This window comes from Carassius auratus, chromosome 10, assembly GCF_003368295.1.
Source record: "Carassius auratus strain Wakin chromosome 10, ASM336829v1, whole genome shotgun sequence".
NCBI lineage: Eukaryota > Metazoa > Chordata > Actinopteri > Cypriniformes > Cyprinidae > Carassius > Carassius auratus.
The window spans coordinates 13,209,852-14,276,807 of NC_039252.1; the positions used below are offsets into that span (position 1 = coordinate 13,209,852).

The 1,066,956-nt window shown below is 37.2% G+C and overlaps 41 protein-coding genes, 3 long non-coding RNA genes and 5 pseudogenes across 86 annotated transcripts; 25 read left to right on the forward strand and 24 right to left on the reverse strand.

The window, feature by feature from the left end:
* The first annotated feature begins 8,071 nt into the window (after window positions 1-8,071).
* LOC113109909 (endothelial cell-selective adhesion molecule-like) lies at window positions 8,072-14,300 on the forward strand. The gene is made up of 6 exons (XM_026273796.1): window positions 8,072-8,522; window positions 10,499-10,700; window positions 10,800-10,955; window positions 12,007-12,129; window positions 13,422-13,551; window positions 13,628-14,300. The coding sequence occupies exons 1-6, from the start codon at window positions 8,322-8,324 to the stop codon at window positions 14,076-14,078; spliced, it is 1,263 nt and encodes a 420-aa protein (XP_026129581.1). The 5' UTR covers window positions 8,072-8,321; the 3' UTR covers window positions 14,079-14,300.
* Window positions 14,301-16,460: 2,160 nt separating this feature from the next.
* Window positions 16,461-25,091, reverse strand: LOC113109910 (fasciculation and elongation protein zeta-1). Of its 3 annotated transcripts, XM_026273798.1 has the most exons (11): window positions 24,820-25,090; window positions 22,777-23,146; window positions 21,109-21,208; window positions 20,087-20,173; window positions 19,839-20,004; window positions 19,145-19,419; window positions 18,211-18,291; window positions 18,027-18,102; window positions 17,798-17,863; window positions 17,661-17,716; window positions 16,461-17,349 (listed from the first exon to the last, which is right to left on the reverse strand). In XM_026273798.1, exons 2-10 carry the CDS (start codon window positions 23,091-23,093, stop codon window positions 17,709-17,711), a joined length of 1,176 nt encoding a protein of 391 aa, XP_026129583.1. In that variant the 5' UTR covers window positions 23,094-23,146; window positions 24,820-25,090; the 3' UTR covers window positions 16,461-17,349; window positions 17,661-17,708. The 3 variants fall into 3 exon arrangements, with proteins under 3 accessions (XP_026129583.1, XP_026129584.1, XP_026129582.1); XM_026273799.1 differs by lacking the exon at window positions 17,661-17,716 and having other exon boundaries at window positions 21,109-21,160; window positions 24,820-25,091; XM_026273797.1 differs by lacking the exon at window positions 17,661-17,716.
* On the forward strand, window positions 21,677-28,421 carry LOC113109912 (uncharacterized). Its single transcript, XR_003293029.1, has 3 exons — window positions 21,677-21,791; window positions 27,153-27,326; window positions 27,907-28,421. It is a non-coding gene; the product is annotated as an uncharacterized LOC113109912 (long non-coding RNA).
* A 340-nt stretch (window positions 28,422-28,761) lies between these two features.
* Window positions 28,762-35,022, reverse strand: LOC113109911 (vacuolar protein sorting-associated protein 26B-like). The gene is made up of 6 exons (XM_026273800.1): window positions 34,547-35,022; window positions 33,263-33,419; window positions 32,969-33,133; window positions 31,458-31,633; window positions 31,189-31,331; window positions 28,762-31,063 (listed from the first exon to the last, which is right to left on the reverse strand). Exons 1-6 carry the CDS (start codon window positions 34,767-34,769, stop codon window positions 30,929-30,931), a joined length of 999 nt encoding a protein of 332 aa, XP_026129585.1. The 5' UTR covers window positions 34,770-35,022; the 3' UTR covers window positions 28,762-30,928.
* A 2,330-nt stretch (window positions 35,023-37,352) lies between these two features.
* On the forward strand, window positions 37,353-64,169 carry foxo1b (forkhead box O1 b). The gene is made up of 3 exons (XM_026273801.1): window positions 37,353-38,140; window positions 59,439-59,630; window positions 60,490-64,169. The coding sequence occupies exons 1-3, from the start codon at window positions 37,586-37,588 to the stop codon at window positions 61,642-61,644; spliced, it is 1,902 nt and encodes a 633-aa protein (XP_026129586.1). The 5' UTR covers window positions 37,353-37,585; the 3' UTR covers window positions 61,645-64,169.
* Window positions 64,170-100,655: 36,486 nt separating this feature from the next.
* Window positions 100,656-125,259, forward strand: lhfpl6 (LHFPL tetraspan subfamily member 6). Its single transcript, XM_026273802.1, has 4 exons — window positions 100,656-100,872; window positions 101,613-102,117; window positions 124,302-124,400; window positions 124,547-125,259. The coding sequence occupies exons 2-4, from the start codon at window positions 101,733-101,735 to the stop codon at window positions 124,663-124,665; spliced, it is 603 nt and encodes a 200-aa protein (XP_026129587.1). The 5' UTR covers window positions 100,656-100,872; window positions 101,613-101,732; the 3' UTR covers window positions 124,666-125,259.
* Window positions 125,260-127,666: 2,407 nt separating this feature from the next.
* On the forward strand, window positions 127,667-131,800 carry LOC113109915 (cytoskeleton-associated protein 2). The gene is made up of 7 exons (XM_026273803.1): window positions 127,667-127,841; window positions 128,212-128,275; window positions 128,414-129,228; window positions 129,850-130,189; window positions 130,293-130,353; window positions 130,472-130,781; window positions 130,868-131,800. Exons 2-7 carry the CDS (start codon window positions 128,255-128,257, stop codon window positions 131,154-131,156), a joined length of 1,836 nt encoding a protein of 611 aa, XP_026129588.1. The 5' UTR covers window positions 127,667-127,841; window positions 128,212-128,254; the 3' UTR covers window positions 131,157-131,800.
* Window positions 131,801-132,168: 368 nt separating this feature from the next.
* On the forward strand, window positions 132,169-136,052 carry thap12a (THAP domain containing 12a). The gene is made up of 5 exons (XM_026273804.1): window positions 132,169-132,448; window positions 132,981-133,101; window positions 133,453-133,533; window positions 133,675-133,714; window positions 133,958-136,052. The coding sequence occupies exons 1-5, from the start codon at window positions 132,360-132,362 to the stop codon at window positions 135,853-135,855; spliced, it is 2,229 nt and encodes a 742-aa protein (XP_026129589.1). The 5' UTR covers window positions 132,169-132,359; the 3' UTR covers window positions 135,856-136,052.
* Window positions 136,053-136,541: 489 nt separating this feature from the next.
* LOC113109917 (uncharacterized) lies at window positions 136,542-151,748 on the forward strand. The gene is made up of 14 exons (XM_026273805.1): window positions 136,542-137,014; window positions 137,601-137,721; window positions 138,429-138,536; window positions 139,108-139,144; window positions 139,267-141,119; window positions 141,251-141,278; window positions 141,379-143,147; window positions 143,238-143,286; window positions 143,596-143,639; window positions 143,774-143,822; window positions 143,941-145,805; window positions 145,930-145,966; window positions 146,050-146,133; window positions 146,212-151,748. Exons 1-14 carry the CDS (start codon window positions 136,914-136,916, stop codon window positions 151,029-151,031), a joined length of 10,965 nt encoding a protein of 3,654 aa, XP_026129590.1. The 5' UTR covers window positions 136,542-136,913; the 3' UTR covers window positions 151,032-151,748.
* Window positions 151,749-161,124: 9,376 nt separating this feature from the next.
* On the forward strand, window positions 161,125-171,753 carry wnt11 (wingless-type MMTV integration site family, member 11). 2 transcript variants are annotated; one of them, XM_026273807.1, is made up of 6 exons: window positions 161,125-161,362; window positions 162,796-163,009; window positions 164,108-164,334; window positions 165,524-165,801; window positions 166,072-166,364; window positions 170,475-171,753. In XM_026273807.1, exons 2-6 carry the CDS (start codon window positions 162,927-162,929, stop codon window positions 170,647-170,649), a joined length of 1,056 nt encoding a protein of 351 aa, XP_026129592.1. In that variant the 5' UTR covers window positions 161,125-161,362; window positions 162,796-162,926; the 3' UTR covers window positions 170,650-171,753. The 2 variants fall into 2 exon arrangements, with proteins under 2 accessions (XP_026129592.1, XP_026129591.1); XM_026273806.1 differs by having other exon boundaries at window positions 161,126-161,362; window positions 162,799-163,009.
* Window positions 171,754-231,661: 59,908 nt separating this feature from the next.
* Window positions 231,662-330,170, reverse strand: uvrag (UV radiation resistance associated gene). The gene is made up of 15 exons (XM_026273808.1): window positions 329,813-330,170; window positions 325,543-325,660; window positions 324,185-324,219; window positions 321,820-321,981; window positions 321,590-321,664; window positions 321,373-321,458; window positions 308,311-308,416; window positions 303,537-303,663; window positions 297,091-297,175; window positions 294,510-294,597; window positions 294,016-294,076; window positions 290,886-291,051; window positions 272,559-272,634; window positions 240,734-240,825; window positions 231,662-232,634 (listed from the first exon to the last, which is right to left on the reverse strand). The coding sequence occupies exons 1-15, from the start codon at window positions 329,918-329,920 to the stop codon at window positions 231,920-231,922; spliced, it is 2,100 nt and encodes a 699-aa protein (XP_026129593.1). The 5' UTR covers window positions 329,921-330,170; the 3' UTR covers window positions 231,662-231,919.
* Window positions 330,171-331,286: 1,116 nt separating this feature from the next.
* Window positions 331,287-340,560, reverse strand: dgat2 (diacylglycerol O-acyltransferase 2). Its single transcript, XM_026273809.1, has 8 exons — window positions 340,190-340,560; window positions 339,429-339,557; window positions 338,421-338,528; window positions 338,223-338,293; window positions 335,678-335,882; window positions 333,859-334,033; window positions 333,132-333,334; window positions 331,287-332,583 (listed from the first exon to the last, which is right to left on the reverse strand). The coding sequence occupies exons 1-8, from the start codon at window positions 340,227-340,229 to the stop codon at window positions 332,429-332,431; spliced, it is 1,086 nt and encodes a 361-aa protein (XP_026129594.1). The 5' UTR covers window positions 340,230-340,560; the 3' UTR covers window positions 331,287-332,428.
* A 2,323-nt stretch (window positions 340,561-342,883) lies between these two features.
* On the reverse strand, window positions 342,884-349,014 carry LOC113109921 (2-acylglycerol O-acyltransferase 2-A-like). The gene is made up of 6 exons (XM_026273810.1): window positions 348,622-349,014; window positions 347,912-348,090; window positions 344,950-345,154; window positions 344,499-344,673; window positions 343,840-344,039; window positions 342,884-343,403 (listed from the first exon to the last, which is right to left on the reverse strand). Exons 1-6 carry the CDS (start codon window positions 348,713-348,715, stop codon window positions 343,249-343,251), a joined length of 1,008 nt encoding a protein of 335 aa, XP_026129595.1. The 5' UTR covers window positions 348,716-349,014; the 3' UTR covers window positions 342,884-343,248.
* A 988-nt stretch (window positions 349,015-350,002) lies between these two features.
* On the forward strand, window positions 350,003-366,849 carry map6a (microtubule-associated protein 6a). 4 transcript variants are annotated; one of them, XM_026273811.1, is made up of 5 exons: window positions 350,003-351,189; window positions 357,636-357,849; window positions 359,918-360,126; window positions 364,530-364,640; window positions 366,323-366,849. In XM_026273811.1, the coding sequence occupies exons 1-5, from the start codon at window positions 350,495-350,497 to the stop codon at window positions 366,450-366,452; spliced, it is 1,359 nt and encodes a 452-aa protein (XP_026129596.1). In that variant the 5' UTR covers window positions 350,003-350,494; the 3' UTR covers window positions 366,453-366,849. The 4 variants fall into 4 exon arrangements, with proteins under 4 accessions (XP_026129596.1, XP_026129597.1, XP_026129598.1 ...); XM_026273812.1 differs by lacking the exon at window positions 364,530-364,640 and having other exon boundaries at window positions 350,006-351,189; XM_026273813.1 differs by lacking the exon at window positions 364,530-364,640 and having other exon boundaries at window positions 350,006-351,189; window positions 359,918-360,089.
* Window positions 366,850-369,671: 2,822 nt separating this feature from the next.
* umodl1 (uromodulin-like 1) lies at window positions 369,672-381,270 on the reverse strand. Its single transcript, XM_026273039.1, has 18 exons — window positions 381,068-381,270; window positions 379,933-380,175; window positions 379,630-379,824; window positions 379,436-379,542; window positions 379,111-379,294; window positions 378,748-378,878; window positions 377,530-378,674; window positions 377,327-377,346; window positions 376,675-376,935; window positions 376,351-376,463; window positions 374,695-374,914; window positions 374,410-374,547; window positions 372,150-372,625; window positions 371,929-372,062; window positions 370,652-370,891; window positions 370,338-370,497; window positions 370,074-370,155; window positions 369,672-369,951 (listed from the first exon to the last, which is right to left on the reverse strand). The coding sequence occupies exons 1-18, from the start codon at window positions 381,144-381,146 to the stop codon at window positions 369,770-369,772; spliced, it is 4,110 nt and encodes a 1,369-aa protein (XP_026128824.1). The 5' UTR covers window positions 381,147-381,270; the 3' UTR covers window positions 369,672-369,769.
* Window positions 381,271-383,743: 2,473 nt separating this feature from the next.
* zbtb21 (zinc finger and BTB domain containing 21) lies at window positions 383,744-390,375 on the forward strand. The gene is made up of 2 exons (XM_026273815.1): window positions 383,744-383,924; window positions 385,285-390,375. Exon 2 carries the CDS (start codon window positions 385,290-385,292, stop codon window positions 388,365-388,367), a length of 3,078 nt encoding a protein of 1,025 aa, XP_026129600.1. The 5' UTR covers window positions 383,744-383,924; window positions 385,285-385,289; the 3' UTR covers window positions 388,368-390,375.
* Window positions 390,376-390,744: 369 nt separating this feature from the next.
* Window positions 390,745-392,631, reverse strand: LOC113109924 (autophagy-related protein 101). 2 transcript variants are annotated; one of them, XM_026273817.1, is made up of 3 exons: window positions 392,296-392,631; window positions 391,808-392,078; window positions 390,745-391,365 (listed from the first exon to the last, which is right to left on the reverse strand). In XM_026273817.1, exons 2-3 carry the CDS (start codon window positions 392,057-392,059, stop codon window positions 390,961-390,963), a joined length of 657 nt encoding a protein of 218 aa, XP_026129602.1. In that variant the 5' UTR covers window positions 392,060-392,078; window positions 392,296-392,631; the 3' UTR covers window positions 390,745-390,960. The 2 variants fall into 2 exon arrangements, with proteins under 2 accessions (XP_026129602.1, XP_026129601.1); XM_026273816.1 differs by having other exon boundaries at window positions 391,808-392,625.
* Window positions 392,632-392,965: 334 nt separating this feature from the next.
* On the forward strand, window positions 392,966-396,720 carry rad51c (RAD51 paralog C). Its single transcript, XM_026273820.1, has 9 exons — window positions 392,966-393,466; window positions 393,588-393,831; window positions 393,970-394,127; window positions 394,313-394,446; window positions 394,558-394,689; window positions 395,292-395,358; window positions 395,440-395,500; window positions 396,076-396,136; window positions 396,229-396,720. The coding sequence occupies exons 1-9, from the start codon at window positions 393,349-393,351 to the stop codon at window positions 396,340-396,342; spliced, it is 1,089 nt and encodes a 362-aa protein (XP_026129605.1). The 5' UTR covers window positions 392,966-393,348; the 3' UTR covers window positions 396,343-396,720.
* Window positions 394,303-396,301, reverse strand: LOC113109927 (uncharacterized). Its single transcript, XR_003293030.1, has 4 exons — window positions 396,195-396,301; window positions 395,816-396,013; window positions 394,536-394,665; window positions 394,303-394,441 (listed from the first exon to the last, which is right to left on the reverse strand). It is a non-coding gene; the product is annotated as an uncharacterized LOC113109927 (long non-coding RNA).
* Window positions 396,721-399,639: 2,919 nt separating the features above from the next.
* On the forward strand, window positions 399,640-449,293 carry ppm1e (protein phosphatase, Mg2+/Mn2+ dependent, 1E). Of its 2 annotated transcripts, none has more exons than XM_026273818.1 (7): window positions 399,640-399,929; window positions 432,823-432,944; window positions 438,218-438,420; window positions 441,536-441,724; window positions 441,817-441,960; window positions 442,485-442,578; window positions 443,601-449,293. In XM_026273818.1, exons 1-7 carry the CDS (start codon window positions 399,748-399,750, stop codon window positions 444,536-444,538), a joined length of 1,872 nt encoding a protein of 623 aa, XP_026129603.1. In that variant the 5' UTR covers window positions 399,640-399,747; the 3' UTR covers window positions 444,539-449,293. The 2 variants fall into 2 exon arrangements, with proteins under 2 accessions (XP_026129603.1, XP_026129604.1); XM_026273819.1 differs by having other exon boundaries at window positions 438,221-438,420.
* A 5,770-nt stretch (window positions 449,294-455,063) lies between these two features.
* On the reverse strand, window positions 455,064-473,412 carry trim37 (tripartite motif containing 37). Its single transcript, XM_026273822.1, has 25 exons — window positions 473,250-473,412; window positions 472,507-472,589; window positions 471,344-471,445; window positions 470,849-470,889; window positions 470,389-470,505; window positions 469,797-469,884; window positions 469,475-469,597; window positions 468,768-468,891; window positions 468,622-468,689; window positions 468,129-468,253; window positions 467,779-467,829; window positions 467,616-467,697; window positions 467,464-467,540; window positions 467,200-467,379; window positions 464,238-464,352; window positions 463,772-463,969; window positions 463,293-463,429; window positions 461,232-461,314; window positions 460,460-460,636; window positions 460,071-460,361; window positions 459,471-459,635; window positions 458,952-459,144; window positions 458,131-458,246; window positions 457,672-457,812; window positions 455,064-456,394 (listed from the first exon to the last, which is right to left on the reverse strand). Exons 2-25 carry the CDS (start codon window positions 472,525-472,527, stop codon window positions 456,336-456,338), a joined length of 2,874 nt encoding a protein of 957 aa, XP_026129607.1. The 5' UTR covers window positions 472,528-472,589; window positions 473,250-473,412; the 3' UTR covers window positions 455,064-456,335.
* Window positions 473,413-474,403: 991 nt separating this feature from the next.
* On the reverse strand, window positions 474,404-482,079 carry LOC113109929 (rab5 GDP/GTP exchange factor-like). The gene is given in 11 exon segments (XM_026273823.1): window positions 474,404-475,781; window positions 476,081-476,337; window positions 476,442-476,533; window positions 476,778-476,887; window positions 476,889-476,911; window positions 478,185-478,266; window positions 478,354-478,520; window positions 479,513-479,641; window positions 480,789-480,982; window positions 481,106-481,298; window positions 482,050-482,079. Coding segments are annotated over 10 exon segments (1,635 nt in total). The 5' UTR covers window positions 481,285-481,298; window positions 482,050-482,079; the 3' UTR covers window positions 474,404-475,379.
* Window positions 482,080-482,279: 200 nt separating this feature from the next.
* kctd7 (potassium channel tetramerization domain containing 7) lies at window positions 482,280-486,020 on the reverse strand. Its single transcript, XM_026273824.1, has 4 exons — window positions 485,595-486,020; window positions 484,396-484,565; window positions 484,053-484,231; window positions 482,280-483,972 (listed from the first exon to the last, which is right to left on the reverse strand). Exons 1-4 carry the CDS (start codon window positions 485,871-485,873, stop codon window positions 483,596-483,598), a joined length of 1,005 nt encoding a protein of 334 aa, XP_026129609.1. The 5' UTR covers window positions 485,874-486,020; the 3' UTR covers window positions 482,280-483,595.
* Window positions 486,021-488,879: 2,859 nt separating this feature from the next.
* LOC113109931 (homeobox protein cut-like 1) lies at window positions 488,880-604,026 on the reverse strand. Of its 8 annotated transcripts, none has more exons than XM_026273825.1 (25): window positions 592,922-593,674; window positions 574,766-574,876; window positions 554,733-554,780; window positions 544,838-544,916; window positions 539,625-539,762; window positions 537,120-537,282; window positions 536,456-536,523; window positions 536,274-536,340; window positions 524,620-524,668; window positions 523,351-523,455; window positions 522,531-522,719; window positions 520,506-520,564; window positions 519,236-519,287; window positions 518,241-518,337; window positions 515,818-516,546; window positions 512,401-512,481; window positions 511,214-511,315; window positions 510,315-510,401; window positions 508,399-508,847; window positions 507,010-507,342; window positions 506,600-506,759; window positions 500,443-500,721; window positions 497,839-498,027; window positions 494,328-494,628; window positions 488,880-493,725 (listed from the first exon to the last, which is right to left on the reverse strand). In XM_026273825.1, exons 1-25 carry the CDS (start codon window positions 592,988-592,990, stop codon window positions 493,278-493,280), a joined length of 4,452 nt encoding a protein of 1,483 aa, XP_026129610.1. In that variant the 5' UTR covers window positions 592,991-593,674; the 3' UTR covers window positions 488,880-493,277. The 8 variants fall into 8 exon arrangements, with proteins under 8 accessions (XP_026129610.1, XP_026129617.1, XP_026129616.1 ...); XM_026273827.1 differs by lacking the exon at window positions 592,922-593,674 and adding an exon at window positions 603,875-604,026 and having other exon boundaries at window positions 493,278-493,725; XM_026273826.1 differs by having other exon boundaries at window positions 493,278-493,725; window positions 519,236-519,284.
* Window positions 604,027-609,279: 5,253 nt separating this feature from the next.
* On the forward strand, window positions 609,280-611,511 carry myl10 (myosin, light chain 10, regulatory). The gene is made up of 7 exons (XM_026273833.1): window positions 609,280-609,421; window positions 609,889-609,975; window positions 610,067-610,142; window positions 610,559-610,663; window positions 610,906-610,984; window positions 611,099-611,147; window positions 611,300-611,511. Exons 1-7 carry the CDS (start codon window positions 609,419-609,421, stop codon window positions 611,402-611,404), a joined length of 504 nt encoding a protein of 167 aa, XP_026129618.1. The 5' UTR covers window positions 609,280-609,418; the 3' UTR covers window positions 611,405-611,511.
* A 692-nt stretch (window positions 611,512-612,203) lies between these two features.
* Window positions 612,204-630,084, reverse strand: LOC113109934 (collagen alpha-1(XXVI) chain-like). Its single transcript, XM_026273834.1, has 14 exons — window positions 629,227-630,084; window positions 626,869-626,991; window positions 626,643-626,746; window positions 615,401-615,462; window positions 615,191-615,320; window positions 614,982-615,089; window positions 614,783-614,902; window positions 614,278-614,361; window positions 614,144-614,187; window positions 613,926-613,988; window positions 613,470-613,505; window positions 613,275-613,319; window positions 613,120-613,195; window positions 612,204-612,821 (listed from the first exon to the last, which is right to left on the reverse strand). Exons 1-14 carry the CDS (start codon window positions 629,367-629,369, stop codon window positions 612,703-612,705), a joined length of 1,257 nt encoding a protein of 418 aa, XP_026129619.1. The 5' UTR covers window positions 629,370-630,084; the 3' UTR covers window positions 612,204-612,702.
* Window positions 630,085-630,230: 146 nt separating this feature from the next.
* LOC113109935 (B-cell CLL/lymphoma 7 protein family member B-A-like) lies at window positions 630,231-633,622 on the reverse strand. The gene is made up of 6 exons (XM_026273835.1): window positions 633,454-633,622; window positions 632,732-632,807; window positions 632,493-632,595; window positions 632,206-632,379; window positions 631,617-631,696; window positions 630,231-631,278 (listed from the first exon to the last, which is right to left on the reverse strand). The coding sequence occupies exons 1-6, from the start codon at window positions 633,543-633,545 to the stop codon at window positions 631,192-631,194; spliced, it is 612 nt and encodes a 203-aa protein (XP_026129620.1). The 5' UTR covers window positions 633,546-633,622; the 3' UTR covers window positions 630,231-631,191.
* A 634-nt stretch (window positions 633,623-634,256) lies between these two features.
* Window positions 634,257-637,301, reverse strand: LOC113109936 (transducin beta-like protein 2). Of its 2 annotated transcripts, XM_026273837.1 has the most exons (7): window positions 636,811-637,301; window positions 636,548-636,658; window positions 635,929-636,113; window positions 635,679-635,830; window positions 635,447-635,573; window positions 635,035-635,187; window positions 634,257-634,814 (listed from the first exon to the last, which is right to left on the reverse strand). In XM_026273837.1, the coding sequence occupies exons 1-7, from the start codon at window positions 636,940-636,942 to the stop codon at window positions 634,355-634,357; spliced, it is 1,320 nt and encodes a 439-aa protein (XP_026129622.1). In that variant the 5' UTR covers window positions 636,943-637,301; the 3' UTR covers window positions 634,257-634,354. The 2 variants fall into 2 exon arrangements, with proteins under 2 accessions (XP_026129622.1, XP_026129621.1); XM_026273836.1 differs by lacking the exons at window positions 636,548-636,658; window positions 636,811-637,301 and adding an exon at window positions 636,232-636,247.
* A 940-nt stretch (window positions 637,302-638,241) lies between these two features.
* On the reverse strand, window positions 638,242-648,088 carry LOC113109937 (PR domain zinc finger protein 15-like; annotated as a pseudogene).
* Window positions 648,089-651,955: 3,867 nt separating this feature from the next.
* On the reverse strand, window positions 651,956-663,025 carry LOC113109939 (C2 domain-containing protein 2-like; annotated as a pseudogene).
* Window positions 663,026-663,997: 972 nt separating this feature from the next.
* On the forward strand, window positions 663,998-676,544 carry tex14 (testis expressed 14, intercellular bridge forming factor). Of its 3 annotated transcripts, none has more exons than XM_026273841.1 (30): window positions 663,998-664,226; window positions 664,484-664,633; window positions 664,799-664,913; window positions 665,005-665,170; window positions 665,743-665,882; window positions 666,283-666,367; window positions 666,631-666,764; window positions 666,888-667,004; window positions 667,917-668,040; window positions 668,125-668,303; window positions 668,992-669,140; window positions 669,242-669,432; window positions 669,661-669,769; window positions 669,905-670,446; window positions 670,997-671,073; window positions 671,221-671,312; window positions 671,404-671,598; window positions 671,821-671,918; window positions 672,174-672,287; window positions 672,405-672,504; window positions 672,602-672,677; window positions 672,908-673,059; window positions 673,155-673,306; window positions 674,555-674,735; window positions 674,830-674,994; window positions 675,079-675,160; window positions 675,356-675,442; window positions 675,580-675,659; window positions 676,158-676,218; window positions 676,345-676,544. In XM_026273841.1, exons 2-30 carry the CDS (start codon window positions 664,504-664,506, stop codon window positions 676,391-676,393), a joined length of 3,942 nt encoding a protein of 1,313 aa, XP_026129626.1. In that variant the 5' UTR covers window positions 663,998-664,226; window positions 664,484-664,503; the 3' UTR covers window positions 676,394-676,544. The 3 variants fall into 3 exon arrangements, with proteins under 3 accessions (XP_026129626.1, XP_026129623.1, XP_026129624.1); XM_026273838.1 differs by lacking the exon at window positions 663,998-664,226 and adding an exon at window positions 664,252-664,369 and having other exon boundaries at window positions 664,446-664,633; XM_026273839.1 differs by lacking the exon at window positions 663,998-664,226 and adding an exon at window positions 664,276-664,293.
* Window positions 676,545-676,679: 135 nt separating this feature from the next.
* Window positions 676,680-680,577, reverse strand: LOC113109941 (spindle and kinetochore-associated protein 2). Its single transcript, XM_026273842.1, has 7 exons — window positions 680,448-680,577; window positions 678,672-678,761; window positions 678,420-678,596; window positions 678,183-678,257; window positions 677,694-677,736; window positions 677,435-677,567; window positions 676,680-677,267 (listed from the first exon to the last, which is right to left on the reverse strand). Exons 1-7 carry the CDS (start codon window positions 680,475-680,477, stop codon window positions 677,126-677,128), a joined length of 690 nt encoding a protein of 229 aa, XP_026129627.1. The 5' UTR covers window positions 680,478-680,577; the 3' UTR covers window positions 676,680-677,125.
* A 2,578-nt stretch (window positions 680,578-683,155) lies between these two features.
* LOC113109942 (malate dehydrogenase, mitochondrial) lies at window positions 683,156-687,504 on the forward strand. The gene is made up of 9 exons (XM_026273843.1): window positions 683,156-683,370; window positions 684,832-685,000; window positions 685,370-685,453; window positions 685,694-685,803; window positions 685,959-686,084; window positions 686,208-686,285; window positions 686,551-686,650; window positions 686,838-686,989; window positions 687,144-687,504. The coding sequence occupies exons 1-9, from the start codon at window positions 683,308-683,310 to the stop codon at window positions 687,273-687,275; spliced, it is 1,014 nt and encodes a 337-aa protein (XP_026129628.1). The 5' UTR covers window positions 683,156-683,307; the 3' UTR covers window positions 687,276-687,504.
* Window positions 687,505-689,210: 1,706 nt separating this feature from the next.
* LOC113109943 (rho GTPase-activating protein gacJ-like) lies at window positions 689,211-694,897 on the forward strand. Of its 2 annotated transcripts, none has more exons than XM_026273844.1 (13): window positions 689,211-689,534; window positions 689,624-689,712; window positions 689,846-689,942; window positions 690,816-691,099; window positions 691,360-691,523; window positions 691,633-691,779; window positions 692,007-692,087; window positions 692,169-692,271; window positions 692,372-692,427; window positions 692,519-692,627; window positions 692,734-692,818; window positions 692,949-693,093; window positions 693,222-694,897. In XM_026273844.1, the coding sequence occupies exons 1-13, from the start codon at window positions 689,403-689,405 to the stop codon at window positions 694,724-694,726; spliced, it is 2,997 nt and encodes a 998-aa protein (XP_026129629.1). In that variant the 5' UTR covers window positions 689,211-689,402; the 3' UTR covers window positions 694,727-694,897. The 2 variants fall into 2 exon arrangements, with proteins under 2 accessions (XP_026129629.1, XP_026129630.1); XM_026273845.1 differs by having other exon boundaries at window positions 691,702-691,779.
* Window positions 694,898-695,265: 368 nt separating this feature from the next.
* LOC113109947 (ryanodine receptor 1-like) lies at window positions 695,266-747,238 on the forward strand. 2 transcript variants are annotated; one of them, XM_026273849.1, is made up of 107 exons: window positions 695,266-695,431; window positions 698,487-698,606; window positions 698,701-698,802; window positions 698,949-698,969; window positions 699,239-699,313; window positions 699,419-699,497; window positions 699,589-699,701; window positions 699,779-699,878; window positions 699,976-700,072; window positions 700,181-700,255; window positions 700,344-700,500; window positions 700,604-700,768; window positions 700,948-701,069; window positions 701,276-701,468; window positions 701,585-701,720; window positions 701,830-701,925; window positions 702,146-702,264; window positions 702,351-702,484; window positions 702,573-702,814; window positions 702,893-703,085; window positions 703,339-703,555; window positions 703,638-703,742; window positions 703,896-703,999; window positions 704,074-704,157; window positions 704,730-704,889; window positions 705,213-705,360; window positions 705,463-705,668; window positions 705,857-706,031; window positions 706,112-706,320; window positions 706,753-707,111; window positions 707,191-707,320; window positions 707,450-707,610; window positions 707,729-707,891; window positions 708,312-708,398; window positions 708,506-708,732; window positions 708,857-709,301; window positions 709,400-710,002; window positions 710,090-710,290; window positions 710,466-710,577; window positions 711,473-711,613; window positions 711,700-711,973; window positions 712,117-712,231; window positions 712,307-712,439; window positions 712,622-712,716; window positions 712,802-712,937; window positions 713,211-713,397; window positions 713,530-713,641; window positions 713,726-713,846; window positions 713,929-714,098; window positions 714,292-714,512; window positions 714,636-714,726; window positions 714,815-714,955; window positions 715,090-715,253; window positions 715,327-715,405; window positions 715,598-715,687; window positions 716,089-716,229; window positions 716,399-716,476; window positions 716,573-716,648; window positions 716,781-716,904; window positions 716,989-717,104; window positions 717,186-717,253; window positions 717,352-717,473; window positions 717,648-717,697; window positions 717,894-717,954; window positions 718,057-718,183; window positions 718,281-718,392; window positions 718,490-718,571; window positions 718,661-718,791; window positions 719,260-719,577; window positions 719,664-719,904; window positions 719,988-720,075; window positions 720,219-720,311; window positions 720,967-720,981; window positions 724,161-724,331; window positions 724,445-724,504; window positions 724,580-724,714; window positions 726,542-726,654; window positions 726,786-726,882; window positions 727,000-727,106; window positions 727,532-727,583; window positions 727,811-727,903; window positions 730,905-731,004; window positions 731,091-731,170; window positions 731,265-731,341; window positions 731,427-731,500; window positions 732,010-732,027; window positions 736,835-736,915; window positions 737,171-737,259; window positions 737,362-737,490; window positions 737,601-737,705; window positions 738,797-738,878; window positions 738,968-740,250; window positions 740,350-740,420; window positions 740,535-740,703; window positions 740,817-740,903; window positions 741,044-741,319; window positions 741,432-741,562; window positions 741,742-741,784; window positions 741,873-742,009; window positions 742,115-742,175; window positions 742,284-742,430; window positions 742,509-742,643; window positions 742,770-742,926; window positions 743,068-743,132; window positions 746,110-746,210; window positions 746,289-746,340; window positions 746,419-747,238. In XM_026273849.1, exons 1-107 carry the CDS (start codon window positions 695,384-695,386, stop codon window positions 746,512-746,514), a joined length of 15,270 nt encoding a protein of 5,089 aa, XP_026129634.1. In that variant the 5' UTR covers window positions 695,266-695,383; the 3' UTR covers window positions 746,515-747,238. The 2 variants fall into 2 exon arrangements, with proteins under 2 accessions (XP_026129634.1, XP_026129635.1); XM_026273850.1 differs by lacking the exon at window positions 732,010-732,027 and adding an exon at window positions 738,041-738,046 and having other exon boundaries at window positions 727,811-727,885.
* On the reverse strand, window positions 746,981-752,406 carry LOC113109945 (cytokine receptor common subunit gamma-like). Its single transcript, XM_026273847.1, has 8 exons — window positions 752,187-752,406; window positions 751,367-751,448; window positions 751,111-751,283; window positions 750,887-751,023; window positions 749,788-749,956; window positions 748,415-748,511; window positions 748,199-748,295; window positions 746,981-748,092 (listed from the first exon to the last, which is right to left on the reverse strand). Exons 1-8 carry the CDS (start codon window positions 752,257-752,259, stop codon window positions 747,844-747,846), a joined length of 1,077 nt encoding a protein of 358 aa, XP_026129632.1. The 5' UTR covers window positions 752,260-752,406; the 3' UTR covers window positions 746,981-747,843.
* A 1,306-nt stretch (window positions 752,407-753,712) lies between these two features.
* LOC113109944 (heat shock factor protein 1) lies at window positions 753,713-759,388 on the reverse strand. Its single transcript, XM_026273846.1, has 12 exons — window positions 759,175-759,388; window positions 757,929-758,037; window positions 757,713-757,843; window positions 757,469-757,584; window positions 756,671-756,746; window positions 756,518-756,579; window positions 756,289-756,403; window positions 756,065-756,153; window positions 755,737-755,877; window positions 754,910-755,006; window positions 754,687-754,795; window positions 753,713-754,559 (listed from the first exon to the last, which is right to left on the reverse strand). The coding sequence occupies exons 1-12, from the start codon at window positions 759,265-759,267 to the stop codon at window positions 754,393-754,395; spliced, it is 1,305 nt and encodes a 434-aa protein (XP_026129631.1). The 5' UTR covers window positions 759,268-759,388; the 3' UTR covers window positions 753,713-754,392.
* Window positions 759,389-759,877: 489 nt separating this feature from the next.
* Window positions 759,878-762,542, forward strand: LOC113109946 (cilia- and flagella-associated protein 298-like; annotated as a pseudogene).
* Window positions 762,543-762,638: 96 nt separating this feature from the next.
* Window positions 762,639-765,810, reverse strand: LOC113109482 (protein eva-1 homolog C-like; annotated as a pseudogene).
* An 804-nt stretch (window positions 765,811-766,614) lies between these two features.
* LOC113110469 (uncharacterized) lies at window positions 766,615-770,115 on the forward strand. 2 transcript variants are annotated; one of them, XR_003293152.1, is made up of 5 exons: window positions 766,615-766,887; window positions 767,647-767,713; window positions 767,802-767,871; window positions 767,985-768,088; window positions 769,366-770,115. It is a non-coding gene; the product is annotated as an uncharacterized LOC113110469 (long non-coding RNA). The 2 variants fall into 2 exon arrangements; XR_003293151.1 differs by lacking the exon at window positions 769,366-770,115 and having other exon boundaries at window positions 767,985-768,268.
* A 5,121-nt stretch (window positions 770,116-775,236) lies between these two features.
* On the reverse strand, window positions 775,237-783,833 carry LOC113109948 (hormonally up-regulated neu tumor-associated kinase homolog A). Its single transcript, XM_026273851.1, has 9 exons — window positions 783,244-783,833; window positions 780,879-781,171; window positions 780,631-780,686; window positions 780,161-780,296; window positions 779,944-780,071; window positions 778,644-778,770; window positions 778,383-778,551; window positions 778,143-778,296; window positions 775,237-777,251 (listed from the first exon to the last, which is right to left on the reverse strand). The coding sequence occupies exons 1-9, from the start codon at window positions 783,484-783,486 to the stop codon at window positions 776,464-776,466; spliced, it is 2,094 nt and encodes a 697-aa protein (XP_026129636.1). The 5' UTR covers window positions 783,487-783,833; the 3' UTR covers window positions 775,237-776,463.
* A 3,710-nt stretch (window positions 783,834-787,543) lies between these two features.
* LOC113109483 (beta-1,3-glucosyltransferase-like) lies at window positions 787,544-797,325 on the forward strand (annotated as a pseudogene).
* Window positions 797,326-825,253: 27,928 nt separating this feature from the next.
* LOC113109949 (relaxin receptor 2-like) lies at window positions 825,254-877,405 on the forward strand. 2 transcript variants are annotated; one of them, XM_026273852.1, is made up of 18 exons: window positions 825,254-825,564; window positions 833,944-834,090; window positions 834,638-834,715; window positions 836,189-836,294; window positions 837,198-837,269; window positions 852,476-852,547; window positions 858,068-858,139; window positions 862,261-862,332; window positions 864,142-864,216; window positions 866,982-867,053; window positions 870,865-870,936; window positions 871,110-871,181; window positions 871,649-871,720; window positions 871,821-871,892; window positions 872,006-872,235; window positions 874,512-874,922; window positions 875,503-875,721; window positions 876,190-877,405. In XM_026273852.1, the coding sequence occupies exons 1-18, from the start codon at window positions 825,477-825,479 to the stop codon at window positions 876,453-876,455; spliced, it is 2,268 nt and encodes a 755-aa protein (XP_026129637.1). In that variant the 5' UTR covers window positions 825,254-825,476; the 3' UTR covers window positions 876,456-877,405. The 2 variants fall into 2 exon arrangements, with proteins under 2 accessions (XP_026129637.1, XP_026129638.1); XM_026273853.1 differs by having other exon boundaries at window positions 833,947-834,090.
* A 917-nt stretch (window positions 877,406-878,322) lies between these two features.
* On the forward strand, window positions 878,323-934,133 carry LOC113109950 (protein furry homolog). 11 transcript variants are annotated; one of them, XM_026273864.1, is made up of 63 exons: window positions 878,323-878,453; window positions 895,236-895,426; window positions 897,336-897,389; window positions 898,429-898,568; window positions 899,385-899,475; window positions 899,620-899,699; window positions 899,890-899,970; window positions 901,547-901,715; window positions 901,817-901,909; window positions 902,097-902,195; window positions 902,879-902,980; window positions 904,213-904,316; window positions 904,484-904,592; window positions 904,725-904,811; window positions 904,917-905,088; window positions 905,190-905,322; window positions 905,529-905,636; window positions 905,726-905,960; window positions 906,097-906,282; window positions 906,981-907,067; window positions 907,277-907,536; window positions 907,686-907,875; window positions 907,961-908,085; window positions 909,003-909,060; window positions 909,194-909,285; window positions 909,457-909,629; window positions 910,364-910,524; window positions 911,078-911,188; window positions 911,554-911,708; window positions 911,794-911,893; window positions 912,077-912,248; window positions 912,495-912,751; window positions 913,009-913,155; window positions 913,239-913,407; window positions 913,650-913,740; window positions 913,957-914,039; window positions 915,123-915,273; window positions 916,062-916,165; window positions 919,560-919,745; window positions 920,714-920,915; window positions 921,325-921,476; window positions 921,597-921,784; window positions 921,940-922,034; window positions 922,338-922,951; window positions 923,459-923,556; window positions 923,975-924,151; window positions 924,262-924,402; window positions 924,502-924,684; window positions 925,946-926,110; window positions 926,260-926,334; window positions 926,587-926,754; window positions 927,199-927,207; window positions 927,747-927,944; window positions 928,060-928,206; window positions 928,705-928,865; window positions 928,953-929,163; window positions 929,277-929,426; window positions 929,547-929,645; window positions 929,805-929,888; window positions 930,782-930,799; window positions 931,146-931,256; window positions 932,144-932,346; window positions 932,716-934,133. In XM_026273864.1, exons 2-63 carry the CDS (start codon window positions 895,310-895,312, stop codon window positions 932,972-932,974), a joined length of 8,940 nt encoding a protein of 2,979 aa, XP_026129649.1. In that variant the 5' UTR covers window positions 878,323-878,453; window positions 895,236-895,309; the 3' UTR covers window positions 932,975-934,133. The 11 variants fall into 11 exon arrangements, with proteins under 11 accessions (XP_026129649.1, XP_026129639.1, XP_026129643.1 ...); XM_026273854.1 differs by lacking the exon at window positions 878,323-878,453 and adding an exon at window positions 883,192-883,604; XM_026273858.1 differs by lacking the exon at window positions 878,323-878,453 and adding an exon at window positions 883,192-883,604 and having other exon boundaries at window positions 921,355-921,476.
* Window positions 934,134-934,426: 293 nt separating this feature from the next.
* LOC113109952 (zygote arrest protein 1) lies at window positions 934,427-936,102 on the reverse strand. The gene is made up of 4 exons (XM_026273866.1): window positions 935,406-936,102; window positions 934,889-934,981; window positions 934,746-934,820; window positions 934,427-934,683 (listed from the first exon to the last, which is right to left on the reverse strand). The coding sequence occupies exons 1-4, from the start codon at window positions 936,024-936,026 to the stop codon at window positions 934,540-934,542; spliced, it is 933 nt and encodes a 310-aa protein (XP_026129651.1). The 5' UTR covers window positions 936,027-936,102; the 3' UTR covers window positions 934,427-934,539.
* A 3,363-nt stretch (window positions 936,103-939,465) lies between these two features.
* On the forward strand, window positions 939,466-945,814 carry LOC113109953 (klotho-like). Of its 3 annotated transcripts, XM_026273868.1 has the most exons (7): window positions 939,466-940,317; window positions 940,416-941,100; window positions 941,229-941,739; window positions 941,957-942,225; window positions 942,665-943,790; window positions 945,206-945,447; window positions 945,626-945,814. In XM_026273868.1, exons 1-7 carry the CDS (start codon window positions 940,271-940,273, stop codon window positions 945,680-945,682), a joined length of 2,937 nt encoding a protein of 978 aa, XP_026129653.1. In that variant the 5' UTR covers window positions 939,466-940,270; the 3' UTR covers window positions 945,683-945,814. The 3 variants fall into 3 exon arrangements, with proteins under 3 accessions (XP_026129653.1, XP_026129652.1, XP_026129654.1); XM_026273867.1 differs by having other exon boundaries at window positions 945,206-945,814; XM_026273869.1 differs by lacking the exon at window positions 945,626-945,814 and having other exon boundaries at window positions 944,904-945,303.
* A 331-nt stretch (window positions 945,815-946,145) lies between these two features.
* Window positions 946,146-948,725, reverse strand: LOC113109955 (replication factor C subunit 3). The gene is made up of 9 exons (XM_026273879.1): window positions 948,508-948,725; window positions 948,088-948,225; window positions 947,936-948,003; window positions 947,758-947,855; window positions 947,422-947,603; window positions 946,998-947,134; window positions 946,749-946,847; window positions 946,531-946,600; window positions 946,146-946,411 (listed from the first exon to the last, which is right to left on the reverse strand). Exons 1-9 carry the CDS (start codon window positions 948,592-948,594, stop codon window positions 946,220-946,222), a joined length of 1,071 nt encoding a protein of 356 aa, XP_026129664.1. The 5' UTR covers window positions 948,595-948,725; the 3' UTR covers window positions 946,146-946,219.
* A 261-nt stretch (window positions 948,726-948,986) lies between these two features.
* LOC113109954 (stAR-related lipid transfer protein 13-like) lies at window positions 948,987-997,830 on the forward strand. 9 transcript variants are annotated; one of them, XM_026273874.1, is made up of 15 exons: window positions 948,987-949,007; window positions 960,849-960,879; window positions 984,544-984,615; window positions 985,817-985,898; window positions 988,281-988,344; window positions 989,905-991,235; window positions 991,401-991,571; window positions 991,960-992,119; window positions 992,791-992,989; window positions 993,075-993,288; window positions 993,944-994,058; window positions 994,248-994,508; window positions 994,921-995,138; window positions 995,736-995,912; window positions 996,354-997,830. In XM_026273874.1, exons 1-15 carry the CDS (start codon window positions 949,002-949,004, stop codon window positions 996,469-996,471), a joined length of 3,219 nt encoding a protein of 1,072 aa, XP_026129659.1. In that variant the 5' UTR covers window positions 948,987-949,001; the 3' UTR covers window positions 996,472-997,830. The 9 variants fall into 9 exon arrangements, 8 of the variants coding, with proteins under 8 accessions (XP_026129659.1, XP_026129660.1, XP_026129657.1 ...); XM_026273875.1 differs by lacking the exon at window positions 948,987-949,007 and adding an exon at window positions 954,359-954,494; XM_026273872.1 differs by lacking the exons at window positions 948,987-949,007; window positions 960,849-960,879 and adding an exon at window positions 971,062-971,530.
* A 13,573-nt stretch (window positions 997,831-1,011,403) lies between these two features.
* Window positions 1,011,404-1,065,501, forward strand: LOC113109484 (neurobeachin-like). Its single transcript, XM_026273041.1, has 2 exons — window positions 1,011,404-1,012,021; window positions 1,065,259-1,065,501. The coding sequence occupies exons 1-2, from the start codon at window positions 1,011,863-1,011,865 to the stop codon at window positions 1,065,499-1,065,501; spliced, it is 402 nt and encodes a 133-aa protein (XP_026128826.1). The 5' UTR covers window positions 1,011,404-1,011,862.
* The last annotated feature ends 1,455 nt before the right edge of the window (window positions 1,065,502-1,066,956 follow it).

The following is a 1,066,956-nucleotide window of genomic DNA, read 5'->3' on the forward strand; positions in this document are numbered from 1 at the left end:
AATTTACAAAATATATTCTATGGAATAAGATCTTTACTTTAATTTGCTAATGATTTTTGGCATAAAAGAAAAATCGATAAAAATCGATTGACCCATAGCCTATAAATGTTTTTTTTTATGGCTATTGCTAAAAATATACATCAGAGACTTAAGACTGGTTTTGTGGTCCAGAGTCACATATTTAAAACCATTATTTTAAAAACAAATATTTAGTAATCCATAAACAGTTGAAATCAGATAAAATAACCTGGAATTTTCCTTTTGATAAAGAAAAACAGTGTTATCTCTTGTGATTGTCTTGTGGCTGAAATAGATCCCTGCTGGAGTTTGTCAAGGGTGGTGACATTCTATAAATTGTTTTTTATATCCCATAAACCGGTCGTCACTGTTTTCTCAGGGACTGTGTTTTCATAACCCATTGTTTTCAGATGAAATAGTTTTGCTGTGTTCTTGTTGTCTGTTTTTTTTCTCTGTATTCAAGCAGGCGCCAGCATTCACGCTGGGAATATGCTGTTTTAGATACAGCTTGAGAGTTTGATCACAACAGAAGGAAAACATGATCGTGACTTGACAGACATGACTGTGTCTGTGTGTCGAGACGTGCCACAGGATCCACTTCCTCTCTGCTTCTGTTTGTTTTCTGTTGATCCTCGGGTTAATCAGAGCTCCTCAGAATCAAAAATGCAAAACAGAGATGATTAATGACGGCCAAACACAACATCACGACCTGCTGTTTCTGCTTCCAGCTTCCCCTATCATGAGCTTTACTCATCTGTTGTGGCCTTGTGTGTTTTTAAGACTGGTTTAACTATGGAATTGGAGTAGCAGATCAGGGCTATGTGTATTTTTGTGACAGCGTTGCTAAACTGAACTGACACTGTGTGGGAACTCTAAGTCTTCTAAGAGTGTAATGTAATCCATCCTATGATACTCAGCCTTTCTGATAGTGTTGCTAGTGATGCATTTTTGGCTTGAAACTGACTTTTTCCACTACAAAATACTAAATATTTTTATAGTAGCACTGTTGCAACTATGTTTTCACGGTACATGATGATAAAAGACTGTCTGTTTTTTCTTCTGGTGGTATTCAGGCTAATAGATTCTTTATTCAGCTCAACAAACATTTGTTTTATCGGTTCTCACGTCAATTTAAGATTAATGCCTCACTCAGCTACCAGAGAAGCTTTATCTGACTGTTGTGGTCAAGCGTCTGACGTATATAAGAACCTCGTTGAAATGCAAGTCTTAATCGAAAAGTCCACACTGCTCCTCAACTCAGTCTGATAAACCACATCCATCCTAGACTGAGGCGTATCTCTTTCCTGATACACTAGCTCTGCAGAGTGTAGAGATAAAGCTGGTCTCATTGATTTTATCTGCACTCTTTTCCATAAGATTTAGAGGGCCGGAGCGCTATGGTAATTACGTTGTCTTCATAGATGAGTAATTCGTTTTTGGACGTTTCATTCCTCAGCAATGTGGCTTGATTATAAAATGTGTCATTTTTCTTAATTTTACTTATGCAAGATGGGTATAGTTTGGCATACTCTGCTTGTAGCTGTATTTGAGGAGATGTACAGGTTTGGTAAAAAAAAATTATAAATAAACTCTCTTATGCTCACCAAGGCATTTTTTTTATTTACACATATTTTAAAATATAATACATTCAATACAATATAAAACTATTTTGCTGTTTAATATTTTTGTGAAAACCGTGATACATTGAACTGGATTGGAAATTTTAAAGAACTGTATATATTTAAAAATATTTAATTTAATGCTTCAAACACCACTTGTTCACGTCTTACAGTTCTTAGTTTGTTCAATTCACTGCATTTAAAGTGCCCCTATTATGGGTAATGAAAGGTTCATATTTTGGTTTTGTGAGTCCCCAACAACAGGCTGACATGCGTACAATAAAAAAAAACATACATTTGTCTTATAATATGCATTTATTTGTACCTTATTTGCTCAACAGCTCCCAAACGATTCGTTAATTCATTTTTCCAAAACCCCTCCTTTGGCTTTGGCGTGACGCTAATCTGTGGCGGTTGGTCCAATTGGATCTTGCCTGATAAAGCAGCATTTGTGAGGGCAGCGCTGCTTTTGTGTAACCGCTATTTTACTGCTCCAAAAAGCGGCAACAAGTGGCAAAGAATGAAATTAAATTTGAATTCAGACCAAACAGAAAAAAGACCAACAAATGGGCTAGCAATATGCTAATGTTTAATGTTGACGTCAACAAGAAACGTCTTGGATTAGTTTTAAAAAACGACTCGTTTCAATGATTTAGAGTTGACTCTTTCTTTTGAGAGACAATGTCTTTATACACAGTGCACTTTTAGATTTAAAACTCTTCAGGATGTTTTCATTCACTGCTGTGTTACACACTGCATGAAAAGGTAATTTTCAAAAAGCCCTTATAGGGTCACTTTAACATGGGAGTTTTCTTTTCAGCTGTCACTAACAGGTTTGTGTCACTTATGACAGCAGTGGTGTGAGGTTTGATTAATTCAACCTTAAACTCAGATGATGGATGGGGTCTCTGAATCAGATTAAATGTATGAGGTTTGTGTGTCACAGATGATCTCATTTTGCGGCTCCTGTAAAACACAGAGTAATCCCAGCACAGTTCATCATGTTGATCCGATGTCTTCTGGACAGATTGCATCACCGGCCACCTCTTAGTATTCTACAGATTCGACTCCCAGCTGTCAGTCACCGTGTTGATTTGAAGCGATCAGATCTGGGCCAGAGGAGCATCCTGAGCGAAGCGATTGATGCAGCAGCAACACGGGCTCATATTGAAGTTATTTCAGGGTCTTAGATGGGGATGCAGGTGTGTGGTGTGTGTGTGTGTGTGTGTGTGTGTGTCCTTTATGTGCTGTTGGAGTGTGTCCCAGTCTTCGTCTTATCTGGCCCAGCTCTCTTTCTTTTATCCATGTTTTAACACGATGCATGGGAAAGAAGGAAACACTGGACTTGGACTCTGACTGTGTCTCAAATGACATACTCAATGAGTAGGTACTTAATTTCAATAAGTACTTATTTAATGAGCACTAAAAGAGTAAATACTCTACAGCCAAATCTCATTAAGAATGAATGTGATCCAGACATCATCCGCCATGTTGACGTTATCATGTGACCAATGACGTTGTAAAAAGCGCAACAGCTTAAAAGATATGAGAAAAGATTAACTCACTTTTTATCCAACATAAATGTTCTTCGATTTATCAGTTGTACTAATGGACAAATGAAAATACAACTTCTGTTTAGTTACTCGGTGTAGATTTGTTTATTTGCATTAATCTAAAGCCGTGTTGACAACAGTGAATTCTATATAACAGCACACATGCATCACTCACTCAGATGTCTGTTCATGATGTGATGTGGTCATCTGCGATTCGTTTAGAACATTTATATATATAATATTTTCATTTATTTATTTATTCATTTATTTTTTTGGTTGACTTGAGGTGGAGTCATATTTTCTGTAGTCTTTGCCTGTCCATTTTTCACCATCCACATGAATCAGATTTGTCTCTGCACACTCATTACTGCTTCAATTAACCTTGAGCTGCACTAAAGTCGATTGCAGAGACTTATGATTCCTTTTCATCATCACATTCACCCGCACTGCCCTCTCTTACGCCACAGATATTGTGGATAACATGCAATCTTACTTCTGCAATTAAACTAATGACTTATAAATATTTCTCAAATGAACCAAACAGAGTCACAGTTTGATAGAAGCATTGTCTGTAATTACGGAGAGATAATAGAGAGAGGAAGATGAGATTGGAAAGAAAAATGCCAGTAGAGGGAGAGAGACTTCAAAATGAGAAAAGGGAATAAGAGTTTTCTTGTCAGATGAGTATTTTAAAAGAGGTGATGGAGGGTAACCTGAACGTCTTTCTCTATACACTGTTCAATGTTCAAGCTTCTAGAAGAAGAAATCATTTACATCTATACATTTATGTACTACACATAGGTTCTTAAAAACAAACTTTTTATTATTATTTTTTTTAAAACAGAAATTGGTGTACCGAAGTAAAAGGCATAATGGTTTTCTTCTCATATGACAACAAAAGGGCATTCTATGTGAAAAAAATAGCCAAACCATAGAAATACTTGCAAAACCTCCACTGCAGTGTTTTAGTGGATATCATTTAGTCGGCATATTAAAATGATGTCCCTCAGATAGTAATTCTTTCCTGAAGGTACACAAATAAGACCCCCCCACCACATCCAGTGTTCATTACGAAACCACTTCATAAAGGTTTTATCAGTGATATGAAGAAAACATCTGTCAATCTCTCAGATCTGCAGTGTACTTGTATATGTCTCCACCCTGGCCATCAGTTCTCCGGTTGATCTGATCATGGCTTTATAGTCGAGATTAGATTTGTCATTTTCATTTGACTAATTTTGCCAGAGCATCTGTAATCATTTTGGGTGTTAACTCATCTTAAAAAGACCTTCGGCCTCAGATCTGACTGAACACCCAGGGTAGGAATGCTTTAACGGTAACTGTGCAGTGTAGATAGAGTTAGTGACCTACACCCAATGCTTGGCATCCACGCAAACTGTCAGATGCACCAAAGGCCTTCCCAAAATCTTCATCGGAGCCTAGTGCCAGCTTCTAAAATAAACAGTGATCTTCCTGTAATTAAAAGCATCAACATCTCTATTTACGTCATGCACATGAGAATTCGTATGGGAGCAACCTCACACTGTGTTCTACTTGCCATGTTCTTGTCTTCGTGAATCACGTTATCCACGATTCCCTCAAGAAAGTTACATTAAAGTCAACATGATTTTAATATCGTTCATAATGTGACATATTTTATAGTGAAATTTGATGTTCAGTGAGATGATAATGTAGGGCGGGACTTAACTGAATTGTGAAAAGTGTCTCTACATGAGTAACATGGTTGTTGGAGGGGTGGGATTTAAAATTAAGAGGTTTTGGTCTTGTCACCCAAAAAGAAAAGTAAGTTTGCATTCATTCTTACAATTGGTTTCTCAGTGAATCTTCTTGTTCACTGTAAGGTTAGTATCTGAGACCATGAAGGACATTTAAAGCCATTGTTTTTCTTAAGCTATATGCACAGCATAATTACTAAGAGTCTTGATTATGTTAGCGCAGCACTTTAGAATAATGGGTTTATCACAGAAATTAGATGGTTTTCAGCAAAATGTTCCACACAGAAACTTTAGGCTCAGCTGATGTTAAACAGGTGCGGTGCATAAATGCAAATATGAATTAATAACCTGATCTTATATCAGGGATAAATTACATGCAGTCCCATTATATGTTTGAGTGTCGCTGAGTAGAAGTATAATTATAATTGTGAGGATTTATATAACCAAAGTAAGATGTTAGATTAGAAATACATTTTATTTTTATTTATTTGTTGATTTATGTTATGTTCTGATTCGGTGCAATTTTAAAAAATATTTTTGAAGTCTTTTATGCCTATCACGACTGCATTTATTTAATGCAAAATGCAGTAAAAGCAGAGTGTTTTGAAATATTATTACAATTGAAAATATTTTTTTCTATATTATTGTAATTTAAATGATAATTTATTTCTGTGATGGCAAATTTTGATTTTCAGCAGCCATTACTCCAGTCTACAGTGTCACATGATCCTTTAGAAATCATTATAATATGCAGATTTAGTGCTCAAGAACGATTTGTATTATTATTAATGTTAAAAACTGTTGTTTTTTTAAGCATTCAAATAGAAGGTACAAAAGAACAGCATTTATTTAAAATCATATGATCACTTTTGATCAATTAAATTCGTCCTTGCTGAATAAAACTATCAATTCTAACTGACCTTAATCTTATGAATGTTAGTCTGCAGGTGTAAGTTTTATTGACACTATACTTTGTGCATCTTTGTTGTATAGCTGATGACACCTCTCAAGCATTAGTCTTAAATATAAAAGTCTGTGTTCATTATTTGACTTGACATGAGCTGCTTTCTATTTTTACATATTCTCCTCATTGCCCATACCTGTCCTCAGAACTTTCTGGGGTTCACAACGGAACAAACAAAAACACATTTGCATCAGCGAAAACATTTGTGTGCACAAATGTGCGATTTGGAGGACTATAATGCCAGAAATCATTTGTGGGCTCATTAGGCTGATGGGATTGGGACAGTACTGGAATGTCTTGTCATTAGGAGCTATATCAGAATTCTGTGATGGTATTACGCTTGAAGACTCAGGAAATGGTCTCTCTGCTTTGTTCCCTCTGTCATTCTCACAGTAAATCAGAAAAAATCCCTTAACACATTTCCCAGAGGAATCATATATCATCCTTAAACGACCAGTGGACATTCACTTGAACTGGTCTCTTGTTAGCACACACTAATCTTAAAGTCACATCCGCAGCAAGGATGCTTTCCTCCTATGGCTTTGTTAAAGAGCTTCATGTTTGTTTGAGGTTGCTCTTTCGATAAGAAAGTTTAATAGGACAATTTAGAAGATTCTTATGTGGATCTGAGAGACTCTGTGTTCACAAGAGAGAAAATACTCTCAAAAGTGCTCTTATTAATGAGAGAGGCTGATGCTAACACATTCCCTACTGAGCGTCAGCTACTAGTTAAATCTCTTATTGAGGCTTTAGTACAGCGTTCTAGAGATGAGGAGAATGCTGGGCAATGCACCTAATGATTCAGAAGCTCTGAAGTCCTGAATGAAGAACAAAACACCATATTCTTGGTGTCCATGTTCTTATTTACTGTATAATGAGTTCATTGCATACCATTTGCTGCCCTCTAATGGTATGCAGGCAGTCATGCATTTCATTGCATTCACTTTATTTATAGCACTTTATAACTGCACCTGCAGACCAAAGTGCTGTACAATCAAAAAAGAAGGTCGAACTCTTGTTCTAAAAGTTCATGGAAAATAATATATATATATATATATATATATATATATATATTTCTTTCTCTGTCTTTAAGCATTACTTCTAAGCTGCTTAGGGCTTAACATGCTTTGTATGGTATCCTAGCATGCAGATTATGGGAAATATTCTAGAAGTTTGTGTTATTGTGAATGAACATTTGTATATTATTGATTTAAAGTGCTAGTGTTCCTGCTAGAAAGCCGGTTAATCTTATGTTTTAATTATAAACTAAATTAATTTAATCTGAGTTTGAAAGACATAAATACTTATCAAGACCATTTAATATTTGCTGTTGTTCAAATGTTTAGGGTCAGTAAGGTTTTTGTTGTTGTTGTTGTTGTTGTTGTTTTTGGAAAGAAATCAATAATTTTACCTACCAAGGACTTTAGTTTTCAATTAGTTAACAACAGATAGACTAGAAGCAATAAAAATGATCCTAAAATAAAAATAATATATATTATGCACACGCATACACAAAGCCTACATCACGTGTCATTATACTGTATCATGTTGCCGGTCCTCTCTGTATGTTTGTTTATAAATCTTTCACCCTGAGAAGTGTTTCACAGTCCAGTTGGAACAGTTCAGGGAATGGCTTTTGGATGACCGCCATGACCTCTGTTCCTCGACAATGCCCTCTAATGACAGATGGGGGCAGACTGGAAAACTGGATTAAGAGATATTTTTCTTCTTTTGGTAAACAATAGAACTGACACTGATTGCAAGATACTGTACATCTGGAAGAGACACAACCAGACAACCAGCTTAATTCCTTTATACATTCATAATGCAATTCAGCATATGATCCAGTCCCACATATGGGTTAAATTTCTGAATTGAGCCATGGCATTATTTGGTGAGTCAATGGAAGCAAACTGACTATCAATGCTAGTTTGTAATCAGGTTAAATACCAGCCCGCAAACATATAGCAGAAGAAAATGTCCGAAAGATGAGTACAAACAGGATTCTAGTTGAGGATTAGTGGGTTTACACTTAAGCGAGGGGAATTCAATATACATTGAGGCTCATTGCAGTGGCCCTGTGAATGTCCCTCTCCCTCCCACGTACCTTCTGCTAAGCCTAAAACAAGATGCTCGGCAGTTGCATCACCCAGTTTTTCTCCCTGTGGACTTTCATCTGAAATCATAAGTGACAAGAGGATTTTAGAAGCAGATTCTCTCTTATGAGTCTCTGTGTGGTGCGTATTTGTTTCACTGGGAGCTGAGCCGAAGCATCCCAGCCAAGCTGGCGGATCAAACGGACAACCAGGACAGCTGGATTCAGCTTGTTTACCTCCACTTGGGGGAGTGTATGTCACTCCTGAATGTTTCGGAGATTCTATTGGGGTTTCAAATGAGTGCACCTGGACTTGTAGGCTGTCAGCCGGGTTGAATGGAAATATTTAGTGTTTTTGAGTGTTTTTTTATGCTTTCTCTCTTTATCTTTCCAGGTGACCTTGCCCAACTTCAGCTGCCTCAGAAAAATGTAGAAGTGATCAAAGGGAAGATGGTAGTGCTGCAGGCTTCTTACACTGGTGTGGAGATTGAGAAAAATACTGTGGTTTGGAACTACATGTCCAGCAGCACAGAAATGGTGACTCTCTTTCTTATTTGTTCTTCTTCTTCTTTGTTTGTGTTGACAGACTTGTATAATTTGTATTATTATTAATTTGTATTGCAATTTATATATTCTTATTCTTATTAATTGAGAGACAGCATTAAATAAATATACTTTTTTTGTTTTGTTTTTTTTTTACAAATTTTTACAAATGTTATATATACCTATAACACCCTAAAATCTTGGTCTTAAAAACATGAACATGTTATTTGTTGCTTTTATTTATTTAAAGTATACCTAGTCAGCTACTTTGACGACTGTGGATTAAATAAATAGCTAAAAATGGTAAAATAAGATGAACATAAGAAATAATGATGAAAAATAATTAATAAAAACAAACAAAATAACAACAAGCGAAGTAGGATTAAAATAAAAACCCAAGGTAGTGTAAGTATTGTGTACAGTAGACTGAAACAATGAATATTCAGTAGAATTTAGTATAATAATAATAATAATAATAATAATAAAAGCAGAATTTATGCTTGTCATATTAAAATATACTATATTTAATTCCCATATAAAGTGTTTATAGCTATTAATAAACAAGTAATAATTGAGTTAATAAATAATTGCAATAATCCCTTAATAATAATAATAATTATTATTATTATTATTATTATTTAGGGATATATCAAGCTCTTTTTGATGGAATAAATGAGAGACAAAGAATTGTTGTAAAAGTTAATAGTCTATGACTATGAAATATACATTCTAATAATCATAAGTAATAAGTAACATAGTTAATTAACTAGGTTGCTGAGAAATTTAAGCAGTGCAGTATTTTGGGTCTTGTGCATATATTGGCTGTTTTCAAACTGATATCATAGTTCCATAAAAAAAAAAAAAAAAAATATATATATATATATATATATATATATATATATATATATATATATATACATATATATATCATGGTGGTTCAGAAGGTAACATGACATGCAGCTGATGTAATGGTCACTCAGGCTCTTGAGTTCCAGAGGTTAAGAGTGCACACTGATAAAATCCCACTCCTCATTATCACCCATACTCGAATACGCCGAATGGATTCAGCAGAGATTTATAATATATTCTGATAATGTTATGTCAGTCCAAATTAGATTTGGAAATGGTGTGGTATTATGGGTGGGATTATATTCATTCGTTAGTTTTTGTGCAGATGCCAGAAAGTTTAGCACCATCTGTGCATGTAATGATTTTGGATTATGAATGGCAGAGACAGAAATAATATTCTGGACCGATTAAAAAAAAGTGTCTTTAAAAATGATCACTTTTTGAATATGGAAATTTTGTTTTGTTTTTCATTCAGTTACATAATGTCGACAAATGTCTTTATCACAGAATCACTTGTTTTTTTGTATTAACCATATTAAAAATACAAAGTCATGTGAATCATCATAGCAGACTGCTATCTCATATTACCTGCAAGCTCAGACCATCTTACCTTAGAAGCTAGTGTAAAAACTGTAATTGAAATGTCTACTCTTGGCAGCAATTGTCTTTCATTTTGCATTACACAGCACCTCATTATCTGCAGATTATAAAATCCTCTATCCTGCATTTTCTTCAGTTGAGATTAAATCTGCACACTGAGGAATCAGCTGATATGAATCCTTTAGACCTGTCCGCTGAGAAATTCTGTCCCAGCCTCTAACAGATTGATGATCTTACATCATTCCATTTTTTTATTGTATTTTTACACAAGTGGTTTAGAAATTTCAAGCTGCTTGCCTAAACAGTTTTTCAGTATATTTAATTAGTATTAGAAATGTATTTAATTATTTAATTTATGTTTTCAATAATTAATTTATAATTGTGTGTGTGTTAATAAAATGTAATGAATAAATATAACAGTACATTGTGAAAAGTATTTCACCTTAAACCTCCTTTTATTATCTATTCATACCTCATTTGCAATTTTAATGCCTCCCACCCTCTTCTCTGTCTTTCTCTAGATTATCTCATATGTTGGTGGAAAATTAAGTTATAGCACTTCCCAGTTTGCAGGGCGAGTTGGTTTTATGCATAATATGCCCAACACCAACCTGTCCCTGTACATTAACAACACCAAAGCATCAGACTCAGGGAAGTACATGTGCCAGGTTATTATACCAGGCATCACAGGACATACTGGAGAGCTCACCCTTGATGTTAAAGGTGTGTACTTACTGCCATACTGTTGTGCACACATCATAAAACACACATGACAGATGCTTGTCCTGGATTTAACATCATAACCCATCCTGTCTCTTTTAGTCCCTCCTTCGGTTCCAGTTTGTCAAGTTAAAGGAAGGCCTGTTCTTAAAGGGAACATCACTCTGGCTTGTAACTCTGATGATGGGAAACCTGCACCACAATACAAGTGGACCAAGACCAGCCCCACTTCAGAAGTCTTCTTCCCTCCCGCACAAAGTGAGTCTGTCTGTGTGTCCAAGTAAGACACAAGAATAGATTTCATTAAGGTATTCATTCTTCATTCTATTAGCATGCATTAGCATTAACATGTTTTTCCAAAAATGAAAATGTACTCACCCTAATGTTGTTTCAAATTCTTAACACTTTATTCCTTTTGTGGAAAGAGGTGAAATTTGTAAGAATGCCAACTGATAAAGAAAGTAGCATAACACTATACTTTATTAAGTCATCTACTTGACTCTGGATACAGTCGCAACAGGTAACAGCTCACTACAAGGGAGGAATATTAGTAAATTTTAACTTTATTTCGGTTGGTTTTTCATATTTAGATGTCGTATTACTTCAAAAGAGTGCATACAGTCGATGATCAGTTGTATTTCTTTCTTTTTTTTTCTTATGTGTTCAATTGAGGACGGTAAGTATGTACAGTCAAACCAAAATTTATTCAGACACCTTCAACATTTCTCACATTATCACAGTTTAGAAAATGGTAATAAAATATGACAAGAGTTAAGAGTTAAACTGTCAAAACCAATTCATTAACTTTGATAGAAAGGTATGTAAAGACCCAGGTTAGTTGTCAGCTGTTAAATTTACGTACACAGATGATACCCAATTTAGGTCAACCAACCGTCATGCACCCACTAGTAAAAATCAATCAATTATCAAAATCAAAATAATATCTGGTGTCTGAATCATTTTTGTTTTAAGTGTATTTTTGAAACACCATGAAAGGTGAATAAATCATTTCAGAATTTTCTTTTGTGGTTGAACTAATCCTTTAAGCATGACGAGGAAACCGTTTGGCCTGAGATTAAACCTTAAAACCATATATTTGTTGACCTTTGTTATGTAATTCTTGAGTCACTGGAATCAAATCCTTGGATATACTAGATAAACATTGCTGGCATTCATCTAGCAATATTTTATCAGTTACTGTGACACTCTGTGATCTCGCTTTCAAATATTTGAATTTTTCTAATCTCTGGCTGAATTATTTTTGTGATCATGTAAGTCTAACTTTACCCTCATACTGTTGTTGTTGTAGATGAAACAGCAGGAACATTAAAGCTGAACAATCTGAGCAGTAATATGTCAGGGAAATACATGTGCACTGCATCTAACTCTGCAGGAGCGGAGACGTGCTACATCAACCTGGAGGTCATCACATGTACGTACTGTTGTTTGCTCATTACATACTGTACATAAGCTCTCAAAAGTATTAAATTAATACTTTTATTCAGCAGGGATGTATTAAATTGATCAAAAGTGACAGTAAAGACATTTATGTTAACATCACACTAATCAGCACAACTAATGAATCCTAAAAAAAGTTTTACAGTTTCCACAAAATAATTAAGCATCACAATTGGTTTCATCATTGATTTTTAGAAATGTTTCATGAGCAGAAAATCAGCATATGTGACCCTGGACCACAAAACCAGTCATAAGGGCCAATTTTATGAAGTTGGGATTTATACATCATCTGAAAGCTGAATAAATATGCTGCCCAGTGATAAGTTAGGAAAACATTTGGCCGAGATACAACTATTTGAAAATCTGGAATCTGAGTGTGCAAAAAATCTAGATATAAATAAAAATATAAAATATAAATAAAAGGTGATAAAATCACATTTAAAGTTGTCCAAATTAAGTCCTTAGCTATGCAAATTATATATTTATATAGATATATTTATGGGAGGAAATTTACAATATATCTTCATGGAACATGATTATTATAATATAATGATATTATTATTATCAAATTTGCTTATATACTTTTACTAATGATTTTTGGCATAAAAGAAAAATTGACAGATTTGACCCATACAATGTTTTGTTGTCTATTGCAACTTAAGAATGGTTTTCTGGTCCAGGGTCACACATTAGAAGGACTTCTGAAGGATCATGTTACACTGAACACTGGAATAATAGATGCTGGAAATTCAAGAATAAATTTATAAAATAAAAAATAAAATAAAAAATGCAGTCCCACTTTATGTTAGGTGGCCTTAACTACTACTACTATGTACATAAATGTAAATAAATAATTTGATACAATGGTACATACATGATTTTACATTGCACTTATATTTAAAAAAAAACTGCATATAATTAATTTCTGTAATTACATTTATAATTACACTGTTGACTCATCTCTTACACCTTAACCCACCCTTAAACATGTCCCTAACCTTACCTGTATCCCACCTCAGTACGAGCAAAGCTGTTTTGCAATACAATATGAACACAATACGTAGACTGTAATTTTTTTTTTTTATTTGATCTAAGTACATAGTAGTTACCTAATATAAAGTGGGACCAAAAATTAAATCTTACTGTTTTTTAAAAGGTTGTATTCATTCTCTTTTTCATACTTGATGTTTAGTCATTTAAGTTGTATGATGATAAAAAGTGTACTGTACATTAAGTACATTAAGCATACATTCACTTTTCATACAGCGACTAATGCTGGGATGATCGCTGGTGTCACAGTTGGTTGTATTGTGGCTCTCATCCTCATCATTCTCTTCCTCGTCTTCATGTGGACAAGACGGAAGGACACTGAGGAGGATTTAGCTAATGAAATCAAGTAAGATCATTATGATTTATTGATTGATTTAGTAATTTCTAACTTGTTTCGACACTAATGTTTTTGTGTGTTACAGAGAGGATGCTCAGGCTCCCAAACGCGTCTCATGGGCCAAGAGTGGCACTGGATCTGACATCATCTCTAAAAACGGCACCCTGTCCTCCATTCACACCAGCTCTTACCCGCGAGACACCAAGAACCACCACCATTACCCTCACTCCGACACCGCGTCCATCCTCACAGCCACGGGCAGCACAGCAGGCTACCGCTCACAGCCTCCAGCAGACGCCACCCTGGAGCGCACATTGCCAGGCTACAACCCCACCCCACCCCGTGGACCCTCGGGACCCCCCAGCACCAATGGGGGCACACCTCATTACACCTCAGTGACCCGGCCAGCCTCTGCTCAGCCTCAGATTCCTCGTCAGCCCGTGCTGCCCACCACTGTAACTGCTGCCAACATCTCCCGCATGGGAGGGGTACCCATTATGGTGCCAGCGCAAAACCAGGCTGGCTCTCTGGTGTAGGACCAAACATTTAATGTCTGCAGTGACACAAACTAAAGCACATTGGAAAGGATGAATTGGAACTGATAAGCTTAATGCCTCTGTATGGAAACTGTATGATGTCATTTTCTTTATTTTGTTTAAATGTAAGCAAAAATATGTAAAGATGCTCATTTTAATGTTTTAAACGTTTTTTTACTGTTCAAAGTAATACAGAAAATCCTCTACCTTCTATAAAGTGGAGCTTGTTTAACTATAAACGAAAAGACACTGACCAAAAAACAGATGTTGGAACATTAGTTCATTTTTTAAATGATTAATCGCATCCAAAATATAAGTTTTTGTTTACACAGTATGTGTGTGTACTTTGTATTTTTATTATGTATGTATACTGTATATACACTCACATGCATGTATATATTTAATAAAAATATGTTGTTTATATATTAAATAAATTATGAATATAAATATACACATGTAAATATTTTTTTATATATACAGTATGTGTGTGTATTAATAAATATACACAGTACACACTATACACACACACATATTATGTAAACAAAAATATTTATTTTGAATGCGATTAATCGTTTGACAGCACAATTGGAATTATTCACTTTTTCACTTCATTGTATTGATTATTTTTGTTGTTTCTGCTTTGATTGTTATTTTGCTAACTAAAGATGCTATTTTGCCTTGATGAAAACAAATGAAAGGTCTATTCCATATTATTTACAGACACTCCTCATGAATATTTACGTTTAATACATATGTGGAAGTAAGCTGTTTTAGTTTGAATTGCAGCACCCACTCTTATGTTTCATAGCCGCATATGTTAAGGGACATCACCTAAAATGTGACATATTAAGTTGCTATATTTGCCTTTAAATGTTTTTGGCCAAGTATTTAGAAATAAACTCATGTTGTTATCTCAGAGATGTGTGGTAGCTTTTTTCAATTTAGAAGTGTGGAATTTGCTATATTGTGTTTTTGTACCCCATGATGATATTTTAAAACTAATGTATTAAATTGAATATGTAAACTGTATTTATAAACATTCATTTACCTTACTGTAAATAAGGTATTTATTTCTCATTCTAGATCTGTGGTCATTTCATAATTTCGTAGCAAAGAAGTTCATGATTTTTCTGGTTCACTGGATACTAAAACATCCAGTTTCCAGGAAATAAATGCACCAGTGAAACAAACTCAAAAGTGGCTGTATTTATTTACTTAACGTACATCACTGAACAACCCAGTTTTACTCAGAAAGAAGTCATATTATGGAAGTAAAATGGGTTGCGAATGGCAGTTCATGGTCACTTTAAGCAGGCTATAGCTAACCATATAATAAATCAAAATAGCGCATCTACTGTATGCCAAAAATCATGTTGTTTTTTATTTTATTTTACCACATATTTCATAAATGCAATTTAAAATGCTGTAATTTTTTTAAGTATGTTGTATACTCAACAGTACGACTGATTGTTTATCAAGCACATATTTTACTATATTTTATCAGAATTGTTTTATAGTCCGTACCCATGTCTGGACTGGACAACCTCAAACTGTTCTGTATATATGACTATTTACTGTCAGCAGACATGAAAACACTTTGTATTCATATTTTTGATTAAAAGAAACTGGCTGTAAACATGCAGTCTGTTCATTTAAAAGGACATATAGTAGTAATGTTCTGTAGAGTCTGAAATGTTGCATTTATTTTGTATGATATCAGTAACATATCACCTAACGTTAGTAGGCTATGTATTTGTTGTCATCCAGTCCTGGAAAATTGACCTACAGTGACCTAGATTCATGTTAATGCTTACTAATAAGTATTTTTTATTATTTTTTTTTTTTTTTTGATGGCGGAAAAAAAAGAACCTCATAAAGCTTAAAAATTCACAATAAAATCATTCGTGGGTGCGCATCATTTTTCGCGCGCTTTTTGTTGGAAAGTGCCCAAGTGAACGGTTATGAAGACTTGCTTTTAAACGAAGAGGGCAGAAGGTAAGATAGTCTTTTAAGACCTTTAGTCACCCATTATTAATAATATGTAGGAAAGATAACCTAACGCGTTACGTAATATAAATAAGCCGCAAGCTGTGCAACATTTAGACAGAGTGTGTCTAAAATAAGCTAATTTGACTGTGCTGCATTTAAAAATGAGCAAAAATGAATTCCTCTGTTTTCATCTGTTATCTAACATTTCCTATAATTCTAATATTGTGTTAGGACACTGTATTAATTATTTCAATTAACAATTCATTAAATTCCAACAGAAAAAAGTAGGCTAGACATGGACAGCATATCAGAAATCCTCGACAAGCTTGCATGTGACCTGTATATGACTGTCCTCTAGTGGAATGCTGCGGTATTACAATTGAATCACAGTCATTCAGGCTTTTACAGGGTTTGACGTTTATTGGAATTACAACTCAGCAATACTTCACATTCCTCCATGTCCCTTACTAAATAAGAAATATATACATTAAAGATGTAAGCACAAGGCATGGATGACAGTTAATGTTAAAAGTAAAAAAAAAAAAGAACATGTTTTTATTAGACAAATGGATCGTCAAAAGAAACTATGTAGAACTGTGTATTTCATACACAAGATGAAAAAAAAATGTCAGGTTACCCAAAATAAGAAAAGTTACAAGATTTCTCCCTATAACTTGGCATTAATGTTGAACACTAAAACATGCTGTATTTTCAACCAACCTTGGCTGAAATGAAGCCGCAATACTAAAACGGCTAAAGCAGAAAGTATGGATGGATTATTTTCAAATGTGCTCTCGAATCACTGCATCTACACCTTAGGAAGATTGTGAATAATGCCCTTCTCATCGCCACCTGTGATCAGAATGGATGTGAATGATTGAGTGGTATCTAAAATACCTTATGTTAGGCGTATATTTAAAAATAAAAATATTACCTGATCGTAGAGTTAAACTGATTAAATTCCACCTGTTACCCTTACACGTTCCATATGGCTTTTGGCCCGTATTAACACACGTAGTAGAAAACATGTAAAGCACCAGGTGCTGTAGTGTGAACCTTATGGATATGTGAATACAGGAAGGGCAGTGAGATGAGCAAGGTCAAAGGTCGTTAGACAAGCAAGAGAAGGATGGTTAGATGTTCAGGGTCCCTCGCTGATACTGGATAAGGGAGCTCATGCAGCTGGGCTTTGAGAACCGAGAGAGGACGAACGAAGACACCCGACCTCTCCAGAGTCTCACCATCAGCACGTCACGCTCAGGACTTTAGGTAGGACACAGAACTACAGGATGGAGACGTGATAATGTGTTAATGGTCTCAATGCAGTGTATGTCGTTCATATACATTTATATACTGTACTATATAACAATATTATACTAAAACCATAAAAACAATTTAAAATAAACTTTATCTGAAATAAAATTAAATAAAAATAAATAGATACTATATTGACATATAAAAAGCAAAATAAAAATCACAAAAACACACCAAAACTACTAACACTTTAAAAAATGAAAGCAATAAAAATGAAAACAAATTCAAAATATCAATAAAAACTCAATGATATTAAAATAATGCTGGTGCGTTATTTACGGGAATATTTAGAGCTGGTGAACAGTGATCTTCTGTGAATCCAGTTATTTAATTAGCTAAATTGAGAAAATATATTTATACCAAATATTTTTTTTGTAACTTTATTTTGATTATGGTGAAAAGAGTTTTGGATTTACCTTTTAGTATGTAGTCAGTCAAGAGGGTCGGGACCTTCTCACTGTCTTCTTTCATGGCATAAAGAACTGAAAAACAATATCAGTTGAAATAATGGTCATTATTTGTTTTCCTTCTAAATTTGTTATTGTTTGTAATATTGTCCAATATTACCAGTATTAGCTTTTTACAGAAAAGTCGGTTTCACTTTGACTCAGTTTTAATGCCATTAGTGCAGATCAGTACTCTTACTTTTTGTGAGCATTTGCAAGTCATCCACAGATGGAGGAGTGGCTTTTTTCTCATACGGAATGACTGTGTTTAGGTACTGTTGAGCACACATATGAAAAACAGTCGGACAGAGTTTACGATCAGATCCTATTCCTGCATATATATGCATGTTTAGTTCAAAACATTTATGGAAATGCTCCTCCACCTGTCTTTCTGTCCCTGAGGTCCCAAAGGTCTGCCTGATGCCTGTCTGCAGGATGTTGGAAAGACCCTCCATACTGAAGCGCTGAAAAACATTAAAACATAAAATATTAAGAACTAGAAGCTCACATTTTGTACAGCACTGCATTCATTGTGTGCACATCTTACGCCAAACTACTGCAAGGAGCTGGAAGAATTTAACTGAGGATCTAGAAATGATGGAAAAAGTTCTGACATTACATGATAGAAAATCACATGCATTATACATATTTTACATAATAATGTTGTGATGCAATTTATTTAAGCACTTGAAAGTATTGATTTTATTTCTTATGTTTTATTTAATTTTTTTTGAGAATTCATAAAAATGAAAAAGTGAGAAAAATGTATATATAATATAATATTATTTAAAATAAATAAAAAATAATAAATGCATTATTCATAAAATAAAAATTATTAAAAATTAGAAAAATAAATAGAATTAATAAAATAATAATAATAATAATAATAATTAGCCATTTATCAATTATCAATCATGATGGTATGGATATATATATAAATAATTTATCATTTATTGGCTAAAATCCTAAGCTTCTGAGTTTAGGAAAGGTGTTTAAACATAATATATTACATTTGAGCTTCACAATTTGCCACATTTACCAAATCTAATCACTGTGTACAAAATAACTCAAATGATCAACTCATCCCTGTGAGAACATGGAGGATGAGGACGCAGAGATGCAGTTCTTGCATGATGTAATCAAATCACAGTGGCATTACTGCAAGAGGAAGCTGCTATTGCCTCCACAGCTCATACTGCAGGGGAATGCTTCCTCTACTCTTCCAGTAAGTTCTAAGTGCAGCTGTAGAGTAATGGGGCAAGATCCATTAACCGCAGATGGAGGCAAACATCACGCAGCTCATTTCAACACACTTACTTTTGCAGGCATGCTCCCGGTCTTCTCGGAGCGCGTCGGTCCTTGTAAACTCATGGCCTTGTCCTTACGCCTGCGCTTGCTCAGCTCCCTTTGCTCCTTCTGTCTGTTCTGGACCTCCATCAGAGCTGTGATGAAGGTGTTCTTCACCTCCTTCTCAAACTCCAGCTCGTCCCTCCGGGCCAGCTGGGTCACCAGTTCCTCCGAATACTCTCGTATCGCCGCCTCCATCCGACACAAGATGTCAAGCAGTGCCGAGCTTGGCATCAGCCTCAGACCTGCATGACAAGCACTGGGTTTAATAAGACTTGATCAACGCGAGCAACTCTTGGCTTTCACACTGTGACTAATGTTGCATTGTTTCTTTAGTGTCGTTCCCACTTAATTTGGGCTATTTTCCTTCGCTTTTTCTCCACTGCGTCTTTGGTTTCAAAAACATGATCTGGGATAAAGAAATGCTGAAACAACAGATTCAAATAGAAACCTTCTCTACTTTATAGGCACATGTTTCTAGAGCATGTTTACACTTACCTTGATCTGGTTTTACTTTCGCTGACAGACATCATGCTTGTATTTTACTCATAAAGATCATCTGTACTGTATATATCAACTACATTTTCATCTTGACATCTAGTTTCATCTAAAGGTTCACCCTGAGGTTCACATATATTTATTAATTACAGGTTTGAAGGAGCACCTTCATAGGAGCAGTTGTTGTTGGAGGCCTGAGAAAGCATGCGGATCTCCTCCAACAGAGAGGGGCTACTTTTAGAGGAAGACACAGCGATATCATCTTCCTCCTCTTCCTCTGTCTCTCCAGGATCTGGTGAGTTTTCCATCATCTCCACGATCTCCTCAATCACCTGATGAGAGAATAAATGACAGATTTTAGTGGGCGTTTAAACCAGGATTTTTTAAAAGGCGGCTGTAAATGTTTAGACTTACCTGATCAGCGCTAATAAGAGGTTCTTCACTCAAACAATTGGCATTTTCATTCTTCTCGTTCATCTCATCCTCCTCTTTTTCATGTATCTTTAAAACCAAGACATGAAAAAATCCACAGCCGTGTCAATAAGACATGATGGTAGAGAGTAATGGCTCCATATAGTTCCATTACACTCACTGCTAATGTGCTGAAGAGAGTGCTTTCAAATGTTAGCTTGACAGCTCTTCTGGCCTGCAATGATGTACAGCAGAGTCTTGACTAAACTAGTCAAAAGCTAGCATTAGATTACCTCATTTCACCTCTGACCAGTTGCATTAGTTGATTATCTGTATAACAGTATAAAAGACTGTAACTCTGTTCATCTCACACAATGAAGAAATATACAAATCTTTGCCAGTTAGTCACGGACATTATTCAGAGATCTTTTTGTGGTGTCTAAACTATTTATTGCAAAGCTTTTGACAGGCTGATTGCCAGAGAAAGTAGATCAGGCTGGGTTTTTGGCAGCGAGTGACTATCTCCGCCGTCCATTTGGCATAAATATACACACCACACCCTGAATCAAGAGTGCAAAGCTGTACTCTATGCAGTGCTGCAGTCATTTACTCAGAGGAAATAAAATTGCTTTTCAATTATAAGGAGAAAGATATTTCAAGTTGTTTCAATAAAATATATCTCAAGAGATTTCTTGATGGCCAATGCATCAGTGATAACTTCTTTGCAACTTAAATCAGCTCCATTAATATAATATAATTAATATAATAATCATACATTTCCTTTAACAATAAATCATATTTAGTGATATCAGCAGAGTAATAATATTAATATCAGAAGTAATCTAAATAGTATTATCATTGTATGATAAAATGCACATGATGATATTAAATTACTATAAATAATGTAATATAAATATCAATGCATTGGTAAAAATAATTTTGTCCCTAACATTGTACTTTTAAAGCCCTGCAGTATATTATCATGGCAACAACATGAACGTTATCAGAGCAGAGCAGATGTTTACCTCTTGATCTGAGAGGTTGCCATTCAGCGTTTCTGAGGTGGGCTCGTCCCAGCTGGACACAGAGGAGGGGACGTAGTTGTCAGTCAGAGCATCCCACACGCTACAAAAACACATGCATGGACATTTATATACACAGTGTTCCAACTGACACACAGTGAAAATGGAACAAATGAGACATTCAGACTCAACAACATCTTTAATAGCTATAATAACTGTGATCTAAAATGGTAATTGTGTATTAACAGCTGTCGACCATGTCGGTATGCAAATGCACTGTCAGAACATATTTATATAGCTCATTTTTTATTGGTCATGCATTGGACCTGCAGACCACTTATGTGCACCCCTGCTAATTACTCAATTAATTTACTGAGAAATTTCATTTATATGTATCGATTACGATTTGTTAGCAACAAGAAATTTAGAGCTTTCGCTTTTTTATTATTATTTTAAGAAGTTCTTTAAGTAGCTGGTTTGCATGTTTATATAACAGGGCTAGTGACAATGCTTTCTTTCTCTTTCTATTTATTTATCTAGATACTAAAATTACTCTCCACACTTTCTTTGTGCCTCTGTCTAGTCATTCAGGGAACAAGTGGCCATTCAAAGTGTGCTGATCCTCTGTTGACACACAGACACAAGCCTACCAGCCTCCATTCCAGCCCTGCAACAACACCAAACTGGTACAGACTCATCGTCTACCCATATGTCACTGTCAGAAAGAGTTTCATTTCGGTTTGCTGTCTAGAGATTTCCAAAAGCAACATCTTATCTAGAATATTTAGCAACCACAGGTAAAAATGTATTAATAAATATATATACTTAGAATTGAGCAGGCTGGTTTCTGTAATTCATCAGATGCACAGCCACGGGCTGAATTCTAGCGCAGGGACAGATTTGTGTCTGAATACCAGCCAAGAACAAAAGCCACGGGCAATGTGAACACATCACAGCGGGAAACGCAGGAAATAACATGCTAACAAATCATAAATCAACGACATATTTACAGCAAAAACTATGAGAGTAATGAGCAAGATGCTCAAATTCTGGAAAACCCAGCAACATGTTCAATTTGATCTCTTACAAGATTACAAAACACATTGATTTGAATCTAATTTTCTCACATTTTTATGCTCTTTTTATATTTACTTGCTAATATTAGTGTATATATTTGCCTTCACCGTCTCAATCATTGATGATGTTTTGACTGTTTTAAATCAACAATAATGCCTACTATGTTTAGACCAAGGGATTTTTTTTTGTCCTATTTTGCGAGAGGCAGATTTGATGGCAGAGAGAGGATGGTGATAGACTGCCAGCACAGACAAGTCAGGACAAACAAAAGCACTGAGGCGTATAAAAATGTGCTGAATAATTCACAGCCGAACCATGGACATGCACACAGACAGGCGCTGGTGATGGACAAAGGGTGTTTTTATACAATTTGATTGGCAGGCCAGTTGGCAAGGATGTCAGACATGTCCTCACTTTTGATTGGCAGAGAGACAGCCAGCTGGATAGGTATATTCATCAGCGCAGTCATAACAGTATGCATACTATTTTTGGTGGTGTAAAAACGTGAGGCTAATTACATAAATCTTCATTTAAAATGAATGAATTCCTGTACCTTACATGTATTTACTAGAAGTGGAACAGAAAAGATCTTACTCTTCATCTTGAAGCCTCTCTTCATCCTCCTCGGTGTGCGACTGGTTGCGAACAGGTGCCAGGCCTTCTGTCTTCGTGTTGTAATTGTGGAAGCACACATTTAGCTTCTCATCAAATTCATTGACGAGGTCCTCCATGGACTTGAAGCTCATCATCTCGGAGAAGTTCTCCAGCTCTGAGAACTCTTCGCGGCACAGTGGGGCCAGAGGAATGGTTTTGTGAGGACGACAGGCAGGCTGCTCGGATTGGATCTCCTCCATCTTACAGGGTCGCAGATCCTCAAATTCCTCATCCAGGCACACCAGAGGGGCCTCCATCCTGATGCCCTCTCGATCGCACAGTCACGTGGAGGATGTCACTGTAACAGTCCCTAATTAAAAATATGATAATTGTAAATCTGTCATTTTAACATCTCAGATTATCATCTTAAACATAAAATGCTAATTGAAAATGTTAAGTAATTCAGATAGATTTTTCACTTCTCTGAAAATGATGTTATATAATAGTAATGGCTTCTTCAGAGTCAAGAACATTTTGTGAGACTTGATATGAAAATATGAAATACAGCAGGGAACACGAATGACTGCATTTCGCTCAAGCAGAGTGAAAGTAATTGTGTTTAATTTGCATGATGGTTGATTCGGCAGAACCTCTGGGACTTTTCCCAATGAATTCTGGGACTGTAAGGCCACCAAAGTCAACCAGCGATTATAGCTCATGCTAATTCAAATTCACTTTCCCAAACATGAAAAAAATAATAAATGTAGAAATACGTACATTAGCTTTTTTCTGCAATCATTACTGCCTTATAATCCACTCTATATCAATAACATTTATTTTTAGCAAATTAAATGATACAATATGAGCGTTTCTAGGTAAAAATGCATCTTGTTATATTCTGATTCACCCAAAACGTGGTTTTTACATTCTATTCAGGTAAAGATGACTCGAAATGAAATGAACAAGTTCAGTTTGAGAGTTATTATACAGTAACATCCACTCTTTATTTCCTGCATTTTCGACCTGTGATCTGACAGTTCCCATGAATGAGCTCGATAGGCTTTATCAGGCTTAAAGTCAAGCTAAAAGACAGCAGGATAAAAATCTATTTAAAATTGTCTTGCATAAACTTTTACCCCAACATTAGATTAGTCAGCAAAATTCCATTCCACTAATACACTCTATTACCCTAGTGTGTATGTGTCTGTCTGTAGTGCACTGTGTCAGAATTAAGGGAATGACCTTGTGTCACTTCCTGGTTTTTGGCTACCGATTGATTTGTTTGTCCGCCTCCCATAATTCTGTGCCTATGGCCAAAACCCATTCACAAGAAAAAACTTCAAATGACCAAAGCAAACAGGCAATCCAATGTTACATTGATAAACTGCTGCTTATTCACACCTCCTGAGGAAGGGGGTGGAATTGAGCAAGAGTAAAAATAGCATATTGACCTTAAATAAATCGATGGAACAAACTGTGGCAATGGAATAAAACACTTTTGACATGGGACCTCCGCTGAGAGTGACATAATCTAAATGTGTATTACGTTCATATTTATCCCAGTGATAAAAAATGCAAGAGATATTTCTCAAATGCACTGCTAAATCTGGATCACAGCATTAATTTGTGGATGCCAGTTAAAGGTGCTTTCAGCAGGCATGAACACAACCATGTCACAAGATAAGATGAATTGATGAGCCATGATGGGGAGAAATATGGCAGATCACATCATAAAGCATGGGAGAGATAAAATACAACATCACTGTTTTGGTTTGGATGAAGACATTTTTTGGTGTTTCTTTAGGTCACACCACATGGATTTGAAAATATTACTTTTGATTATCCAAATGGAAAGATATTTAAATTGTGCTATCCCCAAAAAAAATATGTCTAGATATATGTACCGAATTAAATGAAAAAAGAAAGGGATGGATGCAGAACGGACGGAGATCAAGGTTACCCCATTTCCCAGTGGGAATGATGTGAAAACAATGGCGGGACGGAGACGGAGTGATGGAGGAGAGAGAGGGAGGAACAGATTACCTGCAGAAGAATCTCCCCGTGTGTATCTGGGTAGAAACAGCCCCTCCTATTCCAGTACAGTCAGAGAGAAACCACCATCAGCAAATCTTGGTCAGGATGAAACGACAGCAGACACAATCATTCCCATCACACACTCAGAAGCTCCGTGTCCTGATGGCTGCTATTCTTATCTAAGCCAGTCAAGGCTCAGAGTGTTGTTTTCTGAGAATTAAGCAGCAGCCGTCCTCTCCTGTTCCACTGAGCCTGCGCATTGGTACGGCAGCTGACGGCATCATCCTCCTCGCCGACCCTCCCCCTTCTGCTCCTCTCCTCATGCACCTCACTCTCTCCGCCCCCTACCCCTCCTGCTCCCTTTCTCTCAGTCTGCCATAAGCCAAATCCCTCCATATTCATGAGGAAGGACAAAAAAAAACCCTGAGAGGTAATGGGGAGAAGCTGTATTGGGGCTTTATTCACACCTTGACCTCGCTTGTCATCGGCCACATCAGGAGTCTCTTGGCAAGATCCCTTCTCATTACCCCTCAAAGCACGCTCGAGGGATTTCAATGGAGGAAGCCGTGCTAACAACATGTACGCTGCTTACTGTCAGTCATTACTATTGAAATGAAAGCTATAAATCTGGCTAAATTACAGTGTTTTAATAATGTTGCAGGGTCATATAGAGTAATACTAAGTCTGAGACCACTAGTGGAAATGCTTCTATATTGTATTTTTGTAATAATTTAATAAAACAATTACAAATTGTATTATTAGTATATCAATTTAATGAAAACATTGTTAAATTTCACAAATTTGGTTATTTGATTAGTGACCTATAGAACACGAGGAACTGTAAATGTTTTATTTCTTTGTAATAATAACATATGTTATATGATTTCATTTATTTTTAGGGAACATTAACAAAGATGAATAAAATCTATAATGTTGTTCATTGGTAGTTAATACACTAATGCACTAACAAATGAGATCTTATTGTTAAGTGTTACTAAAAAATGTATTATAATTGATGTATCTCCTAGATTATAAATGTTCAACATCCTAAAGTAATTACATATGATTTATATAGCACAATTATTTATATAGCACAATTGAAAACCAAACCCAAAATAATAAAAAATAAAATTCCTTCCTTTAAAACATTCAATTTCCAGGTTTATATTAGATAATTAATCACAGATTAAACAACAGATGTCAATGGTGTCTCAGATTGAACCCCTACAGACAAAATACACAGTTTCCAGCTCAATTTGTCTGACTCTGCAGGCCATCATGCAAGTCAGAAAGACAGAGAAACACAGCAAAGACAAAGACTGTGGATTATAGGAACTGATTGGGCATAAAGAACCTTTTGTTTGGTCGTAGTATTGCACAGTTGCCCTTTACGTCACACATATCCACACCTCCCATATGTAACGCCACTCTCCCTGCTGCCCTTAATCTTTCACGGCTTTTAATCTGTGTCTCAGCCTGTAAAAAGACCCATACAGTTAGAGACGCTCTCCAGCATGCATGTGTCTGCATTCACACAAGCTGCTCAAAATTGGCTTGCCATATTCCAGGAATTAGCATCTGATTGTATGGATTACAAACAATGCTTTCACAGTTTTGAGCAGATGACTGTGGGAAACAAAAGCATGGCACACGTTGCACAGGCCATCTAGACATCATATAATAAAGCATCCTTCCTGCTTCCTGGCTAGATTTACTCAGAAATGCATTTCGGTGTTGGAAGCATGCGGCGTGACTGAAATACAAATGCAGGTGTATTACTACTGGCTAGCATGCTTTAATGTATTTGGTAGTTGTTGGCTGTATGCATGTGGCACATCTTTGTCTAACAGGCTTTAAACCATGTGAGTCCATTAATGGTTAATAAGAAGGAGGAGAGTGCAGAAAGTAACAGTAGTGGGTCTTTGAAGGGGGGGGGGGGGTATTCTGCAAAGCTCAAACACAAATATGACATCATCTTCTATGAGAGTGTTAATCACTGTCTAATGTATACAACTACAAAATTGTTAGATGATAAGTCAGCCTATTTTTATTCACTGTTTTGATGCAAAGGCCACTTCAAACCATCTTTCAAAACCCTTTACACTTGCCCAAATGAAAAAGAATATATATATATATATATATATATATATATATATATATATATATATATATATATATATATATATTACTTTATTTAAAAATGCAAACCACAGCTCATCTCATACCGCGTTTGCTTTCCATCTTTATTACATTAGAAGCAATAAAACTGATGAGATAATACAAAAATTGGGAATACACACAATGACCTGATTTCCTGTGCAACACTCCCCCTTCTCACACAGATGCAAGGCTCCTCCACAATGCAGTCAAAAGACTCGGAATGACGGAGGCCCCATCGCCATGGTAACCGGGTTTGTGCAGCTGAGCATTGCGCTCGGAGCAGTGGCTGTGGTTATTGGTGAAGGATTGGAACTGGCCCATTAGCTCCACGCCTCCAAACATCGAAGGCCTAATAGGTTTGTACAATGTGGCCGCTGGATTTATCGAGCGAAGGTGTTGTTTTAGCTGACATTGAATATTTATGAAGTGATGTGATGACTGTATGTACTGTATGAACCTCCAGTTCTTTTTTCAGGGCAAGATGGTAGGTTGCGCCTGCCGTTGACACTTTTAACAGAAAATCAGTACACTATACTACATTGCCACTGATTTAAAATATAATAATAATAATAGAAAATAAGGTTTTAATTTTCTAGATTGTGATGATAGTTTAGAGTTGATAGGAAGTGAATAGTAACGGTGCTATAAGTCTGCACACAAGGTTATCAGTAATGCACTTTAATTATTTAAATATTTTTGCAGCAGTAATAACATATAGTAATTGTTATGTTTTTTTTTTTTTTTTTTTTTTTTTTAGAAATCGGAATAAATTTTCCAAAATGAGAAGTGATTTTATTACTCTTAGCCTCCCTGAGGAAAACATCTGCTGTACGATTCATCTGTATATTGTGTGACAGACTCGGTTCGGGATTTGAACACAAAGGCTTGTGATCTCTCCTCAGTCCTCATTAGTGTCTATGGGCTTGAATTTTGCAGATGCAGGGAAAGAGGACTTCAGCTATGATCAATACTCATCCAGGTTCAGAATTCACTTGGAAAATACAGCTGTCAGCAGCAGGCCAGCCGATCAATAACAACATCTAAACACTAGAAGATTGCACATACTATTGAAAACTCATCAGCTAAAGTATCTGCCTTTATACTTGCCCATCTGGAACGTTTTACAGTAAGTGAGTAATAAAGCATCTTATACATAAATGCCTCTACTATTCAAAAGTTTGGAGTCGGTAAGATCTTTATGTAACAATGCAAATATTGAAAAGAAGAAGAAAAAAAAAATTTGGTGCTCAAGAAACAATTCTTTTTTTTTTTTTAAACAATTGTGCAGATTAATACACTGTGAAAACTGTGATCAATTCATTAATATACAGGGTAGCCAATAATATATGAAAATTAATACATTTTAATCCTTCTATTATCAATTTGGCAGTAGAGTGCATTGCTGATTGGGCAAATGAGGTGCGAGTCTGCCCTCTAGGGGTTATCAAGAGATACAGCAAGCTGATTTCAAGCATTTAGAAACCCAATTATCTCAAAAAGTTTAATTTAAACATGCAAATCAAATTGTGTTGGAGAAAGATATAAAATGTTACTCGAGTTTATGAATTAAAGGTAAAAGATACTCTAGGGACAACCCTGGTCTTATTTTTAAGACCAGTTCAAACTCATTTAGTTCTTTTAAGAAAAAAATTAAATTCAAATATAAAACAGACCTTGTGAATTTGTTTCTAATAAAAAAAGGATGGCAACACTTTAAGACCATAAAACACCTTATTTTTACAAACTGAGTTCATTACAGGTGAAAAGACTACACATGACACTGGAAGTTTCTACAAGGGAAAAGATGAACATGTTTTTTTTTCTTCTTTTTTTAATCTGAGGAATCAGAGTAAAAACAAATGTCATATACAGCACAAGTACTGAAAGAGCTGTTAGATTGTGTGTGTTCTGCACTCGTATTTTACATTAGCACAGTTCTAGAATCTTCTAGAATCCATTTTGTAAACTGCTAGTACCTTAGAACGATTTCTAAACCATTTCTAAATCATATACTTACAATTCTGTAAATATATACTGTACATACATAATATTAATATAGAAATATGGTTATCTAATGCTGTTTTAAGCAGCACTTTTTTACACAATGTTAAATGTCGAGAAAGTTAGGAAACAACCAATTCTTATTCCTTCTTTGTTTTGAAAGGATACACAGTGCTAATTTGTAAAATCGTATCGGTGAAGTCAGTAAACACAGTGTGGCACACAGAGCCATGAATATTCTGCAAAGAGATGCTTTAGATTTGTGAAACAGACAGCAGAGAGTTCACTTACACTAAGTTCTCTGTGACCGGCCTTGCCATCATCTTTTACTAGTTTGACACCAAAAGCAAGAGCTTCTTTAAAAGGCATGTAAAAAAAAGTGAGGGGGGGGGGGGGCGATTTTATCGAACATTATGCACTATCTTTCTTAGTTAATGTTCACTGCCGGACACAAGGATCATTTTCTACTTAAGTGAAAGGAAGTGCTAAAAAAAGACTGATATTGTGAAACTGCAGTCTCACAAAAGGCAGCTTATCTTGAGATGATTCATCCTGGTTTTTCAGACAGATAAACACCCCTACGGCCCCAACATGACCAGAAATAATCACGACAATAAGAGACACTAACAAGGCAGCATTCATTAACCCGCAATCTCAAATTATGTGCGCAATTACTTCCAGGATATGCATCCCTTATACTGCGCACGTTAATTTATCTGCTTTTCATCCTGATCACACACACTTTATCAGCATTTATAATAAGTACTGGTCTGTGGTCAAAGATTTCTAAGGTTTTAAATACATACTACTAGACATGTAATATGAAGCTGATCTCCAGTGTTGGTAAAAATGAGAACTAAAATAAGATATTGATGCCATCCAAATTGTAGAATTGACAGGCATTAAAGAACATTAAACATTACAATGCCAATGACCAATCACATTAAACATCCAATGACCTAGGAACACTTTAAAATAAGGTCGTTCTGTAGTAACCCTGAACTAACTAACAATAAACAATCCTTTTACAAACATTAATTAATCTTGATCAACGTCATCTTTTAGATAAAAATAGTACATTTTTACAATATACACGTTAACATTAATAAACGTTGAATCAGCCAACACAAACTAACAAATAAGTTGAATGATAATTCATTTATAAATAAACATTATCTAAGATTAATTTTTAGTTCTTGAAAGCTTATAATAAAGTGTTACCCGACAACATACAGTCTTGAAAAGCTTGTTAAAGTATCCTTATATCAATACAGTCTGACAGACAAAATAAAAATACAATTCAGGTGCATTTTAGTTTAGCTACTGTACATGCCTGTAGGGAAATTCATTTGGTTTGTTAAATCTAAGCAAAAATGCTTATGTAATTTTGGGTTGATATAAAGTTAAGGGTCCCACTGGAGACAGTGAAAACACATTGGCAAAAACTCTGAAGTGCTTACAATTTATCTTACGGAATGGCAACAAAAGTAAAAAGGCTTGAATTGGTAAGAATACTGTCAGAAACACTGTTATGTTATGAAAGAACAAAATCTACAATAACAAAACATTCAATACAGAAGTGAAAAAAGGCTGTAAATAGAATATAGAGAGTGGAATGTGTTTGTTTTGTCTAGATGAACTGCTGAAATGTTTCAAATAAATATACAGTCAATTAATTCCAGGGTGGAGGACAAAAAGTAAACAATCTCAGGAACCGCCAAGAAGAATTCGTAAATATCAAATTGTGGTTTTTGGAATCAGCGTTTTTGCTTTTCATACATTAATCCCTTTTTAAAAGCTACTTAGGAACTTGTTGATCATAAACTGGTGTGTTTAGGAACGTGAAATATCATGTTTACGTTGCCATCTATTTTGGGAGCACAAGGCTTCTTTAAATCCATACACACAATCTCTTTGACTCATACACACATGAGAAGATGAGAAGACATGGTTGGGGTTAGTTGTCGTCCTCTTTAGCTTGAGAAAGTGCTTTCTCTGCACTCGCCGAACCCTCGAAGCGCTGAGAGGCGATGGCAGCTTGATGGGACATGCTTTTTCTCACAATGTCTCCCTTCCTCCATAGTGTAATCTCCTAAAAATCCACAAAAAATGTCAATTCATGTATAAAATAGATCATATCCTGAACATTTAATGGTTAAAATATCACTACTAACTTTTTATTTATTCATTTGTTAATTTAGTAAAGTAAAGACCAACCTGTTGTTTGAAGTAACGTCTCTCTTCTTCATCAATGAGTACGAGATTTAGGTAATAACGAACAGAGAATTTCTTATTAACATCCCTCATGGTGGGCGTCATCTCGTACCCAGCCAGAAAAAGACGGATGGGGATGGATTCACCTAAAGCCAAGTAAAGACCGAGTTCAAATTCAGTACAATTCATTTGAGTCAGCTGTGAATATGTTTCAAATGAATCCATCAAAATCTTCATGCTCATAAATGGTCGTGTTAAGAATTGTTTTATACCTCGCACAGGTGCTCCATCCATAATCTCGTATTTTGCAATGGTGTCATTTTCGTGGTACACATTTGTCCCTGTCCCTGTTGTCTCCCGTTTAATAATATCAATCTCCATGTGTTTGATCTTGATTCGCACCAACAGGAAATAGATCTTCCCTACAATCACATCTTTCAGGTGATACCTGCCATTTTTTGGGGGGAAAAAATGCACACAGGATATCAGTGAATGCCAAATTGAAATGTTGAACTATTTTAAAGAGGTCATATGATGTTGCTAAAAATAACATTATTTGGTGTATTTGGTGTAATGCAATGTGTTAATGTGGTTTTAGGTTCAAAAAGCACATTATTTTCACATACTGTACATTACTGTTTCTCCTCCAATTCTGCCTTTCTGAAACACGTTTTTAAGGCCCAATCGGTCCAAAAAGCAAGGTGTGCTTTGATTGGCCAGCTATCCAGTGTTTTGTGATTGGCCAAATACCTCAAGTGTGTGACAGAAATGTTACGCCCCTTAAAATACTGTGCTGCCGTGTTCCGGGGTCGACAAGACAAAAACAATAAAACCCATTACAAACTAGGCATTTGTTGCATCCAGTGGGAACATAATTACTAATTATAATGACTTATACTGTGTTTTTACATGTTGCGTTGCGTATCGCGTGTTAACATGAAACCATGTCTGCATTTGTGATCTGAGAAATGACGAAACTCACATTTGAATCTTCAGTGGCAAATTATTTCAATATGAAGATGTACTTACAGGCTTTAAGTCAGAAGCGCCAGATTGTCCTTGCAAAGTTTGAATTGCCTTTTGTGACACTGACGGATTGTAGGCTACTCTCCCAGGAACAGGAAACAGTCCTCAATAAAATGCGCTGCATTGATGCAGAATTTTTTCGTGAAATGATTCTTAGATTTTCAGAATGCATCACGATTCCTCTGGAATCTATTCTGAGCTTAGATTTTAACAGCAGATGGTGATCTAATCTAGTTTTTATCTGGACACTCAAATGTTCATGAAGAAGAGTGCTAAAGACTGCTTGTGCATTCAGTCATGTAATTTCACCTCAGCTTAGAATGCTTTTATGACGCAAGATTAATGTAAACACAGCCCACTGTGAACACCTTTTGTTATTCGCTTCAACCTTTTCAAATTTTATGGATTATTATTTTAGGTTAAGTGTGTGTAAGGAATTTGGAAACAAGCAGAGTATGGTTGTTTCTAAAGCATGCAGTGCTATCTGCTGTTTAAAACTAAGCTCAGAATCGATTCAAGAAAAATAATTGCGATGCATTCTGAAAAATCTCAGAATCTATGCGGAATCATTTCTCGATTCGCGATACATCGATTTATTTTCCCAGCCCTGCTGCGTACATCTGAATAATTGGGTTGAACTCTTCTGGAACTGATTTCTAGTCATGTCCGCTTTTGGAAGGCCAAGCAAAGTAGTTTCGCTTTCACAATGAAACACAGCGTCTCCACAACATGGCGGCGGCGGTAACACTTGACTTACTTGGACTTGTTGTACTCGAACTCAATGTGTAGACAGTCCTCAATTCCCACCTCCATCTTTATGGAGGAGTTGAGTTCTGGATATGTGCTGAGTGTGTGCACTACAATGTCCATCTCTTTGGAAATGTCATTCAGTCTCCTGCTGATGGTCGCCCGCAGGAAATAGCTGAAGGAAAATTAGAGTTTAGAATAAAACCATCCAAGCAACATCTAAGACTAAGTGTCAGCTAAGTGTACAATCTATTGTGGGAGGTCGTATAAACAATCTTTCCTGAGCTACACAACTAGAACATACCGTAGTTTAACATTCTGGCCTGTGTAGGACTCGTACGGTTTCTCCACGTGTGTGAACTCAAAATCAAAGGTCTGAGATTGAGCCATTTCTCCAGGCCGAGCTAAATCCTTAACCAGAGAGACAAACTCATGATGGTTTCCTCTGTCATAGTACAATTCTAGGAGAAAAAGGGAGAAAAATATTACCATAGATGCTCAATTTTGACATGGCTGCTTAATAAAACATTCAATTTGGTTGGTATATTATGTTTCATTATTTAAAGTAAGAAAAATTATTTAAGGCTTTGTTAGGTTTGCCAAGTATTGAACAACATGACATTATTAAAGGTAAACTATGTCTTTATAATAAATAAATAATACATAAGGTTGAATTACATGCCTCAGGAGGGGAAACTACATTTTCTTTACATACATCAAGTTCTGAGAAATGCCCTTGCTTATAACAAGGATAAACAAGTATCTTTTAAGGAAACTGTTCATTACTGAAAAAAAATTATGACATCAAGAGGTGTGGTTCCTATTATACCGCCTTTTTTACTTGAGATGGGGAAGTCGATTCATTTTAGAGAATCGGTTCTTTTGAACAATGCATTTAAAAGAACAGGAGAAAATCGACTCAATGATTATTTGACATGTAGCACATTGTGTGTGATGTGATTCAACTAACATGGTGACACTTATTTAGATTCTAAATATCATTTTTATTTACATTAAAAGATACTAAATGTAATTTACCCTTATTTACCCAAATTATTTTACGGCTATTTTACGTCCTAGCTGTTTTTTGGTTGATAAACCATCACCAGTACAGGTTTTACAAGATGTAAAATGATTTTTATTATTATTATTTTTTTTAATCAACCTATTTTCCCCACAAGTCGGTGAGTTGTTGGCTGAATTTCGAACATCATACGAATATACTTCTTGCTAATTCCGAAATATAAAGATACGCTCAGAGGAGCGAATCCTCAATGATTTTTAGCGAACCGGTTCGTTCGATTCACTGAAAATATCCAACAAGAAAGAACGATTCGTTCACGAATCAAACAACGCCAATGTGTCATATGTCACGAGACCAGTGTTTGCAATTTGACACTTCGTATTAACATGTTATTACTTAAGTCTGCATCACCCTTAATAAAACGTGCTTTACAAAACAAATGTGCTCGCGACACCTCTAAACAAACGAAACAACCGTAAATGTTGAATTGTGTTTAACTTAGCAGTCACATCGCAGCACATACGTTGCGTCATCAAGCATTGCTCGTTCAAACGTTGTACTAACCGATTTGCCCGATAAACTCTATTTTGATCCCTTGATGCTCGAGCCTCTTGCCTGGGTTCTTCAGGGTTACGTTGACTTTCCCAGAGACTGTCTCCCCATCGTAAAACAGAAAATATTTGTCCTTTTTCCCGTCTTCTGTTTTGTGCTCGGCCTTTTTTCTCGTCTCGGCATCATTTAGAACTACGTCAATTTCAGCACTTTGTCCGAAACTGAAGAAGCTCATCCCGAAACCCTTGTGCTGGACTGGAATCCTTTTGTATTCTAACACCTGGTCCTATTCCACATCAATACAATTCCGTCCTGTTCACAAGCGAGCGGCTCTATCTTTTGTATCTCTATCTCATGTACTTATATAATAGGTTGTTCAAAATAAATTGTAGCTAATTCTTCATATGGCTACTGTATTAATACATGCAGAAGATTTTTCAGCAATGCACAAACAGACACAAGCATCAGAAATGAATTTACTACCGGGATAGTCCACGTAAATATTGTTTCAAAATAAAAGTCTTACAGAGACGACTGAAATTTATCAAGAGTCAAATGTACATTAGAGAAATTATATTTAGGGGTTTTAATTGTTTTAATTTCGAATCATTTAATGCACACAAAATCTTATTTATAACATACTTATGTAATATTGGATACGGTTTCTGCAGGTCTTAAAATAAAGTTTTTTTTTTTTTTTAATGGAGGCCTGAAAGTCACAAAGTCTTAAAAAAACAAAAAACAAACTTGCATTAAATGTTGAATACACTGAAAAAAACGAAAACAAATTTAATTTAATTTAACAAGAGAGTCAAATGTGCATAGAAGGAACTGTATTTAGGAGTTTTGATTGTTTTATTTTTTTTAATTGATGCACACAAACTGTTGTAAAATATTTAATATTTTTTAATTGAATTTATCAAGAGTCAAATTTATATGAGAGGAATTGTATTTAGGGGTTTTAACTGTTTACATTTTTTAATAATTTGATTTACACAAAATGTTAGTAAGTAATATTGAAAGTGGTTTCTGCAGGTTTTAAAAAGTTCACTTCTTTTTAAAGGCCTTAAGTCATTAAGTCTTAAGTTCATAAAACTGGCATTAAATGTTGCATGCACTGAAAAAATAGTAGTATGTTTTATTTTGTTTTTGAATATAAATATCTAAATATCTTTAATTCAAAATGCATTTACTTGAGATTCAAAATGAAGCCCTGTTTTTGAGAAATAACTTAATGCTTGAAAAAAGAACTCATATGAAAACATGTTTTCCCTTGAATTATTTAGATTTTCAATTAAAAACCATAAACACTTAATTTACACACACACACACACACACACACACACACACACACACACACACACACACACACACACACACACACACTAATATATATATAAACCTTAAAAATGTTTTAAAAGTCTTAACTTCATAAAAGCTGCAGAAACCCTTTAGTTAGGGTAGCCCTGTATTTTTTTTTTTTTTTTTTTTTTTAATGCACCCTGGTCAAGACTGGTTGTCACTGCATGTATGCTAGTTAATGTCTCCCTCTAGTGAGCTAATGATATTACAGCTCTGCATGAACACCGACTAAACATTCACGTCGTTACCACACGCGCGTTTTGTTGAAAACATAAAGGATTTAGTGCAAATTTAGGAAGCCAAGTTCAGCAAGACATATAGACTATTTGACAGGCGGATGGGTGCCAAATGCTTTCTAAGTCTCAGTGTACTCAGCTTCATAAATCTTGATGAAAGGACCACTTTTGAAGCCTATTAACAAAATATATTAAACTGGTAATTACTTGATATTACACGACTAAAAAGGTGAATGGAAAGCTACACTGTGTGGTCAAATTCTTTCATAATCCTCTGTAAATCCTGTTTAACTAAAAATATAAGGCAAGCCATATTAACATTTATTTCTATCAAACTAATACCAATTTTATATATATATATATATATATATATATATATATATATATATATATATATATATATATATATATATATATATATATATATATATATTAGAAGCAAACAATCAAACAATGAGTGGCATCAATTTCAAAATTAATAACATGTAGATATTAATAATTATCTCACTACAGCTGAAAATATCTATTCAGTTAGTTACTAGTACATCAGACTGGTTAGTCTTATTCCTTTACCGATAATGAAGATTCCACTGTTACTGGTAATGAATTACACATTTTTGCTATTGAATCATATGGAGATATGTTGCTCGGATATTTACTATTCTCTTCTTAACTAAACTAGTGATACAAGAGATTTTTCTAGTGTTTCATACTGTAAATACTAGTGACTAACTAAAAGTTGACTAATTGTGTACTAGGAATTAGTAATATGCAGGCTATAATTAGCCTATTAGTGAAACTGAAAATAGATAGTCACACAAAGACCTGTAAAGTATGGATTTCTCAGATATTAACTATGCACTTCCAGTGACATTGGAAAATGTTTCTAGTAATGACAGTGATAGATGATTTTGTTAAGTAATGGTAACTAACTGAAATGTGACTAGTCACCTGGAATAATTTCTATAGCACAGGCTATAATTACCCTACTAGTGAACTTAAAAATAGGTACTAGTCACATAAAGTGACGTAAACTAACATTACATAGATACTACTTAGTTTTCAGCGGGGAAAAAATGTTAAATGAGCTTGCCATAAAAATTACAAACTGGAGTAGCGTGGATTATGCAAACGCTATCTCTGTTTACCTTTTGAATACGCGCTTGTGATTGGCTGTCTAGGCTGTCACTTCAGCTGTGGGCGTGGCCAGCTCACTCTACTCTAATACACGCTGCACCCTGAGAGCGCTTCATAACAGTCATTTCATTTAAAACCGCGTTAGGCATGGTACGAGCCACACATCGCTGAGTTTCACTGCGCGAACAGACCCAAGGCTTTACTGTCAGTCAGCTCCGATCATGTGCGATTGTTAGAGAGAGCAAACTAGACAAAATCTCAACTGCACTTATCCTCTGTTTAAGGACAGCCGGCTGACTTCGGCTTTGATTTTGTGATGGCAGAACCGCAGCAACAGCTGGTTGACATCGACCCGGATTTTGAGCCTCTCTCCCGGCCGCGCTCATGCACCTGGCCGCTGCACCGACCGGAGTTCAGCGAGCCGGGGAGCTCCAACACCTCCTCCCCGGCACCGTCCGTCAAGCCGGAGCAAGGTATAGTGGACTTTATCAGCAGCCTAAGTTTACTAGAAGAAACCGAGGACTACCAGGAGGAGAAACCCGTCCTTTTGAACGACTTCCACTGCCAGGACAACTGCGTTCATCCACAGCAACAGCATCCCCAGCAGCCGAATCCCCAGCTGACGCACCTGCAACAGGTGCCGCCGCTCCCAGCCCCTGCCAGCAGCTCCAGCCCTGCAGCGGCCCAGAGGAAGAGCAGCTCGTCTCGCAGGAACGCGTGGGGGAATATGTCATACGCTGACCTCATCACCAAGGCGATCGAGAGCTCCCCTGAGAAGCGGCTCACCCTGTCTCAGATCTACGAGTGGATGGTGAAGAGCGTGCCTTACTTCAAAGATAAGGGCGACAGCAACAGCTCAGCCGGCTGGAAGGTAATGGCTCTCCAAGGCCAAGCACAAGTGTCATTAAAAGTAGCATTAGAGGTCATCCTATTGTTTTATTCAAACACGTTAACATGCAGAAGTATTTCTGCACACTGAAAGCATCCTTTAATCTGTCCATCAGTGTATTTAAATTTGATTACAGGTCTACTCAAAAAAAAAAAAAAAAAAAAGACAATTTGAAAAAATAAGACTTGTGATTCTAAATAAGTGGAAGTTAAAAGTTAAGTGTATGTAGTTAAAAGAGCAATTCATACTGTATCTGAACATCTACAAACAAAAATTTTTCTTAATCAATATTTTCATCTGTATTTCCAGTAAAAATATCTAAACTTCCTTAAAAGAAGATACATTTTTCTTTCTTTTCTTTGAGAATAGGTCTTAAATTAAATGTTTATCATTTCAAATATAATTCTAAAAAAGTCAAGAAAGTAGATTTATTTATTTATAAATGTATTTCCTCCTAAATGAACTTTCTATCTGACCTACAGTAGTTACCTCTACCTGACTGGTAATATTTCTTGGTAACCTAATGTAGGCAAGCTTTACAGAGGATCCTGGGTGGTTCCGGCCCGACCAACCATGTTCCCATCCTAGCAACCACAACTATCTATCCCACATTATATCTTAGAGCTACTGGATTTAATTCACTTAAATACTTTTGAGATGACTGCTGATTTTGATCTAATTATGGTTTTCCCACAGGAACATAATTATTTTTCTTTACCAATGTGGGCCCCTGAAAAAGGTGTAGCGTAATATATGACAGTAACAATTATCCTTCAAAAGCGCAGTTGTGGATTCCCTCTGAGCACAAATGAATGACATGCGGTTTGTCATGGAATTCAAAGCTCGAAAGAGGAGGGACCCGAGCTCACAGTGTTCAGAAGAATGCATAACAACCCAGTATCAGCTGCGCATTTGCTGATGCCAGTTCAGTTTAATCTTTGTTTAATATCCTTGTCAGAACAACTTGTGGTTTGGCTTTCTGTCATCAGCATGATGTAGAGAGGGGGTTATATAAGGCTAAATAGCATTTATTTTTATTTTTATGTTTTATATGTATACTCGCCCTCATGTCATTCCAAACTTGTATGACTTTTTTTTTTTTCTACTGAAGATTTCAAGCTTAAAATAGGAAGCCAAACCGTCATTGAAAAGTGGTCAATACATCTTTTGCACTATTCCAAGACTGAACTTGCGGCAAAAAATAGCTTTGTGTGAAATATAATGAAAAGAGCATTTTATTTAAAGACTTGTAAAGAAAAGTCTTTAAATTTTCGACTTTTTATGAGTGAACTACTGTTGTTCATCTAGCAGTCTGAGTGAACTGTGGTCATTTTCATTGGTTTTAGTCATGTGACCTATTTTTTCCAGCACTCGTGCAGAGGTATGTAGTAAGTCTTGTGATTTGAGGGCACATTTCTAAAGCTCCTGAGGTGCTTTGAGGTGCTTTGAGGTGCATGATGACTAAAACCAACTATCAGGGCTGGCATGAGTGAGGTGGAGAAAACAGAGTGTGTTTTCAGCATTGAAAGGGTCTTTGTTAACCTGTCATTTGTCTCTAGAACACTTCTTCCTGTCTCTGTTTTTTTTGTTTCTTTGCTTGCTCAGTGCGTAAATGGAAATACAAATCCTTACCATCACCCATGTCAGGGCCTCCTCCCAACACTGAGCTAAAAATACCGGCAAGATTACCTGTCATTACGGGGAGACACATTTACCTGAAAGGTGTGGTCCGCCCCCTCCTCACCGCCATCTACACGCCACGACAAAACATGGTCTGGACTCCTCCACCTGTGACATCATAGTTTCAGCAATCCAGTCTAGGTGTTGGACTGTTCTTTATCATCATACTGTCTACATACCTGAGACTACAATAGTATTCTGCTTCCTGTCCCGGTAGATTCCAGTCTGTGACTGTCACGTTAACGTAAGTAAAACCTGAGCACAAAGAAAAGGGTTTTGTCATGGTGCAGCTGAGTCAGTGTCAAATGATTCTGAGTGTAATACATTGCTCTGAAATAAAAAAAAAAAAAAAAAAAAAAAAAAAAAAATAAAATATATATATATATATATATATATATATATATATATATATATATATATATATAATATATATATTAATTATAGTTTAGATAGTAACAAGCTGCAACACATAATTTATTAGGTTTTAAATTTGCGAAAGTAGCTGGAAATTATACATCTATGATGTAACTTCATTACAGCAATACATTTATAAACCCACTTTTGCTGGAAAATGATGTCATAATGCGATTTCTTTATGATTTTCAACCCTTTATAACTGATACTTCCAAGACGCCACAAATTAGTCAATTACAACTGTGACAAAACCTCAGCTGTGTAAGCCAGCTGGATACATTTAACATGCAGACATATTTAAAGCAGAATAATTTCCACCAAGAAAACCAAATGTTTAAGTTTAAAAGACATTAAAAAAAAAACTGTATGCAAATGAATGCATTCCATCGTTGCACCACTGGTAAGACAGGGCAAGTGTCATGGCCAATTGACCATTCTTGTTGTTGAAATATGTTAACATACCGGTATGTTGCTTTTGTTCTGATATGTACACCATGTGCTATAGAGTTTTTGTCCCATGATAACCAGATATTTTATTGATTGGTTGGCAGTGGTTTCTGTAGTGTATTGCTAAATCATTTCCTTCCACTTTGGAATATCATTGTTGCAATTACTGTTCCACATCAAATGTGCAGCCTACTAATTGGCTGTTATCTTGCCTTTTGGTCCATTTTAGTTTCATTGTGGACAGATTGCTTGTCGCTGGAATCATGTTTGTTTTAGATTCACATCAAATTGAGAGTTGGGTGCAAACTAATCACTTTTGTTTAGTTCACTTCTGATGCGCTAGTTTTATTTTAGTTTCAAGCCTAGATGTAACTGCTCAAAAGAATTCAAGGCGGTTGAAATGAAAATGTTATCCTGTGGTTTAAAAACCTCTGGGGTTCAGAGGTCAACTTTTTAAGGTCGTGCCAACAAGTTTGTAGAGCATGCAATGGGAGTCCATGTTCATTCCCTTAAAGTCAAAGTTAAATAATAAGAATAGTGTTCTCATTTTATGAGGTTTTGGCACCCAGCATGTTGTTTCATAGCTCTCTTGTGTTTTTAAATATGCACACCATTGCTCTATGCACCTTAAGTAGTCAAACACAAACACGCATACAGGTAGAATTCAGTGTGGGGCAGTTTTGTAATTCCCATGTGTCCTTCTGTAAAAATGGCATGTAATTTCTGTTTTGGAGCCTTGGCAGTTTGCACCCAAAGCTAGAGTTGTGTTACTATGTTTGTGGTATAGTGATACAATCTTGTGTGGAGCCGTACTGTAGCTCATCTTGTGTAATTCAACACACCTTTGTCATTCATATCATTTTATTTACTATTTGAACTCCATTCATAATGTCTTTAACGGCACTAAGAGTTACTCACCCAAATTAATAAATGAACCCATATGGTTTTCATTAAGCTATTTTTTTAAACAAGCTTTCTCACTTCCCCCTCTTCCTCATGCTTTTGAAAAATGTTTAACTCTGAGCCCTACTTATAGCACATGAACCCTGTTACCTCTACATGCTTTGAAGTTCACATAGGCTTTCACCTCACCTACTAACATGCGCGCGCACACACACACACACACATGCACAAACCTGCAAGCCATACATTTGTATGTAAGAGTTTTCAAGCTTTTTCAAGGCACACTCAATATTTGTTTAAGCTTATCTTGAACAGATACCAATTTGTATCCTTTGTCATTCAGCAAGTTTCGAGTGTAGGCGTTCTGGCCACTGATTCTCCAAAACTAGTCACTTTTGACGTGTTTGTAGATTCAAAGTGTGCATCAGGTAGATTTAAAATCTATATTCTAGAATTTTACATTTATCTCATTCGGTTTGTGAGTTCTTTTGAATTTGGTAGATAAATGCCAGAGCATGCAGGTGAAGTGTGCACAGAGGCTGAAGTTTGTGGTTGATACCTGCTCTGAATAACACGTAATTAGCATTGTGCAAGGTGCAGCAAAATTGAGGGACATTTTGCTTTTACACACACTCAAAGCGAAAGAGAGAAAGGAAAGGGAGGAAAGGGTTGAAAATGAAATGAAAGCACATGCAGCGCTGCTCCACCATACCACAGACAGATGAAAGACTTCATCACTGTGGCTCAGTGAGTTGGTGCAGACTTTGGCTCTGTGGGTACCTGTGGCTTTTAATCTAGAGCTACATCAGTGTGCATGCATGGGACAGTAGCGTGACAAAAAGATACATGTGAAAACCCTCTGAATTCATCAGATATCAGGAAAAAAGTCCCCTAACTGAAATGTCAAATGACGACAAACGGATGTCAGCGCCATAGGTGAAATGCAGAAAAAGAATATAATATACCGTAGTCAATAATGATTACAATTCATGTGAAAAGTTATTTTATTATGAACCTATGGAAAGGTTTTTCATTTTCCTAAAAAAAAAAAAAAAGGTAGTTTATGTTATTGCATTGGACTAAAACTTACTGACTTTGCTCACACAGGCTATAACAGCTTCCCAAAAATGATCATTTTGTGGGATTATTTTCCCCATTTTGTTGTGGTGTTCATGATCAAAAATGACTGGCCTACAATAAAACTGCTGATCAATTTCTCATAATGCTATATTATTACCAAATATTGGAATCATCCTTTTTACATTTGGGAAAATTGCTAAAACATGGTAAAAATTATCCACTAATAACTTTTTTGTTCACTCAGAAATTGAGGTGCATAAGTGAGGCCAGTCAGTTCCAAAAAGAAATACAAAATCTGTTCTTATTAAAAGAAAACAAGATGACAAAAAGATTTAATCTGAGATTTGGTCATGATATAACATAGTGAGATATGAAAAAAAAAAAGGTCATAATTTTTCTTTGACAGATTTATTGTGGGTACAAAAATTGATTGGTAATGAATTAATGGATTTGGAATAAATTAGGTTGGCTTCAGGTGATTTGAAATTAGTTTTGAAGCTGATTTATTTGAATGGGTGTCCAAAGGCCAGAACACGTCTGTTGCAGAAAACTGAATTTGAATTGAACTGATTTTCTTTGAATTGCACTGAGGTGTAGCACTCATGCAGATAAGAATGAACCATGGAAGCCTTGACTGGCCTTCATGATGAAGACACAGAAATAGGTATAAGATAGGCAGGAATTTACCCTTGAGCTTGCCAGAGACATTCCTAAAAAACTTGTTTGCTCTTGTTATGGAAAGACATATGCATTTTAGCTGGAAAAATTCCCTGGACTCATCAGAGCTGAAGTCGTGCCAACTTTAGCTAATAATTCCAGAAAGCATGACAATAAGACATTTTGTTTTATCTGACAAAGCCACACCACAAAAAAATCTGACCTCTTACTGTACCTTTACTTACCACAAAAGACCAAACATCTCTTGACTTCTCTTGTTTGCCCATTTTTCTTTTGCCCAAATATTGCGGTCATCTGTATATATTTTTTATTTTTAGGATCCAATAGATTTATTCAAAGAGTGAGTTCAGTGAGTTTGTATATATTTTCTTTTTACATTTTGTTTTAAAGACATTATACTTTCAAAAGTTGGACTTTATTGAAAGAAGAGTCTCACCAAGTCTACATTTATTTAAACAAAAACACAATAAAAACAGTAATAATGTGAAATATTTTTGCAAGGAGTCAGCATACTGTAACAGGTTTAGGCTGTTTAGGACCGTATCATCTTTCAGAGTGTTCCTTCAGAAGGTCAACTACATCCTTGTTGTCAGATCTTGTATGTCATGTAGAGGAACGCACCTCGTTGACGCCATGTCTGTAGTGCTGGAGGTATCATGGGAGGTCTGCATTGTTGTTAAAGCGTGGCTAAACCCTCCAAAGCATATATATGACCTGTGTTCCCATTTCTGTCTAAAAATTCTCGCTCATGGGATTCCTCTCTCTAAATCCCAGAGAGTTCAGAGGCATCTGGGGTCACTAAAAGGCAGAAGAGAGGGTATTTTGTAGGCCTCACTGTACTCTAGTCCTACTGCACAATCACAGGAGGTGACAACAACTCCTCCAGCATTGTGGAGAGAGGGAGAGGAGAGAAGGAGGAGGAGGAATGGAAGGGAAAGGGGGTTACTGGGGAAAAGCGTCAAACATCCTCCATTCCTGAGCACTACGCTCATTTCCATCTGCGCGTTCCTTAAAGCATTTCCTCCGCCTTCCGTCAGAAAACACAGCGGCTTGTGTTTACAAAAGGACATCAGTGAAGTTGGCTTGAACCACTTACATCAACATCGTGCAGTGGTTCCAATACTGTCATGCTTAACAGTAATTCCTGAAAATTTCTTCCCCTGTCCTTATGTCTTTCACTATTTGGGAACTAAGATGACATCAGAAAGAATTTGAGATTGTCAGTTCAGCATTGATTGCTGTCATTGAAACAGCATTGAATCAGTGTTGTATCAATGTTGCAGCTGGACTTTATTAATCAAGTTTTGATTGGATCGGGTTCGTGATTCATCGAAGAAATCAAGTCACAGATTTGAAATGACTTGATGGAGAGTTAACGATGAACAGTTCCTTTTAACCTAAATGTGTTAAAGCATCGTTTTGTGCAACTCTAAGCTTCCCTGTCCTTCTGACGTCCTGCTCCTCTTTACAAGGGCCTCTGACCTACGAATGTCTTCGTTGTCCTTTGCTGCTGCATCTGTGTCTCTCTGTTACAGAGATGCAGTATCTTGAAAGCAGCTCTCTCTGAGAAAACACTGATGAATGACTTCCCCTGTTTTATTTTCTACCACTAATCATTCTCAGCATTGATTACTTCTGAGTCCATGTCCTTCCTGTGTGTGTAAATCATGCTCAGAGAATGCCTGTACTCGCTCTTCTCATTCACAGAGTTGTCTATAAGCCACTCTTGCTGTGTGTCTAGGGTCATTGTCCTGTTGGAAGGTCAACCCTTTGCCCAATATGAGGTTCTGAATGCTCTGGACTAGGTTTTCATTAAGGCTATCTATATATTTTGCTTCATTGAGCGTTCCTTTTACTCTGACGAGTCTCTCAGTCCCTGGCACTGAAAAACAGCCCCACTGCATGAGGCTGCTACCAGCACACTTTACTTTTGGGATGGTACTCTGCAGGCGATGAGCAAAGCTGGTTACCTTCAAACATTATGCTTGGATTTGAGGTTCATCAGACTGGAGAATATTATTTCTCACAGTCTGAGGGTCCGTTATGTGCTTTTTTGTAAAATCCTTAAATATATAATATTATTTATTTAATTATTTATTTATGACATTAATAATTTTATTATTATATTAATGCTGGTACATTTGCTTAATTCAGTTGTGATTGACAAAAAAACTATTATTGTTGTTCCCCCCTTCGCCTGCTATCAAAACCATATCTGTTGCCCCAAAGGGATCTCATTAAAACTACGGCTAAATCAAACATGACCCCTTTCTCTAAACTTCATCCGCCACTGAACTTTTGTCATGTTGAGTCCAGTGGCTCTGGTGGAACCTTTGGCTTGAGGTTATTTTTGCACTTTCCTGTAAAAACAGTGCACATGTCTTCCACAATGAGTGATGATGCGTTTCCTGCTGAGTGGCTGGAAAATAGCAACATTCCCTCCCCTGAAAAAGACACACACACTCTCTCTGCCTGGCCGGGAGACGGGGGGGCACCAGAGTTTCACAACAAAACTCATCGTCAGCCTGGCTGGTTCATTCCAGAATACAGTGTTGACTCCTCTGTGCAATATGAAGCAGTTTTGCCATCCTATTAAAAGCACATGGAAATTAATGATGATGCTAACTCCCACTAAATCGATTTTTATAAAACTCAAATATAAGTCTGGAAAAAAAGGAGACAGAGCCCTTTGCTCAGCATTAAAAACAAGACGTACATGCGTAGGCCCGCACGTATTTGTGATCTTTTTTCATGTTTTTTTTCGTTGATTGTTTGGGGAAAGTCTGTGCAATTATGTGGAATGGATGTGCATATGCGAGTCCTACACACAAATAAACCAACAGATTTGCTAAATGAAGCCAGAAAAGGATTTTTTGACTGACTCTGTCCTTTGAGTCTCATTTAGCAAAATGAACAAATCTTTTTTCCAGTCATTTCGTTCATTTAGCAAGATGTTATTCAAATGTTACGTGTTACTTGCCTAACACATCTAGTACATACGCAAACGTTGATCACACTACAAACAATACAACTATAATGCTATCAGAAACAGAAAAGATTAATTCATTACTTACCTGGGTCTTTAGCCTATGATTAGCTCACCTCGTCTCTTATCTGAAAAGTCTTTGGGTTTGAGTTGTTCGTTCATCACGTGACATTCCCATAAACTTAACTAATGCAGGTCTCAAATTTGAGCGTTTTATCTCTCACAGTATGTAAATGTGTGAATTTGATGATGATTCTTTTCCATAACACTGAGTGTGGTGACAAAGGTAATAAAGAGATGGTTGTTATTATTATTATTATTAAGTCTCAAACTGCATTGGTTAAGTAAAGGGCTTTCACGTGATGAACAAACGACTTGGAAAGCCTGAAGACTCGATAGAGGTGAACTAATTTCAGTACAGAACCCATAGAATGTTGCGCATGGGCAACTGAACGAATCACTCCCCGAGATGACTCGTTTTGTTCCGAGTCATATTAAAGATTCATCCCATCTCTAGAGGGAAATAACAGGGGAGGGACAGGAGGTGTGTTATTCTTTACACCGTCTCACAATAACACACACGCCCCTCCAGGCCTCTGGGGGCTGGTTGAGGGGTGGGGGCTCCGCATCCTGTAACACACACATACACGTGCAAACACTCACTCACAACAAATGTTAAATACACACCCACAAAGGCACGTTTGCTCCGCTACATGCTCACAAAGGCCAGGTGCTTGTGTTCCCTCAGAAGGGGGTCCCTCCGTTCCGTTTCTTGCCTTCTTTCTCTCTCAGGGGAGGCTGCTGCTCACTGGATACCGGTGGGCAGAAAGACCTCAGATGCTTGGCGCCTCACTGGAAGTCTGTATTTTTCTCAGTGGCCTGTGACATGAACCGTTACTACACGTGCAGTATTTCAACTGGCACCGGTGCAACTTAAAAACAATACATCTGTCTTTTCTGAAGATAGATGTAAGAGTGGCATGAAAAAACCTACCTAATAATTTTTCAGAAGTATTTTTCATTCACTGTGAGGGTTAAAGGAAGTGAGTGGACATTTGTTTATGTGGGAAAGCCACGATAAAGAGATGCATGTGTATGTGTGTTTGTTTGTTTGTGTGTGTGTGTGTGTGTGTGAGAGAGAGAGAGAGAGAGAGAGATAGAGAGAGAAAGAGAGGGAGAGAGAGAGTGTTTGCACACGCTTTTTCTGTTTGCGGGAAAAAGCCAGCTATGAAAAGAAAATAGATAAGGCTTGCTCACATGACCTTGGCCTGGTTTTGTGTGTCCATTCTTCCTCTGCAAAGATGTGATGTCACTTCCTGTTAGTATCCTTTGTTTATCGATTTTTCATTGAGCTGTTGCATTCACTACATTTTAAAACTTTATTTAAAAAGGACTGATTAAATTGAGCACAAGAAAAAGAATAGAAAGTATATTTACATTTGATTAAAAAAACTATATTTTAAATAGATGCTTTCTATTTATCTTCTATTTTATAAGAATCCTGAATAAAAAATAAAAAAATTAGTTTCCATAAAAAAAAAAATGAAATAGCACAGTTTGGGGTGGGGGTGATTACATTAAAAAAATGAAAAAAATAAAAGCAATCAAATTTGTGAAGACTGGAGTGATGGTGCTGACAATTCTGCTTTGCAAACACAGTAATAAATTACATTTTAAAATATATTAAAACAGTATATTACTGTTTTTACTGTATTTTTGATCAAATAAATGCAGCCTAGAGGCTTCTTGTTAAAAAAAAAACTTTTAAACAGTTGCATTTGAAAGAAATTCTGTCATAAACAAGCAAACAAACAGGCAAACAAAAACTGTTAAACATACTTAAAAATTTTATGTTTTACAAAAGACATGAGGATGAGTAAATAATGAGAATCAGCTGACTGACTAAAGTAATGAAGCATTGTGTGGTTTGGTACTGTGCAGGTGGTCTGTGTGTGTGTGTGTGACACTGGTATGTGATTTAAGTGGTCAACCGTAATCACTCCTCCATGGGCACCAATATACATATACAAGACTGCAAGCTAGATTACCGCTATAGCAATTCTAACATTTTCTAACAAATCTTTGAGAGAGGTTGTGTAACCCAAATAGAAATGAATTCCCTTACTCTCATACTGTTATATATCCAAATATTTTTCTTCAATGGAGCACAAAAATAATTATTTTCCAAAATGTCCCATGAGCTCTTTTCCTTACTGTTAATATAAATAGTTCAGCTGCAAAAATGACAGAAAAGATGCTTAAAAGTAGCGCGTTTTGCGTTGTTGAAATAAGAGCGCATGCAACCATATTCAAATTTTGGATGCCTCATACCAGTTTTTACGATGTTGACACTGGACAATGGTGGTAGAATATAAAAAAAAAAAGTGAATGCAGGGAACATTACCAGTGAACAATAGTTTCAGTTTTGTTCAGTTCCTCACACATTTAGCTATTTTGAGAATTGGAATATATCACATACAGTAACGCCATATTTTATTGTGCTTTTTGTCCATTTAGCTTGACGTCCCCTTGTCAATGTGTTTTGGTGTGCAGAAAAGAGATGCAATTACAGTTTATTCTAAAAAAAAGTCTTACCAGTTCAAAATGACATAAAGCTGAATATGATGAGGTCAACTGTCTCTTCAGTCGAACAACAAGTACTTGATGTCAGACATTCAGTACCAGTACTAGTGCAAACCTCTTCTCTATGTTTTAAGGACAGTGTGCCAAACCTCTTTGTAGTCTCAGTCTTTCCATTTGACCCTGAGCCAGATGTGAGAGAATGTAAAAAGAATTGACAAGACTTAAGACCTAAAATGGCAAAATGAACAGTCAGACTCATTTAGTGAGTGACAAAGTTCATGTCGGGTCATCCTGTTATTAAAGCGAGAGAAAAAAAAAACAGGCTGCAGCAGGTTGCTTTTGTTTCACAGCCCCAAACACACACACACATTCTTTCACAGGCTCACATAATTCATTTGAAATGTCACATCGTGATCTTTAATAGAAAATCAAAAATGCTTTTTGTAAACCAATCTGCCAATCATTAATACTCAGCAGAAGAGCTGAATCACCTTTGAAGAGTGTGTATGTGTGTGCGTGTGAGAGAGAAAGAGAGAGAGAGTGTGTGTGTTTAATTTCACACTGTTCCCTTACAGTACACGCTTTTTAGTTGTCTTTGCCTTTCCTGCCCCTCCCTGGAGCAACCGCATGATATGATAATAAATGACAGATCTGAGTACAGCCCAGGTGTTTGCTCGTGCGAATGAAAGTTAGTTTGTAAAGGTGGGACTGGATTGATTGGGTGGGTGTGGAAAGCAGTTAGAAAAGCATGATAAACCTCAGTGGGTGTCGAGATGACTGTGACCTCCTGCCCTCTTTGTCCCTGTGCACATGTGTGTCAACATGTTTGAGTGAAATAGATGTGTGTAACCACACAAAATACCTCACAGGCAAGAAAAATCACGAATGAGATCTCTAACACTGCAGGTGTTTCTCCCAGGCAGAAATTAGATTAAATGGAGAGTAAAGAGAGACTTTTGACACTTCAGATTTTAGAAATCTGATGTTACTTTAGAAACTTCATACATCTGCAGTCAAAGTTCAGAGATTCGAACACTGCTAATCAAGTACATCTAGATTTGCTGGTGAGGCTGGTGGTTCACCTTGAAAGTCTTGCTAGTTATGCTAGTTAAGAAGACTTGTTGGAAGACCAGCATCAAAAAAATCATGAGTATTAGTGTTCAAAACTCTTAATATTTTATATGATTGTTAAAAAATTTGGGGCCAGTAATTTTTTTTTAAAGAACTTAATACTTTCAGCAAAGATGCGTTAACGTTTGAATTTATGCATTTAGCAAACACTTTTATCAAAAGCAACTTACAGTGCATTCAGGTTATAACATTTTTCTTACCTAATATGTGTTCCCTGGGAATCAAACCCACAACCTTTTGCGCTGCTAATGCAATGCTCTACCACTGAGCCACAGGAACAAAACTGATCAAAAGCGGCCTGTGAGACTTACACTTGGACCATAGTGCGGCCCAGTGGAAAAAAAAGCCTAAGAACCACTGGTTTAGATAAATAGCTGTATTGTGTACATTTGACTCGTGTATGATAATTTTCTTCCAAAAACAATAATTTAGAGCTTCTGGTGCAAGACATGGACATTTCCAACTTGGTGACACTGGCAGCCAATGAGCTTGCTGCTTTACATTTAAATGGTTGGTTAGTATTCACTAGAGCAGCTCGCAGTGCTTTTAGAGTGCCTTTGAAATCCTCCACCTCCCCATCTTCACCTGTATAGATCTGCTATGGGTTATTATATATGCTATTTGTTAGGGCTGGACGATTAATAAATCGAACACAATTAATTGCGATTGTCATGCACATTTTTTCAGTAAAGACGGTTCTGTGATTCACAGTTAAACTCCATCATCTACTTTCAGGTGGAGCAGCATTTATTACACATGTTGATTAGCATTTCATTATAGATATACTTTATTATGATGAAAATTATAATAATAAGTACCCAGATAAACCATATATTGCCACAGTCGTGTTTATTAGTCACGTTGAATCAATTAAAGTAGTTAAATCTTCTGTTTATTCAGCGGCATTTCCTAGATTTCTTCTTTGGGGGATATTTGGATTTACAGCGCCAGGGCGCCCTCTGGCCTTCGGATGAATATTTACTGCTGATCACAGAACTGTGCTTCACTGAAAGATATGCATGACAATCGCAGCCTCTGCCTAATCGTTATTTATTGCCTTTGTGATTTAATTTTGATTAATAGTGCAGCCCTACTATTTGTGCAGCAGCAGTATGTCTTAAATACTCCTGTATTGGCAGTAGCAAGTTTCTGTACTTGCTTACAGCAGCAGCAATAATCTACAACAACAGCAAAAACCAACAGCAGCAGCAGCATAGTAGATTCCGCCGAGACCAAGCACATTAACATTGCCACATCCATTACCATGATAAATTTTCATAGAGTTGTCATGATAGAACTGATAACTCCAAAAAGTTAGAAAAAGAGCAACTTCTGATCAATAAAAAGTTGTTTTTAAAGGGGGGGTGAAATGCTCATTTTCACTCAATATCCTGTTAATCTTGAGTACCTATAGAGTAGTACTCCATCCTTCATAACTCCAAAAAGTCTTTAGTTTTATTATATTTATAAGAGAAAGATAGTCTGTACCGTTTTTTCCCGGAAAAAAAACGAGCGGCTGGAGGCGTGATGTGTGGGCGGAGCTAAAGAATCACGAGCGCGAGTAGGCTTTTGCGTTGAGAGCTGGAAGCTATGACATTACCGTGAGGAAAAAAACATCATCCAAAACAAACCATGGCTAACAGTCAGATTCAGCCGTATATTTATGATCCAGAATCAGATCCAGAGGCTGAAATTTAACAAGAGCTGCAGCAGCAACGACTACAGCAGGACGTCTCTATGTAGTATGTATTGAAACTGTATATATTTGCTTAGCGGTTTTGGAAAATGACTAAGTTCCACTTTATGTCATCTTTTTTTCTTCTTCTTCTTCTTTAAAGGTGTACATGTGGAAAGTGCAGTTTGATGCCAGCATCGCATGTTGTTTACTTGATGTGCTTACACGCCGATAGCTAAGTTAACAATTCAATTCAAGTTTATTTATTTGTATAGCGCTTTTTACAAAACAAATCGTTACAAAGCAACTTTACAGAAAATTATGTTTCTACAATATTTAGTAGTAGCTAGTAGTTTGTGCACATTTGACAGGATTTTAGAAAAAAAAAAAATAATAATAATAATACAAGACGTAGTCAGCTAGACGATGAACTATCAATATTATTAATTAAGTTATTATATGATTCAGTCACACATTTAGCAATAATTGTTAGTTCTGTTTGTTGATTCAGGGTTAGCATCATCTGAGGTCCTCTGAGGGTCAGCATAATCTCTCTTCTTCTTCTGGATCCAGACTGGAGCTTGTGTAAATCCTAGTTACCACGGGATGTGAACAACACAGAGATATTTGAAGCAGTTTTACTCACCGCATGCGGTTCCAACACATGATCGTGACCCTTTTTCATTGGGACTGCATTATCCTTAAGAAATAAACGATATGCAAATCCGGCGTCAAACTGGGCCTTGTTTGTAAAACAAGCATCTTCGAAATGCAGGGAACAAACAAAAACACTTGCACAACTCCATTGATGCTCTGTAAAAATAAACTCCATCCACTGGTCTGTGCAGGGTTGTCTTGCCCTGGCAACCAAAAACACACTTCTTTTGTGAGATTTCGCGATGCTCTTGCTCTGATCAGTGAATGCCGGTTGTGCTCTCAGTGCTCTGCTATACGGGAGCGCGTGCTCTTCCGGCAGACGTGCCCTAGGACCCATATAAGGAAATTCCGCTCCATCTAACGTCACACAGAGCCATACTCGGAAAAAAAACTTTCCGAAGCTTGTGACAAACCTGAAGCAACTTCAAACGTACAACTTAATTTTTGAAACTTTGTCCATCCAACTCTTTAACAGTGTAAAAAACTCAGTATGCATGAAATAGCATTTCACCCCCCCCCCCCCCCTTAAGCAAGATTAAATGGTTCAAAGTGCTAAACTGTTTAGTTTTATTTGAAACTACAGTTAATCAGTCATTTTTCGTAGTCGGGCTTATTAGTATTGTTGCTTATATCTCAGAAAATGTAATTTACTCGTTAGAGTGACTGAATGATAAATAATTCTGCAATCAGGGACTTTAATGTCGGATTACACAAAGAAGCGGTTCCTCTTATCAAAGATAATTTTTTGTTTCGCACTGAAGTTCTTTGTATCATTTATTAGGGCATTTTACTCCCCAAAGGTCCCGTTGGTGGCCCCTGTGTGGGTCTGGTCTGTGCCCGCGCGGAGCCCTGTGGTCTGTTAGAGTGAGAGGGCAGACAGGGCTCATATCAGTTTTACGCAGCTTTTCCTGAACGGATGGGCCAAGGAGGGTGACGGGCCCTCTCTCTAACTGCACTTGTGGGACGTCAAGTTTTTCTCTTTGTCCTTTTCACTTTGTCCCTCTGTCTCCATCTCTGTTTCACTCTCTCAAAATAACCCAGCCGCCAGTATGTACACTAATACACACATTTACACTCACTTCTCCATATGTTTTACTTACCAACTACTAACCAAAAGAAAAAGAAAAGAAAACAGACTTTGAACAAGCAAGATTAGGGTTCTTTGCAGTGTATGTGTTTTATCCCTAACAGTAGGCATGAGCAAGATAGTGTTATTCTTTAGAGTATCAGGTATAATAACAGTTCTTAGCATGCAAAGAAACCATGTGTATGTTTATACATATATAATTGTGTTCGTCATCTTTTCCTGTCCCTCCTCTCTGCAACCACATGAAATGAAGGTAAAGTGCAGCCTGTGTGTTTAGCTAAAGATTTCTCTAGAAGTGCAGGTGCTTTTGTCACTCTGGTGAGAATCTCCTGTAGATAACTGTGCTACTGTTTTCCTGTAGACGTCACTGGAAGATCTGAAATCTGTGTTTGAGAACTAATATGTAATTCAGGTTATATTTATAATGAATACATTTTTAAATGAATTATCACTTTTAAAAGATCACAATGATTAGAATTAGAACTATTTTGTATTCTTAATTATAATTAATGAATTTGTTATCTATCTATCTATCTATCTATCTATCTATCTATCTATCTATCTATCTATCTATCTATCTATCTATCTATCTATCTATCTATCTATCTATCTATCTATCTCTATCTATACATACAGTATACAGTATACCTTAGGTATGGTGAGTGGTTGCCTACGGTATGTGGTTGTTAAGGTGTTCTAATTGGTTTTTAATACTTTTTCATGTGGTTTCTAGAGTTTTCTGGGTAGTTTTTGGTCAAAGAGATCACCTCACCCCACCACAAAAATGAACGTATCAATTAAAACTGGGCATGTTAAACACCATACTTTGTTACTGAACAGATTTCTGAAAAAGTCATTTAAACGTTTCGCAAGATAATTGTATTCTTATTCCGCTGAATAAAAAGGAAAAAATATGAACTAATGCACTATGTACTACTATGTATTTACATATAAATAGAAAACTAAAAGAACTACTAACCTTGAGTTTTTCATTCATAACTGGTTCCCTGACACACAAATGTATTTATTTTCTTCTTTTTCACTTCAGTGCTAAATATTTACAATGAAGGAAAGAGAGATAAAGCGGATGTGCGCAGGAGGAAGTGGTTAGCCCATTGAAGTCTCTTGTCACAGCTTATCTCTGAGGACCTCTTGCCGTTCTCTGTTGAACTTGTACATTCCACTTGTGTTTATCTCCTCTCACTGAAATCTCACCCACTGACACTTTCGTCTCAATCAGAACCTGGGAAAGCACTTCTGACACACATTTTAATCATAATGCATAATTACCAGACATATTGAGCCTTGGTGCACACATTGAGCTTGGCAGGTTTGAGTCCAGCTTGCATCATGTCATGATCCCATTCCTCATCTCTTTCTCCGATTTCCTATCTCAAATGAATCTTTGCGATCCCTTTCAAACTGTAGGTTTACTTTGTGTGCATATGGAAGGGAGGGAGGGGTGGCATTATGTTTGTGTGTGAACATCAGGCACTTGTCTGTCAGTTCGCACCTGGTCTTTGGAAGCGCTGCTTGTTTACTTGGACTGGTGTTCGTTGTCAAGACGTCACGGCTGACTGGCTGCAGTCAAACAGCTGTGCAGGAGTTATCCAATCCACTGGCGCCAATGTTTGATTGTGTTCTCAGTAGAGCATTTTACACTGTGTCTACGCTTCAGGCCTTCCCGTTATTACTGTAACAAAGCAAGGGAATAATGTGTTGTGAGTGATTTGATCTCTTTCAGTGCAAACGCTTTCTTCAAACCCAAATACTGATAAAAAGTAGTCCTATAAAAAGTGTCTTTATCTATACCTCAAAATCAAGGAAGTCTTCATATCTCACACTTGCAACTTCATATCTTAATTGTCACTATATTTCATAATTAAGACTTTCATGTCCCACAGTGTTATTTAATATCTCACAATGTTACTTGCACGTTTATATCTCATTATTGCTACTTAAGGTCTTACAATGTGATCATACATCTCATAGTTAATGACTTTATATCTCATAATTGCAATGTCTCAAAAATATCTCACGGTTTGGACTATACGGGTATTTCATAATTGTGACAGTGTTTCAAAATGGGATATAGTTTTATAGTTTCAACAGTATCTCACAAATGTGACTACATCTCATAATAGTTGCTTAATGTTGTACAGCTGTGGCTGTATCTCATAATTGTGACGGTGTCTCAAAATGGCACTTAATGTCTCACTCAATATCCTACAATTTCAAAAGTATCTCACAAATGTGACTATATCATAATTTTGACTATGTCTCATGGTTATGACTAAACCGGTATCTCATAATTGTGACAGTGTTTCAAAATGTGACTTAACGTCTCACAGTTATGATTAACTTGTAACTGTGACAGAGTCTGAAAATGAGACTTAATGTCACAGTTGTGACTTCATATCTCATAATTTTATGTCTCTCAAATTGATGCTTATTGTAAGCTTGATCTCTCAATTACCTGTTTTATATTTTACTTTAATTTGGAAACTGACTTGTATAGTTTTTTATTTAAGATGATCAGTTTAAAATCATTGTTCTCTTTGTTCACATAACTTGAGTGTGAGTTGGTTTGGTTATGATGAGTTGTAAGTTGTGAAGGTGATGGCTGATTAATAATGCCTGCTTATTATTGAGTGGCAGTCAGTGTGTGTGTGGTGTCTGGGGTGTCAGACAGGATGCAGATGGGGTTTCTCGGACTTGTTTATAAATCCCTCAGGAGATCTGATGCGCACACGTGCACACACACACACACACACACACACTCAAATACATAGTGACCCCTTCAGCGTGGCCTATTGGCACCTACCACTGCAGAAATAGCTTTGAGGATTATAATAGAAATGTGTTTTTCACACATGCACACACACCGTTACAGCATCACACACTTATTTGCCACTGCACCTGGTACTACAAGCAAATTCGCTTCTGTTTACCAATTTGTCATACATGACCTGCAAAGAAATTTTATAATCTGGGTGTGCTAGAACTTCATATGTATAATTTCGTAGATTCATTAATTATAAATAATTTATTAAGTACATTTTTGTTTTGTTTAGTTGATAAAAAATTATTCTAAATAATTATAACGAATGATTTAGGATAATCAGTATTTCCATTCTCAATTATATTTGATTAATGTTTGGTAGTTTATTTGGTGTGTGTGTGTGTGTGTGTGTGTGTGTGTGTGTGTGTGTCATGATGGCTACTTATGGAACTGATTCTGTCTGACTGACAAACCTTTATGTAAGAGCCTGAAATTAGAGGAGTTTCAATTTGCACAAACTTTTAGCACACTTCCCACCCATCTGTGTAGAAATTGGTGCATGGGTCCACAGTTTTTCCATCTCACACTTCAGCTGACTCAAATCTTACCCAAAGGGGATTTTAATGCACATTTTTCTTTAGTGTCGCAGATCAGTTGGGGATATCCCAGATCTGAGACCAAAGGTCATCATGTAACCTTGAAATACCTTGAATACCTGTGATAAGACAAGGATAGAGAGAGGTGAAGGCCCCACACCGTGTATAGATGTCCCATGTGCTGATCTCAGACCAGAATTACTAGGTTAATTCACTCAACTCTGACAACTTTCTTAATTTGTTCACATCATTCAAAAATAATACTAATCCATGTAATTTAAGGGCTGTTTTTCAAATCTTTGAAGCCATAGAGTAGCATATTGTGTTAGCAACAAAATGAAATTTAATTTGTTATTGAAAATCAACCTTCAAATCTAATTTGCATTTGTGTGCATTCAAACATCATCCAGAATTAAAAAACTGAATTGAAAGACACAGTTGAATTGATGCAGTGATGTGTCTGTTAATGAGTATTTGTAGAAATCTAAATAGCCTTTTTCTGTTTCTGGGGGAGCAGATTTCATGCAGCCCTGGCTATTACTCACTTCCTGTACTGTACCTTATAAAGCTGCTCAGATCAGTAGTGAAAGACTAACTGCAAGCGTCAGTCTATTTTAAGGGTATTGAGTAAAGAAATACCTGACTGTGAAACTATTCAGGCATTAATGTAAATTCGTTCTTTTGTTCAATTTGATTAGAAAACTTTGACACCTTCTCCGTCGCATTCCTGTAGTGACTCACATCCTGCCGCCTGGCCTGGTGTGCATGTGCAAAGCATGTTCACTTGAGCTCTGAATGTGTGATTAGCGATCTGCTAATATGACTAGATGAATTTATGTATGAGTACACTGGAACACTCACAACATCATCCTTTCTTTCTTTCTTTCTTTCTGCCTTTCTTTTCTTCTGCCCGTTTTGTGTCTGTCTGTCTGTCTGTCTTATACTTTTAAAAAGGAGTAAAGTATAATGATTTTCAACTATTAACATTGCACAGAATTCTTTATTTCTGTCTTTCTTTGTGTCTGTGTCTTTCTCTCGCTCTCTCTCTGAGTGTCAGGGTGGAGCGAGGCTGTGCTGTGGGGGTTCTGTTACAGTGCAGACAGACGCCAGACAGCCCCATACGTTATTACTCTCTCTGTGTCTGTTTGCAAGGGTCTGTCAGCAGTACTGGAGAGGCTGTCCTCCTCTACACACACGCACAGACACACACAGCGAACTCATCGACCCCGTCCCTCTCAGCAGGAAAACATTCCCGCTGCCCCGCCTCTACCTCAACACACCCTCCTTCTCCTCCTCCTTCGTGACTCAATGCCTACTACCTCCCTCTGTCTCCACCACTTCACTTTCCATACTGGTACCCCTCTTTCTCATTTTATCTCTATTCCTCCAGTTCTTCCTTTTCCTCTCACTCAGCATTCTTTCCTCAATTCTGTTTTCCCTCATTATTCTTATCCTAGCAGTGCCAGTTAAATGGGTCAGACAGATCTAGAATATGTGGTTCTGTTTCCAGACCCCGTGCACACTTACTCATTCGCTCTGTTCAAATCTATGCAGTCACTTTATTCGCTGATTCTGTGATGTAGAAGCCGCAATTCCCTTGACTTGACCTCTAAGGTCACCTTCAGCATCAAAGATTGGAGGTAAACTCCTGCTGACCTTCTTCTGGGGCTTGAGCCTCTTCCTACCACTTGACTTCCTACTACACAGGAAACAGACTTTTTGTAGGACATTGTTTATTTAAAATGTAATAATGCATAAATACTTAATTTGCTTCGACCAATACAGTCAAACTGCTTCAACTGCTAAGTGTTGCTTTAGTAATTCTTCCCACAAAGATTCCCACATTAACTCTTATTTTTACCATCTTGAAATAACCTGGCTATGACCTTTGGTTAGACTGTTAATTTAACTTTTTTCTTCTCAATGACAGTCCAGGCTTAAATTATGTCACTTATTTACTCCAAAGGAATCAAATAAGAGTTAAGCTAGAAAAGTGTTTGAGACTTTTAAATTGTTCTGTGGTAGTCTCGCTTCTCTTTCTTGGTAAATGAAGGTCTGGTCTGGGTGTGAATGGAAAAACCGAAGCAGACAAAATATCATTAGCGCAGGATGTGTGTGTGTGTGTGTGTGTGTATGTTGAGTTCAGAGTGTGCCTCCGAAAAGGACATGACTAATACAGTTCTTCCTCTGCCAGCTAACTGGCTATTCCTCTACTTCATATTGTCACTAGGCTCTGAAAAGCCTGTTGTATCTGCAGTTGTGTGCATATGATTTGGTAACATACGTTAAAGTGATATCGGTCATTCTTCAAACACACAAACACCCTCACAGCAACTTGTCTGGCAAAATATTGTCTGTTTTGTCAATCAAAATGGTTTATCTCATGTTTCAATATTACTGCATGTATTACAGTACAAAAACAAGATATTATGTGTTAAAATCTTTTTTATTGGTTAAAAGCAAGATATCATGATACTGATTGGATGATTGCAGGTCATTTCCACTTCTTGTGAATAGTTTCCAGTGAGACATCTATACTCAGATTTCCATGTCCTCACCCTGTTCTCTTTCTCTCTGCCAGAACTCAATCAGACACAACCTGTCCTTGCACAGTCGTTTCGTGCGCGTCCAGAATGAAGGAACGGGGAAGAGCTCGTGGTGGATGCTGAACCCTGAGGGGGGAAAGAGTGGCAAGTCTCCACGCCGGAGAGCCACTTCCATGGACAACAACAGCAAGTTCACGAAGAGCCGCGGACGAGCAGCCAAGAAAAAGGTCAGTTGAGGAGAAAACAGTCTCTGCTCGCCCACTAGGTGCTCGCTCACTAGATTCACTGCGTGCCAAATATGGATGAGTTGGTTGGAACTGCTGCAAAAAGGCTATTGCAATCAGTAACACAGTTTATATAAACACACACCAAAAATATTTTCTTTGATCATTTATTTTCTTAAGTGGCATATTGTAATGCCTTATCTAAATTATTCACATTTTAATTAATAAAGTTGTCAACACAGAAAAACGTAAATTATGGTACATTATGACATGCTTTTAGTCAATGAGCTCCTCTTTTCTATTTTTGATGCACTTCAAGCTACTTTATTTTGCCTGACTAACTGAAACTGAATTTGTTTTTACAAATATAATGATGTGAAATTCATTTATTTATTTATTTTATATTTTTTACTTTTTTTTTTAATTGTTTGTCTTTTTTTTCATTTTTTGTTTATATTTGCATTCAATTGATTCTGGTCTCTGGACTATTAAATAAAATAAATGTATAAAAATAATTAAATGACTGAATAAATAAATAGACAGTTGAATTTAAATGTTACAAAATATTATATACAACTACTAATTAAAACCTATTTATACACAATTGTATTGGTGCAAAATTAATGTGTACAATTATTTCTCTATTCCAAAACGACCAAGAATTTAAAATCAGTTTAAAAATAATTCATGGCCTCAAACCCCTGGTCTTCTGAAAATCTAAATGGTTTTGGATTAATTTAATCAGATTATCCATAGTTGTGCCACTCCCAGTGTAGACATTGTGGAAGAATAACTTACAGCAATATATCTGAACAGTGATGTGTTACAGTTGGTTTTCATGGCTCTTCTTTTGCATCTATAGATGTCGATGCAGGGTGGACTGGATGGTGGTTCTAACAGTCCTGGTTCTCAGTACCCAAAATGGCTTGGCAGCCCCAACTCTCACAGCAATGAAGACTTTGAACCCTGGACCACCTTTCGAACCCGTGCCAGCTCTGATGCCAGTACGCTCAGCGGCCGTCGCTCACCCTTCCTGCCTGAGGAGGATGAGGCTGGTGAGGTTCCCATCGGGTACCCAGGCACCAAACTGGGTGGCCCCCTTCCCAGCCTGTCCGAAGTGGCGGGTCACCACGGTTCTGAGAACGTGTTGATGGACAATCTCTTAGACAACCTCAACCTCATCTCAACCAAAAATAACACCCAGGCAAGCCAAGAGACCCAAACTGCGTTGTCTTCTCCCATGATGCAAGGTAGCCCTGGGTACCCATCTTACAACTCTCCCAGTATGGGTCCTCAGCCCCAAGTCCAACAGGACTACCGGAGGTGCCTGTATGGACAGGCCAGGATGGGTGGACAGAATCCCATCGCCATACCTACTTTATCAGACAGTCAACCAGGAGGCTACGGACCCTTCGTGGGTCAGTACAACTGTGCCGCAGGGCTGCTCAAAGAGCTGCTGACCGCAGAAGCCGATCCGAGAAGGGACATGATGCAGCCTTTAGAGTCAGTGGGGTCTGGAGAAGGGAGACGGGTGCTACCTAGCTATGCTGGTCAGGGACAAATGGCACAGGGGGGCAAAATGATCACGCATCCTCACCTACATGGGCACCCGCGCTCACTTCATCAGTTGCCATCACCGGCAATGGGCATGAACGGCTGTGCCCTGTTGCCCCACGGGCATCCTGTTCGCCTCGGTAACATGAAGCTACAGCCACACCTGCCTCATCATGCTCAACTGGGTAGAGGCGGAGGTGAAGCCAGGATGCCAAATTACACCAATGGCAACGGTTTCCACAGGCACGGACCGGGTCCTCACCACCATCACAGCCACCCGGAGCGGCTGCCCAGTGACTTAGATGACATGTCGATCGAGCAGCTGGAGTGTGACGTAGAAACCGTCCTTCACGACACACTCATGGACGGTGATGCTCTGGATTTCAACTTCGACCCCATGAGCAGTCAACAGAGTTTCCCACATGGAGTCAAGACCAACACGCATAGCTGGGTATCGGGATAAACACATTATTTACTCAAACACATACACGTTGGTGAGGCAGGCTGTTTTTGATTTATAATATGAATTAATCATAACAAGTGTGTGTGAATATATATGTAAATATGTCATAGACATAAAGCAGGTCAATCAACAGTTGACTAAAGCGACTGAATGCTGTAGGTCATACCAAAAGGCTACACATACAAGAGAGATCCCGAGCTTACATTTCCTTCCCATCTCCAAGGACTCAATTATTAAAAGTCTAAAATAAAACAACTATGAGTGAAAATAAAACAGAAGTAAAATAAATAAATAGATTTTTGGCATCACTGAAGCCCATCAAATTTAGTTGACGTAATTGTGTCGGTCTTTTAATTCTTTGTTTATTTCTCACAGTTTTGAATTTATTTCTCACAATTGCAACTTTATTTCTCCTGTTGTGACTATACAGTATATCGGGCATTTACAATTTTATTTCTCTGAATTCTGACTTTGTAAATCTCATATAAAATAGAAAAATTCCTGACATGTCAGATGTTATTTTAATTCACTATTGTAGCTTTCTCTGTCCTCTCTCTCTCTCTCTCTCTCAAGTATGTGCATGCACCTCATGAACTGTTTACCTCAGTCAGAACTTCTGCAACCAATCAGCAGAGGCCAGTGAATGGTCATTATTTACTGATTTACAGTACATTGTTCCAGTAGACTCCATGATTGTCGGGAATCATCATAATCTGCTTTTTGCTTGCGGTTAGTCAGAGTGTAAATATTGAAGCTGGCTAATCAAAAATAGTCACTTCAAACACTCACAGACATTTGAGATTGTTTTGTATAGTTTTGCCTATTTGGCCTTTCAACTTGGCACTGTAAGTCACTAAAATGAATTCAGGGCAGATGCTTGTGTCATATAAACTGGAGTGCTGTATAATGTCTGTTGTAGTGTACATTACAGTTATCTTTGTCATTTCAGGGTGCTGAATGAATGTGTTTTGTACAGAGATGTATATTTTTGTTGTACTGATGGGATGGTTAATGAAGTGTTTATATTTGTACATTTGTAAGCTCCTTACAGGTCATTTTAAATGCTCTTCAATAACCCCTCCCAACTTATAAATGTCAAAAAAGTCCTTTATTGTGGCCTTGTTTGCTGTATATATAACATAGATTTTCTCAAACTATATAATGTTATGTATTTTGTGCCTTCCCCTCTTTCAACCTGGCATTGGATGATGTGATGATTTCTCATCAGTTTCTGATTTTAAATTCACCATTTTTTAATGTCAGATTGGTATAACCGTCCTGAGATAATGCAAAAAGTCTTCATATTAAAACCCCATTGACTTTTTTGAATTACATGAGAATGTAAGTTCAAATATTACCCCCAAAAAACCGCATGATATTCATGATTCAAACATTCATATTTGAATAATGATAATAACAATAATCATTTTTACCTCAGACAATGTATTTGAAAACATTTTATACTATTTTTCTTTCTTTTCCCACAAATTCTTGTATTTTAAAATGGAACTCTAAAATCCATATATCTTGACTCAAGATATTTTTTGTCATTGACTAGTTAAACTTAATGGCAAGATGAAACTAATTTAAAATGAGCTATGCTGGGATTCTAGAATCCTCAGAAAAGGTCACTGGAAGCCACATTCACTTAAGACTAATTTTGCATCTGTCTGAGGGCATCAGGCTGAAGGCCTCTTAAAATGTTTTTACATTTATGTTTTTGACAGAAATTATATGATAATTTTGTGTAATTTAAGATTTTTCTCTGTGTTCTTGTCTTAATGTTGTACATGCGTGCACACACACACACACACACACACTCACACGTTCATTGTAACTGCACATCTACAAAATATTTAATGCATTGTGATTTCAAACCTGTGGGATTTTCTATCCAAGCAGTGAGGTGTACCAAGAAGGTTTGTAAATGATAAAGAATATTTGAAACATATTCATATATTTTTAACCGATATAAAACAACAATATATGCTTTTCAGACTGATTTCAGACTGCCTATGATTATTCAAAAGTATGCTTTTGTTTGTTTGTGTCTGTTATCTAATATCTGTATATAATAATTATTATGTATCATTGACTTTGTGAGTTTTTTTCTGCTCTAGATTCTTTGGATCTTTAGACATGTAAATAGCGTTGATTTTGTCTTGTTGAATAATCAGATATGTCATTTGTTTTGACTCTAATTTCTTAATGGACGAATTTGTCTCAAATGCGTAGTGAAGTTGTATTTTTTTTTTTTTTTTTTTGCTGATTTTAATGTTGTCTGACGTGACCTAATTGAGATGGGAGATGTTTTCCCACTGTAGCCAATTGTACATTAGAAGCATACACTTATCGTACAGTCTTTGTCAGAACCACATGCTTTTTTTAGACTAGTTCTACTTGGAGGAAGTGCCTATTAATATTGTAATGTAAACAGCGATGAAGAATTGATTTTAATTTAACAAAAAGAAAACTGCAGCTGTTATATGAAGCCATAATTGTATATAAAGGTATGAATATATGAACTAAGAATCTGTCTCTCTTTTTTTTAATCCAGAGTGCAGTGTGTTTGAATGTGTGTATTGTCTATCACATGTGTTATGTGTTTATGGGTGAGAGTGTGTACAAGTGAGTGAGATTAAATTACAGAACAGTGTCCTCACAGGAAATTTGCTCAAAATGGCTAATTGGCGTCTGATGTTGTTAGGGGTACAGAAGAACATATATGAATCTAGAATTGCATATCAAGAAAAACAAGTGCTTTCAGAGGCATGTTTTGCTTCATTTCTGTTCGTCACACAAGAATCAACAGTCACTGTGCAGTTACTTTTATGTAAGGAAGACTAGACCAATCACAATTAAGTATGCAAATGAATGCACAAAAACATGAATGAACTGACCTTCGATAAATCGGTTGAAAGTTGAATGATTTGTTCACAAATCGGATTGATCCATTTATAAGGTCCAAACTAAATTAGATTATCATTGGGAAACCAACAGTTACTTTTTTGACTTTTCGTTACAAAAAGCTATCAAATAGCTTCAGAAGATTTAAAATAAATTTGTGGTGCATTTTCATCAATTTTAATTGCAAAATCTCTGGTCCCCATTAGTTGTAATGGGCTGTTTTTTCCATTTGTGTTAAAAGAAAGAAATAATCTCATACAGACTGGATCTGCAAACTGTAAACAACGACAGAATTTTCTCTTTTTTTTATCAACTAAAAGACAGAAGTATGTTTATATATAATGAATGGAGTCGTAATGTTAAAACGTTTCCTGGCTGAACTAACAGCAAGACAATAGGGCTCTGCTGTTCTTCCATATATGCTTTATTCCGGTTGTACTGAAAGTGAACAGGGTGAGACGGAGTACAGAGGATCTTTTTGGTATCGAGTTGAATCATTGGCTGACTACTCTAGTTAAGTGAAAGGGCAGCACGTTGTCCCCTCTCTTGCTGGGTCTGGGTCTCTGTGGTGGGTCAGGTCTGCTGAAGAATGTGACTAGACACATATGCTCCCCATATGTTCCTCTTGATGGATCTGCAGAGAGGGATTAGGAAGAAAGAGAAGAAGAGAGGCCACATTAGGACACTAGAACACTCCAGGAGTTCACTTTGCGGGACACACCAAGCAATGAACTCATAGACCTCTTTCTCACTGTCAGATAGGAATCTCTGTAACTTCTTCTAAGCTGTAGGGGTTTATTGTTAGTGAAGCTGTGCACGCGAAACACATTTTTGTCGTGTTCTTGTCAATGTGTGTGTTCTTCTGATTTAGAGAGAGTTTCTGTTCAAAAGCACCACTGTATTTGAAGTTTTCTCGTGCCAACAATCAGGTTTCTTCATTTGTTTTTTGGATGTAAACCACACTGACCTCTTTTAGGCCTTTGAAGACGCATCTAAATGGTCACATGGCCATTTTATGAGAATTCCACTGGGATTAGTTAATTCAATATATTCTTTATTTTGCATTTAAAGATAAATGCATGCTTTATGTGTCTGTTTGTAATGTTTAAAAAACATAAAATGAAAAAATATATATTTTTAATAAATATTAATAAGTCATATTGTGTAAAATGTTTAAGTGAGTTGCATCGTTTCTTTTACAAGTAAACGTCTGTTTGTGGCACAGGCTGTATTCAGTTTAAATGCATCCACCTGCATACACACACCTGCAATTTCTACATAAGCGCATGGACAATTTCTTTAAGACATGGAGGCTTTTCATGCAAACATTTCTTGTTCCCCCTTCTTCCCCTGTTTTTAAGTGTCCATGGTTAGGCTCAGGCCACGGTTTGTTCAAGAAGGAAGTGAGACTGCGTGTCTCTCCTCAGCCAGAAACCACCAGGCAAACTTTCAGCTGCCAAAATAGAACCCCATTGAGACTTCAGCTGGAGTTCATCAAGTTCAGCAAAAGTGTGTCAGCATGCTACACTCTCACTCTGGGTCAGGTAGACCTACGCTATAGAAAGATCTATTAAGCTGTCATTCATTCATTCATTCATTCATTTATTCATTCAAAAAAAAAAAGAATGAAAGTCTGTTATTAGAATCTTAAAACCATAATTTAAAAAGTTATTTTAGTGCTTGTAGAAAAACGTATTCTTCTTTTGGAAGGTTTTCTTTTTTGTTTAGTTTTTTAATGGTGCAGTATAAAAATTCTCTTCCTGTGTCATGGTTAAAAGCAAAAGCTGAAATAATGACTTCTTTCAAAAAAGCACCATGAAAGTGGTCAATGTGACCTCTGCACTACATTTTTACCATGATTTACATTAGACATGTAAAAGTAGTAATATACAACCCCCCCCCCCCCTCCAAAAAAAAAAAAAAAAAAAAACTTCACTGTTAGAACCAGAATAATTTGATGTAATTAAAGGAGTCATATGATGCGATTAGAATTTTTCCTTTCTCTTTGGAGTGTTATAAGCTTGTTGCATAAAGAAGATCTGTAAAGTTGCAAAGACTAAAGTCTCAAATCCAAAGAGATATTCTTTATCAAAGTTAAGACTCTGCTACGCCCCCTAAAACGGCTCATTCAAACATGCCCCCACATGTCTATGTCACGATGTGGAAATATCCTCATAATGCCGCCCAGATGTTCACGCAAAGAAAGAAGGCGTGGTTTCAGTAACAGCAGTTAGTGTTGAAGCAGTCATGTCAGGGAGATGCTGTTTGTATCTAGGCGAAAGCAAAAGCACTTTATTTGGCCTTCTGAAAGTAAATGCATTTAGGAATCTTTAAGATTACTTACAACAGAACAGCAACGCATTTTATGGATGACCTAGGAGAGGAACCTAGGAGAGGAGGTAATTCTGACTTTGCTATGACAATCTGGCACTCCTGAGTCAGCTACTGTAACTATGTTTTGTTATTAGTTAAGTATTTTCTGTTGAATGTTCAAATGCAGAGTTTTGCATGGAGAGAGAGAGAGAGAGAGAGAGAGAGAGAGAGAGAGAGAGAGAGAGAGGCAGGGTCACACAGTGGAGTCAGCTGTCTTAACTGACCGTGGTTTGTATACTGCAAACACATACGAGATTCATCACTGTGTCTGTCACGTGACTTTGTGACTCTTTCAGGCTTGAACTGAGGGTAAAACTAAGGACATTATTAACTGTTTTTACGTTTGTTTCGAAAGATAAAGCTCACGATTATGGATGGGGCATTACATTTCCGACGAGTGCTTGCGGTGTTCAGCCAATCACAATGCACTGGGTCACGTTTTTGAACATTAAAGCATGTCAACATATTCTGTTACACCAATGCACAAAATAATGATGTTTAAAAAAGCATCATATGACCCCTTTAAATGACTTTTTAAAGATCACAGTGCAGCCCTCAAAAACAGATGAACTGTAATGCTAAATATTTACCAATATTTGCAAGTATCCTTCAAATCACTAGGTTTTACCCATTTGTCAGTAAGTAGTTCTTTGTCTTTTAAAAATAACAACATTTTGTATGATCTCTTTTTCTGCTATATATTTTATTAAAGGGGTCATCAGATGCTACATGCACTTTTACAAGTTGTTTGAACTGAAATGTGTGTTGGCAGTGTGTGTACACAACTACCCTTTAATGATAAAATGCACCCAGTATTTTTTTTTTTTTTATCTCATTAATTCATTTGCCTCTTCTCAAATTGAGCCAATCTTGACGTCACACAATCAGGCCCCTCCCACGATAGTTTGATTGACAGTAATGTTTCAGCACAGACTGGACTGGCATCTTCCCTTAGACCCGCCCTGAGTGAACTGTCGTCTGTCCGCCATTGTTTCACCGCCGGAGCAGATGTAGGCAAGATTGTCTCCTAAGCGATTGATGTTCTGTTGTTGGATGTAATAATGAACATAGCTAAAAAGCAAGTTTCACGATGAATGCACCTAAAGTAAACATTCCAGGGGTCAACAGAGCTCATGTACATTTTCAGGGTAAAAAGGGTGTTTTTTTACACAACCATTGAGAAATTTTATTTAAACTACTGTGTGTTACTCTCTTTTCATTAAAACCCTAAAGAATCATATCCACTTGTGGAATATGGGCATCCGATGACCCCTTTAAGTACAGGTCAATATATGTTGTTTTTATCTGAATGATGAAGAAACATTATTAAAAATTATTTTAAACATTAAAGTAGACATTTTAATGTCATTTCTTTCTTCGATGTATATCAAAATCACTTTTGTAAATTTAATTTGAAACGAACATCAAAACAGGATGCCTTGTCTTTGAACCGTATAAATATACAGTATTTGTGTATAAATATTCTACCACTTGCTTAGTGGATGAATGAGAGATAACGACTAATTTACATTTTTTTCATGAACCATTCCTTTAATGTATATTATATGAATAATATCATTTTACAAAAAAAATATCAATTTTTTAAATATAGATTGCTTTTTTCTGACTATTACTAACAGGATCGTTCTAAGGAAATGTCATTTTTTCTGTCCCTGGCCTTTACAGAAATATTACACTTGAAAACACTTTAGGGTTACAGTTTCTTTATATTTTAAAGTGCAACTATTATGCCATTTCCAATATTGTTTTTCATGCAGTGTGAAATGTAGCTGTATGTGAAGGTAAATGATCAGCAATGTTGTAAAGCAGAAAGTGCACGATAGTGTCTCCCAAAATAAAGAATTGACTCTCTACAGCCAAAACGAGTCGTTCTGAATCCCATTTTTGTGATGGCTACATGTCTCGGGCCCCATGACATGTAGCCATCACAAATGATTTGCATAATTTTTGCGTTTTTGACATACTGTGTGTGGTAGAGCAGTCACAACAGACTAGGCATTCTGACCAATCAGAGTAGAGCAGGGTCATGGAAAGGAGGGGTCAAGAGAGACTGTATCTTTGAACTGCTTCGAACGAATCGTTTGAGAATCTCTGGAAAATGAGGTGATATTAAATGCATATTTTGATAAAATGAAAGCATTTTCTGGCCTTGCATGTGTGTAATCCTATCATAGGAGACTCCCAAAAAAAAGTGAAATTTGCCAATTATGGTAACCCAGAATTTGAGAATACTCAGAATTGGTGCTCTGCAGTTAACCCATCCATGTGCACACACACAGAAGTGAGAAGTGAACACACACCCAGAGCAGTGGGCAGCTATAGATCCAGCATCATGAGAACAACTAGGGGTTCAAGGGCACTTCAGCCATGGGTATTGAGGGTGGAAGAGAGTGCTGTTCATTCACTCCCTCCCACCTACAACTTCTGCCAGCACTGAGACTCGAACCTGCAACCTTCTGGTAACTAGTCCAACTCTCTAACCATCAGGCCAGAGCTGTCCCAAACAATATTTGGAATTGGCATAATAGGGGCAGTTTAAAATGAAACAATATGTTATTTGAACAATTACACCACCCTGAACAATTAATGCGGCAATATTTGTTTTTAATTAAATTAATTAATTTAAGAATTCCAAGCACTACAAAACTGCTTGTCCCCACAGCCATGTCCAGAGGGAACCTGCTTCATTTTAAGATCAAAAACAGGGTTTTCTACCATTTAAAATACAATAATGTATTCATAACTATCAAATATATGATGTATATGGTATAAAAAACTAAATGCAGAATAAATACTATAAAATAAATAATAAATGTAGAGGTCCCCAGGAGTTGTGTCACTGGTGTTACCGTTTAACACAATTTCTTTTTAATTTTGAAAACACTGATGACATCAGTAGACTTCCTTCTTCCTATTTCCTAAAGATCTATGAAAGAGGCCCATGATAAGTCCACTGTCTCTTTTCAGTTATCAGAAATGTTCTCATTTATCTCATGATTTCATATGAAGCTTTTAGTTGAAGTCACTGGTATGACCTAATTTATTGTCAGGGAATTGTAAAAAACTAGAATACAAATGAATTAACTACTTATTTTAGTGAATATACCATGTGGTTTGAAACCTTCCAGCAGGCTTTTTTTTTTAATGCACTTTCATTAAAATTGTCACTGGTGTTACTGTCACTGGTGTCACCTTCCTTACGGATAACAACAGTAAAAATCAGTATATCAGGTATTGTATGTCACTGGTGATTCATCGTGTCACTGGTTTTACTGTGTTTTTTTTTTCTTTCTTTCACAACCTAATCTCATTTCTTGCATTTTCCTTATTTTTCTGTAACTCTGACGACATGTTCTGGAAAACAAATCAAGAAATAATATTGAATAAAAACCTTTAATATTGTCAAAGTGTTACATGTGTTCTTTAAATAGTTGCACAAAAAAGAAAAAGGAAAATTAAGCTCTCATTTATATAGGCTATATTCATAAAGTCAAGAGGTAATCTATGTGGTCTAAGATTAAATGTTGGAAAAACAAATACATTTTAAGACATCTTGCCTTGCCAAACATGGACATTTCTGTAGAATGAGCTTACAGAATATGACTAACTCCCTATATTTAGTAAAGCATGCCTGCATACAGTATGTCTCTAATCATCTGTTTATTGCAACCATGTGACACAGAAACTTTAAGTCTGGAGTCTCGTTGTTGTTCTGAGCTGAAATTTAAACAAACCAAAAATCGAAACGTTCTACAGAAACGCGAAATATCAGAAAAGCACATTAAATCTCACAGTTCTGGCTTTCATTAGCGCTGCCTCTCTCATTTTACTGTTTGTCTTTCACTTTTTCTCCTTTGCACACACTCATTCACACTCTCTCTTTTCTCAGTTTGGGTTTTACTTTTACTGATGAGCGATCCAATCTGTTTTGGGGTCTGGTTCTCCTCAGAGCAACTGCTTGAGGCCCTCTGGCGCTGCTAGAAAGTCTTGTTAAACTGTGAAAGTGGAAGAAAACTCGCAGGGAGTGCTGACAGCTTTGATACATGGAAAACATAAAGAGAGCTGAGAGCAGTTAGTTGTGAGAGGCGCAAATATGATTATTACCCTGTATCTTAGATCCATCTCTGCTGTGAGTTCATTATGGTTGCTTGGCTGTGCAGTGGATATGATGGTAATATTGCGACTGAGGTTGCCCTTCATGCCCTTTTGGTTAATTTGTTATGAGACACAAGTAGTCAATCCATTAATTTGTTTAATTGGCAGCTTTTGCAACTTGTATTACGCCAATTTAGGGACTGTCTGCCCAAAGGATGATGTCTTCTGTTATATTTGAAGCATATCCGTTACATATACTGTTAAAAAAATAAGCATACATCATATTTATTTGGCTGTGGATATACTGCTGCCAGTTATTTTGAGTTTAAAGATGCTTACTTGTAGACCACAGCACCACTTGCTAACTTCGTTTGTTTTGCAGACATTTGGCCTTTGCTGATGATGTCATGGAAAGTACATGTACAATGACTAAAGGCTAAAGTCTGCTTTTAAATGTGAGGAGTAACCATGGCGATTGGAGATCGCTTGGAGGTTGATAGCAGAGGATGATTAGATGAAGGAAACAGCTGACATCCTGTCTTTTGGAGCATACAGATACTGTTTGAAAAGAATAATTCAGCACTGGTGTCAACAATTTTTGTACAATATGTCAATTACAGCTGATTTGAGTCATTTTATTTCATGGTCACTATATATATATATATCACCATATTGTTATTTTTGCTTTAAGGAAGGTCTTTATAATATAAAAATTTTGATACCATAGAAATGTCAGATTTCTTGTCACCAGTGTCAATATCACACAAAAAAACTAGTACTAGCCAATTAAAATAAAAACAAAACTAGTCAGCGAGTCAGCAAAACTAATTACAAGTAATAGGACAGAAAACTACTGTAAGCAATTGAAAAATCAAGAAATGCTACATACATAGTATAAAGTAATCAAATATATAAAAACTGCATATTCTTCACCGTGTAAATTAAGCATATTAAAGTTACAAAGTGATTTAGTCAAGAGCAGTGAGAGATTTTCTCTTTTGTTCTTTTATTAACATGAATTACAGACAGCAGGAATATTAGACTGCTGTCACTTTAAGAGCTGCCTAGATCCAATATACTATTACACATATGCTTTCTTTCTCAGCTGTTTACTTTCACGTAAGATGTACGTTTACCAGGATACTTGCAAAGATGGGCATTTTGACACATACAAGTCTGTGTATTTTTCGTTTAAGGCCTACAAAGCATTTCATCCTGCACTCTATGAACATCGTTTTCACGTGTGCTCTTCTCTGACAGTGCTCAGAAACAGTCTCTTAGACAGCGCATGTACAGTATATAGCAAAATGAGTTATCGTTCACTGCTGATTGCATTTCAACATCTTAAAATAACTAGTTTTTAAACTGAAATGCTTAATAACGAGTGCAAATTATATGTTTTCATGACCACATAGCACAGCAATGCCACATGAGCGCATAACCATGATAGAGATGATAGTCCAAAATCTCTACCAGTTGATACATTTCTAGTGGTTAATCATTTCTACAGGTATATCACACAAACCTAATCTATATTGTTTTGATTTTAATGAAACATTTGATCAGTGAAAGTAATTACTTGATATGCATTCCGTAACTAATCAATAAAAAATTGATGAAGGGTCATTTGTTGAAGCAATGTTGAATGTGTGCACTCTGCGAGGAGAACTGTTTTAGATTTATTATTATTATTATTATTTTTTGCCATACAGGTCATCTTTATCCTATAGCATTCAATATTGACTAACAATCCAGGTAAAATATGATTGCATGAGGCTATCTATGTTTCATTTCGGAGGCTCCATCCTCCTCTGGAGGTCCATTTTTTTTTTTTTTTTTTTTGTGAACGTCATTGTGGTGATCTCATTAAAGAAGAAGAAGAAAAAAAAAAAAACACCAGGGTTTTATATCTCACAAGGAATAACAGTCAAAGTCTCCTGGAAACAAGAGGCATGTTTCTGCATGAGTTTGTTGTGTTTGGACACATGACTTGAAAGTTCTTTAGTGGCCAGTTTTTTCAGTAACTATTTACAAAGACTGCAAATGTATGATGCCTAGTGCTTTAAAATCTGTCCAGACTTTAAAGGGCATGCAGTGTATTCCAACCTTAAGATTAACAAATGTTCTGGCTAGTCAGCCACATGAACACAGAGCCGTTTAACACAGCAGACAGTAGGGTATTACACAATAAATTCACTTAATTAGTTGCTGTTCCCTATAGGTTGCAGCACACAGAAGGGACCTTGCAGTTTATTGTTCAGTGGCCTGGTTGAACAAGAGTTCAGTGTGCATGAGGGGAGGGCGCTTGACAGGAGCCGAAGTCAGTGCAGATCATGACATGATGCTCTTGTCATGTATGCCGTGTTGTTTTAAGGACACCCATGCATTTAAATGGTGCATTGCAATCTTGGAGTTTTAGCTAATTTTATGCATGTTACTTGAGTGAATGCTGAAGAAAAAAAAAATTTGTTACTGACTTTTGACCCTCAAACACAGTACATTCCTCATTCTAAATTATCTTTGAGATGTAATGTTTGTCAAATGTCATTTAACTGAGTCATTTTTTAGTGCTGGAAATGTCTGATTGAACTTGTAATTTTCTAAATGTCATGTTTTTTTTCAGTACTCGGTTTTATTCTGCTTTAATTTTCCTACCTGTTATCAAACGATCACAAATACCAATTTTCCTGTCTGTTTATGATAATTTGATCTCACCATACAAACACAGAATTGTGCAATAAGTGATTTACTGTACATCCTTTTAGTCATCATTTTAAATGCTTAAAGAAATAGTTTACCCCTAACTGAAATCTGAATTGCTCTGCCTGTCTGCGTGTGATGGAATTGCTGTCTTTTAAAAGGGCCAACAAAGCTTTTCTTGTATTCCAGGAAAAAATCTAGTCCTACAGGTCTGACGTGGTTAGGTAAATAATGACAGAATTTTCATTTTTGGATGAACTATTTATTTAAACAAACTTTGATTTTGATCCACGGCTCTTTTAATGCTGATGAGAGACAGCAAATTTATGCCGCTGGGGTTTAGTGACAGACAGAGCAATTCACAGCTGAAATAACACTGAACAGGCCAAAAATGACAGGACCCTGCACTGCACTAAAAGGGTGCAAACAGCATAAGCACAAAACAAGAGTCCCAGTCGTGCTATTCCACCACATAAATCCAGAGAAAATTGCTTAGCAATATTCGGTTCATTAGCTGTCGTTGTTATTGGAGCACTGAAGAGAATGAAGTCCCTTATTGGTTAAATATGCATAAAATCTTTCTTTATTGTAGGTGGTCTGAGAACAGTTACACAATCTTTTTTTTCTAATTATAATTTTTTGGGGGGCAATGCTTTCAGTAGTACTGAAACTGCAATGATTTTTATTTTATTTTTTTGTCAAGAAAAATGTAAACTTCCCTGACACAATATATAATTTTTTGAAAATAAATCACAATTTAGTGAATTTTTCATATCTGTATTTTGCTAGATTTATGCTCAAGAAAATCTGAGCTAAGAAAAATGAACAACATTTTTTTTTGTCTTTTATGCAAATTGTTGTCTGTTTTTTTTTTTTTTTTTGGATTATTGGAAATTAAGACAAAAATACTGATTATACTCACATATACAGGCACACACACATTTATTTATTCTTTATTTCTTTTTTTCAGTTATTCTTTTTGTGTTAACATGGACTCCCCTAGGGATGAGAGAGCATTGCGTTGTTTGTTGATCTGGTATTATCTCCATTGTAGGTGGTTAGGGAGAGTATTACTAATATTGGCCACCTCCTGTGCTTCAGTCCAGCTTGCTGTCACCACCCTCTCATCACTTCCTGTGCTTTAATCACATGATAAGAGCCAGTGACGCCTCCTGGACTGGTATCATGCAGTGTGTGTTTGTGTGTGTGTGTGAGTGTGTATGTATGCATATGACCCACTGCTGATGTCAGTCACCCCAGGTGAGAGCCAGGCCTCTACCCTGCGTCTCTCCGCCACCCGCTGTCTCTCCGTGATCGTGCTGCATGGCCTGACTGTGCAACGTGGTGAGAGAGAAGCCCGAGAGAAATGTTGGCGCCCGCCTGTGGCACAGCTTATGGGAATTAATCAGGTTTTCCTGATGGCCCCTCTCTAATGGAGAAAGCAGTGTGTGCGGACATGAATGTCCACTTTCAGACACAGACTCTGCTGACGGAAGCAAGAAATGATGATGTTTTGAAAGAAATATGTCTGTCTATTTATATCTTTGAAATGTGAAAGATGTAGGTAACCATTACTGGTTATTGCAGATAGATAGATGGATGGATTGAAGGACGCATGCACACATAGAGGACTGGATGAATGGATTAATGGGGAGATGGATGGCTGTATGGATGGATGGATGCATAGATAGATTGATGATTGATGAATGCATGGATGGATGGATGGATGGGTGGATGGATGCATAGATAGTTTGATGATGGATGAATGGATGGATAGGGAGATGGATGGATGGATAAATGGGGAGATAACTGGATGGATGGATGGATGGATGGATGGATAAGGAGATAAATGGTGGATGCATAGGAGGATGGATGAATGGTTGGATGGATGGATTTACTGACAGACAGTTAGATAGATAGATAGATAGATAGATAGATAGATAGATAGATAGATAGATAGATAGATAGATAGATAGATAGATAGATAGATAGATAGATAGATAGATAGATAGATAGATAGATAGATAGATAGATAGATAGATAGATAGATAAGAAACAGAATGACTTTGCTAACATGCCTTGAATTTTTAATTGGAAGCAAAGTGGTGAACTAAGAGAGAGAGAGAGTGTGTGTCTGTGTGTGTGTCTGTGTGGGCATGTTTTTGTGACATATCAGGACACAACTTTGTATAATGACATGGGTATGACACAGGCATTACAAGGAGAGGGTGACTTATGAAGACATAACCCATGTCCCCATTTTTCAAAACACTTATAAATCATACAGAATGATGTTTTTTTGAGAAAGTAAAAATGCACAAAGTTTCCTGTGAGGGTTAGGGTTAGGGGTAGGGTTGGTGAAGGGCGATAGAATATACAGTTTCTACATTATAAAAACCATTACGCCTATGGGATGTCCCCACTTTTCACAAAAACAAACATCTCTGTGTGTGTGTGTGTGTGTGTGTGTGTGTGTTTGACCCACACTGCAGTTTAGCCAAAATCCACTAGTGAATGAGTCCAGAGAGCCTCATTCCTCAGCTCTGCCAGAGGAATGTTTCAGCAGTGATCTAACTGGAATGTCTGTGCTGTTGTCGCCGCGGCCCAGCAATGACAAAAAGAAGTTGATTTAGGACGAGCTCATCAGGGAAATGTGGCAAGATGATACAATGAGATTATTGGGCCAGAAATGAAAGCTTTGGCTTTAGACAAGGGTTTAATTTGATTTGAGCGTACATTTTTTGCAAATTAAAAATGCAATTAAAATACTCACATGATGATTCAACAGTATGTGTTTTATTAGTTATTACTATTTTGTTTAACTCTTCATGAAGACTCCTTATAATATAGTAATCCTTCACAATGCCAAATTATGTAATATATATAATATCAGACTGTCTTCAATGATAAGTGGCTTGTCATAACATGTTGCCATCATGTCGCACACCGGGATCGTCTTTAGTCAATGTTGAGTGTTTGGCACATTAATGTTTTTTTGAAGATGTGTATTAATTTACAGCATATTCTGAGACAGACTTACAGTCATTATACAGACATGCATTACCTGTAATGTCCTCTGTCCATTAAGCTTACCATTTTCTCCATCTCCTCCATTCACAGACTTAATTATAGTCCTGTTAAAAGGTTTTTCATTTTCTTCTCCATCTCATTTGCTCTCATTTCATTCTCACATGTACTATTGCACACAGTTTCATGTGCTGACCTGCGTCTGATCTCCTGTGTGTTTCAGATAATGTTATTATGAGCTTGGCTCTAGTTCATGGACATTCTGGCAGAAATCTCACCCCGCCAAGCAGCCAAGTTTGTTTGTTTGCTCTCAACATGCAAACGGGTTACTTTATTATCGAAAACATGCAGTTAGCATTGCTAATTATGCCAAGAATATACCTCAGTTATAAAACAAATGCAGAAGAATTTTAGCTTTTAATTTAAGAATGAAAGGGTTCATGAATGATTTTAAGGTTATTTATTAAAGTATTAAAGTAGCCTATTATAGTAAGTATTAATATTTTGATTTTAGTTTCAGTATAATATTTTCATCTTTTGTTTTTTTTATCTCTATTATATTTCTACAATTAAATTTCTGTTTAGCTTTAATTTATTTTCGAGTTTTAGTTGTACGGTACCTGTATTTGCACCGAAAATGTCACATATGGGTCTTTCTATTCAGTATGCATGCAGTACAATTTTTCTCAGGCAGTTTTAATGATAAATGCTATTTTAACAGTCTTTGATGTGATGTGACAGATCAAAGTATAAACGCCTCAGTTCAAACACCAGGATCCCTTTCTCTCAGTTTTAACGCAAAATAAACATGAATGAACATATAATGCCTCACATACAGTAAACGCTCAGTTAGTGGTTCAACCGTCTAGAGAAGACAATTCTCATTCATATTTTACTTTACCTGTTAGTGATACCTTAATTATTTAATGTATGTTTAAATAAATCTATTATGAAACAAGTTAAGTCAGCCACTGTCTAAATTAATATATTTCAACAACAAATACTGTATACATTTTATCATTAAGAAGTTAATTTAAAAATGACATTATGTGAAAATTAAATGTTTGTATACAATTTTTCTTAGTTAATTATTATATTTAAAAAATAAATAGTTATTAAATTTAAGTTTGGGCTCTGTTAAAGGGATAGTTCACCCAAAAATGAAAATTCTGTCATTAATTACTCACGCTCAAGTCGTTCCAAACCTGTAAGACATTCATTTATCTCCAGAACACAAATGAAGATATTTTTTGATGCATTCCAAGAGCTCTTTGACTCTCCCATAGACAGCAAGGGTACTACCACCATCAATGTCCAGAAACGTAGTAAGGACATCAGTAAAATAGTCCATGTGACATCAGGAGTTCAACTGAAAACAAAAATAACAACTTTGTTTAACAATTCTTCTCCTCCTCATCCAGTCTGCTGTGGCTTTCCTCTATTTTGGGGAGAATCACGACGCATGCGCACACTTCCGCTTCATGTAAACAGCGAACAAATCAACTTTATATACACTTTAATCAAGTTTATACAAAAAATTGAATAGTTTAATAGCAACAAAATGAGTGCAATTCATTTTTTATCATTATCAGCCTCTATAATATATTTATTTAATAAATTTCTTTGTCAATATTCAGTCGTACCTCTGGGAGGGTACGTTTCTCAGATAAAGTGGACAAAGCGCGGTTTCCCACACTTTCTAGAGTAAACTATGCTGACAGGTTGAACAAATACGCCATGGGCTTTTCTGATTGCTTCACTGTCTTGGCTGATGGGTTTCTGCTGTCTGTCCCATAGGAGCTCTCATGTAGAACTTTTAATCATCATATATTACCATGGTAACAACATAACACACAAGCACTCCCACACCCTGCAGCTCCAGCGCGGGTTAAGAAACATGAAAACCTGTAGGGTGGAATCACTGAGAGAAACTAGATGATATACAAAAAAACTCATTAATCTTTCATAGATGTACTGTAAGTAAAGCCCGACTAAATTCAAATACAATCAGCAGCTGAATGCATGCTAGAACATTTACTGTTTGTTCTGCTAAGGGGTTACAAAAGAAAAGCTTCTGTTGTGATTGATGATAATGGGATTAATGATGATCTGTGATGCTTGCTAAGGCACTAATGCTGTTGCTCATACTTAGGGATAGGGAGCAAACCACTAACCGTAAGTATAAAAATGTGATGCATAACTCATAAAATACAAAAGAGTGACTCCTCAGATATTACGAATTGTTTTGTTTTCTATCTATCTATCTATCTATCTATCTATCTATCTATCTATCTATCTATCTATCTATCTATCTATCTATCTATCTATCTATCTATCTATCTATCTATCTATCTATCTATCTATCTATCCGTCTATCTGTCTGTCTGTCTCTCTGTCTTTATCTATTTTTTATTTTAATTTTAATTTAATTGTATTGTATTTCATTTTTAAATAGATGTTCTTTTAAATGTTCTCTTCATCAAAGAATCCTGAAACAAATATATCACAGTATAACAAAAATATTTAACTTTGTTAAATGTTGTGGAACACTGTTTATTAATAACAATAACAACAACAACAACAACAATAATAATAATAATAATAATAATGTAATTGTTATTATTGTTATAATCATGGCTGCTTTGATGGCTGCTGAAAATTCAGCTTTGTTATAACAGGAATAATTACATTTTAAAATATACTGAAATAGAAAATAATTATTTGTAAATGTAATCATATTTCACAATATTACAGTTTTACTGTATTTCTGATCAAATAAATGCAGCATGGGTATAAGCATAAGAGTCAAAAATGTTTAGACAAAACGAAATCAAACTTTTCAACAATGTTGAATATATTCTCAACTCTCTACCGTTACTGTGTGTGTGTGTGTGTGTGTGTGCGTGCATACACGCTCAAGTGAACTGATTGAGTCATAAACCATCAGACAAATTAAATGCAACACTTTAAACATGCATAGTTTCTCAGTGAATCAGGGAATCACAGCCATGCAAAACCTCACACAGCAACCATTTCAAATGCACAAAGAATGAGTAACCCACAGAGAAGTGAGAATTATTAAATAAGAACAACAAGGTATAATTAGGGGTGTGGAGCTGCTGGCTGTAATGCTGAAAAGATGCAACTCACACACATAGATGGAGCGTGTACATTGTATCTTCTCCTCTACAGAGGGATTAGGCACCAGCTGTGAGACACCACCTAATTACCTTACTTGAGCTGTGGATTACACCCAGATGACAAGGTACTAGCAGTGGTAAGAGATCTCGGCCCTCGCAGGCAGGCCTGGACAGGCCCGCTTCAGACCTGGGACAAAGTAACGAGTATCATACGTCCATCTCATGGGATTTGTAAGGTGTTTGGTGTTGACAAGCAAAGTGAATGGGTGGGGGGAGGTGGTGGTGCTGGTTCTTAAAATATATGCAGTGGGTCTATTGCCAAAGGTTTACATTAATATTACATGCGAGACATTTACATTGCATCAAGTATCATTAAACAATACTTTCACAACATTATTATTATTATATTCTTATTATACTTATTTATTATGAACACCAAACCAATAATGAAAATATAGCCTATAATGTAATATTGTATATAAATGCTCTAAGTAAAAAAAATTAACATTAACTAATGATAAATATGTTAACCTAATTGTAAACTATTGTACATGTACCTTATACATTATTATTAATTAAAAGGAATATTTTTGTATATTACAGTTTTTCACAGTCGCTTTGGTGAATTACTTGAATCATCCTTAACAATTGCAAAGAAGCACGTGCATTTCTCAAAACAATTCATACAAACAGCACAACACAATGGATTACCTGCAAAAGCCTGTAACTATCTCAAAATGTTCAGATCTTTACATCTCTCAAAAGTATTTATGTCAGTCAACATATCAGTGCCTTCAGAATGAAAAGTACTTGAGTCATTGTTCACAAACAAGATAGTCAAAATGCTTAGTCATGTTGTTAATATAACAGTGCATTTGTGTTACCTGATGTAATTTGGATGAAAGTTTCTGTATTGAAATGCAGAAACCTGCACTTCTAACGTATGCCATATATCCTTTTCAAAAGTTACACATAACTGTATGTGAGATATTGATTGAAAGAGACTGGATTGGATTTACAGTTAAAATTGAAGTGGTCTGACAAAAAAAAAAAAAAAAGCTTCATTGTGTTACAGTTTTTCTCAGTTGCTTTGGTACATTTCTCAATCATCCTTGAGATTTGCAAAACAGTAAGTGCATTTCTCAAAACAACTCGTACAAAGAGCAAAACACCATGGATTACCTGCAAAAGCCAGTCTCTTGCTCAAAATCCTTAGTTCATCTCTCAAAAATAAATATATGTGTCAATGAACATGTCAGTGCCATCAGAATGACAAGTCCTTGTGTCATTGTGTATGGATAAGACAGTCAAATTGCTTAGTCATGTTGTCAATATAACAGTGTTCTCTGGAGGGATGTTCTGATGTAAACTATGGCAACTGTTTTGGATGACAGTTACTGTATTGAACAGTATGCCATATGCTTATGTATGCCATATATCCATTTCAGAAGTAACAATGTACACGTTACTGTATGTGGGATACTGATTGAGACTGGATAGAATTCCCAGTTACACTTTTATTGGTGGTCTGACCCCCCAAAAGTAAAAAAAATAAATCCGTTTTTGTGATATAGAAAAGGAAAAGGAAATATTGGCACAAAGACGAAAATAAGTAAATTTTCAGAATTTGTAACTCTTGTGTTGTCCTCTGTCTATTCAGTATATGCTTTCCAAGTGAAGACTCATGAGATGAACCTTTGAGCTATTTCAGAGAAATGGTTTATCATTGGTTTATCATCTACATTCTCTTCATTAGTGAAATTCATTAGTCAAGATTCACCTCCACAATTCATGGCAAATTTATAAAAACTCTAATAGTGTAGATAATGTGCTTGACTGTTTATGACAACTAGATCAACCATTTTGCATATAATCAACCATTTTAATAATGTTAATTTAATTTCAAAATATAACCTTTGTTAATGTTAATTTCTATGTAATAACTACTAATTAACTAATTATGAATTAATTATGCATATTCATCATGAAAAAATCATAAATGGAAATAAATAATATAATAATGCAAAATGCATTTTAATTTGATACCTAAAGCATTAATTAATGTTAAAAAAAAAATTCTATTTAGCATTTTAAAACCATTACCTACTTCAAAATGTCCCAAAAACATAAAATAATAATAATAATTATAATAATATATTTTTATGTTTACACTCATCCTCAAACTATGTCTCTCAAGGTGTACTGTAAAAATATATGAGATTTATAAAGAAATTTACATTTAATAATTAAGAAATAATTTAATAGTAACTTTTCACCCAAATTATTATGCTGATAATTAAATTTGTAATGGAAACTGTATTGAAATAGATTTATAAATGCAAAATAGCAGTATAATCACTAATGGTTCTCAGCACGTTGGACCTCATCATTAGACTAGCGGTTGTATATTATAAGACCATGAGAAGAAAATTCACCACTAAAAGGTTTCTATGTATGAGTACTTGTTGCATTCACTTGGAAAGCAGATGGGTGGATGTAGCACTTCAGATGCTGTGATATAATGATTTCTCGTGTCTGTCTGTCTCCGGCACTCCACTTTTTTTCTTCCTGAGAACAAAACGTATCTGTATAAAAGCACTGCTGGATGGAGAGTGAATTAAGCTGAGCCTGCTCTCCGAAGCCTAATGGAAAGGCCAATAATTGCTCTGTCTGTTAAAAGATACAAAGTGGGAAACACGGGGATAAGAGTGTGCCATTGAAAGTGTGAACTGGAATAAAAGGACTAATCATGAGGGTTTTTTCACAGCCCTAAAATGCTGCGCAAGTTAAAGGTCAATCTTTATTAGTGGGCTAGTTTTAGCTCATGCAGACCCAGAGCCCGGTCCCCTCTCTTCAGATTGTAATTGGGTCTTTATGAAAAGCAAGAGATATTATTTGAATCAAGGGCTATCTGAAAAAAAAGTGGACAGCCGATGTGATAAAGCTGTTGCACAATGGTTAATATTCCTGTGTGGAAGATAATGCCATCATGCGGTGTCGTAATAGTTAAAGTTACTCAGAGAAATTACCGAAATGGCTTTGATGTGATGTTCAGACTCGATGGAAGATGGACATCATGAAGGTTATTTTCAGATGTCTTTCTCTCCTCCGCTCAAAGTATTTTTTGAAAGTTATGACTCAAAAAGCGAACACACGACTGCAAACTTTTAGGCCTTGTGTTCTCAGGAAAGAGAGTTGACATTTGCGTAGACGAGGACATGCGTGTTCCTCCGCCGTGTCTCTCTTGCCTGTCTGTTGTGGTGCGTTTTGTCTGATCATATTCCGTTGACTGCTGTCTATCCCTTCACTCTTCAGGAAATTGTGTTGAATCTGTGACGCAAGGCCAACTCTCACAAGCTCATTTTGATTTGATTATGGCTCACCTAATCAAATTTAGGCTTTAATGCTTTTCTCAATTTAATCTTGGCTATTAAAGATGCTCCTCAATTCCTCACTGCTGCTACCAGGTTGTGAAACCATGGGCAACGTGCCTTCAAGATGCCCGAGGAAAGAGGTCAAAGCACCAAATCAGATTCTTATTGTCACCTAATTGATAAGAGGAATCCTGTATTTTAGAAGATGTGTGTGTAACAGTGAATGGGAAGCTTTCTGTGTTATGCAATTATGACGTCGCATTGAACTGAATGCTTTTCTCATGTTGACCTGTGTCTTCAATTAAACACTCTTTATCCTCAAGAGTTGTGTGGTCATTTTGTGTTGATCTATTCTCGATAAAATATGTGTGTGTGTATATATATTTATGCAAATGCATAAAAATGTTCACGTTATGAAGTATGTTCTTGACAAGAATAGTGATGGTGCAAAGCACAAATCAACTGCACAAGAAATAAAGACATTTGGATCAGCGAAGCGTGGTTAGTTCTTTGGAAATTCAAGATTTCCGAAACATGTTAGGTTCATAGAATATTAAGATCATGGAATTTATTGATTTTTGGGGCTGAATTCATGTTCAAAGGGTTTCATCACCATCATCAAGGCTAAATTTTATAATATTGTATTAAAACTGATATCTCTGTCAAACTCCTATCTACATTTTCATAACTAAATTCAATAGATAGTTAGATAAAGACAGAAAGGCATACAGACAGACAGACAGACAGACAGACAGATAGATAGATAGATAGATAGATAGATAGATAGATAGATAGATAGATAGATAGATAGATAGATAGATAGATAGATAGATAGATAGATAGATAGATAGATAGATAGATAGATAGATAGATAGATAGATAGATATCGCTTGCATTTGGTCATCACAAAGACATTAATGATGTCAACAATCCAATTTTGTTTTGGAGATCCAAATATGGCTGGGGTACGATTAGTAGGCTATACTCAAAAAGGCTGAGATTCACTGTTGTAGAGAACATGGGCATAAAAAGTTATCTGTATAATTTAAAAAAGTTTTTCTATGTCATCAGGCTGCAAAAAACCTTTTTTGCTTCTAACTGGGTCCTTTAATTTAGTAGCCGCAGCCACATTCACCTAATCACTGCGTGATGTTCAGCGGCCTAATTGCCCATAATAATACAGTGACTCGAGTCGTGAGTTGTTGACTCAGTTTATTTCACTGGGGATGATGGGAGACACTGCAGACAGACCCACAGCATGAAGCAGGCATGCGGTGTTTGGTAATGGAGCAGAACGAAGCTGTGTAAAACAGAAAGCTCCCTTATAAACTTTCTGGAGAGACGCTTTTAGCCAAAGCGCCACAACTTAAATGCGATTAAGGCAGAAGAAAATATGATTTCAGGCAGGGGTCTCGCCACTGAAGAGTGTCTCTTTCAGCTGCTGAAAATAAACTGACCCATAATCAGATTTCAGCTGTAATTAACATTATGCAGCGGTTGAAACCACCGAATCTTATTTTGTACAACTGATTTTAAAATGCACCATTTTCTTATACAGGAGAAATATCAGAGGGTTTCTGTTCACCTAAACTGACTTATTGAACCAGCCTAAAAGAATACATTATTAAAAGAGCAAACCACCAGCTTTCTTTGGCTTTTCGGTTTATTTTACTTGGTGTGGGTCTGGGTGTGTAAGAGAATACCTGAAACACATCATGTGCACTAACTGCGTCACATAAATAGGGAAGATTGACGGCTATAACGGGCCAAACTAAAGAGCCAGTCTCTCTAAATCTTTTCAAATTTTCAGGAAAATAGGCCTACGTGATTCTTTGATTTTTGTGCATTGCTAATGTAGTACAGTAAGAGGGTCATCATTACAAATAAATAAATAAATAAAAAGCAGACGAAGTTTGTGCAACCTGCAACCTGCAACCTAATTCAACTATTATACTATCCAGCCTGCAACCTACTATTCAAACAATTAAAATATATGTGGACATGAAATAATAATTTGAGTTTGCATGTTTATTATATTTGCGCTTCAACTAAAGTAACCTAGTCCATTACAATATAGTTAGGCCTACAAACAGGTCTATTACCACAAAATGATTGAGATAGCTAATCAAATCAAAGTTCGCGAGGTTTACTGATCACGGAAGCAGAGCAAGCTAATTTTAGCGCGACGCGATTTTAACGTTAATAGAAAGCGAGGTAAGAAAACATTTAACAGCTGTTTATAGAATAGAAATGCTAAACGACTGACCATTGTTACGAATTACTTGACTTTTTTCTCAGAGATTTAATATGAAGGCATGGTATCCTATCATGTATGCCAAGGATAGGCAACTCCGGTCCTGGAGGGCCACTATCCTGCAGAGTTTAGCTTCAGCCCTCATAAAAACTCACCTGCCTGTATCTATCTAGTAATCCCGAAAACACTGATTGCCTTGTTCAGGTGTGTTTAATTATGGTTGGAGCTAAACTCTGCAGGATAGTGGCCCTCCAGGACCGGAGTTGTCTATCCCTGATGTATGCTAGGGTTCATGTAGCCACTAAACTAAATGTGAGAAGAGTCAAACGCAAAGCGTCTTGTCACAATTTATATTGGACATACAAGTAAGATGGAAGTAAGTAAGTGGATGTGCGCATATTTGAAAATATGATTTGCAAGTAATTCAAAATATTAACCCCCAACAAGAATTAGACCTAGAATTTCCTTTACCTTCACATTCTGTTGATGAGGCGTTCCTAAGGGCTACACCTCAAGAATGAAGTCTTAATTCAGTTCAGTACAACTGATTACAGAGATGCAAGATGCATCAGTTGCTTGAAACAATCTGACTGTTAAATTATACAGAGCATGTTATAAAATATGACAATGATGTGGGAAAAAAAATAAAAATCTAAAATGGGTAACAACAGACTGTCTCACAGAGATTTCATGGCGACATTGTCTTGTAAATGTCATTTTCCTAAACCCAAAGGGAACATATTGTAGCTTAGCTGATAATAAAAAAGTAGGGACAATTTACTGACAACTTATAAAAGCTACTCATTATTTTGGCAAAGCTTGTTTCCATCTTGATATTTTAAGCTAAATCCATCTTAAGGTCTAACAAATATTTAAATAGATAAGTGGGCAGCTGAATTCCAACCAAAGCCTAAAGCTTTTTCTGTAAATTGGCAATTAATTGAGAAACAAATTTTGAACACATGCCACCTGTTTTTTCCACCTAAGAAATGCAGACTGTGCATAATATTTACAGACATTTTATTGTAAGAACTTTACGTCAAAAAAGAAAAAAAAAGTTTACATTTTGGTTAGGTTGGTTGGAGCGTCTCGGTTTGAAATGTGTGAAGTGGCTTTATAACTGCACAAATTGTGTAATTAACATAGCTGTTAAAAAGTCCAATGTGGGCAACAGGCACATGTCTGACATATTCTTTTCAGCTTGTCAGCATGTTTCAGAAGAGATGAAACAAAGGGAGGTTCCCTTTGACTATGTGAATTCCCCTTTATAATTCTCAAGCTGGTTTGACAGACCATGGGCCATCTGAAGAACAGGTTCCAGAGTGGTTTTCTCTGATCTTAGGCCTTGCTTTTTAGGGAACCCAAAATACAGTCAATTTGCATTACATTTTATGGCTAATTGAACAAACCCCACTAATAAAACTCACTAAAGAAACTGGCTGCTACCTAGTCAGAATAAGTCATATGGCTCTCGTTTGTCATCAGATATACCACAAGTGCACTAGATCAGCAGTATCCCATCCATCTCAGGGTGAGATCTACAGCACAAAATGCAAAACCAAATACTGTGAGCTGAAGCATAATTTTTGAAGCTCAGCAAGCGAGTTGTCTGTCCTACTTTCTAGCTTTTCCATGTAAATAGCAGGCAAATTAAGTCTGGCAGGCTTTTTCAGGCCAATTAAAGAGTGTAGCTTGAGCTGACAGAGATGAAAGCGCTCTTGTCTACTTTCAGCATTTGCAGCACTGTCCATTGCCAAACATGGAACATTTAAAAGAGCCCATGAATTCAAAATTGGACTTCTGTTGATTTTAGTCCATATGTTAAAACCATCTACACAAGGTTAAAAAATTTAAACATGTGGGAAAAAAGTAACCTTTATCATGAGTGCAAAATTCTGATGACACAGATTTTTGTCCAATCAAACGCACTCTAGAGTGATAATGTCGCTAATTTTTGGAACCAACTAACAAGTAGCAAATGACATTGCATGACTGGCGTAAAGGAAGATGACTGACTCTCTTAGATAACACATGAAAGACATTGGCACCTGATTTACAGTGTTTTGAAGAAAGGAACAGAAAATATTTAAGAAAGTAAAGGTCAGGTTGTTTAAATGGGGTAACGCATTTCAAGTAACATGAGTTACGTAATCAGATTACTTTTCCCAAACAACTAATAAAGTAACATTGCTTTTTAATTTAAAAGAAAATATCTGAGCTACTTTTTCATATAAGTTACCCCAGTTACTTTGTTTTCCCATTTATTGACTGACAGCTCTTCTGTCTGCATATTGAGAGAAATCGGGAGCGAAGTCTCTCGGCGGCCATCTTTGAAACACCTCTCAGGCATGCAAGTGCAGCTTCTATCTGTTTGAATGGAGAAACATCAAATTCTCCAAAACTATTCATGAAGTTTAGGACTAAATTTCATATATGAAATTACCAATGAAATCTGACAACAACTGTATCATAAATGTTGTATATTTTGCCCAAACAGCATTTTAAAAAAGCTTATTTGTCAGGCTAGACCTGCCAGTGAGCATGCACATTGCACTCTGACTTTACCGATTAGGGATTGGCTCTTCTGCTCAGAAGGCGGGGCTTTGTTTGATAGATCTGCCATATTGAGTTTTGCATTTTTCCCCATTCATCATCCATCCATCCATGAGTGACACGTCTTGGGTATTCTATGGTCTTTGATCAGGAGTAAGTGCAGAGGCCATTGAATGCACTGTGTAAACATGATTACTGTAGTTCTAGACTAAATGTGAAAATGCATCTCACTTGCATAAAGACAGATTCGGTATTCATTAAAATGAATAAAAAGCAGATAAATAAAATGCAAACCTGTAATAATTAAGTTAAACAACACAAACATCCTTTATATATTTACAGTTTTTCTCAGTCACTTTGGTACATTTCTCAGATCAGAATTGAAATTCTCAAAACTACCTGTTCAATTCTCACATCATTGTGTCACTTGTGCACATCAAAAAGCAGTTTCTCATTTCTTTGAACAAGTTGCAAATGCTTTGGTACATCCATGCAAATGATTATGTACAATTCTCTGTTGTTTCCTACATTATCAGTTGCTAATGTCATGTTGCTCAAAGTGTATTATATAGTTTTCTGTGCAATAGTCTCACCCCTCAAAACATCTAGTCTTTAGTTCATCGTATAAGTCATTAAATGCAAAATGGTTAATCTAGTTGTCATAAACTGCAAAGCACACTTTTTATTTTAATTTTTTTTACACATTATTACAGTTTTTCTCAGTCACTTTGGTGCATTTTTCAAAACAGAAATGCAATTTTCAAAACTACTTGTACAACCTCCACATCATCTAGTCATTAATACACATCATAAAACCAGTTTCTCATTCTTTTGAACAAGTTGCGATTGCTATTGTACATTCATGCAATTGATTACGCACATTTATCTGCGGTTTCCTACATTATCAGTTGCTAATGTCATGTTGCTCAAAATGTATTATACAGTTTTCTGTGCAATAGTCTTACCCCCCAAAACATCTAGTCTTTAGTTCATAGTATAAGTCATTAAATGCACAATGGTTAATCTAGTTGTCATAAACTGCCAAGCACACTTTTTATTTGTATTTTTACACACTATTATTAGATGTTTTGTCAATTTGGCATGAATTGTGCAAGTGAATCTTTACTAATGAAGAGAATGTAGATGATAAACCAATGATAAACCATTTCTCTGAAATAGCTCAAAGGTTCATCTCATGAATCTTCAGTAGGAAAGCTTATACTGTATAGACAAAGGACAACACAAGAGTTACAAATTCTGAAAATGGAATTATTTTCATCTTTGTTCCCATATTTCCTTTTCTATATCACAATGGCATTGTAAAAGTATTTTTTATTTTTTTGGTCAGACCACTAGTAAAAGTGTAACTGGGAATTCTATCCAGTCTCTTTCAATCAACATCCCACAAACAGTAATGTGTAAATGTGTAGTTTTGAAATGGATATATGGCATACATAAGCATATGGCATACTGTTCAATACAGTAGTTTACATCAGAACATCCCTCCACTGTTAAATTGACAACATGACTAAGCAATTTGACTGTCTTATCCGTAAACTATGACACAAGGACTTGTCATTCTGATGGCACTGACATGTTCATTGACACAGATATTTATTTTTGAGAGATGAACTAAGGATTTTGAGCAAGAGACTGGCTTTTGCAGGTCATTCATTGTGTTTTGATATTTGTACGAGTTGTTTTGAGAAATGCACTTACTGTTTTGCAAATCTCAAGGATGATTAGAGAAATGTACCAAAGCGACTGAGAAAAACTGTATTAGACTTTTTGTCAATTTGGCATGAATTGTGCAAATGAATATTTACTAATGAAGAGAATGTAGATGATAAACCAATGATAAACCATTTCTCTGAAATAGCTCAAAGGTTCATCTCATGAGTCTTCAGTTGGAAAGCGTATACTGTATAGACAGAGGACAACACGAGTTGCACATTCTTACAATTGTCTTATTTTCATCTTTGTGCCCATATTCCTTTATCCTTTTCTTTATCACAATGACATTGTAAAGGCTTTTTTTTTTTTTTGGCCAGACCACTAGTAAAAGTGTAACTGGGAATTCAATCCAGTCTCTTTCAGTCAATATCCCACATACAGTAATGTGTAAATGTGTACTTTTGAAATGATATGGCATACATAAGCATATGGCATACTATTCAATACAGTAACTGTCATCCAAAACAGTTGCCATAGTTTACATCAGAACATCCCTCCAGAGTACACTGTTATATTGACAACATGACTAAGCAATTTGACTGTCTTATCCATACACAATGACACAAGGACTTGTCATTCTGATGGCACTGACATGTTCATTGACACAGATATTTACTTTTGAGAGATTAACTAAGGATTTTGAGTAAGAGACTGGCTTTTGCATGTTATCCATGGTGTTTTGATATTTGTACAAATTGTTTTGAGAAATGCACTTACTGTTTTGCAAATTGTGAGTTTGATTCGAGAAATGTACCAAAGTGACTGAGAAAAACTGTAATTCCCCTTTTATTAACCAATGTCTTTGCTGCTGACCTTCAATCATAGCAATCAAGGCAACCATTAATACATTAATAAACAAAAATTACTTTAGATAAACATTTTTTGTTTTGTTCTAAAGAGAGAAACAGAAAAAGTAAGGCAAAAGTAACATAAGGCATTACTTTCCATAAAACGTAAATTTTGTTACTTTTTTTTTAGAATGATGCATTACTTTTAAAAGGAACTTTTTATTCCGACACTGTTTAAATGCATTTCTATCATCCTAAACTCAATTGTCTCAGTGACACTGTTAAGAGTCAGGTGTAATCAGAGTAAAGACATTGAAAAGCATAGAGTTGACTCTGAAATGATGTAATACATTGTAAATGGTTAGTTCACAAGTGTTTTGCTAACAGTTTATGTTGTAAGAGACCCTTAGCGCCCCTCAGCTTCAGCTGCATTTCCACAAATGATGATGGCTGTATACTATATTTAATATTATATATATATATATATATATATATATATATATATATATATATATATATAGTATATATTGAGTGAGTCATGATTAGAGAGTCAGATTTGTAGCCAAAAGATTGCGGGATCGAGTCTTGGTACCGTCAGGGATTGTAGGTGGGGGAATGGCTGCCCACTGCTCAAGGTGTGTGTTCATAGTGTGTGTGTGTGTGTGTGTGTGTGTGTGTGTGTTTACTACTGTGTGTGTACAATTGGATGAGTGAAATGCAGAGCACAAATTCCACCATACTTTGCCACACGTCATGTCCTTTCCTTTCCTTTCCTATAATCATTTTTGGCAGTCTGATCAAATAAATAGTCAAGGAGGATAAGTTAGAACTTGCAGCTGAAATTAAAGGTCAAGTTGAGCACATTGCATTCTTTGCATTCTGATGTGGCTTACAGTATCTCAGGTTTAATGCTGAAAGACTAAAAAGATATGCACTTCCAAAACGAACAGCTTCAATTGTATAGTCTAACACAACAAACTATTTTTTTATTCTTTAACACAGGTTGTACACTGGAAATTGTTAGCATACTGTGAAAAGTATAATAATATGTACAGTGGAAATAGTATATGTTAATATACGGTATATGAAAGTCCGTGACAGTCAGGCACTATAACAAATCCCAAAGCGCCACCTATTGGTTTTCAAGAGAAAGTCATGCCTCAATTTGTGTTAAATTAATGCTAAAGTGCTCTCTCTAGTGGACTGAGTCTGCATACACTGTTTGGCTGCTATTTAGCAGATGTTTTTTAGACATAAACATAAAGGGTTTTTGGTCAACATGCACCCAGCATTTTTTTTTTCGTGAGTAATAGACCACGACTGAGACCATCTCTGTTTTTAGAATAGCCTCATCCCACACAGGGTGACTTTTTTATGTAAACACCAGGTTAGGACCCAGCTGGAGAGCGGTGTATTTAATGAGCTGGATTTGATGCATCTGAGGTTTTATTACTGCTTGTGGCTGTTGACTCGACAGAGAAGTAAAGTGCCAAGAGCAAGGAGATAATGGCTGGTTGACTTTAAACTAAATCACAAAATCATGATGAATCATGTCAAAGCAAACACATTTTGATCCTTTTGCTGCTACCTTTATCAGTGTGTCACGCTTTAGCTGAAAAAAACTTGTTTATGCCAGGATCTTGTTTTTAAATATCGATGGAAAAGGCAACAGCATCACATAGATGACACAGAAACCAGTTAAACTAACACCGGCATGAGCACAAGTTAAAGATGGACCTGGATGTGTACAAGACTCATGAATTGTACTGAGCCATTTCCTGAGATGGAAAATACTTCAAGCAATAAAACTGTCCGTCAAGCTGCATGTTTACCTCCCTAAAAGGCTTAATGTTTTCAAATGAAAGTTTTTATTTATCCTTGTGATACCTGTACAGACGGGGAGGATGAAGAATGAGTCTCTCATACGCCCGTCTTCTTTGAAGTGGTGGGCTTAAATTGAATAAGACATGCTGATATTTCAACGCTGGAATTTATAAATATAATACAATATTTTACATGATATAATTCAACTTTATCCTCTAAGGGCATTTATGCATCCAAGGCTAAAGATTTTGTAGAGAATCTTTCAATTCTTGGTGTGCTGTTTAAATGATTTTGGGCTGTAATGTTTTGATCTTTCCAGTCTTTTAGTAGATATGAAGTAGGCCTATTATTATATTATTCACTGTAAATAAAAATATATATTTTCAAAGATTGTAAATAAATATTACTGGAGGATGTTTTACAAGTCTTTCAAATTTAAAGTAATTCAATGTGTTACTTGCTGTTTCGTTGTTACAATGTTTGAAATTTACTAGCAATTTCTGAGTGAAAATTGTTTCTAGGCCATTTTTTTCAGTGTATATATAATACAGTAAATAGTCATTTATATGTTGAGAGGGGTATTATATTTTGTTATATAAAAATATAGAATAAATATCCCATACTCTAGATTACAGTTTCTCAAATTCTGGGTTTCCCAAATCAACCCAGAAATGACTGTTCTGAAAAACACTGGGAAAATCAATTAACTATTAGGATTAAATAGGAAAAAAAAAAAAATTATTGCTGGCATCAATTGTGTGTTCAGTCAAACTCTTTTTTACTTTTTCAGCAAGAGTATTTTTGTGCAATAAAGAATTTTGAGTTGACTAACCATTTTATATGAACTGTAAAATCTGGAGCCTGAAGCAGAACCAAATCTAAACCACTGGCTACCATTCTTTTCAGCAGTGGCTCACTAGGGGGCCTCAGTAAGTTTTTAAATGCATGTAAATTACAAAAAGTAATAAACCACTGAAGTGCAACATATAATGCAACATCTAAAATGACATCAAATTACTTTGGAAAAAAAAAAAAACAGGAGCTTCACAAGCAAGAGCACAATGACTGATTTATTTAATCTAATAAAAGACGGCATAATGACAAGGTTGCCATCTCCTAATTATACAGGTCTCTGTTCATGGCCAAGCCAAACAAGTCACTACCTTGATGTTTGTCATCAGGTGGTGTTTTTTTCTCTTTCTTTGTAATTACATGCTTTGATCTGAAGACAAGTAGAACAACAATTGAACAAACCCTCTAAAGTGCAAGAACATCTAGAACTAACATATATATACAATTTAAAGTTCTGCATTGTTTTCTTTCCAGACATGACAGCCATAATCCAAACTGCACTATAGAGGATCAGATGGCGTAACAGGCTCCTGCTGGCACAGCCATTATCTGGATGTCGCTGACTGTCTGGGTCACGCTGTTTGAAAAAGAACACAGCGAGAAAAGCAGCAGGGCAATACACACAGAAAAAGTGTCTGTCACTGCAGTTTACAACCTCAACACATTACGATGTCTTAATAATGAACCCCAGTTCTCATGTTAACTTACATCTGAGCTGAAGTGTGTCATTCCTTTCTTATATTCCATAATTTAAAAAGAAAAACATAAGGCATTTGTAGTTTTATTTGTATTTTATTTTTAAAGTGTAAACCATTTTTCCGTGGCACTATCAAAACTTTTCTGTTTGCTTGCGCAGCCAGGCAACAGTGATCGATCATTTGCGAATGGTTTATTTTGCATTTGTCACTTTGACAAATGAATGAAAGACTCTAAAACTTATCATAATTTATCTTGGCTGCATTTGAATGATTTACAAAGATTGTTTATGTCGATGTGTTTGTGGGTTGTGACTATTGAAAAAAGAATTTAATTTAATGAATGAGTTAAAGATTTGTTTATCCTGATGCACGAAATTCAAAGATTAAGCGTTTCAACCAATAGCAATAGCAGAGTTTAGGAGTGGGGCTGTTCGTTTTGGCCAACTAAAAGGGTTTGAGGAAACCCGTCTGAAAATAGTCATTATTTTTACAATAGACATTGCACACTTCATTGAAAAATCAAAAGAGACTACAGGAGAAAAACTAAAGGAGTGTTAAAGTGTGAAAGTCCATTTGAGCAATATATGTTATGGGGTTTTTGTCCCTTTCTCCTTTAGAGAGTGCTGTGTTAGCATTTGTAATTTGTTCATGGCTTAGACTACAGGAGGGTGAATAACAGCCAGCTGTCGTCCTCTTTCTGTGGCTCATTCTCTCACTCTATGTTGCCCTACCCACATTTCCAGCTTTTGATCATGCTCAAACAAGGAATCTTCTCTTTGTTCTTCACGATTCCTCCTTTTGGAATATAGCCTATGTGTCATTTGATTAACCGCATTGTTATCCAATTGGGTGTGTACATTGCGTTTACACTTGCCCGAATAAATGTGTTTCGACATTTTAGCCCATACAAACTAAAAACATTAGAAGGGCACAATTGCTTTGATATAAAATGCAATAGCTGTTATGTACCATGTTTTATTTGTTGCTCCCAAACATGCTTCCATATGTTGAGGCTGTTCCATTGCGTATATAGCCTCCTGAGGTGGTTTGAATGATCACATTGCTAGCAAATGCGACTTGCAAGGGCTTTTACACTTGTTTTTTCATTATCGGTTAGCTAGCTGATCAGTAAAATGCATGTAGTTATAAATACCTTCTTGTCTCAATTCAGTGAAGAAGGGAATGACAATGACAATAACTGTGAAGTGACTTTGGTTGTCAGCCTCAGTGATGAATTTCTCATAGGGAGACTGTTCTGTCATCAAGTATTCACAGTAATGAGGTAAATGTGTGGGTGATATCTCATTAACTTCTTTTGTGAGATTCTTCATCATTAGCAGGTAACAGTTCTGGTGTCTCGGTGGACCACATTTGTCAGTTTAAGCAACATTGTGCAACTACACCACACAAAGTGAGACTATTTAACATGATTCTTATGAAGTTTTGATAGCTCATAACCATCTTGTGCATTGCTTGGGAGGGAGAGCGAATGTATAATTATGATCGTCGGGTTTTGAACAGCGTCTTTGTTCCCTCAGGTCACAAACTGCCATCGTATTAAGGAGCTCAAATGGCAACACATCAGTGAGATCTCAGTTCACACCAACAATATCCATATGATGTCATTTACGAGGATAGTAAATGTCAGCCTGGCACTAAATTACTGTCATATACATCTGTGACGTACAGGTGAATTCCAATGAGCTAAACACATGTCTGGCACCTACCTCCTCACACTTGTTATAGACATCTGGCTTACTGGGTTCACTGAATATTGAGCTAAAATCAGATCAGTCAGGCGCAAAGCAATATGGCTTCTGCAAATTGATTTGGTGCTTAATTAATCATAAGAGCTAATGGAGCCATAACTCTGTCAGGACACAAATATCATGAATTAAAGTCATATCTTTATATGCAGTAGCTGGTAAATGCATTTTATTGACTGTTTCCTACACAACAACCTGTGACTAATAGCTAAACCCAGTCATGTGATGGATTGGGTTAATATAATTAACCTTTATTTTACTAGTATTGTCGTTTTAATGTTAATTGTATTAATTATAATTAAGAAATTACAGTGAATTTATTAATAATAATTAATAAAAACATTAATACCTTAAAAAGGACAGCTGTTACAAAAAGTGAGATTTTAGTAGGCAAACGAGTAAAGTTAAACACGTTTTAAAGATGGCAAATTGAAAATAGGCACATTAAGTAGTGTCAAAATCAAATACAGATTTTTTTTTGGAAACAGATTTTTAAGGGTTATTTCACCCAAAAATTAAATTTAGCCCATGTCTTACTCACCCTCAAAGCATCCTAGGTGTATATGACTTTCTTCTTTCAGACGAATCCAATCTGAGTTATATTTAAAATTATCATGTTGCTTCCAAGCATTAGAATGGGAATAGGTTAGTGTTTTTGTTCAACAGTCCAAAAGTAGTCAAATAAAGTGCATTCATCCGTAATATGAAAGGCCTTTATTCACCCCCCAGAACTGTGTGAGGCACGTTTTATTATGGATGCGCACACTTTATTTTCATCCGTAATATGAAATGCCTTTATTCACCCCCCAGAACTGTGTGAGGCACGTTTTATTATGGATGCGCACACTTTATTTGACTACTTTTAGACAAATGAACAAAAACACTAACCTACTCCCATTCTAAGGCTTGGAAGAGCCAGGATAATTTTTTTATATAACTCTGATTGGATTCTTCTGAAAGAAGAAAGTCATAGACAGGATGCTTTGAGGGTGCATAAAACATGGAATAATTTTCATTTTTAGGTGAACTAACCCTTTAAAATCTGTTTCCAGATTTTTAAGTGAGAGAAGAAATTGTAGAATAAAGTCTTTTTTTTTTCATTGCACACAAAAAGTATTCTCATAGCTCCATAAAAGTTTGGTTGAAGCACTGATGTCACATGCACTATTTTAATGATGTCAATACCTTTCTGGGCATTGAACATAGTTGTGTTGCTGTCTATGCAGGTTCAGAAAGCTCTCTGATTTAATCAAAAACATCTAAATTTGTGTTCCAAAGATGAAGGTTTAGAAAGACATGAGGGTGAGTTATTAATGACAGAATTTTCATTTTTGGGAAAACTATCCCTTTAAGATTACCAATGAGAACAGTTTCACAAATGTGTTTGTGACTAAATTAATTTTGTAATATCGGGAATACATCAAGTATACCAACATATGGTAACAATACTTTAATAAACTCAAGATGCAAAAGAGATTTACTTTCTAAAGGTTTTTTTTTTTTTTTTTTTTTGTATGCCCATGGTCCACTGAGAAGCTAAATGATCCGTCTTTCAAACAGGCTTTATGCAGACCTGGTTTGAACAAACAGTTAGAACAGAGATCAGAGGATTGTCTAGACTGTTCAAATTGTGCTCTCTCTAATGTTTGATTGAGAGATTTCAGCTCAGATGCAAGTTCTGGCTCAACTTTGTAGTCTTTGATAGAAGAAATACTTCCCGCTGTAGAAGAAGTTGTAAGTAACCCACCAGGTACTGTAGCTAAATATGTAATCACTAGACAGGTAATCATTGGATATACACTTGCTTCCCAGATCTTAACCACAAAGAGTATACATATCAAAGATCAAGGTCTTTTAATCTGGTTATTTTATGTGTAAGAGGCGCTTCCCATGAATTCTGCATGACTGCTTATGGCTACATCACTTTACACAAGGGAAAGAAGAAGAGATGGGCTCCCTCCATTTGCATTTCTCATCAGGGTCAGGACCGCTTTAACATGCAGCGAATCTCTGATGTTGCTTTTGGTTTATAATAAAATGCATGAAACAGCAGTGAAGATATTGAATACTAAAACATTATTACAGCCACATTAGCCAATGCCACAAGAGACTCACTGCTGACGAGAAATAACACTGCAGGATGGAAATTATAATAATGGATCAAGAAGAGCTGCTGACAGTGTACCCTTTCCTCTGTTTGATCATGAAGGTCGTAGTTGCCTTCAGACCCGTTTTGATATGCATCATCAGTTTTTATGTGCCGTTTAGTCCAGGCTACCTTTTAAACCTTCGGTTTAAACTACCTTTCAGCTGTTTGCAAAAATGTCTCTTAGACTAAAGCATTTTCTTTTGTCTGATGCATAAACTGCAAATAAAAATTAAAATTAAAAAATAAAGCCGTCTCAATTATTTTTAAGTAGCTAATTAGTTCCACAAAAATTATACCTTCAGTAAATTTCTGAAGGCTAAACACTCTAAACAAAATGTCTGCAAACAAACATTTACGAATATTACTACTGTTCACAATCTTTAAAAAGATGCAAAAGTAAAAAATAAAATAAAAATCAACCAGGTGTACATTATATAAAATTAAGTCAAGTCTTTATTTATATAGTGATTTATGCAATACTAATTGTGTCAAAGCAGCTTAGCTTTACAGGGTCAAAAAGGAAAATAGTTTGTCAATAATGCAAGGGGACAATAACAAGTCAGATAAAGTCAATTCATTGGTAATTCAGTGATGACATCATCCAGTTCAGCACTTCTCCTCTGGTCAGATGAAAACAGAATGGCCTGGTTGAATTCTATGCTGCAACACAGGGCAGATTGAGCAGAGGACTTGTCTGATTCTCGTGGTCTTGTTCTGATGGCCAATGATGTCTTTGGAGGGGATATGTCTCTGGAGCTCATCTAGCTGACATTCAGGGCTGTAGAGGTCATGCTGATCTACCATCTGGTCTGGATACGGACTGGATCTGGGTGGCTATGGTGACCTCAGAATAAAAAAGGAACAGACTATTAGGGTAGATACCACTGAGAACAATAAAGCACATTAGTAAAAACTCTAAACATTTACACATATTACCTGGAATGAAAACAATAAACTCAGAGTCTTGAAAGTACTCACAGTATTTAGTTCCAGTGGAGCGGTCTGGTCATGTGTCAGTGTTTGGTGCCTTGGCATCTGACATCTTGCAATGATGACAAAACACCAATGAAATCTTTGGCCACACCACCTGATGGAGAAAGAAAAGTAGGCTATATTTTAAGTTAAAAAAATGAAATGATGCTTTTTAAATAATCTAAAATTTAATTATATCAGTTAATTAAATTTGTGATGAAAGAAGTTGCAAACTTTTTTTCTTTTTTTTTTTGGCACAAATCCATTCCACAAGCATTGCACAACAGTAAATAGAACATTTACATTTCATTTTATGGGGCTACCTTAAATAGCTAAAATATAATATTAAAATATAACGGTCCTGCCTGTTGTTGATAAATAGCAATGGTGACGCTATACAAATTGATTTATCAACTGTCCCACTGTTTACTGAGCCACAGTCTTCCCCAGTGTAGGAACTAGTGTGCATGATCTACCGATTCACTAGGGAACTGATTGAAAAGCTTTGAACTACTTCGTGAAACGATTCAATTGATCATTTTTGTTCGGAACGACGAACTCCTCTTCCGAAGTCCCTTTACGAGACAAAAACGCTGTTTGAAATTCGACCCATTTGAAATGTAATTTACATTAAGTTAGCTAAACGTTTCACAGATTTTGGTTAATGTTAAGTTAGTTGTATTAAGCATAAAGTCGTATAAAAGACAAGACCGCTCTATCTCTTCGTATCTTTTAATGTCACGGAAACACAAAAATAGCCTATAATAGGACACGCCAAAATTAGTTAATATTTATTATAGTAACACAGCTTTTGACATTAAGTATTTTATGGACAAGGGTTGTGAGAGAATCGTTCAGTTTTGTGCAATGCGATTAAAGGTACAATTTGTAAGATATTTGCAGTAAAATATCCAAAAACCGCTAGTGTTATATATTTTGTCCAGATTACAGATATTTGTTGAACAAGTGGTAATTGTTTTCATATCGTCTGATTGATGGCCGTCAGCGGTTGGGTAGAAGACAACAAATCCCATCATTCCACGCTCCTTCTTAGCGGCATCAAACCACGCGATTGTTATTGTTTTGATAGTGCACCCTCTAGTGGCAAGTCCTACAACCTGTCTGTTAAATGTTAAATATTATAGATGTCTGTTACATATCTGCTGTCTACAAACATCTTTCAGAGGTCAGGTTTACCTAGACCTACATTCTAAAGCATAAACATCTTAAAGACATCTATAATAGACGTCTATTTGACATTTAAAATAAAACGTCCCATTGCAGATGAACAAACACTCTAAAAAATAGGCAAAGTCTTGCAGATATCAAATAGACGTTTCCGAGATGTAGTGTGCTATCAGGGCTTAAATGCCGCTGAAATAATTAAATTACATACTTAATATAATTATTATGCGTTTTATTTAAACTATCAATTGTATTGTCAAGGTTTCATTATGTTTCAAAATCGACATATCGTCAATTAAAATGTCAGAAATCGTTAATTTGTGAAATTACTGTCACTATCTAGTTATGCTGCTCATGCTATAGGCAGGCTGTAACAAAGTATTTGTCTTAAAAAAGATTATATGTTCTTTACTATGCCTGCTGGATACGCCGTTTTCCGTTTCTATAAATATTTTCCTTTCTCCCACGTAGGACAGAAATGAAATTACTTTGGCTTTGACGAGGGACTTTGAGAGCGCTCGCGGCAGCCAGGCGGAGTCTTGCGTCGTCTTGGGAAACGCAGTATATTATCAGACCAGCCCCTGGGCGGAGGATCTGGAGATTGGTGCTTGCTCTTTCCCACTCGGTTTTAACACGCCTGGTTTAGTCCCGGGCAGAGACGTGCAGTAAGTGGACTCTAGACGGCGGAGTTAAAGACTTCAGAGACGCGCAAACCAGGACCGAATAGAAGCGAACAGACAGCATACACGACATTTTGTCGTCATATATGTTCTCTAGTTTTTGACATCAAGTGGAATCGACACAGTGAACGACACAGTAAGATCTCTATCGCATGCTTCAATCAGTTTCTGACTCACTTTTGGACTTTCAACATGACAGTGCGCCATACATGTTTCCTTTTGTTTACATTCCATATGATTATTTATAGATGACTGACAAAGTGTCCGCTAACTTTTCCATTTGAACAACATGAAGATATTAGATACAAATGTTTATGAATGCATGTGGGAAAATGTGTAAAATGTGCATTATCATTTTATCTTCTTTTACCTCCGTTTTTAAGGTCTTGTCACACAGCCAAATATAGAAATCTTTCTTTATTAAATAATTTTTGAGATCATAGTAGTAGCCTGGAAAAGTCATGGAAGATCTGTTGTTGATCAGAATATGTGAGAACTATGTATAACATCCTCAAAGCTAATTGACAAAGTTACTATGCATTTAATGTAAAATCTTATGTAGATTATATTTTTGCTTTTTTAGTATGTATAATAAAAATTGACATAATGTCAATTTTTTTGTCATTTTTTATTGTAATTATTCCCCTATACACAAGTTTCTCTCTCTCTCTGACTCTCTCTCTCTGTCTCTCTCTCTCTCTCTCTCTCACACACTCTCTAATTGTTCACCTATGTTTCTTCAAATAGAAAATTTCATGAGAAAGTGAACACCTTTCAGTTTATGCAACTTGAAGAGCTTGTCACTTCAGATTTATGGCTGAAAACTGATGTTCCACGGTTTTACTAACACTCCCACACTTTTTACTGTTTCCTCAGGTGTCAGGTGATCAGGAAGATGCTGGGAGTATCTAGGCCGGTGGGCTTTGGAGCTCTGCATGCGTGCTCAACCTGAAATCAGTGTCTTTTGCATCTATATGAAAGTTTGAGCTGAGCGTGATGGCATCTAGTCTTACATGTGCAGGTGTGGTATGGGCCCTGTTGTCCTTCCTTTGTGCAGCCACATCTTGCATAGGCTTTTTCATGCCATACTGGCTGCTTGGGTCACAGATGGGTAAGCCGGTGTCGTTTGGAACGTTCCGCCGCTGTTCCTACCCCATAAGGGATGAGGCCCGTGGTGGTACGGTTATGTTGGAGCAGTGTGGGCGCTATGCCTCCTTTCAGGGCATCCCGAGTCTGGAGTGGAGGATCTGCACGGTGGTGACGGGGACAGGCTGTGGACTGCTGCTCCTGGTGGCTCTCACGGCAATCATGGGATGCTGTGTTACCGATCTAATCTCTCGCACCATCGGAAGAGTGGCAGGAGGGATACAGTTTGTGGGAGGTGAGTTCAATTACAAGGAGCTTGACTGGAGACTCAGTGGATGGGTAAATGGTTGGATGAATGGATGTATGGATGGCAGAATGAGTGGATAGATGGATCGAGAGATGAAAAGTGTGACAGCTAGATGAATGATTGAATGGGCAATTGTTATAGTTTTAAGTAGTGATAGATTGATACTGGCTATGCTGATAAGTCTGCTGGTATTAATTTTGAGTTTTGAGCATTACCATCCAATAATTTATTTTTTATTAAATAATATTAAATTAAACACATTATGTTATAAAATAATCTAATATTGCCTTATATGATATAAATAATTTTGTTTAATATTCGTAGAATAACGTTATATAAGCCCCACTCTTTACAGTAATTAGTTGGTATTGACATTGGTCAGCTACTAATTTTTGTTGCATTTATTGGTTGGATGAGCAGGTGGGTTGTCAGAAGGATGGATGAATGTGCTTGTAAATGCATAGTCAAGTGAAAGACTGCAACTTCTCAAGCACTCTTTCGTTCTGCGTCTTTCCCAGATGCAAGTACTTAGCAGCTCCTAAGCGGGAACACATGATGACAACCGCATCGTCTTAGTGAAACCTGGTGTGCTTGTTTTGACATTCTGTTGCTACGATTCATGTCATCCTGTGACAATAGGAGCCTGTTGATTTGGGCCAACACACCAAACTTACAACCTGGTGAAAATCAGTTTGAGTTTGCTCGGCAACTAAACAAATTGTAAAAAGCAAACAAGAGTTTCCTTTTATGTCCTTAGTACTGGTCAGATGGGATTGGTTTTTCAACTAGTGATTGAGCTGCAGTTTTTAACACAGAAGGTCTATGATTTCATCATGTACCGATTTTGGATGGGAAGTGGACGTATTTTGGAAAATTTGCTTATATTACATACTAAACTAATTTAATTCAAAGGATAGTTCACTCCAAAATTAAACTTCTCATCATTTTTTCACTCTCTTGTCGCTCCAACATTATTTCAACAAAACACTGGAGCCCATTGACCTAGACGTGAGGTTGAGTAAAAAATTACAAAATCATACCTGATGCTCCTACCACTGGGATCTTTCTGATTAGTTTGCGATTGTACTTTCTATTATTTCTACACATTCTTTTTTACATCAGATGCAATACCAGCAGTACTTTAACCACTGACTGTTATTTTACCCAGATGGCAAACTGAAGTCAGCTGAAAGGTCTAAATTCATCATGAAGGCACACCAGGCAGTGAAACGAGAAATTTAAGCTTTAGTTACGGCATTCACCAAAGGTCAAAGTAAATGAGGAGAAGCATTGTGAAAAATAATATAGCATAATCAGGCACATTCTTCTCCAGACAGCATTCAATTTCTCCCAGGACCCCCCCCAAAATTTAAATTGCTCAGTAATTTATACAGAAGAACGAGGGAAAAGCGGGATTGTTCAAACGTCTGCGAAGCACAAATTTACCTGACCTCCTCCGGGAAAACTAGCCCTGGCCAAATAAGCTTTTAATGGTCAAGAACGAGGACCTGCATTGCAAATCCAGGCTTGTTCTCTCTCTCTCTCTCTCTCACAAACACACACACACACACACACATAAATAAATTATCCCTTGTTTCTTTTTCTTTTTCGAGATCTTTATATTTGTGAGGCAGTAGCAGAGCTGCTTATGAAGCGATTGGCTTTGTAATGAGCTGTATATGAAGGTAGGAGGGCCCCTCACGGGCCCTTATGACTTACATCACCCTCTCTTCTTTTGTCCTGCCTCAGAGCAGTGACTTTGCTTCATTTCAGAGAGATGGGAAATAATAGAGGTTGATTATATGTGACCTCTCTGAGGGACCGTAGGCAACACTTCTCTTTTACATATCTCTTTCATATTCCCTCCTCCTTTGCCCTCTCTTTACTTTTCCACACACACTTGGATATGCACACCTGCTTTCTTTGTGATGTTTTATTCAAGGGCAACTGAATATTTCCTGTTTGCAGTTTTTCCTTGTCCTAGAAGGCTGTCACTTTGCTTTGTTTTTATCACTTGATACAGTAAAGGCAATAGAGACTCGCTTACGGACTTACTAATTCTGGGATGGATGCCAGATGCCACATTGGTGTATCACTTCTTCAGTTTGCCCTTTTCAGGTGGGAATATTATTTGATAATAGGTCAGACTTGGGAAGTATATTGTTGTCGGTGCGTTCTGAATGAATGTTATGGTTCCTGCAGCCTATTGGATTTCTTCTCACACCCACGTCTTGCTTCACAGCACCCGTTGCATGTTTGCATACGTCACACACGCTCCCCTGAAAGGCAGTTGGCTCAGTCATGTGTTTCATACAGTGAATTTACCGTAGGATTTATGGGATCCATCTGGCTACTGTCAGAATTCCGGCCAATGAGAATCCAAGACCTTGAAATGAGTCTTTTTCGCTTGAGAGATCTGCCGATATGATTCAGTGGGATCTGGGTGTTTTCTCACTTACTCTTTAATGTATTCTTATCACATTAGTAAAATACAGAGGACATCCTTTCAGAACAACCTTAGCTCCTGGGAGATATTTCTTACTTTGCTGTAATGACATTGCCTGATGAGTTTGTTACAGTTTGCGAATGCAAAAATCAACTGTTTGGATTCCTCCCAAGCTTTCCGTCCCTTATGTATTGCCTTATGCCCCTATCAAAAGTCTGTTCTCTGATACTCTTTTTTTTATCTTACTCCTTTTTCTCTTTACTTTTGAGTATTCGCTGCCCTGTATGAATTTTGCAGTTGAAGATGAAAAAGAATGCATTCATTGAACCATAACTATGCCCACTAGACTCTGTATCACTTTTTTTTGCAAATTCTGCAGTGGTTGCAGGCAAGAATCTTGTTATTCTGTGTAAAGGATTTCTATAATAAAAAGAGATGAAAGAATACTTTTACACTATTAGTAGCTCTTAGCATTATCAGATTTAACAAAATATTCTAAAATGTAAATATAACTGATGTGAGCTCAAATGTATATGTCTTATAGGACTTCCTGTGGAATCCTAGAAGCCTTGTATGATTAGGCTGGTTTTGGGCTCTCTTTTTGTCTCTTAGGGAACTCTTAATAGTAAAATAAATGAGCTGGTGATTGAAGAACCATTATAAACCATCACTGCTGCATACATGTCGACTACAGTTCAAAAGTTTTTCATTAGTAAATTAATATCATAGTTTACACAAAAGCTGTTTTCAACTTTAATTATAAAAATATTTTTATACTTGATCACCAAATCAGAATATATTACATTGAATGATTTCTGAAGAATCACGTGACACTGAATGAGTAATGACACAGGAAATTCAAGTTTGGCCTCCCAAAGCCAAATTACATTTTTAGTTTTATTGAACTAGAAAACAGTTCATTTAAATAGTGATAATATTTCACAGTGTAACTGTTTTGTCTTGTATCTTTGTTGAATACTTACAGTCTTGGTGAGCATAAGACTTCAAATAAATCTGACAGATCTCAAAGTTTTGTGTATTCACATGTATATGTGTACACTCACTTGTGAATTCCTTGTCTTCAGTTGTTCAAGTGACAGAAATAAGGCCAGTTCACGTTCAGTCAGTGCTCAGAATATCACAATTGTTCTGTGTTTTTGTGAGCCCTTCATTCCAGAGATCACGTTGTCATACTTACAGTGGGGAAATCTTATACAACCTTCCCCTGAGGAGAACACAAATAAGTCAGGTGGCAACAACTGTGTGTATGCGTGTGCTTGAGTAAGCTTTGAGACGTGACGGTTCAGTAATCCATCCAGCAGCAGTTGTCTTACTGTAAGCTTTCGCTTCTTGAGCTGTAAACTTTCAACGAATACCAACAGAGGGTCAATGCAGCTTGGAACAAATGTGTATGTTGTCTGTCAAAGTTTGAATTCAGAAACTGCAACAGTTTGGCACTTTACTTTTATCTTTAAGTCCTTAGGCCGCCTATGTGTCACAATAATGATTAGCTTTTCTAAAGTTGTCCTTGACTTAATGCCTGGTCACAGTGGACTGCACAACGTGCATAACTGTTGAGCTGTGAAAGTTTCCCTCTGTTAGCTCAGATGTCAAACAGGTCAGGTTTGCATGCTGTGTAAATCACTCTCATTTAAATCTAAATTGACAATATTGAATTAGTCACGCTGAAAAGTTTCTAATTGCAGAAACAGACGGGTTTTGAGAACTGCTCATTTGTGTATATTTGTGTGGTGAACGGAAGCGTATGTGCGCTTGAGCAACATGTATTTGTGGTCGTGTGGGAACAGACATAGCTGAAGGTGTGTACTCTGGTTTTAGCTGACCCGTGCCGACCCCTGGGCGCTTGGAAAGAGTCGGATGGAGAAATGAGAGGGCGTACGGTGGTGTGAATGAGAAAGACAGGCAGGATCCAGCTGATGGAGACAGCTGCAGCAGCAGGAAGAGACTTACTGGCTCCAGTACTGGAGCAAATCTCTCACTATGTCTCACTCTCAGTTTTTTTTACTGTCTGCCCGTCTGTCTGAGAAATTCTGTTGACTCCTTGGAATGCTTGGAATGTTGCTGGAAAATAGGAGAAAAAGAGTCTGAGAGTGACACACAGTGAACAGAATAGGCCAGTTCCTGTCCTTCACAGAAATCAATGACTGTGTCTATCAGATAATGTCTTGTAAATTTGACACCATTGGGTGTAGCCCATTATGATTGAATTTCTATCCACATTTTATCCTTCCTAAATTATATGCAAGATTAGAAATCTCACTAGGCCAGTTATATTACAGCACAATACAATTATATTTTACATAAAGGCATTAAAGCTATTACATTTTTTTGCATTGTGATATTTTCATGACTATTAAGCATATGTAACCCCAAATTTTCTTTGCTGTAATGAATGTATGTAATTTAAATGATCTATCTCTTAGTGTATGTAACAGATTTATCAAATAATTCTATCATTTATTCATTTATATGATGCCTCTGTATTTCTGTAATTCTATAATTGTGATATATGATAAATATTATTTTACAAATAATCATAAACTAAACGATTATATTATATAATTATAAATAGTAAATTAAATTCCAGCATATTCTTGAAAGATGTACTAGTGTGCATCCATGCATGTTGAAATAACAAGCTATCTTATGAAAGATGAGATCTTGTGATTTATTACCTTTCAGCTAAAAAAATGGCGGAATGAAAGACAGAAACTCCCACAACAGTTTTTTAAATGTATTAAATTAAACATTAAGCTAAATGTGTTGTAAAGTAATGAATGTACCTACTGGCATAACAAATTGATATCGAGGTACAGTTTCATGACATGAAATGTCTCAATACTGGTATGTGTTTTCTCATCACAGAGTGCAGATTTTTAATGCATATTTTACACTTTGGGAAATAAAGTGGGTCATTAAACAAGATGTGCAATAACAGCTCTATTTAGGAGACTTGCCATTTTCTATTCTCTCTTGTTATTTGACCCACACACATAATTTAAGGCATATTTAGGCGAGATTGTATCCTCAAAGCAGATTTTTAAATTCCAGGGAAAGCAACGTGAGAGCAGGAAAGGCACTATCAGCTGGCCAATCTTAACTTTTATAAAGAAACACTCACGGTTTACAAGAAATGATTCCTACGTGACTTCATAAGGAAATGACTCAAAACCTTTCGAACAGGTTGCAGTATCGGCACCCTTTAACAAATCTTCATAACAGCCATAAGGATATTTAGATCATGGCTACGACTGGTGCTTGCATATGTTTACATTTTTGTAAGAATAGCGGCGTGCACCATGACTTCATTTTCAACTCAACAAAATTTTTGCCTTTGCTTAGCTCTAGTCTGGAACAATTTGCTCCCTTATTGTAGGTGAAGGAAAAAGTTAAATGCAAAGGATTTTTGAGTCGGGATAAAATAAATTGTGACACTAAAATGTCGGTTTCAAAAACAATTTTTTTTTAAATATGAACACAAATTTTGAGTAGTATTAATATTCAGTAATTTAGTCATAAAGTGTACATCATAAAATATATACTGTGTCACGAATGAGACTGTGCTCTAGTCTTTGGTTGGGATAAGTGGGATAGGTTGGTGTGTCGAATATAAAGAGATTTGCGTTCCCATTGTTTTGAATGTCGTTGTGGGTGTGCGTGGCCTGATAAACCAGAGAGAGTCAGGCGAACACGTGCTGGAAGGAGATCCTTCATTCATGAATTATTCATTAAAACTTAACTGGCTAAAAAAAAAAACAGTCTTCAAATCCAGTATGATATTTTGGCTTTGAGGCACATATCTTGAAACCAGCTCACATAATTGAGAAAGGCAGTGATTCACAAGAGAGCGTGGATGTTCAAATCCTCAGATGCTCAGAATAGCATATGTGAGCTTGTGGGTGTGTGCAGCGCATGAAAGAGCGTCCGGATACTTTTTCCTATTTGCCCGTATACCATGTCCTCTCAAACAGCATCTAGCACTTCTTTCTCTGTCATCATCCAACAAAACTATCAGCAAATTGAGACATTGGCCTTTTACTGTTGTTATAGGGGTGGCTGACCCAATGTTTACACTTCTTCATGTTGGTTCAAAGCCCCATGACTTTCTGTCTTCCACAGAACACAAAAGAAGTCATTTTGAAGGATTTTTATTTTCCAGTCCATTTCATTCAATGGGAACTGTGGGTTTCATGCTTCAAAATGGTTTAAAGTTGTTTAAGTAGTAGTACACTCCACTTGAAAACAAATATTGACTGAAATCTTAGTCATTATTCACTCATAATCATTACTTCCAGTGAGCTGTTAACTTTGCACTTTGACTAGATCAGTGAGTTTACTCCGATCAGTCTGATTCATGAACAGATGGTTCTGTTTTATACAATGGATAAACAAATCCATCAAAAATAAACTGGAAAGAGTCAATGTGGGTGAAATTTTAAATCATTACAAAAAAATACCTACCCCAATCTTACATGCATGTTTTTTGTGAGACCCCACTGACACTTCATGTTCCACAGATGAAAGAATACAGGTTGTACCGGTGTTAAATTACCTAAGAGAAACTATATGATGACAGAATATTTGTTTTGGGGGAACTATCGCTTTAATTTCTTATCGCAATGGTTTTTCTTATCCAGAAGGGCATGAGCTAGATGTTATTAACTTTTGGCAATGCACGCGCACGCTTGAACAAAGCCAACTTTCTATGGATAAGTGAACAAAGGAGCCTCTGTGTTCAAGAACTTTGAGAGGTTCCATTGCGAACTTGGCTCAGTCCACTTCCAGCGCTGCGTGGTCCCTCTCCGGCTCCCTCCCTCAGATTGGAATGCAGGTCTGCATTCTCCTCGGGGCAATCATGCTGGAATGTTCCAGGCTTCCAGATGGTCCTCTAAGGTCCACGACTGTGGCAGCAGAGACATTCTTTGGCTACAGTAAAAGAGGAAATATGGTTTTCTCTCCTAGCTCAGAGACCGATCCAACAGTGTGGCAGAGGGAGATTTTTTGAGGATAAAGCAGAAGAGAAGAAAGGTTTGGATTCACACAGATGGCACAGGCACATTTGAAAGAAGCTCAGTAGAGAAGAGTTTTCATCTCTTCAAGTCTCTTGCAACCAGAAGGTGGTATCTCAGAGGCACCATTAGAGCTTTGAGGATTTTTTTCAGTCTGTTTACTGCTTTCTTGAGTTTGAATATGTATTATTTTTTTCTGCAGCAGCCTGTTTCTTTTTTAGCCTGCTTCGTTTGCTGTGAAAACCAATGTAAGGAAAATTATGTTGCTTACCTTCATGACTTACTTTCTTCTATAGAACAAGAAGAGAGATCGAAGAATGTGCTGCTCTGGAAAAAATGGACACCGAAGCACCAAAACATATCATAAATCTTATCACTTGTTCACCATATATTGCAAGTCCTCCAAAGCCATATGCTTCATGTGATGAACAAAAGAAAAAAAAATAAGACTTGATCTCCTACCTTAGAGGCATGTTAATCTTGAGAAAGTTGTCAAACCATGCAAAATTTTGCCAAAGAACAATATGTTGGATTTGTAGGAAATGTAGGACGTTACAAACTTGACTAATGTAATCTTAAATAGCAAAATATTGTGTTCTTCTAAACAGCATTACTAATTAATTTGAGTCACTCACTTACATTGTAAAGTTTTCTGCAGTCTCATTTTATAAGGAACAGGCTTTTGGAATAATAATGCATTTATGTTCATAAAAACATTCCCAGCTGTTGTTGGCTGTTATGACGCTAAATTAATTCATGAGTTTAGTTTTGGACACAGCAGTGGCCTTTTTTCCTCCGTGTCCTTTTCTCTCGCAATTTCATTCGTTCCTCACTCTCTGGCTGATTGAAATAAGAATTATGGTCCGTGTAAGTCTGTGGTGGTCTGTAACGGCGTGTGGCTTTACATCATGTGCACGAGGCTGATAGCAGCGGCTGGCCTGCAGCTTGAGCTGAGCTCAGGACTGTCAATCACGTCTAGGGATTGAATGCCAAGGTTTATGATGGAGCTCAGTGCGGACACTTCGGTCTGCACACATTGGCAATATAATTGCCATTGGCTAGTAACATTTTTAGTTTACTCGCCAGACTGATATGCTATTTTACACACACACACACACACACACAGCTTATCTTTGTAAAATGGCACAGCTTCTTAAATCTTAGCTTCCTAATCAGTCAGTCAAGCATTATATTATGTTATTAAACTCTATTTAATGATAGAAGTTTAGTGATTAGAACCTAAACTTGATAACCATGTATGAATGCATATTTGTCATATTGGGTTTCTGTATAAAAAAAAAAAAAAAAAAAAGGTAATAGATCATATTATTAAAAGATAATACTACTAATATTTCTACTACCATACTAACAATATACAATGCACTATGGATTGATGAGCAGCTGGGTTCATGAATATTAATCACGTTGTCTGCGTTCGGTAGAACTGATTTGCTGAAATCAAAGCAGGGATGGTAATAGATCAGCACCAGTCAATGAAATTGCCATTTGTGCTTTAGCTCCGCCCACTACCGGAGAAACCGACATATCTTCTGCTTGTTCGAAAAAGTTTTATAATTTAAATGAACTCCATTATTTTGACAAGAAAATACAACAAATAATATAGTTTACATATAGCGTGTCAGTTTAGCATGGTAAGACACTCGCCTTCTCTCTTTGCATGTGCGAGAAACAGCACTATCAGCAAAGCAGATCGCTTGATGGAGAGAGAACTCTGAAGCGCTCAGTCAGTGTTCAGCGAGTGAAAATGTGCTAATCATATAATAGCCTTGAACTCACACACTAACGAGTAAAATCAAAGAATTTATTAGCCAATGGCTAACAATAGACACAACTTAGTCACCCAGAGTAAAATTTAGAGTGATTTACTCGCAAGGTAGAGGGTTGTTTTGCCGGGTTGTCGTGAATATGAGCAGAATATGCAGGATTCATATTTCAACCAACTTTTGCGGCTTAACATCTACAGATACTGGTCCATAAGGAGATTTGATTTGATTAATTTATGCTAACTTTGACAAACTCCAAGACTGTCCATATTACAATGTACATTTCTTCATCATTACTGGATTTTGAGATTCCGTACGCAATTTCTGCTTTGCGGAAATCATAGCCTTGTACCGTGACATTTTAATTTTTTTAGTACCGACTTGGTACCGAAGTACCGGGTCTTTTGACAACACTAGCTTCAAGAATACTTTTTGTGTGCAAACTGTTGTACCTTCGTAAAATTAAGGTTGAACCACTGTTGCTGTCTATGCAGGGTTAGCAAGCTCTTGTATTTCATAAACAAATATCTTAATTTGTGTTCCTGAAGCAAGATGAACAATGGTCTTATGTTTTTGGAACAACATGAGGGTGAATAATTAATGACAGAATTTTTATTTTTGTGTAAATATCCCTTTAATGTTCCTTGTTGGCCTATTTCAGAGGTTAAACCTAAAGACGTTCCCTGGCTGGGGTCAATATGAACAAAAGGGTCATCTGGAGACCATTAACCCTTTATTGCTTTCTCACACGTCACTGTAATGGAATTTTAGTCAGGCGCTCTCTGTGTTTTGGTCAAAAAAATTTGAGAAGAGCAAGTCAGAAGATGTTTTTCAGAGGGACACATGCCTCTGTGTTCAAACAAAAACCAAGTTAGGTTAGCTTTGTTTTTTTAGTGGTGCAAGGACCCTCTAAATTAGCACTCTAGGTTTTTCTTCAAATTTACTCTACCATTTTATTTTACAGGTCCCTTTTGTGTCCACGCTTTGCTGGCATCTTTTCATTTCGACTTTAACAAACAGCAGCCGATTCATCACAAAAGCTGCCAAAAAAAGCCAGTCATCCATGGAAAATTCCATCTGTAACAGCAGGTCCGAGTCTGTGCAGGTCTATCTCTGTTTTCACACTGTTGGGTTTTGATAAGACAGGACAGCACTTCCTGGCAATGAGCCTTGATCGGACTGCACATAAACATCCACCTGCCCACCCACATATAGACACAACAGGATGTCAGAATTTTTAGAAATGGACATAATTGCTATGAAGAGTTCCAGATTGTAAGTATGTGAGTTTTGGAACATTCTGTCTTTGTTCTGACCATTTGACTTGGCAGCCCAGAAGTCAACAATGACATGACGGGCTTTGGCAGGACTAACCCTTCATCCCTGGCAGGCCACTTCACAGATAGCGCTCTGGTAATTGAGATGTAATTTGCCCAGTGCAATTATATATAGATTGAAAAGTGCTTGGTGGAGAAAGTCAGATGAGGAGAAGACAAGCTTCTTTATGTGCTAGAACTTCCTCCTTTAGTGGTTTACAAACATTTTATGCCTAAAGCACTTATTTTCTTTACTATGGACAAATGGATAGATTTGTCATGCGTTACAGTGATTTTACTCCCTTAACTGGGGTTAAATCTATGGATGCCTCAATTGGAAGATGCCACACTGATAAATTATTTGCAATATTAATACAAAATGAATAGACAACATAATTGTGTTCTAACACGCTAATGCAGTCTATGCACTTGTTTTTCTTTTTTTTTGGCAAGGTTTATGACAGAAGGCTTCATGTTGTTGCAGGCTGCAGACCTCCTGTGCATGATTTAAAAGCTACTGATTTTCCATTTTGTAAGTGTGCTTAAATTATATTGTTAGAAAGTAAATGCAAAAAACATCTCACTTCAGTTTTCCTTCAACCTCAGGAATTGATATTGGATTTGAATCACTGCGAAAGACAGACTGCTTTAGTAATGCAATACTTACATTGATTTCTTTAGGCAAGAAGTAGGAGACAGAGAGGAGTCAGAGGTGTGGAGAATAATCAGAAAAACAATGTTCTTCAGTGTGAAACCAGGCGGTTTTACGTGATATTCTTAGATGTTCTTTTTTGTACCTTGTGATTGACTTATGTCTGGCTTTTGGTTTATGAGTCAACCCACTGAAACTGTAACAAATTTAGATGCATTTTTATGGAAGCTGGACAGTCCTAGTAATATTGTTTTCCATTGTGATTTATTATATGTTATTAAATGTAATCTGATGTCAGAGCTAGATTTTTCGACAATTACTACTATTCTTCAGTGTCACATGCTCTTTCAGAAATCATTCTTATATGCCATTTTGATTCTGAAGAAACATTTCTTTTTATCAGTGTTGAAAACTTTTTTAGGATTCTTTGACGAAAGTTCAACAGAACTGCAGTTATTTGAAATGGAAATATTTTGTAACAATATGAATATCTTTATTGTCACTTTTAATCAATTTAGCATATCCTTGCTGAATAAAAATATTACTGCCACAAGATTTTTCTTTACGATAATTTTATTCTTCCAAAATGGAGCTCAAATGTACTTTTTGGTCTATTTGTCAGGTGTAGTAAATGCATGCACTAAATGAAAAGTTTTGAACAACTTGCATCACAAGCAGTATTTAACTTTCCCTCTTTGCCAGTTGTTTGAGAGTCTATTTTACTGCAGCTTTACAGCCCGTTGTAACTCACTAGGAAATAAAAAGAGTCGCGGTCACCTTCGCGAGCTGAATAAAAGGACACAGTATTGATCGTGACGGGATGCAGATCAATAGAAAGATAATCACTCTTGACCCCAGTGCCCTTGTGACCTGTAAGAGGGCATGCATTCTTCTTTGTGCTGATAAAATGCTTAGAGATGTAGTAAAAAGCGATTTTGTTTGTTTGATTTATTTTTGTGTGTTCTTGAGAAGGGAAGGCAGCATAGTCTCGGGGGACGACAAGAAGTCATAGTCTGTTCTTTGAACTCCTAGTACAGCTGTCACAGCATAATGTGACAGCATAGTATGGCAGCGTAGGACGACCTGTGATGGACGATTTTACTTGCGCACACACGCGCCCACACCAATTCTTCACATGAGCAGTGGACTATAAACCAGAGATTTAATTTCCTAGTTGGCAGTCCTTCCATGATTTGCAACCAAGGTTTTCTGACAGGATAAGCGTGTGCATTTCACATCTTTAGTGGTGCTAACTAATCCCTACTTTGTGCTTAAGAATGTTACTTTAAATATAGCTGCTTAAAAGTATGTATATATATATAGTAAATAATTATTCTATTCATAAATTAATTTTATTTCATTTTGTTTTACCAATAAGTAACCAGCCAGAACACCCTGCAAAGTTCTGAAAACCAACCAGATCACCTAAGAATAGTGGCCTCAGATAAAAATCTAGTTAATTATTTATTATGAAGATCATTATCCTTCAGAATAACTTGTGACACTCCTTGTTGAACTCCCCTACCACCAGATACCTCATTTTAATATTGTCTGTTTCCTTTAAATATTCATTTTCTTTTCCCCTTTCATTCCGTTTGTCTCACCAACCTTTGCTGTATTTTTGAAGCCCATGTTCTCATCTTCTTTAATGTTTCTGAGTCTGTTTATTTTACTGTAGCTATGCATGTTGTCATTTTCTGCAAAAAAAAAAAGAAAAAAAGTCACTGTTTTATATCACTGTTTTATAAGCTAGAGGCCAAAATGCACCCAATGTAGCCTTTATTGCTATGTACTTTTTCTACTTCTCTTATTATTATTATTATTATGGCAGAATATCAAGCCTTGAATGTTAGTATCAAACCTTGAATATTCTCTTTCTCACAGGAGAAAGAGAAAGCGAAATTGTATTGGGGTATCTTGATATCCATCCCACTGTAATCCATTTCCTATGAGCTTAACTGGGATTTTCTTTCTCACGTCCGAGCTGATGATGACTCTACTTGTGATGCATGTCTCTTAGGCAGTGACCTTGAATTCTCTTTTTCTCTCCTTTTAGAAGGTAACCGATTCTGATGAAGTGTAAATTATTCTTCCCCTTTCTAATGTGGGACCTCACTTCACACTGGCATTTTTCATTGGAATGATGCTGGGAGTGATATTTCACATCTTTACATGTTTTCCATAATTTCTTTGATGCCATTCGTTCCCGTCTGCTTGTTACCCTTCAGATTCCCGCTCAACTGCTCTTCCATGATCAAAGTGCATTTTCTCTTTTAAATCACATCTTGAAAGGGAGAAAAATATTAAAATGATACAGACTTCTTATACATGGCAGAAACCTTACATGTGAGCTATTAAAATTCAATTTTAACAAAGTAAAAGGTGGGGAAGATTTAAAGTAGTGCTTTTAAAATTAGCTTGTTAACTCAAGTGATTAATTTTTTCAGTTTAATGCGTTCAAATTATTTAAGGCATGGGCGGAGCCTATAGGGTTGGCCACCCTACTCCTAACTGCTACATCTGTCTCTTTTTTTTTCTTGATCAGAAGTACATTTATTCAGTCTCAGAAAGACTGAGAATGGGAGACGTTTCAGATACGCACTCCCACTTCACTTCAGCACCAGGCGTAAGCCAAACGAGTGTGAATACAGTATTGCACACTGTAGCTTGTACCAGTTCATATCAAATTGCGAAAGAAACTAAATGTATGCAATGTCATGGTCAGTTAAGCCATACAGCTGCTGTAAAACTAATGCACCCGATTCAACTTGTCAGATCATTAGTAGAGACTTCAAGACCTGAAGGGTCAGAAAAAGTAAAGAGAGTTGAGAGAAAATACAATGTGTTAGATTCGCATCACATTCAGCAGAGGCAGCTCTTAAAGAAATAGCAGCCAGAACAACCTAATAACCAGCTGCTGTGATGTCTGTTCATCAAGAATTAAAGAAAAAAGAGGAAATCAATAAGGATTAATCTGTATTTAGTTTAGATTTTAGTGTTTCTCAATTCAATTGCTGTATATTTCTGCTGAGGGGCACATGTAGCCTAGCTCAATATGACATTTATTTCAATGGGTTTATGTGAAGATTGCTTTAAGTTCGCTTAAATTAGAAGTTATTTTTTAAAGTCTAATAAATGTTAAAATTGATAGCTCTGAATTATAATGTTGAATGGCTATAGTCAATGGCTAAATATTTGGGGGAATTTTTTAAAATCAGTATTAGTGGGTATCATTGAAAATATGCAATTAAACAAATATTAAAAATGTACTCTCTTAATTTTTTTTTTTACATTAATTTGAAGGTTGAATGTGAAATTATTGCAATATAAAAGTATATTTAAAAACTGTAATGTTATATAGGATAAATCACAATTAATCATGATTATTTTTTTGAAAAAAATGTGTGATTAATTAGTCATTTTTTTAATTGATTGACAGCACTCATTTAATGTATACTGAAGTTGATTTGAATTAAATGTTGAATATTTTTTTTTTAAGGGATAGTTCACCCAAAAATAAAGATTCTGTCATTAATCACTCCTCCTCAGTCATGTTGTTCGAAACCCTTAAGACCTTTGTTCATCTTCGGAACACATATTAAGCTATATTAAAATTTCTTTATTTGCGTTCTGAAAATGAATGAAGGTCTTACAGGTTTGGAACGATATGATAAGTAAAAGAATTTTTGGGTGAACTGTCCCTTTAAAATCCCATCTTGATATAGAGATAGCTATAAGTAAGCAATTTGTTGGTGGATTTCCCACCAAAAAGTGTCAACTATGTGTCAAATTCAAAACAATTATTTGTTTGAGCAGCACAACCTTCCCAACAACAGCAACATTGGCTCAACCAATGACATGAGTTTTGGGCGGAGCTATATGTTTGGCAAACCAGCAGATGAAACCTGTTTGGAAACAGTACAGCTATTTTTTTTATTTTTATATTTTTGTTTGCTGTTAGATAATTGACGCCTGTTAAAATTAGTTTATTAGTTCATCAACTCATTTTTTCAACTCATTCCGTAAAATCCAAGGGGTTTAAAATATCTTTTATATTTCACAGACGAACAATACAGGTTTTTAGCGACATGAAGGTGAAATCATGCCAGAATTTATTTTTGGGTGAACTACACCTTAAACATACAAACTTTAAGGAAGTTATTAACAGCTCTTACTTGAAATATGTCTCACATATGCTCTCAGTCACTTGATATTTGATGAGACACTTTTAGAGCTACTTCTAGGACAATGGAACACTGTTCCTTTTCCCAGAACCTTTCGAGTGTTATTTTAGCATCTGGTATGGATAGAAACCGTGGGTCTTTTGGGAAGGTTCCTCCCATCGCTTCTTTTTCTCCGTTTTCTCCTGCTGATTCCTGGATGACATCGTCTCCTCTATGTGGGAAAGTACTGTGTTGTAACTGCATCCAGATGTTTCCATTGTTGACTTCAACCAAACTCAATAAACCTCTCCTTCTCTCTAGGGTTAAAAAGAAAAGCAAAACTCAACATCTGCTGGAACGTTATGTTGAAACTAGTGAAATCATTAGGGTGTTGAAAGAAAGGCTCTAGAAGTACTTCGGATCATAACCTGTTTTTGAAATACTTTTTTTTTTATCTCAAAATTAGTACAACAATGCCTTCGTTTTCCCTATTTAATCCTCTATCCCATTCAAGAGCTTGTAGGTGGTCTGGGAAAGTCCTTCAGAAAGTTCTCGGTCAATGGTGTGGAATAGACATGTTGCATCGTTCTCAAGGGGCCTTAATTTCAGATTCAAGTTGGCTTTGATGGTCTGTGTGGCTATGCCCTTCTACCATATGCTGCCGTAATGGAGCCATCTGCGATCAGATCTTCCAACCAAGATGTCACACACTGATGTTAATGAGAGGGAGAATGCATGAACATAGAGACCAATGTTGGTCATATGAACCCTTCAGGGCACCATTTTCATAAGTGTCTCATTTAGATGAGGCTCCCACTTTATATTAAGTGGCCTTAACTACAATGTACTTGCATCAAAAACCAAGTACACTGTACTTATTTTGTTCATATTGTATTGCAAAACACTTCTGCTGCTATTGAGGTGGGATATAGGTAAGGTTGGGGACAGGTTTAGTGGTATGGGAAGGTTAGAGGTTAGATTATGGTGTAAGGGACAGGTCTCTATGTTTTTTTCCATGCAATGAACATTGTACTCAAGGCAAAATTTAAAAACAGTTGTGTTCCTCAGTAGGCTCTGCTGATTGACATGGCACCCAGTCTGGAGCCTCATCATCACCCCTCAGAAGTGCTTGCTCATGAGAACATAATTAGACATTGTCTAAACTCACAGACCTCACATTACACATTGGTCAAGGCCTTACATCTTTGACCTGACGCTTCCTACTGAGAGAGACAACAGTAGCACTGGTAATTGTCATGCTGTTTTTGCAGCTGATTAGTTGGAAAACTTAAGCAGTCATTAAAGTCTTCTGAAATAACTTTTATAAACAGACTAAATAAATATCCATTAATATCAACAAGATTGGAGTTTATCATCAATTAATGGTATTAAAACTATTTAATGGTAAGATTAGCAAAATCGCTAAACCTTAAACTGAAAAGATAAAATTAAGGGCAAATTCATAATAATACTAAAATAACACTGGTTGAGGCCCTAAACCCAAAGTATGAGCAATGATAAATGTGATGCTTGCGTTAGCTAGTAAATATATATTGCTGTATCACCAATTCAGCTGAGATATTTATCAGTACGGAAGTGGGCTGTCTATTCCAGTATATGGTCCAGAGTATCTGAGCACTTAACAAATGATCAGGCTGAGAGGCTCATTTTTAAACCAGCGTAACACGATTCTTCATCCTCCCCAACCTTGGAGATGGGTATTTTTCAGAGGAGCATAGAGTGAATGTAAGTGGGTGGGCAGAAGAGAGCAGAAATGCAGGCATGGAGCCAGACATCTAGGTCATGAAAGAGCTCTATGATAGAAAATGCCAAAGCCTGTAAGACCCACAAGAACCATATGAATGCCTCCATTCGATGAAAATGATGGTTATGTCAGGACAGCACACTCCAATTCTGAGCAATGACTGCTTTCAGAGATAGAATAAGAACCAGCTGAGTTTTGTTCTCAATCAGAAGCCATCGCAGCCTACCAGGGCTTTTTAATAAAGAGGGGCAGATTTATGCAGACATCAAAGGGAGATGCTAGATGTCTGACATGTGCGCCTACCCGGTGCCAAACTGTATGCAAGGGCAGAACATGATCGATGATAGCGGTATTATCAAACATTTGAAGACTGTATGCTTCTGAAGAAATTTCACACAGACTTCAGAAGTCCAATTTTCAAGATCATAATTGGCATAATTGGACAAAATCTGTATTTTTGTTTGAGAAATATTGGATAGATAGATAGATAGATCTAGATAGTGAAATGGACTTTTGAAATAGAATTGTAACAATTTTGCACAAAAGGGTTGAATTGATTAACTGGGGAAAAATAATTTATATATATATATATATATATATATATATATATATATATATATATATATATATATATATATATATATAATTATGTAATGGACTTTAAAATGGGATTTTCTGTGTTTTCTCCAGGTTCTGTTAATGCCTATGGCCCAGTCTTAAAGGGTCATGGAAAATGAATGTGGTGATAGAAATGGCAAGTGACTACAAATCTGCAGACCCTAATTTCCATATTTCTTTGATGTGATATCCTCTCTTCTCAGTTTAGACAGAGAGAATAAGATGACTGATTGCAGTGGAGCTGAAAGTGGAATTTTTTAGACCGTTGTCGGCTTTAAGGCTAAGAGATACATCTTATCGGTGTGTGCTGGAGTGTTTACTGAATCCATACGTGACTGGTCCCCACGCGTTCCAGACAGCAGATCTTTTGGATTGTAAGTGAAATGTGAAGTTTAAGTCATTCCTTTCAGATTATGCAAGCTCTTGGAGGCTGCAACTGCACTGCTGTCCCTTCCTCCACAGTGTGGTTTCTGTTTTTTTTTTTCTGGTGAAAAACACTTCAGATACTGTATGAAGGCGTTATCTGTGCACTCACTGAAGAGAGCTTGCGTAAGTAGCAATCAGAGGTGTTGCTCTTTGTGATAAGACAGTCGTCTCAGCTGTCCTGTCTCCACTGAAGACTGTGTCTTGGCGCTCTCATTTCCTGCAGTGTTGTCAGGCTGTGTGAGCCCTGCACTGTGTTGACAGTAGACCATCTGCTGCATTACACTACAGTTCTCTGTATCATCTCTAGAAAACAACCATTCCATTGTTCCATTGTCCCCTCATCTTTTTTAACAGTACTGTTATACTGTCAGTTATCTGTGTATATTTTATGCTTACTGTTTTTATTTTGTTTTTTGAATAATTTTTTTATTCTTTATCAGTTACTAAATAAAGTTAGGGTTTTCCAAACAAAATATGGATCCATGGTGAGATATTTAGAAATGCAGAAGTTTAGAAATTCATGAAAAATATTATTATTATTATTATTATTAATATTAGTCTTATTATTCAATATCTTCCTATTTTTTATTTTATTTATTGTTTTATAAAACTTTTACAATTATACATCAGTTATTAAATTAAAACATTTTTTTTATAAAAATGCACTAAATGTTTAGAATGTTGAGGATTTTATTAGAAATTATAAATGTATTGTAAAAAAACAAAAAAAAAAAACAAAAAAAAAATAAAACATTATTTTTATTATTTCTAATAAATGTACCAATTCTTCATCATATACTACATTCAAATCTGTATTTTCTTCAAATAGAAAAACTAATGCTAATCCACTTGATATAAACCTTCTCATTCCATTGCAAGGTTCTGGAATCGTAAGTATTGGCAAAGCATGTGACACTAGAGTGAGAAGATTGAAGTTGATTGAGTTGTTTTTGTGGCCTGATTGAAAATTCAGACCCTGCCATTTTTCATGCAGGGAGAGAATTGTGTTTAGATGAGGGTTTAAAACAGGATTATGGGTTTCAGGTTAGAGCTTGATCTCTATGTGAGCAACATGAGAATCGTTAGAGACTAAATGCTTATAAGTAACGCCTCTTATGCTAGATTGTGTCCTCCTATGCCTCTCTCTCAAACATACTTTTCTGTTTCACATTGATGCTGCACACAAATATGTAGCAGCTGCACACAATGCCCTTTTCGTCCTGTTACTGAAACTCATATGGAGTAAACACACACATCTCATGAGATCATTATCTAATGAGTCAAACTTTCCGCTGTTTTCTTCACTTTGTTCCTTAGATTCATTTTTCCAAGTCAAAGCAAAATTCCTTTTGGGTTCCTTACATTCTGAGCTCTAGTGCAGCTCAGTCTGTTTCCACATGACCACCATTTATTTCAGTTCCCGTTATATAAATTACTCATATGCACAACTCCTAGCAGTCAGCTTTTATAGTGCATGCAATTTCATGCACAGTGCATATTCGGTTTTTATTTCTCATCTATATTTATTTTGTAGTGTACACCACCTAGTGCTTTTTTCACGCATATTTATTTTTTAGTGTAGGCCTTCAAGTGCAAATTAGTTTTGTTGTGCATTCTATGTAGAATATACTACATTAGTGAATATTTTGTATGATTTAGTGTATAGTTGTGTAGTAAGTATACTACTACCTAGTGCATACTAGTGTTGTTGTACACTCTACCTAGTAAATGCAACATTTTAGTGCCTACTTGTTTTGTAATACATATTTTATAGTTCAGCCTTGAATGCTACCCAGTGCATACTAGTTTTATTGTGCACTGTACCAAGTATTTGCTGTTTAGTCCATACGTGTTATAATGTCTAGTTCTGAAGTACATTTTTGTTGTGAATGCTACCTAGTGCATACTAATTTTGATGTGCAATCTACCTACTATATGCTACATTAGTGTGTATGTGGTTTGCAAGGCATTGTCTAGTTAAGTCTATGTGTATTTAATTTTTTGTAGTGAATGCTACCTAGTGCATGCTAATTTTGATCTAGTATATTCTACATTTAGTGCATACGTGTTGTTTTGCATAGTGTTTTTCATTATACAGTAGTTGCTTGGTACATTTTCTGTTGTGAATGCTCACTATTGCACACTAGTTTTGTTGTGCAATCTACAGTACACACACTTTGACTAGCATGCAATTTAGTTAGTATATGCTGACTATACACTATGCGCTACATACAGTTTAAGAACTTTCCCTATGCTGGTGGTATTATGACTTTGAAAACGCAGTGCTGCATTCTACCAGAATCACACTGCAAGCCACGGAGATACTTTTGTCAGAGGGAGTGTGCAGCACTTCGTCCTTCATGTTCACTTTATCACTGTCAATTTTTTCATACCTTTTCAGTGACGAAAGGGCCACCTCATTTCACAGTACTGCAATGGTCCATTTTTGTCTCGGTCAAGCAGAACTGCTGTACTCGCAACTTTACAAACCTCGCCATATGGGCTCAACCACGCGCCAGGGTGAAAGTAGTATGGCTGCAATCTGCAGAAGTTAATTTCTGCACAAGTCTGCATTCTTTTCACATTCTCAAATACACATAATAACTAGCCCAATATCAACTTATCGATTACTCATAACTTCTCTGATTGCTTCTGAGAAACAAAAGTAGAAATACTAAAAGCTTATTTCCTTTCCCTCTGTATTCCTTTGCAATTTTGAACTCTGAAGTAGAATGTCATTTTTGCAAGTGCCTGATGCAATGTAATGGATTTTCAGACCTGCTTAAATGGATAGTAACAGGAGGCAGTTGAAGAATTTTAAAGTCAAAGACAAGTTTTGAAAGTTCTGACAAGGAGCAAGTCCTACAGAACTGGGATACTAATGCTGGAATCTAGGCTTTTTTATATTAAAGAACGTCTGAGGCATCAAAGTCTAAGTACAAATGAAAGCAAATCATTCCAAAAATAGTGGGCAGCAGTGTAGGAGTGTTCTTTGTGTTCAGTTCTCTGTCCTTTCATTATCTCAGACAACAACTAGTCGGCACAGACAACTTGAGAAGATCACACACCCATCATTTGTAACCAGACACAAAGAGAGCCAAACATTACATGACATGCATAGGTATGCACACATCTTTTGTGACATTATAAATGTTTTTACTGTCAATTTAATGTATCAATTAAATTTTTTTAGCACTTATTTCATTATATCGAATGGTAGTGGGGGAAAAAAACTTGAAAACATTTAAATAAAAACTGTTATTTTCACAATATTACTGTTTTCACAGTATTTGTGTGTGTGTATGTGTGTGTATGTGTGTGTTTGTGTGTTTGTGTGTGTGTGTGTGTGTGTGTGTGTGTGTGTATACAGACACATTGACACTTGCAACCATAATGCAAAGCATCAGGGTTGATGAAGGCACATGCAGGTCGTTTTTTATTAGGAAATATTCTGGTCAGAATATGGAGAGGAGGAGCCATGATTGAAACTGGTATATGTTTCTGGTGGGAATTGCATGCCTGTTTATTTTTGCTGAATTGCTAAGAACTTAAAAGGGGAAATATGAAAGAATTCTCTAGAAGCTTGTTTATAAATAAGCTGCTTGCTGCATTTATTATCATATTTTCATAGCTGTTTGGATCTTGAGCCCAGATGAAAACAAGATTTGTATTTTATCGTCTCTGTGGAGGTGTGTGTTTGTGTTTGCGTGTGATAAAGTATCTGTGTCAAATAGAAAAAAAAATGAGCTAATGATCCTGCATTGTTTGCAGTAAAACAAATAATAGCTTTTCAGACCAATGACAAAATGCATGAAGCACTGTTTTTCATGGCTATCACCTATTTTTCAAGAGATATCATGCTCTCCTCCTCACACAGCGGGAAACTATGTGAGCTCTTAGTCATGTTATAAAGTTCTTCTTCTTGTTTACTTTTAAGTCTGTTTGTATTGACAGCGTTTTGTCTCTCTGCAGGGCTGTTGATTGGATCGGGATGTGCACTGTACCCTTTAGGGTGGGATAGTGAAGAGGTCAGACAGACTTGCGGCAACAGCTCTGACCAGTTCAATCTTGGTACGTTAAGATATAGACAAGTTCACCATTTAAATATACAATATTATTAAAAATTCCTATTTAATGATATATTGTGGCTCTCATTATATATTGTGTGAGCAGAACCAATTTTGAGTATTACATGTTGAGGTTGATGTTTCTTTCAGGTTCTTGTGAGATCGGATGGGCTTATTACTGCACCGGGGCTGGAGCTGTGGTGGCCATGCTGTTGTGCACATGGATGGCATGTTTCGCAGGGAAGAAACAGAAACACTACCCTTACTAAAAATGTAGAAGAAAAACAACAGTAGAGGAAATCAAAAACACACATATATGGGCATGACTTTCATTCTTCAGTTCAGAGAGCTTCTACATCCAGTGCACTTCCCATACGCATTTCATAAATCAAGGAGACATGACTGAATGATGACCTTTCGGTCGCAGTTCCCACTTGAGATTTTTCCTACGACTGATCTTTGACCTGTATTGGGATCTTCTGCATTTAAAGTGGTGCCAGTATCATTAAAAAGGAATATATGTTAGACGACCTATTGACTTTTGAGTTTTTGTGTTCAGAAGAAACCTACTGTGTTACTATCACTTATATGTTGCTTTTTTTATTGTGTTTGTGTAAGTGCAGTATTCTGTAGTTTAAGTTGTTGTGTTTTGGTATATTGTGTTATTATAATAGTCTATTCTATGTTATGCATTTCATTAATGTCCTGTTATTGCATTACATATATCCGCTGCAATAATATAGATCACAATATATTGTGTCTGATATGGTCTTTGTTTGCCATTTACAATTTTTATATAACATGCGTAAATGTCCATTATATTTCACTGCATTTGTAAATAAATACTGTCATTTAAAAATTCATATTTGTTGACGATATAATATATGAACATTTATATTTAAAGGATTGCATTTAAAAAAAGTTCATTTTGAGGGGGGGTTATTAGTGCATTTGTTTTTCGTAATGCCTTTTATTGAAATGCTCTTAACAGAAACTCCATAAACTTCATTTGTGATCTGCATGATCTGTGTATTTTTAACCTGCGTGTATCTTTCTCTTTTGGAATGATGGATTGCCCGGTGTTAATTTCTGACAGGGTGATGCAGTGCTGAAGTATCCGCCACTGGAATGTGAAACTGCAGGGATCCACACTGTGGGAAAATGTAAAGGCTGATCAGAAGTTATTGACGATCTGCTGTTCCCATTTAGCTCTATCAGCAAACCTTGCATTTGTTCTAGAAATGCAAATGTCTGCCTGAGAATGAACTGTTACTGATAATCACACCATTTCATCAAACCTCAGCCTGGTTTAACACTTGACTGAGTGGAGCAGAGTTCATACAGTTTCCCGTTAATTACGCTAAACCTGTCAAACTGAGAAAGACAGGCCAATTAAAGAAAACTGCAAGGCAACAGAAAATCAATGTTACACATGGTGGAGTTTTTACAAATTTATTGCTTTGGCAGGTTTTTAGCGAAGACAAGACGAATCTGTCAGACTTCAGGGAAAACAAGCTGTCTGTAGGTGTTAAGATCATCTCACTTTTGCTCTGTGATTCTTCTAACTTCAACAATTTTGATGGACTATTTACAAATGGACAAATTCTGTTACAAATGAAAGTGAAAGCTGAGTAGATGGTTAGTTTATATATTCTGGTTATTCATATCATAAAGGATTCTGCTTGTTGCATTAGATTAAATGCTATGTAGTTATTTGCAGAGTAAACCTTAGGGAGAAGCAGGGGAAGTCACCATCTCATGAGTCTTATCTTGACACCACACCAGCAATAATATTTTCCATCAAAGAAATTGTCTGTTAGTATGCAACTAGCATTAGTGTATATACAGGTGCATCTAAATAAAATTAGAATATCGTGAATTTTTTTTTTATTTTTTACATATTTCAAAAAGTGAAACTTTCATATATTCTAGATTTATTGCATGCAAAGTGAAACATTTAAAAAATATATATATTTTTGATGATCGGAACTTGCAGCTTTAAAGCAAAATTAAATAAAAAAAACCTTTTGATTGGACAGCGGACAGCGATTGGTTGATTTTGTTTGTGGCTTGATGTTTTGATAGCGACATATGGTTGCCATCAGTGCCATATGTGAAGTCTACTTCACACGAGAAACTGTAAGTCACATTTAACTGTTTCTGATCTATATATATATCCATGTTCATTTTGAGTCTTACTGTAAACCAATAAGAAAACAATGCTTTTCAGCTACATTAAATGGAATAACAAAGAAGTTAGTCATGCTTGATCATCCAATCAGTTTAATTTGTTCCCTCTTACCTCTGGTTTATAGGAAATGAGTCCAGACACATAGGTGAAATTAGTTGCCCTTCTTTATTTAAATAAATGTCATATTTAACTGGCTGAAATGACTACACATGATGCAGTCAGCAGAATATCTCATGAATTAAATATTGTATTAATTTAAGGGAAGCAATTTGAGATCACAGTTGGAGTCCTAGCCTAACAGCTATAAGCTCCTTATTTACTCATTATCACACATTGAAATGCAGGCACATTTCATATTCATACTGTTCAAATGGGTTTCTAATATAAGCTGGTTTAGAGCATTAAGACGGTGGAATCTTCTGCCATCTAGTGGCTGAATGTAATTTGCTATGCACTTGCCGCATGTGAGGCCTTTTGAGAGAACAAATGAACAGGAAATGGTCCAAATTTCTGAACTGCGTGCATTGTGTAGGTATGCTGGAGGAGTTTAGAATATTTTCAATGACATGCTTATCGTTGACTTGAATCCTGTGGCACAAAAAAAAAATAAAAAATAAAAAAATATATATATATCTATATATCTATATATATATATATATATATATATATATATATATATACCTTTTTTACCAATCTACTTTTATTTTCATCACAGTAAATTAATATGTTTTAGATAAATTCAAACATTTCGTACAGACAAAATCAAATATATATCTATGCTGTTCATATACACTGTTTTCTCAAATAAACTCACAATTTAAATTTTCTTACCGTGACTAGAGTTATCAAAAAAAATTATATAAAATGTTCTTACAAAGACTAGGCTTATCTAAAATTAAATCAAACATTATATCATTAAACTGGAATTTAGGGTGCCTGGGTTCGTCAACCGTAAAGTGAGCAGTTATGAGAGGAATTTTATTTTGGTTCAAAACAGGCTGCTCCCAGCGTTCTGTAAAAGGGGAGAGGCCAACTCAATTTTAATCACGTGATTAGAAACAGCCAATACGATTCGTAGGCTAGAGCGCCTTACAAACGGTCTTCGCCAATCCTACAGCTCGCCGCGCTGAACTCAAATTTGTTTGAAAAAGCGTGTGCTGTGCTTGAATGTGAGGACAATTATTCTTCAAATTCAGTTATTGAACACATATTTGTACTTGTTTTACCAGACTGGTTGAAGAAGCAGTAGCTAACGTAAGTAGATGCTGGTTTGGCAAATTTGATCAATTCGTTGTGAGGATTGTCATGGTTCGGATAGTTTTGAAGCGTGTTAATCTAATGGGAACTCCTCACGGATTCGTTTACTAACGTTACTGATATAAAAGCAAGTGGATGTGAATTATCTTGTTCGACATGAGGTCTTTTTGTATGTCTGGCTGCAACCCCGGTTTCTATTTAATATATTTAAAAAAATGTGTTTGCTGTTACATGAAATTAAGATAAAGGTCCCCCAAAAATCACATCCAGCTTGTGCAAAATAAAGCAAAGTTTGCTCATTTGTGAGACATTTTTTCTTTTTCTTTTTTTGCTTGTTTGAATGTTATAACAATGTGATGTTCTGCAGGACAAAATCATCTTTGAAGAGGTGTCCTTTAGAGATACACAGAATGGAGTCAGTGATGAGAAAGGTGATCATTGCATTTTGTAAAGCAGACCAGACTTTTATAGATTTCAGACATTTATTTCTCACATTTAGATGTGTACAAGGTGTCTGTGAGCTTGAAATGTAGTTTGCTTAATTCTGCTCCTTTATTATTTCTATTCAGAGCAACAAGGAAAACACTAAACCAGTATATGGCCCAAAAAAACAAGTTACCAGCAGTATTATATCAAAACAAAAGGTGAATTGTAGATCTGCACCCCTTCAGTCAAAGAATAAGGAGGATGACTCTGGAACAAGAGATCTGGAAAAGGATATTAGACCGAAGACCAAAACTAATGCTGATCCTACTAAACGTAAAACACTAAGCCAGGCCTTCCGTACAGAGCAAACTGTAAGACACAGGAAGCTTGTGGAAGAAGTTCAAAAACCACCCTCTACTGTCTCTGCCATCCAGAAATCCAAACCTGGTACGTATAAGGGTCGTGTAATACAGTCTAAAATCGACTGTTTCAGAAAACCCAGTGCTGATGTGAAGAAGACAGAAAAGAAGGTCATTTCAAAGCCGGTTGTGACCAGACCAAAACCTGAACTGCCAAAAGTTCGGTCCAAGTCTGTTACTTCCCTGCCAGCATCCACTAAACCCAGAGTAAACTCTGCTTTGTCATCTAGACCGAAATCTGTCTCTGATATCCAGCTTAATGCCACTGAAAAACCAGTCCAGAAGTCTGTTTCCCATAAGCGCATTCCTCAGAAGGTACAAGGCACTGTCTCCCAAGCAGGTGCTTGTGCTCTTACCAGGTCAGCCCCACTAGCTACAGGAAGATTGGCCATCAGCAAACCCATCGCTTCGAAGAAGAAAGAGATGACGGTGAAGGAGGAGAAACCTAAAACAGCCACCACTGAACAGAAAGTCTGCAGGCCTGTCACAAGTACAGTCAGCCAGTACAAAATACAAATAGAGACGGCTGAAGAGAGAAGGTTAGTTGAATACATTATCATCAAATAGTTTGGGGTCAATAAGATTATTATAATTATTTGATTAATACGTTTATATTTATTATCCAGCCAGGGTCAAAGACATTTACTATGTTACAAAAAATTATTCTTCAAAGAATACTGTTAAAAAAAAGTATCACACTTTCCACAAAAATAATATTATTCACAACTGTTTTAAACCATGTTATAATTAATGAAAATGTGTCCAAGAAATATTTTCTTGAGCATCCATCCAGCATATTAGAATACTTTCTGAAGTTAAATCATGTGACACTGAAGACTTGAGTAATGCTACTGAAAAATCAGCTTTGACAACACAAGAATAAATTACGTCTTAGACTAAAATAGAAAAGTTGTTTTAGATTGTAGTATTTTGAAAAAATAATGTTTTATTGCAATTTTCGTTAAATAAATGCAGTCTTGAGACTTTTCCAAAAGACTAAATCTTACAGACACCAGACTTTTCAACATTGGTTTATGTATTTTAGAAACTTGAGTCAAACATAACCTGACTGATTTGAACTGGACAAGTGTGACAATGTGCTGATAGAAGGGAATATATTGATATGATTGTCTAATGTTTCATTTGTACTCCTCTTTCAGAGCAAAGCTTGCAGAGTGGCTGGCATCTAAGGGAAAGAATCTGAAAAGGCCTCCGATCTCTGAAAAGTCGGCAACCTTTTCAAGAAAACCAAAACCAGCTCCGCAGCCTAAAACTGGACCCAAAGCCACAACTGGTGCCCAGTCTGAGCCTGTCGTCCAGAATGAGGCCGTAAAACCAACCGCTGCATTAAAGACTGACAACCAAACTAATGATACCGAAGTCCCTGACAATAAAACAGTGTTTTCTAGGAGATCAAGTAATATTATGAATACCACACTAGACTTGCTGGACAACAGTGATATGGATTTGCCAGTCGACCCAGAGATAAAAATGGAGTCGGTAAGAACCATAAGAGAGTCTTAATTGTGAAACTGATAGATAGACTGACAGAGATATTTGCTTATTAATCGGAATTTCTGTTTTGTTTATATGTAATATGCAGTTGGTGTTGAACTTGTGTGATAAATTGGAGGCGATGGAGACGCCCTCATCATGTGAAGATGGTGAGTCCCATCATATTCTTTATTCAGGAATTGCTAATTAACACCAATTCATTCTTTCTTTTTTAGTCGTTATGTGATTTTTATAAATTGCTCGTATATTTTTGCCCATTCTTGACAGATGTAAATGCTGACAAATCTGACATGGTGGCAGAGAAGAGAATGGAAGTGGAGGAGCAGGAAACGGATGAGGTGTTTGAAATTCTGAAAGAGGAGGAACTGGGAGATGAGGAAGACTCGGAAAGTGACCTTACAGAAGACACTAAGAAACCTATTATAAAGAATGAGAAGGATGATCAGGAACCCAAGGAGAAGAAGCCATTTGTGAGTGAAGATGATGAAAGTGATGAGGAGATGAAGAGCACCACTCCAGAGATGGCAGGGGCATCCATTGTGAAATACAATGTGAAAACGACTCCATATCTGCAAAGGTGAGTTTGGAGTAATTTAACGGTATGTAGAAAAGACACACATTTCTAAGAAGTTTGAGTGTTCATCTGGTTTTCTCATCCTATAGTGTAAAAAAGATAATCGATTGCGGAACAGCACCAGGCAGTGGCTCGCGAAGCAAAAGCACCATCAAAGACCTAAAGTTTCTGACTCCTGTTAGACGATCGACACGAATCCAGCGTAAGTCCTCTCGTCTGCCAAATATGCTGAATGACCACGATACTTGCGTCTCCTCATTGGCTGAACTGGTGCAGATGGAAGATGCAGATGCAAATGCTTACATCTACAGAAAAAACCCAGCACTACTGGAAGACCTGCCTGATCAGTCTGAAGACTTGGCAAAAGTATGCAGTTAAGCAGTATAAGTTGATGTCACTTTCAAATTGGACATTTATGAGCATTTGTAACGCCTAGATTATAAGTATTCCAAGTAACACTATTAAAAATAGCTTATTTTGCATTTGGACTGCTAAATAATCTCTTAACTGCAATGGTTTAACATCTTAAGGACAATAATTTGATTAATAGGCACTATTATAAAAAGTTCTCTTCTATGCTAACAAGGCTCATGCAGCGTGTGTGTTTATATATATTTAAGAGCTCCGTGGGTTTTTTTTTCCTAATATTTTAACAACACTGTTTTGTTCATTTTGTGAACCTTGAAGTTGAAGTGAAAAAAATTGACATTGATGTAAAAAGGATTTTGGTTGTTCATTTGTTTTGAAAAATGACCTAAGAATGTGTGTTGCTTTTCTCTCACTGTAATTTTCTGTTGCTACTGTTCAGCTGTTCAGTGTTTCTTTTAAATGTGTCATTTTCTGAACCTCCAGTAAATTCCTTTAATTAACTAGACTTGTTTTCTTCAAAGGATTTAAACATCCCTTACTAGTGACCATGTCTTTTTAATGGCAAGATGAACTTTGCATTTTAAACATAATTGTGATCACTGAGCAAGTGACTGTATTACATCTTAATAAAGAATCTATCAGTGCAATATAAATATCAGTTTGATTGTGTCAGTGTAACATAAAATTGGTTTTACTGTCTGATGCATCTAGTTAAGGATTAATGAAAACATGTCTGTATATGGGAAAGAAATGCAATGAAAGGGTGACTGAGACAGTCTAACCTTTTTGGTGTGTGTGTGTGTATATGTGTGTATATATATATATATATATATATAGTAAATCTTTAAATAATGTGAGTAAATGACATCTATCATTCTTAGCCGAACTACTACTTTAATAAATATTGCTTACACAATTGTTTTTCTAATATATCCACGGTTCCTCCCTAACTGCCGCCAATTTCTTCCAGTAAGCGCATGCTGATTGGCTGGGAATTTGAACTCGCTCTGGGCGAGCAAAGCATTGTGGGACGGAGACAAACTCCAACGCGCTTCTCCTCCAGGCCACACAAAGCACTAGAGTGCCGATCAATTTCCCGCTTTATTAGTCTTTAAAACTATATATTTTTAAAACTTTCTTAACGGAATAGCATCGCGGTGAGTCCAATGAACTTGATTCGCTCTTAAAGATTCGACTCGGAGTGAACGCACGATGCCTAATTTCTGCGCGGCGCTAAACTGCTCCAGGAACAGCACTCATTCGGTGCTGGCGTTCTTCAGGTTTCCACGGGACCCAGAGAGGTAAATTATACACGTTTCCCCACCTAACTTACCCTTTGTCATCAAGACGATAGACGAATTCGTGTTTAACCTGCATTTATTTTACAGTACGTTACAGACATTGTGTGCAGAGCTGTATTGAGCCAGTTAGCTTGCTCGGCAGATCAAATGTGAAGTTGAAAATCTCCATATGTAATGTTTACATGCTGCACAAAGTATTGTTTTATAACCGTGAGTTGTTTACCAGGCACCACAGTTTTATTTTGCAATCGTATTGTGAAAGTGTTTTTATTAGGCCAACTGTCTGATAAAACGCAGTTCTGGTTAAATGTATGTCAGACATATGAACTAACGTACATTGATCCCATTATGGATGTTGTGTATTAGCAGCTAGACTTAATAACATTGTATATTACATTAAAAAAAAAAAAAAAAAAAACAATAAAGAGAATATGCACTGTTACAGTATTATAATCCTATATCCACATAACAATACTTAATGTGCCATGGCAGATGCTAACAGCCTTCCATTCATGAGATATTTGTTCCCTAGGTGTAAGAAATGGGTGGAAAACTGCAGTCGCTCAGACCTTAGAGACAAAACACCAGACCATCTGAACAAATACCACAGACTGTGTGCCAGACACTTTGAACCTAACTTGATAACCAAAACCGTAAGTTGTTATTAATCTTTTTGTGTAGTTCATATGTAATTATTCTATTTTTAAATGTACTTTTCCTTCATATGAATTATACTTTAAATTATAAGAAACTGGCTATGCATCAGGGAAAGGGTTCATTTTAAGTGCTGTTTGTGCTCATTTAGTCCTTCAGTGTGATATATATTTCAGTGAAAATATGAATATTAAAAAACAGCAAAACTACAATAACTATACACGATTTTAAAATTGTTGTTGAAGAGATTTAAATATAGCATTGTAAAACAACTGACATTATTGCTTCTCATAAATAAATAACATGATCTCTAACATACTGCATTGCATGTTATTCTGATTATTATCCAGAGCCCTTTCAGGACTGTACTGAAGGATAATGCGATACCAACCATATTTGACAATCCTTCCCTCAAACGGTCGAATAATGAGGTAAGAGTTGCTCCGTATTAATCGATGAGTTGTTACTGAAGTGTATTAAAACTGTCTCTTAACATTTTTAAGGTAAATGTCAATTATGTGTAAATACTGAATGTGAATGTTTTCGTAATGAATTTGGTGTGTTTCTAACAGACAGAAAACAAGGATGCCCCTGAAGCGAAGAAGAGTAAAGGTGAGTTGTTTTTGTGTGTTTTTTTTTTTGTTCATTTGTTTTATGATTCAGAAATATTTAGATATCATGATATAATTGTCTCACATATTATTTACATACCCGGCTTGCTGAATCTGTAATCTTTATGCATTTTTATTTAGTAGCTTTAATAAAGCTCTTTGACACATTCTATTTATTTACATGAATTCCACTATACAAAACAATTACTGAATTTACACAAATATTTTTTTTTTGTATTTTCAGCTGACTCCCAAAGTGAGCCAACGAAAGAAAATAATGAGGCAACAACCAAAGAGATCAGTGAGAGCAAAAATGGCGATGGGGTTGAGAGCAGCCCTCAGGTCATTGATGAGGAAATGCTGAATAAAGAGTATCTTAAGTCTTTGTTTGATGTTGTCGTGATGATGGGAATGCAGAACATCCCTCTGCATGGGCACTCTGACAAAGAACCCAGAAGCAAAAGCTTCACTCCCAGCAACTTCCAGGCACTGTTGGAGTACCGCATCAATGCAGGTGATGAATTCCTCAGAAAGAAATTCGAGGGGTCACCCGTAAACCTTGAGTATTGCTCCTCTACTCAATTGCAGCAGATGCTGGAAGTGATCGAAAACTGCGTTCGTGAAGAGTTGTTGGCTGAAGTTAAAGAAGGACGCTTCTTCTCATTGGTTGTAGACAGCCTGGTTGAGATAGGAGGAGAGAGCCGCCTCCCATTGTTCATACGCTTTGTGGACAAGACCAACTGCCTCCGGGAAGAATTTGTCGGGTTTCTGCCTTTTGAAGGTGATGTGGAGGCTATCACCAAGAGGCTTATTAGTGAAGTGACTGAGAAATGTGGCCTGGACATGCAGTTCTGCAGAGGACAGGCATATTTGTGTTCTGGTGTGTCCGCTATGAAGGTCAAAGCAGTGGTGGCCAGAATAGCTGAGTTACACCCACTAGCAGTTCTCACCCCTTGCTCCAGTTGCTCTCTAAACATCTGCCTGGCAAACACAATGACCTTCACAGGAGTGCATCTCGTCATGTCTACCCTGAAAAAGCTGGATGCATTTTTCAGTAAGTCACCATTGTTACAAAATCAGCTGGAAAGTGCTATTTCGATCTACTACCAGGGAAACGAAGAAAAGGCCAATGTCCTCAAAGCAGCCTGTTGCTCGAAATGGACCGAGCAGCATGATACATTCGAAGTAGCTGTCGACCTCCTGGAGTCTCTCCTGCTTTGCATGGATAGCATCCATGATAATGAAGATCACAAATGGAGCGATGAAGTGGCACACAATGCCTTTATCATATCCGAGGCATTGGCCGATTTTGAATTTGTCATGACGTTAGTGGTGCTGAAGAACACTCTTTCCTTCTCCAGAGCCTTTGGTAAAAATCTGCAAGGCCAAACGAACGAGGTCTTCTTCGCATCTAGCAGTCTAACTGCAGTTCTGCATTCGCTGAATGAAGTTTACGAGAATATCGAGGTCTACCATGAGTTCTGGTTTGAGGAGGCGGTTAACCTGGCTGCAGCTCTTGAAATCCCAGTGAAAGTACCCAGGCTGTACTTCAGAAAGCGACCGACGTCTGGTGAGGAAATCCAACCTGAGATCTACTATAAAGAGCAAGTCACCCTTCCAGTGGTCAGCCATGCGATTAAGGAGGTGTCTGATCTTTTCTCTGAAAATCATCTTAAGGCCCTCAAGTCCTTGTCACTTGTCCCTGCCATCATGGGACAGTTGAAGTTCAACACTGCAGAGGAGACCAGTGTTGACATTTATAAAGATGACTTGCTGAACCCAGACACCTTCCCTGCCGAGTTGCACTGCTGGAAGATCAAATGGAAGCATGGCACTAAAGACGCAGTACTGCCATCAACCATCTACGACACGCTTCAGCTGTCCGATGTGAAGTTCTTCCCCAATGTGTGTGCTCTCCTGAAAGTCCTGTACCATCTGCCAGTCTTTGCTCTGACAAATGACAAATGCATCACTGCGAAACAACGACTGGCAGCGTACCTGGAAGATACACCTGTGCATCACAGAAACAAGAGCATGGCTCTGTTCTATATTAACTGTGCTATTAAGCATGATTTGGACAGCATGGTGGAGAAATACTTGAAAATGTATCCAGATAGTGAGCCGTCAGAGAATCGTGATTGATTACAGGCAGCAGCACAGTCTTACATATTGCAGTATGATGACTCTTGTCAATCAGCAGTTTGTTACTTTTGCAGCTATTATTTTGTTACTTTTGCTTTTTATGTTCATTCATACAAGATTAACAGCACTTGAGGACATGGTGTATATAAAAGTTTGAATTTAAAACAATTAAAAAGATCTTTTGCTGACTAACTCCATGAATGTGTCTTGAAACTGTTAAATTCATTTTTTCACAATTAAATGCATATTCTGCAAAAAAAAAAAAAAAAAAAGTCGGAGAATTTTTTTTTCTGTTCTTAATATTTTAATATAATGTGATATTAAATATTTTATTTTGTTAAATAGTGTATCATAACTATTATCATTAGCATATAGAAATAGTCTTCACTTATTTGTGATTTATGATATATTTCATAGGAGCAAAATCAAATTATACAGCTGTATGACTATATGAAATATTAACATCAAATCAACACAAGCTGAATTTGTAATTTATCGTTGCAAAGTACATCAACAAAACATTGTATCTTTCAAAGTAAGGTGTTAGTATGTGGGACTAAATGGGTTAAACTCCTATGAAAAATCAGGACTTTAAAAATGATCAACAAATTGTTATTAAAAGGGTGTGACCTCGAATGTTCACGTGGGTTACACAAAAAAAAACATTAGTGCCTCGTAGAGAAGGGGAACAAATTTGTATTTGAGTTATCATTTTGTGATCATACTTTTAAAAAAAATCAGCTGTGCCATATTTTTGACTTAATCTGGAAATTTCCCTGAGAAGGGGAACGAATGACGGTGATAAGAGTTATTTTGGAGGGGATGGGGGATCCGTTTTCAGCTTAGACCATTTCCGCTCTATATAGGTGTTCTTCCTGGTTGTTGATTCCTCTGTGAAAGTAGCAACATTTCGGCCATGAGCAATTTTCAGTAGAATGCACGCGACGATTGGAAATAACGCCCAATAGCGTGAATTCTATGTAGATGCGCGCGCGCTTTTTGCTTCCAAAGCGTGTCCTTTTGCGCTGAAGGATTCGTGCAATGCAGTGTTCATTTTGATGAAGTCCAAAATGCCCGACTGCTGTGCCGCAGCAAACTGCAAGCAGATTACGGACCAATCCAACGTTGCCTTCTTTAGGTTTCCGTTGGATCCAGTTCGGTGAGTGCATACTTTGGGCATAAATGCAAACGCAGTTTAATCGATGCTATTTTTTTTCTATTTAGATTTGTATTTATTTAAGTTAAGAATGAGCAAATTAGCATCGTTTGTTAGCTGGTTAGCTTCTGCCCCATTTTACAATGATTCATTGAATGCATGGCACCCTTGTTGTGGGCTTATGCTTCCCCTGCTGCTTCCATTAATCTGGTTTCGCAAAGATTTTTTGGTTTGCGAGGACCTATTTTTTTTAATTGGCAATCATGAAATTAGTTATCTATCGCATTTTTGTCAACGTGATTGCTGCAACTTTTAAGGGGTTACTGTAAGCATTTGACTCCTGTACACGTTCGCCATCATCAGGCCCTTCCCAAAATGGCAGGAATTGAATTCCCTCAGAATACGTTATTCAGTTAGTGGGCTTGATTTGTACTTTTGCTTTCTTGTGGGATTTGGATGTCAGACTTATTGTGGTGTTTATTAAACGCGTGCTTTGTTTTAGACCTGTAATTTTAGATTTTTGAGGTTTGTAATAATTGTAAAATATCACTTTTGTACTACTGCAGTAACATTACCTTCATGTTTTTAGATGTAAACAATGGGTGGTTAAGTGCCACAGACCAGATCTGGAGACCAAAACTCCTGAAGATTTACACAGCAACTACAGATTGTGCTCAAAACACTTTGAGACCTCCATGATATGTCAGCAAGTAAGTTTGCATGGTTTTGGTGAGCATCTTCTTTTATAAAGGAAAAAAAGTGAGATTTTTATTATTATTTTATCATGATGCGAGTAAACAAAATCATGAAATTATACTTTTTTACTAAGATTGATGTGTAGTGTTTACCATTAGGCTGGCATGTGCACTATGTCCCCAAGCACCCCCCCTCCCAGAAAACTGCACCATTTTTGACACTGGTGAATTACCAATGTTTGAACACCCCCCCCCCCCCCCTCTTCGGTTTATTTGTTTGTTTGCTTTGCTAAAGATTAGCTATGCATTAATAAATTAATCATATTTATTAAAATAAGTGTATGCTGTTCCAGTTGCTCAACTGGATGGTTATGTTAAACTTTAGATGTAAATGAAATGCAATAAGATTGGTCTTATGCAATAAGAGGTTTTGTGAATAGCCATTTGCTTTTCTTAAAAAAAAATCTTTGGTCAAAATGTAAAGAGAAAATTAAGTACTTTCACAGTATTACATTCATTTATGGGATTAAAAATCAAGCCATTTCCAGCAACATAAGCCTCTAGCATATAATGTCATTAAATTCTATTTTGTGTAAATGGCTAATTTATGTTTATTTTATTTGAATTATAAAGCATTCACACATTCCCTATTATTTCAGCCTACCCCCTTCCCCGACTTGACACAGTGTAAAACTAATGTGTAAAACTCCTTTTTATTTAAGAGTTCTCAGAAATCTGTTCTGAAGGATGATGCCGTTCCTACTATATTTGATTTTGCAACCAACCAGGACAATGCACAAACTAGCAGCAGAAAAAGGACACGGGAGAAAGTGAGTATCTAATGTACACGTCAAGATTAAAAAACGCTCTTGCTTTGTCAGTAGACGGAGACATTTTTTTTTTCAACAATATCAAAAAAATATATATTTGAATTGATCGCAAAATAAGACAAAACGCAAGAAAATTTTAATATTGAGTGGTCTCTAGCCAATTATTTAAAGAATGGTCTTCCAAATTCTTGTAGATAGCCTAATGAAGACAATTAACTGTTCTGTACTGAATTGGTTTTAAAGCGTTCCTTTGTAAAGGGTGGCACAGTTAGCCCAGGACACACAAGTAGCATCAAGTAGATATTCAATGCAAAGTGTTTTATCAGTATGTTCAGTACAAATACTTATTTATCAATACATTTTTATGGAATACAAGCTTTTATCAACTTATAATGGAGCAAACTACTTGCCTTTTTTTTAAGTTGATGCAGTTAAATACAAAGTTACAAGGTAAACAAATACTTTGGGGATTGAGTTCTGTGTTGATTACTTATCATTTGAATGCAAATGTGATTCCACCATCTCATTGACTACAAATAATAGATTTTTTGTTTTGTTTTCATTTTTTCAGACAGGAGAGGAGCCTGTTGCCACAAAGAAAACTAAAGGTAGGTAATGCATTTCCATGTCAGCATTTTTAAATTCTGTTTTCTCTTTGTAATGACATAAACTAATTGCAGCAGATTCTCTGCATTTTTTTTTAAGTGTGTTTGTGTTCTGCTTTTTTAAGGTAACACCAATAACTCAAACCCCTCTGTGCCAGAGGCAGAAGATAAAGTTGAGAGTGATTCAGCTGAGAACAGCGAAACACAAAATCCTCATGCACATGATGAATCAGAGAACGAGGATCCTGCTATTTCCAAAGCGAAGGAAATTTTGAAAGACTACTTCAAGGAGACTTTAGCCTTCACTGGTTTTAGCATCACCAGCAGTGCATCTCTTAACGCTGTTAAACCACTGGGGAATGACCCAGCTAGGCCACTCTCTGTCAACACAATATGTTCAGAGAAGATTGACCAAAAAGAAGTGCTCACCTTAGGTGAGGATGTGATGCGTGAGGAGATCCGCAATAGCTTGCGCCTTGCACGCTTCTTTTCCATACTTCTCCAAGATAGAGTAAGCATTGAGGGCAAGGAACAGATTCCTGTGTTTATCCGCTCAGTCACTGGTGAAGGCTTTCCACAGAAATACCTCATGGGATTCCTTCCTTGCGATGTTGACTCAGACACTCTGTTTCTTATGCTTATATCTGAGATCCGGAACAAGTGGGGCCTGCGGATGGAGCACTGCCGTGGCTTCACTTACCTGTCATCAGGTGCCATGTGTCAGAAACTGAAGGATCTTTCCTGCAGGATGCTGCGGGATTTTCCACAGGTAGTTTTGTCACCCAGTGAGCCTTACGCCTTCAATGTGTGGTTGATTCGCTCCATGCCCATCCTTCCAATTCAGGATGTTGTTGATACTGTAGAGCAGGTTGCTGCCGTTATTAGGCAATCAGAAACTCTGGCGAAGAAACTGGATGCCAAGATCACTGCATCGTACAGCCATATCAAAGGCGAAGTGGACAGAGTGAAGGAGTCTTGTCAGAACCATTGGGAATATGCCACCGATGCTTTCCAGACAATGCTTGATATCTTGGAGCCGCTTTTGAGCAGCATTGGAGAGATGTGCACCAGTGCCCTTTCAGATGTAGACACAGACACCATCGTAGTGCTTCTTATGTTGAAAGAGAAGCTGAAGAACTTTAATTTCATCATTACACTTGTGGTCTTGAAGAACACACTGTGTTGTGTAAGCATCCTGAACCCCAGCCTTAGGGGAATAATCAGCATCAGCAGCACATTACAATACACCATCTCTAATGCCTTGAAGCTTCTAACCAAACATATGCAGGAGATCGCCATTTTTCACAGAAAGTGGTTCTCTGATGCAGTGGGCAGAGCCAAGAAGTTGGGGGTGCCAGTCAGTCTGCCAGTGGAGATGGGGACAAATGGTGATGACGCAGAGAAACCACAAGCCTCTTTGGAGGATTACTACAGGGAAGCACTGAGCAAGAAGGTTTTACAATACCTTGTTGATGAAGTCAAAAGAGTCCTAGGCACTGAAATGGCAAGAATCCTCAGATGGTTGTCATTAGTGCCCTCATACATGGCGGACCACAATTTTAGCATCCGCAAAGACAAAGTTGCTGATGCTAACCTGAATAACTTGGCTCGTCCTGACTCCTTTTATGATGAGCTGGGCTGTTGGGAAGTGAAATGGCGACATGCTAGCAAGCGAAGGATTCTTCCCACCAGTGTGTTTGCTACCCTCAAGATCCCAGATATAGGCTTTTACCCAAATGTGCAGAGCCTGTTGAGAGTGTTGGGCACCATCCCTTGTGTCCGTGCAGAATCTGATGTGTATGGGCATTATGACATGGTGTTGGGCCGCTATCAGTCCTACATGAAAGAAGTACAAGTGGAAAAGAGACTGAGCAATATGGCCTTTGTTTATGTCAATCAAGATGTCCACTTCAACATTGAGGAAATGGTGGAGGCGTATGTAAAGAAATATCCAGAAATCCTACAGCTATTACATGAAGTATGTTTTTGGTTACTAATTAAATTTGACTTGTATTTAATTATATTTAGTTTCTGGAGATGAATAATGACAAAAACTCAAACATGTTTTAAACAAGATGTTGAACTTTTTATCCACTCATTTGTTTTTAGGATGATGTAATGGAAGTGCAACCATCAGGTAAAGTTTCTAACTTTTCTGGGTTTTAAATTTAACTGAGCTGAACTTTATGTTAAATACAGTTGTTGATTTTATGTATTTTACTCCAACCCCATAACAGTTCCTGAAACCAGTGCAAATGACGCCTCTAAAGAAGATACAGAAGAACCAAGAGAGATGACATTAAATATGGACATTGAGAGACAGAAACTGCCTGAGTGTGCAGAAACTGATAAAGAGGCATTAAAATCTGCATTACAGGCCGCTGTCACAGCAGCATATGGCAGGCAAAGCAGACACACTCAGGGTGATCAAGATCAGGAAGTAGAATATGTGACCAAATCCGAGATGAATGAAGTCCTTAAAGTGTGTGAGGATGTTGTAAGAGATAGGATTCTTTCAGAGCTTGGAAATTCATTCTTTTCCCTGTTTATCGACCGAGTTGTCAGATTGGGAGAGACCGACTACTTACCCATGTTCATCAGATTTGTTGACAGTTTTGATGTCATGCGCCTTGAGCTTCTGGGTTTTATTGAGGTTACTCATGACACTGAGGCCATGTGCGAACGACTTTTTGATGTTGTCATCAAAGAGTGGCGTCTCGATTTGAGCTACTGCAGAGGTCAAGCTTACCTTGGCTCTGGGGAAGTGTCCTATAAGCTCAAGGCCTTTGCATGTAAAATACAGGAGCAGTATCCTCTTGCTATATGCACACACTGCTCATGTTACTCTTTCAATACCTGGTGGTCAAGGTCAGTTCCAGTAGCAGCCGTCATCAGAGCCATAGATACGTTAGAGGAGATAGTGTCATTCTTCCACAGCATTCCTGCTCTCGAGAAACAGTTAGATCAAGTCTTAGCCATAGGCCTAAGAGAGAGCTATGAGAAAATCCATGAGCTTCAAGGAAAGTTCTGCTCCTCTTGGCTTGAGAAACACGACTCTTATGAAGTCTTCGCTCAGATTCTGGAGCCTCTGGTAGATTGGCTTGAAAATATTGATAACTGCCAACCACAAAGATGGAGTTTGGCAGTATCCAACCGAGCCAAGAGACTACTTCAGTTAATAAGGGACTTTGATTTCATTGTGGCAATTGTTGCGCTAAAAAATGCCTCATCCTTCACCAGGGAACTGAGTGCAGCATTACAGAAAGACCATTTCAGTGCTGCCTCACAGCTCAGCCAGATCAGTGGTATTGTGGCCACACTTAACAGAGTGAAAACCAACATCAAGGTTTTCCATCAGAATTGGTTTGATGAAGCTTCTTGTTTTGCTCAGAGCCTGGGTGTGCAGGTTAAAGTGCCTGACAGCGTGATTGTTCCAAGGGACAGTCTCTTGAAGCCAGGTTCATACTATAAAGACACAATGAGTGTGCCATTAGTTGACCACCTTATAAACATGGTGAAAGACTATTTCTCTGATGACCACAAGGAGGCTCTCAACTTATTGTCCTTGGTCCCGTGCTCTGTGACAATGAGCTATGTTTTTGAAACGCTCAAGTCAAAACCTCCATTGTATATTGGTGACCTTCCTGATCCTGACAACTTCTTCACGGAGCTAAGCTGCTGGAAAGTGAAGTGGAAAACAAAAGTGGTTAGTTTAACCATACCAGAGACCATTTTTCAGACTCTGCGTCTACCCCTCATGCAGTACTTCGTAAACATCAACACATTGCTGAAGATAATGTGTGTGTTGCCAAGCACAGCTTTAGAATATTGTGGTGAGGTGAAGCGGCACAAAATGTATCAAGACTACTTGAGCAACACCCCACTTATGGACAGATCACCTTGTTTAGCTGTTCTTCAGGTGGGCACTGACTTTAACAGAGACCTAGACCGAATGGTTGCTCAGTGCTTAAAGCTCACACCTAAGACACTGGAGGGTATTTGCTTGGTAAGGATCAGATTTTAAGTAATTTGTTGCTTGTTTAAAATGTTTAATTTGCTTTCCAGATGTGTTTCTAAAGTCTGTTTTATTTCACAGGACAAAGAATCCAAAACCTTAGGACGGACTGTTGAAATAAAAACAGAAGGTATGTAATATTTTTATTGCTGGCTTTTTTTATTTTTTAAAGAATCAATGTCTGTATGCTTTCTTTCTTCTTGTCTTTTGGAAGAGGAAAAAGTGGAAGCAGTATTTAAGCACACCAAGTAAAGAAGTCAGTACTCAAAGAGAAGTGTGTTATTTAACTAGTAGATTGAACTGTATTTCAATTAAACATTTAGGTTAAATAAAAAAATAAAAACATGCATGCATGTTGTTCACAATTAGATCAGTAACATGCATTAGGAAAATAGGTAGGGTAAAAGTTGACTTAATGCTCACTTTTCCAACATTGCAGATGACACCCACATGGATGAAGTAGAGGACAGGGAAGCACAGCAGGTTTGTAAAGTTGTGATGATAATTGTTATAATTGTTATTAATAATTTTTATAGTATAATTTTGATAATTCATATTAGCTTGTGATAGTTGATTACTTTTTCAGTTTTGTTCACGAGTAGTATTTCTATTCACAGGACAAAGACTCCAAAATACTTGTGGTGAATTCTGAGATAACAGGCAGTGGTATGTCATTTTAGGAATGGTCTGCATAGGAGTTCAGAATGTTTGAGTCTTTAATGAAATATGTTTTATAAAAAATTCTGTATTTGTTGTCTAAAATAATGTTTATCCTGACTTTTAGAAGCAGAAATCTACAAAGAGGGAGCAGAGAGCATAGAGACTCAGCAGCAGTCTGAAAACATAGAAGTGGTTGCTGGTTGCACGGAAGTGGCTGTTGAGGGGCAGCGTGAAAATGTTGAAGATGCGGAGCAGGTTCCTGATGAGAATGGCCATTCTGATAAACCAGCTGACAACATAAAAAACTGCAAAGAAGTCTTTAAACAGGCAGCTATGCTTGCAAGGAGAAACTGCTCATTGATCGACCTTGATAAACCTGAACAAGATGCTGTTGTTCAGAAACTTGCCTTATGTCATTGGGTGAAGGAGGAAGGGACAATGTTTTCAGAGGGAGAAATGTTGCAAAGTATTGTGAAGGTCATACGAGAAACAATCCTCACTGAAGTTCAGGACTCCCCTTTCTTTTCCATCATCACTGATAGAGCCATTTCAGTGGGTGAGGCGAAGTTCCTACCAGTATTTGTTAGATATGTGAATGACTGCATTCCTAAAGTGGAGATTATAGGATTTCTGCCCTTTGATGAAAGCTCTGATGTTGATTTGCAAGCTAAGGCTCTTTCAGCAACACTTGAAGATGAGTGGGGACTTCAGATGGGTTGCTGCCGTGGCCAGTCCATCATGTGCTTTGGTACGGGGAGCAAAAGTCTCAGGAAGATGGCTTTGGGTTTTTTAGAGAGGTATCCATCAGCTGTGAACACTCCCAGTGAGTCTTGTGGACTTGCCTATTGGCTGGCTTTAAGCCTACAAAATGCATCCATTACAAAGGTTCTAGAGACAACTGAGGATCTATTACAGTTTTTTGACCAGTCACCCAAATTAGAGAGTGAGCTTGCCAAGACCATGGATGGGCTGCTGAGTACCCCACGGGAAGCACTTGCAGAGGTCCCAGAGACCTGCCTGTCCAGATGGAAGAAGAGAGAAGACTTCTTTGATATTTTGGTGGACATGCTGGAGGGAGTCCTGAACTGCTTAGATTCTGTGAGCACCAACTCCAGTGGATCATGGAGCGATAGCATGTCACTGCATTCCCAGACCCTGTCCACAGCTCTTAGACAGGTTGATTTTATCATCCCCCTAGTGATCTTGAAGAATGCCTGTGCACCCTTAAGGAATTGCAGCACTGTGTTTCGCTGTGGAAACCCTGCTGACATCATTTGTGAGCTTGAGAAAATTATGCCAATTATAGATACTTTTAGAAAGATGTTGGACAATTTAAATGCAGTGCATTCTGTCTGGTTTGAGGAGGCAGTGGAGCTTGCAACTAAAGTCATGGGATTGCTGTCATATGCAGAATCTGTCAGTGGCTATGATTCACCAGAAACATCTTACATGGAAGCAGTTAGCTTACCAGTTCTAAATGGTTTGATTGAAGAAATGAAGTTTAACTTCTCAGAGAGTCACCTAAAAGCCCTGAAAGTTTTGTCCCTTTTGCCAACATGCAACCCTCTGCCTATTCTCCCAGAATCCACAGATAAACTGCACACTTTCTACCTGAGTGATCTCCCTGAGCCAGAAACAGCGGAGGATGACATTAACACCTGGGCCATGGTATGGAGGGAGAAGTATCAAGATGTTTGTCCTCCCACCTCCATCTCTGAGACATTGCTCCATAATGAAGCCAAAATTCTTCCAAATGTTGCAACCCTTCTTAAGCTTGTGGCCGTGCTGCCCAGCATTAGCATGGAGTGCGATCTAATGAAGACAACGCTAAACTCTTTGAGGACCTTACTCCGAGATGGTATCTTTAACAGGGGCAGTAAGACTGATGCAGTGATGCTTCTTATGCATCGCCAGACACTACAAAGCCTGGAAGAGGTGATCGAGAAATGCATGGCGGTTGATCCAGAAAGTAATCAATTTCTTGCTCAGGTGTGGTACATTTCTTAGTGTTTACACAATGTTAATAATTCTCATTGTCCAAAAATATCAAATTAACACAACACATATCAACTAATAAAACAAAGGTGTTACCTTTTTTTTTTCATAAATGTAGGTAAAGTCAAGAGTTAATCACCTGAGAATGGAAGGTGGTAAGTAAGCTCAAATGGGCTTTCAAAGTAATGAAATTGCTGTTGTGTTTTATTCTGACACAATCTTTCTTGTCCCTTTTCAGAGGTGATTGCCATGGCTCCACAGGAGATGGTTGTAGATACAAATGGTTCGGATAATCCACAAGAGGCAAATGTTGCTGGAATTGGTCAGTAATGTTAAATGAAAAATAAAAGTAATAAGTAATTCTCTCTTTTTATTAAACATTGTCTTATCCTTTGTTTAGATGTCAAAACTGCTGCTCCAGAGGAAATTCTAGTGGAAACCAATGACTCTAGTGAAATAGCTGAAGAAAATACTCCTGACCAGCCATCATCTTTAACAGTTAGCAGCTCAGACAAGGCCACAACTGCAGCTCAAGTCATCGCTTCTTGCAGCTCTCTGACAACCAGCACACCTGACCAGCCAACAGAATCTGTCCAAGATGCTGCTATGCAGTCTACAGCAGAAGAACATGATAGAAGTGATCAACTAATCGCACTTGTTCAAGATCTAAATGATCGGTCTGAAGTACTTGATCAGTGTGGAATTGGTCTACCAGTAACAGGGGATCAAATAGTTACTAATCAAATTGGAACTGGGCAGCCCAATGAAGAAGAGCTAGTTAGCACTGTTCAGTCAGCATCATCTAATCAAAGTGAAACTGATCAACCTATGGAAGTTGATCAGTTTGTTGCCACAGAAGCAGGTGAAACTGAGCAGACAGCAACAGAGGAACAAAGTGTACCTGATGAGTTCATGGCAGTTGCTCAAGTTGATACTGATTCCTCCATCGTTGCTCAAGGTGAATGTTGTCATACAGTAACAGGCTTGGCAGATTGTCAGTTTGTGTCAGAGGATCCAAGTGAATCTGTTCAGCTTATGTCAGTTGATCAAAATGTAAATGGTAAGTTAGAGTCAGTCCTTCAAAGCGAAACGAATCAACCCATGGAAATTGATGTGAGTGGAAATGATCCATATGTAGTTGAAGATCAGGGTGGAAATGGCCAACCAGCAATGGGAAAACAGTGTGAAGTTGAGCAGTTGGAAGTTAGTCCAGTTGAGACTGATCAGTCTATTGTAAAAGTTCAGGATAAAGCTTGTCAGTTATTAAAAGTTATAGCAGATGACAGAGAAACTGGTCAGTTAGTATCTGTGGAACAAATTGGATCTCATGATCTTGAGGCTGTTGATAACTCTGGAAATTCTGTAGCAGCGGGTCAGAATAAAACCAGTCAATCAGTAACTGAAGATCAGTTTGTGGCAGATGATCAATTTGAAACTCTAAATTTAGTAGTGAAAAGTCAAGATTCTATTCAGACAGAACATGGGTTAGCAAATGAAGGGGAGTTAATATCAGAAGATCAAAGTGAATCTCATGAACTCATGGTAGTTGACTCTGGAAAAGACCAGTGTCTAATGTCAGATCAAAGTGTAACTGGTCAGTCAGAAATAGGAGACCCAAGTGTAACAGAACAATTCGTAGTAGTTGGTCAAGTTGAAAAAGATAATTCCATAGTAGAAGGTCAAGATGAAACTGGGTTCCCAAGTGAAGGTGAAACTAGTCAGTTAATATCTGGAGATCAAAATCTATCTGATCACCCTATGGTAGATGATGCTGGAAATGATCAGTCTGTAACACCAGATCAAAGTGTAACTGGTCACTCAGAAATAGGAGACCCAAGTGTAACAGAACAATTCATAGTAGTTGGTCAAGTTGAAAATTATAATTCCGTAGTAGATGATCAAGATAAAACTGGTCAGACAAAAACTGGGTTCTCAAGTGAAGGTGAAACTAGTCAGTTAATATCTGGAGATCAAAATGTATCTGATCACCCTATGGTAGATGACTCTGGAATTGAACAGTCTGTAACAGCAGATCAAAGTGTAACTGGTCAGTCAGAAATAGGAGACCCAAGTGTAATGGAACAATTCATAGTAGTTGGTCAAGTGGAAAATTTTCATTCCGTAGTAGATGATCAAGATAAAACTGGTCAGACAAAAACTGGGTTCTCAAGTGAAGGTGAAACTAGTCAGTTAATATCTGGAGATCAAAATGTATCTAATCACCCTATGGTAGATTACTCTGGAAATGATCAGTCTTTAACAGCAGATCAAAGTGTAACTGGTCAGTCAGAAATAGGAGACCCAAGTGTAACAGAACAATTCATAGTAGTTGATCAATTTGAAAATGATCATTCTTTAGTAGAAGATCAAGATAAAACTGGTCAGACAGAAACTGGGTTCCCAAGTGAAGGTGGAACTAGTACGTCAGCATCCGGAGATCAAAATGTATCTGATCACCCCATGATAGATGACACTGGAAATGATCAGTCAGTAACAGCATATCAAAGTATAACTGGTCAATCAGCAATAGGAGATCCAAGTGTAACAGAACAGTTTATAGTAGTTGGTCAAGTTGAAAATGATCATTCTGTAGTAGAAGATCAAGATAAAACTGGTCAGACAGAAACTGGGTTCCCAAGTGAAGGTGAAACTAGTACGTTAGAATCTGGAGATCAAAATGTATCTGATCACCCCATGATTGATGACACTGGAAATAATCAGTCAGTAACAGCAGATCAAAGTGTAACTGGTCAGACAGAAATTGGGTTCCCAAGTGAAGGTGAAACTAGTCGGTTAGTATTAGGAGATCAAAATGTATCTGATCAGCTCATGGTTGATGATGACTCTGGAAATGATCAGTCTGTAACAGCAGATCAAGATGTAACCTGTCAGTCAGTTACAGAAGATCAAAGTGTACCTGATCAGTTTATAGCAGTTGGTCAAGTTGAGTCAGATCAATCTGTAGTTGAGGGTAGAAATGAAACCGCTCAGACAGAAACTGTATTACCAAACAAAGTTGGAACAAGTCAGTTAATATTTGGGGATCAATGTGGAGCTGATCAGCTCATGGTAGTTGACTCCGGAAATGAAAGTTCTGTAACAGTTGATCATAGTGGTACTGGTCAGTCTGTCTTATCAAGTGAAGCTGGAACTAATCAGTTAGTTTTGGGAGACTGTGGATCTGATGAGCTCATGGTTGTTGAGTCTGGAAATGATCATTTTGTAACAGCAGAGCAAGGTGGAACTGATCAGTCCTCACCAGACCAAACTGTTACTGATACATTTGTGGAAGTTGCAGCTCACCAGCCTATAGTAGAACATCAGAGTGGATTTGGGTTAGAAGATGGAAGTGGAACTTGTCAGATAGTATCAGGGGATCAAAGTGGAAATGATCAGCTTGTGGCAGATGAACCTTGTGGAAATGATCAGGCTGTAGTAGAATCTCAAGGTGAACTTATTCTTGCAGTTGCATTGAATCAAAGTGTACCTGATCAGTCTGTGGCACTCAGTCAAGGTGGAAATGATCAGATAGTACCAGGGAATCAAAATGAGATTGATCAGTCCAACATAGATCAGGTTGGCCTTGAGCAGCCCAAAGAAGCTGCAGATTGTGGCTCAGATCAGTTCAGTTCAGTGGCTCCAGATTGCTCAGACCAAGAAAATGCAGCAGTGCACATTTGCCTTGATCAGTCCTCTGCTGTAACTCCAAGTGTTACTGACCATTGCACACCTGCTTCACCTAAAGATATTACTGATCACACCATGGCAGCAGAATCTGAAGGCACAGTCCAGTATGGAGTAAAGGCTGAAGATAGTGCAAACCAAGTAGCTACCCTGGATGGCACTGGACTACAAAAAATAGTTTTTACCCCCCACGATGCTGTTGCTCGAGAGGAATTGCTCAAGGAACTGTGCAACATAAAGTTCTTTTCCATAGTCACTGAGGAAGAGTTTGCAATCGATGGCCAACCATACATCTCTGTAGGAATACACTACCTTAACAAACAAGACATCAAGTGTGAAAATATGCTGGCCTTTATCCCGCTTTCCACAAACATTACTTCATTTGTTGATAAGCTTACCATTGCTCTTTCTGAGAAGTGGGGTTTGAACTTGGCCCTCTGTAGAAGTCAAACCTTGGCAAGAACAGGTGCCTCAGTCTCTCAGATGACACAGGCTTCAGCTTTGCTTTCCCAGAGACTCCCTCATGCTTTCAGTTTCCCAAACCTTGTAACTCCAAAATCTTTGCTAGCCAGTTTGTCCTCCCAGAGAGAGATAACACACTGTTTTGAGTGCTTGGAGCAGCTCTTCATATGGTTCTCTGAGGATATTCAACGACGTGTAAGACTAGAGGATGCTGTTGTACATTTGTTCCAGGAGGACAAAAGGAAGGCCAGTGAGCTGAAAGCCAAGATCAGCAGCAATCAATTGGCAATGAGCCATGAAGTTCTGGAACTCACTACAGAAATTCTAGAGGCCATCGTCTTTTGCTTGAATGAGATGAAACAGAACCAAGATAATGAGGCAAACACAGAACAGGCTCAGAGCTTCCTATCTGCTATCCAAAACTTTGATTTCATATTGACAGTTGTGATTATGAAAAACATCTTGAGCCTCACCAAAAGCATAAAGCTGAGTCTTCAGGGAAATTCCTATGATGTGTATCAAGCTGTAAACAGAGCGTCTGATCTGCTGCCATCTTTCAGTGAAATGAAGAACAGTATTGACTCACATCATCAAACCTGGTTTCAAGAGGCTGTTGCTTTGGCTTCTAAGCAGGTACCTTCACTACAACCACCCTTAAATGTGCACTACAGAGAGGACATCAGTAAAGGGGCCATTGAGCACTGTATTGCTGAGATGGAAGGACTCTCCAAGGATGTTCTGTCTGCTGTTCGCTGCTTGCAGGTTGTGCCTTATGTCATGTCCAAAGTGGAGGGATGCTGCAACGACACAGAGTTTGTCAAGGTGTTCCAAGATGTTTTACCTGACCCAAACTCCTTCCAGGATGAGCTGCAGAGATGGATGGACAGGTGGCAAGACTGTATTGCCAGTCATCAGCACCTACCCGACACTGTTCTCAGCACTCTCAAAATTTCTGACATTGAGTCTTTTCCCAACATTTCAACTATCCTTAGGCTCCTGGCAGTCTTGCCCATCTCCAGCACGCAGAGTAGCTTCACACAGAGAAAGATGAAATCTGAGATGTACCCTCTGTAGTAGGCTTGGCTTAGCTAGCTGCCCCCGAACAAGCTTTCTAATAGGATGTCATACACTGCTGAAACTTCAGAATGTCCCACTGTATTCTCTAAACTGTAGATCACATCTGACTGTAGGTTTCAGTATGCTTATTTTATTAGTTGAATTAGACCTGTACACTCTTAAGTATAATCAACAATGGTTTTATTGATGTTTTGTCTTTTTTTTTGTATTGTTTGTTTTCCTTTTATGTAAATGGCATGGAAAGAGGACTGCCAATTGGGACCAATGTCTTGCCAAAAAAAAGAAAGAATAGGATGCCCTTGGGGGGCCTTACTGTTTCGTGCCTTTATGCAAAAACCCTACATAACACTTCAAATCATTTGACACAAAAAGTCTGGATGGACACTTTCACATCACACTTTTGGGGAATTTCCTAATATCTTCAGGAACTTTTAAAGACTTAAAATCATATAAATATTCTGAAATGCATTCTGAGGTAAAGAGAATTGTGTTTTATCACAATGAATTATAACTGTGTTATATTGTCAATGTCATCCCATGGCACAAGCTAAAATCATTCTGTCCCTGTATCATTATGCGTGTTTCAATGTTTAATTTGTTTGCAGTTTTATTTAGATGGATCTTTCTGTAAACGTTTCTCCCTGAAGCCCTCCTCACAAAGGAAGCATTCATATATATTTGACTAAAATAAACAAATAAAATAATTGAAAAGAAGCAGCGTTTTACATTTCAATCTCTTCTCAACTCAAAGCCATAATATTTAAGGATGCCCACAAGATGGCAGTCTACACCTATTATGGTTAGGCAAGTACCTGTGGGTAATCACTGATTCATCCTTGTTTTATTTTTTTAAAGCTTTTTTTATTATATACGTTTTACCTAGACGATTTGTTATGTATAATAGAAGATAATTTAATCCCCCCCCCCCCTCCAAAAAAAATATAAGAATCCCACTTCTGTTCACCACTTCCTGCCAGTGTTCCACTAAGTTAAAGGTAGGTAACTATTAATGTCTTCACATTTAATGCCTTTTTTAAGAGTTCAGGCCTTTCACAAGATAGCATTGGCCCCCTGTAGCCTGTCGATGATTTGCAGCCATTGTTTAACCCTTGGTTCATAGACTCCTGATCCATCAGAGAATATTGTTTTCAGGAGTAGATTTCAAGATGTGTTGAGAAGCAATCAGTCTCCCATTTCTATGTAACCTTGGACCTATGATTCACCCTTGGGGGCTAGAGCCTTTGACCTTTTAGGGTCGTTTTTTGTGAGAGCGGCAGTAGATGTCTTTGGAAAAGCAGGAAAATAAACCTATTAACAAGAAAATGCCACAATTACTACTAATCAATTAAGGCCTGCTTTATTACTTTGTGGCAGAATGAATCTATGACTTGCAGTCAAGAGAAAGCAGTTCAGAATTCATGAAGTTTTTTCCAAAGAATTTATGTATTTTTCTTTCTTGGCTCCCTAGGGTAGCATTTCCAAGTTTTTGCCAACAGCTTAAGTGACTGTATGTTGTTTTTGTTGTTGTTTTTTAAGTATCAACAATCTCATCGAGTCACTTTGTGCAGATACAGTTGTTCTGTAATCTTGCTCTGCTGTTAAATGGTAAATTGTGGTTAGACAATATTGTTCAACATCTATCCTCAAAACAATTGTTTGTTTGGTCAGTTCCCAAAGGATTTTTTTTATGTGGAGTTCGATAGTGTGCTAACAAGCCAAGTCCTTGTCCATCTTTCATCAACCAATGCGTTTCGCATACCACAGTGGTTTTGATTTTCTCCCCATTTTCCACAAGCCATAAATTATTATTTGTGAGATCTGCTAGCCAGATTTTTATAAATTCCTAGTGATATTAATTGTTGTCAAAAAAGTTTCAAGTCCGACATTTTACCTTCACATTTAATCCTTATCTTTAGAAACCCTTAAATTTTCATTAAGTACAGGAGTTACAACTCGAGTTTGTGTATTATCATTCCAGGCACAAAATATACATCTTATTGTCAGCAATACTGCAGATTCGTGGACACCGTTGCTCAGGTAATGTTTTTTTATTTTATTTTATTTTATTTTAAACTTTCAACTATGAAGATCTAGCCCATCTTTAAGGACTGAATTCTTGTTCTTTTGGCAACCTTTTCCAGGCTTATAACATGAGCCTTAAAACCCCAGGAGCCATTAACGGCAGCTGAAATGCCAAGATATGCTTTCTCTTGTGACCTGCTATCTGGGATTAGTACATTTCCTCTCTCTTTCCTCCAAAAGCACTCAGTCTGACATTGTTTCACTCTGTGTGTTCATCTGGACCATCCTCTGCTCTGATCACACTGTAGAGGGCTCATGTATTCTCTGTCTGTAGGCAGAAACAGATCTGCCCTCTCCCTCTTCTCAGAACAAGGGTCTGATTGTGTCTGCTCAGACCGGTGTGAAAGAACTATCTCTTCGTGTTACCCCTGCTCATCCACAGAGCAAACATATCCATCTCCTCTGATGGTTGGGCAGCCCGGCAGTGCTGCTTGCAGACAGGATTGTCAGAGTCCTCCGGTCTTCTCTAACCTTCAGAGACTCTCCCACCACAAGCTTTTGTCATAAGCATTTTCTAAATTCTAAATTGCCAGTAATCTTATAATCTGTTGTAAAATCAGATGTACTCTTTCAAATGCATGATTAAAAAGTATGTAATATATTTTATCACTCTCTGTTTGATTGTATTATATCGCCTGCTAATCTCCTGGCCAAACTGAGAATTGCCCTAATTGAACTTCTGAGCTTGTTTCCTGCTGGAAGTCAAGGCTGGGCCATGCCGTAGGATCTGTGGCAGTGCATAATCACGTCCATGCACAGCATGGTTTTAACTATACTCCTGAGAGAAAGGCAGGGGGCTTAACAGGATTTTATTTCAAGGTTTCCGTGCCGGCAATCCCTAGCCAAAATCTAAGAACCACCTACAAATAACGCATTTGGTTTGAGTTATTCCAATGTCAAATATGTTGGTCAGAACCGGAAACACTTAAAAATATATATATTGTTATTTTTTTGTCCATGTACTCTGCATGTAAATTTAGACCTTTACATCAGCTCTCATGTATTTAAATGCCATGGATTAACCTGTAGTGGTTTTAGTGTTTCGACTATCTCCCCTACACTTATAACTGAACCTGAGTGCACTGGAAATGAAATGGGCATATCTTTGACAGATTAATATGGCTATTAGAATTCTTGAAATAACTTTGTGCTTTATGGCTTTCTATTTCAAAAGTATTAGGAATGTGTCTCACTGATTAATTTGCTTATGAGAGTTTGAGGTCTGAGTGCCTGCCGATATGAATAATGCCCTGCTGTAAGAGTGGAGGGCAAGTAGGATTATCTTGTGATTTGGAGTGATTAGGTTACCACTCTGGCAGCCTTTTCTCCCGACTACTTTGCTTTTAGATCGGAGCGTCTGTAGTTTTTATAACCGACCCTGGTACTCTGGTTTCTTTTTGCTTTAATCCTACAGAAGGCTATTGATCAAAAACAGATGTGTCTGTACAGTTTATCTATTGTTCTACTTGTTACCTCTTTCTGCCCTGTTAATCTCCACCGCCTTAGTAGATCAGTGTTCATCTAGACACAAAACCTTTGCCAAGTCTGTGCTCTTACCACCCAGAAAACTTACTCTATTCTCTCATTGGTTCAAATTCTCTTAATCTTCAGAAACTGATATACATAATCTGCAAGTCAGGTGAAAGTCTATTATAATAGGCCATGTTCACACAGCAGCAGACTGCGGTAAGTTATGTATTTAAGTGCCTAATATGGTTACATTTACTCACGGATTTACAAGAGTGACAACCTCTTTCTATCCATCTTATTTCTCTTAAGTAAAGTGCAAGCTGTTTCCTGTCAATGTGCAAGACTTCAGATTCATTAGCCACTATCTGCTAGATGCATTTTAAACCCCTGATGTGTGAACTGGACCCTACTGAATAATAACTAGTTGTCACATCATAAAATGCAATAGCCACTTTCTGCATGTATGCATGTAATGCCTTTTTTTTGGCCAACTTACACAGACTGAGATGTGTGTGTGTGTGTGTGTGTGTGTGTTATCTAGGTTTTAAATAGTCAGATAGATCAGAGGTACGCAACTCAAATGCGCTTCACTCAGGTATAAAAATAGCTATGGGTTGATTAAGATTTCACTGATAAACAATTGCTATCACAAAGGTTACAGGTGACAACCCATGTGTGTAGCTTCAAGAGAACAGCCACACATCCTTGTTGTTTGATTTTCTTCATTTTGGTTTATCGTTTATAATATTTGTCATTACAAATAAAAGGGAATATCTCACTTTTTATGGGAAGTTGTTGTGAAGCAGTTTGATATAACAACAACAACAGACAACATCGATATCTTCTACCAGGATCTTACAACGAGACTGGATCCAAAATTCCTGGCAATAACAAGAGTCTACCCTGTTGTTATCTAGTTGTCAAACACTGACTGTGTGAACAGCTAAAATAGATACTCCTGACTATTTTATTCTGAAATAGTAGTGATACATTAGACATACATGATGTCCTGTGTATTCGTTGTGTATTCCTCTGGCTCTTATGTTGCACAGGGGCTTTTTATCTTGCTGCTCTGTCAGTCGTCTCATTTCCAATGACAGTGGTTATATCTCATCTGTGTAAACCTCTATAACCCGCCCACTTTTGTTGATGAGCAGCTTCTTTTGATCTTGTTTTCAGTAGAAAACTCTCTTACCACAAGTGCATCTCTTCTGACCGATAAAATCGCTGTGATACTGATTTTATCTCATCTGTATCGCCTGTCCCAGCATTCTCCTTGGCAGATGGGTAAAGGCTTTGATCTTGTACTGAGGGGAAAATAATGCTCTTTCAAATGCGGACCGGACAACATGGACACACAAGGCGATGTCTGTCAGGCCATGTCTGTAAGTTTCACACTGACTTGTGAACAAGCGTTCATTGTTCCTCCCCTTCGCTTTGTCTTTCCCACCTATTTTATCATTTACAAATGGAGGGATCAAACCCCACACAGCTACAACACTGCAGTGACAAGCTGCAGAGCATTAAGTTCCTTGCATGTTTGTTAATGATTATAGAATTTGCTCTCATGAAAGGTCTACTTCTGCTTGTAGCAAGTTTTGTCATTTTCCAAATCAGTTTGCATATAACCATATCTGAGGGACTTCTTTGAAGTAGCAAATGTTACCAGACACCAATAGCAGAAAACAAACGGGTGCATGTTCCCATACAGTGAGACAAGTCACTTGTGTTTTTGAAAGTACCTCCCATCTGGTACATGAAAGGCACCATCGCCTTCAAAGAGCAGAGAGAGGGCCAGTCCTAAACAAATGGCCCCTTTCTGAAGTACAGGTCCAAACTCTCTAAACAGTCTGAATTGGACGCTGAGCGTTTTCTCTCCGAGTTCTCCTGCTGAGTGTGACTGTCCTAGTGTTTTCACAGCAAAAAGCACCTGAGAACACACAAACCCAGACGCAAAAGCATGTTCTGTTATTTTTTTGTGCACTGAAAACATTAAATTAGTTTCGGCATATAGTAAGAATCTTAATTGTGGGGGGAAAGGGGGGAGCGGTTCTCATTCTTTATGTTTAGTGTATGTAAACTTCCTAAAATGTTCTTCTAAACAGTAATTTGTTTACATTTAAGCCATTTGAACATTAGCACCACCGTGCTTGCAATAGAAACAAAACCTCAGGATACTGGCATGCCGACATAAGCTGTTTGTCAGGTCTTTCTTTGTTCAGCCTATTAAATCATGATTTGTTTTTATGAGATTGCCTAATTAAAACAGGTTTCAAAAGAACAGCCAAAACAAAGCTTCTCCCACCTTAGCTTAAATAAACTGGCTGGACACAGTGCTGCAGCCAAAATGATGCATTTCCTTCTAGTTTAAACAGCCAGTCAACGACAGACTCTCCATCACGGCGTAGCAGACACCACCAAACAGACGCTGCCGCCTTTCTTGTGTCTCAAACAAATGGATTCTGTATTTGTCGGAGACACAGAGCTGCTGAACAATGTTTCAAATCAACATTGTTGCTGTGTTCTGTTTGGACGGTGTAGATGTTTTTCCTCAAATGGGTAATGATTCCAACCATTCGTTGCTGGAGACTTGCATTCACACTGAGCAACGTTTTTCACTTTTTCTATTTCAAGTTAGACCTGTCTGAAATTCAATATATATTGCTTACTGGAACAAAAGTTTTTTGTTATTTTATTGTTTGAGTGGTGTAGTAGATTATTTACATGTAGATATTATGTGCATGAATGTAGACACACAGACACAATTTTTACAAGTTTTATTATATAATATGTCACAAGACATTACATCTTTGCTGCTGATGACAATATTAAGGCATTTTTTTTAAACCTAAGAGGCATTAGGACAGATTTATTTTGTCTTTGGTTGAAGTTTGTTTGTTTTTGTAACTTTGCATTCTTAGTGATTACATATCAGGAGTGTGATGTGCAGCTCAGATGCAGCCGTGCAGTTCTAGCTCTGCGCCACTGACAGTCGCTGAGACACGAGACAGCTGTGAGCAGGGCAGAGACCTGAGACGTCAGGGGACGGGGGGCACTGTGTCTCTGCACTCATTCAACAAGCTCAGAATGAACGATCTGAATATGTGTCAGGGTAAATGGTGCTATATGTCTGATGATGTCTCAGATAGAAGACAAATAGTGCTGAGCAGTTGGCACAGCTGCCGCAAATGATTCATTGTGCAAACGTTAAATCATTAATCTCAGTAACTGCATTAAACTTCACACATGGACAGCCACCAAAAAATGTCTAAAATTGCTAAATCAAGTTAACGTTTCAAATGCGAAATGTAAAAAAAAAAAAAAAGACATTTTCTCATTCAGAGCACATGTATTTTTTCTGCTCCATGCATTATTTCAGTTATATAAACCGAAGTAGCCTTTGTGCCCTCTATGGACCAGCCTAAGGCTATGTAGGACTCTCAATGCTGGTAGAAGAAGGCTGGAAGATCAAAGTGGCTGTGGTGTTGATCCTGGTACATTAAGGAATTGAGAGCCTGCGTGTTAAAACCTCTAACACAGACACACTAGAGAGGTCACGGCTCTTTTGGTCAGTCTTCAGTCCCGTTTGACCTGATATTAAGAGTTCATGCCCATTCACATCTCACTGCTACTAGATGCTTTTCACATCCCTCATAAAATGGCTGTAGGACTTAGTTTTTCCATAAACATGCTGCTATTATGGCTTTACACATCATCAAAATTAGCTTTCTGAAAGATATGAATGTGTATTTTTGTTTACCTCACATAACAGATCATAAATAAGTTTGTTTCAACATTAAAACAAGTCCCATTTATTGATACTTCCATCTGTCCACAATGTTCAGAATGCATTGAATCTCTGGAAAAAAGGCCTGTGGTTTTTATTCATGTCCAAAGTCTATTATCTCCAGCACATCCCCCTCAGTTTGGCTAATTCCCATTCCCGCATATTTAAATCATTTGCTGTGGGCAGATGTGTTTAGTGAAACAATGCATATATTTGCTTTCCCATCGCTTTGGTTCGAGATTAGAGCTCCATGGGCATTTCACGTTATATTGAGCTGAAACGGTGCAGCTTGGCGGCAAAGGAAATGTCATGCTTCGGCAATTCTCGGTTTGTACCTCTTAAAAGTATCAAATTTCGCTCTAAATATACATGCTGCCCTCTTTTATCTTCTTTTTTTTTGTTTGCTGCTTTAGTTTCAGCTGTGAGAGAAGGATTAGTTTATTAGATTATTTCTTAAATCAATTAAACTAAAATAGTAATGCTTACAGTTTCCAATATCATGCCTCTCTCGCAGGCCTCATTAGAGTGAATGATTTAAGTCTATGTGACATTTTGTCTTCCAGACATCCTTCACTATGCTTTATTATGCGACAGGACGTGAAAAGAAAGGCATTCGGTCGGTCAATCAAGGTTACACTGTGTGATTTACTGCACATAAGTAAAAACAGTTCAAGATTATAAGTAGCGCCTGGCGTTCATACACACGCAAGACCTTGAACAAATGGGATCTGTGCAGTTCGATTCAACTAAATAGCGAGAAACATCCATGGGGCGTCTTTTGATATTGAGGAGCGTCAGAGTATAACCTTGATCAAACATTTGCAATTGTTATGAAAGAAATATGTAAATGGTAGGAAAAATGGATAGAATAAAAAAAAAGACTTTCATTGCTTATTTACTGGAAAGTATCTGCTTTAACCTTACTATTGTAACACTGTTTTGAACTTTACAAGCAATTTGCCACAAATTTAATGTAATTATTAATTATTTTTTTTATTTTTTTTGCACTTTAGCTTTGATTTTTTTTTTTTTGTTGTTGTTGTTGTTTTTGTTTTTTTTAGTTTTTTTGTTTGCTCTTTTGTTTCAGACTTCATACTCACACACCTATTGTTAAACACTTAACCACAAAATCAGTGGAATTGCCCACTTTATATAAAACAGTAGATACCGTTAACAGTGGAAAAAGTCTTAATGATTGTATTTTAATTGCGTCGTTATTTGAAAATTGGGTTGTGTGGTGTGTTTTACAGGGGAAACTTGTGTGAGTGTTACGGAATTCACTGCAGGAGGCGTTTTTTGGACCAGAGAGCCAGGTTAATAAGAGAAACACATGGCCAGAGAACATCTTGACTTTTATTATACCATAGACAGTATTAAAATGACAGTTACGCTAGATGGTTAAGATATTAAATTAGCCATTGTGTGTGGTGTGATCTGTAATAAATAGACACAGATACTGGCCTATATTTTATTCTATAACAATATTTTCTCAACACATTTATATTTATTATTAGCAATCCATAATGATAATGAATCCTTTAATGGACTCTTTTATACTTCTTGATAGACCAAAAACAACAAAAGAATTTAATAGCTCATTTTTATAAATTAGGAAATATCTTTGCTCAGATGTGGACTTCAATAGGCTACTGGGAGTATTTCTCGAGGTTAAACATTTATCGTGTGAAATGATGAAGAACCTTTGTCATATAGTGGCTAATGTGAAACGTGAATCAGGAAGTATTCATCACGCTGAAATCATTATTAGCGTCCTTGGAAAATTGCTTTGTTTTTGGAGTGGCCAGTATGGGCCGTGTACAGGACTGTAAACGGCATGAATGTGGAAACTCTGGCATACAGCTGCATAGCCTACTTAATTTTATGGACCATGCAAACACTAGAATTGCAATATTTCCAGCATTGTAGCAAATTCAGTGATTTTATTTCCTGAAATGGATGCTCCCTCGATTTTTCACTAATTTAACCTCTTGAGGATTACAGTGCAGGGAATTAGTAATAGGGTGTCCATTCCATTTAATGTTTTTAAAATATAATACTAGCTGTTGGCATGATATTATGAGTAGTTCATTAAAAAGGAAATTTAATGCTTATATTTGAACAAGTATCTACTCCAAAAATCACTACTGTACAAAATAATGGCGACAGGGTGAACTATTTAAAATCATGCCCTACTGACAAAATCTATGATGAAGTGCTAATATCACACCTTTGTCCTTGAGTTCACATCCTGAAAGGATGATGATGTCATTATGCATTTATGGAATTGTAAATTATTTTAATAGAGCATAGTTATACACAAACAACAGTTTTTTTTTATTCTAACCAAATCTAAAGTTATTTATAGAATAAATACAAATATATTTTTCCACTGAAATGTGTGTGTTGGAATAAGTTGGAAACAGAAGAGGTAATACTAAAAAAAATAAAAAAATAATAATTGCCTACAATATAACAGTAACAGAGTTTGTGTTGATTTTTCAAACTCATCTTGTACACACATAGGCTATTCATGAGGGACACAAACCGCACCTTTTCGACTACTAACCCAGAATGAAAATAGCCTTTAAAAAAAAAGTTGAAATTCCTTTTCAAAAGTAGAGAGATGTCGGACTGTCACTGATCATATTTTCAACGTTTTTTTTTTGGCTTGGAAACCTTAACCACTTTGTTATGCTAATGGCCCCTGACATCAGCGCGAGATCAAAGTGGCGCGCGGGCTCATATACTCTCGAGCTCCGTCTGCAGCGTCAGTCCAGCAGATTCCAGCGCGCGACCAACACCGCACTGCAAAATCAACACACATCTCTTTATCAGTGGACTGTTGCACGATGCTTTTTCAGTTGGACTTTACAAAAACGGATTAACCCACATTTAGACCTTTGGCTAGAGAATTTTGGCTGGATTTAAATAAAACACACTTTTGGATTACTTTGGACATTTTTTTGGCTTCAGTCTCCGTTTGATAAAGGTAAGGATGACAGTGCTTTACCATTTATTGTGCGCAAAGTTTCTTAACTTACCCTTTCTTAACTTGGAGATTGCGTATCTCAATTTACTTATAAAGATGTTTTAGCTTTTAAATATCATCCCTATTGCAGTTTAAAGTCAATTGACAGGGAAATAATCTGCATAGTAGACCAGCTAATTATATCGAGTGAAATAGTTACATTTTAATCACCTCGTTTCCTCCCAAGGTAAAAAAGAAAAAGAAAAAGAAACACAATAGATAAAAGATAAAGTGCAATATTAGAGAAATCGCAGCCTGCAAGAGTGAAACAGCTGTTTTATTGCTTTTGCATCTACACACAATAAAAGTTAATCGCTCATATCTCTAAATATATATCTGTTATTTATATATCATATGGAGATTTGTTTAATTATACATAGGCTGTATAAGAGGGCTGAAGAAATATTAAAATATTTGGATTGCGTATGGCTGGCCATACGATGGTATCTAAATTAGGGTATAGATAATGCATAGGATATAAACTACACTGTATTTGTTTATATTTAGTTCACTTAAAAAGAGCGCATTACAACTGAAAATAAGAAACATTTAGTTGCTGCTTAAATTTTGTTAGTAAAATCAATGTAGTGTAAAAGTTACAATCTGCACATTAAATTTTGTTATTGATGAAAACGACTGAAAATAGAATTATAGAAATTATTACAGTTGAAATTATAGTGGTTAGTTCAACAGCAGAAAACATTTTAAATGTAATAAGTACAATAAGTATTGTCATTTGCGTTTGTAATAGTAATTGCACTTTTAATGTATAGTTTTCTGGGTGTAGGTCTATAGCCAGAAGGAAAAGAAGAAGAAAAAAATGCTAGCTCTCTGCAATCTGGACAATCACTGTCTGTATGTGAAAGCATCATGCCAGAGGCCAGACAGTCTGTCCACTGGGAGCTAGTAACTGTTTATTGCCCTCCTAGAATAATCGGAGAACATTTGATAACATTCAAAATACTGCCACACCTATATTTCAGAAATTTGCATGCAGAGTACTAAAACACTGATATTTTTTAATAAAACATTGTGCTTTTCTAATCACTTTTAAATTAGCAGTTTTTTCAGTGTTTTCTTGTCACAAGGAGATACAAAACCAAAAATAATAATAATACAAATAAATAAATACAATTTTTTATTTAAGTGATATTAAATCCTTAATAACGAAAGTGATACAGTAATGCAATAGAATAACATAATAACAATACAGAACTTAAATATACTGAAGCAATAGTAAATATATTTTTTAAATACTTTTTTATATTTAAAAATATATATTTTTTTTTTCAAAGTATGTCTGGTGCACATTAGTAATCATCAGAGTATAACATGAACATAGGGTCTGCTGCATGTGATCTATTTAATCTAAATCTGATTTAATTTTTTCCAAGCAGGAGAGGGACGGAAATAAGGAATAAGTGCCATGGATTTTGGCTGTTAATTATAAGTGTGTCAAGAAGCAGTGGGGTCAGCGAGCACCTGCATCAGTGTCTTCTGATTGAGCTTGATCTTATTGTAAAGCATGAAGCGAACCTTCCCTTCACTCCCGCTCTGTCTCCTTACATTCCTGCTCCTGTCCCAGCAGTGCACAGGAATCAGATGGCTGTGAGTTGCTCTTTATTCTTTATTTATACCAAAACTGTTTAAAATGCATTCAAGAAGTTTTTCAAGCTGACTGATTTTTCACATCATCTACAATTTAAAAAAAAAATTAACCTGGGAAAAGATGTTTGCTTGGTAAAAAAAAAAATGGATCTACAATTTGATATCCACAGTCTTGATATTGAATGGCAAGAAATGCAAAACAGATGCCGCCATAAACACCTGTGTTCCCTGGATAACAAAGACGGAGAGTGTATACGTGTGTGTGTGTGTGCGGAGGTTAAGACAGGGGTCTGTCAGTCACAGCATATCATGGAACATAAAGTGGCGGCCCCTAATCTGAAACAGGCAAAGGTAGAGCGGGCATTAGTTGGTTCTCACGAATAGTGAGACGTGTGCATTGTAGGAAAAGAGAAGTAATCATAAAAAGCAATGTTTCAATTCGGAAAGGTTTCACTACAAAGTCTTACTGAAATTAATATTTTCTTTTCATCTCTAAAGATGATTTCTAAGATAAAGTGTATGATTTGCATTTTCTTCTATGAGTTAAGCTTGCAAAAATTCCTCTGGCATTGTCCGACAGCAACATGGAACATTCTCTAAACGTTTAGCTATAACCAAAGCATTTTTCAGATAAACAACATTTTTTCCATTGGCAATTGCTTTTTGGTGCCTTTTCTTGCTTCCAAGCGATGCAGAAATACTCTTCTTCCATTTTGGTCTAATCTTGATTGATTATCTCTGGGAATGGGTTGTTGTTTGCATGCCTTTGTGTGAGACACTGAACGATTTTAGCCCGCAGCCTAAATGCGTGCGAGAACGCTTTCGCAAACGTATTTAAACCGTTGATGTTACTCCTAATATTTTAGAGTTGGCTTTAACCATGTTTATTTGACTATGCTTCATTTAGTCACTTTAAATTCAAGACTTGCCACAAATATTTTGATCACTTTTCACACCACCAAACATTTTAATGAGTATTTCAAGTGTCTGTTTAACTAAAAGTTGATTAAATTTCTACAACTCAAAAGACATTTATATCAATGCACACAGTTCACAGACATCCAGTGTTCATTGAAACATATGCGTTTCCTCATCTAGGTCGCTATCTCAGACCACACAGCACATCAACAAGACCCAGCACTGCAAGATGTTGCCTGGCCTCATCTCCTCTCAGGCTCAGCTCTGTAGGAGTAACCTGGAACTCATGCAAACCATCATCCAAGCAGCACGGGAGGTTAAAAAGGTCTGCCAAAAGACCTTCACAGACATGCGCTGGAACTGTTCCTCCATTGACGCTCCAAAATTCCTCCCGGACCTGGAACGAGGTGAGATACAGAGGAAAATCATGTCCAAAGAGGATTTATTTCCAGTTGAAGTTTCTGAAATCTATCCACAGATGTTCTGTTTAGGCACAGCAAGTCCTAAATTCACGAAAGGGCCGCTGTCCGTCCATTGCCAGCCCCTTCAAGGCAACCGCACACCTCTCTTTATACCCAAGTGTGGTTTCCATTCAGGCCTTAATAGGTCTGAGGAACCCATCTAACTCTTTATGAGGGAAATGGTTTAAAAAGCAGCCTACAGTGATCTCTAAACACTCTAATGCAGACTATGCCAGGTAAATGCTACAATTCAGCAATTTAAGTGCCTCGCTGCATGATAAAAGCAATCTTAGCCCTAACCACCCGGAAACCTCCGGCCAGCAAAATTCTTGCGCGTCACTCTTCCTTCTCATGGTCCGTTTGATGAGAGGCTTCACGGAGGAGCAGCGTTTACTGTGAGGACACACAATAGGATCCATTCTATTCATTGAGAGATGCTATTGAGCGAGTTAGTCAGTAATGGACAGAGAATTGCCTTTTTTCCTGGTTTCACAGTCATTTGAAGCCTACGGTTTTACCCTGCGTCCGACCCCTGCAGCACAGATGTGATTTTCAGCTGTGAACCAATTAAAGAAATATGAAATCAATTAAATAAAATAGTCCCAAAAAAGATAGTTTTTTTCCCCATGGATTAACGATGCGGCGTCACGTCTTGAATTTCCACACAGCGGTGAGACTTGCATGCTACACTTTGACGGGTGGCTTAATCATCCACCCTATTTTTTTTATTACTAGCTTTTAGTTCGATCCAAATGCCAGAGATGGTCAAACTAAATCTTGTTGAAGTTTTAGAGAACTGTATGACGTCCTTCCCTGCAGACCGTTCGCATTTGTCAGGAGTTAAAACACTCCTGCCTCTCGTAAGTGCACCGCTAAGGAGACGGCCTTTGATGTACCTTGTACAGGGTCAAGTTGAGCCTCTCTTGTTTCTACACCTATTATCTTGTCATGACATATGTGCACTGTGAGAACAGTTCGATAATCTCCGCCATTATCCTTTCATACTGTGTACTGACGGGTTTCTCATGTTGCTTTGCTTTTTTGTAGGGGTAAAAAGTCAGTTAAAGTATTCAGAATTCACATTATCTTTTTATATAAGCAACTATAAATTTAATCTTTTTTTTTTGTCTTTTAGGAACGAGGGAATCTGCATTTGTATATGCGCTCTCCGCAGCTGCTATAAGTCACACTATAGCACGGGCATGCACATCCGGAGACCTGAGGCTGTGCTCATGCGGTCCGATTCCAGGAGAAATACCAGAGCCTGGGTACAGATGGGGCGGCTGTGCTGATAACCTGCATTATGGTCTCCTCATGGGCTCCAAGTTTTCTGATGCCCCCATGAAGATGAAGAAGTCAGGCTCAAATGCCAACAAGCTGATGCATCTTCACAATAGTGAAGTGGGCAGACAGGTAAGCGGTGCCTCACAGAAACCATGTGGCATCAATTCAATACAAAACCAAAATCACATGAGTCTGACTCAAACCACATTTATAATTAAAATGGGCTATTGCATTTGAGTTTGATTGGATTTCAAAGTTTTTTTCTTCATTTGATACATGATGTGTAATGAGCAAAAGCTGTTCAAATTCACTTATGTTGCATTCCCTGCATAGACTGTCAAAATGGTATTATTTTAATTGTCTTCATCTGAATCCATTCCACTTTTCCCCCCTGCGCAGGCTTTGCGAGATTCTCTGGTTATGAAGTGCAAATGCCATGGTGTTTCTGGTTCTTGCTCCATTCGGACCTGTTGGAGAGGCCTGCAGGACCTGAAGGACATCGCCATGGACCTAAAGACCAAGTATTTGTCAGCCACTAAAGTGGTTCATCGGCCCATGGGCACACGCAAACAACTCGTCCCCAAAGATATCGACATCCGGCCAGTCCGAGAGAATGAGCTGGTTTATCTGCAGAGTTCACCGGATTATTGCATGAGGAATGACAAGTTGGGCTCTTTTGGTACTCAGGACAGGTAAGACTAACTAATTAACATATTACATACTTAAATGCTCAACAATAAGGACTTCTTTTTTTTTTGCTAGCCCAGACAGGCTAGGTTTAAAAATTCCCTGACGATATTTTCACAGGCCCTAATGCAAAAAAAAAAAAAAAAAAAATTACAAATATTTATTTTATTTCATTAATTATTATTTTTTCTTTTTTATTAAATATTCCATTTATGTGAATGAACACAAATCATTTGTAGTAGGAACAAACACAGTAATTGATGGCGATGATTGAAAATGAAAACATTTGTAAACATTTACACCAACCTCAATCAAATTTAACTTGCTTTAAAAGCCTTGTTTTCAACTTTGATTGGTCACTGACCAGAATAACAAACTGTTCCACATATTAAAAACTATTTTAACATGGCAGGTTGTCTCTAAACATAATGATCATGTCATGAGATGTTTTTAATTGGCACTATGAGATGCCTCCTGTTGTGGCACTATTTTGCCTTAAAAAAAAAGCTTGTTAAAGCCAGACTGTGTGTGTGTGTACACGCGTGTCTCTGACATGTCCAGAGTGACTGTGTCGTCTTTACTCTTATCACAGTCTGTCTGGGAGCAATGCTGCCGTTCACAGAGCTAAGAGCTCTCAGTTGATAGCAGCTCTGCACACACAGATTAGCCAACAATGAATTCTCCCTGCTTATTTCCTATTGCTTTATCAGTGAAGACACAGGTGTAGATTTAGGTATGAATGGAATAACCTCAGCTTCCTCACTTTTGTTATGTTTGACTTTAAATGTGGCCTGTGTTGCTTTTTTTGGCTAAGCTTTGAGGAACTATTGGTTCATATGACATGAATTTTCAGCAATACACAGTCCTAACTATAGCTTCAAAAACAATAAAATACATTAATGTCTATGACTTTTTCAGTTGAACATCATAAGCGTTTAGGTTTTTATAGGTATTATAGGTTAGTGCGCTGATAACCTAGAGACATGCGATATGTCAGGTGCACTCAACATATAGGATGCATCCTCAGCCTTAGTGTGTTTTTAGTGTGTTTTGTAATCAATAGAGAACGTCAATGTGTGTCGCACATGTTAGTGGTGGTCTCTGGTATGTAAGGGGTTCAGCACCTCTGTTTATCCCATCACCTCATACCTGTCTTTAAAACACCTGCTGTCTTCAGATGAAAATTGTGTTATGTTTTGATGTCAATTATTATAATTATACCATACAACGAGGGGGAATCTATTTCATGAACCCTGTGAAGAAATCAAGGTCATATTTTACCCCAAAATCAGCAGAAAGTATGAAGTAAATATGTTTTGCCTGAAGAAAATGTTTGCACTGTGACATTATTTTTGTGACAACTTAGCACACTCCCCATTGGGGGAAAATCGTTCTTATTGCTGTAATGCTTATAATAATGTGAGTGCATGTGTGTTTGTGTGTTTATATATATATAGCAAAAGAGAGAAAGCATTGGATTTTTTTTTTTTATTAAAATAAAAAAGCTGCTGTAGTAAAAATATAGGTAATGGGAAATATAAAATTATTATATGTTAATTACGAGTCAAATATCCAAACAAATTATGGCAATGCAATTTTCATGAAAATATATTATTGCATATTATTTACTAATATATTTTATCAAAACATTTTAATTATTTAAAATATAGAAAACATATTTCCACAGATTTTCTGCAAGAAATTTCCGGACCACCAAAATATATTTCTTCAATATGCAAAGTGCTGATAAAATATAATGGCAAATATTTAACTTAAATTTAAGATAAATTACAGATTTTTTTTCTATAAAATTGTGTTTTACCTGAATACACCTGAAGACACAATTTTTTTCTTTTATTTTATTTTTTGCACATCCTAAGTTTTTATAATTTTTCTATAATGAGAATGTGCTTAATTTTTTATAATTGTTGTTCTGATAATAATTAAGCACATTAAGAAAATAGAACTACATAATTTGATATTGAAATGTCAACATTTCTTTCAGTTTTTCTTTTTTATTTAATGTTGTGATGAAACGTGACCCGTTTTTTTTTTTTTTTTTTTTTTTGAAATACACCCATGAAGTCAGGAAGCTGCAATTATTGCACATCCTCTCTTTGTGATTTAAAGAGTCTTAAGATAATGAGCCGTGAGTGTTACCCTAACTAGACCTGCAGAGATGGCTTCTCTAATCTGATTTGGCGATGAGAGATGGGGAGAGACCAAATGACATGCTCAGTGCAGCCCTGAACACATCTTATCTGAAGTTACATGCTTTGTGAGCCGCAAGACTGCTATTAATGAAATTGGCGCATTAGAAGTTCAGACAGAACAACATCCCCGAGGCTTAGAGATGATCGGTATCGCTAAAGAAACAAGAAACAATCTTGAAGTGAGTGAGCGCTGTTTAAAAGATGTTTTAAAATGTGTTTTCACTTTGGAATGAAACGTAAAGTTCTGCTCACAGCTGCTAAATTGTTAAACTGATGGTAAAACCTGATCATTTTAGAGACATCAGGAGTTTGGAAGCAAAATGTACTAAATTTGGACTTTTTTCTTATTTAATTTAAGGTGTATTAATGAATTATAAACCTTTTTACTACATATCTCTACATTGGTGCAGGTCAGCCGAACATATGATACTCATTGAGTCTTAAAGCATATTTACCTTACTTCCTGCCCTTTCAGCATTGACCTGGGAGAGACTTTTACTTTAGTTTTAAATAACAGCATTCTTCTCCTCTCTCTCTCTCTCTCTCTCTCTCGTTCTGTAGTAGCCATCCCCTCTTGTCTGTCTCTCAGCACCCTGAGCATTAACACCACACAATTATAAAACAATGCACTTACACTGAGAGGGCTACACACAGGCCGACCCCTAGTGTATGGAGCGTGATTTATGACAGAGATGTTCAATGCTCAAGATGCCTCAGGCTTCAGTACATGAGGGTGTCTGCAGGATCCACTTAAATGCAAGAGAAAATGTTCCCGGGGTACGAATCATCTGGGTCTTAAAACGAGTTATAAGAAGGTTTAGTGCTGTTGGTTTAATATGTGTTTGGGCTAAATGTTTACCTTGGTTTGAAAAGATGCTTGTGTTTAGTAATTTCTCTTATGGTCACACAGAAATGCTTGGTCATCTATTTGTGTGAATGTATTTTTAAAGACATGTTTTTGAAATTCCATATACAAAACAGTTTAGATTAGGTACTTTAGATTAGGACTAGTCAATTATTATGTGTGTGTGTGTGTGTGTGTGTGTGTGTACATATTTAGTACTTAAATATTTTTTTTCCCGCTCAATATTGAATTTTAAATATATATATATATATATATATATATATATATATATATATATATATATATATATATATATATATATATATATATATATATATATATAATATTAAAAATTCTAATTTTTTGAATGTTAGAAAATTGTCTGTTTCATATTTTTAAAATAAAAAAATTATAATAGATACATGTAGAAAAGATTTATTCAGATATTTCTATAAAAACTGATCAGTCACTCATTATAGAAAGGTGTTAAAAGTGTACTATTTGATCAAAAATATGAAGAAAAAACAAACAAAATAAAAATGTAAAGAAAATATTTTCACAGATTTTTCTATAAAAAATATACATCTTCATTATTGAAAAGTGTTGATGTCAAATAAATTTAAATGGACTTTTTAGAACTTTTTATTTATTGTAAAATATATTTATATATTTTATCATTTTACAATACAAATATACTATTTTATCAAAACCATAAAATCATAGAAACCGTATTCCTCGATATGAATTGCTGATTAAAAATGTTTTATTAAATGTTTTATCTTTAAAATAATAATAATAATAATGGAAAATTTATTTCTATAAACTTATTTTTTACACATATTTGCATGTGTTTTATTATTGTTTTTAAGACAGCCTGTAAAAAAAGAAATGTCAGTCATTATGAATATGTCCCTTAAATAATATGTAAAAGTCCCCTAAAAATGCCTTCCTTATGAGTGATTTTTGTTGCCAAACCAATAACAGCAATAATGTTTTTATTATGTTTGTTGGTGATACAGCATGTACTATAAAGATATTTTTGTCTCTTTCTTCTGCAGGCAGTGCAATAAAACCTCCAGCGGAAGTGACAGCTGTGATCTGATGTGCTGCGGCAGAGGCTACAACCCATACTCAGAGAGAGTGGTGGAGCGGTGCCACTGCAAATACCACTGGTGCTGCTACGTCACGTGCAAGAAGTGTGAGAGGACAGTGGAGAAATACGTGTGCAAATGAGTCGGCTCTCCATCTCTGCGGTCACCGCTGACAATTGTCCTGATCCCCTTCACATGTACCTATTCTCAGCTAAACTAATATAAAGGAGATCTGGAATGCGCTCTACTCATTGCAACAGAACTGGACAGAATTCTCATTCGAAATTCCCAGACTTTGTGGTTGAACGAGCTGAAAATTTCAAGACTTGGTTCCGTTCTAGATATATTCAGCCTGGGTGTGGATCATAACCTTTGTCTACATGACTTAGTTGGCCACAAATAACCAAAGCATGTTACCAATGAGGCTTTCTTTTGTCTTACGCGTTTCCATCTTATATGCTTTTGAGAAGACATGGTTTATTTTTGGCTTTATGAACTTTTATAAACTCAGAAGATGGACTTTATTTTTTTAGTGCACAAATGAACATGGTTTTTGTCAAAAGCACCCAGCTCACCGTCCTCAAGAGGATTATTATTCCTCATCTTTTTTTTTAAACATAAAAACATATGCTCCTTTATCCAGATCTTAAAAGTCTATTTTGTTACACAATTCTTGGGTTCGTTTATTTGAATTTTTTTTAAAAGGTACATTTTCCCAGTTTTTGGCATTGATTTTCATGACTCTTCATAGAACCTTCGGAATCGCATGACGTTCCAGAGGATTCCACATTCCAAGTTGTAAGGGATTCAGACCTCAATGCTCAGATGGTACTTGATTTTCACCAGTTAAGACTGTTTAATAGACTGACGAGATAAAGAAAGTGCTGATTACGCAAAGGGAATTTCAAATGTGGCTTTTCAATGAGGAACTTACAATGGCTTCCATCTGTTGGTTGGTTACTTCTACTCTAGGGGGAGAATATCTGTATTTATTCCACCTATATCAACAAGGACATTGGACTGGACTGTATGTGTTGTGCCTTGTTACAATTTTACCCAACGTAAAAAAAATGCAGACTTTCAAATGCCAAACCTCTCCGAGCATGTGAACAGAATATGTGGGTCACCTATTATGGCCGTAAAGAGTCGTGAACCACTTATCTGTGGATGTACATACTATCATTTTTGTATGCTGAATTAAAAAAAGAAATATTTATGAACTAATTAAAAATCTTTACCATTTAAACTCGTAAGACTTCCTTTTTTCTTTTAATTCAAATGGACTTTCACGAGATGTTGAGCAAGACTGATTGCAAAAACATAGTTGTCATTAATTTAAGTTCCACGTCTTGAGCAAATAACAATTTAGCACAATTACACATGACACTTCTATAAATCATCCCACACTTGTTATTGTTCCGACTAAAAGCACACAAGAACCGGTCTCTCGAACTCAAAAACCCTGAGAAAGTGTTTGTTTGGACACCATAGGCTAATAAATAACAACGTGCTAGCACTAGCAAAACCTCGTGCTTGGCACAATGAACTCAACTCTTTCCAGTGTTTAATTGTCCATTACTCCGGGACCTGCAAGTACGACTGTTTTTTTTATTCAGGTTTACAACAACAGAGATGACGTAGATAGAGTGAAACGCTACATGAAAACAATTCAGACTCAGTTCCCTATTACGTTCAAATTTCTTCGTAATTGCTTCTTATGGTACGACCAGAGCGGAAAGATTGTCAAGAGGTTAGCATTAAGACAAGCCTCTTGGCTTTAGCTCTGTTTTAACACTTTGAGGTCATGAACACCACCAGGCAAGCACATGTTCTCCATGTTGACTGAGATTATAAGAGTGCAATCTCGGCCAGAAAAGCAGACTGGTTAAACTTGGGAGGTTTTACAGTGTTTCGTTTGTTTGCGGTAGTCAAGAAATCAGTGTGGGGGTGATTAGCACATATTCTGAAAGGATTTTAATGATGAAAGTGCACAGTTCGTATACAGAACAGTTTCGCCTTGTTAGCTAGCCAAGCTGTTGTCATGGACTCATAAGGGTTTTTCATGCTGAGACTGCTCTCGGGCCAAGAACAACGCTGGTGTTTTCACACATGCCGAGGAAAATCCTGTAACTGAAAATCATTTGTAAAGAGGGACCGCTGAGAAGGAAGCGACGTGCTTGTACATCACATTTCAAGTCATTCATAACCCAAATACAATTGCAGATAGTAAGCAAGCTCATTACATCCTGTTCTCCATATCGGTGTTGAACCAGACTTTCAATGCAGATTAGGGTTATTATCCTAATAACATGGGTTCAGGCTAAAGATCTAGAGGCTCCAAAAACATAGGCGTATCCTGTCTGTTCACTCTTGTAATGCGTAACTTCGAAACCATTTACAAAATTTGATGTAGAAACTATTTTCTAGTACCTTCTTAAAATAGTATTTTTCGTCAAATGTAATCTTTGTTTCACTTAGAAAAATATTGATTTTAGTGTACAAGCATTTGTGAGAAAGAAACGTGGCTTCAACATCTTGACCCAACCCATTCCTCGTACTGTCCAAAAGCCCCCCATAATTCAACATCATTGTAAACCTCCAACTCATATGACAAAATGTCTTTACAAACCCCCCATAACATAGCATAATACATCAACATGCTAAATTATTTATACTGTGCATTGTAAATTATTTATACTGTGCATTGTATACACTACATTTAACTGCACAAATATATTAAATTGCACCTGAATGCAAAGCATAATGAGAATTGAGAATCTCCCTGCAAAGATTCAATATTTCTGTGTCACAGTATTAATTCAAGATGAACATCAAATTTTATTAAACCCTACATTCATTTCATTTGATTTCTTCAATGTTTGTACTAGACTGCAGCCCTGTATTTTGTCTTTATTTATTTATTTATTCATAAATAAAGAAAAAATTCCCAGATCCTGTATATGGTCTCTTCCTGAATAAGTTGGCAGTTCTTGTCCAGAATAAGCTGGAAACTGACCCAGACTTTAAAGGATTAGTTTACCCAAAAATGAATATATTTTAATCATATACTAACCCTCATGTCATTCCAAACCTGTAGAAGTTTCTTTCTTATGTTGAACACAAAAGAAGATATTGTAAAGAACCAAACAGTTGTTAGTCCCCATTGACTACCATAGTAGGGAAAGAAATACTACATAAGTCAATAGGGACCATCAACTGTTTGATTACCAGGATTCTTCAACATGATAAAGAAACTCATAAGGGTTTGTAATGACATGAGGTGATGACAAAAATGTTGATGATTTTTTGGTGAACTATCCCTTTAAGTCCAATATAAGTCCACATGCTCAATCAAAGAACTTAGCATGGATGAAGTCAGTCGTGGTATTGAATGGCAATGCATATCTATGTGCATCTAAGTTTGGGCCTGTTCGTGGGGGCAAAGAGGAAATAACCATCTTGTGCAGATGGGAGGGGTACCCTGCACCCACAGCTAGTTCTGTTGACAGACTCAAGGACGCCTCTGTCAGTTGTGTGCCCTGTCCTGGCAGCTGGAGGTGGGGGTTTGGGTTGTTAGTCGCTTCTATCCTCTCTCTGTCAAAGAGGCCTGATCTATCACCAACACTAGTGACTCTCAACTGATGAGTGAGAAGACACATGATGGGGTACCCCGGTAAAAGAGCATAGCAAACATGGAGGCGACGCTGCAGAGAACGTGGAGGTCCCACATTCTTTCTCTCACACTTACTTGTTTAGCCAGTATCCGTACCTGTCACACACACCATTAAAGGAGTGTGAAGGTCTTCCTGTCATGATGTGGAAGTGTGGGATACTAATCATAGACTAACACAAGTAAGTAACTAATGGAAACAAACGGAAATAGAAATTTTGGCAGATACTGATAGCCAGTAATTATTTTTCAGGCTGTTGTCAATAACATTGTTGCTTTAGCAAACACTGCTAACAAGATTTATAGTATCAGACAGTCACTTTTATTATTGCTCATACTTCATACTTTTTAAAGTATTAAACTTTGTTTAGTTAATATGTCAAAACATACTCAAACAATCTAGCAACACTCCAAGAACCACATAACAACATAATACACTAACAACCAATACCGGTTAATAGAATGCAAAAAAAAAAATAAAATAAAATGTTATTGGATATCGTAAAAGGAAATTTCAGTCTTTCTATTTCAAAAAGTAATGTGCAATTTTTATTTATTAATTTTTTTTATTTTTATTTTGCTATTTCTTTGTAATTATTTGCAAAATGTACTTTAAATTTCTGAGTAAATTTTCTAAGTAATTTTTTTTCTGTGTAGATCTCTTTTTGTTCAGTTGTTTAAAAAAACTTTTCAAAATAAAGCATAAATCTACACAGAATTTTCCTTGCATCAAAATATCATAATGTAAGTAGACAAGTACATGGTTTAAAAAGTTTCCAAAAAAAATAAAAAAATGATTTTATTTGTGATGCTAGTATAAGCTAATTCAACAATAATAAAATTGGCTAATATTGATATTGTCATTTATATTATTATCGTGTATCCCAGTCTATAACATTTTTAATTTATGAAAGTTTGTATTTGGCTAAAAACACAATTTTATCTAATTTATATCATAATTTATTTCTTATTAAGCAAGAGAATGTACACTGTGTATGCCTAAATATGCAGGCACTGATAACGTACCTTCTTATAAAAATATCATAAATCACCAAAAATAAATATATTTGATTTGGCTTGAATAGCATGGCTTTATTGCGGCAGATTAGGTTTAATTCAATTCAGAAGTTTAGGAATGTTATTTCTCCAGTCTTGGCCTGATCACTTTGGAAAGGGGACAGCCAAGCCACACACACACACACACACACACACACACACACACACACACACACACACACACACACATATATATATATATATATATATATATATATATATATATATATATATATATATATATATATATATATATATATCATCCATTGTTTAATAATTATATATATATATATATATATATATATATATATATGCATTCATTGTTTAATTTAATTGGTTTCCTCTGCCAAAATTTGCCCTGCCATGCACAAGCTGAAATTTAAGACTATTTGGACTTTATGAATAATTTGTAACTCAATTTATATTAGTTCCTCATGGCAAAACTCAGAAACAGAATGATGCAGAAACAGTTAATACTTTTAAGATATTCAAGCTGACTGGAAGAAATAACAATTTCTGTCAGCTCTTCAAGTTTCTCTTTGAAACTAAACCCCTCAATGTGTGAGATTTGCATCTTTAGATGTGTGCACAAACCCCAGCATCATGTCCTGTGTGGATGCTCTGAGGATTGACCTTATTTTGACCCCTGTAAAGCAGGATTAGACTGGGATGGGAGCATAATGCGTGCAGCTCAAACTCACAGGGAGATTTCTCCCATTGCTGTGTCCTGACTTAAAGCCAGGCTGAATCGGAAGCAGGACGATGAGCTAATGCGAGGCGAACGGCTCCAAAGGCCGGGACCCCCTTTGTTATGGCAGCTAATGTCTTCTTAACAGCAAAATCCTTTTGGTGCTTGGGAAAAGGCCGATTGTTCCGCCATACAGAGGAACTAATTTATTGCTAAAGGCAAGTTGCCGTATTTCTCGCTCTCTGATTGCTTCACACTCGAAATGACCCGCATGACGGAGGAAGAAAGGGAGAAGTTTACTGGCAAGATAGATAATAGAAAGAGCAGTTTAATGGAGAGGAGCCGAAATCTGTTGGGTTAATGTCAATGGAGACCATAAACCGCTGGCCGCCCTTTTGTGTGTGGTGTAGGCTAGATACTTGTTGTCAGTGAGGGGGGGGGGGCACAAAGAATTTGACTGGAATTGTAAAGGTATTGAGATGTACTGACCCGTACTGTAAATGGACTTTTGTGAAGCTGCTCTCTCCCCTCCCTCCAACCCTTTTGTAAATAGCCGGAGCAATGTGCTTGGTTAAATACTGTTTTGTCATCATTGTGACCCCCAGGCATTTCAGGACAGGCTTCAGGCATGTTGCCATGGAGAAGGTTGATGCAAGCATTCTCGTGCTTCCCCATGGTCTCTGCTAGAGGGTCTGGGCCTTTAAAAGTAGCCATGGATTTGCAAGGAAGGAGCAACCAGGCTAATGGATCCTAGATCACGGATCAAGTCTGACAATGTATAAAGTTCTAGAAGATCTGCTGTAAGTCTGCACCACTCAAATGAGTCTGTTGAAAGAAGTGGTTTGATTGTTTATTGAATGTAGTTATACTATACATTTACAAGGCTTTCTCATAAAGACATTTTGTTGGAACTGGTTTGTTTGAGTTATTCACATGAGTTTACTATGCAAAGAATTTTAATGTTCCAATGTGACAATAAATATATCCCCTTTAAAAACGTAATGTGATTTTCTAAATCATAATATATATATATATATATATATATATATATATATATATATATATATATATATATATATATATATATATATATATATATATATATATATATATAATTGTTATTTGAAATTAAATGAATGTGTAAAAGTGTATACAGGTGCTGGTTATATAATTAGAATATCATCAATTTTTTTTTTATTTATTTCACTAATTCCATTCAATGTATATTCAATGTATCAATGTACATTCAATGTATATATTATATTCATTCATTACACACGGACTGATATATTTCAAATGTTTATTTATTTTAATTTTGATGATTATAACTGACAACTAAGGAAAATCCCAAATTCAATATCTCAGAAAATTAGAATATTGTGAAAAGGTTCAATATTGATTGAACCTGGTGCCACACTCTAATCAGCTAATTAACTCAAAACACTTGCAAATGCCTTTAAATGGTCTCTCAGTCTATAGACTATAATGAACTATAGTTCTGTAGGCTACACAATCATGGGGAAGACTGCTGACTTGACAGTTGTCCAAAAGATGACCATTGACACCTTGCACAAGGAAGGCAAGACACAAAAGCTCATTGCAAAAGAGGCTGGCTGTTCACAGAGCTCTGTGTACAAGCACATTAATAGAGAGGCGAAGGGAAGGAAAAGATGTGGTAGAAAAAGTGTACAAGCAATATGAATAACCGCACACTGGAGAGGATTGTGAAACAAAACCCATTCAAAAATGTGGGGAAGATTCACAAAAAGTGGACTGCAGCTGGAGTCAGTGCTTCAAGAACCACTACGCAGAGACGTATGCAAGACATGGGTTTCAGCTGTCGCATTCCTTGTATCAATTAACTCTTGAACAACAGACAGCGTCAGAAGCATCATGCCTGGGCTAAAGACAAAAAGGACTGAACTGCTGCTGAGTGGTCCAAAGTTATGTTCTCTGATGAAAGTAAATTTTGCATTTCCTTTGGAAATCAGGGTCCCAGCGTCTGTATGAAGAGAGGAGAGGCACACAATCCACGCTGCTTGAGGTCTAGTGTAAAGTTTCCACAGTCAGTGGTGATTTGGGGTGCCATGTCATTTGTTGGTGTTGGTCCACTGTGTTTTCTGAGGTCCAAGGTCAACGCAGCCGTATACCAGTTTTAGATCACTTCATACAGCCTGCTTCTGACCAACTTTATGGAAATGCAGATTTCATTTTCCAACAGGACTTGGCACCTGCACACAGTGCCAAAGCTTCCAGTACCTGTTATAAGGACCATGTTATCCCTGTTCTTAATTGGCCAGCAAACTTGCCTGACCTTAACCCCATAGAAAATCTGTGGGGTATTGTGAAGAGGAAGATGCAATATGGCAGACCCAAGAATGCAGAAGAGCTGAAGGCCACTATCAGAGCAACCTGGGCTCTCAAAACACCTGAGCAGTGCCACAGACTCCATGCCACACCGCATTGCTGCAGTAATTCAGGCAAAAGGAGCCCTAACTAAGTATTGAGTGCTGTACATGCTCATACTTTTCATGCTCATACTTCACTTTCACACCAAGATTTCTTAAAATCCTTTCTTTGTATAGGTTTAAGTAATATTCTATATAATTTTTCAATCAAATTTGAAAGAAATTTCAATAATCAAAAGTTACACACACACACACCCACACACACACATACACGAAAATATATAAAATATGTATTAAAACTTTCAGTTAAATAAAACAGGTATATATCTGCAAGTACAACCAAAGCAAAATTATATACTTTTTTCATTAAAACAGTAAGATACCCATTACACTGATTTACAAACTAAATTAAATTAAAATACTGTATGATATATTATTTTTTAAATCAATAAAAAATACTTGAAATATTTCAATATTAATAATTATATGTATCGATGAAAACATCATAAAGCTGACATACAGACAATATTAATAAAAAACAAAACATTGCTTTGATAAATTCAGCCCAGTTACAAATATCACAGTTTCAAGTAATGAACTATTGGCACTTTGGCAGTGATACATCCCAGCCAAAAATAGCCCCTAAATGGGGAAACACTGAAATGAGGAGACTAAGGTATACTTTAAAAACAGGAGTTAAGCACTTTGGGAAAAGTCAACAAAAGTTTATGTAACTGCTGCAAATCTGAACGGCTGAGGTGAGAACGAGAGGTTTTTACTCTAAATAATGGAGTCAACAAATACCAGCACAATCACTGTGAGGGGTATTAGTGTCTGAGGCTGGTGAAAGGGAGGTGATCCTGGGAGCGTTTTAAATGGGCACTGTTTGACTGGGGCCTCTGCCAACCCCAGCTAGGGTTCCATATGTGTGCCTTTATTAGAATGGGATTGAACTTAATCACGCTTGGCTTATGTTGCACCCTGTGATTGCCGAGAGTAATTTTCAGGGCCAGCTGCTCTTAGAGACTCCCCACATTTCCCTACATCCTCTGCTTTTAAATAGTTTTGATTATTTTGCTTATCACGTTATGGCCACTGTCTACTAGACAAACACACATGCTTAACACAGCCAATGTAAAAAAGTATGGTCAACCACTCCGGAGCAAATGCAGTTGCAACGGTTTGGTCCAGCCAGAAATCAGTGCCGATAATCCGACAAGAGAGGATGAACTGGAGTTTGAATCTGACCTCAGTTAAAAGGGATTGCAGTCAGCTGTGCATCTTCTCATGTCAACACAGCATGTGATGGACTTGTGCTGTTGTCTGTAATCAAATATACAGCTGGGTGTGCTCTGATAATTTGGCAAAGGAGCGCTCTTGTAAATGTGCCATATTAAATTCCTCCGCCGTTCACTGTACTGTAGCATTTTGTTCCCATCTCCTAATTTCCAAAGGACCACTTTGGTTTCAAATAACATGGCTGGAGTGCAAAGTCCAGTTTGATTCATGTCACCTAGTAGATACTTAACTAGCAATTGCCTTTATTGAGTAATTCAGTCCGGCTTAGATTTGCAACAAATTTGCACAATCGTTCATTCACAATCCATTGGTTTTTCAGTATGAACAATACATTTGTAGCCAATTAAATTAAAGTAAAGCCTAGTCTCATGGGTCATTTAATTCACTCGTATTTCATTGTTCCATTACAATCTGACAGAAATACAAGTCTTTGGCTCGCAGACATTATATACCTTATAAACTTAATATGGTAAAATTACTGTAGAAGCGAAAAGCATTCAGCGATGCACCTGCAAATGGAGCAACCATAAAAATTAGATTTTAATTCAAGTACAGTAAGCTCGGCAGCCTCTGACATCCGAACGGCACTGTGAAGTAAATAAATCATACAGCCTTTTAATCTTGTTCCATTTTTAACGTTTTTGCAAGGCAAGGAAAACATCAGATTCCATTTGATTAGGGCAAAATTAAAAAGTACACACATGTATGTTCGCATCAATCTATCTTCAGCCTCCCAAAGCACAAATTTATTGTGAGAGGTAGCCGTTAATTGCTTCCATATATTTCTTCCCGGATGAAGTAATTCCATGTATTTAGAGTTGACTGAGAGCAAATGGCAGCAGTCAAACTCATTACAATTGATTATGAGTGCTTGCAGGAGAGTATTGGCCAAAGTGCTCAAGAACGGTCTGATTATGGCTCTCCATCGAAAATCAGGGTGGATTCTTCCCCGCTAGCAAAAAACATTTTGACATATTATTAAACAGCCATATACTTACCGTTTCATATTATAATTAAGGGACTCGCCAGCCCCCCACTCATCTATCAGGGTAAGTTATTATTGTAGGTCAAAGTTTCCTGCGTGTGATTTGATTTATACATTAGCGGATCCATCACTCTTCTGTTCATTTGAGTGGAGCTAGGTTTTGACAGCGAGAGCAGTCTATCACATCTCAGGCAGTTGACCCCATTCATAGCCAGCATATATCATACCCAGAACTGACAGAAACCTGATTTACAGTCTTTTATTATAGCACAGTAATATGTTAAACCTCCACCTGGGCTGCTAAAACAACTCTGTGGATAAATCTGGAGGGAGAACTAACTCTAGACTCAGAGTTGTGAACTTGCTCTTACTAAGCACAGATTGTAGCCCAGTAAACCCTTGAGAGGACTGAACTGTTTTAGCCGAATATGAGCAGGAAGTCCATCTAACGTTCTGAGAAAACCCTCAAAGTCCTTTGACTTCACCTCGATTTCACCCTACGGCTCAACTAAACATTCCTCTCTTCTGCTTGTACTGTAATAATCATTATTTGCATTCCAGTTCAGTACCCGTCTATATTTGGAGACAGTGTAAATGGGCGATGGTAAAGCAAGGACGCAGCTGAGTGTTTGGAAATGAAACCCAAACACACTTTTCAGCATGAAAGAAAGCACTTACTTTTGCTCTTCGACTTACACCACCAGTCAATTTGTATTATTGCAAAAAAATAATAATAATAAATACATTAAACCTCACACTCAAGCCCTTAAATGTATGAAGTAACACACACAGAAATATAGGATTTACAGTATGACATTACCAATAATAAAAAAAAAAACTCATATTTAAACTTTTTCACTTTTACAGCTCAACATATGCTTCAGAAATCCTGGGATATATCTTAAATGAGTCTTTAATGTTTGCTGTGTATATATTCGCTGCTTTCCCTTCATTATATGACCAAGTTCGTAAGAAATTCATAACCTAAATGCTAGCCTTACAAAAAACCAAAACAAATATCAGAACATCTTTATTTGCCTGGATGTGAATAAAGATGTAAGTGGTCGTGCTTTCAGAACAATGACAACATCTCAATTCATGACAGAAGATAAATGAAAACCGGTTGGGCTTTTGAGGTACCCAAGACGATGTATAATTTTGAAGTATTAATCTTTATTTTCACCGGGATGACACAGCTGTAACTGATGAGATATATAGTAATCCATCTTAATTTCACTCGGGACTGTGTGGCAGAGAAAAGGGGGGTTAGAGAATATCCATCTTGCTCTAGCTTGGCCATAGTGAAGAGATGAAAGAATGTCAGAGAAACAGAGCAGCTGTTCTGAAAGTTTCAGAAGAGAGAGGAATCAGATGTTTGTTGCAGGTTGAGAGCTTCATTGTCTACAGCTTTAAACCATGATTGAAGCCAGACTGAAGACATGAAGATCATCTCACCATTCAGGTCCAGCCTTTCATCATAACAACCTGGTCATTCTATAAAAAACAGGGTTCTTTTTCCATTCAATCAAGTCATTTTTTGTAGAATTGTAATCATTCTATTAGATGAAAAAGTATAAATAAATGTATTGAAATTGTTTACTGTACAAAATAATAATAATAATATAAGTGTTAATATAATTGTATTACACAATTTCACATTTTATTGGATTTTTGTGTGATTTTTGTATTTAGAAAAGCACGTATGAATATGAAGGACACAAATGTCACCTGCCAGCTGCCTTTTTCCATCATAATGATCTCCTTGACAGTCCACTAATCATCCGTGGATCTATTCACTGAAAAACCTCCTTCAATCAGCAGCCGCCTCAAGCTGAATGAACACACCTTGGTGTCAAGGTTCTCCTTCTTCCATACACCAGTACACACTACCGCAAAAATCCACATTCATGTACTTCTATACAGTCACAATGTTTCCTGCTCAGTTTGCATCGCGTGTCCTAATATTTACTCTCGGTTTCAAGCCCGGGCACAGTGTGTGCTTTTGCCATCAGCACTCCAACCGATACTGTCATTAATTTTAGGCTTCTCAGAGGACAGTAGGACAAAGATTTGCCTTTGCACTGTATTGCTATGCACTGCGTGGAGCTGTATAGACTGACAGCAGCTTTTATTGTACTTCAATGCATGCGATTAAGTAATCCAATCTCTGAATGGTTATATAGAACAAAAACAAGCAGTGAAAAAATAATAATCTCTCTAGTGTGACTATGCATTCAGTGAATATGGGCGGGTTGGAACTAGAGTGGGAATTCATATGCCTACACATGTACCTTTTGAGTCGTCATTGACCGAAAGTATGTGGATGCATATAAAACAGCAAATTGAAAAGGAACGCAAGGGAATGTTTCTGCAAACAAATGTAATAACATCATTCATCACAACGCTATCCGCGAATGATGAATAGATATTAGATAAACATGGAAACAACATCTGCGCAGATCAGAAGGGGTTAGACGAAAGAAAAGATGACTGCGTCTGTCTACACGGCCAACAGGAGTGTATACAGGTCTGACTGTCGTTACACTAAGTAGATTGATGTTGTCTAAACTCTGCCCTTTCTGGGGGTTCAAGAGTTCCATCCAAGTGCAATTACTCTCTGATGTAGAGCGAGACAAATGATGAATCGTTTTCATTCTCTCTCTCACTCTCTCTTTATTGCTCCTCTCATTAATCTATTTTTCAATAGTCCTTTTCATGTAATGTCCACCGGCTGCCTTGCCAAATAGAGATTAGCACTACAGGCAAATCCCCTGCCCAGCCGCCCTTAAAATGGCTCACTTCTGGCAGAAGCATTCCACAGCCGGTCACATGCTCCCCACCGGAGCAGGGTATTTCAGCTAAAGGGTTCAGAGAATGTCAAGTGCGAACATTCCTGCACTGCCTGCACGTTTTGTTGAAGGGATTTCTATTGCTTATCACTAGCAACTCTTTTTTCTCGTTTTCAGTAATCAAACATTGTGGATCAAAGTGTCAAAACTTGCTTTTTGGGATCAGAATACCTATGCCAGCAGGAAGCTAATGTTAGTTTATGTTAATCATACTAAAATAATTGCTTGTAACCTTACATGAGCACAACCCAATATGGAAGCTTTCTGTCATGGTATTAAAAAAAAAATAATATCTCAATATTCTCTTTTTTTTTAGTTAGAATTGTGAGATATAAACTCGCAATTGCAAGTTATAATGTCAGAATTCCAGGATATAAATTCATAATTGCCAGAGAAAAAAAAGTATATACTGCACTCTAAAAAATGCTGGGATACATCCACCCAGCACTGGGTAAATTATGGAAAAACCCAGCTATTGGGCCGTCAAAGTGCTTTTTTACAATTTGCCTCACATTCACACACTCATTCACACACCGACTGCGGTGTCAGCCATTCAAGGTGCCATCCAGCTCGTCGGGAGCAGCTGGGGTTAGGTGTCTTGCTCAAGGACACCTCGACACTTGGTCAGGTGGGGCCGGGGATTGAACAAACACTGAGCCACTGCCGCCCATAGGTTGGGTTTGTCCATATTTCACCCAGCGCTGGGTGAATGTAACCCGGCATTTTTTATAGTGTGTATATATATATATATATATATATATATATATATATATATATATATATATATATATATATATATATATATATATATATATATATATATATATATATATATAGTAAAATATGGAGTGCCACATGGATCCGTCCTAGGTCCCCTTCTATTTCTATTTTGCCCCTTGGTAATATTATTAGAAAATACGGGATTAGTTTCCACTGTTATGCTGATGATACTAACTATATATCTCAACGAGACCAGTTGAAACTTCTAAATTATCTAAGTTAAAAATTTTAAAGATTGGATGACCAATAATTTTCTCCTATTAAATTCAGATACGACAGAGATTTTCATTATTGGACCAAAAAACAGTACACAGAATCTTGTAGATTACAATTTGCAAATAGATGGATGTCCTGTTACTTCCTCTACAGTCAACAATCTTGTTGTTATATTAATCAGCACCTTGTCTTTTGAAAACCATATTTCCCATGTTACAAAAACAGCATTCTTCCATCTTAGAAACATTGCCATGCTACGAAACATGTTACTTGTTTCTGATGTAGAAAAGCTTGTTCATGCATTCATGAACTCTAGACTGGACTATTGTAATGCACTTCTTGGTGGTTTTTCCTGCATCTTCAATAATCAAGCTACAGGTAGTCTAAAATGCAGCGGTTAGAGTCCTTACCAGGTCAAGAAAATATGATAATATTTTCCCAATTTTACAGTCTCTGCACTTGTTACCTATTAAGTTCCGTATCAGTTACAAATTATCATTACTTACCTATAAGGCCCTAAATGGTTTAGCTCCTGCATGCCTAACTAGCCTTATACCACGCTACAATCCATCACGCTCACTAAGGTCTCAAAACGCTGGACTTTTGGTAGTTCCGATAATGTTCAGGGTTCAGACACTCTTTCTCTGTTTAAATCTAGATTAAAAACGCATCTCTTTCGCCAAGCATTTGAATAATGCATCTCTTAAATTGTGACTGCAGTTGCATCTGATCAAATACACATTCTTATTCTTTAGCTTGGGTTAAACTTATTAATTTTACTTTGTTGGAACAGCAGCTACGCTAATTATGTCTCTATTTGTCTTTCTGTTTTGCCACGGGATTTACATCCCATGGTAACTAGGATATACACAAGCTCCAGTCTGGATCCAGAAAACCTGAGATGAGATGATGCTGACCCTCAGAGGACCCCAGATGATGCTAACCCTGAATCAACAAACAGAACTAACAAATATTGCTAAAGTGTGATTGCATCATATAATAATTGCTATTTATAATGTTCATCATCTGATTGACTGATTGAACATTTTCAGAAAAATCATTTCATATGCACACAAACTGACAGTCATCATTTATAATCTACTACTAAATATTGTAGAAACTTAATTTTCTGTAAAGTTGCTTTGTAATGATTTGTATCGTAAAAAGCACTATACAAATAAACTTGAATTGAATTGAATATAGATATAGATCTATATTAGTGCTGTCAATGATTAATTGCATCCAAAATTGATTAATTTTGTTTACATAATATATGTGTGTGTACTGTGTATATTTATTATCTTTATATAAATACAGACACATGCATGTATACATTTTGATGTATATGTTTATATTCATATAATGTATATAACAGAAATATATTTAATATATAAACATAAAATATTTGTATTAAATATATACATGAATGTGTGTGTATTTATATAAAGATAATAAATATACACAGTACACACACATATATTATGTAAACAAAATTAATCGCTTAATTAATCATTTAAAAGTACATATATACATAATGTTTTAAATCTCAAAGAACATTTATTTAATTAAAACCTTCAAGTGCCGCAATATATTCTAAAATGGCTTTGAATTATATATATATGTCGGCAAAATATTTAAAGAAATCAAATTTTATATGAAGCTTTTTTTTTATAGCAATATATTTTTTTTACATTTTTGTATATTTTAAAATATGAAGAATGTATCTTAAAACATGTTTTTGACATACGGATGGAGCAGACCAGAAGTATAAGACTGCAAAGAGATTACAGAAACCTTGGCAGAAACTTCGAAACATGCATCACTGTCAAAAACAAACAGTGATTTTATTTAGCAGAGATTAAGAATCGCACGTTCGCAGCACAAGGTTCAACTGGAGACATTAGGTGATATGTAATGGACTTAAGCATAGCTGTGGGTTGACCGGACTGCGGCTTTACAACAAGGAAATGAGACCATGTTTGGAGAAGTCTACATCAACAGAATCAACCTAGACAATAAGTCAGTGGAGCTTGTCCAGCTTTACCTTGGCATGAAGTCAGAACCAATTATGCCTCTCACAGTAAGATTGAGTAATGATTGGTGCTCCGTGGCAGCTGTTTCTTCTCCATCTACACTAACAAGCCGAGAGAAGTTCTGGCGAAGCTGGAAGTCTCATTTATGAAAACATCAAGAGGAAAATTTATATTAATCACTTTGCTTTGGCTCTACATTGCTGGAATGAACATGAAATGAGTGATTATAAAACATGCTTAGTCCTGTAGCCTAGCGTGATAAGCAAATGTTGTTAGCGAACAATTTGAACAACTGAAAGATAGACCTGAACCCTTAGACCTAAGATAAAATAGAAACATATATTCCTTTCAGATTTCTCCAAGGAAATCAGAATCCTACGCAAAATAAGTTCCACACTGAGGATAATTCTTGGAATTCTGAGCTTGTGGAGCAAAACAGAGCATGCGAGTTATTAGCCGCTTGATAAATTCTGGGAATTCTAGAACCACAGCTTGGATGGATTTTAATAGTTCTTCCAATTATGTTGTTTAGCTACACAGGTTTTTTAGTCATGGAATCGTGTCGTGTTTTTGGTTGTAAACCCATGATATTATGTAACATTTGACCTTTGGGTATCATAAAAATACTGTGTTGTATGCATTTTTGCCATTTACAACACATTTAAGGTATACTGTTGTGACTACAGTTTATATTGTTGCAGATCAGTGAAGTCCAAGTGTATTTTGGTGCCTCGGAGAGCATCAACTGGTCCAAGAACACAGCTTCTAATTCCCTTCCGCACCACTGCAGAGAAAACAGGCTCAGGATGAGGAAATGAGGATGACACTGCTGGCAAACGACATAAGCCTGGCTGAGTCGGTGCCATCCTCAGCAGGAGCAAAGTATGTCTGAGAGCTGATGGGGGCCATGATAGCTCCCACATGGTGCTATCTACCGCAACAGGAATGCGCCTTCTGAAGTCCTGTCTGTGTTTATGTTTTGATAACACATGTTTGTTTGTGCCTTTTCGTTTGTTTTTATGCTGATTTTGATAGTTCTGTTTGCTTTCCCGTTCACTTCACTCTGATCCGTTTAGGATGTCTGTGTAGTGGATCGGTAAAGACATTTATTTAAGCCTTTTTCCGAGCACAACAGCATTGATTTCTATGTAAACAATGTGAGGAGTAATCAACAATCATAATTATCTCCTGTTGTGGTATGATAACAAACACTTCGCACTTTAAAAGAACTTATAATCCGACTTTGATCAAAATCAAAGGGATATTTCTTTCTAGACATTACTACAAATAACGTGCAGATTCCTTCGAACTGAGAGATATAGGGAATGATGTAAATAATGTCTAAACGCAGAAATAAATACTCTTAACATGACGTGCGAGAGTAAATCAGTGTTTAGCAATCCAAAGTTTGTGTGGTCACAAATGTAAGCAAGTCGTGAGAGATTTTTCTTTCGCATCTAAACTTAAACAACCAAACGATTCAGGCCGAGCACCATTAGTGGGCTGATTAATGCTATTGCTCCAACAGATGCTGACCTGGTGGGTTTTCTTAACATCGTTGTGGAGCAACGCTCTCCTAGGAGACAAAACTTGGCCAGGAACGCTATTTTACATTTGATAAGCTCAAATTTTTATTGCTTTTTGACAAGCACATAATGCTTGATGGGTTCAGTATTCCAAATATATAGGAAAAAAGGATGCAATCAATTTCTCTGCTTATTGTTTTTCCACAGTTCCTGTTTGTTTGAGTTAGATCTGCCATGTTTTTCACGAACACGCAGGCCTCCCTCTGGTTGGCTTTGTGTCAGTGTTCTCTTGCTCTACTGAGCTTGCATTTTCCAGCGCAGTGGCGCACTAGGTTGGTGTGTGCTGTCTTTTTATGCTTGAGGATCACTTCCTGTGCGCCCCTCTAACTTTTTCTCTGCCTGACCGTGGCTCTAATCCACAGCATATATAACAGCACAGGAAAGACGCAGAAAAAAAAAATCATGAGATAAAGCAACTAAAGTTGAAATGGTCACTAATAAGAAAAAAAGTTGACATTGACAAAAAAAAGTCCTAATTGTAATATAAAATGTCAAAAGGACACTAAATCATAATTATGACATAAAAAGTCACTAGATTAAGTCACGTTCAATGGCAAATGAGATAGAGAAAGTTGACATCAACATAAAAGGTCAGAATTATAAAATAAAACATCAAATTATGACAGGGTCATAAATATAATACATATAGCGTACAATCATGACACAAAAAGTTGAAATCATGAGATTAGGTCACTATGATACGGCAAAATTGACAAATAAGGTAAAAAGTTGACACAAGATAAAATGTCAAAATTATCATAAATTATAAGTCAAAATTAACACAAAAACTATTAATTGAAAAGTAATTGTTAATACATAATTCTACTTTTTAAATCATAATTATCACTTAGTATCTCATAATAGTGACTTTTTAAAAATCTTTTTTTATGACTTATCTTTTTATGTCATAATGACTTTTTATGATTTTCATAATGATTTAACAAAAAAAAATTTTTTATTGGCATACCTTCTATTCATTTTCACTAATGCCCAAAGTCCAAAATGAATACTTGCCTAGCACTACAGTAAATGCGAGTAAGAAAGTAGTTGTGGAAAAAGCACTTACATTTTCAATAATTTATAGAGTCTGCTGTTGCCTTTTTACGTTTTTTATTCACTTATAAAGTAAAGGAACATCAGTCATCCCGTTTAGAAAAAAAAAAGAAATCCCATTTTCTCACTGCTGCTTGACAGCAATGAAACAGTTTCATACGTCCCATTTCAGTGTGCCTTAAAGATTTAATTAATGCATAATCGCCATTATGCAGCATTAGGATTATTATTGTGTTTCAGTAATACATCACCATAGATGAAAAGTTTGGACATGCAGGTTTTTAAGGCTGTAATAGTCAGGAAGCCGAAACTAAACAGTTCAAATCAGTTTAATTCTGTGTGTAAACATGGGTCTGTATAGCTTTACCGCCCGTTTAACCACTATGTTAATATCTACAGGATAACATGTCCGTTTAAATCCAGTTCAGAAAAACCCTGCCCAGAATCAATTTAGTCAAGAGCTATGGCTTAAAAAATTCATGCATTTTAATGTACATCTATGCCTACAATTAGCAGTTTCTGAACACATCATCCTAAAAAAACAATTGCATACTTGATTTGTACAGTCTAACTGAGAACTGTTATGATTTGCATAATCTAATATGTAGTAATCAGACCCATGAGACACCTTCATATGAGGGCAGAAACTTCCATCTGACTTGTGAGGCGAAATGTAATCATGTCTGACATAGCAATGCCACATCCGTTGCCTCTGCCCTCCCTCCCTCCCAGTGTGCAGCCAGACAGCAGGAGTGAGTAACAGCTGATTTATCGATGGGTTAATGTGGAGCAGAACTCTGCAAGGGGCCCTGAGATGGAAAGCCATGCACAAATACACTCACAGGCACGCACATTTGAGAAGTCACACATATACTAATGCACATACACTACTGCTCAAATGTTTGGACACACTTGACTGATTTTATGCTTCTCATGATCTTTAAAATGTTATGATGTAATGGCTTGTACTCCAAATATGCAGAACTGGTAGTGTTACATACAGAGAAACCCAGCCAACCACGTAGTTCAGATCCAGTATTTTGTGAAAAATTGCATCTGTAACAGTTTACTGGCATATTAAATTTTTTTATGACATAATTGTTCAGCCCCTATTCAACACTGCTGTCTTTAAGTCACTAATTTGTATGGTGAGGTACAAAATTGTGTTAAAACACAATTAAGCCATTAGAAAAACAGAATTAAGCTGATGTACTTCAATTTAGCCCATACAGTTGAGTCAAAAGGGCTCTCACAAAAGCTATTAAGACGAGAATATAATGAATGGTTTTATTACATCAGAAAGTCTGAAGCTAAATAAAGATTTCCAAGACTCTAAAAGTTCCTACAGAAACAGCTGACGGACTTTTTCTTAAGTTTACTATATACTGCACCAGAAAACCTTTGAGGACATTGAAGAAAAAAGCACAATGTCATAAAATATTTGATCAGGGCAACTAAGAAAAACCCTGAATTTACAATGAAAGGAGGGAAAACATTTCAATGCAGAGTTTAAGAAGAGCTCTGGACAAGAATATGCAATAATGAATCTGGATAGGGCTGTGGAGTTCTGGAAGAATGTTTTCTGGAGTAATGAGACCAAACTGGAACATTTTTTGCACCCGAAGGTCAGCAGTATGTCTGTTGCAAAAACATGGTCGCTCATGGAGGTGGACCAGTCTCGTTATGAGGGTGCATAGGTGAAAATCTTAATTGTATGAAAAACATCATGGCTTCTTTGAAGTATCAGTCCATTTTAGCAAAGATTTTGATGATTTCCAATGATCATCATGCTTCAGTCTGTGTTCCGAAGGCATTGTAAAGGACACTTCCAAATCGTTTAATTTGGGGATCAATCTTACAATACTGCTACAGATTTAAATCTCAATTAAAATATTTACTGGAATTTAAAGAAAGTAGTGGCAACATGAAAACCAAAGACAGACTAAGATTCCAAAAGAGAGGTGACAGAAGTTTGAAACCACTTAGAGGCAACCTTTATTGGAGGCTTTAGAACACTTTAGAATAATGGTCCATTAGTTAATTCATTTATTAACATGAACAAACAGTAAACAATACATTTATTACTGTATTTATTTATCTTTGTTACTGTTAATTAATGAAAATAGTTATTCATTGTTAGTTCATGCTTATTCACAGTGCATTAACTAATGTTAACAAGCACAACTTTTGATTTGAATAATGAATTAGTAAATGTTGAAATTAACATCAATTAAGATTAATAAATGCTGTAGAAGGATTGTTCTCACTTAGATTACGTTAACTAAAGTAGTTAACTAACATTAACTAATGGACCATTATTATTTTTTATTTATTTTTTACTTTTCATTAACTTTACATCCATATAATCTAAATTTATATATATATATATATATATATATATATATATATATATATATATATATATATATATATTAGGGGTGTAACGGTTCACAAAATTCACGGTTCGGTTCGATACGATACACTGATGTCACGGTTCGGTTCGGTTCGGTTCGGTACGTTTTAGATACAGCAAAATGTAAAAACATCTCAACTTTTCAGAATGCTGCAAGCGCACCGCGGGTCATGTGACAAGAACTAACCAATCAGCTTCATCCTTTCCCGTAACAACGTTGAAAACTCAGCCAAGATGAAGGAACAGCTGTTCACAGTTGTATATGGATTGCAATTTTGAAATAAATTTAGTAGCAGAGCTACTGCAAGCGATTTTTAGAGCTTGCAAATCCATTTATCATTCGCTGAAATTTCCGCGTCTCATGGAGAGAGCACGTCATTGTTGCTTAGCAAAGACAGACGCCTCATGAGCGCTTCTGCCCGAGCGCTTTGGAAAGGAGGAGAAAGACGCGCTTAGCGTTTTCCACGCGTTTTTAGGCGCGATATGTGAACGGCCCCTAAGGCGCTCGCTCACTCAGCACGCGCTGAAGGCTCGTTGCAAAATGTCTAATGCATTTAACAGACCAGAAATATAAGATCCTAAAATAACCAACAGGTCTGGTGTGGGTGCACTTTGGATTCCCTGTAAGCTATAATACCGGTGTCTAAATGCTGCAGGGATAGTTTGTTGCGTGCTTGTTTCTCATTTTTTTCGTCTTTTCCCAGATACTGACACAATAAGGTGATGTCAGCGTAAATGAGTTGACATGTTTCAAGTATTCCCGCTGGTGTTTTTTTTTTTTTTTTTTTTTTTTTTGTATTCCCGCTGGTGTACCCTGTCATGTTGCAGATGCGACATACCGTTGTTTTTTTATCCACCACTCTCTTGCCATCACCATTATAGCTTAAAGGGAATCCAAAGTGCACCCAAACACCAGACCTGTTGGTTACTGGAGGATCTTCTTTTTTCTAGTCTGTTAAACACATTGGCCATTTTGCAACGAGCCTTCAGCGCGTACTGAGTGAGCGAGCGCCTGACTGAGTAGTACCCTAACATAAACATATAAGTTGGTGTTTTTTTCTTCTTTGGGAGTGTCAGGGGCGTTGCCTGTTACGTCGTTTGGGTTATTGGGCTACCTTGTTGAACGCATATCATTATATTTCTCTTTTTTTTTTTTTTTTTTTTTTTTTTTTTTTTAATATAATGAATTAGTCCAACGAACCGTTCGGTATACATAATGCGTACCGCGTACCGAACCGAAAGCGTCGTACCGAACGGTTCAATACGAATACGCGTATCGTTACACCCCTAATATATATATATAAGATGGATTATGGATACTTTGGTTTAAGATTAAATTATGAATTCTTATTCATACACCACGGTATTTACATGAAACTCCAAGTGTGAAACATCCAGAAATATATTGTCCAGAAATATATTGTATTAACTATTGTTTTATTAAGCAATGAATCCAATACCTGTGTTATTGTGTTACAGTACATAATTTTACTGGAAAAGCAACAAAGTCTGTAGCAATAGTATACATATGTTTAAAGCTACCTGCAATTAACCTCAAAATATTTAGTTAAATTAATTTCATGTCACAAATTGAATCACATAGTAAAACACCCTCGTCTGACGTCATCCATCTGCTCTGACAGGTGGAATTAACCACAAATATTTACATTCCTTCATTGTTCTTCAGATTCTCTTCCACGTCCCTCATCCCTCATTTTTTGCCTTCTTTTAACCCCATCTTCAAACACTCCTTTACCCAGGTCATCTGGCGTAACCGTCCTAACACACTCTCTCTGGTCTTCGTATGTGCGATTCCAACTTGAAAGTGTTTTATACTGTTACAAAACAAACGTGGCTTTTGATTAAACAGCTTTCATCACCTTAATGAGGTTAGTTAGATCTGCTTTCATCTCTCTCTCCAAAGTATACATAAAGATACACAATTTATTTATCTTTATTTGCAGGTGCAAGCCCATTCAGTTAATTAATTGTGTGGTCCTTCCTGACCCATTTTTCATACAATGATCTCCAAAAGTATTTGACTATTACAACACTTAAGAATGTCATTGCATTATACAACAAAATACCAAACAGCACAAGCACTTTCAAGTAATTCTTTCAACAAAAGACACATACAGTCAAAATATGACAAAAGTATTTAGATTGCTGATTAGTGAAGCATGTCCATAGTTAATGAACAACACCTGTAGGACACCTGTGTGAACTTGAGGAGAACTGAATTCAGATAGACACTACAAATCTCCTCGGGAATTGGCGGTTACAAAAATGTATCAGACAAGTGAAGCTAGTTCTGAGAAAAGTGCTAGCATCATTCGTTTGCGAATGCAGCTTGGTTTAATATTTTGCATGTAATGCAATGACAGATTTTTAAGTGTTACTAGTAAGGTAAGGTCAATACAGTAAGGTCACTGTATATGGACACAAAGTGAAGTTCGAGAAGGGTGAGTCTGTCTTTAAGGAGCCCGACCATCTGCCCGACATACCTTCTTGAATAAGAACTCAAGGGACACTCATTCCCCCTCCCTCTCTCCATTTCTCTCTTTCCTGGTCATACTATTGGAAGCACAACTATGCATAAACATCCATCTGTTTCTATAGCAACTGAAATCAATGCAGCTCTGGTGCTCACTTTTCATTATTTAGAGTTCTCCATGTGACATCATTACACAGAAAAAAGCCAAAGAGAAATAGAGATACGGACAGAGATAATGAGAGTTGCTTTCCTAGTCATAACAGATGTCCCTCTCTGCCTAATGGATCGCTTCTGTATTTTGTACTTTTACAAACCTCACAGGAAACTCACAAACTATTGCATTACAGACCCAAGCTGAATTAGGGTGATGTTTTCGACATTAAAAGAACAGTTAACCAAAAATGCAAGTCTGTCATATGTGTTCACCATCAAGTCGTTTTAAACGTGTGAGCGCGAAATGGAAAAGGCGAGTTGAAGATTACTGTAGTATGGAAACCCATGCAAGACATCTTGAAAAACAACGTTTTAATAAATCCCTTCGTCGATATAGTTCAATTGTGATTACGTTTACTCTTGTCAATAAAATAAAAAAGATGACTATCTGGGGCTACAAACAGATTCTTGTATATACTTCCCGATGATAACAGCTTCAATGATGATGATGAACATACCAAATCAAGTCGCTTTTTACTGATAAAAAGAGTTCAACGTTTTGATTTTGTTAATGAATCAGCTTTTTTGCTTGTGGTCAGATCATTTCAATTAATCAGTTTATTAAATTCATTAAAGCAGTCTAAATGATTCGTTGACCGATCCAGTTCTCAATGTCTGTTCATCACACATAGGTATGAAATTTAATGCATGAGTTGAATGGACTGACTTTTATGACACTTTATAGTGCTTTGGCTCCTGTTTTGCAGCTTGAACTCTCCAAATTCATTGTAAAAAGCCACCTGGATATTACCAAAAAAATCCTTTCTGTTCTACAGAAGAAAGTCATATGGAGTTTGAAATGACGTAAGGGTGAGTAAATCGCGGATATTCATTTTTGTTTAGACTATCCCTTTAATCACATTATGTGCCGCTGATACGGTAACCCTGGTGTATGAACAGCTATTCTTAACACAGCTTGCAAAGTGATGAGACAAGGGCAACTAGTAAGTACGCACAAGGGTATTGTATTCCATTTAGAAGCAGTTTTCTATACAGCGGTCACAGCAACAACAAAAGTTTATTAGTCTCTCCCTGTAGAACTGTCAACATTAGTTTTATTGCTATAGATGGATGTGAGAGAAATGGACACATATCCTGTTGTCCTCTAGAAAGGTTACAGGAATCATGTGAGCTGGGGAATAACAGCAAAAGGTCAAGCCCAGCAATGTAGCCCAGTAGGGGGAGACATATGGGGGATTATTGTCCCCAGGTTAGAAGGTAATAAGCTATATCTCATGCTCCAGATCAAAGTAAAGCCACATCATTGGAGCTGTCCGTGGTACACAGCAGGCCACGGGCAGGGTCACACCAATGTGGCCAAAATAAACATGAACCGAGCTTTTCGCTTTCACACCGCTGCAACATCTTCACTTAAAAGTAACAACATGTGTTTGCTTTTGACTCACTTTCTGTTGGAGTCTTTTTGGTTTCTCTGAACAAGGTTTTGACCATCGTGCCACAGGCAATGTGTCCATTAGTTTAGAGGATAGCCATGATCTGCAGAAATGTTTTACCAAAACTGTATATAAACATGAACAAACAAAAGATCTGCAGTGCACCTGTGCTTACATGCTTTCCTTTTGTTTTGTCATGCACTAAGTTCTAAACATACTGAGTACACAGCACTCTTTCTTGAGATAATTATTTGCTTTTTGAGGATCAATTATTTGTTGCGTATCAAGAATTTATCTATGCCTGGATGGGATTATTTATATCTGTAGTTTGTAAAAAAAAAAAAAAAAAAAAAAAAAAAAAAAATTAACTCAACATTTCTCATGCTTTTTATTAGTTCCTATCGGTTTTGCATCTACTGAAACAATATGAGTATTGTGGCAAAGGGAACATCTGTGCTGGACTTTCAAAATGTAATTTAGCTCTGCAAATAAACAACGTTTTAGGATTTTGATGAATTTAAGACAAACAAATGTTATGATGGAAAAAATGAATAAGAACTATTTTACATTTCTAGGTCCCTAATCAAATAAGATATTTTTTAAATAAGAGACCTCAGATTCTCTTCTGATCTTTTTCTGATCATGCTGGAGAACATGACCATCAGGTTTTGTGAGGTTCATGCAGATCTAGTGCTATTAACACTCAAGCAAAAGGAACAAAAAACCAAATGCAAAGAGTTTCTGAACTTGTAAATGTACTTTTTTTCAGTTCAGTTTAAATAAATCAAAACAAACTCATATGCTGATGATAAATGCCTTAGTGGAGAGTCTGGTGTATGTCTGTCAGATTAACATGTCTTAAATACACTGCAGACTGAAGCACATTAGGGTTTCATCTGCTATTGTTTGTGTGGCTATAATGAGACAAACTTCCACCTCATAAAAGAATGCATGACTACAGAGTCCACCAGTGGCCACTGCTTTCATGTTCAACACCAGCGTTGGCCTGAGACCATGAGCAACCATCTGTCAGACCTCAAACCTTAACCAACTACTAAACTATGTAATATTTCTCTTTATGAAGACAGTTTGAAGTAAAATTCTGTTTAACCAGTGTAGCTGTTAGCTAAAATTTGCAATGACACTATAAGGTATCATTGCAACCAAATCTATGGGTCCTGATAATATGGTAAAAATTATCCTGCGTAAATCACTGAGGTAAAAAAAAAAACTTTCCCCAGTATAACATGGCAAACGTACAGATTTTTCACAAGGTTTGGAAAGGAACTTTGGAACCACAACCTGAATGATATCATTTTACTGTTAACCGGTATGACGTTTGTTTGACCGAGTGCAATTCACGGGGAACCTTTTTTCAGAATGGGTTCGTTTTAAAAGGTGTTTGTGGGTGAGAGCTTCTTTTAGAATGACAGAAGGAAAAAACTGTTAGTAATAAAAACTGTTAGCAGAGAAGAGGAGTTTAAACAAGAGATGTTTAAACTCTATTTATGCTTTATTAAACAAATAGATAAAAAATAAATAAAGTAATACCAAATAGTAAAAGTTCATAAATGTAAAGCAACTATTTTAAGTCACAATCTAACAGAAGTACTGAAAGTTCTCCTGTATTAACATACATCTTAATAAAACAGATTATTAAAAAAATTAAAAATAGACTTAGTTTTAACCATTGGCTATTGATTGGAAAGAGGGAGATCTGAATGGAACTTGAGTCGCTTGTAATAATCGGATGGGATTTAAGTGGACTAAATGATTAAAGAAGTCTGGGATACATCAGGTTTTTTTCCACTGAAGAATGAATTAAAAAAATGGAGGAATTGTTCACAAAAAGAATAAAAAAAATAGATTTAGGCGAATTTCCATTACCTGCTGACGTAAATGAAAAAAAAAAAAAGTCCCACACAAACTTCCTGTTTCAATAATAAATACTGCACATGATAGAAAAAAGACTTTAATACCAACCAGTGATGATGTGAATGGATAAAACATATTGAAATCTTTCATATTGTTTCTCCATATGGGGCTGCGTGTCTTTAGGATATATATTTATGTACACTATGCTCCGCCTGGTTCCGTAGGCTTCAGTAACATGAGTCTCCACAAACACCGACAGATCTGAGAGTAGATGTACAGAAGTAGCAAAATAAAGCAGCTTAGGTCACGGCCACAACACAGATGTCATTTCTCAGAGACTTTGAGAGCCAACCAGGAGCCGCTGATGTGTGTGCTTCTATTTGCTCCAAGAGGAAATATTCTCACTCCATTTTTCAAAACACACCGCATGTGCTTCATGTCCTATTCATCTACTCTACATTTTCCAGAAACCCATTAAAGGTGTTGTGTTGATGCTGAATGGCTTTAATAATCCAGGGCAGGTGGTTACAGCTCTACCGAGGCCCTGAAGTGTCTAGTCAACTTCAGCATTTGAACCGTAGGCCCTAAGTCAAGCCTCTTTGCCATTCCCTGGCTTTTCTTTCAGGTCAGAATTTGGACATGCACCTAGGAGTTGAAACACAACCCCGCCCACCCTGAGAGCTTCAGGTCAAAGGTCACAGACATCAAGGCGAACATACGACCCAACCGTTGACCCCTGAGACAGCTTCACTCTACTTTGTACCTTTGTCACTGTGGCCAGTCTAGAAGAGCAGCATTGATTCGCTTCACTTCCATCTTTGTTGGTGAGGAAGGTACCGTCGCCTCTTCCCACCCAGGGACTTTATCTCACCAACTACTGCTGACCCTCAGCCTCTTGGGCCGATGGGAGCTTTGAAGCCCTTGGGGCTCGGCTCCTAAGCTTGCTTTTATTGCAGGGGAATGGGACAGGTCAGGTGCCCGCAGAGACCTGTTGAGTCGTTCTTATCTCCATGAGCGTAATCTATACAGCAGCTACTGTGGATTAAATCTCAAGTGCCACTCTTTGCTGCCGAGGTTCACATTTGACCGTTTCCTCTGACTGGAGTCTAAGAGGGGGGCAAGGCGAGTGTGTCGGGGAGGCCTGGAGATTGGATTGAATTACACAGAGTCCTGAGGCTGTTTGGCTGTGTTTTGTGCTTTCCTGCAATTCATAACACAATGTGTAAGTGATCATTTGAGGCAAAGTGGCCTTACAATTGCCATTTAGAAGCGATTGCTTTTAAACAATATGCCGGCACTTCGGGGAATTTCACTGGGAACATTTAAAACATATTTGGGTGGTTCTTATGGTAGAGGAGCAGAAAGATCACAGCTTGAGATGCCTTCTTGTTTAGCTACAGTTCAAAAGGTTTCCAATTAAAGTCAAATAAGACATTTGGTGTCCACCTTCTAAACTCAATTTACTCCAAAATCAATCTGAAATAAAAGAAAAGCTGTCTAGAAAAGAAACTGTGACTGCATATTATGAAACATCCAACGTGTCCCATGTTCTGCAGATAATTTTTTTGGTTTGTTTGTTTGTTTTTTTGCCTAAACAGCATTCATGCTTTTCTTTGACCTCAAGCTGCAACCTCTTTGTTCTCACTTAGCTTTACACAAATCTTCCTCATCATCGAGCTCCTTCAGCTCCCTTTCCCTCAGCCTGATAATGATTCACAGAGAGCTGAAATAAATCACCAAAGCAAGAATGTGCCGCTATGAAACCATAGAGCTCTTTGATGGGGTAGATAGGGGTATTCGAATTTCACAAACATGCCAGTTTTTAATTTCTATAGAAGTTTATTGAATTCATTTCTAAACTGTATTGGAAATTTTTGCAAGAGCATGCAACCATTCAGAGAACGCTTGAATGATGAAGGCCCACAGGAACAAAACAAAATAAAAACAATAAAAAACTGGAGGAAAAGGTTATACAACCAGAAAGAAGCGGTGTATTTTAGTTGTTACATTTTTTGTTTGTACTATTTTTTTTTATTGGCATCAAATTGCATCAGTCTTTTTTATTTATTCATTTTTAATTTCTTCTTTTTTTTCTTCCATTTTTTTTTTCAGTCAGGACATTCAGGCAGAAATTGTTGCACCAGAGCATTGATTTAATGCACAGAAACATATTATACCAGAACACACACACACTCAAACCTTATTTTATTTTTCCTGTGACTTACTCCAACCTGCCCATTTCCCTTATAAACTTCTCTTCTTATGGAAAACCTTCCAGCAGCACTTTTCACTGTGACTGCTTGCAATCAACATCTCCAGAGTGAAAGACCTGCTTCCTGACTCCATTTGCACGTGCACACATATTTTTCAAATATTTTATTTTAAATGCTCTGGATGTTACAATATGACACAAATCTCACTCTCAACTTGTTCCTAATCATTCAAAAACCACTTACTGACAAGAAAACCATCAGTCAGGAGAGCCTGTAAAATAATTTTTTCTGTCACAGCATATGAGAATGATGGCTTTCAATTCAGAAAATAAGTGTGTATCATAAAGTTGATACCATAAAGCTCAGGCTTGAACATCCAATTAGTTATTCTCGATGATGTAATGCATTTAGAGCTACTGTACTTCCTGTATGAAACACATGTCATAATTTCCTGATAAGCCCTGAAAGCTTTCACAGAGCAGCGGGGAATGGAATCTGACCCATTAGAGAGGCCATCAAAACAATGTTCATGTGAACACAAATTACAAACACTTAAACTTACTGGGCACAAGTGGTTCGAATTTGATTTAAATAAAAAATGTCTCTGCCTTTATCTAATTGCCCAGTATTGTCCTCATTTAATTTTCACTATGTGGTTGAACTCTTTGAACATTTATTTCATTTTTATGGAAATCTGTGGAATGAATTAAGCTTATGATGAACAGATTTTTCCGTATATTTCAGAACATGATTATGATTTGAGGTTAGGCCCTTTTGTTAGAAAAGCAGTTATAAAGTAAAATTATCTGGTAATTATTTGCAAAACAACTGATTTGAATGACACCACCATACAATTCACTCTTTTACAGTCACTTTTACAATGTAATTCAATGAGCCTTTTTATCTGTTTCTGCATGCTTTTTAGTGTGCTTCACTATAAGATTCATTTTGTAGACATAACACTTTCTTTCTTCTCTCTTTTTTCTTTTCTTTTTGCGCCACATAGAACATTTGTATTTCGTTAAAGCTATAAAACCACTCTCTTATCACTGTTTGACAGCTCAAATATATAAAAAGAATGCCTTTGTAATTAGATGGGGTTTTTTTCACATTTGTTGTTTGTTATATGTTTATTCTTTTAATCTAAAATACTGATCTCCCTCCATATTCGTTGAATAAACATAACAAATATGGTACACATAAAACAATATTTGATTAACTAACAAACAAATCAGTGTTTAATCCTTAATAAAAAGTCTCTGTTTAAGTTTGTATGATCATTCCCAAATCAGAAATATGCCAGCAAAAAATCTAATATGAAAGCAACATTTTTTGTGCGTAAGCTTTAACAAATAAAAACGAGTACGAAATATTTAATTTGATTTTGTCCCCCATATTTCTCAGTCTTTAAATGTTTATGCGGAATTAAACATAGACTTTTTCCACATTTGTTACTTGATGCTTACGTAACAAGAAATATAGTTTTCCCTCTTTTTTTTTCTGTACTAAATAACTCAAGCTAAAATATTTAAAGTTTTACGCCAATTAGCAATTAGCGACTAGAAATCATCATGACAATGGTAATTTAACACAGATGGCACCGCAAACATGCGCTCATCTTGTTTTTCTGCTGTCCAACCTCAGAGCAATCACACTTGCTGACATCAGTTCCTCATACTGTATCTCTCCTCTGATTGGCTGCACCTCACACCCAGTAACACGACAGTAATGCTATAGGTTTTAAAGAGCTGTCTGCTGTGATGGATTGCCAGACCTCCCTTTAATTCACAATAACCTGGGACCTGCCAGATCAGGCAATAAAGGCCGTGCTAGTACATTGTCTGTGTAGAGCTGAGGGAATGCGAGATGCTTGTCCCCCTCTGACCTCACAGTGTAGTTACTGTTTTACAGAGATAAGAACTAAAGCTTTGAGGAGACCAGATCCCCTTTTATGCGTCCAGTAAAGACCCACAGCGGCATCATTGTCCAGGTGGTTCAGACCCACTCACACACACACACACATACATACACAAACATAGAAAGTGCTCCACCTTTTGTCGATTGTCTGGACTGCTGAGAAAAGCCATCCCTATGGAGTTCACACGGATATGTTGGGCAGACTAACACAACAGATAAAGATACACTCAATGCTGTCTCCCCTGAGCTCTGCCTGTTTTTTCCTCGGAGCAGAATAAATGTTTAGATTCTACAGCTCTCGCCTTCTCATTGATATTGAAACGAACAGCCTTCGGTAAACAGGTCGGAATTTAAATAGGGAACAACCTCTGGCTTTCGACTGAAAAAAATGAGGAATGTTATTTGTTTGCCCAGGAACCAATGCAGAACATCACGGAGCCAAGCCTTATAACAGAATCAAATGGAGGTGGATGGTTTTAAATAAATCGACCTCATGTTTTGCTAGAAGGAGCCAAAAGTAGACGCAGAAAATTGCAGGAACATTTTCGTTAATGTGTCCGTGTTTATTTGCACACACAAGCTCTGTTCCAAAACCTAGTGCTGCTTCATTGCCAATAGACTCATTTCATAATATCAATGCATTTATCAATACATTTCAGCATCTAAGTACATTCATTATGTATGCTGAAGTATGTATAAATAACAGATAAAATGGAAATGAGAAAACTTTATGTTGGATCCTGTTGATCTATGACTAAACCAAGGATTACACTTTATTCTTTTTATTTTTTATGTTCGAAAAACTGTGATATTATTAATGGAAAAACATGAAGGAAAAACGGAAAACTAAACAGGATGATGAAAGCATGAAGCTGTTTGGTTATTTTGATTATTGCATGGAATATTTCCCTCTTTCTGTGCTGTAGGTGGTGGTCTGTTTCTTCTACATTATTTATGGATGGGATGGAGCTCTTGTAGGGTAATTAATAATGACTTAATTCATCCCATTCCAAGAGTTCTGGAGCCTGCGGGAGGGAAGCAGGGAGGCTTGACCTGATCCTCCAGGATGATTTAAATCCCAACTGCCCCTCTCCCTCCTGTGTCCTCTCAGAATCTCAGACGAGTGAATCGCCAGCCATATAGACTCATAAGATCCATACAAACATACACAGTAATTATGAATTTAATTTATTTCATGTGTGTGTGCAAGAAATTATATGACTTTATTGTAAACAACATGACGTCTTAATGGCTGACTTTGACTGAATAGTTTAATTTCATTATACCATTTTATCATTTTTAAAATGAAATTAAGGTAAGTGGTTATGTGAAATGTGTTCATTTTTACTTGAACATCAATATTCAAACCACACTTTTAGATTCAAGTTTTAATCATATACCTCCTAAAATTGATTTGTAACTTAATGAATGTATTTTAAGTGTTATTTTCACATTTAACTTACTTTCACATTTTGCAGTAGGATCCAGATGAAGAGAAACAGCTAAACTCAAAATAAAAAGACCTTCTTTTCAAGCATTGCTAAAGAACTTGCTCTTACGTTCTGCATATTTATTCAACAAAAGGTTTTGCCTTAGTTACAGTAGGCCTAAAAGAAAAAACTATCTCTATAATGATTACTTTAACAAAATACCATTTATTACGAAACAGCACAGATAACACAATATATATACAGAAACATGTTTAACTTGATATACTAAAATGATTCAAACTGAAACTGAAATAAAATTTACTTATAAGAATAAAATGTGTAATAATTATAGTAATAAAAATTACTGATATAATAACTTTAAAAAAACAATAACAGTATTTCAGTGACACTAAAATAACACTGGCCAAGACAAGACTGCAGCTAAATCTCGATTAATGTTGATTTGAAGAAAACTGAGAAAATTTTTAGAGAATGCATATCCACTTATTATTGTGTCAAATGGACAATACAATTAAAAGAAATCAGAATAACATACATATACTGAAAGGTACTGTTTTTCTGTGCAGACGGAAAGCATCATATAATTTTTTTTTTTTTTTGGTCTGTAAGAAAAGGAAATGATTTTCTCATTATTCATCCCTAACAGGTCTGGATTGTCTCAGTGTCTCTGTGAGGTCAGAATCTGATGAGCGTGTGACCTTCTCTCTTTCCTGCAGCAGTTTCTGCAAAGCCATTGGCAGGTGTTAGCTGATACCTCTTTCTGCAAAGGAGGAAAATAGGGATGTCAAAATTTGGGGGAAAGTTAAAAAAGAAGGCATTTTAACAAGCCATATTAAAAGCAGGGTTGCATTAGTGTGGAAAACAGTCGGTTCTGAGCATGGGTCAAAGGTCAGCCTCTAAGTGACGACAAAGAGTGCTGCATCTCTATCACTTTTTGTGTTTTTAAAGGAGTGTGTCGGGGTGGCTCGGGTAACAGCCCCAATAACATCACACCTTGTATAAATAACTCTCAGGAGAGAAGACAGACAGAGAGTGATGGTGTAAAAGAGGTTAGGAATGAAAGAGAGAGAGGAAGAGAAGTTGGGCGGGGGGTGACTTTTGGTACTTGCCTGTCTAATATGTTTTCTGTGTAGTGGGGCCTCTCGGCTCGCAAGCAGAAAAATACTCATGGGAGAGGTAGAGAAGGCCTCACCGCCACTCATACAAGCCACCTGAAAGACACATCCCAGCACGGTATGGCCATTTCCTCTGGAAGAAAAACCCAGAAACCCTTGCAAACCACTCAGTGCCTTCACATACCTCCAAAAAAACAGACTTTCCAGAGATGTGCTTTGAAGTCAGGCATCGTCGTCAGCTTTACCAACAAAACTCCCCAAAGTGTCCTGCAATACTAAGCAGAGATGTGAATTTGAATTCATTCATTTTTTTTTTCAATATAATATTTTTTTTAGATATAATACTACTGAATATTTTACAGATTACATACACTTATTTATTTTAAATAAATTAATTAATTAATTTATTGGTAACACTTAAAGCCTTTGTAATACACTATATATTTTCTTATAATTATAACCAAATTTAAAAAAAATAGTGTAACGATGAATTGATAAATGTTACAATGTATTAACTGTGGTTACAATTACTCATTCGATTGTACAATGCATTGTAAGGTGTATTACAAAGCATAATTAATGCATTATACATAAAGGCTGTAAGTAAAGAGTTACCCATTTAACTGATCGGTGATAGTAAAGACATTGTTACAATTTCTTTTGAACTTTCTATTAATCAAAGAATCCTTAAAAAAAATATATATATATCAGTTTCCACAAAACGTATTAATTAACACAAATGTTTTTGACATCAATGTTAACAAGAAGTTACTCTTGTGTCTAAAATCAGCATATTAGAATGATTTCTGAAGGATCATGTGACACTTAAGACTGAAGTAGTGGCTGCTCAAAAATTCAGCTTTGTCATTACAGAAATGAATGTCATTTTAAAATATATTTCAATAGACAACAATTATACAGTATGGGCTGTTTCCAATGTACTTGTAAAAGAAACATTTATATGAACCAAAAGCTATTACAATATTGAACTTTCTTGAACTACTCAAAACCAACAATCATCTACATAATACTTTGATTAAAGAATTCTAATTATTTCTATTCAAACATTCTTCAATTTTATTTCAGAATTGGCATTGCAACATCACAGCAGGACCAAATCTTGCATGTTAGCTCCCAGCCACAGCATCAGTCTTTTGTGTTAATACTGAACTAACAACCTACAGAGATAACAGATATCAGTTTAGATTCAAAGACATGAAACTTGAGACTAATTAGGTTACTTGTAGAGACTTTGGAGAGACAGCTATAAAGGAAACAGGTTTCCTGAATGATCATTGCCATGACCATAACTATGTATTACTTCCTCCATTATTCTCCAATACGTAAAACAGTCCAATTTCACAAACTGCAAACTAGAGATACCACAGCTCAAAGAAACTGGTGAGAGCGTGTTGTGCTGTAGCAGTTGAAATGGCTTGGCTGAGTCAGAACCTTGAGTTTGGTGGATCGGTTTACTGTCGCGTCCCTGACGCATGGTAAAATGTGAGATTCATGAACGAGGGCATGATGAAGAAGTGTCTGGCAACAGTTTGGGATCAAAGAGTTATTACTTTCCCTCAGTTTAATGGTCATGAGGGACTCAAGGAATTTGGTTAACGCCAGCTATGATTTAAACCAGCGACCGAGCATCTCCCTCTCTCCTCTGAAGCAATCGGAAGAGTTTTACCTATGCCTCGTCGTCTGTCGTCTTGCGGTTTTCTCATGTCATGTGAAAAGAAGAATTCGATGGTGCTGGAAACATTTTGGCTGGTATTATATTCCCATGACACCACACTGAGATTGTTTCCACTCGAGGACAATTGTGTTTATCCTCCGAGGAAGTTTATTCTGGGTAATGACGAGCATTTCTCATCTCACTGAGCCTGAGTCTGACAGGAACCAATAGCCAGTCTTCACTGCGCTCCAAAGGCCTCCACTGAATATCTCAGTTTCAAGGTGAGAACCAAACCTTGGGGGTTCAAAGATGGTACTGTTTGCTCTGAGGAAATATAAAAAATCCCGCACTCGTGGATTCCGCCGTCACTCTTTTCCTCAGCTGGCCGTGTTTGTCCGGGGAGCAGCCAGGCCTCTGATAAGCGTCTGTCCTGTGTTACAGTCTCCAGAGCTGACCGTGTAAACATGACCTTGAGGTATACGGACCCATGTGGTTACAGGTCACTAACACATGCAGTGTGTGTGTGGTGAGAGGCTGTGGGGTCATAACGTGTCAGCATGCGTCTCCAAGCACTCGTTGACTCCTTACCTGACCATGTAAACACCTCTGGACACACAGCCGAGTTTATGAGCGGGGCGCACCCACAGGGCTTTGGCTGAGATTTTGTATGCCGAACTATTCAAGCAAACGCCCTTGGCACGTAAAAACACAAGGCTATTTGTGTTTACCAGCAGTACAAGAGGAGTGAGGTTTGGATCGCAGCGCGTCGGTGGTTCTAAGGGATCGCTTTTCCCTAACCTCATCTGAGCTTGTGAAGTCAGTGTTCCAGTAAAACCCAGAACGTGCTGTCTACAACGCTCTGCTCAAGGGGTTTGCAAACAGACTTGTTTCAGTGTGATAGAGAGCAAAGGTAGGAACCAAACGTAGGTGTTATGATACACAGAATACAGACTTTCTGAGGGAAGGTGTTAGAAAACATTTGCTTTATATTTAGCACAGTACATAGTAAAGGAATAGCTCACACCCCAAAAAATTTACATTTTCCATAAAGTTGTTCTAAGCCTGTATGCTTGCTTTCTTCACAAAATCTGATCATTTGGACAATGTTTGTTATACCAAACAGTTTTGGTGACCTTTTTTATATCTTAAAAGCCACACAAGTGAAGTAAACAGTGAGAGAATTTAAAAATTTGGGGTTAATTATTCTTTTAAACATCATAAGAGAGCTGTGGCGTCCATGGGGATGATGCAAGTTTGAATATGACTTGCAACATTTCCCAGTCTTGTTCCCCCTCCTCTCATTTTTTATGCTCTCTGTGTACTCTAGAGGATTTTTATACTCCGTTATGTTGCCTTAATAAATGTTTCATCTCAAAATCCTTAGGAGAAATAAAAATTAGACAACTTAGACATACAGTAAGAAAATAGACATTGCAACATTGCAATAATTTGATGAGTGTATATTGAAAAACCCAGACTTTTTATTTAACCCAGACTGTGGTTTGAGACATCTTTGAGATCTCTATAGAAGTTCTAGAGAAAGACGTGTGAAATTACGGTTTATGCTATTTATGTGAAACGGTCTATTTATGAGAAAAGTTAGAGAAGCAGGAGATTTAAAGGGAAAAACTAAATCTTAATTAGTTTACTCACCTTCATTTCTGGTCAATGAAATTTTGAAGAACTGTGGACTTCAAGTTTCAAAAAGTACCAGAAAAGTGTCATAAAATGGTCAATGTAGCCACTTGTTAATGACAGAACAATTTTTGGGTGAATTCTTCATTTAAAAGGGGGCATTTGGATCAAAATACAGTATAAAACAACCAAAAATATTAACAAGATTATTTGTAACGGCAAAATGCTGAAAAGAGAAAGAGACGGCAACACTGTTCCAGAACAAAATAAGGCAAACAACAAAACCAAAAATGAACAAACAAATGAACAAAAACAAAACCACAAACCAGACAATAGTTTTATTAAAATGGTCAATATGCTGAGTCACTAAAGACAGAATACATTTTGGGTGAATAATTTTTTTTTTTTTAAATGGTGCATTTAGTTTAAAATTTATGGTCAAACTTTATTTTAAGGTCCATTTTTGCCATTAACAAAACAATTAACTATGTCTTCTTAAAGCAATAAGCCCTGTGAAGCCGTGGTTTACAGTGAATTTATAATAGCTAAGGGGTGTTGTTAGCCCTTAAAACCCCCTTAGCTGTTATAAATTCACTGTAAACCACGGCTTCACAGGGCTTATTGCTTTTATAAAACAGTTATTCCATAAACGTAGTAAAGTATCACAGAATAAAACCGAGCCAATGAAGTGTAATGATATAAATAAAAACAATATTCTTCCACCAAACAATGTAGTTCCTTAAAAACAGTTGTGGTTCCAACAAAGTGGTTGCCGAGCAACACACAGAAGTAAACAAAGGTTTGTTTAAGTGTAATTTACAACAGCTTTGAACGCGGCTCAACCAATCACAATCAAGGATCGGAAATATGTTTTCTTATTAATAATTAGGTAGTTGTTATGTAAAGGATAATGTACATCCATCCGACTGTTATCTCAGAATAAACTCAGAGTGATCAGGATCAGGGTCTTGTATCAGCCTGAAGGGGTTTATTCTGAGATAATAACTGGCTGGATGTACATTATAGCACTTATTACACAGCTACTTGCCACATAAGTAAATAATTAGACACAAAATATTGATTTGAGCTTAAATATTTGAACGCAAAGCCTCTGTGAACACAGCAGTTGCAAGCAAGTGGCAAGAATCAAACTAAACAGACATTTAAGGGAAACTGTGCAGTCCAACCACTTATTACACAACATTTTACCACATAAATAACTAAGGAAATAAAGCTTTTAAAATCTTACCAGTTCGTCATTTATCTTATAATCCATTACAATGTACAAAACAATCATAGCAAAATGTCAGCAGCTGCATTTGTATAAAATGAGAGAGTAAGTCCGCAATACCAGGATGACATGATTAAGTAACTGTACACCATTTTGAATCAAGTTTTAACATTTTATTAGCTACACATACGCAAAGCTTTCACCAAGAAAAACTGTTCCTAGCAAGATTACAGCACTGACTGCTGTTACCTGGATGAGCCTGTGTTATTAGCTTTTACCGGCTGTTATTGAGGGATAATTGAGGGAATGTCACAACTGACCAATCAGAATCAAGTATTCCACAGAGCCGTGTAATCATTTTTGATAAGTATTAGGGATGCACAAGAGCTTTTAGTTGTAATGGCAAAAAGTGAAGAAAAAAAAACAGCTCCACTGTTTCAAAACGAAACAAACAAATGCAAAAAAAAAAAAAGAAAGAATCTATCAGCTCAGCCGGGGCCTCTAGTTGACTCGGCTGTTGTAATCTAGCATGTCATTTCTAGATGGGCCCGTCAGTGTGCTTCCTTCCTAAAGCGCTGATGGATAATGCCCTTGATGGATAATCAGCTCCTCTGCGGAATGCCTGCTCTCACTCACGCTTACGATCTCACACGTACGACACGATCAGAGGGCTCTGCAGAGGTCAGTGAGAGCTGAGACAGGGCGGTGGGCTCCGTGTTTTGGGACAGCTTGGAACATTTATAAAAAGAACTACACCAATGACTACAGGAGAGGAAATACCAGGGAGGTAGAAACAGCCTCAATAGCCAAATTCTTCACAAGCGTCGCATGGGATCATTAATTCGCTGATTCTGGAGCAGATGACAGTGTTTTTATTTATAGAGGACGAGGGTAGAGAGACTCACTCAGCAGCTGCTCTCCACCTGGGACAAATGCTAAAATCTGTCTTAGGCCACATGGTCACCTTCAGAAGAAGAGAGTGTAATGAGAGAGGGAATCCATGAGCGTCTACCCATGATTCAGCAGGGCATGACGGGCACGCTCTCTTACACTCGTCACATTTACTGTGAAAGCAGACAGGAACCTTCAAAAGCTTTGAAGATGCAAACCGCTGCATTAAAGCCTGCTCTAGTCGAATTAATCATACAGCTCTAGATATTTCCCAGAGTTCTCACTCTACACACACATTCATAGCGTCTTTTCTCACACAACGTGTGGTTGGCTGTGACTGTACTACATGGGCAGGCTAAGACACACAACATTCCTCCCATTTTAGATAATATTATCAGATTTGTTCTGCATCCCCAGTCAAGACATTAAATTGCACTCAACACGTAAAGATGAACAGTGTAAAGATAACATGCTTCTGTAAATAATAATGATAACAGCTGTTCAGGGTATTTTGGAGACTAATTTTGAGTCATTCGATTCCTTACCATTTGATTATTATGCCTTTTACATAAAAGTGGTCATGTAAAATATACATAAAATATCTTAAATTCAAAATTCTGAAAATTAGTCATTTTTCTAAAAGATTTAATATATAAATAAATACACAAAAATATTTATTTTGTAAATATTTACATTAACGCTGTCAAACGATTCATTGCATCCAAAATAAAAAATCGTATTCACATAATATATATGTCTTTACTGGGTATATTTATAGACACACATGCATGTATATATTTAAGAAAAATTTTATGTATTTACATGTACATAATAAATATACACAGTACACATATTATGTAAACATAAACTTATTTTTATTAATCGCAATTAATCATTTGACAGCACTAATTTATATGTTAATAATATTTTATGTACATGTCGTTATTAACCAGTCATATATATTTAGAACAGTATACAAATAATACATAAAATATTACAATTTATTTATGAATTATGAAAAAAAAAATCTTTTTGACTTCTGAGCCTAATGTCAAAAAGCCGTCCTGGATAAGATGGAGAGCAGGATCCATTCATTTTCATCAAATCATTTTCTAGTAAATGAAGCAGATAACTCTTCCTAAACGGAATAAAATCAATTTTATAAATGGGATTCCCATCCCTCTCCGTCAGCAACATTATTAGTAGAGAACTGATTAGGAAACCGCACTTCTGCTTCAGCCATCTGAGAGTATTCAGTCTGAGTGAGGCGGTTAAATCAAAATGAGCAACAGGTCCCATAGCGACAGCCTTAGCAACACAACAATTCATCTGCCATAAACCTGAATTCAGACAGAGGGAGCAAGCGAGGCCCCCTTCCTAACGTTCCCATGATGACATCAGGTCTTCAGCAGAACAGAACAGACACTTTGTCGTAAACCTGTTGAATTGCAGGAGAATAATGTTCCTTCTGCTCTGCCGCTGTTAGATTACAATGCTGTAGAGGAAGCTATACGTAACATAAGATGCACCAGGTGAACAGGAACTTCCATGAAGCAGAAACATGAAAAAATTCACATCCATGATTGTAGGTTTGTAACATAAAAGGAGCTTAACCACGAAAACCAAACCTAGTAAGATGTTTTAGTGTTTTTAAAGAAGCATCCTTAAGGCTGCATTCATTTGATCTAAAATACAGCAACATTGTGAAGTATTTGTTAATATGTATCATTTATTCCTGTGATGACAAAGTTGAATTTCTTAAGCATCATAACTTATCATAACATACGTCTTCAGTGTCATAAGATCCTCAGAAATCATTCTAATATGCTGATTTGATGATCAATAAACATGTATTATTATCAGCAATGAAGAAAACAGTTGCACTGCTTAATATATTTTAGTTAGTGCTGTCAGATTGATTATTTGCAATAAATTATATGCATGTGTACAATGTATATTTATATGTATATATAATAAAAACACACACATACATGTATATATTAAATAAATATATATTATATATATATATATATATATATATATATATATATATATATATATATATAATTGATTATATGTATATGCATGTAAATATATATATATATATATATATATACACGGTATAATATATATTATACATATAAATATAAATATACACAGTACAGACACGTATATTATGTAAACACAAAATTTTATTGTGGATGCGATTCATTCTGATTAATCGATTTGACAGCACTAATATTTGTAGAAACCTTGATGCATTTTTTCAGGACAAATGTCTTTTTTGTAAATCTTAAAAAAAAAAAAAAAGATCAAACTTCTGATAGCTAGTGTATATGAAATATATGACAATGTTATGAGTACAATGAAGTAATAATAATTAAGAAAAACTATTTGGACACAATTAAAGTGTACAAATAAATGGCTTACAGAAATGTAACTATATTCTAAATATAAAACTATTTTGCTTTCTAATGAAAATACTTTCTGGAGTGTCATGAATACCTGACTGAAATCAGAAGCACACTACAGTAAGCTGATTTGCACACTGAATAATTTTTGACACACATCGAGTCAAAGAGGTTTGTGTGTGGTAGCGAGTTATTTAAAGTTTTGGAGCTCAGTTATGGCATAAACAGGGCTGTGTGTGGCCACATGCATATGCATGAGTGTTTTTAACTCCTTTTTGCTGGCATACTCTGCCACTGCTCATAGCATTCATTTCCTAAGCGTTCACCTTGTTGACAAGCCCCCACTCAAACTTTATTACAGCTAGCCCACTCTCTTTCTCGACACTTCCAAGTTGTCATTCCCAAACTCTCAAAAACCGGCTTCCTTTCACCCTCAGGACCGAGTGCTCCTGTGCAGGGGATATCCGTCGTCTCCATTTACCTGCCCTCCTCCATCCACTCAAACACAAAATGTACAAAAACACACACACGCTAGAGCTGATGTCCGTGTTCACTTACAATAGTTCCTGCAGGTGAATCATCAGCTTTGTGTCGCTTCATATCGTGACAGAGTGTGTTATGGGGAGGAAGACGCTATTGTCACCTTCATACAATGACATCACTGTAGTCAGTTTCAGAACAATCTAAAAATATCACTATGTACGTCAAACATGCTTTTATTAAGAATATCTTTTTTATATATACATTTATTTAATATAAAGGAAAAAAATCACCAATTTAAGAAATTAAAAGTAATTTATTTTTCATTCATTAAGAAATTACATGATTCATAATGTTTTATTATGAATAAGTGTGTTACTATGAATATATAATTTTATATATATATAACAGTACATTATACAATTATACTCACATGTATTAATATAAATATGTAATATAAATTAATAATTAAAAAGTAATTTATTTGACAATATGAGATTTATTATATTAAAAATTACGTTTAATCTATGATGTTATATATTGCTCATAGAGTTAGGTTATATTATTGTATAATATATACAATAATAATATTAAAAGTATTTTATCATTAACTAATAATATTGTATATATTCGGTACTATATTGTAATATATATTCTATACACACTCATTTACAATATATACTGTTTACTCATTATGAATAATTTAAATAAAATGTAGTACCCCCCACCCCCACAACTACCATTTGGCACAATCCTGCCGGTACGTAGTTTTGATGTCACAGATTTACGTTTCTTCACTGTTTTTATTCATGTCTGATGTCATGACAATATCTCAGCGTGTGCAAGGCATTGTGGGGTCAATGTGATGTCTGCTCATAAAGTGAGATTTATCCCTCAGGTTTAAATTGAAACACATGTCATTCCCTTCCTACTGAACAACGGCCCGAAATCACACTGGATTATTTTCACATCTGCACACAGACAGTGACGGCACCTCTTCACCTGCTGTGCCCTGATAAGGTTTACAGCCCTAACTCAGAACACCCTGACAGCTACAGTTAAACAGATATGACGGCATCGCTTTCACACGAGCTGCTTTTCCGATAACTCACCCTGCAAACGTAAACTGTATTATCCAGCATGTCACTGACTCCGAGGGCTATGCTAGTCTAAGGTTTCTCTTCGATAGTACGCTTCAAGTGCTCGTTGGGTGTTACACATGTATTTACGTGCCAAACAAAAGGACAGAGATCACAGTAAGGATGTACACGGGATTCCCACCTTTCCTGAAATAGCGTTTGCTCTGATTCAGCTGAGTATCAGATGTGGATTTTAGGTCATTCTAGGGGAGTTTTGATTGTCGTAAGGCCGTTTCTGCTTTCCTTGGCTGCGGGGTAGCAACGTCTAAAATGAACACCCCCCTGAGATGGATCAGCTTTTAGTACTCAACATCTCATCTACATATAAACAGTCACAAAAGAAGCAGCGAAGGGACATTTCTAGGGTCATATATTTGACTTTCCATACAAAAACTGAATGGAAACAGTGTGCAAAAATTCCACGTTATGCATGATAATCTCCGGACAGGATATGGAACTCCTTTAGAAGCGTGAAAGCGCCCACACTAAGCTGCAAAATTACATGCTATTACGAAAAAAGCCGTGCCCTACAGCGCTCCAGACGCTTTGTTCAATGGCCTTTGGGATCAGAGATGCAGCGATAAGGGAGACAGATGGATGTTGTGGCTAGACGGAACTAAAAGAGTTTAAAGTTCCTCCGAAATCACCCTGAACCAAACCCCCAAGTCTACTGTAATAGATGATGTCTTAAAGGGTTAGTCCACTCAAAAATACCCACCCTCATGTCGTTCCGAACCTGTAAGACCTTCATTCATCTTTGGGATATTTCTGATCAAATCTGAGAGCTCTCTGACCATCCGTTTTAGGGGTTTTGAATGACAGTTTTGGGTGAACTAACCCTTTAATAAAATAGCCATGCTAAACATACTGGATTATAAAAACGCTCACATGTGATTCCAATAAGATTGTATCCAAGATGAGCCGAGGAGAGTCAAAGCTCAAGCCTCTAAAACTAACAAGGATAGGTGGATAAATCAGGCCGAGGGTGATGCTCAAGCGATAAAAGGTGAACCAAACCTCTCAATCTGGCGCCTCTTACCGACATATCAGACTTTTATCCCATTTGTCTCTTTTAGCCCAATCCGGCTTCGCCTCTGATCTCATCCCAATAGTTTCCACAGGAATCCGCACACCTCCCGAAGCCAGCATCCCAGAATCACATCCCACATCCATCCGTCTCTCTGCAGCAGACAGTGAATCTCTTCCAACGAAACAAAACACAGTCAAACACATCTCAGTTCACGTTCAAATGTATATTACACAAACAGTCAATCAAAATATCGCCTTACTGAAAGCAGTGCAATGTGCTGGCGTGATATGTATTAGAAAATGACAGGCCCAATCCATTATTTTACGTCCCATGTGTTTTTATTTTTATCTTTCTGTTTTATGGCTAGGATTTAGGATTTGTTTTGAAAGGGAAAAGTCTTTATCTTCCAACGATGTGAAAACTCTATATATTCTGCATAGGGTCGAGCTGCTGGAGTTATAAAAATCTGATGACAAAAGGGAGAACGGAGATATAAATATTAAAGGACATCAAAAAGAGGACGAAATGTGAAATGTTTTGTGATGAATAAATCGTTGGGGTTTATGAACTGAAAGCCTCTGTAATTAATTCATTCCAGGCTGCAAATTAAAAGCCACTAAAGATCACAACAAGTCACTTTTAAGCATGAAGATCATAAAGAAGCCTGGATTACATTAGCTTTATCTGATTTGTATGAGTAGTTATGATGCTCTACAGGATCTTTTGCTCATGACAGAAAATGTATTCGCTAATAATGTGTAATACTACACATCCCTCATGGCCAGATGGAGTTGAAATAGGAGTTCAATCATATTCTGCCGATGATTTCCACAGCTAGTTATAGAAGTATAACTCTGCTTGACCGGCAAAACACAGAAATCTCCAAATTATTTGTCAAGATAATGCTTCAATAATCTAATCAAGCAGTAAAATCAGGAAAATTACAAAATTAAAAAGAGGTTATGAATGTTTGAAGACCAACAAATATAAATACAATACAATAAAATGAAATATATAAATAAATTAAATAAAATTACTGAAATTTAATATTCACTGCTGGTGATATTTTATGCTCACCAAGGCTGCACTGATCTGACTGAATAGAATAATTTAAATTTTGAAATTAATTTCAAATTTTAAAACTGTTTTATATATTTTAGCATATTTAAAATGTAAATGAATTCCTATTCAATGCAGATTTTTCTGATTTGGTAATTATAATAATAATTATTACTAATATTATCAATCCTGAAAACTGCTTCCTTTGCAATCCTTTGCTGCTTATATAATATTACTTTATATTTATTATTTTATAATATTTTTGGAAACCTTGTTCCTTTCTTTTAGGATTCTTTGATAAATAGGAAGCTCAAAATTTGTTAGTAATTTAGTAACATTATAAATGTATTTACTGCCACTTATGAACAAATTAATCTGTCCCTGCTAAATACAATTATTATTATTATTATTATTATTATTATTATTATTATTATTATTATTAATAAAAAAAATCTCACTTTTAGTAGAGCATTATGGTTTCCAAAGCAAAAAATAGCAAAAACATTATATTGATAATTATTGATAATAATAATAAATGTAACTTGAGCGCCAAATCAGCATATTAGAAAGATTTCTGAAGGATCATGTGACACTGATGACTGAAGTTGCCATCACAGGAATAAATTACATTTGAAAATAGAATACAATTTAATATCACTGTTTTTACAGTTTTTTTCTTCTTTTTTTTTAAAATATATGATCAAATACTGTAAATGCAAACTTGGTGAGCATATGACACTTCTCCAAAAACAAGAAAAAACCCAAATGATTTCAAATTTTTGACTGGTATTGTATAGGTTGAAAAAAGTTCAAACATTGTAACATATCTGCACCAAAGAAGGCTAATATCTCTCAAGATCCCCAAAGGAGATCAAGAAAAAAGGAAATATATGCCTCTGAGTCAGGTTGGAATCCATCAGGTAACTCATGGACATCTCTCACAAATGAAATATTATATCCTCTGTATTCAAGGCTCTCCAGAGCGATGCTTTGAAGTGAGTTTGAGAAGCATACAATATTAAAGACATCAGCCATGGGAGGGTTTGATTAAGTCCATCAATCACAACGTAGACGCCCGAGTGGCGGGTCGTGCTCCACAGAGTACACACAGTAAATAACATACAATTCCCCCCTACCGGGATTTAAGAGCTCATTTATCCAGCTTCTTCTAAAATGAATCCTGACGCAGTTCAGAAAAAAGGCACGGTTTGGATTTAGCACATGTTCCGTGCCAGCGGGGTTCCCGAATCTAGAGAGATGGCAACGTGGAGCGGATCTCTAAGAGCGTGCTGCGTCTTAACGCAGACCAGGCCATGGCCGAACAGGGCCCATCCATTTATTGCCCTATCTGTCTATTTAATTTCACATGGCTCCTGAAAAACAGAACAAAAAGGGCAGGTGTGGAGGCAAAGGAGGGAATCTTCTTTCACAAGGAAGGAAAAGACAGACAGCATTTTAAATTCGGTTAGCTGGGGGTGCCCATTGTTCAGTCTAAAGTGGAAAGGTGGAAGCACTTTGCGGTGACCTAGTCACAACTCACAGTTTCTGATGGGGCTCAGTTCACTGAGAGACCACCTGGGATGTTGTAAATAATTGTTCGACTCACACTCCACAGACAGATGTGCGCTTCTGTTCGCGTGAATGTGTAACCTGACAGTCTCTTTAGAGATTTACCATGATTCTTCATCCAGAGTGATGAAGGCGGATCGCACTGCTGCCCCTAATGGCCTGTCCTATGAAGAAAAACGCTCTTTACAGTTTTTTTCATTACAGTATTTATAATTAAAAATGTTCTAATACTTTTAAGTACTTACTATATGCTATACAGTACATCATGTAATAGCATAAGTAACACAACTAGAATGAAGTGAACTGTCTTTCATTTATATGTGTATATTCATTTGTACATATATATAGTTTGTACATATATTTGGTTTCTATTTAAATTGGTTCATTTAAACGTTTTACTCTCTATAGATATATTATATTATATTATATTATATTATGTCTGTAATGAGGCAAGAATACACCGAGTTTCAAAGTGCTCAAGTTCACAGAGTCCGAGATGGCAGAAAATGCATCATGTTTGCTTTAATTATTTTACAAAAGTGCAATGTTTCATTGTTAGTGCACACAAATAAACAGAGTCTTTACAGATACAAAGGATGCATTACTCTTATTTGTATGAACAAAAATTTGGAAGTATTTAAAAGCAAATGATCACACCGGCACTTAACGGACTAACGGTTAGTCGACTATTAGGGGCAGCCCTAATGGGTATATATATGGATTAGGGTCTGAATATAACTACTAACTAAATATACATAGCTGTCAACATTGAACATTGAAAATAAGGGAGATTTCCCGGAATCCATCCCCATTTTTTTTTTATTTTACACGATGCATATCCACAAAAAAAAAAAAAAACGCTAATCGTTTACAGTCTGAAGAGTTTATAACTACACAATATATATTAAAGGTAATATTAATAATAATTTTGTGCTGCGAAACGTCGTTTTTCCTGACAATGACAAATTTTGCAGTAGGCATAATTTGGACCTACATGGCTGCTTGTCAGGTAATGGAAGGTGGACTCCCATTTACTCAAATATCGGCATAATGTCCTCGGTTTTGGTTGGTGATTAATTCGTTGATTTTGGCATTCGGCATCCTGATCCATCATCGCACATCACACTCATCTACTCTACTCTCGAAGTTCACTTGCCCATACTTTTTCCCTCTTCCCCCTTCCCGATGGCGCCGCTGCAACTGTCTTCTTCTTCGATGGTAGCCTAAGCTACTGTATACTGCCACCTGCTTTACTGGAGGTCCACAAACCCAAGTGCAAGCCACTTCACAGACACAGATAGTTGCGTGTTCTGAGTTAACACAGATTGTAAAAATACGGGATATTTTACGGGAAAATACTAAAACGGGAAGACAGCGGGAAAAGAGCTAAAATACATGAGAAACCCGGAAAAAACGGGAGGGTTTACAGCTATGCCACACATACTGCTTAGAATTAAGGCCAAAAAGTTCTATCTTGGTCTCATCAGACCAGAGAATCCTTCTGTTGTTTTTTAAGCAAACTCCATGGGGGCGTTCATGTGTCTTGCACTGAGGAGAGGCTATACAGTCCCAACAGTGAAGCGTGGTGGTGGCAGCATCATGCTGTGGGGGTGTTTTTCAGCTGCAGGGACAGGACGACTTGTTGCAATCGAGGGAAAGATTAATGCGGCCAAGTACAGGGATATCCTGGACGAAAACCTTCTCCAGAGTGCTCAGGACCTCAGACTGGGCCGAAGGTTCACCTTTCAACAAGAAAATGACCCTAAGCACACAGCTAAAATAACGAAAGAGTGGCTTCACAACAACTCCGTGACTGTTCTTGAATGGCCCAGCCAGAGCCCTGACTTAAACCCAATTGAGCATCTCTGGAGAGACCTGAAAATGGCTGTCCACCAACGTTTACCATCCAACCTGACAGAACTGGAGAGGATCTGCAAGGAGGAATGGCAGAGGATCCCCAAATCCAGGTGTGAAAAACCTGTTGTATATTCCCAAAAAGACTCATGGCTGTATTCGATCAAAAAGGTGCTTCTACAAAATACTAAGCAAAGGGTCTGAATACTTATGTCTCTTCCAGGACATGGTGAAGGATTCTCGGAGTGAGGTGACAAGAGTTAAAAAGCCAGAAAGCAGAGATCAGGAGCATTGATTGTGTAAAGAAAAGCAGTGATAAACACAGCATGAAAGCCTTTCACGACCTTTACCTTTGACCCTTTAACCTCTATCTGTATGAAACAAGCTATTTACAGTGTCTGCGATGCATTTCCTCTGCACACACTCATCTGTGACAGTTTAAGAAAAGGTGACTAGACTAAAATGACTGATGGAAATCAAGCCCAGCGAATGACCTTGTGTACATACATCCACATACATACACTTTACATTGCACCAAAGGCTTTAATCATATTTCTGGCTCTTCCTCTGTATTTGCTGTAGTTAATCAGACTGTTGTGAGTGAGTCAACAAACAATTTGGTTTAACTGCTCAAATTCTTTCTGACAGCCTTCAGGAATCTGTTTATGGGAAACATGAGTGATAGATTGAAGAAGACTTGACCTGTCAGTTACAGACAGCAGTAATGGCTTTAGACACGACCATTTGCTGAAAGAATTTGTATTCGGTCCAGCTGCGGCTCAAGGTTTTTTGGGGGGCCAAAATATTCTTATTTAGAACGTTCTGGTTGGATATGGCTGTGATTACAACAGCAAATTATTATCAAAAGGTCCAAAACACAGTGAACTGCCCGCTGTTTCCGGTCTACAAAGTCAGTTGACTTGTAAGGCTGTATAGGTTGTTTTTTGTTTTACACGCATAGGATTTCATAGGTAGAACTTATAGTTGCAAAACTGGTGAAAATCTCTATTTAATTTAATAGACTCAGGTGTTGGCCACTAGGACTGATCATAACATTACACAAAACTTTTCATTATTATGAAATGTCTGTTTATTATGAAAACACAGCTAATGTTAATATAGGCAGAAGGATGGTGCATTAGGAGCCTTTGAAAGAGGATCTCTTATATCCCATTTCCCTTAAGTCTGGAATAGCCCCATTACACCATTAGGCTTACTGTTATTACCACTTTTACGGAGAAACTTGACACACTATGAAAGTGTGTGTGTGTGTTTGTGTGTATGTCCAAACCTTGTCATGAGGCTGGAGATGAGAGCTTCATTTCACTTTGGTTATTGTTGTCATTTTCAACGAAACTGGTAAAGCTCGCAACTTTCATCTGCAAAAATGCTAAAAATCCCTTATGATTAAGGTGTTTGTTCATAACGTGCTCGCTATTTATTTATTTTTTCAAATATAATAATCCTTATATATATCGGATATCACAGCAGAAGAAGCTTTTTCAAAGTCAGGCTTCAGTCCTCACATGATAATTATCTTCAAGAGCTCAAGATATCCTATTTCATATCTTGACTTTGGATTAAAAGGTCATGTCCAATGCGAGGTATGTATAATAAGCAAAAATAAGAACATCCCCAAATAAAGACACGGAGAAAAAGAAAAAAAAAAGCTTTTTTCTGCCTAACACACATTAAATATGAAAGCACTAATCCATTTTTAATAGAGCAAACTATTTATTTTAGTGTGTATTTTTGTTCTCACAAATTGTTTAAGATTAGAAAATAAATGAGAAAAAAACAGTAAATCTTTTACAGGAAATGTATTTTAATATATTTTAATTGTGTATATGTATTTTGGAACAGTATTTTATAGTATTTCAAATAGTTTGAAATTGAATAAATAAACATCTATTCTTGATTGCACACTTCAATAAAATATTTCTGTATTAACCATATAAAAAATAGAACAATCAATAGTAAAAAAAAAATATTTTAATATTTAAATAAATATTTAATTAAATATGCTATAAAAAATTAATATTAAATAAAACAATTATACATTGTCTCATTAAAAATGTATTTTTTTAATTTAATAACATTTATATTAACAAATAAACACACACACATGTAATTAAGTTTACACTTCAATATACAAATATTTTGTATGAACAATATGAAATCAAAGAATACAGATTCTTATTTAAAATATTAAATAGAATTACATAATACATTATTAAATAATATTTTTATATTATATATTATACAAATATATAAATAGATTTCACACTTTAAAGAACCCACCAAAATCATATACTACTAATTATGAAATAATATTATTCCATAAGCAGGATCAGTCATCCAGTCAAACCTTGACCCTTGGAAACTAGATTAAGATATTCTTAACTGGTCCCATATTAGGTGGCCTTGACTACTATATACTTACATTTAAATTAATAATTTGATACAATGCGCTCAGTGTGTACATACATGTTTTTACATTGTACTTATATATTTTTTTAAAAATCCCTGAATGTAAATAGATCTGTAATTAATTACATTTAGAATTGCAATACAATCTAAACACAATGAGTACATTTTACTTATTTTTTTCTATGTTAAGTACATAGCAGTTAAGGCCAATATAAAGTGTGGCCTTCTAAACTAATCACCTTGTACAATAGCTGCAAATGAACTCAAATGAAAAAAAAAGTTTTCCTCATTTTTCTTACCAGGACCAAAGAGAAAGCAGGACTGAAAATATTTCCAGGCCCCAGGGATGGAAAAAGCACAAACCAACCTTGATGGCATCAAGGTCATAGAGCTCTTTTCTCTTTTAAAACTGACACAGCAATGCAACCACAGCTGCAAACATTCACCGACCAAAGACATGTGTGTTTTTATAATGTGCGAGAGAAAGAAGAAAGAGAAAAGAAAGTGGCCGACAGAAATCATCAAGTATCTCACTAATGCAATGATGGATTTCATAAGAGCTTGAATAACTATAATTTGCTGAGCCGAGTCTGAGCAGGGACTTGGGCAGAGAAAAAAGGCCGTGCAGGAAGTGAAGAATGGGCTTTTCTTGCCAGGCCAGCCACAGTCCTGGATCCCTCAGCAGGGGTTCTGAAGAGAAGATCTGGCCTGGCATGATCTTCATCTCTCCAGTGAAAAAAAGAACACCATGTGGTCCTCAGAAGAATGCATTCACATCACCCGCTTTCACCACATGGAAATTCAACCGTAAACACACAACGTCTTTGACACAGATAACACGGACCATTGAATAGAAGTCTGTGTGTCCTCATGCCAAGAACGCAAACTTGGCGAGAAGCAATTAACAAAGCCGCTAGGTTGATCTTCCATATGTCTCTATATAAATCATATATTATGTGTCCCTCTGATGATGGAAATGAAGGGTAATATTTAATAATAGCTGGTTAATGCAACACATGGGAGAATGCAATCAAAAACAACGAGAGCATGGAGAAATAACGCTCATCGGCATCCAAAACTGCTAGAGAGCCAACACAATGGGTGAATCTGATGACTCCATTGGGAGCAGAGTGAGGGATGGAGGAAATGGCTTGCCATGTTATTCAAATGTGAAAATAAATGAATGTGGTGGGATCTAACTCCTAACATCCAATTTGTTACAAGCAAGTCAGCAACGCATTCCCTCACAAGCTATGATTCTCGATAATCCAACCGGCAGCTCCTCTTTGGCACCAGAGCATCATGGGAAGGATAACCCATTCTCACACACACAAAAAAAAACTAGAACTAAATTTTGATCGCTGATAGAAACTTGAGAATAAAAACATTTTATATATAAAAAATAATAAATCTAAATATCAAAAATGTTTAAAAAATATAAAATTATTAATATTTAAAATACTTTTAAAAATACGCAAAATGGATGCAAAATGTAATTTATTCAACATTTTTTTTATAATTAAAGAAAAAAGGTCATCTAAACTCAGCTACTAAATATACAAATATATATATTTAAAAATAAAACAAAATGTTTAAAAAAAATGCCTGAGCAAAATATTTTAAATAATTCAATGAAAGTCTATATTTTCATAATAAATTAAGAAATGTTCAGCTTATGAACAGCTAAGCTTATTAAAGAACATTTTAATAGTAAAATAAGAAAAAAATATTTTAATATTATAACATTGTTTTAGCTTATAGACAACTAAGCTAATAAAATATACAGGTTTTTATAATACAAAAAAAAAAAAAAACAGCTTATAGACAGCTAAGCTCAAATAAAAAAAAACTAAAATATAATTAAATTAATTAAAAATATAGTTTTTGAGAAAAACAATTTATTCAATATCACTTTGAATAATAAAATATGTATTTTAATATTATAAAATTTTATTTGCTCATGGAAAACTAAGCACAGCTTAGATGCTTTGGGAAAATGACAAAAATCTCTTGAGTAAAAGGTATATATATTTCATAAAAAGGTTTAATTTTTACTTTTATTTTTTTTTACTAAAAAACTAAAAAAACAAATAAACCAAAAAAATAAAAAATGAATTCATATCATCAAATCATATTATAGCCCACAGTATGTAAGGTGACATATCTATAAATGGCTGGCTTAATTTGATTTCCCAGACACACAAAACCAACCTTGGGTTTGGCAAGGAGAAAGCGGTCTAATGTTTGAGAAATATATGTATATAAATTGGTATTTTCAAGTTGAAACTGTCAAGACAGACCCATCAAATAAATTTAACATGGTCTGGCTGGAAGTCTCAAAGCTTTAGTCACAGGAGGTTAGAAAAGCCAAGCCCAATGTTTCCATAGTGTTCCTCCACAGATAGTGAAGTGTTTCAGCAGACTGGAAGGAATTCCACTCACTGTGTGTGTGTGTGGACAGAAAGAGTGAGAGAAAGAGACCACCACGGAAACCCCCCGAAGCACATACTGTAAAGCACTATCAGGTGAGAGCTATAGGTTTATGAGTGTCAGGCCAACCCAGATAACCCTCGGTGAGTCTGGTGCCGAAGCCTCATTTACCCCCTCTGACCTGAAACATAATATTCTTCTCCAATACTCCCGTCTTCTGAGCTTCATCTGTTCTCACCTCCGTTCTTCATTCCCATACGTTATCCCCATTTTTCCTGTCCTCCATCATTCAAGGCGTCCATCTTTTAACCCGCCTTCAGAGCTTCAGATGTATTAAAGATGATAAACTCAGAGGGCCTAATAGATCAGTTTCCAACACGACCAAACATCTCTTCATGATGTTTCCAATGAATTTAGGGAGGCCTTGGCTTCATAACAGTGCCTGTGAGTTAGAGAGGAAAGAACAATAGCAAATTAATTCAGTGTCTAATTCATTCCTCGAATGGATCATCAGATCAAGAAGGTTATATGGAAATTGTGTAGACAGCGTGATCATAATCTGGGCACATCAGATATTCTCAACAATAAATCAGAGAGGAATTCTGTTTTCACGGGATGAAAAACTACATTATATCATATTTTGAATGTCAAGTGGTCAGGTATAGAAACGACATGAAATGATGGGGAAAATCACTTACCTGCTATATACCGTAGATACTGTAGATATCTGGCCACGCTAAAGGTCAAATTTCATGTCAGTCTAAATTATTTTATGTTAGATGTAATTTAAAGGACATGAAACTGTTACTGCTACTATATATATATAAAAAAAGCTTTCCTGGGATAATGATCATATATACACAAGCTACACAATATTTCATAGACATTCATACACAATATTTGACCCCTCAAAATAAGGCATTCTCAAAGAGCATTTTGTTATAATTATTACTATTAACAATAACTTAGTAACTTAATCTTTAAGCAAAACAAAATAATAATAATAATATAATCATCATCATCATCATCATCATAATAACAATTTGCCTAATAAGATGAATCATTACATTGTAGATTTTAACTTTTTCTAATTTTGTGCCTATTTTTGCACCAAAAACGCAATTAAATCATTCTCAATCCGAACAAATGTAGTATGGCAGGTATAAAGTATATTTAAAAAAAAACAAAAAAAAAAAAACAGCTTGTCAACAAAACAATGATGTTATAGATTATTGCAATACATCAGTCTTTGTTTGAGATAAGTTTTTCGCCCATTGATTTTGATTAGTTTGCTGCTTCCTAATTTGCATACGATCCGTCCTAAATAGTATTTAAAATGATAATCCGTGTGCCAAAAATCTGACAATTGTTGAAACGAGAATCCCTCAGGTACCCGGATGGTTTACTATTTCCGTGGAAAATTTGAAGAGCAGATCCATGCACACTCTAATATTTCTAATTGGACAAGGATTCGAACAGAACTACAAACATGAATAAAACTTCATGGTGGATATTCGAGGTCGACAGACAAGTAGAGAAAGGGGTTTGAATGATTAATAATCAATATCAACCCTGATGAAAAAAATCATGTTATCCGTGTTATATTTCATCTGTAACAACATTGTGAAATTTTATAAAGGTATGTTTGATAATTTACTTTTAAATGTATCATTATGCAAACACATAAGAAGAGTTCCCAGATGGACAGATCAAGATGCCTCTTCATTTCTCTCTAATATGGTAGAAAATGAAATGAGACATAGATGATGTTAACTGTGACAAGATGATTGGCAGGGCAGTTTAAACGGTGACAGGACACTCATGACTAAGCAACAGAGCATCTGTTAAAGACATAATTATGACAAAGTAGTATGTCCCAAAGCTTCCATACTATTCTGCTACACACTTTATTCACAAAAAGAGTACATACATTTAGGGCATAGTATAAGTAGGCCAAATAAGATGCAATAATTTTTTTTTTTACTTTCTCCAAAGCTCCAAAACAGTATAACAGATGTTAAAACACATCATATTTGCTGTATGTTGAACAACACTCAAATCTCAGTGAAATCTTACTAGTCTACAGTTCACTATAGGGTCTGCAGAAACCCTAAACCCAAACCTACATAGACCAAAAATAAAATGTATACTGACTATATTCAACTTGCATTTAAAAAACACATTTTAATAGGACAGATTGCATGAATCAGTCTAATCTTGAGTTTTGTATACGCATGCAAATGTACTAAATAACCAGTTTATCTGCTCTACAGTATCCCTAATTCAGAAAGACTGACCTTCAGCCAGCTGGATTTAAATGTTAACATGCTAAGTGATGTTGGATTCGTTTAGGTCATCTGCTGAGCTGCACAGTCATTTTGTATCACACAAAAGCATTCTCACCTATAACAGCTCCCCCATGGCTAGAGGAGAAAGGAGAGAAGCAGTGAACTAAGAAGACAACCGGAGAAAAGAGATGACAGATGGAGTGGTAACACACAAATAATGCAGGAAACAGACAAAGAAACGTCCACACATAGTTCTAAGATAACATATACATCCAAATTTCAAACACAAAGGCATACGCTGCAAACCTGATCCGCCTTTGCCGTTATGAGAGGGATTACGGTGATTTTGTTACCTATTGTTAATCAAAGGTTAGTCTTTTGTAACTTAGGGAGTTTTCCATGTTGGCCACTCTTACGTCTGGTGTCAGTTACGTCATCGGCACCTGCTAAAGGTAATTATAGAAAACCGCACAGAGCAAAAGTCTTAATTTAACACAAAATGTGAACTCGAGCTCGTCGGGGTGTAGTGAGGTGACATCAGTCTCAGGCCATTGTGTCCAAAGCTCTGGTTCCCAGCAGAGGTCATTGAGCAACGGTCACCGTCAACTCTTTTTGGAGCTTACGTGCCCCAAATCGGTCCAAATTAAATACTGATATCGATCCAATAGTATCCGTTCCACTTAAATGCATTCCAAGAGGCCAAACACGAGACTGCGGAGAGACGGGGAGAACAAGCAAAGTTCACTCTCATTACGGCTTTTGAATAAAGACATGATGTGATTTTAAGCAATGAGGCTTAACTGAGCAACACGTCCAGAATGCCAAGAACTTTCGAGAAGTGATTTGTTCTGTTGGGAGCCGTGACGGCGGTGACAACTGATTGGACAGCGAGATGGATTGGCCTTAAATAAGACTCGGAGACTCTGAGGCACTTCGATACGAAGTCAAATATAATAATAGATTGCTGCATGCAGATGTGGAGTCATAAAACTAGCAGCTGCATCATGGATTAGAAAAATGTGGCTTGTATAAAAAGTTTTTTTTTTGTTTTTTTTTAATCATAATCCATAGCCGCTATAATTTCTCTGACTTTGTGTTCTTGGTTATTTGGCTCGGCTAATGGCACACACAGGAATGACCAATATCACAAGCCACACTGTTAAATGCCTTGTGAAGTGAAATGCTGTGTTTGTAAGAAACACATCCATCATTAAAATGCTAATAATGCTTCCTCCACTGAAAAAGTCCAACTCCTGTTGTCCTCTTGCACCAAAATCCACCAACATATTTGTTTAGAAGCGTTTTCACTTCTGTGCATATTTCTCTCCTGATTCAGACGAGATCACTTTTCACTGAAGAAAGCAATAATAGAGAACCTGCTTTTTAGCCGAAACCAACATTTAATTGAACATTTAATTGATAGATTTGTTTATTACAGCTGGAGTTGTTTGGATTATTTATAGATTATTGTGATATTTTAATAAGCTGTTTGGACTCTCATTCTGACGGCACCCATTCACTACAGACATTGATGAGCAAGTGATGTAATGCTATATTTCTCTAAATCTGTTCTGATTGAAGAAACAAACTCATCTGGGTGGCCTTAAAATGAGTACATTTTCAGCAAATTTTCATTTTTAGGTGTACTATTCCTTTCATCTACATCAAAACACAATAGTATCTGTTCAAATGTTGTCCCAAATAATCCTAAACTAAGAGCTAAACAAACTCATCTTCCAGCATGCATTGCAGCACGAAAAAAAAAATACAATACAATACCTTTCTCCAAAAAGCTAAATATATAAGATAAAATAATAAAATGTATAAAAATATTATGAAATAACACAAATATTTCATAGTGACATATTTCTAATTTTTAGACTTCACACCAAGTGTCATATAAAAACCATATACAAGATTACAATGATAATGAAAATGATTTACTGACTGAATTTTGCTGTTAGCGAACAAGCAATTTCAAATCAGTTAAACCAAGTAGCGGTACTGATGACAGTGTTTGAGAGAACTCAAAAAACAGTTTCTTTTTCACACCGCACTCACGTCATGTAGAGGTGTTGTGGGGAGTCTGAAGGGTTATTGTTAAGTTGTAATCCAAATATAAGCTTTTACAGTATCGCGCACAGGCTGAGCATGCGGTGTGATGTCTGAGGCCATCAGCGCTGGACTCTTTTGTGAGGTGCTGCTGAGGAAGAACAGAAAAACAGACGCACAAACAGACCGGACTGATTGAACTCCAGCACAGACTGAGCAGAATTAGCACACAGCAGATCTAGAAACACATGCAACACATGCTTTTGAATGTTGCACTCTTTAGTATTCAGATTTTGTGTGAAAAAGTTTATAAAATTTTAGTAGAGAGACCAGTTCTCACTATTTACTGGCTGCTTATTATTAACCTATTGGCTGTTTATTAGTAAGTGTATACGAAGCACATGTGCTGCATGGACATATTCTACATCTCTAATCCTACCCAATACCTAGACTTAACAACTACCTTGCTAACTATTATTAAGCAGCGAATTAGAAGTTTACTGAGGCAAAAGTCGCAGTTAACGGTTTGTTAATAGTAATAATTGGACCTTAAAAAATCTTATGTATTCAGCACTGATACAAAATACAAAAATATATCAATCTCAAGCATGACTGTGACTTCATTTATTTCATCCAAAACAGAACATATCATGGCTCAAATAAGAGTCAAACCAGAATCAAAAATTCAAGAAGATTTCTAATGCAACCTCCCCATCCCATAATAATACTTCATACGCATTCACACATTCCAGCAATTCTGTTGCCATAGCAGTGCCGTCACCTGCTTCTCCGATGTGTCTAAAACGGGGTGATGTGATTTTCCAGTTAAGCCAACTGCTGGATCTGCCTTCAATCCCAGAATTCTTCACACCTGCAGTGGATTAGCTGTCCAGAAAGACAGTGACGGCTCTCAGAGACTGAAAGAGTCTTCACTCCGCAGCTCCTCTGTCTTCGGAGACAGAGCGTTGTTTATCTGTGGTTATGAGGCGTCTCCAGAGGCAGAGCGTTTTGTTTAAGTGGAAGCACTCTGTGAGAACAACAGTACCAAACCATTATATCTGTCACAGAATAACACATAATATGTCATTTATAAAGCAAAATCAGAATGGGGAATCTTGACGGCCCTTTACATTCTAGAAGTAATTTAAATGTAATATAATAAAATCAATTAATAGTATTTACTGTATAGGGCTCTCAAAATATCAATATTAATTATTAAAACACAAGACAAGATTAAAAGACAACTGAACTGCTCATTTATATCATTAAACTGTGGTCTTTAATAATAAAACACCCTTCATACAAAAGTATATGTACAGTGTCACAGCAATCTATGGAAATGCATTTCTTTGTATTCTCTTAAATCGAACATGTATTAATATAACAGTCATTCAAGGAAACACAACAATAGACAGGAAAACAAACAAAAGTTTTAGATCAGGGTGAAATGATGAAGTCAACCGTTACTAGTCTTTTGTGATGACACTGTGGTCTTTTCTAAAGACTTATTAATACATTCATGTGATTCTTATGGAAGAGGATCTGATACTTGTGTACATCTGGAATAGAATAAGTGCTGAATACTGCTTGGGAAAAAAGCATATACAAATGGCTTCTGAAAGTGTTATTAGATGACATTACATTATAGAGCAGTTCCATGATGAAGAAGAAAACTGCAGAGGAACGGCCATCCTGCTCCTCTTCAACAGTATCCAGTGCTCATCATTTGCATTTTGATTTTTCTGCTATCTGAATAACTGTACACAGTGGGAAAGTACATTGACATTAAAGGAGCTTCAAGGAAAAAGTTGACTTTCCTTAAACCTTCTCAAGCCTGTTGTTCACACTGGAAGTGACTGATATTGCACGTTTTCACATTTGTATAAAATTTCATTTTGTATACCGTAAGTTATTTTACAAGATCTTAGTGTATTGGTAGAATTTATTTGAATGTCAATGTAAGTTCATTGCAATCAAATGATGATAAATTAAATAAAACTATTTTATACAAATGGGAAAAACAGAGCTGGAGTGGCTGTACAACACTCAAATAGTTTTATCAAGAGAACAAAAAAATTAAGAACTGGGTGCAAAAATAGAACCATGCCATTGACAATGTGAAGTAATGAACCCTTTAAGTGTAGACAGCTTTGTTGCATATAATAGGAGCTATTGAGTTTTGTTACGTGGTGACGTGCCGCTCGCATCCAGTGTTGACACAGCATCAAACTGTGAAGCACAGCTGTCAGGGTTTATAATTCTGGGTGAATAAATCAGAGAGAATACAAGATCTCAAGATGGTCAGGCTGGAAAAAAGGGGGGGTTGCAAAATGTGTACGTGCATGTTTTTCATCTTCTGAAAGCAGGACTCGGGTGTGCAGCATGAGAAAGGGTGTCATTGGTACAAGGACATTCCTCGCCCTTTCTGCCCACCCTGATCAACAGCCATTCCTGGCACAGAGCCTGGTATATATCGGGCTTTGCTCTCAGGTTGGTACTGGCACACCAGAGCTTCGCTGTAATACTGAGTGGCATTTAAAGGACAAGTTCACCCAGAAATGAAAATTGTGTAATTTCTCATCATCATTCCAAACCTGTTTTCTTCTGGAAAACACAAAATGGAAGTGGCATTTAAAAACTGTATATATACATACAATGTAAGACAGAAAGAAAAAAATAGCTTAAAACTTTTTATTGATTTAATTGATTGATTTTTTTAATGAAAAAAAAAAATCTGTTAGTTGTCTTAAGCCACATCATTCACATGGTTGTTTTTATCAAACCCATTCAACATTATTAACTAATTTAAATAATAATTAGCTCAACTATTACTGTTAATAACTGTATATATATATATATATATATATATATATATATATATATATATATATATACACATATATATATATATATATATATATATATTTTATTTTTATTTTTTTTTGTATATAATAATAATAATAAAAGTATTATTATTATTTTACTTCACAGATCATAGGTAAAATTATTATGGCTATCATAATTTCTTTGCTTTCAAATACCAAATGAATCACACAATTGCTGATTTTCACCGAACGTTGCATCCTCAAAACATCACTGGATGGATCATTTTATTGTATGGACCAAACCAGTTCTACTAAATATATTTTGTTTATATATTTCATGTTCCGCAACGACATGAGGGAGAGTAAATATAACACAATTTTCATTTTTAAGTGGAACATCCCATTAAGACTGCACATCCATACACTCAGAATGACGTCCAGCACGCATTTCAACCAAACATTCTCTTTATTTCACTTTAAAGGATTATAGAAATGCTTCGAGAAGTGCAAATCAGACAATATTCCAGATTTTTTCGGATAATATTAATAATTATTGTAACAATATTAATTATAATAGATTTCTTTATGTAATGTCAATACTTGTTGCAGTCAAGGTGAAATATTACGCAGGCTCAGCCTCATGTCACCGACCAACTTGGACGCCAGTCACCCTCTGTTTCTCCAGGCCCACGTCCAATATCCCAGTCATTTTTCAGAGTTCTTCCGAGGCCGTCGGAAGCTTGACATGTTTTCTAGTGCATAGATGCGCCGCGAAACCTCTTCGATCCCAGCGGCATCGAATTCTCCCAAAACCTGTTCGTCGCACTCGACCGCAATCGCGTGCTCCACGGGGATACATGGGTAATCGTCCAGTCTTGCGGCACCTCCCAATCCCAACCCTAATCCTAGTCCTAATCCCAGCCCTGTGGCTTCAGTGCCCATAATTTCCTCAGCCTGCTCAACCGAGCAGCAAAGTTCGGCTGTGCCTGCAACGACCAAACCTATACCCTCACTGACAGCTGAGCCGTTCATGGCTCCTGGGAGCTGAGGGACAGAGTCAGACGGTAATGTACTGGCTATGTCCGTAGGTATTTCCAGAGGCATCTCCGTATGTGCCTCGGACACAGTCTCTCCATCCCCAAGTGTATCCACAGTCTTACCTACTTCAGTGCTCACTATCTCTGTGGACGGTGCTGATGGGACTTCTGGAGTCTTCATGGGATCAGGTTGAGTCATGGCCGTGTTGTAACTAGGCGGAGGGGTTTGGCATTTCTGTTTATCCGCATCTGAGCCAGTCCGCTTCCGGCCGTCCCGTTCAGGGGAGCTGGAGAGGGTCGGAAAGCCCACCTCGGATGCGGTGGAAACGCTGAGATGAGACTTTAGAGGGACAGGGATGGACATGGAAACATGGTGCCTGTCACTGAAAGAGAAAAACAAAAAAATAGGCACATGGTTATGATTTCCAATCACCTCGCTTTAGAATCGGGAGAGCAAGAAGTCGAGGGATGGGAAAGAAATTCGAGAGTGTGAAGATGCTGATGTCAGTGGAGCTCTTTGTTGCTGATGGATCATCCCATAATTCATTTACACACAACGAGAGCCTGGGAGAGCTCAGCCAGAGTCTCTGATCCTCAACCTCACACACGCACTCAAAAAAATACACTCGCACCCCCCTAAAACACACACAGCTGTTGGACTACATACATCATCTGAAATATGACATCTAGAAAGTAAAACAATTGTATAGGATTCGTCATCCTTTACCAGGAGCTTTCACGGAAAGCTACAACAAGCTGCAAACTTATAAAAGTAGCACCATGCAAAAACAGTCAGGTTATCTTAGATAAAAAAATTAATTAAAAAAATAAATAAATAAAATACCCAGAAGTCACACTCATTTTAAGATATAAAATTTAGAAGATTTATTACGGTACTTAAATTGACCTGGATGCAATGAATATATCCAAATTGACATTAAAGACTTATAAATACCTATTAAATGCTGTTCTTTTGAACTTAAAAAAAGTCAAATTTTCCAAATACAATAAAAGTTTTATTAATCAGAAATGTTTCCTGAGCAAATCAGCATATTTGAATGATTTCTGAAGGATCATGTGACAAGGAAAACTGGACTAATGATGCTGAAAATTCAGTTTTGCATCACAGGAATGAATTACATTTGAAAAATATTAAGATAAAAAAGCACATTTTAAATTGGAATAATATTTCCCAATATACACTGCTTAAAAAAAAAAAAAATTCAATTAAAAATAAATTGTCATTTTAAAGATGTATTATTCACAGTATTTTTAATCCAACACTATATCCCACAATGCAATGTATTTTACTTGACTTTCCATTTCCACTTAAGAAATAAACTGGAATGAATGTAAGCCACAATTTTAAACATCTGTTTTTACTCATTATTTGATTGGACCGCAAAAATTCATGATTTTTGATTTTTTTTTTTTTTAACTGCTTTATTTCTGAGAAGTGAACTTGTAACATATTATAATAAGGTATTGCGCAAACAATATTGCATACTACTGCCTCAAATGTTTATGGTAGTGTTGTTATTGTTTTTTAATATTAAATGGTATACAGAGTACTGTACAACATATAAACTACAGTCCATATGTTTTTGTGCCTTCAACACAGCAGTGAGTATATCCACTCAAAGTCATATAGTATGTGCGGTAGAGAGATCTGGTTTAATTCCTGCGTCTGGACAGGCTGCATTGCAACATAGCAGCTTTAATGCTGTCCGACCGCAGCGATGAATTTCATTACCAAGAATAAGCAAAGAAACATGCTCCCAAATTCCTCATCAGTTCACTGAAAACAAACATCTAATGGTTGGCCATTGCGTGGCATGTCCTGTATATTCGATTTCCCAAATGATTCTTCTTGCGCTCAGACCGTTTGGCAAGTAATTAGATCCAGTTTTCAGATGTGAAATTGGGAGAGACGTTCCAAATGAAATGTTACTGTGAGCAAAACCATAGCATTTCAAAACAGCAGTCAGATGTATCTGCAAAGCATTAGGGTGGCGTTCAAAACCATGTCATCTACAGTTGACTAATGACGACCTCTGATTGTAGAAATGAGTCCTTGTACTCCCATCTCTCAGACTAATATTTTTTATTGTGCTGTATGATTACAGATTAAAAAAAAGTTATTTTAAAATGTGTTATCAGCCCTAAAATAGTCTAAAGCCACATACACCAACTTATGTACGTGTTATGTAGATATGTAAAACATATGGGTTCCATCTAGCCAAGTGTTTAGACGGCATACCCCTAGCAGGGAAAAATAAAGCATTTTTTGTTTGGAACAGGAGGCTATTTGTTACACTATGCTTCCCCTTATAAATGAGTTCCTCTAAACATGTGTCAAACCACAACCCTTAATCAAGAGCAAGGGGCCGGTGTGTGCTGGTAGATGGCGCAGGGTTTGAGCACGCCTGAGCAACGGAGTTGGGAGAGAAGAAGAGGGGGCTATTTGCGCTCAAGCATGCCAGACTGATCTCCCAGAACCATAATAATATTTTTCATGCAGCACAGTTTCTCTGCTGGACTTAAACTTGGCTTTTAAAATGGGCCAATTAGGCTGTGCCCACCCCTCCCTCCAAGAGCACAGCTTTGGCAGGGAGATGGAACGTATATCGGGACGTCCTGTGTGGGGATGGGTGGTGGTGGTCCAGGAGCGAACCGGAGAAGCTCCGGAAGAATAACGGCGGCAGAGGTGTGTATGCTTGTGAAACGGACTCTGGAACAAGAAACAGACTCAAACTACCCAGGAGGAATTCGGGAAACCACAAATTCACCGCGGTTGAGTGAAAAGCAAAAATAAATGCAGGATGACGTTAAAGATAGTTTGAATAATGTTTGCTTAAGACCTTACACCTCTCCTATGGACATGGATATACTTATATTAACAGCCCTGAAAATATGTTTGCATAATGGCATACTAACAAATACAAGCAGAAATATACATTTACAATAATTCAATATAAAAACAAATATAAAATGATTAAATGTATAAAAAATATAATGATAAAAATATGATATTATTATAGAATAATATATAATTGTATAATATACTTGGCAATTATGTAATCACAGTATAATAATACTATTTACATGTACTATAATTGACAATTAAGTACAATAGTATAATTGTCAATAGCCTTGTGGGCAGTGCGCCAACATACGCACCATTGCACTACAGGTGTCCCAAGTTCGGATTCCGACTTGAGGACCTTTTTCGATCCCGCCCCTATCTCTCTGCCACTTGACTTCCTGTCATTTCAGATCTGTCCCATAATAAAAATCGATAATCGATTAACAGAATTTACATTTTGCAAGTGACATTGCTGCAAGTTAGCTGAGCATGTGTTCCCTAGTTCGTTTGAGGTTAAGACAAGGACAATTAAATATGACATTTTCCGTTGTTGTTTTTGTATCCAAGAAACTGAGAGAAGCATCTTTTTCAGATTATCGAAGGGCTGGCCTGCATTCGCAAAAATACTTGTGTGCTAATTTACCTATTGACATAAAAATGCATTGTTTATGGGGATGACAAATTGTTTCCTGTATTCCCGTTCTGGATATGCACCAGTAATAATGCTTCAAAGCCTCAGATGTTTACATCCCACTGACAACCTTCATAAAAATGTACAATGATAGGAATGATCACAACATGTGGGACTGTTTCTGCCACTTAAGGGCAAGTGGCAAATAAGGTCAAAGTCGTCACTGTAACCAGGGTTCTGTAATCTGAATGTTTTTTTTTGGCGGGATGACTGCATTAAGAATAAAGGAACATTGGAGGAATGTTGATTGAATTTCAGAGGAACATTCCACCAGATGTGAGTACAAACACCTATCAGTATGTTATCCACAGAGACAGCCTCATCCCACTGTGCAAATCTATTCAGACAGTTCCAAGAATTCCGAGCTCTGATTTTGATGCATATAAAATATAGATTTCAGTGTGTACTTTGTATATAATTTATGCTGCATTTGGAACACCGGTGTTTCTCTCTGTTTACAGGTTTTTAAGAAACCAACCAAGAATGGATTACTTATAGTTGTCTTTGCACATTGAACTGGCATAAGAGAAGGTACTTCAACATCAAAAGGACCTTTATTTCTAAGTGTACCCAGGATTAAGGAATTACTTTATGGGTGGACATCCAAAAACATAGTTTGTTATTAATCAGGCCTTCCTTCAAGCTATTTGACAGCCATTTATATACTGGATTAGCAGAAGCTTGTTATGAAGTTGTATAATAAAATAGTTGCCTGATGAATCATGTTTCCAAAAAGAATCCACCTGAATCTTTCCAAATATGGTGCCAAGTTACAGAACTTATTGTAGATGGGTAAAGCTTGGGAATTTGTGCCAGCGCTATAGGCTAAACTTGGTGGGCGTGTTAAGGTTTAAACAAAATCAATGAAAAAACAAGACATTTTAAAATAAAAGATATAAAGATGAAGTTTATGGTTTGTTAGTGTTGCACTTTCACCAGGGTTCCAAGGGATTCTTGGATTCAGTCCCTTCTCTTCCACGTCTTTACCTGCTCTCAAGAGCTCCACAGTGGGGCTGCAGGACTTCTAAAACGCTGCCAGAGTCCTGTGCCATAAATTAGAGAATGTTTCGGTTTGAACTCGGCAGGACACATCATTAACACAGCGGCACCATGTCTTGCACCCCCTGTCTGCCTTTCACCATCTTCACTCTCTGTTTCTTCTTAGACTCTATCCACTGCTCTAAACTGAGACTTTTTCTCTCATCATTTTGCTCTTCTTCCACATTTGGCATCTCAGACTGTTCCCACTCCAACTGGACTGACGTGCAGAGGAAACCGCCAGAATGCATGAGAATGATTATGGCTCCAGCTGAAGGCAGCGAAGAATGAATCTAACTGCCAATCAGTGTTTGAATGGGAAAAAGCAACAGGATGGTGAAAGGCTCAGAGATGTGAGATAAGCTTGTTCCCTGTTGAGTCTGTTCGACAGGACTCTGCCATGTTAACATTTTTATAACAACACCCACTGAAAGCTTAACAGATCTGAAATGTCTGTTTTTTGCAAAGTTCTACATTTTTTCCTCAAGCTCAGTGGACAAAATGCCAGATCCATAGATTCTGCATGGGCTTTGTAACAAACAAAACCAAGATTCTGAGGGACAGAAGTTCAGATCGGTCAATATGTTGTACTGCTGCTTTCTTTCAAAGTTGTGCTTGGGATATTCTTGCTTTATTTTCAGATTTCTAACCATTATGGCTTGGAAGGTGGTGTAAAAGAAAGCAAATCAACTTTGTTGATGCATTTTATTTTATTTTGATTATTAACTCAAAATGTGTTTCCTAGTTGGAAAAATTCAGTCCAACCTCAAGTGGAATTTAACTACATTTTTGCAAATATGAAGTTGGAGATTTCAACTTTCTGATTTGGAAGGCAGCATTAAGGTCCTAGATAACATCTTAAAAGGCCAGTAGGCTACATGATTGACAACCAGATAGACAATTTGAACCTCGTTTTCTTTTCTTTTTTCTCTCTCACAACCCGATTTACTTACAATCAAAATAAATATACCAAAAATGGTTGGTAGTCTCTGTGCTAACAAATAATGATGTAATGGAAATTATGACTTCGTGACTCAATTTGTGTATTCCTGAAACCATTCTAAAAAACTTGGAACCAGGTAGTTTTCCCATGAAAAAAGTTCTTTACTTTATCGTCCAGTCAGTAAATCGAGCTGAAACACATGCTGAGTCCAGTGGTTTGAGCCAATGGTTCTGCTAAACGATCAAACATTAATAACCCCTGTTCAGAAATTTGGTCGTAAGACATGCAAAACTCCTGAACACCCAAAGCAGATGGCGAAACTGTGTGTGTTCAGACCCTGTCAACTCTTAAAACAAATTTGAACAGATCAAACCATTTCATTAAGCCGGTCCCGAAAACTCTACCATCTCCCTTTCCTATATAAACGTCCGCTGGGATTAAAGAAGAAGGGCAAAATAAATCTCTATATTTTCTGAACACGTTCTCCTCTGAATCTGCACAATGACAGCACTGGTTCCCATGGTACACCTGTGGAGTGTTCCCACTTCTTCATGTACTTTCTCTGGTATTCCCGTCCCCTTCTTTTCCCCTCTAAGGAACTCCTGCAGCTGCCCTAATGGAGATTTTTATGCGCCGATAATTCACATCGCTGGCCCCTGCCATGGAAACATTATCTAAACTGAGAGGGGAGGGAGTGTAGGAGAGGAAGTGAATGCAACAGTAATAAAAGCAGTCTGCAACAAACGGAAAATGAAAGAATCCATTTACTCTATATTTCACTTTTCAACTTCGGATCCAAAGAGTTGCTTCCTGTGCTGGAGAATGAGTCTAGACCTCCTGTTTGAGTCAAAGTTAACAGAGGCCCACTCTGTATAATGTAACTTGACTGTAGGAGGGTCTCAGAGTGCTGTAAGTTATCGTTTACGGCTGTGGGGCTATATGAGGAAGATGTCGAAAGGAATTTTCTGCAGTTTTGTGTTTGTGTATATGGTCTCTCTCTCCCCGGGGGAGGCAGAAAGTACTCTTTTACGGTTCTGAGCATACCGTCGAGTCAACACGACCACCCTCCGGGTCTGTTTAGCCATGCAGCGCAAACGCTAGTTCGCTGGACTTCCACTTCCTCCTCTACTTCCTGCCACTCTGTACGGTTCAAGAGGTCAAAAGGTCACACTTTCATCTGTTCCATCTTAAGCATTTCCACAATCCATTAAACATTACTGGGGGGACACTGAAGAGTTTTACTTACCCTGGCCTCCTTCATTTCAAAACACAGATTATTAAATTAAGATTCAGATAGATGCTTTGCCTATCGCTGAACCAAGAAAGAGCGGGAGAGATCAAAAGCAGGCTTTCTTTAACTATGTTTTTGAAAACCATGGGATACAACAGGGAATTTTAACCATACTAATGCTAATTTTATCGCTTTCAAAAGCTGGCTACAGTGATTTATCACGGCGACACTAGATTTAGAAAGCGAAGGTTTATGCTACAATGACTTAAGAGTGGAGTGAAGTGAAGTGAAGTGAAGTGACATTGAATTTGTGCTCTGCATTTAACCCATCCGAAATGCACACACACAGAGCAGTGAACACACACACACTGTGAGCACACACCCGGAGCAGTGGGCAGCCATTTATGCTGCGGCACCCGGGGAGCAGTTGGGGGTTCGATGCCTTGCTCAAGGGCACCTAAGTCGTGGTATTGAAGGTGGAGAGAGAGCTGTTCATGCACTACCCTCGCCCACAATTCCGTCCGGCCCGAGACTAGAACTCACAACCCTTCGATTGGGAGTCCAACTCTCTAACCATTAGGCCACGACTTCTCCCAGTGTGAATATAATCGTACTGTAAATATAATTATGCAATTGTTACATTTTCTGAAAATAAATGTGAATATAATTTTTCATTTTTAGGAAAATATGACCATACAAATGCAAAGAAAATATGAATATAAAAAAAATAAAATAAATAAAGAACATTTTCTTAAAGAACAGGTCATATGGATTTTTGAAAAATATCTCTTTTGCAGTTTATAAAGTAGGTATCCTTAAATGAAAACAATCTGCAAAGTTGTGCATGCAAAAAAGTGCATGATAAATAAATATATTGTCTCTCAAAAAAAGAGTCAATTCAGAGTCGCCTTAAGGAGTTGTCATTTTCGAATCTTTTGCCTGTTACCGATGTACGTCACTGGGTGACATATTTGCATAATCCTTTTTGTGTATGCCAATGGTAGCGCAGGCTAACTGGCTCAAGAACTCCTCTTTGTACCAATCACAAAAGGCTTGGCCAGCTGACCAATCAGAGCAGGGCAGCCTTATGGAAGGGAGGGGTTTGCTCCAAACTTGCTTGGAATAAATCATTTACTAATCATTGGCAAATGACTCTGAATATTAAATTTATATTTTGAGGAAATTATAATGTTTTCTGACCTAAGGATCCATTTAAACCTGAACTCCAACACAATATTAGGCCACTTTAAAAAATCATGTGACTTGTTCTTTAAAATATCTGAGTACAAATATTAAAATAATGAAATAATAAAATATGAATATATATATATATATATATATATATATATATATATATATATATATATATATATATATATATATATATATATATATGACATATATGACATTGTATATAGATATTTTATGAGGAAAATGAATCTTTAAATATGAAAAGGAACTGTGAAAATGAATATATATACCAAGCATTGTATATAGCAAAACAAAAAATACATCCTTTATCCATTCTGGTTCCTAGTTCCTGCTACTAATATATATAAACGTCTCAGGTCCCTAGTTCAGTCTAAGTCTATGAGATGTTTTTTTTTTCCCCGTTTCATCCTCCACCACAAAAAAACAATAAGTCTGATCCCAATCTGAGATAACATTCATGTCCATAACTTAGCAAACATCAATAGTAATGTTAAAACTCACCATCGTACAAGCAGCCCATGCTCTAGGAAGTGCTTCAGGTTGGGTAAAGTCTGACGCAGATCCGGGGTGGAGAGCCCATGCTGGTACCTCAACTGTAGAAAGAAAAAACACAGAGAAAATGTATTTGTTACAAACATCATCACCTGTCTGAACGATGAGTATACGATCACTATATGGCATCAGCTGGGCATCTTGCCATCAGCTATTGCAGCAGGTTAATTCATTACCCCACAGGTGCGCACACACATACACACAAAAGGTTTTACATCTGCAGATGTTTAAGTTATTTAGTCTGCTTTTTTTGCAGAACCATTGACAGAAGACATTTAGCAGCTCATGGTTGCCTTAAGTTTCAAATTAATACTTAATAAAGATGGGAACATATATAAAAAAAAAGGATTTTTAAAGAGTGAAAGCAGTCCTAAAACTGTTTAGAGACATTCACAGACTGCCCAGAACCATTTCATGTCAGAGTCATGACATTATGACGACAAGAAAAGTGATCAACTAATATATAATATAATATAATATAATATAATATAATATAATATAATATAATATAATATAATATAATATAATATAATATAATATAATGATGATTTCAGAATCAATTCTAACTGACAGCTGTTTTACGGTCTGGTTACATGATACTATGGTAGACCAGATAGATAGAGTTATCCTCACATGACAATCTCAAACATTTATAGCCTCATAAACCACTTGCCTGAGTAAAAAAAAAAAAAACCATACCACAACACTTATTTATGCTGCTTGAGACTCTTTTTAAAGGGGAAAACAATGGGGAGAGAGCTTCAGAAGAGACACATTGACAGAATGGGAAACCAAGTCAGACCAAGGGGAGGCTGTGTCAAAGAAAATACGAGGCTGATCTACGTGATCGAAGACCCAACAAGCTCAAACGTTTTATTTCCCCCTCTTGTACAATTGTTCAGTCTAATGCATTGGCCATCAATGCTCTCTGACATGTTAACACCAACACACACCTACAATAATACAGCATGTATGTATGTACAGATGGAGATGGGATGTGGGAGGGAAAAAAGACAAAGATAAGAAAAAGGAAGTGTGAGAAAAATGGCACACATCTGGAATTAATGAAAAACGGGAGGAAAAAAACACGCGCACACAACTCTTTCCAAAAAGCACGATTTTCTTTCTCAAGAAACATAATTTCTTTCTGAGTCATGTCAATGACAAAACTGTCTTCAGTTTACAATCAGAATGAGAATCAAACAAAGTATCAGTATTCTCAGAAAAAATCAGCGCCCCATTTAGGCTTGGAGGTGAAATGTAACAATAACAGTGATTTTATTTTCAAAGAACAGCAAGTGCATGAGGTCTCAAGGGGAACTAATGTATCAAGGACACTCCCTGACAAACATCTGGTTTATCTGGCTGTATGGCAGCACCCTCCGCATGTCTTCATAAGACCTGATCAATCATAATAACACCACAGTGACAGATGATCCGCATGTGATTTCAATTACTTTCAACTTTGGCACTCCTACAGGCCAAGAATTCAATAGGGATATGAGGGAAGAGAGAAAATGAGAGACGGAAATACACTGGAAAATAGAGTAGGTTATAATTAATGACAAAATGGAGCAAAAGCCATTTCCTTTAGGTGGTTCACTAGTGATCTGCTACAGAGAGAAAAAAAAAATCTGTTTATTTCATAATACTGTGGACTCAGATTATTTAGCTCACCTGTAAAACTATTGTATATATATATATATATATATATATTTTTTTTTTTTTTTTTTTTTTTTTTAACGGTACTGTTTATAAAGATAAGAACAAACAAAACCAAGCATATCAACTTCTTGGATCCCATTTCAATCCACCAAAAAAAAGTTTTAAAGTAGACAGATATGCGAGTCTGTTCACTTTCCTGGAGAAAAAAAAAAATATATGAGTTTGGATACACCTTCTGGTGCTACTTGGCCACGTCATCAGTGAAAAACGCGCAATCGTTAGTAAATCGCTTTGCATGACTCATTTTATATTCTTTTCCCATAAATTTTGCATCTGAAACAGAAACACCTTCAAATGCATATTCAATAATGTCAGGTGGAAAAATAACTGTCCACACCTTTTCAGCGTTAATTCTTCACTGCGTGTCTTTAGTAAACCTGATAGTACTATTTTAACGCCAAAAGACAGTTTGTAAATCTGGCCATTAATCTTTACCCTCATACATTTTTAAGATTAATGGATAAATAAAAAATAAATAAAAACAGTAAACTAAACTTTAAACTTTTTTATTTTTATTAAAAAAAATTTACAAAACAAAAAAAATCACATTCAACATTCAATGTACAATTGAATATAAAATATCAAAAGATACACATTTGGTATCAATCAATATGATTGAAAAAAAAAAACATCTAAATTTAGCCGATATGGTACCAACACAATGTTTATATAATGTAGTGTTTGCAGTATAACATCATTTCGATACCCAAATCTTTGTATTCACTGTGCTATTTCTGTTTGCCTCCCTGGAGCAGTTTGACATCACTGAGCATGTGTAGTTTCTTTTCAAAGGACCCCTGGGATCTACCTATTGTTTCTTTATAGAGGGCACTGCTCCAAATTTCCACTGGCGATGACATGGTCAATTCCACACAAAACTAACAGCCTTATTCATTCATGGATAAAAGTACACCACTGGCTTTGACCAGACGACCATGTGCTGGGATCTGCATGTGGACCAAAAGGAAAAAGGACTTTGGAAGTATGTGCCAACAGCAACAGCATTCCGTATTAGAATCAGAATGGGATGCATCACTTGTGCCTGGATGATTGCCTAAAACCATATTTGCTCAGTGTTTCTCTGACAAAGATACTGATTAGATTAAAAGCAAAAGTCAGTGAGAGTTTCCAGAAAAGTGAAACTGAAAATGATGTAGGACGGACATGGTTGAACAGCCAAACACACAATCCAATCCGACCCCCTCGTAAAGCGGTGACTCTGCCTGAATGTTTTTACAATCCGCCTCTAATGCTGGGAAACATGGCTTTTACTTTGTGGTGAAGACGATGATCATTATCAGTTTGTCTGATGAGATTCCCCGATGAGGAGCGTATCGGCCTGTTCCAAAACTGGAGAAATGCTAGCTTTGCAGGCAGAAGATACCATATTTTGGAGAAATTTTAACACAGCTAGTATTTCCAGATTTAAAAAAAAAAATTCCAGAAAGCAATGCACAAGCTCTGAGATGCTGAATGGAAACATTTGCTCAAAATAAAATAATAATTTTTACAGATTATTCTTCCCAATATTTATGAGTACTATGTTCTTTTATGCTTATTAGAGTATCACACCGCATAGCAAAATGCTAATATAAAACTACTGAATCAGTTGTGTTGAGTCTTCAATGAAAAGCACTATTTATGTGGCATGAGAATTATAATTCTCCCTTATTATGCAGCATAATGTGCCCTAGGTTTTTGGAACAGATCTACTGTACATTTTTTATCAGTACTTTTCAAAATGGAATTAAATTTACATTATTCAAAAGTTTGGGGGTCAAGATTTTTTTTCTTGCATTAAATTGCATTTTTTTCCTTGAACTGAATGATCAAAAGTCACAGCAAAGATGTTATGATGTTAATGAATTTCCATTTCAAAAATAAATGCTGCTCTTGTGAACTTTTGATTTTTAAAAATAATCTTGCAAAAAATACAGCAGCCAGTGTTTTCAACACTGATAAATAATAATAATAATAATAATTTTGAGCACCAAATCATGATATTTGAATGATTTCTGAAGGATCATGTGACACAGAAAACAGGAGTATAGTATTATATAATTTCAAATAAATTCACACAGAAAACAGTTATTTTAAATTATAATACTATTTCACAATATTACAGTTTTTACTCTATTTTTGATCAAATACATGAAAGCTCTGTGATAATAAACAAATTCCATCAAGAACATTTAAAAAAAATGTTGCCGACTCCAAACCTTTGAATGGTAGGGTACATTTATTGCATAAACAATACTTCTCTCACTTCATCTGCCATCTTGGATTTATTTCACAGAGCTTGTTGCAATCCATTATTGAATAAATTTTTCTGTAAAAGATATGTGTGGTGCTGCTTTAGTATTTAGCCAAAAATAAAAGAACAATTAGCTTGCCTGCACTTTGACTGACTTTGCATTGGGAACGGACTCACGATGCCTTAACATACTGTCTCTGTGGGTAGCACACTAGTTTTGGAACAGAGCATTTATTCATGTATTCATACAAGGATTGTAATTCTTCCAAAATTGTGAACTGAAATGTAGCCAAGGGTACTGATCCGAAACCCGATATGAAGCTCAAGGAAGAGTGGAATGATGACATCATTGGATTGAAAAGGGCACAATCGCAATTGTTTCGACTGTAGAGTTGCGTCAATGTGTGTGTTCTAGAGTACCATTGTGAGTGCCTCCTCCATCTGCACGCCAACCCTTCTCATATCACGTAAACAACAAAATCCCTTTTATTCATGCATATACGAGCATATAAACAGACAAAAGGCAAGATATGTCTTACACCGTAAAACCTCAAGTAGCATGTCAATAATTCAACTAGTAGTCATTAAAAATCACCCACCCACTCCTTGGGGCAGGTTGCCCCTACTAAGCAATGCATTATGGGAAGAAATCTGCTCCTGCAATCTTGCAAGTCAAAGGCATTTGGCATGCACATTTGATTTCATTACTGCCTTTGTCCATCCTTACAATTTTTGCTACATGTGTTCAAGAGTCGAGTACATCTGGCCTGCGAGCCCTCGCTGGCGTGCTGCGTGACGGAGGTATGCTCGCTCCTCTTTCCCTTGTGTGCTTTGCATTACGCCATAGCTTGAGTTGCAGCGTTTCTGAATTGCTTTTGGCAAAGAGTGCTGGGATAGATTATTGTATAAACCTGGACATATTAAGCAAACAACTGCCCTTTCTCCCTCCCTGAGCTCAAGGACAAACAAATAAACACCCAGCCCACTGAAAATGTGCCATCGGCGAAGACAGTAGGAGCATCTTGGGGAACTTGGAAGCGCGGATCGGCACGTCGGTCTTAATTAAAAGAGACAGCCTGACCTGCTGACAAGTTGAAGCAACAAACAGAGCAGCGGGTGGCACGGGGTTCTCGCAAACTGAGATTTGGAAATGTGCGAAAAAAGAGAGAGACCAACACGACAGTATATTCAGTTTCTTTTTCGCGCCGCAGACAGCTCTAAATCAAAACGGGTGTTGACAGATGCAGAGCAAAGAGAATTGCGGGTGAATAATGCACTGTTGGTGTTATGACGAAGGTATCTGCTGTGATTTAAAACCTTGGTGAGGATTTCGAATAACATTATAGCAGTGCAGGGATATGTGAACGTAAGTGAGAGCTAATAAACTAACTTTTGGAAAGTGAATGGTATACTGGCCGTTCTTCTAGTTTCATTTGAGGTTCTTTTGGTTGTTGCATGCTCTTCTGCTGGCTCTCGATGGTAGCATTGGACAAGAAAGTTGCGGCTGCATGCTATGTATGAATGAAAGCGATATAGGAACTCTTATCTGCGGTGTCTCCATCTTAACCCAGGTGCTCCAGACTCCTACCACACATTCTCCAGACTTGACTCAAGCAAGGTTCTTGAATTTCTTCAATGGATGAGAACAGCCACATAAATAAAATGTCCAGACTGGTTGTGGATAAAAGACAGGTGGTTTTCCAACTGCAGGTTTGAAAAGGTGTTTGGGATACCACAGCAAACGAACAGTTCTTGGTGTCCCAGAAACACAAGAAGCTCTGGAATGAGTTCAGTCATGACTTCAGCATTTCTATGCAAAACGAAATAATAACAATGTTTTAAAAATGTATTATATTACAAAATTAAAACAAAATAATATATAAAATATATTATAAATAAAACCATATATAAAAAAAACACAAAAGAAAAAAAAAGAAGTAAATAAAAGGTGTTCATATAATAACATATAATATAATAACATATAATATAATATAATATAATATAATAACATATAATATAATATAATATAATATAATATAATATAATATAATATAATATAATGTACAAACCTGATTCCCAAAAAGTTGGGACACTGTACAAATTGTTAATAAAAACAGAATACAATGATGTGGAAATTTCAAATTTCAATATTTTATTAAGAATACAACATAGATGACATCAATTTAAATTTTTAAACTGAGAAAATGTATCATTTTAAGGGAAAATTAATTGATTTTAAATTTCAAATTTCAAATTTCAAAAAAGTTGGGACAAGGCCATGTTTACCACTGTGAGCCCATGTTGTGATTTCCATTACAGCAGTATTCCTGTATGTGATGCAGCGTCGTCTAAGGGCCCAAAGATCACGGGCACCCAGTATGGTTTTCGGCCTTGACCCTTATGCACAGAGATTGTTCCAGATTCTCTGAATCTTTGGATGATATTATGCAATGGAGACAATGAGAACTTCAAACTATTTGCAATTTTTCACTGAGAAACTCCTTTCTGATATTGCTCCACTATTTTTCACCGCAGCATTGGGGGAATTGGTGATCCTCTGCCCATCTTGACTTCTGAGAGACAGTGCCACTATGAGAGGCTCTTTTTATACCCAATCATGTTGCCAACTGAACTAATAAGATGCAAATTATTCCTCCAGCTGTTCCTTATATGTACATTTAACTTTGCCGGCCTCTTTTTTTGGAATGTGTAGCTCTCATGAAATCACAAAATGGGCCAATATTTGGCATGACATTTAAAAATGTATCACTTTCAACATCTGATATTCTATCTATATTCTATTGTGAATAAAACAAAGTTTATTAGATTTGTAAATTATTCCATTCCTTTTTACTCAAAATTTGTACAGTGTCCCAACTTTTTGGAATCATGGTTTGTAATATAATATCATATAATACAATAAAAAAAAAAAAAGAGAGAAAAATTCTAAGATTTCTAAAAGTGGACTTTTACATTCCACTGTGTATAACTGATCCAAAATAGCAAAAACATTTAAAAGAAAGGAACTTCCACCTGGAATCTCAGCTGTATTTGTGTTCCATTATATGCATTAAAATTAAGAGGTTTTTTTCCTTTTCTTCCCTGTCATCCTGTTATTTTTTCCTCTCTTCTGCCATGGCCCATTTACTTACATACTAACGGTTTAAAGAAGGTCTCATTTCTTGAGGGAAATTAGAATTGACGCAGGGTATGAAAACTGCATCCCAAATGAAACCTCTTTGTTCCATCAGGGGTCATGTTGATGAGGGTTTTGTCATCAAAAAAGTCACAACAGTTCAATGCAAAGGGGCGTCTAGAATTTCTTGACAACACATTGAGGCAGATGCTTGGGAGGGTTGGAAATCTGCAAGGCCATAACTTTTCATCAGCGGAGTATTTTTACTAACATAAATGGTCGAGCAGCAACTCGGGACCCGAACTCTAGAGATTCCTGAGATTCAGACCAACGCAGTGAGCTATTGCAGTAAATTACAATATAAAACGAGTCCTTTATGTATAAATTAAGACACTGCCTTCTTGCCCAGTTTCGATTTTGCAGGTTGGCCGAGAGCTTGCCCCCCCACCACTCCCAAGGGATGGTAATCAGGGGCCCCGGATGCTCCTCTATTAGTCTGCTTATGAGGGGCCGGCACAGGTGCTATCCTTATGTTACTCACCCAGGTCAGAGATACAAAGAGGCCAGGACCAAAGTATAGGCGTAGACTCACATAAGGACACGCAAAATCACTCAAAGTCTGTGATAAATGAACAATTTTTGAATGTTATCAATTAGGTTTTTGCTCATGATCTAACTTCCTGTTCTCATATGATATGCAAGGTATAAAGTTCACTTTTGCTGTTTGAGAAACAAGGTAATGAGAAGTCCATAAAATGATGGTCTAGCTCTAACCTTGAAGAGAAAGCATTTCTGAAGAGATTTCTCCACAGATTTGACTACTTGAAAATTAATAGATCAGGGAGAACATTTTTGACAAGCCTTGGCTCTGACCACTCAGTATTTACTTATACCCACTCCAAACCTGAATTTTAGGAAGTTTGGAAAGAGACATGCCTTCTTTAGGTTGGCCCAATGCCAGTATAATTCTGTTTGCTGGCAGTTCCTTTAAAAGTTCAAATATGGTACTGGTCTACATGTTGTACTGATAAGCCTTAATATAACTCATCATTATCTGGGTTACTCTGGATTCTTACTCGCTTTGGCAAAGTCATTGTGGCTCCAAGGCCTACCCGGGATGGGGAACAACACAAAGGCACCATATTGTTCAGGTTATTCACAAGAAAGGTATGCATATTTTAGCTACTGGGGCTAATGCACACCCAAAGTATATGTTCCTAAGTTTTTGAAGGTAAATGCAACCTGGAGATGTTTGAGGTCTTGGCTTTGGTGGGGCAAGGTTATTGTTCTGAGACATCAAAAGAAACTCAAAGTGCACTCAAAACATTCCTGACTGCATCCGAGGCCAACATGGGAGTGTAAATATATGCAACAAAACACACAAGCCATCAGCAAACGTCTTAAGCAACAATTCTGAATGGACGGTCAGGCTTGGCCACTTGTTTAACACAAAGCTTTGGCCTCGCAGTGCAGCTGAAGTCTCCAATACAAAATGAAACGGGTTAATGTAAACCACAACGACTGCTTTAAAACACATGCTAGGCACTCTGGCTGCAACGCTAACAAAATTAGCCATGAAAACTCTCAATGGAGTGTGGCCATGAAGATGCCTCTGAGCTATTCTCCATCTAGATATCTCGCCAGTTTTTAAGCCAATGGAAATCTCATATAATCAGATTAACATGTGGATAATATTGCCATTGCAATACGATACATACACAGAAAAGTATAGAGATGTAATACAACTCAGAAAGAAAATGAGCTGTATACAAATTAACTGAAATTAATACATTCTAAACAACACTGTGTGTGTGTGTGTGTGTGTGTGTGTGTGTATGTGTATATATATATATATATATATATATATATATATATATATATATATATATATTAGGGATGCACCGAAATGAAAATTCTTGGCCGAAACCGAAAACCGATAAAGAGAAAACCAAGGCCGAAAACCGAAACCGAAACACCGAAATAAATTATGCCAATTATTAGTACCATTGCATTTATTGCTATGACCGTGTACTAACTTTACTAAAATTAAGACATTGCAATTGCATAAATTAATATTAAAGTTTCAAAGATAATTACAATTACATAACTTATTTAAAAAAAAAAAACATAAAAATACATAATTACAAATGATGTAAATATTTATTAAGCACATTGCAACAATGCACAGTATAAAATAAAATTCTAACTAAACATTTATCCCACTCATGTGTATATTTAATAATAATGTACAGGCCTACTGGCCTGCAGAAAGGTTTTAAAATGAACAGTTCTCTCATAAAAACAAAGTGCATTTAGGTGAAGTGCATTTGAAATTGTTCTCTGTAGGACTAGAAAGTGCATTACTTCTCCAGTTGGCAAGACTGTTATCACTTCTGGGATGGGGACTTCAGACAGATAACCATCTTGCTGTTGAGCAGTTGAGCTTGTCATCTGCCTGACATTTGAGAAATATTTGAGAGAGTGTATTTAAATAGGGCCAGGGCATAAATAAACATTTTTATCAAATTAAAGCAGAAATCTAGCAGAAAATCTAGCATAAATATGGCTACAATCTGATATTATGTATGTATATATGTTTGTGTGTGTGTATAAGAACAAAATAGCCAACGTATTATTATAATTTGAGGCACTTTCTTGCAGAATTCCACTGAACATATCAGACAACGAGGGTGCATGCCACTCATCTGGTGCAGAGACCAGTCTTTTTTTCTGCGCTCTGATCGCTGCTTCTCCGCATCCAGCGCGGCCTGGATCATTTCTCGTGCGTGCTGCCTTATTTCCGCATACAAGTAACGTTAATGTTCTTTATAACGCGGATCAAGCACATTCGCGATGAAGTGCAGAGGATCCGTAAAGATCTCAGTGAGACGTGTGCTAACAGACTCTATAAGACTGTACTTTTCTTTGTTTTTACTTCGTGATCCGTCTTAATCTCTTTGTTAGGAGACGCTTTAGTGCTGCGAATAAAGGAGTAAGAAGAGAGAGAATGTTTTCACTGGTGTTAAGTGAATGTCGCGGGGAGCTCGTGGTCTTTGCTATGCAGGTGCACGTGCAGGTCGCGGTTTCTGTTTGCGTCATCACAACATTTCGGCCGTGATGTTTCGGTGATAAAAGTCTATCGGCCGAAAATCGAAAAGGCCATTTTCGGCCGAAAATTTTCGGTGGCCGAAATTTCGGTGCATCCCTAATATATATATATATATATATATAAAATCCATTATCTGTAGACATACATATATATAAATATTTATATAAATAGTAAAGTTAAATACAGTTGGTCCATCAACACAATGTCCAAGTGTCTTAATTGCATGCTTTAACAAGTGTTGCAATCTTTAAGCCTTGTTTCCTCGACACTGCTGACAGCCGTTGAAAAGGTCTGCAAATATGCGAACAGAACATTTTAACAAGGACTTAATACTGGATTTAGAGCGATTAAACCAAAATGTGTTTTCTTGATTGACAAATAAGCTCATGCCAATTCACACTAATACTTTTGAGAGCAGAGGAAAAAAGATACGGTAAGAGGAAGGAGACACAAGCTTTTAATATCACTTCAGGCTTCACAGTCCTTGACCCTTATATCTCAAGCCCTCCGTAACACTTTCTACCACTTCTTTTCATCTCTACCTATACTTATTTTCCTCCCTCCGTTCTTCCTTTCTTTCTGTCCAATCCCATAATAATAAAACACAGGTGTGGTTATATGTACCGCTCGGATTTAGCCAGATGCCAAAAAGCTTAATTCAAAACATTTCCAGCTCTTGTGTTACTCAACCTTACACTTTATTGAGTATCACATGGACACGTTACAGAGACAACATATTTACATAATTACGGGAAAGGCTTACTGAGATGAATGGGAAATTAAATTTGGAGACCACCGGTAACAAGGGCCCGCTGTGTTTCCAGGCCCTCGTGAGACAGATACATACACACCAACGCCGCTGTATAACAGGACTATAATTAGACTGACATGCTTCAGATTCAGACATGCACATTCTTTTCATTCTTTCATATGATAATACAATAAAGGGTTGTCTGATAAAGGCTTTGCCAGGTGATCTCCTTACGTGGGTTTAAGGGTGTAGATGTCTGTGATGTCATAGAGTGGGCATCAACAACTACACCCAAACAGTGTAGAGCCTCAGCCACTGGTTCACAAGTTATACAAGTAGTAATGAAGAGTCTGACTGACAGGGAATTGTTGATTAATATGCAGGTTTTTTTTTCAATATATCAAAATCAAAACACTGACAGTGACATATTATTAAGACAAAAATATATATTAAAAAAACAATATTATTAAATGACAACAGATTTTGACAAAATGTTGACAGAATATTGAAAAATATATTGACAATTAAGAAAAAATATTGAAAATACACGGTTAGTGAAAAATGTCAAAATATATAAAAAAAAAAAATACTGACAATGAAAAGAAAATAAGATAAAACTATAGAAATATATATTGTCAATGACAACAAATTTAGAAAAAAATCTTTCAATCTCACATATTTAAACAAAATATTTCAAATCCATTGTAAATGAAAACGAGTATAATCCATTACAAGTTTTGTGCTCATAAGACAGAAACCAAAATAAATGTAAAAAAAATACAATAATAATAATAATAAATAAATACAATAAATCAGTACTGATAAATAGTCACAAATGCTAAAAATCTTTCAGCTTCTAGTGGTTAAGTGTTTTTTTTTTAAAGCATTTGTTTATGACTCAAGTCACAAGTTTTTTCACAAACAATGAAGCAATGAATTTTTTGGCTGGCAGAATCATTGAATATTATAGTGTTGATATCAAAAAACAGGGAGAGAGTGCCTATTCATTAGATGCCGTTGAAAAAGTAATGGTTTTTAATAATTGGCTTTATAACATTATTAGAGAATATTTGAGTGGTGAGTAACAAAACATAATGACAAAGCTATAATCTATGTGTTATAATACTATAGGCACATATGGTGCATATTAATCGCACATGTAGAGTAAATGACTGGACGTTATAAGGAACATTATACACAGTCAACATTATGATTTTTTTTCCTTTAAACTTTTAACTTGGAATAATAATGTATTATGCCAAATGATATGTTTTTAGGTTAGGTTTATATTTTGTTAGTTAAATGAACACAGCACTTGCAATAAATAAAGTTTCAAGTTATCTGTTTAACAATCTGTTGAGAATAATATCATAGATAGCTTATTTTCACTTCACTCATTGCATTTATGACACAAGTCCTGAAACCAGTCTGGTCAGGTCTTGAGTTTCTGTAGTGAATGTACAGTATATAAATCCTAATAGAGTGTAAACACTTCTGATGACCTCATTGGGTGCACTGACACCTGTCGGAGCAGTTGCCCTCTGAGGGGTCCCAAAGCCATCACTGGAGTCATAAACTAAAATGAATGGAGTAACGCCAGCCCATGTTAACCCAAGGTGTGGGTAACTCTAAACCAACACTGTACTCTAAGGAGTCAGAGTAACCTGTTAACACTGTAGTGACAAACAAAGACAGCCATTCATCCCATCAAGTGAGGATGGATGGGTCTACAACTTGAAGCATTCACAAAGTGTGTACAGAACACATTTCTTAAACGGTCTACAAGGCATTTCTTACTATATTACTGTATTTACAGTCTGGCCAAAAAGGGAATTAACAGGACATCGCCTCTGCCCTGCTGAGTTCAACTTTTATAACCCAATATGGAAAGATGGATTAATTCCGGAAACCCACACAGAACGAAAAACACTCATTTCGGTGTAACAGCCAAATAAACCCTTTAAAACATTTTCAATTCAGCCAAAAAGTCTGGCGTGCTCATAATCAGGCTTTGTAATTTGGAATAGAACTTGTTGAGGGTTTCTTTATTGGGCCTGTTATTCTAGGACAGAGGATTGGCTCCATAAAGGGCACGGGAAAAAAACCCGCTGTGAGATGCCCAACCTGCTCCAAGTCACTGCTTATTGCAATAAACCCTCCATTCTCCCATTCAATTGCTCTCTCCCTTCTTATTCTGCTTCAATTGAGGGACTTTATGACGGAGGATTGCATTAAAGCCTCTCAGCAAACGTCAAAGGTTAGTGTTCCAGCTCTGAATGGTGCACATTCCTGTCCATCTCTCTTGGTGACGACACCTCCTGTTTCTCTGGTGTAATAAGAGGTCAAATAAACATCTCTGGTGTAAATGAAAAGGTTCTTGAGTATTATTAAAGGGGCTGTAAGGATATACAAGACAAAAAAGCTTAGGATCAATTAATCTGAGGTTCAAATGAAGCCCCGCTGCAATATGACATAATTTATGGTGATGTTATGAGCGGTTGCCAGGACAAACAGTTAATAACCCTAAAAACAATAGACAAAGGATCCATCAAAGCCAAGAGACTCATGAAAAAGGCCATTCCAAAACCGAGATGAGGGGATTTCTGCAGTAAACACTTCAAACCGGAAATTTCAAGGCGTTTCATAGCAATGATAGTGGGATAGCAAGTTTTATAATTGTAATTGCAGTTCAGGGCTAAAGGGTGCTGACAACCTCCTATTTTGAGTTGATGAAAGAACCCTTTTTTGAAGTTGAACACCAGGCTGTGCGTTCCTGAACAGCATTTCTGGCGTGTGGCTAAGGGGCCATCTCTCAGCGCAGGTATGTCAGTCTGTGCCTCCTCACAGACAAAACAAACACAGATACTGTATGAAGCCCCATAAGGCCCTTTGTTATTGTTTTCTAATCTGTGTTTTTTCTAATGCTGGGTGGTCTTTGGTTATTATATCAAAGACACAAAAAAAGCAGTACTGTAGGTGAATCTGGGTTATGGGAGAGTTACAGTTAATTGCACACGATTTTGGGCTTGGTGTGTTCTATGAGTTTGTTTACTGTACACCGTGTTCAAATAGGAAAAAAATAATAATAATAAAACACAATAAAAGATATCTGTGAAAGCAAAGTCATTTAAAAAAATTCTGATAATATAACCTTTAATAACAAATAACTGTTATTAAATTAGATACATTTTGAGACTTTTGCACCTTTCTGTAGCTTACTGTGTGTGTCTAGATATATATAGTACTATAAGACATGGGCAATATTTTGCAAGCATTTTCAGACTTCCCAGAACTTTGAGATAAGCCAACAGTGATACCCTGAAGTATCTGAGGCAGGAGATTGTGGTCGGCTTCACAGCCGCAGCAGCACAAAGTCCACATTATGCCTCCTGAAAGAACAACACTCCATCAAGAGCTCCTGTATCACAGCTTGAAAAAAGATCTAAATAAAAAAATGGAACAAATATCAAGCCAAATGTTTTTACAAGGAAAACAGCAGCCAGTTCAGCATTTCTATGCAACTATTGAATATCCGTCCACATATACATACCCAAACAAACCCACAGCTACTAGAAGACTCCAGAAAGCTCCAGTGAGCGATGAAGACTTATCTCTTCCAAAGCCTTTTGTGTCAAGAATCTGTGATTTCAAAAAAGAAAACACTCCCAGGATATGTCCAGCTAAAGTATGGTGTAATCTTTGAAGATAAAACCATTTATTTTTCTTTTGCGAAACGAAAAGGGCAAAAACAAGAGCCAGTTCTACATGAACAAAAGCAGGAGCTTTAGATAAGCATCCACAATTCCCGTTTGCGCAATACCTCAGATGGAGATCACTGCCAAACACTACTATTGTACTTAATCGAAACATGTGGAAAATTTACAACTTTAGAGAACAAAAATAATGAAATATCTAGATAAGGTCTGCGTATTAAAGCCAGAGTTCAGGATCTCATGATCTCTTCATAGGCTCTAAATTGTAGAATTATGTGGATTTTTTAGGACTCTTCCTCTCAGTCCAGCTCATAACCACTCTTAAAAGATCAGTTAAAAGCCTGTACAGTTTAACATCAAATAGAAAGTAAATTATACCTACCTAAGACTCCATGATCTTTCCAATACACAGACTAATCCCTGAGAGACTGAGATAAATGGCAAGCCGATATCAGTTTCCTAATGCTACCGCTTTGACTACATCCTGCAAAAGTGGGCATTTTCATGGGCACACCTAGAGATGGCAGAAACCAAACACAAAGTTTCCATTCTCCCTTCCTGAAAAACAAGAAGAAAGGTACAGATACAGAGGGAAAAAAAGAGAGAGGATTGAGATTAAGAGCTAAACCTTCCGATCAACTCCATGTCTGTAACAGAGTCGGCCATTATTCTCGCCCCTGGCTGCAACTTCAGAGAGCAATTCGAAAGGAGCCCATGCGAAAATGGTTAGCAGCGAAAACTAAAACAGAGCCGACTACTATAAAGTCCCAAATTATGAATAACGTCCTGCATTTTTCCGCTTCTGACACCTACTTTTCCAGGCCAAATCCCACTCTGTGTCCTGTTAATGGTGATTTGGTTAATGGCCATTGGTGGAAACAGGACTTGGCCGGCAGCTCTGAGCAGGAACAGACTAATGAGGAGAATGTGAAGGAGCCAGTGCAAAATGACTACATATTCTTTGAGCCATTTAACACATTGCAGCTCTCACCATGTTCTTATACCTCTGCTCTATACGTCCAGCTGAGCTTTAACCAGGGATGAAGTGATATAGACATTTCTGCCACTATTAATTATTAATTAATTATTGACAGCCAATAACTATTTTGTTTTTGCATTATGATTGCATTATATATTAACTTCATAAATTATATAAACTTAAGTGTAACACTGCATGACATTGGTTAGTGTCCATTAAAACTTAATCTCAGGAAGTCATTCTTTTATTATTGCTGGAAAAACAAACAAATACATAAAAATAGATTTCATTTAAGTTTTAATAAAAAAATGTAATCTTAACTTTAAACTGCAGTCATTTTTGTAATTATTGTCTATTGTGAAAAAAAAAATTAGGCAAATTAGATCTAAAGCTATAAATGGAGACACATATTGATTAATGGTTGTAGGTCCGAATTGTCCCTCTGGCAGGAAGATGGAGAAGCTACTCACACAACACTTCAGAAGTCAATGGATAACTGGATAATGGATGTTCTTGGAAGAATGAATGAAGGATGTAAGAGGTCAACAACCCAAAGAGGAGAATAGCTGGGGGAGTCATACAGACAGTGTCTGAAAAACTATGTTGTAGAGACAATGAAGTGAAGGCTCACCCATGTTTAAACATCCAAATTTCAGGGTTTTCAAGTCTGTGGGAACTTGTCTCAGGCCTGAATAACTGAGCATTTGGCATGCTTATCCCATTGACAATGAACAGGCACGGTGCTAATTAGTGTCTGCCATTAAGATGCTAACCTTATTGTTATTTCAACTACTTGACACTCCAATTAGTGGTGATATATGATTCCCTGGGAGAAGAGGGAACCGGTAGGCCTCACCCCATCAGCAAACACTTCATTCCCTTCGCTAAGATCCACAGCCTTCCGTAAGCTCTGGGGGTGAAGTTCATGACTGATGGTTTTCAAAATCCTTGATAAATATCCATTCCCATTCTAGGCCCAGTAATACAGGCTGACAGGACGGGTGCATGGTGAGGCCTTAACTGAATGAGCATGCTTTATCACCATTGTACAATAGAACAAGGCACAGGGTAATTGGTGCTAAAGCCAATTAGTGTCTTTGTGCCATTAAGATGCCTAACAACTCTTATTTGTCTGAAAGAGATGTTTCAACTACTGAGTGACATCTAACACCAATTAGTGGTGATATAGAGGTGTCAGGAGTCATGTGGATTGTGTGTCTGCATGGGAGAGAGTCAAATTAAGCCATTCCAGACTGTTAAACTTCAGTGGTGTTTATTTAACAGCCACTTTCACTGGCCAGTTAACTCTTTTTCATCAGCTGTGAAACCATTACAGGGGCCCTGGGAGAAGAGGGAACCGGTAGGCCTCACCCCATCAGCAAACACTTCATTCCCTTCGCTAAGATCCACAGCCTTCCGTAAGCTCTGGGGGTGAAGTTCATGACTGATGGTTTTCAAAATCCTTGATAAATATCCATTCCCATTCTAGGCCCAGTAATACAGGCTGACAGGACGGGTGCATGGTGGAGATGATCCTTCTTAATGGAGTGATACTTTATGGGCCCCGAGAGAGTCCGGAAACACGTGACAATCGGGGTGTATGTGAACGGAAGGATGAGAGAGAGACAGACAGGGAATGCAAAAGAGAGAAAGGAATAAAGCAAAATGAAGGATAAATTATGATGGAAGAAGAACGCTAGATTATAACTGAACTCTCGTCTGTTTCTTCCAAAGATCTTCTTCAAAGTATAGCAGCTCATCCACTGTTCCCAAATGAGACTGAAAAGCTGGAGATCTTTAGTAATAAAACCCAGATGCTTCAGAAATGGCCAGCACAGACCTGAAAACTACCAGAACCCCCCACCCCTCCTCACTCTCATCATTTTCAAATCTCCACCAGATGGAACCAAGCTTTTTCTCCTGTCTGTTTTTCTGGGAGATGGTTTAACTTCATCAAGGGAGAATTACCCAGCAGATGTGTAGAGCAAGTTAAGCGTGACACGTTAAAACAGCCCACAAAGCTTTGGTGTGGATTAAGAAGAACAACAAGTCTTCCCGCCTTGAATGCATAAAACTTGCCCCGAATCTGGAGCTGGAACAGAGGAGAGCCGAGTGTAGTGGTTTCTGATCTCTAAACCAATTGACATCTCCTTTGTAAGGATGTGCTCTGTGACCACCGTGATGACAATCTAGACCACTTTAAAAATTCACTTTACTTCAAGGAGGACTCCAGCCATGATTTACCGAAATTCTGGTCAAAACATGCTCTATATACACGTTAATGCAATTCATGAAGTAAAAAAAAAAAAAGTCTACTGAAAACTTCTTGATTTTTCTATGGTCAATTTCAATCTTTCGGTTTTATCTGACAGTATTTTTTTACTTCTTTTACAGTGTTTAAAAATATCTGAGAATTCATAAATCAAGGTGAATTTACTTAACAAGCACATTAAGTTAAGGTCTTAAGTCTTGTGGGAAAAAAAATTCAAATAACAATTAAGTAAAAAAAACTTTATAGATTTGTATTTTTGTTACAGGTTGAACTAATAGTTTCAAGAGAATTGTGCTGAGCAAGTTAGTCTAAATTTAGCTACCTAAATAATAAAGCATTTGGTTCAATGGCACAGAATAATGCGGTGTTTCAAGCAGGTTTTTGAGTCCATAAATCACGACTTCAAACCACGACTTTGAACGCAACTTTGTAGCGTTCCAGGCAAGTCACGCCAAACTGCCTGCAAGTGCAAGGAATTGTAGCAAGATTATTAATTTTACTACACAGTTATATTGTCCAAAAGTCTATTTCTCACCATTTACCACTTGCATAATCACCGCATCCATAGACAATATTATCTGTAGGGGCTGTCATTGTTGTTTTGCGGGATACGTGACATCAGAGTGCGGAACTGGGAGTACATCAATCCAGTACAAGTTCAAGCCTGGTATTTCACGGGTTTGACTACGGTTCCAGTGCACTTTCAGGGCTAGAATGTTGGAAAAACACGGATTACAGGTTGTCTGGGACGTGACATAACTCTAAGTTAAAGTGACAGTCACCCCAATTTGTAATCATTTACTTAACATTCTTCTGTGGAACACAAAAGTTGTTTTGAAGCATTTTGTCCATACAAAACCAACAATAAACCTCATTGACTGGATGAACAAAACCACTCCGAGAAATCCTTCAAAAATATATTTTTTCCTGTTCCACAGAAAAATAATGTCATAGAGGTTTGGAACAAAATGAAGTTAAGTAAATGATGACAAAATGAGCAGGAACAGAATTTTCATTTTTGGGTGAACTCATTTATGTGCAATGGAACCACATGCTTGCAATACATGGGCCAAGCAAACAATTTTCAGTGCCAGGGCACAAGCTGACTATTTGTAAACTCAGTAGTATGTTTTTGGGTTGGTTGGACCACTGTGTGTGAATAAACAGGATTTTGTTATGTGAATAGGTAAACAGTACTTGAAAGTCAAGAAATAGATTTCATTGTAAAATTCTTTGGTTAAGCTGTGGAACAGAGCCCCAACTTCCACGCGGTCTCTTTGTTCCTGTAGTGCAAAAACTGACAGCTCTGAAAAATGGCAGCCATTTTTACGTCTCCCCAATATCTTGATAAGATGACAACTCAAAACACATTTGGAGAATAACAGGAACTTCTCCACATTTGCCTTGTTTTCTTTATCCTTATTCTTCAGTCAATGTAAAAACTGTATTTGAAAAGAAACTTACAAGGGGCTGCAGAGGTTATCGATTATAAGGAAAAAGAACATTTCATTGGAAAAGTGAAAAGGGAGCCAATAGAGACTTCACACCAAAGCAAACTACTCTAAATTTAAAAACAGCTGGAAACAGTAGCCCAGCTATTAAGTCATTGACGATGATTGTCCGCCAACACTTTCTTGGGTCTGTGAGAACATTTTTTTCATTTTTATTTGATAAAGAGTTCTTGTCAGCAGAGCTAAAGGCTTGGCAGACGTAGGCCTGATGGTTTCAAAAGAACATGTTCCTGAAAAACCTGGAATCTATTGTATGAACCTCAAAGTATGATTCGTATTCTCCTCAAGATCATATATTTGCAGACTTGGACATCTAGTTTTTCACCAAAATGATCATAAATTCAAGTTTAACTTGCAAAGAAGTGCATGGAATTCCAAATAAACAGTTGATATAGAATTGGCTCTTCTAGTATGGCTTTCAGCAATTTTCTGATTCTCAATCAGACTCAGGACTCAAGGGAAAATCTGTTGGGCATTTTTACTTTCCATAGAGAAGTAAACAAACAAACAAATATTTACAGTACCCTTGAGACATACCAGCATCGTTAGTGGGCCACTGGAGACTGGGGACTACCTTTTCTGGCACATATATATTAAGTGGCTCTCTCTCCTCTTTGCGGTGCAAGGCGAACCCCTGGCTGCCGACTTAAAACCATGGAAATTCAATTACAACCATTTAAGTGTTTCATAAAGCCATAGGAGGCTAGCCAGAGGTATGCTTATAAAACCAGGAGCAAGTGAAGGTGGCGAGTGCTAACGGTTCTGGGCTCTCCCTGTTGCTCTCTTTTTATTCTCCCTCTTTCCATCTGTCCCCCTCTCCTCGCTTAGAAATGCTGAATGGGTTACCAGGAGGACAATGACAGACAAAACAACAGCCCCAGATACACTCTTAAATCACAGCAAGTTGGCTGAAGTCCCAGACTAAGAGTAGGTCAATGTTTCTGAGCTTTACATACATCCAAAAGCTCGTAGAGAGACCCACACAGACAGTCAGGGTCACCAGCCAATGTAGAATCCACTAATAGATGAATGAGTAAGAAATGGAGAAAGGAAGAGGTGTTGAATTTGCTCTATAGCTGGATTAAAAGAAAACCAGGCAGAAAGTGTGGTGTGCCTCAGGTCTCTGTGTTAGGGCCAATATGTATTTTCTTTAAATCAAAGTTCTGTCATTGTTGACTCACGTGTTCTGAATTCTTTTTTTTTTTTTTTATCTTGAAGGCTTTCAAGCTTCAAAAATGTCACAAAAGCAAGCTATATTCCATGTCTTCTGAAGCCATACAATAGCTTTAACTGAGAAACAGACAACAATGTAAGTCATTATTCATAGAAAATCTAATAAATTTGCTCTCCTTGGTGTATTCATGAGAGTGATACTTTTTTTAATGACTCAATTAATCCGGTTTTTAAAATTTCCGGTCTGCTCCAAACAGTTATAATTTGGCTTCAAAAGTCATACAGTAGAATATAGTGTTTTCATGGTGCTTTTGCATGCTTTTAATCTTCAGTCCACATTCAGTGTAACTGTATGCAAACAAGTGAGCAGTGAATTGTTTTGTTAAAATTTACACTTTTGCATTTGACAGAAGAAAAACAAGTCATACAGATTTGTAAAGACGAGGGCGAGTAAGTGATAGCATAATTAGAAATGGAAAACCAGTCAAAAGAACACAGATTTGAGCTACAGTTGGCTGTTGGATGATACATTAATAGGCAAGAATTGGGCAACTCCTTGTGGTGACACGCTCAGTAATTTCTTGTGGTGTGATACAGCTTTTATGAGTCCTGGAAGGCATCCCCCAGAGGTTTCCAGCTTTCTCCGCAGGCTGCTGTAGGTGCTACAGCAACAAGAGGAAGCAAGACCACACAAAGCTAAAGCTAGTGGGAGTAGTAAAAGTAAAGGAGGAGTGTGTGCTAAAACACATAATGTTACCAGACAGACGAACAACCACAACTGCATGTGCTGTAACAGTTTAAAACCAGACCAATTGCAAGGTTTAAATTAAGATACAAGGGCCCACCTTTTAATGGCTCCAGCACTGGTGCCCAGTGACTTTAAATAACTAAAACGATGTAGAAGTTCTGACATGCATACATCATTTACGACCAGGGCATCATGCCTCTATTTTTGATGGGTCATCAGTGGCAGTCCTTTAGACTACTTAGACACAGATAAAGCATTTAGAGATAGCGTTACAAACATAAAATAAAATGAAATCTTCTATTCGCTTTTAAAACCCACTTGGCTCAAAAATATGAAGGGGCATATGATGCTTCTGAAGTGGATTCAACTCAAATCCTATAAAACAAAAAAAGACAAACATGAACTTATAAAATCCTTCCCAATAGGGAAAACCCCCATAGACATGTTGTGTGAGAGGGTTATATTTAAGAGTGAAATCTAGTAAAATAAGCTGTTCTGCCAAGAGATCAGCCAGGAGAAACTGGGATCATATATAAAGCTATGAGAAAGGAGAAAGTTGAGAATCTCCGAGGACATCTGAATCATGCGTCCCTGCATAGAACATCACTGTTAAGAGGAGCAAACACTTGCCAACAGACTCTGGACAAGAGCACAGGGCTTCCTCTGGTGACATGACACAGCAATAAAAAAAAAACGCAGAAATACTGGGCACAGTATCAGAGCTTATCTCAATGCTTCAACTAGTCATTGACTTCAGAGAAAGAACAAGGAAGAAAGAAAGAGGGAGAGCAGAGGAAAGGAGCAAATGATGATGAAAAACGTTAGAAAGAAGAGATGGAAAGATGACCTAAAGAAGGTTTAGGTAGGGTGAATGAAAGAATGGAAGATTGAAAAAAGTATCAATAAATCAATAGACAAATCAACAGAGATGAAAATTGAAAAATGTAAAGTTAATTTAAGCTTTTTTTTTATTAGCATTAAAGAGTTTGGGGTTGGTAAGATTTTTAAGTTTCTTATGCTCATTAACATTGCATTTATTTGATTAAAAATACAGTAAAAAGAGTAATATTTTGTAATATTAATATTTTAATTTCATATTTCTAATATTTTTTTTTTGTATTATAATTTTATTATATTATAAAATGTAATTTATTTCTGTTGTGGCGAATTTTATGAATTACATACCCTTCAGAAATCATTCTAATATGCCAGGCAATTAAAAATGTTTTTTCTTATTATCACAATTGAAAAAAAAAAAATTTAATTGAGTTTATTGAGTTTCAGTGCTATTGTTTCTATCAGATTCTTTGATGAATAAAACATAAAAAACTGACTTTTTTTTTTAAGAAAGAAAAAAAATACATTTACCATCACTGGCTGCGTTAATATCAGTAATTTCAGTTGGGTTTGAAATACAGCAGCCATCTGTTATCTTAGAATAATTGGTGAATGCTATATTACTGACTGGGTGGGCATTACAGTCCTAATGGATGAGGTGTAACACACTTCCCAGGCCTGAAGGAAACTCAGCTTATTAAGTCTGATGACTTATGGAAAACAAATCGCTCCCAAGATAACAGCGAAAATGTGCACCCGCGCTGCGATGCAATTACAAGGAGCACTATTACATAAAGCTGTTGAGACAAACCAAATAATCAGTCTTTTTCTCCGAAATTCCACACGTCAGGTGCAGCAGCAGGATGTAATGGGATGTAATCTCTTCATCTAGACTAGTCAAGTCCAGTAGTCCGTTAATCTGTTTTTCCCTCCCTCATCCATAAATCAATTCTGTATTCGGGTCTGCAGGCTTCGTTCCCATACCTCTGAGAGCATAGGGTGGTCCCCTTGCCAGAGCAGGCCGTTTATGCTTTGCCAAAAACAATTTTGCGGTTAAGATGTGAAAAATAAATCGGGTTAAAAAGTGGTATTTTTCATAGTTGAGACACAATGCATAAACCTAAAATGGCACCTAAATATATTTAAATATAAACCACATTTTTGACGATTATGCAGCCGCCTGCTTCGCATACAGAGTGGCACTTAGTACAGTAATAACCAACACATGTTTGCTAAAATTGCATTTTGACTTCCTTTATAGGAAAATGAAAATTACCAGTACAGTGAGTGAACTTTCATAGAGCTAAAAGACAGAAAACAAGATTCATTATGCAGTTCACTAAAGCAAACTTCCTTGAAATGGAAAGCGGATGCCGTCTGGCTTGGGAAAGATGGAGAGCTGGTTAAAGAGTTGATCAGTTCCAGGTCTTCTCTTGTCCCCAGTGATGTTGGTTTGGCGGTGAAACTAGGGGGACCAGGGTTCACGGCTAGGCAAACAAACACGGCGTAACGCTGGTTTGGATGGACTCACTGAGCCTGGTTTGTGAAGATGGGGCTTTTTATGGACGGCCGACAGGAGAAGGGCTCTCATTGTGCGAGGGACGGCGAGTATGCAATACATTGGCTTTTTCTGGAGGGTCCAGCCCACCACGCTGGGCTGACTCACTCACCGCAGGCAGGTCTGTCAGACAGGGAGGATGGATTCTGGGATAGCCTGGGAATAGTTTGAGCTATATATGCTGTTCTCTTGGGAGTTCTCTCTAACACTCATCAACTCCCACTTTTATTTACTCGTCTGATCTTAATTAAAAGGAGGGAGAGTAAATAAGTAAATATGAGCAGTCAGCCTTTTTGACTCAATGGGCTGCCTTCAATGGCAAACTGAGTTGGGATTTAGGTGGGTGTTTCTTCAACTAAAACCACCTTTGGCTTTGTGGACTAAAAACACTTTTCTTACTAAATAAGTAGCTTATTTAAATCATCTACTAATATTGTCTTTACATAAATTTCATAATTTATTCTTAAAGTTATAAACATGTATTATGTATGATCACATTTAGCAATAGAAATATATATTTTTTAACATTTTGGAATAAAATTTGTGATTCTTTTTTTCCCTCTTGCCACGGCTAATTTCACAACTAGCATTCTATGCATCCAAAACACGGACAATTCAATTACATTTTTACAAAACTTGTGTAATCCCATGTAGGCTATCTGTAATCAAATGCACATTTAAAACTGGAATATAATGTAATTTTCACTTACAGTACATGTAAAATTTAATATAATAAAATAAAGATTTATTTTGGATCATTTTTAATCCAAAAAGTTTACAGACTGCAGCTTTAATACGGTTTAGGGGAATATTTCAAGTGGAAGCTGTGGATTTTTTCCTCCAACTCTCTGTTTCTCTCAGTGTTTGGGCTCATCTTGAGGTGAGCAACCCATGGTGGCAATTACATTTAATGCTGTGTTGATCTTTCTTTCACAGTGCAAAGTAAATCGAGGAAGATAAAAGTGCAGTCATGGAAATTTGAATTCTAACAGGAAAACACTAAGTTAAGAACTGGAAAAAAAGAAAAAGGGGAAGAATCGTGAATGAAGGACATATGAAAAGGGAATTAGTGGGGTAGGAAAAAAAACAAGAAGTGACCAAATCACTCATAGATGAACACGTACAAGAAAATACCACCACATCTAACGGAGAGAGTCATTCCCAGCTCACACTCTGAGGTTAAGTACACAGTCTGATGGAGGTAAATGCTGAATGTGACATATGGAAATTCCTGCTTAATATACACAAATAAAGCCACTTAGCCTGAGCGATTAATCACACTGAAGCGATTTTGTTCACAAAGCGCTGTTGTGGACTTGCTAACGCTCGCATGAAGGAAAAACGTTCACACAGGAAGTTAGGTATGTAATGGTAGTAGTTAACTTCTCATACAGGAACCAGTGGCCTTTTACTACATGTGTGATACAGCGAATGAAAATGTGAGTGTTGGCATGCATATCTCCTCTCTCACCTAAAGTTCATATGGTTTCCATCTCAGAAAAGTCATGTTAGATAACAGTCATGACACTAATGGCAAGCAAGAATCTCTCACCTCTTTATAGCTACGGTTCACATGCACCTGAATGTCTTCAGGGAATAAAACATATTGTACACATAAAGCTGCACACGGGAGATTTGAAAACGCATTTGACTATTTGTAGCACAAGCACTAAAGGGGCGATAACATTAGCAAAACTGCAATAAAAATATGGTCTAGATGTACTGCAAGTGCAGAAATTTTAGAAACACAGCTCACAGAGAAGCCATTTTCATCCAATCAGCTTTCTCTGTATGACCTGATGTAAAATCTACACTGGTAAATCTTTGTAAATGTATGGGCCAATTCATTTTTGCCAAAATAAAAAAAAAGTGACATTAACCCTCCTGAACATTAGTAGAAAACCTCCAACTCAACTATCAATCATTGCATTAAAACACAATTTTTAAATTTTTTAACACTTTGTCAGTTGTGTGTGGCTGACTGTAAAGTGTTTCATTGCCAGATAACGTTTTATAACCAAGAACATCAAGCATTTGTTTGAGATATCACATTAATATCTTCAGTAAAGTGAAAAATGTAATAAATAAAATAAGTGTTTAAGAAGCATTATCATCATGAATGAAAAAAGCTAAACGAAAATATTTTTGTCAATTGAAATAAAACTAAAACTAACATAACTAGGAAAAACTACAACTAAATACACAAATTAATAAATATTTTAAAAAAGGGATTACAAATTAAAAAAATAAATTAACTCTAAATATGTTATTCATCATCATTTGGTTCTCTAAAATGAAATACAAAATAAAACAAACCACTGTAATTGTATTAATATTTTGAATCAATATGGATTTGTATATTTTAAAAAGTTTAAGTAATTTTGTTGTGTGTTTTTTTTATTTTGTAAATTTAGTAGTTTTGTTTTTTTTAAATACTCTATGTCCATATAGATTTTTTTTATCAATCTTTATTTTATGTTGAGTTATTTTCGTAAATCAAAATGAGAAATGTTGCCTTTTTATTTCATTTAATTTTTTTAATTTTTTTTACAAGTATCAAAATTGTTATTTTAAGTATGAGTTTTAATGAACTATTGTGGAATCAAAGGCTGACTATCAGTACCTCAACAAGTCCAAAAGCTTGGAATGAATAAGTGCAACCAATGCTTCCTAATCAAATGCTACAATCACAAGCAACCAAAATATGCGTATTCACATTAAAATCTGATTTAAGTCAAGTCATCCAGCAGTACTGATACTGCCAGGTTTCCTGGATTTGCAAAGAACAGGGCACAATGCTAGACCTTCATCATTCCCACCCCAAATTCCCCAATAATCTTCAACCCTCTCTGGGTTTAATTCCCAGCGCTGCCCTTCCTGCTGAGCTCCTTGCCAAATAAGATAGCTCACTAGCCTGGCAACTGAGTGCTAATTGTAATATTTCTTTCACCATTCTGTTTATGCAGCGTCTCAGGACGAGGTAATCTGTTCTTGGAGTGCTGCTGTGCTTCAGGAGACTTCTGTACTTCTGCCCTCTAGGGGAAGATGAGCCATTTAGACAACACACAAATTCACACATATACATGTTAAATACTTGAGTTCTTCAGTTCTGAAATCCCCAGTGATTGTGTCCAAATCTCCAAACCAGCATTCTGGATGATCCATATGAAAGATATTAAACAACAGCAGCACATGAGTGTTTGTTCTGCTGCCAACAAGAACAAAATCTAAAACATAATGATGTTTAAAAGCCAAATTCACAGCATTCCAGATGTTGTTGTGACAGTTGAAGGAAGTCTCAGCAGCGGCCTAATGAATTAAATACACTCGTTATTGAACATGAATGGAGAAGATGAAGTGAAAATGTCTTTTGTTTTTCTTTTCTGTTTTCTTTTTGGTACAGCATGTTTAACTTGTCCTCCTTGACTTGTAGTCTAAGCCAAAGGAAGTGAACTAGCCAGGCCTGACTACCTAAAAATGATAGCTTTTATCTCAGTTTGAAGAGCTTACTGGCAAACATGCTCAATAATGCAACAAACACAGACCAAACCGCACAAATCTCTTACACACACAGAAACTACCTTTCTCCATTACCTTCCTAACTCCGTTTCAAGAAGTCAGGTTTAGGGTCACGAGACACCAATGAGATGCATTTCTTAAAAGCCATTCACACAGAACACGTTTTTTATAGATCTGTTTGAGTTTGCATCTTTTTACAGTGACTCATGTAATAAATATGCGGCAATTTTTAACCCAACAAAGCCTAGTGAATCATATTTGATTCACAAGTGTATAAGATATATACAGTGCACAGTACAGAAATAAAAATACAAATACAATAAAAAATATTATGGAGATGTGTTTATAAAACTAAGCGTTAAAATATCATCTTACTAAGACATATTATTGGGAAATATAGAGTGGCAACTAGTGTTAATTCCGTTAACGCAAACTATGGCAAAAATTTTTGTTCAAGCCTTTTTCCCCATGACTAAAATGAAATCAACAAGGTCAATAAAGGATAATGGTGATTGTATCAAAATGCAATATCATTGACAACAAAAGTTGAGACTAAAATTCAGAAAAGAAAAACAATACCAAAATCTCTTTTTATTTTCATCGGGAAAAAAAAAAGAGACAAAATATTATCGCTAACTGATGTATGTAAGCTTTCATGATGATGTAAGCTTTCATGTATGTGGTTGCCAGATATCAAGAGTTCAAATCCTTAAATCAGAAGCCCCTTTCACACATTCAAACATTGCCGGGTTCAGTCCCGGAAAAAGCTCTGCGTGAACAAAAGCCAGAACTAATGCCGTAAAGGGTGTGTCGTAGTGATGACGCATGTTTTCGTGCGACTCTTTTACCAGGTGTTTTTAAGGCAGATCAACGTTTGCAACGAAAAAAATATGTGCAAACTGTAATTAAGCAGAGATCAGTTAGCTCCTCATTATCCACGCTGAAGCGGAGATCGTTCGCCAGATAAAGTGAAAGTTAATTTACCTAGCGTTTTCGACTCGTACATTAGGCGTCACATCTTGATGTCACGTGTCATTACGGGACCTTTACTCACATATTCGCATGCACATATTCCAGGTAATCACTGGGTGTGTGAAAGAGGCCAAATCTAGTGACCCGGGAACAACTACCGGTACACATTACCTGTGTATTTTCTGGAATCGCAGTGTGAAAGGAGCTAGAGTTTCTCTGTTAGAAGAATATGTTTTTGCCTGGTGTTTTGCTTAGTTTTTGCAATCTGGCAACCATGTGCATGCGCTTGCTCTTCATTACAGAAGTGTCGACGATGACCTGAAAACATAAACAAACAAGTAAGCTGGAGTTTAGCAATTTTCATGTGAGATGTTTGGCTTAAATGAATGTGTCTTTCAGTCTGTCTGTGTTCTGTCATGAAATCTATAGTTGGCAATTGTGGTTGCTAAATAGATGCACTTGCTCAACCACTGTTGTTTTAATATAGAAAATTGTTGCCATTTGGAATTGTGGCACTTGCTATGAAGAATTTCACAGTTAAGAGTATTTTTTGTTTGTTTTTTCCAGTTTTCATTAGTGCATATCTAAGTCTTTTATATTAATTTATGTATTGAATAGCCTATAAAAAATCAGTACAAGATGATGTAAAATATACCATGTGAGACCACATTCTATTAATTTGAGCTTTATTGGTGAAAGTGCAATACTTGAAATTGAAAAATTTATATTCTGATTAATGAAAAAAATAAATGCAATTGTAATTTTAAGCAAAAATATGTTTTTATAAAATTTAACCATTAAACAGGTTTTCATTGACTAAAGGACTAAAAATGCTCAACTAAAACTTGCCTAAAGAAAAACTGGCAACTGATGGATTTTATGCAAGTAGTCTACTATATGCAAACGTTTAAAAAATATTTTGCCTAAAAGATCAAAAACTGTTCTGTTTCGAAAACTCAGAAATGTAGTTTTTCCATCCCACTGCCTTGCGTCTCGTGTTTTTAAACATAAACATGTCCAGTGTGAATAGCCCTTTAAATTTTCATTCATAAAGTATGTATTCTAACATAAAAAATTGCTCCCAAAATCAGTTTATTCATTGAACCAGAATCTTTAAAATCCAATGCTGTTTCCCTGGCAATATATTACCATAAAGTAGTTCTTACAGAATGCAAAAATGCTTAAATAGTACAAAAGATATTGAACAAATCCAAAAATATTGCACAAAACTATCAACGCACCAAGAAAAAATGTATTGTTAAGATGCATTGTTGATGGCTGTGAATCTGTTATAAAAGCTCAGCTTTGATGACTACAGCAGCAGTGCTTTGAAGGGGATAGATTTAAAGACTAAACATCTCTGAAAAAGTTGAATGTGCTGACAATCTCACAGCACGCTAAACCACAGCACGTTGTCAGCACACTAAAACCATCTAAAAATGATTCCTTTTAAAGCAAAAATGAAAATAAAAATAAATAGTTGTCCATTTTGACTCATCCCTTGTTGCAATGGTGCAAACGGCAAAGATATAGATATAAAAAAATAGAAAATAAAAAAGCCCTTGAAAGCTTTTATCACTGTTCTCAACTCATCTATCAAAGACAAAAGTGCCCGGGCGAAACCCCGCTGGCCACCTGACATTCTTCTCCCTTCCTCCCATGACACAAGGACTGCATAAAAACAACATCCAGTCAGCGCGCTGCTTCAAAGCAACTAAAACACCCCTCCTTTAGTTCTCCCTCCTGCCTGCCTGGATCGTTTTCAAACACACACAATTTAATAAAAGATAGACGTTTAATCTCCTCCATTCCAGAACAAGAGCACCGCTGTGAAACCCGATCTCTGCTTAGTCTCAGCAGCCGGACACACAGAGCCACCGCGGCTACGACTAACGAACGGAACGTATTAAAGACGAGAGCGATGGAGGCACAGACCACAAAAACAAAATAACAAACAGGATTTCACTTGCTAGTTTTTCGCAAATCATATTAGGTAGGAAAAGCAAAGGTCAATTTTATAATCTTCAGGGGTCGGCGAAGCAGCTTAGTCCTATTTGGATAACCAAAGAGCGTGCCGGAGCGGAATACATACAGCGGGCCTTGCCATCGGGATTGAAATAGCTAAAAGAAGAGGAAATTACGAGTATAGCGTGACTCAAAGGCAAAGCGTCATGCATTCTCCGGACAGTTCCTCTCCCAAACTGGAACACATGTGCAAACGGACACAGAGGCCCAAACATGAAATGAGTTACAGCTCATCTGTTTTGCTACGTAGCCATGTTAACTAACATTAAAAGCCCAATCGGTAGAGTTCAACAGACTCAAATGTTTCAAAATGTTGAGTTCACTGAGCTCATATGGATCGTCTTGACTCAGGGTGAGAGGCTTCCTAAACAATGAGCTTAAAAACCGCTCGAACGCGGTCGACATACCGAGATAAGCTCTATTAACTTGCCCTACAGAGAAACACTGACAAGGTTAATGAAGATTTCTGGCAAAGGTGCAAAGCATTACATTCGTTCTGATCAAGCGGATGTGGAATGGATATGGTGGACGACAGGCAGTATGAAGAAAAAGCTGCGGAGGGCATCTTGCAGTCAGACTACAAATGGAGGCATAGATCAAACATGACAGATATATAAGTTTTCCCCTCAGAGTTGGCTGAGTTTACATATCACTTCATTCCATGCACACAGCTACATTTTTGTTCTTGCAACGTGCGTGCTGCTCGCGTGGGTCAGAGACGGAACGATTCGGTTGACCTCCTTGCAGTCTATTCTGTATTTTTCATCTCCTCTTTAATTTGGGGCAACAGCTGGAGCGCAGGAGGCTTGGATTCCATTCCCAGATTCACGGAGGCATGTTAATATTGCACTTAACCAGGCAAACTGATTATATTCAAGCTGTTTACTTGTGACCAAAGCTGAAAATTGGATTTGAGCTATGGCTCATGAGAGTCATTTTGTATGACGTTAATGCAAGTGGATTCCACAAAGTCCTGTCAACAGTCCTTGAACTTTAGCTGTGGAAAAACTTAGACCAAAATCTCATCATAGAAGTCTATTTCAGGGTTTTTTTTTTCTATCTTTTTAATAGTGCAACCAAACCAATGATGAGATAACCAACCCTTGTTCACAAATCTACTTTTTCAAAATCTAAAATTGTAAAAACTGTATTAAAAAAAAATAAAAATACTATGTATAAATCAAATTTAGACAGACAGACAGACAGATAGACAGATAGATTTGTATAGAAGCTACTTGAGGCCTCCTTGAAGTTCCAGTTTTGAGACCCCAGTCTACTTATTGGTCTGCGTTAACAAAAACACCAGGAAGTGCTTTTGTTGCGAGTTACAACATGAAAAATTTCTAAAATATGGAAGTATTTTTCTTAAAACACCACCTATTAAGTCACTGACTAATGGGGCAACATCCAAACCTTCTGTTTCGGACACACCCTGTGTAATGAGTTGGTGAGCCATCTAGATTTGTAGAATGGAGCATGGTGACATTCTTACCTGGGCGATGTTTTTGTTGAGCAAATAGACACCGTATTCGAACTGGAAACGCTCTCCTCTGGGGTAGAGAGGGAACCTGCAAACAAGAACAGCAGAGAGGCATCATGAGAAAGAGTCGCAGCACTCACCTTTGAACCGTTACACATGGTTCCCATATCAAACACAAAGCGAAGAACATTTTTTATGAGGTCGTAATCAGTTCATAACTTTGCACAGGACAACCTCGCACCAAACAACGAAAAACAGCAGGTCATCTGGATAAACAGCTAACCAAAAGACCAAAGCCTGAAACTAATAACTGTATTTACAATCCAACATTCAGAGTCAGGAATCTTTCAGTGTTTAAGGGTATTTATGTCCTGTGAAGTTAACCGAGCAATGATGATGCTCCAAACTCTTCACAAACTCCGCAAGGCAACAGGCTCTTTCTGACGTAAGCCATTTCAGCAGATGTTAAGAGACTGCCTGGAGCTCTGCAGGTCTGGTTCTGATCCGCTTCTCAAATGCATGTCTGAAACACAATCTATTATCCATTAAAATCATCAATCTGGCTTGTTTCTTTCGGTCCGTTCTCATTTAAACCACAAGCGTAATCATGATGCAGAGATGGCCGAGCGGCACACAATATCAATGTCTACATCAGAGCAACGTATAATGAATTAACCAGTCAAGATTCACAACAGATGAACACACTGGACTATTATTGTAATTCTGGAGGGTGCACACTGAAGCGTTTACTGAGAATTTAAGACTTCACAAAAAAGCTTTTATTATAAAAAGTTGTGCCAATATTGCCAATACAATAGGGTACACGTTCCAGATATCACTGGAAGTCTGTGGTGTGGATGACACTCATCTTTAGTTGATCCATTCATCATATTGAAGCAATACACCAATATAAACATTGACCATTAGCCAATAAAATATGAACAAGAACTAAATTTGCACTTCTAAAAAATAAATATAAGTGCTTGCAATGCACCAAAAGAGTCGTATTAAAGTTCAATAGTGTCAAAGTTATCATAGATTTAGGCTTCGGTTTAATGTCATTAAAATAAAATAAATAAATAAAATAACAATAAATAAGAATAATAAATAAAAAATGTAATTGACTGAAACAAGAACTAGATCCAAAAAGAAATATAAGTGACTGCAAGGCACCAGAATAATAGCATTAAAGTACGAGCAGGTATTAGGCTTTAGTTTTCATTTCATCCAAATAAAATAAATGAATAAAACCAAAATAAAATATCAGAACTATATTTACATTTTCATAAGAAAATATAAGTGTTTGACAGTTGCTAAAATAGGAAAAAAACAATTAAAAAAACAGTAATGTAACTGAAGTACCATGGATTTTAATGCTCACTGTTTTTTATTATTATTTTTTTTTTAAATGTTCTTTTATTTTATCGTATAGTCAAAGTGGGAATTTCAAGCTTTAATCTCATATTTTTTAAATGTCTAAAATGGATTTAAAAAAAATTATTACATTTTTATAGCCAATTGTGGTAAAGAACATTAAAAACAGAATATATAAAGAAGATCAACATCCAATTGTGTCTGCAGTTTGTAGCAATGGCCACATTTATTAAAAAAAAAAAAAAAAAAAAAAAAAAAAAAAAAAAAAACACAGGCAGACCTCCTGCACCCAACATCTTATTACTTTTACTGGAGAACATGGCCTGAAAAACCCAGTTGGAAAGTCCCTCTGAGAAAACTTCAGATGGGTTCAACACACAGACAAAAAGACAACTCGTGACTATTCTGCACCCTCCTCGAAGAAGCTCCAACTAACACCTGACATAACTGCAGCCCCGTAATACCAGACTACCACATAACTGCCCTGTTATTAAGAGCTTACACGGAGGGAGAGAAAGAGCGAGAGAGACACAGAACAAGAAGACGACAGAAAGCCTCCAGCTTAACCACCTGTGATCAACAAAAACATCACCACTTTAACCACAAAGCTCTCCTGACAGCGCTGTCAGGCTTGTTAAAACACCGCGTGTGTGTTTTCAAGACTCCATACCTGAGGAATGCAGTTAGAGTCACACGATTGTGAACGCGCGACGTAGAGTCATTCATCTTTTATTTTCACAAAACAGCTCAGAAGGAGAGGTCATGGACTGGAACCGGTCTGGGCTCACACACTGTAGCCTACGGGCACTAGGTACCTTCAACCCAGAGGTGTGAGTGATCTTCCGGAAGTTCCTCTGTAATCCGTGAGGCCTTTTTGTCAGTGGCACCTAAGACTTGGCTTTTAATCGCGGAAGAGTGGAGACAGACCCCCGCAATCACCTCTACTTCCTGTCTTAACAATTCTGTCTCTTATACACATACACTCTCACATTCGTCCTGTCCTGTAAGACACAGGGGGGCATAGCCATGATGCAGATGCACACTTAAACTTGCCCATTCACACACTTCAGCATGTCATTCATGTCACTTTGAGCGTCAAAGAACAGAACAAGTGCAGTGTTGCATTGAAATCCACGGAAAAACCCAGTGAGCTTCCTCGCTCCATTCAAAGATGACATCCTAACAACAATAGAAACTCACATGTCAAAACAGCAATACTGGCAACGTGACAAAATACCATAATAAATGTATATAAATATAAAAAAGTCAGTTTTAAAACTTTTTATATGACCTAATCACCAATAAATTATTTAAAAAATGTCAAACAATTTGCAATACCAAAATTTTTCGAAAAAATGACTCACACCAAGTCAAAAGCTGCACTGACTTTCAGAAAAATGTAAATAATGTAAACGTATAATAATATAACATTATTTACATATAAAAAATTATGTTGCATTTAGAAATATCAAATATGCAAAATACCAGTAGACAAAACAAAATGTTTATAATAAGTATGAACGCTAAAAATGTGTATTTTAATTTCCTCAGAACAGGAAAAAAACAATTAGTATTAAACTAACTAAATTTTTCATTATAAACATTCCTTACAAATGGCGAGCCTAAATAAAATTCACTTTAAGTGAAACTGAAATTACAGTACTAAATAAATTAAACAGACACTTTTAATCCATATTCTCTCTCTACATTAATTTGTTCAGCACTTTTTAAGTTTTTGGAAAATAAAAACCTGTTGCTGACACATAAATGTAATCCAATAACTTGCCAATAATTCTCAATAATTCAATAATTATTAAACTTTTAAATCTACATTTTTTTATAATACTTTTAAAAGCCTACCTGGGGGGGTGATTTAAGCCTCACAGTTGAAGTAGTTGTAACCAGTACTGTTTGAGGCACTAAAAAAACTTTTAATTTACAGTAGCGTCATTAATTGTGTAATTGGACTACACTGGTTGTGATTCATGTTTTTGGTTCATTGTAAACAGCCAGTTCATTGGAGTCATTCTTTTGTGAATCAGACTGCACTGGTATGGTAAGGTTCTTATTCACTAAAAACAACTGCCTGGCTCATAAAAGTAATTCATCTGTAAGTCAGATTAGACTGTACTGTATGTACACATAAGACAAATGTTTTCATGATTTGTTCACACTTCATTCATTCGTTCTGTAATGGGCCTACAATGGCTCATTAGAGTGATTCTTTCAAAAATCAGATTACACTGGTTATGCTGGTTGGTTTTTATTCACTAAATAGAATTGGCTCAGTCATTCATGAATCCAACTACATTGGAATCGACTCGGAGTCAATCGTTTGGGAATAAGACATTTCTCTCAGCGCTGTACATTTTTTATTCATTAAAAAGGACTGGCTTATTCGTGGGGGAAATGCTTTATGTTTCACGCTGTTCATTTAATAGCCGTGTTGCATCACAACACAAATGAGAAGTGCAAATTGAGCAAGAATCGGAATCGAACATCGCTTGGTTCCCGATCATATCCTTGCAAGCCACATCTTAAAAATATTCCATAGAAACAACCACAGTAAGCCAGCCAAAAATCACTCACACACACACACACACACAAATATACACCGTCACCTAACAGTGATTAATGAGCGCTCTCTGGTGTGTGTGTGTGTGTGTGTGTGTGTGTGTGTGTGTGTGTGTGTGTGGGTGAGATCATACTACTGTGACTCTGGTTCACAGAGCACCAGGAATTTCTCAAGGGAATGTCCAGTCAAATATATTATAACAGAGCAACAGGGGGCAGGAAGAGAGTATGCATGTGTGTGTGTAAGCATGTGTATGTACATATGAGAAAAAGTGTGTTCGGGTAACAGGACAGAAAGGGAGAAAAATGGAGAGGAAATGAGAATGGTTTTTATCACTATTGGAAATGTGAAGGATTACAGTGAGACCTGGAGAAATGTTCACTCTCACTCGGCGGAATAACACTTCCATTCACCCCACACCTCACAAAATGTCACACAAAACAAGGCACAACGCAAATGGATGAGTTTAGCTGGATATCAGTTTTACAGTGTCCCATGTTGCTTGTCTGAGTGCTAGTACTCCTTCTCAGAACTAGGCAGAAACATTATCTAGAAAAAATAATTTTAAACTGAATGTAAACTGAACTGCCCTTAAAACAATTATAGCACACGAGCAGATCGGTTCCTTCGCTTGAGAAGCGTTCAGCTTTTCCGCCAACAAATTCCGGCATGTAAGTAGCAATCCGCCATGGCGCGAGCGCATCTTGCTCTTAAAGGGAAAGGGAGATGACACTCTGATTGGTTTGTTGAATGTTATGTTATAAGAGGATAGGGACAACCCATTCCAAAAATGCACCCTGGCGCACAAACCGTTTTTCCGGCGTTAAAATAGCAAAAGTGGATTTGGACACGCCCTGAGTGCAGCTGCGCCTTGCGCTTTACACTTTGCATTTAGATCGTTAAAATAGGACCTACTGTCTTTGTTTACAAGTTTACAACTTGTTTTAAAAACATTATTTAAAAATCTTGAATGTTTTTAGGGGTATTTTATAAAAAAAAAAATAAAAATAAAAATAAAAATAATATATATATATATATATATATATATATATATATATATATATATATATATATATAAAGTAAAAGTAAAAATGCCATGCTTTCAAGTTGTGAAAAAAAAAGGATATGTTTGATAAATATCATTCAAGTTGTATAAAAAAATATAACCAAACCATTTAAAATCTTTAAAAAATTAATGATAGAATTTTAAATAATTGTTATTATAAAAAAAAATATGTAAAATTATAAAACTGAATAATTTCTATAAAAAATAAGCGACTGGAGCGGACATATCTCACCCCTCGCACTCTCACCAACAGGTTTTAGGGTGCTGTCAATCCAATTTTTCCCACCTTATGAATCTGATGAAAACCTCCAATATCCTTATACTAATATAGCAACTTTGCGTTCTTCATTGTCCCACCTCAAAGACAGGGGTTCATCAGTAGCAGAGCTGTACTTTTCCACTAAATGTTTGTGACGGGGCAAGACAACCGCAAGAACAAGCCTCCATGTTTCCACATTTGCTGAAACTTCCTTCTGAAGTATGATCTGGAATGTTACTCAATAAAACAAGGGTTTCGATAATTGAACATGACAGTGACAGATTCTCATTCGCTTTCCTTCCGACTGTTTCCGTCTTCTCTCCCTCACTCCACGGTAAAAAATGATTTTTCCAAGTTGCAAAGATTATTTAAGAATGTTATAAAAGAAAACACTATTTCAGTTTTTATACTGTTGAATTCAATGCATTACTTTCCCTTTCTTTGTAATTGTTTGTGCAGGTTTCCAGCTATTTTTACAAGTAATAAATCCTATACCAATTTATTTTTTCAGTGTTTATTACAAAAAAGGAGTGCGATATCATCAAGTAACTAAACAAGAGGAGAAGAGAGACACAAAACAGGCATGTACAATTACAAAAAGCTCTTTTATGAGACCGGATGTTTACATACACTTTGAGTGAGTGTATGTTTTGTGTGTGGCACCTCATAATCATTTCATGACCTTACATTAGCACACAAGCTCTATGCTCTGTTTAACCGCTCTATGACAAATTTAGGGTGTTCAGCCAAGACCTGACCCCTCTAAAGCAGACTCAGCAGACCAACTAATGCAATCACTTCTGCTTTATCACATACACAGGAAATCAGCTTCATTGAACAGTACAGCTGAAGTTTTTTTTGTTACAAAAAAGTAAATCCTGAAACAAAATGACCAGAGACCTTTAGAAGCGGCTAGTGGCTTGGAAAGAAGAGTGTCAAGTGGTTACTAGTAAGGGGGTGGTTATGAGCAAAATCTTACATCACAATATATAGAATTTCATTTTATGGTTACGCTAAATATCAATGTAGTTATTTTTGCTTTTAATAAGATCTTACTTAAAGGAACATTAATGGGTTAAATAGCCCTTTTAAGCAAACCAAATGCTTCGATTACCCAAGTTGCAAAAAGGTCTCTATTACCCTTATACAAGAGTCCCATTTGAAATCAGCGGATGTGCATCACTTCCAAAATAAATATGTTTAAGTGATCTTTTCCTCTACGGCTCTCAAACAAAACTAAACGGGTGCTGATAGTGTCTAAGCGGAATATTGTTTTTTCAATTATAAGATCCGTTAATGATACAGAAGGCGAATCACTTATGTTGTTTTTTCCCTAAATAATACTAAATATGCTGTATATGCACCCTCTGAGGGTGATTCATAATTTTTTTAGTTGTGAGTTTTGTGGTGTTAGGGAGCGATTTTAATGCTGTGTTGGATTTCCAGTTAGATGGATCTCATGCCTGTAAGTCTGATTCAATGATCTCTGGATGTTTTAATACATTTTTGCGGCGACTTTCCAATATATGCAATGTCTGGCGTTTACAAAATGACAGTGCTAGGAATTATATATTCTTTTCAGCTCATCACAGGTGTTATTTAAGGATTCTTTATCTACTTACTGTATGTCCCCTTCATGGAAGCATAGTCACTTTCAAGATGAATATAATTCCGAGGCTAAGCTTTTTATTTTTAGTGTTACCTCTGACACCCCCTACTGGCTATTTTAAAGAGATCAAAATTCTTGTGGAATAATAAAGGTCTAGAATTCACCTTAAAGGGACACTCCACCCCAAAATGAAACTTTTGTCATTAAATCACTTAAACCCATGTCGTTCCAAACCCATAAAAGTTTGGGTCGTCTTTGGAACACAAGATAAGATATTTTGAATGAAAACCGCGCCACAAGGATGCGTTGTTTTCTTTCAAATCAAAGCTAAATACACGTAGGAACAGCGCATCCTTGTGGCACGGCATACAATGATATGGAGAGTCACAGAGGAGACTGTTGACAAAGAAATTGTTGAATTTGTTGTTTTATTAGCTTACAAAAAGTATTCTCGTCACTTCATACTTAACGTTAAGATCTACGCTGAAAGCTTATTGAGTACCCTGGTCTTTTAAAATATTAAAATATCTCCTCATCCGGTGGTAAATTGGCTAGATTCTAGTGTGGCTTCTAGAGGTGTTGCGAGTATAATTTATAAATCACTTGTGGTACGACAGTATTCAAACATTCCGACTAAGGGTTTCTGGGAAAGAGAACTTAACACCATGATTGATTGGGACAATGTCTGGGAAAATTGTTTTGCTACATCTAAAAATCCAGCTCACCAAATTATTCATTATAAATTAATCTGTAAGGCATGTGCCACTCCCTGTTTATACTATAAAATGAAAAGTAAGTCTGACCCCTTATGTCACCTGTGTAATAGCTCAAGTCAAGGTACATATATACATATGTTCTGGGACTGAATTGGAGCCACTGCTTTTTCTTCTGCTGGATGATTCGTCGCTGTCATTGTCTGGCAATCAAAAAATATACTGTCTGCTGCCAAAAAGTAATTGTGGTTGGATCCCATCTACCCCAATTAGATTGATGTGGATGTCATACTTGCTGGACATTGCTCTATTGGAGTGTACCACAGCCAGAATACATGGTGCCACCAGAAGGAAAATACAATTTTGGTTGGACCTTTCTGATACTTTATTAGGCCTCTTGATATCATGAGATGTACTTGTTATCCTGCGAATATTGTTTTGTAATACTGCATTATTACTTTCATTAATGCCAACTTAAAAAAATGACGCTTGGTGAGCAATGTTATGTTATGTAATGAAAACGCATTCCTACATATTTAAGTGTGACATAAGTGTCCAAATACTTTCAGGGCCACTGTAATTTATACTACAGTTTGTTTAGTCCCGCTTTGATCATTTAAAATCATTTGCAAATGTTATTATGCAAACAAACATTCCGCATGCACCAGCAATAGAAATGTTTGACTTATTAAATGGTATATATGAGAAAGTTCCGATGGATAGCATAATAAATAACTATAACATACAGTAAAAATTGTTCCCTTCCTGTTCTCCGGCCACATTTCTGGTCTTAATTAAACAGCTGAGGAGGGAAAAATGCACCTTGTTCTCTTACACCAGCTCATAAAGAAACTAAGACGACAGAGTAAGTGGCCCACAAATTCCTTTTGGACCTTTTCAAGACACACGCATACTTTAAAAGCGAGGCGGAAAATCTCAGAATGGCTACAGCGAGGGCTATCGGCTGTGTCTGGACCATTAAAACAGCATTGCATGGCAGATGCTCAGTGTAATCGTTTCAATGATATTGGGAGTTACAGCTATGGTTGATTTATACGGCAAGTGCTGCCATTAGCTGTGACAGTTTGGAGGCAGGTGTTTGTTTAAAAGCAGCTGGGTTGATTTATGACTCCCCACGCCTAAAACTGCATTAAAAACACTGTAGTTATGGGGAATGTTCTCTGTTTCCCGGGCGAGCGAATGAACAATGTGCAGAGAGGGAACGCTGAAAGCTATGTTGCATATATGTGCGATCAAAGAAGGAGATAGAAGCAACAAGTGTGTGCGCCAGAAAGAACGAAGGATTTTGAGAAAACGTGCACGCAAGTGTGTTAATACATAAATATGGGTAGTTCACAAATAGAGTTAGAATATGCACTAGCACGAAACAGCATTAGGATGAAATGATTATGTACGTTTGGAGTATCAATTATTATATGTAAACAGGCAGGCGGAACACATGTGCCGAGGCCTGTGGAGAGTATACATTAGTGCAGGTCATTTGGAGTAGCTGGGAAGATTTTCAACAGTTCCTGGACTTATTCATGATCCGCTCCGACCACCCACCAAACGGCAGGCTGCTGCAGTATTCCCTTAACTCTCATCGAGGCCCAGTCGCACGCCAGACGGATGCAAACAGTGAAACTTCCTAATGAAGATCGGAGCTAGTCTGGAAAACTGCAGCAGGAGCATAAAAATTCTCAGTCAAATACCTGAAGACCAAAGGGAGACCTGAATAACAAATAAAAGTTGGATTTGAAAGTTGTGTTGGTCAGTTTTTTTTCACCTCTAATGAAAAAGCAATATATGAAGAACATACGGTCTAGAGATGCACCTATATCTATATTCTGGCCAATAAAAACAATAAAATATTCTATTCACATAAATGTAATTATTTTATACATAAAATAACAACCTAACCAGTCAATAACTGATACTGTATCAATATCCTGTGCAAGCACAAAACAGTAAGAAGATTGTATAATATTATATTAATATAATATTCATATAATTTCATGTGTACATAAAATTATAAATAACCTTTCCAGTCAATAGCTATTATTTCGATAATATTAAATAATAACCTAAGCAGTCAATAACTGATACTCTCAATATATTGTTTAGCCCTAATAAACATAATGAAGATTATATAATAATATTATAATATAATATTGGCATAATGTCATATTTATTTAAAATAATGTTACTAGTCAATAAATTATACTCTCTCAATATATTGTGTAGCCCTAATAAACACAACATAATGAAGATTGTACACTAGTATTGTATTAATAAAATATTCGTTTGCACTTTATCTTACAGTACGTGTACTAACATGTACTTATAGTGTACTTACAGTGTATTTATCTAAGAAAGTTCTGGTAATACAAGGTAACTACATGGGGTAGGGTTAGGTTTAGGGGTAGGTTCAGGGTTAGTACCTAGTTATTACATAGTTATTGTAATTACTATAATAAGTACATAGTATGTACATGAGGAACAGGACTGTAAAATAAAGTGCTACCAAATATTCATATAATTTCATGTGTATATAAAATTGTAAATAATAACCTAACCAGTCAATAACCAATATCATATTGATATATCGTGTAACCCTAACATACACAAAACAATGAAAATTGCATAATATTATGATAATATAATATTCATACAAATTTAATACATTAAATTAAAGAAAATCATAATATAATGAAGATCATACAATAATATAACTAGTGCTGTCAAAATTAGCACTTTGAAGGAGGCAATTCATTTTTCCAGTTAAAAATATTTAATGCAGGGGCTGAACTAGTACTAATCGCAATTAATATCAGAAGAAAATGTGCAATTAATTTTGATCAACTGACAGCACTAAATCCAACATTAAAATAATATTCAAATTATAAAACTATTTTATTAATGCACATAAAATTATAAATCAGCTAACAACTGATGTTCTATCAATATGTTGATGCTGCCCTATTAAGAACGAAACATAAAAGAGACGATAAACCTCTTCCAGACTGGAAAACTACTTAAGACCAACACCTAAGAACAAACTCATTCTTTTAACAAACAAGATTGTTGACAATTTTAAGGAAAATAAACAGCAATCAAAATAAGCCATTTCAAACTTGAGGGCTTTCCAAACATCATAAACGGGTATCCCAACAAAGTTTAATTCAAAACACAGCCTGGCTCTAGTCTTCGGTCTTCATGATGAGTGCTTTTATCACATTTCATCCCCTTCAAACTGATTCTGGCAGAGCCGGACTTTGTCCCTGAGGGCCACATAAAAGACTGAAGGGTCTTTCCACTGTCTTCAGATGATATTAGCCCTTCAAGAAGTCATTGTTATGAATCACACTGCTCACAAAATGCAATGGTTTAGTATTTCTCTAATTTCTTGACCTGTCTGCAATTAGGAGCTGCTCATGACATGCATCCAGACAAGGAGAAACTGATCTGCAAGCTCTTCAAAGATGAAAATAAAATACAACCAGACAACCCTAAAAAGGAAGTACAGGCCATCTTAGAAGACATCATCAAACGATCCTTTAATAATTTTCCTTTCCTTTGAGCTCACGGCCACCCTCTCTGGTCTGGAAGCCCAAGCTGGCAACTCATGGAGCGATGCGTCAATTCCTACTTCCATTTTTACGCTTGTCATAAAGTCCTTCTGAAAAAGTGGACAGCGCCATTATACAGTTCTCAATAAAAGCCGATATGAGAGGGAGACTTCGGTTTAACGGGACAATCTCTGGACTCCATCACCCAGAGTACATCTGGATCGCATCTCCAGGCCTCTGCGGAAATCAGCCGTGCAGCGATGGACTAGAAGTGAAGAAATGTGGGTGCAACATGTTGTTAGAGTCCACTGCATTTCAAGAATGCATCCAGGGGGTCAAAGACGCTTCCAAGATCGCAAAGAGCGTTACGCAAAAAGAATTGTGTGAATTTTTAGTGCTACATTAAGAAAAGAGGATAGTAGATCAAATTGGTATAGGACCGAAAAAACTCCAAACCGCATCATTTGGTAACAGATGAGGCATCCAAGGTGGAGAAGGAAGGAAGGAAACGCAGAACTGCACTCCAAGACAGTCTCACTGGGACACAATCGCTATAATACGCATGGTAAGAACAAGGAAAAGAAAGCAAAGGTATGGGGTGGTGGTAGCTTAATGGTCAGAGCAGCTAACTTCAAGTTTATGCATTGAAACCCATGTAGGGTTGATTTTGGATCTAGAATGTTATTGAGAGCCAATTCCTGTCCATCCAATTAGAGCATTTGAGGTCACTTTAGATCAATGGTTTGGCTAAAGGAGTGGATGGAAAGGGTTAATAAGAAGCAAAGAAGGTTGCACGTCGAAAATTATGGTTTTATGGTCAGAATGGGATTCGTCAGATTTCATTTACGAGACTGGTGGGTCGATATTACAGCGAATGTTCAGGTTTAATGGACGAGCCCTGCACAATTTAAGCAGCTGTTAAATCAAGTAAACACGGAAATGACTTATAATAAGACTTTGGAATGAGGCCTGATACTACAATTACAGCTAAGGTGATGTACATTCCTATATAACCATACAATGAAACATCGGCTCTGTTTCAACAACTAATGTAGGTTTTGTAAGCATCCTAACCAAAATGGAACCTCAAAAGGGACTAACTTGGATACATAAAGGAGGCATCAACAAAAAGTTTCCGCTAGGCTTGTTGCAAGGCATTAGTCAGGACCTCAAGCATCCTCAAATCAAATCTGAAGTGTCTATCTCACATCTTTTAATATCACCAACAGTTGAACAGTTTACTTGGCCTAGAAATAAACGTGTTCCTCTGATTTCTTGTGTCAAGACAACTACCCAGTGTTTTTAGGCATTCTACCTTGATTGCATTTTCCATAAAAATTAATTCGAAGCCGCCTTTGAATTTGTCTTAAATATGTTTAAAAGAATAGTAGCCTTGTTCCGCTTAAAATTTGGAACAATTTTTGCATTGAGAGTGCACATGATGCTTTAAAATGATTTCAAGGTACTGTAGTCAGTTCACTAGGGTTTGAAACATAGCCATTCTAATTAAAAAAATGACAATATAGAAAACAAGATCTCCGAATGCTTCATAGTTATGACACTGGGAAGGTGGCCTGACAATTCTAGATCTCAATTTATATACACAGTAGGCTGTTATCAACTGTCAAGCTCTGAAGATAACATTTTCTTTTCAGTAAGTGAGCGTATAGAAATTCAATCACATTCTTAATAACATCTCTCCAGCATCTCATTTAACATGGAATCAGTTAGTCCTACAGAACCAGGTCAAAAGTGACTAGATGTGGAAAATAATGGAATAATTCTTAATTTGAGTTCAGCTAACCAACTCTAAGTTCATCTAGTAAGACTCTCAAGGAATATTTCTGGCTCTACAATGGTACATCAGTAACAAATGACTAGTGATTATCACCACAATACTCACACTTCACTCATCTTTATTCACAATCACTGTCCTGACAGCTTTATCTTAAATCTTGGCCTGGGGCGGTCACATCAGTTCGATCTGTTTATACACACGCTGGGTGATCGAAAGAACCCCTAAACAATTTGAGGGAGGTGAGGTCAGAGGTTGTTCCAGCTTATGGGCCACCTCACTGACACCTAGGATGTTGGAAGGCATAGTGTTAAAAGTTCTGAGCTGGTAAAGCTGGTTGTAGGTTTGACCCTGGCATTGAGACAACTATGATTGTGTGGCTTTCAGAATTGGATTGGAAATCATCTCCTGGGTTTGAAATGAATCAGAATAGTGGTAACAAACAGGATAAAGAACTGCAATGTAAGGAAGTAGAATTAATTATTCAAATTAATTAATATACATCTAATTGTAATTTCTAACTAGAAGGGCTAAATTTGTCTTTTTCGAAAATTGCGGAAATTTAAAAGGCTTAAAGTTTGAAAGCTTATAGATATTATGGACAGAAATACAGATAGAAAGAAAGACAGTGACAGAATCACAGACTAAACTTCAGACAGAATGATAGCTAGAACAACAGACAGACAGACAGAATGATAGATAGATGTGATTCCCTTAGCCATCCATACAGACGTGGTCAATTCCATTCAAATTCAAACTCATAAACTGAAATCAATTCTTCAATTCTGAATTCTGCAAATCCCTTTCTTGAGCGAGCGCCTATAATAAGTGCACTTGAAGTCGCTTTGGATAAAAGCATCTGTTAAATGACTACTTGCTTACTAGAGCTCCAAAATGACAACTTGATTTGCTCTGTCTGGCTGCAGACCACAGGCTACAAAGAAAAGTCCTACAGTAAGTGCAGTTATGAAGACCTCCAGAGTATCTTCCCAAACTAAAGGAGATGAATGGACTGCCTAAACTGCAGCTCAGAGAACACCCACTACACAAACCCAAAACCCTGCTACGACAGATACAGACACATGAATGCCAGACCAGCAGGCCATGAGAGAGATAGAGAAGATGATTTAAACCGCATTTATCAAGTGCAAGGCTGACACAATGTTAAACAACGACACGTTGGGGCTGATTACAGCTCATATTGCTGTAAGTTATGGCGTGTGGAGGTCACAAGGTCACGGCAGAAGCGGGGATAATAGGATCTGGCTCGTGCTGAGTTAATTATGAGGGCCACATAGGTCCCTCTGTTCTCCTCCTTGTAACTCATACCTTAATGAGCTTTGGAGTCCGACTTCTGAAGGGTTAGACCTTTATCTTCTCAGCAGCACCTGATTCATCTCCAAACACACATACATGAGGCCTTCACCCCCTGCTCAGCTGCTGCTAATAGCTGCCCCTCACACAAACAAGCACACATTCACAAACACACAGGCTGGGGGTCACCAAGAGTGTGTCCTGACTGTTGTTTGACTTCCATAACAGCACTGTCTCCAGTGAGGAGCTGTGATTGGCAGAACGGGAGGTGGGCGGCCAAATGTACTGTCTGTGAACCTTGTAAAGGCTTGTCCTTCACTGGTGCTCCGCAGAAAGACGGCCTATTGAGTTACATTCACGTGGCTGAAAATTGCAGAACATCTAGAGATCTAGACATCAATGAGGAACGCAATAAATCGGGACACTTGGTGCGGGACGTCTGCACTAGACATAACTGAGAATTAGAAATGTTCAAGGCCTGATCTGAGCCAGCCGCAGCTAGGGATGTGATCATTTCTACTGCTGGAGGGCTCGACAGATAAATCACACACTATTATCTTTTTTACAAATATTTTGTCTATGTAAAAAAGCTGAGGAGTAGCTAAGCTAATAATTTAAAGGGATCGCTCAGCCAGGAATAAAATGTAGTAATCGTGTACTCACCCTCATGTTGTTCCAAGATACTTTGAAAACCTTCATAAAGGTTTTCAACAAAGTAAAGTGGGTCGCACACCGGACGAGAAGCGCAGCGCCGCATCTCGTCGCGCCACGTCTTTAAAATTCGAACACATTATTCTGTATGGGTGTACACACACCAGCGGCGCCATTCGGCGTCTGTCCGCGGCGCCCAGCTACGACTCAGAACGCTGTTCAAATTTCTGCCGCGCCACAGAGCGCCATCTGCATAGTTTTATATTAAAAAACCCAGATGTTATAAAATGAAACTGAAATTAAAAAACAGTACACTTGTTTCATGCAAATAAAACATTACAAAGTGTTTGTTTACTTTTTCAGCTGCACAGTTGCCTAGACAACAGATACAACAAAACAATAACAGACTTATTATAATAGCCTAACACAGATTATTTTCATTAATTAACGTTCAAAACTCAGCTTTTATCAATTAAAATCATATATTTAAAATAATAATAATAGATGAAGTTAAAACTCTTCCATCTTGCTGCGAAATTGAGCTCACGCATATAGAATGTGTGCGTCTGGTGTGCGATACCTGGAGTTGTCCTACATGTGGCGCGACGCGGCGCTTCTCGTCCGGTGTGCGACCGCCTTTAGGTTATGTGAATGATGACAGTATATTTGGACTGGAATACATTTGACAGTAGCTCAAGCTGCTTTCAAACTGATAGTTGTGTTTATTCATAAAATGAAGTGTAGTTTAATACAAACACGCCAAGCTAGATGGATTTAAATAAATGCTAAAATGCATAATCAAAAACAATAATCTAAAAGTTTAAGATATTATCCTCTTCAATGTACATTACAGTTCAAAATATAGTTTTTATGCTCACCAAGGCTGCATTAATTTGATCAAAAATCATATTGTGAAATATTATTAATATATTACAACATTTGCTTTCTATTTTAATATATTTTTAAATGTAATTTATTCCTGTGATGGCAAAGATGAATTTTCAGCCGAATAACTCTAGTGTCACATGATCCTTCATGAAATTATTCTAATATACTGATAAATTATTACCATTACCAATGTTGAAAACAGTTATGCTTAATATTTCGGTGGAAACCATGCTATTTTTTTTTCAGGTTCTTTGAAGAACAGAAAGATGAGCATTTAATTGAAACAAAAATATTTTGTAACATTATACATGTATTTAATGTAATTTTTTATTAATTTAATGAATCCATGCTGAATAAAAGTCTACATTTCTTTTTAAAAATCCTACAGACCAAAATGTTTAAACGGTAGTGAATATTAATCTGATTTAATACATTTCTTATTTCTATAATTATTAGATGGACATCTTTAGTGGAACATTGCATCTAATTCATCTCGTTTATTTCAGTGTGTCACACCACCTGTTTTTTAAGAGTGTCCCAATCTAACCACAAGTTTCCTGTTTATGCCCAATTTATGCAGATAAAAACTGTATATTGAATGCATGGATCAAAATATCTGCCAAATGCCATTATAAAAATAAAATATCACAATCAATCGATCATGCCATGCAAATATTGTGTTCTCCGAGTCATTTCCGAGCACTTGTGCCCATCCGTAGCTGCAGAGTGATCAAGTCATCACACAGCACGAGAGGAAGAGCTGGCACAATCCAGGATCTTTCTTTCTGCCCCCCTCTCTCTCACCTCCCCATCTTCATCCTCCTCATTTAAAAGCTGTTGAAATCAGCCATTAATCCTACATCAAAAGCGGAGAAAGGCATCTCGACCCCATCATTCAAAAGGAGGCCCATCCGATTATAACAATCCAATTTTACTGCAAGTTTCATTAAGGGGCTTTTCACCATGTGCGGAATGCAGGAATGTGATACCTCTCTGGGCATGTGCACCGCAGACATGTAATCAGCACACACCAGCAGCCTCGTTTCTTGGATCGCTCCTGCTTGGTTACGGCACCCAAACACAGAAAAACAATAATTTGAATGAAGTAGCCGGCACTGTAATTGCAGTGCCCACACATTCTGCCATTAAAATGCCAGGGTCTTCGGACCCCACAGGCCAAGCCCGAAGAGTGTGCATCCGCCTTCATGGCAACCATAGCATAGCATGCACACAAAAAGTCAAATTACAAGCATCTTAACACATGGTAGGGCAACATCACACCCTGAGGATGCAATTTAACATGAAACTATGAAGATAAGGGGAAAGAACTGCATTCGTGGCAGACCAGGCAAACGTGGTGGTTTCAAGAGTTGTGAAAGAATCCCATTAGATGATGAAATCATTACTCTAGATGCTACAGCTATAAACATAGACATAGAATGGATGTCAAAGGTCAAACTTGTTTACAAATAGATTTGGAGGAGCAGAATGAGTAGTAGTAGTACTGTAGTAGTGTACTTAATATTGCTGACACCAAATACCAACAATCCACCTGTAACTCAGAGGTTTACAAAAAAAAAAAAAAACTCTCTTTACCATTAACAAAAGAATGGAAGGCCATTTCTGCCACGGAATAAAAAATATATATAAAAAATGCGCTTGCGACTTTTTTCTCACAATTCTAGCTTCTTCTCTCGCAATTCTGAGCTCATATCTCACAATTCAGAAAGAATCTGCAATATATAAATGAAAAAGTCAGAATTGCAAGATTAAATCACAACTGCAAGATGATAACTGCCAATTCTGTGAAGAAAAGTCAACATACAAACTATTAAAAAAAAAAAAGTTTGAATTTTGAGACAAAAAGCTGCAATTACCTTTTTAATTTTGTGGCATGAAAAAATTCAAGATGTAAACTCAGAATTCTGGTGGAAAAAAAAGTCAGATTTGCAAAAAATATACTGTGAATTATGAGATAAAATTGTAGCGATTCTTTGATAAATGCAGCTTTGACAAAATGTCAATCAGTAAGTTTGCTCAAACATAAACTTAAGACCCCAATGAAACCCTATTTCTATATTTTAGTTATTTATCTCCCATGCTGCAGCAGACGTGGTAATCTACTGAGAGGGAGGATGAGATAAAAAGATGAAAGAAAAGAGAGTTAAAGAGGAATGGATGAAAGGGAGGCGAGGTGGGCACATGAAAGTCAGCACCCCGTGGCGTTTAAGTAGCGTTTAATCCAAAAAGGGCCTTAAACCAGCCCTGAACACGCAAACTGAACCAGACAGGTGGACCAATTACACACACATACACCACAGGTGCAAAAAGATGCATAAATATTCCTACATTAAAGGAAGAATGTTTTTAGAGCGTAATGCATAAGATAAATCAATTGGTTTGCTCTTCTACTGTCAACTATTAATAATAATTAAAAACATGATTTCTGTGATACAGAGCTGTGAAAAATGTAGTTGAATTAATTACTCAGCAATAAAACTTCAAGAATCTGAAAATCATTCTTACTCTCTCTCCTTCTCTGTGAGTTTGTCAGTGATGGTGTCTTTGATGGAGGAGCGGGAACCCTTGTGGATGACTGGATACCTGAGCGGAATCTGCAGGAAGTTCGATATCCTCAGCACCAGGTGAGCCGTATAACCCAGAGCCACCGCCAAACTCCCATCATCCTTTGCTGCAGCAAACAAAGGAAAACATAGGGGCAAAAAAGTGTAAATAAGAGAAAATTGCACAGAAAACAGAACTCAAATAAGACAGCTGAATCTCGAAGAAAGGCCTGGGACACATTTAACCACCAAAAATCAAAAAGGAAAGAAATACTGAATCCTATTCTTCAACTTTCAACTTTTTGTTTTGCATTGTGACATTGTTCACATTACTGTAACTTCTCTGCATTAACAGCTCATTCTCATTATAGAAACTGATATTCATAATAAAATACATAAAACACACTATTTAATCACAGCTTAAAAAGCATTTTAATAAAATATTACTCAAATAATATTAATAATAGTGTCTAATAATATATTATAAATTAATTCTCATTATAGATTTTTATGATAAAATACACAAAAACAAAACGCATCAATTCATGAAAAAAGAATTCAATGTTGAATTCTAAAATACTTAATTATATTTTAATAACATAATTATACATAATAATAATAATAATAATACAGTCTCTAATAAGTTATATATTTTTTACAAATTAATTCAGTATAGAATTTTATATAATAAAATACATAAAACAGAACACATAAACTTAAAGCAAATAATTGCAATGCTGAATATTACATAAATAATATTTAAATATAATTTTAAATGACATGTTAGAATAATTATAAATACTATTTAATATTATATATTAAAAATATATTTTTCTATAAATCAATACATTTTGTAATTTATTATTTGACAAACCTGTTTGTTAAGAGAACAATGCAAAAAATACATTATTTATACAAAATGGTTCTTCATTATTTATACAAGCCTACAACCTCAATTTTATCTGAGGTCAAGATTTGTACATTCTGTTTAAAAGGATGGATGAGTCACAACAATTGAAGTTAATTCACTCCAATCTGAGGTTATAAATCAAAGGCCATTTGATAAGTTGATGGAAGCTGATTGTTGAGTCTCCTTAGGGCCTTTGAGTTATGAGGAGCCATATAATAACCTAATACCATGCAAAACTTCAGTTCACCCCAGCGATGCCCTTTCCTGATGGGGTCAAAAGCATTACCAGAGGCAAAAAGCTACTCAAAAAAAAAAAAAAAACAAGGATCGGCTAATGCTAGTGTTCATTCTTAAAATATGTATACGTGTGCATTTCCTGAATAATTATATGCAATCTAAATCACTCTGATGGCTCCATCACTGTCTGAACAGCAACCTTTCAGGGCATTTCTAGCAAATTCAAACAAAAAACCCAAATGGCAAACAAAAAATATTTGGTTGCTGAGCAACTGAAAGAACAGGTTATTATGGGTTGTGAAAAAAATCATGCAAAAAGCTTTTTTTTCTCTTAAAAGTAGCCATAAAAACCACACTTTTCATAATCATGCATCCTAACTACATTTCCCAGACATCCCTGCAACTACACGTGCTTCATTGTAACTCACAACATTTCCGCTTACAGAAGGTTTCCAGGCTAGAACAGCCACATATTTCCAATATTTCATTTCCAAATTAAGAAAATAAGCTGCGGACACAGACCATATCACTTATGGAAAGCTGTGTGAGATGTATATAGTATAATACGTTGTATATGCATAAGAGTCGTAGTGCCAAACAATAGCCACATATGTGAAAGACTGCATATGCATGTATGTGAACATGTGTGTCGTTGAGTGCGCGGTTCAACCTGGCTTCCATTAACCTCTCTGTTCTTTTGAAGTCATGCCTCTCCAGCCTGAAAAAAGCCAAACCTGATTCCCTGCGACACATACAGTGCTGCCTAAAGGACTCATGGGAAATGAGATGAATAACTCTCCCCACAGCCTGCACAACAAAGAACATCACTTGTACCCATCACACACAATTCATTCTCCTTATTAAAAAGCCTAACTATAGCACTGGGAGATGAATCCCCTAATAAAATCCTTTACTCTTATATAATACGAGAAGTCAGAAGGTCCGACCACGGTTCTCGCTGTGTGAATAACTGACTAGAGTGATCTCACTCGTAACCACAAGCTGAAGGGTTCCATGGATACAGGGCTCCATTGATCAGAACAGAAAAGGAGGATTGATTGATGGCCTGGAGCCTGTGATCCACAGCCAGACTGAAGAAACCCAGAAATCAAGGGAACTACAGCCAGTGAAGCAGAACCGACTGGGGATTCAAGAGCTCCTCTCCAGATGAGTTCAGATTTGCTGTATCTCATTCTGATTTCATTCAGTTACCAATACAGGGAAATCTGAAATACGTTTTTTCCACTTTTTTTTATGCAGACATATACTGCGCGTATTGAATGCAATTTAATGATATCAAATGAGACCATTCAAAATGAACAGTTTCCTGAAATTTGACGAAAAATGTATGAAAATTCACAAAAAAAAAAAAAAAAAATACTAAAATGTAACAAATGTGCAATATTTTACTGATATGAGCAATATTTCGGAGCCAAGTGGGCATCATTTTAATTTTAAAATCGCCAGATGTCAACTGATTCGTCAGCTCAGGTTAACTGAAACCATGAAAAAAAATAAAAAAGAAAACACTATTAAAAAATATATATATATATATAATGCAAAAAATGACAACACATAATAAAAATGACAGAAACAACAAAATTACTAAACCTTTAAATTAAAAACTAAAAATGAAAAAAAAAAACAACGAATTAGAAATGTTAATAAAAAGTACTGGTTTAGATCCCTCCTTCTGCATAATATGCTTGAAAAAAAAAACATTCATATTTTGTATGATTTGCCACTTTATCCATGTCCAAAGAACAAACAGAGGTGGGTTTTTTTGTTTTTTGTTTTTTTTTTGTCAAACTGACTAGATTTTTGTACTGACTCAAGAGAAAGCAATTATTGGTCAATTAATTGGTTAATTAATACATCAGTCAGTCACAACTTGAACAACAAGAATGTTCATTGTGTAGATTAAATTCTCAAACTCCAAACTTACCTTGAAAGTCTTCAGAATTGGGCAGTTTGACACCACAAATCACATAATCATTCTGATTGTTCTGCAAAGAGAACAAGAAAACAACAGAAAGGCAGTCGTGAGCACAGCATTCTATAAACAGCTTGAACAGCCGATTAATCAAATCCTTTATGCAACAACATCGAAAGCTTGGCAGAGGATAGTTTGGTCTGATTGTGGTTTTCTGCTCATTTTCAGTGGCTTTATTCTGTAAACTGATTTGACTGGCAGCGGGACTCTGCGGGCACCAGTCAATGTACGCACTAAACAGTAGTTCTAGCTCATACTGAGATGGTGGGAAACCAAAACTTGTTAACAGCCAGTAACACCAGAGTCTGCAAAGACCCTGACCTCTAACATTCCCAGCAAGCCACACGCTCCAGTCATCAGCGAGACAGACAGGAAGCTGCACTACGAGTGTTTCTGTTGAGCATGTTTGAATGTGATATTGTTTGTGTGTGGAGTTAAACACTCACCACATCAATGGGATAAATGTAGGACAGCTCTGATATAAGCTGACGACAGCGGAAGGTGAGCTGGGCGTTGGATTTAAGAAAAAGCTCTCTGTTGAAGAACAAACACAGAAGAACCTCACCATGTATTCAAATTCATGAAATCATTCGTATCATTAAGATAAAAATAATAAACAAATCATTATTTTATATTCGTATTATTTAAGAATTGTACTGCTAAAATGTTAGACAAGTTCAATATTTTAACTTATTATTATCAATATTAAAGGTGCAATAGGAGATCTTGGAAAATGCTAACATCAGCCTGATAGCACTGAAAGCAAACGTCCCACTCTCCCTGCAATCACCGTCCAAAACCACGCCCCCTGAACGCATTTATGCTCACAGACCAGAATAACAGAGGCAACATTACTAAAATAGGCTACATCAGCGGTTCCCAATTCTTATTATTAGTGTTGTAGTATATTAATAATTAATTGTAATATTTAATTAAGAATTAAGAATAATAATACAAATATTTAATAATTACATTAAATTAAATGAATACTAAACTAATAAAAAATACTATTATTCTGTTATAATATAGTTATTATTATCATAATTTATCTTTGTTTATTTCTAGATTGACATGATTTCATATTTTACATTTAATGCAATAAATTAATATTAATAATAATAATAATAAATAACTTATTAATTATTAATGATAAAGGTTAAATTACAATAATAACTTATCATTATTATTATTATCATTATTAATAAGTTATTTATTGTTATTGTTATTATTATAACAACTGAAAACAAATTATGATAATGATAATTATTATTATTATTATTATTATTATTAGATACAATTAATGCACATGTAAATATATTATTCTAGAAACCCTGTGTTCATACATCCACTAAAACAATTTTACAACTGGTTAATAACAATAGCTCTTGAGAATATTCTAGCATCATTTGTGTGCAAATGTTATAATGATATTTATATTTCTCTAACAAAATTAAATTCACACGTTTTAGTGTCCAAATTTGGGGCTACTGTATAACTAGCAGATGCCAGTCACAACACAGGAAATAACAGGGAGTCCAAATGACATGGAGAAGAAAGAGGGAAAAAATAAAAGGGAAATAGAAGAGAAGTATTAATTGCAATGTTTATACTGGCTCTAGGAAGTTCACTTCGCTAATGATGCTTTGAATCATCTCTCTAGTAATGGTAAGAACTACTCAATTATCATAACTGCCAAATTACAATGAACTTCCTTCACTCTGACCCCATCCTCCAGTGGTACATCTGTCAAGAAGGGGACACAGCATTACCTCAGGACGGGGGGAGACTGGGGGACGAGCACAGCTAAAACCAAGACCTGTCTAGGTGAGGTGCAAAGGGTTGAAAAAATGTTTACTTTTCATGTTCGGCTACTGGGTCTGTGACTTGAGGAGAAAGATGAAGAGTAATGATAGAGGATAACGCGGTATTCATTTACAGCCATGAAAGAGAGGCAGGAAGAAAGTAATGATGAGGTATGAAGGATATACCTTCCTCACTGGACTATTGCTTACATGTGGGTCCACAAGGCCTGCTCTACACCTCCCAAAATCCAGTCAAAACATTTCTATCCAACCACTGTTAAACTGTGAACATAACTTGATCTGTCTTTACTGGAAGTGGGTCTCCAATGTGCCAAAAACAGCATGAGATGCAAATCAACGCCCAGACACATCTGTCTGAATGTGTGTGATGGTAGTGGAATTTAAAGTTGTATTCACGATTTTAAAATGTAATTTTTTTTTTTTTAGCAGCATTACTCCAGTCTTCAGCGTCACATGATCCTTCAGAAATCATTCTAATATGCTGATTTGCTGCTCAAGAAGCAAATCTCTGTTATTATTAATATTGAAAACAGCTGCTTCATATTTTTGTGGAAACCATGATACACTATCATTTAAAAGTTTGGGCTAATTAATATTTGTAATCAGCAAGAATGCAGATTTATTATTCCAAATTGTTGGCTAATACAAACAAATATATTACATAAACATAACAAATACATGAATAAATATAATAAATATTAAACATAGTTAAAGACTGGATTATATCATTTCCTGATCCCATTTCCCCCTTCAGATTGCTGACATGTAAATATAAAAAAACAAATTTTTTAAGGCAAAGTGGACAAAAATAACAAATGATACCAATGTTTATTGAGGCCTGACATCTGTGCTTCTAACAAGTCGTACAGAAGTATTATTTCAGAGGTCAGCTCACTGTGTGTGACCCTTTGGGTCGTGTCAAACCCTTCAGCACTGACACAACATAAGCTGCTTATTGTCACACGATGCAATTCAAGTGGATGGGAAAACACAAATATATCCAGCATGCCCTCAGTCTGCTTGAGTTGACCATCTAATCTCCCAAAGCACTCCCAAAAAAATGACAGAACGAAGGAGTACCAGATTCGGCAGCCCATCACGGTAATGTCAGACAGATGTGAGTCCACTCGAGTGGAGGGTGGAGAACGAGGGATGAAAAAGAGAAAAGAGAGGGACGGATAATTGCAGGTTGCCAATCACTCACCTTTTGGCAGTGCATTCCTTCTGTAACTCTGTCAAAGACTTTTGCTCAGACTCCAGACCCTGATGCTTGGTAGATGACGCCTCCTCTGAGGAGATGAACAGAGACAGGTGGAGAGAATAAAAGAGAGAGAAAAGACGGGAATGAGGTGAATGAACAGGTAGTCTCATGTGTGTTTGTACAAGTGGGTAGGTGCGTGTCATTTTGATGACAGTCTATTAAATTGTACCGTCATAAAACATAGTCTTTCATCATCATAAAAACATTTCCTCTACAGGCAACATAAAACTAATTGAGATTCAAAAAATGCTTGTAGGGGTTTTTTACATAAATATAACGGCTCAGCATTATAATAAAAAAGATGAGAGCATATAATCAAAACACTCCTGACTTGAAATTTGTATAATGGAGCAGGATAAGGCACGCTTAGATTACAAAAAGTCTGACAGAGTTTAATGATGAAATTGTGAAACTCTGCAATCTTAAATAGTCTGGTAAACTGTTATTGTACTCGAGTACATTTATGGGTGTTTCTTGACCTATGAACGTTTTTGAACTGCTCTGACCTTGTGAACTTTAAAAAAAAATACAATTAAAATAGTCTTATTTACAAGTAATATTCATAAATAAAATTGTATTTCATCACAATCATGGTACAATAATAGAGTAAAAAAAAAAAAGTACGCTATTGGGGCAAAATTGTTAGTTGTGTTGGAAATGATGCCACAACTGAATGTTGTAATCTTATAAAGACTGGTAAAATATTTTTTACAAACATTTTGAAATGGTTTGTGCTCATTTCATTTTTCAGATTTTCAGATTAAGGTTACATTTTTTTTTTTTTTTTTTTTTGATAATTGTGTAATAAAAATACACTTCCTGAAGTTGAACACTTTCCGCTACAAAGGAAATAATGCATATTGAAACCCCCAACTTACAAAGGTACAAAATAATATTGTCTCTAACTGCTGCTCTGTGCAGAAATCTAGTATGTTTGTGTACATTCAAGGAAAACAGAACAGTAAAGCTCCATCTGATTGCTGGAAAAAGATACACTCTGTCCAGATTAACAGGCTCTAAGGGTTTTTGCTGATGGTGTTCAAAAGACATTTTCCAACCTAGCCTGCATAGCCATATAACCCTCATGTGATCAAAGCATCAGGCAGGAGCGTGTATGTGTGTGTGAGAGAGTGAGCTGCTGTGGAATGCATGTGTCAGCCCCACTTCAATGCAATACTGTTGTGGTCCATTATTTCAGACATAATATCCACAGTAGAGGGAAAAGACAGAAAGAGACAGAAAGCAAGAGAGATGAATGAGTGAGAAATGAAGAGATGGTGAGGTTTGAAATTCCCTCTACACACAGATCAAAAGGAGGATAGGCTGAAATTGTGGTGTACCTCAGGTCTCTGTATTAGAACCAATAAATATACAGTGTATACAGTATATATATTCACACAAATACACATGTGATATTTTTTTTTTCCCCAAGGAAGAAAGTCATATGGGTACGGCATGTCATGAGGGAGCGTAAATGATGATAATAATCATTTTTGGGTTCCTTTAAAGAGTTTATTCTTGTCTGTTCTTTTCCACTTCACTTACATAAAATAAGAAGATGAGGGAAGATGAGTGTGGAAAGAGAGAAAATCAAAGCAGACTGTCTGTTATTTTTTTAAAAGGGGGCAAAATTGCTTTGTTCTGACCTGCACTTGTAAAAACAGAGAGCGTCTGCTTTATAATATGCCTCACATTCTCTTCTCTTTTACTGCTCTGTGGGATCTCTCTGTCCTAAAGCAAAGCTTGGCGGGACATCCTGGACCCTGGTGCTGTCTTTCTGAAGACATGGGAGGTGTGAATCAGGGAAATTGGAAGAGAGATCATTGTCGCTGGAGCAAAGCGATCCCATATGCAAAGCCTTGAACCTCTCATTAGGACGAGACAGCAAGAAAAAGAAAAAGGGCCAGAGGCAGAGAGTTTAAATGCTTTTGCTGTCTATTTGTTCTCTTTAAACGATCCCCTATGACAACTCTGCTTTAGTAATATTGTCTCTCTCGGCCATCAGAGTTGTCAGAACCAGGTTAAAGCCTCCTCTTCGCCGCCTACACCTTTCCTAAAAATTACTGGCAGGAAGTCATCTCCATTTGCTCTGGAGAAACAACAGCAGAGGTTAAAGGGATTGTTCACCCAATAATATGAATTCTGTCATCATTTACTCACCCTCTATCTTTTTTCAGTTGTGAAGCATTAAATGTTTTTTTTTAAGAAAGTTTCAGCTGTTTTTATCAATGCAATCAAGTTAAAGGGATAGTTCACCCAAATATGAAAATTTTATGTTTATCTGCTTACCCCCAGGGCATCCGAAATGTAGGTGACTTCGTTTCTTCAGTAGAACACAAACCAAGATTTTTATTCAAACCGTTTGCAGTCTATCAATCTTATAATTTTAGTGGATGGGAATCACGACTAAAACTAAATAAAACAAACACATACACAAACAAAACCGAATAAAACCCTGCGGCTCATGAAAATACATTGATGTGAAAGAAACAAAAGATCGGTCTGTGTAAGAAACTGAACAGTATTTCTATAAATTTTTAGTTCAAACTCTCCTAAGCATGTCCTCTTGAATGCATTCTAGCAGGCACATTAGGCGTCTTCTTCTTCTTGCTTTATGGCAGATTGAAGACTTATAAGTGCATTATCTCTCAAGTGGACCATTGACACGCTATCTACAATCTCAATTAGTAGTGTCAATGGTCCACTTGAGAGATAATGCACTTATAAGTCTTCAATCTGCCATAAAGCAAGAAGAAGACGCCTAATGTGCCTGCTGCTGAGAACGCCTTCAGGAGGACATGCTTGTGAATCAGAGGTAAAAAAATAAAAAAATAAATAAAAACCACATAGAAATATTGTTCAGTTGATTGCACAGACCGATCGTTTTGAGTCTTTAAACATCAATATATCGTCACGGTTTCGTTTGGTTTGTGTTCTACCAAAGAAACAAAAGTCACCTACATCTTGGATCCCCAGTGGGTAAGCAGATAAACATCAAATCTTCCTTTTTGGGTGAACTATCGCTTAAATGGGAACCAAAACAACACTGGACTACAGAGGTTTTCACTGTAAGGTCAAAAACAACCACTGAGACACTATTAAAAATACTTTTATCTTCCACAGAAACAACTGATCTCACTAACAAAAAAATTAAAGATGAAAATATTAATTGGCAAAGCTTTTTTTTATTTCCCCAATGACAATGAGAGTAAAAAGGCACATGAAAGCTAATCCACAGAAAACTGAAGAAAACAGGTGTTCTAATGACCAAAAGGACTAGTAAACGCCTGTCCCTTTGCTCTGTACTAATATATTTTTTTCAATTCTTCAAATTTTCCTCGTCATTTGTGGAGTGCCTCTACATCTGACGTTTACAGGCCCATGGTCCCAAGCACAACTACCGATCATAACAACGTCAAATCGTTTTTACGGGCATAATTTACAACATGTGCGTGGACGTGCCGAGAAATTAGAGAGAGGGAAACGGTGACAGAAGGCTTGACCCTGCAAAGCTTTATTCTGTGCTTCAATGGAAACGAGGAAGTGCTCAGTGACCAGAACCGGTGGGGGAGTGCGAGAGCGCATGACTGCAGATTTGTACATTAAACAGAGATGAGACGTGGTTACACTTAAATCATTTTGTGCAATTTCTGGCAATCTCCCTTTTTAAGTAGGATAAGTTAAGGTAGTTTTGGAAGGAGGCTTTCATGCTGTTTCCAGGAGTGCTGGTCCGGTTAGTATCACAGCAAATAAGTGTAGACTGACAATAGCTTAAAGAACCATTAGTGTTCAAATGAAATTTAGGTGTGGGGCATTTGTTAGTGGGAATGGGAAAGGCAGGCTACAAATAAGAGGGACATGACGGGAAAGAAAAAACATTGGAAACTTTAGTTTCTTTCATGTCACTCTCTGAAAAGAGTGCCTTTATCCCTTTTCTTTACTAATAAAAACCCATTGGATATCTTATATATAGTAGATGTTTGCAAAGAAGGGAAAGGGAAGACCAAATATAAATTTCTATACTTTATTTTTAACACTAAATAGATAAACCTAACACATCAACAACTGTTAAGTGCATACCTTATAATATTTACTAATTTTATGAACACAAAAGATAAATCCTGCACAGTAATATAGCAAAAATATTTAATATTTGATTTTTAATGCAACAAAGGCCATCCAATATTTGTAAGCCATTTTTGGGAAATATTAAATTAAACCAATGCATTAACTAAACTAAACTAAATCAAAGCATTAATATTGAATGTTTTTGATATTTCTGGTAATGCCATATAGTTTTAGTTATTACACAAATTTAAGTCACTGAATTTAAGCTGAAAAAAACATAAGCTGAAGTTCTGAAGTTACTAAAACCTTGGTTAATATTATTTAATATAATTTTTTTTTAAACTATGTACACATATATAAAAAAACCTGCTAAATGACAAAAGCAGTGAAATTACTAAAACTTTTGGTCTTTGTCAAACAGTGTGCCATCTTTTCTTCTTACTCTTAAAAAGTTTCTTCAGCTCTTAAAAAGTTGTTATCCTGTGTGTGATTGTATATGGGCCCGCTCCCTTCAGCTCTAGTCGGGACAGGCTTCTTTCGACAGAGGCTGTTGGGCAGGCGTCATCCATCTAGAACAGACCTTTCCCTGAACCCCAAATCCGTTCTGTTGTTTGTTTCTACACACTAGAAGGTCATGAACACAATGCATTGTGGGATGGCAAGTGCCAGGCCACTCCATCATTATGTTTGTGCAAGCGTGCGTATATGTATTCTTTATGAACCCACAGTATGCAGCCCAACCCTCTAGTTAAACACCAGCCACCACATCAATCAAACTCACCTCTTCTTACCTCCCGCACATGCACAACATTTGGCAAATAAAAAGAGCAGGATTCAGAAATCCAACATAAATGGCAGGACGTTGTGACGAATGGGGCGGTAAGGAACTTTAGCTTTGGATAAACTCTGTATGTTCAATGTCCACCTGCACAGTTTGAATCTTTGATGGAAGCAGTGTAGAGTAACCGAAGAGAATAATGAGACCACTTGAATCACAACAAACTTGGGAGGTGGTGGTCTGGATGGGCCAAAACTCCAGAAGTTTCATTTTGCTACAAAGAGGATTTGTCATTATAGAAAATGACGAAATATGACTAACAACATGGTTTAAAAAGGAATGTATATAATGTTTAACAAAACATTTGCCCGAATCAGTCATGACAAGCAATGTATACGTCATTTGATTGGGCAGCACCACACAAATTCTAATCTCTGAAAGAGAATACAAAGTGCTCTGAAAATGGAATGTCCAAATTCCTTCTCAAAGAAGGGTGGTGCTGTCAAAAGACGTGATTATTCACGTCCAAAATAAAAGTTTTTACTAACAATATGTGTGTACTGTGTATATTATGTATGCATATATAAAAACACAGACATACAGTATATATTTTGAAAGTATTTATATGTATATATTTATATTACTTCTTGCAAATGATGAATCGCTATTAATTGCCTCCAAAATGTGTTAAATATATTTTAATATGGATGCAATTCATTTTTTGACAGCACTAAAGAAGTGCAATGGAATGTCAGATTCCCAACATGATTCCAAAAAAAATGACACCACTTGAACACAACGAACTACACAATTAATGGTAAATAATAGCATTCAGGCTATTAATCACAGAGTCTAAATTCCTTACATTATTACAAGATCCTAAAATCTTTTTGGCAAACGCTTGCTGCGACAGCTGTGTGAAACATGGCAAATGATCTTTATGCTAATCACTCACCTGCTAAACAAATGCTTACAATGCTGTTTGTGTTTGTTGATGTTGTTGTTTTTTGGTTGTTAGATACAGATATGAGCTAGAATGAAATCATAAATGTTTGAATACATCACTAAACATCAAATATGTTCTGAATGGCTACAATTTTGTTGCTTCCTGCAACTTCTTCAGTTTAAGTGAGAACAGTAATAAAGAAATTTGATGCTGGACTCTACTTGAAGGCTGGTTAGATGTAAAACAACTGCCTTGCTCAATTTAAGGCATGGAAATACATTTACATGAGAATTTGGACAGCCGGCATTTTAAATCTGGAAATACATTTTAGCAGATGGAACTCTATACGGTCCTCCAAAGAACTGGAACACGCATGAAGTTACATCAGTGAAAAATAAGATGAAGAGTTTCACAACACATTCAGTCTGACACATAGTTTTGGAAGAGAATTTTGCCTGATTGCAGATGTGTGGGGATTTGAACCGCTGGTGTATAATAGTATAGAGGAAGAAAAGGCATTTGAATACATATGATGTTTTTATTTAACCAAGTAGAACAGATCTCTCATTACTTGGATGGTTTGAGGAATTTGGTTACCTTTCTTTACAAGCTGCACTCTCTCTTTCTGCATCATGTCCATTTCTCTTGCCAGCGCCTTCCTCTGTCTCTCCAACTCACACCTCAGAATCCCGATACGTAGCTGCATACACTCTCTCTCTTTTTTCTGGGGAAAGAGAAAACAATGGTGGACACTTTTGGTGGATTGTATTGTTTTGTGGAAGTATGTTACTATAGATGTTACTATGTGTGTGTTTGTGTGTGTGTGTGTGTGTGTGTGTATCAGACACACATATAATATATATATTTTTCCATTGCCCTCTAAAACACTTTGAAAAGAAAGCACATGCCAGAAACATTCACAATAATGTAATATAAAAGCAAGAGATTATTTTTTTAAGTAGATTACAGCAGACATCAGTGCCAGATCTCCCTCAGCTTCTCCAGCACCCAGCACAGATGAGTCCACAGCAGATCTATCTAATCAACATCTACAGCCCTGCGGCTTTCCAAGTGCACTAATGAGGACCAGTGATCTGACGAGGGTGAAAGTGAGATCAAGAGCAGATAGGAGAAGTAAGAAAGAGTGAGAGGAGAGATAACACGGAGAGAAAGTTCACTATGTCTTTAAACTCTATGATTGGTGGTGGTGATCCCTATCATAACCAGAACTGCAGAGTTTAATGCAGAGCAGCACGGAGGAGCATCTCCAAATGTTTGATCCTCATGGCCTCCAGGGTCCACTGGATACATATTTAGAATAAACGAACACTTAAACATTATGCAATTACAGAAATGCAAAGCAAGGAAATCAATTGAATGTCTTTATATACAGAGGCATAAGTGCAGGGAATTGGGAGTGGAAGTGATAGGAAGGAAATATCCAGGATCTACTGGATCTTGTATTCTTGCACTTGGCAGCTGAGGAAATGTCAATCAAAGAGATTGAGATATCACCTCTATCTTCAGATAGCTTGAGCCCTTATACGGTGGGAAAAGACCTAGATCTTGCGTGTTTACTATCAACGCCACTGGCACGACAGATGTATGACATTTAACACATAGCTAAACATTTCAAAAGCACACATGCACGCTACAAGATTTTTTACAGGGAAAAAAGTAGGGATTGATACATGTATACATGATACAATTGTATACTACTTTGTGCAAAAATAAAATAAAAAATACATTTAAAATGTAAAATGTATTATTATTATTATGAAAGTTTTTAATTTAGATATTCTTAAGATTACATTTAGTAGTTATTCAATCATTTTGTTTTTAAAAGACATGAGATTAAAGGTTATGGGGTCAACCGATTATCGGCGCCGATATGAAGCATTTTATGGTTATTGGTATCAGTCATTTTCAAAACCAATTAGCACATAAAATAATTTTTACAATTTTAAAAAGGTTTTTGTCAGAGCCCTTGTTATTCTTAATTTTGACATTATTTTTCATTTTTCACCAGACATATATATCGGTTATTGTTCTACTTGATGTGTAATAATTGGTATCGGCCCTAAAAAAACATATATCGGTCAACCCCTAGTAAAGGTAATCTACATGTAAAAATAGGCAGAAATTAACATGCCCAATTAAATATCCTATATATCCTATAATGGACAATATATCAATATCAGCTGTTAAAAAAATAAATAAATATCATAAATATAAAAACAAAAACATAAGTCAGGTGAAAAAATACAATTAAATAAACTTAGCATATAAATAAATACATACACACATAAATAGCTCTTCTAAAAAACAAAAAATTGTCTAATTGAATACAAAAATCAAAAGATGAGTTGCAAACTAGCATATAGTTGATCTTTAAAGCAAGCACACATGGACTAAAAGCCACAAACCTTTAAGGCATGAAACTCACATCCTCATCACATCGACAGTAATGAGAAAGTACAGAATAATTCAATTAGCACAGCAATAACCGGTACAGTGTAGTGAGCGTGCATGGGCTGATTGATTGCCTGAAGTGCCCTAATAGGCTCAAAACTGACCTGAGGCCAGGGAGAAGTGACAACATGACTGTTTCAGCGGTAAACGCTCTGATCTGTAATCAGCTTCGCATAACCTCAAGTCTGAGGGAAAACTCAAACCAGATTTTTGCTCATTAAGCGCAGTAACTGATACACTTTGCAGGAATTTCAGACCCTCGCTGACCTTTCGTGCGGTCCAGGTAGCGCTCATGTGATTGAGGGAGAGTGTCAGCTATTAGTGTAAACGTATCCTGAAATTTGACATGCAGAGAAGTCCAGAAACTTGCCAATTCCTTTTTGGAAAAGAGGAGACTTCACAGTCATTCACAGAGACTTGACGAACCACCTAAGAAAGACATGTGATAATATTCCCAGCATATGTAGGCTTCAGGAGGCTTTTAGTGTATTTGGATTGTTATTGTGTGTGATATTGTTACACAAATTAACTTAGAATTATTGTACGCCGTATTGTGTTTGTTCGTAGGATACACTTCTCCACAACTTCATTTCACGTCACAATCATTTGGGTTCGAGCAACAGTGACAGGAAAAAAGAGAGGTGACTCATTCTTTGCTTTGGCCATTTAAAAAATAAAAAAAAACAACCTGGAACCAAAAAGGCTCATATGGTAAACAAAGTTTGAAAACAGAACGGCAAAACTCCAAAGATAATGACAGACCACCAAGATACTAGGACAGCTGAGATCAATAGAAGGTCCTGTGGACATCTCACCCTCTGAGAAAACAGCATTTCAACAGGTGGAGAGGCTGCCACTATACAAACACTAAGCACTTAAACATCAAAGCCAGATGGAGTGTGTGTGTGTGTGGTACGGGCATCTCAAGTACTGGCGTCTTTATGACTCACAAGTGTGTGAAAAGGCAAATGTGAGTCAAGGAGTCTTTCATTCTCACTCATTCAAACTATTTCTGGTGTCATTCTAGGATGTGGTACATTTCAATCCTAAAACATGTTTCAGGTACATTTAAGGTTGTCTAGCTGGTCTCTTTGTGTTTAGCTGGTTAGTTGGTTTCCCAGCTGAAAAATGCCTAAGATCCAACTATCAATGCAAGCATCTAAACAGCCTTACCAACCAGCCAAGGATGGGAGACTGACTAACCGACTAAGGCTAGCTAAAGCCATTTTTAAAGAAGGAATATGATGTTCCTGCCATAAAGACTATAGTAAACAAACTACCACAAACTACCACTTCAAATGTTTGAGGTCAGTAATATGTAAGAACATTTGAATCCAATTCCAATCCTTCCTCATGCCATCTTTCCTCTTTGCAGTCTGATGCCTCATGAATAGAAGGCACACCGTTATAAAGACAATTATTCAAAAAAATAAATATATATAAAAAGTTATTACATTATCAAAATATTAAACCACGTGGCATCTACAAAACAACTGTTTCAAGAGCAATGGTCGCTGCCTGCACTACGCTTTGGATCAGAGTTCTGAAGAATTCGAGAGAAGGAGAAAAAAATATAATGTGTGTGTGATTATGGTTATTCTGAGTGGAAGATGTCTAAGCATTTGCAGCCTACTGGGAGAGGACAGACTTTTGAAGTGTTCATTAACTACAAACACAACTTGAAAACCGTTTTTGCAGCTGCTGACTGCCACCTCCAAAAATCCTAAATATGTTTTCCTTTTCCTTTTCATTCTTCTGCAGGATACAGTGAGTTTGGAAACACAAACAGAGGATTTTTTAGTGACAAGACCATGGTGATAAGTAGAGGAGGGATAACGCAGTGGGATTCGGGATCTCTAAATCCATCAAAACACAGGATACAAGAACCACCTGAGGACCTAATGGCATATTTATGAGGATCTGTGTAACACAAGATACACAACGCTAAGGCCATTTACTACACTGCTGCTTTTTGTGTTAAGTAACTAAGTACCCTGACGTCCTGTTTGAAACTGAGGGTACTTGCGCCAGCATACTGAACACTCATTCTCACCTGCAAAAACAACACTGCACTTTGCAACAGCTCAAAACACTGTTTGCAAGCTTAGCATTTTCAGAGAAATTATTTTAAAAAATTAAATGGGAATTTTGATTTTAGAGTATTTTTTTTTTACCCAATCACATTTCTTTGCAAAGAGAATATAAATAAATAAAATATACACAAATATAGTGGGTTACTTTTCATATGTTCATAAATTTCTTGGGTAAGTTCATTGAAGCCCAATCTGCGCAGATTTATCGCAAATACCAAACTTGTGAACAGTACACGCATATATATTACGTAAAAAAAAAAACGTATTTATTTTGGATGCAATTAATCACGAGGATTTGTTTGAAAGCACTAATATATACAGTATATACTTTTACGTTACAGCTAATAGTACATTAGTTTGTAATATTTTCCAATTGTCCTTTTAAAATACGTTCACTGATGTGAATTGATTGTCTGTTACACTTCTAAATTGCTTATCAAAATCACGTTTATACTGCCATCCCTCAAGAAAGAGGAATTCTGTGAATTTGGAGAGACAATATCCCCACTAGAGAGTGAAGTATTGAATTTAAAATTGTGTTTGACAATCTGCTATAAAATTCTGTCAAGCATACAGCAACTGTAAATTTAGCCTTTTATATTTGCAGAGGTGCTTTACAGAGTCTTACCACCAGTGGTATGTACCAGGTGTAAAGGAAAAGAAAACCCAACAGGCCGGAGAGGATTTATGAAGTTAGAGAACATAGAAAGCATACAGAATATAAACGTAGTCCAGAATGAATAAGAGCACACAAGCAGACCTAGACAACCCAAGCAATCCCACTAGGTTGATTTGTTGGGTCTCACCTTTTCTGTGCAGGACGCTGTTGTCCTCAGTTTCTCTTCAATTTCCTTCCCGATCTTCTGAACGGTCACCTGAGTCTGTTTAATGGCTCTCTGGGCCGTGCGCAGTCTGTGGAGGAAACACAAACATAGGATGCATTAATTTTAGGGTTGGGAATCTGAGGAAGAACTGGTTCCAAGTACTGGAACCAAATGTTTTCATGACATGAATGCAGACAGAACATTGTAATAAAATACTCAGACTGAGACTCCTTCACCACGGAAAACAGATGATGTTTTATCATAGCTGTAAGCCTAATAAAAATACTACAAAGTCAAAAAAGGCACCAAATCTTTTATTGATTTCTGACTGTTGCTCTCAACAAGCAACATAGAAATTGCCCTGTATAGTTCAAACTACAAAACAAGAGACTCTTATGAATCTTTTTGATGAAGCAGTGAAAAAAGACTAACTAATCGGAAATGACACTTATTTTAATCTAAAACATTTTGTCTAGTTCTTAATGTCACGATGTTTAGCTTCAAGAATTGTATTTATATTTAAATGAGAATGATTATGTTTATAATATGTAGATATATACATATATACACACACATTAAGATATTTAGATTGTACTGAGAGGCATGAATGTTCTTCAAAAGAAGTAATTTAAAACATGATACAAAATAATGAGTAAATGATGACAACATTTTCATTTCTAGGGGAATTATTTATTTGAATTTGAAAAGTTTTGAGCGATTGTATAACAAAACCAAAGTGAAACACAATCAGTGATAGGATCTTGACTTAAATCAATGGAATTAGGTCAATCAAATGAAGGATGACGGCGGACATATGTAAACACCCACACTCAGATGTAATGGAAACAGAACTGCCGCATGTGAAGGGGAGATGATCTCACATGGTGACCGATTTCAGATTTATATTTGCGGTAATTAGAGAACACATAAACTGAAACCTCATGACAGGACCGCTGGACCAAAGGGAGGTCAGGCGTTGTTTTTGTAATGTTTGTTTATTTCCCAAAGGCAATGGGCTTGTTAAGATAAACTTTTATAAAGAACAGGATTGTTAATAGATTAATAACACTGCAGATGGGTCGCCTCATTGTGCCTGTTTTTGTTTGCACCATGGTTCTCATTTGGCGCCTCATTTTCTGACTCATCTGGTTTTACAACCACACCAAATGGTTTCAATACCCATTGTTCAATCACAGTGGAATGGTGAATTTTTTTTTATTCACCTGAAAGGTGTCTTTCTAAGACAAGAGGGTACAAATATTCTGTCAAAGTGGATTAGATTGATTTTAATACAGTCCCGGAAATTTAAAAAAATTATCTGCTTGTCCAACCAGCTGCAGACATTAGACTGTAGAGTGTTAAGGAAACCTGTTAGAAAACAGTCACCAAATAAAGGCGATTCCTTTTTTTGACACTAGGGGCACAAAAAACACCTCACATTTAAACTCCACAAACAACTTTTTTTTAAGCATCTTTACATATTCTGGTATTCTCAGAAAAATAACAGCAGCATAAGACAACAATCTGTGAACTACAGGAGCTATCAATCAAGGCTCGATTAGACTCATATGAGCTTCCAGCACCACAAAGCCTCATGGGAAAAAGAATGAAAAGAAAAAAGAAAATATCCAGGCCTGTTAGAAGCCAGAAGAATGCACAGGAAAACGCACGTTCATTTTTAAACTACTTTTACATTACCATAGCTGCTGTTCTCTGATTGGCTGAGCAAAGATTTTAATGTCTAAATTTGGAGATCAAGCTGCCATTTGCTGTTTGCTAGTGTATTCCCAACTCAGGAGACTTACATGAACAGCGGCTGAGAGCTGGACCACACAATCTTTCATCGATGGTGTATGATTTACTTTGTTTCGCACTCTCCTCACTCACTCAACCTCCATTAATAGTTCTTTCTCTTTGTTTTTGAACAGTAGGATTAGCACATTCACACTGGAATCCCACAAGGAGGATCGTAAATGCACATGGCTGGGTTAAAAACAAGCTAGACACGAGGCAGAAGTTAATTAGCACACAAAATACAGCTGTTGTGCGGTTACAGTCCATTTATGTAGATGATTGAAGATTTCAACAAAGGAGTCAAGGCTAGTCTGTTTTGGCCATGATGAAAGGTGTCATAACTACACCATCTAGTTGTATCCAATGACAGTCACTCAAAATTTGCTTTGTATTCTAAAAAAAAATGCTTATGCTGCACCATTCAAAAGTTTGGGGTGAGAAATTAATCATTTTATTCAACAGGGACGCATTAAATTAGTAACAGCAGACTTTTACATTGTTAAAAATAATAATATTTAGATATTTTAAATGCAGCCTTGGTGAGCAGAAGAGACTTGGGATATATCGCTTACATTAAATATATATCACAGAAGCTGTTTTACCAGATGTTTGACTTCAAAAGTGAGAAATTGACTTTTATTTAGCACAGCTCAGGATAGTCGCTAGTAATGGGTTTCGATATGTCGTGTTCTCAGGTCTATGAACCTCCTTGGTTTTAACAGATTTTGGCATTTTGAGAAATCCTGGGAAAACTGCAAGCACCACATGGAGCGTAACAGGGAGATATTTTCTTTCACATGCTGACAAAAACCTTGCAATGTATCCTCCCATCTGTGGGGCATTTTGAATACATTGGGGTGGGGGGGCTGCAACGAGTCCTTTGATACACTGTTTTATGATTTTTCTAGCAATGCTTTCTTCCCAATGCTCTTAGGCTGATGACTTCATAAGCTCACACGTCATCCGTTAGCAATTATCGAATTGCAGCAATTCAATTAGAGGTCCAAGAAAGAACTGAGATACGGCCAGCTTCTGATCCAGACCATCAAGATTCTCCTATGGCTGGCTTTAGAGAATTCAAAGAGTTTGTTGACAAAGGTTAAGTGCCAATATCAACACAGTGGAACAATGCAGACTAATACTCCCTGAGCAATTCATCTGGGTTACATTTCAGCCCTCCTGTGACCACACGGGTCCAAAACTAGACCTTCAACCAAGCTAAAATACTCTACATCTGCTAAGAAGTACATTCCTTTAAAATCCAAAATGCTCTCGCTCTTATTTGGGGCCTCCTCTTTCCTCGTCTCTCACTTTTCCCAGCAGCACTCTGCATGAGCTGACCAGGTCATAAATCACCAGGCCTTTAAAATCTACCCTTTAACAAGTTCACACAGCGACGGGAAAAATGTTTTACGTGTCTCACTCTCTTGTCATATGCTGGGTGATATGGCATGTCGATAAGTCAATTCAAAGCTGATTTGACATCTTTATCGTCACCGTGATTGAGATGAAGAAATCGGATAGGGCACTTCCCCCAGGTGAGCGGCAGTTATCACCCAATCGGATTTCATGCATGTCTGCACTCTTATCAGCCCTCAACACATCAGCCAGTCAACACCTATCTCCCCCAGCCAATCAGAGAAGGGCACAGGAGGTTACCCAGCAACTGGCACGTCACCTCAGACATCAAACACACACAACTTTCAGCGAGTCAAGTGGTAAAAAACCTTTTGCAATTGTCATCACAATATTTAGAAAATCTTAACAACTGTCCCTATGGAACACCTTAGCAACTACATTACAATACTTTATTTTTTTTAATGCATTTAGCAGACGCTTTTATCCAAAGTGACTTACATTGCATTCAGGCTAACATTTTCCTGCTAAGATGTGTTCCCTGGGATTCGAACCCCCAAACTAGCGCTTGCTAAGCAATGCTCTACCACTTGAGATGCAGGAACACTAGTAACTTAAGTAACACCATAACTACCTAAAGTTATGCCCAACACCCTAGCAACACCCTGGCAACCACAATGAACAGAAGAGAGGCATTAAAACCAGAAGAAGAAGGACTGGATGGGGGAAAAAATTATAATAAACATAGAAAAGCATTAACTCCTTGACCTGAAACATGAATTAATTCATTCCAGAGTTGCTGGAACAAGAACAGAGATGCATTACAGTAAACAGTGTTCTCTCTTTCGTTTCAACTTTCAACATTTACCTCTTGGTGTGTTTATGTATTTACCGTTCAGTGATAACCAAATAAATCTCGACTAGTGTTTGTTTGCAGGACAGCAGCGCAGCATTGTAAAACCAGGCTGAAAATAAAACAGGAAATGAAAACAAAGACAGATGGTACATGAGAAGAACAAAGATGCGCTCTGAGAGGTTTTGACGGACCCCTTATGTCATATCCTGAAACGGCCCAGACAGAATGGAGCTGATCAAACACAATTACATTTTGCTGCCCAATCGTGACATTGTTTGCCGCTGGTAAAAATGAAGATCCTAAGCGGCCCACTGGAAGAAAAATACCCAAATTCAAGTTACTGTTCTTCATTTCTCACTCCCATTTGTCTTCTTTTCTAGCTGATATACAGAACCTCCTACTTTCTTACAGAAAGTGTAAAAAATTAACTTTTAAAGTAATATGTTCAGTTTTCTTTTTTATGTGCTTTATTTCAATCACAGTTTTACTAATTTTAGTACCCCAACTTAAACTTATTTCAGTGTTTTTTTTCTTTTCTTTTTTTTAGTTTCTGCAACAAACATTAATATTTAATTTTATTTCAGCTTTATTTCAATTTCCAAAAATTATTTTTAATAGTTAAAGCTAAAACACTAGACTTTATTGGTACAGGGACATATTAATAAAAAAAATAAAAATAAATAGAAATGAAAGCTCAATTTTTTTTATTTATTGATCTAATAAACAAACTTTACTGCTTTAGTAAATTTTACCCTTTCAAAAAAATATAATAATTCGTACTTTATTTTATTAATATTTAATTTTCCTCCGGAAAGTACAATGTACAGTAATTTACCTACATTTACACATTACCTGACAGAACTCCTTAAAAATGTACAATTATTAACTTATTTTTTTTTTAAATAACCTTTGCACCCATTTTATAGAATGGCTTCCATATAATTTCACCTTTCACTTTTTAATCAAATGCACCCATGGAACATTCCTCGGATCACTGTGTGTGTGTGTGTGTGTGTGTGTGTGTCTGTGTGTCTGTGGAAAAGACAAAGAAAGGAAATGAAATCCAGTCTGTCTCGTCTGTATCTACAAAATGAAGGGATGAAAAATGTTTTCTGTCTCTTTTTTTTGTTTTTATAAATGCTGATAAATGCCCTTATATCAGGTGACAGCCAGTGTTCTGCTGTTTTTGCCAGTGCTTTCTGTCCTCTTTCCATCCTGAAGATACGGGTCAAACACACACAGTCAAACACACTGCCAAAGCCACAGATCTGCCAACATATCACGCATAATTTACTTTAAAGAACACTTAGATCCAGTATAAACTAATGCTTCAACTCAACCTGCTTCTCCCAAAAAAAGCTTTTCACACATTGCACTGGTATGACTATACCCAAAGTGTCACTGATCAATACGGTTTTCATCATAGGCTAATGATTAAACTCACAGTATATAAATCAAAGATAACGTATGCAGCCTTCGCAATGGAATCAGACATTTTAGGTTGTGCTTATGAAAACATGTCACATCTGTTAACCTGCGTCCAAATATCCCATCCACAAAAAAAAAAAAAAAAAAGACACTTTCTCTGCACAGTGACACGACACAAAAAAATCAAGAGGGCAAACAACTCGAAGGGATGTGAGCCTGAACGGAAAAGAAAACAAACACGCAACTATCTCCAGTGGACCCCTACCTGCTGCTCAGACCAGGAGAATGTCAACACACGCCTCCATCTCCACACACCTCAGATCTCGCCATTGTCTCCAGTACTGCAGGGGCAGATAAGATTGTACCTCATGGAAAAATTTTAGGCTCTGGCCTTCCTGCCTTTTCATTGCAGAGAGACGACCAATCCTTTGACACTTCGCCATGACATCATCTGTGATCATTTTTGCACAATAACAGATTATTTTAAGGATATTTTGGCTCAGTCAGGGTAAATTTAAGCCTGTAGATGAGTAATCTTTGGTTTTGTCTGTTGGCACCTTGGAATTACAACCAAAAAGGATATAAATTGATGCCAATTACTTTTTTTTTTTTTTTTTTTTTACAGCTGGAAAGCTACAAATCCTACGTTGGTTAAGGGAAAACAGCCTTTTCAAAGGAATCATCCATACTGGGTCGTGCTTATCAAAATACACCACACATTTTAACCTGTGTTCAAATAGACTTCACAAAAAAACTCACAAGACCCCTTTTTTGTGCAGTGAAGAATTACTGTTTAATTAAATAAACAAGGCCATCTCCTTAGTGTGAGCCAAAAAGCTTTCCTTTATTTTCATAACTGGACCAAGAGGGAAAATTCCTTGACAAATCCAGCTGCAGGAGTTCGAGATCTGCAGCTTAGATCATGTAAGCTGCAGATTTGCTGTTTTCAGGTCCACAAATTACCAGACCCTCCAACTCACGGCAAGGAGACAATCAGGTTCGACTGACCCTTACATCAATGTCTCTCTGCACATTCAGCTCCAGTGCTGCACTCCGTCCCAAGTTAGATTATTATAGTTTTGGGACTGCGCTCCATTATGAGCGTTACATAAATTTGTATAAAAACATTACACAGTCATTTAACCCAACGGAAGGGGAAATAAAATTAAGCACACACATTGCAACTCTACAGCGCATGCCAAGGGATGGAGCAAACTGAACAAACGCAGTCTACATGAACCCAGAGTGACAAGACTTTACCCTGAAGGTCAAAAATTAAATATAGAAAGGGAGGCATTTCAAAACAAAGAGAGCTAACTTGTTGTGCTTCCTATGTGGGCAGCTGTCTACGTAATCAGCATTCAAAACCAATAAGAGCAAGTCATAACTTCAATAAAAGTATTCATTTTAAAAAAACAAAAATCTTACTGCCCCCAAACAGTGTGTGTCTGTATATATATATATATTCCATAGAAATACACTTACTTGTTGGTTTAACAATTTACATATGTCACATTTATTGTCCAAGTACAAATAATATTTCAGCGAAATGCAAATTTTATTTTTAATTATTTATTGCGCTCCTACTTCATTGCTCTCCTGTCTGTTTGGCACTCATGGGCATGGCGGAGCTCATTCTAAATGTAGTCTTTGAAGCTTAATGGAGAATAGCAAAGCAGAGGGATCCAAATTCCTTGACACCTCTAAATGCCTTGACCCAAGCCTCAGTCCATTCCTTGTGAAGTACACTCAAATTCTTGAATCGATTTTGCTTGACAATCCTCATAAGGCTACGGTTATCTCGGTTGGTTGTGCAACTTTTTCTTCAACACTCTTTCCTTCCACTCAACTTTTTGTTAACATGCTTGGATACAGCACTCTGTGAACAGCCAGCTTCTTTGGCAATGAACGGTTGTAGCTTACCCTCCTTGTGAAGGGTGTCAATGATTGTCTTCTGGACAACCTTCAGATCAGCAGTCTTCACCATGATTGTGTAGCCTAGTGAACCAAACTGAGAGACCATTTTGAAGGTTCGGGAAACCTTTGCAGGTGTTTTGAGTTGATTAGCTGATTGGCATGTCACCATATTCTAATTTGTTGAGATAGTGAATTGGTGGGGGTTTGTTAAAATCATCACAATTAAAAGAACCAAATGACTTAAACTACTTCAGTCTATGTGCATTTTTTTTTAACACACGTGGTTCACAATTTGAGTTAAATTACTGAAATAAATTAACTTTTCCATTACATTCTAATTTATTGAGATGCAACTGTAAACTATATGTAATGAAACTATATACTGTACTGTATCTCACAAGTTTTTAAAGCCCTTAATATAACGCTAGTCACGTTTAGACCAAATTGGATGATGCACTTTCTCAGCAGCAGAAAATATATATTGATATATCATATAAACTCGATATACTGCCCAGTCCTACGTCATATGATGCAATTTCATGCTTTCCCTTCTCTTTGTGTTACAAGCTGTTAGTGCATACATAAGATTCGTAAAGTTCCAAAGATGAAGGTCTAAAATCCAAAGACACCTTAAACACCTAAAATGCCTCATTCTCGCTGTAGTATTGTTGCCGCCACCACCATGGAAGCTGATATTCCAAATATGGTAAGGGACGTAACATTTTCGTCTCACCCTTGAGGTATTCGGTCAATAACAACACACTGGATAGATGGCCAATCAGAGCACACCACGCTTTTCACAATGAAGAGCTTTGTAAAAATTTACGGGTGTCAGAAAGAAGAGGCAGAGAGGAGCAACAATAATGTACGGTAGGTAGAAAATAATTAGTGCTGTAAAATGATTAATCGCAATTAATCACATCCAAACTCAAAGTTTTTGTTTATATAATATATATGCATGTAATGGTTATATTTATTATGTGTGTGTGTACATATATTTAAGAAAAATGTTGTTTATATATTAAATATATTTATAATTTAAATTTAATGAATATAAATATATACATATTGTTTTATTTATATATATATATATATATATATATATACATATATATACACACACACACACACACACACACACACACACGTATACTGTATGTGTGTATTTATATATACATAATAAATATATACAACACACATATATATAATTATGTAAACAAAAACATATTTTGTTTTGTTTTATTTTTAAAAGCACTAAAAATGTGTTTTTTGAACCTTAAACTGCGCAAACACATTGCATTACACCAAATATACATCTTTATAGTGTCATATGACCCCTTTAATGTGCACAGGCCTTGTAGAAAGTAATGGAGAGATGCTGATGCACTTGATCCCTTTATTAAAGCTTCTCTATAAGCGGTGCTCCAATATCCCCTTATGCCTTCTCTACACTATTATTAACACAACCTCCCACAAAGCCCTGAGAGACCAAAACACCAGCATCCATTTTCAGCCCGCCAATGCGGAGGTTAAGGCTGAGTTTGTTTTTCCATGAGGCATGGCAAGTGTTACTGGTCCTCAAGGTTGTTGCTTCGGGGTTTTAGAGGCTACCATGAACCCAGCTGTTAAAGTTGTACCCGATAATACGGTCCAGAACCATGCCCTTTGGCAGGGGTTGAAAGGCACTAAAAGCAGGAAAGGCTTATCGCCACACAAACCACGGGGTCACACTCTACTCCCTGAACTTTGCCTTACAACATCGCCTCTATTCTTCAATGGCTACTTTATTTATGAAAGTGAGGAAAATCAAACTGAAAACCTTCAAGAAGGAAAAAAAATAGTGCTGGGCAACAATTAATCGTGATTACATTCACATTTATGCATTCAGCAAACACTTTTATTTAAAGCGACTTACAGTGCATTCAGGCTATTCATTCTTTTACCAGAATGTGTGTTCCCTGGGAATTGAACCCATGACCTTGTGCACTGCTAACGCTATGCTCTACCACTGAGCCACAGGAACACTCCAATCCAAAATAAACTTTTTTGTGTATAGAGTCCTGCACAGGCATCAGAAAACACTAGTTTATTAGTAAATAATTCAAATATCTCCTTATTATTTCTTCCTGTCACATTTATGGTAATTACTTTTGCAGGTGCTTTGCGGCAAGCTTATGCATATTGTGTGCATTTGAACGCAGAACTGTTCAGCTGCGCCGATGGCATGCACCATACTGCTGCTGCTGGACACTAAACAACATCATTAATTGATGGATGTCAAAAAAAAGAAAAATAAGGAGTAGCCAAAATACAGGCCTGAGACCTGGTCTGAACTGTGACGTGAAAATTGGCCCAAAACCCAGCCCGAGGGTTAAAAAAAAGTCAGGCTGAAATGCAGGGCTCTATTTGTGTACATAATATACTTTATGCGTGTGTACTGTGTATATTTATTAGGTACATTTAAATACACACTTGCTTGTATATATTTAAGAAAAATATTTTGTTTATATACGAAATGTATATATAATATAAAATTATATGAATATAAATATATACATGTAAATACATTAAAATATTTGCAAAATGTATACTGTATGTGTATGTCTTTATATATATTTACATAATAAATATACACAGTACACACACATCTATTATGTACACAAAAACTTATTTTGGATGTGATTAATCGTTGCCCAGCACTAACAAAAAAAGCAATTTTGAGTGAACATCTAAAAGGAACATTCGTCCAAAATGTTCAAACAGTAAAGAAAAAGAAAAAATACAACCGCAGAAGGCAGAATCTGATGGAGAACATCCAAAAAATTTGGATGTAATACACTAGATTTAGTCATGTTACAACGAATACATGTCTAGATATGACAGCTCTTCAGACCCAGAAAGGATTTTTAAAGAAAGTGTTGATTATACCCAGTGTGAATCAGCTGTGAGGGGTGATGGGAGATAAAAAGTTGAATTCATACATGAGCAGGAATTTCCTTTGGTTTGCTTAAGCCTCGCTGAGATAATTTCCTTTATAAGAAAGTACAGGAAGGAACCAGGAACCAAAGAAAGCGTTGAGGCCTGCGAAACCCCTTTTCCAAAGACACAAAGCTGCTTTGGCCCACTAACACACAATCGTAAAACAAATGCAAAAGAAAACACTCCTTACAACAGTGCTTTGACAACTAAGACTGATTTAGAATGTCCACTTTATTCCCCACGAGCGGCCCGGTATACCATGACGGACGGGCTGCACGCCCTAGAGTAGCATAAATCGCACATGCAGAGGAAACATTTTTCTTTTGATTAATGATTCATTTTATTTGGAGACTAACTACTTTGATACTTTGTTTTTCCTCTTTTTCATAAAACTTTCTTTTATTGCTACTTGAAGATTGTCAGGTTGAGTTAATCGCTGACAACACGGCACTGTCAATCAAAAACAAATGTTTCCTCAATGCTAATAACAACTGCTAACCATCCGCCCATTCAACACGGAGCACGACAAGAGGCGATTTTATGCCAAATTGCTATTCAGACTTTACACACACGGTCTCTACTACGTGTATTTCTTACAAACAAACAGAATACCGCCAAAACATAATCACATGAAATCAATCTGCACTGATTACGAAACAGACAAGTTTAGTCCAATGACAAAATGAATGACTCTTATGAGTCAGTTGTTTTTACTGAATCAAAGACGTGTTGCACAACCAGTATAGTCTGATGCCCAAACGAATGATTGTTGAGTCTGTTCTCCTCAGTGAATCAAAAAAATAAAGCGCAGCCAGTGTAGTCTGACTCCCAAATGAATGACACTTATGAATCTGTTTTGTGAATAAAAAGCATATAGCACTGTCGGTGCAGTCTGATTCTTAAACGAATGACTCTTATGAGCCAGTTCTTTTAAGTCTATCAAAAACATACAAGGCCAACCACTGTAGTCAACTGATTACCAAACATATAACTCTTCTTAGTTGGAATGAAACATACAACACAGTGTAGTCTGACTGACAAATTAATGATTCATTGAGCTGGTTCTTTTTAGTGAATCAGAATAATATTGCACAACCAGTATAGTCAGATAATTGAACAAGTGGGAATTTTTTTTATAGTTACTGAAATTTCATTTGACAACAAATGATGAGTTTTTCAAGGGTATTTCATAGAAATAAATGAACATTACCAGATTTTTCTTTTTTTTCTTTTTTTTTTTCACTTGTTGTTTCAGATATATTACAGTGCAATGATTGGATTGCATTTATGCCACCACATCAAAGACTTGTCATTAAAAATCATTTGTACGCAAAATAAAAATTATAATATTTGAAATGTATTCATTAATAAAATCTCAGCTAGTAGTAGAATATTTATTCATCCATCTATCCTTAAATTACTAAAAGAATTGTTAAGAAACTGAAATCATGAAGAGGAACTGAAAACATTAAATTCTTTGCAATTTCCATCCAGGCACCAAACATTTTTTTTTTTCTCCTATTATTTCATTTTTAACACCGACGTCTTTCCAAAAACTAAACAAGTTTGTAAAAGTTAGAAAGAAAGCTGAAGTAATGCATCCCATGCATGTTTCTGTCAGTCGGCGTGTGCATACAAATATGCAACCTATGCGTGAGATTTCAGAATCTCGGTCAAGATATGGGCCCACCTCAGGCCAAAGCCAAGATATTGCACAGACTCCTAATCAAGACTACCAAGAGACTCACAAACACCATCACACATAGAGAGCAACAGCCTCCGGCAAGCTCTAGATCACCGTACTACAGCACAGCGCTGAGGGGCTGCCCTACATTCCACACCAGAAAATATGCACATGGCCGTTGAGGTGCGCATGAATGAAGGTCTGGGAAACTAAACAATAATGGAGCGTTTACAGCTTGTGTGCTTCTCAACAACATCTGTGGGATCAAAGAGGTTTCTTCAGATATATAATGTTGACACTGTAACACTGCAGAAGTGTGTTCACACAGATAAATCTGAATATGGGAAGTGTGTCATAGTTACTTAACACTCTCATCTTTCCAACACATATTTGGATTAGAAGAGAGCTGCTGCCATCTGGTGCTGCAGTCAAGCTACAGCAGAACATTAAGCCAACATCAACGCTATGACAAGGTGGACTTATTTTTCTTCCTTGATTTCCTGCGCTCCTCATCCATCAGGTCTTTTATCCAAGGATTACAGCTTTCCAAGACTGCAAAAACATCAGTCATCTTTGGCAGAAGAATGAGACGCCACCCTGCAGCAGGGGTCCAATTTGGGGGGAAAAAATGCACAGAGCGCTATCTGGCGGACGAGGAAGGGAACGTTTCTTGACTTTGATGAGGAAACTGCTTCTGGGTCTCAGATGGGAGGATAATAAAATTCTGGAAAGCAACTGAGGGAGTTTCATTGGAGCTGCACATGTGTTAAGAGCAAATGCTGTTCCCGTAGGAATGAAATTCCTATTTTTCACGCAAACAGCCAGCGCTGTGTTAATAAAATCAAAACACTGCAGATGCATTATTATTATGATTAGTCTTTAAACAACTACACTTTTGTAGAATTTTATCATATTGTTTCCCCTTAAGTACAAAATTTTGGAAGGAGCTTTGCACTGTGAATGTAAAAGTGAAATAAAACCAGAAAGTCCTGTTTTCTATCAGAATTTCCTTTTAAACTGAACGTCTCACCTCAGTAAAGAGAAAACACTGTAGGAGTTTCTGACAGAGCTCTGGTCCACCTGAAGCAAACTGTTCTTCTTCCTGTCAGAGTTTTCCTGTGGGAAAGAAAACAGCCCATGAGTTTTCACAAAGAGTCTCTTCTTACCATATGAAGAATGAAAAACCCAAGAGATATGAGTGAATTCGAGCTCTGATAGATGACAAGGTTTGAAGATGGCCTGGATACCTTCTGATCAAACTCAGCTGCATAGTAGCCATCGTTCAGTCCAAAGATGATCTCATTTGGACTTCTTGAGCGAATCTGATGCAAAATAAACAGAAAGAAATAACAGTTTTGTTTGGATGTGTATTTAAACCAAAATTGACAACCGAAATCAAAGACTCAAACTCTTTTTTATTAGGAAAAAAAGGGAAAGAAAGAGATGCAAGTGTGAATGTATACATTTGACTCCTCACCTGTTGTCCTGTGTATCTTAGCCCATCTAGGTTGACCTTCCACTCAATAAGCAGTTGGTACTGTTCCTCCCTCCCACCCCATATTCTCACCACAAAACACGACACAGATGTGTCCAAGAGATCTGGAAGCATTGCGAAATCTAAGCTCCTCCATGTTGGGTTCTGAAAAAACACAAACAAACTAAAATTATGAACACATGCAAGGTCAAATAACTTTGTCCTGCTACTACAGATACAGATTTTCCCTTACCGGGCATCAATAAACTGATAACGACAAACATTCAGCCACGATATATGATCAAAGACAACGGCAATTTAGACTGTGAAACATACTGATTTTGTTAATAATAATGCATGAGCGTGGCCTGTCATCACAGTCAATGATGCAGCAAAATGAAGCCAAGCTTTCAAAGACTGACAGCAGAAACAGATTTGTGAAAATGGAGGTTAAAAAGGGTCTTCCTCCAAAAGGATGTGCAGCTGACAAAACTAGCATCATAGTCACTAGGTCAGCAGAAATAAATACAAAACAGCCATCAACTTGACCACCCGAGTGTATAAAATGAAGGGATGAATATATGATTATTTCACAGGACAGGAAGCCAATAAGTAAGGGAAATTAAGAAACCAAAAAAGGGGAAGAGTGGTGCACGTTTTTGACCGTGTTGAACAAAACAGTATCGGATACAAAGGTTTATATTAGTCCTTTGAAATGATTTAAAACAGTCAAATATACAGTTGGTCTCTAAACAGACTGTGTGTGTGGTTATTTCAAAACGACCGCAATTCTGATCTGCTGTAATGAAGATTTTACATTTCCAATTTTTGCTCTAATAACCTTGAAGACGAGCAGGGAGATGCAATAGACAAAATTACAGACCACCAGCCATGATATAACACTTAACTGAATGAACATTGACTTGTAAAAGTAATAATAAACAACTACATTCAATAGAGCTCTGCCTACTTCATAAATAGAAAGAAAAGCACGCCCAGAATTAAAGAACAGGCCTCCAGCTATAAACTTGTCTTTATAGCTGTGTCATTTAATCTGAAAACACACTAATAAATACAGCATTCACAGCCTATAATACTTCAAATCATTACCATTATTATTAAAATGTTTCTTACAGTCTAGATAACAGACCAGAACACAATATTTAAATCATGTTTATATAAATCACATATGCTAAATATAATTGTATGCTTTTATGTATTGTGCGGTCATTTTCTTCACACTTCAGCGGTTGCTATGCGTCAATGTTTTTCAGCAGAATAACAGGCTTGGACAGAGTGACCACATGGTCATTAAACTGCTTTCCAGTCTCCAATGACGGGAGAAACATCCGTTCGAGAGGCTCAGAGCCCCACTTGGTGTATTAAAATAAAAAGATTGTTTCAAAAGTGAAAGGTTGCTGGTGCGACCCCGAAAAGCCCATTTAGCAAACCTGTTTTATATCGGAAAATGGAGCTGTATCAATGCCTTTTATGTGTAGGTGAGAGGGTAGACCTGCCATATGTGTAAAGATGAAGTCCTGATGCTTTGGGTTTTGAGGAGAACATTGAAACAGAATTGCCTTTTTATATACACTGCCAGGTCAGTTCTAGGTCAGTCTTTTTTTAACATGATTAAAACTCTTATTATTAAGGCTAAAAAGTATAATTATATGGTACCTACTGATGCTTTCAGCAAAAATTAAAGGTGAAGTGTGTCATTTCTAAACTGCTAGTCCTAGAAATTATGACTGTTTTCAAAAAGGTTTCCCTACACGCTTCCCCATCAGTCATTGGTTTGTCAAACAGATAGTTCCGCCCCCAAACTCACACCATTGGTTGAGCCGCTGCTTCTGTTGTAAGGAAGACTCTGCATGCAACCACAAAGCCACAGTCATCACAGTTTTAGCATAACAAAATTATACACCTCATCTTTAAGGGACAACATTTGAATCAACTTAAAAAACGACTGTGTAAAATATACTTTGGTAACCATAATTTCTGTCAATAACATCCACAAATATTAACAAATAAGACAAAAAGTGTCTTAAACTGTTCCAAGGTCCAATTTAATTTAAGTGGTTTCACAGTGATAAAAACTATGGAAACTGTGGTAAATCTTTCAGCAGTCCTGTAAGATTTAACTCAGATTAAGGACATTTGTGATTAAATTAAAAGAAATGTAATTTTTTCTTATCTGAAAGCAGAACATAAATCCAGATGGGACAACGCTGATATGCAGTGCTATATCATGTTACAATACACCACGCTCCTAAGCTATGATATGCTCTGCTCTGTCTTTTGTTTCACATTTTATAATAACAGACATTAAATCGCATGACCAAACACCAATGAAATCAAAAGCACTCACCAATGAGTCTCGGATGACTTCACTCTTATAAAAATCTGGAAAGGAAAAGAGAAGGTTAGAAGCCATTCAAAAGCTTTTAAATTCATTGTGACTTACAAGACACACTACCGTACAAAAGTTTAGGGTCAGTAAGTTTCTGTCTGTTAGGAAATTAATATGTTTATTCAGCAAGGATGCATTCATTTGATGAAAAGTAACAGCAAAGACATTTATAATGTTACAAAAGATTTCTGTTTCAAATCAGTGCTTTCGATAGTTAGTTACGATAGTGTATATATATATATATATATATATATATATATATATATGTGTGTATATCAAAGAGTTTCCACAAAAATATTAAGCAGCACAATTGTTTGCAACATCGATAAAAATAAGAAATGTTCCTTGAGCACCAAATCAGAATCGTGTGAAACTGAAGACTGGAGTAATGTCTGCTGAAATTTCAGTATGTATCAATTGTATCACAGAAGTAATTGCAATTAATACCAAAGTAAAAAACAGTCATTTTAATTTCTAATTAGTTCAGTCAGTGTACTGTTTGAGTACATGAATTACTCCGGGATATTGGTTTGTTTGAACTCAGAGGGAGTGTCAGCCACATTAAAAAAGTTAACAGCTTAAGTCATTTGTGGATTAATGCGTATTGGAGACGTGAACCGTTTAAAATGATTCAGTTCGATTTGGTGAACTGGTTCAAAACATCCGGTTACATCGAATGATTCATTCGCGAACCAGATATGACAAACTGCTTTGATTTGAACTGTCTTACAACAGACACAGAAGAGAAGACAATGCTGAATAAAGTCGTAGTTTTTGCTATTTTTGGACCAAAATGTATTTTCGATGCTTCAAAATATTCTAACTGACCCTCTGATGTCACATGGACTACTTTGAAGATGTTTTTCTTACCTTTCTGGACATGGACAGTATACAGTACACACAGCTTCAATGGAGGGACTAGGAGCTCTCGGACTAAATCTAAAATATCTTAAACTGTGTTCCAAAGATAAATGGAGGTCTTACAGGTTTGGAACGACATGAGGGTGAGTCATTAATGACATAATTTTCTTTTTTGGGGGAACTATCCCTTTAACACTATAGCACTATCAAAACATTGCAAGGTTTATTTGAGCATTAACCAGCCTGACAACAGCTCAACCAATAGTGTGAGTCTGGGGGTGTGGCCATCTCTTGAAAGGCAAGTTGAGTGTTTGGAAAAACTGAAAACAGTCAGTTATTTTGTTGTTTTTGTTTTTATGGTGTCACTGGTGACACAGAAATGACACACTGCAGTGTAATTAATAAATTAAGAGAACAATCAGAGAGAAACAGCCAGTTCAGCTGGCATCAGTCACCTCGTGATATCCGATCTTCCTGGCTGAGGTGAAGGGTGAAGTAAGTGTCAAGCAGAGGAGAGCCATTCTTGTTCACAATGTTACGTGCTGCTATGCTCCGCAAGTGACGTAAACGCCTCTGTCGGGACAAAGAAAGAAAGACAGTCCATGAGAGAAAAAAAAGAGCAATAGCCAAGATGTTATTAGCATTTTAAGGATGCCATTTAACATCATTAATACTTTATTTCAGAATCTGTACATTAATCTCTTTCAAGCAATCAAGCATAATAAGTAAATGTTTTCATAATTTTTTGTGAAAAAAGCATACAGTATGATCTTTAATTCACAAGCAATGAGTTTACGATGGCTTTTGTCAATGTGATTTGAGCAGTCAATGGGAATCATTGTGACATTTCTAAGAGTTCAAATCACTGATAACACAGTCACAAGCAAATGTGAACAGGAACAAACCAACACACACAGACACAAAACATCATTGTGCGTCTCACGTCACGTCACTACTAAGCCAAGTCCTCCACCCTGACCAAAACATGACATCACTGCCACACATCTGGCACAAATCCACCGCTTTGAAGGAGTCAAGGGAAAAGGGAATTGGAAGGCATGGAGGTTTACCTTAATTAGAGCATTTGTAGGTTAAAAAGAAGGAAAAAACAAGAAAGAGGCCCGTATTCATAAAGATTCTAAGAATCCTCTCAGAAAACTCTTAATTTAGCTTAAAAACTTTTACGTAGGAGTCTTTGCTTAAGAGCGAGTCGGGACCGATCTGAGAGCAACTCTGAGTAAGAAAAAGACAAAAACTTTAATCTTAGTGAGGAGGCAGGGTTGACCCCGTTGCTATGTATGACACAATCTTTTGAAGACTGTGATTGGTTGGTTGTCCAAGAAGAAGAAAAAAAAAAAAAAGAGTGATTTTAAGTATAGGGTCTATTCTAATTCTCACTTTGAATTTACATGCGTAACTTTTCTTATTTGACCGTTCTCTCTCTCTCTCACACACACACACACACACATTATATGTGTGTATATAAACCTTTTTTTTTTTTTTTTATTAACCTTGCTTTTTATGTCCTATAAGGTATTTGACTGGCTTAGAATGATAAAAATTGTTCCACTCTTTCCAATTACAGTGATTGCTGTCCTACTTAAGTGGCGGTTTGAATGTTGGTTTTAATGTATCAAACATGGAATCAAAACCAAGAAGGAGCAAGAAAGACAAACTGGACAGAGGAGCAGTGTTTACTGTTAGCCCAGTTAGTGGATGAACACAAGGCCATTCTTAAAGGAGAATTCAGGCCGGGTGTCACAGCAAGGGACAAGAAGCAGACATGGGAGCGTATAGCACAAAGTATTAACGGTTCATTCCCCCTGCTTGTGCGCACCTATAAGCCTGCTATATTCATAAATGCCGTTTTTTGAGCCTGCAAGGTGGGAATGTCCAGTTGAAACGAAATGAACTGCGACACAATAAGATGTTCTGAAAGTGCTGTAATTGTTTGTGTGATCACTCTGCTTACAGAAGGTTGTGACAGACCCAAATCATCACTATTGCATTGTTGCATTTTCCCAGTTGCCAAGTATCGTAATGAAGTGATTACTTTAAATTCTGGCGTTATGGCATTTCTGCGCTGTGTCGGAGATGTTAGCACGTCTAGAACATGATCCCTGCACGATCTAATCTATAGCGTCTTATTTACTCACTGTCATCCATTGTCTGCAACACATTTCTTCTGCCTCTTCGTCTTTCTGCCATTTTCTCCTCTGCTAAAGAAACTCTTAAGCCTCTTAAAAGTCCTCATCTGTGCTCCTAACAAGTTTGACCTTAAGACCTCTTTTAACGGTTTAGATGCTTTATGAATTACTTTTTTCTTTAATTTTAAGAGTAAACGCCCACATTTCTAAGAATTTTCTTAGAATTTTGTCACTAGGAGCTACTTTTTGCATTAAGATTCTTTATGAATACGGGCCCAGGTCTAGGATGGGACCCCAGAAAGGATGTTGCATGAGCTCAGCACATTAAAGTCTTCACCTGATCTGCTTTCATCATCACAACCAGAATTTCCAGCACCATCCATGAGGCATTAAACACTAAATCTAAGTCATGGGATGCCCCACAGGATTACTGAAGCTACAGAAACAACACCATGCTTTGTTCAGTTTTCCCCCATTTCTGTCTTGTTTCAGACAACAAAACACTGAGGAACATCCAGGGTCCCAGACTTGTCCCAGACTCTGACATGCAGAAGTTCAGTGGTACAGTTAAGTAGGTTAACAGACTACTTAACTAGCACAGGAACAAACAAGCTAGCGTATGATCAACTTTCCTTTATTAGGCAATTCACAGCTGTTTCAAACAGCTAAATGAAACCGAAACACCAAATCAAGCATGACTTAATGCTGAAGTTGATGAATTGCATCACATTGAATAGCATCGCTCTTCAGCTGCGCAAGAAATGACTGGAGTTCAATGGTGTGACAGAGGTCATTTGTAGTCCATAACAGTGGGCCTTTAGGACTTTGCCTCAAGAGTCACAAGTGACTGGTGTGAGTGTCAAAGCAATTGGTGTCATTACAACCATTTCCTGTAAAATACAATTCAGACAGGTGCGACAAGCTCTGACAACCCACTATCTTGTGACAGAGACTTCACATTTAGTTTCACATTTCAGTTTTTGAAAACAGTAAAAAAATTCTGATAAAAATTGCAATTGAAACTTAAAATGTGATTTAAAAAAGCTCCAGACTGGCACTGCTTGTTTGGCCAAAAGTTTTTAGATTATACCAATATAACTATAAAACAATTATTATTATTACAAATTATTATTATTAGAATTATTACAACACTACTACTAAATTGAATTATTAAAAAAAGAAATATTACTTTTTTTTTAATTTCACTGTAAAATAAAAAAGAGCATTTAAGGTAAAACTATATATTTTAAAAATATTATTATTATATTATTTCATTGTACAGTACATCTACAAAATTACAATAAAAATATTTATGACTGTCGTAATCTTTTTCGTTTTTAAACATGAAACCATAAAGCATTTTTAACGGAAAAATGCAGGAAGACCTTAAAGCTTCTCTTTTGTTGACAACAGCAGGTTTGTAAGTACTTTAAATTTACTTTAAACATACAGCCCTATAAATAAAACACTTGAAACATACAAGATATTACAATCACTGGTATAAACTGAAGCATTGGAATATATTACTGGCCACACTCCAAATGAATTTTTTTTTTTTTATTAACTTACATTTAAAATGATATTATATTATGAAAAAATCTGGTTTGGTTATACCTGCATGAAAGCACTCTTTACTTAAAGCCATGACACAACATGTTTGCAGCGTTAGGTAATGCAACATTCCCCCTCACAGAATGCCAAGTCATCAACAGACACTGCTTTACAGGAAAACCTGCGAAAAACGCTTCCCGGGAACCAGTAATGTGATTAAACAGTCGATCACATTCAGGGCATGTATAAGTGATGTGTGTATTGCAACACTGCAATTATTACATCACATACAATCAAAGCTACTCTCTAATGGCAATCTCAAGTATTACATCAACAATACACAATATGCAAATTGTCCCTGAAATAAATTTGAATATGTCTTTTTTTAATTCAATACATAATATATACACAAATATAACAACATTGTTTTCTGGATGAAAAACCATATAAATATCAACGACTAAACTCTAACAAGAAACCAAGTGAATCAAACATTAATAACCTAAGGTCTTTCTTTGTAGACCCCCCAAAACAATGTGTGCCAATCTTACAGTATGACATCATTTCAAGTCAGTTATGTCAGTGCTGTCAAAAAAATCTGCAGTTCACACAGCTCACTCTAGAAGACAGCAACACTACAGCCTTTCTAACCATTTCCAAGGTCTTTGAAGCATGGATAATACATATTAGGATGCTGTCTGCTAGGTCTATTTTTTATTTGTGTTGGAGTTTGGAGATCCATCGTGACAAGACAACCAGACACTCACAGTATAACCGGTCTAGTATATTTAATAAACAAGCCAGCGCTTTATTATTAACAACGTCTTAATTATTACTTCTCGTATTTATATTTCAAACTCCACTGCTGCATTCATAAACGCTGACCAGAGCTTAACTGGACATGGAGGCCCAGTGTTATGATCATCCGGTTATATGTGACACATGCACAAACAGATCCGCTAGACATTACTCACTATAACCAGGCACATATAGATCTCGTGGCTGGATGCTGCAGGTGTAACGTTACCTGTTGTGATGTGAGCTCCACATGCAGGACTCTGGAGGATGCTGCTCCGGGGGTGCTGCTGACAGCTCCAGCGGACACTGCGAGATCCCGACCGGCGATGGAGTTCATCCTTCTACGGAACCACAGGCGCTCGCCTCATTCAGCCACACAACTCAGCCCCATCGGCGAGAAACTCCCGCGCACGAAGGTGTCAGTTTCTGAACTTTCTTCGCAAACGTGCAGCTCTGTAATGTAACGTAACGGTACAGCGAGCACGCTTAACGCTGTTACTGGAGTCCCTACGGCGGCATAAACAAAGTAAGTCTTGCCTAGGAAGCCATTACCGCGACCTTGATCGGCAAACCCTCGCATGTTGCCTATTGGCTGAAGAAGCTGTCAGTAAAATAGATGTTTGGTGACGTAAATGGATATTCTGAGTTGATTGGTGAACAGCTTGTCAATCAAAAGAAAAAGGGCGGGAGGAGGCCTTTAGAAACTCATGGTGCGCTCAGTGTTCCTACAAATATGAGGAAGTGAGGAGCCGTGTTGAGTAACGTGATCTAAACGGGGCGGAGTACTGAATTAAAACCGTTTGTTCTCCCGTTAAACGCAATACCACACTGAGCATTGCACTGATACGAGCCTGAAATGTATAATGTGTAATATATTGACAAACTGTCAGGGTTCTTGTATACATAAAACGATAAAAGTACAGTTCGCTGAACAAAGAGTTTTTTGTAAATGATACCAAAATGTTGAATATGTACACTAACATAATCAATTATTAATATTATCATTATTATTTTTATTTTATATATATATATATATATACATGGAGCACAAGAGGGCGCCATTGCCCAACTTTATTAATAATAAGTCAATCGTCTTGAAAACCTTGTTTCTAATAAAAAAAATAATAAAATATACAAATAATATAAACAAGTTACAATGAATCACTGATCATATATAATTTAAATATTTAAAATTAAATATTTTGATTCTTAGATCAAATAAAAAAAAAAAAATTAAGGAAATTTGGAAAACAAGGAGTAACCTATTTATTTTTGGGCTATTAAAAATAGACGTTTATATAAATATTTCAGTATAGTTCAGCGTTTACTTGCTTTGTTTATGTCTATACGGTACGTGTTCCTGTGATAAATCATATGATGTATCTCAAAGATATACTGGATTTTTCTGTGAATGTGAATTACAAAGTGTTATTTGGTTTATCAAAGGCATATTTTAGTTTATCCAAAAATAAATCTTCAAGCTTATTATGTTTTATTTGTTCAGAGGATACAGATTTTTATATATTGATTAATTTCAAGAACTATATCACATGGCCTGTGGACATTGGACTAATAATCTGGAACTGTTGCATAAATCTCTAATAAAAAAAGAAAAGAAAAAAAAACCTAAGGCTGGGTTTAAAGATAGGAATAGGTGTTGTGTGTCAAGGACAGTGTTGTGGCTCAAAACAGGACAGACATAGTACTTTTCCATAAACGTTTATTCTGAAAATATATAAAAGTTTACTTTAAAGAATCAGGATTTCATAGACATCATTGACAACTGATATCAGAGATGGACACTGCAGCATTATTTGCATATTCGAACCTTAAAAGGCAGTTAGTCAAAACTGTGAATCTTTGGTTAAATGTCAGCATGTAAATGTTTATTATCCACCAGTGAAGTGCTGCAGGTCCCCTAAATCCATTAAATAATCAAACACAATAACAACTTTAATATCGCAGTTTAACATTTTAAGCATAAATACATTTCGGCACTTGAATTGAAGTTATTTGACATTCAAAAACAAATATTTGATTTGGCATGCAAACACATGTTTGAGGTCTCTCCAGTATGTAAATGAGATGAAATGTTGATGTCAAATAACATGCTGAAAACTGAACTATTAGTAGCATGTAAACTGAGCTCAACAAAGCATGTGCAACTTATATATGCAGAATTTATACTTCTGTGGTAAATTATCAATTGTCTTGCAAAATAAAATGACCATGCGCATTTATTAGCATTACGATAATACTATCACACATTTACGGGCATTCATTATAATCTTCACCTTCTGGATCTCACTTAATCTATGATCAAATAGGATCATTTTCTTAAAAGCAAAACACCCTGTCATATTTACTTTTGTTCCAACTTATTCCAACAGACGAATCACACTTTTGCTTCACCTCCTCTATTTGGTTACACAACCACCCTGTGATTTTCAGTGAGGCAAAACTCACAATAATTGCATTGCTTGTGCAGTAAAATAATATAATGGGGCAAACAAAATGTGCTTTTACATAGTACAGCATTTAAATTAAACCTTAAATAGATTACTTGTAAATGTATTGCCATATATTGAGGAATATCTACGTCCACCAGCTTTGAAATCTAGCATACTTCATGTAGCAATTGGTGTAGTATTTATTGCATAATGCCACCCAGTGGCAATAAGCAGAAGTGAATCAGGCTAGATTTACTTTACAGTTGTACACTAGTACTGTTTACTGTACTGAATGAGTAGAAACAGCATTGATTTCTTTCACCTTCTCTGAACAGGCACTTTAGTTGGGAGGCAGAGTGTTCTTTTATACAGTTATTATTCCTCAATGCTGCCTTTCATTGAATTTGAAGGGTGTCACTTTCATTTAGACCAAAACGGGTCTTGTAATTGTCAAAGAGAGACTTGAGGGACCTGATGTACATGGCATGGTACATGTCTATGACGTCCTGACTCGGCTCCTCGATTTTTGGAACTGTGATGGGTTCACCAACTGAAGAAAAAAGAAACATTAAAACAAATCATTCACAGACCCAAGTTAAACCAAGATCATGTCAACAAATGACTACATTTTAACCATTAATGTGGTTCTGATGTCAGCAAATATTGACTTCAATCTGAAAGAGCAGTTCTATCAACATGCAGACTGTCCTTGAACTGTATTTAACTATATTTAGGTTGTTTCATTATAACCCGTGTAAAACAGCTTTCTGTTTTGTGCCAATTTAAAGCTAGCAGGATTCAAAACACACATTTATAATGTTATAAACATGAAACCTGTAAATAAAACAATATAAAGTGTGAATATAGAGTATTTTAAATAAAATATTATATTTTTTATACATTTTTGATAACCTAAATACACTATAATAATTAAAAAAAAAAATATATATATATATATATATATATATATATATATATATATATATATATATATATATATATATATATATATATATATATATATATATATATATATATATATATATATATATAATTAGCAAAATATTTATGTATAATTTAGCAAAAGGCATTACTCACCAACAGTAGTGATGGGTTTGCAATATGGTACAATGCCCCAGGACTCAGGGTAGAACAGTCCACAGCCATGAAACAGGCATGGGGCAAAGCCTAACATTTTCTGAAGCCTCTTTTGAATCGTGCGCCACCAAGAATCATCGTCAAAAATCAGCTGTTTGTAAGCCTCATTCTCACCAAACGAGTAGACAGGCACCAGATCAGCCCTGAGAGAGGAACAGGAAGTTAAAAGTTATAAAAATGGCAAACACATCTTTTAAAACACAAAGAGAATCGGCAAGTTCACATAAAAAAAAAAAAAAAACAACTACTTCAGTGTAATTTTGTCATACAGTTTTGTGAGAAAAGAAAAGAATTTGAACTTTAGGAACTTGCTTATTAGGATAAATGCTTATTATATGAGATTTAATAGTTTAGGATTTTCTCATTACTATTGCTTTGTAATGATGTAGCTTAATTCAGCAAATATTCTCATTGTTTCTCCACATTTCCGATCACAAAATACTGCTTAATAGGCTTCACTCAAAACTGATTTGCTAACCCAGCAAGGGCTTATTTCTCAAGGGGCTTATTCTCATTCTGTCTTATTTATTGCTTGACAAGAGAACCTGAATCAGAGGAGACAGCATTTCAGGAAAATCTCAAGCTACTACCAGCTAACATAACCAGCACAGTGAACTTTTATTAAGTTTTGTGGAGTAAAGCAATAGCGCTGATTTGCAGTTCTCACCCTTGCTTGAGGGCCAGCTTCACAAAGCCTTTGCGTTTTTTCAGCGTGACAGAGTTCACTCCTGGGGCGCAGTCCAGAGACTCTGCAGCCCCTCCGATCACGATGACCACAGCGTTGCCCGTACCGTTCCTAGACAGGAGGTAGTCAATGGAGTTACGGTTTACTGGGCAGATACCTGAAAAACAGAAGAGTCCCAAACTGGGGGTTTGTGAAGGAACTACAGGGGGTTCTTGAGTTTATGAAAACTTAAACAAATCAAAGAAATGTAAAATTGAATTGACCTAAATGAATCATTTTCAAATAAAAACACGCTTAATAAAAAAGCTGAAATGTTTATTTCTTTACCTGTGTGTGTTTAATATTGCATTGAATCAACAACAGAGATACATAAACATGCAAATGTGTTGTTAACTTACTGAAACAATAACCTATAATATCAGCGGCTACTTCAAGGTTTTGGTCAAAATATTTAGATAAAAAAACTGTTGTTTGAATGACATTTTTAAATCCTTGGGGCCAGTTTTACTAAAAGCTTGCACTAGCGCAAACCGCCTTTGGCACTGAACAGGCATGGACAGTTATTTTTGCACCTAACCTTATGGAATATGAATTTGTAGGCATTTCCCTTTCAGATGCAAAATTTATGGGATATTCAAATGATTTACGCAATGCAATTTACTAGCGTTTGCACTTTAATAATATTAACATTATTTAATGCCCAAAAAAAGCATGTCTTAAACTATTTTGCACTTGAAATGGCTGCCGTTGTTGTTGTTAGGAAGAGGCACCACAAAGAACATGTGGTAGAAGGGAGAGGATTTTTTTCCACACATATTCATTTATTTGGAATGCCAGAAGAACACATTTTTGAAATTCAATTCAAGTTTATTTGTATAGCGTTTTTTACGATACAATTTGTTGCAGGCCAACTTTACAGAAAATTAAGTTTCTACTATTTTTACTAGTAGCTTATCAGTGGTGACTGTCAGTTATCTGAACAAATAATTTGACAAGCCATGTTATTTTTTATTTGTTTCAGGAGAAGCAAAGAAGACTTGGAACCCACAACTAGGAGTCACGCAATACTTGGTCTATCAAAATTCTGGAAACCCTAAATTTTGAAAACCTAACCCTAACCCTACCTTTTACCCTATCGCTACACATAACTCCACCCATTAGTTCCACATAGGTGGAGCTGGATATCCAAAGAGGGGGAGCTGAAGGCCATTTGGCTCTTCAGTGAGCATTACTTGAATTGTTTGGAATCCATTTCTTTTCAACGTACTGTGGCTAATTTATTTATTTATTTGCAACTACACTAATTTGCGCTGCACTTGATATATTGCGTTGTTCAATTTATAAATTAGTAGATGTTGCATCTGTGTTTCTTAATTTGTGCGTTGTTAGTAAATCACCCACACAAATTTCCACGTCGATTGGCGCTGTTTTGGAATCGCACTAACTAGCCTTGTTTAGTGTAACCAAAATAACCCAAGTTGGGTTGTTTTTATCCCAGCATTTTTCAGAGTGTATTGACGTTTGTTTCCTCTAAGAGAGTGGAAGAAAATTCTATCAATCTCAGGGAACATAGGGCAGGTTCCAACAGAAGTTCTTTAAAGATATTGACATCAGCACAAGTAGGGCAGTGCAAAAGGACAAAGTTTAGAGGTCCTTTATAGACTGTAGGGTTCTTATCTACAGCACAGTGAGAAAAAGAATGGCCCTCTTTTTAATTAAAATAAACTTAATGCATTGTTTCAGTTTGTTCTTCACTCACATGATGCAACTACAGGCAATGAATACATGAAACTATATTTACCTCCAGACATCAGGTACTCCCTTAACACTGGCAAGCGGAAGTTTCCTGCTAATGTGGCCAGAGACGGCTTGATTCCAGGGAATATCTTGGAGAATCCTGTGGCCTCCGTCCCAAAGTTACAAAAACCACCAAAACAGAAGATGCCATGAGGGTGATAGCCAAAAATGTAGTTTCGGCTGGGAAGCAGGTTATGTGTCTTGATGAGCTGAAAATAATCAATGAGAAAACTGTGATTAATTCAACTGCGAAGGCAAAATTCAACGTGGGAAATGATCAAATTCATTCATTTTAACAGCTGCTGAATATGTATTTTGCATTAAACGGACCTATTTTCCTAGATTTAGGACAAAGGTCAGTAATGACATACTTTATATAAAGGCAATAAACGCTCTTTACTCTGACACAGTTACAATTACTGTACTGTGTGTACATTATATTGTTCACGAACACATTTTCTTATCAAGAATTATCATTAAGCACTTATCTGCTGTCCTAATATATATTCTTTTCAGCAGATAATTAAGGACAGACATTGGCTTGCAGTAGATATTAGAATGGAGCAACAGTTACCATCTTAAAAGGAAGCGAATGCACTCAGTGTATGTACAGAGTGTAAAAGCTGCATAGCCTTTGTACATTAGAACAGTTAATCAAACAGGCATTGTTGCATAATGACATTAATGGAAGAAAAAAACAATGGTTTTAAGACGGGATGGTTTAACCGCCTGGAAGAGGCTTAGACAAAGTCTAGCCTATGGAATGTTTGCTGGTGCCCTTGTTTTTCAGATTAAGTCTCAAAACAATACCTCTTTGCTATAGATAACTTCATGTTATTTTTATCATTGTATGGTGTTTTGTGAGTGGTTAACATAACATTGCTATGCAGTTGCTAAGATTTTCCAAAGGTACGGTCACATTAGCGAAATTTTATGGATAAAACAGATTCAATGACAATAGTGATGTATGAAGTTACTTTCAAAGCAAGCAACTTTCCGTTGTTCAATTTGGCAAATTCGCATTTCAAACTAGAACCTGTTGCGAAATCTCGGGCGAAAGTCTTTCACCTTCATGAAAGAAGTTCCCAATTGTGTGGATTCCTGAAAATTTGCCAAACAATGGTAAATGTGACCACACCTGTAAGTGTTTTTACTGCATTGTTATGTGATTGCTAGGGTTGCCAGGTTTTTACTACATCGTTAGGTGAATACTGGGTTGCCAGGTGTTAGCTTTCTAGTCCAAGTCAAAACATTTTTTATCTATAATATTTTTTATATATATAAAATTTCCACTAACAATTGTATCTAGCGTGTGTGTGTGTGTGTGTGTGTGTGTGTGTTGACTGTGGTTTTGATTTAATATGAATACTTTAAATTAACATTTGCATTAAATTACTGTTTCTTAGGCCAGGATTTGTACTATAGAGAAAGTGTGTCAGAGAGATAAAAGTTTACGTTTATTCTCTTTCATTATGCTGATCTCTGTGTATGATAATAATGTGTTTGACTCATAATTTAGTGCTAGTAAATTTTCTGAAACACCTAGTTGTTCTACAGAGGCCTGTACTCTACCATGCATATAAGTAGGATACAAACAGAAAAACCAGTGCTCAGTGATTAAGCTTCGCTGAGCAGGACGAGCAAAGTCTAGCAGTGCACTTACAACTCATCAGATCCACCCAACCCAAGAGCAATGTCAAGCAGAGAAAAGAACAGGATAAAACTAATGGCTGATGAAAAGTATTTTTTATCTTTTCCCCTTTGCACTTAACAGAGTTATCAATGCATATTTAAACATTTTAGCTGACAGGAATATATAATATATAATTGTGGAATATACCACAATTCAAATGTCTGGGTCAGTAATTATTTTCTAAAACAAGTGAATGCTTTTATTCAGAAAGGATGCATTAAATTGTTCAAGTGTGACAGTAAAGACTTTCACATTATTACAGACTGTATTGTATTCTTTTGAACATTCCATTTAAGAATCCTAAAAAAAAAAAAATCTGAGTTTCCACAAAAACCATCAAGCAGAGCAATTTAAACTTAATAATAATGTTTCTTTAACACCAAAACAAGCATATTAGAATGATTTCTGAAGAATTATGTGACACTGATGATTGGAGTTATGATGCTGAAAATTCAGCTCTGCTATCACAGGAAATAAATGACATTTTAAAATACTCCAATAGGAAACAACTAAGCTGTAATAATATTTTACAATATCTCTGTTTATATAAATGTAATCTGGTTGAGGAACATAAAAAAAAAAATTACAGACCCCAAATTTTTGAACGTCAATGTATACCCAAAGTGAAATGTCAAGACATTGTATGAAAAAGAAAATAAATAGTAAATAATGAATCATTTTGCGTGAACTGTCCCTTTAAATCTATATATAAATGTTGGAGTATTTGTACTTTGACATTTGCAAAGTCCTTATATTTCCTAATTCCACTTTGAGGATCTTTATTTATGTAACTATTAGCTGTTCAGTTTTTATTTTCGTTAAACTGTAAAGTTGCATAAGATGTAAAATCACTCACTCTTATGGGAAAATAGTCTCTAAAGTATTTCCACACAGTCCAGTTCCTCACCCAGGACGATCTGCGGCCTCCTAAGATATTGGAACATTAAGAAAGAATACAAATGCAAACACAGTCACAACAAGCATCCTTCATTTCTAAACAGATTGAATCTTGAATGGCGTGTTTTATTTGGGGAGAGAAAAATGAAAAGGTTACCTTCATTAGGGGTATTCCAGTCATAGATCAGCCAGGCGATGTAAATGCTGGCAATTACCCAGCAGTCTGTGCAAAACATGTAAATCAGCAGCAAAGAGCAGCCAATGCCTAGGAAGAGCAAAAAGAGGATTTAGAGTTTAGAGTAACAGTTCACCTAAAAATACAAATTTACTGGAATTTACAAAACTTCAGTTCATCCAACATTTAGATAAGTTAGTTTTTTCATCATTACAGATTTGTAGAAAATTAAGCATTGCATTACTTGCTCACCAATGGATGCAATGAATGGGTGCTGTCAGAATGAGTGACCAAAAAGCTAATAAAAACATCACAATAATCCACAATTAATCCGCATAACTCCAGTCAATCAATTAACATCATGTGAAGCAAAAATATGTGTGTTTACCAAATCCATCACTTGAGCCATTTTAACTTTAAACAGTCACTTCTAGACAAAAAGAGTTACCATTGTTAATCCCTCACATCAAAATCCAACAACATACTGGTTTAGAATGGATTTGCACTGTTTTCACTTGTAAACAGTGCTTAATCTGTGCATATTTCTCTCCTTAATCAGACAAGACCACTGTTTCACTGGAGCAATATTATGGATAGCATATTTTAGCTGGAAGCAACATTTTGGAGTTTTTTCTTACAAACACAGCTCTTCACTTCACAAGATGTTAATTGATGGACAGCATTACTTGTGGATTATTGTGATGTTTTTGCCAGCTGTTTGGACTCTCATTCTGACGGCATCCATTCACAGCAGAGAATCCACTGGTGAGCAAATAATGTAATGTTAAATTCCTGCAAACTAATCTACATCTTGGATGACCTAAGGGTAATTAAACTAATTTTTCATAATTTTTTGGGTGGGAGGTGAACTATTCATTTCAACACTGAAATTATTTCATATGAAATCAGTATGGCAACACAATGTCCTACATTGTAAATTCTCTAAACTGTCGACTTTAGTCTCTTAATAAACTTAACTCTTCTACTCACCCATGGCAAGAAATGTAATGACAAACTGCAGGACAGAGATCATCTGCAGATGTTTCACGATCTTGGATTGTGTCAGCCAGGGGACGGAGGGCAGGTCGTGTAAGGCTGAGAGGATGCTGGAGCCTGAGCCTATATTATGGGGTTTAAAGGAGAGTTAGAATTAACCAGTTTAATGATGTGGGAATGTTTGTTCTCTATATTAAGTTTTGTCTGAAGCCTAGGAATAAATGCCGAGATGCACATCATGATTATGACGAATGGTGCCATTTGGGTTGTTTTTGGTGCAAACGACGTGATCTGATACCAAAATCTCAGAAATACTCTCTGAAGATGCATGAAATAACAAACTAGTGACCGTTTGCTATTAGAATGAGAGCACACAACCAACACTGTGATACTTCTAATTCATTATTCACAAAACTCAAGCAAATTTTACACAGTGCCAAAAAGATAAGATGCAGTGAAGCACACGTACACACACTTCTCTTACAATCACAAGACAACATAATCCCATATTAACTGAATCCTTCCTGACTGAAAATAACAAACATCAGTCACAGTGCAAAGTAAGACACTCTAACATTTCTCTCGATGATTAGAACAAGAATTAGCTGTCAGACACTGAATTAATCTCACTTAAGTGTCTTAACTAACTTAATGATTTTTTATGTGTTTGCATACATTTACATGTATACATTTAATTAAATGATAGCACTCAATTAAATTAGAACGTAATTATTTTTTTAAATACTTTTACATACCCTTTTTCACACCAAAATATGCAGCGAGTATGGTCTTCATGGTTGAGGTACGAATAATAAAAAATGAAACAGGATAAATCTCGCTGGTGGAAGTTGAGCTGCTCTACAGCATCCCTCTCTGCACTGGCGTCAGCCGCGAGATCACAGGCGCGCGCTTGTCATTTAAGCGCCTCGGAAGGAGGAGCATAAAAAGCGCTGTCAATCAAACTATAACAGCCTTCGCTGTCAGAAATATTTTAAGACGAAAAGTTTTCAAGTATTGAAATCCCCAGAAAACTGTTTCTGTCTGATTAATTTCCGTCTACAACAGCTGGTTAGAGAGTCAAACTTTCAAAGGTCCGTGCTGAGATGGTTTGCTCTTCTTCCTCTGATCTGGGGGTTTTAAAGGTCTGTGAAGGTAAACTAGACGGGGAAGGTCGCCCAGCCAATCAGATGGAGAAAACTTTAGCCCCGCCCTCAGACTTTATTGACCAGCACTGATTGTCCAGTCTTTATAAAAACAATCAGTTACTACTTTTTATTTTCTCATATATTTTAACTTAAAAATATTTAAATTACACCAAGGCTGAATTATTATATTAATGAAAATAACACTTTTTAGGTCATTATACTCAATAGGCCTCAGAATAGAGAAATTAAAGAATTTCCAATAGGACTGTTTCATAATTCACATTTTTTCGTTTTCACAACACCAAGTCCAGTGACCTTTATTGGCCTGTTCTTCTTACCAGGCTTGGCCAGCACTCAGATGGCAAAAAGACAACTCACCTTTATCTCTGTCTGATCTGCAGCTGCTCAAGTATATCTCAACTGCTTGAAATATAGCCTAAATATGTGTTATGTTTGATGTATTTTTATGTCTTCGTAGATAATGCAGAGTATTTTGCTGAGCAGTAGATATTTAGTATATATAGAATGCAATTTAGTGTACAATTTTGAGTTAATAAATTGAGCAATTTGGGTTTTTAAAGTATTAACGTTTATGACATAATGCTTAGCCTGCTAGTTCTGAATAATATTTTATGTTTATCTATTAACTTTAGGTCTTTTTATATCTGATATCACAGTAGGTATAACTGATATTTTAATCAGGGTGCCAATAATCAGCCAGTTTGATGAGGAAATATATTCAGTCTAGACAGTAAATTACACAAGCTCACTGTAATTTGTACTGTATCAATATCAAAGGTCCATTTGGCAGAGCTCATATATTTGGTCTTTGAACTTTTATCTCTATTAGACAAATACTCATTTGGCATTAATTGATGTACATTGGCATACTTATGTCTCATATAATCTGAAGGTAAACAGAGAAAATATATTTGCAGCAGCTTTATACAATATTCTTTTTCTTTCTTGTAACCTAATGTTTACTTCATCAGCAGACATGGAAAAACAGAACATTATTCTTACAAGTGTCTTTATTGTTTTGACCTGTGCAATAGCAGTCATCCACAATGCATGTTTTTACCGACTAGTGCAGGTGCAGATAAAGTGTTGCTGAAATGATAAAATGAGTAGCATCTGGTCTACTTGTACTTTGCTCTTTTGTTCTAAAAGAAATAACAATTAATGATAACATCAGTTTTTCACATCGAGATAGGAGACATCTCATTTAAAGATTTTGATTGGGCAGGAAAATCATAATTATTAGAATAGGGAAAATGGATTTAATTGAATTTTTTTTTTTTTGGTCCAGAGCAGTTCAACTGCCTACTGTCCTTCAGAAAAATCCTCCAGCTCCTGCACATTCTTTGGTTTCCAGCATCTTCTGCATATTTGATCATGCAGATAAAGGTGAGAATATTTATTGATGCTCAAGAAGGCAACACAATGCATTAAGAACTTGGATATATATATAGATAGATAGATAGATAGAGAGACAGACAGACAGACATATACTCATATTTGGCCCATTTGCCCTTGGTCATTTGAAGATAAGTGATGGCCTTGCTTGTACTTTTGGGCATCTTTAAATAGCCGCTCAAAATGTTATCACAGGACACAATTCAGTGCATGTCCAATTTGTCAGTGCAGGAGCTGAAGCTTCCAGGTTAGTGAAACATCCCTTTACCTCACCTCTAAACCCACCATTCCCATATGAGACCTTAACTTGCTGTAGTCATAACAAGGGTTTACCTCCGACCCAATATTTTCATGCATTTAATATTGCACTATATTTAAACCAATGACATAGCGACCGGTCAGTTTTGTGACTTCCATTCCTTAGGTCCAGTGCTGACCTTCGATTGTGATGTCTATCTCTGGCTCTGTCTAAGTGCAATGGTCAAAGCCTGATTTATCCGGTGTAGACATCTGGTCATCCTGTGGTCATTACGTGTGTAGTCAGCCTGGTTGTGAAGAAATGTGTCCTTTTTGGCAAGTCTTTTCTAGACCAGTGTGCATTGTGAAACAGGACTGATCATTGCATGGTGTCAGCATTGACCCAAATCATCCCCGAGGACAAAAATAGCCTCAAGGGGCAGGGATGCATTTGTCAATCTGTCTATCTATCTGACGTCAAGACTTTCATGTTTTACACCATCAGATGAAAAAGCTTAACTTTGTCTTATTACATGTTGCAATAGCTGAAGACCTGTACATTGCAATCCTCCTGAGAGATGCAACCGTCTTTTGGGAGTCAGTGAAGAAACTTTAGTGTCTCTGTGTCCCGAGTCATTCAAACAGACAGAGTAGTAAAACTGGTGCAGATTTATTCAGACATGCTGCATTAAAGTACATACAGTAGAAAATACACTGTAAAAGTTATAACTTTTGTTGGTGAAGTCAGGTTGCATCAACCATATTATATAATATTTCTGATTTGAATAAAACCAGTTAATTTAGAAGTTAAATGTAAAAAAAAAAAAAAAAAAAAAAAACTTTAATTTTCAACAACTAAATAAAATTTTAATTTTCAACAATTGGTAAACAAAACAGCAATGGTTTAAAAGCTGACAATATACAACTGAGACTAAACTAGATATACATAACTGTCTTTCTATCTCTTTCTTGTAAACACATACGTACACAATTTCAGAGTCACTTCTGAGATCCTCTCACTGGAACAGCAGGTGAGCATCTTCATCTACTCCATAGTTTCCTTTGTGTTCTTCAAACAGGCGGCTGAGTTCGTCCATGTAGCGCTGGTGAAACACGTCCAGTTCTTCTGCCGTTGGTTTCTCATTTTTCTCTACTGGGATTGGCCTACCCACTGGGAGAAGACAGAAAGGACTATTCAAATGTTTAATTCATTAATGAATACACATAGGTGAAGTGACTTTGAAACGGCTTGTTGCTACAGATGAAAGAATGGACAGACAGACAGACAGACAGATAGATAGATAGATCTCTAAAGCCTAGCAATCGATTCATCTCATGTTTGCTAATATGACTGTCAAAGCAAATACCATCACTTTCCAGGTTTTGCAATGGTTTGGACCTGCTTACAGTAGGCTAAAAGTGGTAACAGATAAGACTTGAGCATTGGTACAGTACAACAAATAAATGGCAAACACATGACAGATAGGTTATTGCTTCTGTTTAGCTTAGGTTACAAAAAGTTTGCACAGATTCAGAATATGGCTTTAATTAACACTTAACCTTGAACTGACATCAATGATATTTGACTAACATTAGATTGCGCTTACCAACAGTGTTGATGGGTTTTCTGTAGGGCATTAGGCCGAAGCTGTACTGGAAAACACCTCGTGCGTGGAAAAGAGGCAGAGAAATGCCCATAATGCGTTGCATGCGCTCTTGAATATATCGCAGCCAGGTGCCTTGAGGGTTCTCCACCTGATCAAATACCTCGTTTTCTCCAAATGAATATATAGGAACCAAATCTGCACTGGAGTAGAAAAACAAAGTATTTTTAACCCAAATTCTTTGCTGTCTTTGATAAAATAATATGCACAAAAAAGTGAGGAAATATGTATGCAAGCTATCATGTATACAATCATTAACACAAAATAAACCCTGACATGTAACAGATTAAACTGATATTAAATGCACATTTAAATATAAATAATATATTTCTGCAATTTTATTTTTATTTTATTTATTTATTTATTTATATATTTTTTTTACAATTGAATTTCTTAATCAAATGCTTTAGCTTGGGTAACAGAGCCTTTAATAAATTGGGTGCTATTGCTTGCAACAGCAAGTTGCCTAAGCTCATATTTCAGAATTGACTGATTGTGGCTCAACAGATCTATCTGTCGATGCACAACTGGCACAAATACAACAAGAGGCTAGCATAGCCTCGCTCTTATACTATTAACTGATCAGGGAAAGCTGCCCTTACCCATGCTCTATTGCAAGCTTAATGAAGCCCTTCTTATTGGCGAGGTGAACAGTGTGGTCGCCAGGATGGGCATCCAAAGCCTCAGGGGCACCGCCAACTGCAATGACCACAGCGTTCCCACCTCCCTTCTGCCGGAGCAGATAGCTGGCACTCTCCTTGTCCGATGGAACCAAGCCTGGAACACACATACAAACACACACACACATTTTTAAAAGTTAGAAACAGCTGCTGTAGCAGTCTGTGATAACAGTTCAGAAAAAAAGCTTTACATTGCCAAAATAAAATAATAAATGTGAATCATGCTATTTACACATTTTGCCTGGTGTAAATAGTAAAACAATATAAAGTAATATTTTGAAGCACTTTATATCTTCAATATATCTTATAAGGTTTGTCTAATAATGTTAATTAATGTACATTTTTACAGCATTCTATGATCAGGGCAGCTGACCTGCAGACAGAATGTAGTCTCTGAAGAAGGGGGCTCTGAACCAGAGAGGAAGCATGAGAAGGTTGCTTCTCAGCCCAGGGAAGAGTTTGCTAAAACCTGTCGCCTCCGTGCAGAAATTTGTAAATGCACCAGCCACAAGAATACCATGAGGATGGAAACCCAGCACATAGTTCTTCCTAGGATCCAGATCAGCTGTCTTCACCAGCTAGTAAAGAGACAAAGAAGTTAAATAATTTAACTTGAGAATTTTAACAAATGTGAACCCAGACAGCAAGCAGCTTCGGCCCAGATGTCGGCCGGAACTGCTTGCTGTCTGGAAACAAGTTTGATATGGTTTCTTTCATTTTTTACAAAAGGCCAGCTGTAAGGTCAGTGATCGTACTGTTTATGTACAGTACAGTGCTGTATAGGGCTTTAAAATGACCTTTCAGACTGATATAGGATCTGTTAATGCTTAACTATCAGTACCAATCACCAAACTAAAAGCATCAACAGAATACTAAAGCTAGTCTGTTTATCAGCAACACAGAACATCAACAGTCAAAGTCAAATCTGACTCAAACCAGACTGGTTTGTCTTTGAGGTCGGCTATGGTAGCTTTAGACATTAACAAAGGCAGGAATTTCCAAGCACGACAATTCCAATATAACAACAGTAAACCCTTGTTATGACTACAGCACTACAATGTTACAATTTTCAGAGAAAAACAGACGTTTTCTTAGAAATAAGAAGAACTGCACTGTCAGAGGAGTGTGAAACACGTTTTCATACATTCAGTGATCGTTTAATATCCATTCCGCAGTTTATAACCACCGAATTCATGGCAGTTCTTCAGAAATATGACAAATATCAGTTCAAATCAAAAGTCTTCGTATAGAATGCGATTTTGCTTTGATAAACACAAAACGCTATCACTTTAAAGAGAGAAATCTTAGGGGAAAATGTAAGGCCGATCTCAAGCATAACTTTTGCGCGAGATGCATTAAAAGATTTGCCTATGTCAAAAACAATATAACTTAATCTGCAACTTCTTTTATTGATAGCCTATTATTTTGACATAAATACTAGTGGTCTGTCTGTCCACTGGGTCATGCTGTTCTGTTAACTAGGATACTGTTTACTAACAGTGTGTCCTGTCTCTCACAGATATTTTTCTGACTGCTAACTGTGAAAAACTAACCAATTGATAACTTTAGTGATGGGAAATAAAGTAGAGTAAAGGTATAGGTCTCATTGCACAGCTGACATTTATGGTTTTATCAAGGTTAGGAGTGTAAATGATTGATGCCTCTTAATCCTGGTTTGATAATGTAATCACAGGCTGTTGTTTCACTAAAGGGTGTTATATGAGATAACATTTATTCTCGTTACAATATTATTGAGACAATCACCTTCTACAACACTGCGCTTGTGGAGGTAGGTTCTTGATAACTTTTAGGAAACAAAATTCCCACAGTGTCACCTTCAGTATTCATGTGCATAAGCAAAGGTTTCCTTGTTCCAAAATCCCGGATCTGCTTTCAGATTAGGAGGTTGTGTAAGGAGAAGAGAAAATTTGCACCGGTGGTTGAAGCAAGGTTTCATCTTAATCGATTATTCGCTTTGAATACAAATGCACTGTTTAGCTACAGCAGGGCCTCTTTAATACTAATGACGCATTTAGTCATATGTTGTGCTTCCTGCGAATTCTGGGACAAACCCAGATTTTACGGTGAATTGACAAAAGGGAAACTTTCTTAGAAAAAAAATGCAATTTTAAGTAAATGGTTGAGCTCATATGATTTATACATAACCACTAACTTAGATGGAAAAGAAACTACAAAGCCTTGAAACTAAATCAAAATAACATTTATAATTACTACACTGATTATTTAAGTTGTTTTGATAGAGATGGGTATTTTTGTCTCCCTTCAAGAGCATGGCCATGACCCTTGTATTGAACAGGGGTCTAAGCCCCCCGCAGTGTTTACAGTTACTCATTCACTCTGAACACAGTGTCTTCTGAATGAGGCCACATGCCATCTGGGTTGTTCAAAAGGTGGAAAGACTGTCATTATGGACAGATACAAACAGATAAGACACATTAGTGTATCAAGGGTTCAACTCCCAAAGCGATAACATTTCCCTGACACCCTAGTCAAATCAGTGTCGTTTAGATGTGGTACTAACTGTTGAGAAAAACAAAACCTTTCATGAAAAAGAGTACAAAGTTTAGCAAGTTTGGTCACTGAAATACTGTAGTACTTATCAGTTAAATTTTAACTTTCCAAATGCAAAACGTTTTCCAAAAAGTTTTTTGCATGTTATTTTAAAGACAAAATCTGGGGTATAAAATTCTCTACCGAATGTAATATCAGATGCATGAAAAATACACACTATTATATACTATTCAAAGTTTGGGTTGTTAGTACAAAGGATTCTTTTCAAGAATACGTGATGAATAGAAGAACAGCATTTGTTTGGAATTGAAATGTAAAAATGTAAAAGTTACTGTCACTTTTGATAAATTTAATGGGTCGTTGAATAAAAGTATTAATTTATTTAAAGAAAAGAAATGAATGAATAAATAAATAAATACAAATCTTACTGAATTAATGCTATGTTCACTTCAAAACATTTATCTTTCTCTAGAATAATGTGTTTTGTAAAAGGTACAGCAATTATTTTGAGATATTTAAAATACATTCCAACAAAGAACATATCTGAAACACCACAATTATATTTTTGTAATATGCAAATCAATACACTATATTAAATACTAACACGAGTTTCTTACAATTCTGCAGAAGGCTATGGATGCTAATGGGCTTTAGACAATGAATAGGCACTAGATGGCAGTGTTACATTCTTCTCTTATTATTTAGGTACTTCATACGACAGTTCAGTGACAAAATCCTATTTAAAAGGTCAAAACAGCCAAGAGACATTGTTTTACAATGCTTCACTAGATCCGCCCACTCACCTTTATAGGGAAATAATCTCTCATATACTCCCATATGCGCATTCGACACAGAAATGGCACTTTTCTACCTCCATGTGAAGGTGTGTCCCAATCGATGTACCACCAGATGGCATAAAGCACACTGATTAGCCAGAAACGAGTGAAGAGTAGCAAGAGAAAGAGTAATATACAGGTGGGGGCTGCAAAAATGATAATGAACACATAGATGCATTACACACAAATGAACTTAAAAATGACTGAAAGAAAACACATCAGCACAAATACATTTACAGTCATGATCTTTACTACTGAAGACTTTGACCTTGAGGTTTCAACCTATCTTGGTGCTTTGGTAAAGGCCTACATACAGTAGTAATAGAGGAAAACAAAATACATTTGCTAGAACATGTTGTCCTCTTTTTTTTAACATAGTGATGTGTTTTCTAAAAAGAGGCATTCTGTATGAGGTTTATTATTTTATGACCTTTAAATCATGAGTTTTAGCAAAGCTGCAATATCTTTCTTAAATTAAAAACACTTAATGCAAGACTCTAAAAGGTACTGCGGACCTCTTTAAGTTGTGTGAAGTTTGGCTTAAAGTATATGTAATTTGACTTAAAATGCAGTGACTATTGCAAGAGACCGAATACAGACTGTGATAGATCTCATTCAATTAAGGTCAACTCTTGATGGCTTTGCAAAGAGGATATAATAAAAGGACATTCACTTACCGAGCGCCAGGAAAGAGAACACCCACTGCAGTACGACAGCAGTCTGGATCCTCCTAGCCAGAGGCACATCGGCCGGCGCAAAACAAATCTTCATGTCTAAACCAGAAGAGTTCAGCACAGCGTTAGGATCTCCACTCTGGGGTCGAAGTCTGACACCATTTCTCGGTCTGCTCACCTCCTCCTTTCATCAGCTACCTTATCTGATAAATTCACTGCAAGTGACAGGATTATAGACCAAGAGTACCTTGATATTACACCAGTGAGACTTTTGACCCTGAAGACAAAGGGCTGTACAAAATTAGGCCTTACAATTCATAAAAATAAGGGATTTATGGAAAAAAGGAGCTAATATGCATATTATTTTAAATTAGATATTTGTATATGTATGTATTCATGAATATGTATGTGTGTGTGTGTCTGTGTGTTCGTTTAAAAATAATCTAAATTGAATTTGTTTAGCATGAGGATGATTTATGTTTTTTACATTTGTGAAATCCATTATTATTCAAATAAAATGAATTGTTAATATTATTAAATATTAATATTTGGTCATGTAAAAAACATGATAAAATGTCAAGAATGGTAATACATTTTCAAAGAGAATCTATCTATCTATCTATCTATCTATCTATCTATCTATCTATCTATCTATCTATCTATCTATCTATATAATGCTTTTGAACTTTCTATAGCAAATAATCCTTAAAGAAACTGTTTTCAAGATTCTTGAGCAACAAATCAACATATTAAATACATATAATGTAATTACTGCTGGAAATTCAGCCTTGCCATCATAGAAATAAATGAAAATTTTAAAATACTTTATTTTCACTGCAATAATAATACTTTCTAAAATTATTATTATTATTATTTTTTTTTTTTTAATAACCAGGATTCTCTTTAGACGTTGATATATGAGCAAGCCCCATTTAAAAAGTGTGCTGATCATGTATAGAAATTTTTATAATTAACATAATTTTCTTGTTATGCCAAGTTATAGAATATTCTGTCTGTCCGGAATTGCTGTTTTTAGAGGAAAAAAATACTATCATTCACTCTTACTGTTATTGTACTTGAAACATATGAAATAATACAATTTCAATGCCTATATTTATTTACATTTTCACATTTATATAATCATAAAAAAAGTAATATATTGAAACTGATTTAAACAGTTTTCACGTTTTTTTTTTTTTTGCCTTTGTGAGCATAAAATACTTTCGAAAACTTCAAAACTATAAAGCCTATATACAGAGAATAATTATACGATATGTATTTTTTTCAAGTGTTACTTGATCAAATATTCATATTTAATAATTAATTATATTTTTCACAATAATAATAAAAAACACTTTACAGTGGAAATCCTCGTGAGCACAAATGAACGAATTTTAAAATGGTTAATTCTGCAGTTCATTATCAGTAGGTATGTTTGAACTCTTTTGAGCATCCCTCCTGATTTGATATTCTCAGGACTCTACTTCAGTGGGCGGGGACTCGAACGCGACTCCGCCCACTGCAGACGCTACGTGATAATGACAGTGGCAGGTGATGCAGCTCTCGGTGGATGCTGAGCGCAGGAGGCTCGCGGGAGGGGCTGCTGAACACCTCCCCGTATTCTAACGAGCGCAAGGGGATCAGGACGAAGCTAAACCAGAATATATTTCACTTATAAAAAAACCGCAATGCCTCTTTTGCACTGGATTTGTTTCCTGACAGCATCGTTTTAGGGAAAAACATTTCGAATCGGACATTTTGTGTTCCCCCGGCCGCGAGGCACAAGAGCGCGTTTAGTTCCACAGACTAAATACAAAACAGCTTTGAGAAAAGGAAAAGATTGACATAACTCAAGGTAAGACGTTTGCAGACCATCATGGCATGGCCCTGTATCTCCAGAGCCTGCTGTATGGCTCGGTTCTGGAACCAGCTGGACGAGGCCGACATTGCGGTGCCGCTGGTTTTCACCAAGTTCTCAGACGTGTCCGAGATGCAGCATCTTCACCTGCAGCAGCCCGCGCCGAAGGAACCGCAGTCGCTTCCCAACGACCACGACGAGGTGACCAAAGGACCTGCAGCCCAGGAGGAGAACGTCTCAGGATCTGTGATGCGCCAGGACTATAAACACTGGAAAGTTCGCCCGGAGCCCAGCTGCAAGCCCAAGAACGAGTACCACGGCCCCGAGGTTCCTTTTAACAACGAGACCCAGTATCAGAAGGACTTCAAAGCCTGGCCTATCCAAAAGAGGGGAGATCATCCTTGGATCCCCAAACCCTCTCCGACCATCTCAGCAGGCAGTGACCGCATCCCTGACAGACCCAAACACTCCTCAGAGAATGGGGTGGAAAAGAGTGAGATTGCTGACAAGGTGCAAGAGAAGGAGATCCTGTCTAGTGCCAGGAAAAAGAGGCAAGCAAAGAAAGGGACCATGCTTCCTGAAACCAAAGCTGGCGTGAAGTTGGACCTGCAGAGTGTTGGGGATGCCCCCACTACAGAGGGTGAAGGGAGGGCAGCTGTGGATGCTCTCAACCAGCAGATCAAACAAGAAGTCACCTCTGGCAGCTCCTACAGGTATGAATGGCTGAATGATTATCAGTGAGTGATCGTACAGTAGTGGTTCTCAACTAGGGGTCCGGGACCCCCTCGGGGCCTCAGCAAACTTCCTAAGGGCCCTTAAGATGACTAAAATGATATAAAATGAGACAAAACAATTATTAAAATAAGCTAAAACGGCAAAAAAATTTAAATCTTATTTTAATTCACCCTATCAATAATGTAGTTTTTATAAAGGACCTGGATTCCCACTATATTGGAAAGTTTTGAGAAAGCCTAAATTTGAAAGTGTTTTAAAAGTCAAATTTGTAAATCCTGGAATGGTCATGAAACTGAATTAAATCGCAAAAAGTCAAGGAAATAAGTGGTTTTGTCACATTGAACATTGACATTGTTGTCATTGACAGAAACGAGTCAAAAAGGTTGAGATCCGCTATTGTACAGGGATTCAGATGAATATATACTTTATACAGCATACTTGACACGACAAGAAGACACTGTTATAGATCTGAGCATCAATAGATGTGGATAGACGAGACCAAATGCCCCCACAATTAAAGTAAAACACAAATTGAGCAATTGTGCTAGCGAAATAACAATAAATAATATTTCTAAAAAAGGAAAAATTATTTAAGTAAGGGTTCGTTTAAGGGGTTAAGAGATATCATTAGACCGGTATAAAAACAGATGGAAAGTGTATTGTGGAGTGAAAAAAAGCAGACAATGGAGGTCAGCTGTGGGTTAAATCTTGTGTATACTGCTCTACTAACACCTACAGATGGCAGGACGTGTAGGGGGCTGGAGCAGAAGCTGTTTCTGGAAAAGGCTTTCATTTTCTTCAGGGTTAATTTTAGGGCAAAGTGAGGTCAGCGAGTGCATTGTGGGATTCTCAGTTGTAAATAATCCATTTGTTGTGAAAGTGATGCAAAATTTTCAGGTTTGTCAAATTCAGAGAGCACTCTTTTTTTTCCAGCTCTAGCGTATTGCTTTTATCTGCCTGTCTTTGTTTAAAACAGATGGAGCTGAAGTTTATAGTGCTGTGCTGTTCCTGGTCCCACTTGGTATTCAGTTGGCTTTCAGTCACTTTTTTATTGCAAACAGTGAACAATAACTGTGAAAAGAAAGAACTTTCGTCCTCTTCTCAGCACAGCTTCCTCAATCACAATTCACAAGTCCGTCATTGTCATTGTGGAGTATTTGTGTTTAACAGACAGGTGGCAATTAGTCCATTATTCGCCCACTCATTCATGTGCGCTTACAAATTACTCATGCGCAGCTGAACAAAATTGAGCTTTTTGATACTGACAATTATGATAAAGTGCCTGTGGTGTTGCACATTTGCCGGTTGCTTTGGATAAATGTATTACATTTAGCCTAAATTGCATTTGAATGTTGCCTTCAGACTTGCATATATATGTGACCCTGGACCACAAAACTGATCTTAAGTCACTGGGGTATATTTTTAGCAATAGCCAAAAAAACTTTGTATGGGTCAAAATTATTGGTTTGTCTTTTATGCCAAAAATCATTTGAATATTGAGTAAAGATCATGTTCAATGAAGATATTTTGTAAATTTCCTACTGTAAATTTATCAAAACGTAACTTTTGATAAGTAATATGTATTGGGAGGAATTAATTTGGACAACTTTAAAGGCAATTTTCTCAGTATTTAGATTTTTTTGCACCCTGAGATTTCAGATTTTCAAATAGTTGTATCTCGGCCAAATATTGTCCAATCATAATAAACCATACACCAATGGAAAGCTTATTTGTTCAAATACTGTATAACTCTCAATTTCAAAAGATTTACACTTAAGACCAGGTCCAGGGTCACATATTAGGCTGATGTTATTTGTTGTGTGAGAAGTTTTATCTCAAAATGCCTCATGGTGCATCAGGGCACATTTCATATTTCCTGTGTGGAAGTTTTTTCTTCTTGACTAGGAGGAGAATAAACAAGAGGACAAAACACAGTGTCATCAGTTCAGTTTGCATGACAGTGCATGCATTGATTGTTACAGGGCGATTTTTTTAAACGGAAAAGCTCAGAATTAGTTTGACTTATTCTCATGATTAGTTTAATGCTGATTTTTGCTTTGTTGCTGTGTCATGCTAAAAAGCAGTGACAGGGCTTAAGCTTAATTATGACAACAGCTGATAAAATTGGATATATATCTTCTTACTGTAAGAAGCCTGTAAAAAGCATTCTGTGGTGCTTTGTTTTAAGCCAGAGAAATCACAGGTGTGTCTTTACAGGATGCGGTGGAGAGGAAGTTGCTTGTTTCACTTATCTGTGTCTCTCGCTCTCTCTCCCTGAAGATCAATATGCTTAGGTTTGCAGTTTATCTCAGATTTTTCTGCGCAGAATCTTGGAATAGCTTATTGATTTTTGCAGTTTAAGTGTTTAGCATTTATTTTATATTTATAAATTATTTTAGGTTTGTTACTTATGCAATGTCGACTTTAAAATATAACACCATACCTCTGATTCAGATTTGTTGTTTTTGCTAACTAAAACTGTTTATAATCAATGAATATTAGATTAAACTTAAAATTAAATGAGCATTAAAAAAAAAAGTGTTTAATTGTTTTAAAATGACCAAAGCAAAATATATATCAGAGGTAAATAGAAATGTAAGAAAATGGCAAAAGCACATAAAATGAATTTGTCTTAAAATATATTTAAAAAAAAAGCTAATTTAAATAATAATACTTACAGGGCAGGTATATAATATAATATAATATAATATAATATAATATAATATAATATAATATAATATAATATAATATAATATAATATAGCAAAGCTTTTTTAGTACTAGGGAAAATATATTGTACTATAAAAAAATACAATTTATATATAATATTATAATAGAATAAATAGCATCTTTTTTAATACTAATTTATAATAGAATATATTATTAAAAAAAATTAACACTTTTATGCCTTTCCTTCCTTTTCTTGTATAGTGTAGTACTTGAAGGCACTGTACCAATTCAAAGACTGCAATCGATAAGTATAACAGAGGAAGCAGCAAAGAGAGAGAGAGAAATAAGAGATAGTTTTGCCTTACAGGGCAGTATTACAGTCTCATTGGGATTCACTTGGAATCCAAAGTGAATGTTAGAAGGAATATGTCATGCTGGAGGTACAGCAGCAAGATGATGCCACAGGGGACAGGAAACCTATTGATCTGACAGCAAGGCTGTTACTAGAATAAAAATGACATTAAATAATCAACTAAGCAATTGCACATCTAATTAATTGCAGTGCTGGTGGATTAATAAAATGAATCGGTTTTACAGTATTCACTAATCCAAATACACTGTCTATTTTGGTGGCATCAAGTGCTGTGTTGTCATCTAACAGGTCTTGACTACGTCAAAATAATCAGGATGTTGTTTTTGGATCCAAGTAAAAAGCAAAACAGCTTTACATACTCCTGTGAAACACCACATTGCTCCAATGTGCCAAGTCTACCCATGATGCACTGCTCCGGCTCCCCACCACACAATTCTCTAGTGCCAGCATATCACCATAGAGACAAAGCTGTTCACAAAAGCTCAGTCTCTGGGGAGAGGAAGAGGTATAAACCTCACTGTATGCTCCAATCTACAGATGACTTTTGGTCACAGCATTAATTAAATGTGTGAGCCCATTTGAATATATACTGTGCTTTTACATTAAATTAATTCTCTAGTTTCTAAAATCTGGTGTAAAGTATTATTGTAGAACAGGGTTGATGCCGTTTATCAAATGAATGATTTGACAGCTGGTACCAAGCACTCATTCACAAAAAGCACACTAAGCTCATTGTTGGGAGTTTTGTTGTCTGTGTGTAACAGCCTTCTCTCTCTGTCTTTATGTCTTTCTCATTCTCTGTCTGTCTGTCTGTCTTTTTCAATGTGTGTGTGTTGCTGTATAAATCCTGGCTCCTCCCCCTTCTTTTATGTTTGTCCTGTGAGTATTTGGTGCCTGTGGCCTTGGACTTCCGTGAGCTTCTTTTGTGCTGCCGTTTCAAGCATTCTGACTGGACTTCATTAGTCTTATGTAACAACTTTCACTTCTTTCTCTCCGCTCCCTGTGCTCTCAACAGGGAGAGAAGAGGACCTCTCTTTAAATCAAAACACCAGCTGTATTGTCAGATTCATGTTCTCAAAGAACAGTTTATCAGGAATACATGATGTTTTAATGTATCCTTAACATACAATAAAAGAGATGAAATTCTGTCATTAATTACTCACCATCCTGTCATTCCAAACCAAACCTTAGTTCATCTTCGGAACACAAATTAAGTTTGATAAAATTTCGGTTTTTTAATAAAATCAGAGAGCTTTCTGAACCTGCATAGACAGCAACACAACTGACACGTTAAAGGCCCAGAAAGGTAGTAAAAAATCGTTAAAATAGTCCAGGTGACATCAGCGGTTAATATTATAAAACTACGAGAATACTTTTCTGTGAACGAACATCGTGGCCTGACAGGGAGGAGAAGAAATTGTTGAATAAAAAAGTTATTTTTTGTTTTCTTTGTGCACAAAAATGATTTTTGTAGCTTCATATCATTGTGGTTGAATCACTGATGTCACATGGACTATTTTAATGTTTTTTACTCCATTTCTGGGCCTTGAATGTGGTATTTACATAGCTGTCTATGCAGGGTGTAAGAAAGCTCTCGGATTTCATTAAAAATATCTTAATTTGTGTTCCAAAGATGAACGGAAAGGTCATGAGGGTGAGTAATTAATGACAGAATTGTAATTTTTGGGTGAACTATCCCTTTAAATAAATTTTTTGTAATATGTAATGTAACAACAATGTAATAATTCATATTTTTATACAGTATTTTTCATAGTTTAAGATTGAAAGTTTGGGTTTGGGTTTGGGACATGGGTCACCTCTAACAACAAAATCGACACAAAAAGGCATTATAAAAGCAAATCACAGTTTTTACAACCTGAGAATTTGAGAGTGAATTATTTTCTGTTATTTTTTGCCGTTGATAGATATTCACTTGTATTCAGCCCAAAATATTCATTGGCATGGGACATGGGGCATGATTTTCACATGCCCTGTTTTCTCTGAGGGGGTAATGTTCCCCCACATGCTGTCCCATTACTTGGTTCATCAGCTTGTTGGTCACATAATAACGGGCCCTTTCTGTTTAGAATCTTTCCTCATTCTCAGTGTACAGGAGTTTGATCTAGTAATGTTATCTAATCTTATTTCCAATAGAACAGTGTGTGATTTCAGATGTTCTCAGAGCTTTTTTAGGCCTTATAGTAAAATGTCAAAACGATTGATTCTGTTTCATACAGAGATGTATTAATTAGCTTCTTACTCACATCAGCTAAAGCAACTAATTGATCTAATGGGATGATAGTGGTACACTCTCCCTGACATCTCTTCCTTTCCTGTCAATCCTAATCAATGCTCCCTACCCCTCTGAGCTGTGATGTTACAGAATCAAAAAGAAAGAGAGAAGTCAAAAGGGAATTTTACAATTATGTTTTCAAGTCCTGAAAATGAATAGAATTCATGTAAATATTTACAGTCAATATCCATTATTCCATCTTTCCTCAGAAATCCTCAGCTACAGAAACATTGCTCACAAGACATCATGATTCGGTGCACAAACTTGTGTGAGTGACTCTTTAGTGCTGGTCTCAGGGAGAGCATTCTGTCTATATGTGTGCGTGTTAGATGCACTGCGGATAAGTTGCATGTTGGGTAATCTGCAATGCACATAAACCATGAAGTATATACCATTTGTCTGTGTCATCTCAGTGAATACAGACTCATTACTCATCTTAAAGGAGGGGCTGCTGCCTCAGGAAAAACTCTCTGTGATGCAGATAGGTGGGGGGCGGGGGGGGGGGGTGGATTCCCGGCTTTAGGGAGGGTGTATATCAATCTAGATCTATAATGCAGTGTCTATATATAACAGTACCAGGTAGTTATGTTATATGTAGTCTTTCTTGTATTGTATGTGTAGAGGCTTGATGTGATTTTTAAATAGTTTTATTGATGTGTTTGTTCTATCAGAACCTACGAATGACAAGGAAAGCAGCAATTGTTGACCAAGTAAAATTAAAAATCAAATTTTGTCTATGATATATGCTTTTTTATTCAGAAGAAAAATGGATCAGAAATATTGATGACTCATCTTAGACTTGGATGGTTTAGCCAATCAAATGCTCTCTAGAATGAGAATGTCCCGCCCCCACATGCCACAGACTAACAAATTACAAACTGTGAAACTAAAGCCTACTGGATTAAACAAAACAGGGGTCATGGTTTTCTTCCAATAATTTCCCCAACTCAGTTTTATTGGTGGACTTTAAGGATAATATTTCTGTCATACTCTGTACTGTGTGGTCTTGAAATTCAATATGTGTCGCTTGAATCCCCCACTACACTCAATCTTCCAATAATTGTGATGCTATCTGTTTCTGAATGTCAGGACTGAGTATAAAGCCTACACAGACGTGAAACCTGTGAAGCTCATCAGGGCCAAGTCTCAGTATCAGCCTCCCGATGAGAAGACGGATCTGGAGACCAGCTACAGCGCCACCTACAGGGCCTACCAGGCCACTCAGCAGCCAGATGACAACAAAGCCTTGGAGAGGAGGAGGATACGCACACTGTACCATGAGCCTTACAGAGAGAGCAGTAAGGTACGAGCTTCTGTGTGGAAGTTAAGTAAAATAATACAATATTTAGATTAGCAGTTGGATCTTTCAGTGTTAATGAACTTAATTCTTCCCTAATTTTTGAATGTGTGGTTACATTCTTGTTTGTAAGGGTGTTTGTGTTGCAGAAGGCTGGAAATCAATTATTGGGTTCAGTAACTTGATGTCAGCAATCTTTGTACTCAGTGGCTGGAAAATAACTCATATCTCAGCAGTACCTTTTTGAAATAACTTTGGCCTCAAGCTTTCAGTGTCTTAGTGAATCAGCATCAGCTCTTTATTTTATTTTACTGAGCTGACTAGCTTTACAATATCATCATAGTCACTCAGACACTATGGCTAATTATTATTTTTGCAATCAGTGCTTGTTTTGAGATCAGTGTACTATGTGACTTTATGAGCTATTTTTAAACAAAACGCAGTAAAATAGATTTTACTTTAAATTCAAAATGCATGTTATTGATCTGTTTGTGAATAATTCATCCATGCATGTTTCTTTTCTGACATTACAGAAAACTTTGACCTCATAATTCCTAAATCTAAAATTCCTTTGCGACAGTTTAGTCAGCTTATACTCGCATCCTTCTTACAGTTAAACTTCAAAATCAAATTCAGATCTGCCCTCATCCAAAAAAAAAGATGGATGGATTTTTTCCCTTTCTCTTCCCTTTTTTTTCCAGTTCGCTTAAATATACATCACAATACAAAAGAAAATAGCTACTTCTGTTTCATCGCATCTTCAATAAATGTGCCTTCTCTTTTTTTACGTTATTCCTTTAAAGAAAAATTGACATTTAAAGGTCCAATATGGCACACTTTTCTGGAGTTTTATTTTAGGTTTTGATGTCCTTAAGAATATATATTCCCGGTATAATTACCAAAAACCATCTCATCATAATTTTACAGCTTCTTTCTCAGGAGGTCTGCTAAGAACAGGTCTTTTTTAGCCTGTCTAATTAATATTCATGAACGTCTCTTCTGATTGGCCTGTTGTTTTCTGAGAGATGCACAGCCAGGCAAACCACAGGTAACTAGGGTCAGTCGACGTCGCAGCACTAGCTGGAGGCAGCAAAACAGCGAAACTGGAGGTGGCCCACTTAAAATATAATTTTGTTGTGATGGGTGACAGAATCGACGTAATACAGTCTCAAATTAGGAATTTGATCACATATCTGCTACCACTGCCAGACAAACCAAACTGATGACAGCTATGGTTAAACATGATAAAACGAGGAGACTGGAAAGAAACCATCGTCAAAATTGCTCGTGTTTGCAGCGCACACTGATTGAAAAGGTTCGATAAAGTATTGTCTATTGTTGTAATGGACGAGTCTACAGATTGCCGTATGTTTCTTGAAATGTATCGAAAATTGAAATGTATTTACATCTCCAACATGAAGTGCTAGATAGACATGATGAGTTTGTCTTTACTATACACGTTAGATGTGATCCACCTCATAGTAACAATCCTGTCAGATCGTCCATCCTTTGAGAGAGAGTGTAACGTTACAGGTCGGCCGATCTGGTTTCGTGATTAAAGTTAATCTTTTCGACATGTTTCAGTGCTGTTGTTGCTCAGTGCTCCGCAATGGCACGGACGCGATGTTGTCTGGGGGGCCTCGATACCATAGTGTATCGAAAAATGTCTTGTAAGTTGAGTCTTTAAGTCTGTAAAAACATCAAGTTGAAAAAATAAAACCAAAGTTTTTTGAGGGGATATGTAATGTTATCTTGTTTAAATGGATTTCATAAAATTGGTACTGAAAATAGTATCACTCGGGAACCGGTATTGAAGTCAAGGTATTGGTATTGATATCGATATGGAACATTTTTGAACGATACTCAGCCCTAGTTCAATTTAATTCAATTCAAGTTTTTTTTGGATAGAGCTTCTCACGATACAAATCGTTGCAAAGCAGATTTACAGAACATTTCAGTTTCTGTTTTAAATTTTCTACATTATATTTAGTAGCTTATCAGTGGTGACTACATAGCCCTATTCATGTAATGGTAGTAAAATACCATTTGTTGTATCATTTTATGTCTTAAACAGGTGGAGAAAACCAGTCTTCCTCGCTCCAAACCCAAGAAGAGCACATCCACCACAGCTGGCAAACCGTTGAAGAAGTCCAAGGAGAAGCAGGTGACGTTGGTGCGCGGATTGAAGAAGAAGAGCGCAGAGAACCAGCCGGAGAGCAGAGCGGCGCAGGGCGACAAGGAGAAAAGTAAAGAGATCAACAACAAACTGGCTGAGGCGAAAGAGTAAAAACCATTGCACTTCTTCTCTCATTTAATCTCTTCCTGAAAGGGTTAAAGCAGAACGAAGGCTGCAAAATTATTTTACAAGAGGTTCTCATTCCTTTACTGGTCTGTCCATTGCTGCCCCCTCCCTCTCTTTCTCTCTCTTTCTCTGATGCACCTCTCGTTTTATTCCTCTCTGTATATTTCCAATACCCCTCTATCTCTCACTCTCTCTTTTTCTCTAAGAGGTCAGTGGGCTGATTTGACACAATTTTCAGGGTTGGATTTGATGTTTTTCTCCTCTTTTGCCTCACAATCCCGCTCAGTGACATCAAAGCGTTTGCATTTACTATAGCTCCACCCACTCTCCTCATCTCAAGACGAGGTTTCCATGGCAACCCCTCTGCTGGTTGGCCAGTGGATGCTCTTATCTTGCATGGAGCCATTGGCTCTGTATGTATTTACCATCAGATGCACAGACTGGTGGGTTTCATTTATCAAGGGTTTTACAATGAAGCCAATTTATATCCAATCATGCTTTTGAATTTAGTTTTATGTAAATTGGGCGACACACAGAAACCACAAAGGCTAATTCCTCCATCAAAAATCTTTGATAAATGTGCATCTTTGGTTTTAAGACTGTTAATCTGCTTGCCTTGCCTGTTTTATGTTGTCAATTTAGTGAGCAAGCTCCTAAGTGATATGTTATGATCTCAGATCACTTTGGTGCTGTGATGATTTGAATTATTCTGTTTATTTTCTTGAAAACCATTCCATATTATGAAAATGTTTTTGAATCATTACAGGAACAGGATATCTCCAAATAGAACACAAGTATCCCCAAAAAGCATCTGTCAAGGTCATACAAAAATAAGGCCTTGTTTTGGCCCACTTTGTTGCTTACACAACCAACTGGATTATTACTGTAACATGAAATCGCATTATGGGATGTACTGTAAACTTGTCTTTGGATAGAATAGGATTTAGATGTTTTTGTTAGAAATTTAATTTATTATAAACTAAAATATGTGTATGCATTGTTTGGTTTTGAGAACTTCTGTTCCATTTTGCACCATAAATTATGTAAGGATCACAACACAACATTTAACATTATATCTTCCACTCTACCCAACTGTTTCTTTTTCTCTGACATGCACACTTCCCATCCCCCCTTAGGGAGCCCCCGAGGTAGACAGATGGGGGATCCCAAAAGTAGAGGGGGAACTAAAAAGATCAATGGATTAGCCAGCCTTAAAATCAAAGCCCTTCTTTATGTGGATGCAGATTCAACCTATGAATTATGAATCACTTTTCCCAGAGTGTCTCCTGCTTTGTTTTGCTCCTGCATCCCCCCGTTGTTCAATGACTGACATAACCTGTATTCTTGACTAATTGTTCTGTTTGTTATTACGTGTCTCTCGATGTAATGGTAAGTCAAATACAGTCTGTGAGGAATGCTGTCCGTTTACTCGCAACTGCATGATCATGACATCTTTGTTTGTTTTGTTGGCCCCAAAAAGGCCACTTCCCAAGATGCACATGTATGTAAGATGAAATGTCATGTGACATTTACTTGGTAACAAAATTGACATACAAGCCCTCATCACAATCTCTGAGTCACCTTAGAGGTTGTTAGTTTATAATGCAAATTTAAACCTAATTTAAAGGTAAAATAATCTGTCATAATTTACTCACCCAAACAAAGTCTTGTTTGGAATAAAGTCTTGATTGGAATGACTTTAGGGTGAGTAAATGATAGAATTTCATAGTTTTTGTAGGGATATCCCTTTTTTCTAAAGTTTAATGCTGATACATTCACAGAAATGATTTTATTTTGGCAGTGAATCTTTTAAGATATAATCTGATCAGGCCTTATGTAACAACATAATCATGGGTTTGTATGTGACATGAAACTGTCACGGATTCATGTCAGTTTGTGATGGAGAAAACAAAGATGTTGGTAGTTCATAGGACTGAATGGCATTCATTTCAGTTTCTAAGGGTGTATTCACACCAGAAAAGTCCTAGTTCACTTGCTTTGGTCTGGACCGAATACAATTTAGATTTTTTAGTTTTTGTTTGGTGCAGTTCGCTTTCACACTGCCCTTTTTGCAAGTGAACCAGAAACTGTAAAGAAAACCACACATGTGCTTAAGGTCATCTATTCATTGGTTGATCCATTCAACTGTACCAGAGTTCATTTGGAAGCGGACCGAGACCACCTCTTCAGTTGGGTCTCGGTATGGTTGTTTTGTCCGAACCAAATAAGACAGGTGTGAATATACCCTAAATGTCTTCATTTGCTGCATTATGGGAGTGCATTGTGTAAGTTCATGCTCTGCATTGTTTTTCTTTTTTAATCATGTACCTCCCCTCGGCAAATCCTCTCTCTGTCTCCAGTCTCATCCCTTGAGGTCTTCTTCATTTTCAGTTATGTCAAGTATGTGATCTCATTGTCCTGTTTGACCAATCGGTGCACAGTAGTTCTGTAATCTGTTGCCAGATTGAAGAAATTAAGCGATCTTATCCCCTTTAAATAATCAAAAACAAGTGGCAACAAACAACTATGGTCTAGTGCAAGTAACTAAAACATTCTGGATCTAACAAAATTAACTAAATCAAATTGCATGTGTTTATGAAGATTAGGAACATTTGCATCTATTATTTCTCAATCAATTGTGTTTTCATTACAAATGTAGAACATCTTTTTAAAAATGCAGTTTCACTGCTCATGATTAGAAGTAACCTCAGATTGGCAAAAAAAATCTTAGTCAGGTTAGATGCCACATTTAATTTTTTCGTCAACTGAACAACAGCATAGTCCATTCTATAGTCACAACCACACTTTAATTCCTGTCAGAAATTAAATATGGCTGGATTCAGAATAGTATACACCTCTCATACTATTTTATAGTTCTAAATATATTTAATTAGGACAGGGATAGTAAGAGTACCGCATGCTATTCAAGTTCAGCTGTAATGTTTTATCTTTTATGGTGTGCGCCATTAGCAGAATGAGCTTGACAAACACAGCCGTTCCTCCACGTCTTTACCACTGATATACCATACCATGTAAAATGCTGTTTAGATGTATTATAACTATGCTAATCATTATTTATGAAAATATAGAATCCATTACAATGCATTATGAACACCTTGAATGTATTATATACAGGCTTCAAGTCAGAGACTACACTGCAATTCTGTTGGACATCCAGAATGTTGAATTCCTAAAGCATGAAAGTATCTGTTTCTTCAGTCTGGCTGTAGAATACAGTCACATGGAGCTCATTTTCTTCTGCGCGATGCTCTGAAGCTGACTGCGCCGCAGAGTGAGGGCCTTTTCTTGTATTTTGCAGCCTTTGGCGACTCAATCACTGTTAATATAATGTGGGAATTAGGGGAAGGCATTGTGGGGAGACAGAGGAGGAGCAGCTATTGGGGTTGTACATGTCAGTGAGTGTGTGCGCGTGCATGTGTGTGTGTGTGTGCTTAGCACAGGTGCTATCTATAGTCCATGCATACTGAAAAAGGAGAGAAAAACTGTTATGTGAAGGCCTCAGATTTAACTGTGATAATGTGAATTGTGATTTCTCTCTTGCTTGCTCATATTTATTGAAATTAATAAATGCAAACGCAGAAACAGGTGTTGTGGTTCATTCTGTTTGAGATGTGGGAGGGTTTTGGGACTCAATGGTAGGTGCATCTGTATTGTTTCTGTCTGTCTCTCTGTCTGTCTCAGTCATAGACGTCGAATCCACATGGAAGAGAACTATTCCGATGTTTATGGTTTACGTTGGGTTTTGCGGTTCTCATATTTTGTGTGTGACAGGCTCTGGAATAGGTTCTGGCATCTTTTAGGTTGTGCATATTGCTGTCATCTGAGAGTTGAGAAATATATGTCTACATCTTGAGTGAATCAGATATATTGCCGCTTTCAGTGTCTCATATGTGCAAAGTAACAAAAGATGCAAAACTTCCTATTCCAGGACCGAAATATCAGAGATGTACGTAAAAACTACATTCTGAATAGACTGAAATAGTCCTTGAAAGATCAATATGTGTCAGTCACTTTGAGTCTATGATGATTGGCTTTAATGATGTGATTTATTGATTGATTGAAATTTGGTTGATTTGCATAATGATTTTGTGATTTGGAAGTTAAAGGAATAGTTTATCCTAAAACGAAATTTGTTATCATTTACTCACCCTTGTATCATTCTAAACTTGTATGACACTCTGTGTAACTGTTCTGTCATATATGGTGATAGTTATATGGAAAAAGCATCCTGCAAAGCATTTCCACATATCAGTTTGGATGACGTGGCTGAGTTAATGATGGCGTAATCTTCATTTTCGGGTGAACTAACCCTTTAATTACTTTTAATGTTCAGCTAACGAGTGATCTTGTCGTTCGTTTGAAGGGTTATGCTAAAACAGTACCACTACATTCAGCTCTTTCAGCCCATCCGTGATATTGGTTGGGTGCAGACACTAAAGCAACATCTGTGGCGCTGTGCGATGCCTGAGCCAAGGTAATTCTCGCCTGAGATTAGTTACACTTCTTCCGCCTTCATCCGTTCTTCAGCAGCACAATTATTACTCACTGAGAGAAAGTGTAGTGTTGCTAGGTGCTTTGTAGGCTACTCTCTAGTGTTTCCATTAAAGTACACCATAAGTGTTCAGTGTTCTTCATCTTTTGATTTGCTCCCATGCGTATTCTCTTCCATATGGAAAGTGTTGGGCCGAAGGAGGTTGAATAGGAGTTTGACTGCTCATTTATGTTGTTTTCCTGTTGTTAATGTTGTTTTTGGAAGATGTTGAGCACTTACTTTGTTACAGTGGGTTTTTTTATACGTGCATGTTTTGTTTTAATGTTGCTTACCATCACATACGAGCTTGTTACTGTGTTCTTGTAGAAAAATAGATCAAGGAAAAGCCGGTATTTTATCTTAATGTATTTATCTAAGGCATTACTCCCTATAGAGGAGTTTTAAAGTGTCTTTTTTTGTGGTACTTGTAATATGAGGTACCATCAATCTCTTCTCAAGCGTTCTCAAGAATAATCCATCTCCATTGAACTTTAAATGCCACTCATAGATGAGGAGGAGATTAATGAAATTGAACTTGATGATATTTAAATCGTTATTTTCAGGACAGCACGTTGCATTCTTGTTCAGTGGTGTCGGTCTTGTTGTTTTCATGCTGGTTTTATTTCTTTGAACAATCTGAGATCACATTTATAATTACTTGATTTTTTTGTAGGATATTGGGATCCAGATGTCTGAGACCATAAAAGAGTAAAAATACTAATTTTCACAAAAAACATTTTTTTGAGTTGCTCCTGAATACAGTCGTTAAATACGATTTTAACTAAAAATAAATATTATAAATATATAATGCTTATTTATTTAATCATATAAACACTTTTTGAGATTCATATGATAAAACTAATAAGTCAAAATGTACAGTACCCTGTGATTTCATCCAATACACATACAGGAAAAAAAGAATTCTGTAAATGCGGCCAATTTTTTGAAACTGAACTGAACTGAAACTTTGAAATCTGAAAGCTGAATAAATAAACTTTATGTTGATGCATGGTTTGTTAGGATGGGACAATATTTGGTTGAGATACTGTACAACTATGTGAATAGTTAGCTATCTGTAATCTGAGGGTGCAAAAAATAATAATATTGTGAAAATCGCCTTTAAAGTTGTCCAAATGAAGTCCTTAGCAATGCATCTTTACATAATATCCTAATGATTTTTGTCATAAAAGAAAAATCCATCATTTTGATCCAAACAATGTATTGTAGGCTAGGCCTACGTGCCCTATATCTTCTATAGCGGAAGTATTCCGTTTAAGGAATTTGTTTTATTCAGTAAGAAAAAAAGTAAAAAATAAAAATAATAAAAAAAAGCTCCCGCCACGAGTAGTATCTTTTGCGCATGTTACTGTAGCGTATTTCTCACCAGAATACTCATTCCAACGCTGCTTGATCAGTTACATTGGTCTCACTATAAATAGATTTTCTATAAACAGAAATGCTGAGTAAAACGTGATCTCAGAATGCTCAAAACCTCGTTTCTTCTAGTGCGCACTGCTATCTACTGGATAAAACACCTCATGTTGTGTCTCTGTGTCTCTCTTTTTCTCTCTCTCTCTGTCGCCCTTCCGCTTCTCCTTTGGCAATAACACTGTGCTGCTCCTCAGAGAATCTGAGTCTGGCCTCGGACGAGTCAGCGATTATTATTCCGCGGGTACCTCTGGAAGAGAACCACTGGTGGAACGACCAGAACCACGTCGGGGAGTAGTCCGGTTCGCTCCGGACGTCAAGTACTGATACAAAGCACACCAGAAAGAGGAAGGCAGCTATAGACTGAGCAATGGAATAATGAGAAATATTTTAGAAAATGTTTTTGCAGACAGAAAGAGAGATGTGTTCTATTAAAGTACTGTATGTATATAGGCTGTTGTTATGTAATAGGTTCAGATTAAACGATGAGCTTCCCAATAATACTAGTACTACTAATAAAAAACATGAACAAAAAGTACCTGAGCTCCCAGACTGTTTGCAACGAATGAAATGGTGCTATACATGTATTTTGTTTCATGCTCTTTCTCAAAACATACAGTGTTACCATGATGATCATTTAGAGTAACAAATATGTCATTAAGTGCTTCATTAAAGTATAACATACTGTTTAAAAGTCTAATAAATGTGAACTAATTAGTGTTTATCTGGTTGTTTTCGTGCCTTCATTGCAATTTTCATTAAAAAAATAATGATTATGATTAATTATGATTTAATTATTCCATGCTTTTGATGTAGCTATAGGTAAAAGTTTAATTTTTTACATTAACTAAAAACAGTGGATTTTGGAAGTATCATACTGTAGGCTTATGTATTTCATTTCAGTTACATGACAACAAAGGAATCAATGGAAAGTCCTCATCACGATGGACTACAGAGCTCTCATGACTCATTTCCCATTTTCCGAGTCAGCTGTCTACATACCAAATGTTTGATTAATTCAAAGTTTAGAGGGAACCTTGGACAGAGATCTAACGAAAAATGAATGGCTTAAGAGGCATTAGTACAAGGATCTTATTTACTCCTGTCTGCTGTGAACTGTGGGAATCTTTGTTGAACCTGAGAGTTACAGAGAGCGAGAAAGTCCTGAGGGATTTTTTTTTTCTTCTGGTTTCACAGTCAGATATTACACACAGACGAGAAGAATGTGAGAGGCCAAGACCAGACGTCTGTCAGAACACATTGTAGATGATAATCACAAGCTAACCAGAACCAAACCAACTAGCAAGCTGTAATTTTCCACAGGAATAACATGTAAGAACACTTGTGTTATTATGGAGACTCTTAAAAATCTAAATGAGATGAAGAGTTGATCTCATCTCCAAAAAAAGGAGGCTGATTAGATGGAACAGAACATGGCCTTTTATTTAAATTACAACAGTGATGCTCCAGCTGCATCCTTATAATTACATTTACTGGAATAAAATACATTAACTTTATGTCCTTCCTTTCAACAGGCCATTGCCCTCTCTAATAAAAATCAATGAGTACATCACGACCTGGATTTATTAAGTTACACATTCTCTTTCATAGATTAAATATATATATATATATATATATATATATATATATATATATATATATATATATATATATATATATATATATATATATATATTACCATGAAGGCACTTTTGTTTATTGTATTCATCTAAGCGAGCTCGTTTCTCTGATGACATTATTTAATATGCTTCCGTGACTTTAGATTAATTGCTGGAAGTGTTCTAGCACTAATTAACAGAAGCAGAGGGAAACAGTAATTAAGATAACAGGGATATTTTTGTATATTTCAAATCTGTTGGTTTCCATCTTGATCCTGACGCAACTTACAAATCAAGATTTCGATTTGCGTCTTTATACAGTAAAAATAAACCACAGTGTGTAAGATACGACCTGATTTTAATGTATGAATCCACATGGAAACATGAACATGCTGGTAGATCCACCCACACTCACATCCATGAAAACACACAAATACACACAGTTTTACATCTCAGAAGGCAAAACTGATGTTGCCACGGAGATGGCTTACTTTTAGCATGTAACTGGATAATAATTGGTGAATTGAAGATGTGTGTGACTCCCAATCTCTGACATACACTTGTTACACTTCTTGCCTTTGGAGAATTCACAAACCCCCTTCAGCCTACAAAAGATCAAGGAGCCCTTTTTTAACTAGTTCTCTCATATATATATATAAATTAAATTCAGAAATGAACAGCTTGAAACAGTAATTTAACAGACCATATAAGAGACAGGTGAAGATATTTAAAATTTGACTAATAAAACCAATCAGAATTTCATCTGCCTAAATGTAAATCGCATACAAACAGACCAAGCTGGTATCAAACTGTACAGCTAACAGCGTCCTCTAGTGCCGTGTCTTTACTGAAAAAGCTGTGTATTTGGTATAGAGCTTTGTCTGCGGTTTCTTAAATGACATAGCTAATAAATAACGTATTCGACCATTTTAAATATCTATACCAGGCTGTAACCAAAATAGACATTGAAGAGAACAAGCCCCACCAGAATTTACCATTGGACACATTTCTGTCCTACTATTTGATATTGTTGATGCATCTCTGTATGGAATTTGAATGGATTTTTTAGGTTCGTCTGCCTCGCCCTTTCATAAACGCTCGTCATTGTCAAAATGACTGCGATGACCAATCAGGTCATAGAAGGCGGGAAAATCCCGCGCAACTCTTCAGTTTTTAACCGATAAAGAAAGAATGCGAGGTAAGATGTAAGCAACTTAACGTAATATTTCATTACGGGTTTACTATAGAAGTGTTAAACGATCAACAGCAACATCTAGTGATGAAACTACTCAGGTTTTTTGTTGTTGTTGTTGAAAATGGCAGAATTATTCACATAATTTTATGAATGTGACTGACTTGCGTTTTCGACATATCAGGCATACGAATAAGAATGAATGTGTGCAAATTTTAAAACAAATGTATAATTTCTTTAAAAAATGACAGCCCCACCAATGTTAAAGTAAATGGTTAAGACCTTGATTTATAAGTAGACTAGATTTGTGTATGGTTTTTTAGGATATGACAATATTTGGCTGAGAAACATTTTTATCTGAGGGAGCAAAAAAATCTAAATAGCCCTATTGAGAAAATCGCCTTTAAAGTTGTCCAAGTTAATTTTTAGCTATGCATATTACTAATTTAAAAAAATAGTTTTGATATATTTATTAGAAAATGTATAAAATATCTTAATGGAACATGATCTTTACTTAATATCCTAATGATTTTTAGCAAAAAATAAAAATCAATCATTTTGACCCATACAATGTATTTTTGGCTATTGCTACAAATATACTAGTGTGACTTATGACTGGTTTTGTGGTCCAGGGTCACATATATGTTAAAGTGATGACAAAAAAAAAAAGAACAATGAAGATTAACTTTCATAGTAGATCGTTTTTCTACAAAAATAAATTAAAATCCTTGAATTTCTTTCATCTAAACCATTAAATGTTCTATATACTGTGCCTATTATTAATATCCAATAATAAAATGATCAGTTTACAACTTTTTTCTATTTGAGTGCAGTTACGTGTCAAAAACATGATAGGTGAAGTTCTCCTGCTGTGGTTTACAACGGAAGTTGTAGTTGCCGATTTTCCTTTTATGATACACCAATCCTGCAATGGCAGCCAGAGAAAACAGAAACACACCAACACCAAGCAGAATAAACCCAACAGACTGCAGAGTATTTGATGTTTCTGTTTGGACTGACGTTTTAAGAAAAAGAAAGAGAAAGAAAGATTTTGTCAGTTGATGTTATGTCCTAATATACAGGTTATATATACAGGGTAGATGTAAGCATTCTTTGCATTAAATAAGAAGTATTTACTTGGGCGTATTCTCTTTATGGGTCCAACGGAAGCCTTTGTCCCTTCACCTACGTTAGAAGACCTGTATGTCTTCGTACAAGCCTAATGATTTGCAAAAATAAAAAATGTATATATTAAACATTCTTGCATTTCTGTTCACATGCTGTCCATTTATTTTATGTGGAAAATGGAGAAAAACAACAAAATATTTAAAAGAATTAAAAATACATCATTTGTAAAAGCTATAAACCACAAACTACTTAAATATATATACATAAACTCACAGGTCTGCAGGCGCCGTCATGAATTTCAACACAGATCTGGATCTGGCAGTGCAGGTAGATGACGTAGAGATTTACAACTTTGAATATCTGCACTGATAGCAAAGCCACAGTGTCATTTCCGTTCTGAAGTACAGCTGTGTATGGGTTTGTCACCAGACACCTGAGGAACATCGAGAGATATGTGAACACATTACACAGTGGGTATCCAATACAGCACATTCAAATAGGGACACCTGTGTAAAATCTGCTCTAGTCAAATGAAAATAGCCAATGCAAAAATGATATTCCCAAAGATATTATTTAGCTGCACCCACCCACTATCCTGAAACAGATAGTAGGGAAGCTCTGAAGAGTCGCTGCTGGAAGTGGCCCAGCACTTTTCGATGACAACTTTGATTTGGGAGATAGTAGTGTTGACCCCAACCTCTACAATGATTTCATCATCAGGGGAGAGGGTGTAATCGTCGGGTAAAGGAATCGTCCCATTCAGCAGCCGCACAGTAACCTGGAAACTCCCCGATCCTGCCACTGGGTCATTGATCATGTCAAAAAACCTTCAAAAGACAAGGTTTGTTAGTTGTAATCAAGTCACCCTGAAATCAAAAGAAAGAATTAGAAAATTACTTAGGAAGTAAAGCTCAATTTTAGTGTTTTTATTTTTTTATAAAAATTTAGGTTCATTACCATATTATGAAACATAAGATGCTACTGTATGTTATTTAATTGTACGAATTTTTATATTTTAAATATAATATTTTTAAATGATTCAATTTATTCAAGTGTAAATAAATCTAAATAAAAAACTTTATTCATTAAAAAACTATTCATTATATATATTTTTTTCATTCTAATAATTTATAATCTAAATGCTAATGATTGTATATATATATATATATATATATATATATATATGTATATGTATATATATATATATATATATATATATATATATATATATATATATATATATATATATTTTTTTTTTTTTTCCTTTGTATTATTCATTTTTATATTTTAAAGGTTTACATTTATTATTATTATTATTTTATATTATTATTTGATTTAAGCTTATTTTTAAGAAAAATACTGACACTTGTATTCTAATAAAATAACCATTGAGGACAATTGCAATAACAATTAAACTAAAAAAAGAAATATATATATATATATATATATATATATATATATATATATATATATATATATATATATATATATATATATATATATAGAACTGGGTGGGAACTTATCATGAAAATGATTTTACACTGTAAATAACTTAATGGTTTTTATTTTTTATTATATATGCAATATATATATGCTTCATTTAATTTTGGTGAAAAATGTGACTGAGATTCATCCACTAAATGCAAAAGTAAATGACTGGAGTTTCCACTCCTAATTTAAATAATCTGGTCTCAGTTTGTTATCTGAGTTTAGGAAAGATGTGTTTGTTGTTTAATGCCCGCTGACATATTTAACACCTTAAATTGAGTCTAGATGTCCTTGACATGACAAGAGATGGTGTATTGAGTAGGAAACCAAGAGAAAAACAAGCTCCATGGAGACAGTTGCTATGGAAGCACAGTACCCTGAGGGGGCGTATCCCGTGGAGATGAGGATGCCTCTGGGGTAAGAGCAAATGACAGGAATTTCCAGACGCACAGAAGAAACATTGCTCATGCTGTTATATAGAGTCACATTAGCTAAATTATGGGTGCCGTTCTAAAAGACAAAAAACATTGGTTAGGTTATCATACAACACACTACACAGACATCATTTACAGAGTTTGAGGATAATGGCATACTTACATGCGTTACTTTAGTACCACACATCTCCCAAGATGTAGTGAGCCACACATGGGATGCATTTACCCCACTGAGACCACATTCTGGTTTACCGAGGTACAGGGAACTCTCTTGGATGTAATGGTTGTGCAAGACATCTTGCCTTATAACGACTGTTACATACCCCGGGATGCACTGAACAGTTACATTGGAGATCAAATGTGATGGATTGTTTGGTCTCTGATAACCTGAAGTTGTAGTTTTGACAGAGTTCTGTGTCATTGGTGCAAGTGTTGTTGCAGGAATGTTGGTCATCACTGTTGTTGGTCCGTTAGTAGCTGTGGAAGTTGAAGACATTGTTGTGTTGTGCTGAACATGAGTTGTGCTCACTGTACTGCTCATAGATGGGTTTCCAAACATGGTGGTGGAAGATGTTGTAGTGCCCGTAGAATCTCCAGGGTAGTTTGTGGTGGGATGAACAGTCACTGTTGTTGGTGAAGCTGTGGCCATAAACAGAAAAAAAAAAACAGAAGTATCCAAGTATATCCTATGAAGTACCGCAAATGACATGCAGGACAAAATATTAGGCTAAATCGTGTGCACGATTTATTAATTTGTTCCCTCAATGTACTAAAACGTGCACACAATTACTATTTTGTTCACTCGATTTATAAACTGTGCACATGATTTACTCGTTAGTTCCCTCGATTTGCTAAATCGTGCACACGGAATGCAATAGTAATCGTTTTAATACATTGAAGGAACGAACTAGTAAATCATGCGCACAATTTATTTATTTTTTCTTGCATGTCATGTTGTGGCGCTCTGTAATATCCTGCTTTACAAATGAAGAAAAAAATGTAAGCCAGGAATTGATTTAGTCCATTGAAAATCGATTGGATTGTTTTCGTTTAACGATTGAGCGTTCACAAAATGATAAATGGATAGATGATCTGACCAATCATAATACCAAATCTGCCATCTTACCTTACGAACAAATCAGACAGTAGAGTAAATCAACTTCAGTGGACTTAAAAATAAAAAAAATGAGTGTATTTATGTCTTTCCGTGGCTGAAATAGAATACTGATGTTCATTTATGTTTATTTTGTGCTTGAAGTAAATGTGAAATGGGATCAACTCACCAACCGCTTGAACTGAGGCAATACAGTGATCTATCAGGGCACATTAAAGAGCCACAAAACCATATTTATTGATTGAATTTCTTAAAAAATTCAAAACCAAATCAGAAGCAGAGAAGTAACCAGTAACCTTCTCTGTCTTGTCTGTTGCCGTGTTATCAGTTTCCTCTTTGCTCCACAAGGTATTTTTTACTGTGTGATAACATGGAGTGTAATGTTAAATACATACTATTTTGTGTCTATTTAATGTGTTGTTACAGATCACTGTATTTCCTCAGTTCATGTGTCACATTAACCATTCGTCTTTTCATATGTAGCCAACTTAAAGTATGAAATAAACAAGAATAAACATCACAAGATATTTAATTTCAACCTTGGAAAGACATGAGTAAACATCATTATTTATATTTAAGTTTGTACATTGAAGTATGTCTGAATGGTTTTGGTTTTTTGGTTTTTGGTTTTCGGCCAAGATTCTGTGTTATGATTGGTCAGATTACCTGTCAATCAAGCTCTTGAGAGTCATTGTGAGGGGGAGGGGACATTACTGCTTTTGATTAAACATTATGAGGGCACATTCTTTTTTGTTTTAATGTAAAAATATGAAATGTTTATTTTGATTTTATGGTGGCTTAATCATACTTAATATACTTAAAGAAATACTTTATGTTAAAGTATGATTTTTAAAAGGTTTCTTATATCTAAGTTTAACATTTAGAGATTTTAAGTAAGCCAGTGGATTTATTTCCCAAAAACTGTAACTGTGTCTCTGTGACAAAATCTAAATATTGCTTTTGTTCATTGAGCATCTTGAACTGCCCAACAACAGCAAGGTTGTCTCAACCAATGGCATGAGTTTAGGGCGGGGCTATCTGTTTTTTGGCAGAAATCAGTTTGAAAGTCATTACTTTTGAAATTTAGTTTGTTGCCATCAGTGGCACAGAAATTACACATCTAGAAAATACTTTTTAAATAGACATAAATACATAAAGCTGAGTAAACAATGTCCAAACAGTGATCTGTAGTCACTATATCTTTAAAAACAACTTATATGTATCTGTACGTTATCGGCTCCTGTTTGTTTCTTAAATATGTTTGACAGTCTAATGAGATCTCTACAGTAGAGTTCTCTACAGCATGTACCTTCACAGCTGCGCCCTGGTCTACTGGGATTCAAGTCTTTGTATCCAGACCAACAGCCACAGATGTATGAGCCAAAAGTGTTATTACAGTAAGCCCATGGAGAGCAGTCCGACTTATTCAGAAAACACTCATCTGGATCTATAAATGACAAGAGACCAATCACAGCTCAAGTCAACATGTCACATCATGTTGAAACAGTTCCAATATCAAACTTCAGATAATGTGTTTTCATTCATTAACTTCAGTTCATTATGTCAAAATAAGGGCTGAAAGAGTAACCAGTACCTGCTATGTATATACTGTTACTGTCTACTACATATATGGAGCTGTTCTGAAGAGACCCCATCAAAGCACTGGACACGCTGAATATGTTCAAGCTGCTGTCGGGTTGAAATATGATGGAAAAGTTCACGATTACACTGCCGGGTGAGAGGGATGTTATCTGGATGACGACCTGTCCAGAGATGACTAGTGCATGTATCCCTTGAGACAAGTACAAAAGAATCTGGAGACACATTTAAAAGAGAATCAACACATTTCTGAGAGTGATCGTGTTTAAGATAAATCATAGATTATTAAATAAAAACTACAGGTCCTTCTCAAAAAATTAGCATATTGTGATAAAAGTTCATTATTTTCCATAATGTAATGATAAAAATTAAACTTTCATATATTTTAGATTCATTGCACACCAACTGAAATATTTCAGGTCTTTTATTGTTTTAATACTGATGATTTTGGCATACAGCTCATGAAAACCCAAAATTCCTATCTCAAAAAAGTAGCATATTTCATCCGACCAATAAAAGAAAAGTGTTTTTAATACAAAAAAAGTCAACCTTCAAATAATTATGTTCAGTTAGTACTCAATACTTGGTTGGGAATCCTTTTGCAGAAATGACTGCTTCAATGCGGCAATCAGCCTGTGGCACTGCTGAGGTGTTATGGAGGCCCAGGATGCTTCGATAGTGGCCTTAAGCTCATCCAGAGTGTTGGGTCTTGCCTCTCTCAACTTTCTCTTCACAATATCCCACAGATTCTCTATGTGGTTCAGGTCAGGAGAGTTGGCAGGCCAATTGAGCACAGTAATACCATGGTCAGTAAACCATTTACCAGTGGTTTTGGCACTGTGAGCAGGTGCCAGGTCGTGCTGAAAAACAAAATCTTCATCTCCATAAAGCTTTTCAGCAGATGGAAGCATGAAGTGCTCCAAAATCTCCTGATAGCTAGCTGCATTGACCCTGCCCTTGATAAAACACAGTGGACCAACACCAGCAGCTGACATGGCACCCCAGACCATCACTGACTGTGGGTACTTGACACTGGACTTCAGGCATTTTGGCATTTCCTTCTCCCCAGGCTTCCTCCAGACTCTGGCACCTTGATTTCAGAATGACATGCAAAATTTGCTTTCATCCGAAAAAAAGTACTTTGGACCACTGAGCAACAGTCCAGTGCTGCTTCTCTGTAGCCCATTTCCACGCCTGTGCATGGTGGCTCTGGATGTTTCTACTCCAGACTCAGTCCACTGCTTCTGCAGGTCCCCCAAGGTCTGTAATCGGTCCTTCTCCACAATCTTCCTCAGGGTCCGGTCACCTCTTCTCGTTGTGCAGCGTTTTTTGCCACACTTTTTCCTTCCCACAGACTTCCCACTGAGGTGCCTTGATACAGCACTCTGGGAACAGCCTATTCGTTTTATGAAGAAAATGTAAAGCCTTGCCTTTGCAATACACTAGGGGGTTGTGAATGGTTTCTAGAGTGTTACTATGCATTTGCTAAGGCATTTAAATTTGTTCCTGATTGGTGTAAGTCATGATCTGAGTCTATGTCTATGAGCAGTAATTTGCTAGAAGATTGGAGATTGTAAAATACATCATACCAAAAGTATCATCTTGATACATTATTATTCGTGTGCTTTGATTAATATGGAATCCATCAAACCTCATTTATGACACTGTCACAGAACTCCTTATATTCATCACTGGTTGGGTCTTTCAAGGCCTCTGTATAATTCACACCTTTCAAGCGAGCTGTAGCTCCAAGAGACTGGCCATCTAAAAAAAGCACAGCATTTAGTTAGCTAAATATGATTAAACACATTTAATCATGCTTACACCGTAATATACTAAATAAACAATGGGAATCTATAGTCAGCAGTATTATTATAGACTGATTTTTTTTTTTTTTTTTTTTTTAATGGCCTAAAATTAAGCAATAATTGAGCTATATGTTTAGTAATACTAATTAACCTGCTGTTATACTTGCCTGTTCTCACTTTGATCTCTGCAGGGTTTCCCTGTTTACCACAGGCAACTGGAGTGACATGTACAGTATGAAGAACCACAGGACTCAGGTCTGTGAATGTCCAATTATAGCTTTCCACATGCCAGTTCTGTATCTCATTGCTCCCATTTAGGAGAACCAGGTGGAAGGTGACCCCGGTCTGGTTGTTGGTGGTCCATGCCACATGGAAGGATGATGCAGTGACATTATAAGAGAGGATGCTGATGATCTCAGGTGTGGAGTCTTAACATGGAAAAAAAAGAAAGAAGTTGGCGAGATATATCACAACACTATTTTCTATACCAAACTAGATGCTACACATACAGTGTATGAAAATGAGGGGTTCATAGAACAACAACAACAAAAATACAATTAAATAAATAAATAAAGACAAAAGTTCATACTATTTTTGGCCAATAAGTTATTAATAATTATGATTCAGACTGAAGTCATTTAAACAGAATTGTTTATAGTAAACTCATCACTAAATCAGTTTGACTAATTAATATCTAAGTATAAACCAAAGAATGATTGTCTCATAAATCATACATCATTGTGCTTTGACTGAACTTTGAAGACATTAAGACTTTGGATTAGTCAGTAAAGATACAAACTAAAAAGTAAAGAGACAAACCACATGTAGAAGATGTTTGGCTGAAGGAAGAGGCTTCAACAGTGGATGTTGAGAAGGCACTCGTTTGCCATCCATCAGTTTTATTATCTTAAAGGAAAGGAAAGAACAGGAGCACCAACAAAGTTCAAAGTGAGTTCTGATTAAAAAAGTGCATCATAACTGATCATTTTGAATGGGGATAATCAGAATTTATTCTTGTGTACCTGGTGAAGAGTGAGTAGTCCAGGATGGGGTGGTGGTGGTTGGTGGTGGTAGAGAGTGAGTAGTCCAGGATGGGGTGGTGGTGTTTGGTGGTGGTAGAGAGTGAGTAGTCCAGGATGGGGTGGTGGTGGTTGGTGGTGGTAGAGAGTGAGTAGTCCAGGATGGGGTGGTGGTGTTTGGTGGTGGTAGAGAGTGAGTAGTCCAGGATGGGGTGGTGGTGGTTGGTGGTGGTAGAGAGTGAGTAGTCCAGGATGGGGTGGTGGTGGTTGGTGGTGGTTGAGAGTGAGTAGTCCAGGATGGGGTGGTGGTGGTTGGTGGTGGTAGAGAGTGAGTAGTCCAGGATGGGGTGGTGGTGGTTGGTGGTGGTTGAGAGTGAGTAGTCCAGGATGGGGTGGTGGTGGTTGGTGGTGGTTGAGAGTGAGTAGTCCAGGATGGTGTGGAGGTGGTTGGTGGTGGTTGAGAGTGAGTAGTCCAGGATGGTGTGGAGGTGGTTGGTGGTGGTTGAGAGTGAGTAGTCCAGGATGGTGTGGAGGTGGTTGGTGGTGGTTGAGAGTGAGTAGTCCAGGATGGGGTGGTGGTGGTTGGTGGTGGTAGAGAGTGAGTAGTCCAGGATGGGGTGGTGGTGGTTGGTGGTGGTAGAGAGTGAGTAGTCCAGGATGGGGTGGTGGTGGTTGGTGGTGGTAGAGAGTGAGTAGTCCAGGATGGGGTGGTGGTGGTTGGTGGTGGTAGAGAGTGAGTAGTCCAGGATGGGGTGGTGGTGGTTGGTGGTGGTTGAGAGTGAGTAGTCCAGGATGGGGTGGTGGTGGTTGGTGGTGGTAGAGAGTGAGTAGTCCAGGATGGGGTGGTGGTGGTTGGTGGTGGTTGAGAGTGAGTAGTCCAGGATGGGGTGGCGGTGGTTGGTGGTGGTTGAGAGTGAGTAGTCCAGGATGGGGTGGTGGTGGTTGGTGGTGGTTGAGAGTGAGTAGTCCAGGATGGGGTGGTGGTGGTTGGTGGTGGTTGAGAGTGAGTAGTCCAGGATGGGGTGGCGGTGGTTGGTGGTGGTTGAGAGTGAGTAGTCCAGGATGGGGTGGTGGTGGTTGGTGGTGGAGGTTGTGTATTGACACTGGGGTCTGATTAGAAACAGAACACTTGACTGGATCTTGGTCCTCTCAAAATGAGGGGTTTCATGAGGTTAAGAGAGCATTCTTATGTCATTAACATTCTTTCTTACCCATGCAAACTGTTCCTGGCTGTGAAGGACTGAGGTCGTGATACCCAGGAGGGCAGGTGCATATATAAGACCCTACTGTATTCGTGCAGTTTGCATGTGGAAAACAACTGTTGAGCTGCGGAGCTGCACATTCATCCACATCTGTGTAGGAAATAATGATGTATGCAGGATGTGGATTTTTCAAGATAATGGACATGCTCAAATGACATTATTTCATAAAAGCTTCCAATCAGTTTAGCTTCAGGATCCAAACTGTACATTAGACATCAGAGTAATGTCAATAAAAATTGAATACTGATATATATAACATTGGTCTTGACAAACTGAATCATATGAAATGCTTAAGTTTCAAAATTACAGAAATCAGACTTACCTTGCACCACCAAATTAGTCACCTCCTCAATGATTCCCAGCAGATACAGTTTTGTAGAGATGTCTTGTAGTAAGATAACTTTAGAAGAACAAACCAGCAGTGAGGAAGAGGTTGTGAAGGGCCCTGCCGATTTTGACCAGACATGATGCACAGAAATTCGATCAATACCCAGAGCGCCAGTTACCTACAGAAAGAACCAACAGTTACATTACTGCAGATAAGGGCCATGTTTCACTTAGTGAGCTATATGGAAAGCATATCCAGCATCTTAAAGTTTATAAAGCACATAATGTCATAGGTGAATGATAAACCGATGATTACAAACCACAGAGTGCAGCAGTCTAGAGTGGTTGAAAAGTCCTTTGTTCATGGTAAGTAGCTCATAGGTTGTCTTAACTGTTATTGTCACATTGAAGCACCAGGTTCTGTTGACTTGGAGAAAAATTGGCTTTTTAAGCCCATTGTAAGTTATTTAACAATGTGCATGCCTATGAGAATGTTGTATGGGTTTGTTTATACCTGATGGCATGGGGTCTGCGCACTGAGAGATGGAGGAGGTGTTTTCGATCAGGCAGCATTTTTGCCACTGAGGACAATCAATGTCCCAGTTGCACACAGAGCCAGAGGAGTTTGAATTATTATACAGAGACCCTGTTGCTCTTGTTGGGGGACACCGTCCTGGCTTGGATGTGAATTCTGCACTTCTGTCCACGGCTGAGATAATGAAAATATCAATAAAAAAGATCAAAGATGTCTTCACAGTGGTCAACAATGATGTCAATTTTCATGTATATTAAGACAAATTTGTTTGGAAGTACTCACACAAGGCACAGTAAGTCCCAACTTGTTCATAGCCATGACAGCATTTCATGACCTGTTTGGACATGTCATACACCTGTGTTCGGTATTCTGTCTTATAAACTGTGACATCACACATTGTCCATGGCAGCCAGCCACCACACGGTTTCCTCTGGGTGTACGAGGTTGGATAGGAGATCAAATGGGTCTCTGACACAGACTCAGTCATATTACAAACATGATAACCTGACAGAGTCCGGTCATATCCTGAAAATTTAAGCAAATAAAAAATGTTCAGAAATAGACCAATAATCTTATAGTTTGCTCCACGACAAATTGTACCAACATATGCCATTCTAAAGTTCTAAAGTGTATGTTTTCAAAGAAGTCTGTTATAGTCACCAAGGCTAAATTTATTTAATCAAAGAGTAAAAACAGTAATATGGTGCAAATATTATTAGATTTATTATACATTTCTTATTTGAATATATTTTAAATGTAATTTATTCCTATGATGGCAAAGCTGAATTTTCAGCATCATTATTCCAGTGATCCTTCAGAAATCTCTCTAATATGCTGATTTGGTGCTCAAGAAGCATTTCGTAGTATTATCAATGTCGAAACAGTTGTACTGCTTAATATTTTTGGGAAATCATTATATGTTTTCAGTATTCCTTGAGTAACAAAAATGTATTTGAAATAGAAATCTTTTGAAACACTATAGATGTATTTTCTGTAATTTTATATATTCATTTCTGACCATTTTTACGAATCCTTGCTGAAAAATGATTTCTTTAAAAATAAGTAGTAAATAAAAAATTATATAACATTGAAAATAGATTTATATTTATAGACTGGAAAGAAAAACCACGAATGATCTCACAGAAAGTAACGAGATTAAACTGAATGGAAATTTCTTCAGACTTCAGAAATCTCATTAAGAGCTTCAAAGAAAAACCAATTGCCCAGGTTTGCCAAGACAAACTAAGTATGAAATATCAATATGAACTTGTATTTGTCATCAAACTTCTAACAAGTTATCCACATTCTTTTTTTATAGTCTTCCTATATGTCTCATTTTAATTGCAAGAGAACCATCTGAGATACATTTGATACTTAAGTGAAGCACAATTTGAAAACATAAGCAGATTTTGCCTACCTTCAAATAATGTGTTCCCCATTCCAAGGCCAAGAAGAGATGTGATTAACCAGGTACCAACAACCCAATGCATATTCATTTACCAAATACTTGCTTCTTGTTTTGAAAAATCATACTATGCCATTGTGAATGGAACAGGTTACTCTATGAGCGCCACATACACTGTTGGAAGCAAAACCTTCCTGACACCTGCTCCTGTCCCAACTTTCTCTCCAGATGCCATCCATTCCCTTGAGTCTGTTTTATCTGCTCAGGTGCTACTAAACCAAGACTCCTGTAACAACAGCGGAAAATCAATGGCATTTTAAAAAGCATTTCACTTTCAGCTACTGTATGATGTAATATGAGATTCTGACACTTTGCCCTTTAGTCGGTGTTAGACTGGTAGAGGTAAGAAAAGTTCATTTTGAGAGGGTTTTGAGAATAAAAGTTACAGTAAAATGCTGCTAATTATAAAAAATCTGAATGAAGAATTGTTTTTTAAAGTTTTATTTCAGATAACGATGAGAAAAGTCCTTAATTATGTTTTTAAGTGTCACCATGGTACCCTTCAGACGGCTTTGCAAACCTCTTAGCTCACAATAGGCAAAGTTTTTTTGCTTCGAGACATTTTCTTTCTGCTGAAAATTGCACTGTGACTGAACCAGCTTAGTTAACCAGCACGTAATGTTCAGTCTAAGAGAACATACTTCAAGCCATAAATACACATATACACAGACACGCACCCAGCTTATCAGCAACCAGCCTGGCATTTGGATAAATCTAGCAGCTAATTAATGTGGTGTGAAAAATAGCCTAATTAAAGAATGTCAGTGTTATGCGCTCACTGAGTGACTAATGTGTCCTCATGCGGAGAGCAGGGGAGCATAATGTACCGTGTGTTTGAAAAACCACAGAGAGAATCAGAGTTCAACCAGTTATTTGACAAAGAGTAGATTGAGGGAATGAAAAAACTGATAAAGGTCTTACAAACATTTTTAAGTTTTCCATTTTATTTCAATTTAATTTACAGAGAATTCTGGGCAGAATGTGCATTTCCATCTGTGTAAATTAAAGGTATAGTTCACCAAGAAATAAAAACATGCTTAAAATTTACTCAGCCTCAACCCTTCCATGTTTTTTTCTTCATCTGAACAGATTTGGATAAATTTAGCATACATCACTGCTCATCAATGTATCCTTGGCAGTGAATGGGTGCCTTCAAAATGAGAGTCCAAACAGCTGATAAAAACATAACAGTAATCCACAAATAATCCACATGACTTTAGTCCATCGACTGAAGTCTTGTGAAGTGAAAAGCTGCATGTTTGTAATAAATTCATCAAGACATTTTTTACTTTAAAAAGCCAACTATCCATAATATTGCTTATTCCAGTAGAAAAAGTCATCTTATGAATCAGGAGGGAAATCTGCACAGATCAAACATCATTTACAAAAAAAAAAAAAAAAAAAAAAAGATTTTATCAGCTGTTTGGACTTTCATTCTGATGGTACCCATTCACTGCAGAGGATACATTGGTAAGCAAGTGATGTAATGCAAAACTTCTTCAAATCTGTTCGGATTAAGACACAAAACATCTTGGATTGCATGAGGGTGAGTAGGCCTACATTTTCAGCAGATTTCATTTTTGGGTGAACTAATCCTATCCATTAGTTGTGGCCTAATTGAGAGTCATACTTAACCTGAAGGTTGCGGGTACGAGTCGCAGGTTCGGCAGGATTTGTAGGATTGTAGCATTGGCTGTCCAGTGCTACGGGTGTGTGTTCATGGTGTGGGTGTTTTCACTACTGTGTTTGTGCACGTGGATGGGTTAAATGCAGAGCACAAATCCCAAGTATGGGACAAGATATTCAAACTACCTCTACAAATCACAAAGTAAAAAATAAAAATAAATACTAATAAATACAAATCCTGATAGCCCCAGGTTTTTTCTTGACAATGGGATCCCTGGATACGGATATGAAAAAAGTGCTAATGTTGAAACTTGCCTCATGTAATTTCACTTTGATATGAGTTAACTTGGCTTTTATACAGGTAAACACAATATAGATATAATGAGTACAAAGTCTTGTGACCCGGTGACAGACCTTATTAAGCATGTCACTTTAATTAGTTTCAGAGGGGAAAGAACCCTGATCTTCTAGCGTTATGTGTAATTATTAGTTAATCAGCATGCATTACATACATAATTTGTATCCAACTTTTAGCATAATTAAAAAGAACGACGCAGTGTGATCATTTAGATATGCTGCAACTTAAAATTGCAAAATACAATTCTAAGTGCAGCAACAACTAGCCTAAACTATTTTGAAAATAAATAAATATGGTTATCGTTTCCATTATTCAAATGAAAATAATGTTATAAAATTAATACAATACAATACAATACAATACCAATATTATGTATTTTAAAAATCACATTGTTAATACACATAGTCTACACACTGCGTGCAAAAAAAACCTTTAACCCTATTATTAAATACATTTGATTAAATAATAAATACCTCCAACACAAATAAAATTGTGTTTAGAAGTACTGACTTATATAAGTAACGTTATACTTGATGGCAAAAAGCTTCCTATGTCTTCATCAAGTGTGTGCATACGTGCGAGCTCATCTCCACTGTTTATCAGTCCGTCATCCTCCGCTCATTTCCTCCGTGAACGCCCACAGCTTATACAGCAGCCAATCAGAGAGCAGCACACGTGACGAGCGTTCTTAGCGATGACCTCATCCCTAGAGTGGGATGACGTCAAATACAAAATGGATGGAATCACGACTGCTTCATGCTCAACGCAACTCTGAAACAAAGTCCAGTGTCGGAGCCCCGGGGCATCCACAGCCACCGAACTAGAGTGAGTTGAAATCCTGAACAACTTTATTTCGTCGTCAAATCGAAGTAGTTGAATGTTGTTTGGGGGAAATCAGCCTTTACTGACGTAACGCCGAGGAGATTTCTCGCGCTCTCTCTCTTTCCTGACAGAAGCGGCTGCTCTCGGTCTGTTGTGAGGATGCGACGTCTGCGCAGTCGGTGACAGGAGAGGCTGTGTGTGCGCAGACGCGTGTTCTAATCGGTTCATTTCCTATCTTCTGAATAGTAAGAGTGAAGAAACGCAACCGGTTGCCTATATTTTGGATTTGTTTGCTGATATGGTAACAGCTTGGCAACGGTGAACCAACAAATGGTTTTATTTGAAATGGAGCTCGAGATTAAGAGGAAGGAATATGCAGCGAAATCATTTCAGTTAAAATATAAACATAATCACGCCTTGTTTTCATGAGCGAGTAGTCTCTCTGGGCAGCGTAAAACCAACTGTAACTAACGTTAGACATGATGTAATCAGCGGTCGTTGAGCGCATGCGTAGACGCTGGGTAGGCCCGCTTACTGTATTTTATTATATTTATTTGCTTGATGTAATTCTACTGCGACATATTATTTAACAGCTTACTAAAAAACATAAATATTTACGCTTTTCTAATTTGAACATGTTAAATGTCTACTATTTTGTTTATAGATTTATAATTTATTGAAATCATGTGACAGTGTTTTATTTCAGAATGTATTCATATATGAATAGTGTTTGTAGTCAGGCATCTTCGTCAGACTGTTATGTTTTTTTTTTTTTACACTGTATTGCAGTGGTTGCCAATCAGTCCAGAGTGCCTCCTTATCATTTAAAGTCTAAATACTAAATATTAATTAGATTTCAGATGTTTCAATAACTGTAGCTATTTTACATTTGTTTTTAAAGAAAACAAATTTAATGGAAATGTGTATTGGTTTGCGACAAATTACAGCTTACATGTTGTGTGCCTAAGAAATTATTTTGTAAGATGATGGTAATAATTGTAATTAGATTTAATTTTAGCATTATTTAATGCATTGTGAATTTTTTTTATGTACGTTAATGTTCATTTCCACATATATGAATATATTTGTAATATTTCAAGTTGTTTTAAGTGAATGTAATATAAGCAAACATGAATTAGCAATGCGCAAACCGCATGTATACAATTAAATACAAATACATAAATAAATGATGTAAGAAACTGTTAATTTGTGGTTCATAATACCTTATACATTAAGTAATGTCAGGGTATTGATATTTATGTAAAATGTTACCAAGATAATTTGGTAGCTTTATTGAAATCACTGTTGTTATGACTTTTCAATGTCACTAAATTAGTATTTTTTCTTTTACTCCCCTTCAAAGCCAAAATGGAGAGCCTGGGGCACTACTGTAACCCTTCCCATGGTATTTCTCTGCTGGGTGTCCTCAACGAACAGCGGTTGAAGGGTCAGCTCTGTGATGTTGTGTTGTTAGTGGGTGATCAACAATACCAGGCCCATAAAAGCGTCCTTGCAGCATGCAGTGAATATTTCCAGTCTGTGTTCTCCAGAAGGGAAGCAGAGAACAGCTCCATTGTTCAGCTTGACTTCTGTGAGCCTGATGCGTTTGAGATTGTGCTCAACTACATCTACTCCTCATCTCTGTTTGTGGAGAAATGCAGCCTGGCAGCTATACAGGAACTGGGATATAGCCTCGGCATTCCCTTTCTAACCAACATCATGTCTGTAAGACCTCAGGCATCATACTCCGTGTCAAGGAAACGGTTGTCGCTCTTTGAGGAAGAGGATGGCGCTTCTCAAAAGAGAAGTGTTATTGTACATCAAGGTCAAGGTGAGCAGCCTGGCATGGATGTGTTTCAGAGGAAAAGTTTGACTCTTCAGGGAAAATCATTTAAACAGGCCACAGAGCCACCCTCGCTCACACACGATTTCAGCAATCAAAGCCAATCCTCAGGACACGTCAGACCAAATGAAAAAGAGTACAGTAGTACCTCCAAGAGCAGAAGTTCGTATAAAAACACAGACGATGGCGACTGCAGATCTATCATCTCCTCACCAACATCCATACTGAGACGTCGAACTGAATACAGATCGCAATCTATGAGGCCGCAACTAACATCCTCAGTGTCATTCAGCGAGTCTGTACAGCATGCAAGCCTACAATCAGATCAAACTGACGGCGCCATTGATGGAAGAATGGAAGCATCGCATGATTCCAGACCAGTGGGTGAACATCAAGGTCCACGCAACCAAACTGTAGACCGAAGTGGGCCACTTATTAAAAGTCTGCTGCGCAGATCATTGTCGATGGATAGTCCAGTTCCCGTTTTTTCTCCAGCTCTGGAGCTAAAGGACTCACAAAGTCGAGAACAGTCCGTGGTCAAGTTAATTTCCTCAGCAGCGAGGTCGCCATTCCCTGAAAATGAGGATCGGGTGTCAAAAGATATGCCGCTTCTTCTCAGGTCAAGACAGCGAAATCCATATCAGACAGAGGGCACTCAAACGACTCAACTCAGAATTAAAGCGGAGCCCAGCAGTCCTCTTGCTGACCCCTCTGAAATAGTACGCATTACAGTTGGAGACAACCTGCCGGTAAACTTCAAAGACTTTCAGGCAAACTATGATGAGGGTCCTAGAGGGTACTTTACTCCCTCAATGAAAAGGAAGAGTAAGATAGATGGTAGTTACATGCCCTTTAAGAGATCTAGGCCTGTTAATGAGCATCATCTGATGCATCAGGAAAGCACATTTGATGAGGTACCTTACAATTCCAACATGGACAATAATAATGAGGAACCTGGAGAACTTCGGCCAAACAAAATGTTTAAGTGCTGGAACTGCCTGAAGGTTTTCAGGTCCAATGCGGGTCTGTATCGCCATGTGAACATGTACCACAACCCAGAGAAGCCATATGCGTGCGACATCTGCCACAAACGCTTTCACACAAACTTCAAAGTCTGGACTCACTGCCAAACCCAACACGGCGTGGTGCAAAATCCCGCACCCTCTTCTAGTTCCTATTCTGTTCTGGACGAGAAGTTTCAGAGGAAGCTAATTGATATTGTACGAGAGCGGGAGATAAAGAAGGCCTTGATTATGAAGCTCCGGAGATCCAAGCAAGGCCTGCAGTCACAACCCTTCGGCAGGAAAAACAGGCGATCGAGGTCCTACGGATGCCCCTACTGTGGCAAAATGTTTTTCTTTCAGTCACACTTAAAATTACATATGAAAGGACACTCTGCTGAGCCGGCTAACCTTGACACGGATGCAGAGAGAGACCTTCAATACAAGCAGCAGCAGCTGACACATCTTAAAGAAAACCAAGATAAGGATGTCTTTTCTTGCCGACTCTGCAATGAGAAACTGCCCTCTTTGACTGAATTAGAAGACCATGAGAGAGCTTGCAGGTATGCTACCGTCTGCCCATACTGTGGACTTCGATTCTCCAACACAGTCGTCAAGAAAGACCACGAAGCTCACTGCAAGTACAAGAAGCTGACCTGTCTTGAGTGTATGCGCACGTTTAAGTCCTCTTTCAGCATATGGCGTCATCAGGTTGAAGTTCACAATCACAATATGATGAGTATGAAGGAGCAGTTGACTCTCGGTCTCCAAGAGAGCAATCATGACGAATCATCCAGCGTTCTCGGAGTTCCACCTTCTTCTCAGGAGTTGATACGTGACTCCAGAGAGGAAGGAGTGTACAGTGACTCATCGGTTCCACCCATGTATGATTCTGAAGACTCATCGTCTTATGTCCCAGAGGACTTGAGTGCTCACGGTCAAGGGGAGTTGCAGGTCAAAGAGGAACCTCAAGAGGAAGCAGTATCAGCCAAGGATGGCATGAGCACCGCTTCTGTTGGATCTGAGGAACCGGGCGTTTGGCCTTGTGAGAAGTGTGGGAAGCTTTTCAGTGCCCACAAAGACCTAGAACGACATCAGGAACTGCTTTGCCACATCAAACCCTTTATCTGTCACATATGTCACAAAGCATTCAGGACCAACTTCCGCCTCTGGAGCCACTACCAGTCCCACATGTCCACAACTGAAGAGCCAGAGATGAGAGACATGGACAGGCTTCAATCTTCTCCGTCTCCTTCTCCACCTCTCACAATTTCCATTCCAGAGCCCCCAACTTCTCCACTTAAAGCAACCTGTTCTGGGGCGGATGCCGCAGGAGAGGAACCCAGAGGCTCCACGTCACCGTCAACCAAACTCAAGAAGCCAGAGCAGGAGAAAACCAGCGACGATGAGCCTAAGGAACATTCTCAAACCAAGTCCGACAGCACAGAAAAAACGATCACCCCTGAGGAATCCGACACGCTATTTTACCATGCCCCCACTCTCTCTGCGCTCACTTTTAAACGGCAGTACATGTGCAAATTCTGTCACCGGACATTTAAGACCGCCTTCAGTCTGTGGAGTCACGAGCAGAGCCATACGTAAGAGCGCAGAGTTGCACATTTGTAGCCCTAACTATTGAAGTTGACTAACTTGGAGCTTGTCACATGATTTACTTTGGGGAAACACTTGCAGATAAAACCCAGGGATTTATTAATAGCATTTGATCATACTTATTACACCTTATTTCTATAAACAGTATTCAGACTGTCAGAGTTTCCTGAATGCACCTTGGATTGCATGCCAAGAGTTGCTTAAAACATACATTTGCTTTCAAAAGCATTTCCCTGTATTATTTCTAAGTTCATTTTTCAGTGATCAGGAAAGACTGTTATAAATGAAACCGATTGCTTTCACATTAGTACTTTCTTTGATTTACTGCAAACAAAAAATGAGTGATTACTTTTTTGGATTGTTACTTGCATACATCTGTTGTTTTAGTGGCCTTTATGCTGTTGAATGAGCACTTTGAAGCAATTCCAAAAAAACATTGCTTTCTATTAAAAGCACAGGCTGGTGTTGAAAGGGCATTAATATACATTAATTCCCTCTTTACTGGCCTAAAACAATAGCTTTAAGTTTATTTATGCCCCATGTAAGTTAAGGAAATATACGAAAAAGATGTTCAAATATTAGATTTTTTCAGCCCTGCTTAATAGTTAGAGCTATTCATCTTAAATTGTTGCTTTGCTCATTTGAGAGAATGAAGATTTAAATCTTGATTTAAGATGTGCTTGAACCATATAAAACCATACCTTAGGCAGAGAATAATAGTAGATATCGAACTATTCAATAAACTTTGTGAATGCTGATAGAGGAAAACCTTTGTAACTTAATTCCGATATTGCTAGTTAAGTTGTATTTTTCATTTTAAGAGTATTCTGTTAACGTGCTTTTGCCAGTTATGTAGACTTAGATGGTATTTTTGTTTAGAGGTTGTGGATAATATTCAGTGATTGTATTGAACAAATTAGAAGGCTTTATATGTACAAAATAGCAGGTTTGGAGTGATGTTCTTTAAGCAGTTTAGTGTGTGCCTGCAATGTGGATCTCCTAATACTTTTGTTGTACAGGACATGCAGTATATGTGGGAATTACTTCTCATAAATGTGTAGAGATGACGTTTTGAGTAGATTTTCACACTGTATCAGTACTGTATCAGTACATTGTGAGCTTTACAATAGTGTAAGCTCAATTTACCAGAACTCAGTACTCAGTGATTAATGAAGTCTTGATGCAATGACGTTGAATGGTTGGACATTCCCAATGTTCAGTTGACCTTTTCTGTGACAGTATGACCCAGAGAAGATCTTTATTCTAAAATATTAAAGCACAAAAACAGTTATCTTATTCCTTGATATTTCTTCCTCATATATTTAGAAAGTGTTTAAAATATTAAATCAATTAAGTAAAAAGTCTTCTTCCCTTACATTAGGGGATGTTTGGCTTCACAAGCTTGTGGCCTTTGTTGAGCACAAAATCTAAATATGTTGCTTGCTCTTTGCATTTTCAATCAGCTACTGTCATTTAGTCTATATTTTGATGGATAAAATGGTAACACATTCCTTTTCAACTTATTTCCCCCCCTTGCCTATTACTCAGGAGGATAGAAGTACCTGATTTAGTTTGCATTTACTTTTGACCCCAGTATTACACAACATAATATACTTCTTGTTTTGGGTTAAAAATTCAACTATATTACTAACAGATGTGTCCTGATGAAAAAATGATTATTTCAGGAATTGATGAAACTTCTTATTATGGTTCATTGAAAGATTGTATGGCATTGAATGAATAGTGATGACAGAGCAGAAGATTTAATCCTCAAAACACATTTTTATGGTCTTTGTTCATACAACACATACAACATTTTCTCTGTTTTATGAAAAGTATATCTTTTTTGGTATTCTTGTGGTATCACTGCAATAACTAATATTTGTAAGCACTTGAACTGTTCTAATGTGGCTTTAAAAACTGTATCAGTTTTTGTGTTAATGCATTTTCTACTGTTTTCTGTGCTTGCTTTCTAAAAATAAATATCAATACTGTGCAATGCTGTGTTTGTGTTCTGATTTGGAGACCACGTAAGTTACCGTATTTGCAGGCACTTGTATGCATTATACATTTTGCTTCTAAAATAAAAACACAAAAGTTGTTTAAAATAAGACTTCGAGAAGAAAAATTAAGAGTCCTCACAATTATGCATTACATATTTTTGTTTTTAATTTTATTTTTTTAAATTGAATACACACTATTGCTCATAATTAGCTTTTGAATTATTTCTTGAGAAAGAACACCTACTTGTCGTCTAATGCTGATATATTATTTATAAAATATTTTCATACTTTTCAAGAAAGGTAACTTTAAATTAATGTTTATCAGGCAAGCGTAAATTCAGACAAATTAATTCCGAACAATATAATTCAGGTAACATAATTAGATTTTATTTAAAAAACAAAAACAAAACAAGTAACAATAATATTCTTGCTTGAATTATTTGATATAAAGATAGTGGATACCATTATTATACAGGGAAAGTGTAAATCCCATTCAGGGACAATGTATGTGATTTTCTATTTTTACACGATCCTCATAAACATCCAAGAAGCATCTGGGATTCAGCAGTTTCACTGTCCCTTTACAATGCCAGCGTATCTTTGATCAGCCTCCTCATGGTCGTGCTCACTGACGTGCCCAGAGAATCAGTGATCTGGTACGTGATCTTGTACAGATACGGCTGAACGTCTTTCAAACTCGTATCGAACACATTGTCCACTTCCGACTGGGTGGGCATCTTGGGAAGGTAGTCGTGCCGGTTGATTACCTCCACGATGTTGATGACTTTCTCGCCGAGCTTCTCGCCAACCTTCTCCCTGCAGATCTGACGCTCCTGTTCGTTGGCCAGGTTCACCACGTTCACCTTGATGCTCCAGACCTCCCACGGGATGCATTCGTCTGAAAAGGGCCAGCGTGACTTCTTCTTCTGGTAGAACTCCAATGAGATCTGACCCATGCCATCACTCCCAGAGTTACCAAGAGCATCCTGGGTAGAAATAAGTTTGTGGTTACAGGTTAACATGTAAGAATGTTGCTACATTATTGAAAGGTCTGGGATATTAATTAATTAGGTGAAAAATTTTATTATTATTCAGTGTTTTATTTTTATATTATTATGGTTGTGTTTTATTGTTTGTTTTTTTGCTCTTAATCAAGTATAGTGTATTTTTTTATATAATAATTGTACTTTCTTTCCATATAGTGTACATATACTATGTATGTACATATTTGTTTTTCCAGTAATCTTCTGTTATACATAGTTTGCACAAAAAATATTTAAATTAAGTAACTGGTGTTGGGTGATGAGTTTTTGGCTCAATGTCTCTCTCTCTCTCTCTATTATGGTACTACCAAGGTACAATATCCAAACAGAGCCTAATAATCTATTCAAATATATCTCTTATATGAAATAATGGGATCAGAGGCACCTTAAACTCGGCTACCGCTTTCCTGATAACCCTGTCCAGCTCATCAGAAGACACTCGCACGAATGTGAAGTCGATGAAGTCGCAGTCCACGTCTTGAGTTCCCACCGTGCCGATGGAGTACGTGCCCTCTTTCTTATAGTGAAATTTCCCAGTGCTGCGTTGCAGGAGGATCGTGTGCAGGACGGCCAGCATGGCCTCGTCCACCTGCCTGCCCTCCACTGACACCTCCAGGACTTCTGACCGACAGTTCATGATGGTCTATAATAAGCTTCTACAGTTATTCAATCAAAAAGACGTAAGAATTATATGTTGAACTGAGCTCAGTTGTGTCGAAGAGGCACGTAACGTTATCCAAACACATTCGGCGACTTCTAAAAAGAGCTTTTGCTACGCCACTTCTGACTGACTGAAACAACTCACAATAAAATACCGACTTTACAATATAATTACGATTTAAACTGCTATATGGCGTTTATATATCATGTTACCTTACGTACGAAATGTCGAAGTACATTTTTTTCTTGCAATGGAGTGCTTCTGTTTTGTAAACACGCATCAGCTGTACAGGACGGGATAAGGGACAGTGCAGTTTGGCGTTGTAATATTCGCAGTGGTTGTTTCACATGACATCATGTTTTCGAGATAAAACAGCAGGCTCAGTAGTGGAACATTATTTAGTAAGAACTGGACTGAAAGTATCTTGCTAGCAAGATTCAATGGATAAGATTGAATTAGTAGCGATAAAATGTATTTGCTATGTACTTGTGAACTTTCGTTATTTTTATTATCATTGCATGCATAACATAAATAATACCAAGAGAAATGTATATAATCACCGGCATTTTACAAAGTGAGTTACATTACAATAAATGCAAACAACAATTAAAGCATACGTAGTAGTAGTGTATAGTAGTAGTGTAGTGTATATAAATAAGTAAAATAAAACAACGATTATTTATGACAATAGTAAATATTATATGTAATAAAATTATTCGTATTGTCTCTAAGTATATAATAGTAATACAATTTAATAATAATAATAAATAGAGAATGGCTCTATTTATTATTATTATTAAATTTTATTACTATTATATACTTAGAGACAATACGAATAATTTTATTACATATAATATTTACTATTGTAAATTACTCCCCAACAGTGGGAGTACTCCCCAACACTGCATCTTACATGCAATAAATAAACGGAATATAATCGTATACTAAAATGCGTCATTGACGTCGTCTTGGGACTTTTATTTTGAAGAGACTTTTCCACATTCCACATCGTTTCTTGTTTTGGAGGGAGTATCAAAGGGAAGGAAAATACATGAAGAAACAGAAGTCCTCATATGTTTATATTTTGATTTCATAAAAATATTCTTTCGATAGTAAATTCTTCAAAGAGTGATTTTAAGTGTGTCCTCCTAAAGGAAGATATTTTCGAATGGCTAGAATTTGTTGTCATTTGTCCTAAACTGGCATAGAACCGACAACCGTGTGTAAAACGTAATTTTAGCCGGGTGCTCGTCCGTGTCAGTAAGATGCAGAGGACTGTGCCCAGCCTCCCTCTGGCGCCCTCGGTGAAGGTGAAGCTCATCAACGCGGGTTTCCAAGTGGCGTCAGATTTGATTGACATGCGTCCTCTTCAGCTCTGCAAAGGTATTTATTTATGAAAATAGCACAAAAGTACTTTTTCGTACCGCCTCAAAATGATCACAGTTTACTAGAAAGGTTCAACTGAATCACATTTTTGTTATATCTGTGCTTGTTTCGCTCACAGAGGCAGGTATTTCACAGGAGGAGGCAGTGGAGGTGTTGCAGATGTTGAGGGATGATGGCCAGCCTCACCAGCAGAGAGCAGCAACAGAGAGCCTAACAGCTCTGGATCTCCTGCACCAGGAGCAGGCTCTGGGGAGCATTGTGACGTTCTGCTCAGCCCTGGATGATGCCCTAGGAGGGGGCGTGCCTGTGGGAAAGACCACTGAGATCTGCGGGGCCCCTGGTGTTGGAAAGACTCAACTTTGGTATGGAAGGAAATGGATTATAAAATGTATAGTGCATCTTAAATTCAAATGTCTTGCTAATATGTGGCACATATTTCAAAAAGTGCTATGTGCCTTAAAGCAGAATAGATGTTTTTTTTTCCTTTTTTTCTTTTAAAGCATGCAGCTTGCTGTGGACGTCCAGATTCCTGTGTGCTTTGGAGGTCTGGGAGGAAAGGCACTGTATATAGACACAGAAGGGAGTTTCTTAGTGCAGCGGGTTGTTGATATGGCAGAGGCAGTCGTGCAGCACTGCACCCTCCTGGCAGAGGATACAGGTCTGATTTGAGTATTTAAGCTAAGTTGGGATGTCTAAATGTACGTTTAGAAAAATAAAATGCTTTATGAGCGCTTCAGACCTAATATTTTTCAACTTTACCTGTAGTTTCATGCACATTTGAATTCATTTTTGAAACACAAAATGTATAATTGTCAAATAATCTGTCTTTGCTTTTCCTCTTAGAACAGAGACAGGCTTTAGAGGAACTTACTGTCGAGAAGATCCTCTCAAGTCTCTTCTTGGTCCGTTGCCATGACTATGTAGAGCTGTTAGCTGAGGTTTACCTCCTACCTGACTTCCTTTCTGAGCATCCTGAGGTGAAAATGAATAATCAGGACTGCTGCTAAGGACATCTCGTTCAGCAATGTGATATTACTGTACTGCTAATTACATCCTTATATATTACATGTTGTATCATCCAATCACAGGTGAGGTTGGTAGTGATTGACAGCATCGCCTTCCCATTCCGGCATGACTTTGAGGATCTTTCTCAGAGGACTCGTCTCCTAAATGGCCTTGCCCAGCAGCTCATCCAACTAGCAACACAACATAGTTTAGCGGTACTCAGTAAATCTTACTATTGTAACAAAGAATAATGAATAGCAGACAAATCAATTTAAAACAAATTTTTTTTTTGCAGAATATTTATATTTGGTTAAATAAAAATATCTAATATTTAATATTATATGTTTGTGTGACAGTGTGTGTGTCTGTCAGGATGTTTGATAAGGATATATTTAATTCATTATTTTTTTGTAGAATACTCACATTTGGGTAAATTAATAATAATTAAATAAAAAAAATATTTTTCATTTTCATTTAATTTACCTTGTAATTTATTTAAAGTACCAAATAACTCAAATTAAATAAAAAAATTATAAATTATAAAAATTATATAGGCATAAAAACATTTAATAAAAATATATACAAAATGCAAAAGAAACTTTAAAATTGAAGTAAAAACTGAAATTATATAATTAAAATCTAATTTAAAATATTTACAAGAACTGTAATAGCATATCAATAATACTAAAATAATGCTCGTCTATCTCTCTATCTATGTTCATAAATAAAGAAATATATATATATATATATATATATATATATATATATATATATATATTAATAAAAATAACTAAATTTGGTTTCCATGTGGTCTTAGGTTGTTTTGACCAATCAGATGACGACAAGAGTTTCAAATGGCCAATCTAAGCTGGTTCCTGCATTAGGTAAGACATAGCAGATATTCATTCAGTGTATTTTCTTTAACATATTCATCAACGTAATAACAATTAAAATTCACACTTCAGGTGAGAGTTGGGGTCATGCTGCGACGCAGAGGCTCATCCTGCACTGGGAGGGACTGCGAAGGTAAACACAAACACTTTTAATTTGCTAATTGTGTGGGAAGGTGTTTGTTTTTTTGTTGTTGCTGGATTAAGTCTTTTAAGTTCACTCAACCTGTCCTGACACAGCAAAAACTGGCTTTAGAAAATAGAAGCTAACATCTGTGAGGTTCTCAGCCAAATGTATTTTCTGGAGAGAGAGAGAGAGAGAGAGAGAGCGAGAGTATGTTGCATAAACTCTTTACCCTTCACCTCCGTGGGTGATGGAATGAATCACTTTAAACAAGTAGCTTGCTTTGCCTTTTGTAGCCAGACCTGATTCATAATGCATTCTGCATACCTGCCAGTCTATTACTCTGTAGCAGCAGGCAGTAGAGATGCACAGAGAGCATCTCCATCATGCTTTCTCGTCTCTTGCCATAAAGTTGAAGGTCTTCCCGCTGGCTGTACAGTTCAGCCTCCCTGCATTTGAATTGCCGCAGACCCTCTTGCTTTTTAAACCGAGCCGACAAGGTCAGAGAGGCAGAGAATGTGCACTCTGCAATGGAAAAAAAAAACAGGTCATTTTATGCATTTCTCCCCTGTTCACTCTGTGTTTAGGCTTGCCTCCCTGTACAAGTCTCCAAGTCAAATGGAAGCCACAATCCAATATCAAATCACAGTAAGTTTAACAGTGGGGAAGATATGAGGAAAATATACATGCATATATATTTCCTTACATTTCTCTCTATATATATTTGTGATCTCACACAGCTCCAGGGTTTTAGGGATGCCCCAGATGAACCCAGACCTACTCCTGCTTCGTCTGCAGTCTCATGTCCTTCAGGAAACCACAGCAAACGCCCTCGAATGGAGGATCTGTCTTGAGGATGTATTGCAGACCAGGTTGCTTTTAAAAGCTGTAGGACGCCACTTCAAAACTCAAAATGTGCTGAGAGAAAAAGAAAGCATCATAGCAGGAATGCACAAAAATGTATATATTATATAAAAGCACAACAAGGGAGGGTTAGTTCTTGGATTATTATTGAATAAATTACAGTATATTGATTGTTTTTGGTATTAGTGGATTAATAAGTGTATCCAATATTTCTCACCAGACAATCCGAGAATGTTACAATTCATGTGGAAACACAGAAAATGCACACCTATTCCAAAGTGACCAAAACTTTCCAACTTAAACTGGTTGATGGACCAGGTTAAAGATCATACATTTATACAAATATTAAAAGCTATTCTTGGTGTTCATTATTCTCCAACACTTTACTTGGATAATATTCTGTATATAATAAATGCAAAATTGTTTTTGTGCCGCTTCAAGTGCTAGTGATAAGTCAAACTAATGGACAATCGTCAGTCGTTAATCATGTCACCTAATTCACACAAACCCAGACTTTGTGCCATAATATGCAATTAACTCAATTTGTAATAGTGTATTGAATAATTTGGCCCTAATGAACCCAGTGAGAAGGTTTTGTTGTGTACATTGTGTTGCACAGGTCGCATCAGAATGACTTTCTGCCATGATTGATGCGTGAGTGACAGTATAGAGATAAAGAGTTTACCGCTCACATTCACCTCCAAGTAACATTAATAACTTAGCCGCAGATTGTGCGGGTTCAATATCAGTATATCATCCAGGTTCATTCACTCCCAGCGTATATGTGTGAGGTTCATCGCTCTAATTGAATTATACACTGGGAAGCCAGCATTACATCAGCACAAAGATAAAATATGAGCACTTCACCTCATATTTCCTTGGCTGGCAATGGATAGTTGAGACACCCGGCCGAAGAACAGACTTAAATGCTTTATGTTCATGTGGGAAGAAGGGGACATTGGGTACTTGATGTTTTTAACCTCTGTGTTAGACACATGAACAGATCATGATTGAAGAACTGCTTGTGACAGAGTGCTGGACTAATAGGATTACATCATTTGTCATGGCTGGTTTAAGATGGGTGACTGTCTGGATGTGTCCTAACAGGCTCTTGGCCTCAGGCTTTCTCAGGTGAGGAGGAAGGTACACTAGGTATTCCTACACTGCTGTGCAACTGTCATCCTGGGTCACTGCATCACACCTCGCTTAACCTTAAGACTTATAATTTTGAAGATGAATATGACAGGTTAGACTAGCTGACTATGAATACAGTTTCAGATTGCTCTATACAGGCAAGGCTACACTTTGTTGTTCTTTACAAATATGCACCATGGTAACCAGTTTAGAAATACCGTTGTCATTACTCACTTCAAAAGCTTTCATAATTTTTCTGTCATTTTCGTTACCTAGCAATAGCTGTGGTAACTATGATATTTTGCCAGGAACTGTGGTTACCCTACAATTTTGAAAGCATTAATACGGTGTTGGATATTATCAAAGACCCTCTGTCATTTTTATAATGAAAAATCTGAGCTCTATTTCTGTCATTTGAATTCCTCTGAAATAGCTGTAGTTGTCTAACCGTAATATGTTGTGTGAAAATACAACCGTACATTAATGAAAGGGTTAATTTTGCCTTTTAACGAACATGTTCTAAAACAAATAATCCTTCAAACTGTGTTAGAAGCTTTTAGATTTTTTCCTGTCATTTTAATGGTTAATGATAGTATCTGGCATCCCTCAGTATCAATAGTGTGAACTTATAGCAAATATGGGATCCCCAACCAGCAGTTAAATATATTTTCAGGTGTTTTTTTCTGTCATTTTTTGTCTCAGCAGTAGATGACTATATGTGCCTAACTATAGCTTCTATATTTTGTTAGAAAATTAATTAGGCTGATGCATTCTTGAAAGGGTTAATTTTGCTTTAATAGGATCTAGCAGCCCTGGCTGAACTAACAAGGCATGTCCTAAAACCACAGTAAATATAGGATATCTTTTAAGCCATGTAAGAAGCTTTTAGTTTTTTTTTCTGTCATTTTAATGTTAAGGGTTAAATTTCTGGCAACCCACCGCTGAACTAAGCCTGGGAGCGGAACAGTTAATTCCCAGCAATGATGTGAAATCTACAACACTTGTTATTTTTAGCTTAAGCTCTGATGTCCTATATACAGGCACACAGAACAACACTTACCGAGTTTTCTCACTCATAAACATTTTCTCTAAGAGCTCTGTCGAAGTAAACCGTGGCCGTTTCGATTAAACGATTAAATATAATTGTTTCATACGGCGTCTGAATCAGTCTCTCAATAGATTAGGCTACTAGTATAATTGCCTAATTAGATTTTAATAATACCCTAATGTGCATCAAATTTCTGAGGCCTAGCCACCATAGATTTCTAGTGACAGTTTTGAATACATTGATATTGGGGCCATTAAGAATATTCACTTGGCTAATCATTTTAGCATTGGCAGAAAAAGGTTATATGATCCGTTTAAACAGCTAGATAACGTCGAAACTTACTCGAAGTTGTGACAAATTAGGTCTTAAAAATGCCGACAAGTCCAAATCCAGCATTAAACACGAAGCATATTCTGGTTACGTCACATGGGTTTTGGGTTTTGCAGACGTCATACTTTCACGCAGCAACGACATTGATGTAGCGCGCATGACGGACCTGCGTCTACTGGAAAGTTATTTATACCAAAAATGTATATTCTCACACTATGACTGTTTTAAATATAGTCCGAAACGTGCCCGTAGCATACTTTTTCATGTTCTTTCCCCCAATATACAGATCCTTTTTTTGCGCATTAAAAATACAGACAACCCCCACGCAAAAATGACTAAATTGCATACGAAATGTAAAAAGGTAAAATGACTAAATGATAAAAATATGAATGGGAAAAAAAACCGAGGTTTTGGAATACCTATTGTTTGAATTATTTAAGCTTTAATTACGTTTTTAAAAATACAAAATGTATTAAAATAACTAGATAAGGTTAAGATACTTTATATAAAATAGTTTTGACATACAGGAATGAAGCCACTCGTGTCACGTGACTATTTACCCCATGTAAATTAAGCGTTCTGTGAAAAACAGGCTGCATCATCAGTTTAGACCCTTTAAAGTCAATAGTAGGATACATTTCCGTCACAAATATATGGAATCAAATGGGTTAATTGTAAGGTTAATTCGCCGCCCTCCTCTCCATGCCCCGCCCCCGTTTGACGTCACGCACGTCTGTTGCGCGAATCCCTCTCCGTTCACACGAGCGCGCGCCCTCCCCAACTCGCGCGACTACAGAGTCGCTGCCTCCAGCCTATGATTCAAAGTAGTGTAGACTTCTTGCCCGGCTCCAGCTGTCTCTAGTCTCTCCAGGAATGAGAAGCGATGGCCAGCTCTGCCAACGAGGAGAAAACATTCAAGAGGTTCTTGGAGCTCTTCTTGCGGGAGATGAGGCCACCTCTCCAGGAGGACGTACCTCTACCGATGCGCCCCTTGACGGACCTGATCTCGGAGGACGAGGTGGAGGGGGAATGTCTCGACCTGTGTCTCCAGCACCTGTGTAAATAGTTAAGTACCGGTGCACCTTCGCGTTTCATTTGTTTTACTCACTATGTGCGTGTAGCGGTTTTATACCGCGTGTTATATGGCATTAAGTTTGTAAACATTAAAGAGCTCAAGGGTAAAAACGTGAGGGACGAAGGACAAAAGGAAACTAATTCCTGCTCCGGTGTTCATGCAGCTGAATTAACCTGCAGTTATCTGCGTGTTTGTGCGTGAGAAGCACAATGTTTCATCATGTCGTTTAGGGAACTTAATTTAACAGCTCAAAAATGTATCGTACAATTTCAACGTGCGTAAAGTTTAGGTCTGGCCACTTAAAACAAAACAATATGAGCGTTTTCAGATTGGTAGTAGTTCATGTGCTCCGCCAGGATATCGTCCACAGGTGTGACACTAATTTTAATATTTGTATTATTACTATATTGTTTCATTATATTATTGATATTATTACAATGCTAGAAAAAAGAAAAGAAAAAAAAGACTACTATTACAGTCATTCTGATATGAAATACATTTTTCATATAGGCTATTTTAGTACAAATGCAAGCAGATTTTCCAGTCCATATTGTAGTCCATTTAATTTTTTTCTGAATAGGCTACACCCTCCGTTCTCCAATGACCCCTGTAGTCCTCTGATGGGGGACGAGCTCCTGTATTCCCCACATTTACGCAGCGCTTCATTATAATAATTCTGACGCTAACATTTCCTTTGTGATAAATTATCAATATTTTTTGATCTGACACGAGTGCATGCTTATCAGATCGTAATGTGAGCGAGCATACAGCATCCACGTCGTCTGTATCAAGACGATTATATAACAGAGCACGACTGCTTTTGATTCCATGCATGTTTCATGCACACCGTTACCTTTTTCTCTCAAGATGTCGGCAGCTGTGTGTGCCATCGCCATATGCTGCGACACACCTGTCTATACATTCATCGCGAACAGCCTTGTCCTAGTGTAGTGAAGAGAGCAGTGTGGTCTCGCGGTGTTTTGGATTCTGGGCGAGATCTGTGGGAAGGGGTTACGTTTGATAAACAACGTCATTGGGTTGCTATAAATAGCCCATTCAAACCATGCAGAATCTTTATGAGCATTAAATACTCATACATACAAATCTAATGGCTCAAGTGATAAATGGCTGCGCAAATAGCTGCACACTTCCAGAATCAGGATGTTTCTGCTGTGCTTTATTGATTTCTCACGTTTCATTTTTTTTTAAGTTTAAACCTCGTCTGTATCCATTTTGTGACTAATATATATTTTGCATATGTGGTTACTTTTTCCCTGCACGTGTTTTTCTAGAAGAGTAGAGAATATTCCGAGAATTGTTAGAAACTGAATATAATTTGAATATTCTGAATGTTGTCGGGCATTGATTATTAACAGAATATTTAGAATATTAATTTTTTTTACATATGAAGTAATTATTGATTGATTAGACATTGATTATAATCTCAGTATTGTGCATATTTTTAGAGTGATATGCATTTGAATATTGTTAGATATTAAATTTAAATATCCAAAATTTCATTCAACATTAATATGAATATTCTTAATTTTATTGGACATGATAATCTGTGTACTATTAAATGCTGTTTATAAGAATATTAAGATTCGTGCTCAATCAATAGCTCCTTATTCGCACATGATGAGTATAACCTTTTGACCTCTAGTCAATTGTAATAATTGTGACGCTTGTCTTAATCCTTATCTTAATCCTGTGTGAATCCCAAATTTGTGAAGTTAAAATTCCAAAAATTGCAAATTACCTAGAATATTTGGCTGAACTCGTCCTGTGATAATATTAGTCCTGTGCGAATCAGCATCTCTGTGATTTGGCAGGGTTGTGTATTATTTTTTCAAGCTTTATGTTTCCTGTGTGCATTTTTAGTGGGTTGCACGATAAATATCGGCCGATAATTAATGCGCATCTCGTCAGTAAAGCCTGCTCTCTAATCAGTGGTAAACTCCATCAGGTGCATGATTTCACATAGAGCTGCTGTTACTGCACAGAGCCGATGATAACTGACAAGTGCGCAGCTTGTCAGTTAACAACGGCTCTGTTTTGATAGTATTTTGGGTGCTGGGTTATATCCCTATACACCATACTACTACATCATTTGCCAAAGAGAAAGCTAAAAACAGTCAGTAGAGCAAAAACAAAAGAATGGTCAGATGGAGATGGATGACATGTATAGCAGGAAGATTCTTCTGTTTACTATATGTAATGTTACGCAAAGCCTACATAATATCCAGGAAACAAGTCAGTAAATTTGAGTAAAATCACAGGCTTTGCTTGTCCTGTGCAAATGCGCCATTCGAAATTCAGATGTGGTGGTGTGGGGGGGGGGGGGGGGGTTCTAAAGCACACGACGTCCTCAGATAATATTTGGATATGTCCTTTAATGCATTTGCTCAACCAGCTCATATTTGGACCAGCCTATACAGATCTACACTGTGTTTGTATCTGACACACTCTGACCACCTCACAAAGAGGTTATTGTTTTCTGTGTTTGAATTTCATTCAAATGTCAGCAACAGGCTGCCACGGCCTGCTGTGGAGAATCCCTTTTGCTCTGGCACAAACAAACGCACAAATACAGTCTTTATGGGGAATCACAGAGCTATTTCCCCATTCAGATTTTTGCAGTGCTCAATATACCAATTTCTGTGAAGACACTCCGATGTGAAGGTTTATTCTAGGCTACTGACGCTGACTAATATCTGATCCCCAGGAGAGTGTTATATGGTCATTTCGCCTGAGGTGGATGGATGTCAACCATTTGTCTGACAGTGACCTTAAAGTGAAAAAGATTGATTTAACCCTTTGGTGCTGGAATGCGCAATTATTTTATTGTCAAACCACAGTTAAAGTGGTTTATATGCCTTATTTCACACATTTATGTTCCAGAGTAATGTATCATCTAGCCACATCAGTTTATTTTTATTCTAAACGGAGGCTTGCTCACTTCGCATACTTCGGGACTGAAGCTTCCGCTGCCTGCGTGGTGATTCAGCTGAACGTGTGATTATTTTGTCGCTGGGTTGAAGATCTAATAATAGTCCTAGGAGAAAAGTGGAGATCCCCTTTGTTCTGCTCCCTCTAGAGTGGAGGAAAGGGTGGCTGCGTGTGTATGTGTGGAAAGGAGAAGAAGAAAAAGAGAAGTAAAAATTGATAGGGGAGGTTGGTGATTGCACGGTGAATAAGCTTAGTTACAAATCCAGAGCTCTGATGATGGTGGCAACCTACCAGTGGCGTGACATTTCTGACTTAGGAAGAATGCAGGGTGACATTTAAATTATGTTTTAGTAACAAGATTCGGGAGGAGCGCGTCAGATACTTAGCCTAATCAACACAGGTGGACCACAATCAATAAATACCATAGTATAAATATCAGTAACTTACCTTTATCTATTGACGGTTTATCAGCATCCTTTCTCCACCCCATCTCCTCACTTCGAGTTCACTTTATAAATAGACGGGGAATGGGGGGTACTCTAGGTTCAGGCCATTCACGAGCTCGGAGCCCTTCCCCGGACAGCACGCCAAATACGTATACCATACCTCAGCTAATTATATGTAAGCGTGAACTCATGAATAAGAGCCAATCGATAGAGAAATAGTGACTCGGAAAGACGTATAAACATGAGGTTCATCACTTAAACTTATTTCTTGAAGGTCTGTTTTCCAATATTGTTATATATTGTTCCTCAACAGTCTTTGCTTTGGCACCCAGATTTTTCATTGAGCGTATTTAAGCTGTGTATTTAATTTAATTTAATTTTATTTCCCTGTAGCCACTCAATGATGGAATTCTAAGTAACATCACAGTCTAAATTCTATTTTTTATTCATTTATTTGAATTATTTTACCATGCAACCGGTCAATGATGGAATCCAGAGTAACATCACAGTCTAAATCTTTTTATAAAATTTTTTACCTTGCAACCGTTCGATGGAATTCAAAGTAACATCACTGTCTAAATTTAATTTAATTTAATTGTTTAATTTAATCTTCACCATCAACAATTAATTTGAAAATATTCTGTCTTTTTTAATATATATTTAAAAATATATATGGTTAGTGCTTATTATTATTTACATTTAGCATTTCCCCCCTTCCTTTCAGTCACTCAGTACAATACGAAATGCATAACAGCAGCATTTTAAATATGACGCATTTCATTTGGCAGTATGTTAATTATCTCTCTCTTAATTCAAAATCAAGTTAAACAGGAATACCCATTCTATTTTAGTTGACATTAAACATGATGTTATCAGCAACGTTATCTAACAGCCTGGTTTAGTTGTTGTGCGCTGATAAATGGGGATGTGTAGCGAATGTGAGGCTAAAAATGGAGGTTGGGGAAGGGAGGTTGTTTCCTCCTCCTGTGGGGAGCAGGCCCTCCGAGCCCATGGGGAGTCCTGATAGACACTAATGGATAGAGGACCGCTCTCCTAAAGCTCATTAAACCCCCGTCTCTCACAGCTGTAAACCACACACATATGGGCGACGTACACAAAGCTACACAAAACAGACACATACATGCATACCCACGCACAAAAGACGTGCGACAGACACACACAGCCCAAGGGAGCGGCTATGGTAATGAAACAAACGGCACACTACACCACACAGCTGTGTCATGAACGATAGAATCAATGATGGAGGAAATATCGGTTGCAGAGGGAAGGATTTGCATGTTGTAGCATCATGTGCAGCATTCACTCATCTGTGATGGCAGGAGTTTCCCCTTTTTGTTTTTTTTTGTACTTTTTTATCATTAAGGGTTGAATGTTTTGAAGAATGTAAGCTTCTGAAAAGACATTTAAACACTGAATCACATTGTATGCATATTAAGTAATGCACAGAAATAGGATCATAAACACCTTTATAATATGGGATTTCACTGATAATCTTGCTTGTGTATATTTTTGGATTCAGAATGGATTCTTGACCTATTTATGATATTTCTGTAGTGCTTTTTGGAGCTTGAAATGCTTGAAATGCTTATTTTTTGTAAAAGCTTACAACATTTTGTTTGGTACAAATAATTTTTGCTTGAACTGTCTCTTTAACCGCCGTCCTCTCATAAATTCTTCATCATCAGTGTTTGATCAGCATCCGCATCGGATCGTTCTCTGATGTCTGGTCATGACAACATCGATCCAACAATTAAGGAAAACAAATAGATGTGTCAGTGTATTGTTTCCATGCGGAGCAGACAATGTATCTGTGGCCAGGTGTTGTCTAGATGAAGGGATGCTATTTTTCATCTGGGTCAGTGTGGCCATGGGCGCCCTTGGCATGGCATTAGAGTATGGTCCCTCTTCAGACAGGCACTGACAGCAGCTGCGCTTCAGATGATCGCTGTAGCCCGTTCACCCAGCCCCCTCCCGCTCCGATCACATCCAGACTTTCTTTTGTAGGGCTATAATCACATTTAGATTTATTTCAAGCTCCATAAAGCGTCTATTGTGTGCCATCAAAATATATATTTGTAACAATAATTGTATTTGTTTTTATTTACATTTATCAATATCAAGCTGTTTACAATTTTAATCAAACTAATTACATGATATGTTGCTTTATTAATCACGGATGTTACTGTAAGGTACTAGGTTGGTACCATATTGGTAATCATGAACTTTTTCTGGTAACACTTTACATTAAGGTCCCATTAGTTAATGTTAGTTAATGCATTATCTAATCTAAACTAACAATGAGTGATGCATTTGTTACAGTATTTAAAACATTTGTTGTTGTTTCTTAATAAAAATAAATGTTAGTTTATTTAATCCCAACTCAGGTCTATTAAATAATATTACCAGATGCAGCTTTTGATTTTAATAATAATTGTCTTCTCATGTTAAAATTGACATAAACTAATGCTTAAGCATTTTTCAATGTTAATTCATGTTAACTAATATAGTTAATTAATGAGTCGTAAATAGTCAAAATGTTTTTTTGTTTTGTTTTTTATTTTACATTTTGTTTTGGCTGATACTAAAAATGCAACTGTTCATTCTCCCAGTTTTTACATTGTTACATGTTTTTTTTTTTTTTTGGGTGTTTTTGAGATGCTCATAATTTAAAAACAGTATAAAATGTGACTTAAAATGTTGTCTTGCCTAAATACACTTGTAGCATTTAAAATAATTAGATTGTGTTTTGTTTTTATCTATCTATCTATTTGTCGCAATAATTTGTACTTATTGCTCTATGTCTACAGATGTTCATTTTTGTCTGTTTTGTCATTTTTAGGACTCCTTGAACATGTCAATGTCCTAAAGATTACAATTAGTTTTTGAAGAGTAGTAACCCAAGAACACACGTTATGAATGCATTCGACAAGCAAAGTATGTAGAGTACGTCACTTGTCCTTTGCACGCTCTGAAGTGCTCAGAATACCATCAGATCCTTGCAACATTTGAAACCCCTGCGGCTCGCCTATTGCCTGTAATAGAATTTCATTTCTGAGTAATAGCTTGCAGCTGAAGCCACAAAACACAGTGAGGAATATTTGATCAATAAATCAATCCAGCTCATTGCCTCCCCTAGGCCTCTAGGCCTGTGTGTTCATCTCCACTGTGATCAGACCTGACACTTAAGAGAAGCGAGTGTGGCTCCCCTCAGCTTGTTTTCATTTCAGCTGACGGCAGAATGAACTAGCCTCCGCTTCGACAGTCTATATGGACAAATTTAGAACTGCACTGGGACAAACAAGGCCGACAGCAGTGGCCAAGGAGAGAGAGTGAGTGAGAGAGATGCTCCTCAAGGATTCACAAATCATTACTTATAAACCATCATTGGCATCCGTAGCCGTTATTTGCACTTCTGAATGATGTTTTCTGGGCCAGATATTAATTAGGACTCGACTTAAGGTCTTCTCTCTTTTTCGTTTTTCCCTAAATGTGCCTCTTGGGAGGTCAGGAGTGGATAAGAGAGAGCTGAAGACCAGATTGTCTTGTCTTTTTTTTCACTGTTCAGAGATCTGGATGCTTCATCTCAAAGGGGACAGTGTGTTCAAATGCCAAAGCTGTCCGTAAAAATGTTGGCTTGAAGCATTTTGAGAGCAAAAGCTACCATTGTGCGTTTTGATTCCATTGTGCATGTTATTTCAGAGCTCTTCTCCAGATTGGGGTTAGTGTAATGTGCTTTAATACGTAGGATTTTCATTAAATCAACAAGCTTTTATCTGTCCATCACAAAAGGAAAAAAAAAAGCACCTGTGCCAGGTTATGTAAGCCTTGGACCACAAAAACCTGAGCATTTACAGCATTGTGCAACATTCTCCTGACCATAAAGCTGCCAGCAGCATCTCCCTCACAGGTCCTCCAAGGTTGTATCTTCCTGCCTGTTTTTCATTTGTTTAAAAGAGGTCTGTCACCTCCTCTCAAACTGCTGGCTGGCTAATTGAATGGAAATATGATTGATTCCCCGCTTCTCTGCAGTTGTTGCGCAATTAAGCTGAGTGGGTTGGACGGGGGCTCGTTTTCATTCTGTTTGGTGCTGGCATGCCCAGGTGCGTCGTGCAGTTCGCTGCACTTTCAAAAGGCAAAGTTCACCCTTTAAGAAGAGTAGTGGGTTTCAAATAGCAAAGCTTTGAAACCTTTAATCAGGTATGGCATTTGGTAGAATCACTGTGGTGTCATTATGTTCTTTTCAAGAATTTTGCATTCATAAGTCATTATATAGTACATTAGGGATGTAATGTCAACTAGTTGTCCAACAACTAACTCGTTTTTTTGTGACATTTAGATTTTTTCGTTTTGTTGTAAAGTATATTTATGTTTTGATTAGTGTCCTGACATTGAGAGAATGTCCTAGGAACTAAGTTAGTCTAGAGATGGACGATATATATCAGCAGCTTATATAGCTCTCTCTATTGTTATAGATTTAATTATTTTTGTAGTAGGTTGGTTGACCAATAATGGATATTTAATTGTTTCTGCAATCTTGCCTATATATAGCAGTAACTTAAAGGAATGGTGATAGTTTATGATAGGAAAGTTCTTCTCTAAAACTCTTCTCTAAAACTCTTTAAAAGCTTTTCAAGAGCACATATTGGCATTAGTTACTGGTTTAGTTACTATAGCAGATTTTTGAGTTTGTTCAAACAAACCAATATCCAAGAGTAATTAATTTACTCAAACAGTACACTGTGAAGAGAGAACTGAAGATGAACACAGAGACAAGCCAGATAATGAACGAACGATTGACTCTATTGACTCAAAGTATTTAGATATTTAAATTGTTATTTCTATTTAAAACAATTTTTTTTAAAGGATAGCTGTAAATTATGGCAAAAATGTAACCCTTTAGGAGCAACTATCTCTTAAATAGCTTTTTTTCATTTTAAAAGCATTTTAAAATCTTTAACTTTGTACATTATAGTGTTGCGATGCCTAAACTTTTTTTTTTTTATAAAATTTGTGTTTTGCATTCTACCATGAGCATCACAAAGGGGACTTTTAAAAAGACCTGAGACCTCTGAATTCGGTTTCATTTTGTTGCCCACTTTTTAAGTAAATGCCTTCTATAAACATAATGAAAGATCATGTGATCCTAATTTTTACAATGTTTCTTTAAAGGGATAATTCACCCCAAAAAATTCTGTTATTAATTACTCAGCCTCATGAGCTTCGTTAATCTTTGGAACACAAAGATATTTATGATGAAGTCTGAGAGCTTTCTGACCCTACATAGACCACAATGCAACTGACACTTTTAAGGCCCTGAAAGGTAGTAAGAACATCGTTAAAATAGTCCATGTGACATCAGTGGTTCAACCTTAATTTTATGCAGTACACAAATAAAACAAATTTTTTTTAAATTTTTCAACTTTTTCTGCTCTTCTGCACAAAAAGTATTCTCCTACAGTAGGTTGAACCATTAGCCGTGTTTCCACTGTCGAGCTTAAAGCGGGTGTGCTAGTGCTTACCAGGACCAGTCGCATTTCCACTGTCACTGCCGGGGCTTGATCGTACTTCACCAGGGCTTCTTCGGGGCCAACGGCCAGGGTTTTTTGGCCCAATGAAAACCTTGGGCCAAAGCGGGCCAGCTGGGACTAGAGGAGGGGTTATGAACAAAGACGAAGTTTCTCCGCGTCTGGAAAGCGTCTGCGCTGCAGATCATTCCAGAAAGATAACAGCTTTAACAGCAGCATTAAAGACTTTTAAAATAAGTTGAGCTCAAAACTCACTCTTAGTTAGCAGCAAGTGTTTGAAATAACTTGATCCGATGTGGATTATAATCACTAAACAAGGCAGAAATTTTTTCGAAGCGATGTAAAACACTATGCACGACAAACATTAATGTTACCATGGTAACCATGGTAAATGCAACCACTTGGAGAAATCAGATGTCAGCTTCTTATTTTCTATCACAATTGTGTATTTATTTAGTAACATGTTTTATGTCGTCTTTTCTTGAGAGTTTAGCTCCATGTAGCATAGCCTATCATCAAAATATTATAATGATTTTTGTTCTGGAGCTTTTATAAAAATAGAGAGTCAAGCGCTGCGGATCATTTCAGAAAGATAACAGCTATAACACCAGCAATAAACACTTTTTTTAAAATAAGTTGAGCTCAAAACTCACTTTCAGTCAGCAGGAGTGTTTGCAATAACTTGATCCGATGTGGATTACAATCACCATACAAGGCAGAAATATTTAGAAGCGATGCAAAGACTGTGCATGCTGGGCATTAACATTACCATAGTAAACATGGTAAATATGACCGCTGGAGAAATCACATTCCAGCTTCTTATTCTCTATCATAATCGTATAATTATTTAGTAACTTATATTATCTGTTTTAAGTCTCGTCGCGAGAGTTTAGCTCCACGTAGATTATCATAAAAATATAATAATTCTGTTCGGGAGCTTTTTTAAAAATAGAGATATTATCATTCATTTTAAATGTGACGTATAGGCCACTTTGGCTACAAATAAATAGAAACAGACTCGACTGAATAAGCAGGCTTAAAAATAAATAAATAAAATATAAATAAATGGTTTTCTGTGTGATTAATTTTGAGTCCTGATAAATTAATTCATTATGATCAATCACTTATTCTATAGTAAAACATCGATGTTTTTGAATTTGAATATTTAACAAAGCATGCAAACAAACGGCAGCTTTTATCATGTTCGTGTGTGATCGCGCATGTTCCAGTGATTGATTTTTTTTTAGTGTTCTGATAACTGCTCTTTGTCGGTGAAATGATGGGGTTGCGTTAACGTTGTTCCTGAGAGGCGTGTAAAGGGCTTGTTTTAGTGACGGGCAGTGGTGCTTCAGGCTCGAATATGGAAACCCTGCACTATTTTGGCATCGGTGCTACTGGCCTGAGGCTATTAGTCCTGCCTGGCCCGCTTTAAGCCCTGGCTCACACTGGCCCGACAGTGGAAATGCGGCTATTGATGTTACATGGACTATCAATATTCTTACTACCTTCCTGGGCCTTGAATGTGGTATAAATGTAATGAAGCATGGAAGGTCTTGTGGGCTTGGGATGAAATGAGGGTGAGTAATTAATGACAGAATTTTCATTTTTGGGTGAACTATCCCTTTAAGACTGATCAGTCATATAGACATTCAGGCAAGCACTGTTTCTTATGCCCAAAGCAAGATTTGTATCTTTACCCTTAAGTATGTTCCCCTCGCCCCTCTCTCTCTCTCTCTCTCTCTCTCTCTCTCTCTCTCTCTCTCTCTCTCTCTCTCTCTCTCATTCTTCGGCTCTGTATTGTGCTGACCAGTCCTCCGAGCAGGGCTCTCCTGGGATGGAAAACTACTTGCTGTGGTAATCCCTTAATCATCAGGCCTGCCCCAGTGCTGCACTTCTTGCCCTTCCTCCAGCGCCACCAGACTAGTGCCAGCGCCACATGGCTTGGCCTTCTCAATACCCTTTTTAGCACAGGATCCCCCCAGCACTGTCTTCCTTTAGCTCAGGTTCTGCAATAAAGGGCTTTGTTTATTTAGCCCTCCAGCGGAGACACCATTCATTTAACATTCTCAGAGATCTGCAGGATCTAAATTGTCCCATTGCAATATCGTTGAGGTCAGAAGTGATAGTCATGCACACAGTGTTCAGATTATCTTGATGTATGATAAAAGACACCAGTGTTCAATAAATAATGCAATCTATTAATAATAATAACAACAAACCAAGTACACCAATTAATATATGTGCTTTTAGGGGTCTTGATACAATATAGTTTGTAGTTCATTTTATGGTCACAGATGATAGCTAATTAATTTGAATATAAGAAAAAGTAGCATTGCACAAAAGCCCTAAATAATACAGTTCAACATATGCTAGATATTTGAGTAATGCCACTTCTTGAATAACAGAGATCTAAGAGAATTAGATTGAATTATTTTCAGTATTTTGAACAGTAAGTTTATTTAATTTTCTTTGTTGTCTCAAGCAAAGTTCCCGAAGGCTTCTTCTCAGAGTTTCTTGCTTATACGTGTACAAACGTGTTCGTATTCAGCATAGAAATCCAAATTAAGCACTTAGATTGTTGCGTTTCTTCTTGGAGTTCTTTCAAGGAAGATGCATCACATGCTTTTCAAGTTCTAGATTTTCTGTTAATGCTAATGAGACACTTAAATGAACTATAATCAGTCTTATTTTAGTATCATTATATACTATGGTGTTTATTAATATGTTGAATTAGCTTTTATTTTTATATTATTCTAATAAGTTTTTCCTTCTAAAATGTTTATTTTATTATATTTTTTGCTTTATTTTTGTTAGAAAAAAGGGTTTTAATAGTTTTAGTTCTAGTTAAAAGTTTTGCATACATTCTGTTGTTTTGCATTTGTAAAAATAAAGAATGTTGAAGGAGTTTGTTTTGTGCTGAGATGCAGTCTTTAAATTGCTTTTTAAATGCCATTTTTGTTAAGCAATATGCCAAAAACTGTAGGCACATTTAATCTCTCTTAATCCTGACACTTGATGTCTCCAATCTGGCTTTGAAAAATTAGTTTCCCTTTTCCTAGTTTTTGCCTTCTCTTCTCTGCTTTAATTGCATTTTCCTCTCCAACTGTTTTACTTTAGGTTCTGTCCAGACCTGCAAATGCTGTAGTTTTGGGGCAATATTTAATTGCAATGGCAAACATAATTTTTGGTGATTGTATCAAGAAACTTTTTGAACACGTTCACTCCAAATCTAAAAGTTATTTTTATTATGAAGCTAGCATTTGTGCTGTTGAGTTGAATTGTAGACTAAGGTTTTGCTGGATAACATATAGTCCCTGAAGTGTTTGACAGGTTATTTTCTCTATTATACAGACCCAACTGGGTATTTCTTCTGGTCTAGATCTAGATCAGATGCACCTGTTGTCCTGTAATGCTGTAATGTTTAACCATAAGTTAAACCTCATTTTCTTCAGTATGGATATGGATCACTGCCCTGAGAAAAGTGTGCTGGTTTCATTTAATAACCTCTGAAGGTGACCTTATAAAGGACAGGAAAAGTGGACTAGCTGGAGTGGATGACCCAATACAGCTTGCTGGTGTGTGTGTATATATGTGTATCCTCTCCCTTGATCATTACTCTCTACCTATAGTCCCTGGGCTGTAGAACTGGGGCTGTGTGGAGGCAGAGCAGTAATGTGACCTACATTACACTGCTTCCCTGGATCTGGAGCTCTTCAGCTCTTCACAGACATGCCATATTCATATTCATAATCCGTTGGAAGCCTAATGGTTAAACATGGGAATGATTCATTGGCATACAAAAGATTTAGACTGGTTTTTGTTTTTTTCTCCACAATAATTTTGGTTCACATCTCTTCAGTGTCATTTTGATACATGTATACCTTAAAGGGATAGTTCACCCAAAAATGAAAATTCTGTCATCATTTACTCTCCCACAAGTTGTCATCTGTCATCTGTCAGCATTTACTCTTTCTCCCAAACCTGTGTGACTTTCTTTCCTCTGTGAAAAATAAAAGATATTTAGAAGAATTTTGGTAATGAAGCAGTTTTGGTTACCATTTTATGGGCCAAACCACCAAAAAATAAGAAATAGTAATACAGTATTAATAATGCTCACCAAGCATAAAAATATAGTAAAAACACTAATATTTTGAGATATTATTACAATAAAAAATATTTATTTTAATATATTTTAAAGTGTTATTCAGTATCACATGATCCTTCAGAAATCATTCTGTACTAATTTGGTGCACAAAAAACATTTTCTATTAATATCAATGTTTGGAACTGATGTCCTGCTTAATATTTTTTGTATAAACTGTTTAAAAAAAATAATAATAAAAAAAAAATAATATATATATATATATATATATATATATATATATATATATATATATATATATATATATATATATATATATATATATATATATATATTTTTTTTTTTTTTTTTAAACAGTTTATACAAAAAATATTAAGCAGGACATCAGTTCCAAACATTGATATTAATAGAAAATGTTTTTTGTGCACCAAATTAGTACAGAATGATTTCTGAAGGATCATGTGATACTGAATAACACTTTAAAATATATTAAAATAATATATATATATCTTGAGAATTCTTTGCTGAATAGAATGTTTAGAAGAACAGCATTTATTTGAAATTGATTATATATATATATTTTTTGTACCTTAAAATTGCCTTTACTGCTATTTATTTTCCAGAAAAAAAAAATCTTACCAACCCAAAACTTTTGAAGAGTAGTGCATGTTTGCATTTTTGTTAGAACTTCTGAGGTGTATTTATTAAACCTTTTTGGGAGCACTTGCATATTACTCTTCCCTATATATATATAAACAGAAAAGTTGCAGGTTCCGTCTAAAGTATAGTTGACCTACTGTAGGACCTGAGTCCTAGTTACAGTCCAGTCTTTCAGCACTGTCTCTAGAGGCACTTAACCCAAACCCACTTCTCCATGCTGTGTCAGTGTGAAACAGCATCTCCTAAATGCAAGTCAAATTATTCCATTTGTAAGTGTCTTAAAGTGAGACTATGGCCCCCAGCCTCTGTTATGCGGTGGCATTGTCAGTGCAGTTTTGGGTCATGACATTGATTTCGTTTCAGGTGAAGGAAGGTCAAAAGACCCCTGAGTGACATATTTCAGCTTCCAAGTTGCAGCATGTTTGCAGCTTACATGTCCATGGCTCTACTTGTCTTTAGATAGCTAATCCAATCTACTGTCAGGTTATGTAACACTACCACATCATTATGTTACCATACTGTGTGTATATGAATACTCTATACTGTATTCAAATTGCTTTAAGGTGGTCTTTTTAGGTTTATTGCATCAGGATGATGTATGCAAATGCTCTAATAAGCAACTTGTTGATTAAAGGTTTAGGTCAAATCCTCCTTGGTGAGACAGGCTGTATTATTAGGACTGTTTTGACTACGTCCCTGATAGATGTTGCCACACTGAACATAAGCAACTTGACATATATTATGCTGTTTGTTTAGAAGAATTATCATCCGTGAAAGAATGCAAATGTTAAATGTCATGGACTTCGTTCCATGTTTATTGGATTATGGCAAAGTCCTTTAAAGTATAGACCCCCCCCCCCCCCCCCAGAAAATAATTCTGTAATAATTTACTCACCTTCATGTTGATACAAACTTGTGTGACTTTCTTCTGTGGAGAATTTCTTTTTTTTTCAGTGGTTTTTGTATTTATGAAAGTCAAAAGGGTGCAAAAACTGTCAAAACATTCCTCAGATTATCTTTGCTTGTGTTTCAGAGAAGAAAGAATGACCTGAGGGCAAGCAAATGATGACAGAGTTTTCATTTTGGGTAAACTATCACTTTAACTTTTAGGATGGCACCACCTCAGCCACCTAAAGCCAGGTAAACTCTGTATTATGTGTGATGGAAGAAATTCAATAAAGAAAAGTTTAACTTCACATCTGGGTCAGGACGTGATAGAAATTTTGTGGACATCATGATCCAGTTCTGGCCCATCAAACCCACTTTAGTCAAGCAGCTTAGTGTCTGGCGTTTGGTGTACTATGACAGTGGCTCCTGCCACCACTGAGAAAATCTGCATTATTGACGCCACTGGCATCTACATATTTAATACACTGGCCCCGCTGTTGACTTTCCAGGCTAACGCTCTGCTTGTACACAAAGCCTAGAGCCCCCGCCCCCCTGCCGAGAGACATTCTGCTGCCTACTTGCCACCCCCTCAGACTAAACGACCCCCTGCATCACTTCAAGACTTATTGCATTGGAACATTCATTTCAGTCCAGGCCCTTGTATTGCAGTGTGTGTGTGTGTGTGTGTGTGTTTCAGGGTCTCAGCTTGATACCATGAAGCCCATCGACAGATCGAATTTTTAGACGTTGGTCTTTCATCACTGTTCATGCATGGACAGTAAATCATAGCAATTTCACAGTGGATGTAGGCTGCCATTATTACTAATAAATGCATTTAAATTTCCTGGACTTCATGGTTTTACTACAAGAACGTAATTCCAATTACTAAACATTTGGGGTTGGTATAATTTATATATATATATATATATTTCTAATGCAAAGTGGCAAATTTGCTTACTAGTGTTGTAAGGATGCACACCGAGCTGGTTAAAAATCGATACAAATATATGTTAAACGAATTGCGATACATTTGGAGGTTGTAGTTTTTATGAATGTATGTCTGAGGGGAAAACATTTTTAGAATGTATTTTCTCTTCATCTTGCCTCTGAATAATGCATATTAAAATGTTCCTTAATGTTCCTAAGCGTAGCGCTGCTTTGCTTACATCAGTAACCAAGTAAAAACACTGAATTTCCACTGTTCCGTAAGTGCCACCTGCTGTCAGAGAGCGAATTAGCATTTTCATTCAGCCTGTCTGCTGTTTTTGTTTCTAGCTAAACAGCTCTCCCAGAACAGGTTTAAATAAAACTGCGATCCATGGTTACAAAAATCTAGATCTTTCAGAATCAGTTTTCAATGAGCAATCTTTACAATCTTTGAAGACATAAGTAAGTTACCGCATGTCTGTAATATTTGTCAATAACCAGTATGGTACCAATATATCTTGCATCCCTATAGCTGAATCAGCAGAGCTATGTTTTCATAACGACTTTCTGCTGAAAGATTTCGTAAGGTTGTTTTTCTTTTCTGTCATTTTGTTGTGTCTTCCATACTGTTTCACCAGCCTTTCCAACTCAGTTCTTGACGTCATCGTGACCTCCGCGACCCGGGCGAAACACAGAAGCGGAAAACCACATGAGTCCTATTTTGAATTGCACACCTGTGGTTCTTCTTTACCCTGCTTGTCGTGCATAGTGAGTAAGACGTTTTAGACACGGAAATAGAGATGAGGCACCATAGCTTTTCATACCGCATTTCACAACACTGACAAGAAAAAAGCACACGGTGACAGCGTGGCCCTCTCCGAGTCGCAGGGAACTATTAGCTGACTGAAGATGCTGCATCGGTCCGCCTCTGCAGTGGCCTTCAGTTGTCAGCGTTGGGAGAGTGTACCGCGTGAGAGCTGAGTCATAATAAGCAGTGTGCTGACGAGCAGAGCCACCCCAAAGATCCACGACTAGCCACTGTGTTGCAGGCAAATGCCTCGATGTTCCCCACTCTCTCTGCTAAAGCTCTGAGTCATCTGTGAATAATTTGGACCACCACGGGGCTTGGATTCTGACTCATCACTCTAAACCAGGGTTTTTGGGGGGCTTCTTAGAGTGGGATAACTATAGAGAAAAGTCTAGGCTTTGAAAGAGGAAATAGAAAGCAGCCTCTTGTCCATGTCGCATGCAATCTTGACCTTGTTTGGATCTGTGTTACGTATGAAGTTACGTGTGCTCAGTAGCCTTGAGAGGAAGAGGCTTTGTTGATGGATGCTTTATTATTTTGCCTGTAGATACGTTGTGACTGTGCAGGTTTTTCCTAAGACGATCTTACTGCTCAAAACAACAGATCTGGCAGCTGGTGGATTACATAATCCAGTCTTTGGTCTTAAGGCCACTTATGTCGCTCTCTCATGACTGTTAGTTTGGCTAATTTGACTTGCATCACAAAAATGAAAGCAATATATATATATATATATATATATATATATATATATACATATATATATATATATATATATATATATATATATATATATATATATATATATATATATATATACATATACATATACATATACATATACATATACATATATATATATATACATATATATACATATACATATACATATACATATATATATATATATATATATATATATATATATATATATATATATATATATTTGCTTTATATTACATTTGAAAGTTATATAAAACGTAACAATTTTTTTTTAATTTTTGAAGAAACATCTTTTGAAAATTAATGAGCACTTAGGCTGTCAAGCTTGAAAACAAAGAAGTATCTTGCATGAACTATTGTTGTGTTCATGGTTTTATTTGGCTTTTTTTCTTTTTTTTTTGTGAATTGATTTGTTCATGAATTGAATTAATTTGGTTCTCAAGTTCAACTCATGAATTTAAATCTGATTTAGGGATTCATTCATGCTGGGTTAACATTGGTTATCCAACTGGAGATGACGACTTTATAATGCCTAATAACTTTAAGTTTATTATATTTACACAAAACTGTCACATGGATTCTTTTAGAAGCTTATATAAACACTACTATTCAAAAGTTGTTGGTAAATTTTTTACTTTTTTTTTTAAAATAAGTTTCTCATGTTCGCAAAGGCATCAATCAAAAATACAGTAAAATGGTAATATTGTGAAATATTCTTAGAATTAAACATTTTAATTTAATTTTAAAATCAATTTATTCCTATGACATCAAAGCTGAATTTGCAGCAGCCATTACTCCAGTCTTCAGTGTCACATGATCCTTCAGAAATCATTCTCATATGCAGATTTTTGGTACTCAATGTTTTTTTTTTTTTTACACCTCAGCTTAAAGGGGTCATATGATGCAATTTCAATATTTTCTTTCTCTTAGTAGTGTTACAAGCTCTTGGTGCACAAAGAAGACCTCTAAAGTGGCAAAGACTAAAGTCTCAAATCCAAAAAGATATTCTATCAAAGTTCAAAGTTAAGACTCTGCCACGCCCCCCTGAAATGGCTCATTCAAGCACGCCCCCACATATCTACGTCACAATGTGGAAATATTTGCGTAATACCACCCAAATGTTCACGCAAAGAAAGAAGGCGTGGTTTCAGTAACCGCAGTTAGTGTTGAAGCAGCCATGTAAGGGAGATGCTGTGTGTATCTAGGCGAAACTAGCAATTTATTTGGCCTTCTGAAAGTATATGCATTTAGGAATCTTTAAGATTACTTACAACAGAACATCAACACTTTTTATGAACGACCATTTTGTGAACCTAGGAGAGGAGGTAATTCTGACTTTGCTAAGACAATCTGGTGCTTCTGAATCAGTTACTGTAAGTATGTTTTGTTATTGAATTATATTGTTTAAAGTATTTGCTATTGAATATTCAAAGTTTTTGCCTCGCTTGTGTGTGTGAGAGAGAGAGAGAGGCAGGCAGGGTCACACAGTGGAGTCGGCTGTCTTAACCATCTGTGGCTTGTGTACTGCAAACACATATGAGATTCATCACTGTGTCTGTCAGGTGACTCTTTTCCCCTTTCAGGCTTGAACTGAGGGTAAAACTAACAACATTATTAACAGTCTTAACATTTAATTTGAAAGATGAAGCTCGCGATTATGGAAAGGGGTGATCCATTACCGACGAAGGCTTGCAGCGTTCGGCAAATCACAATGCACTGGGTCAGTTGGCCAATCAGAGTATTGAGCGCTTGTCGGAAAGAGGGACTTTGTAGAAAACTACACATTTGAGAGAGGCGGGAAACCTATAATAATGTAAAGTATTTGAAAAATAATGTGTCTTTTGAACATTAAAGCATGTCAACGTATTCTGTTACACCAATACACAAAATAATGATCTTTAAAAAAGCATCAAATGACCTCTTTAATATTTTTCTGAAAACCGTGATATTTTTTATTAGGATACCTTGATGAATAGAGGGAAAAGAACAGCCATCATTTATTGGAAATATAAATATTTCTTAACATTATAAATGTCTGTACTGTGATTTAATACATCATTTAATACATCTTTGCTGAATAAAAATAAGCATTTCATTTTTTTTTTTTTTTATCATACTGACCTCACAATTTTGATCAGTACAGAGTAGTTCCCAGTGGACCACTTTTCATGATAATTGTATTTTGAGTTGTTTTTTAAAGCTTGAAAGCCCGTCTGTCTTCATTTTCATTTTATTGAAAAGATTGGTCAGGATTTACTGAAAAAACAAAAAGATCTTTTATGTTCCCCAGAAGAAAGACAGAAATTTGGAACAACATGAGGGTAAGTAAGTGATTCATTTTTGTGTGAACTGTTCCTTTAAACATGAGTGGCAGTTTGTCAGACTGCTTCTATCAGAGTAAAGCCAATTTGTCAATCTTCTCTGTTTACAAGGACAGGTATCAGTGCCCGAAACTCTGTCTGTGCGGTTCGATATGCATGCTGAACACACACACACAGACACACACACACACACACCGTGATTTGACTCTTCCTGTGGCATCAGCAGTGATGCTTTCGACCAGTCAGCTTCCTTCTTTTTCCACCTGGGAAGAAGGAATGCATCAGCGACATGAACCATGTGCTTTCCTCTCTGTTTGTGTGTTTAATTGAGGGAGAAGGGAGAAATAATAGGATAAATGGTTAACTCAGGACACCCCCACTCAAAAACAAACATCAAAACACTCAAACCCTAAATGTACAAAAAGAAATTCAGTTCATTTAGAAGCAGACTGTGGTATGGCCTAGTTCAGTGAACCAAATCCACAACGTTATCACTGATTTACCTGAAATTCAGAGTGAGGTCAAAATGCCCTGTATACTAAAAAGGAACTGCCTGTTCCAAAAAGATACATTTCATTATGCTAGTTTCTAAGAGTGAGCAAACTGCAGTCAACTCTGAACTGAGCAACTTCCACACAGTGCCTCTCAATAATTGTCTCCGGTGTGTAATTAGTCCTGAGGGTAGACTCTCACGAAAATAATTGCATACTTGATTTGGGCTAAAATATAACACACATGGTAATTGAACCTTGTAATATGGGTTTACAGCTCTTTAGATATATGCATTACTCTTGAAGTGCACATCTGATATTAAAACTATGGCTTTTTTTGGTATGCAAACATAACTTTTTTTTTTAATGAGTTTATCAAGTGAGATTCAAAACCTAGTGACTTGGCTTGATGTCTTCTTCCTAGTAGGCAGCTTCCCTCACAGGCATTCTCAATTAAATAAACGTTTCCACACAAATCAGTCACTTATAAGGAATAAGTGACTGATTTGAGTGGAAATATCATGTAACAAAAATAATGTGCGGGTGGCTCAATTCACATTTGATTCCATTAGAGTCTGAGAGAGCAAAATAACAAATATATAACAAATATTTTGTCAAATTCAATTTTCAGATGAGCACTCCACTAAACTGAAACAATCTGGTGAAATTTCACTTAGAAATTAGTCAATTTCACAAATAATTTTAAAGACTTGGCAAGCAACACATTGAATTCAAGTAAAATTTTGAAGTAGAAAAACTGAATTAGTTTGGATGGATGGATTGGAATTTACAACTTTTTAATTTAAAGCCATTTTTACAGTGTACCATTTTATTAATTTGCATTAGAACTTATATTTCTCTTGTCTCTTCCTTATATACAGAACAATTTGTCACTGCAGATGTAGATACAGTATTTACATAAACATTGCAAATACAAAAACAGATTAGAATTAAAATCATATCTACAGATTTAATCTAAGATTTAACGTTTCTTCTTGTACCGAAGTGCAGTTTTAATATACAGCGGGTAAAATAAGTATTGAACACATCACATTTTTCTCAGTAAATATATTTCTAAAGGCGCTGTTAACATTATTTTTTTAACAGATGTCAGTAACAACCCAAGTATTCCATACATACAAAGAAATCAAAACAAATAAGTTCAGAAATTAAGTTATGTGTAATAAAATGGAATCACCCAGTGAAAAAGAATTGAACAAGCTTAATTTTCACACTGAAATGTATTCAATACTTCGTACAAAAGCCTTTGTTGGTAATGACAGCTTTAAGACGCCTCCTGTATGGCAGTGGCGGTTCGTGGGTTTTAATAGAGGAGGCACACTAATTGTATTTGTCTTGGATCCCTGACAATTATTATTATTATTTGCCACTTTAAAATGAATTTTTGGTTACTTTTAGTCAGAAATGTTAAGAAAACAACACATAGAACAAGATAATATAATTTAATTCACCTGACCTATCACTTGAAGCAAACATCCATCCCTGCCTTTTGTGATATTTAATTAACCCGACTTCTGTAGCCTATATCCAGCTAAGGCGTGTTGTCCCTTTTTTTTGTTTGTATATTCGATTGGCGATCAAGTATTCATTATCACTACTCATCATCAGTACTTGGCACTTTATAGCGCAGCATGAGACGTTCAAACTAGTATCACGTAATTTACATCTCTATGATGACTGGTGGATACCAGGAGGGAGGATAGCCTCCCCTATGAGGTTTCTTTTCGCAACCCTCCTCAGCGCTGAAAGTGAACACTCAATGCGGATTGACTATTGCTGATTTTTTGACCAGACTACCTTCTCCAATTATTTCACAGGCTTGTCTAAATGTTGTGCAGCAAATTTTAAACGAGCTTCAACACCCTTCAGCAATAGAGCCCAGAGTGTGTAAAAAGGGTATGGTGGTTGAGTGCATTACTTATTGTTTTCTTTGAAACAATTGTATCTGCTAATTCCAGGTCTTTCTGAAGTTCTACAAGTGATCTAATATTAATTTCCACTGACAACGGCAGGATTGCTTTCTAATTACTGATAGATTTCTGCTGGTCAGTAATTTACTGAACCTACACATAGGCCTGAGAAAAATTTTTAGAAGAAAATTTCACTTGGTACTAAGAGGCTATCCATTGATGTATGGCTTGTTAGGATCAGAAAATATTTAGGCGAGATGCAACTATTTGAAAATCTGGAATCTGAGGGTGCAAAAAAAATCTAAATATTGAGAAAATCACCTTTAAAGGTGTCCAAATGAAGACCTTAGCAATGCATATTTCTAAACAGAAATTAAGTTTTGAAATATTTATGGTAGGAAATCAACTAAATATGTTCATGGAACATGATCTTCACTTAATATCCTAATGATTTTTGGCATGAAAGAAAGAATTATCATTTTGACCCATTCAGATAATTTTAGACTTGCTACAAATAAACTTGTTACTTAAGACTGGTTTTGTAGTCCAGGGTCACATATATGCATGATTAAACATGACTGTGTAAACGTATTTTTACAAGTTGAGCTGAATGAACTGTTTGGGTGTGTTCAGATCTCTGGAATGCAGTTAAAACAATGACATTATCTGGAACAAGAACTGTCTTGCAGATGGTCTTTGTGTAGATGTTTGTGTACTACTTATATAAACCATTTCTAGTTGATCGTGTCAAAGGTTGCTGTTTCTGATCAGGTCAGCATGACGACAAAGTGTTTGGTAATTATTTTTGCCGAGGCTATAGTGGAGCAGAATTTACATAGTTTATCTTAAGTACATTAGTGTGATTGCACTCTACTATACAGTCCAAATGCAGTGCCAACAGGGCTTGATGATATGATTTTTGCCCAGGCAATGCAGTCTCTGTGCTTTCATTTGTGGAAACTCTAATTTGATTGCTTTCTAGATCAGTGACGATGACCCAAAGGGCAGTTCTGAGCATCTCGCTTCCAAAGTCGTGGCCTTGCTCTCGCTCGTGATGTCTCCTTGCATAACTCTTAATCAGCAGAGGCGTATTGGGTAATAATCTCCCAGCCGCTGATTAATTCCTTTTCAGGGATGTCCGAAATTAACAATCGCGACGGAAGCGCCAGCTGCTTCCCGAGACATCCTGGGATGTGTTTGCCAGTCATCAGCCAAATAGAGCTGGAAAATAGTGCAAATGGTAATCTCTGGATTATAGTGTTAATCCTGGACTGGGAGACAATAGGGCGAGAGGTTCTGTTTGTGCCCTGAAATGAGGCTGGCTGGCTGTCCTGCAGGTGATTTGGAGCGAACCCAGTGTAATTTTGCATTTGCTTCGATCAGGGGTCTAATTTCATACGGTTCAGATTTTAAAGGCATAGTAGTATGTTTGATTTTGTAGATGGTTGTAAGGCAAGAATGTTAAATCATCTGATAGCAAGGATTAGACTCCTATTGGGAATTAAAAAGACCAAATAAACCAAGACATCATGCCTTGCTAATAAGATTTATTCATGAAGATGTCCTGGTATCTGGATTTAAGGTTAATTAACTGGCAGATTAATAACAGAGATGTTTGTGTTCTTTCAAGAGCCACTGGAAAATTCACATGGCTCACCTCAAGAACTGAGCATCTCTATAGTCATGGAGATGACCTTGGCACAAGCGGCGTGATTGGCTTGGGCGGAGTGTGTTCCATTGCACAGACGCCACTCTCCGTGCCCTGTAAGTGCACTTAAAGGTGTAGAGTCTCTCCAAGTGCCCTGGTTTCTCCTCAGAAATTGCTCTCTGCAACCTCTAAAGTTCTCCTGACAACATATTACAGGTGAAGGACACAGAAGCTCATGAGAGAGCCTCTCAACAGCAAGAAACCGAGTAACAGCTGCCTATAAAGGAAACTAGGCTTTTGTCTGGCTATTTAAAGCGAATGCCCTCTATGCTTATACATTGTTCATGTTTTTGACAGCCAGCCAATTTTTTAAAAGCTAAAAGAATATGCTAAGGATAAATAGCACAACTGTAGTTGACGTATATTTTTCAGTATCAGTTTTTTGATGACGTCTTTAGATGACCTTGTCTTATCAATGGAAGTGGCCCAAAATACAGTCTTCTAGGGGTGGGTGGAATCAATTTTCAGTGGATATGGAATACTGGATGCTGTGGAATATAAATTTGAGTGGCATTACAGAAGAAGAGAAAGTTTTGGTCAGAAGGTAGGCCTGTGCGTCAGTGTCACTACAGCCTAAATTACCGTCCTCCTTGGCTCAACTAGGTCATCTGCTCTCAAATAGACTTGCACATTTCATTTCGTAGCCCACATCGCTCACCTTATTTATCCTTCAGTTTTCAGGCATCCTCACACTGCCAGCTCGAGACCTCATTTGACTATTATACAAAAAAATAAACCATTTAGAATGATTAACCTCAACATGAATGCTTGACAAAATTGATTTTGTTTCTGGAAAATCTGGGAATGTTTCATAAATACATTCATTTAATACGTGTTTATATATATATATATATATTTTTTTTTTATTTTTTTTATCAATTATTAGTTTGGGTGTTTATAAATATATAAAAAAAATAATTTAAAAAAATCTGATTTCAGTTTATGTTTATATATTATAATATATTTTATGTATTTTTAAATTTCCTAATTTATGGTTGAAAATATTGAACATTGCTTTACATAAACGGCAATCTGTAATAAATGGAATACATTTTAATGACAAATCTACAAATATATCTTATATTTTCAGAATTAAAATTTCTTTTTTTTTAATAATTAATAGCCAACTCTCATCAACCAAATCAAACGGATATCAGTATGGAAAAAGGTGTATTACCAAGTGAAAGTTCATCCCAACTCAAACCCTGCTTTCCATAATCCAAACCGAGATTTGTTTGGCAAATGCATTGTAGGGAAAAGCAAATATTCCAGAGGGAATGTATGACTCAAAAAACATCCGGTAATATCCCACCTTGCAGGAAACTGCAAAATAGAACTGTGTGATTGAGAGCTGTGCGTTAAACGGTAGCTTCATTAGATGATCACACGTTGTCAAGTGTTTGATCAGGCCTCATTAATATCCTGGGAAGATAACACACATTCAAAGATCTTCAATGACCACATTACGCCCTCTGCCTAATAGCACCTAGCAACAGATTGTATACGGTATATGGTGCAATAACTCGAAATGGCATTTGGCTAACCTCTTTATGTTTTGTATTTGCTAGTTTATAGCTTTTTAGGTTGTGCTTTTATACGGACCGCAGTGTCATTTCATCTGCGTTATGGCATTGTACAATCAGCATAACGATTAAGAACAAGCATTTAGTTCGGAGCAGTGACCTAAACAGACCTAATGTGCTGCTGGATAGAATAGAATTAAACTAGATAAGATGAGATATTATTTATCTATATATATTTATATATATATATATATAGATCAATATCAATCACACAGTTATATGTTTGTTTATGTTTATGGTTTTATCATGATGCAGGTAAGATTATGCAACTTTATTTAGACATTGGGCTGCTTTCTTAGTGGATGCTTATTGGGAAATAAATACAGTTTTTGTAAAAAAAAAAAAAAATATATATATAATAAATTGTACAATCAGTGCCATGAAAATTATGAGATGCAAAACATATCATCTGTCCTAACATGCTTTTTAAGGTTTAAGGTTTATTTTTTTTGTATTTTTTTTTTTAGCCCTAACCTCCTGTTTGCTGTATTTTTCTCTCACTCATTTTTATCGTTTGTCTACTGTTTGATATATTTCTTTATCTAGAATCTCACTCAGTGATATTGACTTTAATTTTGTTTTTATACTTCACATGCTTCCAGGATTTTTGATTCTCCCTAGAGCGTTTGAGCCTCCCTGCTAGGTGTCGAAGTGAGGAAGGTGTGCGTTGTATTATTATGTCACAGCCTGGAGCCTCCACTGGCAACAGTCCAGCATGGGTTTCAGGCCACTGTGTTCTTGCCCCATTGGAGACTCGGACGTAGAGCTGCCTTGCCAGAGAGAGATGATGCCCAGATGGCATGGCGACCACGTCTGTGGACAGTTTGAAGGGCTGATGGCCTAGATTCCAACACAAGTGCGCTCAAGTCTTTTCAGTCCTGTGGTCCAGTTAACACTGGAGAGCGAGAACACTAGGGCAAGCGTCTTTAGTCAAACCCTTATCTACAATCTTTTCTCTGTACAAAATAATTATTGAATTTGTTCAAATTCATAACTCTTACTATTTAATGGGATAGTTCACCCAAAAATGAATATTCTGTCATTAATTACTCACCCTTCCAAAACCATAAGACCTTCGTTCCTCTTGGGCACACAAATTAAGAAATTTTCTATGAAATCCAAGAGTTTTCTGACCCTACATAAACAGCAATGCAACTATCAACTTCAAGGCTCAGAAAGGTAGTTTAAAATAGTCCAAGTGGCTCAACTGTAATTTTGTGTTGGAATCTATGCAGGTTGAGAAAGCTCTCGGATTTCATTAAAAATATCTTCATTTGTGTTCCAAAGATGAACAAAGGTCTTACGGGTTCGGAACGACATGAGGGTGAGTAATTAATGACAAAATTTTTATTTTATGGTGAACTATCCTTTTAAGAACTTTGGGAACATTCTAGAATCATTGTGATTCATTGGGTTTCTTCAAAGAATACTACAAGGAACAACACTTCTAGAACAAATTCCTTCAGAAACGAACGATAAAACCATTAACAGCCAACTGGAGTCCACCCCATTTTAAAGAGCTTCCACATTTAAAGAAGCAGATAAAAAACATGCAGCATGCATTTATAATAAACAGAATGTTATGGTGGATGCTAATATAGTTATTGTTACATTGATCGTTCTTGGTGTGAACAGGCAGTGAAAAGATCTAGCTCTCCTTCAGTAATTTATTCATTGCTGTAAATAATGGCATGGACATAGTTGTACTAATTTAAATTTTCTGTACACACCTCAGATCAAAGCCTCCAGAAATTATGATAGATGAAACAGTCTGTGACATTTACAACTGAACGCCGCTTGTCTGGGCCTTAGAAACTGCCGTAAAAAGATTTCATAGCGAGGATGCTCTCTGAGGTCCTGTAACGCTGTTACCTGAGATAACACGGACTTCCTGTGACATCACAAAGCAGCCTTTTTTGATAAAGCCCTCTTTCTCTCTTTATCTTCATGTCTCATTTTCTGTCCCTCTTTCTATTTAGCTCTTACTCACTTTGTTGGTAAAGGTATGCAAAGCTTTTCAACCTGTGCGACGTCAGCAGGCAGGTCAAAAGAAGAGAGTATGAAAAGTGTGGGTTAGCGCGATGCGTGGGCGCGATGACGCCATCGCTCTCTTTTCTCTCTCTCCCTCCCTTTCCAAAAGCGTGACGCTGAGGCGCTATACTGAGCAGGAAAGGAATGATGGGTAAAGTGGGGTTTTCATGAAGGTCCTTGACCCAGAACAAGCACTAGTCTTTATTTAGGCATGCTGTTGTGTGCGTTTGTGTGTGTGTGTGTGCAGGGGAGGATGGTGGGTGTAATAGAGAGATTGAGAGGGAGAGTGATGGACAGGAAGAGGATTTAGTTTGGTGTTAATCCTGCATGCTGCTATTAATAACCCTTGAGTCATCTACACACACACACTCCAACTTATCAACAAGCACCCACAAACTAATTTTCACCCACCAGCTCTTCTTATGAACTGGTGAACATGGTATATTGGGTTAAACATGGTATATTCCGCACTTCGTACTCATAAAAGAAGTAAAAGGTTTGTCATCATTTGCTCACCCTCACATTGTTCCAAACACATCTGACTTGCTTTCTTCAGTGGAATATAATGTATGGGGACTAGGACTGTCAGGCTCTAAAATGACAAAAAAGAAGAAGAAAAAAAACATAAATGTAGTTTATGTTTTGTGTGCTCTTCTGAAGTCATATGATAGCTTTGTGTGAGGAACAGACAATAAGCCTTATTGTTATGATTTATTTATGGTTATTTTTAGGTGCTTGAGTGCTTCAGTCCCCATTTACATTATTTATATATATATATATATATATATATATATATATATATATATATATATATATATATATATATATATATATATATATATAAAAGAGTGCCCTCAGAAACTTTCACACATATGAGTTTGAACAGCATGAAGATGAGTAGACATTGACATAATTTAGCATTTTATATCTCCTTAATATTCATTTTAGGCATTCTTAACACAATTTACTCTTAATGACAAATGATGCTTCATTATGGCAGTACAGCACCATCATGGATCACAATAGAACAGACACTTATGACTAAACTGAACTGTAGTCTCAGAGGAGAAGATGTGTGCGAAAAGGAAAATCCTCTCCTACAGACACACACACATACACAAGTGATGTTGAGTGTTTGGGGGATCTTACAAAGTCAAGGACAGTTGAAAGTTAATGTAAGAGTAGAAACCCCCTTGAGAGCCTTGTGTAAGTGTGTGTGTGTGTGTGTGTGTGTGTGGGTGACATGTTTTTGCAGTAGTAGGTTGGGTAGAACGTGCATGCTATGCCACACTTCAACAAAGGCTTTTCTAGAAACATACAATATTATTTCCATCTGCTAAAAATGCAGATCATCTAGATTTGCTGAAATAATGACTGTTTTCACACAAGTTTCCCTCTGTATGCCATTGGTTCAACAGGATGATAGCCCCGCCCCAAATGCTCACTATTGGTAGAGCCAGTATTGCCGTTTTTCAGGTTATTTCCATATATTAAAAACATTATTTTGTCTAGCTGAATCTCAAAGTCTTACAAAACAGATTTGCTAATGAAAGTTTCCCTCCCTATGCCATTGGTTGAACAGATAGCCCCGCCCCTAAAGTATGCCATGTGTTGAGCCCGTGTCATTCACAGCTTTCACACTTTTTTACAATATTTTGTAGTTGTCTTTATATATGTAGTTGGGATAAAAAGCATTTAAACACTTCAACTACACAATTAGCGTTTAAGTAATATTCATTTATATGTATATAACTAATATTTTTAGTACTTATTATTCATTTTAATTAAAGCAATAAGGCACTTGAGAGCTTACAAACAACCCCTTTAAAATATAACACCCTTTTGTACCTTGCTTAATTATTGTAATTATTGTATTATAAGAGGGAACTGATTCTGTATGTGTGTGGATTATTATGTCCCTTGTCATGATTACTGCATTTATATGCTATGCAAGTCCAGCAGCAGTGAGTAGCTTTGTGTGTGTGTGTGTGTGTGTGTGTGTGTTTTTTTGCGTGCGCAAAGCATAATTTCTCTCCTGACATGAAGTGTGACTATATAGTGTTAGCCACGCTGAGCCTTCATTTCTCTGAATGACGTCAAAGCAAGGCTCCCCGACACACATCCCTGCTTCTCTCACTTTCTTGCGCTCTTTTTTTATTTAATTTTTTATAACTACCCTTCTGTTGTATGGTCACATTTATGTTCTGTAACCAGGATAATCTGTTAAATACAAGCAATATGAGTGCAGAGCCACTTCTATTTATGCTTTAATTTCCGTTCACAGTCTCTTTGGCAACAAATAAGCCTGCTGTGAGATCTTCGTAGCCTACTACAGAGACGTCACTTTGTGCCGTGCTTTGAAGTCTGGGGATAAAGAAAGCAGCGTGTATGTATTTTTTGCAACTTGGTTGAGAGGACAAAAATGGCTCTTCTCTAATCCTCATTTCTTAGCATGTCTCTGACTCCTCTGAGCTGCAAAAGAAACGGGCGTCTCCCATTGGCTCACCTTAGCTGTGGCCGAGAGCCTCAGCCAATCAGAGCTCCCCACCTCGACACCCCCTCCCCCTCAGGTAGTGACGGCTATGTGCGTGTGTGCAGGAGAAAGAAGGAGACAGAGAGCTGGAGCATTTCTATGAATGGAAATGCGGAGGAGGATCCCAGAATGTAATGGCAATTGGCATGTCATTTCTCTCTCTTTCTGTCTTCATCCCTTCCTCAGGCCATCAGTTCCTCCTCCATCTCAATGACACTTTTCACTCCTATCTTCTCATCTTTCTGCCATTGTGAACACTGATGCACACTGCTGTCCCTGTGACACGGATGATGTCCAAGACTCCCAGTGTTAGGATCTGATTCATACATCAAAGTTAGTTAGACATCGTGAGTGGATGGATGAATTAACGGAAGGATGGACGGACGGACAGATAGATAGATTAACTAATATATAGATGGATATTGAACAGAATAATGGATGGATGGATAGATAGATGAACAGATATCTAGATGGATATCGATGAATATGGTCAGACAGATAGATAGAGAGAGAGAGAGAGAGATGGATGAATGGACGAATGGACAGATAGATAGATAGATGAACTGATGTCTAGATGGATATTGATGAATATGGTCAAACAGACAGATAGATCGATGGATGAACCGATATTTAGATGGATAATGAACAGAATAATAATAGATGGATGGATGCATGGAAAGACAGACAGACAGATAGATTGATAGATGAACAGATGTCTAGATGGATATTGAACAGAATAATGGATGGATGGATGAACATATCTAGATGGATCTTGATGAATATAGTCAGATAGATAGATAGATAGATTAACTAATATCTAGATGGATATTGAACAGAATAATGGATGGATAGATGAACAGATATCTAGATGGATATTGATGAAGATAGATGGATGGATGGATAGATAGATGAACAGATATCTAGATGGATCTTGATGAATATAGTCAGATGGATGGATGGATAGATCCAAACATTATACACAATGTAAAGTATAAATAATTATGTAATGGGTCAATGGATTATGAATAATGTGAACTCTCTTTCATCCCTTCTTCATGCTGAGTGAACTGACTATATGAGGTTTGGTAGAAGCTGTTAGCTGTTAGTTTGTAACCTCCTTCTCATCTCTCTGCTGGATCTTTCATTTGGAGCAGACCGTCATTGAGTCGTCCTTGAGAACGTTCCACTTTCCGCCCTCCCGTCTGCTGGGCTGGTATTCCAGCCTCTCGTGCTCACTGTGTGTGTGTGTGTGTGAAGCAGTTAGAGATTGCTCTGATTTCTAATATCTAACGTGTGTTCTGGCCCGAGGGCGGATAGTGGCTGTTTGCCTCACTACAACATCACTCACCACGGCAACCCATCGTCATGGGGCGTCCCACGTTGTGCAAGCAGCATGACACTGCTGTCAGGATTGTCATGGTTATACAGGCGAATCAGCTGTCTGTGTCAGCCTTACGTTCCTATCACCACCAGAGTGGAGGCATTTTAAATTATTGTAAAGATTTTCATTCATAATGCCTTATGTCATTTTTGGTCATGTTTTCTTGACTAATGCTTAGATAGTGCAGCCCTGGGGTGTTCATACTTTATATTCTACACTTTATAGGTTTAACCAGGAATATGTTAGTATTATAATTGTATAGTGGTTAAAATTTATAATAAATTATGAATATATTAATTTGACTAGAAACACCAGAAACTAAATGTAAAGCACCGTTCCAGTTGAGCAGGACTTCAACATTGAGGAAAAAAGTGTCACCCTAAAACCTTCAGAAAATAAAATATTTAGATTTAGAATTAAATCAAATCCATTGTCTTTATGATCTTCATCATTTCTTCTGGCTTCTCTTATGCAAAACTTTCATACGATTTTAATTCATTACAGACAGTCGGGTCATAATAAATGTTTTTGGGATTAGGACATCACATTATTGGATGGCTCTGTTATCCTCTCCCATCAGGCCACAGCTGAGGCTATTAATTCAACAGAATGTTGGCAAACGCCGCTGAAGCCCCTCACAGATAGAGGGAGATGGGAATGGCACATTGACACTATCCAAGACACACGTTTTGAAGATTTTGGAGGCATATTTATTCACTGAGATAAATTATTTCTGTGCCAGATAATTGTTCCTTTCCACAGTTGGAACACCAATTATGTGTTTACGTTTTTTATTTATTTAATGGACAAGCATTAATGAAGCCCCCTTTTTTTCTGGATTTGCTATACTTACAAACACCGTTGAAAAATCAGTGAGAATTTAAAAAAATGTATACTTTGTTTAGCAATGATGGATTAAATCTATAAATAGTGACATGAAAGACATTTATATTTCTTGAACACCAGATTAAAGAATAAATGAGATTATTAAAGGAAAAGGGTCATTTTAAATTGTGTTATTTCAGAATATTAGTGTTTCAAACTTTGTGTGGTTTGCAGTGATATTACAACTTCAAAAACCAGCTACACGAAGGTCTTAAAATGTGCAATTATTTATATATTCTTGTAATCTACCCAAACAATGAGCTGTATTCGTCATATCATAATGTCAAAATGCTGTATAGACATATAGGATTTCTGGTCCTTATCTTACAATTCATTGTCAGTCATTTAATGGGGCATCCCTGTTCTGTTCAGATGAGAATTCCACAATCTCTTATGAAATCCTCTTATGAGGATGACGGGGCTTGTCTTTAAGTGTCGGCTCTTGATTTCATAATGTGCAGTTGTGTTTATTTTCAGTGATCCAGCGGGGTCTCTGCTCTCAGAGCGGCAGAGTGCTGAAGTGGATTTGGGTCATGCTAGTTTTAGAGTGCCTCTCCTTGCTCACTCAATCTATCAGAGCGACAAGCCCTAAAAGGATATTCACATCAGTAGTTAAAAAGCCAGGCTTTAACACTTACAGTTCAGCTTTCTACCCTTGTTCCATACCATACGCCTTTTTAAAGGAATAGCTCACCCTTACAAGAAAAACAGTCTGTTGGCAAAGAGGTTTTTGATGCACAGCGATCATAAGAACATATTCAGCTGGAATATCTTTGGTCGTTTTCTCTGTTTTGACCTGTGCATATTGCTTTTACCTCCTACTCATCATCTTACAGTTAAACTAACGCTCGCTCTGGTGCTGAAAAAAGAAAAATCGAATCAAATACTGACAGCGCTCCTCTGCATAATGTTTCCGTGATCTACTCGGCAGATGTTTTAAAGCGTTCTCTCTCTCTTCATCTCTCTTTTACAGCAATTGCCCTTTTTCCTTGGCTGCAGGCCTGGCCCGTGGTACAGCAGACAGTATCCTGCAAAGCGATCTCTCCATGTACTATCTCAACAAGAGTGTGGAGGATGGCACAGACACGCTGCCTCGTAAGTGCCCTATAAAAACCACACAGCACAAACGTAACTTGCACTGTGAAGGCTTTATTTTTAAACGAGACATGCCTAGTGTAGATTCATTGTGGTATTCTTGACACCCGTGAGCCATCGGAAGTCACACAGTGCCAGTGAATGAGTTGCATCTTGCTATCGAGTAGAGATCTCATGATATTTGATCCAAATGTAGGCCATTCTGCACGGTTTTAAGCCTCCTATTCAACTGCAAATTTAGGTCACTTACCAACTTAACGTGGCCTGAATTGCTTTCTTATCTTTCTATATTCGAATTGAAATGGCAAAGGAATCTGAGGTGGGAACGGCTGCTAATGTGCCACAGTTTTGGCTGGTTTAGAAAGGAGCCGGTCTAAATGGAGCTCGAAAGATCAATTCATATGACACCTCTTTTTGTTATGATATCATGTCTGATCTGATGACTCTTACTGTAGCGATAACTGTAAACTGCCACATGAAAGTATATTACAATCTTTATGGAGAACAGATGTTGCCTGACATGAAAATTATGATGTGCATTATGTTAGTATCATATTGGTCTTTGGTCTATATTTAAGTTTTTTTTTTTATTCTGTAATGGTCAATATTGCATATTTAATTGTACATGAACATTTCCTTTATTTTTACATTACATTTGATGACATGTAATTTATATGTAATCTTTTAAAGTAATCTAGCATATATATATATATATATATATATATATTTATATTTTATACTCTGCATTATAACATGAATGGTTAAATTTACTTGTATTATATTTGTAAGTTTAGACAATATACTGTAAATTTTTAACGTCAACCATACACATGAAATTAATTATCACTATAATATAATTATGAAATACATCAATAAAATATATATAAAAATTCTATACTCTGTTGTCTAAAATCTATCTTCAGACAAAAATGTTTTTTATTAATCTTGTAAAAAATATACAAATGTTTATTATTCGTAATATATAATATTTAATTTTATTATTAAAATATATTAAAATTCATAACATTACATTTATTTACCAATTTATTTTAAAAGTATAAAAGTTTAACGTGTTATTTTTATATTGTAATATTTCATACCGCTGTATATATTTATATATTTTTGATTTATATTGACATTATAGTATAGAATTTTGATATATGTTATTAATGTCTTTTTAACATTCTAATCCTGCTACAGTGAATGGAAAAATTTAGTTTGGTTTGCCCGGCACCCAAACAGATTACAGTTCTGCTCCTGTTAGTAGGAAATTATTTAATTTTTAGTTGTGACCGACAGCAATTTGTTCCCGCTATAATTCTTTAATAGACATACGACAACTCTGGAAGAAAATTCAGTTTCTCTACTGGTAATTTCAACATTGCGGTGGTGTTTATGTGCACCTCAGATAATAATTCTCTGTGGTTCACATCCAACTATTGCCATCATGAGTTAGCACAGACATTCACATAGCACGCTGATCCCAGACACTTTCCTGAGTGGACGGTAGTTTTATAAAGCCAGATGGACTGCAATCTGTGTTGAGTTTAAGAACTGTTCAAAAATACGTCAGAGCATGAGAACTCTACTTGAGCTCAGTCTGGTTTTCCTCAGCTAGGACAGTTGATAAAGGGTTTCATGAGAAGTACAGTCCTTTAAACAGGCCTACATGACGTGACCCATTCCAGCAGCAAAGAGTATGTTTAATGTAAGTCGTAGCATTGGAAACGATTGACATCAGAACAATGGGCGGCAGACAGACGTCTGCTCAGGGCAAAGGCAGTACATACTGTTCACCGGCTCAGCCCTGAGATGGCAGATTAAATTTAGACTCTGTGCCCACGGAGACAAGACAGAGAGGGAGAGAGAGAGAGAGAGAGAGAGAGAGCATCTAAAAGACTAAGGGAAGAGAAAAGAGCATGTAATGTCTGCTTTTACAACCATCAAACAATGTGAAAGGCCTCTTCGTCCACACAATGGTAAAATACATCTGTCAAAAGCAGTACTGAGGTGGACTGATAGACAAAGACAAAAATGCAGCCTTTGAAAAATATGCCATAAATGGAGGAATAAAAAACAGACACTTCATTAGGCAAATCTGGGACTTTGCCATAGGTTTCGGCATGCAAACTCTTTCAGCAACATTTTACAAGCTTGAGAAACAAATATCTTGCTTGCTGATGATACCTTTAAAGGTTTTATACACCTAAGATTTTAGGTTTTTCAAACCTGTCTGAATTTCTATTAGGGGTGTGCACGGATAGTCGAACATTCGAATATACGTTCTGCTCTAATTATAAAATAAAATAAATTATATTCGAATTTCGCAAAAAGAAAAAAAAAAGTTCTAATTTGTTCACTTTCTGTGATTCTCCACAGCATATTTGAAGATGTATGCAAGCCAAACAATAATGAATGAATGAATAAGGGGCCGTTCACATATCGCGCTTAAAAACGCTAGGCGCTCCAATTTCTCCTTCTTTCCAAAACGCTCGGGCAGAAGCGCCCCTGAGGCATCTGCCGTTACTAAGCAACAATGACGTGCTCTCTCCATGAAGACGCGTACATTTCAGCAAAGGATAAATGGATTTGAAGCACAAAAAATCGCTTTCAGTAGCTCTGCTACTAAATTTATTTCAAAATGGCAATCCATATACAGCTATGATCAGCTGTTCCTTCATCTTGGCTGAGCTTTCAACGTTGTTACGGTAAAGGATGAAGCTGAATGTTTAGTTCTTGTCACATGACCCGCGGTGCGCTTGCGACATTCTGAAAAGTTGAGATGTTTTCAACTCAATGCCGTGTGGACGCGTCTGGAAAAAATGGGTGCGTCGCACTGCGTGCCCATCGTGACCGCGTCGCTTCCATTATGAGCGTTCATACCGCGCGCCTGCATTGGAAATAATGAACTTGAGCGCGCAAAAGACACGATATGTGAATGGCCCCTAAGAACTGCGGTCTTCTACAGTACTTCAAATATGCCGTGGAGAATAACAGAAAGTGACCGAATTCAAGAACATTGTTGTGGCATCTCAAGCAACGAATAAACACCACTAACTTGGAGAATGCAGTGAAAACCCCTCTTCTCGCGTCTGCCCTAGACCCTCGGCACAAACATCTCAGGTTTCTCGATGAAAACATGAGAAGAAAAAATTTTTTTTTTTGAACATTATCAGAACATTTTCCTAGATGTGAGTGGTGCGGATGCAGCCACCGCCACCAACCATGAAGAGGATGCAATGCTCACTCGTCATTAAACTTAATTTAAATAAACGAATACTTGAATATTTGTTTTTTGTGAGCTTAAAATATTCAAATGTGATATTTGCGGAAAATGCCCATCCCTAATTTCTATCCTTCTTTTTGCAATAGAACACAAAAAGATGTTTTGAAGAATGTAAATGCTGCATTAATACACGTTTTTAAATTATTGAAATTATTATTTCAGTAATTCTACTCAAATTGTGAAACTTGTGTATTAAATTAATTGCACACAAAGTAGTTTAAATCTTTGGTTCTTTTAATTGTGATGATTTAGGCTCACATTTAACAAAAACACACCAATTCCCTCTCTCAATAAATTAGAATATGGGGACATGCCAATCAGCTAATCAACTCAAAACACCTGCAAAGGTTTCCATAGCCTTCAAAATGGTTTCTCAGTTTGGTTCACTAGGCTACACAATTGATTGGAAGGAAAAAGTGTAGAAAAAAAATGATGCACAACCAACAGAGAGAACCACAGCCTTATGAGGATTGTCAAGCAAAATCGATTCAAGAATTTGAGTGAACTTAAATAATGGACTTAGACTGGGTTCAAGGCACACAGATGTGTCAAGGAACACCGACCTACCGATGTCGTATTCCTCTTGTTAAGCCACTCCTGAACCCTTTTAGATGAGAGCAAGTTTTGTATTTTGTATGAGAAAGGGTGGAGAAGCTTGAAGTCCAGAATTAAGTTTCCACAGTCTGTGATGTTTTGGGGTGCAATGTCATCTGCTGGTGTTGGGACATTGCGTTTTTAAAAAGTCACTCCACCCGTTTACCAAGACATTTTGGAGCACTTAAAGCTTCCTTCTGCTGACCAGCTTTTTGCAGATGCTGATTTCATTTTCCAGCAGGATTTCGCACCTGCCCACACTGCCAAAAACACCAAAAGCTGGTTAAATGACCATGATGTTGGTGTGCTTGACTGGCCAGCAAACTCACCAGACCTGAACCCCAGAGAGAATCTGTGAGGTATTGTCAAGAGGAAAATGAAAAAAAAAGGGACCGAAAATGCAGATGAGCTGAAGGCCACTGTCAAAGAAACCTGGGCTTTAAATACACCTCAGCAGGGCCACAAACTGATCACCTCCTTGCCACGCTGAATTGAGACAATAATTAAATCAAATGGAGCCCCTAACAAGTATTGAGTGGATGTACAGTAAATGAACATACTTTCCAGAAGGCCAACAATTCACTAAAAATGTTTATGAAGTAGTCTAATTTTTTTAGATGAATTGGTGGGTTTTTGTTAAATGTGAGCCAAAATCATCACAATTAAAAGAACCAAAGACTTAAACTACTTCAGTATGTGTGAATTTAATACATGAATTTCACAATTTGAGTTTATAACTTTCCACAACATTCTAATTTACTGAGATGCACCGGTATATTTGTTCCGACATGATGCGTTTTGATCTGCCAGAATGTGGGTTTGGTACAACATGAATGAATGATAACAAATTTATAATTTAAGTAAACTATCAATTTAATAGGCACCTTTCTGTAATTAAAACAACAAAACAGTTGGGTTAGTTGTCCATCAAATTCTTCATATAATTTTCTAAAAAGCTTTGAGGAGGTAAAGAGCAGCATATAGATCAAATGTGCTCCAGCGATATCGATGAGATGTTCACAGAATGAAGGAATGTCAGTTTTAGTCCATAGAGACCAGAGCTGGAACAATCCCATCATCATTAACCAGTCACCTCCTCTCTCTCTTTCTCAGTTAGCAGATGGCCTCGTTTGCCCACTGTCCTCAATTCCGCTTCCACTGTGCATTTAATCAGCAGCTCATGCACTCTTCTTTTCCAATATGATATTAAATTCAAATCTGTTTGTCTTGTGAGAAAAAAAAAACAGCACTGTCTGTTTGTGTATGGTGCATGTATGTGTTTTTTTTACACTGTTGTGACATATGAAAGAATGGCAGCTTAGTCATCCTGAATCAAAGCAGCTCAGAGTGTTTATGTTTGCCTGTGTAACATGTAACATGTTATTTGCTTCAGCAGAGATCGATTCGGTGAAGCTGGCCCGGCTGGTCTTTAATAAGCTGTGCGAGACGTGTTGTCATTGGCTAAAGGAGTTCCCGTATCGCCGCCGCCACTTGCCATACTACGAGACCTCCATCCACGCTATTAAAAACATGCGTCGAAAGATGGAAGACAAACACGTTGTCATTCCTGACTTCAACACACTTTTCAATCTACAGGTATGACCTTGAATGTGACTTGTTTTTAAGAAATTAGTATTTGTATTCAGCATGGATGCATAAAAGTTTTTGAAAGTAATAGTATTGATATTTTTAACATTACCAAAGATTTAAAATAAATGCTGTTCCTATTAACTTTCTATTATTGCTGTCAAAATTAGTGCATTAACTGCAGTCAGATGAGATGTTCCATATATCAGAAAAAACGATTTTTCCTTTCCTGTCAGCCGTTACACTGTGCTCATAGTGCATGCTCCAATTCCACGCACAAACACTGGCGCACTGTAGCCTGTATCATTTCATATTAAAGCGCTAATGAATCTACGAGTGTGCGCCTCAGATCTGCATCACATTCAGCAGCGGCAACTCATAAAGTAGTAGCAGCTAAATAAACTAACCAAGCTGCTGTGATGTCTGTTCATCAAAAAAAAAAAAAGAGCACATCAATAACTTTTGTAGCTTTAAGGATTCATCCATATTTAATTTATAATCAAATAAGTAAAATATACTGTCTTTATGTTGATTCTACATTAATTTGAAAATTGAATGTGAAATTAGTGAAATATAAAAGTATATTTCAAAACGTTAATGTTATGTGGGATTAATCGCGATTAATTTCAGAAAAAAGTGCAATACATTTTTGACAGCACTACTTTCTATTAATCAAAGAATCCAAAAAAAAAAAATCACGATTTCCACAAAAATATATTAAGCAGCACAACTGTTGCCAAGAAATGTATCTTGAGGAGCAAATCAGCATATTAGAATGATTTCTGAAGGATCATGTGACACTGAAGACTGGAGAAATGATTCAGAAAATTCAGCTTTGCTCCACAGGAATAATTTTTAAATATATTGCAATAGAATATATTACAATATAATAATTAATTTAAATTATAATAAGTATTTACAGTATTTCTGATCAAATTAATGCCTTGTTAAGCGTAAGAGATGCTTTTAAATGCAAGACAAAATGTTTAGTTTTAGGTAGTTTATAATAAACGCCAAACAATCCAATATTTCTCTGATTCACTATTTAATTATTATTTAAAAAAAATGTTTTTACTGTTTACAGTACCTAGAGCTGTCATAGTGACAAATATGATTTCTCAGGATACCTATTTAAGGAATATATTTGTCAGACAGTATCCCCCAAAAAATCTTACAACACTTTATAATTTTATGGCTGTTGACATAATTTCCATGGCACATTCTTCTCTAGAGTTTATTTATATCCCCTTTTTGATTGGCAAAAGATGAATATGATCAGGAATATGATCAGGATTTAAACCTGGAGCACCCATATGAGCACCAGGGCTCAATATGTCTGAGGATCTACACAAGCTGCTAAGACACAGCTCCGACCCACAGGCAAATTCCAAGACATCTAACATCCCATGAATACTAAGGCTGTCAGCAGCTCCTGATTGCTTTTCTGCAAAAACTCATTTTAAGGCCTCTGCTGAGCTTTCCGCACTTCAACAAATAGGTCAAACAAATGTGAGTGAAAGTAGATGCTAAAGCACCGATACACTTAACATCACTTTTCATCGTAATAGAGTTGTGTTGAACCTAACATCCCTGAAGAAACAGCATTATGTAATTTCTTTCCTGATTGCCAGTGTAATTTCCAGTCGAGCGAGAATGTGCTCCGTCACCAGAAAGCAATAAGTGCCGACAGATTTGCCATCTCACGTCCAGATCTACTTGATGTTTCAGATGAGATGTGTGGGCTATCCTTCCTCTAATAAGAGCAGACGCTGTGGCATTTCTGTCCACTGTAGCATGAAACAGACCCTCCCTAAAGCATGACTGTGGGGAATATTCTGCCTGTTTCATCAATACGCTCTTCCCTACCACACTTTACTCATAGACTCTGGGGGGCGGTTCTTTTTCTGTCACATCTGGTAGCCGCTTGATAAATGCTGGGCTTTTACTGGTATTATTGGCGAACACTAGCATCCCTTTGCCTTAGGCAGAAGCAGAACAGAGACCAGTCTCAGCCATAAATGGACATCATTCAATGCATTTACAGAGAGGGAGAGAAACATAAACATAGTAGTCACATCAGTGCTGTTCCAGATGAGCAACATGACAAAACTAGAATACTCCCGTTTATAATTAAATGATGCACACTACACTTTGGAGTAGATAAAAAAAATCTATAAAAAAATGTAAAGATCAATTACGTTTGTCTCATATGCATATAATGCAAACTATTGCCTATATTATCTAATTATCTAATACTATTCTAGTATTTCTAGTCTAGAATACATTTCAAAGTCACTGTGACTTAGGATCAAAATCTGTGATGATTATGCATTTCATTTTCTATAAACTGCAATAAAAATTTGCAGGACCCATTTTATTGTTTTTACCTTATGATTTTGCTGACCCGATTATCTTAACCTATACTGTTTGTTTGTTTATTTGTTTTTACGCATGTCCTCCATGTTTTGCCCCCTTTTTACAGTTGCTTTTCCAAATTATTGCATGCATTGGACTGGTGGTCTGTCTAACTTATCAATCCAAGAAAGAACATTCAAAATAGCTGTTGAATGCATCCACATGTCATAAAAACCTAAACTAAATGTGAGCATTTTCATGTTGTCTCGAGGCGCTCGGGTGCAGAGGCGACACATTGTCACAGTAATGGTTTCTCAGGGATTCTTCCATAATGAAATCCTTCTTTATACCAGTGAGAGCTTATCCCGTTTGACCAGCCCTGCTACGGAACTAAGCCTTTTAATAATTCGTAAGCTGCTGATAATTAAAACCAATCGACAAGAGGAAGCACCAACATTTAATTAGCATATATTTCTCATGTGTAATATTTCATTTAGCTATGTTGACTGCAGTTGATTTGCGAACAGCTTCTGATCTGGTGAATGCCAGAGGTTGACGTGTTTTCTGTTTCACACCGATTGAGACACATTTACAGGGATTTATTTCAATTAAGAATGGATTGTGAGGTCTTTTATGTGGCAATAAGCTCATTTCTGAACAACTGTAACAAAATACTTTGAATCATGATATAATCAATGAAATGAAAGGGTTTTATTATTGTCACAGTCATTTTACGAGGTAAAGCTAACCGAGAAGTATGTGTGTTTAGGATCAGGAAGAGCAAGCTTTTTACGCTGTGTTTGATGGTCATGGTGGGGTGGATGCTGCCATTTACGCGGCCAATCACCTGCATGTAAACCTGGTCAGACAAGAAATGTTCAGTCAAGATCTTGGAGAGGCTCTGTGTCACTGCTTCAAACTGACTGATGAGCGGTTCATACAGAAGGCAAAACGTGAGGTGAGGTCCTACCCCTCAAACAGACATCAAGATGCTCATATCAGCCCTTTTTGCATTGACAATGTCTGTATGCATCCATATCTCTGGAACAGAAGCTGCGCTGTGGCACTACAGGGGTCGTGACGTTTCTGAGGGGTCGCACACTGCACGTGGCTTGGCTGGGCGACTCACAGGTCATGATGGTGAAGAGAGGTCAACCAGTGGAGCTGATGAAACCACACAAACCAGAGAGAGAGGTGAGAGAGACTGGCCACTCAAAGCTATTTCTTATTATTAAAAAAATAATAATTCCATATTTTTAATTTAATTTGACATAGTTGGAAATCAGTATAAAATGGTCATATGACAATATTCACAGTTTTATTTTAATATGGTTTAATTGTATTTAATAATTTGAAATGGTGGGGACCAGTATAGAATGGTCAGCTGTTCCAAACCCTTATGCCAAAAAATGATATTAGATCAGTCTTAGATTGGTCCTAATTGGTGCATATGACCTTCGTTTTTATCTCAGTCGAGTTCTTTGTGTGGGATGTCCTTTAGCACAGTCCATTCAATTGACAGCAAAGCTGTGTTACACAACGCACTCCCAAGAGTGGATCTGTTGAGCTGGGTCTTTGGAGCTTTATCTATATAATGAAACTGTGTGTAAGTCACAGTTCAGCCGATTAGAGTTTCACTAATTGACAATGAACTGAACATGCCATAGCTGTCATGGTTAATGACTCCTCTTGACCATATTATTTGTTTGTTTGTATAGGATGAGAAAAAGAGGATTGAAGCTCTGGGTGGGTGTGTAATCTGGTTCGGCACATGGAGGGTGAATGGTAGCCTGTCCGTTTCCAGAGCCATCGGTATGAGACACTTGAAATTAAAATATACAATTTAAAATGTTACATTGACAGCCCATTTTGAGTGAAATGCTGTGAAAGCCTACATTAATCAGTTAAGTAACAGTGTTTTTCTCAATGCATATAGTGTTGTTCTAATTTAGTTTTACAGAGGAATATTGTTTCACAAATCCCAGTAATTGAGCCAAAGGCATGAGAAGAGAGGTGAAAACACATTAACATGGTTGTAAAAGCCTTTGCTTTTGTGCTCTTTCAAAATATTCACTTATTTAGGCACAATCTTTTGTAAGTTAAAGTGAACTAAAGGTCAGTGGGTGTATATTTTTAGAAGAGGATGTACAGGCCACAGTAGAAAACCCTTTATCATCACACCATAGATTTCAGTATGAAGGAGACAGTTTAAAAAAGAGAACCCTGGCACAGACTCAATTTAATCAATGTAACCAGATTGTGCAGCTTCCACTCGGTCTAAATCAGTAGCTGCGTCTGTGTACTTATGAAAAAACAATATTGATTATTGTCCAAACATAAACCACTGTACTGTTTCAAAATTTGTGTAACCAGACCAACTGTGTGGTTGGAGTTGAAAAGCATACAAATTTATTTTATCACTCCAATAAATTATAGATAATGTATCAATATAATTTATAGTATGTACATTAGCCAGTGTACGATTACGGCTTTCAGTCTAAGAAATGTTTCTGCAATAACAAAGGCTGACCTCCTACAAAATCCTAAGGCAGTGCTCCCACGACTTCCTGACCAAGAACCATTTCACTCCATAAATGCTGATGGCTAATCTGTCAGATAATCCTATCCGTCTAGCATTTAATTCCCCCAAAGCTCTTGATTCATAAATAGGACAAGTGAGGCTAATTCTAACTCAGCCTAGGCTACTTGCCTTTTACAAACACAAAACAAGTCCAGAACGTGGCGAATTGCCATTGACAAATTTCCTGAAATCTATATTTTTTTGTGATATTCACTCACAAAATTTACTTAGATTTTTCATTTTGTATGTACAGGTGATTCAGAACACAAGCCCTATATCTGTGGAGACGCTGACTACAGTGCCTTCAACCTGGACGGCAGTGAGGACTACTTGATCCTGGCCTGCGACGGCTTCTACGACACAGTGAATCCAGAGGAAGCTGTGCGAGTCGTCAGCGACCACTTGCAGGAGAACAACGGGGACACCGCCATGGTGGCCCACAAGCTAGTTGCCTCGGCCCGAGACGCGGGGTCCAGCGACAATATCACAGTCATTGTGGTGTTCCTCAGGGACCCCCGTTTGCCCCCACCCTCAGATGAACCGGAGGAGGAGCAGGAAGAGGAGCTGGTGGAGGACGCGGGAGAGGAGAAAGAGGAAGTGGAACCCTTGCAGAGTGAGCTGGTGTGTCAAGATGGAGGGGCAGAGAATGGAGGAAAGAACCGGGGCGGCTGGCCACTCCAGCAGTGCTCTGCTCCAGCCGACCTGGCCTATGAAGACCGCATGGATTCGTTTACGGACAGAACAAGTCTGAGCATCATGGGGCCGGACCTGCGTGCAGAGACTGGCTGCTTCAGGCTCCCAGATTCATCCAGTCTCCCCCCGATGAGAACCATCATGCCAGACCTCATACCCCCCTACAGGGGGGGCGGCGCAGCCTGGCGCCCCTACTCAGAGGATGGCCCCTCTGGGCACAGGCAAAAGCCCCAGCCTAAACCCAGAGTGCCCTCCTACACGCAGACCACCTCAGATGGACAATTGTTGGAGGTGGCTGCGCTCTTCCCTCAGGAGGGCCGGAGGAAGAGGCGGCTGGAGGTCATGCCGCTGAGGAGGGAATCACAGCGCCTGATCCGGAGGGCTAGAGAAAGTCACGGTCCTCTGAGCTGCTTCCCTAGTGTGCCCTACCCTCTCCGCTCTGCAGAGAGGAAGCCTGGGATAGCCTTTCCCCATGTAACCCACAGCAAAAGGGTCTAATCGATAACTTCCTTGCCCCATCATGCCGCCCTCCGTACCTGAAGCTAAAATGTGTTCATTTCACACAACACATGGCGTGGGCTTACACAAACATACATGCATACTCTGTTCCAAAACCTAGTGAGCAGCCTTCATAGGCAGCATTTTGAGGAAAATTTTAGTCACCTTGTATTGGACAAATTTTAATACAATCCCAAAATGAAGAGTGAACATCTTGATCAAAACAGTTTACTATAATTTAAACCTGTTTTACCCAATATTTGTGTATATTATATATAGTTATGGCTATCAGCATGGAAGCTTATTTCTGCCGTGGAATAAAAATATAATAATGTTACTTTTTTTGGTTCACAATTGTGAGTTTATGTCTCACAATTCAGACATTTTTCTTATGTTATAAACCTTTGCACTTTTTCTCAGAATTCTAAAAAAAAAAAAAAAAATAGATTTGACGAATGCAAACTTGGAATTCTGAGATTAAGAATTCAGATTTCTGAGGCCCTGTTACCCTAGTGCCTTTTAATTTTAAAATGATCCTCGTCTACACTGGCATTTTTACGGCATTTCAGAAATGATCTGTCAAAACGCACGTCACATGACCTTTTACAACAATGAGTATGATGCTATTGCTTTCATGGTCGCCAAGAATACACAGAATGAATGCGGGGAGCCAAGTTATCGTTTTCAAAAGTCTCCCCATTTTGGTCCATTTAACCTTAGCAAAAGTTATACTTTTCTAAAACACGCTAGTGTAAGGGAAAACATTGCGAGATGTAAACTCATAATTCAGAATAAAAAAAGAAATGTAAATTCAGAATTCTGAGAAAAAAGTAATAAATAAGCTCAACATGCTGACAGCAAACCCTAATGAAAATCCTTGTGTTAACTGTAATTTGTGTTGCTGCTTGTGTAGAGGATTCAAATGAGTCCATTGTGAGGTTCCACAGATGGATGTCTGTGTAGGGAGCAGGCAGCGAGGCAACTCACTGCGTTCTGGAACAGAAACACAAATCAAACATATGAGATCCTACACTGCTTTAACGCTTCTACTCTCGTCTTATATGAGCCAGCCTATCAGAATCCTTCACCACTCTCAGCCAGCTTCCTCCTCATCCTCATAACCCTCTCTCTGGTCCAGAATTATTTGTGTTTGTGTGGAAGGAGAAAAAGAGTGTTAACACTATCTTCTGGTCATATCCACACACACACACACTCACACACAGAAGAGGAGTCTCAAACAAACCCAGTGTAGAATCAATCAGTCAGGAGTCTTATATCTGGTGTTTGATGCGAGAGACATGATCCAGCTTGTGCTTATTGAAGCCATTTTAATGTTCAAACACTAGTCTTCAGAGGAGCTGACATTATAGACCTCGGAAATTATTTTTTTTTCCTTTTTATCTGAAGCGTTTACTTATTGTATGAACTGGTTACTCGAGGATGTAATGATGTCTATAAATTACAGCTTAGGATTTGTCTATAAATTGCAGCTCATGCATAATTATGAGTGGCATCATATGCATGTGTGTCTTCATGTTTTTAGCACACATGCGGTTTATGACCCCATGTTTTACCTTTTTCATTTTGTTAGACGTGTCCATTCATCTAAAAACCATGGATGGTGCTTTTCACAAATAAGATACAATTGTGTTTTTTTTTTAACTTACCGATTTATTTTAATTCAATAATAGTATGCCTTTCATTTGAATGTTTATTTTGTTTATTGCTAGGAAATAACCAAATTACTTGATAAGTGGGTTGCAAAAAAATGCAAACCTCATAAAATCAATGTAAAATAAACTCATATAATATTTAGTTTGACCTCGTTAGGTTGACGGTCATCATTTTCTGACCATTTGTTGAAAGAACTAAAAATCATTTGATTTTTAAGAGGCTCTGTTTTGTATTCTATTTGTGGAAAGTGCTGGGCTGGTTTTGGGCAGCTGCCACGTCGAAGCATTTGCACATTCCCCACATTTCCAGCCACCCTTTGATGACGCTAACTACAAATAACATAACCCACTGACAGACTACACCTGTTGCTTTTCCAATCACTGCCTTGGAGAGAAACATATCAGATCAAATTTAGATGCAGTATATATTCAATACACTTTCAGTTTCAAAACCAAAGATGAAAATGACTGAGTATTTATCAGGAGACACTACCTAAACAGTGCTTCATCTACAAGAGCTTGTTGTTAAGTACTGTAGAGAAATATTAGTCCAAGATATTCACTTCCTGTTCAAAACAAATATGTTTGGCCAAATATCTCTTATCAGTGATCTTTATATTGGCAAGCTGGATTAAGATTTGAATAATTGTCAGATTTAGGTTTGTATGGGATGTGTAAATGTAGCCAGAGAGGTTTGCTTGACAACAGAATAGGGCTGACAGGAGATGCTCGTAGTCTGAAGTGCCCCTCAGGTGTTGAGGACATGGATAGTTGAGTTTTAGTAGCACAATGCGTGCCTTTATTATCTTCAACATGGGTCTGTTTCTGACAGGCTTGAAAGTGGATGAAGAGTAAATCCGATTGCTCTACCACTTTTTTTCTATACACTACCAGTTTCTTTATTTAGAAATGGATACAACACTTAAGATCAGGAGAGAATTTGTTGCAATTTTTAAATGGTACATATACATATATCTTTTACACACCCTTAAATAGATATTTTGAAGAATGTTGGTAACGGTTACCATTGACTGTCATTGTATTTACAAAACAAACAAAGACATTTAAAAAATATATTTCATATTTTTGGAATGACTTGAGGGTGTGTAAATTATATTAGAATGTTTATTGTCATTTTTGTGTGATCTATCCATTTAAGATTACCACATAAAATAATTTTGCCTCATTTTTAAAAATGAATCAAATATATGCCCTGTAAGCAACGGTCACAATGTTTCCAAAGTATAAATTGAATAGGCTACATTATCTTAGACTGAGACTAGTGTGATCAAATCCCTTACCAACTTGTCTGTGCCATTATATTCAATCTTTAAGCTAATTCAAAGATCTTTGCAACTCAAATAACAACAATTTGAACTTGCTTTAATAACAAAATTCCAGTTTCCAGCCATTCCACCTGTTAACAGTCATATTTTGGAACTATTTAAAGTTATTTGCAATTTTAACCGTCACCATTTATCTGATTATTCATTCTTTAATCTTCTTACAGTACATATACGCGTTTTCATATTTGACACGTATGATGATGTCACGGCTATGATGACATTAGATGCTTCTGTTCAAGATACATGTGCTGGTCTTGTGCTAGAACTGCTGCAACCCTTACCTACTTCCCCCTTTACATCTAGAACTAGCGGAAACACTTGTGCCATCCCTACTGTGCCATTGCACTGATCGGTTTCCATTTCTTTATTTTATTTGTTGGCGGAGGGATGGATAATGGGCGGGGGCGGGGCATAAACGTCCATTACTTGTGTGTTGTCATTCAAGCTCCCTTCATCTGCCTCAAACCATGAAATTCACCCACACAAGCCAGAGCTTAACGCCATCAGAAAAGGGGGCTTGAATGAGAAGTTGATCTGTTATGGCGCATTTTAACTGGTCCTGAATGTACATCCAGATGTCGAATGTACTGTAAGAGGAGCCCTTCAAACAGAAACATGGAGCAGGATCAATGAAACTTTTACCCCGCATTAAAAGACGCCCAGACTGTCCCGAATGTATGTACGCAATCTACCGTCCATTATGACATTCGCCACAGGATTTTCAACCCTTTGTGGAAGTTTCTAAGCACGTCACAGGCTGCCCTGCCAGATACATCATGCCTCGTAAATCCTAGATGTGCACTAGAAGCGGAAAATGTTCCCTCGCGGCTTTCGAGATGGGATTGATGACCAGAGATTGATGAGTGCAGCTCACAGGACACGGACCTCGGGATGAAGCTGCGCTCGAGATGATATACACGGCGTAGATTCAGAGACAACCTTCCTCATTCGCCCTCACCATCATGTACAATCTCCCTCACGATCATTCCTCTAGCACCTCACACGGGGCACAAATTATATATCGGAAGTGTAGTAACTTACATATATTGTATACATGTATGTGTGTTTTGAGCGTGTGCGTGAGTGCGCGTAACATTTGGGATGTGTATGTGACGTCTGTCTTCTAAATGTGCTATTTTAATCACCACTGGTAACTCAGATGGATCAAAAGTCTGTAATGCTTTTCAGTAACCCTTGGCCCCGCCCCCTTCCCACTGAAGTTCGTACTTGAAACTTGGATGCGCGCGAAGTCTAACAGATGCAGCCGCGCTGGGAGTCTGTAATACATTCACATGCTCTCACTTATTCACCGAGTGGTAATGAGTCAAAGGACCAAAGTTTTCGGACGGTTCGTTTCAGTGAAGAACATCTCACTTCATCTTCACGTACTCTTGAGCCTTGGCCCCCCGTGGACTGACTGTTAGACTCAGCGTTACCCCTGTTAGCGATAGTTTCTGCGTCGAGGCCGCGCTCTCGATCTTTCATGACGGTTAGCCCTCCTCACTTGCTGTCACTGCTTTTGTCCATGTACTGCTCTTTTTCTGCTAGCAATAATGAACCTACGCAAGCCATGAGTGAAGAGAGCTCTTCAAAGGGCTCGTCTTCTCTAAAGCAAAGCTGAGGAAGGGTTTCCAGACAACTTAAAGGGGGAAAAAAACAAACGTATCTTTAAAAAGAAACCTATGTAACTGATGGTCATCACTGTATTCTATTAAACCTGTGTTGATGAGAAACCACTGCTGTACTCTAAGAGCTTTTGTTTATTCATGGGATGCATGATAGTTTTCATGGACTGTTCGGTGCTTGATAGGAGTTTCAACTGTGAGAAGATTTTTGATTAATTATAATTTTCAGATTGTTAATAACCAGGTGAGCTGGAAGTCAGTCAGGTTTGAAACATGAACAAGTGAAAACAGGGATAATGTAATCATCTTTTGTGCCAGTTTCTAAAACTTTGTGCATGTCTGTATGCGGTTTCATAGTAAATATATGTGAAATACATTTAATATTAATTAAACATGTTCAGTGTTTTCCCACATGCAATAACAACCACAGCAAATTCTCAAAAAGTTACACTTGTAGTTGGGTTAATCTTCTCTTGCAAAATCCCGTCATTTCAACAGGAATCCACACGATCACAAACTATGACTTAAAAAAAATAATCTCAGAATTCTGATGTTTCTTACAGAATTCTGAGGAGAGAATTCAGAATTGTGAAAAATTATATCTCGCTATTCAGTTTATTTATTTTTTTAGATGCAATTTCCTTTTTTAATTTTTTCATCCTATGATTGCCACTAAGATTTGCAATATTTCTACACTTGGACATTAAAGGGGTCATGAACTGAGAAATCAACATTCCCTTGAACATTTGCCATAAGTGGTCATTGTTATATAAAAACTAAGTTTCAGAACTCTCTTGTTAGTCTAAAACATCTTATATTGAAGCCAGTCTGCCAAAACTCCAAGATATGACACTCTATGATGTAATAGTTTGGCTAAACACATCTCTGCGGAAGATCAAATGCCTGCTTCTACATCGCTGCCTGTTTAGCCCTGCCCACCGATTCACGCATGTAGTGTACCCAAGAGACGAACACAGGTCTACACACAAACCCAAAGATAAAGATGGCTCAGAAGACAACAAAACGCTGTGAAGTGCCAACATGAGGAGGGTAAAAAAAACAGGACAGAAAATTGCCTATTACTTCTAAGTTATGTTGATAAAATTATAAGTGGACCTCAGAGAACAGTGCAAAATAATAAAAAAGCCAGATCATGACCCCTGTAATTGTAACATATGCACCCATTCTAGTATCACTCCCTGATGGTTTCTGTGAGCGAGTCCTTCCTGTGACCCCTGAAGGTGTTCTGAGCTGGGACGTGTAATTCTAGTCTCCGGCCTCCACCTGTCAGGCCCTGGCAATAACATGGGACAATTTAATTGAACAAGCTGCCTTTTAATCAAGCTGCTTGCACTTCCTGTGGTGACAAGAGCATGAGCCCGTGTCACACATACGCTGTTATGTAGCACCTAGTTGTAAAGCCCTTTTGTTACTTGACATTCTAAAAGAGACTATATAATAATAATAATAAAGTATATTATATATATCCTGTGGCACACATCATACAAACACCACATTACATGCAGAACTGCAACTAACATTTCACCATTAGGTTTGGATTATTTTGATATTCTTTATACATTTTTATTATCAAATATTATACATATAACATGAGTTCAGATGCAAACGTTTTGTGCTGTTTGTGCAGTGTGACGTGTGCCGCGGGAAGCATCTTCTGTTCTGTGTTGTGGCGTATATAAAACTTTAATCATTCCTAAGTTATTAATGGATATGTTTTTAAGGCCCTGCTGTAGTTCAGGAGAGCTTTTCCTGTTAAATGTAGTTTACGTAATTGTTGCGCAAAACAAAATACGAATGCAGTGTATTTTCATTTCACAAGATGTTTTTAAAAACCTGGTGGTAACCAAGCAGGTTTATCTTAGATTAGGTTACTAATATAACACCATACAGCACATTAATTTATTTTTATATAATTTACCCTCCATATATTTCAGTCAAGGAAAATAGTCACATCTGATAAAAAAAAATTCAGTTAGGAACATATTTTACAACGATAGAGAAGTAAATAAATAAAACCTCTGAAGATTACATAATATATAAACATTAAATCATAAATCTAGTTGTAAATTTAATTATAGTCATAAAGCTATTCCAGCTATTTGCATTTAGCCTAATTGTAGACTCTTTCAAGATTGTATATATAAGAATATATTTTCTTGCTCCTGAAATATATATATTCCCAGTTTTAAAAATTAGCTTCACTGTACAGCATATTTAGCATATATAATATTAATTTATTGTGCCCAGAAAAATATACATTTTGGCACATGGAGAAACAAAATCAAAGTGATATGATGAATGAAAACATTTGAAACCATTGAGACAACTGAGGAATTTTTACACATACATTCAGAGAAAGAAAAAAAAAGGTACAAAAGCGGTGTCTGTGGCAGTATCTTCAAGGCACTAATGCGCACCATTCAGGGGTAAATAAGGTACAAAAGTGAACTTTTTAAAAGGTAGCACACCAGTGACAAGTTTTGTACCTTTTTTCTGAGAGTGTTTTGCGAGTCAAAGCCAGCCGGTGCTGTTGTGTCTAAACAAATACCTGTAACTAAAAAAAAAAAGCTGTTTACTTAAGTCCAAAAGTAAGCTGGATTTTTCTGGTCGAGTAGTCCAGATTGAAGGCGATGATTTGCACTAAGAACAGGATTTAGTGTTCGGCTCTCTGGATGAGCAGTATATTAAAACTGTGTACTTAGCGTACAGCACTTTCCTACAAAAACAGATCCGCCGTGTTACATAAACCCCGTGAAGATCGGTCATCACAGCACTAATGGAAATGCTAGGTAAAGGTTTTACAGGCCCAGACCAGGTATGTTATTATGATGAAGACATGTTCTGATGGACGCGGTGTCAGTAATGACTACAGACTGAAATGGACACAATGGGAGGCTGTGAGTGTTGGCAGTCAGGTGCTGGAGGAGGACAGGATCTGAGCCAACACGCACTCATCCACATAAACACTGCTGGGCTTATTCTCACACAGCACCGACCTGGCACTGCACAGCCTACAGACCAGACACACAACACTGCCCTTGGTGGATGAATCCAGGTCACAGGCCACCCAAAAATATAAAGAAACAAATGCACTATATTTGAAGTTTCAGACGTTTACTTTTAACAATACAATTTTTAACAATTTGCACAAATTAACCATGGTTTTACTAAAAAAAAAAACAATTGTTTCTTTAGATAAACTGTGGTAAACATTTCATTTTGGTGTAACTTTGAAAGCAAATAACTTTCTGAAGCATTTAAAGACTCCATTTGTCTATTCATTATTTCTAAAGAAACAGGAAATTTTATAAAAGGCTCCATTACCTTGTATCTTACGTTGTGGTCCCATAGAAGCAGTTTTTGTAAAAAAAAATAATAATAGGCTAACGGTTGCGTCAGACCGCACATCGGACCCGGCATATTGCCAGAACGCCTTCTGTGTGAAAGCAAACACGTCCCGGGATTGATCCAGGGTCGGGGACCTAGTAACATTGCCGGGTTCAACACGGGACGAGCGCTGCGTGAACAAAAGCCAGATCTAATGCCGTGTCGAAGTTATCGTGCGACTCTTTTACCAGCTGTTTTGAAGGAAGATCAACGTTCGCGACAAAAAACAATATGTGCAAACTGTAATGAAGCAGAGATCAGTTAGTTCCTAACTTTCAGCGCTGACGCAGAGATCGTTTGCTTGCTTCAGTGAAAGCATAACGTGCCTAACGTTTTCGACTGGTACATTACACGTCACGCCCTGATGTCATGTGTCACTACGGGATCTTTAAGGGTTGTGTGTGAAAGCACGCACATATCCCTGGCAATCACTGGCAGTGTGAAAGTGCAAAATCTAGCGACCCGGGAACAATTGCCGGAACACTTTACCCGTGTATTTGCCGGAATGGCAGTGTGAAAGGGGTTTTACAGGTTACTCACGTGACATCTACGTCACCAAGTTCAGTTTGAGTCTGCACAGTACGCTCGACCCCCAGGAAGTGCGTGCTTCTAATTGAGTTCACTTGTCCCCGTTGAATCCAATGGGGCCACTGTGTCCATTTCTTTTATTGTCTCTTGGTGCGTTCAAGTCCTCCTGGAGGTGGGAAGTCGTGCTTACAAAACGGGCTGATGACCTCCTTGTTCTATAAAGTCCCTCCTTCAGAAATACATAATGAGTTCTGATTGTGCCAGCGGTTCCTGTGTTGTGATTTGACGGCACCTGAGCGCGCGCTGCCCTCCTGGAAACGCCATTGGGCTAGTTTTGGAGTAGTTTTGAGAAGCAAGTGAGAAGCGGGCAGGATTTGTTTTGAAAACCTGGCAATCCTGATCTGAACGCACGTGCTGGAGATGTACTTCTAATCACAGAACGCCTTTACTTACGAGAAGCGCATGAAAATCGCATTCGATTTTTTTGCACAGCCCTAACATCTCGTTAACGAAGCTAAACAGCGTTGCCCTTTGTGTAATAAGTAACAGAAAATGTTAAACGCACCAATTTAAATAATAAAATACACTTACCAGTTGTGGTCCATAAACAACGCCTTCTCCAGACAAAGAGGGAACTGCTCCATCTTTCAAGAATAATCTTTGTGCGAATCCGGCATTTAACTGATTGAGATTGAGGAAGCTCGCTGTCCTCAGCAAAATGTGCTGCACATAGTTTTACATGTGGATTATAATTTTCGGGAACAGAGTTAAACATAAATTGTAACCATTAATCTCCAAGTACAGCGTCCTTGGGAAGACCAAACAAAGGTGGTTGGACTCCGAGATGAAAATAACAGCGTTTCGACGACATGGAGACAAAAGCCCTCTTCAAACGCAACTCTTCCTCCTTCTACGTGCGAGCGCAACAAGACCACGCCCCCTTTTTGTGAATTCATGTGGGCGGAGGTTAGTCAAAAAATTTTTTAGTGACGTCATTTCTGCAGGAACTAGAGGGATGTAGTGCAAACTGGTCGTTCGTTGTAGGCGAATTGTGTTAAATAAATATATAAATATTATTTATACTCCAACAACAACATTACACAATAACTAAAGTTTATAACATGGGATCACTAAGAACGGAACCTTTAAATTAACATAAAATATAAGATTATTATTATTATATTTATTTTCCCAGTATTTTCTTATACATATAAGAATATTCTCACATATTTGCTGGTGAAATCTGGGTCATATTTCACTTTTTTTTTTTTTTTTTTAAAGGTAAAACTAAAAATGAAACTAAAACTATATATATCTATATATCTATCTATATATATATATATATATATATATATATATATATATATATATATTATGTGTGTGTGTGTGTGTGTGCACGCAAATGTATTGTTTGCTTTATATTATACATATATTAAACATGTATATACATACATATTTATATACTGTATACACTAGTCAGCATTTGAAGTGGATCAAAACCTTTTATCAAAGTAGTCCTAAAACCTAAACCAAAATGTGCTCCTGTCTTAAGACAACTTTGATTAACTTTTTTTAAACTTTGAATGCCTCTTCAAATGCTGACTACTAATATATAAATAATGCATCTTCAAAATCCTTTCAGAAAAATTGGAATGCCAAAACAAAAAACTTGATTAACTGTCATAAAAAGATAATACAAGCATTCAATTTAACACACACAAAAAAAAAAGATTATAATTTATACTTCTTATTAACATTTTTTGCAGACTTTATAACATTTCACTAGGGTAAATAATGTAATTCAAAGGAAAAAAGCATTATAATGATAGTATTACGTCATTTATTTGTTCAGTTTTTAATCCAGACAAATATACAGTACATACTGTGCATATACTCCAGTTTGTTTTGGGCCCCCAGATCTTTAAAAACATGCTAGAGAAGAAAACAGTAAACTAGAAATGTACACCGAGAGCAGACTGCTCCCTTACTCCTCACATGAAACAAACATCAAAAGAGGAACATTATTATTACAGCACAAAAAAAAAAAGAATTAGCTTTACATTGAATAGTCACAGGAACACTGTTATCATTGTTTTACACTTTGCAGAACATGCTGGAAGGGGAAGTGAAAAAAAAAAAGTATTTGCATAAAGCACTTCTTAAACCAATAATTAAACAGCACAAGCAATGCATTACTCGCTGTACACTTTTCAACAAAACATTCACAAATTCAACAGACTGCACTGAGCGAAAGCTGTGCATGCAAAGAGAAAGACCGTGACCTGAACTGAATATATGTGCATCACTCCCCAGCTGCTGCTGCTGATGACATCACATCTATTCACAACAGAACGGAGTGATTACCCAGCTGCTGCTGCCGTAAGAGCACGTCATCAATGCTTTCTGTCTAAACTCAACGCAAACCAACACAAACACACAGACTTGGACCCTCCTGAGACTTTGGTTTAAGTATGTAACTGCCTTTATTTGAGTTAACATGCTAAAAATAACTTAAGGAAACAACAAACAAGGGAATGTAGCATTAAGAAGTTCAAAAGTGCTTGAAATAAAGCTGTGCAATGCTAAATAAATGCATATTTGAAATATATTAAAAATTATAATTGTGGAAATTGTTTGAACGGCTCCATGTTCCCTTTTTGCAGACATTTAGTCAGTGTAAACGTTTTAGGTATAGGAATCTATGAACTGTGTTCTGGACAGCTTAATATATATACACACACAAGCTACATTAAACAAACAAACAAAAAATATATATATATATTTATTATAACTGCACAAAGAATAAGCCAGATAAAAAGTAAGAGAGCAGCACCTGTACTGACATTCTTTGACTCGATGTGCCAAACATTTGAAAACTCAAGTTATTGAGGTGTTTGGCAACTCCCTATGATTTTGACAATAAACAACATTGCAAAAATAAAGAAAATGTGTAATATGAATAGTTATGCACAAACAAGATATATACATCTAGTTTTATAACGGAATGTTATGCATTTCAAAATGCAAGGCAAAAAAACCTACAACTTGATCTTTACTATCCCAAAAGTAGTTTCTCTGAAATAACATACAGTAGCACACAGAAACATATAGTCCTGTTCTGAACAAAGTAAGTGCACAGACAAGTAAAGAGCACATTCAGTGGCAGACGACACAGGATTCGTGTGACTTGCAGACATTTTTGTAACCCAGTGGCGGATCATCTCTCTGTGGTGTCTCCAGTCACAAAGCTCAGATCATCAGGGATCAGCTGCTCGCCTGAGAACCAGACACAGACGCCACTTCATCAGACCACACACAGTCTGTACGGTCATATTATATACTGCAATACCCTAATATTATATTCCGCTGGTGTCTGGGAGATAATGACAGACTAAGCAGGTGGCTGACCAGTCTCACTCGGTTTTTAACTCAACAAAGCACTTATATTTATCTGTCATACAGACTGTGTGATTGGGTGTTTGCCTAATATAGAACTATTTATTTTATTTTTTTGCAAGAATCTGCATCTTCACCCACCAAAATTAAAAAGAAATAATAACCCCCCAAAATAATAAACATTACATTCATAATTAGTTTTTTTGAACTGACAATGACATGTTAAATAGACATTTCTGTGAGTCTGTATTACTTCTGTATGAAAGCGCATTTCCACTACGGGATACATTATTAAAAAAAATAAAAATTATGTATCTCTATCTATCCTTCTATATATATATATATATATATATATATATATATATATATATATATATATATATATATATATATATATAATAAATAAATAATTGCACATTTTCTATTCACTATTTAAGTTTTTCCCTCAGTTAACATCAACAATTATTGCAGTTTTTTATTACAGAATTGCTAAACATAAAAATACAAATTCTGATTTTATCTCTTGCAATTCTTTATTTTTTTTTGTCAGAATATGGAGAAAAATTTCCAAATTATGAGATAAAAAGTTGCAATTACCTTTTTTATTTGTTATTCCATGGTGGAAACTAGCTTCCATTGTTCTGTTATAATTAGTAGCTTTTTGCTTAATTTTTAGTAAGACTGATTCTAATTTACTCTGCCATTGAAAAGTTTGGGCTCAGTATGTTTAAAATGTTCATTTTTTAAATAAATTAATACTTTTATTCAGCCAGGATGTGTTAAAACAGATAAAAAAATCGATAGTAAAGAGATTTCTATTTTAAAAATGCTGTTCTTTTTAACTTTTTCTTCGTCAAACAATCCTGGAAAAGTATCACGGGCTCAAAAAATGTATATATAGTAAGCATCGCAAGCATCACAGGAATAAATTATACTTTCAAGTTTAAGAAAATAGAAAACTGTTGTTTTAAATTTCACAATATTATATTCATTGTTTTCTATTTTTGATCAAATAAATGCAGTCAGAATGAGCAAAAGACATTTCATAAAGTTTAAATTTGAACAGTAAAAGACAAGTTGAGTGCTACCAGCCAACAGTTTGCACATATTTCAGTGTATTAGCTAACAGCAGCAGTGAAGTGTGGTGGGATATGAACCTGTGCAGGGTAGAGATCTGCTGTCAAACGCACAGTCTCCAGCCTCCAGAGCCACCACTTCATCCTCGGTGTCACAGTCCAGCTCGCTGTCACTGCTCATGCTCGGCAGCACATGGTGGGGCTGCGTCTGGCTGAGCAGACCTATGGACAGAAAATCATACCTTTATATGAACTTACCTTCAGATGTCAGTACTGAGAAAATGTTTTTTTTTCTTATTTAGTATTAGTAGTGCTTTATTTCCTATTGCACAGTAAGAGAGTGTTACTCATGAAGCACCTGAATAAATGTAATTTCCTGAGAACTCCTCTAATTTGGTGTTCAGTTAAATGACAGTGGCGTTCCTTCACTGCGTGTGCAGTGACTCATCGATGCAACACAAGTGTAACTTGCTGCAGAATAATTATACCCAATGTTTTTTCCTGTTTTTGAGTTTTCAAGAACGGATCTCCATGTCTCACCTTCATCGGGGCATGAAGAGGAAGAGGATGCTTCAGCCAGAGACTGCAGTGACTGATGGATCTCGCCGGAACCCTCTCGGTCACAGTTAAGAGAGCTGTCTGTCAGCAGGCCAGACCTGAGGGATACAACCTTATTAAAAAAGCCATTGTGTATTATGCCATTTTATGTGAAAATAAAAAATAGCCCTGAATAAAAAAAACAAATAAAATAAAAAAAGTGTTTATAAATTAACAATAGCCAAAAAAAAAAAAAAAAACACCGTGCATTTTTGCTAAGTAATATGCATTGCTAAGAATTCATTTAGACAACTTTAAAGTTGCCCAGACCTGTCAGTATTTGGATTTTATGTATTTTTTTCTGATTCTAGTTGTATCTCGGACAAAAACTGTCCGATCCTAATAACAATACAGCAATGGAAAGCTTATTTATTCAGCTTTCAGATGTATAAATCTCAGTTTAAAAAAACTGACACTTGGTTTTGTGGTTCCATTTACATTCCATTTACATTTATTCATTTAGCAGACGCTTTTATCTAAAGCGACTTACAGATGAAGACAGTGGAAGCAATCAAAAACAACAAAAAGAGCAATGATATATAAGTGCTATAACAAGTCTCAGTTAGGTTAACACAGAACACGTAGCATGGGATTTTAGATTCCTTCATAAAAATGAATTTAATGACAAATTAAAACCAAGGGGCTGCGCGTTTTAACGTCTATTCTAGATCTGAAAACAGCAACCTTCATTCAAGCTCACTTACGGCATTTGTTTATGACTGGAAACACACACACAAACAATACACTGTGCTGTTGTATATTACCCGATGGCTGGAGTCCTGCGCTGTTTGGTGGCAGGAGCAGCTGCTCCATTGAGGCCTGTGACGCTGAACAGGTCTGAAGCTGAAGCTCCATACGGAAGTTCCTCGTGTTTGGAGCCAGAGGGCTTATCAGAGGAAGAGGAGCTGCTTCCCAGCGAGGGAGGAGAACTCTGCACACTGCGTGCTTTCAGCGAGCCTGCGAAACCCAGATAGTGTCACTTCTAAACGATTTGAATACATGCTGTAATATCAGGGTTGAGTTTTCCAGAAGTCTCTCAAAATTCAACTCTCAGATTATTCCTAGCATAATTGGAAGAATTTCACAGTGATTGTTGCACCTTGGGGTGAGCAAAACTGCATATTTTCATATTTTATCTGAACAACTAGTTAAGTAGTCACAGTAAGGCTGGTTAGGTTAGATTGACATGGCATCTTTAAAATGCAATGCTTATGCTAGTAATGCAATGCTAAAATGCAATGCTAGTAAAACATGTTGACTGATGTTAAGTGTAGTGTACTGACCATCCAAACAGGAAGCTCCCTCTCTGAGACAAGGAGCAGGTTCAGTAGGAGAGTCTCGTCCAGCTCCTCTCAGCTCTTTCTCCCCAGCATCCACAGCCCTGCGCAGCGACAGTCCACCCAAAGCTCCCGCGCTCTCCTGTTTAGGAGAACCAGCCTTCTTCACTCCTGAAACAAAGTCACACGATCCTTCAGCTTCACATGATCCTTCAGAAATCATTCTAATTTTCTGATTTGGTGTTCAAGAAGTTGTGCTGCTTAGTATTTTTTTTAAATGGAAAATGCAACTTTTTTCCAGGATTATCTGACTAACAGAAAGAACTATGAAATAAAAATGTTTTGTAACATTATAAATATCCTGACCTTTTGCTGCCTCATTTTGACGTTTTGTGCAGTGTGATATGCAATACTCATTGCATTTTGCTCATTATTTAAAAATCAATACAATTGTCAATCAGTTTTAGGAGCGCATGATAATTGTAAAGACTGCATTATTTGTACAAAAAAAACTTTTACAAAGCCATACAAATTTTAATCTAAACTTCATGTTACTAAAACTTCGTTTTAATGCGTCATATAAGGTAATCTAGATCAGTGTCATACCACTTCGAGAGTGTCGTGATGAGACGGGCGCTTTGAAGAGCAGATCGCTGGGTTTGCGACTGGGTCCCATCTCAGAGTCCATGGAGGGGCCCTGCTCGTGGTTTGCGGCTCCATGAGAGGGGATTCTACCGGGTCCACTGCGCGCTTCCAGCTGTCCTTTTACGTCTGACATCTTACTGCGAACTTCTGCCATCTGAGCCTTCAGTCTGATCAGGACCCCCGAGTCCGGGGCTGACCGACGCACCGCCTGAGGCCGACGCTCACGCTCTTTACGAGAAGGCACTGCAGCGGCTGTCAATCAAAAACGTTTAATGAGTCATGAATCACGTCAACTATACGGTCACTTCAGAGTGAGTTCATGTTCATAATTCTGATCACATCAATGCCACCTTGGCTCTGGAGGAGAGATGTAGGGGGACGGGGCTGCATCCCCCACAGTGACTCCATATGGCTGCGGTCCTTCAGGTCCAGTAGTTGGATGAGGATGACCGGGTCGATCTCCAGGAGGCTGGCTGAGCTTGCACCTGCCCCTCTCCTTGAACCCCGGGCACCTGCACCAGAACCTCCTGACCAGCAGTGGGAGACAGTTAGTACAGACGGTGTAAGATTAGCATATATATATATATATATATATTAAATAGGTTTAATTTTTCATATAATATTTATATTAAGATACAGATTTTTTTTTTTAAGTTTTAGTTTTAAATGAAGTCACAATGGAAATCAATCTTGAGTATCTTTGTAGTGAAATGTAATTGTTTATTATTAATGATTTATCTGGCACATCATTTTATGTTTTACTTTTTAACTTATTACATCAGTCATATAGTTACAAATGACTATACAACATTATAGTCCTAGGTATTTTTTGGATGAGAATTATTAAATGTAATTTCAATTTTGTGAGCACTAAGAGTCTTGCAGCAGAAGCTCTGACAGTGTTTTAAACTGCAGATTCTGCAGTCAATCTTCAAAGGCTGATATGGTAATTCAGCTCCGTTACATCACTACAAGTGATTAACAGGGTGTCACAGTCGATGACACTTCAAAGCCAAGTGTTTCAACACACCAGATTGCCATATGCATGACACTCGCTTTTCATTAGAGAAACAGCATTATTTGAATCAATGAGGCCGCTTGGACAGAGAAACTCTGGTTCACCTGTTGCTCCTGCAACATCATCGGGTAATTCACCTTCCTCCAGGTCTAGATTCCCACTGTACTCCACATCATTCTCACCAGACCTATAACAGATTTAAAAAAACTTGTGTTATTTCTCTAGTACTAGAAGAATGTCAGCAGCAAGTACACAAATCCACAATCCATAACCAAATCAGCTCTAGATTTTGAATGATTAATTGGATCCCAATGGAGCTAGATGAGGTGTGGCTGGTATTATGTCCCCAGTGTATCGCCGCATGCTTTAAATAGTTAGGATTCGTTTGCGTGGCTCCCCCTGTTAATAGTGAAAAGTGGTATAGTCTGAAATAAGCTGCTCCACAGGGGGTGATGATAGCATTCTCCTCCAAGCATCCTGCTGAATATGTATGTATATGTGTGTGTGTGTGTGTGTGTGTGTGTGTGTGTGTAAGGGTAACATGCACCATTGTCTCAGGCTCAACTGTATGATGACTCAGTCCTCTCCAGCGGTTCCACTACAGCATTTATAGAAGCTGAGAGCTTCGACTCCACAAAGATACATCAAACAAATGTTTGCTTACCCTGCTAGTATTTACACAGTAGATAATAATGAAATCAATCATATATAATTGGACATTATTGCATTTGTCCTGAAATTGCTAATCGGTCATGAAGCATCCTGGAAAAACATGACCAACCACCTACTCTCTGGTAAACCAACTGTGCTGAAACAAAGGTTTTGAACTTTTCCATTTTTTGCTGATTTAAATGGGGAAAATGTGATCATAAAACAAAAATCAAGTCCATATGCAATCTCAAGTGGTCACAGGAAACCCATTTGAGATGATAATACCAGTTGTAAACAGTGCCTAACACCCCATAATTCCCTCTTTCCCCTACTTTATCCTGAATAAGCGGCACATCTGACATTTGGGTAACGGTAAGTGCATGGGCACCTTTACAAAGCCAACATGAAGAGCTCACACAAAACACTCCAGCAAATAGAGTCAAAGGTGTGAGAGAATGTGCGTGGGCTTGAGAGCAAGAGAGCATGTGTGTGTGTGTGTGTGTGTGTGTGTGTGTGTGCACACTGGAAAATCCAGAGACTGTGAGAACGAGCATTTGTAAGCAGGAGGCAGAGGCTCTGATGACTCATTCGTCTCATCTGGTTGGAGCAGTGTGTGTGTTTGAGAGCAGTGTGAGCGGGCGGTAGCCTGGAGCATGAGCAAAAACATGTGAGGTTCTGACTCCAACACCTCACTACAGAAACACGAGCGCTCTCACAGAGCCTACACAAGTCAAAGCTGCCAATACTGCTCATTCTCTCAGATCGTGATAGGACAGGACAGAAAGAACAGCTCTCTGGTTAAACACAGAGTACGAGGGAATGCCTGTCACAAATGAGGAAGCAGCCCTAATTAAACTGTGCTTTCCAGCCGGGGGGAGGAAAAAGCTGTTACCCTATGGCACATAAAGCACCATCTCGTGTGAGAATCTTAGTACACTAGTATTTACCACACCATGAGAACGTGACCTAGCAAATGAGGAGTACTGCTTTAAGGAAAAAAATAGAAAATCACTATAAGAGCTGATCACGATTTTGCCAGAAATGCTTTCAAAAGACCTACATTATCTACATATAGCCCACAATGAAATGAATAATATTAATATTATTAATTTCTCTAATTATAGCTCATTCAGTAAGGTTTGCATAGGAACTGTTAGTCATTACTTTGATTCTGCCTGGGTTAAAAGAAATTAAAAAAAAAAAAAAAAAAAAATCTTGTCATTATTTATTCACCCTCATTTTGTTAGAAATTTGTTTTAGTTTCTTTCTTTCGAATAAAATTCTACAAACAGAATAAAACTCTAAGCTGCATTTTTCCAGATAAAGAAAGAAAATGAACAGAGACTATCAAGACTGTCATTCAAAATGAAATGGAAATCAAGACAAAAGCACAAAATTAAGGGAAATTATTACTTTTTTTTAACCATACTGGTGACTATAACAGTGGGCCTCAAATGGTTCAAAAAAACACATTCTGAAATTTTAGCAAAGAGGTTTTTAAATCTTGTACGCACATGGTCTCTTCGTCAATGTCATTCTCCTCTGTGTTACTGGTGGCTGTGGAGCTCCCAGAGGTGCTACTACCGTCCAGAGGATTGACATCTTCATCTCCAGTGAGACAGTCCACCTCCAGATCCCCGTCAGACAACTCCTAACATTGCATCAACACATCAGCAAACTGATCCTAATGTGCGCAATATAACATCCAATAGCTTCGAGCATAAAAATGATTCAAGTAACGTGGCTGTTAGGGCTTCAGGTTCACTATATTACATGTAGGCTTGTTTTCCTTCGAGATCACAATGAGTGTAATATGATTTGAATGTCACATGCCTAAAAGCAATTGATGATGTAAAATATGTTTTAGATGTGGCTATGATGAAATGATGGATAATATCTTGGGGGAGTTTTTAGTTTTCAAAAAGTTGATTTTATTGCTAAAAATAATATGAAATAATAATGAATTTCACTATGCTGTTCTGACAGGCCTTACATTAGAGTCATCATGCTGGGTCTTCTCCTCATCCTCATCTTCTTTAGTCTCTGCTGACGCTGCCTGACTCCCTTCTTCTAGTACAGAGCTCTTTCCCTGACGGGAGTCTCTTCCGGAGGAAGTCGTGGGGCAGAGACGCCGATCAAGTGGAGAAGAACTCCTGGACTTCTGCCGACGGAACAGTTCTATAGCTAACCTCTGAACAGAAATACGCCAAAATATAAAACGCATACATGAGACAACACAGTTTGGAAAACGTGTTTCTTCATTAAGTTTAAAAACATCAACAGGCATTACATGTTACAGCACAAATATTACACGTATACCTAATGCATTCATAAATAACACTCGCTACAGTCTGTATAGAAATAAGTGGCTATTTCAAATTTGGTTCCCATTTGAAATAACGCATTTTCTAAGTAGGATGTATTCAGGGTAACATAAAACTAGCATCTTTACCACTAACCTCTTTTAGGTTGTTGATCTGCTGAATGTAGCTGGACTGGGCTGACTCCAGCTGAGTTATGTACCAATACTGATCTCTACACTTCTGAAAAAACGTAGGTGATCGCACTTGATACCTGGGAGATTAATAGAAAATGCAGAGCATGAGAAATGAAGCATACACTGTATATATCCTTGGATAGTATATCATGCATTTCATGGTAATTCTAAAGGAGGAGGAAATTCCATTCCCATCCCATTAAACACAAATACTGTATGCTTCCTGTGTCAACAGGCTTTAAATGGGTCATGAATTATTTTTTTTGTACCGTTCTCTGCTGTCAAGCCATTATCAAGAATTTTGCATCAAAAACAGATGTAGTAGTAGCTCTTTAGTAGGCTCTTTTCTGTCCTGTTTATAACAACGCTCCGTTTGAATAGTCATGGTGGATTGTAGAAATGGAAGTAAATGCTCACTGCTATGATTGGCTTATAGTTGTGTATGTTTGACAAAGACAAAGAAATAGTGATCACGTAACAAAAACAGTTAGTCACAAAACTGTGTTGCAACATTACTGTCAGATCCAATATAGTCAGTACAGCATCCTTTTTTAAGTTTCAGTCTTTCTGAAAATCCCACTTGGAATTGTGCTTTGTAAACGAATCTGCAGTAAAATTAATTAAACAAAAGGACTGAAATGTTTTTAACTTCATTAAAAAATAAAGTTCATCCACTCTTTCCTAATGTTTGCACTGCACAGGGTTTTGTTTTCTTCTGAGCCATTTTTATCTTTGGGTTCCTGTGTAGACCTGCGTTCGTCTCTTATGTACACTTTAGCGTCAATCTCAGACTACTAATTGTCAGCTCCACAAACTGCCTACTCATTTAGTTAAAGCCCCTTTACCATCTTTGCCTTCATAAATTAGTAAAATGATTCACTATTCACTGGTTTCTGGTTCTGTATATTCTTCTCTTAAAACTACTATCATTACCCCTATACTAAATAAATCAGGGACTGATCTGTCAAATTTTTTAAATTATCAACCAATTTAGAGCTTTTTCGCATCTGGTTCCCAGACTCTGGAATAGCCTTCCTGATAATGTTTCGGGTTTCGGACACACTCTCTCGGTTTAAATTTAGATTAAAGACATCTCTTTAGCCAAGCGTTCACATAATGCATCTCATACAGTAATATTTGATCAAATGCACATTATTATTCTTTAGCTTGGTTGAACAAATCATTTTTTCTTTGTTGGAACAGCAGCTACGCTAATTATGTCTCTATTTGTTTCTCCGTTTCTGTCATGGGATTGACATCCCATGGTAACTAGCATTTACACAAGCTCCAGTCTGGATCCAGAACTCCTGAGAAGAGATGATGCCAAATGAGGACCTCAAATGATGCCAACCTTGAAACAACATACAGAACTACCAAATTTTCCCATAAGTTTGATTGCAACATATAATCATTGCTGTTAATAGTGTTCATAGTCTGTTTGATTATGTCATTAACTGATTTTTACCTTACATTTCTGCCATATGTACATCAACTTGACAGTCACCATTGACAAACTACTACTAAATACAGTATATTGGTGAAACTTAATTTTTATTTAAAGCTGCTTTGCAACAATTTTGTGGAAAAGTATTGTGAAAAGCACAATACAAATAACTTGAACTGGATTGAATTTCTAATTTGCCATTCATTTCTAAAATCTTGGAAAATGCGTTGCAGCTCAAGTTCACAATCATCTCTCCAAATAATAAATTATTTGAGCAATTCCAATCCGGTTTCCATCCCCACCATAGCACAGAGACTGCTCTTTTCAAAATAACTAATGATTTGTTATTGGCAGCTGATTCTGGTTTATTTACAATCCTTCTCCTACTTGACCTTAGTGTGGTCTTTGATATGAACTCACACAAGATACTCCTGGACAGAATTGTTTCAATCACTTAGGGATTACTGGCACTCCTCTGTCCTGGTTTAGGTCTTACCGATCACACTCATTCTGAATTTGAATCAAGACCATTTACAGTTACTACAGGTGCCCCTCAGGTTTCTGTTTTGGGCCCACTCTTATTCATCATCGATTTACTGCCTCTTGGCCATATTTTCAAGAAATATAGTATCCATTATCACTGCTATGCCGACGACACCCAGCTTTACCTCTACCAAACTCTCTAGCTCTTTTCCTCCACCTTCCTTGACCAGATGTGCAGCTGAAATTAAAGACTGGCTTTCAGCAAACTTTCTAGAACTCAGCAATGATAAAACTGAGGTTTTACTTATTGGTACAAAATCTACTTCGACTAAATCTGATTCTTTTACTGTGGACATCGATAATGATCTCCTTACTGGTCTTCCTTCTAAACTTCTCTACAGACTCCAACTGGTTCAGAACTCTCGTTCTGCTCGTGCTCTTTCTAGGACCGAGCACATTTCTCCAGTTCTCCAACATTTACCCTGGCTCCCAGTAAATTATTGCATTGATTTTAAAACTTTGCTTCCCACATTTAAGGCACTACACAGCCTTGCTCCACTGTGTCTTACCAACCTTCTCCGCATCTATACTCATTCTAGCACTCAGGTCTTTACACTCGATCTCTCTTGTGTCACCACGTATATGTTTAAGCACCATGGAAGAAAGAACTTTTAGTTTTGCGGCCCCTCGTCTATAGAACTCTCTTCCCCCTAATAATTGGAACGGTCACAGCCTTCACACTTTTAAATCTCATCTTAAGACTTATGTTTTTACCCAGGCTTTCTTATGACTTGCTCTTATTCAGCTTTTATTGCATTTATGACGTATGTATGCAGTTCAGCCGTTGAACTTTGTAATGCTCGCAGGACTTGTTTATTTAACTACTGTTTTTACCAATTTGCTTGCTGTAAGGTGACCATGGCATGAAAGGCACCATTTAAAGAAAATGAATTATTATTATTACATAATAGTCTAAAATTCAGCTGCAAGGTCGCACCTGAGCACAAGAGTGTCAGTCTGCATATTCAAGTAGCCCTCACTGGCGAGAAGGTCCAACCTGAAGAACCGGTTATACCCCCAGCACTCGCCCACCTCAAAGTCTGATGCAAATTCTCGAATGATGTTTTTGGTGGGGTCACTGGAGGCCTGATGAACCATCTCCACCCTGTATTCATACCTGGAAGAAATTCAACCAGTTAGCTTCTAAAACAATATTTGTGACACTGCACAGCAGGATGACAGGACAGCAAGTGCAGCCTACTTGGACGTCTCTGGGAGCCCAGCTGACAACTCTAGAAAAACAGAGAGATAGTTTCCTCGAACAACGCCATTGCCATCCTAAAACACAACAACAACATCTGTGAGAATAGGAAGAGTCTGTAAATTTGAATTTGTTACGGGTGACAAACTTACCGGATAAACCTTCAACCTCCAGCACAGGCCTGATATCTGGAGCGGGGGGCTGTAGACGGGGTCGGCTCTCTGCCGCAGAGTACTTAAGGCAATGAGACAACAACGATTCAAATGACGCAAGAAAAACAATTAATTAAAGGAAAGACAAAGGGAGTGTGATTACCTGAAGTTTGCCAAAACAAAAGTGCTCGAGTCATAGGCAGGGACCAGCTCACTGAGAAGAAATGAAATATGACTGTGAGCAATTTATCTCACAAATCGAAATAGGAATGTCTCTTCAAGTTTACCGCAAACTTTAAGTGTTCTTTTTTTTTTTTTATCTAACTGGAGAAATAGCATGCCACATTGGCCAACAAATTGACATTATGATTGAATGGCTTTATAAGCCTGGAGTTGTTTTTACAGGTGTGCATGTTTATTCATTATTCATAGACTGCCACAGAGAGCGCCAAAGTTCAAGCGTACAGATATCTCATCTCTGTGTGTGACGGTAAAGTGTCTATGTTTGTGTACCTGGTGAAGTCTGGTGGGACAGGGGTGGTCACAAAACTCTGCATTGGTTTCCTGTGAACCTGCTGGAACATGAGCAGGATCTCTGGACTCTTAGAGATCAGCTCACTCTTACTGCACGAACGCAGCTGTGAGGGAAAACACACTAGTCACAAATCAGAAAGTCTACAAACATCTGAGACAGTCATAAATTCTTCTAAAGTCTAATTTAAAGCTATATTTTAGTTATAAAATGATTGCAACTGCATAAATTAAGTGACAAGCCGAACTGAAAACTTCACATAAAATTCAGAATTAGCATTTGGTTAAATCACATTTTCTTATCTGACCCATTCTACTTTAAAACCTTTAATAAATAATAATAATAAAATAAAATAATAATTAAAAAAAGTTATATATACTTTTTTCAGGTCTTAATTGTAGTTGAATTGCACATTTCTTCTAACATGACTTGTAACTCCATTGCACATCTGCTTTATTTTACTGAGCCACACACCTGATGCTCCACTTCCTGCAGCAGAGACTCCAGCAGTTCTGTCTCCTGTGTCAGAGAGGTCTTCTGTCCTGTGGGTGCATCAACTTTACATTAGACCTCAAATGTCAGATAACATGAAAACTGTCAGAACAAAAGCATGTATGTACCCATGAGAGTGATGAGTTTGTTCTTGAGCTGATTATCGAGCCGAGCTATCATCATTTCCACAGCATTTCGGATTTCCCTCACCCTCTCATCCTTTGCCCCTCGCACTGCCTCAACATTCTTCTCCTGAAAAACATCAAATGCAAAAGTATAGCTCTCAGAGCTTTCACAATTTAGATCACAAGGCCAAAAGTATGTGGACACCCAAACATGCTCCCATAGAAATTCTTCAGCACCAAATTAAAATGATTTCTGAATCATGTGACACTGAAAAATGGAGCAATGATGCTGAAATCACTGACGTTTAAATTGTAGTAACATTTAAATTATTACTTTTTTTTTTTTTTTTACTGGATTTTGATCAAATGAAAAAATTCAAATCCGTTAGATGTATTTGTCCATGTAAGGTAAACGTGTTTAGTGCTGTGGCGCCCTCTATAGGACAATCCCCTGACGCAGGCGCTATAAACAGTAGCTGATGGACTTGTGTGGGCTTCTTGGCGTCCTGGAGTTTCTACATTATGTAAAACGCCTTCGAAAGCACTTATCAAACCAGGAATACATGTAATTAGATAACATTTGATTTGTCATTAGCAGCTCCATCTAAATGGGATTTGTGGCTGGTAAACTAGCATCCATTACAAACAGTCAACTCAAAACAGATCTAAATGGCTCCGTGTGGGCGGGAATGAGAAGCGAGGGGGCTTACCACTTCTTGAACCAGACTAATCAGCTCCATTAGCCGGCGCCGCAGCTTGGCCACCTCCTCGTTCACCTTTGTCACATGCTGCTCGTAGATCTCAGCCAGGGGTTTGAACGTATGACCTCCGTGCTGTGGAGAGGAGGGGGAGGAGGAGAAAAGCAAGTTCCTGTTTGAGACAACCTGACATACATTCACATTAGGCCCAGTATTATTCATTGATAATTTGCTCCAATGTGTGACCCGTCATGTTTTAGCACAACACAGTAGGATCCGAGGAAATGACAATTCACCAGCCTGACTAATACGTTTTGAATTCAGAATTGCGCACCATGCCTCCCCACAGAGCGCACTGGTGACAGATGCACTTCTTACAAGTCCAGCAGAACACACTCAACTTCTCATGATGGTTCTCACACCTGTTAGATGAGAAGAGAGAATCAGTGACAGTGAGTGTTAGCTCTACACTAAATGGTCACTTAGTCATCCCAGAACATGAAAACCAAACATGGCGCATGATTTTTTTCGATATGGAAACATTTGACCATGCCTATTTTTCCAAGGAAAATGTAAATACTGTCTGAAAAGCCATAATATAAATAAAGTTTTAAACATTTATGCTGTTGAAACTGTGGTACACTTTAAGAATGTGAAAAAAAAGATGAAAAAAAAACAAACTTGAATAGACATTTGTAACATTACAACATTACTTTTGATCAGTTTAATGCATCCTTGTGGAATAAAAGTAATCATTTCTTTCTTTAAAAAAAGAATAAAAAATTAAAAATAAAACACTTACTGACCCCAGACTTTTGAACTGTAGTGTATATATTGCACATTTAATATTATATATAGTTATTCCACAGGGCCAAAAACACTGTACTGCATCTGTCAAGACAGTATTAATATTCAGTATTACTCACTTGTCTTTGTCGTTCTCCTCGTGTTTAGTGAGGTTGCAGAGCTGCAGTGTGTCCAGTTGTTGAGTCACTTCCTCTGCCCAGCGACAGTTGACCAGTTCCCTCAGCTGAAGCGGAGCTCTGAATACAACACCAGCTTGATTAGCAAAAAGAACCATATACCGGTATGTTTGTTAAAAACACTTAACTATAAAGCTGTGGTTTGAACACACTTCAAACTGCTTTGGCAATTATGCAAGTGTGTTTTTATTGCCAAATATCAGGTGGCTCTGGTCCAGTTGTCTAAAGTTATTTTTTTTTTTTGGCTGCGGTTCCCTTAATGTAACTAATCAGTGCTTCCCTGAAATGATCTCATTCTGTAAACTCTAACAATAGAAAAATCAATACTTAATCCAGCAGATTTACTTCAAAGAGCGTCAGAGCTCAAAACATCATTTAAACTGAATAGAACCTCAGAACTTACCGACAGTGGGGACACTGAGCTCTCTGTTCAGTCAGCCAGCGCTGCCAGGAAGAAAACAGAAGAGGAAAATGTACTCTTTTATAAATGCTAACTTGGCTTAGCCTCCGAATCAATAAGAGGTCACTTATTAAAATACATGATGTGTTTTATTATTGGGATTCTTCCCAACATGGTGCACTTGGAAAGCATTAAATCTACACTGCTCATTACTTAAAGTGTTTTGGCAAAAACAACTGAAATATATCTGTCAGATCACAAGTGAAATGTGACATGTATAATATTTGTGTATGATAATAATAATAATAATAAACATGCTTAAGAAATCTTATTCAACCAAATCCTCAATGTATGATTTTAGTCATGTCCTGTCAAGCAGACACAATAAAGAGAGCAGAGAGATCGTTGATTAATTAGACAGACACTGCGAGCTTCTCTAGGCTGTGTGTAGTATGATCATTGTGCTGTTAATGAGTGTGTATGCATGTGTTTGCTCACCCGGATGCAGCTGAAACAGCACAGTTTGGAACAGTGAGGGCAGAGACGGGCATCACGCAGCTTTTCCATGCAAATGAAGCAGCGGAAGACTTCCGCTATGCTCTAAAGAGTTAGTTGATACATGAACACATTACTAAATTAACAGGAGACTAATAATATTCACTACAAAATAATCAAAGAGTTTATGTTCTTAAAGGAATAGTTCACCCCAAAATATAAATTTGCTGAAAATTGAGGGGTTTCTTCATCTGTACAGATTTGGAGAAGTATGAGCATTACATTACTTGCTCACCAATGGATCCTGTATAGTTAATGGGTGCCATCATAACAATCCACAAGTAAACTACACAATTCCAGTCAATCAGTTAATGGTCTTGAATTAATAATAAACTACTAATCTTGTAAAGTGAAAAGCTGCATGTTAGTAAGAAACAAATCCAACATTAAGACATTTTAACTTGCATCCATTACTTCTGGACAAAATAATCCATTAAACTATAGTGATCTTTGCACACAAGTATTTCACTCAAATGTCAAATGAAATGACTTTTTGCTGGAGAACTCATCATTATGGATAGAGGACTTTAGTCTGATGTCAACAGTCTGATGTTAAAAAAACATTTTCACTACACAATACATTAATTGATGGAATGGAATCGTTTGGATTAATGTGATGTTTTTATCAGCTGTTTGTACTCTCATGAACAAACCAACGGAACGCTAAATTTCTTTGAAGAAACAAACTCACCTACATCTTGGATGACCTGTAGGGATGTACATTTTCAGCAAATTTAAATTTTTGGGTGCATTATTCTACTATTTTTGTGCAATTCAAGCATGTAATATAGCACACAAATCTTATAGATCCCTAATAACTTTTAAAACATCTTCTTTTTTTTCCTTCTTCATCTGGGAGTCTTGAATCTCTATTATAATGACAAGAGTGTTCAGGACATTTCTTATAAATTTACCTTTTGTGTTCCATAGAAAAAGGAATAGATACTTGAACAACATGAGGGCAAGTAAATGATGACAGATTTTTGCTGTTTGGCTAAAGGTTGAAAGTAATGTTCTGTGTCTAAAGTTTTTTGTCTTTAAACGAAAGGCAACTTGATGCCAGCATAAATCATAAAACATACACAAACATCCTACTGTAAACATACCTCAACACTCTGCTCATCCATTTCAGCCAGTTTTACGTCTTACAGTCAAATATTCCTGACGGGAGAATCTTGGTTTGCTTTCACTGCAGTAAAAAAAAAAAGAGAGCAGAGACTATTCAGACGCTCACATCTTAGCAGTATAATGCACAGTCTGCCAGTCTATTGAAAAACAGTCTACAGTAGAGCTCTATGAATGCCTGGCAAATCAGAGCTGATGTGACAAGTGACAGAAGGCATTCATCTGTATGAGCTTATATGACTGCAGATGGCCAAAACACAGGATGAAATAAACAAGATTACATGAACTGCCTAAGTGCTGCAGGATACATCTGCCAACATCAAATGGAGGCCTTCATGGTTTTATAAGGCAAATAACGGTATCAGATACAAGATAGAAATAGTAAAAGATGATTGACTTTAACAACCAAGTAATCCATAAATGGGCAACATAGCGACCATTTCAATAACAAACACTGTAATTTATTTAAAATGCCTGCAGGGACAATATTTGAGCACATCCAACAAGAAACACCTTCACGTGCGAGCTTAAAAACTCGATGACAATACAGAGAGGATACGACACGACTGATAAACAGTAAAAAATTTAAATGCAAACTATAAATAAATGCACGGTGCATACACTAGCAGGTGATATAGCGCAGGTTAGCATTTAGCAAGTTAGCTATGAGGGTTTGCATAAAACTCACCATACAAAAAAACCTAGTATATATCAATGCATTTACCTTTAATTTTGCCCTCGAACCCGTCACTCCAACGGTCTACATCAAACGGTATTAATTTAGTGTTTTATGAACAAGTATTGTAACATCAGACTGCTTGTTTATTGACTAGCAGCAGCAAGCAGCGAATGTAGCGCCTATATGTCAATGTTAGTCACCATGGGAGACCGTGTCAGACATCATGGAAAACCGAATCCACCAATCGTATTTACTGTTGGTAGCTGAGTGGATTAGCATTAACCAATCACGATTGTGCATTACGAGTGGGCGGTTCATCTAGCGGTATGACACGCCTACTTAAAAGCGCCAACATTAAATATTTAAGCTTTTTGCTTTTATCGGTTTTAACGGATTTAACCGTTTTTTGTAACCAAATTCTTAGGAGTTTGTATCGGATTTACAATCTTTTGTCAAGATGACACAATGTAGTTGTTTTCTGGTGTAACAGGAAAAGTTGAAGTAGTTTAAACTAATGAAAAGTAGGTGATGTGCCATACATTTGGCATTTTTACCAAATTATTCTAATTCAAAGTCATACAGTACAAGCTTTATAAATGCCTTAAATAACCAAACAAACATTACTATCAGGTATTGACTGAGTTATGACTGCAAATGTAGAGTATTTGCATCGTAGATCAAGATCTCGGTATGTATCTTGTGGAGCGTCTTCACTCTCCTGAGAGACAGTGACCTGTATTCTATACTGAGAAGCTCTGGAGGACTGCAGGTACAGAGGAACCATCGTACCACACTCAGGTTTGGTGGGGCTACAAGATCTGCTCATTAAATGAACCAGTTTCAAACTCCCATATGAACGTGTTCAAATTAAACCGTTACATTCAGGTTATACCCGATGAGACGCAATTCAACTCATTTCAGAGATATTTGAGTTACCAGACTGACATCTGCACACCATATCCTCACCTGTCATCTGTAAGTAAACCGAGAACAAGCACTGATACAATAATGGACTTTGTTCATATTTTATGCTTCAAAACGAAAAGAGATAGCAATATTGTGTTGAAATGTTGTGGCCTTTGGGTTTAAAACATGTTAAAGAATGATTACATTTCTATGTTGGCCATCAGATGTCAGCATTGTGCTTTGCGGATTCATTTTGGTGCTACACAATGATAAATAATAATTCACACACAAAATAACACACCTCAAGTTATATTTACATCATAAATAAAACACTTCAGTTAAAATATCACACACAGTCATACATCAAAATCATTACTGTGAACGAAACCAATTATTTTCACATGAATATAGTGTTTTGCTAAGTACCTTTTACAGTTACAGCCGGGGGAGTATTACAATTAAACTAGATCACATTTAAATTAGGTTTATGTAATGCTGACAACATCAAATGCAAGAGATATTAATGTCATCCCCATCTTGGAGGGGAAGAACTTGTTCACTTTTTCTTACCTGCAGACACCATGACAGAATTGCATTCAAGTGAGCAAATACACAGCTTCATCCCAATATTTTCATTTGTAAATAAAAATCTAAATAGTGGTTACTGCTGAATAATATGCACAACAGTATATCCGATCAATTCCATGAATTACATCTGCATGGGGTTCAACTTTTAAGTTTCCTTAATATACAGTATGAACAGCAAAACATTTTATACATCCATAAAAAGACCTGAATCAAGGAAAAAAAAACACACTAAGGCATGAGGTTGAAACAACTTACAGGGAACATGACTTATCTACAAGAGAAACACTGATATGTGCTGTATGATCAATTAAAACTGCAGTCACATTTAGAGGAAGTATTAGCAGCTATTTGATTCAGTATTTTAAAACAACTCATACAGTATTAAGGTAGATCAAACTGTTAACAGAGCTTCTAAAGCCTGGTTAGAAAAGCTTATTTAGTTTCGCAAACTCTGCCTCGTCCTTTGTGAATCAGCTGCACAAATATAGTCAGACAAGAATATGTTTGCAGAAAAGATATGACGGGGGACTCGGTAAGCGCATTTAAATGACAAAACGAATGGTAACAGCCCAAATACAGGGAGAAAAGGAGTGGAAAACTTGGACAAGAGCAGCCATTGCTTTACCAGTCTTGGTACGACCTTGTCGCTGACTTATTCACTCCAGTGGACATTACACTACGCTAACCTGCAAACACTTGTGGCTGAAGGGGAGGTGGCAGCCTGTCGTTCTCCACATTCTCCGCATCGATCGCGGACGCTCGTGGTTTGATCTCCAGTGGGTATCGCTCCAGGATTTCCTGCACCTCGCGGGCCACGCTGTCTTGCCATTCTGCCAGTTCGGTCTGCAGGTTCTGCGCCCCCTCGATGACCTGCTGCTGTCTTTTCTCAAGGCTGGATAGGAGCTTGAGGTTGTTATGGATCTGGCTAAGTGCTGGGTTTACACAGGTACCACTCTGCGGCCAGACTGCAGTATCGTCTTGCCTTCGAGGGGAAGCCTGACCGGACATATAGCGCTCAAAGTCTTCAGGGCTGAGATTCAATGACTGGCCATCCAGCTTCTCTATGAAGGCAATGGCACAGCACTGAGGGGAACATGCAATGAAGAGGAAAACATTTTAAATACAGTGAAAAGGAAAAAAGAAAAGATTAGTGTGCTACCAACATTCTTCAAAATATCTTCTTTTGTGCTAGGAACAACATGAGGATAAATTATGACAGCACTGTTTTTCTAATGGGGGATAATACCTTTAAAAATGTATTCATGCCATTGCATTAGATAACAAAATATTAAACCAAGGGGCATTTGAAAGAAAAAGAAAAACACTTTTATTTGGACATTATAAATGATTTTTGAGCCACTCTTAATTATATGTGAACCTACCAGGTTGGTGAAGTAGTATCCGTCCTCTCCGGTCATGAGTCTTGATGGGTTGCAGAAGCGTGTGATGTACTGGATGTTGGACTGCAGCCGTGGTGGGTTGGCCTTCAACACAATATAGATGAGGGTGGGAAGGAAGTCATCTGCAGAAGCTGGCTCGTTCTTGGTGACCCTGATGGCATTGAATATATGCTTGCTGCAACTGGTGATGCAGGCCAGTTTATCCCTGGGCACACGCTTGGAGTCCATCTCAATGATATCTGAGGCAGACAAAATAAGAAGCAAAAAATCTTGGATCTTGATTGAAGAAAAAAAATGAATGCAGCAACTAAAAGAAAAAACAGACCCATCCTTGCAGACTCACCAGTGATGGCTTTGACTACACTATCAGAGACCTCAGGGATCTCTTCGTCCACAGGAACACACAACATCTGAATGGTGACCCAGTGTAACGCCCTGGAAAACCATTGTTTATTGAATACAAGTACAAGAATGCATATTTTAAAGGTGAATTGTGTAAAAAAATAATACCTATTTGAGGAATTTTCAGCAAAATATTATTTTGGTAACTAACCTAAAATAAGTATAGGCTAAAGTACTAAAACTAACACTGAAATCAAAATAATGCTAAAACCTAATTTAAATTATTTAATAAATACTCTAATAGCATATAAACAATACAGGAAAAAAAATGGCTGACCGAATCCTGTGCTGGGTAGCCAGGTCTTTTTTCTCATCATCCGAGGTCTCTGGACAGAAGACGCTCTTGTAGAGTCGAGTCATGATGTATTTTTCCACTTGGTCCATTATTCCTGTCCACTTTCTCAGAAGAGCCTGAGGAAAGAATAAATAAAAATAAAAAAATTAGTTTGGCTTCTGGCAAACAATTGTAAACCATAAAAAATTAAGTATACATGGACAAAAATGTAAATAATCATTATGGTCCAATCACAGCATTCTACAGAGGACATCTGCTTTTACTCATATACAACAAAAATCCTTTAGATACCGCACATACTTGTGTCTCACAAACAAACATGAAATCAGTTTATTACATAACCCCACTCCCACATCACCATGCTGGGACAACAATGAAGTTTCTTCAGTGGTTAGCAGACATGGAGGCTGAGTGTCCTGGATTTGCCCCAGGGTTGTTAACTAAAACTATTAGAAAATGTTCTTGTTAACTGAAAAAAACCTTAAATAAAGTCAAAATAAATATATATTAGATTTAAAAAAAAAAAAAAAAAAAATATATATATATATATATATATATATATATATATATATATATATATATATATATATATATATTATACACACACACACACACACACACACACACACACACACACACACATATATACACACACAGAGAGAGAGGGAGAGTTTTTTGTTTTGCAACTGAATTTAAAAAGTTTGTTTAAGTAAAATTACTTAAACTGAATTAAAAACAAATTCAAAATGAAACTAAAATAAATAATTACATAAAGCACAAAAGTTACTTAGTAAAAAAATTACTAATGCTTACTATTAAATCAGAACTGATGAGGCATGTACTACCTTTTTAAAATTCAGGTTCAGTCAAACATTTTTCAAACAAAAAATAATTAAACATTTTTATATATAATTTATAAATCGGTCTTGCTACAAAACAGAAGTGACCAAACTTTTAAGTACGAGGGACCAAAAATCTAATTTGATTGAGGGCTGTGGGCCAAAAGTACATGCATTATCAAAAGGTCAACACAGGCCCTGATTTGGACATCTCTTCTCTAAAAAAAATATTGTTTCATGATGCATAATGCTACATTGGACTGCAAATCTCACTCATTTTTATGTCCCAGTCTGACTATATTTAAGTATTTTTTTAATTACCAAGGAAGTTTCATTTTGTAGAATAAACCTACTTCCCTTAACAATCGAGCCCACCTGGATACAAAACTTTTCTAAAAATACCATTAGACAAAACAACCAGTCAGCAGATGAATCAGATTTAGTATACACTCCAATGGATTCAGTGAGAATTTCATTTAACCGATTCAAACCATTTGAAACTTTTTGACCAACTCAGTGCTACCAAGTTTCACTGAAGCATGAATTCTACCTTTATAATGATTCAGGAGTCGGTCAGACATGCCCTGATAGAAGTCCTGCACACACTCAGACAGCTCTTCAGCACCAAGATCCTTCAAGTAAGAACAAAAAGAATATTTTTATTTACTTAAATGACCAACATCCAAAAGCTGCTGTGGGCAGGTGACCCTGGTTCTCACCTTTTTATTTCCCATGCTCTCTATGAAACCACGGCTCTGCTTGTGGATCTCTCTGCCGGGCTTCTGTAAGGTCTTGAGAAACTCCACAAAGTCTTGTGACACGCGATCAGTCTCGATGCTGGACTGGCGGGTGATGGAGGGACTGGGCGTTTTTCCCTCGTGGCTTTCTGAGCAACACAAACAAGCACACTGAATGTTTACAAACAGGCTGCGTGAACATACTGTAAAGAGGATATTAGAATGGATCGCATGAAAATGGAAGTTCCGAAGTTAGTTTTCATCACAGAATGCCATGTGAAATAAAGTCATAATTTCCCATCATTCTTAAAACAACTGAAGCACCCAATCGTCTTCGAGAAACTGTTTCTCAGAGCTGAATTACACATGACATTCTGCACAGAATAATGAAAAACCCCACTGATTAAACAACACAAGATCTTAAATATCATATAAGTTTACTTGCATCCCATGAAGAGACAGAACAACCTTCTAAAAGTAGGCCATTCTACTGAAATATTGATCTGTTTCCATGCCAACACCTTTGACATCATATCAGAGTCAAAGATAGTAACAGAGTAGCTGAATGAATTAAGAGAGAATTCTGGTACTAGCATGCTTTGGCTAAACTCTACACAATCAGATGTTCTTAACGCTGTTGCACCTGTCTTTCTAAACGCCCCACTGAGAGTAATAGAGCATTAGAAGGGCTTCAGCCTGAATGCATGCAGCTCATGTATAACACTGATGCATTGGTTTGTTTTCTGTGATTTATGCTAGAGGGCTACAGTGATGTGGCACTAATACCCACCTCTCAGCCTTGATACCAGAGCTGCCACCAGATTGACAAGAAAAAAAAAGGACACCGCATGACAATGAGACAGTGAACATAAAAAAATGGTAGTGTGAATTCAATCATGTCTATTGATGCACACACAACAAATCCACACTACACTATGGTATGGACCAGGGCAGTATTTCACAAAGAACAGCTAAAGGGCAACATTGCTGTACTTTGTGAAATACTTTAAGCAAAGACACTCTTCAACACAGAACATCAAACACACATAAAACAGTGGTCCAGCTCAGAGAAGAAAAACACTGCAATCTCCACCCACGTTCCTTCTCCTAACCCCAGATTTTCCTTCGGGCTCTGTATTACCTTCAGTGGGAGAGGCCATCTCCCAGGGTTGGGTAAAAATGCCCTTCAGATCCCTCAGGAGGTTTTCTCCATGGCTCTCCCTCCTGCCCTGCAACTTCTCCTCTTTCTCTTTCTCTCGTTTCTCATTTTCTTTTTCAGGGGGGAGTAAAACACCCAGGGTAGGTACGGTAATAGAAATGGGTGAAAGGGGGAGAAATGGATGAAAAATGTGGCAACAGAGGAGTTCAGATGAGAATATAGAGTGAAAAAGAGAGAAAATTGTGGGAGAGGTGGGGCGGAGATCAGACAGAACGGCAGAACAGCAATGAGATGAAGGAAAAAAAACTGAGAGATGAAGGCTGGATCACTTGTTCAAATAAAATCATCTCATAAGAACATGATAGACAAATTATAAAATGCTATGACAGGAAATGAATACATAACTGTATGAAATCAAGCAAGGATGACTTAAATAACCGTTGAAAGGTTTAGGGTCAGTAAAAAAAAAAAAAAAAAAAAGCAAGCGAGGGTGCATTAAAATGATCTAAGTTGCCAGTGAAGTTATGTAAAAATTTCTAGAAGATTTCAAATAAATGTTGTTAGGTTAACTTTCTATTCATCATAGAATCCTAAAAAAAATATGTAAGAAAAATATGAACCGTTTTTTCAAAACTGATAATAATAAAAAATATTTAATGGGTGGATTAGCACATTAAAATTATTTCTGAAGGATCATGTGACACTGAAGGCTGCTGAAAATTCAACTTTGCCATGGAATAAGTTATATTTAAAAATATATTTAAAAAATAATACTTTTCACAAAATAATGTTTTTACTTTATCTTTGATCAAATAAAGCAACCTGATCCCACTGAACTTTTGAACGGTCTACACTTGATGTTTCAATGATAAAGCCTTTTAATTACCAACATTCAGGTCCATTAAAAGTAATAATAAACTAACATAACTGACAAATTGTTGTTTGGATTTTGCATGCAGACAGTTTAAGGCTTTATCAGAGAGATGCCATCCAATGGCAAAATCAAACTGGGAATATGGATGATGATGATGATGGGAACACAGGGAAAATCGACAGCCCTGACACAAGTCTCTGAAACTCCACGCTACAGTATTTTAAATCAGTTTTCACTTGTCCAACCAAATATTATATTCATAAAGCATATTGATGAAGGCAAATAATAATTTTGTCCATCCAGATCGAGGACATCAGCCGCCGAATCCTACTGCAAAACAGCACGAATCACACTCATATGACTCCAATCCCACCCTCCTTGTACCTTTTTTAGGGGCCGTGCGAGAGGAGGGGCTGAAGAACTTCTTCACGGTGGTGACCTTACGGGTCTTCTCATTGGTTTTCTTCTCCTCAAACTTAGAGAAGGTGGCGAGAGATTGCTGAGAGTGGGACTGAGGAGGCTGGGTCTGAGAGGGACCGTGACTGCTGACATAAGCCGCCTCCTCTTCTCGCTGAAGCCTGCGACAGGAAGCACATCATTACGGCAGGCTGTATGAACATCATTTCAGCTTTATGAATGTCTTGATGATGCTGAATGTTTCTTTTACTTTATGCGTGATCTAACTGCCATTTAAGACTCACTTCTCAGCCAGAGCCCAGTCCTCCTGGATCTGTCTTTGCCGAGCTTTCTGGTACTCCTCCCTCCAACACTTGGAGCATAGGCCCTGCCATGCAGCGTTGCCATAATAACCGCAGCCTTTCTTGCACAGCAGTTCTGATTGGTCCACATGGATCCCCCGTCTCTCTGATCGCTGACTCATAGTGTCCCTTTTATCTAGGTAAAGAAACATGTTTGACATTGTGATCTGAATTTGCATATCCACTCTGCAAATCATGCAGCATGACAACAGGAGTCAGGTTACATAATGTACCCTGCAAAGATATGCAACTTGCAACACTGCTATTTAAACGAGATAAGACGACTCATTTAAAGACCTGGAGCAGACCCGAAAATTAAACTGTGAATATCAGATATTCATACTTAGATTGATATTTTAGAGCTGAGGGTCAAGTAAAATATCGAAATGCATAGTTTTAATAACTATACGGAGGGAGGATGTCCCAGCTAATCTGAATTTACCTAACATTAAATCACTGATGTCTAAATTACACTGAGGATGATTAAACAACCAACGACGCACTAAATGTCGAAAAGAAAAAGTGAGCAGTTTAAACGTCTTTCAACATATTTTAACACTAATGACATGACATTCAATTCCGATTATTAGATATAGACTTCGTTCAGTGCAGGAATGTTGTAGCTTAAACATTAATTACTTGTCTAATATATGGTTAACTTTAAAAGTAACCCAGAAAATACATTATCGACTGAAAATGACAAATGTCATTCAATCCGCTGCAGGCAGACACGTCAAGCTAGCAAAAAGGCTAACGTTACGTGGCTAAAAACAAACGCAACAGCTCTTGTCATGAAGATATACGATAAACATGCATTACTAGTCTAAAGAAATATTGAACAAAACATTTAAAATAACGGCAAGCTTTGGTATTTGAAGTGAATCTACCGGACAATGACAGATACCTCGTCAACGGTCTCTTCTCCGGGTCACGATTACATCATATCCTCGCGACTGGTGGATCAGTTGTGTGGGCGGGGCCAATGATGGGCTGAGCTCGGAATGTCAACAACATTCCTTATGACAAATACTACGCTTTCATCATCTTCTGTACTTTTGTTTACTAAACTGATAAATGAAGCATTATTATCAACGTGACAAAAAGGATCTGCTTTTAATAAAGTTCAAAATATAGGGTTTATTATCAGCATAATAAGAGCCAGTGCAGTGATGCAATACAAACAACAGTATTCACCAAATGTACAACAGAGAACAAATATGCATCGGTTTAGACTTGAGCAACATAAAGTTAACTGGGCAAGACTGAAAATAAATCCCAGTTAGGATTATCAAAAGCATTTTAACTGGTTTTAGATATTCTGCTGCCAAAACACAGAGAGCTCATGCAACTTCATGTGGCTTTCACAGCTCTCACCAATGAGAGAGAGTTTTCAGATGACAAAAATAACAAATAATGCTATATTGTTTGCAATTGTTGAGGGATATGGCAAATAAAAGCATGGACAAATGTTTTAGGCAGCAGAAAATAACTTCATAAAGTGTCAAAGTAGCAAAATAGGCAATCTAACCTGCAATAAAGTGACTAACAGTCTTTTAGTATAATTTTAAATATACTCATTTTAATTCATATTCAGGACCTATTAAATCTAGCTCATAAACTTATTCTGAAAAAAAAAAACATTTTGTGCTCTCCTTTGAGAACAGTTAATTTTTTGACATATATCAAAACTTTTATGCTTGCCTAGTGATGTGTGGTTATTTTAGAAGGCTTTATGTGAAGCTTTGAGTGGCTGTAAATACCAGACAAGACCTTTGTATTCATGTTAAAGTCAGTATCTGCTGAGATTGCATGCTCTAAGGTGTTAATTAACTGGCAACATGACTCAGATCAGTTCCTACATATACAAGTCATGTAAAACAAATGGGGTAAAATCATTTTTAAATACTGTAGGGAAAAAAAAGAAGGTTCCTTCTTAAGAAATACCCAATATTTCCAAATATGGGTCCAGTTGACTGATTCTTCGATCAAACTGTTAATACATTCAATTCATCTAACACAGAAACATACCTAAGAGATGTCATATTTAGAACAAAAAACACTGTTTTACATAAATTCACTTCCTCTGAGGACGATTCCAGGAAAATCCCTTTAGAACTACAACTGGACAAAACAATTCCGGGTTTATTCCAAACAAACTAAGTTAAACAATTACTTACAAAAACTAAGGAATCAAAGGAGCTGCCCATAAAAGAAATCTGGGGTTGAAAACTGCAATTTCATGAAGAAACCAAAGAGCAAATGCCACAACAACAGCCATCCTATTCAAAAGCTTGATATTATTTCCGCTCACGTTGAGTAAGACCCTATGATCCTGCTGGTTTCATGTAACTGTAGACAGCAGCAAAAAGCATTTGCTCAGACTTGCATGTATTAGTTCTTGGCAAGAGAAACACCAGCTGAAACCCCTCACCTTCACCACCAGGTGATTTTAAACTCATAGATTGGCCTTTTGCAGTAGTAGTGGTTGATGAGGTGTTTGTCACACACGCCGATGCATTGCTGGTCAGCAGAGATGCCACGCTCTGCCAGGTCGCTTACTATGCAGTGAAGAAGGTCATAAACATCCGCCACTGCCTCCCATGGTCCGAAGGACACATCAACCTCACAATGGTGCTCAAACAGCTTGGCCTCACTCTCCGAGCGCTCAAATCGCAGTGAATTGAACAGCGGTCTTTCATAAGGGGTGATGGGCATCTCCTCCTTGTACACACAGATCTTCAGTTTTGCAAAACGAGCCTTCCGCTGCATGGCACGAAGTTTTGCAATCTCCACAATGCGCTCAAGATTTTCTGGAAGAAATGGGGACAATTGTTTAGTCAGCTGAAAACCACAGCTCGTTTGATTATTTTCATTTATAATTTTATACTACCTTTATAATAGGGCAAAAGATCAAGAAAAGCCTGTCGCACTTTCTCTCCGGTAAGTGGCTGAGTGTCTTCCAAGCTTTCCAAAAGAGGCCCAATAGCATAAAACTGAGCTTCCCTGTGCACCGCACGAACACGGTCCCTCTGAGGCAGCTCTCCCTCTCTCAAGAAATTCAGAATGTCCCTAATGCCAGACAAGTATGTATAAGTGTTTCTAGTTATTAAAATAATCCACTGATGAAATAATAAAGCAAATGCTAAATTCAGATAATCCAAGTGTTTGCTTTGTATTTTTGGGTACTACTAGGCACCAACCATTATCAGATCATCTCTATTCTAAACACTTACCCAAAATATGCTCCGTCTCGGTCGATGAAATACCGTCCCTCTGCATCCCTGGGAATGTGATGACGGCCACTAAACATGGCGGCCAGCATTGTGTCCTCATGGCGTCGCAGGGTGGACAGCCGAGTGGTGAAATACGTACCTCCTACATTCAGGGGGATGACCTCTGGAAACTATGAAGAGAGAGGAAAGACACAAATAGCCTTTAAATTTGTCTGAATGTACACTAACACTCAAAAGTTTGGTCGATAAGAATTGTTTATGTTTTAAGTCTCTTATGCTTACCTAGAATTCATATTTGATTTAAAATGTTAAAATATTATTACAATTGTAAATAACTGTTTTCTATTGGACATACATGAATTGTGGTACTGCTGTGAATACGCATCGAATGCTGACACAGAAGAGAAGAAACTATTGAATTAGTTGTTATTTTGCTTTCTTCGAGCAGAAGCAGTATCAGTCACATGATCCTACATAAATTATTCTAATGCTGATTTGGTGCACAAGAAACATGGAAGCATTTTTAAGATTCGTTGATGAATATGAAGTTCAAGGGAGCAGAATGTCTTAGAAATATAAATCTTTTGTAGCATTTTAAATGTCTTCATGAATGTCTTTACTGTTACTTTTGGCAATTTGTGCTTATTGATTCAAAACGTTTGAACAGTAATGTATATAAGACATATCGATATACTAAAAGTTGTAATTATGCAGAGTAATTTTTAACTATCTACTAGCAGTGCAGGATCAGTCCGCTCCCAAGTTCAGGGGTTAGACTAATCATAATAAACATATTGACAGGTCCCACTAGGTTTATCAGTAGAAGTCAGGGACACCTTTAACACGGACCTTGCAAAACACGATTAGTTTAAGCCAGTCGATATGATTTGATAGACGTGTGATGTAAACCAATCAGAAACGACGTCCACCCGCCCCCCTGGGATAATGCACCAATCCGCTTGCAGCAATCGGGAAACAAACACTCAATACATCTGTTGCCTATGGAAACGGTTATGATTAAGCTTGAGAAGATTGGGAACTTTGACACGGCTCCTCCAGGTGATGTTTTTATGGGATAAATAACATTAAGAGGAGGAAACAGATGAATGTGGACGTTTTAACCATTTAACTTCTATGCAGCACACTACAACTACTCTGTTATAAAAATAGCGCATCCTCTTTAAACCTCGGGGACTTACCTCCTCAGGTACGTCTAAAGTGCGAAGGGACCTCCCTAGATTAAGATTAGGGACAGGTTTGGGTGGTTTGCGATACTCCTCTTCCCCGGTGTCCGCGCCCGACATCGCATCTCCCTGATTTTCAGTGTCACTCGCAGCCGAAAACACCACCATCACTCTCGGTTGAGGAGGGACCGTCCTCCTCACTCGTGATGCTGCCATTTGGAGCGGAGCTGCTGCGCTAAAGGAAAGCGGAGGCGGCTCTCCGTTCGGGGTTTCGCCTGCTCCATTATGCTGCATGCACACACCCACAGCAGGTCTGACACGAGCGTCGATCGAGGCCCGCAAGCAGACTGTCAGCGAGCGACTAGTATGATGTCCAGGAGGGCGGCCGAGCGAGAGGTGTGGTCTGTGGGCTGGTCAGGGGGGTGTGTGAGCCTGCTCGTGTGCGCTGGAAATCACGTACGCAAGTTACGCAGGTGACAGCGTGCTGCTGGAATGTTTTATGCCGTGCGCTCCGCAGAGTTGAGATTAGTAACATATTTATAATTAATATTTAACTACTAATATGTGACCATAGATTACAAAACCAATCAAACTGATTTTTATATCACCTAAAAGAAGAATAAATAAGCTTTCCATTGATGTATGGTTTATTAGGATAGGACCGGTGTCCTGTCTACAACTATTTGAAAATCTGGAATCTGAAAAATAAATAAATAATAATAATAATGAATGAATAAATACAAATGTTGAAATCGCCTTTAAAGTTGTCCATATGAAGTCTTTTGCAATGCATATTGCTAATAAAAAATTACGTGTGTATATATATATATATATATATATATATATATATATATATATATATGTGTGTGTGTGTGTGTGTGTGTGTGTGTGTTCTTCATGGAACATGATCTGGAATATTTGCAATAACTAAACTACCCATATAAACATGCACTCACTGACTTTGAAGAGGAAAATTTTATAGCATACAATATTTTATTCAGTTATGAATTTAGTATTTCCAGAATAGTTTTTGACAAGCAGAATAATTAAGTGTTTATGTGTTGCCCCATAAATGTTATTACATTGATAATGTTAGTTTTAACTAAACATAATTTTAATAGAGCCTTTAATTTAAAACTTTACTTTTTTTTGAATACTGACATTTTCTTATGTCCACAGAACAGATGAAATAACTGAATTTGAATTAATGATCTGAATTCAATGTCTACATTTACACTATGTGCAAATATTGTGTGTCCATTGAGTTACTGTCCACTTTATGTCTTGATACGTGCGCCGCTACTAGTTCAAATAAAAAAATACATAAATGAAAATAGTGTTTTACAAAGATTTCAAACTAAAGAAGGAACTGAAACTGCACTACACTATCTGCACTGTTTATTATGAAATTATTATAATGTACCAACAACCTTAACGCCCCACCAATCTCGTGCCTGGAAATATTCTTCTCGCACGGCATTGGCCAAATTTCCAAATTTCACTCAACCTGCAAAGCAGCTCAATTCTGATTGGTCAATTTGCCATGAGCGGAAACAGATGATGCGTTCAGTTGATCTCTGGTCATTGGCTTAGGTTAGACAGCGGTTCAGGAGAAGGGCCAACAAGCTTTTAAAACCGAAAAATCTCCCCCTCTTGGATAAAGACGGTAAACCGGTTTCAACGGCAGCTTATGTTGCAGCTTTAATACATTCACCACAGCTCTGTGGGATTGGAAATGGCGTGGAAGCATCCAAAAGACCGGCAGCTCTGGAGACTCCAGAAGGGACTGTAAACTCACTCTGTATCTGTTCTTGAAGCGATGCGAACAGCGTGAAAGTGCCGCTTGAGCTAAATTCTGGAAATATTAAAAAACTTGAGTTACTTAATAATACAAATATAAATATATTTAATAACAATTTTTATTTTTTTTTGCAAAACCATTTCCTAATATCAAGTTATCCCTTATGTAAATCAGTTACATACACCCCAACACACAACATTGTAACCATAGTCTCTGCTAAAAAAACATTGGTACTAATAAAAACCATCATAAATCTATACTGGATTTTATTAGAATAGTCTAAATCAGTTTTGAAAATGTGAAAATTAAATAAAACATTACTCACATACCCCAGACTTTTTCAAATATACAATTATTTTATAAATTAAATTTTTAGAAAATAAAACCGGACATAGCTATTTGAATGAGATCCTGTAAAGATTCAATTGTGTGTGTGTAAAACAAGACAGATACAGAGTATTAGATCCTAAATGTTTTAATGTATTTTAAAGGTAATATGTTGTATGAAAATTGTTTATCTATCATAATGGATGCAATTGTAACTATATAATTATGTGCTCTACCTTATCGTAATACTGTATTCACAGTTATATGATTTGTGTTTGCATGGAGCATAAGCATTTAAACTGCTAGTAAAAACTGCTAGTATTTTTGTTGCACAAAGGGCCTTGGTAAAATCAGGCACTGGTTTATTATAAGTATTATTATTTGTCTGGCTTCACTTCACCTGAGGCCCTAATTTAAGTTTTAGAAAATGAAAAGACAAGTATTGTGTACAAAATGTCTGTCACTTGAAAGTAAATTAGTGTAATGTAGTAAACTGGAAGAATGGTGGAAATGTTCTGGAGCCGTGCTTGGTGAACTGTTGTTAAGGATGTAGGCTGTTAACACAAGCTGTGGGTTCAATCTGAAACTGGAATGGATATGGAGATATACTGAAATGACAATAATTCAATTTAAATGTGCCTTCTGGTTATTTCAACACATGGATGAATATGAATACAGTGGAAAGAAAATAAATTATTCAAAGTTTTTCAGTAACTGTCTTCTGTTTGTGTGGAAGTGTGGTGTTTCTAGCAGTACGTTTATTTTTTTAAACCTTTGTATTTTGTAGTTTAATTTAGCCCCTTAAAATGTCACCATAATGTCCATGTGTGTGCATATATAACTGTTGTAGTCATAAAAACATTTACACGTCATGCAAATGATGTAGTTTGCACATGCTTTGTGCTGCTTGAACACAGCTTCAAATTCCTGACATCAGAAATACTCAAATAAATGCAGAGTACAGTGGTAATGTGTTTGTACAAAAGATATTTACTTCAGTTAATACACCTATGGTGGTAATGAGGAATAATAATAATAATAATAATAATGATGATGAATTTCAAACAGTGATATTGCTTTTTTTCATTTTGGATTAGAACTGTAACAGCGCTGGGAACAGAATACCAGACTACATGATGATACACAAAGGAAAACCAACCGAACTAAATACATATCAAGAGAACAAAGTGGAAGAGTCTTTATTCGGGTAAAGTGGAGGATTCAGCTCCATCTTGTGGTTCAAAACCATGACACATAGAAAAATAAACCATACAACTGTCGTTAGCAGGTGTAAGAGGGAAAGTGTCACCAACAAACTGATGGACAAAAGGACTGTGCTAAACCGAGGTTCTACCTGAGCTTTGAGAGACCTAAGGAGAATCTATAGGATACCAGCTTGTGTTGGGAGCTGCCTGTCATATTTTATTACAAGGCTTCATATTACCCATATTACAGCATACAGCAACAACAGAGAGAGATAGAGATCTGAACGTCATGATCAAGACATCCCGTTTCCAAAGGTTGTTGGTCGAAAAGAATCGTGATAACTTGGTTAAAGTGTTGCTCTCGCTGAGACAGATGTATAATCGTCGTGCTCGCCTCACATGTAACACAATTACACAACTTAAAAGAGAGAGAGAGAGGGAGAAAATCTCCATCTGGGATACAATGAAACAAACTGTGGCTGTTCAGAACATACCGTCTCAGGTGAAGAAAGAACATACTGTCTCAGGAAGTGACGTAATGTGTGAGGGAATAAACGAGGTAACAATTATGACATCACTAGCCAACTAAGCTACGGACGAATATCTACATTAATGCTACTCGTGACTACCAATGCAATATCAATAATGATGTTCTTTTTTTTTTTTTTTTTTTGCTTCGTTTTACTTTTTTTCTTTTTTTGTCTTTTTCTTAAGAAATCATATAAACGTGCTCTCTGTGCAGTCGTATGTTGATGTGTTATTTAGTCATCTGCAATACTTTCCATAGAAAAATATTAGCAAAAAGCAGAGAAAAAGTGCTGGACGTCTGCATTGAGAATCCTTAAGTGTTCTTCTAAGTGTTTCATGCCATGATATCAACAGTACGGTTACAGTTCCAGTCAGTGAGAACGTGACAGACGTAAAAAAAGCGTCCTTAATATAGACCAGATTTAAATGTGCTCCTAAACGTGTGTTTTTCGTCGTCTGTGTTCAATTGAAATCACATGTTCATGATCAGAAAAGAGTCTTTACAAGTTGATTTGTCGGTTCTGACAATTTGGTCCACACTACAGTATAGTCTACAAATCTTTTCAAGAGTTTCCATATGCGAAATTCATCTGTGAACTTCCTCCAGCATGGGGGAATCCTATAACATGGTCAAAAACATCTAATGAATGCCTAGAAATGATTAAAACGACATTTGGGACAAAGAAATGTGAAGTTAACTGAAATTGCCATTGAAGAAAACGTTGTCTTTTTTATTAACCAAGCCTGAATCCTGGGACAGCTGTTTTTCTCTCAGATAAAACAATATAGACACCCTAAAAGTACAGAATAGTATGACCTGAGACTAGATGAGATCTTATTATTAAACTTTTAGCGAAAATGGCTAAAACGTGGTATGATCTGACACGCGATACTTCCAATCACTTATTTGGAATGAAGACGACGCGATTATAGTAGCGAACAGTTTTCAGTGAAGGCACTCCAATGTTAGACGTGGAGAGAAAGTTCGAGAAACAGTCACGGGCTTTCGACATATTATTAGTTTATTCCGATAAAAACATTGGTTCATGAAGTATTTCTGTGCTTTCGTTAGGTCTTAAAGAGACAAATTTGATTTGAATCATTTATTGGCACACATAAAAAAGGCCAAAGGTAGTTTTTAGCCGACGCTGTTCTTCAAGATTCGTCGGCGTATAAATTTTTACGCAACTGAAAGACATGAATTTCATTCCAACTAAAAAACAAAACAAAAAACAAAGTCCAATTCCTCAAGGTGCAGCTCAAAGCGACAGCTAATTTCAGTGACGTTAACTACCAGTTGTTCACTGGCTCATTATAGCAACTTATCTTGATTGCGATTTATAAACGTACGTAATCTCAGAACGTTCGCAGGTTAATTAACTGAAAACCCGATTCAGGAGCATCGATCGGTTTGCCTATGTAGAGTGAATACAACCAAATGCAATTCATCTTGAATCGTCATCTTTAAAAATTGTTAAAACATCTCAAATGCGTACTAATGAAAATCATTAATGCAATACATAAAATTCTGCTTCCTTTGTCAATGTAGTAACTGTTCATCCAGCTCACTAACAGAGTAAAATATATGAAAAAAAAGGAAATAAAAAAATGATAATCTTCAGAATTAATCAATAGACATGTATCAAAAGTACATCATTTTAAATGTAATCCAATACTGCCGGCAGTCTATTAGTCTAAAAATATGTAACCTGACCTTTTATAGTCCCTTCCATTACAAAAAAAAAAGAACACGTATAACAATATAAGACATCAATATGTAAAAGACAGCATCTATAAATAAGCAAACCACACCAACAAACAAAAAAAATTCTACCATTAGTTTATGCGTGTAAATAAAAAGAACTTAAATGTACTATGTGATATGCTGCAGGACTGCTAATTAGCTTAGGGACGTGAGGAGGTGTTTGCTTCCACTGCCTGTGGCGAGTAGTAGTAGTAATATACAAATATAAATCGCTCTAGTCAACAATCACACACACACACTCAAGGTTCGCACGCTGACGAGCGTGTGGCACCACTGATCTGCACTTTCGTTCACAAAATCAACTGCATACAATGACACAAGGGCCGGAGGTGAAAGGTGAGCAGGCTTCAAAAGGTGTTTCAGGAGAGAAAGAACGTTTCTACAGAGGTGCAGAGTCCTTGCCGCGTCCTCTGATGCGCGAGTGTAGAGATCCACCTCAGGTTGCTAATGTTAAAAGAGCTTTTCATTCACAATCTACATATTTCCTCTTTTTCTAAATGTGTTAAACAAGAAATGTAGATGAAAATGTGTCTGAGTCCTCAGTCATATACAGTATGAAGAAAAAACAAAACAAGTCCGTTTCGTAAGGAGTTTTTCCAGTCGTTTCGGAGGACAGATGCGTGTCGTGAACATGTTGCGGATGCCACGAAAAGCTTTTATACGGTTGGGTGAACAGTCAATGAAGAAGTTGGTGATAAACCTGAAGTTTCGAGTTTGCACGAGAACAAGCGGTTAGGTGGGTTTCCTCCCGCACTCAGCGTCCGGTACCCTGGTGCTGAGGACCAGCCCATACAGTGCAGTAGCCCACGGCAACACCATAGAATTAGAATTTATAACACCATAGATATTGGATTAGAATTGTAATTCTATGGGCATAGACTGCCCAACTTGGTTAGAGGTCTCTGATGTATGGTTCTATTATAAGAGGATAAAAATCAGACTTGTTCATTCTCTTTAAAAAATATCTTGTCAGGAATATTTACTCAAAGTACTGTACAAATCCTTTTTTTCTTCACTACCTGTCTTTGTTTTGGCCTAAAATGACATTTATTATTAAACAAGACCTCCGTGGCTTCAAAATTCAAGTCGCGGAGGCGATTAAAGCTATGGAAAAAATAAATGAGCGCTACCCTTACAAGAGACCTAAATAAAGTTAAAAATTGACACTTAGCTATCGAGTTACGAAATTACTCCAGTCTCCCATTTGTGTCGACCTTACAACAACCGTATGAATTTTTAGCGTGATCGTGGATTCTTGTTTACGATTAAAATTTTTCGTTCGCATTATTTTTTTTCTCTTTTAGGCCGTTGGCGTGTAAAATCGAAAGGAGTGCTGTTTAGAGTCAACTGACTGTGCAATCTCTCGGTGGCAACTTAATTGCTATAAAAAGGATTTTCTTCCCGCATCGGAGAAGCTTCCGAACTGTGAAAATAATGTGGGCTCCATTACGCTGGAATCCATTGTGTACTAGAGTTGCATAGCCATTGGATGGCCTCCTCTGGGGTAGGGAGGGAGAGGCAGGTGGGACGGTGCACCCGTGTTCCTTCAGCCAACACTTTGCTTTTAAATGCTTGACTTTTGGTTTGAAACCGGTTCGAACTAGTCTCTGCTGACGGCCGAAGCGTACGTGATACAAAAGAGGAAACTCCCAAGACTCTTGAGAACTGATAAATTATTGTAACAGTTATTCAGCTTGTTGGTGAGAACGTCTCTATTAGAAATAGAGACACTGTGATATCATAATGTGTATTTGTTTTTGTTTCTTTTTGTGACTGTTGCCAGTCTTGAGAATATTTTGTGGGAACGCTCCCTCTCCTGTGCTTTTCAGTTTAGTTTCTTCACCATTAGCCAATGGTGTCACAGCCCTGTGGCCAGCAGGGCCGTTAAGTGCTTCACAAAATAAACAGACTAAAAACATGTTTCCTTTTCTGGTTCTTGTCTCTGATAGCCCACTTCTAAACAGCGAATCGAAAACCCTTGGGTTAACCGGTGTTGTGTGTGCACCAGGCTTGGCTGGGTTAGCTCAGTGAGGGACAAAGTGAGAATAGAACGACAACATCATGGCGGCGCCTCAGAACTCCCATTCGTGAGGCTCGTCGCGGTTCGCCGCTTTCTCCAGCCTGTGGATGATGTTGTTGAGGTTGGCTGCTTTCTTCTTGCGCAGACTGCTGTCCTTTGGGTTTCGGCAGGGGGGCGTGGCGGCAGTGGTGGCAGCGGATATGGACTCTGGGATGCCGAATAGGCTGTCAATGATGCCTCCTCGTGGCCTGCTGGAGCCTGAGGCGCTGGGGAACTCGGCCTCGCCCTCTTCGTCTCTGTGGCTGAGGCTGGGACTCTCCAGGAGGCCCTTGCGCTCCTCGGTGCCGCTTGGTCGGCCCTCCGCGGTGCTGTCAGACTCGGTACCATCGCAGCTGTTGTCTCCCTCGCCCCCAGACTTCCCGGGCCTTGTTGAGGGAGACCCGCCTTCGCCGGCCGCTGCCTGGATCTCTTCAATAAAGAGCTCCCGCCGGATACGGGATCTGTGGGAAGAACAAACAAGACTTGTGAGAAAAGGAACAAAGGCAGCTGGATGTGTAAAAAAGATAGTTCAGGGGTTTGGAACGACATGAGAGTGAGTAGTTAATTGACAGAACTTTTGTTTTTCGTTGAACTTCCACTTAAGCTCAAGCCCAAAATATACTTGGGTTTTACGCGTACATTAGGGTAGAGCCAATTCTTCTAACACACAAAGACAAAGAAGCTGAGGGCGAGTTCCTCAGAACCTTATAATGTGGCTTTTGAATAAGTTTGTCCACAAGGTGGCAACACTGGCCTGGCTCATTGTTTCACAGTCAGAACCGTCATACTACCTCTGCAGATTATCACCTACTTCTACATCAAGCCCCACCCACCATTTTGCACATGTAATAAATAAAGTAAACAAAGTTCCAGACCATGTCAGTAAGACACTGTCTGTCTGTCTGTCAGCTCCATCACTGCAGATTAATTTTTAAACTAAACACAGTTTAAAGCAGGCTTTTCAAAGAGACTTATTAATTACAGTTCTAATTATATTGAATCCAGCATTAAAGTTGCAACACACCAGCGTGAGTAACTTTAAGGGGTTAAAGTGTCTCAGTACCTGTAGTTGTGGAACCAGTTGATGACTGTGCTGGTTTTAAGGTTGAGCTGGCTCGCTAACTCCTCGATGGTTTTAGGAGAGGGGTAAGGCTTCTGCTGGTAGGCTCTCTTCAGAGCTTCCTTCTCTTCTGGAGCCAGCACCACACGGGGTTTCTTCAGCTGGGGCTGCTGCTGCTGCGGCTGCTGTTGGTGCTGCTGGGAGAGGTTTTGGGGGCTGGCGCCCTGAGTGAGGTCACTTCCTGACAGAGCAGTCTCAAGTGAATGACTCTCACCGATGGAGCTGTGGCGCCTCTTCATATAGGCTGGAAAACACATATGGAGAACAGCTGTAAATACAATCAGTGAACATACAGTATATACAAATAAGCAAATTTGTTCAGGGAAATATGGTTCACATGATTTACTGAACAGGAAATCAGGCACAGCTACTGACCTGTATTGATTGGCCAATACTTTTAATATTGGGAGCAGTGTCTATGTTGGTTACCGTACTACTGAACAGCATGTGTAAGGTGCTGTAGATTCAATTACAGTTGATAAAATGCATGATTGCTGTATTTTTCTCTAGTCAGTAGGGGGCAGTCTTTGATTACAAATATTATTATTGCATCGAGGTTTTTATAAGTTTGACTGGTAGCTCAGTATTATAAAAGTATTAATAAATAAAAATCTACAAACAAAAGTAAGATTCAAGAGAGCTAAACTATAAAATGACCTGATTATTTGAGAGCGTTCAAAGTTTTTGTATTTGTTGTACATTCAGTTTCTGTTGGAGCAAACTATGCCAATTTAAAAAGTCATACTGCAGGTGTAAAAAGTCCAGATATTGTACTATTAAGAATTAGAAGAGACAATTACTTGTTTTTGTTTAAAAAGGGCATGTAAATTTGATCAGAAGTGACAGTAAAGACAAAAGAATCCTGAGATCAGTTTCCACAAAAATATTAAGCTGTATTCAGCATTGATAATAACAATATGGTTTCTTGAGCACCAAATGAGCATATTATAATAATTTCTCAAGGATCATGTGAGTAAATTCAGCTCTGCGTCAAAGGATTAAATGACCTTATTTTAAATTAGAATTATATTTAACAATATTACAAATAAAAGTATCAGTGCTAATAAAAAATACTGGCAATAAAAAGGGTAAATTCCTGGCCCAACTAGGCCCAAATATTCTCAAAACGCCAGGAATTCCTTCTCCTACGAACAATTTACAGTTTAATGAAAACAAATTCCAGTAACTATAACACTGAGTTATCAGGATAATGTCTTTCTATTTGTTCTTACATGAACACAAACAGAGAGCAAGCACATTAATATCCTTTTTCTGATTAAAAACTACACAGCTGCGTGTGAATGTTGTCATTTCCGCTGCGTTTCAGTGTCTGCTGAAGAGGAGCCTTTGGCAACAGCAACGGTAAAAGATTCCGCTGGTGGCCAAAACTCTCAGAACAAGGGCCAAGCAGGGCTAATTTGCTTTGTGCCTCTAGCCAGCGTCGAGGTCAAATTCATACTCTTTTCTGAAAAGCTCGAGCAAAAGACAGCGAGGTGGAGAGAGACAAAAACAGAGAGAGAGAGAACACGACAGCAAAGCTGTTGCTTTCCCTCTCTGGCAAGCGCACAGTGAGCTTTAGGGGTAAATGGTGGAGCCAGTTTCACTCTAATGAGGAGGTCCCCCCCGAGTTTCGCCACGAACCGCAAAGCCTGACTCACAACAAAACCATCATCGTCATCGTCACCAAGGGAGCACCAGTAATGTCACTTTTAGCCCGAGAGGAGTGTTAAACAGGCCTAATGACTCCAGGAATGTTCACTTGCCTGCTGCAAGCTCGCAGGCGCACGGGCCCAGCGCTGGGTGCAGTGGACTTTAAGTAAGCCAGCCCCACAGAGCCATCAGCCTGTCACAGCCGATCACAGAAATGACATCTCCCACCCTCATCAATTCAGACAGCGGAGCGATGAGCGGCCTACAGAGCATGTGTGGCCTATTCGGCAACCAGAGGACACATCTGGGCTATTAAAGATGGAAAAAAAGAGCAATCAAACAGCCCATCAGGCCTCCCTCCACGTGACCGCCTCGTCTCGGGCATCTCTTCGCATTAAAGAGAGGCACGCTGACGAGAGGCAGCTTAAAGATTGTTTTCCACAACTCCTGCGCCGACTGGAATCAATACTGGATAAGCACAATCGCACAGTTGGCAATAATTACCAGGTGCTGCATGTAAATATGGACACATGACCAATGTACTGATGATCTGCGATGGCTGTGCATGGAAATATAGAATTGTTTGGCTTTTTTCTGTTACTGGAAAAATGTAAGACAGATTAAGCTTTCGTTTACAAATTTTACTTGTAGCTTCGAAAATGTAACATGTAAACTCGTTTATATTTCAATTTAAATGATTACGTTGTTTATTCAGCTAGGATGCATTCATGGATCGAAAGTGACAGAAAATGTTTGATTTAAAGTATTTTTGTTCATTGAGATGTATATTTATTTTTAGAGTTTCAATGTACTTTTGAACTTTAATCATCAAGCAAATCTTGAAACGACAAATCACATTTTCCACAAAAAAACAATGGTTATAATGAAAAATGTTTCTTAAGCACAAAATCAGATTTCTGAAGAATCATGCGACACTGAAGACTGGAATAATTATAATGAAAATTCAGCTTTACCATCACAGGAATCGATTACATTTGGATATATTAAAAATGAAATCAGTTATTTTATATAACAATAATAATTCACAATATTACTGTAACCTTACTGTATTTTGGTCAAATAAAGGCAACCTTGGATGAATTAGACTTCTTTCAAAAACATTGCTAAATCTTACCAACCCCAACTTTTTAAGTGTAATTCAGTGTCTTTACGACTTTATGCCAGAAGCTGTTTGAATATAGTACATCAATCACTTTACAAAAAATATTTGGAAAAGAACACATTATAGAAGATTTTACGGTTGTTGAGATAGTTTTGCAAAATGACAAACTTAGTCAAAAATGCACCATCTAGTTTGTGTGAATGTGGCTGGACTGAGGTTTTGAAAACAAGATGTGGTGAGGACATAATCCTGCACCCTGGGTACTGACGTTAGCAGTTCCTGGTTTGAAACTAGCAGGTTTAAAGTGGCTAAAACCAATAAATCCGTCTATGAGCCGCTTTTTCTTTACATGGAACCAGCCCAGAATCAGCACCAGCATTTTTAGTCGAAAAGCAGTCGAAAGGAAACTGGAAACGCAACCCAGATGAACACAACGCTCCAGCAACACGGCTCCATCATCAAGTGAAAAAAAAACCCCCACCAAAAAGCTAATAAAATTCCACACCAGACAGCAGTCTTTTAAACGTCTTAAAAAGACCTGCCAAATAAGCCGACACTGAACAAACTGTGAAGCACTTTAATAAACACTGAAATAAAAACATTCTGAAACAATGCAGACAATTGCAAACAGGTGTTTGTTGGTGTGCAGCCAGACAGACGCCTTTAAAGTTAGGAGATTACCTTTCTTTTCCATCCGCTTCATGTCCATGAGCTTCTCCACGTTCCGCGGGTCGTTCAGCCACAGCTGCATGCGTACGAACGGCTCTCGACCCTTCAGACTGAGCTTGTGCCAGGGCTTGGGCCGGGCCAGCAGATCGGACACGGAGCCCTGCGTCAAACCCAGGATGCTCTCGCCAAACAGACGCTGACCTGTATATATCGCATATTGTTTTATTATTAACAAAATTTTTGCTAAATGTTTTACGTGCTATATAGGAACAGGCTTTTATTGTATTGTGGCATTAAGTTTGATCAAACAAGCTCTGATGATTTTGCTTTTAACCTCCACCTTTAAGAAAAGCTGCTTTCATGGTTTGAAAAGCAAACTCAAACAATCATTTTCCTTAAGAAACCTTCACATGAGAATGCTGCAGATAAGCCCTTCGGTTTTGTTATACAATAGAAAACATTCATTCATGTGTCTGAATTGTCCAAATATGTCTTGAGGCCAGATACATTTCAGTTATTTTGGGCCAATATTGTTATTAAAAAAACAAAGAGTTCCTAAGAACACGTTTTTATTGTGTGGTTGGCATCAAAGTTTGATCAAACAAGCTCTGCTGACTTCGCTTTTAACCTCCACCTTTAAGACGAGGTGCTTTCAAACAGTTTTCATCGGCCGCTTAAGCTTTCAACGATTTTTTTTTTCACTCCGAACAAAAGGCACCTGAATCCTCTTGACAATAAACGCGATCCGTCTATGTTCAAAAAGGAAATGCTCCCCAGAGTAAAACAAAAGCCTGCGATCCCAGAAGTTTACTTCTCTCTGTCCCCACAGACTCGTATCAACACAGCTGTCTTTACATTCTGCTCTTTATACAGGTCAATACCACTACAGAGCACAACTTATCTTTGTTGCTCCCGAGACAAAAATCGCGTCGGGAAATGAGAATCTGCGAGATGAAAGACACTGACTGTCACAGTATCATGCTGAGGTAGCGTCTGCGCGATATATCTGTTTTCTCCTTTGTTTTATTGTGTGTGATCACATGAGTTTAAAAGAAGAAAGTGTGAACAAAGTTCACAAAGACAAAGTGTTTTTGGCCAGTTCTCTTTTGAACATGAGGACAACGGATGTGAGTTAAAACAAATGGTGAAGGAGAAAGTAGTTGTGTCCAGTGTGACATTCTCGTTCGCCCTCTCATTAATTATGGCAGGGACATTGAGACAGTCGTAGTGGACGGCCATTAAGTGCTAAAGCAGGGCCAACCTGTCCTCCACCTGTCCTCTCATGTGGAGAGACATTATTATTATGTATTGTCTCCCTAGGACAAAATACAACATGTACTGTATCTAAAAATGAGGCAAATTTATGGAATCCTGGACAGTGGTATTCAGAAGTCTAATTCATATAGCAAATCAGTCCATTTAGACTCTTTTTTTCCTTTTTTTTTGACCAATGAATTTACATGACATTTCTAGTAGACTGCGGTTTACTAGATTAGGATTTTAATAAATCACTTTCAACAAATTGCTAATGAATTATTCAGACCACTTGGGAACCACTTTTGACTTGATTTAAAGGAATGGACTCCAAAAAAAAATTTGCTCAGAAATCAAGCATTACTATGGTTTCAAGGCAAGTGAAACAAGTATAAGTGTAAGCAAGTGTTAGCAAATATATATTTGTGCTGAAATAAGTATAAATTTTTATCCCTGACCACAAATACCACCCAATATATAATTCTTAAATATTTTTAAATTATAAAAAAATTCTTACAATTTATTTTTTCAATTTATTTAAATATATATAAAAATTATTTTATAATATTATTATAATATTTATAATGATATTTTATCATTTATATATAAAATGATCAAATTAACAAAACATTGCATCAAAAACATAAAAATAGTAAAAACTGCAGAATGCTCCACCAGTCAACCATGACCATTTCTATACTGTTCAAAAGTTTGGGATAAACAAGATTTGTAATGTTTTCTGAAGAGGAATTTTTTTGCACATCAAGGCACCATTTATTTGAACAAAAATAGAGGAGAAAAAAACAGTAATATTTTGAAATATTATTACGAAAGTTCTCTATTTTATTATACTTTAAAATATAATGTATTCTTGTGATGCAAAGCTGAATTTTTATCTACCATTACGCCAGTCTTCAGTCACATGATCCTTAAGAAATCATTGTGACTGTTTAATATACAGATTTATCAATGTTGGAAAATGTTATGCTGCTTAATATATATATATATATATATATATATATATATATATATATTTTTTTTTTTTTTTTCAGGATTCTTTGATCAATAAAAAGTATTGTAAATAGTATGTTCAAAAAAAATATATTTTCTACCAATGTCTTTACTATCACTTTTTATCCGTTTAACACATACTGAATAAAAGTATTAATTTCCTTTAATTAAATTACAAAAAATAAAAAAACACTGATCCCAAACTTTTGAACTGCAGTGTAGCTAACTTACTTTTCAGAACGGTAGCTTCACTTTAGCGAAACTACTTGAAATTATGGAGTCGACTGCAGCTAGTCCATATTTCGTTCACACTGAGGTACATAGGCCTTCACTGTTTTTGCACTCACTCACCGAGGTTGTTATCTGTTAGAACTTCTTTCACTTTCTTAGTGATGGCATAGGTGTCCAGCTCGGGCGACATCGCTACCATCTCTTGTATGCTGAGGCCCGAGTGTCCCGGCAGAGGTAACGGTAGAGGCGTGCCGGGCTGGGACTCGGAAGTTTCGCTGGGCTCCTGGATGGACGCTCGGCACATCTGCTCCTCCTGCTGGCTTTTGACAGACTCCTCAGCCGAACTCAGAGGGGATTCTGGGGCAGGACTGCAGCTGGCTGAGGTCTTCGGAGTAATCTCTATGGAAATGAGAGGAACAGAATTAAGACGTTGCGCCAATGCAGCACGTGAGCTTGTCCTTTGGCTGGGCATTTCTTATCGACAGAAGGCCCGAACGAAGTTCTGTCTAAATATGGAGCGAGTAGCCAATGAAACCGTAACCCCAACCAAGGTCTTCCTGCTCAGCAACAGGAAGTGATGGACAGTGACAGATGCATCGTGTCATGCCAAGTCACAGCTTCTCTTGAAGCATAATGAGACAAATAAATTAACGAGGAAGAGAGACAAATGCGTTTGGTGTTCTGAGAATTAATAATGGTATGTACCAATATAGCTCCTCCAATAACACACATTTCTGCATTTAAAGGGCCAGTTGTTGACCCCCCCAAAAAAATTCTGTCTTAATTTATTCACCCTTATGTTGTTCTAAACCTGTATGACTTTCTTCTATGAAACAGATTTTTAGTTTTTTTGTTTGGAAGAATGTCCAAGCTGCAAGACTGAAATTACACTATCGTTCAAAGCTGGAATCAGTTATATATAGAGAATAAATAGGCCTATACAAGAAATATATTTTTATTTGAATAATAAATTCTGAAAACGAATGAAAAACGCAGAGTTTTTTGAGCTGCGTGAAAGGAAACCAGATGGCAGAAAGAAGCATCCTATTTTTCTTTAGGCTTATTTTATGTACAAAGATTTGTTTTTATTGTGAATGTAAACAAATAAAAGCAAATTGTTTACAATTCCGATTATCTTTATGACTTAATGGAGAAGTTGCTTCCACTCTTAGAAGGAAAAGCTCAAGTGATTGCGCTGGCGCTGCATGCGTGCACAGTTCTGCTTTGCTACTTTGACAATGCGGCCTGTTCTTTATCATAATAAAATACAGTCAGTCAAACATATGAAGAAAAAAAAACCCCACACTGCTCAGTTTAAATATGTAGTAAAATATGTGCCGTTAAGTGTTATTACTGTACTGCTGTGATGTTATGCAAAACATTTTTATTTATGTGGATATTGGAACGAGAGAGAAGTAGGCTATAATAAATAATAATTTGGCATTCAAATACATCGCAAATAAAGAAACATTTTATTTTGTGTCGAATGAGAGACTCAACATTGGTTCCATGTTTAGTTTCTGTTGCTATAACGTCTTATAGGCCTATTTTTTATTTTTGTTCATTATAAAATAGGCTACTGTTAATTGAAAGGATTTGTTGCGGAGTGAGAGGAACTAAAATAGCATAGGTATGTGTTTAATAAAATGCAACTTATTAATTTGCTATGCAACGTATGTTTTTTTCTCTCTAAAAACTTTTCTTTATACGTGTAGCGTAGCCTATTTTAACAATGCAGCAAACATTTTTTTATATTTTGATAAACTATTCTTTCTATTCATCAAAGAACACACCAAAAAAAATTCCACAAAAATATTGAGCAGTACAACTGTTTTTATAATTATTGATAATGCGAAATGTTTCTTGACCGCAGAATCAGCATATTAGAATGGTTTCAGAAAGAAAAGGAATTAATCACAGAAATAATTACATTTTAAAATACATTAAAATTTTAAAACTGTTCTTTATAATTTAGAAATTTTTTATACATAAGCTTTGTACTATATTTTCACTGTATAAATGCAGCCTTAGAGAGCAGAAGAGTGCATGGTTTTAAAATCTTTCCCTCCGTCATAGTTTCATTTGCTCATTTTTTATATATTGTGTACATGTACAATCATGTATTTTGATGATGTCACCCTAAATGAGTTTCTCATTGTTTTTGCACAAGAAAAATGCATCTTTTATTTTTATATTTACATTTTTAATTAAAGTGTTTTCATTTACATTATTTAAATTTATATTATATTATTGTATCATCTTACAAGTACAACCCTGAGAAATATTTTTAAAAAGACGACGAAAAAAATCTAGAAATTTGAGATCTTAAATTGTAATCTCATCCACAAACTAACAAAAAAGGTAAGAAACTAAGTATACAATTTGTGTTCAAAGGAAAATAGAAAGCCATACATGTTTGCAGCGACATAAGGGCTATTAAATAATGACCGAATTTTCATTTGAAGTAAATTATTATTCCTTTAATATGCATACATCAAGCACCCAACACTCTCTCTAATATTGTTCCCTTTCGTTTCCCATCTTCCTCTACCCCTCTATTTCAGATTCGTTGGCTGTGGCAGCGCAGTGCAGTGCTGGTGGTGAAGAGAGCATCGGGAGGGAGCGTCAGTTTGGATTAGCTGCCTGCCGAGCTGGGGGACACGGCAAACAGAGAGCAGGGCGCTCAAGGCGGGGAGCAGGCAGTCATATCAGATCTGCAGCAAGACCACGCACAGCCTGGTGACAGTTTGACTGGCGGCATGGTCTGTGTGTGTGTGTGTGTGTGGGAGGGGAGCGAGGGAGGTAGGAGGTGTTTTAGGGACACGAGCGGGAATGACAGGATGTTCCTGCGTGACATGCTGCAAGTAACCAGTGAGTATGCGTGTGATAAAGAGGACGGGAGGGGCGGCCACATCTGGACACACAGCTGGTTAATGCAGCTACGCATGTGGCCGAGCACACACACAGAGCCGGAATAAGCGGCACAAACGTGAAAGCCTACATCTGTCCAGCCCTAATTTTGATGCACGATGGGATTGAGTCTCATACGAACAACAGTTTTAAATCGAACAGGTCTGAAAATATCCGATTGGGACGTGCTCGAACCTCAAACTACAGCATAGATTTGAAAGAAATCAATACTTTTATTCAGCAAGGACGCATTCAATTGATCAAAAGAGAACGTAAAGAGACCATAAAGTTATTTTTTAAAGTAATTATATTTTACAATATTACGGTTTTTAGTGAATTTTTGATCAAATAAATGCAGGTGAGATTTCTTTTAAAAACATGAAAAAATAAATATCTTTTCGGCCCTAATTTTGAATCGGGTTGGGATTGCGCCACATACATGCAACAACAGGTTTAAACTGAATGGGTCCTAAAACATCTGATCGAGGCTTTGCTAAACTATAGCACAGTCTAATCTTAACTGGCTTTTGATTGGACGATCGCAAGGACGGACTGACATTCAGAGGAGAGGATCTGCAGAGACTGATGAGGGGTCATGGATTGCTCTTCAACTCACACACACACACCTATGCATACACATACATACACACACACACCCTGGAGGAGAGCTTGTTTTAGCCTGGCTGAGTGTGTCGTCCTAATGAGGGTCAGTAAGGACAGGCAATAATACAGGACACTTGCTAGAGGACAACAGACAGCGAACAGGAAGAACCTTGTGTGGTGTTGTAACATCTATCTATTTAAGCTTTTAGGCTTTTTTAACCTTTAGAGTTGCTTTTTCCCTTTAATTTTCTTACATGGTTTTTCTGAAAGAGACTGTTCACTCAAAAACTGAAAAATGACCATTTCCTAAGCCTACTGTCATTGCATGACTGTATGACTTCTTTCTGCAATTCCTTGACAGTAAAATTTTGAAGAGCGTAATGATTTTCTGTGCAGTTACAGTGAATGTGGAGTGAAGACGAAAGAAAGTGTGTCATACTGGTTTGGACCAACATGAGGGTGACTAAATTACACATTTCATTACAGAGTGAAATATTCATTTTGTTTTTTAAGCAATAACTGGCTCCCTTCTTTCTATAAATCAGCATATATCAGAAGGTTGACCTAAATCAAAGTCATCAAAAACATTCGGTTTTACTGTAAATCCTGATCGGGCTCTTTCCTGTGCCCTGCCACCATTTGCAGTTTTTTTTTGTTGCTGAGGTGCATTAGCTCAGTGCTAAGTGCTCCATGCTGAAAGCTGTGAGGCACAGAACAGGGCAGCTGGAAGAAATAAACCCATTACAGACGTCTAAAGCTCGGGCCATTATGGTGCCTGCTGTTCAGATTATCTACCAAATCGGTCAAGCCTGGCCAGTTCATTTAAATACACTTTCTCCCCAACTATCCACACTGGCACGTCACTGCATGAATGTATGTGCAAACATATATCCCGATTCCCAGTTTAATATAGTTAATAAAAAAATACAAAATAAGTAGTAAAAAAAAAAAAAAAAAAAAAAAAAAATATATATATATATATATATATATATATATATATATATATATATATATATATATATATATATATATATATATACACACACACATAACATATCTACATAATAAAAATAAAAAACTGTTTTTTAATATAATATAATATAATATATAAAACATTATGGTTCAAAAATGTATATCAGTGATTTTTTGTAAATAATACTTTTATTCTAAAAGAACGCATTAAAATTATCAAAATGTTATAATTATAATTTTACAATATAATATAATTAAATATAAAAAACAAAAAAAATCACATTTGAAATCACTTGAAATGACAATAATCTTGCGTTTTTGTCTCTGTGTGTGTTTAAAAACCATCATAATATCACAAAGTCCATTTAAATTCTTCATGGTTTGGATTAAACAAGAAAATGGTGTGACATTTACATTTCTGTTTAAGCTAACAGCCTCGTTTCCAAAGTTGACTGTCTCCTATTTCTTTTTATAACCACCTATTGCTTCTCCAGTTGAACTCATTGCTATAATGTATATATTACTCGGCTTAATTTGTGGTAAAAATGACAGAGAAAGGCTTCTTTAAGTAGGACAGCGAGCAAGTGCTATTCATCATAATCGGCCTCGCACTCACACGCACAGCTTGACTCCCATTTATCATTCCATCGGCTGATTATTTGCATATTAATCAGCCACTGGAGCATGATGGTGCGCTCGGCAGCCAGTCACAGAGGTGGAGAGGCGGGTAATTATCATATATCCTGGCGCTGATGGGCTAATTGATTACAACAGCTCAAGGAGGCCCTTGAGAGAGCCCAGGGGGCCTTTTCTGGATGGCCCCTGTGAGACAAACCCCCCTCCCCATCCACGCTGCAACGATTTAACCCAACCCCCCGATGCCTTTCCTTGAAATCCAGGTCAATGGAAATATTAAAAAATTGATGACTGCTAATAAACGGCATAACGGGGTTTAAAAAGGCTTTGAACTGCAAAATAATAACTCGATTTTTACATCCATAACTCACAGTTTAAGATATTCACATCTCACAGTGCAAACTAAACAGTAGTTCATAGTGCTAATAATTATATGGCACTTTAATAAACATCTGAGATCGATCACCAGAACGCGTTGTTGTCCTAGGATAATGACTGCACATTAAAAGTGGGTCAATAGTATGATCCTGTATCCATTTAGTCATGAGTAATTTAAATTCTCCCACCACAAGGCCGAGTGAGGAACAGCTGGCTGAACTACTGAAGGTTTATCCTCGGTTTTTTTTTTTATTCAAGCCAGGCTAAAACCAGTATCAGTCAAATCATTAAAGGAATCCAGCCGTTAGCATTTTCAGGAAATGCTGTTTTTTTCTTTACTTTTTTAAAACTGCATCTCAGAGCGCACTATATTAATCAGACAAATATTATAAGCCATCCATTAAAGTCAGAATGAACAAGATATTCATCAAAAAAAAAAAAAATGTCAAAAATGGGTGATCTTGACATTAGAGACCAGGCAGCTTGCTTCATTCCTGTGATATTTTCAGGTTTAGATATTCTAGAGAAATCTAATTTTGGCGAGAAGCGGATGTGATCGGAGAGTTCTGCATTCTCAAACGCCCATGCCAAATGATAAGAAAGCCGAATGAATGGTGGCTTTGATGGCAGCTCAGGATGTGAGGAGTGAAACCGAGAAACCAAAGCCACATCAGAAATGAGAAGCTCTTTCACATCCGTTTTGAGCCACTGTGCACGTTTCTCTGTATAGATAAAACTACAGTGACGTCTGTGATGCTAAACACTATCAGACTGTTACCTTGTGTCTGTCCAGGCATTGGCAGCAGTGCCTGGCCCAGCTCTCCGTTCAGCCATAACTGCATGCGTATAAACGGCTCTCTTCCTTTCTGCGTGAGCTTGCTCCAGTGCTTTGGCCGAGAGAGCATGTCGCTCACGCTCCCCTGAGAGAGGCCCAGCACCTGCAATCCACGCACAAACACACACACACACACAGGAGATATGGTACATCAGTTTCAGAGAAAAACAGCCCTGAAACAAATATGAAGATATTTCATGATGCAATAAGAAGAAAGATGCAGCTGCTATTACAAACTCATACATTTGCATGGAGTATAAAAACGAAACCGACACACACTCGCTCAAATCGTTACTTAGGAGAACCACGGGTGGGTAATTGATGGAAGCGTATCTGATGGGGAAAGCACTGACCTTCTCGCCAAAGATCCGCTGGCAGATGCCATTCTTGGCTAGTTTGTCTTTGACCTGCTGTGTGAGATCGACAGTGTCCACTTCCTGGTACATGTAGTACTCGTACTGCTCGGGTGTGAGCGGGGGCACCACGGGTTTGGCGACTTTGGGGAGGGACAGTAAAGGCGAGGAGGAAGGCAGTGGGCTGCTCTGAGGCGTCTCGCTGCCGCTGGGCATCTGCAGACTCAGCTCTGAGCTCTGGGAGTAAGGGGACTCAGAGCTGGGCCAGTCTTTCCAGTAATCCAGAGAGGAAGCAGGAGCCACAGGCGCAGTGCTGCCCAGCCGAGGGAGCTTCTGGTGGGGGCAAATAGTAATAAAGTTGGGGTTAGCCGCATAAGGAAACTGCATGTGGCTTAAAGAGGAAGAAGTGGGCTATTCTAGGGTGTGACTTTTGAAGAAAAATCCAATATGTGATACCTTGTTCAATAATGCAATAATCGATATGCGATACGATATTGCTTTAAGTGTGTGAAATCAATTTAGATCACATATATGAAAAATTATATAGTCAATATATGTTTCGCATTATTTCTTGATGTGAAAATTCTTCTGAAAGTGAACAAACAATTGAACAAATCAATAACAAAATAACACAATAAACAGCACTTTGAGTCTTTCAGGTAGGCCTACATTAGATATAATTATTCACGTAAAAAACAATACAGAAACAGAATAATCAAATGTAAAGCTAAAACACTGCATGGTCTTCACATGAATTAAATATGCATAGATTCATTATTAAGCTACAAAGTTTATTCAGTCAAGTCTTTTTTTTGTTTAACAGACAGCTGCAGGTTTACTGTATTAGGTTGCTCGGATCCTGTTGCTTTGATTACGATTTCTTTCCCAACCATTCAAATTTTCTTAAGACGTAACCGACTGCGCTTAGGTATTTTGACATAACTCTGTGTGTATTTGACCATGTGAGTGCAATAAGGCCCAAAAGAAAACTGAAGGGGATCACACGCCGTCAGAAAGGACATATTTTCACAATGTTTTGAAGTAGTCTATTATTAAATTAATTCCGATATCACATGCCATTGTGATGTGCATATTGCAATATTTACATTTGCGATATTTCGCTAATTTCGAATTATCGTGCACCACTAGGTGAGACTATTCTGACTAATGTAAAGTAAATACAGAGCTTGTGAATGCAATGGTATTCTCTGTATGCAATATAGATGTTATGGTGGTTGCAAAGATATTGCTGTCCACAGAAAAATTATGTAAAAATAAATTAATAATTTGATAAATTAGTCAATTAAAAAAATAATAAAAAAACATCCAGAGTTCTACATTTATTTTCATTTAGATTTATCCTGCAGCACTATTAACAATGCACTATACCTCCTTGCTATCCTCTTGGCTGTGGGTGTCTTCACTAACAGAGGGCTGCCCGGTTCCACGACGCTCAGAGAGACCTGTGCTCCACCAGTGCTCCCTCCAAGAACCCCCACCTAAACCTCCTCCACTCTCAGAGAGACGTCCGAGCTTGTGCACTCCATCCACCCCCACATCTGAGACGGCCACCTCACCCATCTCCTTCTTCACCCCACTGTGGAAGTCCAAGAGAGGAGAGGTGGAGGGCTTCTTCAGAGACTGAGTAATAGGGGTGTAGGGGAGGGTGGAGAGCGAGGAGCCCAGGAGTGAGAGATCGGTCGGGGCCATAGAGCTGGCCTTCAGTACGGGCTCCAGAGCCACCTGCTGGGCCTCCATCTCCCTCCGAGCCTGCTCAAGGATGGAACGAATGTTCTCGTCGGAGTTGCTGGAGGAGGACGGAGGCTGAGAACTCTCAACTGCAGAACAGAAGAGAACAAGTAAGTGGTCACAATCTTTTTCACCAATACACCACCACATTATTACTCAAAAAAGAGGAACTTAAAGGAATAGCTTACAGAAAAATAAAAACTCTAGTATTATTTACTTAACCCTCATGTTTTCCAAACCCTTTACAAACTTTCTTAAGTGGAACATTGAAAAATGTTGTAACAGAAGTTATGAAAATAAAAAGATACAGTGACCAAAAGGACAAAAGAGTACAAGAAACACTCAATTTTGGTCTTTATGCAAGGGAAACTCCACCCCAAAATGAAAATGGCGTCATTAATCACTTAACTCCATGTTTTTCCAAACCCGTAAAAGCTTCGTTCGTCTTCGGAACACAATTTAAGATATTTTGGATGAAACCAGGAGGCTTGTGACTGTCCCAGACTGCCAAGTAATATGCTCAGTCAAGGTCCAGAACTGCAACGTTATGAAGCAACGACAATACTTTTTGTATGCGAATAAAACAAAAATAATGACTTTATTCAACAATTTGTCTCCTCTGTTTAACTCATCATCAGCGTGGTGCCATTTTGGTGAATCTGAGCTGCACGCAGGCAGCGTACGATCTTCTATGTCGGCTGCGACACAAGGATACGTTTTCTACGTATATTTACGCTTTGATTTGAAAGAAAGAAAGAGAAGACAAATTGTTGAATAAAGTCATTATTTTAGTTTTATTTGCGTGGTTGAACCACTGATGGCAGATGGACTATTCTGACGATGTCTTTCATACTTTTCTGGACCTTGACAGTGTTAGAGTACTTGGCAGTCTATGGGACAGTCACAAGCCTCCTGGTTTTCATCCAAAATATCTTCAATTCTGTTGAAGACAAAGCTTGAAGGGTTTGGAATGACATGGGATGTAAATGATTAATGACAAAATTTTCATTTTGGGTGTTTTTCATAATTTTTGGAGCTTGAGCTTGAGCTTTAGCCCCTAATTACTTCTATAGTATGGAGAAGAGCAGCTTGAACATTCTAAAAAACATAATCTCTTGTTTTCCCAAGAAGACTGAAAGTCATACAGGTTTGAAAAACTAAAACATGAATGTGAGTAAATGATGACAGAAGTTTTGATTTGGGTGAACTATTCCTTTAAAGGGTGCCAATAAGAGATTGCTGCCCTATGCTACACAATAACATTTCAGAATAAATTTGGAGTTTAACATGACATATGATATATCAATATTATATATTATGATTTCAAATTTTCAAGTTAAACAAAGATGTCTGTTTTCTGTGAGTGAGACCGTAAAAGACTTCTCAACACGTGTACACAGGGTTTTTTATTGATGTATATATATATATAAAACATACATCGGTCATAAATCCTGACTGATTTATGACAGTGAGAAGTTCATTGGAAGCAGTAGCGCTCTTGGCGTGGGGGGAAAATCTTGGGGGGAAAACTTTCAACAGACAGCACAAAACCTCACCAAGTCTTAGACTGTGTGCATATATTTGGAAATAGCTGCCCGACCCTCTGTGGTAACCTGATCGCCGTTGCCTCTCCCCCACACCGTCTGCAGTGGCAGGTGGGGAAGAGAGTTAGTTTAATTCCGTTACACAAGCTTGGACAGGAAAAGGTAAAGGAGGGAATTTCAACATTCAAAAACAGAGGGGATATAACTCAGTATGTTATTGACTGATATAATCATTTAGGACATACACCATCATTCAGAAGTTTGGGGTTAATAAGATTTTTGAATGTTTTTGAAGGAAATCTCTTATGCTCACCAATGCTGCATTTATTTGATCAAAAATATGGTAAAAACAGTAATACTGTGAAATATTATTGCAATTTTTGAAACAGGAGTTTTCTACTTGAATCTATTTTAAAATATCATTTATTCCTGTGAATTTTCAGTATCACTACTCCAGTGTTCAGTGTCACATGATCCATCAGAAATCATTTTAATATGCTGATTTGGTGCTCAAGAAACATTTCTTATTTCAATGTTGAAAGCAGTTGTGTGGCTTAATATTTTCGTTAAAAATGTGATACATTTTTTTCAAGTGTCTTTGGTAAATATAAAGTTAAAAGGAACAAATTATTTGAAATTGAAACGGAAGTCTTTACTGTCACTTTTGATCAATTTAATGCATTCTTGCTGAATAAAATATTAATTTCTTAAAAAAACTTGAACAGTAGTTTACTATGTTAGTATGATGACACCACAATCAATTCTACAATAGAAAACTTGACTCATTTAGAAGTGAATGAAAGAATGATTGAGTCCAATCCTACAGGAAGTGACATAACTGATTGTGGGAAGGTGGAAAACACATGTGCCTTGATCCTTCCTTGATTACCTGATGACAGAAAAAGACTCACCTGCTTTCTGCACTTGTAACTCTCTCTTGGCCTGCTCCAAGATGGACTTGATGGCTTCATCGGAGCCGGTCTCAGGTGCGCGGATCCGTGTGGTGATGTTACCTGGGAAGACACGAGAAGGACATGTAGCTGTGAGTGACACGTCATGTGTAACAATCTGGAGCACAATACACTTTCTTTTAGACTGATAATGGCAAAAATATGGCTATTTCTGCATGACAAAGCAAGAGTTCAAACAGATGCAAACGCAAGCTTATTCTAAACAACAAACTACCTGATATGCTAAAATAAGCCTGACATTTTTTTATTTCAGGGAATTGCAATCCTGCAACCAAACTCACTGGCACAAAACTAAAAAAACATTAGCAATCGTTTTCTTGTCTATAATATTGTGTGTATCAGCACCTGCCCGTGGCTACAGCTGCACTTCCTGTGCAACGACTGAAACCTTTTCCTGTCCTCCACAACAAAGATACGGTGCAATTTGGATACAATCCATGAGAAACAACAGAGCTTGTGTGGAAGTATCATCAGACGGGCTGGTGCAATAATAATAAATATGGAAAGAGAGAGAAAGAAAAAGTGGCGGAGGGGAAAGCACCCAGCGAGTAGTGGGCAGCAGGGCAAGGTCAGAGTCACTGGTGTGTGAGAAGAGCAGCTGGACGTGTGTGTGAGGTGGAAGTAATGCTCTCTCTCACACACACAGGGGTGGCTAGCCACCCACAGCGCCGCCCTGGGGGAGACTCAACCACCAGTTGTAATGTGGTGGCACTGCAGATCTGCCTGAAAGATTCTGCCACACACACACACACACACACACACACATAAACACACAAGCTGACCACGAAATAACACGACAGACTTCTCAAGGACCTCCGTGATGGAAAGTTACATAGGTTTAGGCTTGATAACCCTGACACAAGAGTTTTTTCCACAGTTTGAAACTAATCTATGCTGTCGAAGGTGTAGCAATTATTATAAACATCTGTCTTCCGACAGTCCGAACGAGATCTTTTTAAGTTCCAGTCACAGCTCTTCCAGCCCTGTCTGTCTCACTCACTTGTTATGCAACAGATTCCAGGCCAGAGATTGAGAAGAAACAGACCAGCACAACAAAAACATACAGACACACTGCGGATCTGACACTCCAGAAACCCGTAACACGAGAGGGAAGGCGTGAGACAGACCTGGCCGCGTGGAGCCTTCCGAGCCGGTCCTTCGCTTCGGAACATCCTGAAACACTCTGTTCAGGTTCTGGCCTGGGTTCTCTGTTGGAAAACAAGTGGCGGAAGATAGAAATAAAGTAAGACCAAGCCCTAAACTTCTGCTGTCAATTGTCCAATCATCTCCAGGGCTCAACAATAAGAATGACTTTTCTATACAAAACATTTCTTTTTTAGGTCAGAAATGTCACCTGTCTTACAGCCTCAGCGGCATCAGTGTATCTTGCATTCGCTGACGAGCAAACACCTTGGAATTTGAATTTTGCTGATTTAGATGTTAACGTTATTTAGCTAATAATAGCTAGCACAGATGATGTTTTGGTGTATTTGCGAGAGAATGACTAGCCTTTATCACAATCATTTTCCAAAAGTACTAATAAATCCATAGCTTTCAGAGTTACATTGTAACTGTACAATTTCCAGCAATTTCGCAAGTTAAAAAACGCCTGAAATCTTTACCAAAAGATATTTATATTTTTTTTAGGTTTTAATGATAAATAACTTGCATATTTTTCTGCTTTTCAGATTTTTTTTTTTTTATAGATCATTTTAATTTAAATTAAGGTAACACTTTTCTTATAGCCTTTATGTATAATGCTTTATAAAGGGTTTTTTAAGGGTATAATGCATTCTAATTAATCATTATGTGCGTTGTAATACATCTTGTCATCAAGAATTATAACTGAACTTAAAATCCATAGTGTAACAATGAATTTATGATTTTTGTGATTGTGCAATGCATTATAATGTGTGTTACAAGGCATAATTAATGCAGTAAAACTACTTTTATAATGCGTTATACATAAAGGCTTTAAGTAAAGTTTAACCCTTTTTAAAATATACATATAGTAGCATAAAATGTTATGTCCCCCATTGGGGAAACTTATTTGCAAAAACAAGAAAAATAGACATTACAGCCACAAACAATAAGAATATAATTTACAATATAATACAAATAAACATAAAATGTAAAAAAAAATATAGACTTTTTTCTGAAACGCAAAAAAAGAATCATTTTGGGGTAAATTATAAATTATATTTTTTAAATTAAAAAAACAAATGTATTCCTGTGAAAAGAAATGCATATATTCCTTTTCTAAAGCATATAATATGCATTGCTAAAGAAATCCTTATTGTTGAGCCCTGATCTTAAATGGTTGTCAGAATGTCTACACAGTCAATTCTGAGAGCACTTAGTAAAACTAATCCAAAGTAATTCCTTTACATGGACAGATACATGTAAATATCCTTTGAATGGTAGTTTGTTCAGCTTAAACACAAATCGACCTAGTCTGACCCCAAAGAAAGCCACCTGCACCGTGCAGAACTCACTCGAGCGATTATTTCAACGTTAATGTGCTCCTTTATCCCAGGTCTTTGATGTGAATGAATGGGTTTTAAGGTTTTTACAAAGTTCATACTCCCATGGGAGACCACAAGCCGACGCTATGGAGGCAGACAGCCAGACCAGACTCCCTTGAAGACGTTCCAAACCTGTGTGCAGACGCATGGGCAGCACAGTCAGCCTTTTTCAGCTCCGGCTCGGTTTCAAAACTACTGCCTCACAGCCAGACTGAACAAACTTAGACTCAGCTCAACACGGCTTCAAGGATTTGCAGCCAACTGCCCTCATATGCAAGTACTCTCGCTCACGCTGGGCTTGGCCTTGATTTGTTCGCTCTAGCTGTGAAGCACAGACTTGAGGCAAAACATTATGCTCGCAAACCGCTCTGAACTTCCTCTTTACCTGTAGGCTGAAACCGAAATGAAAGAAAGGGTAGACTGCTGAAGTTTAGCTCTAATCAACACGCCTCCTGTGCCTACTGAGTACTGACAGTGTTTCCGTCAGACTCTAGTCTCTAGTCTTTATGGGCTTCATGTAGTTATATGAAAACTCTTAATCTTAAAGGTTGTGTGTGCCATAGTGGATGAAAGGGTTAGTTCAGCCTAAAGCTTATCAGAAGGGAATCATGTAACCCTGTTTTTGCCTACGGTAAAAAATAAAATGAAATAATAATAAGGTAACAGCGACTTCATACCTGACTATTGTGACTTCTTACCTCACAAATTAGATTTTTTTTTACCTCAGAAATTCAACTATTTTTCTCTTAAATGAAACTCTATACCTCAGAAATGCAAATTTATAACAAAATTCCCCCTTTTTTTACCCCACAAATGTGAAATTATACCTCATAATTAATTTTTCATAATTAAGACATTTACTTGCCAGATTTTACCTCACAAACATGACTTGTCATGTTCATAACATCATCTTATCATATTAACTACTTCACAAAAATGAAGTACAAATTTTTATACCTCACAAATGTGACTTCATTTTACAACACTGCATTCAGTTATTTCATACCTTAGAAATGCTAGTTTTACCTCATAAATGTGACTTTTGCCTCAGAAATGTGACTACTTTTCTCATATTTGAAACTCTTTACCTCAAAAATGCAAATGTATACCATGTAATTGAAACTTTTTACCTCACAAATGCAACTCTTTTTACTCACAAATACAACTTTATAGCTCAAATGTAAAATTATTTCTCATAATTAAGACTGTTACTAGCCAGTTTTTACCTCACAAACGTGACTTCCTATCTCATAAATGCAACCACCACACAAAAAAATGCTTCTTTATCTCAATCACTTGACTTCATTTTACATTATCGTGACTTTATACCTCACTAATAAGATTTCATACCTTAGAAATGTGATTTTTACCTTACAAATGACTTCATAACTAACAAATGCAAGATTTTACCCGACAAATGTGACTTCATTTATTAAAATTTGCCACTTTATACTTCATAACTCAAAAACGTTACTTTATATCTCACAATTGTAACTTCCTAGCTCATAAACATGACTTTATACCTCACAAATGAAACTGTATACCTCACGATAATGACTTTATATTTCATGACTTTACAACTCACAAATGCGACTTTATACCTCAAAACTGTGAATTCTTACCTCAAAATCACGATTTAATATCTCACAATTGTAACTTTATATCTCAGAAATGTGACTTCATATCTCACAAATGCAACTTTAGTTCTTATTTAAACATTTAGATCACAATTACTCATTTAATTGTTTTTTTTTTTTACATTGAGGCAAAAAAAAAAAAAAGCTTCTATAAGAAGTACAGCTGGATCACAGCAATCGCAAATCACCTCTCTTGTTATTTCAAATATTTGACTATTAAAGAATCTGATTTGACTGCTCTAAAGAAATATGTACTCCAAATGTAATACTGCTAACGTCAGTGTGCCCATGTTTAAATTGCTTACATGTGAGAGAAAATAAACGTGCATTGGGAGATTTGCGATAACAAGGTTAAGTTGTTTCTTCAAGCTCTGTAACTGACCTCTCTGCCTGCCCTGGATGCTCCTCAGTGCCAGGATGTTCTGCTCATCAGACAGGAAGTGCTTCATCTTGTGAAAGGGCTCTTTGCCACGGATTGTTAACTTGCTCCAGGGTTTGGGCCGGGCCAGAATCTCACTGACCGAGCCTTGGGACAGACCCAACACATAATGGCCGAACACACGCTGGCCGATGTTGTGTTTGATCAGCTGCTCCTTGACCTGTCGCGCAATCTCAGCCGTGTCCATTTCCTCCCCTTCCGACGTGCTGCCCGCGCCCTCAGACTGGCTGGGAGAGGGTGCTAGGCCGTTAACCTCCGGACTGCCTGCTGACTGAGGGGGTAGGGGGCTGGAGAGAGAGTTGGTTGTAGCGTAATGGGGCGGCCCGAAGAGCACAGAACTTGGAGAAGGGTCCTGGAGGGCTTTGGTGTAGATGGTTTGCATGAGCTGCCTCTGAAGAAGTGAGTTGAGTGCCATTTTGCCAGCCAACGGGGGGAACGTGGCACCCACGCTTGCCATGCCGGGGGTAAAGAAGTCTGGCCCGATGCCTGTGGGGGAGAAAGGGTGGGTACCGTTGGCACTGGCAGCAGATTCGGAGGTAGCGGTGCCCGTCCTCATCAAAAGCTGAGGGGAGGGGGGAGGAGGGGACCCCTGGAGTGTGGTAGGGACTGGAGTGGCAGGAAGACGCTGAGGGTTTTCCACTGTGGTTTCTTTACTTTTCCGCCCCACAGATCCTGAAGAACAAACGAAGGGTGATGAGAAAAATCATGGGTACTGATTTAGACTGCTGCTAAAAATATTTAGGAGATAAATGTACAGTAAAATCCTGGCAAGGTGATTTTGTACCATCCTGAAGGTGGATCCTGGCCAATTTACTGTTCATTATGCCATGGCTACTTAATAAATAGACGTAATGCTGAAATCTGAGAACACAAAGTAATACTAAAGAAAGTATAACTATTGGTTTTAAAATTGGTTACCTGGAACAAAAGACAAAATTTATACAAAGAAATCATTCTACAAAAATACATGACCACAGAATGTCTTTTGACCAATTACAATCCAGAACTCCATATATATATATATATATATATATATATATATATATATATATATATATATATATATATATATATATATAATAATACACACATATATAGAGACTGTATTTCAAATTACATATATATATATATATATATATATATATATATATATATATATATATATATATATATATATAATATATATATATATATATATATAATATATATATATATATATATATATATATTTTTTTTTTTTTTGGTCATGTTTTGTTACTTGCTGTTTTACTATAATTATCTGTGAAATTTACTAGAAATTTCTGATTGAAAACAGGTTCTATACCCATTTTTATCTATTGCACAGCTATTTCTGTTTCCCTATTGTAAAAATGAAACTAAGACAAATTCAAAATGTCCATTTAAATGTTATTTTAAAAAAAACTAGGCAGCAAAGTGCCATAGACTTTCTTTCCACGCTTCAAGGAAATCTGTGGTGTGTGTGTGTGTGTGTGTGTGTGCCACAGGCTGACGTTTAACACTGATCTCCTCTGAGGTCTGTAGTCTAGCAGGCATGTCCAGAGATATCAGGCCAGGCAACTGTGCGTGGGCTACCTGCTCATGCTGTGGGGACTGTTCACTGCAAGGGCTTGTGGGTGTCAGTACGGTTATCCTTTTTGCCATGACAAAACACCTCTGCTGTGTGCGCTTCCATAACAATACCATCACTTTATACAATGGTGGCAAAATCAATATTTAGTGCAACAGAATTCTGTTGGCTGTCAGAGACAGATACAAGCTACGATCACACATGATTCTCCAACACTGCCATCAGCAGCGAATGCCAGGTTTAAAAATGCTAAATTTGTGATAGAAAGTCACATTTAAAACGCAAATGAAATGTATGATCTCCAAAGGGCTGTCCAGAGGTGTTCTGTAATGACATTTCCAACCTTACACACACAGAGCGTGGTCGAAAGAGCAGGTCTAATTATCACATTGGTCTCTGCTGGCCGTTCAGGATTTATGCAAGCCCCAGGTGACCTGATCTCCTACAAGCCAAAACGTAATATTCTGCTGCCTCTAGAAAAGGGTGAACTGACCTTAACAAAACAAATGCCTCCAAACCTAACTCGTCACTCTCAGGATGATCTGTTATGATATATATTAGTTTTTTCTTGAGGCAAAATAAAGTCATACAGCCATAAAGTTCTGAAAGTTTTATTAGGTCATGTTGCATGTCCAGCTGCATTTTAGGTGAAGTTAGGTTTGGAAAAAAGTAATCAATAAATGACGCCAGTTCCTGTGTATAAGCTGCAGCTTCGCATTTTCCCTGTGACTGGCTGGTTAATGTTCCTCGGAAGAGGATGGACAATGTGTAAACTCACCACTGAAGTCATTGTTGGCCAATCGTTTCAAAGCGCTCTCAGACAGCTGGCTATGGACTTTCCCCATCAGCAACATCTCCAACGGCTTAGATGAGTCCTAAAATGAAGGACGAATAAAGTTAAGAAAAAATATACACAAGGGTAGAAAATGATGGGAAGGGAACAGAAATGAGGGAGAAAAAGGAAGTGAGGAAGGAAGTAAAGCAGGAAGAAGAAAAATGTAGTTATGGAGAGGGAAGGAAGGAGAAACAAATGCAACGTTTTTAAAGGAAATCATTGAGAAAATAATAAAGAAAAAAGAAAAGAAAGGGGAAATTAAGGAAGAAAAAGGAATGAAAGAAGGAAGGAAGAAGGGATGAAGGAAGGAAAGAAGAAAGGAATGAAGGAAGGAAATGTAATGTTTTAAAAGGAGATAATTGAGAAAAGAAAGAAAATAAGAAATTAGGGAAAATAGGGAAATTAAGACAGAAAGGAAGGAAGGAAGGAGAAGGAAATGTAAGGTTTTTGAAGAAAAGAAGGAAAGAAAGAAAGATAAGAATTGAGAAGAAATGTTAAGAGAAATGGAACAGAAGGAAGTGAGGAAGGAAGTGAACAGACAGAAGAAAAAAAGGTAATGAAGGAGGCAAAGATGAACGGAAAAAAACAAAGGAAGTTATGGAAAGAAAAAGTGGGGATAGAGGGTTTTAGGAAGGAAAAAATTGAGAAAGGGAAAGAAAGGAAGGAACTGAGTAAGGAAGGGAACGGAAAGGGGAAAAATGAATTTAGGATTAAAGAATAGAAGAAAGAAGGAATGTAAAGGATGAAACAAACCAAAGAAAAAAAAATTCTCTCTCTTTCACATGAATTTATTAGTAAAAAATTTAAATTAATGTTTCAGAAATGAACGGGACAAATTTATGACATGATATTCAATATTTACAAAACATTAAAAGCGAGAAAACATGTTGCCTTTTACTATTACAAGAAGAAAAAAAACTAATAATGTGATGTGTTACCTGTACTGAAGAGTGATGATCTGACGAGTTGTGCTCCATTGATTTCATGCTGCTGTTGAGAGTGAAAAAAAGTGTTTACGTATGAAATAATATGAACAACAACTACAAAGACAAATGTTCATCCAGAAGCCTTCGCTTTCCAAAATTCAAGTCAAGAACTGAACCCCGCTTGGCTTAATAAGCATTGGCTCAGCGTTCAGTATCATAATTCGAAAATTCCTGTGACACCTACAATCACGTTACTCAAATTAACCTGTGTGCCTTGCCATGCTCCTCTCAGGACTGATCTGTTATCTATGGATTAAACGGGGCCATTTTCAAAAGCCTTTTGGGTGAAAACACTCATTATATTACGGTGGAATGTGCCTCGAGTAGACAACAAGCTATCAATATACATTCAGCAAAGCGGCTTTTTAGGCCGATCATCAGACCAGCGCAGATCTTAACAACACCCTCTATTCATGGATTACTTGCTTTAGAAGTCCCAATTGGGAATATTACGCCTAAAATCAAGTTATGCAACGGACAGCCAGACATCTCCTGAAGCCTCCCAACACACACGCCGACAGCACAGACGAGCGGCCGAGCCAAAAACACACATATCAGTCAATTAGGTTATCGCCGATGCAAACTACGTTAGCCTCCTGATTACAGCTGTGGCTGGAGATGAAACGCAGCAATCCCTCAGTCCTGAACAGAAACCACTCCGACAACAAAGCGTGCTTAATCCGCTTTTCTCAAAAATAAGACCCAATACTCCTTGCATACCGAAGGTTCTTTGAATTTATTAAACAGAACTGAGATTACCGCGGAGTAAAAATCCTTCTGGTAAAATATGGGAATAAAAGGTCCGTGCGCAGACGGGGTTTGGCGATCTCTGCCGTTCATATCTCAGCTGGCTGAACTACACGGTGTAAAGTTCAAGACCACCAGGTACTGAAAACTCACAATCCGAGGCCTGGAGCGAGAGAGGATGGTACATGCATAACGGAGCAGTGGGGAAAGGTTAAGGATGGTCTGAGGGTCTTAAATTATGTATGTGGATAAACAACACCAGGTCAGGTCACTCCAAACAAAACCTTTGCTTATGTAGGCCCACCTTAAAGCCTATTTGTGGTATTACACAATTGAATGTCATGTTAAGGTTGAAGCAACGTTCCCATCAGCGTTAAAATAATGTAATAATGCTAAAATATTCACCTAAATGTGAGGGAAAAGGCTGAAGCGGCAGGATTATTTGCGCTGACAGAATTAGTGCTTCAGAACTTACCAGAGTTCTCGTTTGATCTCCTCGTAGTCTGACTGCGCTTGAAGCTTTTCTTCAAGTTGCTGGGGAGGGGAAAAGGCAGATATGTGTATTTATAAGCAAATTTGTACTGTGAATCACTGATGTACTGTATTACACTGAAAACATCACAATATTCACACAGAGGGTTTAAATATTTCCCATAGAATAAAAATAGCATACTATTTTGGAATGGCATTAGATTGAAAAATGACAGATTTTTCTCTCTTTTTTTTTCTGGTGTCCTATACCTTTAAGGGACTCAAAATAAAATATACAAACAATGAAACATTTCTTTCATTTAGATTTTTTCAATCAAAATAATATATTTGGTAATATACATTACTACAATTACTGTTCAGAAGTTTGGGGTCAATAAGATCTTTTATAGGAAAATATATTTTTTTCAGCAAGGATGCATTAAACTGATCAAAAGTGACAGTATTGATATAGAAGTCTTACAATGTTAGAAAAGATTTCTACTTCAAATACATTTTTGAACAAGTTTTTAAACATCACAGGAATAAATCATTATTACTTAGTTTTTTTTATAATTATAATTTTAATAATATTTATTTTAAAATAATTATTTTAAAAACTATTTGTAAATACATATTACAAATATATTACAATTTAAAAAAAGTTACAGTTTGTAAATTGTAACAATATTTCATAATACATAATACTGCTGTTTTAATTGTAGTTCAAATGTTGATCAAATGAAGCCTTGATGAGCATAAAAAACATGTTTCAAAAACATCTCATATACTGCATTTATAAACACTGAGTAAATATTGTGAAATGAACAGTTCAAATTTAGCCATTATGTGTACTTTTACAGTTTATTTGCTATCATTCAATTGTTAGTAGTTCAAAAGTAATATATTTAAAATACATTATTTCATACTAAGTACAGTTCAAATTTATTAACAGATTTAATGATATATCATTCAAGACAAAAATGTTTATGAAACTTTTTGGAATACCACATGTGCACAAAGCAGATTTGCTAATATTAAGCCTAAAATGTGTTTTAAAGTCACTACTGATGAGGACTGTATGACCTCTGAATTACATCAGTCTTTAAAGTTATTTAAAGTGTAGCTGAAGTATAGTTTCATTTTAACACAATCACTTCAGTATATCTTAAGTTAGACCACATTAAGTACAAAATGTGTTGTTCCAATTCATCAGACTTTATACCAGTTTAGTATACCAAAAGAACAATTGAAGGATATTTTTATTAAGTACATAAATACGTGAATGTATTTGTAGAATGCTTAGCATGAAATAAATGTCTGTTCATATACATATCAGTATATTTCTTTTTCACTAGGGATATTATATACTTCAGCTTTTTATCAGTCATTCTACTTTCTAGATTTCAGCCATTAAAAAACCCATTTTGCAGAACGTGTACGTGCTCATGAATCTCCCGGCACACGCTCAGATTCTGCAGTAGAAGTTGAGTCTGCTACAGGCAGGCCAGATCAGAGCAGTCTCTCCGAGTGAGGCTCAGTGATGGCTTCGTCTCAGCTCAGTCTCCTGCCATCCAACCAGCTGTCATTCAAACTCTAAACATTCACTACATGGGTCACATGGCTCATGTAAGCCGCTGCAACATTTACAGGCCTGTCCTGCAGCCACAGAGCAGAGATCTGACTGCTGCCACGAGCAGGACCACTCGCTTCATCCAACATGAAATGTCGAGTTGAAACAGCTCGTGTCTGGAGTCCAGTGCTAATGCGACTTTAGATGGGCCGCTGCTTCATAATGACCCTCCAGGCTCTTTCACTTGTACTTGCTACAGCTGTTTAGCCAACTAAAGAGTGGCCCTTCTACATCAATGCTTATACATAATTAAAGAAGGCTGTATGGCACAGCAGTTTTACCACAGTAATGGAGTACAATGCAATGCAGGACTAACTAATTGCATACTACTAACCATCTAAACACATGATCAAAGCTACAGTTATGCTCTACATAATATATTACATATGTCTTACTGACCTTTAATAGGGCCTCTTTGGAGCTCAGTTGCTGTGCGAGCTGGCTGATCTGATTGGTGGAGGTCTCGCTGAGCTGGGCCAGACTGGCTTGAAGTCTCTGAACGTCCTCGGCCAGACGCTCTACCTCCCTTTCCTTCGCACCCAGCTCTGCCTCCAGACTGCTGCAAGATAGCGCCTCCAGAGGCTTGTCCTGCACACACAGATAAACACATTTTACAATGTTGTACAGACAATGTAAATGGTAACACTTCCTGTTAGCCAAGGCAAATCTCTGTGTTCTTGAGCAGTGTGATGCAGAGTACTGTGTTGTATCAAATTTGTATTTAAATGAACCTGCACTGTTAGCAGTATATATACTGTGCAAAGCACAATAAAAATATTTAAATGCATTATATTCATAAACCCTTGTAATGCGCTTTTTAACAATTTTACAAATAATTATAAATATATTTTGGTCATATTTTGGTCATACTCTAAGGCACAATTCTCAAATATTAACAAACTATTAACCACAAATTTTGCCTCAAACTTCTAATTTGCATCCTATACAGTATTACATTATTTGTTTAATTGTTCATATATTTAATGTTAACATTTCAGACATTCATGCTTCTAATGTATGCATTTTTTTTTTATAATTTACAAATCTGATATCAATCCTGATTAAGTATTTTTTGACAGCCCTAATAGATTAATCTCAATATTATAATATTAATATATTGCTTGTTTATGCATTACAATTTACAACGTCACTGTGAATGCATGTCTCCTATATCCTCCCTCTTTCATTACAATACAGGCATGTAGAGTTTCGTTCTTACCGCTTCCGGTGCTTTCTGGATCTGATTGGATGGTTGCAGGGTTTTGTCAGTTGAAGTGAGCTGCTCCCTCAGGCTCACGGCCTCCCTCTCTGCCGCCTCGGCCCTCTGTGGGCCACAGACAGAACAAATGGGTTAAAAATGGACTAAGTTGCAGATAAATAACCATAATATCAACCAACGCTGAGAAGACTTGGAGCTAAGAGATCACAGGCCTATTTTTTATGGCTGGGCTGAAAAATGTTAACTGAACTCACATGGGTCCTACTTGGCTGAGTGCTCTAGTATTCAAGCTAAAGTGTGTCAAGGTATGTATGGTTGGTTGATTCACAGAATATGCAAATCACGCAGAGTTCATTTTAAATAAAGATTGTGGTGTTAATTCATTTGTTGCCCTAGAATGGATGCCTGACCTAAAGACAAATGGCTAGATTCACGACGAGACTTCAAAAGTTAAATGTATTGTTAAAGCTGCTTAAAGCATTCAACCTTTAGATGCACTGAATCCAGCACCACCATCTTTATGCATGTATGGTAATGACGAGCTTAATTATGCTAATTTATTCCAAGCGTCTACGTAACAAGTCTTACCAAATGTTCTTTTTTTCTGTTGATTGGAATAATAATGCTAATGAAAACAATGATTATAGACTTTATACTCAAGTGTTTGTTTATTGCCTGCCCTACATTTTCAAAAACTTAGTTGATCATTTTTAGACAAGCAAGCTGATTTAACAGTGTTTTGCAAACAGAGACATTCAGAAAAAATGGCAGTTTTGAGTATGTTAGCAAGAAATAAGCCAGGAAGAGATAAATTAATAATATTATAATATAAAATAAAATATTCTACAGATCAGCTTTCTCATACACATAAGGTCAGTAAATGATAGACTGCTGATAAATAATAAAAATCCCAGAAATGCACAAAACCAATAAAAAGGCAAGAGATTCTTTATATTGCATCACATAAAAGATCTGATATCCATTTAGATTTAGCCGTTGGGGCTCAGAGCTCGAAAAAGTGCAAGGGAATGATGGATTTCTTCCAAAAGGAAAGCAGATGGAGGGAATTAGGATTTCTGGGACTTGTATATATGTGTCTCCAATAAAGTTGTGTGCTAATAAAAGAAATTTGCAATCTAGCACAGCAACTTCTGTAGAGTCCATTAGACCAGCGATATTAATAAAAGACCTAAACAAGCTGTTATTGTGTCTTAGATTTGCATACAATAGAAATACAAGTCACTTTTCCATGAGGAATATGGCCTTTACCTGATTGGCTCTCTCCAAATCTGTCGTCACCACTTCAATCTCATTGGCCCTGAAAAATGAAGGCGCACATTACTTACGCAGGCAGGAGGGAAACAATAGCGCAGGTTAGTTGCAATAAAACACAATGATGCAACATAACGCAATGCAATAAAATGGGTCACAGACGGAACAGACCAGGTGGAACAGAAGACCTCACATCAACATAAAACGGGTAATCAGCATCTTGCCTCACTTCTGGGCCGCTTGCATGTGTGCATATGCAATTACGAGCAGCTAGATGCGTTCTGAGAGCATTCATCATGAAAGCATCTGGGTATGTGTGTATTGTTGTGTAGAGATCAGCCGTTTCAGTTGGACTTCCATAACCCTGCCAAGCATGTGAACACTTGCACACTCACCCGTATGCACACTGGCAAACACACATACACACTATCGCACGCACGCGGGGCCATTAAGCCCTCTCGATTTCACAGTAATCCGATGGACTGTGAGCTGTGTAGCCCAGCAGTGGGTTCACGGCTCAGCCACATGGACAAGCCCAGGTTAAAACAGAGGGATTACACTAATATAGGCCTCAGACTCCTTTTAATGCACACTAATCTGATATAATATTCTCAATTCTGCTAGCACACAGCTCAGCCCAGCAAATGGCATGGCTTAGGTGTGTAAACACAACTGCTTTCAATAAAGGTTAACAGTACTGTATGTCCCCATTAAACATTCAACTCAAATGAGATGAGTTTGTTCACTTAAATACAGCTTTCAAACATTCTTTTAGTAAAAAAAAAAAAAAAAAAAAAAACTACAAAAAGTCATGCTACCCATTTGGGTTAAATTTACTTTTATTATTAGAATTAGGAAATGAGTTTATGAAAACATCATGATCCAAATCCAAAGTCAAGGCTGAGGAATTGTTTCACCATTTACTCTTCTTCAAGCTATTCCAAACATGCATGAACCTAAAAGAAGGTATTGTGAAGAATGTGAGTAACCAAACAGATTATGATCCCTACGGACTTCCATAACATTTTTATCCTTTCTATAGAAGCTATCAATTGTTTGGTTGCCAACATTCTTCAAAATACCTTTTATGTTCCACAAAAGAAAGAAACTCATCCATTTTTAGAACAGCTTGAGGGTGAGTAAATGGCTAAAGGATTTTCATTTCTGGGTGGACTATCCATTTAAGGTTTAGCCGGTTACTAAGCATTATGGTCACACATTTTTTTAAGGTCCAATTTCCGCTATTAACAAACCATTAACTGCAAACTTTTGCCTTCATAAACTCATAATTTGTCATTTATTAATAGTAGTTAAGTTTAGCTAATGGGTAGGATTAGGGATGTAGAATATGGTCATGCCGAATATTTGCTTTATAAGTGCTAATAAACAGACAATATGTTAATAAGCATGCAAGCAAGTAACTAGTTAAAAGTGAGAATAGGTCCTCAAGGTCCAGAAAAGTATGAAAGACATTGTCAGAATAGTCCATCTGCCATCAGTGGTTCAACCGTAATGTTGTGAAGCGACGAGAATACTTTTTGAAAATGAAGAAAACAAAAATAATGACTTCATTCAACAATTTGTCTCCTCATCGCTTCATAACGTTACGGTTGAACCACTGATGGCAGATGGACTATTTTCACGATGTCTTTCATACTTTTCTGGACTCTGAATTTACTTGGCAGTCAATGGGACAGTCACAAGCCTCCCGGTTTACATCCAAAATATCTTAAATTGTGTTTCAAAGATGAACAAACCTTTTACGGGTTTGGAACGACATGGGGGTAAGTGATTAATGACAAAATTTTCATTTTGGGGTGGAATAACCCTTTCAGTGTTACCGGCATCATTATATCAAAACATTCAATTGACAACCATTTTGCATATGACATAATTTAAAGTGTTTCATTTTCTTTTATTAGAGGTTTTGCCGCAACACACTTAGCATGTGGTTAAGTATACTAACTGCCAAGTTACACCACCGTTTTTGTTTTGATTTTGGCACATCTTAACCAAACTCAATGTGTTCTCATACTACAATGTGTTGTCTCTGGTGTGCAAACAACAAATGTTTCTGTACTACTTAGAGAATTTTTTAAACCACAGTCTAAACCAAATTAAAAGCATTCCCACAATAATGTGTAGCATGTGTGCTAACTGCTAGGCTAGTACTTTGTTCTGTAGCCATTTTTGTTTGATTCTGAACCACAATCTCCACAAACTCAAATAGATCACACATGATAATGTGTTGTAGCCTGTATTCCAACAACTAAGCTACAAATTCGACCAATCTGTTTATTTTTTGCTTGATTTTGTAAAACAGTCTTTACCAAACTCAGAACATTCACACATAATGTGTTACAGCATGTGTATTGCTAGGTTACTACTCACTACATTAGCTGTTTCTGTACCACTGCCTTTAACAAACTCATGTGTTCACACTTGAAGCAGCAAAGCTAATGCTTGTAGCTGGATTTGACACGACAAACATTTAACCAACACATAATCTTTAAGAGAGTAAAACTTGTTAGCCCACATACTGAGCCCTTAATCTGATAAAAGCACTTGCATTATTTCTGTCACCCACTGTATTCTCCTCTCGAACGGTTCTCCCATTGACATTTCTGACCATGTGACTGCAAACTGAGAGGAGTCAAGCACAGCTGAAATTAATTCAACAGCCAAGCTTAATTAGAGGCGATTTGGTTTAATGATTCAGATGAGCTTAACTCGGCTTTGTGCGCACTTTTAAGCACGTAACTCCGGCATCTCATGGTTGATATTGCGTTGGAGTTTCATTGTGGAAAAAAAAAAGTGAAGAGAATAATATGTAGTACTACTACAAATTATTATTGAAACTAAATTATTCACTCCAATTACATGACGGCTTTCTTACATCAATGTGAAACCCCATTTTTTAAAATGTGACATTTCAAAGTGAAACGGAACATTCAACAGTTGAACAGGACTTTTTTTTTTTTTTTTTACTCACTGGAAATTTATTGTATTATGAAAAATGGGCATTACACACCAGAATGGCACTAAAAACAATGTCTTAACATCTATTAAAATAGACTGCATTTTTGGGGGGGGGGGGGGGATATTATGTGCACAGATTAATTTCTCATAATAAGAACCAGCACATTTAACGAAACTAAATATAGCCAATTGCATTTTCACTTCACCTTTAAAAACTAAAATGTTTAATAATGTAGATATTTATTATTTAACATATTTAGCTAGCTTCTTTCCCTCTGAGCTTTACCAAACCCAAATAGTTAAATATAAATCATTAAATAATGCAAGATCATCACAGATTTGGGAATTATGGAATATAATACTCCTTTAAACCTAAAGACTGCAGATCAGAGGTTTATTTTATGCATTAACAGTGTCATGATCTCGTCATGGCACTGAATACAAAAATACAATCCCTCTTAAATACAGTGTAAAGAGGCACTCATTCTTTCTCTCTCGCTCTCACACACACACGCACACCACACGATTGTGAACCTGCATAACCTAATCTCCTCTCATTTCTGCTCTCGTCAGCTCATGTTCACTCCCTCCTTTATGGGCCCCACTGTAAAAACACATTAAATGACGACCTTAAAGGGGCCATATTCGACACTTTCATAGTATTTTCTGTCTTTCCTTGAATTCACTAACATTAGTCAAGGTTTCTTGCACTGAAAACAATCATAATATAGTGTAATGCTCTCTCTTTGACCCTTACATATAACCTGTTTTTGCTACTGTATCTTTGAGAATTCTATATGCAAATGTGCTCTGCTGTGATTGGCTGACCCTTTCGCGAACTGTTGGTAGAGATTTTTGTTATATTTATATATATGTTTCAAGTGGGAGGTTTGCGTGTTAGAGTTCATCAACGTTCTTCATAGAAATTTAATTTCAAAAGACCAAAAAATAAAATCCGTGATATGTCCACTTTAACGATGAAAAGATAACGACGAGAACTGCGTGAGACATACGTAACTCCCATTGGAGCTCAGCCTTCAAATCCAGCATGTTCTTCATCACCTCGAACCAGGAGGCCAGAGGTTATCTGCGAGATCATTCATTCTGATTATTTCATCATTTACATACGAAAACACTACAATGTGGGAAAGTCCAAAGAAATAAAAGTGTGAACGTAATCCAGGAACACATAAACACAACTTCTTTTGTTATTCTATCAGCTACCGCTGATGAATAGAGCGTATTAAACACTTACTGCATTTGATTATTGTATTTGGTCGGCTCTCGCCTGATAAATTATGAGAACCAGATGCTTTGATTTTGACCTTTTCCATCCAGCATGGCTGTCAGAAAGGGGAGGTTAACTCGGCGCTCGGGCGAAGCTAGCGAGAGAGAGGTCCAGGTTACATGCATCCTCTGGCTGTAATTCAACTCTTTCAGGCGATTCTCTCTCTCCCGTCTTGCTCGAACTCACTCTCGTTCGCTCTCTCCCCAGTGTCTTTGTTTCTGTTGCGGATCAAATCCCCCTGGGCTGGTACGACATTTCACAGATTTAGCCCATTAGATTTCCATTTTGCTCTCTTTCTCCATTTGGCCCCTATCTTATGGAGCCAGTGTAGGCTTTATCCTGGTGGGGTTTTTTGTCCTCCCATCCTCTCTTAACCTTCTGAAGGCTGGAGTGGTAAGAAAACCCTCGGGTTAGATTTTTTTCTCCTCTTGTTGAGTGTCTGACCTCCAGGAGATACGAAAAATCTCATTTTTAAGTGTCATTCCTCACTAACTCTCAAAACAAAAAAACATCATCGACCCAATTCTTTCTCGACAGCAATCACACAGGTGTATAATCATCTCCTAAGGAGTTTTCAAGAGTTTTGTTCAGGAGTAAATTAAATACTAAAGATGTTGATTTACCTGTTATTTCATTATGAAATACTCAACCTTACCAATAATAGTTTTTCCTTCAATTTCTGAAGGAAACACGAAGCGTAAGTGCTTTGTGGTTTAGAAAAAGTTCTTAACCATTAAGTTTAGTGTAAAAAATGTAACCATACATATAATACACTGATAAATATTAAACTTTTAAAAGTAAATCCAAACATTAAATAGTCTAAACAAAGTCCCAAAAATTAAGGAAAAATTTAATTATAAATATGAAAACACTGAATCGTTATATTAAATTAGAAGAAAACATATTTGACAGTTTTCCAAAACTTGCAAAGTATCAATACATGGTTGTTAAAGGTGGTTCTTACTGGCACCTTAAAGAAAAAAAGAAGAAAAAAAAACACCAAATCTCTATTGTTTTGATCCACAAATATTGGTCGGCGACTTCTGGTTATGGAATTTTTTTCACCGGTTTTATTGACAGCCAGATGAAAATTGCAAGGTTTACTGGTTGGAAAAGTAACTGTATATTGTTCCTCTACAAACCACACAATGTGAGGTATCACTTTTGTTTATACTACAAATAATACACAGTACAGGTCAAATGTCACAACAAAGTTAAACGCTCAAGGTTTATGGTTCAGAATCCCATAACCATTGGTATAAGCAATAGAGATGTTAGTTTAGCTATTCATTTTAGTTTAGTGTACTATAGTGTATCAAGCTATATTTGGAAAAATCTATATACCCGCATAATGCATCTGCACAATACTGTGGAAATATCAGCGAACAATGTAAGAGCTTCTGGGATGGTGAAATGTCTTGCTTGACACAGATGAAATGTTTTCTTTGCACTCAGCCGGCGAGCGTAGATCTGTGCAGATAAATCAGGTGGGTAGGATGAGGTCCTTTGTGTTCCCTGCAGTAATTCAAAACCTGCCAGACTGATGGGAGTACAGACAAATGGATCAGACAGAGCAAAAATCCACCCTCCGAAATGTCACACAACCAACAACGCAGCAGAGACCCTGTCAAGCAAAACACGCTGGATTCGGAGACGAAAAAAGGCTGAGAGGTGCGAACAGGCCTGACGTTGCTCTTCTGCCTGGATGTGGGGGGAATCAAACCATGCTGTTTATCCGAGTCAGTGCATGTAACATCACAGGACGCATAGACAAAAGGATCTGAAGGTATGTTCACAGCAAACACACAGTCGCCGCGAGCCCGTGGGGACTGTCATGTCACTGGGAGCCGATGAAATTCGTGTGCACAGCTCTCGCATGCCAGAACCCTGACTGCACCAGATCACTGGCTCAGTGCACTCCTCCACGGTTTACATCTCTCTCTCTCACACACACACACGCCAAGCCCACATAAACCACAAACAGAAATTCACTCCGTCTCTCTCCATTTCTCGCTCTTCATAACACATGCACACATCCCCACCTAGACGCACGCTCGCGATCCAACATCCGCACACAATTCCACAGGCCTCACACACGGCTGCTATTTCTGTAAGCTCCCCATCTACTGCCCATTTGTCTCGTAAAGGACACACTGCAAAACCCAACCTGCCACTTTCAGCGCAGGAGAAACAACTTTAATTGCATGTTGTTCCTTTCCAATTCAGTCAGGGAGAAACCAGAGAGAGTTTAACCACGCTGGGAACAAGCACAACAGGCCACACAGCATGACAAACTCAACCCTAAGCCCTAGGATTACTAAAACTGCCCGAGGTAATAAACTCAATGTATTTTTCTGCTTTGTTTCCTACAAAAAATAAAATAAAATAGGGTTAAGTGTCAGACTGTTAAGTATGTATATGACAATTGCTAAATATGAAAAAGTGAATGTTAAAGTGAATATCTTAATGTTGAGGCAAAACTAAATATCTTGTGCCACATACAAAAACATTAAGCCGAAATACATTCAATTATATTTACACAAAAATGTTGGCTTGTTAAACTTAATATGTAAAAATGGAAAAGGTAAATAAAAAACAAATAAGCTGACTAATTTACAGAAACTATTTGTTAAATACAAATGTGTTAAATATAAAAACATTAAGTAAAATTGGAAAGCTAATTTTAACATAAATTATTGTAATTCAATAAATAAACATTCAAATACGCTGAAAATGCAGAGTTCTTAAATTAAATATGAAAATGAATAAAATACAAAAACAATTTATTAAATACAAATGTTGAGTTAAATATGAAAACAATAGGTTAAATACACTGAGTTAAGTTGGAAACCTTAAATATATAGAAATAATAAAAATTCTAATATGATCATTAAGCATGACTATTGAAAATGCAATTTCTTATATCAAATATGAAAATGTTAAATGGAAAAATGGAAATGTTATATTACTAAGCTATTATAAACACTAAGAAAATAGTTAAATATGAATTATACTATAATAAATACAAATACAAGTTAAAAACATTAAATATAAATACATAAATTAAAAAAATTACAACAACGCCTTTTTAAAGGCAGTCTTTTGAACATATGAAAACATTAAGTTAAATAAAAATGAGTTGAGTTAAATATAAATGCCATAAGGTAAATATGAGCATCTAGATTAAATATGATCTCCAAATCCTAAGTTTATTATGCTATTTAAAAAGACTGTAATGAATGTGTATCAGCACTGGCGTGTGTTTGTGCAGGCATGCATGGGCCGATGCCCGTGTCTGTGCCAGCTGTAGTTACTGTAGCTGGCAGGACATTAATGAGGAGGTCCTGAGGAGGGATGAGAGCAGAGTCTGGGCTGGAAAAGAAAAAGAAGCGGATTAAAATTTCAGCACAACACAGAGCCCTAAGAGAGAGAGAGAACAAGATAGATGGCTGGGACGACAGACACCTCGCGGGCCTGTGAGAAAGGCGGACATTCCACCGTGAACACGTCTGGGAGGGGAGGGATAGTGGGGGAGGGGAAAAGAGAGAGGTCGCATACAAACAGCGAAGCGAATTGAAGCATTCCATTATTACGCTCGACTGAACCCTGCTCCTCTTTTCACCCTGAACCCAAGATACACACACACACACACCAAATACACACTCTTTGCAGCTGATACCATCCTTCCTTCAGACTGAACTAAAAAAGAGAAAGAGGAAGGGGAGGGTGAGACGACAGGAAGGGATATGAGAGACAAAAATAGGAATGATGTTACTGGACTGACTAGTTAAAGACAAACTGAATGTTAAGAGGGTGAAAACTGGATAAATAAAAAAGCAGGAACTCTCCTATCCATCAAAAATGCTTGTATTAGTTTTCTCCACCCACACGGCCTAGATTACATCAGCAGATAAAAAAAGTCACTTTAAAGACTGAAAAAGTTCAAGCTATGAAATCACTTTTTTTTTTTTACAATAGCATGCACTGAATTGTTATTCCATTTTATTTGATGCAGTCTTTCAACAAGCACGACCGCAAACATCTCCACAGTTCATATGGGTGATGATCGATCAATGTTATGGATTTTGTGTCCATACCTGCTGAACACCCAGAGCTAACAGGCCACATCAAAGGCAGAACAACTGCCCGCCGAGGGACTTCCTTTCTCATTCGCTTATTACTGGAGCACCGTGGAGCATGACACATTCTTATGTTTATTTAACTATGCAAAACTCATACAAGAATGTCTCAGCACCCTTCCCGTTGAGATCCACCTACTACCACTGTAGATGAGCTGAGTTAACAGAGCATGTAAAACCCTGAGGCCAGGAAAGGGCTCTTAGATGGGGGGCGGGATTCCTTTATCCCCTACCAAAGACACATGCACAGAATCACGTAACCTCATTAAGTCAGCAATCACGACAACAAGACAACGATGAAGCCTTGGATTATAGACTTTCCAAGCTTAAGCAAAATCAGATATGTAAAGCACAAAGCCAAATATGTATAGCATGTAGACCAACACTACTAGTAGCAAAACACTTAAAATATTGATGAAATGATGGGATTTAATACACACATTTTTTTTAGGAGGATTTCGATATAAGCCAAGAGGAGACTCTTTTGCTAAAGTAAGGAAACTTTGCTTCTTTTGCTCCTATAAACAAACTTGCAAGACTAGCATATCTCAGAGGCGCGGGCACTGCTGCGCATATTACGTGCTGCTTCATCCGCTGAAACAGATCCGCGTATGACAGATAACGGAAGTGAGAGAAGAGTATATATTACTTTTGAAAAAAACACACTTTTGATCTGGTGTAAGCGTACGGGCCAACCAAAGACCCGAGAAGAGTTTGGGATAAGAGGAGAGAAAGAGCGAGGACCAATATCGGTGTTGCATTTTCTAGATGGAGAGAGCTTCGTGACAAACTTCAACTAGAAAGAGATGCCGATCTCGCTTGTGTTTTACTCGACAGGTGAGTTGTTTTGATGCCTATCTTTACAGAAAATGTATGGTATTATAATGATCAACAAGATTAGTATTAGTATTATTACTATCCGTAGTCTGATCGCGTCTTTGCATTTACTTTGTATGTAATCTACTCGTGCAAATCGTTGAACTCGCGTTAAATCCATGATTTATCTTTAAGTCTGATTGATGGCTGTCAGCGATTGGGTAGAAGAAAACAAATCCCATCATTCCACACTCCTCCTAAGCGTCATCAAACCACGCGATTGATATCGTTTTGGTAGTGCGCCCTCTCGTGGCAGGTCCTACAACCTATACCTTTAAGTGATTCTTTTTATAACAATGCATAATTATGAAAATATTATGTACACACACACACACAAACATTAAATTACATATAAATATAAATTTGTTCTGAAATGACTTCTACAGATACACAAATATAATATGCAAAATAAATGGCACTTTTTGGATCGGGCACTTAAATACTGAATTTTATGTATTATAGTACGAAATCAATTATAATTTATCATATGGTATTTAATGTCCATGAAAATACTGTTTTTAAATGGATTTTTTATGCATTGTTATATAGAAAACCACTTAATTTATTTTCGTGTTCAAATATTCAATTGTATACACACACACACACACACACACACACAATAGACAATACAAATAACAATTTAATAATAAAAAATATAGAGAATATAAAATGTCAATAGACAGAATTGTGAATTTTTGTATGTGCTATTTACAGATGAAAGTTATTGAGTTATTTATAGTACAGTCCTGAGTAATTATGTGTTGTTCATATATATATGTGTGTGTGTGTGTGTGTGTGTGTGTGTATGTGTGTGTGTGTGTGTGAACAATGGTATGTATTGTTATGCAGGTACCTAAATTTCAATTTTACCCACATATTTCAAAAAAGAAAATTAGCATTTAACACACACACACACACACACACACACACATATATATATATATATATATATATATATGTGTGTGTGTGTGTGTGTGTGTGTGTGTCCGTAAACTTGCTAAAAAATACTGAGTATTTTTATAAATACATTTCTATATTTACACTCTCGTTCATGCCAATAAAGCTATGAGAATGTCTTCCAAACTGTCTTTAAAGTACAATAAACAGCCCATTAAATTCACTGTGACACCAACAATGTTCCTTCATTTTATATTGGCAGCAAAATCATATCCAATGATTTTGCAAATAATAAGTCATACTTACTTGACCAAAAATAAATGCCACTTAACATCTTACAAGTTATCAAGTTAATGCTAATAAAACTCCGGCACCAGGATGAGAAGCAGGTAAGAAATCGAATGGAGTGGAAACGTTTTATCTGCCACACTCTCTGTAAAAGTCCCCAGGAGAGACAGGGTGGATTGGAAACAGGCCAATGTTACTGAATGACACAATGCGTTTTCTTGTGTGTGCGTCTGTGTGTGTGTCTTACTTGTTTGTGTACACATACACACATACACAGTCACATTCAAATGTTGAGAGATTTATCTCTCGTTAGATCCGTGTCTGCAGTGTTCGTAGATTCAGAAGCGTGTCTTTTCCTCAAATAAACCTCGCATTGACCTTCTGGTTCGACCGCAGCTCCCCAAGGAGGGTTTCTGTGCTAGAAAAAGTGGATTTTGGACTTCAAAGGTACAGTGCTGGGGGTCTGGCATGGCAGGGTTTGGTTTGATCACAGGTAGTGTAATTATGCCACTCCCAGAGCAGAGAACGGCGTCGAAACAGCCTGCAGCGAGCACGCTCTGCAACAGGATGCATTCCTCAGTGACAGCAAGACAAGGAAATTGCCACCTAACCCCGACCACATGACAGGGAGAGAAGAACGCACATATGCAGGCGCACACAAACACACATGCATGACCCAGATCAAGGCAAACAGACACAATGCGCAAACAAAAAGCACGTATGCTTTTCGCCGCCCACAAAATGTCAGACGACAATACGAATCCCTTCATTACAGGATTCTCAGAGAATCACTCAGAGCATCTGTGCGAGTTATGAGGGATTGTGTCATCCATTATTCAGTCTTGTGTAGCCATAAAGGCATCATGGGCGGGACGTGAGGACTATTGAATATCAACTTGTCCGTGAATGAAGGTGTGATTTCACCACACTGTGTTTTCCCCCATAATCAAACCTGTCTACAGTAGGATTATGAGCTGTTTTGGTGCGAATCAAAGGGGTGTGTGTGTTTGTCTGTGTCTGTACCGACACGCAAATGTGGGTAAATGTGTGTGCAAAGGTGAGACAAAGACGCAGCACGCCTAGCAGACAGTCGAAGAAATACAGGAGGAGGAATCCGAGCCATTTTGGCACTAATCCACGCTGTCTCCTGCTGTGTCCCGTCAGAGTGAAAATGGGTTACTCACTTTGCTGTGGATTCTTCATCGTATTTCGTCTTCAGTTCATGGAGTTCTGCCTGAGTTGCTTCAAGTGCTGCGCAACAAATGAAATGCAAGTCAGTAAAACAGGCTTAAACAACTCAACTATGTCTAATGACATTTACGTAATTGTCAAAACACCCAACTTGACGGTGAATATATTAGCAAACCTGTTTGTAAGGACTGCGTTTTCATGTCCAAGTCTTCGGTCCTGCTGTCCTGGTTCTGCTGTGGCCGACTGCATAGACATACAGAGGACAATTAAAACAACTGTATGTTGACAATTAAAACAAATCTCCCAACATACATTAATGTACAGACAGGATAGTCACATTAACTCACATTTTATCTAAAGCGACTAATAAATGAGGACAATAGTGGCAATCAAATTAACAAAAGAGCAATAATATGCAATTGAAATACAATACCGAACGCTAGTGTTAGACGGTAATTTTTTTAAATAATTAAAAAGAAAAGTTGAAAGAATTGAAAAAGAATAGAGAACGCTAGTGTTAGAGCTTCCATTTTTAAATGAAAACTAAACAAAATGAAAATGGGAAATTATTATTATTTTTTTTATGTATTCAGAATTTAGTTACAAATGCACGTATGATTAATGAAAAATACAGTTTAAAAATTCATAAACATGAACTGAATGCTGAACAAATCGATGATGCCCAAAAATTTTGCTTAAGAACTGAAAAATTTATTTTCTAACTCGCTAAATTGCTATCTAGGAAGTCAGCTTGCTAGTTTTTGAAACACAGCCTATGAATTCATAACGCAATCATGAATATTAATGCCATATTGGATTTGTGCAATGGTCAGGCTAACCTCTCCTTGTCTGCATAGTTGTTAGGAAGGTTTTCCCCTTTGCTTTCCCTCTCTTCTCTTCTTGACGAGTCCTGGTTGTGATCGGGAGCTTCCTCTGTATTCTTGGCCTGCAGAGAACGCTCATACTGCTCCAACTTCTCTTTAAGTGCTTTAATAGTGACTTCTGTAGGAGAGAAACAGAGAGAAGCTTGAAAAGGAAAGACAGTGAAGACCTAAGGGTGTTTGGGGTTTAGGTTTTGTCTACACTGTGTCCCCCAAGGATAATAAACCCTGAAATGGGCCAAGAGGAAAACCACTTAATAAACATACTAAATTATATCTTTAAGGAACAATTCACCCAGAAATGACAAAACTGTCATCATTTACTTACCCTCAAGTCGTTCCAAAACCATATAGCTTTTTTTCTACCATAGAATACAAAAGGAAAAATGAAGACTGCGGTAGTTACAATGAATGGGCACTGAAGCTTCAAAAGGCACAAAAGCACCATAAAAGTATCATAAAAGAAGTTCATTTGACTATATTCCAATTCTTCTGAAAGCCATGTGACAGCTTTGTGTGAAAACAAACCGAAATTTAAGACATTTTTCACTAAAAATCAGACCCAATGAGCAATTCTCGAGGTAACAGCCTGCTTGAGGGAAGATTATCAGTGAATAATGTCAAAAATAGCAGTCTGTTTTTCACCCAAAGCTACTTTATGACTTTAAATCCAGCACACAAGTCATATGAACCACTTTTATCATACACTACTGGAGCTGTTTCATCATTTTTGAGGCTTGAAATCTTAAATAGCAATTCATTGTAATGGCAAGGAAAAGAGCAACCAGCGAATTCTTTGAAATTGCTTGCTTCCTATTCTACGTTAGGAAGTCATTTGAGTTTGAAACGGTTCCAGGTGAGTAAATTGTATTTTCATTTAATTGTAAATAAATGCTAAATCAAGAGGGTTACATTTATGATTATTTATAAATGAGGGCAAGAGGATGACAAAAATGTCATTAGCTCAGTTAAAAAACAACTGAAGTCAAGGGAAAGTCCCCCCATGATAGAAAATGTGTGTTTAGATGCCTACACACACACACACATCCACACAAAATATCCCTGATAGAGAGCTTTTTCCTCCTCTCTCCGTCTCCTGCACAGCCATCTGCGGTGATTTAAACTCCAGCACTTCAGCGCTGACACATAATCAATGAGCAGCAGTCCCACAAGAGCCCTTTTAGACCCTTAAATGCTAAACTGGACTTTAAACACTGGGAGACTGGAGGATCACTGACCTGAGAAAGATCAGTGAGTAGAATAGGAAGGATTACCTAGCGACCCGCTCAGACGGAAACACACCTGTGTGTGTACACGTACATGTGTGTCTGCGACAGAGAGGTCGCATGTGGCGGTACCTACAGCTCACGCGGGACAAATAAAATACTGCCGTTATTGAACTGCTTCGATTAGGGGAATTCCACAGATGGTGAGGGAGCAATCCCTCCCTCTTGTTTACGTTAAAAAAAGAAACATGTCTGGCTGAAACAGCAGTGGGACAGAAATAGAGCTCAGATGACTACAGCTCATTTGAACAAAAATAGGGCCCTGTCTATGTGGGTACACTTATGCGGCCTGCCAACATGACATATGCGCAACTCATTTCATTTTCTAGGTACAGATAAATCCTGCTTTTACAAAATAAAAATGTTACAAACAGCATTTAACTTCCATTATGTGTCAATCTTGAGTGCAACCAAATATTCATTAGGAAGTAATGTTTATTCATTAGGATTTGATGGTGAAAAGTAGGCAGAATTATAAAAAAATTTAAAATAAAGTAATACCGTAAAATGTTATTATAATTTAAATAAATGCTTCTATTTGAATCCATTTAAAAATCCAATTTATTCCTGTTATAGCAAAGCTGAACTGTAATATTTACTATTTATTATTATTCATTATTATTGTAATATTATTTAAAAAAAAAAATTTTTTTGGAATGTGATACACTATGATTCAAAAGTATGGGGTCAGTAAGGTATAAAAAAAGAAAAGAAATGAAATAAAATAAAATTGATTTAAAAAAGTGCAGTAAAGACATATACAGTGTTTCATTTATAATGTTTCAAATATTTAAAATAGAAGTTGTTCATTGAACTTTATTCATCGGTCAAAGAGTACTAAAAAACAATTCTCCATCAATTCTCACTGTTAACTAATTGCTTATTAGAATGTCTATTATTAACATATTAGCTGCTTATTAGTCCTTAAAAAGCACACAATCTGCATCCCTAAAGCTACTCAATACCAAAACTTAACAACCACTTTACTAACTATTAATAGACAGCAAATTAGGAGTTTATTGAGGCAAAAGTTGTAGTTAATGGTTTGTTAACAGCAAGAACTGGAGCTTAAAATAAAGTGTGACCAAAAAAAGATATGTTTCATAGGCAATGGAAGTTTTGCATGTTTCAGTCTGTGGAAAATGTGTCAAAACAGCATTAAGAAGCGTGTGTTTACCTTGGTTTTTAACCTCTGCAATTTCACGTTCATACTCTTGTAGTGTATCTTTGAGCCTCTGGTTTTCTGTCTCCAAGTCGTGCATCTTCCGAGCAGTCACCTGGAGTTGCTGAGCTGCCTCCAGAGCCGAGACAGGATCTGAAAACACACACGGGTCAGAATATCGCGTGTACTGCGTTCAGAGCAGGTGAAAGGTTCGATTCAGTGTGAGCCAGTCTTTGTGCAGCTCAACTAAATACCTAAAACTGTTTTTGCATTTTTTGCGGATTGCCAACCGCAGCTAAAAATGTTAACAAGAAAAACAAACCAAGCCAAAACACGCCAATAAATCCACACTGTGCTCCAGCACCCCGGTTAAGTTCTGCTCCGTTAAATCAAACTAACAAAAAAAGAACCAAAAAGAACCATGATGTTATCACGGTACCACGCAAGTATTGTTTTCTGGACATGTACTATAGTAATCACAATTTGCTGCCAAAGCAAGGCACTAACAATAGTAATTAAAAACAACAACACACTCAATTATTGCACTAAATAATAATTATAATAAAATTATGCACACTAAAATTAAATACACATTCATTTTACAAAATATTTACTGAATATTCACAAAAAAACAACTCTCCTTTAAAGGTAAAAAATTATGAAATCTGTGCAACAACCACAATAAACCTGCATTCAGTAAAATAAAGCATTATATATATATATATATATATATATATATATATATATATATATATATATATATATATATATATATATATATAGTAATTTCAAAAATAAATATATTAATGTTTATTTTAAAAAATAAATAGAAATTATAATTTATTATTTCTTAACAAATCATAAATAAATAAATAGATTGACAAATCTGTTGATTCATTCAAATGCCGGCAACAATCACCAGCTGCAGAAATTTCAGATTAGCAGGTTGTAAAAGAAGTTATACTAATTCATATTTGGCAGGGTGCTAATTTGTTGCTTTCATAAAGGGAAGGCGATGCTAAGTGAAAGGGGGGTCGAACGCAGCAGTGCTTTGGGACCAAGGCCAGCCCTCCGCACTGAAGGACTAAGACATTCTGACACACACACATACGCTTTTTTATCACAGTCTGTCCCCCTCAAATGCTAATTGCTATATGACTAATTATGGCCCTGTTCCCGTTGATTTTCCTTAATGAGACTGCCAAGTTAATTATGTAATCAAACTATTTTATTAGCCCCTGCAGAACATGAGAGCGAAAGAGTGTGAGAGTAAAATCAGAGAAGGAAAAGCTGACAGAGAGGAGTGTAAAATAAAACATATAATTCCTGTACATGTTCAATGTGAAGTTACAGTCGATATTGAAGTTTTCGGCGCACATCCCTCCCACTCTCTGTATTCTCATCTTAAGGTACAGGAAACGCTGATGGGGTGTGTTATGTGTGATGTGCATGTGTGGTGCGTGAGAGTGTGTCATATCTAAAAACTGCAAGAGGAAGTCTGAATGATATGCTGTCATAGTGTGTTCCCTTTTGTAGTCGTGGCAACTGCCATTTCAGCTCAACTCGGCTCGACGGGCGGCCATGAGTGTCACTCAATTCTGAACGTGACTGTCATGTGACTGAAATGACCAGCCAATTCAAATCTGATTTACACAGGCACATCAATTTGGATGCGTGTCATTTAATGTACAACACGTTACAACAAGCACAATCCTTTCGGTTAGGTTGTCGTCTGAAGCTAAGCTGAAGTCGCTGAAAGAAACTAAAGGACAAGTGGGAACATCCAGATGCTTTAAAATCTATCATAACATCTATGAGACACCTTCAGCCTCTAAAAGCAAAAAAAAAAAAGAATTCAATGAAAAATATTAAAATAATCCTGAGGTTGAACACTAAAGTGAAAGGAACAACTATGTTTAAAAGCAGAAGTGTATCCTCTAAATTATTGTTACAGTGTGAACAGAATACTCCCGAATCACTCCTGAATTCACAATGGCTGAGTTAGTGATTAACATGGCAATGTTTTGACATCTCGTGGGTGTAAACAGGAAACACAGATATATCTTCTCACACTTATTCACAGTATACTTTTCAGGAATGAATTCTGACTGCCATAAATACTAAAAGTGTGAACAGAATTAAAATTATAAATGTTATGCGCGCACACACACACACATACACTATACTGACAAAAGTATTCGGACAACCTATTCTAGTTCACGGGTTTGACTACTTTAGTCATTTCCATGAGTACAAATCTCAATGTTAAAGCATATATTTATATTCTAAGGAATTGTGTGCTTCTATAATTTTATAGCAATGGTTTGGACAGGACCCTGTTCAATTATAACATGTCAATGCCTCTTTGTATAATGCAAGGTCCAAAAATAAATGATTGATTTAGTCAGTGAGGAAGAACTTGACTGGTCTGCAGAAAGCAAAGCCCTAATCCCAGCAGAACACCTCTGGTGCAACTCTAAATGCTGACCTTGAACCAATAACATATTACCAAAACCAATGACTTGTATATGGGTACAGTCATTTTAGACTTGCAAAACTGCTGCAATAGATATTTCCATCTTTGTTGACAAAGTTTTGGAAGAGCCTTTTTCTGTTCTAAAGAAGGGGGTGTCACAATACTATTTACCATATGCTGTAGTATATGTACAAGTCATTGGTGTTTGGTGATGAGTTTTTGACAAAACGTCTGCATTTAAAGTCACACCAGAGGTGTTCAATTGTCAAGAAAAAAAAAGTAACCTCCTGTCTAGGTTATTTTACGGTTATTTTGAACGTCTCATGTCTTCAACGTGTCTAATCAGAGTTCATAAACTTAACATTTATAATGTATTGTATATACAGCATAGTCTTTTGAATAAGTTAAATGTTGGCATTAAGTTGCCTGAAACACTTCCGAACATTCCCCCTAACACACACCACAATGCTCACACACACGCAAGCCTACACCGTGTACCAGTGTAACTATCACAAGATAATTTGTCAAGCTGTGATCACATTCACAGACACATAGACAAGACTGGACAAGCTCCAGATTTCACAGATAGAAAAAGACATTCCCAGACTAGACCTCCCACTCCAACATCCTGCAACACACACACACACACACACACACATACAGCTCCCTCTCAAATACTTATATAAAAAATAGAGATGTTCATTTTGGTTATTTTTCCTAAACCAAACACCGATGCTCATTAACCAATTATTAACTGTTAACCGACAAGATTATTTTAAATTAGAATTGAATTAAATCAGAAATAAAAAAAAGTGTCTGTGGCCCGTTAAATATAATAACATTTGTTTCCCGTGGATTCATTTTGGATGCGCAAAACAACAACAGTACATGAGGATTCACATGGTCTTCATATCACATCACGCACCTACAGCTCTTCTGCGAGCGGAGAAAAACATAATAAAGCAAGGCTATATATATATATAGTATATATTCGGTTCAATTTTTGTGCCGTGTGAAAGGAAACTAGACTGCAGAAATGGCATCCTATTTTTCTTTAGGCTTATTTTACGCACAAACATATGTTTTTATTGTGAATGTACACAAATGAACGCAAACCTTTTACAATTCCGAATTATCTTTATGACTAAAAGGAGAGGTTGTTTACACTGTTACACTGAAGGAAAAAAAGTGATTGCGCTAGCGCAGCATGCACGCACACAGTTAAGCTTTGCTACCTTGACAATGTAGTTTGTTCATTATCATAATAAAATACAGTCAGTCAAACATAAGGGGGAGAAAAAATATACTGCTCAGTTTAAATATGTAATAAAATCTGTGCTGGTAATTGTTATCACCATTCCACCTTAATGTTATGCAAAACATTTTGTTTTACGGATATTGGAACGCGAGTGAAGTGCTGCTTGTTAAATAATAATTTGGCATTCAAATACATTGCGAATACGGAAACATTTCATTTTGTCGAATGAGACACTCAGCGTTGGTTTCAATTTCGTTTTAGACTAAATTAATTTCTTTTGGCTCGTCGTTTTTATTGCTATAACTTCTTAAAGGCATATTTTTAATTCTTGTTCTTATCTAAATAGGCCTACTGTTAACTGAAAGGATTTTTTTGTTGAGTGAGGGGAACTAAAGTAGCCTAACTATGTTTACAGTGTTTATTATAATGTTTGTAAACATTTTGCGTCAGCATAGTCATATTTCCGAATCAAAAAATAAAATGCAACTTGTAATACGTGACTTAGGCCTATGTTTTCTTTTCTCTAAAAAACATTTTATATGTGTGGCATATTTTAACCATGCGGCAAACGTTACTAAATATTTTGATAAATTACTGAAAATAAATAAATTACTTTTTAAATTGTTTTACTGATTGCATTAATCGGTCAAAATTCTTGATGGTTGAAAAAAAGTTAATCAAACGCACTTGCGCACATTTCCAAAAACACAGATACACTGTTGTGTTGGCCCGGGATCTCCAGACCGCAGCATTGTGGTAATTTAGGGATGTATTAAGTAGATGTGCAGGCAGACAATCTAACCTGCTCCAACAGGCCCAGGCGGCACTGTCTGTCTGTCTGCCTCCTTGTCGCTCAGCAGATGTGGGCGGAGCTACACAGCTAGATTTGTGTGTGTTTGTGTATCTGAGGGAGGTCTGAAGGTTTCCCAAGCTGAAGTTTAGTTCAGCCAGAAGTCGTCTCTCTCACCACACTCCACAGTCACACTTGCTTAACAGGGGTTTGATACATTATCCACACTCGCTTGTAGTGAACTTCGCTTAGTCTAAAGCACAACTCTATCGAGCGGCCGAGCTAAAGATGCTTTGGGATGTCACATGAACCTTTGCGGCACCATTAACTTATTATAGATCAGCGCGTCAGAACATTACCATATAAAAACTGAGGATCCAGAGGCCATTATCTTACCGTTAGAAAGCCAATTCAGAAGATTAAAAGGTGTTTGTGGGGCAATGAAAGCAGATTTTTTTTTTATAATCCAAGTTCCTCCGTGTATGGGGTTTGGAGCGGAGTGGGTCTCTAAAGCCGTAGAAGTCATTAAGACGGCCTGTGCGCATGCATGTGTGTGTGTTTTAGACACTAGAGACGGAGGTCTCATAAATATGACTGATGTGTTTACAGTATTCTCGCCTCAGTGAAACACTACAGCAGTGTGTGTGTGTGTGTGTGTGTGTGTGTGTGTGTGAGCAGCCAGCTCAGAGCGAGCCGAGACATACCTGGGACATCGATTAATCTCTTGTACACGCTGAGGAAAGCAGCCTCTGATTCTTTACTTCTTTTACTCAAGGCGTCAATCTGAAACAATGAGGAAAAAAAAACAGAATAACTGAATTGCATGTGTTTGGAACTGCAGGCATGGTAATTGCATTAGCAACCAGGTTGAAATTTGCATACATTAGCAGCAATGACGAGTCCATTAAAGATGGCCATATGGAAAACAGCCTAGAAAAATAGATTTTGAACTCATGCGCAAATTACGCGCATCACTTACCACCTATTCGACCTAAATAAAACAGCTAAGTGTACATAACCATGACCATTTTCATTCACACACGGTAAATCATTTATGTTTTGACACGTGCGATATTTTTCCAAGTGCTGGGTCGAGGCATTTTGGGGGCATGCTTCAGGTGTATACGCTGGGACCGTTTCTGGTTCGCTTTATATAGAAGGTAATTATCAGGTATAAATCCAAACCCCTGTGAGCATGAGATGACAGAAACAGGTAATGAGGGAATCTGATAATGAGAAGAACTTTTGTCCTTAATATAGAGTGCTGCAGACGCGTATGTATGGGCAAATTACATACTGTATCTGGGTTACGGCTCCCACTGCAAGGAGAGGCTTTTATCATTTCCTGAAGATAGATGATTTTCAGAATGGTGGCCACAGTCACTGAGGTGCCGCCCACTAACTTAATCTAACTGTCAATTTGGCAAAAGATGAACAATCACGGTCTTAACTGATGTAAATAGAAGGCAAAGCAGATTAAAAATACTCATCATATTTAACAAAAAAGGTTCCTACTTGAGCTTCAATGATATCATGCAACATGAAAAACGTGTTTACCTTTGATAAAGTCCCCTGTGGGATTATAGGAATTAATTACAGAAATAATATAAATATAAATAATAATAATAATAATAAATAATTAACTGGTTTAATAAAATAATTATTTCATTAAAAATAAAAAATAAAAATTGAATGGAGTGGGAAAAAATGCATTGCTTATTGGTACATTTTTAACTACCAGTATGCTCATAATGAAAATATACAATGTCGATAACCTAGAATTACTGTAGAATCACTGCAATAAGCCTCTGTAAGCCTGTCTTCCAGGGTTTCACTGGGACAGATGACCTTACTGACCTTTTGGCTGCAATGAATGACAGCTGGGACAAACCCAGTGCAAACCCAACGCCCTGACACACAACAACAGGGAAAGGAAGAGCGAGAAAGTATGAGAGAAGAGGGAAAGGTAGTCAATATAGGCTATTCAGTTTACACAGCTCTAATAAAGACACTGACCTCTCTTTATCTGAATACACACAGCTGTGGTGATTCTGGCCAGATTATGATACATCATCCAACTGCCTTCTGTTACGGTACAACCAAAAACTACCCTGTTGTCAACCATCTTGTCAACATAACGTTATTTTGCTATTGATTTGATACATGTGATGATAACAGGTTGCTAAGTTAAAAGGGTGATTTGCTAATAATCAAAAAGAATAAAACAGTGTACATATACACTGGGTGTGATTATTAATTTTAATTACATTGGAATTTTAAAACTGATATTGAGAAGAATTATGGTAACCAATAAATGGGCGATATCCAAGTTTTTTATTATTTTGTCTAAATAAATGTAAAATATAGCATTAAAATAAATAGTTTTAAATGCTATAAGAAAATTCAGGCATCACAATATCAAAATGCAAAGTATGAAAAATGATATTAAGTTAATATAGTTGATAAAATATCATACTGAGGCTTATCGCAATGCATTCTGGGACTGCTTTCTCCAAAATGGGTATGATTTTTGGCTAAAATGAGTATCCTGTGAGGCAGCATAATTAGGTTGCCTACCTTTTGGGACAGCTTTTGAGTTGGAACCAATACTGCTTCAGTAGGCAGTTCACTAGGTTTTGGAACAGTACAGAAACAGTATTTCCACCCAATATAACACTTCTTAAGCTGCTGAGAACTGCATTTATCAGTGTGACAACCAAAGGCAGTAGAAATGTCTTGGATCGACACATCAAAGTGATTGTCTTCAGTAGGGTGTGGTGAACCGCATATAGAAATTATAAAATGCCATGGCAGCACTTTCCCACTGTACTGTATGTCTCTGATAATGACAGCATACTGATGACAATGTGCTGTAGAACCAGCATGCAGTCTGGCCCAACTGGGCCAAATCTAACAAACTGGGTCAAACCTGACAGGAAACAAGGACCCAAATCAGTACAGCCTGTATACAGTAATTTAGGAGCTGCTAAAAACTGAACCAAATCTTCACCTAGCTTAACACAAGTTCTACATTTTAACATTAAAATTCCAGGACATAGAGATGAGTATGTTTTATGATTCACAAGTTCACGCTTACATATAATTAGCTGAGGTATGGTAAGCGTATTTGGCGTGCTGTCCGGGGAAGGGCCATCTTGTTACGAGAACATCATGTTATAATTCCGTAGGAAAACCCAAATTATATATTTGTTGTTGTTTACCACTATAAAAATAATATTAAATCTTAATAAAAATTATAAACTATTATAATAAAGAATATAAAATTAATATAAAGAATATACAATTACAAAAAAAATTATTAAAAAAATGAATAAAAAAAAAATTAAACTAAAATTTGTTTCCATGAAGTTAAACTATAAAAAATTTTTTTTTTTGCATATCATTACACCATAGATCAAATATGAAAAAAATACCATTATAATATTAAAAAATAATATAACAAGATAAAAATTTAAAAAGTAAAAATTACATATATTAACATTTTACAAGTTCCACTAGTATATCACTATACTATAGTAAACATTGTTAATTATAAAACTTCAAACATTACTACAGTAGAGAATAGTTATTACATTAACAATAAAAATAACTAAATTAAAATAAAAGCTCAAATTGAAAAATCTGAAAAACGAACAATAATGGAATAAAAACTATCGACAACTATAAGACAAATTAAAATAGAAATAAATATCAATTAAAATGCTCTGATATTCTAAATACATTATAAATCAAGGTTTTTCACCATTCTGGTACTCAGAACTTGAAAGAGTTCTTAAAACTCATGCTGCATTTATCAACATTTTGGTTGTTTTTGTCACATAAGAAAGTCAATAAAATGTAGTTTCTAAGTTGTAATTAAAAGTTTGGCGAAGAGGCGAGCGGTTTTTAAAAGATGGGAACTTGTAATTACGGTAATTCAGACATGACGTGATCCTCCAGGGTTCTCCAAAATACTACAGCTCAGTGACTTGAATAGCTCCTGCAAATGTCAATCTTTCTGAGCTTCACCAAAACGGCAGTACCCCACACCCAAAAACAATGTGGTCTGAATCAACAGAATTGCTTTTATCCATTAAGAAAATGTTGAACTCCTGTGCTGTTTACATGTTCACAAGTGTTGTGTGTTTGGTCTTCCAGCAGCGGAACATCAAATAAAAGCTGTAAATCTGCAGCCCTGAGACTGCCGGCCTTGATGGATGGAACAGGGCAGTTGCCACTGTAAATATCCAACATGTAACAGACTTTTCACTCCTATGGGAAAGAAATTAAACATTTTCAGATGTTTCTTGCCGGAAAACATCTGGATCGGCCCAGGCAGGGCCAAGTTCTGCAGTCCTCTTGCAGATGGAGCAATTAAACTTGCCTCTCTTTCTCTCTCTCGGCACGGGTCCACGTCTACCCCTGAAATCTAGCAGGAACCAATGTCAATTTTTAAACTCTCAGAGCTTTGAACCAGACAGAGCACAGCCAGAAGGTTAAGAGACTGTAAGGGCTGCCTAGAAGCGGCGTGTGTGACTTTGTGGATACCGTCACAGCTCAGCATAGATTGTCTACTCTTCTCTTACTCTGCTCCCAGCTCAATCTGATGGCCAGGGCATCTGGCATCATCATGCTGTGGGACATACACACAAAGTCATGCAAACAGTCTCACAGACATCATTCCCTTCAAATATATAAAACATACACCTGTCATGCATGAAAAGCTGTGACAAAAGTTACACTATCTTTTCTTTTTGTAAAGAAATGATTAATTTTATTCAGCAAAGATGCATTAAATGTATCAAAAGTGACAGTATAGAAAAATCGATCCTGAAAAAAGCATTTTTAGTTTCCAATAAAAATATTAAGCAATGCAACTGTTTTCAGTATTGAATAAGAAATGTGTCTTGAGCAGCAAATCAGCATATTAGAATGATTTGTGAAAATCATGTGATGATAAAGAATGAAGCTAACGGCTGATGAAAATGTAGCTTTGCCATCGCAGGAATAAATTACATTTTAAAACATATTCAAATAGAAAAGTCACTTTAAATTTTAATAATATTTCACAATGTTTAATGTATTATTGATCAAATGCAGCCTTGTTAAGCATAAGATACTTTTTTCGAAAACATAAAAAAAACTACTGAACTTCTTTTTTCTTTACTGCACACATCTATACAGAAAAGTGTGATAACTAGCCCCAGTTTCCCCTACATTTTACACTAAACACACATGTACACACACAAACACAGTCAGTTCCGCCCCTTTGAACCATACAACACACAGACTATCTGGTGGCATCAAAAGCATGCCGGTTTAAACAGCATTATTCCCTGACGGTCCAGCCGGAACAGGGATTGAGAAGGGTTGGGAAAGCACTTATAAATAACTCTTGCTTCTGTAGGGGAGCACAGACTTGGCACTGCTGGGAGCAGAGTCAGAAAACTCCATCAGTTCTAGTGACCTGCATCGCCCTCCAAACAGACGACCAGCCTTCAAACATATCTGACCCTCGAGTTTATTTTACTTCTGTTTTTGTTTCATTTTGCCTCTTTTGTTAGACTTAGAGTGGCAGGAAATTATTAAGGAGGGAAAGGATTGACGCTCGCTGTAGATTCAAACCTAAATCATCCACATGAACCAAAGCTAAATGTGCCAGAAAAACATGCATCCAAAAAGAGACTGCTAGGTGATTTCCTACATAAACAGATTCACAACCTACATGCCTGCATATATAGACAGTTTAATGATCTCAGATTCATCCACCAGTGGATCCAAACTCATTAATCTGAGCTGCCACTAACCTTCTCTCTTCTCAGCACTTGGCCACATTGAGCCTCTGCAGAATCCGGCCCGCTAAAATTAGTGCACAATTACGTCAAATCAATACTGACTTCCAAATTTGTCGAACTTCCACGGGACTCCGTAAACGGCTGCTAGAGTGATTAGCTCTCTTCACAGAGATCTTTGCTGGCGGGTCAACTTACTCTCTTGCTCTCTGTGTCAGACTCTTTCTTTCAGAATGTTGAATTGTCCACTGTGTAATGACGATTATTTATAATCAAAATGAAGCTTGAGATAAGAAGCTAAATGCAGGCTTTTTTCTTGCACTTAAAAAGGCACAATAACATTGAACAGCACATGCACTCTTAGGAGGCCACATAGTTTGAGTAGTTTTCACATTACATGCCAAATCAGGCATAAGCAGTCTAAGCATAAAAAACATAATACAACAAAATTAAATGATTAAATGAATAAAACAGAAATAAGCAATGCTACACCACTTTTTTTATTTGTTCAAGTCTTATCTCAAATAGGGCACTAAGTAAGACAGGACCACAACAAAGTAAAAAAACAACAAAAACGAAACAAAACAAAAAACGCACTACAACAAAACAGCGAAACAAAACAAAACAAACAACACCGCACAAAACAAAAAGCAAAACAAAACAAACAACACAGCTCAAAACAAACAACAAAGCACAAAACAAAAAGCAAAACAAAACAAACAACACAGAACAAAACAAAAGCAAAACAAAACAAACAACACAGCACAAAACAAAACAACACCGCACAAAAAAACAAAAAAAAACAAACAAACAACACAGCACAAAACAAAACAAAACAAAACTGCTCAAAACAAAAAGCTTTGGTAATCATGTCTTATCTCGCCTAGGGCCTAGTATCCTAGTATCCTTACCAAAAAAAATAAAAAAATAAAAAAAACATTTAAGAGGCTACTATACAGTATATCAAGTCTTCTTAAACATTTGTAACATGTGGCTTTGCCTCTGGGGCAGAAGTATAAAGGAGCAAATACTCTTTACAATTAAGTACAGTGACCCCCCCCCCCCCCCCCCACCATCCAGCTCTGATTTACACACACATGCGTGTGCAACCCCAAACAGGGCCCCAGCCGCGTGCTATGTACAGCTCCCTATTGTACTTTCATTTCCTGACAGGAAAAGAGGAGGCTCTCACTCTCTCGAATGAAAAAATGACATGTGGCAAGGACTTTGCACTGACCCAAAGATCAGCGTCAGTCTGACTCAAACGTGCTATTTTAACAAACCCACCGTTACAAGAAAACGGAAGATAGAAATTAAACTGAAAAAAAGCATTCACTCGTTGCAAACGGCTGTATTCATTGGTCTGTCTGCCATTATGAATTATATATGTGCTCTATCTTTTTTGTTTAAAATTGGTGCTGCAAAATTGAAGTCTCTTCGTCTATTTTAAGATTTAATGGACGGTCAGACTGACAAGACAAAACACAAGCGATCCCATCCCTCCCGCCAATTATCGTCAAATAGCTGACGTCGGAGAAACATGCCCGAAAAATAGTACATTTTTGGTTTTGTCAAGGTCAGGCACTGTCAATAAGGAAAATATTTCACGACGAAAAATAATAGACAGTTTGAAAGTTGGAGTGGAGTGGTGGAGTGGTGGGATGGGGATTTATTTTTAACCGAGCAGTGATTTGAAGTGGGGCGACTACCTCTGTTAATGACAGGCTAGTCCTCGAGAACACAGCTCCGAAACCACAATGAGCTATAATGGAGCAGTTAGCCAGCGGTACTGACTCGAGAGAGGAGAACAGGGAGCCACTACTCACAGCGCTCACTTCATCAAAGTTACATACAGCACGGAAGAGCCGTGTCTCGCTGCGCTTTGAGGCCCTTCGACTGCCTCTTAACGCAAGGTGCTGCTGAAGGCCGTCAAACGCTGCATTACATATACTGAAATGTACTTTAACAGAGAGTGGAAGTGTTTTTGAGGTCAAAGGAAAGGAAAATTGACACACACTTCTCACTTTCCTTCTCCTTTATTATTTTTGGACGCTTTATTAGACAGAAGAGTGAAGCAGGAGCAGAAAATTATTGAGGGGAAGAGAGATTGCCTGTGCTGCTTCCACACATTTCCACAAACACACACACACACACACACAAAATAGCCTAGAAATATTTTTTTCTAATTTAGATTAATTAAAGAACTGCAAGGGAACAGGCAAAAACTTCTAGATCTGAGAATAAATTTTAATATTACTCAATAAAAAATGTAATAATGACAATAAAGAGGTACAGATATGTCCTACCACAAAGTACAAGCATATTACTCTGGGTTGTATCCCCTATAAAAGAGGCTCTGGAGCTAGCCGGTTCATTATAAAAAGAGGCTAAGAGCTAGTCTAAACCCGAATTCGGAAGAATTTGGCAGTTAATAACCTTACAAACCTCAAACTGAAAGGCCTATTGTTTAAAAGCACAGCTGTTTTCAAATTTGATGAATATCTTTTCAGATAATTTAATACTATTAGCAAAGAAGTGCTAAAAACAGTTATTAGTTCTCATACTTGGTAACTAAAAAATTGTGAAACACTCAGCGAGATATTTAATGCAGCATAATCATACCTAAACAAATTGGGTTTGATATCATGCAACAGTACAAATAATTGACTGAATTACCAAGGAACATTAGGTGTAGCTCTTTTAGCAAAACACAGGCTGCATCAGACTAAAATAGACCTTAATTAACCTAAAGAATTTTTTAGAAGGTAGGGCTCTAAACGAAACTCAATATCCTTTTATTATGATGAGATTTCAAGTCTGTGCTGCAGAGGGCATTTGAATATATACATGCAGTCATATTGAATGGCAATGCACATTACTTATGAAAACAGCCCCATGTTACAGTTCTTAACTATATCAGCAATAGACATGTCAAAGGAAACACGGAATCATTCCCTGATAACAACTGGTGAACTCTTATTTTATATAATTTTTAAACAGTTATGAAATTATCTGACACATTTAATATCGGACAACTTTTACAACCAATATCTCAGCAAACAATTTTTACTCTTAAGTGTCCAATGATATGACAGATGAATTTCCTGTAACCTAGCAGCTGAGAACCAGTGATCTATTTAAAAAACTAATAAGTGTAAAAATGACTCTACACAATAATAGAGCTGTAGTCATTCTACATGATATCGCTAATGATTTACACAGCATCCTTTTAAAAGGAAAACTTGTTTACAACTTAAGGTTAACCTAAAAAAAAAAAAAAAATGTCTTTGAAATGTTAAACTCAGAAGTCCATCATTCTGGCTCGGCCCAGAACAAACAGACTTACCTGGCACCATGGAGCGAAAACATCATTAAGATTTCGCTCTCATCCGAGGAACGGAAATAAAAGAGCGGGACAGCAAATAGCGAGAACGTATCAAAACTGTCTGATCTGATTAGATGCTGACAAAATATGGAGGCTTTGTACAACACAAGCAAACCTCAAGTAACAAGAAAAACAATCTGTCGTGTAATAAGCATTGTTGTGAAATGGGCTTTTTAGCTAGTTGAGACTATAATCAGATCAGAGAGGGCCATCTTACACCACCAGACCTGTGTGTCTGTCCAGTTAAGCAAACAGGCTTTTTCCGCCTATTTCTTACAAGGAAAGTTGTGAGATTAATTGGTATGAGCATGATAGAGTCATATTGGCTGTGTAAAGCCATGCTGAGAAGGTAGTTTAATAGTAGTGCTCTCTGGCCGTTGACTGAGCAGCTTTGTCACACTGCATTGATTAAACAACTGAATCCACCACTGATTTTCTCCTCCCTACATAGATCCATCACCCAACTCTCATTGTATTTCACCTGTATTAGTACCAAAACAGACTAAAAGCCAAAAGTATGTTGACACAGGGTCATGAAATCAAGCATACAGCCATGTGATTTCTCTTGATCTTAATTGATCTTTTCAGTTCTACTGATCATGTATTTTTACTATAAGCATAAAAGTTTAATGGATCATTTGAATGAATACATTTGTAATAAAAATGCAATGCACTGATTATGGAATTTATTAGAAAGACTTAATATCACATGAAATAATTAAAAATGAAAGGGACACGTTTATTGTTATTGCGTGAATTTTCGCTGGTAAGATCCAGTCATTTCAATAGGAATACATGCGATTATGAATTTAGCAAATAGGCAAAATAATTCCCCACATGGATTTTGCTGCAGGTTCTTGTGTCATTTAATATCAAATAGTCACATGAGGTCAAATAAAATATTTTGGATAATAATATTATATTTTGTCTTCATCGTGTTTTGAAAATGAATTATTAATTGTACAAAAACTCAAAGCTCGAGGCAAATTATTGATTTTAAAATACAGGGTCAGGTCCATGTATTGTTTTCTGGCTTCATATGGTTTTCTAAAAATAAATAAATAAAAATTAGACTAAAAAGTTTTTAAGCTATATTTTTACACCACCACCATCACCAGATGGAGCTGCAAAAATCCTACCTGTTTCCAAACAGGTTTCCCTGAACACTCCCACCATTTGCAATTAGTTGATCACATAAATAGTCCCACCCCTAAACTCACACCACTGGTTCAGCCAATGCTGCTGTTGTTGGGCAGATTTAGGTGCTCAAGCAAACAGAAAAATGTTTTCATAGCACCTCAGAGCCACAGTGTTTAGACTTTTCAAGGGAAACAACACACAAATAGCTGTTCTGGGGAAAAAGTAAGTATCCAAAAATCACACACATTGCCACAGTTTAAGACATTTAGGAAGGTGACTCACCTCAGCTTGGAAGCCCTTCAGCAAAGGAGCTATCTGTTTACGCAAATCCTGAAAGAAAAAAAACAAAGTTGAACTTATTATTTCACTATATTAGATTCTGAGGCGTGTTTGGAATGAATAGACGGCAGATTTATTTTCCATGTAGCATGTGTGGAACTCAGGATATTGAGAGCAGAAAATACCAGGCATCTGATCACAGATGGAGAAAAATAACTGGGGGAAAAAAATACACAAAATGTATTCAAATGGATATCTTAATTTATCAAATGTCCCAGGGCTGATTTTGTTCTCTTCAAAAGAGGAAAAAACATACAGCCAATACACGCACATGTGCAAGCACATGCACAAATGCTCTCTAACACAAAAGAGTATCACCTCGTGCTGCTTCTGACTATGGGCAAAGGACAGTGTCTGCTTTAAGGAGTGTGTATGTATGCATCTCTCTCTCTCACTCTCTCCTGATATGCCCTCGTTTTTTCCCTTGCACAAGTTCTCCATGACGCAGTCCTCTTTACTACAAAAACTGCTCATGCAAAAACAGCGAGAACAAAAAGCAAAGTGTAGAGAGCCACATGCATATGTTCACTACAGCCGTACGGTTGATGCGAAAAATGACATCATTAGTTCTCAAGAAAGATTTACAACTGTAATCTGTTACTACATCATCTTGTCATAAAGTTACAGATGAATGAGTTGCTCTGAGTGATATGAAATTTTCATTTAAAAAGAATCATAAGGAGAAACAAAAAAAAATCTCCTCGTGGAAAACAAACCGTGTCTGTTTCGAGTTTGGATGGCAGCGCACCTCCCTCCTCTTGCGGGCCCTTACAGTCGAGAAATTTTGATGCCGTGGTATTAAAGTATATCAGATTAAGATGAACATCAATGCCTCTTTCATTTGAACATAGGGTGGGTGTTTCAACATGAAATGACATTACACACGGCTGTGAATAAATCTCCGGGCCGGACAAAAAGCCCTCACATTAAGAGTCAGTATAGGAATGCCTACCACGCACAAACACATTACTGAGCACTGGGGCCAAATAAAACGGCGCCCTGAGTGCTGTAATCGCCAGGACGCAGGCCATTACGCCACTGCAGCATAAAGATATACACATCATTACCAAAGCCGCTTGCATTTCATTAGCAGTGTAGGAGTCACCACAGCCGATATATTTAATAAAACAGGCAAGACAGTATTGGATTTTACAGGAAAAGTTGCAAAAAAAATCCACCTCTTCAGTCCATCCACTCCAAACTTTCTTTACGGTTTCGTCAAGTGTTGAGTAATGATCAAAATATCAGAAAAAGAGGAATAGTCTGAAAATAAAATTCACTTTGGATACACCTGTCTAAATTTAGGTTTGCATGATTTAAAAAATATATTAATCTACATATAGCTGCTTAAATATCTCAAAATTTGTTTTGTAAGCAAATATAAATTCTAAACTAAATTTCTTTATAATATTAACCCCTTCATTGAAGAATTATTATATTTACATATATATTTACACACACACACACACACACACACACACACACACACACACACACACACACACATATATATATATATATATATATATATATATATATATATATACACACACACACACACACACACACACACACACACACACAGTGTTGGGTAAGTTTCTTATTAATTACTATTACATCATCAACATTGTATTTAAATTACGAATTACTCTGTCTAAAAATTTATATTTAGTTACTCAATAAGTAACTTAATTATTCAAATGGCTAATTAGGCTACATCTTAAAAACCTTAAAACCTTAAGGCATAGACAACAGAAATGAAACTCTTTATTCTTTCCATTTGAGTCAAACATAATATATCAGCCTTTTAGCTTTAAAACGAATGCAATACTTAAACAGTGAAGGTAAATTAAAAATCCAACCAAAAAAAAAAATAATTTCTAACTAAACATTTTATGCATCAGTTAGAACACAAGGTGTAAAAACAACAACAACAACAAAATTTAAGATAATAGTTAAATGCGTGTTATTTAATAGTTTTGATGGTTTTACCTTTATTCTAAAATAATACATGTACAAAATTAAATATAAAATTAATGTCTCCTAACATTTGACTGGTATGGTTTTCATTAAAACATTATGCAAATTGAGTGAATATTATGTAAATGTTATCCAAATAAGCACATTTACAAAGTTGTGTACACACCATTCACTGTAATTCTCCTGTACAAAACCAGTGACCAACAACAGTATAAATACTAAATCTTTCCTTGTCAATAAATACAATCCAAGTACAAAAAAACATGTTAACCACCAGTGTTGAGCATTGTATGCATGCAAGATGTCCGCCAGATTGAACACATTGAGCAGGTAACACAATGACTAGCCAAGACTGTCCCGAACAGCTGACGTCTGCATGTCCCACTCATGTTTGCAGAGAAAGAGCGCTGGCAGAGAGCAGACAGAAGTGATGCAGGGTAGCTTTGACCCCACTGCACTCTTCATCTTCCCAGAGCGAGCAGCTGGGCCTCCGTTCCCGCTCTCCCGCCCGCACTGGCTACTGTACAGATGACATTTATGTAAGTGCCGCACCAGAGGGGCCCACGTGACCAGGAGGAAACATCTCTCAACATCTGGTTTCAACATAATACTCGAGGCCTGGCCAAAAGAGAGTTCCCCTGCCCGCTTTGAGCAGTACTCTCATACTCCATCTTTCTCTGCAGATGCAATCTGCCCGCATTTCGTATGTAAAGACAGCAGTGCATAAAAGTACATTTATATTGTTAGCAAATGGATAAAAAGCTTGCAATAAAAGTAAATCTCCAGGAACCGGGCCCAGTTCGAGCATGTGCAAGTCGTTGTTAAATCCAGAGGGGTCTGAAGACGGAAACGTAATCTGTTGGAATACTGCGGCACGGAAAGAGACGGTGAGGTCAAAACGTGACTCGACGGTAGCTTAACAGCTGAACGAGGAAAACCCATGCAGGCAAAATGCACCTCATGGATGATTGACAGGGGAAATTATAGTGACTATCAAGCTATGAATTATCAAATATTTGGTCATCGTGAGATGATCAGCATCAGCTTATATCTTGCACAATTTCTGATCTGGAATGATTTTAGTCATTTGAGTAAATAATGATACATCCTAATTGCTACAATTACCATGTCATAAGATAATACAGAGTCAGAAATTAACTTGAGAGGAAATATTTGCCCCTTGAACTGATTTTAAGGGGAATTTTGACCTCTCTCAGCACACAGTTTCAATCAAAAGCCACTTCATATTAGTTTTATATTAAACACTATATCTGAAATTTGGCAACTAAAGGTCAATCATTTAAACAGAATATATTAAATATCAACAAGTTTAAATAAGCACTTATTAAAATAAATTTAACAAAGTACAATAAATTATATTAAATATATTCTATAAATAAAATACATTTAAATAAATAAAAAAATCGGGTTAAATTTCTCATCATGATTAGCATTATAGACTAAGTATTTCTAGCAATAATAACAATATCAGTCATTAGAGAAATTAATTTTTTCATTACTAAATCGACTGGAAAGCTACCTAAACCCCAGAGAAACAGACTTTTATATTTTGTGCAATAGCGTTTAGGGCTTTTTAGCCTCCAAAACAATGATGACGTCCTCTAGGGGGCTTTGTGTGAGACACTGCAGTCAATCAGCAGAAACACATTCTTCCTCTGTCCCCACATCCAGAGCCACCTACAGCCCCTGAAAGCCATCCCCTCGTCTCGCACACTGCATCTTTAAACCCGGCAGTTTGGCAGATTACACAGCTGCATGGGCCAGCCTGGTAAATTATTTACCATCAACGCGAGCCTTTCCCTCCTCCTACTCGCTCCATTATATAGCGCATCACATGCCAACTGGTCCTGGCACGCTGGCATCTGGCACTAGGGTGGCATTGCCTTAGTGGAGCCGAGCCAGGCCTGTTTTAAGCTGCTGGTATCTGCCGTAATACCATCTAAGCTCGGGAGGTACGGTGATCAACAGATCGGTTTAATCGTATCTGATTGACCGAGAGAATATACACGGGGCGGATTGTGGAAAATGATGGACACCAATAGTTTTTTCCCCAAATCCTTCTTATGTATATTCTTTGTTGACAGATTAGTGACATAATGAATCTGAATTGAGTTGAACCTGAGACTGTTTTAGTTTCTCAGTGTGAACAGAAAGAAAGAAAGAATTTATAAACGTTAAAATGAGTTAAAGCTGAGAATACATTATTTTGGGTACTAAAAACAGGATTTTCCAACATATTTAAAAAATAAACTTGCTTTGTAATGTCATAAATATCAGGCACTCTAATTTGTCTGGATTTCTACTGTATTTTTGTGCGGCAGATTCTTAAATCCAGCACTTTCAGTAAGATTGAAGCTTCAGTATTAGATTTCATACAGCAGTAATGAAATAATGAAATAACGTTCAGCTCAGTGAATCTAGTTTTATGTTTTGGATTCTCCTGGAAAATGGCTACAGGCCTGCTCTGCGAGTCGTAAATCTCACTAAATCCAGCGCTGGAAATGGTGGAAACAGGAAAGCACATGGTATTGTCTGTCCACTGGATGTCTACTCTTTTTTTCTTTCGCTGCCTTCTGGATGTAGAATCTCCATTCAACAAAGTCCAGGAGCATCACCCCACTCGTTATTCAAAACTACATGGACACACACACACACACACACTCATGCATAGAGAGCAGAGAGCAGCCATGATGGATGAGAGCAGAGTTACACTGATAAGAGAAAGGCCGTTGTGCCTCCATTATAGAGGAACATACACACTTCCAACAATTCTACAGGAAATAGAAATGTGGCATTTGTACTGAAGGTGGCTGACACCAAAGTGCACCGTCAGCTTTTGTGCAAGAATCTGTAAAATCAGATGTTTTCCAGGTTGTTTGTGTAAAAAGGAAAAAGAAAGGTACTAGCATACTTAGCCTCAGTGATTTAAACAAACCTATAAGAATCCACGCTTATTATTTAGTGCATCTGTGCTTACCTATTGCTCCCAATCGTGTGTGTGTATGTGTGTTTGCATTTGTGTGCGCAGCTGTGCACGCATATCTGCGCGTGGGCGTGTCAGTGTCCCCTATATTCTGTGCTCCCACACCCTTAAGGTCACAGTCAATTAAAGCAGACATAGAACAGACCCCCATCACATTTAGACCAATTTCAGCCCCACCTTAAAACTTGCACGCTCTCTTAACCACACATAAACACGAGAGGGAACAGTGTGCTGCGTAACCGTATAAATATGTTGTTACAGTACGATAAAACAAGAAATAGAGAAAAAATCAAGTATGTATCGTGGTCAGGGAGGAGGGCCCCCGTTGGTCCCCACGAGATGAATGCCCCCAGACGCTGGTCTGGTAATGAGGTCACGAAACTGTCAGACAGACCCTCAAACAAAGACACTGTGATCTAGGACCGGCCGGCCTCTCAGACACATACTCTCTTGATGGAGGCTATCAATCACACACACACACACACACGCATACCCTTTAATAATACACACCACAAACATCACAAATACTTTGAAAATCTTACTTTAAACAAAGCAGAAATTGGCTTAAACAATAGGTTTAATATAATATTAATTATTATTTTAGAATTAATATTTTGAATATCTATGTTTTCGGTCTGTTCTTGTAATTTTTATTATTTCTTATTATATTATTTATATTATAAAATTTTTACATATTTTTTTTTAAGTAAAACGTTTTTTGTTTTAGTACTATATTTTTAATTATTTTCATTCTGTTCTATTGTTTAGTTTTTGCTTTACATTTATTTATTTATTTTTTATTTCAGTTTTATTAGATTTTAGTACTTAAACTTCTTTCAATTAGTTGCCAAGGTCATTAAAAGTTGTATATATATATTTTTTTTTATTTCAACTTAATTTTAAACTACCAAAAACTATTTTAATACCTTGTTTTAGTTAAATGACAACAATAATATATGACATTTATACAAAATATTATATGCATTGTACATCTAAAATAACTTTCTATTTATAATTTATGTAAACTAAGCTTTTATATTTTTTTATGTACCTGTGCAAGTAAAGACATTTGAAATCATTTATAATATATATATATATACACCGCTATATACTTTAATTACCCGTTTCATCTCAAACATCACAGAATATTTTTCAAAAAGTGTCCCAGAAAACCTGCTTTATTCGACACATGGTGAGCTCGGGCCACTGTAGGATAGGAAAGGGTTAATGCAAAGAAAGCTGGGAAAAAGAACTTTTCTTTAGCAATTAGTTCTGATGAGCAGGTTTGTTAGGCAGCAGCTATTGAAGGTCTATTTATAGAGATTGCTTCAGGAGAAAAACCTGAGATGCGGCCATGCAGATCAGAGGGATAGGGGGATGAAAGAAGGGAAATGAAAGAGGAAAAGGGGGATGGTGAAAAAAGAGAAAGATGTGGCCTTCTGCCTCAGAGGAATGCAGGGCAGCCTCTATCTGGTGATGAAATGGTCTCGCAGCGAATGAGTGGACATATTGCCTGCCCCGCTGTCCACATGATGCGTTTGTTTGCGTTTTTCTGTATTTGGTTTGTTTTTAAATCACCTCGCTTGTGTCATAAAGTCAGTCTGGACTTGTGGACACAGCTTAAAGTGGAGCATGCAGTCATTAATTGACAGAGTGACTCAATACAGTGATTATTCATTCATTTGTGATTAAAATTACACACTCATTGACTATTCCCTATATGACACATAATGAGTGCCCTCATTCGTCCCTAAAAGAAGTCATAGATAACATTTATTCATTATATTCAACATTTAATATATATAATTACACACACACACACATAAATACATAAATTTATAATAATTTAAGATGTAAATTTTTTTAAGTGAGTGTAATAACTCTAGATAATGTAGATAATGTAATTTAAATGTAATTTACAATGTAATAATGTAATTTAATGTATAATTTATATTTTTTATTTATTATTAATTAAAATGTATTAATTAAAATGTAATTATGATTAAATATTAATATGTATTATTAATATAAATACTTAAATTATTTTTTAAAGATTACAATTATATTACAATTATTTTTTTTAAATATAACCCATTGAGAGTTGCTACATCTCTCAACACAATAATAATAAATTATGATTGCAGATCAGTTGCATTACAAAACACATTATGGGTATAAAAGAGTGAATTTTATATATATATTATATAAATATAAAATACACACACACATACACACGTTTACTCAGAATTCGTATAATGCTACAGAATGGCAGACACCTCAAACAGTGTAATCTATATGGCACAAGGACTGATTTTGGCCACTAAGTCTGCGGGTCTGTGGACCAAACGTTACAGACGCACATGTGGGAATGAGTTGTCAAAAAAAAAAAAAACAAGTGCCTACCAGATATACGTCTCAGGCTTTTTTCCGTTCAGGGTGCATAATTGTCAGCATTCCTCTTAAAAGCATATTCCATGGAAACAGCCCCCCTCCACTCGCCTGAACCTTGTGAAAACTTTAAATAGTGTTTTATGTTGCACGATTATTTCTGCCTTGTAATTCTGTCAGAGGGTGGAGGGGGTCTCGGGCTCTGAAAATTACCTCAAATAAAACATGTGGTGGGAGGAGGCTGATGCAAGTGTCTCTCAGAAAACACAAAGACATTTCAGAGGACACATAAAAGAGAAACGGACATAAACCGAGGACGAATGGGCAGGGTATGGCGAGAATCTGCTAGATTAAACCATACTGGGTAAAAAAAAAAAAAAGCAGAGGTAGCGTGAATAAAACAATTAAATAAAGCTCAGAGCAATAGAACCAACTGTATGCTGTATACACTTAATGCACATTCAGGTCACACGCCTGGATCATTGGGCAAAAAAAACGGAACGAGGTCCATCGTACGCCAAGACTATAAATATATACACACAACAATTTGTTACAGCTGAGAAGACATCTGTTTCACAGTGTCTGGACGCAGAGCATGAACTACACTGGCTGTTTAATATAAAACATCAATTTAGTGGATAGGTTTTCAGGTCGTACCGATTCAAGATCAGTATTGAGATTGAGGGACAGAATTGCAAGGAGACTGCCAGCCCACCTCCCGAGGACAATCGCACAGCCCACAAATCAGTTTAATGTTTCACTGACAGCCATGGCTGTTCACAGGAGGGACCACAACTGTGCAAAGTCCCCCACACCCCCCCGCTGCTGAATAAAGTGAAACTGAAGTCTGTTCTCCACAGACATTCAGACCGGAGGAGAGAAAACAGGGCTCTGTGTGAAAAGAAAGACAATGTAATCTGTGGACAGGAGGAACGGGAGCGACTGTGTCTGGAAGGGAGAAACTGTTTGAAGAGGATAGACTCTTGTTAATGAGAGACTTTGTTTGTGTGTTAAACGGAGAGACATTGAAGAAAAGAGACTACATTTGTAAAGGGAGACTGTGTTAGCTTGTGAAGTAGGGATGCAGAACTAATCGAAATAAAACCGAAATCGCAATATGGCTTAGTGTGATTATCAACTCATGTGATGATATAATTAAAAAAAATGCATCAGGTGTTTCAGAGTGAAGTGCAGCACTGTGTTCTTTTACACGCGAGCAGCTCATGATCTGGTGTTTTCAGCATGTGAGTTAGGGACAGTTAACCATCAATATTAGTATTGTAATTTTACAGTTTTATAGCACTGTAAAATAAAATTCACATTAATAAAACTATTATTATTATTATTAAAACATGAAATATTAATATGGTATCTTTGAGTATTTTGATTTTGCAGTAATTATTAAAATATTTTATTAAAATTAAAAAGTATTAAGTAATTTATTAAAATAATTTATTAATAATAAAAATACTATGTAATTATATACTAAAATACAGTACATACATTTTATATATATTTTATATATATATATATATATATATATATATATATATATATATATATATACACAGGCTATAACACTATATCATTAATATTATTACGTGAAGTATTATATGGTATCATAATATATGGTATATATTAGCAGTAATAATTAATGATGATAATAAAAATTAATAACAACAACTTTGATATTATTATTACTAGAATTATTATCATCATCATCACATTGATATATAACCACAAAAGTGTTGGCCAAACTGTGCAGCTCTACAAACAAGCACAGCACTGGATTGTGCAACAAATTGTTTCTTTTTGACGAGGAGAGTCTATGTTACCCTGTGAAGGAGAAAATGAGTCAGCTATTAAACGAGATTGTTCGCTTGTAATGTACTGACTGTATGTGTTTGAAGAGGTGAGCCTGTGTTCACTGTGTAAGCCTCTAAATGAGAAACTGCGTTAGCTTGTAACAGAGACAATGTGTTAGCATGTAAAGAACAGACTGTGTTGCTTGTAGAGGAGAAACTGTGTCTGTTTTTAGGAGGAGGGACAGTATGTGCTTAAAAAATTGAGACTGTGGCTGTATATGGAGGTCAGTGCGCCCCACTGTAGCTGAGGGAGCGCACAGAGCGTAAACACATTAACGTCACTGTGCTGCTGTACGCTCGGCTGCATTCACAGACTCTGACTCATCAGGGCTGGAATGGGAAACAGAGGACACTGGCAAGAGGGAGGCCCAGTGCAGTCACACACGAGCAACTGCCATACACTTGCAGACACATCATTAAACACACACAAACAAACATATCCAGAAAATAATTTACATCAATTATAAATAAATAAAAAATATTATTTATATATATATATATATAATATATATATATATATATATATATATATATATATATATATATATATATATATATATAAAACTATAAAAACTATAATAACTATAAATGCATAAAAACTATAAATATACATATGTATATATATATTTTTTTTTTGTCTGTTGAGTCCTCTATGTCCTAAAAAAATGAATTATTATGCATTCTGCCATTTACACTAAACTGCATCAAAAACACGTCCATACGACAGCGATTCATGAAAAAACGATCATCTGGAAAGCATCTGAAAAGGATAAAACCTGAGAGTCTATGTCATGTAGTCCTGCGTGACATTAGAGGTTTACTAGCTGGTTTACGTCCCGTTACGACCATCACACTTTACAGTCTTTCATTAGGGGTAGCTGTAAACGTCAACAGCCATTACCTCATCTCAGAGAGCAGAGTCACATGGCCCGCATGACATCAGTCAATGCTCCACACTGAAAACGAACAAACCACACTAACTTACATCTTCGCCTGCCCATTTCTCTCACACTATATACAAGGTTTCTGCAGGTGCAAGTGGTCCAGTGGAAATTTCAGTCCTGGTTCGCCCATCGACAGAAACAATATTATCATACACAATAATGGCTTTTCTGTGTTCTGCAAAGCGCAGATTCCATTACAGCTAAAAGCAAACAGTGATGCTGTTAAGTCATGCCTGTTAAGCGCTATAAATACAGAGCTGCTCTGTGCTAATGGTCTGTAGCCTTGGCACCTCCATCCGCAGGTGGCAGATGGAGTGACGGGCAGAGACCCGGGCACAGGGCAGGACGGGTGAAGAAGCGGGGTGTCCATATCCATACATCCAATACATCTGAGCTCACTTTTCGGCATTGTCACTCAGCACTAGTGAAAAATGGCAGCCACACCCAAATAAAGAGATGACAGGAATGACTGTCGCATTAGTCAGGTGGCCATGACTGTGGGTGCTTAAAATATCCTGTGCAAACTGCTAAAATAAGTGTACGATTTAATTGGCCTTGGAAAGAAGAACACGCCAGATCTCATGTCACACCCATAGTTTAAGGACTGTTGAAAGTATGATGTGTGTGTGCGTGCGTGCACATGCATTTACCTTAAAGAAATAGTTTGTTCTAAAATAGTTTGAATAGAATCGTTTTAAAACGTAACTCTCAGGCCAAACAACATGTAGATGAATTTGTTTCTTTATCAGGAAAGATTTGGAGAAATTTAGAATTGCATCACTTGCCCACCAATGTATCCTTCTAAAGTGAATGGGTGCCGACAGAATGAGCCTTAACAGCTGATAAAAACATCACAATAATCCACAAGTAGTCCAGTCCAAAAATCCATGTTAAAACCTGCCAATATGTTTTGGATTGTTTTCACTTGATCTCTACATATTTCTCTCCTGATTCAGACGAAGCAATTTTTTCACTGGAAAAAGCAGTATTACAGACTTGTATTTTAGCCAGAAGCAACAGTCTGAAGTTAAAAATCTTAATGATGGATTGGTTTCTTACCAATATGCAATTTTTCACTTCGAAAGATGTTAACTAATAGACTTAATTTATAAGCTGTACTGACTCTGACGGCACCCATTCATGAAATGTGCATGTGATGCATTGCTAAGTTTCTCCAAATCTGTTCATATAAAGAAGCAAACTCATCTAGATTTTGGATGGCCACAGGGTGAGTATATTTTCAACAAATTATCTTTTTTTTGTTTGTGAACAACTCTCTTTACGGACTATTGAAAGGACACTTTGCAGGTGTGTGTGTGTGCGCATTTACTTTAAGAATCGGTAACCCAAGTCAGACAAAGACCTCTAAGGTACATTAATCAGTAAAAGTAGGTCTCTGTTAGGACATCTAACACTGGGGACCAGGTGATTGAGACTGGGGCCCTTCAGAGGACGGGCTTCCGGAGGTGAACCATGAGCCGCAGCGCTGAAAAGCACAGGACAGGCGAGCCCAGTGTTGAAAAGCAGTAAGTGGATCTAGGGTTAATGGCGTCTGTGCATGTGTGCATGCCTGCCTGTGAGCTTTTACACAAGAAGAGCGTCTTTACGAGTGTGTAGAGCGTATATGTTTAAGTGTGCATGTTTCAGCGTGCATCCGAAGGCGTTTGACAGCACAGCCATTTGCTCGGGAATGATGGAGCACAGCCTGAAATCTGATCACGCTCCCAAGGCCAGTACACTGCCCACCCAAGGAGATGAAGATGAGTGTGTGGGTTATCGGGTGCTCGCAGACACTAAAACCCACAAACAAACACACATACACATTCACTGCCACAATAATATGCTGTTTAGGCAGCCTAAGGTTGCGTAAAAACACCAAACAAAGACTTTAAGTGTTCTTTGGACAGTAAACAATAACGCAACAGTGCATGCCTTCGCTTTCGAAGAATATACGTATTCTTTTTGCTCTATAAACAATAGTAGAAATTTTCTTTGTATAAGCACAAAGAACTTATATGTGAACAACACATAAAGGATCTTTCATAAACATTGACTATATTGATTTACACTCAGCTGAGGAGTAAGAATAAAAAAATAAATAACAGATACGATAACTAAAAACTGTAATCCAGTATTTTCTAGTCAAACTTCACAAAATTACATTGATAAAAAAAGCAGATTGGGGAAAAAATGTGTGATTGTGTGGGTGTGTGTGTGTGTGTGTGTGTGTGTCAAACTAATTTGAGATTTTTTGCATTCAGTGGCTTAATAAATGTAATAAAAACAGACAGGGGAATTTATTTTCCATATATATCCAGGCTCCCATCCAAGATCTTCCTAATCTTGGAGACATTATGGGATTTAAAGGGATAGCTTGCATAAAAATGTATCTCTTCGTTTTAAACCGTATGACTTTAAAAAAATATATATATAATTGGTGTTGTTTTGAATCCTAATGTCTTTAGTTACATGGTCAAGAAACAGATTTTCAAAATATATTTTGTGTTCTTCAGAAGAAAGACATGAGGGTGAGTGAATGATCACAGAAGTTTCATTTTTGGGTGGACTATCCCTTTAAGACTTGATTTCTGACCGCAGGACTGTGAATTGCAGGGTTTTGAAAGGATCGCTGGGGGTTGCAAAGGCTCGGCTAACGTGACCAATCTGTTGTCGGCTAGGTCGCCTCGAGAAGACAGATTACTCTTCTCCAGGCAGCTCAGGGACAGACAAACCCCCAGAACTCCAGAGGGAGGGTTCCCATTCCGGATCCTATTCCCATTCCTCGTCCCATTCCTGTCGGCTCTAATGTCCCAGTGCAATATCTCAGCACAAAGGGATTCTAAACAAGGAGGAAAAATTACATTCAGCCCTAGTCGTGCGTCTTCCTACAGACTCAGAGGGCGCAGTGTCAGGTTAAGGTACTCACAACATGCTCAATGATGTATTCTGATGGGAAAACAAATGAATTCTAACGACGTCACACAAATTGGCTTCAGATTTTTGAATATTTCAAATCTGTAATAAAGTCACCATGTGGGTGGTGATAAATTACAGTAGACTAAAAGTAGACTAAATATTATAAAACTATGAAGGAAAGAGAATTTGTTTTAAAAACTACCAATCAAATACAATCAAGAGAAATTAAAGTGGACTCGCTTTGAAATGTGGGGCAGCGTGACTCATAAACACAGAAACAGTAGTCAGAATATCCAAATGCATAACACCAAGTTCAGTGGTGACTATCGGAAAGGAAGCTCTGAGGAACAGCCAATCAAGTCAGCTGAGAGAGACAGGAAGTGGCACACAGTCAAGCCCCATCAGTTCCACTCCAGTCTCGTTCCCGCTTTGGCTGAGCAGATGGATCAAATCCTACAGGCACAAATACAATGAACCAGTACATTAAACAAGTGCTCTCAACCTCAAAAAAAAAATACTCAAGGAGGGTGATAAACCAAATATAAAACCAACAAATCTGAGGTTTGTTTTTGCTTTTTACTCGTCTTTTCTTCCCTTGACTCAGCTTTACTAACCTGTCAGGAGGAGACGTATAGGCACTAATGCTAAAACCCCACCATGAACCTGAAGGCTACGCAGAGAGACAGATATCCCTGACCCGTCTCTCCCACACAAGCCTTTAGTAGGTCAGCCCCTCTTCAAGGATACCATGTAAAAACAAATCACCTCTGACAGAGTAGAGAGAAATGTGAACATTTCTTTTCTGAAAATGCAGGATGTTATCACTTTCAAACATATATCAAACAAACATATTCAAAAGCTAGACACGAATGAGGCAATAAAACTACACAGAAGGGCCATTATGAACATTATGGTACTATACAGACTACAATTCAAGTTTTGGGGTCAGTAAAATATTTTAATGTTTTTTTAAATAAATATGTTATGCTTACCTGACCTGTAATACAGTAAAAAAAAAAAATACTAGATTTTAAAATATCTATTTATTATTTTGCATTTTTTTCAAATGTAATTTATTACTGGGATGGTAAAGCTGAATCTTCAGCATCATTATTCCAGTCTTTAAGTGTCACATGATCCTTCAGAACTCATTCGAATTATGTTGTTTTGTGCTTAAACATTTATTATCAGTGTTGAAAACATAGTGCTTCTTAATATTTATATGCATACTGTGTCTATTTTTATCAGGATTTTCTGATGAATGTATAGTACGAAAGAACAGCATCAATTCAAAATCTAAATCTTGTATAAATGTCTTTACTTTTGATTAATGGAATGCATCCTTGTTAAATATAACTTGTTTATTTCTTTTTTATTTAAATCTAAATACCACCAAAATACCTTTCAAAATAACTTAGTGCAATAAACATAACATGCATATTTTAATATCACATTCACGGCTATCATACTTAAATAGCTGTTTAAGCCATGTTGCAATTCCAGAATTCCAGCTTATGAAAATAACAGGCAAGTTTCGAATTTACACAAAATATTGAGAAAGAGCATGATTAAACATGACTGAAACTCTGAATAAGATCTGTTGCTCTAGGTAGACTAAACATGTGTGCAAACCTCCCACAGGAAAACTCTGTTGCTCAGCAGTTGCGTTTTCATAGTTCAAGAGACTTAATGAAGTTCTCAGTGTTTTCAATATCAAGAATACTTATTTAAGTATCAACCATATTTCAATGAGAAATAAAAACAAATCGAGACAACCGTAATGAGAACGGTTTGCTCTCATACTGAAATCTCTACAAAAACTTTTGAGGTCAGACGTTCATATCTTGCCCATCCCACAGATATCTTCTGAAAGTATAGCAGAGACATATGCAAGATTACTAGGATAAAAAAAAAGTCATTATTTAATCTCACTGCAGCCTAGAAGAAACAATTGACATGTATAAAGAAATATGATTTTACTTTCCTACAAGCTGTGGAAACATTTCATCGGTCACGTATGAATATAGTGAACAGCTCGGGTCTACAAACCGGATATGTCGACCCCAGACCTCACTGGATTGTGCCTCCCAGCCCCCCGTGCCTCCATTACAGTGTCAACATCAAAGGCATTTTTCAGTGTGCTAGTCACACAATGCTCTCTCTTTCTCACACTACCTCTACACGCACAGAGATACACAACCACACACAAATACACTGTAACAAATTCAGTCCTTGGTAAATACCCTAACGTCGTGTTACGAATGGGACGTCTATAATTAACAGTGTAGGACGCCAGTCTGCCAGCGTGGGCGGCGTGCCAGTGGATCAGCCCTAATTACTGTATTCATTTTGTCAGGACCATTCAGTTCACAGCTCTCTCTGACCAGCCCTGGCAGCCAATGAAATCTCTGGACACTAACATCACAACGTCCAGAGGCCAACCAGCCGTCCCCTTTAAGGCAACATCAAAGCCAGTGAAGGAGCAAATATCAAAATGGCTGACACACACATACAACAATCAAAACAGAAAAAAAAAAAAAAAAACTTTCAAATGAAAGGACGCTTTTCTTCGACTGACTCAGTGCTCTTTGTAGTGGCCTTTGACGCTGAGAATCAGCAGAGGAAACATCAGTGCACATGATCGAAATATAGTACAAAAACAGTATAAAAAAAAATAATAATAATTCTTAAGTCACCCGAAGAACAAAAAAATTAGCTCTTTCAATTTATGAGTTGAAATGAATTAATATTTTTCTAATACTTGCTACATAGTTGGATATATATATAACAACATATTTTTTTATACAAGTATATATATATATATATATATATATATATATATATATATATATATATATATATATATATATATATATACACGTCAAAATCTCCTCGAAACATGTCGGCCAAGCAGATAAACATATAGGCCGATGCCAATATTTGACAAATGCCAAATATCGGCCGATACATTGGCCCTGGCGATATATCGGTTGACCACTACTGATTACACTCAAAAATGTATTATTAAAATTTTACAGCAGTCATATGAATTTTTTTTTTTTATTCAACTTTCTTAAATTCAAATTACCATTCAGCATCCTGCATCAACTTGGATTCCAACTGGAATTTAAGAATCAATCAAATCTCAATTTAGTTCTAAATGGCAAACAAGACTGTTTATGATTTGATCACATCAAATTAAGCCAGTATGCAATCAAAATTTACTATATTTAATTTATTAATAAACATTTCTGATCTTAGGAACTATTCATCACTGAACAAAGTAAAAAAAAAAAAAAGTATTTCATCTTTCAGTGCAACTTTCCTTCTCATCTGAAGTTGCCAAACATTTTTCATTTTCAACCCCTATCCTCCAACCATTATACATTTTCGTATATGAATATTGTTAAACTTAAAAACCACCACATTACGGCTATAAAACAGCTTGCAAACCCTTCATGTTCACTTTAAAAGGTATACATAAAAAGCAGGTATATTAGCACTGTGTGGTTTATTCACCATCAAACGCTCAGTGTAAACTTTAAATGCGCTTATGGTGTTTGCATGTGGTGCAACACTTCCAGCAAAAATGCAAAAAATGTGATTTTTATCAATGGTGTCTAATGCATAAACTCAAAATATGTGAGCTAGAGGGGAGGGAATGCACATGACCTTATGAAAATATTTCCATCTTGCAGGCAGCTCTGAATATAATTACAGCGCCGACACACTGGTCTCTTTCAGTCTCCATCACATCCTATTTAAAACTCCATCTAAATGAGCATGCAAAAGCGAAACGAGAATAGCGCTAAATGTGGTGGTTGTTTGGGTTAAATATTTAAGCGTAAAAAAAAAAAAGACAAAATGTGGCAAATTTAACGGCTGCTTAGGATTATTTATTTTACAGGTGTATGGCAAGGAAAACACAGACGTTACGTAATCGGTTGGAAAATAACGGTTCATCCCAAAAAATCCCTATCTGTCACATTGACATCACATAGAAGACAATAAACTTTTCAACCTGCATCCTGAGGCAACGCAAAACTATGAAGGCTATATAAATAACTAGTCAATAACAATTAAACAACAACAGTGCAACATTAGTGGACTGAAATGGAAGCGGATATGGAGAGACAGAGAAACAAAAACGGCAATTCATCAGTCTAAAAATATACAGATGAGTTCTGAAAACTTTAAAGGGACAGTTCATCCAAACATGAAAACGGTGTCATTATTTCCTCATGTCTTTCCAAACCTGTATGATTTCCTGTTCTCAGTGGAGTATAAAAGAAAAAATTTTAAATAACATACTGGTCGCTCTTTTCTAGGGACTGGAAGCTTCAAGCTTTAAAAAGGACACAAGAGTATCACAAGAAAGTATCAAAATAAAAGAAAAAAGTCGGTTTCTCACATCAAGGTAGTAAATGGCCTCAAAAGATTTTCCAACTACATTTATTAAACTTATCATTCTGTAGCCTTAAAACCCCAGTGTTCATTTACTTATGTTACAAATATTGATGTTATGATATTCAGCAACAATATCCACATTTTCAAAAAAATAAATAAATAAAATTCATTATATTACATTGTATTATTATTAATATGTCACAAATGTTACATATCAATGCATCAACATTTGAATTGGAACATTTTGAATTGAATAGTTTCGGACTATTTATGATACTTGAATTTTTGGGGGTAATTTTGAAGCATAATTGTACTCAAAAACTTCTTCTTTGTCAAGAAAGTTGAGTTTTTTTTTAGCTAGTGGAACTTGATGCAAATTTGAGTAAATTAAGCACAAACATCCCAAATGAACAGAACTGCCGATACAACAGAGCCCACTGAGGTTAGGTGACGGCTTGCCCTGTGTCTGAAGGAATGGTACAGTAAGGTAGCCATGGCACATTAATTCCACATCCAGCAGCCCGGCCATTAAGGTAAATTTCCAGCTTCCCTCATCACAGATAGAATTTCCACCACTCTGACTGAGGCCCTTGATGTCTTGCACCTTGGGCACTGGGCAGAAAAGCACTCGGACTGACTTTTTTTTTTTTTTTCACAGGGTTCACAGAATCTCCGAACGCGTGGCCTCCCAGCCAAAACCCCCAGCACGATTAATTTAGTAACGGGTTATTAAGCTCAGACATAAATTGCAGCCCTGGACATTTTAATGGAAAAGGGGGACTGATTTATTGAGGCTCCGGAGACAAAACAGGTTTTTTATTTTCCATTTATTCATCGGCACTCTCTGGGAGTGGTAACTCGCGAGGAATTCACGAAACAAGAGGCAAGAAAGAAGGAGCGAGAGGGAGGAGGGCAGGAGGCGACAGCAACCGTGATCAAAGATACGGCTGGCCAGAGCGCCGCAGTGCCCTTGAGTTCTCCACACTACAGATGCGTTGGCAGAGACTTCTCAAAACCAAACACGGCGAGGAATTATACGGATTTGCCGTTTGGCGGATTGGAGGCACCTGTCTGAAATCTTCACAAAAGCACTCTTACGCTGATAAGGATATTATTAATCAAAGACTAAAAGAAAAGCCCAAGGTTATTTTGAACTCCAGATGTCTTCTGACAGCTGTCTGAAATCTCTTTCTCTTACTTCTTTACCTTGATTACTAAATCTTTAATTACTATTATCCATACTAACATTGACTTCAGCGCGATACTAAATCAAGACAAATAAACAGCAAATTACAAACAAATTACAGATAAACGGATAATTAATTTCAAAAATTAATTTCCATTTATTTAATTAACATGTTAACACATTCAGTTATTTTTTAAGGAAAGAAAACAACATTGAAGTAGCATATGGAATGTATATGAGATTTGTATGAAACAATGTACTTTTATAGTTATTCATTTATATAATTTTATTTTATAGTTCAATTACATTATATATTGTTTTATTATTAGCATTGTTATTTAGTTAAATCCGTTGACATTTATAAAATAAAATATATATTAATAATATGTAAATATATATAAATAATATTAAAAAATATTTGTTAAAATGGCAAATCCATATTTCATTCTAAATTCTGCTCTTACCTGGATTTGATTTACAAATAAAGTTCATAATGAAAGAGTCAAAATCAATAAACACGTTAAAAATGTTATGCATCAATATGCGAACAAAAACTAATGCTCCATGGTATTAAAGATTTTGATCCTGTAAATACTATAGTATGAAAACAGAATCATGTCTGCACATTAAGAATAATCTTTCGGTTTCAAAACAGAACAGACATCTGATAAGCATCCTGATCAAATGGTCATGATGTTCTCCTACTGTCAGGACACGTTTGTTTCAGATCTCTATCAGATCAGAGACGGTTTTCAGTAAATAAAGATTCACTGATCCTTACTGTCTTGCTAACATGCATCGTCGGTTTCTCCCCTGGAAGATGACCTCACAGACAACCCTACGGTCTGGACACGACCGTCCGCTGCTATTCATGCACACCAAATATTCCCTAAATGGATAAACCATAATATCCTCTGGTTTCTCTGCTACTGACCTCTCTTACAAGGCCATGGCGAGCTTCAGACAAGTGCAAAATCAGAAAAATAATCTAACAGCGCGGCCATGCTCTAGAACTCAAGTGGAACAATCGTAATAAAAAGAATGCAACTCTACAGGGTGCACGTTTAAAATCCTGTAAGCAGTCAAAATGGAGGCAGAACGCAAGCAGGGGAAATTCAACTGATTTGAATTGCTAAAACATGGAGCTTCACAGGTACCCATGAGACCAGGATGTGTCGGTCCAGACATATGACAATTAGGTGCTCAAATTCTCCTTCGCTCCACTACCTTTGAGATTCCTATCATTTGGAAAATCGTCTCTCACTCCATTTCTCGCTTTTGCTCACCTCTGGAGTATTCTTCTTGAACTCGCGGCTTTGGTCGATGAGTTTTTTCCTGGACTGCTCGCTTTCATCCTGTCTGTTGGCCAGGGCTGTGGCGGTGGTATCCAGTTCTTTCTGTGGACAGATAAGGGAAACGATTCAGATGAGGTTCAAGAGTAATGGATTTGGTAAATAAATGACATGACATCAGTGAATCGTTAAAAAAGTACCTAAATATCAACCTTGGATTGACAGAATTGGCAACTATTTTAGATTTTGGATCATCAGAAACTGATTTGTCTTCCATGTGACCATCAGATTTTAAAGGAAAAAAGTCAAATGATAATTTTCCTATTATTTACTCGGGCCAACTTTGTTCCAACAACCACTGAAAGCAGGATCATGAAGGATCATGAAAAAGACCCAGTTTAAATCCAAATGGGACTGAATAAATCAAGCTGGATTCAAAATGTCAACTTAAGAACCAATTCATGAATGATTTATTCAGTTTTAATTGTGAATCAGAAATGAACCATTTCTTTAAATTATGAAGAACTGACAAGAACCAGTTGAATTGATTCAGTCCGAGTTGGATTCAAAATGTCAGCTTAAAAACAGATAAGTGAATGAACTGATCAGTTTGATCAATTAATTATGAATCAAAGCAACCAATTCACTGCAAAGAAGCGGTTGATTAAATGTACAATTTGAGTTAAACGTTTCAGTGAGTTGGATTCAAAATGTCACTTTAAGAATCGATTTGTGAATGAAAAGATCAGTTTGAATTGATTCACAATTCAAACTAAAAGTGTCAGTAAATTGGTTTCAAAAGTCAGCCTAAAAACTGATTTGTGAGTGAACCGTCTTAATTGTGAATCAAATCAACTAATTCACTTAAAAGAATGGTAAAAATGTTGAAGGATAAAATAATTCACATTTTGAGTAAACAATTCAGTGAGTCAACTTAAGAACTGATTAAAAAATTAATAATTCAGACCAAATTATGAACTTGGCAACTTTGTACGAAGAGGTTAGCAACAGCAGCTTTTTGTTGTCCATAAGCAGAGTCATTGACCACAGACCAATCGCGTTCGCTGAAAGCTGTAAAAATACAACAGAACCTTCACGCCAAACATCACATCTATTTTGCAGGAAACACGTGTTTTATAAGGTGTGATTGAGAATACTGCATGGTATGCACCTGCAGGCATACTGTGGCTATAAACCTCTTGCTCCGACTAGCCGATCACATTCCCAGGAAAGTTGCGACAAACACACTGCGATTGGCCACAGAATCCATCAGTCAGCCACAGCGCACTGCAGTCCCACCCCCAGTGGGCCTCGTGAAAAGTCAGCAGTCTGCGGTCCCTGCCGTCCCACTCTTCTCCTCTCAACAGCAGGGAGCTGAGCTAAAGAATATCGTCTGACATCTGGGAGCCAGATGCTGGGAACAAATCAACTTAATTAGGCTGGAACTCTGTGCGCCAGACTCCCCAAACCTCCAACACAACAACTAGGGGGCTGAGTCACCACAGTCTCGCCCCAGTTTTACTCTCCTCTGTTATTATCACCTCCTCCTTCCACATAGGAAGACACATGGCTCCGCAAAACACTCCGACAGAGCGTCGTTTGGCTAGTCTGGCAAGGTAAAAGCACGAGGGCTGATCTCCAGAGACAAATCTGGTTTTAAAATACCATCCCTAGAGACGGGTGTGGATCATTGGTTTCTGGGTCAATGGGACATGTTTTAGATAAAAACGTCATGCTATGTAAGTGGGCTATGGTTCTGGTCTTCCTAAATGGCTTGTTATTAATACAAGCGGTGAGACTGTGACGGAAATAAACTGTGACATAATGCATTTACTCTAACAAAGCACTGACATGACATGTACGCACTGTACGTGAGCTTTATTAAGGGTAGCCTATATACATTACCTCTACATAATCATGATATATACACATACTTTTCTAAAACCATAATGCAATTTTTAAGGTTGTGCAGCCAAAATTAAAGAAAATATGAATCATAATACAGGAATGGTTGCACTTTTAACTTAGGAAACCATATGTGAATTAATCATTTGAAACTGTGAAACAGATCAAAGTTTTCAAAGAAAAGAATCTGTTGATTCCATTCTAAATTTCAACTAAATGACTGAGGTGGATTCAAAACGTCAACTTTAGAACTGATTTGTGAATGCAAGCATGATATATATTCTTGTCTTACACTATAATGGGATTTTCTAGACTGTGCAGCCAGAATCTTCACCAAGTATGAATCATAATACAGCAAAGGCTGCACTTTCGTGGTTTAAGAAGGTACTTCATTGAAGTATCAACTTCATTTCAGATGTTTCTCCTAAAGGTCCTTGGGAATACTAATTTTATGAAATGCTACAATGTGATTTTTAAGGTTGAGCATCCACAATTGCAGTAAATATGAATCATAATATATAATAAAGTTTGTGCGGTCAAAGCTGAGGAAGGTACTTCAGTGAAGTACCAAGTCTCAGATGTTTTTCGGATTCCTTGTGGAAAATGTCTACGACAACTGTTGACACACAGAAACAGTATAAGGCTGTAAAATTAATGTGCATATAATAGAGCAGATCTTTTGAGCACAGTTTGAGACTCGCTTGAAACTCACAACTGAGTTTCCTAGGGTCTTTTCTTCTCAGAGACGTAATAAAAACTCTCCATTTAATCTTGCTGCTGTCAAAGAGAAAGGTTTGAGATATTAAAGAGCGTGATTTTTCTTTCCATTGGTATCAATAGTGTTAATGCCCCCTGGGGTATTCCATCCAGCCCCCCGGTGTAGTTCAAGGAAGCCCTGTAGCCCTCCAATGAGAGTCGTTTATATAAAGGACCAAATTGTTCTCCATAATAGCTTTATAATTTTCCTAATGGAAGAATTCTGCTGGCTCAGGCGGCGGTGCTTGTCTTAGTTAATTTGTTCGGTAGTAAACGCTGATGGAACAGATTACAGGGCTCCCCAGAGAGCCAGGCCCTGCCAGATACTATCAGCTGCATATGCAGCAGGGAAACGTCAGCGAGGCCTCTCTCTCTCTCTCCTTCTCGCTGCTGTTTTTTCTTCCCTCGTTCTCTCATAACCTATCTTTCTCACAGGCCATTACATTTCCTCTCTCTCTCTCTGTATAACTGCCAGTGTCGCTGTGCCACAGAGCACCTGAGCACTCAAGAGGGTCAACAGCTCAGAGGCAGTCAGGAACAGATAAAAACAAAGCAAGACTCTAACACAGGTGAGAGGGACGGCAGACACACTTCTGCCATGGGAACTGTACTGTAACTAAAAATGGCAGGTATAATTCTGAACAAATGGGTTTATCATTCTGTTAGCAGGAAAAGCTGTTTAAATGGACTAAAATAAAAATTATAATAATAATTGAAAATCACATTCCTGGTCATATTTGCCATTATTTATCAGTGCACATTATTCTGTACTTAATAACAGTCAAACTATAATAACTTGCTCAGTCTCTGAATAATTTTTTTTGTTTGGATGCCATCACAAAGACCTCTTTGGTTCCACTCTGGTCACTATTCTCGATTAAGTGCATTCCCAATGGACAGAACAAGTCTGGATCTTTTTTTTTCTTATTGTTTCTTAGTGTTGCAGGATATATGAAACTAAAATCAATAACGTGATATGGCTTAGATCAATAACGATTCTCAAATCATGCATGCTGGGATTTCATTAACCAAGTATAATCACTGCAGGTTTCAGAGTGTAGCGCTGCACTGTTTATTTACCATTAACCAAGCCCCTCTAAGACGCTAAAACACTTTATCATGAGCTGCTTGAGTGTAAATAAACACAGTGCTGTGCTTCACTGCACCTGCAGTGCAAATAAATATCAAAATTTAAGTCTGATGGTTTAGCCTTTGAAAATTGAGAAATTAGGATGGAATTGTTAACAATGTTATTTTACAGATGCGCTACTTTTTTAAAATTAAATATTCTATTTTTATTATACACTACAATTGTAATACCACAAACAGTTCTTATTTAAATATTTGTATTAAATTAAATTGAATACAAATACAATTTTATTAAAAAATAATTGTTAAATGGGGCAGAAACTGTGGAATATTCTAAACCCAAGTCAATTAAGTTTTTCCCTAAAATTTCAGCTGTAAAAGCATGGTTCATGAGCAAAAATGTAAAAGGGTAAAAGTGATTTTTTTAAACTTTTTTTTTCATTATTATATTGCACAATACATACAATGTAAACAGTGTTAATTTTCCCCCAATAACATCACACTACAGATGTTGCAAATGCATGTCAATCAGAGCATGCACACTTACAACAGACATCATCAACAGTTTGAACAGTTTTAAAGTCGAAACAAAAGTCGCAAAGAGATGCCGAAAAAAAAAGAAAAGAAAAAAAAAGCTAAAAATACACAACAACAAAAAAAAGTTTGTCCAGTGTACTGTACTTGGGTAGGCTGAACAGATTTTAGACTGAGTTTTTTATAGCTTGTCCTTTAATCATTTGGTCTAAAAAAAAGGTGACCTGATTTCTGAAGGGTATGACTTTATACTTAAGTGAAAAAACAATAAAGGAAAGTGCGTGTATGCGTTTTGAAAGGTACCAACGGCTGCCATTTGCAAAGATAGAGCTAATCTATTTATATGCCGGCATAGTCGTTAAGCCCTTATCAAAGTCTTTGGAAATGCTGTAACCATTTATAAAAAACCTGCTTTGTGTGAGCAACTAATCTCAACGCTGACCCACCGCTTTGAGCTCTGACTTGGTGTACGCTGTAGTCGGGTCTGTTAAACACCTATGCCAAAGATTTGGCAGCAGAAGTGTGAACTTAACCTTGTCATGTCCCGAAAAGAGATCCCTCGACATTGTGTTCAACTCAACCTGTACTACAGATTTTCATCCAATCAAAAGCTCCAGAATGAAATGTCCCTCCCCTCAAACCACCTGCAACTGACTAGCCAAGTGACAACATATGGCTCATAGCTGCGATGTATCTGAATTCTATTGGATATTTCAAACAAAATATGGTACACCCCACCCAAACCTACTGTTTCAACAGGAAACAAAAAAGAAACCATTCTCACTACACAAGAGTTTAGTTTTAGTAGAGCAGCTAAGCTAAGCTAATTAAAAGTTTTTATTCACACACCTGCCATGATTCACTCAAATAAACAATTCAAATCATCAAAACAATGGTTCAGTGATTCATATTAAAAGGAGTCAAATCATTACTCTGACAAAGAAAAAACATGTGGCAAAATGTTTTTGTTAAATATCTCTGCAGAAAAGATGCATGAAATATAAAGCTGAATATTATGCAAACTTAAACATAACCTAGATTTTTAGAAATAATAGTATTAAAAAAAGAAAAATGCTAAGAAATGTGGTGTTACAACTTTTGAGCAGACAGAATTAGAAAACATAACTGCCTCAGCATTTACCTTTATGATATATAACTGCATTTAGCCTACAAAATGCTAGCAGATTTTTATGAAAAAACAAATAAAGTTGATTTAACTGTTCTGATACAATTCGCACCCTGGATAAACAAACATTTTTAACAAACCACAAGCATTACGACACAGTCTGATCTGTTCAGTTCCTTCCTTGTTCTGCGTCTTGAATTACAAACACTGTCTGAAAAAGTTCAACAATGACATAATCGCACTACACGAACAATGCATCTGTGTCAGTAGTCTATGATACACTAAATCTTCCTGTCTCCTTTAGCTTAGATGGCTTAATTGCAAATCAAGGATTTAGCGTGCCATCAAGATCCACTGTCACACAGCAACAATCAGACAAAGGCACGCAAGTAATACCGTTGCGGGAGGTTGCGATAGTGCAGAAACTTCACACTGTGGTATGCAGTACCCAATCAAGACCACCGCGTTCACAGAGCTGTATAATGTGAGAGCCCACTGTTGCAACCCCTGGGAACACGCGCAAGGGAACGAATAACGTGCTCGCATACGCACAATCTGTGAATAACAAGGGACCGTGGGGTTGAGTCTCATTAGATATGGACAAACTACAGACCAGACTTCATTTCCATCCAATTAAGAGACACTCAAAGCTTTATGGGGGCTTGCTGATTATGATGCAGTACATTTGGGTCTTCTCAGTGCAACAATGTCCCAGTTGTTGACAGAAGAACACTCCCTTTCATACCAGCTGGGGAGGGCAGGAGTTTTTTGAGGCGGTTTAACAGACTGTACACGCATTACTAATTCCAACTTGTTTTGTAGGCTGGACATCAGGAGCGAGCAACTGCTTAAAAATGCTTCCTACACAACCCGATTCTCACTGACAATATTCGTCAGGCCTGATTCGTGTCAACATTCGAGCGATCATGCACTTGTCAACATGGGAACATCTCTACATGTTTAAATGGGTCATATGATGCGTTTTCCTTTCTCTTTGGAGTGTTACAAGCTGTTTGTAAATAGATAAGATCTGTAAGTAAAATCTTTTATAAAGATAAATCTTTTATAAAAGTTTAAACTCGACCACACCCTCCTAAAACACCTCGTTTAAACACGCCCCCACCTGTCTACATTACTGTGTGGGAAGATTTGCATAACACCGCCCAAATGTTCTTGCAAAGAAAGAAAGCGTAACTTCGATTATCGCTCTAGTATTATTTTGCCGCTGTCACCGCCTCCATGTTTTGGAGATGCTGTGTTTCGTTGTGAAAGCGAAACTACTTTGTTTGGATTTCCAAAAGAGGACACAACTAGAAATTAGTGGTTAAAATGCATTTACAACACTGTTCCAGAACAGTTCAACCCAGTCTGTGTGTGTGCAACGCATATTACGGAGGACTGTTTTCCTGAAGGGTAAGTGGCGTAACATTTCCGTCTCACGCTTGAGGCATTCGGCCAATCACAACACACTGGATAGCTGGCCAATCAGAGCACACCTTGCTTTTCAGAATGATGAGCTTTGTAAAAATCAACGTGTTTCATGGAGAAGAAACAATAATGTACGGTACGTGGAAAATAATGTTTTTTGAACATTAAAGCACATAAAGATATTTCACAAAATAATGTTATTTTTTAGCAACGTCATATGACCCCTTTAAACTGAAACTGTTTGAAGACTTCAGTCACACAACTGGGATTACGACTTCCACACTATATTCTCATTAGGATAGTATCTTTTTAAGAAACTCTTTTCTCACAGATCAGCATCATCTCATGTCAGAGCGGACCGGTCTGTCCACAGGGCTGGCGATATCAGCCGCTCCTACGGCTGTAATGAATCCAAGACCGGTTCACCATCTCACACGCCATGTTTGCTATCAACAGAGCTCTCAAGGGCTTACAGCGCAGTTCATTAAAGCTGAGGAACAAGAAAAAGCCCAGAGCTTATTCTCTATTTCTTTCTCCTCTCATTTCTTTCATTCGTTCTTTCTTTAAACCACCATCATTCCGCCTTTGATTTATTATGCAACAAGATCAGCAATTTACTTCAGAGGCTTTCATTCAGCACTGGAAGAATCGCGATATGAGGAGGTCTGAGAGCGTAAGTTGGTACTGCTTGTCACAGTCGCACAGTACGCACTTTTAAAACGAAAATCATTGATTTGTTATCGAGATAAGCGCAGCATGCCTTTACCTCAGAAACTTTTAGGCTTCCCCGAGCCAATACATACAGCTCTGCCTCCTCCGCCACTGATAACAGCATTCCTCAAATACTGTATGGGTTTTAGAGAAACTAATTAAAGCAATTATATCTCCAGTTGGGAGTGGAGGCAACGTCTGGGGATTGGATCTCTGGTCGGGAGGGATGTGAACTGTTTCTCAAACAGTTTGACCGGCCCAAGAATGGATGACAAAATATGTGTAGAGATCCTCTTGTTTTTTTGGATTGTAGCTGCATTAATGTGACAGCCTTGAGTCAAGAAAAAACAATTACTGGCTCCACAAAAGTACACGACCCAGTATTGCATGATATGGCTATGCAACTATTAAGTATTTTCCGTTTGCTTATTTAAAATTACACACACACACACAGCATACATAACTAATCAATTATCATTACTGACAGAGAAAAGCAAAGAATATATAAATTTTACATTGGAACTTTAATTAGCATGTTGTGCTACATCAAAAATGTAGTTCTTTGAATAATAATAAGTGTCTAAAAGTTAACCAGAGCTAACTACTGATGGCTTATTTGCAGTGTGTGACAGGGAAAGATCTCTGGGAAAAGTTTCAGCTTGATAAAATTCCACAGAATATTAAATGATGCACAGCAAGCAAAGCACCATGCAACATATCTGCCCTTGTAGAACATTTTTCTTGATTAGAATATAAGTGAATTGTGTGCAATCACAGAAATTCTAAAATTATATCTGGCCCATTGGAGAAACCTAAGAGAAACAGACTGTGCCACAGGAATGGAACATACCTTCTTATGGCCACCTACTTCAGTGGAAATGGTCATATATGGTGGAGCCCTAGTCTCATGTTCACTGCTTAAAATAAAGAAGTATATGGAATGTATATTGACTACCTTTGGTGCATGAGAGGTAAAGACTGGACTCTGGAGTTACTCTGCAGACTGGCTTAACTATTTCTTTGAGAATACTGGCATTTTTCCAGTCATATTTCCTTAACAGAAAAATTCATTTCTTAGTTTTTATATATATATACAGTACAGTACAGTATATATACAGAGAGAGAGAGAAAGAGAGAGATGAAATATAATTATTCTGTGTTTGAGTTTTATTAAAATTTGCCACAGGTCGTTCATAGTAGCATACATTTAGTTTATGATAACCACAGTTAAAACCACACATGTAGCACCTCAATATCATGGTAAAATGTATATTAGTTTCTAAGTATTTCTATGAAAAACATTAGTCTAAAGACATTTAGTGTAAATGCACAAATGCTATAGATTATTTTTTTTTTAAATGATAAGAATATCCCACATTTCTGCCACAATACCATGATGCAGTTAGTGTTACTACAATAAAACACTTTCACTATTCAGTGGAAGTGAACAAATGGCGCAATTCAAATGAGTAGCACTTTTTCGTTCCACTTCTGAGGCATTAACATTACACTTGAACATACCAGTAGACATGATTAACTGGTAGAAATGTGTAAATTAATAAAGATTTTGGACTATCGTCTGATTTGTCTCTACTGTGGACACACACTCACATGTTGCTGCTGTGCACTACGTGGTAGCAAAAACATATTGAAAGTACATTGGAAACATTATATTGGATTCGGGCAGCTCTTAAAGTGACAGCAGTATTTCATGTTAAACAACAAAAGAGAAAAAATCTTTTCGCTACATTTGACTTAATCATCTTGTAACTTTAATAAGAAGAAATATATATTTATTTTACACAGTGAAGAATATAGTGTTTTTATACATTTGATAACTTTATACAATGTATGTAACTATAGCATTTCTTATTTGTTCTACTGTAGTTTTTTGTACTATTGCTTGTGATTAGTTTCTTATTCTTTTTTTAATCGCTGACTGTTTACTTGTCTTCAGTGAGTGTGAAGTTTTTTAGGCTAGTATTATTTTTTTGTAATATTGACAACAAGAATTATGACATTTCTATGGTATCAAAAATGTCGATAGCTCACAGACTTCGTTTAAAGAACAAATAACTATATTGTGATATATATCGTTATTGTGAAATACAATTATTTATACTGTGATATACGACTTCGGTCATATCACCCAACCCTATAATATAATATAGTTTATTACCCTTCTTAGTGTTTTTATCGAAGAAAATCATATAGCGATAATTATTGTTATAATTTTATCACCCAGCCCTAGAAGGTAAATTCAGTTTATGTGTAACACTGTTTGTCATAGATTACGCTCAATTCAGTTCTATTCTAATCAATAAAAATATTCTACACCCTCACCATAAACACACATGGCTTGTTCCGAGCAAGCGAGGTTTGCAAAACGAGTACAAGTGCTGCATTATTTTTCAAGAAATTCATGACAGAGTCTGGCATCTAACTACCACAAACTCTTCTGCATATTTGCATTTTAATACAAGGTTTGTTTATCCTGGAATCTCTGCTGTAAACTGAATTAATTAGATGTTCAGAATCATAACTGGAAATTAGCATAACGGGGCAGAGAGAAGAAAGAAGGGGGTGTTTGTTCTTCACAAGACAACAAGCGGTTAATTGTTGAGGGCTGGGGGTGTAGACGGTGACCTGAACTAGATATTACAGTGTAGTCCGACTGATTCAGAGAATCCAAACTGCATTGTTCTGATTCGTTGTTCTCATTCACTTGTATACACAATAAGAACGTGTGTCTGCAAGAAGATGACATGACAACTCCATTATAATCTAAGCTGTCTATACTGCATTTGTTAGGGAAACTGTCTACACTGCAAGCATGTGACTCAGAATCAACGACACAGTCTACATTGTAAAGGCACAACTTTGAATTAAAGATAATGTCTACACTGCAATAATTTGTCTTTGAATCAACTAAATGCAGGGCCCTATTAAATATGTTTACAAATCAGTTTTTTTTTCCTATTTACATTTATCAGGATTCCAATTTTTGTTTTTTTGTTTTTTAAATATAATATACATTTATAATAACATTTCAGTTATCAAAAAGTATGTATAATTAATTTAAATCACAACACTTTTACAACAATTTATGAAAAAATAATTATTTAGGGTCCTGTGATTTTTTTCCCCCTGGTAATCAAAAAGCAATAATAAAACAATAATTTAATTTATAAACAGGTGAAATTAAATGCTCAACAACCTCTGCACAACACAGGTTTACTGCGGAAGAAAATGTATTATTTCTTAAAAAGGATTATTATACTATTCATTATGTACATTATTACTTATAAAAATATTTCAAATAAAACAGTAAAATCAGATGCTCATTAGAGACTCTCAAAAGTAGCTGGAGTGAGATAGCAGAGGCTAGAAAACACAATGAGCATCATATTCAAAAACACTGCACTAGTCTATATCGCGCTTTAAGTTTTCTGACCTACTTTTAATTTATTCCACCAAAATTTGACAAATTCCGTGATATTTATTGTGATAAAGCAAATTCTATTTTAATGACTGGATTTTGCAATTTTTTCCCATGTTTTTCAAATCACTGAAACCATAGGGCTCTATAAACTCTCTACAATGCACGCGTGTACAACTGCACAAAGAACAAGTGCCTAAATTAATAAAAAACTATCTACACTGCAAGTGTGCAAATACAAATAAACAAAGATGTACTGCAACTCCACAATTTAGAATCTACACTACACTGTCTACACTGCAAGTGCATGACTTTAAATGAGTCAAATTAAGCTGTTTACACTTCAATGTGCAACTTTGAATCCACAAAGCTATTTACAGTGCAAGTGAGTAAATCTAAACCAAAAAAACAACAACCAATAAAGCTTTGTTAGTTATAAAGGAATGATTAAATCGTAAATATGTCACTTGCTAAGACACCCTTAAAAGACGCCTTGTGGACAATGTAATGGGGATGACATTTCAAGTAATTCCAATGCTATTTTTTATGACAAAAAAAGTGTGTGGGGTGAAAACAACAAGACAAGGGTCCCGTTGAAATAATATTTTTCGTTGTTAATCAGTCAGCATGTACACACATACAGCTGCAAAAACCCAAAAGATGGTGACATACTAGCAGGTGGATCGAAAACATATATCAGTTTACCAGTTAAAACAATACTTTAATCTTTCCATATTCCTGGACTATGTTTCACCTATAAACAGCTCAACCGGTATTTTATGTCAACTGATCGAATCTACTCTTCATGTTTTTGGTTGGGGTTAAGCTCCCTGTGTATTAGCATGTGACCTTCAGCACCTCATCTGCTGATTCGGCAGCTCTTGTATCTTTCACTCGCATTACAGCGGAAAGACAGGTAAACAACTTTATGCAAGTTAAGTGGGAAGAGACGGTGTTACCGCTCCAAAAGTGAGGGCCAGTCATTCCAGACGACATGCACCGTTGCGTTAAAACAGAATGAAATAAAATTCAGCGCACTGTGTATGAGAGCGATAACGTTCATAATATTCCCTAACCAAAAACAGACCACAATTCAATTCAGAGCCTGCATTTAATTCCCTCAGTAGTTTAACGAAATAGTCCATCATTTATCCACCCTCATGTCTTTCCAAAACCGTATGATGTTCTTTCTTCCAAGGAACTCAAAAAGAGAAGTTTGAAGAATGTCCAAGCTACTGTTTTATCTAGAGTAAAAGTAGATGGAGGCCAAGCTCTAAAAAGGAAAAATGTACCATAATAATAAGTCTTCGATCGAATATCAGCCTATATTAGAGATTTTTCACATTTATCTGCATTGTTAAATATTAAATGTATATCAGCCAATATTCCCCTATTTTTACATTTAGATTACCTTTGCTTAAAATGATTTATTTTTATCTCTAAATCTATGTTTGATTTGTATGCTAACAAAATATTGGCTTATAAGTATCAACTAGAAATTTTTTTTTTTTTTTTTTTTGAAGCTAACGGGTTGCATAATCATATCAAACCGGATGTGATTACAAATTATCACGTCAATGATGACATCAAATGAAATGGTTCTCATGCGCTTTCACAGTACTTTCATGGAGGATATCAATTTAGCAACTTACTACATACAGGTCACTGTAAAAGAGAAAAAGAACAGCGTGAACATTCTGTTAAATATCTGTAAACCGTAAAACGACATGGGAGTATGAAAATACAAAGTAAAAAATAAAAATCTTGAACGATTCCTTGTATGCTTCTTGTACAAAAATCACACACAAGTGCAGATATGTGAGAAGTAGAATTAGTTCTTAAGCCCACAAGTCACTATATTCTCAAGCTCTGTGCTGCTGAGTATGGAGTATAGTGCTCGCAGTAGTAGTGTGTACACAGTAGGCAAGCAAAGATGCAAGGCAGTGTGTGAGGTAAACAGTAATCTGGCTGCCATTGTGTTGGCACTGGCGTGTGTGTATGTGTGTGTACTGGCTTTCTGCCATCGCCGGCTGTGACCTTAGAGAAGGTGCAGAAATACGACTGACCTTCAGCACGCCTCAGTCAATCAACTCTCATCTGAAACACTACACAAGTCCGACCTTCATACATCAACACAAACACTAGGTCTCTAACAGCATTAGATAAGGCAACAAAGAACTCCTTTTGATTCGCAGCAAGGCAAACATTTCCAAATGCTTTTAACGCCTCAAAAGTCAAAGTTATGTGTACATTTAGAGGGAATCTGTACCAAAAGTCTTTTTCCGTTCATTTATTTTCATACAACTGTGGTGATGTAGCATTATTAGCAACCACAAGACCTGACACATAACTGCTCACAAAAGTATAGTAAGGGAATGGATTAATAATGTGTCAGCAGAAACGTTCCCAAGCCTGGAGTGGAAAAGCTAAACTCAAACACTGACTCAGCAAAAAACGAGCTGCTAACTTTAGTTCAGTGAGTCGCCAACCCCCCCTCAAGCTCCATCCCCACGACTCCGTGCTGCCATAATATTCAGAACATTATTTTGATTGTGAATTTCCTTCCAATGCACATCTGCTGAGCTGCCCTGAACTCAGAATATGCTTACGTTCCATGTCTAAATACACAACATAGTCAAAGGAATATGCAATATCGACATAATGGGAGACTGCTTGGGGAACCAAACTTGCACAAACCATGAAAACAGACACGAAAGCAGCTGGAAAAAAAACATGACGAGGATAAATTGGTGGTGAGCACTATTTTAGGGGCTTTTTGCTGTTTTTATTGATAGAACAGATGAAAGATCACAGGAAATTATTCGACTTGGGCGGCTCGTACAAATACAACTGTACAAAATGTTGGAACATGTGCACTATGCATAAGGCCAACTGTTAGCGAGCACTTTTGGTAGATTACACTTTAGAAATTTCAAGAGTATAATATGTATATAGTTATCTTCGCACGCAAAACTATTATTTATTTCTAGAGAGAAAACAAGTTGAGAATGCAAAGGTTTTTTTTGCACACAAAAATAAACTGAAATGTTCATCTTTCTCCTGTCTTATTTTTATTCGAGTACAGCATTAAAGGCTCAGCAGCTGAAAATAAATAAATATATACATTAATTTAAAAAAAAATTAAAAAACCCTTTCAGCAATATTGGCTCAATTTAGTTTATAATTTTAATTTTTAATTTACCCTTTTTTATTCCTGAATATTTATTTAAATAACTAGTGTTGTTGAATAACTTGTTACCTGAAAATAACAACTTGTGCAATTCAAGTTTATTTGTATTGCGCTTTTGATGATACAAAATGTTGCAAAGCAACCTTACAGAATATTTTCTACAATATTTTTACTAGTAGCTTATCAGTGTTGATAGTTAATGTACAAATGGCAGAAATGTACAGAAAAATCAATTAAAGACAATCAAACAGACGATGAACACTATTAACAGCAATTATTATATGTGCAAACAAACTTGTTTTTTTTAAGGTTGGCATTTCTTGTGACAACTTGTGTTTAAGTAATTAAAATGATCTGGTGATTTCATTCTATTTTTTATTTTAATTAGCTAACTAGCCAATTGTTTTTTATTAGCTTTTATTAAAATGTGAAAAATATGAGTAAACATTTCAAATAGCATCCTCAAAATTTCAACACCTCTATATTTGCTGTCAAACTTATCAAAAATTGGTTTTGTTTTGACTGTGGTATTGATATCGACTACTTAAAATCTATTAAGCGATTTATGACAACCCCCTTAAAACAGTACATTTTTACAAAATCACATTATCGCCTTTGTCGAATTGTGGCAAATACACGTTTATCGATGCATACTATAACTCACTGGATGCTCTAGAGGCATTGATACAAAAAGCCTCTCGTCTTTTTTGGTCTTTGTCTGCGAGACACAGAAGAACACCTCAGCCCTCATTACCTCAATAATGCATGAAATGCGCTGCAGCCTGCAGACTGAGCTCTCCAAACGCTTTAAGTATTTATCGTGAACAGAACGCTATCAGAGCCATTTCTAAATGGGCCTTCCCTGCCAGCTCTTTTTTGATTATGTTTGAGGGGATGACTGACCACCTCGACGTCTCTGTTTTTGTTGAAATGCAGACAAGAACCTGCTATGCACCTGCCTGGCTGTGTGTCTATATCCTAGCGACAGAGCTGCAGGTTCAATTAAACCCATCGACGCTAAATTAATCTGAGCACATCGGTGAATGGCTGATAATCTCTTTGACCTATGGTAGGTTATTACCAGCATGACTAGCACAAAACAAGTAACCTTATCCAAGATGGAGACGGCTAGCAGTCAAACTAAATTAGCTGAAATAATGGTGTTAAAAGGTTCCATGCAATGAAAGTCAATGGGGTCCAATGTAGTTTTGGATCCCAACGTTATTCGAATACCTTAATTTGTGTTCATCAGATAAAAGTCAGTCATACAAGTTTGAAATGGACATGAGGGTGAGTTCTCAAGGGTCAAACCTCTCAACGCTTCCCTTTCCAGCACAAACGATAGAGGAGGGGAGGAAATGTAGATGAGGAAAGAGCCGTGGAAATCCATCCATGCTTGTTTTCTTAAATTTGTTTTCCATTTCAAAGGCCAGTTTGCAATTTCAGCAACCCTCTCGTCTCAATAACATCGGTCTGAATGGGATACAGGGAGCACAAAAGAGCGAGAAAGGAGAGAAATAAAGAGGCAGAGAGCAAAAGAGAGGGTCCCCCTCTGTGTTGGCCGGCTTCCAGTGAAAGCTGTTCAGAACATGGGAAACATGGTTTCGCAGCACAGTCCAATCAGCTCGTCTGGCCTGCGGTTTTCCCAGCGAGTACCGTCATGAGCGCTCCTCTACTTCTGCGGGTCCACTTTCACTAGCATGCCTCCGGGAACAACAAACTCACGCTGCCAAAGCACGACCACACACGTGCACACATACACACAATGGCAGATGCAAACGCATGCACGCTCAAGTGAATGCACAAGTACTACCCCCTACTTTTTCTTAGGCCCAACTTTGCCAAAAACGTCAATTGGATTAGTCAGCAAAGCAGTGCATGATGACTGGCCGTATGTGACAATCGCCAGGGGTGCAAAGATGCTAAAAGCTAAATCACAACTAAAACAGAGTAACAGTCACATGCAAGCTCCAAAAATTTACTCTTTACTGTTTGTTACTAATGTCTATATAAATTAATTTCAATATTTTATATACAGTATAGAGTAAAATTCACATTGTATAGTATTTTTTATATTTATATATATTTTTACCTAATTTAACAATCAAATATGTGTCACCAAATAACATCGTACACACACTGACAACAGTTGATATTACACTGAAGGAAAATTTGTTAGACAAGCATCTCAAGTCTCAGGGCCATTAGTAGGCGTTTTGAAATCTTTGATTTGAATCATTCACATCACTTATCTCAGATCATCATGTACTATAGCGGTTTAATGGTCAAAAACAAACTTTTACCCGTATAGGGCTTGTGCAGGGTGAATTTTGAACCTTGGTCATGTGACTGTGCAGTCCTCAATACAAGCAACATTCCAGTGCTTCTGAACTTGTTTGAACTTCCTGGACATGACCGATCACTATCAGATGTTCTATCGGATGGATCCTCTAATTTGGAATTAGCATGAGATCAGTAGTTTAAATCTTAGCGCTACCAGCAGTGCAAACAGTGCAGAACATACTTCCCAGAGACTTGGACCAGTGACTCAGACAGCAACGGAAGTTACAGAGCAAGTAAACGTGAGGCAAAACACGATCACCGACTCTCATTTTTTTTCTCTATCTCTGGGCTCTGATGCAGGTCGCTTAAATCCATAACAATACGCACATTCCAGCGTGACAGATAATGCATCTCTCCATAATGGAGGTCTTGGATGCATTTGGAACGAGTATCTGTGTGTTTAACGGAGATAATACCACCGTGTAAGTGGAAGTCCTGGATTAAAACTGAATATAAGCCACCTGATTGCTCGCAAAGATAAAGCAGACCTCTAAATGAGGGATTGAGATGTTTTAGGTGGGCTGAGGTCTCAAATCACACCATCAGCACTGGATGTTCTATTTCGTTAAGATCAGATTTTTTTCCTATTTTTTCTTTCGATTGCCAATTTGTCTACACTGTCCTTATGAACAAGGCAAAAATAAAACGAAACAATGTGCTACTCATACACACACACACACACACACACACATACATATGTGTGTGTGTGTGTGTGTATATATATATATATATATACATATATATATATATATATACACATATTGTGTGTGTGTATGTCTGTATATATATATATATATATATATGTATATGTATATATGTATATGTATATGTATATATATATATATATATATATATATATATATATATATATATATATATATATATATATATATACACACACACCTTTTTTTTTCTTCCATCAATTTTATTATTAAATGTGTATTAAAGTAAACCTGGTAAAAAAATAAAAAGATTTTTAAAAAATTTGTCTTGTGATTCACCTGTAAAACAAAGAACAAGAAATGATTCGACTTATTTAAGAACAACAAAAAAAGCGCAAACATTATGGAAGACCGCAGGCACAGAGGCCTTTTCAGTATGCCGATATTTATAGTGATTTGTTTCTGTGCAGAGAGGTTCAAGTCTGTTTAATTATGCTGTAACTCCCAGAACGCACAGCGGTCTTTTTAAAAGCAAGTTGTTTGAAATATTCTCTGGCTGATGGCCAGGGAAGCCATCAGTGTCATATGTACATATCGCCCTGCCAAGAAAAATAGCCTAGTCGAACTGAAGGCAAACACCTCAAACAATCCTGCACAGAGACTACAGATGACTACATGGACATCATCTGTTTTCCCCTTCTTTTTTTAACTTGCACAGTCACTGGGTAAATTTGGGAAATCATACAAACGCAAGTGCAAATTCTGTTGATTTAAGGGGTGAGAAGAACAACAATAAATGGTCTCCAAAAATCCCCTTTGACCACTAAAGGATGAAAATGTTGGGAGTAGCACAATAACAGGGTAAAATGTGATCACCTCGAAATAGGCCAGGTGTGACGTTCTCATAAATAAGCAAAAAGCCTCCTCGGCTAGCCTGCTATTTTCATTCCCTCTCACTGAAATTCACCTGATATATTCGGCCCTCTGATCTCCACAGATCTGTCTCTGATATCCCGCGGGACCCAGGAAAGCACATCCTCTGCCCGGCTGCTGTTAGGGACTAATAACAACACCAACATCCCGCCAATCTCTTCTCACTGCAAGCTAGGCCAGCCATCCAGGGGCCAACACACACACACGTACATACACACACATCTGACCAAGTACAGTCCATTTTCAGACACTTCCTGCTAAAAATAATTACCCTCCTGGAGACAGAACCTCGCTGGAGGCTGCACAGACATTTTGTATAAAGAGAGAGAACAAGGGGATGAGGAAGTGCTGGAATTAAAGGGGCAGTGTGTGTTGCATCGTCTCCCTGGACTGTAGACGCAGCGAACCTGGGACATCATTGTCAGACTGTAGAGTAAGGGTTTACCTTACCCTAAAGTCAACGTCAGCTAACAAAGAGTTTACAATAGGAATGAATGAAGACTTAAGTTTGAGACTTTTTGGCGAATTTAAGAAAAGCTGGATACAAACTAACAAGCAGGCCAAGAGTGAATACGGATTATTTATGTTATGGTCAGTATTATTTTGTTAGTGAAATAATTGGTTTGGGGGTTTTTTGTGGCCATTTAAGTTTGCAAAAGTTGCTTAAGTTGCCTAGAAAAATGAGAACGTAAAGATGGATATTTGAATAAAAATGGTGATAAATCTGTCCATTAGAGCAAACTGGTTCTCTTCAGTCAAAATTCAGTTGTTTACAGACATCCCCACATGCAAATGTTATAGTAAAAAAAAAAAATTTAACAATGTTTAAAAAACATTTATCAACCAAAAATAAACTGGGGAAATCATTATATAAACCTACTGAGATAGTGAATAGCATTAAAAGTCTGGTATAAAAATAATAATTTAGCTAGATTATCATGGCCTAAATCTGAAGAAACATCAGTGTTTTGCCATGTGTATGATCAGAGATAACAACAGCCTTCAAACCCTGACAAACAACTAAATTTGGAGGTCCGACCCTTCCCTAGACCCCCCTGTCTGTAACGATAAGTAAGCACAAGTCATCGGCAGAACAAATCAGCAAAGCAATGCCGGGGTCACTGTTTCTCCACCCCCCAACATGGAAATCCGTGTCAGTCTCCCTCCCCATGGGCACCATTTGAAAGCTTAATATCGTTTTCCAGCCACTAACGGCATCTGGCTTCCATTTCCACTCCTCCTGGAGGTTTTCAGGTCACTAATAATAACTGTTTCAGGCAAAAGTGAAAGTTCAGCCAAAGTCTAGCTCCAAGCCAGATCAGGGAGCCCTGCTGCCGCTGAGAGTGAGGTGGAGCTGCCCGGTTCCCTAGGCACCGCAGGCCCCCGCAGAGGATTTGTTTTGTTTGGGTTTTTAAAGTGCTGAGCCCAGGCTGGCAAGGGACGTCTGGAGTAAAACTCAAAAGTGTGTGTATGTGCGCGAGAGTGAGAGTAAGACAACGGAAAAAGTGCGGACAGGAGGTTAAAGGGTCTCCTGATTATTTCCCATTCTCACAGAGCACTTAAACCACAGCTGGGTGTAAACTCTTTGCCATGGCTACCTGAGAGTCTCTGAGAATAGTAATGGAGCAAGACGGCACTCGAAAGTTCTGAGGTGAACTGTTCCGGAAACTTTGAGACGTTTCCGAAACGCTGTCTTTCCCCCCTCAGCGGTTCAGAATGTCCTGCTGGGGAACCGCGAAGAGCCGGTCTAAAATAAGTGCTTCCAAAACCTCACCTAACTTTGACTGGTCTTCCTGAGACCAGACAATAACTGAAGCGCAATGTTAATTTCTCAGAAACGGCACTAAATTCTTCCAACCAAAAAAAGTTCCCTGCTCTGAGCTTTAGAAATACTCTCTTACCCTGTTCTGTGCTGAAACAGAAGAGGATCCAGAGAGATCTGGTTTATGTTTCCCTGTTATGAAGATTAACCTTCTTTATGGACACAATTACTCATCCGTACAGGATAAGACCGCGGCTAAATTAGGAGCCACCATCATATCACTTAATGTACTGAGCATCTGGGGCTCCTCAAGAATAAAACCTCCTCTTACAGTTTCCAACAAAAACTCCTGTTTTTATAAACACACTATGCTCATTAGATTATAGAGTTTAAGTGAGTTCGCTTAATTGTGCTTAGAAAAAAAAAAAAAAAGGAAAGTAAAATTAAAAAACATTTTGATTTGTTCTAACAGTGCACTCACTTTATACATTACTGTTCAAAGGTTTGGTCTCAGTTATTTATTTATTTATTTTTTAAGAAATGTATATTCTTTTTAAGCAAGGATGCATTAGATTCATTGCATTAAATTCAAATTTGAAATTTCAGGATTAAATTACTTTTTTTAAATAAAATTAAAAATGGATATTTTACATTTTAGTATGAATTTACAATATTACCATTTTACTGTATTTTTGATAAACTTAATGCAGCCTTGTTAAGCATAAGAGATCAACTTTCGAACAGTTGTGTAATTATATAATAAATTGGTCGCGTTAAAAATAGACAATATTTAGAATCTTGTATAAGGACTTTTTTAAACTTTTGTAAGATTACATAAAAGATAGCAAAATTGTAAGATACACAACTTAAACCATACAAAAAAAGATACAACTTCTATAGTTTATTTTTATCATATTACAATAACGGATAGGTCTAGTTTTTGATGTAGTTTTGCACATGCCTAAACCACAGAAGTCAAAAGGCCACAAGGCCTCAAAGCGACTACTTTTTACTGTTATTTCAAATATATATTAGGCAAATGCACCACAATAAAACATATTAAGGTTGCTGTGCGTGTGCCCTTCCTTCCAGTTCTTATTGAGGAAGGCTATTTATATCACAAGGATTACGCACACGGCACAAGTTTAAAAAAAAATTTGGCATTGGAGTCTGGAGTGGAACTGTGTCTGGGTCTGCTGGTTAATCCATTCATTTAGCCACAAAAACACCTGTTTATGCTCAAGACGGCTAAGTTAAACAGAAGTCCAGATGTCTCTCGACAGAACCTACTCATAGGAAGTCACCGCGTGAGACGTCAGACAAAAGAGTGTGTCACCTTACAACAGGTATCCTGATAGCGCCGTGGCACTTTCTCAGTTGGCAATCAAACTGAGGTTATGTGCCAACCAGAGAGAGTCTGAATGTGAAACGAATGAAAGAAGCAGATACATGGAGTGCAAAAAGAAAAAGAGCTTGGGTCGCCCCCCCAAAGGGTTGGCATCTTATGTAACCCAACACAACTGTGATTCATCCTTCATCTGAACACTCAAGCTGCGAATGCCCTCTCTTCCTGCAAACAGTCTTCAACATAAACAATCGGCAAACTGTGGACTGGCACAAAAATACCAAACGTCAGAAATACCGAATGGCAACACGAAACACAGGCCACAGCTGACCTACTTATTCACACCTGATTATGCTGGCACACTACACATAATGCAATATGGGGCAGCATCCTCTGGCCCATGCCTTGGTCAGCAACAACACAGGGCTGTTTCAACAGTCGGAGTACATTTACAACTGACGGCCACTGATGGAAACTCTGGCTTTCAATCATCTCTCACAGCGAGCGGTAAGAAAGTGTGAGAGAGAGAAAGAGAGTGAGAGAGATAAAGGGAGAAAGAGAGGTGTGCGCCTCCTCCTCGCCTCAGCTGAAATGGACTGTTCATAGCCCCTAAGAGCTGGGCTTTTATCGAACATGGCATGTGAGTGAGATTCCAGCCTCTCGAGTCTCCCACACATACATTAACAGTTTCGACTGCGAGTCTTCAGCCGCTGCCGCCGCATGTGATCAATACTCTGATATTTAAAGAGCAAATACAATCTCTATTTTTCAAACAAAATCTCGCCCAGTAAATTATCGAGCGAGGGACGGCGTCTGCCTGCTGTTTGGACCCAATACAACATCATGACGAGTCATTTTGTGTTAAGATAAATAGCGGTTTGGCTTCACTGCTAGCTAGTTTCACCAATCACTCACAGGAGAAGTCAATGTAAAACGGTAAAACTTTGTAAATACTAAATTTTCATTTAATTTTTTTGTGTAGTCAACGATTACTAGCCGTTTAACATTAGCAGCTAGTTTCATCAATAATTTGTGGTTGAAGACAAACTACTTTAGTTACAATTTAAGAAGAACATGTTCAACGACGTAGGACCAAAATAATGAGTTCAGTGGCGTCAGTCTGAAGATGGAGCAACTTACTTGTGAATAAACACCAGGAAGACAAACATTATTATTTCGCATATGAAACTTAAGAACTGGAACATGTATTTAGAAGGTAAATATAGTCCATTTTGATTTCATGTTGATTTTAAGAGGCAATGTCTGGAATATTTACACACTAGCACAAATCATTTGTGGTTGAATTCAACATTAATAAGTGTTCACATTCACAAACTTTTGTTTGTCTGTAATGTGACATATTTCTGAGGGTAACAAATATTAAAATCTAATTGTATAAAAGGGTTATAATTCAATAGATTGGTGAAAAGACATCAGTTTAAGACTATTAGTTATTTTTTGTACTATGAAGACAAACACTTTAACATAAACAAATGAATAATCGAATTAAACCCAGGAATAACTTTAGTTTATAAATTTTGATTCCGTTAACTTTAGAAAACAGAGCTTCATGGCTCGCAAAGTTTCCCTCTTTGTGTAAATGTATTTTTTATACTATAAACCACATATTGACCACCGGCGACAACGGCAGACAACGACGAGATGAAAAAGCATCAGAGGCAGGAAGATGCACCTCATTAGTTTTATGCACAGTAAAATCATAGGCTTTGTCAAGGCCTTTGATCTCCGCGGTTGTGATTTTTTAAACATATCTGCGGCGAATTAGGGTGGCGCGGCCGAGCCTCAAAATGGCAGCAAAGTCTGGAAATAAAAAACATGCTCTTCTCATCACAGACACAGAGATGGTGAATCTTGTCTGAAAACAATGGATCAGGTTGCAGTGCGAAACGTTCAACGATGGGGTAATCATAACAAATGTAAGCGTGATCCAGTCAGGTTTAAAATGGTTGTTTATGACAGAATCTAAATGTACAACCTGCATGAAAGCACTATAATTTTTTGTTTAATGTATCCATTAAAACTGATAAATCCAAATGACATGGAACAGATAACATGGAACAAGATGACAGTCGTAATGATTCTTAAGTATAAAATCTGTTTTAAGTGACAATATACAAAAAGACCATTTGTACTAAACTTCCCTTTATCTCTCTCTCCTTCTCAGGAAAGAGGGCAATCGGAGCAGATCTCTTTCCCATGGCTCTTAATTCAGAACTACTTCCCTCAAACTCTTTCCAGATGTTTCTGAACAGAAGCAAATAAAACGCTGTTCTAACCTTTTTCCACAGTCTATCACAGTAATAACCTGACGCATTGTTTTAACACTATTTTACATAAATATTATTCAGCAGTCCATTTTCTCCTTTTCAGGGCTTTAAGTAGTTTTTGCACGACCACCAGGAAACAATGTTCCAGGCCTTTATTTGAAAAAACAAGGAACTGAAGTTTTCTAACCATTTTAAACATGTCAATCTGTAATTTTCATGCTACAATTTGTGATCGTACAGTTGTACAAGTCAGCATTAACTGTCATTTCAACCCATTTTACTTTTGTATTTTGAAATTGGCAAATGAAACCATACTGAACTTTAAATCAATGAGGAATTGATGGATTAAAATGGCTTTAAATATCACAAGCTACGCTCAATGTCAGTGTATCTGTAATGTCAATGTATTAGTTAAATTATCAAATAGACAGCGTGGCTTTGGTGATGTCAGCAACAAAGTAAAGTAGTTTCAAAGGGAGCTAATTTACCACATTTTAATGAAAGTAAACAAAACAAAAAATCTTATTTTGAAATAAAATGCACAGATGCATCAGTCGCAATACAACAAGAAACATTAATCAATAAAGTTTAAAGTGGTCTATTAGATTTGCATGACTTAAAAATGACTTTTTAAAAAGAAAAAGACCATTATAGTGCCATTAAACTTTGGTTTTCTTTTGCAATTTGCTCTTTTTCTCAATTCAGCTGCTGAAAAACAAATCAGAGGCGATACATTCCTTCAAACTGGAAGAATTTCCAGAGTGCACGGGAACGCAGACCAAACACGCCATAAAGTATGAACGAAAGGAAGTGAGAAAGAGAGAAAAAGAGAGGAAGAGAGAAGGGGTGGGAGGGGCGAGTGATCTCATCCCCTCCTCCAACTCAGGCTCTATTTGAAATGGACGGCTAATTATGCTGGTGGCGTCAGAATTCTGGCTTCCCTGTGTGGGGCGGGAGGGGAGCGGCCCCCCCCGTGAAACCCCAGCCCTCAGACACAGCAAAAGGGGGCAGTCAGTGAGGTAATGACCGTGTGTATGAGCGTCTGAGAGAGGGTGACCGAGAGAAAGAGAGAAAGAGAAAAAGAGTGTGCTGGCACATGGCCTCCCCCAGATTCCCATGGCCACTGAATTCTTTCTGCCATCTTTATCTCCAGCAACAGAGTACAGACCGATCAGCAAAGGAAAGAGGGGTCAGCCGACCAGCCTATAAAAAGCACTCACTTATAACACTTCATTAACTATTTAGTCACTTCATATTACATATTCCAGTAAAAAAAAAAAAACACCATTAAGTATGTACCTATAAATATATATTTAACCACCACACACAGCTTTATCTTATATACAAACTAAAATACATCAGGGGCCAGTGAACTGCCTTAGGAACGGTTTGATTCCCTCTTCAGACCGAATAAAAATACATCATCATCAAGTATTTATCACACAAGAACCGAGTCCTTGTTTAAAGGAGCTATACTCAGGCCGCCGTTGCTGGCCTGATCACACGAGATGGCAGACAGCTACACAGAGACAAAAAAACCCACTTATTTTAGATCGTGGCACCTCCCAGAACAGGTAATTCAAATACTGTGAGATTATGGCCGTCTGGGCTGAACTGGTAGTAGAACAGAGGTGCTCAAGCACCAGATCCGAAACAAAGTGCTGCTAACCTATTCTTTTCAGTGACAAACACTGCTACTTTTTAATAATCAAAGCAAGGCAACAGACTGAATCTCCTGTCACACACAGGAAAGCTAACTGTTACTGAGAAACCACTGCAGATGGAGCTTATATTGCATATGTAATATTTGTCATGTCTTTACAAATATGAAAAAGCTATTAGTGTTTCTTTATGTACAATTCAGTCAAATTTAGACCAATAATATATATGAAATGTATTTTTTTATGCATATTAAGACACTCAAAGGGCCACACTATATTTATTAACAGTGAACTGAACTGTTTTATTATAGTGTTAACGCCTGTCCAAAGATGAAAACGCTATTAATGTGTATACAATTCACAAAAACAACAAAAAAAGTTTTTTTCTGTATAATTCGGACAAATTACTTTCCAGTCACAAGCAGCAAAGGAAACGGTAAAATAAAACCAGCACAGATTAACCATATGCTGCATATCTAGCATTCTTCATGTTTTTACAAACATGAAAAGGCTATTAATGTACACAAATCACAATTTTTTTCATTTACTGTACAATTTCCTCAAATATAGAGCAAATAATGGTCACACTTTATTTTTAGGTCCAGTTCTTATTATTACCTATGACTTTTGCCTCAGTAAACTCCTGATTTGATGTGTATTAATAGTTAGTAAGGTAGTTGTTAAGTTTAGGTATGGAGTAAGATTAAGAGATCTGAAACATGGTCATCCTAAATAAAGCATTAATAAATGTTACTAATAAACAGCCAACATGTTAGCTATATGCATGCTACTTACTTAATAGAGATGATTGTTCCTTAAATGAAAGTGTTATTAAATATCCAAAAATATTTTATTATCAGTCTAAACTGTGAAATAATAAAAATAGTAATACAAGAGTCTATGTAAGCACTTCACTATATTCTGTATGAATGAGAAAAGGCTACTAATTTTCACAAAAGTGTTTATATTTAATTTTTTTAATAAATGTGTACATTTTTGGTCAAGTTCAGACCAAATAATATATCTGAAAATGTTTTTGGTTTCCTCAAAGTGCAAATCAAAAACGATCGAGTAGAATTTGTCATCAGTCTAAATTGTAAAATTAGACGAATACAAGAGCTTTACTTTGAGACTAAATTTGGAGAGGCCACATGCAAATATGTTGTTGTTTTGGGGCCTCATATATATAGTAGGCTTGGTTTTGAAGTGGTCAGGATCTGAGTCTGTGTCAATGTGTGGGGTGGGCTCCACAGAGACGCTGTTGTTCTATTCATCTTTCATTTCAGCATTAAAAAAATGCCTAAAAGTAGTTTACCCGCATTTTCACAGACACGTGGAGACATTCCTGCTCACTTTTTAGGGACTTTCCCCATTCTTTCGAATCCAGCCAGGTGTCAGTCAGACAGTTATTTTTAAAACAGTCAAAATACAGGCGCTCAGTTCATTAAGTGATGTTTAATGAAAACACTCCATCTGCAAGTGACGAATCTCCTTAAAAATATTCAAATGCAAATATCAACACTGTACTCGTCCAATAAATTATTAACCAAGATTACATGTTATCTGTTAATTATCTATTACAGTATGAAAAGTGGATGACGGCACATCCAACTATGAGTATAACGTCTGGCAGCCTAATCTGCTAAAACTCTTCACAGGAGTACAGTAGAAGATCTCATAGATATAGCAGCACCATTCATACAGTCACCACAGAGAGGAACTGAAAATGCAACAGATTACGCTCCTATGGTGTTTAGGTACACAGTGTACCGCAGCCGGCCCATGTGCCCCTCATTAAAGATATCAAACACATTTTAAAGTCATCACAGGGGCCCAACACAGGTCCAGACAAGAGACTCTGCTCACATCTTGATGGTGACAGAACTGCCTGCGTCAATCGCTAATCTCTCCACGTTGACGCACGAAAACCCGGGACCACACACCATGTGAGGTACACTTACACCTCACCTGCATTCACAGACCTCAGAGCCACGTGGTGACAGGAGGAGGCAGGTGACACCGGCAAACAGAAAGTTGGGGATATTTGAGACGAAAAGGTCTGTTTTGGAGTCACAGGGAAATTATAATTAAGATGACTTTCTTCCACTGTCTGGTGCGGTTTTTGCAGGGTAATAAGAGACATCTGACTCACATCGAGGCATCAATTAAGCATAAATCAGTGAAGTTAATCAGAGCAAAACAAGAAATAAAATCATTTACAACATTTTGAAAAATAAGATTTGAATAGAAAAGACACAAAAGTAGCAAGAGAGAAAACAAGATGATAAATTGCGTCCATGACATCATCAAAGCCTGAACTCCCTGATGCCATTTCTTATCAGCCTGAGAGAGAGAGAGAGAGAGAGAGAGAGAGAGAGCATTGAAAATTTAGAGTCACCACATCAGAATATGCCCAGCTGTGTGTGTGGTCCTTTTATGTTCAACACTATATGTCTGAACCCTAATTGAATAAACGATTTTCCGAGAGCAGAACATAATCAAACAGCAGAACATCTGACATGCAACGAGTCGGGCAATGTTTTGACTCTTACAGATTAATGTTACACAAAAGCTGAAGCATCACAAAACATACTGCAACACATGCACATATATAGTATTCCATATTTTGCTTTCATTAACGTTTATAATAGCATATTTGAAAAACAAATATTTTAACATGAACGTTATTTATTAAAACTATGAAAGATCTTATAAAACCTAATCGACCTAAAAAGCTCGTTTTCATGTTATTATCGAATGATATCGATTTTTTTTTTTTTTTTTTTTTTTGATGATGACTCGGGTTGCTTATGAAGATTTATAATATGTATTATATGTTCAGAGGAAATTTAAAGTTCGACGGGAAAATAGGTCAGCGATTTTTTTTCTAGCTAAGCTTTGCGACCTCAGTTCATAAATACATAAACTCTTAATCAATAATTGATATAATCATGGGTCTGTTGTTTATGCTTAACCAAACGCGACAAATGCACTTCATCCTCCTACAGCAAGAACACTAACAAATAACGAAAGAGTTCCGACTTTGACAACTAATCAATTTTAAAAACAAATACCAAAACAACTGCAGCGCAAACAGAATCTTTACGTTCCCACCTGCGTTTAAACTCTCATTTGATCCATATTTCTGTATCACGACTTAAGCAAAAGTTATGTGTTAAGAAAAGAAAACAAGACGGAGTGGAACAGCATTCATTTGTTTTAATGAGCCATTCAGTCGGGCTCTGTAACACTGAATAACGAAATAAACCGTCTTTTCTAGAGTCTCACATCTATATTTCCCCCTCAAAAAACAAAACAAAAACGTTTATCCGTTGGTGTTTGTTTATTGTTTTGTGTTTAATTGTTCCTGTCGGGCGCAGGTTTATGTCTTCACTTTGAACTTACCTACTAAGCTGAACTTTGCGTCTGCTAACTTCATAAACTTCTCACAAAAGTCACACAAAAAGTGCTAATAAACAATAAACGAGGTGAAATCTAAAAAGGAAGGCAGTCTAACGTTAACTCCTCTCTCGTTACTAAGCAATAACGTCTCGGTCCAGCACAGCGCCACCCGTGTAGCGCGACACACTTCTAAACACAAAATTATTTCAACAAACATACTATCTGTTAAACCTCCTCGGCAAAAACTATTCTCAAAACATCCCGGAGATGGAAAGGAGCGGGAAAGAATCGGGAAACCTAAGGGCTCCCGTTGCCGAAGTGGTCGCATCCACCTTGACCGTGATGGTTGATCGATGGGAATTGAACAAAGAGGATCAATTTCCGATCAGCGCGAGAGCCGCTTTAATCAATGGGCACCGAACCCGGCGAGAGCGCCGACGCGAGAGCAACGCGCCAGCCTCTCAGCGCGACGCTCCCCGGGACCGGCTCACCGGCACACACCGCGAGTACAAAACGAAAGGAAGCTGACCTGGAGCTGCTGCAAATCAAAGCGTTTCCAATATTGAAACATCGATCCCGCATTGGCCGCCATCTTGAGACATATTGAGACGGAATGAAAGGCTGATAGAGAGAGCGCGAGAGGGGCTGGAGTTCAGCGCGAGAGAGAGAGCGTGCGAGAGAGAGAGAGGCGGGGGAGCGCGCGCAAAACACGGAGCGGAGCGGGGCGAACGGCGCGGGCGCGCGAGGAACGGAGTTATCGAACGGACGCCAACCTGCGATATTGAATAGGGCTACTGAAAACAATTATTGAGAGCGTCCTCAATAAAAGGCAGAAAACGCGGGATGGAGTTTCCGCGTTGAGCCGAGCTCCCCGTGGCGCAGGAGAGGGAGGGGGATGCTGGATACGTTTTCATCCGCTAAAAGAAGAGAGTTTATACGGCTATTGATTTTTTATTATCACTATAGATAGATATTACGAGACGCTGATCAGTTCTGACGCGAACGCGACGCTTGAGTGTTTTTATGTTTCATGGTCAGATGAAGAACCTACTGGTCTGTTGTTGTGTTCGTACACCTGATATATTGATTTCTGAATTTTCAGTTTTCATTTTTAATCCTATTGAACATATCTCTTTTGTTCTTGGGTGGACGCAGTTGTCTTTTAATGTTTTTGATGTTGGTCGTCTACATGTCCAGCTACCCTCTGTTTGTACTCAAAAACCAATACATCTATTATATTGATTTTATGGGCATTCTTGCGTGAAGAATGTGTATACGGCGATCGATAGCTTAAATAAAATGAAACACAATCTAACTGTTCTCCATATAAATACTGCATGAAGCGATATGCATTTAAAATGGTTATGGAGGGTGTTTAAGATGGTGGCATTAGATGATTCGATGTTATAACATAAACCCTTGTCCGGTCGATTCCTGATGAATTGTAAATACTGCTTTTGAACTTGAACTTGGAGAGCAGCGACCTCTGTTGGATGTGTGGAGTATCGTCTCAACTCATTGTTTATGATGCATGGTGGTGATCCAAAGTAATCGTATTGATTGTCACAATTAATGATGATAACCAATCATGTTTAGCCAACAGTGTCAACTGCTGGACAGTGATTACGATGATTACATAAATACATAATTTATTAAGTAAAATTATTATCATCATTATTATTATTATTATTACAAAATTAGTGGAAAAAATTGCCAGATATTAATTCAATTATTTTAGAACTGCAATTATTTTATATATATATATATATATATATATATATATATATATATATATATATATATATATATATATATATATATATAAATTAATATACAAATATAATATATAAATTAAATTAAAAAAAAATTAAATATATATATTAAATTAAAATTCAAAAATAATTTGATAGATTAGTATATATATATATATATATATATATATATATATATATATATATATATATATATATATATATATATATATATATATTTAGTGATGTCCTCTCTGGTCCTCTCTGCTTGCTTTTATAAGTTTTCAACTCAATTTCAATACAGGTTGTCACTTTGACCACTTTGATAGTAATTCAACTTTATTGTCATTGTACAAAGTCCACAACAAATAAAAATACAGTTAGCATCTACAGGCACTTGTGCTTAAACAGTAAAACAATATCTAAATGAGAAATATTTTAAATAAGAAAACCGCAGAAAGTACCAAAGTGCTGTACAATACAATATTGTACAAAAATACAAAGAAAAACCATACAGTTACAATACAGGTACTATAACTGAATTAAAAACAAATATCTAATCTTATTATAAAAAGAGATTTAAAATATATATATTCATTTATTTTTTATCTAAGAACATTTTGTGGTACCATGCAAAATAAAAAAGAAAGATAGAAAGAAAAAAACAGTATGTATAAGTACACCAGAATTTATGTAAGAAAATAAACAATGATAATTTTAACCTTAGTTATACCAGCAGATTCCTGAGGCTCCAGTTCCATGAGTTTGGTGGATCTGTAGAGCAGCCCTGATTCTCACCCTCCCCACCGCACACAGACACTCAAAGAGAGAGGATGGGGGTCTCAGTTCAGACCCCGCAGGGTGGAGTGAGAATTGGAAGCTGGGAGAGTCCCATGGCTCCTCATAAGTGCTCCTCCCCTTGGTTCCCCTCACTGAGACACCAGGGGAGCTGCGCAGGAGAGCCGGTCCCACTGGCGGTTTGTTTTTTCAGGCCCACTGGAGCCTCTGAGCACCCAGCCCCCCTCCCTCCGCCCAGGCGCGCACACACCTCATGGGAGCACAATTAAGAGCTGTCTCTCCTGCCTGCTGAGCTGTGGAGGACTCCCTCCTCTACCCTTCCCCTTTTTTAATCAAATAAGCCTCCTCTTGAGACTAGTCCTCGTTTAAAAAGTCGGCATGCAGGATTAGATTTTAATTATGGAGATGCAAAGACACGGCAAATGAACATAATGAAGAGACAAGCAGAGATGTGAGGAGGGCATTGTTCTGGGGATGTGTGTGCATGACTGATTCCACATGCACACCTGGACCTGATGAGCAGTGGACAGGTGTCTGATAATCTTTACCATAAATACTCATTTATAACATTTGAAATGTAAATTGTGAATCGCTTACCGATCGTGTAATATGTAAGTCTATGAAGTTCGAACTATAGTTGTGCAGGTCATATATTTTGTAGTGGAGTATTATAAAAACTTGTAGAACTGGGTAAACTGCTCCATCTGCAGGCAAACAAAGTACAACTGAATTCTCTTACATTTTTAAGAAAGATACTATGAACAAAATGTAAAACTGTACACATATATTATGTATATTTTTGATTTCAAATTATATATACTATTACTTAACAATATATACAAATTGCAAAAAGAAAAGAAGTAAAATAAAAAAATAAATAAATCATTAAATTTTTACCCCACTGAATTTTGTTCGGGTTTATTAAATAGTCCACATATTTCATGCACTGTTATAAAAAAATATAAAAGTATATATAATTAATTAGTATACATATTTACTTATTATATATTTTGCTTCAGCTAAAAATTAATTAATAAACTATATAGACATTAAATTATAAAAAAAATCACAAAAACACACAACTAACTTTAACAAAAATGAAAATGAAATCAGAAAATGTAAAATTAAAATCTAAATGTATTTTTTATCTACATAAAATATTACCAAAAACTGATAGTATATCAGTGATACTGCAATAATTCTGAAACACACTCAAACACTAACAAACACTCAAATGAACACTAAATGTACTGTAATATTGTCATTTTAAAAAGTCTTGAGTACTTGATCCTTCATATTTATTTAATTTTAGTAAAAGAACAGGCCTGACGCACACACACAAACTTTTTGGAAATACACAAATACCGTAGATGTCCATAGACATTTTACCAGAGAGATCAAAACATGGCCCAATTACCTAACTTTACTATAAAGAGTGAGAGGAACATCAAATATGACTAAAAATAAAGAGATCGAGGGCAGTGTAACATCATCTCTGTGTTGTCATATAAAGTAGCATGCATTTACAGGCTTGTCGAGGTGTGATGGAACCATATGGCTAATGTGACTGACAGTAAGAAGCAGCTGGAAGGGAAGCTGACACTTCCCTTCCAGGCTCCTGATCAGTTGTGTTATTGCTAGCACACATAAGCAGACCTTGACTCCTTCTCTGCCCCCACCTGCTAGTCACACACCTAACATGGGCACGCTCCCTGTCATGACCACACACACACACACACACACACACCCAAATGCACAATGCCAAGCAGGAGATCACAGCGACATTCCAAACATCCCATGGTGCTGTTCTTCTCCACAGCTCTTTTGGCCAGTGTTCGTTCAGTTGTCTGTGAGGACACTGCTAAAACTAGCTTTACACAGCCTGCTGCCGTAACGGATAGCTGGACAGATTATTTATGGCAGTCTGATGGCACATTACTTGGCTGTTTGTAAGAGCACATTTAAATCTGGCAAGCATGGGATGACTGGCTATATTTGTAGTGCTGAGAATGGCTTTTGTTCAGTTTGATTGTTCGCAACAGATAATGGGAGACAAAGCAGAAACAATTTGTTCATAACAGTTGCATGCCAAATTAAAGCCAACGGCTTGACTGCGCTCATGTTAAGATGACTGTATTCAAATGGACGAGTTCCATATGTGTATGTTCCAATAATGTGCAGTCATTTTGCCCTGTACATACAGATCAATCAATTTCGATTTCACAACCTTCTTCATGAATAAAGGGTTTGAGAGAGCAGTCCAGCCTTACGTATGCTTTGGTGTTGCTTACATGCACATGTATTTTCATTGCAATTATATATTAAATGAAAATATGTCATTATAATGATGCAATAAACAATAAGCCATGTAACAGCAGTTCCATTGTGACAGCTGACTATATAGTGTGACAATATAGAACTCCACCACTGGGGCATGTTGTCACAAAAGGTCAGCATGTGTTTAATACTGTATCTATTCCTGGGCAATAATGGTTGAATAATACGTTGGTTGCACTTTATCTTACAGTACGTGTACTTACATGTACTTATAGTGTACTTACAGTGTATTTATCTAAGAATGTTCTGGTAATACAAGGTAACTACATGGGGTAAGGTTAGGTTTAGGTGTAGGTTCAGAGTTAGTACCTAGTTATTACATAGTTATTGTAATTGCTATAATAAGTACATAGTATGTACCTGGGGAACAGGACTGTAAAATAAAGTGTTAACAATATATTATTTAAAAAAATAAGACCAAGAAATATACATTGGCATGTGACAGCAAGGTCCAGTCTCACCCGCATGCAAACTGTCCAAAATGAAACAAAAAAGAGATAAATCATGTACATTATATATAAAATTTCTGTTATCTGTTACACTAGTTTTAGCATCCATCCAGAATGTTTGAATCTTTTTGCACTGGATGAAGCCTTTAACTATCATTTTGCATGATTGACACACTGTTTTCCTAATGAATGTTGTTCAGTTGCTTTGACGCAATGTATTTTGTTTAAAGCACTATATAAATAAAGGTGACTTGACTTGACTTGATTGTGGTCCTTAAGCCTTGTCTGCAGACTTGAAAGCTGGTCAAAAGTGTCTCTACTGACCACCACTGTAACAAGGGCATCAAATCATTGAATTAATCCATGTAGCGAAGACATAACATCAACATCTGACCAAACGCTCTGATGTGAGAAGTATCCAGCTTCATACTGCCTTAAACGACACATTAGACTTATAGAAGAGTTTTAAGGAGTTAGGACGCTCCAAATGATCCCAAGATAGCAAAGCCCACAAACACTGATCACATCACCATCTGTCTGTAACAATAACTGGGGGGTGCAAGCGCTGGGTGATTCTCTATATGGCAAGTATTCTTGTATTGTTCCTCCTCCTTTGTCTAAACATAGAACAGGTGGGCTCTCAAGCCAATTGTGCCAATATATAGCTGGAAACCAACGATGTCTGAGTGTCCCTCAGGCTTTTGAGACCAAGAACAGAGTAAAGAGAAGCTCTACACAATGGTAGGAGTGTGTCTCTTTGCTTTTGGACTCTTTAACATGGAAATGCTGGTGCAAGTGAACGGTATCGTTCTTCAGACTGAGAGAATGTATTATTTTATGTTAAAAAGTACATCTTCTATGGATGGATTTATATATTTGGGACAATGACAATTTTATTAGTTTTGTCTCCGTGTGCCTTGATCTTTGTGATGAGAGCAACTTTGTTTTAATCTTAGTAAGGTTTTCAACTGAGTGAATTTTATTTTCCGTGACATTTTGTGTTGAATAAATGTGATGTACTTGAATCTGGACACATTTTGAGAGTTTCCAACTTCCATTTCATGCCATAGATTGGTTGAAATGGCACAAACGTCTTAGTGTTTTATGTTATTTCTGCACTCATTTTAAAGTTTTGTGTGCTTCAAACTTGCATTTAAAAAATATTAGGCTGGAAGAAATCATCTGAGCAACTTTTGCTTGATTTCCAGGCACCAAAGAAGGCCAAGAAGAAGGAAGCTGCCAGCTCCAATGTGTTTAGCATGTTTGAGCAGTCGCAGATCCAGGAGTTCAAAGAGGTTGGTCATGTCTAGGCTTCACTTACACCTAAACATTTTATTCTAGCATATTTTTAGGTACTTACCTCTGTAAATCTGAATGCTCCTCCAGGCTTTCACCATCATGGACCAGAACAGAGATGGCTTCATTGACAAAAACGACCTGAGGGACACATTTGCTGCTTTGGGTGAGTGAAGCCTCACTGAATGACTATATACAGTGTAAATACTGAAGACTCTGATAGTAAAAGGGGCTTATCCTATTGAAATAACAAGAGTATTGTTTTAAGGATTACACTGGCCTCTCTTTAGACCCCTGTTGAATGCTGGGAAGCCTAATGCGTTTACAAATGTCATCATACTATTACATTGTGATATAGCAGGGTCCAATAATGATGAAAAGGTTTAAAATTGTATTTATTTTATTTTCAAAATCCTTAAACCTCCCTTATATTTTTAGGTTTCAGTGTGGCCTTTAAGGTGGACAGCTATTTAATTGCATTCAGCATCTACAAGCATTCCAGTTCACTCTCACTCTGTTTAAACTATCAGAGGAAGTGGCGCTCTGTATTAATGTGTATCTCTGTATGTGCATGTTTGGCAGGACGTCTCAACGTTGGCAACGATGAGCTTGATGAAATGCTAAAGGAAGCCTCCGGCCCTATTAACTTCACCGTCTTCCTCACCATGTTTGGAGAGAAGCTCAAAGGCAAGGATCAGATTTATCAAAACTGAAATGATAATCATACTAATGTGGTGCAAATAGCTGCAGAACCCGGCAGATATCAGGCACAATGCATACTGATATAACAATCATACAGTTAACATTAGAAGATAGGATTTTTGATGCAGCTTCCCCCAGAAATGACTTGTATATTTGTTAATTAACATGTATTAGAGTATTATAATTACAAACTAATCAATAATCGGTTACATTTCTGTGACTGACAGGTACAGACCCTGAAGAGACTATTCTCAATGCCTTTAAGATCTTCGACCCAGAGGGCACAGGAATCCTTAAAGGAGAAGAGTATGTAGATTTATGTAAATGTTAAAACGTTTCAGCACATCAGCGACTTTTGACTGGAAACGGTCTCATTGAAATGCACAGCATTTCATATATTTCTTTTGTTTCTCCTCACAGGATAAAATATCACCTTATGTCCCAGGCAGACAAATTTACAGAGGCTGAGGTACTATACTTTCCTTTCTATCGGTCTATGAGATAGATGCCAGTTCAAAATTGACATTTAATATTTAAAATCATTAAACTTTACTATTTGATATCAAAATCTATAACAATTGTTCAATGGATTTTAATCATGGTTTTTCCAAATTTACCTAGGTAAACCAGATGTTCACAAATTTCCCCTTGGATGTGGCTGGCAACCTGGACTACAAAAACCTGTGCTACGTCATCACCCACGGAGAAGATAAAGAACAGGAGTAAAAACTGCCTTTCCCATATTTCTCCATGTTTGTTCACGTCTATTTGTGTGTCGTCTTCTCCTTAAGCTCTGTATCCGCCTTTTGTCAATAAAGAGATAAAAAAAACAAGTCTAGCTGCAGTTGTTATTGCAATTTAACTTGCTCAGATAATAATAGATTTTAAAAATAAATATTTTCCCATAAAGTTGATTTAAAGAAAAAAAAAAAGAAAGAAATCAAAAAGTCAAAGCAAAATCCTAGCAATCAGGTTTTGGCTCTCGATAACGTAAACCATTACCGTGAGAAACCTTTCAACCAAACACTTTTTTAACACAACAACAAGAAAAAGCCCAAGATTCGGAAAGATTCCGTTCCCTCCCGAGGGGATTCCAAATGCTCGAGTGCAACAATAAGCTTAAAGCCACACTGGCGGGTTGAAGGGAGCTCTGCGAACAAGGTCAACAGGGCCTTTTGTGTCTCTCCAGCTATTCACTGCAGCCCTATTAATAGCAGCCCTTGGTGCGTTCGGCCATTCTTGGTTTTCAGCGAGTCAATGATAGATTTTATGAATAAAAACAGGTGAGCAGAGGTGTAAACTCAATTTATTATGGTAGACTTTGCACTTTCTATGCAGACAAAGGGTTGAATATGGTTTTAAAGTTCTATTCTAGTCTATTTTTTGCTTACTGTGAGTTTTGAGACAGGAATTGTTTTCATACTAAGCCACGACTAAGGCTGCTATATATAATTATGTGCATGAGGTTATTATAGGTCATCAATCAGAAAACAAAAAAGAAATGACAATAAAAAAACGGGGCCTTTTTCCTGGAAAGTCTTTATGATAAAACATTTATTTTCAGCTTGAATGACTGCGGTATTGAATCATTATTCATGCCACATAACAACATCAAGAAGTGAATAGTGTCAAGAATGCTTTTTTTTGTATAATCAAGTATCATCTTTGTTGATTAATTAACCCAGACATCCTGCCCATCCAAAATCCTCACTTTTACTATAATAAAAGAAATGAACTCATATTTTAGCCATCCAATAAATGGCTAAAATAAAGGCCAGCCATTGAAATACATCACACCGTGGAAGTAAAACAGGTTGTGATTTGGCAATAAAAACATATTTTTGACAGGTTAAAAAAAATGAACATGAAATACAAGTAAATAAAGTAGAAAAGATCAGTGCCACTCTTATCAAGCTCATAAAAAAATACATTGAGGGATCTGTCCTTCAAAGTAACAGACAGGAGATAAAGGCGTTGCGGTCACAAGTGTTTGTTATTAACTCTCCATACCCAACAGAGTCTGGCTACTCTCTGTCTGAGGTAAGAGGAGAGGAGGGTTTGGCAGCACCAACACTTTTAGCACTGCCTGTTAGCATGAAGTCCGCCAGGAGATCTATTCCAGAACCAGAGTCCAACAGAGTATCTGGGCAGAGCGACGACAGGAAAGAAACAAAAATAAAGGAAAACTTGTTGCATAACCATATGTCTAAATACAAGCAGTTGGCTATATATTTCTAGTCCTCTGATGTCATTTTTCAATCTTAAAAGCAATCTTTCACCATGAAACCTCAAAGTCATTACTAAATAATCACATCACACGCTAACCTCTCTGGCAGCAACAGTTTGTGCCATGAGATCATAATGGTGCTCTGGAATCCGACCGCTCTCTAGTTAGAACGTATAACTGGAAATCTAGATTAATATTAATCCATAATTCTCACCATGAATGCCGATCATGTGTTCTAGAATGAGGACCCTCTCGGCCAGAATCTTCAGCGCTTCCCTCAACTGCTGCACCTGCAAGAAGGCGGCGTTAGCATGTGACAATAAATCATCATAACTACACTATCAAAAACTACAAAATCACCAGCCTTACCTCTGATGGAGTCTCTCCCGGCTCACCTTTAGGACCCGGAACACCCTACTCACAACAAAAGAAAATAAGAATAAAGTGAATATGCTAAAATAATTATATGGGAAGAAAATATGAAGATAATTGGTAAATAAAACAAGCAAACAAATGAGTGAATGAACTGTGAAAACAGAAATGCAATCCACTACGTGCACTCACAGGTTGTCCTTGCTTTCCTGTTATTCCAGGTGGTCCCTTTGAAAACAGAGCAATGCAATCGAATTAGCTCAAATAAAAACAACATATATTTTGGACCACAAAACCAGTTATAAGGGGTCAATTTTTCGAAACCGATATTTATCCATCATCTGAAAGCAGAATAAATAAACTTTCCATTGATGTATGTTTTGGCAGAGATACAACTATTTGAAAATCTGAGGGTGCTTAGCAATGCATATTACGAAGCAAAAATTACGTTTTGATATCTTTACGGTAGGTAATTTACAAAACATCTTCATGGAACATGATCTTTATTTAATATCCTAATGATTTGGGGCATTAAAAAAATAAAATACATTTTTTTACCCATTGTTGGCAATTGCTACAAATATACCAGTGCTACTTATGACTCGTTTCGTGGTCCAGAGTCACAAATGTAGGTCTTTGATGGCTTACTCTTTCTCCAGGATCTCCTTTGGGTCCCCTGTCACCTGGTGTGGCTGAAAAGCTTAAGGCATCCTATGATAAATGTCAATTAATTGGTATACTGTGCCTTGTACATCTATACATATTGTCCAATTATTTATACATACTATAAATGCATACCTTAGAGCACATCACATAGATAGATAGATAGATAGATAGATAGATAGATAGATAGATAGATGACTTACATTTTTCCCTGGTGCACCTGGGTGTCCAGGTGGTCCGGCAGGCCCTGTTCAGCATGTATGGACAGAAGTGTGTGAAGAAATGGCTGGGCAGTACAAGTTGATACTGTTATGTATGCTCTGATATTCTAACATACCTGGTGGACCAGGAGGGCCCGAGGGCCCAGGAGGACCAAGAAAAGCCTGCAGGTCACGATAGGCCGCTAAGTCACTATCTTCATCTGCAACAATTAAGATATGACCATACTGAGGTGAAAACAAAACTCGTGCAGCTGTACTGCTGTTTTATTCAGTAGGATTTGGTGCTCAGGTTCAGCTTATCGGGGTTTTCCAGATTCATACTGCTTCACGGACAGCTTACAAATGACTCTGATTAATTGCTGACAGACAGAAACCAACCAGACTGTTAAACTGAGCCAGCTCTCCAGGAGGTTTATTTAAGCTGATACTGTACGGATGCTGCCATCTTATGGTCAAGTTGAGAAATAACAGTTTGCTGTAGTGTTTGCAAAGACTTGATATAACAATAATTGAAGCATTTGATATTTTCATTTCATTTTTCATTTAGTGCTGCATTATTTTAATGCCATAAATTGATGAAAGTGATAAAATAGATTGTTTAATGTGGACTATTGTACTCACACTGGGCATGTTGTTTAGCCATTACAGTGTAAACATCTCCCCTGATGGAGAAGGGCCCTGGGGGTCCAGGTGGCCCAGGAAGGCCTCTTTCACCTGGAAGGCCTTGCAAACCTTGAGATCCTGTAGAGTAAGCAGATGAGCTCAATAAGCTCAATATTTGTTTTAATATTCCCAGTAAAAGTATAGAGATAGTTCTTACCTCTAAGTCCTATGGGACCAGGTTTTCCAGGAAACCCCATCTTTCCTAAAGGTCCAGGAGGCCCAGGGGGACCTGGCGGCCCAACAAGTCCTGGTTGTCCTATTGGTCCTATATATATATATAAACACACACATTTTTATTTATCTTATTTATCTAAATAAAATTACACTTCTCAAAGAACAGTTTAGTTACAATTATTTTCTTCTCACCTGGTCGGCCAATGGCATTGGGTGTTATTGGTAAGGGGTGTGTCCTGTCCACTTCATTATCAGCTGTTCTCTCAGGTGATTGGCTGGGCTGAGGGAGAGGGGGCGCTTCAGCATCTCTCAGTAACATTATCTGTTAAAAAAGCAAAACTGCATGCTCACTATCTTAACACAGCTGGTTGATAGAAGAGGTTACCTACATTTGTGTCTTACCTGAGCTTCAATGACATTCAAGCGCTCTTTGATGTCAGCATAACCAGTACAGTTCATGCACTCTAAAAGGATGAATGCAGAAAGAGATTCACATCAAGGGAACATGAAGTATGACAGTAGAGAATGGGGAATTTCTAACTATAAAAAGTGATACATGATAGAGTGAATGGATGCTATAAATCTCTCAGCCTTCAATGTTCAAGTTCAAGTTCAATGTTTTTGCAATATTATAATTGTATATTAGTCAAAGTAACTGATCTGAATAAAGTTTTTCTGATGTTCTCACAAGTTAACTTAACAAAGACATTCATTCATTCAAACTGTGCTTACAACTCCAAGGATCCCGCCTTGGAATTATTATTTTTTTTCTTGGAGTCACAGGCTTGTAGTCAAAAAATGAAATCAATCCCAAAACCTCAGTGTGAAACCAAAAAAAAAAAGAAAAAAACAGTTAACAAAGAGAATTTGTTAGAGACAGTAAATGAGTTAAATTACATTTTTGGTTAGCATCTCTCCCAGGGGTAGAATAAGGAACAGGAAAACCAGACGCTGGCAAGCCATGAATTTCCATTTGCATGGAATTCTAGTGAAGGGAAATATCTCACTCTGGGTTTCCCCGACATTCACCTTTCTCATTTGAGAGAGATGCTGTTCACAGCATAGGGCTGGTCAGATTGAAGACAACCACAAGGTGCTGGATCTCTCTATGGAAGAAGACAGATCTTCCAAGACAGACAGCAGAGATTTGGGAATTATTTGGCATGAAATGAGATGATGATGAATGGCAGGTGATCGCTCAGTGGTGACATTTGAAATGCAATACAGCTATTTTTTTACCTAATGATGAGATTAGAATTTAAAGATCACCAGATGATGAGATCAGAGATACAATTAATAAACTGGTCTACTTTAAATGTACAGAATAATTGCCGTTCCCATTTTACACATAATTTGATGAATTCTACCATTTAAAGCTTCATTTAAAGTCAGTGACTTTTGACGCTCTAGCGGTTAATAAACAGAACTGCTTGCGTCTTGCGGAAGAACATCATAGCCGGAACTACTTCTCTCTGTTTATGTCTATGAAGAATCACAAAGGTACTGGGTTACTCCGCCGCGGTACCCCCGAAGCAATCTAAAATAGTCCGAATATAAACACTTATTATAGGTGCACCCTAGTGATTCAGGACAAGCTGGATTAATGGTGTACTCGCTTATTATATAAATTTTTCTACATTTTGAACAGAAACAAAGTTAACGGACCGCAGCTCTGATTGGTTGTTTCTTACCGGGAGCGATTGATTTCGGCAAATGGCAATAGGACCACTGGGAGGAGCCAGAGGAGCTTGATTTTTTCACAGATTATCTGTCTCATATTCTACTGTCAGGACATAATGACAGGTTTAACAAATATGTAAAAAAATATATTTTTAGAAAGGTTACCTACTGCAGCTTTAACTTTTTTTTTGGACACTGAATGTGATAAAATCTAAAACAAGACATGATTTAATCAGGAACTAAACACACAAACAAATCTACTAAGAAAAAAATCCTTGATTCATAAGAGCGAGTTGAAAACACAGGAACTATACAGGCCTGTAACAGCATAAACAACCTGAAACACAAAGCTTGTTCGTGTACATTCAAATGAAGCTATGTGCTCAAATATATCTGCCTTCAACTATTTTGACAACAGCTAAATTACTGGTCAACGTGGGTAGTTAATAGGCCAAAGTTAGTGCTTTTTTTCACTGCTACTCCAACAAAATTGCACTTCTAGTTTCTTCCAATGAGACATTTACAACTACGAGCTTCATCATCTGCTCTCAATTGACTGCAAAAGGCCACAAGCATGTCACAGTGTCATCAAAGGACAGTCTGGATGCCAGACCTCATGAAGGGACATTATCTCATTCCATAAAATGCAAAAGAACTAATTAGACACCCTTCACCACAATATACACATCCAACAGAGCAGAAAAAGTTGACATGTCTCCTGTTTTTCTGAATGGAAAGACATAAGGACTGCATTAAAGGGCAATGCTATCTGCATGTCTGGAAACACCCATGATGGTAAACCCAAAGGATGTCATTCATTCTGTATCTGTTTTGCTCAGAAATACTCAAATTCTGTAATATTTACTTTGTAGGGACTCCATGGCACTTGGTGATGTATGATAGAAGACTGTGTGCAAGTTAAACCTTGGCTGAAGTTTGGCAGACTATGCAAAAGCAGAATGAAATGTTCAGCTGTCTGACATGCCTGTTCTCCTCGTGCCTTGGTCATACAGTAACACACAGCTTTGGTGGATACCGGACTGCTCTCAGATCAGTGGACAGCTGAACATTGGGGTATTCTGGAAAAACACCCAACGGATGAGCTGTAAAGAAGCACAGCTCAATGGGATCTGCAGATACTGAGCCTCTATGATTTTTGCAGATGTGAGAGAGGCTTTAAACTGGCCATTTTTGGAACTAGCACAACGGGTTTTATTATAACTGACATGGTTAATAAAGTTATGCAAACACGTGCCAGCTCAGACATCAGTGATGTATTGATGTACCAGACCAGAGTGCGACTTTTGTCTTAGAAGCAGTACAAATGCACAAATCATACATGCAAAGTGACCACATTAAGACTCCACACCCATTAGCAGCATTTTGGCAGAGACTGATGGGGCTTTCAGAGATTATGAAGACACAAGATACTTTTGCATGTTCTCCTGGGTGAATAAAGTTTGTAAAAGGGGTCATTGGTAAACTGCATTTAAGACAGAATTGGAATTAACTGTATTGCCAGATCTAAAGATCAACGTCATCAGCCTTTGCTTCTGCTAAATTAATTGTTAATCTTATTAGTAATGATCTTCAGTCTCTGTTTCTGCTTTCAAATAAATACTTTGGGCATATGCATTTCAGAAAGACTGGTCACTGCATGCCTTTCCTCTTTGAGATTCATTGGCAGGGAAGTTTATCCCCCTAAAGCATATAGTATACATTAAGCAGACTAAACAAATCTAATTTCAATGCACTTCACTTAAGTCTCCATTTACTCATTTGGTTTGTGAAGGACCTTACCTCTAATAAACTAGAGCCCCCAGGTGCTACTTAAAAAAAAAAAAACTAAATAATTAAAATTGGATTCTTTCATTTGATACATAATATCACTGGGAGTAGATGTCTATTGAAAATTGGAATACCATTGCTGTGGATCTGTTACAACTGTTGAGCCCAGCTGCAAATATCCTACCACACCTTACAGCTTTGCGGCCTTCCATTTTGTTTAAAGACGTAAAGATGTTCATGTTTCTGATCTAACTACATTTGTGATACTGTTTTTAGACTATTATGCATAGCCTACACTCTCATAAAAGTACAAAAGCTGTCGCTGAGGCAGTATATTTTCAAAAGCTTCCAATATGTACCATTAAGGTACTAATATCTATAGTTTAGTTATAAATATGCACTTTTAAGGTATGAAAACACATCCTTTATGGGTAAATAAGGTGCATAGATTTACTTTTTAATAGGGTACTGTCCCGGTGAGCTTTCATACTTTATTTTTCTTACACTGGCAGTGCAGGAATCAAGCAAGTAAGTTGGTGATGAGGTGGTTGGACAGTCCGGCTGGGTCAGATCTTTCGTCAGTGTTTCTTGGTCTAAAAAGTTAAAAGGCCATGATGATGTAATTTTTAACAAAATTATGCCAGAACAAAGTAGTTAGCCAAACAGCTTGGCACAGCAAACTTTCCTTTTTAATTTAATTTCAGCTAGTAAACACCGTTCGAAAAACACAGTGGCAATGTTCAATAACAGAATACCGTTGATCAGGTAGCCTATTTCAAGTGAAAGAAGGGAAAAGAACTGCTGAAGGTACAAACCCAATTACAAAAAAGTTGGGACACTGTACAAATTGTGAGTAAAAAGGAATGGAATAATTTACAAATCTCATAAACTTAAATTTTATTCACAATAGAATATAGATAACATATCAAATGTTGAAAGCGAGACATTTTGAAATGTCATGCCAAAAATTTGTGTGGACAGGTAGCAATAAGAGGCCGGAAAAGTAGAAAAAGTTACATATGAGGAACAGCTGGAGGACCAATTTGCAACATATTAGGTCAATTGGCAACAAGATTGGGTATAAAAAGAGCCTCTCAGAGTGGCAGTGTCTCTCAGAAGTCAAGATGGCCAGAGGATCACCAATTCCCCCGATGCTGTGGCGAAAAATAGTGGAGCAATATCAGAAAGGAGTTTCTCAGAGAAAAAAATTACTAAGAGTTTGAAGTTATCATCATCTACAGTACATAATATCATCAGAAGATTCAGAGAATCTGGAACAATCTCTGTGTGTAAGGGTCAAGGCCGGATGCCATGATCTTCGGGCCCTTAGATGGCACTGTATCACATACAGGAATGCTACTGTAATGGAAATCACAACATGGGCTCAGGAATACTTCCAGAAAACATTGTCGATTAACACAATCAACCGTGCCATTCGCTGTTGCTAAAACTCTGATCCAGAAGCGCAGCCGTTTTCTCTGGAAGAGAAATTTAAAATGGACTGTGGTAAAGTGGAAAACTGTTCTGTGGTCAGACAAATCAAAATTTTAAGTTCTTTTTGAGAAAACTGGGACGCCATGTCATTGTTATCAGTGCTCAGTTCAGAAGCCTGCATCTCTGATAATATGGGGTTGCATGAGCAGCTTACACATCTGGAAAGAAACCATCAATGCTGAAAGGTATACCCAAGTTCTAGAACAACATATGCTCCCATCCAGACGTCGTCTTTTTCAGGGAAGACCTTGCATTTTCCAACATGACAATGCCAGACCAAATACTGCATCACTTACAACATCATGGCTGCGTAGAAGAAGGATCAGGGTACTGCAGACTGCAGTCCAGATCTTTCACCCATAGAAAACATTTGGCGCATCATAAAGATGTGACAAAGAAGACCTAAGACAGTTGAACAACTAGAAGCCTGTATTATACAAAAATGGGACAAAATTCCTATTCCTAATCTTGAGCCACTTGTCTCCTCAGTCCCCAGACGTTTGCAGACTGTTATAAAAAGAAGAGGGGATGTCACACAGTGGTAAACATGGCCTTGTCCCAACTTTTTTGAGATGTGTTGATGCCATGAAATTTAAAATCAACTTATTTTTCCATTAAAATTACATTTTCTCAGTTAAAACATTTGATATATCATCTATGTTGTATTCTGAATAAATTATTGAAATTTTAAACTTCCACATCATTGCATTATGTTTTTATTCACAATTTGTTTAGTGTGCCAACTTTTGTGGAATCGGGTTTGTAGGATATGAACACAGAATTGCAATAAATCAGTTGAAAAGTAATAAAAAAATGTATGATCATAATGTTTATATATTATTTGGAATAAGATAATCATTTAAAGGCCCGTGCACAAAGCATGATAACTATAAAAATAGCGATAAAGTTCTAAAAATCATTCTCATTATAAAGAATAGCGTAGAGTTCACACCACAGTTATAACAATTAGGCACAAAGAAACTATATCATTGGAATTACTTTCAGAACTATTTTTTTTAAGCTAACGAACGATAAAAACACTGACAACCAATCAGAATCAATCCTACCGTGATGAGCTCAATAGTTTAAAGTGGGAGACGCTCTTGTGCTTAGAATAAAGAAACAATATCGTTCGCTGGTGTGGACGCTAATATCGTTATCTTTATAGTTATCATTCTTGGTGTGAACAGGGCTTTAATCAATTTGATTCAGCCTTACTCAAAATTCAGTCTAATTAACATACTATTTTGGAGGTTCCTGCTCCATTTAAATTTTAAATCCCCAAAAGGGAGACAATGTAACAGAAGTACTAAACAGTATCAAACAACGACTGAACATGTTTAGTCATGTCTAGTCAGCGAAAACGAGCATTGGCTAATGCCAACAGACGCGAAGAGGGATAACACAAAATCCACTGAACTTGTTTGTTGGCATCTGTCTGTGCAGTGTGGATTATGTTTAAGAGGACAAACCGCAGACTGTGACCTGAAAATGATTGAAATAATTGGTAAACAGCTTATATTCATCATAGGTCAAATACAATTTTGGGTTCACTGTCGTACAAGCTAACCTAACAACAGGTAGACTCCATTGGCATGGCCATCTGTGCTCCACCACAGAAATGAGATGATCTCACCCGCTACAGGCAGCTGAGGGGGCTGGAGCACACGCGTCCTCATCAATCATGAGATACCACACCACAGACATCCCATTTTCCCACAGCCACTCTCACGGCTAGGGGTACTGATCACATTCTCAATTTAACGGAATTTGTAGAGCAGGTGATAGATCTGAACCTCTGCCAAGCCTTCTGGAAACCTGGTATGGGGGTAGTAAGAAAGACAGCTGGAGCAGACTATGTATGTAGATATAGATAAGACTTTGATAAGACTTTAACCAGGACATTATGGGAAGTACCAGAGTAATTCTGCTGATGGGAATTGTTCCCATCAATGACTAATGCTTTAGTCTACCAATCAGGGTTTAGTGGTTGGGATCCAGGAACCCCATAGGAGCCATATTATTATGTATTACTGTAAAATAAATCATTTGTTCAGATTGCTTTTAGGGATAGAATTCCTCAAACCACTGTTATTTGCATCGTGAATATAAATTAGACTAATTAAGACTAACTAAAAAAAAGTATTTTTTGATGATGTATTTTTTGAAAAATGTAGAGCCACAGCAAATAATAAATATAATATTTTAAGGAGACAAAATATTTTACAAATGTATTTTAAAGTGCACATGTTGACTTAAGATAAAAATAGAGAGATGTATTTTGAGAAATGCACTTTGCAAACACATCTGGGCTGCATTTCCCAAAAGCATCATAAGCTTGAGTTGATCATAGTTCCATTGGTTTCAATGGGTCGCTTACGATGCTTTTGGAAAAACGCAGCCCAGAACTGAGTTTCTCTATCATAACTCTACTAATGGAAAAAGGAAACATTGCCTTGACCTGTATATATAAAAACTTTTCTCAAAAATATTTTTTCAAAGTAGTTCAGTAGTTAGTTTCAGAAATTGTCTTATTTTATCAAGTTTATTATGTTTCATAAGTCTATACATTTATTGGATCAAAATAAAATAAAATAATAATATTGTGAAATACTATTACAGTTTAAAAAAGCTATTTTCTATTTTAATAATTTATTCCTATGAACTGAATTCTCTGCATCTTTAGGAATAATTATAGGAATAATTTATTCCTATGAACTGAATTTTCTGCATCTTTCTCCAGTCTTCAGTGTCATACGATCCTTCAGAAATCCTTCTAATATGCTGATTTGCTAAAAAAAAAAAAAAAAAAAAAAAAACATTTAAATGATAGTGTATTAGCAATCTTGTTTTATATATCACCTCAGATATCAATAAAAATTCTACACCAAATCCAAGTCTTATATTAAATTGTTATGGATTTTTGATTTGTTGCATGCTATCTCTGGGGGAGTTGCACTCTAGTGACAACTGGAATATGGTTATGGGACAAAGGATCTCTTACAGCTGTCGATCCCAGCTGCAACCACACACCCGCATCTCAACAACTTTGCACCAATGCATTCCTTGACGTCTACTCCTTCTTAGTCAAACATAAATCTATCCTTTTCACATTGTCAAACACAACTGATCAGAATATCCAAGTTCTTGACATACTAATATTTATTGAGATGAAGAGGAGGAACGGGCCTTAATATACAAGGAATGCATTGATGAACAAAACAAAGTTAACCTAGGGAGGGACAGCAAGATTTCTTTGTCTGGACTGCATTAACGAACAAACAACTTCATCACATTGGTATCTTTTAATACAAGGCACACAAATTTATGACACTGTACATTCCTTAAGGACAAAACATCACTAAAGTGGTATAACATGACCTCAACTAGTCACACAATTCTCAATAACTGTCAAACTGCGCTGAATAAACATTCAAAGCACAACTCCAGGGGAGCATGAATCAGTTTAAAAGTTTCTTATTGCATTTCTGTTTACATTCATGGCTGGATTGTTCACTCTTATAGTTGGCTTGTTCTTACAACCAAGCTTTGAATCCTGCCAGAAGACAACCGGGAAAGCACAAGTCTGTGTGGTACGACAGTGGTTTCAATTATAGTGATCGGTCAAATACCCACGGTTACCATTCAAAATTAGGAATTCTTATGGGCCGTTTACAAAGCATAGTTGCAATTTCTTATAGTTAGAATGCCTAGTGTGAATAACAAAAAGTATTTTTATAAAATTTCTTCTTGCTATTCAACTCTTGCATTCAAATATTTGTGGTTTCTAATACAGCTGCCTCTGGAGCAAATTGGATAAGGTAAAATAATATTTGCTATGATCTCCCATTTACCAAGTAACAATAGAAGTTTAACCTGCTAATGTTTACTTCCACACTCCAAACCCGAAAATATAAAAAGGCTCTATATCCAGTGAAATCAGACACAGCATTTTTCGTTAGGCCTCATTACACATGACAACTAGAAATGTTGGGATTTCACACGGATTGACTTTGACCTAACTTGAGCTATTTGACTGAGAGTCACAATCCAAATTCCAAAAATATGTTCTTAAATAAACCAAACACAGAGAAGCCCAAGACCCGGGGGATTGACAGCTTCAGGCTAAAGCTATGAGCCCAATAGAGAAGGAATAAAGGAGTGGGAGGAAGGAGAAAGGGATGGGGAATGAAGATTTCCAATTTATTTACCATGTCAGAGATCATGGCGCCCTTGGATTTGACCCAAACTAAATCATCTGCATCTCACAGGGGATGATCTGAAAAGAGACACCGCAGACGGGCCAGCTTGTCTGCTTTGGGCGGGGAGGAGGGCCATCAAACCATCCCAATCCAGAAAAACATGGGAATGTGTGTCATGGGTAAATTATCCCCATTGGGATAGAAAATATTTGGACTCGTGTCCTCTACCACAACTAACTGTACTATGTCAAATTAATCAAAACGAATCAAAGCACCAACTCATTTCCTTAATTCAAAATATTTTCTTCCAGCTATTTATTTCAGTGTTAATTAAAATGTATTTTCCCAATATATCTGAAGACCCAGAGCTGTGGCCGGTTTAGATTATTATTATCTCTCTAGGATAATAGCAAAGTGAGTCAGTATAGTGAAAATATTCATGATGAGATCTTTATTACTCAAATTACTTTTGACTTTGAAATGTTAGCTATTGCAAATCTGAGCATGCTTTGTAGCACAGTCATAACACAGTTTCTCCTGGTTAATGTAGAAACATGTTTATGCATTTACGTTTCTATTGTTTATATTGCGAGAAAGGAAATACATTCAGACGGCATATAATTATGACACATTCACTTTGAGATTTCACACAGATGCTTGATTTCCACAGTCAGACCAGCTGTTGTCACTCACATCCTCACCCACACAATGAAATGTAAGGGATCTTTCCTTGTTGCTAAGAGATTTAAATGTAAAAAAAATAACCACCCACCAAGCCATGCCAAGTCAAATGTGAGTGGTGTTCGCTCGTGCAAGTGTCTTGCTAGATGCTTGGCTGTTCTGGGTGGTCGCCAGGGCATTGCTATGTGGTTGCTAGGGTGTTCTGAGTGGTTGTTAGGGTATTTATGTCGTTTTTATATGGTTGCTGGCATACACAAGTCAAAAAAGGCCATCCGATAAATCTCTATACCTGGATGTTCTGGGTGGTTGCTAGGGCATTGTTAGGAGGTTGCTAGGGTGTTCTAAAGGGTTTCTTGGGCAAACTAGAGGCAAAAAAATTTGCTGTACAAAAATAAAACAATACAAATATTACCAAATATATCATTAAGAAGTTTATAAGTAACTTGTTTTTCTAAAGAAACATTGCCCAACAGTAACACCAGCATAAAGATACTACGTTTACGTCTCTCTCGCTTCCCCTGAACACATTGAGTTTAACTGACCTCCTAAAGTGAGTTTGGTGGAGTGGTGGGAGGGGGGTTGTTAAGAATGAATGAAAGTCAAGTGAGAGGAGGCAATGCCTCCATTGCAATATGACTGGATATGACTGGTTGTGTTTGGCTTTGATTGGTTCATGCGATTAATCCCGTGTTTGTGCATGTTCCACGTTTGCGAATCAGTCTAAATGATGAATATTAATGGCATTAATAGGGAGACTAATTAATTAAAAAAGAAAGCGAAACTCACCCACTTAGATATAACCACTTTTACTTCAAAATAAGACGACTTGAAATTATCTGAAAACATGATCTGAGGGAGCTTTCAGTAAGTAATCAGCTTGGTGTAATTTAAAGTAAATCTCCTTGTCTGTGACCAATATTTACCAAGCTTTGAAGACTGATGATGCCAAAAATTCAAATTAATTAAAAATTAATTATTGAAAACAACAAGTTGAACATATTTTCACAAAGAAAATGTATTGTTTAACTTAGAATGTCTTGAGTTGTTATTTTTGGGATAAATGTAAAATGCTTAAAAACACTAACTTAATAAGATTAATAAAATACTGATTAAAATATTAATGTTTCTTTTTCTGATTGTGTAAGTAATGTTTACTTAACTGAGAAAATGTGACTGGGATATGAATTTACATTAAACACCTGGGAGGCATCCTCATTTCAGATGGCTTGTTTACACAAGTGAGGCAAACCACAAAATCATTGTCGGTGTTTCTGAAATTGCATACTGGTTGAGTAGGTACCGTACTACATCTGAAATAGAACCTACTGTAACCGTTAAAATAAGTAAATTATATATAGTATGAATATGGGTAGTATGAATGAAATTCAGATGTACTACATCCACTATGTTGTTACAGTCATGTGACCTACCAGCGTCAGTTACATTAGGCGCGTTCGACTTGAAGCAGCTTTTTGCTTCATGGCCATTCATATATCCTAATAGGAAAGTATTCGATTTTGGATGTAGCATATGTTTGGGTGTTCCAGTTGGTTGCTAAGGCATTGCAATCCAGTTTTCTAAGTGGTGTTTATGTGGGTGTTAGGGTCACAAGTCAAAAGATGCCAACCATAAAATCTCTTTGATAATTGTGCTATGTTTTGCTTGTCTTAGCAAACACCACTAATAAATGTCTATGTAATTGGCTCACATCATCAAAAAATTCCTTTGCCTTACAGTCATTCAAATGATTTGGTAATGCTTCAGTGAACTTGAGATCAGCAAAAAATGAGCTCCCTCACCCTCTCTGCAGTCTTCTCCATGGAATCCTGGACAGCATCGCCATTCCAGAGAAGTGATTTTCCTGTAGGTCACTCTGTACACAGGTCTCACCAGAGTTCTGTAGCTGGGAAAATATAGAGAGGCAAAACACACACAGAGTCTGTTAGCTGTCGTCCAAGTTAATGTAAGAGTGAATAGTGGAGTATAACCCCGTGTATACCATGAGATCATTTCTTTTCTTTGTACCTGATGAGGTTTGAACACGGTCCAGGCCATCGGCAACTCTGGAACAGTCGCTGCACAACAGTCTCTGTACCATTTTGTTTCTGGCATGAAACAATCTTCTGTACTGTGTACTGGCACCAGTTCCTTATTCATTCCATGTTGAATAAACAATAACAATGACAAAGACCAGACCAATCACAATACAGCAAAGTCAAGAATTAAACAGATTTTTTTTTTTTTTTTATCCATGGAGAAATTAATGCACAAATTAATTTGCTATCAGACAACAAGGAAATGAAATCATGGAAAATAAGTGATGTAAGTAGAGAGCTAGAGATTTCCTTTATTTTTTTTTTTTTTTTTTACAAAACTTAGATTGATGGCACTGCAAAGTAAACTGTTGTGTGGCTTCAATAGTTTTAGTGCCATAATGTTCTTCGTGAATCTCCTTCACTTCAAAAGTGAGATAAAATACAGTACAGTGGACTTAAGAGTCCTCTGAGAGACCCTCTCAGTGGCACAAGCATATCTTTTTTTTTTTAACCGCAGGAGACCGATTTATGATTTATTCTGTCCTGACAATCATATAACACCCAGAAGAGTCTGACAGACATTCTTGAAGAGAACTAAAACAAAAATCCAATGTGTGCCTGAATCTGCATGCTTTGTTTTCTAAACTCAATCTGGGAAACTTCCCTTCTGATACGTCTCAGATGATTCAGAGCATCCCAGGATTGTGACCCTGTTCTGGTCGTTTAATTATCAAGTCATTTTTCTTAATTTTTTCTCAGGACAGACTGTGATTAGTTGTGACCGGACCACAGACACACAAGCTCCACATGTCTAGACTAAAGAGCTTAACCTCAACCACACGTAAGGCCATAACATTTTTTGGGGAAAATTAATGTTTCATTTTAAACATAAATACTTTTGGCTTTGGTTTGGTTTATGCTTTTTCTGGGAACATAATCAGGGGCCCACAGGATGCTTACCAGATGGGTTTGGGACAGACAGACAGACAGACAGACAGACCGACAGATAAGAGAACCAGAAAGACAGACAGACAAGAGAACCAGACAGACAGACAAGAGAACCAGGCAGACAGACAGACAAGAGAACCAGACAGACAGACAGACAAGAGAACCAGACAGACAGACAGACAGACAGTGAGACAGACAGACAACCATACATGCAGACAGACAGACAACCAGACAGAGAGTCAGACAGACAACCAGACAGACAGGCAGACAGACAGACAGAGATAGACCGACAACCATACATGCCGACAGACAGAGAGTCAGACAGACAACCAGACAGACAGACAGAGAGACAGACAGACAACCATACATGCCGAGAGACAGAGAGTCAGACAGACAACCAGACAGACAGGCAGACAGACAGACAGAGAGACAGACAGACAACCATACATGCAGACAGACAGAGAGTCAGACAGACAACCAGACAGACAGACAGAGAGACAGACAGACAACCATACATGCAGACAGACAGAGAGTCAGACAGACAACCAGACAGACAGGCAGACAGACAGACAGACAGACAGAAAAGATAGATAACCAGACAGACAGACAGAAAGACAGATATACAGACAGATATACAGACAGATAGATAGATTACAAGACAGACAGAGATAGACAGATAAGATAGATAGATGACCAGACAGACCGACAGACATACAGACAGATAGATAGATAACCAGACAGACAGACATACAGACATATAGATAAATAACCAGACAGACAGACAGACAGAGATAGATAGATATAGACAGACAGACCGATAGATAGATAAACCAGACAGACAGACAGATTGATAGATAACCAGACAGACAGACATAGATAGATAGATAGATAGATAGATAGATAGATAGATAGATAGATAGATAACCAGACAGACAGACAGACAGACAGATAGATAACCAGACAGACAGACAGACATAGATAGATAGATAGATAGATAGATAGATAGATAGATAGATAGATAGATAGATAACCAGACAGACCGACAGATAGATAACCAGACAGACAGTCAGACAGACAGATAGATAGATAAACTAGACAGACAGACAGACCGATAGATAAAAAAACAAATAGATATATGGAATGACAGACAAAAAGACATACATATAGTCACACACAGTTTCAAGAATGTTTTAAGCTTCAGAAATGTTGTTACACATGTAGAAAAGCTGCAAGCCACTAGAAATTAAATTCTGTTGAATTAGACAATTATAGAATTGTTTAACTATTCAAATTTTTTCCGAGTTCATTTACCTTAATCAATAATTCTGCAATATAATAAGCCTTTAAATCAGTTCGATAAAGCTCTAGACATTCCAGCTGGTGACAGGTTTAACGTTACCTGCTGAGTGTGTTTGCTCCAGTGTTGTGTTCCGACACTGTGCGCTGCAGTCTCACTGGAACCGGATAAATAGCTGCCGAAGCTTTAAAAGCACGAAAGGAAAACATGAAAATACAAAGAAGTTTCCAAAATCCCTCACGCATGGTCCAACGTCTAAGAGCTCTTCCCTGATTCCCTGTGCTTTATCTGATGTTATCCTGCTCAGACGAGTAGAGTTCAACGCCTGAGGGAGTTATTGAGACCTGACGGGTGAGAACTGACTAGAGTAAAATACAATCCCCTCTTCTGGAGTAAAACACTGGCTATGTCTCATAACCTATTTGGCTGACTATCTAGTACCTACTACATCATAGTCAGCATTGCCAAAAATGCTTCAGGCTTCTATGTACTCTGTAATCCATATGCCAAAATCAATACAGGAAGTTCTAAAATACAACCAGAAGGGAAAAATATGTATTTAGTTGATAACAGATATTCAAACATACAATGATGATACGCGAGGACATATCAATATAGCCTAGATATATATTAATAAATAAATAAAAACAGCGAAAGTAATAACTATTTTTTACTGAGAATGGTGTTTCAGCGCCACGCGCAGGTCAAACATTGGGTAACAACACAGATACTGAATCTCCATACATTTTATGTTTGGATAATATTTTGAAATATTATTATAATTTAAAGCAACAGTTTTCTATTTGAATAAATTAGTTCAAATTGACTTCACTAGTCAGTCTAATTTGATGTGATGTAATGCTGAACTTTTTAGCAGTCATTATTCCAGTCTTCAGTGTCACATGATCCTTCAGAAATCAAGAAACATTTCTTTATTATTAAGGTTGGTCTGCTTAATATTTTTGTAGAAACTGTAAAACATTTTTTGTTTTTGAATGTAATTACATTCTTCATCAAGAAAGCTTATGGAAACGCCAATTTTTTCAACGGTGGCATACATTATTATTTGTAAAGAATATTGATGAAAATAAATCTTGAAAATGATCTTGAGACGTCTAAAATTTTAATGATATTTTCAGCAAATAACAATACGACGGCTTCATCAACTTCAGTGTGCCCACTAGACAACTGTGTAAAAAATAAAAGGTGGCATAAGAGGCAGACATTTTTAGGGGTGTCCTACAGCGACAAAAGAGTACATTTTCAATTCCTACAAACAAATGAGAGGAGGCACTAAAGACCCTGAGACCAGAATCTACAAGCAGAAAAAATTGATATCATATATAAATGTAAACTGAATTTGATTAAAGACATTCTTCATGTTGAATCATTGTTTTTATAAAAAGGCAATGGTGTGGTCTAATAAGCTTATTTGTGCATAAAGCGTGATGTGTTCAATTATATTCCAAGTACCCTTATCATTTAAACCGTTATTTGACTTTGTTTTGGAGGACATTTTCTTCAATAATGGCTAAGCCTTCAGTCAACATTAAATTAGTTTATGGCTTTGTTTTAATAACAAGCATCACATTCTAATGACAATAAAATAAAACTATTATCATTGTAATAAATGTAACATAAATGTCAGCAAGAAGGGCTTAATAGAGATAATACATTCATTCATTTTCCATGTAAACAGAAATGTCTAGTTAATAGTCTTTTGGCTTTTTTTGGTTTTGGCCAATAAATGTTGAATTAATGCATCATTCATGTTATGTCGGAATTGGAGATAGCAATTCAGAGATTCTTCTATGAGATCTTCAGAAATCCTGACATGACCTGAACGGAAGCATACTGTGGGAGATATGAAGATGTTGTAATATGAAGATTTGTAAATGTTGCAAAGTGATCCCATTCGATAATAAATATAGTGCTTTTTTGATGTCTGGTCCATATTGTGTCTTTTGCAGCAGTTCTAGGAAGGTCAGTGATCAGTCTGGCTGATTATCAATGCCCAGTGTACTGTGTGTGTGTGTGTTTGTGTGTGTGTGTGTGTGTGTGTGTGTGTTAGCTAAAAGTGGCCGCCTGGATGACCGAGACCTGCTCAATACAGATTCTTTTCAGTGGTGGGGCTCCACAACTGTCCTCATCCTCCTGTACTCAAAGTAAAAGGAACAATAAATTATTAATTAGTTATTAATTTCACTAGTACAATAGGTTTATTATAACAAATAAATATTACAAAATATATTATAAATACAAAATAAATATAGTAAAATAAAGAGCAAAAAGGGTTAAAAAAAATATATAAATTTTATATTTTAAATATTATATATAGGTATTTATGTATTTTTATGTTTCTGATATACACCACTACAAATTTTTTTTTAAACTAATATGAATTTGAAAGAAAGCAAGGTTCACAGTCTAAGGCAGAGGAACTGTCCCAGCATTCATGCTTCGTTATGTAGAACCTCTGACTAGTTTTGTACCTGAGCAGTGAGGGGTAAAAGATCTTCTTTGATCAGTGTCGGCGGCTCATCTGCAATCTCACTTGACTGCAGCAGTGGCTCTAGAAAAAAAAAAACCTTTTCATTTTTAAAAGTGGGTCAATTCAACTGACTGAACGATTTCGGTGACCTACCGTGAAATGTGTAGTTTTGGAGATACGAGCATAATGTATTTGTTCAGATCACAATCACATTGACACAAAGAGGGCAAACAACTCACTGTGAGATCTCAGGTTAATGTGACTACAGTAAATATTTTAACCAAATTCATAAAATGACAAGCTTTATAAAACACCGGATATACCTTTGTAAATGTGTAATTTAAATAAATATCTAAATAATAATATTATACATAAATAATAAATAATGAAAATATTTAGTTATATAATATAATAAAATATAATGAATCCCTCAACTCAGAGGTTAACAAGAAAATATCTTAAAAATGCAATATATATATATATATATATATATATATATATATTTTTTTTTTTTTTTTTTTTATGTAATTAATGAATCTATCAGTTATGAGATTTAAACTCTCATAAACTCTTAGAAAAAGAAATCTCACCTTCCATGATTTCCTGGCCGAGGGTGGGCGGTTGTGGGTCATCTGTAGGGTAGTCTAGACTCTGAGGTGCAGGGCTGACCGGCTCACTGGGCTGTGGACTGGAGTTGTTGCTGCTGTCTGCAGCTGCTTTATGCTGGTAGGAGTCTGACAGGGAACTTTGGTTGCTGTTCTCATCTTAGAAGGCAGGAGGCAACCAAAAGAAGATAAGAATTTGAGATGAAAGAAGGTAAACAATACAATTTTGGCAGAATTTGATTGAACTGTGCCTTTAAAATGCAAATGTTTACCTTGATAATCTAACAGTACAGAACAGGAGTTATCAGATGACTCCTCTGTTGGAAAATTTTTCCGTTGTATCTCTCCACCCACAAACACTTTGCTCTTGTCCTTCTAAAAGACATCAGGTTACAGATACAGTAAATATAGTGAAGGAAAATCCTATACTTTATAAATGTTGATCTAATGTATAAAACTAACTCTCAAACAATTAAAACCAAGAGAAATCATCATCTTAGATTTGTCATACCTCCTTTGTGTCCACTACAGGAACCCATTTAAATATTCTTAATGATGTATCTCCAACTGTGACCCATTTCTTCTCCCTGAAATAGAGGAATTGTGTAACAGGTTTCCCATAAACATGACTTAAAAGCTCTATCAAGTTTCCATGTTAAAAATGCAACCATGCAGAAAAAAGCACTTATCAAGTTTCCATTTGGAGAAAGTTTAAAGGCTCCTCTAAGAGCTGCTTTTTCGGGACATGTGGGATTACAAAGTCCATTTGTTGATGAGTTGAACTCTATCCAATATCCCCATTTATTTAAATCACAAAAGTGTTTAGTTTTTGCTGGGCTAAACCCTGAGAGAATGTGCTTTTTCTTGCACAGTAATTGAATAATAAACTTACAAGTATATATATATATATATATATATATATATATATATATATATATATATATATATATATATATATATATATATATATATATAAACATTTTTGGGGTTACTGGCAGACCTAAATATGCTTCATCAGAACATAAAGAAAGCTTTTAAAAGTCCTCTCTGGACCCGCCTCTTTTTGCCACTTGTCCCATGAGAAAACAAAGACAAGCCGTTGACATTGGCTGTCTCTTGTGTCAATCAAACGGCATCCTCTTATAAAACTCCTCCTCCTTTCCGACTGAAGTTTCTCTTTTGAAAAACATTTCTCTCTATTAAAGTATTTGTGACGCTGCCCGTCATACTCACCATCTCCGTACTTTCTCGATAGCCGCCATCACTTTCTTAATGTCATCTTTAGCGCGGCTTCGGGTCTCCGCGCGGACCGAGCGACCCGACATTTCTGAATTTTATCAGTGCTCTTACTGGAATCGTGTCGGTCTCGCAGTCTGGCTTCGCTAATCTCGCATCGCGAGAACTCATGACTCCACTTTCCAGGGCTTCTTGACAGGTCCCACCTACTTATTGAGGGCACAGGTGGCTGTTGTGGATTTATTTCTTACGTTTTTTGGTAACTTTATTGCCGCTAGTCACATATATCACTCAACGACCGATGGCCCAACCCATCTTGTAAAATGTGTACTTATTTTTAATCAAAATGCTTTAATATAATTTAAAAAGGTCAAAGTTAATTTCAAAATAAAAGTCTTTCAGATCTATTCTTATTTTTTAAATGAATTAAGATATTAAAATGTGTTGTGATTATTAAAGTTAATGTTGAATATTATATATGTTAATCGAGCGTAATACCAGCAATGTATAAGATAAAATGTGATAAAACCAAAACGCAAATGAGCTTTTTTGTTTGACATTTAGATAAAAAAAAGAATATACATATTTTTTTAATTGTTTATATCATATAATAAATAATAATGAATACAATCAACAGAAAAGTATATGTGTGTGTGTGTGTAAATAAAAGGGTGTTTCCATTTCAGTATGATTGTATTTTGCCTTTGTAGGACATATTTCCCCTTATTTCACCTTAAAAGCCACAAAGAGATGGCAGTAGAAAAATCGGTGAAAGAGGAACAAAAGTAATTGACAAATACTTAAAAACACCCAATTTATTCAATAAAATCAGCATGCTAAATCAAATTAATTCTGCAACCAAAAACAGACTAAATTTCCAGTGAAATCAAATCAGCTTTTAGTTCTTTGTTGCATTCAGCACTGTGTCCAGAGCATTCTGAGCATCTGTGATCTGCTGCTGGAGTCTCTGTCTCACTCCATCGTTTGAGGCTTTCTTCAGCATGGTCTGCATGTCCTGGATGGCAGCACGGTAACCGACTGCATTATGAAAGACGCGAATGGCACGGTCCCCACTACTCACTAGGAAGCGATTGTTGATGTCAAACTTAAGGTCTGTTATCTCTTCACTGTGAACACCGTGAAACTCCTCCTCTAGTTCACCAGTGCTGGCACTGTACATAGCTATATCAAAACCATTTGATATGGCTACTACACGACCGTCAGGAGACAGGGCAATGCGGCTACCCTCGGACACCTGACATGGCACGGTCCGGAGCAAATATGGGTCCTGCTTTTTCTTATACTCCACATCAGTGTCCCACAGCTTCCACGTGCCGTCTTTGGACACAGTCACCATTCTGTAAATGGAAATGATTTAAATGTTATTAAATAAAGCTAAATCTAAATTTAACAGAATCTAAAAATAAAGTATCTTCTATAATAATACATGCTATAATAGTATTATTATATTATAGATTCACTTATATAACTTAGTTATGCATTTATGATTTTATTTATAGAAATATATTAATATTATTATATGTTTCTGATCAATAGTAAAAGATGAGATGATCTTGCCTCCGAGAGTCGTTGGAGAAATCAAAGGAGTAAACCCCAGCCGAATGTCCCTTAAGGTCAAATGCACGGGCGACCTCTTTGAACTCCCCTGATTTAGCAAAGCAAACCTCCCAAACCTTCACATCAGGGGTGAAGCCGCAGGAAGCAACAAACCTAATGAGAAGGAAAACAAATTGTTTTATTTAGATCTACATTATTACCACTGATGCGCCACATAAATCTTTGTATGACTCTTAGTGGTGCAAAGAGGTTTTCATCAAAGAAAGGAACACTTTTAACTACATTAAAAATGTCAATTCAGATTGTAATTGCTCCAAAAAACATTTCACTAACATTATAAGTGTATATATCAGTAAAAAAAAAATACATATGATACGAGCCCTAGAGGTTCTGGAGGTTTCAGAAAACTCACCTTCCACACGGTGAGACGGCAACATGCGAGTTGGTCATCTGATTCGTGTTAATAGTAGCTAAAGCTTCTCCCTTTAGATCCCAGATCACAATGGTGGTGTCAACAGAGGCAGACATTATAAATTTGCCTGAAAACAGAATATACAATTACTATTTAAGTCTTCTGTAAGATTGCTTAGCCTATGTGCATCCCATTTAGTTTAGCCTGCATTTAATTGCTGGAGTCCACCGACCGGTCTCTGCAATTCCGATGTTGATAACGATCCCTTTGTGTTTCTGAGGGAAATCCTCTGGGGCAGCTTTGAAATTGAATGTCCCATCATCCTTTTTAATCATCTTATAGATGCGAATGGTCTCTCCATTATCCAGCCAAGTGATAAATGCTCTAGGGACAAACACGAACCAGTCAGCAGCAATAACAGTTACTGAAAACGGTTAGATTTAACCTAATTGAACTGCGGGTATAAATGAAGCAGAACATACCGAGAGTCTGGGCTGAAGCGGACGAGTGTGGCATGGTCAAACTCAACGTTGGCCCGCAAGCACTTGTGATCTCGTTCCAGGAAGTCTTTCGTGCTCCAGATCCTGATGGTACGATCATCCGAGCAAGATGCAAGGTATTTGCCATTGCTACTAAAATCTAGGCAGGTGACATTACCACTGTGATTCTAAAAAGGAGAAATGAAACGCACAGAAAGGGCTTTGAAGACAACATTTTGAAATGTCTTTACTTAACAAGCCTTGACAGTAAATGTTTACTAGATCTGATATTTAAGCAGGAATCACCTTCAGACTAGAAGCCAGTAGCGGGCTGAAGCGGACGAGTGTGGCATGGTCAAACTCAACGTTGGCCGCAAGCACTTGTGATCTCGTTCCAGGAAGTCTTTCGTGCTCCAGATCCTGATGGTACGATCATCCGAGCAAGATGCAAGGTATTTGCCATTGCTACTAAAATCTAGGCAGGTGACATTACCACTGTGATTCTAAAAAGGAGAAATGAAACGCACAGAAAAGGGCTTTGAAGACAACATTTTGAAATGTCTTTACTTAACAAGCCTTGACAGTAAATGTTTACTAGATCTGATATTTAAGCAGGAATCACCTTCAGACTAGAAGCCAGTAGCTTGTGTGAGAATGTGTGCTGCTGCGGTTTCTCCTTACGGGGGGCGTGTTGATGCTTCTGCTTTTTGGAAGAAGCTTTCGCTGCATTTTCCTCCACTGAAACATTGATTGATTGTGAAGACATGACATAAAAATAGACTACTTTTAAAACATAAACATTGACTAATTTAAAATACGCTACATTAGTGACAAGAACTCAACTTCAAAACTTGTTGGTAGGTGTGAGAGACATGCGTCGCTTACCGGAGCACTGGTGTCTTTCTTCTGTTCGTTCTGCTCAGATAACTCGCCTTTCTGTCTGCTAACAGCCACGACCACCAACAAAACCAGCGCACCTATCAGTAGTGATAGTGCAAAAATAGCTGCAAACTCCATTCTGGCGAGATCTGTGCCACGTTTTCACTCCTGGCACAAGCAAGCAAACTCAGTCCCCGGCTGTGAAGCTGCAGATTTGTCTTTCTCTCTTTTCTGTAACTCGAGTCGCACTTAGTTCCACTTCACTCCAGTGAAACGCTGCAACACATAACCGTGATCTTCACTGACTATCCTTGTGCATCAAACTTCTCAGTCGTTACGCGACAGTCCCCTGTATTTGTTTCGTTATATAAATTACGTGTAGGTAATGAAATCTTAAATAGTCTATTTTATAATATAATTCATTATATTGTACAGAATCTAGTGACAAACGTTAACTCGCCACCGCGCAGGCGCGAGATTCTCTTCTTCCTTGTGGAGTGAATGACTTCGGTGAAGTTCGCGCTGTTAGCGCCACTAGCGGTGTGGAGTACAGCAGAGCAGAACTTTAGACCGATGTTAAATTCTTTGTTTGTCTTTGCATTTAGACCATGGATAATTAACGTGGAAGTTTTTAACAACTAGATAATTATATTATATTTGTATAGGGATTTTTACTATACAAATCATGTAAAGCAACTTTACAGAAAATTAAGTTTCTACAATATTTAGTAGTCGCTTATCAGTGGTGACTGTCAGTTTATGTCCATATGGCAGACATTTTCGGTAAAAACTAATCAAGGACGTAGTCAAACAGACTATGAACACTATTAAAAGGAATTATTATATGATGCAATCACACTTAAAGCAATATTTGTTAGTTCTGTATGTTGTTTCAGGGTTTCCATCATCTGAGCTCCTCTGAGAGGTTGGCATCATCTCTTCTCAGGTGTTCTGGATCCAGACTGGAGCTTGTGTAAATCCTAGTTACGGGCAAAACAGAGAACCAAATAGAGACACAATTAGCATAGCTGCTGTTCCAACCAAGTAAAATGTATTAGTTTAACCCAAGTTAAAGAATAAGAATGTGCATTTCATCAGATATAACTGCAGTCCAAAGTTATGAGTTGCATTATATGAATGCTTGGCTAAAGAGATGCGTTTTAATCTAGATTTAAACAGAGAGAGTCTGTCTGAGCCCAGACCATTATCAGGAAGGCTATTCTAGAGTTTAGGAGCCAAAAACGAAAAAGCTCTACCTCCTTTAGTGGACTTTGCTATCCAAGGTACTACCAAAAGTCCAGCGTTTTGTGACCTTAGGGAGCTTAACGGATTTTAGCGTTGGTAGGCTAGTTAGGTATGCAGGAGCTAAACCATTTAGAGGGCGTACAATTAATTTACATTAATACAAATTCAACAACAAAAAAAATACACCTCCGAGACGAGCCCATGCATGCATTTATTAGAAGGCCAACCCATTTGTTTTTTAAAAGGAAACAAAAAAATAGCAAAAATTTCCAGTTAGCACTTACAATACAATCTATCCACGTATGACATTTATATCGATTCATTCTTTTTGACATCATCAATCCACAGGTGCTACAGCATGGCATCATACAACAAATATAATCTGAGTTACTATTTAAAAAAAACTAAGGTCCCCGCTTCCTCTTAAATCATAATAGGACATTTCATGCATTTATTAAAAAATAAAATAAAATAAGATAATCACCTCCAGGATCTTCATAATTTGTTGAAACTGTTTAATACATTCAAACAAAAGACTTGCACTGCCCTTATAGTCACAGTCAGACTTTCAACAACGAGAAGTGCTCAATTATTAACAAAACCTTTCATCATATTGGTCCTAACTCTTAACCAACTTCCAAAATTGGATCTTAGCTATAAATTATATAATATATCTAATTTCTCAGTAGCTGAACATCTGTGTTGCTGTGGCGGTCTGTTGTTGGGGGAGGTCCCGTGACCTGCGGCTGAATCTGGTGCCTTTGTTCTGGCAGTGATTGTGGCTGTTCTGGGGGAGCCTGAGTGTCTGTCTGGGTTTCATCTATGGTGCTTGCATGAGCTCCGTCGGTCGATGCGACAGGCCTCCAGGTTAGAGCCGGCTGCTCCAGCTGGTGGGAGATCGGGTTGACGAAGGTAGTGAGGTTGATGAAATGTGCAACCGATTGTGGAGCTGCGGCCCCCGTGGATCCCACCGCCTCTGACTGGAGATCCGCCGGCCGGTTGTGCAGCATTGCCGAACCACTGACAGCATCGAATGTCACAGTGAGGATGGAGCTGTCCAGGGTGATGGGGCGATCGGTTGGAGCGAGGTGGCTGACAGCGACGGGCTGCAGGTTGCTGAACTGTGCAGAAGCGGGTGAGGTGATGGGGGTCACGGTGATGTTGGTCAAACTGACCGAGCTGGAGGGGGCTGGAGGGGCGCTGGGGTCGGCCAGCACTACCACCTGTGTGTGTACATTGGACAGAGGAGATCATTCAATATAATCGCATGAAACAACACTTAAAATCAAAGTTGTATTAAAAGTCATGGACTGGATTTCACAACCTCCTTTGCTTTAAGCAAAGTGAAACAAAATATTTGATCATTAATTTTTTTTTTTTACTCTCAGGAATTGATTTGATCTAGGGAAACACTACAAATATTGATTGATATTAGATATTTATGTATTACTGTAATAAACTGAAATGTTAAATGTAATCTTTAGTAAATCTAAAAATATATATCCTTTTTTTAAAACCATATATTAATAAGTTATGATGAAGTTTTTGGTGTTTCATTTTTAACTTGGAGCAAAAAAAAAATTATTATCTGCCGATCATCAGTTTCAGCCATTACATGAAAATAGTTATATGTTTATCATCAGAATTTTCATATCGTTAATTGAATTGTTAAAAGAATCATTCTCAATGTGACCAGGAATGTACATTATGGAAGTGAATGGGGTTCACTTTTAAACTGATTGAATTCGATTTAATAACACTGTAGCCGGAGCTACTTTTCTCTGTTTATGTCTTTCACGAATCATGCAGGCACTAGGCTATCTGCAGCAGTACCTACCCGAACCAGTCTAAAACAGTCCAAATATAAACACTTATCATAGGTGTACCGTAGTGATTCAGGACAAGCCAAAAACACGGTTTGGAAAATGGATTCATGGTATACTCACTTATGTAAATGTACATTTTCAACACAAAAAAGTTGCAGCTTTAACTAAAACATGAATTAACTTTAGACCCACAGTATAGAATTTTAATTACATTTTGAACAGAATCAGGCTCAATAAGGCCAGCAGTGTGCATTAACAAAATAAAGAGTGTTGATTCTTATTTCATGTTGACTTGGCGTTTCTGATAGAACAAACCTGTTGAATGCTCTGCACGGCAGAGTTGGTTTCATCTCCCACAGTGGTGGAGAACTCCGTGGGTTTGCTGGTGAAGTCATCGTACTCGTCTGAATCAGACAGCTCAGGCTCATGAGGCAGGTGTTTTGCCCTCTTCTTGGAGTGATTGGAGTTCCTGGAGACTTTTTCTGCAGTGAGAGAGCCTTTCTCCAGAGTCAGAGAGGGCTGAACACCAGCGAGAATGACAAACAGAAACCAAATCAGGAAAAAACACTTTTAAATGTTTCTCGTGCAACAAATTATCTTTGTTAATTTCCATTCTCTGTCTATCATCACGCAATGCAGGCTGTTTAAAGACAAACCTGTGAAATACTGATGGTGGAAGCGTCGACTGTTGAGGGTTCTTGAAGATCAAAGTCACTCAGTCGTACTGCCGCAATCTGCTGCGATCACATGAAACTTAAACATCTTAGATTTCCATAAACTCAAAAATCTTAAAGATATGGGTAACAAGGTGAAATTAAAATGTTCTTTAAGGTCTGTATTTTGTCATTTCATAATCTTTTATTTTTTTAATTAATTAGTCTATGTTACTGACTAAAATAGTATGTAATTTACAGTAAAATACAGTAAAATAATAATATTGTAAAATATTATTACAATTTAAAATAACTATTTTATATTTGCATATTTTTTGCTGCTTGATATTTGTGACAGTATGACAGTAAAGACAGTTTTATTTTACTAAGACAGCATGTAATTTATTCAACAAATACATTATTTATTTGATGCAAACTTATAGATATTTTACAAATTAACATTTTAAAAATCAATTTATTTAAATGTGTAGAATTCACAAAGAATGTTTAAAATGATTTAAATGCATAACAAGATTTATCGGTACAAAATGAATGATGGTTGAATTACTTTTTTTTACATTTCCGTTTATACATTTAGCAGACGTTTTATCCAAATTTACTTTTTTCCTCTTCTATATCATTGTTTATATCTTGTCATGATTTTTTTCTCGTCATACATACCAGTTTTTTAATTCAAGTAACTGAATAATCATCACTCCGTTCATCATTCTTACCGTAATAATCATTGACAATATCAATTTTGATCACTAATGTCATTAACCTTGAGGCGTGTAGTAGTGTCTCACCTCGGGGTGTTTGCGGCGCATGTGGCGGTTCATGGAGGCGCGTGTGGAGACTTTGGTGCCACACAGGTGGCAGCTCTGAGCCTCCACCTTCTCATGGGTCAGCTGCATGTGTTTCTGCAGCATATACTGCGTCACATACTTCTTGTCACAGACGGCGCAAGAAAACGTCTTTCCAACTACAAAAGAGAAACAGATGAGAGTAAACATCTGACTGTTTTTCTGCAACTATACCAAACACTATAATATTTCAGTGAACAGTACCTGTATGAATAAGCTTGTGCGTCTCCATTGTGTTCCTCTCACTAAACGTCTTCCCGCACAGTTCACACATGAAGTCCTTTGTGCCTGAAGGAATACGTGATTATATTTTGAATCTTGTTTTGCAGTACATATCATATGCAACATTACAGTACATGTCTAGAATGTTGCTCACCCGTGTGTCTTTTGTAATGCTTCAGCATGTTAACTTTCTGGGCAAATTTGCGGTTACACTCTTTGCATTCGTATTCTTTAATTCCCTTGTGCAGCTTCATATGATGCCGTAGAGCATGTTTTGTCTTCATGCCTGGAAAACACAGACAAATGTATGGACTCATCCCATACATGCACTGCCTCTGGAATCACTTTAAGGTTAAACCACAGCGTCTCGCATTATCATGCAAGATGTATTATGGGATAGAGAGGGATAAGTGTTCATACCTTTCCCACATTCTGCACACAGGAAGTCTCTGACGTTGTCATGGACTCTTAGATGTTCCTTTAGCATGTCTTTCCTGGCGAAAGACTTTCCACACTGATCACAGCCATGGCTCTTCACTCCTGCGGTGGAGTGGTTTTAGCATTTATGAAGCCTTGTTTATCTGTATGTTATATAATCTATTGGTAATTCCAGATTCACCTGTGTGGATGATTTTGTGCCTGTCCAGGTTGCCGATGCTGTTAAAAATCCGTCCGCACATGTCACACGGATGAATATATCTGCAAAGAAGATTTCTGTTGAAAAAAATTCTGTTGAAAAAAAAGGAAACCTTATGAAGTTACCATCTGTGCGTAAACGCTGTGTCTTACTTCTGCACTGCAGGATCAGGGAGGTGGTCTCGGTGGATGACCAGGTGAGCGTTGTAAGTGGCCTTCAGAGCAAAACGGCGGTTACACATGGTGCAGTTGTACCCCTTTTCCTTATGCATGTCCATTATGTGTTTCAAGTAGTCACGACCCTTGGCGAATGTCACCTTGAGGAAGTTGATGAAAAGTGGGAGAAAGTTTATAATATTCTGAAAATAAATGATTATCAAATTAAACAACATTATGAACATCACACTGATTTTAATGGGTTTTTTTATTTAGCCATTAAATGTTTTTGGAAGCAGTTGAATTTCAATTAATGGCAATAGTAAAAATATTTTCATGGAATTTTTGTACATTTACACATTTAATAAATGATAATGTGGCGATAAATGTCGGTAAATATGGCTGTTCATATATAGTGGTGCATATTAATGAAAACGAATAAATAGCAAAACACACTTAATATTTTTTTTAATCTAAATTTGGTTTAGTTTTTTTAATTCTCGCAATATACATATTCATTTAATTTTTAACAACTAATTAAATCTTGGTTATTAATTAAAAAAATGTATTTAAATTAATTAAAACATTTTTTTTTAAATCTGAGCAAATAAATATTAGACATTAATGTTAAAAAGGCTGTAAATTTTAAGATGTGAAGAAGACAATATTTAATTACTAATGACAGTTTACCTGACATTTCTTGCAGCTGTATTTGTGATGTTCAGGATCGTTCTTCTCATCTTCCTCATCAGAGCTATCGTCACTCTCCTCCATAGAGATGCCAATCTTCTTAATGAAGTCCTCTCTCTCCTGCTCGTCCATTAAGGCGATGTCCTGAAAGAAATATGCATTCAATTATTGTACAACAACACAAATTAATCAACAATTTAATTTCCATTTAAGCATGCAAATGCCCCTAAACAAAAATGCTTTTAATAGACAGTGGTGGATCCTATTGATTCAGCATTTTCTTCCAGCCGACTAGTCCTTCAGACAACTCACCAATTACCAGATAATGAAAAATTCCTCACCTTAAAGTGTACATGAATGTGATCTCTCAGCACATCCACACGGAAGAATTTGCGGCCACAGATCTCACAGGTGTATTTCTTGTCCCCATGGGTTAGTAAGTGTTTGTTCATGTTACTCCGACAGGAAAACACCTTGAATAAAAGGTTTGTTTTTAATTCCCGTTTTGCACAGAACTGATCTTGACATATTTGATGTAACTGATGTAGGAAATCCACCTTTCCACAAATGGGGCACGCCGAAGGCTCCTTCCTGTATTTGCTTCCCTCATCACCATTCGCTTCAAGCTCCTCTCGTTTCATGTTCTTCTGGCCTGTGGAAAAGCAATGGGTGGTGGAAGCCATTAGTGCACACACAGAGGAAGCGACATAATGGTTGATGATCTCTGCTTAAAGCGAAGGGCAAAGAAAGTTAATGAGGCCTAGGAACAGAGAACAGATGCACAAGAACCATCTGTTTAGTGCTTGTGCTTATTTACTGATTAGATCAACTTCAGACACTATCTGCCACTTTACACTTTTAAAAATACTTCATTGATATTTGAAATATGCATGGAGTCTTTGCTCGGCTTATTTGAAGAATTACATTCGAAGCAGCAATCTCAAAAACGTACCAACTACATGCCGCCTCTGGTGGTCTTGCATGACATCTTTGCGGTAGAACATCTTATTGCAGATTTCACACGCGTAGAGTTTCTCGCCATGTTTCTTTTTGTGCTTGGACAAATTACTGTTAGTGGAGAAAAACCTCGAGCATATTTCACACTGGAACGTTTTGTCATCTGCAATAGGAGGAGAACATATGCATGCTGTTGAATACATTTTCATTCATTTCTACAAAACATTTAGAAAATAGAACTCAAGCCACGACGACTGAATTGTAAAATGATTAGGATCTGTTCATTTAATTAAATACATAACACAATTGTTAATTAGTCATATCTGTTTTTTAATCAGATAATTAAATCAACAGCCCTAAAAAAAGTAAAATAATAAATAATTTCAAAAATGAAATATGCCATTTCATAAAATATGATAATTATTTAATATTTGCACACAAATATGTATGAATAGTTTGCAATCTTTTGCTAAAGTGATTTAATGGATATCATTCAAATGAAATGTCTTCTTTACCTGTCCTGCAGTTATGAAATCTTAAGGCATTTTCCACCCGGAAGGATTTGTCACAGGTTGAACACTTGTATCTATACTCTATGTCAGGCTAAGAAATACAAAAACGCAGATTCATGTTAAAATGAATGCATCTAGCCATCGTTAAATTCGCTCTTTTATTAAATCAGTAAAGAAAACGTTATTGGCTAAAAATGTGCCATACCTCATTCTTGCTGTGTTTGTATGATATATGCTGTTTAAGACTCTCTTTTCGACTGAACATCTTGTCACACTCATCACACTTAAAACATTTATCACCTGTAAATGAAGCAAACCGTTTAGATTAATAATGAGCATATTGCACCTCTAATAAGCTCATTTCTCAGGATGCTGGGAGAGTTACCGTGGGATCGGATGTGTCGGTTGAGGTTGCTGCTGTTCTGAAACACCTTACTGCAGAGGCAGCACTGGTAAACTCTTTTGTGATCGCCTCCCTGCCGCAGAGATCGCTTCCTCATACCAGGTCTAACAGACAAATAGGATACAGAATCAATCAATGAGTGAAACTGCACTATTGATCAAAAGCTTGATTTATTTAATTTATTTATTAATATTTTTGGCATTTATTTGATAAAAAATAAATAATTCTATGCTGATTTGCTGCTCTAGAAACATTTTATTATTATTATCAATGTTGAAAACAGTTGTGCTGCTTAATAAATTTGTGGAAACTGTGATATTTTTTCCCCAGGATTTTTTCCTTAAAGAATAGTGAGTCAAAAGTAAATTTATAAATGTCTTTGCTGTCACTTTTGATCATTTTAATGAATCCCTGCTGAATTTCTTAACAAAAAAGGAAATAACCCCAAATGTAAACAGCAGGGAATGTGCTTTAAAACATAAAGGAATTGTAAAGGGTCTCCTTACTTCCCAGTGGAGATGGGGGAGCGTGTCATCCGAGATGTTTTGAGTGGAGGGCCATCTCCGGCAACCACCTCTTGGACATCCAGTACAGACAGGGGAACATCAGGAGCCACAGTAGTGAGCGTCCGCTCACCTGATGTAGGAACAGAGGCTTCTACTAGATGGGAGATGGAAAAATAATCCTCATTCAAACAACTTTTCAAGTGTTACTTTTCAGAAAAATGCTACTTTGTAAGTCATACCCCTAAAATTCCCACCACACCTTGACTAGAATCAGCTGTTCCAGGTTTCTGTGTTTTTGTTCGCCGTGGCCTGCCTTGTTTTCTGGTTGGCTCTGGTGGGGCGGGGGCAATGTTGGCTGTGTTGTTTTGGGATACCGCCTCTGTAACCTCCTGGACAGATGGGTCTACAGCAGCCGCGGGGGTTTGGCAAAGCAGCTGGTCCGGGACAGGAAGGGTCCATGTTGTTGGCCCCTTTGTCAGAGGGACTCCAGGTTTGTTGGACACCATTTCTAAAGACACAAAGGATGAATAACGTCATCCAACAGAGCTATACTTCACATTGTACAGACTTTAAAGCACACATACCTGGTGGAGGTGGAAGTACAGGTGGCCTAAGAATAAGCCGATCCATTTTTTTGGCATAAAAAGCTCCATACCAGACTCGAAGCTCTGTTCCTGGCAGGACATCCTGAGATGGAGCAAATGAGAATAACCAAAGTAAATGAGCATTTGAAATTTAATAACAGCCTGACATTAAACTAAGCTGTGTATTATTTATCTGTAACTGTCCCTAACTATATAATCACAGTGCTATGAATTGCACAGAAGTGAGGCATCAATTCACCTGTGATGTATTGAAGTAAACATCATCATCTTGCTGGTATGCCGTCAGATTCTGGTGTTTGTGGTCTGTGGCGGGCCGAACCAACATCATCCAGTTACAGTCGTCTTCATTGGACGTGTCAAAGCACACCACTGAGCCATCCTTTTGAAATATCTAAGATAAACGATGGAGAAAACATCAATTATAGGCCCATTTGGATAGAAGTGACATATTGACGGTCTGTTGTTTACCTTTAAAGGAAATGCCCCCTCAATTTGAAGGCTTGGAACCCTCTTGGCCTCAAACGGGCCAAAACGAGTCCTCTTAACCAGCCGACTTATTACAAATACACCTTCTTTGCCCTCCTCAGCCGACCTGATCTCCAAACTGTCTGGTAAAGACGACCTGGAACATGGACAATGATGATGTTTAAAATTTCTAATTAAAAGTTAATATATAATATTAAGTTAATATCTAATATATATCTATAAAAAAAAACTCTTATTCAGCGAGGAAGCATTAAATTGACCAAAAGTGACAACAAAAATGTATATTCTGTTACAAAGATATTCTATTTTAAATAAATACTGTTCCTTTCAAAAAAAAAATCCTGAAAAAATGAAAAAAAGTTTCATGGTTCCCGCAAAAATATTAAGCAGCCACAACTTTTTAAAATGTAAAAAAAAATGTTGATGATTTCTAAAGGATCATGTGACACTGAAGACTGGAATAATGCTGAAAAAATGTATAATAATGTAATATATAGGAATAAAATACATTTTAAAAAACAGAAAACAGTTATTTTAAATAATCAATATCAATAATATTTCACAATATTACAATAAAAACGTGCTTTATATACTGTATTTGTCATAATAAAACACTTGTAATAAACACAAGACAGAGTGAATATCTGGCACATATGGTCATCTAATTGCGGTCAGTCTGCTCAAGGAGTGCCAAGAGCCTCTCTGATGGTATCTGGCCAAAAGCCACTCATGTCCGCTCACCGTGCTCGACTCAGAACAAATGAGTCCTTCACCGTGATGACAGGCCCCAGCTCAGGACACTCAGAGTCATGGTACTGCCCGCAGTCCTCACACCCTGCAGGAAGAACAGTCACATGCACATAAGACAAGGACACCGCAAAAAAAACCCTCACAGTGGCAATGAGGATACAATATTATCATTCTTTTGCTTGGGTTGAACACATCATATTTGCTTGGTTGGAACAGTAAGCTACGCTAATTTAGTCTCTATTTGCTTCTCTGTTTCTGCCATGGGACTTGCATCCCAAGGCAACTAGGAATTACACAAGCTTCAGTCTGGATCCAACCTTATGAAGATCTGAGATGACTAAACACCTGAGAAGAGATGATGCCCACCCACAGAAGACCTCAGATGATGATAACCCTGGAACAACATAAAACTACCAAATTTGGCTTAATCGCAACGTTTAATTGCCATCGTAGAGTTAATCGCAAAATATAATCATTGCAGTAAATAGTATCCACCGTCTGTTTGATTACATGTATTTTGTAACATATTGCATGATTCTTACTGTACATTCCTGCCATAGTCACAATTTATAACCTACTCCTAAATATAATTTAGAAACTTAAAATTTTCTGTAAAGCTGCTTTCCAACGATTTGTATCGTAAAAAAGTGCTATACATATAAAACTTGAATTGGATATGGCACTATTACTATAATGCTGCATGCATATTCATAAACACATGTGAGATTATAGTTGCTACTTACAAATAAACTCATCTGGTGTCTGCGCTGCCATTCTTACACCCTAGAGATGATGCATAAAATATGTACATTAGTTTTAACACCTGTGACAACTTTATCATTTCATTAATTTGTGTTATGATGTCCTTATGAATCTTTTGCTAATTACAGAAAACCATTTAATATTTTTTGTATACATTAACCATTAAATGTAGATTAATACAATAATTACATTACTGTAAAACATTACATATTTAAATAACAAAGACACAGAAATAACACATGAGAAAACCATTTTCTAGAAAAATTTGTGTTGACTATCTTGTGACTTAAAAAAAATACCCATTCAGTAATTAATAAATTACTTCTTAAATACATATAGAAATAATAAAAGACTACGTCAAACAACTTATGCTAACATTTATGTCTAAAGGAACAAGACTTTTAAAACATTTTTACTTTCAGTATTAAAATTACACCATATAAGGTTTATTGAAGTCATTTTTGGTATGACATTTATTTCTTTTTTTATGTATCTTTGAATATAATTACATAAATATGGACTAATATGCAGATGTCCAGTAAGAGACAGAGTAAGAGAAGATTATATCATCAGTATACGTTATAAAATTGTAAGTCTTTAAGGTCTTAATGCAAACATGCAGTAATAACACATAAATTCAGCTCCCCATCATAACTTTGTATTCATTGCATTGCTGTCAGTCAGCAGAGCCCAACATATTTTGTTGATGCTCCGAAGATCAACAAAAGTAACAAATTACGCTCTTTAGCAACGCAGAACAGGTAGCAGTCCGCACATGAAACGCCTGTTAGCAGCCAGGAAAATACTAAAATACGGACAGAATCCGTGATTTGGGAAGATTTCAAACTGTAGCCGGGTTTTAACTCCGATCTCAGACTGCGCTCGCTCTTTTCAGCAATTGCAAATGTAACAAAGAACAATCGGCATGGCGGATGGAATGGAGACGCAGCGCTCATCTGGAGCCAGAGCGTTTGAAAGCGCAAAGCTCGAGGAACTGGCTTCGCTAACACTTTTAATTGCTACTGCATCTGTGAATGAGGAGCAGTCGGGCATTTTCGTTCAATACGTTTGCATATAAACGCCTCACAAGTTTAGCATAAAGTCGTTACCTGTTTCCCAACGTCTACACATTCAGTGAATCCTGACTCCGGGTTCCAATCCGCTCCAGAAACCGCGCAGGACGGAAATAAGACCATCGAATGGCATTATGGGAAGTGTAGTTTTCCCCCCACAAACGCGTACCCTGTGAGATTTTTAGTAAATATTCAGTTGATTATTCGAGGATTCAAATGCATTCATGCAAACACGAAACGTCTTAATTTTGAAAAGCCAAAAATCTGTAATAAGTTCAATACGTTTGCATAAAACGCTCACAAGTTTAGCATAAAGTCTTACCTTTTCCAAACGTCTACACATTCAGTGAATCCTGACTCCGGGTTCCAATTCCGCTCCAGAAACCGCGCAGGGACCGGAAATAAGACCATCGAATGGCATTATGGGAAGTGTAGTTTTTCCCCCCACAAACGCGTACCCTGTGAGATTTTTAGTAAATATTCCAGTTATTAATTCGAGGATTCAAATTGCATTCATGCAAACACGAAACGTGTCTTAATTTTGAAAGCCAAAAATCTGTAATAAGCTATCACAGCAATGCTCAGTCAGTGTTTATTGCTCGAACTATTAAAGATATACACAATTCCTGCAAAGCAAAGGCTGACATTCATTAAGCACAGACATATAAGTCTTTTGTCACTTTCTCATAATAGAGTTGCTCAGACACGGAATCAATCTGTAGACTAACTGGGAAGGTAATTATTGGGTTTGAAGAGTGCTTCATAAACTAACATCCTTGTGGTAGTTGTAGTTCTTATTTAGCTACACACTCGCCATGTATGTTTTGCACAATAGTATGTCAATCTGTACTTTATGTTTTATAATATAAGTAACGACAGACTTTATTTTACTCATGAATCACAAACCACCAGTTTTTAAACTGAGAGAATTCTAGAGGTTTCTTCAAATGTGTTTTCTTTTAAGTCTTCAAACTGAACAGCTAGGTAAGTTCTTTCTTCACAGGCCATAAATAGGTATCTGTTTTATAAATGTGTTTTGGTGTGCATACAAATATAATTTCTAAGATCCTTCTGGTTAAGGAGGCCAACAAGAATTCAAGAGAAAGCATAGAAGAGTTAAGTTAATGAGAGGAGTTCTTTAATGCGCATGGATATATTATGATGATATGCATATTACAGAGGACTGATGTGTTAGATTTCATTTAACGCCTGGATGACCTCTGGCCGGCCATCAAGCATGACAAAAATAAAATCTTCATGTGCCTCCTTCCATTTCACTGGAAAATACATCTTTCATTTTGTGAGGCCAGGATTCACATAGCAACATAGACAAAAATGAAAAAACAAACAAAAAAAAACAAACAAAGAACAGTAGTCCTCCCAAGATACACATTTAACAGCCAGACTGCTGAGGTTTCTTTCTGGCAACATTCAGTATGGACAGGCATTCAGGTTTCTTCTACATATGCAATTTGAGGTCAAGTAAATGTCAAGCAGAGCCTTTGAATCTCTCATCACAAAATCCACTGCAGTTCTCCGCACAGGGTCAACAGATGATGTCCAAAATACAAACTTATTATCATTCACAGCCATTTCAGCTGGCTTAAGAGTACAGGTAAAAAAAGACTGCACACTTCGGAAAATCTCATAAATCATGAACTTATTGATTACATAAATTCTCATTCACTCAGGTCTTTCTCTATGGGAAAATGCCCATGGCTTAGTGTTAAAAACCTCTGGTACAATTAACACACTTTTTTATTTTTTTAATGTGAGGCATGATGGAATAACTGTGGAAAAAGTGAACAATCAATATGCTTACACATAATTACACTGAATGTGTACTTTAAAGGATAATATTTAGAAATGAAAAGATGAATTAAAAAAAAAAACAAATCTGTTTTATATCAGTGCCAAACCACAACATTTTAAATGTTACGCACTGTTTGAAAATGTTCGTTGAACATTAAAACTCACTATTCCCAGAATCAAATTTGGTGAAACGAACGATTTTTCTCCCGAACAAAATGAACACTCCCATTATCAATTCACATTAAGACCGAGGTCTTTCACATAATTTTAATAAACTAATTCAGAGCATTTCTTCAACACCAAACCTCACAGAATTCACTGCACATCCCTGCAAATGCATATAAACAAGTGCATATAAAAATCAATGTTATTCCCTTGTCTGAATATTCCAGGATCCATCAGGTCGCCAGAGGGTTTCCAGAAGGTTAAAGCTCAGATAGATGGCAAGAAAAAGTTGTCCTCAAAGCCCGCTTTGGTTAGAAGGCCACAAACGCAGAATATCTTTTGCATGACGATCAATATTTGGCATAAGGTAAAATGACACAAGTCATTTGGAGAGACGAAAAGAGTGAGTGTTCATTTTAATGCTGTTTTGTAAATTTTCTTGCATAAACACGCACACAAATGGATGGAGAGATTAATCTAGAGCCAGGCAGACGGTCTTCATGTATGGAGCCAGAATGATCTCAATAATAGTTCACGCAAAAGAGGCAATGCACACATGCGTAAACCCAATTCACATGCATGAGAAATATTTCACATTCACGAAAAAAATTAAAAATAATGAAATCGTCGTTTAGACACTCGATAATGAGAACAATGTAAGTCAGCGGCTGATTTGACGGTCGACTGACAGGCTCAAATCTGATTGGCTAAAAAGTATGAGTGTCCCGTGTGGGAGGAGTTCGCTACCAGAGAAGTCTTAAAAATACACACAATTCCAAGGCGATTCACATAAACTTGTGAATTTTTAAACATTCAAAAATGTTAAACACAGTTGTACATCTGCGAAGTGTGTTTTGCATTTGAGAAATGTATTTTATGAACATATACTCTTATTTGTGCAGGTGAATTGGTTTTTGTGAATATATATATATTTTTTTCCGTACACATGAATTATTTCTCATCTATGTGAACTGGGTTACGCATGTGTGCATCGCATCTTTTGCGTGAAGTATTATTGAGATCATTCTGGGCTCCATAAGCGGAGAGGTCTGAATAACGGAATAGGTTTTCAGGGAATCTGGATCATGGTGTTAATATGGAGTTGATGAGAGTGATTGTTGCTATGCAGAGGTTTTGGCAAATATGACCCAGAAACAAGCAACGACTTGCATAAAATTTATGAGATTGAATGTGAAAAGGAGGATGTTAGAAAGATTAGAGGTGCAAAAGCTATTAGCTTTGATGAAGGTGACCGAGTGGGCAGCTCATGTGGGCGGTTCTCTCACTGTGCCGTTGGTTTTGCTTTTACTCCTTGGCAGAAGCTTGCGGTTGATGATGCGCCTGAAGGTGGCCGTCCTCTTTTCCGGTCGCCCATCATGGCCGCCTCGGGATGCTCCAAGTACTGCAGGTCATTGTGGGATTGGCTCATCCCTGGCTCCTTTCGCTGATGTCGCCGTCTGAAGAATAGCTTGGCACTCTTGTGCAGGAAGCTGCCTACAGGTGGCACCAAACAGAGACGAAAACAATCAGACAAGTTCCCCAACATACAGTGCTTCACTGAGCCAACCTGGAGGTCAAACTCCACACTCCGATCAACTGTGAAATAAGGAATCAAATATTCTTTCGATTTTGTTGACCTCCATGAAGACGCAGCAGATATTCTGTAGGAATTCTGACAGAAGCTGTGTCTTTCTCAGCTATGAAAGATGCTACTACAATACACTCGTTGCATCAAATGTAAATTAGCTGAAAGAACACAAGCACACTACTAAAATAAAAAACGCAAACATATTCGAAATTGCTTGGTTTTAGAATTAGAGAAGTATAAGCCAGTCCAAACCAACTTAGAGGTTCAGCATGGCTGAACTTCTGGATTTTTAAAGCTGTTTGGGCAAGTTATCAGCCAAACATCTCATCGGGCCAACAATGAAAAGGTTCAACAGCACAAAAGTAAAAGGGATGCCTCCAAAGATTTGAGATGCTAAATAACATGTCAAATCTTTCTCCATGACCAAAAGTTAAGTCCGAAACCACATTTCATTTAAATACAGGATAATAAAAGCTTAGTTATTATCGTGATGGAAGTGTGAATGAAATGCTTGAGCATGGACTGGCTTTTTACTAAAGGTTTGTTAACCATTTCACAGGGAAGTCTACATACTTTAACGATTATAGACTTCTCAAGAGGTCACTTACTCTTCCAGCAATAAAGTCTGGTTAGCACAGGTTTCCACTTTAAGATGGCAAAGAAAAAAAACACAAAGTGATAAGAGGTATAGAGAACAAAAAAAGAAAGTGGAATTTCATCAAAATGTCAGAAGTACAAACAAAAAGACTCTAGAATGTGCTGAAATGTTCATATTAGACACAAACAAAGATAAGGCAGAATTTAATAACTTTGTGTTAGCTGTGGCACCCCAATAAAAGACTAAATTTTGAGAGATTATCACTAAGAATTCCTTCGCTCTTCTCTCAAAGGTGGTTCACAAAGCATCTCAAGTGACAGAAACTACTTTTCATGTGAAGTTTGTAGAAATTAGTATTAAACTGATAAAAAAAGTGACAAAGACACTTTCCTGCTGTTCTTTTCACTGAATGTATCAATTTCCACAAAAATAATAATAAATGTTCCAAGAGCACATTAGAATGATTTCTGAAGGATCATGTGACACTGAAGACTGGAATAACGGCAAAACTGAATATTTAGCAGCAATCACATATTGAATTTTTGATCAAATGAATGCAGCCTTGGTGAACATAACATGTTTGTACGGTAATGTTAATGCAGGCAATTGACCTTCGTTTTCCACATGAAGTCCTGTGACCACATTTATTACTCCAGTAAAACGCTTTATGTAGTTTGAAGATGTAAAGAGGTTAAACACAAATTCAAAACTTTGCTCAGCATAATCTAAATGTTGCTGATCTTCATTCACAGAAATCTCAAAGTTCGTCCCCCTTTCCCCGCGCCTCACCTTTTCCTTTTTTGGAACCCGTTTCAGAGATACAGAGAGATGTTTTATCTGCATCTGGGTCCTCTCCAGTCTGGCTCTCCCAGTCCTCCACGTGGTCTGTGCCATTCGCACCACCAGAGACTCTGTGGGCTCAAGAACACTGGGTTCTACCACTGTTTCTGAGAGTAATGCTTCGCTGCTGGGTTCCTCAGATGCTCCAGACATCGAAGCATCCATCGCAGCTGCGTATCCTGCCATCAGAGTCATCTCCTCATCCTGTGTCAGAGGGGCCTAGAGAGGAGGTTAATAGTAAAGCCTTAATTAGAAACTGAAAAATTGAAGAACTTGTTTATGTTGCAACATTGTGATTATGAAAGGTACATCTAACTACCTGTAGATACAAGCTAAATTAATTCTGTTTGAGACCGATAATATCGGTTTGACAATTTTGTATGAATAAGTTACAAATGCAAAACTACAAACATTATTTTAAGCCATAGGAATGCTTGCTGATTTTTATTTTTGTGTGAATTCTTGGGTTGACAATCTTGATTAAGGTTTTTAAATTTCGAAAGTTTTACCAAAAAGCTATTAAGTTTTGTACATTTCGTATAAATAAATCTAAATCAGTTGTTGTTAATTCTAAGAGTGACAATGGGCATCACAAGATTATAATTTTAATTAAATCAATGCCTCACAGATTTTTTTATTTTGTTGGGTTGATAATCTTCAAAGTTTTGAAGTTTTCGAATTAAAAAATATAATAAAAAAATTAATCTGTCCGACACAAACAAGCAGATTAAAATGCTGCACTATTTTGTATAATTAATTTAAACTCCATTTTTTAAAATGAAAAAAAGTGAATGAATAGGTAAAAAAAATATAATAACTGAAATTTTGCAAGTATATCATTTAACAACTGTTATTAGTGTTTTAAAATTTACAAAGTAAAGGTAATCTAAATGTAAAAATGAAGGCAGTAAATACAATAGCTGATATGGTACCGATATGCTGTTCATGCCAACTAAATATACATGTCACAGAGTTGTCTTTTTCTCTACCTTGGCCACTCCTGAGATGATGATGGTGCTCTTTTGACAGGTGATTTGAGCTTTTGTTTTGCAGACTCATGGAGCTGTCTGATGGCAGCTTCGGCTACAGGGTCGGTGCCGTTTAACATCAATAACTCTGTGCAGGAAAACAAGTGAAAAGGAGTGTCAAAATGCTAAACGTAATCATTACTAATGTGGCATTTTGAATTTACACTCCAGGACTGCTGATGAGGACTTGCTGTATAGAAATTGGAAACAAAAGGAAATGCATTTAGCCATTTATACCAACAAGCTTAACTGGAAATCCCACCTGTATCTGACGATGACAGGGCTTTGCTAACTTTGGCTCCGTGTAGGGACGTCTGCTCTGACACCCTTCTCTCTGCCAGCTTGTTTTTAGAAGGCGATTTGGATTCTATAAGACCGAGTTTTAAACCAAACATGAAAATCATATGGGAGATTCTGATACTGTGGTTTAGGAAATTATATGACAACTGTAGCATCTTCATACTAAAGCTAGATTTCAAATACCCAAATAACTTTCAGATTGCCTTCTCAAAATCTACAACTGAATCAATGGTACCAGGTGCTAAAGGTCGTCCTGGCTTGCTCCTCACAGCAGTGACAGTGGTAACAACGGTGCCACAGGGCATCACAGTGCGGTCCATCTCCACTCTTTTAGTAGGGGCCGGCGTGGGCATCTGCCAGCTACGCACCTCGCTGGGCTCCAGGTAGGTGAACTACACACAGAAGTTAATTTAGGTTGGTACACAAATATTCAAATTGCATATTCAATTTGCCAATGGTTTATTAAACAAGTCTTTCTGCACATTAAGCTAACAAAAATGTATATTACATAACATATGTATTATGCAAATTAAGTTAAATCCATAAAGCATCTAATCTCTATGAGAAATCTATGAGAATTAATTCTGAAATGTGATAAACATCTAGTTGCACTGTATCATGATGAGCTATTTCACCTCAGTAGTTAGTGATCCGGTCACTTGATCTTTGGTCATGAGTGAAAACGTCTGTTGACCTTTGGGGTGTTTCTTCACTAGATCAAAAGGCACAGATACCTGCCCTAACAAACCATCTGGAAGGAAAACAGAGAGCGATGCCTGATCAAATCAAAGTAATGTAAATTATTTGATCAATGTGTTTGCAGAGGAAGGCAAAAGTGACACCAAGCACACAGACAAACACATTTCACACAAGCTGTTAGGAAATCAGGGTGAAAGGCCAATGGCATGAAGTAATATAAACTGTCACGTGTCTGTTAGAAGTGTTCAAGTCAAGATATTATCACAGTATCATTCTATTAGCTCAATAAATCTACCTCTTGCACAGGATTTTTGAGGCTTTTTCATTATTTAGAGAAACAGATGACCCAAAGTAGATTAAATTCACAGAAGACCAGATTAATGGATATCACTTCTCGGTTTTTATGCCGTTAAGCTGGTTTATTTTCAGTCATGTGGACTTACCCTCCAGAGTTCTGCCGTTATCCACAACCTGGATGTTCAGCTCTTTCGATCGGCCGCTAAGCTCACTGCAAAAACAGACAGACAATGACGAGAGATAAAATAAATCATGCAGCATTTCATCTTAAAAGATTAGATGATGCCCCAAAACTGTCAAACTACAAACATTTTATTGTTTAAATGCTGGCTGATTTTGTATTTTGTGATTTCTTGAGTTGACTATCTTGATCATGGTTTTGAATAATAAAAAAAATAATTAAAAAAAGTTAAAAACATACAAATAACTAATAATAAATGCATAAATAATATAAATATGTGTTTATTTATATGTAATGCTACTAGCATTACAAAACAGAAGAGTACGAAGAACTCCGATTGTTTTCAAACAGGTTTCCCAGCTGAACATGTAGTTCTGGCCCAACATTTGATCGATTCACGTTTTCTGCATCATGTCGCCCCTTCTCTCCTAATATTTTCCTGTCCTACCTCTACTGCACTTTTCTATGAAAGTAGCAAATGGGCAAAAAATGATAATAATAATTTAATGGTGATGAATTAAGTTTGCAGAAGCAGCTGGGGAGGGAGCAGATGAAAGTGGACCTGAACTCACAACATGAAGGGCTGGTCCCAGGCCGGAGTGGATGTGTTAGTCAAGACTGAACTGGTGACCTTCTGAGGAGGATCATCCAATTGAAGGATACACTGGGGATTCATGCCGCCTGAAACCAGAATAGAAACGGTTCATAACCAAGGACAAGCAATATCTTACCAATAGAAGGCCCATTTGCTAATCTAATACGTTGAAATAAACTAGGTATTTGCACAAAAAGAAGAGATCTAGGAGTGTTAGAGCTAAATAACTGACTAACTAAAATAACAGAAAACGCTCTTTGTCATAATGAATTATGCATAAAATGGATGGATGCTAGTTGTCTCTGTTAAGTGCTTGCTGGGCTGTAATAGTGACTTGGCTGGAGAGCAGTGGGACTATTAGACCACTTCCAGAATTGATTTCCGAACAGAAGGGACATCCTGATTGAGGGAAACATGGCCAGTTAAACTGAATAAGTTGCGGGGCGGTGCTTTTTGGGTAATGTAGCCTGCACTTTGTGCCCACAACAAAATTTCATTCTAATAATTGCCTTGGTTACTTCGATCCAAGCAATATGAAAACATTAGCTGAAGTCTGTGGTGTGTATGAGTTCCATCTAATATACGAGACATATGAGGTTTCAGAGAATGAGAATCATGTCATGTGACCATATATTTAGAAATGGCCCATCACAATTGGCTGACAGTGACTGAAAGTGCATAAGTGATATTAAAATGCTAAAAACATTTTCCAGTGCTGCAAATAAATCACCAATACATGTTTCATTTTCTTGCATATTGTATAAACCAGTCTAAATGATTCAGCTAAATATTAAAGAGAACTGGAAGGACAAGCGTTCCGCTGGAATATGAGTGTGTTTCAGTGACCTGCAGCACCATCCTCCTGTTTGCATGTGACCCGGATGTTCTTCACTAATAGTTTCCACTCATGAGCTCGTGGGGGCTTTGGGGGTGAGGTCACCTGCAAGGTCTTGTTCCTTACTTCCTGTTAAAGAGGACAGAGGAAATAAAACATCATCACTCATGACACCAACAGCAACATCCTTTTCTGTGTTTTTCTCTCCATTCTGAGCAAATTCCAAAGTTATGTAACATTCTGAATACTATGAAATTTACCAAATCATATAATCAAGGATAAACAAAAGAGGGTTATACACATTAATTAGCTTCTGTGGTTGATATGAAGTGTTTTACAGAGGATTAAACGCTATTTAACAGATTTGGTGCAGGGTAGTACCTTAACTTCTGCAGACTCTGCAGGCCGGCTGCTCAGAGTTACGGATGCTTGAGCTCGACTTAAGACCTGTCTGAGCTTGTCGTTCACAGCGGCCTCACTTAGATTCCCACAATTTCCCTGAAACACACAGAGAGAGTCATGAGGGTTCTGAAAAAATAAGCAGAAGTCACCCTCTAAAAACCTACTGAGATTTACAAACGACGGAGTGTGCAACCACACGATGGAGTCGAGCAATCTCGATGTGGTTCGATGTGTGGATGTACCTGTGTGAAACTTGGAGTAAGCTGCAAATCTGAGTCCAGGTGAAGCACCCCCCAGGAAATCTCCACCTCCTCGTTCACCTCTTTCATCTGTAGGGCCAGCTGTGCCAACAATACACACACAAACGTTACTGAAAACCATAGACACAAAACAAGGACTGATCAGAGCAGTAAGCCACCAGACACTATGTGCAAAACTGTAAAGCCTAAAACCTCTTTTAAAATGGTTTAACACAAGGTCTTAATTGTGTTGTTGCTTTTACCAATCATGAAACAGAAACCGAAAACAGAAATGTTAACTTGCTGCATACAAGTATCTGTATATCATCGATTTCAGAAAAAGGGTGCTTGAAAACCCAAATGAAATAAACAGCTGACAGATCTATGTTGACCTAATATCAGCCATAAATTAAACAACGAATGTTGCTGCTGCATATCAGCAAGGCAGAAACACACAGCGGCCAACAAGAGACTAACATAACACTGCCTACTTCAAACTCACAATAAACAAAGGGTCCAGAGCATTCACAGATTCACAACAGCTCATTGAGCCGCAGGCCCCACAGTACACAGAGGAATGGGCCGTCATGTCCAAGCACGACTGCTTTACATTTCTGAATTCTGAACTTGGGTGAAAAGTGGAAAGAGGAAAAAAAAAATCAGGACGCCAAATGCAAGTCCAATGCTCAGTGCTCAAGTTGATTTCTAAATCACATGAAATTCTGAAGAGGGTGGATGTCTGGATGAACTAGAAACAGCACTAATGACATACAGTGCAATACATACAGAAAATGCAATATATTTCATTCTGAGCTTGAAAAGATATTTGCTTACAGTACTTGTGACTCTGCTAAAGTTGGACCCTATGGAGTCACAATAAAAGTGTCATTCCACATCTTCATTTGTGGCTGTGGGCTCTAGAGTGCACTGACCTTTAGAACAGAAACAAAAGCTCTAAATATACTGTTGTTCAGCCTACGAAACCATTCTAACAACCACTGGGAGCTTTCCAGCAACCAGCCCTGATCAGCAGGAGAAACGGCTAGAAAATATGTAGTAACCACCTGGATTCCTCCAGAAAGAGGCTGGAATGACAAACAGAGAATGCAACTGCTTCTAAAGGCCAGTATTCCGTATGTACACTTGGCACATGTCTGGTATTCGGTTTACAATCTAGCACTTGACCTGATTTGTTTGAACAAAAACAGCCCACTATGACAGAACACCACAGATCCGGGGCGGATTCTGAAGGCATACAAGGAAACGAAAGATTTAACGACAGGTTAAACGCATTTAGCCACTCAACGCACTTATGGCTAAAATGGGATCAGCACGACAATGAGGAACCGCGCCAACTTATTAGTTTAAAAATAGCTGTAATGCAATTGAGTAAAGGCTGTGGGAACTTGTAAACACAATGCATAGTAAACGTCTGCAGAGCAGAAAAAGCTGCAGCTCTGAGGGCACACAAAGTCATTTTACAGCCATTTGTAGCGCAATATTAAATGAACTCTCTGTCCAAGAGGTAGAAGCTTTTACATGAATAATTCTAGGCAGGATGTACCAGCGAAATTGCATGTTTCTGAGACATATTAACAGTGATTAAAATAAAGGCAGGACATCGAGCCAGTACTCGCGGCACTTAATCTGATTCCCGTGGCAAATAAAACGGCAGAGTGAGTCACACCCCCTAAATCAAAAGCATTCGGGATGGGCCATGAAACGTTACATCTCTCGTGAGCACACGGGACATCTTATTCAAGAGCAAATGTGTTTATTCCTGATCCTTACAGGTATGTTTCTCTACACATATAAAACAGTGCTATTGTTAACCAAAACTATTACAAATCATTTTTATCTACTGAAATAAAGCTGAAATCAAACAAAATATAATGTTAGAAGAAAAACCTAATTTAATAAGAAAATTTAACTTGGCAGCTAACTGAAATACATTTACAAAAAAAAAAAAAAAAAAAAAACATTTAAAGCTATGTAGAAACATTAAACATCAAAATGACAAGTAGAGAAAATTCCTACAACTCAATCTAAAAATAAAAAAAGTGAATAAATAATAATAAATACTATAATAGTAAATAAATAATTCTAAAATAATTAAAACATTGGGGTCCAAATGACTGAGACCACTAATAAAAAACTGTGTATTACTTGACTTAAATATATATTTTTTATTTCAAGTACAATTTGAAAACTGGCAAAATCTGACCTTTTGTACGAGAGTTCACATGGTCAAGAATTTACTTATATTTGACTTAGAAATGGTGAAGAATCTGAAATACAGGTTTCAAAATCACAAACCTTTGTTTATTCCCCATTTTAGATAAGATTTCATTTCCTCACAAGGCTCATTTCCCTCTTCACTAAAACTGAATGTACAGCCCAAATGAGCACGGTGTTGATTTATCCCAATGTGACTAATATGACTATTTACTTTGATAGCAAAACATCTGACATACTTTCCTAGAATCACAAAGAAAGAGATACTTGTCTACTACTCCAAGAGAATGTTTAAAAAAACTAAAACTGGATTATCTGCCTCACCATCGCCAATATTCCTGGAAGCATTTCAAGAATGACTGTCTTATGACAATTTGTTATACATATGCCAAAGCGCTTGTGTTTACCCAACCATCCTCTAGTGACAATAAGAGCAGAATAAACACTCATGTTTACCTGCAGACGAAGTGGAGATATCGTCACACTGTATCTCATGGGGGTTTCTGAAGACAAAGAGCTTGGTAAAGCACTGAGAGAAAACTGCAGCTTGTTTCCAACCACCTGACACAGGACATTCTGCAAAAAGAATACAATTATGACTAAGACTAGTATGTCACTTTAAATATCCTCATGCTTCACCGGTCATAAAATAGCTAATAATTTTTCTGAATCATCAAACAGGGTGCATGTCAAAACGAGAAGTCTTTTGACCCTGTTTTTATTCAAAACATCCAAACCCTTCTCAGTGTAAAGAAAGCAGGGTGATATAATGAAGAAGTATGGCAACAATTACTTTACTCATATAGGTTAGCGTGGCCTTACTTTCTGACCGGGTGTTTTTGTAAAGCTCGAAATCTGGTCCACGGCCAGTTCTGATGATTGAACACCATCTTCTTCAAATGTCAACTGAATCCCGCTCTAATAAGAACAACAAAACACCAAAGGAAAACAATTGTTAGGAGCCCATAAGTGCCATTTTAAAAAATGAAGATTATACATAGATATAACTGAATGAAGACAACAAGAACAACAAACCCACCTGTGATCTACAAACTTCTTCATTGAGGCTCCTGAACCAGGCTCTTCTCCACTGACACTTCCAGCTTTTCAGAGACAGCACCCAGCATAAAATCCCATCGGCTTCCTTCGAATCCACATGACTAAGAGGTGTTTCCCAAGAGGTGGTTCGTTGGAAAAATACAGCACCAAGTATATAATCAAGGTGACAACAGAGGCCAGAAAGAGAGTGACCATGCAGAGCCACTGCCAGTCACCCACCCAGGAGAAAACACCCTCCATGGACGACATGATCACTGAACCACTCACTTTAAACCCTTAACATGTTTACCATCAGCCCTACTCCTCTTTCTTCCGCATCCCAGCACAATAACGACACTTTCCCTTCCTAGTCCTGACTAATAAAACTCCTTCACAAACAGCAAAAATGAAAGTTCACGGAGGGTGGGTGGAAACACGCGAACGGTGGGTTGAGGCTCGTAAATCTCTCTCCAACCAACACGACAGCGACAGACAGATGTGTTTTAACACAAAATACAATTATTAAATCAGGTGTTTAAAAGATTACAGCATCTGCACATCTACTGACACTATACGTAGCATTTTAACGCGCCAGTTCACAGTAAACCGCCCGTGAATGAATCTGCGAGATTCTAACCGGATAAATCGACTAAATTAAATGTTTTTTAAAATATATATACTTGATAACATAAATTGAAGATCAATTTTAGACGGTTATCGGAGATTTAAAGGCAACTCTAAATAGTAAAAGCATTAGATCCGGAGCATCCGAGGTGAAAAAAGTTCCTGAAAATCCCCCGGGGTTGATGAGCCACGTTACCATCACATTAGCCGAAAAAAGAGTTTAAAAAGTGACATTAAGTGCAGCTCTCATCCTCTATAGCGGGTTTGTTCATCCTCCTGGGCGTGTATAATGAAGAGAGGCAGAAACAGAGTGGATGAGTGTGTCACACACACCGCCGATTTCTAGGATTATTAGCTTTGCACTGAGGTTCGGAGTCCTAGAACACCGTCACCAGACGAGACAAAATAAAAGTCCCCACTGCTGTTTCCAAAATAATACAAATCGACGTGTTTAAATTACATTAATTAATAAAATTAAATAACAGTAAATTGAAATATATAGAAAAAATTGATCAATAAAAAAATACTTGTAGTATTTTTTATTACGGGGAAATTATGCTAGCAGAAAAAAAGACAAAGGTCTTGTCTCTTCATTTGAACAATGGGCGTTATTTGTTTTTATGAAAATGTGCGTGTGTGGATTACTTGCTAAAACAAATGTAGTGTTTGCAAACGTTTTTCTCAATGTAGTATGTTTAACGTTACAGTTTACCTTCCTACATGTTTTTAGAATTCAAATAAAAAAACTATTTCGCTATTTACTCATTGATAACATTATTCACATTATTTACTCATTGCTTGGTTTATACATTGCTAACATTAAACAAACTGTTTTGTCGATCAATACTTAATAACAGAGCACATTACATACATTACATTTAAAACAGGGTTGCCAATGCTTTACATTTAGCAAACGCTTTTATCCAAAGCAACTTACAAATAAGGACAATGGAAGAAATCAAAAACAACAAAAGAGCAGTGAAATATAAGTGCTATAACAAATCTGTTAGCTTAAACGAAGTACAAGTAGCAAGGGCTTTTAGATAGGCCTTAGATAACTTACAAAAACCGATTATAACAACAACCTGATTATCTTACACGAGCTACTACGTCATTAATTTAGTTTCAAGGAACAACGTTTGATCCTTGAAGTAAATCTGCGCGGAGGAAGAAAACAGAAGGAAAAATAGTGCGCATCATACAATATTTTTTGCAAAAATTATTTTCTCACTTTAAAATGTATAAAAACTGTAATTTACACGTTAAAATATTAAAATCAGTAGTTAAAACACTGTAGTATCGATTCTAGATAACATTTGAAATGTCGATATTTCAAGATCCACCTAATAGTATTCATCCGCCGATTCCCAATGCACATCGGAATTATGAGAGCGTGAAGCTTAAAAAAGCATAATATCGAAGAACTTATTTGAATCTTTGTTTATTATAAAAACCCATTTATATTTCAATCGCAAATTTTAATTAGCGAAGGTGAACCGAACTTTACCTGAACGGGTAAATTATAATTCGATAAATAGGAATAGGCCTATTCATATTAAATGAGCTTGAGCTAATGGTGCCCGCTTCCTAGCATAGATACAGTTAAGTTGTTTACATTTAAATTTATGTTTGAGTGTGACAGAAGTCAGTAAGGTTATGTTTTCGCTGGTTAGTTTTCTTGTTAAACTTGTTTCTTTTTTCAACTTTATGCCTGAAGCCAATTTAACTATAAAAGCAGTAACAAGTAAGTATTTACTTAGTAAGTAAACATTTATGGCTCGGCTTGCTATGCTAAAATTATTTAACCAAGCATATTTCAGTTTTCAGGTGAGGAAGAAATCTTTGCTTTTCTAATTAGATCCATGAGACATCTGCATCATGACAGGGGTTCAGCCAATGCCCTGTCCAGTGCTCCTAGGCACAGTAAAAGGAGGAGGTTTATCAGCTCTTCTGCACAGATACACAATTGAGAAAAAAGTAGCAAAAGTGGAGAATGTGCTCAAAAAAGGTTAGCATACATCAGAGGCATTTCCAATTTATAATATATATATATATATATATATATATATATATATATATATATATATATATATATATATATATATATATATATATATATATAATAATGATTGTACATGTTTTATTAATACTTTTTAAATGGCATTTTCCATAGGTGTGGGAGTTGACAGCATGAATCACCTTGGACAGACACCACTCTTTTGTGCGTCTCTCCTTGGCTTTGCCAGTGTAGCAGAGAAACTTCTACAGTATGGGGCAAACCCAAATCAGTAAGGTCAAACCTTCACTTAATAAGCCCACGAAGCTTGTTTGAATATGAAAATAGCATATTATCTCATGTGTGATGTTTATGTTCACCAGCCGCTGTAATGATGGAAGTACCCCCGTTCATGCTGCAGTTTTCTCTTGTAATCCCTGGCTGCTGAGTTCACTGCTGGATTCTGGCGGTGACCTGCGTCTCCATGATGACCAGGGCCGGATGCCAAAGGACTGGGCTAAGGCAGGTGCTCAGGAGAACAGTCCGAAGGTGTGTGCTAATTGTTTTGATGCTGCTTTGGTTCTGTACCTATAACATACAGCACCAGTGCAGCCTTAAACTTTGTCTTTATTATGACATAGTATTTCATAATGTAATCATCACATTTTAATTACAATTTTAATAGTTTCAACACATATAAGTATGTTTTTAATTAAAACTAGTGCTGTCAAATGATTCATCATGATTAATTAGATCCAAATCAAAGTTTTTGTTTACATAATATATGTATGTGTGCCGTGTATATAAATAAACACAAATGAAAAATAAGTTATGTTTTATATTTATTTATAATATTAATTATATGAATATAAATATAGATATATTAATACATGTAAATATTTTCAAATTATACTGTATTTGTGTATTTATATATCCGTAATAAATATACAAAGAAAAAATATATTATGCAAACAAAAACTTTGATTTTGGATGTGACTAATCAATTGACAGCACTTATTAAAACACATTTATAATATTTTTTCAGTATAGTAGTAATTTCTTTGTATTTGCACCGCTGTGTAAAGGCATCATAAGACCATGTATTCTTTTTTTATCTACAGATGCTTGCTTTTCTGAAGAGATGTGAGTCTCAAATGCAGAGCTTGCTGCAAACCCATTCGTCCAGGGATGCGCGTACCACCCCAACCTCCTCAAAGACACTGCTCAGCTCTCCATCCCTGCTTAAGCTTTTGCGACCTTGGTAAGATCTGCAGCTCTTCCCCATACAGCAAGCAGTGTCAGCCCAGATCCGGCCCGAATGGATTTCACGCATGCCAGATGTGGGCCGGATCTGGGCCAACACTATATTGCTGTCTGGGTCTCTGGCCATTCATCTTTAGTAGTTAACACTTTCTGTGTTTTAAGGCTTGAATATGCAACTTTCAAAACCTTAACAGATTTTGGAACACTGGGAATAAAACACTTGACGACAGAGAACCAGAATGCAAATTAAAGGAAAATATGTACAAACATTGTTTAATGTTCTCCAGCCTTTAGTTATAGTGTCATTTAGAAAAAGAGAACAGTGATTCAAGATTCTGATTGATTCTGATACAAAAAAGTAAAAGTAAAGGTTTACATATATTTGTTTTTCTCTATAGGGCATCTGGACTCACTCATGAAGATAAAATAAATCATAAGATGTCTGCCTGTGATATGACGATGCAGTGTTTTGGCTATGGAAAGGTATGCCTAAACATTTTTTCTCTCTCTTGCAAATATTTTGAGAAGATTAAACCTGAACACACATCACATTTTTAGTAATATGCATAAATGTTTCCACATTTATTAACAAACATGTTCTAAATCCTAGACTATGATTATAAGGATAATAAAATGAACGTTCCCCGTTCCATTAGCATACAAAATCTACTAAAAACAATGTACTTTCATGTTGACAGCTATTAATCACATTAAGCTGTTAAAATGTTGTTCTGTAATCATTACAGTTATACTCTGAGAGGCCAGAGTTGGGTCTGGGACTGGCTGCTTCTGTGCCCTTGATAAGTGAAAGTGATTTAACTCAAGCTAATGATGAGCTTCTTAATTCCTTTATGTGTGGATCTTTCATACGTATGACCAAGTAAGACATTGTAATCAAGCCATGACCTTTATTGAATATGCATGAAGTCAGAGGAAAGATTGAAATGGATTTACAGCATTTCCTTACAGCAAACGCAATCATCTTTTTAAAAATGTGCCTTAGTTGCAGTTGGAAAGGATGTCGTGTCACTGTTAAAGAGCTGCATGATCAGATTGTGCAACAATATGAAGAACGTGATGGTCTCCTGGATCTGCTCATTTCTGAGCAGGAGTATTGCTGGTAGGACAATGAACAATCTTAAAAAGCTACAAAAGAGTTTGACATTAGACATGTAAAGGGCTGTTATTAATAAAACTTGATTTAGATGATAAATCTTTCTGTATCATTTCATAGACAATATGAATTTTTGTTTTGCTGTGCTGTAATGTTCTGTGTTTCTGAGTGAAACTGAATGAAAATTTTTCCAATTAGATTTGATGAAACATGTTGGGCTGTGATGTGATTGGTTAATATTATATTGGTTATTATTATTTTCCCGGGCCACACAGCTGTTCATCAAAAAAAATAAAAATAAAATACAAATAAAGATATCACCTTGATAAAGGACTATTAAACCTTAATTATTATTTTTTGAGTTATGGACATAATGCAATCTATGTTATTTTAGTGATACTTAGATCCTATTGTAGTTTTATTTTATTTTAGGTTTGCATTTAAAATGTAATATTTATGTTGTACTAATTTTGTTGTTTTTAGTTTTATAAATATATATATGTCTATACATTTTTTTATTCATTTGTATTTCAGTTTTAGTTTTTCAGTACATCAACGAAATTAAAAAGAAACATTTTATAACATTTATATCAATATAAATCTTTTATATTTATAAATATAAATCTTTTTTTTGTTTGTTTTAGTTTTAGCTGTAGTTTTAGTTACCTATTACAATAACCCTGTTTAGAATCATGCACAATTAAACCAGTGACGTTTTTCAACAGATTTATTAAGATTCATTTTAATTTAATGTTGACAGAAATGGAATACTTTAATTATGGAATACGTCAGCTTAAAATGAAAGTTGTATCATCATTTGTTGAAGTAATTCAAAACCTGTATTATTTTTTTCTACATTGTCATGTGTTATCTAAATACACTGTGCAGTAGCAATGGTTGCTATTATATCCTGTGTAGTCAGCTATCTCACCCGCACCTGCTGCTGCTGATGGCTGTGAGTGTGTCCATTGACCTGGACAGCACAAAGCTGGTCTATGAGAGAGTAAATGTGGGGTCCCTGTACAGTCTGCTGCACCAAAAGGTAATATTTGAAATTTCAAAAAGATTTATAAATGGCTGAGAAGTGGTTTTATCTTAAAATGTGTTCCTTGTTTACAATCTGCAGCGGGATGAGTATCCTCTCCTACAGCTGGTTGACCTGTTATCAGTGGTGCTACAGGTGTGTGAGGTGTTAATGTACCTGCATGGCCGGTCTCTGGTGCTCCGGGCCCTTTCCTCACACACTGTACTCATTGTGCACCCTGGAATTGCCAAGGTTACAGGCCTCGGGTTTATTGTGCCCAGGTACACTATTCTCACTAAAGTCATATATTAAAGGGATCATGACATGAGAAATCATATTTGCCTTGATCTTTTGGCATATAAGAGGTCTTTGTATTATTACAACATCCTGCGAGCTTCATAGATTAAAACGTCCTCCTCATTGTAAACAAAGCATTTATTTTATCAAGCTCCAAAAACAGCTTGTTTTGGATCTGAGGTGCAAGATGACGTCACCTGGGCACAAACGTTTGCATAAACACTGTATCCAGAGCAAGACATTGACGAATAGTCATCCTCTGTCCATTGGCCCCGCCCACTGGCATTCAGTCGCTTAACAGCTGACACTTGATTACACTGAATATGAGTATCACGTCGCGTGATTACTGATTCCTGACAAGCCTTAAAGGACCCGCCCCTTAAAAACAGGTCATTTCAGACAGAGAATCAGAATAGGGGTTAGAAATAAAATAATTTTCCCACATATTTCCTTATTTTTGTGGGCAAAAAACTTTTTTAACACTACAAGTAAACCGCAAGGAACAAATGAAAATAATAAAAATCCATGTCATGGCCCCTTTAAATTAAATCAAGACTCTATATATTTAAAATAACCTGAATTTAGGAAATGAGTCAATTAAATGGCTTACATTCATAATGGACACAGTCTTTTAGCTGTTTAACTTACCTTTACCCTCTTTTCCAATTGCAGTGAGGGAACGAGCACCTACACCCCACCTCTCGTTCCTCTACCTCTCAGCCTTATCAACTGGGCAGCTCCAGAAGTGATCAGATGTAGAGCATGTACAGGAAAAGCCGATCTCTATAGTGTGTGCACCCTTATACAGGAGATCTACACAGGTACCTTCATGCATGCGATGCAAACTGTAGAGCTTGTGTAATGGATATTGTTTTGTGTTGCCAGCTTGCAACTTGTAAAGCAGTTATATTGACTTGTACAGATGCTTTGCCATGGGGCTCCACAGACCCACGCTGGATAAAACGGTCGGTTGAAGCTGGACAGGCTCTGATAGCAAACCCTGCCGTGCCTGAGCCTTATTACCAGTTCCTGCAGGAGGGCCTGCAACACAGAGCCCAGCACAGGACCAGCAACCTGCACGACTTGTGCTTTAATTTACGCTGTTATATAAGGGTTTGTACAATGGTCTAGCTCTGATACTGTATCATTTCAGTATGTATCAGTGCACATGTAACAAGCTTTTTTTTCTGGATGTGCACTACTGTTCAAACGTCTTTTACGAAAACTTAAAATCAGTAAATAAAATGATTTAGGATATTATATACAAGGTTTTTCGAGATATAGAGAGTAATATACAGTATATCAGCATGAGAGTAAATGGTGCAATCTGATCTACAACAGGAGATAAGAAGCGAGAATAAGAGAAGTGGATGGAACTCATGGTCAGCTCTTCAGAGCATCCCTAGATGGAACACTGACATCAATCAGACGAGAGAGCAGGACAAATCTGGTGAGATTTCCATTCAGTCATTATTAGAGAAAGTTTTAGAGCATAGAAAATGATCGCGTTTGTGAGAAAGTGTCTGGTAAACACATTAAGTGAATGTAATATATTAATATAGTTTGTCCTATTCTTTCCTCTTAGTATATCAGGACAGCAGGACTGCAGTTCATAAGGAGACCCAAGAAAATCACCTGGAAGGAATCTACAAAGAAGAAGAGGAGTCCACCACAGACACTGATTACCTCCACTGGGATATTTCGCATAGTGACGTCACTGCTTTGCATGAATGGCCAACTACCCATCATATTCCACTTTCTGAGCCACCTTGTTCTAACTGTAGTGATACAGACAAGGATCTGGCAATTAGCCGCTCCATCTCAAAGCATACTGGCTCCATTGTTCTCAACCTTAAAGTGTCTCAGGTTCTTCTACAGCAGGCTGAACAGAGTCTGGATAATGTAGAGGCCACCCAATTGGACGCTCCATGCTTTGATGAGGTGGATGCTGTGATGAAGAGGGTGAACATGGCAAAAGAGTGCAGTGATGGTGTTGGGAAGGCTGTGGGACCACCGTTTAAAAATTATATTCCCAACTGGACCATTAATGGAGATGAGGAGGACAGTCAGTACAGCTCGGCTCAAGATGAGAGCTTCGACAGCACATCCCTTCCTAGGAGTGTAAAGGTATGTGTCATGTTTGATCAGTTTAATATGCCCTTGCTGAATAAAAGTTACGGAGCCCCGCACATGACATGCAGGATAAAATATTAGGCTAAATCGTGTGCACGATTTACTAATTCATTCCCTCAATGTACTAAAATGTGCACACGATTACTATTGCGTTCCCTCGATTTACTATTTTGTTCACTCGATTTATAAATTGTGCGCACGATTTACTAATTCGTTGCCTCGATTTGCTAAATCGTGCGCACAATTTAGCAAATCAAGGGAACGCAATAGTAAATCGAGGGAACGCAATAGTAATCGTGTGCACGTTTTAGTATATTGAGGGAACAAATTAGTAAATCATGTGCACAATTTATTTATTTTTTCTTGCATGTCATGTGCGGGGCTCCGTAAAAAGTATTAATTTCTTGAAGAAAGAAAAAAAACTAAATGAGTGAAGCATACCCCAACAGAGATCACCTACAAACAAAAAAGGAATAGAAATCAGTAAAGCTTAATGATTGAAATAAATTATTGAAGAAATATGAGGAAAAAGCTTTACTTACAGGAAGAGAACAGGGACTTGAAGAGAGTTGAAACAACAAAAAGAGGACAGCAACAGACAGGACGTCAAAAGTCAGAGAGGTACAACAGTATGAGAGCATTAGCAGAAAAAGACTGATATAAGTCAAAAGGAGAATGATAGATGGATAGCAACAACAGGAAGGATATATATGAACAAATAGGCAAGAACATGACAAAAAAATAAGCAAATACATTTCTTTGTTTCAGGTTACATGTGCGGTTTGGGTTGTCTGAGACTCAGAAAGATGACACACACCAATCTCTTAAAAATCACGTCCAAACAAAACCCTCATGGACCAGTGAGAAACAACAGCCACACCATTCACTATCTTCATGCGTAATTTATCCAGTTCAAAGACATGTGACCTGTTGTGTGTGTACTCATTGTAGGTGAGGTTAGTGAAATGGTGGCCCTAATGACACATGGGTGGTTGGGGTCACCCTTGAGTGCTTTTGGCAGCAGTGACAGTGAGGATGTAGGAGAGCAACAGCTCCACCTACAGGACAGCCATAGTGTGAAAGGCTACCAGGAATATGAGAACCAGGAAAGCACTGATCTGGAGCATCTATTCAAGAGTTTTGCTGGTAATGAAATTACTGTTAAAGGGATAGTTCACCTAAAAATGACAATTTTGTCATCATTTACTGACCCTCATTCTGTTAACCCTCTGACAATTTTCATTTTTGGATGAACTGTTCCTTTAAGATATTTCATTTAGTGTTTTATTTGGGCTCAATTCTATATTACATTCCTTTTTTTAAATAATTAAATATTAAAAAATATGTTTAAATGCTATTTAATGCCAGGTATTCAGAGTGATAGTGAGGAGAGCACAAATGACCGCACGATCTATCACACTTTTGATGTGACCAACGGAGTGCTGGAGGTGACAAGCCAAACTGAGGTGATAAACTATGATTTTATATATATATATATATATATATATATATATATATATATATATATATATATATATTATTATTATTATTTTTTTTTTTTGTATAAAAGTTTGTCTGATAAAGCCAGTGTGAGTTTAATAAATCGTCATTTAAAACTATATCGAGATTGTTGTATGACTTTTACAGTACAGGTGGACTTCTACAACAAAATGCTATCAAACTTCTAAATGTGTTCCCTTTAATGTATGTTATGTCTGAAGGATGAGGGAAGTTCAGATTGTTTGGACTGTACACAGACACAGCAGTCTAGCATGTTCTACACACCCAAACATCACCTGTCCAACCACACATCATCTGGTGAAGAGCGTTCTCAGGTAAAAATACAAAATGCAATTTTATATATTAAAAATTTAATATATCAAAATCAGATTAGGCACATGCCTTGAAGAATAAAAGAGATAGATTTCCTCTTCCCTTGTTATGTCTTTCAGTCACTGAGCTCAGAGGACGAGTTGGACGTCACAGTGGAGGTGTGTCGTCCCAGCACATCTCCAGCAGAGGGAAAGCAGGCTGGTGAAAACAGTCTGAGTGGTATGTAGATCAAAACTGCCTGCATTAATTTCATTGCCTGCTTTGTGGGTAACGTCTGTCTTTTTTTATAACCGTTTTGTCACCCTTGTTTATCTAGAATACCAGCTTGCTCAAGAGGACTCAACAGAATCTGAATCCATTACTCCAGTGCACAGGTGTATTCCTACCATCAGGTACAAGAAATAAATCATCTCACACAAAGCTCAGTAACAGATGATATAATTCAGTTTATTGTAATATAAATGTTCTTTTTTATTAACTGTTAAGGTTTTTTACTTTTTTAAATATTAACATTATATAACTTTTCTTAAGTGCATTTGTATGTATAAGTCTTTTGTCATTATAAATGGAACCTTCTTTTGTTGAGTCTGTGCTCCACATTTTGATAATTTTGTTCGATCAGTTGTTTGCCAGACCTGGCTGAGATTGCAGACCTCTCCAGCATATCCTGTTCACCAGCCAGTCACCTAGAATGGGTGGAGTCAGCCGAAGCCCCGCCCATCCCTCTCAGCAGAGGACATCCACCCTGTAACAGCACCCCACGCAGCCCAAAAGGTAAACTGGGAATCAGAAGAATGCAACATGAATCAAGATTCAGAATATGTTGTGTGGGTCAGTTTCGTCTAATTGTGAACTCCGTTTAATTACAGGCCATAGGACACACCTTAGAGATGTGCAGGGTAGCAATGAGCCCCTCCCTCACCTCCAGAGCTTGTTGGACACGTCACCATGGGGCAGTGCTCCATCCAATACTGTCTGCACAGAGAGTTTCGCCACAGTCAGCGCAGGAGACAGCAGCACTGTCCGTCAATGAATCATGATATTTGAATTATTACATTTCTGACAACAATCATATCAGTATCAGGCAATAAATGTGACTTTTTATGTTTTTCCATATCAGTCCAATAAGTAAAATGGACTGATATACAGCTGACAATTTATACTCTGAAAAACACCCCAGATTGTTTACACTAATTGGCCTAAATAATGTTAAATCTAAAATGTCTACATAGAGCCTGTTTTTTATTTTATTAAAATTTTTAACACGCATAGTGTAAAAGAATGTTGGCTATGTATTAAAAATAAGAATTAAAAAATAAGTTAAAAAGAAAAAAAATATAGTTACAAATAAATACAGAAAATAATAAATAAAAGGTGATGCAAAAATTTAGCAATAATTAATTGATTTTATCATGTAATTTATTACTTTACTTTCCATTTTTTTATAAATATTTATTTGATTAATAATTATCTATCTATCTGTCTGTCTTTTAAGGTGGGTGTTTTTTAATTTTTTTTAATTTTTTGATCTAGATTTCATAAGTATTAATCATTTCAGTTATTGCCCAAAATGTCAGTATCAGTGCATCTCTGATTTCTAATACGTGACCCTGGACCACAAAACCACCTTTTTAAAAAAATAATAATAAAAAGCTGAATAAATCAGCTATACATTGATGTCCTATCCTAACAAACTGTTGAAAACTATTTGAAAATCTGGAATCTGAGGGGGCAGACAAATCCAAATATTGAGAAAATTGTCTTTAAAGTTGTCCAAATTAAGTCCTTATCATTGCATATTACTAATCAAAAATGAAAAGTTTATATATATTCACAGTAGGAAATTTACTAAATATCTTTATGGAACATTATCTTTAATATACTAATGATTTTTGGCCAATACAATGTTCCTATAAATATACCTACTTAAGACTTGTTTTGTGGTCCAGGGTCATCTTCAATGTAATCTATTAAATGTAGTCTTTACTGGCATAAATTATGGTACACTCTAGTCATCAGATATCTTCAGTATTATTATTAGTTTTATGCTATTGACATCTTTTCTGTGTTTTTGCAACTTGAATTCACTCAACTTGAGCATTTTCAGTAAAGACAACTTCTTTATATTATAAACAAAAGCTTGTTTGTTGTTTTGTTGAAGAAGCTTGCATCTGATAAATCTAAATGTACCATTATCTTATTTTTGCCTCAGTATAGTCACAGCTGCAGCATTTATACTGATATCCTTCTATACTGCTTCTCTTTTCAGACAAATGCCTCTGTGTCCAGCATCCTGCAGTCTCCAGTAAAAATCAACATCTCTAAGGATGGAAGGGAGGAAATAGACTCTGCCTCCAGCGGTAATGTAGAGTTCATCACTGCCAGCTCTGGAGCCAGACAGACCACTGAGACCATCCAGGGGCCCAGTGAAGAGACAGAGCATCCTGCTGGTTCGACAGTTTGTTGTTCATTGCAACCGTATTTAAAAATGTAATAATGTATTTGCCATGAGAAGGGAAAACTGTTCGTTTGTGCTTCCTGCAGAGAATAATAATGTGGGTGAGGAGGGAGCGGAGGTAGGTGAAGATGACCCGTCAGACTCTGAACGTCAATGTGAGCAAGAGTCCTCTGATGAAAAGGTGTTTGATGATGAAAACATTGCAGAGAAGATGGAAGGATGTGAGGGTGAAAACCCATGTCAGATACATGGTAAGACAGATCTACAGTAGGACTGTGGTTTTAATAACTTAAATGAGGAATTGAAGAAATGTGCTTCTGTTTTTTTTTTTTCAGACCTTCATCCAGATCACAACCCTGCTGAAAATGCAAACTGTCAGAAAAGAGAGAAGAGACACAGCCTTGATGAAACTGAGAGGTAAAACCCCCAATAGTTTGCAGTAGTAAAAGGCTTTACTTTATGACACGGTGATGACAAAAAAAAGACAAAGTGAGATATATCAGTGAAATGGCATCTATTAAAATTGTCAGGAGGTTCTGTTATTTGTATTTTCCTCTCTTAAAACTAAAATTAAGTTGCTTCTACTTTGAAATGGCAAATGAAATCTTGCAGGGCAAGCTCCACCCTTGATGAGGATCTACAGAGAATGTTTTTGGAAAGAGCCACAGAACAGAGAAACCCTAGAGACCCAGGGTCCCTGTGAGTGCTGAAGCTCTATGTTTTTCTTTGCACACACAAAAACTGTCTCAAAAACCAGCCTTTGGATTTTTATAAATAGGATTAAATGTCTTCTGAATGATATTTTACTGTCAAACATTAATCTGTACTTGGTCTAGCGTGTCTGACATAAAAGGAGAGGGGGATGTGAGAGAGGACTTGGGTTGTCCAGAAGGGCACTACATAGAGACAGCAACAGGTGCGTGGATAGAAGTCTTTTTCTAGTCTCCTTTCAAGGCCTAATATAGACCCCTTTTCAGCAAACATTGTGATGTTTTTTGTGGGCGGAGCTTAGGTGGAGGCAGAAAGATTCCCCGGACTGCTTCTCCATCACTAGCTATCAAGATTTGTTTGCTTGTTTTTAACAATGACCGGAGAAACATGATTTACCTGAATAGATAAGGCCACTCACTGTCTGGGGCCGCAGTTGTTATTTCAAAAACAAAACCAGATTGGCCGACACATATCCTCACTCAGTGAATGCATAATCAAACCCACATAAATTACTAAATGGATTAGTAGGGCTATTTATGTTATAAATATAGGGCTTATTATGAATTATATGGGTTCCTAGCACTACAGGTAGTTTTTTTTTAACAGAGTTGGAACTAAACTTTGCATGACATCGGCACTCCAGGACTGGCGTTGCCTATCCCTGGTTTAACTGATTAAAGCCCCATTTGTTTTCTTCTTGTAGAATGTATAAACAAGCTAGGAGAGAAGATTGAGGCAGCTGATCAGGAGAACCATCCTAACAGGTATACAAGATGCTTAAAATGAAACATATTTGACCCTTATGCTTATATATTAGAAAAATCCTGCTGGATTTCCTGGTTGAAAATGCTCCAGAATTAATTTTTGTAATTACGTTGTTTAATTATTAGCGGAGGTCTTGAGCAGACACTTCCAGAGTCAGTCAAACTGCACTGTTGAAGAGAAGCTGTTCCCGATGTTTTGCATCTGCATTGTTTCCATTTTAGATGCTTAAGGCATGTTGTTTGTGTTCTTTAAGTTGAAGTTACTGTTTAATGAAGAAAATGTTCCAAATATTTAGCTTCCAGACTTGTTTTTTTATGTACATCAACAGTTTGAGCTTTGATGTTACTATGGAATACATTTTTAAATGTTTTCACATGTATTTAAATGTTCTGATGTTGTTGTTACAGAAATGTACTGCCAGTGCCTTGTTGCATTCAGTAGCTTTCAAATAAAGGAAACATAAGAAAAGACATTTTATTGCATACTCAAAATATTTATAACCGTACCCTATCTAAAAATCTTACCATTCAAATAGTCTCCCTTGCTTCACTAAGATCTGAAATTTCATAAACACCTGCTTCACTTTACAAAAAATATAAACTCTTATGCGAACAGTTTCTTTCTTATACAAACCTAATGATGCCACAGCAGGTCATGATCTAATTTAATAATGGCTGCATACGTAAATAACAGCCAAAAATAAGTTTAGTGCTTAAAATTATTTTCTTTTAAAATGTATGCAATTCTGATTAATGGATATACTTTAACTTTATGGATGCAATGTTTATTAAGTGTTTTGAAGTCGCCATTATTCTTGTTCTAAATGGTTGATCCAATCAAAGTGCAAGAAGGGATATACTTCAGCACAGAGGTGGAAGGAACTGGATGATTTATATGTTTTGATGTCTATTTTGTTCCTGTTTTTGCCAGCAATGACACAAGTCCTTTTTTATCCAGTTCAATGATTTTGAGATGCTGTAAGGTCTTCAATGCAGAATCACTGACTTTCATGTTCAGCTTCTTCATCCTCTGAGTGCTTATTGGCCCCCTGAAAAGTCAAGAATGAAAATATTGAAATAAAATTTATTATATAATACTTTTATAGTACAAGTAAAAAGTCACTTAGTTGTCTTAAGTTACAGGACGTGATCGATCATGTTAGGGCTCAGGGTTAAAGGTAATGTGTTATGTTTGCACAAATATGACCAGACAAACCTGTCCTTATCGGAGAAGTACTCGGATAACTGCTTATAGAGCATGTTGAGGTCATTCAGCTTCAAGTTACCACGTACACTCCGTGGGATGGTCTCAAAAGTCCCCTCAGAAACCTCGTCACACACGTTCTGTGCTGCAAGAGTGAAAAAAAAAGCACCGTAAATTTCATAATTATTCATATTGACACTGATTCTGATGACCCTTGACACTGTGCCAGTGATGCAAATGCTTAATGTTGACAGTCCTCTTCTGTCCTTACATTCAGACTGTGCTTGAGTTTGAGGTTCTCCTGTAGGCACATCCTAAAGAAACAGAAACACATTCACCAACTCAAAGTAAAACGTCACAAATATTTATTTTAATGAGTACATGCAACTGCTGTTCAAAAATTAGAGGGAGTATGATTTTGTTTAATTTTATTAAGTTAAAATTAAGACTTCTATTTATTTAGGATGCATTAAACTGATCAAAAGTGACAGCGGAAACATTTAAAATGTAAAAAAAAAAATATATATTTAAACGAAATTCTTTGTGTTCTTCAAAGAATTCTGAAAAAAATTATGAAAACAAGAAATAATTTATTAAATCAGATAAGTTATTTTAAATTGTAATAATATTTTTTTGTTAAATGTTTATATAGTATTTGATCAAATTGATGTAGAAACTTCTTACAATACCAACCCCAAATTTTTTAACCGTAGTGTAGTTGTGTAATCATGGTAATAAAAAGCTTTACAAAATGCCTAACCTCTACATTTAATGCGGCGATGGATGAGCAGAGAAAATCTCTCGCTTCTTGTTCTTCTTTTGTCAGCGGTGGAACCTTGAACAAGATTTTCCATTAGCATAGTCCAAACCCAAAAACCTGTAAAGACTAATCCTTAACTATAGTGAAATCACTGCGTATGGCCTCTAGTGTAGTTACATTACCATGGACTGTTTTTGGTTTAAGATTTTGGCCATTGTTGCACAACCCAACAAATACCTGCACATCTGCTGTGTTCTGCAGCTGTTGAACCAGCTGCACAGTGGTGTCCAGGTGAGCTCGTATTGAATCCATTGATCGTTTCTGTTCAGCCGTAATCTCCTCCACCTGCGTGCACAGGGCCGCATGCCGTGCTTTGATCGCCGACAGGTTCTCCAGCAGCTGAACAGGGTTTCCCTGAAATCCACAACCACAGATTTAGAAACACTGACTCGGTCTGTATTTAAAATAAAAAAATGAATACGAACATACCTCAAACGTGCCCGCTTCTCGCGCATTGGCCATGAAGTCAAATTTCAGCCGCTTTTCCACATATTCTATATCAGCTTCTGCTTTCTGGAACTACAAGGACACAGATCTAAACATCAAAATTCAGTAAGCATTCACAAGATTTGAATCGGGGTCGACTGCTGTTTGTATGATTTAGTGGCCCATTCGAATGAGGGAACAACCTAAAACCTGAAACCCTATTAGCAATATTGCACTACTCTGAACACAGTGGACAGCAGAGGCAATACTGATAGGGTCCCAAGAATTAGGATTAGACATGACCTGTAAAACAGAGAGGACAAACCACAATATGCCAGATGAGACGGTGGGCGCACATCTTTGAAAACATTCAAACATTGTGCAAAGCTGCTCTCAGATGCTTTGACAATACTATTGCACTGCTAGCTGTCCAGTACAGTAGTGCAATGAAGTCAGAGCACCTGTTAACAGCACTTGATGCAGCTGGCTACGCTGTTGACCCTATCTTTGAGAAAAATCCCTGGCCAATGCCCTTTTAACATTGCACTGCTTTAATAACTGGGTTATCAGTAGTACAATATAAAAGGGGCACTGGACAGACGGTACACATTCAGGGCGGTCCATTTGCATGCTGAAATATCCAATCATGTAAATAATGTCAACAAAAAGCCTGGGAAGAAAAAACTGTTGTCACATAAACATTAAAACATTATAAGGTTGAGATACAGTAATGTAGACATGTCATAATGTGACATAATACAGGCAATAATTTTTTTAAGTGAGTGTTTATTGTTATGGTATTTTATTATAGATATTTTGCATTTATCTAATTTAATAGGCAACATCCGTAATTGTTCAGATAGATCATTTAAATTTTTACTTAAAATACCTAAATATATATATATATATATATATATATATATATATATATATATATATATATATATATATATATATATATATATATATATATATATATATATATATATCATAATTATTACTAGGCATTTCTAACTGGCAGTGTAGTAAAGTTACTAATGCTAGTGTGCTACAAAGAGCAACTGCGCCCCCTATCGTCTCCACTTCCTAACGATATTTGAACTCATTAAAAAATATATTATTGCATGTTATTACGGTTTTACTTAAACAGAATACCAACATAGCTTTTATGAGATTTTGCAGGCATGCAAATAATCAGTATTAAAAAGCTAAACTTTTAATGAGGTCTGTGAATCCAGAAACAATGCACACATTTTATAGAATATCAGTCTATAACAATTGCTACGATAACTGGTGTTTATATAAACTTATAATGTTTACACATATTTATAGATCTTATCGAATAAGGTCTAAGGAGTAAGTGCGGGATGAAGCGCGAGGACTCGAACACAGGCCCTCATGCACCCGCAGCCCCTCACCGCGCTCAGCGCTTCACACAGCAGCCATCGTGCCAAATTAACACTTTTCGGAGTGAATGCCATGGTTTCGATTCAAATTATGCACATTACAGTAAATTAATCATATTCGGGCTGATTTTTGCTGTAAATAGAACTGAAAAAAGACATTAGCAGAGGCACTAGTTAGCCATCCAGCTACATGTTTTCGTAATTTTTCAACCTGAGGGAAAGTCAGAGGCATTTACAGAACATGTAATTCTTCGTGTTTGTTCTACGTTGTCTATCGCAAAGGCACCTGTGTCACAAACCAATAAACACGTACGGTCGGTTTACACTTGAAAACATCTGATGTAAACGTTTGGCTGGGGAAAAATCAGCTTACCATCGCCTCCAGCTTATCAACTGTCTCCATGTTGAATAGTTTACATTCCTGAAGCAGCCCCGGAAATATAAAGCTCGCAGCAGAACGCAAGACCTTCTCTGATTGGTCGTCTGTCAGAGAGCGTGGAAGATGATTGGTCAGTTTGGACTCAGAGGGAGAACGAGAGGAAAAGGGGCGGTATGTTCTGGATGGAATTCAACGTCCTTGTACCAAATTTATTTTACTGTCTATGCAAATACTATACGAGACTTTTCTTGTACGTACTGCACAGTCTATGTATAATGCATAGTATTTAAAATTTAGTATTACATATGTATGCAGAATTCAGTGAATTTAGTGTTTTTTTGTTTTTTGTTTTGTTTTGTTTTTTACTTTTGGCAGTCTATGGTTAATGCATGCATGCATGGAAAAAAACTGCACACTGTGCATACTCTATATTACATGATATGTGTAGTACTCAAATGTGTAGTCCAAGGCCTTGATGAATACAGGAAGAGACCTATTTTAATCTCCAAGATGTAATGTTCATGTAACGGTAACTTTAGAATCATGCTAAACAAATTCAGTACTAAAACTGATGTCTTGATTACAGTTAATATTGTAATATAAAAAAAAGGAAGAAAGAAATGTTTACCACACTACATTAACCTTTCCATATAAACTGGAATAAATACAAAACTAGAGCCAAACTAAAACTGAAATCAGACACTGTAATAAATCGTATAGTGAATAAATGAAATAATCATTACTAAAGGACACATGAAAGCACAAATATTTGTACATTTCGAAATAAGGTGCATTAAAAGTAAATAAATCCTTTATTAATAAGAATATTAAATAAAAAAAATGTATCCACATACTATTCAATAAAGTTAGAGTGCATTTAATCTATTAAATAACAGAGAAGTGAGTTTTTTTGGAAATTGTGAGATTAAATTGATTTTTAACCGATTCAAAGTTGGTTTGATGTTAGATATTAGGCAGATATTCAACCAAGAAAAACTTAAATAAATTCTTAGTGGATGAGCATAATTGTATAAAAAAAATGGCTCATCTGAAAAGCATTAGATAGAAGAACTGAACACACAAAACAGTTTATTTGTTTTAATCTTCCTCGATGTTGCATATAGTCTATGGTTGCAACCTGGTTGCAACACATAATACCAGCTAGGGGCCGTTACAACTACATGTGGAAGGACAACCAGAATTTGTTTTTTTACAGTTAAAAAAACAAGAGCAAATTGTGCACCAAGCTCTTTGAAAGATACAAAGACAAACACTTATAAGATATATTGTAAACTAGATGTGTGATAGTGGTTATTATTATATTATTACTACACTCTAAAAATTACTGGGTTAAAAACAACCCAACTTGGGTTATTTGGCAACCCCGTGCTAGGTAAATATTGGACAGAACACATGCTGGGTTATTTTGACCCAGCTGGTTGGCCCACATAGCAACTCTCATCCGGGCTCTCAATCTCAATTTTTTTTAATATATATATATATATATATATATATATATATATATATATATATATATATATATATATATATATATATATATATATATATACCAGATCTGAAGAAAAGACTTCCTGGCTCAGCTAGGACTCAAACCAGAGATCTTCTTACAATGAGAAGACAGCATTTCCCAGTGAGCCACTTTAGCCACAAACATAAAATATAGACACTTGTGGAATAATAATAAGAAACAAAAATTCCTAAATTGTTTTCATGATTGACTGTATTTTAAATAAAATAATAATAATAATAAATAAAACATTTACAGGTACACAACTCTGTTCGGATAGATGCTGAAATGTACATACAAACATACACAGCTTTATCAAAAGGGAAATTATTTTTAAAGTCTGAAATCCACGTCGTTATAGTAGGACTTTTTGGACCCATGCAAGTCAGAGAATGAGCAAGCTCTGCTGGCCATTTAAAAATAGCAACCAAGATAGTTTTTCACAACAGTCTCTCATCCACTTATGGACCAGGCTCTGGCCTGTTTAGCATAAGTGATGAATCAGATCAATCCAAACATGGGCAAATGCAATAATATGAGTCCCAAGGCCAGAGGTTCCATTTCCATTTCTAATTTTCCATTTTCCAACACGATTCCATTTCTCAATACGTTACCTTGAGTTGATGTCTTCCTTGCAGAGATTTTGCTTATTGTTAAATCTCTTAAGCACATTGATAATAATAAGAATAACGAGTTTACTAAGGCTTATGATGATATTATACTTAAAGAATGATTTTCCTGTCTCTTTTTTTCCATTGTATGTCAATGCAGTGCTATTTTGTATTTGTATTTATTTTGTCTTGGAATAAAAAATAAAAAAAGGAAACACGATTCCTCGCTGCATCTTTGGTAAGTTGTGAGGAACACTTATAGTTGAAACTGATTATTTATTATAGGTGGATTTTATTATTATTATTATTATTATTATTATGTAACAAATTCAAAGACAGAAAAGACAACAATGATGGTTACATACATTACTCCAAAGCATGGATAATGTGGATGGATGAACTCTCAGAGAAAAATTTCAATGACGTTTCACCCAAACGGACCAATCGACCGCCAGAATGTGAAAGAGTAGGCGGTGATTAACTCCGCCCCTTTGAATGTGACTGACAAAAATTATATTCAATCATAGCACTGCATACACATTGCTACACCAATCAGAGACGGCCAGTTGCTCACAGCGTCAATCAAGTTTGGCTGCGCCGGAGGCTCGCTCTCGCCCCGCTGTCTTGATAGAGGACGTTGGAGTCACAGTCAGGAGGGGTTCTATATCAAATATTAATTTTAAAACAGCAAGCACTTACAGAAAATCCAGCCAGCATGTTCTCCCGCATCGCTAGACCAACCGCCACCCTCGTCCGGAGCTTGTCCACGTCCTCCCAGGTAAAATCTCATATCTGTGAACATGCGATTGCGCTAACAGTAGCCTCCATGATTTGTATGACTGTGATGACGTTAATGTGTCAAACTGAAATTAATACAGTGTACCCCCGCCCCATACTAATTCTTATTTCTTAATTAGCCATAGACTACAATAGTATAATTGAAACTAAGTAAACCTGCAACGTAATTTGGAGGTTACCTTGCTTGGCATTTAGCTATCACAGTGACAGTGTAGGTGTTGCAACATAACTAATTTCTTAGTCATATGGTCTACATGTTTATGGAAGTTGGAAGGATCATTAAGTATTCCTTATGAGACTGTTCAAATTATGTTATCTTGAATGAGAAGTTTTTCTTTCAGTCGACCTTGCCATCTCATTTAGATCAACCTGTTAAGAGGAAGTATCACTTTGACTCACGTACACCTTTGAAAGGTCATTACTGTAATCAGCTACTTGGCTCACTGTTGCATAGTAAATAAAACAAAGTGTCTTAATCTGTAATGAGAGATCAAGCTTAATGCAGTTTTAGTGTTGTGAACAGCAAGGCCATGGGAAAAAGCAAAAGTGCTACAGAGATGCTGTCAGTTGTGCCATCTGATGCGTATTATAAGGCTTATACAGGAGGTTTTGGGAACACAAAATAAAATTAAAACAGTGAAAATAAATATTATTAAATAAGATTGGTTTAAATAAATGCATGTAAAATGTTTAGTTAGTGAACAAATAGTAAAATAGTTGCTTATTATGCAAAATATATATGAAGAAACAATAAGTCTTAATAGTACAGTACTATAGTGAGTAGAATTTAAAAAATGAATGTAACAAACTAGATATTTTGCAAGTAATATTTATACATTAACAATAAAATTTCGTTGAATCTATATACATTAAAATTTAGAGGGTCCTTCTCATGAGTATGATAATATTTGTGAGTCTGTGGCATTAAAAATTTATATATATTTTTTTTATATAAAAGTCTTTGACATTCTTTTTTTTAACATGATGCAAAATAAAGCATAAGCATAATGTAAAACTAATTAGTTTGTTTGCTTCTCTAAACACATCCATATTCCATACAAACTTCCTTTGCACTGTCTAAACAATAAACAGAATCCTTAATCACTTGGTTTAAACCTTGTGTTAGAAAAAAATTACACTGGCTTTTTTCCAGACTAAAAAGGTAAAGATAAAAAAATATGTTGTGAGTGCTACCTACATGTGTAAATGCTTATAGATGCGCACAGTTTTTACATTTTGCATTCAGTGGTTGTTCTATATTTTTATTTAATCCCTTTTTAACAGTCAGATTATGATTAATGATCCATCTTTAATGTATTTAATGCACACAACAATACAAAGCAGTACATTTGTTGGCCTGTGGAATCAAAGGGCACTTTAATGATAAGAGTAAGGTGGATCTTCATATATTGTGACACATTGCAATTTTTTCTCCTTGCAGCACAATGCGAAAGTAGCTGTCCTGGGTGCCTCAGGTGGCATCGGGCAGCCCCTGTCCCTCCTGCTGAAGAACAGCCCTTTAGTGAGCGAGCTTTCGCTCTATGATATTGCTCACACTCCAGGAGTGGCTGCTGACCTCAGTCACATTGAGACCAGAGCCACTGTCACAGGTACAGAGATGGCTTCAGATCCTCAAACCCCTTAGGTTGGGCTTAGTCATTTTTTGAGTTTTGATTAGTTGCAGAGAAATCATATTTGCAACCTTAAAGTTGAAACACAGTGAAAATTCACCCCATCTATTTTCTTAATACATCTTTTTGATTTTCTAAAAGATTCATCCATGTAATTTTTGTAGCCTGTAGTTTGTTAGTAAAATTTTAACTGTGAAACAACAGACTGGTCATGTATGCCAGACTTCAATCATTTAGATCACTTAAAGCTTGCCAGTTTCTTAAAAGATCTGAAAAGATCTTCTGCTGCTTTCAAGTCATTGTGACTTTGAATATGTCTGCTATAGTGTTCACGGTCTTGCATTGCAGGATACATGGGAGCAGATCAGCTGGGTGCTGCACTGAAAGGTTGTGAAGTTGTTGTCATCCCTGCTGGTGTCCCAAGGAAGCCTGGTGGGTATATATTACCTCTGCTTTATTTATTAAGTGCATTAAAGTCAGCATGGAATGGCATTTGTAACCCATTTTATTTATGCATATATGCAATATATGAATTCAATATAAACTATTCATTGACTTAAACATACAAGGTCTTGGAGATGTAAATAGGCTCAATCATAAATCCAAAAATTGATAGAAAACCACCAGATTTTCTCAAGATTGTGCTTTTCGTCTTTTTTTTTTTTTTTTTAGGTATGACCCGTGATGATCTGTTTAACACCAATGCCACCATTGTGGCCACATTAACTGATGCTTGCGCCCGTCACTGTCCTCAGGCCATGATCTGCATCATTTCAAACCCAGTAAGTATAAGGCTGAGATCTTACTTTATACCTGCTCAAAGGTCACAAGGTTTTATAGCATTGTAAGATAATTATCTGTTTTCCATTACGATAATTGATAAATGTTCCTAAAGAAAAATAGATTTCATATTGAACTTTGATACTGTGAATTTCAGGTGAACTCCACCATCCCGATCACTGCAGAGGTGATGAAGAAACATGGCGTCTACAACCCCAACAGAGTCTTTGGTGTCACAACACTGGATATTGTCAGAGCAAACACTTTTGTTGCTGAGCTCAAAGTGAGTTCTAGAAATACAAGATTGATAGAAGAAGAATTGATTTTTAAGTGCAGATTTAATGTCATCATCAGAAAATATATTTGCACAGTCAGCCCATTGTCAGCATTGCTGTAATATTTCCAGGGCCTTGATCCCGCCAGAGTCAATGTGCCCGTTGTTGGAGGACATGCAGGAAAGACCATAATTCCTCTCATTTCACGGGTAAGGAAACCTTTTAGTACCTAAATTCAAATTTATTTCATAAGCATATGAACAATATTATATCACAAAAACTAGCAAGACAAGCTGTGACAGGATATTTTGTTGGTTGTTGTTTTGTTTTGTTTTTTTCCTGCGACATTGCACTGCATAACCCCGCCCACTGTGATATCTAATTGGTTCAAAGTCCTATACCATGAACATCAAATAACTGATTGGCTGTGATTGCTTTTGGACAGATTTAAATTTAATTTTGTGTTGTTTTCAGTGTACTCCCAAGGTCGAGTTCCCTGCAGATCAGCTGTCTGCCCTGACAGGTAGGATCCAGGAAGCAGGAACTGAGGTTGTGAAGGCTAAAGCCGGTGCAGGTGAGAACTGAAGTTTTATGTGATGTATGGCTGCTTGTTTGTTTTTGATTAAGAACTCTGAAGTTTGGTTCCTTCATTGCCAGCATTTTAATTGTGCGGATGGTCACTTTGGTGAAGTAAAATACCATTTAGAAGATCTGGAATATGAATTTAAATGTGTAAACTGAATGTATATCTTTTTTTATAGGCTCTGCCACTCTCTCAATGGCCTATGCTGGAGCCAGGTTCACATTCTCCCTTCTCGATGCCATGAATGGAAAAGAGGGTGTTGTTGAATGTGCATTTGTGAGATCTGAGGAGACAGAATGCAAATACTTCTCTACACCTCTCCTCCTCGGGGTAAATCTAGCTAGACGCTCTTTAGATGTTACTTCACTTTATTTTCAGATCATAGAAGGTCAAAGTAACAACCAGTAAAATAGACTAGGTTTGTTAGTTTTTTGTTTTTGTTTTAATGAACTTAATAAAAATTTAATTAACTCCCTTTTCTTAGAAAAACGGCATTGAAAAGAACCTTGGTCTTGGCAAGCTCTCTGCGTTTGAGGAGAAGCTGGTAGCTGAAGCCATGGATGAACTGAAGGGCTCTATCAAGAAAGGAGAAGATTTTGTTGCAAACATGAAGTGATCTGTGCTTGTTGCACACTACCTTGTGAAATGTCATTTATTTAATAATCTGAAATCATTGTAGATCAACAAGGTTTCCCAAAAATGTATTTTCATCATGTTCAAAGACACTCAGTCTTTGTACGTTTAAAATGGTCAAATCCAACCATCAATAAAACAGTCTGTTTGCCAACTCTATACAACTTTGCATTTCAGTTGACTCAATATTAAATATTGCTATTTTGCTATGAGATCCTTTTATTGACTCATATTTTGTTGTTGTTGATAACTAGTTGCAATTTGAGTGACACATAAATCAGTGTGAATTAATTTTACATAAACAGAAATGGCTCTGAGTAATCCTGTTGTCAGAGTGTGTGTGTGTGTGTGTGTGTGTGTGTGTTTTTAACAAAGATCCATATTCTATTAATTCAAGTTTGTAGGATTTATTCATTAAAAAACGTATGATTACTGCAAATCTACCCCTTAGTTGTATCGTTTGAAAATGGGGTACTGGGTAAAAGAATTTGAAAGCATCTTATATATATTACTTTTGAAACTTTGGACCACGTCTCTGTCTACATGGCATCACTATGTTCTGTCATTCAGAAACATGGCTTTTCATACCACTGCAATGCTGATGACACTCTACCTCTTATTCCATCTTGATGATCCAATGGTAGCTACTTGCATCTCAGATTGTCTAACAGACATTTCTTGCTGGATGATGGACCATCACCTTCAACTCAACCTTGCTAAGACAGAACTGCTTGTGGTTCCAGGAAACCCATCGTTTCATCACAATTTCACCATCAAGTTAGTCACATCAATCATAACTCCTTTAGAAACAGCCAGAAACCTTAGAATTATGATTGATGATCAGCTGGCTTTCTCAGACCACATTGCTAAAACTGTCTGTTCCTGCACATTTTCTTCAATCAACATCAAGAAGTTCACGCCCTTTCTTTTGGAACATGCTTCATAACTCCTTGTTCAAGCTCTTGTTCTGTCCAGGCTGGAATATTGCAATGCTCTCTTGGCAGGTCTTCCAGCCAATTCTATCAAACCTTTACAATTAATCCAGAACGCGGCAGCAAAATTAAATTTTTAATGAGCCAAAAGGAATACGTCACACCTCTGTTTATCAATTTGGACTGACTACCAATGGCTGCTCGCATAAAATTCAAGGCATTGATGTTTGCCAACAAAACTACCACTGGCTCTGCACCCATTTACCTAAATTTATTACTTCAGACTTATGTGCCCTCTAGAAGCTTGCATCCTGCAAGTAAACGTCGCTTGATTGTGCAGTCCCAAAGAAGCACAAAGTCACTTTTACGGACTTTAAAATTAAATGTTCCCTCCTGTTGAATGACCTCCCCAACTCAATCCAAGCAGCGTAGGCCTTAGCCATCTTCAAGAATAGGCTTAAAACCTTCCATCTTTATTTGACCCTCTTTAACACTCACTATTCTAATTCTATTCTTAAAAAGAAAAATTCTAACTACCTTTCTAATCTTTATTTATTATATTACTTAAAAGCCCTTGCTACGTGTACTGTGTTATGCTAACTGAGACTTGTTATAGCACTTACATATTGCTTATACATTTTATTTTTGATTGCTTCCACTGTCCTCATTTGTAAGTCGCTTTGAGTAAAAGCGTCTGCAAAATGATTAAATGTAAATGTAAATGAAACATGCAGATTATAAAATATATAATTATCCAGTTTATTGTACTTAAAAAAAATTAAATGGGTTCGGTCACGTTATCCCAAATGACTCTCTATTTTACTGGCATAAAACATAAACCATGCCTTCATCAAGTTATATAAATCAAAACAGGATGATTTTTTTGTTGTGTATTCAGTACACAAAAATTGTAAACGCTGAAAAAATACGTTTTCTAAATTCTTGTCTCACGTTGGCTTATTTGCGTAAGGTTTGCTCATTTGCATACGTGCGGAACGTCCTGCGGCCAATCACTCACAGGAGGTTTGTGCGAAAACATCGTCTCCGCTTCCACCACCGTACTAATTAGTCACATTTTCCGTTTCTATGACTTTACTGTGCCAGTATATTAACAGATAATTACACAAAACATTCCGAATTTAGACTGAAAGGTATTTTGGTGTACAGACCGTAGAATAATGGCTGGTTTAACAGATGAGCGTTTGCGCGTGGTAGCGATTATTCACGCGCTCAAAGCTGTCGGTATCCGTGTGAAAAGCTGGAAGAACTTTCTAAACGGAGATTCAAACGGTGAACAAACTTTTACTGAGGTAAAGACAAAAAAAAGTATGAAACTCCATGCCTTTATTTGTAGCTTAAATCTATAGCATCGTTGTCATACGTTGAATCTGTCTCTCAGGAGAGCGTGTCTCAACGCTTTGCTTTTAGCCGTGACCTGCACTTGCTCCCTCAACATGAGCTGTCTGACATGGGTGGTACAGTACCTCAGTATGTGTAACTTACTTTATTTAAAAATGTAAACAATAAAGAATAATTATGATTTTCACGTGGGAATCATGACAATGGTTGACAGAAACCGAGGAACCTGTGTTTTGTGTTTGTCTGATGTGCTGGTTTTCAGGTTCCTGGTGGAGGCCTGTGGCTATCTGTCACAACATCTGGATACAGAGGGTCTTTTCAGGAAAACTGGTTCACTGAGTCGTATTCGGGCCCTAAGGGTAAATTCCTTCATTAATAAGACTTTTTCATAACGCTAAGTCATTTTGCATTTAAAAAATATATACAGTGATTTATTCTTTTAGAGGATTACCACCTTTTCATTCAGGTACATGTTTTGACCTTATGTTCATATGTACTTTTTTAGTTACGGAATTTTTACTCTGCTGTTCAAAGTATGGAATTATAAAGTCTCTTGTGTTTACCCTTGCTGCATTTATTTAAACAAAAATACAGTTAAAATTGTAATATTGTGATTGTTTTTTTTTAAAGAAAAAAATAAATGAACACACCTTTTTCCCCAGCAAGGTTGCATTAAGGTGATCAAAAGTGACAGGAAAGACATTTGAAATGTTACAAACATTGCATTTCTATTACAGATGAATGCTGTTGTTGAGGAAAGAATCCTGAAAAATTGTATCACAGTTTCCACAAAAATATTAAGCAGCAAAAACTGTTTTTAATATTGATAATAATAAGAATCATTATTAACTGAGAACATATAATAATTGTAATTTATCACTAAATAAGCATTAGAATGATTTCTGAAGGATCATGTGGCACTGAAGACTGAAGTAACGTATTTTCCGCACTATAAGGTGCCCTTAAAAGTCTTTAATTTTCTCAAAAAACGCCAGTGCGCCTTATATATGGATCAAGGTGCTCTGTCATAATGTTGACATTCCCTTTAGCACAGCTCCATCTAATGGATGCATAACACAAACCCAGTCAAACGTTTAAAATAGGCCATTCATTGAAGATGCGCTTTATAATCTGGTGCACCTTATAGTGCAGAAAACTGTTTTGCTATCACAGAAATTAATTCCATTTTAAAATGGAAAGCAGTTGTAATGCCAAGTGCTTCTATTTCATAGGCAGATCTGGAGCAGGGAAAGCCCGTATTCCTTCCCCCGCATGCATCCCTCCTGCAGCCCTCGGATGTTGCCTCTCTCATCAAGCAATTCTTACGTGAGCTGCCGTCTCCTCTCATCCCTGCGGACCTCCAGATCCCTCTGATTCAGGCCCAGGGACTTGAGATGATACATGACCAGGAGGGAGCAAGAAACAGAACAACTCTGCTCATAACAGCTCTGTTTCCTTCATCCCACGCTCGTGCTCTCAGATACCTCTGCACCTTTCTGCATCAAGTTGCAGAGAGGTTTTACATTTGATTAGAATTTGAAAATGCTTGTTTTTCTTTTTAAAGTCTTTTATACTTGTTGAATTTGTACATGTTAAAGGAATATTCTCTTATTTTTCTGTAATCTTTATGCTTTATTCAAATGTATTATTTTTGGTAATTGAGAGCATCCAACTGATGCTTTACATAGACATGCAGACAATGCACAAGCTCATTCTTAGAGGTCAGTAATGATTTAGTACTTTTTTTTTCTTCCTTATGTTCATGTCTTTGATCAGAGGCAGTGAAAATAGAATGGATGCTACCAGTCTGGCAGTTGTTATTGCTCCTAACCTGCTTCAGTCTCCAACACCACCTTGCAAACTCACTCTGGACACAGAGAAACATTTAGACCAGCAGACATCAGTGATCAAATCTCTTATTCTTCATGCAGATCGTATTGGTAAAGATGTATTAGATTTGTATAAATAATTGGTTATCTGGCCATTTGCTGGTTTAAGCATCATTTTACTTTGTGTAAACTGAACTTGTGAATGAACTTTGTATATCAGGTGTTGTTCCATTGTGTGTGCTGGAGGCATCAAAAGCAACATTGAGAACTGAGACGCCCTCTCCTGCAGGTGGCGCTATGTATAGTAAAAGGACCGGACTCAGTGTTTACAGAAGCCTGAGAAGACAACGGAGGCGAAGTGTTGGTGGTGAGATTTCCATGATAAATTCTTTTTAATCATTTTTTATATTTAATTACTAATTTATAAAATAATTTATATGAAAATTAAATTAATCAAACTATCCTGAACAAAGTATGAAAGAATATTAAGGAGCACAACTGTTTCCTACATTAAACTATGTAAAAATGTTGCCTCAGGCTATACATACATGCATATATACGTATATATCTATCTATCTCAAAATTCTGTTTCAGAAATATTCGTAGATGCTTTTTCTAAATTGAAGCCATGTCGTACCCTTACTGGACCACTGATAGTTTTAGATGTCACACCAGGTGAGCCACTATATTTTTGTATGGCAAGTGCATTCATATAAATTAGTATCTCCTTATCAAAAATACTTTGGATCTCTGCAGTGACTCCTCTCTCAAAAAGCCCCACTCCTCAATCACCAGTAACGGTCAAACGCAAAGCCACTGAGGAATCACTTCCTGAAATTGAAGGGTCTGCAAGGAAAAGGTGATTTGCGACTTACCTGATATCAGTGGTGTCTGATTGTAAGACGACTTCACAGATTACTTGCAGGTAATGTATTGTGTGTTTTTTTCTTTTTGTTCAGGCGGTCTCTGCATGACCTAAGAGAGGACGCAGTGACACCCATCTCCCAGCCAGAAGGTAAGTCTATTTATGTGTGGATTTTAACAGCTCATCTCGTTATTGTTTCAGAATAATAACACAACAAAGTTGCTTTGCATAAATCTGCTAGAATGTGCAAGCAGTCATAGTCCCCTGGAAGAAAAGTGTAGAAAAGAAGATCCCATTCCTACCACTTCTAAAAAGAGAAACCAATTAAAAGAACAGCGGAAATCACTTGGGTATCGTGACTGCACTCTACACTATACTAACATTATCAAACCATTTGTGCATGAATTCTAATGTACAAATAGTAGCAGTCAGGGTTATCTGTTTTGGGGTTTTCAGGCCTCCAGCACGAGAAGAAAAGGTGCATCGGAGAAGAAAATCTCTCAGATTTTTCACTGAGTCCAGTGGCAACAACAGTAACCCTGTGTGTTTTTTATTTTATTTTTTGTTTTTTAACTAACTAATTGCCATCTTTTTTTGCCTGTGATTTTAGTTTTTACTTTGTTTTAACTATAGTTTTTCCCCATTCTTCTGACATGGTTCAATACTTATAGCTTTCAGTGACCCCAACCCACAAAGACCCAGAAAACTGTTTAGAAGAACACCAAGAACAGCCTGACAGTAAAAGTGGTTCACCACTTACAAATGCTGATGTATCTCCAAAGATACCACTTATCCTCATTGATGGACCAGGAGGAGGTTTGGATCAGTCTTTATGTATTTACTTGAATTATTTTTGACTATTGGCTGAATCATGAATATTTTCATAATAACTGACATTAGTACATGCTATAAATCTTTTCCTGTTCTCTTTTGTTCTCTTGCAGTAGTCGTTGAGAATGAGGTGGATGATGACCCGGATCTTCTCAACTGCACTTTTGCTGAAAGCCCTAATGACTCTCAAGTATCTTGCATTCAAAGACAGAACAGTGAGCAACCCAGTGATGATGAATCCTGGACTGTACTTGAAACTGAGGACTTTGTGCAGTTAGGAAAATGTGAGGTAATACAATCTGTCACTCAAAACAAGGAGTCTCAGATAAATGCAAGCACAGAAGTAGAGAATGAACGAGAGGTGAAGCAGCCAGAAGCCCAGCCTCGTAAAAAGTCCAAAAAAGTGAAGAAGAGCTCTAAGAACCGATCCCGTCCTCGTAGATCCATAAGCCTACCTGAGGTGACATTGGAGTTGTGTACTGATGAGATTCCTGAGTTGGAAAAAGAAGTTGGTAGAGCGGAAACTGAGATGGATAATGCTGTCTGGCCAACGTTTGCAAGTCCCACCCTTTCAAATGAGCAGAAAAAGGTGTGTGTCAAAGAAATGCAAGAGCCCAAAGTTAAAACTTTCAAGAATTATAAGCAAGACAAAATGACAGATTCAACTGTTGGTTTCAAAAGACCCCATCTGCGTTTGTCCATGGCTGAGCGACTTCGAGGCTTTAGTGCTTTGACCTTGCTTCTCCGGACATCACGCACAGCACCTCAGTTTCAGGAGAAACCCCAGGAAGCCCTTCAGAGGGGACCCACGCGTCTCCGGAGACAAGGTGCTCGAAGGTTCAGTCGTTCTTTCAGTCATGAGGGAGTGCCAGAGAGACCACTAGAGCAGAGCCCTGTGGGATCTCCACCAGTAAATCAGGCTTTTATAGGTATACACAATGCTAGCCCTGATTCAGGTGTGGAGTCATTCGATCATGAGCCGATTATTGATTTTAAACATCAAGAGGTGTGCAACATGTCACAATATTACCCTAACGTTCCAATGACAAAAGATGTGGATGTGAATTCTCTGAGCTCGTTGGAGAATCCAAACCAAGATCCAGGTTTGCCCACAAGAGACAAAACTAAAAATCAGTTTCCCTGCAAGCAAACAGAGCAGGATGTCGAGCAACTTGACCTTCATAAACTATTGGCTCAGAAGTGCCACATTGGTGGTCATGGTAAAGACGGTCATCAAGATTCAAGTGTTCCTGAAGAAATTCTTAAACCTGATCTTGCGTCTCCAATGTCCTTCGAGCAGACGGTGCCGTTGAAACCCTTTGAAGACACAAGCTCAGTCGAAGACTTTAAAACGGATCAAGTCTCTCCTCTAAATGGAAGTGAAAAGGAAACTGCCTCATGGCTGAATGCCAGTCCTCCATTTGTGTTTCCAAATTTTGCTCCTTTGTCATATGTTGGTGTGATTTCTGAAAATGACACATGTAACCGGTCACCTTGCGATCTCTCCCCTCCAGCCTTTCAGTTCAGGCATGTGACCGCAAGGAGGCACTACAGAGACTCTCCCCGCTGGCCCTCACATGAGGTGCGAATGTCTGCTTGGAACCCGTTACCACTTTAAACGGTTCTTAAAATTTTTATTGGTTAAATATTAGTTCCCAATGACTGGGATCTGACATTGGATTGTATAATCATTTATTATTTATGGAACAATGCTTTTATTTGTGTTTTTATGTTTGTGAGCTGTCACAAATTTTCTTTGTTCTTAATAAAATCAATTTCAGTAGTTAAATTTTTTTGTTGTTTTTATAGAAGATCAGTTTATTAAATTTTCTCTTAGAAACTATATAACAAAATATTGAGTACTTTTTACAAGCTGAGGTACTTTTACTTTGTCATTTAATTTTTGTATCTCAAGCACCGATCAAGTTCAGAGAAGGCATTAAAAAGGAAGGTTCATTGTCACTCATTAAATAAAAGCTTCAGTCCCTGTTGTCATAAAAAGATATTAACAACAGTATAATTTATTACGAAGTAGCCAAACCAAACAAAGTGATATCTTCGTTTAATGAGGCTGGTGCTCCTCCCCTTTAATGCGGAGCAGTGAGGGGAAACTAAAGAAAGTGGAGCTCCCTGTCAATCTCTCTGAACCACCTTCATCAGAGCCGATGACTCCCAGTACTCCCACACAAACCGGCAATCTGTCGTCTTGAGTGGAAGAAGGAAAGAGAAGGGACCACCATCCTGACATCTGTACGGCTAGTAGATCTTCTGCACCATGGCAGAAGGAGCAGAGGGAGAGGAGGAAATCCAGTTCTTACGAACAGTGAGTTATTCTTGACAATGCCATACCATACCTCTGATTAATTTGCATAACTATACCTTATAGTAAGAATGTGATTATACATTTTATATAATACACAGTATATTACACTTTAGAAATATTGTGAATGAATGTAAATCATAAGAAATCCTTGTTTGAAGTGTGGAAATCTTGAACAAAACGCTTTTTATATTAAGTTGACCACATTTTGACAGCTTTTCTCATGCCATTTTTATGGATGTTTTTGGATGAATGTGGAGTGGCATGACCAGGTGTGAGTCTTTGTTGTCTGTTTATACAAGGTCCAGTGCAGAGGTTAGATTGTCACTCTTTGAAACAGGATTTTACACTGTTCACCGAAAGAATCAAGAAGGCAACATACTGCCAAGACTAAAATATAAATCTAGACTGTAGACTAAATACGCAGGGTGAATACTGTATATGAATTTAGGATGTAAGTATGCGGTCCGTTGCTGCTATAATATATGGTTGCACTCTACTGTATATTGTCACACTTCTGTGGAGAGAGGAGCCCATCCTTGACCTTAGTGTTGTACATGCCTGACCTGGTTGTGTTGGGGTTATGTCAACATGAGCATGTTATTAGTTGTTCTTGCCAGAGCTAAAACTATCCTGTCATTGATGCACTGAAAGATTTTAAAACAGTATGGAATTCATCATAGATCGAGATAACTAGTGCTGTTCTACTGTTGTTTGAAATGCTGCTGTCTGTGTGCACTATAGTCTATATACAGAGATGGCATTAGCAGCTTTCTGGGCTTGTCCTTAACCAACACCTGTTTGTTTCAGTCTATTTAAAAAGTCTGTTACATGTCCTTCTACTTTTATGACAGCCTCTAGAGCTTTTCGGTTCATATTTAGTGCTTTGTTTGATTAACCGGAACATTTCAAGAACATAATTTAACCGTTAAGTGGAGAAACTACACTACCAGTCAAAAGTTTGGAGACCATTTTTATTTGTTTGTCATGATCTGAAAGTCTTCTGAATTTGAAATTAAGTTTGTAGAAAAATATGACTTGTATGTGATTCTTTTGATAAAAAGTAAAATTTTTTAATCGTGTTAAAAACAGGTTGTAATTGATGGTGAAAGAAAAATAGTTATATGATTTTACTATTATTCTAAACTGTGCAGGTGTGTCCGAACTTTTGACTGGTATATGTATTTCAGGATTCAGAACATTTTTTCATTTAAAGTTTTATTCTGGAGTGATTGTTCAACAGGAGTCAGATGGCCATTCTCTCCTTTAGACTCTGTGCTAATGATCTTTTGACTGTCGTTAATGAACAGACATTTGTTCGTGGCTCAGTTTCCAGTCAGCACTGTCGGTTGATATGTCGTGATGTATTCTGGCTCGGGAAAATTGCATGTAGCAGGTGCTATAGCCTGAAATAGAGGGACCGGGAATGAGGAGGAGGCCAGGAGAGACAAGTAGAGGAGAAAGCTGATGGAAAAAGAATTTAATGTTTGTGTTAATGTAATTACATAGCATGGCTAATGTTTCAAAAAGTGACATGATGATAAAAAAAAAAAAAAGTGTTCTAAATCTTTTTCTTTATAGATGTAGATTTTTGTGACTTCATGTTAATTGACTACATTGAGTACTTTTAAGTAACTTTATAATATCTAAAAATTTACGAATTCACATAAATGTAAAAACCTAAATTAAATAAATACTGTTGTAAAAAATGTATGCAGTCTTCAGTGTCACATGAATCTTCAGAAATCATTCTAATATGCTAATTTCCTACTTAAGATGTTGAAAACGGCTTATTATTATTTATTTATTTTCCAGAAATCTTTGAATTTGAAAATTCAAAGGAATATTATTTATTTTAAAAGGAAATCTTTTGTGATCGTATAAAAGCCTTTATTGTCATTTTAAACTATTTAATACAACCTTGCTGAATTAAAGTATTAATAATTATTGAAAAAAACCTGACCCCAAATTTTTTAACCTTAATATATTTCCATCAACAGGTTTAAATAGGTTACATTTTAATTGGATGATGTAAATGAGATAAACTCTTATTCACTTGAAAATGCATTTCCCCTTTCACCCAGTATAAATACATATTCTGACCAATTTAATTCAAAATTCAAAAATCAATTCAAATAATTATTATTTTTTGTGTTCTCACAATGACCATATTGTGAAGTGCTGGGTCTCAGGTTGCTAGCAGCATGTGTCAGTGTGGACAGGGTTTTTCACGGCCCACTGGCTTACATTCCAGCCCTGGAATATCTCAGCAGATGACACACTTACATACATAATACACCGTCACTAATCTGTCAAGGACATGACCTGCCCCAATTTCTTTAAAAAGGCATTCTTACATTACATCTTTATAATGAAATGCTGACAATAGAAATTGCATAAACATGACATATTTGTACAACACATCATATAATTTGAACTGAATCAGTGGAGCAATTATGAGACTGTCTATCAAATCAAGACTTTTGAGGTCACCTTATATGGGAATAGAGTTACAGACGGCGGGTGCTGCACATAAAAATGAGTAGCACTACCACAGGCTTTATCACGATGTTCTACTAAGAACAATAATTTCACTTTCTCATAGAGCTTAAATATATTAAGGCAAAATTCTAACTTCGAATTTCAAACAGGCCTCATCTAGGCCTCCTCAAGTGTTTAGGCTGTAACCTGAGCCACATTCAGGATTAGATGCATGCTGCCCTGATCAAGGCTACAAATGTCATGTTATTTAGCAGCAGCATGTGCTATGAACATACTGTTACAAAGAAAACACTGATGACTCGTCTAAAGCAGTATTTCAGGAAGTGTTAACATCTTAACAGACATCAGATTGGATTCCAAATCAGCAATAGAATTGAGATATTTATTGCCAGTAGTTTTGATATCACAAAAAATGCATCAAAAAACAATATTGTCTAGAACACAAAGTTGAAAGTTCAATTTCTTTTGCTTTTTAAATATTCTAAAATATTTAGGCCTTATTTATTTATATATTTAATCCTAAGAATGATGTCTTTGACATCCATTTTCTTTGTAGGATGACCAGGTGGTTCTACAGTGCACTGCTACTATCTTAAAGGAGCAGATCAAACTCTGTCTGTCCTGTGAGGGTTTTGGGAATCGCCTGTGTTTTCTGGAAACTACATCCAATGCCCAGGTTTGCTTTCCATCGATCTCATTCAGAATTTATTAAATATTGTATAAGGCTTTGGATTGCCAGTTTCCTGTACACTTCTTTCTTGCCATTCTAGAATGTTCCTCCTGATCTGGCGATATGCTGCTTTATTCTGGAGCAGTCCTTATCTGTGCGGGCCCTACAGGAGATGCTGGCTAACACAACTGAGCTTAATGAGGTCGGTTCAGAGCACGTACTTCAGGTCTCAGTCACTTACAAAAAAAAGTTCATTTAAGTTTGAAACAGCATGAGGCTTCTCCATAAAAGTGTACATATTTGTAACCTTAAAATGTTTGAGTCCTCCTCTTCTTTTGCCTGTTTTAGGCAGTCGATTTGGATAAATGGGTAGGTTTCTCTTTGTACCTCGAAATGTTCCTTGAATTTAGCTTATTCTTATTGCTGTGTTTCTAATATAGCCGCATAGTCATTGTGATGCTAAACACTGTCAGAGTGTCCTTGTCTTTACTCACCTTAATGTTGTATTAATCTTTTGTTTATTAGTGTGTCCAAAAAACTGGTCTTGTTGGAGTTTGAAAAGTAACGACAGAGAGGCATATAGATGTTTATACATCTTTTGAATTGTATATAGTCATGTTTTTCCCCCTTCTTCCAAGTCTTCACAAGGAGGAGGCCACCGCACGCTGTTGTATGGCCACGCCATCCTGCTCCGACACACTCACTCTAGCATGGTGGGTCAATCTGAATACACATATACATTACTAGATCATCACTACAGTGAAAGAGTCATTCAGCCTGTCTGTTTTTACTGATTGACATCTCTTTGCATGACGCAGTACCTCAGCTGTTTGACGACATCAAGGTCCCTCACAGACAAGCTGGCCTTTGACGTGGGCTTGCGTGAGGAGTCGACAGGTGTCTGATTTCTGGTGGATCATTATCACAAACGTACTTGTAAATATACAAAAGGGAACTCTGATTAAAAGAGGTCCATATCTTCATTTAGGCGAGGCTTGTTGGTGGACCATTCACCCTGCATCCAAGCAGAGGTCAGAGGGTGAAAAGGTCAGGGTGGGCGATGATCTCATCCTGGTTAGCGTGTCTTCTGAAAGATATCTGGTAATGCTCATCTCCACTGTATGTAGTCAGCACAGTCTCACTTTTAGTTTACCTTTAAAAATTTGTCCCATCAACAGCACCTTTCCTATGCCAGTGGAGACCTCATGGTGGATGCTTCTTTTATGCAAACTCTTTGGAACATGAACCCAGTCTGTTCTGGCTGTGAGCTTGCAGAGGGTAAGCAACTAATATTGATATGCATTACGGAGATTACCAATTTCGTTGTATTTACAACAAATGTAATGCAGTATTTTGTGATGTTCCCTTTGTGCAGGGTATCTGACTGGAGGGCATGTTCTGCGTCTTTTCCACGGGCACATGGATGAATGTTTAACAATTCCTGCTGCTGACCAGGGCGATGACCAGAGACGGTGAGATATAAAACCATACGCTAATGTAATGTAAACAATTTAATGTATTTTTTTTCAGTGAAAACATGCATCACAGTCAATCGTTTCTTGTTTTTCATGATTTTTCAGAAATGCACACTATGAAGGTGGAGCCGTGTGCAGCCACGCCAGATCTCTGTGGAGGCTGGAGCCTCTTCGCATTGGGTTGGTGCTATTTGTATACATCAAGAGCCTTAACAAAAATATACTTTTTTTCTTTCTTTCTTTGAGCTGATGTTCAACCTGTACACAGGTGGAGTGGTAGCCACATGAAGTGGGGTCAATCCTTCAGAGTGCGTCACATCACCACAGGCAGGTATCTGTGTCTGGATGAAGAGAAAGGACTCCTGCTTGTGGATGCGGAAAAAGCCAATACAAAGAACTCCGCTTTCTGCTTTCGTGCTTCAAAGGTTTGTATACCGCTCTCAGCTTCATACATTAGTCTCTGGGAGGCTGGCCTTTTGAAAATATTTTCTATCAATCTTTGACGTCAAACATCATGTGAATGAGTAGGAGAAGACGGAGGTGGCTCAGAAACGTGATGTGGAGGGAATGGGGATCCCAGAGATCAAGTATGGAGAGTCCATGTGCTTTGTGCAGCATGTCTCTACCAGCTTATGGCTTACATATGCCTCGGTGGATGCCAAATCTGCTCGGCTGGGGCCATTGAAAAGGAAGGTACAAATATTAATCACATTATTGCTGTTTTACTGTATTAAATAAATGCATACTCGGAGATCATAAGAGACTCTTTTCCAAAAAAAGAAAAACAGCAATGTAAATTCACTCTAGTCAGGCCTAAGAATGCACAATTCAGAGATTTCACCAGTGCTAACATGTGTGCTTCTTTTTCTTAGGCTATACTTCATCAGGAGGGTCACATGGATGATGCTCTGACTGTGGCGCGTTCTCAAACAGCAGAATCCCAGGCTGCTAGAATGATCTATAGCACAACAGGACTTTTCACTCAGTTCATTAAGTAAGAAAAATCCTTTCTTAAACCAGCTTATAGTGGTTTAGTCTGGTCTTCTAGGATGAAAGAAAAAAAGTACCCAAACACCATCAAAACAGACCAGCTTAGCCAGACTTGGAGACCAGATAGATAGGCTTGTGCTGAAAAATTGTTTTTTTTTTAAATCAAGGCTAAATATAAATATGTATTTGTTAATTTGTGTTGTCTGACAGGGGTCTGGACTCTCTGAGAGGGAAGAGTAAATCTCCAGGCACATCACCTCCGTCTTTGCCTCTAGATGCCGTGGTTCTGTCCTTGCAGGATCTCATTTTCTATTTCCGACCTCCAGAGGAGGAGCTGGAACATGAAGAGAAGCAGACCAAACTGCGCTCCTTAAGGAACCGACAGAATCTATTCCAAGAGGAGGTTAGACATGCTGGCAAATATATACTGTATAATTTCATTTACACTAAATCCTATATTGTCTTTAACATTTACAAAAACATACGCACATAGTTACCAAGGTCTGCTTTGTTGCACAGGGCATGATCAGCCTTGTACTGGACTGTGTTGATCGGCTGAATGTCTACAACACTTCAGCCCACTTCTCAGAATTTGCCGGGGAGGAAGCAGCTGAGTACTGGAAAGAGATAGTCAACTTATTTTATGAGCTGTTGGGTATGGTTGCGTTTACTAATGATTATACCATGTAATGCATGTTTAGCCACACTGTTTTCAGTGTTTTTAGAAAAATGCAAAGCCCTTACATTTTTTTTTTCTCCTATAGCATCTCTGATCAGAGGAAACAGGTCAAACTGTGCTTTGTTTTGTGATAATCTTGACTGGTTGGTCAGCAAACTGGACCGTTTAGAGGCATCCTCAGGTAGGAAGCCATAATTGATTTAAAAACAGAGGCCGTTGAGATTTATTTAAAAGCTTTTTATTATTCTTTAATAAATAGAAAGTTCAAAAACCTTTATTTGATATAGAATGTCTGTACTTTAACACTGGATCAATATAATGTGTCCTTCCTGATTGAAAATATTTTTTTCTTAAAAATGTCTTTTAAACGGTTGTGTAAATGTGCATATTTTAACTGGCAGGCATTCTGGAGGTGCTGTATTGTATCCTTATTGAAAGCCCTGAGGTGCTCAACATCATCCAGGAGAACCACATCAAATCTATCATTGCACTTTTGGACAAACATGGACGCAATCACAAGGTTGATCTCTCTTCGTAATCAAGATTGAAACTTTTCTGGACTGCATCCTTCAGTCGTATCTGCTCTGTTGTGACTTTTCATTGTAGGTTCTAGATGTCCTCTGCTCTTTATGCGTGTGTAATGGTGTTGCCGTGAGGTCCAATCAGAATCTGATCACTGAGAATCTGCTTCCAGGGCGTGATCTCCTCCTGCAGACCAACATTATCAATTATGTCACCAGGTCTGACTACAAACCAAATAATACATCGTAAAAGAGCTATGTAGATTAGTTTGTTTGGCATCTGGAGCTCATGTTTGATGTTTTGCAGTATGAGACCCAACATTTTTCTGGGCACATGTGAAGGCTCTACACAATATAAGAAGTGGTACTACGAGTTAATTGTAGACCATGTGGAGTCATTCTTGACTGCTCAGCCATGTCACCTTCGTGTTGGCTGGGCTTTGACCGAGGGTTACAGCCCTTACCCTGGAGGAGGAGAGGGATGGGGAAGCAATGGAGTTGGAGATGATCTTTACTCATATGGCTTTGATGGGCTACATCTGTGGACAGGTGAGGATTACCCTCCTTCATCTGTTCCAGCACACTGATATCCCACTGCGGTCATCTAGAACATTATGCTCTCGTCAGGTCGCGTACTACGTCAGGTGGCCTCATCAAATCCACACATTCTCGCGGCTGGAGATGTGGTGAGCTGCTGTTTGGATCTGAGCGTTCCTAGCATCTCCTTCCGGATCAATGGACATCCCGTTCAAGGCATGTTCGAGAACTTTAACCTGGACGGTCTCTTTTTCCCTGCGGTCAGCTTCTCAGCTGGGATAAAGTAAGAGCCAAGCTTTTCATTTCAACACAACAATGTTAACTTTGAATCTCCAGTTCTGTTCTTGGAGGGCCGCTATCCAGAAGAGTTTAGCTCTAGCCTTTATTAAACACTGTTGAACCAGCTAATCAGAGTCGTTAGGATCACTAGAAACTTCCAGGCATGTGAGATGCTGCTAAACTCAGCAGGAAAGTGGACCTCAGAGAGCAGAATTAGACCTGACTTAATGGGACAAATTCAAAAATGCGTTCCACAGAGTTCGGTTTCTACTTGGTGGACGGCATGGAGACTTTAAATTCCTTCCTCCTCCTGGTTACGCCCCATGCTATGAGGCAGTTCTGCCCAGAGATAAACTGCATATTGAGCCCATTAAAGAGTACAAGCATGACTTCGATGGGGTCCGGAACCTTTTGGGTCCGACCCAGTCTCTTTCCCACACTGCCTTCACTCCTTGCCCGGTGGACACAGTGCAGGTAGGATTTCATAAAATGTAGCTAAATAAATATATTAATAAAGTGAGATCTACTGATTTTGCTATCTAAATTATTTCTGCAGATTGTGCTTCCTCCTCATCTAGAGCGGATTAGAGAGAGACTGGCTGAGAACAGCCATGAGCTATGGGCCGTCACTCGAATTGAGCAGGGCTGGACCTATGGACCGGTCAGTCTATGACTACATAAAATAAATATATCATTAAAATACTATGTGCACAATAAACATATTTAATATATAAATAATCTGTCTTTTTGTTGATTTGTCTCTGTATGAAGTCAATAACTCAATACTGTAATTCTGCTGTCTACACTCTTTTAGTTTCGTGATGACAACAAAAAGCTGCATCCATGTCTAGTGGATTTCCAGAGCCTCCCAGAGCCTGAGAAGAACTACAACTTGGCAATGTCCGGAGAGACACTGAAGTGAGTGAAATACTGAGATTTGACATGTTTGTTTCTGTCTGGTTAATTAATCCCTGTTTCTCTGTGTTGTATAGGACTCTTCTGGCTTTAGGATGTCACGTTGGAATGGGTGACGAAAAAGCAGAGGAGAACTTGAAGAAAATCAAACTTCCTAAAACGTCAGTACTATAGAATATTCTGATAACCACTAATCATGAATATGATTAATGAAGTCTCAATTGCTTTTGCTCAAAAATGTATAATTAAATACATTATTATTTTTTTGAAAGAAATAAATCCTTTAATATTACAGCAAGATTGTTAAATGTTATCAAAATCAAAAAGGTAGGACTATTACATTGTTTTAGAAAATTGTTTCAGTTAAATTATTTTATTATTCATCAAAGAATCCTGAAAAAAAATCTTTGTTTCTGCAAAGGTATTAAACAGTATGGCTGTTTTCAACATCAAATCAGCATATTAGAATGATTTCTGAAAGATCATGTGACACTGAAGAATTGAAAATTCAGCTTTGGAATCACAGGAATTAATTAAATGTAAGAATTTAAAAGTTATATTTAATTGTAATAATGTTTCACAGTAGTTTTTGATTGAAAAAAAAAAATCAGCCTCTATGAGCATAAGATACTTACCGAAATTCAAACTTTTGAACAGGATTAAACATGTAAAAAAAAAAAAAAATTAAAAGAAAGTCTAAATTTAAATTACTTTTTTTTTTTTTAATTCTTAGATATATGCAAAGTAATGGATACAAACCTGCTCCTCTGGACCTCAACCATGTAAAACTGACACCGAATCAGAACACACTTGTGGAAAGACTGGCTGAAAATGGACACAACGTCTGGGCTCGAGACCGTGTTCATCAAGGATGGACTTACAGCATTATTCAGGTAGGGCTGCACGCTTTTTTCAGGAGCAACAAAATATAACAAAAGATAAAAATAAGGAAAAGCACAAATGCATCTAGAGCATGGCTTATCCTTTACAAGTCTTTTTTTCAGATTTTCCATTTTTCAGATTTTTTTTTCTTGTTTTTGTTCTTCGGAACTCGTCTTTAACAATTTTCTGACAGAAATACTCTTTCCTAAAATCTTTTGAAAATGTTAAGATATACAATAATAATTATAAATCTAGATTTTTTTTTATGAGGTTAGCATTTTAATACCTGATCTTCACTGTAGGTCTTGCTGCATCTGTTTCTGATTTGTTTTAGGACATTGTGAACAAGCGCAACCCCCGTCTTGTGCCGTACAATCTACTGGATGAAAAGACGAAAAAGACCAATCGTGACAGTGTATGTGCCGCTGTACGCACTCTGATTGGCTATGGCTACAATATTGAGCCACCTGACCAGGAGAGCAGTGAGTCTGTCCATCTAGTCATTTACCAAATCAACCTCTTCAAAGGGAACTTAAAATCATACAATGAATTTTGTATTTGTAAACTATTAGTCTCTATTTTAGGTGGCCATGGGGCTGGCAGTGGTCGGAGTGATAAGATCCGTGTGTTCAGGGCAGAGAAATCCTACGCTGTAACCCAAGGCAAATGGTACTTTGAGTTTGAGGCGGTAACATTGGGAGAGATGAGAGTTGGGTGGGCAAGACCAAGCGTCCATGCTGACAGAGATTTGGGGTCAGATGACCTGGCCTATGTCTTCAATGGGTTCAAGGTACTTTAATGGAAAAATTTAGCATTCTTAGGGGCTTCTTTGTTTTAAGAACTTTCTACTGTTGTTAATTGCACCTAATGTTTTTACTGTCACTTTTGACCAATTTAATGTAGAGTAAAATATAAATATCTTTAAAAATGAAACTGAAGAGTACTGTATAATATAATATATCTGATTTTGAACCCTAGGCTCAGCGTTGGCATATAGGAAATGAGCCGTTTGGCCGGCAATGGCAGTCTGGTGACGTGGTGGGCTGCATGATTGACCTGACGGAGCAGATCATCATGTTTACTCTGAATGGAGAAATGCTTATCAGTGACTCTGGGTCTGAGATGGCCTTCAAAGACATTGAGATCGGAGAAGGTGAGAGTCATGAAGAGGAATAAGATTGAGACATTAGTTGCTGTGACATTTAATAATATGTCCGTTGTTCTCCTGAGCAGGCTTCATCCCTGTGTGCAGTCTGGGGCTGTCTCAGGTTGGCCGTATTAACCTTGGGCAGAATGTGAGCAGCCTGCGTTACTTCACAATCTGCGGCCTGCAGGAAGGTTTTGAGCCTTTTGCCATCAACATGAAGAGAGATATTACCATGTGGTTCAGCAAGAGCTTGCCCCAGTTTGTGCCTGTGCCAACAGACCATCCTCATATTGAGGTAAAAATGCTCTGAAAATGCCTTATTAATTAATGTGAATCTCAGCTGCAGGTCTTTCCTTTTGTCAATCAAGTGATGTTAAGTTAAACTAAAACTATTAAAAATCATCTTCATTCATTAAATCAAAGCTGAAATAAAATAAATTATGAAAATTAGATGAAAAACTTTAATGAAAATCAAAAATGTTGTGGATAATATTGCAAATAACTGAAATAAGATAAAGTACTAAAGTGATTAAACCTGAAACAGAAATCGAAATAAAAAGCTAAATTGGATATATAAAAAATAATAATAATACATGACAATTACTATAACTTAAACAAAATTTAAAATGAAAAATGAACATATTAAATATTCTTCCAAGTATTAATATACGCTAAAAAAGCTAAAAATAACACTGTCTCTGACACTTGTCTTTAATTGCTCCAACAGGTTTACCGTGTGGATGGAACAGTGGATAGCGCCCCTTGTCTGAAACTGAACCATAGGACATTTGGGTCTCAGAATGCCAACACAGACCTTCTGTTCTTTAGACTCAGCATGCCAATCGAATTCCATGAAACCTTCAAAGTGCCAGTGGGAGCTTCCCCCCTCACCCGAACCCTCACTATCCCTGAGGATGAGGCCCTTGAGGTGGACCCTGAATCTGAATTTGAGCTCCTGAAGAAATCAGCCACTCGTAAGGAGCAAGACGAGAAAGAAAAAGAGCCATCTGTCCCTAAAGAGCTTCCTGGCAACAAAGAGGGCGAGAATGAGAAAGACACCACCACAGAGAAGAGCAAAAAGAGAGGGTGAGAGAATATAAAGTCAATGAGAGGTTTGTAATTCTCTCTCTTGTTTATGAAATGACAAAGTATCCGTGATTTCCAGGTTTTTTTCTATGGCAAAAAAGGCAGCATTTATTGCCCCACCACCAGTGGTTCCAGCAGTGCCTCGTCTGATGGAGGACGTTGTCCCAGATGATCGAGACGATACTGAAATTATCTCTAACACAACGACTGTATGGATGAAATTTTATAATCTTTTGCTTACTAAATATCTTTGCATCACTTGCAGAATTCATTTAAATAATGCTTTGATCCTTGTCAATGTTGTCATGTATAATAAAAGCTTATTTTCTTTCCACCAGTATTATTATTCAGTCCGGGTGTTTGCCGGACAGGAGCCCAGTGGAGTATGGGTAGGGTGGGTTACTCCTGACTACCACCAGTATGACCCACATTTTGATCTGGGTAAAGTCAGAAATGTAACTGTTACTGTTGGGGACGATAAAGGCAACATTCATGACAGGTAAGACCATTCATGCTGCTACATACTTCCGTACATTTCCCACCAGAATAGGCATACATGAGCAATGACCCAGGCTTAACTTAAGCCATTTCATATCACTTTACTCTGCTTTCCTCAGTGTAAAACGGAGCAATTGCTACATGGTTTGGGGAGGAGAGTTCAGCAGCTCACAGCAAACACGCATCAGCCAGGAGGATTTTGTGATTGGCTGCTTGGTGGACCTGGACACAGGACTGATGACCTTTACAGCCAATGGGAAAGAGATCAATGCCTTCTACCAGGTGAGAGAAAGTGGTCAGAGTGAAGTAGTTTAAATTACATGACTACGTGTTTGCAACAGTTTTTCAAGTGCTATATAATATAAAATTAATAAAAATTTATAATTTACTAATTTATTTTACAAATACTAAATAGCACCATCATTTTATGTAGGGGTGCACGAAAAATATCGGCCGATAATGAATACACACCTCGTCAGTAAAGCCGGTTATCTAATCAGTGGTAAATTCCATCAAGTGCGTGATTTCACGTAGAGCAGCTGTTACTGTAAAGAGCCGATGTTAACTGATAAGCTGCGCAAATCCTTGTTGAGCTTTACTTAATATGCGTATTATGCGTATTAATTATCTGCCGATATTTATCGTGCACCTCTAATTTTATGTCCATTTAATGTGACATTAAGCTCTTTCTCTGTGTTTCAGGTGGAACCCAATACTAAGCTCTTCCCTGCTGTCTTTTGTTTGCCATCAAGCCAGAACATGTTACAGGTGGAACTCGGCAAATTAAAGGTCACTATCCCATGCTAAAAATTTCATTTTGTTGTACAAACATTATACAGTGATTTTTAATGTAAATTGTTTTTTATTCTTATTCTCCTTTTCCTTTCTATATCCAGAACATTATGCCCATCTCTGCAGCCATGTTCCGTAGCGACCATAAGAACCCGGTCCCTCAGTGTCCTCCCAGGTTGGATGTCCAGATATTAACACCTGTCATTTGGAGCCGGATGCCCAATCACTTTTTGGCTCCTGAAACTGGCCGTGTGAGTGAGAGGCAGGGCTGGAAAGTGCAGTGCATGGAACCTCTTATTATGATGGCGCTGCACATTCCAGAAGAAAACAGGTATTACATTTAGTATGGAAATAGTACCTGGTTATTATATTAGAAATTAGAAAAAAATACTTGACCCTTTTAAATAAAAGAATTCAGTGTGCTATGGAAAATGTAACTTTTCTCTCTTCTCCAGGTGCATTGACATCCTGGAACTGTCGGAGTGCACCAACCTAATGAAGTTCCATTACCACACACTGAAACTGTACGGTTCGGTGTGCGCTCTGGGCAACAACCGTGTCGCTCACGCCCTTTGCAGCCATGTTGACGAATCGCAGCTCTTTTACGCCATTGAAAACACCTACCTTCCCGGCCCCATCCGCAGCGGCTACTACGACTTGCTTATCTCCATGCACCTCGAGTCTGCCAAGCGCAACCGTCTCATGACTAATAAAGAGTTCATTGTGCCCATGACGGATGAAACACGTAGCATCACCCTCTATTCAGATACTGAGAAGGCCCATGCGCTTCCTGGTGTTGGGCTAACCACCTGTCTACGCCCCAAACTACATTTTGCCCCAACTGGATTTGTGGGTACTAATGCAGACCTTTACACCCTCAGTCCCATTTTACCTCTGCAGGTAGGTGAGAATGAAATTTGTGTCTGGTTGTAAAGACTGACACAAAATTTGCATCTTAATTTCTCTTTGCTACCTTGTTTTGTCTTTCTGTACTGTAGATGCTTAAAGACCATGCCCTCAGCATGCTTACAGAAGCCGTGCAGGACGGTGGGCAGGCCATGCGAGATCCAGTAGGTGGCAGCGTTGAATTCCACTTCGTGCCCATTCTGAAACTCATCAGCACCTTGCTAATAATGGGCGTGTTTGATGACAGTGACGTCAAGCACATCCTGAAGCTAATCGAACCATCGGTCTTCAGTGATGGCGAGAACCCAGCTGAAGAACTGGAGGCTGCCAAAACTGGCGATGCCGAACAACAGCTGGTCTACAAAGAGGAAGGAATGGAGGTTAAAGTGGAAGAGGGGGAAGTAGAGGGTGAAAATAAGAGAGAGCTACTGGATGAAGGAATGGGAGAGGAAGAGGAAGAAGAGCTTGAAGAAGAGGAGGAGGATGAGCTCGAACCTGAGGAAGAGGAATATGAAATGAGTTCAGGAAAAGAAGGGAAGGAGGAAGAACATGCTGCAGAAAAAATGGATAGAGAGAAAATAACAGATGAAGAAGTTGAGAAAGAAACTGGTGCAGCAGAGACAGAAACAAAGGAAGAGGAGGATGTGGGAGAAGGACTGCTGCACATGAAGCTTCCTGAGTCTGTTAAACTTCAGGTGAAGTACTATTGATTGAAGACTTTCATATATATTAGTATAATTTCCCCTAATTTTCTTTCTTTTTTTTATCTTTCTTATCCTTAGATGTGTACACTCCTGCAATATTTCTGTGACTGTGAGCTACGTCACAGAGTGGAAGCCATCATTGCTTTCTCAGACAGGTTTGTCAACCAGGTGCAGACCAATCAGAGACAGCGTTATAATGAGCTCATGCTGGCCTTCACGATGAGTGCCGCAGAAACAGCCCGCAAGACCCGCGAATTCCGCTCCCCTCCACAGGAACAGGTACTGTTCAGCCGCTCTGGAGAGACAATGCAGCTTTGGTATATATAAAGCTAAAAATGTTATTTATATATATATATCAGCTTTTTTAGCTTTTATATATATATATTCATTCCAAGGCTGCTTTTTCTCGCCATGGAAAAAAGAGCTATAATTTACACTTACACTGTTTATTCAGGTGAACATGTTGATGAGCTTTAAGAACTCTCCAGAGGAGGATGTTTGCCCCGTTCCTGAGGAAGTCCGGAATGACCTGCTGTCATTTCACCATGACCTTTTGGCTCACTGTGGTCAGTTTATCCACACAGACTAAACCCTGTTCAAAGAACATATACTCTGAAATGTTTCATATAAGGATTAAGGGGGTCCTATTATGTTGTTTTACAAAGTCTTGATTTTGTTTTGGGGATGTACAAGAACATGTTCTCATGCTTGGTGGTTCTAAAACACATTATTTTCACATAATTTACATTATTGCAATATCTTTGTCCCCAGTCTGGCACAAACAGCTCAATTAGTTCAAGGTTTGATCTAGGCCCGCCTTCCAAAAAACTAAATGTGTTGTGATTGGTTTGCTGCGCTCACACTTTGTATGTACATACAAACAAAAATCTATGAGAAACGGAGCCTGTTTTTTCCATTGCGTATGTTTACCTACGGCTGAGAGGAGAACTATCACATGAGCTTTGCTGTCTTCTTTCCTATTGGCTATCTCTCCCACAAGTCGCTCTTCATTTGCATAAAGTTGAAGGATTCTGAACTTTTTTTTCTCAGACTTTCAAATTATAGGCTACTTCCTTTGATAACCTTCGTCCAGTGTCAGCACTCATCATTGACCTCATCAAATTATCATCGATAAAACTGTCTCTAAACCCCTTTAAACTAGAGATGTGGTAGATATCTCATAACTCCCTCACATTGTCAGTGCTGCCCGTCTATTGATGTTGCGGTCTCCGGTAGGTTTGTTGTTGCGTTTCTTCCTTTTCTTTTTTTGGCTGGCCTGTGCCAGTGTTGACACCTTGTGGACAAACTAATCAGTGCAAAATCATTATAAGGCATATTTGCGACCTGCATATTCTTCCTCGGGCCAGATGAAGATGATTGGCAGGCAGTATTCGGCCGGCGGGTCTCCAATTGAATAGCGCTGATGTAGGGCGTCACATGTATTCTCCTCCTCTATTAAAGGTGTTCATATTGAAGAGGAAGAGCAGGAAGAGGAGTTGGACACCTCTCTGCGTGGGCGCCTCTTGAGACTAGTGAAGAAAGTTAAGAGCTTGCAAAAGAAGCCGGAGGCTGAGCCTGAACCCGAAGAAGATAAAAAACCCAGTAAAAGTCTTTTACTTCATATTAGACTTCAAAGTCCCTTTTTTCCCCATAATGTAATTACATGAACCTTTGCTCTTGTGTCACAGGTACTCTGCAGGAGCTGATTTCCCACACCATGATCCACTGGGCTCAGGAGTCTTTCATTCAGAACCCTGAGCTGGTGCGGCTCATGTTCAGTCTGCTACACAGACAGTACGATGCCCTGGGTGAGCTCATCCGAGCATTGCCCAAAGCCTACACTATCAGTGCAGTGTCTGTGCAAGACACAATGGAGCTACTGGAGTGTCTGGGACAGATCCGCTCCCTGCTCATCGTACAGATGGGGCCTGAAGAGGAGAGGCTGATGATCCAAAGTATTGGGTGAGGAGGGCATGATCACACCCTTAAGTAACCATAAGTAATCCATAAGTAACAATAGCAACTGCAAAAGATATCTCCTTCTTACACTGTCATGAATTTACACCACTCTGGAGTTGCAACCATGCTCTGACTTCCTCTTTCAGAAATATTATGAGCAACAGGGTATTCTACCAGCACCCCAACCTGATGAGAGCTCTGGGGATGCATGAGACGGTCATGGAGGTTATGGTGAACGTACTTGGGGGTGGAGATTCCAAGGTACGCAGTTTTTATTAAAAGACACATTTTAATCCGAAGTTCAAACATTAATTAATTTTCATTTTCTATGAGCAGGAGATCAGATTCCCTCGAATGGTGACCAATTGCTGTCGTTTCCTGTGTTATTTCTGCCGTATCAGCAGACAAAATCAGCGCTCAATGTTTGATCACCTGGGCTACCTCCTGCAGAACAGTGGCATTGGGCTGGGTAAAGTCTGATTTTAGAGAAACTCATCTTTTTAAGCTGTCTCTCCCTTTCATATCCAGTATGGGTTTTTATGTGTAGCCTAGTTAACATTAATAAAAATCTCATTTAAATTTCACTTTATTCAGCTATAAATGTTTACTATTTATCGTCACATCAGCCAACCAGTAAACCGTTTCTTTTAGGAATGCGTGGCTCCACTCCTCTTGATGTTGCTGCTGCATCCTGTATCGATAATAACGAACTTGCCCTGGCCCTCCAAGAGCAAGACCTGGAGATGGTGTGTCAACCTAAAGTACAAACGGAAAACTTTGACCAGTTTTTGTGGCTGCCAGAAAACTCTTTTTGTTTCTCTGTTTATGCAGGTGGTGAAGTACTTGGCAGGTTGTGGTCTGCAGAGCTGCCCCATGCTCTTATCAAAAGGTTACCCAGATATTGGGTGGAATCCCTGCGGGGGCGAGAAGTATCTGGATTTCCTGCGCTTTGCTGTATTTGTTAATGGTTTGTATTTGTAATGTGATGATGGTTGTAACTGGAAAATAAAGAGTGTAGTTTGCATACATTAGATACTGTACACTATTGGTTTGTTTGTTAGTGTAAGACTCTTAATATGATTACATAATATTAATAATAATAATAATAATTGATGGTACAGCTTAGTTGGACCAAATAGATTGGGTATAATATCCTTAAATTACATTGTTTAATTAAATTCAGATCCATTCAATGAAACTGAATTATTTTTCAACATTAAATGTAATGTTCTCATTTCAGGAGAGAGCGTGGAGGAGAACGCCAACGTGGTGGTCCGACTGCTGATCAGGAGGCCTGAGTGTTTTGGTCCCGCGCTGAGAGGAGAAGGGGGCAACGGTCTACTTGCTGCCATTGAAGAGGCCATTAAGATCTCAGAAGATCCTGCAAGAGATGGACCCACTGTTAAAAAAGACAGACGCTTCCCCATGTGCGTACAAATGACCTTATCCAGATATCCTTAATTTTATCCTGACAAAGTTACCCAGTGTGATGCTTTGTTACTGTCTGATTTCACAGTAGTATGTACAGAGGTTTTTAAATGCTTCTTATGCTGTGTCAGGTTTGGAGGTGAAGAGCAGCATGAGGAGAACAGAGTGCACCTGGGAAATGCCATCATGTCGTTTTACTCAGCTCTCATTGATTTGCTGGGCCGCTGTGCACCTGAGATGCATGTAAGTGCGTTTGTATGCTAATGTTTTAGTGATACTAAATGAAATCTGATTAACTGAACATCTCACACTTCCTGTCTTGCATAGTTGATCCAAGCTGGGAAAGGCGAGGCTTTGAGAATCAGGGCCATTCTTCGGTCTCTGGTGCCTATTGAGGATCTGGTTGGTGTGATCAGCTTGCCATTCCAGATACCTGCTTTTGGAAAAGGTAATTATCAGTTAACAGACTGTAGATAGATGCATGTATTCGGACCATTCTCACACTTCCCGTTTTGCCCATAACATTTCAGATAACAGCATCATTGAGCCAAAGATGTCTGCCAGTTTTGTGCCTGATCATAAAGCACCAATGGTCCTGTTTCTGGACAGAGTTTATGGCATCGACAACCAAGACTTCCTGTTGCATGTACTAGAAGTGGGCTTCCTGCCTGACATGAGAGCAGCAGCTTCCTTAGACACAGTAAGATACCTACTGTATTTTTCTTCACTAGCAAAAATGCTGTCTGTGTTTGCATTCAATTAATATTAAGACATATTGAGCTGTGGTGTTCACATGGGAAATGTGGATTTAAGTTTAGCTTGCAACATTCTCTGTACATAACTGTCTGCACTCTCTAGTACTGTCACAATGACCGTCCTTATCTTTCTCTTAGGCCGCATTCAGCACTACAGAAATGGCCCTGGCACTGAACCGTTACCTGTGCTCCGCTGTGCTTCCTCTTATTACTAAATGTGCTCCTTTATTTGCTGGCACGGACCACCGTGCCATCATGATCGACTCCATGCTCCACACCATCTACAGGCTGTCCCGAGGACGCTCTCTAACCAAAGCTCAGAGGGATGTTATTGAGGAATGCCTCATGTCTTTGTGCAGGTGAGTGTTATGCACAGCAGCAAACAGCAATAAAACAACGAGTGTGCATTTAAAACATGTTTAGCCTTAGCGGACGTCATTATTTTTATCATTTTGATTTATTATGTAATGTTTGCTTTACAGGTACCTGCGTCCATCCATGCTTCAGCACCTCCTCAGGCGGCTGGTGTTTGATGTGCCGATTCTAAACGAGTATGCTAAAATGCCCCTTAAGGTATGGCATTATTTCATCCCACATTCAGTAGGTAGTATTCATTTAAACTGGTTTCTACAGTTAACTCACCTGTGTGATTATTTTGCAGCTGCTTACTAATCATTACGAGCGTTGTTGGAAGTACTATTGTTTGCCCAATGGCTGGGCTAACTTTGGCGTATCATCAGAGGAGGAGCTTCATCTGACCCGTAAACTGTTCTGGGGAATTTTTGAATCTCTAGCCCACAAGGTGGGAATGCACCCTCTTGTGTAATAAATACAAAAGATGCTGTTACTGAGCTGTTTGAAGGTGTTATTATGTCCCAATGTATTGTGAAAAGACAGAGTAACATTGTAGCTTTTATATTTTGTGTCTACCAACAGAAATTTGATGCAGAGCTATTTAAAATTGCCATGCCATGTATATGTGCGATTGCTGGAGCGATTCCTCCGGATTATGTGGATGCCAGTTACTCCTCCAAAACAGAGAAAAAGGCCTCCGTCGATGCTGAGGGTAACTTTGATCCCAAACCTGTGGAAACGACCAAGTATGTTTAATTTTTAAATTATTCTGTTAAAGTCAAATATTTGATCACTTATCACACGTTATTCTTCTTATAGCACTATCATTCCAGAGAAGCTGGATGGTTTCATCAACAGATATGCAGAATACACACATGATAAATGGGCTTTTGAAAAGGTATGCATTTTATTGTTTGTTCATTTTTATATATTTTTTATATAACACATTGTTAGGGGGACTGTATGTTGCAAGGGTGCTGCAAAATAGTTGGTAATATGCTATGAATGGTGCCTAGGTGGGTAGTTTCAGATTTATTTGTTTATTTATTTATTTGTGTAAGAGTCTTACCAGTGCCTTATAATCCATCAGATTCAAAACAACTGGACATTTGGTGAGGTGCTGGATGAAAATGCCAAGACTCATCCCATGCTCAGGCCTTACAAAACTTTCTCTGAAAAGGTAAAAGACATCATGCGTATAATATTAGATTTTTTACTCTCTCTATCACTATGGTGAACTTGGAAACAAGTGAGCACTAAATCCAAGTGCAGAATAAACACATTTAACAACCAAAAACATATATTAGAAACCAAACAAAAAACATAAAAAAAAAACAAGAACCAATGCTGATAACACAATTTAAACACTAAATAAGACAACTAATACCTAAATTAATTAATACATTAAAAAATACACTGCAAACAGACAGCTAGGAAATGCTACATAGCCAAAATTTCCACATAATAGTTAAAATCAAGACACAGAACGGGATATTTGACACTTTCAGACTTCACAGTGCTCTTTTTGTTTATTGCAGGAGCATTATTTCATATATTTTAATTCAATAATGTTTGCATTAGGATAAAGAAATCTACCGCTGGCCCATTAAAGAGTCCATCAAGGCCATGATTGCATGGGAGTGGACGCTGGACAAAACCAGAGATGGAGATGACGAGAAAACAGAAAAGAAGACAGCTCGCAAGATCTCACAGACTGCACAGGTAAGGACAGAGAGTGGAAAAATATCTTGAGATACTAACCAAATTCTAGCTGCATACTACTGTTTCCAAGTTTTGTTCTGAGATTTTTGTTTTTCGTGCTAAATGAGAAATTACATATTAATACTCTAAATATTTAAACTATTATTTTTTTTTACATTTATTTTCATAGGCGACTTATGACCCCAGTCATGGCTACAGCCCTCAGCCCATTGATATCTCAGGCATGACTCTTTCCAGAGAGCTACAGGTACACAGTGCTGCTAATGCACATTCACATTTAGTTCAATATCCTCATTTAATACAATGGAAAGCATCATACCTATAACCATACTCTGTGTTCTAGTCCATGGCAGAGCAGCTTGCAGAAAACTACCACAACACCTGGGGGCGCAAAAAGAAAATGGAATTACAAGGAAAAGGTTTGCATTTCAATAATGTCTCATCAGAAAATGTCTCAAATAAAATAGTTTTGCTGCAGTATTATTATTATTATAATTCGTATTTTAGTTGCAGCTCTTTTTAGTTTGGCCGCATCTGTCTTTTTGAATTAGGGGGCGGCACACACCCTTTGCTTGTGCCTTATGACACACTGACGGCTAAAGAAAAGGCTCGAGATAGAGAGAAGGCGTATGAGCTGCTCAAGTTTCTCCAGCTGAATGGATATGCTGTGACAAGGTACAAGGAGCCACTGAAATAATGTATACTCCAAAATATTGTAATTGCTATAATTCTGATTGTCTAAAAAAAATCTCTGTCCAGAGGGCTCAAAGATATGGAAAGTGACATTTCCTCTATTGAGAAGCGTTTTGCATATGGCTTCCTACAGAAGCTGCTAAAGTGGATGGATATTGCCCAGGAATTCATAGCCCATCTTGGTACAACTTTCTTGATCCTTTTTTGCATGACTTTATGGAATAATTGAAAAACGTAATTTCCTATAACATTTGTGTTTACAGAGGCTGTTGTGAGCAGCGGCCGTGTGGAAAAGTCGCCACACGAACAGGAGATAAAGTTCTTCGCCAAGGTCAGGCTCTCGTGGTCTGTACGCCTGATGCTGAATGTCTTTCAGCATCTGAACAGGACTGTGCTTAATTAGTGACTTTTTTTTTATGTCATCCTCAGATACTTTTGCCTTTAATAAATCAATATTTTAAAAATCACTGCCTGTACTTCCTTTCCACACCTGCCAAAATCCTGGGCAGTGGCGGACATGCCTCCAACAAGGAAAAAGAGATGATTGCAAGGTAACAACATACTCACAGACACTTGACCAGATGTTTATGGCAAATACAAGGCCAGATCTTCTTACTTCATGTGTTTTGTTGCTTTTATTTCACCCTGTTCTTCTCGCTCCTCCTTTTCCTTTTTTCTCTCAATTATTCATCATGTTCTTTTGGTTTCCTTTTATTTGGTGTCAGTATCTTCTGTAAGATGTCTGCCCTGGTGCGACACAGAGTGTTTCTCTTTGGTAAGGTATCTACTCTGCTGTCTTCCATCACTTTTCCTTTCGGTTTTCTTACTGCTTTTATTTCTTATTGCTTTGCTATCTTTTTGTGTTGCTCTCCATCAACTAAATGCATAGAGCATATAATTTACTTTATCAATGGGTCTAAAATAGCTCAATTTCACTCCTTGATGTAATACCATCTATTTGTGATGAACAGGTACGGATGCACCTGCTATTGTGAACTGCCTCCATATCCTTGCACGGTCACTTGATGCCAGGTAAGTCACCGATATGAATTTCCAGTAAGAATGGAAAACGTTTGTTAAGTAGTTAAATGTTGCATTTTTTTATAATTTCTTTCATTTCTCTGACTTTAACAGAACTGTGATGAAATCTGGACCTGAGATCGTGAAAGCAGGATTGCGTTTGTTCTTTGAGAGTGCAGCCGATGACATTGAAAAGATGGTGGAGAACCTCAAACTTGGCAAATTGTCAAAAGGCAATCAGGTACAGCTAGAGTAATGATGACTGTTTATGACAAAGTTCATTTGGTGCATTGCTTTTGCATAGCATGATTATTATTATTATTTTTTTTATCTCTCAGCCGGTTAAAGGTGTATCCCAGAATATTAACTACACCACAACAGCTCTGCTCCCTGTCCTCACTTCTCTGTTTGACCACATCGCTCAACACCAATTTGGAGATGATGTTATCCGTAAGGACTTTTTTGAAAACTGAAATACATAAATACAGTATGTTTTCAATAGTCTTGAAATCTAGTTAAATTAACCTGTCTCTTTTGTTTCTGTTAGTGGACGATTTGCAGATGTCCTGTTACCGAATCATGTGTAGTATCTACTATTCCGGAAGTGTAAAAACACCTCATGCAGAGAGGTTTGTTAAGAGTGTGTTTGTGTGTACTAGTCTATAAGTGATGTGACTGTGGTTGAGGTTTCTATAGCTTTCCTCTATATTTATATTAGGCATAGACCAGCCCTTGGAGAATGTCTTGCACATCTTGCTGCAGCCATGCCTGTGGCCTACCTTGAGCCCCATCTTAATGAATACAATGCGTTTTCAGTGTACACTACCAAGACACCCAGAGAAAGAACAAGTAAGTCCTCTGTTTTACACTACAGTTGATAAAATAGAACTTACTTACAGATGTTACAGAAGTTCTTTCAATTAAATGCTATTCTTATGAACTCAATTCATCAAAGAATTCTGGAAAAAAAATCCGTTTCCACAGAAATATTAGGCCGCACAGCTGTTTTCAATATTGATAATAATAGGTAATGTTTCTTGAGCACCTAATTCGGATATTAAATGTATTCTAAAGGATCACGTGACATTTTTATGGCTACTAAAAATTCAGCTTTTAACATCACTGGTATAAAATACATTTTAAAATGCAATTTTTCCCCAATATTATTGTTTTTACTGTATTTATTTTGAAATAAAATGCAGCCTTAATGAACATGAGAGACTGCTTGAAATCATTTACCAATCTTATGACACCAAACACATATATATATCCATTTCTGTATTTGTTTCTGACTTTTATTCTCCCTTTAATCGACAGTCCTGGGCCTTCCGAACAACGTCCATGAGCTGTGTGACATTCCTGAGCTAGACATATTATTAAAAGAGATTGGGGACCTGGCTGAATCGGGGGCTCGCTACACTGAAATGCCTCATGTGATCGAGGTCACCCTGCCCATGCTGTGTAACTATCTGCCCCGCTGGTGGGAGAGAGGAGAGGAGATCTTTCCCGAATTGGAGGGTAAGTTGTGTACAGACGTCACATCTGATCAGCTAAACCAGCTTCTGGGAAGCATCATGAAAATTGTGGTCAACAACTTGGGAATTGACGAAGCTTCCTGGATGAAGAGGCTTGCAGGTACGAGAAGTTTTGATTCTAAAGTATGTTTGTGTATTTTAGGCTCAGTACTTGATCTTCAACATTATGTCCTTGTCTCGATCCAGTGTTCTCCCAGCCGATTGTGAGCCGAGCCAAAGCAGAGATGCTCAAATCCCATTTCATTCCCACCATGGAGAAGCTGAAGAAGCGTACGGCTAAAGTAGTGGCTGAGGAGGAGCACCTGCGTATGGAGGGGAAGTCTGAAGGGGACGAGGAGGAAGGAACTATTAGAGATGAATTTGCAGTTCTCTGTAGAGACCTATATGCGCTGTACCCTCTTCTCATTCGCTATGTGGATAACAACAGGTATTTTGTGGTTCTTGTGTAGGTATTTTTTCATGGATTTATTTTTAGCTCTCTTGACATTTTAAATGTTGCATGGGTTTTAGAGCAAGATGGCTGATGTGCCGAGACCCTGATGCTGAGGAGCTGTTCCGCATGGTGGGAGAGGTCTTCATCTTCTGGTCCAAATCTCATGTAAGAGACAAATGTCTGACTCATCACAACTCACGGTATCAGCAGACATGATAAATACTTTAATCGAAGCCACAGCGTATGACATTCATATACAACGATCTACAATTCTGTGTACTTCACTGATCTTCTCATTCTCTCTGCAGAATTTCAAGCGAGAGGAGCAGAACTTTGTGGTGATGAATGAAATTAACAATATGTCCTTTCTCACTGCTGACAGTAAGAGCAAGATGAGCAAGGTGAGGCCCTTTGAGATGTGCAATCAATGGGGCATAGACTTTCATATTTGACAAACGATTTGCTTCAATATTTGATTATCATGTGGTCAGAGAATTTTTTATTGAGTGAATTCATACATCTATGTTAGTTTATACTGTATTTTGACAATTTTACATTAATTCATTCAGTACATCTGCATAATAGTTTTGGTGTGTTACTTCAGAATTATGTCTATATTGTATTAATATTTTGAAGGTGCTTTTTCTATATTTTTAGTTTTTATTTTAATTTTAGTTTAGGTTTTAGTAGTTAATTTTTATTCTTTTTTTTTTATTTAATGTCATGTTATTATTGTTCTTTTTCAGTCATCTTAGCTAACAATAACACCACTGGTTGTTAATGCCGTGAATGTTAATGTTGTGATAAAAAAAAAAAAAAAAAACTTAATAAACCAACAGTGAATGGTTGGTTTGGCATCGAGCTCTACATCAAAGGTAAAGTATGCTGTGCTTTCATGCGTCACGTTTCAAAGGCGTTGTGCTAATTCTTGCTGTCACAAGTGGCAAGTGCTTTTTCGGATGCGTTTTACAGGATTTAGATCACAGTGTTAATGGCATTCTCTCTGTGACTGTGCCCTGTCCTCTTTTTCTCATCTGGATGCTGGTGGGTTTCTAGACCGGGGACTCTGAGGTTAGCTTCCCTGACTGCACGACTGCTGTGCTACCGCATGGCACCTCACATCCGGGGGGGCATTTCATCAACCCCCCAACACACTGGCACTCTACACACATATGAAAGTGACTTCTCAACTGTTTGACCTGAGTAGTGTGTCACTCCCTCCATTACATGCTACATTATATAATTTCATGCTAGAAAGCATAATGGTTGTTTGTTTTTTTCCCCCCAAAATGGTAGTACACCTAATGGATCGGATTTCTAAGAGATACAGAATTGAAATGTGAATTTGAGAGAATTCTTAGAAAATAATTATGGGTAAAATGACTACTATGATGCAGATGAAAAGATAGGCTCTCTCAGTTTCAAGAAACATCCCATCCCCATGGACACAAGGACCACGGGGTGCCTGTCGTGCTGCCAGTGTGTGAGGGGGGGAGTCTGAATGGAGGCGTTTGATGAAAGAACTCTTTGTAGAGGCTCATGGCACTTGATTCCATGTCTGTCGCAGAGGGTCCGAGCCCCTGGAGGCCTGTGCCATCACCCTGTACAGCAGTTTGCATCTGTTGGACTGTAGTTCGGATGGGGATCTTCATACATCTCTTATCTTCCTTTTCGCTTTGTATAACGGCTGCAGGTTGGGGTCAATATTTAATCTGTTCAGGAAGTCAACTGAGACTCAGCTGCAGAAATGCACACATCAAATGATTCAAACTGTATTTCAGTTCATTTCCTAAATTAGATTCATGAGAAGGAATTTGACCTCAATTAATGTTTATTTTGCCATACATCCTCCCTGACAAAGGAGGGCATTTAGAGTCCATCCTCTAATGTGTGCTTGCTTAGTCCTACCTTAACTGGAATTGTTGCCATACTTATATCCAATGGCTCACATCTTGTTCCATTTTTGTCTCCCCATCCACCCCTTTCAGCCCATGACCCCTGATCCAATCAAAAGAAAATGATTGAGGTGGGATTGTGGAAAAAAGGGATTAAATGTGCATACTTTAGAACTAATGTAACTTCTAAAACTTGGTTTTAATTGTTCAATTGCAACTTGCATTAACATAGTGGTCTACAGCTGAAATGACAGAATAAATGGATTTATTCAGACCAGGGTTGAAATGTATATAAGGACTAAATTAAGAGCAATACCAGGGCCCTTAAGACCCAGACCCAGACAAAGAGGTGTTAGTCCAAGTTATGAGACCCACACAAAGGCCATGTTTATTATGATTTTTAATGGTCGTAACCCTAAAATCTTCTGTATTATCCACCTTATTTTTCCTGCTTAGAGTGGGTGTGGCCATTTGTAAATTTTATGTGTCTAGCTTCAGGTTTCACCCGCTTCCAACTATTTTTAGCTGTAAAAAAACCAGCTAGTTTTTAATACTATAAATCAGGCTTATAAGGAACTGTTATTTGTCCATCTCTCAGGCATCACTGGGTTGGATTTTTTTAAATAATTAAAACAACAACAGATTTTACATAATAAACCTAAGCATTTAAATATAACCTTTCTAAGACATGTTATTAGAACATATCCAGTGATATGGAATCTACCAGAACTTCATCTGACATTTTGACCATATAAATACCATTCCATTTAAGTATAAAGGCCATCTCATTTTTTGCTGTCTGGGCTTCTGAATAAAAGTGAGGTGTTTTTTCCCCCCTCTTTTTTGTTTGAGCTCTGTATACAGTATGTGTGAACCATAAAAGCCTGTGTGCTGTTCTGCGTTTAGTCTAATAAAAGCTCCAGTTAAGTGCACCCTTCTGTTCAAGGTTAAGTACTGTATATAATGTTGTTGGGTCCTTAAATGATGACATCAGAAGTGTGAGCAGGGTTTCAGCAGTAGCAGGGAAGAGCATGTGGTTATGGCTGTTATAGTTTCTCGATTTAAGTTGATCTGAAGGCACGTTAGTTTTAAGTTATTCCATGTTCAACAGTAAAGCTAAGAAATGATTCCTCGACTCTGACCGAACCAAGCAAGGTGTTTGATACAAAGGGCAGAACAGCCTGGCATAATAAATAAATGATACTCAACAAAACATGCAAACACATTTCTTAAAATGTGTGTCTAAAGGTTCAGTAAACTATTCCATTTAAAAAAAAAAAAAAAGAAAAAATGTCAGGCTTTATGGGTAAGATCAATTTCACAGATTCACATTCAAACTATAGTGTATTCTCTCTTACACACAACGGGTCTCATTAATGAAGCATATGCAGAAATGTTTTTGTCTAATACCATTCTTTCTTATTAAATTTAAATCTGTTGCATAAAATGTATTTTGCTCATGTTTCCTAAATGAGGCCCAGTTTCTAAAACTGGGAGTGTTGGTTTGGAGGGGCAAAACTGGTGCAAACAGGACTCGTGTGATCAAGATTACTGAAATGATTTCCTTTTTTTGTTTCTGTGGGTTGGGTTTCTTCAAGGTTAGCAACCCAAAATGAGTCAAAAGCAATCGTTTCGCCTTAGTTTTATAATTAACTCCACTGAATGTGTTTGTTTTTGTTACTGAGTGTGGGATTGCTGTTCCTCCTCCACCTGCTGCGGCTGAGCATGTTATGACTGTGCACGTCCTTGCAGACCTTTTCAGTGCATGGAGTGTATTAAACTGCACTGACACATTACAGCACCAGCCAACCTCCAGTGCCTGCTTCTATTATATGTCTGAGCTAAGATGATGTTGAATGATTGTTGCTCCTTTGGTGCTGTCACCTCGCTGTTGAGTTACAGTAGTATTGAAACTTTAGCTTCAGACCTACTACAACTTGTCTTCCCCACTAAGCCCCACTGTTGTTGTCTATTTTGATAAAAAGCGACCCTGAACATTTACCCTTCCTTACCTCTTAATGACCCTATTAATCAGAATGACTAATTTTTAAGGACTGTTCTCTAAAGAAGTCCTAACTTTAAAAAATGTAATATAACGACTGAAGTAATGTCTTCAAGTAAGGATGGATTAGTCTGTTTAGTTTTCTAGGTCCTGGTAAGGGAACAGGAATCTTTGAATTTTGCGCAATAAAATGATGGTACACTCTTGAGGTGGACGTCTATTTTGTGGTCAACAGACTCTGTTAGGTGATCATTCAATATGAAAATCGCCTTATAAGATGCTAAGGTTTCATTAAAAGTTATTTCATGATGTCGGTGTCAGCTGTCATGCTTTGAATGTTACTGTCATCTCAGGCTGGTGGCTCGGACGTGGAGCGTGCCAAGAAAAAGAGACGGGGAGATCGATACTCTGTTCAAACGTCCCTCATTGTGGCAGCCCTGAAGAAAATGCTTCCCATTGGACTGAACATGTGCTCTCCTGCAGACCAGGAGCTCATTAACCTGGCCAAGACACGCTATTCTTTGGTAGTGTGGTCCCATCTATTTGTCTGACTGTCTTAGGATGTTTTACATGAGAACTTTAGGTTGGTCACTAAACAGGTAAACTGAAGCATGTCTGTTGTGTTTTTGACCCACAGAAAGACACAAATGAGGAGGTCAGAGAGTTCTTGCAAAATAACCTGCACCTCCAGGGCAAGGTAAGTGTATGTCTTATGTTAGTCTTTTAAAAAAGTGTTTTTGCAGACATTTGAATGCTTTCTTTCTGTCCTCAGGTTGATAACCCATCTATGCGCTGGCAGATGGAACTGTATAAGGAAATGGCAGGCAAGGCAGAAGATGCAGATGCTCCAGAGAAAGTTGTGAAGCGGGTTCAAGAGGTCTCTGCAGTTCTGTACCACATTGAAGTGGTGAGTTTGAATTCCAAGGTCTGAAACTCTTAGTGCAATGCAAATAATGCACACTTTGGCGACCACTCACCCACACTCCCATTATACTTCAGTAACCAACTCAAATTGCTAAAGCCTTTTGTAGACTAGATGACATATCTACAGTATTGTTCAAAATAATAGCAGTACAATGTGACTAACCAGAATAATCAAGGTTTTTAGTATATTTTTTATTGCTACGTGGCAAACAAGTTACCAGTAGGTTCAGTAGATTGTCAGAAAACAAACAAGACCCAGCATTCATGATATGCACGCTCTTAAGGCTGTGCAATTGGGCAATTAGTTGAAAGGGGTGTGTTCAAAAAAATAGCAGTGTCTACCTTTGACTGTACAAACTCAAAACTATTTTGTACAAACATTTTTTTTTTCTGGGATTTAGCAATCCTGTGAATCACTAAACTAATATTTAGTTGTATGACCACAGTTTTTTAAAACTGCTTGACATCTGTGTGGCATGGAGTCGACCAACTTGTGGCACCTCTCAGCTGTTATTCCACTCCATGATTCTTTAACAACATTCCACAATTCATTCACATTTCTTGGTTTTGCTTCAGAAACAGCATTTTTGATATCACCCCACAAGTTCTCAATTGGATTAAGGTCTGGAGATTGGGCTGGCCACTCCATAACATTAATTTTGTTGGTTTGGATCCAAGACTTTGCCCGTTTACTAGTGTGTTTTGGGTCATTGTCTTGTTGAAACAACCATTTCAAGGGCATGTCCTCTTCAGCATAGGGCAACATGACCTCTTCAAGTATTTTAACATATGCAAACTGATCCATGATCCCTGGTATGCGATAAATAGGCCCAACACCATAGTAGGAGAAACATGCCCATATCATGATGCTTGCACCTCCATGCTTCACTGTCTTCACTGTGTACTGTGGCTTGAATTCAGAGTTTGGGGGTCGTCTCACAAACTGCCTGTGGCCCTTGGACCCAAAAAGAACAATTTTACTCTCATCAGTCAACAAAATGTTCCTCCATTTCTCTTTAGGCCAGTTGATGTGTTCTTTGGCAAATTGTAACCTCTTCTGCACATGCCTTTTTTTTAACAGAGGGACTTTGCGGGGGATTCTTGAAAATAGATTAGCTTCACACAGACGTCTTCTAACCGTCACAGTACTTACAGGTAACTCCAGACTGTCTTTGATCATCCTGGAGGTGATCATTGGCTGAGCCTTTGCCATTCTGGTTATTCTTCTATCCATTTTGATGGTTGTCTTTCGTTTTCTTCCACGTCTCTCTGGTTTTGCTCTCCATTTTAAGGCATTGGAGATCATTTTAGCTGAACAGCCTATCATTTTTTGCACCTCTTTATAGGTTTTCCCCTCTCTAATCAACTTTTTAATCAAAGTACGCTGTTCTTCTGAACAATGTCTTGAACGACCCATTTTCCTCAGCTTTCAAATGCATGTTCAACAAGTGTTGGCTTCATCCTTAAATAGGGGCCACCTGATTCACACCTGTTTCTTCACAAAATTGATGACCTCAGTGATTGAATGCCACACTGCTATTTTTTTGAACACACCCCTTTCAACTAATTCAACTAATTGCCCAATTGCACAGCCTTAAGAGCGTGCATATCATGAATGCTGGGTCTCATTTGTTTTCTGAGAATCTACTGAACCTACTGGTAACTTGTTTGCCACGTAGCAATAAAAAATATATGAAAAACCTTGATTATTCTGGTTAGTCACATTGTACTGCTATTATTTTGAACAATACTGTATTCCATATGTGGTTTAAAATCTGAAAACGCCCTGAGATAGTTGTTCTTTTTACAGACTGAGCACCCTTTCAAGTCCAAAAAGATGGTTTGGCATAAACTGCTGTCAAAGCAACGACGTAGAGCAGTGGTGGCCTGTTTTAGGATGACTCCACTTTACAACCTGCCCAGGTGAGACTAGACAGGTCACAATCATACAACAGAAGTATATGTTTCTGCTCTAGTGGGTCTGATTCATAAAATGAATAAAAGAGATAATGGTGGATTAGAGAAGATATATAAATGTATTGTCTCTCTTTCAGACATAGAGCATGTAACATGTTCCTGGATGGGTACAAGCGAAACTGGATCAAAACCGAAGGATATTCCTTTGAGGACAGAATGATTGATGACCTGTCTGTATGTGCTCCCAAATTAACAAAAATAACTGATGCATTTTAGTATGAGAGAAATTCCTGTTAGTTTTGTTTTCCCCAGACAAATTTAGTAACAGATTACTTTTTCTCAATGACGCAGAAAGCAATGGAGGAAGAAGAGGAGGAGGAAGAAGAAAAGGAGACAAAGCCAGACCCTCTTCATCAGCTCATACTTCACTTTAGTCGCACAGCCCTCACCGAGAAGAGGTGAGACCCCTCCACACCTCTGATTAGATGTAGTGATGAAAGTAGGACACGGACGTAACCAGACTATTCACGTTGTGCACATGGCCTTTTGGTGAAGTTATGTAATCATCCATTACAAAATAAAAGCAATTTACAGATATGTAATGTATAGGTTTATAAGTACTCTATAATGTACCGTGTTCATATAGTAAGTAATGCAACAGTAAATTATGCAGTTGAAAAATCATTATACAAAGAAATGTGACCACATACTATGATCTAAAAAGGATATTTCTAAATATGTATTTACAATCTAAAAATTATATGTTTTTTAGAATTATTAACAGAAAACAACTTTAGGATCATTAGGATTTAAAATGTAGGCATGTTTTTACATCTTTTATATCCTTTAATTATTTTTTCCCCCTGATTCTGCTCTGTCACAGTAAACTGGACATAGATTACTTATACATGGCATATGCTGATATCATGGCTAAGGTGAGACCTCGCTGTCTTATGGTTAACAATCATCACCAATTTAGTAATTTATTTTATAGATTGAAAATATTGCTACTTTACTGTAACTTGTAACTTCTCCATTTCAGTCAAGCCATTTTCCTATTTGATTTTTGATTTTTTTCATATTGTTTTTAAATACATGGAAGTTTCCATCGCAGGATCTCATGCTGTGTATCATCCGTTGTGTCAATCTCTGGTGAATTTAGAGTTGCCACATGGATGAAGAGGATGAGGGGAGAGAGGAGGAGGAAGAGGGGGGGGAGGAGGAGATGTCCTTTGAGGTGCGACAGACAGAGATGGTAGGGGGAGTCCGGGGGCTGGGGACGGGAAAGACACAGAAGCAGTAGACCCGAGTGACATCCAAACCAACCACTGTATCATCCATCCATCCATTCACTCACATTCCATTTTATGTCTCTTTGTCCAGGCTGTGCTCTCTGTCTCTCCATCTGACCACATCTAATATGCTTTATCACATTACACTGCATCATCTTTAACATGTTTATTTTTTTACAATTGTTATTGAACTTTGAGCCACCTACTAAAAACAGATATTAATAGTATAAAAATATCTAAATACATTTAAATACAATAAATCAAATGTAAAAAACAATAACATATATTTTATGCCAAAAGAGCAGCATTCAGGAGATTTTTTTATGCTTTTTGTTGTACCTTTCAGTGTTTGCATAACCTAAAGTTGCAGCATGTGATCATTTTCAAATATGTCACAAAAATGACAAATCTGCTCAACAAGTTGCATTAATTGGCCATGAAGCTTTTAAGTGTAACAGATACAAACTACAGTATAAGGTTATAATTTCATGAGGTAATTTTGAGACCTCGGTGTGTGAAAAATCACATGTTGAAGCTTTGATGTCCACAAAAAGCTATGTTCTCGTTTCTTTGTAAACATTTGTTGAATGATGTTTTTTAATCATTTTCTTGCCATGATCTATAAGATTGATGTGTCAAATGAACGTGCATTTATTTCTATATGCTGTTTTACTTTGACAAAAAAACTAATAATAACGTATTTGTCACTTTGTTTCTGTATGCTTTCACATTCTTACCTTGATTTCCTTTAAAGGGGTCATATGATGTTTTTTTTTTTAAAGATCGTTATTTTCTGTATTTGTATTTTAACAGAATAAGTTGACACACTTTCATGTTCAAAAGACACATTATTTATAAAATCCTGTAACTTATTGTAGGTCCTCTATGCCCCACCTCTCTCAAACATGTAGTTTTTCTTCAAAGTCCCTCCTTCTGACAAGCGCAGTCTGCTCTGATTGGCCACCTGACCCAGTGCATTGTGATTGGCCGAACACCACAAGCACTCGTCGGAAATGTAACACCCCTTTCCATAATCGCAAGCTTCATCTTTCAAAGCAAATGTAAAGACAATTAATAATGTCCTTAGTTTTACCATTAGTTCAAGCCAGTTCAGATTTCTTCAACCTTATGCAAATAAGCAGCGAATTTCGTGAGCGACAACCAATGGGAGTGAAGTCAGTGGAGAGCACGTGATTCAGCTGTAGTAGAGTGTTACGGGGTAATTAGGCAACCAGTAGTTGGAGCGCCCAGTAGCGACCTCAATTGCCAGCAACAAGCAGCAAAAAAGTCACTGGCGGTGTAAACGGGGCTTTACTGCAGTTACTGAAACCACTCCTTCTTTCCTTGCATGAACATTTGGGTGGCATTACGCAAATATTTCCAGATGGCGTGTTTGAATAAGCCGTTTTAGGGGGGTCTAGAGTCTTAACTTTGATAAAGTCATATCTCTTTGAATTTGAGACTTTAGTCTTTGCAACAAATCTTCTTTATGCACCAAGAGATTGTAACACTCCAAAGAGAAAGAAAAAATTTAAATCGCATCATATGACCCCTTTAACTCATTCACAATAATCACGTGAAAGTGACTTATGAGTGTTTTCTCAATATAACTGACATAGTATACTGACACACAGACTACAGTTAAAGCCAGAGCAGTCTCCTAGTCTGCACACACACACACACACACACACACACACAATGGAACAAGCACACAGATGCACCTATAACAAAGTGGATTGTGCACGCCATACACACACACACACACACACACACACACACACACACACACTCACTCACTCACTCACTCAATCAGACTGAGCGTATATGTATAGACATAGGAAAAATAAATGCACTATATACTCCACACATTTGGGTGCTTACTTAGTTCAGGCTTACACGGGAGGGGGGTGGGATGGGAGGTTTGGGAGGGGGGTGTACTGTATTATGCATGCAGTAATTATAAACATATGCGCTTTATGATTTCTATAATTTTTACCAAAGCAAGCTTAAGTAAACCAGTGTTTATATTTACTTTTTTAATGTATCTCTTATGCAGTACTTTTTACATATGTCTGTAAAAAAAAGCTTGCTTTTATTATCTGTTAAATCTGTTAAAGTTAAACTATAAATACAATTCCAGTTTATTTTAAAATGAAATAATGTTTGATGATGCTGGGTTATGAATATATATTCACCTTATTATGAATATTCCCTAAGTTTACAGTTCACTTTCCAGGAGACTATAGATGAGTAACACCTGCATGGTTCTTTGTTTCTCTTTAAGATGCAAAGCCATCAGGAGAGTTTACTGTAGTCCAACGTTTGCTCTGATAGACAAACGTTAGAAATAAGAATGACTGTCCCAAAACTAATGAGGATGATGGGAGCATGCTGAATAAAAATGACTGAAAGAGAAGACAATATTAGAATATAATAATAATAATAATCACATCAGCAGGGCCCAAATCATTTACAAGCACTCACAATCACCTGATCTTGCCTTAACACCGTTATAATCACATTTTAACTAAAATAAACAAGTGTTCACTTTGTGTTGTATAAGATATTTAAACAATCAATAGAGAAAATCACTGAAAAGAATTGATAATACTGCTGAAAATTGAAGTTGTAAACATTAGCAGTGTTCGTGGTTGACTTGATGAAAGCCTCAAACAGTGTTTTAGGTTGCTATGACAATAATTTCATATTCTCACTGCTGCTCATAGTCATAGTCTCAGTAAAAAGCAGTTTCTAAAATTAAAAATACAAATTGGATTTTTCCATCGCTCATGGGATAAGGCCAATAAAAATGACAAGTAGTAACTGGGCAAGACTGAAAAATGAACATTATTGCTTGTAGTTCAATTAGAGGGGCAGGGAGATTGAGCAGAAAGAACAGATTGTAAGAAAAGAGAAATGTTAAGGCTTTCAGACAGTTCAATTTTGCCATGTTTAACCCTATAGGAGAAAGAGATGGAAAAGCAAAGACTCCTCTACCAACAGTCACGTCTCCACAACAGAGGGGCTGCTGAGATGGTCCTACAAATGATTAGCGCCTGCAAGGGTACATGTTCACCTCTTTCCATCCAGTTTTTTTGAAGCTTGAGCACTTTTTTTCTCCATTTATTTTTTTATTATTTTTTTGTACAGGTGAGACTGGTTGCATGGTCTCTTCCACCCTAAAACTTGGTATTTCCATTCTAAATGGTGGAAACAGTGAGGTCCAACAGGTTAGTTAAGAGGCATTTGCATCATGGAGGCATGACAGTGAATTAGACCCTAAACTGATGCTGAGATGTAACAGCATCGGTACTTTGCTTGCAGAAAATGCTGGACTATCTGAAAGACAAGAAAGATGTGGGTTTCTTCCTCAGTGTCCAGGCTCTCATGCAGACCTGCAGGTACATTCTGATCGGGAGCTGTTGTCACCTCGCATTCATATTAGTTAAACGATTCATTAAATCAATGTTTGTGCCTCTTTTGCAGTGTTTTGGACCTGAATGCCTTTGAGAGGCAGAATAAAGCAGAGGGTCTAGGTATGGTGTCAGAGGAGGGAACAAGTAAGTAATGTGAATGATCTACAATCTTTTTTAATCAAGAATAATACCAATATATTGTTGAAAGGAAGATCAGTTAAGTCCTATCAAATGTAATTTTGCAAGCATAGAGTAACTATAGCGTATAGACATTGTTCAATGCATGCACATGTAGAATGTCTTATTTGGCTCCAACATTTAAGGCCAAAATTAAATACGGCATCCAAGTATTCATTCATCCATCTGTAATCATATATGTTTGGTCATTCTAATATGGAAATTCACATAATTTGTTATTTGTTACATATTAGTTGAATAAATGAATTGTAACCATATTATCACAGTCGTACCATCTCCAGATTTTATAATCTAGTCTAATATGATGTCAATAAACTGATTATGATATTGGCCATGAATAATTCCCTTTTCATTCCATGCTGTCTGTTTGCCGTCAACTCACCATCCCTCTTTTTCCATAACTATACTTTTGTCCTCCATCTCTTTTCATTGTTCCGTCCTTTCACGGGCCTCAGACATGAAGCTAGAGCGGGGTAAATAATGCCTCTGTACCTCTATTTCTTCCTGTCACTCCTCTCTGTCCTTTTATCTCTTTGAAATTTTTGTTTGAAATTTCGCTTTTTGGGTTTTGGAATTTTTTTATACAGTACCGACCCAAAGTTTGGACAGACCTCATTCAAAGAGTTTTCTTTATTTTCATGACTATAAAAATTGTAGATTCACACTGAAGGCATCAAAACTATTAGTTAATGTGGAATGTGGAATTATATATGGAATTATATACATAACAAAAAAGTTTGAAACAACTGAAAATATGTCATATTCTAGGTTCTTCAAAGTATTCACCTTTTGCTTTGATTACTGCTTTGTACACTCTTGGCATTCTCTTGATGAGCTTCAAGAGGTAGTCACCTGAAATGGTTTTCCAACAGTCTTGTAGGACTTCCCTGAGAGATGCTTAGCACTTGTTGGCCCTTTTGCCTTCAGTCTGCGGTCCAGCTCACCCCTAAACCATCTTGATTGGGTTCAGGTCTGGTGACTGTGGAGGCCAGGTCATCTGGCGCAGCACCCCATCACTCTTCTTCTTGGTCAAATAGCCCTTGATGCTTTCAGTGTGACTCTACAATTTTCATAGTCATGAAAATAAAGAAAACTCTTTTAATGAGAAGGTGTGTCCAAACTTTTGGTCTATATATTCTGTGTGTGTGTGTGTGTGTGTATATATATATATATATATATATATATATATATATATATATATATATATATATATAATATGTGTGTGTGTGTATATATATATATATATATATATATATATATATATATATATATGTGTGTGTATATATATATATATATATGTATATGTATATGTATGTGTGTATATATATATATATATATATATATATATATATATATATATATATATATATATATATATATATATGAATCTTATCACTCAAGGATTTGTAAAAACAACTTTTGGTCACATTGCAAATGCAGATCGCAGTACATTACATTATATCTGAATTACTTTATAGTGAAGCCGCCTATCCACTGCACACGACATTCGGACATGATTGTCGCATTTCTCCCTCTAGCGGCAATCGCGCAGAACTTTCAAACTGGTCGTGCAGCAACCGTTACCTTGGCATATTCACCATGGTAAAATTAATAATTTTAATGAACATAGTTAATTTATGAATGCATCGTCACAAATCAGGTGACCCCCAAAATAAAAACAGTAGGTTTTATGGGGCTAATCAACGTAAATAATGGTTTAATAATTATTAAATAATTATTTCTGCCATAAGTATTATAAACCACCATTTTACAGAAATAGTGTTTAAATGATAATGTTAATGTTAACAAAATATTGGGAATTCTGACCTCGCACCGATAGTTTTGATTAGAATACATCACATCCGGTCGGGCGTTCGCATATGGTCTAGTCGCTGAAGTTCAAATATTTAAACGTATCCGAGGCTCAAATCAGATCCGAAATTTCCGCATACGCATGTGATCGGAACGCCACGCAGCTCCCGCTTTACTTTCCATTGGAAATGAATGACTTCCGGTCTGTCCCTTGTCGTTCATCGGAGACAGTGGAAAGGAGGCTTTACACAGAATGTGACTGAAGTGTTTTTCTTCTCCCCTTGAGTGCTGAAACAGATCTACTGTAACTCTAGATCTCTGCTTTGTGTCTAATCTAAAAAAAAAAACAGGAGTTAAATTATATAATGAATATATGCTGCATTTTAGTTTTGTATAACATTCAAAAACATTAAAAATGTTATTCGTAGTGTTGGTTTTTGTATTAAAGAGGTCATAAGATGCGATTAAAATTTTTTCTTTCTCTTAGGAGTGTTACAAGCTCTTGGTGAATAAAGATGGTCTGTGAAGTTGCAAAGACTAAAGTCTCAAATCCAAAGAGATATTCTTTATCAAAGTTAAGACTCTGCGAAACCCCCCTAAAACGGCTCATTCAAACACACCCCCACATGTCTACGTCACGATGTGGAAATATCTGCATAATGCCGTCCAAATGTTACGCCCGTTTCACACATACTCCCTCTGCAGTGTGTATGCGTTGTGTATTTTTTTTACGCACCCATGTTAACGGTTTCCAGCGTTCACACTGCACACTGTTGTTGTCCGTCAATGCATTCCAGGAGCAGTGTGTCTGCAGCAGTGTAGAGATCATTTACGTACAGAGTCTATTTTTGCTGTGCTGAATGTGCTGAATTAAAGTGACAGCGCATTGTTCGCGGTAAAAATTAACATGGATTGACACGGAAATGCAGTCATTTCACAATAAATGTATACTAATTAAAGCCTACTGTGTTTCATACGGAACACATGGGTTTTGGCTAGATTTAAAACAGGAAAAAGAGCAACTAGAGAAACAAGGCAACATAATACATGCACTTTTATAGAGGCAAAAAAACAAAGTTATTTAAGATCCATTGGATTGCGTGTAATAAAGATTTAAATGCAAAAGGCCCGAGAGTTGACTGTTTCTGTCAGTGGTGAGTTTTAATTTGAAATGTTTGTGATAACCTAACAAGAAAAGTAGGCTCATGTTGTGTTTAAATGTGTTGCAGCTTGTTTCAGCAACTTGTTATAAAAACCTAGCAGTCAAACGCATGAGTAATATGTTGTTTATATTTGAATCTAAATATGTCTATGAAAGATTGTTACTGTACTGTGATGAAAGAATATCACAATGCTGAAAAAGCTTTTTTAATTTCTTTTTTTTTTTTTTTACATGATTTGATAGCAACATAATGGACAAATGTTGTATTTTGTGGCTTAAACAGCCGCATCAGCAGCAACTGCAAACGCATCCTGTGTGAAAGCACAATGTGTCTGTGCTGCTTCAGCACCACATACATAACGCACTCGGACTGCATAAGCACTGCAGACGGAGTATATGTGAAACAGGCGTTAGTGTTGAAGCAGACATTTCAGGTTTTGTGAACCTAGGAGAGGAGGTAATTCTGACTTTCCTATGACAATCTGGCGCTTCTGAATCAGCTACTGGAAGTTTTGTTATAAGTTTAAGTATTTGCTATTGAATGTTCAAATGCAGAGTTTTACTCATCACGTATGTGTGTGGATGCATGCTGTAAGAGAGAGAGAGTGAGACAGAGTCACACAGTGCAGTCAGCTGTCGTCAGTGTCTTGTATACTGCAAACACATACGAGCTTCATCACTGTGTCTGTCACGTGACTTTGTCTCTCTTTCGGGCTTGAACTGAAGGTAAAACTAAGGACATTATTAACTGTCTTTACATTTATTTTGAAAGATGAAGCTCACAGTCATGGAAAGGGGTGTTACACTTCCGACGAGTGCTTGCAGTGTTCAGCCAATCACAATGCACTGGGTCAGTTGGCCAATCAGTGCAGACAGAGCTTGTCAGAAGGAGGGACTTTGTAGAAAACTATGCATTTGAGAGAGGCAGGGCATAGAGGACCCACAATAATGTTCAGCATTTGAAAAACGAATGCGTTTTTTGAACATTAAAGCATGTCAACCTATTCTGTTACTCCAAATACACCAAATAACGATCTTTAGAAAAGCATCATATGACCCCTTTAATAAATTTAGTTTTCACAGTGAAAAAGGTCTTAGCATTCATATGATGGCACTAAAATGAGAATTTTTGTTTTGTTCCTAACAAATACATATAACTTACCAGATCCTGCCATTCATTGGTTATGAATTAAACCATAAATGATCTAACTCTCTCTTGGCTTCACCATTTTTGCACCTAATGTTACCCTATATGCCCTCCTATATTTACCCCAGCTGAGACATTGATTTGAGGTCACAATTAATCCAGTAACCAGCCATTTTCAAAAACGGTAAGTTATGTTAGGACGCAGCATTTTAGCGGTGCAGTTTAACATCGTGAATTTTCTATGCAACAAATTCACTTGAAGTTATTTGCAAAAACATCATTCTATGCTGAAGGGCTTTTGAGTGAATGTGATTTTCATGATTTTAGCATTGATTATTGACCTCCTCCTTACCTACCCAAACACAGCTGAGGTTTAGGATTGCAGTAGGTCTGTCCCGCATGCTAAAGTTTCATCTGTGTCTTGTCTGCTTCATGTTGTAATTAATCACCCTCTGTGTTTGAACCACAGTATATGTGATTATATATCAGTGTTCTTATATCTGTGTTCATATATGTACATTATTGTGTATGTGTAAAGTTGATGTGTATGTGTTGTGTTACTTGGGTAAAGTGATTCTGTAATGTGTTTAATTTTATGCTTGTATAATTCAGTCTAAGTCACTTCAGTCTAAGAACGAGTGATTACGCAAACAGCTGTCTCTTTCCACTCCCTAGTGCACAATGAAGTGAATTGTTCAATTCTGTCATTTTGTATAATTTTTTTTGTGCATTGTTATTGTAGCTTTTAAAAAGAGTGGTACTATTAAGAAATATTAGTTTGTAGATTTCTGGTGCTTCTCAAGGATTTATTAACATAAGTGAATATAGTGAGCAGCCTATGCTCACTGGTGCTCTCTAGGATTTCGGTGGGACAAATTGGTAAGCATATGTAATACTGAACTGGGCAGTGGAAAAAAAAAAAACTAAATTTCTTGCTTATGTCTTACAAAAAGGGAAGAAAATATTGCAGTTTTCACTAACATTATAACATGAGAAATTTGAGGTAGTTTTTCTCTAAGCTCTTTAATCAGCTGCTCTCTTCCACTTACTTTCTCTTTTCAGTTCTAATCAGATTGCTGCTACACTAAACCTGTGATCAGTGTCACAACATGTTCATCTAGATGTAATGTGTTGCTGCATATTTCTTTCCTTCGCATAGGCGAGAAGGTCATGGCTGACGATGAGTTCACTTGTGACCTCTTTCGCTTTCTGCAGCTCCTCTGTGAGGGTCACAACAATGGTGGGTCCTTAAACAGAATGTACAGTCAAATATAGTGCGCACGAACAAAATGTACTGTGATTTATTGCAGTTTCAATTTCTTGAAATGAGTCTTGGATTTAAACACTATCATATTGTTCAAAACCTATATGACTTGTTTTTTTTTTACTGTTAAACACAAAAAGTGAATTTGAAGAGGCAAGTTTGAAGAGTTTAGGGAATGTCATTGTTATACAGATTTAATGTTTAACCATCTGTGAGTTCACTTCACTTTAGACTTCCAGAACTACCTGAGAACACAGACAGGCAGCACCACCACCATCAATGTCATTATCTGTACAGTGGATTACCTGCTTAGACTACAGGTGAAGTCTTTTTACCCCTCAAAAACTGACTAGTTCAGACAAAGTTAAGCACTCTCAGTAAGTACACTTATTGCTTTGTTGGTGTTTATTTTCTCTTTCCAGGAGTCTATAAGTGATTTCTACTGGTATTATTCAGGGAAAGACATAATAGATGAACCAGGCAAGAGGAACTTCTCTAAAGCAATGACTGTGGCCAAGCAGGTGTTCAACAGCCTTACTGAGTATATCCAGGTACATTACATTGACATTCATAATATAATATAACAATACAATTTTCTCCAAAATCATATACTTATTATATTGCTGTCCTGTCATGTATTTAAGTTGTCCTCCTGTTTCAGGGTCCCTGCACAGGAAACCAGCAGTCTCTGACCCACAGTCGCCTGTGGGATGCTGTGGTGGGCTTCCTGCACGTGTTTGCCCATATGATGATGAAACTGGCTCAGGTAACCCATCTGAACTTGATTCCTCTGTTGATCTACATTTTTTGTGTGTTTATTTTATCTGAATCACACTTTTCTCTAGTAGCAAATGTGTTTAATTTCTACTAAGAGGGATTATGGTTTACTTAAGTGGCTAATAGAAAGTGCATGTCAATAAAACTTTAGTAGTTGCTTATGTATTGTAGAACTGTTTTTAATAATTAGATTACATGCTGAATTAAAGAACATGTTACATTCCTTTTTCAAACTTAAAATGACTAGTATGTTGGAATGTAATATTGTTTTTACTCTCAATGTTTTACTGATTAATTAAACTGTTTTTCATACACCGTATGCAGGGAAGAGTATGTATCACTCTTTTTATCTATTGAAGTGATTGTATTTGAGTTTTTCCCTTTATGTTCCAGATTCCCAAATCCAGGTTTTTTGAACCCAGTAGGCGTTTTTTTTGACACAAAATATAACTTTACTCTTCATTTAACATGCCAATTTCTGAACTTTCCAACAGTTCTGCAAAAAAACAAAAACAAAAATCTGGCAAGTATGCAAACAAGTGGGTCAAACAGCCTGAGAAAATGGATGGCAGTTAACATTACCCAGAAAAACCATGTGTTTTCAACTTCATGTGAATTTGCTGTATTAAAAAGTTTTGCCTCTTCTACACTTCTGCCTTTGGTGTGCTGTTTGATTATTATAATTTTTTTCTCAATCTCTTGTGTATGTGTATGGAGTGTTTCTCTTCCTAGTAATTAACACCTGTTATTGTTACTGCATGCAATAACCTGCATTTAAACGTTAATTTTTTTTAACATTTTCCTGAACCAATCTGATAAGGTAACATTTCTTGTAAAGATGCTGATGTAATTGTTTAGTGACCGTACCCTTATACAGTAAGCTATACCCTCACAATTTCTTTTTTGCATTTTTCCCTTTTTTTAAATAAATTATATATATATATATATATATATATATATATATATATATATAAATTATTATTCTTTTTTTTTTTTTTTTTTTACAAAAGCTGCTGATTTAGATTATATATGTTATGGTACAGTGTATATTATACAGAATGTCATTGTGTTTTCTTGAAGGATTCCAGTCAGATTGGTCTTCTAAAAGAGTTGTTGGACCTTCAGAAAGATATGGTGGTCATGTTATTGTCTCTGCTGGAGGGTATGAATAAAATATTGATTTTATTTCATCATCAGTTTCACATCATTCAGTCTAGACCTGATTAGCCTGTATGACTCTATATTTGTCAGGTAATGTTGTAAATGGCACCATTGCTCGCCAAATGGTGGACATGCTAGTGGAGTCCTCCAGCAATGTCGAAATGATCCTCAAATTCTTTGACATGTTCCTCAAGCTGAAGGACATTGTTGCGTCTGATGCATTCCGCGACTATGTGACAGACCAAAGAGGTTTGATATCCAAGAAGGATTTCCAGAAAGCCATGGACAGCCAGAAACAGTACACACCTGCGGAGATCCAATTTCTGTTGTCCTGCTCTGAGGCAGATGAGAATGAGATGATTCATTACGAGGAGTTCGCCAGTCGGTTCCAAGAGCCAGCAAAAGACATTGGCTTTAACATAGCAGTGCTGCTAACCAACCTCTCTGAACATGTTCCTCATGATACCAGGTTGCAGAATTTCCTTGAACAAGCGGAGAGCGTTCTAAACTATTTCCGCCCATTCTTGGGTCGTATCGAGATAATGGGCGCCAGCAGGAAGATCGAGAGGATCTACTTTGAGATCAGTGAGGTGAATCGTAAGCAATGGGAAATGCCTCAAGTCAAAGAGTCCAAGCGGCAGTTCATATTCGACGTGGTCAACGAAGGTGGCGAATCAGAGAAGATGGAACTTTTTGTCAACTTTTGTGAGGACACCATCTTTGAGATGAACATCGCTTCACAGATTTCAGAGCAGGATGAGGAGGAGAAAGAAGAGGACGATGAGGAGGAACCCGGAGGAGGAGATGAAGAGGGAGGTGGGGAGGAGGGCCAGCCAGAATCAAGCTCTGCTTTTTCCGAATTCATCCAAAGCATAATGAATTTCTTGGGCATGTTTACCTTTAGGAATATTCGCAGACAGTACCGTAGGCTCAGAAAGATGACCATCAAGGAAATTGTGGTCAAGCTTGCTACCTTCCTATGGACAATCCTCATGGGCATCCTCTATTTCATTTACAGTGTGTGTAAAGGTTTCTTCATGCTCATCTGGCAGACACTTTTTGGAGGTGGTTTAGTTGAAGGGGCCAAGAACATCACTGTGACGGAATTGCTGGCCAGTATGCCTGATCCCACGCAGGATGAGGTGCATGGAGACCTACCGGGAGAACCAAGGGGTGGAGAAGAGCAGGATACAGGAGGGATAACAGACTCAATGGAAGTAGGAGGAGGAGAGGAGGAGGATGAGGACATCCAAGAAAAAGACGGTGGGAAGATTCCTGGTATTGATACACCAGGTGGACTTGGAGATATGGGTGACACGACCCCTGTGGAACCGCCAACTCCAGAGGGCACTCCATTACTGAAAAGGAAAATGGTATGGTGTTTATTTAGCTGGATTTCCTGTGTTCCTTCACCAGTCTTCTACACAAATTTGTATTTGTCATGTTGTTTATTTTTTTTATTTATGCTGCAGCAACCAGAAGAAGCAGGACCTGAACAATCTCCTGCTATTGAAGAACTTCCTCCTGAGCCTGAGAAGGCAGAGTGAGTGACTCCCAAATGAAGGGAAAACAGGATATTGTAGTGTTTCTGTTCGATTTTTTGGTTGTTTTTGTAGCCGTATTTACAAATTCAGTGACCATCTTCCATGTGTAACAGCACTGAGAATGGAGAGAAGGCTGAGAAGGAAGCAGAAGTCAAGTCTGAAGCCACAACAGAAGAACCAAAACCTGAGAAAGCAGCTAAAGCAAAAAAGGAAAAGAAATCAGTCAAAAGAGCAGGATTTGAGCTCTGGAATGAGTTGGATGTTCAAAGAAATAAATTCATGGTAGGAAATAAAAAATTCTTCTAAATTGGATTTGAACCTTTGAGTTTTATTTCCAGGTTTAGTTACGTTTATACGGGTTTTAATTTGCTGTTAATCTCCACTTCAATCTACAGAACTGCTTGTCCCGTAACTTCTACAACCTTCGTTTCCTGGCTTTGTTCATCGCCTTTGCCCTAAACTTCATTCTTCTCTTCTACAAGGTTGGATTTTTACACTGTTTTACTGATTCAATGTTTAATTTAAAATGGCATGCCTCACAATAACTGTACTTTTTAAATGCACATGGAGATAAAAATAAAATCTGTTACTGTTAAGGCTCCATTTTTTTTTAATACTCCAGGTATCTGATACTCCTCCGACTGCTGATGAGTTTGATGGCTCAGGTATGTTTGAAGGCTCTGGGCTGTTTGAAGGCTCTGGACTGTTTGAAGGCTCTGGGGAAGACTTTGAGGGCTCTGCTGGACAGGATGGAGGTGGTGATGATGATGAGGAGGAAGGTCCTGTGTATTTTTTCCTGGAAGAGAGTACCGGATACATGCAGCCCACTATGTCCTGCCTGTCAATTGTGCACACCATCATTGCTTTCTTATCTATCATTGGATACAACTGCCTCAAGGTTTGAACCATTAGATTTAACATTTTAGCACTTGAACATATTTAGCACACTGAATATGTGCTATCAATTATTTGTGCTATCAATAAGATATCCAGATGTTGTGGTCCATTAGATTCCACTGGTCATCTTTAAGAGAGAGAAAGAGCTGGCAAGAAAGCTGGAGTTCGATGGGCTTTACATCACAGAACAGCCGGAGGATGATGACATCAAAGGTCAATGGGACAGATTGGTACTAAACACACCGTAAGTGTGGAGATCTATCTGGTTGACTAAAATGAAAGTTGAGCTAGATTCTGTTTTGTGGTCAAACTGGTTTTGCACATATGTGGTCTCTAATTTATGTTCATTAGCCGACCTAGCCATTTTTATTCATAGTTTTCTTTGGTAAAAATTGTTATTAAAACTCTTTATCATTGTTTTAGCTCCTTTCCCACCAACTACTGGGACAAATTTGTTAAGCGAAAGGTAAACCTATATTCTTCCTGTGCATTGGTGTGTAGGTTTAAAATCTGTGCGTTTATGAAGCCATGTTTTTCTTGTTTCCTTTGGCAAGGTTCTGGATAAATATGGAGACATTTATGGTCGTGAGCGAATCGCAGAGCTGCTGGGAATGGATCTGGCATCGCTGGATGTCAGCAAACAACAGACAGACAAGAAACCCGAAGAGCCAGACAACTCTATGCTTGCATGGTATTAAAAGTACATTACAAGTGACATTTTAAGATATTACATATAGGTCATGTGTTGTTTTTTTGCCACTAGTGGCAAAGTATTAGATTTTCTTTCCATTTTCAGGCTCACTTCCATTGACATCAAGTATCAGATCTGGAAATTTGGAGTTGTGTTTACAGACAATGTAAGTCTTAATTTATTTCAGGTATTAAAATCTACTGTATTTTATAAAATCGCAGACTTTGCCAAGCACAGTTCTAGTCAAGTGTACTAAAGTGTTCTTCATTTACAGACTTTCCTCTACCTGGTGTGGTACACAGTTATGTCACTTCTTGGACATTACAACAATTTCTTCTTTGCTTGTCACCTGCTGGACATCGCAATGGGTGTCAAGACCCTGCGAACAATTCTGTCCTCGGTCACACACAATGGAAAACAGGTACAGTCAGTACAACAAATCCAACTGGTTCTGAAAATCTGCACTTATACACCGGTTGACTCTGTTGGGTTGTTTCAGCTGATGATGACTGTGGGTTTGCTGGCTGTGGTTGTGTACCTCTACACTGTGGTGGCCTTCAACTTCTTCAGGAAGTTCTACAATAAGAGTGAGGATGAGGATGAGCCGGACATGAAGTGTGATGACATGATGACGGTTGGTCATTGCGTTATACATTATTAGTGTTACATTTTATTTTATTCTTCTTCTCTAATAGCACATTTTGTTGGTAACACCTGCTGTATAATCCAACAAATCGCTCTCTTTTTTTTTTCTTCACAGTGTTATCTGTTCCACATGTACGTGGGTGTGCGGGCAGGTGGAGGCATAGGAGACGAGATTGAGGACCCAGCAGGGGATGAGTATGAACTCTATCGGGTGGTTTTTGACATCACCTTCTTCTTCTTTGTCATCGTCATCCTGCTAGCCATCATTCAAGGTTAGACTCGTGTTTTTATTCAACTGCGCCAAGCAAATTAGCATTAAACCTTACATTTCGTAGATGTATAACTGGTTTTGAGATTTCGTTTTCATTAAATTGAAAACATTAAACTGCAAGTCACTGTGTTTGTTTGCACAGGTCTGATCATTGATGCTTTTGGTGAGCTGAGAGACCAGCAAGAGCAGGTCAAAGAAGACATGGAGGTACGAAGATCTCTACTGTTTGATAAAAAAAATATATATATATATTAGGGGTGTAACGATACGCGTATTCGTATTGAACCGTTCGGTACGACGCTTTCGGTTCGGTATGCGGTACGCATTATGTATACCGAACGGTTCGTTGGAGTAATTAATTATATTTGAAAAAAAAAAAAAAAGAGAGAGAAAGAAATATAATGATATGCGTTCAACAAGGTAGCCCAATAACCCAAACAACGTAACAGGCAACGCCCCTGACACTCCCGAAGAAGAAAAAAACACCATCTTATATGTTTATGTTAGGCTACTCAGCAGGCGCTCGCTCACTCAGTACGCGCTGAAGGCTCGTTGCAAAATAGCCAATGCGTTTAACAGACTAGAAATGAGAAGATCCTCCAATAACCAACAGGTCTGGTGTTTGGGTGCACTTTGGATTCCCTTTAAGCTATAATGGTGATGGCAAGAGAGTGGTGGATAAATAAACAACGGTATGTCGCATCTGCAACATGACAGGGTACACCAGCGGGATTACAAAAAAAAAAAAAAAAAAAACCAGCGGGAATATCTGGGATATATGCGTCAGTACTATCTGGGAAAAGACGAAAAAAAGGAGAAACATGCACGCAGCAAACTATCCCTGCAGCATTTAGACACTATAGCTTACAGGGAATCCAACCCAAACACCAGACCTGTTGGTTATTTTAGGATCTTATATTTCTGGTCTGTTAAATGCATTAGACATTTTGCAACGAGCCTTCAGCGCGTGCTGAGTGAGCGAGCGCCTTAGGGGCCGTTCACATGTCGTGCCTAAAAACGCATGGAAAACGCTAAGCGCGTCTTTCTCCTCCTTTCCAAAGCGCTCGGGCAGAAGCGCTCATGAGGCGTCTGTCTTTGCTAAGCAACAATGACGTGCTCTCTCCATGAGACGCGGAAATTTCAGCGAAGGATAAATGGATTTGCAGCTCTAAAAATCGCTTGCAGTAGCTCTGCTACTGAATTTATTTCAAAATTGCAATCCATATACAACTATGATCAGCTGTTCCTTCATCTTGGCTGAGCTCTCGGGAAAGGATGAAGCTGATTGGTTGGTTCTTGTCACATGACCCGCGGTGCGCTTGCGGCATTCTGAAAAGTTGAGATGTTTTTACATTTTGCTGTATCTAAAACGTATCGAACCGAACCGAACCGTGACATCAGTGTATCGTATCGAACCGAACCGTGAATTTTGTGAACCGTTACACCCCTAATACAGTATTGTTCAAAATAATAGCAGTACAATGTGACTAACCAGAATAATCAAGGTTTTTCGTATATTTTTTTATTGCTACGTGGCAAACAAGTTACCAGTAGGTTCAGTAGATTCTCAGAAAACAAATGAGACCCAGCATTCATGATATGCACGCTCTTAAGGCTGTGCAATTGGGCAATTAGTTGAATTAGTTGAAAGGGGTGTGTTCAAAAAAATAGCAGTGTGGCATTCAATCACTGAGGTCATCAATTTTGTGAAGAAACAGGTGTGAATCAGGTGGCCCCTATTTAAGGATGAAGCCAACACTTGTTGAACATGCATTTGAAAGCTGAGGAAAATGGGTCGTTCAAGACATTGTTCAGAAGAACAGCGTACTTTGATTAAAAAGTTGATTAGAGAGGGGAAAACCTATAAAGAGGTGGAAAAAATGATAGGCTGTTCAGCTAAAATGATCTCCAATGCCTTAAAATGGAGAGCAAAACCAGAGAGACGTGGAAGAAAACGGAAGACAACCATCAAAATGGATAGAAGAATAACCAGAATGGCAAAGGCTCAGCCAATGATCACCTCCAGGATGATCAAAGACAGTCTGGAGTTACCTGTAAGTACTGTGACAGTTAGAAGACAAGTGAGTGAAGCTAATTTATTTTCAAGAATCCCCCGCAAAGTCCCTCTGTTAAAAAAAAGGCATGTGCAGAAGAGGTTACAATTTGCCAAAGAACACATCAACTGGCCTAAAGAGAAATGGAGGAACATTTTGTGGACTGATGAGAGTAAAATTGTTCTTTTTGGGTCCAAGGGCCACAGGCAGTTTGTGAGACGACCCCCAAACTCTGAATTCAAGCCACAGTACACAGTGAAGACAGTGAAGCATGGAGGTGCAAGCATCATGATATGGGCATGTTTCTCCTACTATGGTGTTGGGCCTATTTATCGCATACCAGGGATCATGGATCAGTTTGCATATGTTAAAATACTTGAAGAGGTCATGTTGCCCTATGCTGAAGAGGACATGCCCTTGAAATGGTTGTTTCAACAAGACAATGACCCAAAACACACTAGTAAACGGGCAAAGTCTTGGTTCCAAACCAACAAAATTAATGTTATGGAGTGGCCAGCCCAATCTCCAGACCTTAATCCAATTGAGAACTTGTGGGGTGATATCAAAAATGCTGTTTCTGAAGCAAAACCAAGAAATGTGAATGAATTGTGGAATGTTGTTAAAGAATCATGGAGTGGAATAACAGCTGAGAGGTGCCACAAGTTGGTTGACTCCATGCCACACAGATGTCAAGCAGTTTTAAAAAAACTGTGGTCATACAACTAAATATTAGTTTAGTGATTCACAGGATTGCTAAATCCCAGAAAAAAAAAATGTTTGTACAAAATAGTTTTGAGTTTGTACAGTCAAAGGTAGACACTGCTATTTTTTTGAACACACCCCTTTCAACTAATTGCCCAATTGCACAGCCTTAAGAGCGTGCATATCATGAATGCTGGGTCTTGTTTGTTTTCTGACAATCTACTGAACCTACTGGTAACTTGTTTGCCACGTAGCAATAAAAAATATACTAAAAACCTTGATTATTCTGGTTAGTCACATTGTACTGCTATTATTTTGAACAAAACTGTATATATATATATATATATATATATATATATATATATATACAGATTAAGTTTATATTCTTATTGATGTGTCTGATTATACACTTTGCATTGCTCCTTCAGACCAAATGCTTTATATGTGGTATTGGGAGTGATTACTTCGATACAACGCCACATGGCTTTGAGACACATACGCTTGAAGAACACAACCTGGCCAATTACATGTGAGCAATTCACTTTTCTGATGTTATGCAATCTCTCCATTTTTGGACAAACAAAAGTAATGTTTCTCTCTTCACTAGGTTCTTCCTGATGTACTTAATCAACAAGGATGAAACTGAGCACACTGGGCAGGCAAGCCATGTCAAAATGTTCCTAACTGCTAAACATGAAAAGCGATCTAAATATAACAGACATGTGTATGTGTGACAGGAATCATACGTGTGGAAGATGTACCAGGAGAGATGCTGGGATTTCTTCCCTGCCGGAGACTGCTTCAGGAAACAATATGAAGACCAGCTTGGATAAAGCTTTTCTGTTTTGTACAGTACGTAGCTTTTAACAAAGCTAGTATGATATTTGTGACAATCCATGATTTATGTAAAATTATACATAGAAATATAGGCTTGCACAAGACCAGAGAATAATAATAATAATATACACTCAGAATGCACTCTATTTATGCATAGTAAGTGTTTTTGGGTCATTTTACAGTATCTGCTCATATGTTAATGTGCCTAAGACCTATTCTAATGATTCTTTAGCATGTCAAAATATTTATTTCAAAATTTTAAGCATCCCACTTCAAGATCAGCTCAAAATATACTGTGAAAAATGTTATCAAAATATCTTAGTCATCACAGACTCATCACAGATCCAATCTTTTTATTCAGATTGTAAAAGCATTACATTCTTGAAGCATCACATTTGTCTTTAAACATATAATCATCTTAAAATGGCAAGTTCACATTCTCATAAGTATGCTGAATGTTAAAAAATTCTATGAGTACTACAGACGAGCAAAATTCTAAAAGTGCAAAAATAAAGCCTCAAGAAAACACACAATGAATAAACAATTAACCAAGATACATTTGCTATCAATGTTGTATAATGTTAAGTTTTAAGGTGCCTTTTTAGGGCCTTTTGCAATTCGATATGAAAAAGTTTTGGAGCTAGGTCTAGTCGAAGTGAAACTTCTTCAACTACATTACAGATTGCCAGCAGCATGATTCACAAATATCAGTCAGCTAAATAATCAGATAATACTGGGTTGCTAGGTGATGGGATTTTCCCGAGAAGTACACAAATCAGATTCTAGAATTTACATAGTACTAAGTATATATGTTATCACAGACACATTTTACACTGTCACAATTTTTACAATGGTCACTGCTTGCAAAGAAAAGCCTTGCTTCGGGAGACCCTACAGAAATCTCATCTACATTACTGTGGAAAACCGCAAACATAATATTGTGAGTAAAAAATATACTTTTGACACAAATAAAAACAACACATGACCACTATGCTGCTACTCAGCCTGACTTAATACAAGAAAGAAAGAAAAAATCCAGACTATATAAAACACAAAAAGGATCAAAATTAACCCTGCTTTAACATAAGAAAACAAATCAAATGTTTATCATTGCTTGTTCCAAGTTGATTATTTAAGTGCAAAAATGTATTTTCAAAATAACAAAACAGGATTTTACTTGGTTTCACCATATAACATATGCATCACCCCTTTTTGAGGTGTAAGTATTTTCTCTTTTCTTTTCAGGATTTTAGTTTCAAAACTAAATGTCAAAGACACTCATTTCTAAACTCTCGACTTTAATAACTTCCGATTAAGGTGAAGATTTAGACTGGATTATCCACTTGCGACAGATCTTGGGGTTGTATGGTTTCAGAAGACCCAGGTATGGTGGAGGCTGATGAGTAGCTATGCATGCACTGGTAATCTGATGACAGGTCTGTTGGGTTTGAGAGGATGCTTTCGCTGTCAGTGCTGGACTGGGACACTGTCCTGTACTCGCGCACAGGACAGGCACGCTCCGTGAAATTGGGTTTGAAGCCATTCTCCAGATCTTTGGGCATGGACAGCCATTTCTGCATGACAAAAAAGATTGAATCACACATTCCCTCTTTACAACTGTGGGTTAAAGAACAAATTCAAGCATGGTATATGGCTGATAAAATAAAAACTGTCACTTACCTCAACATTGCCATCATAATTGTCAAACAGGGCTGCAAGGTATTTGCTTACATTTCGTCCTGCATTTGGTACCACTGGTATTAAAATTATTCTTAGCCTAAGAAAAGTTAAATATTAAATTAGCATAAACAAAACATTATTGCAGCATTAAAAGATAATGTTTACAGTGGAAAATTAAAATGTGTATTTAAAAATGGTTAAAAAACAGATTCCAACCTCTCGCTATGGACGAGCAAGCAGGACAGTATGATGAGAATAACTGTGGCTCCTGCTGTACACAGCACCAGTGACATCACAGACATGGGGAAACCCCCTGGGGAAAAGAGTTTCCTTTAAAGCCACTGCTGTAGTTTTAAGAAGTTTTTTTATTTTTTATTTAACCCAAACCTTTGCAAACAAATGACATTTATGGTTTAGTACAGTTTAACTGACAGCAGGTCGGTAACACTACCCACACTTGTGGCCTTTGCCACTTGAGACTCTGCACTTGATAGGAAGATTGGCCAGCAGATATGAAACATTTGAATTTTCAGTGCCATTTATGCACTTCCTTGTAGTATTTGAGGCATTTTTTATGTCCATTTTGTTAAACGTTTACATCATTATAACAAGATTCACGATTGCTAAATTGTGTCATCTGTTACATAGGCACTACTGAATAGACATTCTGAAGTACTTTATATATTTTTAACCCTATATAGATCATAATGCAAGTCAACAAGTGGGCAAGTGCAAAGACTGCAAGTGTGGGTATTGGTACAGGCCTTGGCCCTTGTGCACCCTATTTTGCATCGAGTAAGTCAGTCAGTTTCTTTGAATATACTTTATCTAGTTGTAGGTAAATCGGTAAATATTAGTTTTTAATATTTAGCATTGTAACAGGAAGGATTGACACAAATATTATGTAAAAAAAAAAAAAAAGGAATATATTAGGATTATTTAATTCTGTCATAGTGAAGTTAGAGTAAGAGACTAACGTTACGCCTTTAATCACTGAGCAGTCTCATTAGACCTAACTTAGTATGTAATGTATATTAATAATCCAACGTGAAACTGGTTGTGGAAAGAAAGAAAAAAAATGGTTGTGGAAAGATTTTATATGACAAATTCCTCGCTTTCAACATGTAAATCGATCATAATAATAATAATAATTAAAAAAAAAAGAATAATAATAAAAAAAAACATTCAGTCTGGTAAAGCATCACGGAATATGCTGCAGTGCGATGCGAGTGTGAGAGGCTGAGAGCGCGCAAAGGGAAGGTGTCACAGCACGGTCGGTCACGCTATATTTTCGCGTTCGATGTAACGTTATAAAGTATGTAATGCGCTTGCAGCTGTGACTTTGTCTGCATCATTTTGTCTTTTTAAATCGCAACACACTAGGCAGACAGGGGCGTCGGACTGGGAGTAAAACCAGTACTGATTACCAGGGCCCCAAAGGAGGAGAGGGCCCTTGAAAAGTCTGGAATATATATTTTCAGGGTGGGGGGCCATTAGGACTGCCTATGCATAGGGCCCGGGATCTTGTGCAGCGCCCCTGTAGGCAGATAAAGCACTAGGAGACTTGTAAAACGGATAAGATACGTTACCTGAAGTGTCGTTGGTCTTTAAAGATCCCCAGTAGACAGGCTCACTCCAGTCGCTCCAAAACTTGGACTCTCCGCAGGATGACTCTATTCGAGCCCTGACCTGGAACTCATAGCGTTTTTTTGCAGGGAAAGGCAAACTGAAAGTAGTCCTTCTGCTTGGAGTGGTGTTCTAGGGAAGAGAGATGTAAACTTTGTCGTTTGGTGTTTGATTGTGAGACGTCCGCAAGTTGAGAATGAATTACAATGACAATTTGTACAACATGGTCCTTGAAATTGATTAGTTGTCAAGCACTGGGACTTTCTCTTTTATCCCAGCAAACACTTTAACATTTAATAAGCAGTTCCAACCAGATATAACATATGTAGTAACCATTATTATTATTATTGTTATTTAAATACTAATTGCTCTGTTATTATTTTTGGAATTTCTACTGAATGTACTCTGCATGATACGTTATTTAGCCGATAGGTGGCGACAAATTTGTATCTTTTTCAACAATGATTACTACAGGAAAGAAACAAGCGACATTTTCTTATAAATGAGTCATTGAATAATTCACCCAGTCAGTGGTGGACTGGCCATCTGGAGCACAGGGATTTTTCCCGGTGGGCCATTGTACAATGTAGGCCAGCCTATTGAGTATTTATACAGGGTTTACTGTTCACAGAAGCTGAGTGGCACACCACTTGAATGAGGGAATTTAGTGTAACAATAGTCAAAATACCAAAATAAAACTTGTCAGGCATATTTAGATCAAGAACCATTAGAGGACATTCAAGTACTATTTAAGGATCACAATGCAAAATCAATCAATTGAATTTTAAAAGCACTTTAGTTGCATTCGATATGCTCTCTGTGTATATAAAACCACTTTTGTAAATTTATTTTGATGTGATTTCAGCATCAGTACGTTTCATATATCATTAATCCATTAGAGGCCATATTCAATTTAAATTAAATTTATGCATTTATCATACAGTGCATTCAGGCTAACATTTTTTACCTATAACATTATCATATGAAATGAATACCTATACAATGTCCATGTGTTTCAAATGTGGCCAATCAAAGTTTAGTTTCACAGAACAAATTTCATACCTTCCATGGATTGTTGTCTGTCCTGTGACGAACTTCACTCTCAATGCAGCTGTCGTTCTTTGAATTATTCCAGTACAGCCATAGTTCAGTGTCTTTTTTCTCCATCACGGACAGGTTGAACGGAGGGTTAAGCTTCACTGATTACCAACACAATATGTAAAGTTTTAATTCATCAACCGGTCAATTATTGTCAAGTCATAATAAACATGAATCATTTCTAATACCATATTCTTTGAGCATATGTTTCTGCTCTGTCACCAAACTGCCATTGTCACTGTACAGCCATGTAATTAAGTCATTAAACCGTTGTGGTTTTATGTAGGGGAACTTGCAGACCGTGTTAACACCATCAATCCTTAGATACTCTGGACAGTCCAAAATTTCCTTATGAGTAAACCTGAGAAAGAAAACACATACTGTTGTCAGCTCTGAAACCTCGATCCAAAATTGCAGGTTTTCTATTTTGTTCAACATACGTACATGCTCTTGAAAATGTAACGGTGCTCATGCTCAGTCCATGTGCAATTAACATAGTCCAGATTTATGATAAGACAGTTAATTTCTGGGTGAAGAAGAGAAAAACAATATAGTTAAAACTTAAATGCACTTTATGTAATCATGTTATATATAAATGGCACAGTATTGCAGCTTGTAGGTTGTCAGTAGAGGATGCTCAGCCTGTGAGGACTGGAAAGAAACGTACACAGACAGGAAATATGTACATTTTCAGTCAAAATTATAGATTTATACTTTCTTACTGATTAAAATTAAATCATAGCTTTACATGAGAATTTTTTGAACATTTTGATAGTCTTTCTATGGAAAAACTGAACTGAAAGTGTTGTAGGCTCAAGTTGTGTCAAAACTGTCTTTGGTTGCGTGTACGCATCATGGCCACAGAGAAGCCATTTTGGAAAGCAAGCATCTGAATATTGTCAACTGTTCAGACGACAGGTTGCTGAAAAATTTCACAATTTCCTGAAGAATATGTAAAGGTCACGTCTGCTGATGAAATAATTGCCATCAGGAGACATTTTTAGGCCTTATATATGTTAACAAATTAGATTTTTTCATCTTAACTGTTGTACAACCGCATACTTCCGTAGTTTTAAAGAGCATAATAAAACCACGAAAAGGGGAAGAAATGAATACAAATCCAACAAACTCTACCCTGTTTTGTTTAATAGTTTAGAAATTACTTCTGTAATCCTTTTGTATTTTAATACCAGGTATGATGTGTTTTGTAAAGGCAACATAATGTAAAATCTAAATAAATACAAAATAGTTGTAAAATACTCACTTGGTTGGGATGACGCAGAAAATGCAAAGGAAGGAATGTTCCCAAGGAAGAGACTAACTAAAAGAAATATCATCTTGGACAGGGTCACATAACGCACTTGTTGTTTAGGTCTGTTTCTGTCTTCCTTGTTCAAACCTATATGTATCTGCTCTGTGTGGGCTGACGTTTGCGTGTGAGATTTCCTGTTCAAAGAACCCACATTCTGCTGATTGCCTGTTATGAAAATAACTGAAAGCTACGTTTGTGTATGAAAGAGAGTATAGGCATTAACAATTTTAGAACATTTTATTTAGCTTTTACGTAATTCACTTTTACATGAAAACAAACATATCAAAAACCTTAAATAAACTAAACTATAACATGTTTAAAGAATAACCTTATGGCCTATATTCTAACCTTTAGTTAGACAATAAAGTACATCAAGTGCAATCAATGCAGTAAAACAAGTGATCCACATCAGAAATCATGGTACTGTAAACTATTTTTTTGTCTCAAAACTAATATCTTATCATAAAGATATAGTCGCCAACTATATTTCAATGGAGAAATTGACTACTAAAGAAGACGGACTATTAAACAAACTGGTTATGAAATATATATATATATATATATATATATATATAGACACACACACACACACACACACACACACAAGTTTGTGAACCATTTACAATTAACTATATTTCTGTATAAATATGACCCAAAACATCATCAGATTCAGAGGCAATTTGATACGTCAATCGTCAGATTTTCCATTGTGATTTCTATCCATCTGTGAACTCTAATCTCTCTTGTTGACTCAAAAGTGATTTCAAAAGAATCTTTTAGTCTATTAGTACAATGTAGCTTTACCATGTAAGGTAAAGCAATAGACCAAAATGACGGAAAGCATTTTGAAACTTTGCACTTTGACGGACTGACGGAAGATTTTCCGTTAATGCAACCTCTGCAGTCCGTGCTGTTTTAAAGTCAGCATTTTTGTGTGAGTGGCTTGCCAAGATTCTTTTATTTTAAAGGTTTTATATAGAAAATCGGCTGCATTCTCAGCCACCAAATGTCTAAATAAGTAATAACTAATATACTAATAATAGAACTAATGTGGCAATTAAAGTTGCTTAAGAGTATGTTATGAGATTGATACACTATTGATATATATTATATATATCAGTGCTGCTTGAAAGTTTGTGAACCCTTTACAATTGTCTCAGAAAGATGTCTTGAGATTTTCCTTCAGAATTTGCTGGTATACAGTAATTCAGAATTCATCTTCCATCAATGATGTCAAACCGTCCTGCAAAACAGGCCCAAAACACGATCCTACCACCAACATGTTTCGCAGATGGGATAAAGTTCTTATGCTGGAACTTTTCTCCAAACAGTACACTTTTCATATGAACCAAAATTCTATTTCGGTCCCATTTTTATACAAAACATTTGTCCACATGATATTTAGCAGGCTGCAGACAGGCAGTGATTTTTTTTTCTCATTGAAACTCTGCCATGCAAACCATGGTTGTTCAGTGTCCTCCTGATGATGGACTCAGGAGAAAAATTTACATTAGCCAATGTGAGAAAGGCCTTTAGTTGCTTAGAAGTTACACTGGGTTAATTTGCAACCTCACAGTCTGTTACAAGTCTTGCATTTTGAGTGATCTTTGTTGGTCCACTGCTTCTGGGGAGGGTAACAGAGGTCATCTCCATTTACGATCCGAGTCCAAACTCTTTAGAGATGGTCTCTTTTAAGACCTTTTTCTAGCCTAATGAGCAACATAAACTCTTTTTTTAAGGTCCTCCGAGATCTCCTTTGTTAGTGCCATGATTCACGTCCGCAAACATGATCAGACTTTCACCCACTGCAGAGGTTGCATTAATGGAACATTTTCTGTCATTTACTGAATTTAAAAAAAAATCTGAAAGATGATTCAAAGTGCTATCTGGAATTTTGGTCTATTGCTTCACACTACATGGTTAATTGTGGTTATAGACTAAAAGTCTGTTGTGAAATCACTCTTGAGTCAACAAGAGAGGTTCGAGTTCACTGATGGATAAAATCACTACAGAAAATGTACATGATTTACATTTACAATTGACATATCAAATTGCCGCATTATGATACTGAGCCTTTCATTAAACAGCCTTTAATTAGTTTCAGATACCACTTTTATACTATCAACCACCACAGCACAATATCAAATGCATTAGAGTTTTAAATGACAAAAGAGAGCTCTAAAGGCAGTGTAGTGTTACTGAAGGAGAGGGTGGATGCTTCCTGCGCCAGCTGCAGAAGGGATGGTAAGATATCCGAATACTCTCCACTATCGTAGCACTCCTGCTCTTGGTCTGCATTCTGTTGCAGGCTCTGCCGCTGTGGAACTGCACGAGCACAATAAAAGGAACAAACCAGAAGTGTAAGTTCTGAATTCATGTGGTTTGTGCAGGTGATACATGTGTGGGTTCAGGATGGTGTGTGAGAGGGAAGCGTGGGCGTTTATGTGTGTACCTGTGTCGGCGTGAAGTAGCGCATCGGCTTCATTCTGGCTTCTCTGTTCGCTCTCGCTTTTTGTGTCAAAGTCGTTAACAGCAGAGATGTGGCGGCCCGGACTAAGAATCTATCGTGAACGTGAAATCAAACACGTCAGATTATACAAAAGCTTGTTAACTATTACTAAAGCAGTGTGGTTTGTAATAGCATCTGTGTTTATTTAAAGATGTCTAAGTCAGACCTTGCTGAAAGTGTCCAGGTCTGGTGAAGGTGGAACGCATGAGGAGATCACGGCTAAACTGGATTCAATGAGTGCCAGTGGATCAGACACATCATTACTGTTCTCAAGAGAAGAAGAGAAGTGAAAAATTAGGGCTGAACATTTTATCAAAATGGCTGAGTGTGATTTATCAAATGACAAAGTCTGCAATTTTATTTTTAGGTCTATGTCTTTTAGAGTGAAGCACTTCACTGTGTTCGTTTATAGAACAGCTGCTCAGGATTACAGTGTTTTCAGTTTCCCGGGGCAACTTGGTTTGCATGTTTTCAACAAAGGAGAAGGTTTAACCCTGCGGCAAACACCTTGTTGAATCTATGCTACGAAGAATAAAGGCAGTTCTGAAGGTAAAAGTGCTAGCAAGGTGTATATATTTATTTATATTTATGCATTTAGCAGATGCTTTTATCCAAAGCGACTTACAGTGCATTCAGGCTATCAATCTTTACCTATCATGTGTTCCCGGGGAATCGAACCCCCAACCTTGCGCTTGATAACGCAACGCTCTACCAATTGAGCTACAAGAACACTAATACTATTAGGTGTACCTAATAAAGTGGCCAGTGAATGTATATAATCACAATATTTGGCCAAATTTTTCAGCCCTAAAAATAACAATAATAAATCAGTAAAATTGCATTTTAAAATCACAAAAAAAAAGAATTGCAGTTATATTTTCCTCCCAATTGTGCAGCCCTATGAAATCCTGCACAGAGTTATTGCTAAAACAGAACAGAGATCTTTTAAAACTATAAAATAAAACCGCATACATGATCCGTTTGCGATCTAACCTTTCAGAGGGTATTTCCTCAGACTCCTGGGCAGCTGGGTCATCTAGCAAATTCAACGCCAGCTCCATGGAGGGCTGAGTAGGGGAGGCAGGAGGTAAAAATGTAGTTTGACTTTCGGGAAAGCAGTCTGTCACTGGCTCTCTGTAAATCGAAAACACAAATGAAACCGGAAGATAGACTGTGAAACCCTAAAAAGTACTTTCAGTTCTGTTTTTTTTTTTTATTTACCCAGTAAAGAAGTATTTTTAAAAACCCTGGAAAATTAGAATTACACAAAACACAATTCCTGTAGAGGATAAAGACTGCAGGTGAGCAGTTGCCGTCTTGCCTGATGGGCTCAGGTGTGGGATCCAGCAGGTGAGTGAAGTCAGAGATGATCATGCCATTTGAGTACACATCAGCCGGTGACACATCCAGCTACCAAGAAACCCACAGTGAGGTCACTGACTTTCAATATGACAGAAATCATGCTCCTTTTATAACTAAAGAGCATCGTGTTAGATGAAGACAAGAATTCAAACTTAGATCACACATCAAGGTTTTAGCAGGCACCTCTTGCAACGAAGGGATCTCTTGGAGGGAGGAAGTGGTAAGGGTGGGATTCACACTGAAGGAGCGGGCATATTTCGGCGCAGACTGAAACTCCCCAGAGTTGTTGATCATAGGGCTGTTAGGGTGGAGAAAGGAAATGCGATGTGAGAAAAGATAGCTGAAAATGCAAACAATCACATTTCTCAGCGACTAGGAGATCATTTTGTGTGCTTTAGGCGAGCAAACTTACAGTCTTCTTTTGCGACCTTTTATCCCATTTGACTGGACGATGTTGATGATGAACTTTATAATCTGAAAAAGAGTGACATACAATAGGAGACGTTTGTAAAGTGATTACCAAAAAAGTATTTATTATTGGTTTACAAATGTGTTTTTAATTTACCTTACGTATGATTTTGTGCTGCTGCTGATAGTTCTGTCTTAATGAGTCCAGTTCTCTCCACAAGCTCTCATTATCCCTTCAGGAAAGAAACAGCTAAAAGGTTTAGTCATGGCAGAGAATTTAATATTTAAAATGCTATTAGAATTGATCTATAGTACCATTTAAAAGTTTGCTGTTAGTATATATATATATATATATATATATATATATATATATATATATTTTTTTTTTTTTTTAGAAATGATTACTTTTATTCAGCAAAGATGCATTAAAAAGATCAAAAGTGACAGCAAAGGCATTTATAATGATTTCTATTTCAAATAAATGTTGTTCTTTAGAACTTGTATTCATCAAATAATCCTAAATTAAATAGCACAACTTTTTTTTTTTTCAACACTGAGATTAAAAAGAAATTTGAGCAGCTAATGAGCATTTTAGAGTGATTTCTGAAGGATCATGTGACACTGAACACTGGAGCAATGGCTGCTGAAAATTCAGCTTTGCATCACAGGAATAAATTACATTTGAAAATATTTTAAAATAGAAAACAGTTGTTTTGAATCTTAAGAATATTTCATAATATTACAGTTTTTACTGTATTTTTGAGCGCATATATACACCCTTGATGAATAAAAGTCATGTTTAAAATAAAAAAAAAATGGTAGTGGTATTTCAAGTGACATATTAAGAAATAATCATTAACTGACAGTTCCACTGACATTCACTCTTAAGTGTATAAATGAGGCTGAAGTGTAGGTACACTGATGAATACTGTTCTTGTTACAGAGAAAAGCTCACCTGCACAAAGCCATGAGTTTGAGGTCTGAGGAGTCTTGCCAGCCTCTGACGTGACTAACCTGAATGAGTACCTGAGACACCTGGCCTCCCTCTTCAACTCCACGGCTAACTGAAACCTACTCATGAAATCACATGTACACCACATATACAACACAGATATTTACACACACATCTCAGCATGAGAGAATCTGAGGGTTAGCAACTGTGTGTGAGTGCTTTGCATGATAATGCTTATCAGCTTCACCTTCCTGCGGATGAGGCCCAACAGATGAGGTTGAGCTCTTTGGAAGTTCTCGTGCTGAAACTCGACACAATTAACCTGGCTGTCAGCTTTAGACAAGCCAGAATCCATATGTACCACTTTGTGGAAGCCATCTGTAGGTGGATGTCAGACACAGGAGGGTTAGAAGATGATGCTATATATATATTTTTTATTTTTTATCATTGGCTGAACACGTACACATGTTGAGCTGGCGCACAAAGCTGGTCATGTTGCTATGTTTGAAGTAAAGAGGCAGGACTTCCTTGCTGAACCGCTGCTCATCCTGGACAAGAAAACTGCGGCCATCCTTATAGAGCGGAAACAGGAAGATGTGGTTAGACTTACATCACTTACATATATCATACGGTTTCTAAAGAAAAGCCCATTCCGGTCTGGCAGGAAACACTATTTGTTCTTTAAAAGCACTTGCACATATTACCGCAGGTTTCTAGAATCACTCAAGTTTGCTTCTTGAGTTCACTACTTTTACATTTACATATTTTAAAGTTAAACATGTTATGCATAGTTTATGTTTTATTTTTCAAGAATTCAGTTGTTTGCTTGCAATGACAATAAAGCTATTTAATTCATTTAAATTAATTATTCAATATAATACAATGTAATTATCAATAATTATTAGGGTGTTAACATATAGCCTAATATAATCTTTACCACTAGGAGGAGTCTTGTTAATAACAACTTGAAAGCAAACAAATGTAAATACATTAAAATTTACAAAAAATAAAATAAAAAATAAAAAATAATAATTAAAAAAAAAAGAAAAAAAGAAGTTGAACACCAGAAATAAATGTATTAAAAAAAAGGAAAAATTATAGCGGTCAATTCAATAATTTGCTTGATTCAAATCTAACACTAATGTATTTAACTTAAAAATGTATAGAAGCATCTTCAATATAATAAGGATTTCTTTTATTTTCTTTTTGAGTGTTGATCTCAAATGTTCTATTTTCAGGGGACATCGTTCTGTCACATGACGCGTATGTTCAGAACGTGACGTTCCAAACCAGACTGTTCTTCATTAGGTAGTACGTTCTAAAAATAAACAGAGCGCCCATTGGACGGACAGTGGACCAATAGCGAGCTGCCTCCACCTGAAGCAGCGCAATACACGTGGATCTGTTTTGTAAAATGGGTCAGTCAGCGCATTAAAAAGTATTACTAATAGGCCAATTGAGGATTAACATCATCTTAGCAGATAAACTGAGTAATGTTCAGTTAGTTATAATAAATTTTGAAGAGTTTATTAATGTGTAGTTTATTATTCTAGAAAGTTAATATTGTTGGTCTGGTCAAAGTCAAAGGCCTGCCTTTATACAATTCCTACTCAGGACACAAGTCATAAACAATAACTACTATATAATAATTACCCCACACGAATAAAAGTTAAAAGAAATCAAATCTGCATTTTGCATTAAACACTCACTTGGCTCCAGCAGATCAGGTCGTTCGTTGACGGAGCCTCTACAAGTGTCCAAAGTTTGCTGACAAAAGCTGGGACGCAATGGCTGTGTTTCATCTCTCCTGTTTAAAAACAGAGGTGAAAAAACTTATCTGACTTTCTTGAAGATAAAGCTGGCCACACTGCTCTAGTTTAGCCGACTGTGAGGAGGTAAATAAAGTCCCAGGCTGACCTACACGTGAATTTCTCTGCTGCGACACACCCCCTCGTCCCTCTCTCCACCAATCCCGAACACGGATCCCTGTAGCATACGTAAGTGTGTTGTGCAAAAGTACTTGTATTTTTCCTGTCTTACATAGTCACTTGCTTTAAATAAATTAACTTTTGTTATATAAAGATAGACTACTTTTCCGTGTCATTAATATTGAAAAAAGCTAACATACTTGTGTATATTTGTATTGTGTGTTGACTTTATAATGGATCATTTAAATTAGACAATTTTAATGAACAACACGGTTTTGCAGGATTGTGTTATTACATGCATTGACTTATGAGTGGTAATTAATACTTAACTAGTAAGTAACTAGTATGTAACTTGATCTGGTACATCTTTTATGTAAGTTAGATCTTTTTTTTCTTGTACATCTTTTATGTAATATTTAACATTTATGTATTTGTATGTATGATATCATTTATTGCGTATTCGTCTGTGTGCATATTGAAAACTAACAATAGTAATAAATTAATGAAGATAACTAGAAAACAGTGAAGAATAAGTTCACATTATTTTAGACAGCGTTTGAAGCTTTTATTTTGAATACGCTAACGTTACTTCCGGTGTAAATAACCTCTCTACTGTTTCTGCGCGTATCCGCGTTCCTTTCATTTACTTTATCAAGAGTGAGTATTATTTGGATAATAATCATTTTTTATTAACTTAATTTTGCCCATTGCCTGTATAATTACGACGTTATCGCCTCAAATTCACATGTTATGAAGCCTGCTCGCATGTTATGTTTGAATAATGTTCTTGGAGCGCGGTGTTGGGTGTCATGGCAACAAACCCAAACATAGGCGCTAGTCTCGGGACGCAAAACAGTTTCCTAAACACTTATTTGTTGTTGTTGCTGCTGCTGTCGTTGTTGTTGTTGTCCGGTGGTTATATATCTTTTTTTGTATCTCAAAATCTCAGATTTTGTCTACACAGGACAAATTCAGCAATTGGGAGATGGTTCAGTTGTACTTCAAACGAGGAGATGAGAGTCAGTTTCTATTCAATAATACAGTGGATGTGTCGATTGACACACTGACCCAGCAGGTCTGCACCATCTATAATGGAAGATTAAAAGTGGACAGGATCTGCTCGTATGTTTCAGAAGGATGAGCTTGGATGTCGAAATGGACATGGTAGTCCGCTGTCACATTTAAAGTTTACATTTGAAGTGCCCGGTTAATTGCTATAACTAAATTCTGACTTTCAATTTAGCTCCGAACAAGAAGATGAAAGAAGTTTTAAGGAAAACAGTGTATGAATCAAAAGTATGAATCTGATTCTAATATAGAATACTTCTCAACTTCAATATGTTGTTACCCTTTTGATATGTTTTGTGATCTTAATTTCTTTACTCTAAAGAAACAAGTGAAAGCAAATGAATGCGTTACCTTGGATTTGGTCAAAGAGGCTTTGGAGCAGTTGCCGGGAGCTGTGATGATAGTTTACCCAATTGGGCTGCCTCCACATGAAAATCAAGAGGATCTAACTGGAACACAGGTAACTGAGATATCTTCTGTCTTTCTTAAAAGAACACTCAACCCAAAATCACCCTCATGTCGTTCCAAACATTTATGACCTCCTACCTTCTGTGGAACAAAGAAGATATTTTAAGAAACGTGTGTGCATGTGTTTTTTTTTTTTTTTTTTAGGTCTGTGGGCTTCGATGTTGTTTGGTTCCTGACATTCTTCTAAATATTTTCTTTTGCGCGCTGCAGAAGATATAAAGTCTTGGACAGGTTTGGAACAACATGAGGCTGAGGAAATGACAGAATTTTAATTTTTTAGATGGAATATCCTTTTAAATAACTAAATGCACATTGGTTAATAATAAAACAAACCAATACAATGTACCTTATTTGTTTGATGAACATAACCAAAGCTGCAATACGGATATGAAGGCTCTTTCCTCTGCAGGCCTCATTACTGGTGATCCCAGAAGAAGAGGCTCAGCTGTGGTCGGCATCTAAAGAACTGTAGAGGGGCAAAAAGCTGCAGGATTATGTTGGAAAAAAGGAGAAAATGAAAATTATTGCAAAAAGTCAGAAAGTATGTGTTCAGTTTGAATTTCAGTTGTATTTTTGTGACCTTAAACTGGTGTTTAAACTTATCTTCAAAGAATTTCCTTATAGATGATTTGACCTAATGAAATGAAAACTGATCACCAATTGTTTACACATTCATTTTAGAGAGGCCAGGGTGCACCAGCTCGAGAAGTGTGAAGAGGATCAAAAAAAGATGATGCTGCACTATTACAAGAAGCAGGAAGAACTAAAAGTGAGTGGCCTCTAACTAACTTTTAGAGTTTATAATCTAATTGTATGTTAATGTTATATATAGTTTTATTTTAATGATTAAAATATATCCAACTATATATATTTTATAGCATTCATCAGTGTTTGGTCTGTTTTGTTCTTGCCAATAGAAACTAGAAGAGGCAGATGATGACTCATATCTTCAGTCTGATTGGTCGGACAGACAGGCCCTAAAAAGACAGTTCCAGGGACTCACAAATATCAAATGGGGCCCAAGATAGATGAACAAAGAAAATCACAGCTGATCTACAGCTGCTCTCAATTTGACAAATACACTACTGCTCTCTACACTACTGCTGCTGTTTTTATGCCATTTGGTGCATTCGTTACATATGAAAGGTATTTATGTGACAGTTTGCAAATGCAAAGCGTGAGACGTCAGATTTCTCTGCTCTTCATTGGCTGAAGGATGGAACACCTTTCTTCTCCTCTATTTGTCTGTGCCTCTGCCAGTTACTCAGTATAAACCTGATGCTGTTTAAACACAGGATGTCGGTGTGCAGCTCCTAGGATGACTGTTACACCGCAGAGTTAATTTGGAGAGAGTTGAGAAGGAATTCCAGAACATTTTGGAATCCTTAAGGCAAAGTCGAGGTTACAGTATCGGGAGGTGTGGTTTCACTGGAAAAGTTGAGTGCGATGTCGTGTAATTAAAGTACTTTCTGTTTGTGTTCATTTTATTTCCATTCTATGATTTAATCTTTAAATACATTTAATGTAAAATTTTTAACAGTCTTCTCAATTTGAATTGATTTCAATACCACATATATTATTCATCCAGTGTTTAATAAAGAAATAATTTATGAAATACTTTTCTCTTTACATGGCTGTACATTATGTAAAGTGTAATACAACAGCTACTTTATCAGCTGAACAGAATAATTCTAGAACAGAATAATAACTTTGACCTTCACTTAGGCAGTAAAACACATCAGGCATTGGTTGTTCTATACTATTATGTCCTCCTTTTTTTTTTTTTTACCTGACATTGTCTTTAAAGGTGATGTGTGTTATTTATTAAAGTTAAAATGCATCTTTCAAATCTTTCAAACCTGTCTGTAGACAGTTGTGATACAAAATTTCACACTTCACCTTTAATTTTAGTGTTTTGGTAGCCGAAAACATTCAAAATGCTCACTCCTTATGTTTGAAATTACAGCTACTGCACATTCTGCGTAACAGTTGGTATGTATGAGTGCAGGAAGCATGTGTTTCCATTGAGGTATGCTTTCATCCTGATCTCCTGAATGACAAGCTCTCTACGCTCAATCCTTTCCATCAGCTCTGCTGCCTTTGTGTACGTCACATCTTCCCAGCAACACACCTTCCTGCCAATCTCTGTCAGGTTAGAGCTGTCCATTAGTGACCCTTTCTCATCCTCATCTTCCTCCTCTTCATCATTATCCTGGTTCATTGTCTCCTCCTCTTCCAGATTAGTTGTTCTACTCTTCTTCCTGAATGTTTTACTTGCATTTAGATGTCTTCTGCAGGTTAGCTGTGTTGAAACAGCTATTAGAACAATCAGAAGTCCCACACAAACACTTGATGTGAAGAGCAGTCTCGTCGTTTCTGGATGCTCTGAGAGAAAGAGAAAAGGATTTGTGAGTACATGTAAAGAATAGTTCACACAAAAAGTAAAAGTGCGTACACTTATAGTTAGCTTTGGATTTACTTTGAAACTATATTCATTCTGAAAACTGCTAGTAAATCTCACAAATAATTGCAAAGAAACGGCAAGTAACATTGAACTTAATGAAATGTTTAATTATAAAGACTTATATAGTATTTTCAAGTAAAATGTTTCGTAAAATTATCCTTTGTATAGCATGGGTAAAATAAATAGTGGTTTGAAATTACATGAAAGTGAGCAAATTATAGAACTCTAATTTAATTATATTAATTAAAATATATATATATAAATACTTATATAAAACCATTCCTCCATTTGGGCTGCTTTATGTTGACTGGGCTCATGAAAAAATCCAGGCATGTTTAAGCTTGAGACGTTTACCTGTAATGTAGCCATATGTCATTAGAGACCTGCTCGCAACAAAACTGTTCTCTGGAAACTTTGCTCTTCTGATAACTGGGTGTTCCCCTATAAATAACAAAGAAAAACAGTTTAACAGTTTATTTACCTCAACTGCACAGATGTTCTATACAAAGTGATCTGTATGGTGTACTGTAACCTTTTTTGGTGCTCTGATTAGGAACTGAGGTAGTTTGGAATCTGCTGGAATCAGCCTCCTTGAGTAAACTTTGGAGAACTGAAAAGGCCCAGTACAAAGAGTTAACATCTTCCAATTTCCAGGATCCTTAAGTGCAGGGTCGATGGGTAATCTTTATATTTTTCTGATTAACTGATCCTGCCTTCCAATCAGTAATAAAATCCTGGCATTTAAAGCAATCACAGGAGGTTTTACAAGAAGCCTGGAGGCCTTCAAATGCCAGGCTCTTTCCCTATGTTTGTTTCCAAACAACTTTTGTGTCCTTCGTAATTTATGAGATGGGAAGAAAATGTATATGGGTAAATCAACAATCTGAGATGAGACAAAGGCCACATGTTAGTCTTTTCCCACACTCTCAATCAATGATTTAACATCTCAAAAAGATTAAATGCTGTGAAGATGGTACGCCATACCTGTGACTGTGCTCAGAAAATTCAAGACAAAACACATTCAAACAGATTTTGCTTTGGGAAGATTTTGATGGAATGAGAGCATTTATACTGCATGCATAGAGGACAGTGATATACTTTTTTGTTCCAGGAGGGCAGTTTTTTTTTTAAACGTTCCTTATCCACGGTAAACAAACACCTGTTTTCCATAGCAAATGCTGGATACCACGTCAAGGGCTCCATGAAAAAAACATTCTGTAATATTAAAGAGATTTTTTTTTTTATGTCTCATTATCAAAGTACCAAACTAAAAAAATAAAATGTGGTAAAAATTAAAACAGAATTGTATATTACAATAGATTCAAACATATTCAAATGTGTTTTTTTAAATACATAATTTAACAACACATTGTCCAACTGCAAAGCCTAATTTTATAAAGTAATAAATATAAACCTTACTAAATCCAAAAACGTACCAAATGGTGGAGGTAGTTGTTTCTCTGATGGGCACAAGTCTTTCTCTTCCAGCTGTCTTCCATAAACAGCAGAGTAGATAATCAGCACTTTTGGACACTTGCAGTGCAGCAAAAGTCGATCTCTCTCACATGTTATTCTCTTCTTGTGCTCATCTGTAAGACAAACGTCTTTACTGATTTACAGGAGTAAATTATTGGCGAAGAAATAATCAATTAAAGCTTTAAAGGGGGAAATACTTACTAGGTATACACCTGTATGATACATGGAGGTATTTAGGGGTTCCAGGACAAGGATCTCTGCCAAACACTTGATGATTAACCAGAAACTGGCAATTTCTGTGACCCTAGCATTCAGAGAACACTTTCTAATGGAGAAAGATAATCAAACACCATAGAATGTGTGTTATACAAAAGGCAGGGAAAATGTAGTAGCCTTGTCCTGATTATGAGCCAGAAGTGAGTAAGTTCGGCTGCCAGAGGAGTCATCTTAGGGCTGTTTTCACTATGGGACTATTGAAAAGGTACTAAAACAGCTTTATTAAATTAGTGTTTAGTGCATGTAAAAAATGTTTTTTTTTTGTCTGAAAGCAAAGCACAGACTATTCACCTGCAGCGCTGTGGTAGCAGTACAGCTGTGATTGATTACGCCATTGTCATCTCATTCCTGGCACGATCCCGGGAAGGGTTGAACTCTGTCCATAAAATTCAGACTGAATAGTTAAGGTGGAGTGTCGTGGACACCTGAGGAGCAGGAGATCTCCATCACAGGCTTGAGCTGATTGACTCTTGATGATCCTAAACAGATAATCTAATGAAAAGGTGGAGAGGTTGGATCTATAATAAGTTATTAAAAATGTGTAAATTATTTAAATAAATTATTTGGATGTTTTTATATGATATTTTTAGAGCCATTCAATTTAAATTATTATTGTGAAAAAAGTTAGCCTTATCAAACCATGAAAAAATGTGTCACTGCCCCATACATGTAAATTTATGTATGAAAAAATACTATAATTTCTAAAATACTGTTTAAATTATTTTTCTAATTATTATTAGTGAAAACAGCAACCATAAAATTTGTCTCTCTCACCTGCCAGAGAGTTTCACCCGACTTAAAGTATGTTTTCATACCGCAACTTTGACGTCCCAGTCCTTTCAAGCCAAACTCTAAGAAAGCAATCCCCTCGAAATCGTTTCTCCCTTGATTAAAGAGGAAACAGAGATATGACACACAAAAAACAAACATCTCAAAGTGATGCAACAAGTGCGCAACAAGTCAGTGGTGCCTGAAAGCAGTGACATTCGCACTATTCATTCCATTGCTGATGATTTTAGGGTCCCAAGTGAGACAACAAATGGTACATTTTTTATTAGCACTCAGAAAGTGATTTTTGAGGAGAAAGTTGATGAAAAACCATGGGGAAAACGCATTGCGGCGGAGTTGAGAAGCACTGAAGCTGATCGAAATGTAGTATCATTCATAATATTAATAATCAATAAGATTTAATATAGTCATTTTAGCGAGTTTATCTTCTAATCCAAACCTTTTTGGACTACTACACCTTTATAAAAAAGGTATATAAATATAAATAATATAAATAAAGGTATATAAATAAATACAAAAAAGATAAATATTTCGTTCATAATGTGTGTGACAGTGCTTGGTCATGTTTATAATCTAAAATCGATCCTCACGCGATGAAGTGAAACTCTATTGCAGCAGGGGGCGCTACGCGCTTGTCGTTTAGTCTAAATCACTGCAAAAATACAGAAGTAGAAATGCCCGCCTACGTTTGAAGACGTTGAAAATATATATTGAATTGAGCGATTTTGATGTTCTGTCTGAAATGGCAGGCAAAATTAAAGTTGCCGATTAACGTTACTGTAGCAATAAAACATACTCTGTTTGCGAGAGTGCTGCTGATAGCAGCAGAGTGGAGGAAGATGGAGAAAGCGACGGTCCAGCTGTGTTTATGTGCGCCAAATGCAAGCTACCCGTCGGCGACAGTTTGTCCTGGGCAGGCAGTGACGACCAGCAGAACGAAATCATGCTCAAACGTACAATATTATTATGTTTTTATGGCTCTTGTCGGTAAATTGCTGGTAATAACTTGAAGTCTTGGGATGATATACACTACTATGCAAAAGTTTGAAAGGAATTAATAATTTTATGTACCAAAGACTCAAGGGTGACCGAGAAGACATTTAACGTATAATGCTACCAAAAACGATTTTACGGATTTATCGTTCTTTTAAACTTTCAGGCTAATCAAAGAATCCTGAAAAATGTTTCTACAAAAATATCACGCAGCAAAAACGTTTACAAAACTGACAATAATAAGAACATAATAAACGTTTCTTGATCAGCAAATTAAAGCCAATCAGCAAATTAAAATATTAGAATGATGTCTGAAGAATAATGTAACACTGGAGACTGGAGTAATTCAGCTTTGCCTCCTAGAAATTAATTCTGTTTTAAAAGATTTTATCGTTGAGAAGAGATTGAATTTAAATTGGAAAAAAAAAATTTAATACCTTTACTATTTTTAGTGTATTTTGATAAAGTAAGTGCTTGGTCAATATAACAGACTTTTTCATAAACATGAAATCTTATCGATCTTAAACTTTTGAATGGTAATGTAATGTTTACTTTTATGCATTTCGAAATATTGTGATTTTCTTTGCATGCATTTGTTAGAATAGCGTAACATAACTGTGGGTAAAAACAGTTTAAACAGCTGAAATCAAAATATAGGGATTTGTGCACTGATACCAGTGACTGCAAAACATAAACAATATTTTTAAATGTATTTTCAGGGATATCTGACAATGTTGTCATAGGTAAAGAGCCCTTTGTTTCTGGTACTCGAAAGGAGCTTGGATGGTGAGATATTTTTATTTTTATTTATTTATACGTGTGTTTTTCCACCTAAACATGAAATCAGAGTCTCTGAAAATTTGTCTCCCATCAGAGAAACATATCAAAGCCAAATAATCTTGATTACAAGCTCTTTTCTGCTTTAATGTTGAAAATATTCTAAGGTAAGTAGCCTATTGTGCACAAGCCTGTGCAATGTTCATCGTTAGTCCTTTTTATAATCACAATCACTTTTGTGTATCACACTGACGACAAGGTTGTGTCTTTCTTTCTGTAGTTATGTAGTCGGCATTTCCAGGCCAGCGGGTGCTAGAATTAGACAGAGAAGACAGACCAGTGACCCTGGAGTACCAGGATATTGTGGAACAGCAGTTGACAGAGGTAAAGTAGCCCTTCTAGAGACTGTTTAAATTATTGATCTACGAGCATGATGCAAACCGATGTAAGTCTTTTTCTGTTTAAAAATAAGCTTCTTTTTTTTTTTGCACTACAGACGCATGGATTAATGGCAATATTAAATTTGTAGAAAACATGACAAAAATAATATTTGTTATTAAACTTTATGAGGGACAATTAATTGAACTTAAAAACAAGAACCTGAATTTTTTTTATTGTTTTAATTTGAATTTAAAACTGATTTTTTTTTTGGGGGGGGTCATAAAATAAATCCATTCATTAAAAAAAAAAAAGAAAAAACATGTTCCAGTATGGGTGAGGTACACAGAGAAAAATTAAAGCTGTTGAAAAAAGTTATCTGGGCTTTTTAGTGTTTTTTACACGCACAAGTAAACACCAGATGGCGCTCTCGCGGTGCTGCAAGAGCTCTTTGTTTGGTCACTGAGTCCGGCAAACAATAGACATTAGGATCTGTTCAAGAATTTGATCCAGAAAAGGGTGTTGACAGTTATATCTGTTTGTGATTGTTAATGTTTTAATTTCATATTCCTTGTGTGTGTGTGCTTGTCAAATAAATCAAACAGATCTTCTAAATTACAAGACGATTTCTGTGGATTTGCTGTAGATTAATAATTTTCCAGATATGATGTATTTGTGATTTGTGTTATTGCAAAAATTTTTTTTATTATATATATATATATATATATATATATATATATATATATATATATATATATATATATATATATATATATATAAAATCTGTAGTTGTGATAATAGGACAACGCCTACTAGAGATTGAAAATAACCTCCAGTGCAGTTCTGGGAAATGATATGAGCGCTCTGTTTTATGACTGAGGGTAATAATCCCATGCATCTGTTGTGAATGAGGTTTGTGGACACTCTTTAGTGTAAGATAGTTTTGTCATTCTAAGAGATGTATGAGTACAGTACATAGGTTTTGTGACAATTGTATTGTTCTTTACAAGTTGCTGTACTCTTACTGGATTTCATGTCTCATGTGCGATCCTTGTGTTGTTGTCATATGTGATGCTAGTATTTACAAGATGTATACACGTGTACAGTAAATATAATGGTAAAGCAAAACACATAGCCCCCCCCCCCCCCCCCCGTTTATTTTTGATACTTCATCGGTTGCATCAAAATATCCCTGCCCAACCCTCTGAAAAACTGGCTCAGTAATAAGTGAATGGTGGGAGAAAGAGGGGGCATTTCGGTTCAAGCCATTTTTTTGTTTACAGTTCCTGTCTAATGTGCCTAGCAACACTTTCCACCAGGAGGCGGGAAAGACTAGTACAGACCCTGAAGGCACGCACCCCCAACCCTCAAAGCTGGGGTAGCATAACAACAGCGGCTGATGGAATCCGTGCACCTCGGACCAACCAGAGAGCTGTATCTAAGGGCCATGCTGCCATGGAAACAAAGCACACATGCTGTCGCTAGAGCCTGTTGCCATCGCATCCGTCGTTTCCTTATTTGCCGGCCAGCGAGTCAGCCAACCAGCTTGCGAGGGGGGGGTCTGTCAGTCTGATGACGTCGCGCTTCAGTCGTTCGCAGGGGCGTGGTCTCCACCTCACCAGCAGAGAGTTCTTCATTCTTGTGCCTTTGAACTCCTCCTAGGTTCTGCCTGTAAACCCAGAAGACTTAAAAATAGGGACAAGAGGTAAAACGTGTGTATAGCACATGGCATTATAGCATAATGTTTACTGTTTGTGTCCAGTAGAGGGAAACATCACTCTTCATCCCTCAAAAGGCCAATCATATCTAGTTGTACTAGTTGGTGAGGAGTCATCTCAGTAAAGGCCCGTTTACACCAATAACAATAACTATAAATGATATCTGTATAAGGGTTTACAACAACAGACAATAATTTTGTTCATTTTAAGGGTTTTGCAGACTAATTGTCTGGTCCAGTGGTTTTCAGTCCTAGTCCTGGACCCAGTGCTCTGCACATTTTGTATCTCCTTTAGGGTGTTTTCACAACTAGTTTGTTTGAGCCCTCCAAATGCTCTCGGAGCAGTTCAGCTCCTATGTGTGAACAAACCAAGTGATTTCAGATCCTCCTAAAAGGACCCAAAAGCAAACCGGTTTGTTTAGTTCGTGGCTTGATTTTCTCGGCAATTGTGAAAGCAATATGGACCAAATTAACAGTAGGGCCAAATATTATGTGTATATATATGTATATGATTAAAAATAGGGCCAAATATTATTCGTATATATATGTATATGATTAAAAATAAGTAAATAAACCAACTGTTTATTCTCTAACAATACAAAACAATTATTTTTCCATTTATGTTTTTTTACAGCTAGCTTTGCATTGAATTTATTTAATTCATGAGGAAGGCAAAGAACCGCAGCTGAGATTTACCATTCTTTTAAATCAGACACCACAACATAAATGTTACCTTCAAGTTACTGAGAAATAGTGAATCAGTATCAAAGCTAATATATTAATAAAACTGGCAGTGTTGAACGCAAGTGTCAATGCCTGCGAGTAATTCTGTGTGCGCGCAGCGTGATCTGCCAGTGATGTGTGTGTGTGTGTGTGTCAATGAAAGCAGTGAAATATAGCAGCAATAAAAAAGTTAGTAGCAAATAAAAAATGTAATACTACCTTACCTGAGAAAAAAGGTAATTGAAATAACTTTATACATAATGTTCCCTTTTAATTTTACATTTGATTTAAATGCATTGTTAAAGCTCTGTGAATATTTTGACCTGTGGCATGATCAGGGATTTCCAGCTCTTCCTCACCTCCTTCCATGTTCACTTACTCTTCCAAATTTTCCAAAAGGTAAGACTCCAGCATTCCACTGCTGCTCAGAGAGCTGGGGTCTGAGTCTTTATGAAGTTGCGTTGTGAACAAAAAAGTTTGAGATCACATTAATGCTGAAGAGGACCAAGTAAAGGACCAGGTTCTCTTTTGAGTTCACAGTGTGAACACCAAACGGCTAAAGGTCACTTTCAGCTGGTTCCTGAGCTAGGTTTGGTTCCTTTAAAATGATCTATATGTTAAAAACACCTTTTTAACGTATGATTCAGATCACCAGCCAGTTAAGAGAGAGCTCCATGAACTCAGCTGAGTGTGTCAGAAAAAGGAGACACACAAAATGTGCAGAGCAGTGGGTCCCCAAGAGCAGGATTGAAAACCACTGAACTAGTCTACTTTAATGCTCTGCTTTAATCCTGACGTCGACTAGTCACAGGCCTATTCACCTTATTTTTCAACGCGGACTAAGACGTTTTCTGTAAATGTGTGAGACTTTTGGTTCATTAACCTAGAAGAATAACAAAGTGCAGTAAATGGTTAAACTGTTTGCACTACAAACAAGAGTGTTCATAATTAGGATAATACATAAAAATTGTATGGTAAGACAGACCAGTTTAAAATATAAGCCAGGATAGAAGCCTGATACTGGAAGCCAGACATATTAAACTTACAAATGGCCACGCCCACTCTTATGGGGTAGATAAGAAAAGCAACAGGATAAGAAATCTTTAAGTCAATATTTACGCTCCATTTCCAAACAGTTAAAAGGGCAAATAAAGGCATACTCCGAAAGGGCTCTACAAGATGTGTAAATATACCATCTGGATGCTCAAAACTGAATAGGAGAATGCAGGTTTTAAACAGCTTATTGTATAGATAAGTTAATTGTGAGTGCTGTATTGTAATGCACACACACAGGCTACAGACAGTAGCTCGTATATCGAACACACACAGAATCATTCAGTAGCTCAGAATTGTCAACAATAAAATAACTTAGAAACAGAAAAGTTCTAGCATATATTTCTTAGTAACTACTAATGTAATTGACTCGATTTTCATTACATAAATGTCAGCTTTAAAGGTTCTGAAGTTGTCGGCTCTGTTAGCGCTGTTGTGCTTCAGGTGTCCAATGTTCGAGTCCTGGCTCGCTGACATTTTCGATCCCATCCCCTCTCCCCATTTTACTTCCTGTCTCACTGTCTTATTAAATAAAAGGCAAAAACTCCAAAAATAAATCAAGAGTTTTTCAACCCCTAGTTTATAAGAAGTGCATATTGTTTTGTCATCTGCAACTTTAAAGCTCTTTGAAGCCGGGTTATCCACCTTCTTCATCCCATAAGAGTGGGCACAGCCATATTTTTATAGGTCTAGCTTCTGGTCTCATTACCTCCAGCTATTTTTAGCTGTACAAAACAGCCCATTGATATTGAAAATGGGTGTGTCTTACAATACTATTTTTATGTATTATCTTCATAATGAGGACACTGGTTTGTATTGCAAACAGTTTTACCATTAACTACACATTGTTATTCTTTTCATTATTTCACGATGGCTAATGAACCGGAAATCTCCCCCATAGACTTACTTCTGCATTATTATTTATTGTGTTCAACAAGATAAAGATTACATAAAATATTTGTTGAGATTCGCTCATTGTTTGCTTCAGTGTCCTGTTCTACTGGTTATAACAGGTGCTGAATGGTGAGTGTTTTATGCCTTCCAAATCATTGAATTATTCATTCAACCAATTTATTAAACAACTGCAATGTCTTTTTGTTCTTTATTAAAATGTGGGTGACAGCAAATCTCAAAAAAGGAACAAAATGTCATCTCTTAATGTCTGGTTCATTTTGTTCCCGAACAACATCGGTTCAGTGCCTCGAATCTCAAACCCAGTCATTGAAGAAACATATTCGTTCATGAGCCCAAAAATAAAATGCTCTTTCACAACACTGTTTTCCAACTAAAGCAGTTCAAAAGGGTGAATGATAAATGTAAGAATGAAATGAAAAAAATGAAAAAATTTTTTTTTTTTTTTAAAACATTGATTTGTTCACCAACAAAAAACGACTGAACTGTACATATGTTGCTGTCTTTGTTAATTTATGTATTTGTTCTCCCATAGCCTAATTTCTCCACCTTCTCTGCCAGCCGCTGTCACTTTGATTAATGGATGCTGGCTGCAATCTTAGAGTGCATCTCACTTGAACTGAAGAGCTGATGCGCTGCACTTTCAGTATGATCTTACCCACCCCATCCACCTCCCTCTCAATGTCCAGACATGAACACACGCGCACACAGTTTGTCCTGGAGGACTGGTGGGCTGGTAATCAATAATGTAGACAGTCTGATTAAGTGAAGGGTACTTCTTTGCAAATAGCCCCGTGAGGCAATCGACACAAGGACTGTAGAGACAAACCCTCCAATAGCAGCGGAGCTCAAAACAGGATTTGCCAGTCCATTCTTGCTTATATGCAAATTGAGTGTTGCTTGGAACAGCTGCATTCTCATTTTCCTGTATTCGCCTCAACATTTCATTGGACTTGGCATTTATTGTTGAAAGAATTTTGATATGTTGAACTTTGACACATAAAGAATATGCTTTTTCTTTTTAAATGCTGTATGCAAATATTATTTTACAGGATGACATAATTGTGATCCAGGACCAGTTTGAAACCTGAATGAATAAGCATTGATGGATGGTTTGTTAGGATAGTACAATAAAATAAATAAATAAAAACATTAAAGAAATCCAAATTACCAATTTAGCCCGTACCAATGCATATTACAAATCAAAACTTAAGTTTTGATATACTTAAGAGTAGGAACTTTACAAAATATCTACCGGTACATTGACTGGCAATAATTACAATATAATTTTCCATATATTAAAATTAATTATATAATTTATGTAATGACATTACTATATATATATATATAATTTATATATAATTTATTTTATTTTATTTTTTTTACATTTGTTGTCCAAAACAATACTTTTTATATTGTACTGAAAGTATTTTGTGTTTTAGAAATAAGTTGTCACATGTTTTAAAAGTTCTAAAATTCATAGAATATATTCATTAAGATATTTGTTTGACAAAACAACATTTTTTACATTACATTTAATCAGAGTTTTTTGTTTTATAAACAGATTTAGCTGAAAAGTCTAAAATAGTTGAATTTTTTAATTAATTCCCCTTACCATGTGACGATATTCCACACAAAACTTTAAACTGTCCTTACAGAAACTGACTTTCAAAAATAAACTCACCCTGAAAACGTGGCAACTATACCAGTGAAGATTGTCTTTTGTTTTTGTTTTGTTTTCAGACACAAAGAAAATATTCCTGAGCTGAAAAAAAAAACGCCTTTGAAAATAGGATTAGTCTCAATCAGGATCTGAACCTAAACAGATTGAGAGATTAAGAAGTCTAAATGCAGCAAGAGGGCCTTTATTTGACTTAGACTCTAATGATGGTCTTAGCCATGTAACGACAGTAAACACTGATTTGGGCACCTTGTCCAAAGGGTTGGGGATTTTAACTTGCGACATTGCCACATTAACATGCCCTGCTAGTCCAATGGAGAGGATATCCGTGATTTCTTTATCCTTCCTTTTGCTCAGGTTATGATGTCAGCAGGTTAACTCGACATTTGTGGAGCCCGTCTATTCTTGTGTTAGGCTTAGACAGCTGAGTAGAAAATATTCAAGAGTAGAAGAGATTCATATTTCCATTTGATATCATCACTTTACCACAGAACTCTCACAGTTCTTTTTAAGGGCTTGATGGATGTTCTTGAATCAGTCAGAGCTAAAACTTTAAGGTAAAATGGATTGTGGGCAGTAAAATGTTTGGTGTAAATGTTGTTCTACATATCACAGCCAATATATCTTCAGCTCTTGTTGTTGTTGGGATTTTTTTTTATTTAATTTTTTTATCAGAGCTTGTTTTCGCCTCTTGATCGGATTTTCGATGAGTGCCATCCTTTGTAAACAAAGAATTTTGTTTTAATATACTTTGCAGCCTCTTTTGTCCTTCAGCTTTTATCAGCTTAGATGCACAGACTTATCAGGGCTTGAATCTACATGTCTGTGGGTCAACCCCCCCCCGTCTCTGTTTGGGGGCACGAGAGGGTGTATAATATGGGTGTTTGTGCATGTGAGGGTGCAGCTGACTGGATTATCTGACCGAGTCTTTCAGCTGTCACTCATTTAATGTTTATTGCTGGGTTCTCATGGGAAAAGCGTACAGTTACACTAACACCTGTTTCTCTGTAAACGACTTTGTGACAAAACATTTTATGTATGTATGAACAAAAGAAATACAAATCTGTATTTAGGTTTTGTGCATTTATTTGTGTCAATGAAGTAATACATGGCGGTTTAAAATAGAAATTCAGAAAAGAAAGAATATTTTTAAATATAAATATTTAAAATCTTTTTTACATCTTTAGAAAATCTTTTTTTTTTTTTACTTGGCAATAATCAAAACAATACAAAACTTACAAAAGACCTTCAAATTGCTCTTCAACGTAACAAAAGTACAAAGACGTGTCACCAAAAACTGACATCACATTTTCTTTTTTCTGGTGTGCATGCAAAAGCGTAGCTGTGATGAGAACGTTTTTTTTTTCACAGTTATACTCTTCGGTGCACGTGAAGACTGTGAAAGAGGTCTTCCTTGTAAATCTAATGTGTATTGACAGCATGAATCACCTTCAAACACATGGAATGAAAGACACTTCTGGGAGAGAAAACATCACCCTGGTAATAACCAGGTCAGCCATTAAATATATACACACTATTGCACAATCTATTATTTCACCCAACATTTACTTTGTAGGTAGAATGAATCTCAAACACTAAGAATTCAAATAACACTGTAAATCTTCCATTGCAGCCCAAAGGCTGAATGCAGATATTTAAGGCTATACAAAATGCCAGCAATCCCCTATAAAGGGGAAAAAACAATACAAAATGTCATCTTCCAATCAAATATTGACAGTTTCACTACAGGTTTAAAATTGAGGCAATTAGAAAAGTTCAGCATTGTTGACCTGAGTGTCATTACAATTTGAGGTTAAATACAATAAGAGCTTAAAAATCACTATTATTGTTTGATCAAATAAGCACGCTGTCAAAAACCCCTCCAACCATTCATTAACAGTCTTCGTAGTATTACTGTACATGAACACATTAGTACACACATTATTGTGGGCAGTGACAGCATTGTTTCACAGAACAATTGTGCGTTAAAGGTTGTTGCTAAGCTGCTACATGGCACTTGGACTAGATTCGTGTTGTATGTGCTGCTGCATGTGAACTTGATGTTCAGTGTCTACTATCCTAGGGCTAATTTTACACAGTGTTCAGAGCCTATATGTTCTCTGCAAGTTTTCACTCAAGCTATGTATATGACACATGCCAAATGACTCCCTGTGGGGGTTAGCAATACATCTGGTCTACGAGTGGGAAGCCCAACTGCTCAAACTGCAAGCGTTGTTGGTGAGATAACATGTTACTGCATACATCTGACTTTATATAATCTAAAAGTTCTTCTCCTCAGCACAGGGTTTTGAGGGCCCCTGTGGCACAGATCAGAGTTTGCATATGGTAGGGAGTTGGAGACTCCACTTCCACCACACGCTCTGGCTTGAACGACAGCTGAATCCTGAAGGGCGACACCTTTTTCTTTAAAATCTGCCCGATGCCCATGGAAGGGAACTTGATGCGGTGCTGAGGGCTGTCTGGTTTATCGCTACCCTTGTTGTTAGGCAGGCTACCGTTTGATTCTGAGGAGCTCAACCGCTCTGAAGCAGGAGGACTTTTCTTGGGTTGAGGTTTGATGATGTGAACAGGTGGGCTGTCGGGTTCATTGTTTCCCACGCTGCTAGGTGGGCTACCGCTGGACACCGTGTAGCTCATCCACTCTGAAGCTTTCTTGGGTTGAGGTTTGACGATGAGAGCAGGTATGCTTGGGATCGTGGCCTTCTTCAAGTACGAGCTATCGGGCTGGAAAGCAGACACATGTCGAGGTGGAGAGAGCTCTCCGTTGGTCAGCTTGTACCATGGTGATGGAGGACTGTCTTTGCTGGGTTCCTTGCTTGCGGAAGCCCAGGAATGAGCGCCGAGGGAGGAAGGTGGGCGAGCGGGGACTTTGACAGCTTTTGGGGAATCTTTGGATCTGTCTTTCTGGTCTGGTTGGGTCTCGGGTGTAGGATGGGTTGGGGTCGACTGTGGGGTTGGGTACAGGGGGTGGATCTCCATGTACTCCAGAGAGGATGAGGTGATGCAGCCATCACGTCCTGAGTAAACATCTTTAAAACCTCCAGTCACAGCTTTCAGAAGACCTGAAAATGAGAGAGGAAAGAGTTTGATTGAGAAGAGATCCAACTCGTGTGTTATTTGTACAAGCAATTACTAAACAGTGGCCTGATATATTTTAGATTCATATTTCCATTACTCTGTCATACAGAAAGTGAAAGTCTGCTGGGCTAGAGAATGTCTTTTGAGGTTTAGCACTTGATATTTTAAATAGCTGGTTGTTTTGAATGTTCTTGTCAATGAAAGAAAAATGAGGCAAAACAACATAGGATCCAATTGATTTTGAATGTAAGGACAGACAGACAAACAAACCGAGACATTTTTCAAAAAAAAAAAAAAAAAAAAAAGTAAATCTTACAGGTGAGGTGATGGTGAAGTATGTGATGGTGAGTAAACTTGAGTTTTTGTGGCTATCGATCTAAGAGAAAAAATTAAGTACAAGTTAATGAACTATGCCCTCTATTATATTGAGTTGAAGCATCTTTGAGGCTCTGAATCCTTCAGTATAGTCACATGGCTTGGCAACCAATCAAGTATGAGTGAGTGGAACAGGTTTTCAATACATGTCTTACATGTGACTGGTGAAGTCATGATTAATGTTTAAAGGTCATTCCACCAGGAGGGAACATTTAATTTAAAAAGTCTGTGGAAGTGATTTTGTGCTTCTTTGGGACGGCACAATAAAGCAACGTTCACTTGCAGAGGGCACATAAGTCTGAAGTAATGAATTTAGGTAAAGGGGTGCAGAGCCAGTGGTGGATTTGTAGGCAAACATTTTGTACATTTTGTAGTCTTGAATTTTGTTCAAGCAGTTATTTTTATGTAGAATTCATTCTCATTCTCAGACATGCACACAACTGATGTGAAAATAATTGTCTATGTTGTACTGTGTCTATAGCCTAGTTTCAGGCTCTCACCATTTCTCTGTTTCTTCTCCTTGGTGGGACCTTTGTTCACAGCGAGATATGCGGGTGTCTGCTTGGGTGGAATCGTAACCTTCTCAACGTGCTTCCTCCATTGAGTCTGGAACAGCTCACTCTTTTTCTCCTTCTCAATGTTGTACTGTTTCTCCTGTGAGAACCACACAATGTTAAACTCATGAGAATGAACTGAAATGCTTTAATGGCATGTGGATGTCATTATTTTCTCTAACTTACCCTGTACTCTTTTGAGAGTCTCTTCATCTTGTTGCTGAGGAGGAAGTACACCGTCAGCGTGTGGCAAGCTTTGTTAGTGAGCACAGCGCTCAGAACTTCACTGTGTTTGTAGCCCATTTTCTCTGTCATGTGGAGCAGAACTGTGTGGTTGATCTCCTTAATGTGGATCCTGATAGTTACAACAAAATATTTTAGGCCATAATAAGTCATAAAAGATCTAAGAGATGTGACTTTGACCTGCCAACATATTAGGTGACTAACCTATTTAAGTAAGGAACTCCAGTGTGAGGGTTTCCCAACTGCAGCCATGGGTCTGCCATCACTTGGTGGATGTTGGGTCTTTTGTCGGGGTCAGGCTCGAGAAGTTTCTTCAGCAGGCTGGTGGCAGCTGTAAACACAGACAGGAAGAGGTGAGGCCTTTGTGCTATCTTTCTATCTTTCTTTTTATTATTATATAATAAAGCTAATCTCGTTTCAACACTGCATCATCTTGTAGTTATATATCCAGTTACAGATTTAGTAGTGAATGAGCCATCTGTTAATAAGATCAATCATGTAAGTGTAATGCAATGGAAAAAAGAATGCAATTAATCATAATGTTTATCTTCTTCTTAAACAGATTTTATCTGGAATTGTGCTTGCATCATATCACTCAATAAAGAACAAAGATGAGATGACTCTTAGGCCATGACCACATGTACATGGGTATTTTTATAAACCAAGCGTTTCCTTCTTTCGTTAAAAACAAAACTAAAAAACTTGCATGTCCACATGAAAACGCAAACGCATGCTATGATCAGTATTTTCAATGGAAAGTAGCTAAACCCTGCTTGAAAAGTAGCTAAATGTCACTAAATGTCATTCATTAGCATACGGATGACATCATCATGTCGTATTTGCAGCAGTTTTTTCCACTAATCTGTGCTCATAAACCTCATAATCTGTTTTAATATATAAATATAAGCGCATGACAAGAATGATTGGTCAAATACATTTTTCAAATTTAATACAAAAGAGAAGCTGTAAAGTGATTGGTCCATGGCAACACAACATGCACGTGCACATATTGTCATCTGTTGTGCGTGTGTGGGCATCGCCTTAAGGTACATACTATGGAAACACCTTACTTCTGTGGAAGGTTAATAATTAAATCTGTAAAGAAATCTGAACAAAGCAAATCATTCCTTGTGGCTAAAACCAGTTTTTCTTGTGGTTGAAAAAATAAGGCCACCACTTATCTGGCACGTTTGCAATGTGTTTATGAGTTTATGAGCCTATGTGTTTATGAGTTTATGAGCCGACGGCACTGCACTGAGAATTTTAAGTATGACTTCTTGAGGATGTTTTAATTAAAAAATGGATCATACTGGACTAAAAAACATGTAGTTTTACAAAGAGTGTATTCATTTTTAACATTTGGAGCATGATGCCCATTAAAACCTAATTGGTAGGAGGACAAAACTTATTTTTAGCATGTAATAGTTGCTTCTTGTTGTTTCAATGGGACCTTTGTGGTCCTAAAGAACATTTGGGAAACTCAGAGATGTAGTTCTCTCAATACCTGAAGAGATGGATGGAGGTAGAGGGTTCATATCCTTGTCCACCATCCTCTGATGCAGTGCTTTCAGGCTAAATGGCTCCACGGTGAATGGTAGGGTACCAGCCAGCATAGCATACATGTTCACCCCTCTACATTGAAACACATACATAAAGTTAAATTCAGAAACATGTCCCAAATGCAAACTTGGAACACAGTGCTTCAAATTTCCTGAACTCACATTGACCAGACATCCACTTTGGGCCCATATTTCTTTCTTGAGAGAAGCTCAGGGGCGGCGTATGCTGGGCTGCCACACTGTGTGCTGAAGGGATCAGAGTATCCCAGAATGCCCGCACAGTTACTAAGTCCAAAATCTGTATGGGAAAACAGAGAAAGGGTATTTGCATTTACTTTCTCATAGAGGGACTGATGTTCCTACTAGAAGGGGTGCAAAAGGGTTTATGGCTGCCCAGCACTAACCCTAAATGCTAAATAAAAGCCATGTGTTTGTCAGCCGTCTCACAAAGAGGTGAGAGGTCATTTATTTTTAATGAGATACTGATTACTCAATCAGTCTTCACCACATGCTAAAGATGAACACTTCCATGTCACTTCACTTTTGTGTCATTAGGAGTCATTGAGACTTTGTGCTGTTCTTTAAGTAGCATTTAAAAACCCTGTGTAATTTAGATCTCGGACAATGCTTACCGATCAGCTTTATGTTGTCTTGTTCATCAAGGAGGAGATTTTCAATCTTTAAGTCTCTGTTGAAATTAAGACAGAAAATGTTATTTAAACAACCTTAATTTATCAAACCAGCCATCTGAACTTAAACAAAGACACAATATTATCTGGAGTATCAACCTATGGTTTCTGCATGATTTCACTTTTCTTTGTTTCTTTGGAAAGTCTTGCTTAAAGTTCCCTTTTGAATGACTTTACACTTCGTTTCTCACCTGTGAACTACTCCTGCCCTGTGCAGGTGCTCCACCGCCATGACTAGCTGGCGTACATATTTCTGGGCTTCTCTTTCTTCCAGCCTTTTCTTCTCATAAATATGGTTCATGAGGTTTCCACCAGGGCAGAGCTCCATGACGAGATAGTAGCTGTTGTCCGTCTCCAGGATGTCCAGCAGTTGGGTGATGTTGGGGTGCCGGATCATCTGCTGAATATGGCCTTCACGACGCAAGTTCTTTGTCACATATGAGTCCTTTTTGGCCTTCTTCTTATCAATCACTTTTACTGCCACCTGTGAAAAAAAAAAAGATTTTGTAAATATATAAAATACAATTTGAGTGTTTAGTGGATGTACAGAATTATTCTAACAGCCCTGAACAGGTGAAGCAAGCCAGACTAAGACAGACAGGACTCTTATTTGCCTGTCTCCTCACGTCTCAAGGTTTGAATGTTCAACCCTGAGATCCTGTAGAGGACTTGGTGGGGGAGGGATAAGGACAAATGACCGATGTGTAGCCATTGGAACACCTCCAGCTGAGGGAAAAATCTCCAAATGGCTTTTAATGCCACCCATTTGTCGACTAATGCTGTATAAACATTAAGCCAAACAGAGCCCCCCCACCCCCCCTTCTGTTATACATATATATTATATATTTATATTTATATAAAATAATTTGCATCATTTCAATGTTTTATTTTTGATAAAGGTGGGAGGAGAGGGTCTTTGTTCTTTATCAAACAGGATTTCTTTGTCCTGGATTGAAAGTCCCTCTGTATGCTGTAACAATAGCCTTGATAAAAGAGCCCCCCGAGCATGACCCGAGGAGGGTTCAAGAGGTGACCTGCCGTGCAACCACAAATCATTAGGTACGAAAAGAAACTGTTGAGCAAACTGCTCATACATGGCCAATTGAGAAGATAATTGGATCAATTACGTCAACGGTGGTGCATGTCAAAAGACGTACTGAGAAAAAAGGGCAGAATCCCCTCCCTAAACAATTCCCTAAAATACTAATCCGACATTTCTGGATCAAAGCACCCTGTTTTGCAAGCATTGTTGATGGGGGACATTTGTGGTCGATAGTTAAAGGGGGGTGGCGGGGGGACCCCAAAGCCTCAGACTAACATGTTGTTTTTCTCTCTGGCAGACAAAGGCGGCGAGGGTGAAAGTGGGTTGGATATGCTCACAACATACATGGGGGAAGCATGTGCTGTCGCCCACCGATCGTGAGCCCCGCCCCACCCCGTCTGTTTTTCTAGGTGATGTCAGAGAACGAGAGCGAGGCAGGAGACAAGAGGAGCACGAGGCAGCCTCGCTTCTCTTTGTGATTGCTAGCGTTTGCATCATCGCCCGGGACCGACCTCTTCTCCTTCCCACAGCAACAGTGAAACGAGGCAAGAAGGCTGAACAAATCCCTAATATGCTAAGAAGGTATTTCAGGTCATTCACTGGAAGTGCAATCTACTTTTGTTTTTCTACAATGAATACCAGCTCCACCCCATAGCATATCCTTCCAAGGAAGGCAGCAGCCAGTTACAACGAAAATCACACCCCACTCACAGAGAAAGCATCATGCAGCATAAACAAATAAATTAAAAACTATTAGTCATCATACGTATTTATCCATTCATTCTGAATGACTACACACTTTCTCTGGGGGAGTCTGAGATTAATAAAGACACCTGAATGCAAACAGGCTCAAGGATTGTCTCTGTTGCCTAATTTAATTTCCATGATGAGGAGCATGAGACCAGTGAGAAACAACTCAATCTGATAATCAGAGGGTGGTTTTTCTGACATTCTTTGCACCCAAACACAACATCTACTGACGAGTATTCAGCTTTTAACTTAACATTGACAGTAAACATTTGTTTTAGAATGAATCACTGAATAACATATTACAATGCATTAAAGGCATGGTCCCTTGCCTGCCATTGACACTGAGGGGAGGGGAGTCAGTTGACCAAAATTTCTATTTAACTTGCAGTTTTCATCTTCATACAATGTCAACAAATAGATTAACTAGCTGTAGTATAAATAACCAATAAAACAGCATTGATGTATAGGCTGGATTTTAAACAGTTTGGACTTAAGTAGTGTTATTTTTTTCAACTAACAATTTCTTATTCAGGCAATGGTATGGATAAATAGATAAACCAAATGCAACAGTCGTGATCTTGGATGGATTCAGAATAATGTATACTGACAGGATGATTTATGCTTTCGTCTTCGTTTGCTTATAGAATGAAATAAACACATTGTATATCTGTAGGCTATATTGAAGAAACACTATCAATATGGGAGTTTACAGTGTGATTTAGATACAAGTTAGCTAACACGCGTCAAACACTGGATCTTCTCACCTTCTCGCCGGTGATCGCGTGAAGCCCCTCTCGCACTTTGGCGAACGAGCCCTCTCCCAGCTTCCTCCCGATCAGATAATTCCCGACACTTTTCGTGTGGTAAAAGTTTCGGAGGATGTCAGCTTGAAGACCGCTGCTCAGAGACGAAGGAGGGGTGTTTTCTGTTCCTGCGGGAGCCAGTGGAGCTTTCACCCCCAAAATCCTCCCGCTGTCCGTCCCCATGTCTGTTCCTGCATCGGGCATCCCTGCGCCTGTTGAACAAAACCTGTTGTCCTTTGAACCTAATGTTACTGCTTACTATGAAGTCCTCTGTGAGAATGGGACATCTGAATCCCTGTCCCTAAAACTAAACCCTGACACACGCACCACCTGTTTGGCTCAGCTGGCTGTCAATACGCAAACTATAAGATTGTGATAGTTTTTAGTCGTCATGGGATACAGAATAAAGCCACTCTCGGTCCTAATCTAAATCAAATGACCAAAACGTCCTATTAACATGCGAACGTCTCCGTCTGATTAAGCCAAGTTCCCAGCACCTCACTGTATCTGAGTGAGAAGTAAGTGAGTATCTGCCTGCCGACTCTCTCACATTTGTTGTTTGTAGTTAGTTTCTCTGCATGGGGTGGGGGCGTTTCTTATTTGCTAGAAAATCCCATCTCAGTCGCCGGGCTGAAATCTGGTCCAATCAGTGATCGCACCGGAGCCAGAGGCTCCTCCCACCCCGGAGTTGTAAAATTAACCCCGCCCCCTCTCCCATGCTTACCTAGACAACAAAGAGCATGTTGCCGATGGGGTCAGATTCGCCGTGATACTTGATTTCTATCAGCTTTCCCCGGTGATGGTTTACGTAGACCGCTTTTGGCTGACCTATTGGTCGCGACTAAATTATCTATTGATTATTCATTGACACAGAGACGCTAATGCACACAAACACGTTTTATGCAGTGATGTCATGCCATATGTTTAAGTAATTTGCTAATGACATTTACCGCATTATATAGAATTACATTTTATTATTGTTATTATTTTCTAAACATTAAACTTTGTATTTTCCACATTATACATAAATTCATCCTCATCCTTTTTTATTTTATGATCCCCTTATTTTTTATTACCTCACCCTGTTTGTATTCCTCATTGTCTATTTCAATACTTCAAGCACTTTATATTCTTGGCAATAATATAACAAATATGTCAAATAATGTAAAATAACCCAAGTGTGCCTCAGACTGTTTTTTTTAATGTAATTGAGCATGTTGCCAATTAAAGATTTTCCATGAAACACCTTATCCTATGAAATAATAATAGAAAGACACCAATGTCATTTTAATTCTTTCAAATAAATTCCCTAAATTGCATGATATTAATCATACAGTATCTTATACACGTCTTTTTTTAAATGAGTGTCTTGGGTTTTATTCGTTCATCAGTTGTAGTCTCTCAGCGACGACTGTCCTGACATGATTAATAGACCGCCACAACAATGGAAGATTTTTTTTTTTTAATAAGACACACGATTGCGTCACCTCACCCCGGCTGGTAGCTTGTTTACATTACCATGCGGTCATGAGACGAGCGATGAAAGATGGTATGTAGGTCTATTGCGCCCTCTATCGGTAATATGATGTAAGACAAGTAGGGCAAATGCATCTATCTATCTATCTATCTATCTATCTATCTATCTATCTATCTATCTATCTATCTATCTATCTATCTATCTATCTATCTATCTATCTATCTATCTATCTATCTATCTATCTATCTATCTATCTATCCCCTGTAGCAAGGGAATTGTATTTGTTTAAAGGTACATGAGGTGAAAGACCAGACTAGAATCAGAATAGCCTGTTGTCCTTAGCAGCCTTTGTATGCTATCAGACCTCTGTTTTGGTTGCATTATGCATGAGCTGTTGCAATGAAATGTCAATAAATGGTAAGATCCTGGCCATCTCATTACCCGCTTTATTTAAATAAATATTTACCTGTAACTATGGATCATTATATCATGCCACCGCTGACCGTTAGAGGGCGCACATTACTAGTAGCTTCACGGCTTGATTCTGGTGTATTCGATTTCCATCCTTCTGCAGCCGCCTTGAGATTCTTAGCTCTCTGGACATACTGATGGACAGGTTCATATATTTCTGCTGCTCTCTGTCCTCGTTTGGGGAGTTGGTGACGTGCACATTCTCAGCATAATAATCATCGCTGGCCACTTTTATCTAGCTAAATGAGTTTGTTTCTGTCAAAACTTTAAAAAAACACACCTGTTGTTACAAATAATCTCAACTTCCACGGACGTAATTAAATTAAATATACGTGTGTAAAAAAGTGTAGCCTAGCTGTGTGTGTGTGTGTGTGTGTTTTAGAAATGTTATTTGTTTACAACTTACAACTAAATTTTATATTTTTCCCCTCTCTAATGCCTTCTTGCAAAGCTTTTAACGACAGAATCTCACAAGTAAGAAGAAACATAGTATTTATCCATACTATGCATATAATATATTAATCTAAATAAAGCTCCAAATAATTATCAGTATGGGGACTCGTGAGATTCACTTATTAGTTCAAACTCAAGGCAGAGCAGAGCCCTGACAGACACCTGATTTACAGCCCATTAAAAAAATAAAAACCTTTTAATGCACTAAAGTCATCTCAGTAAATAGCTGACAACACGTTGAAAGCATTTTCACATTAACTCTTTAACCTTTGAAAGCTTATTCTGTCTTCTTTGTTAAATGAGCATTTGCACTTTAGGCTTAGGCTACGTGGGTGGGTGTGTGTTTGCATGATTATATAATTTATGAGGACAGAAATTTGTTTAATTACATAGGTATAACACTGGTATATAAACATAAACATGATTCACGATTATTAATTATTTAAAGGGGTCATATGACTGGGAACTTTATTTTGTGTATTTGATATTTAAACCAATATGTCTATGCGGTTTAAAGTAAAAAAAAACAAAACAAAAAAAAACATTATTTCCCACATAATGTACATCTATGCTCCGCCTTTCTGAAATGTGTCAATTTTTACAGAGCTCATTGTTCTGAAAAGCAAGGTGAACACTGATTGGCCAGCTATCCAGTGTGTTGTGATTGGCCAAAGATCTCAAGCATGTGACGAAGATGTTATGCCCCTTACCATACCGTGATGCTGTGTGTCCTGAGGCAAAAACAATAAAAGCCATTATAAATGAGTCATTTGTTTATCCAGTGGGGACATAATTATTGATTATAATGACTTGTACTGTCTTTTTTTAAATGTAAAACCATGTCTACATTTGTGATTGGAAAAGTGCTAGTCTAAACTGATCAAAACTAGCGTTTGAATAGTCACTGGCAAAGTCTTTAAATATACAGACGTACTTACAGACTGTGAGTCAGAAGCACCAAACTGTACTTAGAAAGTTGGAATTGCCCCACTTTATAGAAACAGACACCGACATTGTAGGCTACTCTCCAAGGAAACAGTCCTCATCCTCCGTAAAATGCATTGCCTACATCTGAATATTTGGGTTGAGCTGTTCAGGAACAGAGTTGTAAATACAACTTAACCACTGATTTCTAGTTGTGTGCTCTTTTGGAAGGTCAAACAAAGTAGTTTCACATTCACAACAAAACACACAGCATCTCCACAACATGACAGCAGTGGCAAAAGCAATAATAAAAGTGACCCCTTTAATAATTAAAATAGCTGAGACCATACTAAATAATGTTTTATTAAAAATGTCAAAAGTTTTTTGTGAGGGGTATGTTTAGGGGTAGGGGGATATTATAGGGCAGGGCTAGTCAACTACATTCCTGAAGGGCCTGTGATCTTCATAGTTTACTTCCATCCCTTATCCAACACACCTGTTCATTATTTTTAAATAGTCCTGAATACTTTGATTAGCTTGATGAGTTACAACCAACAGGTGTGTGTGTGGCTGTGTACAGAATGCAGGTACATTATTAAGAGTTAAACTGAATGAAACATTTATGCTTCATATTGTCTCTCACAGAAACAAGTTAGAAGTGATCCACAAATATAAACCAATTTATTGCTGAGTGGCTTCTTCTTTCTGATCATTGAAGTGAAATAATCACTTTCTATAATCACATGCAATAAACAGAATTACATGTAATTATAGCAGGATGTAATTACCTGCATTTACACCTAAATAGATTCAAACATCTTCAGATTTAATGTTTTCTGTTATATAATTTGAAAGGTTACAAATCTTGTAATATCAAAGAGATTATCTGAGATCAAATTGAGGCATATGAAAAATGTATTGACTCTGCTAGGCGCTATGAAGTCAGTTTTGTCCTCCCTTTTATCGTCTTCTTTGGTAGAGGCGTGGGATGTGGTTTTTGTGATACGGAGCCTAAAAAACTCATATCACACCCACGGGGCTGAACAATGAAGAACATCGCTTCCCCATCAGGCTCAAACCTTAAAGCAGGTAGTTTTACATTGTACTCTATGTAAAAGTAAATCTGTAAAATGCAGTTTTGGGTTCATTTAGCAAACTTAAAAAGTTTTAAATGCTTTGGTAAAGATACTGTATGCTTATGTTCATTAATAATTATTTATATTGCAGTAAATTTAATGTTATTATTATTTGTTTTCATCAATATGGTAGATATACAATGCTAAATGATAATCTTGAATTTCAATTCCTTGATTTACCAAAAAAAAAAAAAAAAAAAAAAAAGGTGTATTGATCTTTAGCCACATAAAAGTCAGACTAAATTATGCCTGCTCAGATCCATCTCAGACTCCCATGTGTCAAAGTATAGCTGTAATTGCTGTGGAAATGAATTGATGTCACCAGTAAGTAGCAGTGAAAAGACACTTGTAGTAATCGCCACTTAATAAGCACTTCAGTGCCATCTTTGCAGTGTACAATATAATTAAAACCTTTATGTTTATGGCTTATGTTTATCAGATTCTTGATTTTCTGGCCACGTGATGGCACTGTTGTTTCAGTCCTAAAATAGTCCTCAATGGGATGAAAGTCTGTACAGTTTCCTTGTCATAGGCCCAAAATGTCAATGTTTTGTTCCTCGAGTCACTTAATTATCACGCTTGCTTTATGGCAAGGTTCTTCATCATGCTGGAAAAGGCATTGTTCATTACCAAACTGTTATTGGATGGTTGGGAGCAGTTGCTCTCTGAGGTTGTTTTTGCACAATTCTTTATTCATGGCTGTGTTCTTATGCAAAATTGTGACTGAGCTCACTCCCTTGGTGGAGAAGCAACCCCACACATGAATGGTTTCAGGATGCTTTGCTGTTGGCATGACACAGGACTGATGGAAGCGCTTAGATTTTCTTCTCCGGACAAGCTTTATTCCAGATGCCCCAAACTATCTCAATCAGCATGTCAGAGTGATCTCTAGCCTTGTCTCCATCAACACTCTCATCTGTGTTAATGAGAGAATCACTGACATGATGCCAGCTGCTCCTTTTGTGGAAAGGCTGTAATTTAGTGGAAATGTTTTTGGGATTAAGTTCATTTTCATGGTGAAGAGGGACTTTGAAATTAATTGCAATTCATCTGATCACTCTTTATAACATTCTGGAGTATATGCACATTTCAATTATAGAAACAGGCAGAAGACTTTGTGAAAATTAATATTTGTGTCATTCTCAAAACTTTTGGCCATGGCTGTAGTTAATTTGGAATAATCCTCAATGGGCTGGAAATGTTTGTTTACTTGAACAGCTTTAATTTGTTTAATTAATCATCGCAAAGTACGTGCTTGAAATATGGCATAATTGTTTAATGCAATAAGTTTCCCCCAAACCTGAAATGTAATAATCTACAACTTTAGTAGTAATTAATATTGAAATATTATAATGTATTAAGAATTAGAATTTACAGGAATACAATTACAGACAGATAGACAGACTTATATTGTAAAAACATATTTGCAAAAAGTGCTATTGCTACCAGAGCCTTAGGTAAGGATTTTGTTATGCCTTTTATTTTGCCAGGTGAGGTTGTTTCAGGTTGGTTTATCTTGACATTTTTTTTTCATCAAGATTTCTTTCGAGGATTGGAGCTGTTGACAGGAAGGTGCTAACACTTCAGTTTGCATCTCAGTGCTACAGCATGTGGAACATGTTTCCCAAACATCACCCTGTCTGAAATATCAGCCTTGCTCATTAACCACCATGTGCTGGGGCGAGAACCTATGATAACTAAAAGCCCTATGACTGGATGTGACTTGGCAGTAGAAACCACTTCTGGGAAGTGTTTCCCGTGTATAAATTCAAAAGGCCTGACTTCTTTCCTCATTGTTTTCTTTCTCTTCAGGTTCTGTCATAATCATCTTCAGGCTTTTGGCAGTATAACTGGCACTTTAGATGGGCAACAACACTACTTTTGTCACTCTTTAAAAAAATGCAGCTGTCTGGGAGCCTTCAAAGATCAGAATAAAAAAGATCACCATGTAACAATGACATTCAGGTGTCATTCATTAACTCAAATCCTCATGAAGTAGATTTCAGCATTAGAGATTTAAATTTAACTTAAACTTTTTAAGTGTTCTTCAGTATGTTTTGAAATATAGTCTCTTTCTTATGCTAAGGGTGATGTGTGCATTTTTTGCTGCACCTTAATAATGCAGAGACAGCTATAAGTAAGCCATCCGTAGGTTGAGTTGCATCAAAGAAGGAAAAAGGAGCTAAGACATTGCTCTGGAAACCTGTTTGCAAACAATGCTTCATTCACATGCTTAAAAAACTTTTGTTTTTACTGGTATTCATAATGGAACACTTTGCATTATTTGACAATTTTGCTGCAGATGCTCTCAGACAAGACACAATTCTAGAGAGTGAGAGGAGTGAATAGTGAGGTTGCACAATATGTTCTAATATGGAAGTGATTTTGCCATATTTTATGCAACAGATTAGTCATGGGCACATGCTCGCTCACTCAAACTACAATAATAATCCAGATTCATGTACATTTGAGTGAGCTGGGCAAATTTATAATTCCACAAATTATTCAGCATCAAATAACAATCATTACATCCACCACAAATCAGACCACAAAATAGAAAATTCACTCGTAGAGATTAATGGGAGACTATAAAAAATGTTTATTTTTTGTTACATAATTTATCAAAAAATTGTCAAAATGTTACAATGCAGGTAACACAAAAATTGAAGGGGTCACCACTACCATGCCCACGATCGAGGTAAAACACACACACACACACAAAAAACTTCTGGAAAGATCTGTACCTACTACCTATGTAGAAATGGCATATAAGCCATTGAGTACTGCTCTAGAGCCATCTAGGCTGTAGATAAAATTTCATGTTTTTTTATTTTTATTTTAAAAGCGTTTATTTTTAAATAGATTGAAACAATTTTGCATTAAATTGTGGCATATTGGCCATTTGATCAACATTATTTTAAATTAGGAATTCTAAACATTAGGACCAAATAAAAAGCAGTTTTTGTAAAATAATATAGATGTCAGGGTTTTGGTAAGGGAGGAACTCAGGTGCAGACAGGGATTCTCAAACAAAGGGTTTATTACAAAAAGGGGAAAACAAAACCCACGAGGGGGAAAACAACAGCTAGGGCAGGAACTAAACAACTTAACAGGGCAGGATTGATAAGACAAACAAACTCTTGACACTAACTACAAACACTCACGGTAATACAAGGACTTCAGAGGGTACAGCACAATCTCACACACGATCACATAAGTAGAACACATCTGAGAAACACAATGAACCGACGCAGGACAGAGCACACTAGGAGATCTAAATAGGGGGAACAATTAAGACACGACAGGTGTTACAGATAGGACAATCACGACACGACTAGGATAACAAGGGGGGCGGGGCAAGGGAACGAGACAACACAAGCACATGGCCCAAAGACAAGGCCATGCGCTTGTACACAAAACACGGGTCTGTCATGATCCTGCCTCAAGACTAGGAAAAATCAAGGACACGAGGGCAGAATCATGACAATAGATATATATATATATATATATATATATATATATATATATAATATTATATAAATTAAAATAATAAATCCTCCAAAAATGGCACAAATGTGAAGTAAAAACATTAATAAATGGAGTTAAATTACATTTGTTAAAAAAATATTTTGTTACAAAATTATAGTTTTTTTGCCTGGGGTCTGTGAGACCCCAAACAGCCCGAGTGTCCACCCCAAACGAACAGTGCGTAAGATTTGAACATTTAACCTAGATAAATGTGTGCTGTTAGGTGTATATTCAATTGTTTGTAAGAAAGGAAACATCAATAACAGAATCACTTACATTTTTATTCTTAATAACAGTGAAAACAACTTAAAATACGCCGTCGTTTTTGCTCTCAAATGTAAGAGTAATCAATCATTCAAAACTGAAAAGGGTCTAATTTTATTTGTGTGCACTCTCAATATCAACAAAACGGTGTGCTTTTGTAAAATAAAGAAAACAAAGGGTAAGGGAAGTCGTGGCCTAATGGTTAGAGAGTTGGACTCCCAATCGAAAGGTTGTGAGTTCGAGTCCTGGGCCGGCAGGAATTGTGGGTGGGGGGGAGTGCATGTACAGTTCTCTCTCCACCTTCAATACCACGACTTAGGTGCCCTTGAGCAAGGCCCCCAACTGCTCCCCATAAATGGCTGCCCACTGCTCCGGGTGTGTGTGTGTGTTCACTGCTCTGTGTGTGTGCACTTCGGATGGGTTAAATGCAGAGCACAAATTCTGAGTATGGGTCACCATGGCTGAATGTCATTTCACTTTCAGACTTGAGTCTTGAGTAGGAGCACTTCACAAAAGCGAGTTGAAACTCAGCATATACTTGCTTCACAGACATGTTGAATACATATATTTATAGAAATATTCAAATTACTACTTTAAAATAAAATAATTAAAATCAAAAACTAAAACTCCTTCATTATGTGATTTGTAAAGATTCATTTCTCAAGACATGTCCAGTGAGGAGATGGCGAGTCAGGATCGTCAATTTCATTTTCTGACAATTATTATTATTATTTTTTTTTTTTGCATATGGGCCCAAAGCTGACTTGCTATGCCACTGCTGACTACTAATTGGAATCTGCATTTATCAAGGCCTAGATGTGGATAGTTTACACCTTTTGGGGACAGATGGTAATTTGTATGAAAAACTCTAGCCCTCTACAATAAGCAAAATATCTCTAAACTCTTAGGATCTGCATTACCTTTTAGTCTACTACTTGTATTGAGACCATTGCACCTGTACCAGAGACAATTCAATGATACCAAACATGACTGTGAATATCACTTGCATTCATGTCAAATGTTATATTTAGCTGTTTATCATTCAGACTGAGCCGAGTGAAGGGAAGGATAGGTGAGGGGAAGGAAGTGGATGAAAATTAACAATGTATAAGTGAGAAAGGAGTTTCCCCGCATCTTCTTTCATTGAGATGTGGGAACAGATGTCTGAATGTTAATACACTGTTTTATTGTTCGTATCTCAGAAGATCAAAGGGTCTCAGGTTCTTCAAGTCTTACAGGGCTATAATTTTTGAAATTCTTTTGGAATGCATAAATTACAGTACACACATCATCTTTACTCATCTCAACTCCCAAATGCTGAATTTTTGATCTTCCATCTGTTTAATTTTCCAGCACATTCTGAATAACCTCCAACTCTCTGCTATCACATTCATCATTGAAATGTTTTGGTGTTCCAAGTACATTTGGTACATACAGGTACACTCTAGCGTCCAGTTACTCCTACCTCTTCTCATTTAAAATGGGCATTCCTTGACCTTTCTCCATGAAGTTCAAACAAGTGTAGTAGAGCCATAATCCCTAAACTTCTGAATTGCTAGTAGTTACTTTTGATGTCATTTGGAGTTGTTAATGTTTACTTAAAAAATATTTTATATAAGACTTAATATAATGTCTTATGTCTCCTGTTATAGAATGCATTGAGTTATGAATAAGACTGAGCAAAAACCCTTTAAATGGGTGTCGTTCGTTTGAGATGTTACCAGATTCTGTGCTGTATAGCAGAGTTTACCAGATGTTGTGCTCATTCACACAAGTTGTCAGGCTATGATGGGAAGTGCAGCATTCTTCTGGCACTGCCACGGTAAAACTCAAAAATATGCACCACAAAGAATGTACTCCACCTTTCGACGTGTCGGAATTATGAGTGTTGATTCAAGAAGTTGTCTTAAACACATTTTATGCATCTGTTTTTATTGAAACATCTTCATGGTTTGTGTTTTTGGAAGAAGAGACCAGCCTGAACTTATACAACCTTCTGCAGGTGCTAAGCAAATTCAAGACATGAAAGGTGAGCTGCAGACTTTTCAGTCTTTCACCTGTTGTTACTGCAAAAGTTATATCAAGATTTCATGGCTTGTTTACTGTGGCTCTCTTATAGCAACAATCGTTGTATTTGAATCAGGAAAGCAAAGAGAGCATGTCACTGATTAAGTTGACTGACTGATCATAAATGATGTCACTGAGACTGGGTGTGCAAAACTTTCTTGACCAAATGTACTTTTCTCTCTGTGGACACGCAACATTTAAACTTCTCTCTCACTTAATTTTCAGACATCCCATCAAATGAAGCTGTGAGGAAGCCCTTAGGGGCCTATCCTCTCATAAATTGTTTCTTAATTCTATGAAATGTTTTTTCCTTAAGAGACCCAAACATAATGTTAGTAAAATTATGGGAGGGAATTACAGATTTGGGTCTTACGTGCAACTGCTTGGATCTTGCACACAAATTAAGCAGGATTGGCTGTTCTTTCCTCCCTCTTTAAGAATTCCTTTGACTTTCATCGCCACTGAACTGAAAACAAACTTTTATGCCACAACATCTTGGATATTGCTATATAGGCCTTCTCCTGAACTAACAATCCCTGGAGAACAAGTAGATAGGTCAACACAAAACATAAAAACTCCTGCGGACTTGAAACAGCACTTTGCAAATGCATCCAAAGCCTGCTGTTTCTTACCCCAGTGTCTTTTCTCCATAGGAGTGGTTTCTGGGCAGACCCCTCCATGATGATGAAGCAACAATTATCCACCACTATGCTTTCTCAGAGGACCCCTACAGCTTCACTTATCCTGACTTCATTGCTGGCTGGGCCCTCAGTTGCCCCGTGGCTAAGCGGTCAGATTTCATCTCTGTGCTTCTTGCGTACCTCTGCTGCAGACTGTTGCTTTGCACTTTTAATACAGATATCATTTGATCTGGTATCTCAGAACTGCAGAACGTGTGAATTATGAGCCGCCCAAATCAGATTTCACAACTGACCTTCAACGTGACGTGAGAAAGATCGGAAGATATTTAAGTGTACTGTACAAATGCCCTAGAGATATCTGTTGGTTTGGCAAATATTCATTATCTTGCGGTGGAAGTGCTTGGTGTTTTACAATAAATATGAATATTTGTAACGGAAATTGCTCTAATGCACCTGCCACAAAGCATCTTTAAAAAAATGAAGTTTTCCAAAATAACCCAGACACAGAGTCTTTACCTCTTTCCAGATGTATCGTCTTATCTCTTCTGAGCTAATATAATACACTTTCTCTATAGTCTCCCGTGGTGTCACATCTCAATTCAAAGTGTCTGGCATCTCCTGTTGAAATAATGCGTCCATCTGCCTACGGGAATATCTGTGTATTTATTAATCCTCATTGATTTCACACAGGAGCTGTCATCATTAAAGGGTTTAGACATTGAAAGACGGTCTCCCTCCTTTTCTCTTGCCATGACTCCTCTTCCTCACTGATAAAAATGAGACTGTATGTTCCGGCGAGAACTCTCAGTGCTACTTTTGTGATTTCTATTGATGCAGTACTCTTAAGAGTCTGCTCAAAACGCTCTGGTCTCACCGACTGGCATCTGTCTTGTTCTTAAAGGTATAGTTCTCCCAAAACGAAAATCCTGTTGTCGTTTACTTACTGGTCAAGTCCTTCCAAATCCGTCCGATTCTTCTCTTCCATAGACCACAAAAAGATGATGTTTAGCAGAACGTTCATGCTGCTCTTTTCCAATCGATGGAAGTAAATAGTGACCAGAAGCTCACAAGTTACATAAAGCCACTATAAAACAATACATAAGTTCCTTAATTAATTATTCCTTGCAAATCTGTTATTTAAATTCATATTACTGTGACTCTTCATTTTAGGGTGAACTATTTGCAAGATATTCTCTCTTTCCTTGATTTCTGAAGTGCTTGGTTCTTTGTTTTATTTGAACTTTGTTTCTTAAGTGCAACATTTAATAGTCATTGATTCCTAGAAGAAGTCATGCTTTGCTTCTTTTAGTGATGTTTCAGATTTCCCTCTACATTTGGGAGGAAGGGAGAGGTCCTGCTTTGACTGCGGTGAACGAGTTTTGCTCAGAGCTACACAGCTTGTCCTCTACAGGAGATTGTGCTACGTCCATCAACACCTTGTCTGCATGTGTAAGTACTAGAAATGCTAACCGACCTCACCAATTGTTCAGAGAGATTTATGCAAGCTCTCAGCCATGTAAATGAATGAAACTATGACAAATCGTTCTGTTCAGAAGAGACTGCCAAGAGAAAGTCAAGGCGTATTAATATCTCACAGTCACTAATGCCCTAATAAATGACAATCTTCAAATGTGAACGCCAAATTCCTGCTTGTGGCTTTTTCACACATGCTGTTCTTGTGATAATCAAAGGCATATAAGTTCAGATTCCTCGAAATAAGCCACCTTATACTTAGTGTCCCCTCAAAGCTGACACACAGACATTCTGTAATAACTTAATGGTCCTAAGTCCTGTACTAGATCTTAAAGTTGGAACAAGAGGTACTTTGGTTTTGACCCAAATACTGTAACTCCCAGAGTGGTAGCAGACAGCTAACTGCTTTAAATATCTGTTATGTTCTTCATAGGGAAACCCTGACATCTTTGTTGCTGGTAAAACATGTCAAAGATTTCATGGAGATAGACGTGGGTGTAGTCAGCCTGTTCTCCAGAAATAGATAAAAACAGTGATTTGATCGTAACTAACCAATCTTTAAAGGTGAAGTCAGGGCTTTTTAGATAACAAACTTATAATGACCAGAAGTTTATTATTTATTCATTTTGTTTAATGTTAATTTTTGCATCTAACAATATATTCTAATACGAGTAATAATAGTAATAAAACTGTAATTGTTAATGTTACCATGAGATATAGCATTTAGTTTGCATTATTAACTATGTTGAACCGTAAAATAAATGATTTTTTATTGATAATATTTTTCATTGAGTTGATGGTTATTATGCATAAATTACACACTTCACCTCTGCGTTTTCATTGGCATGAAATCTTTGCTTCTTATAAATATCGATAACTGCATGTTTTATTTATCGTAGCTTGTAATTAGTTTAGATTTATGAGGGGTTGGATCCTTTAGTCTTGGTTTAAAAAGTAAAGCCTGCAAATCAGCAAAAGAGCCCACTGAGACATGCTTTACAGATAGAAAATAATAAAAGGGAATAATTACAGCCGTCAGTCGCGTCGTCCCTCGGCCCACACGTGATGTTTGTAAGTGACAATGAATTGATTTTGTTGATTGTTGCCACACAGAGTTTTTCTTTTCAGAAACATTGTACTCACAAGGACAACTCTCTCCCCATTCCCCTTCTTTGGTCTCTCTATACTGTATAATAGGACAGGAATAAATGCTGTTTTATATTCGAGGAGAGATTCCATTTTGCCGCTGGTCAGCCGTAATTGCACCGATTTGCATGATTATGTTCAGAGTTTGATTTTATCAAACTTTCCAGGCAGCATTTAATGCTACAACATTTTGTGTGTGGCTACAAAGATCATACTATCTGTGTTGGTAAAACATCTGCAAATTCACAGCAGGATATATTTTTCGTGAAGTTAACTTCATATGATTTATTGATTTTTATCTATATTTCTTTTTGCCCTTTCAGATGGATGTTATAATCTCAAATGTAATGGTTTCTTAAACTATATGCTCAAATGTATCTTCATAGTTCCTTTAGTTAAACAAACTTATTTTTGTTGTTTTCTTTGTATGGATGGATTCCTCGGGTTGTGGAAAGATTTGTAGGCAGTCGTAAAACTACAAGGTGCCTCTCAGTAACAGAATTGAATGCTGGTATTTTTATTATCAGTTGTTTACTGGTTTGATGTTTTAAGAGCATTGCAACTGACAAGTTTAGGACAATGCTACACAGAGGAGTAAACAAGAGACCTTTATAGAGGTCACTTCTTAAAAGGATTACGTTTAAATGAAGTATTTAAAATAGTTCTAATCTCTTTAAATGGAAAAAAATGTGATGTAAACAGGGTTGATGGATAACATTGGTATACATGTTCAAGTTCTCAAGTCTTTTTTTTTTATTAATCTGTCAACTAAAAATGTATTGCTTTTATTTGAATATATTGTGTTTTCATCCAAATGTGCATATCTGCCCAAATAGCAATGAGGACTGGACAGGCCAAAAAGGTGGATGGGTAGAAAAGGACAATAAATAAATAAAGTTACTGGATTTATGTTGACATGTTCATGTCCTTATCAAGCACATAGTAAAGAACTAGCAACTAACACCTTCACATTTGAAGGCTGCATACATCATTAGAGCAGTCTTATTTAAGAAAAGTAACTGTTAAATTGCAAAATAAGAAATAATATTTTTGTTAAACCTCACCAGGAGTCATTTTTATTATGGTTACTTTTCTTAAATAAGACATCCTTGATTACCTATGCAGGAGGATGCAGTCTCTGAAATGAGATGCAGGTACAATTAAAACAACTACGAATCCTTTAGCAACCTTCTACCTCACCCAGTACACTCTATAATCCAAACAACAGCATGCTAAAAACCACTCAAATCCACTTTGCAACTGCAGAATTGCTCCATGGCAACCACTTAACCTTATATTTAAAGCAACTTAAGCAAACATCACTTAAGAAAATGTTATTGAGAAGATGTTGGTTTAAGAGTGGTAATATATAGTTTTGTACTCATATGTTTAGCATTGCAATCTTTGTGACCTAACAGTATGCTGCTTACTAAATGTTCTAAATAGTTTTCTGTTTACTTGAAGCAGTGTTATTTGCAGACGGTGGCTTCCCATTACAATGTAGGTACTTTGTGAAAAAAAAAAAAAACAATGGTGTGTGACTGTCACACAGGTGACACTTTAGACCTTGATACATTGTTAGATCCTGAATTGTGATAATATTCAGTATCTGAATTGTCTGTGTGAACCAAACAATGCCCCAACTGTTTCATTCTTTGTATATTCTTACAGGATGGTGTTCAGTAGAGTAGCAGTGCAGAATATTTTGGCAGGTGGCTGTAGTTGCCGCAGTTTGGATGCCCCTGATGAGATGGTGATAGGGATGTGTCTGACCATACTGGGACTCCCGGTCACACACAGCCCACTTTTCCATCAGATAGCATACACACCCACACACTGTCAACTCACATGTTGTCTTCTCTACAGCAGCAAAAACTGTAAATGATGCTTTTAGCACCCAAGCAGGGCAGCTAATAAACTGAAATGCGTGAACCTCATTTATAAAATGAATTTACTATCTAATCCTAAATTACATGGATTTGATTGTAAATGAAAGTAGTTTTCCCCAATATGATGTAATCAGGTACTTAATCCTCATTCTGTTCCAAACCCTAAACCTGTTTTTCTAGGGAAGGAAACGTTTTGAAGAATATTCACACTGCTTTCTTTTATACAGTAAAAGTAAATGGGGACAAGTGGCCATCAAGCTCAAAAAGGATAAAAAAGCACCACAAAATCATTCTAAATGTGATCTGTACAGTTTGTTCCAAGACTTTTGAAGCCTTATGATAGATGCTTATATAAAAAATTTAGTTATTCATAGAAAATCTTGCCACCCGGTATGTTAGCTTTCAAAACTTTGGGGTTGATAAGATGATTTTGAAAGAATCCCTTTTGTTTGCCATGACTGCATTTTTTTTTAACAAAAACACAGTAAAACTGTAATATTGAGAGGTATTATTAACTGTATATTATTAACTATTTTGTTTTTAATATACTTTAAAATGTAGTTTATTCAAACCTGATTTTTCAGATGCCTTTACTACATTTCTCAGAGTCCCATGATCCTTCAGAAATGATTAAAAAAATGCCGATTTGGTGCTCAAGAACACTTTTTTTATGATCAAACCTGGAAATAGTTGTGCTTTCTGAGATACAATTTTTCAGGATCCTTTGATGAATGTTCAAAAGAAAAGCATTTATTTGAAATTGTATTTTCTTTCTGTAACATAAAGATCTTCACTGTCACTTTTGAACAATTGAATGCGTCCATGCTGATTAAAGTCTTAATTTCCTTCAAAGACAGTAAACTTACTGACCCCATACATTTGATCAGTAATGTGACTACCGTTCACTTTCTTTTTATGTCAAAAGCAGCTTAGACTTTTTTTCTTCTTCTTCTTTTTTTTTTTTTTGCTAGCTACTCTTTCTTTTTCACAGAAGAAAAAAGTGAAATGGGATTCAATATGAGGGTAAATAAATTATGACAATGTTCATTACTGGGTGAAATACACCTTTAAAAGGCATAGTTGTTGTTGTTGACATTTTAAGAATGGCAGTAAAGGACATACATTTTAAATATACATCATGGGAAATAATATGGTCACAATTATGTCTTTATGAGCTGTGTGAAACCGCTGCTGTAATTAAATGGTCTCATTTCTGACCAAAGACTCGTACACAAGATTATCTAAAAGAGCTTCTGGCACGACAGAGCCCAGTCTCCTTCCACAAACATTTGCAGTCAACCCTGTGGCCATGTACCAGCACTGGTTTACAGTGCCAAATCTGAGAAGACCGCACACACTCAAAGACCAGAGAGGAGCTGTAGATGGAGCTTATGGAGTCTGTGTATTAAATTTAATAATTTGATACTCTAGAAGCATTTTAATATCCATGCAATCAAAATGAACCATATATATTTTGTTAAATGCAATCTTACCTTCATATCACTTTAAACAATTATTTTGTTCACGTTATTCAAAAAATTAATATCACACTCAATTTTTTCAGCATCTTCACGCATACAAAACTTACTAAAGATGTGTGAAGTGTGACATAATATACATCTGTAAATAAATGCGATATAAATTCACATCTTGCACACATTAATGCCCTTTGAATCAAACATATCGACCTTTTTTCCCATGGTTTTGGGAAGTTCCGCTCAAAAAGACTTGCATTTCAAATCAAAAGATTGCACTAAAAATAATCCTTATCCATCATTTTGACTGATTGGATTATTATTATTATTATTATTATACATTTTTATTGTATTTTACATAACATTTTACATTTTCATTCCATGGCACTCAAGGACACCTTACAAAGTCCATAAAACAGGGTGAAACAATAACATTAAACAATAAAAGCCAGTACAACAAACTCACATAAAAGCCTGTCTAAACAAACACATTTTAAGACGATTTAAAGACCAGAATACTTGAACTATTGCAAACTTCTATAGGAAGTGAGTTCCATAAAAAAAGGGCTGCATAACCAAAAGTTTGTGACCCCATGGAAGTTGTCAGAGTGCATGGTAGAACAAAGGTAAGCTCTAAAGCCAATCTTAAAATTTGAGAAAGTGTGTTTATTTGAAGAAGATGTAAGAGATATGAAGGAGCCAAATTGTTGAGTGCTTTGTAAGTTAAAAGTAAAATTATACAATTTACACAGAATTTCATTGGGAGCCAATGCTAATTTTTTAAAACAGGAGAGATGTGTTCAGAGATGGAACTTTTGGTAATAACTCGAGCAGTGGCATTTTGTAGCAACTGTAGTTTGTGAAGTGATTTGGAAGGAAGCCCATTAAACAAAGCATTACAATAGTCAACTTGTGATGTTACAAGAGCATGCACAAGAAGGATTGTGAGGATGCAATACTCTTCAGTGAAAGGACGCAGACGATTGCTATTCCTCGTGTGAAAGAATGCAGAACGAGTTACACCATTAATATGAGCTTCAAAAGATAAAGTTTTATCGAAGATGACACCCAAATTTTAACCTGATTAGACTGAGGAACGGGACAAAATTGTTTATTATCACATAGAAAATGTTTGACTAGTCTATTGTGGAAGAAAAATTTCTGTTTTACTATTTAATTTGAGAAAATTACTTGAAAACCAAATTTTTAATTCATCAAGGCATTCGACAGGAGCAGAAGGAAGAAAGTTTGAGGAGGGTTTAGGAGACAGATAAAGTTGCATGTCATCAGCATAACATTGGAAATGAATACCATATTTCCTAAAAATGGTGCCAACTGGTAAAAGGTAGATAAGAAACAGAAGAGGTCCTAAGACAGAACCCTGTGGAACACCAGTGACTACATAAGTACAGTAGGTTTTGATTTAAACAGTTTGAATTGTACATATTGAATGCGGTCTGTGAGAAAGGACTGAAAGCAACATAAAGTTGTACCAGTAATTCCAATAGATTCCAATCTACTTCAGAGTATAGAATGTAAAACAGTATCAAATGCTGTAAGTAAATGAAAAAAGACAAGCATTTGTGGTCTACTCTCCAGAATTAATTTGCCATATAAATCATGAATAATTCCCTGGAATACACTTGTCACATTTGCTTAAGAGTGATACAATGCATACGATGAAGAATACAGTTATGAAGGCTTTTAATATAAATCCAAAGGAAGACAGGTAATCAGAGACAGAGCAACAGAGACCAAAGCAATAATAATACCAGCAGGGATGAAACAGAAATGGGGAATATTTATACCAAAGTAGGAGACAGATAATTAACTAAACAATGGTGAATAGTCTAGGGTTGTTGTGAGGACAGACTACTGTACCACACAGAAATATATAGTTGGCAATACTTGCAGAGAAGAGGCTGTATCACATTAATGTGCATTTCTTCATACTCATTAACACTACTGAGATAAAGAAAGTAAAACTGACCTCTTCTTGAATAGGACTGTGACCATACAGAATGTTTATAAGCATGCAGTAGTGTAGGAAACAGAATGCCCAGGGATACAATATTCCATGCATGGTTTGCAGAGTGGTCACATTTAATTATGCAGATCAAAACAAACAAGCAAATCCCAAACAAACAAAATCCCACTGTTTTGATGCATCTTGGGATTTAGTTTTTATGGTTTAATGCTTTCATTACTGTTTCCCTTTGCCCTTAAATTTGAAACTTGTGTAATGAATAGCAAATGTTTTATCAGTTAAAGCTGAAGAGTTTCATTTCTGTGCCAGCACCCCCAAATGGAAATGTATAGATTCTTGCCGATATATCCAAAATTTTTTTTTTGTTCACATAATATGTGTACTGTGTATATTTATCATGCATATATAAATAGACACACATGCATGTATATATTTAAGAAAAGTATGTTTTTTATAGATTAAATATATGTATAATATAAATATGAATATAAAATGTATACAGGTGAATGAATACATGTAAATATTTTCAAAATGTAAACTGTGTGTGTATTTATATATTTATAATAAATATACAAAGTACACACACACATTACATATACACAATATTTTTTATTTTGGATTTGATTTATCAGGATTCATCGTTTGATAGCACTAATATAAATGAAAATACATTTGTTTTTTATTTATTTTTTTCAGACAGGTTTCCTGAACTCTCCTCTTGTCTTAAAATTGGTTGTTAGAAGTGTCTTGCCCCAAACTACGTTTTCTGCATAACTTTTTGGACTGAAAAGCAGACAATGGCTTTCTTATAGTTATCTACATGTTAAGATGGGATCTGTAAAATTAAGTAAGCATCAAAATATACAGCAAAAACTCCTAAATTCATTAAGTTAACAGCATTAAATACTGCATGCACTGCAAAATAAATAAATAAATAAAAGTCTTTCTCAGTATTATTGCCTTGTTTTCCAATAAATATATCTAAATATGCTTAAATCAAGATACATTTACTTAAGATGCAAAATAACAATATGATATCTTGTTTTCTGAGTTTGGGGGGTTTCTGAGTTTTGCTTTTCAAGTTAATATATCTTGAGTAAAGAATCTTTATAAATTTGCACTGGAAAATAAAACAAAATTACATAGGAAGAACATTACATTTTCACAAGTTTTGTTTATGGTTAAGATTATTTCCATATAGTTGTTGGGAACAGATATTTGAGTACTTTTTTTTTTTTTTTGTTAAATGAATGATAAATGAATATAGATTTGTTGGAAGCTGTATGTTTATGCTTTGAAGTGTCACTAACTAAATGTGTGCTCCATAGATATTTACATTATGAGAGGATACTGACGTGTTGTTCAATTTATTTTTAAAATTTATGTAATTGGTTAAGACTTTTAAAAGGTCTTATAATAAGTCTTCAATGTATCATCATAAAACCAGAAACCCTGTAAACAGGACTCGTCATTTATTCCAGGTATAATGAATCACTGTTTCTAATTCTGTGCTTTCAACATATTCACCTTAATTACTTCCTTATTCTGAACACTTGGATAGGCTTCAGAAAAAAGCAGTTTAACACCTGTTTTTAGGTCATACTTCTCCAGTAATTTTCCAGTAATTAACTAAAGGACGCTTACAGCATAAATGTAAGGAAAGACACTTTTGAAAGGAGAATTTTATTTATTTATTTGTTTAATTTCTACCTTGCATAGACAGACATTCTTTGTGTAGGAATACATCAGACTAAGCATAGAGGACAGCATAGAGTTTCATCCCAGACCCTACTCAGGCATGTTGAGGCTAATCTTGAACTACCCACTTGGGATGAATGAATCATCTTAGCTCAGAGCACAACCAACCGAGAGAACCGCAGCCTTATGAGGATTGTCAAGCAAAATCGATTCAAGAATTTGAGGGAATTTCGCAAGGAAAGGACTGAGGCTGGGGTCAAGGCATACAGACGTGTCACGGAATTTGGCTACAGTTGTCGTATTCCTCTTGTTAAGCCACTCCTGAACCACAGACAACGTCAGAGGCGTCTTACCTGGGCTGAGGAGAAGAAGAACTGGACTGTTGCCCAGTGCTCCAAAGTCCTCTTTTCAGATGAGAGCAAGTTTTGTATTTCATTTGAAAATCAAGGTCATAGAGTCTGGAGGAAGGGTGGAGAAGCTTATAGTTGCTTGAAGTCCAGGGTTAAGTTACCACAGTCTGTGATGATTTGGGGTGTCATGTCATCTGCTGGTGTTGGTCCATTGTGTTTTTTGAAAACCAAAGTCACTGAACCCGTTTACCAAGACATTTTGGAGCACTTAAAGCTTCCTTCTGCTTAGCAGCTTTTTGCAGATGCTGCAAAAAGTTAAATGAACATGGTGTTGGTGTGCTTGACTGGCCAGCAAACTCACCAGACCTGAACCCCAGAGAGAATCTATGGGGTATTGTCAAGAGGAAAATGAGAAACAAGAGACCAAACAATGCAGATGAGCTGTAGGCCACTGTCAAAGAAACCTGGGCTTCCAGACCACCTCAGCAGGGCCACAAACTGATCACCTCCATGTAACGCTGAATCGAGGCAGTAATTAAAGCAAAAGGAGCTCCTACCAAGAATTGAGTAGATGAACAGTAAATTAACATACTTTCCAGAATGCCAACAATTCACAAAATTTTTTATTTTCTATTTTATGAGTCTATTTTTTTGAGATAGTGAATTGGTGGGTTTTTGTTACATGTGAGCCAAAATCATCACAATTAAAAGAACCAAAGACTTAAACTACTCCAGTCTGTCTGCATTGAATTTATTTAATGCACAAGTTTCACAATTTGAGTTGAATTACTGAAATAAATACACTTTTCCAAGACATTTTAATTTATTGAGATACACCTGTATTATACTTAAAACAAGATGTATATCCCTTTTGGACTGCTAACAAGCTCTGGAGTGGAGACTTCAGCTCCCTTCCAAAATCCTCTGTGATAAGTCTTCTGTCCCAGGCAGTGCCCCAAATGCAGCAAAATGACTGATTTGAAGTTTATCCTTTTGCATGGCACAAGTTGTGCTCCTCATGTGAATGACCGGAGACTAGATTCTCTAACAGAATCACTGAAAAAGTGTGTTTCATTTTATTTTAAACTTTATTTATATTTAAACTATATTTACATTAAATTATTTTTAATCGACAAAATAAATAGAATAATAACCTTGAAATTTCCTCAGTTTTTTTTTTATAAGAAAAATATAAAGTATTTTGTGTTTCAGTTTGCTAAACCTTTTAATGGCTTAATGCTAAAGAACAGAAGTGTCAAATGTTATATTTCTACACTTTAAAAAAATATGTAATATGTGACACAATGTGTATTAAATGTAAGAATTTTTTTTTGTATTTGATTTATTTGACGTGTTTATATCTATGTTCTGAATTTTGAACTTTTTATTTTATAGTCAGTGCAACTTTTGAACTTTTCAAGGATTTGTCTGTCATTCATTAACACCACCGACCTCAACAGTGTTCTGTGGACCATCTGTGTTTTGTGTGTGTGTGTGTGTGTGTGTGAAATATGGTGCTAAATTGTCTAGGGATAGTCAGTGTGTTCCTCTAAAGGAGGAAAACTTTTTGTCCCTCCCTTTAAGACAGAAGATTTTGCTCCAATAATTTTGGCAGCATTTAATAGGATTCAGTTGGCTACACTGTAACTTTTTAGAAGCAGCATTATTTACCCTGGCACATCTCCATCTACTTGACTGAGGTGCCTATTCTTTCTCTTCTTTTGAAACTAGAGCATCCTTGTACATTGTTTGTAACCAATGCTAGATGATGTGTACATACATCCACCTAGTCTTAAAATCTACAAGAATAAGATATTTAAATGCATGTATTATAGAATTTCTGTTCTGGAAATTGTTTTTTGTTTGTTTACTGCTGAGACTGTGGATCAGTGGAGCCATGGAAAGACGCTTAAAGAAACTAGGATGTGTTTTGAGCATCATGCTGGATTTGAGATTATATCCGTGAAGTCCCTCACAGCAAGAGTGCTAAACTCAGTTTCCGTAGTATGAGAGATGGCAACATTTTTAACAAGGAAGAATTCATAACTGCACTCTTGCTGAGAGACTTGCTAATGGCTCTTCAGGGTTTTGCCTGTTTTCAAAGATTTCAAGATTTTTGTTTCTCTTTTGCTTCTCTGTAAAAATAATACTATCATTTTCCAAGCAAAGCCAAAAAAAAAAAAAAAAAAAAAAAGACGAAGAAGAAAGGACTCATGAATAGAAAAACTTAGGTTTCAGCTGTTTTAACTTTTCTTAAACATCTTTTAATGTGAGTCCAATGCCTTTTAAATTTGCTAAATGAACATATGTCTGATTAAACTTGATGGAAGTGGAGCACATAAAGTTTTGTCATCCTTTGGGGCTTTTTTTTTTTTTGGACTGTTTAAAATTAATTCTTGCTTTAGAAGTTTTTTCAGTGCATTGGTAATGCTCTAGTTAAACCGTGACCAATGAAGTGATGCTATCATTATTTCAGTTCTCTGTGCTTATTTAGTTTAATGTGAACATATGCCTTTCTTTCTTCATCCTTTCTTCATAGAAAACTGTAATTTACAGGATTTAAAAGCTTTAGATATATCAAATGGCTCTGTGCTATCTGTAAATCTAAGAATTTTTTTCTGTACGAGATATTTGATTTACTTCCAAAAGTGGGAACAAATTTTAATTTTCTCACTTCACTTGTACTTCATTGGGTCCATTATCAGACACAGATAAATATCCAAATTAAATCCATCTTAAATTGGCAGATTCCCTGCTGAATGTGAACATCTTGATGAAGCGGACAACAACGAGTCATTCAGAGCTTCAGCAGTTATTCAAAACCTCATTAGGTCTAGAATGGTTTACAATCCTTGTACTTCAGGGATGCCGAACATCTCGTATTGATTTTTGGGTTTGGATGTGGGTGGAATTCCATCTTCCTCTATTTGGAGGCTTGACATCAAATCAGTTGCTTGGCTTTAATTCACTTATGTCCTTGGTGATGTTTCTCAGTTGGCATGATGTCACAGCGCAGGTGATGCTAGTAAATCATTTTCAGACTTTTAGAACAAATGCACAGGTGCTCCTGCTCAGCTGCTCTGTTATGTCAAAAATAGCATGTGCAGGTACCTTCTGTTGCTTCTGAAGGGCAATATATCTATATATTTAAAAGTGCCATAGAATGGAAAACTGTATTTACCTGGGCATAGTAGAATAATAACTGTTCTGTACATGGCAATGACATACCTGCAGAACTTCTAATGATTTGGCTGTGTAGGTTCAGCTGGCGGCTAGTATAGAACATGGGTGGGTATATGCAAATGTTTGGGGCATAACTATTAGTGATCCTGACTGCACAGTTGGTGTTATGTTCAGGTTTGTCTTTTGCATGCAAGAGATTTACATAAAGAGGAAACAATGGTGCTTGGGGCTCACGGTATGTCATTATCATGTACAGAACTGTTATTATTCAACTATGCAAGGTAAATGCAGTTGTCCATTCTATGGCACCTTTAAATGAAGGTCTAAAAAGGTTATTCTCTCAGGTATGGCCTTCATTGTAAGTGGGACACTTATGCCAGTGCTTAAAGTAATGGTAATGATTCTTTCAAATAAAAAAAAAAGGAGAGAAAAAGGTGCTTTCTTGCTCTAGTGTCATTACAGAAGGCTGAAGAGCCCTGGCTCTTTTGTGGTTTCATGGTTGAAATGGCAATTTAGTTCTTGCCTTGTCCTTAAGTCCCCATTTTTTCAGTTATTTTGAGTGGTCGTTAATAAGCCAAGGCTTTAATGAGGAGAAAAATCTATATCTGTTATTAGTCAACATGAAGGATGAAGATGAAGGATGTAATGGCTTTTTATTTGGCCATTGGTGTATTACTTTTGCCTTCTGTGCTCAAACACAGCACAAGTTAAGAGCAGGATGGACCTGATTGATGATGCTAAAGCACACATGTTCTGTGAAGCAGGCCCTGATGCATAGGCTAATGCACTTTGTTAGGACATCATAAATGCTGCCTAATGAGGTGCTATAAAACAGTTTAGGATTGACGAAGGTGAAAATCACATCAGGAGTCTTTAAAGGAAACTTTTACTGAGTTGGACGGCTAAAGAGCTATCAATGCAGTGCACTGTGTTCACTAAAACTGACTCAACCACTGACAATGAGTTGATCAAATCTATTAAAGTTCAATGCCAGCTTACTCCTGGCAATGTTATAATTAATTATGGAAAATCTTTTTTTTTATTTTTTTTTTATAAGGTTAGATGCACAGCACCGAAAACATTTCCAGACTTCTAAACAATACCACATTTGGATTCAACCAGTTTGGCTTGTAACAACAGAAGAACTATATAAGTTTTCATAGTGTCATAAAGAAATGTGTGTGTGATTTATTTATATTGCTTTTTATAATATGGTATATTGCCACTATTAGCATTAGCATTTTTTATTTATTTAAAAAGCACAGCAAGCTTTGCAAATTATGTACTTTTTTTTATAGACATAGAGAATTGACAGAAATGACAATTAAGCTGAATAAATAATAAATGATGAACACTGATCATGAATAAATACATTATTTATAGGAATAAAACACAAAACACATGCAATGAAGACCAAGTTCCAGTGAACATCTTCACAGTCCTCTATGATGATAATGATGACATTCATCATTATGTGCATATTTTGAGTGGCAGTTTTTTTCTGCAGACCAGGTTGTGGTGTTATCATGAATCATGAGAATGCATTGATTCTGAATGGCCTCAGAGTGAGAGAGCGATGGTGACAGACTGACTGTGCATCTTCTACACAACCTTGAGCAGAGGCAGGGTTCAGTGCATGAGAGAGCAGTGACATAACCAAAGGCGCTTTCTCTTTATTAAAGGCTCAGGGGAGTGAGGTCTGTAGTAACTAAAAGAAGAAGAGACAAATAGAAGCATTTTTGACTTATCCTTGACTTTGCTCTAGAGAACACTTTGTCTCATTGTCTCAGTTTAAATATTAAAAGACATTGTCAACCTCTAAATGTTTTGATTTTCTTGATATACTGAATACTGCATTCATGTGCATTTTCCTGCAGTGCACATTTTAAAAATGGGTTGTGTTGTCATCTTGATGCTTTATGAGTTACAGAACTACAGATCTTTTTATCATTATCTTTTTACTTTTAATGATACCTTGCACAAACAAAGAGATAAGGTTGCCATTTTGTGGATAAAAACAGTTGAATCATTCTTTAATGTATGTTTTTATGTTTATTAGAGATTAAGCCATTTTCTATCTCTATCTTTTCTCAGTTTTTCTCTTTCTTCTTTCTTTCGGGCACTCTGTCTATCAAACTGTACAGATTCAACATTTAGATTATTCTGTTCTGCTAGTAAAAGTCCCCCAAGTCATATAGCTTCCTTGTTTAATTGTCTGAGTAGCGACAGGTGATGGACTTCTGAGACAACAACCTTCTGCTGTTCTCTGAGGCAGGCTGCCAGATAATGGTTGGTGCGGGAAACACTTTGGATGAGAAAAGCCTTTTAATTTCTGTTGGGAGCAGAGATAACCACTTCTCGATCTGAACTTTACGGAGTTCAGTGGTTCTCCACAGGTTATTGCCTCTAATTCTGCCAGATCAGCAATAGGAATAGAGAACGATGCTTTCACAGTGATTCGATAAAGAAAAGCATGAATCCAGCTCAATGAACAATGCCATTGAAAAGACAGAAAGAAGGCGAATGTCCTCTTATTTGCAAAAGAGACTTTGTCATCCACAGAACAATACTGCATCTCTCACTCCACCTCATCCATCCCTTCTCTCCATTTTTAATGAACCATGATGAGATTACCTTTCCAGCTGCTAGAACATGACAAACATTTGTTTGTGAACATGCATGGTGATAATCCATTACAGTTGCTGTGGTCCAGTCCTCTGTGAATGTTAATTTGGTGTCTTTCAGTCTATATGCTAATAAGAGTAACGGAGGAGCTGAGGTGACTTCCAATTCTTCTGTTTTCATTCTTCTTTAATATTCAAGATTAAAACAGGAGGTAAAGGTCACTGCAAATGTTTAGGCTTAAGAACAACCAGAATAAGATACGTTTCATGATTCTGAATGCTGAGAATTTAATAATCTTCTCCACTTAATCGGTATATTGTATTGAAATCATTATTAATAGTATAATTATTTTATTCACATGAATTATTTAAATAGCACAAATAATAGCTAAATAAACTCTGATCTGTAAATCTACAGCACAATGTTATTTGAATCAAAGTATAGCATACACTGTTTGTTGTGATTCACCAATATATTTGTTTGTGCAGTGTATATTAGGGAATGTTAATAGAGCGACAAATCAAATTGTGTTATTTATTTGCTCCAGACTTTTAACTCAGTTTTTAAGGCAAGTAAACCAATTACTAAGGTTGTTAAGGTGTGGTCAAGTGATAGTATTGAGGAGCTGAAAGGTTGTTTCCTCTGTACAGACTTGGGCATTTTTTACCAAGATGCAAATATAGACAAGGTCCCCGAAACAATTATGGCATATATTTCCTTCAGTGTTATTCCTCAGAGAGTTATTAAGAGGTATCAGAACGATAAGCCATATGTAACAGGGGAAATTAAAGATGCATCAATAGGAAGTAGATGGTCTACAGGCTGGTGGACACTGTAGGGCTCAGGGCAGCACAAAAGGATCTTAATCAGCAACTGAGGACAGCATGGATAAAATATAAGGAACAGGCTGAACAACATTTGTTAAATCCAATAAGAAAAGAACTGTGGAACTCAATTCGTAGAATGGCCGACATGACCTCGGTAAGGAAGCCATTGTTTGCTGGTAATGAACTGAACAAATTTTATATGAGATTTGAGACTATTTTAAGTGAAGTGACATTCAGCCAAGTATGGTCACCCATACTCAGAATTTGTGCTCTGCATTTAACCCATCCGAAATGCACACACACAGAGCAGTGAACACACACACACACACTGAGAGCACACACCCGGAGCAGTGGGCAGCTATTTATACTGCGGCGCCCGGGGAGCAGTTGGGGGTTCGATGCCTTGCTCAAAGGTGGAGAGAGAACTGTACATGCACTCCCCCCACCCACAATTCTCTCCGGCCGAGACTAGAACCCACAACCCTTTGATTGGGAGTCCAACCCTCTAACCATTAGGCCACGACTTCCACGACTTAAGGATCGTGATGAAATTTTTGGTAAATTAAATTGTGATGTTGGCGATGATAGAATATTAATGTCAAGGGGATGTTCTAAGGGTTTTTAAAACTTTATGCTCTAACAAAGCAACAAGACCAGATGGTATGTCATGTTTCCTTTTAAAGACATTTGCTGAGGAGCTTACAGCAGTCTGGCATTGCCTTTTCCAGCTCTCAGTTGATATGCATATTGTATCAAAACTCTGGAAAAAATGTATTAACATTGTCCACTGTCCTTAAAATTATGAAATCATTTGAATAGATCATAATAGGAGAGCTGCGTGAGGAAGTTGAGCCAGCCTTAGATTAGTACCAATTTGCTAATAAAAGTAATCGTGGAACTAATGATGGGATTTCTACATTAATGCATTTTGTTTTACAGCATCTTGAGAGTCCGACTGCTTATGCTAGGTTACTTTTTATAGATTTTAGTTTTGCATTTAATTCAATTCAACCACACAAACTACTGGGGAAAATAGTTAATTTACAAGTCAATCATTTTATTATTAATTAGTATTATCCTTTTTTTAACAAATAGGATACAACAGGTGAAAGTTAATTAAGTTCTGTCTGATATTACAGTAAGTAGAACAGGTGCCCCACAAGGGTGTGTACGTTACCCATTTCTGTTTACTCTTTATACCAACAAATGCGTCAGTCAGCAGTCAAATCAATTCATTCTGAAGTTCTTGGACGATAAGGTACTGTTGCACCTGTTGACAAGAGACTGCAGGATTAATGACTACAAAGCTGCTGTAGGAGGGTTTGTAGCCTTGTGTGATGACCACCTTCTGCAGATAAATGTTAAGAAGACAGAAGTCATCATTATAAACCCCAGATTAGTGGGGGATAGAAGCTTTGTTGTGGTTCATGGTCAAGATATTAAACAGGTTGATTCCTACAAATATTTGGGGGTCTTAAACTTAAAAGTTTGTACAAGAATTCATCAGCGCTTAAATTCTTTACAAATATTACAATTATTTGGAGTGAGCAGCAATGTAATGCTAACTTTTTATAAACCAAAAAAAGACTCCATTTTAGGATATGGAATAATTGTATGGTTTGGGAGCTAAACTGTAAAAATGAGAGCCTAATTAAATAATTTGTTGAGAGTGGCAGGGAAAATTATGGGGATACAGACACTCAGTTCGTTACAAAACATTTCTAAATTGTGTATGATCCAGCAGGCCAATAAGATTTCATTGGACTCTTCACATGTGTTGCACCCCGAGTGTGTGCTGATGAATTCTGGAAGAAGATACAGGGTTCCATTATGCAGGCATAGTCGGTATAAACACTCATTTGTTCCACTGTCTGTCAAATTAATTAATGAACAATTGTGACAGGACGTTTAAAAGGCAAAGTAGGAAAATTGCATCATTTGGTATGAGATGATGCAATTTTTTGTGATTGTCTCTTTTTAAGTAGAAACCAATTTGAATGGCATGTTTTTTTATAATGTGGAATTATAGGATTGGAAGGATTATAAATGTTGTATGTTGCATGTTTTTTTTATGCGTTGATGTGCAGCGGTTCTCTATAATACAAAAAAAATTCTCCCAAGGGAGACAATAAACACTACCTTGACCTTGACCTTGATTTGAATGCTGAAGTGCATAAAAAACTTACAGTGGTGGCCAAAATGATTAGAACAATACAAAGTGATACATGCAAAATCTGGTAACATTCACTATTAATTATGACTTTTGCCTCAATAAACGTATTTATAGTTTTTATGGTTGTTCTTATGTTTACTCACGAGGTAGGTTTAAGGGATCTAAATATGGTCATGCAGAATAAATTAATAAGTGCTTTGTAAGTACTAATATACCACCAATATGCTAGTAATATCCATGCTAGTAAGCAACTAGTTAATAGTGAGAATTGGTCCATAAAATAAAGTGTTACCAAAAATCTTTCTGCAGGAGCAATTTGGCATATTCCAAAGTTAAATTGGTCCTCACTTCCTGAAGCTTAACAGCCACTCTACTGTTTCTCTTTCATGTAAGTGCAGTATTTCTCACATACTGATGAAAATAAAATCACTGAGCTATATAAAGATCATAAGGAGTGGGTCGATCTCAAAAGGGGTAAGAAGAATTACTGCATTATCATCATAATGCACAAAAAGAACATAGCATTGGAGAAAGTCGTTGCAAAAGAAAATTTTCTTAATTTTGTTGTTTTCCATTAAATTTATTATTATTATTATTATTATTATTATTAATAATGGTGCTGTTTATGGATTGTAAAACCAAATATATTGACTGTAAAAAAATAAATAAAATAAAAATGGCAGCAGTGGTTACCGAAACTTTACAGTTAAAAAAAAAATACAATAATGACGTTAGCCTACAAGTTTTACATATTATGATTTCACAAATATTTTACGATATATTTAATTTGATATATTTATATATTATATATTTATATATTATATATTTAATTTCATAATTATTTGTATGCGTTTTACATCACTGCGCATCATAACCAATCAAACACCATTCAGTTGCGTTTAAGATTACAATCAGAAGCATTGAGATGAGCCATCGCTGAAATACGGTCTGTGGTAGGTGCAGCAGGTAAGAAAGACGTAAGAAGAGTTTAATTTGACAGTCTAGAAAAATAAAAACTGGAGTAATTTTTTTAGAGCGTGCGTGTTTTTTTTTGTTTTTTGTTTTTTTTTACTCGCGCCAGAGTAGACAGACAATGTGATGTGAATGTTTGCTCGCTTTCGGCATATAATTACCAATTAACCAATATAATGAAATAACTAGTAATTTACCATTAAACTGTGATCAGGTTAAAATATAAAATTAATCTAAATAAAATATGTTATGACACCCATATAAAAATACGTGTTTATGATATACGTAGCCTAATTGATACTATGTCTCATCTCTTCTTACTGATCACAGGAATTGGCGTTCTCACGAAAGAGTAAATGAAAACTAGATAGTAAAGTTTGTTTTCAAACTTTAAGTTGGCTTGAAAAAGCCTGGCCAGAAAGTTAGAAAAATGTAGAAAGTTTGAAAAGCTTAAAAAGTTTTAAAAATGTAAAAGTTTGAAAAGTTAAGAAGTTTAAAAAAGAAAGTGATTAACATATTACTAGCATTATAAGCAAGTGACTACCATGTCGTTAGCATGATTAGCAAAGTTGTTAACATGTTTCTAGCATGTTTCTAGCATGATTTTAGCATGATTAGCATTTTGCTAGCATGTTTCTAGCATGTGACTAGCATGTTTCTAGCATGATTAGCATGTTGCTAGCATGTCGCTAACATTTTGCTAGCATGATTAGCATGTTGCTAGCATGTTTGTAGCATGATTAGCATGTTGCTAACATGTTTCTAGCATGATTAGCATGTGGCTAGCATGTTGTTAGCATGTTTCGAGCATGATTAGCATGTTGCTAGTATGTCGCTAACATTTTGCTAGCATGATTAGCATGTTGCTAGCATGTTTGTAGCATGATTAGCATGTTGTTAACATTTTAGTAGCATGATTAGCATGTGGCTAGCATGTCTCTAGCATGATTTTCATGTTGCTAGCATTTTATTAACATGATTAGCAAGTGACTAGCATGTCGTTAGCATGTTTGTAGCATGATTAGCATTTTGCTAGCATTTTGCTAGCATGATTAGCATGCTGCTAGCATTCCACTAGCATGTTTGTAGAATGATTAGCATGTTGTTAACATTTCTCTAGCATTTTGTTAGCATGATTAGCATGTTGCTTATATGTTTGTAGCATGATTAGCATGTTGCTAGCATGTCGCTAGCATGTTTGTAGCATTATTAGCATTTTGCTAACATGTTTCTAGTATGATTAGCATGTTGCTAGCATGTTGCTAGCATTTTTGTAGCATGATTAGCATGTTGTTAGCATGTAACTAACATTTTGCTAGCATGATTAGCATGTTGCTAGCATGTTTCTAGCATGATTAGCATGTTGCTAGCATGTTTCTAGCATGATTAGCATGTGGCTAGCATGTTGTTAGCATGTTTCTAGCATGATTAGCATGTTTGCTAGCATGTCGCTAACATTTTGCTAGCATGATTAGCATGTTGCTAGCATGTTTGTAGCATGATTAGCATGTTGCTAACATGTTTCTAGCATGATTAGCATGTGGCTAGCATGTCTCTAGCATGTTGTTAGCATGTTTCTAGCATGATTAGCATGTTGCTAGCATGTCGCTAACATTTTGCTAGCATGATTAGCATGTTGTTAACATTTTAGTAGCATGATTAGCATGTGGCTAGCATGTCTCTAGCATGATTTTCATGTTGCTAGCATTTTATTAACATGATTAGCAAGTGACTAGCATGTCGTTAGCATGTTTGTAGCATGATTAGCATGTTGCTAGTATGTCTCTAGCATGATTTTAGAATGATTAGTATACAACTAGCATGTTGCTAGCATGATTAAAATGTGACTAGCATGTGGCTAGCATGGCTAGCAAGTGACTAACATGTTTCTATGCTAATCCAGGTAAAACCAGTTGATTCAGTTAGAAACCAGCTAAGACCAGCGTGACAGTGGCCAAAACTACTTTAAAACCATGTTAAAAGCATGTTTTTGACATGATTATCAAGTTACTAACATGTTGTTAACATGTTTCTATGATAATCGAGCTAAAACCAGTTGATTCAGTTAGAAACCAGCTAAGACCAGCTTGACAGTGGCCAAAACCACTTTAAACCATGTTAGAAGTATGTTTCTAGTCTGATTAGCAAGTTACTAGCATGTTATTAACATGTTTCTATGATAATCTAGTTAAAACCAGTTGATTCAGTAAAGAAAACCACCTAAAACCAGCTAAGACCAGCTAAAGCCAGCTTGACAGTGGCCAAAACCACTTTAAACCATGTTAGAAGTATGTTTCTAGTCTGATTATCAAGTTACTAACATGTTGTTAACATGTTTCTATGATAATCTAGCTAAAACCAGTTGATTCAGTAAAGAAAACCACCTAAAACCAGCTAAGACCAGCTAAAGCCAGCTTGACAGTGGCCAAAACCACTTTAAACCATGTTAGAAGTATGTTTCTAGACTGATTAGCAAATTACTAACATGTTGTTAATATGTTTTTATGATAATCTAGCTAAAACCAGTTGATTCATTAAAGAAAACCACCTTAAACCAGCTAAGACCAGCTAAAGCCAGCTTGACAGTGGCCAAAACCACTGTAAACCATGTTAGAAGTATGTTTCTAGTCTGATTGGCAAGTTACTAACATGGTATTAACATGTTTCTATGATAATCTAGCTAAAACCAGTTGATTCAGTAAAGAAAACCACCTAAAACCAGCTAAGACCAGCTAAGGCCAGCGTGACAGTGGCCAAAACCACTTTAAAACTTGTTAGAAGTATGTTTCTAGTCTGATTAGTGAGTAACTAGCATGTTGTTAGCATGTTTCTATGCGAATCTGGCAAAAACCAGCTAAAAACAGTGGATTCAGTAAAAACCAGCTAAAACCCAGCTAAGACCAGCGTGAGAGTGGTCAAAACCACTTAAAAACCAGTTTGGGAGACTAGCCAAAACAACTGATCAGCTTAGGCTGGTTTTAGCTGTATTCTCAGTAGAGAGTTTTTAAGGTTTGCCCTGGTAGTAGACAGCTTAAATATATTATAAGCCTTATTTTTCAAAAGTTTGTACCCCCGCAATGAAAGTCTATGGGATTTAAGGTGGTTTTGGTAGTCTGGTTTACGAAAACCATAAGCAGAATCAGTTAGAAAAGATATAGCAACCCGAGTCAGACCAGTCTGAAGGTCTGACCCGAGTTTGGTGGTTCTAGCTTGAAAGCTCTAGGAGGAGATAGTGTTTAAAATTTGGCTCAGAAGAATAATAATAATAACTAGAATTAAAAGTTAGTGAACTAACTTTGATGTTGGCTTGGCCATCTTGGCCATGGAGCAAAAGAGCCAAAGTACTTGTGTGCCCAACATTGAGTTGCCCCGCTGCAAAATTAATACACATAATAATGCCATAAAAAAATACACCTGCAACAGTCTTTTTCCATGCTCCCTTGCTGTTTTCTTTTTTTAATAAAAAGCCTGGGCTATGATAACAGCTATGACAGGGTTGTCTAGCTGGATGTGAAATAAGTCATGCCTATTTTTCTCGTGTATGTATTTCACAGTCCTGCCACCGTTGCGTTGTGGGCAACGACACACAAGATTACTGAAACAATGCATTTTAAATCAAGGAGATCATAAGGGGTCCAAGCACAATGGTTTGTATAGATGATGCAGTTACACACTGTTTAAAATTGTTTAATTTGTACTGTATGTTCATTCTATTTATTTATTTGTGCTATTTACATAATGTTTACTTTTTTTTAAGTTTGTTTTTGTTAATGTAAAATAGCACTGCATAGTCTTCACTGTAAGATAAAATACACAATCAAACCAAAATGTATTCAGACACCTTCAACATTTCTCACATAATCACAGTTTATTTGCTGTAGTTTAGAAACTGGTAATAATATATGACAATAACTCAGAACAAATTCATCTTGATAATTTCGGATAACTTTGATAAAAAGATATGTAATGGAATCAACCAAAACTTCAGACTGTCAGTATGACAATATTTACACAACTATCAATACTTTGTTGAACAGTTACCAAGCAAGAAATGCTTAATTTGGTTCAGTCTGTGGTGTGAAAAGGTTGCATTAACAATTAAAGAAAGAAACACTTAAGCAAAACATGGGCAGGTCCTTAATTATTATTTTTTTAAATCAATTTCACTGGTAGCCTACTGTATGAAGAATTAGTGGGTATAATATTTCACAGATCACTATTTTGCCATACTCACTTACATAAATGAACTAGTGGCCTGCACCCACTAGTAAAACAATTCTATCTTATTTTTGGATTGACTTTGGATAAATTCTTGTACTACAAGGTAATTCAGTCAAGAGCAGTGAGTGATTTACTTTCATTTTCATACATTAAAGACTCTGACAGCAGAGCTAGTAAATTAGGCGCGGTCCCTTTAAGAGACAAACGCATCCATTATGATGATACACATCCGATTTTTTTTTTTTTGCAAATCTTTACTTTCACTTAAGACATAACCACATACTTATTCGAACACACTTTCCAACACGGGTATTTCGACATATTTTGTATGTATTTGTTGTCGGTACAAAAGCAAGAAGACTTTGAGACGCGTCTCTGCTTGCTCCCTGAACAACACCGCGCTGCTGAATTGAGCTCTTTTGCTTTTCGCTCTTTTTTCTGTTTATTTAAACTGCGATTTGAATTTGTTCGTTCAGGTCCAGGAGGAAGTGAACGTCCTGAACGACAGCTCTGTTCAGTGTTGCTGTCCCTGTCCGCGATACGCGCGGCTCTCTCTCGTGCACACGCGCCATCAGCTGCAGTTCAGTTTCCCGCAGCGCGGGGCTGAAGCCAACTTGATGTGTTGAATGCTCGGAGCACGTTATAAAACGTATTCTTAAAATACACATTTCTGTTTTAATAAATGGTCATATTAAATCATAGCATAACACATAAGTAGGTACAAAAATAATCAGTGATGCATGCGACCCTTTTGGTCTCAGTGTAGCTCCCTGCTTTACCATGTTATGCAACGCTGAGCAATTGCTGCGACGTTAAGCCTGACAGAGAAATCTCACAAGCACATATAAACACTCATTTTCATATGTGTAATATATTCTTCTAATTGTTTTGTGCCGTTTCGCTGCAGTGTTTTAATGTGAAAGGCTGTAAATGTGTACTTCAAGTGTTCAGACAAATACATCGCGAGCTCATCTGTGACGTTCAGCATGATGATTCAGTTAGAAACCAGCTAAGACCAGCGTGACAGTGGCCGAAACTACTTTAAAACCATATAATATATTATTCTAATTGTTTTGTGCCGTTTCGCTGCAGTGTTTTAATGCGAAAGGCTGTAAATTCTCTGTGGACTTCAAGTGTTCAGAGAAATACATCGCCAGCTCGCGAGCAGTTGGCTGCCGCGAATATATAATGTTATTACTTTAAACAGTTCAGAAACATCTGAATTTAGCTCTTGGTGTGTTCTAACGTGTGGATTGCGTGTAATCGCGTTTTTAAAAGGTCTTAAATAAGAATGAATTCGCTAGTTCTCGGCTCCGTGTAGACAGCCTGGGCTGAGCAGCAGTATTTTTAACCAGTTTAAAAGTGAAACGAAACCCGACTCCGCCCCTAAATGTCATTGCAACTGTAGGGGCGCAATTTTTCTCAGACAATGTAAGTCTATGGGTAATGAATTTTGACATTTAAAAATTAATAAAAAAAAAACTTTAAGTCTGATCACTCTGAAAAGATATAGCACACACCACCGCTCTATCCCGCAGGTGTCTGCCGAGTTTGGGGCTTGTGGCTTTAAAGCCCTAGGAGGAGTAGCGTTTAGAATTTCTGTCAGAAAAATAATAATAAGAAACTAGAATTTAAAGTTAGTGAACTAACTTTGATGTTGGCTTGGCCATCTTGGCCATGGAGCAAAAGAGCCAAAGTACTTGTGTGCCCAACATTGAGTTGCCCCGCTGCAAAATTAATACACATAATAATGCCATAAAAAAATACACCTGCAACAGTCTTTTTCCATGCTCCCTTGCTGTTTTCTTTTTTCTAATAAAAAGCCTGGGCTATGATAACAGCTATGACAGGGTTGTCTAGCTGGATGTGAAATAAGTCATGCCTATTTTTCTCATGTATGTATTTCACAGTCCTGCCACCGTTGCGTTGTGGGCAACGACACACAAGATTACTGAAACAATGCATTTTAAATCAAGGAGATCATAAGGGGTCCAAGCACAATGGTTTGTATAGATGATGCAGTTACACACTGTTTAAAATTGTTTAATTTGTACTGTATGTTCATTCTATTTATTTATTTGTGCTATTTACATAATGTTTACTTTTTTTAAGTTTGTTTTTGTTCATGTAAAATAGCACTGCATAGTCTTCACTGTAAGATAAAATACACAATCAAACCAAAATGTATTCAGACACCTTCAACATTTCTCACATAATCACAGTTTATTTGCTGTAGTTTAGAAACTGGTAATAATATATGACAATAACTCAGAACAAATTCATCTTGATAATTTCGGATAACTTTGATAAAAAGATATGTAATGGAATCAACCAAAACTTCAGACTGTCAGTATGACAATATTTACACAACTATCAATACTTTGTTGAACAGTTACCAAGCAAGAAATGCTTAATTTGGTTCAGTCTGTGGTGTGAAAAGGTTGCATTAACAATTAAAGAAAGAAACACTTAAGCAAAACATGGGCAGGTCCTTAATTATTATTTTTTTAAATCAATTTCACTGGTAGCCTACTGTATGAAGAATTAGTGGGTATAATATTTCACAGATCACTATTTTGCCATACTCACTTACATAAATGAACTAGTGGCCTGCACCCACTAGTAAAACAATTCTATCTTATTTTTGGATTGACTTTGGATAAATTCTTGTACTACAAGGTAATTCAGTCAAGAGCAGTGAGTGATTTACTTTCATTTTCATACAATAAAGACTCTGACAGCAGAGCTAGTAAATTAGGCGCGGTCCCTTTAAGAGACAAACGCATCCATTATGATGATACACATCCGATTTTTTTTTTGCAAATCTTTACTTTCACTTAAGACATAACCACATACTTATTCGAACACACTTTCCAACACGGGTATTTCGACATATTTTGTATGTATTTGTTGTCGGTACAAAAGCAAGAAGACTTTGAGACGCGTCTCTGCTTGCTCCCTGAACAACACCGCGCTGCTGAATTGAGCTCTTTTGCTTTTCGCTCTTTTTTCTGTTTATTTAAACTGCGATTTGAATTTGTTCGTTCAGGTCCAGGAGGAAGTGAACGTCCTGAACGACAGCTCTGTTCAGTGTTGCTGTCCCTGTCCGCGATACGCGCGGCTCTCTCTCGTGCACACGCGCCATCAGATACTCAGTTCAGTTTCCCGCAGCGCGGGGCTGAAGCCAACTTGATGTGTTGAATGCTCGGAGCACGTTATAAAACGTATTCTTAAAATACACATTTCTGTTTTAATAAATGGTCATATTAAATCATAGCATAACACATAAGTAGGTACAAAAATAATCAGTGATGCATGCGACCCTTTTGGTCTCAGTGTAGCTCCCTGCTTTACAATGTTATGCAACGCTGAGCAATTGCTGCGACGTTAAGCCTGACAGAGAAATCTCACAAGCACATATAAACACTCATTTTCATGTGTAATATATTCTTCTAATTGTTTTGTGCCGTTTCGCTGCAGTGTTTTAATGTGAAAGGCTGTAAATGTGTACTTCAAGTGTTCAGAGGAATACATCCCGAGCTCATCTGTGACGTTCAGCATGATGATTCAGTTAGAAACCAGCTAAGACCAGCGTGACAGTGGCCAAAACTACTTTAAAACCATATAATATATTATTCTAATTGTTTTGTGCCGTTTCGCTGCAGTGTTTTAATGCGAAAGGCTGTAAATTCTCTGTGGACTTCAAGTGTTCAGAGAAATACATCGCCAGCTCGCGAGCAGTTGGCTGCCGCGAATATATAATGTTATTACTTTAAACAGTTCAGAAACATCTGAATTTAGCTCTTGGTGTGTTCTAACGTGTGGATTGCGTGTAATCGCGTTTTTAAAAGGTCTTAAATAAGAATGAATTCGCTAGTTCTCGGCTCCGTGTAGACAGCCTGGGCTGAGCAGCAGTATTTTTAACCAGTTTAAAAGTGAAACGAAACCCGACTCCGCCCCTTAATGTCATTGCAACTGTAGGGGCGCAATTTTTTTTATTTTTTTTTACATTTAAAAATTAATAAAAAAAAAACTTTAAGTCTGATCACTCTGAAAAGATATAGCACACACCACCCCTCTATCCCGCAGGTGTCTGCCGAGTTTGGGGCTTGTGGCTTTAAAGCCCTAGGAGGAGTAGCGTTCAGAATTTTTTTCTCAGAAGAATAATAATAATAAAAATAAAAATAAGTTTAAATAGCATAACAGTATGTTGGCTTGTTGCCAAGCCAACATAACTAGAATTAAAAGTTAGTGAACTAACTTTGATGTTGGCTTGGCCATCTTGGCCATGGAGCAAAAGAGCCAAAGTACTTGTGTGCCCAACATTGAGTTGCCCCGCTGCAAAATTAATACACATAATAATGCCATAAAAAAATACACCTGCAACAGTCTTTTTCCATGCTCCCTTGCTGTTTTCTTTTTTTAATAAAAAGCCTGGGCTATGATAACAGCTATGACAGGGTTGTCTAGCTGGATGTGAAATAAGTCATGCCTATTTTTCTCGTGTATGTATTTCACAGTCCTGCCACCGTTGCGTTGTGGGCAACGACACACAAGATTACTGAAACAATGCATTTTAAATCAAGGAGATCATAAGGGGTCCAAGCACAATGGTTTGTATAGATGATGCAGTTACACACTGTTTAAAATTGTTTAATTTGTACTGTATGTTCATTCTATTTATTTATTTGTGCTATTTACATAATGTTTACTTTTTTTAAGTTTGTTTTTGTTAATGTAAAATAGCACTGCATAGTCTTCACTGTAAGATAAAATACACAATCAAACCAAAATGTATTCAGACACCTTCAACATTTCTCACATAATCACAGTTTATTTGCTGTAGTTTAGAAACTGGTAATAATATATGACAATAACTCAGAACAAATTCATCTTGATAATTTCGGATAACTTTGATAAAAAGATATGAAATGGAATCAACCAAAACTTCAGACTGTCAGTATGACAATATTTACACAACTATCAATACTTTGTTGAACAGTTACCAAGCAAGAAATGCTTAATTTGGTTCAGTCTGTGGTGTGAAAAGGTTGCATTAACAATTAAAGAAAGAAACACTTAAGCAAAACATGGGCAGGTCCTTAATTATTATTTTTTTAAATCAATTTCACTGGTAGCCTACTGTATGAAGAATTAGTGGGTATAATATTTCACAGATCACTATTTTGCCATACTCACTTACATAAATGAACTAGTGGCCTGCACCCACTAGTAAAACAATTCTATCTTATTTTTGGATTGACTTTGGATAAATTCTTGTACTACAAGGTAATTCAGTCAAGAGCAGTAAGTGATTTACTTTCATTTTCATACATTAAAGACTCTGACAGCAGAGCTAGTAAATTAGGCGCGGTCCCTTTAAGAGACAAACGCATCCATTATGATGATACACATCCGATTTGTTTTTTGCAAATCTTTACTTTCACTTAAGACATAACCACATACTTATTCGAACACACTTTCCAACACGGGTATTTCGACATATTTTGTATGTATTTGTTGTCGGTACAAAAGCAAGAAGACTTTGAGACGCGTCTCTGCTTGCTCCCTGAACAACACCGCGCTGCTGAATTGAGCTCTTTTGCTTTTCGCTCTTTTTTCTGTTTATTTAAACTGCGATTTGAATTTGTTCGTTCAGGTCCAGGAGGAAGTGAACGTCCTGAACGACAGCTCTGTTCAGTGTTGCTGTCCCTGTCCGCGATACGCGCGGCTCTCTCTCGTGCACACGCGCCATCAGCGGCTCAGTTTAGTTTCCCGCAGCTCGGGGCTGAAGCCAACTTGATGTGTTGAATGCTCGGAGCACGTTATAAAACGTATTCTTAAAATACACATTTCTGTTTTAATAAATGGTCATATTAAATCATAGCATAACACATAAGTAGGTACAAAAATAATCAGTGATGCATGTGACCCTTTTGGTCTCAGTGTAGCTCCCTGCTTTACCATGTTATGCAACGCTGAGCAATTGCTGCGACGTTAAGCCTGACAGAGAAATCTCACAAGCACATATAAACACTCATTTTCATATGTGTAATATATTCTTCTAATTGTTTTGTGCCGTTTCGCTGCAGTGTTTTAATGTAAAAGCCTGTAAATGTGTACTTCAAGTGTTCAGATAAATACATCGCGAGCTCATCTGTGACGTTCAGCATGATGATTCAGTTAGAAACCAGCTAAGACCAGCGTGACAGTGGCCAAAACTACTTTAAAACCATATAATATATTATTCTAATTGTTTTGTGCCGTTTCGCTGCAGTGTTTTAATGCGAAAGGCTGTAAATTCTCTGTGGACTTCAAGTGTTCAGAGAAATACATCGCCAGCTCGCGAGCAGTTGGCTGCCGCGAATATATAATGTTATTACTTTAAACAGTTCAGAAACATCTGAATTTAGCTCTTGGTGTGTTCTAACGTGTGGATTGCGTGTAATCGCGTTTTTAAAAGGTCTTAAATAAGAATGAATTCGCTAGTTCTCGCCTCCGTGTAGACAGCCTGGGCTGAGCAGCAGTATTTTTAACCAGTTTAAAAGTGAAACGAAACCCGACTCCGCCCCTTAATGTCATTGCAACTGTAGGGGCGCAATTCTTTTATTTTTTTTTTACATTTAAAAATTAATAAAAAAAAAACTTTAAGTCTGATCACTCTGAAAAGATATAGCACACACCACCCCTCTATCCCGCAGGTGTCTGCCGAGTTTGGGGCTTGTGGCTTTAAAGCCCTAGGAGGAGTAGCGTTCAGAATTTTTTTCTCAGAAGAATAATAATAATAAAAATAAAAATAAGTTTAAATAGCATAACAGTATGTTGGCTTGTTGCCAAGCCAACATAAAAAAGAAGAAGTTTAAATAGCATAACAGTATGTTGGCTTGTTGCCAAGCCAACATAATAATAAGATTAAATAGTAGATCAGTAAGTTGGCTTTTTCAAGCCAACTTAACAACGACCTCTATACGTAGGCTGCGCGTCAGTGACCAAGTTGTCAATGAACGATGTGGAGCTGAGCTTCAGCAGAAGCGCGAGCGACGGAGTTCGTCATTCCTCTCAGTCCGCGGGAGCGCCGTTAACGCGCTGCAGGTGACGCAAACCGAGCGATGCTCCACTGTCCATCCTCATGAAAGCGACAAACGTGCGTCTTCCTTTTGAAACAGCGTGATTTGGGAATAGACTGTCCCGTTGGATCGCTGTGAAGCTTCAGAATGAAATCCTTCAAATATCCTTCAAATCCTCTCCTGGAACTAACCGTCATCTGTCTGTTCATTCAAAACTCCTGGATGGAGACCGAAGGTAAGATCTTCATTAGGTTGCTTTTAGATGTGAAGTGTAATTCAACCGGGGATTTTCCTACAAACTTTTACTCATTCATCTCTCGGATCTTTATGCTAATGTAACCTTTTCTGATGATTTACTTGAAGCGGCTATGGGTTGAATTTCTAATGAATCAATTTAATAAAGAATGAAATCGCACGCTGCATAAGATATAACTGTTATAGGTTATACACCACGACAAAACAGTTTTACTATGCTTACTAGCCTGAGAAGAAAACACTCGTGTCAGCCCTCCGAGGAACTTTTGACCCTTCTCGCAGTACACTCTGTTCTTTGGCAATGACAATATTTTACTTGTTTAACTATCTTACTTTGACTTGAACAACTTCTATCAGATAAAACAAATTGTGGCTCATGAGCGATGGAGGCTTTATCGATGCGTATCTACACACTTTTGGTTTGGCTGCAGGTTCTAACTTATCGCAGTTGTTTGGTCACTCAGGTGCTTCATTCCGCACAGAGACATTCATTTCGCCTCACAGCAAGCGCGCACTGCGGTTCCAATCACAGGAAGTCAACCAGGCACACTACAGGTTTTAAAAGTTTCATTCTTATCAACACAAGAAGTAAAGTAAACAGTGGGCACGTATTTTAAGTGGACGTGACAAGAATTAATAAAACGCAAAAGGGCCAGGCAGTGCTTACAGAGCAGTGCGTTAGTTGTGTAAATTACATCTATTTTCAGTCTTAGTAACCTACTTCATTTAGGCCTATTAATTTAGCCTAGAATTTATTACATTTAATTGTAATATTTTATTTAGTCTAGATGTGATTTTTTTCTCCCATTTCATTTTTAAAAACCCACGAGTTTTCATCTGTTATATGTTTGTTGAATCCCATATCTGCTGTTATTATATCCTCATGTTCTTTTGAAATTGACTTTACTGTCTTAATGCCCATATATTTGGCTTAATGAAAGCCCCTGGACATATTATTGAATTTTTATCCCTCCATTATGTCACACAATATGGAAAGGCATTTCAGAAATGTGACTGTTATTCAATATAATATTGTATTTGTAGTAGGGGGGAAATTTGGCCGGAGTGAAATACTACAGTGAAATTTTGCAATCGAAAATTATGTGCATTTAGTTAAATAAGGTACGGGCTGGTAGAAAGAGGTGAAATAAGGTGGGACGGGCAAACAATGCAGTGTGCCATGGTGCAGAGGGATCTTATCAGAGGCTTTATTCAGAAGAAGAATATGGCATTCCAAAGAAACATAAGAGTCAATTAGATGCCTTGTTTTATTTAACAAGAATGAAAATGTAATGAGCTTTTTTATGAATCAGAATGAATTTCAGGATGAATTATTCGTAAAACATCTTACAATATGTAAATTGTCACATGCAGTTTAGTGGGGCAAATTAACAAATGGATTTATGAATGATTTACAGAGAAATTCATGCTGATGCAGTTTGGCCTACAGAACGTAGAGAATACTTTAGGATTTATTTTTATTTTTTTTAAAGATTTGACGATACACACATGCAATTCATTGTACATCAGACTCTCATGTCTTTATTTCATTTGGATTAAATATGGCATCTATCCTAACTAAGGTTATGTGGTCTTCTGGAGATCAAACGCCTTCTTAATGATAATTCACAGGTTCTTTGGATCAGCATATTTGTTTCAGGGGTTCTTTAAATGAAAGTTCTAAAAGATCTTTGATTAACTTTTATACAAAGACGATAGAAGTACCTTCCATTACATAAGACTTTTAACAAGTCTCTTTGGATCTAATATGAACTTTTATTGTGAAGAGTGTCTGGTTTTTGTTCCATGGCCTTGGATTTGTAAGTACCTTTACTGAAAGGCAAAATATTATATGGTTGACTGGTGTTTGTCTGACACTGCACTTCAAATGGCCAGTGTCAAAGACTGCGCTGTGGACAGCAGACTGACTGCAAATGTAATAGTACAGGGGTGTCTTTAATTAATTTATTCATTATATGAAAGCTCAGTTATTACTCTGTCAACTTCAACGGTTCTCTACCCAGTTCCCACAGGTCCCTGCTCTATTAAACTCCTGGTTATTGGTAAAGGCTATAGGCTTATACATTGCTCTTGTGTATTTTATTTGATCTTGAAGTGCATTGGTAATGATTTGGGCTGCTTTATACCATAAACAGATTGACAGTGTTGTATGGCTCTCATTTGTATCAAGATTATTTGAATGTTCATTTCACTGTGACAAGCTTTAAGAAATGAGCACCTGCCACCATGTGTAGGAATCCAGACTCATTGACCGCGTCTGTGTTGTTTTGGCTCTGCAGATGGCCATTTATATTGTATCCACTGATCTATATTCTCTATTATTGATCAGTGGTTATACCTTAGTTTTAACTTATATGTCCTAGTTTTGAACTGAGAATTTTGCTTTTGATTTGAAGAAATTTTCTGTATTATAGCTTGAACCGTGAATAAAGACGTAGGAAACTGTATTAAAACTGGTTAGCCAGTTTCTCCTTCTGTTACCCAATACGGTTGCCTGGCAACATTGCCTTAAAAAGCCTGTTGCCACTGTCATGATCCTCTTTCCAGATGTTAGTGTCACATGTGAGCCCTCCATAAAGCCACAAACCTAAGTTGTGTGAAACTCAAATGTAAACACAGATCTAAAAAATTTCCACAGTTAAAAAAGCCATCGCTCTGGTCTGCATTGCCATTTTTTTTCACTTGGTTTCTTTATCGGATTGTTATATATGTGCTCTCTTGTTTTTCTCTTTTATTTTGGGTCTATGCATTTTTTGTAATATTATCTTCTGTGCTTAGCCTCCAGTAGTGTGCAGAAATTACTGATATGTTCTTTTTCATGCAAGAGCTTAGGGCTGCTGAATTAATCAAATTTCTAATCGCGATTACAATTATGGATGCCACAATTACGGAATCGTGCAAAGCGGACACTAATCCGATATATAGCTGACATTTGAGACTTACTACTATAGAAAAGCACAAAAAATCTTTCAGTTAAAGTGTTTTTAGCTTGCTTATTTTCATATAAAAATACGGCATGCAGTTGCATCAAACAATGGTATAAACATCATACAATGTCAATTGTAATAATTGTAATTAATAGTCCCAATTGTAATTTCAAGGGAATAATCTACAATTGTGATTTTTGTTGTAATAGTTCAGCCTTACAAGAGCTGTCAAATTATTTAAGAAAATGATCAAGCTAAATGCAAATACAATTAAATGAATTACAAACACTTGCATATGTTGACATTGATAAAGTCCTCACCAATAATTCCCCTGACATTACATTTACCATAGTACAAAATACCAAAAAAGAAAAAGAAAAAAACCTTTTTGATTCTAATGCATATCTGTAGATATATAGATGTAGATAAAAAAAAAAACTGTCAGATAATAATTGGTTTTCTGTTTTTATAATATTTTAAACCTCACTAAATTGTTTCACCATGTGATATGAAAGAATAACATTATTCTAATCTATAGCAATAAAGGTACGAGAGGCCATGCTGTAAATAAATCACTGTTCTCATCCACTGTGCCATTTGTTTTTTTAACATCATATGTTATGCTATTTTCTCGCACACACATATCTCTGAACGTGAGAAAATGTATTTTTTTCCGACTTTTAGTTGAAAACAGACAGATTCACAGCACAGCTTGCAGAGTTTGCAAGCGACATTACAGCATAAATTTATGTACATGCATTACCATACCTGAAACAGAAGACTAATCAATACAATAATATTTCCGTAGCACTTCGGAAACGTTGGGCTTCCACACAGACATGCACACACATCAACGTATCTCCAGTATGAGGGGAAATGGTGGGCATGCCCTCAAAATGAAAGGTTAATGACACAACACGAGGTTGGTCATAATTTATTACAGTTCATTTTGCTGAAATACATAATGGAATAGTTTTGACGCTAAATAACCATTGGATGAAGTGGTCAAAGCCGTGTTTATATGTCTGTGTGTGTGAAGCTTTTCAAATAAATGAGTCTTTCACAGGTGTCTTATCAAAGATTGCCTGGGCTAGAGATTGTTTGTCTCATTCATAAAATTCATAACACAGGTGCCTGTGCTGTGTGTTATTCAGTTTCTCACATCACACAAATTGAAGAGGAGAAACATTTTTTTTTTTTTTCACACATTAGATTCATTTTGGGCTATTGGATACATTGAACCAAGATATCGGATGCATTGGAGATAAGTGGCTAATATATAAAATATATTAATATAAACAGAAAATTGGAGCAATGCAGTTATTTAGAGCACTAATATTTGAATAAATGAAAATGGTGATGATACACGGGACATTTACAATGCTTTTGCGGAAATTTTACTGTGGCAGTTCAAAAACTGTGATGAATAGGAAGCACTCTGCTCCCTCTCAAACAAGGACATCTTCAGGGAGACGTAAAATGTGAATCTGGGTTTTACAGTGCAAATTATTGCATTTCCAGACTAAGAAAAAAAAAACTAAGACTTTCTTTGTAGAATTAAAAAAAGTCTCCTGCGATAAAGATTCATGCCACAAACGTAGAAATCCAACAGATGAAATGTCTCGGAAACACAAAGTCATCTCCTGTGGATTCTTCTGGCTCTCAATATGCCTTTTAAAAGAAAAACTGTTCTCTTGATTTGAAGGACCAGACTTTCTTTTGCTTGATCCCAACTTTAAACATGTTCAGAGACACCATGAGCTGATCATTGCTGGAAGGCTGCTAACGAGATCGTGAAAACCAGATTTGCAGGACTCATTGGGCCACCTGGTCCAGTTACTAGGATTACAGCCACTTTATGCAAGGGAGAGAGAGAGAGATAAATGAGAAGGTGACAAGTTTGTGGCTCAGCTTAATCCCTGATTCCCATCTGGAAAATTAAATGCACGATTCACCCTAAACTAAGTTCACCCTAAATTAAGCATTCTGTCATTATTTACTCCCTCTCATGCTCTTCCAAACATTTATGCTTATTATTTTTTTTATCATGGAACACAAGATAAGAATTTTTTGTGTGTTTGTTTTTTCATACATCGACTCTCCACAAAGAAAGTAGCAGTAATCCACACTAACAATGCTTTTTTCCAACCCTTCTAATTCTGTGAGAAATGGGCAGAATGCAGATTTCTGTTTCATCTCAAAATCCCACAGCTTTAATGGGCAATTAATACCTGCTCCAGTCCATTTTTCGTTTAGTGGTCAAAGTCTGTTTCCTGACAACACTTAGAAATATCTGAACAGCACAGCTGTGCTTTTTCTAAGGTGGTCAGTGCTGAGCCATTCATCACACTGCATGAAGCATGAGTATTTGTTTACCTATGCGTTTATTTTTGAATGTTCACAGGAACACTGCATGCATTTTGAAAATGACTTCAGAAGGACATTCCACACCAGTGACAACCATTAAGTTTACAGCCAGGCAATGAAAGCGTTTTTATTGCCTCTGATCAGAAAGTTGTATTTATTTATTTATTTTTCTCTTGGTTAATTTGAAGTGGCATTTGGCCACTTCGTTACTTTATTAAACAGGTTTCCTAATGAGCACTGCATGCTGCATGGATACCATTCAGCCATCCAGTTGGTCGTCCTCATTTAATATTTTTAATCTGGACTTGGCTCTCACATGAATTTGCAGTGATTATCCTGATTAGCATTGGTGTCTAAAAACGAGCTTTTTAGTTTGTTTGTTTGAATATGTCGCTTCGAGTGCTGTTGTACCCTGATGGCCACATACGGATTTAATAGGAATCTTGGCCACAGAAGGGCAAAACTAGCTATTTGAAGTCACAGACTTGATGTTGTTTCTCAGCTGCATACACATAAAAACTAATGAATACTGGCACCGGAAACATTTTATGTACTATTTCCCAGGTGGATTGAACATATAAGAATAGTGCTAGTCTTTTTAATTCTTGGAAGCCAAACATAGATTTAAAAGGGTAATCGGATGCCCATTTTCCACAAATTGATATGATTCTTTAGGATCTTAATGAATAGCATACTTTGGTTAAAATCTCTCAATAGTAGTGTAACTAAAAACTTTTTTACTCTGTCAAAATATGCTCTGTTTTCTGCACGTTGTTCTAGTCCATGTTGCGTTAAATGCTAATGAGCTCTGCTGACCCCGACGCTTTCTCCCATGAAGTGACGAGCAGATTGTAAACTTTGGCCACGAAACTTTCTAACTAGCATATATTAAAGGCGATTTCCAAAGATTCATAAAAACCCTTAGATGTAGATGAAGCTGTATCACGAATAATTCGCGCAAACTTAACCGCATTTAGGCACATTTCCTTCAAAAACGAAAGTAACGTTAATTCTCTGCATCTTTAACGGCTCAGATGTCAGGAGTAAATGACGATTGCTATATTCATTATTAAATCCAACAACAAAATTTTGCGTCCGATGACCCCTTTAAATGAAGTTACAGATTGGGGGAACAGCAAAAAAGAAAAAATAAATATTCTGCTAAAAATAGGAATGGAAACATGATAATATGACATCTCTCTTGCTGTGTGTTTTGCATTCAGTCCTGCTCCTGGAGAGCTACCATCCAACCCTAATCAAACACACAGAAACCAGCTAATCAAGTTGTACAGGATTACTTGAAAATTACAGGCAGGTGTGTTGGAGCAGGGATGGAACTGAAGTTTGTGGGACGGTAACACTCCAGCACCGGGGTTGGAGATCCCTGCCCTATTTGGTCAGCACTTTAAATTGTTTTGATTGTACACTCATTTTTATGCTGTGCACACTACAACATTTGGTTTCTGTGGCGTTTTTTATTGAAGTGGATTTGTTTACTTTCTCAACTACTGTTATCCTTTTTTTTTCTGGCTGACATGTGGTTTTTTAGTCTTTTTAGCATCAGCAAGAATAGGTAGAAAATTACAAACCACTGAGTAATGTTTTGCCCTCTATGTCATCATTTTTTAGCATATGTACAGTTCTCATCAATTTATGACTTTCTTGAAACTTCCTGTATAATTTTCAGGTATTATTTCAAATTGTCATAGTAAAGAACGTATAAATATATAGTATATAGTATATTTAAATATATAAGAGAATGCAAATCAGAACTACTGGCTTGATAAGGCTGGCAGACAGAAATGTTACTGTTGAGCCAGTGCTAAAAATATTGTTCCATGCAGAGTTGTTTTTCTTTCCCAGGAATTTGAGGTTGCATGATGATAACTTGAAGGTGTTTATACGCTTTTTTCTTTTATAACTTGATGTGTGAAAGCCTGTGCTCTAAGCGTTTTCTACAGTCTAACCAATGAATGAATTAAAAAACAAAACCAGTTTCTAGGAGCAGTTAAAATCTGGTTCAAGAAAGCACCCCATTTAGTTCAAACATTTATTCATTTTTTCCAAAAAGAGTGGATATAGCAGCATTATTTACCCTCTTATTACATTTTTAACACATATGAAAGTGTTCCATAATGTGTTTAATAAAAAATACATTAAAACTCCTACCCATATATGGTAGGCCTATGGAAGAGACCATGGTTAGTCTTATACAGAAGCTATATACACTACACGCTGTAACTAGCACTGGTTACACCAATAATGTGCAACATATTTATTCTAAGCTGCATATATATGCTCTGACAATTGTGTCATTCACTAGCTCCCAATGTGACATATACAATGTGACAAATAGCCCTTAGACATAACAGCGCATTTCTTGTATATAAGTCTGTCAGAGACAAGCCTATGTTTCATTGTGATAAATCTACGAGTTGGCAGATCCCCCCACTCTCGCAATTTGTGACAAATCCACTTTGTAATGAGTGTTAGTGAGAGCCGATAAGAAAGATCATAAACAAGAGTTTTTATTATGGAAGAGCCTTTGTACAGAACGTTTTGTTTGTGTACTCTGGCCTCTCTGTCACGTCAAATGGAAAGAAGAATAATTGCCTGCCGTAGGGAGCCCCATCTTCATAGACGTCATACTTTCCAATTACAAAATATAGTATTGTTGTCACATGCTGTGTGTGAGTGCTTTTCATGTTGTTGTATTTACTGCATCTAGAGACGTCAATGTACATGGTTAAGATGATAAAACATATATGCGTAGCAACTTTAAAAAGGGAGAAGAATACACTTTGCATATTTTTTGTCGTGACATTGAAGGACAAACTTGATCAAATTCTGCTGTATTTTGGTGTGCATTTGTCTGTCTGTTTATGCTTTCCATCAAACACTGCTGGAGGGCTTCCAGTCATCCACTTTTCCCTGACAGAAGCACAAATTTCTGTAGTGCTTTTTAACAATATCACTTTTTTTACTGGGAGATGTTGTAACTTTTCTTTCTCTTCCTTCTTTTGCCTTCTTCTTATCGCCCCCAGCAGCATCCATGATGGCTGGCAGGGCAGTGACAGAAAACTGCCCTTTGGGTCAGTTCCCTTGTGGAAACATGAGTGTGTGTTTGCCTCAGGTCCTTCAGTGCAATGGCCACAGGGACTGCAAGAACGGAGCAGATGAGGAACACTGCGGTCTGTCTTTTTTTACTTTGCTGATAATTGCATGAAATTGGTTAAAGTTTATTTTGAAGTGTCATTGTTACAGTGTAACTAGACATTTAAGTACTGTGTGAAATTAATTAAATACATGTACTTACTATATGGTTAGGGTCAGGATTAGGGTTTAGGGTTACCTGCATGTAATTATGTAATTATGATATTATAATAATATGTAAAAGCTACCTGTCTAACAAAGACACTTTTAAATTAAAGTGTTACCGAAATTAAATAGATGTACTTAAAGCTGTACATGATTCTAATGCCTTTTTGACTTTTAAAATATGTAGAAAATGTAATATTCAGTCTAACAGTTGGAACAGTATTTTATTAACATTGATTACACTTTGAAATACATTTAGAGGTGATGCTTATTCAACCTTGATGTAATCAATTTTACCATGCAGGGTGAGGAGACATCTCTTTTAGACCACAAAAAAGTTATTCATGTCTTTAAAGTGACATTTTTATATTTTTACAGTGCCTACTTTTTCATACAAAGATGTGTTTTTACTTGTTGCAGGGGACAACAGTGGATGGGCGGATATCTTTGACCGCACTATAAAAAAGGCAGAGCCACAGGACCTTCCTAATGACTGCTGTATGTGTCCTGGTGTTGATCTAATTTCCTTTGGAAAAGATTAGCATGAGTTATGTTATCTTGATGTTCATCCAAAAAAAACTTGTTTGCTGCTGCAACTTCCATGTGAGGGCCAGACTTAGATTTTTTGCCACTCTAAATCCCTAAACACTGCACGATTTGTCATTGTGAAATAATCGTGGCAATTTCTTTGATCGTGGCTATAATGTCGTACAGTGAGAAAGGTTCTTAGATAGAGACGGTCTTGCAACCAAAGAAAGCCTACGAAACAGAATGATCATCGCACAGTGTGTTTACTGGTTCAATCCACGTGTACTGACCAACCAATAAAAATGCGACATGAAATCAACCCGACATGGCGCTAAAACATAAAACTGTTTACCTCTAGCTCTTAACCCTTACTCTTTCGCCGCTTCCACTTTTTTTTCAGCACACATAAAAAATAAAACTGCTAAAGAGTGATTTATCATGCTTTTTTTGTTTACCACTAGCACATCCTGATGACATTTTTTTCTTCTGTAGTAACGTGCGTCGTAGCGTATGAGTCAATAGGTGTCATCATCGTACAGGCTACACACATGTCGCACAGTGTGACATGCAGTGATCTTAAAAGATTGCTAAAATCGTGCAGTATTTTTTGGGCTTAAGAGTTTATTTGATATATTTATAGCCTTAGGCCTTAGTAGTCTACAGGATGCTTTTGAAGTCAGAAATCCTATAGGCTGCTTTTTACTGTAATGTGTTGTAAATCTGCATGAGTTTTACGATTTTGTTGAAGCACACGATTTGAAATTTATTAGCTTTCAAAGTCCCTTGGTCTTGACATTTTTGTACTTACTGGGGCTTAATACTGACTAGAATTTAATTTACATTTATTCATTTAGCTGACGCTTTAATCCAAAGCAACTTACAAATGAGGAATACTTTATTAACTTTTATAAATGTACTCGGATTATGAATATTAATTAGGTGACGCTTGCTCTGTAAGTGTCCTGTAAACAGTTTTTCTGAAAGGCATATAAACAGGCATGAAATTATGATTTTTGAAGAAAAATCTAATTAAATATTGTTTTAAATATTACATTATTATTGTTTTATTAAAGAACAGTCACTCATACTGTGTGATACTAGATCATAATTATATTTATATATCATATGATATTTACACATTCCTGGTGTGTTTTTATTTTTTCATTTTGGAATTGAATTACTCCTACAAGATTAATGGCATTTAATGGAAACAATAGTTAAATTGATACTAATGTCTATATATTAAATATCTAATTATGTTCAGTTAAAAAAAAATGTATTTAAAAGAGAGTGAGGGGGACAGGAAAAGAGTTCATACTTTGAAAAACAACAATAATGCAATAAATCTTTTTTTTTTAGCTTTGTGTACTAGATGTTATAATAATATGTTACTATGATATTATGTATTGAATAATTGTATGTGTTTTTATTGATCTTGTACAGTTGTGCAGCAGTATCCAGAGAGCTGTGATTGCATTAAGACCGAGGTGGAATGTGTTGACGTCAACTTGCATGTTGTACCAATCCTCTCCTCCAATGTGACTTGGTTGTAAGTACATCGAGCTGGGATCCATCTGCAGAGCTTTACTCCTCTGCTCCCACGAGAGGTTATTAATCTGTAGAAGTACAAATTTGGCATCAGTGAGACATAGTGCTTCATCACTGAGCCATAAAGCTTAACGAGATAAAGAGCTTCTTTGTGCTGAACATTTACCAGGCATAGGAAAAATTATGCACACTGCTTGAAAGGTTGGATTTAATTTTGTTGGTTGGTTATGGTTATGTTTAGCTTGTTCGGCATGGGGTGTATTTGTACTAATGGTATTTTGGATTTGTTTTGTTTCTGGAACTTTGAAGATCACTTGAGATAAACAGGGCAGAACATGTATATATTGATACTTTATGATTTTCAGAATAAGGATTCTAGAGATAATCTTTTGGAATCTGGGGACGTTTTTGGAAAAAGAGGAATGTTAGATAATTCATATCAGCAGTTTCTAATTTGTATCAGGAAACCACATTGTTTCATTTTTCTGGTATGAAAAGAAAGAGATCATTGACCCGATAAAAGGCAATTCTTTAATAATTTACTCTTGAATGACGCTCATATTCTTCGAAAACTGTATGATTTTATTTTTTTCTTGAACACCAAAGGAGATATTTAAAATGGCCAGGTTCTTCTTTCTTTTATATTGAAGGTATTGAAGGTACTGAAGGTTTGAGCGAGCTCAGAAAATCAAAGCAGTCCATGGAATGAGTTTTGAAAGATTTTCAGCAACTAATGACTTACATATTGGTCTGTTCCTCATACATATCATATGGCTTTAGCTAATGGAATGGAGTATAAAAAGAATTGTTTTGTACGACATTATTAGTCACGTAAAAGATTCCTTTCTCAGATGAACTACACCTGTAATGCTGTGTTTGTAATTCGATGCTTTATAATTTACAGATCCCTGAAGAACAATAAGATCAGGAATTTGGATGATTACATCTTCTCCAAATACACACAACTGCAGAGGCTGTGAGTATCACTTAATTAAGTGTTAAAGTGCAACAACATAATCAGAATCAGCCATGGATGACAAAAACAAGTCAGATAATCGGTTCATACGATAGAGAAAGGCTTCAGTGTTTACTGGGATCTTTAGTTAAAAGGGAAAAGAAAAAAAACAAGAGGCATTCCTGTTGCATTAACATCATCTATACTATAAATTTAAGACTGTTGGGCCATTCTATTAAGTTTTCAGCCAATGTTTTTTGAGTCATTCAACAGTTTTCCACATGCTGTATGTCACCAGTTCCTGCTGATGTCTAAATTTATGGAGGCTGTGAAATTTCCAATATCTAACGAACCAAAATATCTTAACTCTGAGAACTTTGGGTTATGTCTTGAAACCTTGTTTGTCTGAGGGAGACGAGTGCAATATCTCACCCATTTTCTGGCCACCATGCAGCCTTTTATAATAAGACTTTTAGGCCACTAGACAGCACAGCTTCCTGTCTACACAATCTACTGCTCAGACCTTCATTCATAATTCAGTTTGTTCAGATTTGATCTTGTGATTTTATACTGGTGAGGTTTATGTGCTCTAAAAATAAGTTTTACTTTCTAATTTTTCTCAAATGTTTTTAATGGAAAACAAGACAAAACTGAAGAAAACCTTTTCCAAATCAGTTAAGAAATGAGAGCGTCTCAGACTTTTGATTTCATAATGTTTGATTAGTTTTGTTTGTAGTTCAGTTAATAATTTTCTCATTTAGATTTTTTTTTTGCCACTTCAGATAAGATGTAAAAGTGTTCTCCATTAAGTAAAAATGTTGAAAAGGACAAACATTTTTAAATGAAATTCCATGGGTCAGAGGTTGAACACCTTCATTATGCTTTCAGTTTCGATTTAAATTGATTCATGGGGATCCATATCTTGACTGCAAAGGCACTAACAAGTTTGCATAATTGATTCTCCTGCATAATTTTCAAATGAATGTCATTTGGCGAGTCAAGCTGATTTAATCCCACTGTTTGCTGTTAACTGGCAATAGCGAACATACACTATTTCATCTTGTATTTGAGGTCTTTATAATGTAACTTGTACACCAAGAGAATTATGCATTTAGTAAGATACAGTATATGCACAGCATGAGATATGCAACAATTGATGTGGATGTTTTCACTGTATTTTTAATTGATAGAAATTATTAGATGATGAGATGTTTGTCTGTGTCGTAATTATGGGTTAGGCCTCTGATTCATTGTGCAGAAATAAAGAGAAGACACCACTGGCTAGACAACGCCTATAGCTGAGAACAGACTTTATATCCACCCTATCTAATAGCTGAAATAGGCCCTCACAGGGCGTCTACAGAATATAGGGCTTCATGGATTGGCACACAGATGTCCCAATCAGAGATCTGTGATGTCAAGTGAGTGAAAATGAACTGAGTGAGCTTTGAGTACCATCTCAGCGAGACAGGGAAATAAATAAAGTTCCTAAACGTAAGTAGTAGTAAGTAGATAGTGTTTATTCGTTTTGTTAATAGGGATATTTAGTTTTGCCCAATCTTGAAACACTCGAAACGCACATTTAGTACTGGTTACAACTCATAATTGATAATCTGCCATAAAGTTCAGTTTATTTTACACATAATGTTTTTGAACAATGATGATAAAAACTTGCAATGACATGTGGTGATGAAGATAAATTCCCTCTAAAGCCACAGACTAATACATTTTTTTAGAAGACAATAAAAGGGAGAGTAAAGGGCTGTTGGGACCATCTGTGGAATGTTGAGACAGTCTAAATGACAGATGTCCTCTTTGTTTAGCTTTTTACAACAGTTTAGGCCTATTGATCTAAAAGTCTTTGATTATATGAAAAAAAAAAAATCCACTATTAATTAACCGGGATATATAGAACCAAGTTAAATGTAGTATTAACATCTAATTTTTTGTTTTGTGATCCGATCACTATAACAACATTATGAAGTTGTCAGGAATGTTCAAATGCAAGAGAATTTTAGAGACATAGTGTCTCAAAACATTTGGATATTTTTGTTTATTAATATTGGAATTTGCTGCAGGAGTATTCCACGCAAAAATTTAAGTTGGCTGAAAATATACTCAAGATAGAGAAATAGATTTGCAGTGAACGGGTGAAAACATCATCTTCACAATAATCCACAAGTAACAACCCCAGTCAATCAAATAACCTCTTGTGAAGTGAAAAGCTGGGTGTTTGTAATAAACAAATTAATTATTATGACATTTATAAGTTGCTTCTAACTAAAATATGAGTCATCTATCAGTGAAAAAATCTTGTAGTCTAAATCAGGAGAGAAATCTGCACCACAACCCATTCTCACTCCAAAGGCGTCAAAAACCGAAGCATGGTCAAGCGCCCCTAGCGTCACTTTTATGACGCCAAATGTGCCTCTCGGCGTCGACTATCGAAGCACTACGACCTTCATTGCTTTCAGTGGGAAACTTTTGGCGTCAGAATTCGACACGAGGACATGAGATGTTTATCGCTATGAAATCACGTTCAAGAAGTCTCATTCAGCACACATCGCGCGATACTTGCTATCAGTTCCACAGTTTGGGTGAGTAGTCATATATACGCTCTTTTAATGCCTTTTATCAAATGTATTCTGTCTTCTTTATTAATCAGATTAGTGCCATATGTTTAATCGCTGTATTATATCGGTCATCCGCGGCTGTCTTTGAGTTTCATTGCGTTTAAATAAATGAACACAGCTGCTAATTAGTGTGATTAAACTCTATCTGTCACGTGACGTGCCATAGACCTTCGATCCGTTTTATATTATTATTAATTTCAGGATCAATGATGTAAGTTGTATTTGTAGTAAAATCATGGTAATCACGACACAATAGTAATAAATGAAATGTGAAGTTAAAACACAGTAAATGGGACATTAGTAACTGTAACTGTAGTTTTACTATGATATATTAATAATCAATACAACAATACAATAATCACCAAACCAGCTATGTTTGTATCACTGTAATGTTAGTGTTTTTATGTGCTTTTATATGACAGATATCACAGTAATCATATGTTCTGTACCATGCTTTTAATACCTTTTAATGTGAATCCAAAAAAAAAAAAAATCAAATTAAAAATAAATAATAAAACATGTATTTTTCCATCTTGCAGTTCATTCATATCAGTTTATATATATATATATATTTTGCTCACAGATCATTATTAACATTCTGTATATAATTCAATTTTATTTTCTCTCCCCTTTTTTATTATTTATATTTTTAGCTGAAAAGACGTAAAGGCAGTCAGCCCAGTGGTGTTTCTGGAGAGGGATTCCTTCAGAAATGGAGAAGACAGAAAGCTGCGGAGGCAGATATTTGCAGCAGTTAGTCTGTGATAGTTTGTCTCTTTTATCAAAAATTCCTGCTGTTATAATTTGTACTGCATTTGTTGTTTCTTAAACTGTTGCACTGTCCATATACCCACACTTGCCATCTTTTCACTTGACCAGTTGATTACTTATTTGAAGTCTTTCCTGTATTTGGCCTAGTGTTCGAGTGAGCATGATGACCACGAGTGTGTGTCGAACTTTTCATGACCTGATGACTGTGTTTCCCAATCCTGATCCTGGAGAACCCCAGCACTGCACGGTTTTGGTGTCTCTCTTATCTGCCTTGGAGTCTTCACTGATGAGCTGATGAGTTGAATCAGGTGTGTTTGATCAGGGAGACATCTCAAATGTGCAGTGTTGGGGTTCTCCAGGACCAGGATTGGGTGCCACTGCCTTATGGGACACTTATGTGTTTAAAGAGATTTTTAATATCTAATTATCAATATTTCACATACTGTACTAAACACATCACAGTCTTAATAATCCAGTTTAACACTTGTATGATATTGTACAAGCCCCAGGACGGTCTCATCTGACACTATCAAAAGAATTCATATGACTATAGCTTGTTATTAATTACTTGCTTTCAATAATGGATTCATTTAACATTTAATTTTACAGCATCTTTACAGAGGCTGCTTTTATGGTCTAAACAAAACACAGTGTAATGTATAAGTTGAATGTAATGTAATATTTCTGTTTTACAGGATTGTTTGAGGATAACACTGCAGTTCTCCATCATGCACAAGGACTCACCTCGTTAACTCTTTATCCCCCACACACACAGATATGGTTCCTGGATCAGTGATTAGACTTTGCAGTGGTTTGATTTTTGCAGAAGATGTAACTTTGTTTTATTTATAAGCTCATAATGAATACATTACAGAACCAGTGATGAAAACAGTAGTTAAAAATAGTATTTTTCGTATTGATAAAGCATTTTGTTCTCTTTTTCAAGCTTCATACAGTGAACTTTTTAGACTTTAATTAAGAGTTTTAGTAAAGGAGATATTCATACACAGTCATCCCCTAGCTCCAGTCATGAAGTGAATTCATGATGTTATTGTCAAAGCTAGCAGGTGTTTGTTTTCCTGAACACTTTCTCTGTCTTCCATTGTTCAGACAATCAGTGTTTATTTGATGCTGTGCTGATTGAGTTTTATAGATGATATTGCACACTTGACATGCATGTCTTCATGGTGTTTTTTTGTGAGTTTGAAACATTTACATTGTGTTGTATAACATTTTGGTCAATTTAATTTTTTTAATAAAATTGATCTTTTTCCAGTGTTCTCTGAAAGACATACTGTATTTACTGTTTTGTTTTTTAATAAAAGCATTTTCATTTGCATACTGAAAATAGTTAATGTTTACAACATAACTGCCTTTTTATTCTTTATGGTGGCAAAAACGAGCTTGGTGACAGAGGATGCAGTGTAGTAATTTGGGCATGTTGTCTTTAAATGAGTTTGACATATCAATAAATAATGGAAGATCCTTACAAAAATATGCATGTTTATTATGCTTTATGTATTTATTTGTTCATTCATTCATTCATTAATTTATAATTTCTGTTTTTATTCCTAGGGTTCAAATGGTAGAGAATGGTAAATCACAGAAACACAAATGTGAACAATTTTAACTTTAAAACACAATGTAATATACAATGTAAATTTTAGAAGCACGTCATTTGATTAGTAAATATATTTGTCTTTGGTCAAAAAAAAAATATACAAATCTTAAAAATGTGTCTTATATTTAATGAGAGGAATCTATCTGTTGGATACAACTGCGACTGCTGGGCATGTGCACATCAATATTGCCCAATTTTTGTCAAGCTGAACAACGGAGGAAGGTGAAGACGTTAATAAAACAGAATCTAATAAGTAGCAAGCTTAATCTATTGTTAACCGAATCTATCCCTTCAGCCGAAAAACGACAGACATCTGTCATACATGGATAAGGAAGTGTGACGCTGCTGCTCAGCTTAGATGCCATTGGCTATGACTTTTCAGGACAGTCTGTGGTTGGACTATCTTTTAACCCATATTAAACAGCGCATCATGTTAAAAAGTATGTTTTGCTCCTATCATCACATTAGTAATATATTAAATCAACAATGAAGTGTTGCTATCTTGAGAAAAATGACATCTTTAGCGAGATCCTAATCCTAACCCTAAGCATAACTTCAATGAACTACAAAAACAGCCCCCTAGTGTTGCCTTTCTATAGATAGAACGACGGAGGCTTGTGGGTAATGTAGTTTAAAACTTTTTATTAACGAAACTAAATAAATTATTTATTTTAAGGTAAACTGGATATCTAAATATGTTTATTGTGCAAACCTCTATGATATATTTGAGAGGCAGGCTGAAATGTGGTATTTTACAGTGAGCAATATTTAAAATGCTTTTATGCCAGCTTTCCACTTATTTCTGAAAACTGAGCTCAACATTATTTTATCAGCATATCATAAGTAATAATCCTGCCCATTTTCTCTTTGATATGTTAATTGGACTCTGATTTACAGCCATTTGAAATGTACAGTTTTGGGCTCTTCCGGGGGGTGCTACTGGGCCCCTGGGGGTAGCAGGGCAGTAAAACCTACATATATGTATTCTCCTCATCATGAACAACAAACTGAGCTGAGTCACATTTATATCTGACAGTTTTCACAGTCCTCTGTTTTCTATTCTATTCATCATGGCTATTATACCTTTTGACAGGACATTGTGAGGCCATCTGATGAAACATGGAAAAATTATAAAGAAATGATTTAATAATGAAAATAATAGATTATTTCTTTGATTTTTGAAGTAAATGGCAAGAAATATAATGGATGAACCTGCAACAACTTGCCATTATCTATTCCCCACTGTAAAGCAGTAATCAAGGACAATGTATACACATTGTGATACTTCACTATTACACAAGGACAAATTCATGCAGTGCTAAGAATATTAGTTTATATATATATATATATATATATATATATATATATATATATATATATATATATATATATATATTAGCATTATATATAACTAATTAGCCGAAATCAGTGTAAAAATGTCCTTGCTCCTCATGTGCTGGACATCAGTAATGTGCGTGCTCTTGGTTTTAATGCAGTACAAGATCCACGTTGATCATTCCTGCTACATTCTCAGTTATCCGTCAAGTGCTTGTAACAATAAAGCCCATGGCACCATCTTGTAATGCAGAATAATTAATCTTGTAACTCCCTGTATTTCACAAAAAATGTGCATATTTGTTACTAAAATATAAAAAAATTACTTTCTGGTGTACTGATGTCCCAGATGTTATTAATCCGATCAAAAATGTTCATGTCTTAAATAAAAAAATAATCCCAATAATTAATATGTCGTTTTTCCAAGTCTAAAATAAACACATATGAGCCTACCTAGTAAAATGATGTATTTACCAAGAATCTTCAGAACACAATATTCACCATTTTCATTTTATTGAAGCATAGACTATAAAGTTGATAAAGTAGCATCAAGACAAATAAGATTCAATGAAAATAATTATCATCAAAGATACATTAACCTCATATATTAATCAGTTCACACAGATGAGTGATGAAATGTCCTTAAAAGTCACACAGTCCCATCCAGTCAACTGTGATACAGATCATGTGATACATATAAGACATGTGATACTGTTTCAGAAAATAATGATTCCCATCATCACATCTAAACTGGTTTCATCTCCCCATCGTGATCTTCTTCTCTCGTGTCTGGAAACAGTTTGTGGTTGATGTCCAGCACTGATGAGGTGTAGCTTGTTCTCAGCCAGATGATCTCTCAGTCCTAAGATCCCAGACCTGGTCAAAGTGAAACAAACAATGCAGAAGAAGTTGTTTAATGGACAGAGAGCGCAGCTTATGTTCTGTGTGGTTTTAGCAGGGTGAGTAACTATGACCCTTGTAGTACTGTACACTTACCATTCTTCAAGCTGTTTTAAGATCTTTTGAGAAGCTTTTCTCTGAAGACAATTTACCACATCCTCTTCTTTCACTCCTTTCAAGAGCATCACTTGGTCAAAACCCCTCATTTGGCTGATGAGATCATCTGTACAAATAAAAATACTGCAATAAATATGTCATTCTGCAAGAATTAAGAAAAAGTTACAGAAGCAAAGGTCTTGCTCATGAGACATTAGCATGTGTAGTTCTCAGAGACTCTAGAATTCATCTATTGTTGCAGTAAATGTGTTTTTTTCCTCTAGAATCTTTCTCCAAAGTTCCTGACTTCTCTCACAAATGTGTTTTAGTCTGTGCAGTGTAATGCCTGGCTTCAAACCAATCAACTATCAATTCACAATTAATAACATAACATTTACAAAACAATGAAATAATGTCAATTGGTGTTTATATCAACTAAACCAATTTCATGACACTTGTCTGCTAATAAAACAGGTGGTGTGTTTTTAAAAACATAATATTAAAAATGTCCAGTCACACTTTGCTAACATGCTGTAATTGTAATAGTATAAAACTAAATCAAGGCTGACATGACCAGTTCTGTGAGAGATCATCATAAAATGTTGTATAACATTGCTTCAACACACACATACCAGAGGACTTCTGTTTGTTTGAGCTCAAGATGGCCATCTTCATTCCTCATCCTGAGCAAATCATATCCTTGGTCTTCCTTCTCTTCTGTGAAACAAGATAATCTCTACTTACTCTCTGTGCAATTAATATTGCTCATTAAACATAATTAAGTTAATTTAAAGTAAGATTCAGACCAGAGCATTTTTGGAGTAAACAAATGTACCTGGGAAGAGCTGATCATGGCAAGATCCGCTGAGACTCAGTAATAGCTCTTTTAGGTTTTAGGAAGGTTTGTGAGGGTTGGCTCTTAAAATAGCTGTTGAGCTTGATATTTCAGACCTGAAAAAGAAGAACAGCATTATCTGGAAAAAATCCTGTAAGACAGAAGGAAGGACATATTATTAATTACGTGCAGCTTGTACATTACACCTCTGTAAAGATGCTGTATAATTAAATGTTAAATGAATCCATTATTGAAAGCAAGTAATTAATAACAAGCTATAGTCATATGAATTCTTTGATAGTGTCAGATGAGACAGTCCTGGGGCTTGTACAATATCATACAAGTGTTAAACTGGATTATTAAGACTGTGATGTGTTTAGGGATCATTTTTAAGACTTTGACCCTGTCCAGATACCCACACTTGCAGTCTTGGCCACTTGAGAGTGTGTGTACGTGACAGTGTGTGCACAAGACTGTCCCCGGTCTTAATAATGCCAAAGCACAGCGTCCTTAACACACACTAAACCTCTCCAATACTGCTCTGGAGCGCTATACAAAGCTTAGTGTATCCCATCATGCATCATGTTTTGGAATAAATCGTCAGACTTTTTGCCGAGATCTCACAAGAGGTCATGGAAAGCTGTCCAATGTACAGTATGTGAAATATTGATAATTAGATATTAAAAATCTCTTTAAACACATAAGTGTCCCATAAGGCAGTGGCTCCCAATCCTGGTCCTGGAGAACCCCAACACTGCACATTTGAGATGTCTCCCTGATCAAACACACCTGATTCAACTCATCAGCTCATCAGTGAAGACTCCAAGGCAGATAAGAGAGACACCAAAACCGTGCAGTGCTGGGGTTCTCCAGGATCAGGATTGGGAAACACAGTCATCAGGTCATGAAAAGTTCGACACACACTCGTGGTCATCATGCTCACTCGAACACTAGGCCAAATACAGGAAAGACTTCAAATAAGTAATCAAGTGGTCAAGTGAAAAGATGGCAAGTGTGGGTATTTGGACAGTGCAACAGTTTAAGAAACAACAAATGCAGTACAAATTATAACAGCAGGAATTTTTGATAAAAGAGACAAACTATCACAGACTAACTGCTGCAAATATCTGCCTCCGCAGCTTTCTGTCTTCTCCATTTCTGAAGGAATCCCTCTCCAGAAACACCACTGGGCTGACTGCCTTTACGTCTTTTCAGCTAAAAATAAAAATAATAAAAAAGGGGAGAGAAAATAAAATTGAATTATATACAGAATGTTAATAATGATCTGTGAGCAAAATATTTATATATATATATATATATATATATATATATATATATATATATATATATATATATATAAACTGATATGAATGAACTGCAAGATGGAAAAATACATGTTTTATTATTTATTTTTAATTTGATTTTTTTTTTTTTTTTTGGATTCACATTAAAAGGTATTAAAAGCATGGTACAGAACACATGATTACTGTGATATCTGTCATATAAAAGCACATAAAAACACTAACATTACAGTGATACAAACATAGCTGGTTTGGTGATTATTGTATTGTTGTATTGATTATTAATATATCATAGTAAAACTACAGTTACAGTTACTAATGTCCCATTTACTGTGTTTTAACTTCACATTTCATTTATTACTATTGTGTCGTGATTACCATGATTTTACTACAAATGCAACTTACATCATTGATCCTGAAATTAATAATAATATAAAACGGATCGAAGGTCTATGGCACGTCACGTGACAGATAGAGTTTAATCACACTAATTAGCAGCTGTGTTCATTTATTTAAACGCAATGAAACTCAAAGACAGCCGCGGATGACCGATATAATACAGCGATTAAACATATGGCACTAATCTGATTAATAAAGAAGACAGAATACATTTGATAAAAGGCTACTCACCCAAACTGTGGAACTGATAGCAAGTATCGCGCGATGTGTGCTGAATGAGACTTCTTGAACGTGATTTCATAGCGATAAACATCTCATGTCCTCGTGTCGAATTCTGACGCCAAAAGTTTCCCACTGAAAGCAATGAAGGTCGTAGTGCTTCGATAGTCGACGCCGAGAGGCACATTTGGCGTCATAAAAGTGACGCTAGGGGCGCTTGACCATGCTTCGGTTTTTGACGCCTTTGGAGTGAGAATGGGTTGTGCACCAGTATACAAATAACAAAAACAAAAATGACTAAAACAGTTCTAATCAAATGTGTTTGTGGACTTTGGTATGTGAGGACAACATGGGATGGATTTTTTCATAGAGGAAGTGCTATTTTGGAATATGGCCTTGTACTTTGCCCCTGCACAACTGTTTAAAGTTAAAACATCTTTATAATGCATGTTTTTTACAAACACACAGCTTTTACTTTTAGGATTATTGGTGTGATGTTTTTATCAGCTGTTGGGACTCTCATTCTGACGGCACCCACTCATGGCGAGGATCCATTGATGAGCAAGTAATGTGACACAATTTCTCCAAATTTGTTCCAATTCTTTTTTTTTTTTTTAATGGCCAGGAGGTAAATGTTCATTTTTAGGTGGACTGTTCCTTTAATATGTGTAAATCTTATTGTATTAAATATCAAATATCTAACCAAGTGGCATCTACATAAAAATTAAAAAAAATCTTTTTTTCAGTAATTTTTAACAAACTGATCTCAGGGTAAAGTAATTTTCTGGTTCATGCAGCTGCCATAACAGTGATTATGAAAATGTTCCACCAACCTTTGAAAACTCTAAAGTGTCCAAAACATTTTGTTTTAACATTTTATGGGCACAGCTCTTCCTAGCATGCCAATGCATTCTTCAGTGCTTCCCATTGCTAAATTTCCCTTCCTCTTGTTGGGAGCATGTGGTGATGGCTGTTAAGGTTTGCAGGTAAGAGCTTTAGAGCTCCACTTTTCTCACTTGGTCAGTGTGTCCCTCACAGGAACCTCTGAATCAAGAGCATGCTTTTGATCTCATTTCACTTGAACTGCACATTCATTTTTAAGCTCTTTTGCACCCAAGAAAGAAAAAAAAAGCAGCAGATGAGATTATCATCCTTCATCCAAATCAATGTAATAAGATTTGGAAGAGAAGCCATTTGCTGAGTTCTAATTTTGGAGGGTTTAGTGCCCATTCAAACCTATTTAAATGCTTTGAATGTACAATACGTTCTATTTAAAATACTGTAGTAGTTCAGTCCTCTTCGGTGAAGACTGAGCGTTTATGGAAAGCGACTCAGCTCCAAGTTCACCGCCTGCATCTTAAAGAGTCAGCATCTGGTCAGATCTAAATGAGATGATCAATGATGCTAGAGCATCTTATTTATATAACTGATATCTGCTAAAGGAATCCTATAACTATATTTGAGACTATTAACAATATTGTTTCTCCTGCTACATATCTTGCCCCTCTGTTTTCTAATGATAATTTTAATAATTTTTCTCTCATTTTGTGCGACAAAGTAAGGGCTGTCAGGGCAAGCTTTTCACCGTCAGAAAACCATCTTTATAGTTACTCGACGAAGACTGTGAATTTTGGACTCTATTTCCCTAAATGACATCCTTAAGTTAGTGGGTATGGTGAAACCTTCTCAAAAGCCCTGTGGACATTTAGCCTACATTTTTGTTTATGAAATTGATTACATTTATTGGTATATGTAATTATATATACTGTATAGGTGTTTTAAACACACTGATATTCAGCCTCCCTTGAAAAAGAGTAATCCTGATGCAACGTTATTTAACAACTATAGGCCTATTTCTAAACTGCCTTTCATCTCTAAAATCTCAGAAAAGGTTGGGGCAATGCAGTTAAATACTGTTTTGGAGGCTTATAATATATGTAATAAATTGTATTCCGGCTTTTGTAAAAACCATTTAACTGAGACTGGCCTCCTTAGGGTCTCAAATAACATTTTGATGGCTGCTGTTGCAGGTGAATGTTCTGTGCTGATTTTGCTAGATCTCAGCGCAGCGTTTGATACTGTTGATCACTGCACTTTGATTAATAGATTGTACTCTCTAGTGGGCATTTCTGGATCAGCTCTGGTCTGGTTATACTCCTATCGTTCTGACCGAAGTTTTTCTGTGTCCTTAGGAACTTACATGCTAGACTCTGTTCCTTTGTCTTGTGGTGTGCCACAAGCTTCTGTGCTTGGCCCTCTGCTTTTTAATCTGTATACACTTCCTCTAGGCAAGATTATTAGTAGTTTAAAATTAATATCTTATCATTGTTATGCCGATGACATCCAATTATACATTTCTTTTAGTCCTGATAAACAAACTGTCTCTTTTGTAGAATTGTCTAGTCTCCATTAACAAATTGATGGCAGATAATTTTCTGCAACTAAATACTGATAAAACTGAGGTGATGATTTTTGCCCCAGACAACATTACTTCTAAGATTATAGGCAGGTTATTGGAGGTCTGTCATCCTCTGACTGCAGTGACATAAGACATTTGGGTGTTATTTTTGACAAATCTATATTTTTTTAACAGTCATGTAAAGTCTGTAGATTGTTCATGTTTTTTTTTCTATCTTAGGAACATTGCAAAGATTAGATCTTTGGTTTCAAAAAATAGTTGGAGATGCTATTCATCCCTTTATCTCTTCACGCTTGGACTATTGCAATGTTCTACACACTTGTTTGAACAAATCCTCTATGGTTCGATTGCAAATTGTACAGAATGCAGCTGTAAGGCTTTTGAATAGGACTAGCAGGAGGTCACACATTACCCAGTGCTTAAGGCCCTGCATTGGCTTCCCATTGGTTTTAGTGCATTTAAAAATTTTAGTCATTACTTACATTGCCCTACATAGTCAAGCACCTTTTTGTATCCAGGATCTCTCCCCTGGTCGGCCTTTGAGGTCTTCTGACATAGATCTTTTAACTATTCCCAGAACACACTTTAAGACAAAAGGTGACCATGCTTTTTGTGTTGTGGCTCTAAGTCTCCGAAACTCTGGCCATAACATAGAGAACTGTGGGTTCTCACTGCACGGTTTTCAAAGTCATTGGATCATTGTTGTTTTCACACTGCATGACTATATGGGTTTAGCATTTAGTTGTTGCTGTGTTCAAATTGTACGATGGTTCAGCCATAGAATGGTGCATGCACACTTCATGACTTTACAATAGGAAGAATCACCAAAAACTCTGTCTGGTCTGCAGACTATGTTCCACATAACTCCTTCCCAGACTTCCTGCTGCCCTGTATCTTGCTCTGTCATTGGCTGTAGGTCATCACTGATGTATTTTTCAGTCAGAACTAATTTCAAACTCATTTCACACAGCAGGATTTTGAATCACTGATCGGCCCAGATATTTAACATGACAAATATTTAGGCGATTCTCTATGATTGTGTCTTTTATATTTTATACTGCCTGATTGTCACTCACATGAACGATTTGCCTCTTATTTCGGACGTTTGTTGGCAATTTCACAAAACCTGTCACCGAGTGAAAATTGGGGCTAAAATTGTGCAGTGTGTGTCAAAAGCATAAATGAAAACTACAGAAGTGTAAAACTTAGATGCTTTTGTAAGCCCAGATCGGCGAAAGAAAGAGGAGAAAACAGTAAGCAAAGTGTGTTTAAATATAAAGTCAAACATTTGCCTGTGATTTATTTATTAATTTATTTTCAATTTGAATACATTTTATTTATTTATCATTATAGATTTTATTAGTTTTTTGAAAGGTTATGTCCAAAATCAATGGCACAAACCTTATTAACATTTTAGCTGTATTTTAAATTATGCCTTGCATTTTGTGTTTTAGGATTACAGGAAAGGTCTGTAAACTTAAGCTAATGTGTATCATATAAGCCATTATTATTGAACAATGCAACTAGCAACTTAATTCACATGTGATATATGTACTGCAAGGCATCTATCTCCAGCTCTTTTCAAGCTGATATGCTGCTTGGCTTGCTAGCTAATCAGTGGTTTCCTCTTTTTGTGTGATTTAGTGGGAAAACACTTTTTTTTTTAAATATTTGAGTCACTTTTCAAAATTTGCTTTTCAAAAGTTGTCATTTAAATTAAAATCAAAATATTTGTGCAATTTCAGTAAAGTTTCTAGCTAATGGACCCAAAAATGAATTTAGACTTAGAAAAAACTCACTCCACTCCAACCCCACCACTAGCCTCACCGGCAATAGTCCTGGATTTAAATAATTGATATAGCTAACATATGCTAATATAAAACAGAGAACAGGACCAGGGCATTTTCCAGGATCAGGGACAAAGGCCAAAACATCAGTGGCACATTGAAAGTATGACAGATTAAGATTTACAAATTACAAATTATTTTACAAGTATTTTCAAGATTACCTCCAGTAGATCACCTCAGATGTAGTTCTTTATTAATGAAGTAAATGAACATCTGGGTATGATGCCAGTGCTAGCTTGTGCCTCTGTTTTCTCCCTCCTTTCTCTCATCATATGGTCCATTCCTTGAAGTAAATAGGTAGAGGTAAACATTACTTGCTTTCTGTCTCACACATATAAACAATTATTATTAAAAAGTATTGCTCAATGTTATAATGCTTTATGGCCTTGTTTGACTTGAAAATATGGAGAGATATAAAATATCTAGAGATGGCTGTATTTCAATAGTTAAGAGCCTTGTCAAAAGAAAAGGATGTCTGTGTGATGAGGTAAACAATATAAAAGTCTCAGGCCACCTTCTGTCATAACGTTTTAAATAAAGGCTTAAAAAAAATGAGGTATTAATTGACATAAAATGTATTAGGTAAAAGCATTGGGACATAACCAATGATAAGTGTACAGTATTATGATGACTTGTACAAGCACAACGTTTTTTGTGTGGTGTTTCGGAATGGCTATTTAGCAGTGGCTTTGTTTTCAAATTTTACAATGCAACTTTTATATTAGATTTTAAAGCTGAATATCTGGCCATTTATGGTGTCTGATGTCCAAAAGAGCATCCAAACCATGAATGATTAATAGTATCCATTAATATTTTTAGTGCTTATTTGTTCCAACTTTCTTTTTGAGCAGGTTTCTTCAGAACAACGTAATTCAGATGGTCTCAAGCTGTGCCTTCAGTGGACTATACACTCTAGAAAAACTGTAAGTTCTTCTCGTTCCTTATCTTGTTACTGATCAGTGCAATTTTATGAACTTTTATTAGCATCTGCTCCTTCATGAAAAGACGTGTGAAATGAAATAAAGTAATAAATGCATAAAATGAAATGAAAATGAAAAATTATGCTGTTTATATATTAAATATATGTATTTATATATAACAAATTATATGAATATATAATTTTATATATATATATATATATATATATATATATATACATACATACATGTAAGTACTATAATAAAATGTTGTGTTTTTTTATAAAATGAAAACATTATATGTAAAATTCACTTTTGTTAATTTTTACTCATAGAGATAATTCATAATTCTGTCAGAATTCATGGATTTCTGCTACCTGGTGGAAAACACTAGCCTGGTAATACCAGACTTTGCTACTTCACTTTGCTTCGTAGACAGAGTCTGGAATGGCATAATAGAGAAGTGTTTTCTCTCTCGCTAGGGGGCGCTTGTCTGAAGTTTTAAATCATTGGTTACCCGTAAGCCAATCAGATACGTTTAGTTATGACGCATGTTATGCGCCTGTACAGCCGCATCGAAGCACAGACATCATGCATCGAACTTAAATCTATGATTGAATTTCCACTGTAAACCTGTTGTTAAACACTCTTCTTGTTCTGGCTTCAGTTTGAAAAAGAGTTGAATGTTCTCCATAACAGAGCGAATTGCATCCTGTGTCTCGTTTCCCTTTTCCGCAGTCGTTTCGGTTTTCGATTTCTCTAACCTACAATTTAAAACACGGTGCTTAGCATCTACGTCACGGCTCTCAGCCCGCCCTCTGCTCGTTGATTGGCCCGGCTGTTTTCAGACCGGTGGTAAACAGAAAGCTCTGACGCTGTATCAGACTGAGTACAGAAGCGAAATGAAATTGAGCGGAAGTAGGAAGTCTGACGTAGTCAGGCTAGGAAAACACACTATTAAAATAAAAATGACATGATATTCCACTATATCCAATAGATGGCAGAAGAGGATCACTCATTTGTCACGTTTACCATTTCCACTCTGCAAAATAGTTATTTTCACATGTTTTTTTCTTTTTGGATTTATACTTAGAATCATAAATTCTAAAAAATCATCTTTTTGTCAGTTCAGCATCGTTCTGTACTGAAGAATAGAGTAGCAAAAAGTTTTTAAAAAACTCGGATCATCGGATTTACATGAACATATTTTTGCAAAATGGTGCACTACATATAGTGCATGTCCCATTTTTGCACCGTTGTTTGAATATTGAACAATATTACACCCTTGCACGAGACTGTGGCATGATCAATTATGTTTCTTCTGTTATTACTTTAGGTGTGGAGCACAGTGGCATCTTTAGGCTGTAGATCTTTTTGTTTGTGGGGCCAAATGGGGACTGGCTAGGGCTGGGATAAACGATTATTTTTTAAACAATTAATCTAGCGATTATTTTTTAGATGCATCGATTAATCTAGCGATTATTTTTTCAGACAGATTCGATTTCGATTATCTTCCCATTAATTGACTACTAACAATTTATACATGTTGATTTACATATCTGAATGGAAAAACCTGAATTCCTTAACATTGCAATATATGTTTATTGCTCTTAAAATTACAAAATAAAAGACTGACTAAGAATGCATTACTTTGCACTTGTATAGATATAGCATTGAATAAAACCTTGAAGCCTTGAAAACACATAGCTTACTGAAACAAGCTTACTGAACACATAGGGCCTAGTTTACTGAAAAAATGTTTTGAAAATAACAACAACTTGATGTCTAGCATTCAATAAAAAAGGTCACCCAAAATACTTGTTTAGAGCAATTGAAAGAATACAGTAACCAATGTAAACCTGAGGGCTTTAAGCTAATACAGAGAGTGCTTTTCCAAATAAATAAAAAAATTAACAGTGGGAGCCAGCAGCCTGTCATGGAGAAAAAAAAATCTCTGAATGCTCCATTTGAAACTTTGGCGTTCCGCCCTTTTTCTATCATGTCTAATGATTTTGGTTAATATGCACGAGGGACAGAGAGAGAGCAAGACAGCGCTCGTGTAGTTTGAAGACTGTTAGTGCACGCACAGCCGGGGCTCTCACTCGTACGCGCTATGTCAGGCGCAGCAGATATTCTATTCTACATCACTCACCGATCAAATAAGGCTTTGACAGCCGCCAAAAAAAAGATCAATCCAGAAAAAACTCTGGATTGGTTATATAACGTTGGACAGAATGTTGATCCGGCCATCGCGCATATTCAGCGCACATAAGGTAAACGTTTTGCAAACATTTTTTAGAGAAATAAAAAACAGGTCGACGAATCGATGCGCATATTTTGCATCGCTGGCTATTTTTTTTAGGCAGTTTGAATGAACTCCTTGCGACTAGAATATAGTCATTGTCTTTCCTTTTCAGCAGCTCTGAGATTTTGTTTTTGGTTCCGGCAGTGATGAAGGACAAGCCTAATCCTGAGATGATGAAGATACACAGTTGTCACAGTGTCTGGGTTGTGTTCCCTGGGGTTCCGTGTTTCAACCATCACGTAACGTGACAGAAGGACTCCGTCCCAAAGAGAACCAGCGGTATGTCATTTTTCCGTTCCCCAGCCAAGATGGCGGAGAGGCGAGCCAGATATCTGAAGTTAATCGCCCTCCGCCAAGAGGACAATGAAGTGGGTGCCCGACTCGCCATCGTAGAGGGCGGAGGAAGAGGGGATAGGATTCTACCGTTCCTCAAAGCCTGGAGAACGTTCCCGAGCGGGCTGCTGCCGTCCAGGAGGACGTTCTCGAGCGGGCCGCTGCCGTCCAGGAGGACGTTTCTCGAGCGTGCCGCTGCCGTCCAGGGGGACGTTCTCGAGCGGGCCGCTGCCGTCCAGGAGGATGTTCTCGAGTGGGCCGCTGCCATCCAGTAGGACGTTCTCGAGCGGGCCGCTGCCGTCCAGGAGGATGTTCTCGAGTGGGCCGCTGCCATCCAGTAGGACGTTTCTCGAGCGTGCCGCTGCCGTCCAGGGGGACGTTCTCGAGCGGGCCGCTGCCGTCCAGGAGGATGTTCTCGAGCGGGCCGCTGCTATCCAGGAGGACATTCACGAGCGGACCACTGCTGTCCCCGAGGCGGTACCCGAGGCGGTGCCCGAGGTGGTGCCCGATGTTGTTCCAGTGACCGAGGTGGTGTCCGATGCCGAGGCGGTGCCCGAGGCTGTTCCTGAGGCCGAGGTGGTGCCCGATGCCGAGGCGGTGCCCGAGGCTGTTCCTGAGGCCGAGGTGGTGCCCGATGCCGAGGCGGTGCCCGAGGCTGTTCCTGAGGCCGAGGTGGTGCCCGATGCCGAGGCGGTGCCCGATGCTGTTCTGGAGGTCGAGGTGGTGTCCGATGCCGAGGTGGTGCCCGAGGTCATTCCCGATGCGGTAACCGATGCTGTTCCGGAGACCGAGGCGGTGCCTGATGTCGAGGCAGTGTCCAAGGCTGTTCCTGTGATCGAGGCGAGGCTCGATGCTGTTCCGAAGGCCGAGGTGGTGCCCGATGTCGAGGCGTTGCTCGATGCTGTTCCAGAGGTCGAGGCAGTGACCGATGCTGTTCCGGAGGCCGAGGCGGTGCCCGATGTCGAAGCGGTGCCCGATGCGGTTCCGGAGGCCGAGGCGGTGCCTGAGGCCGTTCCCAATGCGGTGCCCGAGACCGCTCCCGAGGCCGTTACAGAGGCGGTGCCTGAGGCCATTCCCGATGCAGTGTCCGAGGTCGCTCCCGATGCCTCGACCGAGGCGGTGCCCGAGACTGTTCCAGAGACAGTGCCCGAAGCCAAGGCGCCTCAGGTCTTCACAGACAGTCCAGAGTCGGGTCAGTTTCCGGTGGACTCTCCGGAGTCGGGTCAGATTCCGGTGGACTCTCCGGAGTCGGGTCAGGTTCCGGTGGACTCTCCGGAGTCGGGTCAGGTTCCGGTGGACTCTCCGGAATCGAGGCAGGTTACGGTGGACTCTCCGGAGTCGAGGCAGGTTACGGTGGACTCTCCGGAGTCGAGGCAGGTTACGGTGGACTCTCCGGAGTCGAGGCAGGCTACGGTGGACTCTCCGGAGTCGAGGCAGGTACCGGTGGACTCTCCGGAGTCGAGTCAGGTTCCGGTGGACCCTCCGGAGCCAAGTCAAGTCACTGGGTGGTCTGCTGCTCCGTCCTGGGGGACTCCAGCCTCAACCACGGGGGCGTGTGGGTCATCTGCTCCGCCCTGGGGGACTCCGACGTCGACGACGAGGACGTGGTGGTCTTCCGCTCCGCCCTGGAGGGCTCTGGCTCTGAACACACGGACATGGTGGTCATCTGCTCCGCCCTGGGGGACTCTAGCGGCGACCACAAGGACGTGGTGGTCATCTGCTCCGCCCTGGAGGACTCTGGCTTTGACCACATGGCCGTGGTGGTCTTCCGCTCCACCCTGGAGGTCGCTGGCTTTGACCACACGGCTGTGGTGGTCCTCTGCTCCGCCCTGGTGGGCGCTTCAACATGCCCTTCTTGGAATTCTGTCTGGTGTTCTTGGTTTCTGTTTTGTTGCTGTCTGTTCCCCCCAGTTAGTCTTGCCCTCCATCCCTCCCCCTGAACCTCCTCCGTTCCTCCTCCCTCCTGGTTCTCCCTGTTTTATATTACATTTCTGGTGTTTATTCCCCATGTTTTTCTTTTCCGGCCCTCCGTCCCTCCCCCTGAGCCTCCACCTGTCCGCCTCCCTCCTGGTCTCTGTGTTGTGTCTTGTCTTGGAGCGTCTGGGAGCCGCTCCGTAGAGGGGGGTACTGTCACAGTGTCTGGGTTGTGTTCCCTGGGGTTCCACTAGATGTCCTCCTTTCTCACGGTGTCTGACACCAGATCACTTCCTGTTCCCTTATTTGGTCACCTTCCTCCTTGTTGTGTAATTGATTGTTTCCCCACCTGTCTCCTGTTTCCTCATTATCCTTCTGTGTATAAATACCCAGTCTGTCTTAGTCTGTGTTACGGAGTCCTTGTTTAATGTCAGTGTATTATTCATGTCCGTCATCCTTGCCTTGTCTTACCTTGCTTTGCCTTGCCCCGTGTTCGTGTCCTGTTTATGTTCCGATTTGGATTCTCTGGTTTTGACCATGCATGGACTGTTACCTCTCTGGATTATCCCTTAAATAAATCATGCTTACCTGCAATTGGTTCTCTCACCGTGTTTCAACCATCACGTAACGTGACAACAGTATGATGTTGTATATCATTAGGGAAAGTCAGCTCTGGATGATAAATGACATCTTACTTTGTACTTTGTAACACAAGTTTTATTATTTTTTACCTGGGCTTTTCTGTTCCAATCTGTGTTCAGTTCATTTAAAAACATCTAAGAAGCAGCACAGTGTGAGACATAAATTAGTTTTACAGTGCTCATATTCATTTGGATTCCTAATAGGGTAATTTATTTTTATGTCTGTGAATCAATCATTAGGTCAGTTTAATACTTAACCTTTTTAACACATTTTCTATCAATTTCAAATCTGTGCCCCTAATTAAACTAATTATCTAATTATCTTTTGTGCAGGTTTCTTAGCCAAAACCACATAAGCTATTTAGGACCAGGTGTATTCAGAGATCTACACAAATTAGACTGGCTGTGAGTATGTATCACATCACATTTAATGAGCTAGAAAAGGGAAAATAGCTTCTTAGTCTTTTTCTTTAAATATCAGTTACAAAAGAAATGCAGGTAGAATGTTGAGACCATTATCAACTGGAAACCATCAGTTAGAAACCATCTGAATTTGTATGTACTTTAAAGAAATTTCAGCTTAAAGACTCATAATAATAATAACTACAACAATACAGGAACAGGCATATTTATCTGTCATTTTATTTAGTTTTACACTTTGTAAAAAATTCATATATGTATTTTTATTTTAGTCAGTATTTCTATTAATATTTTTTAATATAACCTCTCCTTGAACTGTCACCTTATCGTGGTGGAGAGGTTTGAGTACCCGAATGATCCTGGGAGCTATGTTGTCTGGGGCTATATGCTCCTGGTAGGGTCTCCCAAGGCAAACAGGTCCTTGGTGACGGGCCAGACTAAGAACAGTTCATAAAACCCCTTATGGCAGATTTAAAATCAAGGACCGTGACGTCGCCCGGCATGGCGCAGCCGGGGCCCCACCCTGGAGCCAGGCCCGGGGTTGGGGCCCGTATGCGAGCGCCTGGTGGCCGGGCCTTCCCCCATGGGGTCCGGCCGGGCTTAGCCCGAAGGAGTGACGTGGGGCCGCCCTCCTGTGGGCTCACCACCTGCAGGAGGGAGCGTAAGGGGCCGGTGCATAGAGGATCGGGCGACAGTCGAAGGCGAGACCCCCGACGACCCGATCTCTGGACACGGAATCTGGCTTTAGGGACGTGGAATGTCACCTCGTTGGCGGGGAAGGAGCCTGAGCTTGTGCGGGAGGTCGAGAGGTACCGACTAGAGATAGTCGGGCTCACCTCAACGCACAGCTTGGGCTCTGGAACCACACTTCTTGAGAGAGGCTGGACTCTCTACCACTCTGGAGTTGCCCATGGTGAGAGGCGGAGGGCAGGAGTGGGTTTGCTAATAGCCCCCCAGCTCAGCCGCCATGTGTTGGAGTTTACCCCGGTGAACGAGAGGGTCGCTTCCCTGCGCCTTCGAGTCGGGGATAGGTCTCTCACTGTCGTTTGTGCCTACGGGCCGAACGGCAGTGCGGACTACCCGGCCTTCTTGGAGTCTCTGGGAGGGGTGCTGGAAAGTGCTCCGACTGGAGACTCCGTAGTTCTACTGGGGGACTTCAACGCTCACGTGGGCAGTGACAGTGACACCTGGAGGGGCGTGATTGGGAGGAACGGCCCCCCTGACCTGAATCCGAGCGGTGTTCTGTTATTGGATTTCTGTGCTAACCACGGTTTGTCCATAACGAACACCATGTTCAAGCATAAGGGTGTCCACCAGTGCACGTGGCACCAGGACACCCTTGGCCGGAGGTCGATGATCGACTTTGTGGTCGTGTCATCAGACCTTCGGTCATATGTCTTGGACACTCGGGTGAAGAGAGGGGCGGAGCTGTCAACTGATCACCACCTGGTGGTGAGTTGGATCCGATGGCGGGGGAGGAAGCTGGACAGACTCGGCAGACCCAAACGTACTGTGAGGGTCTGTTGGGAACGTTTGGCCGAGCCCCCTGTCAGAGAGATCTTCAACTCCCACCTCCGGCAGAGCTTCGACCGGATCCCGAGGGAGTCTGGAGATATTGAGTCCGAGTGGACCATGTTTTCCACCTCCATTGTCGCTGCGGCTGCTCGGAGCTGTGGCCGTAAGGTCTCCGGTGCCTGTCGAGGCGGCAATCCCCGAACCCGGTGGTGGACACCGGAAGTAAGGGATGCTGTCAAGCTGAAGAAGGAGTCCTATCGGGCCTGGATGGCTTGTGGGACTCCGGAGGCAGCTGACGGGTACCGGCAGGCCAAGCGGACTGCAGCCCGGGTAGTCGTGGAGGCAAAAACTCGGGCCTGGGAGGAGTTCGGTGAGGCCATGGAGAAGGACTATCGGTTGGCCTCGAAGAGATTCTGGCAAACTGTTCGACGCCTCAGGAGGGGGAAGCAGTGCCCTACCAACACTGTTTACAGTAGAGATGGGCACCTGTTGACCTCAACTGGGGATATCGTCGGGCGGTGGAAGGAATACTTCGAGGATCTTCTCAATCCCACCGACTTGTGTTCCGTTGAGGAAGCAGTGGCTGGGGACTCGGAGGGGCACTCGTCCATCACCCGGGCTGAAGTCATCGAGGTAGTTAAAAAGCTCCTCGGTGGCAAGGCACCGGGGGTGGACGAGATCCGCCCCGAGTACCTCAAGTCTCTGGATGTTGTGGGGCTGTCTTGGCTGGCACGCCTCTGCAACATCGCATGGCGGTTGGGGACAGTACCTCTGGACTGGCAGACCGGGGTGGTGGTCCCTCTTTTCAAGAAGGGGGACCGGAGAGTGTGTTCCAACTATAGGGGGATCACACTTCTCAGCCTCCCTGGAAAAGTCTATGCCAGGGTACTGGAGAGGAGAATTCGGCCGATAGTGGAACCTCGGATCCAGGAGGAACAGTGTGGTTTTCGTCCCGGTCGTGGAACACTGGACCAGCTCTATACCCTTTCCAGGGTGCTGGAGGGTTCATGGGAGTTTGCCCAACCAGTCCACATGTGTTTTGTGGACTTGGAGAAGGCATTCGACCGTGTTCCTCGCGACATCCTGTGGAGGGTGCTCCGGGAGTATGGGGTCGGCGGCTCCCTACTTAGGGCTGTTCGGTCCCTGTACGACCGGAGCAAGAGCTTGGTTCGCATTGCCGGCAGTAAGTCAGACCTGTTCCCGGTGCATGTTGGACTCCGGCAGGGCTGCCCTTTGTCACCGGTTCTGTTCATAATTTTTATGGACAGAATTTCTAGGCGCAGCCAAGGGCCGGAAAGTGTCCGGTTTGGGGACCATACGATTTCGTCACTGCTTTTTGCGGATGATGTTGTCGTGTTGGCATCCTCAGACCAGGACCTTCAGCGTGCATTGGGACGGTTTGCAGCCGAGTGTGAATCGGCTGGGATGAGAATCAGCACCTCCAAGTCCGAGGCCATGGTTCTCAGTCGGAAAAGGGTGGATTGCCCACTTCAGGTTGGTGGAGAGTTCCTGCCTCAAGTGGAGGAGTTCAGGTATCTTGGAGTCTTGTTCACGAGTGAGGGAAGGATGGAACGTGAGATTGACAGACGGATCGGTGCAGCTTCTGCAGTAATGCGGTCGCTGTACCGGTCTGTCGTGGTGAAGAAGGAGCTGAGCTGTAAGGCAAAGCTCTCGATTTACCGGTCAATCTACGTTCCTACTCTCACCTATGGTCATGAGCTGTGGGTCATGACCGAAAGGACAAGATCCCGGATACAGGCGGCCGAAATGAGCTTTCTCCGTCGGGTGGCTGGGCGCTCCCTTAGAGATAGGGTGAGAAGCTCGGTCACTCGGGAGGAGCTCAGAGTAGAGCCGTTGCTCCTCCACATCGAGAGGAGCCAGCTGAGGTGGCTCGGGCATCTATTTCGGATGCCTCCTGGACGCCTTCCCAGGGAGGTGTTCCAGGCACGTCTCACCGGGAGGAGGCCCCGGGGAAGACCTAGGACACGCTGGAGGGACTATGTCTCCCGGCTGGCCTGGGAACGCCTCGGGGTCCCCCCGGAAGAGCTGGAGGAAGTGGCTAGGGAGAGGGAAGTCTGGGCGTCTCTGCTTAGACTGTTGCCCCCGCGACCCGGCCCCGGATAAGCGGAAGATGATGGATGGATGGATGGATGGATTTTTTAATATTTTATTTACTTTTTATTTTATTTTGTTTATTACAATACATTTTAGTACAATATATTTTTTACACATTTTATTTATTTTTTATCATAGATGTTTTGGAGAATCACTTTCTCCCTTGGTAAATATGATGCAAAAAAATATAATGCTTAATTAAATTAATAATCAGAATAATAAGCATAATCGCACAGAAAAGATGTGGTCTGTGGAATAGCACTGACTAGTACAGAAAATAGAATGTGGTTTTGCAGAAAGTAGCTGAGAAATATTTGGGTAGCTTGTTGATTGCCAAACACGGACAAAGGTTGAGCAGATTCATGCAGTACTAGAACAAGTGGCATCGAGATATTTGAAATCTGACATTCTAACAAGGTATTTCTTTGTTTAACATTTTGTAAAAGACTTTTCATTATTATGTTTTCCCCCCTCAGAGTACTGGATCACAATCCAGTTAAAAGTGTCACCTATGATACTTTCATCGGTCTGAGGTCGCTGACATTTCTGTAAGTATCTTGCTGTTTTAAAATATTTTATAGTCATTCTCATTGTGGAATTTCATTTAATCAGCTTGTACTTACTGTTATCTCTTTGAGGAAAAGGTCACATTTAATGAAGCTTGTCCCTGTTTCTGATCCTACTGTCTGACGTGTTTTATTAAGTTATAGTTGAGCATTATTTTTTATATTTTTCCTACTTTTGTTTGCTTGTTTCTGTGCACTAAATCAATGCAATGGCACAATGGCCAAATTATTTGAAATGATTAGCAGTACTTTTCAGTTACAAGTCAACAGAAAGGCACCTTGTTGTTCAAGAAACAGCTAAAGCAATCTACAGCTCACAGACCCTGAAACAATTTAGTTTCTGCAACAAACTATCTCTGAGACAACTTTTTGATCTTTTCACCTTAACACAGAACTGTCTGAACCCACAAGATTGCAAACACATTTTACATTTTATATTTCAACATGTGGGTTGCCTGAAGGCCATTGTGCAGCCATTTTTACAAGTAGTAGGAAATTCGTTATCATAATTCCTCATCAGAATGTCTTTAATATTGCTGAAAATGTCCTCTGGCTTCCAGTTCCACTGCTGTGCCAGAGATGACTAGAATACAAAAATGAAATTTACTCCCATCACAACTCTTTTTGTTCATTTACCCCCAGGTCCTCACTGTTTTTACTTATATTTAATATTTTCCTCTTTTCTGCCTGCTTTTATGATTACTTTCTCAATTAATTTTCTATTCTGATTAATGTCTTCGTTTACGTGTTTTACAGACTCTGTCCAAACCTTTTTTCGGTGGGACTACAGACATTTTGCTAAAAACAACAGCAATATATGGCATGATTTCACATTATATGTCACTTCCAGCTTGTGAAGAATAATTGAATGACTAAATCATGTTTAATTTTTTTCTCCACCTTAATAAAAACCAGGGTCTTCTCAGGGACAGCTAACTAGTAATCGAGATATTAAGCATCACTGCAAAGAACAGTCCCCTGTGAGATTGCCTTTCAAAAATGAATATATATATCTGAAGTCATCCCAAAAGAGATTATATGCTTACACAGAATGTTTTCTCCATTTCACTTTGCTTTATGATTATGGTATAGCTAAAATGGTTTCCAGCAGCCTGGCTCAATTTAGCCACTATATGCACAAGCTTAGCTTGCGGGGTCTGTATTTACAGAAAATTATTCTTTGGGAACAATGATGCGGGACTGGACTGCTAAATAGTCAGAAATGTATAACAGAACAAGGTAGTACACATTAAAATAAATATGTGAGCTGATTAAAAAAGTATATATTATTTTTTTGTGATTTGTTGTGAAATAGATACTACTTTGTAAATTTGTTGTGCAGATGTGCGCTGAATAACAAGCACTGCATTAGTCTTGCATTTAAGGGTACAGAAAAATTCACTCTTTAAATTTGCATAATAAGATGAAATATGCATTGCTTGTGTTTAAGTTTAATGTTTTATTTCCTGGTGTTTCTGACTAAATGAATGACGTTCTTTCATTTTTTTAATGTTTTAAATTAATTATATAATAATTAAGAACTCACTTTACAAGAACTAATTTAAGACACAATTTCCAGATAATTATGCTTGTGAAACAGAGGACACCTAATAGCACACAGCTAGTCTGGCAGAAAGCCTTGATTGTTTTTCTCTGAAACTGATTTAGTCATGCGAGGAAGTGTTGCAGGGGGGCTGTTACGTTTCTGCACTAAAGACCTTCTCACTGTAACAGTATGCACATCAAGACATTTTACATTTTAGGTGGTTGATTTAAAAATTTTGATTTCAGATCAATGGTAAACACATCCCTGATGTGGCTGCCCGATTCAAGTCTCTGTCAACATATGCCCTTGCTCAGGTGGCTGTGAGTATTTCCTATTTTTGAGCCTTTTTTCACCTCATACATACACAAATTAGAGAATAAAATCATCCACACCTTTTTCTAATATGAAAAACAGTGTATAAACAGTAGATCAGCAGTAAGCGTATGTGTTTCTGAGAGTGGTTCTGGTTTACGCTGTGCCAGTAGTTGTCATCAGTTGTGTATGGGCCCTTTCAAATATTGGATGACATGACAAAAGTTGAATCAAAGTTGAATTGGTTAAAATGGCTTTTAGATAACCATTCACTGTGGTGGACCGCATCAGTGGGTAAATTTATTTCTGGCACACATGCAACAGGTTAAAGGCTTATTAGAGGAATAAAAAAGAGCTCTGCTATGTTTGCAGTTGTGTAAGGCATCACTGTAAGCCTACCTGTGATTAAATAAATCTAATTCTAAAAACTTCTAAAAAAAAGTTTTTGTGCATGGTACTTTAATAGTGTTAAAGGTTTTAGTGTTAAATTCCATTTATTTCTGTACATGTGCATCTTGTTTAGGGAGAGAAAAAATAAGGCTGTGTAAGTGTATGTATCTCTCTGTATGCATGTGTTTATTCCTGCATGCCCATTAGTTTATTAGTCATCAGGCTCTTTGGTTTATTTGAATAGGTCATTCTAACGTTAACGAACAGAGAGTCTTTAACACTTAGTTGGCGGTCTCTGAACTCAAGACAAATGATACCTCATCATAATCCTCTCTAGTGTTTTGTTATGAGGTAGGTTTGAATTTAGAAAATCTCACTCAGTATAAATCATTTATCATCAGCAAAATTCCACAGCTGTCCAAGTAAAACCACTTAATATAGCTTAGGCTGCTGTCAGCGGTTACTTTGCTTAGATAAACCATCCAGAGAAGACCACGCTCAAAAGCTTTAAAGATCTGTTCGCTCAAGTTTTATAGTCAGCAATTACCTAGAAGCCTGATTTCTCTTAGACAGGACCAAGACCAAATTAATGACCGTCTGATGCATACTGCACACAAAACTGGAAAGCATTTTCTGTGTCTGGCAAGCTTAAATCTGATTGGCAGATTTTAAGTAGCTTCCTGGAGTAAGGGCACACAGGGTTTATTATCAGTCTACTTGGAAACAAAGTCATGTTTACGAGGTACCGGGTGATACAACGAGTGCTTTCGGGGATAAAAAAATAATCTCTAGATCTGCCCGTTTTTCTGGTTAGTGAGAACAAAACAAACTGTTTTCTTTTTTAAAGGGGTGATTGATTGCAATTTTGTTTTTTTAACATTAGTTAGTGTCAGAGGCATCATGCACTCAATTTTTTGAGGGTGCATGAGTTGTGTGTGTGTGTGGATTCTCACCTTTATACATTATGTGGATCTATGGTGGGCAATGGTCAACAACCTAATAATATAATCGATTAACTATGCATAAAAACCTTTCTGTTTACTTAATTAACAGATATGGGGGTGATGCCATAACATATTTTTTATACGTTTATATTTCATGTGAATAAAAACATTGCAAGTTGGGCTACTAATAACACTGTCATTGTACAGAAAAAGAGCAAAGCTGTTTACACTATGAAATTATTATCTTATAGATGCGTACACACATTCGCACTTTGTTGTTTCTGACTACGGAATTTGCCAGAAAGAGGTATTCAGTCAGCGAGCGAGTGAATAAAACATTTTTTTTTTTTTTTAGCATAGCGATGAATCATCTGAACACCTCTGATTGGTCATTGCATTCATAAGCACTACAGCATCATGTGTGATTGGTTATAATGAGCAGTGCTGTAAAATGTGTCTGTACTTGGCTAAGCACCAGCTAGCGAACAATTCAGCAGCTGATGATATGACACGCTGAACAATTTATTCATGCTGATGTGATTGTATTAAATATAGAAAATAATGCTGTGCTGTATTAAAGCTTTAATCAGAATAAAATTTATATTAAAAGCCAACAGAAGCAGTAGCATTTACAAACAACAGCGAATCTAAAAGTATGAGACAGTAAGAATCAAACATACCATTAAGAGCCGTGCTTGGACAGGTTCTGTGCGATCCTATTCATTAATTCTCTGTGTCTCAATCTGGCTTAAATTGATAAGCAATATAGAGGACGTCATTGTTTACTATACAACCATAGCACATCATGAACTTGAGGGGCGGGATGTTTAAATGCATTCTAGAGGTGGTTTAGTGAATCACAACACACTGAGCCATCTGACCAATCTCAGTCCATTGCGTATTTCTGAGGGAGGGACTTCATAATAACAGGAAATAATCAAGGCTTTTTTTCTTCATAATAAGTACTTAGGACTCATTTTCAGCTTTTCTGTGAACAGTTCACTCAGGTAATTATAGTCAGTGCAGAAAGAGGCCGACAATGGACATCATTTCGTTCGCTGTGATTTCTGACGTTACCTATGCAAACAGCTCTAAATTGTGCTGCAATACTCTCACCACTGAATGACAATTTGCCATCTGCTAGCCCAGCCTGACAGTTATCTATCAGCAGTACCATCAAATTCAGGCTCCTCCTCTCGACGAGGTGCTCGCTGAATGAACAATTTTGATGTGGGCCTTCATGAGGCAAGCTGATTATTCATGTCAAGCACCTGTGGCTCTTGATCAAATTTTTCTGTTGCAGGCAGAGAGATGAGTTCTCCCAGTCGTCAGTGTACACGTTGTCTTCTTCTCATATCCTGAAGTCAGGATTTATATGTATTTTTAATTTACAGAATTTTTTTTATCTTTTCTTTTCGTTGGCTTATCTTTCCTTGAAGGGACTTCGCTGAGAACCATGTTGAGTTCTTGAATTATTCCTCTCTGAAGACCTGCACCGAGCTCACAGTGCTGTAAGTGTTTTTACTTGTATTTACCCTCAGCTAAAATCCACTGTAACTTTCATTGTTTTACATGATGGCTATACATATATTGATGCCAGCATCACAATTTAAAATGGCAACATGGCAGTGAGTTTCATTTAATAGTAAATTTAATTGAATGTGGTACAAATGTCTGTTTTAGTTTAAGATGTCGATTTTGGATCTCAGACATGTTTTTTTTTATCCTCAGTTTAATATTTCTAAAAAAAGGAAATGCTTTTTCTTGGTTAGTCATCAGCATGTGAGGTTATGTCTGCATGTGTCTTTTACAAGTGAAGAACCATGCTTGATTCCCTTGTAGAGAATGAAGTCTAGCATGTGTTGAAATCATCTTAATTAAATTTTTTTGTGCAGCAGTGGAGTAAATTAAACACAGAATAGCTTTTTTTCTTGTTTACTGAACAGTGGTTTTCCTTTTTTAAATGAATTCAATTATAATACAAATTTCATTAGGGATAAAAATGCCTCTCTTATGATCTAAACTTTAGGGAGCCCTTTTTTACTGTAACCCTTAAATTTAATTAATATTTATTTTTTATATAATAAACACTCAACTTAAAAATTTAATACAAAAATGTAAATTGCACATAATGCAGATTTTAAATTAACTTCTAAATTATAAAACCTTTTATTTGTTGTTAAAATATATTCATTTACACAGTGGCTGTCATAACAGATTTATTTAAACATGAATTAAATAATTAAGACATCACTAACAGGTAAAGTAAAATATAGTGAGTATATTAGATGATTACATGAGGCATTTAATGTTCATTCATGTTTTTTTCACCTTAAAACTAGTAGTAACAGAACTCCACGCTGCCGCTTGAACTGAGGTGTTTATAAAGTGATCTGTCTCGCCACATCAGAGACTGTCAAAACAGCATTTGTTATTTTATTTCCTGAAATAAAATGGACATAATTTGAAAGACGATACTTTGATTCTTATTAAAAGTTACAATATATAAATCTGGAAATTTCCGATGATATTTCACTTGTGCAGTGGTAAAACAATGCCGCATTTGTTCAGTGCACATGTACCTAATCTAAAGAACCGCAGCAGAACTTTTCGGTATGAATACATGTACCGTTACACCCCTGTAATTCATATTTGTTTTTAAATTAATTTAAAGACCTATTAAATATATATATATATATATATATATATATATATATATATATATATATATATATATATATATATACGTTTGAACATCTTACCAACAAACATACACTTGTTCACATCCTTCTCTTCACTCTCTGAGGCAGAAGTCTCCGAACTCATCCTTTCTAATAATCCTGCTACTACTACCCTACCGCTTGATCCTATTCCATCTCATCTCCTTCAAGCCATTTCTCCTGCAGTTGTTCCTGCACTCACTCACATCATTAACGCATCACTTCACACTGGTGTTTTAGACAGGCTTGTATAACTGCACTACTTAAGAAACCCAGCCTTAACCCATCTCTTTTAGAGAACTACAGACCAGTTTTCCTTTTTCTTTTCATTGCAAAAACACTTGAACGAGCAGTGTTCAACCAACTCTCTACCTTTCTCACACAGAACATCCTCCTTGAAAGCAACTAGTCTGGTTTCGGAAGTAGACATTTAACTGAGACTGCATTGCTCTCAGTTTTTAAAGGCCTAAAACTGGCGAGAGCAGATTCCAAATCTTCAATACTTATCTTGCAGTAATGGATCTGTCTGCTGCTTTTGACACGGTTAACCAGCAGATCCTCCTGTCAACCCTATTGGCAAAGGGCATCTCAGGAACCACACTCCAGTAGTTTGAGTCTTATCTCTCAGATAGGTCTTTCAAGATATCTTGGAGCGGTGAGGTGTCCAAGTCACAACATTTAACTACTGGGGTGCCTCAGGGCTCAGATCTTGGACCACTTCTCTTCTCTGTCTACATGGCATCACTATGTTCTGTCATTCAGAAACATGGCTTTTCATACCGCTGCAATGCTGATGACACTCAACTCTACCTCTCATTGCATCCTGATGATCCGACGATATCTGCTTGCATCTCAGATTGTCTAACAGACATTTCTTGCTAGATGAAGGACCATCACCTTCAACTCAACCTTGCCAAGACAGAACTGCTTGTGGTTCCATGAAGCTCATAATTTCATCACAATTTCACCATGCAGTTAAACACTTCTCCTTCAAAAACAGCCAGAAACCTTGGAGTTATGATTGGTAATCAGCTGACTTTCTCAGAGCACATTGTTAAAACTTCCTGGTCCTGCAGATTTACTTTAATCAACATCAAGAAGATCAGGCCCTTTCTTTCGGAAAACATGCTTCACAACTCCTTGTTCAAGCTCTTGTTCTGTCCAGGCTGGAATATTGCAATGCTCTTTTGGCAGGTCTTCCAGCAAGTTCTATCAAACCTTTCCAATTAATCCAGAGCCTGGCAGAAAGATTCGTGTTTAACAAGACGAAAAAAATGCATGTCACACCTCTGTTTATTAATTTGCACTGGCTACCAATAGCTGCTCGCATAAAATTCAGGACATTAATGTTTGCCTACAAATCCACCACTGGCTCTGCACCCCTTTACCTAACTTAATTACTTCAGACTTATGTGACCTCTAGAAGCTTGCATTCTGCAAGTGAACGTAGCTTTGTTGGGCCATCCCAAAGAAGCACAAAATCACTTTTAAATTAAATGTTCCCTCCCGGTGGAATGACCTGCCTATCTCAATCCAAGCAGCTAGGTCCTTAGCCATCTTCAAGAATTGGCTAAAAACATCTCTTCCATCTTTATTTGACTCTCTAACTGGAGCACTCTCTGTTCTAATTCTATTCTTTATCAAAATAAAAAACTCTCCCCTTTAGACTTGCACTCTATTTATTTACTGCTTGCTTTCTTAAAAAAAAAAAAAAAAACGAACACTTGCTTCTCTAATCTTCTTTTCTTTTTTATTTATTATATAATTAGCAAAAGCAAAAAAGCCTCTAACACTAGCTTGCTCTATTCTTTTTCTATTGTATTTGTTTTCTTTTTATTTATGTAATTAAAAAAACCTTACAACATTTAATGCATTAAGCTAACTGATACTTGTTATAACACTTGACATTCACTATTATTCACTGTTAACGAAGCGTTTTCCCTGAACAAATTCCTAATTTGCTGCTTACTAATAGTTAATATGGTAGTTGTTAAGTTTAGTTATGGGGTAGGATTAAAGGATCGAAAATATGGTCATGCAACGTAAGGCATTAATTTGTGGTTTATAAGTACTGATAAACAACCAATATTCTAGTAATATGCAGCAACTAGTTAATAGTGAGTATTGGTCCCTAAAATGAAGCGTTACCATGATGTTTGATACAACTGATATTACTTGAAGAAAAGCTATAGAGCTGCCATAGTCTTGATTTCCTCCTAAAACTGTTGAAGTTGAAAGCAGAAAGGGTCCCAGGAATGGTGTGAAGACAGAACGATTCTGTCAGTGTTCTGCGGACAGACCGACATCTCTGAAACTGACAACAATACCCCTTCCAGACGTTTCGCAAGGTTCTATTAGTTTATTTAGACGTGCCTTTCTCTATTGTAATAGATGTGGGGAAGTGTCAGACATATCTTAAATGAGACTTTCATGGCAAGATGGGTATCTCTGCAAATAGGGTCAGCTTGCCCTTGCTGGAAAAATAAGCTGGAGAAAGCGGTAAGATTTCGTTATCATCTGGCTGTTTCACAGGCCAGTGGTGTAGTTTAGTCTCATTGGAAAGTAACATTAATTTTGTTCTCTCATAATTTTTTATGCCCAGATCACTGCATGACAATAAAATCAAGATCCTTCCAGAAAACACCTTTCATTCTCTTGGATCTTTGGTTGAACTGTGAGTACTGTGGCACATAATCTGGAGAGGATGTGAAATCTTATGATTTGAAAGTGATAACTTTGTTTAAATGTTATGCACTGACATCATAATTGAGATCTCTTTCTATGCACATTTATTTCGCTTATCTAAATGATGTATTTGTTTCTTCTTATAAATTTTTTTATTTACAGAGATTTGTCTTGCAACAGAATTTCCGATCTTCCTAAAAACACTTTCAGGAGTTTACAATATCTGCAGAAACTGTGAGTCATGCACATATCAGTCACATCTTTATTTCAAAAGTGTTGAATACACCACAATACTTTGAAACAAAGGGATATCTCACCCCAAAATGAAAAATTCTGTCATTCTTTTACCCTCATGTCCTTCCAAGCCTGTGTGTTGTTACTTCTTCCATGAAACAAACAAGTCTACATTTGAGAGCTGTCAACCTCCCAAAATAAAGCACAATAAAAGTATTATAGCTGTATTAAAACCTCACCAAAGCCCATTTGTAGCATACATCTGCATTTAGATAAAAAATGGTGTGTTGACGTTATTGATGCCAAAAAACTGATGGTCTTCAGAAGACTTTGAATTTAGCAGATTAGTGTTTCATGCCCTTTTTTAACCTTAAAACATTGTGTTTAAAGAAAAACAGATTTGGAATTTGACCAGGAAATAATCAGAATGAACCTTTTTGGCTGACATATTCCATTTGACTTTGCAGGAACATATCCCATAATCCTTCACTCCATATTCATGCCAGCTACTTCGATCACCTAGTCCAACTTCAGTCTCTGTAAGTATCAACACTGCATGACCTGCCTTTCAAAAGAATGCCTTTTAAGACCCTATTAGTAGGTGTTACATGAAATACAACATTCATGTGCGTTTAACAGAAGTCTGGAGGGCATTGAGATTCCTAAAATATCCACCAAGATGTTTCTTCCCATGGGGAACTTGTCCCACATGTACGTACTTCTCATTGTGTGGTCTGCTTATTAAACTACATAAGTAGGACGCTCAGCTTGTAATGTGTTATTTGTGCATTTTTTGTCTTTTTTTAATTTATTTTATTTTTTAGATATTTTAAGGATTTTCAGTATTGTTCCTATGCCCCACATGTACGGAAATGTAAACCTAATACAGATGGCATTTCATCAGTGGAAGACCTGTTAGCCAGCCATGTTCTGCGGGTGTCCGTCTGGGTTATGGCCTTCATCACCTGCTTCGGGAATCTCTTTGTTATCGGAATGCGCTCCTTCATTAGAGCAGAGAACAACCTGCATGCAGCCTGCATCAAAGTCCTGTGTTGTAAGTACAGCTGAAACTGTTGGTAATTTTGATTAATAAATACACCAAATGCAAAAACAATAATATAAATAAGAAGCTGATGATCTCAGATGATGCCAGTCTTGGATTAAAATACAAAACTGTCAGATATTAACCTTATATTGTAGACATAAGTTACACAATGCTATCTAGCCACGCAACCTGTATTCCCTTATAGCTACTACAACCAAATGGATACAACTCTGACAAATAACAGATTACTTCTTGAGTGTATCAGGGAATATATACACTTTTTGCAAAGCCGCTTTTCACAATATGCATTGTGAAAAGCACTATCCAAATAAAATTGAAATTAACTGAATGAACTTCATTACAGATCAGTCTAGTTTTTGTTCTGTAAACTTGTATATTTAATAATAATAACTTTAATAATAACACAGATGCATGCACTCACACTGTCATCTGTCTGTAACGGTATCATAAAAGTCCACATGGCCAGATTTGGAATAACTCCAAAAAAGTTTGGCTAGACATTCTGCCAGCAAAAAAGATAGATAGAAAGAAAAATTCTTGGAAAGAAACTATGCCCAGATATGCAGCGTCCATGAATGGGGGGATTAGTGGAAAAGCCAAGGGTAACAATAGGTAAAGGAATTTATCTGTATAGTGGATGCTGACAATAGTTAAGCCTATTATGATATGGATTGCTTTTGTGTCCGTTTGTATACAGTACTTGTGCATGTTTGATTGTTTGGTCTTCAGCATTAATGCATGGCATCTGTAATCCTATTAAGAAAGTGACAGTTCGTTCGTCTTCATAAGCTATCTTATTTTTTGAACATTATATTTATTTTGGAACTTATTTAAAGGATAAAGTTACAGAAAGTTCCACAGTCCGATCACTTCCTGATGTACCGAAAAATAAGCACATCTACTAATGCTTAATCTGTGGCAGATGTAGTTCTCCAAACATCAAGATAAGGACACGGATAGGTTATTGGGTTTATTTTTTTGATACTACATTTTTATCATTTGTATATTATTCTTAGTAATAAAACAATGTAATAAATTAATAAATATATAATAAAAAATATTATAAATCTTTAAACTTTTTTTAAAAATCAATGTAAGAATTCTGACTTAATGTTAGCTAAAGACTAAGACTTTTAATTTATTGTATTACAGCATATTTTTGTTATTAATTAATTATTTTTTACATATAATACATTCAATTAAAAAGTGTATAGGAGTGCAATGAATTAGATTTGATATTAATTTGATTTATGCAACTTTTTATTGTCCATATTAATTATTAATTTATTGAATATAATTAAATTGTAAGTCCAGTATGCAGACAAAATAATGAAATGATTGTCCTGTTGAGCTGCAGGAACTACTCTCTTCCTAAGACGTGTCAGGTAAAGGTCATTGTGATCACAGAGGGATGTTATTAGCTGGTGTCACATTCACAGTTCACAGTCTCTGCACAGTCTGCTTGTTCTGCTAATCTCAGCCGCTTCACTGTGTTCAGTGGGAACAGGAGCTTGGCCTTTACCGTTGACTGTTTGCTGACATGAATGCTCACCTTCGCTAAGCTGTCAGAATCAAAGATCGCCTGCTACCACAGATGGTGTTTCCGTTGTCTGGCTCCGATTCATGATGTACTCTTTCAAACTATAATGAACAAGAATGCATTTATATATTATTCATATGAAACATGTTCTCTTTTCTCATAAGCTTTCGTGACAGCTGCGGTTTTCCTAAATTGCGTGTATGACTTGTGGGCGAACCAGAAAATGAGCAGTTATTAAATATTTCACACCTCAGAATAGAAAGGCCTAAAATAAACTGGCAAGGAGCTTCACGCCACTTCTGGTAACACTGAGTTTGTTTTTGTATTGGTAATGAGGAACAGAATTTGCACTGTCAAGATTAATATCCATTACATTAATTTATACAGCAGGGCCTAGTCACTACTGATTTAAATCAATTTAATTAGTCTGTGACTAGTGAGTAAGACAAAAACCAACATGTAGCCACTTGACGGTATACAGACATAGCAATTTCACAATCAGTACAAATGCTGACTTTCATTGTAAAGTTATGAAATGAAGATTGAAGGACTTGGATGAGGAACAAACAAAGCCATCTTACTGTGTGGCACATATTTAAACAGATAACACATTATATTTATGTGTAGAAGCAAACAGTTTTTTTTTTTAATTTGTGCTAAGCACTCTATCACATGCCTGGGGATCTCTGTCAGTGTTTTGATCCTTCACTTTAATGTTTTCCAGTTGCTGACTGTCTGATGGGAGTCTATCTTTTCTTCCTGGGGATATTTGATGTGAAATTTCGGGGCGAATATAACCGGAATGCTCTGATCTGGATGGATAGCGTGGAATGCCGAACGATTGGCTTTCTTGCCATGCTCTCCTCTGAAGTATCTGTTCTACTCCTCACCTACTTGACACTAGAGAAGTTCCTAGTCATCGTCTTCCCGTTTAGCCATCTGCGGCCTGGGAAGCTGCAGACAGTGTTGGCTCTGGCCTTCATCTGGATTCTAGGATTCGCCATAGCAGCTGTTCCCTTGCTAAATGAAGACCTGTTTGGGAACTATTATGGGCGAAATGGAGTTTGTTTTCCTCTGCACTCTGATAGGCTGGAGAAACCAACAGCCAAAGGATACTCCACAGGAATATTTCTAGGTTCGAATCATTTCACAAATTTGATGTTTGCTAATGTGTTTTTCATGTATTTAGTAATTTTAATTATTCTATGAATGTAAAATATACTTCCAGTCAAAGTTTGAAATAATTAAGATTTTTTTGTTATTGTTTTTTAAGTCTCTTATACTCACAGCGGCTGAATTTGTTTGATCAAAATATTTTGAAGCATCAAGAATTTGATTATTACTTCTTTTATTGAATTTGATAAGAATTTGAATTTGTCATTACTGCCAGTGTTCAGAGTCACATGAACCTTCAGAAATCATTCTAATATGGCTTTACTGTGATGCATTACAATTCAAAAGTTTGGGGCAGGTAATGATTTTTTTTTTTTTTTTTTTTTTTTTTTTTGTAAGAAATTAATACTTTTATTCAGAAAGAATGCATAAAATTGTTAAAAAAGTGACAGTAAAAAAATTATAATATTACAAAAGATTCAAATAAGCCATTCTTTTAAACTTGTAGTTCATGAAACCATAGGGATGTCTAGTCACCTAAACTGATAATCCACAATTCAATCATGCACATCCTGAAATATTTGTCTATTATGTATTTACAGGTCTTAATCTGGTGGCGTTTTTGGTGATTGTCATTTCCTATTCCAGCATGTTCTGTTCCATTTATAAAACCGGCATCAATGCCACAGATGTGCGCAGTCGGCTACACAAAGATGTGGCCGTGGCCAACCGCTTTTTCTTTATTGTGTTCTCTGATGCCCTCTGCTGGATACCCATATTTTTGGTCAAAACACTCTCTCTGCTAAAAGTTGAGATTCCAGGTATGTTATCTGTATATCGTCTGGTGGAACTATTACTTATTCATTTTTAATTTTTTAAACATGCAAGTTTCTTGATCAGTATTTCAATACATTTGCATTTTGCATTTTGACCTCTGTTGTGCTGGAAAACACTAGTTAAATAGTTTTTACAGAAAATATTGTTCATGAATACTGATTGTGAATAATGTATAGTGCAATAATGTGGGGATAGCTAAGACTGGGATTAGACATTTTGCACTGATCTTCAGCCCTGTAACATTTTGGTATTTATCAAAAATGATATGAGTTAAGTTTCCAAATTAAATGAATTTCAGTGTTTTTTGTTGTTTGTATGCACAAATGGAAAACAAATTCATTTTTGTAAAAATGATCCAGCTATCTCTGTCTCAGTGTATTACAGATGTTAAGATTATCAGTACAGTCAGCTTTTCTGTTGTTAACATGAATGCCCTATGTATATCTCTGCAGGGACAATAAACTCCTGGGTGGTGATATTCATTCTTCCAATCAACAGCGCTCTTAACCCCATCCTCTACACCCTGACCACCAGCTTCTTCAGAGAACAGGTGGAGCTTCTCCTTTGCCAGTGGCAGCGGCGCTCTTTGTCAAAGAAAGTCCGTAAGAGTCTCACCAGCTCCACCATCTACATGGAGCCCTTTCGCAATGCAGAATACCCTGCAAAAATTTCCTTGCCACGACTGTCTTTGACAAACATGGATAACCAATATGGGTGAAAGAGTCAATGAGTAAATGGTTTTATACTGTAGCCTATCATAATCATTATCTGTGTTCAGACAGGAGAATTGACAGTCTTTGCTGAAACAGTTTAGTTGAAGAATGGAACTGTGATTCTTGCCGTTTTGGTTCCAGTATATAGTGCTCTTTTTAGACACATGACTCTAGCTTCACTGTTTTCTCCATTAGGAGAAGTATTTTTGATCACTTTAGCTAGACGAGAGCCTCAGACCCCTCCAGCGTCCATTTCCTTCCTAAACGCCATGTTTGGCTTACAGCCCCTGAGCTGGGCTTGTTGTTTGTCTCAAAAGCTTTACAAGAAGAAAATCAATGACTACAAAACGCAATGCACAAGACTGTCAGTATTTACTGCAGAGCACATCTGAGAGGGATCCAAAGAACTTTATAGTATTATTTACATGAAGGGCATTTGTTTTATGGAAATGTTTCGATATGTGGTTTTGAGGTTGAATTTGAGAAGTTATTTGTAATATACAGCAAAGTTTTTTTATATATATATATATTTGTTCTGCCATTTCACAGAAAAGAAACATTAAATGGAATGCCTCAAAGTTGGTTGGTCAACAAAGTAAATCATTCCTGACTGAACAGAAGCATGCAAACAAGATAAAGTGGTGCATATCATTCAGTTATTTTTTTTTCTTTTTTATATTTTTTATTTTTCTTTTTTTTTTACAATGATGCTAAAGCATTTTATTTTTATACTCATGCAGACTATTTATAAGTTAGATTTTTGGAAAAATGTGAACAAATATTCAAAGTCAGATTTAACAATTTAACAAGCAATAGATAATTGAAAATCTGCAGAAGTTCATCAACCAGTGACACTAGTGAGCCAAGGATATCCTTGTACACTGAAACAAATGATATTACATTTTCATAAGGTGACTTTTTTTCTTTTAAGGTAAGTGGTTGCAAACAATTTATTTTAGCTACATTAAAAAAAAACAATGTCTATGTTGAAAGTTAGTCAACTAAATGTATTTAAATGTAGCTAAAATAAATTTATTGCAACCACTTACCTTAAAAGAAAAAAGTCACAATGACACAGAGATTTTAAAATCTTAGTAAAAAAGCATGTTGATTGTTTATAATTTATCATGAATGAGTGATCTTTGTCAAATTCTCATGTTTGTTTTTTTCATAATGTATATCACACAAACAGCTTACACTGCTGGTCAATAGTTTTTTTTAATGTTTTTGAAATAAGTCTCTAATGCTCCCCAAGGCTTATTGTTATTTGCACATGATCCAAATAAGCACCAAAAGCTGTTTTTGGTATTGATTATAATAAAAACCATTATTAATAATTGAGAAACAATGGCAGCCTAATTGATAACAGACACAAAATAGTATTTTGAAAATGAAACAATAATTTATCGCAGTCTTGAATTTTTGATCAAATAAATACAGCCTTGTGGGCATAAGACTTATTTGAAAAAATGTTTCAAACTTTTGAATGGTAGAATATACATTTTTGCTTATGTAAAGTCGGTGCTGTGAACATTCTGATTATCAGTTGTGTACCGTTTGTACTACGCAATTAAATTACATCCTGTTTTCAAAATGCATCGGGAGCAACTTGAGGAGAAACTCCAATTCGCAGATTTAATGAAATTGTGCTCTTTTAAAGGTAGACTCCATTAAAATATTACATTTGATGCTTTTTGTATGGGTTGTTTGCCACTGTGCACCTGTCAGTATCCAGCAGCATCCATCCAGCCGCTCCAGAACCTAATGGATGGAAGGAAACAGATGGGCTTGCTTCTGAGCCAATCAGCGATCTCCATTTCTCTCCTTTGGAAAATATCTACGCTCTGATTGGTCACCAAGGGCGGAGCTGCGCCATCCTCAGCGGCCGTCTTTTTCTGTCAGTCGATGCGAGGAGACGCGAGACCAATGAAGTGAAATTGAATTGAGCGACGACGTTTGGATAAAGATATGACCATATAAACTGCTATACACGAACACACAAGGTATTCTGTTTTTTGCTCGATGCTTTTACGGTGTGAAATGTAATCGTGTTTTTATTCCAGTGCACCTTCAATTGTGAAACCGCCTAAAATTGACGAAGAAGGCGTGAGGAAGGCCAAACCACCAGCACAGATTGTGTTTATTTGTCTGTTGTTGATAACAAACACGACAAAACAGATTTGGCTTATAACATTGTCACTTGGATAATTACCTTACAAATATCTTTTGCTCTCTAAAATGATTGGCATAGGTGTTCTGGGTTCACGAAGCGGAATAAATGTAATTTACATGTAGCTGTAATGGAGATAGATCTCTGCGGTGATTATGACAACAATGTAATAGTGGCTGGCTGTGCTCAAAACCGAGTGTGCTGCCTATCTGGACGATGTTTGTGGGCAGCACGGCGTGTGCAGCTTTTGTCAAAGATACGCTGAAATTCCGCGCGTAATGTAAATATTTAAGAAATGTGGTTTACTTAGGCAGTTGACGGGCTTTTGAGACACATCTTATGACACAGATCATCACGATCAAGCATCACCGATATTATATTTTACCTTTAAGGAACAAAAATGGGATGATTTTGTATTCTGCATGGCAGCAATCGCCTCCTTTGTCTAAACAAGGTAGGTCGTGACAGATTCCCCCCCCCCCCTCCATTATTTAAATATTAATTATTAAGTAGGAAAATGTAAAATCTGTGGAGCACCCTGAAGTTTTGCAGTAACAATTGCATTAGCGTTCTTTCATTTGTGCAGGTCAATTTATTGACGTGCAATATGTGTGACATGGATGTTACTATCATGAATAATTATATTCCGATTATATTTACTGATGCAAATTTAATTAACAGGGACTTTAGATGCAAATCTGTTTTATTTACGTGAAAAAGTCACACTGAACATCAAGCATTCAAAATCTATATAAAAATATTTATTTTTTAAAAGGTCAAACAAAGAAAACAAAAACATGTTTATATATATATATATATATATATATATATATATATATATATATATATATATATATATATATATATATATTTTTTTTTTTTTTTTTTTTGTTACTGTATAGCAGGTTGCTGCTGCTTCAGTTGTTTCGATACTCATAGGTTCCAGGAAGAATTGTGGGCACAAACAGCTTTTGCATCTATGCTTTATTCATTACGTTTAGTTCAGACAAAAGCAGGCAGCCGGCATTGCTCACTTCATTGCTGTGAACCATGTGTGTGCTTGCTTGAGGGTTTGTAAATATTTACATTCAGTTGCTGAAGCCATTTGTGAATGCATTTCATTTTGCTTGCAATGTTTTGCTAATCATTCTAATAATCTGTATTGTAATGTATACTGGTCCAATGTGAAGAAAGCTTGCATAGGTCTGTCAAATAGTCCCTTTAGGAGGCACTCAGCTGTGGGTTTGTTTGTGAGTGTGGGCGGGCGAATTTATCATTGATGGTTTGATGTTGTAATTTAGTCTTGCGGCTCAGATCCTGCTTTACAATTAGTGAAGAGAATTTCGGTTTTATTTTTACAGTACAAGTCATATTGTATATTAAAGGATGCATTTTAGCCAGTATGATAGTTTGACTTATAAATCTTTAAAAACATATTTGCATTGTCTTGATGTGTTTAGGTTTAGGACAAAGAAATGCTTTCTGGATCAGAACTTGCAATACCTGAAGACTGTTGATCATTTTGGGCTTAAATGTGCTTTGTATCTTTTTTTTTCTATGAACTTCAAATTTCCTGTTTGCTTTATATATTGTTAGAATGTTATTTAAAATATAAACAACAGTTATGACACCAATTTGTTCACATAAATAAGTGTGATGTCCTTCAGGAAATGCGTATCTAATTGTTTTACATTCTTTCTGTAGTGCTTCAGAAGAACACACATTTCACAGTTACTGAGAGATCTGACTGAATGTGTGATGCGCAGCCCACTTAATCATTATATAATCGTAGAGCGATGGTCTTGGTTATTGTGTCTACTGTGTAGTGGGTGCTTATGGGATTTTATATAACAGCTTCTGGCAGGTAGTTTTTAGAAGTGCTATGGTGACTCATTTTTAGTCAAGAGCTTTTCATTGTTCAGCTGCTGTAGCCATATTGTGAACTGTATGTCTCTCTTCTCAGTCTGGCTTTTTTTTTTTTTTTAAACTCAAGTCATGAATTATTAACTGGGGAGTAAGAGCTGCAAAAAAGGAACATAGCTATAGCAACACTGCATTCTTTTTTTTATCTCTATCTCCATCCATCTTCACATCGAATAGTTTATCTTTTTGTGATGTTTCTCAATCTAATAAGCAATGAGAGAGATGCACAGTTGCAACCCTTGTGCTGATCACACATTGTTATCTACATGTTTTCTAGCTCTTTGTGAGTTTTTTAGCTGATGAGTTATCTAATCTTAACAAATTAAATCTCATTCAAAGTGTGAAGTTGAAATGTGTTTCCATAATCGTTTTAATGCTTTTATATGCTTGATGGTTTAAGCCAATAAATGTAATGTAAAATAATGCTCAAAACTTTTTATTCATCAAATAATCCTGAAAAAAGCGTGTGTTTCTTGAGCAGCACATCAGTATTTCAATGAATTCTGAAGAACCATGTGAAACTGAAAATTGAACTGAAATTTAGCTTTTTAAAATTTGTTATAGGTGAAGTTATTTTAATAGCATACTTTATTTGCTAAAAAATGAAATAATATTGGGATAAAACCATGAACTTTACATCTACTAAGCTCTAGAGGGCAGCCTCACGCTTCAGTTAAATCAGTTTTTGGGAGAAAGTTTTGTAATGAAACCTCTTGACTTTTTCCGTTTTTTTTCCTCTCTCATGGTTGTTGCCCCTTTATAAAATAATTAAAAAAAATCTGTTTTCAACATTAAATCTACAACTCCACATAAACCATTTTTTAAATTTTTTTTCATAAAATACAAACCAAATCATTAGATCTTCCATCAAGCTTTCATGCCATTTTCAGTTTCTAAATCACAGTTCTGCTTTTCTTTCAGGGCACCTTTGAACTAAAGAGCTTTTGAAACATGACACTGCTAATGCATAAAATGTTTTGTAAATTGTTGAGAGAGATCAAATCTATAGAAGAGCATTTTAAAGTGCTCTTGAGTTGAAGAGAAGACAGATGAGTCAGTTACTGTCTATAAAGGATCAGCAAAACAATAAGAAAACAAGACTAAACTAACTTGTCAAAATGTGTAAATATTGACATTTCACTATCTGAAGTCACAATGTCTCAGAATGGCTTTTTTGTGGACGTCATGTCTATGTGGCATCACTCTTCTGGCAGACCATTCCTAACTGCCATCTGAGGAATGTGACATCTGAAGATCACTAGCGAGAAGATAAACACAGACCCTGGCTTGATGTGGTGATCACCCATGTGTGTGTGCTCCAGTCTGGAGTTCTAGGTTATCTCCAGTAATAATTAGGCTGCACCAATTATGTGTGCTATTTTGGGGTGGGCCTGTGGTATTTGCAGGGTTCTTTGTATTTTTATCTGTGTTACATAAAGATGACACACATTTTTGAGGGATGGGTTGATGAGTTTTCATCATGTTTTCATCCAGAGGGGAGCTACTCCAAAACAGAAAACAAGACATAAAGGGTCTTGTATGATCCTGCCAGCTAACCTCAGCATTTCCTGTTCACTCACAGTAGAAAGAGAACTGATAGGAAGTCCAATCATTCTTAAGCAGACTTTAACGGTATGATCCAAACAATTTCTATTTTGAAGATTGATTGAATGGAACCAGCAGACGAAGGAAAATGGAATGACACTTTCTATGTAAGAATAGTGGAACATAGGCTACTTGCTCTGTGATTGTGACTGGGCCAATCAAAACAGCTCGCCATGATCTATGATATTTTAATGTCTATATGTAAATCAATGGGATTTTTCTCACATCTTGAAATTTTGTATTAGAGTTATGACTTAGATATTATTAGCAGGCTGTTCATACATTAGGTCTGTGTTTGACTTTTGTTTCCTGTTTTATGTTTTTTTTTTTTTTTGTCTGTCTGTCTGTTTGTTAGTTTTTAGTTTTTTGCTTGTGTATAGGGCTTTTAGATCTACAACTCTGAGATGGCTGTGAAGGCCCTCGGGAAAAGACGTTGACCCTATTTGGATTTGCATTAAAATGTTGTTTATTAAAGAAAAGGGCTGTTTTGTGTTCTCTCGAGGGAGTGGACAGTCAAAAAGTTTATTTTCCCCTCTTTTTTCTGGACTTTCAGCCGGGGTCACTCAGAGGGAGAGACTGAGAATAAGGTAGTTGTTCCATGCTGACCTTCAAAATGTTACTCTGTAAAGCCAGCAATGCTTTTCAGTGAACAGTGTTTGATAGCTTACTGATATTAAAAGGTGGTCCAAACAAAAGGATTGTATTCGTCTGCTGATATACATAATCCTTGTTTCGTGAACACATGGGAATCAAGTCTCGGAGGACACAGTGCCTTGACGACCGTTTCGAAAACACCTTGGATGCAAAACGTAAAACTAATGAATGCAAACGAGAGGTGGGTTATATTTATAGGTTGCTTTCTGTCCTCACAAATGACAAGGTGTCTAAAACACTAAACCTGATTCACATTAAATAAACACAGCCAAACATGCCTCTCCTCCTGTCCTTCCAAAATCTCCACCCTCTCTGTCACATAAGAGGCGTTTCTGTCTTGAGTAATCCAACACCTGCCCCATTCAGGCGTATTACTGTAACTGGCTAAACAGCCTGGACCTGTGAGAGCAGACAGAGAGCATACGCACTCATCCCTCTGATTTACTTCACACTTTAAAGCTCATGTACCTGGTACAGAGAAAAGAGGGACAAGAAAAACCCCACAAAAGAAGAGACAGGCAGAACATAGAGGAGCTTCTCTGGAGATCTGTACCCATGCTGATCAGTAGCAGGTGAAAGTGGTTCCTCTCTTTGTCATCCGTGTCGGATATGTCCGTGGAGGATGTCTGGAGTGCCGGAGTTGTGGTGGACGATAAACTGGACCCTTGTGAAACCCAGAACCAGGATGGGATTGTTTTGGTCCAGATGGCTAGTCTCTCCATGCATATGTTCGCTCCAGCAGACTTTAAAGGGAAGTTCAGGAAGATCCAGCCGAGAAAAAGACCCACCATCTTCAAAGAAGGTACTGCTCAGGTTTTACTTTGGTAGTCAATCTTGATGTGTTTCTGTACGACACGCGAGACATCACTCGTAATGTGTAATTCAATTAGATCTGTCTTTAATGTCCTGCCAAGTGGTAGACTCCCATCTTTCCCTCACACACAGGACATCAAACTTGTGTTTCTTGTATTTTTTCTAAGTCAGTTAAATGATAGCCTGCAGTTCGTCTCAGTGTGAAAATTTGTGACACAACACAGTGATGTCATGTAATGACTATGTCTAAGACGTTCTGGTAGCCGTGAGCTAGAGATCATCACGCGGGCGGGGAATTTCATTGAAACTTGTGGCTGGTTGTGGTTGTATCGTACCTTTTAATTTTCTTTTCACATTATTAGAGCCAGGTTTTGAGAAGTCATAAAAGGTCACCCACACCCTAAAAGATTTTCATCGTGGAGACAAAGAATGTCTCTTGGGTTGACAAGGACTATTGCCACACAGTTAGTGATCTTAAGGGACTTCTGTTAGGACCGGTGTCTATGTGAGTGATGGGGGAATGGGGGAAGAGTGCATGCTGATGATAGATAGAATCGGGATAAGGAAAGAGATCATATTGGGTTTTAATTAGACCCTCAGAAAATCAGCATCTCGGTTCAGCCGGAACCACAGCTGGGATGATCCGTATGCAGAGCCAACATATAGGAGAAAAGGAAAAGAAAAAACAGTTGATTTTGCTATATATCCACATTGATTGTCATAGCAATACCTGTGTAGATTCACTATTTTTGAGACGCTAGCAATGAGTGTTTTGCCAATTATTGTTTTTCGTGAGAGCATTATCAAAGACATTGTAAACAACACTAAGGTAAAAGTTTACAGTTGGTCATTTATTTTTTTAATTAAAATGTTTTTAAGTATCACTAAGGCTGCATTTATTTAATCAAAAATACAGTAAAATCTGTAATGTTGTGAAATATATTTATAATTTAAAATATCTTTTCTATTTTAATGTATTTTAAAATTGTATTAATTGCTGAATTTTCAACATTATTACTCTTGTCTTCAGTGCCACATGATCCTTAAAACATCATTCTAATATGTGACCCTGGACCACAAAACCAGTCATAAGTTGCATGGGAATATTTGTAGCAATAGCCAGCATTACATTGTATGGGTCAAAATTATAGATTTCTCTTTTATGGCAAAAATCATTAGGATATTATGCAAAGATCATGTTCCTTGAAGATATTTTGTAAATTTCCCTCTGTAAATATATTAAAACATAATTTTTTATTATTAATATGCATCGCTAAGTACTTCATTAGGACAACTTTAAAGGGGATTTTCTCAATATTAAGATTTTTTTATTGCACCCTCAGATTCCAGATTTTTCAAATTGTTGTATCTCAGCCCAATATTGTCCCATCCTAACAAACAAAATAATCAGTTGTGCGGCACACATTTTGGTGGAAAGCATACTTTTGTTAGGATTCTTTGACATTTAATAACATTTATCTGAAATAGAATTCTTTTGTACCATTATAAATGTCTTTACTTTTGATCAGCTCACACCCTTTCTGAATAAGATAATTAATAAATAAAAGAAAAATCTTAATGACCTCAAAGCTGTCAATGGTATGCAGTGGGTTAATGAAGTCTTCTTGCCTCAAAATGTGATGTAACTAACAATCATGAATTAAGAAAAATAAAATAAAAAATCTTAAAATCCAGGCAAACATACATTAACAAAAACCTGTTTAATCAAATGGATTTCATTAGATGGTTTAATGCGTTTTTCCTGTTCTGACTACAAAAAATAGACAGATGTGAATCAAAAATTCTGCCTGTCTCACCAAGGCCTTAGAACAATGAAGAAATACAGTTTATTATGTAAACAGTTGAGGGTTGAGGGATAGGTTTTAAACAAAGAAACAGACTGAGAGAGAACCGAGAGAATCTGGCCATGAAAACTTTGGAGGGAAAGTGGATAGTGGTTTAGAAGTCAGGGTATAATAAACATTTTAGTTGTTTCAAAGGTTTGATTTGTGGTATGATGTATTGTGTTTTATCTAGTGCTGTGTTCTTCTGTCATGTCCTCTTAAAAGCTATAAAAGGGAGTATTTTAAGGGTTTCTGCTGAGTGGACTCCTTTGACCGATTGCTTTTTCAGAGCTGTACTGAACAGGTGTCTCAGATGCCTTTAAGGCCAGGAACACTCACAGAAGTCTTACTTGACTGTAAATAACTTTTATCAGAGGAAAACCAGCAGAATATAAATAGGGACTTTTTTCACTTAAGAGATTTCTACAGTAGCCTGAATTATTATGTATATTTAATTTATTCCCACTCACGTTGTTGTTCGTGTGTAACAGTGTCTCTCAGTTTTCCTTATTTAATTTTAGCACTTGACCCATCATTGACTCTTACTGGAAAGAGCCCAATTAGATCATGGGTTTTGGAAGGTGGATTGCTCACCAGCACTGACACGGAACTAGTATCAGGGTAACAGGATCCTAGTTGCTGGATAGTTATGAGTCAGTGATCCCTGTGCCAGAGTCTAACAGCTGGCAAAGGCCTCCTGACGCTCTTAATGCTTGGAATTCTGGGGGTTTCTTGTTAAGGTTATCCAAGCATGACTGCTGTGAAGCTCTCGTAGCAGAGAATAATATCATTAGCAGTTTGCTAGCAGCAAAAGTTATGCAGCAAAACAAACAGTTGACTCAGCATTTATTTGAACCATTTTAAGCAGCTATAGTTTTTTTTTAGCTTTACCACATTATTGTCCTGCGTAGCTTTTATAGCAACTCTTTGTTTGGCTTGGTTATTAAACATCACATCTGATTGGCTTTGACAAGAATGAAAAATTTAGATTTTTCTTAAAAAAAGTAATATTTTTTTAAGAAAAATCTAAATTTTTCATTCTTGTTTTAATTGAAACAGCAAACCTATGTTCTGCAGCACAAAAAGAAACAATTTTAAAAGATTAATTAAATGATTCACATTTTTTACATTGTTATATGCATTCATTTGATTACCACTGTTTTTGGTAATAAATTTATATTAAATCATTAAACAGAAGAATTCATAAAATGTAAAACAGACAACAGATTTCTGAAAAAAAAAGTGTAGTAACTTTTGTTAACATTTTAACAAAGTCTATTTATTATTAAGAATTCAGTTGATTAGATCTTTTTTTTTTATTATTAGTTCAGGTACATTAAACCATTAAAGCAGAAAACAGGAAAAGTGTTGTTGTGAATGCCATTGACTTTTATTGTATGGGCAAAAACCGTTTAAAACATTCCTCAGAATATCAGAAGATAGAAACCGGACTGGTTGGAATGGCTGTCAGTTGGACAGTATTTTTTTTTTTTAAAGCAGCTCATCAGACAAAACAGTGAGAGCGTTTGTGAGCGGTGGAAGTGGTGGGTGTGACCCCAGCTGCTGTGGAGATGTGCCCGGGACAGCTGGGAGAACTCCACAGTAGCAGTTAAACAGTCAATTCAAGCTACCGCAAACAGCACTTTTCCAAACTTTTTCAGCGCTAACACATAATTCATTTTTACTGATTTATATCACCACTTTATTGCATCTAAATGCTGGCAGTGTTAACCAGAACTTTGCCAGAAACTGGACATTTTTATGGCTCTCTCTCTGCATATGAATCAAGCTGTATCCATCACATGCAGTGAGCAAGGTAATAAAATATTGAAATAATAAGCAAGTTAAAGCGATTTACACATTATGAATATTTAATCTCCCTCATGTGTTTTATTACATTATTTGGTAACGTATCTTGCAGAATATAGATCAGTTCCTCTCAGTTTAATATTATTTCAGATGTGACTGAATATGAATGATCTTTCTTCAGTCACTTGCCTGAGAGCTATGATACATTGCACTAATTACATGCTGTCAATCAAGTTGTTATACGGTTATACACTCTTTCCAAGACTGTTCATTTGGCATAAACACTGTATGTTTGCAGAGGGAAGCATTTATATTATGGTTGCCCACGTTTACAAATACACGTTTTGCTTCTTTCTGTGGATGTCTTTATAGGCGAGGCAAACGTGAACAAAAGAGAAAAAGAACAAGAAATTCTGGAAATATAGAGAACACTGAGGAGAACATGTTTGGTAACTTGCCAACCGCTGTTAACAAAAATTAAATCCAACTGTTTTCACATGGAAACTATTTACTTTCATTCTTTCACCAGTCTTAGATTCTGTCTGCTCTGAACATCTGGGAGATTAGCATCACATTCCTTTGGCGATGTATATCGACCATTAATGCAAAAAATGCTTCGTTTGTTCCATTCTAAAAGTATGTTTTGAATATAAGACGCTATGCCATCAAAGGAATAAATTCAATTTTCAAATAATAAAATGGAAGACAGTTATTTTAAATTGTAATAATATTTAACAATATTACTGTTTTTTTAATCAAATAAATAGAGCCTTGGTTGAGCATAAGAGACACATAAAAAAAACTAAATGTTTATTTTGTGAAAAGAAAAAAAACAATGATTAAATAAATTTATATTTGAATTTATAAATTTAATGAGATTAAAAAAAGATAAATAAAAAAAAGTAAAAGATTCAAGGCATGTTGCATAGTGGTCATACATTTTTGTTACTACACAGAATGGGACACAAAAATCAGACCAGCCTTACAGGTTTGCATGAATCAGCTCTAGTCTCCTCCCTCTTTGTCTCCTTTATTTCGTGTTTGTTTTTTTTTTTTGTTTTTTTTACTATTATTGTTGGCAAAAGCTGCAAATCAGTTAGATTGAAGCAAAGCTTTCAGTTGCCCTTTGTTCCTATAGGGGCCATTACCCATGATGACATCACTGTCTTGGTAATGTAAAAAAAAAAGCCCAACAGACAGAGAAGACAATGATGTCATAATGTTAAGTGTTGTGCTTTCAGCATGAGTCAAGTCAGCAGTGAACCACTGAATCATATTTTTACTTTAGAAACCTACACACTTTCTGTTTTACAGTATGTGTGTTTAAGAGCACATCATGCCATGTATGTTTGTCTGCAGTGCTGCATGTCAGTCAGCAGATGGTGTGACAGTGAAATCCCATTCCCACACATTGACATCATCTTCACATGCAAAGTGAACACACAAGATCACTAGCCTGATTACGTCAGACTTCGTACTTCCGCTCAATTTCAGTTCGCTTCCGTACTCAGTCTGAGATGGCGAACTATCTCCCAGATTTCCTCCGGCTCCAAAACAGCCGGCCAATCAATGAACAGAGGGCGAACTGAGAGCAGTGATATAGAGGCTAAGTGCCAAATTTAGGATTGTAGTTTAGGTTAGGGAAATCGAAAACGGCAGCGGACATGGAGACACGGGATGCTATTCGCTCTGTTGTGGAGAATATTCTGGCATTTGCCAACTGAAGCCCGAACAAGAAGAATGTTTGTTTCATATTTTGAATGGAGGTGAAGTTGTGGCCCTACTCCCGAGTCCCGACAGGTTTTGGGAAAAGTTACATTTATCAACTGTTACCGATCGTCAGCGAGAAACTGGGGAGGCCAAAGTCTGGCAAGGCGATAATTATAGTTGTGAACCCTACCCTCAGACCATCCAAGATGTAGATGAGTTTCGATGTTCAGAACAGATTAGGAGAAATTTAGCATTACATTATATGCATGCCTGCCAGTTCATCCTCTGCAGTGAATGGGTGCCTTCAGAACAAGAGTCTAAACGGCTGATAAAAACATCACAATAATCCAAAGGTAATCCACAAAAATGCTGTCCATCAATTAACAATTTGTTTAGTGAATAGCTGTGAATAAGAAACAATCATTGTGATGCTTTTATCTTCAAACCAAAAAATAAAAAATATTTGTTATCTTTTTGGACTCTCATTATGTCGGCACCCATTCACTGCAGAGGATTGAACTGTGAGCAAGTGATGTAATGCTAAATTTCTCCAGTCTTCATGAAGAAACAATCTCATCTACATATTGGATGGCCTGAGAGTACTGTATATTTCCAGCAAATTTTCCTTTTTAGGTAAACCGCTCCTTTAATATAAAAATGCGATTAAAAATTATTTGATTTATAATCTCAACTTCTTATCTCTGCGACATCATTCTGCTGAAAATTGTGCTGAAAATTCTGCACATTGTAAGGATAGCAAACGAGAACATTAAGGTACAGTTTTTCTGTACCAATCTGGGTTGCGTAAGTTGATCGTAGACCCATTTGTGGAAAAGGGTTTATGATGTACTTAGGCTTATGATGATTTTGGGAAACACAGCCCTGGTCAGGGCAGTACTGCAGTAAACAAACAAACCCCTACCCCTTCCTTTTTTTTGATGTCCTTCTCATTGAGACTGGACAATACCAACAGCAGCTTGCTCTCTCTTTCAGACTCTCTCGGAGAGCCAATCCTCTTAATGCAGAGTGAGGCAGGGAGGGGGCAGGAAAGAGAGATGTAGAGGAGAGAGAACAGTTGGTGCTCAAAGCTGACGCAGGACACGTAGCGAAAGACAGTGCTGCATCGTATGGCGCTGTAAAGCAGCCCCTCTGACTCTTTGCATCACCTCACCAACTCTCTCTGCCTGGAATCTACTCTCTGTGTCGCTACAGAGACTGAGCCTGCTACCCAGCCATGGCCAGCCAGCAGGACTCAGGCTTTTTTGAGATCAGCATCAAGTCTCTGCTGAAATCCTGGGGCAGCAGTGAGTACGAACTCTGCACACATGCACGCAGTATTCTACCTCCACATGAGATGCCGCTACATTTGTGTACCGAGTTGTTTATGATCTGCTGAATCTATGCGTTTCCTCAGTTTTATATTCTTTAGTGCTAGTGAAGAGATACAAACCCCAACATTATCAGGAGAGTTAAATAATTCAGTTTGCTCTGGGATGTTTACATCCTTCTGTTATTTCTAAGAGTATTGGCTTTGGTTATCCAATATTCACACTCGTAGAAGCACTCAGGATGATACTTTTAAAGTGATGATGTTAAATGCGCGCATGTGTCCGGTTCATTAGTGTTTGGCTGGAGAGGTTGCGTTATGTAATGACTGCAGACCAAAGAGACTCGTGACATGATCAGGAGGATTTGTGCTGTTGTTTTTCATCACGTGCTGCGTTTGAGTACGTCAGCACCTCTCAGTGTGAGTGTGTGCCATGTCAAGGTTGTTCTATGTCATGGATGATGTATGTGAAGATGATGATGGCGACAGTCACATCATATGTTTCTGATGATGTATGAAAAGCATCATTTTACCAAGTCTAAGTGGAATATATGGTTTGTTTTCTACAAGTTTTATTGTTTTGCATGAGGGACAAATAGAGACCTTTGTGTCCCTGAATTATTTCTTTAATCTAGTTTAGAACAAAATGCCTCACAAATGAGCCTTTCAAATACATACAGTTGGCATGTTAAGTCACTGCTTTGTAGTGTATGTGTGTGTTAGAGGTATCTCTACCTTGCACTGTCAGCAGAGGTAGAACTGTCAACTGAGGGTGATAAAGACATGTTTCTCTTGTATAGAGGAGCTGTGTTGCTGTCCAGTGGCTGTTAATTTGTTCCCATGTGTTTTAGACATGCTGCTCGATCCCTGTGAAGTAGAACAGGTGGCCTGGAAACAGTCTGCTAACTCACTCAAGCAAATCCACTCAAATCTCTTTCAAGGCCCTCTGATCTCTTTTTCTGCACGCTGTCTTTCTCATTTTTTTTCTCTTGCATGCTCTCTTTCTCTATCAATTTAATTTGCTACCACTTGGTACACTTTGAGATTCCCTGTCTTTTTGTCCGAGCCACCTTTTTTATATAAGCTTCAACGTGCTGTGAATTAGTTTGTGTACAAAGTGATTATCAAGATAAGGTGGAGCAACAAGTAATCATGTTAAGATAAAGAAAAGTAGATGAATGTATGATGAATGTAGATGAAAGGATCTTGTATGTTTATACTGATAAATAAGGTAGAGTTTGCTTCCTCTTTTTAACAGACACTTAGGCATGCTCATTAGCGAGTGGTGCTCTAGTGCGATTACTGTATTATACTGTATTTCCGAGCAATCGCTTGGACTGGATCTTGCAGGAACTCAAACGATTTTAGTACCGGACTGCCTTTTTCGAGAGCTAAATTAGCTCCTACTCCAAATTAGACCCTATTAGCAGGGTCTAACCAGCACAACTGGTACTATCTGTGATGTAAGTACACACTGATGGGCCAGACGCATTCGAAAACGCTCTCACCTGCCATTATTAAAAACGGCATGTAACATACTGTAAACATTGTGTCAACTTATTTCGCAAGTATGATGAACAGCGATAAATATACAGATGCTGAAGTGCAGGCACTTGTAGCAAATGTAGCACTGCCAGTTGTCGTTTGAAATTCTTAGTCCTCCTTTCCATCAACATTCCATGTCCATTATTGTGAAACTCACGAGACGCAGCAAAAACACAGCTCCGATCACAGCCTCCTCCATCCTCCTGTGGTTAATGTTGTTCTTCTTTGTAAATGTTGTTGAATGTCACACACAAATGACATCGTTGTCGACTGACTTACGTCACATCCTAGAAAACGGTCGGTGCGAATGCAACCCTTTAAATGGTACTGGGAAATAGTTTACGTAAAATCGTCCAAGTACTTTAGTGCTGAACATTTAGTCCTGGAACTAAAGTGGTGCAAAAGGCTCTATTCCTTTGTTTTAAACTAGTTCCACTGTACGTATTTATGTGCATTTATGATGTCATAATATACATCAATTATTGCCATAAGAAACATTTTCACTAGAAATTCCATTATCGTAATTGTTATTGTAGCGTCACCGATGTATTTCACTGCAATTCATATCCAGTGAAATATGATGCCAGAATAGTTGTTATGGCGCCATCACTGCACACTCCAGTGAATCCAGTGGTATCCAGTGAAATGCAATGATGAAGTGAAATATGATATTAGAATTACCATTGAGACATCATTATTCTATTTCACTGGATACCACTGGATTCAGGGGAGCGTGCAGTGATGGTGTCCCAAAACCCATTCCAATATTATATTTCAGTGGATATCATAGGTATTACATCAGAATGGCTATTGTGACATCATCACTGCACACTCCAGTGGATCCAGTGGTGTACACTGAAATGTATTGATGATGTGACAACAGCCCTCCCTAATGCTTATATCATACCTATAATATCCAGTCAAATATGTCATATTTAGTGAAATATAATATCTGAATCACTGGATTCACTGAAGTGTGCATTGAAATCCAGTGAGGTGATATCATAGTGTGGAGTGTGAATTCCAGTGAAATCCATTGACGATATTATAAATGCATCACAATATCATTATGGCTATTATGATGTCACAATGCGTATTTATAAAAGTCATTGTATTTCTTTTATAGAATGTAACGCTTTAATAGATTTCATTGAAATGTACAGATTCTATGTATCTATGTACAATTCTAATGTATCCATGCTTTTAAGATTTATTGTGTGTACCCCATTAAAAATAAATGTACGTATATCCCTGTAAATACAATTTAAATTCATGTCTCGCACACTTCAATGCACTTTGAAGGAACATATAAGTTCGCTTCGAACTGGAATCATAGCGGAATATCCTGTGATGTCCACTTCGCAGGGCACTTACATTCGAATAGAACACACATCTGAAGCCAAAAGAGAAACACAAAGTGTGCAGAGCAAGGGGGCACGAGGATTGGAATTGAGAACCACTGTGTTAGAGGAGTGTGTGTCAGTGCTGAGTTTAAATATAGCACCACATAGTCCCTCCTACCCTCTCTCTCTTTCTCCCTTTACTCTCTCACTTGGCTTTGCTTGAATTCCAGCTTGACCTTCTCCTCAGTTAGGGCTTGCTTTTATCAAAAGTCTACTAGGAGCTACACAGGAAGGCTGTGTTTCCTTGAACTTGCAGTCTCCTACTCCCATAACTCCAAGAGCAAAGCCCTGCTATCCCAAGTTTGTGGCTGTTTGATGGGGCTGCCCAGCATGGTGCAGGTCCACAAAGACAGGGCGGGAAGACAGATGGGAAGTATGGAGCTCTGGTGGAGGTAGAGGGCTAGTTTTGTTTTGGATTACTGGAACTGACACGGCCGCATCATGGAGCTTTCTCCCGTGCGGTGGAGTCGGGCCAGCGTCATCAGCTTCATCAAGGGCCTTGGTAGGTGCCACATAAGTGAAAGGTCTGCGGGTGAATGGCTTTTGTTCATGTTCTCAGCGCTTGCTATAAGCATTCTGTGGATTCCTGATAGTGTGTTCAAGGCTCATGAAGCGAGGAAAATATTTCACAATCCTTTCCAGCAGCTCCTCTCCTCATTCAGTTTGAAATGTTCGGGCTTGACAGCAAATTCGGAGGTGTCAACCGACATCTGCTGTTTGTCCATAAATAACACCGTTGACGTTAATGTTATGTACAGATGAATGTTAAGCCAACCATATGTTGTAAATTGAAACTAATGATTATCAAATGTTTAATGTCTGTTTTGGTCTTGTTTGATATATTCTGGTTTCCTTCCAGGTGGTTTGTTTCATGTCATTTAGCACAAGTACAAATCATTCCATTGTTCTACCCTTGAACTAAGCAGTGGTCAGGTCACAAACTCCTATTAACATTGTGTGAAGTTTACATTTCTGAGGTCTGCCAGAGGAATTTTAGATTGCAAAATATCAGCCTGACATGCATTGCATTTCTTCATTGGAGCTTACTGAGAGAATGCCCAAACTTTATCTGAACACCAGAATATTACAGAGACCGCAGCCGAAGGCAGTAGCAATGCTCTGACAAACATCCACCACACTACTCACACATTCTTCAGAAAACTGAAAAGTTCTAGTTAACAATGAGGACCTAAGAAGTGAAATTGTGACTTGTGTGGAGGAATTATTTGCTTTTGATGCTGCTTGAATGGAGGAGTGTGTCACTGTTTGGACATGGATTGGTTTAGTTTGTATTAGCAAAAACTTGTTAATAAACACTCATTTAAGAGTTTTAATTCCTAACTGTTCATAAAAGCACTTATGCAATCTTCATTTTGAGGTAATTGCCTCAATTCTAAGCAACTGCGCCTATCTATAAACCGCTCATATTACTGTTAGGAATTAGGATTTTTTTTTTTCCTATTCGTATTGCAGCTTGTGACTTGTTGGGAGGTTGCAAGGGTCTATTCTAAGAGGAGCACATGCTCGGAGCCCCTGCAGCCACATTACGTGGGCTCCCCCGGCCACGGCCTGCATGCTGACCCCCCTCCCTCCTTTGAGAGCGATTGCATGGTCATGCCAAAAATGAAAACACCAGCTGCTCCATCCCTGGCCGATGTGAGATGGTGCTCTCAAGGCATACTGTAGACTCAGGCCTCAACCCTAACGTTGATAGCACCACTTTCAGTATTTCATAGCTGTCAAAATATCTCTCGTGTTTTTTAATTTGATTATCTGTCAAGTTGATTCCATCTCAAAGCACTTGATTGGCCAGGCACATTTTTCTTCTGTGTGGGATTAGAAAATCACCCAAGTTGTAGTCACTCAAGTCACTGGCACCACACAGCATGTCGGCACTTGTCAGTGCACTGATTAGAGCAACAATTGAGCTACTAATAAGATCCATAATAAACTAATCCTGTTTTTTTTGTGTGCGTTCCCAGCATCCCCCATAGGAAAGCGCCCCCTCCCCCAAGTGAACAGTGCTCCTGGTGAGAGGAAAGGTCCTGTTGCCACCATGCCGGTTACAGTGGACCCAGAGAGCAAACCGGGCGAGTATGTCCTCAAAAGCCTATTCGCCAACTTCACCACCCTGTCTGAACGCAAAATACGCATCATCATGGCAGAACCACTGGTAAGAGACCCTTTTTTTATTTCAGGCAAGACAAAGTTTAACATTTCTTAGGGTCTAATTTTCCAAAGCATTTACATACATGCAGATCATCTGAGACACAAAACCTCAAATGCAAGTAAATAACGTCTAGCCCATATTAAATCAGTCACCACAAGTCAGAGTTTGGTTTGAGGCTTTCTTACGCCTCATTTTAGCTGATTCTCTGGTATGTTGAGTAGTCTAGAAAAACAGGAAGTGTACAGTATGCTGTCTAAAACAATTAGACAAAGGAGGAGAGATATGTAACAGCCATGGCATACAAGTTATTAATGACTGTGCTTTGGCTTTCATCAGTAATTGCTTTAGTTGGCAGGAATCGAATGTTCATACTTCACAATATATCTTCAAACTGCACTAATAGCCGTGAGATACTGTGTCTGTTTTTGCTGCAGTGGCTCAGGTTGCCTGGTCTCTCTGTATCACTATAATTCCATTATGCTGGAGTGCAGATTTAAGTGGACAGGAATGGGTTTCGTCTGCTTGGTATGTTCAAGTCAAAAAGCTCACGTACCAAACAGGAAGCAGTCAAAGCTCTCAGCACACCCATTTAAGTAATATCTCTGTGCACAGACATGCTGTGCCCAGACAGTGTGTGCTTTAAGTTAATGAATTAATTTCACATTCGTGACTTTGTCACCTCTGTGGACGTGCTTAGTTTTGTCAAATGTATTTTCAAGTCAACAGCCAGTAATGTACAGTTCACAATTTATAGATCACAGAAGTAACTTCAACATCCGATTCAAAGTTCAACCATAAAATAATCATTACCTTTAGAAACAGATCACAGCCATGACCTAGACATCTATATTCAACCTGTTTGTAGAATCCCTGCTCTCCTTTGACCATGTCCACCCCTGTTAACCTGAAAGTGTGTGTGCGTGTGTCTACAAGTGTGTCTGTGTGTTATGGGGTTAATCACTTGATTTGACCTTCAGACCCAACCTCATTTAAATTGTTCACTTGGCTTCAAGGACCTCTTTCCCACGCCTGCACATTAAAGCTGTGGCATCTTCAGATTAAGTTCAGAGGATTACAGTTGTATTAGTGCTAAGAATCAGTATAAGAGTCGTCGCTGACCTCTTTCAATCATTGATAATGCTCACGTGAGCTATAGGCACACCAATACAAGCTTTTTTACATTTGTTACACAGATTTTGGAGTGAAAACATGGAATAAAGTGATCAACAAAAACTGAAAAAAAAAAAAAAAACTGAGAGTACTAGTTTTATTGGCAGCTGAAGCCTAATTCAAATTAGATCCTAAAGTTAACTCTTTCTCTACCAGCTCAGTCACTGGCAACATTTTTGATCATTTTCACAACATTTTCTTGGCCCCCAGAATATTTGTCTGTATGAATATCTGAACATACAATATGTCAAAAGAAAGAATAGAGCCTCTGCTTTTTTATGAACAATTAAATGTTAATATGTTCAATTAAAAAAAGCAACATTGTGTACAAAAAGCTGAGATGGAAGTTTTAATTTATATGATGTTTAAAGTTTGATAATCACATTATTTTTTATATGCATCTGCTTACATGTGCTGTCACCTGCTTCTTCACTTGTATTTTGAGCTGGAGATTCTGTACTTATTCAGAAGATGTTTAATAGCGCCCCCTATCATATAGCAGTGAGAACACGGAAAGCCAAATAATTCAGTCAATGGCGAGGGAGCGTTTTCTCATAAATTATGGAAAATAATGTCAATAGCGGGGGAAAAGTTAATAAACACTCAAGAACTTGGTGAATGATGTCTGAAGTCTGTAAAGGTTTTCGAGTGCAGATTCCATTGATTATATGTTGTTACAAGTTCATTCATTACAAAAGAAAACTTGTTCTATGACTCTTAAGTTGTTTTTGATGTTCTGCAGGAAAAGCCCCTCACCAAGTCTCTACAAAGAGGAGAAGACCCACAGTTTGATCAGGTGAGATCAAGTGACATTTTCCATATCCTTCATGACATTTACTTTTATCCTGCCTGATACACACTCACAATTAAACAATCAGGGCTGTAGATATGTTTCTGTTTTCTTTCCATCAAAAATTGATAACTCTAGAAATGACAAAGTAATGTTGTAAAAGAATAAATGATCTGCTGCCATACAATCATACTTTTCTTGCCCCTCTCTTTAAATTTGGTAGATTTGTTAGTCATCGTCGGTCAGACCCTAAGAATAGCATTCCTATAGTTGGTGCAATGCTGTCCTGACTTTACCCCTCTGTACTGAATTCTTAAGCAGTCTGAACGTGTGTTTGTGCATTAATATCTCACAGTGGTTGGGGGAGGAATACCAGGCCGTCTCTGCCCAAACACCCCTCCCTTCCTCTATTTGGTTTAGCTCAGCTTGTATGACTGTATCCACTCTTCTTCTGTTGACCCGAATACCATCCATTTCATTTATACTGCATCTTAATTTGCCTAGTTAAGCTACAGTATGCCCTAAAAGTATGTATTCATTTTTTTTTTGAGTGTGCAGAAAAATAATTGACATGTTTTGGGACATACTACTGAATCCTTTTCTAAAGCGTAATGGGTAGACGGTGGTGAATATTAGCCAGGATACTTTCTTTAGATCTTTTGGGACAATCATTTCAACATACTATGATTTATAACACACTAATTGTTATTTCATATATTATTTAGGGTATATATATTGTATACTATATAGAATACAAGTTGAAATGTAGCATTACAGTCTAGTACAGTACATTGAGTCTTTTATATTGGGCACATTAAAGCAATGTTGGCCATACCTTACTACACACTGTTTTTTAAATTAAGCACTATGCACAACATGTTAATTGTCTGAAAGCTTAAATTACCCAGATGACTTTGGTTGTTAAAATATGGATGCTGCATAGTTTCACATGCAATTTTTAATAAAAAATTCAGTAAGCAGTACAATTAGTGGTCTGACAGATGATAAACAGTTTCCTGAAGTCGCTTCCTATGTTTCCCCACAGCTGATCAGCACTATGAGCTCTCTTGCTGAGTATTGTCTACCCTCCATCCTGCGGACGCTGTTTGACTGGTATAAAAGACAGAACGGCTTGGAAGACGAGTCCCATGAGTACCGCCCACGTGCAAACACCAAGTCCAAAAAGTGAGTCTCCACCAAGATTTAAAGTTACTGAAGTTGCTAATCTCCACCAAGATTACCGAAGTCACATTTACCTCTCTGAAGTATTTTGAAAACTTTAAAATTTGTAAACTCTTCTTAGACAAAATAAGACTTTTATATAGGGTATGGTGAAATGTTTGGTCAGTTTGAACCCTGTCTATAGAGTATACTTGAGATAAAAATAGAGCACACAAAATCTGGTATCTGGTCTTCAAATCAATTTAATCTGATTTAATGTCTGTTGCATAAGTGTGATAATAGGATGCGGTATATTTGTGTGTTTATGTATGTGTGATCTAGTGTGGATGGAAGCGTGTGATTGATGCCTGTCGTCAGGAAGCCTGGCCTTCTTCTTATGAAATACAATCTCTAATGCAGTGCACTGCACAGCAGCTCATCTGACATTGATGATTGGCTGTTTTTGAATAGATGGGCTAACAAGATTAGTATCGTCTGGTGGATCTTTTTCCTGTGGACATTTTTATTTAAGCCTACTTTCACAATAATGTTTTTGAATATTGTATTTTAGAAATATTTGCCACATATTAGTGGGAAAGTAAAGGTAGAAATTCCTCAGCAGTTATATGCGATCTCATTTCCGCAGACCATAATCAAATATCACTATTGGCAGTTAGGTTAGGTTACATCAGTGCTTCAGAATCAAATAGAGGCCATAGAGGATTTCAGAAGCTCACATGGCACAAGCCCCGGAAGCATATTTATTACTTACTTAAGCAAGCAGTGATTGTTTATCAAAATGTGATTTATTCAGTTTCTTGTTCGCTCTCTCTCTTTCAGTGATGAACAGCAGAAAGATTATCTGATGGAAAGGAGGGACTTAGCAATAGACTTCATTTTCTCGCTGGTGCTTATTGAGGTTTTAAAACAGGTAAAAAAAAAAAACATTTAAATTTTTTATTCTACTTATTTAATATAACGTAATAAATAAATATATCAATTGATGAAATTCATTATTTAATTCTATTTTATAATATTTAATATTTACTCTTTCTTTTTCTGCCTTACTTTGTAGATCCCTCTTCACCCTCTTCTGGACGGCCTGATTCAGGAAGTCATTAACCTGGCCTTCAAACACTTTAAGTACAAAGAAGGGTAACGATCCACTCAAGTTATTTCCTCCATCCACCATAATGCATAATTCTCCTGCATGTGTTTGCATGAGTAAATCTGCCTAATAAGCATTTTACAAAATTTGTATTTTCCCTCAGTCGAGTGTACTCACTGCAAATGTAAGTGCTGTTAAGCCAAGTAAAAAAAATGATGGTCTTTCTCTGTCCTGCAGGTACCTTGGGCCCAACACGACTAACATGCACATAGTAGCTGATCTGTATGCAGAGGTTGTCGGTGTCGTTGCCCAGTCCAGGTAAATTTTGAAGCAGCAAAATCAGAACATTTTTAGAGTTTAATATACAGTTATGTGGAGTGAGATTTTGGACCAGTGAAAGCATTTTTGCTTGATGTTGTATTGGGCCACCACTGTAAAACCACATGCGTTTGCTTTAAAATTCCCACCTCACTTTGAAATGGATGGCTCCATGATTCCTCTTGAAGCCAGCGACCTGGTTTCAAGCCCGAAATGATGGCGGCATTCTTCTTCCTGTGACAGAGTGTCTAGTGTTAGATTAAACACTAATGGGAGCCCATTACCCTGATAGACGAGATGTCTCGTCATGTTCACAGGACGCTCCATCAGTGTCTCCCTATCGGTGTGAGAGCGCCAGTACTGACAGTAATAGCCTAGCTCTTTCCATATTTAATAGTGTGAAAAATGTCCTTGTGGCTGAACTAATAATAAGAAAGTCTTAAAACTCTGCAGTCTACATGTGTTTGTAGAAGTCGAACGACATGTTAGGTATGCATGGGTCTGTTCTTCTCCTCCTAAATAGCATAATTCAGTCAAACAGTTTGTACAGTGCAAATACACATGGTTGCTTTATTTCTCTGAGTTGGAAAGTAGCCCGTTGGTTTGTAGCTCACCTAAAACAAACATCGAGTCTTGCAGAGAGAGATGCCTCCCTATTCCTCCTCCAGATGCCTTTCTAAATATAGGGCTGAAGATCTCTCCCTCTGTCAGAGTGAACTCACAAACACACAAACACTCCCTAACACATGAAATATCCAAGTCCCGGCCAAACTGAATCTGCTGACTTTGGTGGAATGGAGTTAAATATGGGCTTCTTATTGCAATTTGATTGAATGAATTTACTGATATTCTGATTATTATTAATTGCAGTTGGTAGCATATGTAATGCATATTGAGAAAAGCTTTCAGTTGAAGACAATTAAATAACAGACAAGTACTGAATAGACAAGATGTGACTTGTGTGGTTTATTGTGTTTGTTTTTTTGAGTTTTGAGTTTAGTAAATTTTGAATAGATTTTTGTCAATCTGTCTAAGGTAGACGGGGGATGCTTTTTAGGCAGGAAACTTTTTTTGTATACATTACATTTACATTTAGTCATTTAGCAGACATTTTTATCCAGAGAGAGGACAATGGAAGCAATCAAAATCAACAAAAAAGTAATGATATGCTAGTGCTATAACAAAACTCAGTTAGCTTAACACAGTACATATAGCAACGTTTCTTTAATCATATAATGCATAAAATTAAATATATATAAATAAATATACTGTCTGTAGTTTTAAAAAAATTATGTGCACATGTAGACACATTTTTACTCATGTCTCGTTGTTTAGCTTCAGCATAAATTTACATTTACTTATTTTAACCTACAAATGAGGAACATCATAAGCAATTTATCGTAAGATATATTATGCAAATATCGATAAACAAGCAACAGCTTGTAGTTAAATTACCACTGCAGAATAAAAAGGAATCAAACCAAAACTTTGCTGTTTTGCTATATTCTTATTATTATATTTATTTAGCAGTATTATTATTATTTTTGAAATATGAATACCTTTCCATTCTTCCCAGGTTTCCTGCAGTGAGGAAGAAGTTCATCTCAGAGTTGAAGGAGCTCAGGCAGAAAGAGCAGAGCCCGTATGTTCTCCAGAGCACCATCAGCCTCATTATGGGGGTCAAGTTCTTTCGTATTAAAATGTACCCAGTGGAAGATTTTGAAGCGTCTTTCCAGTTTATGCAGGTACACACCAAATTAATACTACAAATGTTCTTTGTTAATTGACAAACAGTGTACAGTATGTTAAATAAAAATCTTTCTGTTGTACTCCTATATGTTTATAGGAGTGTGCTCAGTATTTCTTGGAGGTGAAAGATAAGGACATTAAACACTCTCTGGCTGGACTCTTCGTAGAGATACTCGTCCCTGTAGCCGCAGTAAGTACAGCAGTCTTTGCTGCATTAAACACTGCCAAGCTAAGTATTTGAATGTTTAAATATTTCACTGTATTTTTTATTTATGCACTAAGTTAGAATTTGTTTGAGTAAGAAAAAGTTTACGAATACTGTATGCAGGTTTACATTTTAATCTGTAATTCATTTTCAACATGATGTTTCTTTGCAGACGGTAAAGAATGAGGTGAACGTGCCCTGTTTGAGGAACTTTGTGGAAACGCTGTATGATACAACATTAGACCTGTCATCCAGGAAGAAACACTCTCTGGCAAGTCTGGCTCTCTTTTCCCATGCTTGAGAGCAGTAGAGAGAGATGCATCAACAGTAATTGGCTCATAGCTGACATGTTTTTGCCACAAATTGCCGCTAAATATTTTGCAATCCAACTTAAAGATAACAACCCAAGTGGAAAATTATGATGACGACCAAGTACTTTCTGAAATATTTCAGAGAGCAGTGCTTCTCAAAGTGTAGTTCTCAACCCAAAAATTCCTGTATACACTTAAATAAATAATGTGAAATTTTTAAATAATTTACAGTAATGAAATTACTAACAGTAAATGTGCCATCAGTCATTTTCTTGGCAAATATTTAAATGAAACAATAGCAATATGGCTGCTGCAATTATTTTTACACTATTAAATTCGTAACTGCTTACAGCTGTCTGAGAATATAAAAAAATCAGTTTTTATGGGTATTTTAATCACTTTTTGAATAGCTTCGACCTGTTCAAACTATATTTTTTGATCTCTATTTTGGTTACCATGGTTAATAATGATTTCAGTAGGAATTTGTGTGTTTCTGAATTGTTCCAGATATAAAGAGATGTGGGGAGAGAGAGTTTGAATACACTTTGTTCTAGAGTGATTCGCTGCCTTCGAGCAGTTTTCGAATTATACAATTCTTGTTAAGGACTTGCGTAATTATTGATTTCTTTTTTTTCTTTCCCAGGCTCTGTATCCATTGGTAACATGTCTGCTGTGTGTGAGCCAGAAGCAAATCTTTCTAAACAGATGGCACGTCTTCCTCAACAACTGCTTGTCCAACCTGAAAGTGAGTCTTTGTGATCCACAAAGCTTGTGTGATACAATAGACCTGAGATGACGTCAGATTATGGATAACAGATAACATGAAAAAATGAATGCACTTTTGTTGTGCAAGGCAGTTGTGTAAGCATCATGTGATCGCATTTTCTTTTAATCATTGGAAACCATCAGTCAAGTGCACAGATATTTAAAGTGGCAGCAGTTACAAGCAAATAGCTGTTAAAAAATGTGTGAAATGCAGAGGGAAGGCAGCAGACTGTAGGAATGTTATGCTTGCTTGAAGAGGAGGCAGGTAGGACAGGAGGATCCTTTATCATTAGCTTTAACATCTCATTGTACATTCTGTACTCAGAAATTCAGTCTTTATACCTGTGTAGGGATGTGAGAGAGGCAGAGTGAAAGAATGAAGGAAATGAGTCAGGGCAGGAAAAAGAAGGTACAAAATAACAACCACGAAGTGCAGCACTGAGAGACCTTCTGGCAATGATGTTTAACAAGATGCTGGATCTTTCTTTCAGCGTTCAGCTCTTAATCTGATTTCTGTTATCTCTCAGTGTCTCTGAGTCTCAGGCAGTTGTCATGTTGTGCTTGCAGCGGTCTGCTGAAGTTAGTCTGAGAGATGCTGACTTGTTATGTAATGAAGGTTTTGACCTGTAGGAAAAAGATCCTGTTTGCTTCAGTGCCAACGTTTGGTCATAAGTCCAAGGAAATTTAACTCCAAAGCCAAGAAATACATAACATAAAAGAACAGACAGTTTCAAAGTATAGAAAATTGCAGTAAAAATAATTTTAATCAGTATATTTGCCTTGCCAGTAAAATATATAAACATCCTTACAATAGGATACATTTATTGATATACCAATAATATAATTGAATGTGTTAAAATATATATTACAAATCTATTCATTATATATATATATATATATATATATATATATATATATATATATATATATATATATATATATATATATATATATATATATATATATAATTTTATATATATGTTAATTTATTATAATTTTTATAAATATATATTTATTATGTAATTTTTCTTTTTTCTTCTTTTTTTTAAGCTGATTTGTTGTTTGAAGATTTTTTTTGTTGAACTAATGCAAATTATGGAATTAGTGGAAATTATACAGAAGTTTAAAAAGTGCACATATTTTGTGATCATAATTTATTAGATGCATCACAGGAACGTAAATGGAAATTACAGCGAAATGCTCTTCTTTCAGAACAAAGACCATAAAATGGCCCGGGTGGCACTTGAATCTCTTTATCGGCTGCTGTGGGTCTACATGATCCGAATCAAATGTGAAAGCAACACTGCAACACAAAGGTAGCGTACTGAAAACCAGAAACATACAGTACAAGTCACAATTTAAGAAATAGATTTCTGATATAAGAAATATAATGGATATTTCAAATGCAGGACACTGCCAGTGATGATGAAGAGTAAGATTTGATGATGTTAAGATGACGTTTTGACCTTTTTATCCACTCCAGCCGCCTCACCTCAATCATATCAACGCTGTTCCCTAAGGGTTCACGGAGCGTCGTTCCCAGAGACATGCCACTCAACATATTTGTCAAGATAATTCAGTTCATCGCCCAGGTTTGACACCCACACACCTTTGTACACCTGATAAGCATCTAAGAAAATATTAGCTGCACATCTATGTTTCTGTGTCAGGGCGTTATTAAATAACACACAGCAATATCCTCTTTGTTTCTCTCCTTACTAAAGGAACGGCTGGATTTTGCAATGAAAGAAATAATATGTGATCTGCTGAGTGTTGGAAAATCAGCCAAAGCTTTCAGTTTAAATCCAGAGGTAATGTTTATTCTCAAACACACACTCAATAGACCGAGTTGAGATCTTGTCATGAGAAAATGCATATTTGGTTTATTGTCTTGTATTTGTGTGGTGTATGACCAGAGAATGAACATTGCTCTGAGAGCATTCCTCGTCATAGCTGATAACCTGCAGCAGAAAGATGGTGAACCACCCATGCCGAACACAGGGGCTACTTTGCCTTCTGGGAACACTCTGAAGAAGAAAAAAACCTACCTCAGCAAAACTCTAACTGAGGAGGAAGCTAAACTTATAGGTCAGGCCACTGATATTGTAAACACCTGCTTGCGTGTGCTTGAGTTTGTTGTGTATCTTACAGTTTTTTATAGTCTGGATTGTTTATGCGGTTCCCTGCAGGTATGGCACTGTATTACTCCCAGGTCAGGAAGGCCATTGATAACATCCTGAGGCACTTGGACAAAGAGGTGGGCCGCTGCATGATGCTCACCAATGCCCAGATGCTTAACAAGGAACCCGAGGACATGATCACGTAAGCAACTCTTTCTGGCCTGTCTCAACCTATTAGTGTAACATGAGTGGGTGAAGGAAAAGCTCACAACCAGACAACATACTGTATGAGTCACCTCCAGCCCACACACCCTGTTCAGACAGTTTGACATGCTCTTTTTTTCCTGTTTCCTCTTGTTTCTCACCTTGTTTACTTTTGCATAACTCATCCCTTCTCTCTCGGGTCAGGGGTGAGAGAAAACCGAAGATTGACTTGTTCCGGACGTGTGTTGCGGCTATTCCCCGTATCCTGCCAGACGGCCTGTCCAAAATTGAGCTCATCGATCTCTTGGCCCGGTGAGGTTCACCTCGCACCCTTTGACTAAAAAATGAACCTTCCAATAAAAAGTTATAATTATCACTGTTTTTCTCTTTGCATTTTGCAGGTTGACAGTCCACATGGATGATGAACTCAGACTCATTGCCCAGAATTCGCTGCAGAGTCTTCTGCTAGACTTCTCCGATTGGAGAGAAGATGTGCTGTTCGGGTACACTAACTTCCTGCTGCGTGAAGTGCAGGACACACAGCAGGGCCTGCAGGACTCGTCTGTTAAACTGCTGCTGCATTTCCTGACCCAGTGGAGGCTGGCGATACAGGCGCCTGGAAAACGCTCGGCGGAGGTATAAACATTATGTGCCACTGGACGTTTTACATGAACATTTTCTCTCTGCTGGCTGTGCTTACTAAGCCAATATAAACAGTTATTTGGAGTTGTGGGCATGATCGTGTGTATGTGTATATATTTGTTGACTTCAGATGGGAACTCACAGCAGCGGGAGCTCCAGACTGCCGCCCGAGCGCAGTCCTCACTCCACGGTGCTGCACGCTGTGGAGGGTCTGGCCCTTCTGCTGCTGTGCTCCTGCCAGACCAGCACCCGCAAACTGGCTGTGTCCGTCCTCCGAGAGATACGCTGCCTGTTTACAGCCATCGGACAAGCCGAGGTGAAACAAAACTGCTGGGACTTTAGCAGATTAGGCCAGAAAAACACAACACAAAACCAAGTGATGAAACCAAACACGGCAGAATAAAATATTATAGAAAAAGACAGAATATCATAAAAACTATTAGAATAGAAAAAGACAGAATAGAATCTTGTAGAAAAGGACAATATAGTGAAGAAATAAAGATAGAATAAAATAAAAAAGATGTGATGGAATAGAAGAAGAACAGAATACAAAAAGAATAGAATAGAAAAATAGAACAGAAGGTAGCCAAGAAGAATAAGACTGGCAAAACAAAACCGAATCGGATTAGAAAAAAAGAAAGGGTAAAGAAATAAAAAGACTATATAGAATAGAAAAAAGATAGCATAGAATAAAAAAGATAATAGAATAGAATATGCATAGAATAGGAAATTACAATAGAATAGAGAAAAAAAATAGAGTAGAAAAGAACAGAAAAAAAGAATAAAATAAAAACAATAGTATGAAAGTGGAAAGAGAATTAAACAGAAAATAAAATCACTAAAGCTTTTTGACAATATATTGAATTACATTTGACCAGTTGAAATAATCCTAAATATGCATACACATGCATTGGATTGATTTTAGACATGATACTAATCAGTACTAGACCTGTTAGTGCAGCATAAACATTATTCAACAAGAGCCTCATGACTGTCATGTGATTCTTCTCTCAGGATGACGATAAATCCATGATCGAGGTTATGGACCAACTGGCCCCCAGCGTGCTGGAAAGTTTCGTCCATGTGGCCTTCTCTGACTCTGTAAGCATTTCCCATTAGCCCAGCGGATGTGTTTCTGTTTGTATATCCATATGTTTATGTCGTTCTCAGTATTGACCTCTACTTGCATAAAATTGATTTGTGCCTCAAGGCTTTTATAGAACACAGTCAACAAATGTTTCTGTCTGTAGAGTCCTAACACACATGCATGCTTGCTCAAGTTCAGCCATTAAAATCTGTGTCCTGTGAAGGCCACCCTGCCCATGAGTCATCACGTGGACCTGCAGTGGCTGGTAGAGTGGAACGCACGCCTGGTAAACAGCCACTATGACGTAAAGAGCCCGTCTCACGTGTGGATCTTCGCTCAGTCTGTGAAGGACCCCTGGGTGCTCTGCCTCTATAGCTTCCTTAGGCCAGATCACCTCCCTAAGCACTGCTCCACCGCGCTCAGCTACGCCTGGCCCTACGCATTCACACGTCTACAGCTGCTTATGCCGCTAGTTGACCCAAAGTGAGTATTTACATTATCTTTACTCTTAAAACTTGGCGTTTTGATGATTTTTTTTGCACGAGTATGCCAGAAAACAATAGTTTAAAGAATAGACATTCATGTCCAAAGTAGAAATTATTTTTGAGCCCCTTTCTTTGGACTCCCCACAGCAGTCCCGTTTATGCCAAAAAGACCAACACGCCTGGTCCAGCCGATGGCTATGTGACGCTGTGGAGGAATTACCTGATATTGTGCCTCGGTGTTGCCAAACCTAGTATCATGAGTTCAGGTCACCTGAGAGCCTCTACACCTGAAATCATGGCTACCACACCTGATGGCAGTGTCACATATGACAACAAGGTACATTATAAAATAATGTGATTCGTGATTCAGAAAATGAAAGAAAGAACTGTGATGTCATGAAAACGTATGTGTTTCTGATCAGGTGATAGGCACACCATCAGTGGCGTGGCTTCTGAAACAACTGGTTCCTCTCATGAGATCGGAGAGTTTAGAGATCACCGAGTCTCTGGTCCTTGGCTTTGGACGAACAAATTCCCTTGTGTTCAGGTACTGTTTTTAATAAATAAGCTTCTTTCTCAACCCAGAAAAGAGCAGCAAGTAATTTGTGTGTCAAACAAAATAGCAGAGATGACTGTCATTCCATTCTGACGTGTGCCGTTACTTAGAAGTGGACAGATATCTACAGATTCCGTAAGACTCTACTAGTAGTTTACTGAAGAAAAGGTGGTGTTGTTACTATTAACTGAATCTAGCACTATTTAAAAATGTTTTCAGTAATTTGAATGCAGGTGAAAAAATATATAAATATTAGATGAAAATATATTAGAATCATAGAATTGTAACTTTTTTAGAATGTTAGAATTTAATGAAATTGGAAATGTTGCCCTGGCACCTACCCAAAAATTGATATGTTTAACATAAACTAAAATAACAAAAACTTATTCAAAAATGTTTTGAGTAATTTAAATGCAGGTGAAATAAAATATAAATATTAGCTGAAAAGGTAAACCAGGAAAAAAATAATAATAATATAAAAAAAATGTATATATAATATATATATATATATATATATATATATATATATATATATATATTTATATATATATTTATATATATATATATATATATATATATATATATATATATATATATATATATATATATATATATATATATATATATAATTTTTTTTAACTAAAACTAAATTCAAATGACAGAAAATATAAAAATAAAGCTAATTCAAAATATAAATAAATACTACAGTTTTGTATGAAAATACTAGAATAACACTGAGAACAAACTATTTAATGTAACTTAAAGATTTTTCAACCCTAGACATACTGATTTTATGAAAACATAGCAAGCACACTGTATAATAAAGCCATATTCCCACCAGGCTATATTTATGTTGCTTTCATTCTGCTGATTTCTCCTGACTGTTTCTTACTTGTGTGTTTGATCAGGGAGCTGGTGGAAGAACTCCATCCTCTTATGAAAGAAGCTCTGGAGAGGAGACCTGAGGTGAGCTCTATCCTAATGTAGCTCTTTGGAAACGATGGAAACTCCACAAATAACGTAATGATCATAGTGCTCATGCACATTATTAGATGTAAATTGACTCTCTCTGTGTCATTCTTTCATTCTGTCTCTGTAGAATAAGAAGCGGAGGGAGCGAAGAGATCTGCTCCGGCTTCAGCTGCTGCGTATATTTGAGCTTCTCGCTGACTCAGGGGTCATCAGTGACAGGTGAACTCTCCCCTCCAGGCCTGTTTTGTTGACTTAAGAAGTTAAATCCTGGGATTAACTTTCTAAACTGACCTTATTTCGCAACAAAGCAGATCTTTGACCCCTGTTAAATTAAAAAGGGAAAGGGACAGTCTTGTAAAATCCCTTGTGCATCTGTTTTCTTCTCTGCAGTACCAATGGGGCATTGGAACGAGATTCCCTGGCTCTAGGAGCCCTTTTCCTGGAGTATGTCGATCTGACCCGGATGCTCTTGGAAGCAGAGAATGACAAAGAGCTGGACATTTTGAAAGACATGAGAGCTCATTTCAGTGGAATGGTGGCAAACCTCATTCAGTGTGTTCCAGGTAACACACAGAGCCATTATTTTAAATATCCTTTATCTCTTTAAGGATTTAATATTGCATAAGCATCTCAAATGTCTTTCCCAGTGTATAATGAATACTGGAAATTCTCCCAAATATACTCTATAATACCAAAGGCCATAATGAGAGTGGGCCAGATATTTTAGCTGATATAATAGAGCCACTGATACATGGGTCTTGGTGTCTAAAGTTATCCAAACAAACCGCCTTTTCAGAGTCTCCATACTCTCTAACACTGAATGAGTCACTTATTAAAGACCCAGGAGCTGAGCTATGAATAGAACTGTTCTGGCTCTGATTAATACGTGCTGACTGACCAAGAAAACCCTCAGACCAGCAAAGCACAACATCCCCTCTGACACACAAGCAGCCTACATAAGCCCACCAGAAGCCCTGCATCACAGCTAGCTCTCGAATCAAAAGATGGTTGTGAGGTAGGGCCGTTTAGTGTGGCATACTGAAAAAATGAGATTGGTATTTTTTTATGAATAAATATGACAAACTCGAAAGTGACAGTAAAGACATTTATAACCTTACATCTTATGGTTAGAATAAGAAACTGCATTTAAAAGCTTAAAAGATCTTACCAACCCAGACTTTTAAACTGCAGTGTACATACTCTTGAACAACACCAGTTTATTTTTTATTTTAAGTTGCCTGACCAAACATGTTTTACACTGTACCATGCTGAGAGCACATTGTGTTTTTCTCTTTAGTCCACAACAGGCGGTTATTGTTCCCCCAGCAGAGCTTGAGGCATCACCTCTTCATTCTCTTTAGCCAGTGGGCCGGACCCTTCAGTGTCATGTTCACACCTCTGGACCGCTATAGTGATCGCAACCACCAGATCACACGCTACCAGTACTGCGCTTTGAAGGTAAACCTGGATTAAAAATCAGCCAAGGCATTTTATCAAGACTTTATTCCCTCATACTTTTAAGGAAGATGAGGTTTAGAATTTGTTCGGTGCCATTTGTCTCTTTGGCTCACGTCACTTGAAGGAAGAACAGACACAGTCATGTTAGCAGTACTAAATCAAGTGAAAACATCTGAAATCCATTTTGGAAAGTAACTGTATGCTCACTTAAAAACTGGCGTGTTTCTTGAGGAAAATCCCCCAAGCTCTTTACACACTCTTTGTCCAAAAAGGCATGCACTTGGCAGTACCAGATGCTCTGACCTTTTTTTTTTGTTAGTTTTTTTTTTTTTAGTAGAAGGTGTGAAAAGCCGATTCTGTGTGTGTCGGATCGGATCAGGGCTGTTAGAAAGAAGTACATTGTGTGTTAAGTTTAAAAGCAGTGTGTAATTTCAGTATCATGATGACAATTCATTTTAAAGTCTTATTCCTGTTGGAACCAAACCATTGAGCTCTGTTATGAGATTTATTTGATGTAATGCTTTGTTTTTGTGTGTACATGGTTTGTTGTCAGGCTATGTCAGCGGTATTATGCTGTGGTCCTGTGTTCGATAATGTGGGCCTTTCTACAGATGGATACCTGTACAAGTGGCTGGACAATATCTTAGCCTGCCATGATCTCCGGGTAAGCATTCACTCGCTCCTTTTTATTGTTGGAATAGTTCATGTGTCAGCTGTAGTCTTTGTCTTAACCTGTTGATGCTGAACAGGCTTCCTGTTTAAATTTTACAGCTGCTTTTAATCAGGTCTAATACCTGTCATTAAAACTTAACCAACAAGCCTGTCAGGAATGGCCTTTGAACACATTTAGTTTTATTTGCTTTTTCTGCTTTATTAACTCTAATGATTCTATGTTGTCAACCATTTAAATTAGTTTAATCTTGTTTGTTTTTGTTTGCAATTAACTTTGAAATGAATGACTAGAACATTGGGATAACTTTAATTCTGCTTTGATTATGATCACGTTTATATCACCGCCCTGTGCTGCAGGTGCATCGGCTGGGCTGTGAGGTTGTTATCTTGCTCCTGGAACTGAACCCAGATCAGGTGAATCTTTTTAACTGGGCTGTGGATCGCTGCTTCACTGGATCATACCAGCTCGCTTCAGGGTGCTTCAAAGCTATTGCTACTGTGTGTGGTAGCAGGTAATTGGAGCCTTCTTCATTGCCATGGTCACCTTTAATGACATTTTCAGAAAGCAGATCATTATTTTGTTCTTACTTTTTTTAGGAATTATCCGTGTGACATCGTGACCCTTTTGAATCTGGTGTTGTTTAAGTCATCTGACACAAGCAGAGAGATTTATGAGATATCCATGCAGCTCATGCAGGTACTTAATAATTAATTTTTTTTTTACAATCACTTGTTCAGATTTTTACCTGCCTTTCTTGTATTTTCAGTGGTTGAAAGATGTATTTATGCTTGTATGTTTTTCAAGTTTTCCCTCCAAAAATAAACAAATAAATACATTGCTAGATCTAAAATATATATATATTTCTTCTGTGTCATTCAGGTTCTAGAGTCCAAGTTGTCCGTTTACTCAAAGAGGATTGTGGGGCAGAAATCAGGACATATCCTATATGGCACACATGGTCCTTTACCGCCACTATACAGCGTCTCTCTCTTCCAGCTCTCTAATCAGCTGGCCAGCATGTATCCTGAACTCACCCTGCCACTCTTCTCAGGTAGGGTGTGTATGTCTGTGTCTGTGACACACTTACTCGTGCTTTACAAGGAATAGCTGTTAGCCACATATTTGGATGTGTCATCAACCTGTTGCTCCACCAAAAGCAAATAAACACCTTCATGCAAGAGAACAGACCTGGTTGAGCGTGCTCTGTTATTGTTCAGCAGCTGAACTTTTGGCCTTGCACTAAACATTTTTACTCTTTTTTTTTTTTTTTTTATCCGCAATACTTTCACACATGCAGAGGTCAGCCAGAGGTTTCCCACCACTCACCCTAACGGCAGACAGATCATGCTGACCTACCTGCTGCCGTGGCTGAACAACATAGAGCTGGTTGATACAGGACTGCTTCCCCCGACCTCCAGCCCGTGCACTCCAGAGGAAGAGTCTCAAGGGCAGTCTGACAACCTGGGAATCACCCACAGGCTCAAAGGAAACGGTTGGGGCTCTTTGCAGGCCACCTCACTGGTCCTAAACAACCTCATGTTCATGACCGCAAAGGTGAGAGGCACTACATTGTGTAAATAGCCAGTTGTGGTATTGACTCAATCCATCCAATTGAAAAAAGCTCAGATTACTGTAGATATCTTTAATATCTCAGTTGAATCTACCAAACTGCAAAGAGGATGAGGAGGATTATGATTATTTATAACGTTTATGCAAGAATTATTGCCTAACATTATACAAAATGTTGAAAATGGCTTCCTTAAATATTTGGCAATCAACTACCGTGTTGTTTTTGTGTGGTTTTCCATCAGTATGGAGATGAAGTCCCAGGTCCTGAGATGGAGAATGCCTGGAATGCTCTTGTGGCCAATGACAAGTGGGGTAACAACCTAAGAATAACGCTGCAGTTCCTCATAAGCTTGTGTGGAGTCAGCAGTGACACTACACTGCTGCCTTATGTAAGGAACACACACATATGGACACTCTTTTAATTTCATTCGATCATTATAATGGGCTAAAATTTGTTTGAAACTGTTTTTAGATTAAGAAAGTGGTGATATATCTGTGTCGGAACAACACCATTCAGACCATGGAGGAACTGCTCTTTGAGCTTCAGCAGACAGACCCAGTAAACCCAGTGGTCTTACACTGTGACAACCCACCGTTTTACCGCTTTGTTGCCAGCAACAAGACCTCTGTTGTGGCCTCAGGTGAGGCACATATCCCTGGGGGGTGGTTAGCAGCTTTTTTATCTTTAATCTGTAAATTATTAAAATATAGTCACTTATAAATGTAGTACTTGCTCAGCTATGCAGTGAGAGTTCTATGGCTTTGGTCCATCCCATTGCAGAACCCTGAACTGTGCTGTATTGAAAGCTTTGAATTTTATAACCCAATGTTTGGTTCTGACCTAATGATGGTTAAATATTCTGTTTTTTGTTTGTTTGCAAAGGCACAACATCTAGCAGCAATACGGTAGTAGCCGGGCAAGAAAACTTCCAGGAGACAGATGAGGCAAAGATCGTCAGAGAGAATGAAGAGAGGTAGATCTTCATGTAACTTTGATTTCCTTAAAAAAAATGAAGAAAAAGACACATTTTTTAATACACTAATTCTCCACCACACATGGGCTGTAAGTTCTCATCCACCACTTACAGTCTAAGTAGGCAGCTACTGAACAGCCAATTAACAGATGTTAAGTCAATATGCATGTGCATTCTATGTTCCCTAACATGTATTTTGTGCACACATTTTCTCAGGTTAAGCAATGCAGCCCGGGCTCATAACCGCCTGGAATCACGCTACAGCAACAGCTCAGGAGGTTCTTACGACGAGGAGAAGAGTAAGTTCTTCATCTGACCTGTATTATGGTTATATGGTTGTATGTTATGGACAACTTTACAGTTCACAGAGCTGTGTGTGCAACTCCAGACTTCATAGGTTACAGTCAGTAATCCTCCAGATTACAAGAATAGAGCAACAGATGGTTCTCAGCTGTCAATCCACACACTGACCTATTGACTAAGGATACTCATTGTTTAAAAGCTTTAAATTTCTAACAGCTGACAACTGTACATGTGTTTACCTTTTGGTGCATATTATATATACGAATAATACATGCGTCTCCGTATCAAAGAATTTGGTACTGAAATTGAGGTCACGACATATGCCTTTGTCTGTTTATTTTCTCATGCATGTGCACACGTGTATTTGTGTGTTTTGGGTGGGAGCTGCCAGCTTTTGTCCTGCCTACATACCTGTCATGACAGCTGATGGCTGAGTGACAATATGAATGAAAAGTTAATTGCATGATGCCCTCTGAATTGACTCATCGCACCAGATGGTTATATGAAGTGACAGAGTGAAATTCCTCTTTAATTGAATTGAATAATTCATTAAAATGTATTAATTTATTATTTATTTTTAATGGATCAATCATTTTTTATTCTAAATCATCAGTTTGTTTAGAATGATTAATTTAGTAGATTAATGTAAAGATAAAAAACATACAATACTTTATGATAGTGGACATTTCAAGAATATTTTAGAAATATTTCCTGATTTATTTTGGTTATTAAAAACGCCGATTCAGATGATTTGACTAATTTGATGTTAAATTGTACGTAACACTATAGACACAATTCAAAATGTTTCTAATTATAAAGCTTTCTGGAATACTTTGAATGTGATTGGTCACTCATAGCATTCTGTGAGTTTTTTACCATTGTGTCCTACAAAACTGTGCCAGTTTTACATTTTCTTGTACCACTTTGGTATATTTCTACTTTTTGGAGTCAGTATTTAATACCAATTTTATTCAATTATGGTATTTGGTATGGTGTTTTGGTTACCTTGTTCACATTGGTGTCCTAGTAACTCTGTTTTAATGTAATGTAGGTTTGACTCCTATTATGTGTGTTAACAGATGACCCTCTGCCTCCGTATGCTGCCTGGTTGATCAGTGTATTGGAGAGTAACAGACCTCAGCCTCTCCCCATGCCTGTGAATGGAGGCTGTTGGGCCCCGTTGGTGGACTACCTGCCCGAGACCATCACCCCACGGGGACCCCTTCACAGGTACCACCCGAGCATTCCTTATGCCTTTGAATTCCTTTGCATTTTAATACAGTCTGACTGAATGAGATTTTATGGAAGGTCTTAAATGTCCAACCCTCCTACTCTCAAAACATTTACACAGACATACATGGACTCACACCATAAACTCATCCTTACAGAGTTGCTTTTGTTCATGTGCATTGAATTGATTTTATTAAGCCAATCCCATAAAACCCACTTGTGTTAGTTTGTTCTAGCATTTTACAGCAGTTGCCCACAACTCTGTTTTGTTTACAAGAGAGGAGCTGTTGTTCTGTTACCATGACAAAAATTCTTACCAGCGTCCTTCTGACGTTCAATGATTTTTCAATAGGGAGGTAAAGACGGTCAGGCGTGCATCAAAGGATGGTGCAACAGCATATTTGGGATTTTTATTAAATATTTGTCAAGTTCATCAAATCTGTGCAGACAGTCGGATATACATCAAAACTCATGATTTATTGAGCAGAATTGTTCAACAGTAATACCTGCTAAAAATAAACTCCCATCTTTGTTTTCTCTCTGGATCTGCGCAAGCCAAATGAAGAGCCATATGTCTATGATTCACAGTCACATTTTAGACCTTTTTGCCATTTCAGTAGATAAAATAGCAAAGGGAGGATGGGAAATAATGGACAGAAGAGATGTAATCAAGATTGATGCAAGATTTGATCTTCCATCATCCACATGATCACTAGGCCACAGTTTCCTGTCTTATTATATATGTACATCTTTCAGTATGTAACGTTTATTGTGACGTGTGCCGGCAGGTGTAACATAGCTGTGATCTTCATGACGGAGATGGTGGTGGACCACAGCGTCAGAGAAGACTGGGCGCTACACCTGCCGCTGCTTCTTCATGCCCTCTTCCTAGGTAAGCACTCTTAAATTTCACTTAAAATTCTTTCTCACCTTTTTATCCTATTTATTAAAATGTGGAAAACCCCCTGATCTAGACCCCCTGTACCTTTTTTAGCTAAAAGATATGAGGGAGTTTATGTTTGGATGTGTCTCCGTGAGAACGCACTCACATCTTTGGTCTGGTCTACTGCATATAGTGCCCGCATTCTCCAGTGTAATTCACCCCAGCAGTCTGTCTGAATAGCAAAGCACAACAATGACAGAAATGTGAAAAATGTCTGTGATGAAAAACGAGGAGTAGGAATAAAAGAGTGGGCTGGCGAAATGCAAACTACTCATGGGTTATCTCTCTCAAACTCTTGATGTCGTCAGCACCTCATGCCCACAACATGTTTTCTCTTCATGTCTTTTGGACACACCTGTGATCATTTGTTTTTCGGCCAGAAATATAGAGTGCAACAGTGACTTGTTCACTTTTTGATGCCCTTTGTTTTTCCCTAAAAAAAGATTTGTAAGCTCAGTAATGGATCAGAACACTACTTACAGTATTGTTCAAAATAATAGCAGTACAATGTGACTAACCAGAATAATCAAGGTTTTTCGTATATTTTTTTATTGCTACGTGGCAAACAAGTTACCAGTAGGTTGTGGGGTGTGTTCAAAAAAATAGCAGTGTGGCATTCAATCACTGAGGTCATCAATTTTGTGAAGAAACAGGTGTGAATCAGGTGGCCCCTATTTAAGGATGAAGCCAACACTTGTTGAACATGCATTTGAAAGCTGAGGAAAATGGGTCGTTCAGAAGAACAGCGTACTTTGATTAAAAAGTTGATCAGAGAGGGGAAAACCTATAAAGAGGTGCAAAAAATGATAGGCTGTTCAGCTAAAATGATCTCCAATGCCTTAAAATGGAGAGCAAAACCAGAGAGACGTGGAAGAAAACGGAAGACAACCATCAAAATGGATAGAAGAATAACCAGAATGGCAAAGGCTCAGCCAATGATCACCTCCAGGATGATCAAAGACAGTCTGGAGTTACCTGTAAGTACTGTGGCAGTTAGAAGACGTCTGTGTGAAGCTAATCTATTTTCAAGAATCCCCCGCAAAGTCCCTCTGTTAAAAAAAAGGCATGTGCAGAAGAGGTTACAATTTGCCAAAGAACACATCAACTGGCCTAAAGAGAAATGGAAGAACATTTTGTGGACTGATGAGAGTAAAATTGTTCTTTTTGGGTCCAAGGGCCACAGGCAGTTTGTGAGACGACCCCCAAACTCTGAATTCAAGCCACAGTACACAGTGAAGACAGTGAAGCATGGAGGTGCAAGCATCATGATATGGGCATGTTTCTCCTACTATGGTGTTGGGCCTATTTATCGCATACCAGGGATCATGGATCCGTTTGCATATGTTAAAATACTTGAAGAGGTCATGTTGCCCTATGCTGAAGAGGACATGCCCTTGAAATGGTTGTTTCAACAAGACAATGACCCAAAACACACTAGTAAACGGGCAAAGTCTTGGTTCCAAACCAACAAAATTAATGTTATGGAGTGGCCAGCCCAATCTCCAGACCTTAATCCAATTGAGAACTTGTGGGGTGATATCAAAAATGCTGTTTCTGAAGCAAAACCAAGAAATGTGAATGAATTGTGGAATGTTGTTAAAGAATCATGGAGTGGAATAACAGCTGAGAGGTGCCACAAGTTGGTTGACTCCATGCCACACAGATGTCAAGCAGTTTTAAAAAACTGTGGTCATACAACTAAATATTAGTTTAGTGATTCACAGGATTGCTAAATCCCAGAAAAAAAAAAATGTTTGTACAAAATAGTTTTGAGTTTGTACAGTCAAAGGTAGACACTGCTATTTTTTTGAACACACCCCTTTCAACTAATTGCCCAATTGCACAGCCTTAAGAGCGTGCATATCATGAATGCTGGGTCTCATTTGTTTTCGGAGAATCTACTGAACCTACTGGTAACTTGTTTGCCACGTAGCAATAAAAAATATACTAAAAACCTTGATTATTCTGGTTAGTCACATTGTACTGCTATTATTTTGAACAATACTGTATAAACTTTGATTTGGAATTAAAAATATTTAAACTTGTATTTCACAAATAATATGAAAACAACATAAAAATATTGATTTATAGTATACAGATATTTATAGATGCATTGTGGGAGTGGGCAGTTTCTATTTTATGATACTTTTGTTCCTATGATAACTCCATCAATGAAATTCTCTGCAGGGCTGTGGTTAGTGTAGTTCTTGATCAGTAATTCACCCTTTGCAGGGAGTTCGTTTGACAGGGATCCGACCAATCATAATGCAGAATCTGCCATTTTTTCCAACAACAAACCAGTCAGCAGAGTATATTCATGTTGTGAACTTGAAAAATGGTACATTGATGTCTTTGCGTGGTTGAAATGATTCCTTCTGATGTTCATTCATGTTTATTTTGTGCTATTACTAGTAAAGAGGAAGAGATGATCGGTTCACGTGCCACTTAAAATGAGGCACTCCATTGATCTCACGACACAGTAAAGAGCCACAAAAGGGTATATATTGTTGGAATAAAAAAAAATATATATATATATATATATATTGGAAGGTTGAGACTTTCCAAGCAGGCATTGGACATTAAAGTAACGTCAGGTTGATGTTGGACTTGACGTCAGGCAGATGTTGCACTTTGGTTAAGAATAAAAACCAGGTTGATGTCAGTATTTGACGCCAATTTGACTGACGTAACATTGGGTTTTGGTTTACACAACCTAAAAACATCAAATATCAATATGTCAGCTGGCGTCGTTATTGGACATCAAATTAACATTGACATTAGATGTTGAATTGATAATTGCATTTTGGACAAATTTAACCAAATATCAACGTCTTATTTTTGTGTGTCCCTGCTGGGAATTTGTTTCATACCAGAAGTACCATGATGAGACTCCATGATGTCTTTCACTGTGTGAGAACATGATGTGTGGCATGAGAGCAGTATAGCTTGTCGGACATAGCAACAGTAACTAAGTGGGGTGGGGTTTTTTTTTGCGAAGGGTCAGTTAAGCATCATATTTAATGAACTTCAAATCACAAATAACAGCATATAATTTGTGCTCATGGCTAGTCTGAACATTTGTACAATTTAAATGTTTGCAAAAAAATGTCCTGAAGAATTGCACTATTTTACTTAAGTCTGCATTGTTGTATTTTGTGTTCTATGCATTTTATGTGTATTAAACATGATACATTGTCCGTGTTATGCAACTGCACAACAGTGGGAACACTGAAAGTAATTTAGTTCAGGTTCAGAATGTTCTTCATTCCTGTCCACTTCATTGACTTTTCTATTCTGCTCAAATCAGTTCAGTTAATTAACCTGTGCATCTCTGTCCTCTCAGGTTTGGATCATTACCGGCCAGAGGTATTTGAGCACAGCAAGAGGTTACTCCTGCATCTCCTCATCGCCCTCTCCTGCAACAACAACTTCCAAGTCATCGCCTCTGTCCTGTTACTAACCAGAGAGATCGGCGACAACAAGACACTCACCGTTAAATCCAGCTACCAGCCTGAATACCTCTACACAGGTACAATCATTTCTCTACCCAGAATCCAACATGACACAAAAAGACACCATCAACTGACAGAAATAATCTGTTTATTTATATCACTGCACAAAAAGAATTCCAGTTTCTTGCTAGAAGTTTTGTTTTATTTCCCATAAGAGTCAAATTCACAGTAAAGTTTCAAATTGTGCTCAGATATGCCAAGATACAAAAGTCTGCAGGAAAAGCCTCTAAGAGTGAATACTCAAATCAATCGTGATATATGGAGAGCAACCTGTAAAAATTTCCTCTGGGTACAGTCTTTACCCACAATTCCTTGTTTTGAGTACAACAACTGTACAAAATCATTAGAGTCATGCCAACTTGAACAACAAGATGAATGCAAAAAAAAACAAAACAAAAAAAACATTGCATTAAACGCATCTGACCTCATTGTGTCACATCACCTGCAACAAAGAGCAGACAGTGTGAGTATTCATCTACATTTTCAACACAGCTTAAATTTACAAATGAGGATGTAGGCAACTATTATGAAGCTAAAGTCCAAGGGTGGGGATTTAATTCTCTTTGGCATAGAATTCTAAGTATTTTTGGCAGCTGTTTGCCTTTCTCGATATAGAAGAGACCGAGGTAATTAGTCCAGACACCCTGCTAAGTTTCAGTTTGCATTATGACTGAGGTTTTTCTGGCATTTAATCTTTTATCCTGAATGTCTGTTTACTGATACCTGAATAGACTAATGTCTGAAAAGTCACTGCTGACAATTAAAGCTTGGAATTCAAATCACATTTTTGTAAATGTTTTGGCTCCTATTTTGATCGTACAGACATCCATTGAACATTACTGGCGAGTTTGAAATGGAGAAAAGCCTAATTTTGAAACGAGGCTGCAGACACAATAATAATAACCTAAAAATGTATTTACAGATTTGCTGTACTGTTTTAAATCTGCATGCATTGTGTAATTAAACCACATTCCCGTCTGAACAGGGGGGTTCGACTTTCTGCGGGAGTGGCAGGCATCACCTGTGGCGGATTCCGGACTAAGCTCGTCCTCCACCTCCTCTAGTGTGAGCCTGGGAGGAAGCATCGGAAACCTGCCACAAATCACAGCTGACCTGGAGGAGCTGGACGAGTCCTCCGCAGAATCAGATGAGAAAACCAACAAGCTCATTGAGTTCCTCACCACCAGGTGCGTGGCAAAGATGCAGATTTTTAGCAGTCGTTTCGAAATATGTGGATGAAATCAGATTGAAACTCAAATGGGAGGGATTTTTCAGGCACATGAGACACTAATCTAGAATGCATAAATATGATTATCAGGATGACAAGACAAAATGGATGGTGCATCAGCAATCAAATATTCATAAGCTCACACATCCCCTAATGGCCAAAGATAAAAATAACTGTTATTGAAAAAAATTCAAAATAATAATGCCATCATTTATTAGTAATTATTATTATTTTAAAGATCTCGAAACATATTGTTTCCATTTTCTCCACAGCAAAACTATTGGGCATTTCCCAGAGTCACTAAATCAGTCATTTAGAGAGCAGTAGTTCATGTATTTGTGATTTTGGTGGTGGTGGTGGTGATACAGTGCATGGAGTACTGTCCTGTCCTTACTCAGGGCTTTTGGACCGCTTTGGTGCCATGAAGACATCATGCCAAAGAACCCCAACTCTAAGAGCACTGAGCAGCTCACTAACTTCCTGCGGCATGTAGTTTCTGTGTTCAAGGAGTCCAAATCAGGTAATTATCAAACATTGTTAGTGCATTTATGTGTCATATTTACAGAATTAAATATCACCTATACATTATAATCTGGAACAGTGGTTGTTTGATAAGTGACTGATAAGTGTCCTGTGTCAGATTTCCATCTAGAGCATCAGCTGAGTGACGTTGCTTTGCAGACGGCCCTCTGCAGCTCCTCGCGCCATTATGCCGGGCGCTCGTTCCAGATCTTCCGTGCCTTGAGACAACCCCTCTCTGCCCACGCAGTGTCCGACCTGCTCTCACGGCTGGTGGAGGTTGTGGGGGAACATGGGGATGAAGTACAGGTGTGCATCAATCAGCAAGAGTATTAAAAAACATCCATGCTGTAATTATATAGCTCTCTGGATTACCTCAGTTCGGTTGCTTAAATGCATTTGATGGTCAAATAATTCTTAGTTTCAATCTTTTTGTGATAATTTTGATCTTTTTTGCCTTCCAGGGTTACGTAATGGAGATTTTACTCACTCTGGAGTCTGTTGTGGATAATTTAGCTGAATGTCTGAACAACAGTGAACTTATGGCAGCTTTGACGAGGTGAGAATTACATGCTGTATATTATGTTCTCCTACCATTTCAACATACATGTTTTATAGCCATAGTACACTACTGTGCAAAAGTTTGGAAATTGTAATAATATTTCACAATATTATTTCTTTACTGTATTATGGGTCAATAAATGCAGATTTGGTAAGAATAAGAGCTTTTTTCACAAATTTTTAAATAATTTACCAAAACTTTGGAATGGTACTATTGATAACAATAGAGCAAGATGGAAAAAAGTATTAAATTATTAATTCATTTTTCTTAACATACATGCAATGTCTCTTCCATGTACAGAGATTCCTCTCCAGACTTCCTGGTGAGCGGGAAGCTCAACCCAAACCGTAAGAGCACAGGTCAGCTGAACATGCACCAAGAGGGTGGCACTAACGAGCGGAACAGGCACCAGCGCAGTTACTCCGTCCCCAAGAAGTTTGGTGAAAGCGGGGAAAACTCATCCTCCAACCCTCCTCGCAGCGCCACACTGGACCGCATCCAAGCCTGTACGCAACATGGTCTCGTCCGATCGGCCCGCAGTACATCCTCCAACTCGACCCGCGCCGACACAAGTGTCATCACCGACCCCTCCCACTCCAGTCACCCCGCCAACCTGCTCGCCACCATCTTCTGGGTGGCTGTGTCTCTCATGGAGTCGGACTTCGAATTCGAATACCAGATGTCATTGAGGTTGGTTCACAAACTGCTGGCACGTGTTCCGTTGGATCTGCAGGAGAACAGGGAGAGACTAGAGAAGCTCCAGGCCCAGCTGAGGTGGAGTGGCTTTTCCGGGCTGCAGCAGCTGCTCCTGAAGGGATTCACTTCTCCGGCCACAAATGATCTTACTCTTCAGCTGTTCTGTCAGCTTACACCTGTTTCACGAGTACCAGTAGTGGACACATCACAGGCTGTAGGTGGGTAGAATGGTACTGGCACAATTTTAAAAACCTTTTTACACAGGTCTCTTGTGACTCAACAACTCAAAGCAGTGACAGAAACAGTCCTTGCTTACTGCTCCTGTCTCTTTGTAGACTTTGTCAGTGTACAAATTAGACTGGCTTGAGCATTCAGAGTCATGTCAGGTTTTGTTGGTAGCTTTTGTGTCTTTAAACCTTTTTTTTAAGTTAATGGTTTATTTGCTACTATAAGTTGTCTTATTTGTTGTAAAAAAAAACGACTGGTCTACTTACCTGTAACTATTTGCATCCTGCAAAGCAAGACTGAAGAGTTTATTCTAGTGTCCCATCAACAGAATGCTGCATTATTTTAATCTTGCTATTCAGATGTGTCTTTAATCTACCTGTTTAAGACTGAATGCAGCTCAACCTGATATGCTTTGACATTGTTTTACTTTGAATTGTCTGTGATATTTAGCTGCTTTCCTTTCACTTCTTTTCATGTTTTCTTTTCTGCCTGCTCAGGTTTTCCTCTGAATGTGCTTTGTCTGCTGCCTCACCTGGTGCAACACTTTGGAAGCCCTACGCAGTTTTGTAAAGAAAGTGCTGAGAGGATCGCACAGGTCTGCCCAGCCTGTTTTCTCTACACACTCCTTTTATTTTACAACACCCTGCACTTCCTTGACATTTACACCTGAATGCGAAGACAAGCATGACTCGTTCTAAACCCCTAATCCTGTATTATATCCAACTTCAAAAGTGTTTTTTTCTAGACTTATTAGGCATTTATAAAGACAGCTGACTAACAGCATGCATTTACAATCAAATCTTAGCTAGTCTTCATATTTCTGCAGCCTTGTTTAGATCATCAAAATGCCAGTCAGTATTAGCAGCACACATATCTAACTGTATATAGTGACACAACTGACCACAATAAATACTTAATATTACACCATACAAGTTTTAAATTATCTAATGTGTTCCCAAAGGTTTAAATACCTACGATATGTAATTTATGACTGTTTCTGGTGTGTTTTCTAGGTGTGTCTGGAGGAGAAAGACAAGAACCCTAAACTTTCTCACCTAGCTCATGTAATGACTCTATATAAGACCCGCTCTTACACCAGAGACCCCTTCTCGTGGGTTAATGTGGTCTGCCGCTACCTGCATGAGGCCTTTTCAGACATCACACTCAGTCTGGTGACATATATGGCTGAGGTGAGCTGTCCTGAGGCTTAAATGTCCAAATATAAGCTACAAAATGATAGATATGCTGCAGCTGATATTATATGTGAAGAGCACCCTTTTAATACCAGCTCTCTTCATAGTTGCTAGACAAAGGATTACCCAGCGTGCAACAGCCCCTGCTGCAGATCATCTACAGTCTGCTGAGCCACATGGATTTGGCTGGAATTCAGGTCAAACCTTTCAATGTAGAGGTGCTAAAGACTATCGAGAAATTTGTACAGGTGAGATCTTTGTGTTGAACCACTTGATTTAGTATTCTTATGGTCATTTGTAAAAAAATTCAGTCTCATTTTTCATACCAATATATGTGTGTCCTCTAGACGGTTCACTGGAAGGAAGCTCTGAACATTTTGAAGCTGGTTGTTTCCCGTTCTGCCAGCCTGTCCCTGCCGTCCTATGCCCATGGTGACTTAGCTCACCTGGAGGTTAGCCGTATGATGTGGGATGGCTCATCTAAAGCCCTGCCAGGAAAGACAATGGAATTCCATTTTGACATATCTGAGGTAATTTACACAGTGCACACAATACATTTTGTTGTTCAGTTGTTCACATGCATGCTTTTTTGCCTTTGCTGTAGGCAAAAACAACGTTAATGCTTTTGAAAATATCAGTTTTCATTTATATTATACACCACAGGTTCTCTGACTCATTCAACTCTTCAGGTGTGGCCCGTGATGTTGTTTTTGAACATGCATTGGTTATCGGATCCCATGAAGGGCGCTGTCTCTTTTCCTTTGTTTTGGGTACATTTAAGACCAAAGGGAAGGTGCTCAGGTTCTCAGCTTGCTTTAAGATGGAGAAATGGAGATAATAGTCAACGGAAGTTTGGGGAGATGTGTTTTGACTGTATTTGTGATTAATAACCATTCTGAATAAAGTGTGGTTTAAAGGGTTTCAACTGCAACCTTATAAAGTATTAAATAACAAGTTTAGAAAAAGTGAATTCTTTTGTGTGATGTTTGAAACAAGCAGCAACCTTCCAGTCTCTCTCTTGAAACCAACACGGACGTGACATAAACTGCAATTCATTGACTGGCCGCTAGAGACTGGCTCCAAAATGGATTCAGTCTCATAGACACCCCATGTTAAAATACCCAATCTACAGCAGAAAAAAGTATGTTTACAGCCTGGTACAAAAAGTAGTTTTGGTCTATATAGAACTTCTTATATTAAAAACAATCAAGCCCTGCTCATATTTAAAAAGTAACGAAAAAGTAATGTAATGCATTACTTTCCATAAAAAGTAACTAAGTAACATAATTAGTTACTTTTTAGGGAGTAACGCAATATTAAAATGCATTACTTTTAAAAGTAACTTTTCCCAACACTGGTTAATAGTAACTTGAGAATGATATCCGTTTGCATTCAGCTGGTGCAGGAACTACCAGAAGTGCTGCTTTCTCCAGGTATAACAAAGGCCTCCTTGCAGCCAACTTTGTGTATGATTGCCCTCTTCTGGCTACATGCACTGCTACAGGAACCCCTCAGTTCCTAGAATTGAGTCCTTACCTCTGGTCCACACTGATGAAAGTAGTGATATCCTGTCCAGATGTAGCATGTGTATGATGATAAGGAGTTCAGCAATTAGACTGTTTTTCCACACATGCTTGTTTATCTACAGGAAGACCGTGACTCATGGGTAGTCTATGAGTGTCTACAAACTGCTCAGAGCCTGTTGTTGTGCTACAGTGCTCATATTTGTGTAGGGGGTTCCGTGTCTATGTGAGTGAGTTACATATGTATTGTATGCATGTTTGTGTCCAGACGCCAGTTATTGGCCGCAGATATGATGACCTGCAGGGATCAGGAGGGAGAGATGGGAAAGCCCGTGTGATCGGAGTGACCCGTAGCACGTCCTCTACCTCTTCGGGGTCCAATTCAAACACCGTCCTAGTGCCAGTCAGCTGGAAACGTCCACAATCATCACAGGTGACAAACATTTCATGCTGTTCTTGTTAGTCAAGGTACAAAAGAGGCATAACTTCATTTTATTCTCTTATGTTGCTTTAAACGGTGTCTTTTAGCTTCCTCTTTGTTCCTGATTACATTGTCAACTGATATTTCCTTTTGTTTAACAGAAGCGAACAAGAGAGAAGCTTGTGAATGTTCTATCACTCTGTGGACAGGAAGTTGGCCTCACCAAGAATCCATCTGTAAGACCTCGCTGTCACTGCTGCTTTATATGACACTTATTCCTATGGTCTCATAGACTGCAGGAATAATATATTAAATCTGTGATTTATTTTATATTAATAAAAGCCCTAATAATTGTGCATCTAATGCCATAACAATTAAAGAACAAGTCTAAGTCTTACAAGGCATTATAGTAACTGGACCATTGCATGATGCTTTCTTTGCATACCCAGACTCCATGCTGACTCCACTGTCATGTTTGTTTGTCTCAGGTGATCTTCTCATCCTGTGGAGATCTGGACCTCATGGAGCATCAGCCCAGTCAGGTGTCCTCTGAGGATGGGACCCGGGAGGACACTCTGGATGATACCACATCAGAGCAGCAGTTCAGAGTCTTCAGGGACTTTGACTTCCTGGACGTAGAGCTGGAAGATGGAGAGGCGAGTAGAAAATCGGATTGTTTTTGTTTCACACACATTTGGAATTTTTATTTTACAAATCTGTACAAATCTGAAATTGATACTTCTGTTCAGCATGGATGTGGTAACATGATCAAAAGTGACAGTCACAACATTTATAAGGATTTCTATTTTAACTATTTGCTGTTCTTTTGAACTTTCTTGTATACGTACGGCTGAAGAACTGTTCAAATGTTGATTTCTAAATAACTGGATATGTCTGTAGGCTTTATTTCCCCATTTCTTCGTCTTTCAGCTTTTTTTCTTTCCTTGTTCTTTCAGTTATTTAATTCAAGTTCTCTATGAATAATAAAATTACATTTAAGCTGATCAGAGAATGCCTGACTAATGTGCCCATTGCTTTTCCTCTGGTCTTTCTCACTGTGTGGCTAACACTCTCTCTCTTTCTCTCCTGTGCTGCCATAGGAGCTGCAGGTAAGAACAGCTGTGTTAGCATGTGACAGAGGAAGGCTGAGATCATGTTTCCATACCTGTGTCATTCATGTAGGCTCTCATCTATCACAGGCTGCTATGGCTTAAAAGATTAGTTGTTTTTTTATGCATAATATATGGATGTCATATTACATACTGTAGAACTGCATGTTAGCAGCATCTCATCGCAAAATTTTTTTTTTCACAGTAAATCCTTAAAAATTTGAATTCAGTTCAGATTGTTTTAAATATTTTTTCAGGTGTAGGATCTAGCAGCTTTCTTTTTGTGTTGTGTTTCCCCTAGACTACAAAGGAATTTAGGAAATTAATTTTATTTTATTTTGTTTTGCGAAGTCAGAAACATTTTCAGATATTTGTCTTTTGCGTTTACTTTGTGTTTGCATGTATTGTTAATGTTTTGCAAGATTAATTTAAAGTGTGTTATGTCTACTCCCTTAGGCCGGAGAGGCTAGAATAGTTTAGACCCAACTCATGCTAGAGGATACAGCTGTTAAATCAGTTGTGTGTGTTTGTTTTAATAGGGTGAGAGTATGGATAACTTTAACTGGGGAGTGCGCCGGCGCTCTCTGGACAGCACAGATCTGACTGAGCTCCTGGAGGAGAGTCAGCACTCTGATATCACCCCCTGCATTGGCATACATGACCCCCAACAGGACTCAGATGACTCCTCTGAAGAAGAATCCAATTCCACAAGCCAAAGCCTCTCCCATTCTCAACTAGTATGTGCTATCGATCTATCTATATATTGATCTGTCTGCTAAACTACCTACCCACCTGTTCTATCTGTTTTAGCTTGATAGTGGTTTTCTTAAACTGGACATTTTCTGATTTCAGACCATGAACCTCTCCCCCTCAGAGGACACCAATCATACAGACTCTCTGTCCACTTCCTACGACACCACATCAGCAGACCCAAATTCTCTTAATGCTGCTACACCCTGCTTGGGAACATCACTACCTGAGGACCACATCATGCCGCCCGTATGTTTAAAATCACATTAAGCTCACTAAAACTTGTTCTGCAAGGGAGCAAATAAAACCAAACATTTACTTCAAGATCTACTTCATCATGCAGTTAATAACTATTACTGGCATGTTTGTGACTTCTTTAAGTTTGTTAATGTGACACTTCACAATGAGTTAGTCACACAATATTGAATATCGATAAATTATTTTTACATAACGAGTATATATTGAACAAAGGCTTTAGCTATAAAAATACATTGCACACCTAATACTTATGAATGGAAGAAAATATAATTTGCAATATGGTGGAATATGTCCCACCTTTTCCATAAAAGAGCCTATTTCTAGTTGGCAAAGTCATCGTGTCACTTCTGACAAAACTGAGCACCACTCGACTCGCTCTCTTTCCTCTCGTAGCTCTTTTACTGTAAAGAATTTCTCATCTTTCGAGTTGACCTCTAGTATGACCTTTCACATTAAGGAAAGAAGCTCACCAGTGATCTACTCTCCTAGGTTTTACCAGAAGACGAGGAGTCAAATGTCCCAGAGGATGACCTGCCATTCGGTGTGAATGAACTGCCAATGAGGTTTGACTGTGGCTCTAGCACTAATCTGGACCTTCCTGCAGAACAAAACCGAGCTGGAATCAACCAGAACCCAAACTCCCTGCCCAGGTGAACACATCACTACAGTTTGATATCATTAGACTGTTAACCGGTGTGGTTATTTAAGGGTAACCCCCTTTCTTCCGGTTTCAATAGCTACCATTTTGGGGAGGACCGAGATGATCTGGATGAGCTGGGCTTTCCTCCTCCACCCTCCCCCTTTTTCTCTGCCATCCTGGCAGCATTTCAGCCCACGGTGTGTGATGATGCCGAAGAAGCCTGGCGGAGTCACATTAACCAGCTGTTGTGTGATACAGACGGGTCTTGTGCCGTCTACACCTTCCACATCTTCTCCACAATGTTTCAGGTAAAGTCACTCTTTCTATTTACATAGTCCTGTTTCAAAATTTCTATTCATATTCGTTATTTAGAGGTCCAAAAGTAGGTTTTAGGATTGTTCAAATGTATTTTTTTCTACAGAACATCCAGAATAAGTTCTGCTCCCTGACTAGCGATGCTTCCAGTTACCTTGGGGACGGCCTGAGGGGAATTGGGTCAAAATTTGTGCAGTCATCTGAGATGTTGGCCTTGTGCTCAGACTGTCCCACACTGTACGTAGACGCAGAAACGGTAAGTGGATATACAAAGTTGATTACATAAAGCCATGCTACAGGGACCTATCCTAAATAATAGTTATGATTAAGCAGTCAGAAAGTATTTTTATGCTAGGTTTTGTCTGGCCTCTTGTAGATTGTTTCTTATGGGCTTCTAGAGAAGATGAAGTTCAGTGTTCTTGAGCTGCAGGAGTATCTGGACACATATAACACCCGGGAGGAAGCTGTCGTCTCAGTAAGTCATTCTAGCTCGCTAAGCTTTTCATACAGAAGCAGTGGAAGCTGCTATATAGAGCTGCTACAGAATTAAGACCTTCAATCATGCGACTTACTAGAGGTGTGCAAAAACTTCTTTAAGTGATCAGACTCTTTCAACTCTTTTCTCTTTCAACAGTGGTTACAGAACTGTAAGGCCACATTTCCAAAGTATCCTGATGATGGTGTGATCACCTGTCAGCCTGGAGACTCTGAGGAGAAGGTAAAGAAATAGCTGTAGACTGTATGCCCTTAAAAATAAGCTCTTCTGTTTTGCCACTGTATACACGAATGAACATTCATAATATGTACACAATAGTTCCTGTTAAATCTGCACATATTATGTTATTTAATGGGTCATACTGTATACACTACCATTCAAAAGTTTGGGGTTGGTAGGATTTTTTTTATATTTTTGAAAGAAGTGTCTTCTGCTCACCGAGGCTGCATTTATTTGATCAAAAAGAGTAAAAAAAAATAATATTGTAAATATTATTACATTAACAAATAAGTATTTTTATATTTATATATCTGAATATGCAGTTTATTCCTGTGATGGCATAGCCAAAATTTCAGCAGCCATTTCTCAAGTACTCCGTGTCAAATGATTCAGAAATCTGAATTTGCTGCACAATAAATATTTATTATTAATAATGTTGAAAACAGTTGTGCTGCTTAAAATATATTTTATATATTGATATATGTCAATATAATGTATATTCATGATTTTTAGGAAATGGCAATACTTTTTTCCCCAGAATTTTTTTATGAATAAAAAGTTTGTCACTTTTGATCAGTTGAATGCATCTTTGCTGAATAGAATGATTCATTTCTGCTGATCCCAACCATTTGAATGGTAGAGTATTTATCAATGCAACATTTAATGTAATATTTCCTCACTCCTCTTCTTCTTGTCACTCTGTGCGCCTCCTTATCATCCTCTGCATGATTTATATGGCTTGGGTTCTTGGACTGAATGCAACTGGCACTAATCTTCTAATTATGTGGATGGGATTTCTGAGCATAGTGGCACAGTCTCGCGGATTGCATGCTGGGCATTAATGCTGTCTGTTTCTCCCTTCTCAACTCTTTCCTGTTTTATGACATGCTCTACAGCAAATGGAAACTCTGGCTGTAAGTTTAAAACTAAAAACCGTTCTCTTATTTGTCTGTTAGAGCGAGTGATCTGTGTTTGCAGCTTTATAGTTCACTACATGCATTCAGTTCAGTTGAAGCGAGCATATTTACTTGCATGATCTTACACAATCTTATGCTATAAATAACCATATTTTTAAGATCATGTGAATAGTCTTAAGACTGCAGAAGTAAAAATAAAATACTGAGATTTTTTTATTTGTTGTTTAATGCATATAGACATACTCATTGATGAATGTAACAGTTGTGTATTTAAGCTTTCTCCGGGCTGTATGTATGATTCTTTTATTATGTCATATGACTAATGTATCTGTGTCATCCACAGCAATTGGAGTTGTGTCAGCGACTGTACAAACTTCACTTCCAGCTGCTTCTGCTGTTTCAGTCCTATTGCAAACTCATCGGACAAGTGAACACCATCAGCTCTGTCCCAGAGGTACACAGTGCACTCATTACCCCGTGGATACTCCTGATTTCTTTTTTAATTTATTTAGAATTTGTAGTCAAATGATTAATTGTGATTAATCGCATCCAAAATAAAAGTATTTCTTTACATAATATATGGTGTGTACTGTGTATATTTATTATGTATATATAAAGAGACACACATGCATGTATATAAGAAAAATATGTTATGTTTATATATTCAATATATATATATATATATATATATATATATATATATATATATATATAAATCATATGAATATAAATATATACATGTAAATATATTTTAAGTACATAGTGTATGTGTGTGTATTTATATATACATAATAAATATACACAGTACACGCATATATTATCTAAACAAAAACTTTTATTTTGGATGTGATTAATTGCGATTAATCATTTGACAGCACTCATTTTTAAATTTTATGTAATTTTAGCATTATTTAAATCAGTCTGAAAGAGGTCTAAACAAATAAAAACTTTTATTTTGGAGGCGATTAATTGCGATTAATCATTTGGCAGCACTCATTTTTACATTTTATTTAATTTGAGCATTATTTAAATCAGCCTGAAAGAGGTCTAAACAAATATTGTGAATTTGGTGACAGTTTGGACATTTCTACAGTTAAAACAGTAACCATAGACATTTTCTGTTGTTCTGCGTCTGTGCTGATAGATGTCCAATACCAATGTTGTATCAACCAGCAAAACCTAAGAAAACATGTAGTGCATCTTTAAAAAAAAAACATAAGGAATAATTTAATAATTGAGCAAAAAATAAATTAGTTTGGCTGACTCTAAAGTTAGTCACTAGCTGGTTGACTTTTGTTGATTGAAAACAACTAGTCCTGATCATATGCTTTCAATCTGTAGCTGTGGAACATGTCGCGTGAACTGAGCGATCTGAAGAATTGCCTGCGGCTAGCAGAAGCCTCATTAGCTGGCGATCTAGAGGATGGGCAGAGGCATGGCTCCCAGGCCATCTTCCCCAGCTCAGAGGCAGCTGTACAGGCCATCCTGGAGTGCTTGAACAACAGCGAGTTCTCTATGGCCATCCGCTACACTCAAGAGTGCAGGTGAGATATGACACCACTAGAGGGACACAAAACTCTGTTTATTGTATTGTATATATTTTTATATTTTATTCAACAGTGTTGTTTAAGTTTAGTTTTCGTTCGCACTTCATTTTATTTTATTTTTGGTATTGATACAACTATTGTTTTAGACCGTTAGGGTTAATGTACAACTATTAAAATTTTTTGGTTTAAGTAAGGTGGGTTGTACATGTTAACATTTTTGTAATATACCATGTATCAGAAACTAAAATTAATTTGTGGCCATTTTGATTTTATTTTAGTTGTTAGTAATGGAAATCTATTTATGTTAAAAATCTACTGAGTATTGTACTGGTATTGAAATTTACTAAACTGTCTTCTACTTTTTAGGCGAATGTGGCCAAATGATATTTTCGGTGGCAGCTCAGAGGATGAGATCCAGACTCTCCTCAACGTCTACTTCCGCCACCAAACTCTGGGACAAACTGGCACTTTTGCCCTGGTTGGCTCGAACAAGGACATGTCAGAGGTCTCCACAAAGATCATGGAGCTCAACGGAGAGATCCGGGACATGATTCGCCGCGCTCAGGGGTACCAGGTGATCTCATCCAGCCTCCTGGACTCCAGCGTGTCCGGCTTGAGTCTCTGACAGGAAGCCTGCAGCACCCCACACCACCCCTGGCCTGGACCGCCCCACCACTGGATTCCTCCATAGTCAACCAACCTCTCCTCCACCAGCCCTCATCCCACAACCCTCCCCTCCTGCCACTCCCTCCAGGCCAGATCCAGTGTGACGTTTGGAAGTGCTGCCACCCATTTGAGGGTGTAACTCATAAACTTGTGCCCTTCTTAGGGAAACTTGCACGAGCATCCTTGACTGTACTGAATAGGAAGGGGCTCCTGAGAGTGAGCGTGTCCTCAGGTCCTCAGATGTGCAGCAATAATGGAGAAACAGAGCTGCTCCTGCGAGATTCCTTGGATTGAGCCACTCAAACGCATCTTTTAATTATTGCACTATGTTGACATTTTCATGTCGTAAACCATGAGAAGAAAAAAAATCATGTTTGCTACTGAAAGCAATGCTGCATTTTTGAAAAGGAAGCACCCAAGTGAGAACTTTCACTTCATTTGTTCGTTAACGTGGGGAATGTGCAATGATGGATCATTGAAACGGATGCCTTTCTACTGTAACCGTTCGAGAATGTTTTTAAAAACGATCAGGACATGCTGCAAAACTGAAGATGGAACGAAACAGGATACTGTCTGTATGTCTTTGGTCATCATCACGAGACCTGTAACTGTTTGAAGCTGAGAGCTTGTGTCTTTGTGAATCTGTCCATCACTGGCGTACTGCTAAATATCAGCCTCCGCACCCGCGCGCAAACATTCAGCGATTTGGTCATACAACTGAAACTAATACTGCTGAAAGCGGATTCTACTTCAAGTGCTGGTATGAGATTATTTGGTCGTTTAATCGACATCCTGCGCTCCACCGTACACAGGCTCGCGTTTAGGGTAAATTTGTATTTAAGAAATCCGTGTTGAACGGTTTACAAAATTGTTCTTTGTCAGTTGCCAAGCATGCATTGTGTTTGCTTTCAAATTGTATTTATTAAAAGTTGTATTTTATTAAAATGTTATTTGTATAAAGTGGAGAAGGGAGGCATCACATGGAGATTAGTGTTTTGTCACTAGTGCATGCCTAGAAAGATTGCACATTGTAAAGCCTCTTTGGGAAAATTGTCATTGGTCACCCTCCATGTAAATATTTTAATGCTTATGTGAAGTAAATTGTGTTCCTTCATGTTGAGATTCTCCAGATTGTTTTTTCAGCTATCCTGGCATCTGCAGAGTCCAAGAAAAGGAGGGATTTTGAACAACGCAAGTACCAAAGACACTTGTTTATGGAGAAGTGAAACTCAGTATTTTATAAAACAAGCAAATCACGTTCCTTTTGGTTCCTTTAAAAGGATAGTACACATAAAAAAAAAAAAGTCGGTTTATTTAGAGATTTTACAAAAACACTTAAAGAGGGAATAAGCCACTTCATTTTTGGGTGAAGTACCCACGCAAGCAGAAATAGTCACACTGACAAATGGTATTATGCTGCAATACTTTATTGGTTTTATATTTATTGGAATACAAAAATACATCCTACCCAAGATGTCACCTGAGCCACCAATGCAATTCTAAAACACTTATAGACCGGAACAATCAGACTATGTACTTGAAACTGTAGATGGTGTCACAGGAAAGGCCTTTGCCCTTGCAGCGGCCGCACAGATCCTGGCGGTGAGGACGGCGCAGATCAATGTTCCTCTGCTTCCGTTCACAGCAGCAGCGAGTCTTGCAGCAAACCTGGGGAGACAGAACATGGTCAAATTTTACAAACAGCTTCAAATGGTTTCAACTACTCATACCTGGCACTGAATGGACTCCACTCTATACGGATTCAGTCCTGCCTGGCACTTCCTGCAGTGCTGCTTGAAGTACACCTGTGGAAATGCCATCTGATCAGATTTGAGTCTTAAGACTAGAAGTTTGAAGGCCAAAAGCATTTTACCTTGGAGGTTCCCGAGATGCACCACACAAATGCACTTTCCCATCGAATATTGCACTTACTGCAGTGATAAAATCCGTATTTCTGCTCCAGAAACTAAAGAATAAATGGTTAGAATTGTGATCTTCATTTACACAAGAAATACACGGTTTCTGCCACAACTCCATTTGCATGTAGTTAAAATTAAACTGCCTTCGTTTACCTCACTGAATATTGATACTAGGGGTTTGTAAAAAAAATAAAAATAAAAATAATAATTATATAACACTTTTGCAAGTTTGGGGTCAGAAAAGAAAAGTCAGACTAGTCTAGTAATTGTGAGTTGTATTCACCCAATCAGCATTGTGTGTCAACAATTACTTGCATATTTATGAGGTAAGTTTTTATTCAGTGATGACCCATGTGAAAAGACCGCGAAACCAGACTAGCTAGGATTCATCGCGAACCATTATTTGGAAGTACAAGAACCACTAATTTTGTGCGGAAATTAGAGTTGCCATGGTAACTTCCCACAACAAACCTGGAAGTTTGACCGTTTATTTCGCTGAACCACCGACTTCCCCTGCAGCTTTTCGTTGTGCGTCGGTTCATCCGGTTTACACTTCTCGTCGTCTTCCGTCTCGCTATCCGTCTCCTTGCTCTCATCCCCTCCATCGTCCTTACTTTCACCGGCAGTCGTGGATAAAGAGAAAATCCTGCGATCGAAGACAGGGGAGTAGATGGCGACGGGGCGGGAGAAGCGCACGGAGTTGACGGGTGTGCTGGGCAGGGTAATATTATTTTTCAGAGGACTGATGGACGGCGTCCTTGGTAAGTCCCATTTATCTCCGCGATAAAACAGCGTTTTGGGCCCGAGTGAGCACTGAACAGTGACATCTACCTTTGGGTTGACCTGCACACCGAACTCTCTAGTGTTGGCCTTGCGGAGGCGCGGCGTCAGGTTCGGGCTCACCTGAGATAATATCGCTTTTAATTGCGCGCGCTTATAAAAGTCGAAATAATCAGGGGCGTCTGGCGCAACATAAAAATTGTTTCCCTTTTTGTTCCAGTTCTGGTGCTTAAATTTCCCGTTGCCGGGATAAAAGGGGAAATAGCCAGGATAGCCTCCACAGTTGTAAGGTGCAATGAGAAACTCTTCCATTGTGGCGTGATCGTGAGAAGCGACACTGCCGAATATTTATTTTCTTCCCGAGAACACGCCTTAATTGGCGAGACCTAATTATGATTGATCACGTGCTGGCGTGGCTCAGGGAGAGATTGCGAATGTGACGTTAATGATCGATCTCTCTGTATTTTTTATATATTTGGTTTATTAAAACTAAAGGTTTACTAAAGGGTTTACATTCTAGGTTCACTATACTGTTGTTCAAGATCTTCAATCTAGGTTGTCTTACCAGGATAAAGTGTGTTTTGTTATGATGACGAGGTAATTTCCTGTTTTGCTTTGTCTAGGTCCATTTAATTTTATAATTAAAAGAAAGTATGATAAATCCATTATTGTCTGTATTATACAATGGGATATCTTGAAGCACTGTTAGTAATAATAGTCGTTTAGCAGACACTGTCTCAGTCAAAGCAACCTTTACATTTTAGGAACAGCCCAGTTGGCCCAAAAATGAGTTCATGTATTCATGAAGTTCATGATTTAACAACCTTTGGATTACCACCAACTCCACATACAAAGGAATGACTAAAAAAATTATGAAATAATTTTGGCGTTAACCTTTCACAATGTTTATGTCAGTGAATCACATTATTACCATTCACTGTGATATGGAATATACATTGTGCTTCACCACCCAACATTAATTCACACGAAACTGACAGAGGACTAACAAACAAGCCACAGGGAAGCACAGAACTCACACCATTGATTTTTACTCGTTTGGATGGCACAAGGTAGGATATGCGTTGTAAAATAATATTTTGTGATATTTAGGTGTTATAAAATAATATATTGTAAAATGCAGGTGTTTTAAATAATGTTTTTGATTACATAGAGCAGCAGATAACTCCTATAAACGGATTGTAGAAAACAATATTTTTTAACTACTAGCAAAGTAAACAATTATTTTATTCACTGAATTACAGTATATACATTGGCAGCCCACGTGACTGTAATATTGACGTTTTGTCAGACAGACCAATAGCCCAGATAATGTGAAACTGGCCCCTTCAGAAGGCCAAATAGCTGGTTTAAAGCTAATAAAACACTCCCAGAGAACATATTATTGGCATTAACTTATTACAGTGGCAGTTTTTCCTTCTGCTCTCATTCAGGACATGCAGGTGCACACATTATCATAAGCCATCCAGATGGAGATGGTTTCCATAAATGCAGTCTGAGATATGATTAGATGATTAGATTAGATTCAACTTTATTGTCACTGCACATGTAGGTACAAGGCAACGAAATGCAGTTAGCATCTAACCAGAAGTGCAATTAGCAGTAAGTACAGAATAAAGGTCTATAATATGTACAATAACTATACAGGTAAGTATTATGGACATAATTTACAGATATTAAATACTATAAGCACAATATACAGATAGGTGTACTATGAACATACTATACAGATGGGCTATGTAAAAGTGTATGTACACTATAGGCAGAACTATGAACATAATTTACAGTATTGCAATAGACATTAAAGTGCATAGAAAATATTTCAATGTGCAAATGGATTATACAGTGTTCCTGGATGAACAGACAGTATTGCAAGTAATAACAAGTTACTTTTTGCTTGTTGTGAGTAAATAAATAAATCAGAGTGTTGAAGAGGGGGAGGAGTCTATGTGTGTGGTGTGGGGGGTGTTGAGGGGTGTCAGAGGGCAGAGTTCAGCAAGGAGACAGCTTTAGGGAAAAAGCTGTTCCTGAATCTTGTGGTCCTTGTCCGGAGGCTCCTGAAACGCCTTCCGGAGGGGAGGAGGTTAAACAGTTCGTGGTCAGGGTGAGAGGAGTCCTTGAGAATGCTGCGAGCTCGACGTAGACAGCGTTTCCTCTGGATGTCCTCAAGAGCATGAAGTGGTGTCCCTGTGATGCGTTGGGCAGTTTTCACCACCCTCTGCGGTGCCTTGCGGTCAGCCACTGAGCAGTTCCCATACCAGACTGTGATGCAACTGGTCAGGATGCTCTCAATCGCACACCGGTAGAAGTTCACTTGGATGGCTGAAGAAAGCTGGTTCTTCTTCAGTGTCCTGAGGAAGAAAAGGCGCTGGTGAGCCTTTTTGACGAGGCTGGAGGTGTTTGTAGTCCAGGACAGGTCCTCCGAGATGGTGGTTCCCAGGAACTTGAAGCTTGAGACACGTTCAACAACCATCCCGTTAATGTGGATGGGGTCATGCGTGCTTCCATTCTTCTTCCTGAAGTCCACAATGAGCTCCTTGGTCTTATTGGTGTTAAGGAGCAGGTTATTGTCAGCGCACCATGTGGCCAGGTGCTGTACCTCTTCCCTGTAGGCAGTCTCATCGTTGTCACTGATGAGGCCAATCACCGTGGTGTCATCTGCAAACTTAATGATGGAGTTGGATCCATGCACAGGCTTGCAGTCGTGGGTGTAAAGGGAGTAGAGGAATGGGCTCAGCACACAGCCCTGTGGTACGCCAGTGTTAAGTGTGATGGTGGTGGAGTGGTTGTGGCCTGACCGAACATGCTGAGGCCTGTTGGTCAGAAAGTCCATAATCCAGTTGCAGAGGGAGGTGTTAATGTCCAGGTCTCCAAGTTTTGTGGTCAGCTTGGAGGGAATGACGGTGTTAAATGCTGAACTGAAGTCAACAAACAACATCCTAACATACGTGTTGTTATGGTCCAGGTGTGTGAGTGCAGAGTGCAGCACTGTGCATACTGCATCCTCTGTGCTCCTATTTCTGCGATAGGCAAATTGGTGTGGGTCCAGTGTGGGTGGGAGGCAGACTCCCATAATTCAATTAAATGCATGTCTGTTTCCTAGAACATATTACATTCACTTATTCTGTAAAATATTGTATTTATTACTTAAAGCTGCAGTAGATAACTTTTGTAAAAATATATTTTTTTATATATTTGTTAAACCTGTCATTATGTCCTGACAGTAGAATATGAGACAGATAATCTGTGAAAAAATCAAGCTCCTCTGGCTCCTCCCAATGGTCCTATTGCCATTTGCAGAAAATCCATCGCTCCCGTTAAGAAACAACCAATCAGAGCTGCGGTCCGTAACTTTGTTTGTGTTCAGAATGTAGAAAAATGTATATAATAAGTGAGTACACCATTAATTCATTTTCCAAACCGTGTTTTGAGCTTGTCCTGAATCACTAGGGTGCACCTATAAGTGTTTATATTCAGACTATTTTAGATTGCTTCGGGGGTACCGCGGCGGAGTAACCCAGTACCTTTGTGATTCTTCATAGACATAAACAGAGAGAAGTAGTTCCGGCTACGATGTTCTTCCGCAAGATGCAAGCAGTTCTGTTTATTAACCGCTAGAGCGTCAAAAGTTACCGACTGCAGCTTTAAGGTGTAGCTGTTAATAATAAAATTTAAAGCATTTAGCAGACACTTTCATCCAAAGCGACTTACACTGCATTCAAGCTAACAATTTTCTCCTAACATGTGTTCCCTGGGATTCGAACCCCCAACCTTACTTTTGCTAACGCAATGCTCTACCACTTTAACAGTGGACTGACCAGTTCAGTCATGGCAGTATGAAGCATTTTTAAAATACTTATATGTATATTTCCAATACATTTTACAAGCTTGGACTGTTAACATTAATGTGATGTACTGTAGATGTATTTCATTCATAAATTGAAAGTCATTGGATAACCAATTTGGATCACTGGATAACTACTAAGCGATCAGCATTCCTGTAATATGTCCGGGGGCAGTCATGGCCTAATGGTTAGAGAGCCCAAAGGTCACGGGTTCGAGTCTCAGGTCTGGCATGGATCGTAGGTGGGATTAGTAAATGTCCAGCGGTCTCTCCACCCTCAATACCTTGACTAAGGTGAGACCCTTGAGCAAGGCACCAAACCCCAAAGTGCTCCCCGGGCACCACAGCATTGGCTGCCCACTGCTGTGGGTGTGTGTTAACAGTGTCTGTGTGTCTTTCACTACTCAATGCTGTGTTTGTGCACTTGGATGGATAAAATGCAGAGCACAAATTTAAATTAAACCATACTTGACCACAAGTCACCTCCTTTCCTAATATGTGGTTCATTCATAGGTTTCAGTCTTAAAACATATTCAGTTGTCCTTTAGAGCCATTTGTTGCCCTGTCATACACTAGCAGGAGGAAATGTGTTATAATGAAGGCTGGGATTGCGCAGCGCTTGGATACCTATTTACTCGTCAAGTGCCTGGGTAATAATTGATAGATTTCCTGAGAGGACAAAAAACGGGCCCATATGGGGCCAGGTGGGTTATACCACAGTTGCAAACAGCTCGGAGTGAGGTAAGAGACACAACTCACTTGTTTAACATATGGAAAGCTGTCCAGTTCTCTGACACCATGAAAGTGACGTGGATTGTTTTGGCGTTCATATTGTTCAGTCATCTACAGTGGACAGCAGCTGCTCCAGGCACAGGGCTGCACACATGGGATAGATTTAGCAAACTTCCATATCCCAGTGACAAAGCCTTCCTCTATGACACTTTCCCTGACAAGTTCATGTGGGCTGTTGGCACCGCTGCCTATTCAGTTGAAGGAGCCTGGGAGAAAGATGGGAAGGGTAAGTCTATCTGGGATACTTTCACTCGTGGTGGGACCCGTGTATCCAGAGGCGATGTGGGCAGTGACAGTTATCACAACATCCCGGGAGACCTCCGAGCCCTGCAGCAACTTGGAGTCAGTCACTACCGCTTTTCTCTGTCCTGGCCGCGCATCTTCTCCAATGGCACCAAAGAAAGCTACAACGAAAAAGGTGTGGAGTATTATAAAAGTCTAATTCGAGGATTGAAGAAAATTAAAGTGCAGCCCATTGTGACTTTATATCATTGGGACCTGCCAGACAGTTTGCAGACCTTATTTGGAGGCTGGAGCAATTCGGTTATGGTGGAACTATTCAGAGAATATGCAGATTTTTGTTTTAAAACGTTTGGATCGGATGTGAAATTTTGGATTACCATTGATAATCCTTTTGCTGTGGCCTGGCATGGATATGGAACTGGGGTTGTGGCGCCTGGTATCAAAAATGACTCCGTTTTGCCTTTCAGAGTTGGACATAATCTTCTAAAGGTAATTAGAGCCTTTTATGTATTAATTATATATTTAATAAACACAGATAATACAACCCACACACATAGACATAAAAATTTCCAATTATAAAGAATTGACTTTTTTTTCTGACCTGTGTTGTCTTCTAGGCTCATGCAGCTGCCTGGCACATGTATGATGACCGTTATCGTTCCAGTCAGGGTGGGCAAGTGTCCATGGCTTTGGCCTCCCACTGGATCAAACCTAGCAGAACCAGACAGGAGAACAGGAAAGCCTGCCAGTGTTCTCTGGACTTTGTGCTTGGCTGGTTCGCCCGACCATTGTTTGTGGATGGAGACTATCCACCCTGCATGAAACGCAATTTGATCCACAGACTGCCGACCTTCACGGAGGCCGAGAGCTTGTACGTTAATGGAACAGCAGACTTCTTTGCCCTGTCTCACGGACCTGCTCTTAGTTTTCAGCTGATCAATGAAAGTCTGCGCTTTGGCCAGACAGAAGCCCTGGGTCTGAGGATGTTGCTGTACTGGGTCGGTGGCGAGTACAACAATCCTCCCATCTTTGTGGTGGAGAGCGGGTGGTATGGAAGTGGCAACACGAAAACAAAGGATGCTAAGCATATGTACTATCTGAAGCGCTTTATTATGGAGACTCTAAAAGGTGCATTGATGAATTGAGGATGTTTGATGACATGACAAGGATAGAATTAATAATAATAGACTAAATATTAGCCAGTATATTGCCATTTTGAGATTATCTTATTTATATATCTTTTAATGGTTAAAGAAGCATTTACAGTGTATATTTATTTAGTATTAACAATTCACATTTCACAGTTAGTAATTGATTGTAAACAGTAATTTTCTTCTCTTTACAGCAATTCGCTTTGACAGAATAAATGTGATTGGTTACACAGCCTGGTCTCTGCTGGACGGGTATGAGTGGTACCGTGAATATGGAATACGACGAGGGCTATTCTTTGTGGATTTCAACACTGCTGATCTGAAAAGAGAGCCAAAGACCTCTGCCACTTTCTATAGCAAACTCATAGAGAAGAATGGCTTCCCTCAGCTGCCTGAGAACCAGCCTGCGCAGGGCGTCTTTCCCTGTGACTTTGCCTGGGGAGTTGCAGCCAACTCAATACAGGTAATGAATTTAAAGGGCACCTATTATTCAAAATCCACTTTTACATGGTGTTTGGTCATAAATGTGTGTTGATGGTGTATGAACACCACCTCCTTACAATTATTAAAATCCACCCACTCCTTATTTTATAATCCCCATTAAACCAAATCATTCTCACTGGGCATGCCATCTAACTGCACACATTTCATTAAAATAAAAAGAAATGGCTTAAGAGTGTACACTTCACCCCAGCAAATCAAACTTACTTGATTGTTCTTGTTTGTCCCGCTCAAAGGTCATTTTGTTAGAACTTAGATTCTGTTTAGATCTTCTGTTGTGTTTAACTTTAGTCTTTGATCTTTATTCAGGCTTCAAACATTGATATACAGCATTTGGATATATTGAAAATGTATTTTTATTTCGTTTATTTTTAATTCTGCCTTCTGATCCTGATTTGAAGGTTGATACTATACCTAGCCAGTTTGCCGACCCTAGCGTTTACATCTGGAACGTTTCTGGTAACGGAGAGCTGAAAAAGGTCCCGGGTGTGCGGGTGCCCCCTATGCACAGGAAATACCACTGTGCCAATTACGGCAGCATCCTCCAGCAGGTGTCTGACGTGCACCGTATGCAAGTCACACACTTCCAATTCTCCATCAACTGGTCCTCCATTACTCCAACAGGCCGGGTGTCTGATGCTAACGAAACACTTCTGAAATACTACCATTGCTTTGTCAGTGAGCTACGAACGGTTAACGTGACCCCTGTTGTGACCCTTTGGCAACACACAGGGAAACTGTCCAGCCTGCCGGCACCCATGGAGGCTGGTGGGGGCTGGCAGAGCGAGGAGACAGTTCAGGCCTTTGCAGACTACGCCAGGTTGTGTTTCCAACGACTAGGAGCTCATGTGAAGCTGTGGATCACGCTGAATGAACCTAATGATGAAGACCTTGAATACACTGTGGGCCACCAGCTGCTCCGTGCGCATGCTTTAGCTTGGCACGTCTACGACACTGAATTCCGCAGAGCCCAAGGTGGTAAGGCATCGCTGGTCCTTCATATGGACTGGGTCGAACCTGCGTTTTCTTTCAACAGAGAGGACTCTGAGCCTGCAAACCGAGTTCTAGACTTTCGAGTCGGCTGGTTTGCAGATCCCATCTTTGGTAGTGGTGATTACCCAGGGGTGATGCGCACTTGGCTCCAACAGCGAAACAATACTGATCTCTTCAGCTACCACTTACCTAAATTCAGCGATGAAGACCGGCTGTTGGTTAAAGGAACCTACGATTTCTTCGCCATCAGCCATTTTACTACTTCGATGGTGTATGATGGAGTGGAGGACACATATACCTTCAAAGACAAGCTGAAGGTACAGCTGATTTCTGATGTGACCTGGATCATGTCTTCAAGACCAAACTCTCCTGTGGTTCCCTGGGGTCTTCGCAAGGCACTGAACTGGGTTAACTCTCGATACAAAGGGGTTCCCATTTACGTAATGGCCAATGGTGTTCAAGAGGACACTGCTAGTTTTAAGGATAGCTTGCGTGTCTACTACTTTTACAACTACATTAATGAGGCCTTAAAAGGTAAGGACCCATACAATATACCGTGTTGGCTTCAATAAATACATACAGGGTGGCTTATACAGATCCCAGTGTTTTGAGAAAAAAAAAAAGCCTTAAAAAACACCCCATTTTATTCAGAGGCCCAAAAGGAGCAAATATGCAGGTTGGTGCCTTTACGGATATTTATATGTCCAAAAAAGTAAGATGAAATTCTGACAGTTTGTAATGTAAATCAGTGAGATATTTATAACATTATTGCAGATGTTTAAAGCTCTGTAGTTTTTATTGTGAGGGGCAAACATATAATGCGATGCAATACAATCATGACTGAAAAATACACACAAAAATGTTCCTTAAAAGCAAAGCCCTTTATATAATACTTTGATATTATTTTTACTTGCTAAAAAAATATAAACTCTCACTCAGATGACAGAAGGAATGTAGAAGTTTTTTTTTTATTCAGTTTAGAGGCCTTTGTAATTTGTGTATCAAATCTGATACTGTAAGTTTTAACATTTATTAATTAGGTTTTCCTAATATGGCTATTTTTTGTTTTTATTAGCTCCATTGAAAACCTTTCTTGTAAATTTTAATAAAAATAAAATGAGGTGTTAGTTATTCATATTATTTAAAATAGTAAGATTATTAAGATTGTATACTGATATTAAATGTAACTCATAGATGTAATTAAACTTATCGGAAGTGCTTAAATTTATTTACTTGCTAAAAAAATATAAACTCTCACTCAGATGACAGAAGGAATGTAGAAGTTTTTTTTCATTCAGTTTAGAGGCCTTTGTAATTTGTGTATCAAATCTGATACTGTAAGTTTTAACATTTATTAATTAGGTTTTCCTAATATGGCTATTTTTTTGTTTTTATTAGCTCCATTGAAAACCTTTCTTGTAAATTTTAATAAAAATAAAATGAGGTGTTAGTTATTCATATTATTTAAAATAGTAAGATTATTAAGATTGTATACTGATATTAAATGTAACTCATAGATGTAATTAAACTTATCGGAAGTGCTTAAATATTATATGTTGTTTATTTATAAAATACAAATCTATAAAAAATTTATCATGTTTGTAGTGTGTCCTAGGCGTTGAATTTTACAACATCTTTTTTTTTTAGTTTCACAGTACATTAACCCACTTGGATAAATTCTGATGACTCAAAGCAATGCTGATTCTATTTGGAGCCACAAAGCTCACGTTGTACACACACATCCACACACAGCAGCTTAATTATTAAGCAGAAAACTGGGGAAACAGTTTGCTGATCTCAGGAAAACTAGCAAGCCGCTCAGAAAAATATTTGTTTACCATTCCCAAAACACGGGCAAGGCCTTATTTACTTTGTCATCTGAATTCGCTTTATAGTTATGTCATGAGTTCTCTTCAGTTGTTTTCTAACTTCTGATTGGTTCTTTTTAGCATATACACTGGATGGAGTCAATCTGAAGGGATATTTTGCATATGCATTCAGTGACCAGCGGGATCCAGGCTTTGGCATGTATGGTCATGTGCAGGAGGAGGTCATTTCAAAATCTTCACTGGCCCATTACAAAGACATTATCCGCAACAACGGGTTCCTTGCCCCAGGCACACCTCAACAACATTGTCCCCATGCTCCAGTGCTCCTCACCAAGCAGCCTGTTGTTGGCTTTCTCTCTCTGGTGAGCTCTTGCATGCTGATCACAGTGTGCCTTGTTATCTACTATGCAGTCAAAAGGCACAAAATAGCCACCAGAAAATGAAAGAAAATGGTTCCAGTGGACACTTACACTTTTTATTTATTTGTTTTACCGGTTAGTTTAAATACTATGCTTTTAACACTTTCTTAAATTGTTGCAGATCTGGAAAATCTTAATGGCTACTACACAAGCCAGGAATGCAGGGATAATTATTTAACTGCAGTTTTACCATGTAAAAACACTATTTATTTGTAAGAAAATGAATATTGCATTATTTGATCAAGTTTGCACAACGGCTTGGTTTTTGCACACAAGTTGTAGAATATAAGTTATGGGGGAATGTAATTAAATCTGTTCTTACGTTTTGAAGACCTTACTATGGTTAGCTTAAGTAAGTGATGTTACAGAGGTGTATATATATATATATATATACAATTTAATGTATTAAATAAATGTTTAATGTTATACTTAATGTCAGTGTAAAGTAACTTTGATATCTTTAATTTTCCATTACCTATAATTTATATGTACTCTTATCATTTTCTTTATCTGCCCTTTTAAAGCTATATTTCCATATAAGGATTATATTATGCTTTTTTAATACTCATGTTTGCATGTGGTCATGAGAAATTCTGTACCTCTTTGATTAGATACCCAAATAGCAATAACAGCAGGCCAAGAACATTTTTAATTGTTTTTATTATGAAAAACAAACAGTTAATGAATATATCTTATTCTTTTAGGCTACAGTGGCTCAGAACATAAAGTTGTCAAGTCCATCTTCCATAAACTTCTTGTAGATGGCCATGAATTTAGCCACAAAGGCCTCCAGGTGGTAGATTGCTTTGTTGCCAAGCTGCAGTCTGTGTTCATAGTATGCCGCCATCTGAGCCACCTCAGCCTTCAAATGTCCATCACAGTTACTTAACAACTCTGTCACCAGGCCCTGGAATACCATGCAAAGAAAAAGTGTCAATGCCGTGATTGTTCACCGGTCTTATTTAATTCTGCAATTGAACTATTTCACAGTACACATTATTTATTTATGCTGATAAGTAACTATACCTTCATGATGACTTCAGGTGGGATGCAGTGAGTCAGAAGTTCATACAATCGTCCCCGAACCTCCAAAAGTCTGTACAAATATAATAGACGCTTTAGTTAACATGTATATCATTTAAAAACATACCAGGTTATTGAAACCAAATTCATTCAAATCTATTGTAAATGTAAAGGACAGCCGGGGATTTTAACTGTGTGCTTGCATTCATGTATGTTCTGACCTTTGAGGGCTCTGCTGGCTTACTACAGCATTAGCAGTCTCTCTGAGGTAAACCTCCCAGTCTGTCTCAGGGATGTCCTGGTCTGGGGAAAATGGATACCTGCAGGAAAGTCAATTTGGGAACAGATTACTTAAATGTATGTGTGGCATTGACTTCAAGTGAGTAATGATCATTCAGAGGCTTCATTTGTGATTGAACAGCACTGGTCATTAATTTCATTCTCTACATTCTTTATTCTTGCTGACTTACTGCTGAACTCTGCAGGCCTCACACATCAGCAGGGCTTTACGGAGGTTACGGCCAGATTTCTCAGCGATCTGTTTGGCCAGTTCAGGAGGAAGCAACAGCCCCTCCTTCCTGCACACGCCTGACAGAACACTGGACACCTGAGAGGACAAAGGCTGGGTTGTTTTAACATGTCAAGCAAAACACATGTGAATTTAAAACTTATCATTTAAACGTATATATATTCAAGAAAGAATCCAAGACTGATAAAAATACAGAAAAAACAGTAGTACGGTTTTCAGGATTCTTTAATGAAATGTCGTAAGAATGGCATTAATTTTAAACTTTATTTCTTTCTAAAATTATAAATGTATATAATGTCATTTTTTCAAATGCACCCTTGCTGAATAAATGTAAAAATATCTTAAAAAGAAAAAGAAAACGTCACCTCTTCCACACTTGGCAGGGGGACTCTCACAGCCAGACACCTGCTCCTGATGGGGGAAATCACTTTTGAGGTGGAGTTGCAACACAGAATCAGTCGACAAGTGGACATGTACTTCTCCATCGTGCGGCGCAAGGCATGCTGGGCATCTTTAGTGAGACGATCCACCTCCGTCAGCAGTACGACTGTGAAGAGATTAGACATTTTATCGTTGCCAGTTCTGTTATATTACTGCATAATGTACAGATCATTAATATAAAGCCATCAAATCCAGACACAGCTCTTAGCTATTCAACGTTCAGATTAATCATCTAACCCAATCAAAGAAAAAAGCCGAACCTTTGAACTCCCTTTGAGCACTGGACTGAATCTGCTGAGACTGGGCGACAGTTTTGATCAGCTCCTGAATGACCACACGGTCACTGTTCCCAGCGTCACTGAAGAAAACAGATCAGCCATGAGGTTCTGCTACTAAATTCTCCCAACATACACAGAGCCGAGTCGATCTTTGCATTACCTTGGATTGACCTCTATATGGTAGTTGCTGGCAATTGTGTTGATTTCAAGCTTCTTTTTTGATGGAGTCTACAACAGACAAACACTGATAGTTAATACTGTAGTATGAGGCTGTACAATTGGAAAACAGTTCATGGCTATTCTTTTAAATACCGTGATGGACTGGTGTTCAATTCTGAGTTTCTCGACCCCGGGACCATACAGTTCTCTGAGCAAACACATGATCCGTGTTTTCTTACCAGCACCAGACGGTCCATAAACCAACAAGTGGGGAAAATCACCACACTGGACCTATACAATTAACCAGTGAGAGATAATTATTTTATTAAGTACTAACGTTAATTAAAAACAGTATGGCTAATATGTGAAGCACATTGAATTATATCGCAGCTAGCGTTACTGGACAGTATGTTGCTGCAACTGTAAACAAACAATTCGTAAACAACATTTTCTTCCAGAAGAGAGCGCAATGACGTACATAAAATTTTATTAATATTTAGTTATTTTTAACTGACTTTAGTCTGGCCAAACACAAACACCAGTTCTCTTTATAGATAGTTTCTGCTTCTTTACCAGATTTTTGAGCTGGTTTGCTTGCTCCTTGTGGTAGTCGAGTTTAGCCAAGGACGATGGTCGATACTTATCAACCCATAAACTCATTTTCTCCTCTGAATGATAAGAATATAACGCGTCTGTAAAAATAATAATAATAATTATCTAAGAATGTTATTTTGAGCTGCCTGCTCCCGCGAAATGTAAACCCGCGCAGCAGCAAACTGTCAGAACGTATACAGAGAGCGTAGAGGGACAAGTGCTTTCGCGTTTCGTAAAACTACATTGCTGCGCTCCTTAGAGTTCAGCGCCAGCTTGGATTTTATTTATGACCAGTATACGAACAGTGTAGTTCACATTGTTTCAGACCTGTATGCCTTGTGGTCTGGCTGAATCAATTTGTCAGAGCACTAACAGAACATGAAATTACAGGAGCAATTCTCAGATCAGGGTGAAGCTGATGAAGCTCTTCATGAAGTACCTGACTACAGAGGAGATGCCAGCCAGAAGCGAAAATGAATGTGAGTTACTTTTTTTTTTTTTTTTTTTTTTTTCGTTGACATTTGCATTTGCTTGTTTGTATTTCTTATTATTGTTTATTTGTTATCTTTTCTGGGAAAAGAGGTTTGAACAATGCAGATGACATAAAAGTATACCACTAGATGGCAGTAACACATACAGCTACAGTAGATGCTTGCTTATGCTTACAGTTTTCTTTAGATGTCTAATACCAGAAGAAATCTATACATACAGTACTGTTCAAATATATTATATATTTTTAAGGAAATAATACTTTTATTTAGCAAAGATGTATTCAATTTATCAAAAGTGACAGGAAGGACATTTACAATGTTACAGAAGATTTCTGTTTCAAATAAATAAATGCAGTCTTGTTAAACATAAGAGACTTCTTTCAAAGACATCTGAAAAATCTTACCAACCCCAAACTTTAGAACAATGCTGTAAGAGATCCGGTGTCAGATTATAAAGGAAGCATGAAGATTTTGTGTTGGACAGGTAAGCGGTTCATTAGATTGTAAGGCACTTCAGTCTTCATCAGTTTGGTTAGTGTGACCAGATGCCAGGCAGTCCTGATATTTACTTTCCCAAAATGCATTGCAACATATTGTTATGAATTCTGAGAACGCACTTCTTGCTTTTTGCATCTTTTTTAGTCTGTATCCTGTCAATGAGGCCTAGAGACACTTTAAAGCCCCAAAAGAGTGTATTTATATCTCTGGGTTGTGAGTTTGTGGCACAGGCACGAACATGCATTGTGGCTTCATTATGTCTTTAAATGAAAGCATGACAACTATATGACTTGATTTTTATTTATTTTTTCACAAGAAAATGTAAGTAGTTTTTGCTTATTAGGAAGTTGTGGATGGTTGCTAGGGTGTTCTTGATTTGGTTTTATTCTTATGTGTATTTAATTCATATTTAAATTAAAGTTGCACACTGATTTGCATCAAAGTTTGATTATATATATATATATTTCTAGATATGTAAATATAATCTACAATGGTGTGTTTTTTTTTTCATTCGACAGTGATTAATAATATATTGCATTCTTGACTTATAAAATGCTGCCGAAGCTTTATCTGCTCTCAGCGGTGCCCAGGTGTTTTTTAAAAGTGGGTCAGTCTGTCAATACTCTGTTGTTCAGAAGGTTATGAATAATTGTTTCTACTGGAATGCTGGGAAATGTTTTAGAGTTATTAAAACACTCATTACATCCTTGAGAATCTTAGTATGGACTCTAATATATGTGTTTTGTTCCTCAGCTCTGTTTTGAGTATCATAATTCCTAACCAATGCAATTCCAGGGCCAGTCTGGGGAGCATTTAGTCATCTTTACACGGTAAAAAGCATGTTCTGTTACAATGTTATGAGCGATACATTCTCCCCACAATCCTGGCACTGATGGTGACCCTCAAAAGGAATTATTGTGAGGAGTGAAAGAGAGAGGCTTTGATGCAGTAGATGATAGAGACAGAAATTGAAGAGCAGATTATTTTGGGGTGTCCCCAGTGGCCACATTTAATGCTAGGAACATGCTTTCCACAGGCTGGACACTTCCACCAAATGAACAAATAGCTTTGTCCTGTAGCACTCATGTCTGTCCCAGGCTGCTCAGTGTGGGTTCTCACATAGGGGCCTCTTTAAACAAGTTCTGGGTCTTAAAAAAAATCCCCCAACTTTTCCCCCAGTAATGGCGACAATTAGAAAAAAAGAACCCTCATTTAGTGGATGGCGACGAAGCCACTTCCTGTTTGTTTACAACCTCAGATCTCCAGATTCCCAAACACACAGCTCCAGTGTGTCTGTGTGTGTGTGTGTGTGAGGGACTATTTTTACCCATGTGAAGCTGGGGGAGTGCGGAGAACACATAGAGTGATGGAATGTCTTCTGCTATGAAATGCAGTGTGTCACACGGAGACATGCGTTCACACAGACACACTCTGCAGCACAAGCATACACTGCAGTGCTTTCAGCATTCATTAAATGTTCATGTTGCTGCAAAGCTCACTCAATCATAGAAAAGAACTCTGTACACAAATCATTGGCAAGATATTAAGTGTAGAAAGAAGCTAAATTCGCCAACTCGCATTTGATTTAAGAATGGCCCTTAAATAATGAGAAATAATTAAGTGAAAAAGTGCTTTTACAGGATGCTGCTCAATGATCCGTGCTCGCTGATCAGTGATGTTTTATATGTATTGTATAATTGATCTTTGACATATTCCATAAAAAATAGAAAGAATTAATGATAAACTAGTCTCTTTTTTGTCTTTGGAGTTTTTGAATGCTTAAAGGGAGAGTTCCCCCCAAAATGAATGTTCTGTCTTTAATTACCCTCATGTTGTTCCAAACCTGCAAGAACTTCTTTCATCTTCGGAACACGAAGGTTTCTTCTGCGTTCTGACATAGAACCTGGATGTGCTGCGCCTTGTTTACAAGCAGAAGATTTATTACTCTGTACATAAAACTATATTCGTAAATCTGTCTGAAGGTTTCGACAGAGGATGACTTGTTGCCCAGCCTATATTTTTTTGAACCACATACAGATGATGAGCTAGGCGAGATGGATGTTCTACATACTGTACAAATGCCGGCCTCTGCATCAGCAGCACCACATGCATGCATTGTGACACTCTTGTTCAAAACTGACAAAAAAATATTCTCGTAGCTTCATAAACTTATGGTTAAACCACTGAAGTCATATGGACTATTTTAACATTGTCCTTACTACCTTTCTGGGTCTTGAATGTGTCAGTTGCATTGCCATCTATGGAAGTTCAGAAAGTTCTTGGATTTCATGAAAAATATCTTAATTTTTGTTCTAAAGATATAGAGATTATCTATAGAGATATAGAGATAGAGATTACAGGTCTTATAGTAAATATATTTAAGTAGGCTTTTACTATTGATATGAACATTGGTAATTATATCATAGTCAAAGTGGCATTCCCTCTTGTTCTGGATAATTTATTTGATGTTCTGATGTTTGCTGGTGTCCATCCGTTTTGATAACTAGTTGTTAGGTGCTGTATTTGTTTTTGAAATGGTTGCCATGGCAAACCTTATAGCACCAAAAAAAAAAAATGAAAATACTACATGCAATAAATTGTCAGATCATCTGTGGACAGCTTGGTTTACTGTTAAAAGTTGTGTCTTTCTTTTTTTTTCTTTTTTTTTGTTTATGAAGTTATAAGCAAATTTAAAATATTTCAAGAATTATACGTATAGATAAACTTTGGATAAAAGCGTCTGCTAAATGAATAAATGTAAATGTATAGCTCATAAAGCTAAATTCTAAGATAATGCACTACAGTTCCACTATATATTCAACTCTTTATTGTATTTATTAAGTGACATAGAGACATTAAGTGACATAGCATCAGAATCTCCCAGCAATAGTAAAATAATGCGAATATATCACAAAATGGATAACTGATATAGAATAAACTGCTTAGCACTGCGTGTTGTCTATGGATTCTATAGGTGGAAACTAACTCCTTGTGTGAAAAGCATCATATAAACATAATTACTGACACCAGCTCAGCATACATCAGCAGTAATGACAGCAGTAGTGGAATGCATTGCCATGTGCGTAGACAACACCCTCAATTAATTTAGTATTGCATTAATTAAGGATAATTGTTTTGGAGAAAGCCTGCGGTTACTTTTCCATGGTAAAATCCTCTGTTTTGTTATTGGTTGACAGAATGTGCCATCTGGCCCCCAGCCGAAACCTCTGAGATTACCACATATAGATGCTAATAGTGCACGCTTACCCTGCGTTTTTAGGATACAGACAGAGATCTATTTTTATACTGTAGTTGCATAGGATTTTTTGATGTTGGAGAATTCTGCAAAGACACTTTAAACTGATCGAAAATGACTCGTATAACAGGTATAATGTTACAAAACATTGCTAATTGAAATAAATCCTGACCTTCTGAACTTTGTATTCATCAAAGAATCCTGAAAAATAGGTAAAATATTAAATATAATAAATCTGTTTTAACACTGATGACAATAAGAAATGTTTCTAATGCACCAAATCAGCAGACAAGAATGATTTCTGAAGGATCATGTGACACTGAAAATTCAACTTGTGCCATCACAGGAATAAATTACATTTTAAAATATATTCAAACAGAGACAAATTAAGATTATAATAAAGTTTCACAATATTGCAGTTTTTACGGTGTTTTTAATCAAATAAATACAGCCTTGGTAGGATACATTTTTTAATCAATAAGAAAAAATGCCCAGAAACTATGATGGAAACACATTTACTGAATAAATTCCACCGTGTGCATCAAAAACGTCACGTGACTTTGCATGATGGGATGTGATAACTTGAGGAACCGATCTCGTTGCACTGCATCTAGAATGTTGTTTTGGTTGTTCTGAAATGCCTGAGCAAAGTCTGTCATCAAAGCATTTCTGTATACAGTATTTGCCTTACATGACTGTGTTCCCAAACAGCAGCAACCACTTCCTAAAGCAATGACAGCATTTATTGTGTTTCATCTGCTCGCTCTGAGGTGCAAGTAATTTATCATTTATGAAAATTATTATATTCAGTGGCTTCTCCTACTTTTCAGTGGGATATTTAGTGCCAGTTTATCTGGAAGTGGCATTTTTTTTCTCTTTGACTCTTTGGATGGAAATTGTGCTTAATTTGCAAATGTTGTAAGCAATATTCCAGTTTGGTGCATAAATTAAATTTGCATCTTTGGATGGAAACATAGCTATCGCCTCATGTGAGAGAACTACGGTCCATGAGGAGGGTCCTGTGACGCCGTGAACGTGTCTTTGGGGTTGCTTCAGCAGTAACCTCACAGACCCAGTACAGTGTTAAGACGTGCACACTGGGCCTTATCCAAGCCGGACATTCCTCCAGAGTCAAGCGGGAACTTTGGAGACAGTCAACCATTGTGTGATGGGTGAGGGTTTTTGAGAGGGTGGACAAGGGGGACTCAAGGGCCACGAGGGAAGAGCATGGTTTTAACACCCCAGTTCTTTTATCCAGCACACACCCACCCTACAGAAATAGCTGCTGTACATGCTAATGTCTGTTGCGAGTTCTGAAGACAAAAGTGGCATTCTTGATGAGGGTGTAAATATGGCCCCTCTGTTTGGGGCAACTTGTCGTGTTTGCTCCAGAAAGCTGTTGCACAACAAGCTGTATCTGAGATAAAGCCAAAAGCCTGCTTGAAATTTAAGTCTGAAAAGAGGAAGAGGATGTGAGGTCATGTCGCTGTCCCATTGCCAGGATAATTTCAATTGTGCATGAGCTGGCACTGGGGAATCTTCAGATGTGCGTGCTTGAGTCGGTGACATTTCAGTTCTTATTTAATGCTGTTGATGTGCCCTCCAGGACAGCGGTGCAGAATCATCTCTCACCTGGAATTCCAAACCGGACAGTATGATCAGGGAACAGCCTGCTGTTTTGTTTCTTTTTGAGTAAAGGGAGCGACTCTTGTCTGAGAAAGGTAGATGAGATAACTTACTTTGCTGCATTTAGTTATTACCTTTTGTGCTGTAATTTCCAACTCATTGTAAGAATGTATTAACCCCCCCCCCAAAAAAAAAACATCCAGTTTTCCATAAATTGTATCCAAATGCAATATTAAAGCAGGATAATGTGTTTGTTTTTCCCCATGTTTAATGGATAAAACTAAACTGAAAGAGATTTGTGCTAATTAACAACAGTGATTTAACTATTTTGTAAAAAAAAAAAAAAAAAAAAACACTAATGTTACACTTATGTTTTAAAAAGAGGTTTCTAATATTCACCAAGGTTACTTGATTTAAAAAACAAACAAACAACAAATCCTATAAAACAGTTAAACTGTTTAAATCTAAATACTTTTCTTCAAGTAAATTTGTCTTGATTTAAGGGAAAAAAATACTTTCATGCGCTGTAGTTGTTCTTGTTTCTAGGAGTGCATCTGTTGTCATGTTTAATTTCATGAGATCACTTGAGTCTGTTACAACAAAGGGATAATTGTAGTCGCACAACATTTTTAAGCCGGTGTTTCAAAGCCTTAGGTGTTTCTAGCTCTCTTGAAACTAAAACAGTCCTAGACGTACCTTCTTAAGGCTCTTGATTAATGAAATCAAGTGTGTACTGATGGAATGAGGTTTACAGAGCAAGTGACCATGCTGAACTGAAGTTCAAATGCATTTGTTTGCTCAGTCCAGCAGTGAGGCAACATGGAGAAAAACAGCCCCCATGACATGATCCAAACATGTTTACATCACATGTGTCCTTGAATGACTCTTTCCCATATTGATCTGTTTGAATTTCATTAGGTAGTGCTACCGTAGATAAGATTTATGTTTGTGTGTGTGTGCGTGTAAATGACAAATGTTAGGTGGAGTAAGTGTGCACATCCTCTTTCTTTGCCTCCGCATTAGACAATGTAACTTTGATTAATTTACTGTGGTTTGTCTGAGATCTCTTTGCCTACTTCCTCCTAAAAATAGCTATTTATGTGTCACAGAGAGAAAATTTGCAGATCTAGTTTTAGTGACACTAGGGATACTCCACCCCCAAATAAATGTTTTGTCATTAATCACTTAACCCCATGTCGTTTCTAACCCGTAAAAGCTTAGCTCGTCTTCAGAAAACAATTTAAGATATTTTGGATGAAAACCGGGAGGCTTGTGACTGTCCCATTGACTGCCAAGTAAATTACACTGGCAGAGTCCAGAAAAGTATGAAAGACATCTTCAGAATAGTCCATCTGCCATCATCGAAGACGAACAAAGCTTTTACAGGTTTGGAACGACATGGGGTTAAGTGATTAATGACAAAACTTTCATTTAGGGTGGAGTATCCCTTTAATGCTTTCCGGAAATCCTTTTCTATTGGATTGTACCCCTCTTGAGTGTTTCTTAACTTTTTTTATTTTATTTTAAAATGTATTTAATTATATTACTATTTTTTTTTAAGATTTATTTTATCAATTTTCACGTTTATTATGATAGGACAGATCATAACTGACAGGAAGAATTTCTCCTATTTCCTATACCATATTTTACTTTAAAAAGTAGCCTATGAAAGTTTTGCTGTTGTTTTTGTTTCCTGTATAAGACTTCTGTCCATCACTCTCTAATAGAGACTCGTTTTTAGAAAGAGTCAGAGATTATGCATACAGCCTGATTTCACCCTTGTGATCCCGTGTGACATTTCTTAACCTCGTGACTCTAGTCTCGGGCTGAGTCGGACCAGTTTCTCTCTTATGAGAGCTCTTGAGGGAATTAATAGTGACGTTTACACTAAATGCACCAAATAATTTCATTTCCTGTCATGGGCTCATCTCAGGATGAGGTAGAATCAGGTCTGTGATCAGGATTTTGATTGTGTGGTGTCAGTGTTGTCAAACACAGCTGGCGATTAAGGGCAGATTAAGAACATTTTAGGAAACATGACCACTGTGATTGTCCTCAGATTGTTACAGCCCTCACGGTAGATTAAAACCCCATCTGCCGAGGGCCGACCTGTCGCGTTAAAACAGGACACGCACCTCACAACCACTTTCTCCCTCTGTTTTATTGATTTCTTTATCTTGTCAGACTGAACACAGTCAGTGAGAGAGTTTGAAAAGCAGTTCTATGCTGCAGAAAAACATTATATTTACACAAAGGATCAGGGTTACAAATGGTGAAACCAAAACCGTGCATGCCTCATTAACAGGCCCAGTTGAGTAATATCTGTTAATTCCAGGCCCTGTGAGGGGCTGCATGTGAAATTTGGGCTAGCGGTAAAGCTGCAGTGGGGGACATCCATTAACTGGAACTCAACGGATTTTGAGTAAGATAGAGGTCGCAGAAGTGGCTCCCATGTGAGTTTACCATCACATCTTGAGTCAGCGCTTACAAAACACTGAGACATTACACCCTTTTGTAATGTTAGCATCTCAAGGTTTTTTTTTTTTCTAGAATGCAATGATTGAATGAAAATGACTAATAACAAGCGCTTGACTGTATTGTTTGTGTTGACATTGCAGATGTTGCAACTTATTGCAGTCTATATGTATGTGTGTATATATGTCTATGTTTTCTGTTTTGTTTAATGCCTATGTCAGGGTTTAAGGTCGTGGGACCATACCAAGCTTCTTGGACTGAGTTTATTTTTCCTCGGCTACTGCTGATAAAATGCAGCTGTCCAAATGTGTCTCTGAGTGGTTAGCTAGCCACAGAGGGCCGGACTCATCCAGCCTTGCACACTTTCCATCCATCTGTGAGCAAAACAGATAACGGGTCTGTCCTCCCCCAACCCTTGGGTCGAGAAAACAGTCGTTTGTGACCAGGTCATGGTGCGCTCCTAGACCAGCTCGCTTGCACAGCTACATTGTTCCTCTTGGGTTATGTAAACATGAGGGAAGTTAGATCATTATTCTAGAAGGAAACCTGTACTATACCCAGGTTTGTGATGTAGTTAACTGTGATTGGTTCACTTTCCCTGTTTTTTAAAACAGCATATGCTGGTTAGGCATGGTTTGAAGCATGGCAGCTGGTTTGAGCTGGTTTAACCCAGTCCTGATTTGGTCATGAGCTGGTTTAAGTTGGTCAAATTCATTCCAAGCCTGTTTTCTGAAGATATTTTAAAGAATGTGTCAGTGGGGTCCGAAACAACATTGGACTTAATTAAATTTGTCCAGTGAGCAACTGAAAGTTTCACATCAGGCATGTTTCAAAATAATACAGTAAAAGGATTAAAACACACAACATGCTGTAAAGGAGCACAGCAATGGAACTTTACTTCCATTTTGCATCCTAAAGTCTGGTAGAGTTTGATCCTCGTTCAAGTTCACATACTTGTGTTGACTGTGTTTAGGGTCTAAATATGGTATACAATGAAGGAAGTCATTTCCGCCTTTGTCCTGGATGGTCTCAGAGGACTGTGATTCTGTCTGAGCATGATTGTGCACACGTTCTCTCTTTTTCAGTTGGGTCTAGCTCAAATGAACTTGTGGTCTGTGTGGGAGCTCTAGAAAAATGTGATCTTTCCCTTATTCTTTTGAAAAGAAACATTTGTTCAGTTGAAACTATACAGTCTCAGCTAACACTTTCATGTATTGTTGAAGTTATTCTTGGTCAGACATGCAGGGCCAGCATTTCCTCTGGGTCCTTTCTTTTTTTAGAATATCACATGCGAGCCAGAAATATGGGTCGTATCAGAAACCTATTATTTCTTTAGCTAGTTGAATGGCCTTCATTCAATCCCAACTAGATCAGTTCATAGACACCTCTGAGACTAGCTAAGAATGAAGGTCAGTAACAAACCAAAAATAAACGTCCGCTTCCCTAAATGTGTCAATATTTTTTAGAGCTAGAGGTTAACCCTTTGATTAAAGAAAGAACTGTGGGCTATATGAAATTTCTTGGTTTTATGATTTTTATTTACTAATTGTTTTGTTTATTTTGCAATAAAGCATTTTGATCTTTGATACAACCATGATACTTAACTTGTGTGAATGATTCTCATATTTATGTATCATGGTATTTACATGGTACCTCAGGGTTAGAGTGGTGCAATTTTTTATACAATATTTTTTATTTAAAAATATGATTTTTATATAATAATAGTAATCAATTATTTTATATTAATAAAATAATTATACATTTTATATAATAAAATACTTGTACATTTTTTATAAAAAAAAGGTAACACTTTACTTAAAGCCTTGTATGTATGATGCATTATAAAAAAAGTTAATGCATCAATTATGCCTAGTAATACACATTATAATATATATATATATATATATATATATATATATATATATATATATATATATATATATATATATATATATATATATATATATATATATATACAATGAATAATTGTAACCACAGTTAATACATTATAACACTAATCAATTCATTGTTATATTATGCATTTTACTTTGGTTATAATTATTTACGATAAGATAAAATGTATTACAACCACTGATCTATATATGACGCACATTATGAATACTTAATGCATTATAGCCTTTAATAACACTTCATAATGCATTATACATGAATGCTTTAAGTAAAGTGTTAGAATAGAATAGAATAGAATAATATATAACAAATTAAATATTAAAATATGCTTTTTTAACAAAAATCTGTTTGACTCTCTTGCTTGCTAGGTGCTGCTGGACTAAGGCTGTCTGTCCACTTTATGCAGATATATTGGAGCTTTCAAATCAAAGACTAAAATAGAGTGTCCATTGATTGCTGAGTGAGATCTCTGTCTACTGGCTCTCTTGTGTAATTGGAGCTTTCAATCAATAAGAAAGCATGAGATCAGCATTGGCTGGATTTTTCAGAACTGAAACAACCTAATCAGCTCTCAGGACAAGTATTCATCCCAAACCTCCCCAGAAACTCACACATCCAGTTAGGTATTCCTGTGATACCTGTGACTAGACTAGAAAACTTTGTTGGCATTAATGGAAGTGCATTAGCATGGTTTAAATCATACTTATATGACCGCCATCAGTTCGTAGCAGTGAATGAAGAGGTATCATATCGATCGCAATATGGAGTACCTCAAGGCTCAGTACTAGGTCCATTACTCTTCACGCTTTACATGTTACCCTTGGGAGATATCATCAGGAAACACGGTGTTAGTGTTAACTGTTATGCTGATGATACTGAGCTCTATATTTTTTGCGGCCCGGCAAAACATACCAATTTGAAAAACTAACAGAATGCATAGTTTATTGGGTGGTTGTTCTGCATTCTTAATAAACAAACTCCAGACTGTCCAAAATGCAGCAGCTAGAGTTCTTACTAGAACCAGGAAGTATGACCATATTAGCCCTGAATGGTTTAGCTCAGTATTTGAATGAACTCTTGTTACATTATAGTCCTCCACGTCCGCTGTGTTCTCAAACTTTGACAACTTGATAATACCTAGAATATCAAAGTCAACTGCGGGTGGCAGATCCTTTTCCTATTTAGCGCCTAAACTCTGGAATAACCTATTTAACATTGTTCGGGGGGCAGATACACTCTTGCAGTTCAAATATAGATTAAAGACCCATCTCTTTAACCTGGATTACACATAACACACTAATACGCTTCTAATATCCGATGGCATCTACGCTAATATTAGTCTGTTTCTCTCTTATTCCGAGGTCACCGTAGCCACCAGATACAGTCTGTATCCAGACTGAGCCTGGTTTCTCTCAAGGTTTTTTCTCCATTCTGTCACTGATGGAGTTTTGGTTCCTTGCCGCTGTCGCCTCTGCCTTACTTAGTTGGGGACACTTCATTTACAGCGATATTGTTGACTTGATTGCAAATGATTGCACAGATACTATTTAAACTGAACTGAGCTGAGCTGCATGATGACATCACTGAATCAATGATGAACTGCCTTTAACTGTCATTTTGCATTATTGACACACTGTTTTCCCAATTAATGTTGTTCAGTTGCTTCGACACAATGTGTTTTGTTTAAAGCGCTATATAAATAGAGGTGACTATCTGCTTCTGTTTAAGGACATGTTCTCTTTTATGGACTGTAAGCCAGTGTAAAGCCAGCTATCGATGTTGGAATGTTGATGCTGGTTGATGATGTTTGTTGAGTCCTTAAAGGTCTGTTTCTCACGAGATAAAAGTATTTTATTCCTATCTGTTTAAAATGAACTGCATTGCTGATGGCCTTTTGAACTTTGACGGTACATTTGTCATGCATTCACTTTCTGAAGCGATTATTGTAGCCACGTTCATGTTTTCAGTTACTCTTCTGAAGTCAAAGATCAAGGGTGAAGGTATCTGTGGTGACTTTCTGTATATTGTCAGTGACTCATTTCGCTTTTTTTCTTCTTCTCTAGGAGGGGGCGATGATGAATTCAGACTCAGCAGGTAGGAAGACCTTTATTTCCATTCCCACTTGCAGTTCTGTTTCTGGTCTCATTACAGTTTCCATTCCACTGATTTGGTTTCTGTTCCAATTCATATTCATGTTCCTAGTTTCCTGGTATTTTTAGATTTGAGCTCCTATTCCTTTTAATATTTCTGCTTCTGTGTGTTTTTGCTGTTCCCATTTTAGATTCCATTAATGTTTATTTTTTCTGTTCCAATATTTTTTCTTGTTTCTACTATTTCAGTTTCCATTCCCTTTCCACTTTTGTTTTTCACCTCACTTGTTCCATGTCTGATTCTCTTCCAATTAATTTTCTTGTTTCAGTTTCTATTTCCATTTCCTTTCCTGTTTCCACTAAAACCTTTTTCTTTGTCATTTCCATTTAAAATTGTCCAGTTTCCTGTCCTGTTTCTATTAAGAAAAATTTCCTTTTCTGTTTCAGTTCCAGTTCCAATTCCCATTCCCACACACATAGAAGTACTTACTCATGAAAATGTCCCTTCACAAGCATCCATTTCCATGACTGACAGTAAAATTGGATTTCTGGGAATGACTTTTCAGGTCTTTCCAGTATGTCAAAGCTCAGCTTTCCAAAAATAATGACAGGCTGTTTTCACTTTATGCCACACACACTGGTCAAAACACACATTCACAAAAGAATCAACCACACCACAGAAACCACACAGAGTGGCCTTAAAAGAACAAATGATAATGGATAGAAATGAGAGAAAAGACAACGTTTTAGATGGCTATTTCTCCCTGGCTGTATCTCCCTCATTACGGCTCATATCCATTAGTTTGTGGTTGCAGAAGGTTTTGTAATGTACCGCTTAGCATTGTGAAATAGTTTTTGTTTCATGCTTCTTCTGTGGCATCTGGAACATGAGCGTTTTTTTGTAAACATCTCATTTGAAAAAATGTAGTGTATGTGTGTTTTTGTTTAAAATATTTGAGGTTTTGTTAAAGATTATTTTTATCAAAAGGTGGTTTGATAACTATGAGAAATCATATAAAACAACATTAGAAAATAGCAAGCGGTTTCCATGTCAGCAAAATGATTGTAAACCCAATTGCCAATGTTTTTGTCTATTGTATAGTTAAAGAAACAATCTTTTTTTGTAGGCGGGTTTGACAGTGTTGTGATTGACAGTGTCAGGCTTCAGACTCCACAGACACTAGCCCGTGTCTGAGCAGCTTCGCATTATGTGTTTAGAAAGGACTCAGGTTTACCTTGGACTCCCAGCAAGAGTCATTATCAGGAGTCCAGTCACATTAATGTTATTGAGCAGCCTTGTGTAAGTGTGTGGATGAGTGTAATGGGCCCCTGGAGGCACCACTGAGGTCAGAGGTCATGCCACACAAGGCCTTGAAATGCTCTCTCACATAACCTCACTGGCAACATGCGCTGTGTGGGTTTGAAAGTGTGTTGAATGCCCCAGTGCTGCATACAGTATATCTGACCTTCAGTATTTAAGTGGCGTGTGTTTGCAGGATAGTGTGTGTCTAAAAAGATTATTGTCAGTTTTGTTAAAGATTTTTAAGTAATTTTCTGAGGTTAGGTGACTTTAAATATTAGATGACAGCTCAATATATAGAGTTCATGCATTTCTCTAAATAAATAAATAAATATTAGAGAAATGTTCTGTACTGTGCAAATTAATTTGCAAGAATTTGTAAAATCAATTGTTGCATAAAAGGTCATTCCGCCCCAGATCCCGTCTGGTCCTGTGTCTCAGAGATCAACAGAGGTAGAGAACATGTTCTCCTCTGAGTTAAATTTAGCTCCTGCCTGCTGTAGTGTGGAGCAGATGCACCGCCTGTGTGTTTGAGAAAGAATCTGTGGGACATAAGAGAGAATACTTGTGTAAAGAGCTGAAAAGAGAAAGAGAAAGAGAAAAGTAAGCATTTGTTCTGCCCTTAATGACTTTAGGTTGATGGTTGCTGGTATTCTGACTGGTCTGTTCTGTTCCTGCATTGATCAAGAAGAACCAGCTGCTATTCTGTGCTGCAATGAAGCTATTCAGGTTTTGAATGCCTAACCATGGTAAAATCCTTGAAGTGAATGGCCTTGAATTCCTCACAGCGGCAACAGTTTGCAAAAAAAATACAAATAAATGGCAAGGAGAGTTTGTTTGCTGTTTAAATTAATAAGGCTAAATACTGTACTCAATATTCTGGCTATCTATGTTAATAATTATTTATTAAAATATATATATAACAGACATGAATGTTTAATGAATTTAATATCTTTTAATTTATATATATTATTTAAAATATTTTTTAAACTTTGATGCTTAAATACACACTGCTCTTCTGGTCTTAAGTTTGGAATAATTGATTTGTGTGTGTGTGTCTGTGTGTTTAAAAAAGGCTTTTAAGCTCACTAAAGCTGCATTTATTTGATGAAAAATACAATAATACTAAAAACATTAATATTGTAAATGGTGCTGTCAAATGATTAATCGTGTGTAATCTTATCCAAAATAAAAGATTTAGTTTACATAATATATATATGTGTGTACTTTTTATATTTATTATGTACATGTATTTACATGTAATGTATATATCTATATTCATATAATTTATGTAAATATATTTAATATATAAACATATTTTCCTGAAATACATGCATGTGTCTGTATTTTTTACATAATAAATACACACAGTACACACATGATGTACACAAAAACTTATTTTGGATGCAATTAATCGTGATTCATCGTTTGACAGCACTAATTGTGAAATAATATTACTGTTTTCAATTTGAAGACATTTTAAAATGTAATTTATTCCTGTGATGGAAAAGTACATTTTTAGCAGCCATTACTCCAGTCTTTAGTGTCACATGATTTTATTAAAAGGCTTAAGAATCAGTCTTTCCATGGAATGTTCATTACATGTATAGGATGAATTGGGATTAACAGAATATAAATCAGCACGTAAACTGCATGTTGTTTCCTCTTTGACTTGCTTCTTCTCTATTTGTTCTGATAGAAATCTGTGTTAATATGGGCAATAGGTCAGTTGCTATTATGGATGTGACACACATCATATATTTAATATAGAATTCCCCACACTCTTCTTTTTGCTTTCCAGGTGCTCATCTAAATGAGTTAAACCCTCTTTCTCCCAGGTTCACCTGTACCACAGCTGCAGAAAAATGTAAATCTGTTCAAAGCCAGCTGGAGGATTTAACCCCCAACACATCTCACCCCAAGAATTAATCTTTTGCAATGCTGTATTATCTTTAGAGATGCTTAAGCGCTTACGGTCCACATTGATCCCAAAATTTCAATTTCATCAGGATTAATCCAATCTATACACTGTGATATTCCTATGACCTAAAAACACACCCCATATTGTGTCCTTTGTGTATGTGCGTATCATAATAGTTGTGCACATTCAGTTCTGTCATTTCTTTCTTATTGAATTAGTGTTTTTGAGTCCACATCTCACAGGAGAGGAGGAATGTTTTTTCCAAGAGTCCACTAGCTTGTTTTCAGTTGCCTTAGGACGTAATGTTTTACCAAGCAGATCTGTGTGTGCGTGTGAATGTGCATGCTCTTTGGTGGGTGGGTAAGTGGGTGTTAGGGGGTGTGCATCTGTTCATGCATGCTTGCACATTAATATTAATTACATTCTGCCTCTTTGTTAATAATCTCTTGTTAAAATCCGACCAATCAAATCTCAAATGGCATTTTACAGTTAAATACTGTTACTACGCTGGACTTTTCTTTATTATTAGTGAAATTTGTGCTCACTTTCACTGCATACATACGTACAGTAGCATCGCCCAGGGTAATATTTCACTGTTTGCTCTTTTTGTTTTAGTACATCACGTATGTGTATGTGTCTGCTTATGTGGAGCTTGAAAGTGACATGCTGAAAGTGAAGTGTGCATGCATCAGTAGTCAGTAGTGTGTGTGCGTGAGTGTGTGTGTGTGTGTGTGTGTGTGTGTGTGTGTGTGTGTGTGTGTGTGTGTGTGTGTGTGTGTGTGTCAGCATACAGCAGCAGGTACAGTAGAATTGCATGCAATACGAAATGCAAACCCAGCACATAAGAAGCCCTATTTTCACGAGAACCAGCATGAACCTGTGACCTTGCACAAATTGTTTCTCTGTATTATGACCATGACAATGTTTCTATTTTGCATTTTTTTAGATAATACTGTATGTTGTAGTTTTACAATTATAGTATTTTTTAATGTCCCTGTATCCCCTGCTGCAGATATGTATTTCATTTTTAAAGTTTTTTTGACATCTGTTTAGACATTGCAGAGAATGTGTGAGCTTTTTGTGAAGGTGTGACATTATTTAGGAAGAATACACTCACTCACACAGAAAAAGACATTTACATTAGTCATTTAGCGGACACTTTTATCCAAAGCGACTTACAAATGGATTACATGTATCACCCGTGAGGACATGTGTCTGTTCTGATTAGACATTGTCTGTCAGCACAGGACCTGAGAACACAGAGTGATATTTCCAAACTCTCTGGCACTTCAGGCATCTATTTTTCCTTGGAAAACTCACTGAGGCTAATCTGAGGACAGGCAGGGGACATTCAACCGTATGCATGATTTGGCATATTAATATGTATAAATATGAATGTAGAAAAATGTCACAGTGTGTATGCTTGTTGCATACATGCGGTAATGCTTGCACAAGTCCAATTAGACTCATCTTGTGTGGTATTTAGATCTGATTAAAAAATAACGCTCAATAAAAAGAGTTGTGTGGGACGGCATATTTTGCAGGCAGTAAAAAAGAAAGCTCTTGGCTCAGCAGTTAACAGCGCATCGCATTTAAAACCACATGGTGTTGTTACAGTAAGACGCTATAAGAGATGCTGTAGCGTAAAACTGTTGGATGTTTTGTAATAACTGGAGAGAGTTTTGAGAGTCTCAGAGATTCCACTCCAGTAGGATGTCAGATTAGTTTGTTTCTAAACGAAGGTTGCTTAATTAGCCTGCTGTGCAAGTGTTGAGCACTTTTAATTGGACTGCTAATTCAGCACTCTGAGCACTCTGTTCCTACAACAAACCGCACACACAACCCTCAACCCTCCCATGGAATTGTTGGCATCAGGGTGTGTTTTCCAGTCGACTGTGGCCACTCACTCTTGCCCTCTTGGGTGGCACTGTGATTCCCACTCCTGGATGGTAATTTGAGGGGTTTTAAACTCCTTAGAGCACTTCAGTTAAAGATCTGGCAGCATTTGTTCTGGACGTTATAGTGCTTATTATTATTATTATTATTATTATTATGTTTATTATTTCACTATCATCATACCTTGAATTACCCTTTTTATAATTTTTGGTTGTGATATAAATGTTTTATAATATTTTTAAATATTTAATATAAATAAATATAACATTTTATATTCATTATATTATATATATATAATATATGTATATATATATATATATATATATATATATATATATATATATATATATGTGTGTGTGTGTGTGTGTGTGTGTGTGTATATATATATATATATTATATATATATATATAATTTATACAATATTATAAATGTTACTGAAATGTGTAATATTTATTATAAAATAAATATGACAATTATAATAAAAGTGTGTGTGTGTGCGTGTGTGTGTGTGTGTGTGTGTCTATACTCTGTATAGTAATTTTAGTAAAATGGAAAGCCTTTAATTTGGGTGATATAAATTGAGGTGTGGTTATTATCAAATTTTTAGGTGTATGTTTAAAAAAAAGAAATTAAGAGGAAGCTTTATCCTTTTTTAAAAAAAAGTATAGTATGTTCATTAAATTAAAAATTTTTTTGTTGGATTTCTTTTTTTCACTCATTAGTCATTATTATTATTTCACATTTCTTGGTAATCTATGGTTTATCCTTTTGTTATTTTGCTGTTTGGTTAATAAAGTGGCTAATGATACTGTACAATTTCTGCAATGATTTGTACTTTCTGGACCATGCAAAGGCACTGAGTTTATGTCTTGTCAGAAATCTACAAGAGCTTACACTTACAGAACACACACTCTTCTATCTGCCTTTCCCCCTTTGCTGAGTATTTTGTAGTTGATGCTGTGTTCGTGGTTTGGTCTGTACGAGTCTGTCTGTCTATTTATAGTTCAGACATCAGTAAACCCTATTTAGAAATGCAGACCTCGCTTAAATATCCTCATAGTGTAGTAAATGCTTAAATGGGCACTCTGTAATGTTCTCTAATGGATTATGTGTACAGTGTGTGTGTGTGTGTGTGTGTGTGTGTGTGTATGTGTGTGTGTAATGTGGGCATAAATGAACTCTTTCTAATGCACTGTACTGGGCAACATTTATCTTAATTTGTGTAAGAGGATGCATTGGGATGACCTGATTATGGAAGAGAATAATCAGAGAAAGAGAAAAAAAAAGATGTCTAAATAAATACCCATACATACATACACATATCTGCATCTGTGGATTCCACCAATGACAGTTCAAAAGGCCAGAGAGGGGGTTTGTGATCCAGCAGGATATTTTGTCCCTCTCAGCCTCTCAGCCTCTCAGAGAAAACAGTAGCTCTGAGTGGCCAACACAAACACTAGCTTCTTCTGGATAGTAGAAACTCTTATATACACATAAACACACTTCCTCTACATCCATTAGCCATTGTTTGGACCCAGCCCATCCCCTCGTCCCCAGTAATCCTCACCTCTATGATAATAATCTCACGCCATTATTAAGTACTTTAGGAACCAATTAAAACAACTCTTCGGGGATGGAAACAATGTATTGGTGTGTTTATGTTGTGGAAGAGAGATCCAAAGATGGGACACTCTGGGCAGGGCAGGACTCGATCGAGGCTCCAGACAGCCTCTGACCCATTTTACAGGCTTTTCGGCTCTCCCATGCTGAAATGCTGCTGATGAGACTGGTGCCATTAGATTCATTGTTGTCTTTTCTGGAAAATTTGGGTTTAGCATAACAAAATTTGTTAATAAGGGTTGTTTGCAGTACAAGGTTCCGATATAAATAGCCCTTGTGTTTTTTTTTTTTCATATGCAAAAAGAGGATGTTTACATAGAAGTCCCAAAGGCGCAGCAACAAAACATGTCTTGTTCATTCAGGGTCGGAGAGAGGGTGGAAACATTTTGGCAGCTTTTAAACATTAGAAGTCAAAGCCCTCATGAAAGAAAACAAAATGAGCTTAGAATATCATGTCAGAATTGTACTTTTGAATTTACAACCTCGAACACCTCAAACCAGACACATTTTCTTCTTTTTCCAAAGTAGGCCAAGTTTTCACGATTTTCATCACCTCTCAGAAACTCGGATGAATCAGGCCTCAGATTAAAACAGCCACAAACTCACAAATAAGGTCAATGAAAACAGCACCATCTGGCAGACAGCTTCTTCCTGATCTTGATGTTCCTCATTTTTTAAACTGTGGTGATAGAAATGATTCCAGAGCAACAGGGGGTCTACAAAAGTCCGGAAACAGCAGGGAAATGTCAGTTGTAGGATATTGGGCATGTTTGGAATTAGGGGAAAGTCTGAGGATGAATTTTTGTCCAAGAGGCATCAAAAAGATCTTATGTGTGGTTGCAGAAGACAAGAGAGGAAGGAAATAGTGTTGTATTTACTGGAAACTTGAAGGGGATTTCCTTCTAGATCATGTTTTGACAAAGATGAGCCTTGATGTGCAGAGAAGCCCCTATACTGACAGTTAGATCAGTGACTATGTCCATCTGACCTTGCGGCCCTGCATTCCTCCGTCACTGAACGACCACAATCCTGTAATTATTTACCAAAACTAAAATCCACACATGCACCGCTTTCTCAGCACTGGCAAAAGTGCTGCCTTTTCGATTGGAATCCACATGATTTGGAAATTCATGGAGGCCAAAAGATTGAGTTTGAAAGATGCAGGTTTAAGTTGGTCACACAGATATGCCATGCTGACCAATAAAAAGATATTTGGTATAGAAGTGACCTCTGTGTGAACTGTGCTTTATACATCACTACACCATTGACAATGGAAAATTGACCTTTTGCCCCCTGCAATCTGTGATCCTTATAAGGGTGGTAAATTTTTTCTTTCCTTTTCTTTTTCATTTATTAGTTTCAAGTATAATTTGCTGCTATGTTAATATTTTACACAACATAAAAGTAATATAATGTGACTCTAAAGTTTAAGTGTGTAAAGTATGAGTATTTAAAAAAAAAAGGAGGGAAAATCCTTAGCCTTATCCAGAAATGGAGAGTTGTGCCATTTTAAGCCCCTGTTTCTCACTGATTCTGTGAACATCTGTCCGTCCTAATTCTATCCCATTACACGCCTGCGCTCAACGGCATGTTTGCTCACAAGAACAGGTCTCCTGTTGTGATTGGCTGCTCTATGTTAGGCATTTGGGGGTTGATTTGTCCTGATTTTTATTGGACAAGTGAAGGGCATATTTCAAGAAGATTTTGCGATGCGTTCTTGGATTTGGGACAATTTTAAGAAAGTAGTACAAGATGCCAAAGGCTAGTGACTCCCTCTGACGCCCATGTGTCTCTGATATGAATATTCATTAGGGTCTCCTGAGGGGCCCCGGTGACTCAATATAAATTCACTCTTTCACACAGATGAGCAGTTAGCTGATAACCACACTAACACGGAGTGACATTTGGGGCCACGCACAGGTTACACATTCATACAACTTTGCGACTGAATTTTTGATTTACATTTTCTTTTCTTATCCTTGATCGCATAGTAAAGTTAAATTATCATTGTCGTTTATGATTAATACAGGCTTTTATTAAATTTCTTCACAGCCCTGCCCTTCTAAAATGCGTGAAACATAAATCACCTCACTAGGATGTATATAGATATGTTAACACTTCTTCTTGAAGTGTGAGACCTCAGTGGCGCTGAGACCCTTTCAGCGCCAGCCTGGCTCCAGCACCACTGTTTACCGGGTAGAGTTACTCCAGCGTTTTATTTTGAGGTTTGAGTTGCGGTAACCATCTTTTCCTCTCAGTTTGTGAGCGGAGGAGGTTCAGGCTCTGTTGCAGTGCCATATCAGGTTTAACTGTGAGCCACCTAGGATGGAAGTGTGGATCAGACTGACTGCTTTAACCCTGTGTTCATGGCTTTCCCTTTCTCTCCTCACCTCGCGCCAGACATGTCACCACTGTAACCTACTGACATAAATCTCCAAAGTAAAACTTCCCTCTGAAACACCCCCCTCTGAGAGGGAGCTGAGCCAGTGTAATGCCTGACACCCACAGACACTGGAATGTGTGTGTGCGTGTGCGTGTGTGTGTAAGATGGAGAATATATGTGTATGTGACCATTAAAGAAAGACAGGACTTCACGTGTAACTGGATAGTTGACGTAGTGTCATGCAATATGACTTGCTGCAATTTAAAAATATTATATTAAATTATATTTTAATATCCTTACTAACCATATTTGGCCCCTAAACCTAAACATTACACTTTTGCAAGTAAAAGTTCTCACTTTAACTGAAAGACATAACACTACACCATTTAAAAGTGTGCGGACGGTACGTTTTTTTTTTCAGCAAGGATACAGTAAACTGATCAAAATTCACATTTCTATTTCAAATAAATACTGTTCTTTTAATTTTTCTCTTTATCAAAGAGTCCTGAAAACAATCAATCACGGTTTTCACAAAAATATGCAGCACAATGGTTTTCAACAGTTTTTTTTTTTCAAGAAAAGTTTCTTGAGAACCAAATCAGCATATCAGAATGTTCTTCTTCAAGATGTCACTTGCTTTAACTGTTATAAATTCATACAATTTATAATTGTTTTCTGTTTTTACTTTTAATTAACTAACTGTTTAATTTTTGTTGCTCAAAAAAAGTCTATAATAAGCTGTTTTCCACTGATAGCATGCCCCACTAAAGGTCAACGTGTTTCCTGGCCATTAATAATGGAAATGTTTAATTTTCTTTTTCTTTCTTTCTTTCTTTTTTCTTTCTGTTGCCAAGTTATATGCTATTTTATACAAATTGAAACACAAGGACAGAAATGGATAACACACAATACTATATATAGAAACCGTGCAAATGTTGTAACAACAGTATTTCCTCTATGAAATTGGAAGTGGAACACAGAGAGATAGAGCTGGATGCCAACCGCCGTTAAATTGGAAAGAATAAGAGAGATAGCGAGAGAGAGAAAGAGAGAGAGAGAGAGATACCGAGAGAGAGAGAGAGAGAGAGACGTGTTGTAGTGAAGGTACCCTGCGCCTCTGCATTGCATTAGTGCTGGCAAGTTCACACAGCTGTTCCCGCTGTCATATTGCGCTGATTACAGACGCGGGAAAACCTCCGAGAGCATGAGACCCATCCGAGTGGATCCTGCGTTCGAAGCAGCCTCGTGTCGGAGCGGAATATAAACACGCGTCGCTGTTCTCCTGCTGCAAGGTGACGTAGCGCCGCGTATCAGGTTGGAGTGACGACAACTGCGGCACCGGAGCGAGCGGCGGATAACGGTCCTCTCCGCGGAAACCCGGGCGCGGCGCTGATATGTGTTACCGTTCACGATGACAACGAGGCGAAAGTCCAGCAAACTGCAGCTTCGGCGGTCAATCAGCGAGCAGCTGCGCGACTCTACGTCGAAAGCCTGGGATTTACTGTGGAGAAACATACGGGAGAAGCGACTGGCAGGTCAGTGGCAGGACACTAATCAACTTTTAGAAATAAACATCAGTGCATCGTCCATTTAATCATATATAATACCTCGGGAAGGTCAAGTTTTTAGGTCATGCTCATTATAATGTGCCCTCTTGACTGGGACTACGCTTGTATGTGATGAATGCTTGCGCTGTCTATAAATAATTAAAATCGACATTGACATTGCGCTCTACCGGTCTGTTCTGCGCGTAATGTCATTACCGTTAGCCGATGTCTGCTGCCTCTCAGCTCGATTAAATGCGCTGCATTCCTGCGCAAAAACTAATCAGGACACTCGATCCGTGTAACGGTTTTCACCTATTTTAAATGTTCTTAACATTCTAAAAAGTGGTAGGCTAAATTGTGGAGTATTGTGGGGTTTTTTTTTTCCTTTTTTCTAGTGCATTTCGGGATTTTAAATGTTTCTGTGTATTCTCCTTCTAACGTGATATAATAGTAACTGAATATGTTTATAAGGCCTAATTCTCATCCATTTTAACATATCTATATACAGTAACAGTAAAGTATAAAATTTCTTACTCGCTTTACACCATCAATAGTCTTTTATCAGCTTTATCTTGTAGGAAATTTCAGTCTTTAAGATTGTTATTTTTACCAGAGCTGTTTGCACATCAAACAGTGTTAGGAGAATAATTTAATTTGTTCAGGTTGAGAGGAAACAGGTTAAAATTTGTGAAAGATTATGATTGTTGGATTATAAATGACAGGATATGAGTGATTTCTGTCAAAACCCTTTTTTATAGTATTTTAGTGACCTTTATTGAGCTTGAGAATCTTTCTTCGGATGTCCTGGTGGAATAATGTAATTCTAGTAAAACGGAGTCCATTATAGCATGAATGGCAAGGCTCTGTTGACTCCTTTGTGGCTTTAAGTGAGGAAATGACAGGAAAAGTTCGTTTAAAAGCAATCTGGACTAACAGAGCTGTACAGACTCTCTCTCCTTCAACCCACTAACCTCATTCTTCTCTTTTCAACCCGAGGGTTCATTTCTGCTCCAGCCCTCAGACACTTTATTCTTTGGGTAAACATCGCATTTTAGGATGAATATATTAATGTTTTGTAGATGTGTTGATTTTAGTGGATATAGAATTGGTGGACTTGTGATACTGATAAAACATGTTGGATTACTGTAAGCGGTGTCCCCCTGATTTAGACCATGAACAACTCACCTCTGTTTGACCCGTGCTGGATTTAGCTTATAAGTGAATGCCCATAATGACACGGGTTTGTTTTCATGGATCAAGTTCATGTTTAGGTAATTTTGGTACAGCCCTTATGTGGGTGTCTTGAATTCTGTAGCGGTTATGCAGCCTGAAGAAAGTCCTTAGCTGAACTGAGTGAATTGTGAATGGCTTTTTCGAAACTAATTGCATTCCATGAACACCAGATGGCAGTCATTGTCAGATTCTCCTCAGCATGCTTTCAGCAGCATCTTTCCAGGCTTGTCCATGCATGCTTCAAACATTCAAGGTGGGAAACCTACACATTGCTAGCATTCAAAAGAAATGTGCATTTTTTTTCTTCGAATTTTCACATTTCAGTAGAAATGCTTGGCCATTTAATTGGCCTTTAATTTTTTTTTTATTGTTCTACCCAAGATCTATATTTCCTCAACACCCAAGAACAATCAAATGTGAGCGGTCCTGGTTGCCAAACATTTTGGTGTCTTGACTTCATCTTTACTTTTGAGTGCATGCTTACTACCCCAATCTGTAGTGTTTCTTTCTATTTGCTGTGCATGATATTCTAGACGATTTTGGATTTGAAATATTTAGCAGATGTCTTGAGATCTCTGAGGAAATTGCTGTTCTTTCTGACAGCTGTAATATCTCGCTAAGATTTAATTTCTAGCTTATGGTATGTTGGATTGTGTTTTTTTCCCAAGGTGCACCATTCATTTCTCTTTTCTTTGGCTGATACATCCACATACACACACTGTACTTGAGAAACACACAGCAGGTTTTTGTTAGCGTTCAGTTAGCCGCACAGTGCTTTCTACCCTCCCAACCCTATTGGCTCCTCTCACGGTCACATGACCATAAAGTGGGTGGTGCAGATGAAAATGTGCACTCAGATCAGAACTGACTTCATGCCTAGGTGTGTTTGGTTCTGTATACTCGCCAGTGTTGAGTAAATGACAAAAGGAGCACGCTTTATATAGTGTATTTCAGTGCAGATTCAACTGTGTGCGTGAAAGTTAAGGAAAGGATAGGTGATATGTTTGAGGAAGCGCTTATGAGTGCCTTTGTACCTGTGGACAGTGGAGAGATGGACTCAGTGTTGACTGACCTCTTAGATGAATCCATGGACAGTGAGTGTTTGGGAAGCATGACTCCAGAGACTCAAGATATATACCTCAGACTGGACAGCCACCGCAGGCGTTCTGGACTACGCCTGGCTCGTATCATAGCTAGGCAACAGCTGCTGAAAAAGATATCCCAAGGTATGAGAGGTGCTTTGGGTAACATTTCAGACTCATCTTTTTTTGCATTATTATTGGCATCATTTCTGTCTGTATCAGCAGTGCATTGTAACTTTGTCTCAGCTGTTCATATTGAAATCGGATTGACTTTTGATTGCAAACTTTGGTGTATATCAACAAATCTGAGATTTCTAAAACTCACGTTATATTATTAGGGTCTTTTTGTTAGGAATAAAGGAAAATCATCCCTTTTCATCTTTGCTTAGTTTCATTGCTGGCTAGTAAAATAAAAAAAACAAGATATTAAAGTGATTCCATATGACATTATACATTTCACGTTTGTGAATTTAATGATACCTTCAAGCCAGACATGATTCAGAGACGTTATTAAGTGTTCCCAAAGATGTGTTTGTTTTATTTTTCTGTCTTGTTTACATGAATATGAAGCACTTGAATGCTCTCAGCTCTGACGTGTTGGGCCGATCCTCTGTTTTCAATGGTAACACTGGCTATAAGACAAAGTTTTCTTGTGTTTTCTAGATGTAAAGAGACTTTGTGTGTCTGGCACTAGAGAACAGCCTGTTCAAATCCAAAGTATTATCCACAAATCAACAGCATTATTAATGAATAACCCTTTTATACTTCAAGCGTATGATAGCACGGCACATGACAAGTGTATGTCTGTGTGTGCACTGTGCAATATTTGTTTCAAAAGGTTAACACCAGTGTTTTGCTTTCTTGGAGGTCTAGCTATATGTGGTTCGTTTTGGTTTGTCTGCTCATTAACAAGTATTACTGAGAAGCATATATGTTTGTTAAATATGTTTGTAATAATACTACTCCTATGTTTTGAAAGTGAAATGCTTTAGAGGTCAATAGAAATGCAGATTGCGGTAGCTTTAGTTTTGTTTGGAATCTGCTTGCGTACACACACACACACACTTTCTCTCTCTCACGTGGCAGCAGGAATGTTTGGACTGCGTGCCGGTTATTCTGTCATTCGGCTCGTGGAGCTCTGGACGGCTGTGGAGCTCTGGTGAAATCCCAGGCTTGTCCAGTCATGACTGTGGCATGTGGATACATATCATGCTGAAGGATATATTCACCTCCATCTGTGAGACTAGACAATTCATTTAAAATGATTTATTTTCCACACTTATTAAAGGATTTTGAGCCCCAGTGCACTAAGGCTACTGGGAGATTTTGACACTTATTTAATACAATTCAGCATTTGAGAGGTAGATTCTCTCTGACCGTGTCTCAAATCTTAACCTGACCTTATTTTTCCTGCATGCAGACTAAGTGTTAGCAGCTGTACTGTGAGCGGGTCCAAGAATACCCCATTCCATCAAAAACTGGGCCTGGTGCCTGTCATCTGCAGCACTTTGATAAAGCAGGTCTGCCACTGTGAAACGGTTTGAGCCAAATGTGGACTGAAGGCAGTGCCATAAGAATGAAATATGAGCATCTTAATTTGAGCCCATTTAACTCTTGCACTTTCTTAAGTGGTCAAAATATTTCAGTTTCAATTCTGATTCACAAGCTCTCTGTTTGATTTGAATCTGTATTTACAAGCTCTTGATTTTTTTTCAGCTAGCTCTTAATTTGATTTAAGTCCACTTCACAAACTCTCTATTTGATTTGATTCCAATTCACATTCTGTCTGTTTGATTTGAATTCTGGTTTTCAATCACCCTCTCTTCTTATTCACAAGTTCTCTATTTGAATTGATTCGGCTTGATTCTGATTCACATGTTATATTTTAGTTTGATTGTTAAATTAGCTTTCTCTGCTCATTCTGTAAATAATACAGGACAGTGTTTCAGACTCAGTCTTTTTCAAGTATTCATAAAAAAAAAAACAGCTCAAAAGAGTCGTTCATTTTTAATTCATCGAAAACAGCTAGCACATATGCGTCATCTCTCGATCTATATTGTCTTTTGTATTCTATGTAGGTCTATGATTAAACTATGGCAGAATTGTCATTTTTCAGTGAATTGTTCATTTAATTTGTGGTTTACAGCTGTGACAGTTACAGTATGTACACGCCTGCCAAGTACTTTCATATTATTTCTGTATCGGAAAGAAAAATGCTTTTCACCTAAAAGCAGTCTTCACCCACGTAAAGCATACCAGATTCCCGACTGCACGTAGGTTGTGTCTTTATAAGGAAATCCACCGAATACATAATGAAATATTAGACCTAACTATTATTACACAATACATTTTTGGCTCTTTTCTTAGATACGGTAGAATATAAAAGCAAAGCATTTTTAGAATTATATAGATATGTTTGAAATGGGTCATGATGAGTATCCTTATCTTACTCTCGTTTTTTTTAGTATGCAGGGTGGATTCCTGGATGCTGAATATGTACGTTTGTCATATCATGAGCTGCTGTGGCATGTGTGCGGTTGCTCAACAGCAGTCAGAGCGGTAAAGGGTCGGGCTTCAGTTGCCCAGTGACTCTGTTCAGCCAACAGTCATCTCCTGTACAGACAGTTAAGCATTTATAAAAACAATGAGACACTAAAGGCGGGAACTATCTGTGCTATTTTTTGGAATAGCATACGGTGGTCGAGAGGGTGGTGGTACTTTGAACTAGATTTGAATGGAATTTCCTGAAGGTATTGCAATAAGTTGCAAGGTAGCATATTGTAGTAAAATGATCCAAAGAAGAAGAAAGTCAGAGGAGAATGGACCCAGGACATTATGACATCATTGTGTTGTACAACATCATCACTGAAATAGATTTTGAATGCTGAACATTATATTAATGTAAGTCAAAGGAGATTTTAAAACTTGAATGTTTAAAGTGTACATTTTATCATAACTCAAAGTCAGAATGGAAGCTGGACTTCCTAAAGATATGCTGAAGACAGTCCAGAAAGGACTGAAGTGTTTGCTTTTGTGAGTGTGTGTGTGTGTGTGTGTGTGTGTGTGTGTGTGTGTGTGCACAGTCACTTTTTTTGTTAGCGTACTTTAGTTTTTGTTGTCACCTTCATGTAAATCTTCAGGAATACATTTATGTTCAAAGGACCTTGAATTTTGCTTTTCATTTGGTGTTTGTATTTTTTTGCCTTTGCTTTTTGTATTTTTTCCCCTTGCTCTTGGTTGCCCTCTATTGCTTAAACGAGGTATGATCGTACAGTACATGTAAATCACAGAGGATATTATTTATTAGTAGTGGAGTTTATTAAGTCTAGGACAAGTATTAGTATTACCCAAACTGTTTGGGCTTACCCATGAGTGTTATGATTTGGCACATCACTTGTTCTTCCCATTGCTTCATGTGTTTTATTCAGTTGAACAGGTGATTTTCACTGACCATTAAGATTACTAGATAAGATTCCTTGACCAGTTAAGTCACTAGATACCAGAGTGTCATAGAGACATGAAAGTCTTAACATTTTGATTTTGCATTTTTGCTTTGCTCACCAATTTTTACAAAAGCATAAAATTTTAAAAGCAGCTAAATTATTTAGCATTTTTATGAAAAGTAGCCTGCTGTTTATTAAATTGTTATTGTTACAGTTCTGACTGCTGAATCTATCATGCCATATGATTCCTGCATTCCTCTGTCTGCCACTGCTGTCTTTCTTCCCGTCTCACACACACACACACACACACACACGTGCAGCCTCGTCTTGTTCCCAGAAGGGAATGTGTGAGGACTCTGGGGAGTGTGCCCAGAGCCACTTAGCTAACACTTGACCCTCTGGTATCTCTCTCTCTCACACACAGCAGTCTCTCTTTCTCCTCCGTTGTCATTCTTTTGTGAACCATTCTTCTCCAGTGTTATTCTTCCTACTGTTGTTTCACCGCTTGACTGCACAAGAAAGAGAGAAAAAGACAATAACAGAATATAAAACAGTTCTTTATAGTGTGGGTTTTCAAACTTTTTGATGCCAAGGATCCTCAAATATCATCATGCCCTTGTGAAGGAATCTCTAAAATATAAAGACAGCTATATATTTTAATGTACAAACCTGATTCCAAAGAAGTTGGGACACTTTACAAATTGTGAGTAAAAAAGGAATGGAATAATTAACAAATCTCAGAAACTTTTAATTTATTCACAATAGAATATAGATAAAATATCAAATGTTGAAGGTGAGACATTTTGAAATGTAATACCAAATATTGGCTCATTTTGGATTTCATGAGAGCTGCACATTCCAAAAAAGTTGGGACAGGTAGCAATAAGAGGCCAGAAAAATTAAATGTACATATAAGAAACAGCTGGAGGACCAATTTGCAACATATTAGTTCAATTGGCAACAGGATTGGGTATAAAAAGAGCCTCTCAGAGTGGCAGTGTCACTCAGAAGTCAAGATGGGCAGAGGATCACCAATTCCCCCAATGCTGCGGCTAAAATAAGGGAGCAATATCAGAAAGGAGTTTCTCAGAGATCATCATCTACAGTGCATAATATCATCCAAAGATTCAGAGAATCTGGAGCAATCTCTGTGCGTAAGGGTTAAGGCCGGAAAACCGTACTGGATGCCCGTGATCTTCGAGTCCTTAGATGCATACTCATCTTTAAAAATGTAAATGTATTACATTTGGATTTTATTGTATCACTATAATTATATATTGTTTTATATACTATTATATAGAAAGAGAAATATATTTTTACTAGCACTCGACCAAATTTTGTTATTTTCTGGGAACAGGCATTCCGACAGGTTGCATCTCCAGCTGTGTGTGTGTGTGTGTGTGCGCGCGTGCATATGATCGATGATGCCCTGAAGGTAGCAGCACATGTTCATTTTCTCACATGCTCACGGGTGAGGAGGGGGACAGGGGGCTGAAGACTGTACATACTCCAGCTGTTCAGAGACTGGAGGGGAGGGCGGAAGAGGGACTGGCACATAAGCGTTACAGTCAGGAGGTGAAGTGTAGAGAAAGAGAAACATACAGCTGAACTCCGTGGCGAAAAGGAGCGGTGCTGGAACAGGCTCTTCTAAAAGACGGACAGAATAAATCATGCTGAATGTTTGAAGGAAAACTCCACTATGGTTTTAAGATCTTATCCATAACACACAGCCGTCTGCAGATGCCTAGAGGTACCAGAATCTTCATCTTTAAATTACTCTGAATCATAAATGGCAATTTTTATCTGTATAATATGCAGCATGCAATTTGGTCATTTAAAAAAAGCTTAAAATGAATGTTATTAAAAAAATGGTTAAACTTGTTTTGTTTAGTTTTTTTTTTTTTTAAACTGTGTTTGTTTTGCTGTTCGTTTCTTTTGGAGGAAATCATGCTCTTACTGTATGCCACTTATGTTTTATGCTTTAATCATGGACTTTGTCTTTGATATTTCTCCCCTTATAATCACACACAAAAGTATCCATTTGCTCAAAATCTGAACTTATTGCTGGCTAGACATAAAATTTGATGTTTAAGAACTTTGTGATTTTTCTGACCATTTTGAGTATGGAGGACATGGTCCATACTGAAGGAATTTAAGAGTCATGTTTAGTTAAACAAAAAACGTCCTTATGATCCCAGTGGATGGATGTCAAATCACTTTAGCATGTGTGGGAAAATGGCACTGGTCCATACGTATTTGTGTGTGTGAGTGTGTGTATTAAATCTCCATGCTCTGCAAATCTGCATGATGAGCAATAAAGGAACGGTCTGGAGAAAATCCATGGGAGAGATGTGTGTGTGTGTGTGTGTGTGTGTGTGTGTTGTGGTAGAAATAGATGAGAAGAGTAGACAGAGGCTGAATGTTTGTGGGAGAGTTTGTGCATTACAGTCAAAAAGGATCATAGTTTTACTGCCTTGGTGGTCTGAGAATCAAGTTCACACTGTTTAAAATACACACTCATAAACACCAAAGCATATGCACAACTAGCTGCTCATTGAATGAATCCATAAAAGATTTGTTAATGAGAGAGTAATGTAAGTGTTTTTCCATAGGCAGTGTGGACTGATGACTACCACTTTGCTTATTGTGTGTGCCACTGTTTTGTCAGTTTCTTTAAATACTCTTTAAAGGTGCTGTATATAATATTGACAGCAAGCAGTAGAAATACTGCATTCTAAATTCAAAGTGTTGGAGAGAGTTGTTTCTCCCGCCACCTCCTCCTCAGACTCGAAGCTCAGGCAGGTTCCCATATTGAGGACACACAACAGGAATGAACGATTTTGACATTAAAGTCTGCAAGCCTTAACTGATTAGTTGATTTATCCACAGTTGAATATGCCACTACTCAAGTATCAACTACAGAATTATGGTATTGTTACAAATGTCACATTGGTCACCCTCCTTACCCCCACCCACCCTTCCAGTTTTCACCTTTTCATTTTCAATTCAATACAATTTGGCAACATGGTTTCTCACTTACTTTCAAAAGAAAATACTGTCACGCTATGGTGAGATAAAAGCAGAGAAGATGAAGATGAATGCAAACAGTCTTTAGTAATTCCACACACGGGTACACATTGCACACATTGGGACATGAACTGGATGACAAACAGAGAACAGAACACAGCTAATACATTGGAGCAAATGAGGATAATTAACCGGACAAACCTGAAACAAATGACGTAATCAAACAAAGACAGAAACCTGGTTATAAAGAGCACATTGGGGAAGAAAACGCAACAAAACAGGTAATGCTCTCATTCTTGGCTCTGAGTCTCCTTTTTTGACTTTTAAAGCAGGAAAAAACTGAAAGAATGTAAAAACCTGAGAGAGTCATTTGTGGGCAGAGTTGACTGTTAAGGACACAGGAGCTGTGTTCTTATATAATCAGAGGTCTTGCCTGCTCAATCAAAACAAGAATGCCTTTGATTGTGCCCCATGCCGCGTGGCATCCAGGCTCTGCGTGGCATCTGTGCCTGCTGCTCTCTCTCATGGCGCACTGCCTGTTGTCACGTCGAGGTGATCAGGAATGCCTGGATCATGAGGGGCTGCGTGTCCTGACTGCTGAGATTAGATGCCATAGCTGCGTAACGCTATGCAGAGTGTGTTTGCGTGACATTTATCAAATTGTTTGTGTTGAGTGTGTGACTTTGGCTGACTCATGTTCTGCATGCTGCTTTGCTTTAGGTTATGTTGAGGTTTATTGTTTTGGGGACCCTTTTTGTTGGTTTGGTCCTTTGGTTGTTGGCGGGGGACATTAGATATTAGCGGAATATGTTAATTAAACTCATGACTTCACAGCAGTTCTTTATTCCCATGCCTTGGATTCAGGCCTACCCAGAATCCCCTCTGAGCTTTAGAAGGTCCCAGAGTCTCTTTAATGTTCTGCAAAACAAGCCCAGTGGTTGGGCTCCATCTGAGGGCTTCATTAGATGTTGTTGTAGTACTGATCTGAGAAAAGTGCAAGGGTTTTTTATTTATTTTTTTGTTCTTGTTTTTTTATATTGAAGGCGAGCAGGAAGTTGAGGTTAACCAATTGTAAATAAATATTAACAAATCTTCATGTTTTTAATGTAAAGGTTTCAAATCAAAATAAAATGCATATTTTACCTGTACAATTGGACATACATTTACATGCACACGTCTTCGAAAGAAGTCTCTTATGCTCACTTAAGCTCTATTTATTTGATCAAAAATAGACTTAAACGCAGTAGTTTGAGAAATATTACCATTTAAAATAACTGGGGTTTTTTTTGTTTATGTGTTTTACAAATGTAACTTATTCCTGTGATGGCAAAGCTGAATTTTTATCAGCCATTATTCCAGGCTTTAGAGTGAAATGATCCAACAGAAATCATTCTAATATGGTGATTTGCTTCTCAAGAAAATTTCTCATCAATGCTGAAAACAGTTGCGCTACTTAATATTGGTGACCCTGGAGCGCAAAACCAGTCTTAAGTCTCACAGTATATTTTTAACAATAGCCAACAATACATCGTGGCTATATTTTACACTATATTTTAGTGTACAACAGAAGGCAAGTGCAGGCAAATATGAAGGATTGCAGATTCCGGTCAGTCAGTTTTGGAGATGCAAGATATTATACATTTATTTATGATTAATTTTTTTCCATAGTGTATGTTGACTGATTTTTTTTTTTTTTTTTTCAAAATATTTCAAGGGACATGTATAGATAACTTTAATCAGCCTTATGAAAACTTTTTTTTAATCACAGTTCAGTAGATGTTTAAGACATCACAAAAACCCATGTAATGTAATGTTTACTGCCCATAATTAACACAGCATTACACTTTAAATTCCTCCATCGCTTGCATGAAGCTTTCGTTTGATAGTCGACTCCTTGTGCGATACGAAAGCCCAAAGCTTTATTTATCTCTGACAATGAAACAAACAAACAAACCATTAAAACAGAACAAACATCCACAACGGTGACACGGGGGGCTTTTCCTTCCTGTGACAGCATGCTTGGCTGCCCCCACTGAGCGCTGTTTCTTGATAGCAGTGTTTGCACTGTAAAAAGGCCCCATCGTGTCTTTCTTTAATAGTTTCAATGTGTGAGTGTGTTTCTAAACGCTGTCGCTAAACATGCAAAACTAGTATTGAACAGTTTTTTAGCGGTAGCATACAAGGAATTCATATGTGTGACTTTCATTCGAGATGCATCAAATGGTAAAGATGCAATTTTTATACACCTGTGTTATGAGTTGTTCAGTAGTAGTTGATGTGTTACTTTACGTGGGCAAGAACAGTCCTTTCCATAATGTGTCCCTTTAGTGCATACTTTAGAGGAGCAGAGGAAATGACATTTATATGACACATGAGTGTGCTGTGAAGGGAATTTGCGTCTTTCTGACTTGGACTTGGTGTTTGTCAGTGGTATTATTGTAAATCTGTAATTTACACCCCTCAGGGGAGAGCTAATCACTGCGGATTGTGCTGGAGACCAAAGTGTGAGGAATTCCTGTCCTGCTGCCAGGAATGGGCCAAACTGAGGAATGACGATGTCAGATCGGAAGCAAAAAAGAATAATAAAAAAAAAAACACTAGAAAGGGATTTAGGCATCAATATATTGTTTTCTACAAATGTATTTGATGACACATCCACATGTTTCAAAATAGATTTTGTGCCTAGTTTTTGTTCTCCTTGAATAAATCATGAATGTGAGTCCATTCATTCCTCTCTCTTCCAATACTTTCTTGTCTCTCTCCACTATCTACAGTACCAAGATGTTTTGAAGAAAGTGTGAGTTGTTTGCTTATTGCCCATGTGTTGCTAGAATGTTGTGGGTATTTTCCAGGTTGTTTCTATATGAATGCAAAGGTGTGCTGTGTCTTTAAAGGGTTGCAATGCAGTTATAACAGTAGGGTTCGGTGAAAAACATCATTTCACGATTTTAATTAATTATAATTATAAACCATATATTGTAGTTGCCTCAAGGAAAGCAAAGTGTGCGTGAGCTGATCATCTCCTCCGCTTTAATAGCAATTGCGGCATGAAATAAACATGAATAAACCTCCGAAGTCAAGAAATGCAACTTCCAGAAATCCGTATCCTGTATTAACTGAGTTTAATTTGAGCGTTTGTATACAAATCAGTCAATTTTAACCATCAATTTTATAGTAATGTAGTACCAAATGACTCTCATTTATATTTTACAGCATTAGTTGAGAGATTTGTTTCCCTGAGGAAATTTGCCATGTGCTGTACCTGAACTATATCCATAATAAACGATTTTGAATTGAATGGAATCAAACTGAATCGAATTCTTATTAGAATTGTGAAATTTGTGTAGAAACCTAGTTGTTAGGGTGTTATGGGGTTTGCTCAAAAAGGGAGACTTGAGGAACAGGATGAAGGCAGACCTAAAGATGAGCACATCAGACAGAGGGAGGATGTTCTACACTAGAGCAAGCGAGAGAGGACAGAAGAGAGGCACAGGGCAGAGGAGGAGCAGGCAGCTGTGGACACAACTGGACAGCTAGAGCTTGGAGGAAAAGGGATGTTCAGACCTGAGGGACACACGTGTTTCTTCTTAAAGATGAAGTGATGAGAACGACCAATAAGTGTAAGAACCATTGTTATTGTTTTTCTTCATATTAGTTTGAGAGCGCTGTATGTAGCAGCGTTAAATGTTCAGTGTTGTGTTCAGAAGGAGATTTCTGCAGACTGTGAGTGGTTTCTGCTCAGCCAATATGTAATTTAGCACAAGTATGTGGAGAAACCTGTAAGAAAAGGATATAATTGTCAGATTGTGGTGAGGTCACTTCCTGACCCGTCCGCTTTTATGATGGCTTATCTCTTGTGGATCTTTCTCAATGAAATGTGGTGTGAAAGGATCCAGACAAAACGGAAAAAGAGACAAACAACCCCCACAGACATAAGAAATCCCATTCTTCATTTTCTTTCTTTAATGTCTTTTAATAATTATATGTATGTCTGTTCACACACAATTTTAGTGTCATTAAATACATCATATTGCATATGCATTATTGCAATACATGTAATAAATGTAACTATATTAATAACAATAATCAGTATTTATCTATTCTCTCTATATATTAGCTGTATTGAGGCCAGTAGCTAGTAAGAGTTTTTATAAATATATTTGAACATGATGTGATCAATAAACTGCTGGAGAATCATGTCATTGTTTGTTTTCAGAAATCGAGGCAAAGGAAGCATGTGACTGGCTGAGGGCAGCGGGATTCCCACAGTATGCCCAACTTTATGAGGGTAAGAAATGGGCTTCATATCTATAAACATACACGCGGACATCAAAGAATGGCTCTTTGATTCTTTGGCCTCAACAAATGTCTGCAGTGTGGCTGCAGCTGTGAGCTTAAGTGACGGTAAAAAATTAGGAATGCGGCAGGATGAGAGAGAGAAGAGAGCTGACTGTTGCTTTGAGCTAGAGATCACACCCATCCCATCCCACCTCAGCTGGGCGGACCGAAGCCAAGCAGTGACCAGCGGAATTATTCTTGATTTTCCATTTCAGACAAATGGAATAAAAAACGCATTTACACAGCTGTGTGCTCCATTTGTCAGCACATTTTTTTCCTCCCTCTCTTTATCTTTTCTAGTCATTTTCGGGCCGCGGCGAGTTATTTGCAGGCTAGAGTTTCAATCCAAAGGGAGGAAGAGGTCATGGGAAAAAGTCTTCATTATCACTGCCGGGAAAATACAGGCCTTTGCCTCGCACTTCCGCCCAGGCCAGCCGAGGGGTCGAGAGGATACTACTATTCTCTCTGCTGCTCTCTGTCTCTGTTCCCCTGACTCCTCCTTATGATACTTTACGTCAATGAGTGATAGAATGTCAACAATTCTATATTTAATTCCGTGTCAAGTCAGAGCTTGGCTCTCATGAGAAAATCATAAAAGCTCTGTTTGGCCTTGTGAGGTCATTATGCCATTATGACATAAATCGAGAACTCCCAGATTCCAATGGAATGGAAAACAGCTAGTGCACATCTTTATTAATTCATTTTTCCTTCTTTTTTGCTAATTATTTGCATTTGTTTGAGTCGAATGGAGGGAGTTGTGCGATAACCTCTGGTTCAGTTTCAGAGCCAGTCTGCTGTGTGTAATGTAATCAGTGAGGGAGAGGAGCGTCTGCCAGAGATTGCGTTTGATTTATAAGAGTTACGCCACAGCTGCTGTGGGTCTGTGTGATCCTCTGCAGAACCTCCGCAAATGTTTGGATAGACCAACTGAAAGAGATTCATCCAGTTATCTCTGTTTTGTATTAATCGCTTTCCATTTTAACACGTGTTTTTGATTTGCTTTAAATGTCTTTGTATGAAAATAACAACAAATAACATGCACTTGATCGGTATGGGAACTTTAGTGATCGCACACTCTGAATATATTGGTGACTTTAAACAACTTTTTGAACAGGATAGAGAAATGATCTGTTTTCTGTCTTTGCCTACAGATTCCCAGTTTCCCATTGAAATATCTTCCGTCAAGAGGGACCATGACTTTCTCGACAAAGACCTTGTGGAGCCTCTTTGCCGGTGAGTTTCCTAGATTAGGATTATCTCGATATCTTGAGATTCTTTAGATTGAGGGTCTTGCAGTCTGCAGGATGGAACTTGATACACCGTCTTTACTTAAAACGACAGCTGTGAGAATCACAGCCTTAATGTCAATCATTGTACCGTGTAGATCTGTTTATTTATAATGCACAATGCTGCACCATATGAAAACATTAAGGACAACATGAAATCCGATTTTTCCTATTTACTTTTGTATTTAATTTCGCTAGTGTTATTTTGCATATGTCACATTGATGCAATAGCTCTCTATGCCACTGAAGTAGCATCTTCACAATGCCATGTCAATTTGTTGTCATTTTTCAGAGAAAAAAGTATTTATTTACGAGAGAGAGGCTATTTGTATCCATCTATTTTGAGTCTTTATATTATTTTGTGCCTGCGAGCATTATTAGTAATTAATTTTTCAATTTATTCAATTTATTTATTTTGTTTTCTTTCATTAATACTACCATTATTTGTTGTTAGGTATTTAAAAGGAACAGCATTTTTCTAAATAGATACCTTTTGTAATATTAGAATAATGAATAAAAGTAAAGTATTAATTAAATAAATAATTAATTCATCAATTTCTGTTTTGTTTTACTGACCCCAAGCTTTTTAAAAGTAATTTACAGTATATGATGATTTTAAGTTGTGAAGATTTTAATCAGAAAAAAAGTGTTTATTTATTTATTTGGACTACATATCTGTACTTTTTTTCCCCTCATGAGCTTTTTGTTACAACAGAACGTGAACAAATGAGAGAGAGGCTATTTGTATCCATTTGTAAAGGGTCTTAATATTATTTTGTGTTTGGGATTATTATTAGTAATTTATTTATTTCAAATTATTCCATTTATTTTATTTATTTATTTGTTGTAGTTGTTTTCTTTTATTAATACTACTATTATTTGTTGTTAGGCAGTATTCATCTTTATTTATAAAATCCATAAAAACTGTACACCATTTCTACAAAAATCATATGAGAAAATATTTTATTTTATTTACTTTTCTTTAAAGTATTATTTTATTTTATTTTATTTTGTTTTGTTATGTTTTGTTTTGTTTTTTATTTTATTTTATTTTATTTTATTTTATTTTTTATGTTTTAATTATGTAATTTATGTGAATAATATTTATACTATAAAAACTTAAAAAAATTACAAATGTCTTTCAGAAACTTCAGCAGTTCTTTTTAAGACCAGTACAAAACCAGACCAAACCATATTTTTGCCCCCCATCGTGCATGTACAAGTACGAGAAAACTTAGTGGCGCTGGCCAAGTGGCGACCCCACCTCTGTTGCTGTCTGACCCATGTCCTCCATAAAGTCTGTCCCCTTCCCCATCACTTTGATCCATAATGCAGCCCCCGTGGAGTCTGCTCTGATGTCTCTCTCAAAGGCCTGAGGGGGGTTTGGGGCTGCCAGTATAGGCTACTAACAGATGGTTGTGTGTGTTTGTGTGAAACAAGGCCTGGGGTTTGAGGCGCTGAGGGTTTCTAGCAGGTTGTCTAATGCCTCTAATGACAGCGTTAGTGAGGTCTGACAGCTTTACAGTCAGAGAATACACACACTGCTCTTAAGGACGCCGTCTTCTGGCATGATAATGGCGTTTCATTATCACGCCACAGACATGATATTTATATACATTTATGAGGCCATCTGGGCCCGGGATGTTTAATTAGAGAATCTCGATTGAAAAATTGTGTCGACAAACAGCTGATTAACCACACTGATGTCACAACGGAATATTTTAACGTGTGAAAAACAACAGGTCTGGTTTTATAGGTGAAATAATAGCTTGTTTGTGTCTGGAATGGACATAGAGTGAGGGGTTTGCAGTCTCTTGTAGAGTAAAACGTGTGTGTGTGTGTGTGTGTGTGTGTGTGTGTGTGTGTGTGTGTGTGTGTGTGTGTGTGTGTGTGTAAAAAGGGGTGGAGAAAAACTCTTCAGGGGTGAAGATCAGTCAGATGAGAACGTTAAAGGGCTCTGAAGGGTTAGATCAAAGAGGAGGTGGACGAGAAGGTGGGTTGCCCACTCTCTCTCTCTCTTTCGCTCTCTCTTTATCCCTCTGTTTTTCCTTCTGCAGTCCCGTCAGGGTCTCATTCATTCATAGCCATGTCTTGAAAGAGATTAGAACCTATGTCTGCCAAGCCGTCCCGTCACTCTTTCCATCAGCCAATCAGGACATAGATAGTGAGAGTTTCTTGAAATCTATACCTGCACATAGAGAGGCAAACAGAGGTTAGACGAGTGTAGGATGTACAGTGGATCGTCTCTCTCTCTCTGTGGCTGTATGGTTTCTTTGTGGTGGAGATGAGAGTGACGGATGCACCAGTGACCGTGTCTTCTCTCTTCCAGTCGACTCAACACTCTGAACAAGTGTGCCTCCATGAAACTGGACGTGAGCCTCCCCAAGAAGAAAGTAAGTGGCTGTCATTTTTTTTTTCTTCAAAACATCTTTTGAAAAGTTTCAAGAAATACACTGTGTGTGTGTGTGTGTGTGTGTGTGTGTGTGCAGTATAGTATATAAATATCTGTTTCAGGATTTTGTGATGAATAGAAAATTAAAAGAACAGCATTTTTTTGTAATATTAGAAATGTCTATACTTTCACTTGCTGAATAATACTAGTGTATTCATTAATTAATTATTGCTATCTCTTGCTATTTTTATTTTTACTGACTTTTTAAAAGTAAGGTATATGATGATTTTAAGTTGAGCAGAATTTAATCAGAAAAAGATGTCATTACTTGTATTACACTGTATTTTTTAAAAACCCATTTATTACACATTTCAGTAATGAGAATTTTGGAGAAAATGTCCTTCATTGTCATGAAAATGATGAAATGATGCAAGCATTCTAATGGTGTCTTTATGCAAAATAAATGTTTCAATTCTGAAAAAATATCTTCACAAGAGCCACATTTATTGAAATGCAAAATGAAATTATCTGATCTACTAAATAATTATAATATTATACAATTATACAATTATAATATTTATAGTGCATTTATTTATTTTTTAAGTATAAAAATCTGTCTAGTAAATCTGTCTGTGTTTTTAAAATGGATTATTTGGCATATGAACTGCTTAAACAAAGCAGATTATCTAAAAAGCACAGTCATTGGAATTGGCTTTCATCATAGAAGCGTCAGTTTAATCTTCTGTCGAGACAATTGACTGTTTACTCAGGGGTCGTATTTCAGCCTAATTATGATTGTAAGCTGTGGATGTCATTCAGTAGGTCATTTCTGACGCTTTTACTGACGTCTCAGGCATGTGAAAGGGGTGTCTGGGTCCTGCTGTCTTTAACACAGCCTGAGGGTGATTTGATACTTGTTATGTTCAAGTCTTCTTGTTTGGATGATATTTGAGAATTCCCCAAACCAGCTAGTATGACTTAGGGGATGTTTTTTTAAATAATCTCCTGACATTTTTCAAATACCATGAGCCTCTTTTGACATCATCACTGTTACCCAATGTAAACGCATGAGGTCTGTGTTATTTTAAATAGGAAATGGGTTGTGAAGGTTTATACAATATTAAGACGGTGTCAGAGCCTGTTACAGCTCTTTCCTGTGCTGGCTGTGTGAGCTCAAGTGTCTGGGCTTTACTAACTATAAAACATACTGTTAAGATCTACACAAAGAAGTCTTAATATCCCATCATCATTAATCACACACGCACACAAAAATGCAGATTTTCATGAATATATATATATATATATATATATAATAGAGAAAGACAGATAATTCAAAAACTGGATTTTTAGATTAAACCACTGTGTTGCTGCGTGGTTGCATACTGGCACTAGTCAAATGATCATTCGCCCATTTTATCGTCCACCTGATTGAGAATTATTAATTAGTCAGTTTTATTTACACTGCAAAAGAAGGACTATATTATATATGCCTTTGGTTTAGAAGCTGAAACAACCCCTAAATGATGTCAAACTAATTGTAACCCATTTTTGGTGCATGCAGAGTGAGGACTCTGATGAGGAGGACCTGTTGGCCATCAGTAATAGATGGACATTTGAGTGGAAGAGTCGGCGCTGGTCACGTCTGCAAGACATCGATTACCTCCTGGGTACAGCGGGGGAGCGGAGCCCCTCTGAGGTGGGTGAGGACCTGCGGACCACCGTGAGCAGTGAGAGCATTCTGACAGACCTCAGCGAGCCGGAGATCTGTTCCCTGCCCAGCGAAGACTCTTTGGCCGCCATGCCTGACTCTGCCTCGCTCACCACACTCAACTTGCCCAGAGAGCTGCCTCATTACGGTTCACTTCCTGCCAAGAGCAGGCGACGTGGACGCACACGCGCCAAAGACTTCCTGAGGAGAATGGAAACGCTGGGCCGGACATGGGGACCATCGATGGTTCGTTCGGAGCGGCGCTCTTTGGTTATCAGCAGCCCAGTTCTGCAAAGCGAGCCAGAGGTGCTAAAGACTCTACGATGTGTTCAGATTTTAAACGCCGGGCCTCTAAATGCTGAAAACATGCCACCTGCTAACAACTGCCTAAATTCGCTGGCCAGCAGTGAGGTTAGCAGCCAATCAGAAACCAGTGGGAGTGCCGAAAGCACACCAAACATGAAGGGGCGTGTCTCAAAGTTGTATCCTCCTGGTAAACGTGCAGGTGTCTACCTAGAGGACATCGATGTTCTCGCCGGCGCTCCGCAAAGAAGGAGACCGGTCGAGCAGAGCCGCAAAAATGAATTCCGCTCCTATGACGAGCTATTGGTGCACATCCCAAAAGATCACAAACCTGGTACTTTCCCTAAAGCGCTGTCGATCGAGAGTCTGACGACAGCCAGTAAGGAACGTGGAAACTGGAAGCTTCTGGATTCAGAGCCCCAGAACTTCAAGTGCAGGAAAGTTGGAGGAAGGGAACTCCGGTCCGTGACGCGCTGCTGCCTGCGAGGCAGCAGGATCAGTGTGTACGATAACGTACCGGGCTCACACCTGTACGCGAGCACCGGGGACTTATTGGACCTTGAGAAGGAGGATATATTTCCACATTTGGATGACATTCTGCAGCATGTGAATGGTCTGCAGCAGATCGTGGACCACTGGTCCAAAAACGTGTTGCCCGAGAGTGAGGGGGAGGGGGATGGCGGCAGGGGGCGGGACCAGAGCATTATTGATGGCCAGTCTTCCAGCCAGATCACACTGGACTATGAGGGGACTTCTGTAATTGAGGGGTTGACCACACCGAACCAAGTCAACAAGGATGGGGTTTCGTTAAATGAAACGGACACCTCCAGCACCAGAGAGAGGAGGGACTCGGGGGTGGGGGCTTCTCTGACACGACCACGGTGAGACTTCAGGATGGATATGCTGAGAGGGACTAATTAGTGAGACTAAAATAATCTTATAATGTCTTTCTGCTAACTTGAATTTTCATTTATACTTTAGAGAGCATTAAATGATCTTTTCATATTTAGATTATCATGAATAGTCATGTGTTGTTGTATTTCTAGCCTTAGATGGCCCAGCTTCAGGATGTCCAACCTCCTCAGCCAATCAGGAATTTCGCTACAGATATCCAGCCAATCAGTGGGCCAGCTTAGCTTGTTGCAGAAGTTCTCTTTATTGCGTCTCACTGCTATCATGGAGAAATACTCCATGTCCAACAAGCATGGGTGGACTTGGTGAGTTACATTTGATTATTTGATTATTAATAGAAAGTTTGAAAGAATGGCCTTTATTTGCAATCTAAATATTTTCTTATATTATAAATGTGTACTTTTGAATGGTATATACATACATATTGAAGCAATAAGATGAATTAGTCATGGAAAGTCCGTGCAGGTTGTGATTGGGGGATTTCTTGTCAATTTCAATGACACACTGATCAAACCGTCTCCTCAGTTTTCACTTTTTTCACAAAATCTCCTCCTGCCATCGACATCACAGTTCTGTCTTCAAACTGTCCACTCTATCATTCACTTTCCTTCTTCAAGATTCTTATTCATAAAGTACAGCTGCTTTATGGCCATAAACTGATCTCTTTTTAATACTGTATGTATATGTTCTTAGGTCAGTGCCAAAATTTATGAAGAGAATGAAGGGACCAGACTACAAGGATAAGACGGTATTCGGTGTTCCTCTGATTGTCCATGTCCAGCGGTACGGACACCCTTTGCCCATAAGCTTACAGCTCGCCCTGCGCTTTTTAAGGAGCCAGTGTTTAGACCAGGTACAAAGTTTCATTCACATTTGCAAGACTGATTATAAGGTTCGTTCTAAGTTAGGTCAGAGTCAAAGTTATTCCAAACTCATTAAAGACAGATAAGCCACACAAACTCTTAAGTGTTTGTTTTTCTTATTTTCTTCCCTGTATGTTGATGTCTATGTATGTATGTGCTTCATTTCGTTTTAATGGTACTTGAATCCTTATTATTACTATTGCTCACTTTTAGGGTTATGTTTTAGACAAATGTTTGAGTTGCGGTTATGAATGATACCTCAGATTCTGTGGCTTGTAGAGTAAAGTGATGTTTCTTTTCTTAGTGATTAGACATTCAATTTGGTCTAGGAGATAAAAAATAAAAAAGGCTTAAAAAAAAAACCATAAACTTAAATAGAAAGCGGGACTTGAGCCATGGGTTCAGACTTGGTCCAGTAAAGCTGTTGTTACGTTAACAAAATTGAATGTACAAAAAAAAGTCTATTGTCAATATTGTTGTGATGCATGAAAGGAACTCACACAGTATTTCAGTATGTGTGACCAACTTGAACGCAAGTGAAATCTTCAAGGGAAGCATTTTTGCACTTTTATGCATCCGGGTTACCCATCTAAACGCCCTAGAATCGCAATTTTATGTAAAAAAGATACAAATCATATTTGCTTTTCTCCTTGTCTTTCAGGTGGGACTTTTCCGTAAATCCGGGGTAAAGTCTCGTATTCAGGCTCTGCGGCAAATGTGTGAAACTTCCCCAGAAAGTGTGAACTATGAGGATCAGTCAGCATATGATGTGGCAGACATGGTCAAACAGTTCTTCAGAGACTTGCCTGAGCCTCTCCTCACGAGCAAAATGGGCGAGACCTTCCTCCACATATACCAGTGTAAGAGCACTTCCTGTCTGTTAGGAGTTTTTCTGCACAGATATTCTTACAGTACAGATAGCTAACACACCCTCTGTCTACTCAGATGTCCCTAAAGAACAGCGCTTACAGGCTGTGCAGGCAGCTATCATGTTGATGGCCGATGAAAACCGTGAGGTCCTGCAGACGCTGCTGTGCTTCCTAAATGACGTGACTTCCTCTGTTGAGGAGAACCAGATGACCCCAATGAACCTGGCGGTGTGCCTCGCTCCTTCTCTCTTCCACCTCAACATCATGAAGAATGATACTTTGTCGCCTCGGTAATGGAGTTCCATGTTTGCACATTCCAAACATGTGTGATCTACTTAGAAAGGCTGAAACGAGTGTTTCATTATGGTATAGGAGCTATAGGATGATATGTGTGCTTTGTCATTAGGTCTCCAAGGCCTTGAGGGGTCGTGAGAAGGTGTGAAGTGTTTTATTAACTCAACATACAGACTACTCCAACATCATTGTGATCATTAGGGAACATTACTCGACACTGAGCAGACACCTGGCCTGAGGGCCAGACACAGAAGGAGGTGTGGAAAAAAGTGAGGGGTAGTTTGAAAGAGATGGGTAGTTTAGCTTAAACCTACCCAGAATGGCCGGAAGGGGGTTGTAGAATGTGCTGGGATAGATGGTTTTCATTGGTTTCCCTGTTGAAGAATCCAGCATATGGTGGTTAGGTATGTTTTGAAGCTTGGCTGCTGGTTTGAGCTGGTTTAAGATGATCATGTGCTGGTCCTAAGCTGGAGCAGGTTGCTTAGAACCAGCACATGACCAGCTAAAGACCAGCTCAAACCAGCAGCCAAGCTTCAAAACATACCTTACCATCATATGTGGTTTTATTCAACAGGATTATTTGTTGTTTTATACGTTTGCAGCTACACAACTTTGTAAAATCATGCATATGATGTCTTATATTGCATTCAGGTCTATTCAGAGGAAGTATGCCACTGGGCGGCCAGACCAAAAGGACCTGAATGAGAACCTTGCGGCCACTCAGGGGCTTGCACACATGATTGCTGAGTGCAATCACCTATTCGAGGTACAAGATGCATGTTTGGCATTAGATGTGTGTGCACTGAGAAATTGTGGTTGCTTACATAAGATTATGTGCAAAACAAGTACAAAAGTTTCAGCCGATTATTATTAATATTATTAATTTTCTTTAATGCTGTTCTTTCTGGAAAAAAAATGTCTGTATAACACTATATATTTCATGTGGTTTTTGCAGATTCCTCAGGAGATGGTCTCTCAGTCCAGGAACTCATACATAGAAGCTGAGCTGCTGGCGCCCTCTTTAGACGAGCTCTGTAAAAAACAGCCACAACTGGATGAGGAAGAAGAAGAAGAAGAAGAAGAAGAGGAAGAGGAAAGCACGTGTAGCTCTTATCTGGAGAGCTTGATACAAAATCTGATGAAAGAGACCAAAGACAAGACCAAGGGCTGGGTGACCGGAACAAATATTGACAATACAGAGATATCATTCAAAAAGGTAATGATTATAGGTAATGTTATATGGAGTTATATGGTTTAAATATTTACTTTATAATTAATACCAGTATTACTTATTTAGAATATTTTTTTATATTTATTATTTGTATAAAATTAGTTTATTTTGTTCTTTTTAATTTATGAAATCTTGATTTTACATTCAGTGAATGTAGAGAGAATATGCAGAAAAAGTATAAGCAAATGAGTTTGGGGAAATAACGCGATTATTAAAAATATCAATGGAGACATGGTTTGGTGAGTGCGTGGTCACATTTATCGAAAACCTAAGTTCAAATCCGACTTGTGTTATTTCCCTCCTCCAATTTCCTGTCCACTTCGACTGCCCTTTCCAATAAAAGACCAAAAGCCTATTTCTGTATAAAAGTTTGAGGAAAGTCTGTTGTCTCTCACAGGTGGGAGACGGGACCCCGTTGAGACGCTGGCGTGTGTCTGTAGAGGTGGAGGCTCCTCCATCTGTGGTGCTAAACCGGATACTGCGAGAGCGCCACCTGTGGGACAGTAACCTGCTACAGTGGAAGGTTCTGGAAACTCTGGACAAGCAGACGGAGGTGTACCAGTATGAGCTGAACAGTATGGCCCCTCACCCCAACAGAGACTTCGTGGTGCTCAGGTGAGTACAACAACATGATCTGATTGTGTGCACTGTTTACTGTTCGATCCGTGTGCCCTGGATAGCCCACGTTTGATGCCATTAGCAAATATCCAAATGAAGTGATTACACCATTCTGGCTGTAAGAAAAACATGTGCTTCGTTTGAGCATCTGTAACAAGGGCCTTTTGTGCATCAAACAGTTCTTATGGTCCTCTGAACACCAAGGTCATAAAAAGGTCGCTCATATCCCTGCTGAACAGCTGGGCATTCATGGAGTATTACTGAAAGACACTCCCCAAGTGCTCTGAGCACACTAACTCTGTTAGTTCAAGATAAAATGCTTTCAGCTAAGCAAATTAGACCACCCAGGTCATGCCCAAAATATCAATGTAAGACAACAGTTAAACACCACTTAACAAACACGCAGCTGTGAGGTGCAAACAGTAATCTGGTCGAAGGAAAACATTCGGCTGGAATATTGCATGTTATTTGAAAATTAATCAAAAATGCACTTGGCAGACTGACATTTACATCTTTTGTTTCTGTGTAGAGGATGGCAGATGCACTACAAGTGTTTGCTGGGATTTATATTGGTGGTGATCTTGTTCTGTTTAGGACGTGGAGGACGGATATGCCAAAAGGTGTGTGTGTGCTGGTGTCGGTGTCAATCGATCATGAGGAAAGCCCGCGGCTGGCCGGAGTGAGAGGAATAATTCTGGAATCCCAGTATCTGCTAGAACCGTGTGGCTCTGGGAAGTCCAGACTCACACATATATGCAGAGCTGATCTGAAGTAAGTGCATTAAAGGCAACTCTTAAGTATGCACTACTGTTCAAATGTTTGACTATATACAATACCTGCATGTTATTGGTCAAACTGCTTTGGATGTTTTAGGCAATATTAAAATCCTGGCCAGACCGAGTCCCATATTAACGGTGCATATGGCCACCCTAGTGTGTATATATGTCTGTACATTCATTCACATTTATATGGGAACATCTATGTGCAATATGTGCTCAAAAGATCAAACTTTTTTCTTCATTTCTAAATATATTTGTATATTGCTAAATATTGTCAATGCGTATATTGCTGTATATTGAAAAATATAAGCACTAGTGTGCAATATATTGTAATGTATTATTATATTTTGCATTATATAACCATATATTTTGGTTTTGTAAGGGATAACCCTTAATGGTTCACTAAATGCTGTATATTTGCTTGTTGTTCCAGAGGAAAGTCTCCAGAGTGGTACAACAAAGCTTTCGGCCATCTCTGTGCTAGCGAGGCGGCCCGCATCCGCAACTCCTTCCAGTCTCTGGATCCTGAAGGCCCTGAAACCAAAATCTGAACGTGGCTACATGGAGTCAGGCACGAGGAAACTGGGAGGTAGCTCAACGTCAGGACAGATGGTCACAGAAAACTAACTTTGGAGAGGAGAAGGAGGGATTCAAGAGAGAGGAAAATGGAAAGTGTTTATTGTTTCTAGCCCCTTACCTGCAACAAACTGCCATCTCCTGTTGGTTCAGTAGCCTGTGGATCATTGGGATTCATTTTGAGTGTTTTACCCCTTATAGGGCACTGAAGTCAGATTATTTCATGTCAGTTTATGCAGCTGTTCAAAACTGCCACTTTTGAAATGGCTTTTGTTGTGTGTTTTGGGGCAATATATGTGAGACGAGAAAAAATGAATAGAGAAAGTGACAGAGACAGACTCCACCGTAGCTATGAAGCCATGCCTGTAAAAAGTCGTAACGCTGCTTCCTGTTGTCCAGTCTTTACCGCAGCAGACAGCTTTAACTAGCACCTTTAGAGCTTCGCTTACAACAAACAGATGTGAATGACAAGCCACCTCACGCTAATCTAAAAACAGCAGGTCTGGTTTCATTTTCCCGAGCACTTCAAGCTAATGTACTGCATTCTCAAACCAGCTATAGGTATGTTATTGTCTGCATTATTTGAATCTTTGTATTTAGGTGTTTAATCCTCATCCGAATGAAGCTAATGTTACAGTGACTGTATTTTTAACCTAAGGTTGTACCCTGGTGACGTATTGATGTGAAGTATTTACAAGCCCATATCATTTCAAAATTCTGTTTTAAGAAATGTTTTGTTTATCATTACAATATTCCTTCATTTCATTGTCCCAGGTAAGCAATAATGTATTCTCATGCTAAATGGTACAGTATTTTGCTCCTCTAACAATGCAAAATGAATTACTTAAGATTAAAATCAAACAATATAGTAAAAATATATATATATATATAAAAAGCATTGTTATTAATAATTATTATTATTGTCAATGTTTTATGTTGCTGTGTCACATTCTACAATGTCTAGGACATGAATTCATTTCACTGCTTCTGAGAAGCATGTCTACTCTATTCACAAAGCTGTACATTTGTGTGTGTTTGTGTGTAAATGTGTAGATATAATTCAGGTTGTATAATTTGTACATAAATTAGGTTTATTGGCAGGTTTATCTGCTTTTTATGCTCATATCAATATTTTGCTTGAAATATCACTGCAAGCTGGTTTGATCAGCTGGCTTGTTCTGTGCTGTTGAGATGGGAACAGTGTATTTGGGTTTGACCTGAGCTCAGTGGCCGGAGGAAGGAAGCATGTCGTTGCTCCAGATAGTTTTTGAACAGTAAACGGTGATTCAAGTTCCAGTCACTTGGAAATGTGGAAAATAAAAACTCCAATGCGATACTGTTGTGTGTGGGGTGTGTTTTTTGTCATGTTTTTCTGAAGCAAAAACTGAAGACGGTACCATGTTCGGGAGCAAATATAACACTATATATAGAACATTGTAGTGGAAAGGATTGTTGTATTACTTTTGACCACCAGATGGCAGTACGGCTTCACCACATAGCATGTGATGTTTGACGTCGCCTGAGGAGTACAGGTGCGTTTGCTAATAAACAACAAACTTGGATAGCAATTTAGAGGTCATATAACTGTTTGTTTGGTTCCAAATAACATGGCCAGTAATTAACAGTGATCGTGTTTTCTCCTGGGTCTGCAGAACTATTGATCCTCGCCATTTGAATAATACGTTTTTATACACAGAAGTATGAGAGGCAGAGGACACTCACTGCGGGCCATACGTCATCATTAGGGAGCAAAAAGCAGTGGCATGTCTTTATTTCAAAGAAGGTCAGATTTCATAAACATTTTGGCTACCATAAGCTATCCTTTGTGTTTCTCACTTCTGAAGGGTTATCTCACTAGGTGCTGATGTGTTTTTGTCTATTTTCTACAACAATTAATTCTGCCCTAAATAAGTTTGTCTTTCTTTCTTTAATGATATTATTCAGCATTCAGTTTACCAAAATTGACAGTAAAGACTTACTCTGTTGAAAAATTATTCTATTTTAAATAAATTGAGAATTTACTCAAATAATCCTCAAAAAAATTGGGTCAGTTTACACAGAAATATTAACTGTTTTCAACATAATATGAAATGTTTTTTGAGGACCAAATTAGCATACACTGAAGACTGGAATAATAATGCTGAAAATTCAGCTTCACCACAACAGGAATACATTTTAAAATATACAAAATATAAATAAATAACAATTGGGAAAAAAATCATAATATTACAGTTTTACTGTATTTTTGATCAACTTAATGCAGCTTTGTTGAGCAAAAGAAACATTAACTTACAGATACATTTTTGTGAATTGTAATTTGTGTTTCAAAGGACAGAATTTTCTATTATTGTAAGTGAATCTTGATTAATTACATTTTAAAATGTACATTGAATTAGAAACTATTTGTGCAAGTCTCAACTTGTCATTATTAATTAATATAATATCATAGATATATCAGTCATGACCCACACTGCACTTTTTAGTTGACATCTGACTGTTCCAAGGATAAAGTGCACATACACACACAGCTTCAGAGAAGATAGAATTCCATAGGTGATCAGCCAAAAAAATAAATAATAAAAGTTCTGACAAATCCAAGCACAGCAATAAGGTCGTTAATAAATAAAAGATCAAATAGATTAATTATTGATGTTTATGTCTGAGTGTGTGTGTGTGTGTGAGAGAGAGAGAGAGAAAGAGAGGCTATGGGTGTTTTTTTACTTTGGTTAGATGAGGTCTAGTCAGGCCTTTCAACAAGGCAAAACATTTCATAAACGGATATATAGCTTTAATCAGATGGACTGATAAGACATAATTCTCATGGGAACACAGATTTTAGAATTGACACCAATTATCAGTTAATTCAGCTTTCTGTCATATGCCCCTGCAAGCAAAACAAGGATTAAAAAAATAACAAAAATTCATTAAAAAAACTTCAGTATGACTTTATTTGGACTAAAGAAAACTGCCTTATAAAGCATGCCTCACTTTTCCCTGCTCTCCTGTTTATTTCTAGCCTCTCATGCTTTTATAGTTGACAGATTGGAGGCTGGATATGACCATACTAGGGCTGCACGTTCTCAAGTTTTTCATTAACCGTTAACCGAGGCCCTTAGCGGTTAATACTCGGTTAACCATAGTGTGCCATAGTAACCATAACCATAGTAATTTCCGGACATTGGCCGAGAAAAAAAAGGAATGTCCGACAAAATTTAATCTCTCCGGTCAAATTGTCCTATTAAAACTGCCTAATAATGCCGCCCATTAACACAATCTGAATTTGAGAATAAGCCTAAAATGTATAAGGCAAAAAGGTAACAAGCAGACTCCGCGGCCGCCTCGCTAAGGCTATGACTATGTTTGACACGTACAATATTTGAAAAGCGATAATTATTTATTTATTTAAATTACATTTATATCTGAATTTATGTCAACCTATAGACTTTCAAATATCAAAATGTCATGAATTAATATGTATTTTTGTACAAAATGACATATAAACATTTTTCCTATTATACTTTGCCTGGAAACGCTTCCAACAAGGCGTCGGTTCTATTTCTAGCATGCACGCGTCGAGCCGCGCCTGAGCCGCGCGTCTCACGCAGGCAGTCGGCAAGCTATAACCTGTTAACATGGGAGCCGAATTAAAAACAGACACGCCACGCAGCTGAGATGCTTTCACGCATCCAGTGTGTCCTGACCGGCCTAATGATGCGCGGGTGTTGGCTGTTGAGATTACAACAACGAGGTTGTACTTGAAGTATATCTAAGCACTGTATTGCAATACTTGCATTTTGCCCCGTCACTCGTATTAGCCCGCTTCATATTAGAAAAATGACTTCTTCTTGTGGACATTACAAATGTCTGGGAGCGCTCTGGCGGTCTCTGGTGGTGCAAAAATGTATTACAACTAAATTCAATGCACGCCATTGACGTCACTTAACCGAGCAAAATGTTTCACTCGGTTACACAATTTTTAACGGTTAATCGGTTAACCGGTTAACCATGGACACCCCTAGACCATACTGCTATGTACATGCAGAGAGAGAGACAAAATCAAAGACACATACATAGAAAACAAAAAACTACATTTTAGTACAGCCCTGGAGAGAGACAGACAGACAGACAGACAAAAAAAGAGATAAATACAGTTGCCTTGGCTACCATTTTGTTCATGTCACTGACTTCCTCACTATCTCCTGGCCCCTCTAGCACTTCCTCAGTTTTCTTTGTTTCTCCGTCCATTTGCCACACAATGCGCAGGCTATCTGGATGGCAGGATTGCAAGGCAGCTCAACATCCTCACCATGCACTGAATCATTTTTTTCTTTAGCAGTCTATTGTTATCATTTTCCCGTTTCTATCCTGAACCACACAGCTTCTCTTGTCGTTTCATTTACAGTTATTTATTGTTTTATACAACTTATATGATATGTTTTTGTTGCTGTTGTTGTTTTTTAACCAACATTCATCTGAAATGTCTTCTTTTGTGTTCCACTGAAGAAGGAAAGTCACACAGGTCTGTCATGACGTGAGAGTCAGCGATCCAGTTTCCAGTTTTGATTTGGACTGTTGCGTTAATTTAATATTAAGGCAGGTCTGAAAAAGTCAGTTCAATCTGTATTGTTTTTTTTTTCATAACCAGCAAAGAGAAGCAATAACAGTGCCTATCCACCTTTTCAGCGGCCTTGGCTCTGGAAGTATTATTCCCATTCAATTTTCCCACTGGGATTTTTAGAAAGTCTTCATTAAAGCATTAAAAGCCTTGAAGTAAATCAACTTTAATTTCACAACATTGCAAACTTGGATTTTAAGTCTTCAGTTTCTGATAATTTTTAGTAGTTATTTGTACTCAATTACAGTATCGCTGCATCAGATGGTGGATCAAATTGTGTTGCAGCACATTGCCATAATTGTAAATGAGAGGGATTGTGAACCAATGAGATTCAGTTGGGGGCGGAGTTATTCCAGAACAGTGTGCGAGTCGTCCTATCACGTCTGCACTCATGACTGGGTAGTTCATGGTTTTGATGTGATTTTCTTGAATTCAGGATTCATCTCATCTGCTGCCCTATGACTCATTGTCCTATCTCCTTTTCTCCATCTGATGGCTTCTTTTCAACTGACAGCACACGCATTCAGCTTGTGTGCGTATGTGTGAACACACATTTCTCTCTCCCATAAAAACAGTCACGGCGTCTCTCGAACTGTGGCTGTATGCTGTCAATGACGCAAGTAGCATATTAGATCATTTTCTAGGAAATGTAACACTATTTGCTGATTGTAATACATCCATGATGCGAATCTCCAGACCACCACATCCCATAGCTGCTCTGCTGGATTGAGATCTGGTGACTGTGGAGGCCATTTGAGTATAGTGAACTCATTGTCACGTTCAAGAAACCAGTCTGAGATTATTTGAGCTTTGTGACATGGTGCATTATCCTGCTGGAAGTATCCATCAGAAGATGGGTACACTGTAGTCATAAAGGGATGGACATGGTCAGCAACAATACTCAGGTAGGCTGTGGTGTTTAGACGATGCTCAATTGGTACAAAGGGACTCAAAGTGGGCCAAGAAAATATCCCCCACACTATTACACTACCAGCCTGAACCATTGAGACAAGGCAGGATGAATCCATGTGTTCATGTTCTTTGCACCAATTTCTGTCCCTACCACCTTAATGTCACAGCAGAAATCAAGACTCATCAGACAAGGCAACGTTTTTCCAATCTACTATTGTCCATTTTTGGTAAGCCTGTGTGAATTGTAACCCCCTTTTCTTGTTCTTAGCTAACAGGAGGGGCACCCAGTGTGGTCTTCTGCTGCTGTAGCCCATCTGCTTCAGGGTTTCTACATGTTGTGCATTCAGAGATGGTATTCTGCATACCTTGGTTGTAACGAGTGGTTATTTAAGTTACTGTTGCCTTTCTATCATCTCTTACCAGTCTGCCCATTGTCCTCTGATCTCTGACATCAACCAGGCATTTTCATCCACACAACTGCCACTCACTGGATATTTTTCATAACATTCTCTGTAAACCCTAGAGATGGTTGTGTGTGAAAATCCCAGTAGTGCAGCAGTTTTAAAATATTCATACCAGCCTGTCTGTCACCAACAACCATTCCACATACAAAGTCACTTAAATCGCCTTTCTTCCCCATTCTGATGCTCGGTTTGAACTTCAGCAAGGCATCTTCACCACATCTAAATGCATTGAGTTGCTGCCATGTGATTGGTTGATAAGCAATTTGTGTTCCCAAGCAATTGAACAGGTGTACCTAATAAGTGGCTGGGGAGTGTATATCATGCAAAGATTTCAGTTTTGGAATAATAGAACAACATCTTGGAAATCACTGTTGTTCTAGAAATGGTCCATCCGTTTGAAGTATTTTTCATCTTATGCTTGGCTTTTGTCATGACTGCCTTTCACTCTGGCACACGCGCACATCCTGTGAATAACATCCACTCCAGGATGTGACCAATTACTAGAGCTCTCATCAGCAGAACATTTTACACTGCCGGCCGAGCCTCATATGTGAGTTCCTGTGATAGCAGACACTTCACAGGGTTCAAATACATACTCTGTGGATATATGTCACATTCAGTCTCTGTGTGTGGGGATATATGGAGCAGTCATGACTGCTCAGAGAAGATGTGTTTGTTATGTTCCTCGTAAAAAATACTGTCACATACAGTGATGGAATTCAAAGGGTGCTGGATGTGTCCTATAAGCATATACAGGTGCTGGTCATATAATTAGAATATCTTAAATGTATTTATTTCACTAACTCCATTCAAAAAGTGAAACTTGTATATTATATTCATTCATTACACACAGACTGATATATTTCAAATGTTTATTTCTTTTAATTTTGATCATTATAACTGACAATTAAGGAAGATCCCAAATTCAGTATCTCAGAAAATTAGAATATAACTTAAGACCAATACAAAGAAAGGATTTTTAGAAATCTTGGCCAACTAAAAATTTGGAAAATGAAAAGTATGAGCATGTACGGCACTCAATACTTAGTTGGAGCCCCCTTTGCCTGAATTACTGCAGCAATGTGGCGTGGCATGGAGTCAATCAGTCTGTGACACTGCTCAGGTGTTATGAGAGCCCAGGTTGCTCTGATTGTGGCCTTCAGCTCTTCTGCATTGTTGGGTCAGGCATATCGCATCTTCCTGTTCCCAATACCCCATAGATTTTCTATTGGGTTAAAGTCAGGCGAGTTTGCTGGCCAATTAAAAACAGGGATACCATGGTCCTTAAACCAGGTACTGGAAGCTTTGGCACTGTGTGCAGGTGCCAAGTCCTGTTGGAAAATGAAATCTGCATCTTCATAAAGTTGGTCAGCAGCAGGAAGCATGAAGTGCTCTAAAACTTCCTGGTATATGGCGGTGTTGCCCTTGGATCTCAGAAAACACAGTGGAACAACACCAACAGATGACATGGCACCGCAAACCATCACTGACTGTGGAAACTTTACACTGGACCTCAAGCAACGTGGATTGTGTGCCTCTCATCTATACCTCCAGACTCCAAAGGAAATGCAAAATTTACTTTCATCAGAGAACATAATTTTGGACCACTCAGCAGCAGTCCAGTCCTTTTTGTCTTCAGACACTTCTGACGCTGTCTGTTGTTCAAGAGTGGCTTGACACAAGGAATGCGACAGCGGAAACCCATGTCTTGCATACGTCTCTGCGTAGTGGTTCTTGAAGCACTGACTCCAGCTGCAGTCCACTCTTTGTGAATCTCCCCCACATTTTTGGATGGGTTTTATTTTCACAATCCTCTCCAGGGTGCGGTTATCCTATTGCTTGTACACTTTTTTTTCTACCGCATCTTTTCCTTCCCTTCGCCTCTCTTTTAATATGCTTGGACACAGAGCTCTGTGAACAGCTAGCCTTGTGCAAGGTGTCAATAGTCATCTTTTGGACAACTGTCATGTCAGCAGTCTTCCCCATGATTGTGTAGCCTACAGAACTAGACTGAGAGTACATTTAAAGGCTTTGCAGGTGTTTTGAGTTAATTAGCTGATTAGAGTGTGGCACCAGGTGTCTTCAATATTGAAGCTTTACACAATATTCTAATTTTCTGAGATACTGAATTTGGGATTTTCCTTAGTAGTCAGTTATAATCATCAAAATTAAAACATTTGAAATATATCTGTCTGTGTGTAATGAATTCATATAAAATACAAGTTTCACTTTTTGAATGGAATTAGTTAAATAAATCAACTATGATGATATTCTAATTATATGACCAGCACTAAGGTATTAACTTATAGTAGTGTAACTGGTGCATTTTTGGTATGTACCCTTTGCAACCATTTCTAATTAATGACATTTACAGAAATACATTAGAATTGATCATCTCGTGTCATTTTTTAACCCTGAGCATTTCTAGATTTCATCATTACTAGTCCCCATATTTTGATGCTGTTATGAATATAAGGATATTAATTGTTTTTACTAGCTGCCTTGATGTTCACAAGCTGCATGCACAATGAAGACCTGTTTCATCACTGACAAATGACAGAAGAGATTTTGTTTCCTAAAATGTATATAGGCAAATATTAACATCATCTGCTCCAAATGATTCAGTGCATATGTTAACTTTCAGAATGAATGAAACTGAATCACAAACAATTTCAGACTTTTTGCAAACCCATATGAGCGATTAGATCACAAGAGTGATTAATTCTCGAATCTGGCACCATCCAGTTTTTAACAGCTGATAGAAACCACAAGACACGATTGCTGAACTATTGTCAGGAAAAATATGCTCATGTTGTTTTACTGTAATCTCCATTGACACGTTAGGATTTATCAGTAATATTTTACTGGGCTCATGCCCTGGTAAACACGGTCTAGTGATTGCTCTCTTCTAATATTGGCTTCTTTCTTTCTTTCTGAGTTTTTAAATATTATCTGTTTCATATAATAAAAGTAAATGAGGACTGTAGCTGTTCGGCTCTAAAAGACAAAATAAAAAAAAAGTCATTTGATAGCACTGAGGAACATATAAACATTTGGTCTTGAACTGATCCATAAAGTCATCCATCTCAGTACTAAAGAGAGAAACAAATGGGAATGAAAGAGTTCATGCAGAAAACCACACAACAGAAAGCAGATAAGACCTTTGTTTGGCACTTTTGATGTGAGAGTGACAATAGTGTTGGTTTTTGTGTTAAAACAAAGGTCTATGCGTCTGTGAGTGGGTGCGCATGTGTGACAGAGAATATATGCATATACTAGTAGAATATATATTTTATAATATAATAATAATTGTACACAATAAAAATTACAAAAATAAAAAAAGTTTATAGATAGACCAAATCTTACTAAAAGTGTACGCACATAAGTGCATTGTATGCAATTTTTTCTTTTTTTTGCATAATAATGAAGTATAATATCATAAAACTTTTAGATACCGTTATATATAATAGATGTATATATTATATATAGATGATAGATTAACTGTTTTTATGTTGACTTTAATTTAGAAACAATAGAAGTCAATGTGATCCCCCTCAGAAATGAAGTGAAACAAATCTGTGTGTGTGTGTGTGTGTGTGTGTGTGATAAACGTCACTTTAATTTAACATGCCTGTTCATTTCTTCAGTCAGTGTTGAGATTCTCACATATAGAGACAGGGTGAAATGGCGATGTGACAGTGCTTCTTCCTCTCCCTCTCTCTATTCTTTCTTGCGATGTCATTTGTCCTTTTCCCCCCTCTATTTCTCCACCCCTGTCTGCCTGCATCTCTCGCTTTCTCCTCTAGGAAAAGAACATCTCTTTGGTCACTGTGCATTTTCTCATCTGTTTTCCTTTGGTTTGCAGAGCTGAGGCGTGTGATGCCATTAGGGTTGAAGAAACCTGCTTCTATTTCTTCTAGGTCTTTATGAACTCCTCCACCAAACCTGCAGATTCCATCTTCTCGCCGTAATGCAGCATACAATTCAAATATATGATGCACGTCTGTGTCTGCACAAGCCAATTCATTTCCTATTCACATACGGAATGAAAATGTACAACAGCAGCTGGGACCCTGCTGTTCACATGGTGTGTACCACACACACACACACACACACACACACACACACACACATATTAGTTCTATGCCCACTGGGACATTGCTGACCCATGATAACCAACAGCTGTTCATGATACCAGAACAAACGTATGTGATAAGTAAACAACATTTTGTTGCCTTACTGTAATATCCCAGCAACCGTTTTGTAACAAACAAATAAACAGAAACGCATGCATGAAAAAAATGTTTTATTAACAAGGTTCAGAAGGAAGCACGATCAGATATTCAACCAATTTTGCACAGGGGTAACTCGTTTAGCTAACCATCCTAACTAGCACAATACGTGTGATACATGCAGCCTACCTACCTCTGTTCTATGACAGTTTTCCGTCATCCCTCCTCCACCCCAACTCCTCATATTTTTCATCCCATATTAGGGATGGAGAGTTCTCTGGGTTCGGGCTATATTCCCCCAGGACAGCACGCCAAAATAAGCTTTCTATTTGCTGTCAGATTAGATGTAAGAGTGAACTTGTGAAATGGTTATCCTGACAATTATGCACATATTAAATGTTAAAATTACTTTATTAAGAGGTTTGATTTGAATCTTTATTAAGAATTTGCTTGGGATATGCTGTTTACATTTGCTTAGTGGTTTGTTTGGTTTTTATTTATGTTTGCCTCTTACAGATTAAAATCCAGTTTAAAAGCCCTTGATGCTTTATTTTATGTTTTACAATCTCTGGGCATACGCATGATATACTGTAGTAGAATGTGTTGAACTCTGGATGAAATTAAAAACCAGCACCAAAAGATGCCCTGATGATTCATTCTACTTAATTGCACCACAGATATATAATCAGTGCATTTGCATTGCCATGTATGCAAGGAAAACAATATCACGGAGACTGGGGATGGGATTTTTGACTAATAAGTTCCAGAAACAATCTTGAAGAACCAATTTTTTTTTCTTAGTGTGAAGATAATTTTATTAACAAACTTTTTACCCTATGAACAACCTGTTCCAGGGTCCTTCATGGACCTAGATGCCAATAACTTTTCTGGTACTTTGAAACGGTAAGAGTGTTTCTCTCAGATTTGAATGTGTAATTCGTGGACTTTAGCAGCTCTTGTGTTTTCCCCTGTTGTTGTGCTCCGAGTCCAGCTGAGAACAGACCTGTCTGTCAAACCCACATGCTTTATGGGAACAGGGAGATGTGGGCGAGTGGTGAACGGTGCAGCTATTTTAAACGTAAAAGCTCCCTCCTCCTTTCTGAAGTCTTCTTTCATCCCTGATATGGAAATAAAGGGGCTTTTCCTCTCCTGTGACAGAAGATGTGGAGCAGAGTAGTGCTGTGTGTTTATGCATTTATAGTGCATTCGTACTGAGAGGCCAAGTCTCAAACTTTTCCTCAACATGAAAGCAGTTCTGCTTCACTCTTTAGATAGTTTTCTGCCTAAAATGAAAATTCTGTCATCATTTACTCACCCTCATGTTGTTCCAAACCTGTATGACTATCTGTCTTCCGTGGTACACAAAATGCAAAAACCTTATTCACTTTACATTTAACTTGTATCAATAATCAGTAGCATTTTTCCTGGTGTGTTTTTTCCCCCCTAGAAGCAGTTTAACTACTGGTTATGTCTTCCTAGATTAGCAGGTTTTCAGTCTGGTGTGGACGTAAAGCTGTGAATCCAGACTCGGCGTCCTGTCAGCCATTGTACTGGCTGAAGACTCTTCCTTACTATCCAGCTGCTGGTCCCTTCTGTTCCCCTCCTCCTCTGAGCAGAGCCCATCCCCCTCTCCACCCCTCCTCCTCTCTCTCACTCCATATATTCATCTCCCCTCCACTAAAAAAGGAACTGTATCTCTCTTTATATTTTTTATCCTACTTTGATGGGCTGGGTTTGCTGGTAAAGAGATATAGAAAAGGGAATTATGGAAATTAGGAAATTATCAGCAAGAGAAAGTCAAATAAAACTTCTTTCTATACCCATGAATGATCTATACATCTGCAAATCAGGTTCTTAAAAGTGTTATAGAATTCTAAATGAGAAGCTGAATGGGAAGCTCTAGCGAGGAATATCTCTTAGTTTTGCTGTTTTAGGATTTGTCTCCTATAGCAGACCCTTATATAAAATTTGGCTTGTTAGCATAGTTTCCATTCAAGATTCAAAGAACTTTATTAATCCCAGGGGGAAATTGCTTTCCATGTTACAGTTGCTCTCAAGAAAAAAATTATAATGAAAGATCATCATAATAATAAATAATGAAAGATCTGTTCTATTTTGCGAGAATGGGATGCAAACGGATGGGTGAGTGAGAGAAGAAGATATAGAGAGAGAAAAGAGAAGAAAGGGATGGGGGAGGAAGAGAGGGCTTAGCAAAAGCTCACTTTCATTCAGTCTGACTTTCAACCGCTATCCAGACTCGTGCCAAAATGTGGCAGGACTCGTGTCCTTCTAAATGAAGGAGAGCTCACGTCCCCATTCACAGTTTTCTGCTGCATTGCCAAAATTAAAACATCTCAATAGCAAGGTTCTCTTCAATGGCAGGCATGGCGAAGAAAATAAAACTCATATGTTTTCTGTGTTATGTGGGTTAAGGCCTTGATATAATTCAATTTAATGAAGGCCAGTTTTCATAAATTGCACTTATTTTAAAGTCAAGATGAAGTTCTCAGTAACAATAAAGGTAAAAAAAAACAGCTGCACAGATGATTGGACTTGTAAAAATCTATTCGAAAATGTATTCATATTATTATATTTCTTATTTATATTTTCAATAAATTATTTAAATAACATAATATTTTCAACAAAAGATGTACATAATACATGATAAAAAAGAATATATATAAAGAATATTTGTGAACCTGGTCATAAAAAGCACGGGTATATTTGTAGCAATAGCCAAAAATGCATAAGTCAAAATTAGATTTTTATTTCATGCCAAAAATCATTAGGATATTAAGTAAAGATCATGTTCCATGAAAATATTTTGTAAATTTCCTACTGTAAATATATAAAAACTTATTTTTTGATTAGTATTAATCAAATGTCTATTATGCATTCTCAATATTTAGATTTTTTATTGCATCCTCAGATACCAGATATTTAAATAGTTGAATCTCAGCCAAATATTGTCCTATTTTAATCTCAATTTTAAAAATAAATAAATGAATAAATAATAAAACCTTATGGCTGGTTTTATGCTCCAAGGTCACGTACAGGGGTTGGACAATGAAACTGAAGCACTGGCCAAAATAGTGTTGGAGGTTTCATGGCTATATTTGCACATCCTGGTGGCCAATATTCAATGATTGCACATTCCACCAGTAAGAGCAGAGTGAAGGCTGAATTAGCAGAACAATAGCACAGCTGTACATAAAATATTGCAATGCACACAACATAATGAGAGACATATCAGAGACCAAAAGAGGACAAATTGTTGGTGCATGTCTAGCTGGCGCATCTGTGACCAGGACAGCAAGTCTTTGTGGTGTATCAAGAGCCACGGTATCCAGGGTGATATCAGCATACCCCCATGAAAGCTGTCTGAAAGGAATGTCCAGGTGCTGACCTGGATTCTATCTAAAACACATGAAACCACAGGTGGTCAATTCACTGCAGAATTAAATTTGCACCTCAGCTCTACTATTTCCACCAAAACTATTCGTCAGGAGCTCCACACGCTCAATATACATGGTTGGGCTGCTATAGCCAAACCTTTGGTCACTCATGTCAATTCCAAACGTCGGTTTCAATGGTGCCAGCAGTGGAAACCTTGATTTTGGGGTCAATGTGAAACATATATTGTTCTCTGATGAGTGCACCTTAACTCTCTTTCCCACATCCGGAAGAGTTACGGTGTGGAGAACCTCCAAAGAAGCTTACCACCCAGACTGTTGCATGCTTAGAGTGAAGCATGGGGGTGATGATTTGAGCTCCCACATCATAGCATTCCCTAGGCCCAATACTTGTGCTAGATGGGCGCGTCACTGCCAAGGACCACTGAACCTCTGGGGGACCATGTGCACCCAGTGGTTCAAGCATTGTACCCTGAAGTTGGTGAAATACACACAACAAGACTGGTGACAGAGTGGTTTGATGAACATGAAAGTGAAGTTGAACATCTCCCATGCCCTGCACAGTCACCAGTTTTTGAATATTATTGAGCCAGTTTGGGGTGTTTTGGAAGAGCGAGTCAGGAAATGTTTTGCTCCACCAGCATCACGTACTGACCTGGCCACTGTTCTGCAAGAGGAATGGCTTAAAATCCTTCTGGCCACTGTGTACATCTTGAATCTACATTACCCGTGTATTTTCCGGAATTGCATGTGAAAGGGGCTTTTCACTCCAAACACTAATTTAGTCTGTATTTGCCACAAAAGGAGGCTGTACACCATACTAATAAATACTCTAAAACCAGCTGTTTCAGTTTCATTGTCTAACCCCTGTATATACTGTAGCCTAATTATTTTTTATAACATATATAGGTTACATAGGCTATATATTTTTCAACAAAAGGTGTGTTCACAACCAACATCTTTCTCCTTTTTTCATGGTCAGTTACAGTTGTTTCATGGCAGCCATTACTTTTATGCATATGTCTATATGGAATATAGATTTCAAAAATAAACTCTGAGAAATATTCATTCAAGTTATGTGACAGTCAGGGAGCACTTACATTATGCTTACATCATTGGACAAAAGCATTATTTACATCTGTTTAACAGTCCAAAATAATCATACTACAATTATTTATTCTACATTACATTAATGTGATTATGCGGGAGCCTGGGACACCTATTAACGGGACGCCCTCACGTGCTCCTGCTTGGTGATTGACAGGGCGGGCAGCAGCACGCAGGCGTGGTGAGCGCTCCCGCAGACAGGGGGCGTCAATATGGCGTCCTGAGAAAGACAACACAGCCCGACATCGCACCGATCTTCGGCAGATATCGGGAAGAGAGAGGGACCGTTTCGCCAAACGCAAGACGTAATTACGTCCTGTGCATCCCTCTGAACGGCCGCGAGAATCGGGTCTGGATGCGCAGATCTCGGCGGAGGAGGACACCTGATCGAGAATTTTTCTTTTTCATCTGTGTTTGATGCTGCTGCTCAGTGCTCGGTGATACAAAAGCAGGTGAGACCGAGGCGACCGCTCCTTTTTGGGATTCGGGTCGGAAATGTCGAGCGAGAAACCGGTTTTGCACCGTGTTCCGCCTCGCTCACGGACCGAGAAGCCCCCACACCGGCAGCAACAGCACCGCCGGGTTCGGGGCAGCAAGTCGTAACGGGCTCCGTCACCGGGGACATGATGGTGTCTGGATCGGGCGCCGTGGTTCTACCGGCCGGGGTGATAAACCCCTCGGTTCCGATCCGGAATATCAAGATGAAATTCGCCGTGCTCATCGGTTTGATCCAGGTCGGCGAGGTTAGCAACAGAGATATCGTGGAGACAGTTTTAAATCTGGTAAGCATCTGCATAGAGTGTACTGAACGCATGTGTTATTAAGCGCGCATAAGATGATGTCATATGAGAATTGATTTCTTGATCAAATGCACCAAAGCCAGAGATATTCCCTGGAGGAATGTCACCCTGTCTTTTGTTGACATCCCAGTCAGATTCATCACTGCCGGCTTCGCTTTAGGGTGTCAAAATATTGTACGCATAACGTCAGAATTCATTTCCCAGCGTACTATTACACAGTGGTCGCTGCGTTTATTTGCAGTTCCAATGACAGTGTATCAACACACCGGCCTGCAATAATGACTCGCCAAATCAGGGAATGCATCTTTTCTCCTAGCAGAATATGCTGTTAGATTCATAATTCTCGCCTAGACGACATACGAAACATAAGTCTTGTGCTACTAAACGATATTTCCCAATATGGATTCGGTTTTCGATATGTAAATATGACTGGTGGGTAGATGTTACGCAGCCGTACATGGATTAATTCCCATAGACTACAGCAGTGTGGGTGTAACTAATATTCAGAACGCGTTAACGTGCCGCCTGTGATAGGCTACGTAATTGTATGCTGTTTGTGTTTTGGCACCTGTTATAACCTCATCTGTGTCGATATGGTGCTGTTTTTGCTCACGGAGGCCACAGGCTGGTGAGCGAGGTGGATTAAAGCGGGCTTTTAACTGAATTCTTGTTATGAAACGGCTTCGAAAACGTATTAACACAGATTCAGTAATGAGCGCTGCATGGGATGCTGGGAGGACCGCTGTTTTGAAGGAAGGGACGGAGAGGTTTTTACCGACGTCCTTATCAATAATTACAATTGGTTGAGCCAGGCCTTCTTAAAGCGCTGCTAATGGAAGCAGGTTGCCAGCAAGCACCAAACGTTTTTACAGGTTGCAGTCAGGTAACGTCACACTGAATAAAGTCCAAGAAACCACACCTCGAATCTTAGAACGCCAATATGGGTTCATGAAAAATCTAAAATGGAATGTATTAATCTTTACATTTCTATTAGACTTCAACGCGGAACGTCTTTTTTCGTCTTAGTTCAGTGGCAGATAATGTGTGAAAAAAATATTGATAACGTTTCGTCTTTGTGTATGGAAACATGGATGTTTGAATGGTTGAAACGAAAACGAAGTTTGACAGGAGGACAGGTTTTCTGAGGTTACAATTTTACCTCAGGATGTCTTAGAAGTTTTGGAAAATTACCTCAGGATGTCTTAGAAGTTTTGGAAATACCTCGTGAGAATAATGTCTTGAGGACATTTAGATGTAAGCTAATATTTTTAGGTAGCCTATATATAGGTATCTGCCCCTAAAACCGCGGAAGAATACTTGCAACGTCATGAAAACTTATTTATTACGTTAAGCGTCTCTACATTTGTCATAGGATTAAATGTTATCACAACCATTCCACGATTTGGCAGAACGTGTTTACAACGCTTGCTGGGTAAATTTATATGCACTATATAGACCGTGAGCGTTCGATTTACGGTCACAATCAGTGCTTACTGCAGCGGTAGGGTCGTTTACTCTGTAATAGAATAGAATAGACGTCGGTCGTGGAGAGCTGGGTGTTTAAAACATGCCGATGGCGAGTCCGCTGAAGGGATGCTGCAGCAGTTGCTCTATGCGCAGGGATGCAGAGTTGCTGTAGCCGTGCATGTGGAAGCAGGTGGCGGAGCAGGAGGAGGGTGGGGGTTGCTGCAGTGGTGATGTGCTCTGAAACCTCGAGCCAACGCGATTTAAACTGGAGAGAGTAGCGCAGCAGCACAGCGGAGAGACGCTTCCATCTCTCCCTGGCTGGAGCTGCTGCCGGGTCACGTGACTCCATAGAGTTCGGCGATTGAAATACTGAATGAAATACTAACGCGAATTCAACTGTATGCTATACTTCCCTTTACAGAATTTGAAAGCGGATGAACATTTAAAACAAGTCACTTGCCATTTTTTTTTTTTGTAACATTTGGGGCCTTTGTGACATTTTCTTAATTCCAAAGTAATCCCAATCGAACATATTGTTAGATGTTTTAAAAAAATCTAATATTTGTTTTCTTCATTAGACCAGTTTGTGTATAACAAATTCTAGCCTTTCAGTATTATCATTTTAACATATTATTCCATTAAACAAATTTGATCCAAATATAGATGTATTTGAATAAGATTTACCCCTCATATGTACAGTTCTGTATGATACACCACAGTACTCTCCTAAACGTGGTGTGCTGCAACACATTTCTTTCAATAAGTAGGAGGAATGGATTTATTGTTATGATTTACTCTGTGAACCAAATATTGGCTGCTTCAGTCACAATGGAGATTTATTTATGAAATGTGCATAAATAGTTTCAAAATACCATAGTGAACTAAGATTATTATTCCTGCAAGTCGCCACAATCCATCAGTCGTTAATACTCCCTAAAGGGAAATTCTTAGTTCCATACATTTTTTACAAAAAAAGTAGTTTTGTAAGAGAGAGTGCTGATTGTAAAGCAATATAACATTGTGCACAAGAGAGAAGCACTGCATGGCGTTTGGCACAATGCCGATACACAACTGTAGGTGGGGTAAGCCTTATGTATTATTCAGCTTCGTCTGAAACCACGGCTTGTGCCAGAGTACAGCCAATATCGATTGATGCTGAATGCCATTTAGCAGAGCAGATGTAACGATAACCTTAATTAATTGGCGATTCCACAAAAGGTCTTGGGAGAGGTCTCATTCATTTCAGGAAAAAAGATCCGCCATTGGTTTGGTTGCTCTCCTTTTGAAAGCATTTGAAGAGTTTGCATATGACGGATTGTTTCTGTATTCTAGGCTTCATTCCTGGCAGTTTCTCAATGCTGAGGCCCAATTTAAGTGTGCTAGATTCGAAAGCCCATTTCTCTCTCTACTTGCTTTTGAAATCCAGACCAGAGAACACATGTGGAGCGCTGCTGTTAGCCCCTGAATGTAATTAGACTCGTCCTCAACCTCGTGGCCTTACAGTGCTACTCCAGACATCCCGCCACCCGGCTTCAGAACAAATGACACACGCAGGAGGTGTTGGAAAAGAGATGACTGGTCTTGATCTGGCGTAGGGATGAAAGAGTATTCTGCACTATTAAAAATAAAGGTTTCAAAAGGGGGGTTTCACAGGGATGCCTCAGAAGAGTCATTTTGGGTTCCCCAAAAGACTTTTCATTGAACAGTAGCATTTTTTCTTACTGTGAAAAACAATTTGGTACAGTGGAAAGATTCCATGAAAATTAAAGGTTCTTCATGGAACCATTGATGCCAATAAAGAACCTTTATTTTTAAGTGCGTGTGACCCTCTTCATGAGGGCAGTTTCTGCAGTTGCGGCTGCGTTATAGAATGCCAGACAACACGCTAGCATGCAAATGTACTTTAATACACACATGCTCTAGATTATTACAAGCAGCCTAGCTACCAGATGTATTTTAAGTCCCAATTTCTTACTGTAATCCTACCGCTGGTCTATTTTCAAAGCACTTCTGTTTATGTATGTAGGGTCAGAGTGTCTTTTATTTAGCGTGGATCACACGCTAACTTCCCTGACTGTATGCAGAGCTCACAGCTCCCTATGGAACTGACATAGTTACTATTGTAGTCGCAGCTGCAATCTTGCGGAGTTCACCCTCAGATAAATCAGGAAATGGGCTTCGCCTTTTGCTTCTTGTACTGTATTACATTAATTCCAGTTTACTTTACATGGTTACTGAAAATACGTAGGCTGCAATTATAATATTAGTGGCAATTTGGGTGCACGGCGAGGGAGTTGTAATGTTATTTATGATACAGTAATTTTATTTGTCTGTCTTTGATGTGTGGTCGTCCTTCACCTCCCGCCATTCAGTTTCTCCTGTGAGAGGCACACTGAGCCAATCTGCTCACTGTCTGTCGTGTTTTCTCTTTTCTCCCTTTCTTTCTCTCTCCTCACGTAATGCACACACACATGCACAGACTGCCACAGAGGGCCTGACGTTTAGACTCCCTAGCCATTCGCAAAGCATCATAGTTGCCATGGACACGGCACCATGGGGTTTTGCTGCTTGCTTCCCACCATACCAACTGTTGTCATCTCTTCCCAGCCAACTGGATCAGCTTTGTGATCTGGACAGGAGAATTTACATAGTAGTTTGTTTGACACTAAAGCTACTGGTGTGTAAAAGTAGTAAATATTTTAAACTAAGCAAATTAGTGCGTTACAGTTCATCTTAAATCATGACCCAATTAGCATCAAGCATTTTATCTGTCCACAATGAAAATGAAAATGCTGTGTAATGGGATATATTTTTTATTTTACCGTTACACTCCTGTTGGTAAGATTTTTTTTTTTTTTTTTTTTTTTACTATGAAAAGCTGTAATAGTTTGAAACGTTATTACAATTTAAAATAGATGTATTCCTTTTGTGGCAAAGTTGAATTTCAGCAGTCATTACTTAATCTTCTACATAATCTACATAATCTCAGCGGCTCATTTTTTCACAAGCTTGCAGAGAAAGGCTTACCAAAAGAAATGTACTGGGTTGTTCTTTTTCACGTTTTCTGGGTTGGTACTGTAGATGGACCGATTATAGCACTGAAACACACAAAAAAAATCAGATTTTCTGACCTAAAGAGATATTATGGTGAGAATGCATTGAAAAATATGATTTTCTTTTTCTTTTATACATGTTTTTTTACAAGACCTGATATTAAATGACCTGATATTGGACCTTAAATACACATTAGGAGCATCTCTCACTCCCTCTCGTCTTTCTCCTTCGCTCTCTTGTGGCTGAGCTGTTGTTGTCCATCCAAAGCGATCATCTCATTATTCACATCCACTCTGCAGAATCACCAAGGTCAGGATGCTGTGCTCAGTCAGCACATACAGTCCTTGTTGGCTACAGAGACAGCAGCACAGCTCTAAATTGCTCATTCAGTCTCATTCAGGACGTAACCATGCATAGAACGGTATGATATATAGCACAGCATAACACAAAAAGCATGCAAACCTTCCTTCCACAGGACCTGTAATCTCTAAGGTCAGAAGAGCACAGGGGAGTGTGAAACGGCACAGTGCAGGTAGCCTATAGGATCACTTTGTTTGTCTGCAGAACTAAACAACAATACAGAAGCGGATTTAAATTCAGGCCCTCACAATCGGATAAGCCGCATAATCAATTAATTGATTGTTTACTGTACATTTATATTTCAGAGATCCAGCAGATGTGACAGTAGCTAATAAATATGCGACCAAAGCTGTAGTAATCTTCTTTACCTCCTAGTGTAAGACTGATCTCTTGTTTTAATGAAAGTGCCTGCATTAACCTGTGACAGTGCTGCGTCATCGTTCAACGCAGAAAGCTTGCAGAGAGCAGGAGATGTGTGCTCTCTGTGTCTGATACAGTTGAGTTAAAGGACTTGTAAACTGTAAATTGTATATTGTGGCTTTTAGTGCTTTTATATTAGATTTGATGTTGTATGCTAGTATTCTCTGAAATGGTGAGAAGGTAAGAGATGTACCTACACCCTAAAATTGTGGGATGTTTTTGCTGAACAAGGCTGCATTTATTTGACCAAAAATACAGAAAAATCTTGTAAAACATTAAGTACCATTTAGAAAACAGTTTCTGTTTCAATAATATTTTTTATGTAATTTATTCATGCGATGCAAAGCTGAATTTTCAGCATCATTACGGCAGTCAACAGTGTCACATGATCCTTAAAAAAAATCAATCTAATATTCTGATTTGGTGCTTATGGAATGTATCATATTAATATCAGTGTTGAAAATGGTTGTACTGAAAAATAGTTTTATGGAAACCATGATACTTTTTTTCTGGATTTTTTTTTTTTTAAGTTCAAAAGAACAGCATTTATTTGAAGCTAAATATTTTGCATTTGTTAGTGTATTTACTGTCACTGTTAATTTATTTGTCTCTATGCTGAATAAAGTATTAATAAAAAAAATCAACCAACAAACAAGCAAACATTTGAACAGCTGTGTATGCATTTAAAATATAGTATGCTCAACTTACACTACAAGTTACACTACAGAGTTTTGTCCAATCAGATGTTCCCTGAAATGAAAACATTCCTCCCCATTAAATGGTAAATCCGTTTTAAAATCGCTATGACGTAACTAGAAGCTATTGTTGTAACAAAGAAATCTGGCCTTCAGTATGCCCAAATTTGCTGTTTAGATGTAAATAGCTTGAGCTTGAATTGTAACATCTGTCTTTGTGAAGACCTTGAGATGGGAATTTCATTAAACCTTGTGGTTTCATTAGAGCCAAAGTGCATACAGGCAAGGTTTAGCTCCTGGCATTCATCATCATTGACTTCAGTCATTAGTTATGTAGATGGAAGTGATCCATACTTTCAGTCTGACACGAAGAATGCTTTGCGAGCAACGTATAATGATAGATTGCATTCAAAACAAGGTGCAAGGGCCATTCTTTTCTTGAACAGAAGTGCTTTATAAATTGTATTCAGGCACACAATTCATCGCTTGGCAATTCTGTGAAGAATTTTTTTATGCAGTAAGTCAGATATTCAGTAATGTGAGTTTTGATGTAAAAATGATCAGTCCAAGTACAAGCAGAAAGATTGCTTTGTGTCACCAGTGCATTGCTAGATAGAAAATTATTTGGGATTTCCTACATAAAGAACAGAGTTAAAGTGTTTGTGGTACATTAAAATGCATTCACAAAAAGTTTGTTGATGAGCACACATAAAGTCATGGTTTCTGTCAAGAGGGTGTCTGTAAAGATATGCATAACATCACTCAGTATGTGTCAGATTTGTTGGGAAGGACGAGGCCGAGCATCACGGGTCTCACAGCTTGCTGTGTCCATATTTTGTCCTCGGGCAGATGGACATAAAGCAAGGACACAGCATTGATTAAAATCATTTTGCACTACATGACCATGCCTGATGTGCAGATGTACTACAATATTTATTACCATGAGCTATAACATTTTTATTGATTGTAGTTCAATGACTGTTTTATGTACTTCCCATGATCCCATTTTCCTTTAGGTGCGAAATTTGTTGTATATATATATTTTATATGAACTCTTTCTCTGTTATGAACTGTTTTCCCTCAAAACCTTGCCACCATCATGCTCATTTTGACATGTTTCCTGTTAAAGCAATGTCCTGTTAGCCGCCCATGGTGAACACGACTGGGGGCTTTCAGCACTTCCTCTCCACACCGTGGTCGCTGACATTTGCATCCAATGTTTTCTCAAAAGCTGAACTATTAGTGGTGTCACAGTTCTGCACTGTAATGTTTTTGCCAAATGTGTGCTATTTCGAGATTTAGCTGTGCCTTGTTTTTGTCGCTGTCCCATATTAATATGGAACAGATTGGATTTATCATTTTTCGTCACAGTGTGCCTGGATATGATGTTATGTTAAGGGTGATTCACCAAGGATGATAACTGTAACCACAAAGTTTTAATAATATGTCTAATTCAAGTCTACACCATAACTATACCAATAACGAAACAGTGGAATAATAACATTGGGATCACTTTCAGAATTATTTTTGAAGAATGATAAAATCAGTGAAAGAAGCATCAGTTTGATCTTAAATAGCTCACTTATAATTGGTGTGGATGTGTATGTAGTTATTGTTATATTTATCTTTTATTATTCTTAGTGTGAATGTGGCTTTGGGCTAGATCAGTCTCAGTTTTTAGCTGTTTTTAGTACATTTTACCACATATTCCCTTAACTTCAGTGCAGAAAATGCTAAAAATGGCAGCAGATTCCTCCTCGGCTTGGACTAGATACACAAACATCGTTCTTACTCCTTTCCCATAGTTTTCATCTTGACCTTTTGTTTGGATTTCAAACAGCTGCCACGTTCCACTTGATAAAATGGCAACTTGGGCAGTGCCCCTTTCATAAGAGCTTTTCATATTGAGAGGCTGTTATGAAAGAAGAGAGTTTAAGAAAAGAACTGTAGCGTAGTTCTAGACCGGTCCAGTTTATCATCTCACTGCCAATTTTGGAGCCAGTGTCCCATTGTGACGTGATTCAGGCAGTGCTTGAGTATCCTTTACGAAGCTTCATTGGCGTGACTCTTATCTCAGCTAGTGTGAGTCTCTATGAATGTAATCTGAATGATACTGCAGAGCTGTTTCAAAACCAATAAGTTTGTATTGTCTATCGTCAAGCTTCTCCACGCTGGGAACGTTTGTCTCCAGAATGCCCAATCTTTCTGGATGAAAGCCCAGAATCTGACACTGAAGTTAGATTTTTGATCATAAATTTACTTGTGTTTGACGGCAGCAGAATTCAGACCTCAGCGTAAGTGGAACATGTACCATATGGAGCGTATTTCAACTGAATCATTCCACGCTTCTTTGTTGCTGACAGCTGTCCATTGGAAAATAAAGTTAATCAAATGCTACACAGCCATTACTGTTATGTGCACCATTATTTAGTCTACATCTCCACTGGTATTACTTTGCCTTCCTTTACTGGTTTGATGAGGTGTTAGGTTTTGAGGTTTAGCACACAAATCAAAGGTGAATAAATCCGAAAGGTTTTCTGTCCGTGAAAGTTATGTATGGCAATCTATATATTATAATTAGACTGTAAGCTATAGATCAGGCAAGGGGTTTCTTCATGTGGTTCCCCTGGGAGTGTTTGTTGCAAGGTCAAAGCAGATTAAGAGGTCAGATAATATGATGGTAAAGAATAGACCTGTTTGAACATTTGAACTAGTTTTTGCCAAAGGCAATGTAATGGATTGTATATGCACTCAGTGTACCACTTGGCGCCCAATTTCTTTGTGAATAATCCAAATCTCTTTTTGGCTAGACACAAGGCACAAATGTTTGGAGTAAGCTTTAAAAACAATCAAAATCAAATGAATAGAATGGAATGATTCTGACTCTTGAGTAGACAGGCTTTGTCTTGCCATTTTTCTGAACATCTGAAAACAAACTCCTGCTTCTGCTGAAATGATTGAAATTGAAAATAGATTTGATGGTTTTCAGCTGCAAATCAGTTTAGTGTAGGAACAATAATAGCCAAAACAAATACAAATGCTTATATTGGAGTGCGCTCGTCGCTATAACTGTTCATGTTTTCATTTTTGAATTAACTGCTGTTGTGCTGTGAATGAAACATACCACGGTTTGGCTGTTTTTGCAGGTTGTTATTTTTCCAGGTTGAATGAGGGAATGCAAAACTGCAGTGTCACAATCAAATCTCCAGATAAGTTGGATAAAACTCTTTCTTGTCCCAGATAGTGAACAAAGTTGTGACTATTTAGCTCAGACATCCAGTTTTGGCAGGAATGTCATGTACCTCCACACATTACAAGCCTCTTAGAAGCTGTGATCGGCAGGTATGAGTCGGATAAGCTGTTCTGCACCAAACGAGATGTTCTTGAGAAGAAATCAGAGCTCAAAATACACTTCAGCTGTAAACGGCTCAGAAAATTTCAGCTTTATGCTCAAAGCTGCGTTTTTTTTTTCTTAAATCAAGATTAAACAGTAATTTTGTGAAATATTGATACAATTGAATTGTAATTTCTATATTTAATACATGTAATTTATTCCTGTCATGACATGATCCTCCAGAAATGATTCTAATATGCTGATTTGCTGAAGAAACTTGAAGAAAAAGGTGTCATTTTGAATGGATTATTAAAAGATGTATCAAAAAGTCATTTGTTCATGCATCAGACTACACTAGCTTGTGAACTGAACACACTTAATGACACTGAATATCTTCTGATTTTAATCATTGGTTTCAAGATTGTTAAAATGAATCCCAATTAATCAGAAAAGAGATATTTTTACCCAACTGTAATTCTCCGAGCTTTACAGCAGCATCTAACAAACCACACCCTCCTTTTCAGACACCGCACCAAAACAACAAACACCTTTCTCTCTCCTCTAGGATACACACACATCGCAAGATAAACTAACAATCTGGTCAATCCTTTTGATCGTAAGGGTACTTACGACATCAACACAAAGGCATTTGACTCAGATTGTCTAGTTTTCTATCTCTTGCGAGTGTCTGTGTTGTTTGTGTAATATCAAACACATCAGCGCAGCCACGACTAGATGTCCATCTCCTCAGAAGCATTGCTAAAAGGTCATATTTCTTTAATTCAGTGCTATTTCTCCATCAGCCTGCTCCAGACAGCAACAGATCTATTATAGAAAAGGGCTGCAAGGAAAAATTATGCTTTTAAGTCCCTCTGACAAACTGCTCAAGGAGAAGTGCTCACATTCATGCGTCTAGATGCTTGCACTGCTGGTAGAGTGTTTTTTGTGTTTCACACCTAACCAATGGCACACACAATAAATGACAAGTGTGTGTAGGGAGATGCTAATGAACAGAGAATCCAGGTGCATTGTTTGTTCTACAAATGTATGTAGACGCTAGTATGTGTCTCTGTTTGGGAATGAGAACCGAGTGAGGGGCAGTAACTTGCCTGCTCTGATCATGCTAACACTTTGTCTTTCTGCTGCAAAGACTTTCGCTGATACTACAGTCACACACACACACACACACACACACTCACACCCTGCCTTTTTATGCTGCAGCCAGCCAATTGCATTCTCCACCACACTACACATATGATGTCGGATTTGCCGATTTTTTTCGCTCCACCCGGCCCAACCCCCCACCAAACACACACATGCACAGTACATCTTTCTTGTACTTGGTCAGAGTCATATGAAATTCATGTTGGCCTAGTTTTTTGCCTGCCCGCTGCCTGCACCCGCTAAAAGCAGCATGGTATGCTATGTGGACAGAATTAAACAGGCTCCAATGATGTTTCACCCCAGCTGGTATTTTTGTTTTCATCTAAAGACTGGTTTTATGGGGGTTTTCTGACTGTGTTGACCTGAAAAATAGTATGTTAGAAAAAATATAAACGCTTTCTGCAGATGGAATCGATCTGTTTTATAAAGTGGTTCGATATGAGTGTTGTGTGTTATCTAGGTCATTCAAACTTGAAGTAAATAGTCATCCAATACAGTACAATGAAGCTTATATTCTTTTCTTTGGTGCAATTTAGTGGATCTTGCAAGAAATTCACCCACAATACTTTTGGGTAATATCTAAGATAAGTGAACTACAGTGCTTCAGGATTTGGAAATGGCAGGAAATTGGTCAATCTTATGTAGTTTTTTTGGGCTCTGCAATTGATAAAGGCTTTTTAAGAACTTTATAGGACGGATATCATGACACAAACACAACTGAATCTTTTGAACAGCAGATCTTTTCAAGATTCGTAAAGTTACAAGATAGCATAGCAGGTATTTATAAATTAGACAAAATAAAAATTGGGCTGTTCCTGTGTGATTTCTGCTGTAACAAACACATTATAATATAAATCAATCCATATATTTTCTAAGAATAGCTGCAGGAAATGAATGCACTTTTGGTTCACATCGCACAACATCCTGAAGTTTATGGATTTTTCTGAGTAGGTTTTTGTTAAACCTGCAGTCCATAACTTTTTTTGGTTAAAAATTTATCCAAAATCAATATTTGAACAAGTACATAACCAGCCAGGGTTCAAAACTATTGCTTTTCAGTAATGTTTTCTAATTTGAGTGGAACTGGTAGGTTTTCGCTGGAAATTTGAGTATGCTGCTGCGTCATGATGTAAAATAAATGTGCATCTGATTGCAGATAGCCTGGGAGTGCACAAGATCTGTATTTTAAAGACAACCAGTTCGAAGGGAGCATAATTAGTTTGATGTGATGTGAACTAACCGATCGTTAGATTAAATTGCACGATTTATTGCAATGCTTTTTTTCCTCAGTTGGTCTGAACAAACCTGGCAGACTTGTTACTTGTTCAGATGACAATATCCGGTGAAAATTCTAATTTGGGTCATATATTCCAAGACGTAGGCTAGAATGTGTGATTGCGAAGTACAGTAAATATCCACACCGGTGCGATGACTTTCTGATGAATTTCAAAACATTAGATTCATCCGTGCTGGAGCCGTGCCGGCACACAACCCCACACAAGAAAGATAATTACGCAAACAGCTGCAATTGCAGGTTTTCAAACAGATTGCGACAAAGAGGCAAAAATTATGGACCACAACAAAAACATTTAATTTAATTTTACAACATAAAAACAGAAATAACCAACTTGTGATTAGATTTTTTACGCTTTTAAGCATCTTGAAAAAAGTGTTTGCTAACAAGTGACTGTACTTTATGTATGTTTATACTCACACTCTTGCAAACTTAAACTTTCCAACTAAATATTGAAAGAGTTGGTGGAAGCTTAGTATAGATTGTATATAGCCTAACCCATATTTTTACATCATAATTCATTCATCTTTTACTATTCATAAAAGTTATGTTAATTTGTGAAGATTGCCTTGTCGAAGAAAACCTTTAAGAATCATAGAGTTCTTCTGGTCACAGAGTTTATTTTCTGTAATAATCCAAAGATTAATGGAAAATTCTATTGGGTTTTTTGCGGTGGGAACCAAAGTGATGCTAACTTAAGTGTTGGCCTACAAAAAATACATAATGAATTTGTCTTTCCCTCTTTTGTTTTCCTCTTTTTGGCCACATGCTGTTTTTTCTTTTTTGTAATTCTCCCCCCTTCAGTTGGGGTGGGGGGTTAAAGCAACCCTCTAAATTCCCCTTAAGAGGTCATGCAAATCCCCCTTGACCACCACAGGCTCTCGCAATGGGCTCCAGCTCAGTCTGGCCCTGTAAAGTCTTGCGCCGATGAAGAGTCTGTCCTCCAACATGCCCTCTGGCATATTCAGCGCTCTGACTCACACTTCGTCTGGCGTTGGACTGAAAAAGGGAGGGCAGTAGAGACACAGAAAGGGGAGGGTTTAGGAGACAGAACAAGAGTAAGGAACAGAGGCAGCGGAGGAGAGGGAAAGCTTTCAGACTCTTATTTCCAGCACCACAGAGCCATTGTGCTGCATGCTGGGGGAATAAACAGCTCAAGAGGGTTATTTAGGACCCAAATTATGTTGGTTCTGGTGTGGAGAGCACAGGCCTGTAAATTGGAAAGGAAAGATAAGCCAGACAGGAGGATTTGAGTCGGCTTTGTGGGCTAGAATGCTGATCTTTGACTCATTATCACTTGGTACATTTGAAGTGTCGCTACATTTGCTGGGGATTTGTGGTCATGTTTTCACCCCATTGAATGGACAATTCACAAAAAAAGTAGATTTGTTGAGTCAGTTCTTAGCAAAAGCTTTATTTTGGTATTTTTGCCACTGTAGGTATAGTAGAGATAGATTTGAACCTCTTTCTAAAGTGTATCAGAGCACCCAGGTGTTTAGCCTCCTTGATAACTGCAATATTAACCATTAGAATTGTAATAAATGAGAAAGAAATAATGCATGATCATTTTTTATGGTTTTGGGTTTGAATTATTGGCTGTCAACAGTGGTGAATGTCCTCTTATACAGTTTTATGCAGATTTTCCTGTCTTCACTCACTACAAACTAACCTAGCGTTTAATTCCATGTCAATTAAGGGTAGAAAGTGTTGTTGCAGGGGTCTGGATTTTCGTAGCAGCCCTGACTGGCCACGGGTATCTGTTCTATAGTCTTGGGTAAGCATATTTACAGAAAAATGTTTTGTTCAGCTTGTTTTCTTGTTCAGAAAATGCGTAGGGCTCACATCGAGCCCATATTGCAGATCTTCAGACACTCCAGTGTGGCTTCCAAGAAGGACAATTTCTGGCAAACACATTTGGCGGGAGAACAATCTCTCACTTTGTGTCTTTTAGTGTTTAGTTTTTCAATCCAAGATTAGTATGTGAAACACAAAGATATGCCTGAAAATCTGGCCTAATGTCAAACATGCAGTTGATGGTATTTCTTTTTTTAACATGCAGATTAAATTTCAAGGTCACTTAGACCGCAGTGATGTTGGTTAAAATGATTCAATTAAAATTAAATTATCGTAAGCTAAAACTGAAATCATTAAAAACTGTTAATTGAAGTAAAGCTAAAAAAATCTAAAAACTTATTTTCGGCTAGTTGCAAAGTCAAAATTTCTAAATCTAAGCTACAATAATAAGTAGCCTAGTAATAATAAACTACCATATTTTCTGGACTATAAGTCGCACTTTTTTTCATAGTTTGGCTGGTCTTGCGACTTATAGTCAGGTGCGACTTATTAAGAAGAAAGAAAGAAGAAAGAAATTAATTTATCAAAATTAATTTATCAAAATTAATTTGAAATGAACCAAGAGAAATGAACTAACAGAAAACATTACCATCTACAGCCGCGAGAGGGCTGTAGACGGTAATGTTTTCTCTTGGTTGTTGGATCTAAATAAATGCGACTTATAGTCCAGTGCGACTTATATATGTTTTTTTTCCTCATCATGACGTATTTTTGGACTGATGCGACTTATACTCAGGTGCAACTTATAGTCCGAAAAATACAGTTATAGTAATAACTAAATAGAAATAGCAAAAAAAAAACAAAAAAAAAACAAATATATATTACAAAAGTATGATTCTTTCAGTTAGACAACACAAAATTGCTAAAACTTGATTAATAATCACTAGTAATGAATGAGAAAGAAATTTTTTTCACGCTTTTGACATTAACACTAGACTGGTTTTTAGTCTGAATTATTAGCTAAATCAAAAATAGAAAAAGTGCTGCCAAATTTATTAACTGTGATTAATCGCATCCAAAATAACAATTTGTGTTTACATAATATCTGTGTGTGTACTTTATATATTTGTATAATGTTTGTATAATTTTATCCATATATAAATATACACACATACATTGCATATATTTAACAATATTAAACATACCACGACTTAGATGCCCTTGAGCAAGACACCAAACCCCCAACTGCTCCCCGGGCACCGCAGCATAAATGATGCCCACTGCTCCGGGTGTGTGTTCACGCTGTGTGTGTTCACTGCTGTGTGTGTGCACTTTGGATGGGTTAAATGCAAAGCATGAATTCTGAGTATGGGTCATCATACTTTGCTGTATGTCACGTCACTTTCATATATATATATGCAGGAAAGTATGAAAAAACATGTTGCTTTCACCAGAAAACATTTGATTTTAGATTTAACACTAAATGTCTATTTAAGTTATGGAAGGCTAATATGGCACAGTATTTATGAGTTGTGTTTACCTGGTGGATTGGATTGTGACCTAAAGACATTTCATCTGTATTGTTGATGCTGACACTAAAGGTCTGGAGTTTTTTGATGTATTATAAATGTTTTGTGTGTAGTTAAATATGCAGTCTGTCTACCCTCGCTAAGGACGATAGGACAAAGTTCTTGCTTGAGCACTCCAGTGTTTGTGTAGAGCTTTTCAGAGCTCTCAAGTGTCCTTTTAAAGTTGTGTAAAGTCCTTTTTGTGGCAGTTTTTAATTGATGGTTAACGCAATGCACACAGCGTGATCCAGCTCACCTCATTAGTGGAAGCTAATGGCTTTTCTGTCATCAAATAACATTAAATTGTTCTTTAATTTGTCTTTAATATGACACAATGCCATAAATGTATTTTCAAAGGCCATTCCTATGAATCATTTGTACTTTGCATGTGTCGTTGTTATGCATATATACATCAATTGGCTTTATACTGAAGTAGATAGTGATACACATGACATTTAAGGTGAATTGAGTGATTCTGGTGGTTTGGCTTTCTGAATGGGTTATGGCATGCTGTGTGCAGGATCCAGGGTCAGAGGTCAAGCCCTTGCCTCATGCAGCCTTAGCAGTCTTGTGATGCTGGATTACTCCAGCTTACCCGATTGTTGTTTTTCTCGGTAACACAAGTGGGTATTGTCTGTCAGGCCATGTGCTCAAGGCGCTGTGCTGGGGAATGAAAGTTTGAAGAAAATAAATAAAAGGTCAGGAAGGTAGAAGAAGCTTAAGTCGACCTTGACAGAATAAAGACAACGTGAGAGTTGTCAGAGCATTGAGGTGTGTAGTACGGATGTACTGGTGAAAACACTATTTTATATACACAAATTGATTTTCCTGTGTGGCTTTGCAATGAGAGATACTCTCCCTCACCTACATTTCACCGTTACATCTGAATGCGTGATAATTGCTGGTGTGCCGGTGTGGATTACGCGACTTTGAGGTGTTGAGAGATGATTGTGTGTGCTGTCAGCTGCATCCGAGTGTGGCAGTATTTCAGTTCTTATTGCTGTATTTGGTTCTTGTTAGAGTAATGCATCCCAGCGGATGAGATTCTAGCAATGTGCTATAAGAAACATGATAGTTTATCAGACTGGTATCAGTGTGTCCCTGTGACCTCTGTGCTGGCAGAGCATATCTTCTTATTTCTAGATGCTGAAGAAGAATAAAGCTTCTCTGCTCGTTCTGACACTGCTTCAACCATCATAATATAAGACATCGTTTACAATAAATACTTACTGTATCAGTTACCTTCTGATAATGAATCAGCATGATTTCTGAAAGGTCATCTGATACTGAAGACTGGAGTAATGATGCTGAAAATTCAGCTCTACATCACAAGAATAAATAATATTTTAAAGTATATTAAAATATTCAACCATTATTTTAAATTGCTAATGTTATTTAATGCTTTGTTATATAACAGTAAATTATTACTCTTTTTCTCCTGTATGTTTTATTAAATAAATGCAGCCTTGATGAGCATATGAACCTTCTTTAAAAAACATTAAAAATCTCTCTCTTCTCTCTCTCTCTCTCTCTCTCTCTCTCTCTCTCTCTCTCTCTCGCTCTCAAATGCACTGGTAAAAAAAAAAGGTATTTAAAATATAAATAGTAATATGATTAAACAACCTAACTGTTGGAAAAAATTGCATTAATAAAATAATTTTAAAATGCAATTTAACATGATTTAATATTAGTATTTAATTTGTAATTTATTTAATTGTATTTACATTTATATTTGTTTTTTTTTTACATTAAGGTTTTATTTATACATGTAAAACTAAAACAACAACAAATAAATAAGAAAAAATAATAAATAAACAAATAAATAATAACTCTTAATAGTAGTAGTATTCAAATAAAAGGCTTTGTTTTTTTCCTTCTTTTTTCTAAACCTTTGGTAATGTATCATTTGTGAATACAAAATATGAATATTTACAGATGCTGTTTGGGTGTTGTTTATGTCCTCCTAATTTCTTTTTCCAAGAGGCATGAAATTGTTTTCATATGCTTTTTTGTTCTCCTCCCTTTGAAGTGACAGGAAGCAACATTACAAAGCTCTTGACTCATTTGAGCTAATGTACCTGTGCTTCGGTTTTTAATAGCATTATAGCCCTGCTCACTTGTTTCCATAGGAACCTGATGCTCTGATGGTGTTCGACTTGTATTGCCGTCAACGCTCATAGTCACAGTCATGCCTGGACTGATGCCAGTGCGTTTTTTTCATTTATCCAGAGCTGTGTGGCTGTGCCCTTGAGGTCCTTCGGCTCAGCCAGTCGGGACTCATTCTTGCTGCTCAGAATGAGAGTGGCTTTATTGTCATTTCAACGATATACAGCATGTACACAGTGAAACAAAGCACTGTTCCTGAAGTAACACGGTGCTACATAAAAACAGTACCAGACTACAGAACTGGACAAGACAAACACTGATTAAATTACTACTACACCACTACAAACAGATGTGTTTAGCAGAGTATCAAGCTGTAAAGGCACAGCCCTATTCTGGAAAAGGGGGCGGGGAGCAGCAGCTCATTTGCATTTAAAAATACAGGCACAATAACAGTGTGTTTCTGCGTCCTTTCAAAATAGGCATTTTCAAAATGATATAAAAATATTTTGTGGGGTATTTTGAGCTGAAACTTCACAGACACTTTCAGGGGAAACCTGAGACGTATATTACATATTGTAAAAAGTGGCATGATACGTCTCCTTTAAATAGAAAGGACTAGAACTAAGAACTAAATTAGGTTTACAGCAACTGCTCACCACAATCTGTGCTGCTGCCAGCCCTGTGTTACAGGCCTGTGGCAATCAGCTAGCCACTTGAGTTAAAAAGCGGTTTGGACTTCGCTTCTTAGAGTCCTTTTTATTAAGTGATCCTTAAAACCCATTGTTAAAGGAAATACTGCTGCATTTTAAATTACTCTGCAAGTGTGTGAGTTGTTACGTTTCACCTTTGTGTTTATGTAACACATGCCTAATTTCAGGTGCGTTCGCATGACAAATGTTCTTGTGTCCTGAAACAGTCAGAGTAGCGCACATTGAAGTCTTGATGTATGATATTAACCCCTTTGTAGTTGCTGGAAAAAAATGACGGGCTTTTTGAATATTGTTTTTATTTTGGAACTGATTACCCATTGGAGCAACCGAATGCAAGTCCGAAATTTGCATACTTTGTCTTGAGAAATGCACACAGACCTTTGTCACCAGACTATTTGCCTGATAGTGTTGGGCGATATGGTCATTTTTCAAATCATAATATCGTCAGCCCGTGAGATCGACGATACACGATATTATCGTGCATGGGTGGAGCAAGGAGAGACTCTTTGTTCTTGTCATTGGTTAACTATTTGGTATTTTAAACCACGCAGGTGCACGAGAGAGAGCCTATGGAATCACCAATAATAATAAAAATATACTTTCAGACATACTAATAAACTAACGTTATTTATAATAATACTGTATTTAAAACGGCTAGTTCATATATAGTCGGACGCATCTGTCATATCACGTGTCCTTTGACAAATTTGCCACATCTGCGCACAGAAGTTATCAGTCTAAATGTCAACGGGGAAATTAATAGTAGATTTCATTTAATATTGGACATAATCGAACATGTTAAATATAAAGTATTCAAAACAGTTATGTTCATATATTTGGAGTAAAGTTAAATTGAACTGATGCACTAAGCCTGTGTTACATTTCCCGCATGAGCTATCCGGACTTGCACACGGAGAGCGTGGATGCGGACTTCTTCCATTTATACTTCCGAAAGCATATGCTGATGGTCTGCTCTGCAACAAACATTTGAACAAACAATTGGCCAGAATTATTGCACATCTGGCTGTCTTTATATTCCTTTATTGACGGATTGCACAGGTTCGAATAGCAGTGGACTAATTCACACTTCCTGCACATGTACAGTTAGTTGTGCTTTTGAAGCCTACTGACCGCGCAGTCATAAAAAATGGGAGGCACGCGGTCGTTCAATCAGAGCCTCCATGCACACTCTCCGATGATGATTTTTACGTCACGCCTTCCTTGGTGGTCCATAGCGGACTTGCGGATGCGGAAAGTATAACAGGGGCTTTAGTCATACAGCGCTCCAGACCGTTCGCCTCATGATGAGACCGACACACCGCCACAGAAACAAGAATGAGATGCATTCTAACATAACTGTGGTATTAAACTCCTGTAGTGAGGGCTCGTTAAAAATATTGCACATATATAGGCTGTTCAGATTACTTGTTAAAGTGCAATGAAATACCTTATATCTGCAGATGATGTACGTCTGTTTGTGGATGGAGACTTGTTCAACTGCTAAAGGCTCTAATCATCATTTGCACGTGCGCGCGTAGACCGCCTAATAAAAATAATAATAGTTTTTATTATTATTGTCGAATACATTAATAGGATAATGAGCCTAATATTGTCTTGACTATCGACAGAGATATCTGCTTACGTCGATATCTCTGACTATCGTCGATACATGATACTATCGTCTATCGGCACAACCCTAGTTCCTAATCTTCACGGTAATTTAGACTGCAGTGGAAACGCAGAAAGCAACAGATCTGGGGGGAAAATAGTTCCTGGGAAAAAAAGTTCCTGGTACAGTTGTTCTGGGTAATTTCGGTGGAAACGTGGCATAAACTGTCAAAAAAAGTACTGTCTTTCAGACGAGACATTAAAACGAGGTCCTGACTCTCTGTGGTGATTAAAACATTGCACATCCAAAGAGTAGGGGTGTAATTTGGTGATTATATAACAATGGCATATTTATTTATTTTTAGCACTTTTAAAGAGCTGACTAAACTTTTAAAAGGCAGGTTATTTTTGATATATGAAAATAATTATATGTAATATAATTATTATTTATGTGTATATTTATACATACTTATACACATTATTTTATGAATTTTTTATTTGTAGCCTACATGTATAACATTAGACATAATATACATGTATAAATACAAAACAATTTATAATTGTATTGTATTCTTTTGAATACAAAGGCATCCTCAGGCTGTTATTGTTGGCTGCGTAATGTCTTTTGATGGATCTGTTATATTACTCACCGTAGCAACTGCAGATGAGTCAGCAGAGGCTGGAGCTTCACAGCAGCACCCTGACAATTGAAGCGTCAGCTTTGCTAGTCTGATGAACAGTTGTCGTCTTGTTTTTTGTTATCTTGGAAAGAAAGTGCACAATTGAAAATGGTTCCTCATCATCCCTGCCACAAACACCACATGATGCCAGCTGTGCTCAGAAAACTGATGACGGCTGAAAAAAAAAAAAACAGACCATACCATCTAGAGGTGGTCAAGCTGTTTGCAAGAAATTGGTCCTTTTAGATCAGTTCATCACTATTTTAGAGACTAGCTATGGCATTCTTCATCTACTGCAGTGATAATTTCTTATTAATGAGGCACTGTTCCTGGTGTTGCAGAAATTTCCACAATGCTGCTTGTAGTTTGTGTGTAAGTGAACGATAATGGACGCTTAATTCCACAGATGGATCGCCACAGATGGAAAATTGTCAAACTTCTGCCACTCCATTCTCGTCATTGCCAAGTTCCTGTCACACCATCCTCAGCTTGTTTATTGTGTGTGTGTGTGCTTGGTCACAAAGTGTATCTTTGTTTACAGATTTCAAATGGGCCTATCCTTGATGAAGTCCACTGCTGTTGCTGTTTTTCTCCTTTCTTGAAACTGAGCTCCTCCGGTTTTGAAGGTTTTGCTATTTTAAGAAAGTAATTGTTGCCGTTTTCGCTCTTAGATGTTCAACAACAGAAAACAGTACAGAACTGTTTCCCTAGGCGCAGGATTTGTAGTGCGCTGGAGTGTTTGTTCCAGCGTGTAGGTGTTTTTATCGTTAGCCCTTGGCAATGCTCATTAGCGTCCGACAGGAATCTCTGTTTCCACAGGCACACTCCTCCTGAGTGGTGCTTCATGTATTGATACACATGCACTGTTGCAACATTATTTCATGTTTTAATTTATTCAATTATATTTTTTGTAATTTGTTTTATACAAATATTTTAATTCTATGACTTTCAAAAAAAAAAAAAAAATCAAAGGTAATGTGTTTTTTGTTTTATTGTATTTTTATTTAATTGCAGTAGAATAAAAAGAGCTATTCTGATTCCGATCCCTGGCCGATCGATTGGTGCATCTCTAAAATATTTTAGTTATGGGACTTTCAAAATATAATTTAAAGTTTTTTATTATTTTATTTTATTAATCAATAAATTTATACAAAGTTATATAGAGAATATACAGATATACGTTTTTTTTTCTGCTTATCCAGTTAGATATGAAAAAACAACTATCCGCCATTTGTGGGTTGATTTCTGCATTCTGCAGAGCCTTATTAACAGTTTGGGGCGTAGCTATTTGACTGTTTGACCAATGGCAGACATTTTAGGACATTGCTATGGTTGAGATTGTGTTTTCAGTGCAATGCAAAATGCGCACACTTTCCTTAAAATAATCACAGCATTATTATCCACCTCAAAAACAGTGAGGATCACTGATAAAAGCATTAAACCTCTTACCTGAAATGTTGGTTATTGTATTTTTTTTTTCTGAAAGAAATATTAATTACATTTAATATTTAATATGTATTTATTTTAAACTTATTTTAAATTTAAGCGATAATTAATTAATGAAGTGATTCATTTAACTATCAAATCAAACAAAAAATTATCAGACATCCTTAGCTACTTGAGTCAGCTTATTAGAGTCGTTACTTGACTGTGGTTCATACCAACACCCCTGCCTGCTTAACTGATTAATTATGGTTTTGGAATTTTTTGGTATTTAATGGCACAAAGGACAAAATGCAGAAATATATGATGAGGTCTGTAAAAGAACCTGTGAATCATTTTCTACTAGAATCTTGCTTAGTTTTCAGTCCAGTGACATATTCTTTCTTCCTCTCGGTGTGCTCGGACCCCAGCGGTTCTGGGGAGCGTTTCTGTCTCTGTGGAGATCAGGCAGGAAAGATTCCATCTTAGTTCTCTGCTCTAGGACTGTGTACTGGAGCGAAAGTGGGAGTGGAGTGAAATACAGAGAAAGAGAAAATGAGGGGGAGGATTACAGAGAATCGTGGTACGAGAGTTCTGCTGACGCTGAGAGAAGACGATTGAAGCTCCGCATGTACTCTCAGACTCACACGGGAAACCGCAGCTCAAGGATGCATTCATTACTGATGACTCTGTGCGTTTGTACGTGTGCAGCACGTGTGTGTGTGTGTGGTGTGTCTGGGGGGTGTCTGACTCTGAGTCTCATTTAATGTACCATGCCTTTATTTCCTTTGTGTCTGATTCAGAAACTGATGGGAGATTTCGCATTTGAATGAGTCTCTCTCTCACTCTCTTATATTTACTCTCTCTAAACAATGGCCACTTGAATAGGCAGAAAAAATAGCTGGAAAATTAAAAGTATATATGTAAATGTGTATACATATTTGTGTGTGTGTGTATGCATATGTATACATGCATGTAACATTTCTGTATATTTGTATAGTTTTACATAAGACTTTATACTTATAATATAGATAGTGGGTTTGTGTATATTTACATTTGCATAGTACTGTCAAACGATTAATCACGATTATTCGCATGCAAATTAAGTATTTTTCACAAAATATGTGCATGCTGTGTATATTTATTATGCATATATGAATACACACATACAGTATAATATAGCTCAAATTGTAATATAATTTTTAGATAGATAGATAGATAGATAGATCACAAATGCATTAAATCTGTTTCAGTTGAACCAAACAAGACAGATGTGAACACACACTAAATTTCATCAGATCCAAAGCTGATCAGTCGGCTCATTCGCATGAAATCCACAAACAAAACATTTGACCTCTTTGTTTTGTGGTGTGAGTCCTTGTTCTCCTAATGAAGCTTAAATTTAGCTGCAGAATAAAACCCTCATTTAAATCAGAGGTCATTGGTTATGACCTAGAGCGAGCTGCAGGCTGAGCGGAGGCAATGGCATTCAGTTTAACAAGCTGGAACAGGTCGTTATCTCAGATCCTTGCAGCTCCGACCGTACCTCAAAGGATACATAGACAAACATACACACCTTTTACTTGAGTTTGTTTGCGGGGCCGTATTCCCAATACAGTATTTGTATCGTATCCACAGTCACATCTCACAGCTGTTGGAAGAAACGGTGGTCTCCTCTCCTCTGTGTCCTCATTTGTGAAGTTTTCCTTTCTCTCTTTTTTGTTGGTGGCATAAATTGGATTTCCCCTACAACTCTCTAGATGTTTTAATGGCTCTGAAGTTAACCTCATTAACAGGGAAAGTTCACCCAAAAATTAAAACTAACTCCCATGTCATTCCAAATAATTGTATAATATTATTGCAGTATGTTCAGGTAGCTCCTCTCATAGTGGTGTTTTGGGTGAACTATCCCTTTAAAGAGCCTTGTTGTTTTTTTTAAAAAAGGCAGGGCTTTATAAAATGCATTTATTTTTAATAAACTTAGTTATATTTTTTGAGTGTTTGTTGTATGTGTGTTCGTTATTCAGGGGTCTGAGATGGCAACTGTTTTGTTTTCCACTGCAGAGGGGGCAAGACTCTCTCTCGAGAGAGTTTGAGTCTTGCAGTGCAGCAGAGAGAAAAGCCTAGTCATGTGTCTGGAGGGGGCGGAAGAGAGAGAGAAACCATTTATTTCATTTGTTGGCTACAAGGCATGTGATTGGGCTCATGGTCCATTCTTGAGACGTTAACTCTTTGAGACTGTCTGGCAAAATGCCATTGGCTATTTCAGAAGCCATTACTCCAGTCTTCAGTATCAAATGTACTTAGAAATCATGTAAATATGCTGGTTTGGTGGACAAAAAACATTTGTTCTTATTATTAATTTTAAAAACGCCTGTGCTACGTAATATTTTTTTGGAAACCGTGATTATTTGATTTGAATAGAAAGTTCAAAGGAGTCTTTTGTAATGTTGTCACTTGTCACTCATAAATGATCAATTTAATGCATCTTTTTTTTCCATAAAAGGATTATTATCATCAGTATAGGAAATCTCTATATAGGAAAAATATCCAACACAAGTCAACTGTTTTTGTTGTGTCTTGAATTGGCTTTGAGGTTTGAGGCTGGAACTTGGCTCTCCAGAATGTGCTGTGTATTTGTGAGTATGACTAAGGCTTGCTGTGTATTACATCACATCCTTTCGTTGTCTATTTAGACTGAGTAGACCTACAGGTAAGTGTCCCATGTTAGTATCCATCATCTTGATCAATTTATTCCCTTTATCCAATATTTTATCTTAGTATTGCTCTCAAACCATTGCTTTAAGGAAGTACTTTACAAACCAAAGTATTTAAAGCAATAAAAAAAGCTTGCTTCTTCATTAGAATATATTTGGAGAAAGACCTTTATGCCTCTTGATCATCTAAGGATCCTCTGCAGTGAATGGGTGCCGTCAGAGTAAGCTGATAGAGTCAAAACAGCTGATAAAAACATCCCAATAATTTATAAGTTGTCCACACATCATCATTAAGGAATCTAACTTTAAACCATAGCTTCTGTCCAAAAAAATCCATCTCCTGTTGTTCTCTCACATCAAAAGCCATCAATGTGTTTAGTTTAGAACTGTTTTCGCTTGTAAATTGTCTTGATCTGTGCATATTTCTCTCCTGATTCCTATGAGACAACTTTTTCACTGGAGAAAGCAAATATAGTTGACTCATATTTTAGACAGAAACAACAGTTTGAGTCATCTCAATGATGATAGCTAATATGAAGCTTTTAGATTTACATGGTTTAAATTGATAGAATCGAGTCATTTTGAATACTTGTGGGTTACTTATTGTAATGTTTTATCAGCTCTCATTCTAAGGGCACCCATTCACAAGTCATGTAATGCAAAACATGTATCTAGTATCTATACAACCCATATACCCAGTAGCTGCCCACAGCCATTTAGAGTCTTTTGCTAAGAGCATGAGTCTGTGATGTTGCTTTGAGCTTTTAGACTTAGCACTGCTTTTAGTTGTAGGATGGCTTTTATTCTTAATTAAGACCCAATCTGATCTCTTCAGAAGAGCTCCAGTCTTATCACAGAGGATGTACCTGTCAATGCTCCATAATAAGGCTGTTATCGACTTATTTTTTTAATGCTCACAGATGATTAGACTGCCATGTCTCTGTTACATTCTCCATCTATCCATTCTCCGCTGCCTCAAGAGCTTCCTTTGTTCTTTTCATCTCAGTCAGTCTTTTTCCGCTCGCCATCCCCCTTTCTGCCAGTGCTGGGGTCTGGCCTGCATCGCAGGCTTGGTGGCTTTAAAGTGCATTTAGAGTTTAGAGCACAGGCTCCTTTGTTCCTCTCCTTGTTCTGCTGTAATTTGATTGACCGAAGCCACTGCTCTTCCTGTAATCACATATCCCTGAATAAGGAACACCACACATGCCTCTTATTTCCACTGTGGCTGGAATATGCACAGTTAAACCCAAAGAGAGGCGGAGTATGGGACCACGAGAAGGGGGAAAAGAGCCCCTGAAGAATAAGCGCACTAGATATGTCATTGTTTCCCCCCAAATCCATACATCATTTGAACAGAGCAGACATGTTTAGAGACGGTATTCTTTGGAAAGGGGGGAAAATTGGACTGTTCGCTCTCCAAGGTCCTGAAACAGAGACTGGCCTTTAGACTGGCTGTCGACACATTGACGGGCTCCCCTCTAGATCATGTGTTGATTTTTGTCATTTTTTCTCTTTTAGGAAAAACAGATGTTTCCACTGAGTTCAGATCAGTCAGACGAGAGTCTTGGGGCCTCTTTAACTGCTTGTTTTTTACATCTCTATTCTGATTAGGCAACTGGATATAGAGTCTTTGAAGAGGTTGTTTACATCTTTCTGCTTTTTCACAAGTCTCTGAGTCATGTGGGCTGATGCCTTGAGCAAATGCCTGGAGCAAACATGCAAGTTTTTCCTGAATTGAAACTGTAGTTATACCTGAATAATTATGACTAACAAACATTATCATAATCTCTCTATGTCTCTCTCTTTTTCTTGTTATGTGAAATGCTCTCTAACCACAAGGTGGTAAATGTTTAATCATTAGTAGTTGTTGCTAAGGCAAGCATCACTTTAAGTGTTGCTGTTATGTTGTTCTCTATTATTATTGCTCATAATTAGGGTTAAGAGTTTAGATAACCCAATTTACAGTTTTAAACTATGGAGCATAACTTTTTTCTGCATTGTTTTTGAAACGAATATGAATTAGACCTTACTTAAAGGGTTAGCTCACCCGAGATTGAAAATTTGTCTACTAAAATTCTTCTAATCACCTCCGAAGCATCCTAAGTGTATGTGACTTTCTTCTTTTTTAGAATAATCCAATCGAAATTTTTATATAAATAATTGTCCCTTGATCTTCCAAGACTTTCAATGGGGGTGAAAGTCAACAGTTGTTAACAGTTCAGAAGACGTGAAATAAAGTGTGCGAATCTTTGATAAAACATCTCTCACACATAATAAACGTAATCAACACTTTTTTTTCTAATTTCTGGAACATCCACTTACTCCCATTGAAAGGCTTGGAAGAGCAAGGACAATTTTGAATATAACTTCCATTTTATTATTCTGAAAGAAGAAAGTCACATACACCTGGGATGCTTTGAGGGTGAGTAGAGGGACGGATTTTAATTCTCCGGTGAACAAACCCTTGAAGTCATGCAGCTTGAGTGGAGATGTTGTGTTTATAAGAAATCAGACTTTATATAGATTATAGATAATATTTATTCATTTTCAGCAATTTATAATAATCTTTCATTTAATTTAATAATTTAATTGAAAATGAGCATGTTTGAATAATTATTAAGATTGAAATTATTATTATTATTATGATTGAAAAATTTCAAAAGCTAAAATAAATAAATAAATAATTAAATTATTTTATTATTATTATTTATTTTATTTTACAGCAGGTATTATTTGCTTTTCCACTCTCTCTCTCTCTCCCTGAATGATCCTGGTTTTGGTAAATTAGTGGTCTTTTTGAATTGGAGGAAGCTTCAGAGTAAACTCAAATTTGAGTATGTCTAAATGTTATTCAAATTTTGAAGACAAACAAAACTTTTTATGATACAAGCCATATTTAAGCATGTCAAGTCCAAGTTACGCAATCTTTCAGATAAATCTGTCGGGGCTGGTAATTTACTTTTTTAAAGTACCTATTATTAGTTTACTGTTGTTGTATTTTTTTTAACTGACACAATTTTGCTACATTGCTTTAATCACAATTAGTTTGAAGCCATTTATATCACTCCATCTATTTTTAATGTGGATAAAGTAGGCCACATTAAAATCAGCTGCATAGAAAAGAACGGCATGGATTTTTTATAGCACCCATCAGTTCACATTGTGTTGCTGTGTTACAGTGCATCTCTGACAAATCCCCTGAAGAGCTTTTGTGGAAAGGTGGACACCCTACAGTGAGTGCAATAATGAATGCAAATTTAATAACAATATACAAAGGACTTTGGGATCAAATTCCCTTCACAAGGTGATCTTCAGTCCTTTGCACTGTCAGCCTAAGGCAGCATTCTTATCACTATTTATTAACCTGCTGTACTTATAGAAGTCAATTAAATATGATCTAAATTGGCGTTTAGGCCTGAAGCTTTAATGATGATAGATGCTAATATCTTATAAAAGCCTTTCTTACCAGATTACTGTCACTCTAGGTTGTAGACAGACAGCTTGACATTTTTAAAGTGCTTGCCTTGAGGTCTTTCTCTCTGTTGTAAGTGTACCAGCCTTTTTCATTTTATTTTTAAGAAAATTACAAGCCACTTAGTCACATACTGTGATGTTGTTTTGATATAGGGGTCAGGTATTCATTTCAACGGGTTTTAAACAGCTGAAATATGTTTTTGGTTTCTCAGCAGAGGTCGGCTTCATAGCCACGTCTCTGCTCAAGGATACACGGACGTCGTTTACTGTGTAATGGAGACGACAGGCGGCAAGCGGCTGATTAGTTGCCTCCCATAAATTTCATTGTCTTCCTTCAACATTTTCAATGCTAAAATAGCAAGATAGATTTTCTGCTTGCCCTTCGTGGTTTTACAAAGGGCACAAGATGGAAACGTGGGTGTCGAGATGCTTTGTGTGCATACAACTTGGCCATTTAACAATATTTTTTTTTTTGGGGACCGTATGGGTAGAAAAGGGATTTTTTTAAATAATATTTTTGTTTTCTATTTATTTATCTTTTATTGTATTTTTGGCAACTGCCACCATATTTTATATGATTTTTTAAAAAAATTCTTATTTATTAATAGTGGCTTTCGTTCAGGACAGGAATGATGAAACGAGCCTAAAATCGCAAAGCACTTGTTTATAGTCAACTTCATTCACTTTCGCTTTCACCTGGAAACTTATTCTTATCGCAGATTCATGTATTTATTGTTTGCTTGGGTAATTAGTTGTAGTACCCCCCACCCCCCCCCACACACAACACCTCACCCCTCGGGCATAAGCAAGGTATGTGATGTTTAATTATCGGTCAGTTAACAACCACACAGTGGCATTTTTCAATTCAGGGCAATGACTCTGTAATCAGTTAGTAATTCACGTTTGGTTACATTATTTGCCTGCTGCAGTGTATATGATGCTCAAGGATGCTATAAGGTAATGCTTTGCCTTCATAAACATAGCTAAAGCACAGAAAAGAGACAGGATCCATTTTGCACCATGCAATGTGGAAGAAGAGGTCTTTTTAGTAAATGAACATGAAGAGGAAGCGAGCATTAACTGACCTTTACACAGCTTGAACTACTAGAACTCCCTTATGAGAGAGAAAATTACCGTTCCCTGCCTCAGAAACAGTAAAGCGAGGGAGCATTCCTTACTCGCTTCTACTGCCTCGCTGTCTGTTTTACTTGGCTTCTCTGTCCCGAGGCAGGAGCTGGAATCACAGTAATCAGCTTCCTGTCACAGCCCAGCAGCAGGGATTTGGGAAGCTGCTCCACATCTGAAGCCCCATCACTCCACCTGCTGTACTCTCCACCATGTCTAGCGTCTGTGCACCTGCATGTGTTCCCAGGCACGTAAACACGCTGGAGTCGCCATCATCCATCTCACCACAGTGCACTGCTGCGCACTAGCTCACCTTGAAACTTCTTCTAGCCCTTCACTGCCCTGTCGCCATGGTTACAGCAGCAGCTCTTAGGGGGACGGGGGTTAAGAACTGGCGGAGGCTTTCTGCAGGCGCTTGCGTCATTGTGCTAATTCCACCAGCACTTTAGACGCTCATGATTTGATTGTGGGTAGAAACACAATAAAAAAAGGGTTGCAGAAAAGGGATCTCTGGAAACAACAGCAGATCGCTTGCACTTTAATTTTATGAACGTGTGTGTGTGAGAGAGAGCGATGGAAAGAGAGAGAGACCAAGGCAATACAACAATATTATATTTATTTTATGTTTTAAGCATTTATGCAGCATCCATATACCACCTAAGCTCTAATGGCTGTAAAACTCTAACTCTGATTTTGGCTCTTGTATTATGTGAATAACACCACAAAAAATCATTTACACAGTAATTACAATTAGAAATGGTCATTTTATCAAATTTAAGGGAAGCGATTTCTTCTCTTTGTGTCAATTATGTTGATTCCGTTCTGTTCTGTTCAGTAACGCTCCATGTAGCTGTTCTTGTAAGGAAGGTGACATCCTGTCTGAACGCTGTATAATCTACTTTTGAGTGTTGAGTGCTGTCACTTACTTGGATTGAAAGTCATTGTATTCAGTGTCATTACAAATTGCTCTCTGATAAAACTGGACCACAATGTACCACTGAAAATCACAGCTGAACTAATCAGAGTATTAAAAATCAAGCCCCCTTCTGGCATGTTGGTGTGCATTGTTGTGTGCATGTTTTGAGGTACAAAAAGAGAGCAGTTATTGTGTTTCCAAGTCATTTCCTAATTAGTGGTCGACTGATATTGGTTTTTTGACAGCCGATGTCAATATTCTGGAAAGCGGGGGGTGGGGGCAATAGCCAATGTAAAGCTGATGTGTGTGTGTTTGTGTGTGTATATATATATATATATTTGTATTAATATTTACAAAATTTGAAATCATTTGAAAATGGATTAAAAAATATATGTGTAAACTAAACATACTTAAACTTTAGATGACAAAGTATTTTTCACAAACAAATATTTATTAAAAATTTTATTAAAAAGAATGAACCACTGTAGACAACAGCGCACTCAGTATTCTGGGAAGTTTATGTGCACTGAGAATCATATTTTTCAAATAAAACCAAGGTAACACTCATTTTACATACAGCGTACAGTGAAAATTACATAAATATGACAGTGGGCGAATACATAAAGTGCAGCACTTAATTTAAAGCATTCAATTAACATGGGCCGGCATCACACAGAGAAACCATGATCATGCTAGATTCACACTTCACAAGATCTGGATTCGAGGTTTGTGAAATTAAATATTTATTAGTCATTCAAAGATTTGTTTAAAATAAATAAATATGTATGTGCTTAATGCTGATTGCAAACGAGAAAATATTATAATGTTTGCCTTTCTATTACAAATAATATAAAAGCAATCGTTATAGTACTTTTTGTATACATTAATTCCTTTGTTTAACCATTCTATCTGATTATTAGACAGACTTCTATTCGTATTAGACAGAACTGTTAATAATGACAGTAAACAAGACAGGGGAGACTGTGTGCACTCAGGAGCTGCCTTTCACTGCGCCGTCAAAATAAAAGTCCCACTTTGAACACCTTGGCCAACAAGAAAAACTTATCGGCCTGTGCCGATATTTGAAAAATGCCAAATATCGGCTAATATATCGGCCTCTGCGATATATTGGTCAACCACTATTCCTAATACTTGAAAATTTGGCCTTATTAACACCAATCTAGATCATAATTGCGATTGGCTACTGAGGAACCTATATCAGTCATTATAGTTTATTTAGCATCTGTAAGTTTCATTGTTATTTTTGTTTTATTTAAATAACATGAATGTATATATTAATGTTTTGAATCAACTTTTTTATTTTTTATGTTTTCATTTTAATGGTAGTATTTCTGTTATGTGATTTTCATTTTTATTAGTTTGCATTTTATATTTCTATTTTAATTTTTACTTTTAGTAATTTTAATACATTTTATTTTATTGTTATTTTATTACCTAGGCAACATTTCATCTATTTACATTTTATTACTTTATTTTATTTCAATTAAAAAATTTATTTTTAATAGTTAACAACACTGATGCATTCATTAAAGCCTCCAGTTATTCATAATTTTCTAATTGTGCAACTTCTCTGCAGTTAATTGCCCTAAGCCATTAGTTGTTTCCACAACTGAGGCCCCAGTTATAAGCAGCGGAAGCTCCATCCAGAAATGTCCCACGTCCCTCTTATAGTCCATTCACAGCCCTACAAGAAGCCTTTGATGTTTTACCACATCTCAGGAGCTTGGTGTGATTTTTGGAGCACCTTTGATCCAGAGCTTGAAAGAGCTCAGCAGTGCCTAAAAGCCCCACCATACAGAAGGAGCTGTGCGAAAAGACCAGCTTTGCTTTCCTTGTGTGGGTGTGTTTCAGCGAGACAGCTGATGTAACGAGGTTTCTACTCTGCGCTTCACCTGTGTGCTGTGGCTCCGTGTGTTCCTGCTGACACACTGTATGAGATCACATCCACGCGACAGAGCAAACAGCCTCAGGACCCAAAGGAGGGGAAGAGAAGAAACTAGAATTTTGTTTGGAAGAGAGAATTGGGACAGACAGATGTGTAAAAGTAGAGATGTTTGTGTGTGTGGGTGAGAGAGAGAGAGAGGGAGAGAGAGACGCTGTCTCGATGCAGTCTCAGAGGAAGCTCAACAGTGCATGTAATGGGGAAAAAAACTTGTTTTTAGAATCTGCGTGAATGAAGGAGAGCATCGCAATCGACCTTCTGCGGCAAGCGTCCTACTAGCCCCACTGGGTGATAACGAGCAATTTACAGTTTAATTATGTCTCCAAATAGATCCAGCTGCACGCTTGCACAGTCACCTAAGCATGGAGACTACTGCTTTATAGACGGGCCTTTGGTAGCAAAGCACTGTATTTAAAGGAAGTCAATATTTTTTTTCATCTTTTAGCCATAATCTGTTCTGATTATCTGGAGGATGTACACTTCTTTGATGTCTTGAAAAGGTTACATGCTGACTGACTGACATAAAACTGGCTAAATTCACCAACCGTATTTTAAAACAGTCGTGTCTATCAAATAGTCAAAATGAAGGTCCATCCTATTCTGGCAAACTTGTTAATAATGTCTGTTAGCACAGTGATAGAATATGATACTAAAGCTTGAGATTTTGGATTGTGTCTGTTTGACGTTTTGGAAGACTTTTTCCCTTTCACCTAAACATCTAACAGGTGATTTGTCTCACTCTATGACCACATAGCCATATTTTATGCCATTTGTCATAACCTGAGAGAGGATGACAGCCCTGACATTACTGGTTTAGAGAAAAAGAAAAACCCACACAGCAAACTTATGTTTATCACTTAAATATACTTTGTGCTTTTTTGAGAGCAGGGTGTTTGTTTTATAAAATTATATGTAAATTATAATGTAAATTGTATTTTATTTTATTATGTTTTCATCTGCTTCACAATTTCTATATTCCATGCTTTATTAAAAGGGGTTTGTGGGTAGTTTTAGGGTGAGGTTTCTTATTACTGTGGTGCATTAAAGGAATGACTGGAGCTTGCGGTTTGGGGCCTTAATGAATGGAAATTTATACAATGCATCAAGGTACACATTCCCCTCTCTTTCTCTCTTTCTATCTCCCCCTCTCTCTTTTCACCTTTCTTCTCTTTTTTCACCAGGACCACATCCTCAAATACAATTACCATAGTATGAAGGTTATGCAGCTCAGTATGATGCTCTTAATAGAATGCCATTTCTTTGCATAATGGATAAACACACACACACACACATACAGTATATGCACACTCAAGTGTCTTGTCTGCAGGTCTTTTAAGTATGTGCACACATCCACAAATACACTTACATACATTTTTATATACAATGCTCTTAAGTTTACATACCCCTTGGAGAATCTGTTAGATGTTTAGCATTTAAATAAAATGTTTTATTTTATTTTTAAACTCCCCTGAAGAAGCTGCATAATGGCTTTTTAAGTGTGTATATTTTAAATATATACAAAAGTGTACAGTATATACTATTGCTTCCTACGGTTATTTGTTGCTTCCGGAATATCAGTGATTTATGGAAGCTTCTTTTTGCCACGGAATAACATTTTTTAAAAAGCTAATTGCGACTTCTTATTTGAAAATTCTGACTTTTTATCTTGTGATTCTTAAAAAATAAAACATTCTGTGGGATTGTGAGATATAAATTCTTTCTTTACCTCACAATTCTGTCTATTTTACACTGAATTCTGAGTTTTAATCTCACAATTGCAAGTTATCTCTATTACAGTTTATATCTCTAAGTCATATAGTCAGTGTGGGGAAGACCTTAAATGTGGACAGCATGGGAACTTATGGTGCTTTTCCACTGTTTGGTACGACTCGACTCGACTCAGTATGGTACGGCACGGCTCGGCTCAGCACGTTTGCGTTTCTACTGCAGTTTAGTATTGCTTTAGAGTAGGCGGGATTATTTACATGTCATAGTTGCACCGCCTCTACTGCCGCAACTCGTGTAAAACATTTTCCTTTTGCAATGCCCCATCAAGCTCTCGCTAGATTCACTCCTCTGCTATCAAGACAAGGAGTGGAATGTCTGTACTTCCGCAACAGACAACAAAACTTTTTGGTTAAAAAAAGGTGAGCTAATTCAATACTTCACTGGCTTTGCTCATATAATTCTAGCGGTTCTTTTGTGTTTGTGTCGCAAGTTCATTGACGCAGGTAGTGATGATTCTCTCTGAGTTTAAACATCACATTTTGGTAAAGGTATGGTTCACTTGGGACCTCAACAAAGGTGGTACTAAAAAAGTACCAGGTACTGTACCCAGTGGAAAAAACCCCCCAAAAGTGAACCGTACTGCGCTGTACCATGCAGGGACGACTGGCCATCTGGAGCCATTGGCCAATGTGGGCCGGCCCACCCAGTACACAAATATATATATATATTTATAGATATTTTTTAAATGACGGAAATCATAATATTGCATTACTTTTCTACGCAAATGGATGAGTGAGTCGATTGCACGGCCACAGCCGACAAGTTGAGTGTTTTGCCCTCCCTCCCTGTTTAGTTTGGTCTACTCCATTGCGTATCTTGACCATGCCCCCTTTCACGTCGTCTAATTTACAGAGAGAGAGAGACAGATTTATCCGACTGGTACAGCGAATTTCTCTGAGTAGCAGGCCACTGTATACGTTCATTTAAAACATAACTGACTGTGTCTATGAGAATACTTTCAGAGACAATTATTTTGAGATAATTTTGTGTGTATCTGTTCATTCAGAAGTTACGATATGCAAAATTTGTCAAAAATCGCAGATTGTCTGAAAGCTCTGAATGCGCGCAAATGGTTTAAACCGCTTGAATCGGCAAGATTTAGAAACAAGTGCAAACGATCAACTACGATCCGTTTCACCCCTACAAGCGAGTGAACAACGCGAATCAAATTAGGCATTTTACATCATTATTCAAGATAGCCGTCGGGAAGGGCGGTGATATATGTTGGATACCCAACTGAAAAACACAACATCCCCGGGACGTCAGGCTAGCGATTTTACGAGCCCTGCACCTCAGATCTATCCAGTTTGTGAACCATTGGTTTCCACACTTGTTTCTTTCAACAAAATAAATGATTATTTAAAAAGATTGACTCAAAAGAATCATCTGTTCACGAATCGGACCATGAACTTGTATTACCGAGCCAAAGATTACCGTATTTTCCAGACTATAAGTTGAACTTTTTTTCATAGTTTGGCTGGTCCTGCGACTTATAGTCAGGTGCGACTTATTTATCAAAATTAATTTGACATGAACCGAGAGAAATGAACCAAGAAAAAACATTACCATCTACAGCCGCGAGAGGGCGCTCTATGCTGCTCAGTGGTAGGCTACAGGAACACTGACCAGCATAGAGCGCCCTCTCGCGGCTGTAGACGGTAATGTTTTCTCTTGGTGCTTGGTTCTAAATAAATGCGACTTATAGTCCAGTGCGACTTATATGTTTTTTTCCTCGTCATGACGTAATTCTGGACTGATGCGACTTATACTCAGGCGCGACTTGTAGTCCGAAAAATACGGTATCTGTTATTGAACATTTCGAATGAATAAAGACTTCAAGTTCATCTGTAAAGCACATAAAGCTATCGTTTGAGTTTATAAACTTCTATTTCATGCATGATTCGTATGAATCTGTTAACTGAATGCAAAGTGTGAGTTCTAAGTTTGTGTCATGATCGAGCATGTATCGCTCACTAAAACTTGCTAAATGAACAAGTTTGTTTCAACTGAGGATCAGTTGCCCTATTGGTTAAAATCCTAAAACTGTTTACTTAAACATTAAATTAATAAACGACATTAAAACAGGGGCGGCTGCGTTATGATGTGGTGGGCTGCTGTGGGACAATTTGATAAGTCCAGGGCCACTTTCTTGTCCCAGTCCACCACTGGTAACATGCATTGGAAAAGCACCATTACTATACCACATCACAGAAGGGTATGTAACTTTTGCACTGGATAAATGGAATGTATGTAAAATACTGTTTTTAAATTTTTCATTACAGCATTAAATTTTTCATTACAGCAGAACTAAATGCATTTGGCCACTCATAATTATACAGTTCTGTAAATTGTGCATGGACTGTGCAGTAAACCCTCTCTCTCTATATCCATGTGGATTTGTGTTCTGTTCTGCATGCCTGGCATGGTTTGGGGTCTCGGGTATGATTGACAGGTGTGTTCTCATGCCTGGAGGGCAGACGCCCTGTGGTTGGTGTGTAATCAGGCCTGATTGGGGCCGGTAGCGGCTTTGCCTGCTGGTGATAAAAGAGTGTGTGGGTAGATCCTCTTGGCCTCTTCTCTCTCTGTCTCTCCCTCTTTCTCTCCTTCTCTTCTTCATCTTAGTGAGTCATCCTCATACATTCCTCTGTTTTCTGTCCAATGTATCTGCTGTTATTTCATGCTTTCCTCTTCAAAAAGGATTTATAGTCTATTAATTATAGATGTGTTTGTGGGTGAGCGAGTGTGCGCTTGTGTACGTTTTCACGTTGAGATCGAGAATTCTCCTTTGAAGATTTTCTCCAGCAATGCAAACATCACAGAAGTCAGTGTGTACTGTAAGTTATTGATGCTGTTATATGAAATGGTCAATAAGAAAATTACATTAAAAATGATTTTAGTGTTACTTTGGAATCCATCATTATTAAAAAAAAACTATCAAATATAAAAAAATAATTATTTAACCATAACATACTAAAATATTTACATTATAATATACAGCTGAAGTCAAAAGTTTAAATATACCTTGCAGAACCTGCAAAATGTTATTTTTATCAAAATAAGAGGGATCATACCAAATTCATGTTATTGTTTATTTAGTACTGACCTGAATAAGATATTTCACATATTACATGTAGTCCACTAGAGAAAATAATAGTTAAATTTATAAAGATGACCCAGTTTACAGTACATACCCTTGATTCCTAATACTGTGTTGTTACCTGAATGATCAACAGCTGTGTTCTTTTGTTTAGTGACAGCTGTTCATAAGTCCCTTTTTTGTCCTGAACAGTTAAACTGCACTGCTGTTCTTCAGAAAAATCCTTCGGGTCCAACAAATTCTTTGAATTTCCTGCATTTTTGTGTATTTGAACGTTTTCCAACTATGACTGTATGATTTTGAGATTCATCTTTTCACACTGAGGACAACTGGGGGACTCCTATATAGTGTTGGACAGTAACGCATGACTTAGTAACGCGTAACTGTAATTCAATTACTTTTTTAGTAGCGGCGTAATTTAACGCATTATAATTTCCAAAATAATAATTAGAGTAGAGTTACAAGCCGAGGTCTCTATATGTTACTGCTGGGTTACATTGCCGACATAATGCAGTGTTTTATAATCTAGAGATTTTGAAAAGGACGTAGCACACGCACTATCGAGTCAATTGCAAATTCAACACCCCAGCTCTTAATGCATTGTTTTTCCTTCTGTATCATTTAGCTGTAAAATGAGTTGAGGTGAGGTGAGCTCTATGATGTCACTCAATTGTGATGTCAGATGTCACCCTTTTATTTGAAGAGTTTTAGACTGACACCTTTTGGTTGTTTGGAATAACACTGGAATAGTCTTTGTGTGTGATGTCTGTACACCTGACAGACAGAAAAATATGTGTGCACATGTATTGGTGTTCATGCTGAAGAGCGTGGGCCGTGCAGCGTGAATGTTCAGTAATTACTGTGCGACAGGTACGAAGTGGTCTTATTCTGCACGCTGAACTCAACAGCCCCACCGCAGATGTAATGAACAGGTGTGCTAAATATACAGTACATGACCCGCCTCTGGGAAACTCAGAAGACCAATTACAGAAAGAGAGAGAGAATATCACCCGCTTCTGCAAAAAAAAACAAAAAAACATCTTGGGTTTTTATGTTTTTGTAGAAATAATGTGCTTCTTCACTGTTGCCAGAGTCTATCGTAATTTGATAACCTTTGTGGCCTTTTTGTTGATTACCACAAAATATAATGATTGTTCTTAAAAAATAAATAAATCTTGAGGCACTTTCATTTGAAGTCAGTTGGGCCAGAAATGTTTATCTCATAACCTTATACAAGCACTTATGTTCATACTTCTGTAACAACTTGTGTTTTTGAGCTTTAAATTTTTAAATCTCTCTCTCTATATATTTTTTTTTACACACTCATAATTTGTACATCTTTTTGGCTATTGTGTATTACAGAAATAGTGAGTACATTTACAAATTGGTGCCATTAGCATTGTTTGACAAATATTTGCACTCTAAATCCAGTCATTTCAATAGGAATCCATACATGCAGGAACTTTGTTTCGGGGTGAAAAATTGCCCAATGTAGATTTTGCAACTAGTTCAAGTTGGTCACAGGAATTCAGCACATTGACAGAAAGCTGCTTGGTTTCAAAGTGACTTCACTGTGAGCTTCATACATCGCTACACCATTGGCAATGAACAGTGGCCCTTTTTTGCTTGTGAAATTTTGCATGCTGAATAAATCAAGCTGTATTTTATAATAAATGCTTGCAGGCTCATATGCAGCTTTCTCTGTAGCTGAATACTGCAGTCTCACAAACACACATTTCTATTGGGGATTCCTCTCTCTGTCTTTCCTTCTCAGTGATTTCCTCTTTTCCCCTGCTGATACATTACTGCGGTATTCAGCGATCAGGAAGGACATTCTTTCCTCTTATCTGAGAAACGTTGACACAGCACCAGCAGCGGCAGAAGCATTGTATGTTTGTTTGCTTCTAGGCCTTTTCTTTTTAAACCTCACAGCAGATGAAGGTGCAGGGCAGACACTCACAAAGCCTCAAAAGCAGAGTGTTAGATAGTGAGGTAATTAACCTTGATGTTGGGGCGCAATCTACTTGAGGTTTGAGGCGAGAACGGTTTCTATTACTTTGAAAACAAACTAACAGGGGAATAGCAAGGATGGGCTTGCCTGCTGAGTTTTGGCAGCTTTCCCTCTTTTGGTCTGGGTACAATGTTTTGTTTTTAGTAAATCTTCAACTAGGTTTTTACACTTTCTGAATTTGTATGATTTGCATTATCCTGCACAAAACTGGTCACCATGTAAAATAGAAAACCTTGACCGCTAATGTAGTTAGATATGTGTGGAATTTTTAAAGTTATACTTTAATAATGATGTGCATAGGATTAGGGAGTTAAAAAAACGAATTTTCATGAAATACCCATTTCTAAATCTGTATGCCATTTTTCTTCTGTGAAAGACAAAAGCAACCCAAACAGCATTCGGCCCCTTTTGACTTTCCTTTTGTCAAATAAATAAATATATAAATACTTTTAAAAAAAAACACATTCTGGAGGTGTGTTTCATCAAAAAATGCACTGGGGCAAGGTTATTATCATTATCTAAATCTAAAATGATTAAAAACATTAACTCTTTCCCCGCCAACATTTTTGTAAAAAAAATTGGCAGCCACCACCAGCGATTTTGATGATTTTCACTTAAATTTGATGACCTTCAGTATATTTTGCTGTATGAATATTTGAATATGCAATGCACCAAAATAAAGATTAGAGTCTCTACTTTTAAACAGTTTTGTTCTAGCTTATAGCATTCTTTTTTTTATCAACACATGAATATAGGTAGGTTTCATAAAAATGAATTATCAAAGCATAAATCCAGTAAATCACTTCTATCAACACCTCCAAAGCTTGCACAGACACATACTACTTCCTGGATCAACATTTAACTCTGTAACTTTATGCAGTTTTCATTTATATGCTGCCTATTGCTGATGATCACATTATTTTTAATATGCATCTGTTTACATAAGAGATATCTTGTTTTTCCGTCCTGTTCATGTGTGTTTTTGTTCGGGAGGTTTTGTACTCGTTCAGAAGAGGTTTAATAGCGCCCCCCAAGTGTATTACAGTGAAAACATGAAAAGCCGTAAAAACTCCTCATTGGCGGGGAAGCGTTGTCTTCTAAAAGAGGAGATAGCTCGTCAATGGCGGGGAAAGAGTTAAGTCAATTGAAATGAAGCAAAAAATAAAAATACATGTTAGATGAAAATCTTAACCTAAACTAAACAAAAATTTAAATGCTGCCTTGTCAACTATTTAAAATGTTAAAAGTTAAGACTAAAATTACCATCTGAAAATGAAAACTTAAACTAAAATAAATCTAAATCTGACAAAAGCAGATTTAAATCTAAAAATGACAAGCACATAACAAAATTACTAAAAATTATACTAAAATTATACTGCATAGTATAATAGTAGGTGAGTAAATGATTAAGTAACCTTAAATATTTGCAGTAGTAATACGTAAGTCATGATTACTCCTCTAAAAACAAAAATATTGTACCTGATTGGTCATTTCCAGGTTTGTTTGTGAATGAAGGATGCTAAGTCCTAGATTTAGCTGCCCACTCTCTTTCACTCACATGATGACGATGATCCACTGTGGCATATTGATTGACTGCGGCTATACTTGAAAGCGAAGCAGAAAGGGTGCAAGGACTGCATTTCCCTGGGCGCTTTGAGAGCGAGTAAATGACCAGATGGTCATCCAGACAGGATGCAGATTCTGCTGCTCATGAAAACCTAATCACTGATAACAAAGACACTCTCTGCCTTTCTCATTGATCAGAGTGTTTGTGTCTGTGTGCATGTGTGTGTTGTTGACCTGACAGCAGGAGATTGGCTTCTCTGTTTGTCCTCGGCCTCTGATGGCTTGTGGGTGTTGACACTCTGCATCTGCAGGAGGTGCCAAGGGACCAAACGGAGAGCCAGGGAATGGTTCAGACAGAAATACGCCATCTCCCCCCTGACAGGCCAAGAGGTTATCTGTTGGGCTGGGCAGCTGTGAAGAGCACAAAAAGATGGATTGCACTGGCATAGAAGGGAAAAGAGGTCTTACTGGAAGATATGGCGAGGAACGTATGATCAGGCAGGCAAACAGATTTAGTCTGGGACAACACACGCACAAAAAAGAACAGGAAATTAGGTTATGTATCACTAACCATGAATTATCTGCTCTCATGCCTGTGTCCTACATGGCAGTTTTCAGAGATAGATGACAAATGATTGAGCTATATGTAGTGAGACTCAGAAATTTCAATAATACTAGGCAAAAAAACAATTTGTAGAGTTGAATCATTATCCAAACAGTGACGTTTAATTAGTTTTGACTGTGCCAATGTCTGTTTTAAACATAAGTAACAACAAGTACACATATCAGCTAGGCCTGGGTGACAATATTAATTTGTCAATTTCTCAAGTCTTCATTTTTATGAACTGGTATTGATTCTTGAATCCCAGTATTGATCTTTTAGTCTTCACTGTTTTCTAGTGAACAGAAAACAAAACTGTGCTAAACATTATAGTGTGCTTGCCATTCAATAATCACAATAATCTTTGTGCTTTGTCACTTTTGTTAAGAACCAAAGTCTCTGCATTAACAATAAATGCCATTTAACGTAGTACAACAGACTTCTGTGATGGAGCGCACGTGAACAAATCATCTCTTCCAATTTACTACAAGTTATGGCACAAAATAAATGTTAATAACCATTTAAGGTATGTTGAAAGGTACAGTACACTTTACTGAAATGCTCCATGTCTCATCTTATTGTTAAATCAGATTTTCAACCATAGAAAGACACCAATTGAATGGCTTGTAAACAATGGCATGTATTGTTACATTTATTCAGGAAAGAGCATTCAATGTCCATTAACTAAAAAAAAATAACCCTAGAGAGAATAATTTATATATATCCTATATTACATATTAACTGTAGTTTTACTTAACCTTTTTTTAAATGTGTTTTTGAATAAATCTGTCATGAAAATATATTTTTTTCACATCCACTATTTAAATGTTTGTATTCCAACAAGGTATTGTTGTAGAAAGATAGTTATGGCATAAAAAACGTGAAATAATTTGATTAAAGAAAAATGCCTTTTTTATTTTTTTTTATTATTATTTTTTTTAAAGGAAAACTTTCATTTTGTTTTCTGTGTATTTATAAAAAAAAATAAAAAATCCAATCCATCACTAGCCATATGGTACTGTATCTTGGCCTTCTTGTCATCCTTTAACCCCTAGTCTGTCTGAGGACCGTCTGCTCTGACCCTGTAGTTCTTTTTTTCCAATTTATACAGAAAAGCCAGTTGTTTAGCAGTGCCCTTGCAGCCACTCACAACACCTATTCTTCATGTATTTTTAATGACAACTCTCTAATTTTCTTGAAGAAAAAAAATATTTGTCTAGTCTCATTGCAGACCTCAAACACCAATTAAAACCTTGATGTGCACTATAGTTGGACCAAAACCAAAGTCAGTGTTATGTATCTGAAGGACTGAAGGACTATCATTACCCCTCATACTTTTCTCACCCTGTCTGGTTTCCCTCCTCCTCCCGCACTACGGCTCTGAAAAGCTCTTCTCCTCTGGCGTTAAGTGTTTAATCTGTGATCTCATGTCTTGATTCAGCCTGAACAGCACAATGGGTGCAAATTACCCCAGGCAAACGAATACGTAATTAGCCCACTCTGCCTTGACACTCAGCTGCTCGGGCCTTTGAAGGCCTAGATTAATAATGCAGCCCTTCAATGGGCCTTTGTCCCATCCACAGGCTAATGCTTGCTAATGGCTAACCAGCCGCATGCTGGTTTCCTCTCACCTCTGACCGGTGCATGCCAGCTTGAATGCACACAGTTACTGGATCACTTGAACTGAGTTAATACAACAGGGATTCACAGATTTCGGAAAAAGCTAAGACATTGTAATCAAGGCTTACTACATTATAGTTTTACATACAGTACAGGTTTTTGGTCTGTTTTTGTTTACAGATTTTTTTGCTTCTAAAATTGTTTTGCAAATATTTTATTTATATTTTATGTATGTAACTTAGTTTTAATGTAATTCAATTTTGTGTTTTGGTGTTTTTTGTGCTTTTATTTAGTTTTTTTTTCTTGTTTGTTTCTTTTTTTAAGTATTCAGTATTATTTTTTTTTTGTTTTGCTCACAGATTTACTGCCTCTAAAAACTGTTTATTTGCAATGATTATTTTGCATTTCATTATTTTTGTTTGTGTTTAAGGTTTTTCAAGGTTGTCTTTTGTATTTTTACTTTCTACTTTATTTATTTTTTTAGTTTTAGTTTTCTTTTTTACATTGTATGTAATATTAATATGTATCTATACAATGTTTATTTGTAAAATTTATTTAGTTGTTTTTTGCTTAGTTTACATGTTTTACTCTAAATAAGTATTTCATATGTATTTTCCATTTTGGTTGTTTTAATTTCTTAATTTCTTAATTTTTTTGTTTTTTTGTTTACATGTTCTTCGTCTCTAATTTAATTTAAATGTTAATTTTCCATTTGGTTGTTTTAATGTTTTTTGAGTAGTTTTTTTAATTGTGTTGTAATTTTGTTTTGTTCACTAGTTTTTTATCTTTCGGTTACTACTTTTTTTGTTGTTATCAATACCTTCACGGAAATCGTGATGACATATAGTGCCGCTACAATTCAGATGTTCCAAGTTCGAGTCCCGGACCTTTAATTGTATTTATATTTTATATAAATAAACTTTTATATTTATTTATTTATCTTTACTCTTAAGCATTCATGAATGTGAGGGAGGGCCATTGAAATGCATGGAGCATATGACTCTTTCCCATTTGTCTGTTGTCCCTCATTGTCATTCGTGGTGCTTCTGCAGGAAGTTAGTCTCAAGACAAGCATGTTTGTTTATTATTAAAGCTGTCACTCCACTGACAGCTGTCCTCTCAGCATGGCATTTCTTGTTTACACACAAATTCTGTATTCCTCCCTCTCTGATGATTTATCAACGTTCAAGTTTATTCATTCAGAATGCCTCATTAAATCACCTTCCTCTGGCATCTTTTTATCTCTCAAGTCCTCCGTCCTGCTGAGCCGAAATTACATATTCTTTCCGCAGAGTGCATCCTACTGACTCCAAGTCACCGTTTTCAGTCATGCCTTTCTCTCTCGTCTCTCTCTCATCACTCTTGTCCCAGCCTTCCGAACATAGATGTCACACATTCGTCTCTATAGAAATACTCTTCTCATTTCCTAAAGCTTTATGTGCCACCTATCAGGACCAACCTTTGAGAATTTACATTTAAAGCCTAACCCAGAGGAATGGATGGATGACCTTTGTGGCACGCTGTTATAAAGAGAGCCTGACCTGGTGAGACGGGGCCATGGCAGGGAAGCCACAATCTCGAACAGCGCATTATATAAAATAACGAATGCATTCTGCGAGTGGCAAAGAGGGAGAGAGTGTAAAACCAAAACAGCTGCACTGCACAACAGATGGTAAGGCCGCAGTAATCCTTCTAAGATCTCAAGTGCAAGCAATTGAAAACGCAATGAGAAAACTGAGTCTGAAAATGAGTGGCCTCGTGGTGGCTGCTCTACTGAAGGATATCTCTCAGCCACAGCGCAAGTAAACAAACTCGGATAAGACCTCCAGACTAACAGAAGAAAGCTCACTCTGATCTGTAATGTCTACAACCTCATTATTTTTGCTTTTCCTACTTTAGGAATATTTGTTTGAGCTTACGCCTCGGCTGGAGCCACCAAATGAAAAATTGTAATTTAAGAATATTAATGTGAGGATTACAGTATCTTTCTGAGATTAGACAGTCCCTCGGTTTACCATGATGACATAAATGTGACAAATCTTATTATTAAGTAATAAATGTTTTTATAAAGAGATAAGCTCACCTAAAAAAGACAATTCTGTCAATGTCAATGTTTACTGACCCTCATGTTATTTTTGGCCATTAACTGAAGGTCAGTTGGATTCAAGGTTGGATTTTTGAATGAACTACTCTTTTTAACTGAAATAAAATGTTCTCATTTGAGCGATTATGTAATTGAGCAGTTACTGTATGTAAGAACCAGGGTTATTATAGTTAATTAAATCTAAAACCATAAAAAACTTGAAAATGAAATAAAGTTTGCCTGAGATGAAATCAAATATAAAAAAGTTATTTTTTTAAACTTATTTTAATTTCTGCTACACATTAATTTAGTGTAACTTCATCTACTAAACTGAAGTAAAAATTAACAAAAGCACACACACACACACACACACATATATATATATATATATATATAAGACAACAAAATGAATATGTAAAAATAAAGATTAATGAACTATATTTATTAAATATTACCAATATAATAAAAAAAAATTCTAACAGTATCTCAGTGAAACTAAAATAACGCAGAGTAAATTCAGAAGTGACCTAAAGGAATGTCAGAGGTATCGTTTTCTCAGTAAGGTCACAGAATCCCCATCCTTGTTCAGTCTAACGGCTGGAGACTGCAGCGTTCCAGCGACTACGCCGACGCAGAACTTCATGCCAAACCCTGGAGAAGCCCGTGCCAATTGCCGCCTTCGCCTCTTTTGGCTCAGGCCTTTGTGAGAGGATTACTAGGCTAGCAAGTGCATAATTACTTGCTCAGTGGTCTGTTGGAACAGGTTTCCTCACACCTTCAGTCCCTTGCACCAAATGAAGTATCTTTTCTGAGTCCGGCGGTAAATTAAACTCCAGGAGTCATTGGTATGCAATACACTTACGTGACTCCCTGTCCCATTTTTTTCTTGTCAGAGATTCTTAATTACTGCATTTAAATATTATGGAATTATGGAATAGTTAAGAATGTAAATATTAGGATTTGATTGCATGCTTATTCTCGTGTTCTGATCCCTAGATATGGCTTGGATCCCTGCAATGTAAATTTGACTGGGTTGAGTTATATGATGAAATTTGTCCCTAATTTTGAGCGACTGTAATAGTGAGGCTTGCCTTATGCACTCGAGGGAAGCATGGTGCTGTTAGCTCTGTGAACATCATTCACTGTCAGAAGAAAGCAGAGTGTGCTCAACAGCCTGGCCAACTGTGAAGTGAGGCTGTCCCTGCCAGTGCCGCGGGCAGTTTATGCCTCTCTTCCACAGACCGCATTGCTAATTGCAGCGGTTGTGTTGTGCTGGGTGTGAGCTGGGACAGTCCTGCCTCAAGAAAGCAGATGGCTGTACAAATAGTGTCCGTAAGAATTGCAAATCTCTTAAAGCATTCATAGCAGGGAAGAGAGAGTTACGCAATAAAGTTAGAAGCAATGCCATAATTAGGAGCTTCATGCATTCTTCAACAATATATCAGAAAATTCTTATAATAATAATAAATATGATCCCAGCCGAGGATAAGGGTCTTATCTAGCATAACGATCGGTCATTTTCTAAGAAAAATACACATTAATATTCTTTTTAACCACAAATGCTTATTTGTCTTTGTCCACAATATGAAGAAAAATTCAGGATTTTTTCCTCAAATGACTTAATTTCTTTTCTACTGAAATGGAGTAAATTATCCATATATATATATTCTATCTATATATATATAAATTTTTTATCGTTTCACAATTTTGTAGTTGGCTTATCCACAAAATATACATTCATTCCTCTAAATTGAGTGGCTTTTTTCTGTGTTATTGATCTTGGCCTGCTTCAGAGTAGAGCAGTTTGAATTGAAAAGCAATGCTTGTGTCCCTTATGCTAGGACATACAGCTTTGTGTCAAAAAATAGTGGAGGACGGCTTGGCAATATTTCTTTGTGTACAGAAATCTTCGAAATGTTCTCCCTCTCGTCAGATTGCTCTGTGTTTGCGTCATTTCCAGTGTCATGGTTAAACATTCTTGCACTAGCTCAAGACCCACGTAACTCCTACAGCAGATTTCTCCAGCTGTATACAGTGAGTGCTCTGTTTTTGTTCAGTCTTGATCTGTACCTGCTCTCTTTTGTTGCTGCCATGTCATATGTTTAGCGTGGCACTCACATTCTCAAAATGGACTTGGATGTTACGGTGGATTGTAGAATAGATGGTTGCCAGGCAACCAGACTATGCAGCATCAGTAATTGTCAGCCGCTCACAGTTGCCCCTTCCATCATTGTATTTGTCAGCGTGTAATCACAGTGCCTAATTAAAGAGTGTGTCGGTAGTTTTAATACAGCGATTTGAAATGGTCTCATCTTCCTCAGATACACCAGGAGAAATGAAGACGTTGACATATTAGCTCGTAAGGTGTCCCGTGCTCTAATTGGGATCCTCGATGGAAAAGAGAAATTCAATAGGAGGAGAATTAATTCTCGCTACCTTAAGGCTTTGGCCTAATTTCGGCTAATGGATTCTGTATGGCGGCGATCGATGCCGGTGAACTGGCCCTGCCTTTGTGTGAATGTGTGGGCAAGCAGAGACTAGTTCACTTTCAAGCGTGTCGTTTTATGTTTTTGAATAATTTGTTCTCTACCGCATTAAACACAAATGTTCCTCAGAAAGCGTTCCCCAACCTAAAGAAAAACCAATCAATTAATTGATTAACCACCAACCCGCAGACATTCATCTGTCGCTGGCATGTGGTTTACTACATTCATCGCGTTATCTGTTGAGTAATTTAGTACTTAAGAGCACTTGTGATTTGCTTCATTTGCCCACATTTGTTTTTCAGCTCCTGTGCAAATCACAGTCTCCCCCTTTCATTACTGGGCTTGTGGCTTGTTTCATTTAAACATGAATTAGCTTGCTCCCGAACACAACTGTCTGTCTGGATAGTTACTGATTATTTGGAGTGGGTGGGAGTAGAGGAACTGGGCCCTGTGGAAAAATAATTTGTTGCTAACTGCTTTAGTGCTGCACAGAGTGTAATCTCTGACAGTGAGTTAGCATGTCATATATTAGCATACAGCTAAAGCTCTGGGGACTGAAAATCAGCCTTTCACTGTTAGCATTAGGTACATTTTGGAATGACTTTGAGACAGTGTGTTATCTAAAACATATTGTAATAAGTATTATTATAAATTATATAAATTAAATATTATTCCATTAAATATATGTATTTTTTTCTGCATTAAAAGGTCAAATAGTTCAGTTTGTCTGCTGTGGTACATATGAAATGACAACGTTTATTGATATATATTTAAGGTGTATGATTTTTAGCAGGAAAAACATCAAGTAATTTTTTACTCATTCATTTCATATTGCATGCCATAGAGGGCCCTATTTTAACGATCTAAATGCAAAGTGGGAGTTCACGGCGCAGGTGCACTCAGGGCATCTAAATCCACTTTTTGGAAAAACGGTTGGCGCACCCGGGTGCATGGTCTAAACGTGTTTTCCCTATTCTCTTAATGAGCAATGGGTGTTTTTTGGGCGTAACGTGCGATAAACCAATCAGAGTCTCATCTTCCATTCACTTTAAGAGCCAGTTGCACTCACGCCATGACAGATTTGCTATTTACACGGCGGAATTTGGCAAGCTCAAAGACAGAACGCATCTCCGAGATGAAAAAGAGCTGCTCCTGTGCCAGTAAATAGATAGCCTAATTCTGATACATGCCATGACTATCCATTATGATATGTAGGCATATATATATATATATATATATATATATATATATATATATATATATACATATACATATACATATATACATATACATATACATATATACATATATATATATATATATATATATATATATATATATATATATATATATATATATATAGCCTACAATAAATTATTATGCATTGCAATCCTTTAATTTTTTATAATTGGCATGTTAGTGTGCTGCTGTGCGTCCCTGTATTTAATAAGCAGTGTGTATGCGTGTTGTGGACCCGCCTATACTAACATGCTCTTAAAATAACAAGAAAAAACATTGCGCCAGAATTTAGACCAGGTTTGAGTTGGTCTATGGCGCAGTCTATTTTCAGCTCCTTAAATAGCAATGCGCCTGAACACACCTCTTTTTTAGACCAGCACGCCCATAAATGATAAATGATGGCATAAATGAGTGCAAATGCATTTGCTAATTAAACCATGTGGCGCTGGACGGGAAAATGCGCCGGACTGAAACCAGCAAACACACTTGCGCTGCACCTTGCGTCGCATTGTGCCCAGGGCCCAGAGACTTAATATGCAGAAACAATTGTAAAAACAGAAACAACCGTAAATCAGGCATTCATTTCCCCCAATTTCCCTGTTAAAAGCTATGTTAAATTTTATATTTTAATATTATTAAATATTTTTATTTGTTTGTTTTTTATTTATGTAATGTTTTATTTTATTTTTCAGTGTGCAAAAGCAACTGTAAGTATACTGAAAGGTCATTTATGTGTATTTTTTCCAACACAAATTCTCCTTGCTATGTTTCTCTGTTTTTATGCTGTATTTGAGTGCTCATTTTATTTATTTATTTTAATGCTTAAGGGTTTTTTGTATTTTATTTTTAATGTTTAATGTGCACAGACAACTATTCAAGTATTCAAGTACTTTAAGTCAGTCATTCATAGTTTTTCCCTCAAATATTCCCTGCTGCATTGCTCTGATTGTTTGAACGTTTCTTTGCTTTATTTCAATGCTGAAGTGCTTGTTTTTTTTTGTTTTCTTGGGTGCTCTTACATCTACCATTCCTTTCACTGCTTCTTTTATTCCATTCAGATTTCAGCATCATATCAATGTGTAAACATCTGATAAAACTGCAAATTGAGAGAAACATGTGAAATCATAAATGTCTCAAAGCATCTGCTGCATGACGTTTTAACATCAGACAGGGAATGGCTTGGCGCTGTGTTGCGGATGAGCAAATGTTCTAAAAATTAAATTTTCCAGATAAAATCGACACATTGGTCAAAGATGTGGCCTGGTGTGTAGCGCATCTGGCTCGGATTGTTTCCCGATCCCATCCACCATATCTGCCATGATTAACTTAAACAGATAAAGTCTGTTCCCACTGTAATAAAACATGAGCGAAGTGGTGAGGATATTGTGAGTCAATGTGCTGGAGGCTGTACTGCGCTCTGTCTGATCTCTTTGTTACAGCTCCTGCATTCTGCTGTTGCTTAAAAATAGCCTTTGACACCACTGCCAGTGTTCAAGGGTCAAAAAGAAACACTAGTATTATGCTTGGTCTTTTTGTGTTTGGGCAAGTCTGTTTGATCCCATAAGCGGCATGTGTAGGAGGTAAACAAGTCTATTCTTGTTGTACTGCATCCGTGTGTGAAGAGTATTATGTACAAAATTTTAGTTTGGAGTTGAAGACCTTATATTGGGCTATCTAAATTTGTGCATTTCAACATGCAAAAAAAGGGTTTATTTTGTTTCCCTGTTAGAAACCATTTGCGTGAAAGCTTGGTTACGTTTTTTGTTGTTCACTAAACTGCCCATGATCTCTCTGGGTTTCATAGGCAGTTATTGATGAGTAAACTTCTCGTAATTAATCTCTATTCGCTAAAGGCCTCTGGGAGTGATGAACCATGACAAATCAATAGGATTGTCATCCCTGCTGTCCTTCTGTTTGCACTATATGAATAGTACAGTAAATAGTTTATTGGAATGATACCGTGGAAACACTTGCGAACAAATCCTGTCTCAACCGTCAATCGTATCAGCTTAATCCCCTTAACAAGATTTTGCCTATGGCTGATGCCTTTGACGAAAGCAACACATTGATTATTATTATTATTATAAAATACATGCGATGTAAAGGTCCTTGTACACGCAGTGGAAAATTTTAGCCCGATAAAAAATAAATACAACCTCATGTTATATCAATCATATTTACACACTGCCTCCGAAAGTGTTGTTGGTCATAAAATTCGGATCATGTTTGATTTTCTCTGTTTGTCGCAACCGTAGCTTGCATTTTGAGAGGAAAGGATGACGAATTCGACAAATAGAAAAAACACATACAGAAATTTCGGACTCAGTGTGCAAGGACTTTAAGTACTAAAAGGGTGGTCACACTGCACCTTTCATTCAGTTGACTTCCATTTGTATGTATACAAATGCATCAGACCGGAAACAAAAACTTGTGCGCAAAGTTCGCATTTCGCTGCCTTCCAACTATGTTTTGTACATTCATATGCTACTTGACTAAAATGATATAATGTTTAGTTAATAAATAACACTAACATTAAGCTACCTTTAACCATACCCTAGAGTTGGATAAATCTCCAGCTATAAAATAACAAATAATAATTAAATAAATTAGCATGATAATATCGTGTATTAATGATTTCACAGGCTAACGTTTGGACGATAAAACTATGGAGCAAATCGCCCAACACATTATGAATTAAAGTTAACTATCAAGATTCTGTTACTCCATAATGACAGTTGTTGACCTAAAGGAGAAAAATGACCTTAGAAGACAGTTTATGCTAATGCCGACGAACCCTGCGGCACTGAGAACACAATTAATGCATTCTGACACGTTTGAACACAGTGACGCATGAAATCAAATTTGCATCGCTAGAAGCATTTACATACTTGCAGAAAAGACTTCATAAGGCTCGTATATAGTGAATAAAAGCAGTGGTGCATCTTACAATCTTGAACTTGATGTCTAAATCAAAAAAGACCCCTGCTTTACTCGATAATGTAAAGTCATGTTTAGGTCCTCACATGGATAATAGAAATAATCAAGGTGAATGTTCGGTTAAGGTTGGTGGCACGGGGCAATTTCATGAGCTAAGGTTATCGACGGCCCCATTACAAAAGGTTCTAAAGCACCAGAGCGTTCCCAATTGACTTTATTAGATGAAGTGTGAAAATCAATAGTTCTCCCTGCACCCTTACGAAGTTCTGCACCTCGGCTTCACACCGAAACGTAGTTTACAGCATTTCAGCCTTTTTTTTTTTTTTAAATTGCCTGGTTATTTACTTGGGGGTTTGGTGTTTGCATGGCTAGGACCTGGCCAATTCCATGCCTATTGAACTCCAAGACCGATGCCGTCGATTATTGTTTGCTGCAGAGCAGGAACAATCTCTGATTGGTTTGTCCGATCCTTACCTCTCCAGTGTGTTTGTTTGAGAGGTAGAGGGGTATGTAAGTGTGTGTATGCAGTCATTATGTTCTTTCTACCCTGACTCTAAATGACCCTCTCAAATCACAATCATTGTTTTTCAGGCTGAAAGTGCTGCTCTCTACGGAAGCAACCTCAAAAACTGCTCTTTTAATAATTCTCTCTGTATTATTTGTTTCCTTTGCTTTTCTTCCTATTCACTGCACTCTCAAGACTTTTCCAATTGCCTTTTCTGTTCAAATGAATAATGTATTCTCTAATTTTCATTCTTTTTTTATGTCCTTTTTACTTTGGTCTGTCCATTTCATCCGCCGTCTTATCATTGATCTCTCCCATACCTATTAAATAAGATGATTGAATAATTCAATTAAATTGTGATTAATGACACTAGCCGAGATTCCATCCAAAGTTGCGAATTTAACGAGTCCAATGAGTGAAAGACAACAAAATCGTCACTTCCTGATAAACTGGCACTATACATCACTAAGAAAAGTAGGAGAAGCTACTGAATATAATAATTTTCCTATATAATAAATTAGTTGCACCTCAGAACGAGCAGACGAAACACAATGAATGCGCTTATTGCTTTCGGAGGTGGATGCTGCTGTTTGAGAACGCAGTCGTTTGAGTTATGGGAAGCAATTAAACAGAAATACTTTGACAGACTTTGCTCGGGCACTTTTCCGAATGAATATATAACAACATTTCATATGCTGTGGAATGAGATTGGTCCACTGGTTTGTCAGGATTTACCGTCTATAATGCAAAGTCACATGCCTTTTTTTGATGCGCTTGGAGGATTTTTTTTTGCAAAATGCATTTCCATCTCCCATTATTCGCATTAACCCTTTTTCGCACAAAACCAAGTCAAAAACCACGTTGAGCAAAACAACTTTTATTCAAATTCAGCGTTTCCATCACTCGATTCTGATGCGATATTTTAAAAATGTGCATAACAGCAGGGTGGTGGAAACCCAGCTACAGTTTTGTCTTTGCTAGAGCTGCTTTACAGTTGAAACCGAATTATAATTATAACTTAAATATTTTATTCCTGTTTGAGTTATGTGTCACTGATGCTGGTTTTCATTTATTACTACTGTATAAAGCTGTTTTCAAGCTGTCTGTATTGTATATAATGCTATTCCCATTCATCCATCCATTTATTTATTTAGTTAGTTCTTTGCAATTTTACTCTGACTTCAATCACATTAAACACCTTAATATACAAAAACTTACCATAGTTTATTTGTTATAATTTGACAGCAATATATTTTATATAACAACGTATATAACAACATATTTTGTATATATTTTGTTTAACCATGGTCTGTGTCACCATGATGTGTTTGATTGAAAATATACCGTTCATCAATATAAACTTTTCCTCAGTAATTTCATTTGTGACTAACACTGGCTCTGTCTTTCTTTCTCAGCTGGTGGGTGGAGAGTTCGACCTGGAGATGAACTTTATCATCCAGGACGCGGAAAGCATCGCCTGCATGGTGGAGCTGCTGGAGCACTGTGACGTAACCTGCCAGGCGGAGATCTGGAGCATGTTCACAGCTATCTGCGGAAGAGCGTTCGCAACCTACAGACCAGCACCGAGGTGGGGCTCATCCAGCAGTGCTGCAGAGCAGATGAGCGCCGTCGACGACATGATTGCAGGTGTGCTCTAAAGTAAAGAGTCACGAGATGATTTCATAGGATCCATGTTTGTTGACTAGGTATTACTAGTCAAATAACAATAAGTTGTAAATTCAATAATAAGTATTTTTAATAATAACAATAATATAACATTTATTTTTAAAACATTAAATAATAAATATAATAATAAACATACACAATATAAATAGTATAATTGTATAAATGTATTATTTTTGTTCTTATTATTCATAATAAATTATTTACTAATATATCATTATAATTAAATAAAAAGTAAATATTATAATAATAAATATATAAATATTGCAATAAATATCAATTTGTTGTTGTTGTTTTATTATTCATGTTATTTGCTTCTTTTATTTTTATAATAATAATAATAAACATCCTTTTATTATTAAAATAAAAAATAAATATTATAATAAATATAATATTACAGAAGATATATATTATTATATATTTTTTGTATTAGCAGTATTATTTCTAATATTAACAATAATAATACAACTAATTTTATTGTTATTAAAGAATATTAAATAGTACAATAATAATATAGTATTATATACAACAAAAATAATTATTATTGTATTGTTTTTCAATTTATTGGTTGTATTATTATTATTATTATTATTATTTATTATTATTATTAATAAACCTTATTTTATATATTATTACTGTTTTATATGGTAAAATAAACAGTAAATATTATATAAATATAAATATTACAGAAGATATCTTTATTATATAATAATAATAATTATATAATTTTAAGAGTATTACAGCATATTTTGGTTGTGTGTAAAATAATTGTCTTAAACTCTACCTTTGTCAACCAGTGTGTGGTTTATTATCTGTCAGTTTGTGCGTCACAATTAATAATTATGTCTTACGAGTGCAGTGATTTTAGTTTATTATTTTCAACAATTCTGCTCCATGTCTTATAGTGTTTATGCCATGTCTTTGTAAATAAGCCTTTTCATGGTATACAATCTATGGCTATACTGAGGTACATTTTTGTAGCAGTGCAAACACCCAACATTTTGTCCTGGGCGCCCTGATTTCAAGGCACTTTGGTTCTGAAGACGTCTACTTTTTACATCACTGCTTTCAGTTCAAATAATTCAGCCAACTCAAAATCCAATTCACCAAAGAGAAAAGAATCAGTAATTTCTGTGCTAATCTTTGTTGTATCACATGCCAGTCCATATGTTCTAATCCTCTATGATTTGGCTCTGTTAAGTTTCAGAAAAATAGGTTTCACTGTCTCACTAAACGCTCATTGTGCATTCTGTGTCAATATTTCTGTGTAATTATGATCAGTGGACCATAGCCGTCGTTTATTGCAGGGGTAATGTGTAAAATTGGCTCTGTGAGCACATTTGGGAGAAAGCTTCTTTAGACAGATTCACATGTTAGAAAATGCCACTGCTAATCAGACAATTTAGTTCTCATACGCTTCCAGCTTCTGT

Coding starts and splice junctions, on each gene's coding strand:
- LOC113109909 (XM_026273796.1), top strand. CDS start 8,322: ATGGAAATATTTAGTGTTTTTGAGTGTTTTTTTATGCTTTCTCTCTTT. Junction 8,523..10,498: donor TGTCCAGCAGCACAGAAATG/GTGACTCTCTTT, acceptor GTCTTTCTCTAG/ATTATCTCATATGTTGGTGG. Junction 12,130..13,421: donor CAACCTGGAGGTCATCACAT/GTACGTACTGTT, acceptor CTTTTCATACAG/CGACTAATGCTGGGATGATC.
- LOC113109910 (XM_026273797.1), bottom strand. CDS start 23,093: ATGGAGGCCCCTCTGGTGTGCCTGGATGAGGAATTTGAGGATCTGCGA. Junction 21,209..22,776: donor GAGAGGCTTCAAGATGAAGA/GTAAGATCTTTT, acceptor GTGTTTTTGTAG/CGTGTGGGATGCTCTGACTG. Junction 20,005..20,086: donor CTCTTATTAGCGCTGATCAG/GTAAGTCTAAAC, acceptor TTCTCTCATCAG/GTGATTGAGGAGATCGTGGA.
- LOC113109911 (XM_026273800.1), bottom strand. CDS start 34,769: ATGAGCTTCTTCAGTTTCGGACAAAGTGCTGAAATTGACGTAGTTCTA. Junction 33,420..34,546: donor AGAGTTTATCGGGCAAATCG/GTTAGTACAACG, acceptor TTTTTCTCCTAG/AATTGTACTATGACAGAGGA. Junction 31,634..32,968: donor TTCGAGTACAACAAGTCCAA/GTAAGTCAAGTG, acceptor AAAAAATGGCAG/GTATCACCTGAAAGATGTGA.
- foxo1b (XM_026273801.1), top strand. CDS start 37,586: ATGGCAGAACCGCAGCAACAGCTGGTTGACATCGACCCGGATTTTGAG. Junction 38,141..59,438: donor ACAGCTCAGCCGGCTGGAAG/GTAATGGCTCTC, acceptor TCTCTCTGCCAG/AACTCAATCAGACACAACCT. Junction 59,631..60,489: donor GACGAGCAGCCAAGAAAAAG/GTCAGTTGAGGA, acceptor TTGCATCTATAG/ATGTCGATGCAGGGTGGACT.
- lhfpl6 (XM_026273802.1), top strand. CDS start 101,733: ATGGCATCTAGTCTTACATGTGCAGGTGTGGTATGGGCCCTGTTGTCC. Junction 102,118..124,301: donor AGGGATACAGTTTGTGGGAG/GTGAGTTCAATT, acceptor GTCTCTCTGCAG/GGCTGTTGATTGGATCGGGA. Junction 124,401..124,546: donor CTCTGACCAGTTCAATCTTG/GTACGTTAAGAT, acceptor TGTTTCTTTCAG/GTTCTTGTGAGATCGGATGG.
- LOC113109915 (XM_026273803.1), top strand. CDS start 128,255: ATGGAGTCAGTGATGAGAAAG. Junction 129,229..129,849: donor GAGACGGCTGAAGAGAGAAG/GTTAGTTGAATA, acceptor CTCCTCTTTCAG/AGCAAAGCTTGCAGAGTGGC. Junction 130,354..130,471: donor GCCCTCATCATGTGAAGATG/GTGAGTCCCATC, acceptor CATTCTTGACAG/ATGTAAATGCTGACAAATCT.
- thap12a (XM_026273804.1), top strand. CDS start 132,360: ATGCCTAATTTCTGCGCGGCGCTAAACTGCTCCAGGAACAGCACTCAT. Junction 132,449..132,980: donor TTTCCACGGGACCCAGAGAG/GTAAATTATACA, acceptor TTTGTTCCCTAG/GTGTAAGAAATGGGTGGAAA. Junction 133,715..133,957: donor TGAAGCGAAGAAGAGTAAAG/GTGAGTTGTTTT, acceptor TTGTATTTTCAG/CTGACTCCCAAAGTGAGCCA.
- LOC113109917 (XM_026273805.1), top strand. CDS start 136,914: ATGAAGTCCAAAATGCCCGACTGCTGTGCCGCAGCAAACTGCAAGCAG. Junction 143,640..143,773: donor AGGACAGGGAAGCACAGCAG/GTTTGTAAAGTT, acceptor TTCTATTCACAG/GACAAAGACTCCAAAATACT. Junction 146,134..146,211: donor GGCAAATGTTGCTGGAATTG/GTCAGTAATGTT, acceptor TCCTTTGTTTAG/ATGTCAAAACTGCTGCTCCA.
- wnt11 (XM_026273807.1), top strand. CDS start 162,927: ATGAAGCGAACCTTCCCTTCACTCCCGCTCTGTCTCCTTACATTCCTG. Junction 165,802..166,071: donor ATAGTGAAGTGGGCAGACAG/GTAAGCGGTGCC, acceptor CCCCCTGCGCAG/GCTTTGCGAGATTCTCTGGT. Junction 166,365..170,474: donor TCTTTTGGTACTCAGGACAG/GTAAGACTAACT, acceptor TTTCTTCTGCAG/GCAGTGCAATAAAACCTCCA.
- uvrag (XM_026273808.1), bottom strand. CDS start 329,920: ATGAACTCCATCGCCGGTCGGGATCTCGCAGTGTCCGCTGGAGCTGTC. Junction 294,077..294,509: donor ACATTTATCCCATTGATGTG/GTGAGTGTTTAA, acceptor TTCTCTTTGCAG/AACAATCAGAATGATTATGT. Junction 272,635..290,885: donor CTCACAGAGAAGGAGAGAGA/GTAAGAATGATT, acceptor TCTTGTTTGCAG/GTTCCCTCTCTACCCCAGAG.
- dgat2 (XM_026273809.1), bottom strand. CDS start 340,229: ATGAAGACCATACTCGCTGCATATTTTGGTGTGAAAAAGG. Junction 338,294..338,420: donor CTGGAATACCCCTAATGAAG/GTAACCTTTTCA, acceptor CCAATATCTTAG/GAGGCCGCAGATCGTCCTGG. Junction 332,584..333,131: donor CAAACCCATCACTACTGTTG/GTGAGTAATGCC, acceptor TTTTTTCTTCAG/TTGGTGAACCCATCACAGTT.
- LOC113109921 (XM_026273810.1), bottom strand. CDS start 348,715: ATGAAGATTTGTTTTGCGCCGGCCGATGTGCCTCTGGCTAGGAGGATC. Junction 345,155..347,911: donor GAGATTATTTCCCTATAAAG/GTGAGTGGGCGG, acceptor TCTCTTTACTAG/CTGGTGAAGACAGCTGATCT. Junction 343,404..343,839: donor AAAACCCATCAACACTGTTG/GTAAGCGCAATC, acceptor GTCTTCTCCCAG/TGGGTAGGCCAATCCCAGTA.
- map6a (XM_026273811.1), top strand. CDS start 350,495: ATGGCATGGCCCTGTATCTCCAGAGCCTGCTGTATGGCTCGGTTCTGG. Junction 351,190..357,635: donor ACCTCTGGCAGCTCCTACAG/GTATGAATGGCT, acceptor TCTGAATGTCAG/GACTGAGTATAAAGCCTACA. Junction 357,850..359,917: donor CTTACAGAGAGAGCAGTAAG/GTACGAGCTTCT, acceptor TGTCTTAAACAG/GTGGAGAAAACCAGTCTTCC.
- umodl1 (XM_026273039.1), bottom strand. CDS start 381,146: ATGAATATGCATTGGGTTGTTGGTACCTGGTTAATCACATCTCTTCTT. Junction 374,548..374,694: donor TAACAGTATATACATAGCAG/GTACTGGTTACT, acceptor TGTCATTTATAG/ATCCAGATGAGTGTTTTCTG. Junction 372,626..374,409: donor ACCAGGGCGCAGCTGTGAAG/GTACATGCTGTA, acceptor TTATGGCCACAG/CTTCACCAACAACAGTGACT.
- zbtb21 (XM_026273815.1), top strand. CDS start 385,290: ATGGAGAGCCTGGGGCACTACTGTAACCCTTCCCATGGTATTTCTCTG.
- LOC113109924 (XM_026273817.1), bottom strand. CDS start 392,059: ATGAACTGTCGGTCAGAAGTCCTGGAGGTGTCAGTGGAGGGCAGGCAG. Junction 391,366..391,807: donor AAGCGGTAGCCGAGTTTAAG/GTGCCTCTGATC, acceptor ATTTCTACCCAG/GATGCTCTTGGTAACTCTGG.
- rad51c (XM_026273820.1), top strand. CDS start 393,349: ATGCAGAGGACTGTGCCCAGCCTCCCTCTGGCGCCCTCGGTGAAGGTG. Junction 393,832..393,969: donor GTTGGAAAGACTCAACTTTG/GTATGGAAGGAA, acceptor TTTCTTTTAAAG/CATGCAGCTTGCTGTGGACG. Junction 394,128..394,312: donor CCTCCTGGCAGAGGATACAG/GTCTGATTTGAG, acceptor TTTTCCTCTTAG/AACAGAGACAGGCTTTAGAG.
- ppm1e (XM_026273818.1), top strand. CDS start 399,748: ATGGCCAGCTCTGCCAACGAGGAGAAAACATTCAAGAGGTTCTTGGAG. Junction 432,945..438,217: donor TGGCACAGACACGCTGCCTC/GTAAGTGCCCTA, acceptor TATTTGCTTCAG/CAGAGATCGATTCGGTGAAG. Junction 441,961..442,484: donor CACACAAACCAGAGAGAGAG/GTGAGAGAGACT, acceptor TTGTTTGTATAG/GATGAGAAAAAGAGGATTGA.
- trim37 (XM_026273822.1), bottom strand. CDS start 472,527: ATGGATGAGCAGAGTGTTGAG. Junction 468,690..468,767: donor CAAACTCATCACTCTCATGG/GTACATACATGC, acceptor ATGCACCCACAG/GACAGAAGACCTCTCTGACA. Junction 459,145..459,470: donor GGGAGCTTCCTGTTTGGATG/GTCAGTACACTA, acceptor TGGGTTTCGCAG/GCTCGCTGAAAGCACGCAGT.
- kctd7 (XM_026273824.1), bottom strand. CDS start 485,873: ATGCAGCATAATGGAGCAGGCGAAACCCCGAACGGAGAGCCGCCTCCG. Junction 484,566..485,594: donor CTTTAGACGTACCTGAGGAG/GTAAGTCCCCGA, acceptor CTCTCTTCATAG/TTTCCAGAGGTCATCCCCCT. Junction 484,232..484,395: donor CGAGACGGAGCATATTTTGG/GTAAGTGTTTAG, acceptor GTCTGGCATTAG/GGACATTCTGAATTTCTTGA.
- LOC113109931 (XM_026273825.1), bottom strand. CDS start 592,990: ATGTGCTTTCCTGGGTCCCGCGGGATATCAGAGACAGATCTGTGGAGA. Junction 519,288..520,505: donor GAGATCAAACGAGAACTCTG/GTAAGTTCTGAA, acceptor CACTCTCAACAG/CAGCATGAAATCAATGGAGC. Junction 508,848..510,314: donor TGCACACAGTCTAAGACTTG/GTGAGGTTTTGT, acceptor TCTGTTCTGCAG/TTGAGAGTTCTCAGCCTCCG.
- myl10 (XM_026273833.1), top strand. Junction 610,664..610,905: donor GTTTGGAGAGAAGCTCAAAG/GCAAGGATCAGA, acceptor TGTGACTGACAG/GTACAGACCCTGAAGAGACT. Junction 611,148..611,299: donor ACAAATTTACAGAGGCTGAG/GTACTATACTTT, acceptor AAATTTACCTAG/GTAAACCAGATGTTCACAAA.
- LOC113109934 (XM_026273834.1), bottom strand. CDS start 629,369: ATGCGTGAGGGATTTTGGAAACTTCTTTGTATTTTCATGTTTTCCTTT. Junction 614,362..614,782: donor GGCTAAACAACATGCCCAGT/GTGAGTACAATA, acceptor TAATTGTTGCAG/ATGAAGATAGTGACTTAGCG. Junction 613,320..613,469: donor CAGGAAAGCAAGGACAACCT/GTGAGTGCACGT, acceptor TGTTGTGAGTAG/GGTGTTCCGGGTCCTAAAGG.
- LOC113109935 (XM_026273835.1), bottom strand. CDS start 633,545: ATGTCGGGTCGCTCGGTCCGCGCGGAGACCCGAAGCCGCGCTAAAGAT. Junction 632,596..632,731: donor CTGTAGTGGACACAAAGGAG/GTATGACAAATC, acceptor GATGTCTTTTAG/AAGGACAAGAGCAAAGTGTT. Junction 632,380..632,492: donor TGTACTGTTAGATTATCAAG/GTAAACATTTGC, acceptor CTGCCTTCTAAG/ATGAGAACAGCAACCAAAGT.
- LOC113109936 (XM_026273837.1), bottom strand. CDS start 636,942: ATGGAGTTTGCAGCTATTTTTGCACTATCACTACTGATAGGTGCGCTG. Junction 636,114..636,547: donor TACTGGCTTCTAGTCTGAAG/GTGATTCCTGCT, acceptor TCTCCTTTTTAG/AATCACAGTGGTAATGTCAC. Junction 635,574..635,678: donor CATCGGAATTGCAGAGACCG/GTCGGTGGACTC, acceptor TTCTGTTTTCAG/GCAAATTTATAATGTCTGCC.
- tex14 (XM_026273841.1), top strand. CDS start 664,504: ATGACAGGGGTTCAGCCAATGCCCTGTCCAGTGCTCCTAGGCACAGTA. Junction 665,171..665,742: donor CTCAGGAGAACAGTCCGAAG/GTGTGTGCTAAT, acceptor TTTTATCTACAG/ATGCTTGCTTTTCTGAAGAG. Junction 669,770..669,904: donor GAGAGAGCAGGACAAATCTG/GTGAGATTTCCA, acceptor CTTTCCTCTTAG/TATATCAGGACAGCAGGACT.
- LOC113109941 (XM_026273842.1), bottom strand. CDS start 680,477: ATGGAGACAGTTGATAAGCTGGAGGCGATG. Junction 678,597..678,671: donor GAGAAGCGGGCACGTTTGAG/GTATGTTCGTAT, acceptor TGTGGATTTCAG/GGAAACCCTGTTCAGCTGCT. Junction 678,258..678,419: donor AGAACACAGCAGATGTGCAG/GTATTTGTTGGG, acceptor ATCTTGTTCAAG/GTTCCACCGCTGACAAAAGA.
- LOC113109942 (XM_026273843.1), top strand. CDS start 683,308: ATGTTCTCCCGCATCGCTAGACCAACCGCCACCCTCGTCCGGAGCTTG. Junction 685,454..685,693: donor TGGTGTCCCAAGGAAGCCTG/GTGGGTATATAT, acceptor TTTTTTTTTTAG/GTATGACCCGTGATGATCTG. Junction 686,990..687,143: donor CTACACCTCTCCTCCTCGGG/GTAAATCTAGCT, acceptor CCCTTTTCTTAG/AAAAACGGCATTGAAAAGAA.
- LOC113109943 (XM_026273844.1), top strand. CDS start 689,403: ATGGCTGGTTTAACAGATGAGCGTTTGCGCGTGGTAGCGATTATTCAC. Junction 689,535..689,623: donor GTGAACAAACTTTTACTGAG/GTAAAGACAAAA, acceptor TCTGTCTCTCAG/GAGAGCGTGTCTCAACGCTT. Junction 693,094..693,221: donor CATTGATGGACCAGGAGGAG/GTTTGGATCAGT, acceptor GTTCTCTTGCAG/TAGTCGTTGAGAATGAGGTG.
- LOC113109947 (XM_026273849.1), top strand. CDS start 695,384: ATGGCAGAAGGAGCAGAGGGAGAGGAGGAAATCCAGTTCTTACGAACA. Junction 704,890..705,212: donor GGACTTACAGCATTATTCAG/GTAGGGCTGCAC, acceptor GATTTGTTTTAG/GACATTGTGAACAAGCGCAA. Junction 714,513..714,635: donor TGCCTCATGTCTTTGTGCAG/GTGAGTGTTATG, acceptor TTTGCTTTACAG/GTACCTGCGTCCATCCATGC.
- LOC113109945 (XM_026273847.1), bottom strand. CDS start 752,259: ATGATATTTCTTTTAGTTAGTCTCTTCCTTGGGAACATTCCTTCCTTT. Junction 748,512..749,787: donor AAAGACCAACGACACTTCAG/GTAACGTATCTT, acceptor TCTTTTCCCCAG/GGGGTTTCCCCATGTCTGTG. Junction 748,296..748,414: donor TTGCTCGTCCATAGCGAGAG/GTTGGAATCTGT, acceptor AACTTTTCTTAG/GCTAAGAATAATTTTAATAC.
- LOC113109944 (XM_026273846.1), bottom strand. CDS start 759,267: ATGAAACACAGCCATTGCGTCCCAGCTTTTGTCAGCAAACTTTGGACA. Junction 756,154..756,288: donor AGATCCCTTCGTTGCAAGAG/GTGCCTGCTAAA, acceptor GTTTCTTGGTAG/CTGGATGTGTCACCGGCTGA. Junction 754,796..754,909: donor ACCTGGACACTTTCAGCAAG/GTCTGACTTAGA, acceptor CGTTCACGATAG/ATTCTTAGTCCGGGCCGCCA.
- LOC113109948 (XM_026273851.1), bottom strand. CDS start 783,486: ATGCCCGATGCAGGAACAGACATGGGGACGGACAGCGGGAGGATTTTG. Junction 780,687..780,878: donor AGGGCAGGAGTAGTTCACAG/GTGAGAAACGAA, acceptor TAATTTCAACAG/AGACTTAAAGATTGAAAATC. Junction 780,072..780,160: donor AAAGTGGATGTCTGGTCAAT/GTGAGTTCAGGA, acceptor GTTTCAATGTAG/AGGGGTGAACATGTATGCTA.
- LOC113109949 (XM_026273852.1), top strand. CDS start 825,477: ATGAAATCCTTCAAATATCCTTCAAATCCTCTCCTGGAACTAACCGTC. Junction 837,270..852,475: donor TACACACAACTGCAGAGGCT/GTGAGTATCACT, acceptor CTTTTTGAGCAG/GTTTCTTCAGAACAACGTAA. Junction 864,217..866,981: donor ATGCCCTTGCTCAGGTGGCT/GTGAGTATTTCC, acceptor CTTTCCTTGAAG/GGACTTCGCTGAGAACCATG.
- LOC113109950 (XM_026273854.1), top strand. CDS start 883,412: ATGTCCGTGGAGGATGTCTGGAGTGCCGGAGTTGTGGTGGACGATAAA. Junction 912,752..913,008: donor TCATGTTCATGACCGCAAAG/GTGAGAGGCACT, acceptor GTTTTCCATCAG/TATGGAGATGAAGTCCCAGG. Junction 924,403..924,501: donor CTATCGAGAAATTTGTACAG/GTGAGATCTTTG, acceptor TGTGTCCTCTAG/ACGGTTCACTGGAAGGAAGC.
- LOC113109952 (XM_026273866.1), bottom strand. CDS start 936,026: ATGGAAGAGTTTCTCATTGCACCTTACAACTGTGGAGGCTATCCTGGC. Junction 934,982..935,405: donor ATAAACGGTCAAACTTCCAG/GTTTGTTGTGGG, acceptor TTTATTCTTTAG/TTTCTGGAGCAGAAATACGG. Junction 934,821..934,888: donor GCATCTCGGGAACCTCCAAG/GTAAAATGCTTT, acceptor GCATTTCCACAG/GTGTACTTCAAGCAGCACTG.
- LOC113109953 (XM_026273867.1), top strand. CDS start 940,271: ATGGGGCCAGGTGGGTTATACCACAGTTGCAAACAGCTCGGAGTGAG. Junction 940,318..940,415: donor TGCAAACAGCTCGGAGTGAG/GTAAGAGACACA, acceptor CATATTGTTCAG/TCATCTACAGTGGACAGCAG. Junction 943,791..945,205: donor CATTAATGAGGCCTTAAAAG/GTAAGGACCCAT, acceptor GGTTCTTTTTAG/CATATACACTGGATGGAGTC.
- LOC113109955 (XM_026273879.1), bottom strand. CDS start 948,594: ATGAGTTTATGGGTTGATAAGTATCGACCATCGTCCTTGGCTAAACTC. Junction 948,226..948,507: donor CAAACCAGCTCAAAAATCTG/GTAAAGAAGCAG, acceptor TTAATTGTATAG/GTCCAGTGTGGTGATTTTCC. Junction 946,848..946,997: donor GAGGCCTGCAGAGTTCAGCA/GTAAGTCAGCAA, acceptor ACTTTCCTGCAG/GTATCCATTTTCCCCAGACC.
- LOC113109954 (XM_026273870.1), top strand. CDS start 973,776: ATGTTTGAGGAAGCGCTTATGAGTGCCTTTGTACCTGTGGACAGTGGA. Junction 994,509..994,920: donor CAGAGATATCATTCAAAAAG/GTAATGATTATA, acceptor TGTCTCTCACAG/GTGGGAGACGGGACCCCGTT. Junction 995,139..995,735: donor AGAGACTTCGTGGTGCTCAG/GTGAGTACAACA, acceptor TGTTCTGTTTAG/GACGTGGAGGACGGATATGC.
- LOC113109484 (XM_026273041.1), top strand. CDS start 1,011,863: ATGATGGTGTCTGGATCGGGCGCCGTGGTTCTACCGGCCGGGGTGATA. Junction 1,012,022..1,065,258: donor TGGAGACAGTTTTAAATCTG/GTAAGCATCTGC, acceptor TTTCTTTCTCAG/CTGGTGGGTGGAGAGTTCGA.